This window comes from Pungitius pungitius, chromosome 15 (genome assembly GCF_949316345.1).
Source record: "Pungitius pungitius chromosome 15, fPunPun2.1, whole genome shotgun sequence".
Classification (NCBI taxonomy): Eukaryota; Metazoa; Chordata; class Actinopteri; order Perciformes; family Gasterosteidae; genus Pungitius; species Pungitius pungitius.
The window spans coordinates 6,060,350-7,102,717 of record NC_084914.1 but is presented as its reverse complement, the minus strand read 5'-3'; the positions used below and the strand labels follow the sequence as shown (position 1 = coordinate 7,102,717).

The 1,042,368-nt window shown below is 43.6% G+C and overlaps 54 protein-coding genes and 4 non-coding genes across 110 annotated transcripts in view; 36 read left to right on the top strand and 22 right to left on the bottom strand.

Moving 5' to 3' along the window:
- Positions 1-9,563, top strand: part of LOC119209504 (serine/threonine-protein kinase tousled-like 1-B) — a 10,591-nt gene extending 1,028 nt beyond the window's left edge. For 2 of the 4 annotated variants that reach the window (XM_037458907.2, XM_037458910.2), the window contains exons 2-22: positions 1,198-1,319; positions 1,626-1,694; positions 1,928-1,966; positions 2,083-2,158; positions 2,252-2,295; positions 2,389-2,478; positions 2,614-2,694; positions 2,771-2,863; positions 3,013-3,123; positions 4,091-4,227; positions 4,452-4,643; positions 4,849-4,915; positions 5,091-5,188; positions 5,361-5,442; positions 5,527-5,618; positions 5,714-5,803; positions 6,340-6,509; positions 6,643-6,778; positions 7,050-7,161; positions 7,287-7,394; positions 7,907-9,563. In XM_037458907.2, the coding sequence (XP_037314804.1) occupies positions 1,198-1,319; positions 1,626-1,694; positions 1,928-1,966; positions 2,083-2,158; positions 2,252-2,295; positions 2,389-2,478; positions 2,614-2,694; positions 2,771-2,863; positions 3,013-3,123; positions 4,091-4,227; positions 4,452-4,643; positions 4,849-4,915; positions 5,091-5,188; positions 5,361-5,442; positions 5,527-5,618; positions 5,714-5,803; positions 6,340-6,509; positions 6,643-6,778; positions 7,050-7,161; positions 7,287-7,394; positions 7,907-8,056 (2,159 nt within the window). In that variant the 3' untranslated portion in view covers positions 8,057-9,563. The remainder of the gene's footprint in view (positions 1-1,197; positions 1,320-1,625; positions 1,695-1,927; positions 1,967-2,082; positions 2,159-2,251; positions 2,296-2,388; positions 2,479-2,613; positions 2,695-2,770; positions 2,864-3,012; positions 3,124-4,090; positions 4,228-4,451; positions 4,644-4,848; positions 4,916-5,090; positions 5,189-5,360; positions 5,443-5,526; positions 5,619-5,713; positions 5,804-6,339; positions 6,510-6,642; positions 6,779-7,049; positions 7,162-7,286; positions 7,395-7,906) is intronic. The other 2 variants (XM_037458908.2, XM_037458909.2) reach the window with 2 other exon arrangements.
- Positions 9,564-12,094: 2,531 nt separating this feature from the next.
- On the top strand, positions 12,095-16,100 carry dusp22b (dual specificity phosphatase 22b). Of its 2 annotated transcripts, XM_037458915.2 has the most exons (7): positions 12,098-12,254; positions 12,705-12,738; positions 12,858-12,940; positions 13,575-13,624; positions 14,322-14,396; positions 15,408-15,579; positions 15,751-16,100. In XM_037458915.2, the coding sequence occupies exons 1-7, from the start codon at positions 12,234-12,236 to the stop codon at positions 15,889-15,891; spliced, it is 576 nt and encodes a 191-aa protein (XP_037314812.2). In that variant the 5' UTR covers positions 12,098-12,233; the 3' UTR covers positions 15,892-16,100. The 2 variants fall into 2 exon arrangements, with proteins under 2 accessions (XP_037314813.2, XP_037314812.2); XM_037458916.2 differs by lacking the exon at positions 14,322-14,396 and having other exon boundaries at positions 12,095-12,254.
- Positions 16,101-16,612: 512 nt separating this feature from the next.
- On the top strand, positions 16,613-24,058 carry irf4a (interferon regulatory factor 4a). Of its 3 annotated transcripts, none has more exons than XM_037458911.2 (9): positions 16,613-16,781; positions 17,411-17,610; positions 17,836-18,022; positions 18,741-18,823; positions 18,911-19,085; positions 19,515-19,595; positions 19,827-20,225; positions 21,305-21,417; positions 21,883-24,058. In XM_037458911.2, the coding sequence occupies exons 1-9, from the start codon at positions 16,772-16,774 to the stop codon at positions 22,030-22,032; spliced, it is 1,398 nt and encodes a 465-aa protein (XP_037314808.1). In that variant the 5' UTR covers positions 16,613-16,771; the 3' UTR covers positions 22,033-24,058. The 3 variants fall into 3 exon arrangements, with proteins under 3 accessions (XP_037314808.1, XP_037314809.1, XP_037314810.1); XM_037458912.2 differs by having other exon boundaries at positions 16,614-16,781; positions 19,548-19,595; XM_037458913.2 differs by lacking the exon at positions 19,515-19,595 and having other exon boundaries at positions 16,614-16,781.
- Positions 24,059-42,679: 18,621 nt separating this feature from the next.
- Positions 42,680-44,453, top strand: LOC119209874 (forkhead box protein Q1-like). Its single transcript, XM_062557728.1, has one exon. The coding sequence runs from the start codon at positions 42,834-42,836 to the stop codon at positions 43,641-43,643; it is 810 nt and encodes a 269-aa protein (XP_062413712.1). The 5' UTR covers positions 42,680-42,833; the 3' UTR covers positions 43,644-44,453.
- Positions 44,454-45,075: 622 nt separating this feature from the next.
- LOC119209444 (forkhead box protein F2-like) lies at positions 45,076-47,973 on the top strand. Its single transcript, XM_037458812.2, has 2 exons — positions 45,076-46,307; positions 47,474-47,973. Exons 1-2 carry the CDS (start codon positions 45,359-45,361, stop codon positions 47,653-47,655), a joined length of 1,131 nt encoding a protein of 376 aa, XP_037314709.2. The 5' UTR covers positions 45,076-45,358; the 3' UTR covers positions 47,656-47,973.
- A 3,120-nt stretch (positions 47,974-51,093) lies between these two features.
- On the top strand, positions 51,094-53,384 carry LOC119209917 (forkhead box C1-A). The gene has a single exon (XM_037459561.2). It carries the CDS (start codon positions 51,489-51,491, stop codon positions 52,908-52,910), a length of 1,422 nt encoding a protein of 473 aa, XP_037315458.2. The 5' UTR covers positions 51,094-51,488; the 3' UTR covers positions 52,911-53,384.
- A 116,750-nt stretch (positions 53,385-170,134) lies between these two features.
- On the bottom strand, positions 170,135-180,388 carry LOC119209229 (myosin light chain kinase 2, skeletal/cardiac muscle). 3 transcript variants are annotated; one of them, XM_037458380.2, is made up of 15 exons: positions 179,565-180,388; positions 177,359-177,496; positions 176,864-176,993; positions 176,264-176,642; positions 175,402-175,775; positions 174,656-174,761; positions 174,097-174,190; positions 173,619-173,728; positions 173,240-173,381; positions 173,073-173,143; positions 172,853-172,981; positions 172,626-172,778; positions 172,455-172,533; positions 172,259-172,313; positions 170,135-172,006 (listed from the first exon to the last, which is right to left on the bottom strand). In XM_037458380.2, the coding sequence occupies exons 1-14, from the start codon at positions 180,093-180,095 to the stop codon at positions 172,260-172,262; spliced, it is 2,490 nt and encodes an 829-aa protein (XP_037314277.2). In that variant the 5' UTR covers positions 180,096-180,388; the 3' UTR covers positions 170,135-172,006; position 172,259. The 3 variants fall into 3 exon arrangements, with proteins under 3 accessions (XP_037314277.2, XP_037314279.2, XP_037314280.2); XM_037458382.2 differs by having other exon boundaries at positions 176,897-176,993; XM_037458383.2 differs by lacking the exon at positions 177,359-177,496.
- Positions 180,389-189,348: 8,960 nt separating this feature from the next.
- Positions 189,349-196,577, top strand: hectd3 (HECT domain containing 3). Its single transcript, XM_037458378.2, has 20 exons — positions 189,349-189,462; positions 189,809-190,307; positions 190,684-190,937; positions 191,034-191,169; positions 191,444-191,565; positions 192,134-192,247; positions 192,467-192,549; positions 192,706-192,871; positions 192,982-193,063; positions 193,557-193,739; positions 193,903-193,955; positions 194,059-194,227; positions 194,306-194,419; positions 194,522-194,611; positions 194,932-195,138; positions 195,258-195,387; positions 195,515-195,589; positions 195,721-195,802; positions 195,905-195,976; positions 196,184-196,577. The coding sequence occupies exons 2-20, from the start codon at positions 189,954-189,956 to the stop codon at positions 196,266-196,268; spliced, it is 2,571 nt and encodes an 856-aa protein (XP_037314275.2). The 5' UTR covers positions 189,349-189,462; positions 189,809-189,953; the 3' UTR covers positions 196,269-196,577.
- Positions 196,578-197,215: 638 nt separating this feature from the next.
- LOC119209230 (small ribosomal subunit protein eS8) lies at positions 197,216-200,516 on the top strand. Its single transcript, XM_037458385.2, has 6 exons — positions 197,216-197,344; positions 198,272-198,378; positions 198,640-198,739; positions 198,952-199,127; positions 199,609-199,738; positions 200,367-200,516. The coding sequence occupies exons 1-6, from the start codon at positions 197,341-197,343 to the stop codon at positions 200,474-200,476; spliced, it is 627 nt and encodes a 208-aa protein (XP_037314282.1). The 5' UTR covers positions 197,216-197,340; the 3' UTR covers positions 200,477-200,516.
- Positions 198,438-198,544, top strand: LOC119209947 (small nucleolar RNA SNORD46). Its single transcript, XR_005119599.2, has one exon. It is a non-coding gene; the product is annotated as a small nucleolar RNA SNORD46 (small nucleolar RNA).
- On the top strand, positions 198,792-198,861 carry LOC119209948 (small nucleolar RNA SNORD38). The gene has a single exon (XR_005119600.2). It is a non-coding gene; the product is annotated as a small nucleolar RNA SNORD38 (small nucleolar RNA).
- LOC119209945 (small nucleolar RNA SNORD38) lies at positions 199,414-199,482 on the top strand. Its single transcript, XR_005119597.1, has one exon. It is a non-coding gene; the product is annotated as a small nucleolar RNA SNORD38 (small nucleolar RNA).
- On the top strand, positions 200,036-200,102 carry LOC119209946 (small nucleolar RNA SNORD38). Its single transcript, XR_005119598.1, has one exon. It is a non-coding gene; the product is annotated as a small nucleolar RNA SNORD38 (small nucleolar RNA).
- A 3,084-nt stretch (positions 200,517-203,600) lies between the features above and the next one.
- Positions 203,601-209,780, top strand: acadm (acyl-CoA dehydrogenase medium chain). Its single transcript, XM_037459122.2, has 12 exons — positions 203,601-203,709; positions 204,849-204,960; positions 205,237-205,334; positions 205,657-205,726; positions 206,025-206,125; positions 206,748-206,828; positions 206,955-207,085; positions 207,378-207,486; positions 207,787-207,927; positions 208,262-208,357; positions 208,522-208,770; positions 208,867-209,780. The coding sequence occupies exons 1-12, from the start codon at positions 203,695-203,697 to the stop codon at positions 208,936-208,938; spliced, it is 1,275 nt and encodes a 424-aa protein (XP_037315019.1). The 5' UTR covers positions 203,601-203,694; the 3' UTR covers positions 208,939-209,780.
- A 550-nt stretch (positions 209,781-210,330) lies between these two features.
- Positions 210,331-214,652, top strand: rabggtb (Rab geranylgeranyltransferase subunit beta). Its single transcript, XM_037459378.2, has 9 exons — positions 210,331-210,434; positions 210,786-210,893; positions 211,190-211,387; positions 211,705-211,810; positions 211,980-212,032; positions 212,115-212,225; positions 212,464-212,589; positions 212,860-213,009; positions 213,693-214,652. The coding sequence occupies exons 1-9, from the start codon at positions 210,432-210,434 to the stop codon at positions 213,831-213,833; spliced, it is 996 nt and encodes a 331-aa protein (XP_037315275.2). The 5' UTR covers positions 210,331-210,431; the 3' UTR covers positions 213,834-214,652.
- A 6,536-nt stretch (positions 214,653-221,188) lies between these two features.
- Positions 221,189-262,671, top strand: st6galnac3 (ST6 (alpha-N-acetyl-neuraminyl-2,3-beta-galactosyl-1,3)-N-acetylgalactosaminide alpha-2,6-sialyltransferase 3). The gene is made up of 5 exons (XM_037458560.2): positions 221,189-221,440; positions 235,930-236,103; positions 241,411-241,820; positions 260,644-260,751; positions 262,061-262,671. The coding sequence occupies exons 1-5, from the start codon at positions 221,339-221,341 to the stop codon at positions 262,248-262,250; spliced, it is 984 nt and encodes a 327-aa protein (XP_037314457.1). The 5' UTR covers positions 221,189-221,338; the 3' UTR covers positions 262,251-262,671.
- Positions 262,672-282,733: 20,062 nt separating this feature from the next.
- Positions 282,734-309,841, top strand: st6galnac5a (ST6 (alpha-N-acetyl-neuraminyl-2,3-beta-galactosyl-1,3)-N-acetylgalactosaminide alpha-2,6-sialyltransferase 5a). Of its 3 annotated transcripts, none has more exons than XM_037459257.2 (5): positions 282,734-282,884; positions 283,664-283,873; positions 300,901-301,313; positions 306,158-306,265; positions 307,874-309,841. In XM_037459257.2, the coding sequence occupies exons 1-5, from the start codon at positions 282,870-282,872 to the stop codon at positions 308,130-308,132; spliced, it is 1,005 nt and encodes a 334-aa protein (XP_037315154.1). In that variant the 5' UTR covers positions 282,734-282,869; the 3' UTR covers positions 308,133-309,841. The 3 variants fall into 3 exon arrangements, with proteins under 3 accessions (XP_037315154.1, XP_037315152.2, XP_062413876.1); XM_037459255.2 differs by having other exon boundaries at positions 283,536-283,873; XM_062557892.1 differs by lacking the exon at positions 282,734-282,884 and having other exon boundaries at positions 282,897-283,873.
- A 1,376-nt stretch (positions 309,842-311,217) lies between these two features.
- Positions 311,218-334,931, bottom strand: pigk (phosphatidylinositol glycan anchor biosynthesis, class K). The gene is made up of 11 exons (XM_037459180.2): positions 334,812-334,931; positions 334,558-334,611; positions 334,349-334,440; positions 333,709-333,844; positions 332,754-332,865; positions 332,551-332,647; positions 331,565-331,682; positions 330,158-330,268; positions 328,437-328,609; positions 323,450-323,525; positions 311,218-315,780 (listed from the first exon to the last, which is right to left on the bottom strand). The coding sequence occupies exons 1-11, from the start codon at positions 334,875-334,877 to the stop codon at positions 315,664-315,666; spliced, it is 1,152 nt and encodes a 383-aa protein (XP_037315077.2). The 5' UTR covers positions 334,878-334,931; the 3' UTR covers positions 311,218-315,663.
- Positions 334,932-336,916: 1,985 nt separating this feature from the next.
- Positions 336,917-374,106, top strand: ak5 (adenylate kinase 5). Of its 2 annotated transcripts, XM_037459034.2 has the most exons (14): positions 336,917-337,266; positions 338,325-338,511; positions 340,528-340,695; positions 342,607-342,779; positions 346,569-346,682; positions 354,128-354,319; positions 356,850-356,940; positions 360,202-360,272; positions 365,167-365,212; positions 366,351-366,392; positions 369,683-369,846; positions 372,039-372,155; positions 372,771-372,959; positions 373,491-374,106. In XM_037459034.2, the coding sequence occupies exons 1-14, from the start codon at positions 337,207-337,209 to the stop codon at positions 373,554-373,556; spliced, it is 1,680 nt and encodes a 559-aa protein (XP_037314931.2). In that variant the 5' UTR covers positions 336,917-337,206; the 3' UTR covers positions 373,557-374,106. The 2 variants fall into 2 exon arrangements, with proteins under 2 accessions (XP_037314931.2, XP_062413716.1); XM_062557732.1 differs by lacking the exon at positions 338,325-338,511.
- Positions 373,701-389,631, bottom strand: zzz3 (zinc finger, ZZ-type containing 3). Of its 2 annotated transcripts, none has more exons than XM_037459029.2 (12): positions 389,440-389,631; positions 383,220-385,266; positions 380,578-380,716; positions 379,959-380,106; positions 379,754-379,866; positions 379,024-379,095; positions 378,705-378,806; positions 378,420-378,515; positions 377,865-378,014; positions 376,755-376,889; positions 376,254-376,354; positions 373,701-376,012 (listed from the first exon to the last, which is right to left on the bottom strand). In XM_037459029.2, exons 2-12 carry the CDS (start codon positions 385,199-385,201, stop codon positions 375,868-375,870), a joined length of 3,183 nt encoding a protein of 1,060 aa, XP_037314926.2. In that variant the 5' UTR covers positions 385,202-385,266; positions 389,440-389,631; the 3' UTR covers positions 373,701-375,867. The 2 variants fall into 2 exon arrangements, with proteins under 2 accessions (XP_037314926.2, XP_062413715.1); XM_062557731.1 differs by lacking the exon at positions 389,440-389,631 and adding an exon at positions 388,897-389,143.
- Positions 389,632-389,907: 276 nt separating this feature from the next.
- Positions 389,908-407,166, bottom strand: usp33 (ubiquitin specific peptidase 33). 3 transcript variants are annotated; one of them, XM_037459032.2, is made up of 24 exons: positions 407,057-407,166; positions 404,506-404,604; positions 404,047-404,100; positions 403,872-403,934; positions 400,921-401,070; positions 400,464-400,572; positions 399,536-399,605; positions 398,265-398,378; positions 397,818-397,896; positions 396,322-396,766; positions 396,089-396,229; positions 395,863-395,978; positions 395,399-395,571; positions 395,196-395,266; positions 395,079-395,112; positions 394,940-394,985; positions 394,668-394,848; positions 394,409-394,535; positions 394,082-394,251; positions 392,785-392,866; positions 392,571-392,679; positions 391,890-391,992; positions 391,149-391,217; positions 389,908-390,914 (listed from the first exon to the last, which is right to left on the bottom strand). In XM_037459032.2, the coding sequence occupies exons 2-24, from the start codon at positions 404,587-404,589 to the stop codon at positions 390,757-390,759; spliced, it is 2,748 nt and encodes a 915-aa protein (XP_037314929.1). In that variant the 5' UTR covers positions 404,590-404,604; positions 407,057-407,166; the 3' UTR covers positions 389,908-390,756. The 3 variants fall into 3 exon arrangements, with proteins under 3 accessions (XP_037314929.1, XP_037314930.1, XP_037314928.1); XM_037459033.2 differs by lacking the exon at positions 407,057-407,166 and adding an exon at positions 406,734-407,038 and having other exon boundaries at positions 395,863-395,975; XM_037459031.2 differs by lacking the exon at positions 407,057-407,166 and adding an exon at positions 406,734-407,037.
- An 811-nt stretch (positions 407,167-407,977) lies between these two features.
- miga1 (mitoguardin 1) lies at positions 407,978-416,480 on the top strand. The gene is made up of 16 exons (XM_037458548.2): positions 407,978-408,103; positions 409,274-409,430; positions 410,771-410,933; positions 411,502-411,626; positions 411,856-411,988; positions 412,130-412,266; positions 412,467-412,590; positions 412,679-412,779; positions 413,374-413,483; positions 413,583-413,655; positions 413,845-413,931; positions 414,029-414,127; positions 414,228-414,362; positions 414,563-414,616; positions 414,776-414,892; positions 415,128-416,480. The coding sequence occupies exons 2-16, from the start codon at positions 409,332-409,334 to the stop codon at positions 415,344-415,346; spliced, it is 1,776 nt and encodes a 591-aa protein (XP_037314445.1). The 5' UTR covers positions 407,978-408,103; positions 409,274-409,331; the 3' UTR covers positions 415,347-416,480.
- Positions 416,481-417,326: 846 nt separating this feature from the next.
- On the bottom strand, positions 417,327-425,956 carry fubp1 (far upstream element (FUSE) binding protein 1). 7 transcript variants are annotated; one of them, XM_037458540.2, is made up of 20 exons: positions 425,799-425,956; positions 425,244-425,367; positions 424,484-424,519; positions 424,279-424,315; positions 424,147-424,193; positions 423,989-424,060; positions 423,817-423,874; positions 423,527-423,689; positions 423,327-423,425; positions 423,041-423,184; positions 422,853-422,955; positions 422,415-422,654; positions 422,056-422,216; positions 421,805-421,956; positions 421,611-421,687; positions 421,290-421,415; positions 420,880-420,954; positions 420,404-420,466; positions 419,777-419,940; positions 417,327-419,534 (listed from the first exon to the last, which is right to left on the bottom strand). In XM_037458540.2, exons 1-20 carry the CDS (start codon positions 425,889-425,891, stop codon positions 419,526-419,528), a joined length of 2,043 nt encoding a protein of 680 aa, XP_037314437.1. In that variant the 5' UTR covers positions 425,892-425,956; the 3' UTR covers positions 417,327-419,525. The 7 variants fall into 7 exon arrangements, with proteins under 7 accessions (XP_037314437.1, XP_037314438.1, XP_037314441.1 ...); XM_037458541.2 differs by having other exon boundaries at positions 425,277-425,367; XM_037458544.2 differs by lacking the exon at positions 420,880-420,954.
- Positions 425,957-426,076: 120 nt separating this feature from the next.
- slc25a24l (solute carrier family 25 member 24, like) lies at positions 426,077-430,684 on the bottom strand. Its single transcript, XM_062557890.1, has 10 exons — positions 430,309-430,684; positions 430,098-430,224; positions 429,676-429,763; positions 429,095-429,206; positions 428,824-428,982; positions 428,184-428,321; positions 427,969-428,079; positions 426,830-426,997; positions 426,606-426,744; positions 426,077-426,516 (listed from the first exon to the last, which is right to left on the bottom strand). Exons 1-10 carry the CDS (start codon positions 430,429-430,431, stop codon positions 426,335-426,337), a joined length of 1,347 nt encoding a protein of 448 aa, XP_062413874.1. The 5' UTR covers positions 430,432-430,684; the 3' UTR covers positions 426,077-426,334.
- Positions 430,685-431,007: 323 nt separating this feature from the next.
- dnajb4 (DnaJ heat shock protein family (Hsp40) member B4) lies at positions 431,008-446,876 on the top strand. 3 transcript variants are annotated; one of them, XM_037458549.2, is made up of 7 exons: positions 431,014-431,629; positions 432,780-433,363; positions 443,286-443,471; positions 444,329-444,509; positions 444,802-444,914; positions 445,356-445,437; positions 445,714-446,749. In XM_037458549.2, exons 1-7 carry the CDS (start codon positions 431,419-431,421, stop codon positions 445,863-445,865), a joined length of 1,509 nt encoding a protein of 502 aa, XP_037314446.2. In that variant the 5' UTR covers positions 431,014-431,418; the 3' UTR covers positions 445,866-446,749. The 3 variants fall into 3 exon arrangements, with proteins under 3 accessions (XP_037314447.2, XP_037314446.2, XP_037314448.1); XM_037458551.2 differs by lacking the exons at positions 431,014-431,629; positions 432,780-433,363 and adding an exon at positions 437,260-437,891 and having other exon boundaries at positions 445,714-446,876; XM_037458550.2 differs by lacking the exons at positions 443,286-443,471; positions 444,329-444,509; positions 444,802-444,914; positions 445,356-445,437; positions 445,714-446,749 and adding an exon at positions 434,608-436,807 and having other exon boundaries at positions 431,008-431,629.
- On the bottom strand, positions 446,865-450,328 carry txndc12 (thioredoxin domain containing 12 (endoplasmic reticulum)). Its single transcript, XM_037458553.2, has 7 exons — positions 450,160-450,328; positions 449,232-449,292; positions 448,973-449,025; positions 448,407-448,480; positions 448,226-448,295; positions 447,762-447,845; positions 446,865-447,648 (listed from the first exon to the last, which is right to left on the bottom strand). Exons 1-7 carry the CDS (start codon positions 450,257-450,259, stop codon positions 447,569-447,571), a joined length of 522 nt encoding a protein of 173 aa, XP_037314450.2. The 5' UTR covers positions 450,260-450,328; the 3' UTR covers positions 446,865-447,568.
- Positions 450,329-450,704: 376 nt separating this feature from the next.
- LOC119209820 (transcription factor BTF3 homolog 4-like) lies at positions 450,705-454,383 on the top strand. Its single transcript, XM_037459411.2, has 6 exons — positions 450,705-450,826; positions 451,353-451,412; positions 452,270-452,383; positions 452,966-453,167; positions 453,569-453,631; positions 453,918-454,383. Exons 2-6 carry the CDS (start codon positions 451,359-451,361, stop codon positions 453,962-453,964), a joined length of 480 nt encoding a protein of 159 aa, XP_037315308.1. The 5' UTR covers positions 450,705-450,826; positions 451,353-451,358; the 3' UTR covers positions 453,965-454,383.
- Positions 454,384-455,812: 1,429 nt separating this feature from the next.
- On the top strand, positions 455,813-478,176 carry zfyve9a (zinc finger, FYVE domain containing 9a). Of its 2 annotated transcripts, none has more exons than XM_037457811.2 (19): positions 455,813-456,054; positions 461,690-461,798; positions 461,849-461,956; positions 463,050-464,464; positions 465,725-465,824; positions 466,250-466,426; positions 466,580-466,746; positions 467,497-467,611; positions 467,974-468,096; positions 468,358-468,513; positions 469,328-469,552; positions 471,027-471,109; positions 471,307-471,411; positions 472,841-472,991; positions 473,082-473,162; positions 473,947-474,109; positions 474,332-474,437; positions 474,731-474,907; positions 475,086-478,176. In XM_037457811.2, the coding sequence occupies exons 3-19, from the start codon at positions 461,887-461,889 to the stop codon at positions 475,245-475,247; spliced, it is 3,576 nt and encodes a 1,191-aa protein (XP_037313708.2). In that variant the 5' UTR covers positions 455,813-456,054; positions 461,690-461,798; positions 461,849-461,886; the 3' UTR covers positions 475,248-478,176. The 2 variants fall into 2 exon arrangements, with proteins under 2 accessions (XP_037313708.2, XP_037313707.2); XM_037457810.2 differs by having other exon boundaries at positions 467,497-467,632.
- A 495-nt stretch (positions 478,177-478,671) lies between these two features.
- On the bottom strand, positions 478,672-489,707 carry cc2d1b (coiled-coil and C2 domain containing 1B). Of its 3 annotated transcripts, none has more exons than XM_062557567.1 (26): positions 489,560-489,707; positions 489,201-489,308; positions 488,952-489,096; positions 488,284-488,387; positions 487,852-487,965; positions 487,257-487,400; positions 486,549-486,852; positions 486,303-486,421; positions 485,679-485,754; positions 485,177-485,260; positions 484,733-484,878; positions 484,339-484,411; positions 483,936-484,099; positions 483,777-483,858; positions 483,008-483,180; positions 482,606-482,731; positions 482,369-482,427; positions 482,099-482,215; positions 481,708-481,781; positions 481,438-481,496; positions 481,291-481,342; positions 480,886-480,985; positions 480,643-480,733; positions 480,415-480,537; positions 480,267-480,315; positions 478,672-480,107 (listed from the first exon to the last, which is right to left on the bottom strand). In XM_062557567.1, exons 2-25 carry the CDS (start codon positions 489,261-489,263, stop codon positions 480,304-480,306), a joined length of 2,604 nt encoding a protein of 867 aa, XP_062413551.1. In that variant the 5' UTR covers positions 489,264-489,308; positions 489,560-489,707; the 3' UTR covers positions 478,672-480,107; positions 480,267-480,303. The 3 variants fall into 3 exon arrangements, with proteins under 3 accessions (XP_062413551.1, XP_037313709.2, XP_062413552.1); XM_037457812.2 differs by having other exon boundaries at positions 486,555-486,852; XM_062557568.1 differs by having other exon boundaries at positions 487,257-487,397.
- A 216-nt stretch (positions 489,708-489,923) lies between these two features.
- On the bottom strand, positions 489,924-493,990 carry si:dkey-222f8.3 (Poly(U)-specific endoribonuclease-C-like). Its single transcript, XM_037457821.2, has 7 exons — positions 493,876-493,990; positions 492,386-492,485; positions 492,140-492,251; positions 491,916-492,037; positions 491,038-491,150; positions 490,428-490,581; positions 489,924-490,328 (listed from the first exon to the last, which is right to left on the bottom strand). Exons 1-7 carry the CDS (start codon positions 493,884-493,886, stop codon positions 490,068-490,070), a joined length of 873 nt encoding a protein of 290 aa, XP_037313718.2. The 5' UTR covers positions 493,887-493,990; the 3' UTR covers positions 489,924-490,067.
- Positions 493,991-494,438: 448 nt separating this feature from the next.
- Positions 494,439-497,567, top strand: pak1ip1 (PAK1 interacting protein 1). Its single transcript, XM_037457819.2, has 10 exons — positions 494,439-494,784; positions 495,055-495,217; positions 495,471-495,591; positions 495,703-495,777; positions 495,872-495,924; positions 496,026-496,171; positions 496,298-496,395; positions 496,584-496,683; positions 496,968-497,097; positions 497,273-497,567. The coding sequence occupies exons 1-10, from the start codon at positions 494,707-494,709 to the stop codon at positions 497,380-497,382; spliced, it is 1,074 nt and encodes a 357-aa protein (XP_037313716.1). The 5' UTR covers positions 494,439-494,706; the 3' UTR covers positions 497,383-497,567.
- A 111-nt stretch (positions 497,568-497,678) lies between these two features.
- LOC119208879 (transmembrane protein 14C-like) lies at positions 497,679-498,961 on the top strand. The gene is made up of 4 exons (XM_037457823.2): positions 497,679-497,831; positions 498,261-498,362; positions 498,436-498,523; positions 498,707-498,961. Exons 1-4 carry the CDS (start codon positions 497,762-497,764, stop codon positions 498,759-498,761), a joined length of 315 nt encoding a protein of 104 aa, XP_037313720.1. The 5' UTR covers positions 497,679-497,761; the 3' UTR covers positions 498,762-498,961.
- Positions 498,842-500,627, bottom strand: LOC134105097 (serine/threonine-protein kinase MAK-like). Of its 3 annotated transcripts, XM_062557569.1 has the most exons (4): positions 499,986-500,626; positions 499,776-499,903; positions 499,573-499,694; positions 498,842-499,181 (listed from the first exon to the last, which is right to left on the bottom strand). In XM_062557569.1, exons 1-4 carry the CDS (start codon positions 500,085-500,087, stop codon positions 499,114-499,116), a joined length of 420 nt encoding a protein of 139 aa, XP_062413553.1. In that variant the 5' UTR covers positions 500,088-500,626; the 3' UTR covers positions 498,842-499,113. The 3 variants fall into 3 exon arrangements, 1 of the variants encoding a protein (XP_062413553.1); XR_009942435.1 differs by having other exon boundaries at positions 498,842-499,694; positions 499,789-499,903; positions 499,986-500,627; XR_009942434.1 differs by having other exon boundaries at positions 498,842-499,694; positions 499,772-499,903; positions 499,986-500,614.
- Positions 500,628-500,681: 54 nt separating this feature from the next.
- On the bottom strand, positions 500,682-506,172 carry LOC119208775 (serine/threonine-protein kinase MAK-like). The gene is made up of 8 exons (XM_062557853.1): positions 504,239-506,172; positions 503,957-504,080; positions 503,279-503,333; positions 502,600-502,721; positions 502,418-502,497; positions 501,624-501,756; positions 501,002-501,173; positions 500,682-500,840 (listed from the first exon to the last, which is right to left on the bottom strand). The coding sequence occupies exons 2-8, from the start codon at positions 504,055-504,057 to the stop codon at positions 500,682-500,684; spliced, it is 822 nt and encodes a 273-aa protein (XP_062413837.1). The 5' UTR covers positions 504,058-504,080; positions 504,239-506,172.
- A 231-nt stretch (positions 506,173-506,403) lies between these two features.
- On the top strand, positions 506,404-543,926 carry LOC119208791 (guanine nucleotide-binding protein G(olf) subunit alpha). 2 transcript variants are annotated; one of them, XM_037457815.2, is made up of 12 exons: positions 506,404-507,150; positions 515,597-515,669; positions 516,380-516,434; positions 516,620-516,739; positions 522,729-522,826; positions 538,122-538,176; positions 538,281-538,354; positions 539,209-539,267; positions 539,441-539,561; positions 539,938-540,068; positions 540,157-540,224; positions 541,501-543,926. In XM_037457815.2, the coding sequence occupies exons 1-12, from the start codon at positions 506,658-506,660 to the stop codon at positions 541,645-541,647; spliced, it is 1,494 nt and encodes a 497-aa protein (XP_037313712.1). In that variant the 5' UTR covers positions 506,404-506,657; the 3' UTR covers positions 541,648-543,926. The 2 variants fall into 2 exon arrangements, with proteins under 2 accessions (XP_037313712.1, XP_037313713.1); XM_037457816.2 differs by lacking the exon at positions 506,404-507,150 and adding an exon at positions 514,574-515,335.
- Positions 543,927-545,234: 1,308 nt separating this feature from the next.
- mppe1 (metallophosphoesterase 1) lies at positions 545,235-551,540 on the bottom strand. Its single transcript, XM_037457817.2, has 9 exons — positions 550,990-551,540; positions 550,742-550,850; positions 549,776-549,879; positions 548,955-549,035; positions 548,426-548,534; positions 548,021-548,101; positions 547,246-547,368; positions 546,835-546,975; positions 545,235-546,236 (listed from the first exon to the last, which is right to left on the bottom strand). Exons 1-9 carry the CDS (start codon positions 551,238-551,240, stop codon positions 546,051-546,053), a joined length of 1,185 nt encoding a protein of 394 aa, XP_037313714.2. The 5' UTR covers positions 551,241-551,540; the 3' UTR covers positions 545,235-546,050.
- A 112-nt stretch (positions 551,541-551,652) lies between these two features.
- Positions 551,653-557,424, bottom strand: LOC119208848 (cathepsin Z). Its single transcript, XM_037457820.2, has 6 exons — positions 557,260-557,424; positions 556,062-556,225; positions 555,748-555,927; positions 555,018-555,168; positions 554,334-554,499; positions 551,653-554,216 (listed from the first exon to the last, which is right to left on the bottom strand). The coding sequence occupies exons 1-6, from the start codon at positions 557,418-557,420 to the stop codon at positions 554,103-554,105; spliced, it is 936 nt and encodes a 311-aa protein (XP_037313717.2). The 5' UTR covers positions 557,421-557,424; the 3' UTR covers positions 551,653-554,102.
- Positions 557,425-563,074: 5,650 nt separating this feature from the next.
- Positions 563,075-617,869, top strand: LOC119209860 (piezo-type mechanosensitive ion channel component 2). The gene is made up of 54 exons (XM_037459473.2): positions 563,075-563,139; positions 567,858-567,953; positions 571,519-571,644; positions 576,478-576,520; positions 578,972-579,134; positions 580,214-580,487; positions 580,838-581,051; positions 584,361-584,535; positions 586,460-586,579; positions 587,151-587,186; positions 587,393-587,510; positions 587,855-588,036; positions 588,842-589,078; positions 589,369-589,489; positions 589,707-589,900; positions 590,479-590,624; positions 591,509-591,682; positions 593,765-594,054; positions 594,700-594,860; positions 595,439-595,615; positions 595,703-595,825; positions 596,335-596,535; positions 596,632-596,836; positions 597,124-597,225; positions 597,337-597,502; positions 599,523-599,766; positions 599,959-600,073; positions 600,435-600,582; positions 600,664-600,753; positions 601,564-601,694; positions 601,934-602,002; positions 603,172-603,275; positions 603,840-603,938; positions 604,561-604,681; positions 604,787-604,864; positions 605,451-605,617; positions 605,706-605,899; positions 606,490-606,663; positions 607,787-608,440; positions 609,892-610,150; positions 610,328-610,507; positions 610,720-611,023; positions 611,114-611,246; positions 611,924-612,071; positions 612,147-612,358; positions 612,599-612,757; positions 613,183-613,330; positions 613,701-613,889; positions 614,160-614,252; positions 614,553-614,722; positions 615,135-615,254; positions 615,337-615,416; positions 615,886-616,087; positions 616,200-617,869. Exons 1-54 carry the CDS (start codon positions 563,076-563,078, stop codon positions 616,450-616,452), a joined length of 8,946 nt encoding a protein of 2,981 aa, XP_037315370.2. The 5' UTR covers position 563,075; the 3' UTR covers positions 616,453-617,869.
- Positions 617,870-619,436: 1,567 nt separating this feature from the next.
- Positions 619,437-623,719, bottom strand: napgb (N-ethylmaleimide-sensitive factor attachment protein, gamma b). Its single transcript, XM_037459164.2, has 12 exons — positions 623,536-623,719; positions 623,122-623,189; positions 622,945-623,029; positions 622,840-622,857; positions 622,723-622,753; positions 622,518-622,627; positions 622,262-622,328; positions 622,111-622,181; positions 621,836-621,914; positions 621,280-621,359; positions 620,904-621,033; positions 619,437-620,504 (listed from the first exon to the last, which is right to left on the bottom strand). Exons 1-12 carry the CDS (start codon positions 623,589-623,591, stop codon positions 620,370-620,372), a joined length of 930 nt encoding a protein of 309 aa, XP_037315061.1. The 5' UTR covers positions 623,592-623,719; the 3' UTR covers positions 619,437-620,369.
- A 1,335-nt stretch (positions 623,720-625,054) lies between these two features.
- On the top strand, positions 625,055-630,948 carry rab12 (RAB12, member RAS oncogene family). Its single transcript, XM_062557741.1, has 6 exons — positions 625,055-625,510; positions 626,175-626,235; positions 627,563-627,701; positions 628,103-628,192; positions 628,511-628,615; positions 628,733-630,948. The coding sequence occupies exons 1-6, from the start codon at positions 625,285-625,287 to the stop codon at positions 628,838-628,840; spliced, it is 729 nt and encodes a 242-aa protein (XP_062413725.1). The 5' UTR covers positions 625,055-625,284; the 3' UTR covers positions 628,841-630,948.
- A 585-nt stretch (positions 630,949-631,533) lies between these two features.
- On the top strand, positions 631,534-676,350 carry LOC119209681 (microtubule cross-linking factor 1). 4 transcript variants are annotated; one of them, XR_005119573.2, is made up of 16 exons: positions 631,534-632,582; positions 634,275-634,499; positions 635,413-635,571; positions 650,722-650,781; positions 651,014-652,384; positions 659,366-659,467; positions 660,014-660,238; positions 660,945-661,115; positions 663,175-663,342; positions 665,246-665,518; positions 666,922-667,266; positions 667,605-667,681; positions 667,930-669,508; positions 669,702-669,726; positions 671,215-671,272; positions 675,108-675,185. XR_005119573.2 is itself a non-coding variant. In XM_037459162.2 (15 exons), the coding sequence occupies exons 1-14, from the start codon at positions 631,704-631,706 to the stop codon at positions 671,251-671,253; spliced, it is 5,673 nt and encodes a 1,890-aa protein (XP_037315059.2). In that variant the 5' UTR covers positions 631,534-631,703; the 3' UTR covers positions 671,254-671,272; positions 675,108-675,244. The 4 variants fall into 4 exon arrangements, 3 of the variants coding, with proteins under 3 accessions (XP_037315059.2, XP_037315060.2, XP_037315057.2); XM_037459162.2 differs by lacking the exon at positions 669,702-669,726 and having other exon boundaries at positions 675,108-675,244; XM_037459163.2 differs by lacking the exon at positions 671,215-671,272 and having other exon boundaries at positions 675,108-675,233.
- A 4,635-nt stretch (positions 676,351-680,985) lies between these two features.
- Positions 680,986-690,023, bottom strand: acss2l (acyl-CoA synthetase short chain family member 2 like). Its single transcript, XM_037459036.2, has 18 exons — positions 689,735-690,023; positions 689,389-689,584; positions 688,452-688,543; positions 687,931-688,034; positions 686,746-686,818; positions 686,541-686,616; positions 685,928-685,994; positions 685,681-685,818; positions 685,095-685,265; positions 684,861-684,994; positions 684,207-684,339; positions 683,947-684,003; positions 683,784-683,864; positions 683,446-683,554; positions 683,252-683,320; positions 682,618-682,794; positions 682,083-682,157; positions 680,986-681,986 (listed from the first exon to the last, which is right to left on the bottom strand). Exons 1-18 carry the CDS (start codon positions 689,856-689,858, stop codon positions 681,859-681,861), a joined length of 2,004 nt encoding a protein of 667 aa, XP_037314933.2. The 5' UTR covers positions 689,859-690,023; the 3' UTR covers positions 680,986-681,858.
- A 665-nt stretch (positions 690,024-690,688) lies between these two features.
- On the top strand, positions 690,689-695,838 carry ndufv2 (NADH:ubiquinone oxidoreductase core subunit V2). The gene is made up of 8 exons (XM_037457120.2): positions 690,689-690,842; positions 691,785-691,847; positions 693,359-693,421; positions 693,763-693,879; positions 694,009-694,177; positions 694,462-694,571; positions 695,474-695,550; positions 695,642-695,838. The coding sequence occupies exons 1-8, from the start codon at positions 690,801-690,803 to the stop codon at positions 695,733-695,735; spliced, it is 735 nt and encodes a 244-aa protein (XP_037313017.1). The 5' UTR covers positions 690,689-690,800; the 3' UTR covers positions 695,736-695,838.
- A 1,399-nt stretch (positions 695,839-697,237) lies between these two features.
- Positions 697,238-722,989, top strand: ankrd12 (ankyrin repeat domain 12). Of its 2 annotated transcripts, XM_037457118.2 has the most exons (13): positions 697,238-697,632; positions 710,620-710,733; positions 712,495-712,645; positions 713,791-713,862; positions 714,207-714,347; positions 714,778-714,981; positions 715,183-715,325; positions 715,711-715,858; positions 715,946-720,441; positions 720,669-720,767; positions 720,853-720,996; positions 721,086-721,181; positions 721,757-722,989. In XM_037457118.2, the coding sequence occupies exons 2-13, from the start codon at positions 710,674-710,676 to the stop codon at positions 721,940-721,942; spliced, it is 5,940 nt and encodes a 1,979-aa protein (XP_037313015.2). In that variant the 5' UTR covers positions 697,238-697,632; positions 710,620-710,673; the 3' UTR covers positions 721,943-722,989. The 2 variants fall into 2 exon arrangements, with proteins under 2 accessions (XP_037313015.2, XP_037313016.2); XM_037457119.2 differs by lacking the exon at positions 713,791-713,862.
- A 1,638-nt stretch (positions 722,990-724,627) lies between these two features.
- twsg1a (twisted gastrulation BMP signaling modulator 1a) lies at positions 724,628-736,094 on the top strand. Of its 2 annotated transcripts, none has more exons than XM_037458539.2 (5): positions 724,628-724,803; positions 725,592-725,791; positions 730,241-730,340; positions 734,199-734,459; positions 735,614-736,094. In XM_037458539.2, exons 2-5 carry the CDS (start codon positions 725,654-725,656, stop codon positions 735,793-735,795), a joined length of 681 nt encoding a protein of 226 aa, XP_037314436.2. In that variant the 5' UTR covers positions 724,628-724,803; positions 725,592-725,653; the 3' UTR covers positions 735,796-736,094. The 2 variants fall into 2 exon arrangements, with proteins under 2 accessions (XP_037314436.2, XP_037314435.2); XM_037458538.2 differs by having other exon boundaries at positions 724,633-724,803; positions 725,621-725,791.
- Positions 736,095-736,984: 890 nt separating this feature from the next.
- ralbp1 (ralA binding protein 1) lies at positions 736,985-744,371 on the top strand. Of its 2 annotated transcripts, none has more exons than XM_037458537.2 (10): positions 736,985-737,056; positions 738,361-738,663; positions 739,636-740,067; positions 740,148-740,497; positions 740,983-741,144; positions 741,529-741,660; positions 741,819-741,929; positions 742,034-742,155; positions 742,269-742,389; positions 742,596-742,779. In XM_037458537.2, the coding sequence occupies exons 2-10, from the start codon at positions 738,414-738,416 to the stop codon at positions 742,638-742,640; spliced, it is 1,725 nt and encodes a 574-aa protein (XP_037314434.1). In that variant the 5' UTR covers positions 736,985-737,056; positions 738,361-738,413; the 3' UTR covers positions 742,641-742,779. The 2 variants fall into 2 exon arrangements, with proteins under 2 accessions (XP_037314434.1, XP_037314433.2); XM_037458536.2 differs by having other exon boundaries at positions 736,986-737,056; positions 742,622-744,371.
- A 743-nt stretch (positions 744,372-745,114) lies between these two features.
- Positions 745,115-751,325, top strand: rab31 (RAB31, member RAS oncogene family). Its single transcript, XM_037459125.2, has 7 exons — positions 745,115-745,310; positions 746,108-746,187; positions 746,858-746,939; positions 748,039-748,110; positions 748,528-748,634; positions 749,193-749,302; positions 749,685-751,325. The coding sequence occupies exons 1-7, from the start codon at positions 745,275-745,277 to the stop codon at positions 749,780-749,782; spliced, it is 585 nt and encodes a 194-aa protein (XP_037315022.1). The 5' UTR covers positions 745,115-745,274; the 3' UTR covers positions 749,783-751,325.
- Positions 751,326-752,082: 757 nt separating this feature from the next.
- Positions 752,083-763,115, top strand: vapal (VAMP (vesicle-associated membrane protein)-associated protein A, like). The gene is made up of 6 exons (XM_037459092.2): positions 752,083-752,311; positions 756,985-757,137; positions 759,327-759,430; positions 760,302-760,382; positions 761,461-761,640; positions 762,170-763,115. The coding sequence occupies exons 1-6, from the start codon at positions 752,254-752,256 to the stop codon at positions 762,329-762,331; spliced, it is 738 nt and encodes a 245-aa protein (XP_037314989.1). The 5' UTR covers positions 752,083-752,253; the 3' UTR covers positions 762,332-763,115.
- A 1,676-nt stretch (positions 763,116-764,791) lies between these two features.
- On the bottom strand, positions 764,792-776,167 carry LOC119209892 (protein APCDD1-like). Of its 2 annotated transcripts, none has more exons than XM_037459511.2 (5): positions 775,166-775,232; positions 771,715-771,901; positions 770,787-771,312; positions 766,651-766,972; positions 764,792-766,361 (listed from the first exon to the last, which is right to left on the bottom strand). In XM_037459511.2, the coding sequence occupies exons 1-5, from the start codon at positions 775,215-775,217 to the stop codon at positions 765,913-765,915; spliced, it is 1,536 nt and encodes a 511-aa protein (XP_037315408.1). In that variant the 5' UTR covers positions 775,218-775,232; the 3' UTR covers positions 764,792-765,912. The 2 variants fall into 2 exon arrangements, with proteins under 2 accessions (XP_037315408.1, XP_037315409.1); XM_037459512.2 differs by lacking the exon at positions 775,166-775,232 and adding an exon at positions 775,789-776,167 and having other exon boundaries at positions 764,794-766,361.
- A 22,773-nt stretch (positions 776,168-798,940) lies between these two features.
- LOC119209671 (zinc finger and BTB domain-containing protein 14-like) lies at positions 798,941-801,448 on the bottom strand. 3 transcript variants are annotated; one of them, XM_062557817.1, is made up of 3 exons: positions 801,256-801,448; positions 800,752-801,098; positions 798,941-800,565 (listed from the first exon to the last, which is right to left on the bottom strand). In XM_062557817.1, exons 2-3 carry the CDS (start codon positions 800,822-800,824, stop codon positions 799,370-799,372), a joined length of 1,269 nt encoding a protein of 422 aa, XP_062413801.1. In that variant the 5' UTR covers positions 800,825-801,098; positions 801,256-801,448; the 3' UTR covers positions 798,941-799,369. The 3 variants fall into 3 exon arrangements, with proteins under 3 accessions (XP_062413801.1, XP_037315039.1, XP_037315037.1); XM_037459142.2 differs by having other exon boundaries at positions 801,023-801,098; positions 801,256-801,442; XM_037459140.2 differs by lacking the exon at positions 800,752-801,098 and having other exon boundaries at positions 801,256-801,422.
- A 1,623-nt stretch (positions 801,449-803,071) lies between these two features.
- Positions 803,072-842,805, bottom strand: LOC119209669 (band 4.1-like protein 3). Of its 10 annotated transcripts, XM_062557813.1 has the most exons (27): positions 842,677-842,805; positions 826,858-827,063; positions 824,419-824,562; positions 821,051-821,155; positions 820,884-820,926; positions 820,712-820,787; positions 820,293-820,511; positions 819,637-819,724; positions 818,683-818,727; positions 817,891-818,043; positions 817,501-817,598; positions 816,883-817,058; positions 816,244-816,443; positions 815,170-815,754; positions 813,841-813,894; positions 813,204-813,239; positions 812,729-812,794; positions 811,884-812,069; positions 811,289-811,351; positions 810,191-810,820; positions 809,322-809,354; positions 808,992-809,099; positions 807,467-807,550; positions 806,839-806,937; positions 806,429-806,509; positions 805,935-806,050; positions 803,072-803,974 (listed from the first exon to the last, which is right to left on the bottom strand). In XM_062557813.1, the coding sequence occupies exons 2-26, from the start codon at positions 827,050-827,052 to the stop codon at positions 805,940-805,942; spliced, it is 3,678 nt and encodes a 1,225-aa protein (XP_062413797.1). In that variant the 5' UTR covers positions 827,053-827,063; positions 842,677-842,805; the 3' UTR covers positions 803,072-803,974; positions 805,935-805,939. The 10 variants fall into 10 exon arrangements, with proteins under 10 accessions (XP_062413797.1, XP_037315029.2, XP_062413798.1 ...); XM_037459132.2 differs by lacking the exons at positions 812,729-812,794; positions 842,677-842,805 and adding an exon at positions 833,385-833,491; XM_062557814.1 differs by lacking the exons at positions 815,170-815,754; positions 842,677-842,805 and adding an exon at positions 833,385-833,491.
- A 1,186-nt stretch (positions 842,806-843,991) lies between these two features.
- LOC119209819 (transmembrane protein 200C) lies at positions 843,992-849,318 on the bottom strand. The gene is made up of 2 exons (XM_037459409.2): positions 849,178-849,318; positions 843,992-846,712 (listed from the first exon to the last, which is right to left on the bottom strand). The coding sequence occupies exon 2, from the start codon at positions 846,677-846,679 to the stop codon at positions 845,111-845,113; it is 1,569 nt and encodes a 522-aa protein (XP_037315306.2). The 5' UTR covers positions 846,680-846,712; positions 849,178-849,318; the 3' UTR covers positions 843,992-845,110.
- Positions 849,319-864,322: 15,004 nt separating this feature from the next.
- LOC119208995 (receptor-type tyrosine-protein phosphatase mu-like) lies at positions 864,323-990,792 on the bottom strand. 6 transcript variants are annotated; one of them, XM_062557570.1, is made up of 35 exons: positions 990,547-990,792; positions 962,973-963,095; positions 952,133-952,407; positions 948,210-948,288; positions 946,225-946,340; positions 944,813-944,987; positions 938,224-938,517; positions 925,745-926,053; positions 924,683-924,792; positions 920,409-920,610; positions 919,869-919,971; positions 912,532-912,805; positions 909,986-910,022; positions 908,962-909,036; positions 907,308-907,443; positions 905,962-905,991; positions 897,950-898,227; positions 895,909-895,989; positions 895,241-895,267; positions 893,406-893,417; positions 892,256-892,449; positions 888,164-888,251; positions 887,246-887,322; positions 883,333-883,369; positions 878,033-878,130; positions 875,726-875,842; positions 874,686-874,840; positions 874,401-874,536; positions 872,669-872,812; positions 871,979-872,152; positions 870,965-871,096; positions 868,932-869,057; positions 867,326-867,489; positions 867,000-867,135; positions 864,323-866,475 (listed from the first exon to the last, which is right to left on the bottom strand). In XM_062557570.1, the coding sequence occupies exons 1-35, from the start codon at positions 990,617-990,619 to the stop codon at positions 866,422-866,424; spliced, it is 4,641 nt and encodes a 1,546-aa protein (XP_062413554.1). In that variant the 5' UTR covers positions 990,620-990,792; the 3' UTR covers positions 864,323-866,421. The 6 variants fall into 6 exon arrangements, with proteins under 6 accessions (XP_062413554.1, XP_037313768.2, XP_062413555.1 ...); XM_037457871.2 differs by having other exon boundaries at positions 872,669-872,818; positions 990,547-990,791; XM_062557571.1 differs by having other exon boundaries at positions 868,932-869,045; positions 872,669-872,818; positions 990,547-990,791.
- Positions 990,793-995,403: 4,611 nt separating this feature from the next.
- On the bottom strand, positions 995,404-996,868 carry LOC119209460 (leucine-rich repeat-containing protein 30-like). The gene has a single exon (XM_037458839.2). It carries the CDS (start codon positions 996,599-996,601, stop codon positions 995,699-995,701), a length of 903 nt encoding a protein of 300 aa, XP_037314736.1. The 5' UTR covers positions 996,602-996,868; the 3' UTR covers positions 995,404-995,698.
- An 8,578-nt stretch (positions 996,869-1,005,446) lies between these two features.
- Positions 1,005,447-1,010,952, top strand: rheb (Ras homolog, mTORC1 binding). The gene is made up of 8 exons (XM_037459046.2): positions 1,005,447-1,005,748; positions 1,006,627-1,006,698; positions 1,008,151-1,008,218; positions 1,008,486-1,008,568; positions 1,008,649-1,008,705; positions 1,008,800-1,008,847; positions 1,009,042-1,009,123; positions 1,010,155-1,010,952. Exons 1-8 carry the CDS (start codon positions 1,005,697-1,005,699, stop codon positions 1,010,245-1,010,247), a joined length of 555 nt encoding a protein of 184 aa, XP_037314943.1. The 5' UTR covers positions 1,005,447-1,005,696; the 3' UTR covers positions 1,010,248-1,010,952.
- A 719-nt stretch (positions 1,010,953-1,011,671) lies between these two features.
- ly97.3 (lymphocyte antigen 97, tandem duplicate 3) lies at positions 1,011,672-1,013,489 on the bottom strand. Of its 2 annotated transcripts, XM_062557751.1 has the most exons (5): positions 1,013,375-1,013,489; positions 1,012,789-1,012,938; positions 1,012,490-1,012,558; positions 1,012,164-1,012,286; positions 1,011,672-1,011,864 (listed from the first exon to the last, which is right to left on the bottom strand). In XM_062557751.1, the coding sequence occupies exons 1-5, from the start codon at positions 1,013,478-1,013,480 to the stop codon at positions 1,011,728-1,011,730; spliced, it is 585 nt and encodes a 194-aa protein (XP_062413735.1). In that variant the 5' UTR covers positions 1,013,481-1,013,489; the 3' UTR covers positions 1,011,672-1,011,727. The 2 variants fall into 2 exon arrangements, with proteins under 2 accessions (XP_062413735.1, XP_037314942.1); XM_037459045.2 differs by lacking the exon at positions 1,013,375-1,013,489 and having other exon boundaries at positions 1,012,789-1,012,943.
- A 1,532-nt stretch (positions 1,013,490-1,015,021) lies between these two features.
- LOC119209613 (gamma-crystallin N-A-like) lies at positions 1,015,022-1,016,743 on the top strand. Its single transcript, XM_037459044.2, has 4 exons — positions 1,015,022-1,015,203; positions 1,015,365-1,015,613; positions 1,016,089-1,016,234; positions 1,016,434-1,016,743. The coding sequence occupies exons 1-4, from the start codon at positions 1,015,051-1,015,053 to the stop codon at positions 1,016,567-1,016,569; spliced, it is 684 nt and encodes a 227-aa protein (XP_037314941.1). The 5' UTR covers positions 1,015,022-1,015,050; the 3' UTR covers positions 1,016,570-1,016,743.
- Positions 1,016,744-1,018,989: 2,246 nt separating this feature from the next.
- Positions 1,018,990-1,031,507, top strand: LOC119209512 (activin receptor type-2B-like). Its single transcript, XM_037458922.2, has 11 exons — positions 1,018,990-1,019,634; positions 1,021,551-1,021,758; positions 1,023,885-1,024,000; positions 1,024,461-1,024,612; positions 1,024,781-1,024,924; positions 1,025,668-1,025,811; positions 1,026,611-1,026,759; positions 1,026,927-1,027,041; positions 1,027,789-1,027,927; positions 1,028,180-1,028,310; positions 1,028,578-1,031,507. The coding sequence occupies exons 1-11, from the start codon at positions 1,019,583-1,019,585 to the stop codon at positions 1,028,770-1,028,772; spliced, it is 1,545 nt and encodes a 514-aa protein (XP_037314819.1). The 5' UTR covers positions 1,018,990-1,019,582; the 3' UTR covers positions 1,028,773-1,031,507.
- The last annotated feature ends 10,861 nt before the right edge of the window (positions 1,031,508-1,042,368 follow it).

Sequence of the window (1,042,368 nt, the reverse complement as noted above, 5' to 3'; positions counted from 1 at the left end):
TACGTGTGTTGATTTACCCACCGGACGTGATATGTAGTGGGACATATCGAGACAGCGATGGTGTAAATAATTCGCTCAGAAGGAACATCTGCGTGATATGGACTGAAACGTCACGGAGGCAATCGCGTACTAAATGCTAGTCCACCTGAGAGATGTTCATGCTAATGTGCTCCACCGAGTAAATACTGTAATATGAAGCTGTAGCTAAGATAATTAAGCTAAATCCCCACCCTGTCCTTAGATAACCCCACACAGGCGTTATGGGCTCTGCGTATCACTGCTCAGGGTCCTCACAATGTCCATCTTGCCTTTTTTAGGGCTTGCCCCTGTGCAGAAGCTATGTAAAGATGTCAGCCAGGAAATGTCCAGCAAGGAAACAAACACTTGCAGCAGGAGTCAGCAGGGAGCAGAGGACCTGTGTGTGTGTGTGTGTGTCTCTCTCCCTGGAAACTGGTTGTCATAGAACCAGGCCCAGTCAGGCAGCATGCACGTCTCACCCTAATACTCACGTTAAAGTCATTGTGTAGATGTTGTAGTGCAGATCTCTGTGTTATGGTCCACCACCCAGACATCTGCAGATCTGCCTTTTACAGGGAGGACATTTAAGCGCTGCAAAACTTAACTTTTGATTCAGCAGCATCAGGGACATTGACGCATATTCCTCATTGACTCTGAAGCTTTTAGACAAATTGTAACCTCATCCCGGTTGATTTGGGTGCCTTTTGAAATGCATGTTGCTCTGCATTGCCATTGTGACTGTCTAACGTATGGGATTCTCGAAGGACTGGTTGAAAATTCTTGTGTTGACAAACTTTGCACTAGTTTGGCTCAGCCTCGACTCGTCTCCCTCCCGACTTCCCAGTAATGGAATGATCTTCCTGCTTATGTTAGAAATGCACTGTCACTGATCTGCAATATGTTCCATCATAGCAATGACATTGCATCTTTTGAAGAGCTACCTCTACTGCCCTTGGGGTCAAATCCATTTTTTAATATAATTACTCAATTTTCTCTAAGCTTGCAGAATGATCTCCTGTTTCTTCTTAGTTCTCATTTTCTTTCTTTCTCGCAATTTGATCACAAACAAATGTTTGGGGCTCAGAAGCTCTTACTCCTTTTTTCACTTGTCATCACCGTTTGCTTCCAATGGCAATAATGTAACCGTCTAACCTCCCGCTGTTGATCCCCTAATGTCAGGCCCCATGGAGGAGCTGCACAGCCTGGATCCCAGGAGACAGGAGCTGCTGGAGGCCAGGTTCACAGGAGCTGTCAGTGGTAACACAGGAGGCAGCACTGGGAGCACCAGTGGAGGTGCTAAGGTAACCACAACACGGGGAATAAACTGACGCCTTGTTTTTGAGATGTGCCACACACAAACGCTGTCGACCGGGATCTAAAGAGCTTCATAAGCTAAAAGTAGGACGTGTCGTTTAAAAATCAATACAATTTCTGACCTTAAACACTAGCGACGACCAGTGATCGCTTGCAGTAAAACGAATGCTGTAGACGAGCTGTAGTTTTGTTTACATTTAAATGTCATGAACTTTGATAGCACCTCATACTTGTGGACTGAATATTCATATTCCTTGCGTTCACCTATTGGTGTGACTTCTCATTCTGTACAGGGTCTGGCCAACGAGTCCTCCAACCACAGCTACGGCAGTCTGGGCTCATCCAGCGACAAGGAATCCGAGGTAAACACACACACACACACACACACACCACTTCTGCAATGGGCGTGGGTGACTGTATTTTGATAAGACAGAACCAAAGAAATTGAAAATGAATAAGTCTTAATTTAATTATACAAATGCCAACAATGAAGCCCGGTTAGACAATGTTGCAAGTTGTCAGTACATCCTTGCGCGGCCCACTCGTCTTTCTGTCTCTCCCACGGCCTCCACATCTCCTTCTCTTCTCTTCCCAGAACTCTGATTTGAAAAGAGGGAGCTCCCCTGCCTACTCAGTATGTACTCTTTCTTCCTGCTACTCTTTCCTGCTGAACACCGGCGCTCAAACCGTCTTTGTTAGGTAAAGCACAAGGGATCTATGCCTCTATTCTTATTTTATATCGATTCACAGACCCCGGAGAAAAAACACTCTGAATCGTCCAGAGGGAGGAAAAGGAAAGCGGACACCTATTCAGAAAGCAGTCAAGGTATGACAAACACCTGCAAGGAATCTGTAACACGTAGATCTCTACGCCTTCCACGTGGGCTCACGTTAAATCTTTGTTAATATTTCAATGCAGGGAAGACCTCCACACGAGGGCCCAAGATCAGCGACTACTTTGATGTGAGTATTAAAGCAACTCTCCTCATTCCAAAAAGTTCCTCCTTTTAGTATTGGTGAAATGAGTTTTTAAGGATGGGCAAATTCTGTGCAAAGTTCCAGGGTGGGAATGGTTCCAGTCCAGTCAGGGGTCTCCCCTCAGCCCGCCGGTCTCCACAGAACTCTCACTCTGCCCCAGGCTCAATCGTGAGTTCCCCCCCCCCCACCATAAACAATAGAATACCTTACATGAGGATCATTGAGTCTGTTGCACATGGGGTGGATGTGAGTGTCAGTGTTTAATTGGTCATTCGTGTTTTAAAAGTCTTTCTTTGTCTGTAGATCCGGCAGAACAGCTCCTCGCCTACGAGTCTGTGTTTTGGCGAGCACAATCCTAAAGCTTCCTCCAGCAAGTGTGTCCAGGTAATGTAATGCATACATTAAACACTGACGCACTGTATTGCATATTTGTTCACACCCCTTTGTCTGAATTCTCCAGACGGATCTAACAGGGCTGAAACTTGCTGCTCTGGAGAGCAACAAGAGTCTGGACCTGGAAAAAAAAGAGGGGCGAATAGATGACCTGCTGAGAGTGAGTTAAACATTTATAAACTGAGTTGTGATGCCGAGTGCATGAAACAAAAACAGTCTGATGTATAGCAAGTTATCACGTCAGATGTGTACTTTGTTTATATCTACACAACCAAACCTAATGCCGTCCCTGCGGTCTCCTCTTAACAGGCTAACTGTGACCTGCGCAGGCAGATTGATGAACAGCAGAAACTCCTGGAGAAATACAAGGAGAGGCTCAATAAGTGCATCACCATGAGCAAGAAGCTGCTAATAGAGAAGGTATCTGTCTCTGCCTGCATGGACCCTTCTGTGTGTTCATCATACGAAAAACATCTCCATTAAGACATTTTTGTTCTATTGTGGGCAGAAAGGAAAAACAACCCGACTTCCCTCTGCATCTGAGGCCGTATAGAGACACTATCCTCTTATCAGGTTCTTACGGTTAATGTGTTGGCAACCTATGCACAATTTGCAATGTTTTACTTGCAAAAGAAACTGCCTATTTTGCACCTGCTGCTAACTTGGAGCAGCAGCTTTTTTTCATAACACGTTCAATCTTCTCTGGTGTTTTAGCTCTGCTTTGGTCCAACCCCCGAGGGGTCCGTGGGTTGGTAGATCTCTGAATCTTTTCACCAATTATCTGTTTTCCTCATGGGCTCCATACTTCTGGGCTGCAGTTGCGGTTAGCAGCACAGTAGTGGTGGGATTTATTGTGCAAGAAACCTTTTCACAAAACGCATTTGATAGATTATAACATGTAATATTGCGGCCATAATGTATCATATTCTTTAGATTCTGAGATTTGTTGATATTTTTAACTTTTTAAAAAACGCAAGCCGCAGCCACTGCAGCAAGCGCTGTGTTAAGCTTAATGCAGCATATTACGTTTGTAATCATCCGTCGTAATCCTCTAAAATGAACATTGACTCAAGTTGGGTTGTTTAGTTCGGGTCATTACAGCTTCAGTTGTGTGGGTATGAGAACTGCAAGAAGAGAAGATGGAGTCAGACGGCACATGAGAGCAAATCATGATTGTTTCTCTATGATCGCAGTGCAGTGAGGACACTTGAGTCCGCTGTGAATTTCTTCTATAAAGCAGTGTTCTTTTGCACCATTTAGCATAAGGATGCACTGAGGTTATTTTAAAAAAGGGTGGGTGTTGACACATTCTTTCTGGGTGGAGGGAAGTTGTAGGTGATTGCTTTTGGTCACATTTTGTTTCTCCCATGCCCGTTCTCGTGAACAGAGCACCCAGGAGAAGCAGTCGTGCCGCGAGAAGAGCATGCAGGACCGCCTCCGTCTCGGTCACTTCACCACGGTCCGACACGGAGCGTCTTTCACAGAGCAGTGGACGGACGGATACGCATTCCAGAACCTGATCAAGTGAGTGACGGCCATCGCCTGCTTGGTTTGAACATATTTCCTTTGGATTCTACACGAGAGCTGCAGCTATAAACCCTTTTTTTAAAGGGTCAGAAGTGTAGCGTCTTTTAAGTGCAATTCCTATGCACGCTTCACTTCACAGCCAGGGCAAAGCATATGAAAGGCTCCTTTTTGTCTGCTCCAGTGTTTTCTACATGACTAACTTCCTATACCGCGCTGTATAGGCAACAAGAGGGCATCAACCAGCAGAGGGAGGACATAGAGCGACAGAGGAAGCTGCTGGCCAAGAGGAAGCCTCCCAACCCTGCGTCTCCCTCCCTCTCGGTTGCCTCCACTTCTGAGGCCAAGCAGCGGAAAACTAAGGTGGTCAACGGCAACGACTCCGACCCGTTTCTCAAGCCCTCGCTGCCTCAACTGTGAGTACACACTCAAATAGCTACACACTCAAATAGCTACACACTCAAATAGCTACACACTCAAATAGCTCCGCGCTGACCGTGGAAAGATATTTTAAAGAATGCGTGGTGATTTACCTTGTTTGTTGGCCTCTTTTATATCTTCACAATTCCAATTCTGTTTTCTTGTCTGTCCTGAGATTTTGACATGTACATATTTTGTCAGACTGACGCTTGCGGAGTACCACGAGCAGGAAGAAATCTTTAAGCTTCGCCTCGGACATCTGAAGAAGGTTGGTAGATGAAGAAAATGAAATCAATTGACTCGACATATTATGACCATCCTTACCATCAAAATGTTCTTTGAAACTTTTTAAATGTAGTCAAAACAATGTATTGGGGCATTAATTCACTTAAATGGCTGCTGGAGTATTGCATTGTTTAAGTTCACCTGATGTAACTCTACAGGAGGAAGCGGAGATCCAGGCTGAGCTGGAGCGGTTGGAGCGGGTGAGGAACCTCCACATCCGAGAGCTGAAGAGGATAAACAACGAGGACAGCTCTGCGTAAGTCCGCTCTGCAAGCAGCCTGATGGTCAAGACTAGAACTAAATATCTGCTCCAACGCATGAGAATGAGAAGGCCTTTTTGCGATTTTAAGACATGACTCAAAGAATACAGAGCTGTATTAAAATCCCTTTTTGAAGCAGTGAACATGAAATGTTGTGCCTCCTCACAGTTTTAAAGACCATCCCACCTTGAATGAGAGGTACCTCCTGCTGCACTTGCTGGGCAGGGGTGGCTTCAGTGAAGTCTATAAGGTAACGTCTGCGTGGTCAGATTAGATTTTCTGTCCCCTCTCCCGTGAAGCATCTTTAAGAGACAACTGTTTTCTTGTCACGCAGGCTTTTGACCTGTTTGAGCAGCGCTACGCAGCTGTCAAAATCCACCAGCTCAACAAGAACTGGAGAGAGGAGAAAAAAGAGAACTACCACAAGTAGGTCTCTCTCTCACACACACAACTTAGGATGCACAAAGATGAAATGTTTCTCTGGCAGCTGGCACCCTACTTTGACATTTTTTTCCTTCCAGGCATGCATGCAGGGAGTACCGGATACACAAACAGCTGGACCATCCCAGAATAGTCAAACTCTATGACTATTTCTCCCTGGACACTGACACGTGAGTCACCTTTGACCTCTGTCTGCTGCAGCGCTGCTTCTGTGACAGGCCCTGCGGTTCTTTTATTAACCTTCGAAAAGGCCCGGCCCAGAGTTGTTTGTATTGTGCGCGTGACGTTCTGCTTCAGTGGCTGTTACACGTGAGCACAAACATCACAGGCGGCTTACCAGATCGGGAAAGTAAAGATGGTAAAAGCAGAAGAACGTACGATTCAACGTCAACAGGCCGGACAATGGTCGATTAATTGTTAACCAAGCGCGTGAACTTTAGTCATCGTAGACAATGCTAGATGCTGTACATCTGCTCAGATAAAGCGATGAAAACGCCTTCATGTTGGGTACAAAGGTTGAGTACCATGCTAGCCAAGCTCTCCAGCTCACATTCCCGACTGGAAACTTTAGTCATTCTCATTTAGTAGGAGTAAGTGGTGACTCTGACCCTTGACCTCCATGTGGAGGTGGGGAAAGTGAAATTTCCCCCCTCAGCGTTCAGTCTTTTCCAGCTCTTACAACACACTCTGTGCTCTGCTCTCCCAGGTTCTGTACAGTTCTGGAGTTCTGTGAAGGCAACGACCTGGACTTCTACCTGAAGCAAAACAAGCTGATGTCAGAGAAGGAGGCACGTTCCATTGTCATGCAGATTGTCAGCGCCCTGCGCTACCTCAACGAAATCAAGCCCCCCATCATCCACTACGACCTCAAGCCCGGTGGGTCACGGGTCCGAAAAATATTCTGGATGAATTACTTTTGATGAACAATATCCGGACCTTATGTGAACCTGATCTTGTGTCAATCATTGTGTCCCGCACGCTTTACTGAGTCTCCTGGTGTGATGTGCAGGTAACATCTTATTGGTGGACGGCACCGCATGTGGAGAGATCAAAATCACAGACTTTGGCCTGTCCAAGATTATGGATGACGATAACTATGGTGTGGACGGGATGGACCTCACCTCACAGGGGGCGGGAACCTACTGGTAAAGACGCGCACACGAGCACGAACCAACATGGGCTGACTGTTACTTGCAATAAAGCCTCTTTTATGGTCAATCTGAAAGGTTCAACAAACTTTATTCTCAACTATTTTCTTGTTGCATATTGCAGAAGCTATTTCATTATCTTATTGACATTGGATTTCTGACCATTATTCCTACCACTTTAATGTAGCAAAATAATCATGAGAAGGCCACGGAGTCCGATTTCTCTTTGACATTGCACTAAATGTTTTGCATTCGATGTGCGTTTCAGGTACCTTCCTCCAGAGTGTTTCGTGGTGGGGAAGGAGCCGCCTAAAATCTCCAACAAGGTGGACGTCTGGTCTGTGGGAGTGATCTTCTTCCAGTGCCTCTACGGCCGCAAGGTACCACACTAAACGTCACGTCCTCCTCACTTGGGGGGAAAAACTGGGAGATGGCCGCTTGGACCATTTGTCAGAAGGGGCAAGAATTGATGCCTTGGTGGTGTTTTTATGTTTTGTTTTCCCAGCCTTTTGGTCACAACCAGTCACAGCAGGATATTCTCCAGGAAAACACCATCCTCAAAGCCACGGAGGTCCAGTTCCCTGCTAAACCACAGGCTAGCACAGAGGCAAAGGTGGAACACGCAGACACACACGGCTTTGTATATGCAAGCTCAATAGGATGTTTCAGAAACATCCATGATCAGAGATAAGGACGTTACTGCTACAGTCCTGTGCTGTCAATGTCAATTTCAAAGTCGGCGGCAGACGTTTGACTATTATGTCTCTGGACTCTGGCCTTCCTATTTAGCGGATGTTAACGTTCAGGGAGCTCTCTTCCGGATTAACTTTCTGAAACACCACTGTTTATTAACAGATCTAGAAACTGCCATGAAGCAGCCCTACCGAGTGCTATGATTATGTCTAAGGGGGGGGTGGTATTAAAAGGATGACAACCTCAGTCTGAACAACAAAGCAAATTAACAGTTGGCAAATGACTCATCGCTCATGATGTTCAGCTATATAAAATAACCCTTCAAAGTACATACTTTGCGTCCATGTAGCCTAAAGGTGCAGTTTCTCTGAGTAAAGACATGCACACAGCACCTGCAGCTCTTTTTTTCTGACATCATCTTCCGATCTGCAGGCATTTATCCGGCGCTGTCTGGCTTACCGCAAGGAGGACCGGTTTGATGTTCACCAACTGTGCTCGGACTCCTACCTCCTCCCTCACATGAGGCGCTCAAACTCCTCCGGCTCCCTGCAGTCCTCCGCCTCATCTCTTTCTACCTACTGACTGGCTCTCTCGCATCATTAAAAGTAGCCTCTGGCCGATCTCAAGGCAGGGTTGTTGGAACTTAAAGATGATGGATGGGGCTCTTTTTTTTTTTTTTTCACCTGAGCTTTTCCCAAATGGATGAATAAGCAATAGAGCAGAGTTTAATGGAAAACATGAGATGGAAAAGAATAAAGAAGTGGATGACGGATACTCCCTTTGCACCGGTCTCTAGAACTCTACTGCGCAAGAGAGGGGAAGGAACATGACTGGAAAATAGGAGAGAGAGGGAGCAGGGCAAGAATTGAAAGAAAATGATGATTCATCTAGTCGATTTCTTTATGGACTTAATTAAATGCTGTAGGAGCCAGCTGTAGGAGCCGTAGATGCCGTGTGCAAGCCCACCTCTCTTAGCTCTACCCCAAAATAAATGCTACAAGATGGCTTCCCATTTCTTCAGCATAACGAAGCTGTTGTAGACGTTATCTCGTTGCCAACTTGAGGGTGGCGTTGACCAGCAGGAAACTTGAGTGAAAAGCGGAAACAGGTGTGCGTTGCAGAGCGAGTACGAGTGACCAAATGTTGGCGACCTGCTCGCATAAACTCTACAAGCCATTGTTATAAGGCACAAAATGTGGGCTACATCTGATGGAGTTTACCCTGACGATTCCACTTGTACATGATGGGGTTCACTTGAAAGAGATGTTGTAGCCTCCAGATCAAATTTCTGGGGTTGATTTGCACTTCCGGTCCGGGTTTGAGTGATCGGGTCTTGCACATTTGGCATGAAGTTCTGCAGCGTGGGCTTGTTCTCAACTTCTCAGTCACCAAGTCCTCTGTTCATAGTTTCCTTTTGTTGCAAGGCAATTCAGATCAACCGCTGGGTTTACAGGAAGTAGCTCTGTGAATCAGTCTTAATCGCCTTCGTTGTTCAGGTGAGAGTCTTAAGTATTACAGTACCATGGTTTCATTGACGTCCTCATCGTCCCGCCTGAAGAGCGTTGGACTGACCCGAGCGACTGGATCGGCTGTTACTGTACTGCAAAGACCTGGGACTCTGAATTGAGTACATTTCACATGCAGGAGACATTACTCACTAGCAAATCCATAATAATGAGGCTTACTCTTTCTTTCCCAGCGTCTCACTTTGCGCCGTTATTTTGTGTCTCCTCCTGAAAGCTGTTCTCAGTTTGCTGCTATAAATTTTGCTTTTAGTTTGTGACGTGTGAATGGTTTTTGCCTTGAATATGTGCATACTTGAACTGCGTTAAGAGGGAGCACTCTTCATAACCCCTCTTCTGAATCTGTCAAACCCTGCCCCACCCCCACTGTGCTATTCGGGGTGTGCAACACACTTTAGTGCCACAAACACCAATGTCCACATTTAATTTTAGGTACAAGTCCAAGCGTCGACATGTGGGGGCACAGTCCCTGTATGCTGTGTTGGGAGGAATGGTTTACTGCAACTCATGAATCAAGTGGATGTATCCCAAATGTTTTCATCCTATAAATAAAACACTTACCTGTATGTGGTTGTGACCTTACAAAGCCTCTGAACTCTGTGCTAAGCACATCGGTCCGATAAGACGCGTGGGAGTAGAGGACAGCCAATTTGTGGGAGTTTCAGCTCCCAACTGCTTTAAAGCTTGTGATTGATTTTTTTTTGTTTTTTTTTTTTGTTTTATGTGCTAACAATTACTTGAACAAACCCACCAGGCATGTGGTTATAGAAACATTAAACTGCAGGAAGTGATGAAGCGCAATGAAAGCGGTTATTTTCTTCCACTTGGGTGCAGTACAAAAAACAAAAAAAATTGTTGTCCAATTGTTATTCTCCCTTCTATTTGACAAAATAACTTTAGAAATTAAGTGTTGGCATTAAATGCACGCGATTAATGACAACCTTGTGTCTACTGAGTACAATAGTAGTAAGCTACTTGTCAAATCACATTAGCAGCGGTGTGCGACGCGAGGCCTGGTATTCACATGCAATAAAGTGTCCCTGACAAGTCTTAATCCATGCCGTGTGAACCATGAATCGTGTTGCAGAGTGTGCAGTGTGACTAGAATGCTTTATCAAAGACGGAGCACAGCAAGACGATGTCTGTGTAACACACACACAAACAAGACCTTATCGGACCCCCCCCCCCTCATTTGTAGAGTTAATTTAAACTCCTGTTTTGTCATTCAAACAACCAGCCAGCAGCTCTACAGAAATCCTAATATAATGTCCAAAACCCCTATAAATAGTTCTCCATAAAGAATATGATAGTTATTGTCGGGTCTTGCCAAAGGAGCCACTTTGAATAGAACTGACAGCATGTCATGTGCAGAGGTGAGTGAAGCGTGGCTGAGGTTAGCGATGTTATGTATCAAAGGACTCTTTCTTGATGATTATCTTCTAATTATCGAATGCTGAACGAACTCCTGATATTTTCATCCATGATCAACACCCGTCGTTCACGGCCCCCATTTATCTTACAAACCGAGTGCCGTCAGCTCCGGGATTTCCTCTTTCGTTGCGTTCAAAGACCAAATATGGGCCCCATTTGAAGAAATCAACCCTGAGCCTCGCCGGGAGCACCCTGCGGGGGAGAAACTCCCATCCCATCAGCTGATTGTGCAATCAACAATGACGGTATAAAATCGCAATGGAAAAATGCATTATCAATGGAGCTCCGATAAGTTAATGTGAATTGCCATGGCACTTTTATATGTCAAAAGCAATTATATAGATTGCACATTGTAAATAATTAAGTTTGGATTTAATCAACTTGGAAAATGTACAGGGGCATATAGGGTCATATTTTGAAATGATATAATTACATGAAAGGATTATTGTAGACTAATCCCGAAGCATAAATAATGGGTTTTTAACAGGTTGACATATTGTATGTTTTCCTTGTATGTATGTAAATCTTTTATGAAAAAAAAATCTGATTGCAAATCGTAGGACGTTGTCGTCACCTACTGGTGGAATTAGTTATTTCAGACCTGCCTTATCGGGAACTGAACTGTTCTATTGGTCCTTCAGTCACAGAATGAGTGTTGTGTTGCAGTGTTTTGAAGCTCCAGTACAAGAGGCCTGTTTTTTTTATCCACGTAAAAGCCCTCTGTGTAGTAGACAGACACCTCATCTCATTAAAGCTCTAGTAGTCACGCACTTCCTCACATAGAAAAACAACAGGTTAAGAAACTTGGTAGCGGAACTTCCTGTTCATGTTTTTAACGAGCTATTAGCCCGTACAAAGCTGCCAGAAGTTCTACTTTCTTTGTTTAACCACCACTGAACCTCCCCAAGCTTTCAATTGGCATGTCAATCAATGTCTGTGACGAGTTATTTGGGATCGAGGTGGATGAATAGTGCCTTATTTCAATGGGGATGGTGCTGCAAAAAGCTGGCCCGGATGTCCCTTTATACGTTGTTTGCATCTGTAACACTGTGCACAGCAACCGGGGATTTCTATTGGATCCTCAGGTCGTAGGTTACGTGACACTCTTCAGGAGAGAATGATGATCCCATGTTCATCAACAGGATTGTTAGTTTTCCCTGCGTACCGACTGCATGCCTGTAACAAAAGCCTGTCGTTTATTTCTGTCTGGCAGATGGCAGCAAAGCACAAATTTACCAAACGTTTGAAACAAGGTGATTTGTTGAGCAATGAGGCGATGGTCCTCTCTTGTTACAATGCTACATTTAAGCATGCAGTGTGGCATAACTGTCACATATAGAGGAATGTTTAGTGTGGATAAACACAATACATGGGCAGGAAGTTGCCAAACAGTTCATATAAGAAACACAGAGATGGGTTATTTCTTCAAAATATCAAAAGAAAACCCCCCGTTCTTTATTAAAGTGTTCATACTGTGGTCTAATGTATTCCTGTAATTGTGGCTAATTTTGCTCTGGTATGTGGACTGTTGTATAACGTTTAGGTTTAAGGTTAAGACATGTGCCATCCCCTGGAGACCATATCTATCTTAAAATCCAAGGACCGGGTTTGGAACCTCACCTGTGTGTGTGTGCGTGCGCGAGAGGCGTCACTCCTTATTTCGGCCGAACTACAACTCCCAGCATTCACCGCGGGAGCAGCCTGGGAAGCAGTTCCTCGGCTCCCTTCGGACGCGGAGCCGCCTTTTCGCTCCTCTACAGCCGGGATAATAAGCATTTTGGAATAACGAGCCAAACGGCGTCAGCATGGGGAACGGCGTCAACAAGGTGGGAGAAGCTCACGAGGGCTTCGACCAACGAGGTGTCCTTCTTTCAGGGCTTTATTAATAGGAGCTGAGCTGATTTTATTTGGACGGGACTCGTTTAGAGTAAAGAATCCAGCCTAAACCGTGTCAACTTAAGTGGTCCAACTATAAATGTTTTGTATAGTGTTTATTCTCTTTTTTTGTGTGTTTTTATTTTTTATAATCCTCCGAGCTCAAGTTTAAACTCGAACTTGCATTATTCCTAATAGTCACTTCCTAAATGCGATGTTATTCACTGTTTCATGTGACCACATGTGTAAACGTAAGTTAGCTTATAGCTAACTCTGCTGTGAAGCTGTCAACTGTCCCTAAATAAATATATTACAAAAAGAAGATGAAGATTAGTATGATGATGATGATGAAGGTGCTTTTACCATTTCTTCTTCATAGAAATGTATCCTTGCTCTTCCAGGTGCTGCCTGACCTGTATTTGGGTAATTTCAGAGGTTTGTGCTTTTTCTTTTAATTTGAAAAATAATAATAATTCAACTTTTGTTCTTGCATATGGAAGCACAACCCCATTATCTTGGTTTGTGGTGTCAACTGTTTTTTTTTTTTTGGTCAGATGCAAGAGACCGGGAACAATTAGCCAAACACAACATCACACACATCCTGTCCATTCATGACAGTGCAGCTCCGATACTCCAGGTGAGAAGCCCCCCCGTTATTAACATATTCCTTTCATATTTAATATAGATTTCATGAAAAATGTCCAAGCAAATGCGGCTGAATGGATCCGACTGGGCCCTCCCTGCGTAGTCCCGGCACACTGCACATGACTTGAGCTCGCAGACCATGAACTGGTCTGGCAGGTCGGTCGGGATCCGCTTCAATGCTGCAAAGCAGTCTTTCCCGAGTGAGTGAGTGAGTGAGTGAGTGAACAATAAGCCGGGGAGTTTTATGCGATATTATCAACAACAACAACAGTTGGTTCGGTCAGTGTGCTGCTGTTTGCCTGCGTGGGTTTGAGAGTAGGAGGCGGTTCTTGCTTCAGCCAGAGTGGACTGTGCCGCCTCGCTTCATTATTTATCTTTCAAAGTCATTTCATTTGATGTGAAGTTGCTCTTATAGCTGCAGGTGCAAGATGAGCCTATTTTCTCTGTTTAGTCATTGTTTTTTAAAGGAGGGGTGCACAGGTGTGACTACGAATCTGCATAACAATATTGTTAATTCCTCCACAAACAAAAGCCCACTTTGTAATCGCCATCAGCGGCACACACTTCAGCTGCTGAGTATTGATCAGTGACCGCTGACCGGTAACTAGTGTTACTTTGTCCCACAGGAGATGACCTATCTCTGCATTTCTGCTGCTGACCTGCCCACACAAAATCTGTAAGTACCACAGCAACATCACACAGAACAATATATATGAGAGAGAGAGAGAGAGAGAGAGCGAGAGAGAGAGAGACCATCCGTGTGTGGGCGTCTTAACGTTTACAGCTAATGTGTAAATGATATGCTTTCACACAAGCTCAACATTTAGCTGTGAACCTGATCACAGTTACACGGGGGGGGGGGATTCATCTCTTGGTGCTTTAGAGGCACATTTGAATCCACCAGCAAATCTTCTCTGGCCAAATTCACATATCAGGCGGCCTTTTAGCAGGAAGGAAGTCTCGCAACTCAGTTCTGCAGTTTGAGCGCTGTGGTTGGTGCTGTGGCTCTATTTATATGCACCACCCTTCACATATTTGCACATGGACATGCACATGTCACACACACACACACACACGCACACACACACACACGCTAAAGCCATTGTCGCCGTTATGGCCCCCCGGTGGCCTCACGCATGTCTGGTTCAGGCTGCGAGGTGTTACGCGATATATGACACCAACACTCTCCAACTTGACATGAACACACACCCCTAGTTGTCCCTCTGGGATCAAAAAGAAAAGAGTTTGACAAGTCAGGTACAAAATGTTTTTTTTTTTTTTTAATAACAGCTCAGCTTGTGCAGCAGATCCATCTGTGATCCTTTTAATGTTTTAATGTGGCCTATTATGACCAATAATTTTATGCTCCACAGAACTCAGCACTTTAAACAAAGCATAACGTTCATACACGAGTCCCGCCTGAAAGGAGAAGGCTGCCTCGTTCACTGGTGAGAGCAAGACGTCTTGTTGTACCTTTTACCGCAAAGCGACGAATCAAGGTTCACTCACACAAACAGGAGACGCCTCAACAGGTTTGCTACTTTGCTAGCTGTCAAATCGAAGTGTTAAAGTTATCCGGAGACAAAAAAAAAACGACAAAAAAGAAAAAAACACCTGTAAATCAACCGAGTAAACATGTGCACTCATGTGTAACGGCTGCACAGAGGGGATGAAATGATAAGCAAAAGCCTATTCTTGAACTTCCTAAAACAGAGTACAGTAACCAGTGTGAGCCGCATTGTGTTTGTGTCGTTTGTAGCTGACCGTGTGTGTTCAGAAGGGGAAAGTTATATTAGGTTAGACAGAGGGTCTTCTTAGAAATATAGGGGAAGAAGAGGCTATTTATACGCAGTGCACAGCGCTACACCGCTCTTCACTGTGTGCAAAGTGTGTGTTGAATTAGTTTTCACTCTTCAGTTCCCATGTTTAACGATCATTTGTTGGATTTGATTATCTGTGTATCTTTCACTGTGTACTTTAGATGTTAAATCCTACTGTAGATATCTACGTACTGGGAGTCTTGGGGCTGTTTTCAATTAGGATGACATCCGGTTTCAACCTCTTGTATGATATTTTACAAGCACGTTTTGTAATTTAGAAATCTGTATTTGAATCTGGTTTTACGCATATTCAAATGATCTAACTATTTGAATGTCTTGTTGAAAGTAAAGTAATCTTCTGACAAATACTGAAAATAAATTTCCAAAAAAGCTGAAAAATACTAAACATGTAAACAACGTTAAGCAAGCAGCGTAAGCCCCAAAATAGTACGATTTTAGTAAACTATTTTGCGGATTACTGTTGAATTTTGTTTTAATGAGTTCTACTTGAATTAAGAATTCAAACAGAGCTACAGCATGACTATTGTCATACAAGATTTTTTTTTTCTCACTCTAAAGAATGGACTCACCCCCATGACTGACTATCATCACTATTGGGCCGTCCCTCTCTTCCTCCAGTTTGGCGGGCGTGTCCCGCAGCGTCACCCTGGTGGTGGCCTACATCATGACGGTCACAGGTCTGGGCTGGCAGGAGGCGCTGGCTGCAGTGAGGGTGGTCCGGCCCTGCGCCGGCCCCAACCTGGGCTTCCAGCGCCAACTCCAGGAGTTTGAGGCTACGCAAGCCGATCAGGTCAGACGCAGCAGGAGAGAGCGTGCAACGTAGCGATGCATTATCAAAATGATCGAATTATCGTGATTGTGGTGTGGAGTGATTGCAGCGTCAGTGTTTTGAAAAAGGAAGAAATCAATCACCCCTGTCATCAGAAAAAACGTTTTTTTTTTTTTTTTCCTTTTACTGTAGTTCAGAGAATGGCTACAGAAGGAATACGAGGACAACTCCTTCAATGATGAGGCTGATCTACGTGACTTGCTCGCTAGGACGGCTAAGGTCAAGGGTGAGGGGGCGGAAAAGCAGGACTCTACCCCACCCGGAGACCTCTGAACAGATGTTTTTGAGTGTGTTCCTGTCAGGATGTTTCATGGACATTAACACTGAAAGAGACAATTGACACATGAAGCAAAGATGCCGCTTTAGCTTTGGTTGGTGTTTATGGTGCAGCTCTATCTTTTTTTTTTCAAATTTATGGATGTTTTGTTTTTTTGTACTGTGTCATGTTGATTTCAAACTGTGTGATTAAATGAGTAAAGTGCTTTGTGAAGTCTTTGTCGTATTGGCGATGATACAAAAACACGTGCTGTGCCCTGTTTACATGGTCTTCCTGTTTGTCTTGGGGGCATGCATGTGATATCCAAAACAACAATATCACGTTATTTTATCACACTTTCTTTAACATTGCCTTAATAGTCCATTAGAGGATTTAAAAAAAAAAGGCCATTCATTTCCTTACTGCATTCAGTAGCAGATAGCTGGGCTGCACATTCAATGCCACTGGAGGGCAGTAATACTATAGCAGCATGAAACATTTAAATTAAACCAGACGTTGGTTCCTTGTGCATCTATTCAATATTCACCGAATCGCAACATCATAAAATCATATTTAGTAGTGGGGGAAAAAAATAGGTTGCAGGTGTATTTGGATTTTTTAATTTTTTTTTTTAAAGAAAACATATTTGGGGATTATTTTTGTTTTTACATTGTTCTAGTGTAACTTCTGCATTCCGCCGTGGTGTGTGCTCAGGGTGTCACTGGAGGGATTCCCCACCAAAGTGCCGCGATGAGTTTCACAGAATTGAGTTAGACAGAATTGAGCGCATCTCCTCTTGAAGTTCTCAGAGCACGAGAAGCTCCTCCCTGCAACAAATCAAGATGTGATAAAGGAAACTGAAGAGCTTCAAAAGGGATTGCAGCGGGGAGAGCTCGCATGATCAACGGTAAGCGGCAGCAGCTTTACATGAAAGACTATCGTCAACATTGAATTTAATAAAGATTTGTAATGTGCCGATTAGCCCCAAATCGTTTCAGCCAAATGCAAATGAGTAAATCATTCATCTTTGAATTTCTAACATTCACATACGTGTTGAATTTTATTGAAGTTGAAGGTTTAAGAAAAAGGTTATCAGCACATATTCATTCATGCTTTATCATATTATTTCTGTTTTGGTGGGGTTTCTTAACGCGTGTGTCTGGAGTCGAGTTTTAACAGATGAAAACAGTGTTCAGCATGATGAAGAGCGTGTCATTTCAACCTCTACCCTCATACACTTCCCGTATAAGTCAGCAAGAATAAAAGTGTCAAAACCATAGTTAGATTAAATGTATTAAAAGGAATTTCTAATATTACAACTATGGGCCTGCTGTGGAGAAGTTACTTGAAGCCCAAACTAACACTACGCTGTATCTTTTCTAAAAGAGATGCAATTCACACTACACATGCACCTTAAGCCTTTCAATCTTTCTTGGATACATTTCCCTGAGTGAATCTTGAATTTTAAAAACTGTGTCGCCTAACTCCGCTTACAGTTGCGTCGTGCATTTGTGTTTTCTTTCTTTTACTTTGCAGAGATGAACCTTGATGAGGACACTGGCCTGTCAGTCAGCTCCGGCAATGGGAAATTGAGACAGTGGCTGATTGATCAGATCGACAGCGGGTTGTATCCCGGCCTGGTCTGGGAGAATCACGAAAAGAGCATCTTTAGGATTCCGTGGAAACATGCAGGGAAACAGGACTATAACAGAGACGAGGATGCAGCGCTCTTCAAGGTCTGACCATCCCGTCCCACGTCTTCTCACACTGCACCTGGAGCCTCTTAACAATTGCATTTGTTAACACACTGTGGGGTGCAAATTCCCCCCCCAAAAAACGGTTGTAATGTTGTTACTTCAAAAAAACAGAGGAGAGGTGTATATGCAATAACCCATTCTTCGTAGGCATGAAGACATGACTAGACAGGACGTGTGTATTGATCTAATCAGTGATTGTTTCAGGCGTGGGCAATGTTTAAGGGAAAACATAAGGAGGGAATCGATAAACCAGATCCCCCCACATGGAAAACCAGACTACGCTGTGCTCTTAATAAGAGCAACGACTTTGATGAGTTAGTGGATAGGAGCCAGCTAGACATCTCGGACCCCTATAAAGTCTACAGAATCATCCCAGAAGAAGCCAAAAGAGGTAAGTGTAATGTAATGTAAATGCAATCCATTAAAACGGCTGTGTGTTTTGTGAGAACTGCTCTCAGCTGTGTAACACATACAATGGGAAGTCAAATATTTTTTATGGTTGAAAGTTGACAGTTTCTAAATCTAAATCTAAAGCCCGTTGAAACGGTTCATTTACACACAGAGCACTGCTTTCACATAGATTCTGACATTGTAGGCAGACTATTGGTAATTTTTGAACATACACATGCAGTTGATTCGGATGCGGCAGGAAGCACAAAGGAAGCCAGAGCATGTACCAAAAAAAGGCCTGTGCTTTTTTTAGAGGGCTTCGGTTACCAAGTGCAGGGTGCAAAGCACAATCAGTCGACCTCCAGCCTTGCATAACCAAGTCTGTGCCATCACACAACAGTTTGTGTCACACAAGAGCAGTTTCATGAATATGAAATCAACAGGATTCAGCCTGTTGCGCCCACTTTGCAAAACAGTCACATAAAAATAAAAAAAACACAGGACATCACAAAATAAACCACAGTTTGAAAATTCAAAAAATAATTAGGTTAGTTCGATAAAATGAATATTTCGCCTTAAATACTAATATTTTACAATCGTTGATTATTGTGAAATATTTTTTTTAGTTTTTTTTTTGGGAAGAATTGGAGACTCAATGTCTTCAAATCTAAGCACGTATTTGACCAATGCATTTCTGTTTTTCTTTGCACATTTTCCAGGAATGAAGATAAACCTGGAAGAGACACCATCCCATATAAATCCACTTGGCTACATTCCACCGTACCCGTCTTCCCATGACCAGGTCAGCGGGCTGCTGCTTGAGCCCATACATTAATGGGCAGTATTACTGATTGCAAATATCTAACCCGTCCACGCGGTTCTTTCTAAGGCCTCCGGCTATATGGCGTCTCAGGAGAGACGGGACTGGAGGGATTACTCCCCCTCAGAACAGCAACCTCTTGCTCCTCCACATCAGCACGGGTCACATGCGGAGCTGCAGTACGGTCAGTTCCACTACCCATCATCGTTCAGCCGGCCTTGGCCCGGGTCACAGTCCGAAAACGGTAAGATTCGTTCCGGAATATAAAACTAGAGATAATAATATGGATTGAATCATTCAATCTGAGTGTGGCTGTAATGCTCAGTGCATATGCAGTATGATGCATCTCTTATCTTCAATCTCCACTGGTCTATTCTAGAATTTTGAATGCTATGAATTTGATTTGTGTTATTATCGTTAGAGCCTTCATAATGGCAGTAGAACATGTTTCTATTGAACCATTATTGAATGAAATGACTAAGCTGCAGTTGTACATAACAATGCCTTATTTAGCAATTTGATCTTCTCAACAAGAACAAAGCCACTTAACTTGCTGTGAGCTTTTTTTATGTATACGGTCAACTGGCTAAGAGATCAGTGAGATGTTTTCCAAGACAACATCTTATACAATGATCAAATTGTGACCATTATTTATTTGATGTATTCTGCACAGGTTTTCATCTTTCCTTCCACACCTACTTTTCAGAGTCCCAACCACCTGTGTATTCAATTAACCAAAACAATGGCATAACAGGTAAAGAATTATCTTCGGCTCATTTGAAGATGCAAAGACAGATGCGCACAGACCTTCACTGACGTGCTGGTTTACCTTTTTGAAAATGTAAAGATAAGGAACTTACTTCCCTATTTGGAAGACCAGCAGAACATTTGTAGTCCACAACAGATGATGGATTATAGAAAAATGGTTCAAATGATGCTTGAAATGATGATTAAGTGAGTAATTCAGCTTGTTTCTTTCTTCCAGATTCCAGCCTCCACGTGTCCCTGTACTACAGAGAGTCTTTGGTGAAGGAGGTCACCACCACCAGCCCAGAAGGTTGTCGGATCGCCTCTCATTCCTCCTCTCCTCCGTCCTCTTCTTCCTCCTCTTCCCCGTGCCCAGAGGACAAGTTTCACAGCGGGGCAGAAATGATCCTTTTTCCCTTCCCCTACCCGGAGTCTCAGCGGCAGGGTGCTGACATGCTTCCCAGCGTGCTGGAGAGGGGGGTGCTTCTGTGGATGGCTCCCGACGGGTTATACGCTAAGCGCCTCTGCCAGGGACGGGTTTACTGGGAAGGACCCCTGGCTCCTTTTATGGACAAACCCAACAAGCTGGAGAAAGAGCAACCGTGCAAACTGTTCGACACCCAGCAATTCCTGATTGGTGAGCAGAACGCGTGTCTGTTGTGCTCCGTTCACACCTGCTGCTTTTCATTTAGTTCATATAGTCAGACATTTGTGGTATTTAGAGAGACAAATATAACATTTAAAGGGACCAATTAAGTTTCTCCATATTTAGTCGTTTATTATCTGTCAAAGGAGGACTTGACAAACAACCCTTGTATGGGATGTGAACAATGTATTAGTTTAAGCATTGCACATATGAACTTAAACTCTAAGCATGGGTGGTTATGTTTTGTATAGAAAAGAAACATGTAACCCTAACCCATGTGTTCATCATTCAAAACCAAAGTATTTGCCCTACAATGCAGTATGAACTATTTTAGAGATGACTCCATCACAGTAGTGTTTTCAAATGATGCTCAAGTGAATATACTTACAGCACAGGTGTTTATTTGGTGTGTTTAGCCCATAGTTGACAGTGTCATTGTATTTCAGTATCTATTTTATTAACTGATGTTCGTATACGGATGTTTACAGAAGGTTTCACACCTTCTTCTCATCTTTTAAAGCAAACAACTTTTAAGTCAAGCTCTAATTGAAACCACTAGACCTTGTCATGTGGAGATTTCAGTCCATCTACGTGAATAGATTTCGTTTAGTTTGTACAGAGAGCTAACTGAAGTCATGGATTTGGGTTTCGCTGCTCATTAAACTCCTCAAGCAATCAAAAGATTTATCTACAGAATGTATTATTGTGGTCACGTCGATGACAGAGAGAAAGATGGTAATCATAATGACCGAGGACATTCTGCAGTAGCTCTAGCCGAGTAAATCCTGCATGGGGCTACAGTGTAGCACTAGACGGCTCGTCACCTCTTCAGCGGGGGGGAACACGTGTGCGTGAAGTCCCCACCCACCTCCTGTGGTCCAACACCCTTCATGACAAGATGGTGTTTTCTCACGTATTCCCCTCTGAAATGTTCCATCGTTCAGATCAGTGGTTTCTAGAAGAGACGGAATGATAAGATAAAGTGTTTCTTCACTGTGAAGTTGAATTGTGAAAAGTCATATGCTGGAGTGTGTGACTCCCCCGTCTGTGCTTACTCATCTTTCTTTTAGAGCTTCAGGAGTTTGCCCACAATGGCCGACATTTACCGAGACACCAGGTGGTGCTGTGTTTTGGAGACGAGTACCCCGACCCTCAGCGCCCAAGGAAGATGATCACAGCACAGGTAAACACCCTCCAGCTACTTTCCCCGCTGGCAAAACTACGTGATAACCATGTCTGTCCGTCTAACGACAACATTGGCAAATTTATATATCATTGTTAGAAATGTCGGAAAAACGGTAACTCGTGCACCTATTTGTGTAAAATCAAGACCGTATTCTGAATTTTAGTTTACTATGTAAATGTTTAATCTCTGTGAAAATGTATTTTTCTGCAAACTAGAATTTAATTTAAATGATGTCAGACTACAGCCAAAGCAAGAGAGCAATATGTTGTAACAAAAAAATAACATAAACCTTTAAAGACCATAAACTAAGGCATCATTGGTATGTAGTATGCTGACAAACACTTCTCTGCTTCTCTCGATAGCTTTAAATCCTGCTCTCTTCTTTTCACATGTTTCAATAGGAGAGCACAATCAGTCACAGTAACTAAAATGATTCATACGTGGACCTAATTTTTTTTTTAGGTAGAGCCAGTGTTTGCCAGAAAACTGGTGTACTATTACCAGCAGAACAATGGCCACTACCTGCGGGCTTTTGATCACCTCCTGGAACAGAATCCACCCACAACAACCGACTATCAGTCTCAGAGACCGTTACAGCATATTCAGGAGTGACAAGCGCGAGCGCACACACACACACGCACGCACACACACGCACACACACATAATATGCTTGAATGTGAATATCATCCAGTGAGCGTTTCTTGTGACTGAAGGAGAGAAGCCGACATGGAAGTCAGGGTGTAAAGATGGGGAAGACCCTGTTGTTTTCACATGCACACACCTATGCATCGTAGTCGCTGTGTCTGTGACTGTAGAGTTTTTCTACAAGTACTACTGTGACGGTGTGAAGGATGCGGTTTGAGGGTGAGGGTACGAGGGGAGCAGAGGGCGAGTGAAACAGGAAGTACTCGCACAGGTGCACAGGAAGAATGGTCCCTAAGACAAACACTGATGTGTTAAAGGGACACAACTGAGTATGATTATTTATTGCATTTTCACGGTGGACAGTGTGCTGGGTGCACAAATATTTAAAGCTCAGTTGGCACAGCTGCTTCTGTGATTCACCATTTTTTTTATTTAATACAGATCTTGCTGAGCGAAATAGAAAGTAATTACTGCGTGAGCAGGTGTCAACCATGTTGCAGTCCATTGTGAGACCTAGAGAGTAGAGGACGTTTGGCTGTATGTTGCAGGAGGACCTTATGAAAATCTACTGATCAATCTGGTCGTCTTAAAAAAAAAAAAAGTGATTCCTTTAGATCAAACTGACAAAAACAACTACAAGGGGTCACAAGATAATGTAGGTTTATTATAACTGATACATATATTCCTTTCCTCTATTCCCTGTTCATTTCTTGCTTTGTCTTTGCTTAGTTTTGCTTCTTCAGCTGATATGAAAAACATCAATTGAGCCCATTGCAACTTCAGTAGAAGAAGTAGAAGAAACGTTTTTAAGTAGACTATGTATTACATGGTGACAAGCAGAGGCATTGGCCTTACAGCTCATGAGAGACAAACTTTGGATTGAAGACGTAGACCGATAGGTTGGCTGGAAAAATCACACGCATCCCGTAACTTGCAAAGAAACTGTACTGAAAAACTGAAAAACTTTGGGTCTCACAAATGGGAAGAAAAACTACCTTTGTGGTCGGCGTGCGGGTTGAGCCGCGGCGGAGCGCCCTGGTTCCCGTGCTGATGCTGTAACGGTTCACACAGTAGATGTAACGTCCAGAGAAAACCAAAACCATGACAACCTACCTGAGGACTGTCTATATATATTTATATATATATGCAAGTTCAATAGTGAGGATAATGCAACTCCCCCAGCGGCTGATTGCTGCAGCAGAAAGGATAAACATTTAGTGATGTTTTTCCTCTGTGGTCCAGTTTCGATCTTTGCTTTTACTTCCTTCTCACTTAAACCACATCACTTTCACAATAGCTTCAAAAGTCCGACCAAAATCACAGGCAGGAATGGGTTTTTGTGTGTGTGTGTGTGTGTGTGTATGTGTTTGAACCATAAATAAGATTCTTCTAACATCTTAGTCTGATTTGGTGCTTGGGCAAATATTTGTTTCTCCATGATTTACAGTCAGACCCATTCAAAATAAAAGCTTAATAGTTCAAATATAACTAACTCCATTTGCGGCATGCTGTTGTGGTAAACGCTGTCTGTGCATGTGTTTAGCAAAGGGCCATCTGCATGTGTGCGTGTCCATGTGTGTTGGTGGGTACATATACGCGCCACCAGTTGCACCACTACTGTTATTAGGAATTGACATTTATGGACTCAGGATAAAACATGTGACTTCCCCTTTTACAACATCAGTGACTCAAACCCAGACACACACACACACACACACACACACTTTCTGATTTGTGAATGTATTTGCATTATAAACATACGTGTGATGTGTTATAATCTGCCAAATATCTATAATACTTTATAAAAATAAGTGCAACATTTCAAAAATCATTTTAAAAAGACTTACAAACTCAAGTATTACCGTTCTTCATATTACCTGGTCACTGGTTCAGTTATGAGTATGTATGTATGATTATTATGTATTATATGCATGAATGACAGTCTTGCTGAAAGGATGAACTGATGATTTATTTTTAAATAAAATCTTTTATTTCTCACGCTTGAGGTGCTGTTTGGTCTTTGAGCCCTTTTTGATTTTCAAACAAAGGGAGGGACAAGGAGTCTGCTACGTCTCGGTAAAAAAGAAGAAGAAAAAGTAAAGCATATTCACACATTCTTGGTGTTTCCCCTTCTGCAGGAAGCCACATCACTTGCAGTCGGGCTCCAGTTTTTTTCCGCCTGTGTGAGCCGTTATTCCAAGTGACATCGTCTTATTCCTTCGGTCCAAACTTTGAAATGGACAGTTTGGTTTTCTACTCCCCCCAATTATTGCCAAAAGACGATAGAATTGAAAATAACATTAAACACATCAAAATGCAACACTTCCTCTTCGAGTGGCTGTGATTAATCTGTCTGTGCAAACACTGAGACATTATTAATGTGCACTGGGTTGAAAAGAAAAAGCCTCTCTAGAATATCATGCAGCCTTCACTCGTGGGGTTTCACTGCAGCTACAGTGGAAATATCACTACTCAACTTTACCGGAAAAGTTGTTTGCACTTTTGGCCAGAAAATCTCTGATCTTCATTTTCTAAAATGATCGATGAACCCATCAAGTGTCTGAGGCAAAAATAAATCAAGCTCCATCACATTAGAACTGGAGCAAGGATTTGCTGACATCTGCTGGTTAGTGTAGTCGTTGAACTAAACAAGACGTTGTGAACTTCACAATCAACAAGTTAAATATGAAAAACAAAGGTTTCTGCTGCAAAAAATACTGTCAATTTCTAACAATATTTATCCATCTCTTTAAAAACCCTCGATCTTTTCAACTAATCGGGCCTCGTGATTCGTGAGTCGTGATTTATTCCGTCGTGAACCACTAGGCCAACACGCAAAATCCTCTACACAGTTAGAGTTGTCGATTCCACCCCAGAGCTCCAGTTAACCAAAGAAATACAATCGAATCTGTCTGGTTAGACTTCCTGCTCACTGAGAACATGCGTGGGGTAATTCTACCCTAGACTCACAGTCTGTGACCCCAGCTTCTGAAGGTGCGACCTCTGCCCTGGAGTTGATGACAGCCTCGTTTCACCTTAGTCGACTCTGACACAATGACGCCGTGGAAAGGAAGGTGTTGACCTCATTCTCCTTTTTTTTTTTTTTTTGAACGAAATTTGACTCCCCCGAAAAGATGTTGCACATCCACCAATCGCCACTCGCATGCCCCACTGCCGATGTCCTGTGTGTCATGAAGCATGACGTGCTTTGATGGCTACAAATACCGAGATGAACTGTTGACAAATGACCATATTAAGACTTAATGAAAATAAGGACCATTAGACGGACTTGTTTAGGTACAGCTGAGCGCACACTGCTCTCTGTCATCTTCTTTTTGTAACGTCAGTCACTATCATTATATTATCTTTATTATTATTATGAATTCTCAGGGATATGACCTACAAGGCATGATAATTGCTCTCCCGCACCAGTAAATAGAACCGTTATCGCCACAATGAATCAGCTTTGAATTGTTTTCAGACGTCTGTGTTTACCCGAGTCTCTTCAGATAACAGCGTACTTGACCGAATACATTATGATGGCAGGAAGGCAATAACAGTTGTCGGATAAGGAGCAGCAAAGTAATGGAAAACAATCGGATGACTCGGGGACGCCAGCGTAAACAGAAAAGGCCGATAAGCAAAACAATATTGTGGTCTACCTGGCTCTGGTGCAAGGGCCGGGCTGCTTGTTTGGTTTGGCTGGGAACCAGCGGCGGGCTTTGGAGATAAAAGATGCTACGCTACAACGTCGTTAGACAGAGAAGGAAACGCTGCGTTTTAATGCATATAAATCGGGATTTCCTCCAGAGAAACGCACATTAGAGAAACGGACCACAACGAAGCGACGCGGCGTGGAAACATGTGCAGTGAAATGACCAGCAGGGAGTGATGTATCACCGGCTGGAGAGAGTGGGGAATAGGAATTCCACTCACGCACAAGTAACAACGTGATGCTCACACACTGCCGGGATCACAACACTGCACAAAACCCTTTCATCTCTGATAATGGGAAAAAATACACCCACACCTGCATACATGCACACACACACACATACTGATATGTATTATGCATTCCTTGAAATGATTAGGGCTCATTAACATTATCTAACCATGCCGTCTCTGGACGCTCCTTCTGAAATGTTCCTGTGAAAATAAAGAGTTTGTGGATCCCCTTCTCTTTGGTTTTTCCATCTCCCCCCACACAGTTGCTTTGTTCCGTGTGTGTCAGGTGACGGGCGGGACGGGTGCTGACGGAGAGAGGGAGGGGGTCAGAGTGACAGCTCGTGGGCTCCGTTGCGTGAGAGGGACTCGGGCTGTTCTCAGACTCTGTGTGGTCTGGGTGTGTGGTCTACAGCTGACGGGCAGGGAGGAGGACCCTCAGAGAGAGAGTGTGTGTGTGTGGGTGTGTGTGTATGTGTGTGCGCGTTGATTTGCTTACTTTATCCAGAGTCGGGTCTGGGCTCTCTACAGCCATGGCTTGACTAAAAAGCTCTGCCTTCCGCCACTCGGTCTGAAGGGTAAACACATACTGCCACCGCTGTGACGTGGCTCCTCTTAGGATCATTTCATCCAAGTATGAGACCTGATGGAGGGGTCTTTGGCTAGTGTGTATTTTCTGAAACTATAACCATGTATAGAGTAATTGTTCCTGACATTATTAGATTAGAAATTGACACAATTCCTTAATTGTACACACAAGGTGCTTTCATAGACTTTTAGTCTATTTTGTTAGAATTTTCTAAAGTGCCTTATTCCTTTTCGATTTGGTCTGCAGACGGATCCAATTAAATAAAACATAAGCAACACAGGCTTTTCAAAGGATCGTCCTAAAATTCATGGAGCGCAGATTCGCAGCGAGACCTCATACAACCTCAATACACATTCAAACATTGGACTACTCCGCACCCTTCTCCCTCTCCCACAGCGATCTCAAGGGAAGGCTATGTAATGCAGCACTGCTGAGAACGCGCCATGAAAATATAAATACAACCTCGCCGCATTTCAACCATGTAAATAAACAGGGCCACCCAAATTTCCAATTAGATCTGGTGTGGAAGGCCGGAAACGGGGTAGACACGAATAGACCAAACCCCCTTTCTCTGGGCCTGGACCCTGCAGAGTCCAGGCCCAGGTACGGGTTCAGGTCCAAGTCCAGCTCCAGCTCCGGGTTGGGACAAAGGCAGTGGAGACCCCCTCCCCCAACTCCACTGTGCTCCTCCTCATGTGGACATGGAAAGAATGTTGGGATTTAATGCTTATACCTATGAAATCACTATAATCTTGGTTATCTCACCCCATGAGCATGTTCGCTCGCCCCAACACCAGCTTGCCTTATCAGTTCCATCAAGGTCCTCGGGCGATTCCTCTCCGCCTGAAATGAGGCATTCTCGGTGTATTCCACGTTTTCTTGCAACAGCTAGGCCCCGTTATTACGCCGCTAAGCCCCCGAGACCACCCAGTAGCTGGGGTCTGCCTGTGAAACGGCGAAAGCCAGGGTTGTTGTTGAGATAAGAAAGACAAGCTTTTCTCTAAGGAGGCACGGTGACCTCAGAGGGTAGCGAAAGGTTCTCCTGATGGATCAAAGTGTGACGGAGTCCCCTCGCGTTCAGGTGGAACTCAGATGCCCGTTGATCGTTGCTTCAGCTGATGCCAGTTGGCAAACATCACGGGGCCTGTTAGATGAAATAAGGATAAATTACTCCATATAGTCAAAGAGCTGTGTAATAAAAAGTCACTTTCACTCCAGATATGACTGTGGGATATCGCCACATTTCTTGATGACTTTAATTCACCCGGAAAGGGTAGAGCTCATTTAGATTAAGTGGAGGAATCTGAGGGAAGGATTCGTCATCACCGTGTGTGTGTGTGTGTGTGTGTGTGTGTGTGTGTGTGTGTGCAGCAAAGCTCCGACGGTTGAGTTGACGGTTAAAAGAAAAAAAAACTGTCGCTTTAGATTAAAATTCTCCCCCCGTCCATCGTCCATTGTTGGATGTTTATGTTCGAGTGGTCTCTGACTGCAGTGTTTCTTCCCTCATCGGCTCCCGAGCAGCTATACAGGAAACACACAGTATAAACACAGGGCTGAGGAGATCCTCTCTTGCCCTGCCTGTGAGCTGCAGAACCTCAATGTCAACTCATAGAGACACACCGGCTAATGGGCACCAGTTTCATTGTCGTAGTTCAGCTAACTTTGCTAATTAGCGCTAGAAGCAAAGTGATGGGAATGTCTTTAGTGGCAGCTTCACAGCGCAGGTACCGGAAAGGTGCTTAGGATGCAAACATGTATGACTCCATCTTTCAGTTGTTCAGATTTGGAAACGTTTTGGGGCCCAAACAAGCCAGAACCAGGTCCGAACCAGTACCATAATATTGAGATATTTTTTTAAGTAGTACCATATAAACTGATTGTTACACATGATGGCACTTACAGGGGTTCCCTTTTACAAACATAAGCTGTACAAAAAGACAAAGTAGCTCCAGAGTTATTACACTTTTTGTCATTTTCTGAGCAGTGGCCAATAAAAGAAGAAGCTAGTGTCCAAAGGGAAGATTCACGTTCTGGTGTCGCTATACGAAGAGTCATTAGGATGCACCATGAATGTCATGTATAGATATTTTACTTCAAGTGATGGAGTGACATTGCTGCTAACATGGCTAAAATGTAAGAAGATGATCACGTTTCAAGTTAGACATGATTAGAACCAAACAAAGCTCTCGTGAAACAACCGTTTCTGTCTTTCTTTTACTTGACGTTCCACAGTTCACGAGTCCGCCGATTGAAAAAAAAAGGTGGGAAACATATCGCGGCATTATTTCTCAAGCGCACCACTGCAACTACATTCTTCAAGATGTACAACTGAAAAGGACACACTGCACAAGCTACCCTAATATTGACCTTCCATTAAACGAGGCTTAAAGCTTTCTGTCCTGCTTCAATGTTAAGACCTCTGCGGGCCCCCCCCCCCGGGGGGAATGTATTTTTAACAGCGGTGTGATGGTTTTAACAACCCCGGTTAGAACAACATGCTACTGAATGGTGCAGCGGGGAAACACCCCGATGCTGGATTAAACGGGCTGCCGAACATCAGTGGGAACAACTCAAGAGATGTATTTGTCTAGAGAATGTTCATTGGTTGTGTGATGAGAAAGATCAGCAGCAGGCTTGTCTGTCCGTAGGATATGAATGGAGCTCCTGTGCGCTAAACTATAGTTTTTATGTTATAGTTAATCTTGTCTTAGGTGGTACTTTGTCTCGTAACAGGAGGCTAACTACTGCTAACGATGCACTGGTGTCTGAAAAAATGGTTCTCAAAGCAGAACTTTGGGGGTATTGAAATTGTGAAATGCATTTGTGTATTTATTGAGTGGAAAATGTCGTGTTCTTATTCTTTAACAAATTACATTAACTTTCATTAATTTTTTCACAACTTTTTGGAAAGTTTAATTAAAAAAGAAAGAAATTTGAGACTTTTAAAGTGTGGGTTGAATGCTACTTTTTACTGTAGCTTTAACCAATCATAAAATTCACATAAATAGATTGTGTAATATACATATATATAGGGAGAGTCTGCAAATTAATTCTCTGAAAACAAATCCTAGGGAAAAGATTACTAAGCAAATAATGTTATTTTTCATTTTATTTATTGAAACCATAGATGTAGTGTTTTATTGACGTGACCCCAAAAAATGCACCAAATAAATCAAAACACCCTACATTTTTTTTATACAGATTTGACTGTTACTTTTCCATGTATACAAACTTGTAATGCTTAGAGGCAATCGTAGTGTAAGGGGTTGAAGGGCAGAATAGTGGACAGAGTGGACGTTGCAGCCAAAAAGCCTTCCAGCATCAGGTGTGCCAGGAGACCCAGGTGGACCTCACCTCCTCACTACAAATAGGCAAAGAGGAACACCGTCAGGGAAGAGACAGGTTGGGAGAGGAGCAGTGTGGGTGCTCCCTTAAAACAGCAGAGTGGAGAAAGAAATCGGATCTCCGCCCGGTCTGATTTCTTAAGTTCAATTTAGTTTGGCAAACGCTGGAGATAAACTTGGTTATGTGTTTTTTTTTTTTTTTTTACATTGTTTTATTAAAATCTGTCTCTTGACTGCTGCATTGCCATTTTTCTGGAATCCTCAGTGCCATCCTGTTACATAAGAACATTTCTGCAAATCATCTATTATAAACGCTTTATTTTCTTGAAACATGTAAGTATAAAATAATATCAATACCGTAAATATTACGATATATTAATGTACTTATACAGTGCATGATGTTCACTGCGCAGCTTGCAATATTAGTTATATGTTACATGAAATGTTTTTATTTGCATTTGGATAAAACTGTCCCTTTTCTGTCATTTGTTGTGGTATATAGTTGCTTTAGAACCGTTGAGTTACCTAATGCAGTACGTCATCTCACAACATTTGAGCAGCTGAACAATTTCCTTTGCAACAAAAGGATAGACACAGTGGAGTCGATGCTTTGCATTAGAGGTTCACTATTGCAAGTAAAAAAGAAAAATAAGTATTTCTATAGACTACAATAATTCCACTTTTCCAAATGCAAGTTACGGAGCTGTCAGTTTTGGAACATTGGACAAAAAAAACAACATCCGTTGAGAGATCTCTCGAACTCATCAGCGGCTCTCTGCAGCTGAGCTGCAGCACCAGCCGTCCCTTCTGCCCAACAGGGGGCGTGGTTGATCCCACCTCTGTGACCATTTCAAACAAACTTAGATCAATTGTTCACTGAGCACCCAACACTTAAATATAGGGATTCACGGGATTATTTGAATATCGAGGCTACAAATCATGATGTTGTAAGTTTAAGCCTTTGATTTTAACTTCTGTGCCAAAGTGCGTGTGTGTGTGTGTGTGTTTGATCTCCCACAGAGTGAGCGCCTTGCTCTCTGACACAAACAGAGTGTATGTGCTCTCTACCGGTGCCACATCAACCCTCCTTCCTTTGGATCGTAGCTTATTTACATACAGACTCAGACATGACCTTGTGAACTCATTTTCAACTTTCCTGTATCCATGAGATCCCTCAAATTCTTTACACAGGATTATTTTCAGTGGGTAATCAACATTGTCAAGTTAATGACCAACCACCAAAAGGGACAATGGCAGGTGGCCACTGCGGAATCAACTACCTAAAACCCAAATCAACCAAATGTGTGCAGAAACATGACCAAAACTTTACAAACTCTACACTCATTGATTGTATAATGATCTGGGAATAAACCAGAGAAACACTTACGTTGTTGTCACCAGGAGGGAGTGAGAAGAGTCCTTTAATTTCAATGCCTCCAGAAGACTAAATCACATAAACTTGAAAAATACCTTTAATAAAAAGGCCAAACAATTTAGTTCAGGAGTGCACTTTGCAACCAACCTGTTTACAAGAAATCTTAACTCTCCAAACAATGTGTCACGAGGAAGCCTTGAGTATATTTTTTAAAGCTATTGAGCTCTATCGCTCCACAGGAGGATTAATAGCTGATTGTTGACCATTTATCAAACAACTAATACAGCCATGTGACTACAATGCAACGCAGGTTTTAACCAGGAAACATGAATCGTATTTGTCACATTATCAAACCCATTGTGTAGGACCTAGGAGTGACATTCTTGCACTAAATGATGACTGTGGTTTCTGAAGTTAAGATGCCATTGTTAGGTGGTCCGTGTTCAGCCCGCGTTCAGGGTATTTATCCCCAAATCGGAGGAAAAGAGGCAGACTCTTAAACTCTAGCGCTAGAGGGCCATGCAGGCGGAGGCGGAGACCACTGCTGTTCCTCCATAGCGTGACTGGGCAGAACACAGCTGTTAGGAGGTGTGGAAAGGCCTCCCAGCTGTGAAAACAGATAAAAAAAAGAAGCCCCCGCGCACGAATAAACAGAAAGATGAATTGCGTTATGAAGCTCTGTGACTTTTTATCCGTCGACGACAAAGCCGTGATCATGAAATAGATTGCATGTATTCTCTAAAGTACTTTGGCATTGTAAAAGGGGACATTGCTGCTGTAAAAGAACATTTTGACCTGTAGTCTGATCTAATCTAATCTAATACATGCATGATAACAGTGGGTCTAATTAGCCTCAACACTGAGTCAGAGAGCTAAATGAAGACAGTGTGATACACCAGATCACAAGTTAGTTACACAAAATTGGTGGCTGCAGTATATAAACGTATTATAAGTCTTTTAATCTCACAACATTGTCTTTGCTGATACAGGGTGATCTCGGGTCTGCCGGGTGACACATCACACGTTATGACAAGAGTCTAAACAGGATATATCTGCAGTTAAAGTTGTGGGCTATAATGCGGATACGGTTTCACAATTCATTGTTCATTGTTAGTAATACGACTCAGTGGTTGTTCCACAGTATCAAATAAAAACATTCCAAATTCTCCCCGAGACGTGGCTCATAAAACCAGTCATTAAAGCAGATTAGTGCTTAGTCTTCCTCTTCAATATCATAAAGATGGAGGTGAAGGAAGACAGGGAGGAAAAACATCATAAATCACATATCTGGTGTTCATAAATATACTCATTCATCCAGTGTGATGCACTGTTAAAGCCTTTGTCTCTAATTGCTCCAGTGCATTTCCACCTTCTCTGTGTGTGCTCTTAGCATGTTCTTTAAATATATCCAGTATAAACATTTCCGACCGTTAAGTAAGACTTCTCAAAATCCCTTTGAGATGGCGTTCAAGGTCTCACACGTTGGGCCGGTCCCTCTCGAGTCCCGGCGGGGTCCCTCCCGTATCAGCAGCAGCGTGAGCGACGAGGTTTGTTTGTGTCCGTGAGCTGGCATCGCGTGCCAGACGAGAGTCGCCCTCGTCACCACCGATCCCCGAAGCATAGAATTGGCTTCCATGCAGACGTTAGTCATCACTGTTTACTGGGTCTTACTCACCGGTTAGCTTCTAAGCTTCAAGATCCTCAGAAGAATAACACAGAGGAACTTCCAGGGCCGTTTGTAAACGTGAGCCTCGCGGCTTCTCCTCGGATTGTTTGGATTTGGGCCTCACCCCAACTGACAGCTTGCATTCACCTTGCGCTGCTTTTGTTGTGGAACTGTTTTGCTGTCACCATTTTACTTAGATGCTAGGTGGGTTTTATGTGTATTAAACTCTCGTGCCGTCTTGTTTTAATACGTAACATTTATTACATTTATTTATTTGTACAGATGCAACTCGTAACGATAACACAGCATGAGCTTTGCATGCTACAAGGGTGTGTTTAACTGTCAGCCTCTGGCAAAGTCATAATGAGAAGGTGCTCAAAACTACACAGTTCACGTAACATGTTTTGGGTTTAACAAAGAGCGGGTTGCCGAGCAGCACGTGTTTAACTTTTTGTTTTCCACTCAGGTTAAGAAACGGTTACAGAAAACAATTCAGTGCGTGTACACGGCAGTGATTGGAGTTTCTGCAGAGCAGTTATTATATGGACAGCACTGCTTTGCTATTACACGCATCACATTTATAGGAGCGAAAGACAACAACCGAGCATCAATTAAACGTCACATATCGAACGACTTACTGAACAAAAATGTTTCGACCAGCTCTGGCAACATTACATTACTAAAGGAAATTTAACAGGGCAGTGAACTAAATTAGTCAGACTTATTGTGTGGAACGTAGATACTGACACAGACACAGACATCTGAGGTCTTCCAGGTGGCCTTCATTTCTTTCATTTTCTTTTGGCGAACCCTGCTGTTTGATCCTCTTATCGTGTGACTGCTTCCGTATCGGGACCTTTTGGACGTTGTGGAGCCATAAACTCTCCGCCATCCTAATGTCATCAGGTGTCAGACTTCGTAAAGTCTCGGGATGATTACGGGATGATTTCCCGTCACTGTCATTGGGAGCATGGCCTTGATTCGGTGGAACAATTAACAACGTGCGTAATACTCGCCTGTTGTCACGTGGTAGCAAAAAACAACTTCCATTGACTACCATTCATTTTGAGCGCTCTCATTGTCCTCTTCTTCCTTATTCACAGCCACTGAAGATTTACTCAAATGTTTTTCTGAAGTTGACCTATATCTGTTCCGATGAGTCACGCTGTGTTTTTGGCTCTCTGAATAAACATCAGAACCTCTTACAGAGGGAGTGCTTTTCCCCAGGAAAAAAAAATCGTATCTTCTTTTTTTCTGTCCACTGAATTTAATATTTTGCTAAAGCATTCATAGTTGTTGCATGAAGAGGACTAAAAATCAACAAACGATAAATACTTAACATTAAGGTTTTTCCAAGAAAGACGTCCTTTAAAGGTTTTGTTCACTCACCATGACTTTAATGACACAGTTTGCAGCTGTGCTCTGAGGAATTTCAGCTATTCTAAAAGTCTCAGTGTTTAGCTGTGGTGAAACTCGATAGACTGTGTAAATCGTTGCCTCTCTCTGGTGTTTTCAGAGATCAACACCTTTGCCCTGTCGAGCACATTAGAATTATTGCTCATCATTTATTGCTTTTACTTGTGTCGCCTTGCTGCTTTACAGTTAGTTGCCATTTCGATGTGATGCGTATCAAACCTCTGATCTGAACAATGAAGGAATTACAAGATAATAAAATGAAAACAAGGTGCCGTTACGGAGAACAGCCACAGTAAGCCAGCCTCCCGTGCGTCTTTCTGCACTCACAATGGCATCGTGTCGCGACCCTTACCCAGACTATTTTTGTGCCCTTTCACCTTGTATAGTTTGCTGTTTTGTTGGTATTGGTTGTTTGATGCTGAATGTGGATCAGATTACAAAGGCTTTGTTTTGATCTCGCTCCACAGCACGGTGGGCCTGGAATGACAAGAGGTCAATGGACGGGAAGTGCTTTCAACACGCCTGACTCTTTGACTCCGGTCCACCATTGTGTTTATGGGCCAAGTTCACGCCTCTTGATGGCGTTTCCAGATCTCCGCTGAGCATCGCTTCAGTTTGAGAGAAATCTTTTATTTGTTTTTGCACATTAAAATGAGTTACGGTTAAACTGACTGACAGAACTTTAACATCAAGGTGATAATGTTGTAAAAAAATAATTTGCAAGATCCAAAATATATTGCAATAAAATGAATCATAAAGCAGCTAAAGCAGCATTTCTTCTCTTCTTCCGCTATACTGTATGTTATATATATATAGTCTGGGTCAAAGGGAGGACAGTCTGCAGGCCCCCCAAAGGACGGATGACTCTGTCCTTCAAAGGAGACTGAAATAGAAAGGATCTATTCACCTCCTTCGACCTCATCATAACCCACCTTCCCTCCTCGGAGCTGACAAACACTGGGCGTACTAAAGACAAACATCCTTTTGTCCCACTGCCAGTATCCTGAGAAAGGTGTACCCAGTCTCACGCAGAATTTCGCGGAAACCTGAACTTCCCTGTTTAGCAACAGAGAGCTGGTGAGTCATGGCAGAGGACTGGGAGTTGTCACTCATTCAACGTTTGGTCTAAAAAACGAAGAATGTGTTTGAACCTTGTTCTGTAGTTTTAAGCGATAACAACCACTTGAAAATGCTCTCAACGGTCAAACTGCTGCTTCCTTCTAGCTAGCTTGGTGTAGAGGTGTTTTCTAAAAACTGGACAATGTCCCGGGAATCAGGTCCGGACATTGTTTGGAGTTGTGAGAAAAACGGCTACCGAGAGTTTTGCCCCTTTTGAAGCATGTAACACACAACAGGAGATTGTCCACGTCAGAGGCCTTCCGTATTTTGGGGTAAATGGGTGCTACCTGGGTGGAGCCAGGCAGGACCCGATGCATCATAATACGGTCTTTAAGAGGTCTAGTGCACTTCCTTTACTTTGTCTGAGGATTTTTGCATTGACCCCACCACTCCTCCCTTGGGTCGGTTTGAGGCTGAGGTATTAGGCTGTAAAGAAATCACGAACACAGCAACTCGCCCCTAGTTTAGTAGATTCTGTGGACAGTTCAGGCGAGGTGCTCGATCAGACATTACGCAGACTTTGTACTTTGGAGTCGGCAAGGTCAAGTCTGTTTAATATCCTGTCTGGATGATTGAGCCATCGGTGTTGGTGGGTAACGTCATGTCAAGTTAAGGGTTACATTCAATCTCTAAAAAGAGCCGCGCAAAAGAGATCATTTAAACATCAACTCTTGTCTTCTAATGGTTTGCAAATCAGCACGTTTTACTCCCGAGGAGGAGGGTTCGAATGAAAAAAAAAAAAAAAACGTGTCCGAAACAGCTGATTAGTTTGATAGTAAAATGTTGACTCTTTTTCTGCTTTCCTTTCCCTCTGAGTTCAGCACTGTCAAGAACGTCTGCTACTCATGTGGTTTGAACCCACGAGAATAATGAACAGACCTGGCTGACTTTTCAATCGCTCGTTCATATTCTGGAATGTCTATGAATCGACAACTTGATTTGTGTGGCCCTATCTGCTGCAAATGATCAGATGGGCGAGAAATGATTAGTGAAATGGGGCGCAGCAGAGTCTGCCACGCACGCACTTACTGGCATGTGCTCATTGTCTCCTTGAATTCCTTGAAAGCCAAACCCAGACACACTACCGCCTTGACCTTCCAATTAAACCTGTTAAATACCGGGAAAGAAAGCCATTGCGTTTTTCTTAGCGGTAACTCATATAAAATAGTAAAAAAAAATCAATAAATGTAGAAGTCAGCCAACACTGTTGACGGTGTCGCAATCGTGCACATGTCTCTCTCACGTAGCCGAACCTGGGAAGATTACAACAGCAGAGGTCATATTTCGAGCTCGGCCTCCTTTCTCCGCTTCAAGAACGTACCACACACACCGAGTCACTCAGTCGCCGTGCTGCAGATTTAAATCATGGCTGTATCTTAGTGGCATGTGGTTCTTTCAGATGAATTATCTTCAGTTATACCTCAGTTCATCAGAATGGTCATTTTGATGCTTGATTAACAGTTCACAAACCATCAACTTTATGTGTTGTATTAAAACTTTTGATCACTAGACTAGAGGATTTAAGCACTTACTTATTTATTTGTATCAAGAAGCTATTGGTTGTGAAAGTACAACAGGTTAATTTTCTAGATGTAACTTAACACAGTTAACGTGACTTGTCTGTCAGATCTAGACTAGTGACATTCCTTTAAGGGACATTTGCATCTTACAGTCAAACGTGTATTTATGAGGTATGAGGACGATAAAGAAGGTGTGGGACAGTTCTTTCACCGACTAACATCTGAAACTTGTCTTGTGGATGCTGATAAATAACGCAGATGATAGATGTTGAGATCTCTGTCTGCCTGGGGAAACTACGTCTACTACGTCAAATTAGTTTCTCGAATGGGGAACAAAATACCAGTCTTATAGATCTAGTCTTATAGATAACTCACCCACAAAAGGTCTATTTGGCAATTTCCAATGTCTTTTTTTCAGTATCAGAGAAAGGTCCGCCTCACAACAGAAGACGTTTAGAGACGTCAAAGTAGGAAATGCACGGGTAAAAAAATAAAAAACGTTTGTGACATAACCCGACCAATGAGGCCGGCTTAGTGTCACACTGTCATGGCCGTGTTTGTGTTGTTATTGATACCTGTGCTTCTTTTACCGTGACAAGTCAAAGTTTGGGCTGTGGAAAAGAGCCTCATGCAAAAAGAAAATGTGTTTGAAATGTCAATGTTGCCTTGTCATGCATACTAGCAATGACCGTGTTTCAAAATGAGGACAGTTTTATTTAACTAAGTAAACTCATTTAAGCCAAGATGATGAGGCTGCTGTCAATAATTGTCCACTTATTCCATTGTGAGAAACATAATTACACCTTACATTAAAAACTTGATTCGTTGTTAAAGAACACACCACATTGCATCATGTGTGTGTCTGATTTTATAACTATTGTAGATCGCTCTAAGAAATATTAAGGTTGAGCATAACTGAATAAATTAAAGTTCCTCAAAAAAACGAAAGTGAACTTTACATCCCAACAGAGTTTAAAAACACGGGAATGGATGCCCTGCACATCACATCAGCCAAAGAAACAAAGACCTGAAGCGGTTCTGCAGTGGAGCCCGAGGAGCAGAGATGAAGTTGAGAGATGGGGTTGAGCCTTTGTGTGTATCCGTACTGCCACAAAAGATCCATGGCTCTGTTCAGCATGTGTGCAATCACAGTCTCGCACAGACGGTGAACAGTGTGGTGGCGGTGCACGCACACACACACACACACACACACACACACACACTGCTTCATACATACACTCATCAAACACGCTGTAAACATTCCCCACTCACAGACATCACAAGCAAACTCGCACCAGGCTTGAAGCGCGGTGCCGAGCCGAGGTCCAGCTGAAAGAACAGATCCAGAACCGGTCTGGAAGCGCGTGGCCTGGAAATAAATATCATCAAATGTATCTGTCGGGTCCGTCCGTACGGGCTCGAGCCGGCCTCCGCGCAAGTGCTGGTATTGTGTCTTTCTTGACTCTTAAACGCAACACATTCTACAACCACCACTGGCAAAGGAGAAATGACTCAGACACACTCACGCATACACACTCACACACACTCGCCCATACCACCGGGGAGATGTGTTTATGGAAAGCGGCGAAGACTACACGAGAAACAGGCCGCGCTTTATGCACAAAAGCCAAATACATATACATTCAAAATGCACTTTGTTCTTTTGCAATGGAACATGTATTATGAAATCCGTCTGTGATCGCAGAAACTGGCCCGCTGATTTTAAACAAGAACATTCAGATGGTGGTAGGCTTACTGGTCTGTAGCTTAACTCATTACAGGAAATATGTTTAACAACTTTCTTTTGCCTCGTGGCATTTAAGGCCCTCGCATTAGGAAAGACAGCCCTGGTAACAAAAGAAACAGATAGATCATGTGGAAAAACAAACAATAAATCATGATCACTGTAACGCGGCGCTTTAAATCTTCTTGACAAGGTTCGCCTTAGCCCTTTGGTTGACTTCTTTCCGAGGAAAGGTCTAAATAAGGTGTGTGCTGTTAAACCTGTGTTGGTTTCGTGCAAAGCAAATGTTTTACAAGCAATCACTTGAAGGGAGTTCCTGCTGTCATTTGCACGCAGGGCCCTTTTGTTGTCTTCGCTGAAAGCATTTTCCGAGTACCCAAACCGGTCCTGTAGCTGCAGTAACAGTAATATTATCTAAGCGTGCTTTACCCGAAGGGGATCCTGTCACAGACAAGCAAGTTGGAAAAAGTTTAGATAGAGTTTTAATAGTAATCCGTCATTTTCACGATCACGTTCTTTAACGTGATTTTAAAAATATCACATTCTGGGCTTTGTGTAACCATGAGTTTGAGATGAAATTCAACTGAACCCGCTGAATGGTCTACGTGTGAAAGATGCAAAACAGAGACTGCAGATACAGTGTGATTAAAGTGTTGATGGTGCAAGAAGATCGAGATCCCACATCCCAATTGTTATACCTCATTAAATGTTGATGCACAGGGCACCAGAGCATGGAGATTTCTGGAAAGAAGCTTGTTTACAGCATTGGTGAGTTTCTATTTTGGTTATGTGCGCTTTCTCCGTCGCAAGGGGCTTGCTTTCCTTTTTTCTTTTTTATACTGCTGATTCCTTTATCAAGATACCTTTGACCTTTTTTTTAACTTTCTTTTTCATATGTGTGTTTCACATTTCGCCTAAACTCAAGCACGATGAACGAATTTATTGAAGTTGCAGACGTACGACAGAGAGTTTCCTCCAACAAGTATTAAGGTGAAAGTGTTCATTTAGTGGGTGGTACCAAATATACGTGAAGAAACATGTGGAGCCATGCACACGCCAAGAAACAAACCGATAATGACTAAGAACACGCACATGTTTGTGCAAAACCACAAAGCCCCAGTCAATCGGAGCTGGCTTAGAACATGGTTCCAAAACAGAGCTGTCAAAATACTATAATTAGTGGCTGATGAAGTATTCTGAGGTGGGATGTATCATACAACAATACCAAACACACAGCTCCCATAAATAGCATTTAGGAATGCCAGGAATCACCATGAAATTCTGTTACTATTTTGAATCTTTGAATACAACTCCGACCCGGAAGGCATTGAGTAATCGTTATGCTTTTAGCGACATAATCCTTTGCAAAACATTTGAACATCATAAATGATCTGCTTCCTCGCACGCACAAGCTTTGTGGTTGCATAGGGAGGGAGACACAGGCCTCGAGTGGGAGTTGGGTCAACTAATTCCTTGTCACGTTGACGTCTTCGCAGGGTTATTTTTGAACATTTTCTTTTAACGTTTTACATCAATAAAAAGGTTTTGGATATTTTTTTCTCACATGTTATTAAAAAGGAGCATAACCTGTTTGCTTTGTAACACAATTAAGTGTTACTTCTAAATATATTTAGAAAGAAATACTGAAATAAACATTGATTTACTGACCAGGATCCCCAGCTATATTTTTATTACAAAAATGTTCATGTTCAATAGGATAATAAATGTATCCTTTCCTACTGATTTGACTTGTTGTTAATATACACCCTTTGCTTAGTGTTAAGAAAACATAATCCAGCTAATAAGAAACCACAACCATGTCTCTATCTACTAAACTTAGCTCATTTTTTATTAAATCAACGTATTAATGGGGACTTGGGGATCCTGTGGGGATACCTGAAAGGCAGAATATATTGGGACGGTTTTGAGGGCTGTATGCCAACGGCCTGTCATCAGTGCGTCATAGTCTCACCGCACACTCTTAAACTGGTCAACCAGACAGAGGATTTGTATTAGAAATCACAGGCTCAGTCTTTCATGAGCAATGGGGCCCCAGTCTGACTGTGGCCAGTGTTCCTCAATCCAACGCATCAACAAGTGATCCCCAAAGGCCAAGGCCAGAGCTGCAGTGACTGTACAGCACTCATAACTACATTGGCATTTGAAATGTGTTGATGTGTTCTAATGTGACGAGCAAATTGAAGCTTTCAAGGACAAAGTGCTGCTCAGAGATGATGTCATAATTCAATTGCAACATTGTTATGGTGCACATTGGAAGTTTTTAATTGTCATGGCCATGGTGTGTGCTTTAAAACTGAAAGGTCTTATCTGACTGTTATCTAACACACTCATAAATCTCACCACACTGGTCTGTGAGGTGAGACAAAAAGAACATCCAGAGTGACTGATTGATGGCAGGAACTCACTGTATGAGGAAAATATTACATAAAGAAAGAAAATCTAAAAAGAAATATATACATATATTGTCTAAGATTAATATGCCTGCCAGGTATCTGCACTGAATTATAAGCGTCTTGTTCTAATGAAAGTTTAACTAATGTTTAGAGTTTACAGGATCTATTTTTGGTTGCCAAAACTGCATTATGTTCTTTTGTTTTTTGAACAATAACGCATTTCTAAATGTTCAATCCATTGATGCCTGGGGTTTTTCATTTTCTGATGAGTCCTAAAGTCAGCAGATAACATGCTAATGAATGAAAAACAAGTAATCAAAAAGTACCACGTCTGCAGCTTGTCAATAAAATGTCAATAAAAATGATTGTGGTTCTTTCTAAAAATGATTGATAGTAGTACACTTTTAAAACGTTTAAAGAAGCCAATAGTTACAACACCTTTTGTGATCTTATTAGAAAGGGGGCCTTTGGCAGCATATGAGGCACACTTATTGCCCTGTGGTTCCACCTGTAAAGCTTTTATACTGGAAGAACACACTGACACACTCGGGCTTCACAAGCTGCTACACGCAGGGACCAGAACGAATACCAGGTATTTAAACTCCTGTCATTGTGTGGTAAGCCTGTGGCATTCCGTCTTTCACATGCCACCTTTCAAAACAGTGACTTCACCCTGGATTCGGAGTCACAGAAAAATCAAAACATCACACACCAACACAAACATTCACGGCCTGCGTGAAAAGTTATTCCAACAGTCACAGTAACAACGTATCAGTAGTTGTAATGTCAACATTGGTTTCCAGTTGATGCATGACGTTGTTCTTTTTTTGCATATTGGTGACAGCACAAGCATTGAACCGCTGTGATTTGCAGGGAGTAAGACTACCAATTATAAAGTTTGTTGAGTTCAACATGACTGCAGGACGAACCTGAGGGGGGGGGCGACACTGACTGATAATGAAAGACTGACCTTATGGGCATGACATAAAGTACATTGAATGGGTATGTTCACCTGCGTTGTTGTCATAATTGCGCCGACTTCTTGAAAAGAAAGTATTGTTCTTGTTGTTGTAGACCTACTGGCACGCGGAGACTTTTGGATTCTACCAGTGGTTTTAGTTTATTTAGAATGCAGAGAATTCCAAGTATGAAAGGGCAGCTTATATGTTGCCTGAAATTGTACCTGCAGGCGGCACACCTTTAAATTCAAAGGCAGCGCCCCCTGGTTGTCTCAGGTGAAAGAGTCAGACAGATCCCACTTCACAGGTGAGAAAGTAATAATACAGCTGCTCTGAGTGAAGATCATCGTCGCTAAGTATTGAATTGTTGGCCTTTCATTAAACTTTTATCATGATATTATAACATGAAAATGTTTTGTGATGCTTCAGATGTTTGGAAATGCTTTAGCTCCGCCCTCTTGGGTTGGCCCAGAGGTGAGCCGCGTATAAACAGCTGCTCACCCAGATTAATAGGTGAGACGGGCTGCCGCACTCTTCCAGGTATGAGAGCTGCGAAGGACTACATCGAATTCACTCCGAAGCCGTGCGCCTCTTGACGCACACGAGATCGATCCGGACACTACGCGGCAGCGCGCATCGCAGAGGTTTAATACGGCGACGACAGGTTCTTCACGAAGAGCATGAAGCTAGAGGTGTTGTGCGGAAGCCACTATGACGTGAAGCGTTTCCAGATGTCTCGTGACGCGCAGGGGGGTGCGCGCTCTCCTCTTTCCGCCGAGGAGGAGCTGGGGTCGGATGGGGACTGCGTGACATCCAGCCCTCCACCTGTTACACCGTGCGCCGTTACCAAGCCCAAGCCGTACGCACGGAGACCCAAACCCCCGTATTCCTACATCGCTCTCATTGCCATGGCCATCCGGAACTCTTCCTCTGGACGTTTGACTTTGGCGGGAATAAACGACTACCTGATGCAGAGGTTTCCGTTCTTCCGCGGCAGCTACACCGGCTGGAGGAACTCGGTTCGGCACAACTTGTCGCTGAATGACTGCTTCGTCAAAGTGCTGCGGGACGCGTCCAGGCCTTGGGGAAAGGACAATTACTGGATGCTCAATCCTCACAGCGAATACACGTTTGCCGACGGGGTGTTCGGGCGCAGGAGAAAACGCATCGATAAAAAGTCCACCGGGGAGCCAAAGGTGTCCGACGTCACCGAGGAGCCGCAGAGCGTTCGCCAGTCTGCATCCGCCCCCAAGACGGATTTGTGCGTCAAGTTCACTAGTTCCTTTGCGATAGACAGCATCCTCAGCAAGCCATTCCAGAGGGACTCGAGCCATCCGCATTTACCTGTCCACCCTGCCATCACCTGGCCGCCCTACAGTGAACTAATGATGCCTATTTTAAATACACCTGCATCCTTTCCGTATTTTAAGGCGGCCTGTTATGTGGACTCATTTTCTGCGCATGTGTCAAACGCCCATTTGATTGGATGATTGGAGTAATCAGTGTGCACGGGGAGATGGACCCTCGGGGGAATCGGACACAAATTGGACTGTATTGTGCCATCAATGGTTTTTTTTTACCTTTTGTATGTAATTATCAGATTTGGTTTTTGATACATATTACTTTTGGAAAATGTTACTGGGCTGACCATTAATGTTGTTAGGAAAACGTGTTAAAAGAATTTGCACTTTGACGGTCATTAAATAACAAATGAAATTAAAAAAAAGACACTGATGATGTTCTGCGTTATTTGTCAACAGAAAGGCGAGTCATTATTTCTGGTGACAGTCAAATGGACAGATTTAATATATTTAGTTTGTGTTCCAAGGGCCATGCTAAACCTCGCATTGTCTAAAAGCCTGTATATCCTAGTATGTTGTAAATGCTTGTTACGGTTAAAATGTCAGACTCTCCTTAATTATTTAAGAAGAACCCCGGGCTTATTATAACAATTACAACAATACCAAACCATTGAGAATACAATAAATAAATACATATATAATATACGCTACTTGTGAGTAGTACTCGTTTGAATGATCCACAAATAAATGAGCTAAGAAGTGATTATTTTTTAGTGAAGTTTATCCAATATCCAATATTTATGTTTTGTGTCTGGCGCTGCAAATAGCTGTCGCCTCAGTCTCCCCACATGCGCAGGAAAGAGTTTGTAAACGGTGCATCCTGCGCGAACACAACTGGAATCCACAATAGGAAGAAATGTCTTCCTAGGCCTATTCTTCTGAGGCTAGAAAGTAAATTTCCTTTTAGACTGTAGCTGTGTATCCTGGACGCGGCGGGGCAGCAGGTTTGATGTTGGTTGCTTTTGTGTGAATTGGTGACTTGCTCTGTAAGAACATTTATAGTAAACGTTCCAGAATACATGTATGGGAACATATTTACATTTATGTATATAATTATTATAAATTATCTGAATTGTCTTTTTTCCAACTCCTTTCTCCAGGGATGTAAAGGCTCAAGGAGGTAAGATGACACTGGTGCGCTGTGTGTGGTACATGGGACCCCTCTGATGGAAAAAAGCGCGCTTCCTCTCATGTCAGCTTATAACCTTGAACCCCCCCCATACCTGCTGATATAGGCTACTTTTGTGTACATAAACAAATTAAAACCACTGTAGAAGCCATTGTATGTGTTTAACAAAAAGGTACAAGAGGACAAAATGAATCATTCGAAGAGTGTCTTTTTATTCATTAGCGTTTTGAGGGATCCTCGTTGCCGAATATGAGCCTGATAAATGAATTCGGAGGTGTTTTGGAAAGTGAGTCGTGGGAGGAGATTTGTTTCACTCCACTGCGCTGTGTCCGGCTTCTAGTCTGGATCCTGGCCAAATGGGGAGGTAGTTCCTGGCGATTTCTTGGAGGGATTTTTTTTTGGGGGGGGGGGGGGGGGGTGGTGAAGGGGCAGAGAGAGAGATTTAGAAATTGATAGGTGGTCGAGTTGTGTTGGTTGGATATGCGCAAGTGGAGGAGCTGTATTTCCCCTCTCTTGTGGGACTATTGCCAGCCATGGACAGTGAGAGAGACGCGGAGAGAACAGCGGATGGCGCTTCTTGATTTCCCCGCTTATGAACGCAGAGGGACATTAGCCTTTTAATGGTTTATATATCCACGAAACGTTAGTTGATCGAGTGTTATAAAGACCGGCAACAGGCAACGGATTAACATAAAACGAGAGAAGAGGCGCAACCATGACCACCGAGACCTCAAAGCACCGTTTGGATCCATCTAATTCTGCTCTGAACGCAGCTCCGCCGAGCGCACAGCCAGTGATGGAGAGCGCGCACAGCGCGTCACCCAAATGGAAAAAGGGAAATTCCGGCTTGAGGCGTCCCGAAAAGCCTCCCTACTCGTACATCGCCCTCATTGTCATGGCGATTCAAAGTTCGCCCACCAAAAGGCTGACTTTGAGTGAAATCTATCAGTTCCTGCAGGTCCGCTTTCCTTTCTTCCGGGGATCGTACCAGGGATGGAAAAACTCCGTGAGACACAACCTGTCTCTGAACGAGTGTTTCATCAAGCTGCCCAAGGGCCTCGGTAGACCCGGCAAAGGACACTATTGGACCATCGACCCGAGTAGTGAGTTCATGTTCGAGGAGGGCTCCTTTCGTCGCAGGCCGCGGGGGTTCCGTAGGAAATGCCAGGCCATGAAGCCGATGTACAGGATGATGAACGGCATCGGCTTCGGCGCGTCCATGCTGCCGCAGAGCTTTGATTTCCAAACACCTTCGGGCTCCCCGGCGAGCCACAACGGCTACAGCGTGGACCTGATGGGCACCGCGGTGCCAGCTGGCCACGAGGGCCACGGGGGAGGGCTTCACGTCTCACACATGTCGTCGGGCTCCGGGTCATCGCACATGATGGCCGCGTGTCAGGTGGCCTCCAACGCGGACTACTGCCCGGACAGCAGCTGCAGCCCGCTGCAGTCCTCCCCGCCGATGGCAGGCCCTCTGGACTGTCAGTCTCCGTATGCAAACGCGTCCTCGCACTGGAGCTCACCCGGTGTGTCTTCGTATGTCAAACAGCAGTCGCTGGCAACAGGCTGTGGCGCTTCTTCCGCTCTGCACGCGGGGATGCCCTCGTACTCCCTGGATCAAGGCTTTCTGCACCATAACGCGCGGGACTCCTCGGAGATCTCAGGTACAGCGCTGACATGGCATCCTGACACGTGTGTGCCACGATGAGGGCTGAGGAAGGGAATTCAAGTCTATATACAAACTCTAGTGAGGTATTAAGTAGAAGGAAGCACAATTGTCAGCCATAATATACATTGGACACTGTAATTGCCAATAGAGCTTTGATGTTCACAATGCATTTCGTATTAAATTAAGTTGCATCAGACAATTTGATCGATGCAGTGTAGCAAAACAAATAAAATCACAAGTTTGTGACCAGGGCAAACAGTTGTAATTAAAACATACACTCAGGTTGTACCGTTGCACATTTAGACCGTTGAATTTTTCAGTGTTAATGTGCATAATTTTCTGTTGCCACCTGTTACATGTTATTTCATTTTCACTTAGGCTTTTTTTTAAGGCCTCATTGATGTTTAAGGTAAAAAAAAGGATAAATAACGAAATAAAAACAAAGAGTCTATGACAAAGCAACAAACAAACAAACATGACATTAAACACGCCGTCACGAACAATGTTCATCAAAAAATACGACAATAATAGTTTATTGATTTCACTGTAGCTCCAGGCCTTAAACATGAATGATAATCAGCATAATCCAAGTAAAGGATATCCCTAATTGTTTTTTTCATTGTCATTGGAGGCGAACAAACAGGGGAACCCTTTGTTGTTGTTAGTGCGTAAGACTTTATTGATCTCCAGATGGGGAGGTCAGGTGAAGGTTTTTTTTATTTGTTAAGCAATTTACTCTTTAATGTAATACATCTAAGCTGTTAAGAACAAACAGTGTTGCGAATTCCATTCGGCAAGAGTGAAATATCCTCCACTTTATTTTGGTTAATAAGGAAGATCTTCTCTCTCAATAGAGGCTTCATTCTATCTGTGCAAAAAACTATTTTCAATCACTATTTTTAGCAGTTGAAACGGAAAACTGAATTGATTACTGTTCAGCAATTTCAATCAGTATTATTTTACCAGCCTGTATGCATTCACACTACATTATTAATTAGACATTCAAAACAGTCTTTAAATGGCCATGACCGGAAACTTGCATTTATAATTATTTAAAAAACTATTTTTTAATTAAAAAATGTTTTTGCCATCCAGCTGTCTGAGTGAAAATAGTCCAGTTGGATTAAAGGAAATGATTTGACGTGATGTGTGTGTTTGCAGGGGGACTGTCTCGATACTGCGGCCACTCCGCTCCTGTGAGTGAAAGGAAGGACTTGGTTTTGAACCTAAATGGCATCTCTTCCCTCCACCCCGGCACCGGAGCATCGTACTATCACCAGCTGCACCACCACCACCACCACCACCAAAGTGTCTATCAGGACGTAAAGCCATGCGTAATGTGACGCAACAGCAGGGACAGAACCGACTTCTTCTGCTAAACGTGGCCCTCGGGTGGAGTCATTTTAACAGAATATTTGGCGACTTGTGAAAATGGCAATTGTGTTTTCCCGTAGAGTCAATTGCAGTGAACGTTTTTTGAACTGTTTATTGTGAGGAGATGATACTAACTTATATGAATGAGCAACATCAACAGTTACGCAAAAAAATACGTATATTTTGAATTCATTTTTATACTCATTTCGTATTCCTGAAGTCTCTGAGATTGTTGCTGATTTCTTGCATTTGGCCATTAAAGAGGTGTATTTTTTAAGGATGATTTGCAGGTGTTTTAGCAATAAAAATATGTTTTATATTGTTTTTCATTAACTACTGTGTATATAATATGTATCCAAAATCACATTTCCTTTGCGACAAAAAAAAATCAATTTTCTTATTGGTTTTACAAAATATGCCTTGAAGAAAAATCAAAAGGTTTATCATCAGTTTATTACATCAATAAGGATGAGGTGTTTTTTTTTATCAACACTATATTTTTTGTTGTAAAAAGACGATAGTGAAGTTATTAATAATAATCATTTACACACAAACAATATTTAAAGTTGAATGAACGTTTTAAAAAACCTATCTATGTTGTTATAAAGTGATGCGTGTTATTATATTTATAACTAAACCGAAATGAAGAAGGCAAAACATTTTATAACCAACTCTGACCTGGAAGTTAAGATAAAACCAATCGGTGTGGTGTCGTTCTGTTGGTTTTCACGTGACTGTAGCGCCACCTCGTGGTGACATACGTCGGAATGGGGAAAAAACGTTTTCATGTCTTCATCCTGCTGAAAAAATCAACGTGTTATGCAGACTTGTCCGTTTATAGGACTGCTCACAGGAATGGCAACTCTTTTGACCCTTACTTACATTGTACTGATTGGATTGCCAAATCTTTTACAAGAATGACAGCTTAATCAGCGCCCCATAGTGTTAGTAATTGCATGGAACTTGTAATAAATATTAATAAATATACCCAAAATATACCCTAATCCTAATCCGAAAAAATGACATAGAACATAGAACTTTCAGAACTTACTTCCTTGCTTTGTATTTCTGCGCACTGTGGAACTACGTTTAAGGAGGTCACATGATTTACACATGAGAAAAGCATCAAAGGAAGTGTCGCTCATTCAAGTAACATTTGTGTGAACAATAGAACATGTGGAGACAAAACATCATTCAGTTGCTTAAATATCTTCATGCATTGCATCACGTTGTATATCTGCATTCTTTGATACATTTAATGTCACAAAAAAAACAATTGTAACACCTCGTCAGTTCATGAAAATTGTTTTTCAAAAAGTCTATAAATGTCTTTGAGGACATTCTAATTAAATATATGAATTATAAATATTTTATATTGGTAGTGGTGGTTGGCATTACCACCTCACAGCAAGAAGGTCGTGGGTTCGACTCCCCCAGTGGTCCTTCTGTGGGGAGTTTGCATGTTCTCCCCGTGTCTGTGGATTCTCTCCGGGTGCTCCGACTTCCTCCCACAGTCCAATACTGTAGATATTATGTTGCTCTAAGATGCATTAATAAATCTCACTATCAAAGGAATATTTCTCTTGAACTCCGTGATTCTTAATTGACGATCGATAATGTCCATCAGACAGTCTAAAAAAGACTGCCCTAAACTGCCATTTTGATACATACCACGAGGTGGCAGTAGAGTCTTATAAATATTCTAATAGTACTGCGAGATATGGTAACGCCACACACACACACACACACACACAGACACACACACACACACACGTGCGCGCGCACATATAGATGTACGCTTAAAAGCTTACAAGCAAGATTCATTTTTTATTTTTTTTTATTCGGTCCAACATCAGTTTAATAAAATAAAACAAATGGGGGTGGTTTAGTGATATTTTAGTGACATCTTTAACTCTATTCTAGGGGTTTCATGTGCTTTTTTAAATGAATGAATCACAAGTCAATCAATCAAAAAAAATCAATCGTCTTATAAATGGACGTTGTGACGCTTTTCAAATAAAGAATATCAATTCCTCAAATCACAGTGTAGGCTGTGGGTAGCAATTAAGAACTTTTCCTTTGTGAACACTAGAGAGAGCCAACATCCTATTTTTCTTTGATTGATTGATTTTTTTTTTATTTAGTTCGAAGCAACTAATTTACCATCTATAATGAACTAAATAGTTATAATAATTCTGTCTCTTTTTTAGTATCTAGTCTATTGTTTGTGGAAAATAAAAACTTTACAATGGGGGAATATTACTGTAAGAGTAACAAAAGAATTAAGACTATAATTGATTTGTTGAACCATGGTGGTGTCTTCATTATATTGGACAAAAAAAATCCATCGTGTTCTTCGCTGCTCCAGTCGTTGATACCTCAAATAAAAAAAAAATCTTTCAGGAGGTGGGTGGGCAGGCCCACGTATTAAGTAAAAAGCCCGTCGTGAATCGTGTAAACAGCCCGGGGCGGAGGGAAAAGTTCATGCCCGGGTCCATGTAAGGAGAAACCGGCGGAGCAGCAGGCCACTGCACGGATATTTAATTAATACGACCTGCAGAGGATTATGTCGATATTGGGACTGTAACTTTGCCTCACAGTGGCCATTAACAATTTCATGCACAGTCGCCTTTACAGCAGGCCACGCAGAGGCCTTCTGGGTCGGCTCGTGCCTATCTTTGATCACAATCTCATTTTATTTCAAACCACAGCTTCATGATAAAAAAATTATACGGCATTCCTTTAAACACACAATAAATCCCTGGGGAGGTTTTTTTTCTGTTTTTTAATGAATGGAGCTCCTTCTGTGGGAATAATGAGGAGCCCTGAGACGGTGAGATGACACATTCTCGATAAGGCCCAACAGATATTCAAAACATTTTTGACGAAACCCCTCTCACGTGAGGTGTCATCCTCTTCCCATTTGGCTCGCTGGTGTTGAATAAACTCTCACACCTCAGGCCTCTCACGGCCCAAACCGTCCTTTAATTCCCGTTGTAATGAGATCTCTCTTCGCCGCCCACTTGCCCACGATGCTTGCCTCTGACCGGCTTTGATCTCCTGGTGATCTGCTGCATGGTGTTGAGTCCGAGTCATTTATTGTGACCTTAAAACTGGAAGCAAACGTCACCAATTGGTGTAACAGTGCCTGTATATTTTTTATGTATATATATATATTTTTAAAAGGTAATACGTAATTTCCTACGGGACTTTCGTAGATTTTTTTTGTGCTCTGGGAGATTTGAAATAAATTCCAACGTTGGAATATAATGATCGCATACAGTGAGTTGGTCTCTCACTTTGTGAGGGTCTCGGCAGCAGAAGGCTGGCAGTTACCCACAGCCCTCCTTAAACGCCCCTCGGTGCGAAGCGAGAAGCTCCCTTTTCTCTCTCCCCCTGCGAACGGCCTCGCCTCCCATTGGACGTCCCGCGCACTCTCTGTGGGAGGAGCTCCGCTGGCACCAAAAAGGAGGAAAGAAACTGCCCCAAAAAGTCCTGTGTGGTGACGGATGTCCAAAGTTCAGAGCTTTTTCAATTTGACTTTCACAGAGACGCGGGGATGGGACGGCTTGAACGCGGCTGAGATCCAGCACGTTGCACTGAAGTCCTTGCTTTCTTTTACCACCACCTCCCCCCCCACTCCTCCTCTCCTTTTTCGTTGTTCTTCTTCTTTTTAACTGAGCAGTGCGGAACTGTGATTTAAGCGCCTCCGCATTCAGAGTAGGAAGAAGCGGAGCTCCCTGTCTGCTGTTTTATTTTATTTTATTTTTTTATTTTTAGGAATTTTTGGAGCCGGAAGACAATGCAGGCTCGCTACTCCGTCTCCAGTCCCAACTCCCTGGGCGTCGTGCCGTACATCGGCGGCGACCCGAGCTACTACCGGGCCGCAGCCGGCGGGGGATACACCGGGATGCCCGCGCCCATGAACATGTACTCCCATGCGGCCCACGACCAGTACCCTGCCAGCATGGCTCGGGCGTACGGACCGTACACCCCCCAACCCCAGCCCAAGGATATGGTCAAACCCCCCTATAGCTACATCGCGCTCATCACCATGGCTATCCAAAACTCGCCTGACAAGAAGGTGACCCTCAACGGGATTTACCAGTTCATCATGGAGAGGTTTCCCTTTTACAGAGACAACAAGCAGGGCTGGCAGAACAGCATCAGGCACAATCTGTCGCTGAACGAGTGCTTTGTCAAGGTGCCCCGTGACGATAAAAAGCCCGGCAAGGGCAGCTACTGGACCCTGGACCCGGACTCTTACAACATGTTCGAAAACGGGAGCTTCCTGAGAAGGAGACGGCGGTTCAAAAAGAAGGACGTCGTGAAGGAGAAAGAAGAGCGGCTGCAGAAGGATATGCCGCCGAGGGGGCAAGGCCGCGAGCAGGAGCAGCCGGTGCAGGGCTCCAAGCCCGTGAGGATCCAGGATATTAAGACCGAGAACGGGACGGTCACGCCGCCGCAGTCCGACTCGCCCTCTTTGAGCACGGTGCCCAAAATCGAGAGCCCGGACAGCAGCAGCAGCATGTCCAGCGGGAGCCCCCACAGCATCCCCTCCAACAGGTCCATCGGCATGGACAGCTCGGAGCACCACCAGCACCACGGCCAGGCCCCGACGCAGGGCTTCAGCGTGGACAACATCATGACCTCCCTGCGGGGGTCTCCGCAAGGTGCCAGCGAGCTGGCCCCCAGCCTCGGCGGCTCCACCAGGACGGGTATAACACCGTCTTTGTCCTTAAACTATTCTCCGAATCAGACGTCTGTCTATAGCTCGCCGTGCAGCCAAAACGCCATGTCCACTACCTCCAACGCCACCTACCACTGCAACATGCAGGCCATGAGCTTGTACGCCGGGGACAGATCGAGCCACTTGGCCCCGAGCACCTCCGTGGACGAAACGTTGCCAGACTACTCGGTCACCACCACCTCATCTCCCATGACCCACGGTAATCTGAACTCGGTGCAGGAGGGGCACCACCCCCACCAAGGGAGGCTGACCTCGTGGTACCTCAATCAGGCCGGAGACCTGGGCCACTTGGGCGCAGCGTACCCGGCGCAGCAGCAGAACTTTCATTCGGTCAGAGAGATGTTCGAATCCCAAAGAATTGGCTTGAATAATTCACCGGTGAATGGGAATAACAGCTGTCAGATGTCGTTTCCGCCGAGCCAACCCATCTATCGCACTTCGGGGGCGTTTGTGTATGACTGCAGCAAGTTCTGACCAAAAGAAGAAGAAAAAAAATACGAATAGAAGAACGAATAGGCTTGTAATTTTCCTCGCGGTGTTTGAACTCTTCCAGTAAAATCGAACGCGTCCTCAAGCCCGCTGTCCTGCCGACACCTTACGGACTAATATGAGACAGAACAACCCCCCCCCCCCAAAAAAAACAGAAAAGACTCTCTCTCTCGAAACAACAGTGTTACTGCAAATAACACGTAAGTCTCTCTTTGCTTTTGTGACTTTCTGTGATATGTTAAAGATATGACATGGACGTGTAAATTGCATATAGTAATTTATTTCTAAAAATGTAGCCAGATATTGTGGACCAAACACCCCAAAAAGTGTTTCTAAATTGAATTGCCTTACTTGTCCAAACAATTGTTCCAATATAAAAATTAAGAAAAAGGAACGTGTATATCGCCGTATCATTTTAAAGATTCTTCATTTGTTGGGAAGTATGCTGAAGGATTTGTTTGTTTGTTTAATAAATTTTCATTTTATGTGAGTTAAAGTTACGCCTCGTTTCTTGCAGACTCTCAAGTTAGTGGGATTTTAGATTCGGTCTGGCTCATGCTAGTTTTTTTGCAAAAGAAATATGCCTCCTCAATGATCTGAATGGAATTTAGTTTAGTTTTTTTATTGATTTGATTCTGTGCGTTCCTCATAGTCCATTTGGCCTGTTTAACAGCTGCTGGACAGCTTTTAAATGTTATTTTTTTACAATCGACCAAAACGACTTGTAATTCTTCCCTATCATTTACTTTACAGAAATATGACAAAATATATACATACACACGTTAAAAGAGAAAAACACTCTGTATTTTGTTCATTTTTACATTGAAAAGGCACTGTTTGACTTAAAGGATGACAGAGATGATGCTGACCCGAGGCCTTCTCCAGCCTTCACACTGGATTGCGCTGTGTGTTTACTGGCGTATACCAGTGGTTACTTAATATCATGCCACACATGCCAAACATAGTCCCGTTGTCACTTCAGTTTTGGTGTTGAATTCTCTTCGGCCTGACAGTCAGCGTCATGACACATTGTGTTTTTTTGTTGTTGTTGTTGTTGTTGGACATTTAATGCAAGAAGGAGTATGTATTAAATCGGCCCATTATTCGAAATGTCAGATGGATGTTTATTTAATTTGGCAGTTTCCTCTCTCAAATATTGTTTATTTCACTGACAGTAATGAATGGGAATCTATTTATCTTCATAACGTTAAATGGAAACCCATTCATTATTTTGAAATAGGCATTCATTTCGAGCCGTGTGTATATTAACGACAATTGTTAAACACTTATATTGTCCCGACGATCAAAGTAGGTTTTTAATTAATATTTTCTATTTATGTTTCAATTCTCTCAAATATGTATCAAGCAAACATTACAACACAATACAATGATTAAATATATTGAAATAGTTTTGCTTGTTGCGTGAGATATGCCCAAGATTACGGGTGGCTGCAGACCGTAAAATGACCATGTGAATCATATTTATTTATATTATTTTAGCTATAATAAAATTATGACAATAAAATTACCGCTACTCGTAATAATGATAATAATATTATGAGTGTTGATACTAAAGTGTAAAAATATGATGATGAAAATCATCATAATACTAATTATACACATCCTAATAACAATTATACACGTCAATAGTTTGCACTTTTACATTCCCAAGGGATGAGCATAAATTTCTATCGATTTTTTTGACAACAATATAAATACCTCGTGCATCTTTTTTCTACCTTTCAACAGAAACAGAGTGCCATGCAACGTCCTGCACGCACTGACAGGCCGCGTCATCGTTCAGTCCAAAACAAATCGAATGTCGATTCCCAGTGACTTGTCTGTAAAGTAGAAGGCTGGTTGGCTCATTCCTCATATTCCTCTCGAGAGCTCAGGCCAACCAGTCACAGCAAAACAGAGCATTTTCAACTCAATTTAACCGGAGGCCACCTGCCAATCTCAGACGATACGGACCTCATTGGCATGACAGAGAACAACAACAAACACACACACAAATATATATTTATAAATAACGAAATGCTGCTCTTTCACAGCTCCCCGATTGCACCAACTGTAATCAGGCTCATAAAAGTCATTATACGTTCCTGGGTTGAGGCCTAATAAACAAACGTCGTGTTAGCCAAAAGATTGATTGCGCTCTCACAGAATAGACCAGGTCAGGAAGGAATAAAATTCAATCAGAGGGCTGGAATCGTTTTTCATGAGACGGAAAAGGCAGAGAGGGAGACGGGGGTCAATGATGAGGATGTCGGCCGCCAGAGCACCATCAACAATATAACAGGACGTGACGCGCGCGCGCGCGCACACACACACACACAGGCGGGGAGAGAGAGACACGCACACACAGAGCGGAAGAGACATACACGCACGGATAGAGAGACAGAAGGGGAGGGGGGGGGAGACTTAACATTGTAATATCTGATTTTAAAAGTTTTCTTAAATTAAAGGTCCAATACACGAATGCAGAAAATGGTCGAATAGATTTTAACCGGTGAACTGATAATGAACCGATTCTGTAATTAACAATGAGCCTGCGGTTTTCCACATGGGTCCCGGGGGCCTTCATCCTACCCCAAGGGGTCCCACAGCAGGATAGGCACAAACTTAATTTCACTTTCATTTCCCCTCTCAGAAGGAGTGGAAAGGTTGTCTATATTTCCTGCTACAGTTATGTGCACCTACAGACTGTTGAGCGTAGTATTTCTCATCAAAAAGAACAACTCAAATCAGATGTCTGTCTTGGGCCCACAGAAGAAACTCTGGGACCCCTGGTTGACTGTCCATTTTCCTCCAAAACTTCCCGCTACATTTCTAAAAAAAATGCAAAACTGCTCTGCGCCAAATAACGAAGAAGAAAAAGCGTTGATCAATTTATCAAATCGTGGGTTTAAAAGCTATTATGAAATTAATTCATAATAGTTTCGTCTTTTTTGTTTGTTGTTTTTTTTTCGACAACATTTATTTAGACAGAAATACAATGATTTAGAGCAAAATAAAAAATAAAAAACCTAAACAATCTAACCATTTAATCTGAATTAAAAGTGACATACTTGAGGGCGTAAGTCTGAGTTTGTGGAAGTCAAGTCAAAGTTCGGGAACCGGCCATAAAAATAACCAACACGTTGTTTTTAAAGGTAGCGTGGATGGACGTGTGAACTAAATGTAGACTCAGCTCACCAATGATCACAAAGAGAAGAGCGCGAGGTCTATTTTCACTCATTTGTTTCTGTCAGCCGGTGATGCACTAATCAAATGTGATTCAACTGCCATTTCACAATCCTTCGATTTGGACACAATTGGTACCCGGCAAAAATATTATTCTTATTTCTGTTTTTTCTTTATTGCCGTTCGTATAATTACTATTAACATCATTGATTGACGGGTTGAAGCCCGGTGTGATGCGTTTATTTATTTATTCGATGGTGTGGCTGCGTATGGCTGCACAGCAGGAGGAGGCGGGATGAACCTGCACATGACCTGGAGCCCCGCACGCAGCGCGCACCTGTGCCGCTGAGTTACCGGCTCAGCTCACAGTGGAAAATGCTCTCTTTTTAAACTCTCGGTTCGAGTACAAGACCCGAACTTCACACGCCATCTGTTTCCAATTTTGGAGTCCGCACAGACGCAGATTCTGTCCAAACGGAGCTCCAACACTTGTCTCTCATGGGGGGAAAATAACGGCCGCTTTGGCTTTGTCTCCTTGTATCTTTTCTTTTTACACAGACACACACACACACACACACACACACACACACACACACACACACACTCAGCATAGAGGCAGAGCGATGAGGTGAACAAACAAGGGGAGAAAAAGAGTGAACTCGGTATCGTTGCAAGCCGCATGACTAAAAAGTCCCGCAGACCCGGTGGGTTGCTGGACGCGGGGGTGGGACGGAGGGGGGTGGGACGGAGAAGGGAGGGAGGGGGGGGGGGATAATGGGGTACTGTGAGAGTCAGGTCGACCTGTGAGTAACCCGGCAGCCTCGGCGAGCCAGCTTACGAACGAACAGAGCCGCCTTCAGGTGACACAAAAGCTGCTTCTCTGCCGCGCGGGGCCTGCGGTCACTGATTATAGCGTCGTTTCGGGCGGCGAGCACTTGAATGCACCAATTCTACGGCATACAGTATCTATTGTCAAGAGTAGTTGGACGTTATTAATACGTTTTTTTTTTAAAGGTCTCACACTCAAGGACTTTGCCGACTTTGTTTTTAATCCGAATGGTCCGGTTGGAAATCAAACTCGATCGTCATTTATAGAGTGTGTGTTCAGTGGATTTTTACGCCCATCGTTTGTTTTTAGCTTTTGTACAGCACATGGCTTCTGGATCATAGTAAAATAAACTAAATGAAGTGGATTAAAGTTCAATGAAACCATTAACTTAAGAGCGGCATGTGTCATGCAATGGACATTTAAATTTAACACAAAAAAATACAAAGGTCTAATTTAGATGCACGCCAATAAAATACATTGTATTAATTGATTGTGATGGCAGCTTGAACTCTTTAACTTAAGAGGGCCACTTGAAAGCTGTCAGCCTGCTGCTGTTTGAGCCTCGGTAGCAGTTGTCTGTGCGATCCGCGGGTCTCATCTCATCTGATGGTGCCACTGGGCTATGAAAACATCAACAGCAGCTTTCTGTTGCCATAAGATTTAGGCAAGAAGCAGCACGGTTGTTGTTGTTGTTGTTGTTGTTTTTTAAGGGACGATAGGACGCAACAAATATACAAGAAATAGGTGTAAACAGTGTTTTTAAATATACAAATACTTGAGTGAATACAGTAGGCTATGTGTTATGTTTTAGTAGCTAACGAACTAACTCATGTTATTTAACAACAAAATACTACAAAATAGTTTTTGCCTCGAAAAGAGATTAAAATAAAAGCAATGAAAATAGACTAAATTAAGGTTGCTCAAAAATTCTAATACTCATTATAAGAAAAAAAATGCTGAAGATAATTCATTGACATTGATACTGCATATGGAAATGATTTTTCCTTAAATACAAATATTAAATATGAATATTTCATGAATATTATTTCCTTCCTACGTCATATGAAATTTTTAACAAACTCTCCCTGATGCCAGTTGTGTCCTGCATCAAAAGAGGAGGAGACAGTAGCGACCTCTAAATTCAACCAGGGGATAAAAACATTGTCACAGCAACCATTCAATGTAATTAATGGGATCTTTGTGCGTGGAGGTAAACTTGTTCCCGTGGTCACCGTAGTTGTGTGCACCCGAATGCATGCTGACAAAAAAAATATATGTATTTTTTAAATATGTGATTAAAAACAGCCTTCTTCCTGAAACATAATTTTGTAACATATTCCCTGCGCTGCATTTAATTTTTTTCTATGATTTCAGATGGCAGCAGGGATTGTGAATTCAAAAACAGGACTTTGTTGACAAAAGGGACATCGAAAAAGGATTAATCCAATTTATTGCAAGTTATTCATTAATTAGGGCACGTGCCGTTTTCTGTTGAAAGCCCTCAGTGACGATGATTAGGTCTGTCAATCATAAAGACACAAAGGGGTCAGTGGGTCATGAAATGATGTCAATAAAAAGTGCTGAACAGTCAAATCAAAATGTTGACATCCAGATGAAGGAAATGTCCCTTCAGGCTTCACTTTCCCAACTCTGCAGTCTTTCCATCCTTTACGATGTTGGTAGATCCTGATGAGATAGATGAGGGTCAGAGGCGTGAACACAACATTCAATCAACCCCAACTTATTGATGGTTTGCTTTAAATTGTAGAATGAATGGAAAACTCACTTTTTAAGGATTCTCCGATTTCTCTGATTGCACTTGTTGTCATGATCCATTTTCCCAACTGCAAACATGATCGGTCTTTAATCATGTCAGCCACAGCTCCTCGCAGATCGATTGTGGTTTGACTGATTCCCTTTTCAACGGTTGCGGCTTCATCCGACAGAGCTTCTGAAATACTAAACGAGACTATGAAGGAACAGGGACCAGGCGGGTGTGTGGGGACCTGAAGGCATGGGTTGTTTTCTGAGGGACAGTCTCATTCTTGCACTCGTTCATTCTCCATGCTTCATGCAGTTTGTGAGCATGCAGCCCCTGCAACAAGAATGGCAGGAAGCAGGGATTTGATCTGCAATCCCTCAACGTCAACACCATCACCACCACAACAACAACATCAACAACAACGCACACTTTAACAAACACAAATAACACAATGCGATGGAGTATTTCAATGCAGCATGAGGTGTGAAGTGAAGCACAGGCACGGGAAGCAGGGATCTAAGCTGACTACTGTTTCCGAGGAGATGCAAGTTGCAGTTAATAATAAACACAGAACCCATAATCGTCACATGGATCCCATCCGCAGCCTTTGCGTTGAATTAACTGATTTCCTGCGAATATGAACGTTATCGGCATACTATAAAATACACTGAAATCGTATGTGTTTTTAAAAAAAACGACCAACATATGAAAAGCACAACATCGCTTTTTTCAGGATGAAATCTATCTGAAATGTCAGCTGTCTGAGCTTGTGTCAATGGACAATCTAACCTTTGACCCCCATGAGGAAAACTATTCCTCCCTACGGTCTTTGACAGGGACCCATTGTTTACTCTTCAGCCAGTTAACTGAAGTTACTTAAGTCGTCCTTTCAGTGTTTTCACGCTTGGCTGCATTGTAAACAGCATTCGAACACAGCGGAGGAGAAAGTCAAGAAGGGAACAGAAATACAGAAAGAATGAAGGATTAAGATCAACACCAGTTAGTGGAAGACCACCTCAACGCCAGATTACACCAGTGCAGGCTTTAAGAGAAGGTCCTCATTGCAGTTTAGAGATTTCTGTGTATCTGGTTGGAAAATATTCCCTTTAAAGCTAAATAATTAGTATAAATGTGTGGAAGCCAAAAGCTTTCGGTGAACTTCTGAGACAAGCAATTAAAAAACGAGCTTTTAGTAGAAGCACATATCTGACACTTTTCTTCCTTTGTCAAACCAACCCAAACACACGATAGGACTTAACATCTACAACAACTTCCCATAAAATCCGTTTCCTGGTGTATTTCTGTGAGGTGTGCAGGTGTGAGGTCTTCTCCGTCTGGTGAGAGGCGGCCAGATGGTGTTTGTGTGTGATGGCGAGCCGCGGCGATACAGCGGTGGTTCCTTTCACAGATCAGCACCCATATCTCTGTTCCATCTCCAGGCTCTCGGCTCATATAAACATCCCCAGTTCATGGGCCTCTGATGTTTTCGCCATTGTGTTTACAGTGAGAAGTCAGGCAAGTACGCGAACTTTAAGACAAAGAGAACCAGGATGAACAATTGGCTGGGAGGCTTGGATTTGTTAAAGTGAAAACCTGGTGAATAAAAAAAAAGAAAAGAAGAAATTCTTCATGAATTCTTTTAGAAATAGAAATAAAGTGTGCTTGTTTTTCATTGACAGTCCCTCTGCTTCAGGGCCTCATTAGCCTGATGTTCCCTCTCTATGTCCCCGGTAAACATATCTCCTGATGGGTTTAAACAAGGCGCATTAAAGCCTTGTGAAGGGTTTGCTGAGCGCTCTACACACCCTCGATCTCCACACTCCACATGCAGTAGGAAACAAGTTCAATTACACAGATTCAGCATGAACATGGGCGGACCGCACACAGGAAGAAAAAAAAAAAAGTGAGTCATGTTTCAGCGTTTGGAGCCCATGACAACCCAACTCAAGGGTTCAGGAAAAGTGGAACACACACACACACACACACACACACTAATGCACACTAATTCTGACCAAAAAGTTCAATTGTCTTCGTCATGGAGCAAATGAGATGAAACAATCTCTTCTGGTAACGGAGCTTTGTCTGAAATTAATCTCGCATGCACATTTCCAATCAACCCCATGCGACGCTAAAAGCTATGACTCCGACATCAAAGCAAGCTCAAAGCATTTCTGTCCTGCCTTCTCCTTCTGAACTGCCTGTTTTTAACAGCAAAAAAAAAAGGAAGAAAAATCCCCCTTAACATCAAAGAGGGACTCGGAGAAAGTAATTTAGCCTTATCTTAATTGAGCTGCAATTTTAATAATGATCTTACACATTGGGGCCGAGGAGGAGCTGCAGGCGGCAGGGACGAGGGGCTGGCGTCCCTGCTCTGTGCTCCGCTGCTGCACTCTTTAATCTCAGCTGCAGACATGTCACTGGCCAGTGAATTATGATGACCTAATGTTTTGTTTACTTCATGCTCATAACACGCGGGCGGATTGCACGGGCCGCGGCGTGCGGGGAAACATGAAAGCGTCGGAGCTCTCAAGGCAGCAGTCGCCAGTAGTTCTGCAGAAATAAACAGCTCTGAACTTCAGCCACCTGGCACAGCACCACTTTCAAATTGCGGGCCGGGGCCGCCCGACCACTCAGAAGTTCACATAAATCCCAGGCTGTGTGTTTCATTGGCTGTCATGAGGCAACCATCAGTCTGTAATGGCGAGGTAACACACTTGATTTAACCTCTAGATAAACGCTTTGACCTCTCTGTTCATGCACTTTCTCAATAATTGTCTTGCCTTCGCCATACGAGAGGGCAAACACATGGAGTCTGACAACCCCCTGACAGTAAGGTCAAGAGTCCAGTACGACAGTCCACTTTTAAGCATCCTTCACTTGGCTACTGTTGGCGGTTTGGAGGTCCAAGCGAGAACAGTTGGGAGCGACTGAAAATACTCAGGTTTACAGGTAAATAAGCACAACGGTAGGTTTGTGTGAGCTTTTTAAAATGACATGATTGTTCAGCCCAATTGGTCTTTCTTGGTAAGGCGTATGTGGCATGTACACATACGGTATCTGATCCGATGTTTGCTTTTTTTTAGTAAAGTCAAGACATATTTGTGGAGGGGTGGTACATGTAAGTATACATGTAATCCAAGCAAAATTACTTGGAAAAAGGTTTGTGACTTTGGATACTTCTTGGACAGACCAAAGTGCCCACATGCGCTTATTCATTGTTTCTAGTGCTGAGCGATAATATTGCCATGCTGGTACCTGACCTACAATAGGCCTGAGGTCAAATCCAATGACAAACACTCCATTTAGGTAAAAAGATATTAGAAATTCAAAATAGTTCAGATTACACTTAGACATTTATAGGCTAGGGTCATGAGAAAAATAAGTTATAATAATACAATTCAGAACAAAATATTTAAAAGCAGGAGAGAAGAGATCCATTGAACAATTGCCTCCAGCCAAATCGTACCCTGTCTTTTGAACAGTTAGTTAGGGTTAAATCACTGCCCCGAGGTCATGCCCACATCTACAAAAGACGGAGATGTCAATTTTGTAAATATTTTGCTCCTTCCCTGTCTGGCCATTCAAAATCCAATTTGAAAATCCCATCAGATAGGCATTTCCTCCTTGTGCTGCAGCCGGAGCAGGCGACTGCTACATTCTTATCTTATCAGCAGCAACGATCTTGCATCTCGTCGTGCCCAAACAGGGAGAAACAGAATCATATCAAAAGTGGTAATTTAGCTCCCACCTACGCCACCAATAATGCACATTCGGAAACTACAACGCAGCCCCCCTCAGTCATCGACTCGGATTAGATATTGGCTTCTTGTCAAGCAAAAGAGTAAAAAGGAAAAACCCTCTTCTTGCACTTAATACTCCCCCGGCTTTCCCTTCTTTTCCTTCTCTCCTGGCAGCGTGACATGCATGATAAGAGCGCCGAAGCAAACTGCGAGCTCTGTCTGGACCGTACAGGAAGTGCAAAGGGATTCAGTGGTGCTGTCAATCAACAGCAGCTCTGCTGCCTTCAGGGCCCGAGAACAATGGCCAGAGGCTTGACGGGCATCGGGGAAACTAAGTCAGCCTGCAATCTCACTAGCACGGAAAAGATAAAGTTAGGAGGAAAAGGAAAGTAAGTTGTCCAAAAATGACATTCACTTGCATGTACGTGGCTCAGCCACACATAGATATACCTCTGTTTTAAAAAAATAATAATTATTATCTCAATCAAGATTACAAGCCCCGTGGGTCTGAGTCAAGAGATTCACACCACAAGCTGAGCTGCCATTAGCTCCATGGGTTCGTTAACAACACCCCCTTTTGAATTTCTACCGGCAGAAAAGTTTATAAAATGAAAATCTGTATTCATGCAAAATCCTCACCAGTTGATGATCTAAGCAGATGCAAATAAAGTTTGTTTTCTGGTGTAGAGCTGGTCCTAACATGCTGAGAATGAAAAACTATGAAGTTAAACTGGTGTGGCTGCTTGGCTTTTATGTTTTGTTCTCTGCAGGTGCTAAAATGAACCTACATTTATCTCAAACTACTTTGAGGACCACCCTACCAAGAGCAGTAGTCCCCAAACGTTATCTGTAGCTACGATCTGTATCGTAGCTTTGTTGTTTTGAATTAATTGTATTGTAATATATAAACTCCATAATATTTCCTTCTAAAATAGGTGTATATTAACTTACTTTTCCATTTTAGTTTATTTTTATTAATTTATTTTTTTACTAAAATAAAATAGCAATCAAACAAACTTAACTTTTAGGGGATGTGCTCGTTGTTGTGAACAATGTTTTTTTGTGTTTAGCTAATGATGGGTCTCTTGGACTTAGAAGTAGTACATTGGCAGCCGTTTCACGTTAAAGCAGAAAAATACATCTTTGTTCCATTCCAAACTCTTTAGAGCCACAATAACTAATAAAATCTTATTGGAGATGCATGAACACTGTTTCTGCGAGAGGAGGAGGTTTACATGTGGCCTGTATGGTTGTGATCAATCACTGGAAGATCATTTTTCTTGAGAAGGTTCAAGTACCACATTGAGACCTCACACAAATATCCAACTTGAGACATTTTTATGGTTCTTATTTTGGTTGAAAAACAGACCTTCCTACCATGGCGGTCTAAACAGCAAGAACATTTAACCCCAATCACCCATTGCCAAATAAAGATACACGAAAACAAACAAAGCCTAGAGTCGTGATACTGTAAAGCATATACATTACTGTCACTGCCAATGCAAATACATACTAACCTCCCATTGCACATACTGGGGATTAAGGTACAATCGATAATGTAGTAACTAGATAAACCCCCTCTGAGCAGCTGTAATGAGGATGTATATCCAATTGCTTCTGTACAGACATGCTTTCAGGCTTCTGAAACATTACTGATGGCTTAAATCACCTTTTTTACCTTCAAGGAAAGTGGGGAACACCCATCTACCAGCACACACACACACACACACACACACACACACACACACACACACACACACACACACACACACACACACACACTCTCGAGCCATCTGTCCAAGACAGGACACAGCGCATCCTTTAGCTGACACCTACTGGAGGGGAAGTCGGGCCTTGAGGCTGTTGTATGACATCAGCACAGCAAAAGTGACACCATTCATCATCGCCCACCGAACATGAAGACATTCATAACATCCTGACAGGAAAATCTTGTGGAAAGTAATCACTTGGGCTTTGATAACGACCTGGTTCCTTCTGTTGCTGCTCATTTGGACGGCCTCCTGCTCTCCTCTGCCATCCTTTTCCCCTCTCCGTCATCAATCTTTCATGCTTTGAACATGACATTGTGTGTTTGTCTGTTTCATTGTTTTTCATTCTCATGAATGGCTTGCATCTTGAATGATCATTTCTGATGCTTTAAAGACAAGCTAATTGGTCAGGACCAAAAGTTATTGAGCTCTTAAGTTGATCATATTTCCATACTAACGGTTTGATATCCATATTACGTAGAACGTAGAGAAATGAGATGACCAAATCTTTCCAGAGCGCACTCGTTGGAGTCCAAAGGTTAGTTGTCCTTTCCCGTGAGGAAAAGCACAGAGTTTTTCGCAGCTCTTTGTAACCAACCTGCTCTGACTTTTGGTCTCCCCTTTTGTGCTCGCGGCGAGAGCTTTTGTCATATGTCAGAGGAGCATGGACGGCAGCCAAGCCAAGCTGTCTGTGGGTCTTCCTATTTTGACACCCTAAAGCACCTGCCCTCACTGGAGCATGGCAGGGAACGTCGTGGGGAGAACAATGGAGAAAGGGCCTCTTTCCAACCACTCCTCGCCGGCTGATCCAGCACCGACTGCTTGTCACTCAGGTCCATTAAAGGTCAGTGTAGCCTGCTGGCCTCCAACCCTCAGGAGGACACGCCCTAATGGACACGCCAGTTTTCACACTCACTTTTTCCTCTCCTGCATCTCTCCTTTTCCCCTGAAAGGTCATAAGGGGGGGGGGGGGGGGTATCTCAAAAGGAAATGCCTGGGCTCTAAAGGAGGTGCCTGTGCCCCCTCCCCTGTAAGCGTAGCCGTGGGTGTTATCGTCCTTATGTAATAAAGTGCTACGTGCTGATAACATGATCCTTTTCTCTTGGCAAAAACCTGATGACTTAAATTCAGTTGGTGACAGACAGGGAGGCATTTGGGGAAACTTTCCACGTGGTACAAATGGAGCGCTCGGAAAAACACATGACATGATGAAACTATATGATATAATTATGATATTATTATTTGTTATTATTGAGCTTTAGTCAACACAAGAAAAATATAAGATAGATCATTATGCAGGTAATTTCACTATACTCAAAAGGAATAGCTGTCTGGATTAGATTCAATTTGAATGATTTTGCATAGTTCATGTAGTGAGACAACCATAAACAGTTTAGCCTCTTGCCAAAAATCCCCCCAAAAAATAGAATATAATAGAATAAATAAGATGTGAATGGGTATGAAAGCACTGCAGGTATGTAAAAACAGACTGTTATAACTATAGAACATAGTATATGTACATATAGTATGATATCAATTCAACAAATTGCTAATATGTCATTTTATTCTTCTTTTTCTTTCTCAAGAATAACATTTTGAAACAAGGTAATTATTTTCTCCTTCCACTTCTTTGTGTAGTATTTGTTTACATGACCCGGTGTTACCATGTGTGTTTCAGGAAAGTACCTCACTTCAAAAGTAAAACTGTAGTTTAAGTCGGAAAATAATTCATTATGCGGAGCATTTGAAGTGATGGTGGGATAAAACAAGGGGGAATATGGCAACTGGCAGCTGTAATTCTCCTTCGTCTGGAGTTACTAATTAGTGTGGAAAAGATTTTTTGAATTTGCTTTGGACGTTTTTTACGTTAAATTTAACCGCCATCAATAAACAAAGATGCCTGAAATAATCCCACTTTATCAAATATGGCCAAAAATCTCAGCGTATACTTACTTAAAAGAACTTTTCACGTGGCTCTAAAATCATGAAACAAACTGCAAATAAATGTTTTTCTCACCTTGTACCAGTAATAATCTCCACCATCCATTAGGCCACTATAGAGAGCAGCCACAAGCGCATAAGCAGAGGCATGCACACAAGAAAGTATGCAAACCCCTGACATTCCAACCCCTAGCTTGGGTGCAAGACATGATTTAAGTGTCTTCTTCTTGATAAATGCATACCTTCGCTGTTGGAAAATGAAGGGCCGCAAGAAAGGAAATATGAGGCACCTGAAGCAGTGGAACTAAGGAGACAAGTCGTGGTGGCGATTCTTCAAGAAGCACCTCGTTCGTCTCTGGCGTCGCGAAGACAGATGAATCTCTTTTTTTATGGCATCTCCATCATCGTGCGCAGGAGTAAGGGCGTTCGCTGCCATGGCGATGACGACTCGCCCCCATCCCTGCACCAAACAGGTCTGAAATATTGGCAGTCATGTTTGACTGCGTGCCCTACGCATCCATCAAGGTCCCATATGAAAGGACCGTATGATTCATGTGTAACATGTAAAACACACTCAAAAATATTTATCCATATGTATCACTCACGGATTCAACTGTGGAGAAAATCAACACAAAGCACATCAAGAACACAAGTCCACCAAAACACTGGATTGAACCACTCCTCATAGCATCATAGACCATTTGTAGACTCACAAAAGATTAACAGATGAAAACTTAAGCGGCGATGTAAATGTTCTTGTCATGTCTGGGATTACACTTACGGAATGAATGGCTAACCTCTTCTGTTATCTTATTCTCCCCTTTTGGCAGATGAATCACATCAATAGCCTTTTTTTTCCCCCAGCCTCAAAGAAAGAAAGAGCACGTGGAGGGAAAGGTAACTCCTCCAATGATCTACTTACAGCCCGAGGCAAGCCTCAACCACGAGGCTCTCTATCATCGAGCCACAGCTCCTCTGGGTGAACAGTGGACATAGATCCTGTCAATCACCTTATGTTCTGCAGTGACATCTTGTTTGCTCTCAATGATGATTTGGGATTTTTTTTTAGAAAGGTAACAGTAAAAAAAAAAAGGAATAAAAATGGGGGTAACAAAATATTTTTGTTGGTTTGTAGTTCACTAATTTCTCATTCCCTTGTTGTTATGTCTATGTATTGTTTCTTAAAATACAATAAAAAAGATATATATGGGGTAACAAAATATTTTTGTAAAGTAATTATTCACTACATAAACTCCAGTCAGCACAGATGTTTGTAATATTTAGTTTTTTCCTTCTTTTTCCTTCTTCAAGATCAGACTGCTTTTGAACTTGCTTGTGTACAACAAGTTGAAGGAAAGACACTTAGATTATTTTCAGGTTGAAAGTATTATGAAGCAGTATTAAAACACAATTGTTCCAGATGCCAAGATAAGGTCAAGATAAGCTATTTCATCAGGAGAAATTACAAATAGGCTCATAATTATGCATCATATCAAAAAGTTATTTCAGCTCTATACTATACTGAAGTCAGCTTTGGTGTTGATACACGCACAATTTCATTTGAAAAATGCTAAACAGATGAGCTCCTCTTTCTGATTGAGGTCAACACAATTTCAAAACATCTCATAATAAACTGTGAGGGGGGAAAGAATTGTTAACATTTGATAGCTGAGTGGAACAGAGATCATCTGCACACTACGTGAGCTGAGGGGATGATAGCAGGTCGCCTGCTTTGTCCACGGCAGCTGTCAGCCTTGGCTCGTGGTTCCCTTCTCTGGGTCAGAGGTCATCCAGCTGTGGCCCCTCCCCCTCCCCCCCTCCTCGTTCTCCCCCTGACACAGCAGATGTGGTTGGACCACCATGGCGAGGGCCCTGACCACATCTGGCTCTGATTACAGCCAGACAATCCAGCTTTATCAGCTCCATCCACTTTGCTGAGCGCTACACTTATTCTCTCAGAGGTGATGTGTGACACATTCTCAACTCACCAATACCAGCTTTACAGGGTGATTTATACGGGGGAAAAACTCAGGCTGTTGAAGTTCTGTTTTGCTTGAATACAGCGCACAAGATCTGACTTGTTATATTTACAATGGCCATAATTAAGTTATCTTATCTACCTGCACGACAAACCCCTTTGTTCTCATTATTTCCTCTGACGGAGATGTAAATAAATTACATACGACTGAACTTCCAACGGTTTGTCACCTATATATTAAAATATTAGCCTCTACAGGGAAAGTGGTAAGACTCCCTACATATCACCTTCACTTGATGGGCGGTCATGTGATCTGGATGAGAAATATGTCACACTTGTAGAAAGAAAACCCAGCATCCGCAGACGGGGGGAGCTTGAGTGGGGATAGTGTTGCGCACAAGGATCCCTGCCAGCAGTTTATTTACCCAGGGTGCCTTTGCTTTTACCTCCACCCGTTTGAAAATAAAACCTCCAAAGCTCCCAGTTCCTGTGGTTACATCTTCATATCTGAAATCTGACGGATGAGATGGAAATCCAAATCTATAAAAAAAAAAATACAAAGCAGAAATTAAGTCAACCATGAAAAATCTATTAACACTAAGAGAGGGAGGGCAGCTCAATGCTTTAACCTTCATGTCGCCCTTTCCCACGAGAATGATTGTGACCTCTCATGCCGCGTCACATTCATGTTTTCTGTGGCCCGCTGTCCTCGTCACGGCTCTGGTTAACGAGAGACGTTTGTCGGGGTGGTCATTGCAAAGCATTAAACCCTCTTCGACCATTTAATCCGTCCGACCGTCGCCACCCACTTTAACCTCACTCGACCCCCCCGGCGCTGGGCCGCTCTCTGCAGGCGCCCCGCGTGTCGGGGGTCCCCGTGCCGTCCACTCGCAGGGACACGCGCACTAAAGCTGTCACCGCCTCCTACTGCCGCCAGGGCTGCAGGTAATGCTCCCTCACAGAGGTCTTTGAGTTGAGAATAGCAATGTGCAAAACCTCGGGCGCGGTATCTAGATTCATTACCACACGTTTTGTGCACATTGCCAGAAGGCAGAGGAGCCCACGGACAGTTTTTGGCAAGAGCTTGGCCGCAGTGTGACGGTAGTTCTTAACTCGCTGCTGATGAGACTCTGGGTTTGTGGATCCTAACAGTAACAGGAGGAAATGGGTGAGGTTTGCTGCTTGTGAACTGTGCAAAAAAAGAAAAAGAAACAAAATATAAATTAGAGTGGTTCAGTTGTTATTGCTGATGGTGACGAGGCTTTTTATTAACGGTAAGGTGATAAATACCCAAAACTTGAAAAGACTTTCCGTCTTAGCGCCGCAACTGTGAACTTAATTATTTTTTGAAGTCCATGAAGTCCATCAATTTGAATGTAATGTAAGGGTTGAGCAGGAATAAAGGATCAACACAACATAAAAGAATAGTTCCGCATGCTGGGAAACAATTTACCCTTCAAAGATTTAGAGAGGCATCAATCTTCTCATCTCACTCTGCGCCAAAAAGAGAATGAGCAAATTTCCCAAACCGAGGTGCTATTCTTTAAAAGATAAGATAAGATAATGAAAGCTGTTGTTGCAGTTTTCACACATTACAAAGGGTTGTTTGCCTAAAGTCTATTTTTCTAACTCTTAACACCACTCCGTGATCATTTGCATTTGAGAGCAACACATGCAGGTGATGGCGCAGGTCTGTGATTCATTCACTCTCACACAACAGCTGCAGCGTGAAAGCCAACTTGCACCAAATTGACAATCAGGGATTACCGACACTGAACTCTCTCTCTGTTAAAGTGAGAAATCATTCAAATCGGACGTGATGCCAACTGCCTGAGCAGTTTGCTGTTTTTTTGAAAGTGTCATCAAAGTGACCCAGTTGTTTAAGCCTCCAACATGTGTGATAGTGTTTTTCTTTTGGGGGAGGAGATAATGTCCAAAGGACTGCAGGGAGCTAATTAGAAGCCATTCTCTAACTCAGGGCCAAATGGTGCAATTATCTGGCCGAGTGAGTAGATAATTCCCTCACATTCATCTCTTACTGTCAAGCTCTCGCTGCCCACCAGCCCGCGCCGAAGATTGGATGCCGGGGCCTGTTGACACCTAACCTCTTTGTCCTGGTCCCTGCGTCCATAACTTGTTGGTAACTCCCTGCTGTCTCTTGGCCAGCATGGTGGATCACCTAGCTGATCATTTCTCCCATGGCTGTCACATACCATGGCCTAACCCCAGACAGGATTTATGAGTCCTGCATCTCAGGTTCACCTAATGAGACTGTTAGACACTGGTGGGAGAGCTGGATTTAAGGGATGATTAATGCAAAAGCCTGATAGGTCCCATGCTCGAAACAGGAAAAAAAAAGGAATGCGATGTATGGACTTGCTGATTGAATTAAACATGGGGTTGGCAAAGGGACAAAAAAAGAAAACCCTGATTATTTAGAAATAAAGAAACGCTTTGCTACAGTGCTATATTCTACCTTAAGGGTATCCTCATTCCCTATGCATGGCTCTCACCAGGTAACCAGGTTATGTTCATTCAAGTTCAGCGCATTGGAACGCCTTGTGAGAATTGCAGGCTAATGTTTTCCGCACACTGCGAGTCAAGGACCTCGGTCCAAAGTTGAACGTTTCATTGCACGTCCAAGTTTAGCATGAAAGTTCGTGCTGCTGACAGAAGTTGCCATCTCTTATGGCAACGACCTCACTCAAAACCAATACAAAGACGCCATCCTTTCAACGCGGTTCCTGTACTGACAAGTGTTGAGGACTAAAAGTCGTCACTCATGCAGAACTTCAGTGGGTGAGTCATAGGTACAAAGTACTCATACAGTTGTTAGAGTGGGTGTGAAAACGAATGACATTGAGTACAAATTCATTAATACAATATGTATGAGGCTTTTTCTTGGTAGTAGCCTCTTAATCCAGGCAAAGAAATTCTGGTTAAACCTCCATGTCTCCAGTGGAATCACACTTAAGGCCACATCTCTAACCTCTGCCACCACGGAGGGGGTCACTGAGGCGGAGGCTAGCTTTAGGAATGTCTGGGCGCCGCTAATGAAACATCCAATCGCTGAGGATGGAGGGAGGGCGCTCCCGCCTCCAGAAATACATGCCTCGTCACACCTGAGTAATCCGTGCCCTCAGATGTGTTGCCTGATAGAACTTCTCATTTCACAGACAAATGTATGACAGACAAATGTCTGCGGGAGCTTCTTTCCCTCTCTGCCCCCACCCCCTCCCTCTCCCGCCTCCCTCTACCGCTTTCTCTCCCCCTCATCCTTCCCTTGCAGACGAGGTAACGGGGTGAGGGAAAAAGCGGGTGACGCATCCATGACCTTGGAATTAGTGGAGCTCTGGGGACGCGGCTCGCTGGGTGGGACTGCACTGGCAGCTGCTAGATTTTTCCCTCCCGGGTGTATACGATTAATGCGTGCATTGGGGTTTTGGAGGTGCAGAGGCATGGGGGGGAGGGGGGGGGGGGGGGGAGGGGATTAGAAGTGATTCAGCAGGACAGGTCTGCATATTGTGAGGGACTCATATGCAGAATGTTTTGCAATGGGACTACGACACGTCGGGTGAGATAAGGGAACGTACTTGATAGATTTACTTCTCGGTCTTTTTCAAAGCGTCTGCAGTGGTTTGAGTGACCCTTGTGTGCCGCCGCTACACAGGACTGGTGTACCGCTTCCTGTAAGACCACACACACCAAGCACTCTGGAGACATGCACATTTCCTCTATTCTTCTCTTGTTTATTGTTTTCCTTGAGATAGAACAATCCGATTGTATTTTGCATGCTTTAGCCATACTTTTTTGCAAAGGATCCCTTGTTGTGTTGCATCATTCCAACTTTTGGGTAGGTTTTCGCCTCCAGTTTGAGACCCTGCAGTATCATACAAGGAGAATTTCTAATGGCATCTAACAGGATGGGATGGATCAACTGTGGGAGTAAAATGATGTGCAGTAACACAAATTATTCACAATTAAAAGACTGGTTGGGTCGTTTAATTAAGAGTGAAAAAGAACAGTGTAAGTTTTGATCAAACAACTGTTAATTATTTCATGAATTTATCTTTAAAAAGGTGCACATAGAAGAAAAAAACATGGATAACTTCTTGATGTCCAGCAACAAATCATCTGAAGGAACTTTTATCTTCAGGTCCACTACAGTAGCCCTGTATCTCAGTTTAGCTCAGCTGCTCAGGCAATCAGGGCTGTGCGCACATGTGTATTTGCAAGTCTATCGTGAGGTGCGTGAACGTGATGCATGTCACCTATTAGTGTGACATAAATCCCATGGCCTCGGGTCCAATGTGTCACCAACATGGGAAAATAAATATTAGAAATAAAGGCCCAGGCTGACTGACTGACTTCTGTATGTGTACTCAGGCCATACAGTTGGATAAATAGATATAACATACCTATTTATCCAACTCCATGTTGATTCGGTGAGCAAAAGTAGACAGATAGATGCTGGATCTGTCACATTAAATGTATATTTATCCTGGCTCTGTGTCGCACTTTATAATTGTGTGGATTTATCATTCGTGAACAGTATTTGTGATTATGTAAAACATTTTAGGATTATGTAAAAGAAGTAATTAGTCAGCAGTGCTGCTGGCTCCCCAGCATGAAGGGAAGCTCAGTGTGCCGGTACTCAACAAGGTTTTTCATCTGGTATTAATTGAGACATTTTATTTGAGTTTCTCTTCTCTTACATGTAAGTTTGTCTTTCTCTCTGACAGGTGTTGACAAGGAAAGCTACCACACATTCTAACAAAGCCATCATTTGCTGTGCCGTTCAGCAATTCTCCCGATCCATTTCTTTATTTGGATTCCGACTGACGTCACGATGTAGTGTGGAATCGGGGTATTGGGATTTAAGGCCAGCCTTTTCTCGGCCTCGTGCCTACAAAGGTGCCCAAGCAGACCAAATCCTGGCTTCATTTCTCCATATGAACTCATTTCCTTGTGGTGGTTCTCGAGTTCATGGTAATGTAACCTGAGGAGAGCAAGGACTGAGGGCCTCCAGGGGATGAAAGCATCCAAAAGCCTGAGAATTAACCCCTCGGGTCAACTGCATTATCCACCTCTATTTATAGTTAAACTTTAATTTCTACCGGGTGAAAAAAGGCAAAAAAACAGGATTACAGGGGTCAAAGCAAGAGATTTGCAGTTAATTAAATCAATCGTAGAGATTGACAAAATCTGTGGCTTTTTCTTTCAATATTCTATCCACTTAGTGTCATCTTAATTAGATTACATGACTAAATTTCACAATCAAGTTCTGTTAAGGTGCCCAGAATACTTTTCTGTCTATAAGATCTTCTTTTTTTTATGTTAAATCAACAGGCCTACACATTATCAATGTTCCATTGTTTAATTAGAGAAAAAGAAAATATGTTTTTCATATTAATAACACATACACAAAAAATTATTTGACTGACTTTGGTCCTTGGTATTTTATTTTAATATTGGTTCATGATGAATTGATCATTTGGCTCCAATCCATAATCCCTCCTTGCTCAGTTGCCTCCTCACTCTCACGCTCACGTATGCTGATTAGAAAACAAAAAGAGCTTCTTTGATTTTCCCTTAACAGAAGAGTCCTTTTACACTGTGGAAGGGCTTTTTCTTACCTATTTCTTCCTGGCTGCACATTTTAAGAGCCCATTGCATACGGTAAAAAACAATACAGAAACAACTTGCTACTGGAAAGGACCCTGACAAAAGTGTAATCTATAAAAAGCCACATTGTAGGAAATTCACTGAAATATCTTCAGAGCTATTCGGGAATAACAAACATCTTAAAATATTAAGTTTTTTACTGTACCCTGCATCTTTTTTCGAGCTCCCACTAAGCTCTCATTGGGGGGTGTAGAGCAGTCTGGCCAGCTATATGTACTTATATCTTAGAATAATCAGTTATAACAGCTCTGCATGGGATACAAAGCACATGTATCTAAGGAGGGACACAATCAATGCTCGCTACGGTTTCATTGTGCAATCACTGAAATATCTCAATCAAATATTCAACTCATTATTTTTTACAAAGTATTGCATACTTCAATCTATTTGCACAGATACTTATACAATAGTGAGCTAGTCAAGTTGATCCTACTAAAAAAACTAAAGCAATTTGGAAATGATTGGGGAAAAGCAACAAAAAAAAAATATAGAGATAATTCCATAAGTAATAATGATTACAGTAGTGGTGCATTAGGATTGGTGAGTATGCCACAACTACATGAAATGGAGCCCATTTACTGTTATTAGTTCCACCTGTGTTTAAAATGTCAGCCAGCGAAAAGCTGCGCCGCTTGTAGGAGTAAGAGAGAGACAGTCCCGGGCTCTTATTCAAGCACGCAACATAATGAACGTTCAAGTACAAATTGCAGACCAGGTGACCCTTTCGTGGAAAAAATAGATACTCATCTGTTTGAGCGTGATAATGACAAAGTGGCAAATGCTCCAATAGTATGGTCTTCTTTTCTCTCACACAACCCGCCCATTTCTTGCCCCCCCCCCCCCCCCAATTCCCCCCTAGCCCCATAGTAATGCAAACCCCTGCCCTGAGCACAAAGGGAGCCTGTGTGAGGTGTGCACATACCCCCCACCCCCCCAACTCCAAGGCTCGCCAGGCTCTCCCCATCAGTGTAGCTGATGTGCTCCATTTGCTGGATGATGGACTGAGCGGGACAAGGCAAAAGTTCACACACACCTTTCCTGTTCACATGGCAGGGGGGCCGGCTTGACCCCGCCGGGCTGCGCAGGGGCCACCCCCCATGTGCCGCTGCTGGCCCTCCTCTTCCTTACACTACAATTTGTTCCTCTCGTTTAAAAAGCCCAGCCACACCTCTGTTGTCTTAGTGCCAAAACAGCTCTATATGCGCCGGGGCTGCCATTTCCTTTCTATGGATGGAGGGAGGAGGGGATGCAGGGAGACCTAAAGAGAGAGGACTTTAATTGTATACCAGTATTACTATAGGAGTAAAAAAAATGTCCACAAAACAGAGGAAAGTATTTCCCAGAATAATGTGCAGGTTCTTTTCCATTAAAACCTACATCCACATCGCCCTTGCCCTTAAAAAGTCATGGATTGCAAATTGCGGAGGCCAAAATGCTCAGAAGAAAGTCTGTCCACAGTGTAAACAGTGATGCACCTCTGATCAGTGTGTACTCAGCACGTTTGGGGGCGAGAGGCAGCGGCCAGCAAAACAAATGGCAGAGCCAGCCAAGCCTCCTCTTTTCCCCACAATTCAGCCCCCAGTGACCCAGCACAATGTAGCCACCCCCCTCCTCCCCCCCTCCACCCTTTCACCACCACCTTCCCTCAGCACATAGACACCCACCCTCTGACCCTCACACATGCGCGCTGTCCTCACTTACCCTCCTCGTGAACACGCTTCACTTCAGCCCAGAGGAATTCATTTTCTAATTTTCCCTGACTGAGAAAACAATACACACGCCTTAACAATGTTGACATCTCTAATGCCTCAAAACGCAGCAGTAATGGAGCTTTGATTGGTAGTAAGTGGACTCAGGATTACAAACACACTCTCTCGCCGCGCCGTAGTCTCTCAGCCCTTAAGAGCAAATATAAATGAATAAATGAAATAAGGAAAAGCCGTTTGTTTATGAATTTACTGTGAATATGATAAACCTTGTTTTTTTAAATAGATTGGGAAAAATTCACTGTGATCAAAACTATAAATGGAGTTTACAAATGTCTTGGTGAAGCAGTTGTGTGTGATTCCAAAATTTCCTCAAATGAAAATCGTCATGCGCGTGAAGGACAAGAAGCGGTGACAATAATGTTGTGAGGGTTGGATTTCTAATTTCACAGTCTTGTGCGTTCTCTGTTTGCGGTTATACACTAACTATTGGCTAACACATTTGGACTTTATATGTGATTTATTTATATGGCAATGAAGGTCACCTGGGGCGGGCACAAATAACCACTCGCACACAAGCTTGTCCTTGTACGTTGCAAGGAGATTATTTGTCAACACAGCATTTTTTTTATTAAGAATCACACGTTTTGTGTACAGATTTTTAGAATTTAAAATCTTGTTATATTTTATTATCATATTTTATATTCCCATTCACCGTTTGTCCCTCGCTCATTGTGGTGTTGCCACAGAACGACATGTGAGAAAAGTAGAAAGCCTTCATTTGAAGGTCAAAGTTATGAGGATTTGTTATAACTGATCAGTGTGGTGACATGTCATGTTTCAGTTGGATGAAACCTGGATAGCTTGCGGTTGTGTTAATCTGTATCTCCATGTCATCAACAAGGAAGATTTACATTACTGTCAACAGTAGTAAAAATCGCACCGAGGAGCAAGCCGCTGAGGATCAAAACAAATAAAGCAGGACAGCAGTTTGCAGACTGGTGCAAAAAAAATAAACGTCATAAAATATTTTTTCGTACTTTTATACTTTAAAAAAAAAATGCAAACGCTGGTTACGGTCATGCATAATGTAAAAATAATACATTTGTTTAAAAGTTAAAACATTGCCACTGAAGCAAAGATAGCATGGACATGTTGCAGGACTGTAGACACACGTCTTAGGTTGCATTGTTCAGGCTTCCCGTCGCAGGTCCTCGACTGGCGGCACTCATTAACCAGTTTGTCTCCCATGAACACCTCCGTCTGTTAGGAAGGCTAATTGTTAGCCAGGTTAACGGCAGCAGACACTCCCCTCCCCTCGGCCGGCTGATTTACAGTGTTACAATGTTTTTTGCTCAAGACAATTCACCCCAGCGAACCTGTCACGTACCACATGATAAAGAGGTAGTGGTACTTTATGAGTACTTTGACACTTTCATTGCAATGCCACGCCATGCAATAAATGAGCTAAATACACAATTGAGTAGTATGGATACAGAACTGTCCATTTGAAAACTCAAATTGACATGTTTCCCAATATCACGTAAAAGAAAAAAAGACATACGGCCTATTTAGAATAAAATGAGAAAGCGCAGGGTTTGCACATTTAGAAATTCACCTTCTAGCGCTGCAACAGAAAACAAAATATCATGCTGTGGTTTGGTAATCTGCTGGAGTTTTTCACAGGGTCACTACGAGGTTGCAGAGCCAAGTCAGCTAACCGGCAGGCAGCCTTATATTCACCACACTGACATAAGATTAGTACTTTTGTTTCACTCTCAGGAGGAAAATGAAAGACACCATTGCTATTTTTATAATAGTGTTCAAATTGACCCAAAGTTTAAAGAACGTGCTTTGAAAATCGGGCGAAAGTCATCCCGTCATTCAACAGTGTATCATGTCCGATTCATTTGCACATGCATGGACATAGACCACTGAAATACCTTCTTAGTGATGTGAAACTTCTGTATAACCCTTGAGAGATGACATCTCTACCACGTCTATGATTCCTTGACCTCATCACGTCCCTCACCGTTTATATGTTACCATAAAATCGTCTTTTACTGGCAAACCGGTCGATGAATGACTTATGCCTGCCTCGGTGCTGGGAGGCGGCAAGGCAGGCAGTGCGATGCTGGAGCCAGGCTAGTCTGAGTTCAGAGGCCCACACACACAAAGGAAGAAGAAAAAAAAAAAAAAAAGGACCCCTCAATCATTCCCATGGTTCTTATTCTGGGCAGCAAGCGTGGTGTCTACAGTTTCCCAGGCCCCTCCTAAAAAATGACACATTCTCAGACCAGATGCTTCAGACAGCCAGTACAGAGCTGTGATTATTAGCGTGGGCCTTCTTTTCCTACCCAACAGGGGGGGGGGGGGGGGGGGCGGCTAATTTTAACCCACCCTTAAAAGTTTGAATACCCTTGCACCCCTTGAGCACCCAGACGGTCGCTGCCAGATATTGCAGGTATTTCAGCCTAGAGAACCGGGGTCCGGTGGGCGTGGCTCCCATTCGGTGCAGGGACTGCCAACCCCACGTTGGCTTCCTCTCACTGCACACAACCCAAAGCGGCTGGAGAGGGCACGCAATGAGAGATGGAGAGCGCTGCGCGGTTGGTCCGGAGCTCCATGACATGCCTTTTCTGTTCCTTTGTTCCCCGGCAGTGATTGCCAGGGACATTCCAAGAAGCTATATTTCTCATACATTCCTGTGTGTTTGGAGGGGGCTCCTGCAGGGTGGGCTGTCAGGAGCATGTGGATGACAGGCTAGGATCGAGAGCAGAATGAGGGCTGTCAAAGCGCCGCTGTATTAGATCTGATGAAGAAAGACAACCGCTTACAGACGCAACAATTTGACGTCTGATGCTGAGAACAGGCCAGGAATAGCCGTTTTTGGTGCTTAGAAGCTAAAACAATGTTTCTTTTGCAATTCTGTGCGGCTTAGATCTGTTTTATTTTTTAAAACATGTCATTAATTGTTTGCAATCAAGCTCAATTGCATATTTATTCATGTATGTTGACTTTACAAAACCGTTTGGACCACATGCAATTAGGGTGCATCAATTGAGCCAATGTCAGATCATCATGTTGGGGTGTGTCGAGAAGTCCTGGCTGAAGTGCAAGGGATGTGTACTGCACAGTTCACACAGCCTGCCAGGCCCTCAGAAGTTTAGCACCGTGTGTACGGTCATTGCAAATCCCTGCTTATGAAGTTAGGGCTCCATCCATCTATACATACGCTTAGAGAAACAAAAAAGATGTATAGCATGTATTACATACAAAGACGGCTATGTTATCGTATAATACAATGTTAACAGACGTTGAGTTTACCGCTGTTCTGCACCCAAAGTTTTGAAATCAGCAGAGATGAAGATAAAGATAAGATAACTATTTATTAATGATGGCACTTGCACTCTACTGGAGATGAATCCCCCTGTGGAGACCTGGTGGAGGCAGATTGCAGGCGGTACGCTGGAGATCCAGAGGTGGAGGGGGGCGTAACAGCAACATCGCCGCGCTGAAAGTAGAGAGACATATTTAAAAAGAGACAGCACCGAGAAATAATGAGTGAGCGGCGCAAGGAATGAATGGCAGATTTATGAGAAATAAACTACGGGCTTAGGCATGCAATAGTCCACCCTGATGTGAACTTTCGCTAAAGCTTCATTCGTCAGAATCTAAACTGTGGTATTAGATCAGCTCCGTGCACACACATTTGTTCTTTAAACTCTGCCTCATAGACAAGTACAGGCATAGATTATGAAAATAGATTTTGCATGCACATGTCAGCGATAAACCTGACTCGCTATATGGTTGTATCGATGGCTCTCTGCCAAACAGCTAGTAAGAACTGCTCCTGCTCCGCAGACTGCTGCAGGCGCCAGCGACCACGGCACTGGAAATGACTTAGCCGAAGGGGAGGGGGGCGCAAAAGACTATTTTAAGAGTTTTCCTTAAAATATTTCATGAATAATGACAGGAATGAGTGTAGATAGGTCAACGTGAGTTCATGAGTCACTAATAGTGCCTGAGATCGCAGAAGGGACGGGAAATGTATGTGATACAAGAAGAGTTTGTGTGTGTGTTTTTGTGCTTTTGCTTTTCTGTAAAGGGTGTAAATGGAAAGAACATGCAAAGTTCTTCTGCTCTCTTAGGCTCCATCGCTCTTCCCCCCGTCGCTCGATCTCTCTTGGGGAGGAAGGTCTCAGAGTTTCTCTGGAATGTTGACTTCTCTGTGCCTTGGTCCCCTGGGGGACGTTGGTAGGGGTCTTGACCCTTCTCCTCCTGTATCCCTGGAGCCGATCAGCTAACTAAGTTAGCATGAGATAACTCTCTGCAGCCTTTTTTCCCCTTTGCTTTATCTCACCCTGGGCTAATATAGGACAGGAGCTTCATTGGGAGCAGGAGAACATCCATCACACTACTGTCAAATCTTGTGCTTATGGCAGAATTTGTCTTTCAGGCCGTATCCTCCTCAATGTTAATTTCTGGGCTGTAGTGCCAGCTGGACACGTGTCGGAATGAGACTAAAACATGTCTCAAGTATCGCCTCCAATTTCCATACCGAGCAATCAGCTTAATTTATGAATGTGTGAGGTGAAATGAATATTTTTCAAATTGCATGTGGCAGCAAAGTCAGACATTCAAAACACATACTTGTAGGAATCATGCTGTGGTGGAATTCCATAGAAACTACATTACACTGATGTCCTCTCCAGCTGACCTCTCATCTGCTTCCATCACCTGGAGGAAGCTGCAGTTCAGCCTTGCAGCATGAACTGATGCCGTGGGGAGCGATGCACATGTCATCACAGTGGTACAGGTCATTCAAAGCCGCGTGGTGCGTGTGTGCCGGTGTGTATGGTCACATGCTTATGGAAACTATAGGTCAGAAGCAAGTCAGCCTCTGATAGAAGGTTTAGCGGCGCTAAACACGAATACAAGCAGATTGGACATTATTTAAGAAAAGATCTGTTTTTTATGCCACATATTTTTAATACTAGGTAATTATTTGCCTGTTACGCCATTTTTTTGTGTTGCGTTGCTTATTTTTACTTCCTTTAAAACCTAATCAGTCAGGGGATGTAAATCCCATTTTGAGTTATATTGCAGGAGGCGAACCACTTCAGGCCGGATGCAGAGTGGGAGGGGCTTTACTTTTGACATTTGACCTGTCATCCTGACCCCTGAGTTTTTTCACATTTTATCATATTGCATAAGTTTTATGATAAATTGTCTACATAATAATGTTCTCACTCTTCCCACTAAATTTGACATACTAAAAAAAGTTTTTTTGATTGTTGGCCAATAAAAATAACTGTACTGTCAATACACTGTGATATTCTAATGATTGTGAATCTCTAGCCCTCTCCCCAACTTCAAACATTTCATCGTCACCTTTAAAACAGAAACCTCAAACAGAAAACAGACCAATAATATAGCCACTGGCTACAGAGTTGAGCGGCTGACCCATGCTGTGACCTCTTCATCTCACACAGACAATATTTATCAGGACCATGAGTTGAAGATGACTGATCTTCCTCTTGTTTGTTGTCTATTTTCTCAAGCCTTTCTTATTTCCCTATAAGGTCAGTAACCCCGCAATTTTCTCCCACACACTGGTTAGTATTGCCTGGCTCCAGCACTGGTCCACCTCCTGTTCTCCTCACCCCTCACATTGCCCGGGGTGCTGCTTGAACTTAGGGACACACTTCGTCCCTCAGCGGGAGAACTTGGAACCAGGAGGAAATGGGCTTTTTTTTCCCCCAAGGTTGGGACAAGCAATGCTAGAGAAAACATGAGGATTGGCTTAAAGGAGGAAGTATGGAGATTAAAAAAAAAAATGAAGGGATAAATGCTGTTTCAAAAGTGTGTCACTGTAGGGAAGATGTTAAAGGCTGTTCCTAGCAATGCGTGCCTGAACGTGGGACTTTGAAATAGCTGAAGGGCAGAGTGGCTCGATTAGAAGGTCAAAGAGCTTCAAATAAAAGGGCCGTCTGTGAACTTCTAACCTGGAATCTGGGTTTGGTTATTCTGTTAAAAGTCCACTTGCGCCATGATTTCGGAGCGCACCGTTGTTGTGCCATGCATGCTGAAAAACGAAACTCCAAAATGGAGGCTATTATTTCTTATTTACGATTTCCATATTGGAACAGAAAAACAAAGAAATCTATAGCTTGTTTAAAATGGACCGCACAATTTTTCCTTCCCTCACTCGAGTCATTTATTGCTCGTCTCTTAAATGCACTAGCTGCCTGAGGACCGATATTACTCATAACTCCAGCCACTGCCAAGTCCTGGTCTGTAGGCCATTAAGGTGTTTAAAGTCAGCCATTCATATTTGTGCTGGATCGTCTTTGCTCTATTTGAAATATTCCCCTGATTTTTCGTCATGAAATACAGCCATGGTGATTGACTGGGATTGCACCGCCTCATGCCTAACCCTACTGCAATTCTAAGCATCATACACCTTACATATCATATAGTCAACATACACCCTCCCTCATCAGTATATGGTCAGTGTCATATGTTTTACTTTTGAAAAAGTTGAATTGCAGATATGCACAAAGAAGTGTGTCAATAAATATTGTTTGTTTGCTTCACATCAATTGGAAATGTAAAGAGAAAAGATGCCAGATAAGCGGTGATATTTCACTAACCCAATCCTAACCCCTAACTCATTTTTCTTGTCATTCTAGAAGGTTTAAAAAAGGAGAAATTCTCCATGCATTCAACATTTGCGTCCAGTCCAAATCCCAATTACAGTTGAGTTCTAAATTTGAAGGAATAATCTTCCACTTTATTTATTAGAAATGATAATTGTTCCAGCTGTTTTCATTCAGTTCAGAAATATATCTTCAAGAAGTAATGTAATTTGCATCATATTGCTCTTCATCATTAATACAGATATGTACAAACAGAATCATCTGTTATACTAATTTTGATGCCTCAATAGAAGACCTAGAATGTAATTGGACATGAGTTGTGTATAGAGTGCATATCATCATACCAAAGTAGTTCTGGTAAGAAAAAAACAAATTTATAAATAGAATAGAATATTGCTCGTTATACTCATTCACAAACCTTCCGATTTCATGCCTAAAACAGTAGAATATATTTTCAATTGTTTAACAACTGTCTAAACATCTGTCTGAACCAGAAGATTTCCGTCAACCGTCCCTTCTCTTTGATTGAGAGCTATCAGTGATATCAGCTGGTGTCTGTGGCATAAAAGCACTCACTCAGTCACTCGCTTGCATTTCGACCTGAAAAGTCCTCGTCACAGGCGCGCCCTCCCAAAAAAAAAGCCCCACTAGGAATGATGGGTTTGCCAAGTCATAGCGTCTCTCAGCATTTAAACTCATTTGTGCTGCTTTGCATCACCGAACTACGAGGCATTGCAGTGGAAGTTCAATAAAGGAGCGACTGAAACTAGCTTCTCTGTGTGCATGTGCAGAAAGGCCCCTTGGGGGTGCTTTACCCTGGAAGACTCTTTATATGAGAGGCTGGGGAGTCGTCCAAGCGGCTTGAGTTACACCAGGCCTCTGTGACCTCAGAGTCACAGGGCTAAATGCAAAAGTGACAATGTGGATAATTGCCTTCTAAGGATAATGGGCTGCTGATTGAGATCAATGACTTTCCCAAACACACAAGTGGTGTAAAACGGGTACTGAATGAACTCAAGGCTGAACTGCGTAGAAGCCCTGAACAAAAGGTGGCCTGAAGTAATGGAGATGCTCAGTTGACCTGAAAGGAGCAGAGCGACAGCTTTCTAAACACCAGTGTCATTAAAGGCAAACACACATTCACACTCTCATTGATAGCTCACACACAAGGAGACAGGCAAGCGCTATTTACAAATAGTTCAAGTGGTGCATGCAGAAAACCTGCACTGTATTATCCATGTCTTGATATTATCAATATATTATTATTCCAAATAAATTATACCTGCAGGTTGATCCAACTTGTAATGAATGATAATCCATTCATCAGGGGAAATATATATTTTGGTGAATTCAAATTGTCACGATAGACTAATTGAATACCCTCTGAGTCAGTGACAAACCAGGATAAATGTCATTTCATTTGCGGTTGTTGGTTCATCGGTGACATGCAAAACCCATGCAGCATGCAATGGCAACAAGGTGATTGTTTCTTGCACAAAACGACGATGGGCCCAAGCCACCACGAAGCCAGTTGAGCCGCCCGTAAGCCAAACACCGCTTGTTCAGTGCCGCTGGGCGTCTGACACACTTGAAGTAGAATTAAGAGTGCAAAACTTTGCTCAGGGAAGGTGGGAGGATTTTTTAGATGTGTGAAACTAACAGAGGAATTCCCTCCAGGTGACTACCGTTCATGAAACCAAGTCAATTTATGGTCAACAGAAACATAGTTTATTAAACAAAATCAAAATGTACCCTCAAAGAGTTGGAAGCGTAGGACGGGAGAGTTGGGTTTGACAATGTGTTGGAAAAAAAGATCCAAATCATTGCATCTGCTCGTGTCAGAGGTTGCTTTGCGAGCTACTAAACCGATGGAAAACTAGCCAAGCAGGATCCATCCATCCTCATCACAAACTGTAAAGAGAGACAACGGCTAAAAGAATTGACCTTGATTAGGACTAATGTCTGGGAAGGAGGCAGTGACACACCGAGGCAGAGTGTAGCTCGGGTGGGGCTGATGAATGGGTCTTAAGTGAGCGAGGTTGAGCGGGTCGGGTATGGAGATGCTTTGGGTCTTTGATGTAAAGAAGATGGATATCTGGCATGTTTATGTTTTAATTTGGTCACCAATTGTGAAATAATATGTTACAAATTGAAAAATGAGTATCAGCTGCAGAGTCTGGGAGTAATACTCCCCGTTCTAGGGTAAAATAAAAACTGCACACTCAGATGCCTATAGTGCACACGGATGTCAGATATCACTTCCTGCCTCTGCCAGGCGAGGAGTTTGCTCTCCTTTTACTCCATAAACATTCGCCCACAAACTCTGTGTTAATGTATTTCCGTCACATATTTAAGAAAGTCACGAGAGCATTTCCAGAGGGTCCGTAGTGAGGAGGGAAGAGGAAGCCCTAACTTCAGCTGCACCGCTTCGGCCCTCTGTCCTGCCAGATTAAAAACATCTTGCTTTCACTACTGGAGGGGTCACAGGGTCGGGGGGGGGGGGGGGGGGGGGGGGGAGAGCTGAGGAATAGCGAGGAGGAGTAGTGGCGGTAGGAGTTTAACGTGTGCGTTTGTCTGAATGTTTCTTTTGTACACATACAAACAGCAAGTTTGTGACGGCCTGTAATTGTCCACAGAGCCATTGACCTCGGTTCTGTGGGGACAGAGACAGAAAGAAGAGACAATGGCATAAAGACAGCAAAGACCTGGATGACATTAAATATCTATATCTGGGAATTTTATTTTCGTCCACACGGCCCAACATCTAATGTGTCCAAGTACAGGGCTGTAAAAAACCCCAATTCTAAACTAAACAGACCATATACATGGAATTCACTCCACACCTTTTGTTTATCATTACAATTAGAAAAACATAATGGGAACACGAAATTAAAAGGTGCAAAGACTACAATGAAACAATTTTAGGACAACTTTTGATAGAAGGAGGTAACACTAAAGACTAAATCTGGGTTTAATGAAGATTCTGGGACAGACTTTAATGAGGATATTACTGAGAGCTTTAGGAGTAAAATCATAAGCCCAGTTGAAGAGCAGCAAATGTGTTTATCAGTTCAAAAGGACGTGTAAAGTGTCGGAGATCCTGTAAAAACACCAGACACACGCACACTCACACAGAGAGAGAAACAATCACATCCTACCTGAAACACCCTGCTGTTACCAACAACATGGGAGATAACACCGTTTCCTCTCCTTCCTACGGGCTTCATCACTCCAAATGTGTGTTTAAAATCATGGTATCTATTCAACCAGCTGGAGCTTTGATACAGACAATGTTTTGCCTCCATCCTAATCCCACACGGCTCATCCCCTGTCACAACCATAATATTGACTGTCTACCCGTGTCATCATAATACTGTATGCAACGTTCAAAACCCTGTTTTTCAAGAGACGGTCTGAGTGACACCGTGTGCTGTCGTCAGATAAATGATTGTATTTTGAAACCAAGCTGCATGTATTCCCTTTCGAGGAAAGATTCTCAATCTGCTGTTAAACCGACAAAAAAATGAAGCAGAAGTTTGTGTCAACACCTAAAAATCACTGCTGCAGAAACAGAAACTGACAAGTGTCTTGATTAAAGAGCTCATATTCAGAGTAGTCCCAAAGTCAACACGACGGGTGTCTCCATCTTCCAAAGGCTCTTTGAACACAGCAGCAAACACGTGTAGTGGAAGTGTCGGAAACAGGTGCTTTGTGGCTCAGGCAGCTCTCCCTGTTTGATATCCTTTATAAGAACCAGACGGTAAGGGTCGGGCGTGTCCATAAACACAGCGAGCCAAAGCCTGCAGAGACCGCTGCATGTCAGTCCCCCTGCGCTAACAGACGGAGAAGAATGTTTTAACGCGTTCATGATGGCGTTTTAAGCAATAAGAACGGATTTTTAAAAATGATTTTACGGACATGCAAATATAACAAATCAGTTGAATTAGGTCAAATTAAAAAGTCTTATTAATGATCCAATTATTGAGAACACATTGTCTTGCTTAGCTACTTTTTAAAATGTGTCAATAAATGAAATATTTCACATGTAATCACATGCTCAAATTGAAAACGGCATTCACTACACACAAGTGGGAGCTGGGTTTCTTAAAATACATTGTTTGTTTTATCGATTGGCCTCAGTAAATTGTAGCATCTGAGGAGCAATGTGAGGGAGCTTTTTAATTTAACAACAATTGCATAAAGACGAGCTTGGTTGCTGATTCAATAAAACATCATAGTAGGTCGATTTTATAAAAAAGTAACATCCTCAACATGTAAAACAACACGGAAAAAAAGGAAGTGTTTTGTGCCTGTGGCATCGTCACAACTGAAATTATACTAATGATCAATATGTTTCAACATAGTTTAGGTGTTTTAATCTGTCATCTGTCTGATTTTGATTTTGATTGTATTAGAGTTACAGTGATAACTGGCTGCCTGGTTTGGCTGAAAGTAAACCTAAAAATCCCAAATTCTCCCACAACGCCTGTTTCAACTGATTGTCAAGTCATTTCTTTTAAAACACATCTCAAACATCTCATCTCATCAATTCCCAGAAGTGACCGTGTGTCAAAGATCAGTAAAAAGGCATCAAGCCTCCGACGTGTCCCTCCGATTCATCCCACGGGAGAAGCATGAGGCCCAGAGCCCCTGTCATGCTCCACCTCCACCCAAATGATGGTGGCACAATAAAAATAAATCGTTTCTGACGATGTGTTAATCCGCCCCGACAAAGCGCCTTGCCTCTGAATTAAGATGTCATTTTTTATCGCTAAAGTGACACCTGTTTATAATAGCAGGCCTGGAATGATTTATGTGGCTGTTATTCTTGCCCTTTGAGCAGAGAGAGCGAGGGAAACTGGCCTTGAATTTTGCCATCAGCTGAGCTTGGTTGAAATCAGCTCACAAGGGGATGTCAAGAAATCTCGCTACAGAAATGAATTCATTTGAACAGCTCGATTGGGGTCACATAAAATATGCAGATGCCTCAGTTCCCTAAATTCCTGTCACACTAAAAGCTTACAAGTTAAAATCTATAATATGTGATGGATCGGTCCAACGCTTGTACACCCCATCCTTCATTTCGACAGAAGTAGTTTCACCGGGGCACCGCCAGCGTCACCGAATGAGCTTCCTGTTTCGGGCCGAATGAACTCGGCTCCGCTGCTGTCAGGCTGAACTGTGGCGAGTCGGAGCAAGCACTCCAGATGTGAGCCAAGGTGTCCGCCCCCTCGGGCTAATCAGATTGATTAGGAGCAGTAATCTGGCGGGGCTCGCACTGGACCCCGCAGATCCAGACGCTGAGCAGTGAGAACTCACAAGATGGCTGGACGTTACACAGACCAGAGCAGCGCAGGCCGGCCTGCCCCGCCGCTGCACTGACATGTGAACGCTTCGGTGGAGCAGGGCCCCGACTATCGCATTGTGCGTCTGTTTTAAATCAAAACCTGCAGACTAAAAAATACCCCGCAGCATTGGGCATTCTCAGACCGGTCCTAAGCATATTTTTATCCCGTTTTTTTGATGTAGTATTGAAATAATTTGTGCCTTTTCAACTCGACTTCCTTCCATCGGATGAAACTGCCCAAAAAAATACCAAATCAAAGCAGTCAGCACATAAGAGTGGAGCGGAGCTTATAAACAGCCACAGCAGCAGGAGGTCTTATTCAGCTCCGGTCTGAATTCCCCTTTGAATCCAACCCATTGAAATGATTGGAGGGAGATGTGGGAACTGAGATAGCGGTTCTGACAAGCTCGCCCTCATAATCATGAAGGAAATGCTGCTCTCAATGACCTTACTGTTACCCTCAACAACGCCACATAAGTCTCCTCTTTCTCATACTGGTCTAGGTCCGAAACATCCAATTCAGTCCCATCCCAGGAACTAACCTTCCTCCTCATTTCCTGTCTCCACAACAGCCGTCGCCTGTTTAAATTAGGCCCCGGTGCCTCTCAAGTTCCCCCCGCACATTGCCTCTCTCTCTCTCTCTCTCTCTCTCTCTCTCTCTCTGTCCTCCTAAGCCGTGTTTCTTTGGGAAGACCACCACAAGCTAACAGGCTACATCGCTGCACTTATTCCCAGTGAACGACTGGTGAAGAACAAATACTGGAACGTGACGGGAGGTTTTGAGAAGTAGTCTGTGTGCACTAGCAGAGTTGGATTAGAAAACAGCGTACTGTAGATATGAAGCTGCTGCTTGTTTGGTTAGCATAGCTTAGCGGTTGAATGAACAATTAACATCCTATGCCTTGTTTGTTAAATCTGCACTAAAAATGCATTTATGGGGGTGAATTGCCAGGATATTTGTTGCCGCTGAGCAGTTGCCAGGGAAACAGCAGAGGCCCCAGACGCTGCTGAGCAACAAAATAGTTTGCCATCGGTAAAATGTTTTCAACACTATTTTACGGTTTTAAACAAATATGAAATCTTCAGTAATAGGGCCAGTGTCTAGGTTTCCCTCTGTTCTCAGTCTTACTGCTAAGCTAAGCTAAGCTAACCAGCAGCTGACTCCCGCCACATTTTTGCTCCGCATATGTACATACGAGTGGCATCAGCCTTCTCATTCTGTCTGACCTTTTCCCGTTAACCTCACCTGAGATCTATTTGAAAATGTCATCACCAAAAGCCTCTTGTGCATTGTCAATTGTTCATCCGTCAATGAGTGGACGCTCAGAAACAACACTACATAAACACGGTGAACTTTATGAAAACCAATCAACAACATGGCTATAAAAAGGTCAATTTTGAAAAGTGTGAGGAGATACTGGTGAAAACCCAACGCTCTCATTACCTCCACGTTTGCACCGCAAACGTCTCTTAGCACAGATGTTAGCACACAATTTCACTACACACATAATCCAGCCTCGATGAGATGGACATTGTTACTTTAACAAGGAATGATGTGGCTTTTAATGAAAGTACGAGAGTTCCTTAAGTCCAGACTATGTGGCGGATTCCCAGGAAGGCAGTTAAAAAGTGAATTTATTGTGCTCGTTCACATTTCAATGCATGTTCCAGAGAAATAAGGGAATTATAAACCAGGGGTCTATTTTTCTCCTCAGCGTATGCATACGTGTGGAGAAAAATGCAGCCAGTGTTTTACGTCTCCCTCATTGCTCTGACTGCATTCTGTGGACACTTAAGGGAGGGAGGTGTTCTACGTTGCTGCTTTTCTCTATGCATTTAGCCAGTAAGCAGTAATTTCAGCTCACACACATATACGTTCCAGACATATTTTGCTGCACGACAATCCTTTCAGACTGAACACTACGGTGCCTCTTCCGCTGCTTTGCAAAACCATATCAAATTGTAATTTGCAGAACAAATACTGTAAAGTTTATGTCTGAAAGTCATGATATTTTCTGTAACCATTATATTTAATGTGGATTTATGTGCATATGTGTGTATAAGTATGCCTCCACAAATTGTTCCACATGCATACAGACACAAGCAAAACATGGGTGGAGGTGGACTTTTAGATAAATGGTGGTGTGTGGGATATTCAAGTTTAGTCTCCACAAAGAACCAGAACAATAATCAGGCTGTTTTCCCCACATAACATCTGTCACAGACCCACTCTGTGGGACCACTTGGTCAAGTTAAATTTGTGTTGGCCCCTTTGGAAAAACCACCCACTGACTGGTCAGGCATGGTCAAGATAACCGGTCGCCAACAATGTGAGCTTTGCACATTTGAAGCTTCAAGTTGAACCGTAGATCACAGATTTTAAGTGACAACTTGATGTTACATTAATCAAGAATTTCATTGTGGAGCCTGTAAAGACAATTATAGGGAGTGAATAGTGATATAATTAACTTGATTCTTTTTAACACATTCACCTCAACATATGTTGTCAACAATTGCCCGAGATATTCTGGGAGAAATGTAATAGATTATGTTCACCGGCAATATCTTTTGGCCATAGAGATGTTTCATGGAAGGATTCTTGTTGAAGGGTGATTACTTTGGTTATCGGTTACACAAACACTACATTGCAATATTTATATCATATTGTAAAATACTGTTTAGTGACGTTGCAAGCACGAATATCTTCCTCAGTCTGACTACTCATTTTTCATCATCATCAGAACTTAGAACTACCCAGTATAATAACATTCTCTATCACTGTGGTTAGATCACACTCATACGGGAATCGCTCTGCACATTGTTGTCTCTACAAACAGGACAAGAATTCAATCACCAAACCCTAACTTATAATTATGCTGCTGTTCCGTAATGGCTCTACAAAGACGTGCACTGTCGTAATGCAGGTCTTTTTACCACCAGACGCCCGGCACGGTGGCCAATAAAACCAAAAGTACAACAACCCCCGTTGGGCTTCATGGTCACATTTGACATCAATCACTGATATCCAGGGTCAGCAGTGCGATCGTGTCCGCGGGACTCCTCTGGTTGCTCCCTCACACTTACTGGACATGAGGCTGTTGCTGCCAGCCGTAGGAATATATATCTTCAAGCAGTAATGCCGCTGGAGGTCTCTTTAACAGCTCTCTTCAGGCTTTGAGCGGCAAAAGGGCAAAACCTGCGAGTGGTCTTTTTTCTTTCTGAAGAATGAAAGAACATGATGTTGACTTTGGAGTCTTCTTGTTTCTCCTCATCACAGGAGTGAAGGGTCCAGTGATTTTTATTGAGCACACGGCTGACGTTTTGATCCCAGCAGTGCAGTTTTGACTTTGATGTCAACCCCCTCAATTTGTCTTTCAAAAAAAGGTTGTGACACAGGCGGTATGTGCAATATTTACTGTATATCATGTATAACAGTACCGTACTCTGTCCCGAGAGACAACTTAAGTATGAGATATTACAATGGAAATGATCCATCACTCCAGCTCCATAATCCACAGTTGCACAAACACTTTTTTATGTTCACACACCATCACTTCAGCTCTGGAATCAAACAACATGCATTGCAATTTCCCAGCATGCCGTGTGTGTGTACCGTATCCATGTATTTATCCCCATCGCCATGAAACAGGGGTAACTCCGGCTGCTTTAACTTACAATGCAACAGGTACACCGTTAAACGGATGAAAATGAATAAATAGTTCTTGAATGGTTTGAAATGGTACCATAAGCCACGGTGACTGCTTTGTGCTCCGTCCTCTACTGCCTCATTTCTGAAGCCATGCCCATGTGTTTTTGTTCTTACAAAACGCATGCAAAAGACCATTTGGAAGCAATTTTTCTTTGTTAATATGAGTATTATTTTAATTGTAGTAATTATAGGTCAAACTGTTCGACCAACCGTAAGGTGCTCACCAGCTTTAGACAAGATGACTTCACTCTTTCTCAGTTCATTCTGCTTTACTTTACTTCTCCAACTTTCCACTCTAAAAAGTTTGTTTTTGCACTATTGCATTTGAAAAGCGTCATTGATTTTGAACTGTCCTGTAAGGACTAATGTCATGCTTACTTTTAATGGGCGACCGTGATCATTATCCATTCATCGACCCACAGTAGGAATTGTTTTGTTCAAACACAGCTTTGACATTTCTCGCATTCGACAAACCAGCATGAGATACTTTGTGGACAAAGTTCGGAGGAGCACAACTGTTCTCTCTGTGACCCTTATACTCCTGTAACAGAGATATAGTAGTTCACCGTGAAATTTAACCTTTAACAAGGGCGGTGGTAAAACATGTTAACGGTTTGCCTGGTTTAAATGAAAAATCATCATTTTGCATGAAAATGTGTCTCCATTTTAGTTTGTCCTTGCTACCAGGGACTTGTATGACATGGAAAGCACATTTTTTTATCTGCTCGAAACAGCCCTGGAGGCTCATAAAGCTCTTTAAAGCAGAATTTTCAGGAGAAAAGTTTATGTAAACTGTATTAGGGTTTTTGTGAGAAAGTGAAAGTGGTAATTGTCCACATTCCAACAATTTTCAAAACATAAACTATGGGACCGTCAGCTATGAACAACCCAGCTGCTAGCAATTTGTGTAGCAGATAATAATCAGGCTACATGCAAAGCAGCGTTCCTCTGTCAGGCATTGAGGCTGTAGCCCATGCTGCAAGGGATTTGAGACTTTTAAAGGAATGGTTGGTTTAGTTTAAATAACCTTGGTTAGTCTACACAAAGAACACATGTGGCACGTCACATATTCTACAGTTTCACAGGCGGCCAGCGGTTGACATCAATCACAGAATTTAGTTTTAGAAATTATATGAAACCAGTGAACACGCTTATTATGGGCTTTTAATAAAACATCTACATTGAGGTGGTTGTTGCCTTTAAAATGTATTTTTTAAAGTTTCTATAAACAGAACACAATTCACCGCTGATGGACACGTTTAAAAAACCATGTGTAAATATATCAATAACAAAAACCTTTAAAAAATTTTTTTTAAAGAAGCTATGAAAAAAATCTAAGCGTTTTTACCACATGGAGATAAAAGCAGCAACTGCAGCGTCGCCCTCCTCTGTGATTTATGTCCCTGCTCACCGGGTCCCCCTCAGCACATGGTCACCTCATGAACAGCTGGCCGGGACATCTGATTGGTTGTCAGGCAGGACGAGTACATTCTATGTCTGGTCATTGGTGCTCTATTCTTACATGAATGATCTAGTTTCATTTTGGTCGGATTGATCCCTCGGCATGACCCTCACAACCTGCTCCACTGTTTCCATGAAATTATAGTATTTCTGCAGCAAGAAAATGTGGAAAGGGAACTGATGGAGTGACTGAGGAGTGATTAACATACTTTCTACTTTTATTTATGTGTACTGGATATACAGTGCAAAATGGAACATGCAACAATAAAATGGCTGAAAGAGAGTAGATACAGTATATAATGAATGATATGTATATATTTATTCTTATATATGTTTTCAGTGGATTCATTTTATGGAGGATGACATTAAATAGGAGCGAATAACTCTACACAAAGTTGTCCATCATTCATCTTATTGTTGCAAATTGAAAAATGGCTGTGGAGTTGGAGCCAGAATCATCTGATGGAGAGCGAGGTCTATCGGGTCAAGCTGCCGTCGATGTGGCTTTTTTCCCCTCCCCTCCACAGCTTTGCCCCAACAGGTGCTGCTTCAGTCAGAGAGATTAGGTGATCAGCGTCCTCAGATTCCTTCCTACTTGGAATGCCGTACACGCAGAGGAGGACAGGCCTTTCCTGGCTTCCCGGGGCGGGGGGTGGGGGGGGGTTAAGGTAAGGTGGGCAGCTGGATGAAAGACTGAGGGTGACTTCAAGAGACTGCGATTGTTCCACATCATTATCACAACAACATAGGTCTCCTTACTCCAAGTGGTCATTCTAACACAATCTGCTCCCGTACTCTCATACTGGGCATCGCCGGAGTCTTCCACAAGCTTTGACAGCTGTGAGTACTAACAATAGCCATAAAAGTTATGAACGCTCATTAGAATAATTTGGGGGGGGGGGGGGGGGGGGTGGACTGGCTTTGGAGGGAGACTTGAATGGACATGCTGTCGGTGTTGCTGACTCTGCAACTGGTAGGTTTAGTAAGATCATGGTTTTGAGTGTGAATAAGCATTTTCTCAGGGCTGAAAAACAATTATGATCGTGGTAAATCAACAGAATGGATGCAGGTTTATCAAGTTGAATTAAATCATAAGTATAGGTATACATATAGTATACCGTTCGTAAGCGCCTTTATCATTTCAAGAGCTGATTGTGACAATAAATGCTACTGATGTTTTACCACAAGCGGCAGGATTTGTACCTTTAGTGCACGGACCGGGGACATTTGATGTTCTGCATCGATGTAATAGTTGAATCGTGTTAGGATGATCTGAAGTAAAGGGCTATTCTGGTGCTTTGGTAAGTGTTGGTCTGGCTGTCAAGGGGGTTTAGCATGGAGACAGTGATGATACAGTGAGGGCACTGGAGGCTCCTTTGGAGATGGGGTTGCGCGCTGGGTAAAGGGGGGGGGGGGGTCACACATGCTTTGTGTCCCCCAGGGAGTCGTGGGAGGGGGGGGGGGGGGGGGGGGAGGGACGAGACAAAAGTGGTGCCTGCTTTTGAGGTGCAGCTCCTGGGCGCCACACAGATGAGCTCATGAAACGTTACGCTGTTCGCCGAAACCGGGGGTGGGGCGCGGAGGGTGAGAGGAGAGGGCATCCCTGCCATCAATCACCCAGGGTGGAGCTGGGACCCATTGCTCCCGGATCACCCTGACAGGCAGGAGGAACATGGGGCCAAGGCCACATTAAAGGCATTGAGTGTCTTCCCCCAACCCCCCTCCCCCCCTCCTCAGCATGAGAGGGTGGGGATGGAGTCAAAAGAGAGAGGCAGAGAGGATAACAACCAGGAGGTGTGGTGCCAAGTAACTGGAGAGGTGTAGCTGAGCGTGGAGACAAAGTGAGGAGCCGAGACGGGGCCAGGGAGGGAGAGCGCCCCGTGAAACTTGAAGACGGAGGCAGGGACGGAAAGAGACAGACGTTGTCAGAAGCCCGGCTTGCAACTCAAAGCTTAGTCCGTGAACTCGTCGTCTCTGGTCACACGTTGTGTAACTTGGACAAGAATGCTCTCTATGTCTTCAATGCGTCCGTGCTCGCTCAGAGGCGGGAGTCACTCGGGAACAATTTCAGGACCCCGCTCTGTGCACTGGGCAGTATTGCGATACACCCTTACTCGTTGGCAACAGTTGCCGACTCTGGGCGTAACGGTCTGCCAGCACGCAGGCTCGCGCTCAGGGTATCTAGTGTTGACAGACAGGTAGCAGACACACCAGGTACCTGTCAAAGTCCATCAGGAGGCAGGTCTGGAAATTCATGGGAATACAGATAATCCTTACAACATGGAGAGTGAATGCTCAAATTACGGAGAGCATGGGCTTTCACCATTCTAGCAACTTGAAAAAATGTATAATTATATAATTTTTATGTTAAAAAAAAATGTAATTGGGGATTTACAATTGTGTGACTAAACAAATATGTGCTCTTAATATTTGCATAATTTCACAATGTCGGGCATACTTGACTCAACATTGCTACTAGAAAGCTACTTTCTCACAAGCTAACATTATGAATTTATTTTTTTAGTTGATGTTAACTTCTAGATACTAACAATTTGTAATTCAATTATTTCATGACGATTAAAAACTAAACCTTTTATATAAATAACACTTGTGTATCAAATAGACTAAATAATAAATATTGGTATAAAACACTATTTTTTTACACAATTAATTACAAAGCAATTGGAATTCAACCATTTACTTTTAATTACAGCATTGCTCAGCATTTAGAAATGTTGCCATGGCGAACCAGTATGGTAACCTTTACACGCTTTTTAAAGGCAGCACCTGTGACGCATAAATCTGTAACAAACTCCCAGACTAGTATGTTACATTTCTAATAAGCGTCACAAAACAGGGAGGGGGGTAAGTGAAAAAGAATGGCTACTGTATGGCTTCGTAATAAGAGCCAGCTGTGGCTGGCCATGTGGGCTCTGTGCCGGGAGCATGTTGCTGGAAGATTTGCACCAGGGAGAAGCTGGGAGGCACATCGTAAATTCAGCTTTTTGGGGGGGATATGGTCGCATTTTTTGAGGAGATTTGAAACCAAGCAAATTGTCTTTTAATTAGTGAGAGATCCTTACCGAGCATGAAGCATATGATTGGACAAATTTTGGATTTTGCTGACTTCACTTACCTCATAACCACAGGTATTATGCAGCTTTGTTCACCTCCTATTTTCTGTTGACACTACCAACGACCTCTGACAGTCAACCTCACACCTACTTGTATCGTATTTTGTCGTATTAACAAAAATACATATGCATGGGAAGTGTAAAAAATACCACAGAATCAAACTGGATGAACTGTGACCAGGCACCTTGGTATTATTGGAGTTTTCTGAATTCTCTCCATAAAGCCACAGAACAGAGCTTGTAATAATTAGGAACTAAACCTCCCCCAAAAGAATTTGTCTGTCCCCTGCTTAAATAATGCATGCAGCGAGGGTCTGAAATGAACGATGCATTCCAGCATGTTCTTCCTCTCTCAACGCCTCATGCAAACATGTGAAACTGTGTGTAGGTATGAAAAGAGAAGTAAAAAAGAAACGTTCCTGTCGGAGCAATCACTGTAAGCACTACATCATGTTTATTAACCGTGCTAAATCAGGGCAGAGGGGAGCTGCAATACTCCTGAGGAGCCTCCAAAATGACTGCCGCCGGGTGAGCACGACATTGCACATTTGGAGTTTGCAATAGGAGGGCTGGGAGTTTTTTGGAGACAGAAATCTTTTCAGTATTCCCTCAACTTTTGTTCATCCTCTGTGTCTGTGAAAAAAGAGAAAAAAGTGTTAATTTTACCAATTTGTTCCTTGAGGGAGGAAGGTGAGAAGAGGAAAATAAAGCCACAGTCCTCGTCTTATTTGCTCTGTTTAGCTCCGGTTTTCTTTCTAAATTTTGTATTGATTTCATTTAAAAGAACAAAGCCAGCCAGGAAAACAGTGAGCATCTCTCCTCATCTTTCTCTACTTATGCATCTACAGCTGTAGACCTTCAGGGCCCCCCGCTCTCTGTGTGGGCCAGAACCCAGGCAGCCAGAGACAAAATGGTAAATTCACATACATGCTCTTCTAGCCCTGCACTTCCTGCTCTCCTGCAACTCCATCGGCCCCTGTGTTTAGTAATTACCACTGCGAGCAAATGCACTCGATAAGCTGCTTTTCTAAAACAGTACAAACGGTGATTAGCACCACGATTCCTCGAGTCATTGAGACGAGTTAGCAAGCATTAAACATTCTTACTCTTACCAAGATCATAAATGTGTGGTTGCTGCATGTTTGGTCGATATATTATCAATATTCCACGGGATCAGGATGCGGACCGTTTCAGGGCAACCGGTGTTTTAATTAAATGAGTGACCTTTCAGTCAAATACTGGTCAGGAGGAATGATGTTCTTATGTAAAACGGGCCGAGTGTAGACACCAAAATGATTGGAAAGAGGACATGAGTCTTAGAACTTGGGTACTAGCTGAAGACGTTCTGTACCCGCAAAAGCACTTCCTGGAACCTCTGAAGTTCGTCAATAAACGTAATCCACGGGAATCGTGCTTCTCCCGAATGGATTGATGTTGTTTCTTAAACGCCAACCTTCCAGTTATCTTCACGATACTCAGGTGCACCTGCTCTTTTCTGTCTTGTTATATATATATATATATATATATATATATATATGAAGAGTCTCATCTGAAGCGTGCCTCTGGTTTCATAAGAAATGAGTGGGCGGGAGGTGAGAGGTGCAAGGGAGATGGCAAAGGCCTGCTCGTAAGGCCTCCAGGCCGAGGGATGCTGAGTCCTCTTCACCCGGGCAAAGGTTCACTCCGATCATCTGGGCCAATCTGTTCCAGACGTGGTAAATGACACATTATTGGATCCAGACCTGACAAGGGCTTTGTGTATATTACATTACCAGACACCAGGCTCACTTAAGCTTCATTACCTACATCCCTCCTCCCCACCAAGAAAGAGAAAAAGAAGGAGAGCGAGGGCAACAAGCGTCTCGCACACAGGGCGCTTTTACCTTCAGGTCAGGCTCTCAGCTTGCCTTTCTTTGCTCCGTCCCTTTTCCTTCCTTCCTTCTTTTCTCCTCCACGTATACGCGCTGGGAACCCGTTAAATATAACAACACCACAATCCACCCTGGAACACCCAAGACGACTCTGCCCACAGGGATTTTCGGGGGAGATATTAGAAACACACCAGAAAGGTCACGTCACCCTCCTCGCTTCCCACACTGCGTGGGACCAACGGCGATTGGTCAATTTGAGAAAGGACGAGGTCGTGTTCATCAGAAAATCTTTTTTAGCCGGGCTCGTTGTGAGCGTTGTGAGTGATTACTTATTTCAGTGAGGCGTGTGTGCAACCAAATGAGGAACAAAACGTTTACCCTCAAAATAAAGATTCACTCCCTAAACCGAGTAGCAGAAACGCTCAGAATAACATCTCAACGACTGGCATGTTACGGTGGGAGGTTTGCGGCTTGGGCGCCTGGTGGCGGTACGCTGGATGTGCCTAGCTGGTGGATTTGGCTAAAACCTTCTTTTATCTGGAAGGACATGCGCACAAACACTCACACCACACATTTCTGGCAGGGAAATCGCTTGCCGGAATTTCCGCTTGTTGCTTTTAAAAGCTGCAGGCGTCTTGCAGGAGAAGATGCCCACGCGGTTGTTTGTATGGCACGGCTCGGGTACACGGGGCAGTCCAGGAGCGGAGAATCCGTCATCAACATGAGGGAATCAGGCTTCTATCTGGACATGGTCATAATAACATCATTTTTTTTTTGCAACAAGGACACACCCATCACCTTCACCACCGAAACCCATGATGATTGACAGCGTACAGAACAGCTCTCTATACGGCGCACACCATCGCGCCCTCGTGACCCTTAACTTTAGAGGCCGTAAACACGCGGCAAGAGATCTGCTTTCCAAAGAGAAAGAATTCAAATGACAATCGCCGTCCGCTGTTCCTGTCTCATCACCTGCCGGAGGGGGGGGGGGGGGGGGGGGGTGGGGGGGGGAGGAGACAGAAGAAAGACTAGAGATATATGTGCTTCCAGGAATGATAACTGAAATGTGCACTCACAGGCGTCAGTTAAGATATATGTGGCACAAGGATTACTGTTACAGTACGAGGCTCACAGCTGTAGCTTCCTCAGTAGCAGGGCAGAGCTCAAGAAACCACATTAGGTACGCTTTGCCATATGCATCAAGAAATAATAACAGCTGCACCACGCAGGACCTTAAAAGGGTTGATGTTTTTCTTATTTTCTGTTCATACGCCACCTCGGCCTAGTTTAGTACATGGACACATTCATTACCTGCCCGCACATACAGCGGAGTCACGCTCGCATTTTAGCAGCGCTGAAAAGTACTATACAGAGGATGTTGATGTATCAACATCGTCTTCGTCATTCGTCACTTTTCTATGTGACATCACGATATGTCTGCTTTCCGCCATCTCTCATTCATTGCTCTGCTTTCTTGTTTGTTTAAACTCTTTTCCCTGTAATTCACCGCTCTCGAGGTCCACTTTGAGGCCAGGAACTATGAATACACCACGGTAAATATGAAACTCTGTTAACATTATTGAAAGAAATTTGGCTCGGTAGTTTTTTTTTGTTTTCTCTTAGTATAAAAATGTTTAACCGTGTGGTGGTTTCTTTTTACAAGAAATATATTTAAAGGATTTAAGAATTATTAATGCCATTTTATTTCCTCATGACAAATAAATGATTAAAAAGTAATCTTTTGATCACGGTAATTCTACCGTAAAAGATCTATGCGTCTTCATCAATGACCTTGTTAAATATAATAGTAGACAATACCAATAAAAAGCGTTTGTTTTTCTGCCCTTCACACCCTGTCTGACATTTTACGCCTGTGCGCGAGTGTGTGTGTGTGTGTGTGTGTGTGTGTGTGTGTGTGTGTGTGTGAGAGGTTAGATGGTCATGGAAGGCGGCTCAAGCTACACTGTTCCAGCTCATTAGCTGTGATTAATCGGCATGTGAGCTTTCCCATGGTCCCCTTCGCCCGGTGGAGACGGAGCTCACCTTGGAGGGCACGGGGAGTCCAGGCAGCTACACAACACACTCCGAGACCAGTACACTTTAATGTATACAAGGACCTCGTGAATGTGGCAAACATTGTTTTTTTTACCTTTTTTTGCACTGCTTCGTGGTGACATGTAGGAATGTTTAAGCGGGATTTTAAATTTTGTCACAGATTTATCCATATTTATTTGCTGGTGGAACCAAAGTATGTGAGAGCGTCATGATTTGAGCTCATAATATAATTTTATACATATATATATAATATGTTTTTAATAAAAAATTTCTTCATAACTGGTCCAATTCTGGCATATAAGATACAATGGTTTACGACTAAGACAAAAAAATTACATTACAAGGGTTTGAAGTCAAAATAAAAGTTATTTAAATGAAATGTACAGCATTCAATATAAAACTTATGAAACTATATAAAATATAAAACTTTACATGACAACATAACATCTGCACGGTTTACATATTTTTTAGCTTTTCTCACTTTTATTCTGTCATGCCAAACATCTGGCCAATCCCATGAGGAATAAAAAGGCCTTACTTTACAAAACATGTACACAGACTTTACGTCCTTTTAAATACCTGCTTTCGAATAATCATTCTTATATATTGTATTTTATATAATGCTTTTCTTTTTAAAGCCACTTTAATGTAATTTCCACTGAAACCGCGATGAAACGAATTAAACACAATAATATAAAATAATGTGATCATGGATTTTTAGGGACTAACCTGAGGAATTCTGTTTATAAATATCTGTACCCACATAGAAGCTCCACTGATAAAACAAAACAGAATAAATCCGGGTTTGTTCACACAAAAATATACATTGATGTAGGTCCCAATCAAGACATAATAAATTCATTCAAGCCTTTGTTTTTTTCACTTATTGGGGATGTATGCTCTCTAATCCACTTGTATAAGAACCATCTGTGTAAATTCATGCCCACAGAGGATTGACACTCGTCGGCTACAGTGTGCTGTATCTGCAGTGAGAGAACTGGGATGAACTTGCAGTGATTGCAGACTTTCAAAAGGGGTTCTGTCTCATCATCATTATGCTTCATATACCTTTCCTCGGACTTCATTACATCTGCATTATGTTATTTTTTACTGATGTTAATGGGTTCCTTCTCACGTGTTGTTGGAGTTGCACGTTTTATTCTTTGTTCTTTGCACACACTAATCAAAGTCGAGGAAACCAAACTACAGCGAGAGTCATGTGTGCGACCCTATTATTTTCATTTTTGGAATCATGATCTAAATCGGGAAGCAAGGTTTTCTTAAGGCGTTCCTATGAAGTTACAGTTATTAAACAATCCTTCATGTAATCCTCATTCATCATATTGAAAGCCAAAAGAGGCTACTGTCATTCAAATGAACGCATAACAACGTAACACAAAGTATAAAAGTTACAGGAAGACAACTTTAATTATTCTAAAATGACTGTATATAATAAATATAATAATAATAAAAAAAATAATAAAGTGTGAGCCTCGGTCAGCTCATTATTTAACAGAAAATTGTTACTGACCACACATACCCAGAAAAAGCACATACTGAACCTTGTTTCACTTTTGTTTAAATCCGCTGTTCCAAGATAATTCCGACACAAATATGCTTGAAGCTGCAGAGGTCTCTTAATTTCCTGTGTGGGCCACACACAACTACACAGATCTTTTGGCTGCAAACTGCACACTGAAACTAAGACGCAGAATCCGCTGTAACAGCAAAGGCTCTCCCACTTATAAAAAGTTATCAAAATAATTAATGCATTCATTGAATGCTTTCTAGATACATGAAAACAATTGACGTTAAATGAGCATAAAACCAAATCATTTCAGCATCAAATAGGTTTATTCTCTAATGCGGCAATGTCGATTAATGTTGATGACGTAGAGCAGAAAGACAGGGGGCAGAATGACCATCACTTATTCCCTTATGTTTCCTATTCTATGGACGGTTGGGCGAGTCAGTGACCAGCACCGTTTACTCTAACCTGACTCTGTGACCATTTCAACATCTTCTGATTGGAGCCAATTAGTCAGCAATCCATCAATGTCCAGCTCAGCCCAGCGTGCAACAGCCCGTCTCACAGGACCGACCCCGGTCGCCCCGATAAATGCAGAGAACCTGCTGGGAAGAGAAAAGCACAGCAGCAGGAGAGAGAGGCCGAAAAAACCTGGAATTAAGCAGGGCCACCTGATCCACACCAGCCGAATCACAGCCGGCCAAACAGAGCGCTCATTGTCTGTGGCGGACACCAAGGCTGTGCTCTTTGTCGCCCCCCCTCCCACCTCCCCACACACTGTCCTTACCGCTAGCTGCTAGGACAGACCCTGCAGCCTGTTGTTGTTATAGCTTATTATGAATGCTGCAGGGAAACTTCTATCTTCAACAATATCTGAGTTTTAAAGTAAAGGAAATCATTTCTCAGCTGTTAAAGCTGCAAAAGCTTTGAAAGTAACAAAAATGGTCAAAGCGTAGTTGATTGAATCAGGTTCTAAAACTATACCTATTCCTCAATACCATAATGAAAATGATGAAAAGGGGTCATTTGCTTGATAGAAACAGTGAAAGCTAAAGCATTCTTCATAGAGTCCGTTATAGCTGTTTTCTCCTTCAATCATTTTGTAAAATAATTTTGTAAGTTTCTATTTAATGAAGTTAGAAATAAAAGTGCAATGGGTTACACTGTGACAGCATGCTGTCTTGCATTGTTTAAATTTCAAACCAATCATTATTTTATTCCCACAAAACACCAAAAACACACAAATATCCATCCATATAAAAGATCTACTCAGAAATGTCAACACGCACTGGCCCAATCCAAAAGCGCGCACACACACACACACACACACACAGAGGGCAACAAGAGTCAGCAGGCAGCACCGACGGCTGAATAATTCAGATTTGGAAATGGTATGATTGATGTGGGGCGTTTCATTTCCACACCTTTAAAAGGTCCCTTTTAGCACTGGCAGCAAACAGGCCAAGTGGTCTTTGCAGTTCAAAGCCTGGCATGGATCTGGCCTTCCTAGTCATGCTCTCTGGGACAAGAGTGGCTTTATTCTGGGGCTGGGGCACCAGTGGTGGTGGTTGGGATTCCACACCTGTGTTTGCTCCTTACCCAATAATTGAGAGCTGCGTGCTATTTCGAGCCCCGAGCACAAAGTGCCTCACTCATGAGGAACTCGGGGTGAAGAATTTTGGCTCCCAGTTTGATGTGGCTGGAAAACCTGAAAACCCCGTGGATAAGCCCGGCGGAGTGCAGCTACAGGACACAGGAGTTTGAAAGGCAAACATATATGAAATGTTACATCTACTTATAGCTCCCTTGTGACTGATGCTTTATAATTAGAAGCTTACGCATGATCAGTTTTGACTTATAGAATATGTTTGTACAGAACTATGGCAAAGATTAAAATACTGTCACGATTAAAGAAAGGACAGTTTGTACAAATTCCTACAATTGGCACCATGGAATGAAAATTATTTATTCACTGTTAAATAGTTCATTTTTTAAAAATAGGTATAGATTAATTAGAAACATTTTTTTGCATTGGTGAGTATAGTATTGAAGATCAGATACAAGTTAAAGTAAATCTCAAACTAAAGAGTTGTTCAACACATGTAAATGTCCTGGAATAATTACAAATAAAAGAGATATTACCCAACAAATATAATTAAAAGATTTCAAAATACTGATCATGTTGAACTGCTACTTGCAAAGTGTGATGAACTGTTATTATTTATGCATCCACCAGAATGTTAAAGGGTAACTCAAGTGTTTGATCATCTTCAGAAAGTTGGTCGATTTGCATGATGTAAATACATAAAAGAATCATCAAATTGGAATCTGCAGACTGACTTTAAGCCCCAAAATGGACGGATCTGCATCCCGTATTTCCTTTCATTCACTAAACAACGGATTTACAGTACGAAAGGCCAACATCATCAGGGATTTTTGTCAGGCTTGACAAAGGTCCTTCGGAATAACAGAAAACATCATTCAACTTATTTTGTACGCTAAATCTCAGTCAGTAGTAATTTGATTATTCTGTAAATCATTGGAGATTCTTAAATGGTATTGATGTGGGGATGGAGCCATGTTTCCCTACTTTGTATTGGGTGGTTTATTCATTCATATTAATCACATTTTATATGATATTTCCCGGCTATTATTATTATTATTAAGTCTATTATTATTTTTGTATGTAAAAGCTTTTGGTACCTACAACAAACAGTGCATCAAAAATCACATTTCTTTCTGAAATGCAGCACTTTGAGCAGAGGTGTCAGCAAATGAAAATACGAACTTGACGAAAACTACGTCAAGTGCTCTAAACAAGGAATGTGAAAATGCAAAGAGAGGCCTAAAAATCTGACTTATTAAGGATATAACAAATGGAGATGAGCAGAAAGAACAGCAAGAGTGAGCCAACACACTATTATGAGCTAAATGTGGAGGGGGGTCATTCTAAGTGCAAAGTGAACTCTAAGTCAAAACAAACACTCACTTTGGCTTCTGATGGGACGGCGCGCTCACTTTTTCCCACAATCATCCGGGACAGCTTCCTTCATCCCCGCACAGACCAGGTGGTCATCAAACTCATCACAACAAACCGTTCCACGTGAAATTTAACTTGCACAAAAATGTCCACTTTTCTGGCAATGTATGCAATGCATATTTTCAGAAAGTGACAAAGACAGATTTAGAGTTGTGTTTGGTGACAGCTCCGCACTGCCAGTTTATTATGATATTAATGGGCAGGGTCAAAAATGTCAAAACATTCCTTAGTTGTCATGCAACCTTGCCCTAGTTAAACCTTTAAAAGGAGAAAAATGATGTTACCAACCAACAGGCTGGAAATGGGACCAGTTTTTTTTTTCTTTTTTCTTTAAATGTTAACCGGCTGCACAAGTAGGCTGGTAGTTTATTACCAAGAGAGAGGAATTTTGACAAATCATTCAGCTCAACAAACTCGACCGTGGCAAAGTTCAGCAATTAGGCCCCAATGTAAAGACAGTTGACTCCTCTGCATCGGGTGTGCGTTGGATTTATGCGCTCTCTCGAGCAAGCGGGCAGGTTCAAAGCCCCCCGCCACCGGAGGTTGACACACATTCTGCAGTAAATCTGACGGGAGAACAGCGGCGTTTCGGGGAGGGGGGGGAAGGAGGTGGTGGTCAGTGAGGGGAGAGAGGCGGAGTGCTGAGTGAAGGCATAGCTAAATAATCCACCCCGAGATGGGGATCAACTGCTTTAAAACCATCTGTGATATTAAAGAGGCAGCAAGGAGACGGAAGCAGGATGACATGATTTGTCAAAGACTGATTGCGAGGTAATTTCATAGTAAATAGATTTCAAAGTAACTTTAAAATGACGCAGTTAATACATGTTACATTTTGACTTTCAGTCAAGCCAAGCCTCTGTCAATATTTAGCTTTCTTTTAATGGGGTGACTTTATGCTACTGTCTGACACTGAGAAGGCAGCGACTCATTGGCCGTCATGGTCAAAGTGAATGTACCTGAGAGTAGTAGGTAAACCATTACACTCCGGGAATCGGGACTTTTGGAAATAAGATTGTAAAATTGTAACTGTTTAAAGAGACATTGCACAAAGGCATTAATATGATTTCAAATCCTTTTAAAATGTGTTGTAAATAATGTTTTTAAAAATACTGCCATGCTTCTCAATATCTTTATTATTTTATGTCCTAGCATGGCTAATTACTTTTACTTTTGAATAGTATACATTTCAGTCATGTCTTTGCAGAGATATCATAATTATTCACATAGATCTAAGATCCAAAATAAAGTCTAGGCTCAGCTGTTAATAAAATGTGATTCATAGGATATGTGAGGCCTTAACAGTGCATCTGCACCGAATGACCACGACACATTGATGTTTTAGAGCTGTAGGATCAATACAGCGGGTCATCAAGCACTTTGCAAGGTGTTGATATTTTTGGCTCTCAAAGCTCTCTTTTCGGTCTCGTATGAAAACGGACACTGCCCCCACCTGCTCAAACCTCCACTTAGAAGTCCTGACGGAGAGCAGATTTATTTCTATACCTGCAACGTTTCCTTAATCCACAGACAAATCCAAAAGGTGCAAACACAAAAAAAACTGATCAGTTTCAATTTGTAGTCTGATTTACTGACTTAAAAAAACAAAAGTCCAGGTACGTAAAATAGTTTCATCAGTGCAGACATTGTTTCATTGCCCTGGATTCAGTGTCCACAATTCAATCAAGGTCATATTTTGATAGAGTGAAATGACAGCTGGCATTGAGGGAGCACAATGCAATTCGTTTAAAGGATCAGCATTTAATCACACCCAATGTAGCAAATGCTGATCATTTGAAATATGCTTTGATCAGCTCGGGTTGTTGTTCTCCAAACTCAGCTCAGGACAAACTTTTAGTTTTGACAGCTTTAGAATGGAGAGCAATGATGGGCAATGCAAAACATTTCATTCTGAGGCCATGAAGCAAATAAAGAAGCAGTATTTAGAGACCGATGTGTGTTTTTAAGGACCAGGGAACTTCCAGTGTTGCAACTCCAAGGTGAATAAGTCATTTTCTTCACACCACAATGAATCGACCTCTCGTGGGTTTAGGAAGTAGTTCATTCTCAAATGAACTAATTCAGTGGTTACTAGCAGTGGTACAATGACACTGATGCAAACTGAACTTCTGTCACTCTTCCCATGGTCACCTGTGCATCGGTGTCATGGTGTGAACGCGATTGATCAGCAGGTGTCTCGTGTTCCAGTGAAACCTTTTGGCGTTGCAACTGGGCTTCAGTCTGGTGTTTTTTCCTAAAAGCTGTAACAACGAGGGAAGTCAGGGCACAGGTGGAACGCCCTCTCTGGCTCCTGGGCTGCACACTCTGTTGTGGATTGGAGTAGTTTCCACACAGTGACCTCTTGTTGTCCTGCCTCCGCTCATGAAGACCAGAACATATCAGCACGTGAACGTGAAGGCACACAAAACCGACACTGTCAAACTCACACTATACACACACGGGTTCAAATGTCTGGCACTTTATATTCACATTTCATTTTCTATTAAATGCAAACAAATTAGGTTTATTTCAAGGTGTAATAGAGTAGTGCATTATAAATATAATGTGTAGCATTGTTTATTTATTATTATTGATTTACATGTTATGATTGGATTTTAAGACTGTGTGCACAATGGAACTTCTAGAAGTTAAAAATCCCTGTTCCTTTAAGAAAACTCCCCTAAAGCACAAGAGGAGATGTGTTTGGAATCAACTGAAGAAATACAACCAGAAAGGACAACTTGGCTATGAAGAAAAACTATTACACCCTGTCTAGTACACAGTGGGAAAATACTACATATGCTTGCTAACAGAGATGGCTTTTAAAATGAAATACTCAAAGAGTCACTCACTCTCACTAACTAAAATGTGTTTATCACTGCCTTACAACTTCATCGTCAGTTGAGAGCCAGGGCTGCGAGGTAATGGGCCCCTTGATTTTGCCTGTAATCGCACAATGGCTCTGGACACAGTGTGGGATTTTGGCCCACAATGCACTGCGCCACATGCTGCAAACGCACCGAGTCGAAAGATTATCTAATTTCAGATAGGATGGCATCCAGATAACATTTGGAGAAAACGTTCGTGGGAACTTTGATGAAAATAAACAAGATACGCCTCTAAAAATCTCCTAATCATTGACATGTTTGGAAATAAATGTGGACTCAGTCACACACAAATCACAGCCTGGACATGGCTGTAATATGTGGCTTCGCAATGATGACATATGTGTTTGTCCTGCTCCTTTATCCTCTGCAGGACACGAGAAAAAAAGGTTCTGTTCAGCAGGACACGGACACGCACACACACACTCATGTCTGCTACAACTTTGCAGCAAATCATGGGAGTCGACGTCAGCCGTGATTTAGTTGTCATTGGTAGAAACAAAATAGATGAGAAATGAAGTGCTGGGACTGGCCTGACCTTATGGATGATTGCCACCTAAATAGCTGGGACTGAAATTGAGCGTTTTACACACGGGCAGCTTCCCAAGACACAATTTGTCCTCGGTTTCAGAGCACAATATGGCGTAAATAGTATGCCACTCCTAATACCAGTTTCCTGGGAACTCTTATATCCCTCTTTGTATAGAAGCATAAGTAGAATAAAGCAGAAGTACCTTCGCCAAGCAGGAAGAGTTTGATTTTGTTTTAGGCGAGAAGCGTCTTATTTGACCACTATAAGCCGGTGGAAGTGATACATCACTGCTGCTTTTGAGTTTGAAAGTAATGTGTTTGTATAAACACTGATTTAAATATACAATGTAGCTGATGTGAAAAAATATTGCCTATATTTCTAGTCCATTTTTTGACTGAATATTCTCACAGACTTAAAAGGCCCTCACAGTATATGCTTCTGGTACCAATGGATTGAAACTGTGAGAAGATCAGTTGTGTGCAGATTTCCTCTGTGGGGCCAACTTAGGTAACTTGTCTATGTTATATATACATGAATGTATGAACGTGAATAGATTTGGAGAAGGGACGTATTAGAGTTCCCATTAATCTTGCAACATTTGCATCAAAACGCACTGCTCTGTAATACAAAGACTACTACTAGAGTATGGAGACAACATGCTCAGCCCAAATCTCTCCAAAGTTACCCAAAGTCTCCTAGCAAGCTCACTAATTAAACATATTACCCAAACTGTTGAACTATTCTTGAAAACCAAAGCTTGGAGGAAAACAAAAGCCTATCAAATGTATTTCTTTGCGCTAATTTGACTTCAGAAGTGCTTCCAACATCTGCACCGTCCAGAAATAGCATCAGCCACGTGTGTTTTGGGCTGCGCCTGTATAGCAAACTGTACGTGGCCCTCACCTCAGTTATTTTGTTAGTTTAGGAGCTTAATCCGGAGATACACCTCAGCAGCATCTGCCTGGGACTGGTGGGCTTAAGAATGAGCAGGGATCACTTATAATGGAATCCAATCCCTGGCTGTCTGTTTGAGAGGGCTGGAACCAATCGATCAGAGGGGAGCATCTGTGAAAGAGATGTTCACAGAGGCAGCTCGGACTGCGCTGGAGCCAGGAGGGCTACTGTCTGATGCCCCGGATCTGGCACGACACCACAGCATCGCCACTCGATATGCCGGTCAGGCGGGCTTTTGACGAAAAACACAGTGAGATGCGAAATGCCCCGACTTCTAATTTTGCCATCTCTACACCCCCTCCCCAATGGGGCCTGTCTAAGTTACCGCGTCTTCCCCTTCTATCTTTAATCCTCTGTCCATGTCCCTCTCCTTTGCGTTGTCTTGCATATTTTATATCAGTTTCTGCGTTAAGTCCTTCTCCTCTGAACTCAATCCCTAGTCTGGCCCTCTGCTTGAGCCCCTCAGCTGCTGGTCTGCTCTCACACTAACCCCCTTGTTTATATCGGGGACGCAATTAAGTCGAAGCCAAGTAGAGGGGTCCCAGAGAGAGAGGCAAGAGTGCAAGCTTGTGAGTCAAATTTCAACTCCCTTGCTCACACACTGCTCCCTCCTCTTTTCAACTCATTTTCTTTTTCCCCTTAATCCGTTTGGCTCGGTCTACACTCTTGCGCCTCTTTGTCGGCTTAAAAGATATCTGTTCCTCTTGAAAACAAAATATATGAAATATTGTTTAATTCATTCCGAATAAATGGCCCGGCCCTTGTTGGATTCATTTAATGTCACTGCGGGTTCACTTGGGAAGAAATATTACTTCATATTTTGATTTACCTGCTGAACATGGCCACAGGAAGGCATTACCTCCTCTGTGATGTAACACGAAATGCATTTATTCGTGTACCCAAACATCACGGTTATATTGTGATCAACAATTTAACCTCATTTGTGCGTCAAAACAAAACCTTTTTGTCATTGTCTACAATTTCTTGTAATTCCTTATATTTCTGTCTCGGAGGAACTGGTTTGAGGGCCGAGTTCACGTTTTCCACATGTGTGGTCCGTCGGCCCGGGGGACCTATCCCAGAATCCCAGACACACGTGTGCAGGCAGAAGCAGTAGTGCAATGCAGAGTAGATAAACAGTGCTCTTACCGGCCACCGGGCACACTCAATATCTAAACAACGGCATAGTTAACTACTTTGCAGGAGAGCAGCAAAAGCAAACACACGTACAAGCGCGTTCATCTAGTCATTTTGGTCAAAAGGAAATACCTCACGGAGACACTGCGTCAACACAGGTATTTTTTTCATGGCTATGCTTGACCCATCGTACCTTACGTTTCAGGTGGGGGACATTGATCACTCCTCTCCCGTTGAATTTGGCGCCGAGCACCCCCCGCTGCCCTTATTCAACATTCCAGCCCCGGCATTGCAAGTGTGCCTCACTTTCTCGGGGGAGATGCGGGAGAAACTCCAGGGATGTGTGCAGCGTTGACGGACAGGGGGATAAACAGAGGGATTGTCCCTGACCTCCCAACACCAGTCTGGAGGAAGACGAATAGCCCCCCAATGGGCCCTGAGCAGATAAAATACACCCTACCGTCTTCAACACCAGGTGTGACAGCCATCAGGGGTGGCCTATCAGCAGGGGGTACAGAGAAGGGGAGGCAAGGGTGAGGGGGCACATTAGGAACATATCAGCAATTACTCTCTGGGTTTATTTTTCTTCCTGCTTTAACGCCTGGATACCAAGTTACATTCATCCCGGGTGTTGATTGCATCTTACGGTCTAAGTGAGAACACTTTGCAGTCATTTGTCGATGATCTGATAATACACTCGCATGTTAATGTTCTGCCACGGCGATCATTTAAAAGCCCCGCAGTTTGTTTGTTTGTGGCAGTTTTTCTTTCAGTGACTTTGCAGGCTTCAGGGCTTATCTGGTGAGCCGGGTTCCGTCTTCGCTGATACCCACAGTTGCAAATCAACCTCTTTATGTAATGGAATCCACAGGGCCGAGGACATGTTTACCTCTTTTTCCGGGGCCATTAGGCACTAAGCGGCTATATCATATCTGACACAAGAGAACAGCTTCAATCTGTTTAAGCCATGATCTCTGACTGCATAGGCCCCTCATCTTCAGAGAGGGGCCCATGCAGCAGAGATATGAAGAGGGATGACGGTCATTTATACGTCCTGAACTTTAAACAATAATGCGTTACGGGTGCAGACATCCCACAGACAGCTAAGTGGGCTCCGCCATGCGTAGTTCGTGCTGCAGAGCAGGACAGAGGGTTTCTGCCGAGGCTCTCGGTCCATGGACTGACATGTTTTCTCATCAAACAGCATATGCTAATTCTGTCTAAAACAATGTCAAAAGTGTCAAATGAATCAGCGAAAATAAGAGCAAGAGGCCGTGTGCAAGAGGAGCTCGTGTGAAAAAGGGAAGCCCAGACCTCTAATTTCCTGTGTGAGCATTTTCTGTAGAGCGGGAAGGCCAAACCGCTCTGCGGCTATCAGAAATCAGCCCAACAGTCCCCTGAGCCACCCCTGCCCTCGCGATACCCTCTCTCCCCCCCCACCCCCCCCCCCCTCTCCTCCGAGCCCAGGCCTCAGGGCCACTGTGAGTTAACCTCGCTCAGCCGTGACCAGAAAACAGAGTGATATCTTACTCATCTAATCCCCCTCTCAGTCATCATGCAATAAAGTATGCCTCGCAACCCTTGACCTCACAAGTCAGAATCTGCCCCTCCGCCAACGACACCAGGCTGCCAGTCCCCACCGAGGGACTTATGAAGACCAGGAAAGTCAGAAGGGTTTGAACCACAATTAAGCTTTGCCAAGGAAGAATGAGTATGAAACAGCGCATCCAGGACACAAGTATCTGTAAAGAAAAATACAAATAACACAACACTTTGCAAGGTAAAAGGTTTGCTACAGGCTTGACACAATAAGGTTATTAAGAGTTCTTTACCATTTATTTTTTTCACAAAGAAATGGATGTTTTAGAATTTTCTTTACCAAAATACATTTACAACATTGGATTGTTTAGCGATGCTACAACCACATATATATTTTACCACTAAAACTTCCTCAGAAATCTTGTTTTTCTTGGCAGTTTAGTTTGAAGGATGGTTCTAAATACTGCAATACAATACTACAACACTCTCGCTATGTTGAAGAAACCAGTCAGAAAAGCAAATTGGAGCTTTGGGGAATTTGAAATACTTCTGTTTCATTTTGAGAAAAAACACGACTGCATACTTGATGAGTAAATGCAAAGTTCACCCGAAATCCACTGATTCCAACAAAAGGATTGTTGGTTTCAAGAGAACAGAACGTTTGACTATCGGCCAGACACACCACAAGCGTGTTTGTTTTCCATCTTCAGATTATATAATGAAGCTATACCTTTTCCCTTTTCCTTTTTTATCTTCCTGCAGATGCACAATCCCCAAAATCATTGACTGCACGGAAAATAGACGTGGCTTTACTTTCCATAAATACTTCCCATACTTTCCTTTACGGCTCCTACTGCCCCCTTTTGAAATATGTTTACTTCACCGAGGTTCTCTTCTTCATCCTCCGAGCACCAAGATGCTTTGGACAGATGCCGGCTGCAGCAAATACATCCCACCGCTATCCCCGCCTCTACCCATTTTTATGTAGGAATATCGCAGCGGGGGGGGACTTTCTGGCAGTGAGGACGTCAGGAGTACGGAGGGTATGATGAGCGCTAAATAAGAATGTGACAACGACAAGAAAGACCTGAGCACATGTGGAGAGCCCTGCTGCCCCGTGTGTTGTTGTGCAATGGCAGCGTGCCTGCGTGCTCCCCTTGGTTACCTTGCGTGTGCACATGTTGATTCACAGCGCATGTATATGAATGTGTGTGCGCAGGAGGGGGGGGGGGGGGGGGGGTGAAAGAGGGTCCAGGTCTCCCTTGCTCCTGCACATCTGGGCTTTATATCAGGCCTTTAATTAATCCTGAGTGAAGGCCAGGCAGTGACAGGCTGACTAGGCAGGCTCCAGTCCAGGACAGGGCCTGATTTATTACAAGTGAGCTCCAACCAGCATTGATTTATTTCAGACTCAGGAAAGGGGAGAGTGGAAGGGGTTGTGTTTAAGGGGATCGGAGGGGGGGGGGGGGTGTGGACACAGAAACAGCACTGTTACACTGAGAAGGGGGACACTGAGGTTGAGAGTGACTAAGAAAGGTGAGTAATCGACTTAAAGGCCAGCAGTGACGACGAAGGATTGGCTGTTTGGGGATGTCGGGGGAAGACTTTTTTTTTTTTTTTTTTGTACTGTTGGTAGGCAGTGAACCCTCCGAGAAAGGAGAGCAAAGGATGACGGATTTGATGAAAGGAGAGATTATGAAAGTTGAAAAACATCTCTTCATCAGGTGGGTTATGTTCCCTCCCAGGCACGAGCTGTCAGTCACAGTGACTCCTCTCGCCTTATCTTCCCACACAGGGGGACTGTAAATCCTCCCTTGCTCATTTGACTTAATCACGACAGTCATCTTAACTCAGCAAAACACAGGAAAGCATGTCCCTTCCCCCTTTCTCACCTCCCCCAGGACGGCAGGAGCAGTAAAAAAAAAAAAAAAAAAGGATGTTCCTTTTATTGTCTGACACATGCATCAAGTAGCCACAAATGGTCCGCGACGTTGCTGGGAGAGATTGCCGTGTGCATTCCTGCGTTTGTGCACATTTGAGGTCGTATCGCTGACTCACTAATTATTTTTTTATCTTCATGAGGAGAAAATGACGAGTGCGGCTTAGTTTTTATGAGCCTCGTCTGGCTTCAACATGTTTCCCTCTGATAAGGACTTTTACGACAGGCAACTTTTACACCAATACACAACTTCTCGCTTGAAGGGTTGACGAGCAAGATTCAGCAGATGAAACATATTTTTCTGCTTCATTGTGCAACATCCAAATCGGCTATATATTTTATTTCTGCTGTTTTCGAAACAGCAGTGATCTGAGTCCAGACTTTTGTTGGGGTTTTTATTTTGTTCTCTTTGTAATGTTAACTTTTAAGCAATTCAAATTAAAAATCACATAAAAACGTCTGAAAATCTTAAAGAGGCAAGACCCAACTTTAAAGCCTAAGGCCACCAACCAAAAGTCATTGTATGATAAGTTGCAATATCCATTCGTCACATCTCTGGTTTTGAAAGGCTCTGAATCCATGCTGTGATTAATGGGCCTTTTTAGGGCTATCGTCTAGACTTCAAATCCCCAAATACCTTTGGCCGTTTGGACACATCAGTGTTGTTATGGAGTTGCCTCCCTCTGCCCGACACTGGCTCATTTCAGAATTTGGTCACAAAACTGTGTAGAACTGAATGGACTGAATTGAACATCCATCAACTTAATTCAATAGGTTGTCTTTTTATGTCTTTATCTGGAGCTGGATTGAATGTTTGATTCTTACCTGCTAAACCGGTGATGTAATCCCAGTTAGGATTATTCAATATGTCAATAGAGGGATGTTTTTTATTTTAGTTATTGCAATTCTCATCAAAATAATTATTCAGGTAGGCAATAGTTTATTGTTTTATATATCCAGGGCCTGCCTATAAATGATCTAAAAAATAATATATATTGAATTATTCTAATACTAAAAGCACACTTTATAACACTGTTACTGTGGCTAAAACATATAAATATAAATCTTTTACACTAAAACTAAACTTAACTCCTAAATCAACATGAATTGAAACCATTAAAGTCTAAAGTTTGAACTAAGCTTAAAAACACCCTACAGTCTGTAAATTGACTTTTAAATTCAGTCTTTAAGATGTTGTTGTAAACCTTAATACTATACTTTTAATATAGATTCTATAAGAACCATACTAGAATTTGGGGGCAAGTCCCAAGATCTCTAATCTCAGACCTGACAACAGATCATTTTCATTTTCAAATATTTGTTGCAAACAGGAAATGCCCTAACATTTTGCTTCACTTTCAACATCTTTCATTTCCTGTGGCGGCGCTACAATAAAGTGATTAAGTCTGGCTGAGTAAGGATACTCATCCGTGTGTCAGGATCTGAGGAGCTGACAAAGCAAGTGAAAAAACCACAACCCAGCGGCCACAACTTGAACTGCTGCATGATACGTTTGGCCCATGAGGGCAGCAGGCTTCACGTCGCGCCGAACCCTCCCGCCATCACTTCACTTCGACCCAAAAGGGAAACACAAGCGACACAGTTGAACTTCTTGCCAAGAGTGCTCGGGTTGTTTGTGAGGTGGAGGTGGGGGGAGGGGGGGGGCTTTTGAGTGGCGTAGACTCATATGTCCCTCCCTAACCCCCTTCCCTCAGAGACGGCCACTTTCACAGCACCCACGGGAAATGGAGAATTCAGCCTGCCACCCCTTAAGAACATATTTATAAGCAAGCTCTTCTCATACAGACATACACAAAACTAATATTGCAAAGAATGTGCTTTTATAAATAGAACATGTCAAAAAAGATAGTATTTTGTTTAATCTTTTGCTCAAATATCCTTGTTTGGATTGTGGGGGTTTGTTGCATTAACTATGAGGGCCAGCAGCACATTGAGACTTAAAAGACCCTTAGGGGGAATATTGGGGATTTGTTTTAAAGACATTCAATAAATTATGACATATAATGACACCCTAAAAGTGCTGGAACAAATATTGTAAGACTGCTTAGACTCACAAACCATATGTGCATTAGTCCATTAATCAGAAAACTGTCGCTCTCTGACTTTCTAATCGTAGTCTAACTTTCATGCAGACATGTCAAGCTTTGGATTTACCAGATAATGTGAGCGATGTGTATTGAGCTGTGTGACCAAAACTGGTCCCAGTTTGTTTCTACTCCCTCCAAAATCAGAAATGTAAGACCATTAGCGTGAGGACCTGTGTAAGGATGCTTTTAACAGCGTCTGCTTTCAGGAGAATGGCATTAGCTTCAGGCTAACTTCTATAGCTTACTCTATAGAACATCAGCTCATCTACTAACCAGAATAATTCTATAATAATAATAACTAAAGTCTAAAGTTGTTCCATCCACTGAAAGAATACACAGACGTTGCTACAAAGGAGACGCCTGCTAGTGTTTAACGCTGAGTGAATTATAACCGCCCATATTATGTGATTTTAATTTGCAATCTTTAATTATTATTGTAAACAGGAATATAAATAAAGTGAATAGGAGATAATCGCTGGAAGGCATCAAAATATAACGTCTTAGTTACACAGATTTGCCTTAATTGTTATCGTCATCACCCCAATCTTCATCACGGTCTGCACTAACAATACTGTCATCATCGTCATCATCATCATCACTACCAGCATTGTGAATGTTTGCTGTCATCACCATTGTCATTAGCCAACTCTTGATATCTGGTGTTTGTTTTGGAACAGGCAGCAAAAGAACGGTCAGCCGGTTCCCCTTAAAATCACCAGGATCCTATTTCTGTTTAGGTCATTTGTACATGCTTGAGGATTCGTGTAAATCACATTTAAGAAGCATATACAACTCATTATACCACTGAACCTCTAATTCGGCCGAGTGCACTGGAGAATATTCAGACCTCATTTGTGGCGTAAACACGTCTTTACTTATCCAGATTAACGCTGCATATCAGATTACTGTTTCTTACCAAACGTCCCTCAACAGAGCCGTTTTGAGGAAACCAACGACTGGATCCCAAAGCAACTGGTGGCCGCACGATATTTTCTCTTAATCAGATGTGCTTTAAGTCATTTTGTTCCACGCTCGTGTTACAGCAGTTGAGCGTTTTTTTTTCCTGCGCATGTTACGCCGCGCCGTCGCTCGCCGGACGCCTCGCGAAGCCCAAGGCCACGAGCAGCGAGACCCGTCCATCAGGGGCAGTTATTAGGGGAGACCACCGGTGAACCGGGGGGCCATTTGGTGGGCCTAATAGCAACGTGAGTGGCAGAGCTGAGGGACAGGAAGTGTAGCCAGACAGGTCGGTGCTGAGAAAAGCACTTTTCAGTGAGGGAGGCCTCCTTGGAAGGGGAGAAAAAAAAAACAATGACAGGACCTATTTCAGACTCAAACACTTCCATGGCTTACTTCCAGATGATAACGCGATGTGATATCTCTGTGCTTTGGCTCAGGGAGGCGGTGGGAAAAAAACCCCCAAAATAATCACAAACCCCATCCAATTTTCAATGATGAACAGAAGCAATCATGAAAACAATTTGAACTATTGAAACAAATGGATTTAATTTTTTCTCCTTTTTTGTTTGTCTGGGTGCTGGGTTGCAGCCAAACGCCAGTTTGACAATAAGATTTGGGACCCCATGTGTTTCAAATGCTCATGGAGATGGGAGGCTTTCACTTTACAGCTCAGGGTTTATTGCGCGACAGCTTAAACGTAGCTCGGGTTTCACACGGGACTATTTCAATGTTCGAGTGCTCCTCTCCACCCGACTGACTGGAAGATGAATGGGAAAGGAGGCATCTTGGCACAGGCAACCAAATATGAATTAAGTGAAGAGCCAAAAAAAAAAAAAAGTCGACAATAAACTGTGATAAGGGTCTGTGAAGACAATAGAAGAAGAAGATGTATCCTAAATGTATCCTAGATGTATCCTAAATGTATCCTAAATGTATTCTCCACCGTCTAACAAATCATTTCATGGATATGGGATTTAAATTGTTTTGTGTCCAAGCTATTCAAATAAAAACTCTCCAGCCTTTACTATGCTCATTCAACAGTGGATTTTGTGCGACGCAAAAAACAACCGAAAGCCAATAAAAGTCATTTAGTGGCCCCGACATCATCAGACTTGTGTGAGGACGGGAATCGCTCCTTATCTGGTTAAATGGACGAATGTGCCGAGACAGATTTACTGTTCGCCATGACGGCAGCCCTGAAACAGGAGACATTACGCCAGTGTTTTTCAATCACTTTAAACTCTGTAATTGCACAAAAGGGAACAGGCGGCAAAAAACGATACTCTAAACTACTGAGAGAGTCACGGTTTAGGAATTCCCAAGCTGTCATTCTGAACAAGGGTGCATTCATCTCCTGTGGATGTGGCAGGCAGCATACTGTGCATTTACTGAATCCAAACATCAGATAGCGGTGTGGAATTTCTATTACAGAAATAAAAATCTGCATTGTTTTTAATACTTGGTCACTTAGAAACAGGTCTGGATTGTAGGTATTGCTTTTGGTATTTTTTTATATCTGTGGAGATCATTAGGCCGCCTGCTATGAGTGACTGAGGAAAGATGAAATTAAATGACGCTCGACGAGAAAAAGATCCAAACCGGCAGCCGTGACTCTGAGTATCCATCCACCATAAAAACAGACACAGGTTTTTATTTACCATGAAACCTATGAGACAGACAGCGAAAACTAACAAAAACCAAAAGGGAGATTAGCTGAGATTTTCAGTTGATTTTCAGCATATTTTTGACTCGTTTCCAGTATTAGTTCCTTCCAGACTTCCTCCGTGAGCCTCGAGCCCTTTTTTTCTGATTGAGGACATCAACTTTTGAAATAGTCAACTTTTAAAAAAAGGCTGAATCATTTCCTAAAGCAGCTGGGCACTGTAGTTTTTTGCAAACAGCTTTCAAACATCAATAAATAGTACATTTATTGGATGACATGTTGCTTTATTGTAATAAACACAGAGTGGCACAGTGATGATTCTGGAAAACAATGGAAGTCCACGGCACAGAGACGTAAGCTGGATCAGACTTTGGCAACAAGATACTTGCAAGTATTCATTTTTTGTTTTGTTTATTGCGAATTTTTAGGAGATATAATGAATAAACGAAAGAGAAAGTAAAAAACAAGAAAAGTCAAATTTGACCCTAAAGTCAAAGTCAAATTTGACCCTAAAGTCAAAGTCAAATTTGAGTGCAGCACTCGATGTCACGTTCTGTGACGTAAACGGGTCTCCTTGACCCGTTTTGTTTTCCTTCGCAGCACTGCTACCTGGAACAAAAGCGGGTGTTTTTGGCCCAGCTGAATTCTGGGAATTTTAGAGTTGTTGTGTGAGGGTCTCAGAAGTTCTGCACTCCCTCCTGGCAGAACTTCATAAGAGGACTCATGCAGCTCAACTATTCCAGCTTCAAATGATCTAGAAAAACACAATCCCACTGGGTGGTTAAAAGGGGGCGTGCACTGCATGTGTATTTGTGAAGTGTGTGTGCGTGTGTGTGTGTGTGTGTTTGTGAGCTGTTCTGAGTCAAATTTATTTGTCTTTAGCTTGTGACTGTAGTGACTGAGAGCAGTTCAGGCCCTGCCAATATCAAATACACTTCCAAATGAGTTTTCTGTTACACTGTGATTATTTTCTTGATTCATTTTCTTGATACACCAGAACCCAAACACGCTCTTTTGCCGCAGATGAAAATTCAAACATTTCGGGAGGAATTAAATCGCAGATAGGATTAAAAGGCCCCCGCCGGCCACACATCAACTGCGCTATCGTGAGAGAGTCCAGAGGCCTCATGATGAAAGTGAAAACTATGCATGATTCTCGTCCAACCACGCGAGCCATTTGTATAAGGTCAGTATCAGCCGGTGGGCTCGCGGCCAAAGAATATCTAATGGAATTCAAATTTAGCAAACGGAAAATGTCCGACGTAACGCAAATGGCTTTGTGAGGCGGTTACTGGGTGGCGAGTAAATCAGAGGCTATATTGCCTCGGGCCTGTCGACCACCCTGGCTCTCCGGCTCCTAAAGCCCATCCACAGGCCAGAAAACAACTATGACGCCCAGCCGCTCAACCCTTGTGTTTGTGGGACTAAATTCTAAAAGTCCGTCGGCAGCCCGGAACAAGAAAAACAAGCAGTCCGATGGAATCACTCTGATTCCTACAGACGTCTGCCAACAAATACTAGAGAGGACAAACTGTCCTGTGAATAGGTGGCTCTGCGTGTCTTTAACAAATGAATAATATCATAAAAAAGGAATTACTGTTTTCATCCATTACTTGGTTCTAAAGAAGGATGGGTATTATTTGGCGTGTCTGTTGTAATTCATTGTACATGCAAGTTTGTGCATTTCTTTATCATTAAATCTATACAGAAATAACGTGTGTATATGAGTGCTGCTGAAATGAATAGAAAATACTGACTATGTTATGGTTGGTGATTTGGACTGAAGACATTACAAGACGCAATGAAGAAGACTTTCTATTCTAAAACAATTTAAACATATTTGTATTTTACTTTTCTATCACACCTTTCCTCTTTTTTATCACACCTTTCCTCTTTTTTATCACACCTTTCCTCTCTCCTGTGCGTGTTGGTGCTGCAGCTCTGGCCCCCTTGGATCCTCTGCTGGTGTCTATATTCACAAACCAAATTACAACGATGAGCTCAATTATAATCACAATTTGATTATGTCACAGTTTCTTTTTTTTAAGGGCCAGAGTAGTAGTGATGTAAAGTTAATGCAACAAATGTTTATTTAAACCGCAGTGTATACGAAGCAGTTCCCTAACGAACAGTACATTAACAGTTCCTAGAGCAACCAGGTGTGGTAACAAAAATACAGGTGTAGAGACCTGGGAGAGCTTACAAAATCCCTCCGAGGTCTCTTTACTCATGTGAAATGTCTTGAATGTGCTCGCCCCACACTGACCACCTCCCATGGGTAAAACCGGCACACGGGCTCTGTGCAAAAACGGAGAGGATGAAGTAATTTCCTACTCATGTGGTCTATTAAATCTGGCAACTGTGTGGCACCGTACCTCCCCGGCATTTCTGGAGACAGTGATGTCATAGCTGTTACCTCAGTCGCACAGGCTAAGTGCTGTAAAGTACCACTGAGGCCACAGGCAGGTGACTCTTAGCATCACTACTGGCCCCGGTTGGGCTGAGTTTTCATGAAAAACTCTCCCTCCAGACTTGTAGTTCTCGGATAGAGACAATTATTTGCTCAGAGTTAAAGTCGTGCTGTATTGAGTCTCTTAATCATCAAAAATAAACATCATTCATCAGAATCAGAGCTTTATTGGTCAGGTTTGAATACACATATTCAATGTTTTTTTCCTCAAATGTAATTCAAAGCACATTGTGGTAAGGCAAGGTACACCCTTTAAAGGTAGCCAGACTCAAAGGACTGAAATACAGGGACGTACAACGTTTCAACCTCACTTTCACACCAATCGCTCGGTTAATCATCAATTAACCAAAGCTGCAGCATCAATTTGGACCGTCGGAAGAAGCTGGAGAACCTAAGCTACCACAAGCAGAACCTGCAAACCCCACACAATGTATAGCATGCATGTATCATGTCATCCTGCATGATTTACAATGCAAAGTGCTTCTAATAAACGGTTTTGGGTTTCTTCATCTGCTCGCTTTACAAAGGCCTTTAGAGCACTGGCAGTCAATAGAGGAGCTGGACTCTTTGCAAATAACTAGCTGTGCGTTGGGAGGCGGCGGGCTGGCAAGTGGGTAACAAATGCACGTAAGGAGAGGAAGAGACAGTCGGGGTATAAATAACAGGTAAGTCATGGCGTCACCAGGGAAACAGAGGACTGTTAGGCCCTGTTGAGAGAGCGCTTGTGCGGAGACAAGCCAGCAATAATATTTCACAGGTAGAGGGATGTCCGCATGACGATAACACCATAACACCCACTAGCCTAGAGGATGAGTAGGGGATGAGTGAGAGGTCCCAGGCCCTCAGTGAACTCACTCCACCCCCCCCCCCCCCCTCCACTCCACACCCCCCCCCCACCCCCGGCCCACGGCTGAGAGGAGATACCACAGGAGCAGGGAGGCTGTTATTCTCATGAGTGTCCCGGTTCATCAGCAGATTCTTATCATGCCTACAGACTCAATCTTTACTCCAGTTCAACGATGCAACTCTGCAACTTTTAATTCCTAAAAATGCTTTAACTTTGACCCGAAATGTCACTCCGGGTCAGCTCTTATTAGTGAGCGTTTCACGGATGAGAGTGAAGTCAGGGGAGGTGGCATATTATATTTACTGGTGGGAATTCTATCTCCCGTAGGCTCCGTGCTTTACTGTAGCCTGACGAGTCTCATATCGCTGTCGTCATGCTGCTGCTAGTGGTGCATTTAGCCAACAAAGAATATGAAATCTAATCTGCTCTTTGGCTTAATCTCCTAAAAGCATCAGTTGTCTATGGTATTAGAGGTCTAATAGGTGATAGCGCTGGCGTCATCGCCATTCATGAGAACTCTGAACACTGATTCTTATTTATTTTCCAGAATTTCCCCAATTGGTCCTTCCATCTGCAACTTCTCCATTTTTGGAGGAAAAAATGATTATTACCAATGTGTGACTTACATGTAAGAGCTAACATTAGCAGCCAGGTAGCTTAGCTTATCATAAAGACTGTAAGCAAGGGGAAACAGCATGGGTCTGTCCATAGGCATCAAAATACATGGAATCTCCTCTGGTTATCAGGCAAAATGATTGAGACAGAGTTCAAAAAGTTGCTGTTTCATCGATATATTTATACATGATATATTCCGGGCACTTTTGAAAACACACAATGGCAAAGTGTTTCATTCTTGAGTGGGCTGCACTGTACAGGTTGCTAATTTAGTGCCGTATTCACAACGCAGGAGGACTTTCCGACGGGGGAGGAAACGTGTGGGCCGCGGGTTCAGTTTAATTGTGTCGGGACAGGATTAGATGTCCAGCAGTCCTCCCCCTCCGTCCTGAGGGAGATGGAGAGGGACAGAGCCGCCTCTCTGGCTGTGAATTAATCAGCCGCATCTCGCTGGTCAGTGAACTGAAGTTCATTAGACCGCTGGGAGATGAAATGAGTGGGCAGACAAAAAAAGAGGGAGAGGAGAGGAGAGGATGCAATAATGATGATAAGATGGAAATTCATTTAATTGAAAATGTGAGTCAGAATCCTAATTGGTGTTTAGAGGGTTTTATCAGAAGGGTTTATTAATTCTAGTGTTTGTTTCTTGTCCTTAACTTAATTTAATATAATTTGCTCACTATAATGTCTATTACGGTTAAAATGCTTGTGTCATTCTGATCCAACCAAAATTTTGCAAAACTCTGTCCCCTGTAAAAAATAAAGTGTAATTAAAGTCAACCTTTGTTCTGATATTGTGATTTTTTCAGTAGTTTGACAAAGAAACAAATCGGCAGGTTAATGTGAATATTAAAAATATCAAATGTTGACACAAAGGCTGACATCAGATATGAATAAAAAATGATTAAGACATTATTTAATAAACACAAGAATCAGAAACAGTAATATTTGATGCAGGTAGAAAATGTCTTCATGTGACTTTTCAATCTCAATGTTTTTCCATTTGAAAGGAAGAAGTGAACAGAAACACAAAATAAAATGGTGCAAAAATATTTAAGTTTTAAGAGAAATTGTGATTTACAGTAATACACATGTTGCTTTTTTGATTCACTAATCACAAGCGAAGGATGATTTTAGTATGTTTTTGTTGTATTGTTGTTTATGCAATGTTGCTATTCTTTCTAGGTGTGAGCGTGTATGTTTAGAGTAATATAGAAAGTATTTACCTTATTATTTAATTAAATATGAATTATTTTCAACTCCAATTGAAGAGTCTGATGTACAACATTTAAAAAAAAAAAAAAAATTGAAACGACTCAAAAACGAAGAAGACGTTCTCTATTCAACTCTTTCACCCAGTTCATCGCTGCGTCCTAGCAGGAATGTGCAGATATAACTGATAAAGGAGGCGGTGAGCCGAGTGAGGAGAGGAGGGAGAGCTTAAGCTGCTCCTTGTAATAAGCAGCGCACTAAAACTGTGTCACAAAAATGTTGCCCACTCGTTCTTCTTCTCTCCCCTCCCTTTATTCTTTATGGGTCTGTAGCCGCATTTGTTACTCGTTTGATGGGCTGGGGGAGCCGTCCGGGCCCTGGAGTACAAGATATTATTCTTCTCTCGCCCCCTTGCCCCTCAGCCCTCCGAAAATAACAGCCTCCAGCCTACTGTTTAAAGTCTCTCAGCAGAGGGAGCGAGGGGGAGGAGAGCAGCAGGAGGAGGGGAGGGGAGGGGAGGGGAGGGGCGAGGAGAGGAGCAGCGAGAGGCTGAAAGATGTCTCCATAGCTCTCCTCTGAGGAGATCAAAGTGGACCATTCCTTCAACCCTGTGGCACCATAATGGTTTGGTGGAGTCGGAGTGAGAGCCCTCGCTGCTCGAGATGTTGTAACATGGATGATTAGTGACAGTGTAATACTTTGAACATGCTCGGTACAAAGGGAGAACCCAGCTGAGCGGGAGGCTTTAAACTTTTTTTTTTTTAAGGGGGTTAGGGAAGGTGGGGGGGGGGGGGGAGTGTGGGTGTTCCTCAGCCACCGGAGAGCATTCAGGACTGAGATGCACAAAGATATCACATTCATTTTCCTCTTTACATACGCGCCTCGGGAATAAAGTACAACAAATAGAGTGTGGGAGGCAGCGTGCGTGCCTGTCATACTTTCCCTTATTAGAAAAGGGAAGTCTGGGACATGTTTTCCAATGTCTCAATGACGTATTTATCCACAATCGGATATCTAATGAGATTGTATTGAAGAAGACATTTATTGTATGTTCTTTTGGATTTTGAAATGAAATTAAAAAGTTGATGAGTCTGCACTGAAAATGCAACGTTTGATTGTTTATTGAATACCATTGTGTATAAACTTGTTTTATAAGACGAGTTACTTTGTCAGTAGTGACAGGCCAAAGCCATGTGACACAAGAACAGTTTCTTCCTGCAGGCCACCGCGATATATATATATATGTATATACATATATATATATACATATATTGGCAAACAGTATATTAAAAAAGGTTATGGTCATTTTAAAAAGTAATAAAACTACAACGTATGCAAAAAGTCCTATTTCACCGACGTGTCGGTCCAACTTGCTCCTGCATCTGTGACTTTGTGCAGAGTGTTGATAAAGTCTCCAAATTCCCAGGTTGTGACTAAAGGAACATGCTTTCTCAATGATTACTCACTGAGGGCCTTATATAGCAACAACAACACGCACCGCTCTCCTGCTCGTGCTGCCACTACAGGGCTTTATGTCGCGTAGTCGCTGCAGGATAACATTCATTGTTCATTGTACTTCAGTTTAGCTTTGCATTGTTTTCTTTAGTGGAATCAGTGGAATTCATGTAGAAATCCACTGAATATAATAGTTAAAGGAAGCCGACTGTTGTAAAGTACTTTACTTTACTTGTTTCACTCAACAAAATGTCTTCTTTTCATCACTTGTGGTGAGGCATCAGGGGGATCACAGCTTACTGACAAATAACGTGGAGAAGCCAAAGCATTCCTCACAATTATGTTGCTTTTCTAATGGCAGTGAAAAATTATTATTCTGGACAGATGTGACTCTTACGCACTCCGAAAATTACATCTGCCTCATCCTGTCCGGCTCTGAAAACTCACTCCAGTTGTGATCTCTGCAGTTTTTCTCTTTATTTATAGAAACTATTCATGTCACAGGTGCCTTTATTGTTATTCACACGCCGTCAGTGACGCGTCCAGCGGGGAACATGCGGTGCCGTGGTGTGTCGTTCCATCATGTGAGCAGAAACACGTCCTCCGGTGAATGCTAATTTTGCTCAGCATCTGCTGCATCTGTAAATAAAGTTGTTGCTAACTTTTGAGCCACAACAACTTTGTTGAGCTGCCCCAAATTAGCAAAAAGTAAATAGTTCAAGTTGACACCACTGTAGAAACTATAAAAGAAACGGCATAACCAGCTTCAAAAATCTTGTTCTTTTGACCTCTGATCTCTGACCTCTGACCTTCTCCGGTATAAACATTAGCATCGAAGATGATGACCAAGTCCACATAAAAATAGGAAGACAATACTAACAACCAGCTTGAATTAAGTTGCACTTTGCTCATCCTGTTGGACGTCATGCAATCATCTCTCCACTATCAGAAGTCATGTCTGTGCGGCGGACTAACAGGTTCACTGCCAGGTTTGAGACGTGATCCACTTATCTTAAGCGGGCTTTACTTGCCTCACCTGCCCGCCTTTCAAGAGGAACAGGAAAGAGAGAGAGGGAAGGAAACGCTTCCCCCGGCCTCAGGCAGCCATGAATCAACCACTCACAGCACATGAAGGGCACATGTTATCACATGTTGGATCGCTGCACAGGTGGAGGTGTTTTGGTGGTGGCTTCATGCCGGATGTTGTGAAATCGCCCAGCACGTGATGCGCAGACAGTTGTAATGCGTGGTGAGTAGTGTGTGTGTGTGTGTGTGTGTGTGTGTGTGTGCGTGATGTGCCGTGTTTGTGTGTTTAAAACATCTGCACCTACTCGAGCGACTCCCCCCCCCCCCCCCCCCCTCTTTTCCAAGACCCAAAGACGTTTTATTTGGTTTAAAGAATATTCTAAATATTCCTTTCATAAATAAACAAGTTTAAAATAAGACTAAGAAATGAGCCTTTTATGGCTCAGAATAGCCTTGTCTCTTTCTGCGTGGCTTTCATGTTAAAGGAAGTGCAAAACAATCATATTGTTGCATTGTTACATTTCCTTTTCTTGCTGTGAAAGCCTCACATTGATCTTTATGAGGTCACAGACAGTCTTTTGAACTCCCTGTAGATTCTGTTAACATTTATAAATATGTGTAACTTGTGAAGTCTTGCTCCAGTGAGATGTAGGCTGCCAGTACGTAGTAGTACAGAAACAACACCACTTTTATACTTTTCAAAACAAAGTTTCAAGGCGTATTGGGAGAATTTGTTCTACATTATTGCACGATTTTGTTTGACAGCACTTTAATCAGAGAGTTTTGAGGCCAAAACTGATATTTGAGAAAATGTTTAAAAAATAACTCTCTCTTAACAGTTCTTAAATAATAATATAAGTTAAAATCAGTTTTAAATATTGGCCTGCCAGCAAGGCGATAGCAGGGAGGGGGGGGAGGGTTTCTAGGCCTCCAACCCAAAAGGTTTTCTCCAATTCCAAGAATCTTTTAGGTTTTTTGAAATACCTTCAACACTGTAATTTGCACCAAGTCGCTCTCACTGGACCGCAAAATGAATAGAGCTGAAGTCCTATAGATGGGAGAATTCTGGCCCTGACCTCCTTTGATGGGTTCCACACTACTACCCCTATTACTACTTCTGCTTTTCCCTGAAGAAATCTAATATAATTGTGTAAATATTCTTTTGTTGGCCTAATATCCACTTCAGGGTATTGGAGGATCCCAATAGGTAGCTTGATTTGCAATTGTAGCCAATATTATTTTGGCATTGTGATTCAGAAGCAGCAGATTTATCAGCTGCACTCGACTCCAGTATAGAACAAATGTGTTATTGAAAACAGCCCCTGGACCTCCCCCCCCCCCCCCCCCCCCCCCCCCCCCACACCCTCCACCCCCATGTCTTGCCTAAGCCTTTATATTCACAACATCTGTCTCTGCCACTGCCAGTGTGAGAAAGGATAAGAGAACAACTTTGTCCAAGCAAATTTCAAAAAGATGTATGATAATGAATGGGGGGGGGGGAATGTTGCTTGCATTGAGTTCGCCATGTTTTTGTCTTACAACTGCATCCTTTGATTGTGTTTGCATTACATGAAAGCACATCTTTTTACATTTTGTTTCTTAAAAATGTCTTTTTCAAACGCTAATGCCAAATTGAAAAACTCAAGGCTTCAAAACCGTAGTCCACTATAGCGTTGATGTCACAGTGACGTCAGCTTCGTATACACAGCCTATGATTGATGTGCCTCTGTAGCTAGGTCACTAAAGACGCACTTGAGAAGCCAAACAGAACCAGTCTTGCTCTTTTATTGTCTTGTTAAAATCACTGGCCTTTAAATGGCTGTGCTGCAGGACTTTGTAAAACCGGAGCAAGAGAGACATGAGACGAGAGTGAGACACGGGGAGAGAGACACATAATTCATCAGACGTGTCACAATGTTGAGTCATCCACTCAAACTTGGCAGGGACTACTGAGTGATGTGCTGAGCTCATATGAAGAAGAAGAAGAAGAAAAAAAAATCCATGATTGTCTCTTTACCGTTGCTGGCTCGCTCCCACTGTCAGGACCAATCACCCAGGAGGAGAAAAACAGCATTCTTCTTCTACAGCTGGAATAAATGACCTGACAGACTCCGTTAGAGGCACATGATGGGGCACCTGTGAGGGGCAACCGCAGATAATGGCAGAAGAGGAGGTTAAATGCTCAGCTATTCCTATCGGTACAATTAAGCATCCAACCGTTTTTCTGTCTGGAACACCTAATATGTCATAGAGATACTGGAGAAAGACATCAAATGAAGTATGAGGCTCTATCGGAAATATTGCGGAAAGTCCCAGCGTGTAATTGCTCTTTTTTTTTTCTTTTTTGCTCCTTGAACCTCTTACCTCCTCTTACCTCCTCTCACCTCCACACGGATGTGGAGCCCAGCTGTCGCCGCTGCTGGCCCATTTGGTGGTAATCAGGTTTTAGGCCAGAAGGCCCCACATCCTCTCCTTGATTAACACTTCTCAGATTCTAACATTGCTCTCGACTTCTCTTGAATATTCGACCCGATTTGCTCACCTTCTGAGAGATGAATAGCCCTGTTGTTGACGTGTAAAACAGCTCCAGCTTTGCTACCCTGTGGTAGAGCTCTCTCTACTCCTTTGAAGAGAAAAAAAAATAATGTGCCCTCCAACTACGGCCCGCAACTCTAATACTACTGATGGGTTTCAATGCCATATTTGTTTATTTGAACAAGCCAGCAGTGGAAGTGTTCTACTTTTTTGCAATCAGCTGAGTTTCTGAAAGGTTCCTGGCCTCGGGTTCTATACCTGTAGTGGAATCTGGGCCATTCATACGCCCCATTACCATGGCTGTCAGGCCCAACGAAGTCAAGGCACAACACACAGATTAATCCCTGACTGCCAGTTACAGGACATCTGGTTTAGGAAATGTTAAAAGAGCAACTTTTTCCAATTAAGGATTCAGCTCTGATCTCAGTAGAAATGAAGCACAATACACTACGTTCCATTGTGAAAGAGCTGTATGTAAAGCACCCAAATGGGGCGTGCCAACATTATAGATGTTATATGGTTCAGATGAGTTAGTTTGTGTCTTCAGATAAACAAATGTGTACCATAAGAATCTTCTGCTCACGGTTTTCCTGCTGTTCCACTAATGGACAGTAGGTGGCGGTAACAAGTCCTCAAAAGTACGCAATGCGCTAGCCGATGATAACAATGTTGGCTTGAAAACATTTTTTAATCTGCCTTAGCAAATGTTAGCAAAAGTGAAAGAAATATTGAAAGAATATTTTCATAGCTTAATGATACAAACAAATGTGTAAGAAAAATACAGTTATCACGATTGGCCTAGATGGAGTAATTCCTTCATGGATGTGGAAGCCACTTACAGAGCTGGGACCATTTATGTCTCTCTTGCAAAGTTGATTCAATATGGAAAATTAAAAATAACAAAGAGTCCACACCTCTGCTTTGTTTTGAAGAGCCTTTTCAAAAAAGTTGTTTAGAATGTTGTATTTGTTGGAGAAACTTTTAACTTGATATGCAATTTGAAATGCTTTGTCTTTTACGTAATGTTGTTCAAAACATTCACACAATCCCAATCAAAGGCTGCGTGATCTTGATAAACCTGATGATCATAATCACTTTTTAACGCTTACATTGTTTGAGCCAGAAGGGATTCAGCGCCCGGCTTCTCTCTGTGGATGCAGACATGTGAGTGTGTGTGTGTGTGTGTGTGCGATGTGTCATTAGGATGCAGCCTACTACACAAACTGGAGTGGGCTTTGTGGTTAAATAATCACACACTGCAGGGGTCTCTTCCCTCCTCGGCTCAGGCTGTGAAGTTTACAACCTTTCCGTCCTCCTTTTATTTATCCGTTCTTTTCTATTGATACGTTGAACATGCCGGACCCCGCTTCCCTCCGGTGAACATGCACCTTTTCATTCATCCCCAAACACGGCCCTTTGTGCCAAGGCACCCCGCTGCCAAAACCACTTAGAAGTGTCTTTGAAGTTTTTGTTACCCTCTGTCTTTGCTTTATTAACCTTAGACTCACGGTGACAAGACTTGAGCTTCACCCGTAAACTCACAATGCCACCGGCTCATTACATCGTTATGCTGACGGCGAGGCACACTTTGACGTGACCGGCAGAAAGTGAGTAACCTTTTCTGAAATCCCATCAGCAGGATTTGATTACAAAGGGATTATTTGGCCGTAGATCTATTTCCAGATCGGTATGGCATGAAGAGGAAGTGACCTAAATTCATCTTGGGCTGATTGGCAGATGCATCTGCTCCGACTCCATTCATCACGGACGGAACGAAGGCCAGCGGCCCTCTATCCCCGTCACCCGATCCGTGAAAGTGTTAATTGTGTTTTGAAAAGGATTGAATTTTAGATCAAAAATAAACATACCTTTGAGAGGAAAAGGTTTATATGGAGGCAAATTTGGGGGGAAAGGGGGAGTCCTTTTGGTTTGTTGCCCTTGTTTCCGTGTTACCTGGGAAACTAGTGTGTCTTTTTATTAAAGACAGCACCACCTATTGGACGGCCGAGGCCCTGCTCTCATGAAACCGTGTCGTAACTTCACATCCAGGTGAGAGCATGAGGTTGGTCACCAACTCCAAAAGTGTGACCACCCGGCACAAAAGAGCTCCCACTGAGATAACTTATAAAAACTCCTCACCTGAAACCTCAAACCAAACCCTCAACTGTTCTTTCTCTCCCTCCCCCCCCCCCCCCCCCCCCTCTCTCTCTCTCTCTGCAACACAACACTGACACACATGATAGTCTGGAAACAGAAATATGGGAGTGTAAAAGTGACAAAGTTGGTGTGCAAGATGAGTCTTGCCATCATGCGCCTAATGGGTGGTAGAAGAGGAAATCTGCCAAGATCTTGAAAAGCTGCTTAAGTTTCCATTTCCTCTTCATCACATTTGTCCTCAACATTCTTGCCAAAGCCTGGGATTAAAAAGAAAATGGACATCATTTTCAACAAGTTAGCGGAGGGTCAGAGATTTTTGCGAGAATTTGCATTGAATTACATCTGAAACTCTGATCATGCATTAACACCAGTGCACATGGTACGGTATCTTGTTGAAGCCAAAGGGGACAGACACTGAGTAGTGAGTCATGTTGCAATTTTACACTGAATCTCAATCCAGAATAATTCTGTATTAAAGATTACCCGACCTCTGAACCATTTAATGTACGCGTTTTGTGTGTGAATTATGATATGTGTTGTTTTTCTCGTTTTATTTTTCCTGCCTTAACTTCCATCTTCAGTAATTAGAAGTGAACTGAAAACAAGGAGTCATTCTTTGTGTGAAGTGAGCCACAGAGAGGCAGAGAAAGAGAGAAGGAGAGACTGATTTTTTTTTTTTTTTACTCTTTCTGCACAATTTCCTTTCTATTTCCTCCCTGAAGACTCTTGTCTGCAGAATGTGCAGAGTATGCTTTCCGCGGACAGGAGGCTATGGAACCTGCCAGAACAAAAAAAAAAAAAAATGAAAAAAAGGGAGGGAGAGTGAGAGAGACGCCCCTCCTCCCTCTTGCATCGCAATGCAAAAAGATGGAGTTATTACCCAGAAATCCTCACCGCCGTGTTATTTTTTTTCTTCAGTTTTTATCCCGCAGTTCCCGGAACACTGAGCTACTATTACAACCAGAATACTTGGACCGCACACCAGTCACCCGCTCTGACGTCGAGAGGAGAAGGAAAAACAAATGGTCCTCGTTGCAAAGTGCACCGGTCTTTGTTTCTGACCCACATCACGTCTGTTCATGGGAGACGGCCGCTGTGGGTAGAACTATTAGAACACTTGGATAAAGTTCTCGGCCCTCCCACCTGTTAACCGTCCCAAACATTCGCTTGGCTTTCAGCTAATGACAGCGAGGAGGCTGTTGTGACATTTGCAGTTTGACTGTAATTCAAATGCTAGTATCAGGGTTCATGCATTAAGCCCAATCTATATACATTTTCTGCTGATGGTTGATAAAAAAATACATTCATTTTGTACTAATGTATTATTGATCTGAACAAACATTCACAACCATTATAAGCAAGGGCTTGCATCTCCACAATGCCTTTTAAAAAGATAAGTGATGATACTTTCAGCCACTTTGAGACACTAACACTGATTATCTTGAAAATGCATTTTAAATGTATAACTAACTTTTTCAAGTTTTGAAGTCAAATAAGATTACGACTTAATATAAGACGTGAATCATGCAACTTATTCACATCTAATATAATCTTTTACGAGTTGTAGAACCCAACCTTTTCAAATAAGAACCCAAAAATTACTACACTTTCTACTTCATCAAACAAAGGGAAACAACTTTTTTTTTTTTATTTTCTTGCTCCTCAACATTTAGTGGCTGAAAGTGAATGTGAGAGTTACATTTTAACACGTTTGCCCTTGTGATAATCAGTGAAATAATATTTGCGGTCACCTAAACAGCCTTGGTCTTCTATCAGCAAGTCATTATCCATTTTGGTCAGTTTGGAGGGAAAATAAAAACATCAACAAAACCTTCCGTCAAGGCCGACGTGACCACTGTGTGTCCTTTAAAGCCGCGCTCAGCCTGATGTGCCCCAGGACAGGTGGTGAGAACGACCAGTTACCGGCCATTTGTCCTGAACAAATTAAAGCCAAAGTCTAAGGGCCACTTGAAGCACCCTCTAATATGCAGACGGGGGGGGGGGGGGGGGGGGGAACCTGCGAAGCAGTGCATTCCACAATGGGTGTTATAGAGCAGAGGAAGTTGAAGTCAAAGAAGGAAGGATGCCCTCTTAAAAACCAGGAAATGAGACTCCAGGATATGCCAACTGCTCACCGCCGAGGATCGGGTCTCAGAGCGAGCTGCTTACTCACCCCGCCGTGTCTGTTCAACCTTTAGTGGTGGCAACACACCTCGTTTCGAACACAAGTCAGACAGTGCAGCAAACAACCGGGGGATGTTTTGTCATTAGGGGGGAAACGGAAAATTCATGTTTTTAAAAGTCAGGCGTCGATGCGCGTCGATGCTCGTCAATCACAATCACACGCTCAGAAAATGGCTCACCCAAATGTAGGGGACAAAAGCACACACGCGCAATGACAGAAATCGGGTCTGGACATTCTAACAGTGGGGGGAGGGGGGGAGGGGGGGGTGCAGCAGAAGCAAGGCCAAGGGCAGTGGGGGGGGGGGGGGGAGGAAGGAGAGGGGAGATGGGTAGATAGACAGAGTCATTAAGATAGCTTGGGTGTCAATGTAATTCATCAGGCCTGATAAAGGCCGTGGCCCCCGGCCAAAGAGCGAGGCGTGGCCCCTTTACACACCAATCACTGTCAATAGTAGCGTACCCTCCGTGTTTAAACCATCGCTATTGCGTGCAGTATTGATGAAATTGAAATGAGGATTGAACAGCTGGCACATTGGATCATTCAGCATCTGATATTATGTTGTGTGAAATGCATGTATCTCATTAATGAGATACTTATAGAATAAGTCTCCATGACACAGTACCATTTAAATTCCTCACAACCTTAGCAATATGTCCAACTTATAAACAGTATTTTGTAACTATTTATTAATGCAAATTAAGAAACTGTAATGCATAATAAAAACCAATTTCAACACAACTCTAGTTTTCCCATGTCTTTATTGATGGCCTGTGTGTATTTGGAAATATTAATATCCCAAAAAATGTAAGGTGACATCATCTCAGAATGTCTCTATATGTCACCAATAAATAGAAATGCTTACGGTGTACATCCGCTCTCCAATTAAACTCAAACCTACAACAATAAAAGTATTAAGTGGTAAAATAAAAGCACATTGATATTGCGATGGACATTTTGCATTTCCAGTCCTCCCATCCCCTATGTGATGGTACAGAGCCAATGTAAACTATGAACTGTGCCTTTGCATGCTAACTTTCCACGCATGAATGGGATTTATGAAAAACAACATAGCGTCATTGCCTGAGGCCAAATATTAAGTTGCACAATCTGTCAAGTGCACACCCATCTAAGCCAAAGAGAATCAGTCCAACTTTAACACATTGCAACTTAAAAGGACAAACAGTGAGGAGAGCTCTCGTCTTTGACTCAAACAACGCTCCGTGTCTCCGGGCGATGACGGACGGATCCATCAGCGGTGTCGTCTCCTGGTGAAGCGGCTGTATCTAAACACAACTTCCAATCCACCAACCAGTCTCAGTAGCAAACTGCAGATGATTGATGGCTCGGAAAACGATTTCCTCCCTCTCTCCTCCCGCTCTGTGTCTCTCCAGTCAGCCAGCCCGGCCTCGCTCTCTGCCAAACATCATGTGACCGAGGTGCACTGCTCCCCGAGTGGCCTGGCCTCGCAGCGAGTTCTTCACAGTGGAAAGCCGCACAAATGGCCATTCATATCAATCATTACGCACCACCAACCAGGCTTTCTGTTTCCAATGGCTCCGATGCAAACACTGCACGTCCTGTTCTGAACATGAGAAGTCGCTTGTGCCCAACATTCGAGGTGCTAAAACTGGGTTGAAACTTTAAAGAGCGTTTTTTTTTTTTTTTCTCTCTCTCTCTCTCTCTTTCTGCAGTGTTCTATCAACGTGGCGGAAGTGGAACTCTGAAAGGTTTTCAACACTGTCTTGATCGAGTTAGCAAAATATCTCATAGGGTTTAGAGATGCTTTGATGAAAGAGAGCAGTGTGGCGACCTCAAGGGGCGCGAGAGGAGGAAAAAGCTATGGCCTCCTGCCGCATTTTAGGAGGTGTGAAGGGCTGTCCAGGTTCCAGTGTTGAGCATCTGTCCCACGTGCAACAAGCGAGGCTGTGTGGCGACCGGCTTACCTCTCCGCACAAAGGATGTCCTGTATTTCCCCTGCACACAGACACACTTAAACCCACAGCGAAACACATGACCCACCCTGAGCTTTTTCTCTTTGTCACAAGGCGCACGTATTTGAGCCCCAGCTTACAAATACTTGTTTGCTGACAGCCGGCCGGTTTTCGGGGCAGAAGAGTGAAGAGCTTTAACCCACATCTCTTTCCCCTCAGGCTGATAAAGTGCTCTGATAAGCTGCGAGGTGCTGGTGAAAAGTGGCTGGCCCTCAGCCCCCAGGGCTGCAATATGAAAGAGTGGCTTGTCTGGAGTTAAGCAGAATAGAAGAGATGATGAAGCCAGAAAAAAATATATATATATATATTTTTTTTAAAAGCCATGGAGGAATAACAAAGTCCAGAAGAAAGGGATTGGATTGATGAAGTGGTCTGGGTGCAGTGTGCATGTCTGTGTATGTGTCCGCTCAGGTATGCATGTGCATACATTTGTTAGAACTTACTTTCGCCACCAGCTGTGGGCGGCGAGAGGGGGGCAGGGTGTAGAACGGGGGGGAGTCCTGCCATGTGTTTATGTTGACTAATGAGCTAATTACCCAGCCCCTAATCTAGCTCAACTTGTGTCATTTCACAGGAATGCTGCAGCAGTCAAACGCTTGCAGATTATGGGTCATTTCCTGACAGTTAAAGGCAAACTACTACAGCAGTAATTCCTCCCCACACCAGGCGCTAAACCACAAGGGCTACAGCCCCTCCATTTGCTTCTTCATGAATTTATTGTCCTAAAATGTGACTACAGGATTTCCACGTTAAAAGTAAGCACAACACATTCACTTTAGCATCTTGCAGTTTATTAGTTCGATGATACGACTTGATGTACACAAATAGGTCTTGGTCCGCCCGACAGTATCGTGTGTCAGCACAGACATTTGTGCAGATTAAATGAATCATAGGGTTTGGAATTGTTCAAAACACTTTTCCAAATCCATGCAAGGCAGATCTGGATCAATAAACCATGTGCACAGCATACAGTACGTTAATATACTGTTATTATACTGCTTATGTGTTAGACTCACATTCTAGTAGTTTAACCGGTTTAAGGGAGTCCGTCACTTGGATGATTTTTAAAGATTTTTTTTTTAGATTATAAATGTTATGATTTATCATATATTGTGAAAAGTTTCTATTTAAATTCTTTATCAACGTTATTCTCCTTCTTTAAAGACCCACCGCCTAAATGAGGGAATTCCAATATGCCTATGAACGTCAATCAATATTTATTTCCACAGGAGGAGCGATCTCCTTGAGTCAGCGTCGGCTGAGAGTATAGTACCAGATTGAAATGCCCCCCAAAAAACAAAGTGGGGGAGTGGAGCGGAGCCTGTTCCTCATCTCTGCTGAGGCGACCCATCAGAGTGGTCGACAGTAGCCAAAAGCTATTATGTAAACACGGAAAGCTCTTCAGGACTTGGCTGATTAATTGCAACTGTCGGGATATTTCAAGTATTTTTTTTGAGAAATATGAAGAGGCCTTGCTTACAGCGAAAACATCACAATGTAGCTGGAAAGGCTCCATGTTGAGAAATACGTTTGGGAAGTGTTTCAAGTGTTTCAGGGTCATTGTTAACAAATCCAGTCAGCGCTCCATGTATGTAAGTATCGCTCGCTTGGATCTAAGAAGTATTTAGTAGGAAAAAAAACATAATCTGCCTACCTAGAACTATCAGAGGTGAAGGGATTTAAACTACCACTTACAGGTGATTATTAATCAGCTGAAACAAATGAGATGAAAGTAAAAGATTTGAGGAAAGCAAACAACAGTTGAATGTACTTTGGAGGCTCGAATCAATCAAATCTCTAAGTCGGACAGCATGGGAGGTCTCCATCCCCCTCCACCCGCTGTGAGAGGTGTGAGTGGGGATTTAGTGAGCTCACCCCTCCCTCCGTCCTTCCTTGTTCATCATCCGCCTCCCTGGGGTGTATGCTGCTCCGCTCCCCCTCAACAAGCTCCCATCCATCACTCCTAAGATTTCACTTGAATAGGTGGTCCTCTTCCTCTTTCACACTCCCTCACGGGAACATTTGGTTCGAAAAAAATCAAGAGAGCGAAGGGTGAAAGTAGGTTTTGTTAAAAACAATGTTTGGTAATTGGAGGTTTTATTTTTAACACGCTGCTTATACTATTTCTGAGTTTCTCTTTTTGTTACATATTTCCCCCTTAGACATTGTATAATTTTTAATAAAAAAACATGCGCGACCATCCATCGTATTTACTCACCTCTGCGCTTTACTCAATGTACTTTGTCTCTCTACCTCAGCATCGAGGTTACTGTATTGTGAGCAATAGGATGAAGTTTGTCTTTTGGCCTTTTGTCCCATCCGATTATAGAAGACAAACGTGCTGAATGTGTTGGTGCTCTGGCTCTCGTTATAAGAGACAACTACATACTGTATATTCCATTTCGCCGTACCGGCCTACCTGCAGTTTAGCTGATGTTCCCCAGTTTGATCCCGTCGGGGCTCAGCAGGCCGAGCGGTAGCTCCTCCATTCAAACAGGAGGCCCGTTGGTTGATATTTAAATGGCCTGTGTTTGTTTTTCTTCTGGTCCCGTGTGTGCATGCGAGCTCAGTATAAAGGGCTGTGTTCTTTTGAAGGGGATAGCACCAGGAAAGCCAAAGGGGGAAGGAAACCTTGCTTTGGTGTTTTATATATCAACGGAATGACTTCCCTCAAATAAAGACGTGCTCCATTCCGCCGGTCGGGCTGGAACAAGCTGCTTGTTTCCTGTCCTGAAAACCCGCAGCGTGTTCAGAACAATGCAGCCGGCTAGAATGAAGGAGATGTCTCGTCTGGAAGATATGGCAGGGTGCTTTTGTTTGACCCGCAAGTTCAGGCTGAATCATTTGTTTACAGGATTTGTGACATTTGAATGAAGCCACACAATTGGGAAATTTGAATTGATAGAAATGCTGAAACAATAGATCCGGAACAGGAGGAAGATGAAAGTATTTCCTTTGAGGGCCGTGAAGTCTTTAAACTCATTTTTTTCGGCCATAAACAGTAGCCACAAAAGAAATCTGAACTCCGAGACAAAGACACATCTGCTACCAGTGGAATTATTCCTCTAAACATTCATAATTCGGCCAAGCCGGCGTGCTCACGCACAGACAAAGGCTTTCTCTCTGCCTCCCTCGCTTCTCACTTGCGCTGCCTCCTCATCAAATTACAGCCCTGCTCCCTCCTGTCATGTTGGCAAACAAAGGTCTTAAGGCGCACTCCCAGTGTAATTGCCTCTAATCTCAGACATAATGCTGCCTTTCAAGTCAACTAGTCGGAGAGAAAAGGGAGCTGTTGTTCACTCTGCTTTTTTTTTCTTTCCACCCCTTGTTCTCCCCCACTTTCACTTTGAGTCGCCCATCCTGAAGTGGTAAAAAAAAAAAGATGCCTTTTGTTACGACGTAAAAGTTAGCTCTCGAACTTAAAGACGTCACTGGACCTCCGCCGAGGAGCAAATGTATCCGGTAGTGTGGATAAACGAGGCATCCTGAACAGTCAGAAAGCCCGTCTAGCGGCATGGCAGCGGCCCCTCCACCTTTGGCCTGGATTCCCTCCGCGGCGAGCATCAGGCGGTCCGCAGCTGGATGGTGTTTCTGCGGCCTGGCCAGGTGTCTCCCTGCCCTGCTCGGGACGAGGCCTCAGCGTGGGCCTGGGCCTGGAGTCTGAGAGCGGGCTCCACGAGGCGCTGAGAGGGCTGGCCCGCCCCTCCGTGATCCGAAACAAACGTCCCGCAGACCCACCTGACCCACGGTGTGAAACCGATAGGACAGCGGAGGGGGAAAATTAGGGTGTGTGTGTGTGTGTGTGTGTGTGTGTGCGTGTGTGTGTGTGTGTGTGTGTGCGTGTGTGTGTGAGCGTGCGTGCGGGGGGAAGAGAAACACACAGAGCTGTGGAGAAGAGGAGAGAGAAGGTGAGAGCGGCAAAATGGAAACAAATTCTCTAACCGAAGAGGTCTTTTGGTTAAATAATGGAACGCAGACTTTAATAAGGTTTCCAGGGGCTTTGGCAAGCAGAGATGAACATATCGAGTAGAAATCACGGTATCTGATATCTGTGCTGCGCTGGGCGTTTTGAGCGAGCGGGGAGAGAGTGCGGGGTAAGAGGAGATGCAGTGTTTCTTAAACCATTCAGCTGGGGCTTTTTTTTTTTTTTTAAGGAACCCAGCTGTGCGCCCTGGAGGTCCTGAGCTCTAACTGGGGCAAAATCAGCACAGTGGGGCCAGGCTGCAGCTTCAGAGCGGGGTTTTTGCCATGACCTGATGTTCCAGGAGCCTCTGTGAATTGATGGGCCCCGGGAGAGCCGTCGCTAGGGCCCTCGAACAATCACCCATTCATCCCTGCAGCCACAGCAACGGGCCAAACACAAACCAAGGATTAAAAAAGGCTGTTTCTTAAATGTGAAATCAGCAAAAAAATATATATTTTTTGAAATAAATGAAGATAGCAATAAGTTGGAAAAACTGGCTTTCCGCTACCACCCACATTGGGATTCTCAGGCAAGTAAACTCACAACCAAAACATATTAAGGACATCAAATAACTGTGTATTCCCCTTTGAATAACCCCTGTATATTTTTGGATAATGTGGCTGAACTGGCTCGAGCCCATCACGCCTCATGCGCCAGGGCTACACACTGCTGTTACATAAGACAGCTGAGCCAGTCCAGACACCGAGACTAGTCCTTATGTGGACGCAAATGGGTGGGTTTCACTGTGTCCCCTCGCCCCAAACCCATTTACCATGACTGTATCAACCAACTTCTCTCCAGAGTCCCGCTCACTCTCAAAGATTAGAGGCCCGGGGGTCAGCTGCACATCAGTTACATTTTTCTGTGCTTCACCGGCCAGTTATTTATAGAGCAAGAACAAATACACAATGGTAGGAGGCTAGTGGTTAGGGTAGGAGGTGTAGGTTGAGCCCGGGAACATCTGTCCTTTCAAAGGCATCTCTTCCTTGGTATGCTCAGAATCCACTCCAGGGGTGTTGGCGCTTCACTGGTAGTCAGAGAGATGGCATGCGAGTAAAAACACAGCCGAAGAGGGAACCAAGTCTCCGACGAAGAACAGCAACATGTTCCCCCTCGACCCCTGACAATATTTGCGAGGATTGTTTTTTTTTACGGAGAAATGACCTTTCAAAACTTGATTTGGCCACAGCCCATTGGTTATTAGATAATGTGCTGTTCATAGGACATGCATGGTTATTAGTTTAACCTGTTACCTGTGTGTACAGTATTGAGCACATCACACTGTCCATACTGCTGTTCACCTTTGGGGATATAGTATGCACAACAATATTATACCTCAGTTATTTTCATGGGTTTGCTTTTGCCTATGGACATTGACATATTCTCAAGGCTGGAAGAGTGTGTGTGTGTGTGTGTGTGTGCGAAAAAAACAGAGTCTCTGTTTAGTCTGTCAACATCAGGGATGCTTCATTACACACTCGTAAATCCTACACCGACACTCCCAGGCCGACCTCTCACTCTCTCTTTGGCTGGTTCTTTCTGACGTGCATGGGAAACAATCACGCACACAGACACACACACAATAGGCGAACGTTCACATTATTTATTTGTTTAAAATGAGTGAATATTTTAAAAATCTGCGTGGTAAAATGACACAAATGAGTAATTAATATGAATAATTATCATTTCTCACAGTTCTACCATTTTATAATTATTTCAGGTAGCGTTATTCCAAAACATAATTCAAACCAATTACTCAAATTCACTCAAGTACAATAATACTGTTATAATGATATTAAATTATCATAACATGAATGAAAGGGTTATTTTATTGTCTGTTTTTTGTTGTAAATCAATTATTGCAACTTGTTTTTGGCTCAGGCGACAATAAGCAAAACTGTGCTAAAGAACTAATTGAAACATTTCTCTTTTCCTGTGGACCTGGTGTCCTCAGTCATGCATTACAGAGCAAGTATGCAAACTTTGAGGATGAACAGCAGACTAAATAAACTCGTTGAAATTAGAAACATCCCATTTATATTGGCCAAGAGGTTGTTTTACTAATCCGTGAGCTGTTTTGAAACAATTCCCGGTATCTACAAATGGTTTATTTGGCTCAGCAAATTTCTATTGATGTCAAATGTATATTTGTATTATTTCTTTAGTGTTTAATCAGGCTAATTGTAAATTAGATATTCCACTTTTCTTCCCCCTCTTTTTTCCTTTTTTTGTTTTGACCTTTTTAACCCATTCTATTCACTCACAACAACAACAGCCTCCTTTAAATTCAAAAGTAATAATTCCCACATCCTCAAAAACATCATAACTTTATCAAATCTCCTTGAATGTGTGCTCACGTCATAATAATACTATAATTGGACAGCATAAGGAAAAGGCATTTTACTTCTGCCTTGGGACTAAAGTCACGTGAGATAACGTAGGTGACATCACACAGGAGAAGTACAATGCTTTTTCCTTATGCTGTCCCAAATTACCCGATGTCCCAATATGCACTGAATTCACCCTAAGCTATTTTAATTCATTCTAAGGAAATTGAATAATATTTAAAGGTTGTCCGCTAACTTCGTTTTATTGTATAACAAATTGTTTGTTAGACGCAATGTTGATAAATTTGAAAATGAACAAATCTTTTTTTCTTTCATTTTTTATCCATAACTGTTTCACTTGCTTTCATTGTGCAGCTATTTTTCCGTTGGATCATAATGTAAATGAGTCGAATCCCGACCACGCGGCTCTGTTTCACGCACGCCTGCAACGTGTTGTGATAAAAACGCGCACGCGGGGACTTACTGACCGTAATTAGGCCGCTTTTGTCTGGGGCCTCGAACACAACGCGCTCACCTCCAGACCGGCGTTTGCAGAAGCAACGAGGTGAGAGATGAAAGCATGAAATCCACAATCAACGTTGCGCTCTGACCCCTATGCCGAGGCATTCTTGTGATATGAGGTCACTGCAGAATCCAGAAACTCAGATGGAAAAAAAAAAAAAAATCGCCGTAACAAAGTTACGTTAGAAATCGTAGTTACTCAAATGTTCATACTGGGAGGTGTTTTCGATTAAATAAACAATTAGAAGAAGTATATATGTAGAGGGATTTATTATTCTTGAACCAACCTCCAGTTACGTCAGAATAATAATTATTTTCTTTATATAAACGGTTATAATTATAACGTTCATCCTGTAACTCTTTTGGCAAAACGTAAAGTTCCATTGGATCACGAATGCGGTGCATAAGTCTACAAAGGTTCTGCTTTAGTTGGTTTTCAGTTTTTTGACTTAGAACCTCAATTTATTTTATTTTGACAAAAAATCATAAACTCTATTTCACTTGAGATTTGAGAAAGTACTTATTCATATTATTCAAAAACTACATTATGTAGCTGCTTATGTTGTAGGAAAATAAATAAAAAAATCCTTAAAATAATAGTAAATAACAGGTAGATATTTCTAATGCATCATGAATCAGCATATCATGAAAAGTTCAACAGAGCTGTCAAACAGCTGCAGGAAAGGACTCCCCCTATAATTACATCTTAAGAGCAGAGGAAGCTGAAGTCCTGAACACCTTCATTCAGTCGGCATTAAATAAACACGAGACCCATCAGTGTCAGATAAGCCCCTCACACAGTCGCACTATGAATTATGACTTTCACGGCCTTTCACAGATTTAAAAAAATGAAAAAAAATAAAAACAGGGGTCATGATCAGGCTGTTTGAAGAAAAGTTCCTAAATGCTGATCATTTGATGAATGAAAGTAGAGTTTAGTGTCTCTTCAATTCATATTCACCTCTTCTAAGATATATATTTTTTGAAGTATGACACATTATTCAGTGTGGAGAGAGATCAGGAAGCAGCGTGTTGTTACTTGCCCGGTGGAGAAACACAACACAATATCAGCAGACGATGAATGATGGAAACCGCTCTGCTCCAACAAACACCGCAGGACCATGGTGCATCGGGGTTGTTACTGAAAAAAAAAGGGGGGGTTAATTAGAAGAGAGAAACGTGTTGTTCACAGGATGAACTGAAACGTGAAATCCAACACGCCATAGAATTTCTATTCTTCATCCGCCCCGGCTCGCCTTTGATGCAGAGCGTAATAAAGCTCTAAGACATTAGCCAGAGACTACACACATCCATTGACAAACAATTATTGGGAGTGACGTTAAGATCAAAAGCTAACGGTGATTCGACTGGGGTTCCTGCCTCGATGTCAGTGCAAACAATTCAATCATTTTCAAGTCACATTTGGTTTTTGAAAAGCGGATGACCTGTTTTGTGATGTCATATTGTTTGACTAATATAAGAACCATCGTTGTTTCTCATCGGTTCAAATAAGATTGAAATCATGTCATCAACTATGTCTACAGTTTTCTGTCTGTACATATTTCTGTCTGTTCAAGCCAATTATTTCGAATGTATATATTTTCCCAGACTTGACTTGTGATTTACAGCTCAATCACAGACATTAGAAGTCCTAGTCAAACTCTGTCCGTCTCCGGTTGTGGCTAAAGTGATTTAGAATGACCTTCATAACCTTGAGGTCAACATCAACATTGTTTTAAGGTGTCCCTGTGTGGGCGAGCAGTGCTAATGCTCAGTGACACAATAAAGCATTTTTAAATTGGTAATGAGAAAAGTAACAACTATGTTTTCCCCCTGCCTGATAATTCATTGTTTTGTTGTCTCCTTGACCTCGAAATAACCCAAATTACAAGGATTCTTACCAAATATTTGTTGTATGGTTTCTTGAATATTTTGAGACAACAAACACACAAGTACATTCTCCACCCACTAATGAGCCTCCAGAGGGCCCGCGCTTATGGTTCCAACTGTGCAACGCACCAAATATTTAGAGTAATAGGTGGTTACTGTGCTATCTCTGCCACTACAAGCTGTCAATCTCCACCCTGCAGCTAATTAAAAGGCGCTTTATTTGTTTGCACACACACACTGAGGGCAGACTGAAACAGTCAGACGTTGGGGAGGGGTGTGGGGGGAGTGGGGGGGGGGGGGGGGCATGACAAGCACGCCATGCCCCCTTAAATCACTCCCCTGTGCCAAAACGCTGACACCTCACAATGACCCTGACAGAACATCTCGCCGAGTCCCCAGTGTGGGGGAGACGGGAGAGAAAGGAGGGGGGGGGGGTAAATTATCTGTCTTTCTGTATCATTCTTCTCTTTTACATTCAGCTTCAACACGACCGGGCTCTCATCGTGTGTGTGTGTGTGTGTGTGTGTGTGTGTGTGTGTGTGTGTTACACACGAGTCACACCTTCCTAGCATTGCGTGTACCAACCACCAAATGCCCTTTTGCATATTTCAATCCACAAAACACCCTCTGACTTACCGCGTTGTCACAGGGCTGCATCCAACCGGCTGGTCCTTGTCTGGCGTGCATCGTCTATTCCTTGATCACCTCGATCACTTGTTTTTGCTTTGTCACTGCTGCTGTCCCCCGGAGGAGCAACGCTGCCCGAGGAACAACATGTGCTCGTCCTAAGAAGTGAATAAAAGACACATGAGTTTTAATTATGTTGAAGTGGAGTTCATCAGCTGCTGGGGCCTCATGGCTCTCTGCTGCCACCTGTCTGTCTGTCTGTCGGGAAGCACATCGGGACCGGCTCCGAAGATGCACTTAGAAATTTGTGCTGAGTAATGCTGAGAGAGCATTAAACACCTTGTTATTATTAAAGTTGTTTGGTGTGACTCAATGTTAGACTGACAAAGCAAAGAGTAAGTCCTAACATGTTAAACACTCAACTTTCCGTAAAAATTCCAGCTGCAAAGGTAAGGTTAGATGTTGAGTGACTAGACGTTCTTCAGATAAATCATTTGATTGACTCTCCTGAGGGCTGCAGTAAAATTGTGTTGATCCTAATTAAATCTCAAACCCGTGTTTGGAAATCGAACCCCTGTTACACAGGACTTTACGGCCTCGCGGGAAGCCGTTGAAACTGTAACATAAATAGCAATCAAGCAATGAGTAAACCAATCAGCAGCTTTGTTTTAAAATATGCAACAATCAATTAGCAAATGTATTTACATCAAAATTAAAAGACCGGATCAAAGCATCTCGTCAAATGCCTTTTGGACAATCTACCGTTTGTTTTTCTTAATTAATCTGCAACCTTTCTAGATGAATACTCGCATGAAGAGAGATTCCCGAGATCTAGTCTTATCTGGCGGTATCTTCTTGTTCACTGTAAAGATGGGAATCAACAAGCAGATCATTTCCACTCTTTAGGTTCAAAGAACGTGCCTCCAGAGGCTCCTGAAGACGGCCAGTCGGCCTCATACGTACCCCCGGTCCCACTCGCACAGCTGTCTCCCAGACGGCAGGCAGAGAGCTCCATCACCTGCATCCAGCTGCAAACCACTAACAGATTCAAGGGGGCTCTGTGCACGGCATCATCGGGAAACGGCAGACAAAGGAGGCCAAACATCAAGTGGAGCTGGCATCGTGGACCATCAACAGAGGACAGTTTGCACAGCACTGATCTGTTGTGCCAGGGAGGGCCGATACAGTAGAAGCGACGAGGAATGTAGCCCGAGCACGCGACAACACTTCCCGTCTCCACGAAACATTGAAAACAGACCAACGAGGCAACATGCTGCATTGATTTAGTCATTTGACAAATAGCTTTGGAATGACTGTGCACGTGCAGTCGTTTGAATGCGGTTGCCATACAAGTATTAGGAAGAAGGAAACACGCTTTCTTATTTTAAGAACAGGAAATGAGACAGTGACAGGAGACAAACTTATCACATATTGAGACGATTGTGGGAGCCGCGGTTAGAAATGCTCTCTGGATGGTGTCTTTATTGTCTCTCCATGCTAAACTCCCGATGTGGTCATCCTGTTCATAAGGCCGTCTTCGCATCTGCCAAACCTCTCCAGCTCAAGTGCACATGTTTATAGTACAGGATCATGTTATCTAGTGTATTCCAAGGACTTTGGTTATAAACTACCTGTTCGTAATTATTTTCAGAGCAGTTGAGAAAACAGGACCACTCACCATGGCAACACCTGGAAGCAGCAGGCGACAGCGGGAGAGAGAAAAAGGATCAGGGTTTGACTGCAGCAGATAACAACGCTGCTATGTTTGCACTTGTGTTCGGGCCAATGGACAACTCGACGTTTCAATTCCAACCTGTACGTTTTTTGTTGTTGTTGGTCTAAACAGTGCCAGTGTGACTTTTAGCGTTGAAGTGTGACAGAAGACTTTTGAAATACTGACAGGGCGAAATGGGGTCAAGTGACTTAGAGTCCACAGAGTTTCTAATTAGTGGAAGTAGGAGTTGCAGCGTGTCAATGAGTCGTGGACAAAGTAGGACCTGAAGGGCAGACAAAAGAGGGTGTTTCACGATGTAAATGATTATTCCGTGTTACACTGGGGTAACCCATTAAACACACGTTCAATGATTGCACTTTAGCACCTGCAGAACATTGTTTCTGCCACAGATCCCTGGTTAATTTGACCGTCATTAACTTTGCTTTGTTAGATGAACTGGCATTTACTTAAGAGGATCCAAATGTGGAAAGCTTTACATTAATAGTAAGGGTGTGGTTTAAAGAGTGCGCATTGAAACCTAAAGGGACATTGTGAACACTTGAGGTTTGGGGAATGGATCTTTAACCATAGCTACTTACTAAAAGAGCATCATCATAATTGTTGTATTTTCTATATAATTAACCCTGATCAAGGTCAAAGAAGGCTGTCGTGGGGTTCCAGTCTGACTCTGTGTACGGATACCTCCAGACTTTCCGCGCTCTGGAACCAGCTGTTTTTTCGGGTTTTTTAGGTTTTCTGTGCTGCCTCTCCATTGCACATCTACACGCCGTCTCTGAACCCGCTTTGTTCTGAACCCATCAACTCTCTGCCTGTTCTCCTGTCTGATCACCAGAAACACCTCTCCACCCGCACTTCATCCTCCCGTCAGATTAGCTTTTTGTATTAAAGTCTTCACTTTTTTTCTGTTATGTTGAGTTCTGCCAAACCTAGAATAACTAGAGTTATTCCTTAACCAGGCTAGATTCACCGAGGCATCTCACATGGATTTCTTCCATAGACGAATAAATCAGGAGGCTCGCCCCCTCCCGATTTATGCCTGTCTCTACCCTCCCTGGGCCCCAACTCACATTCAGGTGGAGCTTCTGTTTGACGCCACAGGGCCATGATCCCAACCTGAAAGACCTCACGTCAGTGAGTAGGAGGCTTTTCCGGTGCACGTCACCGTGCGCATCGCGCCCCCAAAAAAAGTAGAAAAGGTGGCAACAATGAAAAGAGACGCAGATGTACTGGAGGAAAGAGAGGGGGGGGGGCAAAGAGATGTACAAACAAAGGGAGTGAACGAGAGATAAGGTGTCAGACAGAGAGATAGTGAAAGCAGAGGAGTGAAAAACGTGTTATCGACACAGACTCGGTTGGCAGAGCTGAGACTGCGCGGGGGGGGGGGGGTGTCGTCGCTGGAATATGTGTGGGGCCATAGGAAGTGCTGCATGGAGGAGATAACAGTTTGTGTGCGCGTGCTTGTGTGTGTGTGTGTGTGTGTGTGTGTGTGTGATGGAGAGGAGGCGTGGGTCGGGGTGGGGAGGGGGGGGGGGTTAAGGCAGTAACAGCGTCCTCAGCCCTGCCCTGCTTTCCTCTATTCACTGCCCGCATCCTGTCTGTGTGCTGCTCCCTGATGGCTTTTAATGAGACACCAGTGAATCCCTGTCCTTCCTGCCTTCACACAACAGGAGAGAGAGAGAGAGAGACCGAATAGCAACATATTGGACCCAAGTGGTGCGTTACAAGAAGGTCCAAGTCAAGTCATTTCTCCCTGTTAGCATAAACCAGGTTTTACATGGTTTACTTATTTTTAGGCGCACCATGATGCTATTTATACTCAGTGGTTTTGTTTACTTGACCCAATTTAGTGGTTATGCTTGAATTCCCGTCACTGCGTGTGTGGCCGTGGTTTAGTGTCAGGGTTTGACACAATGGGATACCCAGTAGGTTAGAAAGTGACACCAGGGATTTAGAAATTTATTTCATTCCGAAGATGACTTTGTAAAGATTCATTTCTAAAGTGACGCCTCATTATCTGCTATATTTCCTTAGCTATTCAAAAATTACTTCTCAGTATCAACAGAGAATTTATCAACCAAACACTAAATAGGTTGAACATTTGTAATTGCTGAACTCATGCACAGTATACACTGTTACACGCTGCTGTCGAGTAAAGAATGCAGGAGAAGAGGCTTCTTTCGGAAAGGGCCGAGGTCGGCTCTCTACTCTGCTGGATGCGAGAGACAACAAAACAATGTATGTTCCTATTGACATGGCCTTTACCTTTTGATGTTTTTTTTAATGTAATCTATTTAGTAAGTCATGCAAAAAGTAAGTTTAACACAGTTCAATTAATTCCTTATATGTTTATAAAAATGAAAAATAGGTACAACCTTACAAACTCTTTAGATAATGTTTATCTCTCTTGCACAACAAAATCTAAACCATGAAATGCCTACTGTAGTAGTTCTGGTTGCTTAACTTCTATTTCCAACCTGATCAGGACAACACTTGGTAAATCTGTTCTTCATGCAGCTCTAGTCCACTGAGAAATAAATAACAATAAAAGGAGAAGAGAAACAGTCATTGTGATGAATCCTTTCTGTTTTTTTTGGCTTTGTGTTTCTGTTGAACCCTCAATGGTTCGAGTATGAAATACGCGCCGTTAGGGAGGCTATAGAGCTGCAAAATGTGCAGCAGTAACTCATCCTTTACTGCAACAGAAAGTCCTCATTTGTTAAGGGTTAACAATCGGGTGACAGCACAAAAAGTCCTACCAAAAGTCCGAACCTTCCTCCTCACCATGGGAGGCAGAAGCGGGCCGAGTACAGTAGGCCCCTGGGACAGAAGAACAGGGTGATGTATGGCGGGATGTTTACTGCCGCCGCGGTTGTGTCCACTCACAAGCCTGGTTAAACTGGGTGGGCCAAGACCCCCATCCTCCCTCTCCCCCCACCCTGCTTAGGTGGTGATGATGATTACAGGAACGTCTACAATGTGGACAAAAAGATTTGCACTTAACATAACCTGAGAAAGAGCTTCATTCACGTCAGTGAATATATATAGAAATATATAGCACACTGTTGTGAGACAGTATACTAAAATCCATTCACACAGCTTCTGCTTCCAGGTTTTTTCAACCACAGTTGAGTAATAGAGGGAACAGTTGTCTTCTCATACCTTAAAAATCACCCGTCATTTCTTTGGGGAGCGCTTGGAAAAAAAAAAACGGAGCTGACCATCAGCCAAGCCATTTCTGCAGTGGTGAAAGCACCCAACAGATGGTGGTTAGGTTAACATTAGTCATAATACTCACGATGGAGAGGATTATGACAATAATAGCTCCAGCAAGATGACAATTACAGTTACAGGTGGGGGATACAAGGAGGAGGAAATGTGTATGTGTGCGTCCATGCAAACACCTGAGTGTCTTGGCAACCGTGAGAGGAAGGCTCCCGGTCATCGGACATCCCTGTTGCAAGGCCCACTCCCTGCAGCAGACCCCCTAATCAGTCGGAACAAAGGGGGGAGGGCGTTGAACCGCTCCAAAATAGCACGAGGAGTAGGAGTGGAAGGATGTAGGCATTCTGATGCAGTGCCTCTGAGTGCACTTATAGGTTATGGTAAACTAAAGAAACAGTATATAGGCAATGAATCTGGTAGATTAAAGTTTGCGTGTGTGTGTGTTTGTGTGTGTGTTGCATGCGTGTGTAAAAGGGTCTGCATGTGACTTCCTCGGCTGTTCATTATGAAGTGACAGCCTGACAAACTGTGGCTCTAGTGGTCGCGTCGACTTCCTGACCCCACAAGCCGCAACGCTCTTCCTGATTGACTTTTTCCTCTTAGATGACCCACAAGATGGGAAAAGGAGACACGGTTTCTGGGGGGGTACTACAACACCAATCTGCCCTCTTTGCTACGGTAGCATGTACAATTATCTGTACTTCAGCATGCGTGTGCACATAGTTGCACACATGCACACTGTCATTTTAAAATATTTCTGCACATTTGAAATGAGATCTGTTTTGATGACACAAAGGAAGCTTCTCTCTCTAAGCAGCTCTTTCTGTCTGCTGTGGCTCTTAATAACAAGTCTCTGTCCATATGGAGAATGACCCATCAAAAGCAGGAGATGATAAAACGGACAATAAGCGGGGGGCCACCAGGTCCCCCTCCTCTGGGGGCCACAGATTAGGCCTCGTGCACTTCCTTTGGAAAACAGGCACCGGACCCAGAGGAAGCTCCTGTCAGCTGCGCTCCCTCACCTCCGTGGCCTCTCTCGCTCTAACTCCCTTTTCCACTGCTCTCCATCTAACTCTCTCTCTCTCTCTCTCTCTCTCTCTCTCTCTGTCTCTGAGATGAAACACAGGCCTTTCCATCCACAGCGTGCCACCGTACTCCACCCGGATACCATAGGCCAAGCCCCATCATGCTACTGCAGCATGTCACACTGACACTCTCTTTTGTGTTGCCACATGCTTTGGCGCCTGCATTTGAAAAGTAACCTTCTTTTATCTTTTTTAAGGAGCGTAGTTATAGAGGTACACAAATGCGCTAAGGAAGGTGAGGCCTTTGCTGAGAACATCCTGTTCTTGTGCCAGGGCAAGAGAGTCAGACAGTGGAAGGTGAAGAGGGGTTCACGTGGTCAAGAGAGGTTGAGCACGGATACTCCCTTTACTGCACGGCCAAATCACTGTTAAAGGCATCACAGATCCTCCTCGGTCGCCTCCACCCTTCTACTGTCTTGGAGATGACCCAAAATATGAGTTTTTTGATCTCTTGCAACACAGGAGAGTATGTTGGGCTGCATTGTTGCATGCATATTTTTTTAGGTAAGAATTTGTGTGTTTTATTTGCTCTTCTCACCACCCTTCCTCAGTTCAGCTTACACAGGGCTTATGTTGTTGCTCTATGCTTTTCTTTTCTTAGCAAAAACTATTTTCTTCATCAGCTCTCTTTCAGTCAAGTCAAAACAAAGTGTTAGTTGTGTCAGCAAAATCAACCTAAACTAAAAAAGTAACCTTTGAAAACATAAAAATATGCAAAATATATATATATATATATATATATATATATATATATATATATATATATATATATATATATATATATATTTTGTAAGGAAAAGAAATGGACAAATGGTAAAAGCACCTGTGGAGTCATTGCGTGCTCTAGATTAGTAAAACCTTCATCTGCCTCCCAAAAGGTGATCAATTAATTTTCTCCCCGGCCTGTTGCACTAATTAGCAACACTTCAGGGTGAGTTGTTGTTAGCAGATACTTTTCTAACACATGAACGTTTGCATCATTGATCTGAAACTCCAAAGTTGAATGAGGTGTAAAAAAATACATTTCCATCTGAAATGTAATTGAGTACAAAATGTAAATCTCAAAACGCTACATGAGTACAGTGCTTGAGTAAATGCGCTTTGATTGGAGTTATTGTCCACCACTGCCTTTAGTGAGCATGTTATCATAACAGATTGAACAAATATAAAACCGTAATGGTGATTAACTGCAGTGGACTGACTGGTTGAGACTTTCTGGCGCACACACAACGCAGAGAATCACGCTCAGGTCGCAGACGGTAATGATTGACATGTTTAGTGTCACGTGTGCGGTTATTATTCCATCCAGGGATTGAGTCCTGGTCTTTGTAGACATGACAGGCCTTTCAGGAGACTGCACCACCGTGGCTTTGCTTTCCAGCAGAACCGCCACAGGCAATTTGGATCTCCCGCTGGCCAGGTAGTGTGCCTGGTGAGGGCGCACATGGAAACCCCTAAGTAGGTAATTCTGTCAGGCCCAGCAGCCACTGATGGCTGGCACACAGTGCCCTCTTCACCACGAGCACTGCCACAGGTAATGTTTTCCTGAAGTCATGCCAGTGTTTTTTAACGAAATTTCCACGCATTGAGGAGAACGACGTACCTCGTTTGAACACAAGCCCGGCTTTTCTGCCCGAGGAGCGGTTGGGCGCTGAGCAGACTGAAGCCCCCCCCCCTGTCCTGGAATCAAAGAGGTGAGAGGATTAGTGCTCGCCGCAACATTTAACGACACTGAACCTTGTTTGATTCAATCAAGCGCGCTAGAAAACAGCCGCAGGCGACTCTGACCCGTTGCCTCCCGTTTTCAACCCCGCCACGCTTGCGGCGCTTGCGTCGTGTAAAATGTGCGTGCGCTCCCTGACCACACCATCGCCGCGTTGAGGACAGATTGAGCTTGTGGGCGGATGTCGTTATTTTTTTCCCCTGACAGATTTGACAAATTCACAGGAAAGTCCCATCATTTGTAATCAAGGTGCTCCTCTGTGATTAAAGGCGAGACACTGCTCCTTTCAGCGGAGGACTTACTTAACGTCTGAATGCCGGACAGCCCCGTGCCAACATCCGTCATTTTAGGATTCCTTCTCCGTGATGTGTCAACGGCCGAATGCTGGATCGACATTTAGCTAAAATGATGTTACTGAAGTGTTTCTCACTCTTCCCTCCAGTTCCTGAGACTACCAACCTTACCGCTCTTTCAGCATTCGTTTTCATCTAACGTGCCAACCAAGCTCCTGACTGAGACGTGTCTCGCTATCACTCCGTCAATTTCATACGAGCCAGAAGCCAGACTTCAGCCAGACTTCAGCCAGACACCAATACACGACACCCCTCTGGGGACGGGTTCGGCCATTTGACAGGGTCCGGGCCTCAAGCTGCAGAGGAACAACGTGATAAATGGGTTCTTATCTGGAGGTCGTGGCGTTGCAAAGCTGACTGTTTCCTTTCGATTACATTAGCAGGCAGGAAAATGGAACGCGGTGGTAATGGCTGGAATTCCACAGAACGAGGGGCAGACAGCTGTTTTCGTGGTTGTGCCGACTGATAGAGACCAGGAGGAGGCACGGAGGAGGTGTGCAGGGCACGGCCGGGGGAAATGTGAGGTCTGTGACTATTATTTGGAGGTTTCTGTAGTGTTTTTAAATGACACTGCATTCAAGTTTAAACCCCCTTTGTTTTTTGTTCGTATAAATGAATGAAGGACACTCTATATGCAGCTCTCTGCTGATCTTAGACACTGTAAAAACAAACTGTTCACAGCCAATATCCTGGCGACTGCATGGGTCCATTCCAGGAGATGGATGACTAGCTACCAATGTGACACCTGCACAGTTCAGGTCTAACAAAGGTGTCATCAGATTATGTATTGGCCTCATATTGCTCGCAGACAGAATGACCTAATGAAACATAATGAGCAATTCTAGTTATTTATAGTACAAGTACAGTGAAAGATAAGGAAAATATAATATACTAAATATACTAATAATATATGGTCAGGGTTTGATGATTAATGAATATTATTCATTATTATTTTGAACATCAAAGACACATACAAAAATGAATTCCATTTTTGTTAATGATTTTTACACATTGCAAGTAAATCTTTGTCGATGATAAACCCCTAGAATTTGAATCCCTCCCTTTTCTCTGGTTTCTGGTTATCATGAAAGCCAAAGTTTTGAGGCTTTTGAGGCTATAGATCATAACCTGCTAGAAACACCATGATATCTAACAGGATGTGAAACTGTGATCAAGAAGCCTGAATTTAATAAAGGTTGATTAAATTATTTTAATTTGCTTGTACCAGTGACATAACAATATGTCTTTCAACATGAGAGAATGCATTTGGATAAATGCAACAATTGGCTCATTGTGACGACTGTAATTACATCACGTTTCTTTGAACGACTTTACACTAAATGAAAATAAACCACCACGTAACCAAGCGATGTAGTATGATATTGAGGGAGAGGAGGGGGAAAGGGAAGACAGGGGGATTGTGATAAGCAGTAGCAGCCCAGACAAACATGGCGTGGCCCTTCCTCACTGACATCATGAGGAGGAAACTGCGGCGCTGCGGCCGCTCCGCTCCAGTCCCTCATCGAAGTGAGCCGGGATCACGCACATCATCACTTTCTCTTCCTTTTGCTCCTCTCTGCTTGACTCACTGCTGTGGTGTATGGTGTCCACACTGCCCATCTGTCTGTCCAGATATCGCTCTGCGCATATCATACCAGCTGACCTGCTTTTTATATTCCACCACTCGCACTTTTCTGTAACCTATCTCTCTGTTTTTCCATTATTTTAATCAACTTCCCGTCATTCACTTCCTTTACATTGAGCACATCACTTATTTTCCACACCTGCTTGTCATTGTTCTGAATGTAAATCATCTACCAAATAACTAGAGATATGCACCAGACACGTAGGAGCGCTAGCAGAGGGAAAATGCCACTCGCATGGCTCCATAAATCACTATTCAGACAATCATGCTAATTGCTGCTCAAATGGCTTCTAACGAAGCTCTGATTGAATAAGGTGGCTGGTCCATCTAAGCAGGGCTGTACGTGGACCTCTGGAAAAGGTATCTAAGAGAGTTTGTTTTTAAGCAAGGCAGGTCTGCTGGCACCAGAGACACGGTGGTAAAGCGGCTCAGTTTAGCATTACAGTGGCGGCTCCCTGTGGGCCTGTCCTCCACTGTAGCAGCAACCGGAGGAATTGCAGGCACTCTGAGAAAGGGCTGGAAAATAAAGAGTGAGAGCAGAAGAGAACCAGGTTGTGCCAGTAAAATATGTGTGCCGCAAACACCACGAGTTAGCCCATTTACAAAAGAACTTTTGCAAACAAGTGCATTTTTGTTCAAAACACAAATGTGCCTGTAGAGTGTAAGTCATAAATATTTATGGGTTTCATTTATTTAGATTTCTGTTGAGAGAGAAAGTTGATGCACATGTTTGGAGAAAGGCTTCAGCGTAAAAAAGAAGAAAAAAACGCCACGTTCGGCAGCTTTGACCGTGTTGTTGTTCACTTTTCATGTTGTTCTCACATCTATTCATCCTCTGGCCTGGTTATCTGCCCTCTGCATGCCTGTCCAGCACAGCGGGGTTCCCCCCGGGAGAACAAACCCACGGAGGCGGGTTTGGAGCAGTCCCACAATCCCCTCTCCCTCCCCTCCCACGGTCTGCCTCCTCCTCTCCCACCGTGCCCCCCCTGCCTTTATGCCCTGCCAGTCGGCCTAATGACCCGGCGCTGATAAGACCAGTGGCTCCGCGGTGCCCAGCGCCTGGTGCCAGCACTTCCCCCCCCCTCCCTCACACAAAGTAAGGGGTGCCGTGTCGCAGACGGGGCAGGTGATCAAAAGCAGGAGCCCGGCTAGGAAGAAAAGAGAAAAAGCTTTCAGACAATAGGGCTCCATGACATGGAAATCTGACCCTTTCTAAACCCTGCTTGGACCTCCGTTCTCACAATGAGGGATTTCCTCGCCACGAAGCTCCGTCAGGCGCAAGGGATCACGTTGCTAATCTTAAAGTGTTCATTTTAGCTGCCTTAAATGTTCGCAGTGTCGTTGTGAACAGGTAAGCCCATTTTGACCGAAGCACCTATGAGTGCAACCTCACTGGGTCGCTAACACAGCCGTTAGCTGGGACCCGATTGCACAGAAACGAGCCATCAAAAAAACGCTGGACAGTGGAAAACTCCAACTCAACGCCAATCAAGCCATTGACTTTTGCTCAAATCACATTTGATCGCCCGTTGTCTGGCGACACGCTCGGCTACACAGTTTCTAAAGCAGCTGCACCTGTAGCAATCCATCCATTGGTGGGATCGGGGGCCTAGGCTTGTTTTTTCTTTCCGGATTAGGGTTTTCACTGAAGCCGTTTGACCTGAGAGGAGGACTCTTTGTTCCAGTTAAACATGAAACTTATTTTGGCCCAACACCAACACCTATACGGGGAGGTACACATCCTCACACACACACACACACACACACAGATGTTTACACACAACCCTTCACTCGGTCCCCCGCTCAATCACTCAATAATTCACTCAAAAGCACACCTATAAAGAGAGAGAGTGTGCGTGTGTGTGTGTGTGTGTGTGTGTGTACATGCTGTCTGGCATGGCTGAGTGTAGTTACTATTTGTCTGGACACATATAACAAGGCTCATCCATCTTCTTCAGGGACTGTTCGGAGTTTGGATTAAAAACACCTGGGCCTCCGCGCGCTGACTCATGAGGTGGAAACACGTTCCGAACCCTGTCAGAAAGGCGACGAGCGGTCAGTCTAACAGAACCTCGGGCATGAAGAGATGGAGACATATGGGCAGAGCACGGGACCAGGCTGGCGCTGCGGTGCCCCGGGCATCCGTCTGTAATATTATACCTTCTACCACTACCACTTGAGAGAAAAAGCCTCTTCATTCAAAGCCTCTTCATTCAAAACCTATAATGAATCTGTTGAAAAAGATTTAGAGGTAGAAGGAAGTAATTATTGTGCACCAGCAGTCGAAAAGATTCCCCTCATTAGCGATAAGGCTGTGACTCAATATACGATGCGCCTCGCACTGGTCGAGGATGGAAGGCAAACATTCGACATCCAGTGAGGAGCGCGTTAGCTTCCTTTGTGGTCTGTGCGCCTTCCTGCGCTTTTCTTGGCTTTCTCAAAGGATTAGGTCAACTGCAGGAACAAGAAAGGTGAGAGCCGAGGCAGACTTAAAAGTGTGCCCATGTTGAAAGGTTGGTGTAATCCACGGAGGAAGGAAGGACGGGCAATCGGGGGGTGTTTCATAAACACATTCCCGAGCGAAGGTGGCAGAGACAATAAAAAAAAAAAAAAAAAATTTCCAGAGGAGAAATTCGAAGGCAGGGGAAGACGATAAAGACGTAGCGCGTGTGTGTGCGTGTGTGTGTGTGTGTGTGTGTGTGTGTGTGTGTGCGGCTCAGAGAGGTGCATTGACCTCGGTCAAGTCACTTGACTTCTCGGCACCTCTGCCTGCCCCAGCTGTATCAACACGTCCCCACTCTGGCCGGGCAGGCGGTGGGCCGGCGGCGTGTCGGGGGCCTGGCTTCAGCCCATCGCGCGGAGACTGACTGGGTGTTTGTGTGAGCGTGGGTGGAGGCGATAGAAGGTGGTGGAAAAGGGACCTGCAACCCTCAACCACAACTCAACTCAATGGAATTCAAATCATTCCTTTCCACCACCACCACCACCACCCCCCCCCCTCCCCTCCCCTCACTGGCAACCATGCCCTGAGTAAACAAGCAGCTGGGGTCAGGGGCAAAGCAATCAGCACCACTAGGTAGCTCTTAATGGATTGCTGTGTTTGCTGACAGGTGGCTTGGTGGTGCCTCCAAATCAATAGGGGGTCAGTAGATGGCCCTTTTTTGACATCTAGTAACGCTTTCATGGTTGTCTTTTCCACATAATCCTGGCTCTCTGAACCCTCAAAATTAAAAGGTGAAAAGTAATCCCGGGCAGATTTAGCATCCAACACATCCAACAACAGCACAACAAGATCAGCTCACAGCGGCGGCGTAGGAATTAAACTGCACACACGAGAGCACTCGGACGAGGTGACTTGGGACACGTTCCTCCTCGTACCCGGCAGTTCACGGCAGTCCTCGTGTCCCGCTTCACTCACTCCTGGCGGTAGCCAGGACGTGGACATGGTTGAGAGAGAGAGAGAGAGGAGAGCTGGTTATTTGTCTAGACAGATAATATGAACACATGCAGAAATACTAGGAATGACGGTGCGTCTCGCCTTTATCACACTATCTCTTAAAAAATATATATATATATAACTACATTTTTTTTTAAAGACCCATGTCATTTAAGAGAAGAGAAGAGATTACTATAGTTTTCACAAAAAAGTTACACCACAGGAAAACTAACTTTCTATATTGCAGCACTGCTTGAGCAGCTGTTAAAGAAATGATGTATGTTGGATTTGTATCTACCATGTCCCCTTTCAAAAGGATTTAAGGATGTTGGATGCCCTTAGCAGTGACATTAAAAGAAGAAGAAAAAAAAAGTCTGCTACTTTGCTAATCCTCCCCGAACCTCTAATATCACTACGGCGGTAAATTTATCTTGGGGGAGGAGGAATGAATGGGCCCTTTTGTTTTATTATTATTATTTCTGGCACGGAGAACCACGCACACGTCTGCGCAGCGCTGACCGAAGGTCTTTACCCAGATGGCAATGGTGCTACAACTTATTGTACAACAAACACATCTTTCAGGGTTTCCAGCTCGCACCGGCCTCATACGGGCTGGGACAGCAGCCAAACAATGCATTACCTCTCACCGCCTAACCTCCATTGCTTCCATCCCACATAGTTAGCCCTCCTCTGAACGGGAGCATCCCAAATCCTCGGGCTGATTTACCGTCCGAGGGGACGCTACGGGTTTCCTGCCCCAGAGCAGACAGAAGCAGCATTATAGGACACAGCGGGCGGAAACACCCGAACTTTGGAGAAAAGGAGGAACATTGGCGTTTATAGTGCTTATCAAATATTGCATGGACTGCGTTTGCGTGACAAATGACTGATTTTGGAGTTGAAGGCCTCGGTGGGGCCCTTGTGCGGTTCTGTAGGGTCTGTGTTCTGACAGCTGGCAGAGGGAGAAAAAAAGAAAAAATAGAAAAAGCTGGCAGAAACCCGCTCTCAACCAAAAAAAAAAAAAAAAAAAAAGCAGTCAATAACAGGAACTCAATCAAACTGCCCTGGTTTCCGGTAAGCTATGCACTCTGGACTGCCGCAAGGTCTGACAGAGGCTGGCTCGCTGAAAGACGAGTTGGCTGCAGGTTCGGCCCCCACCGCAGCACGGAGGACCCTCAGTCGGCTCCGCGCTCATTTTGTACCTCATCCGAGCGAGGTTTCGGCTTTTATTCAGCGCCGTTGAAACAAAAGCAGGCGTGAACGTGGTTTGCCAAAGAAAGTGCTGATGCGAATGAAACCCAACGATTTGGGTTCTCCTGTGCTGGCTTTTCATGAAGTGATTAAAAGTAGAACATCTGTAAGACACAAAATGCTGTATTTTGAAGGAGACAGCATTCTTGACAGATCAAGACATCCCCCCCCCCCACCTCCCCCCCTGAACTTCCTGTGTCGGTGCTACGCTGAGCTAAACCAGCTGTTTCGCTTGTAGTACAATCAAATTGGTACTGATTTTCTTTTCATGTAGGTGAATAAAACAGCAAACAAGAATATTACTCAAAGACTTTTTTCCCCATTTTTTGAAAGCTACCTGGGGTCAACAAAATCTGACTGCATGGGTAATGGCTGATGGAAGTCCCTTTTAAAGTCCAAAAATCGTGCAATTAAAAGTGGTGCTGGTTAAAAATGTGCAAAGATTAAAGCGTTAAAGGCACGATGGTGACGGCTTGAGATGGATGAGGCGGTATACGTGGCGCACAATGTCACAGCCAGTAAACCTCAAGAGTGACACGCAGAGTTGGCAGAGGCGAGCTCTCCACGCTTGGATTCCACAGGTCCTGTCATCACCTCCGCCTTGTTTAGTCTAAATGTCACTGTCTATCAGCTCAGCGTAACACATAAATATTCCTCTTTCATCCCACGGAGACAAAGGAGGAGACGGTGCAAGGAAAATCAAATCTAGACGCAAGCTAAAAGAGATATTTGGTTCAAGTTTAATGTAATTTTCTTTCTTTTCTGATTTTACCCTGAATGAGAAGCCTTTTTATTTGGACCGGTGGATCAACAAATAAACCAAATGTTTCATATCTAACTTTCAAATTGCATTTCTGGTCTGCAGAGGGAATTGGAAGATAAATGCTAAAACGCTTATTTTATTTTACACTATATTAACTGTGTCTGTGATACGAAAACAGTTTTGAAAACCAGCATCTTATTATACATTCGTTGTGATCTTCACCATTTTTTTCCTGTTCCAAAGAAGTTGTTTATATTATTGCTTCGCACCATGTATGGCCTTTCATGTGGCGATCAGTGCAGTGACAATAAGTTTTTACCTTTTTGAATGATGGCCAAAATGACAAAACGATGACCCAAATTGGACATGAGAAGATGTTCCTTCTTGGTCATCATGGCAGCCAGCAGCTCAGTAAGGCCCTGAAGCTGCAGCGCGGTGTTTTCCTCCAGCGCTCTCCTCATTTGGTGACACTGTTACTGTTAGAAGAAGTTAAAAGTTATAGTAACTGCTTCCAACATTTACATTTCATTTTAGTTGTTTCTATATCTGTCGGCTTGATTATACAACATATCCTTTTTTCAAACATAAAATCATTTGAACTTCTTATTTTGTCTGGTTTTATGTTATTTGAACCATATCTTATTAAAATGATTGAGATTCATTAGAAAGTCTTTAGTGAGGGATTCATTTGACCACAGACATGTAATATATGACTGTATACTTTGCTGTTGCCTTTACCCAGGTGTCCTAATGAATGCTATATGGGTTGCTTTCCTTTTGCACACGTGTTTTACTAAAGAAGAAGAACTTGATGACTCTGGAATTGAAGTCCAAAGTTGACGACTGGAGCTCCAGGGAACAGTCAGTGATATCCTGTCCCTTTTATTAAACTTCACAGGTTTAATAATGGCCCACTTGTGACATGTCATAGAGGCACCACCCTCTGGCGGGAGACTTCAACTACACGCAGGACCTCGTTTCACGGAGTCTTTCATGAACTTGTCTCAGATGATTCCTGCTTCTTCAGCCCTGCACAACAAAAGAAAGCTATATATTCAAGGCGGGCCACACACCATCACCTTCAGCCTACTCACACGGACCACCATCATCTATCTCCCCACTTTCTCACACTCCTTCTTGCCCTGCCATGTTTAGAGCCAAAGCTTGGGACTAATTGAATAAGCAGCGACCCTGCGGACCGCCTCTCTGAGGGATTAGGATATGATCTCGAAAGAGCGCTCCTCCGAGGGCAAACACAGCCAATTTAGAGCCATTTCATGCTCTGCACTCCAGCGCACGAGAGGCCGGCATGAAGGCCACACACACGCACACGCGCACACACACACACACACACACACGAGAGAGAGAGAGAAAAGTAATTCATGGCCTCTCAAATCAAGCATGCTTCAAATTCTGTTCTTTCTCTTATGAAACACAGCTGTTTTCTTTTTGTTCCGCCGAATAGGACATTAATTATATTCCACATGTTCATATGATAGCAGTTAAACGTAGAGTAATTATTACAAAAAAACATCTCATATCAGAGTTTGAGGAAAAATAGACCCCTCCATTGATTTTGCCCCACTGGTTCGACCCCCCGGCTCTGTTTTAGCAAATGAATTGTGTTAATCCTGTGTTTAATGACGCATGCTTCCACTATGTTTATTTAAGTTGTGGACTTTTTCTTATAATTATTTAGTTCACAGACAAGAATTCCTGGTGATCTATAGCAGTGTATGAACATTATCGTTCAAATGATTGTCCAGTTGTGTGTATAGCATTTCTGTTGTTAAGTTCCTATTATAATTCATGATAACGTCACAGAATATAGTTCTTTCATCTGAGTTGTGACTAAATGTCCCCCTCATTACTTATCAATACATTTATTAAATGCTGTTTTTATAAATATTTATTCTTAAATATATCATAGATGCAGTTATACATTGAGAAAAGTTCTGTAATACCTCCAGACCTTATTCTTTTTACCGTGCCTGCTTTGAGGTTTTCCCTGTCTTTCTTAAAAATGAAATTCATAAACTTTCACATCACTTAAAACACCAATTCGAGGGGCTCTAGGGTTCAGAGGAAGCAACTCAAACAGTGTGTGTTTTATTACATGCCTCAGTTATCCCGGAAAGGGGAAGCACATGTCTTGGTGAAACACGATCGAATACAGATTATCTGTGGATATTTTGCTCTACTTTGACCCTCACATAAAATGAATCATAAAAAAGTCGGTCCTAATTCAGTATACGTAATTTGTAGTTGTCTTCTTCTGAGAGCGACCATGGCAGTAGTTCATGTCTGCCTCTCTTTTTCCAGCTGCCTAATAGGACTGTGGCTTTCCCCCTGGCAGAAAGAGAAGTATGCCATTAGTTCCCCAGACCTGCCATTGCTGTCAAAATACAAGTGAGGAGGAGATCTATTAGATACCTATATTTCCTATTAGAACAGCCTCCATCTCTGCCTTTCCCCTTGGCACATTGAATAAGGAGACAAAACCCAGATGACTGGTTTTGAATCTATGAAAACATGCACTAAGTACACTGCTTTGGATGTGGATTCTAAAAGAAAATAATGAAAAGCCACTGGTGGAAAAAAAGGAAAAACCTTTCTTGGAGGACATTTAAATTGAGAAGACACAGTTCGCTGTCGTGGAGAGCTCCAATGCCGACTGCACGTCTTAGTTTTCTCTTTTTTCTTTCCCTGTTGAGTTTATCACTTTGGGTACCGTTTTGCAGAACCCTCATCAAAAGGGCACGGTTTAGCAAGAATTAAACGTTAAACTTCCTTTCTTTCCCACAAACAAAGTTAATAATTTTTCGGTGCCAGTTGCAAATCCCCCCGTGCGATCTCACCTCATCTATCTTCATGGTGAGATTCAGAAACAGTTGGGAGCCATCTATGGTATTTAGGGATTGAGTTCCACAACGAAGCGAGCCTGATTCCTTAAATAGCAGAGGGAATGGTGCAAGAAAGATTTGTAATAAAACCCTGCTCAGGTAAATTACTTTTCAACCTGTCATCACCCGCAAGGGTAATATTATTGGAAACAGGCGGTGTGTATAACATGTGGATATTGGCAACTGTTCTCATGGTCCCTTTAGATTTGGGCACCGGTGAATTCCACTCTTCTTTTTGACTTATCCTTAAACCTGGATTTGGCGGAGAATCCCTTTGCTTGATGGTTTCGGTTGATGTCTGTTTCTTTCCACTGCAAAGTATTTTTTAGCTTAGCCGTTTTGGTATTAACTTTACATTGCAATTTTTGTCATCTGTAAGTTCTCTGTTGTCTGTGTTGGAGGAAATACTAATTATAATCATTAATTCATGTTTTACTACTTTACTGGTATTGGTTGGTCATGGTAGAGATGATATTTAACAATATTATATACAGGTACATCATTCTACTTGACCCAGAATGGCAATGATTTTTTTATATTGATGTTATTTTTAACTTTAACTGACAATGGTTTTTCAAATTGAATGAACAAGCTTACGTTCACAAATGAAGTTAGATTAACAGTTAATCCCAAATGGTTAGATTTAAATAGATCAATTTTTGCGTATACAACAATGTTTTGCAGACTTTTGTACATCAACACCTTAATTTGCAGAATAACTAGTAACCATTGCAGTCCAAATAAATGTAGTGGAGAACAATAGTTTGTTTTGAAAAGTGACAAGCAAAATGCAAGGTTGCAAGGAAAATCCTTAAGAAGAGTGCATGAGTTAATGTATTTAGTAACATTGAACTGTGGTCCGGGATGAATAATTGGTGAAACCAACAAAAATGAACTTGAAATATGATGATGAACTAAAACCATGAATATTTTTTTCTTTGAATAAATCATCAAAATTTGTTAACTTTTAGTGTTAAAAAAATCCTTTTTTTTTTCTTTGTCTGACCAAAGCCTTATCCGAAAAGCTGAGTCTCAGGGCGGTCCACTGTTTGTGTGAGCTCTGAGTCGGCAGGCTTTACAGGCTTTCCTCTTCCCCGGGCCGGGCGCGGAGGCCGCTGACTCGACATTCTCATCCCTCCATCCCTCTTCCTCCACCCCTCCATTCCCCCGGTGTCCTGTTTACTCTGCAGCCCTGCGGCGGTGCCACCTCGGAGACACTCCAGACCACCAAGGTCCTGGCGACCGCCTGGTATTGGCAGCGCACGGCCCTCACCATGGCAACGACTGCGAGAGGTGCCAGAGTGGGTGGAGGAGTGGTGCTGACGGTGTCTTGGTGGTGGGGATTTTATTTTGTGCTGTGGACGAGTGCGAGTGGGGTGACGGTGTGATTACACGTGACCAGGCGTTGGTTATCAAAATGCAAGGGGATGCTGTTGCACTGCGTGATCAGGTGACCTCTTATTCGGCTCCTCTATGGAAGAACAACATTAAACCCTCGTCAAAGAAGGATCTTACTGTGCGCGTGGTGAAAACTTGAGATATTGAACCTCTCGGTAACACAGACATTAAATAACAACACTTTTGCTGTTACATTCTGGTTGGCAGGAATGCTTCATTCCATCTTACTTAAATTTCCTCAATAGCTATGAAGATTATGGGAGATTTCTAACATTGAGAAAAGTTGGCCTAATAATGTTCTGGGATTCTTTCCAGAGCCCCATCGCCCTCTGCTGGAAGCAGCCTGTACTGTTCTACTTTCCTCAAGTCAGCAACACTGTGGTGCTTTTTGCGCAGAACTGCTGCCTACCGCAAAAGCAACAGCAGCTCCAACACAACATCTATTTTTCGCCCGGGTGGTCTCCTTCACATTGTTGAACTCAGTGACAGCCGCCTCTTGTAAATGTAAGAAAGCACTGGTCCAATTTTGAGTAGTAAAAAGAGTTCTGCTTAGGTCAGTCTGTCAGCAACCCATCAGAGCAAGCAGCATCGGCCAAGCAGCGCATGCAGCCATTGAAGTTTTTTTTTTTTCTTTCCTCAAAATGCTCACTGGCAGGACGTTGTATTCTCCATGAGAAGGCTGTCACTGTGGAATGATGGAGGGAGTTAAGGGGATATTGGTTTCTGTTTTGGAAGTGTTGCATATGAAGTGTTCAAAGGTCATTTTGGGGGGGGCGGGGGGGGGGGGGGGGCAGACATCCAGACGAGCATTGAGAGAGGCTGCTGGAGAACAAGGGCATCCAGGTGTTTGAACATTAGCCTCAACGTGGAACCATTTGGCGCTCATTTTCGGCAGTTTTTGGAAAGTGTGTTCCCGCTCCCATTCAATCAGCAGTGTTTTCCCCATGCTGATGTGTGCCGATGTGTGCCGATGTGTGCCGATGTGTGCCGATGTGTGCCGATGTGTGCCGATGTGTGCTGATGTGTGCCGATGTGAGCTGTGCGGCCTGCAGGTTGTGATGGCCTCTCTCCAACTTCAGGGAGAAGGGAAGGGAGACTGCCGAGACAGCACGTAAAGGGGAAGGGTGAGGCTCAGAAAGGGCCATGATGTAGCAAATCGTGTTTGTGTACTTTTTATAAGGACATAGTACCCAACTTAAACCTTTCTGAAGGGGGTCTCCATTCAAATTGATTGCTTAATTGTTATCAGTTAAAAGCCTTGTATTCCCCAATGAGCCATCCCCCAAGAAATAGAGGTTTATGGTTCAGAATTCTATGCCTGGAGAGGGGGCCGCAACAAAAATAGGTTTTCTAACTTTTAGCAGAAAAACAAAACAAAATGAAAGACAGCTTTCAAGTCTCCACAAAAACTCTCAAACTGAAACAAAACCTGGAACACCGAAGGAAAAGATTGACTCCAAAGTGTTTGCATAGGGTCTTCAAGATTTTGACAGCCACAGGATATGTGTGGGCCATTGTTAGTCACCCTGAGTGCTACCTCAGTGGTACAACTTCCTCCTCCCAGCGACCTCCCTGTGCCAGCAGACACACACAAAACGAAACACACACATCTATCGCGACCACGCACATTTCTGTTGTGTGTGATTTATCTTAAAACTTGACTTAAATTTCCATATTTTTGTCTTACTAAAATGTTAGACATTACTTTTATTTAGTGACTGTATTCTCTGAAATTTAAGATGAAGATTTTTTTTGGGGGGGGGGGGTGGGGTTCATTTACATTTTTTTATTACAATCCCAATACTATCCAAATTCCTTATAATTCAGCTTCTTTTTGTCTGGTTCACCCAAAATAAATAAGTAAATAAATCATTGAAAATATGAAAGAAGTAAAAGTGAACTGAGATGGATACCGCCCTGGAAATGTATGAGCAGTATTTTATTTCAATTTAGTCATTGGATTATATCCATTGTAAAAAGTAGTACTGCTGTGCTTTCTATTAATTTGTAGAATATGTCGCTTTAGATCTGTAAAATACTATAATAAAGATTTGCAAAAGCACTGGACACCAACTCTCTTTTTTTAAGGGATTTTAGCTCCAACCTCCTCATTTGACAGAATATCAAGGATTTGGACAGGTCTTCAGCATTGTAACAATAATTACATATAAATACTTTATTTCTGGATTTAACTGTTAAAATATAACGATGTCACCAAATCCTCTACCAGTAAGAGCATGAACATCATCCAAAACGCCTCTGAATAGACACAGACGCAGTAAATCTTCTCGCCTGCCACACAGCACATAAAATGCCTGCCTCAAAATGGGCTCTTTGTGTGGTCAAGTGAATACGGCCTGAAGAGTGGACCGCAGCACTGTGACTCTTTTCCTGTTTCCTCTGTCTAAAAGCGGACTGGACTGAAATGGAGACAGCCCCCCCCCCCCCCTCCCGCCCCAAAAACTACTAAAAACCAAGAACAAACCAGCGATGCATTCTAAGCCATAATGTGGTCAGATGATTGATTCCCTTCAATGTTTTAATTTACATGATCAAAATAGCAAAGGACGTTTATATTGTTCCACCGGCTGATGCAGACTACTTTGCTGTTACCTGGCGTTTCTCACTATGAGTGCTGTTGCACCTCTTTTCCTCGCCGTGCTGATGCAAGCGATAACGAGATACAGGTCCCCGTGACAGAGATCCTCACATCTTCCGCATCACCTCGCTCTGACCCTGGTTTCTCATTTTCAGGGTTGTGTCATGCATGGAATCCTCCCCTCCGAGTCTCAAGCTCCATCGTGGGAAACATTTCACACTACAATAGCAGCAGCCGTACGGGTTGCCATTTGGATGCCTCGTGCCGTGTTTTTTTTGGCCGTTGGAGCTGTTTTTTGGGAGTCCGACCGAGAACGAGCTGAAGGGTCCTTTCCCCCCTCAGTCAGTACGGTCCCTGCCGCAGAGAGAGAGAGAGAGAGAGAGAGAGAGAGAGACCAGGGCTCAGCTCATCGATCACTGTGCATCAGGAGGGAGGACAGGCGCTTTGGGTGGGATGGGAGAACATAACAGAGACATGTACATGTGTGTGGATGGGTGTGAAGCTCATGTATGTCTAGTATTTGCACCGTAACTTATGTGTGTGTGTGTGTGTGTGTGTGTGTGTGTGCGTGTGTGTGTGTGCGTGTGTGTGTGTGTGTGTGTCGACGAGTATATAATGGAGGTTCCAGTAAAACACGAGCGGGGTGTGTTGCAGGCGGGATAAGATGTTTTCATGGGTAACCCCGGGTCAGGGGGGGGGGGGGGTTCGTTTGTCCGTATGGAAAGTGATAAAACGCGCACACAAGCAGCACGCGCTCGCACACCCACGCTCGCATGTACACACGACAACGGAGAGCGTGCTCCATCGACAACAAGGCGCTTGGCTCCGTTTAGTTCCCTCTGCAAAGACTCCTCAGCTGGAGCCGAAGGGCAAGAGAGAGAAACACGTACACACTCAGGGGGGTGGGGGGGGGGGCGGGTGTTGATGGATTAAGGCTCTCTCGGCCACGGAGCCCCTCTCAGCGGGGCTGGCAGACTGAACAGAGACCCCGTGCGGAACGAGGGGGGAGCCAGAGGGACGAATAAATACAGAGCTGATGGAGAGGGCCGCATGTGGGACCCGCCTGACCGGCAGCAGGGCCCAACCCTGGAGGTGATGTGGAGCCGAGCACATGACCCAACAGCAGGAAAGCTCCAGGATCATTAAAGGCGTCAGCGTGGCCATTTGATCGGTGTTGAAACCAACGACTGAAAACACCTGACACAGCAAGCTGCTGTGCCCCCCCCCCCCAACCCCACCCCCCGTCTGGAAATCTATCTGCGCGATTGGTGGGAGACGGCTGTTTTCATTTCAAAAGTCATGTTGTAGTGTTGCTGACAAAAAAAGAAAGTTCACAGAGTAAGAGTATCAAGCCCGTCCACTTCGAGCTCCTGAAGGTTGCATTTTGCAAAATGAAAACCTCACAAGATCGTGATGGAGATTGTGAGCAAAACATTTCCTATTCACATATCCAGGGGATACGGAGCAATATTGACAGGTTGTGTTTGCATCCATTTGACACAAATATGTCCAATATTAAATCAGCTTTGCTTTAGGTCTCTGCGAGGGAAATATTTGGCTGAGGAATTATCCACTATATTCAGCCGCCATCCGTGGAATGACCATTTCACCAGGGAAACAATGTGATGTTGTGCATGGACACAAAAGTACTTTGACTTCCTTCTCTGCTCAGGCAGACGTTACTCCACCGTATGTTTGCATTCATGGCAAAAGGTTTTATATCAATGCTCTGAATAGCATACTACTTCAAGACTAGTTTTGTTTAACTGCTGCCTCAACATCAGGATAGGTTTAGGATGACAACTTACCGATCCCATAATCAGTGGGATAGTTGGATAATTTACTATTCTTACTGGTAAAAGAAACAAAACATATTGGTGTTAAGAACAAATCAGTCGTCCTGCAGGTCTCCAGCAGTGGACGTGACGACGCGTGTCCTGCCATTTACTGGTCTTGGATGTGGACTGTTTGCCCCCTTCACAAATCAGAACCACCTGCACTGGACCCTGAGAACTGGCTGATCTTCTGTCCGGACCTCCTTGGAGAGAGAGAGAGAGGGAGAGAGAGAGAGAGAGACTTTTGTTTGGACAAACGTCAGGGCCAGCTCCGGGGCTCTTACATGAAACAAAGAGGGGAGCGAGGAATCTTAGGCCTTCACGTAGCCTCCTGCAACCCCCGGGCCCCGTCACCTCCCTTCTGGGCAGGGCCCCAATATCTTTTAATTACTTACAGGAAACTCCTGTTACAAAGGACACTCTCTTAGACGATCTGCAGGGAGGCTGCGAGGAGTTCTGGGGTCACCCTCCTCTCTTCTCTCTCCGTGTCCTCTAAGTGTGTGTGTGTGTGTGTGTGTGTGTGGGCGGTAGGTGTATCCACTAACAAACTGGAGAGCATGCCACCCAGACACTCAGGTCACTGCTGACAGCCCACGGTCCCAAGGCCAAGATGTCACCTGGTCTGTGAACGCGACCCCCGTTTAACACACACACACACACACACACACACACACGTCGAAAAAACAAAACAATCAGCGACAACATTTTCAAAGAATTACAATACTGGTCAATATCGGTAATATTTCCCATTGGAGTACAAAGCTTTTTTTCATGCGCAGCTTCTTAGCTCCGGTGGTCTCTAACTGACAAGGACCCAGGCACTATTTGTTATCTTTAGGCCCAATAAGTCCATCTGGTTTTGGTTTGGCTCCTCTAGATCGCCCCTGGAGATATGGATGGAGGGGACTTAAGGGTGAGGAGGGGCAGTCCGAGGAGGCTTTTTTCTTCTCTTAAATTTTATTTCTCACCATTCCAACATGGGCCTTGGACCATGGATAGAGCGATAGCTCCAACCCTCAGGCTCCTGAAAGCTATATGCAAAAAGAAATAAAAAAAATAAGAAAGAGAATAAGAAATACTTGGAAGAAATCAGAATCAGCTGTTTTTCCAAATGACCTGAATGTTCGGTGTAATGGCTATTAACTTTCTCTCTCTCTCTCTCTCTAGCGGAATGTATGAACTCTCTGTGAACCCCTCCGGATCTGGAACAGTTAGTTTGTCCAATGGCATGATGTGCAACAACAAATAAATAACGAGCTAAACAAAGCTGTGGGCCGTTAATAGTAAAAAAAGGGTGGAAAGTATTCAGAATACACGTTTAGGGTGTAACGAAAAAATGTTTGATGGATATTTGCTTCTCCAGGAGTAATGTTATCTCAGTCTATTTAGTGTTGATGGTCGTACATGTACAGTACAACCATCAAAAGATGGGTCTATGCAGCTATTTAGCTGAGTGGATGTACATGTCTGTTAATCTCCATAAGTGAACTTTTGTCCCTTTTTTTACACTATAAATATCTCAGGAATTCTGTTTTTTTCCTATTTTTAAGTTAACCAAAAATGCAATGCAAAAAAACAAAAGAAAATGTATATTTTGGTTACTTAGGTTTTTTTTGTTGTTGTTGTTGGCTTAATACCTGATTCTCTGAAAACATTCCTGTGGTGGTTTTTCAAATTTAGCTGGAAATCTCTCCTCTTGTTCACTTTGTAGCAATACGACCCACAAAGGGAGCTCAAGTAGATTTCAGGTTTTCATAAAGCTGTCTCTCTCATACATCTTGTCACTGTCCAGTGCATGTTCTATAAATGAGAATCGAATGAAAATGAAAATAACCCCAAAACTGTGAATTATTTTGTTGGACCGTACAATTGTATGGGCCTCACGCTCTCCAAACTACTGGATGTAAAATGGCTCAACTACTGGGTTTCTATGCTTCTTGGTGGTACAGTTTGCTTTTCTGGTATTTCTGTACAATTAAATACCTGTTTCCCGTCTGCGATTATCCTTGACTAACCCTGCGGGTTCTGTAAAATAAGACCCAACTGTCTTTAAAAAGATAGAGGGAGCTGAAATTTGAGGTTTACTTTGTGGAAATGCTCCTCACAAATTCCCTCGCTGTCAATCTTTTTCATTGTCAGCGTCTCGGTCCGTCCCGTAACTGGTATAAAAAGCTGATAACCTTTTTCCCATATGTCTGAGTCAAAAGCCCCATTCCCCTACATCATCATCATCATCATCATCCTCCTCCTCCTCCTCATCCCATGCGGCGTATTTACTCAGGGAAAAAAAACATATTACACTCAGAGGCTCCCTCAGATGCTGTTTATTAGGCTCCTTGAATAAGCTGTACTTTCATCCTCAGAGGGCGTTTGTGTATTTAAGGGTTAAAACGTTCCAGAAAACAAAGAGAAAAAATGCTTCAGGAACAGTGTGTTCTCCTCTTAGTCAAAGTTTAACAACGCTTCTTTGAACTAAAGATATGAGATGACGCGGAATCGTGAAGTTTCTTAAAGAAATCCTGTAAAACCACCTCAGTTGTGTATCTGTGACAATTTGAAATCGCTACCTATTCACAAGCAGTATCCCGTTTAACTATGATAAAATACATGTCAAACTCCTCTTTACTTTTGTGCATTAAAAATGAAAACCATAATCTTTCTCCTAGGAAGGGTCAAAATCTGTGAAGTATATTGGATACTGCAAAAAAAAAGCGTTTCATGCATACATTTTACTTCTCCATACAAAAGCACATGGTTTTTACCAAGGGCTTTAGTTTCTCAGCACAGTGTGAATTCACAATTATCTTCATCGACACATGAAGTGTATGACATCAAGCTTCAAACAACGGTAACAAAAGGAAAGCCACTACCCTTTGCTGCATTATTACAGTTTAATGGATGTGTACACACGTCACTAATGCATGCTGCAGTTTAAATGGTTAACTCTGCGAGGACAACCTCTTTCACTAGCACAACTAGTTCAACATCAAATAAAGTAACATTCACAATGTAAAATTCAATGAATGTAGTTCAAACAACAGTTCATCAACTTAAGCCACATTAAGCAGGTAGTGTATTACTTTCCGTTAATGAACCTTCACAGAAGGCATGAACATTTCGATTTGTGAAAAGGCGTCTTCAGAATATGCAACTAGAGTGAAAAAGAAGTTTAAAAAAGTTATACGTCCAAGTTTCTAGCTCGAGCTTCAATAATAGCTGCTAAAAACCCACTGACACATGCAATTAAGATCTACAATTGTGCACTAGGCTGATAAGACCTTCACTGTTTTGGTTGGTTTTGAAGTCAAAATATTTTTCCTTCGTAAACAGCTGGACAAAGCAAAGAAGAAAATGTGGGTGGATCTGACCACACAAGCCTTTTCTAAGGAACTAAGGTAGCTTCATGTATGACCTATGTCTAAATAAATAACATTATAAAGTGCACATGCTACAGCTCATGACACCAACTGCACAAATCCCATTCTGTCCAAACATACAATACACATCCAGCAATTTAATGGAGTCCATTCCCTTAAATATGTGAAATTGAATAGTATTTTAAAACCACAGATAAGCATTTACTTACAGCCCGATAATAATCATTATTAGATAATAACAGGATGGATGAATGCAACACATATTAATTCAGTCAAGTGATACACATCATGCTGTGACCTTTAAACAAAAGCAATGAACAATGACAGCACAGTGTATTTGGTTATAAGTGGATATTTCAAAAAGAAGCAGATAGTACAATGTAGACCTCAACTTTCAAGGCAAAGTTGCGACACCCGATCAAACTGTTATGTGGTAATACTAAATGAGTCGCTTGGACTGGGACATTAGACCCATTTCAAAATACTACACACGAGGTAACAAATAACGAACACAAACAACCGGAGAAGGAGACCATTATCAATAATAGTAATGTTATTTTTACTTACTTTTGAATTGTTCATTACTGAAGTCTAATTTAATCCCAACTAAACTAAAGTGCTTTTAACTGCCTGTTGTTTTTGTATATATCGCTGACATAAACACAACAACAGTGGATCAGGACAGGGTTTGTGGGGTATCTTGAATTTTAGCCCATTTCACAGGTGCATGGACTGAAGATTAAGGTCATTTGCGTGGACGTGAAGGTTGGTCCAAGTGGCCACGGCTGAAGCCGTCTCATCTTTGTAGCCCTGAAAAAAGACAGTTTAAATGGGATGATTAAGTCGCAATGTGTGTGTGTGTGTTTTATATATATATATACAGTATACTGTATATGGCAAGTACTAAGTTTCTTGAGACATGTCTCCATCTTGTGGATGTTTTGGGTGCATTCATATTTAGGCTCATTTAAAGTATTGATCTCTTTTTGCAAGAAATATGAAATTGAGCAGCTCAAACAGAATGACTACACATTATCTCAAGCTAAAATAAGAGGCACCAACCTCAACTATCAGAAGTAGGCACACACGATGAACGCCGTGATCTGCACATCGTTTTCTGTGAAATAAAGCAAAGAAAATGACCTGACAACTGAAGCTTCACCACATTCAAACACACTTTTAAAGAAACAATCAATTGATTGAATTTGAACCTGTGTAGTTTTTTTTCTTAGTTTCGCACCGTGAATGTGAACCCTACCTTTGTATGAAGCCGATGATGAAGGACCGGGCTGCACAGCCAAGGATGTCTCAAGGCCTCGGATGCCCCTATCCTCCAACTGATGACACACACACACACACACACAATGTACTCTGCTGAAGACCACCACACAGCAACACACAGAGTGAAGTGTGTGAAAGCGACGTGCACCTTTTATTCACAATGAGCAGTCTGGAGATGAAGTCCTTGGCTTCTTCAGACGTGTCCGTAAACTCTTGCTCCTCAAAGTTCCACTTGCAGGCCAAGATGTTGTTCAGAGTCTCGTTGTCATCGTCGCCGAGGAAGGGGCATAGGCCGCTCAGACTGAGAGGGAGAGGTAGAGGGTCGGTCTTCGGGCATCCGTTTGTGTGTTCGCACGCGTTTGTGCGATTACTTACAGCATGTAGGTGATGACGCCGAGGCTCCACATGTCTGTGTTGAACGACACAAAGTCGTAGTTGATGACTTCGGGAGCGAGAAACTCTGGAGTGCCAAAGTTCACCCGCAGCTTCTCTCGCGGTTTGTATCTATGTCGGGGAACAGGGCACAAATGCATTTTGTTTTATTGAAGCGATTGTAAAAACTGTCAACAAAATAGAAGCAAATGCTGGTACTTACATCCTAGCGAGACCAAAGTCGATGATTTTGATCTTATTTGTGACTCTGCTCACACACAGAATGTTTTCTGGCTGAAATGTTAACAATTGATGGAGTATTGGAATTAGTTTACATCGTCTTTTTTCTTCTTCAAATAATACCGCAATGAATCTGAATGACTTTGTTACCTTCAAATCCAAGTGCAGGATGTACATTTTGTGCATGTGTTGCAGGCCTTCACAGATCTGCCTGATGAAAAGAACAGCGTCCAGCTCCATCAACGTGTCGTTTTCATCAATGATCCTGTCAAACAGCTCCCCTCCACCAACGCTAAGGTGCAAGACAAAGGCACAAAACACATCAATCTAACACCCACCAGTAGGAGCACATCAAATGAGGTCATTTTAGCTTAGTTATCCACACTATCAAGGATAAAATCGTCAACAAACTTTACCACAAGTCTAAAGGGCATGAGTGAAGCAGATTAAAGTCTATAAAGGACAACAATTAGGTATACGGAGCTGAAAGAATATGTGCTGGAAATATAAAAAAAAAGAAGGAGCATACTATTCAAGTACAAGGATGATGTCATTCCTTGACTCATAAGCTGCATAGAGCTGGATCAGGCTGGCATGGTCCAGGTTATTCATGACCTGGATCTCATTCTTCACCACCTCCTACCAAAAACACAGGCGCAAACGGAAAGACAGACAGATGCAGAGGTAGACAAACAGACACAGTTGCAGACAAACACACAGACAAGCGAGCACACACACACACACACACACAGACACGGACACAATGAGAAGTGTCAGCTGTTCTCTATGATCGATGAGCTGTTCGCTATGAGACAATGCATCTTCTCTTCTAGGTCAAATATTTCTCACCTAGGTGAGAAATATCCCCTCTGCTTCTGTTCCAAGTGGCCTTGTAGTGCCTTAATGGGCACCGAAAACTGGGCCCCTTGGCTTCCATATTATGTTGTGTTTCTCTCACTATTGCATCAAAACAGGGCTAAAATAGGCATGATGACACCGAACGTTACCTTTTCTTTCATACTCCTGGCTTTGATGACCTTTGCTGCCAAAGTGAGACCAGAGGAGTTTTCAACACATTTGTGCACCTGGCCAAAACGACCCCTTGAGGACGGGGGAGAGAAGGAAAACATCATCATCTTTGTTAGTCGCTGAGTCACAGTCGGCAACGGCATCCCCTTCCGATCGCGCGTCACAGAGAGACGGTGTTTCCACGACTCATCAATAACCGTAATAAAGCGGTTTTAAGGACACCGTTTGAGCTCAATCTGTTATTTCATCAAATCTCAGCGGGGGGGTGGGGGTGGGGGGCTGTGTCTCCTCTTTGAAGACGTGGATTAACACTCAGTGATTAGCTACCAGCTGGCACCGGGATTCTGTTTCACATACCACCCGGTCCCGAGGCAAAAATAGCTGGAGTGACTCTGGAGTTATGGGGCAGAGGAGAAGGGAAGGGTTACGCAATTAGGTTGAACGGGAGCCTCGCTCCTACCGAGCCTTCGGCCCTGCGATGCATCAACCCGCCATCAGTCGCCGTCAGCTGTCAAGAGAGAAAGGAACGGTGCTCACCCGCCGAGGACCTCCTGCCAGTTGATGGTGTAGAAGTTGACGATCTGGTTGGGTTTGGCAGAAACTATCCGGTGGTTAAAAGGAGCCGCTGGAGGAGAAGAGGTGTCTGAAGAAAAAAAAAACGTATATATATATATATATATATATATATAATCTGTTTTAATAGATTGTGAGCAATGTGAGAACAGCTTAATCAACCCTAGGGAGGCATTCGGAAGGGAGCGCCCCCGACTGGAATCAAGTTAACACATTTGAAATTAACGTGCTGAGAGGAACGTCAGCTTCACGCAGAGATGTTTTCAAAATGCTTTAGCACAGCCCGTCATGTAGAGGCCACCTGCTTCACCTGCTTTACTCTACTTCATACTACTGTGCTGTACTTACCTAACCCTAACCCTTAGAGAACCAGCCAGAAAAATATTAACGTATCAGGATTTCATTTATTTATTAAAGGTGTTCATGAAAATGTTGATTTATTAATGCTGACTTTTTTAAGGATTGTGAGGAACATCCATACAGTTCCAACAATTCCAGTTCAAACGGATCATCTTGTCAGTGCTCTCTGGTGGACAAACCATGGTAACGTTGTTTTTAAATTAAAACACACCCACTTAAGCTGGTATATTTGTTGTTCTGGCGAAAAGTCATTTATAAAACAAATGTAATCTTCCATACGGATCAATATGGCTCTTAGCCATCAATTCAAATCTTCTTCCATGATATATTGTGAAGGACTCTCAACTCACCAATAAAGTACCGCTCTACCTCCCCACCATCCTCCCCTTCTGCATCCTTCTCCGCTTCCTTCTCTTTTCTCTCTCTCTCCACCCTTTGTTTCAGGTTCAACTGGAATTGAATCCCATCCGCCCTGAAGACGGCCCAGCCCTCAGACTCCAGCTTCTGCTCGTCCGCCTCGCTGTCCACCTTCATCATCTTCTTCCCCTCCTCCTCCTCCTCCTCCACCTCTTCGTCCTCCTTCACCATCACAAGGCTCTTTGTGTGTTCCTCCACGACGAAGAGTTCCTCGGTCACACTGAAGCTGCTGCTCACTGTGCAGATCTCTAATAATTGGACCTGCCCAACGTCTGGAGATGAAGGTGCATCTTTGCAGTCGTCCCTGCTGTGAGAACGAAACGTTGGTTTTGTTTGTTAGTTTTTGTCATCACTTTTTTTGCAGTTTCCAAGTACATTGTAGACGTGGCTAAGAGCCCACATTCAAAGAACACAATATAATAAAAACATCTGTAGGATCTCTGAATTAGATATCCATAAGTTATCCATAACTTTTGATAGAAGAGGCTCTATTCTCCTGAGACGCTGAGCAAGAGAACATTAATCAGGGAATAAGCTCACTGTTACTCTATTTTAAAGTTGAATCTATTCTTTTTTTCTTGATTAAACATACCTGTAAAGCATCCAAACTTTTTAAAAACTGCCAACACAATTCTCAAGAACACAACGTGAGATCGTCAAATGAAAATATATTAAATTTACTACAGCTTAGGTAAACAATTGGGATGGTTTTTTTGCAGCAAAGCACAGCGATAGTAACATTTTGAAGAAATGTATGACGGAGAATCATTCTTAGTAGGCGTGAACACAAACTACCTGGCAGCAGGCAACTGTGGGGCTTCAGCTACTTTTTCAGAAAGAGCATCTTCCTTCTTGTCCTCTTCCGCCGCCTCCTCCACGTGGAGCTTTGGTTCCTTCTCGGTTCCCTCTGCCTCGTTCACCTCGTCCCCAACCCCCTCCTCACTGACCGCCTCAACGACTTCAGGTTTGTCATCCACGGCCGCCTGCGAACCTTTTTGCAGGTCGTCCAACAAACTGCGATCGGGGGCGTCGGGTTGTTGGTCCTTTGCGGACGACGCAGCCTCCGGATCCAGATTTGCTCCGGTGAGTTGGTGACCTGATTTCTCCGTGTTCTCCCTGTTGAGTTTCTGCACCTCTTCGAAAAGCAGTATCTGCTTCTTCAGGGAGATGTTTTCTACAAGAAGTGCAAAAACAGAATTCAGATTTTGTTTCTCACATCGGGTCAAACACTGAGAAAGGTCATATGATGAATGGCTCTTTGACGTTTTGAGCTTGGTTTCTGTGTCGCAGAACAAATAAATGCTAATTTCGGCCCAGGGCTGAACATGGCAAATAATTCTTGAAGGTTTGCTATTTCTGTGACTGTTTCAAATGCATTGCAGCTCAAGCACTTACTCATTTCTCGTGAATAGAAGTTGGTCTCCGCACCTGCTGCGTCCGGAGGCTTCATCTTCTTTTCAGCTTTCAGACCCTCTGGACTCATTGGGGGCTTATCTATCCCATCTCTACCTTTGTGGTCCTTTAACTGTTTAATACAAACAGAAAACAGTCAAAAGATGATCTGAACAATTCAGTTAACCTGACATTCAATTTTTCTCATTTAAAATGTTATATATCTTATATAATTTTTTATTTTTTTTAGTTCTGCTGCCTAAAATAAAGAATCCAGCAATGTCAAACTGCACGATATACTTTAATTTAGTGTAAATAAAGTGTATGTTTTTTTCTCATAAAACAAAATCAACACACCACAGTTTGGAGGTGGCCCTGTAAACTAAAACATGTAAAACAAAGAGCCACAAAAACAAAAGCTTCCTTACATGAAGATGAATTTTAAAATAAAAGCCAAGTTCCTGTACACCTACTGACCGCAAGCACCATAAAACCTACACATTTTCCACATTTGCGAGAGGTGAGGTACAGCTTTGGTCCATGGAGCTTTATCTTGTGGGAGGTTTGTGGAGAACTGCGCTCACATGCTGGAGTTATGTCTTGATTCCCTTTACTCGCTTTACTAGAGGTAGGTTTCTAGCAAAAAAGACAAGATGGCAACGCTTAGTAGGGTTACATGATATGAGGAAGTTAGGGTAACGCACACAACATTAATCAAAAACCAAACACAATACGATTCAACAAAATGACCGCAACAGTTTGCTTTGATGAAGTGTGGGGGGGGGGGGGAGTCACACGACACAACAAATGAATCTTACATGTTACGTGAGTAAGTTAAAGAGGAATAGAAGAGATGAGCAACACCTACCCTTTTTTTCATCTTAGTTATTAGCACATTAACTGCACGTCTCCAAGGTGCTCAGCCTCTGATTGTTCGCAGCAGATGGACATTTATAGCTCATCACTTGTCGCACTCAGCGGCGGAATGCGACGCTGACCCGGAGCGGAAAATATCACAGGCGACCACGGGCTTGTTGTTCACATTTCCCCGCTGAGGAAACGCACTAAACACTCTGCGATCAGGTCAGCACGGAAAAAAAAAAAAACCTGATTCAATACTCGGGGCGTCTCACGTTTGTTTTTCCGAATGCTGTCGCGAGGTAAACAGCGTCGGGTACATTTCCAGTGTTTCCCCAGTGACAGCTGTTTGTTTTTCTTATTATGGAGAAGGCGTGAGAAGGCTGTAGTAACAGCAGTTGTCAGGTATCTCACACCTATGGAGGTGGAGGATGATGGAGCTGTGACCCGACAGGTGCTCTGATGACCACAGAAATCCCCAGAAATGTGAGTCACATAGAGGGCTGTCACAGTGGCACGCGGTCGTTAATCATCAGAATATAATCTAGCTACAGAATGAATGATCCACATATTGTATTGGCTTGAGCTTTTCATAACTTCTTTTAAAACAAAGTTTTTTAAAAAACTGACTGCACTGTTGCACCCTATGCAACACCAACAATATAACTTCAAGTGTGGGATAACCGGACATTACAACTACTCGGGTAGTTTTCTATGGTGTGTCAAGGCGTTTGACTCCAACCTTGTTGTATTCAGTAAAGCTGAATATAAAATCAAATGATTGTATGATAAAAGACACGTTTGATTCAGCCAACTCACAGCTGAAACTGAAACACTGCTGGAAGCTCTAAATCAAATGTGCTTTGACAGCACTATCAGCTGGACCAGCAATAAACTATTTTTTGGGAGCTATTTTGCACTGCAGGACGTGAGCCCAAGTCAACAGAATCGGTCGGTAGAATCGCGTGGCACACACTTTGGCAGGGCGGAAGCGTCCCTCGTTTAAGTGAGTCATGGCCGAAGAGCGGCGGGGGGGGGGGGGGGGGGGGGAGAGACTGACTCATCACAATTTGTTGACACCCGACATCTGCTCAAAGGGGTTAAATAACTTTCAGGCCACGAACACTGCCGCTCCGATCCAAAAACAGCAATTCTAAACCGGGACCCCTCAAATCCCCCCCCCCCTCCCCCGCCCCTCTCTCCCCCCGGCCTCCCCTCTCGTGCCCCGCTGGGGGGTTCCAGGGTAAGCCTCACGCCAAGGAGGCCATGTGGCACTCAGCATGGGGAGAGAGCAGTAGAAATGTCAGTTAAACTGTGCTTTCACAGCAAACTACAGGTGACGTATTTATTCTGTAGTGGCTTACGTAACGCTATACAATTAGCATAAAGTTAAAATCCACATTTGGCCAGTGTAAACAGACAGTGGCTGTTCAACCGGGCCGCATTACTCAACACACACAAGCCAAGCCCCATTCATGAGCAAAAGTTGAACAGTTGGAGTGGTCAGCTCTGCTGCTATGATCAATTTCACATATTCTGCCAAGACCAGCAATAAGAACAAGATCTTTGTGTGATCTGAGAAATCAAAGTCAGCAAGGAACACATATAGCATCTTTTGTAACACTATTACAAGACAAGATGTCCGTGGTGATGGATGGGCTGCGATAAGATGGCAGTACAAACTCAACAGTGTTGATATACACTGGTAAAAACATTAAATACCTTCATGAAGTGGGTTTTGGTTTTATCCAAAACCCACTTCATGACAGACGCGTTTTCACATTTCCAACTTGAAGGAAAAGACGTTTTTGAGTTTTGGCAAAACATTTCGGACCCTCAGTCTCACCTTGTCGAGCTTCTTGTTTATTGTGTCCGTAGACGATTTCCCCTTTATGGCCTGCTTGCCTTTGCTTTCTTTGGATTTGCAGCCCTTCCGAGCAGCAGCACCTTTAAAAATCAGCTCCATAACCCTAGAACTCTTCACCGTCTCTCCGATGAAGCTGATCACCTGCTGCATGCTGAGGACCAGCTTTTCCATCCCTTCGAGCTTCTGGGCCTGCTGCTCGGACCGCTGGTTCACCACCAACATTATGGTGCTCATCTCTTGGCATATCTCCCTCACCTCTTGCCCCATAACCTGGGTCTGGCTCACCATCTTGGGTGGAATATGGATCTCCTCCTTGTCAACCTTCAGGTTCTCCATATCCATTTCAATACCGTCAATGTCCTGAGACATCCCATCTAATCGGTTGAGGACCTTTTCTTGAATGTTGATGAGCTTGTCCATCTTGCTGCTGAGGGACTCAATCCTGTTTTGGATGAGGTCAATACTTGCACCATTGCCATCTCCTACTGTGTTCATTACCAAGGAACTCATGGCCTCCGGTGATGTAAAAGTCACGTTGAGACACCAACTCGAGACAAAAATAGGACGACTAGCGTCTGTGAAACAGACAAAAATGCTTTTTCAAAAATCGTAGCCAGCTCTATTCTTCAGTCCTCACTTTGGAGTGCAAACAAATTTAGATACAAAAATTTTTTTTAGAGATCACCATCCGACAACAATCCATATGAAGATTTCAAAAGCTTGTGTAAAGTGAGCTTAGACTGTAAGAAGCCAAAAAGACTTATCTGTTCCCGTCAAACTGTATCCCTAGCGTCTGCTTCCCTCCGCACTAGAGACGGTATTAAAAATGGAGTGAGCCGGTGTCCATAAATGTAAATGGACAGTCTACGTCAGCAGGGGTCAAGTGTTTGGGGTGGGGGTTTTGGCACAACTCGGGCTGTGGGACATTTGAGAGCCTTCAAGTGTTAAGCCAACCACCGTCACTCCACTGCTGTCAAAAGGGTTACTGTACACAGAACTTCTTCACGGGGACAATGCTCATTCAGTTTCCCTTTTATCTGATTCAAATGGCATTATCTCCCTGTGACATATGGAAACGTCTGGTCTACGTGAGTGGACAAACATATTACAGGTGCGGTTCAAAGTAAAACAAGTGATTGTATTGTCACTTATAAATAGAAGCTGTGTTGACATTCAAAGGTCTGAATTGCTGGGTTTTTTCTGCGTGGTAAAAGCTGTTCAAATCTCCTTATCATTTGAATGCGTGAAACTTGGACTGTCGGAGGAAACATAAAGGAACATGCAGCTGTTGGCTAAAGGGACCCAGAGTACAGTACGACGTTCAGCCCGTCTGCTGAAAGAAGAGATGGGTGACATGGGTGATTTATACGATGCCTCCTCACTGACAAAAACATCCACCGTAAACCTCCCTTAAGACAGTATGTGATCTATTTTAACTCGACTCTTGTAACATGACCTTAATCCATGTTCCCTTTAACTCAAAATATGATGTCTGACTTATTCTCATAACAGCATGTGTTTAAGTCAACAGGCAGGGTTGCACAGATATTAAATTCCTAGGCAAACACTGAACGCCTGCTATTGTCAAAATTATTTAAATATCTAAAATTTAAAATGCACTTGCGGGTTGTTCGGTGAAACTGTTTCTGGAAACTGTTTCCAGACGACACAAACTGATTTTATTACCACAAATTAAGAGAAATCCATTTTTGTCATATACTTGTCACGCGCAGGCGGCAGACTGAGGGGCAGGGCCCACGGGGTCCCCGACGGGGATGTGAGCTTAGCAGCGCAGTGGAGGGGGACAAGGTGATGGGGAAGGAATATTAGAAGGAGTTTACCTGTCAGCTCGTGTTTACTGACAAGTCATCGCATGTTACATCTCAAGAGGATGGGAGTGAAATCAACCATCGATCACTCGGGGGGGGACAGAGAGTCACACCTGCCCTCGGATGCTGACAGATGGCGGTCAACGTAAGTCATTTATTTGCGCGGCGAGGAGTCCGCTTTCTCATCACGCGGCGCGTATCCACGCAAGCAGCAAGAAGAATGTACAAAAACAAAAACGCATGGATTCGGCCGCACATTGAAAAATGTTGAAAATGTTTCCATGCGTGACTACGGTGACCTTCATTGCGTCCCGGGCAAGGCGGTACCTTAAGGTTATTAAACCCTTTAGGGGATGTAAACAGACCCCCGTAGCCTCTGAGGCGTATTGCATGGAGCAAATGTCGTGTTTATATCACTTACACTTTACAGTGAAACGAATGCCAAGGAAAGTAACAACTTCCATACTGGTGGCCAAAGTCCTCGCTGACCCTCTCTGCTAAGCTCAAGTAAGTGTGCACCAGCCGGCAGGTGACAATTCACTGTAGTGGTGCATGAAAGACATGTTGTTCACTTAATGTGACGGCAAAGCTAAAAGACTGTTCGGAGGCGTCGTCAGCTGCCGCGGAAGATCAGAAAGCCGTAAACAATTGCAGGTTTTTTTTGTGTGTGTGCGTGTGTGTGTGTGTGTGTCCCGGCTGAGCTTTTCTGTGGATTGTCACCTTGCCGTGGTGGAGAAGCTCGTGTGTCCCCGAGACCCCGAGAGCGACGACGACGTCTGGGGCCGCGCTCCCGGGAGGGTCGCCCGTGGAGGTACGGGTCGAGGGGGAAATCATTCAGGAGAAGAGCGAGATCAACCGATACCTCGAGGGTAGAGCAGCCAGAGGATGAGGACTCAAGGCAGCATCCCACCTGCAACAGAAGAGGGGCCTGCGGACGCTTACGGACGCCAGAAGATCCTGACGGACGTCTGACAACGGGCCGTGAAGCGGTCTCCCCCGTGTTGACAAAGTCACGCACGCCTTCGAGTGAGGGACAATGGCGACGGTTGACCTTGCAGCGCGAAGACGTTCTGGCTCACAGACGTCTACGTAGAAAACGCGTAAGGGTAAAATGATACACAGCGGAGGGATTAGCTCCTTTAATGTGTCTCACGTTTTCTGTAGAGTGGCTTATTTCACAGGAGAAACTGATTATTCCAGCAGAGTACAGTTACAAGAGGGATTTAAATCAAGTCCTTTGCATTTGATGGGAACTTTAAAAACGATATGTCTCAACCGTTAGTTTCAAAGTATTCTCAACCATCTAAAGTAAAACAGACGCACTCTATTGACAGCATGTCGCCGCTGCAATAGCCAAGAGTTGACCTATTTTTTGTTGTGCTTAGACACAGTTCAGCAAAGTTATTTGTAATATTTCAGTCGCCTAAAAATGCCATTAGCCTACAGCCGTACTTACAACACCAGCCAAAAAAACAGATAATGGCACATAAATGTGCACACGGAGAAGTTTACCTTCGGGTATTTGTGACAGATAACCCTGACAAAATTATTTCCAATTTCAAAAACTTCAGTGATGTGTGAACACTTTGGATCAGGACATGATTATTGACAAAATGAATGAGGACCAAACAAAGTAATTGAGGCCGGATGAAACTAAACTTAGCTTTTTTTTTTACAACTTATTATATCACTAATATGGTTTAAATGTGACCTGCATGGCCTTCTTTAGTAGGCTTTTTACTTGGCACAGGGACAAAGTGAACTTTTAAAATGGAGCACCACCTCCCCACCGGAGAACACAATGTCCTAGGAGGCAGCCGGGCTGTGTGCTGTGGCGACTGTCCAGTCACCTCGCCACTCTCCGCTCAAACATCGCGCAGCGTGCCAGCTCTGGCTATACTTTCTCTTGGAAACTTGCTGGCTTAAATGTGCGTGGCGGCAGTGAAACTTAACTCCTGTTGCTAATGTCCCCGACGTCTCTACTATTCTCTCCCATGTTTTCTTTTGGCGTGTGGACGTTTTCTGCGGCTGTGCGTTGGACCTTTTTTGACTTGTTTATGTAAAAAACGTCTGATGCCGATTCAATACATTGACTCCCAACATGCACCCTGTACATGTGTATTGCACATGTCTGTTTGAGATGCCATAAAAGTATCAACTCTTTGCTAAAGTATTCTGAAGTTGAGCGATTTTATTGGACATGCACTTATGCCTTTTGAGATTGGACACGCTTTGAGAAACTACAAAATGTAAAGCCTTATGAAACATTATTAATGTTTAAACATCCTTTGATCTCAACCCGACTTGACTCATGTGAGGCCTTTCATGTAGGTCTTAGACAGGCCTCCCTTCACGCTTGGAGTTGGTCCAGAATCCTTCCACCACAAGATTAAATGACCACAGGCCCCTTGCTCTGACGTCTGTGGTCAATCCTTTGAGAGACTGGTGTTGACCCACCTGAAGGACATCACGGGACCTCTGACGGGCCCCTTGCAGCCACCGGGAAAACACGACAGCGAATGATTCCCGTCAACGTTGGACTGCTCCACGTCCTGCAACACCTTCACCATGTCGGTGAACTTTAGCTCGCCGTTCGACACCATCACCCCAGAGACATTCCAAAGTCACCCAAACCTCTTGACAGACAGAAGGAGCAGGTGAGGCTTTCCTCACGGCGACCCACCCAAGGAAGTCCGCTCTCCTCACTGGTCTTCGCCCTTTACACCAGAAACTGCACCTCAGGGGGACCCGTTTGTTATTGAAATTAGTAGACGACACAGCCACCATTTCTAAGGACATCAATTGGACGTCTTACATATAAATACGTAGCTTCAGCAGAAGATGTGCTTCCTGCGCCGCTCCATTACTATAACAATCCAGTCTTCACGTCCATCGCTGTGTGGTTTGGATCATCCACCCAACAGGACAGCGACAGACCGCATGGGACCAGCAGAACTACGGAGAAAAGCATTGGTGCCAGCCTTCCCTCTGTCCAGGAAAGATCACAGCGGACCCTTAACACCCTGGACGCCAACAGTTTGAACTTCCCCCCTCTAAGAGGCGCTAAAAAACAATCCACGCCAAAACAACCAGTCACAATAGCGGCTGCTTCTACCAAGCGTTCCCTTAAAATCAAAAACTGTTAATAACCCTCTAACATCTACTGCCATTATAGATTCTTATTCAATTTGTTTTTTTAAATGTACACATTTTTTATGTACATGATCCGTCACTGTCAATTGAAATACTGTGCATGATCTAGTCCGTGTATTTCCAAGGGCAGCCAAAGGCCTTTTGGCAAATGATTGTGATTCTGAATGCTTTTGCTCGTCTTTTAACAGGCAAACGAAGGTAAGTGAGTGATGTCCCCCCGTACTGGCCTCACTTTACCGGCTCCCAGTATGTTTTAGGAGTGATTTTAGGGTTTTATTTTGTACCTATAAATCATTGAATGGACAAACATACGTCCCATCAAGGTTCCATTAACTCACAGACTAAATGTGACCTATGTTTTGAACAGAAGGCGGCATTGTCCATCCATGTAAAAAAATGGAGAGTGAGACTTCCCATTCAAATGTCAGATTTCATATGATTTATAGTGGGAAATAGTGGCAAGTCAGAAAAGAGTTTAAAAGTCAAGTTAACATGTTTAAATGTATTCTTTTTGTTGCATTTGATAAGAAACTCAGTGTACCACCATGGACTTGTTCTCGAGCACAGTGTGGTGCATACCTGAGGAAGATATTCCTAGATGCACTATTATTATCCGTGTGGAAACGTAAGGAGTGTTTTTGTATGGAGGATGTCAAAAGGGTATTAAAGGTTAGTATCAGTATGCAAAGAAAGCTTAGTCGCATACTTGTTCATCTACCTCAGTAAATGTCATCGTGGATCTCCTGGATGCCGAGAGAGGAATGGAGACGAGAGAGAGCTCGGCGGCTTGTCTCTGCGGCCTGATGTCGGACGGCTTTGCGACACGGTAATGGTTCGAATTCATTTATTCTGAAGCAGATTTTTCCATGCATAAATTATCATTCTACATTGCGGAACAGGTGAAGTGAGACTGAGCAATACCTATTTGTTTTGAGGGACGCAGATAAGTGAATCAGAACTTCTCAAGTGAATATCAGCAGGGAATCTTAAATGTTTTATTTGGTGTGTCCCACCAGATGCAATGGCAATGGCATAAATACACCAATGATATTTCACTGTGGCAATGCAGAAATCACTAAAGGGCTACAATAACTGTCAAGCTCTACCGTTAGAGCTCATTGTACCTTCACAGCAGATTCTCCAAACTCTGCGCTCATAAACACCATCCACTTGTTACCTCATGTTCTCTCCTTCCTGCTGCTGGACATAACATAGTAAAACACACAGGCACCATGACTATCAGTCTCATATTTCCCTCAGATACTGAGCACCATATTGCTGCTGGAAGCATTACACACCACATGTTGAGCTATCTAATTAAATTAAATGTGACATTTAGCTGGGCGTTAACGTGGGAAAGAATTAATACAAAGTTAAGCAGCTAATGGCCAAAGGAACTATATATTTTAAAGACACAAAAATAGATCCAAATAAACATATTCAAAAAGTGAAATTAAATATATAAAGTAGAAAATAAGCAGATATCAATTCATTTAAAATATCTAACCATAAAATAAAATATATTTATAGAACAAATAAATATAGAGTAGCTGTTAAATACATCCCAAGTAGGCACGAACCTGTAATTATAGTAGGTGTCAAAGTGGTTGTTAGAGTCTATATCAGTGACATGGGAAAGCATGCGTCTGTGATGCTTGTTTGTTGTCTGAGGTCAAAGTAATTAGAACAATATGATTAGTGAGCAAACTTGTGTCCATCTGTCGTCGGCATTGTCTTTAACGTTCGAAAACCAACAACATTAAATCAACACTAAATAGCAGCAGCAATGACATAAAAGGGGAAATAAAGTTAAGGTAAGGATTTTGCTGTCAATTTTAATAACTTTGTTTAATCAACCTCAAGATTTTATTCACCTGCGAAGCGTCACCTTAAATCTGCACATATCTCTACTGTTAAACACTTTTTGAATCGACAGGATCTGTTAGTAACACGTCTGCTTTAAGTTCATCGGGAATCAATCACACAAATATTCATAGCTGAAAACAAGGAATGTGATTTTCTGCACAATGCACTGGATCCCTGTTGCCCTAAAACTTACTCCATACTTTTGTTTCATAATCTCTCAGTAGGACAATTATTTAAATACAATATAACTTCACTATCTAATTTTAGTTTGTCATTCAACAAATCAAACAGGCCTGTACATACCTGAATGGCAGGTGAAGTGGATGCCCTGTGCCTCCTCCGGTAGCAGAGTAAATCACACAGCCGGCTCCAGAGGTAGGAGGCCATCAGACACATGCTGTCGACCAGCCAAGTGTCCCAGCCAGTGACAAAATTCTCAACGTCTTTAACTACGCTCTTCATTCTGCTGCTGGAGCCGGTTCTTTTCCTATCTTTAACTACAAGGGAGCTTTTGGAGCTTAGGGAAAAGAGATTCAGGAGGAGAGTAAAGGAAGAGGTGACGAAAACAGAGCCACCCTCCACAGCCTCTCGAAATTCAGTCAACACTCCTGTGAGCACTTAGAGCCAGAGGACGGGCGGTTTGTCCTCACGATGAGAGGGACAGGTGCGAGTACAAAGGTGTCGAGCTCACTCAGAGGACGTCACCCTCTCACAGCATCTAATCCTTCCGTCCCACTCCCAAAGCAGGACATTTATTTTCCTCTCAGAAAAGATCTGAACGAACGAGACACTCCAGCAAACTGCATCTTCAACAAATGGAGATGATGATAAAGGGAGATAATAATGATGGGGGGTCTACTGTCAACGCGGACACTTGGGTGTAAACAAATACCCTGTGCTATTGGATTACTGTTCCAAATGTCACACAGACATGGGAGCTTCAACTCAAAGGTTCAATTTTATATCATCTCGTATTGTTTAAACCCTGAAGAAGTGCGTGACATATTAACATAATGTATTAAATGCCAATCAGCCATCGTGTCAAAGATACGTACAGTAATCTCTGTAAGGACCCTTTGGCTGTGAAAGCTAAACAGCCACAAGTCTGAGAATGCATCATCGGGTTGACGGTGGCCAATCCCTGCCATGAACCGCATGTCTGGATATCTCCCCGGCCTCCTCCTGCTTCGCTCTGCCAAATACAATAATGAACTCACTTCTGGAGGGTGCTCTCGCTGCTCAAATGAATCTCTTGGCTGCTGTATGGAGGGGGGATGGAAGCAAAACTGGTCTTTGATTACTCACAAAGTCTCTGTTTGCTTAATCGTAGACTACTTACATTACAACAGCAGCAAATGGGGTATAATGAATCTCAGACTAAATGTTTAACAGGTTCTTGGGCACTTTTTGGTTGTCCAAGGATTTGGCACTTTGATGGAACTTACATTTTGGAAAAGGTTGTGTCTCATGGGACTCACATGAGAAGGTTGTTCTTAAACCACAAGGTTGGCAGTTCAATCCCATTCTCTTCCTGTAATTCCTAATCCACTGAACCCCAAGTTATTCCCAAGGCAAAATAGTAAATTGGTGACCAATAAATTGTTACTACAGGTCCTGTTGTATTAAAAATGTGGCGCTTCCCACCCACTGCTGGTGGGTGCACTGCATACTTCTGGTTTTAAACTCTTCCAGGAGCAGTGCATGGTTTTCACTTCCTCTAATTAGGGGAAGGAGGCCTGGTCATGTTTCAGCTGTTGGCACAAAGATGTACTAACTTCAGCGTGGCCATTCTCTTGGAGGGGGACACTTGGATGCCAGCTATCTCATTCGGAGCTCCTCCTCAGTATCAGTATTCCCGTCCCGGAGGACCTCTCTGGTGTGTTTCTGTTGGCTAGCTGTTTTACCAGAGAAGGGAGAAAGAGGACAAAGTTGCAGTGAAGCACCTAAAGTCAGAAAAAAGAAAAGAAAATAGCAGCACAAACTCCGTTTTGTTTTTTTTCCTTCAAATTGTGTTTTTTATTTGCAACAATAAGCCAAATTAGTTACAACACCATATTTTTGGAAGTCTATAGCCTGTGCAGAATGGAGAACTTAAAGTCTTGCATTCGTTAAACAAAGCCAACTCAATTTTAAACAAAAACTGTTAAATGTTAAATCCTAAGTGATCATTCAATGCACGGTTGGTGGGGGCTGCTGAACACCCTCAGACGGAAATTAATCAAACCTTTTATGCTCAAACTAATGATGATAGAGTTTGTAAATTAAGTTTATGGTAGATTAAATTAAAATGCAAATAAAACTTTGGAGTTAGTCAGGGTTTTTCTTTTCAAATTATGGTGTTGATTCATAATATAATTGTGTTTTAATCCATCTATTGGATGTTTAGTATGAATATTCATAAATCCTTTTAATGGCTTGATAACATTAGATTTTTTTTTGTAAAGCTCATGAAAACTGTTTAATTGTCCAATCACCAAAGACACTGTGTAGATTATTTTCTATGGACCCATTTTGCTGTGCAGTAGCCTAATTTAATTAATCTTATAATATCAGGAATATGCAACATATATGCACAAAACTGATGCTTATGTCTTGAAACCTTTCATACAGTAGGGGATAAAAGGGCGTCCTTAATACGCGCATTACAATAAATAGTTCAATAAATCTTTCAAATAAACAAACGTTAGCATTATACAGCTGACATTGGGTAAGAAAGCATCTTTGTGCCCACTTTACCTAATAGTAAAATAATCTAGTTGTGCCAGAGTTTTTTCCATACGAAGTATATTTTTTGGTATTTGGTATTTTATAACGGGTTTGGTTAATGTCTACTCTTAATTCTCAATAAATATAAACATAATATGCAAAATGAAAATGAAGGGATTCGTCAATACAGTAGGGGGACTTTTATTTTGAAACATCAACGACGGAACTCGCAGAGGTTCAACGGTCTCTTGTCCGCTTCCGCGTTGTCGGAATTGCAACGAAGTTGGGTAGACGAGTTTCACGTTTTTAAAATACTTCTCGCAGTAAGTCTACAATAATGCTGTTTGTAAACATCTCTTTAGATCATTAAATAATTATCTCTCCGTAGCCTGTGACGTGGTTTTGTTGAGAACATATGACGTTATCCCGAACATTCCTGCATGCAGTGACAGTAAGCTAGCGTGCTAATGTTAGCGCTTTAGAGAACCGATATTTGTATTACTGTGTTATCGGACTTTGGTCACTGATAAGCAGATTTTTTAAATACTGTCAGGCTCCAATAAATGAAAGCTGGACTTCATAAAATGAAGTCATAGCTGGTCGCTGCCGTGTGTTGAATGCACTGTCCCTCAAGAATGTTCGCTTGTGTGTTGCTATTGGTTTTGACAGGAGCACCTACCCTCAGCCAGGCGGGGGGGGGGGGAGAAGTTGCAATGTCAGCTGACGGCCTCCTGCTGCTGAGCTACTGACCGGCACTTTCATCATCATCATCATCATCATCATCATCATCATCCCCACCTCCACCACCAACATCATGTCTCTGGGTGACAACCCTCACCTGCTGCTCGGCAGGGTCCGCTTTCTCAACCGGTGCATCGAGTGTTTCAAGAGGGGCGAGGCGGTGCCGGAGTGTCTCTGTTACGTCCCCAAGGAGGTGTGCTACAAGATCTGCAAGGATTCGTCTTCCACCTCCTCGGCCTCCACCGGAGCGTCCGCGGGAGGCTCCACCGCCGGGAAGACGCTCATCGCCGTCTTCGAGAGTCCACACCAGACTCCGCACGCCAAGAAGGGCGCCAAGTACAACATAGAACCGAAGAAAGGGACCTGTGTGCGGACCACGGGGGAGGAGTATTGCAACAGCCAGGGCCTGTGGGTCAAAATCAATAAGGTAAGATTGATATGACATTATTCTCCTCTTCACAATGTTATTATCTCAATTTGAAAGCCTGTAATACATATAGTAAAAGTTAGTGGAATATTTGTTTTCATGCTACAAAGATGCTTTGGCAAAATGTATTTTTAAATTGAGTGACTCTTTCTGTCCTGTAAAATTATACATTGTTGTACCTCCAAAATAAATGTTGTTTTATATAGTAAAATAGAAAATATAAATGCCAGCTGAAAATGAAACCTGTCATATTCTGCACAACCCGTTTTGTCCCGCTTCAGCTTGGATGCTTTTATTATGTATTTCTTCCCTTTGGATGATTTGAAAATGCAATAGGCAAACACATGTTTACATAACCATCCGTGTCCACATCCAGGAGCAACTGGAGGAGCACCGTCCGGCCCAGGAGCTGGAGGAAGGCTGGATCCTGGTGTGTAAACACAAAGAGGGAGGCGACAGGCTGGTGCCGGTGGAGTCACCGGAGACCATCAGTAGACAACAGCAGCTCTTCGGCTATGACCACAAGCCCTGCAACAGGTGGGAGCAGGTGGTGAGTGTGGAGAACGCGCTTTACATGGGCTCCAAACCCAAAATCGCTGAGTGCGACGAAGCCGCCGTCCAAAAGCTGAGGTGAGCATGTTTGTAATGAATCGGATTAGAACGTTTTTGGTTTTTGTTTAGACGGGTTATGGAAATTGAGCTGTTGTTCCCCTTCAAATACCCAAGGTATGTTCCTCCCACCTGGGCATATGAATGTGACGAGGACTTGGTGCATTACTTCTATGACCACATAGGGAAAGAGGATGAGAACCTGGGGAGCGTGAAGGAGTGCGTCACCAGCATCGATGTTTCCTCATGTTCGGTGAGTTCCGTCGTCAGGTATTTAAATTCCTTTTCTTTTCCTCTTTGAAACTGTCCAGACATCCAGACTTTGAAGTTTTGCATCTGTGTGCATTCTCTCACCATAAGAATAACACTTGCGTACTCTGCTTTTTAGCCCCCGACCACATAGCCGATGGCATTTAATTGATTCAATTGAATTGGTTGTTGAAATGTTCCACTTAGAAGCAGTGTATTAAAACAAGTCAGTCAGTGGCGGGTCTAACACGTGGAATCACCTTGGAATGTGCTGACAGGAGGATCCCAGCGGAGGGGCGAGCTGTCTGACGGACGGCGACACTGAAACCTACTGGGAAAGCGACGGCATGCAGGGACAACACTGGATCCGCCTGCACATGAAGAGAGGCACTGTGGTCAAGTAAGCAAGCGGCTGAGCCACAAAATGACAAGTCACAAGGAATCCGTGCCGACTTTTGTGTTTGTGGGTGGGTTGTTTTAGGCTATTTATTACAACCGGACAATGTACACAATGTATTTATATCATTTCATCCCGGTTTGTCTGTTCTTCTGCAGGATAATGGAACATTTACTGGTTTAAGATAATTGTCAATCATTAAATTGAGATTTGTCAATAAAGTTTTAAACACAGCATGAAAGGTTGGAACATTACGAGTTACAGCCACATGACTTGCACTCGACCATCTTGGAAGCTTGAGCAAGATTCTAAAGGCATCGTTAAAAGCCACCTGAATCTATTACATTTGTGCCTCGCTGTCACCGCACCATTATCATGTAGTGGATTTTTTAAATTTGCATGATGAGTAATAAAAATGGTGTAATATAAACAATTTTCGAACAACTTTGACTGTGTTTGCGCATCATTGATGTAAACAGAGCCTGCCTCCTCTTGTCCCATTTACGTCCTGCTCTCTGTAAGTTGTAGACATGTCTTTATCATACGCAATGTGCTTCTCTTTGCTCTCCAGTAAGCTGATATTGACAGTGGACTCCACAGACGATAACTACATGCCCAAGAGAGTCACAGTGTACGGAGGAGAGGGAGACAACCTGAAGAAGCTGAGTGACGTCACCTTAGACGAGTGAGCTCCCTCTTTTGTTACGAAGTACAGTAAAAAAAATCTGATCCATTTAATATAAGGGCCAATATCCTCCCGATATCTTGGTCAGGCCCCATTTATTAGAAATTTTGAAAACTCGTTTGTATGTAGGAAGCACCTGCGTCTGCCACACTGACCGTGTTTAAGAGTGTGTTTGGCTACAGTCGGTTTGAACCACTTCTGGTCTTTTATTGCCTGTAGCAACCTGATTGGAGAAGTATGTGTCCTGGAGGATATGACGTCCCACTTGCCCATGATTGAGGTCCGGATCGAGGAATGTAGAGGTAGCGTTTGTTTTTATGGCCATTTGACAAGATATTTTATCTGACTTTAAACACTTCAATAAACTGTGTCTCTTTGGCTGCCAAGGCCTGCTTCCCTAGCCTACTTAGCTTGAGTAGTGTCGTAACTCACCTGAAACAATGCTTTTGGCTCCACAGATGAGGGCATAGATGTCCGGATCCGAGGATTGAAGATCAAGTTGTCGTGTGAAAGAGACCTGGGCCTAAATGCTGATGTTTTCCAGTCCTCTAACTTGGTGCGTTACCCCCGTCTGCAGGGCAACACGCCCGAAGTCCTCTACCGCAGAGCACTGGTCATCCAGAGGTAACATTCATCTTAAGTGTATGTCCAAAAAGTTTTAGAAATGTCATGATAGTGTGTCATCATTCATTTGAATATATGTCCGTTATGTTCTTCTGTCCTTCTATCCGCAGGTTCATTTGTCTCCTGGACACTGTGCTCCAACACTTGGTACCAGCCTGGGACTACAGTCTGGGGACCTTCAACCACATCAAAGTATGTCATTTCTTGACTTTTTATAATATGCAAGACAAACAGTTAATGAGCAACAATAGACTCCAACCTGATGTGCTTACCAGGTATATAATACATGAAATATATTATAGTTCTATATGAAAAGACCAACACCATTTGTGGCTATAAAGCTATCATTAAGTACTGTGAAGAAATACTGAAGGTATTAAGTGGAATGAAATGATATTCTTTCAGAGCTGTAGTGTACACAATACAAATTCAAAAATGCTGAAAATGTGAACAAAAGACAACACTATAAATAGTGGACACATTCTGTAACTATATTAATTATAGAATGTATGAGAAAATGAGAGGCAAATTCATTTCTCACTAATATTTGATACAATTCCACGCTCTCAAGAGCCTTCAAAAGCTGGTAGTAGGTCATGGTGATAAAAGGCTGATTCACTGATGCATCTGTATTTTAAAACTTGAGAGACAAAATAAGCAACGGACCTTCTTTGGCGCCCTCTAGAGCATAAAGCAGTTCCTGCTGCTGTCCAAACGCCGCTCGGCACTCATCACGCAGTGCCTGAAGGACTCTGAGACCAGTAAGCCAAACTTCATGCCCCGGCTGTACATCAACAGACGCCTTGCCATGGAGCACAGAGACAACCCCTCTCTGGACAACAGCTGCAAGAACACTGTTTTCAATCAGGTATTAAAAATACCTCCTTGTTCAGTTTGATGAGATATATTCATACAAACAGAGTGTGTTGGGGCCTTCTGGCTCGGAGAAAAAAAGAGTCTCAGACTGCCTGATGCATTATGGATGATGTTACCGCTGCCTGATAACTTTTGTTTTATTTTCCTCCTTGTAGGTGTATGAAGGCCTCAAGCCGTCTGACAAATTTGAGAAGACTTTGGATTATAGGTGTGCAGTTTTTTCAGGCTCATGGGGCATTTCTTGCCAAAAAATAACTGAAACCTGAGGTCATTTGAATCTAAATCCACCATCTTTCCTCTTGGTGCATTAGATGGCCTGCTCGGTATGACCAGTGGTGGGAATGCAAGTTCATTGCAGAGGGAATCATTGACCAGGGAGGAGGATTTCGGGACAGCCTGGCTGACATGTCTGAGGAGCTGTGCCCCAGCTCAGCTGAGTGTCCCATGCCTCTGCCATTCTTCAGCCGTACGTCCAACCAGGTAAGCGCTCCCAGTGCCTGAATGTGAGAACTCTAAATTTGACTGGACAGTGTTCTCATTGGCTGGCTGGTCTCTCAGGGCTCCTTGGAGGCCAGAGATTACTACGTGCCCAACCCGTCCTGTAAAGAGTTCCACAAGTACGAGTGGATCGGCCAGCTCATGGGAGCTGCACTCAGAGGGAAAGACTTTTTGGTGAGTGATGCTCATTCTCCGCCCATTGAAGGTCGTGAACGACGCATGTGACGAAGGAAATGGGCGATGTTGAGGACTGGTTCTCTTTGTCCATCCCTGTAGGTGTTGGCTCTGCCCGGGCTGGTGTGGAAGCAGCTAACTGGGGAGGCCGTTAGCTGGAACAAAGATTTCCCAGCTGTGGATTCGGTTCTGGTAAGAACGTTCGTATCGTTACACCTGCTTAATATTGGATCTAGCATCACATTTAGTTTTAAGTTTGTGCAGCTCATTGGGTCTGAAACATTAGCATATTGTCAAGATCCATATTTTATGTTTTTGGTTGTTTTTTGGATCAGATTTACCTTAAATCATTTAATTGATTTCAATTTGCCAAATGGCCTTTAAGGCAAGCCCCACCTTCTTGTTTCTTTTCCCTTTCTACATTGCACTGGAAAAAAAAAACCCATCTCTAACTTGTCTTGGGGTCATTATAGTCCTTCACCGTCTCATGTTAAATTTGGATTGGTGTTCAGGTGAACCTGCTGGAGGCCATGGAGAACTTGGACCAGGAGACGTTTGAGTTTAGGTTTGGGGAGGAGCTGGTGTACACCACCCTGCTGAGCGACGGCCAGATGGTGGAGCTCATCCCCGGTGGAAGCAATGTGGCTGTTCGCTACGAGGACCGCAGCGAGTTCATCCGCCTGGTGCAGAAGGCCCGGCTAGAGGAGAGCAAGCAGCAGGTGGGACTTTCCGTAGTACTTTACCGAGGTATAAACTCATCCAGCAACTACGGTGTGTGTGTGGGGGTGTTTTATGTGTGTAGAGCGTATAAATCAACCTGGCTGTTTGTGTGTTACAGATTGCGGCCATGCAGGCAGGGCTGCTGAAGGTGGTTCCTCAGGCGGTGCTTGACCTGCTTACCTGGCAAGAAGTAGAAAAGAAAGTGTGTGGAGACCCTGAGATCACTGTGGAAGCCCTAAAACGACTCAGTGAGTGTCCAGAAAACAAGCAAAAAATGTATTCAGATTATCAAAACCATATAATCAAACGTAGATTGTTTTCAATGAATTATTGTTGTAAGGATTCACCATCTTTTTTCTTTTTTCTCACAACCAGCGCGATATGAGGACAGGGAACAAAGTGACGTCAGAGTGCAATACTTATGGGAAGCCCTGACAAGCTTCACCAATGGTCAGTTCACTGTTTCCTTGGTGACATTTTAGAGGATGTTTATGCTGAAAATATACTCCTCTGTAATGAAGAAGAAATTACTGACATTTACAGTGAAAGTGATCGACAATGATTTCAAATTTTGCTTTCAGAGGATCGAAGCAGGTTTCTGCGCTTTGTAACCGGTCGAAGTCGTCTCCCTGCACCTATCTACGTCTTTCCAGACAAACAAGGGTGAGTGCAAGTACATCCACTAAATGTAAGTATAGCTGAAAATGCTGTTTTCTAGACAAATACTTACAATAGAACTATTCATTTTTGGTTTTCCGGATTTAGGTCTGAAACCACTGATGCACTTCCACGGTCGTCCACATGTTCCAGCACTCTTTATTTACCCAACTATCCAAGGTAAAGCAATGTTCTATGTTTTGTTCATGCAGGATGTATTACAATTCTGTTTTAAGATGGACTGTATTGGGTTTTATGATGCTAAACCTTTCTTTCATAGTCCATCCTACACTTAATTAAATGTATATAATACTCTGACCTATTTATAAAACTGCTTTTTATTGAAAGTAATATTACATGAATCTTCTTGTTCATTCTGTCCTGCAGTGCTAAAGTTTGTGAGGAGAAGCTACGCTACGCTGCTTACAATTGTGTGGCCATTGACACTGACATGAGCCCCTGGGAGGAGTGATCTGTCTGTCGATTTTCACTGAGTCATCACCATCACAGTTGAAGAAATCATTTTGTGTGTTTCACCATATCTACACAACTGTCAATTAATCCTTGCTGTATATGATAAATAACTGGAAACATTACAATTACTTTGGTGGTTTTTGTGGGGGGGGAGTTAGTGTTCTGAATTAAACATTAAATGAAGGGATGTTTTTTAATTTGTTTTACAATTTGTGGCATTTTTCAATGTCAATGGGACATTGAAAGTAGTGGTTTGAGTTTTCTTCATAAGTAATGTACAAATAAAACTAAAAACAGCATCCATCCACTCATTGTCTCTGACTGTTTATCCTGTTCAGGATTGCATGGGGATCGACCCTCACACCCTCAAATTCACTGGTAATCAAGAGCTATCGATCAAACTATGAAGCATGTCTTTTGATTGTGGGAGGAGGCCAAAAAAATCAATCTAAAAAAACACATGTTTAGAGTTGGCTGAAAATAAAATACAATGAACACTTAAGGTACAAACTGGAAATAGTGTTTTAGAAAAAGCATGAACAGAAAATCACTTCATTTGTAGAGTGGGACTTTTTAAATAAATCTTGTCATTTTTTTGGTATAACTGACAAAACAGGTATTTATATATTTAATACTGATTTGATTGTAGGACTCAAAGTACAATCATTTTGCGTGCAAATATTAACATATAAATGGGTTACAAGTAGTCATAAAAAAGGCAATATGAATTAACCCCCAAATTTTAGTCATGGCCTTTGAAATAGTAGGTTGAACAAATATCTCCTCTTAATAAGTTAATCATAATGCATTTTCGTTTCATTATATTCCACTGCTATTTTTATACGTAATAATTTTTCATACTTTCATAATTTTTCTATAATGTAATATTATTTGGTACTTCTGCATTTAGTATTTCACAGGGCCTTTAATCTGTCCAATAAAGTCCATGAATTTATCATTGAAAAAACGTACGAGATTACCGTTGGCTGCGAGTGAGTTCTCGCGATAACACGTTTCTTCAAACCTTCCCATGAACCTTTGCGATTCCTCTTTCTAGCCGGCGCCTGAGAATGGGTACGTGTTTTCATGCTCGGGTCGGAGGGAGAATCTTTGTCCATCTGATGTTTTAGCGAAAGAATATTTCTTTAATAGTGTACTATGTAGTTGCTGAACATTATTTGAAGAGATACTTCTGTAACTTAGTTGACTACATCCAGTTTATTACGTTTTAATGAAAGATTTGTGAAGGCTTTGGGAAGTACTCCAAGATGGCTGCACTCGTTGGCTATGGAGTTAGCGTAAGTGTGATAGAAAAGGGCAAAATTGACTGTTGATGAGGTATTATAATATTGTATTGCGATTTAATTTTTTGCTTTAAATTCTGCCCTTCGGGATTGTTTACGTCCTTCAAAGCTCCAGGCTAGTGAACAGTTAACGTCGATGTTAGCATTAGCTCACCGCTGAACATGTCACGTTGCTATGCTAAAATGAATCTTAAAGATGCAAATAATACTAATTTTAAAATGAATTTTGCGGGGTTTAACATTTCCAATGCCGAACTTGTGTCTGTAACTAACGTTTAGTTAGAAAAGTCTTGACGTGGATACACGAGTTGCATGTTAGCCCATAGTAGGCCATCGTTTCATTTGAGGGCCCAACCTTTCTGTTATGACTAGTGAATGGGGAGCGTTTTAACTAACACGTGCTTCCCATTCAGGTTAGTAGAATCGAATGAATATATGAATGCTGACTTTGATTTTGAATAACCACGAATGTAGCTAACTGTTGTACTCAATTCGGGAAAATGCAGGCACAATTCAGATGATGGAGGGATCTTGAAAATGGCTTGAGCTACATGATGAAACCAATGGAATCCATAATTAATATTGCGGACAACCTATACCTTGGAGAACTGATGCTCAAGCTCAGAAAACAACTCGACGGTGTCTTGTGTTGTATCATGATCTAACCCCCAGTCTTGGCTATTACCATTTATTTCAGGTATCTCCAGGGACAACTGGCATAAACGCCGCAAGACCGGTGGTAAACGCAAGCCCTACCACAAGAAAAGGAAGTATGAGCTTGGACGCCCCCCTGCAAACACAAAGGTATGAGCCAGGGTTCACGAGCCAGGCTTCACCTACTCCCAATCTACTAGATTTTGTAAAGCGTGGGTGATGAAAACATGACCTTAGGTTTGTCTTTTTGGGCCGTCTTGGTTCAAAGTTCTAGACCTACCAATGTTAGGACTTGTCATAGTTACACTGACACGCTTTGATATATATATACATGCATGCGCATGGTGCAGTTTTCAATAATCTGGTCACAACTCTTATCGACACCAATTAAAGTAAATGTGTGTTCTCTAGATCGGACCTCGTCGTATCCACACCGTGAGGGTCCGTGGTGGGAACAAGAAGTATCGTGCTCTGAGGCTGGATGTTGGCAACTTCTCTTGGGGATCCGAGTGTAAGTTAATATCTGACTGCTATTATCTTTTGATCACATTTTGATACACGCCTTTCTATGATGATAACTTTGTCCAGTTCTGCTACTGAATGAAAATGGTGATAATAAGACACCTGAGTAAGGCCTGTTTCCAGTGTGTTGCTATTTTTAAGGATGTTTGACTAAAATGGTGGGAGAGTTGGCAGCTAATGTCCTTTATTTTATGCATGCAGGCTGCACACGCAAGACCAGAATTATCGATGTGGTCTACAATGCCTCAAACAACGAGCTGGTCCGAACCAAGACCCTGGTAAAGAACTGCATCGTTTTGGTCGACAGCCTTCCCTACAGGCAGTGGTATGAGGCCCACTTCGCCACTCCGCTGGGACGCAAGAAGGGAGCAAAGCTGGTACGTGTGTCAGAATGTTTGTTTTTATGCTGTTGAGTTAAATACAAATTTATCATGACACCACTGGTACTAGTAGGTAGCTGAATTCTCAAGATATATATACATTTGAAAATTGTGGTCGCAAAACATCTCAACCTTATTTTACTCCATACATTTGCTGGCCTGACGGTCCAGCTTAGTTTAAAGTATAAAATGCACTTTTCGGGGGGTACTAGATATTGGGCAATTCATTTCCATATACAGACGTTTTGGGAATGATATTGAAGTTACAGCTTCAAAAAATGTCTTTCCATGAAGATAACGTTGTCCAGTTCTGCTACTGAATGAAAGTGACGATAATGATGACTCTGAGAAAGACAAATTACCTACACCCCCCCCTTCTGCAGTGTTCAATTTATTGTAATGCAAGTGTTTGAGATTTTGTGAGCTTTTAATTTGTTTGAATGGACACCCACTGAAGTGTATTCCCCCTCTACTGTAGACTCCTGAGGAGGAAGAGGTCCTTAACAAGAAGAGATCAAAGAGGACCCAGAAGAAGTACGATGAGCGTAAAAAGACAGCCAAGATCAGCACCCTCTTGGAAGAGCAGTTCCAGCAGGGAAAGCTCCTTGGTAAGTCAACATGTTAACTATTGGAGTAGCTATCCTAAAATGCTTTAGGGTTATTTGGTGCATCTCTTTATGGAGACTGTTTGCTGTTGGTTAAAAAGCAAGACTCCAGAATCTTGATGTGTATCTGCAACGGTTTCTTGGGGTTCTTAATTGAAATATTCTCCTCATCTCATATTTTTATAGGGATCTCATTTTGATAAACTGATCCTGTGAAAACTGTTTGACGATTGGACAATCATTTCCACTTGATCTAGATCTAAAATATCAACATTACACAAGGGTTAAGAGTTTCATGTCTTTCAATGAAGATAACTGTCCAGTTCTGCTACTGAATGAAAGTGATGATATTAACGACTCTGAGAAAGACCTGTTTCCCACATGAACCTCTTCTGCAGTATTGATTCACTTCATCTGGGGAAGTTAATTGTTTGAACTTGCCCCGTAGACCTGTGTCGCCACCAAATAAAAACAGTCATATATTCTATTGTGCTTCTAAGCCTACCATCTGTTTAAGTATTACGGTAGTTGCATAACTGCAACCTCAATAATGACTTTGAGTCACATAGAATTTGTTTGCTTGGGATAGGGTTTATCCAGCTCACCATTGATTATTTTCTCCCTCCTGCAGCTTGCATTGCATCCAGACCGGGCCAATGCGGCAGGGCAGACGGCTACATCCTTGAAGGAAAAGAGCTTGAGTTCTACCTGAGGAAGATCAAGGCCAAGAAAGGCAAATAGATGTACAGCTGTTTGATACTTCAATAAAATACAAACGCCACCAACTGTCTGCTGTCCTTTCTTTATGACCAGATTTGTTTACTATTTTATGACGAGCTAGAAAACATGAATTCTAATTACCAATATTTTGGTAAAATATACCAAACATTAATAGTGTAACTATATATTGAAATAACTGTTTGCAATGTAATTTAAACTGTGTATTCAACCAATAAACTGCCAGCGTTCTCCACAATAAACTAAGATGTTATCAAACCAGAAATTCAGTGAGACCTTGATAACTCATTTAAACATTTTCAGAAGTAAACGACTTAATGGTTGTGTATATATGCACAAAGTTAAAATACGCGACCAATGTCTTAAGGCAGCAGTGGCGATGCAGGGGGCAGAGAGGTCTTTTTTTATAAGCGACTTCCACACAGATGTCATTCTCGAGGTCGTCCACACATTGCTGCACAAATATTGTTCTGGCGGTGAATTCCTTTGCAACACACGCACGCCTTTTAGAACCACTAATTATATTTGACACAATCGCGCGTAAAGACTCCGAACAACGCACCAGCCTTTGAACCAGGTCGTCTGATGGGTCTCTGTTCTGCTCTTGAGTCAAAACCAAACGTGCAGAAGCAGTGTTCAGTTCTTCTGTTTCACACATCTGGAACAAACTCCCAGGAAGCTGCCGGTCTGCTGAGATGGAAGACATTTGTTAGCTTAAAATTAAACCAGATTCAAGGATGAAGTGGATGTTTTTGATTTAATTGCACTCCGTGATGCGCTTTGAGGTCAGAGCACGTACAAAACTGACCTCAAAATTTCAGTGAAAAACAATTTACCACATACAAATGTAAATTCTAACTAAAAAAGGACAGTAAACTACACAATATACCGTTATGATTTAGGATTTCAAATTTAAATCCCTCTAAAACAGTGGTCCCCAAACTAAGGCGCGCGGGCCGGGTGTGGCCCGCCACCACATTTGGCCCGGCCCCCTGAACAATACCAGAGGGGCATTATGATTTTTTTTTTTCCAGTCTTGCCACGCAGCCCCTGTGAAGTAGAACGGAATAATGGAGAAAAGGTTGATTCAGAATGCAGGGTATTTAACCTGCAGTGGTCAAACATTTGTTTGTTCAATGCTCTCATCGGTCAAGAGGCGGTGGCGGTTATTATTTATTTCATTTTTTTCTGTAAAGATCCCAGAGAAGATTATTTGGTTATTACTTATTTCATTAAGTGATATTATTTATTTTCCTGACTTTTTTTTCTGTAAAGATCCCGGATTGTTATTATTTGGTTATATGTGGCTTTCTGGAAAACAATAAATGTTTACATTTAGGCACCCACTGCAATCGTCACACTTTTTCTGACCCCGGCCCCCTCCAGAGAAGGGAAAAGTTATCTGGCCCTCACAGGAACAAGTTTGGGGACCCCTGCTCTAAAATGTCCTTTAAGTTTGCTTCAAATCCCATTCATAAAATGACATGCAATGTAATAAGCCAATTTCTCTATTTTTCAATTAGATTCACAGGGAAATTGTCTGTTTTTAAAGCATTATGACACCATGGTTGAATACAGTGATTCTCTAACTTTTTCTGTCACGACCCATTTTGGAGGAATAAAAATGTTTATGGCCCACTGCCCCAATTCAATTGTAACAAACCGGTTCATGTTGAATTTTTATTTTCTCAATTAGACAAAAAAAAGTACAACCACCTTATTAGTACAATGCAAATAAAGAATAAAGGTCCATCTGTGCAAAATATAACTTGTTTTGCACTGAACATCTTTTCAAGATAGTAACAATAAAGCGCAACCTGTGGAAAAACAAAACAAAGTAAAACATTTGGCATTAAATTGTTTAACTGTATTTCTTTTCAAAACACAATGAGTGCAGATATGTATGGACCAACTCAATGAGCCTGCTTTCCTCTACAAATCTTTTCAACTAGGAGACTTGATACAACCCCTCTCAATTCATTCTCAATGTTGAGCTTGGATCTGTATTTTGTTGTGAAAGAGGCAACAGCAGCAAAGTCGATCACACAGCGTTACGATGTGGCGACGGGAAGCAGATTGCCCACAGCCTCGTGTCCGATGACTGGACGCTCTTTGAGCTGCACACCTCAGCCTCGATAAACCGGTTCTTTTCACTAGGTACTGCTGCATTAAAGGGATCTATCACCCAGTGATGCTGAGCACTGCTGTGTGGGAAGTATTTTTGAAAGTGGAGTGGAGAGTAGAAAGAGATTTGCACTTCAAGACAAGGAATCACAAGTATGAGTCGCCAAAGATCTTGGTTGTCGCACATGTGCAAGTGTATCCTGTTAACAGTGTAACGTAAACCTTTACATAAAAGTACCAGCATTTCGCCATTTATATGTATTAGTTACTTATCAGTTATCAGTAAGTCAGTTTACTTAATACTATCAAAATATGTCAAGTTCTCAATAACTTAAAATAAATTAATTCTGGGCACACCTGTATTACTACTGCGACCCATTAGAGGGTCGCGCACCACGGTTTAAGAAACCTAGGTTAATAGACCGTCTCATTGTGTCACAAACAGGGCCTTACTGTCTGTATTCTTTTCTTGTCGCTCCGTTAATGTCGTCAGAAACAACAAGCATGGAATCTGGTTTGTGCTCCATGTTGATCGTCACATCTGGTCATGTGGGAAAAATGTAACACTTATGGCGGGTGAACGTGTCAGGGAAAGGTCATCGACGGTCAAATATGACCCTGAATTCTCTACATGGCTGTTGCCTTCACTCTTTATACGTCCATGATGGAATCCATCAAAAATATATCACAATTTATTATCTTATTTGGATTTTCCGTTTATGCAATGAATGCTGGAATAGAAAAATTACTGCAAAAGTGGTTAAACTGGTGCGACCCCCCTCCCATGATAAAATAGTGTAAGTGTAAAGTCACGAATTGTATCAGTTATACCACTTTGCAGTAAAATATATGAAAACTAAAATCCATTGAGAGCAACAATATTTCGCAGGGGTTATGTGCATTGACTGTAAATAATGTTTTGTAATGAACACGTAAGGTGAATCTAAGTGGGGGAAAAGTCATCTTCCGGATGACGGTAGACGCCACGTGATCAATCCCGCTGCAGTGATTGGCTGAGAGGCGCATAGTCGCTTTATAGCACAAAGGTTTTCAGCTCAAGTCTGTTTATCGGGCCCGTGCAGTAACGACGTTTAGCAATGCTCTTCAATAAGGTACGTGTCGTTCAAACAGCTTAAACTCACCAACACATGGCCTACATTTGTTCTTTGCATCTAGCCTCGTCCGAGTCAATCGAGTGAAGGTTTCGCTTGCAACGTCACGGGACATTTGGTTTCCATAACCCCAAGACGTGCTCCCACTATCGTTCATAACACCGCGAAAGTAACGTGTGGGCCTCAGACATTACACGTAGCCGCATGTTGGTCACAACGCGTCGCACTTGTAACCGTAGAGGTGAAAAACAAATTAAAATGCGTCGGAATGTTAAAGTCAAACACGGACCATCGCTGGAATTGGGGAAATGTGCGACTGGCTGCCTTAAAAAAAGATAAAAGCCGTTTAATGCACTGGTGAAGAAACTTATAACGTTATTTGAATTGTATGACTGGCAGACTTGGATTATCCGAAGAAGCTAAAAGCTGAATTACAATGCACGATACCCAAGCTGAAGGGGTTTTCCTGTTAAAGTAATAGTAGTACACGTAGTAGTAGTGTTAATAGTAGTGTTAGAACTAATTAGTAGTAGTAGTAGTTATTGTATTGGTAGTTTCAGTTCGTGGTGCAACGGATCATAATTAAAGTTAAGTGGTATAGATGTATACACTAACTTAACTTACAACAACAAATAGTAGCTGTGTTAGTGCTACAATTATGATAATAACAATATGACGGCATCCGTCATGGCAGCTCGGCTGGCGGCAGGAAGTGCCCTTGATAGCTGCCGCTGCCACAATTGGAGCCAACTGCTCCTGAAAACTTGAAGGTCATTGAACACAACTCATCGGAGGCCAGTTTTGAAAGACATTTTCATACAAAAAACTTGCATTCATTCTGTTGTTGTTGTTGTTGTTGTGTGTGTACATTTGTGTCAGTTTTGGGATAGCTTGAAAGAGGCATAGTTGCAGCTCATAAAACACTTTTGAGCTGATATTAATTATATCTTCTTTTAAATTGAGCAGTTAACTTTATTGATTTGGAAACTGCCTTCACTTAAACACTTAATGTTTAAGTGACCCCTGTGCTCGTCACGCCCACCTCTGTGAATGCAATGCATCAAAGACACTAACTGGGACAAGCTGATGTTTATGTAACTTGTTACTTAAAAGGTGTGTTTTGAATTCTCCTTGCACAGGTTTTAAAAGCCGGTGTGCGGTCCGGGTTCCGGCTGCAGAGATCCAGTTTTGCGGCATCCGGTGCTGAAGCATCTCACTCGGGCCAACCAGCATCTCTCGGCTTCTCTTTTGGTGAGTGAGATGTAGGAAAATTTACATAATATTAAAGGATACCGTCAGATTCTGTCATACCTGCTCTGAAACAATGGTTACTTGGCCATGTGTACAATGAAATAGTTATTGGTTGTTGTAAAGCTCTGTGGCCTTCTTTCTGTTGAAGACAAGAGATTTGAAGCTTTGGGGCTGACACAATATTGTGCAATACGTTGGCCATTTCAAAATGATATAGAAGAAAATGTGTTCCTTTTTCTTTAAAGAGGGTTACGTTGCTCACCATTGTCCCAACAGAGCTGACGGATGAGCAGAAGGAGTTCCAGCAGCTAGCGAGGAAGTTTGCCCGTGAAGAGATCGTTCCTGCCGCGGCTGCTTATGACAGGAGTGGTGAAGTGAGTATAGCCCAAATATTAAGTGGCACCTGGTGTGTACTGTGTGATTTAAACACTGCTTGTCTTGAAGAGTTTGCTGACATAAAGGCCATTAAATGTCATTGTACTTTGTACTTTCTGTCCTTTATCACTTAGCAAAGTCATGTGCACATGTTCAATCTTCAGCGTTGCATAGCTTTTTATTGTCTTTTATTTTAATTTCTTCTTTCTTTGTTTTTATTTATATAATGTTCGTACCTCTCAGTCTGATGCTATGAGAATTTATCCTGAAGTTTATATAACTTCTACTTCAACTATTAACTATTTATACGTCATTTTGCAGTATCCTATGCCCATCATCAGGAAAGCATGGGAGCTTGGTCTGATGAATGGTCACATTCCACAGGAATATGGTATGTTATTTTCTTGCCCATTTTCATTTTTAAATTTTTTTTTTTTACTTTTGCAAAACGCCATCGAGGGTGCCCCCTTTGTGGCAGTCTCTGTCACATATTGTCTCGCATCAATGTTGTTCTAAAGATAATGACCTAATCAAACCCTTTACTTAATATATAAATATTGCATTTTCTGTGTGAAACCTCCACCTTAGTTTGCTAATGCGTATTTTTGGTATCCATGAGGATGGTTTGCTTTATGAAAGTTGGCTGAGGTTTGTTTGAAACCCTGCTATGTTTGTGACTTTGTGTCCAGGTGGAATGGGCTTGTCAATCTTTGATAACTGCATCGTCACAGAAGAGTTGGCTTACGGCTGCACCGGAGTTCAGACTGCTATCGAGGCTAACTCTCTGGGAGTAAGTTAACGTGTATTAAGGTTGCAGGCAATCTATTTGCATTACGCTGGTGTCTGACTACTATTTAATTTCTTCACGAGAAAATTTTTAAGGTATCCACCACTAGTGATGCCCTTAAAAATCTGGTTATTTTGTGGATTTTAAAGGTCGGTGCTATTATCGACAGTAAGGTAACATTGAAATGTATTTGCCATCTCTGTTCGTTAATGCAAGTGCAAAATAACATTTGCCAACCAAAATCAATGGCAGAAATTTTGATAAATGGTATTGCAAAGGGCAGCGGTATGAATACAAATTCGGAAGGACACCCATCCAATACCAATTTTTAGTTTTGTGGGGAAATGTATTTTGACACTCCTGTTGATTCTTATGAAAAGAGAGGCAAACAAACGCACCTTTGTCAAATCATATGTCCTCTCATCTCTACGTCCCGTATAATGTGATTTGTATTTCTACAATGTATTTTCATAAGAGGGAGTGAATTATTGGAGCCCTGTTCATACTAAGGATTTTCATCATTTTCTACCATAAATATTCTTAAAATTATGCATTAATAACAATGATTTAATAAAGGTGACCATAGTTCAGTTGAAATAAAGTTATATCTGTTTTTCCCTTTTAGCAAATGCCTGTTATCCTCGCTGGCAGTGACGCACAGAAGCGAAAATACCTTGGAAGGATGACCGAGGAGCCTCTTATGTGTGTAAGTATTTAATAAAGTAGCAGGATTGTTTTTGTTTTCCTTCTTGATTCTACTATTCCTGTATATGTGGCTCAATCTCACATCGGATCTGATGGAATTAACTGAGCTGTGGTGCGTTTTCGGCAGGCCTACTGCGTGACAGAGCCTGGGGCGGGCTCTGATGTGGCCAGCATCAAGACTCGAGCTGTACGGGATGGCGACGATTATGTTGTTAACGGGCAGAAGATGTGGATCACCAACGGAGGGAAAGCGAACTGGTGCGTGTGTGTGCGTGCGCGTGTGTGCTCACTGCCATTTATCTTCGTGTACACCAACTATTCAGTTTAGACATTATGTTTGGCAACTACACAAACTTCCTGGTATAACCTCCATCAAGAAATAATCCAGGACCTTTAGTTTTAGACTGTAATAGTTTTAGCCAGCTGTAACTTAACAGCCGGGCCACTGAGTTTGTGTATATACATATCCTTGGAGACATAATGAGTACGCAAACGCCTATCCCTTGCTATGACTGTTATCTGAACGTTTATACCTCTTTTATATTCCTAGGTACTTCCTCCTGGCCCGCACTAATCCAGATCCTAAATGTTCCGCTGGCAAGGCTTTTACTGGCTTCATTGTGGAGGCTGACACTCCGGGAATAATGATAGGAAGAAAGGTAAGATTAGGCTAAATGGTTTTGTCCTCCAACACAAATCTAGTTTTGTTGGCGATGTCACTTAGTTACTTAGTTGAAAAAGTTAGCATTTTATATTGTTATATTTGTACGGCTGACCGTGCTTCCATTGCTATCTCGAAGTATCAATGAGATTCCAACAGTAGAGCCGCCCGGTTTATTTGAGACTTTTATAATTCTACTTTTAGATAATATTTGAAAGGATACAAGTCTGTGGAGAACCACTTTAAAATGAACTCTGATGTGTGCACACAAGATAACATGTTTGTTTTGTGCTTGTAGGAGATGAACATGGGCCAGAGGTGCTCTGACACCAGAGGCATAACCTTTGAGGATGTGAGGATACCAAAGGAAAATGTCCTGATTGCAGAGGGAGCTGGCTTTAAGATTGCAATGGGTGCTTTTGACAACACCCGCCCCCCAGTAAGTATTGGCCTTGGTAACAGTGCACTTTACTAAATGGTGTCCTATGACAGCAGAAAATTATACCTTTAGGATTCGTGTGGACATACAGACAAATGAGTTGCAACTGATGTGCTTAAATTTTATTTCCATTAAAAATAAGGAAAATATCAAAGTTCAATGTTCTTCAGTGTGTATTTTCCATAGCATCTCACATCACCAAATTGAAGGACACTCTACCTACATCTCCTAATATTGCACTTTTATACATGGCAAAGGAAACACCAATGAGTAATTGTATTTATCATTGAATATTTCTGTCTGTGATATTACTAATGTAATGAATGCAATGCAGGTGGCAGCAGGAGCCACAGGGCTGGCACAGAGGGCCCTTGAAGAAGCTACAAATTATGCACTTGAGAGGAAGACTTTTGGCAAAGTTATTGCTGAGGTTTGTTTTCCTATTTCTTTTATCAGCATAAAAAAAACTCATGTTCTGTCCAGGCCAGAGTTGACTGCATAATGCTGTTGCGGCAACACTGCCATTAGTGGAACCATCACAGTAACGACTTGTCATGTGACCACCTGTTTTAAGTGCATCCTCCTGTTTCACAGCACCAGGCCGTGTCCTTCCTCCTGGCTGAGATGGCGATGAAGGTGGAGCTGGCCCGCATGGCGTACCAGCGCTCCGCCTGGGAGGTGGACCAGGGCCGCAAAAACACCTACTATGCCTCCATCGCCAAGGCATTCGCCGGGGACATCGCCAATCAGGTGGCCTCTGATGCCGTTCAGGTATTTGGAGGAAACGGGTTCAACAGCGAATACCCCGTGGAGAAGCTGATGAGAGACGCCAAGATCTACCAGGTGGGTGGTCCGGGCCGAGCACCTGGTCTCTGCCAACAGACATTTTGTATATATACCTTGAGTTTGCTGATTATTATTTTTGATTTCCTTTGCCAGATCTACGAGGGCACAGCTCAAATCCAAAGACTCATCATTGCCCGAGAGCACCTGGGAAGATACAAGAAATGAACTCTGCACACCTGACTCATCCTCGTTCAAATGTTTCACCTTTTCCACACAAATCCTGTGTGTTCTGCTAACATGGTTATAAGTTATTGTTTAACTAGAAATAGTAAAGAATATGCCATTGCTATGATTGTTTGCCTTAACAGAATTCAGATGTAGTGTTTTGGTTCTGATGAGGACCTGTAATTAGTAGACAACTTTCTAATTGGGTAACAACAACCAAACCTATCCCATTGTTAAAGAAACATGTTTCCCTAAAGGAGCTCAGAACAGTGGCCTTATTTGATGACTTGTTGAGTTGAGGATGCCCACATTCAGGCAAAATATCACGTGACTGTGTCCTGTAAGGCCACACCATCTATAGGTTGTAAATAGTTGCTGCCAGGCACAAACCCTGCTGTTTTTGGTAGCCATCTGGACATTACTCTGTTAGGTGGGTTTTATGTCAGTGTAAAACCAAGCAGAACAAATTAAATCTATCTGTACAAATCTATTTATCACCAGAATGTCTTGGTGACTGAGAGATGCGTGTTTGGTATTTGGATTTGTTCAACATCTTTGGGGGAAAAAAGCAAGCTGTCTGAACATTACTGTCTTATTAAAAACATTTTGGGCCATAACAACAGTTATTTGTTTTAGATAGTGAGTTACATCTACTGTCTTTGTGGGATACGTAAAATGTATTCTGTGGCAATCAAACATAATCTCCTGTTTCCTAAATTCAACCATCAATCTGGCTTTACAGCCTTGTGTGTACATATATTCAACGATTTAAGTCCTTAAATCATTTACTGTAATTTTGCAATTCATCTGCATGAGTATCAAAATAAAAACAGTTGTACATTCTTGTAGTGCATTTTTAGATTTGCATCAAAAGAAATTTAAACCGCAAACCCCTCCCACATAAAATCTCCCACACACCGGCTACTTAGAAAATATTTTGGAGCTTCTGAGCAAGTCACTCGGTCTTCATCAGACCAACGCCACCATTTACATAACATTTAAGAAAAAAATCTAATTTCAACTGATAATTATATATGATTCATAAAATGGACAAAAGAGGAAATATGATCCAAAAGTAAGATAAGGTTTCTAAAAAGTTCAGTTAGGTTTAAAACAAACAAAATCAATTCATAAAACTGGAGGGGATAAAAATGAAATCCTCATCTGCATTCCTTAAACTGATTCCATATTTTGTTAAAGTAAACAAACTTGTTTAAATGTGATTTAAAAAAATTATATTTGCAAAACAGACAAACCAGTCATATAATAATACGAACAAAAATGACAAAAATGACAAAAATGACAAAAATGACAAAAATAATAAAATCCGTTCGAGCCAAAACACTAATGGATTATCAGTGGATAATTTACCAAACTGTAGAGGGCGCCAAAACTCACAGCTGCGCCAAAAGAAGAAGAAGAAGAAGAAGAAGAAGAAGAAGAAGAAGAAGAAGAAGAAGAGGAGGAAGCCTGATCATGCAAACACAGTTAGAATGGTAACCGGTGTTGTGTTGTTCGTGTTATAGTTAACGTTAGTCACTGTAGTTTGAGATAACATTGCCTGAATATAACGAAGTGTTCACATATCTTCATTTTATCCAACTTTAACGCCACAGTTGACCGTTATTGTGTGAAAGCAGCTAAAATGTTGCTAGCATCAGTGCTAGCATGTAACTAGCATCTTAGCTCGTTGATGCCACAATCTGAAAACAACTCGTTTTTTAGCTTCATATTACGGGTTTTCGCAGTCGGCTTTGCCAGCGACATTTCGCTTGTGATTACATTAAACGAGGCCTGTTTGAATCTGCTTTACGGTTAGAAATTTGTTGATGTGTTTTTAATGTCAGGGTACCCAAGTGAAAGATGTCATCATTAAGCCCGAGGCTCCCAGCACGCTGCTGCTGGACAAACACGCAGACTACATTGCAGCCTACGGCTCCAAAAAGGACGATTATGTGAGTAAAGGGGCTTGTTCGTTTGGTTTTTCTCAACTTTCCAGTTACATTAAAAGGCAGGTTCCTATTTACATGCCCTACAGCCTTGACCTCAGCCCATCAGCTTTGTGATCAACATAAACTGTGAGCCAGGCTTTATCCCCAGAGTTGGACCTCACTAGTGTGGCCAAATGGATCTATACAATGTTGTTTATTATTTTTCTAAATAAAACAAAGGGATATCCTGTTTCCACGATGCTGCACAGTATTACGGTCCTGCTCTCCTGTTCATTCATGTCCCGTTTGGGTTGACGCAGGAGTACACGCTGTCAGAGTACCTGAGGATGAGCGGCATCTACTGGGGACTGACTGTGATGGACCTGATGGGGCAGCTGCCTCGCATGAACCAGCAGGAGATTGTTGACTTCATCAAATCCTGTCAACACGAGTGTGGAGGCATCAGTGCCAGCATCGGACACGACCCCCACCTCCTCTACACCCTCAGCGCCGTCCAGGTCACTACATGAAATCTGACTAACACACCCTTTCTTTTCTTGCTACAGAAAGTTTCCAAGTAGAAGGACCAGAATACGTTGTTTGTGATGAGGTTCACAGATAAACTACTAAAATGTTATTCTGCACAACACACAGAATGTGGGGCGCTCATTCATTTTTATTTATTAAAATTTCATTGGAATCTATTTTATATCATTGTTTGTGTTTAAGTGTATTCTTAAGCAGCCTTATCTGTCTTTTTTTAGTTGACTTTTTCTCCTTTTTTTAAGTCATTTTGAACTTTTCATTTTTCCATTTTGTTTAATGTCTTACTCAGATCCTTTGCTTGTATGACAATGTGGATGCGCTTGATGTGGACAAAGTGGTGGAGTACATTAAGGGGCTGCAGCAGGAAGATGGCTCATTTGCAGGGGACAAATGGGGTGAGCGTTCGTCACAAGGAGTGAATGAAAAGACAAGATATTTAGTAAAGGAGATACAATAAAAGCTGTTTAGCATTTGTCATATGTTTAAATTATAGTCTGCTTTAAATACAGTCTTTAAATACTAGTCTACGTTTGATATTACAATTGCAATGCTTTGTCTTTACAGGAGAAATAGACACAAGATTTTCCTTCTGTGCGGTTGCTACACTTGCATTACTGGTACGCATGTATTTTCATGTACATATCTCTTTCCTCACACTGCTCTGAAGGTGACTCTTGCTTGTGTCCTTCCCCCCCCCAGGGAAAGATTGACTCAATAAATGTGGACAAAGCTGTGGAGTTTGTCTTGTCCTGTATGAACTTTGACGGCGGTTTTGGCTGCAGACCCGGTTCAGAGTCTCACGCTGGTCAGGTGAGTCCACCGGTGTCGTCGCGTGATGCGTCACCGTTGCTGTGGGAGTTTCACTTTTCATTCATCTCAGCAAAAGCAGCAACATTTGACCATCTAAGTTGAAGAAATTGCATCCAACTTCTGGTTAGACGGATGAAATCACAAATGTGAGGCTGTCCGCTGGTCTTGTGGGACGGCGTTTAATTTATAAACTGTCAATCCCGGCGTATTCGTTATGGTCTTCTCCCTCGTGTCTCAGATATACTGCTGCTCTGGCTTCCTGTCGCTCACCGGTCAGCTGCACCAGGTGAACGCAGACCTGCTGGGCTGGTGGCTCTGCGAGAGGCAGCTGCCGTCCGGAGGCCTCAATGGACGCCCGGAGAAGGTTTGTGGTGTCCAGATGTGTTCCTTGGAAATTGTACCTTCTTATCATTGTTAAACATTTAACAAATCAGCATAGAGCGATTCCTGAAGCATCTCTGCTAGTTCTTATTTCTTCTGGTCTGGTTCACCAAACTACAAAAGTTTAAACAGCATCACCTGTAGTGTATCGTTATTTAAAGTTTCCCAAACTAGTCAACTGTATTTAACTTTAAACTTGAGTGAGAGTAGGTTGCCGTACTGACCCACCTCTGGCTTCCTCTGCCTCAATCAGCTTCCAGATGTGTGCTACTCGTGGTGGGTTTTAGCATCGCTCAAAATCATTGGGAGGATCCACTGGATCGACAAGGCCAAGCTGCGTTCATTTATACTCGCCTGCCAAGATGAGGAGACCGGAGGTTTTGCCGACAGGCCGGGCGACATGGTGAAAACAAATACACACGCACACACACACACACACACACACACACACAAAAATGGGAAACCTATATCTATTTGTCTCTTGACTGATTCCTGTCGTCTTTCTTCTCATGTAAGCATTTCTATATATATATATATATATATATTCATATCTTGCAGATGATTCGCAGGTTGCTTATGAAGCATCTGGAGATTTTAAGGTTGATTAGACATGATTAGATTCAACCTTATTTTCATTTGGCAGAGTGCAGTACTGACTCATCGAAAGGCCGTTTAGCATCTAGCCACAAGTGCAAAGCACAGTAACGTACAGAATAAATAAAGGGGTTATGAATTCACTAGGTACAGAACGAGCCGTATGAACAGTTTACATATTCACTGAAGCAGCAAAAAAGACCACTTTACCTGAACGTCATGAATCATGCAAATCCATTGTTACATTTATATGAACTACGTAAACCCGGTTAGGTCAAGTGTTTGCTGACTTCAGCGCTTGTCGAGGAAAAAGTGCCCCTCACATTGCTCACCGCTTGACTTTGATGCCCACTCTGCATGTCATTATATTTTTGCGTCTTTTAAAAGTGTTCTTGAATTCAATTTCACAGCGTTTTATTTCGGCCCCAGATCCTGGAGGAGGACATGCATTTGTGGCTATGATTCTCATTGCGGCTCCCACTGTTCCTGCAGGTGGATCCTTTCCACACTCTGTTCGGAGTTGCGGGTCTCTCCCTCCTCGGAGACGAACAGGTGAAGCCGGTTAATCCGGTCCTCTGCATGCCCGAGGATGTCCTTCAGAGGATTGACCTGCAGCCTGACATCCTCAGCTAGCCCTCTGGCGTCGTCGTCGTCGTCATCATCACCACCACGTGCACACACACACATTTTAGATGCAGGACTTTGTCTCTGCTCACTGAGGCCGTTAAGAGTTGTGTGCCGTAGCTGGATTCTCTGTCTTCAAACCCTCAGCCGCTCATTATGTTCCGTGGGACATATTTACAGCACTCAAACATGAATGGCCAGAAGACAGAGACCATTGTCTCTGTTTTTAATGTGCGTGAATGACAAAGAAGTATTCAATGCAATTCAATGGAACAGACGAGCAGATCCAGTTTGCTCTGGATTCCTCTTTTTGGGGCGTGAGACACTTGGATGGTTTGAAGATGGCACATTGTTTATTCTTTTTCATTTTGAGCTCATCCTGTTTTGAAATAGTTCAAACCTACTACAGCTGTGGTAATTGGTTAGAACTGCAGATGCACCAATAGTCTTTTTTAAAAACAAAGTATTGTTGATGTTCCTTCGGCTGTCAGTCTATGCAGATAATGTTTAAATGTTTTTTGCTGGAACTGGTTATAAAAGGCAGTATTTTTGTTTGAGTGCAGTCTTGCAAGGTATCTTTAACGTCTTATCCACACTCAGCTACACTATTTATTTAAATCCAAGGTACTCGGCTGTATTTGGTGATGCAGCTGGGGGTAAAGGATTTAGATTCCCTCCCAAACTGAAATATTTCCGTAGGTTTTTAACTCTCGAGTGTTTTAACTATACTAATTTGGTTAAAATGTTTTTTCTTTCTGTGTAATGCCACACACTTGTCTTACTGTTTATGACATCATAATATAAGTTAAATAAATCAAGTTGAATATATTAATTATCAGGGTTGGTTTTTATGCAAAAAGCTGCTTTCTGTTGTATATTTGTATATGAATGTGGCTTATTGGTTCTCTTTTTAGGAAGATGCCAACACCTCCGATAATGAAACTATTAAGAATTGTGTTAAAGTTACCAGCCTAATTGTCTAAATAGAAAGTCAAACACCTCTGTGAATCCACAGATAAAATCCAAACGTTCAGTAAAGAAAATCAGACTTAATTATCAGAGAAACGGCAATATTTGCTCTCTCAGATATGAGCGCAGAGAACGGAGCACTTTGACAAACTGAGGAGTAGCTTTTTTTTTTTCTTCGTCCACACTACTGTGTTTGTGTTTGTGAGAGGGAGACGGGTGGGATTGAAGGTCTGAATCTTAATCCTAATGTAAAGCGTACCAATGCTTTTGTATCGTCCCATGAAGGGATTCTTTCTGCAGAATCCCTTTAAACCCGCCTCAGTGTCCCGTTGGGTAGATGCCACTAGATGGCTGCCTAAACTTGCAAAATCCATTAATTGTGATGCCAGCCATGTGTTGTTTGTTTGATCATCATTGCTCCTGGCCAGAAGATGCCCAGATAATCGGTTGTTTGTTGCAAGCACAAATGTAATTCCAGGTTTAAATCGCTGAAACAAATGCTTTTTTTAAATTTAAAACACATCTATGGTGTAACTGAGTCCCTTAAACCTTCCTGCATCACATCCGATCTGAAGCTGTAGCAATAATGCCGGCAACCCTTGAAAGGCCACAGCTGACACCGAATGAGAAATTGGGTCTCGTGGCCGTGGCAGATTGTAATAATGGAGCGTGAAGATTGATGCGCGCCCGAGGAATTAGAGGCTGAGAATTCTGGCTTACATGATTTCTTCCTTGTAGTATAGATACGTGTGGAATGGATTCTGCTGCAATGCACGGCAGCCGCATGAGAAAATGACACTTCACATGGAACACTTCTAAAAATGACATGTCAATACGCAATGTGTGTCCAATGATGAAGTGATTACAGTACCCTCTCAGTTCACTGAGGGTTGTTTCTGGGGTGGGGCTACTCATCCCTTTATAGGGTTTTATGCTTATGGGGAATAGGGTTGAATGCAATCGCGATGATGACATTTTGGCTCACTTTGTGTTGGTTTTTTTTTTGGAGGGGGCTGCATTTAACTTTGATTTGCGGTCATTTTATTTACATGTTAACGTCAACACAAAGCGTCTGAGGCCTCTGGTTCGGCTGAACTGTTGTTTCATCGAGTTCATTGAGTGTCTCAGTGCAGCTCACAACTCCAAACAAATATTTTATGGACTTGACAGCCTTTGTGAGTTTTGTATTTATTTTTCTTATTTGTAGAGGCCATGAGGGAGCAGTAATCTTTGCCCCCCCCCCCGGTGTCTGGGCAGAGACAAGCACGCTTGTTGTTAGGCTACAGAGAAACCCCACCAGCTCTCATTAGCGAAGAAAAGGGAGACGACGAGGAAGGCAGAAGGTGGTAGAGAAGGGGGGGGGGGTAGAACAGTGTGATTGAGCGATGGAGGCAGGGAGCGAGTAGCTGGAGCGAGACGGATTGATCGCAGCCTTCAGCCCCCGGTCTCGTTTGTTTGTTCGTAAGGAAAAGCACAACCCATTTTTTTCCTTCTCCTCCCTCTCCTCTTCTCAGTCTTGTCATCCCTCTTGTTATCTGAGCACAAAATGTGGAGGATTAGTCCAGGCCACGGGGCCACTGAGCCGAACGTGGCTGAACCACATCGCCTGATGAATGTTTAATTAAACCGAATGGAGTCGACTCGCACGTTTGCTGGGAAATGGAAATGCTTTTAAAACGCCTCGGCGAGAGATTCACGTTCGACCTTTCACCCCCACCGTCTGCGGTCATAATCAGGGAAACAACGTTATTTGTGCCCGCCTCCTCTGGCCAGGGTCTGATTTTAAAGCTCGGTACTCTTGGCATGGGCAGAAGAGTTGTTTTGTTAGGATGGAGATCATCTATAACTTATAACTCGTGCTGCCCTGCTGGCGAGGCGGCTTCGGTCAAAGTTCTGCTGTCCTCCACCTGTCACACATTCGTGACGGAGCTTTGATGAGAGTTAAAGAATGTAAGACGACGTCTGAATTCCAACCGAGTGTACAGAAGCTCTGAGGTTGGGCAGCAGGAAGGGGAAGGAAACCAAACCCTGCCCCGCTGAGGCCTGCGCAGACTTTCTGTCTGTCGGAGAATCCATTTCAGATGGAACCACTAGCCACTAAGCACTGTGGTATGTGTGCATATACATATGTTTATTTGGTACTTGGTACATTTAGCTACTGTGGCACTCGTTTTTTTATTTTTATTCTGGTCATTTTTATCATTATCATGATTATACCTCTGCTCTTGTTTTTTTACCATGTATCTTATCAACATTTTGGGAGTATATGCTTACTCCGTGGTTGAAGAAATAGTGGAAATAAAAAGAACACCGCTCTCGTAATAAGAGTGATTCTCACCAGGCCTAACTAATGCCTTTATTTCTTTTCGATGCACTGTCATAACCACTAGGGGGCAGTGAAGCGTAGACCAACTGCATGCTGACGATGATGACAATCATCATGAGTTTTTTTTAGTAGATGATAGAGATCCTGTCAAAAAAACGACGTTAAAGGTACTTGAGGGCCAAATAGTTATAACAGTTTAAGACAAACCGTTACTCATATTAACAGAATGTAACATCACATAAAAGAACACGTGGCATTTCATGCTTCCTTTTTAACGGCAGGAGAGTTAAATCCTTCATATTGAATCCAGATGATTCATCCCGTCAAGCCGTCCGGGGAGCAGAGAAGAAACATGGGACATCAGCTTATCCGCTGTTTCTGCAGCTGGAGGCATTCTGATGCTGCGACTTCATCCTCTGTGCACAGCTGTAGTCTGAAATGTTCCACTTGTGCTGAGTGCTGCTTGAGGTACACGCTTCATGTGAGTCACATGCTTCACAGTACCACTACATTACAAATGGTTAATTCATTAAAAGCTAATGAAAAGCTTGGAATTGATAAAAAGTCAAAAAATTATTCTTTTTCTTTTTTTTCATTTCATATCTTTTTTTCCACAAAGCAGCATGAAAAAAGATGACTGGATTTAGGATTTCAGACAGCAGAGAGCTTTAAAAACGCTCTCTTAAAGAGAGCTGTGCCGCAGTAATCTTTTAAAATGTTCTAATAGCAAGTGATGTAGTGGATGCTGATCTGTCTGACATTATGGACAGTTAAAATATTGCGAGTAGAGGTAAAAAAAAAAAAGAAATTACACAGGATACATTTGATAAATCTACCCATCTGTTATACAAAAAGCTGACGCTTAAAGGGCCGCGTGGGGCAAGAGGCGGGGCACAGGATTGAGAAGATTAAAGCTTTTCATGTTTATTATGTAATCATTGAGCATCATCCATAAGGTGCTGTTGGGGACAGTGAAACCTGCAGGGATGACAAAACACCATTATTCTAATTTGTGCAGTTCTTATCCTCTCCCCTCAAATGCTGAGTTATTTGGCATAAATGTTTACGTGCACTAATCAAGTTATTGAGTTTGGCTAAAAGTAAAACTCCAATCTACTATCTATCTAATCCAAATTTTGTCTTCAACTCCAGACCCTCCTCATCCACACTGACAGGCCGTGAAGAACGACTTGTCTCCATCAGCGGTGTCTTTGTGCGTGCGTCTGTCAGCGCAGGAGGAGGGTTTCATCACTCAGGCGTCCTCTCACTGGGCTCACTGGACTAAAGCCTGGGAACCAGACCAATGGGGACCATTCACATCGGGCAAATGGATCCCGTAACTCCGAAAACTGAAATCAGAGTCCTTGGGTCTCAGCTTGGCGTGTGGTATTTTAGTTTTTTGTCTCTTTTTCTGGCAAATGTACATATAAGAGGATTGAAGCGGTGCTGGGTAATTTGAATATCATCACGTGTATCCATTACACGATGATTCTCAGTTGGCATATTTTTAAATCTTTAATTGTAAAGAGTACATCGAGTTAAACTTGAAGACAGCATTATATCCATTTGGAATTTGCAAGTAAACCCCATAATGTGCACAAGCGCTGCTAGTTGGAGAGTTGAGGAAAAAAAAGAAAAGAAAAATGTTGTTATCTTGAAGCCACCGTGTTACGTTTCCCATCCCTCCTGAGGTTGACAGCTCCTTTTCCCATCCAAAATGATGACGGTGCATTACCCACTGTCTCCCAATCACCCAGAGGAGATTTCAGGTCTGCAGACGACCTTGACTCGCTCTCCCTCTCATCAGGGTGTGCACGCTGAGAATTTAATCCGTGATGGGGCACTCACTGAGTTCGAGGATTACTTTTTTTTTCATGCTCGGTTTGAAAAAGGTTTAACAGAGAACAGCGAGAGGGAGATTAGGTGATAACCCCAATAGAGCTATTGATTTATTTAGACCTGATATCACCTCTGGCAAGATTTGAGAGAAAACACCTGAGAAACGCAGTGAGTGCTGACAGCTAATCAAAAGAAGCGATGAGCACCAGCAGCCCGCGTTGAGCTGCTCACAGGCTTTGGCTGTTGCATTGGATCCACGCTCCCCTTTCCGACAGCAGATGTTTGTGCCTCGCTGGATTCCTGCTTTGTTTGTTTTGCGGTAATTCCAGATGGTGTAAATTCAATATATAGTCTTAGAAGGTAAGGAAAAAAAAATCAAAAACCTGTGATTGGTTCTTCCGTGGTTCACACTTCGTACTCTCTTTCAAACAAGACTGACATCTTGAAAAAAGAAAAAAGGTATTTACTGGAGGTGTCATGTCATCTGGCGGAAAGGCAGATTGCAGCTGAACTCAATTACAGGCTCCCCGTGCAGGGCAGGCAAAACACACAGGCAGCATAGGAGCAACTCAACTACCTCCTCTTTTCTGATGATTTCATCAGTTTCTGAGCAAAAAATAGCGCAAAGAAAACTGCCTACTATCGAAGAAAGGCCAATTGAAATATGTTCAGTGGCCACGTCTACTTTTTCCTTGGTGTTTTTTGATGGACATCATCTACTCAAATGTTTTGCTTCGCTGGGTCTACCATTGTAAGAGTATTATTTTTTTTCATATAGTTACAAATAAAGAATCCCTGACTTCCAAAGAGAGTTCAGGAAGCCCTGTAATTACTTACTATAGTCAGAATTGTAGAGGTTGTGTCATAAGCTTTAATAAGACTGACCATAACAGTGGGGCCCCTTGTCTCACATGAAAGCTCCACGTACCTGCTTCCTTCGGCATGGAAACACACGTTCTCTTGGTGGTCCTGTTTTCTCCCCAAAGACACGTAGAAAGAGTGGAGCTGGACACTAGAAGAAGCAGCGTCTCATGTCTTGGTTGGGAATTAGCTAAATGGCCCTAAATGCAACTCTTTGGGACAAACAATATCTGCGAGTATGTCGAGTTTCTATCAGGAGCCCTCAGCGGTGTCCAACACGTCGCTTTTGTTCAATGCAACACTTTTAGCAATTGGTTTTTGCATTCAATGGAGCACCTCGGGAATTCGTCCATTATGTCTGCAAGACGAGTTTATCTTGCACTAAACTGTCTCCCCGCTAGATAACATGAATCCTCTCTGATAAGAAACACAATTGACATTTTACAAGCACAGCAGCCAGAATGCAGTTTCATTTGTCATTTTATCAGCATGACCGAAAGAAAAGATTAATATACCCAGTTTGTGCCTCACATGCATCAGGATACATTCAGTAACCGTCTCTTCCTCCGAAAGATGATTTACCGTCGCCATCTTTACAAAAGCCTGCTTCCTCCTCCTACTTCCGCAGCGCATGGATTGAGAAATAAAACACTGCTAACCACTGGCAAAATGGGGGGGTTGGGTTGATAATATATATGTATCTTTTTTTTAATTACCCTCTGAGCTATAAAGGCAATTTGATTTGGATTTCCAGCTGATCATGAGAAGGATCCATGCAGGGCCTCTTTGGATGGATGGGGAAAACAACACTGAATGGAATGGGAATGTATTTGCAAGACTAATCAAGAATGTATGTTTTTTTACCAAAGTGATATTTTTCCACTAATGCTATACTTGTTTTCCATTTGAAGACTACATTAATTGATTTGTAAGAACTAAGGAATAAAATGACAGTAATGACAAATAGAATCACAGATTGATAGTGCATTTAATTGCAGCTGAAGAACCGCGTGAGGGGAATGGCAAGTCTTGTTGTCTTGCATTATGTTGTTTATCCATTGGAAAGCTTGGGTTTGGTAGAGAGTGCACTCAAGGGAAAGCACCCAGGTTTTGTCTCCACCACTAAATGAGAAGTGTAAAGAAGTGAGAATGAAGACCCTTTGGTACAGACTATTGTTTGACTGTATACTACTTCAATAAAAAAATAAGAAAAAAATCCTCCTTGGATTCCTTTTTCTTACATTCTCTACCCTAACACCTAACCCCCTAACCCCTGTAAAAAGCAGAAGTCAGGAAATCAGCGGTGGTGACGTAACGCCGGAGGGGGCGGGGCTCTGCGTCTGCGCCGGCCAGTAGCAGCGCAGCGTCGGTCCAGGTCCCAGCGAGCTGAGAAAAAAAAAAAAAAAAAAAAACCCGACCGATCAGGCGAATAACGGTACACACCGAATATTTATGGAGCCAATCCCCGCGTAATCCCGCACCGCACCCGCGTGTCCACTCGAGATGCGCGCGTGAACAAATGCGTTCGGAAACGGACGCGCGGATCGGCTTCTCGGGGCAGACGAAAAACAAGCGGCCCACCATTGTCTGCGTAGAAATAAGAATGGCCTGGATGTGCAAGGTAAGAGGAGGAGGAGGGAGGGGGGGGGTCCTCACGTAGACATTGCAACTAGCGAGGGGAGGGGGGGGGGAGGAACAGAGAATCTCGTGGCGTGGGTCGCCGTTAGTGTGCGTGTCAGCAGATGTGAAACGTGAGCCGGGCCGTGGTGATGCTGCGCCGAGGCTCTGCTGCTTGCTGTCCGCTCGCCTGGCTCTTTTTGTGTGTGTGTGTGTGTGTGTGTGTGTGTGTGTGTGTGTGGGTGGGGTGGGGACTCTGAATTTGGGATTTAAGCTGGTGCACATGAAGGAGAAGCCGGGCCGTGGTGTTTTTATTGTTGTTTGTTTGCATTTGGTTCATGTCTGAGTGTCGTTGCTCCTCAGCAGCAGGAAGTGTGGCCTCATGACACGTTCAGGGGTTCACACTATGTGAGGACTTTGCAACATCAGCAACAGCTGCCTTACTGACGAGGAGAGAGTTTACTAAAGTGCCCCAGTGTCTCTTACAGTTGTTTACAGGTCCAAGAGGACGTCTAGTTCTATCAAACAAACTGTTCAAGAGAAAGCATCACATTTTATGAATATAAATGAGCAAATGTGATAATATTTTATTACCGCATTAATAGTTAGACTAGTAGTTTACTACAGACATATTTCTGTTATACATCACCCCCCCCCCCCCCCTTTTAATTTCTCGATGAAGCATTTGGTCTGTTAAATGTCACAAAAGAGCAGAAAATCTCCTTTGAGAGTCCATGGTTACCTCTCAACTGACCAACAGTTCAAAACATCAAAAATATTCAGTTTTCTAATAATAGATCACAGCAAAAATCAAGCAAAATCTTACATTTAAGAAACTATAACCAACAAGTTGTTTTGTCCAAAAGATATTCCATCTGTAGTGATATAAAGAATACATATCTTAATATTGGAGTATCTGGAACTGATGAGAAATGTCAGTATAGTATCTAATAGTCCTGGTGAAAGTGTAACCACACTTATTTGTGTGTCACATGGGCGGGATAGATTGTAAATTGATAAACAAACTGAAGGCATCAAAGCATACAGTGAAGTTCTACATGTACCCAAATCTGACAGGTCACACCATTGAGTCCAATCCGTTATGATCTCATTAGCATATTAATCTGGTCGTGATTGGAGTTTGATCAGCGAGTGGACCTTCCTGTGTTTGGCTTTGTATCACAAGCAGCTGTCTTCATTTGAGCTCCATGTGGCTGCTGGATGGAGCCACCGTCTATTTGGAAAGCAATAACATGGGAACCAAACATGCACCTTCAGCCAAAAAATAGCAGTCAATATCATTCAAAGTGTGTTTTTTTTCTTAATTGTAGGAGAGCATGTTCCAGTCAAAGGTGAAACAAGTGAACCAAAGTCCGGCACCAAAGCAACATTTGAATGCTGATTATGACGTAGTCACCCTTTCTTTATTAATGCAGCAGCTGACATGAAGTCCACTTGGAGCCCAGCAGGAAAACAACAAAAAGGTCTAATTAAGAGTATTATGAAGAATACTTTGTTCACAAAAAGGGATTTGCCAAAAAAAAGCTGCTGTATGTTTCCAACGTGATTGCAAGTCCTGCAACAAAGTATCTTCACAATTTATGATGTCATTTGTTGGATCTTTAGAATGTAAAATAAATTGTGAAAAATGGCCACTACGGGAGAGTCAACAACATTTTCTGACCACCCCCCAACCTGGAGATATTACCTACCTACTTTCTTTAAAGAAAGAACAGTGAAACTCAGGAATTAAGTCAAAATGTCACGATGTGTCAAATAAAAAATCACACCATGAAGTAACGATTTGAGGAACTGCGATTCGTTCGCGCTGAGCATTAACAAACCATTTTCTGTGTAAAACAACGTTACTAATAACCAACACTTAGTAATAATCACAGTGTGGTTATGATGAAACTCAATCAATGCTCATTTTGAATGATCTCTTATCAGGATCACCTGTAATACAGTAAAGGATGAATCCATCATCATCATCATCATCATCATTCCGCTCCATTCAGAGGAGTCCACGTATTTATTTGTATTCCTCTTTTAGACAGCGCATCCAGTCTCTGGTCAGACTTAAAATTGATCTACATTTTTTTTACAGTTTCACAGAGTTTTCATTCATTTAAAAGGCACTTTGTTTTCTGTCAATCATGCCGCCGCCCACAGGAGGAAACGAGTCTGTCAGCGACTCGTCACTTTACAAACGCTCGGGCTGTTTTTGTTACCCACGACGGGAGATCACTTCACGCTAGATTTGACACTAATATTATATTCTTTTTCAGAAATTGGACAAGAAAATGGAAGATATAATTATATGGTATAAACTGCTGAGGGATGGACAAAGTAAATGAGCTGTAACATTTAATTAAATGACACTAGTTTTCTTGTCACATTAGTCAGATGTGCCCAGTGGCTTTTAGGTACTTAAAATAAAATCCTGTTGAACTCACGGTCAGACTGAAATAGCCGCCAATAAACTATGGATAACCTCATATTGTTATGTCATTGAGTTGGTATCTGCAAATATAGTCCATATGCAAAACTGGTTGAAGGGTCGGAGTAGATCCACCAAATATTTCATACACTGATCAAATGTTTGTTGTGTTATTTCTAACCATTAACCAAATCAACCAAAAAAAGTACAGGATTTTCTCCTGATATGTAGCGGCGTAAAAGTATTACAAAAACATCAAGTTACATAAAGTACTTGATCAAAAGTACTTAGTTACCCCCCCCCCCCGGGGGGGTTCAGGTGCATGAGAGGAAGCATTCCTTAATGACACAGAGCTTCTCCTTCGCTCAGCCATCGGCGGTTCCCCTCTTTGTTCGCTCTGGTTTTTTAATTGGAGTGAGTTCACCCGTGAAGAGCTGTGCTCGAGCTGGGAAAGTACACGCTGCCGCCGTTGTCCCCCCATCAGGACAGGTCGGGGATGGGGGGGGGGGCGGGGGGGGGCCTCGTGGAAAGGATGCTGATCCTGCTGTGTGTGCTCCTATAGCTGCGAGGGACAGAACAAGGCTGGTTCATGCGGGTGGATGCGAGTAGAAAGAACACAAAGGAGACGGATTAATGGATGTAAGCACACACACATGCACACACACAGTCATTTGTGTGTGTGTGTGTAGAGGTGTTGAAACGGCTACGGGGAATGCAGAGAGTGTCCCAGTTCTTGAGCGTTTCAGAGATGAATGGCGTTTCAGCCGGTCCCCCGTGTCCCCGGTGATTGTGTTACAGCAGAAGGCAGGCTGATAAAAAGTGCCACAGCTTTGGAGGAAGCTTTAGGCAGCGGAAGGATGTTGAATGAGGCTGCGTTTGGTTTTCAAAGTTTTATCAAATCTTCTGTTTTTTTCTTCTTGAATATAAAGTCTACACATGTCCTGTGTTTCTTTTAGAGTTCGACAGTTTATACGGATCATTTACTGATAGTTTTAGTGGATTCCTTCTTGCAATAATGACGCAACTCACTTTTTTCAAGTTGTTTTATAGCAAAAGTTTAGTTTTACTCTGCAATAAGTGAGATACAAATGAATAAACAGTGAAGATCCCTCCAGAAAGAATCCTTGTTGCAAGTTTAATGTGTTAGTCCAACTACGGCACTCTGCTGGGTAATTGGTCAAAATGGTGATTCAGTTTTATTCATGTTTCATTTGTGTTAAACTGCTCATATGTCACATCTGTGTTGAGACAGATCAATTCCAGCCCCTCAGGGTTGACATTTGAAATAAGAATATTAGTTTATTGTAGAAAATGTGTATCGTTGTGTATTTCGTTTGTTAAGTTATGTTTGGATTCACGATCCCCCCGAGTTGGTTGATGGGAAGAATCCGACACGTCAATCAATAAAAAGTTAATAAAGTTTACATTTATTTAGAGGAGACAAAGATACATGAGCAATTTGCGCAACTCCGCCTGGAGACCTTCGGAAAGTCCGTCAGCTGTCAGACTGAACCCTTTTATACCGGCCCACCTTAACAACTGGTCCAAACTGGCTCCAAGGTGGTGATCACCTGAGCTGTGTTTGTGTACTTGTCCATTCTGCTTTATTATCGTGTTTTACTCTATAAGGTCCTACGACACACCACAGCAAGTGTTTACTGTTTATGCATATCAGCACAGCGTCATGTTAGGCTAGAAAACAGAAAAAGTAAAAATAACACATTCATACACAGGCCCTACATCTCACAGTTACAAGAAAACATACATTTTGGTAATTTATACACATTGTCTCCATGAACTAGTTTTTCCACCAGAAAGCCGCTCGGCCTTGAAACAACTTTTAAGTCATTCTCTGAGATCAAAAGATCAAAAAATAGAATAGAAATCCACATTGATTCTCAAAAAACAGTGGAAAAAGCATCACTTTAAACACAGTTAGAAAAGGTTTCCACCAATATGTCCGTTAAACCTTTCATCCCGGTTGGAAAAAATTCAGAAATAGGCCTCAAAGCTGTGGAACAATTCATATTTCCTTAAATTTAAATTTCAAGTTTGACCTCCCGACTGAATGACCTAAAAAGAAAAAAAAAGGTCTTTGTCTTTGCTGGTGCCGTCCTTTCTCAAAAACCCCTTTAGAGCCCACACGGAGAACCCTTTAAGCGTGTGGCTTCTTTATCATGGTAATGTACCCTACCTCTGCACACACACACACACACACACACACACACACACACACAGAAGCCATCAAGGTTTAACTCCTTCCCCCTGGTAGCCGAGGGATGGGGGGGTGACCTCGCTCCCCCTGCAGGCGTTAATCCAGCGGCCCGTGGTCGTAGGAGGCGTCGCTCACACCAGCAGCCTCACCAGCATCTGGGAGGACTTAAAGACTTTGCTTGATCTCCCCCCCCCCCCCCCCCGGGTCCGTCGTGGCGGTCAGGTACAGTCTGTAATCCTCGCTGGTTTAATCACGCGTCCCTTTGAGCGCCGCCGCTGATCACTTTCTTTCTGGCCCTCAAAATAAAAAGAGAAGAGTTTAATGAAAGAGGTTTAAAAGGGAACCTACAAATCATGTTTTTACTCTGTGGTGGCCGTCCCCGGTCCGCAAGCATACAATTACATGCCGCTCACAAGGAACCTCTATTATTACTCTACATGCATTCACAAATGAGCCATCACGAGCTGTCAGGCTGGTTTTCACCTTCAGACAAGGACCCACCAATATTCACGTTAGAAAAGCACGTGAAGTGAAATGAGTTCATGTGTTGTTGTTCTCCCGGACATCAGGAGAAAACACATTTTAGATCATGTTGCATTGTCATTTAAAAAGATTTCTTAGCTCCTCGAGCAGTTCCAGCCTTGACTTACTTATTCTTAGAGATTTGGCTTCATCGATGGAATTTCAAATGTGATTTTGGCTCCCGACGTTTGCAGGAGGGAGGATTATGATTATCGCTGGTCGTAAGTGCTGCATTCCGCCTGCAGCGGCTCCTTTTGTCTTGTGTTTGTAAATCCACGCCCCCCCCCCCCCCCCCCCCCACACACACATTAAAGTTTCAACAGCTCTGAATTTCATTTGAATTTTTCATATCAGTATTGCATTGCTTTCATATGACGCAAGATCTTCTCCAGCTCCTCCGTTACCTACAGATCCCCAAACAGCCCGAGACGCTCTTTGATCTTCTTCTGACAGACATACGTTGGGGGGGGTCTCGTGGAGGGTCATTTTCAGACTGTCCGCTGGCCACCGTGTTTGTTTTCAACCACACCTGTCTGATCTGTCAGCGTGGCACACACACGCACACACACACACGCACACACACACACACACGCACACACACACACACGCACAGGGACTTAAGGGTCAACCACCGTTTTAGGATTTGGACTTTTAACGCTTGGATGTTTCTTGAGGTGATTTGCCCACTGCTGCGTGGAAATGATGAATACCGGATGGGCTTCACGGAGTGAGCTGTGTGGGGTGTGGCATACTGGGAACAAGCTGTTCGCACTTAGATAAATGTATGATGAAGCCGTGAAATGATCGGTAGGTGTCAACAGAAAAGAAAACAGTTAATGTCACGATATACAACAATTGTAACAAAAACGTTCATGCCTGAGGAATCCTTATTTAACTGATGTGGTGTATTAAACAACAATGTCCCATAGCTGTTACCCAAATATATTTATCTACAAAACAGAAAAGTTCAGCAGCTGGAACCAACAATTGCTGAGAGTTGCTGTGAAAAAGTCTTAGTTAAATACCAAAGCTCTGATATAACCTTTGTATTTATCATCACTGAGAAGTTTTCTGTTTGCTTTTCACGCCGCTGGTTCAGATCCCGCCCAAAAAAAGAGTCATGCAGTTTCACAGGAAACTCCTTCAGGTCACACTCCGGCCTCCTGACTCAGTTCCGGCTTCGCTGCGACCTTTGACCCACAGTATCAACCCCAGCAGAAGTTACACATCTATTTTTTGATGTAAAAAATGCGTCTATTATTTATTTGTCTGTAAAAATTGTAATCTGGTGTTGTGTTGGGATAATTCATTCACTTTTAGGTATCTTTTTGAATAAACTAGCTTTGCCGTGCCTTATTTAAAAAACAAACCAAATCTTTTGACTTTTGAACTGAAGCAAAATAGTGTCGTTTTTCTAATCGCTGTTTCAATTCCAGTGCAGTTGGTCAAACTTTTCGGGGCTATTTTGTCAACTTTTTAGGAGCCTTTATATTTCCTCAATTTGTGTTTACTTCCAAACATCAAGTAGTTACAGACTCAGTCCCAGCCAGTTGGACTCGTTTGAGCGTGTTGCACCATTGCTGAATTACATTTGGCACGTCTCTTCCCCCCCCCTCCCCCCCCCCGCGCTGCACATCGGGCTGCTGGCAAGGCCTCGCTGCCTCCGGAGCCAAAGCCCCGGAGGAGAGCGATCAGCAGAGGCCGTGTTTGATGAGGAGTAATGCTCTCACCGGACTGGGATGTGGCTTAGACGTGTCGTTCCAGTTGACCGAGTAAGTCCTGCTGGATCCAAAGTGGCAGCGGGCACGTAGGAAGATTGTGGTTGAAGTACTTGCTCTGCTGAAGGGTCCCTGAGCAAAACAAAGACTCCTCTTTATTATCCAGTGGTGCCCGTTGAACACGGGCCTGCGGGTGGTGGTGGTAGTGGGGGGGGGGGGGGGGGGGTGTAATATTCTTCTTTAGGGTATGAATGAAATATCAAAGTTTAATGAAGTCAATTTCATGTGTGGCCCACTGAATTGAAGAATCCAAACCGCTCCAGCCCGTAATCCCGCGGGCATCTTCTCCTGGGCCTTCTTCCAGACGCCGCCGGCCCGGTTTCCCCTCGGCTCGCCTCGGGCTTTCTGCCCCCCCCCCCCCCACGCGGCGTGGTACCCTCGTGGAGGTGTCAGGTGTCAGCCGACTCTGCTCATGGTGTGGGCTCGGCTTCCCGAGGGCTCTCTGGAACCCCCGAGCCAGCTAATTAATGTGCCGCTGTTATCATCCCCCAACGAGGGGGGGGGGGACGGGAACCGGTGGCGATCTGGGCGGGGGGCTGATTGCCCGTGTCAGCTCAAGAGGGTCGAGGGACGCAGACACGGCCTGCCAGTTCAGCGAGGGCAAGTCGGTTTGTTTTCATGGAACGTAATCTTCTTCGCTGCAGCCCCGTGACCCGTGCACCTCCTGCTGGGAGAAGAGGCAGGAAAAATGTCACAATGTAATTTGGGGTAATGTTGCTTTGGTTTGTCCTGAGAATGACCCTAACCCTAACCCGCAAATATCGGATAAACAGAGAATAATTCAGCTAAATGGATAGAGCGCTTTTCCCACGGATGGTCCGGAGGTACAAGAACAATCAAGGTTTGAACACAGTATATATAAATATATATATATTGACAGTATTTGGTCCACCCCCCCCCCATATACTAAGGGAGTCATATCTAATAAGTTCAATACAATAAATGTACCCCCACAAGCTGCCGTCTTAGTTTTTGATGAAGACCCATGGTGATTAACTTAGTTGGTTAAGCAGTCACTACTCGAAAAATAAGATGCCAGCGGCCTGTTAATAAACAAGCACTTGTACATTTAATCAGACAAGATGACTAAACGTATAAATAACATCAGCTCATCTTTGTTTGAAATTCCGGGCTAAGCCTCCTCTGTCCAGGGGTGCAGAGGGATCCTCTCCTTCAATAAACAAGATCCTGGTCTATTTCTTTCTGAATTTTTCTTCTTCTTCTTCTTCTTTTACATCCAAAGCAGCATCGTTCCTCCCCAATGTTCTGCCAACACATTGCAGCAGCACCATAGAGGCTTTGAACAGAACAGACTCTGTAAACTATTGTTGTTGTTTTCCATAATGAGCCCCTGCAGAAATAGCAGATCTCTCTGGTTCACCTGGCTGGTTGGTTCATTGTGTGCAACAGCTGCTGCACTCAAATGCCTCAATGCTGTGGTTCAAGCGCCTCAGAGAACCATCACGAACCAAAGAGGATTATTGGAGAAAAAAAAAAGCTGCACTTCATTGTTTTGCTGTTGAGAAATCTCTTAAACAAGGAGGATTCTGTTGGGATATTAATCCCACAATACTATATATAATTTGATTTCAGAGTTGGATTGGATTTATGTATCTTAAAAACAACACTTTCCCTATAAAATTCTGCATATCCTCTGTGTTCAGCGCATCTGGAAGATAAGAGCAGGTACCTGCTGATATTTGCACTGGCCGCTATGGAACCATATCTCCAGACATTTTAAAAAAGATGATGCACTGGAAATCACTGGAATCAGTCTTAACCCAGAAAGTTATGGATTATTACATTACATTACATGTCATTTAGATGATGCTTTTATCCAAAGCGCCTTACATTGCATTTTAACATACATAGGTTAGGCGTACAAAATGTTTTCTTCATTACCAATTCACCTTTACATTTCTGTGATTGCTGCTTTCCGTCTCCAGCATCCTCAGGCAGAAGTTTCCTTGTCATTTCTTTTTTAACAAACAAACGCCTTTAGGGGTTTAAACCTCTGCGGAGGCCGGAGTCGGCTCCAGGTGATGCGCTGCATCTGCCTGTCCGTCTGATCCTTTCAGATTCCCCAATGTTGGCACCGCCGGTTTACACACTCAAATGGTCTGTGCGAGGAGTCGTGCTGTGTGTGCAATCACTGCCGATGAAATGGGGTAATGGAGGGATATCATCCAGTTTCAGAGGAAATATCAGTTTCTAAATGTCACTAATCCTGCGCTGGCATTTGGCAAATTGAAATGGATTTTTCTCTGGTCGATGTTGTTCCTGATACGGCCACATCTCCTCCACTCTCCTACGCCCCTACAGCCTCAAACAGAGAGGGGTGGGGTGGGGGGGGGGGGATTATTGCTATTCCGTTGTAAAGTGGCACAAATGTGGCATCTTCTCTGCAGTCGGGTCGCGACGGGCGCCGAGCAGCAGATCCGTTACGCTTCCTCCTCGGTCTCCCCTCCGCCCGTCGGCCATCTGTGACTTTAAGAGCCAGCTACTTAAAAGAGCCAATATTACAGCAGGATATGGCTCAGAGGGCTCTGGTCATAAGTGGGCAGCAGATGTCATTTTTCTGTGATTGCCTGAATTCAGCTCGACATCCGGCCTTGAAGTTCTCTCCTATAATATAAACCCGGACAATAGAAGTTATAGATATTGCAGAAGAGGAAACGTTTTTTTTTTGTCTTGTCCATTAAAGAGTGAGTGGGTGGAGCAGGTGGTGTGATACATGGAGCTGCTGTATGTTTGTAGTCAGGCTGCCCTCTGACCACGTATACGCCTGCTGGGGGCGACCCCGACCACCTCTGCAACCACATTGATTCACCAGTATTCACTTTACCAGCTGGTATCTACAAAAGGCCTCTTTTGCTCTCCACACAAACCTGCGTTTTGAATAAGACACAAAAGTGAGGTCTTCATGGCAGCATGAAAACTCAGTCAAACATCAATTCTTAATGTGCCGATATGTAGCTCATTATAGAACAGATGTTTTCTTTTTGTCTTTTTCATTCGATTGTTTTTTCCTCGTCCCAAAAGTTGTCTGGATCCAGAGCGGGCAATGAATATTGTAGAGTGTTTAATCCTTTATGCTTGTGGGGATTAGGTTCTATTTGATATACAGATATGCATTAGTCAAACCGCTTTTGACTGCAATCCAGTCACGCACGCACACACGCGCACACTTTTACAATTTACATCCTTGTTCACTGATTAGAACAGGATTTTGTAGTATTGATGTTTCAGTCTCAGCCACATAAAAGCGAACCAATTCTTTTTTTGGTGACAGATTAAGATTCCCTGTGATGTTCTGCGCTATAATGAAGCTCTATGATGCCAACAGAGCAGATTAGTGCTCATTTGACCTGAATTCAAGGATTCTCTTTTCATATTTCACCGCTGGTAAGGGTGATATTATCAGAAGTGACGAAGCACTGACGGCAGCAGCATCCTGATGGTTTGTTACTGTACTGGAAGAACATTACATTTAGACAATGTAAAAATACAGTGGTGGCGTGTAACCATGTAGGCAACATTCTGGAGAGTTACCTCCAGCTAAAAACTTTACATGAAAGAGCATTGGAAAAGCTAGTTGATCACATGGTTAAAGATTAAAGTGCTAAAGTTGTTCCTAAAAGGAAGAGCAGGACCTTTATAGTCTGCTATTGACAGAACCAGAAATCCCGCTCCCACTCAAATGGGGGGGGGGGGGGTTGCAAAGCTGCAAAGATTACATTACATGTCATTTAGCTGACGCTTTTATCCAAAGCGACTTAAAATAAGTGCATTTCCACATAGAGATACAAACTATGTAACAAGAAAGTACAATTTCTCCTGGGGTCCCATCCAGATGCCACAGGAGAGGTGTGTGAGGTGACTGCCCCCTCTGCTGGGCTCTGCAGGGACCGGCAGGCTGCAGAAGCTCTCTCCGATGAGCGGAGAACTTTGCTGCAGCTCGTTCATCGGGACGTCTGGGGCCTTTCCCTCGACGTGGATGCGGCACCTTTTGTTCCTGTTTAGCTCACTTCTACTTGTCGTTAACGCAGAATGTACTAACATGGACGTTCTTGAAGTTAAAGTATAGTTTTGATCGTTGAGCGTTTACATTTTATGGCACTTTGACTCTGAGGGAAAGTTAAGCAGCAAAAACCAGCTTCAGCTCAACCAAGCACACGAGAATCCAACAATGTGCAGTAAATGACAATCTAAACCACCTGCTTATAACATTTCTGTGTTTGCTTAATACATTTTCAAAGCAGAATTTTTAAGTGAAACAGGCAGTAAAATAAAATATGCCGTGTCCCAAAAGACTTTGGTAAACAGCATTCATGAAGTGAGTTTCTTGTATAGTGATGAACCTCATATCAATGCAATAACATCTACAAATTGTATTAATGATCTCGCAGCAGTCGCAGCTCCGGTCTGTTGAATTCGGAGGGCAACTTGTGCGTGAGCGTGTTACCAGCAGCCAAGCGTCGACCTCCTCCTCCTTCGGGAAAATAACACTTTGTTATCTCGTACATGGAGGACTTTTGAAGCGAGACCTTTGCTGGGAGAATGACGGGGAGTCGGGCGACGTGTCTGGACCCCCGCTCTCTTTCTCAGCTTCCTTCTTTATGCCCCTGTCTCGTTCCCCAGGAGAACAGCACTAAGGCTTTAATAAGAGGAGGAGGAAGAGTGCGAGAAAAGACTGTAAATATTTTCTCAAACGCCTTAATTGAAATTGAATCTGAAACTGCTCGCCGGGCCGCCGTGGCAGGACTCAGGTTGCCAGGGACGTAGCGTTTTTGCATTGCAAATGTAATTTTCTGTTTTTTTTTTTCTCAATGGCCCAGGAGGAATTCGGGAAATTGCTCCCAGATATGTTTTTTCATGAGCCATTTTATTCAGGTTGAGCATCTCATTATTTCAATACCCATTGCGATTAGTTCTTTTGGACCGAGCTGCAGTGGGGTCCTGTTGTTTACTGGGCTGGAGCGCCAGCCTTTATGTGAAACCGTGTTCTCTTTACGACCAAATAGAGCCTCGTGGAGGCTACGTTTTGATTGCACAATATGTATGGGGAAATAAAAAGCTTTTCATTCATCACGCTCTTGGAGGGGACACTCCTTGTTTATCATTTCACTACTTTCAAATGGACTGCCTATTAATGATGCAGTAATTTATATCAAAATGCAATTGTGGACATTCACTAATCTAGGCCAAACACCGAGCAGTCACGTCCTTATACTAAAGATGATGCTGTCAGAGGGGGGAGAAGTCATTCAGATACTTGAATGTATTAAAAGGGCTTTGATCAACCTTACTGTAAAGGACCTACATCACCAAACAGCAGGCAGAAACATTTAGCAACTAGCCGAGGAACATTCAGCCTCTTAAGAAATATACATCTCTCAGGACTAGGTGGAGACCAAAAACAGAGGTATAAGAAAGCGATTATTGGACTAATGAATGCTAATGTTGCTCCGTAACGGCTTGATGAATACAAGCAACTGCTCCACAAAAAGTTCCCTCATTAACATTAAAGGTGGATGAAATGTCATAATGTCAATGATAAGTGCATCCCCACTTACAGTGAACCCGTTTCTTTAGGATCCAGTGTAGTACAAGAGTAGGTGGACTCATTGTTAGTTATATTCCACTGCTTGCTATCTCACTTTCTGCACTATGGATGCTTGGATTGGGAGGTTTGCCCCCCCTTCTGATATATAACCTGGTCACACGGGCTCTCTGGTGGAGGATTATAGCTCTTTGGCTCTCAGTGATCCCACGCATTCTGTCTGAGGACTGAGATCAATAACTCCTCAGAGTGGTTTTTTTTAGCACCTTTAAAAAATAACCCCCTCAAAGCTTTGATGTTAAATGAAACATCCCCGGGCTAAACTACCAGAAAAGGTTCTACACTTAATGACCGCCATTGTCTGACTTGATTGTCGCAGCCGCTTCCGGAAGTCGTATTCCATCAAATCAAATGTTTTTCACGTGGATGTTGAAGACGGAGACGCAGAACCCCGCTACGCCCACGCCGAGCCTCCCCATCGCCCCCCCCCCCCCCCCCCGGGCTTTTGACACTTCATTTCCCCTGTGATTTGTGGGCAGATTGAGGCTGAAGGAGACGGGGAAATGTTCCGTCCTCACGAGAACAGATGGATGCTGCAGACTGAGCTGAGATTTTATTTTTTCTTCTTCCCCCCCTAAAGAACTCTCCTTGATAAGGGGTTGGTTTCATGCTCTGTAATGGATTCCTGATGACTAGCGTTCAGAGAACATTTGCCGAAATGACCTGACATTTCTTTTTTTTTTTTACCCACCCAATTGAAATGACACAGAACAGACTGTCTGTCCTCTCAGTAAAGTGATCTATTTTGTAAAGCACTTCTTTTCGGCCCATTTTCTGCTGTTTCAAACAAGATCAAAGTTGAAACCCCGCTGTTCTGCGATCAAAGATGGGCGGTGATGCCGTGGAATGATTGCGTGATGTAACATACATGCAATCGCTAGGAGCAGCAAGTGGTCAATGTTTTTTATCCCCCACACCTACAGTGTTTGATCTTGTCTCTGAAAAGCGAAGCCTCCGGCGCCTCCCTGGGGACGTTTCATGTTGTAGATCACAGTGTGTGGCTGTGCCGGCACTTTGGCTGTGGGGGCTTCACCAATAACAGTAAAGCAGTCCAAAGTCCAATCTTCTCACCACCAGATAGCTTCAAAAAAAATCTGGGAGACATCACTCCCTCAGAATCTGGAGTTTCCCACTGGTGTTGTCGGGTAGATTAGAAGCGGGTTATTGAAGTTTCCTGGGAAAAAATGAATTAAAAAAAAAGAAAACACACATCTCTGACTCTGCCGAAATCTATTATCACCTCAGGCTCTGCTATCGTAGCCAAACCCAGATTGTTTTCATCTCCATCTGATTCCTCTCTCTTCTGCCCATTGATCTCTTCAGCTCAACCCCGCCAACAGCTTCTCTTCTGTGAGACCTTTTCCCGTCCTCCATCTCTCATCCATTATTCATCCCTCTCTGGTCTTTTTGCCAGGCCATAAAAACCTCTTACAGTGAGACCACGACGCCCCAGCTGTTGCCTTCTCGGTAGAGATGCTGAAACATTAAAATGAGATTAGGCTATTTATGCACAGCGGACGAGGTCCTTCAGACTATCTACAGCTGTGCCAGTGGCCCTGTGAGGCCGTGCAAACATGCACATTGTGTTGATACTAACATGCTGGAGATGTTTTTGCAGTTGGTACAACTTTATGCTTCTAAACCAAATTATAAATTCAATTAAAAGAATAAACAATCTGGGAGCCGCGGATGTCTTTGTTTAATGAGCCAATTCATCAAATGTTGAGTTATTTCGCTGAATAAGGGGAAATCAAGTATTTGGTAAAGCGTATAATGACAACTATGCTACAATTTTACAGCTCTGTCTTTCTGTCAGTGAGCATATATTATTAGTTGTATTCAATGATTACTACATTTCTCCTGCTTGTTTTTAAGTTTGCTCTCTCTCTCTCTCTCGCTCTCTCTCTCTCCACAGAGGAAGTCCTTGATCGCCACCAGTCTGATCGTGGCGGTGTCGCTCTTCGTGGTCGTGGTGAACTACTCGGAGAAGCCCTACTTCCTGCTTCGGCCCGTGTTCGGTCAGACGCTCAGCAGCCACTGGAAGGCCTTCAAACCTCACCTGGGCTATGTGAGCATCCCCAAACAGGAGGTAAGGGACACGAAAGAAACTGAATTCATTTGTACAAATTGTTTGACTAGACTTAAGCTTTTCAGTCTCTTCACTTTGTTCTTTACATCATTTACAGCATCAACCACTCATACTTTACTAGAACCTTTTTACATTTTTCCTATTACAGTGTTAGTGTCATAAGGTCACACAAGGTCTTTCGTTTATGATGCATATGGTATTCTATAACCCCTGTTACCATTAACCGGCCATCACAGAGCTTCACCTCAATCATGAAGGTGTATTTAAATGCACTAATGGAGACAGCGCATCTTAATTCATTATATCCGATTGTCTGATAGATCTGTAAGTGTCCCTTCAAAGCCCCTTGTGTGTTATTTCTTTGTTATTCCGAATCCCCATGTCCGCGATCCTATTCTTCCACCTCCAAGCCGCCCTGTGTTGTATATTCCCCGCGCAATTTATGGAAATAGAATTATCAAAGCCTTTGAATTCCCACCGCCTAAAAATGTGAGAACCAAGCGGCGTGTTTGTTGTTTGGGAAGGCGGTCTGTGCAAAACAAAAAACTGTGCTCTTGGATATTGAGGAGTCCCGAAGGAGAATTGTATATTTTTCTTCAGGAGATTCATGCACATTTCCTCCCGACAAAGAACGACGTTCAGGCCGCGCTACGTCAAGATTTTGGATTGCGACGGATCAGTCGACCGTTAATGAGAAGAGGAAGGCCTGATATTATTTGCAGATGAATGCGCAGCGTCAGCCCTCTGCCTCCGGAGACTTCCATCCACCGAGCACGGGCCCCCGAGGCAATCACGCCTCGCACCACATCTCCACGTCTGCACGTCTGCAAACCCCCCCTCGCCCCCCCCATTTCTGCCTCCAGACAACTCTGCTTAAATCACGGCCCTCTCCCCGTGGAGGCTAATGCAAATCCCAGGAAAAGACCGGCAGCTCCTGCGAAATGAGGCCCCCCCCCCCCCCCCCCCCCTTTCAGCTCAAACACCTCACCAGTGAGTTCTCTGCAGCGAATCAGAACAGGCCGATGGGTCTGAGCGGCTGAATGCCGTGAAAGTGTTCCCCCCCCGCGCGCTCCTCGAGCGTCTTACAGCGGATGGACACAAATGTGGAGCCCCCCCCCCCCCCCCCCCCCGTTCAAGGTGATATTCTCGTGCCGGGCGTCCCGAGTGGAAGCCTGTCGGCCCGCTGTGGGAGCTGTCGGCCTGCGTTAACACCTGAAGGAGATGCAATATTTCTCCCTGACAGTGAGGCAATGGTACACGATCCACGTTGAGGTGTCATTTCAGGTGTTATAACCCTCTTGCGAGCATGTATAATGCACAGCCTGGCAGCACGGGAGCGGTCTGACTTATTTCCCGCATGCGATTCAGTCTGCCTCCAGGCGTGATGAATCGTTCCCACTCTGCTTTCAGCAGAAATAAAAACCATTTGTCTTGTGGCACTTTACATCTGAGCCTCTGGCCTCTCAAAGACCGAGAGAGAAACTTTACTTCATTTGGTCCTGGGCTGTTTTTTTTGTTGTTTTTTTTAAGTACACGATTGCCAACAGAAGCACGCAAACAAAGTGCTTCTATTTTTGGATTTTTTAGTTAATTATTTGAATGACAAATCTTCTGGTTCTGGACCAGCTGAGACTACATTATATATGCTACTGTCCGCATGCAAGTACGCTGATTTTAAGCAGGGAATGTTTATACATTGCACTTTGGACTTTGTGAGGAAGCCAGAGGACGAGGAGGAAACCCACAAAGGGGAGAATATGCAAAACAGAAGAACCCGCCCACAAATTCCAATTTTGAACCAATGATTCCAGGTAAAGAAATAAGCTAAATCTGTACCTTATTTAATTTAATTCAACCTGGTGGACTTGAAGAGACCCTAAATTCAAAATGTTTGTTTCAGTTGCAGAAAAGGTCACTCCAGATTCACTATACAACGAGCTTCGTCCACTTGCCGCTTCCCTCGCTATGTGTGCGTTTTGTCGGGCTGCGTCTTGTCGTTTTTAGAGCGTCCTCCAAGATGGGTGCAGGGTCTGAAAATATAATAGAATGCCCCCCCCCCCCCCCCCCCCCACTGTGGAAGGTCACTGAACATCTCTACCAGCCGGCGGGGAGCAGCTGATAATTGAATTCCCTGGAGGAGTGTTTATTATCCGGCACCTAGTCGCAACGCTTTCATATTGGCCGATGCCCAGAAATGTGCCGGACACCGTACAAAAGGAAAGGAAAGAATAGAGTTCAGTCAGGGCCTCTGCAGATACAGACCCCAACACACCTCCAGAGGGTCACAAATGATTAACTGGTCTATACATTGCTTTGAGGAAAGTCCAGCCCAAGTAAAAGTACAAAACGATTATCGTCAAATATTGTGAAAATACCAATTTGAGCTGTATTTAAAGGTAATACGCACACGGAATTACGCATAATGGCCCATGTCTGAATGACGGATACGTGTTGTTGTTGTTGTTGTGTATTAATGTGTAAATTGCTTTAGACGGGAAAAGCTGCGGCTTATTTCTAATGATATCATTTAATATTCTGCTAGTCAGCTTGAATTGATCAATTGATCAAGTATTATGTCATATTATGTTAACATATGATATACTTCAGACCTTGTTTGATAATGTTTTGGTTTATTAATATGAATCTGCAGTGACTAAAGTTATCAGATTCATTTGGTAAAGTTAAAAGTATTCCTCTGAGAGGTTGTGCAGTGAAGTGTAAAATTGTACATAGTAATTATAAAAAGTTTCATTCCACCTCTGCTCGTGAGTACACTGTGTGTCTCGCAGGAGGAGCATTTGGAATCAATTACTTTTTACCTCGCTGACAGCTAATCAATGAATTTCTAAGTGCCATGGAGGCGTCTTACACTGAGACTTGGCACGTTAATGTAATAATTATTGCTTATTAATTAATCCTGTTTAGAGCATTTTAATGAACGTCAAGGTTAAGTTCACACCCCACTGCTGTAATTTAATGATGACGAGTTCCTGGCATTTGGCCCATTTTTTAACAACCCACTTTATTTTTGATGCAATGCCGCATAATTATCTCACCCTTTCCGTAGATTTCGTACTTATCACTGAGTGCCGAAATGAATTGGATTTTTAAAAGCGGATACGGGATGCAACACTGAAACAGCACCGCCATAAACATGAAACTGGAACACGAATCATGGGAGTGAAGCAACCATAACGTTTCACTCATTTAAAGGACTTAACGGCGGCAGATCAGACGGCAGCTATAGATCCCCATCGTATGTACAAAATGAATGTTCCAATAGGGGTCTTAGTTAGATGCACTTTGTTTATGCGTGAAAATGTGATTAATGTCGTGGGGAGCTGGGGGCTTTTTTATTTGATGGTATTTAAATGAAGCTGAATTAATGCGGGCCTCTTAATGAGCCGAGCTGCTCTACCGCGGCGGTTGTGCGTTAAATGCCTTTGCTCAGGGGCTCCTCGGCGGCGCCTCCCCCCCTCCCCCCAATCTGTGCGCGTGCTGAGAGGCGGGATGGACTTAGGAGGCCCAGGCGGGCGATGACGGACGAGCCGCTGACAGCTGGAGGCCGCGGCGGTGTGCAGCAAAAACGTGACGCCTGCCAGAGATCTCAAGCCGCTAGTGGTGAGTCTCGGGAGGAGAAGCTCTGTTCGGGGGGTACTTTTGCCCTCCGATGAGTCACGTGACTGCCGCTGAGCTAAGCGGCCCTAACAGAACCCACCGGGTCTTGTTTGTCGGGACGTGTTTGCAGAGCGAAACGCGGGACATGCAAGAGAGGGTTTGATGTTCGCCGGTCGGAACGCGGCACAAATGCGGTTTATATTCAAACGAGTGACATTACAGTTATTCTCCATTAAGCAAATGATCAAACGGGGTTTTAGTCATGACACAATGCTTTTTCTTTTTGAACTTTCTCTTGCGTTCATTCACTTAAGTAGGTTTAATCTCATCAAAACAAACCAAGCATATTAGCTTCGATTAGGCAAATCTCCAATTTCAGATTCAGAGAGAGCTTCCCCCCCCCCCACACTGCTGGCAAAGCGTAGCTAAGAGCTATTATTGAAGATTCATTACAAATCCCCTCGCTCCAGTAAAGTATAATAATATATAATAAATATACAGCAAGATGAATGGCGCAACTCCCTTGCTCGTATACGTCCTGCATAAAACTCAATATAAACTCAGAGGTCCCACATTTAATTCACTTAATCAATGTTAGTTCTTGGCACAGTGGCATTAATCTTAAGACATAAAAGGAAATTATATAGAGCCATAAAGCCCCGATGATTTTCTTTTCATAAATAATTACCAAAGTATTTCATTTCATGCTCCAATCACACACGCCCCCTGCCAAAGCATAACTTTAATATTTCTACTGAATACATGTAATAGTATATCACAAACTATAACCTCATGGGATGGGAATGACACAAAGTGCAGTATACTGTAGAAGAAAACTATACACTCGGATCAGTAATAAGAAAATAACGTATTAAATCAACTTACATAGAGCCAGGAATAATTTGAAACAGCCTCCAGTTCATTTCATCACTTGATGTCTTAATGGGATCGCTCGCCTTTAAGAGGTTGCACAATTTGAGGGTAATTGTCACTTTTTTCCAAATACTGAAAATAATAAATAAGGGTTATTTCTATTCCTGTAAACAAAAAGACAAAACTGTTTGAAAAAGTTGATGATCAGTAACATTGATCAACTAGTTATCCGGTTTTAAATCCCGCTTTTTGCCTCTATTCGGTTTTCCGAACGGTTCCTTTTCCCAATGGTTCCTTTTCCTATTCCAACCTTCCTTTCATTGGGAACATTTCATTTCAGGCTGAAAGCGTAGCTCTCCGGCTATAATAAAGATGCTAGTACTTTGAACTGTGACATATTTCCTTTCCTTTAGGTCTCTGCTTTTATTTTGTAGTTTCCTCGTGTGAGCAGAACCCTGCTTGTTGCTTCCTTTTTTGTAGATAGGAGCTATCTTCTATAGTTTGCTCGTCTCTTCAGCTGTAACTGTATCCTCTAAGTCGGGCGTATTCCATTATGCTCATGAATTGGAAGGACAGATCTTGACATGAACATTTGCGGACCTGAACTTGTCCCTGTAGAGTAGAACATTGATTTGAGAGTTGCCCTGACCCTGAACTAGGCCTCGTCTTAATAACACTTGACTTGGGGCCTGTTTTAATTGACTTAAAGTCCGACATACTTGAGAGCCGCATCGTCCCTATGGACCCGTCGTTGGGATTGGTCTCAATCCCGAGGACGCAGACTGGCTTTTAACCGACTCGCTTCCTCTCCTCCAGCCCCTGAAGCTGCACTGCGAGCTCTGCAGCATCGTGTCCAGCTCCGGCCAGATGTTGGGTCAGGCCGCCGGCGCGCAGATCGACCGCTCCCCCTGCATCTGGCGCATGAACAACGGGCCCACGCGGGGCTTCGAGCGCGACGTGGGCCAGCGGACCACGCTGAGGGTCGTCTCGCACACCAGCGTCCCCCTGCTGCTGCAGAAGCCCCAGCACTTCTTCGGCCGGGGCAACGACACCATCTACGTGGTGTGGGGCCCGCTGCGGAACATGAGGAAGGACGGCAAGGGCATCGTGTACAACATGCTGCGGCAGGCGGCGGAGAACTACCCCCACGCGCGCATTTACGTCACCACGGACGAACGGATGGACTACTGCGACATGGTCTTCAAGAAGGAGACGGGTAAAGACAGGTGAGTGACACCGCCCGCCGCTGGTCCTGTTTTTTCCGGGCATCCCGACATTCCACAGCGCTAAATGAGCTTCACTCGTCTCAAACCCTCCCTTTTTTCACGAGGCCTCGTCAAAGTGAGTTACTTAACTCCGAGGCTCACGCCGCTGGAGGCCTGGAGTAACTGCTTTCCTCATCAAGTCCCCAAAGAGAGCGGCACGCTAATGGCTACGAGAGGCTCGCTGTTGTTTGGCATGAGCGGCATTCTTCAGAGCGGCTTCTGCTCATTTCCACAGAGCGTCTACCCGGTTGTCCATCAAGACCCTATCTTAACCTCTCGAGAGGATTAGCACGTTTGCCAACAGGAGCGGCCGCGTTCAGCCCGGACTCAGCTGTCCCGCAGACCCGATAGAGGTGTGGGATCAAGGGAGATGGCTCGGGGGGGCGGGGGGGGGGGGGGGGGGGGGTGGGGGCTTAATGCTAGCGTGTGCGATGCAGTGCTTCAATCATTACTGATCGGTAGCAATGGCAGAAAGTCAAGGTGTGAACACGATCTCGGTGAAGGGGTGAAGGAGATGTTTGTCTGAAACGCAGCGGCCCGAATAGCAGTATTTTCTTTGCTAATTGGCGTCCATGGTTACGGCTCTCAAGCGAAGTGGCTCGAACCACTTGCAGCCCTTTTTTTCCCCCCACAGCAATACAACGCCAAATCGAAATCGGTTCATTCTGCTTCTCCTTTCACAACAACAACAACAACAACAGCAACGCTCTCACCGGAGCAGCTCATCCACCTTTACTCTGTCATTTGTGTGTGAGTGTTCACTGATTTACTGCCACCGCTTGATCCTCGGCCCGGCGCTGACGGAACCGCGATCGAGCGCAACTCTAATTATCCAGATAGCGGCGCGATGCAGAGGTAATGCGCTTCGACTTGCTCCTCGAGTCTTGATGCGATGCGACGGCGATTGACTGACGCGCCGGCAAACCCAGTGACCTTTTTTTCTCTCTCTCTCTCTCTCTCTCTCTCTCTCTCTCTCTCTCTCTCTCTCTCTCTCTCTCTCTGAGTGGAAGGAGTGCGGAGTGAGCGGAGCGTGAGGTGAATTGTTTGATTGTGACCGTTTGAGCTGGAATTTCGTTTATTTACGAGTCTTTATGGTGTGATTGTGTGTGTGTGATTTTTGTTTTCTGTCGGTCTTAGTTTGTGCGTGCTTGTGGCCGATCGGCGTGCAGCACGCACAGATGAACCTCGCGGGGCTAACGCGGAAGCACGGCGTGAAGCTCGCGCCGTGCTTCGCGTGTTCCGTGGAGGACTGTGGCTTGGCCGTGGGGGGGTTGGTGGGTCACGGGAGCGTGAAGTCCGCTGCACGGATGAACCACGCGGTGGTCATTTTCGTGGACAGCATAGAGAAGGCGCGCAAGGTGGTGGCGAGCGGCGTGGTGGTGCGCGGCACCCTCGTTCCCGTGCTGCCTCTCGCCGAGCCGGCGGTCAGAGTCACGGTGTCGAACGTTCCGCCGTTCGTACCGGACGATGCGCTGCTCGGCGAGTTGGTGAAGCACGGGACGGTGGTGTCCCAAATGAGGAAGGTGTCCTCAGGGTGTAGGTCTCCTCTGCTGAGACATGTGGTGTCTCACAGGAGACAGCTCCACATGGTCCTCACCAAGACCCAGGCTCTCAACCTGGTGATCAAGGTGAGGATCGAGGGGTTCGACTATGTCATGTTCGCCACATCGGACGATGGGAGGTGTTTCCGGTGTGGTGGAGAGGGACACCTGGCGAGGTCTTGCCCAGTGAAGACTCCCTCCTCTCAGAACCAGAACCGGGAGGGTGCCGGGGGTGCTAGGGAGGAAGGGGGGGCTGGTGAGGCCCAGCAGGCCGGTGAGGAGTCGGGCGAAGGGGCGAGTGGGACTCAGAAGGTCGGTGGGGAGTCAGGTGAAGGGGTGAGTGGGACTCAGAAGGTCGGTGGGGAGTCAGGTGAAGGGGTGAGTGGGACTCAGAAGGTCGGTGCGGAGTCAGGTGAAGAGGTGAGTGGGGGTCAGAAGGCCGGTGGGGAGTCAGGTGAAGGGGTGAGTGGGGCTCAGAAGGCCGGCGGGGAGTCAGGTGAAGGGGTGAGTGGGGCCCAACCGGTCAGTCAGGTGGGGGAGGGGATGGGCGAAGCCCAGCTGATCGATCACGGGAGGGAGGGGGTGAATGTAGGTGTGAATGGGGAGGTGAATGCAGCCCAGTGGGCGAGTCTCGTGTGTGACCGTATGAAAGAGGGAACGAGTGGGGTGAGTCGGGAGAACCATGGTGAAGGAGTTCGGGGCTCGCCCGTTCGTGAGAGGGGGGTCTCCGACAGCGAGGAGGAGATGGAAGAGGGGGGGGTGGGCTTTAAGGTCCCCCACCTGAAAAGGAAAACCAGAGGCTGTAGAGGTGGCTCTCAGGCAAAGAGGGGAGGGGCGTCGAGCAGGGGGGAGGCGGGGGGTGGGGAGTCCGACTCCTCTTCGGGGTGGGGCTCTGCCATCAGTGTCTCCTCAGGTGGGACGGTCTCCAGGAGGTACGGGGTGGGGCAGGTGAAGGAGTTCCTGCATCTCACCAAGAACGAGAGGGGAGTGAAGCTGGAGGAGTACTTCTCCGATCTGGAAAAGTTTGCTCGCTCCGCCCGACACGGCAGTACGAAGAAGGGCGCAGGAGACTTCACCCAACAGGAGGTCTTCAGGCTGAGGAAGCTCCTCCTCAAGCTCAACCGAGAAGGGGGGAGCACAACCGGGACAGAGTGAGGCGTCAGCCCGGCTGAGGAGGATCGTGTGCGGGGCGACCCGCGGACAAATAGATGCTGGAGGAGTGCGGCGGAGTCCAGATCGTCCAAACTGATTACTAGATAAATTTTATATTATATACCTGTCTAATTTGTATACATATTGCTATTAGTTAATGTAAAAATAAAGGTTTTTTCAAAATCAATCTCTCTCTCTCTCTCTCTCTCTCTCTCTCTCTCTCTCTCTCTCTCTCTCTCTCTCTCTCTCTCTCGCAAAACCCTCCAAAAAAAGCCATTTCTGGACAGAGGTGAGAAAGTGAGAAAGTCGTAGTTGAGGCGCCTCGTAGGAGGAGGAGGAGGAGGAGGAGGAGGAGGAGGAGGAGGGATTCCTATAATCTAAACGAGGCTGAAGAGGTTCACCCTCGTTCGAGCTCAAATCTGGAGCAGGTAGAAAAGGATGAATGACACCATGACGTGCTAAAAGGGAACTAATAAGCAGCCATCTGAGTTCCAACGACAAACTGCAAGTTAATACTGAGCAGAAAAGTTATTGAAATTGAACACACCCCGAAGTGGTTGCTGTGGAAAATGGGATTCTGTACTATTAGTAGGCCTTTGATACAGCAGACATTTTGACATTTTGTCATAGCAGGAAAAGAACAGGTGTTACTAATAGTAAAAGGGATTTTTTTTTTCTCCAATGATTGCATTTTTTTCTTTCAAAAAAGGAAATAGAAGCTGGACTGTGTTTGTCTAGTAGCATTTAGTATGGAATTGGCTGACAGTGGACATTGACATGACAAAAACGAGCTATACGTAATCAAATTGAGTGGATGTTCTAAATAACAATATTTACAAATAATCTGCAGGTACAACGCTGTATACTCTTTAAAACCCAATTACTGACTACAGGAGACATAATCACAGGATTCTGTGGGTGAAGATAATTTTCCTTTGATGTTTTTTCCCACAAAGAGACAGCTGAGTCATCATTATAAATCATTATAAATCTCTCTCTCTCTCTCTCTCTCTACGGCACACTGTCACATTGTCACCTTTTCTCACTCCTCGTCTTGATCCCCCTCGAATCAACATCCCTCAGGAGACGAGACAATAAAGCATCTGACCCACGCCCCCCCCCCCTCCCCCGGATGTAAACGTGTGTGACGGCGCACCGCGAGGCTGAGAGCGTCCCGCTCTTAAAGCCGTCTCCGTTATCAGGGGCCGCCTCCCGGGCTGTGGTTGCCGGCTGTCGGGCCCTATCGCCGCGGCCCCCGTTAGCGGCGGTGCAGATAACGCAGCTCACGGTGGCACAGGTGGGGGGGCGTAAATCACGGCGTCGCTTCGAAGCGTCGCATACCCGGGGCCTGCGTGACCTGGGTCTCTGCCCGATGCTCTTTCAGAGCATGTGTGTGCACTGAACTTTGTGTGTGTGTGTGTGTGTCTTCATGGTTGTGACACTGTGATAGATAGCGCGGGGCAGATTCATTTATCTGAGTGAGTAACTTTTCACTCCTGTGGTCTCACGAGCCGTTATGAACGCCTTCACAACACGGCCTTTGTACTTGTCAAACGTGGTTTGTGCTCGTTTCTTGTCCGGTCAGTTACGCTCAACGATTTTTCCCTTTAAAGCACCTTGTAATGTTTTCATGTATTTGCCGCTGTCGTCTTTTTTCATACAGTAGTTTCATTGTGGTTTGAACAGAGGGCCGTTATGACGCTGGTACACAGAGAAAATCATCAGCAGACGATTTCACAATTATATTCATTACATACAGTCACGAATGAAATAGTGAGAAATGAGCTCCACAGCTACAAACGTAAAATCCTGCATCTGCCTTAAAGCGTGAGTGAAAAGGATAACGAAATCCAATGTATTGTAATAAGACATTCTTTCAGTTCCTGATAATACGGATGCACAGCTTTACTTGTAGAGGAGGGTATTTCTGCAGTGTTAGTTCTTGCAATTAGTGCTTGTAATCAAGTGAAGGACGCTTCCTCAACCATCGTCCCAGATTACAAATCAGCATCTGCTGTCAGAACATCATCCTTGCACACGTAATGGACCTGATTATCCCAGTTCATCCAAAGATCTCCTCATTAAACCCAATGGTCCTTCAAAAGAATAAAATGTACTCACATGTTGTTCACATGTTCTCATCTTTCTATTCCAGGTGATATTTCTACCTGTGTACATGTGCAGCATGAATAATTAAATAGTGTATGTTGTTTTATCTAGTGGCATTTACCCCACACTTGTCCACCTCTTCTTGGTTACAGAAGGAGTAGTCGTCATGTAGGCGTTCCATCCCTTTTAATCTTATAGACAAACCTCCCATCAACATGGATGCACCCCTTTGTGTCGCGCCGCCCTTTCTTCAGACGGCCGTGTGAATCATCTCCATAAGGATACAAACTTAATGAGTTCCTATTCAACCAAACCTCACTGGAGGGTGGGAGTCATGTTCAAAACCTCCACAGGTGACCTTTGATAAAGGAGAACACGGGCGCCATTTAGTTATAGCTCGTTTGCTTTTATATACTCCCGTTTATATTACCCCCCCCCCCCCCCAGTTATTCTGATGCGCATCCAGCGGCAGATTAAATGACTTGCTGTAACGTTCAACACTTTTTACGGCGTCTCACATCTGGCACAAGCCAGCGAATGTGTAAAATACGTACGAGGACGCGTCTCCTTTTCTCATGCGCACATGTTCCTTGCTGCGGTTGTCGGGACGACAGCCGGCGTAAAGGAGCCGTCACATGAAAGCTCCCGACTCTGCCCCAGTGAAGGGAATCAGTGCGACAGAGGAAAAACATCAACAGAGTCAGTGGCAGCAAACAGGAAATCACAATAGCCGCACAAACTAAACGGAAAAAGAAATGAACTTTAAAGGGCTCGCCGATGCCTTAAAATATTAGTTTGAAGTGAAATCAAAAATGGATGTAATTTGTCATCACGGCTGAGTCGCTGTGATCGTAGTTGAACTCAATAGCAGATGCTCCACTCTCGTGGGCCTCGAGTAACGCGGCGAATTTCATTTTAGTCTATTTTTATTAGCCTGAATGTCACGGCTGTGTAATCACGCTTCATAATCTCTAGCCGTCCACTTGGTATCAGTGTAAGTACCCCTGGCAGGCCGCCTGCACATTCATCCTACAGTAGTTCAAACCACCATTCACTTCAACAGCCTCTCTGTGTTATCATGGCCTGGGAGATCTGTGCATGTGAACAGCTCTTCACCGAAGGGACATGTCGCAGATCAGGCGGGGTCCGTAGACAATGCAGTGGGAAAGCCGTACGAGGGGGAAAGCGCCCTCAGGGATTTTCCAGGGATCGTAGGACTCTGTCCTTGCTAGAAACTGACCACATCTCTGTGGAGTTAATAATTGAAAAAAGTTACTTGTATTCCACAAGTCTCTTGCTCATTGACTGTGAAACTGCTGTAGGTTATACACCTGATGATGCCACAAGTTTTGGCTCTACACTTATGGAACAGTATACTAGCAGTGGAAACTGGACCTTGGAAACTGGACCTTTTCCCGTGCTTTTGTGCTGAGGGGAAATCGGTCCTGTATTGACACAGAATGCTGCGTCTGCATGGAACTTCTGTGAGGGATTTGTGCAGCAAGAGTCAGACTGTCAGCTCAGCTAAACGCACAAAGAAATGCCAATGAAGGCCTTTTTAATGGCCGTTACTGATGCCACAGTTTTTTTTTCATGCTCTCAGCTGGCATTGTAGGTAAAAACGTAAAATACACAACCTGTTGTTGATGTTGAAATTCATCCCAGAGTTTCTCTCTCATCTGTTCCACATTTCTCTGTTTTGTGCGATGCAGAGAAGCACAATGGCCCCATTTTCTGAGGCCACTGCTCTTGTACAGCTCGATCGCGGAGAAATTACAGAGAAAATCACTTTATAGGTAAACCCGGTTTCACTTAACAGAAATTGAACAGTCCTCTTCGTGGCTCACCATTGTGCTCTCACGTTTTGAAAAGAAACGTCTCCATTGCACCTTTGACGTTTGTGATATTTTATTCACACAAAGCAGCTGAAAGTTGCCGCCGCCCGAGCCTGACATATTCCTGCACAACGTGCAGTGCATCTCCAAACGCCTCGCACACTGGCCGTCGAGAGAAGGAGAAACCGGCAGAAGATTGAAATACAGCGTTTGCAGAAGTGTAATTTCATGCTCATGGCGACGCGCCGCTGAAAGAGAACAGAGGGCGAGAGGATCCATTGTGTTCCTGTGCACACGGAGTGTGTGTGTATATATATATATATACGCGCCGAGCGCGCCGCTCTCCACCCAAAACAGGAATTTGTCACCGGGCAAGCGTGTAATGACATTACATTTCTGTTGAAAGCCTGCAATTACTGTGAAATTATCTTATTAAATGAAGTCAGTGGAAACCCTTAAAGCGCAAACAGCCCGGCGCTCGGGGAGGCTGTTCATCGGGTCAAAACTGGTCAGTTCAGAGGAACGAGGGCCCCGGCGTCCCGAAAGAAGAGGGGGGGGGGGTTTAGCGACTCGTTGGATTTTGGGTTCGGAGCGGGAGGAGCAAGCTGTCGGCTGAGGGCACAGTACAGTCGTCCTTAAAACCCATTTGCATCTTGATGATGTAACGGCACTCAGAGGATGTCGGAGGGACTTTTAGCTGTGGAGGAGCATTGTGCTGGTCGCTAGATTTCCATACGGCAAATATCCTTTTACGGGTGTTCATTCACAGCGTGTGTGTTCTGTTTGCACAATTGAAACGCATCACTCGCTTGTGTTAAAAGACAGAGAGTGGGGAGAGTGACTTTATTCTCTGCTCACGTGACCATTACTTTATATTTCATGTGCACATACTTTATTTATTTGCCATATGAATGCCCTGAATGTTATATAGAGAAACCTTCAAGTAGGTATTTCTTTTTTACATTTTGTGCTACTTTATACCTCTACTCAGCCACAATTCAGAGGCAGAGATGTGTCTTTTCATTCAAGTCGATAATAAACATATTCTTCATAATAAGTACTTTTCTCATTTACTCATGCTCAGTCAAAATGTGAATGCATGACTTTGACTTGAACTAGTACTTTTACACTGTGGTATTACCACTTTTACTAGATTACTATTACTAGATCACTTTTCCTACCTCAGATTAAAGGCCCTTGAATAGTTTGTCCATGTTGACGTGCTTGTGTCGAGTCGAAGAGGTTGACAAATGCTGGAGGGGGTTTATAGTGAAAAAGCAACTTCGATGGAGCTGAAATTCTCTTTTCCATAAAACACAACAGTGATGAGCGACTCATCCACATCCACCGCTGTGGTCCTGACAGCGATTTGGTGAATTAAAAAGCTGCAGTTTCAGTTTCTTCATCCCAACTGCGGTTCTTTCTTTCTTTCTTCTTCTTCGGTTCAAGCCTCCTGTTGGCCCCTTCTGAAGCCTTTCTTTGAAGTGTCACTGCTGCTCTCTGAAACTGATACATTATTATTTCAAATAAAGGATCTTTGGTGGAAAAGCAACCCTTTTTGCCCGTCCTGAGCACGAGATAGCGTATTTGAACAGAAGACCCTAACAACATCAAATCCATCTCACTCAATCTGGATTAGAGTTTGTCTTCTCCAGCAGCTGGGCCCGGCGCAGGTAGGCGTGATGGTCAGCCCGCGGCATCGAAAGCAGTAACTGCATTCTGTGTTCTGCTTTGCTGCACCTGAATTCAATAACCTTCACTATCCGAAATCTCCCAGACACACTCTTGTATCACCAGCCCAGCCCCCCCCCTTAACAAGCCGTATTAGATTTATTCTCAGACAAATACCACTCTGAAGATATAGAATAGCCTCATAACACAGGTCAATCCTCTATCAATATGTAACATTAATGTGTATGGTCTGCAAATATATTTGTTCTTTGCATCAATTAGTTGCACCAATGGCTTTGCCCTCCTCTTCCCTCTCTTCATCTTCCTGTTATTGCTCATCTGCCGGGCTCCTGGTTTTGACACTTTAACTGCTGCAGGTACTGAATTTTAAAAGTCTACCGAGAGAGAGCATGCATCTCTCTCCCTCATGGATCCTCAACACTTGTTTTTGTGATGTGATGTCTTGCCCCGGCTAAAGAAAGTGTTTCTTCATGCTCGCTGTGCTGTGTAATCAAAATCAAATAAACAGCAGGACAGGCCAAAAACACACAACGCAAGAAGTGCGGCATAATTTGAGCCAACACTCATTCTAGGATGTCAAGTAACGCACTCACTGGTGCGAGCGGGACAAAGATGGATCTCCTGTCCGCTTCCTAAGAAAAGGTAGAATGTGTACAGCCACATCGCTGAGTGCACCATCAGCCGTAATGCATTCTGTCAGGGACGTTCGGTTATATGTTCAGCTCTGAATTGGATGCGAACTAGTCACTTCAGATTATAGTTACACAACTGTGAAAAGGGAAGCAATAACCCTCGTGGCGGCAGTATTAAAATCTGCTTGTAGAATTGTCACAACCTTCATCTTCCCAAACAGAGCGTTGCCTTTTCTTGAGAGTTTCTCAGCCAGCAACAAACAAATGCGCCGTTTGCTTTTCATCGGCTGTTCAATCAGCTAATGCAGTGCTTTACTGCTCCAGATTTTTTTCTGTTTATTTTTAAGTGCATTCACACTCAAATCATAGAATTCCCCGTGTGAGAATACAGTTTTTTCTTCTTGTGTGGCTGCAGAGCTGTGTGGAAGTTTGCTTTCTAGTCAGCATTCAATGCAGTCTCATGTTGACGCATGCCTTACTATAATAATATATATATATTATGCATTTAATTGTGCAATTGCTCTCCGAAATGTTACTCAAGATGTGTAATTCTATTATTATATATACACACACACACACACACATGTTTTTATTCTAATCCAGGATTTATTTCACAGAATAAGCATGTTTTTCTAAAGGATTCCATTATAAATATTCTTATCCCTAATAAGATGAACATAGATGGACGGATGGATAGTGTATGTGCATGAATATCTATGCTGTATCCATGCTGTACATTCAATCTAACTAAATCCATAAAAGATGTGGCATTTTATAAATGTGTCAAACTAGTAAAAGCCTCTGACATCAGAGGAAGAATAATCACTTCATTATTCCGTCTCTCACACCTCTCATATTTCTGCACAGCATTCTCAAAACGGGGTGTGATGAACATGAGAATGTAAAATTACAGCGGCGCCACGCTATAAGCAGTGCCGCATTGTCAGAGCAGGAGGCTTTTGAATATTGAAGTCGTAACACATCTCTTTGCGAGCAGCCATAAATCTTCTTTACTGTTAGAAAGGGGATCCCAGCAGCTGGAACAGTGAGGGGGAGCTTACTAGTGCCGTGGTTATTGGACTTTTGCTCGGGATTACTCCCTATCGTGAGGCTCTCTAAGGTGTGAGGGAGAATCTGCTCTCAATAATTCAACAGGACAAGTGAGATGAATTGATTATTGAGTTTTAGATCAATAGTAATCAGTAGTTCTGTGTGTAATTCTCGGGGTCTTTGTCTTAATCTCTGTCCCTGGAGAAATCTCTTAAATTGGTCCTCATCTGTTTTGCTAATCCGTGGTTTTAGTCCCACGGTCTTGGACGGGCATCCCATTAACCTGTTGGATAAGCTGCAGAGCTTTTCACACTCTGCCATCTACCTCGGAGCCTTTTACTGCCTCGGAGGTTTTTATAAAAAAAAAAGATGTACGCAAAGGCTTTTTTTTAACCAAACCAATTGTAACTTCTGCTCACCTCTTCCGACCTTCCGTCACATCTATTTCTGCCAAATAAATCTTCCTCCGTGGTTTATGACTCCATTGTTTCTACCAAGGTTGACCCTTTATGATTATGATGAAGCCTGTTCCTTACGTTGCTGACTGAAACCGGTGAAGGAAAAACCTCTCAACCTGCATGAAGCTTTCATTTTCCAGACAATTTAATCTCACTTTAAGTATAATGTAAATCAGACTCCTCTCTTTGTTTACTCCGGTGAAGTGTGTTAAGTTCTAGGGCCGGCTCTTTGATGGGGATGGGATTCTTTAACCGGAGGCTTTTGGTCAGGGATTTAATATGTGACGCTAATAGGTTTATAAAACTAGGTCTTTGTTTTCCTTTTTATCAAGATATTGTTCTGGGAATTGGAGAAAACTGTGAATAACTTGATTTTGCCGTACTGAAGTGAAAACCAGCTGGCGCACACACTACAATATTTTGCCTTCAGGCTGAATTGGAGCTGCAACTAACAATTGTTTTAATTTTTGATTGATCTCTCAATTTGTTTTTTAGTCACTTACTAGTGAAAAATGAGCAAAACCTCTTCCTAAGGCCCAGTGGATTAAGAATAACTTTCCCCTTAGTCAAATTGTAATGGAATTTTTGCCTTTTTAAGGCACTAGCATCACAGCTCCAGAGATGAACCCTGACTGCAGTGACCAGGCCTCCCGGTTTTAAACTGAATCATTTATTTATAGTTATTAAACACCCAAATGTCCCAGCTTTCACCAGACTTAAAATAATACTCATTCTGTTTAATGCTAATCATGATGATAACATTAAAAAAAAAGGTGGGGAACATGATAAATATTATAATGTAGCATTATATTTGTTAGCAACTCGTTAACATTTAGCTCATGGTAATAGTACAAATTACTTAAAAGATTTATCGGTTTGTCAACATTGTTTAAGATGAATTCTTGTCAATCAATTTATCAACAATTGTCTGAATTCAAAGATACCGCATACGCTTCAGTTTCCAGTTCACTGGCAAAAAGGGTTTTCATTTTCATTGTTAGAGGAAAAACTGCTTTTTCCTGAAATTAGATTTTCGTTGACAGGTGGATTGTGGGAAGGTGGTTGGTTAAAAGGAAGCCTGTTTCCATGGCACCCAGCACATGCTCATTACCAGCCCACCTGTCTTACATGTGGGAGATTTCATACATGACTTTGTGGTTGTTGGTGCATGCAGATGCTGTTTGCTGGCTTCTCAACTCAAGATTTGTTTTAATCATGTTAATTCAGGATATTTTTCTTTAGTCTTGGTGACCAAAATCAGAAAATAGGTTAAATTAACTTTCTTTAGATATCAGAGAGTATAATCAAGGCTCCCTCTATTCCACGGCTGCTTTTTCCGTCGGTCTGCCAAGGGCGCAGAAGCCTAATTGAATTTTTCTGAAAAGATTGTTGTATTAACAGCAATAAGCGAGTAAGCGAATTTCTGATGGACTTTGGAAAGAAATGTGAGTGTTAAGCTCGCTCTGCAAGTTTCTTTGGAAGTTAGTCAAATATCCAACAGGATAAATTGTAATGTGATCCGTTCACTTTCAATCTAGCTCAGATTTATTGTCTTGTTTATGTCTGTACCAAACTATTAACAATCCCATCATCCTCATGCACATTGCGGTGAGAGCTAATATAAGAAATGTCACTAAGCTCACAAGTGAACATGATGAACATGACAGCTGATTAACATCTGCATGTTAGCATGCTAATGTTAGCATTCAACCCCATCTAACCCAACCAGTATGTGTGTGGTGCTCCTGCCTGAAACCACAGTAGCCCAACGATGCTGTTAAGGGAATTTAGGACGCGCACTTAATACTGAAATTGCACACAGTACTGGAACAAAACACAAGCCATTGCTGACTAGAAATACTGAAACGACTTGTTGGAATGTGCCGTTTCATTCATTGCACAACGCGGAGGATGAACACGTCAGCTGAATACTTTCAGTGTCTGTGAAACATTTGGATTTACTGCTGAGCTCTATTCGACTAATCTGGCTTTGTCTTTTGAAACAAGAAGCGAGGTTTGCGTAATCGGGTTGAAACATCTGCCCAGTTGCTTCAGCCGAAACGGGAGGGGGGGGAGGGGGGGGGGAGGGGGGGGGGGGGGAAGATTTCCTTCGAAGCGGTGTGACTGACACAGAGGATGGACGGCTGTAATCGTGCAGAATCCCCTCTCGGCACGGGCAGGCCGGCCTTTTTGTCGGCTTGGAGTTAAATCAGTCGACCTGACAATGCAGACTAAGGCAGGTAAGACATCGTCATGCATTCGGTTTTCACCTGGAGGGGTGGGGGTGGGGGGGGAGGAAGAAATGTTGGCTGCAAAGCAGACAGCCGATGAGTTCTCCTTAGCCTAAAAAAAAACAAAAACATTTGCCCCAGACTCACTCGGGTGCTGTGAAATTAATGAGAGAAAACTGCTGGGGCGGTGGTGGGCATAAAAGCTTCACATACCTTCTCCTGCACTGAGAGAATTATTAAAGTGGCGGTTGCCATGCGGAGATGTAGGAGATCAGTGGAAAACCGCTCGCCGTGGGCTCCGTGCAAGTCGGGGAGGGGGCAGGGATCGCTGCGAGGATGTGAGGGCGGGCGGATGGGAGGGGGGTCACGTCATGTTTTGCCTATTTGACATTTGACGGCCCCGGCTCGTGCTAACAAGCCTCAGCGCGTTTGATCTGCAGCAGAAGCGAAATGTTATGATGCGCTGACTACTTTTTTTCTGGGATATTTCAGAAACGGTTAAGAACACATCACACGCTGCACTAATTTGTGCGGCGGTTTTGGCGGCACGGGAGTCCTCGGTCTCTTCTGGTCTCCGCTCCGCCCCAAAAGGGAGCACAACTTGACGGACTACTTCGCCGTACAAAAATGTCCCAGCAGCGTCACGACCGCTGGCTCCCCGCCGGGACATCAGCGCGCCGCAAGGGGGCGTTTCCGTCTTTCTGCCCCCTTTTTTTTACCAGCCCTCCGTCCTTCCGTTTTCCCCACTCTGCTCAGATTGACGGCTCCTCGGGAGGCCATTAACTCGGAGGAGGGAGGGAGGAAGGGAGGCAGGGAACAGACGGTGGAATAGAAAGAAGGAGGCCAAAGTTGGAAGGAGCGGAGTAGAAATTGTGAACAGGAAACGATTAAAAAAAGCTTCCGGTTTTGATCTTTTCACAGCATTTATTTAGTAAAGGATAAATACACTTACAACTGTTTTACTCTGAGACAGATTATAAGATCCCAAAGTAAAAGAAAACATCAGGAGAACTTTGTATATAATTATCACGCAATCAATTGTCAAACAGTACAATTTCTATAACAAAACTCTTAACACCGGGGGGTGAGTTTTCTTCTTGATTGGCTTCTTTCTCGGTTTTATCTGATTCCATTAGTTTAGAGAGTCACACTTCATTAGTTCATTGATTGCACCTGTTATTTTGTTTGATGTGTTCACAGGGGGAGTACTGTAATTTAAATTCTACTAAAAGCCCCTATTTTTAATAGAAGTGTATTTTATATAATATATATATAATATATATATATATAATCTTGTACTGCAGCAGAGTAAGAAAGTATGATATGATCTGCTGTTTAATGCCTCAGTAAATAAATGACGTCCCTTAAAACCAGCATCCGTTTATTTGATGCTTTGTTCACAGAAAGTAAGAAAGGGTTCTTCCTTCACAAAAATGTTTACTGACGCGACCTGTGAATGAAAACAAAAAAGGAAGTCAAATGAATCTTCTATTAAATGTTTACTTCTAATGAGTAGAGAAACAATATGCAGTAGACTCTTGGAAACAGATGGTGGGTAGAGGTTATTTCACCGGAGGCTAAACTGGGCGCCAGATTCACCACACTAACAGCAAAACCAAAATCTTATATATAACAAAGCATAAGTGCTCGACTAAATGAGAGGAGAAAACAAACGGCACAACTCTAAAAATAAATAAAATGTATCAAAATGTAAACACGAAATTGAATTCGAAGACAGGCGAGAAGGAGAGACCTTGTAATAAATACCCTGTTCTGTGCTGAATCCACAACCAGCACAGCCAAATGTTATTGACGTTTTTTAAAAATGTATCCAGGGATTCATGACCCCGCCAGAAAATGTTAATCTTCTTTGCCTCACTGTGCAGTCCGAGGCCAATATTTATAGTTTATTTTTCTATATTTGTCTTTATATTCACTTTTCCAACTTTGACTTGATTTAATCTTGATCTTGGTGCAAGGTCAAGTCTATGTGTTTATTGCCATGTGCATATAATAAGAGATCATTTTTGTGTGCAGAATGTTATGCAGATGGTGGGTGAATGTCTTTGAGGCGAGTCAAAGGCCTGAGGATAAAAGCTCTCCCTCGGCCTAGAAGACCCAAATTTCCCAATTCTGTATCTCCTGCCAGAGCACATCTTTACATTATACTGTGCTAGGAAATGTCATGCAGGGATGGTGCAGGCAGCCTGATCAAGTCAAGGTTGCCCCTTCATACGGAGTCACATTGTGCAAATGCTACATTCTGATGCTAAGCAGCTATGCTGTTTAGTTTGTTCACCGTAGACGAGTTCACAGTTTCAAGTGGAGGCTAGACCATCTTATAGCGAGCTTCTTTCTGACCCACTTCATCTGCATCAGCCAGTGTCCCTTCTCTCAGGATTAAGGTCCCCTTACTGGTTGTTATTATTAGCATGGCGTACTGGTACAAATGCAAACAAGCGTCGACTTGAGGAGAGCAAATAGACTGTTTTTCGTCATGCAGGTCGTGGAGGTCGGCCCCCGGGCTTCACATTGCCTTCCGGCAGAATCAGGAATCGCCTCAACAAGCCTCCGCAGCTGCAGTGCTCTTTCTCGTCATTAAAATAAATTGCTGTGCTCCCTGGTCTGTGTGAAAAGAAACATTTTTACAAAAAAAAAGCCCCCGTTTTCACCCCGTGGCTCTGTTGTGGATGTTTTCCCTGTGTCATCCCAGAGGCTCCTCGGCTGCTTCAGAGACACACCGGAAAAAGACAGTGTGTTGTTTGTCTACACACAGTTCGCCCCATGGGAAACACAGCGACTTGTCTCGCCACCTGTCGTTGTATGAAGTAATCACTTAATAACGCAGTCATTTGCATCAGGCATTTCCTGCCGGGAGAAGAAAATAACATGTTTTCATGCAGAAAGGGAGGCAAGTCCGCTCTTCTTGTAGCCGGAGAGTGGATCAATTTTATAACTCAAAATCTAGTCAAATTGGCCCTTCTTTGGAATACCACTGTGTTTACCTGCTAGGGCTAGATGGTACATTTGGGAAACCTAGTCGAAACATGACTCTAGGCACGAGTGGCTATTTGTTTGAAGAAGAATATGAGAGAGAAAAGAAGATTATTAGAGAGAGAGAGAGATGTATGGTTCGTAAAAAGGCCCACCTTCCTCCTCGAGGAGAGGAAGAAGAGCAGGTCTTGGCTGACGACATGCTCTCTGCAGCTCGAGTCTGAAGCCACTTGATGACGGACAGATGTGTGGGACGGTCCGGGTCTCAAAGCACAAACTCAACTGGTGAGACGCCGCGCTGATCTGAGGTACTTCAAAAACATCAAACTAATTGATTGCAGTGTGTGATCACGTGATCCCCTATCGCACACTGACATTCTGGCCAGGTTCCCACTGAATCTCAGGTGAATTCTTAGGATCTCCACCTACGGCTTGAAATCTACGGTTGCAAAGGTGTCAAATATATTTAGGATTGTATCTAGACAAAAATCAGCTTTGGAGATGCTTAGCTAACTAGCTTCATGACAATTAATGACATGAGAGTCATCTAAATGGGTGTATTTCACAATCTTTCATTATAGAATCAGAAATATTAGAATTAGAAGGCTCCATTGATTTCCAATTGGGAAACTCACTCACACTAATTCTCAATGACTCGTTTGATATCGCCTGTGTCTTGTTGAATTAGAAAGCGAGCGGTCTGTGCGAGGTGTCGCATTGACTTCTGTCGTCACGTGTGGTCACGTCACGGCGCGAGAATCCACTAGTCTAATCAATTGTTGCGTTACGTTAAATACTTTTGACAGGTGTCGTTTCATGTTTGTGCAGCAGCCCAGGCACACATAAAGCACAGTTTGACTCAACCCGTCCTCACTTGGGACTCCCCCCCCCCCCCCCCCCCCCGTCGCACGCGGACAGCTTTTCCCGCTGCGAATGTCAAGTGGGAGTGATTGAAGGTTTGAGTCGGAGGCCGAGCAGTAAAGCACAAAAAAAAGGTCCAGCTCAAGTCAGGCTTCGGGGGTGTTTATGGACTCAGACCCCCCGCTCGGAGTGTCCGACCTGATTCCTCAAACCGGGGCCTTTCGTCTCCCCGGGGCCGGGTGGTCACTCCCGATCACTCGCGCCTCGCTTGACTCCGGCCCGCGTCGGAGAGCGGGAGGGAGAGAAAGAGAGAGAGATTGATCTGGAAGAGCCGATCACGTAGCTCCCTCGCGCCCAAATCCAATCCCCAATGGCGCGTTCTTCCAGTGGGGACTGGAGGGGATTTGGCAAATGGCCACGCAGTGTCCAGCTTGACCTTGTGATGCTTTTTGTTTGCTTATCTCTCTTTTTAAAAATTGGCCGCACAATAACAGCGGTCTCTCTGTAAAGTTGCCAGGTGCCATTATGTGCCATTATGACGGTCGTGGGTACACACACACACAATGTCTGCTGAAGACCTTGAGGTCTGTCAGTCTGCCTCGCTGCGTCCCCACTTCCACACCTTGGCTTTGAGATCGTAATTATCAGGTCAGCGGATCCCTCGTCTTTACTTATTCCACCGAGCTTTTGTTGCCCTGAGACCTCGGGATGAGGTGTGTGTGTGTGTGTGTGTGTGTGTGTGTGTGTGTGTGTGTGTGTGTGAGAGCCCGTATGTGGCTGCAGTGGCAAATGGCTGCTGAATAATGCAGGCTAATAGTGTTGTGTTGACACCTCTCTGAGAACTGCCGAGCTGTGTATCGCTGATAATGTGCCATTTCTGTGCTCCTTCATTCCCTTATTACAACGAATTACTTTTTACATTTTTTTTAAAAACTAATTCTGACCTTCTTTTAGCCCCGTTATGTGGGTGTGTGATTAAGTTAGTTGTGCCGCCTGAACTAAAAGCCACTTAAATACACATATGAAAGTAGTGAAGGTTTGTTGGCTGTTGTGTTGGCCGAGTAGGGCTTTAGCTGCCACTGTGTCCTCACTGCAAGTAGTGCAGTTTACAATCTCTTATACAATCTTAGTTGATGATTGTGAGGTTTTTAGGGTCATTCAAGGTCAAGAGATAATAATAATAATAATAATACTGAACAACGCGAGTCCACACCCTCGCAGCTGTGTGAAGCTGTACTTGATTACAGGCATTTGGTGATGATGAGTTACATGAGTTTTAATAATGTTCGTTATTCCCTGATCTTTTAATGTAGTGCCACCACCAGCATGATTTTCCATTGAATAGTTTTACAACAGAATGTGTAAATCTATTGCTGTATAGTATAGTGATATATAGTTTAACTCGACACAGATGCAATGAGAGGGAACAAATTCATTTTTTTTAAGCCATTGAATATGTTGGCACACAGCTAAAAGCTGTCCAGGTACTCCAAGGTACTTGAAGAATAAAGTGCAGGTAACTGATGGTCACTTGGCAGCGTACATTTAAAATAATTCATGAATAAGTATTGTATAGTATATTATTATATTATTACTAATACTTATTCTCCAGTAAGATATTAATGAACGGTTGGGATTGCAGGGAAACAAGTGAGCCGTTATGACCCACTTCCTAGTCTGGTTTGGACTAAATCTCGAGTGGAGCATCTCCGCAGCGTGTTGTGTTTGAAAATGAGCAAAAGCTTGAGAGGTCATAACAACACCAGTTTGAAGCTGATGAAAAGATTATGCATGTTTTTATTGATTGGCCTCCGGGGTTCCTGCATCATTCACAGGGGGACAACGTGTGATGAGCTGTTTTCTTCTTTCACCCCTTGAATCTGTTTACTCGAGTATAGTGTGTGAATCGTATAAGCTCTTTAACTGTAGATATTAGACATTACTTGTAGAACGTGCAGTGTTACAGGCATGCTGTTACACACCTGAGGGCTGTGCTGGGGATGCATTTATATGTAAAGGATCATTTTTGATCCATAGCTCAGGCTGTTATACAGGAAAAATTACAACACAAACAGCTGTTTGAGTCATTTGAATTCTACGATAAGCTGAATTACGAGCACACAAGAGCAATGAGTACAAAGATCACATGAACGGAGTCCGGTAAACAAATTATTTAAAAGTTGTTTGTGTATTTGAGTAAAAATGAGCCGACCTTGTGTTTTTTTGCAGGATCCAGTCCGGCTCCTACCTCAGCACCGGCTGGTTTACGCTCATCCTCGCTATGGACATGTGCAAAGAGATCCATATCTACGGCATGATAAATGACACCTTCTGCAAGTAAGACACCAACCACCCCCCTGCTTGCACATGCTCCTATACAAAAACTTTAAAAACTACATTCAAATTCACTGCAGCGCCGGCCAATCGCAGCCTCCCACAATCACAAACTGCCCTGTTGGAATACATTTCCAATTCCTCAGTTTGGGTTTAATGGCTGGATTTCTATACTGAAATCCATATATGGGTTCTCTGTGCCGTGAATACCATTATGTTTTCCTGCCTGGACTAACCAGCAGGCTGCAGAATCTCTGCCGCCGCTCCGCGGGTGACTGAACTTCATTTGTATCATTTGTATCCGTCGGCCCGTCATTGTTCTCGGACCCCCTGGTGAGCGATTGCCACGGGGGGGGTGGGGGGGGGGTGGCAAACAAGACGCCGTCGCTCCCGGGCAACGGCTGCGCGCTCTCCACTAGTCTCGGCCCTTGTTTGACACGACGTCCCTCTCGCTACGTATTCCCCCCCCCCTCCCCTCTCTCGACTCACCTGAGCTCTCTGAGTCAAGAGGATGTTTTTTTTAAAGCTCTGGTTCAGAAGTGACCGCGGGCCGATGGGTGGTGCAGAAAGGGTGACGTAGAATTTATTTGTCTAGCAGACAGCAGCCATAGCTGCCTTCTCACTGTGGACCCACTGACTCCCGATGAAACGGTTACACAAGTCATTTTCTCATAAAGACGTCACTTACTATTAAATACCAACTGCAGAGTGCTCAATGAATCTATTCTACTGCTGCTGCTGCTGCTTTTATTGATTCCTCATGCGTTTTAATGGATTGAAGATGCAGTGTAAATAAAGCAGCTCCAAACGAAATTCCAGTACAAATGACTTCACTCCCCTACTGTACAACATCAGGTCTAATTTGCCAGAGGAAAGGGAAGACTATTGTCAGGATATCTAAAAAATATATATATATATATATTTGCTGGCATAATAAGAAAATTTCCTCGAGGAACCAATTTAGTTCTCATCCTCTGTGAAATAATTGATTCAGACAGCAGGAATTTGCAACAACAACGTTTGAATTGTCAATGACACGGTGGAATAACTGCAGCCCAACCCGCTCCATTAAACTGGATCCTTCACTCGCCAGGCCCAATCGGAGAGATCCTGTCCCATCTAATTATCAGTTTAGATACTGAATTACAGTTGAAACCTGGGCCTTTCATGTGTGATGCAGCACCTGATGTACGCAGAAGCATGGTCGGATTCAGAGTCCGATCAGCCTCCAATTAAAGAGAGTCTCGGATTTAAGAGACGGGTGGGATGGGATGTGATTTTTTTTTTTTTCTTCTTTTCTTTCTTTCTGCAGAACGGAGGGCTACCGAAAGGTCCCCTATCACTACTACGAGGCGGGCAGCCGCGACGAGTGTGCGGAGTATCTGCTCCACGAGAGCGCCCCCTACGGCGGGCACCGCTTCATCACGGAGAAGTCCGTGTTCGCCAAGTGGGCCAAAACGCACGCCATCAAGTTCTTCAACCCACCGTGGCAGCTGTCGTGACCCTGGCCGAACTGACGCGGAAACAACGCTCCCATCGACATCATACTATCAGCGTCGTCGGCGTCATCTGGGGGACCAGCTGGACAGCGCGTTCCCTGATGTGCGCAAATATCCATTTGGGGCGCAAATGCCTCTCTCGATGTCCTTTTAAAAAGGTTAGACAACAAAACAAAAAAAAACGCATCCACGGTTTCTAAGTGTTCCTCTCGCCAATGTGAGCGACTAATCGATCCGCTCGCTGCTCTGTGAGTTCAGCGAATGGACGGCTCGAAGACCAACATCAAAAGGAAGAAAAAAAAAAGAGAAACCCAACAGGAGGAAGTCACAACCATCTGTCAACTTTCACCCGACCGCGCGTGTCTGCAGGCGCTGCACACTGCGAAAGGCCGATTTAAGCGGGGGGGGGGGGGGGGGGGGGGGGGGGGGGGGGGGCGGGGGGTTCCGGGCGGGCAGCTGAAGAGGAGCTCGGCTGCTGCAGACACGTCGCCATGGACGCACGCGCCTGCCCCGTTTCATCCGCGTGTCCATCTTCGTCCGTCATGCTGTATTTAACGTATAGCAAGTATGTCATCCAGGCCTTCAACTCTGACTGATGGATTATTCCATTCCATGCACTCTGCGCCGTCTGAAAAAACATTTCACAGAGCGGAAAAAACAAAAGCTTTCAGTCAAATTCAAAGGTCAATTCGATTTGTGGATGTAAAACAGCTTTTTTTTATGCTCAAAGATGTCAGCTTTTTTTTAGCCTAAAATAATGCTGTGAATTTGAATTTAGGAGAGGATGTTTCGGCTTTATTTCCATCATTTTGCAGAGAAAAGTTTGCCATTGACAATGTGGGCATCACGGCACATTGAGCAATATGCCAATCACAGACTCCGTACTTACGCAAGGAGTTAAATCATTTTCGACCCCCGCAGAGGGAAAGATTTATGTGTGCAGTGAAACCATGTGAAGTTAATTATATTCTATTATCATTTTGTGCCTGCAATCCCACTCTGCAGTTCACTGTAGAGCGGAAGATGCTCTCGCTGTCTCTGTTTTTTTTCCGCTCATATTCTCATGCAGCTTTGTGCCTCTTTGTGTACGCTATCACCGCGTGAACACATCTTGCCATTTGTCTTTCAGCGCAGTGTGCGTGTCTCCTGGTTCAGGTCGTTACATTTGAACGCATCTGTTCCGGGGCAGTGAAGAATAATCAATGAGAGGGGCCGAGGTGTGTAGGTTTTTGCTGAGGGCTGAGACACTCCTGACCGTGACTCCCCCCCTCCCTCCAGGGGCCAGGGATTAGTTTCCCCCGGTCAGAGCTGCTGCTGCTGCTGCTGCTGCTGCTGCCCAGAGGGGCGGACAGGAAGGATTCAAAGGCTTCTAATTTAGGCGACTTGATGCACAAGTCTGTAATGTACTGTGATATACTGCAGCTGAGCTTCTCAATCTCGCTCCCACTGCGGAGGCCTGTTTACGATTACACGGCGGGACTCTATTTCGGGCTTTGGATTTGGTGATTTACAGGTCAAAAGACATGTAGGTTGAAACTGACAGGGTACTGGATGTCTTGGCAGAGATGTAGCTGCCATAGATGCAGTGTAGTGAGGATTTTATGAACCAATACAGCGGTATTTTTAGACAAAGTATGTTTGTCTACTTATAGGCTTAATTTTCTGAATTGTATCCCCCCAAAATACAGCTGAGAGAAATATTTGCAATAGGATTTAAATGTTTTTACTCGAAAGGAAAATGTACTGGAAGTATTTAAATGATTATAATTCAATGCAAATTAGGTGCCACTAAATATATACAAAGACAGGCACATGAAATAAATATGAATATATGTAATGACATATGTATTCATATTTCACTAGAACCCTGTTAGGAACTCTTCCCAAAGGGAACACCCTCCCAATTTAGTCCCTCTCTCTCTAAAAAAATAAATAAAAATGACCTACTTTGTAAAACATTTTCAGCTCAAACATGCTGTGAGTGTACCTGTTTGGTCAAAAGCATCAGGAGATGCGTTGTGTGATTCAGTTGCAGGCTCCAGAAAAGATGTAACAACATGTAGTTATTGTTTTAACCAAGCTGTCTGGACCAATTTTGACCTGCAAAGTACCACCACCCTGCTCTCCGGGGTCTCGTGTGTTGTCTGCATGCTTGGCTTCAGGGAACGGAAAAGAAGGCCCCTGATTCGTCTCCCTTTCTCCCCCCGGAGTGAGCAAGGTACCCGAGAACCTACGGGAAAAAAAATGACCTACAGCTCCAGACGCACCGTGAGTCCACCTGACAGGAGCGTCAGCAAAATGCAAAGCCGCCCTGTTTTAAATTCCGCTCCGCCGGAGCTCAGACTGTGACCGTAACACGGTCGGGGTCAATGTTCAGATTTCCTCTGGGATGCCGCGTGCAGCGTCCCCCACGCCGCCAGCAGCCAGGGATCAAAGTATCCACCTCGCAATATATGTAAAGCAAAAATGTCTCACTGTATTATTTATCCTGTGGAGGGAAGCCTACAGATAAAATCTAGGCCTGGGGAGACGTTAGAAAATGACACTTTTTTTCTGCTCCTGCAGAAAAAGCAGCCCTCAATATTGTATACAGTATGCCCTGCATGTTACGTGATTAATGTACATCTTTTATACATTACCACTCGGCCTGCGATTGTGCAGTCACGTGGCAGCTGATGTACAGTCCATCCATCTTAAACTGTAAAGCAGCGGTTCTCACTGGGGTGAGATTTGATGTCCTGTTTAATTGTCCCATGTTACATGTTTTATGGTGTATTTTTTTGTATTTCAAATGTATACTCACATGTCCCTGGTTTTCTTTTCTTGTTGTTGAATGTTGCTTACATTTTTCTGTTGATGCAGTGGTTTGTTTGCTTCAGGTCGTCTGTTTTCTTCTTCTTCTTCTTCTACTTCTTCTTCTTCCTTTTCTTCTTCAGGCTTCACTCTCAGTTATTTTCTCATCCACAAAACACTCCACGTTCTCAGGCAGAACACAATGGAAGAATACCCACGGATGATATTATGCAGTATATAATGGAGAATACGCCCTTATACAGGCTCCCATGAATCATCTGTGGTTCAGTGGAAGGGGATTCGAGGCACATTTTCAATGAATAAGTAACACTAAAGTGTGAGCAGAATGGGAGGCCATCTTTTAAGGGATTCCTTAAAAGGTCAAGAAGGTTTGTTATAACTTTAAACGGGAAAAGTTTCACATTTTGGAGCAGAAAATATATTTGGTTTTAATAATCTTAAGGGGGAGTTGGCAGAGAAGTTTAATGATACCAAATCTTATAAGTAAATATGAAGCTACATCTGCTGGCTAGGTTAGCTTAGCACAAAGACTGGATACGTGGGGCAACAGGTAGCAGAACATGCCTGGTTCTGTCAAAACAGTAGTGAAATCCCCTGGCACCTCTAAGGCTCTCTATTCAACTTGATATATCATACCCCCCCCCCCCCCCCCCCCCCCACAAACGTCCCTTATTTTTCAGTATTGAAGGTGGTAACCCTGATGCAGCCCCTCATTTTGCACCTCTTGAATCTGTGTTTTTAGGGCTCTGTTCCCTGCTGGATTCCCAGCTCCTCCAATTGTTACAAATGATTGTTTCCTCCTTCTGGAAGAAGAACTGAAACCTCTGATTTTTTTCCCAGTGTTTCTTACCATGAAATTGAGCTGGAATTGCACTTTTACTTTTAGATTGTGTTCTGGTAAATGAGACTAACAAATTAGTGAGGCAGATTAGCTCTTACCCCATTTCCAGTAGCTGTCTTATCTAAATCTCCCATCAAACCCAAATTTATTTCTATTTCTATTCCTCCGTCCTAAATTTGTGTTGATTTCTACTTTCCCCTTTGTTTCATATCCCCAACTTGAACTGATCCCTTTTAGCCTTTGTGTTATGACTAGTGAAGCTTGTCCTCTCAACCCTGAAGCAGACTTTTTTGTACCTTGCTGTATATATGCAAATTATATTAAAAAAAACCTTCAGCCACTGTGCAGCATACAGTCAGAGGCAGTGGAATGAGCTCCAGTTCGCTTGTATAATGCAAAGGTGAAAATCAAATTGAAGTTCCTTTGCCTTAAATGGGAGGTTTTCTAAACCTAATTAAAACTTCTCAGTCTGAAGGTCAGCGGAACAAAGATATGAATTTCATTATTCCAAGCCGTTTAAAATGCTCTCATTATTTTTGTCGTTTTTCCTGCTTTAATCAGTTGAGATAATTGCTATCTGTTTGTAATTAAGAGTTCACTTTTTCCCCTCCTGACTGTTGTACTTTTCCTAAAATGCCTCAAGTGCTTTCTTACAATGGAAAACAATGTATTTTCTTTTTCCCCGTGTGCATGTATTACAATTATTTTTCATCCTTTTTTAATTTTCAGGTCAAGTGTCCTTGTGAAATATGTAACTTTGTGTGTGTGCTGAGTTACATTGAATGTAATATAACAGTGAGGTTGTTATTTTGAAGTTTGGTTTTGCTAACACACTCCTTTCTATTGGTGGTAAACTTACATCCAAATGCTGCATGGAGTATTGCAGGTTATTGAAATGTACATTTTGCTAATGAAAAAAGAAATTGTCATTATTACTATATGTAATATTCTGTCATTTGCCTTTTAACATACAAGATATATTGTGATTGTTCTTATTTTTACCAACATGTCCTTTCTGTCTTTTATTATTAAAGAATGAATTAAAGAAAACCTATAAACCCTCTTACGTGATTAAAGTTCTTACTGAACAAAACAAGCTGCATCAGAACGTAAGAAACCTGCTGACATTTGTTCATGTTGTACGAATAGATGTCGAGCTACACCTTCATCTCCAGTCTGGCGTCTCAGGAGATTTTTTTAAAACATCAGTGAAGGATCACAGATGTGTTCAGACGCGGAGTTTCAGAGAGCATGAGAGGTTTTATGTAACCGCTGAATACAAAATAAGTTTTGAATAATAATGCTCACGTTCAGGTTTTTTATGCCACAGTAATGAATAAAGTATCGCGATAACAGATTAAAGAGACAGATTATAACAAGAACAGTGCAGTGGCAGATGTCCTGACTTTATTTCTTTTTAATAAGCTCAAAAAGACGCTGTACATGTTGTACCACACCGCATTATATTGAATTTTTTGCAACGTTTTGACGATAAGGAAATAAACCAAGGCATCAATCGAACTAATCACGTTCGATCTGCCGGCTCCTCAGAGCCAGAATCAAAGTTTTCACATACCGCAAATGTGTCTTTGAAAAAATAGACAGTAACAAAAGTTAAACAGGTAAATGGAGAGGAACAAATAGCAGTGAGCGTGGCTGGGAGAATCACAGTGTGGCCACTGGGAATAAGGGACATGATGTATATGCACAGTCCTACAGAGGAACTAATAACCTGTTGGTGAACGGAAAAGAGCCAAAGTACTTTCTGAGTACCTTAACTTGAGGAGAGAGAAACAATCCTTTATTTCTACCTCAGTTACCTTGACTGTATTGGACCCCAATTAAATTCCAGCCCAACATAATAATTATGATTTTGTTGTTGTTTTGGTGGCAGCTGGCCTTGGTGTTATTGGCTCTTGTTATGTGCACAGCTTAACCGATCAAGGTCAACAAGACGTCGAGAATATTTTCAATTCATTGTTTTCCAATCTGTTCTTGCAGAGCGTTTGACCTCTGGAACATGCAGGAGGACGCGCTCTCCGGGGCCAGATGGTGCCTTCCTGTAGCTTTGGGACACACATACGGGGGTGATTATAAAACGTAAGGAAGAAAACAAATATATAGGGGATCTTTGTTCTCCATAACGCTACACTGTCATGTTTGACGCACACTTCTGTCACTCTTTAGATCAACAAAAAGTAAAGAAATAATAATAACACATGGGGTTATACTGATATAATTAATACTAACCCAAACTACATTTAATCCTATATCAGTGTATTCTCAAATGCTCAGTTAAAATCTCTCCGTCAAAACATAGAAGGCGATAGAAGTGTGCAATGAGTTTGTTTCATTGTTAGTTAATAATTAATATGACAGAACATTTGTACATTTTACTATCTTTAGGTTTTCACTGGTGTTGAAAGAACTCTGAACACCCTCACATGTATGAAAATATCTTCCAAAATGTGTTTAGTGCCAAATGCCTAATTAACAACTTTCATAAGCTGTCAGTTGATTTAACGGTTTCCCTCTAATCTTTCAGGCTTGGCTTCAGTATCCTGCTGTCATCTGTGGAGTGTTATCATTCACGACGTTTTCTACCCTACGAGTGTCCCAATTATATCATGAATGTATAATAAGTTATTGGAATATATCCATGAATTATATCTATACAAATCACCAATGGCCTCGCATGACGGTTTTGTCCACTCAGTGTGTTTTTCCCAATGAAACAAGTTCTTTTTGTTTGTGACATTTCATTTGGTCCAATAATGCTGCTCTCTGAGAGGGCAGCACATCTTACGTCTCCCATCTGTTTTACTCTCTGGTTGCTGACTGAAGACCACTTTATAGTTTGTTGACAGATGTGGCCAATTATCGTGTGTGTGTGTGTGTGTGCGTGTCCGTGTGTGTGCGATACATCAAGTCCAAACACGTCGTATCACCTTCCCCGGAGCCATGGCACGCAGAGCCGGAACAGTTTGAACTGTGGCTTTGTTACTTTGCTTCTTTCAACGTTTGCATCATTGTTTCCCACAAATGTGCAGGTTTGAAGAGGACAAAAAGCCGGCGTCCTGCACGTCGAACTCAGTCCTGTCCACTGTGTACTCCACTGAGTAACTCGTAACTGGTTTTAATGTGGCACAACAGTCCAGAAATGTGCATCCTCTCTCAGTTTGTAGCAGAAATGAATGACAGGAATCACGTGGGAGTGAGCCGCAGCCGATATTTATCTTCCCTGTCCGCTAACTCCCTTTTAAATGAGCTGAAACATTGTGAAGGTGTATTGTGTTTTAATTAACTTCATGCAGGCTTCTTAAAAGCTCTTTAACAATGCACCCCTGCAGTCACTCCGGTGCCTCATTAACGACTTGTATGGAGCAGACATCACTTTGACTGCCCCCCCGATTTTACACCCACCTCCCTAAAGAAATATGAGTGCTACACTAATTGCCTGGTGTTGATATAGATTACATCCACCTCCTCCAGTAGTCACTCATCCTCCCATCTTCAGTTTCCCCGAGCATATCGAGCCTGTCAGGAATCAGTACTTCCAAAGGATAAAGTGTACAGGCTGGCGCTAAATGTCAACAATTTTTAGATTATCTGCGGCAACAGAAAAACATTCAACTGTGACTAATGAGCCGCGTATAGCTCTGACAAAACAAATCTCTGTACAGTCGTTGACAGCTGCAGTTTGTTTTTTTTGCACGTTTTCTGCAACAATTTAAGCACATTAATAGCAAGAAATAATTGTTTTGCATCTACTTAAATTGGACTGTATTGTTTAGGTGACCACAAGCTGTCAGGTAGAACTCAGATGCAGAATCTGAGGCGAAGAGTAACGTAATAATTCAAAATTCCAAGATATAAAAAAAAAAACACCATGGGAAAAAAACCGAGGACACGATGACTCTGAGAAATTCAGACACCAACAACATGGGACAATAGCTGAAATGCACAGGGGGGAGTGCAGGCGATTGGACACAGGTGGAAACATTCATTGACACTGCAGACAGGACAAGGCAGGAAGTGAAGTTAACCCAGGAACACGAGAGACATGAACCTACAAAATAAATAATGTTTCAGTTAATGTCCCTGTTTACAACAAACTCTTCTCATCCTTTCATCAACCTTGAAATAATGACATTTTACAACATCCTACATTTCCTTTGGGCCTGAAGCTAATTGAATTGCACTAAAAGGTTTTTATCTCTGAAAAAGCCTCCCCTTCGCTCATCAAAGTCAATCACCCCCATCTGATGCCTATTTATATTCCTCGAAAAAACATCTCCCAAAGATTTTATTTATTTATTTTCAGTGCATTTTCAGATTTATGCCTTGGTTTGTGTGACAGCCGACACAAGTGATTTAGTCCTGTGTCGAATCCACCGCCGCAGGTTGTCAGTTGCTTTAAAGGGGCCTGAGGACGGAGGTGCAGGATACAGTTGCAGAATAGAAGGTCCTAAACACGTTGAAATCAGCCCTTTACAAATGCAGCTCTGAAAGAACATCAGTCACATTTTCATCTCAGCTTTAATACTTTCCTTCAATTTCGCTGTACTTTCGTCTTACTGCAAAGATAACAAGTCATTGAAATCCTGTCAAACAGCACTTGCGGATAAAAGATGACAAAGATCAGCCCAAATCCGTTCTCTCCATCCCTGACCTTTGTTTCTTTACTACATTATTTTTTTACTTGAAAAATAATGATTCCACCGTCGGCCGCATTTTTTAATATGTGTGTGTCATTCTTTTTTGCAGTCTGAAAGCTACCTTCTCCAACTGAATGATTTACTTTGCTTCAGGGATCCATTCTTTCTGACTTTGTGCATTGAAAGCGATCCAGTTTGTTATGAAAACCGATCTTTTGACCGCAGATAATGACCCCGACTTGTAAATCTCCCAGTTCTGATTATTGTGGTGTGAGTGGAATGGCGAAACCAGTGTGGATAACAGCTTTTTGTGTGATATACCAAACCAAAGATATTGGTGAATAGTTCCTTCAGCAGCACCACATTTTGTTCATTTACCGGTGCTTTCATCCGTAAGACCCATTTTATTTCGCTGTGACGGGGTGTGGTGTAATCTCTCATCTTTCTGCAACGGAAGCAGTGCTTTGAGTTTTGTGTTCCTCTAATTTATGGAGGTGTCTGATCCAATTTATCACACAACACGTATTGACTATTTTTTTTCATCACGTTAAAAGGTCTGCTTTTATTTTTTTGGTCTATGGCAATAATCTTTCTAAGTATTTTCTTATCATGGTAAGTGATTCATTTGCTTTTTAAAAAGTTATTAGAAAATTACTTTTAAAACTTGGGGATAGCGTTTATTACTTTATGGTTACATTTCTACCATGGTGATTGATTTATCACACAGGCTGTTCTGCCACTCAGAGAGTACTTGTCCCCAAACTGACATTACACAACACAACAAGTGGAACAAAAATTGTAAACGGCTTGTTTCAGTTCTAACGTAGTAACAGAGGATGTGTGTGCTTTATTCATTTGCTCCACTTGCATCTCGCACAACACACATGATGAACAGAACAAGCAAAAGAACCACAAATAAGGGTGCAGGGCATTAGCGTTGATTGCTTTTAAAGGCTGTGTCCCTGATCTTTATACTGTTGGATTAAAGAAATTCGACCCGAAAGTCCTCAACGGATTATGAAAATGAACATTATTAAATCCATAGTCCACGAGGTCAGGACAACATGTGAATAGGAGAAAAAGGATTTGACAACAAACCCATTAAGAGACTGTCAGTTACATTAATTGCAAATGGTCTTTGCATGATTTCCTTTGAAAGTGTTTTTAAAAATTCTGCGTCAATGCTTAAGCTTTGTAACATTCGATGCGATGGATAATAGTGAAAGACGTTTGGTAGCTGTTGTCCAACATCACATTCATAAGAATGAACATCTGGCCCCTTTCTCCTGTCATATGTAGCTCGACATTATTTTAGAAAGCTACACAGCAGGGTTTATGTATTGTTTAGCTATCGAGAGTAACTGACAACATGAAGGTGAATATGAAGTATGAAATATGAAGGCCAACCTGTCAACCGAACACCATCGGGAGAAGAAGCTTGAGGGAGAAGCGTGTTGGGAAGCTTTATCACTCCTAATTCACAACAGTGATAAAAGCTAAGTGGGTTTTGCGAGCTGGAGGGCACTCCATCAGCTTCGAGATCGAGTGCAGAAGACTTTTATGAAGGAAAAAGTGGATCAATGTTAAAAGTTCCACTGATTGATAAGTGTTTACACATGTCGGCACTAATCACAATTAGGGTTTTGTGTACTTGTAATCGTTGAATCAATACTTCCTCCTAATGATTGGTGCTGAAACATCCTCAAAGAAGCCTGACAGGTAGGAAGCAAGCTTCTAGACTGGGATCACTGAAGAGGCAAAACACTTCTAAAGTTTATAAGTGCTTATTTAAACAGATTGCACAAGTGCCTCCCTGCTGATGCTTCTTCTCCATCCCTCGCTAACTCCAACCTCATTAACTCTGCTCACAGACTTGAGGTAACAAACAAAGGGTAGAGATTTACCCTGACCCAACATCCCTGGAAATCCAATATGTTTAATGCTTTGTAATATAATTCGGTGCGGAGATATTTAAAGGTACGCATCATTGAACATGAAACTGTGATGGGGTATGCTTTCATTCTGTACTCCTATGAAAAAGTCTCATTACTATCTCATTTATATGTTTAGTGCATTTATGCAGTCATGCAGCGACATTGATGACCACCCCGAAGGGGGGAGAGAGGGTCAGCAGCCATTCCCCCCTTTGCTGTAGCACAGGGCTGACATTTACACCGTCGTAGGGGACAAACGGCTCATCTCCTGCCTGAGGACCAGATCGCCGGCTGCATTCGATGAGCAGTTTAAATCCCACTTCATGTTCCACTTGTCTCATGATCCAGATACACATCCTTGTGCAGACATGCTTTTACAACATCAACGGTGGAACAACAACTTAAATCCCTGGAGTTTGTGAACTGCAAGCAGAACAGAAAGTAAGGGATGAATTCCACGATATTGCTTTTATTTCTCAGGCCTTGGATTTGAGCAGCTAGTAACTGGTACATCAATTTGAATAGATGTTTAGTTTCTATCACAGCTTAAGGCTAAAGCTTATCTAAGGTTTCATTAAACCTTAACCTCAAAACAGGGCATGTTACATGCAGTATGTTCAAGTGTGGCACATGCAGGCCTCCTTGTTAACTCAGTCCACTGTGTTTTTTTTCCACTGGTTACCTGCTGGGTGCAAAACCGGGACTTGTTCCTCATCATCCCTTGGCTTTTCATGGCAGTCAACTTTGTTAAGAGGAATTTCCCCTTATATAGATTGAAATGTCTCACTCTAAGCTAACGAAAACACCAATTGAAACACAAGTAGTTTAAGTGCTTGCATTAAACAAGAATCGATTCACCCACAAAACTGCAAAATATACAGATTATGTGACTTGATATCCTCCTCCAATAGGATTTGAACCTGGAACACCTGCATGTTAATGAACAGATTGGCTAAAGGTCGAAAAAATGTAATCCTGAAGGTGATGATTGCCAAACACAGAATCAGGAAAGTATTTGCTTAATTTCTAAATGTGAGTCATTCCCAAAACTAATGACCAGTTGCTTTGGACTTGGGGCACATCAGCAGTCGTTTTTGAGGCAGTGAAGACAGTGTCTTGCACGGTAGAAACACATTTAGTGGCAGCGGTCCACCTTCATAGAAGTGTTCCGCTAACCATTACACCTCAACCAGTCACAGCCAACCTCTCACTGAGTCTCATTTCACAGGCAGCAGGAGCAGATGTTCACAGTCTGTGCGTTTTCACATGAAAGATTGCTCTGTGCTCACCAACTTTCTGGAACCCATTGACAGTTTGATGAATACTTACTGCGCCGGAAACGGGGCGTACAGATTATTTTAGTTCTTACGCGAATTGAAATTGCTGTGCAGCCTCAGACAGCCATTGTTCTCCTCCTAACCGAAAATTAGGAACACGGTTCGAATTTCTGCCTCCAAGGACCCAGCCGCAGTGTTGATGCTGCCTGTCTCTACGGCAACACCTTCTCTCCTGGGACTCTCGCACTGCAGACAGAGAAGCTTTCAAAAGCCTCCCGTAAATTTGATGCGTCCAAACCAATCACCTACCGCCAAAGATCACTTCCACAAAAAGCCTTGTGCAGAAGCATTGAAAGAATTGGTGGTTTCGTCTATTTGTCTGTCTGTCGCTCCTCACAGACGTCTGGAAATTCATGAACTGTGATCCTGCGCGACACGACGCAGGAAACAAGACTCCGGATTGACAGTGGCTTGTTTTGGTGCTATTTTTAGGACCAATTCACCCAAAATACAGAACATATTTTCTCATTTATCTCAAATGCCACGAAGCCACGCAAATAGTTTTTGGTTTTAGAGTAAGTGTTGTTTGTGGATGCAGTTTTGAGTTTTCATACGAATTACTTTCTACTTAAAAGATAATCACAGTCCGTCTGTCTGTCACATCCGTATAATAAATGCTGATGTTGAATTGAACAGGTTAGATATATTATTATGCCCAAGGTAGACTTTAAAACTGTATTTATGTTTTATACAGACAGTTATATTGTATTTTGGTGTATGATTAAAATTAATAACCAACATCCCCTCTCTAAATCCTTGATTGCAGGGAACCCAAATATTATCACATATTCTGCAGGTTAAACCAAAAAATCCGTTGCTTGTAACTTCACTCCGCCACAGAGGAAGATTTTACTTTTCAGAAATTTCTTTGATAATAGCAAAACTGTTCAACTCAACTTTTAAAGAAATTCATCCTTCACTTTTTATTGAACCTATTTTTCCAATAGAAGAATACATTAGTGAAGAGCTGCACTGTTTACTAAGGTCAGATAGCAGGATTTCTGTTCTATGAAGACCATAATATTTAAAAACAAACTACTCAGTAATCTATTTTTAAAGAGAATTTACATTTACAAAGATCAGAAACTTTTCAAGACAAATGTCAGTGTGATATATTCCTGAAAGAATAACATGAAAAAAGCATGAATGGTGTCAAACCTTCCCTCCTGACCTCCAATAACTCCAATAACTCCCTCGCCAGCTAGGAAGTCACATCATCTGGCCCACTTGCTGCCGCCCACCTCCCCACCACACAACACAACACCCCACCCCACCCCACCCCACCCATGAGAGCAGGCATGTCGGGCCAGGCAGAGTGCGCCTCCCTCCGGGCCCCGATGATGAGACGGTGCATTTGAATGAGCCTGGCGAAGCGGCGGCGGTGGCACGCTGCCAGCTGTGGAGCACGCCGCCCGGGGCATCTGGCGGGTTTGTGCTGACGTCGGCCCCGGTCGGCCTTCAGACAGAATCACAGACGACGCCGCACTGGCAGGCAGGCGGACTGGCACGCAGTCAGATCATGAAGTCAGATAAACAGTTATATTCAGGAAGTCAATTAGCCATTACTCAGCCAATACGTTTGTGAGCCAAAGAGGGGGGGCAGAGTTAGAGAGGAGGGCGCAGCTTCCTTTGTGGGAGTCTGGCCTCTAATGCATCTGCTTGCATGGTGAAGAGACCAGGTCATTTTTTTTACAGGGAAATTAAGGTGGAGAAAAAGTTACACCGTGTGGAAATTACTTTGGATTTAAATTCAAATGGGCCTCCCAAACACCGGCCACTAAGAGAAGAGTTTTCCTTGGATTCCAGCATGACTTTCAATAATGGTTAGAAAGGAAAGGACTGGTAGGGACATTAGAGCAGCACTTTGCGGGAAGCACTTAGGATCCAGCTAATGTGAATTTTCATTAGTTGGAATGGAGGATGGACAGCTAGCACTGCAACATTTTTGGAAGGCCTGCATTAGATTTGCACTAACAGAGAGGGGAATAATACAGGTCTTTACCTTAATTGGGTTAAAAGATGTCTAAAATAAGGAAAACATTAAAGCATTAGAATTTATTAGAGTGCAAAACACGGAAAAGCAGAACAGAAAGGATTTTAGATAATGTATATCAGCGACTTGCAACCCTCATCACAGGCTGTTCTTTGTTCTTTATTGATTGGATAACATGTAATAATATGTAGGTATTTGAGATGGATATTGCATCAAACTATTGTTTTAATCAGCAAAATAAAGCATTAGTCTAGATTTGTCCAGAAGGAGAAAATAGATGGCAACAAACACAATTATTATAGAATAGGAATGTCGTACCATGCAAAACCCTTTGCATGGAGGATGGCGATAAACAAAGTTATTTTTAAACCAGTTAAGTAAACAGAAGAATTCAGCATGGTGACAGGGAAAATGTTACATTGGTTAATTGTTATCTAAATCCGCTGCTTATTCAGTCTCTCTTCAACCTCTGGGTCAACATAACTGGAATCAAGTGCAAGCTCTGGTTGGACGAAGCCGCTCCAGAAAAGAATCAAGAATTAACGTTTGCACCTAGGTGTCATTGTTCCATCACTGCGGATCAACGAGCTGAATATCTGTGACTGACTCCGCAGCGTCATCTGTCTGGAGAGTGAATGGTGAATGTAACATTTCCCACCAAGGACGGAAGCCAGGCGGGTGTTGGCTGTTCTTTGTACAGTGGGAAAGGGGCTATTTTAGGGGGGCTTTTCCATTTCGACGAAATGTTTCTCTTTGTGTGCTCGTGGCCCAGTGACACCTGAAACTAGATCCCCTCCTCCATCATGTCTCAGGGAACAATTGAATTAAAAGCCAGCTCAGAGCAAAGGACACCCGTCACCTTGACGTCAACGTCAATGTCCATAGTCAACAAACATGGAGAGCAAATGAATCCCCTTGTGCACAATGTCCCGGCCCTGCTGCACGGTAAATACACACCAAGTGAGCAGACTGCGGAGTAATGACTGTGGTTCACTTGGTAAAGTGGAAGGATTAAGCATTGTTCATTGAATCCCTTCCTGGAAATCTGTTTTCTAATTTGGTCCAACCTCAATGGGCTTCATTTTTTGTGCCATCTGGTAAATGAACCCTCAGATTGCCTCTATAATGACCTGTCAGCTGTTAGTATCATGTTAACAATGCCTCACACTCAAAGCTAATCACACATTCCTGCAGAGATTTAATGCGGTCAAACTTTAGCTGTGCGTTTCAGTTTCAATTAGTACAACAAACTGCTAATAGTTAAACACCATCAAATATGTTGGTCACACATGCTTCATTGAGACAGAAAGAGAGAGCTTCTTTATTCAGTTTTATTCATGTGGAGTTTGAACAGAGGAGTTCTGAGTCGGCAACAAAATATTTGTCAATTTTCTGCTGTCTTGATGTCAATGAAGAGGTTCTGCTCCATCTTTACGACGCGGTAGCGAGGCGCCCTACGTAGTGAGGATGTAGCAGTCTGGGGTTTGACCCTTGACCTGCACGTAGGTTTGGCTAGTATCTAAAGATTTTAATTCAAGTTAAAGGGGAGCTTTGACAATTTTCTGTTGACAGGTTTGGATAGCACTTCAGCAGATGGGAAGAAGTAGCAGATGAGACATTACTTCAGGCAATGTTATGAAAATCGAGGCGGAAGAACCGAGTGTCAGACTCTGTAGTTCGCTCACACCGTGTCTGCTTGAAGCCGGAGGCTACATCGCTAACCGCTGCTAGCGCACCAGTAGCTACGACCACACTGTTGGCGCCTCAAGCGGTATTGAAATGTTTACAGAGATAATATCACGGTTTTTGTCAAAGTTGTACTATTGGATATTTGTCAAAATGTTCCAGATTTAAAGGCTTTAGTCCGAAAAAATTTCCTAATCATATCAATGTTTGGACACAAACGCTACTAACCGCTGCTATATGTAAATTTTAAATGTGTATGTTAAAGTAAAAGTACAGCTTTTAAGGTATTGTATATTTCTCCCTCATCATTTCCATTTTCATTGGTGTAGCCATAAAATGCTGTGTACATTAGTGGTGACCTGTTTTTAGGCATTATGATTCCTACCCGGGTTGTTTCCATTCATTTTTTTCACAGTATGATAATCAATTAGCTGCCAAAAACCTTTTAAACCAGCTTGTGTTAAGATGTGTAGTTGGTGGACCCAAAAGCATGCGCACAGCAGTTTTAGCCAATGTTTTTATTTCCCATACAACAATGGAAGTGAGCAAGAAAAACCTCAACTGGAGTCGTGAGGGAAACTCCACCGACGTTGTGCAGTCTGGGGGGAGGGGGCAGGGTTCAGGTGCTGAACCCTGAGGTCCGACCCCAAACCCAGAGTCCGATTAAAACGAGTCACCGTGTAACCCGTGGTACTCCGCAGGTCTGACACTGCAGGACAAAAGAAGAAAAACACAAAATGCAAACTGGTAAGCTTGAGTCGTGATCCTTCTCTGTGATATTTGATAGTGTGGAAATGCAGGTGAAGGGCAACAAGCTGTCAAAGGTAAACGAAGGTAAATTATCTCCTAATGAAGTTTCTAAACCAACTCCTGAATGTATAACAGCACTTTAGCAACTAGATACCTTCATTCTTCTTAACAACTAGTTGCTAATTTTTGTAAAGGGGAAAAAATGGCACGTTTGCAAATGATTGCAAATCAGAACAGTAAAGTCGCAGATTTTATGAAAACAAAAAGTGTTGAAAGACTCTAAAATACTCCATAAGCTACATACTCATCCTTTTAAGATTGAACTAGCTAATTCAGGTGAAAATATTTACTACATAACTTTTAATTTTATATATAAATAAATATTTTATATATAAATAAAGGCAAGTTTCAAACATCTGCTAACCGCCACAAGTGGAAACTGAACAGATGGAAATGAAAGGAATAATTGGAAAGCAGTGTCTGGTTAAAAAAACATCAGCAAATTGCTAATCCGATATGTAAAGCGACTCTTTAGTGGTCTTTCATATCTTACTTCAGTTCTCTGGTTAAATATGCAGATATGTATGTGAATAAAAAAAGGAATTCCTGCTTATACTTAGTAGCAATATAATAATTAAACTACCTAGCGATTACGACTGCTATCTCACATTTTCTTGCATGAATCGTTGCTCATTCAGCTCGAGCGGGATGGCCAGCGAGCCCGCATTGAAATGGGCCTGCACAATCGTAACTGGGCCCTGGGGGTGATGAACGGGGGTGATTTGGATGTACTCTCTAATTATGGAAAGGACAAAAAGCCAGTCACATTCCCTCGTCAAGGTCCTCCTCCCGCAGCACCATTTGGATCAGCTTTCACTCATAAATCATATCTGCAGAGGTTTAGAGAGCGCATAAAAGGGAGAAGCACAGCACCATGCGGACCCTTGACAGTCAACCGCGCAACGGGCCGGGCAGGCGAGCAGCAGGTGACTGAGGCCCTCGCGCGTGTTTTAGGCATCGTTATAGGGACCGTAAACACCTGCGCCCACGAGCCCAGCGGCGGCAGCCGTCTTTCACGGTAACCTCGTCGCCGAGAGCCCCGTTTCCTCGGTGTTGGGAGGCCCGTATGACATCGATCGACGCCCTGCTGGTGCTGCGCTGGGATTGCATTTAGTCGCTCGTGACATAACATGGTGATGGTGAGAGTACGGAGCGCTGAGCTGCCCACGCTGCCATCACACTTCAGTACTTTGTGCGAGGAGAGATTACTCCAGCAAAGTTAGAAAACACAGACTTTTAACAGCCAATAGGAGAAGAAGAAAATACGGGATTACTACTTTAAGACTTACTTCTGTCTCTGGCACAAACCCACACTGGAGGTTTGATCCTTTTATCTTGAAGCAGAGTCGTGTATAATGTATAAACACCAGCATGCTGTTACAGCGGCAGCAATCAAAGAATTTCCTTTCATTTAAATCCCTTTTGAAGTATCAAATACCACAATATACCACACTTATCATTCAAATGTAGGAGCGTTCATTAAAGCTGTTCACAGCCAGCTCATAATTATATTATTTCAAACATTTTGATCCAATTCCAGTCTCCTAATTCTATCCTTTACTCCCGACGAGGGACTGTAGAGGATGTGAAAAAGCTGTCTAAAAACCAGGAGAATTAAAGTGCAGGGGTTGCCATGTATTAGTCCTGTTTTCTACTAAGTGCTTGATTTACTTTTGGTAAACTTCCAACCTATTTCACATAAACAGAAAATAATATTTAGATGTTGATTATTTGCAGGTAAATTATGAATTTAGTTATAGTACATTTGTAATTTATTAGCATAATATAGTTTTTTCTGTCCTGGACAACTGGTGGAAAATTCAGAGAATCAGTGTCCACCGGTCCGACTGTTGATAATAGGCAACTATTTATATCGTAATGATTGCATACTTGTGTTATTCAAAATGGCGATAGAACCATTAATCATTTTAGAGTGACAAGGTGTAATTGGCTTCGGTAGTCATCCTGAGCAGCCATGTGGCGATCAAGCCAAGAGCCGAGGGAAAACACAGTGACAGTGTTTGATGTTGTTTTGTCGTCATTGTTGCAAAACTGATACTAAGATACTGAGATCATGTTGACCAATATTGTAAAATAAAATTACAGCAACTGAACCATCAAATAACAGTAAAATGGTGTAACTGCTGCAAGTATTTTATAGTTTTTTACATTTTTTAGATCCTGTTATTACCTATTTGGATGAAATCCTAAAATATACCAGTTAAAGCTCAGAGACCTAGATGCCCTTTCACTGCCCTTCAGTGAGAGCACACTCCAAAGACGGCCTTTCTTTGAAAGGTTTCTTCTTGTGTGCTGTTGTTGTTGTTGTTGTTGTTGTTGAGCCTTCCTCCGTGTCATCACACATTCTCCTCCTCTCAGACTCTGATGGCGACACTGATGTGGATTATTGCTTCTGGGATGTCTCCCTTGCATCTCTCGTGAGAACCTGCAGATTATACACAGTCACTGCCAAATGAGGTTGAAACGTGCAGCGGCTCCACTCCAGTTTTAATGCATTTGTATGTCATGTTTTAACAGTCCATTGTGCGGTGGAATGATGTGCGGACGCAAGAGAGATACCTAGTGATGCTATTGTTGTGTGAACTATTTAAAGGAATAATCTGTAAATAGCATGTGTTAGATATGGTTTAGTCACACTAGACTCAATATTGCACTAGGCTAAATGTATCTTTGAGATGAGCCCGTAATTGAAGCTAGTTTGAATTCAAACTGGTTCAGTTAACCAACTCAAACTTATGGCTCATTTCTTTGCCTATGAACAAGAAAACTTTTTCTTTCATTCATTTCTGACCTGGTTAAAGTGATGCGTGCTTTTATATCATGTCTTACAAAAGAAAATAGTGACAGAGTCAGAGTGTCCTCTCCTCTCTACCTTTAGTAAAGACTAAAGTAACAAGGATAGAACAAAATCCAGAGGACGTTGTGTGTATTCTTTTTCAGCTACGCTGTGCAGATCGATCTTAAACACATCATTTTTAACATTTCATTGATCGCCTTTAAAGTCTTGTGCTGGGCACGGAAAACATCTCAGGTTAAATCCCATCACTCTTAAAAACATGGTGTTACCTCAGTCCTGTTCGTCTCTCTCTTTTCTCCCTGGTTATTCTATGTGGTTTCTACCCACTTAGATACGTTTGCCTGTATGCGGTATATGCAGACTTAAAATCTCTCTGCAGCTCTTGTTTTAAAGAATATATTGAAGCTCATAAACAAATTAATATTGATGCAAAACTGTCGCAACTTCTTGAAACATTAAATGCCACACTTGCAGAACTCCACTCAGAGAGAGAAAAAGCAACGTATTTAAGAAGTGAATAATTTGGTATCAGTGTAAACAAATTGCGATTGTGCTACACGGGCACTTATAACAAAAACACACGGCACAGATACGTATACACTACCGAGACAACAGCAATGAAGAAGCAACAGCGCAGATTCCGCACCAGAGCTCCAACACTGAAAACCTATGCTTTGTGTTTACGTTGAAGCTAAAATCTGCAATGGAGGTAATGTACTGCATCTCATTTGAATTCACATCCCATAAAAAAGGAAGGATAAAAAAGTATGCTATGAGCACAATAAACCTCAGAGTGTTTAAACTAATCGTATTTATTCAACCTTATTTATTCAGCCCTTTCTGGTTACAAGATAATGAAATGTGCATGTAATGAAAGAGACATTTGGACAGAATCAACAAGAACTGCCTTGAAAGCTGTTGATTCAAGTTTTAGTGCATCAACAGAGGAGATAATTGGAAGTTAGAAACTAATGTAGAAAATATTACTAAGTGTAATGGGGAAAATGTCTGTTATTGAGATAACTATCACTGTTGAAGTGTAGGCAGCATTTCATCTTGTAGTCTGAGTGGAGCCGATGTTGACTACAACTCACATATTAGTAGACATCAACATGCATATTGCTATTTAAATAGTCAGGTTTAATCTATAAAAACAAGTATACACTTATTGTGTGTTTTATTTGCAAGCCGTCAAATAAATGCAGTGGGGTTACGAGCATAGTATTTCTGAAATGTGAACTTTGGTAGTGATTGTGTGGCGTGAAATGGAAGTACTCAAACAGTCAAGTTGACCCTAAAATGTGAACACAAGTGCATTACTTCAGTGAAAATCCCTGGCTGTATTCCACCAGATAATCTGTGTTTGTTCTCCGGGATGCAGCTGCTGTTCATAACTTAGCACCAAACGACCGTTAAATAAGAACCGAGGCTTGTCGCCCTCCTGCAGGTAACAGAAGTCTGTTTAATTAACTTCGCCGCGCGCCCCTCCGCTCGGCAGCACCTTCCAAGTCGGGGGGCTTTAAGACCCAGCAGAGGTGCACTAGCGAACATCTGTCTCCCCCCCCCACCGTCGGTCCACACTGTGTGAGTTGCGCCTGGGCTCCGGTCTGAAGACGCGCTGGTCGGCAGCAGGCGGACCGGGCTCAGCGCGCACGGAGCGCAGTGGATCCGGGGAGAGGAAGTGGAAGTCGGACCCTGCTGAGGCGCGGCCGTGAGACAACGTTCCGCAAGATGAAGACACCTATGGTAAAGGCTCCTTCTGCCGCCCCCGGCCCGAGATGCAGTTGTTTTTCAGTGGTGGCGTTTACCTCCAGCATTGTTCAGTGAAGTGCGCTCCAAACGCCGTAACCGCTGCTGTGTGCACTGTGTCGGATCAAAAGATTAGGATCTGAACAATGGACATCCAGCTGGGCGCTCTGTTTGGCTCTAAGCTGCGGCTTTTATTTCTTATAATAAACATCACAGCACGTAGAACAGCGCGCTCTAATTTTTTTTCTTTGCTTAATTCCGTTCCATAAATCTAAAAAAGTGCACATGTGTTTATTTTTTTTGCTTTAGTATGTATTGATGCATGTGAAGTAGAGACAACAACGAAGCAAACAATGAAAACTAAAGAAATCAAACGTGTCATTAGCTGTTTATCGTGTGCAGATTTTAATTTATATAGTGATGAATAACCCGGAAGCTCAAACCCATGCGACTTTTCACTTGCCTGGCCAAGACCCAATACTTTACTTTAGCGTGTGTATTGCAACAGTCCCTATATTTGCACCTGCATGGACGTGAGCGTTAACATGTAACAAAGTAACTAGAGATTACTACGCATGGGGGGGGTGTCTGTCCACGTCACAATTCAGCCCTCGCACGAAGTCGGTGACGGCAGTCTTGTTTTAACAGTTGGTGACATGACTTCCAGGCAGTGTGCGCGCGGTGTTGATGACCACGTGACGATGGTCCGCGCAGTCCAAACGCGCTCCGCTGCACCGGGACGAATTAGAAAGCCTCTGTTTGTGTCTTTGCGCCAGCGCCATGGGGTGGCCGTGCTCCTCGTGCTCCTCCTGTGCGCGAGCTTGTTCCTCGTGTACAACGGCGGCTTCAACGGCGCTTCCAGGGACGCCAACGACACGCGCGTCCGGCAGCACGAACAGCTGCGGCGGCCCACGGAAGCCTCCGTCCGGCTGGCCAAGCCTCATCCGCCGCTCCTCCAGGGATACAGCGGCATCATCGACCATAAGGTAAGCGCACGTGTCCGCGTGCGTCTCCCGAGCAGCTGGGTGGGTGGCATCAAGTGGGTTGACTTAATTTGCTGCCAGTTTTACTTTTCCCCTTCAGGTACTCATTTGTGTTAGTGCATCTTCACTTTCCGTTCCTGAAACACACACACACACACACACACACACACTAATGACCAGCAGTCATATATCTGCACAGCTCTTTAGTGAGAGACTCTTTCCCCCACCTCTCTCATTTATCACAATCCCCCCCCCCCCCAGTACAGTGATGTCGTTACTAATAACAGCTTATAGGCTACAAATGAAATGCCTTGCACTCTAATTGGTGAGCCCAGGGGACCTGCAGAGAGGTGAACCCTTGACGTCACAGCTGGGGTCTATTGACATCCATCTATTTACCAAGCCGGGAGAGAACAATCAATGTGAGTGCTTGGGAGGGCTTTTTCTTTTATTTCAAGGCTATACATACAATGCAGGGAATTTGGTTGACGGGCTGCGGGGCGGTTTGTGTCGTGGACGGCACTACTGAGCCACAAGATGGATGCAACAGTTCTCCGGCCAATGGATATAAGGTGTTTCGCACACAGATTACGAGACAATGAGCCCGAGAGTAAAAGAGACACAAGGACAATCAGAAGTGTCTTTGTCTCTTCACTTATTGTCTTGTGTGGATCTCTGTGGGCCACTCATGTCAGTCTGTATATTCCTTCCATCTCTTTAGTATCATTTAGCATTTCTTTATAGTTGCTTTGCTCCTCTGCATCTCCGTGGTCGTTATGTGTTACTTCATTATCCTTTTGCATCTCTCTGCAGTAATGGTGTGTCTCTGGATTTTTTTTTTTTTTACCTTTCATTTTCTTATTTTAGTGTCATTAGTTGTTTGTGTATTTTTTAGTTGGAGTTGTTTCGTATTGTTCCGCGTTCTCTTGTGTCTCTTGTTGTTGTGTTTTTGTCATTTGGTGACTGGTAATATATATTTTTAAATTATCTTTAGTTGTTTTACATCTTCGTAGAGATTTTTCTGAATCTTTAGTTCTTCTGGATCGCTGTAGTCAATTTGTTTCTCTTTGTTGCTAATTTGCTGATAATTACACTCGCTTTGATTCTCGCGTCTCTTTCTTTTTTTCCGAGATACGATGAAAGTCACTTCAACCCGTGTCCTGAAGGTCACTTCTGTAATCCATCCATGGCCGGACTGATAACATTTTGAATGGCGTTTGTGCTGTTATCTATTTTTCTTATAAGAAAATTATAATTTGGCTCCTGAAAGCATGCTTTATATCATCAAATTATGTCACAGGTTGCATATGATTTGATTTTTGCCACTCAAGATGCTGTTGCTGTGTGACAGAGACAAATAAGCAGCATGAACATGTATTTGCTGGACAGATTTGATTATATTCATAGTGCATATGTATATCAATGTATTTTTTCGTCCTTGTTGTTTTCATGTTGCTGGTGCTGGATGCAACCGAATGTCTCTCATATACATTCATGTACACTTGCACACACATGTTAGGCATTAGTTTGGTATTTAAAGAACATTCTAAAGCTGCACTCAGGGGATTTGTGATGTCGCTGAAGGGCATCAACACAATCCGTCAGAAATTGTGACTGGTTGAAGCCAAATCCACCATTTACATTAATTACATTTTTGATTTAATGTTGACTGCACTCACTGCCGCTGTAGTGTCATTTCCATCTATCAGACAGTTGAGCTATAGACACTTGAGAGCGACGTTGCATTTGGAATGTAGTTCTTGATTCATTTTTAAGGCTGTTTAAATCTCACAGAGACAGCAGATTGACGAGCTGAGGGGGAAGAGAGACAAACAGCAGAGGTCCTCAGCTGGATGCCAACCTGGATGCTGTGGTTCATGTTCAACCACCTTATCGCCATAGCAACAAAAACATCCTGAAGTATTTATTTTTTGGAGCTTAAAACCCACCAGGTTTGTTTTGGGTGAGGAACGTGGCCGTGAAGGTTCGAATAGTTCGAATGATGAGGCTTGTGTCTTTGTTCATGTGGAGCATGGACTCGATGGTAGACACATATTTGCAGTGGTCAATATGCCAGAGACTGTTCCAGCCTTTGGTTTTGGAAACAGAGTTACTGCATAACTAAGGCTTGTAGTTCTTTCAGAATGTGCACAAATCAGTCATTTGTATTTTAGGACAGCTGACAGCAGCATCTGTTTTCTCACTGTCTGAAATGCCAATATTCAGTGACAGTGTATGTTTTGATTTGATGAGGATTTGCCTGTAATGCGTCAGTAAACCCAGCTTTGGATGAGAATTGATTTCCCCCTCCAACAGGAGCAGCCGAGCACCACGAGTAAACCACCAATTTACTTTTTTTCTCTTGGCAATAAACCTATTGACATTTCAGAGACAAGGGACATCAATTAGGGCCCCGGCTCCACTGAACATCGTTTATGCTTCTTCAAACCTGCTCTTTTATCACCCTCGTCATTCAGCCTGTTCAAGCTGCAAACAATACTTTATGATTCGCCAGCACTTTGGCACGCGGAGGTGCTTAATGCAGTCCAACCTTTAAATCCTTAGCTTTCAGTTTTCTGAGGCATTGTGTTTGACAACATGGATAAACTCTCTCAGTGCCATCGAGAAGTGAGAAAGTGATCTGCCTTGCCTCACATTTCTTTTTGTGCAGCGCTGAATGATCAGTGCTTGGAAAAACCTGCGAATAATCCTCTGACAGCAACATTTGTCTTCTTCATCTTTGCCTGCTGCCCTCTCTGCCATATTGGTCTTTCCCAGATATCAGCTGTCGGACGTGCAGGGTTCAGTGGCAGTTTCACCGTATCTCCCTCCAGAGCATTGAACTCACCACAGCGACACAACATTTCAACGCCTTTGAGTTTCTCGCGGAATTTTGCCCCAGACAAGAATTATTTTTGTATATTATTTATGCCTCTGAAATCCATTTAAATCCTGTTTACCCAGTATTTTCATGCATGTTTGATTTGGGTCAGAGTGAAGGGTAATTTATTTCTAGTGGTGCAGAAGCGTTTCTTGGCCCGGACGTGCGCTGTGCAAACTGTAGCAGGAGATAGTTGATAAGCACGCAACTAAAGACACTTGTGAAGGAGATGAAAAGGCAAAGAAACTATTGAAGAATAGGGCAAAGAGAATGAGAGAAGAGGACAAAACCAGGAAAGGGTAAAGGATGGAGTGAATGATAAAAGAGAATTCAGGACCCGAGGAAGGTTCACCAGAGAATGAGGCAAGAGCTTGAAGGAGGCGGAATACGAGAGTGGAAGACGGAGTTAAATCCCATGGGGTTTCCTTTCTTACAGCAGGATCCTCAGTTTTATTTTCTCAGTGAGGAGGAGCGGGGGGCGGCAGGAAATCACTCCCCCCCCCCCCCCCCCTCCCCCTCCCTGATTGCCTTTCTGACACAGCGATCATGCAGATTCAACTGATATCATGTGAGACAGGTGAAGGCAGCCTCATGGAGGAGGGCTGGGTGCAGACGAGGGGAGTCCTATCGAAGGTGTCACCACGGAATGCCACAAAGTTGGCTGACGTGACGCATCAAACAAGACGCGAGATGTTTTTATGTGATTTGAGTTTGAACACATGCGACATAAATTAAGCAAGACCCACTGGCCACAATGAGACGCAGTTGAATGCTCCCAATGTTATTTTATGCACAGATTTGCTAAATAACATTTTTGGATTTGCAATGGGTGGTTAAAAGAAATTTAATAAAATGAAGCAGAATGAGAGATTTTGACTTATTATTTGCATTCCTCTTTCTCAAAGACGTTGCTTACATGTCAATCATCACGCAATTCACGCTGCACCTTTCATCTTTACCAAGGAGATAAAGGAGTTTACCTTTCATTTAGTATTTTGCTTTGGAATCAGCCAAATGGAAAATTGAAAGACAAATGAGAAGATGCAAAAGTAAACTTTGTTTGTGACATTTTTAGAAATATCCTTTTACTTAAGCAAATGTACAAATGCAACACTGGGACATACTGTACTACAAAAAGTACATACATTGAAGTTGTTCAATGTATTATCAGCATAATTTACTTCATATATAAGAAGTGAAAGTACTAACTGCGCAATAAAATGTTTCCTGTCTGTATTTGACTACTATTTTTAGGTTATGTTTTACTGATTAGATTAGTTGAATCTGCAACAGTGCATTGTAAAAGATTATCCTAGCTTTGCTGTCCTGTGACAACGCAACATTCATTTTCCCAGTAGATCTGAGATGGTAGGATTTAATAAATGCAAAAACTGCCAGATGAATTTAAAGTAAGATATTATATAGATAAAGTACTTTGTACTTGTGTTTACGGAGATTACTTGACTTACAATGCAAACTTCATGCAACATTAGCTGTAAATTACAAGGCCCTGTTAAAATAAGAGAAGAGAATAGTGGTTTCGTTATGCCACAGTGGTCTCAATTGGGGCATAGTCTTGGATTTCAACTTATCTCCAGTGCATTCTGCTCCTGCCAAACATAACGGCTTCAGGCACTTTCCAACGCAGGCCTGGAAAGCAATTATGGATGAAGAGTGGGATGGGGAGGAGGGCGCTGCCTCTCGATAAGCATTCCCTCAGCAGAGCAATCTCACACTTGGGGCCTTTTGGCATTCTTTGGTTAGGGAATCACTGGTAAAGTCCTACATTTTCAACATAACGGAAGGGAAGGGATGTCTCTTGAGACGTGAGTCATGAGTTGAATGGTGATTTCATGCGTCTGCATGTTTTAACCTTTGGTGCTCGCTAAGATGTAGCCCGTGGGGTGCTCTTGTTATATGGCCCCATGAGGGACCTGTGAAGGATCCGAAAAGGTTAAACTATAATAAATGGATGATACCTTTTCGGCACAGCATCAGGAGATAAATGATGAGGCACAGCCGGCATCCGATCAGATTACAAACAGGATATCAAGGATCCCGATGTGTTTCTAACCTAACCGTTGAATACCATGGTTATTAATAAGAGGGGTTCGCCAAAACAAAGAGCTGAGGTTTCTTGTAAACAAAAAAACACCAACCCAGATTCGTAGAAGAAACGCCTACTGTAAGCGACTGAAGTGAAATGCACCAAGATGTCGGCCTTCGGTCGAAACAATCCCAGTTGCAGAGCACATTTTGGAGATGACGTCATTGTTGTTCATTGAATATTCTCTACGTTACAAGGAGCTGCTTCCTCCTCCTCCTCCTCATCCTCATCCTTACTTTGTGCCTGAGGAACGACATTCATTCCAGTTATCTCAACAGCATGACGTTTCATGGGAGCCCAAGTCACGGGTACCGTCCATACTCTCACACAGCAACTTCGTATGATGCGTCATCTCATGCACTGGAAACGTCAAAATATGCATCCCAGTGGGGAACAAATGAGTAAAGAAAATTAGAATAAATGAGTGTGAAAATAAATGCAGATGCTCGGGGGGGCTCGCCGAATGCTTTAATGAATGTGAACACTATGTGAATCGTATCCCAGATCTTAACACAGTTGGACACTGTGGGAGATAATTGTGTGGCATGGTCGACAGCGCAGTGACTTAAACAGAACGCAAGGGAATCGGTGTCCGAGGGACAGTGTCTATACCTCCTGTAGACCCTCGAGTCTTTGCCGAGGAGATGTGAAGCTGCAGGCATTGCAGTTGCTCGATGCCCCATTTACCCGTCGGCCTTTGGCACTTCTCAGGTAGACTAGCTAGCTAGCAGATCTCAACCAAGCAGTGTGTGTAGAAGATACACACGTTATCTTTAGTCGTGCTCAAGTGGCAGGGACTCTACCATGTGATAGCACAAATATAAAAATAAACGGCTGTGTTTCAAACTGCACTTGGATGTAATCGGGATGTGGGGTTGCTTTAAATGGGCGCGGAGATGGGGGCGACGGAGATGAGTGTGATTACCATTTTAATGTCATCAAGACAGTTTGACAATTACAGTCTGGGTTGAGTCAAAACGCAGAATCAACAAAGACAAAAAAGGAGACGTTTTGAAAGGATGAAATTGACTGGAGACCGCCCCGTTGATTGCGTGCCGCTGCAGCGAACGTCGTTTTTTGGGAGTGTGGAGGAGCGAATCTGTGCAAACAGCTTCCCACACTTGTTCACACCGTGTCAGTCGCTGTGGAAAGCGCGCGTGTGACTGCCGGTTCGTTCGTTTACAGAAAAGGCTTTTTTTTTTCCCGCCCCGCAGACACTGCAGCGCCTCCCTCTCCCCCATCTGCCCTGGAGAATCCAGGAGGTTTGTACACATTCTCACTTTATTTAGATCTCGGACAATCCTTTTGTAGAAAGCGGGTCAACGCAAAACATTTTCGGTTTCTATTATCGTCAGTAGGGCTAAATTGATTTTTAGGCGGGGAGGAGGCACAGGGTGTAGTCGATGTGTTGTGACCCTCGCCGGCTCAGCTCAATCTCATCAAAAGAGTTCCTCATTTCCTGCAGTCGAAATTAAGGATGGATCAAGATGTGAAGTAGGAGGAAACATGTTTCTTCCTTGTAAATCCTGGATAATCTAGCAACGTTATTTTTACGGCCACACATTTTTAAATCCGTCATTTTGGCATGAAAGATGGTTCTAAATAGGATCTTAAGCCTCGGCTGCCAATGACATGTAGAAGAAGCAAGTTAGACTTGTGAATTAGAGCACATGCAAATTCAAACGGCGCCGTAGCTGTTGAAATAGTTTAAAATTGACTCAAAAGTTGACTTAATCTGCAGATTTCTTTTGTCCATTTTCTCAACATCCTGATCTTGAGATTTCACTCGCTGTTATCAAAGACATTTTTTAATGCTGTTTATCTTTTGGACAGATGATCTGACGAGTCAGGGACACCTTAAATAAAATGATAATTTACAGGTATTCTGTTTAAAGTGTCAGTTGAGTCATAAAATATCTCCAACTGTGGCATTCTCTGATTTTTTTTCAAAGTAAAACTAATCATTAAAACTCATCATTTAAGTTATATTTTCTGTGCACCGTGCAGCACAGTTTGGTAAAAGAAGGCTACAAACAGCGGCCCTTCTTTGGACTGTTTGCTTATGCTGTGAAAGGTCTTATTTTGCACTGCCCTCTGAATGCATAGTGATAGACGAAGAGTAGAAGGTAAAAAACGCCTATTGTCTTTATTGGCTGGGTTTAACTCAATGTTAAATCAGTGTTGCAACACACTGACGAGACCACTACACCAACAATAAAGGTTGGATTGGCCAAAGACAGTAAAATAAGAACAAATGCATTACTTTTTCAATGCTGCTTCTATAAAAAAAATTGTTACCAAGGAAAAATGCCTATATATTTTTTTTAAATTGTTGTTATCGTAGGCTGCTTATAAGTCTGTATTTCAAACCTGCACAAAATTGTATTGTATTGCCTAAAAATATATTGTTGGTGAGTCCTTGTTCTGGCTTCTGATTGGCTTCTGCAGAGTATAATCAACCTGCACCAAAAAATAACATGCATCAACAACAAAGCTAATTAAAGCCCCACAGCTTCTTTTCAAAATCAGTTTTTTGAGATACCAAGTTCAATATCAAGCCTTCACTTGTGTTCATTATAAACCAGCAGGCAGGTTGATTTGAAAACTGGTCGCTCAAGCTTCTTTGTAATGAAACCAATAGAATTCATCGTTTGCCGTAACAGTCTGATAGAAACTTTGGGAAACAGCACTTGATTGTCCTTCTCGTCTTGCCAGCAGGGATCAAACTTTTATTCTTTGGGGAAATACTAATAGAGTTTCTGCCTCTTCCCAGAGCGCAGTTATTTGTAGTTTAGATAAACAAAAGTGTAGATGCTTCAACGCTTGTCATCACTCAGTGAATCGATGCGCTCTGCTTTGGTAATTCAAGTGGTCCCTAAATACCTGCAGATCACAGAAAAGTTTTGAACAAAAAAGAAAAAAAAAACTGTGCACATTTTTAAAGTGAACCACAATGATATGAAGACATCTGGCTAATGATATGAACAGAAATTAACAGTTTTAATGGGGCTCATTCCAGAAATCGAAAAGAGTTTCTTTCTGTTTATATGCCGAAGATGAGTCCATTTCCTCGGCTCGTGGTCCGTGTTAATTCCATCCTCCATCATCATCTTGTTAATATTGCAACAAAAGCCTTGATGATGATGATGATGATAGCCTCACATGCTCAGCTAATAGCTGAGAGGAAAGTTATTAGCAGCAACGGCTTTAATATCACTTTTAGTGCAACATTTCTTTTCATTTCATTTTATGCCACTAAAATGGACAAATGTAGCAAAATGCTTCTGAGATTAAAATTGTGTATAAAATACGATGCAGTGTTTATAGATGATTATTTCCCAACCTTTTTAGGGTGAGTCTCTATCTGGACGCTTTGTCAAATCCCCCAACAACACCATACAGTTATTTCACATTGAGATTTGTTTGAATGCCATCAAATAAAATAGTCAATATTTCACTTAGGAGAAATTAACTGAGAGACGCCCGTAATAAGCAGAGATTTGTGGACCGTAACTTTGTTATTTTCTTCTTTTCTACTTCATTAACCCTGTCTCTCACCCCTTTAAATCTATCTTGGGCCAAAACCCCTGTTTGGAATCAATTGATTAAAACTACTTAATTACATATGAGGTAATAGTTCCACCTCAGTAGATGCAATGATGTAAAAGACTACTGAAGCATTGACTGGTATCAAAATCAGTATGTTAAATCACTACTACTTCTACTACAGGATGTTCTTTTGCGGGAATATGCACTTTTACTTTTGTACTTTAGTGCATTTTACTGAGATACCTCTTTTGCTTGACTTTGAACCAAAGACTTGTACATTGTTGTGTGGATCCTTTCACTGAAGTGCGTTGTGCTTCGCTCACCTTTTTCCCTCACTGTGCAGTAACGTGAAAATGGCCGATCAGCGCTCATTAGGAGATAAAACGTTGTGAGAGCAGCTCCACTAAAGACTGCTAGCGTGCATGCGCACGTTGTTTGTGTTTCTCCTGAATTCCTACTAGGCAGAGTACACCCAGGATTAGACTAATGAGCCCGGTGTTTGTGAGGGAGGCTCATCGCCTTGGTGAGAAAAAAACAACAACTGAAAACAACCTCTAAACAGCCAATTACTGATGTGAGGAATTATTTCTCTCACCGTGAAGATAAATGTGTGCGACTGTAACGCTCATTTGAATGTTCCCAACCACCAGTTTGATTATTGTCACATCTCACAAAGAAAATGAAAAGGCGTTACCTTGACAATAAATTATTCATTTGTTTCAAAGTAAGAATGTAACGGAAAAAAACATCAACAATCAAAATTCTACTTACTGTCAGTGAAAGTACATTGGAATTATCAACAAAATGTACTTATGTGACATTAACGTGCAAGCATTAATGTAAATGTACTGTACAGTAAGTCCAGTATGTATAAGTGCCATTTTATTTTGAGGATTATGATCATAATATTGCAGTTATTTCAGATACATAGTGCTTTGACATATTTATACATCACCTCATGACTAACCCCAACTTCCCACGTCTTTCTATGGTACGAGGTGACAAGTCAAGCGATCTATAGACCACTCTATAACGTATTTCAGAAGCTTATCATGGTCTTCTTCTTCTTCTTCAATAGACAACGTAACAGTTAGGATAATTCCCTCTGAAGTGCCACAGAGGGAGGTATGGAGTACTTCAAAACTCTACTTGTAGTATAGTACTTCACTACCTGTAATGAGTTACTTTCCACCGCTGACGTTCCAAAGACGCCGGGACACAAAGAGATTAGAGGACCGTCGCGTGTCCTGCTTGCAAATAGCAGTTCTGTGGCCTCCTGGGAGCCTCTTGAAGATGGCTGTCGCTGGCAGCTGGTGTTTTAAACACTCACTCTTGGACAGGCACGCTGCCTTTTTAGTTACTGTCTCTCATCATCCTCTGCGCCAGCACATAATGGACAAACTCCAACTCCAATATTCAGCACTGACAATGTTTTCAGAGGGAAGCGGAGCTTTACTCAGCATCTGTACTGTAGTCTTGGGGATGTATTATTGATGTCTTCTTTTTGTTTTTCTTTGGCTTGTTACTGCATATATTATTGAACACAACAGTAATTGCTCATATGGGATTTATCTCTACGAGGTTTATTACAGTTGTACGCCAAGATTTAACAGCGAGCCTCCGGTCTGCAAGAAGTTTCTCGTTGCTGCTGTGAAAAATTGCCTGTTTGCCCTTGTTCACAAATAACAAACTTGTCATCTTGAGTTTGACAGCCAGCAGTTCGCCACATTCCTGCCCCGCTGTCCCTCGCCGTGCTCATACTCACCATCACGCTACATCTACACCGCACCTTGATTATCTTTCAGTTTCGTTTTCAACTTGGTGCACAGTCCTCTCCACCAAAAAGGGTGCTTTAGCGGTTCCTGACGGATGAATGAACGACGTGGCGGTGAACGCGACCACGAGTTCCCTTGTGAATTACGGGGGATCTTCCTCAAATGCAGACGTCAGGTGGGCGGGACAGGAGGAGGAATCCCCGCAGATGTTTTTAATTGTGTTTTTGAGGCCACCGCGTCGCGCAATGACCTCATCAGTCACCGTTTACCACTCTTCAGAAAGATGCCCCTGAAACCCTGCTTCTGCCTCTCCGAAGGCTCTGCCCTAGTTTCTAGTTGGTCTCCAAAGTGCTCCTTTCTCTGACAGCCACTCCTTTCTCTTGCTCCTCTTTTCCATCCGTCGGATTGCCCATCATCTCTCTCTCTCTCCCTTCCTTTTTGTCTCCCCCGTCCTCCCCCTCTTTTGTCTTTTTCCCCTCCCTCTCTCCTCCTAATGTCCTCCTGTCATTTCCCTCCTGGCCTTCGTCCCTCCTCCATCTTCCCCACTCGCCACCTCCTGCTACATTTCAGAGCCCCGGAAAGTGAGATATTCTTTGGCCCTGGTAAATTGCGCCTCATGTTTTGTATTCATGCCAAGGCAATCTACAGGAATGTGTCTGTGTGTGGCCCTCGCAGCCGTGGCTCTCTCTCTCTCTCTCTCTCTCTCTCCTCCTCTGTGTGGGTGGAGGTTATGGGGACAAACGGTGGCTGCACCATTGTACAGTCTGCACCAGTGGCTAGCGGGTATATGGGGAGGCAATTAAGGCAAAGGAGTGTGGTGTGTATCAGGCGCAACCCCTTTGTCCTCCTACTCCCACTGGCTTGACACGTCTGGCTGGCAGGGTGCGATCTCTCCAGCCGCTCATACTAATAGAAACTCGCTGCAAGTGGTTCTCTTTTTTGGGAGGAGGGAGAAGAGGAGGAGGTTCACGTTTTCTCTGGGAGCAAAGAGAGTGAAATAAACAAGGTGCAGCATTCTTGCTTTCACCGCCGCAGGTGGTGAGAGGAGCTGAGGTTTAATGATGGAGGGTCCTGCGCTCGGGGCAGAGTCGGGCCGCCCGTCTATCTCATGATCTGCAGGGGTGTTTGCTTTTTTTTGGGGGGGGGAGATACAAGGGCGTTTTAGATGAGCAGGTGAGCAGAGTAGAGTGTGAGACAGAAAATAATCAGTGAACTCTGTGTGGGTGGTGACACACAGCAACACCTGTATAATAAATATAAAATGCAGCCTAGTATTCATGATTTCACTGTGGGGATTTTTCTTGTCACATAGGTGTAAGTACAACTTTAAGCAGAACAATGTTTTTTTGGGGGGGGGGATTTTTTAAAGCAAGCCCAATTTTGTTTCTTCCTACTTCGCTAATGATCTCTTTAAGCATTGAAGGGGTCATGACCTTCTTATTCTAAAAAAGACAATATTCCTGCTGTTTAAGTGGCTAATGATTATGTAATTAATATTTTATGCAGGCAGCATAAATTCCCAGCCTCCATCTTGTATAACTTCAACCGCCTTCTTGAAGAGATATTAATGCACAGTGTTCTTACTTACTTCTTTTTTTTTTTACAATGAACAGTCAACTTTAGTTTGTGTGTTTTTGTCTTGTGTGTGGAAGAGAAAAGAGACTTGGATGTCCTGCGCAGTATTGCATCCCTCATCCAGCAGCGTACACTTTTTACTTTGATCACAAAGTGTACACATAGGGCACATTTCATATCTCCGCTCTGCAGCGCTGATACGTTTCTATTTTTTTTTCCCTGTCACACTCACTCACACACACTCACACAGTGAAGAGCCCTCTTTACAGTCCCGCTTGCTTTGAGGATCAGAGCTCGGCCCACAATCTGTCCTCTTCTTCAAATGCTCTGGATGTTATCGGCTCTTCTTTCAGCCGGAACCCGGCCGCCACAGATCCTCAACCATGTCGCCTATTCAAAAAAAAGAAAGAAAAAAAAAAAGCCAAACCCTCTACCTTCATCAACCAACTTTCAGCAGTTTCTTTTTAGGCCAGATGCAGATGTTTTTTTTTTTCTTTTTTCTATGCCGAAGTAGATAATTGCCCCCCATCAAAGATGTCTTCGTTTCAAGGCGCTCACAGAAAACTCTGCCCTAATTAAGACCATAGCGTCGGAGCAGCAGGAGCCGTCAACCTGGAGTACCACCGCTGATCGCTGGCACGCCTAATTGCCCCCGTTTCGATACATATCCACCCTCCCTCTCCGTTGCTTCCTCCTCTTCCTCCCCGTCTTCATTAGTCCTCGGCCGCTCCCCACCGCGCCGCTCTGCTAACGATCGGTCCGACGAGTCCGACCAGGCCGCCGTGCTCATCGGCACAGGAGAAGCACGTCTCCTCTAAATAGAGTGCCTTTGGCCAAATTCACTTTTTCTTCCTCCTCCAGCTGGTGAGCGGCTCTCAAGGCCATTTTGTTTCTCTGTTTCAGCGAATCTCCATTCGTTCTCTTTCTCTATTCATGTGCCTCACGCCCCTCTCTCTTCTTTTTATAATCGGCCATCATAAATTGCACATTTTTTAAAAATCTAGTCCTAATTTTTTTTTTTTGGTCAATGTATAATTTAGCCATTTTTTATACACAAAGTAACAGTTAGTATTTAATGAAGTCCTTTTTTTGTCATCATCTGATCTCAGGCATTGACAAAAGGTTGTTGACTCATATTCATGGTTTTTGTTAGTTTGTGTTTTTATCAATTGACGCTGCTTTAGTCTTCTATTTTCTATTTTGATGGTTGGGTGCTAACATTTTGTCTTTAATTATGTTCTGCAAACAATATCCAGTAAACAACACACAAATGACATACAATAAATAAATATATATTATATATATGGATGGATGGAATTTACTCTTTGTTTTCTTTTTAAACATTTTTCTCCAAGCCATTGTTAACTTCTGACCATTTGTTGAGGATTTCTGTTGGAGGAGTGCAAAGGTCGTGGCTGAAGCTCGCAGGAGGCTGAAAATGTTGGGTTGGGTTGTTGATTCTCGATGCGGGACAGCCAGACGGTGTCCTGCTGGGATGCGTGATTGCCGCCTCTCGGCCCTCACGTTTACCGGCCATAAGCTCAGTTTCACGTCCCCGAAGACCCGGCATCCTCACTGAGCCCTCACCCCCCCCCCCCCCCCCCTCCCTACTGCATTCACCCACACCAAATCAATAACAACTTTGGGAATGGCATCTCTCCGCTCTGAGGGGGTACGGCACACGTCGAGCGTAATCGTTCACTGCAGTTTCAGTGTGGCTTTTCCTCGAGGGGCCGAGCTTAGCTGGTGAATGGAGATGAAGGGGGGGGGGGAGGGAGTCTGGTGAAGAATTAAAGGGGATTTCATGCCCCCTTAAGACCCATGCAAGTTTAAACCGCCCATTAGATGCCAGCATGCACCCTTGGTGACCCACGGCCAGTGAAAGGCTCTGAGCACTGAGTAAGAAGCTAATCCGGTCTTGTCCGGAGCGCTCGACCTTTCACAAATGCGCTCACAGTAATAATGTGTCCATGAACTACAAATACCACTCAACAGTACCGGGCTCGTCCAGAACAGCCGTACAAACCCTGTAAACACATTTTCAATCAGCGCTTCAACGTCAGAACGCTCCCGTCTGTCCCCGCTCACCCCGTCGCCCTCAAGGATCCCGCCTCCCCAGGCTCACCTCCGCCTCTCTCAGCGGGCAGCACTGACAGTTCATGAGGGCGACCTAGGTGGAGCAGAGACGTGGCTGTCGTCGGTCATGGTGGTGTTTTTGTACGTTTTACTAGGCCATAGGATGGATTGGTGGGCTTAATGGAAGCAGGCCAGGCTCCCGTTGTTTTGCCACAAGTGGGACAAGGTCACCCCTTAGGCTGGAAATCCCATTATTAGTTGAAAAACTATGTTTTCATGTTGTGAGCCTGTAATAACTTATTCACTGGGTCCAGCTTCTCAAATGTGCTGATTTAGCCCTTTTCTCTCTTTGACATAATAGTAAATTGAGTAAACTGAGAACCTGACATATGGATATATAAACACATATTGTGCATATATGCACTAAATCATATATATATATGTAGATTATCTGAAAAATACAGATGGCTACTTGTAAATGTCAGCACAGACGTACCATTTCCTTATTGTGTCACAGCAAATAAATTAGTGTTTTGTTTTCTGCATTTTTCTTCCTTCTTACATCTATTTTTATGCCTCCACTAGGACAAACATAAACTCGTGTTAATCAGGATAAATGATTGACTTTGGATATCCACTTGGGGAACATTACTGATTGCATAGCGGGACATTGATGGAGTAGACTTAAAAAAAACAAAAACGCAGCAGCCGTAGTTTAAATGCAGCAAACTTTTAAGTTATGATCAAAGGTATTTTGTTGCGTTTGAAATCGCTGTGTTTGTTCTTTCTTAAGCGTTGAAGGATGGATGTTTTGAATCACAAACTATTAACCACGCGAATCCTTGAGTGGAGCATTGTTGAGGACACAGTCAATTCTGAATGAAATTGTAGGAAGGAATGTAGGTACATTTATTTTGGATTCATGACTTTGACCCAGCCGGTTCTTAGGCAAACTGCAGTTTCCATCAGCTCAATCGCCTCAACTCAATCCAGCGCATCGCATGGGTGACCTACCTCCGGCTGAAATGGAGAGCCTTGTCCAGACCATCCGGCCGATTTCTTGGTAATAGGCTGACCGAGCTCCCTGAAGTGGCCAATTCTAGGCAGCGATGCCCACTTAAATTCTCTGAGACAGAGGAAGAGAGGATAGCGTCTGTGGGACCACTTAAAAGCCCCTGGGTGAAAATGGGATTTCTGACCTGCTCCGCTGGTGCTGCGGCGCTACGGCCAGACTGGCTGTCAAGGTGCTGCCAGGTGGCTGAGGGGAAAGGGTGGGGTGCGCAGCAGATGGAAGGATGGAGGCTGCTGCTGGTGTTCTTGTAGACCGCCAGGACCTCATTAGCTCTGTTTCAAACACTTTGGCACTGGGGGGGGGGGCTCTCACTGCTTCTATACATCTCCTTCTCTTTTGCAATCTTTTGTTTTTCCTTTTTGAACAAAGGAACAATTGTTTTCTTATCTCTGTATTGTTCTCCGCCTGCTTTTCTAGGTGTCATTAACCAGCTGGTAATCTGCCACTAAGTCACAGTCAGAGGATGACGACAACACACACACACACACACACATCCAGCTGTAATCCTTTTGTTCTGGTTAATGCCATGAAAATGTAAACGTATTGTGACAATACGAATGTGTATAAGCATCAGATTTCTGCTGGGGACATATTTCATTGGGCATTAGAGGGCTCTGCATAGCCGAGTTTGCATTACATTGCTTATCAGTGCAGGGGAAATAACACAGACAACACCACATGCACGCGCATGAAGAACATGTCTAGCAGCCCCATGCGCACACACACACACACGCAGAGCGGCTTAACATGCATAAATAGGGTTTATGTTAACGGTTGATGTGGTTGCACGATGCAGAGCTGAAGGAAAAAAGGATATGTTTTAAATTCACTGTATATGTAGTTTTAGTAGCTGGGTCTTCAACGTGATCATTGTTTGTATTAATGTAGAAAAGAAGTAGCAGAGTATTCAGGAAGATGCATAATTCCGGCTATTACGGCAAGAAAATACTAATGTGGGATTTGGTGGAGTAGAAGACCGTTACATTTATTTTTACACAGATGACCTGCTGAGTTGTTGCAACCATTATGTTCTAGTTTAATCAATCATTAAATATAATAAAACAGCATATAAATTGATTGTATTGTCAACATAGTGTGTAAAAAGGCCAGACATCGCTTTATTCTTGAATTTGTTCGACAATATGCAACGCTGACATTATTAATTTTTGGGGGGCTCTGGCAGTGTTTAATTATAAAGATTTTGGCAATACATGATATGAATAACAATTACAAAAAGGATACGTGAAAAGACAGCTCTCCCCAATCGAGCATAAAGAAAGACGAAGAACACGAGGCTCAGAAAGTTCACGCATATCTGTTCATAAGAACCCAAATGTACACATTTATACCTACACAAAACAAATCAAATCACATGAAGTGGTTGATGATATCATAGATAAAGCATTAAAGATGTTTGTTTTGGACTTGTATTGGTACTTAATCCACATATTCATTATGCAGATTAGGTTAATAGGACCTTCCATAAATATCCTAAAGAGTTCCTGAATTTCAAATATTCAATTTGAATACTTTATAGGTTTATGCTTGATAGGAATCCAACATGAATTTGACGAAGCAGGACTGTTGTTCGGGAGGTAAAAACACGTTCCTCTGTTCCTCTGTTGTGTGCGCGTGGGAGAAAGATGTAAGGTGAATCCTTTGTAAGACCCCGGGGTTTCTACCAATCGCAAAGCAAAATGACAAGCTGCATTTCCCCAGGAGGCCCCGTCGCAACCCATTTGTCAACAAAGCAATTCCAGCCTCAAACACATAGCAAAGCTTTTTAACAGAGTCCCCTTAGGTGTGCATTTCTGTCTGCTTTGCATATTTCTCTATAAACTCGGGCTAAACACAACTTTCAAAGCAGTTGTGACATTTGGAGTTGAGTTCATACACATGCATGGTGCAAAATAAATAATTCTGATGGCGGCGCTGCGAAGTGTATATTTGTATGAAAAAAGTGATATTCTGTTTATGTTTTTTGCCCTCAATCAGCCTCCCAGGATGCACTGCCAGACCTGCGCCCTCGTGACCAGCTCGGGTCACCTGGTAGGCAGCGGTCGCGGCGACGAGATCGACCGGGCCGAGTGCGTCATCCGCATGAACGACGCCCCCACCGCCAGGGGCTACGCCAGGGACGTCGGGCGGCGCACCTCCCTGCGCGTCATCGCCCACTCCAGCATGCAGAGGGTCCTGCGGAATCGCCACGAGCTGCTCAACGCCAGCCAGGACACCATGTTCATCTTCTGGGGGCCCAGCAGCTATATGAGGCGCGACGGGAAGGGCCTGGTGTACAACAACCTGAGGCTGATGAACCAGGTGCTGCCCAAGCTCAAGGTCTACATCATCTCCTGGCAGAAGATGCTGCAGTTTGACGAGCTCTTCAAGAAGGAGACTGGCAAGGACAGGTGAGGGAAATGATGACCACAAGGAGCGTATCTGATATAGTTAATGTGAAATTTAGCAGCTTCATTGTTTGCTTGTGTTGTAATGTGTCTAACAGAAAAAAAATCAACCGTTATCACGCGAGTTCAGTTTTTGTCCATCGCTAATCCCTCATTGAATGAGTCCAAGCTGAGCTCTCAGTCCCGTGGCCATTAATGCTCCATGACAATGTCACCACTTGCTCTTTGTGTGTCTCTCTCACGTCATCGGGAGAATCCCCATGTAGTGGGTTTGGTGAGCGGCTCAAACAGCCGTCCTTCGGGCATCAATGCTTGCTTTCTATTGTAAATGTTTAGAGTGAGCAAGAGGGATCCCTTTTTATAGCATTAGGCGTTAATATCTGTGAGGCTTATTTGAGGTCAACTCGGCTCTCTGGAGCGTGGGAAGAGAGAGCGGATCTTGAAGTATTGCATTTATCAAGTGTTACGGTGTTGGAGAAAGTTTTAAAGGGCACTGTCGGTATGAAAGAATTTCACCACCTGTCGAAGGAATCCTACTGTTTTACTGTGTGAGACGCGTTAATAGGAGAGTTTCTGGGTTATTATTTGCTCGAATGGCAACCCTGCGAGCCTATAATTGTGATTATGGGTTATACAGTTGCAGTAAAGGCAATTAAAAAGGGATGGGTTGCTGTCACATCCACCCTTTTTAATATCACTGGCAGAAGATCAATGAAAAACATGTGTCCCTCTTCAATCTCTGTGTTTAATTGCAACGCCAGAATGAGTCTCAACCGGTGATTAAAGGCAAATTAGCTTTTAAAATTAAAAAAAAGGATTGTATGCAGTATTTCATGCTCCCATAATGGCTTTTTAAATCATCTCCCTGTGTTGCATCTGTCAGGTGTCCACTTGATACATTTGTTGTAGATTACTTTATTGTGTAAAGGGAAGCTTCTTCAGGCACCAACAAAAAGGTTTGGTCCCCTTTCCCTGAAAAACACGAGCTTGAACAAATCCCCTTTGACTTAAAGGGTACAAAAAGATGACAAGAGTACACCCAAAATGCAACAGAGGACATTGCAACAGTGGAGTTTAAGGAGCCACCAGGAACCATCTGTATCCCTCTTTTCTTGAAATTGAGTTTAGGAAAACTCTCAATTTAGGAATTTCCACTAAAAGTGACAAACTGCAGTGTTCTGCTCAAAGAGCAACATTATAAAATACATGCTTTTATAATAACCCGGTACAACGTACATGTCCTCATACGAGTACAAATATAATGATGTTCAAGATTCATAATTGCACTAATCACACCTCAATGCGACCTCAACCTATCAGCAGTTACAAAACAACCACTATGCTAAACTCACCTCTTCAGAACTGAATACAATGCAACAACACAAAGCCAAAGAACGGCACAATTCTCTTCAATCAGGTCCTATTTCCATTTTCTTCAGACTAAATAGAGAATCCCGCTTGCAGGGTGTGATTATTATCTTTTTTCCCTGAGGCGAACCAACTTATTCTTATATCAGTGCCATTATATTAAATCTTTTTTTTTTTCTTCAATTTTTAATCTCGTGTTTTTATTGGAAATAAGATTTTAAGACACAAGGATCATCACATAATTAAACTGCTCATTAAATGGGTACTTAAGCCGGATTTCCAGCACCAAACTGGGGAGGCGCGCGGCTCTTCTGCCCGGCTTCACACTCGCAGCTCGCTCCCAGTCCTTTGAAAGGCAGCCATTGAAGCTGAAGAGCTTGACATTTCACACCACATTATTCATCAGCATGTTCATCAACAAGGAAACGAGGAAGACTTCTTAAGTGAGATTAGCTGCCTCCTCACTTTGACCTGCACGCATTTGCCACACACACACACACACACACACACACACACACACACACACACTGATTGGTGACGAAATGTTGCTCCTTGAACTTTTCTAAAGTTTTCTAATTTGCAAAAGGTGTGTGTGTGTGTGTGTGGGTGTGTGTGTGTGTGTGTAGGTCTGCTGTTGTCATAGCAAAGCCCAGCGGTCTGGGTTTGCATATCACAACAAATCAACATGTTCCAGACAACCCAGGTCCTTTCGTAATTAAATGAAAATGAGAAGCCTGTGCTTCAGCCGCGATAGCATCACTTTGGATGCGCCGCTGTTTGTGGCCTGAGCGGATTCTATTAAAGATGAAAGTGTTGTTACTATTCATCCCGCTGTCCTGCAGATTGATTGAATGGGGGAGGCGTGAGGGTCGTTCGGCAGCACAGTAAAACAGCGGGAAACGGCGCATGAAAAGCTCTTGAGATTTGTTTAAAGCTTTAGCCGGTAGATGTATTTGGGGACATTTTGTTATGCCTACCTGCGCACTCGGCCCCTGCACTCCCGATGTTCATGCTCATTGTGGTCATTTAGTGGGAGTTCTTTTAGGGAGGTCATGAGGGAACGGCACTCTTTTTTTTTTGGAATTGGCTTAACGGTCTTTATGCTTAAGCAACGAGCTATCCGCGAAGGTTGACCAGGCGGCGCAGGGGACAGGAGATCCTGTCAAGCGGAGTTTGACCCTTGGCCTCCTGACTCCTCCTCGCATCAATCACACGAGAGGAGCGCGTCTCCTCATTTGCAGTCGCCCAGATGGCAGCCCGCCAGCAACCCCCGCATCCACGTCCATTTCTCCGAAACGAGCTTCGTCCGCTTGGCGTCTTCGCCTCCCTGTACCGGCACCGGGTCGCACCGTCCTCTCGGATGCAGGGTGGCTGGTGCGAGACGGATCAAGTCACCGAATGTCCAAACACTGACGCTCCAACATTTCATCCAGCGCCACACATTTGCACATGTTCTTTAAAAATCCCAGTCGAAATGATGGATTTTCATGTTTTTTTATTATTGAGAATAAAAATGCCCAATCATGTATTTCTAGTGTTTAGTTTTTGTCTTGATTGGAAGTTGACATATTGGACAACATTTAATTTGTCCACAATTGGAACACAATTATATCAATGTGATTCTTTTATGGATCAAATCTCTGCAAAACAGATTCACCTCAGCTTTACTTGTATTAATTTAGATTATTAAGGTAAACTTTATGGGATATATTAGTTTTCAAAACCACAGTTTTTGTTTTTACAATATGTTATTAATATGAAGCCAATAGCATTACCTGGCAGCCCATAATCTCATCCCCGCCCCCTCTAAAGTGATTTTATTCTCCCTTCAACCTTCACTTCTTAAATCATCTGACAAAGCACAGAAGTCTGAAGGGTTTTGCTCTGAAGCGTGAAGCAATCGCTCTTTATTCTGCGTTGGCTCTCTCTGTGTCCCAGCACACGTTCTGCAATATTTAACTGGGATTCATGCAAAATGAAATCTTTAACGTGGCAATGACAGGTTGCACTTTGTTTCTCCTCTTAAGTGGTGGTTTATTTTTTTATAATCAAGGACTTTGTTTTTGATGAAGGTTGCAGGGATTATTCGTCTCGTGAAATCACCATATTTCATATTTTCAAAGGGACCAAAATGTTCTGATACCTGCGCATGAACCGAGCTGCTGGTCTGCAGTATTAATCCCAGTGAGGATTCTGTGCGGCGAGGGGCAAGCATGACCAGATTCAGCTGTGATTGAAGTTACTGAGCTGTGTTTCATACTTTAATATGTTCTCACAGCAAGGGAACAAGAACAATTTAGCTTTTTTTTCCCACTCAAAATAAATCATGAATTGATTCGATTTAATACGGATTGTTCCAAAAGGCCTCTAGAACGCGTTGGGCTGATCCGGACAGTTTGGCAATGATTGCAAACGCGGCTACGGGCCAACTAGCCAAAGATCACAATCACAGAGTTTTCTGTCTGGAAACCACAGCCAGCACGTAAGGACCAGCCGTGCTTTGCAGTAGTGACGACGCTAACATGATGGTCTTAGGCAGGTTTTTTTTTTTCACCACCTTTGCATATGTGCATGTTGGCATGCTAACAATTGCAAAAAGGAACGAGGCTGAGGGACAATGCGTTTTGCAGGTGTTTTATTTGATCGAAAGCCGCTTAGATTTCCAAGATGAATCATCTGAGGAAAACTAGTGTTTGTATCACAATTGACGACAATCTGTTGCTTATATTTGTATGTTATATATTGTATATAACATCTCCTGCACCATGATTGTGCTAAAACAGTTATCTTTCATTAGGATTTATTGCTGTGACAAACCCATAATCAAAGTATCACCATTTTAAGGTTTTGGCACTTTTAGAATTGTTGGTTAAAGTTGTATGATTTTTGAGGTGATTAAATCTTTTAAAAAGCGATGAGGCGATCATAAAAAAAATATTAGTCAGACTGTAATGTTTTTTTTAGCAACCAAATGAGAGACTCCACTTTGATGGGCATTTCAATTTAGTGGGATTCCATTATGCAATGAAAATATAATTTAATATTTCTTTCATAACAGCATAACTCAGAAAACTGATAATTGCTCATTTCTTTTCAGGTACTACGAAAATAAATGAAATGTGAAAGCAGGCTGATCGCTCTGCAGCTGAAGCTTTGTCATTTCAACTAACTGCACTTCATTAACAAAACCTCTCTCTGATTAAGGGTTGGATTATTTGACGGTTCATTTGTATCAGTTGATGTGTTGGATGGATGTGTATTTTAATGAGGCTGTGAAGAAACTTTATCTTCCAATCAAAAAATCAACCTCTAGATATAAATACATCTTTTATTCTGCCGATGGGAAAATAGCAGATTTTCTATCGCTGTTATCTAATAACAATGAATCTAATATGGTAAATATTTTTCATCTGTGTGATCACCCACAATGAAATCCATCCAACTTCTTCTCCTCCTCCTCCTCCTCTTCTTCTCTGCAGAAGAATATCAAACTCATGGCTCAGCACCGGCTGGTTCACTATGACCATCGCCCTGGAGCTGTGCGATAGGATCAATGTCTACGGCATGGTTGCACCTGACTTCTGCAGGTGAGACGGTAGAGGTGCATGAAAAACATCTTCATCCTTTAACCCACAGAGCGCCATCACGGGAGAGTGTTCAAAGCAGAGTGTTGTGTTGAGTTGCATTGGAGTTATTGAAATTCATAGCGGCATATCCACCCAATAAGTAAGATTTAAATTGTAGATATATTCATGCAACTGATAAGTAAAATGTCAGTGTGGGTAAAGCTGTTTTTGAGATGCCTAGAATGTTAAAAAAAGTTTTTTAGACCAGCATTAGACGTATTGAAACTGTTTTGTTTTTTTTGTGCATTTGAGGCATGAGAGGGAGTAAAAGCTTAGGTCTCGATCTGCTCCATATTTCTGGGCGCCGCAAATATCATTGCTTAGTATGTCAGCGTGAAAAGGGGATTTGTCGCCCACATTTAAGGTTTTCTCTAAGGCCCCTCTATCTGTAGACAGGATTCCTTCTTTAGCCTTCTTTTAAAGAGCGCTTGGGCTTACTTGGTGGAAATCCGTGCTACGCTGCTTCAAACAGTCTGCCTTTGTATCCCCGGGCTTCACGGCGGCTGCATTTGCTTTGTTTGTCGCACGTTGTAGCATCTCCGCACCACTTTTCCTTCTGGTCTTTTACCCTCGAAAAACAACAACGTACAATTGATCAAAACACAAAGTGGATTGATTATCAACCACTGAGGTCTGCAGTAGTTTCTGAAATGAGTTTGTTTCTTGGATACATTTGAGACAAGACAGGCCTTGTTTATCCTTTGTTACATATTTTGTGTTATTCCGTTTGGTTATGTGGACTTCTGAACATCTGGCCTGCAAACTGGAAGGCAGTTTATGTGGAAGAGGTTCACTAATATTGTTTTTACATTAGATACATTAGTGATGTTAATCAGCTAATGAACCATAGTATCAATGTTGTCTTGTCAAGACAGTGTATCTCAGTCTTAACTCTACATGACTATTTCAACTAGAAAAAGCCTTTTGTCACTTTTAATCAACCAAACCACCAAAAAACTGACAGAGCAAATGATTGAGTTTTTAAGTGTTAATCTTTTTCGTAATAGCTAAATGATATTTTAAAGTCAATGGCTGATTATGTTGTTACTAAAATAATAAGTTATAATAAGAAATCATTTTAAGTCCAATGAGATGATGATGGATGTAGATTTTCTCCTTCGAGGAGCATTAATATATAAATATATATACTAGACTAGCTAGTTGGCTGTCTTGGTAGACTTTTGGGTAAAAGTATTTGAACGGTTATATTTCATGATATTTGGATGTGCCAAACAAATGCCACGCAATGCTACAGTATGCCATCATGATTACTAAGACATAAACAATTGAGTTAGATGATGTACTGCATTGAACATGTGGTGTCCACCCATAACTCATACTCTTTTACATGCAGTGTTGAGCTATAGGTGGCTTTTAATTTCTTAAAATGGGCTGAATTGGACGACTTAACCGATGTCAAGACAAAGAAATGATTCCAAACAGCCGCTGTCTCTCTGTCCCTCCGACGCGAAAACACCGTGGGGCGTCACACGACGCTCGAGTGACTCACTAAAAGCATTTTTAAATGTCACCCGTCTCTCTCTCTCTCTTCTCTCCCTCCCACCGCAGGGAGCCCCAGCACCACTCCGTCCCTTACCACTACTACGAGCCCCGCGGGCCGGACGAATGCGCCATGTACATCTCCCACGAGCGCGGGCGGCGGGGCAGCCACCACCGCTTCATCACGGAGAAGCGGGTCTTCGCCAACTGGGCGCGGACGTTTGACATCCACTTCTACCAGCCGGACTGGAGTCCCCCGCCTCTCCCGGCTAACGGGACGCTGGAGGGGAGCGCCGCGCCGACGCTCCCGGCGCCCCCGAAGACGTGACCTGTGTCACCCGCGGGTGAAGAAGATGCTTTGCAGGTTCATCTGAGGAAGACCGAGGATTGGGAGTGTTTGTATTAAAAAGGGCTACTGGGACCTTAACAGAGAGGATAAAAAAACAACAAATAAAACATGAAGTGGGCCAGAAGAAAAGTTAGGACAGATGAAGAGTCTTGTTGTTCCCTCTGGACATTTGCTATGAACGTTTCTCCAGCTCCGCCACTGCATCTCCAGCAGTGTGCTTTGTTAACTGAGCTGAACCAGCTCAACGTTGTACGACATTGTTATGTAGGTTTATACAAGGAAGCAACGTCATCACACTCCACTCTCAATGCATGCATGCAGTGTCTTACTGTGGATACGCTTTGTGTGTATGTGTGTGTGTGTGTGTGTGTGTGTGTGTGTGTGTGTGTGCGCCGCAGAGAGTACAAGCGGCTCATGTTCTGGCTCTCCCCGAGTTGGATGAAGGATCCATCCAGGACTCCACGCTTACATTTCACTCAATGAAAAGCATCATTACAATGCCTGTAATCTAACAATGTAGTGCTGGAGACAGTGTGAACTGAATACTTATAACAACGTGGTTCACTTTGGCAAAAGATCGAGGAGGTCAAGTTGAATGAGATTAATTATTGAGATTCCTGTGTCCGGTTAACAAAGGCTCAAACTCCTAAAAGGCTGAAAAGAAAATCCTCCTCGGCCCCCGTACGGAAGTGTCAGGAGGCTTTGTCAGCTCCTGTCACCGCTTAATTGCTTGATTTAGTGAGCCGCAAGCCGCATTTCCATGTAAATGCGCAGCCATGTCACACAAGACAAGTGTGAGATTAGAATCGAGAGCAGGGATGCAGCCGCCTCATCCATCCTGCTATACAGCATTCATCTGCCGCCGAGCAGGAGAATTACACCGGTTTCCCGCGTGTGATCCGTCAGTCGACTCTCGCTCTCCTCGCTGTGTGTTTTTTTTTATTTTTATGTGCACTCTTCTCTCATTTGATGGAGTACACGCAGCTTCCCGACCGCTCCTTCCTCCACCCCCCCCACCACCCCTCTTCTCTTCATGAATAAAAATCAGGCGTCAGTGTGGAGAAAGACGTGTGTTTAACTTAATGATTTATCCTGGTGCTAAGTTCCCATTGATTTTCCCCTCATCGCTGCAATGTGAGTAATGAGAGGAGGGATGCTGTGCGCCACAGACATACGTGCTCACACCACCACAGCGTGTTTGGTGTCACATTTCCTTGGCGGAGACAGGGAAGCGATTCCAGATCGTATACATCCCGAACCGCTGCAGGGGTCCAGCTGCCGCCTTTGGGCTGTGGTTGCGCTTTTTTTCTAGAGACCCATCTGCGAAACGGTCTGTTTTAGCAGAGAGATGAGCACTCAAACATGTCTGTGTTTTTTGCCTAATGACTGAGTCATAGTATGTTGTTTTGCAGCCATGTGCTATTTTCATTTTAGATTGTTTCTTTAAAATGTAGGGAAACGGTCCCCAAAAAAAATGCCAATCACAAATCCCCTGAGCCCGAGGTGATATTCGCACTTTTCATCTTTGTCTTGTACAAACACAACGAATATGTTCAATTTGCAGTGATATGAAACCGACTAATGACATGGCAGATGATTCACGCATTGCTGTTGTTAATCTGTTATCTTTTCATGTCACGCATTATCAAAATGTATCATCCTACTCAATAAAACACTTTTTATCAGTGCTACTGCATTCAGCATAGAAATGTAACGGTTCGTGTGTGTGTGTGTGTGTGTGTGTGTGTGTGTGTGTGTGTGTGTGCGCGCGTGCGCGTGCGCGCGTGCGTGTGGAAGCCTCCCCGACATAAAAATGAAACACTGGTGCTGTGGAGGATGGGAGGCCGGTGACTCACCTTCACCCTCCACTGACAGCAGCTGCCGTCTCCACTCTTCAATCTGGTCCTTCCTGTCTGGTTGTGACATCGTCCCGTGTCGCACTGAAATAATAATGAAAGACAGGCGGCATTGCGGGGCCCTTTCCCTCCCACAGCTCCAATAGATCCCGTACCGCCTCCATGAGGGAGTGTCCGACAAAACGAAAATGTGTATTTGAAGAGAATACTGCCACAAAGGCGGAAGGTAAAGTATCGAAATTAGATCCCGTCTCTTTTGTTTTTCTTCCTTTTTAAATGTTGTATGACAGGGCTTCACTTAAAATGAACACTGAACAGGCATTGCAGAGCATAATGTATTCCACAGCTATAATTCCAGATGAGAAAGGAAAATCTGTCACTGAAATTGCATTAAATATTCCTGGGAACGAATGACATGACAAAGGCTCCCTGACACGGAAGAAGGAAATTCAGAGTTTCCATGGAAATTGGACTTGTCAAACATGTGTGTGTGTGTGCGCGTGTGTGTCTGCACAAATCATTAAATCCAGCCAGCTGTCACATGGGACTGAAGACGACATTGTTCAACTTCTAAAGACAACACGCGTGTGTCTGTTCATTGCTGAGTACCGACACCGCTCCATCACTGCAACAACCTGTGTGACATATTCGGAGCATCCTGCCTGACTGAGGAAATCACTGCCTCTTTGGAGGTGGCTGCTCTACTATGTTCCTGCCCCCCTTCCTCCCCATTGAGTCCGGTGTGAAGGAAAACAGATGCACATCTTGATTATCATAAACCATATTGACACAGAAGGGAGATCATATTCAATTCTATCCGAGCACAAACGAGAAGCCCAGAGGAAAAGGAGTCAATTTTGAAGTGGGTTTAGAAAAAATAAAAAATAAAGTCCACCCGAGATGGGTTGGCTTTAATTGTATTGCATCTGCTGCCAGCCTGCTATTTACAGACTGTATATTGGGGCTTGGATCCAAAGGCTGCTCGTTCTGTTGAAATAAAAGACTGGAAGTGAAGGAAAAATACATTTTGAACAACCCCTGTGGATTGTTTGAAATGTATTCAGTAAGAAAACAAAAGAGCAGGTGTGTAAGTCATCTCGAGCGGTGCCGCTTTCAAGGATGCGTTTGTGGTACAGAGTGAGCTTAGACTGAGCTCTGCCATGCAAAGAAAGAAAGCAAACAACAAACACCACAGGACAATCCATTCCTTTGATTTAGTGTTTTATCTTTAATCAGGGTATCAAAATCCTTCAAATGAAGAAATAAAATGATCTCACCCTCCCTGAAAGGTAACCAGAAGGAAAAAGGAAGATGAAATAAGTAGGGCCGGGACTCGATTAAAAATATTAATCTAATTAGAGGCTTTGTAATTAATTAATCGAAATTAATCGCATTTTAATTGCATAAATATTTGACCTGAGAACAGTGAGAAGTAATTTTTTTCACATGGATTTTTATTTTTGTTCAACCAATTCCAGCAGACAAGTGTGTTGTGTTGTGGATTCCAGCCTGAGAATCTATGAGAATTGAGGTTGGATTCAAAAGCATCAACAGGTGTGTGGTGGAACAGTGCAGGGAGATAGCAGGAAGGCTGAAGTGTGGAGGATCCTCGGCTCAAACCTGCTCTCTCAGAAGGAGGGTTTGGTTGAAGTCAGGGCTTCAAACTGTAAACTTAGAAAAAGTTTTGAGGTTTAGTAAACAATCCCAAGGTCTGATATGAGAAACGGACACAATGAGGCATGTGCTTGCATAGCACAAGGGAACAACTGAAGGGCTGCAGACTCCAACCTGCTGTCTGAAGTTGTGGGTTCATGCCCCTTCATGCAGACATCACTTCTGCTTTGAAAGAGTTTTGAGGTTTGAGTAGCAGTCTCAAGGTTAAATACGAGAAACAAAAATTTAATTTGTGCATGGTGAGGTAGTGCAGCACAAGAGCAGAGGAGCTACTGTCCTCACCCTGTAGGTTGTGGGTTCAAGCCCAGTCTTGGGTTTGAGCCTTTGGCTTTACTTCAGGTTTGAGTAGCAATCTCAAGGTTAAATACAACAAACAAAGGGTTGGTTAGTGCGTGGTAAAGTAGCACAGCGGAAGAGCTGCTGCCACAAGCCTGCACTGCATTTGAAGGTTGTGGGTTCAAGCCTTTGGCTTTACTTCAGGTTTGAGTAGCAATCTCAAGGTTAAATACAACAAACAAAGGGTTGGTTAGTGCGTGGTAAAGTAGCACAGCGGAAGAGCTGCTGCCACAAGCCTGCACTGCATTTGAAGGTTGTGGGTTCAAGCCTTTGGCTTTACTTCAGGTTTGAGTAGCAATCTCAAGGTTAAATACAACAAACAAAGGGTTGGTTAGTGCGTGGTGAAGTAGCTCAGCGGAAGAGCTGCTGCCACAAGCCTGCACTGCATTTGAAGGTTGTGGGTTCAAGCCTTTGGCTTTACTTCAGGTTTGAGTAGCAATCTCAAGGTTAAATACAACAAACAAAGGGTTGGTTAGTGCGTGGTGAAGTAGCTCAGTGGAAGAGCTGCTGCCACAAGCCTGCACTGCATTTGAAGGTTGTGGGTTCAAGCCCAGTCTTGGGTTTGAGCCTTTGGCTTTACTTCAGGTTTGAGTAGCAGTCTCAAGGTTAAATACAACAAACAAAGGGCTGGTTAGTGTGTGGTGAAGTAGCACATCGGAAGAGCTGTTGACATAAGCCCCTGTACTGCATTTGAAGGTTGTGGGTTCAGGCCCAGATGTGGAAATGGCATTTAAAAGAGTTTTAAAGTTTAACTCACATGCTCAAGGTTAAATAGGAGAATCAAAGCTGCCAAAATGTGACCAGGACTGGTAGTGTAGGGGTGCAAGAAGGAGCCGAAAGCCTCTGTAAGCGCCGCCAGTGGGTTCAAATCCCGCTCCTGCCAAGTCTTGAGCGCACTACCGCGGAGGTAGTAGTGGGGGCATTGTCCCCACTGGTTGTTTCAGAGAAGTGTACCCTGGGGGTTATGCAGAAACACAAGGCGCGTTCACTTGGGTTATGATGGCATTGTTAAGAATGATGAAGAATCTTTTGAATGATGAATTGACTAAATTTGATGTTAATTGCTAATTAAGCTTTTATCACATATTAGCCATGCTACATAGCCTATAGGGTTCCACCTTTTTGACGGGAGAGAAGGCCGGATGAGTCAGTAAAGATGAGCAGATGTGTCTCATTCAGTGGTCACACTGACATGAAACTTATTACGCCTCTGAGGGCCTTTTTCAAGACAATCACATGTTTGTCTACTTCAGGGCATCCTGTGGACCTTAAACTGACAGTCTGGCACAGGGTGTAGATTTGTTTACCCTTTTTAGTATATCCACCCTCCAATTCTCTGTTACATTCACATTCAACTCACTTGTGCCTTTACCAATGCAGGAAGGATGAATAGCATGGTTGATCCTCCAAGATGCACCAATCTGTCTCTGGGGCAATATCCCATTATGATTTTTTATAAATGTTAGTTACCCAAAACTAAAAAAGGATTTGTCCCTTGAGGGTTGAACCCAGATAAGGTTTAAAGTACAGAAATTTGGGGCATTTGGCATTAGTGACAGGGACGTGTAGGTTGCTCCATCTAAAATCATTCCAGTCATGTCATGGGAAAAAAATATTGTGAAAAAAGTCAATATGTAGGGTCAAAAAAGAAAAGATTTTTTTAAATAATAGGTAAAAAATTATTATAAAAAAATATATGTAAGGTCAATATATATATATAATATATATATTATTAGGGCCGGGACTCGATTAAAAATATTAATCTAATTAGAGGCTTTGTAATTAATTAATCAAAATTAATCACATTTTAATTGCATAAATATTTGACCTGAGAACAGTGAGTAATTTTAATAATTTTTTTCACATGGATTTTTATTTTTGTTCAACCAATTCCAGCAGACAAGTGTAGCAATAGCATATTTAGAAATATAGTACTTTCAGAAATTCAGGTAGCCTATAGGTAAGTAGACCTATAAACTATGTTTTTTTTAAGTAGACCAATACTTTCAAGTACATTCAGAACATTGGTTATTTTTTCAGACGTGGACTTAGTTACCCTGGTCCTTAAACCAGTCCTCTGGTGCAGTGTGGGTCCTTGTACTCGGAGTCGAGCTAACGTCCACGCTAGCTGCTAATTGTTTAGCGTTGAGGTGATACTTGAGGCTCGATGTGAATTCCTTGTTGCACAGCTTAAACACAACCACGCTCTTATCGACGCTTCCATCCGTGTGTTTATTATAATAAGATTTCCCATTCACGGGCCACCCGACACGGTCTCGTCAGCTTCTTCGTTCATGTTCACTGTGGTTTGTTGTTGTCTGAAGTCATGAATGCTAGTTGGTGCTCCAGTATAATCGGTCCCCCCGAAACTCATCCAGTGAGAAACGTTCCGCGGTGCAGAAAATAAGTGTAAAAATGCGAGCGAGTGAATTAATTCACATTGTAATTAATTAATCGTAATTAACGCGCTAAAGTCCCGGCCCTAGAAATAAGCATTACATACATAATGAAAATAAAAAAAGGAACTTGGGGTGGCCTTCAGCAGCAGCAGCAGCAGCTGCCTTCTGATGCATATGCTTTGATTTCCAACACTATCAATCTTCCACTTTGGCCGTGAGGGTGAGTGGCAGCGGGCACCGGGTGGGCGGGCTCTCGCGCCAAGGACCAAAGACGGACTGCCTCGGGTTCAATCCGTATGCTCGGAGCATCAGTCACTCCCCCAAACGACGAGTCGGGACGCAGAGCGGTCGGTAACAACTGCGGGGAAGGGGAGGAGGGGGTGGGGGGGGGAGGCGAAAACACGTCCCAGCACAGAGGGCGATTCATTTGGGACGGCTGGCGGCTTACTAGGTTATCACTCACTTATCGCTGCTGTAGCGCCGGGAACGCGGAATGGCCGCGGAAATAGCTGTCCATCAAACCAGAACACAATCAGCCGAGTGCACGGCCGGGGAGCTAATGGATGTTTCCACGGGGAGGGCAATTTGGGGAGCGGGAAAAGTGGATGGGTCCATCATACGAGATGGGATTATGTGCGATTGTTATCCTTCACAAGCGCAATATGACAGTCAAGGGGTGTAATGTATATGGACATGGGAGACATTAAATAGTAATCTCTTCACAGCCCACTCACGGCCAATAAGCCTGCCCACGTCCCACACTTCTCCTTTTTCTGAGCGAGCAGACGTTGTGTGTAGCACTTAAACAAAAGGGGCTCCCGCTGCGCATTTATGCAGAGTAGCACTCTCTCAAAAATAAATTAAATTCTTATCTGCAGACTCAATTCAGTGCATTTTTTTTTTTTTACTAAATCAAAAGCAATTATAGAATGCCTTGACCAAACAGAGCTTTTGACACAAAGATAAATAATTAGCAGTAGAAGTAGAATTCCTTGTCAAAACCCCCCCCCAAAAAAACTGCTAGTGGTTACACAAATGTTGAAATTCATCAGCATAGAGCAGTCATCCAAACCCCAACAAAAAAAAGGCACCAATTGCATTACACAGTTTTTGGCCAGGCATTTGTGGTGCCATACGTCTACTTTCCATTTTCAGGAAAATAAGCCTGTCAGACGCCCGAGGGGGGGGGGGCAGCTCCGTATCTCCAGCCGTCCTCGGGTATCCAGTGGCGTATGCGCTGCGGCCTCAGAAGATGTGTTTGAGGTGCTTCATGCCGTACGTCTTGAAAAACACCAGGAGGATTAGAGTCCACAGGCCCAGGATGAAGCCGTCGGGAGGATGCCAGTCCTTCTGCTTCGGTTTCTGAGGTGGGGGAGGGGGCGAGGGGGAGGGGGGCGATGGAGAGATTGCAGGTTAGCAGTGGTATATTTCTTCAGTTGAGGCCACTGCTGATTGTTCTGTCATTCACACAGGCAGGCAGGCGCAGAATCAAATATACACTCGCTTTATGTACACTATGTGCTGTCTCACAAAGGTTCACACAAGGAGCGCGGGGGGGGGGGGGGGGGTAAAGCTCATCAGTACACCTCCCCTGTCTTGTGTTTGTCCCATTCACTGCCACATCATCACTTTGGGTGTCATTATACTTTCAAATCTCCTCCATATTAAACATGCATCTCACAAAGAGACGATTTATATGCTAATGCGGCGACAATATTCTGCGAAGAGATGAGCTTTAACCTCTAAAAAAAAAAAAGAAAATCGTACCAACTCTTCTGGCGGCGACAAAGCTAGGGATGGGTCGTGAGGGGCGCACTTAAGAGACTTCTGGGATCCTTTGCTATACATGCGGCCTTTATCGAGTACACAAAAAGGCATCCCCGAAGCCCCCGAGAGACAAAGGAATAACACACAGCAATGTACTCGCGACATAATAAAACACAAACCCTCGTCCCGTGCTGCGATGGTGTTGCTAAGCCCTACAATGGCACCTAGTGTACATTTACTCTTTCTAAAGCACATGGGCCCAGAGGTCTCACGATGGAGCTGGAGCAAAGCCAACAGCAGACTGATTGTCCAGAGAAGATTAGATGCTGGTGTGAAAGTCCACGGCTGTTATTACCATCCGTGAACCCTGTGGAGGGAAGTTAATGGTCTCAAAGGCTAGTTTCGTGTATTCTTCAATACAGCATGATGTTAATTTGGTATATTATGGTCCCATTTGGGCTGGCTGCCTTGTGAATGATGAATGCTGCCGTGGCTCTCTCGGCTCTGGGAGTAGTACGTGGTTTTGTTCATGAAAGCTGACGGCACTTGGGTCGTCAAAAACAACCAAGATTATGAAAAAAAAAAACAATCTCGCGGCCTCAAAACATGAATGTATCACAACTGCATGAAAGTTGCTCATTGGTGCATGAAGCAAAAAGTGTCAAATGAGCCTGCTCCTCCTGTGACCTTCCTCGTCCATGAGGCCCGTGTAGCGTGCGCTCCAACATTTCCCTTGACGCCGCCTCCCGGCCCTTTGGAAGCTCATTTCACAGCAGCAGAACACAAACCAACTGGTGATGATACGTCCATGTATCCATCTAAACACTGGACCTTTTAATCACCGTTATTGTATTTAGAAAATACAAATATTGTCCGTTTATGGTGTAGCGTCTGCACATTAATATTTTTCAGAATTTTGCTTTTTATGCGAGGTTGAGAAGTAGCAAATTAGCATATGCACAGTGGACTGTGCATGTGCAAATAACAGATTGGCACGTATTGCAGAGTTTAGTTTATACGCGGCGTCTGAAAATAAATAAATAAATAAATTGCAGAGTACAAAATGTAGCATTTATGGCTTCTGAAGAGCAGCTGTCCTATGGACAAAAATGGCCGAGGACATTTAAACACTTCGGTTAAATTCAGTTTTCTGCAAGCTGATCATCAGCCAAACAACTCAAAGCAAAACACAGCTTTGCCTCAAACATATTGACTCGTGCAATCCAGAACAGGTATCAATATCCATTTCTGAGAATAATTACAACGTGTAATACTACTGTTGCTTGTGGTTACTACTGGCTGGTGACTTATTGTAATGTCCTATAAAGCTGACAACAGGAACTGTGTCTTGCTGGACATTGCAACTCAAGGCTGCCTTTTCAACACAAACTCCTGGTTTACGCAACAACGCTGCAGGTTCTGCAACTCACCGAGACTGAAAAGAGCATTCAAATTGGGTTACGTCTGACCTCCGAATGTGTTTAACAGCTCAATCCAGACAAATCAATAGAGCCTCAGTGCCAACCTGAATGCTAAAGCCAAGACAACTATGCATTTGAGCCCGGGGCGTCCTGCTCGTCAGTGCTGGGTCGGGCCAGAGGTCCAAGGCAAAGAGCTTCAGATATAAAGTTATGTTCGCAATGCAGATATTAGACAATAATCTTTGCGTGTGTACAATGTGCATTGGCCAACTGTGCAATAAGCACATGTACAATTATACCAGGGGAAAGAGAAGCCTGAAGAAGTTAGATCCAGACTTTGAGAGGAGCTGCAGCACATCGATCACATCGTGAAAAGGGCCAATCCTCCAGACTGCCACAGGCACTTATCCCACATACACTACGTCTACAGTGTCTAACAGAAACCAGGCCGCAGGTGATGTGCTGGGAAAAAAAAAAAACTCTGCTTACAGACTGTTGAGGCACCGAGACAATGGAACTCAAAATATCAAGGGAGGCAGTCAGAATCACACACTACAGAGTGGTTTTGTCCCAAAACAGCCCTCAGTCCAAAAGGCCCTGAAGAGCACAATGAGGTCCTTACTATGAAGGATGGGAACCCACCTGACCACAATAGTTCCTGCAGATGAGAGTAAAACAAAGAATATAAAACGACGGCACCAGAATCACCTTCAGGCCGATGAATCGCCTCTTTAAAGCCTTTCATTCGCTGTTTTATCTGCAGACTTTCTTCTTATAAACCTAAACAATGGCTTTGTGAATCAACATTATTGCCAATGCTTTTTCATCAATACACCACACCTGCAATTCTGAGATCATCTTTATAATATCACTATTACTAACACATTATTTATGGCTTCTGAAGAGCAGCTGTCCTATGGACCTATACTTGTTGGTCACAGGAGGCATCAGTTCTCAGAGAGCTCTAAAACCCCACAGTACACACGATTCATATTGCATATGTATGTTATATATAAGTCTTGGCTCTTGTTTGAATCATTAGGATACTAGTACCTACTAGTAACCCTTTAGAGATAACGAAAAAAACAAAACACTTCATACATTTGTTTATTCCCTCATTCAATATACTTTTTTTTTTAAGGTTTGCCTATAAATTGAAACTTTGATACTACGTGCTTCTGTCTTACTTTTATCGATACCTTAATAAAAGGTATTTAATACCCGTACTCAGCCCTACTCACACCTTCAAACAGGTCGATTTTTATCGGTTCTAATTTAGCTGAAACTCTCCAAATCCAATTCTGCCTTCGCACAGCTAAGGATTTCAAACGGCACAAATGCAAACAGCAAATGATATATTCCATGTGGGGGTTCCTTTTTGCTCTCACTACACTTAATGAATCAGATCTGCGTTACATAACACAGTTAGTGTTGCGATACATTCAGCTACAGCCTCAGTGACAAAGCCGCCGGCAGAAAGACCGAGAGGAGGAGCTGAGGGTTAAACATCTGGAGGACGAGGCAGAGCCCGGCCGGGGATATTCATAAGAGACGACTGCGTGGCCTTTGGGGGCAGTTGGCCTCCATTACAATGGGAGGCAGAGGGGTGTGTGTGTGTGTGTGTGTGTGTGTGTGTGTGTGTGTGTGTGTGTGTGTGTGTGTGTAAGCCTCTTTCTTAGGAGAAGCAAAGAGATGGATCGACTGTGACAGGAAGTCACGTCAGGACCGCCGGCAGAGAGGGGAGCATATGTCAAGAGGGAAGGGGGGGGGGGGGGGGGGGGTTGACATTAGAAGAGAAGCAACATCAAGTCAGAGGATAGAAGGTAATAACTACACTTCTTTTTTTTTAGGTCAACTCATCAACCCATTTTCACCAGCAAATATTGTGATTTTGTATATAAAATGTAGCCCGACTATTTTTGTATTGTATTTATTTAGTTAAAAGTTTTTGATAAGATTAAAAAAGGTGATCAATACAATGACATAACCATCAATTTGAGATTTAAATTATGTAGCTATTTTTGACATGACTTTGACCGCCCTCTAGTCCCGACTTAAATCATACTCTCATTTCGATAGTGTCATTTTTAGTAAATGATTGGCCTACATAATCCACGCTTCCCATATTTGTGTAAAATGGTTTCTCTGCCCAGTTATTGGTCCTTCTGGAAGGATTCTGCATGGCAATGTTCCAACATACAAGGACACATGCTTGAATTGCTTCTTTTGTCTGACCAGCAGCCCGATGCCCACACATTCATTTTATAATTCTATGAAAGATAGAAAAGCTGCTTAAAATGGTCATATTTTTGATCATGTCTGAAACAGGCTAAATCTGGGGAGCCTTTGCTTGATAAATGACTCCGGCACATAATATTTAATCACAAATGGTAATTTTCTGCTAGACAACTAATTGCTTTAATGGCTAGCTGATAAAGCCCTAAATTAAATAACTACTTGATAGAAATCAAGACAACAAAAAAATCATCAGCAACCAGTCTACTCTGTGAATGAGTTTCCCACCGAAACAGAGAGCGACTGCAGCTTCTGAGGCAGAGAAAAAAAAATAGATCAGCTGCAGAAAGAGCGAGGAGCAGAAAGGAAGGGAATGTTTTTTGACCTTCACGGACAGAACCATCCACCGCACCAGGACCACTTTGAACTCTTGTGTCTCACGTGTTCAACTCACAGGTAAGATCAACTAGCAGCAATGATCGGGGCTAATTAACACGGCCGTGCAGGATGCTAATGGTCGTAGAGGGAGGTCTGAAACTCTCCTCCCGACACTCGCCCTCCAAGGTCAAAATTTGCCGCAAATGTATGTTGATGACAGAACAGCTGCCACGGTGTGGTGGCACTGCCGCGGCATTTGGGTGCTGGGACAGGGTGTGTTATTTTTTCTCGTAAAGCACATTTCAGCCTATTTGCTTATTATTTTTTCTTCATTATCGAGCAACAGCAACATCGCAAAGCTCACTCAGCGGAGAAGCTCATCGGGAGTGGTGTTGGCCTGCGAGCCACACGATCCCGAACAGCCACTTCGGAAAAGTGTCAATGTCCCCAGGCTCAGTGGGGAAAAGAGGGATTTGGCAGCGGCTGTGAGAAAGGCAAAGCATTCATGTTCAGCCAGGGTTTCGATTTTCAAGGCGCCGGAGCCATATGGTGCGGCGTCGAGCCCGGCGAAGGTACAAACGACGATTTGACGCAAAAGACCAGGATTTACAGCGAGCAACAAAGCCGGACAAAAAGTGGAATTCACAAGGCAGTTGAAGAAAAAGGCGCTGCCGTCGGGTCATTTTCAGAGGCGAGCATATTGTGATTAGGTGCTGGCAGCGTGATCAGATGTGCGAGGTTGGGGAAAAGAAGGCGGCAGGAAGACGAGACGCAACCTGTCACATCTAGCGGGGGGAACTGCCAACAGTGACAGGACATTAATCAACCGCTCACATATAAGCTTCCACATACCCAATTACAGGAGGTCTGTACACAGGGCCCCACACAGCAGAGGCTTGCACATGCACTGCCAGTCAAAAGCTTCAAGCCTCCATTCACAAGCCGGCGCCTTTTTCTTCCTCTAAAAGACGATAAACACAGCCAGAAGATTTGATTTCGTCGGCAGCACGACAGCACATGAAATCGGACCGTTAGGGAATATTCTAAAACATCAAATCAGGCGAGATTCAATCACATCCAGCTCTTTTCGGAGGAGTGCGTCTGATCGGCGGCGTCGCCGGGACAAAGACATCTCACCGAGTGTTGCGCACAATAGCACAACTAATCAACAAGAGAGCTGTCAATAGGCTTTATGGTCATTCTGCTGCAGTGCAGATGGATTATGGTGATAAGGAGAGAGAGAGAGAGAGAGTGTGGGGTGGGGGGGTCATTCTTCATCACTCCCATCGTCAACCCAGCAGGAGCGCCACCCGATAATCGAAATCTCTGACAGGGGTCGTCGGGTCGATGAATGTGTTTTGTGGGTTGCATAGAAAAAAAAGAGGCGCGCCGTTGACAGGAAAACACGTACAAAAAGGTGGAGACCAAAAAAGTGCACCGTGATATGAAGCAAAGTAGCAGGCGGCGGCGGCTTAACAGGGTCTGAGCGCATGTGGGAGTGCGTGTGGGCGCGTGTGTGGCAGCGTGTAGGGGGCGTGTGTGAGCGCGTGTGAGCGGGTGTGTGAGAGTGTGTGTGTGTGTGTGTGTGTGGGCGCGTGTGAGCATGCAGGCTTTCAGCAGTGTGATTGCCTCTGTGCATTGGAAATAACAGACGCAGTTCACACTCGCGATGTGAAGACCTGACCTGCGTTTGATCAACCATCAATTCTCCAGAGTGCCGGTGGGTGAAGGAGGCCGTTCGCCGTTTCCCCATCACTGGACTCAATAAGCGTCCGCCAGGGTTCGGGGCCTGTGGACAGCTTCTTTTTTCTGCGGGCCAACTGACTACGACTCCTTCTCTATGCACCAAAGTCCATGTTGAACCCAGCAGCAAGATGAGGACTTTCATATTTATTTTGTATTTCTTGTTTTTCTTTTCTACGCTTACTTCGTTCAGATGGATTTGACCTTTGCCATCAATAGTGTGTGCTATTGTTCAGGAAACCCCACAACACACGCTTCAATCCACCAGTATGGTTATGAAACTGCAAGGCCAGGTTATATAATTGGCCTTAGTTCAGCAACTGTAATGACTTGGCAGGATTTTAAACATTAAAAGGAAGACACCTTCAACCTTTCCTATGCAAGGACGTAGTATGGGAATGATGACGTCCGAAGGAACACAGCTCAGCAGCCACAACGATAATTTTGATTGGTTTTAAACAGTAACAAGTGAACTACTTGTGTAGTTATTAACAGTAGAACATTAACTATTCATCTGGTTATCAAGTAAGTTGAGCAATAAGCTATTGACATATTGTTATGAAGACATGTTGGCTATCGGCAGATCAAGCACACTTATTATTATTATCATTATAAGCACATTTATTGTGATAAATTTGGACTCAGTTGGCAAATCCAATTCCCACATTCCCTTGTGATGTCTGTTCTGCCCTCCGACTACTCCTGAGGGATCCGTCTCTTTAGCTGCTAGATTCTCGATTATATTCACCAGCTGCTCCCGAACTTTGGATGTCGGCTGTTTGGTGCGATTACGTTGTGTTCTGTGGCTTTAACAGCTGACTGCTGCTGAAAACAACATTAAGAGTAAATAGAAAAACATACACTCCACGATGTAAAACTGTGTCTACACAATTGAAAGCAGTTTTGAGGTTTGCGTTATGTAAGCCCCACTCATGTCCGCTCTTGGCCGAGATTAATGTGACTCCTTTACTTCACTTGCACAAGTTGAAAGGGAAGAACAAGAGAGAGAGCATGTTTAAAAGGCACCTAATGGAAAAGCCTTACAAATGTGGCGCAGACGTCTATTCCGAATGCAGAGCACACGTTGTAAAAGGTGGAAAGGGGAGAAATAGGTGTTCATTTGTGAAGGTCGCCCCAACTGCTAGTCGCTATTTATTTGGGGACGAGGTGAATGCACAATTCCTCGCCACGATCCGGCCTATCCATTCTGCTGGATACACACCGAGACCAGCAGGTACTCAAGTCACGGTGGAAACGACACAAAACACATCTGTTGGCGGAGGGTGGACACCATTTCTATTCTATGTCCCAATTATGGAAGGAACCTGTGGACACACTTTGAATAGCAAAGACACAGCAGCTAAAATAAATGGTTCCCCACAAAACATTAATATGACAAAGTTCCGTCCTGAATAATGATTTTACATCAACGTGGAACTCGTGGGGTTTAGATTCTGTGACCTTGATGCTTTAGGGGGGGCTCTTACCTGGTGGATTATCTCAGACACGGGCAGCTGGTCCACATATGAATAAGTCTCTCTTTTCAGATCTTCATTCACAAAACTGAAAGAGAAAATACAAGAACAGCACTGTCAGCATTTACCTGGAGAATGCTGCAATCCATCCTTTTTACTGTTATGTTACTGTAACGTTGGCAGTGTAAGTAGAGCCCCAAGCCGCCGGACCGCCGCCGCAACTACCCACAATGCACTTTGGTTCCACTGCCACAGCAACAAAGCAATAGTGCATCATCGCGGTGGCTCTTTGTCAGTGTAAAGAAATACAAACACCACTTTGTGCTTCTGTTACTCTGGCATTAGCAGCATCATCCGACTCGGAAACCTGTTTGCAACGGTTCAAATGAGCAGCAGATCAGTCTGCACCACCAGCATCGCTCAGTTGGTCGTGATACGGAGCCTCGGATCTAATTCAGGCGTCACTTGAGGAAGTTTATCCGACTTCGGCTCCATATATAAAAAGGCGCTACGCTACTTTTTCTTGCAGATATTTAGCGTTACTCCCGGTGGCCTGTACACAAACTCCGAAGTGTCCAATGGAGGGTCCATGAGGAGCATCAAGGTGAAATATTACTGAGGAATGCGCTTCACAAACAATGGTCTAAAATAATCTCACATAAATACAACTTATGAATACAAAAAATGAACGGTTACATTTTTTTTTTCAGCTGCCACTTTTTCTACTTTCTACCGAAAAGACTTTGATGAGAGGTGCGATGGCGTTTGTTCATTCTGAGGAAAAGGAATGGCTTCCTTGTTCATGGACACGTGAAAGGTACCCACGTGGCAGTTAATGGACAGATATTGTTAATGCAAGACTAGATGTATTAAACCTGTGACCTTTTGAGACACAGGACTGGTTATCTGGTCACGGAGCCTCACTGCTGCCATTGTTGTCCAAAAGCTATTATAAAAACGCATTAATGAGCCACACTTGGTTCCCTGGTCCATCATTATAATTACCACGAGGACAGGGACTGTAATTAATTTTGAGTGAACCCCAGACACCATGCTGCTGCTGTAAATACTCACTAGAGCACCAAATCTGCATTAGAAATAGTATGGCTGACAAATACACAATTTACTTGGTGGCCGGCTGTGTTAGGGCTGATTCCTGAGCTTTCTTTTACAGATGGACCTTTACGTTTGTTTCTTGAAGAATTTCATACGTCCATACTATTGGATAATGTTCTGTTTCAACAGGAAAGAGTTAAAATAATGAACCTATTGCATCAATTTAGAACCACCACATTTGTGACGAAGCATTTTTAAATGTTTGTACCCTTCTGTGCATCTTTTTGTGAGACCTAGTCTGTTTTCCACATCGCACACACACACGCACGCACACACACACACCAAAAGAAAACGCTGGGCTAAAGGTCACTGTGGAGTGGAGGTTTGACGGAGAGACTGTCTTTGGTTAATCAAAAGAAAGTTCAGGTCAGACAGCTGCTGACAAAGTGGTCCACATCTCACAGTGAGCCACCGCTCGCTGTGTGAAGCCACCACTCACCCTTTTCTCTCCTTTCTTTCCTCCTAGTTACTTTTGTTCAAAATCTGAAAGAAACTGTCCAAGCTGGCAGGCAGGGAGAGAAGCTCTGCAGCCGAGCTCGGACGACTCGCCGCCATTTCCCCCATTTTCCCTTAGCTTGAGAGATGAACTCCAATTGGATTTAAACCACTTTCCACTTTTTTTTTTTCAACATAAAGAGACATTTTTGCAGAGGATTTTTCAATCCACTTAAGCTTATTCTAATGGATGTGACTCAACCTCCACTAACTTCAGCTCTGGTGTCACTGCTGCCTCCGGCTGCCGTCTTTAGGTCAAACTAATTTCTTTTTAACATCTGCTCTACTCTTGACACGAGTCGATTCTGTCCAGCGCTGCAGGTTACACATTGCATAGAGTATACTTTATTACTGAAACATGCAAATCAACTTCAGCCTTTACTTGATATTATTCTTGGAGCCACAAGATGACATGTTTTGGTCAACAAGTACAAATGGCTGCAAGTGAGTAACTCCACAATATCATTACACTGTTAAGCCCATGTATAATGAAGAGGATTGAGGGGGTCCATTAAAACGTCTCCTCAATCAAGAGCAATTCACTTACTAGAAGAGCTTGTTCTGAGGGAAAAAGCAGCCGTTTAGAAAAGGTTGAGAGGAGAAGAGAGAATAAAACGGGGATGAGAATGACTAAGAGACTCAATTTTACACGTGTAACCATCTTCTCTAAATACTCGCCTGAGTGGCTGGATGAGATGATGAATTTTATATATATATATAAATATAAACCCTGCTTGTTTTAGAGGCCATTTTCAGGTCTTATGAAATGCTGTCATTTAGTTTGACCTCTGCCGTTGAGTCAGAAGCTTCATAACGATCAGTCTCACTTATTGCTTTTCTGAGATGATCCAGCTGAGTTGACTTATAAACGAAAGCCCAATTCACCAGATATTTACTTCTTTTAAAGGCGGTGGCATGAACAACTATTTTCATTACTTATAATACTGATTATTTCCTCATTAACGGATTGTGAAACTGATTAAGTAATAAATGCGCATTAGGATTAAAGCCTGGGCGACTCAAGTTTTATCTCTGGTCTTACCTGTCATTTAAATCCTTAGATTTGCTATTGAATTCCATCAGCTTGGCACTAGAAATAAAGCTTTTTTCTAAATTGATAGATCTGGTAAACAACAACATGCCATTAACTCATATCACAAGGCCTTGAAAACTCCAATTCTGAAATGATTCACATAATACCTTTAAATTACATTATTTGATAAGCAGAAAGGAGTTTTTTTTCCAGCAGAGCAACATCTTTGTATACTAAAACTCAATTCACACTATTCCATTACCCACCTGCGCTTATTGATCTCATCCCAACAGCTGATGGTAATGTCACACTTAAATGTGACAAACAAAATGACGGAAAGTGTTGTTAGCCTCAATAATATCTTGGAGCTTTCACAATAGTGTTTTCCATCATTCCTAAAAGTAGAAAGGTGCTACTGGTGCTTTGCTGCATCACTGCGCTTGGTTCCATTAAACATCAAATGGATCTGGGGATTGCTGCTTTCTTACATCAGAATTGGAGATAAAACGTCACTCTCTAAGACTGAATCAGGGCAACAGCTCGATAGCGCTGGTGGTGTGTTTCTCGGTTGCATCGGTGATCAGCTCAACATAATGTGTTGGAGCTGATCAATAATAAAGTAATAGGAAGAGTCGTGTGAAATGACGAACTAGCCTAAGGCCAAAACAGTTGATGACTAAAATCGGTGTGCCAATTGCCTCTAATTACTAATTAGCAGCCAAACACATTAGATTCTTTCACTAAAACACCTCCCAGTGGTTCAATTAAATCCCATCGTAAATTAAATTAATAGAAGTAGGGGTAGCATAATCAGGAACAGGATTAAATTTCTTTCATATCTATTTGTATTGCTCTGTAATCTTTTCCTAATGAGTGAATGGAGGACTTTTTGCATTTTGCGTGAGTTGTGAGTTCTCCTAAAACATCAGGTCATCGTCTTTATTTATAGGATTAGCGTGTCTCGGAATTAATACGAGCTGACAATCAATATGTCACCAGGCACAGAGGATGTTTGCAGGTACTGGTACAGTTGGTGAATCATCCATAACATCTTCAAAATAGTGAGTGCTTTTCCCAAAACAATTGGAAAAAACTGCACCCCACCAATAACTGCATAAGCTTGTCACTTGCTAAAGAATTGTTAGTACATCCCTCAAACTCCCTCATCCCTCATATTTCACTAAACATGTCAGTGCAATCTGAAAACAAGCCCGAACGCTTAGCCGAGTTGTATTTTACGATGTACTCTGACTACGCTTTTGATGACAGTGATGAAATACATACGGCATAAATCCATTAAAGCAGTACAGAATTAAACGTAACTGCAAGTGGGAAAATGGATTCCATGAGATTGTGGACAGGATTTTCCCTTTGTAATATATCATCTGTTGATGACAATCAGGATCAATTGTTGTGCGTGCAATGAACGTTAGTGCAGTGTAATACATTTTGATCAACGTGAGGTAAGCTAGTAAAGAGACAATTGTAGATAATCAAAGCATTTGCAATTTCTTCAAAAGAAATGAAGAATAGCGGGAGGATGGGCACACGATGTCGAGGTTGAATCCCAATCTTTGAGCATTTCAGTTCTGATGAAAGAAATGATGAACTCTAAGAAAACTTAAGAATTTGACAGCTCTCTGCAGACATCTAGTGTACAAATGTGTTCATCACAGGATGCATCAAACTGATGAATGTATTCAATTGAATGTGGATGCATTCTGCTTGGTAAACGCAGGGTGGCGCCACAGATGATCTATCAGCGACCCGGCTGCTCACTCAATGGCTCTCATGAAGAGGTTCTAAACTATAGCCTTAGGCCAAAGAAAGGAAAATGTCCCATTATGATCTACACTTCGCTGTGAAATAGAGGAATAATGGTTATGAATAATATCTAAGGTGTGTTTTCATTTTAATCATGTTATTGGTATGCCTTAAAAAAAGAAGCCACCTGTAGGGTAGTCATAGCAACGCCCACCCAGTCTGCTGGAGACAAACCACTCAACGCGTCATTAGCAGAGAAATCAATTGCACTAATGAGACATTTAAAAAATAAATCGAAGTCTAACTAATTCTGCTCGCAGCCCTTCAATTAAAACCAAGAGGCTGACCTCAATTAAGGGTTTTTTTTCGCCCTCCACTTTTTTTTTTTTTTTTTTTACAGAACACTTAACTTTCCCCATGATTACTAGAATGATATTTGCAGTGCATTGCGATAACTGCATTTAAACATTACAACTTATTTTTGTACTTGGCATTCCATCCACATAATCTAAATAACTGCAACATACAGATGCAACTTTTTTCAATAACAAATACACCAATGACAAAAACAAACAAATAAACTCTGCTTACTTCTGCTCCACCTGCTCAATGGGGTCGGTCAAGTTGATGGTTTCCATGGTGATTTCCACTTTGCGCACACTACCAAAGAAATCTGTTATGAGGGCACTTCCGGGGTCCCTCAGGAAAAGATCAATACGGTGGCCCGGGGTGGACACACACTGACTCTTGGGACATACTTTGAACTGTGGAAGCAGGTAAAATACGAGCAGTTTGTTAGCAGAATGTAACTTTGTGAAATACACACAAAGCCTCGCACTCTGTTGCCATCCAAGATAAAATAAACAAACCAAATTAACAAGCTGCCATCAGGATATTCAGCATTAATTACATGGTGTAGGCAACACTGTATATTGACGGTATTTTCAGTCTGTTAATTTTCAAACCCCAGATAATAAACCGGTGTCTCTTGTGGCCGAAACGGCATCGAGAGATGCTTGAATTAAAAAAAAGCAGAAGATTAGAGGCAAGGCGCATCATTAGTGCAAGTCATTGTTGATACAAATCTTCCTGCTCCTGCTTTACCACTTGTGGTGGGGTTAATCCTCTTAAGTATGTGATTCATCAGTGTGTTGTCCATTTGCAAAAAAAGGCGAGAAAGAAGAAAAATCGTTAAACCAAGGTAAACGTTATCCATCAGCCAGAAGGAACTGGAAAACCACACAACTGGTGAAGGCTTTTGGTGGGAAGGTGGAGGCCATTTCTGTATCAAAGGCTAAGCATTTGCAGACTGGAATACATTAAGAAAATGTATATGGACAATCCATAGAATGGATCTTTAATCCCACTAGGTAACTCAAGAACAAAGAGAGCATCTCCAGAGACAGCATTGGAAAGAAAAATGATTATCAGGTGAAGCACTTCGATCGAGCTCAGACGGAGAGCAGGGGTAAGGATTCAAGGTGTTTGGATTGCATCTCGTGATGAGGTGGGGTTACGTGATCTCTGCAGGAGTGTGAGAGATGAAAAGGGTGGTGCTGCCGAGACACGGCCCAGAGCAGCGTGTACTCTCCTTCACCACCACCACCACCACCACGTTTTAAAGGCCAGCAACCACAACACCGTATCAGACATTCTGCTTTAAGTGCAGACTTTCATCTGGCTCCTTTCGGACCAGAAACATTACAACACCAGACAAAAACTGAGTCCACCCCATCCAGTCAGTCCTTTGACTACTTTAGAAATAATTATATGCAAGATAATTACAAAATTCAACTATCTTTGAAATTTACCAGTTAATGCTAATCATTAATTATTTGTGCTGTCGGACCAAAATCCAATTATAATCAGGTAAGTGCTTACAGATGTCTAAGATCAAAAATCATCACATTGGAGAAGTTGAATCAGTGAATGTTAAGTACTTACCATCACAGTTCATTTTTTCTATTAATTTAGTTCACCCCTTTCCCCAGTTTTTTAATCAAACAATTGGTTCAGCAGCTTTTTTATTCCATATCCTCACTCTTTGGTGGGAAGTAAACGTAACAAAGAAAAACACTGACTTGCACAAAATACGTAAAACAGGACTCTACGTCGTCAGTGTGTACACAGAGCAGTGTTCCCCAGAACTCTCTGTAGATAAAACTCATTAGTGTGCATGGCTCACTGGGGCTGAATCAATAAGTTGAACCAATTATTACTCCTTAGTAAGCAATAACATTAAAAAAGGTTAATCATCGATATGCCGTAAATACTTTTGGACTAGAGTACAAAAGAAGCACACGCGTCCTCACCAGGTCATTCATGTTGGATTTGCTCGAAGGGTGGATGTCTTCCAGGAACTCCAGCAGGTAGAAGGTGTAACGGTCCATCAAATGGACTCCTATGGCCAAATCTGGCTGGTGCTAGAAACGAAAAATAAGGAAGAAGAGAATAAAAGACTTAACAAAAACGAAATATCCAAAACATCTTTATCAGTACAGTTGCTGGTTGCGTTTTCCTTACCGCTTGAAAATAATTTGCTTTGAGTCATTGACAACACAGTGATGTGTCATCGCCCACAAAGAAAATCCGTAACTTCGGGATGCATCGCTACTCGAATATGACACTATTATAGTATTCTGGGCTGCTGCCGGCATCCTCCTGTGTGTAATGGATTCAGTGCCTTTTGATCTTTTGAAGTGGGGGGTGTGGTGACACTAGTTGCCAGATGACAATCCCACTTCCTGGTTTGTTTGCAAAAGGGTCCTGATTGGACTGCAATCAATTCGGATGAAATAAATAGCACCAGCACTAATTGCTGGGTAATACAATTTCTTTTCCACTTTGGCCTAACCCCAAATTAATGAGGCAGAGTGTGTAATGCCAAGTGACATGGGTGTCATTCTGTAATATGGAGAGGAAACAGAAAGTATTCCAGGGTCACAATTTAAATGCTAACAAGTCACTATGCAGTGTTCATGAGGAGTTATAACAGGGAATCAAAATCAAAAGTATTTAAATGATTAAACATCTTCACAATATTGTCACATTTTTACAGTAAATAAGAATTACATTTTTTATTAGAACTATAAAACTATAAAAAATATATTTTCAGTATTAAAAATACATTAATAAAATAATGTTCCATTACAGTTTTGCTCCATTTCACTAACAAATATTCTATCAATTCACACATTTTAACACACATGAGGCGTATGTATCAACATAAAGACTCCAGACTGCTAAACTCCAATAGAAACTCCGCTGCTGTGTAGCTTGTATTTTTCTTTATTATGTTACTTGTATATTAGTGGGTGAATATACTAACCCAGGTGACCTTTGAATGTTTAAGAATAGTTTGTTTTAAAAAAAGCAGCCTGTCCTCATTGAGCACTCAATACATACAAACCTGGTATAGTGCTTAAAGACTGAGGCTAGAACTATGAGGTATAGAGAGGATGAAGGACTTGCATTGTTAACCGACAACCCACTATCTTGCGTAACATTGACATAAGTGTAAAAATTCTCCTAATCAAATAAATAGCATGTCAAAAAATACTTGTATTTACATTTACAGACATGTGATCCCTGATTGGAGAAGTAGTGAAATCAGTCTCCAGATGCAATGTGCTGTATCAAACCACACTGCTTATTAAAAAAAACCTGACAAGCTGATGAATCCTTTTTAATTATCATCAATGTCCTTGATGATAACTCACCGACAGGGAATCCTCTCCAACTTGACTGCTGGCCAAAGCCATGAGGTTTGGGGAGTAGAACCTTTCATACATGGAGGCGCCTTGGCAGGTGTCAATGATGAAGAGCAACTCGTTGTACCTGGCGAGACAGACGCAATCATGTACATTCTCAAACAATGCTGATGAGAGGATACACAGCTGGCAAACCGCTCGTCTATTTGCTCCAATAAAAAAGGGTTATATTACAAACCATCTTTCATACTGCAGTTGCCATGGTGACCAAGAAAAACGAAAACCCTTCATCCGGTGCCGCTAACACACCAACGCACACAGATTCTCCCTCCCTTTGCTCCTCTCCTCCTTCCTCCATTACAATAGAAAATGTCCTTTAACTTCTCTCCCGTGTTTACGCAAACACAATAAGACCTTTATTCCCAGTTGACTAAACTGAGGTGGTTTTCGAGGATGAAGGAAGAAAGGTGGCCAAAGGTGATTGTAATTTGCCAGTTCTAGTCGGTTATTATCTCTCAACAAAGCCGTCACTAAGCTTGAGGCCTGATTGTAAACTAGACGCTCTTTATCGCGGTGCCTCGCGATGCAAGAATTAAAAACCAGCAGCATTAAAGAGCAATGTATTCCATTTACGAAGAGAGAGCGCCACTCTTTGATAGGAGGAGTCTTCTTGCTGTAACAGACGCTATAAGACGTGTTTCGTTGACAACAGGCTCGCCTGACACTGGCTCGCTTTTCCAACCTCCAGACTCTGCCATTGACCCTGGGTACACTTACATCACGGCAGCAGGAAGAGAATTTCCATCGCCGGAGGTGATCAAAAACAACATTTAGAGGTGGAGTTATGTCATACTTTAAAAACTCCTTTCCTCTTTCTGGAAAGTTAAGGGCGTCACGGGGAACGAAGGACTTGCATTAGGGAAAACTCCTTAGCTCAAGTCACATCACATGGACCTTTTTCCAACTTATTTTTAGGTCTTCCCCAGTTTATTTACCTTCTTTTCTGCCACATCTGCTCAAAAGCATCAGCCAGTTCCACATTACTTATCTCCTCAGAGTCCTGGAACTTCAGAAAGCCATTCCCGCCATGGCCTGTTAAACAGACACATCGTTAGTGGCCTGGCCCAAGTATTCACATTGCCCGAGTCCATAGAGAATAAATAATGGAAGTGAGAGTATTTGAGGGTGGATTTTTCACCTGTCAGGTATATAAGGATGTTGCTGCGGTCATCGGAGAGCAGGCGCTTTGAGCGTGGAGTGCTGGGTGGTAGCCGGCCGGTCAAAACGCGCAGGAAGTTCTCCACGGTCACCTGAAACAGTAAAAGGTGAACACTTTCCATTACCTGGAATTGGATTGGAATTGACACATTAAGTAATGTGCATCTTCCATTCTAATGACAACAGAAAATGGTTTAAAAAGGCATCGTGGAGATTGAGACTGTAAAAAGAGGGACATAATTTAACCAATCAAATTCTTTATCAATGAGATCAAAGGTAACTTTTCATCTGCATCTGTTGGGACAGTGAACATTACCTGCTTTACTTATCATTTAATTACATCGAGAGAATCAACTACTCATTGTATTATTTTTTCCTCCTGCTGAGCTTAATCAGCTTTTCTTTCACATCGTTACCGTTTGACTGCAAACATTCATTGGTAGACCAGTGTTTATTCATATTTAAAAAGAACAGCACAAAGCAGAGTAAATAATACATCACTAACTGTAATAAAGAGAGGAGTTCTGCCTTGTGGTATCAAACAAAACACTTGGGTTCATATCTTTTTAAAAATGCAGATGATAGAGTCTTTTGCTGACGTAAACGCAGAACAAACACTCAAAAAATAATGTTGACCCTCTGCACCTGTGACTGCGCAGGAGGGATGTTATCTTATATAGCTTTTCATAAAGCAGGTGAAATACGAGATGGGATACATCCCAGATTTTAGGTTGAGCATCCAAATTTTACCAATTCATTTTCCATAAAGAGGGCACATATTTATTAATGATTCATTCTAGTTTAAAAAAAGATATGCTGACTCAAACTCCAACCATTGCAATAAAATGTGTTGGAATGATCATATAATCCTTTTAAACAGACTGAAGTGAGAAGCTGCATTACAGTGTGTACAACAGAGTGAAATGTGAACCGACCTCATAGCCGCGGTAGTCCACCTCCACGTCATCGCCGTACACATTGAGCTCCATGTTTTTGTGGCTGAACACTGTGGCAGGTTTGGGGTTTCGGTGGTTACAAGCCATGTCATCAGCCAGCATGAGAACTATGTGGCTGGGGGGGGGAAAAAAAGACTAAGAGTGATCATTCACTCGTGGAAAGTTGGAAACTAAGACAAAGGCCTAATGTCCTCATGTTCAGTGTATTATTATGTCACTAAATACCATCGGCGGGATGATTAGATAAATTTCAGTATTTTCATTCGGCAGACACTTTTCTCCTTAGAGACGTGTCTTTCCACATACAACCACAGAAGGAGCAATCAGGGGACATGTGGAAAGAAGGAGCCCTTGATTAAGCCACCAATCCTACAATCAAGAGCTGATTACATTTTCACACAATGTGTCATCTTATTGTGTGCAGAATAATAGGACTTCCCCCACGGACAATAATAAAGAACGATAACAACAAAAGTCGCGTGGAGCACGTGAACAGTATTAAAGCACTAGTTTGTAACATTTGTAACAAGTACGGTTTGTCTCTCAATATCATGATATTCTGTCATGATTCGTGACACATAAAAAAGACAGATGTTGAATTACAGTAAAGGTGGGTTACCTGTCAGGAATGCCCAGCCTCTTAACACTTCTGTAGACTGACAGAGTATTGGCGACATGGCGGTAGTTGAACCAGAATCTGGATGTGCACACCTGTATGTGAAACACAGCAGGTGTGTTAGGTCGTAAACATGTTTCTGCTGCCCCCCCCATTATTAATGCAGCAGACCAATTAGCATGTGACGCTCATGATAATCCCAGAATACACACCAGAACGGCCCAGTTGTTTGTATGACCACTGCTGAAGAACTCTCCTGCGTTCTCCTGAGGAACAAGTGGAGAACAATAATACATGCAACGTTAGTCCGGGCTCGTGGAAACCAACACACTATTCAACAAAACCGGTAGCGTCAGCATATATGCTAAAATGGCTAGTATGGGAACGTCTATACAGGTGAAATCGGACATAAATTAAACTAACTGGCGGGTTTCCTGTTGCAGCACGTGGTAGAATATACACTCACCTCGATATTGACACTGTTGGCTGATAAATACGTGGCTAATAAGCTCAGTAAACCTAGTATTTTCATTGTGCAGCACTGTTAGCTGAGTGTGCATCAAGGAAGTGAAACCCGGCGACTCCGCCCTGTAGCTAGTTCCGGTAAGCGGCATTTCAAAATAAAGGCAACAATTAGGCGTAGCCTATTCGCGTAGAAAAAACATCACAAAAACAAAAGGCAAAACAGGTGTCAGTAAGCTGCTTGACCACAGGGTTATGTTCAAATACATTTAGTAGTCATCTGGGAAATCTCTAATTTGATAATAACCTACTATCCTTTTTGTGATGAAGGCTATTTCGTGTTCAAACTCAAAATAAGTACATGCAAAACACAAATTGCATACATGTTAGTTGTATACGAAAATAAGCAAAGGACTTTAGAGAATCACTATTCTGCAAAAGTAGATTATTTTACCATCTGCTATGCATATTTACTTGAACAAATCATTAAATTGTGAGAAATAAAACAATAATGTGGAAAAAGTCTAAAATGATTTAAATCGGTTGGTCATTGATGATAAGATTGCTTAGATTGAGTCTTATTATTATATACAATTATTTCATTACATTAACAGAGTTGTTATGGGAGAGGTTGCTTTTAAAGATAAAATCAAGCCAAGAACCGGATAACTTGCTTTAGAAAACGGTGTCCTTACCAATTGGATTTTAATGTGTCATTTTAATTTCTACCCTAGCCAAAAATGTTGTTTTGTGATGTCTCCATTCAGTTCATTCTAATGCTTGTGATAAGTTTTTTTTCTGAACCGTTCATTATTGAGTTCCCAAATGTATTATTTGTTTAACTTGTGACATTAATGGGCACATAGTGCCGTTTTCTGATCATTTCCTTGTGGCATTGTGATGATTAATGTTTGGTGTTGGCGTTTCTTTTGCAATATGTGGGAATTATTTTTGTGAAGGGGTTACAAACAGCATGTCCTATTCTGTCTATTATTATTTGGATTAAAAAGATTAGCCATCAAGTGATGCTGACAGCTTCATATACAAATGCCTGCAGTTAATCGGTTATGGGCTCTTATCCGAAGTGACATGTGCATCATAGGCAGCAGATGTCAAATGTCATGTTACAGCTGAAGGAGTTTCTGAGAGCCCTGAGGTAGAAGCCATCAAAAAATATCCTTCATACATTTCTAATGTATAACATTGGAATGCAAGTAAATGGTCTGTTTGAAAAGAAACATCACATCACAGATACACCTCTTTAGACTCTACCTTGACTAAAACACTAGCAAACCGTAGCACTAACAAATGGTAGCACTTAAATTGTACTTAGAATGGCACTTTTCAATAACATGTTTTGAAACTGCTTATTTGATGAAAATTGTACTTTCTTGTTACTTGTTCTTCTGAGTTTGTATCTCTATGTGGAAATGCACTTATTGTAAGTCGCTTTGGATAAAAGCATCAGCTAAATGACATGTAATGTAATGTAATGTAACATTTGGATTTGGATCACCGCAGTGCTTTCACAGGTTGTCCAACACTTCGGTCTTACTTCTGCTGTTTCTTGATCTGCAAGCGACACATAATCAATGCCTTCTCCATATGTATTACATTACAAACTAGAAAAAAACAACAGGTTTCATTGGCCTAACAAAAAAAGGAGTCTTGCAGTAAAGTCAACTGTCCACTTGTCAAGAGGATTGAGAACACAAACCGACCAGTCAACATGCAATTCAACCTATAGCACATGTTCATGTGACGTATTTTTATAGGCGTGGCCATATCTGGACCGAAGGGTTTAATGGTTCCATTGTAAATTTAAGTTGTAATAAGGTGATTGAAGTCCCATTAGCTGTATTACTTTACAAATCATCTTGTAGTCCTTTCAAAATATTGAGCATGAACACTAATTGTTGATTCTGTAAGGAGCAGCTTGAGAAAAGTAAGAGCTGAAATATTTTTTTTTTAAAACAAACGAGAGAAAAATACCCAGAAGCACTTCACCATTTACCCAATGACATTTCTGTGCGTTAATGTATCAACATCGCCCACGGGTTTCACGGTGTGAAGCACGTCTCGTGGAGGCGGTGCGCGCGTTCTTTGGCAAAAGCGCGGAACCTCTGTGCCAACGACAAGGCGCACATGGTGCGCGCTGGAAGCAGAGCGCTGTGGGAGGGAGGACGGATGAGCCACGCATCCGCATCACCGAAAAGGAGGGTGGCGCGGTGGCATCGCCTGCAGGAATCCAGTTGTAAAGTCCTCACACGAGGCAAATATGCACTGAGGGTTAAGTGTCCGGAGACCCAGTTGAGCACCACGCGGCACCGGAGACACCCGAGGAAGCAAGGAACGAAAGCTCCGAACAAGTTGTGATTTCAGAGGAAATCCGACTGGAGATGAATACCAACGATGCCAAGGAGTATCTCGCACGGCGGGAGATACCCCAACTATTTGAGGTGAGCGATGGCGTGCGCTTTGCGGGGATGAGACGGTATTTGCAGATTTGACTCGTGTTACTTATCGATGACCTGTCAAAGATCTCCTTATGATTTGTGAAACGACTTGTTCTGGCGAGACAGAGGTTTAAACGAGGAGAGAAACGCTGCTTCAGTTTGTTTTTATGGTAATAATCACACCCAATCTGCAATCATACCAACAATATATTTAAAAAGAACTGTCGTAATAATTATTATGATTATAAATAATTCTCTACACGGAAATTAGTATTTTTTTTTCCATCAAAAGAACACTAAGTCCACCTTTGGATTTTTTAAGGAATTTATTTAACATTTATAATGAACAATGGTTAGGGGTAATAAAAATGAGAAGGTGCCTAAAATGAACTATGACTGAAATCTCTATGGGATTAAAAGACAGACAGCAAATACTCTTTATTAAGCAGCCCAGACAGAAATATAAGTATTAATTATTTCCCTGAGGGGATGGCAAATTGGCTCATCCACTCAATTAGACTCAATCCTAGTGCCGTTAATGTATGCAAGCAATCACTGCTTGTTTATTCACAGCTGCAGTTCATAGCAGTGAAGTGACACATCACCATCATCATTAACTGCGCTGTGATTGGCCTCCTTCTCATTTGAACACGTACTCATTATCCAGCAGATCCAATTGTTTTTGGTTGGGAGACGCTTTACTTGTGTTTTCATGCTCCTGCGGGAGGATGGAGATGGAAGTCTCTGATGAAGCTATCGCTTGAAAACATTCAGCGTGGAGGGGGCGAATGTCACACAAACACACACTTGAGTTGTGGAATTCGTTCTCACATTCCTCACGGTGGTTTTTCTTTCCACAACATCAGCCTAGCAAATGACCTGGAGCCAATTTCATGGGCTTCTGACAAAATGAGATGTTTTGTTCAAGGCAACTAAATTTGCACTTCAAAAATGCCCCTCATTTATCCCCGCTGCCACGGGACATCGCGTTTTTGAAACGGATGTAGAGATGCCAGAAAAAACATTCTCTCCTTTTCTCCCGCCTCCAATGTTTCCTCCAGAGCCTGCTGACAGGCTTGATGTATTACCGGCCTGATGACCCCATCGACTACTTGGAAGGCTGTCTGAACAGGGCCAGGGAGCTCGGGGGGCCAGATAAGGTTCGGTGGGATACCTTTGTGGGCCAGGATAAGAAGTCCCTCCCGCCTCTCAACGGCGGCCAATCACGCAGGTCCCTCTTCAGAAATGGTGAGCAGTCCTCTAAAGCACGTCAGAGCTCGGACCGTTAGGTGAATGGCTCCATTGGTCAACCGAAAATTCCTCCGGAACCAGTTTGGATAATCTTAAATGTGGAGATTTCATAGAAAGTGTGATGTATTTATGCATATGTAGTCTAATATCTGATATAGTGACAGCTCTATGAAATAATACATCCATTGATTATTGGAGAGAGTGAAATAACTCCGGATTAATAAAAACATTTGACCCTAATGTTGGCACCAGAACCTTTTCCTCTCCAACACAAATACAAATGGCTCCCAGTTTGAACAGAAAAGGGTGGAGAGATTCCATTAGTCCCTTTGTAGAAACTACTCTTGAATATAGGGACAACTTGGGACAAGAATGTTATGGGATAGGAAACTTATTTCCTGCAGTGCAGCTGTGTGCATTGATACTCTTGGATAAATTTAGTTTCCCGAAAAGCGCAGGAAGTCCTGGTTGAGACACCAGAGGACCCACGAACACACCGTACCTTAAACATGCCTGTGCTGCCTTCACTGTGGCAGCTCGTTACAAACAGTTGAACATGTGTATCATAGTAAATCATCAACAACAAACAACTCGCCATTCATCACTCTTTGGGGCAGTGTTTTTTACCAATGTAGGAAGATGCAAAACTTATTTTGCATCTTCAGAGCAATGTTGACAATGGGTCTCATCTTCTATTTGTACTACTTTATTATCTTTGTCCGGACATGATGACGACATCAGTCGTGTGCTTGTGTGGGTGCTTTTGCATTTCTGCTCTGATCTCGTAAACTGCTGCACAAAACCACAGACAATATTTGGGTACTCAAACACTCAAAGACCTGTTCGGCACACACACACTCACACACACACACACACACACACACACACACACACACACACACTCAATGCTGACTGCATTGTTGGCATTCAGATGCTGCTGGGCAGAGACAGAGTAATTCTTTGCCTTTTTATTGCGCATCGACCTGACACACCTAAAGGCCCAGTTAGGATTGTGAGACAAAGCTGAGACGCACACCAGCAGAGATGTGCCGCAGACTTAGACTAAAAAGTGTGTTTGTTGTGTCATACGTGCAAGGGACAAACACGTCTGAAACACTTGAAGTCTAGAAGGGAGTTCAACCAATAATGGGCAGTGCCTTCAGTCAAACATTACTCCTTTTTACCATAGTGAGGTCTATTTTTGATTTAAACTTCTTTGTTTAATGGGGGAGAGCGGAGCCGCAATGACAACAATAACTAGCATGATAGAATAATGGACCCATCTGTGTGGTTTAATGTAAAGGTCACAGGCATGTACCTCACACACAGTAATAATTGCAGACGTGAACTGCTATTTTTTAAATCAACTTCACAGAGGGGGAGGAATGCTTTGGGGATTTCTGATGTCGCCCAATTAGATGCCTGAAAGATGCCTGAAAGATGCCATCTGCAGCTTTTAGCCGCCGGGAACTGCAGACGGATCCGGGAAAGCATTCCCTTTCATTTGCAACATTCTATGCGTCTTTATAAAATGTTTGTGTGAATTAGCGTCTCTGTTGCCTTAAATTAAAAGGAAAAATCCATTTCCATCTCTGGGACGTGTGTTGTCATTAGTGAAAATGCGTGGCCCATTGTCTCCCTTATGGTACAAAGTAAAGAGATCAATTTGATTCTGTATTTAAATTAAAGCAGCTCTGCAAGCGCTGACCATTTCTATCTTAAAATGTGTTATGTGTTATGTTATTCTGCAATAATCAATGCCTTCATCAGCGGAGACGGCTCTAAAGACAAACCTGAATAAATCTTTAGAAAATGTACTGTTTGATTGTCAACATATGCATGAATTTATTTATTTTTTGTGCTGAAATGTGATTTGTAAAATAATGTGACCTTTACAGTGAATGAACTCTAACTTGTGACAATTAGAATACTTAACGTCATTAGATTACTCTGTTTCTTGTTTCTCATCTATACCTCTGTATATGTGTGTGTGTGTGTGTGTGTGTGTTACAGTGATGCCCGACAGTCCCAATTTCCCCTACAGACGGTACGACCGCCTCCCTCCCATCAGCCAGTTTTCCATCGAGAGCGACTCAGACCTGTCAGAGACGGCGGAGCTCATCGAGGAGTACGAGGTGTTTGATCCATCCAGACCGCGACCCAAAGTCATCCTCGTCATCGGTGAAGGACCAGTGCACCCGATCGACACACACACACACATGTTAAAGCTAGAAACATCTGTGACCTGACACAGCCCGTGAGGAAATTTAATATCTGGAATATTTCCTCATCTGATGTATCAGATTTGAAGCTGTTCGCGTGGACTCCTGCTGACTCGTGTTGAAAGCCGACCATTTACATAAAATATAAAAAGTTTATATTTGCCTCATCCATGATCTAAAAATAACTGGCCTGGATGGGAACCCAGCCGGGGAGTGCGCATGTGTTTGTGTCTGTGTGTGTGTGTATGTGTGTGTGTGTGTGTGTGTGTGTGTGTGTGTGTGTGTGTGTGTGTGCACTAGCTTTGTGTTCTTCCTGGTATTTCAAAAAGTAGCCCCGCCTCCCCCTGCTGGTATCAGCGGGATCTCGTTGCATGTCACTGACTGCAGACACTCACGCTCTTCTAATCTGGTTTCCTTGATGGGCCTGCATTGACCTGTCAAATAGATGCATTAATCCCACGAATTGCGCACAGCAGGAGCACAATAAGAGTAATGGCACAGGTTGAGCTTGACCAAAAAGAGCTGCTAGTGATAAAGCCTCTGCAAATCATTTATTCAAGGTTTAAGTGATCGATAAAGAGTCTTAACAGTCAGCCCGACAGCCCTTCTGACGCTGTAGTTTTGATTGTTCTGTACCTCAGACGTCCGGCTCCTCGCTGTGGTGCGGTTGGTAGCTATTTGTCCTCACAGCACAAACGCCATCTCCGATCTCGTCTTATGTGAGAACACTGTGCCCCGTTTTAAGGGCAAAACAGGATGGCGGCAGCTGTCATCTCTGCGAAGGATCATGGCGAATGTTTTGTCAGTAAAGTTGGCAGAGAGTGAGGCGGACTGACACGTGCGGTCAGGAGGAAGCGGGGTCGAACGTTACGAAATACTCAGATGTGAGATAAACACATGCACGTTTGCTGAATACATATTAGACACTCACTCTGATCCTTCTCGAAGGTTCACCGGATCTTTTTTAAATATGACGTGAAGAGAATAAATAGTTAAATCTGTGGGACTTTTCCATAGCAAATACCAACCGTAGAAGAAAGACAAAGTTACATTAGTTATTAAACCCCAACTGTAAGACAAACCAGGGGCTTTTTTTCACAAGTTTAGGCTTTACTTTGGATTCAGTGAAAGACACGTTACAATAGCTTCACCGTGTCTAAAATATACAATGTACTTGAGCTCACTGTTTTCTATCAACTACTATTCTGTAGTACTATTCCTCATCCCAACTAAAGTGGGGAGTGAGACCACGATGGAACAGTTGACATTTAGTCATAACAGCAGCATTTCACAGTAAACACAGTGAAAGCAGCTTATACGGCTACTTATGGAAGCCTTTTACAAACCTCTAGGTAAATACTGCAGAAAGACTAGGTGGGCAACTTAATTCCAAATGTTCTTTCATTCAACCTTTGGAGGTATTATTACCATTAAATGTGTGGAATCGACTTATACTCATAAGGATATTTGACCAAACATCAAGCGAAGACATCCTCTTCTGTTGCTACTCCTCTGCACATCCTTCTTCCCGCTTGACATAAAGAGATAATAAAAAATAAAAAAGACTTGGTAGAAAACGTAGGAGGTTCACACACCTGTTTCTCTCTCATCCACCCCCACATGCCCTTCTCCCCCACGCAAGACACACACCAGCAGAAACACACAGTCACGCAGAGACAAACGCGTAGTCTCAAATGTGCAAACACAAGCAGAGACATGTACGCAAAAACACACACACACAGTCTCACGTAGTTCTGGTTTCTCTCAGAAAACCCACGCTAACACCCCTCCCCCCCAAACACACACACACACGCATTTCACGGCAAAATCTCTCCCAAAACATCAACAGCTCTCCTTCTCTCCGCCCTAGGTGGCCCCGGCAGCGGCAAGGGAACGCAGAGCCTGAAGATTGCCGAGCGCTATGGCTTCCAGTACATGTCCGTGGGCGAGCTGCTGAGGAAGAAGATGATCCACAACGCCACCAGCAACAGAAAGTGGAGCCTGATTGCTAAAATCATCACCAACGGAGAGTTGGCACCGCAGGTAGCAGAGGAACGGCGACGGAGAGTATGCGTTGTATGTGTGTGCAAAAATAGGGAAAAGTATGGGAGGGAGTGAGTCCGGTTGCCAGTCGGCCTTTACCACCTCACCATGTGAGTATGAAAGGACTAATTAGCAGAATCCATATCACAGGCGGACTGCAGACAGAGAAAGGAAAATAAGCAAACAGCAGACCCCTTGGAAAAAAAAACTGTAAACAAGGTTTTATACTAATACTAACCTAACCCTAAACCTAACCCTAACCCAGATCAATGAATTCTTTTTGGGGGGCTAAGGCCTTCTATTTCACTATTATAAAAAATAAGTATACCTTTTTCCAGGATTTACTTTCGTAGAACAAGTCATTAGTACAACAGTGGAATTCTGCAATGAATTGTGATGGAGTTGGATTTAAGACTCGTAATCCGAGCTTTAATATGAAAATGGTCAGTTTTGGATGGATGGATGATTGGTTGTATGAATGGTCTTTGGCACTGGATGAGGACAAAGAACTATGTTAGCGCGTGACTATATTTACATACTTTGGTTGCATGAAGAAATCTTGTTAGAGTGATTTTCCTGAAGAAGACTGTGGGATACAGACAGAAGATTATGGAAAAAGCTAGTAAACGAAACAGATTATTTTGCATGCATTCCCAAAATCAAGGATCAATTTATATGCCCGAGATGGGAGATGATGAAAACGAAAACTTTTTGTCAATGCTTGTTTGCCCTTCAGGTTTAATTTCATGACGGTAGATCAGGAAGGAAATCGTAGTGATAAAAAACTAGTGACAATTTGAAGAGGAAGAGGTCCAATCAGATTGTGATTTGTCACATGTTTACACGAGCACAGACGCTCACAGATGTAGGCTGCAGCCAGAACGTGGAAGATAAGCTCACTGGTTTATTATAGTTTACATGGTTGTAAAGACGCATTGCCATTTCCTTAGTTCCACAAATAGTCACGTTTAAGGTAAACTGTAAGCCTCTTATTGTTTACTATTATATAATATACTGATAATATAGATTAAATGAGCTTAAACGTTTCTGAATGTATCGTATGAACAGATTTAGGAGAAGTGACTCTGGCTGTCTGGGTACATTTTAATGAAAACACCTGAGGGGGGGGTCTCATCAATGATGCGTTGGTAATGCACAGGCTGTAACACAAACACCAAGCCCCCACTTGCTTCGTGACTGCCAGTCCTTTGCTCCCATCTCCTTGTGAATAATCGTTAATCACTGCCCACCTCATCGTTTACCGTCCCCTCCTCGCCGGCCGGTACCATCTGGCCGTTCACCAGTCCATCAACCAGTGTGATAAACAACAGATTAGGCCAAGCTGAAGACGTATGAGGTACGACGAAGTGACTCGCGTGGCGGTTTGGCCTTTCATTTCCTGCCGGTTAGTTTAGCAAAGCAGAGGAGGATTTGGTTTCATAAGGATTCTGTTCGTCATGATGACAGGAAAAGGCCCAAATGCTCCTGTGTATTGGAGTCTTGGAGGAGCTTTAATCAGAGGCCCTGATGATACTGTTGCAACAGTGTGAAATGATTTTATGATGTGTGTTGAGTGACGTATTACTGATTTTCGGCTTGTTTGGTGTAGGTTACTTGGATTTTATTCACTCCGTTTATACATCGCATGTTAAAGTCTAAGTGAATGACTGTCAGCACGATAGCACAAAACCAGTGCTGTAAATATCAGTCAATAGTAGGTTCAAGAAACCTCAATATTCACTCTGAGAAATGTGTTTTGATATTTGATATTTTAGAATATGGTTGAGGTTTCCTTATTAATTAATTAGATTGGGAAAAAAATCCATGCATTTCTTCTGGCCTCGAGGATCTTCTGTAACTCCCCAGCTCTCTGCATCGTTGCAAATAATTCAAGATCCAGCAAACACACTAACTCTCTGACTCTCTGCCACATCAACCTGACGTTCCTGCTGCTTGTCTGTAACCTTCTGCGAGGTCATATGACTCAGTATTCATCTGCACTTGTTCCCTCAGAAATCCCACAGGTCTCAACATAAGAGGACCTTGAATGATTGACTGTCTGGTTTAAAATTAAGACTAGTAGAGCATTTATAGACTCAGACGGTTGGAAAAAAATATAATGTTATGATGGTTCAGCAAGAACTTCTGTGTGGAACAGACACACTTACCCTACCATACCTTTCATAAGGACGGTTGTTTTTAACGCTTTTAACAATCTTTATATTGTAGCTGTTTGACTGCTTGACTTTTGGCCCTGACGGCAGTGTGCAGCGCCGTGGTGATAATATTATTATATATTTATAATAGATAATATAATCAGACGTGTCATTATTTTCAAGCACCTCTTCAAATAGTCTAAATTTGAGTGCACTGTGCGGTAACATTTAGCACAGGAGCAGGACAGGAATGCTAAATGACACATTACGTTGGAAAGTTGCGGTGCTCTTTAATACATTGCAATCCGGGGAGACTTGAACACTGCTTTATAATAACATGCATAAATATTGATATTGCAATGTGTTTTGGGGTTTGGACTCCATCCTGCCGTAGGATAGAACAAGGGCCGGGATGCCGAGCCCAGATTAAGCATACCCCCCCCCCCCCCTTTTGGAGTCCAGACACTGGTGGTGGTGGTGGTAGAGAATAAGTTGCTCCAATTTCCTGATGCGCTTGGTTCTGCTGTAGATTGGAGGTGTCAGAGGTGGTGGCGGGTCGGCTTTTTGGTGCGCGCTGAAAAGACAGCTGACAGCAGAGCGAGAGAACAGTCTTTTGACGCACTGATGCAATGGGTTTACGGTAACGTCACCCACGTCTGGTTGGCTGGTACTACCCGCCCCCGCCCCTAATCAGCTGGCCGTGCCGCCCCCAGGAGAGAGGAAGCCTACCGGGAACGGCACAGCCCGTCCAGGCTTCCTGACTGAATTTTAGCCTAAGCGTCATACAGTATATATATATATATATATATATATATATATATATATCCCTCTAGTGAGTGAATAACTCACAAGGGGAGAATTGAATGATACATTTCAGATGATGATTCAGCTGGTGTATGTTTGATACTATAGTGCTGTAAATATATTGTCTCCTCAGTGGTCAGACAGGATTCTTTAACATCGAGCCATGCAGGGGATTAGAGGGGTTTTTCTCAGATTAGCTTTTCTCATTCTACCTACACTGCATTAATCTGTTTGCTGGAAACTGGAAGAGCTTTAATCTCTTTGTGGTGCATCGAGCTGCTGAGTTCCATCTGTGTGTGGAGGGACATTAAACGGCTGTTTTAGTGAGCGGTGGTTAGGATGTTATTTTTAGATCACAGCGTTGCTCTTGTATCTCTGTCATATCGCACGATAAATTCAGCCGGGGGATAAACATGCTGAACTCCAGCCATTAGGAAGTAATTGATGCTAAGCGATGCTGGCACTATCTGGCATTAGGTTCAATCAAGGCAGCTTTTTCTGCCACATTTTGGTATATGCATGTACAATCAGATGAATTAATTATTTGTTATTATGGTGTTCTAAATCATCTAACATTGTGATGAATCTGAAAATTGCTTCAATGAACTAATCTCTTTCTTCATGCTCCTGCTGAAAAAAAATTTATGGTAGAATACAACTACAAACACATTTTTCTTTAGAATTTGTAGCTGAAAAGACTTGTGTTTTTATAGACTCAGTTATTTGTATTGTTCAAAAAGCCAACAATTTCTACTATTATTATGGTCCTTTTCTTGTTCATTGCTCTATAATTAACTACGTAACCTGTTGCTTTTACTGTCTTTCTCAGGAGACAACAATAACTGAGATAAAGCAGAAGATCATGAAGATCCCAGACGCCAATGGTATCGTCATTGACGGGTTTCCTCGAGATGTGGGCCAGGCTTTGTCCTTTGAAGACCAGGTGAGTTCAGGTTGAATTAACTACAGAGGATTACCTCTGAAGCTGTAAATATTGAAGTTTGTTTTATATAACTGATGACTGTAAATTGAGTTTGTACGGAGCACTATTTCTATATTATTCTCCAATTGAGAGTAATCAGTCAGTCAGTGTCCTCGCAGCGTCAGGCGCACTGTTTTGATTTTGTCTTCAGCGTCATACGTCCTGCTGGCATTGACTTACATCTCAAAGGGTTCTGCTTACTAGTCCTGCAGCCAACGTGTTTCAGCTGCTGCTGCTGCTAAAGTATTCAACAGTGAAACATTGGTTTTCCATTCGGCTGTCCAGTCGATGCTTCGTGGTCCTGGAGGTAGAGACTCGATGAGCGAGCCCACTCGGCCTTCAGACCGGAGGAATGATTCACTGTCTGAGCATTGAAGCCATTACTGAAGTGTCCCTTTCCGAGTCCCGAAATATATGGTGGGAAAGACGGCCATATTTGTTTCTACCAGCTTAGACGCTAAAGGCTACTAGTTTGGGGTTTATCAATTGAGCGCGAATTAAGATTGACTTTAAGATGTGGTCATTTGACGGTGGTTTGGTCTGTTGTGCAGTTAAGCGAGGACGTTGAACTTTCATTGTTCCCCTTAACTTCAGTTTGTAAGGGAACCGTAGTGCTTCATAGCACTATCCTGCAATCCTGCAAACAAATTGCTTTGTGCATATTTACTTACTTTTGCAGCAAGGTTTCTGTGAGTGAGGTTTACTTCAAGCAAATTATATTTATATTTCTTCATTACCTGTTAAATGTGCATTAGTCTGAGAGAGAGAGGTGAGAGCCTTAGTGTCCCATGGTTTCCAAAATGCTGTGAAAGATAATTAGTTTTTACCTAAATTGAAATTGAAGCCAAAGTACAATAACATCCACACCGGCTTTTAAACGTATCTATTAATGATTAAGATGATGTCCGTTATTTACCCATTGTATTTACCGTGTATTTACCCACTTGTATCATAGATAGTCTTCTCCCTTGAATCCTCCTGGCATACCTGCTTCATTGCACAGCAAGCTGTATGCATTGTGTCTTTGACTTATAAGCCAAACCACTGTGGACGGCTAACTCTCCATCTCGTCTTCGTTACAGTCTCTCGTCCCTCCGGTAATTTTTGAATTCCCTTTCGCTCTCTTTTTTTGTAAAGAGGCCAGGTCCGGGCTTAATGAGATCTTGTAATGTGGTTTTCTGCCTGTCTCAAGATCCACCTCGTCTGACAGCGGATTAGTGCGTGTTTTCTCTGTCAAAGCGGCACGAGGAACAGGAAGAAAAAGGGTGATATTTTTGGCTGGCTGGTGTACAGAGAGAGGATTTCTAAAAACGACAAGACTCAGACACTCACAAATAAGCCATGACTATGTTATTATCAGAAACTCCAACTATTACAAACATGGAGATTAAATCTGAAAATTGTCCCTCTGTGTGTAAATAGAAAATAAAGACACAGTTAGTGACAAACTCACTTACAGGCATTTCCACGTTCAATGAGCCTGTAAGTCTCCTAATTAAAATGCAGCATGATCTCTCATTTTTTACACTGGTTAATTACTTCTCGTAATAGATAGAGAAATTTAGTTCAGCTTAAATATTTCTCGTTTTTGTTCTTGTTGTTGTCACAATGTCATTTTAATCGTTGCATTAAAGGGATCACCGAAAGGCTGCATGACAGTTTGTAAATGGGCCCCGGGGGCTAGATAAGGAACAGAGGAAGTTCACTGGAGATTAAATCACTTAGATAACACAAGTATACAGTTGTTTTTATAACCAAAGGCTTATACTGTTGCTGGTGATTGGACGGGAGATGATGACCGCTCATGCACTAATGCACAGATACAGAAGCCATAGGGATTTACAATATAATTAGGTGACAACTTATTATTATAAAGGAGCAGCTCTGGAGCAAAGAAAGGGGAATAATAGCGTCATGCTCCCTCCCTTTTTAAAATCCTCTCTCTTTCATTGTTTCAGGCTGATAGTGGAGGCTGCACCATGAGATATCACTGCTCTCTCTCCTGCTGTCCAGCCTCTACCGTTCAGATGAATCGTATTGATAACAATGTTAATTAATTCATCTAAGTTGCCATTACTCGTTATCATCAACTCGTGAGTTTTACAAGCAGCAGAAAGCACACCTTATTGGTAAGGGTTTGGTTCATGCAGGCTTATGCATCCTGCAGACACTCTTACAGAAGTACTCAACATGGTTTCCCATTAATATTCGCCTCAAAGGGACAATAAGTGGTAAAGGTGAAATATTGTATATTGGCAACAAAACATTAAGGACATTTGAATGGGGGCAAAGGGCATTTAGTGCAACAATTTAACATGGAAAGCACGGCATCCAAATTTAATGTGTTTTGTTGTTTACTTCATTGTGCCGCCCTGCGCTTATGAAACCAACCTACCTCCTTGTTTGCCTTAAATTAAGCTCGAGCCAGGATGCTACTATCTTATCTTAGCATAAAGACTAGAGGCGGCAACACAGTTTGCTAATTAACATGTGCACTGAACTGTACCAACAACAGTTTGGTATTTTATCCGGTGTTTTGTGCTGGACTATTGATTCGGCGCCAGGTACTTCCGTTTCCCCTGTGCACTCTCTTGGTGATAATTTAATCTAATTGTTGCCCAGATTAGCTCAAAGTAAAGACAGAAAACAGAAGGAGATGCAAATGCAAAATGTGCATCAGGTGTTGCCGTTATTGCAGCTGGGTGAAGATGCAATTTATTTAGTTATAACTTTAGTAAGTCATTTCCTTGTCATTTTTGGTGGAGGTGGTTTTTGTATCCATGTAATCTACATATAGTAATTTCAAATATGGCCCAACTGTTGTTTTAGGTTTGAGGAAATCTTACAGATACAATTATTCTACTGTGATTACATATACACTGATGTACACTGTATAAAGTATAAACACTTACAAATGTGCATAGTTCTATGAATAGAAACCAGTTAAAGTTCAAATATTGACTAATATCTTTTGTACTTCTTATATGCTCTCACTGGGTGTTTTTAGATCTGTTTCATTCTAACCACTATGTGCACATTTTATGACTTTCACATGTGGATTTGATGTTGATATTTTACTGGTGATCGAGACTACTCATAAAGGACGCCCCTATTAAAAGATTTCCTTGATGCTAAATATTGCTGTCATTTGAACGTGCCCATATAGAGTAGAGGAAGTAAATTTCATTTTACACCACTTTATTTAGCTTGTAATGCATCACTTTCATTTGGAACATCTTTAGTGCACAGTTGCATGCAGTAGAGCACTGAAACTGAAAGCTCTCATAGCGAAGGCAGAACAAAGATATTTCTGATGTGTCCTCACGCAGCACTTTGTGGTCATTTTTTATGTAATTGCATTATAGTTTTTATTATCTACTGTAGGGACATTGCATTTGATTACTTTATTTTACACACTCTGTTGCTTCTATGTTGTGTTTTATTCACATAAACTGACTGATGCACATCAAGTAGACGTTTTATCTTTCACAGAAGAGGTTTTGGGGACCCCATGACAGCCTCATACAGCTTCAAAGCTTTTTTTGTCAAAAGGCGGCCTTGGCTTTAAAATATTGCTGCACATTTTTCTATGAAGTTGGTTGAGCTTTAATACACAAGCGCAAACCAGTCCCTCTTCAGAGCTTCACTCCATAGAATATTTGCAGAGCCCTTTAAAGGGTTAAATCTGACTAATTCATTGCATTTCCAAATGAATCTCAAAGCCACCCGCTGCTCCTTGAAGCATCGTGCATTCATATTCTAGAAGGTTCATTGCTTTATTTTGCATCCCGAGCAGTGTGGGGGCGAGTGATCCTCCGAGGACCTGCAGCACCCGTTGTGATCAGTCTCCCGTCATCCCATGCTGCTACTTTGCCCTTTGCAACATCACAGGAGCCATCTATGAGGTTCTCCCGTGAGGCGCCGCTCCTGTTTATAGCAGCCCGCTGAGACCGTCTGACCCTCCATTCTCCCATCCAGGCTTTCGGAATCCACTCCTATCGACTTCGAAGATGTCATTCTGTCTATTCATGCAGACCTTTCAACTGATCAATCGTAGTCTTTGTCACTTATCGCTAAAAATTGCCAAACTGCCACTCAAATATGAGGATTTGTTAAATATGGTTGTGGTTTGAAAATTGTTGGGTTTTTGACAAAACAAGCAAATTGCATGATTCTGTGACGTTTGACAGGTCAGTCTAACATAATATCGAGACTGTAATTTATAATGAAAATAGTTGTAATACAAAGCCAGTGAATCCGTTAACTCTTCTGCACATTCCTTCCAGAGGAAAGAGAACATTTAGCTTTGGGGAGAAATGCTTACTGTATATTGCTAGTGCATTTTGGTTTATTCTACAAAGAAGTTTACGAAGGTAAATTGCAAAGACAGCAGTGTTACATAATTCAAATTTTAGAAAGCTTACAACGCTTTCATGCTTTGTAAGAAAAAAAACGTTTTCTTTCCTTTAATCTTGAGGAACTTTGCACCTAGATAGAATAAGAACTAAGAATAAGCATTAAAAGCGTGAAGGTGATTTACTAAAACCTGCGCTGGTTACAGTTGGTGATCGGGGGCCATTCTTTGTAAACATCACAGACGGCTGCCTTTCTTTTCACTTTCTTTTGGGAATCGAGTCACTAAAAAACCCTCAACCGAAGTATGGGTTAAAGGTAGGATTATTTTATCATAAATACCACTGTTACTGCACCAGTGCCGGTTTAGAAAATTATGAAGATGTTGAGGTCATCTGAAACTAATCTAATTAGTTGAGAAAACAAACCTGTAACTACATAGTCCCTTTGGAAGAGCAAATATGGCAAACATTGCCCAGTTTCAATTCTTCACTCTTTTTTATTTCCTTATGCTGTAAAAAAGAGATTTTTGTCTGTTGGTTGGACGATTAAATCAATTTGTCCCCTTGAGCTTTGTGAAATTGTAATGGACAGCTTAGTCAAACCATTTATTGTGGATTAATTAATAATGAAAAAGACTGTTCCCTAGAACCAGCTGCCTGCTTAAAATGAATACATGCCCATGAACCCTGAAGGGTAATGGAGTTATGTACTCTATATTTGTTTGGATATTGGGATTAATGCCATTCAAACCTCCCTGGGACAAATCAAAAGTCCGTCCGGGCTTTTGGGGAAGTTTTTCCATATCTAAATCCAGGCTCGATAAACAAAGAGTGTCTATTATTCCGGACAGATTGCAAAGCCCTCGAGGCTCATGTAAATAAATTTGACTTGTTGTTCTCCATGAGAGGAAACGACCCCCAGACACTCCAGTTCACGTGGACAGATGGAGACGACTGATACTCAGCAGCTCTGCATGGTCAGAAAGGCAGAGCAGCAACAACAGCAGTCCGCCCTGACACAGAGGATCGGATATCTCTTCATCAACCGCAGATTTAACCGGATCAACATCCGGAAAGAGTCCATCGTGATTCTTTTAACTTAGAACAGTTTGGGATAAGTGACTTAGCTTTGATTTTACACAGAAGTTGTTTACCGAACCAAATTCAAAAGTCGGCACAAACATCTGTATCAAGTGGTTCCGACCAAACCATAATCAACTATTTAAGTGTGTAAATACATCTGTATTTTGTAAGTGACATCAGTATCAAACTCACATTTAGCTGTGTCATTTCAGCATTTTAGAATCTAATGTTGTGTTTTGCAAAGGAGTTGGGTAGGAGCTTCTTTAAGACGTGTGTACGTGCATGCACGTGTGTGTGTGTGTGTGTGTGCGTGTGTGCGTGTGTGCGTGTGTGTGTGAGAGCTAGTACCAATTGCTTCCTGGCCTTTTAGCAAGCGAGATAAAACACGGACAAAACTGCCAGCATTAAAAATGATGATGTGATGATTTCACATTTTTAGGAGAAATTGTAATATTCTTTAATGTCTTCTTGTTACTAAACAGCAGCCGCCATCTGACAGGCTGCACAGCATTACAGCACCACTGAAGAAAATTCCCAAGGGGAATGAATGTTAATTTAAAGACTCAAAACCAAGTGCTTTCTCCATTCGGTATCTACCTCTAAAAATAACCATTCTTGTCTCTGGGTGTGTGCCAGATAAAATAAAGTCTCTGGAGTGTTCATTTCATCGAACGAAGTAAGAAAACAAAGTACGAATCGTATCAAAAAGGTTCCCAGTGGCGGTGAGCCGGGTGACTGGTTTGTGACTTAATACATTTAGGAGGTCAGAGCCAGTGAAAGTTGCGAGTTATTTCCCTTTGACGCAGCTTTGCATTGGATAGATTCAACAACAACAACAACAACAACATTTTCCCCTGATCTTTGACTAGTTAGCACACACCTCAGCATGTCTACTGCTCGTACTTGTTGGTTACCGGGTAATGCTTTTGTGTTTGGGTCTTTGTAAACACAGAAGCAGCCGAGCTCCTCATTGTGTCACAAATTAAATCTCTATCACTCCGTCTGTGCTGCTGCTGTTGTTGCCTTTTAACCTTTTACTTGAAATGGAATCGCTTGTTTGTATTTTCTTGGCACCATAACTTGGCAACAGGCCTGTGGCAGTAATCACAGAACCTCCCGACTGCAGTGATGTGAGCTAAATGCTCGGAGCTTTGGTGTTAATGTTCACGCCGTTGAGGTTTTGGAGCCTCGGCCGGTTGAATTAAAAAAAGCTTTCTCACGTCAGATTAAGTCAACGTGTTTTTGAGATGTACTTAACCGGGTGTCTGCGGCTCAGAGAAAGAGATGATTCTTTCATATCCAGAGGATCCGTGGTGTTGCATGTGAATGCTGCAGCACTGATGGGCAGGTGGAACGTTGGTCAGGTGGTCACCTCGCATGGCAGCACCTGCAGTCAGTGTATGAATCGATGAACGGGGGGGGGGGTAAAGCGCGCTGATAGTTCAGCAGTTTCCTGCGATATTAGTTCTTTAAAGTTATTTGGATCCGCTTCCAACTTGGTCTCGCTGCCAACTCGTCGAATGCCGGCGGTCGCTCGGTGTCCCGCAGCATCAGATGCCGACGCACCCCGGCTTTCAACTAACTCTGACTTGATTCAGCAGAGACTTCATTGGAATTTATCAATAATTTAGTATACACGCATAAAAAATGAATGAATATGAACTCCATCCTGAAATAGGATTGTTGTAGGGAAGGGATGCTGAGGCCAGAAAAAGCCTGATCCCGCCGGGAGTCCATCACTGGTGCTGTGGTTGCAATGAGGGGGACTGGTTACAACCCCCTGATTAACGAGCAGCAGCGTGTCGCATCTGATTTGATCTGAAATAATAAGCGACAGCAGCGGTGAGGAGAACATTTAAATGGTTTGCATCAACAACGGGATTGGCTCAAGGAAACGCTGCACAATCTGGTACTTGAATGTCTTACACACCTCTCTCTCTCTCTCTCTCTCTCTCTCTCTCCCGGTAGATTTGCACTCCCGATCTTGTGGTGTTTCTGGCCTGCACCAACCACCGCTTGAAGGAGAGGCTTCATAAGCGAGCCGAGCAGCAGGGACGACCGGACGACAACCCCAAAGCCATCGACCGCCGCCTGACCAACTTCAAACAGAACACCATTCCTCTGGTCAAATACTTCCAGGAGCGAGGCCTCATCGTCACAGTAAGACAAGGGGGGGAAGCGTCCGCGCGCCATTGTCAATACTTTCAGCAAATATATGTAAATTGAAATTGAAGGTTATCTCAAGACCCTTTTCATATGGACCGTATTAATCCATTTGTTACCCGGCGTTCCCTCATGATCGACGGTGGCAAGAAAAAACTCCCTTATAATAACCAAGTGAGATAGACGTTACGGTGACGCCCTTCACAGTGAAGATTTGTTATTTCAGGATATTTATTTTGAACACGGTGGAAAAATGGAGTTACGTTGTTGGAGTCGAAAAATATTCTACTTTTGAGTATGGAGTTAGTTGAAATAGTCTTCCGACCCCCCCCCCCCCTCGACCCCCAAAGCGCCTCAACACTTTATATTATCATTCACACCCATTTATACACTGATGACAGGGGTTAAAGTGCAGGGTGCCCACCTGTCCACCAAGAAGCTATCTGCTCATTCACACCTGTTCCACCACCGCGGGGGCAGCCTGCAGGAACGATTTAAGGGAAAGCGTCTTGCACAAGGACACATGGACGTGCACTAACCCATCCTCTTAACCAGTGGACTCCAGAGACTGGGGGTCGCAAGCGAGTTTATAGGCTCACCAAATAAATTGACAGAACGTGTACATCTGCAAAGGTCTAGCTTAATTATTACATCAACTCTGATGTGAAAGTTCATCTCATATTCAAATCTTTTCGTTGATGAGAGTAAGTAAAAGTGTCTGTTTTCAATAATATCAAAGTTGTAATCAGACGTATGTATCTTCAAAAGTGCTGGTTAAAGTATTACGGATAATATCAGGTGATAATTGGTAATGGAAGTAATTCCTTTCATTTAGTTCATTCACGCACTAATCCACACACGCGTCGCCATGGTTTTTGTTTTGGATTTCACCACAAAACCGACTGCACTCTAATGAACTAAAACAAAATGCAATTGTTGTGAACAGTATCTAGTGTATCTGGGCACAAACTGATTTTAAAGATAACACACACACGGACTGTGCCCTCCACAATGGAGCCAAACGGGAAATTGCAGCGAAGGAGAGATAATAGTTTGTTGAACCGAAGCCATCCTGTCAGCTGGCAGATATCACGCAGATATAAACAAACAAAAAGGCACCTAGCGACATCCTGCGTGGAGCGGGGGGGTCACTAGGTGTTTGATTATTATTCCCGCAATATAAGATACTGGCATTGAGGCTAATCAGTCTTAATTAAAGAGAAAACTTATTTTGCTGAGTTCTAGTTGGCAGCTGCAGAGCAGGACAGCTCTCTACCTTCTGCACCTCTCACAGACTCCACCCCCCAATGTGCTGCATGGACCAAAAATGTTAAGAGTCAACTAAATAAAACAGTGAAACACGTTAAAACTTAAAACATGCTACGTTATTAGGTATTAGGCAGGGGAGTGAAGTGTACTGAAATGCATGTATAATAATCAACACTGTTGGGGGAAAAAAAGGTGTTCGTATAAGAACCCGTGGGCATACATTTTAGTAAGAAACGATGGAGGAAGTGACCGAAGCGGATAACAGCAGCGGACAGAGACACGATGAGCTCAGAGTTGAGCCGCTGCGCCTCCGCGTCGGGGGGGGGGGGGCAGCTGGTGCAGGTGATCCATGCACGTCCAAACCGGTAAGAGGTCTGGGGGTGCACCTGGAACGACTGACTTGGATTTAATGAATTCCTCCTCCTCTGCCTGAGCAGCTACCGTAATTACACAAATCTAAAGCTCCTAATCTGTCCCGGAGAAGTGAAACCTTCTCTGGAGAGCCTCAGGTAGCCTCTGTATGGATTAAGCCTCTCTGTTGAAGTGGGGCCACTTTCCTCTTCTCATCCTGCCGGATGAATTGAGAGCTCTCGTGGGTTTTGGGGGGGGGATTGCTGCGCTCTGCTCCTTTTTCTACAGGTGGGGTTGCTGGGCAGCAAGCTCAGCATGGTTCTTTTTTTTTTTTTTTAGGTAGTCACCATGGAAACCCTAACAGGGCCGTTGATTGTTGGTTTTCTTCTATCCCTCCCTCACATTTTGCCATTTGACCCCCAAGTTGGCGGTAAACCCTGCTGAGATTCACACACCTTTGATCCGGTGTGCATATGGGTGTTTTTTTTTCTCCATGCACAAGGTCGCATTGTCATCGTCGCTGATGGAAACAAAAAGGAACAGCCAAGGGGCGCATTGGGGGCGGGCGGTCTGCTTCGATCGGCCTGTTGCTCGCTCACAAACCACATTCTTCACGGTCAATCTTAAAGTGCTTTTTTGTGCTGAGAAAGACAGGCGGAGGAATCTGAACGGGTCCAATTGACACAGAAGAGAGGCCAATTAATCCAGTGTCATTAAAGCGTCTGGGGGGGGGGGGGTATAATATGAAATAACCCTTGTGTTTCATCATATAATGATCTCGTGTCACGGCGGCTTAACGGAGCCAGCGCGTCCGCTTTGTGTTTCGTGGCGTTGTAGGTTTCTGCGTACGGATGAAAGGCCACTGAACACCGGAGGTGTTTTTGTTACATTTTCTTTCTCCTTTCAGTTGGACGCTGACCGCGATGAAGAGGAGGTCTTTTGTGACATCAGCATGACTTTGGACAACAAGCTGTTTCCCTCCAAAGAGCCAGCAGCCGGTGAGATGAGCATTTGTTGACACCCCTTTAAAAAGTACCACACTGCTAGAGAGTAGACTGTATAATTCTCGATGTTACAAATATTGTTGCTTGTCTCGAAGTCAATGGGGGTTTTGAATGGGGGTTTTCAGAGATGCAACACAGCCTTAGCCTATTCTAACATTTTGGTCAGTAAATATCCCATTTATTGAATTTTTTAAGCTTTAAAGTGTCTTAAAAGACACTTATCTTTCAGTCTGATTCTGTGAAATGTGTTGGTGACACTACAGTAACATTGTCTCCCTGCTAAAAGGTATCTGTATTTTTTTGTAGAATGAATCTACAGAAAAATAAGGATACATTCCACAAGGAGGAACTCATACTAACAATTTAAGTAAAGGCGTTTACTCTGCAAAATGTGTACATCAAGAATATTTTTGCATTTTTAAGTTCAATTTTGATTGCAAGAATTTCATTTACAGTATATAACAGTATTTCCACACAAAATGAAGAGTCCTGAGTACTTTTTCCACCACTGTGCAGTTGGTAGTAAATGTTACACACCTGGAGAAGCAGCCAGTACTAGATAGCGTTCAAGACTATCAGAGAAAAAGATGTTTTAGTTATTGCAAAGAAAAAATATGTTGGACTGTGCTCCATGTGTACTTGGTAGTGTGAGTAAAGGGCTTTCTACAGCAGCATTGAGCCAAATTATGGTGAAATGCAATAGAATAGATAAGCATCAAAAAATGTTTTAAGAGCTTAATGTGTTTATTGTAAAATTGATCCTGCAGAATAATCCACGTACACAATAACAGGGAAAGAACATCACCCACCAGCTCCCTGATTACCACAGGAGTTGGCATAGCAACCAGAGAAGCAGGGTTTGCCAGGCTTTGTGAGGGATACAGATTCAACAGGGTTAGAGTCAGTCTTTCATCAGTCAGATGGAGACGGTATACGTGTGGTGTAAAACCCGATAATTTATCTTTGTATTTTTTTGTAAACGTGCCATATTGCATTTGCATTCCCGACTGAGACAACCTCATGTTTAAAAGATATGATCAGTGGCTTCTCGGGAGGTGTTTCTGCAGTGATTTCATGAATTGATAGAGATAATTAAGGTTTTAGCTAAAAGGAAAACGAGTCGACACAGAACTAAGCTGTCTAATCAGCCATCATTTTGGTTGCAAAGCTGTCATTGTTTTTCATCCTGACAAACGGTGCACCGGTTCCAACGGATATCCCTCATCATCCCGTCCGCCTCGTGGTGAAGAGTTACTGTAGATCAAAAGATCGCACTTTAGTGTCTGTCTGTTAAATCAAAGTCTACAGTCAACAGCCAGTTAGTTTATCTCAGAGCTTCGCCCAAAGGTAACAAAATCAACCTGTACCATTAAAGCTCATTAATTGAAATTAAAAAACAGCAATATGCCGTTTTATAAGAGGTTAGGTTAAGACTGTGTGTTGGTCAGGATCATCCATCCTTATCTAGACAAACAAAGCCAAAGCATGATATTTTCCTTAAACAAGTCAGTTTGTGCATAAACCGATTCTGGCAGAAGCAAACTTGTTCCGTTTTCCCCCCAAAAAATGATTACTTTGAAAAAGCTCTGTATGAGCTTCAACACGCCTTTGTTTCTTGATTCTTCTTCTATCTTTGCCTGATAGACGTGTTGTTCTTTCTTTTTTCTTTTTTTTTCTTCTAGTCTGCGTTGAAGCTGTAATGAGAGAAGTTGTTGCAAACCCCGCGGGTTATAGAGCACTCTAAGAACAACTTGTGGTTTATAAATAAGCTTGACTTGGCTCTTTTTCGCGCTTGTGTTGTGTTGCCACACAGCTCGGGAACACTTGCAGCACAGCAGGAAGCTGCGTAGGAACAAGAGCAATACATTACCAATTAATTATTATGCAACACACAGTAAAATAACATTAAAGGCATTCCATGCAGCAATAGCACTGTTTTCACTCAGTAGGAAACTAGTTTTGGAAGGAGAAAATCTCTTTGGATTCATTGTTTTTCTGATCAGAGAGCAGCGATCAGCCAAAGAGAGCTGCCAGCAGACAAGTAGGACAGTTTGGATGTGGCATCATTACGACACAGCTGGTCTGCATAATTTGTACATTAAGTGATAAGGGACCCATAAGGGAGCTGAAGTGATATTCTGGTACAATGCATCAAATGCTGACATTTATGTTTGAACTGTACAATGGTCCCTTTTAAACACAATAAATAAATAAATAAGCATAATGGGGCCGAGGCTCACATTCACAGCACATCTTTGACATCTAAATTGCCAGCTGTCAAGTAGTGAAGGCGACGTGCTTCACGGCACGGACACTGGAATGCACCACGACTGTGAAGACGCACTTTTACCACTTGAATTGCACAAAGCAAACGCCTCCTGGGGAAAATGAAAAACAAGAGAGTTCAAGCTGTTATTAAAGACCAATAATCAAAAGGCCGGTGCTTTTGATGGACTTGCTAGTGTTTGCGGATTTGTACTAAATTGATTGTAATATATTAAACCCTGTAAAAACTTTAGATCATTTTGTGCATGCGTGAACCAGGGATGGAGAGAGCTGCGCATCACAACGACACGTCCATAGAACACTTTCAGTATGTAGCTGCACTTTGAGATGCATTTAAGAGCAGCGTGACATCAGTACATTTGTCATGGTGTTCTCCTGCATATGTTTCCTGTAATGGAGCCTCACAGTAACAGGTCCATCCAGGCATAAAAAGATGCAGGTGGCAATTTGACCCTACGAAACGTCTCAAATTCATATTACAAACAATCTGAAATGTCACGTGTGAATCTCTAGCTTCAGGCTTCAATTATGTGAAAGATTTGGTGAAAAAGCTTCAATCGGCTGTTATGAGGAAGTAGACAAATTTGAAGACAAATTTCATCCCATCTGCTGCTTTTAGCGCCATGTTGTTGCCCTGCCGAGAGGAAACAATTACCACTCCTGCTCAGTCTGGAGTTTTGTGTTTCTTTTTTTCATTAAAAATGCCTTCCATATGTGCAGCATCGCACGTATGAAATAAAGATCCATGTTGCTTCAGTGACACTTTAAAATGATCAAACACAATTGCAAGATCGCAGGGGTACAAGGGACTGTTTATATTACACAAGCTCTAAGAACTAAGTATTTTCCAATGAAAGTAGCGAAAATAATTATCATGATGAATGCAATCCTAAACATGGCTAATGCTTTTGAAAAAGATTTAAGAGCAAACTCGTAGTTTGTTGATGGTTGTGTTTGTTCTGTCTCCAGGTCCCAGTGAGCTGGATCTCAGTCTACTGGGGGAAACCAGCTTGGCAGATGTTGCTTGCAAGTACGATGAGGTAAGATCTGTGTCTAAGGTGATTTAGAATTTATAATACTGAAAAAACGTCCGTCTTGACAGCAAGTAGGTTTCTTGGTTTACCACACAGCCGTGTTTAATGTGTTGAAAGGCCCGGAAGACAACAACTTTTCTTTAATAAAACTCATCCAAAGAACAGATATTTCCCCCCATTTCCGCATCTGGTTCTGAGAGGTCCGTGGATGGAGGATGTTGTGGCTGCGTGATGCTTGTTCGAGGGCGCAGACGAGGGTCATCCCTCCACGCTGCAGTGATGCGTAAACCCGGACCTCCGTCTCATTTCCCCTCCTCCGAGTGTCTGGAAACAAATGGCTCAGCTCTCTCGTTCTCTTCATCTTCTACTCAACTGTCTAACTGGAGGACTTCCGTGCCGCTGCCTGAGTAGCTTTGACGGGCCTCGGGGTTTCCGAGCAGGCATTTTTCTCTCCCAGAGAATGTTCTCTTCTTGTTTTCAGCCGCACCGCATTCATGAAGTGCGTTGAATTCACCATTGGGAGCTGATCGTGACTTACGGGCCGCTCAGTGCTTTGCTGTCGGTTGAGTAAAAAACAGACCTCGTTTTCCCCATCTCCCTTTCTCGCTGCTTAACATTTTAATGTATATATTTCTTTTTCTGTTTCTAGCAATTTGGTTCTCCTGAGTATCGGTCTAGTTTTGGGGCATCTGTTACTCAATTTGATAAACAATGATGTCATTGTTTTTTATTACCTTGGAATGAGGCGCTTCATGCACATAAGGTCACAAACTTACAAATAAGCGTATTCATGTATAGATGGATGTTTTTTTCCGTTTGGTCGTATTGATCAGACGTGTCCACGGAGCTTTAATGTTTACGCCCTGCGCGTAAGCAGATTTGCTGTCACAGCGGGCCGCTTTGTTACAACAAACATCAAGCTGTGTGATTACCTAAATAAAAGCCTCTTAGTCACATGAACAGTGAACTTCAAGTGGGGATGATTAAATAGGGAGTTTGTGGCAACGGTCAATGAATAACTGACAACTTCAGAGGCAGCGTAAGTCGTGATGCATCGATGCTTGGACCCGGTGGAGGACGAGACGAGAGATACCTCCTGTCTCTGTGAAGGGGAACGAAGGATGGGATGGGAGGCAGAAGGGAGTTTTCGATGCACAGAAAGGACGAGCGGACGCCTTGGGATGTTTTCCTTCAATTATTTCTAGCTTTTCTCCACCTATGATTTATTCCATGAGAAAGAAAATCGTTGATGTTTCTTATATTTCAAGTGCAGTTCAGTGATGAAATGTAACAAGTACATTTTAGTACATAATGTATACAGAATGTGTTATTTCACAGCGTTGTATTTTTACATGATAATTCGTTTTTTAACACTAACAAATATGTAGTTGTTGTTAATGCTAATTTTGGATACTTAGTAGAGTAGACTATTACTGATTATTATTCAAATATATATATATATATGAATGTACATATATACAAATAAAAAAATAACCACTCAGTAAGTACAAGCACCTCAAGTACGTCAAAATTGTACACAATACGCATGTACTTAAATTCCACCAGTGAATACTACTGAAGGCTCCATAGATGATCATTTAAAAAGAACTTCCATCATCACATCATACATTTTAAGAGCATCTTGCAGCTGCTTTCTGTGAAAAGATGATGATGATGATGAGGAGGAGGAGGAGGAGGAGCACTCTGCCGCCCACCAGAGCATCTTCACAGTCCTTTTGACGGACAGTTTGATGTTGTGGTCCTGAGGTTTGAAAATGCTGAGTCGAGGCTGACGGCTCACCAGTCTGAAGCAAAGGAGTCATTTGCAGAAATGAAGATCAAGAGGCCGATAAAAGGGAATTAGTGCTACTTTATTTGTATTACACAACTCAAAATGGTTTGAAAAATTGTATATTTTAAATACAAAACATAAGCTTACCAAATATGATGTTTTTTTCTGACTAAAAGAACTCAATGTTTGAATCATATATTTTTTTATTTGCTAACTTTTAGGTTTGGGATATTGAGGAGCTCGTGTTAATGATCGGACACGTGTCCATCGCTCACCATCAACATCGGAGAGTGTGTGTTTATGTGTGTGCGCATGTATTTACATACATATTTTGTCTCCTTTACGTGTTTGCACAGCGCGCTGTGCATGTCTCTCTCTCTCTCTCTCTCTCTCTCTCTCTCTCTCTCTCTCTGAGTCACCACACCAGTTGGTGTACCCACAAGCCGAGCTGGCTCGTCGTTGGCGCGCAGCACTCCCTCCCCCACACTGACGCCATTTTCTTTTCCTTTTTTTTTTATCTCTCACATAGCTCTGCTTCACTTGATCCAGTGTCTCTGCTGTTATATTATTAAATCACAACAATTAGAAGTCAGTTTCTGAGACAATCATAGATCGGAAGCTGTTCTACCTAAATGGAAATGTCAGGGAAGGTTGTTTGTTTCTTTCAGTCTCCGTCTGCAGAAGCTGTGATGTGAGACCCGACCGACTTTGATCTGTAACTTCACACCCAACACGGGATGACACAAATGTGACGTGTCGCTTTTAACTTCATGTTACCAACTTTCATTGAGAATCACGTCATGCAACGCTGCATTACTTAGATAGTTTCATTGGATTCATCATAATGCTACATTCAGAAGATCTTGTTATTCCAGTATATATTAGATGGTCAAATATGGTTAATTGTCCTCATCCTGTAGCACAACAAGTAGATGTGTTGACTGAATATGTTAATGAAAATGAAAGAATAATTGATCATTTTTATGATAATTCAACATCATGGTTAAAGATGTGTCATATTTAAGCACAAAAACAACTTGGTTTGGGAAACATAATGAATTGGTTACATCAACTACTTCGTTAAAGGTGAGGGGAGTGCAGTCGTCATGGTTACAACATAGACTGTCAGCAGGAGACTAGAAACTAGAAGTTTTCCATCATTGTTTTTCCAACCATGCGACCCCAACCTCATCTTCACATGGACCCTGTGTAACCAATATATCATCCGATAAAGGTGTAACATCGCAGTTGTATAGATCTGATAGAGTTTTTGTTTTTTTCCTTTTTGCCCCTGGTACATTATTTAGGTTCGTCCTGCATCAACCAACTGACGACATCAGTATCTTGGACTGATCCGACCTCCGTTTGCCTTTTAGAAGCCCATTAACATTTTAAAGCCACAGCAGAGGCTCAACTTTTCAATAGAAATGAGACAGCACTTAACCACAGAGTCAATTGGGGAAATATTTGATCAATGGTTCCCTGAATGATTTTCCCAAATTAAATTAGAAATAATGTATTCATGTTATTTAATTATGCATTCAAATATAATGAATTTGTTCTCTTTGGTCATGTATGTCCACAAATGAATAGTTCATGTATCACTAACACTCCATTTATCTTGGCTCTGTTGAACTTGATACAGTAGTATTTTATTTGTATAAATTCTTGGATACTTTACATTTCGTGAGATGTCTGTTAAATATGATGATGTGTTTCACATTCCATAAACATTAATATAAATAGAGATGTTATTGTAAAATTGTAATTTTACAGCTAAAAGAACATTTTTTGGAGCAATGAATAATCAACAATTCATCAATTAACGCAAACATAAGGGAATGAAAAAATTTAGAAAACAATTGAGACGGACATTAACACTGACTGATTCGTTCCATTGTTGATACAAATAATATATATGTATCTGCTCAAGGTGATTATACACAGATTAACATATCAACAGTATATTCCTGCTTCATCTGTGTCATGGCTGTGAATGTAATCCTCTTCTACTTAACAAAGATCAGCTGGCAGTGTAATCCTGCACCATCACAATCACTATATAAGTATTCAATACCATACCACAATACCATCAAGGTATTCAATACCATACCACAATACCATCAAGGTATTTGCTGGTCATTTGGGCCAGAGATACGCAGATGGCCAAAGCCGAGGAGAATAACCATGGAAACCTGCAGCAATGATGGCAATGATGGGGGAAATATCTGAAAGAGTCAAATGAATCATTTCATTCTCCAGAAACAGATTAAAGAAAGTGGCAAATATCTTTCAGGCAATTATCTCAGCCGCGCTTGGACTGATTTGTTTGTACGTGTGAGGCTGCTGGCGGGTTGACTCCCCCGGGGACACTGAGCGTTGTCTCTGCACTTGCTCTCTCTCTCGAATTTCATCTTTTCGCTCTTTCCCGTGTTCTTTTTCTGTCAAATGCTTGCGCAGTGTTTGTACAATTTTTTTTTGTGTGTGCTTTTATTTACTCCCGTCTTTACAAATATGTGTCGAGACATACTGGATGCTACAATAACAGCGTCAATGCACAAAGCGGATCTGTGCTGTTGTTCTAATTTAAGTGATTTTCTTAGATTATTCTCCTGCCAATTAGACAGAATATTACAAAACCTAAAACGACAGCCAGAGCCACGTTTCCTTGGTAACGTGCAATAAAAGCTGCTGATCGGTGGCGCCAGTTGACAACCAAGAAGAGGAGAAAATGGCTCAGGAATTGTTGTTTGTTAATAATGTTTTGCAGTAAAAAGAAAACAAAATGTTTAAGTTATCTGATGGAAATATGTTTGGCTGTGAGACAACAACATGCTGCTTACTTGCCAGTGTCTGTATTATTAGATTTTTATACATAATATCAGACAAGAGTAGAGAATTCCCATCATATTATAGGTCACATCTTGAAATGATTTTTCTGTCAGAGCAACAAAAGCAAAAAGCAAAAATGTACTTAATCGTTTCAGCCTTCTTTTATCTCAAGTTTTTCAGTCCAACGCACATTGACGACGCAACTAATTGAAAAATAAGAAGATTTTGACAAGTGAAATGCAAATTATACAACAAATCTTTCCTCGGTCTACACAGGTGGAAGAGGAGGAGGATACTGGGTACGCTGAAGGAACCGCAGACTGTGAGTTGATGTTAAATGATTTAAACTAATGAGATTGAAAACGCGCTCCCTGTCTTTCCTCTTTGAGCTGAACGTCACATCGCAACTATTCACAGAAGCTTTATTCACCTCCTCTGCCTTTTTACATAAACCCGGAGCTGACTCTATTCAATATTTGATAGTACAAACACACACACAACGTTTGATCCCAGTGGCGGGGCCATGTAAACGTTGTGCCCCGGCGGCTGAATTAACTTCCCCTCCCTGCAGTCGCTTTGCATCAACAGTATTGATCGTATAATGGAGGGAGGGGAGGGGGGGGGTGGGGCTTGTCTGTTGATTCTGCTGTCAGTGCCAGACCTGATGTTTATCTCGTCAGCTAGCTGTCGCTACGTTAACATCGCCCAGTACAGAGAGGAGGAACAGTTCCTTTACATATCAAGAATACGAATGAATAATTTATTCTAAAGTTGAATTAATGAGATTGTTCACAAAGGCAAATTCAATTGCTGGAATTGTACAATTTAACAACTGTAAGTTATTCCAAGGGAATGTACTTCCCGTTTAAAGCATCTGGGCACGTTCCTGCTATTCAGTACATACTGTGTTTATTTTGTATAAATATAAGTTCTTCAATGCAAACTGCTGCTGCTCAGAAAAAAGAATTAAATTAGATTTAAATGAAAGTTTGTCCACTTGAAACAATATGTAGGAATTAGTGGCATCTAGTGCTGAGTTGCAGTTTGCAAACAACTAAACATCCCCTCTGTAGGGATGCGTATATTTAGGATTTTACATTTTACAAATAGGAGCAACTCTTTTGAAATACTCGATTGAGTACTTGATAGAGCAGCAAGTTATGATTACAACGACAAAGTCACTACATAAAGTCCTCAACATATCCCTTAAGATAAATGTGAAGAAGTAAAAACATTTCTGAGAATAAAGAAAAAGGAAGATTATGGACATCCAGTCAGATTCAAGGTCTTCCTGGAAAAAGAGATTTTTAATCTCAAAGGTACTGAAAGGAATGTATCAATTGTTTCTGCGTGCATCAGTGTGTGTGTGTGTGTGTGTGTGTGTGTGTGTGTGTGTGTGTGTGTGTGTGTGTGCGCACAATATGCTTTATGTGTGTCAATCAATTTCTTTCTTCCACCAGGTTATACAGAACAGAAGAAACCAAAGGTCATCTTCATGATGGGTACGTACATGAAGACAATCACACCCACACACACACACACACACACACACCATGGCACTGGTGGAGCTTTCCTTACGAGACGGACCTGAGAGGCACACGCACAGACACACACACACAGGCGGTCACTCTGCTAATCAAGGAAAGGGCTAAAAGCGAAGGTTAATATGAGATCTGGGACTCACACAATGACCAAATCATCACTTTGCCACTACAGAAAGTACTGAAATACTGTTATTTATGCCAACTGCATAAATAAAACCCTCACCTTGTGTCACCTGAGCAGGTTTTATACCACACAATGAAAGGTGAGCTACGTTGGCAAATACACTGTATATTCCTTTTCATTCCGTCCTTCCGCTTTAATGGCTGTTGTTGCTGTTCCCCCTGAATGCACAATAGTGCCAAACAATTAATGGAAATGTAATCGAGATTTAGCCAATTGCGATTTTCAAAATGCAGATGGTGCACCATTTATCAAAGTGAGAAACTAGCACAACATGTTCTGGTAATGTCTCATTTTTTATTTTGGACCATTTAGTTAGTTTAGTCTTTTTACAAACTTCAGAAATACAGAAATTTGTTTTTCCCTTTCGATATTCACCTTTTTCTAACTCAGTAGAACCTTTTTTAGATTTCTAGTTTCATTGCAAGCTATATTCCTGATGGTTTTTGCTGGCGGGTATGTTCATCAATCATTCATAGCCTGATTTTCATTCCTAGAAAACCTACATATTTATTTATATATTCTTTTAATGGCTGTCGACAGTGTTTTGGGATTTCTGGAGTGACATCCTGACAAAATGGGTTTAATATTAAACAAGAATTTTAACCTGGCTTTACCCAATGTTCTTATTTTAGTTTGTAACGATAACGAAAACTTGAAATACAAAAAAAGTACTTCAATAAATCAAAATTGTTAATCTAAAAAAAAAAAAAGATTAGTGCAGCTTTAAAGACTTTGTCCGCTTAACTTCAAACAAGCATTGGAGTCCAGCAAGGGAATACATCTTTATACTGCTTTATTCACACCATATAAAGAGAGCACAACACCCACTAAAAGCTAACTTAGCTTTTCACCTGACGACTCATCGTCTGACGGACCACATGACCTGAATCCTATTCGTCAGGTGTGTGGTTGCCCTTCCAGTCGGGTCACACGCGGCGCTGACGTTGAAAACAAGGTCGACTCACTCACGAGGACTCGTCTCTTGTAAACTCAAAGCGTCCCCCCCCCCCCCCCCCCCGCATACCCCTCACCTCGTCGCTCCTCTGAAAACCTGCTCCACTGCTGCTGATGCTGCAGCTTCTCGGGGTTGTCTGTCACACTCTTTTATCTGGTAAAGTGCTCAGAGGTGATGGGAGCGACCACCGCGCCTGCTCGGAGATTTGAAGTGGCAGTGAGTTGGGGAAAACAGAAAATAGCAGCATTATGAAAGAGTAATTTCTTTCAATTAACGCCCCCACCTCTGATTTGGTAATATTTCTATTATGTACAGTGTTTCAATTAAAAAAGCTTGATATTTCTTTCTTTCTTCTTCTCTCCTTCCGGTCCTTCTGCTTTCTCTCACTTCCGTCTTCATCATTTCTACTTCCTTTTTTTATGCTTCAAGTGATCAAACTTGCATTTTAATAGTGAAAATCCTGCCGAAAGGTACTAATAGTTTAGATGTATAGTTTTAATAATCTTTTGTGTTGATACAATGGAAACTTTCACGAATGAAAGAATCCTTACAAGACTAATTTATAAGCAGCAACCGCCACACACTAGTGTTAAAGAATAAAAAGGTGTTTTAAAAAAATCTCTTCTTATTGGATTGTGACATTGTGTAGAAAATACTGAAATGATATTATAGAGACTGAATCCTCTTCTGGTATGACCGCCAAGAATAATTAACTTTAGTCTGTCAAGGCCAGTTCATCTAAATTCCACATGGTGTGAGGCAAGAGTCTCTGGCAGCAGGTTTGAGTTTGATCCGACTGTCCAAGCGAGTCCCTAACAAGCCTGGTGGGTCATTATTTTACTCTCTGACTCAAGTGTGAAGCAGCAGAGGAATACCTCTAGTGAGCAGGCTGGGGGGGGGGGTATATATACAGCCAGTGAACATGTGCAGCATGTACAATGAACACCCTCCACTTCTATTTCCTGACCCCCCCCCCCCCCCCCCTGGTCGACTGCGGGCTCGTAGCACGCCGTGCTCTCGCAGGAGACGGTGGTGCAGACTTTTGGCTTTTTGGGGGGGGGGGGGCAGCGACTCGCCGAGAATACCGATGAATGTGAAGCACGTCTGGAGTGTCATTGCTGTGCCAAAGGCCGGTTATGATAAATGGCCACTGTCTGCTGAACGCAGCTTCATGGCCGTGTAACACAGTTAGCGCCGCGATAACAACATCCGCAGACCTCACAGCACAGCAGTCACGGGGCCGACCAAGTTGAGATTGCTGCTGTTTATCTGTGTGTTTTTCGGTGTGTGTGCGGGGCCCTTGTTTATCTATCTTTGTGAGGACCAGTAGTCCTGGAAAGCGAGGTACTTCTGGGCCTGCTTTGTTGACTTCAGAATTTGAGGTTATGGTTACGTCAGATGTCAGAGAGGCAGCACACGCTGTGTTCTTTAGATTCATTTATAAATTCTCCTCCTGATGCAGTAGAGTGATGTTGACGCCTCTCCTGGAGCTCCTAAAGCATTCCTAATTTAAAATCTCTAAGAACAACCCGACCTGTCACAGCTTTTTCAGCAAAAAGAAAAGAAGAAAATCGATGTGAGCTTGAGCCACAAGCCAAAAAGGGAGAAAAGAAAACATTGTGTCAAGAAAGACATTTAAACCCTGACTCCTTTCTCTCCTCCACACAGCCGGCCAATCAAAGTGTCCTCCAAGTATGAAGTGGCATGAAGCGGTTTAAAAGTAAAGAAGTAGTTCTTCACATTTCTACAGGAACCACTTCACTGGTTACGCTTTGGTGGCAGGAAAAGTATTGCGTCAATGTGTAACCTCACAGTTTGTGTGTGTGTGTGTGTGTGTTACTGTGGAGGAAATGATGATCCATGACACTTGATAATCAGCAACTGTAACATGCGCGCAGACGCACACACTCACAAACGCACACCGGCAACTTCAAGATGCAGATCTGTGAACAGAGAACTGAATTGAAAAGATCTTCGCAATTGCCGCAGATATCGGATCCGGATTTTTAAGTCTCGCTTCACTTTGTGTGTGTATCTCAGCAACCACTTATCTGTGAGGATGGACAGACGCCTGCTTGAATCTGTGTGTGTGTGTGTGTGTTCTCTCAGGTGGTCCGGGCTCGGGGAAGTCCCTCCAGTGCGAGCGGATGGAGGAGAGGTTCGGCCTGCGTCACGTCGCCCTGGGTGACTTGCTTTGTAACGAGCTGCAGTCCCACGGCGACAGAGGACGTCTCCTGCGGGACGTCCTGGAGAGAGGGGAGCAGCTGCCAGAGGTCAGTGTGGTGGCAGCGAGTGCATTATCGAGGTAAATCAGTGAAGTAAATGTTAATGTTACTCAGGCCCACGAGGCCGGGTGGCCTGGAGAAAAAGTAGGAATTGGCCATTATTGTGATCTGATCACAATGGTTTAGTGAACTGTGTGTTAGATTTTTAATACTTTGTACATGGGGTCAGTGCAGAAAAGTCCTTTCTTTTTTTGTACACAATAGAATTGCAGTCTTCAATACACACATGAGTTTAAAAAAGAACACGCTCTGAAAAAGTGGATTGTTTTGAAATGAATGCAAGAGGAGGACTTTAAGGCGCAGTGATGTCAAACTGGCAGCATGTCTGAACATAAAAATAAAAGAATAAAGATGTCACAGAGACACCCACACTGTTTGACTGACAACTGAGCACAGAGAAGTGGGTTGAGATAATACATTTAAAAAGAAAAATCCCCCCACAGCTCTGAGGCTGAGAAAACATGTGAACACGTTTTGACATAAATGGATTGGCTTGAGTGCGACAAAGTGTACAAACCACGTTTTTTCATGGATGAAATACCACATTTTGGCTGGGTTCAGCTTGATTCTTTTTTTGCTGTATTTCTAATGCAGTAATGCAAAACACATTTTCTCATTGCTCTTCCTTTAGTTTGTTCAAAATGAAGATGCCACATGAGCTTTACAAACTAGGCGTTTATAAGACCCAATTGTCGGCAAATCAGACCATAACCAGAAATGATTAAAGACGTTTCACAAATATTTTCACAAATAATGTGCAGGTTTCTGTCTGGTTTTGAATATTTAATTGCAGTGAATAATTTGCCTGGATGAAGAATACAAACACAGACACACACAGGTGTTCACTCACTGACTGATTACTGAACTTTTTACAAAGGTGTCATTTACACCTTTATAAAAATCGAATTATATAACCATAGCTGCAAGTAGTTCTCACCTCCTGAACCCAGTAATTCCTACAAGGTAACTAACGAACATTATTGTTCTCTTCTACTTAAAGTTTCACATCTTGGATGTTCGGCTTTGGAATGAAAACAAACAACATGAACATTCAGTTCTAAAAAAATCGGACCCATTTGGGGCTTTTTAGATTTTGAAATATTGGAAATAAAAGGAACTCACCAGTGAGTGAAAAAACTAAGTTTTTTCAACGTTATGAAATGTTACTGAACTGTTGCCTAGCAACACAGAACGTAAAATGTACTGTTCTGTGTAACTATATTCCCTCTGCACACCGGCAGCTTCCTGTCTAGCCACATGTGTGCGTTCTATAAGGCTGCCTTAAGAATTCAATATATGGGATCAGTTCCCCTGATGTGCACAGACGGAAAGTGGAAACACACAAAGTGCCTTTCAGCTGCATATTTTTGAGCTGAAGCCGAAGGTCCTCATATTTAACGTGTCGAACTGCTAGAAGTGGAGCGTTTCTTGATTTCCTGTAGCGGCTTCACGTGATTTAATGCATGTTCTGGCAGCTCAGGGTCTCAGCCGGGGGACGTAAAGTCGGTCATGAATACTCGGCTACGGTCGCGTCCGGCTTTTGACAAGGTTCTGTCATCGCAAAACATAAATTCCTCCTCCTTTGGCTGAGATCCCAGTACCAGCAAATGATTTTAAAAAGTCAGCAAATGAGTTAGTAAGAGTGTTGTTTACCTTTGCACGGAGCTTAGTTTGGTGTCAGACACAGTTTTTAGATCCTCGCTTGCATGAAAGTAGCAAACAATGTCTTGTTTGTGATAAAAGCATTTTGGGGAGGTGTTGTTTGAACTTAACGGTCACTTGGGGAGGCGGCGGTTTAGTGTTTCTCATAACGTGTGCACTGCTGATATAAATTAGATATTAGATAATAACTGCTATATTAGACCGTGTGTGTTTTGGCCGAGTGGAGCCAATAAACTGGAAACGTATTTTGTAAGCCTTGTGAAATGATGAGGACGACTATAAACCCACACTAAGTACTGTACTATAATGAATCCAACTTCAAGTCCCCCGTTTTTTATCCCAGAGAACAAACAAGGAACACAACACAAAAAGCCTCCAGGAGCTTTTTACGCGTACAAATGCATAAACGCTTGCATCTCTCTGCAATGTGTGGCCTGCGTTTATTCACGCGTGGAAGCATGCATCGGTGTTCACACGACGATCAATCGTTGTGCGGTTTGTGTGTCCCCGATGACCAGGACACTCTGCTGGAGCTGCTGTGTGACGCGGTGGCGGCGGCGACACGGCAGGGGAAAGGAGTCGTGGTCAGCGGGTTCCCCGGAGACCTGAGACGCGTGGAGGCGTACGAGGCCAAGGTCAGAGAGCCCCCGCTCCCCCGCCCCCCAAACTCACAGTCTCAGTCTGAGGCGCGCTCTACAAGGAACTCCACAAGGGTCAAGGGCAGTTGTCAAATGGAGTGTTTGAGGGCTCTCTGGCAGACATTTTGAGCCCTAAATGAGCCCTTTCCTTACATCAGCATCAGATGCTTACTTGGCCCAGCTGAATTACCCACAAGCAATGTGTGCAATGTTTAAAACGGGATAACCAGTGAAAGCACGGCGGTGTAAAGAGGACGGCGCATCGCATAAAATATAAAGTTGTCAACAAAGCAATTGATAATATTATTTAATATTTCCTCTCATCTTATGAGCAAAGAGCATGAAAGAAGAGTCAGAGTAATAAATACCCTAAAATGAAAATCCTACTTTTTGACGTTGTCATCGTAACGTGACATTTAAAGCCCTCTCAACCTCGACCCTTTATCACCTGACATCAGCTATGTCCCCGAGGGGTCAGGGTTCAGGGATTAGGGGGGAGATCGGGCCGCAGACTGACCGGATGTGGTCAGGAACATCGATAAAAGAAGAAAAAGTTCAAATGATGTCTCTGCAAAAAACATTAATGAAGGAAAACTGTGCCTGGTGTGTCAGATGGGGGAGCCCGGTGCGGTGCTCCTGCTGAGCTGCTCCGCTGACACCATGTCAAGCCGCCTGCAGGGTCGCGGCAGATCCACCTCGGGCCTCCACAGAGACGGCGTCCTGCACAGGAGAGCAGAGAGCTTCTGCGGCGCCAGCCAGGCGGTGGCGGCTCATTACGAACGCAGGAAGCTGCTGCACACGGTAACGTGGATGGTTTTGGTTTGCCGTGGTTTGCTGTGGTAACTTGATGGTTCTAATACTGGCTGGACTTTCAGAATGAGTAAAGAATAGCACGTGGGGATGGATTTATAGGGCAAACATTTCAGGGGAGCTATTTGAGCAATTACATTTTTGGATCATGTATCTTTTCATTTCGCATTTTCTTATCAATTCACTTCAGGTTTTTTCTTTGATGCGTTACCACGAAAACATAACATGTAAAAAAGTCCATTTGCCTTCTTTTCCAAGCTTTTTTTATTCCAGGTGAACTCACATGTTTGATCATTATTATTATCATAAGACAACGGGTTAACTTGTTAGATTGATCCACTCACTAGTGTCTCCGCTGACGCCATAATCACAGAACTCCTGTCCAGCGTTGACCTGTGCCTTTTTTAGAAGGGGAACGTTTAAATGCCAGGTGTGCGGCCGCGGTGCGCGCAGCGCCCTTAAATGCCACGCCGACGGCGTCCCGAAAGGGCCTCGTCTCAGCCAGTGTGTCTCCGTCCGCAGGTCGACGCGGAGACGTCGCCGGATGAAGTGTTCGTTCAGATCTGCCAGGCGATGGAGACCTTCTGATTTCTACAATTTCCTCTCAACTTCTCTCCCTCCCCACCTCTGGATTCTCACCCACAGAAACCTCACACCTGCCACCAGACATGAGCTCGTTGAACTGTGGTACGCATGCCTGCCCCCCCCCCCCTCCTCCCTCCTCCTCAAACACTCCCAGCAACCGGTGAACCCTCCCGCTTCGTCTCGCTCTTACATTGAACTGAATATATGCTGCCGGCCCCCTTGCCGAGGGCTACATAACTGCTGTGAGAAAAACACCCAGCATTCCCTGCTGTGACCGAGAGCGTGTTCCAAGTAAAGATGTGAAATCTCTCAAATGTCAAGTGCGCTCATGCTCTCATGCACAACACAACGTGCTTCATAATGTAACAAGCATGCAAAAATTACAATCAAGCTTCACTGCTTTCTGCGCATTCAATTCAATAAAAAAAAAATTTAAAAAAGATTTAAGTAATGGAGAATATTGCATTTGTTTGTTTCCGGGCTAACGGTGCAGGTGCTTGTTGCAGTCTGGTGTTTGACATTCAATAAAGACAAAGTGCATTTGCTAAATGGAGTGTGTTATAGGCGTTTCACGTGTGTTTGTGTGTATGTATAATCACAGCTGATCTGAGGGCGCCATCTTGTGGTGAGATGTTTTGCAACAAAAATATCCTTTCATCCATCTTCAAAACCGCTTTCCCCCTTATAATCCCCCCCAGAGCATGTCGCTGGACATGGAAGTGAAAGCATTTTTTTTTTACTAATCAAGTCAATAATTAACAAAAAATAAACAAAACAACTTGTGTAGAAACATTAGTTTCACATACTTTTATTTCCACGGTTCTCCTCTAGCATTTTTTTTTTTTACATTATTATTATTTTTTTTACATAAGAACAGACTGTTATACACAGATATTGAAGCAGGGCAAAGGGGGTGAAGGAAAGAGACGAAAACCATACAAAATGGTGTCTACTCAAGCACAACAAAAGCTATGTGTATAAAATTGTGTGGGTTGTTCCACTGGAGGCACCACTACCTCAATTCTTTTTTTTATTTTAAATAGATTAATAAAAATACAATCTTTTCAATGGACCTTTTAAAGTGGACTGCAAAATTAAAGAGGATCTAGAGGCATGACGACTGGATCGATTCTGAAGGAGAATGTGGGTCGGTGGCGCCGAGGGAGAGAGAAGTTGTTCAGGAGGCCGAGTTACCTCCCCAAAGAAATCATTTTATAAAAATGGCACAGAGCAGCTAGCGCGGGCTACTTTTCACCATATACACTTGTACACTCAACATGTTCAACAACGGCACACATTGGGAGAGATGGGGAGGCGGGGGGGGGGGGGGGGGGGAGAGAAAAAAAAAAAAAACTTTGCAGGATCCCATTCACCTGCCTTCAAAAACCTTTGCTCTCCGTGCTGTAGTGCTTCCCGGTCTGACGTGTTTTAGTGGAGAGAGCAAAGGGAAAGGAAATGGAAATGAAAGTGTGTGTCTGTGTGTTTGAAAGGGGAGAGAGCAGCGTTGTGCGACAGTGCTAGGGGGTCGGCTCCATGCTGGCGCGCACACACACACACACACACGCACACTCCGTTCTACACATGCACACAGACACACGTCCGTCATGTGGCTCAGCAGAGCGCCCCACGCCACGCCGCCCACTTCCTCTGGCGGCAGCTCACGCTCAGGGAGCCGGGACTCATAAATACTCATCTACGATTACCTAGCTAGAACATTTTTCACTCTTGCATAACACGGAGACCACGTGTATATACACACACACACACACACACACACACACACACACACACAGACAAACCACCCAGGTGTATCTCAGCTGATGACTTCGCAGTCCACTGTGACCGCGCGTCTCCTTCGAGGTGACTCTTCACCGGACTGAGCGGCAACTCTCCAGTTTCAAAAAGCAGCGCGGGGGGAAGGGGTAAACCGGAGGGCGAGGATGAGGGGAAGAAACACCGCCCCCCCGGAGTCACAGAGCTCGGGAATGTCGGTGTGTCTTCTGGGGTATTTTTACGTGTTTTTTTCTTCTTTTTTTCTTCATCATTTCAAATTCCAGCTCCGCTGATTGACCTGGCCGAGGTGGGGCGGGACCCTCTTGCTCTGAGGAACCAACATGGCCAAACCTTTGCCTAAGTCAGAGATGCCAGTTTACCAACACCCCCCCCCCTGCCCCGCCCCCCGCACTTGCCTGTTGGCCCTCCTGCCTGGCGGGGGGGTTTAGCAGTTATCGTGGACTTGGTGGATAGAGCCATGCACAGAGTGGCCTGTGGGATATGTGGTGAGAGCCTGGAGCTACAGACGCCTGGGACCCTGTCATCTGTTGGCTGGAAAGTAGTTTGGGTCCAGGTAGTTGTAGCCGGCGCTCTGCGGCAGGCAGTAGTCCCTGTCCAGAAAAGTGTCCTGCTGGTGCACCGGTTCCAGGTGGTGGTCAGGTTTGTGAGTCTCTGTCTTCAACAAGCTGGGAGAGGAGCGGGAACATTACATGTTGATCAGGGCATTGCTTTTATCGTTTGAATAGATATCACAGAGTTATTGGATTGCTACAATAACTCAAAATAAGTAAACAAAACAACTTGCATACAAATTTTTGTTATCGACAATATTCACTTATTAGCATTCGGCAGTAAGCATCTCTTATGGAAGACAATTTAATATGACCAGATCTGCGTGGTAACACAACAAGAGCCGGAGGGTCTCACCAGTCGGAGCAGTTGGAGCAGAAATCCACAGAGTTGTCCTGCGGACAATCCTGACAGTGCCACCTCACTCCCTGAATGGGCTCCATGCCGCAGATATCGCACTGCACAAAACAGACACACACATGTTGGCAAAAGGTGATTAATAACTTTTATGAGCGGACAGAAGTGGTTGTACCTTGAGGAAATAATGCAGTAGCTTTTTAAGTGTGATATTATTGATGAATCTGGAAATGCTCGATGTTGTTGCAATGTTTAAAGCTCAAAAGATGAGACGAATAAAAATGTATTATGTCATGGGCAACATTGATTTCTACTATTTTAAAGCCTTCTCTGGTTGTGTGTTGCATTGTGCAAATAAACACAATATTTGTCCATAATGAACAATGGTATAGCCCCTCTGATTCAGGATGTCATCTTACTGAATGTCCCTCCTACATCTGGGACACAATTATTTGTGGAAGCCTTGCTTTATTGATGCAGAGCAGTGTGCAGAGTCTTCACCTTGTAGCCTACATGCCGCATCCCGGGCTTGTCCTCGTGGATCTCCTGGAGAGTCTGTTTCTTCAGTCGCTTTAGCTCTAAAAGTTCTTTATACTCGGGCAAATTCCTCAACCCCATAGGTATGGCCTCTTCATCCTGAGTGTGCAGGAAGGGAAGAGAAACATACGTAAACACATACAGAGAGAGAGAGATGCTTTGTGTGTGCAGCCCATCAGTCATCATTCCTCTATGACTCCAGGGATTTCATCTGATAAAGATATCTACAGATGCTTTAGTCCACTGCCCTCTATCGATCAAACAGATTTTAGCTGAACAAGCCAAGTGGTTTTCTTTCAGTGTTGGTGGAGTAAGCACAGATCAATTAATCCTATCGTAGATGAGTGCAAACCGCTGCCTCCGTCATATCAACCCCTCTGCCAGTATCCATTGTGAACTGTGCTGGCAGCATCCTTGTGACTTCAGTGTCAGAGGTTCTGTTACTGCAGCAGTGAGGAGGAGGAGTACAGCCTTGTGTTCTCAGCAGGAGACGGCAACCAGGTCTTACTTAAAAGGTTACGGTCATCAAAAGGGGGGGAGGGAAAATGTCATTGCTTAGGTAACGGCGAGGGTCTGGAGCCTTGCAGTACAAGTAGAAGCAAGCCTGTCTACTGCTCCGATTTAGCAGTTGTAAAACAGTACAAGGCCTACCCATTGCGCTATGGGTGGGGGGGGAAGAGGACAGACGTACATGGCCACAGGCCTGATGCTTATGTCTCCCGAAACACAAAAGTACGGTAAAGTGAGGGATAAGTCTGTCATATGATGGCGGACAAGTGACATGGCAGGAAGCATGTTGGCAATTGCTCACTTTGCCCCATCTAAAAATGGTGAGGTACAAAACATCCAACGCACATTACACACAGCTTTCCTTTGTCTTTAAACCCACAGGTCACTGCTTACATGAGGAGGAGACTGGGGATGGGGAGCGAACGCTTCTGATCAGCTTAATTAGGCACCAGACACAACAACAAATCGAGTCAAAAAAAGGTAATATCCCCGGACCAATGAAACGGGCGTAGATCTTAAAGAAAAGGCAAGTCAGATTTCAGGTGGTAGCGTTCCATGACTGACCGAGTCGTCAGCAGAAGGGTCCTGCATGCTGCTGTAATACGCTGAGCGCTCGTCGTCCTCGTCCATGTAGACGGGCGGCTCGTAGGAGGTCAGGAAAGTAGACGCCCGGTACAGGTGCTTGTTGAGGTGGTGCTGCCGCTTACTGGATGCCTGAGGAACAAATAGTCAGTACATTAGCAGGCAAGTTGACAAGTGTAGCACTTGGTCAATGCTTAAAAGAAGGGGCTGGGAAGTACTGTACAATATGTATATACTGTGGGTGGCAAAGGTATGCTGAACTGGACTACAAACTCTTCACACATGTTGACCAAACACGTTGATTTGAATGCTATTGCAGTGTAAGTCACAATTATAGTGTTTTAGTCCATTTTTACAGTGCCAGAATTAGTCAAAAATATTTTTATCATCCTTTTACTTGATCATCCCAAGGTCATTAAAATTATCTTACATTTGTCATAATACAACAATGAGTGTCTTTACTAAAAGGCACAACCTAAGTTGAGTGTTTGTTGTTGGTAAGCCCAGTGAGAGTCTGGTAAATGAGTAAAACGTTACCTTCTTAGTGTACATGCACAGGTTGGGTGTTCTTCCAGGCACAGGGATACCAGCTTTTGTCAGTTTGATGAAGTACTTCTGAACCCTACTGGCAACCTGCAACATTTTAACACAAAAATGTCACTGTTAATGATATCCAACTGAAGAACAGCTCAAAGTAATTTAGCTCACATGAATGTATGATCCATGAACTCTTTTGTTGCTGATTCTGCTCAAATAATCTGAAATAGCCATGTGAGGAGTGTCATGCCATTTTGTTCAGGTAATCTTCGCTCTCTTTGTCACCTGCTTTGCTGTTCGGTTGCCGAGCTCATCGGCAATCTTCTGCCATCTTCTGGACTCCACTTCCTCGGGGGGGAACTTTACAAGAAGTTGCTCCAGTTTTTTCTTAAAATAAAACAAAGCAGAACAGACAACCACATATTTTATTATTATTATTAGACACTGATTTGGTAAATACATGCTTCATGTATTTAGTATGATTTGATTACAAACCAAATATTGGTTTTATAATAGTATATCATTCAGCCCTTGTTTGAAAAATATATACTAGCTATATATATATATATATATATATATATATATATAAATAAACGTGACCAACCTGTTCCTCCACGGTCCACAGCTGGTTAAAAGTGTCAGACTTGTTTGGATGACAAATCCTTCCCCTGATCATCTATCGAGCAAACACGAGTGACAGCCATGTTAAAAAGATGCAAAAATAATGGGCACGCCACCATTTGAAGAGATCTGTGCATGTGAACCGCCTGACACGCTGAATTAGTCAGGGACAGACAAAGCCCAGCTGTCAGATGAAACCCAGGAGGTTTCATTGGTGAGAAACAGAAAGAACAGCAACACTTGTGAGTGACAAACAAAAACCTGTTAGAATTCACAGAGTAACTCTGTAGAGAAATGCAAATGTGGCTGCAGAGTGTAAACAGGAAGAGCATCAGAAATGTTTGCTCAGAGCTGAACACTTAGCATCAAAAGTAAGACCTCACTGCGTATACAATGTGGGAAAATACACAAACACAAACAACGTGGGCCAAGAATAAGACATAATCAGAGGTGGGGGAGACGCGTCTCCCTGTGCTACCATAAATAACATCTTTTGTGCTGCCTGCTCAACTCCGCCGAGGACTACGAAAGGGGGAGATGAGGTTGTTGGAGGCCTACGGGGGGAAAATGGTAATAACCTGATGATTTGTAGGCCACTGTGCGGGAGACTGGTGACTCACCACGTACAGTCGGGAACGGATGAAGCTACATCTGCACTGATGATACTGGAAGACAATCACAGCAGTGTGTGTGTGTGGTATAGGTAATCTCACCTGTTGTTGCCTGCTGTTCTCTAGAGCGTCACTAGTAGGCAGAGAGGAGTACATGGTGGACGACTCGCCTTCCTTCTTGGGCTCCACGGGACTTTTTGGTCGAGCAGGCAAACCTGAAAAGAGGAAATGAGCAGGATGGTTGGCAGAACAATCTCTACAGTGATTATTCTGATCGAAACCATAAAAAAGACAATCATGTATATGCCTTGGTCAAAGATCAGCTTTAGCCGCCTGGTTTTCCGTTTCTTGTCACAGAACTCTCTCTCAAAGTCCCCGAGGCCTGAGGTGTACTGGTCCCATCCAACGTCAGGGAGCTGGACGACTCGCTGAGGACACGGCAAGTCCAAATGAACCTGGTGGTCACACATCTTAATTACCACAAAGCAAACAGCAGCAAGGTTACATCATGAAAAGAAAAAAAGCTTAAAAGCTCTAAGGTAGGTCAGCTAATCTACATTATATTTCCCTCTGAAGGCCGACCTCACTGAATGAAGTGATGGGTGTTAAGCCCTGAGGTTGGTCCTTCAGCACGAGCTCTGTTATGGTGGGCCGACCTTTATATTACATGTCATTTAGACACTTTTATCCAAAGTGACACAAGAAATTGCCATTTTAACCTTTAATGTAGACCAGCTATTTTGACGACAAGAAGATTTTCAGTCCAGGCATTGCTTAACATAATTAAAATATTTTTAAACAAATAAGTTTCCTCGACTTGATTTGATTACAGTAGAATGTAACTAATAAACTGGACACCCAGTGTAGTCATCGTCTTGCGGGTTCATGTTTTTTTAATGTTACTCAGGAACCTGTGTGTCTGTTACCTGTTTCTGCAGCTGCTCCACAAAGCTGATGGGATCGCCGAGTGCCTCCCTCTGCTGACGGGCCAGCGTCTCCAGGTCCAGGATGGCCTGCGTGCGCTGGGCCTCGAGGACGCCGATGGTCTGCAGCAGTCTCTGATAACTGACACGGAGGGAAGTGAGGTTAGACAACAGTGGGGCGGGAGGGACCACCAGCATTATTCAACCTGACACTTGCAATGGTGCAGTGCATCAAACTTTCAGACCCAAGACGATGCATAATTCACTACGGCGCTGAGGACATAAATACTTGCACAAGACATGAGCCAGTCTCCAGTCTTTTCCACTTAGTTTGAAAAATAACAAGTTCCCCTTTGCAGGGTAGAAATGATGCAGCTGCTGACCAGCTGCTTCTGCAAATAAATACTTTTCGAGTTACTCTACTAAATCAGAAAATCCAAAACTGCAGCAGATAAGTGACAGTTCAAACAGTAACAGAAAATGCACTTTGGTTATTATAATTGTGCAAATCGCATAGATTTCATAGCAATATCAAACCCGTTGCATGACCAACGCTGGGTTATGCGGTGCTCAACGAGCCTTCCGTGCTGTACAAGTCCGACCTTTCCACTCACACCCTCCGGGGCAAAGGAAGCGATGCAAACTGAGCCGTCAATGACTAAGTGTAGTACTGACTCAGGGGCGAACAGAGCAGGAGGAATCACCAGGAATGTGACAGTCCAGCATGCTGCTATAATTTAAGACAAGTGCTCAGTGAGGCAGAGTGAGTGAGTAGATAAATCTTCCCTAACAGGATATTTAATGAAAATCAATGCGGAGGACACAATTTATTCAACAGCTGTGAGTGGTCACAAAACCCAACGAGCAAACCACTCAAACAAGTCACCTGTGTTTAACCTCATATCCCTTCTTTAGTTACGGACACTGTGTGGAGCGGTGTTGACCTTGCAAAGCCCCGGTGAGAGCTCTACTGCAATGCCAACTGGGAAAAAAATAATCGTTCTCTGAAGCGGTGACACCAAAATGTATTACTGCACACTTCTCGTGCTGCAGAGGGATTCAGAGTCAAATGCAAGATCTCTGCAAAAGAAAGCAGCCAGGATGCTGCCTTGCTCAGATGAACAGATGATCTGTGCATAAATGGGTCCGAGGGGAATTGGGGAGGACTTGGCTCTGCTTCATGGCTCTCTGAAGTCCCACCATATGTCCAGGGACAAACCTGGTGCATCAATGCCACCTACTGGGCCTGAGGTTTACTCAATGACAGTGGGGCCAATAAATAGCAGGCCAGGACAATAGTGCTACGCTGATGCCTGCTAATCAAGGAGTGTTTTTTTAAAATGATCATTTACTTGAAATAGGTTAAAATAGACAATTCCATTAAAATAAAGATACAGGATATTCTGTGTTTATATAAGATGTTTGGGTAAATTCTCAAATTCAGCGATCCTAAAACGCCCCGTCAGTAAAAATGACTCATCATTGTATTGATTTGAGTGTTCAAAAATAAAATAAATAAATAAATAAAGAAGAAGAAAACTCCTCACTCAGCACAACCTAAAGCTTGGCATGTCACAGAAATAGCACTTGATTGAATTACCTTGCAATACGAGAGCAATGAAATCTTACTCTAAAGCTATTCTCAGAATTTAAAAACATTCACAGACAAAAGGACCTCAAAGCCCCTACGGCCCACTGCTCCTATGAAGCTGCTCCTATGAAGACGCATCATGAATCAGCTGACCTGCCACAATGCGGTTAGCAGTGCCCGGCTGAGCGCAGCACGGGAAATGCCCGCCAACATAAACATCCCTTCTGGTTTGACAACAGACAACACGGCCTGGACTAAAAGCCAGCAAAGACCAACCCTGTGAACGGATCAGCAGAGTGATTTCACCATCCAATCATTGTGGGCTTAGGGAAGCTGAAAATTGGCTGCTAATTTACGGGAACAGGGTGAAAGTGGAAACTAAATGCTGAATCACGCAAAAACCCTGAACCATAATACAGGAGCTAAAGTTAGATGCGCACCAATATTTCCCATTACTCAAGACAAAAATAATGTTGATAACTTTCTATGCGATCGTGCTGCAAAAACCCAGAGCCATCTTTTTGTGACATTTCCTTAGATTTGTTTTTACAAAATAAGATGTGCTCACCAAAAAGGGAAAGATTGTTTCTTACTCAAACTAAATATACGAGTTAACTTATGGGTGGAGATTCCTTCATAAGCAAAACACATGAGACAATTAGAGCAGGAAAGATATAAATATTATCCCGCCCCTCACATTTTGAAAATATTCAATTAAAACAATGAAAAAATTCCAAAGAGAAAAAAAACTCAAAAATATTGAAGGATCCCAACAATACCGAGCTAAAAAAAAAGGCTGGGAACAACTTTTTAAACAACTTCAATGTTTTGGGAACAATGAGACTACATATTGTATATTTTCACACTGAAGGATAACTCCTTTCTAGAGTAATTTTTGCAAATCCTCGTTAAGTAAAAAATGCCTGGTTCATTTGAAACCAAACCCCAGAAGTAATGCAATGATCACAGAATGAAATGATCAACATGTGTGAGTGCTACATCACAACAAAAGAAAAAGAGGCAAGAGCCCAATCCCCGGGGAGCTCCCACATACTCTTTGTTGTGTTTAAGAGCCAGGTGGTCCGACTCAAAATAATACACGTCTGGCTCCTCCTCCTCCTCCTCTTCTTCCTCGTCCTCCTCCTCCGCTGCTGCTGCCCGGCTCTGGGTCAGCTTCCTGCTTGGCTCGGCCTCACTGCACCCCACAGGTACCATGTGCTCGCCACCTGCCCCGTCTCCGAGAGCCACGGACACCGGCTCCTTGATGCAGGGGCCGACCGAGCACGAGGGAGCTGGCTCCCCCACCATAGGGCAGCACTCCTCCGGCCCAACTAGCACCTCCCCCTCTTCCTTCAAGGGACCATTGTCTCTTGGAGGAGAGCTGAGCTTGGAGGAGGCGGCCATGCCGCCGGTAGCAGCCCTCCTCGGTGAAGTCCGCAGTGTGTATCTGTGTTCGTAGAGATCCGTGAAGGAGGGGGGCGTGCTGGATACAGAGGGATTGCACTCTGGCTCTGTGGGGGAGGGGGTGGTTGCTAGTGGGGGTGTAGTTTCTCCTGAGTTGCTGTTGTTGATTGGAATACTGTTTGTGTTGGTGGTAGTGGAGGAGGCGGCGGCAGCAGCAGCTTCCTGCACTGGTGTTGGCGGCCGGCCATTGGTGTCGCTCTCACTCGCCGTCACCTGCTCCTCGTGGGCCACAAATAACGGGTCGCCCACCACGTCGACCTCCACCTCCTCCACCACCACCTCTTCCTCCTCCACCATCTGAGCCACGATCAACTCGGGCACAGGGTCCTCTGGAAGGGCCTCCAATGTTACCATGGATGAGGCTGGCGATTCCCCTGAGCCAGAGGCCTCCATCTGCAGAGGGACAGAGTTTCTACAAGGCACAGAGGGGTCGGGGGACGAGGGGGCCCCTGTCTGACTGCCGTTGAGCAGCGTCGGGCAGTCTGTGACAGGGGTGGGGTTTGCACTAGGTTCTTCAGTGAGGGTGCTAGGTTCCTCTGCTTTATTCTCTCCGAGTCCATTGAAGGCCATGTGGGCGTGCGGGGGCCGAGCCGCCCCGTCACACTCCACATGACTGTCCTCCGCACCGGTCGGCTCCCCTTCCTCTTTACTGTGGACAGGTGACGCAGAGTTTGCAGAGTTCAGGCCGGGAAATTCTTCACAGCTGTTGTCCTTGCTCGTCTTTGGGGCGGAGCCCGGGCTTTCAGACTTTAGAGGCACCGGGTCCTCGTCGTGTCCCTGAGACTCTCCAGAGCGGGAGCAACGCTTGGCCCTTTTGATTTGAGGAGAGACATCCCGAGCACCTTTCCCTCTCTCACAGTTCTCAGAATTATCTTGACTGATGTCTAAACAAGAGACTCCCCGCTTCCTGGAGCTGGTCCATGGCTCCGCCTCGGCAGAAGAGGCGTTCAAGTCAGTTACCTTGCCCTGCAACGAGGCCTGCTGCTGGTCATCCTGCTGAGTGTCCTGCTTGGCATGGTGCTCGTCCTGCTTAGACTCATGTTTAACGTCTGGTTTGTCGTCTTGCCTAGACTCCTGCTTAACGTCTTGCCTAGATTCCTGCTTAACGTCTGGTTTGCCGTCTTGCCTAGACTCCTGCTTAACGTCTTGCCTAGACTCCTGCTTAACGTCTGGTTTGCCGTCTTGCCTAGACTCCTGCTTAACGTCTTGCCTAGATTCCTGCTTAACGTCTGGTTTGCCGTCTTGCCTAGACTCCTGCTTAACGTCTGGTTTGCCGTCCTGCTTAACGTCTGGTTTGCCGTCCTGCTTAACGTCTGGTTTGCCGTCCTGCTTGACGTCTGGTTTGCCGTCCTGCTTGACGTCTGGTTTGCCGTCCTGCTTAACGTCTTGTTTTCCGTCCTGTTTCGACTCCTGCTTCTTCTTGGGAGAGCGGGCCCTCGGTAGCGGAGGTAGCGAGGTCTCCTCAGGCTGGGCGATGCTGCGGTTCCTGAGGGTTCGACCACAAAAGTTCTCGTCCAATCCATTGAGCCCCACTGACGACCTTGTGACGCGCGAGGAACGGGACGCGGCCATGCTACGGCGGATGCCTACAGCCTCCTCATCCTTGTGCTCTCTCCTCTGCAGCAGAATGCGGGCACCTGCAAAGGGCACACAGACAGATACATGAACTTCATTAAGTCAAAAATAACCACTAAAAACAGACCTTTATAGCTCAGTTGTTACTTCTTAGCAATGACTTTGCTGTGAGTGCAATTGGTTTGAATGACTAGGCGTGCCAAGATAATATTTGCTTGAAAAGTATCCTGGAGTTTCTCAAGAAAGAACATTCACCAAAAGGCCCTTCTTAAAAACAGCTTGGGTAATATCTAAGCTCACCACAGAGGGCTATGGATTTCTCCTGTCATTGTATCCCAGCAACACGTTTTCTCACAGGTCCATCAAAGGAAATAAAAAAGGTGGAAGAGCTAAGATGGGCAAATGACAAAACAGGAAACAATAATAACTGATTACAAAAATGCATAATGTGCTTCGGGTTGCAAGAAAGGCAGATTTCGGATTCCTCCGGAAAACAAGACAGAGCTAAAAAATTACAACAAAACAACCAATTACAATTAAAGATTTGTTTATTTTTAAGAAAATTCAATACAATATTGATATATCCAATATAAATTCAGGGTAAATAATTGCCTATAATAATTTTGAATAAAAAAATTAAAAATCATGACAATTTATTAAGTTAGTTGATAAAAACAATAATTGCAGATCTACTTCAAAATTGTCACCGCTTAGAGACTCAGCTCCATGTCCTCAGTGTCTCCAAAGAAAAAAAAAATTACAACGGCGCACAAAAACATTCTCACCAATGGAAAGCCTAATAGGGGGCCAGGAGAAAAAGTAAACTACTTGCATTAAAACCAAATCCACGTATGTTTCACTGAGGGCATATCCATTTTCTCCCTGCAGAGATTACTGCTTATTCTGTTACACAAAGAATACATATGATTAACTGATTTCTTTCACAGCAGCTACACTGTAATTCCTACACCCAATTCAGCAGGGATAACACTGCCGGTTGTTTATCTCCTCACAGCAGGTGTAGGAACAACCGGCTGCAATCCTTCCACAATTTATCACGTATACAATATGAAATACTCGTACAATATAACATAATAAAAAAATGCTAGAAGGCACCAACAGTCAATCTGAGATAGCTTGTACTGAATAATCATAATAATTTCACACATTAGAGCAATTCATGCAATTCCAAATGTAATGCAACAATCCACCAAAATGTCCCATTCACTACAATTCCCTAATGTAAACACCTTTAATTATCTCCACAAATTTCCAACTTATATTAAGGTTGTTATTGAGGCGAAAAGCAGCGCTATCTAACCTAGCTATTTAAACCTCATCAATGGTCGTGAAGTTGTGTTCTGGGCTGTGTTTGACCTTACCATCATAGTGTTTCCCCTAGGTTTACAACTTCAGGGGGGGGGGGGGGTATCAGACAAATGGTCCGGGTGAGGGGGGCGCATTAGTTGGCTGAACGGGGTAGTCACTCTGGCGCTCTCTGCCCAGTGACACACGGACTTATTCACAACATATTAAGGTCTGTGTGGAACTGCCGTGCGGGGAAACATAAAATTATAATTTCCTTTCATTTTTTTTTACTTTTATTGCATTTTTTCAGGGGGGGGAGGGGTTACAATGGTAGGGGAAACACTGCCATATAAAGAGAAGAGACAGAGAGCGGACATCATAAAAAGTGTTGGTTGTAGCGTTCCGTTATGTAGAGTTTATAAATGAGTGCAGTAAATGGCATTGAGAACATGGCACTCATTGGTTTTATTTTAAAGTAGATAAATCTTAGGCCAACCCTTTTTTTAAAAAATCAAAACGGATTAAAAAAAGCTCCCTTTCCTGGGACAATGCCTCATCTTTGCTGTAATGTGCAAACACAGCTACATCAAAGCCAGAGGCTACCTTGGCAACAAATACATTTTGATAATACTCCTCCAGGGGGCTAACAAAATAGTCACCTGGAACGAGCACATATTACTCACACTCCAAGGAAGACTCCAGCTGAGAAAGCTAATGTGATTTGTCCATGCATAAAATAAGAGAGAGAAAGAAAAACAGAGGGGGGGGGGGGGCGCTTATTCAAACTGAGCACTCACCCTTACACTCAAATTTGACAAAACTAATTACGCCTGCTCATCTGACCTGCTTTAAAAAAAAACGAGAGAACTAATCACTAAGTCAAAATGATCGAGCTCACAGTTTAGCCAAATGTCTTGAAACACTTCTTTGTCCCAAAAGTTAGCACTTTATTGGCAGAGTCTGCAATGCCTCATTTAATTAATAAAAAACTATTGCTGCCTCCAGGCTATTGGAAATATTTGAACAACAAGTTGTGATTACTGAATAGCCTACTTAAGCTCGGGTAAAAATAATCAAAAACATGTGGTGTAATCTAAGAAAATGATTAGTATCTAATCTAAGGGCGTGAATAAATTCGATGCAGACGCAATAGTATGTAGTCCAAGTGCATATAACCATGTAAGCAGTAAGGCCATAATGTTTGATGAGGGGTCACAAGGAAACATTGCTTTGTTTAATGGGGGTCAAAAGCCAAAAAGGTTGGGAACCAGAGCTTTAGACCACTCTCAACGGTTACTTTCACTCACCGACAGTTAATATGAAGATACATTTAGTAGGTTTCTGACCATCCCTTGTTTCTTAAAAATGTAACTATGACAAATATATATATATATATATATCGTTACATGAATTAATGTATCTGCTCACGGGAAGCCGTTTAACCATAAATGTTGAACGCGTCGAGGCCAGGTGTTAATAGTTAAGAGACGCTCCTTAGACAGGAGCCATGTGTGATTGTAATTCTCAATCAAACCACTTCCTGTTCTTCACAGAAGCGCGTGTTCGGTTGTGAAGTCGTGTTAACACCTGCCGATTACATTCCTATCGTTATGCCACACTGGGATTTAAACGCGGGTCATTTGCCCCCCACAAGCGAAACATTGGTTTCATTGAGATTTGTCAGTATGTAAACCACAGCTAATAACATGTAAACACCAACAACGTGTTTTGCTTAATCGTTGGCAAAGCTATCGCCCCGAGTTCAAAGTGATGCATTTAGTTTAACGATCAACAAAACATCGGTGACGTTTTACCGTCGAGTTGGGACTCTTCGTCTGTATTACTGAAATAATAGCTCAACACTTCCAGGGGGGTCTAGAAACAAAAAACCCATTTAAAAAGTGTTGTCGGTAAAAACATGACGACGAGAATCGCTCAAGCCCCAAAAACCATGAGCTTAAATCAGCTGCTGCGAGCCCAATGGCGAGAAAGTTGGCCGCTGTTCGGACCAGAGACCGGACAACGTGCCGCCGGTTGGGTCGCTAGCCCGCGGCACGCCAGGTAAACCCAAAAAAGTTCCGTAAAATAAAAGTCCAACTACACGTTTAGGCGAAACAACTCACGTCGGGTTCTCGGGTCTGGGCGGCGGGCTAGTCGTTAGCATGGAGCAACTTCACAGGGAGCGTTCTGTGACCTAACGTGCAGCGGGCTAACGGTAGCCAATGAACTTACCGTTAGCCCGTGCGGCTAAATATAAAACATTAACGCTTCGGACACCAAACCGCAGACTGTTGCACCCACGAAATCCATACGTTGTCTTCCACGCTTCCCGCGAAGGAACAAGTACACCGCAATCTAAAAGCCCGTTCCCCTTTCATTCTTACCTACGTGGACGACTAGTTAGCGAAGTTGGCTAATGTTCCATTCGCTAGTTCTTCTCGGCTAGTTTTCCCATTAACTGCATCGTGCAGACAAGTATCGTGGCGGTTCCAGGTGTAAAGCTAACCCCTCCAGTAGCGTCCGTAACCTCGGCTACATGCTAACTGAACTAGCACGACAACCCGATAGTCACCAAGTACACCAATAGACAAAATATTATGAGGGAATTACTACGAGCATATTGTTTTGCTTTGGTTTACATGTGAACTGTTACGCAAAGAGAGGAGCGGCATGATCAAACCAAGCGGTATAACGGCAGTTAGTAACCAATTAGCAGCTACGGCTAGCCACTGCACCCTAGTACCAGCTAGCCAAGCTAGCTGATTGTTACGTGCCTAACTTTGCCGATGTATGCGCGTGCCGCTAACAATGCAGGGCAGACATTTTCGGTGGACCAATAAAGTAAGTTTTGGACGTTCTCGGAACTAAAAGCGCCCAAGTTGAGGCACACTTCTAAATAGCGTTTGTAGCTCAAGAATTACACATACCTCACTTCCGTAAATTTGCTGCACGTTCGGCCGCAGCCATGTTTTCAATCCAGTCAACTAGCGCTAGCCGGGGTGTGTGAGCCGACTACACCGCGCTCGTCAAAATGCAACACTATAATGTCATTATTTGGCCCCTGCCAAGAGTGCATTCGGTCACACACTCTTCGGGTCACCTCGATTAAGTGATGCCTCGATGGCGACCCCCCCACCCCCATATGTTGGGTGATAAACAGAGTAGGCTACTTTTGTAATGTATGTCATGATTCCCAATGCAAAAAACCGTTAGACAATCAGATATGGTGACAAATTCAAGGTGACCAGTTTTAAACGTGTTTTCATCCAGATTTAATAGTGTAAGGGCAGCAAAAATCAGGATGGATCTCACTCAAGTGACAGCTATATGCAAAACCTTACAGCAAAGCATTTCCTTCACCCATTCAGCCAACTCATGAAGCAACACTTTGACCATACCATCAAAAATAATGCTTTTAATTAACTATATTGCTGCCGATGATGACATACCGTAATATGCTTTTGGTAGTAGTACAATTCAGTACAATTTTATGGAAAGCTTTGCATTTACATGCAGTTACATGTGTTAAATTGTGTTTGAGCTTAAGATCATGCATTCTTAACAGACTTTGCCTGCCACATGTTTTCTACAAAAAAATCAACCTATTAACATCTTATTATTAAGCTCCCTTCTGTGCCAAGTTACCAAGTGCTGAATCCTGACCAACATACTATCAGTACTGGTACATTCAAATACAAACCAGACATTTGCATAAGCATGCCAATTTGTACTTCTACAGAACAGTGCAAAACAAAATTCATTCCTGAGACTACTCAGTAATTAGTCCCTTCATAACTTAGTGATCTTCATCACTTTAAATATCACATTTTACGTCTTCTGGGCATTCATCTGGAAAAAAATTGTCTTTTAAACAGAAGAAAGTGTTATTTATCTACACCAAGATTGTGATCCAACAATACAATACAAATGGACATACAATATGTGCTCATTTGGTCAAGAAGAAATATATATGGCATTCATTCTGTGTAATTTTTAGCTGCACATACTTTAAATGGTTGGTTCTTAAAATAACCCGACACATGAGTGCTAATAGAAATTTAAGAGCTCTTCAAACAGATTTGTACAACATGAAAAACCTCTTCAGACACGTTGATTCTACCGGTCAGCGGTCATGTCCAATAGCGCTAAAGATGAGGTCCTTTGTTTGAATGCATTTGAAATAAAAGTCAAGTGCAAAATGAAAAGGCTTTTAGTTTCTTGAAGGTTTTATGCAGAGTGCTTGATTAAACAGAGCGTGTTTCCATCTCAATCTTCTCCTCGGACTGTGGCGATTCTGCTTCCTGGTGGCTGATGTTTGGCCGAACCGTCACAAGTGGACCGCCACCGTAGATGGAGTGAAGGAAGTTCCACGTCTCCTCAGAGATCTGCCCCGAGTCAGCTCCTGCAGGGTCAAAGACACAAACTTAAATATTACAAACATCTTCTTTAGGGATAATACAATAATCCTCAGGAGGTAAGCGACAGCATTTCTAACAAAAAATAATGTTTTATTTACCTGCCCCGTTTTTAAACTAACATCTTAATAAATTGTTGACAAATATAAAAATGTAGAGACCTAATAATACAATACTACAACAATGAGAACCTTAGTATTAATAACGATAATAATGAGTACCTTGTTTAAGTGTTAAATGGCCGTTCTTGTTTACTGTAATCTTGGAATTATCAATGGGCCCCGGTGGATCTGAAAGAGGAAGAAAGACAATTACCTGTCATAATTATTAACAGCAGTAAAATGCATGACGGTTTTTTTCACTGAGATATTTTTCAAACCTAATTGTGTCAAAGAGCAATGATGTTCGAATGTGTTTGTCACACTGTGAGGAGCAATCTCTGCTCCCCACTTACTACAGTTAGAAAACAAATATTAGCAGAGAGCAGTCAGAGGCAAAATAAAAACAATTGTGTTAGATGTAAACTGTTAAAAAGAGATGCGACAATACAAAGCACAAAAAAAAAGAAAAAAATCTGAGCGCAAGGAAATAAAAAAGAATTTTGACTGAAGGGAAACGTGACTCGGGGGACACAAGCAAAGTCTTTAAAGATAAACCAAGGGAAGAACTGGGACTTCTGTGCTTCTTTTGAACATGAAAGGCTTTAGGAAACAAGAGCCCTTTTAAGTCCCATATAAAAACAGCTCATTTCCCAGGTTCTCCTATCCATGTAAATGTTCAGACCTGACAGGACCTTTGTTTTCAAATGGAAATTTACATCAAACAAAAAAAAAAAATAACAATCACAGCAGCTTTGCCATCACCAGATATGAGTCACAACAGTATAGTGGGAACATTTAGCCTTTAAAATCAACCATTTAAACAGGATTGGGGGAGGAAAGGCAAGACTTCTCTCCAATTACCATTGTCTTTTCCTTTGACAAAGCCCTCCCACTCACGAAACCACTGCATGCTGATGCAGTATATGACCACTGGAGACTCCTCCTCCTGGAACGCCTTGTTCAGCTGAAAAGGAGAGGGGGGGAGAGAGGAAATGGGGGAGGAGTGAGCAGTAGAGAAAGGAGGGAGGAGGAGAGATGCAGAGAGATGGGTCGGAGAAACAGGAGGGGTGAGGGGAAGAGAAAAAAAAATCAAGTGTGAATGAAAGGAGATGGAAAAACGAATCAATTCTCTCTGGTAGTTATTTCAATTAGAACAGAGTCTTAGCATTCGACTGCACCAATTCCATCTTTCTTGGAAATGACAGAATCCCTGTTCCTCTTGTTATCTTACTGAAGCTCCCTTTCATACCCATCTATCTCTCCTGCTGCAGAGCCATTGTGTGAGTGAGCAGACTGAGCAGGCAATAACAGCTGCATCTGTCCCAATGATGTATGCATTAATGATGAGGCTTTCATCGGGCTCACACCTCTCATCTCCTGCTGGGATGAAGAGCACCAACACACGCAACCCATCAACTGGTTCAATGGACTGAAGAATAGGTCGATACACCATCGTGAGAAGCGGGCCACAAAGAGTCTCACTGACCCACGACTAAAGCTGCATGTCATGCTGTACATGTTGTTATACATATTTTGTCTTACCCTGACAAACATGTCCAGCTCTGACTTGCGCCGTTTTTCCAGTTTTTCTATTTCAATCTGGCACGTGTGGCAGACATACAGGTGGTTGACAGCCGGTCCTCCGCCGTACCTGCAGGGAACGATCCACATTGACTCACACGGACGAAAAAGAAAATAATACTGCAACCAACCGTCCAATTCCTCAATAAGAGGTGGCAAAATCTATTGCATGTACCTGCTGTAAAGGTGATCCCACACGTTCTGCGGCAGCATTACTACCAAGTCATCGATAAATGTTGCTTTGTTGGGAGGCACACCTGATTACAGAATACAGAGAAGCAGCCATGATTAGACGGTAACATTTAAAGATCACTTGCATTGTCTATTATTTATTTAGTTGATTAAACAAAGAAGCTGGCAAAATAAAACAAAACCCCAAAGTGCTCTGAGCCTTACAATGTCATATCTTCCAGTGTAATACCCCTGTCCTACAACGGTTTGGTCATCTCATATTTAGCTTATTCTTGGGAAAAGTTTGGGACATTTTCATCTCTTTTAGCATCCAAAATCAAATGATCACTCTCACATCAAGTCACAACCATAAACGTTGACTGGGAATCACAGGCACACACTGTGCCTCATTTGAATAAAACACAGATTTGGACCGACTATGTTAGAGGACAACATTTCTTTTTGAAAAATGAACAAGCAACCACAATTGTATGGCTTGACTGAACAGGAAAGTGAAAATAAACATGGAAAATTTGGGATCCGCTCAAAATAAGAAAAATAAGAAAAAAAACTGTCAGCATACTATCACTAATATTACGGCTGAACTATTTTTCTAAATAATTAAATTGGGATTATTTGGAAATGCATTGATTTGTGATATTAGAAGGAATGATCATTTGTATCACATTTTAAATGAAAATCTTTTTTAATTTTTGCAGGGATTGGTGTCAAACAAAGAGGTTTTGTTAAATCTGTAGAATTTGACGTGTAGGCCTGGCAGCACGTCAATATTTAATCAAAAATAGCATACAACTGTGATTAATTGCGCAGCTCTAACGGATTGCTCCTGTAAACTTTATTACAGAATGAAACCCATTCTCTGCTGCCATTGTGTTCCAACAGCTTCATGATAAATCTCTGCTAGTTCGTTTTCCTTAATATCCAGCGCTCTGTCTGAATAGAGGGCAGAGAAGAAAGCCGCTTGATTGGCACAAAAACCCTTTATAATTCTTCCCTCTTCTCTCTAAAACGAGAGAGGAGGATCATCTGCTCAAAGAGAAACAACCTTTTTGAAGTCTGCTGTGATGTGAAGGGAATACTCTGCAGCCTTTGTCAAAGACAAAAATCTGCAGCAAAGGATAAAAGCAACGGCTCTGTTATTCGAAGGGGAGAGCACAATTTCTTCCCCTGAACGTTTATGCATAAAGCAGAAATACAAATATAAGAAAGGATCCCGGTTGGCGGACTTTTTTCCCCTCTGAGCAGTTTCAGTACGACAACGACTACGCAACCACACGCACCTCCATGCAAACACAGGAAGTCGTCATTGGAAATCGGCCCCGGCTCAGCAAAGGTCTTGAACTTGTTAAGCCACTGGCGGGAGATGTAGAACTGCAGAAGGCTGGGTTCCATCATGTTGAATAAACCGGACACCCTCCTCCGTTCTTTCAGTGCATCCTCGTTGCTCTTTCTGGGACACGAACAGAGCCACAGATTAATCTGCTGCAATTGAGTGATCAAAAGTGAGATGAAAGTTATGAATTTACAAAAGCAGCCCAGTGAGTCTTAAAATGTTTCACGAACACGAGGGTCCATCTGAGCTAAGCGGTGGAGGCACGTTGGCTTACTTATAGAAGAGCACATAAGCCTCAGCATTCTGGACACAGGATTCGGACACCTCGGTCACGCTTTGGTCGTCAAACTCATACCACAGATTGTTCAAATCGTTCCTGCAGTACGCTATGTAGTGGCCACCTGGGATCAGACGGGAGAAACGTGTTACCGTGGCCTTCGGACACCTAACAAGTACATAAAACATTTGTCTACAGGCTAATGAATGCGGGACAGTGGTTCCTGCCAGAAAGGGGAGTGATGGTGCCCACTCACTGCTGGCAGTGCCATGGTGACAGATGACTGACAGCAGGTCATAGTTGGTGGTCTGGGCGGAGCTGTCTTTGGCCAGGAAAGGCTGCAGGTCCAGGCCCTCGAGCGGGAAGGACACGTGGGTGCATATCTTGGTGGAGAACATCAGCTCGTGCCTGAAGCGCTTCAAATGTACACACAAGATCTGGAGCAGGGTAAAGGCACAACTTCTATTAGAAAATGTTGCGATAAGACCTTCAGGGAGAAAGACCAGATGTAAAGAGTTGTCCTCTTACCTCTGGCAAACTTTGCATTTTACAAAATTTCACTCCATTTCGTAATCTAAGAAGGGAGGGGGGGAGAAAAAGGCGATGGAAAATCAGTAAAGTCCCAGATGTTTTCTATTGTGAAATAAAATCGGTATCAGGCACTCACTTCTTGCATTTTTCACAGCTGTACATGTTGTCTCCTGGAAAACAACAAGCCCACAGTTATCGAGTCATCAATCGAAACGTTTGTGCCGGTAGAACACATTTACGCCCACTTGCTCACCCTTTAGTTCATCTCTGGCAAAGAAAGCTGCAAGACAATCTTGTAGCGTAACCACTGGACCCCAGAACCAACTAGAAATAGAACAGAGGGATGGATTTTACACACAAAGGGTAAAGTAGATATTTGAGCTCCACTGTGTATAATGCATTACATTGTACATTTGGGAGCACCTTGATGGCAAAAAAAAAAAAAAATGAACACACCTCTTTATGTATTCCATGACAAAGGAGATCCAGCCCTGCGGTGCATACGCTTCTCCACAAGAGCCGGCTTTAACCAGGGAGGTTTGGTGGGTGGAGGAGTGGAGCTTGGCCAGGTCTTCCTTTCCTGGGATGGGCAGCGAGATGTCCTGGAAGTTCTCCAGAGTAACAGACACCTGTCAGGCACAGAACACACACACACACACACACACACACACGGTAAATCTTCCACTACGGTTATGTTTCAATTATATTTTTGATATTTGTTTTTAAATGTGACATGTTGGGCTGATGTACAACTGAATCAACAGCATGTGGGGACATCAGAGCTAATCGCCAAAGCAAATTATATTCATAATATCACATCTGTAGGACCTTGACTGAAAAGACACAGTGACCCGTTCTTTAGCGGTCAGCTAAAGTCCCTCTCACTCTCTAAGCCAATCCCATTTAATGGCCACACTAACCCGGTCACAGGTGAGGCACTGAACGGAGCTGACAATGGTCCCATCAAACACGTCGGAGATGACGCTGCGGTATTTCTTCTGACGCTTGCTCTTCGGGGGGGAGAATGTGGTCACTGCTGGGTGAAGGCAGAGAGGGAGAAATGAGGGAACAGTGTTTTACGTGTGGTCTAACCTTGATGAAACGCTCCTGATCTCGATACGGTTGCTTGCGATTGTGCAGAAGTACCTTTCTTGTGTGAAGGGATAAGGCTGGACCAGCCTGAACCAGCTTTGGGCGGGCTGCTGGACATTTTGGGAATGTGTCCCTCTGTCGGGACTGGACTCTGCGGTCTTGTGGAGTTGGATATTTGGATGTCTGGGAAGGAATCTGGCAGAGAGCAGGCCAAATATTAGATCATTTAAATACCAGAATGTTGGTGGTGATTATCAAAGTGTCAAGTAGATGGCAGGTGAAATAACCTGATGTTCTTCCTTGAACCTTGATGGCTCCCTGGCTGCTGATAATGGGCGTCGTTTCGGTGGTGGTGTCCACGTCTTTGTCCATGTCCACTCCAGTGCTTCCGCCCATAACCCCGTTAACTCCAGAGCGGTAAAGGTCATTAATCATGTTCTTCTCCTTCTGCCACTCCCTGTTGGACTGGATTTCATTTTCCTCAGTAATCAGCATCTCGGCCTCGTTGTTGTCTCCCTTGGTGGCGTTACCGCCCTGCACCTCGTTATCGGCCCGCTCGCTGCTGCCACAGGACTCGCAGGACTGGAAGTCGTTGTCCGACTGACTGCGGTTGTCCTCCTCGGGACCGTCGTCCACGGTGACGCCGTTGGACTGGTCGTAGGGCTCTGGCTGCGCCTCCTTTAGCTCCTCGTGAAGCTGATCCATCAAGCAGCGCAGAAACTCCTGAGAGTCCTGCAGGCAGAGTGGGGAATAGTAATAAGAGATGTCAGCTGAGCTTTTAGTCACAGCGATCTGTAAGGCTAAATAACTAATCAATTCCCTTTCCCTGAAAAGAAAGTTAAAACTATAATGCAGCAATAATTCTTCCAGCAACAATTTTTTTTCTTCCAAATTACAACCACTGACGGCCTCGTTTATCCCGTTTCCACATCGCAAAACCAAATACTCACGAATGTGCCGTCAGACTTAATGAACCTCAGACATCTAATCTCCCTCTCAAGCCAAATGAGCTCTCCTCCCCCAGAAACTGGAATGTTTAACTTCCATCACGGCAATGCTGATTCCAAGGCGGTTGAGGCCAGCATGGCGTGACAAATGAATATCCCTCAGCTAACTCCTCTGAACAAACACGGGCAAGCCAAGAGGAAACAGGCCCTTGTATCACTCCACCGCTTTGGCCTACAAATCCTGTATTTACACACACACACACACACACACACACACACCGGACCAAAGTAAAAGGCCTTTTGGAATCTATTGGAATCTATTCCAACGTTAATCGTTTCCTTTAAGCTTGGCCTGGAATCAAATCAAGCCGTTTACCTTTAGTTTGTTAGTTAGGTTTAATGGGAGCATTTGCATGTGAATAACATTAATTGCGAGGCAAAGGATTCTGCTTCTGTGTGATTTGAGCTGCTAATGTGATTTCTGTAACGGACACAGGGATATGGAGCGGAAAAGAAAAGGGAGAGACTGTATGCGATCTGGGGCAACTTCATAGTCTGGGCGTCAGACACATAATAATCCCAGCTCAGCACAAATTCATTTTCAAGGATTTAATTCAGTTCAAACCATAATCCACGTTTTATATTCATATTTACTGCATAATATTCTCATTATTTGCAAAGCACGGAAGGCGAACGCAAAAGAAATCCACTTTTTAGATCACGACAACTGGCTGCAAACATGTTGGCAAATTTATCTCTGTGAAGAAGTGCCTTCATGTTTTATTTATGATGAATCTGTGCACATGCACTCAAATTCATCATCGGCAATGACCCACCTGCTGGGAATATCCTCTAAACATGGGGTTTATGGCTTTGATCCCCTGGAACAAGTTGGTTGGAACCACATAGGAGGGTCTGCAATGTGACAAAACACAGCGTGCTTTACAGGCAATATCACAACATAAAGCTGCAGGGATGATGTACTTTTGGAGGACAACCTGTAAGTCTCCTAAAAAATAAAAATAAAAAGTCAATCGGATTTTTCCACTGGATATTCGGTCATTGCAGAAAATATGCTCTGTTGCAACACAAGTTTATGATACTTACACTTTGTTGTCACCACAACTAAGCCGATTAGTCTCATTTTGGAGTTTCACGTGGGGAGTATTATTTTAAAACATAGGTTTTTTTTAAATTCTGGAGTGAACCGCGCCTTTTTAAAAAAACATCACGTGACCGGGAGACGGGCGCAAACAACTATTAAAAAAGGGAAACGCTCCAACCTGTTCTTGTGCCAAAGGTCCGACACAAGCTTCTGGTAACTTCTGCAGAGTGCAGGTTTCTTGTCCGTCCTCACCATGCCACCACATTCGAGAAAGAATTGTGTCAAGGGCGGGCTGCAAGGAAAGAGGGATAAGTGTATCAAAACATATATCACCAAACAAGCTGCCAGGGTATTCTGTCCATTAGCAGATTGATTACCAAAACATTTGCACATTATCCTCAATAAGGAGATACAGTTTGGATTATAATGTCATTATGACTTAGGTTTGCAAATACTTTTAAGATCTGCAAATCATCTTGGGTTCAGTGTGCTTTTCCTATCATAACTCAGTGGAAAATCTCAAATATGAAAGGAAATCCAGAACAGCTTTATTTTGCCTTTGCAACATAACAGTGTCTTCTGCCTCTACTTCTGATTAGTCAAGTTTCATTAATCCACATTTCCCTCCCATAGTAAGATCACAAATATACACGCAGCGGAAAGTTCGAGGACATGGGAAAGAGCTGAAAGCAAAACATCGGAGGGGATTTCATGTGATGGATACAGAACAGAATGGGACAAGGAAGAGACAAACTACAGAATGATTGGGGCACGGCGCGTTCCCGTCACTCGGCAGGAGGAAGGTCCTTCAAACTGAGCGATGACCCGACGGTACCAGAAAGAAGCAGCGCTCACACAAACAGACATCAAAAGGAAAGTTACAGAAAAGGTCCCTCCCCTCTGCAGCTGCGTGACTCGGGTGGAACTTGATTTAGATTGCAAATTTTGACCCACATCTTTTTCCATTTGGGCTTGCATCCAGTCTATCCAGGTGTCATTTAAAAATGTACTGGGAGGGGAGGGTCTAGATAGTATTAGAGAGAAAGAAAAGGTTAGCTGTTCCATTAAAAAAAATGTAAGGTTTTTTTTAATGCAGCAGACTGCAAATGAAACAGAAAGTAAGTGCAGTTTCACATGGCTTAAAAAAAAAAAAAAAGACAAAGTGGGAAAGTCGGAGGAGAAGGGACAGAAGCTATCAGCAAACATTTGTAACACAAGAGGCTCCAGGGACCCACAAAAGGCCGTTTCTGGCATCTCGAATGCTGCACTGCAGCAATCCCCACCCAGCCGCCACTCTACAAAACTTAGTGTGGCCAAACGAGCGGTGAATAAAAACAGCAAATGGCTGCTTAAAAAGAAGCAGCTAGTGCGTGGAAGTGGATGTGAAGCAACACCAGAGAGCACGCGGCGTTGGCGGTGTGACAGGAAGCCGATTAGCAGAGCACTCACCAGTTGGACAGGGCTTGGAGGGCAGCGTTCATGTAGCAGGTGTTGCCTATGTTCTTCAGCCCCGTCAGGCCTGAGGGAGACGGAACACGATGGAGAAGTTAAAAACAAGCCCCTCATTAAATGCTCGTACATGTTGTGTGGCAGCCAGAGAGACTCCACGGCCGCAATAAGCATAAACACACATATTTATGATGTCACAAGGGACAACTGAGATTACTGTGTGCATTAGGTCTGTGTGTTTAAAAGCCTCTTAGATGCCAAACTGTTTGTAAACCTCGAATTTTTCTGTGACCAGCCATGGTCTTTAGCCTTTCCAAAGCTTATTTTCTTATTCTCTTGATCAGATCATCTGTATTATAAATAACCGTGGCTAACCAGGAGGGGCGGGGGGGGGGGGGGGGGGGGCAAACGTAACATATGCCGTTTGGTGGAGCTTGAGTGAGCACCGGTGCCGAGGCACTCGGCGACCTGGCCTGCTCACTTCGATGTGGGCGGTGCGTTTCGGGGGCATTCTGGGACCTCAGGGGATACAGTTGTAAAGTTGAAACGACAGATTCTGCGCTTTGAATTAAAACAAGCTGCTGAGCTCCTGTGTATTGAGGTTTAATTTAAAATCATCCATGCAATAAAAAAGGGCTGATAAAGGTAAATTCAATTTTAGTCCCCTCACTGACTTCAAAAAGGAAATTCTTGAATAAATCAAAATGATGATGTGTTTTTTTGTGTTTCATTGGAGACAATGTTTGTGTTCCCGATGTACTCATTGAACTCATAGCTGAAATTGAACCGTAATAAACAGCGTCTTTAGTGACTGACTAACAGTACAGATGCAAAATGAGCGGATTGTGGTTTTTAAATATTTGTACCAGTAGTCAATTTCTCCCTTTCAGTTTGTGTCAACATGCACACTTCTTATGTATAAGCTGACCTCTGGCCCGCAGTTCATCCTCCTCCTCAGTCTCCATATCCAGGTCTTCACAGCCTCCATTAGGTGGCACTCTCAGAGAGGTTGGGCTCCCAGGGGCCCTGCTGTTATCCTGGAGAAACAACACACACACAAAATCATAAAGCTCTATCTAAAGCTATCTAAAGCTAATCTAGTAAAGGAAAAACTGCATACAGCTTGACTGACAGTTCAACTGTCCCTCGGGATAGGATTGCGGAAGTTGTTATTGTACAAATCTGATAAGTACAATGGGAGAGGGTGCGGCCACAGTGTGTAACGAAAGCGATAGTGCAGTAAAACATGCAATGTAAAAAAACATTTCTTCAGACGACATCGGATAAGGAGAGAAAATGTTGATGTTGACTTCAATCTTTACGCTGTAATTTGAATTCTCACTTGCTTCATGACAATAAAAGGGGATGATGAAGCCGGCTCTCACCTGTCCAGCCTTCTGTGGAGACGGGAGCGGTCTGCTGGTGCCGTGGGGAGAGTGAGGACCAAGCTTTCGCTCCAGGAAAACCTCCTTGCCGCAGGCGTAGCACCACACTCGGAGCGTGGTCAGGTTCACTGTGAGGTTGTGCCTCGTCTCCTGCACGTGAAGTTGATGGAAAAATAGGTTCGTGAATAGACAAATCAGACTGTGTAAACAGAGAGAAACATAAAAAGACCGTGTTTATGTCTTGAAGAACAGCTGACTAACAGTGTGTACTTTCTTATCTTATCAATGAGGGACTTCTTAATCTGTGAAACAATTAACATTTTTCTGGACTATCAACTGGTTGCTCCGGCTCTTACATAACATACTGGTGTGCTTGCATATTTCTGAGGTGTATACGGGCAGGGCACGGATGGGAGATTTTCTTCAAGCACAAACATTTCTGCCTAAAAAAAGTATTGTTGGAGCTTTCTTCCTTCTGTCTCAACATACGAGTGTAACGCTGAATAAATGAAAATGTGCGTTATGAAATGTCAGCTTTACTGATAATATCAATACTATGCAGAGTTTCTCCAGAACCAAGAGGACAGGAATCCACCCTGTCCACTGACCGGATCAATCACATTGAAATGATTAAGTTCTCATTTTAGGAAGAACTGCCACCTACAACAGTGTAGGCAATGTATTGAGGTTGCAGTTAATATGCAGTATATTGTCAATTCATTATTTGGGCAGTAAATGTCAGAATATTGGACCCATTTTACTTCCTTCCTTCCTTTTTTTGTTTGAAAAAAACAAATGATATTCCGTTTAAGAACATACCAAATAAAGAAAAGAGATTTCCTCACAACTACGCAGCGGGGAAAACATTGGTTTTGTGATTCAGAAAATGACTCAACAAAACTTTAAGTACATTCAAAACCAGGGCTCCCTTCATTTCCTTTCTTATAAGTTAAATAAGAAAAGATTATGATCATCCTCCCAAATGTGAAAACAGAATTTGAAATACACTATAACGTTACATTTTAAAGCTCATGGGACACCCGTTGTTAGCTGAATGTCTCAGGTTACAGGTTTAGCCAGACGCAGGGTGGAGGGAGGACGAGGGGGAAGGAGGATGGGGGTGGGGGGGGGGGGGGGCAGACTTCTGCTGCTGTGGAAACATGGCCGAGTTCTGCTGACCCACTGCTGCTCCGACGAACACCAGCAGCCCGGCAGGTCGACAGGAGACGGAGCGAGAGCAGCAGGCAGACGCCCTGCATTATTCATCGGGGGGGCAGCATTAGTCTTCACACAGCGGGGGCAGGGCACGGCTGGCAGGGAGGGGGGGGGGGGGGCATGAAACTGCCCGGCTTGAATTATTTATGAAGAAAAGTATATCATCTAGGGCATCAACAACACGCTGGATTCATGAGGCCTAGAAGATGGGTTTTAGCCCGCGTCATGTTTTGTGTTACAACAAATTGCTTGAAGCTTTCATAATGGTCATTTGTCATGTTAATGAACGCCTTGTCTACTATAACGTTCACATGTTTAACGACTTTTACATTCAAGTGAGACGAATGCTTAGTGCTCCTTGTCCACAAGGAGAAAGGAAAATGACGCATGTCTAATTGTGTCAGTGGCTCATTTAAATACTTTCTAAAATAGACACTGATGTTTAGATTCAACATCTGCCTCGGTGAGTGATCTTGATTGAGAATTAAGCAGGTCGGGTCTGGCTTTGTCTGCATAATGATGTCATGTCTCGTCTCCGAGACATGAAATATACAAGGCATGAGAATCACCAACACAGAATATTCATTCTCACAGGCTTTTATCTCATTGAAGTATTTGCACAAATGCATGTAAAACCGCTCTAGGACAAATCAACACATCTGGTGTTTTCAGCGGATTGCTGGTAGCCCAAAAGCAACTGTGAGGCTGAGGTAACCTTCAAATCCTTAATCTGCAATATGAAGAAAGGTTCCCAAAGTTTCCCATACGCTGAGTTTATTCATAATTACGTTATTTGAAATATGTTCTCATACTCTCAAGAGTTTCAACGTTCGAAAATCGCTGATCAAGCTGTAACTTGTTTTGAAACAGTCACTCATATTTACTTGCAGTATAGTTTGACTGGCAGAGGCATCTGATCTGATCCGACAGCAGTCTCTCATTGCATAGTCAAGAGATTTCATTGTTGCCATCCCCATCAGGGCCTCCAAAGCACTAATAAAGCATTGCTTTCATTTGTACAACAAATAAAGATGGTTTCTGTGAAGAAAAAAAAAAGGAATACAACAACAGTCGCTGCACAGAGAGACGTCCTGGATAAGCTGGCACATGAAATTAACTACTGATGTCATTTTAAATCGCCCTCGTCTTCCATCTGTGTTTGAGTACACTTATATTTTAAAGGATTGTGCTTCAACAAGCCCTTTCTGTACAACGCAGCTATGCAGTTACCAATTACGCGTTTGCTCGGTGTCTGCTAACCCCACTCGGCCCTGGCGGTCTGGAGGGAAAATCCTTAGTCAACACTGGGAGCGGCCGAGGCCGAGCAGCAGGGAGGGGCAGACACAGTAACCATGGAACTCACAGTGAATCTCCTGCACTTCCCAGAGGAATTGTTATTAATAATGGATGATCCACTGCTGAAACTGCATTGAAAGTGAAGGTGTGGACAGACACAACTGGCTTTTAATAATGTGTGCCATTCAAAAACTAAAAAAAAAAAAAAAAAAAGGTGCACACGCTTGCGCTCAAATCAAGTAAAGTAAGACTTGAGTTAGTCGTTTTTTTTAAGTCGTGGCTGCTGTGACCTTGAAGTGTTTTTCCTGTTCTGCCATCTGTGCCTAGTCTACGGATTTTTTAATTCAGCATCACAGTAAAGGCTTTCAAGATGCCCTCACTTTAAGTCGCATCCCTCCCGTCCCCCGATAAACACCAAAAGGCGAGCGGAGGTCTCTCACCTGCGAGTGCACGGTGCTGTGGTCGGTGTGAGATTCTCCACAGCCAACGTATGCGCAGCCATTCTGGAGAGAAAAACAAAACAGAGGTTGAGAAAATCCAAAAAACAGAACCCACATCATACACATCTTACATTAAATCAACAAGTTTGGTTGTGGGAGGAGGGACCGGTCTTACCTCCAAACACGCCCACAGATTTGGTCCACCGACTTTGCAATCTTGGCATTGGCCCTAGAAAAAAAAATAATCCCGACAGTTGGGTTTGAGTCACATGTTAGAAAACATCATCCTGTCATCTGCAGGTAAAGTATAATAAGAGTATAGAGTCCTTCTTTATACCAAGTAGTAATAATGTTATTGAATGTGTAATTCATGGTTATACTGACCAAAGAAGAAAAGCATGATGGAAAACGTAGTCAAATTAATGTATGTGTATCCCTACAGCCAGCAATCAGATACAAAATATAACTAACATTACAGCGTACAAAACACAAGTATAAGAAATTTGAAGTTCCTTTCAAGACTTAATTTTCCTAAAGAAACTGAATGAAATCCTTTTAAAGACTTTCAAGGTCATAGATTATAGCAGGGTTGGAATATTATGTGTGGGTTGTGGACAGAACCATGATGACTCACGTGGGATTTCTGAATGAGTTCCTCCTTGGTGATTTCCCCCACGCAGTCCAGGTGGGGGCAGTCACAGCCGGAAGCCGGCAGCATCACTTAACAACAGGTCTGAAAGAGTCGTACGAAACACAACCTTCAGAACGCTACTTACATTTTAAGTAGGCGATATATACAAGCAAGTGGGATTTGTCTTGTTAAAAGAATATTTATTAACGCCACATCAGCCCATTAATGGGGCCACGAGGAAAAGAAAAGAAAGTCACATACACAACTTGAGGTTTTTTTTTGTCATGCCAGCATGACCTGAACAATTCCTCTTATTATTATACAAGTTATTGTATTGGTATTATCTCTTAAAGCAAGTACATATTATATGCCAGCCATTTATACCGTAAAAATGCCATTCTGTTGGCAAACTTTAAAGTTCTCTGTACAGCTGGAGACGAGCTGAATCCCTCTCCTCGACAGGGATGATCCACATGTTGTTCGACCTGGTTGCTCAGAAGGTGACAATTCTAATTAAGAGTTAGAACTATGCAGACCCGCTTCATCTGCGTAACCCCAACAACCTTTTTTAATACTGGAGAAACCCTTCACATTACCTAGGGTGCTGGAAAATGTCTATTGTCTTTTTCAATTTATTTAGAAATTGCGCAATAGCTCAACAATGGACCCGTGTTGTTCCTTCATTTTTTTTCAATATGGGTAGCTCTGCAGCTACTCGACAAGACAAATCAACTCTTGTACAGAAGGATGAGCGTGAAATACTGAACGGTTTTGATTATCGGTTATTTTAAGATTGATGAATTATCTCCACTTCAAATCGAAAGAAGTCCCACGCATTGGTCCATGAAGCCTAAGGAGGCTTTAGGGGAACGAGGGAATTACACGAAGGACAAAGGACACACGTTATTATGAGTCTGTCAATCAAAAGTTGTGTATTTGAAAGATTTGTTCAGTTCGAGCAGAGATGATCAATCTTAAATGGCAATTATACAAATATTATACAAATGATTGATGTTTCTTTATAAGACAACCCCAGCAGTGCAAGAAAAAAAATGGAAGGAAGGGAAACAGGAAATAAGTGAAGTAATAATATGTAATATAACATTAATCAACATCCTCTGTCTGAAAAGGCCTCTTAGGACATACAAGTTACAGGCCATTGTGTCTCACACCCACAATACATCGGATCATTGAACATGGTACCACTTTGCTTATGGCTTAAGCTTATCAATGTGTGGACCTATGCACAAATGGTTCAAATAATGGAGCTTTTTTTCATTCGAATGCATACAACTAATTGGAAAACAACTTGCTGTTGGGGGCACATTTGACAAATAACTATGAACGAATACACACCAAGATGAATTGAATTAGCCGATGGGTTTCACACACACACACACACACACGCTTTCGGAGAACAACATTATCCCTGCACCATTACGAACAACGCTGCCCCTTTCATTAGCGTTATATAGGACATAGTCATTCATGGAACTTCTGCTGTGCCTACAGGGTCGTGTACAGTAATGGTGGGGCGTGAGCCTAAACTCAAACAGCTGGGCACACCATTCCGAGGATGCCGGATTCCGCGTAGTGCCAGTTCACCAAGACGTGTAACAACTGAGCATAACGCTGCCAGGCACGGAATTCACGAAGCTACCCAACGTCCCTTCGTTAGCGCAACTCAGCGAGTTAACGCCAGAGGGTCAACAAAAGGGGTTTTATTAGCTACCACGTTAAAGCAAACAGCCGCGAACTGTGAATCTGGCCGCGGAAATCGTTTTCAATTAGGCTAGCAAACGACTTATTTTGGCCAGGTTTCAAAAGAAACTAACCGCCGGTGTAGTGCGCGTTCAATCAAGATATGTGGCTTTGGCCTGGTCCACTTCTCAAAGCGAGCTGTCAAACCAGGCGAGTCGCTGACAGCGTCACGGGCTGACTCGCCAGGTTTCCTGGTGGGTGCTGGACTGCTCGTCGATAATTCGGGGCAGAGAGTATTTACATTGCAGGCGTACCATAAAACGTGTTAAAAGCACGAGCTGGGTTCATTTAGACGGCAGGTGGTTCGCTGTTTGACAACCGTCTCGGCAGGGACATGCTATAGCTAACGTTAGCCGGCTAACGCTCCAGTATTCAACGTTACATGAGCACTGGCGAGCCCACGGTGACTGCACCGGAGCGAGTAGACAGCTAACTAGCATCCAGAAATAACAGACCGCCTCCAACCTTACCTGCTCGATCGAAAGAAGACGCGACGCTTCTGTCGAGGATCCGGCTGTACGTTGATATGTAACACGCAGATTCAGTGTGACTTTAACGCCATTCTTTAGAGGGCAATCCTTCACATTAACGATAACCGTTCCCGTCCCTCGGCGTGGTTGCTAACGTTACATCTGTCTCCGCCTCTTTTCCGGTTAAAAAAAACAGATAAACCCTCCCTATCCTACTGTCAACATGATTATCGATTTTTACATTAAGGCCTTTTATATTTTAACTGTATTATATTTGCATAGTATCACCATAAGCCCAATTAAGCAAATATTAAATAGCTTACCGATCTTGTCACCGGAAGCAATGACGTGCTAGATAGTGATTGACGGTTCAAGTCATGCGCAGTAGATGTGTGTCCGCACTAGAATTTTAAAATGATTACATTTTCTACATTAAGGATTTGTGGGCTGGGGGGCAAAATAAATGGTGAAAGGCACCCATCCCAAGCGCCACCTAGCGAGCTTTTTGTGATATAGAAGAATTGCCCTCCTCCAAATATCTTGTTTTATAAATTCGTTAAGTTGATAAATACATTTTGCTGAATACAGTGCAGTTGCAATGTGTTAGTTACATACTAACCTACATTCGTACATGAAAAAAAGGGAAAACGGAAAGTAAATATATCTATAATGGTTGTAAACATAAAAATGCTGCATCATGTTGAATATATATAATAAGTTGGCTTTTTGTTTAAGAAGTTTCTGTAGTCAAATGTAGGTTTGAGGTAATTAGTCAAGTATTTTATTCAAAGAGGAGTTGAATTGTTGATTTTTTCAACTTTTGAAGTCAAAACCTTGCCTCATCACAATCTGTACTTAAAATCAGTACTCACGTATATTTGTATTTCGTAATTTGACTTCAAAAGTAAGCATTTTGTCTAATAAGTAAAAAGTATCTATTTTCCTGAAATCTAAAAACGTTTATTCCTTGTGAATATTGGACATTATATTTCTGACATGAAGTCAGAAATGTACCCTTTGAGATTTTGTTTTTAAGCTGGTCCGAATAAAAAGTAGTAGAACTAATGAAAGAAACAAAATGTAAGTAGAGTCTTACGTACACCTACGTGAGTTTAATTTATAGACCGTTTTTAATTTACATTTCGATTACACAATTAGCCGCTCACGCGTATAACAATAAAAACCTAACATGAATATACAGTGTCGTGCGCTAAGAAAGTCTAACGAGGGCGCTAAAACTCCATAAAGGTTGCAACGCTTTTATTTTGAAGGTCCCGCTAGCGCGGCTCGAGTCCTTCACGGAGCAACAGCTGAGGTCAGCCGCAGGAACCGCGAGCTTCAGTCTGCGCACGAACCCTCCACAGACACCGGTGACTTAATCTCAGATTTTCCCATTCGGTTAAAAAAAAATGCTCACCGCCGTTGACGAGTTTATTACTCAGACTGTTTAATTCATGTCGGTTTAACAAACGTAGCCTAGCTCTTACTGCTAGCCTTTATTAGCCTTCTCAGATAAGTTAGCATTAGCTTCTCAGCCAGGCCAATAACCGTTGAGTGCTACAACTTCCCAAACATGTGCTAATAGGATTAAGTCTGTCTGTCTACAGAGCTACGGTGCTTCTTTCATTTATACCCGCCCTTTTCTCCCTTAAAACAGTATTGCAGATAAGCTGCTGATTTATTGGAAAATAGGTGGTGTTGTGCTAATAAATGAAAGCAAACACTATGGATAGGTCAGTCTGACCAGTATAAGGACATGACGGGCAATTTATAAGGTTTTACATAGAGCAATATAAAGTGATTATTTTTCCAAAATTGTACATACATCTGAGAAACGGTCTAGCATTGATTTGATCACTTGTTCATTTCTCTGACTCTTACTTTGCTAGATGGCTGGTGGTTTAATGGCAGCAGGATAGATCCCTTCATGCCTCTCCACTCTTCTCATTGTTTTCTTGTAACGTATTTATATTATTTCAAAATACGCTGCCTGTCTTTCTTAAAAGTTTTTTGGAAAGATCAAAAAAGTAGCTTGACATAGTGAGCAATATGTTGAGACGATGAATGAACATTCATTCAGGGTAAGACTGAATGGGGAAAGCATTCATGTGAGGAGACTCACGCTTTGTAAAAGCCTTCAGTGGAAGTTCATGTGTTGTCTCTCGGCTGCAGACACACAGCGGCTGAAATGTTTACAAAGCAATACTATATTTTTACCAAGGAACTTAAAGCCTCTGATTTTTCTTACGCAATCACAGGCGGTTCGAAATACCTTTGTGGGGTGTGCTGCTATTCCTCCTACCAGATGTTGACTCATACTTATAACAGTCACTTATTGATCGTTTTCACGCAGGCCGTTATAAATAATGTTTTGCCACTAATAGGAGGGTTAAACGCCCTTCTCTACTTTGTTTAGGCAAGCGTAACTACTTGCACGCACTATACGTGAGAGGCTTCGCGTAATAACCTCATTATCTCCCATCCTGAGCCTCCGAAGTTAAATCCTTGCGTGCCACCCCCCCCCCCCCCCCCCCCCGCAGCTCCAGCAGAATGGTGATGAGGACAAGAGAGTTGCCAAGTCATGGATAGATCGCCACAATGACACATGAGACCCTCACAAGCTCCCAGCTGTCCTTCAGGGCGGCTGCCCTGCGAATGGTCGACCTTCCTCTCTGCGTGTACGGCTCGCTGGGCCAGGTGAGGAAAAAGCTTGTCAACTGTTTACATAGTTGTTAGTGTCACGAGCGGCATACTGTGCTGTTAATCAGTGTTGTACGGCTTCTTCAGAAGAAATACAGACTCAAAGACAGGCGCTTACTTTTCTAGTATCAAACTTAAAACTAAACAGGCCATTTCCCCAAAAATTATTTTTCTGTCATTACCCAGAAGACGAGAGTGAACTGCATCAAACGATTCACAGATGTCTCCAACATCTGTTTAACCTTTTTCATTGTTTTTACCTTCCTTTCTTCCATTCAACCAGAACAGTTGTTGTACCTTTCGGAGTGGGAGGCAGGTCACTGTGACGTAAAACCCAACTCAAAGCCAAACCATAGCATTATGTTCTATAATCTCAGACGGAATCTAGACTTGGACCCTGACTATTGTTAATCTCTTAGTGTGAATCAGAGGATCTAAAGACGAGTTGGCGAGCTGACATATTTCTCATTTCTTTGGAATATATTTGGTACCTGGTGGTGTCCGATGGTTTTAGAGGATGAACAGGGTTCACCCCTCTCGCTGTGTGTTAATTTGCATGCTTATCTGCGTTCCGGTAAGACACAACACACACCAGTTCAAAAGAAACTACTAAATGTTGGAAAGATACTGGCCCACAGCTGAGCTCGATGCCATTGTGGATGAGAGGGTTTTAAAATGTATAGAAGATTTAATGCAATATGAGTTTAGACGGTTAAAGTCCGGTGTCTGACTTTCCACGAGCAAGAATACCGGCTGTGCTGTTGAATACTTAACGTTTGGTCAATGATTTAATACTCCCCTGTTTCCTCACAGATATTTTCCTAAACTCCAGCCAAGTCCTAGTTCAAATGGGTGCTTCTAGTTGTTTGTTTTGAGTGCACGGTGAAATTGAGGATGAGATTGTCAGCACCGACTGTTATGTCATCAGTGGAGTTAAGCATCCCTGTCATTTATCTCCACTAGTTGCACTTGACGTTGTGTGTGAGAACCTGGAACGTTATTGTCGTCGGCCTTCGATGTTCGTCGACTGCAATAATCTCATCAATGTAAAGCTGTTGTCGACATTTTGTGTACTTCAGTACTAATGCCAGCCCTTAAACCGTTACACAAAATAATAAATTAATAAGTGTTTGATTTTGTTTGAGTACAAAGCTTTGCAGCAGTGCTTGCTACTGTAGACACGTGTGGGTTGGTGTTACGTTGTTCATTATTTTCCTAACATACGGTTGGAGACCGCTACAGAGAAACGGGAGCTTTAAGTCCAAATAGAAAAAAACAAATGTGCTGCCTAGGGTTCTGTTTCAGATGTACCAACTGCCTTGTTGCCTGCCCTCCAGGTGAGTGTCAGCGCGGGCACCAAGAAGCTGTTGGCGGCCACGGCCTTCGGCGCCGTCTCGCTCCTCTTCCTCGCTCGCCGCTTCCAGAGGAGGAAGGGAAGAAAGAAGGCTCAGTGGGAGCAGGCTGCCTTTGAGATTATCTCCCCGGCACCGGCAGAAAAAGGTAGAATTTCCTCTAAACCAGCAGGTCGCTGATCTCCATTAAGTTTGTTAGCGACGTGGCTGGTCTGTGATGTAATCAGATTGGCATGTCTGGCTGTGTTAACTTGATCTGTAAACAGAAAGCTGCAGGTTAAAGCTTTTCCTCCTCTAATCTCTTTTAGGGGATTACAATTTCCAAGATAAATTAACACACATGTCTGAATTGAGTGAAATGTCAACTGGATCAGGGCAATTGGATATTTATATATATTTTTACTTTATTCATATGGACAACGTTCATTCAGGTTCAAACTGTTCCAGGATGGTATAGTTGCAAAGCTTCATTTATTTTAACAATTAACTTGTAATGGAATTGGTCTGAGTTGGATACAGTTTTAAAAACACACAAAGCAGGTGAGTGTCACTTATGAGTGTCACTTAATCCAAAAGGATTAACGTGATTCTGACAGATTAGTAGCAATGACACAATTCCCAGAAAACGACTCCCTCTTAATCAAATTGTAAAACCTGGTTTATCTGTGATGTTATCCACCAACATGCCCATTTTGTGTGATCACATCATAACACAGATCCAGATAACACGGCTCGAAACATCACACTCTCCCTCAACTCCAAGAGTGGCTACCCCGCTGGTCTGCTTCTCAACGCAGGACACCACCGGAAGCTGTCCGGGTCCCTGCTGAGCCTGGCCTCGGTGAGACAAAGACATGGATCGTTGCATAGAAGCATGAAGCCATAATGATGAGCATTTTTTGGGAAACACACAGAAGAGAACTGTACATTTAGAGATGGATGCAAGCACGCCTACAGATGGCTTTCCCCTCAGAAGCCGACTTGTATATCACGCTTTATAGTTCATAAATACATACATTAATGCTGTATTAACCAGGTGGTAACTGTGTTGCTCTGCTCCGTTTCTGCAGGTGAAGAGCATGAACTCATCCAGCAGCAGCACCTGTGCAAATGTATCCACCTGTTGGGACCGAGGGGGGGAAGCAGATATCTGCAGCGTTGTCAACCTACCTGTCACCACGCCTGAAAACCTGTACCTCATGGGTAAAGAAAACGCCACCCAAACACCTCACCGTGTCTGTGATGAGGAGATAAATAGTTTGAAAAGGATTGGATCAAAAGGGAATTCTGAAATATGAAATGGAACATGTGAGATTTTTTTATGTGTTTTTTTTGTTGTTGCAGGGATGGATTTATTTGAAGAGGCTCTGCGGCGGTGGGAGGAAGCGTTGACCTTCCGCACCGGGCAGAGCGAGGACGAAGCCACTTGTGCGTCCGTCAAAGTGGGCGCGGGAGACGCCATCGCCGAGCAGAGCGTGGAGGTGAAAGCGCTGACGCACGCTCATCATCCAAAGATGTAGATTTGTTTTTGGGTGTGCTAGATTTACCACGTCACCATGGTGCAACACAATCCAACCCATTAGGGCAACGGCTCAATTAATCAGACTCAAAGGTAAAGGAGTTAGCCGTATTTCTACCATTGAACCTTCTTTTATTTCTTCTTCTGTTTTTCGGCGCTCAGGACGTCCTCAGTGCGGAGTTCCTGCTCAGGCTGAAGTCACTGCTGCAGAGGGCCTACAGCCTCCAGGAGGAGTTCGAGGGGGTGCTGTGCGAGTCTGAGCCCTCGTCGCACAGCAACAGCCAGGGTTGAGTCACCCGTTCGTATTATCGTGTCCCCTCCACCATCGATTGCGGCATCGCGCGGCGCATTAACGTGAGCGTTCCCCATCACAGATAAACTGGCCGACGTTTTGTCCAGAGAGGAGCTGGATGACGCCTGTCTGAGAGACTGCAACAGCATCGCCTCCACCGACTCGTTTGTGTCTGCTGCCGAGGTGAGAGGAACTCTCATCATATTTCAAGAAGTCCATACGCTGAATATAGCGTAAATAGCGCATTCTGCATCTTACTTGTATCTAAAGAACTGTCCTTGTGCTTTAATCCCTTTTTTTTTTTTTTTTTAAATCCGTCGTTACAATGAATAAAGGTGAAGTTGTACCCTCAGACCGGTTTCACTACTCACAGCCCACGTACCAGTGATGGCAGAGCGCTCAAACTGGGTCGCTCATACTTATAAATAGACATTTTCCATTAAACGACATGCAGCTCGCTGTTACTCTGCAGCTGCCCCCTCCCACCACCTCCCACCTCTCTAAGAGAACGCACAAAGAACCGTTGCAGGACAACCTGTACTTAATTCAGGACGAGCAGCTTCAGACTCAAAAACATTTAAATAATTACATTTCCCGTCTAACCTGAAACATATTGGGCTGTTTCCCCATTGTCACACACACACTAAGTGCTTTTACCAAACCGATTTGCGTAACTCCGAGGATGTGTGTATGTAGGCTGTGTAGTTCAACTTCGGCTTGTGTCCGGCTTAACGTCTCGCCTTTAGCGCCTCTTCTTCCTCTTTTTTTTTACATCAGCTGACGGAGCACCGAGAGCTGCGGAGCGTCGTCGCTCTGGGCCATCACCTTTTCTACGAGGAGGCCCTGCAGATGGCCGAGGAGGGAAAGATCTCCTGCAGAGTGCTGCGGTAATTCAACCACTTTTTCACCCACACACACACACACACGTAGAGAATGTGTGGACCTGGAAGCCGTGCAGCCGTTTTTATTTTTATTTCCCTCGTCAGGACTGAGCTGCTCGAGTGTCTTGGAGACGTGGATTTCCTGGCCAAGTTGCACTGTGTGCGGCAGGCGTGTCAGGTACGTTATCAGCTGATGAAATACATCACCACGGCTTTAACGCAGGCAAAGTCCTAAAGAATTGACTCAAATACACACAAAAAAACCCACAATTAATATTGATCCGGACAAACAAGGAAGGAATACGTTATTGAGAATTTTTAGTTTTCCTGTTTTAATCATTAAAAACCTTCAATTTTTTTCCTCCAGCTTATTTTGTGCGAGAGAACGACCCGGATGTTTCTCGCCGACACAGGGAAGAAAATACTGTCTTCCATTATTGTGAAAGCACAGAAGGTGAGACTGAAGCCACAACTGGGGGGAGGGGGGTGAATTCACATCTTCAAAGATATTTTCCCATTCCCTGAATGTTTTTTTTGTTGTTTTTTTTAAGAGCCCAAAGAGATTCGAGGAGGTGTTTGAGGAGATGATTTCCTTCCTGGAGCACACGGAGCACTGGGAGAACACCGAGGTGGAGCTCGCCACGCGAGGGGTACGAGACATGGCGGCCGACTCTCCCTCCCTCCCTCCCTCCCTGTCTGATCGCAACGTGGAGAAAAAGAAGCCCACCTCACTCTCACCACTCTCACCAGGTGAAGCACCTGAACTTCTACGACATCGTGCTGGACTTCATCCTGATGGACTCCTTCGAGGACCTGGAGAATCCACCGACCTCCATTCAGAACGTCATCAACAACCGCTGGCTCAACACTTCCTTCAAGGAGACGGTGGGTGAACGCGGGAAATGCTTCAATGCACCACACCTGAGACGGATGTCCATTGGACTGCGATTCTGTAGACAGATTGTTGATGGTGAATCGGCGTTTACCGTATGTGCAGCATCGTGTAGAGGTCAATGTGCATTTCCACATTTATCTTGAACATTGGGGAGTTTCTTTGTTTCACGCAACCTGCATGTTTTTCACAGGCGGTGGCGTCGAGCTGCTGGTCAGTGATGAAGCAGAGGAGACAGCACATGAAGGTAACCTCCCCCCTCCCCCTCGACAGAACGTCTTAAAGGGTTTTGACGCCGCTTTGACCCGCTGACTTGCGCTGGGTCGCGATTTCAGGTCCAGCCGATGGGCTGGAAACTAAAGTGGCCCCTAATAGTGGTTTGAGCGAGCTCTCCTCTTGGTCTCAGGTGTCGGACGGCTTCATCGCTCACTTCTACGCCGTGTGCGAACAGATCAGCCCCGTCCTGGCCTGGGGCTTCTTGGGGCCCAAGAGCTCCCTGCATGACTTCTGCTGCTTCTTTAAGGTCTGTATACGGTTTCATGCCGCTTGAGTTTTACCCAAAATAGAGAAACGCTGATTTCAGTTTTCTTTGAAAAAGTGCAGTCAAATTTTTTTTATAAAGCTGGCTTTGGCCTCATTTTTAAATATCCAAAATAACAAAAGATAAACCTGTATTGATGTCCAGTTAAGAAAAGATGGTAAAATGAAGCTGGGCAGTACAAACCGAACAAGGAAAACCCATCTTCCTCTTCCTGCAGGACCAGGTCTTGTACTTCCTGAAGGACGTCTTTGACCTGGACAAAGTGCGCTACTCTTCGGTGGAGAGTCTCGCGGAGGACATGCTGCACCTGCTGCACCGGCGCTCCGAGCTGCTGGTGGCCTACCTGGGCCCCGACTCGCTGCGCCAAGTCGGCGGGTGCAGCTCGCAGCAGGTGCAGCTGGTGCCCAGCGGCCTGCAGGAGGCTCGAGTGCAATGAGAGAACGGGTGCACACGCACACAGGGCGGGATAGAACATTGATCATTGGACACACAAACTTGCCATAAACTTTCTATTCCACAAAACTGCTGATCCGAGCACTGAAACGTAAAACACTTAATTCACCGCGGTCACGCTTTGCGCTCTCATGCCGCCGTGTCTGGGGAAGAATTGTACCACCGGCCTTGCCTTCACACGAGATCGTTGTCTCCAGTGCGTCCTCCTCCTGTTCCTCCTCAGCACCCGGTTCCAAAATGCCGTAGAAGTGCACATTTAAAACTAAATCATAGCAATAATATTTAAAACTTTCTGTGAGACATTTCACCGTCGAGCATTGGTAGATATTACGATGTGAGACTTGTTTCTGTTGTGGAGAGAATATTTTAGTATTTATTTTATTATACAATTTCTGGATTTATTTCCTAGAGGTTGTAGTTGGGCCTGTATGGTTTGTGCTAAGCTTAAAACATACAGTAGTAGGAATGCCAGTGTCGTGGAGATCTATTAGATGCATTCACACATCCTGCTGAACATACCAAACCATTCAAGTGCTTTGTTTGTGACGAGCACACGCTGGTAAATGATTGATCAGAGGGATAAATGTCAAATAAGCGTTCTTTGGGCAACAGGATTCGAACCGTAATGCAATATTTAAAGTCTACGGGATATGAACAATTATATTTCACAATCCTACAGCTGTTAAACACGTTCAGAGGATTGGCTGACATGCAAGCCTTACTATTAATGCACATAATCAAGCCTTGTCGGTCACTGAATGCAAGTCTTAAATAAAGTATCTAAATGCCTGATTTGTCACTGCCATGCGCACCAAGGTTAACGCTTGGAGCATTTTTCAACACATGTGGTAAAGAGGCAAATCATCTTGAGCTTAATGTTTGCCACTATTTTTTCATGTTAAAAACTCACTGGCTCAAACTCTTGCATGTGACTATTTTCATATGGACTTTAACTCATCACCTTGTGCGCCATGAGAAAATAACGGCATGTAAACTAGTCATCTTGATTGCTGTCATTTTCCATGTTGTTATTAAATATTTTAGGCTGCTGATGTCTTTGTTGTATTGCAATAAGTAACTTTGCCTCCAGTATCAAATAAAAGTCAGGTGAATGATACTTGTTCATTTGTTACAACTTTATTAATGAACATGGCAACATTTCAAAAGTGATACAATGAATTCAATAACCAAAAAACGAAACATCTGGTAATGTACAAACAACCTCATTTACCTCTAAGGCATGCTCCTTGTTTTGTCTTCTACACCCCCCACAAACTGTTAAAACACTGAGCATCTCACAAAAACAGTAACCCTTTAACTACAGAAAATAGTGATTTAAAACTGACAACCCCCAAATTTTACTGCCAAAGACGGTGCATGTCATTTAAAGTATATCACTTCCTGTCCTCATCCAACTTTCTAAAGCACATTCCTACGGACTAAAAGTTAAAGGAATTCAAAGACGAGACAAGAAACCATCACATAACTAAATACACTATGGCATCATGGATTGTTTTTTTCATAAACAGTTAATCCGAGTTAAAAAACATTTATCTAACCAACACTTTGCAATCAGAACTTTGATTTCATTGCGTTGCTGTTTTACCTTATGACTGGAGCTCTTGAACGGTCTACATTCAGCAGTGAGGATTGACTCCTTTTGGGGACAAACTACGACGGCGCCTGATTCTAAGACCTAAGCTCACAGCTCCCTCCAACACTGTGAGCGCGAAGCGAAGGCGGCAGCGATTCAATAGTTGCTTTGCACTGCACATGAGGGCAGATTCACACCACGACAGATTGTGAAGATAGAAAAATCAGAAGATGTCACATATCACACCGTTGGATCTGACAGCAGAGCACATTGCAAACATCTGGCAACATGTTTGCATGGCATGCAGTTCTCAAGTACCAGCGGCACAGTTATCTGAAGCATCAACACACTATCACTGTCGAGACTTACCGGGATAGGTTTTTTTTTTTTTTTTAAAAGGCCGTCAAATATTTAAGCACATACGACAACATTTCCTCATGGAGCCTATGCAACAACCTTTTCTGGGTAGTCACTTTAAAAAGTCAAACGTCATGTAACAAAAGGTCATGTCATGCAGTTCATTCATGAAAGCAGATCTTAAGACTTCATACTATGGAAATTGTGGACATTATCTTTTACAGCTAAGCATAAATGCATTGAGGCATGTTAAAGACAAGAGGGTATGCATTTCTTTGCATGTAAATTGGTCATGTCACTACAGACAAAAACACCAGTTTCCTTAGGTTTCGCTTACCTGGGTTATTGCAGCAGAACCTAAGGTGCAAGGTCATGGACGACACTGCAAAGATCAGATATATATTGCACTGTTTGCCATCAGTGAACAATGCTTTAAAGTTAACAGCCTTTCACAACAGTGCTCATTCAGAAAAAATGTCATGAATCAATACTGGGCTAGTCAGAAGAACTTCCACTACTACCATTCCACATGCTCATGGAGGACATTGAAAGAATAGCAGAAGAAGCCTATGCATGCTACACTGGAGTTATGCAGTTGGGCAGTTTCTAAGCATTACGTTGCAAATAAATGGCATTTTCGAATCGTTTTCTAAACATAAGTCAACCTGGACAATGGCACTTCGCAGATACGGCATTTCAGAAAACGCAAATAACCAAATGGGCAGCCTTAAAAAAACAGTTCCTACCAACAGTGAAACAGAATGCTGACATTCAAACCCTCAGATCAGAAATCCCAACCGACACTGAAATGCTACCAACACAAATAGTCTAACAATCTACAAGTATCGATGTACTGACGTCTCAGAAACATGGTGGTACAAGAATCCAAAGTACTAGCCCTCTTCTCTGAACATTTTATACTTACCCAGAGACATGGGGGAAATGGTAATGTGACAAAAATACTACATCTTTTGCAGTTATAAAACATAAAAAAGGCAATTATCTCTGAAAGTCAGTCAGTTTTGTACTTACAGTATAGGAGGCCTCAACTGATGGAAGAGGACTGCTTAGCCACCCCCGACCCTACAACATCTATGTTCTTATATTGGATAAACACTAACAGAATGGGGACAGCAAAAACGATTTTTGCAATGTTTTTATATTAAAAAAACATTCTTTTAAAAAAACAAATTTATACATGAGTTAGTTTGCACTTTGAAAAGAGCAAGACAAACGTTTCAATGCAGTTTGGATTACAATGGCAATTTACCTGACTGTCCTGGAAAAAGAACAGCACAAAAAATATATATATATATATGTATAACACTAAAAAAATAGGCAACATTTCTTGCAACCACGTTTTCTGCAGAACAGGTTAGAAAAAATACGTGCTTACCGCTTTTCTAAACTTGCCTGTGGAGGAGGAAGTGTCTATATGAAGGCAATATACAGTGCATACTACCTCAACAATGTCAGCAAACCAGACAATAAAAAGGAGTACTCCAGCAACGCAGTTAATGCAGGAATTACGGCCCATGTATATGCACACACACCCGTCAACATTCTAATGACAAAACATCTGCCTACTACTGAAGTCAGAGAGCAAAGTCAGGAAACATGTGTAAATAAATGTCTATCAACAAGGACGGTTGTCTGAATCGCACCGAGTCATTGCACGCACAAAACATATCTAACAGTCTTATAGACAGTTGGAGAGAGACAGGACAGCACAACTTTGAGTTAACCATTTTTTAGAGAACTAAACCCACACATGGCCTGCAGGTTTGTTTTTTATACCCCCCCCTAAAACAAAAAGACAGAAATTCCTCTAAACCGGTTTTATACCACCCCAACTTACCAACACAGGAGGTTTCAGTTTGTTTTATTGCAAAAACACAACAGGCAATAGCATTTTAAAACTGAGATGATTTACATGGTAATGTCTACAGTTTAATAAACATGAGTTCTAGCCACATTTAATGTATACAGGGCTGGAATGACCATATGTATAATTACCTCACTAAAAACAAAGCATTTACAAGAAAAAGGGAAAACAAAAAAAGGAGGACGTGTTCGCCGGGAAATCTGCCATCTATGTGAAACACTTTCAAACCAAGGAAATTTAAGATCTTCATCAAGGCGTCTGCATCCAAACATTTAACAAAGGATTTTGTTTCGACAATGTAGCATTTACTTTATGTCCACTTCACATTACTGGCCCTGTGCAGAAGAAATACATAGAAGATACATTGCATGTTAACAGCGGAAACAGTAGACTCAGCTTCCCAAAATAAAAAGCTAAAAACCTGTTTAGGGAAGAAATCGCTTTGGTTAAGTGTGTGTGCGTGCAAAGTTGCTGCAGTCACTGGAGCCCTGTAAAGCCTGACGAAGGAACGCGGTTACGGCAGCAAACAATTGAGTATGCAGTGGATGTGGCGGGCGGATTCTCATCGGGGGTGTACCTGAGGGGCTTGTGGTGCTGCACCCATCGCCTGAGGATTGGCCGTGCCGTAGTACGCCGCCTGCTGGCGATAGTACTCCGCCCAGGCGGCACTGTAGTCTGGCTGGCCGCCAGGCTGGGTGGAAGCCGCCGCCGCTGCCGCTGTGGCCTGAGGCGCCGCTTGACCTAAAAATAGCGAGATGGGGACAAAAATTGTTGGAACCGCAAATTTCTCAAAAGTATTTCTTATGAGCAACAACTGACGGATGCGGCTGGATAGAAGCCCTACTAAGAACTAAGTTAACATCCCATGGACAGCGATGAGTCTTTTGAGACAGATTTATGAGAAGGGGAACGAACCCACCACCACTTTCTTTGGGTGGCGGGACAGAAACCTTCTGCCTTTCTCTGGGGCGGCTGAGGGAGCAGCCACTCTACTGCAGAGGGCTGCTGAAGGAGCACAGCCGCCCAGCAACATCGAGTTCAGTCATCGCAGCCAAGTCTGACTTTACTATCGACCAACTTGTTCATCTACTTGGGAACATTCCCATTGGTTTGGTCATGAAAGTTAAAGAAGACTAGGTTTACACTTGATCCCTGTTATAAAGTAATTTCAATATTCAATTCAATAGCCAACAGGACCTCCTACCTTGTTTCTTATAATACTCCTCCCAGGCTTTTGTGTAGTCCTGAGGTTGTTGGCTCTGTTGACCTGCAAGGACAAGGGAAACATGTGTCAATACATCCAAATGAAAGACATTTGAAATCTTATCCTACATTGTTTCTATCCATGATCAACAAATCAAGCAATTTAAATCTACACTCAGAAGTAACACATTCGTGGCACATGGAAAAGCTCTGCCATCAGGGCTTTATCAGCCCTGATGTATTCTAGGAAATAGGCTACTCTAAGCTCAGAAAAGGGTGGTTCTGTGTCGACAGCTCAGCCCTGAAGATAGGCAGAAGTGTTGCAGTCTAAACAGCACAGGCATTAATGTCAAAGTGGCGGCACACAGGCAAGCAATAATTTAAGTGCCCAGACCTGGAAAAAAAAGGACTAAACCCCCTGTCGCTGTTTAGACTGACTTGTGTTAATAGGTGTACACTGAAACTACGTTCGTATACCAGTTTTCTTGTAATATTCCTCCCAGGCCTTGGAGTAATCTGCCTGTCCACTCTGACCTGCAGCCTGTTGGTCACCTGTTAAAAAAAACGGTAACTTGTAATTAGTTTATTATTTCCAGAAGTTTGTCCTCCACCTGCCTGGGTCGGGTCTTTCAGATTAAAGATGGCGGAGGACAACTATCCTGCCCCTAGGGTAATAAAAAAAGGAAAAAAGTTGTTTTGTTTAAATGATGCTCTGCGAAAGGTGGAACCGAACCAACAAGTTTCCAGCGAGTTACACCAGGAAGACGAGCGCACAGAGCACTACCAAAGTAAAGCTAGAAGGCTACACTGCGCTACACTGCTCTCAACCACTCTTGCTTCTCCATCTGCTTGCACAGACACCGCTAAGCGAGTAACACTTCAGTCACCTTGGCCGTTGGTCTGAGTCGTGCCAGGAGCTCCACTTGTCGGGGTCATGGGAGCCTGCGGCTGCTGGCTGTACTGAGCGTAGTAGGCTGCCCACGCTGCTGCGTTGGCATCGGCTGCTGCTTTATCTTCACAAGGCAACGGTTTTGTTACAAAACAAAGGCTAAGATAGACGCTAGTAACAAACAGTTCTGGCTTGTTGATATATAAACTGATTTTGATCTCCGTTATCAACTTCTTCAAGTACTTGTCAAGTGGACAATGGTGAACACTTTTTTTTAGTTCCGTCAAACTTATCAAGAGTATCTACTGATGGTACTCACTTGGGTCAGGTTGCCCCTGTTGCCAGTGTGGGTAGCCATTGCCCCATCCCTGAGGCTGGTATGGCGCTGGTGGACCACTGTTAAGAAAAAAAAAAAAAAAAAGACGAAACCATCAAACTTCCACACCGAACCCAAGGTAGGAAATATTCTTGATCCTCACGAATGAGGTAACGATGGATGGCCAAAGTACTCACTGAGGTCCTGGAGGTCCCTGGTTGTATGGTCCAGGGTTGTATGGACCCATGGGAGCGCCAGGGGGTCCGGGTGGTCCAGGAGGACCATGTGGACCTGGACCTCCGTGTGGACCTGGACCACCGTGTGGACCTCCCATTGGTGTGACAGGTCCCTGAAGACCCACCAACACAGAGTTAGTAAGCAGGCTTGTAAAAAGACAAACGTCTTAAAAAAGGGACAATATCAAACTGAGAGAAACAACGGTTCTCACCCCAATTTTCTCCTCCACCAGCTGCCTGGCATAGTCGATCTGTTGAGGGGAGCCCCGGACTGTGAACATTTTGATGTTGGGATCAGCGTTGGGTGGGGGATTCCTCTGCAGCTCGATCCTGGCTCCAGATTGCTGACTGATGCCTTTGATTGTCTCTCCACCTAAAGAGTCCAGAAACCAAGGTTAACCACAACAACTTGTATAATAGGTACGGTCACATGTTAGGCATTTAAATCTTTAAACCAGCATATTTTCTGTCTCATGACTATTAAATATGGGTCCTCCACCTTTTGCAAGCACGTTTCAATATGCAATTTTTAGGCTTCTCCAGCTCTGGAGTTCATGCACTCTGCACTTGCCTTTTCCGATAATGAGGCCGGTCTTCATGGTTGGAACAGTGAAGGTAAACTCCTGCAGACCACCAGGGGGCCCCATGTTCCAGTTCCCCTGCCCACGACCACGACCTCTGCCACCACCATGTCCTGGAGGGCCGCCGGCCTGGACACTCCGCAGCAGATCTGAAATTATTTCTGCGGCGTGCTGAGCTTGGTCAGGGGGACCCATGATCTGGGCTATCCTCTCTGGTGTACTGCCGTCATCTTGAAGGAGAGAACATGGCGGTTAGAGACTTGAGCCATTTGTTAGGATTCAACTTTATTTTCTGCAATACTACCATGGGTTGTGCAAAGGTCTCAGATAATTTAGGGTTGGTGTTATCCATCAGCTTCTCAGCGTGGTGCATGAGTTTTCATCACCGACCAGACACATTTCAACGTTGTCTAAATTACTTCACTCACCTGGTTTAAACTGAATCCGGACGCCTGTGTCGTTCTGTATTTTCTTGATCATTTCTCCGTTTCTGCCAATGACAATTCCCACTGCAAACCGGGGTACAGGAACCTAAATGACAGCCGAATAAAGCCAAATGTTACATTATTGAATCAACCCTCAGCTCCAAATCCGACAATTGATGACAAACACTCACATCTAAGCTGTCTCCTCCTCCCCCTCCTCCTCCTTGTCCCCCATTGCCGCCGCCTCCGCCACCTCCAACTCGAGAACCATACTCGCCCCTCTGCTCCCTGAAGCCTTGATCTCTGATCAGCTCCATCACCATTTCTTTGGCTTGCTGAGGAAGAAAAGGAAGCATGTGTAAACACAGCCCCCCTCCAAGGAGAGTCCACCGAATCGTGTAGATTATTCTTTAAAAAGATATTTAAAAAAAGGTGTGTGCAGTTTGAAGAACTTCATTCACACAAGCGGAGACCCACCTGAACTTTAAAGGGCTCTCCTGAAATGCGGAGTGGCTTGTCAGCGCCTGTGTTTTGGGGTCCATCTTGGATCATGACCATCTTCACGCCAGCTCTTTCCTGCCATAATAGAATCACAGTGGTCAAATGTGTTGCCTGTTTGAACAACACCATTGTCACAATCACTCAAATACTGAATAGCTCACTGACTGGAAACTCACTTGAAGGCTTTTGATTGTTTCTCCACCCTTTCCAATGACGAGTCCGGCTTTAGACGCAGGGACCATAATCTCCTGGACAGTCATTCCCGGACCGTCGTTGTGGTTGAATGCTGGCGCTGGACGTCCTTTATCAACGATCTCCGTTAGAAGCCTTTTTGCCGCCCTAAAGAGGGAAAAATTACTATCATGCAAAGACCAATATTCCTGACAAGGCTCCAATAAACTTTCAAAACAAAAAAATAAAGAGATTGGGCCAGAATGGGACAGTTAGAAGGAAATTGTCAACTTACTGAATTGATTCCGGTCCTCCCGTTAATGTCACTGACCTATCTGGCATTCCCCCACTGTCTACAACACGGAGGAGAAAGGAGGAGAAATTAATGCAAATACATCAATAAATCAAACCCATTGATTTCCTCAAAGTACAGTGAGCCACAACATTAACACTTTATCTGAACTTACCAGGAGCAATCTGTATTTTACACCCCGACTCTTGCTGCAGACGTGATATTTGTTCACCTCCTCTTCCAATAACTAAAAAGACAAATGTGGCGTTTCATTCGAATATCAACTACACTAGGAGACGTTTGAGATTTCATTTTTACTTTTTTACTACTTACTGAATCCGACCATTCCATCTGGTACCTTGAATTCCTCGGATATTGACCTGAAAATAACAAAACAGATCAACGTTAGCTTTGCAATTAATGCCCATGTGTGACGTGGTTTTAATATCCAACTCCAGTATCTACCTTGGTGGTCCACCCATTCCTCCCATTGCTGAGAACGCTGCAAAATGAGAATTTACAGCACATTAGGGGAACAAATACACAACACATTTAAGTTCAGCACATGCAACAGACAATTCATGCTAATTTTTGGGCCAATTACTTGTTTGGGAATCATCACAACAGCCACATACATAACTAACTACAGCTACGCCATCAGGTCACTTACCGTCATTTGTAGCCACTTTCTTCGTCTCTGGTTGGTCTGTGACAACATGACATAATAACCAGTATAAGTATCTATCGTTATACCGATGATTACATTACTTCTTATTTTTCAGTTGGAAAATTACTTTGTCTGAAATGTAAATGGTTATAGCAAACAACAGAGGCCTGCATTGCCACCATACATACAGAGCTGGAATATAACCTAAATTGCCTTTTAAAGCCAAGGCCAGCAATAGTCCCCGGACTATGTTTAGTCTGTGTTGAAACTATTAATCCGCCTCATGATCTATATAAGCTTTAGTTTGTGGTGCTGTGTAATATTAAGTTTCACTTTACAGTTATGCCCTGTGAATTTAGAATTTCTTGCAGGATTTTTATATTAAATATGACTGAAACTGAATGTTTTTTGTCAAGGAAAAATATTTTGCAAAACGAAACAATCCAATAATGGCTCAACCGTCTATCAGTCTTTAACTGTACAAATATTGCATAGCCAGGCACTGATTTGAAACCACTGTATGGACAGTGAAAAATACATGATTGTGAACGTTATTGTCTTACAGTTTAAACATTACAAACAAGAAGTGTACACGTGGTTAGTGAGTAATTGACTAGATGTTAGACTACATTAATACATCAATATACAAAAACAGTAAAAATTAATAAACACCGCTAAGCAAATACCATTTAGTAGGTGCTACAAAACACACAGGCAAGCATCAACGATCAAGACTTGCATTGAATCGATTCGAGCCACTGACCGATATTCAGGTTAGGCATGGGAAAATACCCACCAGCGTCCTCCAGGGGCCTTTTCTGACCCCCGTAGCCGAATTCGTTAGTTGGAGGTGCCGCAACGCCATCGCCACCAATCTTCGCTGCAATCTTAAACGAAAAGAAAAAGGCAGCAAGTTAGGCACGACGCGTACTTTTTGCCGTTGGTGTCTGGGTCGAGCGCAGCGGAGCGCCGCCTGCGGCCTGCACTCCTCCATTTCTGTCCGGAAGCCTGAGCCAACAAAGGAAAGCCAATACGTCCACTTAAACCGACCCCTAAGTGTCGATGTTATTAGACAAAATGTACCACACGTGTTTCGAAATAGCCGATGGCATTGCATTATTACATGAGCGCAATTGTGTACGGCCGATTTTCTAGCATGGGTGTTCTGCCTTGTGGCGTAACGTCAGCTAATCGCCGTTAGCTTAGCATAGGGCGCCGCGTTGTCGAATCGAACGACAGAAAAAGCGCCATAACTCGATCTTGTGTGCGCGACCTCGACATCATTTTTGCACCAGAGTTAATTTTTTGATGTTCTCACCTGTCGAGCTCTCTGAAGAGCGTCTTTAAAAGCGTCGTTCATTCCGGCACCGTTGTTAGAGGACGGGGGAGCCACGCTGCTGTAGTCAGCCATATCTGGTGCTCTTCTCCTCCTTCCTTCGCCGCCACAAGATGGCCGTTTACATCCACAGGAAGTGAGCAGGAAATCTCGCAGTTAAACGTCATCTCGCGATAACGACCATTGTTGTGTACTGGATTATTTTGATCTCCATTGTGTCCAAGTTTTTTTGTTGTCAAAGAAAGATTTCTCACCTCGGTTATGAAATAAGATTTTAATGTAATGCTCACATTTCACCACATTTACACAACCTCACACTTTGTCACATTCAAATATGATATTGGTCCATGGCTATACATTCAGCTAACTCAAGTTTTAAAAAGTGCAAACTCTTAAATCACATGAAAATTGCATATCTTCAGTACATTTTCCAGGATTTCAGTAATGTTATGTCCTGTAGTTACCATTCATACAAGTTCACAGTTTTTGATGAGACTTCTTTGCTAAATTCCTCAAGATTAAATTGAGGAAACCAGATTTTCAAATTTTCTAGTAAGAGTGTAGTTTATCAGAGCACATGGAATAGCCCTGACAAAGCTGGCTCCCATTCCATTATAAAATCCTCTAATGCCACGTCTTTCATATATCCCTACCAGTCCATCTAGCACACCCGAAGCTGGACGTGAATCTAAGCTGAAAGCTGCAAAACAAGATGAATGTCCATGAGTAAAACAGGTCAAATTGCTTAAAATTATCGAAAAATGTGGGACAGAAAACGCAGGCGTTTACCTTGTGCTTGCTGCTGAGTCCTGATAACTGCCAGTGGATAACTAGTGATTTGCCCGGAGGCAAAGGCGACAAAACTAAAGAAAAACAGTTTGGAGTCACTGTTGTAGGCTGGATCACGCTTTGCCCAGTTTAAGATCGACTGCAACCAGAAGAAAAAAGTTAAATACATCTTTTAGACAAACTTCAGTTTTATCTTTTGGGGGTGGGGTGTTCTTCCATCTCACCTGATGAACAGCGCACTCCACACCTGCGTAAGGGATCATACAGAGGACGCTTGGCTTGAATCCTCTGTAAAAGCTAGACAGTGACTCATTTCTGCAAATAGATCGAGCGCAGGCCCAAACGCCATGGTAGGTGACAGCTTGCTGCAGGTTCAACCTCACCTTCAGCACCTGTAGAGCATATAAAAGGACCGATATTACGAGAATAAACCTCCATTGATACACTTGGGCTGGTTCAAAATAAACGCTAATGGGAACAACATTACATTAAATATAATTCGCTGCAGCTTTTCCACACATTTCAGGCAGTAAAATAGTCCAACGTTCCACCATCACAGTTACAGTAAAATAAAAAAGCAAAGATTAACTCAATTTACTCAGGTTTCCTGACAATGAAATCAAGACCCAAAGCTTTTTGACTTAATGGGGTCAAATGTTGCCACCTAGATTGTGATTAATTCACCAAGTAATGCTAATCAATGAATAACACAGACGTCTATCTAGTGACCATTTCATATGTAACTACGGACAATGGGACACACCCGAACTCGGATTCTTACATGACAATTGGTTTGCCAAGAAGCATGATGACCCATTTCGCTTGTAAGAACCAGAACTTTTGATGTGTTGATTGAGGTTAAACAGCAGGCGGCCTTCGCTCAGACGGAAGCGTCTCTCGGCCTCAGTATTGCATTTGATAAAATGTGCCAACGGGTAAGATTTGGTATAAAAATCTGGGGCTTTATGTTTTTTTAACTTTAATTCGAGTGTAAAATGCACTGTAACAAGTAAATCCTGCTTTCTTACTTTTTAAAAGTATAAACCAGATTTGAAGTACCAAAAGTAAGATTCAACGTTATGTTGAATCTTACTTTTGGTACTTTTGGAATCTTACGAAGTAAATACTGGTGTCAATAAAATGTAGTGGTGTGAAAAGTAAAATAATTATAGTGAAGATGAACAATAAGGTAGAATTGTAAAATGGAAATACTAAAGAACAAGTAGTGAAAAAAATGTTCTTGAGTAAAAATAATTTACTATTTCCATTATGCTAAGATATTTTATAAATATACCTGGATCCAGGGAACACTGACATTTAGTATTTGAATTAATCTTGATAAAAAAAAGAACTGCCACTCTACCTCTAAAGGATAGAACGCAGCGTGAGCGGCAGCACCGGAAACGCAACCCAGGCCGAAACGCTGCTGCACAGTCAGAGTCTCCTGAGCGCTGTTCTGGGTGCACACCTTCATCTGGACAAGGAGGAGAAGCTCTGAGTGAGCTCGTCAATTAGAAACAAGATACCGGTGCATTCATCGTTTAGACTGGAGAGTTTTTCTCCCTCTGTATGTCTCACCTGGGCGTAAATGAGACACTGCAGCGTCGACTGTGGCGTTCCCTTCAGCACGTTGACGGCGTTGCCCTGCCACATGGACCGCAGGCCACCCGCCCGTATCTCCTGAAAGCCTTGGGAGAAGGCTTTGGATCCATGAACCTAGAGCACACAGGGAACAGTTTCATGCTGGAATAGATGCTCCAAAAGTAAGAAGGTATCACCGTTTTACCTCCAAGTTTAAAACCCAACTTAACTTTCTACTTTAAAGCGATAATTTCTCGCCACATGCATTCAAATTAATGCTTCTCCACTATCAGGAAAAGGTTATATGTAAAACAAAGTAGGCCTTTATTCACAGACACATACTTATTTCTGGTCTCAAAACTGTAGCATTGTACCTATGTTCCTGTGATGGGATGTCACAACATAAATACATAGTAATAAACATATTGCTGGTGGGACTGTCCCACGAACTGATGATTCAAGAAGAAACTTAAAGTTCACCGCTCTTACAGCATGTACACAGGGAGGTGTTATCTTCTACCGTATGTTCCTGGGTGTACTTGAAATGAATATCAAGTTGTCCTAATTTACTGTGTTTTGACTAGCATATACATTTTGGGGGCTCAAACCTTAACTGAAACCTGACAGTGGTGCTGACCTGAAGCTGGGTCTTGAGGCGGTCGATGGGTGCCGTCACCGTTCGGGATACAGCATCAGCCAGACCCGCAGCGAGGACAAACGTCCTCCATGCACCGAAACCAGAGGCCTCTTCTGGGAACTCGATGGGCATCGCACGACTTTCACCCACATCGAAAACCTACAATTGCATTCATCACCCTTTAATCATTCTGTCGCCGCTCATGCTTAAGTGGATGTGTCACACCATCACCAGAAGTAACTTATTGGCTGAGGCCGCCAGTAGAGCCTACCAGACTGTGTTTCCATGACGACACCAGCTCCCCGATGATGTCCACGGGGTTCAGGATGACATAGTGCAGGAACTCAGCCCAGTCCACCGTCATCGAACTGTCCTTATCCATCCTGGTGGATAAACACTTGGTTTGTTTTCATCACATACTGTAATGAAAGAAGCCGCGTGACAACGTGCTCGCATCGCTTTAGAAAAAAAATAGGCATAACAATGAATGTACAAAAGCCTTCTGGAAGTGTCTTATTTGAACAAAGATGAGTAATTTTAGGACAGTTCTAAGAGGAGTAATCAGCTAGGACAACATTCGTCTTTTCTTTTGGAACTGCAGGCTTGATAGCGTGTACAAACGTATATTCTATGAGGTGTACATCTGTCCAGGGAACATAATAAGATAAATAACCAGTCATAAAGTAAACTGGGATAGCATATCAACCAAGTAAATATCTGTTTAGAAAGGAATCAATGTGCTCTGAACACATTTAAGCACAATACTGTTTGACGTTTTTGTATTTGACATACAGTAAATGAATTGATCTTTAAATACAACGATGAATCCATGAGTGGGCAAAAAAATCTTACATTTGAATAATTGTTTTTGCATTCGCCTTTGAAATGGCCACTCCTAACTCCTTAAACAAACATATGATGTCTTCCTGGTCAATCACTCCTGATCAGAGAAGAAATGCACAGAATTACAAACAGGTACTTCTCGTTCAGTTATCATATTTCTGGCCAGTGACACAACAATTACCAGTGAAGAGTTCACAGCCTGCAAGTGTTTTTTGTCTAATATGTGCAATTAAACAAGGTGTATGCATGGCTGCACCTCTGTCTGGCCTTGAATTGAGAATTCACATTTATAGTTTTATAAATAATATGCCATAAGATCCTCAGTAGTAGAACGGAGTGATGGCGTTTGTGGTAAAAGGCTACTGAACTTTGTTGCAATTTCTTGTCTTTCTTAGAGGAATAAAACATTGTTCAAGTATGTCACCACTCACCACACTTATTCTTGTCAAGGTCATGAAAGTGAATTTTCCACTTCCTCTCCCTGTCCATCATGTAGTTGAGGAACTCTTTATAATCCAACAGTCCATCTTTGTTTTTGTCATAAGAATCGATAATATTCTAGGAGAAAATCAGCATGTTTGTGTTATTAGTGCTTGATTAAATAAATTAGTTTAGAACACATACAAAACACAAGATTGTTACCTGGACCTTTCTATCCACCAAGAGGATGCCGTGTTTTTTCATTTCATTTTCGAGCTCCGACACTGATATTAATCCATCCTTGTTTTTATCGAGTTTAGCAAACAAACCACGGAACTGATCCATTGTGCGTTTCGGATCAAATTAGCTCCAGAAAAAAAACAGAATTAAAATGCAGCGTGCTTCATCAAGTCGGGTATAATGGCATTTATGATGTCCAGATACTACGGCTCTGCTGGGACGCTGACTCATCGGAAAGGGTCCAGTGCCAATGCTGCATGGGCGCTTTCATCAGCAGCTCAAAGAGGAAACATCACGTTCTCTGGTGCAGCAGGTGGCGCTGTGACGCAAGAGAGCCGAGCTCATCGTCCTGATCTGCGCCCATATATATATATAAAGCCTTTATGTATGATCTGCAAGATCATAGGCAGACATGGAATAATCAAGGAATAATTGCATTCATACATACATATATGTAGTCGTTTTTAAATTGAGCAAAAATAAATAGTAAAAAAATATGTTAAATAAAACAACAAATACATAAAATAATATGGAAATTAATTTATACTAAATCAAGTGTTTGTAAATATATTTTTAAACTATTCCTGTAATTGTCTATGTTGGTGTATGTTAATTTAGCATACTAACCTGAAAATGTAAAATTTAAGGATTTTTTGTTGTTGTTGCTGCTACTACGCCCATGGCACCATGCAAACGGCCCGGAAAGGCCCGTTTATCCCACTGACAGCTCGTCGTGACAAACAAGCCGACACCGGAACCAGAATCCCTTCCTGCGTTGGGCTTGACGCTGGTGCTGTGAATGCAGGGGGAGGTGGGCGCTGTGTCTATTTAAAGAGGACCATCCAGTCCCGGATAAATAGCAGAGGGTCCACGGCGTTGACTAACAGCCTCCGAATGGTTTTCCTCCTGCACTGTTTGATAAGCGGCTTCTCGTCGTATCTGAGCCCAGACTGAGGAGGCTTCTCTCCGGGGACAACGTGCCGTCGACCATCGGCCCGGCACCTCTCATCGATCGAGTCTCCATCCTTTAATTAAAGAAGAAGAAAAAAAAAATCTCTCTCTATATTTATATATCGTCATACGTGGGAAATAATGGGCAAAGATTATTATAAGACGTTGGGTATCTCTAAAGGAGCCACGGACGAGGACATTAAGAAAGCTTATAGAAAACAAGCGTTGAAATGGCACCCCGATAAAAACAAGTCTGCAGCCGCCGAGGACAGATTTAAGGAGATCGCTGAAGCGTACGAAGTCCTTAGTGATCCGAAGAAAAGAGAAGTTTATGATCAGTACGGAGAAGAAGGTAATGTTTTATTTTCCTTCTTGAATTGCATTGAATTACATCGCGTGGTTATGTGTGACGTTTTTGTAATTCACCGTAAATATACCGTTTATAAAGGCGTTATAAAGCCCGGATGGTTGGATGTAAAACACAGCCGGGCTTTAATTCAAGTCGAACACTGTGACCAAGTTTCAGGAAACAGCTGTTCGGCAGATCACAGGCCTGCAGTCCTGTGTATTTTAATATGAGGATTATCTATGACACTATATCTGCAGTTATAAGCCTCTGTTATAAGAATGGCCTGTCATCAGTTCCACCTCAGGCTATTCTTCAAAATGGGTCTCCCAGTTAAGAAAAACTCATTTGTTATGACATCGAAGTCTTTATGTGGAGGATGTCTTGCCCACGATGCAGTATCTGAACAGATGGTCATATACGCATGTTTGAGAGGGAAAATAAATAAATATAAACTGAAAGGGAGCATACCAAGATAACCCTATTTTAACCATTTAATGTAACAAATGGTCTAAATATGATCAGTTAAGGGCCAGTAAAGGTAAAGAAGCCACATGTTTGCCAGTGACGTCTCCTTTAAACGCTTCTTCAAGTCATCTAACAAACATATGTGTGCTTTTTTTGGTCATAATATGAAAGTGCCGTTGATGGTTGTTGGAAAAATTGGAATATCTTGATCAGGTATTGGTACAAATGGATTCAGATGGTCATCATGATATAGATTTTGATATCTCAACACAGGCCTGAGGCTATACCTCTGTAAACCGACCATCATTTTCTTGGAGGAGCAAATAATCTGCCGTTTGTTTTGGTTAAATTGGCTCTAACACATCTACATCACAATTACTGCAAAGAATTCTCATCGCATTGTCCCAGAGGCTCATGGGGACATCTACAAAAGTGTTCCTTTTGTCTGGCCAATTCAAATTCAAATACCCAAACATGCTCTATTCTCAGTAACGCACTTTTATTTGAAAAATGGATCAGTTGATTATTGTTCTCTTGATACACAAACTGTATTGAAAGTAGATTTGGTCATTTCATGGTTGGTATTAAAGGAGGTCAGTATTGGGCCTGATATCCGGGGGATGGGACGGTCAAAGTGAAGTCTGTCCGAGTGTCAATGTCAGTGATCTTCATCTCCGTCACCCATCAGGTCTCAAGGGAGGAAACGGCCCCTCTGGCGACGGGCCGGGCAGCGCCTTCACCTACACCTTCCATGGGGACCCTCACGCCACCTTCGCCACTTTCTTCGGCGGTTCCAACCCCTTCGAGATGTTCTTCGGGCGGAAAGCCAACGGCCGAGACGACGACGACATGGAGGTGGACGGAAACGACCCCTTCGGCTCCTTCACCAACTTCAACATGAACGGGTTCCCCCGGGACGGGCACGCCGGCCCCGGAGGGCAGCAGCAGCGCCGGAAGCAGGACCCGGCCATCATCCACGAACTGAGGGTCACCCTGGAGGAGGTCTTCCACGGCTGCACCAAGAAGCTGAAAATCTCTCGCAAAAGGCTGAATCCGGACGGCAGGACCACGCGCAATGAGGACAAGATACTCACCATCGAGATCAAGCGGGGGTGGAAGGAGGGAACCAAAATCACGTTCCCGCGGGAGGGAGACGAGTCCCCCAATACCATTCCGGCGGACATTGTGTTCGTCATCAAGGACAAGCCGCACCCTCACTTTAGGCGGGAGGGCTCGAACATTGTGTATCCTGTGCGCGTGAGCTTACGACAGGTGAGGCATTTTCTTTTTTTTAAGCACACTTATGACTGGGTGTTCTAGTATTAATAGAGTCTGATAGAGGGATTAGTCACACACACACACACACACACAGGGGGGGTTTGGAAAAAGCTGATATTTACTTTCGAGTGCTGCCGAAAGCTCTGATACTCGAAAAGAAAAAAGCCTGGTCTCAATCACAAAAGCCGTGGGAATTGGTCGGTTTTCCCACGAAGGTAGCGGCTACCTGAATGAGCATAGTAATGAACACACGCACACTGTGGGCACTTATGCAATCTTGATGAACATCGAGAAATAGGTGCACAGAGAGGTGGCGGCCGCCCACGTGCCCACATTACAAGATGTGCTTGCATGGTTCCTCCTACTCTCTTTAACACTCTGAGATCTCACTGCTTCATCTCGGAGTATGTGTCCAATCAATAAAAAAACGCAGCATTCGCCTTAAATGTCTCCTCAAACATGGGAAAAGAGAACGATTGTGTATCAGCCTGAAGTGGCATTCCTGTATCCTGTCTCAAGGAACACCTAGTGGTTTATTATAGAACTGTGGAAGAAGCATCTGACAGTATCTGAAAGGTTGTTTAAGTCCACTTCAACTCTGTGAATAGAAAAATTACAACCATGTGTTATCATGTGATGGTAACTGAACAAACTTCATTGACTAATGAAGACTGTTGGTGAGGTTTTGGTGACAATAGTCGTATAATTTGTTTAAAATCTCTTATAATGGTCCAGTGTGGCCCTTTCACTCTGAACTAAGAACTGCAGATACACAGGAGTCTCTTTGAAGAAACTATTTTGCCAATAATGTTAAAATATTTTAGCATTAGTGTTTCCTTCTCTGTTAACCTTTAGCAGGATTGTATTGTGGTGACATGAACATTGTTCCTACAGCAAGCGCTGCCAAGTGACGAGCCATTATTAGTGGGCCCGGAATAAAACTGACAAAACTACCGCCGCTTTTATTTGACACGTTGGTGTCTTTGCCGTCAGCTGCTTTGATTATCAGGACGATGACAGAATATATATATATATATATATATGGAATAAATTGCGACCAGAATCTGTCCAAATCCTTTTACGTTAATTATACCATATATTAATCATGTGTGATTTACACTGTAGATCACATATGGTCACATCCGGCCGGGGTTTGACACCCCTGCTGCAGATCATCTGTTCGGACGCCACTCTCCTGATTTTCACTCTTGACTTTTATCTTCCAATGTCTTTCTCAGTCGTTGTGCGGATGCTCGGTTACCGTGTCGACGATAGACGGGCAGACGTGCAACATGAAGATCACAGATGTCGTCAAGCCGGCCATGAGAAAGACTGTCGCAGGACAGGGCCTCCCCTTACCCAAAAACCCAGAGCAGAGAGGAGACCTGGTGGTGGAGTTTGACGTTAACTTTCCTGAGGCGTTGCCCGGCAACGCCAAGGACGTCCTGAAACGACATTTACCTGCTTAGGACGAACGGCACAGACTGAGCGACGGCAGATAACAGCATGACAGCGCCTGCCCTTGTAACACACACACACACACACACACACACTCACATACAAGGACGGCTCTTACACTTGACAGATGGACCCCTAGGACGAATGTGCAATTATTTCTAAGCTATATGGTGTTTTTATAAACGCCATGCATGCTGCCAAGTTGATATGTACGTGCAAGACTGTTTGGGTTGTCGATATCTGAAAGAAACACATTTCATTTCATCTTTCTGTCTGCTGGAAATTTTTGGTAGTTAGTAAGTATACATTTGCCTAAAAAGAAAAATCCCAGTGATGCTGGGAAATATTGCAGTGCCAAAAAGTACATGTTTTTGCTCTCATTTAGATCTGACAGGCTTTTCAGTATTTATTTTGTCATGTAGAGAGAAGAGCCTTGATTTTAGGAGGCCGTCTTGAAATCCTCGTACAGTTTGTTCCAGAGGGAAGTGGTTGAATGAACTGGCTCGTTATGAGTGCATTTTTAGAAAAACGTGTAAGAAGATTGAATTTAAAAATAAATATTTCCACGTTTCCAAGTGATCTCAAGCCGTTTCAGTTATCGGGAGGCATCTTGAACCCTCCTCCATTAATTATACAGACAATAGTCCCTTTTAAAACAGTAAATGCAGCGTAGGTCTATTTATAGTCAGTGAACATTCTGCTTTTAGCAAAACCGCACAAAGAGAGCCTCTGGAAATGGTTCCTCAAAGTAATATTTCATAGTCAAATATGTATATTTTGTTGTTGTAAAACTTCAGTCATTTTTCTGATGTGAAATTAAAAATACGTTGACTGAGATTAATACTTACTAATGACAAAACTATGAGTGTGTAAAAATAGCTGCCTGGTCTCAGCTGCTGGCTATCAGTTGCCCACACAGAGGCCTTCACTGCACATTTTCCCACAAGGGGACGCCACATCACTCGTCATGGCGGCTCCAGGCTTTTGGGCCCACAGAGACGGGATCCCTGCCGGACATAGAGGGACACTTAGCTGCTGACATCTGTGCTCATGAGTTTGAAGCTCAAAGCCAGACACAAGCTGCTATTAAATGGATGTAACATTGTATCTTTACATTTGAGCTCATAGGCAAGTATCATGTTATTTTTAATCTACCTGTAGCTTGTAAGAAAAAAAGATGGAGTCCTCTTAGTGCACAACATGTTCTTTTTGCAAGCACAGACTTGCACGAAACGGCACCCCGGGCTCTATAATGACTTGCATGCACATAGAGATGTGTGAGAGACGCGTGCAAAGGCTGAGTAACTGTTATCCAGGCAGAGTGGAGAAACACCTTCCTCTCAATGTTAGCCTAAGACCAAGCGTTGTGGCATTAAATTGTGTTATCTAAAATAAAAGAATGGGAGAAGGGAGAAAAAAAACATTTATGTCACAGAATATCTGAATTGACAGAATATCAGTTTGCACACTTTTCTGTGTACAATAACTCAGTCATATTTTATTTATAGCAAGTTTGGGAAAACTGAACATTTATGAACTGAAGTAGCTCCCTTATTATAAAATTGTATATTTTTGAAAATACCATTACATCAAATTCTGTTCAATTGTTTATGTGGACAATGTTTTATGATATTTCTGCATATCCAAAGCAGTAATACTAATAAAACAGATATACTTAAACCCTCAGATGGATTTTTTAAGTACATTAAGCTGCTAATGCATAATGTTTGATCATTTTACTGAAAATGTATCATAAATGGAAGATTACTACTTTTATAGGAGTATTTTCAGAGAGTGGTAGTACTTTTAGTATCTAAATACATCTTTCAATCAGTTTCAATTTGTAGCTACTGCATTTAAAAAGTGATTCCTGTGTGTAGTTCTTGTGAAAGAAATACTAAAGGTTTTACGTTAGTAAAAATTGTAACACCACAGTGTAAAAATAATCTGTTACAAGTCCTCCATTAAAAACATAATCAAATAAAAGCACCAACGTTTCACTGTTTCAATTTACATATACACTTAAAGTAACATAATTATAAGTAATATTTTCATAATGTCCGATTTTGAATATATATCATTATATTAAATATATTACAATTTTATTTTATGATGTTTTAATGTGTAACTCACTTGTGCCTTGGTGATAATGATGGACTTTATATACTGCTTATAAGCCTAACCAACACTAACTCATAATAACAAGTGTATTACATCCATCTGAATGTAATACACTCATCTGAATCTGCTTAGTAATTAAAACGAAATCAAAACTTTGATTTCAGACCTACTGTAACTTACAAATTCGAAGGACTTGTTTGCTCAACACACCTGAGTAATTGTTTTCAAGTGAGCGCAGGTGCACCGGGTCAGAGCCCGGGTTCGTCCCACTGCGCCTGCGCGGCGCTGATAGACAGACTCGCTATTGTTAGCCGCGCGGACAGGAGCAGCCAGCAGGTTGTGTCAGAGTTTATCCCGCACTCACCACAACCTACCTGTTGAATATTCACACCGTTCATTTCGCAGGCGAGGTCCGAGCCTGTGTCGATGAACACATCCAAGCTGTGAGGCAGGTTGATGAAAAGGAAAAGTCTGTCGCGGAAGGAAGGAAAACGTTGAGGAAAAGCTGGGACGAAAGAAGGAAGTAAATAAGGAGAACGCGACCGCTGGGTTTAGAACTCAACAGGTTGGCCACTTCAATGTTCTAACTGCGGCTCGGAATTTTTAAAACTCCCAACGAAACGTCGAAAAAACACAGCGCAAACAACACCAACAACAACAACGAAAAATGCCGTTGGGACCATGGAGGAAGAAAAACAAATCGAAGGAACATTTGGTGGAGAACGAGGAGGTCGGCGGCGGACACGCAGGTTCCGCGGGCAGCTTAGCTAAGTCCGGCGTGAACGGAGCGGGACTGCCGCCCCCGCCCGCCAACCTGCGGCCCAAATTGGTCTTTCACACGCAGCTGGCACACGGAAGCCCCACCGGCCGGATCGAGGGATTCGGCAACGTGAAGGAGTTATACGGGAAGATAGCAGAAGCCTTTAATATAAGTCCACCTGAGGTAAGAGCTCACCTGTTGCTACGTGAGGATTAACACGGCAACGAAGCTAACGCGTGATTTAGTGCTGCGTTCAAGTGCCCAACACAAAGTAATGAAGTATTCCCTCTTGTATTAAAGTTGTACGCTCAACTAGATTTATGTACAATTTTTTGTACATAAATCTAAAAGTAGTTGTATTTACATGTACAACTTTATTCCCAGCTATATTACAAAGCCAATTGTTGTTGCCTTCCTATACATTTATTTATGACCATGATCAGTTTCGAACATCCTTATGATAATGTGATGGATTAATTTAGTCCATAGTTAAATATTTACCTCTTACAAACAAACCAACAAACCCCAATCGGACAAGGAGCTCCGTGTGATATAACATGTTTGAGGCTCTAAGAGGGCAATTGTTTAAAAAACTAAAGAATGAGAATGAATGAATGCAGATTTGTGCAATTGAAGACAACTGCAATAGATTTATTTTTATTTGGGAGAGCCTGTATACTACATTTTGTGGAGTGTTTTGGCAGTTTGGTTATTAGTGCTATTTTTGCTTCAGTGAAGAATACGCCATTTCAAGCTGAATACTTTCAGTAAAGGTTTTGTAAGTGGCGTTTCATCGAGTTTGGTCCTAGTGGTGGCCATTAGAAATCAGCTTTGTGTTGTGTCAGAGCTAGGTGGTGTTTGTAAAGGCACGCCCCACCAGCCTGTACACCTTCAACCCTGCAATATTGAGATTTCGATTTGTGTCTTATCTTGATTATGACGTCACTAGAAACCTGACAAATGACCTTCAAAACATGAGAAAGCTGAGTGTCTACAAACGGCTATTGAAAACAAACGCAGGTTCTGTGTCCTCTTTCTAAGCCCAGTCTGCTCAAGCTCTTGTTTTCTAAGGGAAAGCGTGAGTGGCATGTTTGGCTTTTGTCAGCCTGAAATGAGACTCGGGATAGGCCTGCGGAGCAGCTTGTTATCAGCCACGTGTGCTGTAAGAGCCGCAGACACAAACTTCCTCCCCCCTCGTGAAGCTCAGAGACGCAGTCGCTTTATTCAACAAGTGAAATAATTGGAAAGGAATTTGTTTCTGTGGCATTGGTGCACAGTGAACCAGAAACTGCCCAACTTCACAAATAGATGGACACGTGATGAGTGGTGGGATGCTATCCTGAAACTCGGCACAGTCTTTCAGTCTTTCAAAGGAGACTCACAGCGATGCAGCCCTTCTCTTTTTATTGGACACCAGCCTATTTGTCTTTGAGTATTAGTTCCATCTTGTCAATCAGTGACACGCATTCATCTGTCTCGACTTGTTTTAGTGCTTAAGGATTTTCCCAACAACAAGCACAGGTACTAAAACAGAGCCAAAGCGATTTGGTGTTTTAACTGATTTCCAGCAGCTAGTGTGGGAACCTGATCCCAAAGTTCCTCCTCTGTTAATGGATCGACTGTACCGGGGTCAGTGAAGAATCTCAAGTGTTTGTTTCTCTAGTTGCCACATCTATATAAAAAAATAAGGTCGTAGATAGAATAAAACTTGCCAAGCAGGTAAAAATAACAACCCAAATTGCAACCTATCGGTCCCTCCCGTGAACCAGTTTTGTCACATTGGGATTCTTCGAGTGTGGAAGGTATGTGTGACTCTGGTCTATTCAGAAATTTGGCATAGATAGTTACCCATGGACACAGGAAGTCCCTGGCGTCCGGCTCGGCGGGCGTCGCTTGGAATCGAACCAGATAACTCGCCCCGGTAACGGCCACGGGCGTCCCACAGGATCCGTGCATGCTCCACCCATGGCCTCCTCCCTCCATAAACACCACCAAACCCCTCTCTGCCCCACAGGACGGATGTAATCAGCAGTGTCCGATGACTTTGAAACCTCCATAAGTTTAAGTGGTTTGGTTTATTTCAATAGCTTCAACCTTTTGGATTTAAGATTCCTTGAAAATGCCTGGAAGCCGTTCTTACATAACAGTAATCAAAGCATTTTCTCTCTGACTTTACAAGAACCATGCTAATTTATTATTCAATACTATAATTAGTTGCTTTCAATGGAATCATATTGTGTTTTTACATCCTCAAATTAGTTTAAAAAAAAAGATCGATCTCCCTTAAATCGAACTATTCTCAATGTAATTACTATGCATTTGTGTTCATGCATGTGAACAGTTGGTGTATAGCTCATAATATTTCTCCCTCGTACATTGTTTTTTTACTTAAGTTCTTGATTACATGAGAAAATGCTTTTTATTGAACAGGAAACACATGTGATATCGTCACAGCGTTTTGATTGAACTTTAAGTTAAGGGTAATGGGCCGATTTGTTGCCTTAATGTAACAATGGAAAATATCTTTTCTTAATATCTTAAGGATGTCCGCTGTGCAAACACAAATCATTAACACCCCACAATGGGCTGCTTTACTGTTTTGCACAACACTGAAATTAACTGCGGTATAAAATAGTTGCTCTCCAGAGACCATAGACCGTTGCTCTGATGTTACTTCAGTGCTTGGCTGAGAACGAATATGAATTATGTAATGAACAACAGTTTTGTCTTTTTGCTCATTACTTTTAGTGGTCCATATTTCTTGTATCACATTATGTTAAACACATATTACATTCCAAATATAACTGCATACAAACAAAAAGTAAATTCTTTACAGAGTAGATGTTCTGTTTAATCTCAGCCAGCAAGGCACCTATGTAGTTCAATAAAGACAGATCCTTTATGTGCTCTGGTCAAAGTCTGGTTATTGGACCTCCAGCTGTAGAGTTTGAGGTGTGTCTCTGCCACTGACCTCACCTCATGTCCACCTGCACACCAGAAACTCGGCCATTTGCCTACAATTTGAATATCTGGGTTTCCGTCCTGTGACAAACTCGCGCCTCTTTTCTCTTATTTCTTTTGCTGGTCTGCAGGTGGTTGTAATTAAAACTGCAACAATAAACGTGTAGTTGAATAAATGACTCCAGACGAACTGGGCATTAGGTAAAGGTAGAATTGAGGACTGCTTCTCAGGTGTTCAGAAATTATCATTAAATCAGGGTGGTAGGATTTTTTTAAACAACAAAGAAAATACCAGTATGTCCACTTAGGTAAATGATTACAGCGTCTTAAGCGCTGATGAATGTGATATCGTGCTGAAAACACGGCCACACAGCCAACATCAGCATTCTGTTAACGACTAAAATCACCTGACGCCGAAAGTCATTATTCCTCTGTAAGCATGATATGCTTAATCTTTCTAATCCTCTTTTCTGCCTTTTTTAAAAGATATGTTGAAAAGGCTGTAAATGGACAGCGCTTTAGTATCCAAGGACACTGGTTTCCGTGGTTTCCTGGTTTTTAGTGCATGGAGATCCATTTAACGGCTGTATTCAGCTTCTCTTTAATCAAATCAAGACAACATAAGTGATCTCTTTTGAGAATCTACACGGAGATTTGAAGAAATTCAGTAAATGCTGTACTAGGACAATATCTACTGGACAAATGTCTTATTTTTAGGACTGGGGGACTTGCTGCCCATGTGCTCTCTTCAAAGTTACAAACTCATCGACAAAGTGAAAGGAGTGTTCCCTTTCCTTGACAGACCTGCAATAAATACAGAAAATACCAACATATTAAAATCACAACATAGACAATCCAGTCCTCGTAGGCCGTTGGAGAAGGAGAAGCACACAAGGAGTTTAAGGAGCGAGGGTTACACAGTTTATATTACTCTGGTCTGCAGGGGTTCTGTGCTTAAATGATACACCCGAGACTCTCCTTCCAGCTGAATAATGAGGGAATGAGCAACTAAGTGAACATTTGGCCTTTGCAGTGTGACGTGGCGCCGCTGCTCAAAGTCCCGCTCCACTGAGAGCGGACACCACAGCGCGGGACGTGTTCACCTGTACAAATAAGGAAACTAAAACATGAATTGAGCCGCACCCCAAAAAGCACAACACAAAGGGCCTGCGGTTGAGACTAATATTTGATGGCATCAACGGACTAATCTTGTGTGAGCTGAGCGCCGTCGAGGGAACAGAACGTCATGTGTTCCGGCCCCTCCGGAGAAACGCCGCTGAGAGGCTCGCAAGGCCTCCTCCCACCCCCCCCGCCTCCCCCGTGGTTACCGAGGTTCGGGCCCGTGTGTGGCCCGGGGCCAGTGGGAGGTGTAACGGTCGGGTCTGGAGGAGAGGCAGCACTGCGGCTGTGAACGCAGCAGCAGTAGGAGGAGAGAGAGAGAGAGAGAGAGAGAGGAGTGCTAAGTGCTTAATGCGGTCCGCAGCCTTGGTAACCAACCGGGGGGGTGGGCGTCAGCTGCTGTCACTACCACTCACTCTTTTGTAATAGGGAGGGGGGGGGACGCGTTTGTGGAGAAGACCCATCAATTCAGATACAGTACACCCTCCCTTTCCCTCTCCGTACTCTCTTTTTTTTTTTTTGTAACCTTCCTCTAGCGGCCTCCCTCATTATAATCCCATTCTTTTATAGTCCGGTAACCCTAGGCAACACAAGGCCACATTAGCAAATGTGTGAGCAGCGCCGGTTGGTACTCCAAAAGAGGGGTGGGGGGCGGCGGCAAACAGGCTGAAATGAGTCAGGCCTCGCTGCCAGAGCCCGTCTGGTGCATGAGGTTCAACCTCGAGAACGAGTAGTACTCAAATAATCATCAAATCTGATTCTGACGTCTGGAGGGGGATGGGTATCTCTCTCAGCCCAACTTGCACGCTGATAATCTACACATAATAATATGCATATGGTCGTAACCTGAGGAGAGTGAGTTGAGGATGCATAAATGAAACAAAATCATATTAAAAGCCTTTCCTTCGATGGAGTTGGCGCGTGTTAAATGATTCACATCCACCCGTCTCCTCCTCCTGGGTTTCACTGTCCGGCCTCTGGTAAATCAGGCCTCTTAGGGATCGGGTTGCAGGTGTTCACGTTTCCTTCACCCTGTCCTGCCAATACGCGGCGCCCGCAAGGTGTGAAGCCCTATCTTAACATGTCTGGCAAAGGAAGGAAAGGTCATTTTCCCCCATTTTGCTTCATTAAAGTCTCAGCACTCCAAACAGTGACACAACACACACTGTTGACAATGCGGGGGGGGTTAACTGCTTAACTGCATAACATGACTGTTGCAATAAAGACGGAGCCCCCTGAGGATTTCTTTATTAAGCAGTACTCTGTCGTCTTCTCTTAAATTTTATTTTTAATCTTGCTTTTTAGACTGACTATAAATGTGTTTTCTTGATTCTATATAAAATATGTGGACATTTTGTGGGAGTTTTCTTCATAGTCAGGTCTCTTTTGTTTTTGACAAATGATCAATAATAATTGAAGTACTTAAAAAAAAATATTATCTAATATTCAAGTAATAATTGAGTATTTTCTAATCCAGTATATCTGTATTTTGTACAGATTTTGTTCTGCACCCTTAACACCCACAAGATCGACATGGAGAAGCTTCTGGGGGGCCAGATCGGCCTTGAGGATTTTATCTTCGCCCACATTAGAGGGCTCAAGAAGGAGGTGGAGGTTTATAAGTCTGAAGATGCTCTGGGCCTCACCATCACAGACAATGGGGCAGGATATGCTTTCATCAAGGTAAGAAGGAACTGAACTCATCAACATTTTGTTCACCTCTTGGTTTACAGCGGTGTCGATTTACATAGCATACAGAATTAGTATGCCTTTTTTGGGCTTAATTTAATGTCTTGTACTGTCAGTGGTTGCCTTGCAACTTCCTGTATCAAGACATCAAAGTTTGGGAATAAGCATAAGCTGTGTTTATTAGTTGTAAACTCATTTCAAAATAGTTTGTCTGCCAAGGTTCTATAGGTATTGACCCATATGCGGATGCAACACTCCACATACAACAATACCTAATAACATAATGTCAAGTCCCCATGGTGAATTGGTCACATTTGATTGAAGATGCTCTTCATTACCTTCATGGTGCGTCTCTCATCTCTTGAGCATATTTTTTTAAAGCAACTTTAAAGCTGGCTTTCATTGTTGAAATCATAATTCTGCTTGGTATTTATGCCACTGAGGATGCAGGCTGTTAATGAGCTTATTTGGCCTCGGTCAACTTGCGCCACCATAACATGGTGCTCATGTGTGCCATCATGTGATTCCCAAACGGCACTACACCCGACAGTATTTATGACGCACTAAAGCCTCTGGTGTTGTGATGCTGGTGTAGTATTTCAACTTGTATTAGTTCAATGGAGGCATTATTGGAGCCATGAACAAGAGAAAATGGATAATCTTGTATAATGTATAACACAAGAGGCTCCTTCGGTATCATCCAGGATATTTGATCCACACCCACCCTTGGTTTGCGCTCTTGTATTGATCTGTATTTCTGACTCAAGCAAACCTCTCGTGTGGTGTTTCATAAATGCGTGACCTACGTTTCCTTGTCTTTTTAATTGTCTCTAACCTCCTCTGCATGGCAGCGCATCAAAGAGGGCAGCGTCGTGGACGGCGTGAAGGTGATCTCCGTGGGCGACCACGTAGAGTGCATTAACGGACAGAACATCGTGGGCACGAGGCATTACGAGGTGGCCCGCATGCTGAAAGATCTTCCCAGAGACAAGTCCTTCACCCTCAAGCTGGTCGAGCCGATGAAGGCCTTTGGTGAGCGAGACCCAAAATATGCACATCGTTACACAAGTGACAGCGTGCAAGCCGCCACGCACGAGATCATATGTTTAGTGTGTGAATGTGTGTTTAGAAATGCTAAATTACACCTTTGCGGATTGTCTTTCCGGGCTACAAATAGCCTGTAGAAACTATAAGTGGTCTATTTTGATAATGTTCACTTGTGGTTTTCCGTAGCTGAAAACCAAAAGCGTTTGTGCACCAATTGGGGACAAATTGCAAAAACACAAACTTGTGTGTGTGATGCGGTTTCTCTTCTGACTGCCAGAAATGCTCGAGCCGAGGTCAAAGGGCGCTAAACCAGCCAGCGAGAACAAGATCGGCACAGGGAGGGGGACTCTGAGGCTTCGCTCCAAGGGCCCAGCTACTGTAGAGGAGGTGGTAAGTACCTTTTTCGGGCATCCTGCTGAAACCTGGGACTCGACAATTGTTGTGGATGTTCTGTTCTACGGAAGAGCGCTCCCCTTTTGAGACTTTTATGAGGGCCGCTTGGATGAGTCCTTTTTTTTTGTTTTGCTCTTGACATGGTCTCGAATGCTGCTTCTGTTGAAGATTCTCTGATATGACTAAGAGAACAAAACAAACCACCCACTAAAGATGGTACCCGCCTATCCCCACGTTCTCAGTTAATCCATATGTACGATTTGTCAGCGTTGTAGTGAAGTACACCTGACAGGAGGCCAAGTCACGACCATGACCGGTGTGTATATCGAGAATGAGGAAAGACTGATTTGCAAACCTCATGGGAGGTGCTTGGCAAGAGCGAGACGGCTCAAAATACAGGAAAACGGAGGAATTACCTTTTTTTTCTTTTTGTTCTAGCCAACAGAGTTTGAGGAGAAGGCGGTAAAGAAAGTGGACGATCTCCTAGAGAGCTACATGGGCATCAGAGACACTGAACTAGGTGAGTGATTAAAAAGCACAAAAAGGCCATTTTTGTGTCAAGGCTTAAAGAAAGTGGCAAATATCTTGCATTCTAATGAGTCTAAAGTGGCTTCATTAGTTGGCTCTCTGTGACCTCAGTCTCTCTACGGTAGGTTTCAATGCTGGCAAATATTTAATCATTGAAGGATAACAGGACAGGATAAAAAAGAAAATCAGTAACATGACTGTTGGCTTCACGGATGGGGATTAAATCCAAGTTGAAAAAGTGAAATGTCCTGCTCTCCTCCCTCAACAGCCTCCACGATGGTTGAGGTCGGCCGTGACAAGAAGAACCCGGATGAGTTTGCCATGGCGTTGGACGAGACCCTCGGAGACTTCGCCTTCCCCGATGAGTTTGTCTTTGACGTCTGGGGCGCCATTGGAGACGCCAAGCAGGGGAGATTTTAAGTTTGCTCCTGTTCACCTCCACACACACACACACACACACACTCCCACACTACCTCCCTCGACTCATCTTTTTAACATCCTCTGAAACAAACTGGACAAACTTCAATCAGCACAAAGAGGGGTGGATGAAGTTTTCTCATCATCACTTTTAAACTGCTTTTAAACCTCGAGTCAAGTCGGCGTGTAGAGCGATCCATGAAATGCAACGTTTCCAATACGGGACCTCCTCCTGCCTGATGAAGAGCTGGTCATTAATTCATAGTACCTGGTGGTCTAATACACTGGTTATGAAATATTATGTGCGCACCTTAAATTTGAAAATGTATCCGTTTCAATCACACTTCCTTAGCCGTGTCAATTTGAGCGAACGATGTATCGCGCAGCGTTTTATAGATTCTTTTATATGTGAATGTGTTGCTGATTTTTATAGCAGCATCATTGTGTAATTAGTGTACTTGTAATTCTTTTTAATTACCTTGCATTGAAGAAATGTCAGGACTTGGGCCATGTTTACTTGTTTACCATGTTTACTCTACTTTTCTTAACTCATCAGCTGAAGTCCTTTGTCCATCTGTCAAGAGACGCAGCAATACAGAACAGTGGTTTGGATTTTTAAATGCCTTAGCCAAGTTCGGAGAGGCAACATTCCTCTTCTCTCCATCTTTCTTAGTTTGTTGGCATATCCTGAAATTAGGCTTGTTTCCTGTAATTCTTTCTTAAAATCAGATGCTGCAACACATTTATACACCAGTACATTGTACTTTCCTAAATAAGCCATTTTGAAGGCTGTGGTTGGAATGGGGTTAATCGCAAGCATGTCTTAAGTAAATGCTCTCATTAATGTAACTGCACTATTTAAATCACTGTCAAACTGACTTTAAATAGTTAAATGATAGTGTCAACTGTTTGACAAACCATAAGGGATCACTATTGTTGGCTAGACAATAAAACTCAATAATACGGTTACATCTGTGTCATGAATTCATCTGGCTCACAAAATACTTGGTACAACAAACTTTTATTTGCACACTTGTCTGTACATGTATAAAATACATCTAGACACAGAACCAATGTTTCCATCCTTCATTCAGCTTAATGAAGCTGGCAAAAGAAAAGCTTCACTTTGCACCGCAATAAAAACGCAGAAAATGAGGAAAACAATGTAGATAAAGCTAAATTACAATACATTGGCAGCTTAACGATTGGATGGTATGAAGTAGAAAGCCCACAACGTGCATGGAAAATAGATAATCAACATACCGTAGTGGATCTTTGGAAGCACATCACAGCTTCTGGGTTAAAGCGAATTAAGCATTTGACCCCACGGTGGGTTTTGAAAAGATGTGACGCACTTGGGTATTTACTTAAAGTTGGCATTTTCCAGATGTCAAGTTCTCATCCAACAACGGCAGCATATGAAAATGAGTTACCACTGTTGGTCATATCCTCCTCGGTAAGTACAGTACATGTCATTGGATGACAGTAGATTACAAAAATACAGGTGATAAGGGAGTTAGTAGGAGAAAAACAAAACATACAAGACAAAAGGAAAACTCGAGCACCAACCTTAATGGTTTGCTTCAATGAGAGTCTCTCTCACCCCCCCAACCGTCTAGAATCAGTACAGCTTGTGGACGTTTGGGAGAGTAAGCTGACGCTCAGGTGGAGGAAGTGTAGCCCTTGCAGCCTGATGCGCGTCCCGCTCACAGCTCGTCCCCGGTGTGGCCCTGCTTGAAGGCGTCGCCCGTCAGCTTCTCCTGCGCCTCCTTCATGGCGGACACGACTGAGCAGAACGACACGCACCGCGGTTACCGACGGCACGCCCGCCCGCCGTTTGGGGAGACGCTGCATCATGCTGCGACTCTCGGTTAAATAATCTTGAAGGTGGATTTTTACCTTGTTCTGCGCTGCTGTAGAAGTACTTGTAGTTTGGATTCCCATTTTTGTTGGTGATTTCAGGATGGACTTTACCGCTTGGATCTTTTGAGTCAAAAAAAAGATTCTCAGTTTAAATGAATGTTACAATTTAACCATGATTTCATCTTACCAATTTTTATTTGATAATTATTCCCTCAATAAAATGTCCGGGGTTTGGGTAAAAATACTTCCTAAAAGAAAATATCTGAAATATTTCATTCGTTTTTTTCAATGAATCAACATTGTGGCATTAAACTTGAGCTTCAGATAGTTGTGGTATTAAACACCACACATTTACCAATCCTTGACTAGTAGTTAAAAATTCTGATTAAGTTACAACATTTTATGCTACTGAAACGTTGGGAACGGTGTGTTCTTGAGTGAGACAAACGATGTCTTTCCAAAGGAAAGTGTTTACACTTTATGGCTCAATCCCTCCGTACCAAGGAAAAGAATCCGAGGAATGTATCCACCGTCGGGGCTGTAGGCGTCATCCTTTGGCTCCTCCTCATCCTGTTCAAACGACACGTTACTAATCATCAACCAACTAATAACATACCCATTAATGTGGACTGCAAGTTAATTAAACCCTGGGCCAAGTAGTGCCACTCAAACAGTCCTTACCTCGAGGTTGATCATGACAAAGTTGTGTGCAAGTTCAGAGATATCCTTGGACTCTGCAAATTTGGGCTTCAGTGCTGATGTGAAAAGCAACAAAGATACAATTAATTGTCGTGGAATCCCCAAAACAGCCATAGAAACGGCTTTCTGTTTGAAGTCTTTTCCAACTTTACAGAAGGTGATTATGTCCCTGTGATCAATTAATGTACAACATTTAGACATTTTCAGAAAAAGCACAGGTGCGGATGATAAAAGCAACAATGTCCTTCTGGGACACTTGAATACATCAGAGGCGTTATTAGTTACACCTGTTTTTACTACTGTAAGAAGTCCAATGTTCTGCTGTGAATGATGACTTTGGTCATATTCAGCTGTTTGAAGGAGTAACTGTAGCCTGCTGCAGGGCACAAGTCACTTTTACATTTAGGTCATGACCAAGTGGGACCAATAACACCCTTTCAGACAGGGAATGCGTAACATTTCGCTTAACGTGGCACGTTAATAGGTCAGCGACGGGACCGTTCTTAACGCAGGGCCGTCATGGTGAAAGGGAGAGAACGCGGTTTTACCTTTGCAGGCGCCGCACCAGGTCTTGTGGATGATGAGCATGATGGGAAGCCCGCTGTCGATGCAAACACACAAAGACGTCTATTAAGACCATCACTGAACACGGTGCTCTTAAATAACTCGTTGAGTGAACAGCCTCCTCCAGTTATTAGTGCTTGTGTGGGATTTAACATCAAATGCGTCGGGGGGCCAACGGCTGTTCCACAAAAGGCAGCCCATCAAGAGGCGTTTGTAATATTTCCGCTGTCATTGTGAACTCACCTGGCCTCGGCTTCTTTCTTGCCATCATCCAGCGTCCTCCAGTGGATGTTATCTCCAAATCCTGTGGGAAGGGAAATTAACCGATGAGCGAGCCAACGTTGGTATTATAGTTCTACAACAGGGTGGGTCTGCCCTACATACTGTATCAATAGAAGGAAGGTAGACGGGGGGGAAAAATAAAATGGTGGTAATGTAATATCAAGCTCTGCTGCTCTCACCTATAACCTCATATGGAATTAACTCCTAGGTCTATATGCTGGCAGTGAGATAAGAAATGTCATGGGTCTTCAAAATGGCATTAATTCAAGAGCAATGGAGGCAGAGGGAACATTCACGCACAATGTATTGGTAAAGGGATGAAAGCCCTCTGTTTAATATACAGAATGTGTGTCGATAAGTTCACTGATCTCGTACCCATAAAAATCCATTTTTTTTATTTTCAGGCACTGAAGCAACTCTATGCAACTTGTTTTAATAACGTATAAGTGACCCTATTTCCAATTATGACCCTATTTAAGTTACTTCAGGAAATATTAATCAATTTCAAATGGTGTTGAAGCTAGTTCATTCATTTTGAGAACAGCGTGCGTCTATTTTGCAAATCAACTGTTGATTTACAATATGTTACATATTTCATTTATTACGAATGATTGTTGGCATAAAAAAATATTTCAGAACAAATGTAACTTGTGTCTCAGCTCCATTGTAATAATCATTAACCGTCAACGTTTAACGAAAGTACACGTATGCTGCCATTTAGTGATAAAACGTGTAACATTGGAAATAAAAGAGTTAGTTACACTGACGTCCACCTGTCCCGGACACACGCTTTGCGATCCGGGATACTCATACAAAGACAGCCGCGGCGGTGGGGACTTTCTCACTGACGCCTCGGTTTCTGCAAGAACTGAAACAAATATAAACTCACCTTTCCCACTAGCTGCTTCGACGACATTTTGAAAGCACGTCAAAGACAACAAAACGTGCAGGGATGAAAACAAAACGATGTTCACGAGAGACGTTCGCATTTTGACTGTCCTTCTTTCCCTTACAGCTAGAAGCTAATAGCACTTCCTGTTGGTGCTAGAGAGAACCGGACGTTCAACCCGCACATTTCAAAGTAAAAGTCTCGTCGGCTGAAGTTGTGAAGTGTGTGCGTGTATGCGCATGTCCGTGAGTTGCCTGAGCTGTGACTCATTTTCCATGTTCACATGACGTCACATCCTCCCAACCGCGTGCTCCTGGATGTAGCGTCAAACTAGTCAAGTTAAACATTGAAATGTCAGAAATAAAAACGGAAATCAGTGCAAAACAAAGGTTTAATAGTCACGACAAATGTAAAGAAATATATATATTTCATGCAATAACGTAATAAATCCTACTCAAATGTATTAAGACGTATATGATTAGCATTTGACATAAATATATACTATATATAAAGCAAACATGTACTAGTGTGATTTTGTGCGTATTTTATTCTGAAAGTATTGCTAGAAAGTATCTGATATTGCTGCTGTCTTGATACGAGAAAAAGCCGCATCGCTTCAGCGCTAGCACCGTGCCGTTAACAGTTCAACGGGCTGTCCTTTTAAAAGGTAAAACAACATATAAAAAGTAGTTTAATGATTAACATCTCAACCTGTTTGATTAATCACTTAATTTAAGTTGAAGTTAGGCAATTGCCTTCACAGTACCAAACGGCTAGGTAATGCTAGGGGGCTTATCTTGTCCAGCCACCATGCTAATATTAGCTGAAATAGCAGTCTAGCTAGCGTTGGTTAGCAAACCAACTAGCAACAGCTACATTATACGTTAATGTCATTCTAAAATTGAGTTCCAGATACCTTCATTGATTCTATTTAATTCATGCCAGTCCATTATGATAGTCCTTAGGTCTTCAGTATAACTTTCAGATAATCTGATGTCTGCGAGCTCGATGCTAAAATGTGTGGAGTTGAGGATTATTATAACATTAGCTGTGGTTGCCTGACTCGTGTTGTGCTCATTAGACTTCAACAAGTAACATTGACCACACGTGCAGTGTACACTGACATGTATGCTGTATATCTAACCTATTATTTTAACTTCCACATTCAATTGTTTGTTTTCATTCACTAACAGACCACTATGAATCAAGAAAAGCTCGCCAAACTTCAGGCTCAAGTGCGGATAGGTGGAAAGGTAAAGTATACTAACCGTCCTATTTTTAGAACCTGCACTACTGTTAAATCTCTTGTACTCTGTTGACAAATAACCAGTATAGAAGTCTGTGCTTTGAGATTTGTAATCGCCTCAGTTGTTGATCATTTTAAGGAGTGTGATGGCATTCAGCACCTGCCACAGTTTTCCTCCTGACCTCAGCATTCCCTTTATGGGGGAGAGATCTGCTCCGTCCATCTGTGGCCTCTGTGGCTTTGTACAAATGCATTTTGAGGTCTTCAGCCGCCCACTAGGTGGCGTGGTTCTTTTTTTTTGTCACAGCCCTTGTGTCCTTTTCCAGATTACAATATATTGACATTCTCAAATACAAAGTACATTTACTTAATTTGCATTTTACCTGAAGTACCCAGAAGATTTCATACATTTTTTTACAATTATACTTAAAATTGTATGAAATTGAAATCTAGGATTAAGATATTACGTGTGTAGTGTAATCCCATTTGTTGGCTCAAAAGAATTGTATTAAAGGAAAAATTCAGGTTTTTTTTAAAATGATTGATTGGACCTTTTAGACTACAAAAAGGGGGAAACGTCAGTGAATGAGGCACTTTGTACATTGACAAGATGTTGCTTGGACCTTTAGTTGATCAGTTCTTTGTTGGCACTATTTAGCTTACTAATGCTAAAGAAATACTTGAATTGAAGAAGTGTTTCTTTAAAGGCTTCCCCAGAGAGGTTATCTAGACACAAGCAAATTAGGTGTCAAAGATGGGAAGGAAAAGTGTTTTCAAACATGAATTTAAGAATCAAATCATCATTGGTCTTGACAGGTAGCTATTTGATCCTTTTTTAGGCATTCACACCTGTTCTTTTCTCAGGGGACGGCCCGTAGGAAGAAAAAGGTTGTTCACAAGACGGCAACAGCTGATGATAAAAAACTCCAGGGCTCGCTGAAGAAACTGGCAGTGAACAACATCGCAGGGATAGAAGAGGTGAGCTATCAGTAAAGCTAATGTCAGCATTTCATCAGAGCAGCTCTCTTCTGATATGTAAAAATAAGACGGTGAGAGCCTTTTATATTAAAAAAAAGCGCACTCCCATCATGTCGTCTCATTTATATTTAGAGTGCTTTTATCCAACCGGCTTCCACAAAGTGATTCAGATAAATCAAAGCTCGAAAAACGGGTACAACCTGAAGCTACAATGCCAGCCTGATGCACACAAGTCATTAAGTCTCCTTCAGTCATATTTAAGCTCAATTTACCTTTTTGTATTTTACTATTATTGATTAAACGGACACCTGCTGTAAACCAATTTAGTACACTTTCTACCTATTTTAGTTTTTTACTACCCATTGAGGGTCATCCCAGGCTACAAAATTAAAGTAATGGCTACATACGTAGTAGACTGAGTTTTGTGTAATTTACCCCTTTTTTCAGTTGAATATTATGTCACTCAGTGAATCACTTTGACACAAGTGTCTTTGTTACTTCTGACCCAATACGTTGGCCATGCAGAATCTTGTGACGGATTAATTTAGCTCCCGCTCTGACCGCGTGGCCTCTTCTCCTCAGGTGAACATGATCAAAGACGACGGCACGGTCATCCACTTCAACAACCCCAAAGTGCAGGCGTCTCTGTCCGCCAACACCTTCGCCATCACGGGCAACGTTGAGACCAAGCAGCTGACGGAGATGCTGCCGGGCATCCTAAGCCAACTGGGAGCCGACAGCCTCAGCAGCCTGCGCAAGCTGGCGGAGCAGTTCCCACGGCAATGTGAGCGCATCCACGTCGGGTTCTCCCCGTGCTCGTTTGAGATCGGGAACGTGCTTATGCGTTTTTAGGGTCCCCCTTTTATGCGTTATCGGAGGAGGCCGAAGGCTGCTGCGGGGAGAAAGAGTACCGCCTTCTATCCACAGCACAGGCGTCCATGAGTCGGACATTAAAGGCAGCTGTTCATGGTTCGAATGAAATGGAAATGTGATTTGTAGATTATTACATTAGGAGAATTTTTAAATGCCAATTTTTCTCTTTCTGTATAATTAGTTACTATTACAGTTGCCAGGTTCCCTGTTTTAGCAAAACACATTTTTATAATAGTAATTTGGCATAGACACTAAATCTGCAGTAATTATAACGGGTTTTGGGCAATAATTACTTGTTTTTGTATTTTGCAGCAATGGACATGAAGGCAGTCAAGGAGGTAATTGAAGAAGAGGAGGAGGATGATGATGTTCCAGGTATTGATGCAAACTTTTTTATTTACCGACAGCTTTTTGAACTGTTCACTTATTGTACAACAGTGTTTTCTTTTTACAACACCTCTGATTATTGTTTGTTTCCAAAATGACACTACATCTGTTACCGTTTTACCGTTTTGGTCTTCAAAAAAAGGACTTCAATTCAGTTTGTTGCCATGTTTTTACGTGGTTTATATCAACGATTCAGTTTGTGGAATGTTAACCCTGAGACTCCCAAATGGAGTGTGAAACAACTCTGATGCACCTGCTCCCTTCTGTCTTGCAGATCTTGTGGAGAACTTTGATGAAGCCTCAAAGAACGAAGCAAACTGAGGAAACTTTTTTTCTTTTCTTTTTTGCCCGCCTCAACAGTTTTATTTTTTTTACCTCATGGACTCACGGAGGGCATTTCCCTTTTGTGGAGACACGGTTGTTAAAGGTGTGATGGCATCATCATAATTTCCTGGAGACGCAAACCGCTGCAGTTTAGCCTGCCGCAGCAGCACAACAACAACATGCAGATGCAGTAGATTTTCCTTTCATAAGGCTGTGATATTGTGCACTCCTCGAGGAAGCGAGGATCCGCACGACTCTCTGCACCCAGATGACTCCAACTGCTTTAGATATAGACTTTCCTCGTATTCAGACGTGGCTAGTATTTAAGAGATTGTTTATGAAATTACAACTAAAGTGAATTCTTCTTTAGTTATAGCAGTGATTATGAATTTAATAAAACCTTTTTGGGCTATTAATGCATCGCGTTATTACTCGACTTTTGAGAGTGTTTTTTTTGTCCAGAGTTGTCTGCTCGATACCAGACAATGATGCATTAGAGTATTACATTACCCTAGGTGTCTGCTTGGAGAAGTGGTGTTAGACGTCTGAGTGTTGGTGTGCGTGCGTGTAAATATATTTATATAAGAACAGATGATTATTAAGTCGCAAACAGATTTATTTTTACACCTTTTAATTCATAGATAATGCAAAACAAAAATGAGAACTTCTTAGTATTGGTTTGATACATTTGCTCTTTGGTGGTGTTTCTAGATCCAACTATGAGAATGGTCAATCAATTCAAGTATTCAGTTAAGGTAAAATAATGTAGAAGTCCTTCATTCAAAACTGGACTTAAAAACAATATTTTTAGCAGATTGTATTTATCTAAAGTTTACAAATGGAAAGTGATTTGTGTTCAGTGCATTGCCTCCCATTATTAATGTATTCTTCCCTTCCATATTACTGACAAATAATAAGTAAGCAGTAAGTATTGATCCATCGCCTTGCACATTAAATCCTACGCAACTACAGCTGTCAATAAACATAGTTCGGTAAAAACTTAGGATTGTAAGTAAGGATTGATTAAAAAAACAAAACACATCCCGTTTCATCGATCCCGTCTGACGCGCCTCTGCTGCATCGTACTGATCGATGGGCCGCTGCTCTCCGGCTCTGCACAGCCGGAGAGGTCCTACAAGGTTACCGGGGATGAATGGGCCATCTTGTCGTGGGGTGTGGGTGAGTGGAGGGGAGGGGTGGTGTTAGCTGCGGACCCGCCCCGGGGCTCAGGACACCAGCTTCAGCCTAGTTTGAGCTAAAATGTCCTTTCCGCTGCGGCTGGACCACACAGTGGAGCAGCTGGATGGAGCTCAACCGCTTTGGAGGTGCGTCAACTTCCACAGTGAAAGCGCAGTCAGGACCGGAAACTATTACCACTTTTATGGGGATGATTTGATAATGTGTATGTATAAGTCAAAGCCCTTAAAAACAGGTGATTGAATTATTACTATGACTACTTTTTTGAAGTACTTTGATTTCATGTTACTTCACTTTCAAGCGTGTTAGAAGCAGATGTTTTTTGAGCTTCCACCATGCTTTCACATTGATGCATTAGGAAAAACAATCCAATAATTGAATATACAACAAATCACAAATTGTTGCATCATATGCATTTTTCCACCAAGTTAGAAGAGCACACAACATATTCACACGCAATGTGCGTATATGTATATATTATTTTCAAATGTATTTAAAATATAACTCAATGTGTATTATAGTATAGCTTTTACTTCAATAAACCACCCAAATACATTTTCTAAAGCTGTTCAATGCTTCGTGTAGTCGTACATTTAAAATTGGGGCCTTTATTTTGGTATATACAACCGGAAGCTGTTTGTGTCCATTCTGGTGTACTTGTTGGTTCTCCCTATTTTTTCCCTATATTGAACCCTGGGGGAGGGATCCTTGAGTGCTGTCGCACAACTACGGTCGACTACAGGCTGTACTTTACGATTCGTGCCGTTCGAGTTAGTGCAGTGGATGTTCTACACGAAGAGACTCAAAAATAGCCCTAAAAGGCGATTAAGTATGACGGATACCGACGGAGGGGCTCTGCGGGACTGTACGTAAAGATGAGGACGCATCCGGTGAGTAACTGAATCTGTTTTCACATGTCTGTTGCTGCTCTAACGTTACAACCCGCCATTTCAACGGCAGCTGTCACATCACCTGAACCCAAAGTCGGTGGGGAACGTGTGACCCCCCCCCCCCATTTCTTTATTTATTTTTTCTTAATCACGGTCCTTTTCAAGCTAGCGTAACGAAACGGTGGCGTCACGGTAACACTATCTGACGCTCAATTACACAACACGTCAACACGGTCTATGCTTAACGTTCACCAGAAGGAGAAATAAAACGCCAGCGGTGCGGCGGAAGGTTACCGTTAACGCGCTCTGAAGTGACCGCGAGAGGCTTTTAGCCTACCCCGGGGTGGGGGGGGACTCCGTGACGAACAACCTACAAAAAGTGGCACGTTAGCCGCACAGCCCACCGACTCGGTGACGGTGTGAGCGTCCGCCGGAGCAGCGAGTCGCCGCCGCCGCCGCTCGGCGCACGACTTCCCGCTGCAGCCGTTCCTGGCGGCTCCCTCTCCCGGTACACCCCGTTGGCGTGCGGCGGTGTCGTTTGGGCTCCACGTTTATTTTCCAATTATGACCCTATTTAAGTGTTTTTGGAAACTTCCTTGTGGCCTTTTCGGCGTGAGGGGGCGTTGCGTTCAGGCTAGCAGCCCCCGGCTAATACAACTAACGCCAACTATTGAGTTATCGACACGAGCTGTTGTGTCGTGATTTAGCAGCTGTAGCAGAAATAACCCGCCACGTTTTAATAACACCGGGTAGGGTCTCTCTTTCTCTCTCTCTCTCCCCCCCAGTCTACCCGTGACTAATACCCACTATCCGAGGCTGTGTTTGGCCTGTAGGCAAGCAGCCACACTGCCACTTTATGGTTGCATAATTTAAACTAACGGTCATCCGTCTGGCTCTCCAGAGTTGGTTTGTTGGGCCCGTCTCTCCTGTTTGTTTTCATGACCCATGGTGGTGAAGCTCTGGAGATGGATTTACCAAAGACCGAGTGGGCCCTCCCCGGTGCCACCTTCAACCGTAATCACCAGTGAGGAATAAATAAAAATAGAAGAGCAACACATTGGAAGAATTAATGTATCAGGGGAAACTTAATAATGACGCCAGTAATAGTCTGGGTGTCACTGGCTAGGACTTTTGTATTTTTTTTTTTCATTTGAAAGACTGATCCAACATGCAGAGACCATTTAGATGTGGGTGACAGTCCGCTCTAAGAAAGTCTCTTCCCAAGGAGGCCAGCCTACTCTTGTAGTTCTTCTTCCTGTCCTGTGACTGTTAAACGTAGATCAAACCATATGGGAGAAGAGAAGAAGAAGAAGATAATAGCTTTTGACACCTGTCGTGAAGCGGAGGAGCTCTTTGTAATGGGAGAACAGCTCCTCTCTTTATTTATCGCTTCTTTCAAATCTCAACAGAGTTAACATTTCAACCTCTCCCGTCAAAGAAATCCTCTTTTTATTCCTTTTTTATATTATTGAGTAGAGAGAAACCCTTTTGCAGAGTGCAGGTAATGTGTTTTCCTGTAATTTCATAGATCCATAATAACACTGAGTGAATGGAATAACAAATGTCCTTCCAGGGGAAGGTAGGCCAACTCCCAGACATGACTAAAAGTGTCACATAATGATGTGTCCCTCAGTCATGCAATCATGTTGTTAGAAAGTGATGTCAGTCCATTCTTAAAAAGAGGAAACGATCGTTTGAGGTTTCCTGCACTCGCCCCGAGTAGACGGCGTCCGTGACATGTCTGTGTGTGAGGTATGGATGGATGTAATAACGCTTGTTTATCAGGATGTGAGCTTGCGGCCCTGGGAAAAAGAAGAATGGTACAAGATGTAGTCTGTTTTCTTGGAGAATTATTTCGAGAGAACGTCACTTTATCAAGGAGAACTTTCCAAATAGGAGGATTTGTACTTCCAGTGACTCGTACAGCAATCGTTTGGAGCATGGCTGTCTCTGTATTGATTTATTTTTCCTCATGCAGTCTACATGACGTCAAACATTAATACTCTTGCTTATTAAAAAGCAAAGCAATTCTTACTTTTGAAGCTGGAATTGAAAAATATTTTGTCTTTTACCCCCAAAAATTCCTGTAATAAAGAGTCAATGCTCTATTTAACTATCTTGCTGTTCGCAGATGTGTGCAACACAAACCCCTTCTTTTTAAAACCATACCGAGCCTGGTCTTCTATATGGAACAACTCTTAGCAAACAAATAACTGCGACCGATGAAGTCAGCCTCACTCTTAAGTGCTGTCTGGAGGACACTCCAGAAAATAAGGGGCACGTTGATGTCGCAAATGTTTCCTAAAACATGGAAATGAGTTGGCACTTTTGCACCTTCAGTTCCATCGCCTCAAAGTCAATGCGTTTTTAATCTTGCTGAAAACCCCCCCCCCAAGTGTCATAAAAGTTTGTTTTCCAGCAAGTTTTTACTTTCAAAGAGGTTTGTTTAGGGAACAAGTTGATTTGTGAGGATTTCAAGGTACGTCTGTACCCCGATGCATCAAATCCACCAAATGTTGGCGGTTTGCTGAGATTTTCTATTTGTAAAATGTATGCACTACATTTTGAGTGTGAAAGTTTATTCCAAATCTTGGCACCAGTATGTGGAACATGAGAGTAAATGAGATGATCGTTTGCATCAAGGATTTCATGACACCAATTTCTCCTACCGTTAAAATGTGCGCGTTAAAAAGGTTCCGCCGCCTTAAAGGACCACAGCACATTTATAAACCCTGAATGTGCACCCCCATGCAGGAGAATGCACATTTCACAAAATGAGGTTTGTCAATCAAAGGAACGACAAATCCGAACCAAATGAACATGCCCATATAAATACTACGTAAGCACACTGTCAGTGGAGGAGGTGACTGCAGGAAACTGAGCCTGGATCCGACAGCGACGACTTAATGAACTGCTGCACGGGTCCAGTTTGTCCGAGCTTTCTCGCTGTTTATGCCCGCGTCTTATTTCATTTGGGATCCATGCCAGGATGTCCAGTCGGGTGTGGTTTATTGCGTTAAGTCGTCTGTTAGGCCATTTCATTATTAGCATGTCTGGCTTACACCGGAGGCCCGAGCCCGGCTGCACTGATACAGGAGCGGCTTCCGTTTGCTTGTTTCTGAAAGTAGAGACCCCTTCACGTGTTAAACACTTTTTACCCTTACACACTGTTTTTAGTTGTTTAGATCGTCCCCTTTTTCCTGCATGCTTTTTATTATCATTGTTTTGACACATTAAGATGTATACAATGAGATGGGCCCACATTTCCGAACTATAATACCATAGGTTTTAGGTGTGGAGCCCAATATTTTATAAGAAAGTATTTTTGTAGCGTTGTAGAAGCGCAAGGGGTTTGCGCACATAGTATGAGGCTATATTATGGTCACCAAGTGTGTACAGCTGCACTGGACACACTTACATTTTGAGTTGATAATAGCGCAGGAGCAAAAGTCCCAAAGTAGTAATAACACCATCCTCGGGGGGTAATGGGTCATAATGGGTCGGTCTGGTCCAAAGTGGTGGATCTGGGGTTCGCTTCTAACATTGACTAAAAATAGGCAACCTTTTTTGATCTCTCTAGTTCCAATGTTTCACATTATGAATATGGTTGGCTTAGCTATTTGTCAGATTCCCAAGAACTTTTAAGACCGTATCATGGGCTCCTTTAAATAATATAAGAGGTCTTTAAAATCATTTACAGGTCAGTTAGTGTAATCATCAGAATCTGGATAGTCTGGCTTTGCTTCAGGCTACACTGCATGTGATGGCTTTGGTTTAGAGGAGTTGGAGCACGTATGAACACGGCGTGATATTAATCGCATGTGGCTGCAGGACCGATTTTCTTTTACTCCTACAGAATCTCTGACTGGCATACTTTTGCATGCATGCATGTATGTCTCCTTTTTAAAAAAAAAAAAAAAAAAAGAAATTACATTTCTAAAAATACAAGTCTTTCACGCACTTTGACTAAAGATGCATTATTCAATGGCGCCTCTGCAGAGTAATTAAATCTTAATCAGGGATGGCCTGCTGTCCTTGTGGAGACGTGTCTGTTTTCATGTGCACTGTAGCATTTCAGGTTCTTACAGGACGGGACAATTTCCGAAGTCAAGTATTCCGTATGGACTTCCCTGCTGAACTAATAGGTGCTGAGCAGCAGTTACAACCTGTTTTTAAGATCAGGTTAATCCTGATTAAAAAAAATAAAATGTTGATGTCTATTTTGCGGGGCAGCCTGATGGTAAAACCGCATATGGTGCTGGCCCTGGATTGAGACATTACACGTCTCCTCATTTCTGCCCCTTCGCTTTCTGTTTTTCCTCTTGCCATTAGCTTGTTAATGGCGGCATAAAATGCCCTGGAAAAACTATTTATTCAGGCTAAAATCTTGTTTTGTTGGTTCCTGTGTGAGAACCACCAGATACCAAAACGTTGGGATTTTATTTAATAACTGTTTCACAGAAATATAATCAAAGATGTCTATCTTATATAAACGTGTCATTACGGACTTGTATTCAACGTTTTCACTGGTTTAGAATGGTTTATTCATAGATTGTACCTGAAGACAGTTGTGCTGTTGAGGTAGATAAAAACAAAAGTTAACGTCATGAAGTATTTACTAAAATGTCAGTTGGTCTTCGAAGCGGTGACGTCATTGAGTGGTGACGAGTTCTTGTGCCTCTTCTGAGTCATCGTACTCCATCTGGACTGTGCAGGCCTAAAGGTTTGTAAAGTTAATTAACGTGCCGTTGCTTTGTCAATATTCTTAATTTGAAACCTGACCCGTGGTACACATGATATTTGTAGCCTCCCGTCTTGCGCCTGTGTGGTTCGGCGCCGACATGAAGTTCGTCATCTCACCTTAAACAAAGCAAAAAAAATGTGCCAACTCTTCTGCTTTCTCCAAAGGAAAATATCTGCTTTCTGGCCGCCCTGAATGACCCTGAAGTTCAGCCTGGCGGTTACTTGGCGTTTGCAGCCCAATATACACAACACGCGCATTCCTCACACACAAACACACCCCACACATGCATCCTCTTTCCAAGGTCTTCGCATCACTAAGCACAGATTGGGCCGGTTATCTCAAAGAGGATTTGAGGCTTTAGTCGTTTTCCATGGATGTCTCTGATGGCCTCGTCAAGCGTGGATGGATGATGGTTCAGTCTGCATCATAATGTGTGCAGTACACACCGTAAGCCCCATGTGCTGCATTTTCAAGTGAGGCATGGTGTTGTTCATAAGACACCTGCATTTTCTAAGAATTTGCTCTAATTCATTATTACTATGATGGGTGAAGACATTGACACATGTGTACTGATTGTAAAGCCCTCTGAGGCTATTTTGGGCTATACAAAATTTACATTAAGCTGTGTGATGCAGTATTTTTTATTTCCACATAAACATGTATCGAACAGTCCAAAACAAAAGAAAGGGCATACAGCTCTCTTGTGAAGCTGGAAATCATTAAACGTTTGTCATTTGAGCTTAAAGATTCTTTCTGCCCATGGCAGGATTTACTGTTTTTTAGTATCTAAACTTTCATACACCGTGGGAGTCTTTTTGACCTGCTGTCACCAGAGGCCCCACAGGCGGAGAAGCAGCTCGTTTACTGATCGGGGTTCCCCTTGTGTGTCAGGTGTGGGCGCTGGGCGCTTGCCAGACTGGGTGAAGTGAGAACGGAGAAGGGAAACCTGCTGAGAAAGAGAACCCACCACCCGGGACTGCTGGGGAGGACCTCTGTGCAGGTGAGGACTGGGTCGTCTGCATATTAAGGACCCGTTCTCTGTGTGACCAGGTTCACACGACCGTCTGCAGGGGGGAGCTTCCTGACCCATGGAGAATTACTTCCAGGCCGAGGCCTTTAACCTGGATAAGGTGCTGGATGAGTTTGAGCAGAACGAAGGTGAGGCAATACATTTAAAAAAAAAAGAGAAAAAAAAAGGGATCAGCCGGAGACGGTGAGAAACAATGAGTCATTGTGCTAGAAAAAGGACAGAAGCGGTGAATCAGTGAGTAAACGAGCGAGGTTTGTTACGATCAGCCACCGCCCAATGACTTTGGGGAACATGTGCAGTTAGCTATTGAGGGCGTGCAGAGAGGGAATAGGACTAATTGGATTATCAATTTCCCTTGGGCTTGTTTGAAACTAAGTGGTACAAGAAAATTGTGTGTGTATTCGTATTCATATTCTCTGGACACTTACTGCTGATAAAATGGGCGTTGACAGAGATATTTATGGCTCTCGTAAAGTAAACGCACATTACAGAGCGGTGTATGTGCAGACTCTCACCGTTCCAGTACAAATAGGCTGCCTTCTTCCTGATTCATGCCTGGTGACCCCACAGAATAACCGGTCTTCCACACAGCATATTTGATCGCACTATGAGTGCAGGGTGTATTTTGGCTGTGAGTAATTTTCTGTGTGTCCTCTGCCAGAGATTCCAGCGTGTGTGTGTGTGTGTGTGTTAGAGAGAGCTTGGCATGGATTCCAGTGAAGGGAGGAGACACTACTGTGTGAGAGTCCTTTTGAATATATATATATATATAAATTTCTGCTTGTATTACTCTGCATTCATGTGTCAGCATGACTGATGGCGCCCAGCGGGGGGCCGAGTCACTTGGCCCACTTTCAGAATTTCACATTCCATCCACACACTAATTTCCTATTCCATGCCAACCTCATTTCTTAATTTGTCTCCTGGTTTCTCCCTTCCATTTTTAGGCTCCTTTGATAACCTGAGCGTGTATGATTTTGTATTAGTTTCCTTAAAACAGTTCATTTGTGGCTTTCCTCGCTTTTGTAAATAAATAAACGGCAGGGCATCCAAAAATTAGGGTGAATTTTGTATGGATCAAATTCTACACAAAGTGCAGCAAAGCTACAAACATATTTAGGACAGACCCCACTTCAACTCTCCACATAAAGGCAAAGGTCATGTCATGCACGGCCACTTGAGCTGTAATAACGGTCTGCTCCCCTCACTTCTCTCTGCCAGATGAGACTGAAGATCTTTCCGATGCCAAGTGGACCCAGATCCTTGCCCCGCCGGCCCACCTGCTCTCTCTGAATCCCGCCCTGGCCCACGCAGACCTCAGCCCGCAGGAGAGTCCTCTGCCCTTCAAAACTCTCCCGGACCCGTTGTCCAGCGCCTCCCCTAAGCGGCATCCCGGTGCCGAACTGCCATCCTGGGTGGAGGAGAGGCCGGCAGACGTCCACAGCCCGCCCTTACTCCAGCCCAACATCGGCAAGCTGGTGGGCACGGACGACCACTCGCCGCCCCCGGTGACGGCCCGCGCTGCTGTGCAGAATGGCTGCCCCGCCAGCCCTCAGCTCGGCGGGCCCGGCGAGGAGGCCCGTTCTCCTTCGGTCGACCAGGAGGCGAAGCCTCATCGGGTGGAGAGAGCTCCCTCAGCGGGGGGACGAAGCTCCGCTGTCAATTGCACTCACTTTACCTTCGAGGTTGTGTTGGGGCACGAAGAGGAGACCCCGTCTCTGAAAATTCATCCCGACGTGCAACTGACGACACCAACCGGGGGGGATGTTACAGAGGGGGCCAGCGCTGATGTTTTCCACCGAAATTGTATAGAGAAAAAAACTGAACACTTAGAAGAGGAGCAGGTAGAATGCCTCTTGAATAGGGGGAGGGATATCCAGGTTTGTTGTGAGGTGAATGGATTATCTCCTCCTTACAGGGTCGGAGGGGCAGAGATTGAGAGGACATGTACTCCAGAGGGACAGCTTGACCAACTGTTCAAAATATCAAGCCTTCCCAATGGCTTGGAGCAGGAGAGCAGTAACCATTCCAAACTTAAGGAGACAGAGGAGGAAGAGGAGGGTTTTTCTCCCTCTCCCGTCCCCTCGAAGGAGGATTCTGTCACCGAAGAGAAAGAAATGGAGGAAAGCAAGCAAGAGAGTGGCGACGCAGCAAGAGGAGGAGCAGCGTCGGGTAGCGCCCATCCCAAACCCCACAACAACCGGCTGCAGCCCGTCAGCGTCCCGTACGGAGGGGCGAGACCAAAGCAGCCGGTCAGCCTCAAGCTCCAGATCCCACAGCCGCTGTCGGGGCAGGTCCAGAATCAGCTCGGGCCACCGGCCACCAGCAGGAACAAAAACCAGGAGAACCAGTGTCGGAGAAGCACGGCCTCCGAAACTACGGCCAACGGCGCTGAGCAGAGTGCCGGCGGGGTGAACGGGGACGGCGCCGTCCACTCCCCTCCCCCAATGCCCCCGGAGAGCCCGGACAACGACGCCCAGGCGGGCCAACACGGCGCTCTCTGCAGGAAGCCCGTCAGCTCCCTGGGGGAGGTGGCCCCTCTGTGGGTGCCGGACTCCCAGGCTCCCGTCTGCATGAAATGTGATGTCAGGTTTACCTTCACCAAGCGGAGGCACCACTGCAGGGCCTGCGGCAAGGTCAGTGGAGTCCTTTTATTTAAGGAATAAAACACTATTTGGTACATTCTGAAGTCATCCATAAAAGCAATGTATGTGTCAAACATGTCCTCACCATAGCAGTTTGAGTTGTCTACATAGGTGGATGCAGTGCATCCATTGGATGTTTATTGCATTTCAGATTAAGGGCCATGACTTTGAAAACACTTGCCCAAAAACGTGCTTGCTGTTACTGGGCTGTCATCATTATTGCTTTATCCACCTGCTTGTTTTCCAAAATGTGAAAAGACATTCTGGGAATTACCAAACAATATTGTCCTTTTTTCAAAGTGGATTTAGAGGAAAGCAAGACTGTACTTAAGATTCCCTGATAGCATTGTATTGTGTGACAGAATGTAGGTTTCTTTCTTTTACATACACATTTTTCTTTGTCCGACAAACACATTCAGTTGAATATGACCAATAACAAAGCTTGCTTAAAGAAATAACTATGCAAATTAAATGAAGACAAATGTTTCCTAGTGATTTCTCTCTTTATTCACTTTTTTTTTCACAGTTTGCCTTAACAAAGGGCAAAATCTATGCGGGCAATGAGAAAAGCACAAGAAATGTAATACATTTTCTTTTTAAAAGCATCACAGGTATATTCCACTCAGGGAATATTATTAAAAGAGCTTGGGGAAGGAGGTAAATCAAATGACATACTTCAATGAATAAGTTCCTTTTTTTTGTGTGTGCGCTGGCAGCTCTCTGGGATTTTGGCGGCTCTTAAAGTAAAGATGTGGTTGCTGACACTGCACTGGAATGTCTCAGGACTGCCACTTAATTTCCCATGGTGGTAAACAGACCCTCTCTCTGACACTTGAGCGGGGAGTAGCTGGCACTGCAGTAATACCGACACCACCAGCGGGGCCACAAACAACAGACGCAGTGGGATCCTCCGTGCACCCATCACCAGACTGGTAGACCCACAAACCAGTTTGTGATGGTGCTTGTAGGATTTGAATGGTACTGGGTAATGAGGTGCAATAAATGGAAAGTGGGCCGTGCACAGCTGGTGCTCATTGACGCCCGGGCAGAGTACAGGAAATCCATAACCATAAAATGGTCCATTTGCAGCACAATTGCAGTAAATCCCAACTGATTTTCAACTCTTTCCATTTTATAAAAAGGGAAATCCAGTTTAGTAAAATAATTTGCAGGACTGTTTCTCGGTTTTCTCAACCTTTTCTAAGTTCTATGTGTTACTAATCTTTTTCTTTGTGCACATGCTTTTTTAAGGTGTTCTGTACGTCGTGCTGCAGCCTGAAGTGCAGGCTTGAGTACATGGACAGGAAGGAGGCTCGCGTCTGTGTCACATGTCATTCGGCTCTGACAAGTGGTGAGCATCAAGTACACCGTTACGTCTGTCCAACTTGCATGTTGCATATCATCATATATATATATATATATATATATAATCAGTCATAATGTGAGTAATTTTGAGATGTTAGAATTACAGTAAAGCTGAACTTGAGTGTGACTGGTTGTTAAGCACTTTTTTATTTCATATATATATAATATATGAGTGCTTTGATTATGGCATAAATATGAAGCGTAATACTGTATTAGGACAATAATGCATACAGTATTGGTTATGAGTTTATATATTGGGCTTTTATTTTTTACAATCACCCATTCCAAGCAAATAACTGTTTGTGTTGGATTTAATATATTGCCAAATTTTTTGGCAATATATTATATTTTTACACACACACACACACACACACAGGCATTTTCTCCAATGGTGTTGTCTGTCTCTCTCAGCTCAATCATGGCAAACGCCGGCCGCTGGAAGCAACCAGAGCCCCAACCCAAACAACCCAGCGGAGTACTGCTCCACCATCCCCCCCCTGCAGCAGGCCCAGGCCTCCGGGGTGCTCAGCTCCCCTCCTCCTACGGTCATGGTGCCGGTGGGAGTTCTGAAACCGTCCGGCAACGAGGGTACAACCTTTAGAGAGAATAAAAAGCGTCTCACCTTGTTGTTGCCTTTCTTTCCTCACTGATTTTTTATAAAAGTGCTTGTTCTGATAAAAGGTCGCTTGCATAACATTTTGACATATAATGGTGCTTCTCTGGTTCTCTCACCTTTTTTAGCCACCTTGACCCGGGAGCAGAGGAGGGTGTGGTTTGCTGATGGGCTGCTACCCAACGGAGACACAGCAAACGAGTCCCCTAAACCCCCGACCTCCGGCTCAGCGCCCTCACAGTCGCTGGCTATCTCCATGTATTCAAACAAATCCTCCACTTCTGAATCCTCAGAGGTAGGCTCGGCATGAAGAAAATAAAAAAAAAAAACATTCACCCACCGTTAATGCTATTACGAGAGCTTATTATGGGTGTATTAGCTACTCTGAAGCCACAAAGAATTCTTTCTGTGGGATTCTTGGTGATTTGCTGGCCGGATCACAGACTGCAGTGAGTTTAAAAAAATACATTCCTTGTTTGCTTAATCAGAATTAGAAATCCAAGTAGACTGAAACAAGTTTTTCTCCCAACACATGAAAGAGTAATTGGAATCTGGATTGTTTTCAGTGGTTATGCTCATTGGACTTGAATGCCACCTCTGAGGATCATTCATGATCTGTTAAACAAAGTAATTGTTGAAGTTTTGAAATGTGTCCATCTCCAATCACCAGGTGATGCTCTGCAAACAGAACTTGGTTACAAAATATGACTTATGACGTTATACTGGCATAAAGTTATTACTTTAATCATAATCTAACTACTGCAGGAATTGATCTAAAAGCATACTGCTGACTTTTCTGATACACATTTGTGTCAGAAAGTTTGCATTATGTAGCCAAGTGGTTCCTTAAAGTATAAAATAAGCTCATCAGACACACAAAACATGCTGTCAATTTGTAAGTTTCACTTATAGGACTCATTTTGCCTCGGCTTATTTAATCGTCACCTCGAAATTGTCCTAACTAATTGAATTCAATGAGAAGGTGTGTCCAAACCTTTGACTGGTACTGTACCTCTCGACGCGCACCCCCACCCCTCCTCTCCAGCTCCAGGCAGCCCATGCCACAACTGCGCCAGTGGGCAGTCCCGTGGGCAGCTCCCTCAGTCTGATCCCGGAGGACGGGCTCCCTCCCATCCTCATCTCCACCGGAGTCAAAGGAGGTACGGGAGGCCACATCACAGGTGCTTGCCCTCATCCTCACCATTCTGCTGCCTCCTCATTGCTTCTGACAGCTGCTGTTTTTGTGCTCGTTATGTGTGTATTTTTTTTTTTTTACATGTGTTCTGTATTCACGGCTCATGATTCGACCACTCATTGCAAACGGGGGGGGGGGGATTTGTTCATGGGAATGCAGATTTTCCCTCATCGAGGGCTGATCATCATTTCTTTCTATGACCTCACATGTGACTCGTTTTATCATCCTCGCTCTGCTGTGTGCGCTCTCGTCCTGTTCGTGCCATCAGTTTATCTAACTTTTACCTCTGTTCCTCCCTTATCTCCTTGTGCTCAACCCCACATGCAGACTACGCAGTGGAGGAGAAGCCGTCAGAGATCGTCCTCATGCAACAGCTGGAGGAGGAAAATCCAGACCCGCTGGTCTTTGTGCTTAACGCCAACCTGCTCGCCATGGTCAAGCTTGTCAACTGTGAGTATTTTAATAATGCAGGAAACTCTTTTTCATTTGAGAATTCATAATGGTTTAAGGAAAACTTAAACACATGTTTTACTATATTTATTTAAAATGTTTTTATTTAGTTTGTCTGAAATACTGAGTTAAGAAATAGAGAGATTTTTGCATGTCCTCACAGTGACTTTAGTTTGCCATTCTGGACTGTATGAAATGTGTCTTGCTATTTATCTCCTGTAAATGTGACTGACTAGTCCTCTTGTTTTCTCCACCCCACAGATGTAAACAGGAAGTGCTGGTACATGACGACTAAGGGCATGCACGCCGTCGGCCAGGCAGAGGTGGTCATTCTTCTCCAGTGTCTACCTGACGAGAAGACCATCCCGAAAGACATCTTCACCCACTTTGTTCAACTCTACCAGGAGGCCCTCAGCGGTAAGAACACAAGCAGAGGCTCCACCCCAATGAACCTATTCAACCTCCACCGTACGTGCTCACTAGTAGTGAATGTTCATACTAGCAGTGCTGTCAACAGGTGAGGCTTCCTGTCAAGTGTTGCCCAGTTAAAGGAACGGCTAACCTTAAAGTAATGTTCAGGGAAATGTTCATGCTCTACTTTTTTTTCCCATGGAAAGTGGCGCAGCCATTAGCATCCTGCTGTCAGGTCGGCTCCCTGCAGGCTCGACACCTCTCCAGCGCTTATTGTGCGTTTTTTTAACTCCGTATGCTGCGGTGCAAAATCGGCTAATAGTGGGTGACTTTGATGGCTCGCTCCCCTCAGGCTATTTCCTTTTTTATAGTCACACTGGGGCAGTTTCAGGCTGGAGCAACAGAGCCATATTGTGTGAGTCCTTTCTGATTAACTTGCTGCCTGTCAGGTCTCAGGAAGAAGTGCTGTCTCTAGCAAGTTGCAGCCACTGAGCTTTGTCGTGCCATTATTGGGTTATGTGGCATCTAAAGCAAGAGATTCCTCCTCCAGATAATTGGTAACATGAAGCCGTTCTGGTAACATCAGGCTGCAGGGGGAGCAGGCAAGATACCTTTTGTATTCACTGTTGAAGAACTTAAATCGGACTAAGTAATGGCCTTTAGCACCCTTATAATCCCAGGTAAATGCATATTTAGTTTCACCGGTTGGCACTAGTTTGTCATTCTTTCCCCCCATTTGTGTTCCTTTTCTATTCTGCTCTGCCTCCCCCTCCTTTATCACTAAGTAACCTCCCTTGACTTTTTGCCTCGTCTCTTAAAGGCAACGTGCTGGGCCACCTGAGTCACTCGTTCTTCGCGCAGAGCTTCCTAGGCAGTAAGGAGCACGGCGGGTTCCTCTACATCAGCCCCTCCTTCCAGTCGCTGCAGGACCTTCTGCTGCCCAACCCACCGTACCTCTTCGGCATCCTGGTACAGAAGTGGGAGACGCCCTGGGCCAAGGTCTTCCCCATCCGCCTCATGCTGCGGCTGGGCGCAGAGTACCGATGTGAGTACAGATGCCCTGTGGGGCTCATCGTGTATAGTGATGGGGGATTAAGTATTATTCAATTATTTCATATTATTTGAAAGGGTTGACACAGATTAAGTTCACATTTAAATGTCACCATCCATTTAAAACAAACCAAATTGTGTCGCAACTTTAAAATATAATCTTTATCTATATTGAGACACGCATTAACACGATTGTTCAATAAAAAATAAAAAAACTCCTGAATTTGGAAACGTTCAGATTACGAGACATCACAATCTCACCTTAACGTCCATCACTATAATAGGTATAGTTTTCAATCAAGCTTTAAAAAAAGGTGACTCATGGTTTCAGTTTGTATGAGGAAACATTCTAAACTAACCAACCTGTGCATCCAGAGTCTTTGTCGTCAGACTCAACCACAAAACTCGCTTGCCTTGCAGGCCACAACGGGATATGTGCACATCAACAGTGTGCTTCATTTGAAGTGAATCAGACGGGGGAGACATAGGGCTGGTATAATGTGACCGGCAAACTGATGGGGGGGGGGGGGGAAGAAGACACTTTTCTGTCACATGTTGGAACCGAACATCACAGTTCGATTTGAAGAAAGGGAAAGCAAAGGGTGCAAGTGCCCTCTAACGTAAAATATTAAGATCCAGCTTGATCCAGCGAGCTTAGTACGTCAATTGTCAGATGAAACTCGTAGACCTCAAACCGGCTGTTCTCATACATTTCTCACAGCTTTTCACATGGACCAGTAAGTCTTGTGATTTATTTATTTTTTATCTCCACCAAATCCCCTTTTCTCACAACCAGGCCTCCTAGCACGAAGCCTGGCTCTGCTAAGCCTCTTTCCTGCCGCCAGCCAGCTTGGATAGATAACTTTGATAAAAAGCCACATACAGTCATTGCTCTTAAACACAAGATGCTGCCATCACCATGAATTCAGTCCCCCTCACAGTCAGTGTAGCTCTTTTTACCCTGAGCAATGACCAGCAGGAGCTCGGGTTGCTCGTCAGCGCTTGGATCCCCGCTGAACTGCAGATTGAGGTTGAGATGGATTTCTTTTTTTTCTTTTTTTCTTTTTTTATTGCTAATGAGATCTAATTTCCAGCTGTTTGCTGAGATAAGGTTAAAAATAGTCATATAAGGCGCTTTGGTTGCTTGAGGAAAAAGATAAACGGCATTCTTTTTTTTTTTTTTTTGTGAATTAGTGTTTCTCCAAAGTTCAATGTATTTTGTAGCTCATTTGTATTTTTGAGTGAACAGGACAAAAAATGTAGGAATCACAAGCTATGCAATTTATGCCTACATGAACACTGAATCTAACTAATCTAATAAGTAAATCTAAACATCCCTTTCTGTGACCACACCATCGTGTTGCTGGGGAACTGACTGACACCCGATGGCCTTGACTTTAGAAAGATAACACGTGTTTGTATCAGTTCTCCTGTGGATTAGTCCTCAACTGAATTGCTTTGTTTTGTAGTTTACCCGTGTCCGCTGTTCAGTGTTCGCTTCAGGAAACCCCTCTTTGGAGAGACCGGCCACACCATCATGAACCTGCTCGCAGTAAGTTGCCTTCTATTTGGCAATGTTTATTTTCAAGGTTGAAGCGCCTTCATTTATGCATTTAATAAATATTAGCTTCAAATACGTTTTTCACTTCCTTGTACTCAAACGTGAGTGTAATCCATGTTAGAGTCCTTCCCAGAATATTTATGTAAATTGAGGTTTTTTGGCCTGCATCTTTTTTTCCTCCGTCTCAGGACTTCCGTAACTACCAGTACACGCTCCCGGTGGTGAAAGGTCTCGTGGTGGACATGGAGGTGAAGAAGACCAGCATTAAGATCCCCAGTAATCGGTACAATGAGGTGAGTGTCCCACGTCTGGTCCCCATGACAACTAAACACACCCCCATCCGATGCTTCTTTCTGTAATAAGTACTAATTGTTTCCATGGTATGAATGCACTTTTACTCGTATTGCCCACTGCTCTCTACAGCCAACAAGAATTTAGCTCCACAACCCTATGTTATTATGAGTAATGTCGAACATAGAGGCTTCTCTTGTCCTAATCTTAACATCGCATTGTTTCTGAGATGAGAATCCACGAGGACAACGACAGAACCACATTGTGTGGCTGTCTTTATCTGATTATACGTTTTTTTTGTCTCACACTTTAATACAATCAAATGTGTGGTTACCAAAACTATCATGCATATACTGTATATTCTGCTTATTCAGATTGCTTCAGTTCACAATCAGAAAATGGATTTAATTGTTACTTAGCTTTTCAATTTAAGATGAAATCGCATATTTATACCTAATAAAAGTTTACCATATATATACATAAATAACCGAAGCCAGATGGATACAATGCAAAAATTAAAGGGATGCAGGGTAAGGGCGAAGGTCAAAATTATACCAGGAAACATTAACGGAGCCTCAACGGATTTCAAATTGAACTTGAGAGCTTCCTTTTACATTGGCATTGGAGTTTTATTGACAGCTTTTACATCAGTAAATCTTTTGGTTGTCAAAACTCTCTCCAAACCTTTCACTTCAAGACATGAGCAAACAGCCTTCCCCTCTCTCCTTGTGTCTGTTTTTTTTTCTTCTCAAAAGTAATAATTTTTCAAACAAAAAAAATGAAGCCCTCCAGCAGACTGATGACATCATTGGAGGAGGCTCCTATGAAGCTCCCTGATCAACACACACACACACATTCTCTCTGCGTAGGTGAGGTGTGACAATCCCTCCCGGGTCCCTGCAGCCGAACTTTCGGCGTGGGCTGCCGACGTGTTATAGGGCCGCTGCCTCCGAGGTGTGAATGAATGTTTGAGCAGAAGAAATGATACGCACAAAGGCCTATTTTTGGCAGGGAAGGAAAGTGGCGGTGGAGAGCGCGCGTGCTGCCGGTTGTAGCGTTTGGCGGCGGCTGCTGCTGCAGCAGATGGGAACCAGATAATGTAAAGTGGAGAGCGTTTCTCAACAGCTTGCAGGCGAGCCTTCAGCCCAGCAAGTGGTTAAAGCCCTCCAGACTTAGGATTTGGCAAAGGATGGCTTCAGAGGGAACGCAGGGGCAAGGGGTTTAGCTGAATTAAGCGGGATCTTTCAACTATTGATACCCACCCGCGTCGATGTCTTTCTTTGCAATCTGTCATCTCTACGCCGTTTAAATGCGGTCACCCACAAGCCCACCTCAAAAGGCTTAACCAGGCCGCCTTTGTTAAGCCCATTTTCCTCGGCTGGCGCTCCCAAACTGCATCTTATTAGACCTGGTTATTGTTTGTCTTTGCAGCTGATGAAGGCGATGAACAAGTCCAACGAACACGTGCTGGCCATGGGAGCGTGTTTCAACGACCGGGCCGACTCCCACCTGGTGTGCGTCCAGAACGATGATGGGAACTACCAGACGCAGGCCATCAGCATCCATCACCAGCCCCGCAAAGGTGCCTCCTTTAATTAAACAATTGAAAAGAAAAAAAACCTTGTGTAGTTGATCTTAGTTTATGATTATTCTTCCGTTCCTTTTTCTACAGTTACTGGCGCCTGCTTCTTTGTATTCAGTGGTGCTTTGAAAGTGTCGTCGGGCTTCTTGGCCAAAACCAGCATTGTGGAAGGTGAGAAATGTGACAAAAAGACATCTTGGCTAAAATATTGGTTTTGAATAATATTTGTGTGTGTAAAATATATATATATATATATATATATAAATTTGTATGGTCTCTATTGACACACACACATACAAAGCCCACATTGCAACAAATTCATGTATACTGCAGAAAGAGTTGGGCATACGAAATTAACTAACCAACTGTTAAAGATTTCATTCCTACTACGCACAATTCTGGGTGTGAGAGACTGATTCATGCTACTTACTTATTTAATTAATTTTCCAGATAATTAATACACTGGAGTTTCACTCAAAAATAGATTAACATCATTCAAAACGACTGCAAAAAAGGAGCGTTTTATTATTTCTGACAGCTGGCTACAAATAGGTTCTTTTGATTTCATCTATTATTGATGATTGATAAGGATTCAAGGGTCACTGAAGCTCAAGAAAACAGTACAAAGAGATATTCGACATACAACAACATGACCTGAAGGGGTTCTGAAGCAGAAGCGCTGACCTTTAGTTCCTGCTGGGTTTTTTCTTCATTTGCCTCCAACTGTCGAACTGGCGATCTCCAACTTTTAAAAAGCCTTCTGTGATGCTGTCTTTAACCCCGCTAGCGTGACTCCTCATGAAGTAAACTGATCTTCAACTGTAAAATCGTTGGTGTCCCTTAATTTTACGCGTAATTGTAGAGACCTGTTCTGTCAATCGGCTTACAGATGAATACACTATTTTGTTTCAGCTCTAATCAAGATGATGGGTCTTTAACTTTTCTCCACCCTTAGACGGTGTGATGATCCAGATCACAGCGGAGACCATGGACTCTCTACGTCAAGCCCTGAGGGACATGAAGGACTTCTCCATCACGTGTGGTAAAGCCGACCAGCAGGAGAACCAGGAGCTCGTCCACATCCAGTGGACCGAGGACGACCACGACTTCAACAAGGGGTGAGAAAGGATGATGGCGAGCCCTGTGTCTTTGTTGAATAAGTTTATTTATTCTTCAATGAATTAGGTTTTACCTTTTTTTTTCGCGTCGCAAATAAACCTGATTCTAAGACAGGAAATTAGATTTAGACCTGTTGAAACTTTCATGCCATACTATTGCTTTAGTTACTCATGTCATGTGCCTAAACCCGGTTGTTTTGTGTGTGTGTTCTGGTTATTTAGCGTCATTAGTCCCATCGATGGGAAGTCTATGGAGTCCATCATCAGTGTCAAGATCTTCCACGGCGCCGAGTTCAAAGCCAACGGCAAAGTCATCCGCTGGACCGAGGTACACAGTTGACCCTCGTAAAAAGACAACACCATGAGGGTGCAGGTTTGGTCTCTTAACTGGGACTAACAGCATTACTGAAACAAACCATTTAGTTTTCAAATTAGGAGGGGTCGGGTAAAAAAAAACAAAAAACAACTCTTGACATCATATGGAAATTATTTTTTTCTTCCTCAAACTTTCTGAATCATCCAATAAAACTTTGTAATTTGTTAATGCTTTTTTCAACTTGCATGTTGGAGGGGTTTGTGTTTTGTAAAAAGTAGTGATTTTCTATATACATTTTTGTTTAGGTGTTTTTCCTCCAGAGTGAAGATCAACCTAACGTCCTGAGCGACCCGGCCGACCACAGCCGGCTCACTGAGAACGTGGCGAGAGCTTTCTGCGTGGCGCTGTGTCCCCACCTGAAGCTGCTGAAGGAGGACGGCATGGCCAAACTGGGACTGAGGGTCACTCTGGACTCTGACCAGGTGGGACGCCTCAGATGTTAGAGATTGTCAAGTTCTTGCCAAAGGACGCACGAGACAACTCTTTCCGACTCCAACAAAGTGCTTAAACACTTTGCATAATGCAACGAGTGCAGTTTGTGATAATTAAGTGAGCAAGAAAGCCCTCTGAAATCCGCTGTTCTTTGCATCCTCGTCACAGGTGGGTTACCTGGCAGGGAGTAACGGGCAGCCTCTTCTGCCTCAGTACCTGAGCGACCTGGACAGCGCTCTGATCCCCGTCATCCACAGCGGAGTGTGTCAGCTCAGCGAGGGCCCGGTGGTCATGGAGCTGGTCTTCTACATCCTGGAGATCATCTCCTAGGAGTCTTCGGGGCGTCACATCCAAACATCATTTACTTTCTGATATTTCACTACAACTGTTTGCACTTCAAGCCTTGGGGGGGATGAAAGAAGAAGAGTTGGCATGCCAGGCGGGGTAGCCTTCTTTAAGTCCAACCTATGCATCCAGGGGCCGCCTGGGGCCGTGAGGAGGCTCTGAGCGGGGCCATCTGTGTGTTCTGTGTACCTGAACCCGGTTCGTCTAGTGTTCATTCAAGGTGCTCCGAGCAGGAATCGAACACCAGCGATCAAACTGTTCAGTGTGGCGTTACAGTGCCTATAAAAAGAAGTATCACCCCCCCCCCCCCCCCCCCCTCGGAAAGTATTTCATGTTTTACTGTCTGTGCAACATTGAAGTGGATTTAACGTCTGCAGCGCATGCAAAAACGTGTTTGCACAATAGGACACACCTAAACCATTTTCACACGGACTACTGGAGGGTTTTGTCTTGTCACCAAATGGTCCATCTGACCGAACACAGTGGTTTCCCCATGCTTTCCCCAATCAGCGGTTTTCTTTCATCTTTTTTTAAAAGGCGGATCATAAGGGTCCTTCAAACGGTAAGAACTAGACGGCTTCATACAACAAATGAAACCGTCGGCGAATAGTTAAGCAATCAAGTCTTTTATATTTTAAACGAACGATGTCCGTTGATTCAATGTTGTAAAACCATAAAACTTCCAGGGAGAATGAACCCTTTTCCCAGGTGTTGTGTACAGCCCACCCGTCACCCGCGTGTAACCATGGCAGCTGGGGCCCTCTGACCTCCGTGTAGCACAGATGCTCAAACAAGAGACTCGTATTCACCGCTGAGAAGTCTGGACCTTTTCTTCCTCGTTCAGATGGGGAGATGGAAGGTGCGTCTCGGTCATGTGGTCATTTCTTTCTCCTTTCTTCCTCTTTTGCACCACGGTGCTCAGTGCCTGCAGCAGCGAGCGGAAAAAAATGGAAGCTTTACGCGTCTCTCACCAGATGCTTCAGTTGATTCATTTCTTTTCTTTAGGCATAGTAACTTCTCTGTTTTAACTGCATCTGTAGCCTCCATAAGTCCCAGATGAAGACAGTATTACTGAAGGGACCGTCGTGACCTCCTCGGACTGACGCTCTGTGAAAACACGTTACAAAAAGCCTTTTCGTCCTGTGATGGACGCCGACTTAAAACAAAAAGGTTCCAATGCTTTATCAATAAACTTGATCTGTACATAAAGCTGAAGAGGGAAATCTTTTTAAATCTCATCCATCAACTCTTGTTGGAAAAGCCACTCCAGTTATATCAGAGAATAACTGTTGAAGATGTAAAGCTATATATATATATATAAACTGTATTGCAGAAGCAGTGCACTGGATTCCAAGCCATTAACGGGAGTGCAGGTGAGCGTCGGGTTGCCGCTTTGTTTCGAATGAACCTGGTTCTGAAAAAGGCAGAAAAGTTGACTGTAAAGATCCGGGGTTCCTGCAGAAAGGACAGTTTGACCGACCTGAAGCTGAATGTATTTCATCTCACATTTCCCTGCAACTATATTGTCCCTCCAAAGCCCTGAAATCATGAAGGTCCCGCCTGCTTTGGAACCCTGTTGATCAAAAAAAAAAAAGGCCTCATCCTCTTCAGTGCATCTGTAGACCGATCGCTGCAGCCCGTCTCTCCCTCTGCTCCAGACTGCTCTCCTTCAGCAATGTGGACCTGGGGATAAAAATAATTTAAAAAAAAAAAACATCCGAATGTATTCCTCCTGTTTCTGCTCAGATCTGTAAAATGTGTTTTTTTTTTTTTTTTTTTTTTTCATTTTCTGGCTAGACTAATCACCAAAAACCACCGTGTCAACACACTCTGTACAGTGATCCTCCTGCATTACGGCAACTTCTCCATCTGTAATCATGCAAATGTAAAAACCAGAAGTTGTTGACGCAGTGTGGCGACGCATTTTTATCGGTAAAAATCAATCTCGTCGTCGCAATTCTAAATCAGACAATCACATGAAACCCTGCGGACGATGCGTTCAGATTAGATCAATAGCTGTTTTGTATTTGTTACTCGATAGTATTTTAGGAGCCACTGTAGCAAAGTATTGGTAGATTCAAAATGTTCAGTAAAGACTGAATGAGAGGTCAAAGGTCAGCGGTTCTGGGTTTATTACTGTGATGAGACCAGAGTGGGTGTTTCTCAATCACTGTGTCTCCACTTTGTGACGTCCATCAACCGCCGCCGGCAGTTTGGTTTTTATAAATTAGCATTAATGAGGAGAGGCGAGGTTTCCTGTTATGTTTTTTTGGGGGGGGGCATTTTCTGAAGTGTGCAATATGTCCTGAATCCAAATGAAAAAGGTGCAATTTGTTTGAAAAAGTAGCAATTTAATTTTAATTTTTTTTGTATTGAGTTGTAAGATGTGATCTAAACTTAACACTGCATGCAAATAAGCTTTTTAACAATTATCTTTTAATTTTTGGATGAAACAAAGATTCTACTCGCTCAGTTCCATCATTGCTGTTCCGTTATATTATTTCCTTTTTTTTTTTTTAGTACATTCAAAACAGTTGGAAAAGCCCAAAACCCTGTCCTTTTTTCCCTTTCATGCCCCAAATGTCAAGAAAGGTGATCTTTATCAAAAATTGTAGAATATGTAAAATAAAATATATAGAAAATGAATGAGTAGTTTTTGCTTTTTATCTTGTTTTTAAAAAGTTGTATTCCTAAATTGTTTTATTTTTTTACTAAATGAAAAATGCTTGACAGCGGTGAAATACAATTTGAACTGGTAGATTTACAAGTGTAGCAGGCAAATTAAATCCAGAATTTAAAATAAGCCTTGATTCTGTTTTAGGGATTATTATTATTATAGATTATTCTGTAAATATGAAGTGTGACGGCATTAGTCTTTTGTGTGTTTTAACCAAATAAAATGATGGGTAACTCATTCAGGGCAATGTTTAAGCTAAACGGACGGTTGCATTGATCCATGATGTTGTATTGTCCATTCAGACATTCATTGATGTACTTTATTATTGCAACACTATTTTTAGTTATATTTCAAATGAGCTAAAACTGCATAGGTTATAATTGCAGAAAGTCATTTGTCACTTCAGGGCCGATCCCTCGCACAGCGGAGCAGACCTCCTCAGGAAGCCCTAAACCCAACAGGAAGTCGCTAAGCTTGCGTTTTATGACTGTTTTGACTGTTCAAAAGCGCCATACTTTAAAGAACTAGAGATTGAATGAGCATGCAACCTACTGACAGCTATGTCCACGAGCAGGATCCTTTAAAAATATGTGCAAAAAACACATTTGAATGCAGCAGTTTTCAAACGGCACAGGATCCTTTTTGCTTGTTCCAGAGCCGTGTGGAGGAATCAACCGTCCATCAAAATATTAAAGATTAGGCAACATGATCACACCTTATAGATTCGACTAATGGCTTTGAAAGTTTATTTTTGTTTTTCCACATGTTTACAGTACGCCGTTTCTCCTGGCGACCAACGGCCCCAATGGTGCCTGCAGCTTTAATTGTTAAAGTGCTTCATCCCAAGATCTAGAGTCTGTTGCATAGTAATAAAAAGTAGTTGTACACATTTTGGGAAACGCTCAATTTGATGAGAAGATCGATACCACTCGTCTTCAAGGGCTGAATGTGGAACAGGTGAGGAGGGGGATTAGCTTAGTCATAAAGGGGGGAAACGGCGAGCATGGCTCCATCTAATACACCGGCCAGCACGTAAAGTTCACTCATTGTCAAATAGTGAGCTTTACACGTGTATTTTTGTAACACTTGTATCTATCCTTATATTTAACACATGAACATAAGTGGTATCGATTTTTTTTTCATTGAACTGTAAGTGCATTTCCAAAAGGTTTAAACTATTCCTTTAGGCAAAATATGTACAGGGTTTGTCAAAAGTTTAGTCATTCAAACAAGTTTACCTAAAAAAATGTCTTTTTTCTGTAATTATGGATTTTTTTCCTTAAGCTAAATTAACATTCAGCTAAATTTAACAATTAAACATTAACATGAAACTCCAAGCAGTTTTGATTCCACACATGTGTCTTATGTATAAACCAGATATCAATCTAACTACACCTTAAGCCACAGAGGAGTGAGAGTGCAGTTAAGTGACCACAGTCAGAAGACTTACTAATCAAAGTTAAAGGTGCCAAAAAAAAATAAAGGGCGTGGAGAATAATATAAATCGTACCTTGTATGGCATCATCATTTCTTAGCTTAACTATTTTAAACCATCTAAGAGTTTCTGCATCTGCTTTTACACTGAAAATCAAAAGTAATGTAATGTGGGAAAAGCGTTTCCGTCACACATTAAACTTCTGTCTCATTGCAAGAAATTTGGCCACTAAAAAGGACATTTAAATGAATGCGGGATTAGACAGCAACAGTGATTACTTTGGTATTAGTGCATAGGTGCCGTTCTAGATACCAGAGCTGTGGTAATATGAGGAATATCTACACATTCTTTGATATATTAACTTAAGTCGTCTCGCCCAGCATGATGGGGTTAGCTCCGCCTCTCAGCCGAGGACACGCTGCCCGCGGACGGATGCCTACGGAGACTCCTCGGGGGGGTGAAGTGATCGTGGCCCGAGTGGTTTTCTCTGATGTGAGGAGGCTTCCTCTAGTCCCCCCCCCCCCCCCCCACGGGTCGGTCCTGATGCATCCCAAGCTTCCCTCTGCATTCAGTCCGTGTGATGAGACCCTCCATTTAGACCACATCGTTGTGTCCTCAGACTGAAGACGCAAATGTGCAAAGGGTTCAAGTCAAAGACCCGCGTGGGTAAAGTCGCCCCAACGTCCTCGTCACGTCCCAAACTCGGTCCTCGTCCTGTGATTTTGTCTTTCATCTGCGGGACAGAGAAATCGTTCTCGTTCAATCCGACGCCAACATTCAAAAGAACAGCAACACGCTGCTCGTCAGGAGTCAAGACGACGGACACGTCGCTCCCCCGATACGAATCAGCCAATCGCATTCCATTAAGAGGAAATAACTGGAGCACAATTACCTCCATCTTGTGGATCCTCTTTAATCTAGCGCAGCATCTAAACAACAACCTTTGGAGATAAAAATAAGAAAATGTTTTTAGTTTTTTTACACAATCTCACGCTTCCATCAAATTGCTGCAGACCAAATGCCATGAAGACGCATGTCACCTGGGACTGGTCGATCACCAGCCAGCGCTCGGTGCTCTTCTGCACGTCCTGTCCGCTCAGAGGCTCCCGCAGACGCACCTTGACCTCAACGCGGCCCCCCGTGGCCTTACGACCGTCCATCACCTGCCGGCACATTCCAGGACCGTTAGAATGGGAACGTCTCAGGTAGCGGAGCGCCGTCCGGCTTTGTGTGTCGCAGCGTTTTGGGGATTTTTGGATCCGACTCACCTCCACGATCTCCCTGATTTCGCTCTGCGACTCCAGCTTCTCCAGCTTGACGAGGGCCGTCCCGACGGGCTTGTCGCTCCGCAGGAAACCGCTGTGTAGTAACCAAACAAAGCTCAGGGCCTGGAACTGGAAGTAAGACCAACTCCCACTTCCCGCCATTTGAAGCGGCATATTTAACAAAAGCAAGCTGGAGCCGCGTGAGGTGGATTCCCTGCAGCGCGAGCAGCTGTGTGTGCACCTCACCCTTTGTGCAGAAGCTCCAGCTTGAGGCCTTTGGACGTCACAACCCTCCTGAAGCCGCGATGGTTTCGGTTGATTGACAGGCTGAAGCTCTGGTTGTATTCTGGTTTCAAAGAGATCTGATTAAATGAAAGCTCTCATGGAGACATGAATACAGTGAAAACCGACTTGGCAACAAAGCTGAATGTGACTCTCACACACACACACACACACACATTGTTGGTTTGATTTGGAAATAAAATCACTGATTTCAAGATTCTGAATAAGAATATCTACAATTGTTATAGGGTTTACTGCACACTTCCTCATCTGCACCACAGCATCCCATCATGACAATTTTGTATTCAAATCTCTTGGGAAAAGTAGCGTTTTAACAGGGGGGTTTTTATGGCGTTGTTCATGCCTCACCTGGGGAGTTGGTGTTCTTGATGACTGCTGTTTTGTGTTTCTGTGGCTGCTCCTGGTGGCGACAACACAAAAACCAAAAGGGGTTTAAGAAGGAGAGAGGTCTCGGCATCCTGCGGCGGATAGAATGCAGAGGGGTCGATGTCTTACCGCGCTGGGGTAGGGGAAGTCAAACTTCACGTATGCATCCAGATCGTTTGTTTGAATACCTGAAAGAGAACGTTGATCACAAACATCATCCAGGGAATGACAAGAGGACGTCTCACATGTTTTTATTTACCTTAGTGACACTTCAAAAACAGGGGAGTAAATACAAGATGAAAATAATATATTTACTACATTTATTTCAGTGCTAGCGGACGTCATGTGGACTTGTGGTGTTGTATATGAAGCCCACTTGTTACGGATTATTGTTTTTACCGCTGGGAGCAGGAAGATTCATTGCTTTGACGATGATCACAACCATCTCTGTGCTGCTCAGGTCTGGAAATATCCTGAAAAGGAAGAGAACGTGGGAAGCAATGAAAGAAAGCGTGAGACAAAACGGTAAATAGACAGAGTGAACCCCAAAAAGCAGCTCTAATGTTGGACGGTTTATTTCCTCAGGTTTGACTTTAATATCAGGACACATTGCAAGTGATGCACAGCCGTCAATACATCAAACTTTGTTGAATTGCATTCAATTCAATTTTATAAAGTGGCCAAAGAGTGTTTTGAATATCTAAAAAGAACAATTTCTGAAGTTACCCTCATCCTTTCAAACCCTTACAATGAACAAAACACGTGATAATACTTGCAGTGTAAAACCTACCTGACAGTGTGAAAGGATCTCTCCTCAAAGTGATGTTTAGGGGGAGACAGACCTCGGCACTGAGCCAGCTTCAGGACCTCCAGACTCTTCTTACAACTCTCCGCCATCTTCTCAAACCTAGAGCACACACACACACACACACGCACGCACACAAACAAAGAAATTGAAAATCCATTGAATCACAAAAGATAAAGATTCCTTTTTTTGTTAATGAAAATAATTGCAGACCCAGTAAAGCTTTATAATGGAGTTGTTGCACAGGAGGCTTACTTTGTGGTTTCGGTGACGTTGCCCAGGTGTGTGAACTGCTTAGAGTGAGTCATACACTTCTACAAAATAGCAGGAGAAGAACAGCTGTCAGATACCTCAATGAAAGATGAATCACAACAGTCAGAAGCAATGAGACAGAAAAGCAAAAAAACGAATATGAAGAAGTCTACTTGGGTTTAATGAAAAAAGGTAAATACATTGGCATGGCGTGTTATTCTGTCGCATCGATGGTTTCACCTCGTACTGCTCTTTAAGGATCTTGGCTAGTTGTGCGTAAAGCTCCTCGGCCTTCTCTGACACCTGCACGTCTCTGTGATGAACCAGGATGAAGTCCTCGTCTTCGTCACCAGGCGGCGACGGCACCTACGGGCGACACGCCAGACGGTGACTTTCGATATGACATTTTGTCATGCTAAGCTACTGCAGGACTTTTAGGGCTACTTTTGTTACACACCACAGACACACAGGACCATTCAACATTCAACCTGAGCGACCGGAGATCTAATTCCTCTTACCTTCAAACTGAAACTAATATCACAGTAATCAGAATAATCAAAAAAACATCCCCGATTCAGAATGCAACCAGTTTCCTTGGTTCAGGGTAAATCATCATTTTTCTTCCATTGCCCGTCTGCTCACCGCGCTGATGTCCACGGTCTTGCCGCTGCGAGCGGCCTCAATAATGGGATCGAAGCGCCTGGCGGTGCGGAGGAAGACCTTGGCCTGCTCCATGTCGTTTTTCTGCTTGGCCTGCAGAGCGGCCTTCATGTACTGCTTCTTCCTGCCCTCCAGGAAGTCGAGCTGCTGACCCGCTGGAGGACGAGCGAAGGCAGAAAAACAATCAGAACGCGAGCAGATGTTTGCGGCCTGTGAGGATCAGGTTCATCTCTGCAGAAGTTAGGTCTTTCTTTGTTACACAATAATGGATGGTGATTTGCAGCATGGTTGCAGGTGAAAGGATCCAATGGTCTCACATACAGAGATGCTTTCATTCTCGCCTTGACCGGGTTTGTTACGACATTAGTTTGAGGGCTACAACAAGTAGATAAATGCTTTATTAGTTGAGCTAACAATTAAATTATTAAATTTACATTACATCCGACAGCCAATCATCACTTTGAGAAGCTGGAATAAGCGAATATTTGGTTTTTGGCTTTAAAAAATGGAACAAATCCATCAATGAGCTACTCTTCGCCTCTCTAATCAGCAGTGTGACGTGTGTGCATTTCTCACTGTTCAGTTCAATTATGTTAATTGTCATTTGTTTTCTTTCATAAAACAACTAATTAAGCGTTTTGTTGATTTCGGTCTCTTGTGCTCTTATTGTCACAGAACTAAACTACAGTCATTTACGGCTACAGAGCAAGAACCCGTCGGATGTCTTCGAATGATGAAATGGTTTCCCGACCTGATGGGGAGATTCCGTCCGGTCCTGCAGCGGGGAGGTCCAACATGGGCTTCTTCGGCCCTTCTGGAGCTGCAGGCTTAGACTACAACAAACACAGAGAATCACTGCATAAATAGTCAGTGGTATTTGAATATATAAAACGTGCTGACGACATCCCACCTCTTCCCCCCCCTCCTCATCATCATCATCCTCCTCCTCCTCCTCCTCTGCTTCCTTCGCTATTTGGGCATCATCGGTGGAGGAAAGCTTATCCGCGGCCTCCAGAGCAGCAATGAATCCATGCTGCGCTCCTGTGACCTTCTGCCCCGGGATCGGAGGAAAACCTGCAAAATGGAAACAAGTAACATGTGATCTGGCTGGCGTCACAAGTGTCAAACGCTACGTTCTAGATTGACTCATTTGTTTCGGGTAGAAAAATCCGCCATGTTTCACTGAAACAGTGAATCAACAACTTTTATAGTGGTATTTTAAACACAAATTCGATTTTGGTTTGATGGAACAAAACTATTTTATGTGAATTACATTCAACTGAAAAACATGCTTACGGACAAAAGAATCTCACCAGGGGGAACCGGCAGCTCATCAAAGTCGACCGCTTTCCCCGCTTTGTGAGCTCGGACTGCACTCTGGTATTGCTGCAGGGCGAGAAACGTTGAAATGTTTAAAAACGCGTGAAAGGAAGAACGATCTGATGCCGTAGTGCTTTGAGTGGAGCGTTATGAACAGTGGTGCCATTACTGTTTGCTCCTGGAAATACCTGTAGTGGGTTTCTGTATCCATGCACATGTTATTATTTTGGATTATTATTATTATTCACTGCACATTTTTATTTCCCAATGACTGAACCTAAACTACATTTCTCTTATGAAAACCAGTTTCATCTCATTGATTGGACTTGGAACTGATCAATAATCAAGCACGACAGAGCTTCAGCATTAGGAGTCCCCCCTGGTTACCTTGGCGATCCGGTCGTGCATGCGGGCCTTGCGGTCGTCTCCGCTGGCTTTGGCCTGATTGGACGCCTCCACATACTTGGCACGTCTCTGCTCCAGAGCCTCCAGCACGTCTTTGGGAGCAGAGGGGGCCGACGGAGGGGCAGCGGCTGAGGACAGCAGCATTTACAAAGACATTGTTAACATCGACTTTTAAGAAAGAAAGAAAATTAGATGCAACAATTGGGTTGGAACTTTGTAGGTTTGTTGAATATCTTGTGGTTTTAATTTAAAGCATTGGGTTCTCTTCTACTTAAAAGTCTCGCCTCAGATTAGCAACTTGATATGAAATACTGTGAGGAAAGGTTAGGAGGAATTGCACACAGAACAGTGACTGTTAAAATAGAGGAACTTGATCTATTGCAACAACACGAGCAGACAGGACACATGCGGTGATAATATTACTACCTGGTGCTGATGTAACCAGTTGGATGACATCTATGTTTGATCTCGAGGGCGTTTCCCTCACTGCAACAGAGACTCCTCCTGCAGCTGTAATGCAATAAACAAAAGATCAAAACATACAGAAGCAGAGACAACAGGATTCGGTCAAGAAAAACAAATTGCTTGTTTTTATACATTTGGTGAAAATACTTGCAGCATCTGTCAGGATTCCAGGGATCACATTTCAAATGCTTATTGTTCTGCAGTATCCCGACATGCTGCTCCTATTGTAATTTAGAATTTATGATAATTCCCATGGACACCTACAAACTCCATCAACATTTAAAATGACCGATAAATGCGATCCATTTTTATCCAGTAGTTTTATTTGTGTGTTATGAATATTTCTCATTTCTTCTCCTCCCCTTTTATTCGTTCTGTATGTCAGCTGGAAACTTCTGAATGAATAGCGTTTTTCTATGGTTGTGCTTTCTACACTTATTTGCCAACACGTTGTGTTCCTCACCCTGTGGAGATGGAGGAAGGCCGCCCAGGTCGACAGCTTGCCCCTTTTCCAACGCCTCAATCACCAGATCGAACTTCTGCAATACAAAATACAACAAGCTCAAGAACATAATGATGCGCTTTGTCTACTTCCAACTTGTTGGCATGTTTCACATACTTGAGAGGGAGATCCTGCAGTCAGAATACGAAGCAACAGGCCCAGACAAGAGAGCGCCACATTTTTTGTATTTCGCAAGCATCAAGCTAAGAACCCAGCACGTCGTGTCACAAATGCAGCAGTTTCAATGTTTGGATCAGACACAACGCTCTAAATTTATTTAGCTTTTATTGAAAAATAGAGACAGGATTCATCAATTAGTTTCTAATGTCCTACTTGTTGCCTGCATTGGTTTGGAAGTATTAATGAAACCATTTAATAATTTCTAGTTAATAATATCTAGTAAGATATTTACAAAACATCCTACAAGGAAGTTGTCAGAAAAAGGTTTTACGAGCAGCATTTTGAATACATTTGAATGTCGTAAAAAAAAAAAAAAGAGAGATTTAAATATATACAAAACAAGTTTGTGCAAACGGAGACTTGGTCCCCAAACAAACCCTGCAGTGCTGTGGTCCGTGGGCTCACCTTGCTGGTCTTGAAGTAAAGCCTGGCTTGCTCCACGTCTCCCTGCTTCTTGGCTGTCAGAGCGGCCGTCTTGTATTCGTTCTGCCTCTCCAAAAGCAGCGCTTTGGTCGACTCGTTTGCTGGACACAATCACAAACGAAGTGTGGATGGTTGGTCAATTACCTGTTCTGTAATTGTATGTTTTAATGTGTACTTTCTCCAATATCCTACATGTAGGCTAATTTAACTTTGGATATTCCGGCTCACACAAACCATCGGTCGGTGGGTGGCCAGGCTCCTCGGGAGACAGGACGCCGCTCAGAGGGGGCGAGGACGGATGCTCCACTTTGCTGCCGGGGGTGACGATGTCGGGCACAACGGGCGTGGCCTCTGACTCCGCCTCCTGAGCCGAAGCGGTGCGTTCGGGAGGCGAGGGCACGGGGGGAGCCGCTCGACGGGGAACAGCAGGCTGAGAGGCGGCACTCGGGGCTCCGGCGGCGACAGGAGGCGGGATGTCCGCCGCGTTCACGGGTCTCCCTTTTTTAATACTCGCCAACATCGACTCCAGAGTCTGCAGGGAGCAACAATAACAGTCAGTACTATATGGACTGTGTGTGTAATGAGGGAAGCATCAAGCACTCACAATGAAAGATAATGTGGACGCAGGGAAAATAGGTTTGAATGTGATATTGATGATCATATCAGAAGGTTAACATGTGTAAATATAAAGAATTGTATACCCATTAATGGTTGTCCACTGATAAAGCATAGCTCATTTATTTTTTTACCATAATAAAGTTATGGCTTAAAATAAAAAAGTGATTACAAACTAAAAACAAAAAGAAAACGATTTTGGACATTTCGAAATTCTGCAACAATTCATCCCAGATTAAAACAACAATTCATAATACAATATAGTATGAAAATTGCGCCCTTTGGCCATACAACCTTCACTGTGGCAGTAGTTTCACTGACCTTCAGGCCGCGGTCGTATCTCCTGACCTTGGAGGTCTCCCCTGCAGCTTTGGCGTTTTGCAGGGCGGTCTTGTACATGAGCACTCTCTCCTCCAGAGTGTATTGGAGGCTGCCAGGAGCTGCTGAGGGGACCTTCACGTTCTGCTGATTAACAAAAACAACAACGACAGGCAGGTACTGTCAACATGATCGGACAACAGCTAGAAAATCTACGCTCAAGGTTAATAAATTACTCAGGCCTGTGTGTTGTGAAAGGATTTGCCACAGATTACAATTCTTTTTGCAATTTCCACGGATTTATATCTCATCTTTAATCCCTGGTTTACAATACAGCACGCAAAGTATTGAAATTAATAAAGGAAATGTGTTTAAAAGACATGCTCATTTCTAGTGGAAGTGGAAAATATCAATTCTTTCTACCATTTACATGATTACGGATGAAACTAATGTCACCGTTTAAACAAAAGAATCAGGTGGTGGTTTCAAGATCCAAATTAGCGGGTCATTTTGTTAACCAGCAGAGGGCAAGTAGGACAGCTATCATTCCTTTTGTGTTACTGATGACAGACATATTTTGGTTTCTGGAAAGTTGTACCTGCGTCAGAGGCGTCTCTGGTGTATCGGCTTGAGAAGCAAGGGCAGAGGATGTGAAGGGTACAGCTACGACATCCTCGGCTTCCTCTTCACCCACCACTTCCTGCAGCTCTGCCTGCCCGGTGGAAGAAAGCAACTGATCAACCTCCAACTCTGATGGTTTGTATGCGAGGCAGGGTTATAGAACTGTGAGACTAGTTTTCTGTTTGGTAAGACGTGCATGAAATCTGGGAACCAAAATGTGCATGTGCAATGAAGGTCCTTCAAATCAATATTGAAACCACAATTAACAGCCTATTTAAACTGCAATGTTAGACCTCTAAACATTTTTTGTATTTTTACACAACCAGGTGAGGTTGGGTTTTTACTTGTACTGCTGCCCCTGTCGAGCTCAACTTGGCAATGAAAATGTTCTGGTAGGCACAAAACCAACCAATAGATCTTCGTCATCTTCCAGGTTACCGTCATCCTCATCCTCATCCTCATCTTTCATACACTCGTCAGCCATTCTTGCGATATCTTCCATGGGCAGCGGGCCTGCGACACAAACATAATGCCCTTATGGTGAGATCAACAACATAAATTACATGATCATATCGGAATATCGTAAGGGGAAAAAGGGTTGCTCTATAGGAAGCAAAACAACTTTTGCAATTTAATAAATATGGAAAAACATTTCTTGGTCACATTGTTGCAGGAGTCTTTCCAACAAAATAAATGATTCATATGTTACACTATTGTTAGAAGTGGATACAAGGAATAAGTCCCGTGACACACTTCTAGCTTGTGCAGGAGCCGAATACAAAGAAACCGTATCCTTTAAAGGACTTGAAAGCCTGAATTTTGGCTGTGTTCATTTCTCTGGAGCTGACAAAGTGTAATGCAAGATTCAACGTCCAGCTTTCATGTTTTAATGAAGGAAAATAATAATTAAGAGGAACAGGAACAGTGTGAAGCAATTCTTTTGGGAGAAAATAAGGAGACTCTCCTATTTTCACACCTGCAAGGCAACGCGTCCATAAGGAAACACTTCGGTCCCTAAAGTGCTTCACCCCTCTGACGAGGGATTGTTTGCACTACTTTCATTACCACTGAACTCACTTTTCCCCTTCTGCTTTGCTCTCCCTCCGGCTGCGGTTTTATTTCCAGTAATAGCGGCGAGTTCCGCCTCCAAGTCCGGGTCGTCCACATTCCCCTCCATCCCCATCGCCATCTGCTCGGGGTCCAGGTCCACGAACAGACCCATCTGCAACCAGGAAGTGAGGGATGAACTTGTCCCTTATGGCAGGCATATCTTACAGAACACAGTACAACAAACATCCTCTGTGGTGTTGTTGTTGTTGTTGTTACCTGCTTGGCTGCAGCAGCACCCTGGCCTCTGGGCTGCGGTGCTCTCTTCTTTTTACCAAACATGATGTTGTTGTTTAACCGGACCCGACGCGACACTCCGGCGAACAACTGCAAACAAAAGCACAGTGAAATGGTCTCCTCGCTGTCGTAATGTCTTCGGTGTGGTCACAGCAGTTGTCGGGAGTCATGTGAGCGGTTGTCATGCGGCTCCCGGACGGACACAGCGGTTACGCGCCTCCCAACTGACGGGTGCGTTAGCCGAGCAGCTAGCTGTTAGCTAAACATGCCCGTCGCCTTTAAGGGGAAAAGTTTTGTCCGCGAGAAATGAAGACTTTCCTGTCAGTGTACATCTAGAGTACCTTTATCCGGCGCCAGAACGCGGGGTGTCTTCACCTGCTGGTTCGGCACATCATCGGATGGTTCTCAGAGGAACAGTTTCGTTTCTCTGGTTTGACATGAGTTGTTTGAGTACGCATGCGCAAAGGCGAGAGTTCGCCCGAGGCTCGTCTTAAAGGGACCGTTCTCAGATAAATACGCACGAGGCGGAGGAGGCCTGACCTCCACTCCATTGACTGAATACAAGGCACAGATCAAACGTTAGTGCAAATTGAATCCATTACTATGTCATAAGATATTGGTTAGGGATTGTTCTGGTTTGATCTTTTGCAATCATCAAGTATTTTTCAAAGAAAAACGCAATACATTTGTACAAAGACATTGAAATCACAGGAAATAAAAAACTTTAATAGGTTTGTGCTCGTTATAGACAGTTTAAGCCTGACATTTAATGCAAAGAGCACCAGATTTGTTTCATAATGTTGGAATAACATTCAACGTGTTTACAAGACATATGGGGGCTTGGTTATGTTACAGATCCTTGTGGTTGCCGCTGAGCAATTTGGGGAAAGACGTGCCGATGGATTTTCCGTGCCGATAGACAACCAGCTCCAGCACGTACTCGTCCACTTTCACCACCACGGACGTCATCTTCTCAGTCGACATGAGGAAGATGATGGTGAAGAGAGCCACCTCAAACTCTGGACTCACACCAACGAAGCAGCCACCAACCGGCTTCAGCGAGCCTTTCCAGCTGAACTGCAGGTTCAGGACGTGGTCATCCTCGTCCGGCTGGAGATCAATGAAGAAGAGAAAGAGTTCATTGTGTGCTCAGCGTGTTCAGTTTCTTCACGATCCACACAGTTTCTTGACGACACAGTGCTTTCTCACTGTGTCTTTGCCGTCTCTTGCTTTGTAGCCCTTGTAGTCAACATGGCCGTGCTTTTCCAGCCGGTAGAACTGGACCCAGTTGTGGAGACCCACGATCTCCTGTCCAAACTTGGTTTCTCCCACAAACACATGTTCAAACCCACAGGAATCCTCTCTGCAGTAAAAAACAACAACAACAACAACATAGTGCAAAGAATGGGTGATAATGCCTCAGTGTACGCTTGTACGTTGATCCCGAGATTAGAACTGTATGTTCTTATCTTTTACCTTTAAAAGATAAGAACATACATATTGCTGACTAGACTGACTATAAAGAAGCAGTTGAATATCAGATAAATTCAAATTTTTACAAGCGAAGAAAACTGCATCAACTCTGATTATTTTTTTTTTTTAATCACTGTTTTTTTAAACACAGTTTCATTGGCGTTAACTGCTTAAAAACTACATATTTACTGCTGTTTGGCCTGTGACTATATTTTTTCTGTACATGCCCACAATCAAAAATGGTTCGGGCCCCTCCGCTGTGGATGATGAAGCTTGGTGTGATAACCTCCAGCATTGTATCTTTCTTCCTCGTCATAGCTCCCTCCGCTGTTACTGGGGAACTCACCCTCCACTCTTGTCCCTGTGGTAGAGGCGGAACCAGATGTCATACAGCTGCCTCTTGAACTGCTCAGGGTCCGATGGAGACTGCCGCTTCCCGACCAGGTATTTGTGAGCGCGCTATAAGGAAAACACAAGCAGTACGAGGATGTGTTGAAAAGGTGTCGTGCAGAAAATACACTGATGATAAAGGTGGCTCGTCAGGCTAAAATTGATTAAATTATAAATCTTGGAAATAATTATAGTATTGAAATTTTAAGGAAACCTTTGAGTGCTCAGAAGAACTGATATTTGAACATCCACATATCCATAAGGCTGAGCTAGCTATTCTCCAACAGACTGACCTTGTGTTTGGTTATTTGTTAAACAGCAAGACTTTTAACTTTAATCTTTTATGAGTAAATTGCATAAAAACTCATCCTGAACGTATTTAGCTTATTAGGTCAGATCGCCTACACCGGAGTGTGGATCAGTGGAGCTGCATATCCGCTCCCATAGTGCTTCTGTTTATAGTTTTCTCCTCTTAATAATTTGTAAGTCAAATGCCACTCATGCATATAAATGGATTTTATAGCCTTATCTCACGTGTTCCTTTCCCTTTTGTATGTTTCCACAAAGACATCAAATGAAGGATTCAACATGAACATTGGTAAAAAAAAAAGTACAGTTACAGTAAAGTATTTTTTGAAATTCTAAGGTAAACTCTTTTGCAGAGTGTAAGCTTTAACTTTCCTACACGTCTTGTCATAGCAAATCATCTGGCTTCTAACTAAATAATTATAAAAATGTGTGTCGGCGTGGAAGACATCAAACTGGTCAGTCGTTTATGCTGAGTGTTAAACATAATAATGTTATAAAAGCGGGTAATCCATCTCTCTGCTGCACCTTCATGACATTGGTCTCCATCACGGAATCGATAAATAGCCTGTTCTCCTGAAGCTCCTCTGACGTCACCCTCTCTGACACACCTGTGGACGATTCGTAGTTGTCCAGAAGGTTGCCGAAATCTGCATTTGAAGATAAATAGATTGCATGTTTGAATGCACGTGCTACTTGTGAAAGAAGTGCAATGGGTGTGGTGGGCCGGGGGCTTATGAACTACTTCTTACGTAAATAGGTCTTGATGCCCCTGAGTTTGTCTTCGTTGACATATTTGAAGAGCGGCGCTTTGGCCATGTCTTTGGCATAGTTGCTCCCCTGCGCCACAAAACCTGCCCTCCCCTGAGCGAAACACACACAAACACACACACGTCAGTGCGGGAGGGGCCACAGCCAAGAGAACAGACTGCATGCGGTTGGCATGTATTGCATTTATAGCCAAGTGTGTTACCCTGCACAGACAGACTTGTACTGACCTGGAGGGAAATGATGTAATCTGTCCCCGGATTGAGACGGTTGGTATCCAGGCGCCAGAGTTGGTTTAGCACCTCAGTGAGCTCCGGAGTGGCTTGTTGACTGTGAAACAGCAAAGTAGTTACAGCTGGGAATTAAGTTTCCAACCCATGCCAGGTCTTAATGTTTACAGTCAGGATGCTTTTTATTACTCCGCTGTAAAAGTTTACTAGAACTCGGTAGTGATTTTTTAGGTATCATGTCCGCTCCATTGATGAACACAGGCTGCATCCTTTGTTGTTGTTTTTTTTAAAATCAACAATGAGCTCTTTTGGTTTTCTGATGTTAATCGGGGGATTAGCTCGCTATAGTTGTTGATTTTTGTTGATGATTCACACCCAGAATGAGTTTAAAAGAAGACCCTTGTTCTACCGCGACTGATGAAATCCTCAGTTTAACCGCTCAAAAAGAGGCGTTTAGGAACCGGCTTACTCGTGTTGTAGACAACAGGAAGTGGCAGTATCAAAACCATCCATGTCAGACAAACTTCTGGTTTCTGAGTTGTGAACGGATTTTGATTTTCAACTTGGTTGTTTTATTGTAACGCCAGTAATGGTCTCCACGTGGTTTGATATTATAATAATAACTTTTCTTCCTATCCTTTTCTAAAAGGTTTTTCTATAAAACACAATACCAAAAGGGAACAACACCTAAGAGCAAAACCTCCACAAAATGATCCCACCTAACCATAACCAACATTATAAAAGTGCTACTTGCTCTAATTAGCGCCTTACCTTAGATCAAAAAATGTTCAAATAATGTTTTATGGTACCACTGACACTTTTGTTATGACTTGGCTCCATCATAACTTGCATCTACTGGTTTCTGCTCCATCGGATCTTGACTCTTGTCGTGTGATAAACTAGGATTTCATAACTGCCAAACCCTTTCTCCCACAAAAATATAACAGATGACTCATTACCAAAAGAAGTTGAGTAAGGACTAAACCACAGGAAAGAGCTCACACAAATAACAGAAGCTTCTCTGTTTTTTATTTTAGCATGGCATCAGTTATATGAGGTATGATCACGACACATTTGACTTGCAGCAGAGTGTGTTTCTCGTCTTGTCCTGTCTGTCTGTCTGTATTTAAACTCACTCATCGCAACCGGATCCTGCAGCTCTCACAGACAAAGAAACACAAACAGACATCTTCCAGATCTGTACAAACCTGCAATCTGCATTGAGAACAGGTGTTACTCAGGTGAACCATAAAGCCGCATTAGAGATAAAAACCTAACAGACGTTAGTTATTAACATCAGGAAGGAAGCTTAAAAATGATTGTTTTACTGTTTGTCTGACATGAAACCGTTTTGTTTTGAGTAGAAACAAAGCGTCAAGAGTTATCGAAAAGTATCACCAATCACCGAATAAGAAACATAACTAATGAATGAAACTACTTATTATAGATAAGTGATTGTGATGTATCTGCTACTCATACGAGAAACTTACCTCCGCGACATGACTGCGTTCAGTGGAAAAGAATGAGGGCGACAGGTAATTCAACGAAGCAGAAGAGCTACCCAGAAGACCTGTCCCTCACGCGGACAGTTGGCTGAAACGTCATCGCACTGCCAAAGGAAACCAGCCAATAACAAGAGCGAAGAGGCCGGAACCCCTTCCCCCGTCATGGCGAGGGCGGAGCCATCCTGAATGTAAACAGTGGGCTACACAGAGTCAACTGTGCCAAAATTGTATCAAAATGCTGCCTATTGCGAAAAGAGTTTTTAATACACGTTTGTGTTAATATATAATTTATAAATAGACAGTTTGATCTCCAAACTCCCAAACATTAACCTCCAAACATGTAGTATTTAAAAACAAATGTATTATTTGTATAACAAACAAATGTAGATAACAAATTATTGTGACGCATAATCCAGGCCCATTTATTGTCTTAGACATTTGAATAATTTTTCTATGCATATTCTTCCTTCAATTCTAGAGAACTGCAATCACTGCACAATTGCAAAATATAACTCGGCTTTTAATATGAAAACCACTACTTGGCGGACAGGCGGAAGTCGTCTTCTACGCATGTGAACGGCCTCCACGTTGTTTTGGACTTGTAGTGGGTTAGAATAGCAGCAGATATTCATATTTAAATAGCTTCCCCACGTGGCTTACGTTGTTTATTGTGTCGATGAGTCTCGCATAAGTCCCTGCTTCTACTCCGAGAAGCCTTTATTCGCTGTTGTCCAAATCGGGTGACCGAAAAAAACAGAAGTTTAAAGGGAGCTAGCTAGCCTGCTAGCTTAGCACCGTGTAGCTACAAGTTGCAGCATGGCATCTGAGCTGGAGCTGATAGCGGGCAGCTACGAGCAGATAGCGTTTGGTTACCACATAAACACTGAGGAGGACGTAAGTTGTACAGTCTTGTTTTGTTACTGCGTCCAAAAGTTTATGTCCACGATTGGTCTGCTCTGGCTGGTTTAAATGTAACTCCCCTGGCATGATGGGTAGTCTGTGTGGTGACACTGTGGTCACACTTTGACCACATGATCTCTGCGTTTGACTGCTTTTATAGTTTGCACATCTGGCAAATACTGGGTTTATGTTAATAGCGGAGTTCAACATTAAAGTTATTGCAAATGGGTCCACTTTTTTTTTTTTTTTTCCTTCGTCGTGCAGGAGTGGACATCCAAGGCGGACTTCACGCATCACGCCCACACGGCATCCATATCAGCTGTGGCGACCAGCGAGAGGTTTGTGGCCACAGGAAGCAAAGATGAGACCATCCAGCTGTACGACATGAAGAAGAGGATTGAACACGGAGCTCTGCTGCAGCATGACGGTCTGTGTTTAGATTCACACACATGAGGCTTCTTAGAAATGTCAATACAAAACAAACTTGTGAACTTAACATAGACATTTTTTTACCAATGGCTTTTGTTATTCTCTTCCACAAGACCAAATTAATTTGTTAAATTGCTGGAACAAGTTTAAAATCTCATTAATAATTTGGATTTTTACAGTTTTTCAAGAGAAAGTAAACCCATTCGCTTGTGGTATGCTCACCTGGCCCTTAACCACCTCGTATTTCACAGGTACCATCTCTTGCCTGGAGTTTTATGGGACGTCTCATTTACTGAGCGGAGGCGAGGACGGACTCATCTGCGTGTGGCGCACTAAGAAGTGGGAGTGTGTGAAATCATTCAAAGCTCACCAGTAAGCAGACGTTGCGGAATCCCTAAAACGGTCATGTTTGTGGAAATGACTGTCTTGTACTTAGTTGCATGGGATGAGTTAAAATAACTTTCATTATCTTGCTCTCCTCAGAGGTCATGTTACGTCGCTGTCCGTCCATCCGTCCGGGAAGATTGCACTTTCAGTTGGGACGGATAAGACTCTTAGGTAAAATTCACAGTTCTGCTGGAAAGCTAAACAATGACTGTATCAGTCAATCAACGTGACTGTTGCATCCTTTTTTCTTTTTTTTCTTTTTTAGAACATGGAATCTAATTAACGGAAGATCGGCCTTCATCAAAAACATAAAGCAGAGTAAGTATCTCCTGAAATTAAAGATTTTTTACAGTTCTTTTAATAATAAAAGTACGTGGGAAATAACATAAAACATTCTGTTCCTAACCGTCTTCTCACAGATGCACACATTGTCAGATGGTCTCCAGACGGGGATAAATATGTGGCTGTGGTGAGCGACAAAGTGAACATCTACGACCTGGAGACGGCCTCTGTGATAGGAACCGTCACAAACCCCAAGAGGATCTCGTCCATCAAGTTCTTAAACGTGTGTTTTTAGACTAGAAACTTGCACTCACATTTCAATGTGATGTAGAAGTGGTACTGTTTCAGACTGTTGGTATCCGCAACACTAGATTGAATTTAAGTAAATATAATCCTGTTTGTATTTCAGAACTCCATCCTGGCAGTCGCAGGAGACGATGAAAATGTGAGGTTATGTGATCTGGGAAAAGAGGAATGGGTGTGTGAGTTTAAGGCTCATGAAACCAGGTAAACGCGCAATATATTTTTGTAATGTTCTTAACAGATTGTGTTTATCATTTTTTTTTTAACTGATTTTCTAAAAAAAACACCTTGAATTTTATTTTTTTGTATCCCAAACACAGATGTGTTTATTTAAATGTGATATTTGGTGAGAAATGAGTGAGAAAACAAACATTATTCTTTTGTGATTGTAGAGTGAAAGCTGTTGACAGTTTCGTGATGGAGGATTACTGCGCGCTGGTAACGGCTTCGAACGACGGCTTCATCAAAATGTGGAAACTCCATTTAAAAGAGGCACGTCTATGTTACTTGTAACTTCAACCAAATTCAAATTTACTTTTGCAGCCATATTTTGTTTTAGATTAAAATATCTATTCACGTCATTACCCATGGACACATTCAACTGAGAAAAGCAGAATCAAAAGCAATTACTACTAAATTAAGAATTTCATATAATATCACTTAAGTAGGAAGAAATTAGGCATCGAAAACCGATTTGAAGAATTAAAGCAAAGATGAGCAAAACCACACTGTGACCTGGCTAGCTGCGGTTAATCTAGCGATGCACTTTTCAACAGGAGCTGGAGTCTCCCACCCTCCTCGGGGAGGTGAACACCACGGCCAGACTGACCTGCCTGGCTGTGTGGAAACCTTCCTCAGTGCAGCAGACTGCTGAGGAACCTGTGGCAGAAGCAACAACATCTAAAGGTAGTTGTCCTGCAAACAATAACTTTTGTTGCATTTCTGCATCATATTATGATAGAGATGTATTTGACGATATGCTGAGAAGTTTGATTTAGGTCTTTTTTGAGTTATCATGCTGTGGGTGGTTCAGCTTCCTCTTACTAAAACCCAGACAAATTGTGTTTACTTCTTTCCACAGAACTCATTCAGGAGCTTTTGAAGACAAAAAGAGTCCGAATTGCAGCCGAAGAAGTAATTCTGGAAGATGAAAGCAAGCCCAAAAAGAAGAAAAAGAGAAGCGGGAAATAAAACTGAAGAACAATTGCTATGTTTTATCATTCATGGACTGTTTTATATCCAGACTTACTTGGTAAATGCATGTCCTTTTTGTGGTTCCCACAGAGAGGTCATACAGCACATATTTTGTGAATATATTATGTTGCCAACATTTAAAAATACGAGATGTGCAACAATAAAAGGTTTCTATAATCCAATGAGAGCTTCTACTTTTTAGCTATATTTTCTGAACCAACATTCTCGTAAAGGATTTATTAATGCGAGTTGTTCATCATCAACGCAGCTTTATTATTTTGAAATTACGCCGGAAGTGAGCTAATCAAGGCGAACGTTCGGATGTTGCAAACGGGAGCTGAGTTGTGCTAGCTTCATTTTGCTCACAGAATCCGCCATGGACTGGCTCGGGTTCAGCTATGCTGCTCTGGTGTCAGCGGGAGGAATCCTCGGATACGTGAAAGCAGGTTGGAGACGGATCGTCACTGGTTACCAGTCTTTAAAGCTACTCTTGTTCAGGTCCACATTCAGAAAGTTTTATTTGACACGTCACGTGCGTTGAAATCACGTATGTTGATCACATTCTACCAACCAGTGCAATTTGAGTTTGGCGGTTTACGTTCAAAGTGGCCATTATCATCTTAGTTTCATTCTACAACTGGTGTTGAAGTTCAAATCACCTTTTCAGCTGGCCACAGACTGGTCTAAAACGTTCAAACTATTTCCGCCAGAAGTCAATCCCGGTTGGTGCTCACTGGGCCACGTGACCGGATTGTTGCTATATTTTAATCAATCGGTATCTGATGAAACTGTTTTTTGGATTCAACCTGGTTAATCATTATCGTGGTGTTGACAAAAGATAAACCCCAGTTTAACCCCCTCCCCTCCCTCCCCAGGCAGCGTCCCCTCCCTGGCTGCAGGGCTCCTGTTCGGCCTGCTGGCTGCAGTCGGTGCTTCTCTGGCATCTCGAAATCCCAGCAATGTCTGGCTTTCACTTGGTGAGAACACTTTAGTTTTTCTTTACACTGCCGCAGTTCAGATGCAGCTTTCACTCTCACGGTTTCCCTGCAGGCACCTCGGGGACGCTGGCTGTGGTGATGGGACTGAGATTTCTCAACTCCTGGAAGTTCATGCCAGCTGGTTTGATGACGTTGGCGAGGTAATACACGTCTTCAGATGTTGCTTTTTGGATGACACTTTTTATTGGGATAACCATTTTTGATATGCTGCACCATGTAGACTGCATGTTTTGATAAACCAGAGACGATCATACATTTGTACGTTTTGTACGTACATTTGTACGTTTTTCAACCAATTTCTGATTTCAAATGTCTCTTTTCAGTGGTCTGATGCTGATGAAGATAATCTCTGGAATGCGAAACAAACGTAAATCTTGACGTTAGCCCACTGTAACTTTTCTGTGTTTGCATGTGTTTTTTTTACAGTAAAATATATAAATTGTGACAACAACGTACTGTGCATTCACAAACATTTATTCTTTCTGGTTCTCTATTTAAAAATAACCTTTTTCTTCACTTTGGGGACGTTTTCAAGTTTGTACATTTGCAAAACAATATATTCACGCACAATATGTTTTCTAATCTATTATATAAAAAAAAAATCCATATAACTTCTGGGGCACTTGTATGTGTGTATATTTAATAGCAGGACAGATATAAGATGAAACTAGCAGGAAACACTGCTCCTCTGGAGTCTGTATTTCCTGGCGGGAGTCACTGGCTTTTGATGTTAGGGCACTTTGGAAAAGTGTTCTTCCCGGCATTCAGATATCTCTCCCCCCTTCGTATTCTGGGAAACTATCATGAGAAAGAAGGCTAGTTTGTCAAGCTGCATGTCCTCAGTACTGATTATTTTTTTTAATATACCCTCATTTGAGAGCTAGAGAGATCTACTAAAACATTCACAAAAGAGAAGTGGTTAAAGGTTCAGGTTGAGACCGATTAATCTGGTGCTGCCAGTTCCTTTAAGGACAATTTATTAACTCTAAGGTATTGCTGTTGGTATGGTGTTGACCCCTTTTCAAACTCCAGGGGGCGTATTTCATTTTACTAAAGTATGTTGGAAGACAAAATGAAAGCTGTGTGCTCACAAAGAATGGACTCGGCACACAAAGAATTAGCTAAAGGCTAAAAACGGGTTCTAATGCAATTTCTATGATCTATGATCATAGGTATTTTCTTGTCTCACCGGGCAGATATCTTGACTGGTGAAGGTAGTGCTGCTTTGCAGACTGGGTGGTGGAGTCAGAGCGGTTCAGCCCGCTCTTGCTCTGCAGCGTTGCTCCTATGCTGTTCGTTGACTCTGGAAATCTAAACATAAAAAAGATACTGTTATATTTCTTTCACAACTGCAATGAAAACGCATATTTTAAATGAAGAGGTCTAACCAACAGCTGGGCCTGACCCGCGCCCTTGTCTTCAGACACAGCGTCCTCGCCGTTCTCCCAACTGTCGCCGGAGCTAAATGACGCCTGTCCCCATCGACGGCGTCCTGTCCTCACTCCACTAACCCTTGGTTGCTTCAAATTGAACATACAAAGAAGGACAACCATGAAGTCCCGATAAAGTCTGGTTGGAACACGTGTTAGCTGCATCTACAACCTGCCAGCTCATCGGTTGAGGCTCCTGCTTCCCCTCCGTCAGCGTGGTGGGACACGTTGCTGGTCTGGTTCTTGGCCCCATGTGACCCTGAGGCAGGAACATCTGCTTGGAGCGCTGGGGGAGCGGCCGGCTGCCGGTCCGTGTCTGGCTTGGCTCGTTGGACTCTGGGTCCGTGTTGCAGAGGGACAGAGGCTTTGTTACTTCATCCTTCTCAGACGTCCTTTCGTGAGCTTTGTTCTGCTCTGAGCGCTCCGGAGGAGAGCAGAGCACCTGGCCGACGAAGTATGGATACCGTAGAGCCTGCAACACAAACAAACCTTTATTAGCTTTTTGATTGAAAATCTTGCAGAGTTAAAAAAAAAAAAAAAATGAATAAACACATTTCTGCCACAAATAAACGCAAAAATATGAGCAGGATCCAAATGAGTGGAGACAAAATCCTACAAATGTTTATAGGAAACCACAGTTGACATTTCTCACCAAGGCTGAAATGTAAAATAAAAACAAACATGCGGAGCACTGGAAACAATCGGTAAGCTTCAGCAGTTGTGGAAAAGTTTTCAAAATGACACGTGTCTGTCAGTGGCGACGCTTTGCCTCAGCAGTGCACAGAGATGTTAGGTTCGATACCACAGTAACTGCAAAAGTAAGCTGATTGATTCCCATTCGGGCCGTAGAGGTTCTAAATAGATGCTCTCAAGATGCTTTTTTCGGATCCCACTGCAGCATGTCTTCCATCAGTGCGATTGCCTCGTGGCTGGCGTTGGGGATCAGAGATCTGAGGCTGGCGGCGACAAACTTTGGGAAACGGAAGCTCATCGAGGCGGCGAGGTTGTGTCCCTCGGGCCAGACTGACTGAAGAGAGTGAGCAACGAGTCACAGAAACATCACATCAACAGAAAAGGTTAAATAGTTTGATATTAGCTCCGTAGAATGGAACGGGCCACATCAGAAAGGATGTCCCTCTCTGAGCAGAGCAGAGCTATGAGATGTTACACCGCGTCGGGGCGGTTTACCTTCTTCGGCGTTCCCAGCACCTGGCAGATCTTGAAGATCTCGTCCACCTCACTGTCGCCAGGAAACAGGGGCACGAGGGTGTGGAGTTCCGCCATGATGCATCCCACGGCCCAGATGTCAACGGGGGAGCTGTAGGATGTTGACTTTAGTAGAAGCTCTGGGGCTCGGTACCTGTCAAAACAGCACGAGAGGATATTTATGGAAACATTTGCGTTCAGTCATTTAACACTACTCTTGAAAATACCAGCAACTATTGAGTGCGAGGTCGGTCCATCAAATTATAAAAGAGCAAGTGCTTTCATTCCAATTTAATATATGTATACTGTAGTTATGGTGCTTTGTCATAGTAAAGGTGGCATGTACCAAATTAGACATTGTATAGTGTTAGTTGATAGGAAAATGATTAGTATGCTAATGTTGTTACGTAATACTGGCCAACTGAGCCTTAATAATCTTCCCAAACAGATTTTTTCTAGTGAGTACCAATTTAATCTACTTTATATCACAGCAGGCCTCAATATGAGTCAAAAGTATAATTCAAGTCAGACTGCAGACCAACCATGTCTCGTTATCGGGAGTCACTCGTCATTGCTCTGATCTTGTAGAAGAAATTTCTCTCACCATCTTGTGGACACATAATCAGTGAAAGGAGGCTGCGAGCGGATTTCTCTTGCTAGTCCAAAATCCGCAATCTTAACCAGCACTGGGCCCATGCAGAGCAAGTTCTCCGGTTTCATGTCGCGGTGAAAATACCCTGCAGGACGAGAGGCAGTCGGTTAAACCCGTGCTGATGCTCATTAATTGTCTTGATTTGACTTATTATCTCATACAAAAACATTATCACGTCTAATTTTCTACCATTTTCACAACCACTAGCACTTGATACGACTCTCTATTGATGCGTACCAGAATTTGATCAGATATTTTAAGACTTAAAACACTTAAAACACCCCTGGCCAAAAGCAAAAAGATGTTTTAACAAGTCAAGCCTTGGACAGAAAAAGTGAAATACAGCAGGAGTCTCTTACCGTGCTTATGCACAAATGCTAAGCCAGACAAAATCTTTTTTTCTCTGGAAGCAGCAAAAGTGGTAAATGAAGGGAAGAAAAAAAAACGCTATAAAGAAACAATCACGCCTTATTGAATTGGGAATGAATCCAGCATTGACAAGCCCTAAAACTAGTGCTGAAGAGAGATAAACGTGTTGAGTTAAGCTTTGGTACCACTCACACCTCCTCTTCTCACAGGAGAAGTGAGTCATTTTTTGCTAAAGCAAACCCTATGATGCGTGATGTCTTATTTTCACCCTTCATGTGCTTTTTGTGTTTTCTATTTGCTGAATTATGAACTATTTATACCCCCACAACCAGTTTTTCTTCTGTTTGTGTTGAAAGGCTTTGCTGGATGTCACCTACCACGTTTATGAATAAAGGACAGTCCCTGTAATATCTGAAATGTGACGTTTCTGATGACTGGCTCAGGGAACAACTTGTCTCTGCAAACAACCGACACATGATTCAATGTGACTCAATGTGACCCGGATAATTGCAGAATTATACAAGAGAAATAACACATTTTGCTGTCATATTTCTTTTACCTTTCTTTCATGAGCTGATAGAGGTCTTCTTTCATGTGCTCAAAGACTAAGTAGAGATCGGTGTTTTCTCTGATGACTTCCCTTAGTTTCACCACATTGGTATGGTTCAGCTTCTTCAGGGACTGACATCAAAAAGTATTTAGGAGACATATAATAATAGTCATTTAGAATCATCTCATTGTGAAAGTTTACAACCTTAAATACTTTAGTACAGTGTTTGACGTTTTGTGTAAAGCTTTTTCACTCATTCATGAAGGCCTGATGTACAAAAAACATGGATTGCCGAAAATGTTTTGATTGTCAGTGATTTTTTAGACAGAATTCACAATAACATTTAGCAGCAGACATCTTCCGTGATCAAGTAAATATTAGACTTACAGGATTAACGTTCAGTTATCAGTAAAATGCTTCAATAATGTGTATATACATATATACATATTTACATTGTTAAAACAGTGTTGATTGGAATTTTAAATATAAACTATAAATGTTTGCGGTATACATTAGATATTATTTTCTTCGCTAGTTTAGGAAAGATACATGACTCTTGCAATTACGTCCAGGAGGAATGGTAGTTTAAAAGATATTGCCAAATATGGCAGTTATTGCCAGCATAATGTATCTAAAAGCTGCTGTATGAACCAATTGAGATTTCTTGTTAGACCATAATTACCCTCACCTTCACTTCACTTAGATTCAAACACTCATTCCATGAATAAAACTTTCTCTTCATCCTGTTGTTAAAAAAACAGACATGCATAACTATTTTCAGGGATAAGAAATGGCATTTTAGTTTCATCATCAGGCTAGTATTGCCTCAAACATACCATGAGCTAATAAAGATCTTCCTAAAGAAGCAAAGCGTGTTTTTACATTTTTCTTATTTGAAGGATCAATTGCACAGAATATGTACAACACAACCTTCTCGGACTGTGGGTAATTCCTGTTTTCTTTTTCTTCAAAAGCCACTGTACAATATGTCTTGCTCTCTTTATGGTGACTATGGGATACCAAAAATGTGGTGTCATTGTTGTACCCATAATAACATTTGTACATCTCTATGTAATATATAAATATTTAGAGGTACATCGTTATAATGTTTTGCACGTGTAACCTTTTGTCTTTCTTTCGTCTTATACTCCAGGAGCAACACTGTGCGATGTGTCATTGCTAGTACCGACTTGCACTATAACCTTACATTTACAAACAGTGCCTGAAGAACTCTCGTGAAAGATTCATTATTAATTCATATAAAAGTAAAAAATTATTCATCATTAAAATCTGCATCTGCTTCATGCTTTGAGACAAAACAAAGCACTTTATCCCTGGGGCATGTTTTTATTGGAACCACACTCACCTCTTTATAGCCACCAGCTCCCCAGTGTCGTTGCTCTTTCCCAGGAGCACGCTGCCGTACGTGCCGTCCCCCAGCTGCTTCAGCGTGGTGTAGCGGTTCATCGTCCACAGACAGGCCGAGGGGCCTTGTCGGCCCCAAACAGTCCAACAGTTGGTCATTGTAAGCACAGTTACATCTCTTCACAGGTCAATGCCCCCCCCCCCCCTCCTCCCCAAGTGGCTCTACCCTCTTGTTACTGTAAGGCTACTCAAAGGAAATGTAACATGAGAGCGCATCTCTTACCTTTCTCTCTGAGAGGTGATGAAGGGAGGTGGAAGTTTACCTGGCGAGGGAGTATGGATAAGTTAGCTAAGCCTCGTCGGCGGGCAAAAGGTCGATCCCCTGCGAGGGGAAGTGGATTAAAGTTGACATGTGATTAAGAAAGAGTCCTCGCAGGAGAACCCGGAGAAACGTTTATCAGGTTCACTTAGGACACATGATGAGTCTTTTTTTTTTAAGGTGTGATGAAGTTGTGAACCTAAACTACATTCAAGAATTTGATTCTGAATCAGAGGGCTTCACTGGCATTGTCTAGCACTGATCACAGTGCCAGTGGTTTTGAGGTGTTTGGATGTCATTCAAAACAACTCAACTGCCATTTGGAAGATGCTTTTGGCCACATAACCATGTTGTGGCTAAAGATAATAATCCCAAATGCCTTTCTTTTCCAATCAACTCACATTGGGGTTGCTGTTTTTAATACTTTACCTGAAATCTACAGCTCAACACCCTGCATACAGATCTTGAAATCAAACGTTTATCTCTCTGTTTTTACAAAAATGTGTTTGGTTGTTGAGAAACATTGAACAAAACTTTACAAACTTTTATACAGTCCAATAATTTCATCACAGTGTCTCAAAACGTTATCATACATCTTTTACCAATTTAGCGGATTGGTAAACAACTAATGTTAGCAAGTCTGCTAACTGTACTACAATGGTATAAGCTAACTTTAACATTAGTTAGTTAGCTAGTTAACATTCTTCTAAACCCTTTTTAAATAATGGTTTGTTAACCAAATAATGATTCGTATGATTCCTATTAGTATTTACATTTAATTGGATAAGGTATACCAACCAAAGAGGGCATTTATTGATGATAGAGATATCACGGTGATGGAGAGATGGTGCGGGCGATGTCCGTTCACAAGAGCGACTTCCGGTCTCCTAGGCAACGAACGATGCTTGAGCCAATAACAATAAAAATACTATGCAACACGAAACACCTAGAATAGCACACAAAATATTAAGAAAAGAAATCTTGCATAATTCAATTATTAATTTAATGTATCGAAATGTTGATGTGTATAAATGTAATTCAGATCAGAACACTTCTTAACGTGCAATGTCTTTGTTTTTGTTTTTTTTCTGAGTTTGTATCCTTAGGGCATAAATGCACTTATTGTAATTGTTATTGCTAAATGACATGTGATGTAATCTAAAGATTTGAAATCATAATGGTATGACATGGTATGCTGAAATATGTTACAAATACTCCACCTAGTGGTTCGTTTCTAACCCACAGCTGGTTGACTGGGCTGTATGTCTCAGGTAAATCCACTTTTTTATGAACCTTGAGGAATTAAAAGGACTCAAATCAGATATTACTCAATGTCAGTAGACATCACCTAAAGAAATTGTGTTGTTACACAAACAGTCACTAAGGATATTTCCGTCGGGTTACTAAACAAACTACAAATTATTATGGCTCACAATATAGTGTACCGTAAATGTTACTGAATTTGGATTACGAAATCAAAATAGCCTTGTTTTTCTGCGGATACAAGGACCCTTGAAATGTCCCTGCTTCTCAATTTGAAAACCGGATATTTTGTTCACATAATATTCAAAAGGGTACTTGCTTTGGGGCTTAAAATAGCTCCTGTATATTTAGATATCCGGGAAATGACAGTGACGAAAAACAATAATCAAAAGGCTAAATTACGGATTTCTGTAAATTAGTCTTCAAAATACATCTCAATTTCAAGAAACACAATATGCATCAGTTATTGTAAATATTTTTGTGTGAATCAACTCAAAAAACTGTGTTCGAAGTCTAAATACAATTTTGATTATATCTTCCATTTCCAAAAGGGTTGCCATTTTATTGCGTGTTCTTTCTATTCCTCATAGAAAAAACACGCATTTGAGAGTCATCGGTCTGATGATACAAAGCAGGTCCACTATCTACAGTCGTCTTTAGGCATGCATGCAGTGAAATGTGAGGAATGAAAATCATGACCAGCATTCTCGAAATGGCCATACTGTAGTAACATGACGTACCGTGCATTGCACATTGCACCTAACAACTGTGCAGTCAGATTGTTCACTGTCTGCGCAGCGGATTGTGGCGTTTTTTTTCGAAGGTTGTGCTTTTGGTTACTTACGGTAAGATGGACCCGCAGTGTCCACTAAAGGATCAGGTGATCCACTGACTACGAAGCGAAGGCTGACTGGGGAAAATGCAAAATGGCATATAGCAAATGTCGGGACGTAATTCATTCACATTTTCTTCTCAATTTCGGACTTAAATCGCACCGCTGGAGCTCCAATGTGACGATGGCTCGCTAGGGCTGCCGGCGCGACTGCTATTTTTTTAAACATTTTTTTTTGCTATTTTAATTTATGAGAAATCACATTCACGGACAAATATTGGTTTCAACATGGGGCTGTGCTACAGTTTGCGTCCCCGGCTCTTCGGGGACCTGAGCGGGTCGATCTCCAACGCTACCTCGGACTCGGATCAGCCTCCGGACGCCGCCGTGCCGACCCGCGCCGCGGGAGCTCGCCCGGAGGAGACCGCGGGATGCGGGGAGACCTCGTCGCTGCGCGGCGGCGGTGCTCCGGTTCGCCCCGGGGACCCTGCCCGCCCGCCGGCCGGGGAGCTCCGCCGCGGGGACACCGGCACCGACGGTGTGCTCATACAAAACGGAGGTGGCGGCGGAGGCGGCAGCGGCAAGGGGACGGGCAAAGACCGCGGCCGACGCTTACAGCTGCCGCAAAAGACCAGCACCCAAAAGCAGAAAAACTGGGACAAATTGCTGGTGGAGGAGAAGGAGGCCGAGAAGGAGGCGAAGAAAGTCAGTAAGAGCATTGACCGGGCGCTGAAGGAGCTCAAACGGGAGTACAAACAGACGCATCGGCTGCTGCTGCTCGGTAGGTCGAGTCCCTTCTCCGGCGTTCTTGTTGCACGAGGAAGCCGTCGGTTTTTTTTGTTGTTGTGCGTGTTAGAAACCCAAACGTAACGGCCCTTCCCCCCCCCCCCCCCCCCCCCAGAGATTGTGTCACTACTGTGCTGAGGCCTTGTTGCCACATCTGTCGGCTTAGCTCTGGAAAAACTACCTCCCGCGGCTCTCGGTGTTAAATGATGAAGATGGACGCGTGGACACAGTGGGGCCTGCTTGTCCTCGCGCGCTTCCTAATCGGGGCTGCAAGAAGGAGAATAGAAGCCAACTCAACACAATATATGAGGCCTTTAAAATGAACTTCTTCACACAGGTTCACTTAACGTGGGACTATGGAGTCACATTTAATCTGAAATCTAGTACAGTGTAGTAAAGTTTGGAGAACAGGTATACAAGTGAAAATACGTTGGCATTTTTTTTACAGTATTTCCTCTCAAATAGCTGAGTATAATGTCGTATAAAACATGGGTTGATAACTGAGTTGACTTTTGTGTACAACCGTGCAGGGGCGTTTGTTCATTGGGTCATGTTTACACTATAGCATAGAACACTACAGAATAGTATTGTACAAAGATTTAAGTATTCAAAGATGTTAGTAGACCACTTCACTTTTGTCAATCAGGCCATGTTTTCTTAAAATAAAGCATTATATAGTGCAGCATAAGAGTTTATCTATCAGGGACTTCAAGTGGGTGTTGAGTAGTTACATTTGGAATGTGGTATAAATGATGTTGGTATACAAAGATAGCAGTGGAGAGAGAGAAAGAGAAAGCAGAGCGAACGCTATGTAGTACAGCATAGAGAAGTAGAGAGAGTAGAGTGTTGTAGATTATGTAATAGTGGCCTTTTGTGTAGAGAAACATCTATCCGGGGAAAACAGATGAGATTGAACGTGTAATACAGTGTAATAGATGAGTATAGTGTAGTTTAGATGGCTTTGGTGTAGAATGATGTACTTATTAAGATAATTTAGCTTCTTGCTACATGGCTGTTTTGAATGTGATATATAGTATAGTGAGCTGTGGTGGGATGTGCAAGCTGTTTGTGGACAAGCTTTTGAATATCTGAGGCACATTTACACAAAAGTGATAGTAGTTCAGTTAACTATAGTGGCTGATAGTATAGTTTTATGGAGCTTAGTTTAATAGACTTGTGTTTACATTACAAATGTGTTTAGTTGATTTGAGAAAGACAGGACAATGCAAAATACACATGGTTCAAAAAAGATACCTCAATTGACCAGAAAGGCTATTTTCCATCAAAGTGTCACAAAAGGCTTCCTAAAATACATCAAAAGATGACCTAAAACCGGGCATTCAACACATCACACATGTATCAGGGCTTTGAGCGTGTTAATCATCAGTTGTTTTACTTGGTTTCCAGAAGATGTATACATTTTTAGTTTTCTGAATTATATTCCGCTCTCTCGAACCTCTAACTCACAGGGAAAGGTCAATCTCGTCTTGAGTATTTTTTGGTATATAGTCTAGAATCAACAAATCCAATATAACAAAATATTTGATTTAATACCTCGATATTAACAAATACGATCACTTCACTGGTATGCAGCCTTTAAAAGAGGAAAAGACCACACTACAATATAAAGATATGTTTTCTCATATCACACCAATGATTTAATACCAAATATTGTTACTCAGCCCTAGGTATAGTATGGTATGTGTAGTATAGTATGGCATAGTAGTATAGTATGTATTGTATAGTATAACAGTATGGTAATTTAACAAATACATGTAGTATAGGGAACTGTAGTACAATATTGTTGAGTGTTGTACAGTTTAATATCGATTATAGTTTAGTAGACTCTAGAGCGATGTGTCGACCACTTCTCATCGTTGTTGGTAAATGCGATTCAGTGTTGAACAGATGGAAATATAACAAATTAATTCAAATTCTGATGATTCATTTGATGAAGAGATCCCTCTTTCTGATTAAAGATTTAGACATGCAAATCATGCAAGTATTTTGATACATTTTTGTTCCCTGCTGCTGTATGTCCATACTTCCATAAATAATCAATGTTCAAGCCTCAGTTACAGGCTCTAAAAACTTCCAACGTCAGAATGATGTTATTTTTGGCATTTTATTGAGAAAGTGATTATAATCAGATAATACCTGAACTCATTGATGGAGTCATAAAGAATTCCGCCCTAGTTGAAGCCCTTATCTGTTTCGCTCAATTTAAAACAGAACAGATGAATAAATAGCGGCCCTTTTACCAGTCGTTTATGGATATTTTTCAAGAGCCTTTCCAAATACCAGTCCGCAGCATCCTAAACAATTCAGTTAGCTTTGATGGTTGCTCTGTTGTTGTCTTGGATTTAGCTTGGAGGTTGTATTATTTTACCACACATACGGTAACCTTCTATATCTATATCTCTCTCTCTATATATATATTGTACATATAGGCTCAGCACTTTAGTTTTCATAACAAACATTGCTCCACTTTGAAAAGAGAGAGCCTCGATCAGAAACAGAAGCTTTGAATGTCACCTCAGCCACCCTGATGAGAAAACAATGTTTTTTTACAATAAAAACAGAACTCATCCGGTGTGTGCGTGTGCAGCACGCATGCATGCGCACACACCCACACACCCGCAAGAACACGTAACAACACTTAAAGCCATATTGCATGTATTTGCTTTACTTTACCAGTGAGATGCCTCATTACTCAGTAAGCAGTTCCCACTAATTACAACACAGGAAGAACTGGTTCATCCTAATGAAGTCACATAGGGAAGGGTCATACATTCCTACCATGAGCCACTGCTGAAAGCTATACATTGACTTTGCTCCTGTGTCAGTTCAGCTTGTCCTTACCGTTTGGGGCGGCTTTGTTCGCCACTTTAAAATCACGATTGTTTTGCATGTGCCCTGGTGTCCCCACAAGCCTCATTCTCCAGCCACAGGCCGCTTCTGGTTTTTCCTCAAGAAGCATTTCCAGGACTTTATAACCTCCAGGTCTCCAATAGGAGTCTTCTTGCATGCCAGAAGACTAAAGTGCTTTGTGTTCCTCTTGCAGTGGACACCTTTCAAATAGTGTTGTTCAAGGCAACGTATGCTAGCTAATCTGGGTCACTTTATCTGTTTGTATTTGCAGCAGGCATTTGGTGGAATAATGATAGCCATAAGGAGCTAATGTTTATCCTCTGCGGGCTGCCCTGTTAAACTTGTGCTGGAGCCCGAATCCATCCGCTTGAGTCACATACATTTTGTAAACGAATAACGACATAGTTCAACTCTCAAATAGTGGTTATTTAAAAAAAAAAAAACAACAACATATTGTTATGGATCATAATTATCTCACTGCACTAGGTCTGTTTTCATACACAGAAAGTTTCAGGTTCAGTGTAGTGGTTCATTGGCTATAAAATTTCAGACTAACTGACTGAATACTAATTAGGTGCAGGGAACCACCCAAAATGTAAGGCGTTACAAATCAAAGTTCAAAGTAAAGTGATTTATTCTGTAAGTTAGGGTGTGACAGTATTTTAAACATTACATGGCTCTAACAGATCATTTTCAGATAATCAGTTAGAAGTTTAAGTCATATTAAAGCAAATGTATCAAACTACCTTGTTACAGCTCCTCAAATAAACAGCTAAATAAACAATCATTCAATTGAATCAGTTCAACAATTGTAAAATGATGAAACAGAAAGAAATCTAACGTTTTTATTGTAATACATAAATCAGTACAACTATACAACTAGAAAATTAACAATATCCCTCGTATACAACTCTTATGAGACCGTGTGCCACTTGAAGGCAGCAGTGTTTTCTAAAAACCCAACTTTTCTTTACATAAGAATCTTTATACTTTATTATGGGAATACAGTGATGGAAACTGAAGAACGAGCTCCGATTATTTCCTGGAAAAAAAGTCACTGTTGTTAAGTCTCCTGGATCACATTCTGTACAGCCCTGAGATAATATCTCTAACGGCTCTCTTAGATGTCCTTAACTGCCTGTTTCATATCTCGGCCTTATCAGCCTTCATGAGCCTGAACAGCAGCAATGTATCACTGAGGAGGAGCGATGACTGAACTGAGGGAGCCTATCCTGCAAGTCACTGATTTGTCTGTGTCCTTTTATTGTGTGTGTTCAATAAGACATATTTTGGGAAATCTCAGGCACTTAAACGGACTGGCCCTGTGGCCCCTCCCCAACAGGGTAAGGTGAACTTTGCTTGGGTCTAAACGGGTTTTATCATTGACCATTGGTGAACTTTGCAACAAACTGTGTTCCCAGTTAATGTAATGACCAACAGGTCATACTGGAGTATAAATTATTGTCATGTTTATGATGCTGATAGCAGCTGAATCATAGTGGACCACACCACAGCAGGAGGACATTGGACTGGGATTGTTCCCCATGTTTCGCCTACTGTATAGTTTGGACTTTATCAAGAGTGTCTGAACCTTAAGAGAGTGCCATAAAGTTCTCTCAAGCATTGTAAAAGAATTCAGGGTGGCTGTTTTAGTAGGATTTCATTTGGAGCTATGCTTTGTTTTTACAGTAAATGCTTCAATTGAATTCTGGGCTAGTGATAAGTGTGGAAGATATAGCCAGAAAGATATGTAATCATACTATTTAAGTGCAATATTTTTGCAAAACCTCCAAAAATAAACTGTGCATTGTCAGGTTGATCATTGATCAGGAGTATACAAGTGTAATTTAAGTCTGAAAATATTTAAAACATCTTTGTCGGACTTTGAAAATACAATTTATTTGGAATATAGTATTTTTAGATTGAAGTGCCGCAATGTTTACTTTAGCAAAGGGTCTGAAAACTTTTCCCGTTTTTCTTCAGATGATTTTGAAATCATTCAAACCTTAACAATCCTTAAACAACACACAGACCCTTTTTGGTCTCGTTAGGAGGAAGCCGCAGCGAGCTAAACATAAATATCTGACGGTACTTCCTAAAAAGGAAGGTAATTTATGCAACAAAGCTTGTGAATCATTCAAAGGGGGCTGAATGCGATCCTCCCTGTAACCACTAGAGAGTGATGTGGGCCACTCACTTGTGTTGACCTTGCTTTCTGAGGTGGGAAGACAGGACTTTTTGAATTATTTTTGATGAGAGTATGGAGAGGGGGGAGGGGGGGGCGTGGTGATTGTACTATTTTCCCACCACTACAGGTGGAGTAAGTGTTCCAGTTGTGATTTGCATGCCACACATTTCATTACATGACACTAGTATTTGCATTGTGCTCGCATAATGGAGACAATAACGGCACAGTCCTTGTTACATAGTACGTAGTACGTAGTATGCCTCGCGCCTTTGAGTGATCTATGAGGATTCATGATAGAAATGTACGGCAAACTCATCCTCAAAAATGACCTCAATTGAAGGCTGTAGCTTTAATGTAAATACTTTAAAGTCAATCTATTCTTTGTCTGACACACCTATACATTATTTTTGGCAATGTATCGTCTATTGTTTCCTACAAAAAACATAATGCCAGCGTACATGTAAAGTGCAGATGTTGGTTACGGTTAAGTCACACTCAGAGGAAAGCACAACAAGCTAAACATAAACTTCAGGCAATGCTGACAACATTGATACCGCAAGCGTGTTGTTGTTGCTTCATACATATTTACACATTGTTGAAAATAAGTGAAGACATTTGGTAAGACAAATAACAGGCACACTTTCAGAAAAGCCGGCATGACATGTGTCGGCCCTAAACAGTTATATCTTACACAACGTGAAAAGTTGTCAAAAGAGAAGAATATCAAATGTCTACTCAAGAAATCAACAAGATAGATATTTCTTTTTTTGTGGTCTTAGGCATTACTATGATACTTTTTTACTCCCGGTTGGGTAGTTTGTTGATGATTGTGTTCTGAAATATTCACACTGATAATTTTTTATGTCCAAGGGGATGACAACAATTTTACAAAACGTAAAATTGTAAAAAGTTGTTTTTGTTGCTTTATTTTACATATAAGGATTGGAGAGGATCTTTATACCTTGGCCAGTGCGTCAAAATTGTCTGCTAGTTTAGTGAGGCTCATACATCTTGTTTAAGGCTACATAAACAGCTGAAAGATTGAATTTATTTTTTGTTATGACTGGCACATACCCAATGGGACTCTTCTTGATGAACAATTACTTTCTCACCTGCAGTGAAAGAAAAACATCTTAATCACATAAGCATTGTAATGCAAAAAGTGTCAAGTGTACTTAAACTAACAAAAGAGAAAGTATTCATGCACATATTATTGGATGGCTCTGACGCATTAACGTGTAATAGGCAATTCACTGATGTAGCAGATCAAAGTGACACTTATTGAAACTTGTTTATATGTTGTTAAGTAGTTTACAGTGCATCATATTTCATGAATTCATCATATTTTGTTTGTTAAGTCTGAAAGAAAACTGTAGACTCAAAATCCAAAAGTGGACTTCTACTTCTACTCCACCATAGTTCAGAAGCCTGTATTGCACTTTCCTTCAGCCCTGGGTACCACCCATACCAGCACAAATACAGATATAATATAATTGCTCTTTTGCATAGTGACTATTGTGATTTTTGGTATTTTAACTTTATTTTGATGCCAATACCTTTGTACTTTAACATAAGTCATATTTTAGTGCATAACTATAGTATTTCTACACTGTGGTATTGGTGCTTTTTCTAAAATATCAGATCTGAGTTCTTCATCCACCACTGGGTATTTCTCTCTGCACTAGTAGTCATCATACTCTCAAAGATTACTATGAAGGCCTGTAATCAGTATTTAATTAAGTAAAAGTAATAATAAAGTAACTAATGTGTTAACAAGTAGAGGACTACAACGATGGGCACCAGGCCTGCAATGAATAAAGTAAAAGTGCCACAAAATTGTAGGAAAGGAACTTCATTACTTTTCACCTCAGTATTGTCTAATATATAATAATCTGTACACGTACATGTATAATGTATAAAAATGCACCATATACATCTGAAAGGGGCCATTTTGTATAGTTGTACTTTAAGTTCATTTTGTGTAACCTACACTTTGAAGGACGTGTGAAGTGAAGGCTGCGTGCACTTCCTCCACCACCTACGAGTAGTCCTTAATTCGCTCGAGGACTACAATCATGGCCCCCAGGTAAAAAAAACAAAAAACAAACAAACAACAAAAAAAGCCCGGCGCTCACACGGACACTAAACGGGTCGCCGGTTCGTGTCCGGGCCGCCTCACTGACTGGGAGCCAACCAGAAGGAGCGCAAGGAGAAGAAGACGAGACCCAGCCCCTCTGGAACCAGCACACACAGAGAGAGAGAGAGAGAGAGAGAGAGAGAGAGAGAGAGAGAGGCGTCCGGGTTTCCACCCCTTTTTGGCCGAGTAGTTTGATAGCAAGATAGCGGACGGACTAAAAACCCCGGGTGAACGGCTCGTCTCCCCCCCCTCTTTTTTTTCTTTCTTCCACACGAGTTATAAAATGCTCTATCGGCGCGGGTTGTTAACGTTACAGTTTAACGCAGGTTTGTTTTCCACCACCTCCACGGTTCCACGGTTACTTCCTGGTGCCACAGAGAGAGGCAGTGCTGAGTTAAAGAGACAGAAGAACTGATAGAAATTCAGATAGAAAAAAAAAAATACTGAGAGAAGAGAGGGGTTGGAGACGCGATAGGAACAGTTGACTGGATTCCCAGAAATTGAAAACCCTCTCTCTCTCTCCTTATTTATATGTATTTTTGATATATCTTTGTGGAACCGAGTCGTTATTCCTCGTTGGTTCGTAAGCTAACGAACGGTTTGGATGACGGTTGGCTGCGGCTAAAGCGGAATTGCATCGGGGAAACATATTCCTCCCTCCGACGGAGAAGCCTCGCAGAGATTTTCTCCTTTTTTTCTCTTCCTTTTTTAAAATTTTATTTTACAGCAGACTCATTGCTGTGTTGTTTTTTATTTTTTTCAAACCACAAAAATCCTCACCCGGGTGTTATTTTTTATATATATTTTTCAACGATTCCACAAGGAAGGGGTTTGGGCGACGGAAGATGGGTTGTTTGGGCAACAGCAAGACTGAAGATCAACGCATCGACGAAAAGGCACAACGAGAGGCTAATAAAAAGATAGAAAAACAGTTGCAAAAGGAAAGGCAAGCGTATAAAGCCACACACAGGCTATTATTACTGGGTAAGGTTGATTTAAATGTGACGGCTATCTGAAATGTAAGCTAACCGTAATCCCTTTCGTTTACCGAACACGTAGCCCCATTTGACAGCGCTTGCAATAATATGTCATGGGGGTGGATATTGATGGAAGCGAAGGCTCCGGAGCAGCGAAGAATTAACCGTCTCCATTTCTAAAACCTCCGCGGTCCTCACTTCATTTTGGTGGTATTTTAATATAATATTTATTTGGTTGGGGGGGTCTGTTTTTTTTTTTTCTTCGAAGGTGCGGGAGAGTCCGGAAAAAGCACCATTGTGAAGCAGATGAGGATTCTACACGTCAACGGCTTCAACGCGGAGTGAGTGCTGCTCGATACAGTTATTAAATAGCTACGTTAACGTCTCGACAATGATACCGTTGCTTATTCTCGCGGCTTCCCCTCCCAATGAATAACACTACCGAGGGCCAGAGTATAGCCTGTGAATGGATTTTCCCCAGGCACTGCAGCGCCTGTTGGGCCCAGTATCCCATGCAAAGCAGCAGCTAATATCTCCTCCCCCCCTCGCCCCCCACACTTTCGTGTACATGTACAATTATCATACTTATGTGAGGATTTCAGTGTCATAAAGAAGCCAGATGATTCCCCGTTTCCTGTTTCATGTGAGAGGGTGAAAGGTTGTGATCGACACAGGCCTATTGATGATTTGTTTTGCTGCAAGGCCTCGCATAGCATCGATTTCACCAGTGGTCTATTTTAAACGGGCCTAGTACATGTCAAGAGTCCTGCAACTGTATGAAAATCTTACGTATGCAGAGGGTACATTATCTTTTTTTGTGAATAGGGAGCTTAATCTTGTATTTTTTAATATAAAAAATGAGGAAATCCATGACCACAACCGATGTTGTCACTTTACTTTTGCATTACCCTGCTGCCTGGTACATACTCTCAGCCTTGTACACTTGTAACCCCTCCTAACCATAACCAACTTGATGTTAAATCATTTGTGGACTTCTGTGGTGAATGTTTTTGTAACGGCTGCCCAAAACATCCATTCTGTCTCCATACAGAGAAAAGAAACAGAAAATCCAAGATATTCGGAAAAACGTGAAGGATGCCATAGTGGTGAGTTTCATTACCTCCTATATGTGCTCAATGTCCCTGTTGTTACACCCACTGCAATTCCCATCTAACTGATTATTGTTATTATCCAGGCATACGATTAGATTCTTTTCCTGTATTCATCATACTTAATGCTTGCTTTTTTGTTGTCCCCCTCCCACCCCCTCCCCACAACTTCTGCTTTGTAGACTATAGTGTCTGCAATGAGCACTTTAATACCTCCTGTCCCGCTAGCCAACCCAGAGGACCAATTCAGAATCGAATACATCAAAAGCATAGCACCTCTCTCTGACTTTGACTACTCACAGGTAAGACATTCATAAGGTCTGTGTGCAGATATGAATAAGTGTGAGAGAGACTGAGATACTACATGCTTTTTTGTCTTGCAACTGTGTTTGTGTGGGTGTTGGATGTTATGTGATGGGAGCATTTGCTGTTTTTATGGCCAACCATGTAGATCTTGCTGTTATTGCGGTGGGACATTAGATGTTATTCCACAACCGACTTAATGTAGCCTCTCTTTTAATTTACTCTTTTCAAGACGTAGTGGGGGTCTTTTAAAAACAAAACAACTATCAATAGTTTATTTTTTATTCAGGTAAAATGTTTCAAATTCCCTTCCTGGTTGGAGCAGATGTTCTGTGGATTTAAATGCAAGTTGGAGCACAGGGTTAGCACTTGATCTGGTTTTGGAAATGTAGATAATGTTTTACATAATGTTGAAAGTGTTCCTTGTTTCACACCAGGCTGTCTAGCGCCACCGAACAGCTATAGATCAACTCTTAGGTTTCCAATCCAATTTTTTTGGGGTTCCGATAAGCTTACGGGTTTAATAAGATAAGTATAAACATGCTATTGTGTATTTGTCCTGCACAGGGGTTAGTATCCATTTTGTATATTGATCTTTTAATCAATGTATTGTCTATTGATACCAAAGATTCCCCAGTTGCTAGTTATGCGATTTGCCACATATCTTTATTGTTGAGGCATCCAAAGTCTTAAGACATTTTAATTTGTACATGAATTGACAATCAAAATAAATATTTTCTTGCAGCTCACCCTTTCTTATCTTTGGTACAATATTTGATCACGTATGCAGATATTCACCTGATGATAATGTAGAATAAAGGAATCAATTTTGCATATGTTTTATGTATTAAGTTCCCCAACAAGACCTCGAAATCTGGTTAATGTGCAGGCCTTGTGATCACTATTTAGTTTTCTCTCACAGCTTCCCCCCTCGGCAACTTTATTTAACTCTACATCTTAAGATTATCCATTAAAGGGATTTGGGTGGTAATTTTCTGATGGAGCCCACAGTGAGCGTTACCCGGGCAGCAGTAGTCTCTGCTGTATGATGGTTGTGTATTCTGCTGTTTGAGGGCCGGGGGCCATGGGGAGTGCCGGCGTTGAGTTCCCAGGCCCGGCCAGACCGAAGGGAACAACATGGCTCTGTTTGGAGTGTCTGTGCTTGTCATCAGTCTCAGGCTTCACTAGTGCCGTCAGTGTCACCACTACATTGTCACTTAGTGCCACCGGGCATGATATCCAATACAGCAGTGCAGGAACACGGCCAATTGGTAACCTGTGGCTTTCACTTGTTGGCGCCTTTGTGAAATGTAGAAATATGTTATACCTGGAAACCTTTGGAGAGATGAAGTCCTGGTGAACAGTGTTCAGGAATTTAAAAAGGGAAGTTGTATTTGATAAACATGATGTTCAGTGCACTTGTTTTGTGATAAGTTTTTGCTGCGGACGAGAAGATGTCGGCAATAGTCTTCGACATCCGACATTTCCCTGATTTCCCTGACATAAGAGATACGTCTTGTTGATACCAGAACTTTCTTAACTTCTAGATGATCAAACCAATCGTATTGCTGCTAATTTTCTCAGTACAGTCATCACTTTCAAGATGACCTTGTCATATGACGTACCTGACTAAGACTAAGACTGTATGAAAGTCTTAACACATCACTGAAATGCTTAACTGCATTGTGCTGCCCATGGAGATGAGTCATTGATCTTGCTTTCATGAGCTGCCTCTCTCAAAATCAGGAAACATTTATTGCCATAATGTCAGACATACAAGGAATTTGACTTGGCGGTTGGTGCATAACAGACATTTAGACATTGGACAACACTACATAGTGCAACGAATAAAGTAAATTATAATAAAATACAATGCTATTGGTTAGTAATCTTAAACCATGGGTTAGTTAAAAATGAAAGAATAAGAGTTAAAACAGCTAAAAAATTAAATAAGTAAAAAAGTCCCGCCTGTCCAGCTTTTTTTGCTAGGAACATTTACCGAAACCAATTTAATCAAGTCTGCTCTGTAGAAATACAAAGCATTCAGGCATTGTGAAAAAGAGCAAGCCTTTTTTTACTCTGGAATACCATATTTCAAATCTTAAAAAAACTTTTTCTTTCAAAAAATAAATCTCTGCTGTCTTTCATGGAGGGTTTGTTTACTCACTGGTATGTTATTTTTACAGTTTGCCTATCAAATTATATAGATTTATTGGGCGCTTTTAATGATCGCATAGCGGGTTTTTTTTCCGGTTGCGAAAAGTGAGCCACAGAACAATGTTTAGTTGTGCTGCGTCTGGTTAGTCAAACAAAAAGGCGACAAATAGAACTAAGGCTGCATTGCATCATGGTCTTATGAAGGAACGGTTGCTGGAGATGTTGTTGTCTCTTCTACGTGACTAAGTGATGGATTTCTCTTCCCTTTGGTTCTTGTATGTCAGCCTAACAGTATGACGTTTACTGTTGAGGTTTATTCTCTGTCCAACTAGTGTGACATGTTTCTTTGTCAGTGGTACAGAATATTGGGCCTTGAAGGGTTGGCTAAAATTTTCCATGGTTACTATCTTGTACTTAATTTTTTTGGCCTGTACTTTATCGCAAAAGCATCCTTTTTTGGGGTGAAGCCGTAGTAGTTTGGGACAACAGTAGGCCCATAGAAAAGAAAGCACAGACCCAAACGGTCGTCTATGCAAATGGAAACAAATGCCACTGTGGAAGCTATGCTAGCCACCCGTCCTTCGCTTGAAGTGGAACAAATTCAAATGAGTGGGTTTTTTACACCATGTAGCCTTCTCTCCATCAGGCATGGTCATGCCCACATGTCTTTTCGATGCTAAAAGAAGCTGGTCACTTTAACAATTGAGCACCACTCAAGACTTAGTAATGTTACCTCTATGCACTTTTGGGGGGAAAAAAGTGTATTCTTGTTGTGAGTGACAGTTAGTTGTGGAATGTGAGCTTGATATTATGTTCATCCCCAACTTTGTGTTTGACTGATTTATTTCTGTGATTGTGTCCACAAAACTGTACCAACAAAGTTACAACATGTCTATTAAAATTTGTGCACAAGTTATAGACATGCTGTAACTTCCGATGAAGAGCTTCAGTCCTGGAAGTTTGTTTTTCCCTAAATTGATTGGGGGCTGCTCCGCTTTTGGAACTGTGTTATGAAAGATGAATAGTTTCTCTATCTCATTTTGCTTTTTGCTCTCTTTTAAAACCTTTTTTAGCTAGGTTTATGTTTACTCTTTTATTATTATTTTTTTGTTGTAACACAGGTATCAAATGAATGCTGTTGATGCTTGCAATTGAGGCAACTGGAGGGAATTGAGATTTGTGGCTGTACATTTTGACCAAAGGTCTCATGAAAACTCTACCCATAGGAATTCTAGTGTCCCCTTGCGCCGAGTGACGCAAACCATTCGCTCCGCAACTTTGTTCTGCTAAGTAAAATCCGATTTAGGCCATTTTGTTTCCTGTGTCAGACCGAGCTACATGATTGAAGAGAAATATTACATCACAAATAACTTGATTACTTTTGAAACTAGGGCTGAACTGAGAATTGGTCCTATCAGAGCCACCAGAGAATGAGTATTTGTTGATGGAGAAGGGAAGGAGGTTTGGGGGGACGGGGGGGGGGGTTAAAAAGCCTGTGTTAAAGCAAAAGTCCCTCCTGGACTCTTTCTGTGTTATCAGTTCCTCTGTAGGGCACTGCAGCACACACTGCATTTATTCAAAGGCCCAGTGTCACACGCCTCTGTGGAAAAGAGCCCCGAGGACCATACTCTCCCCCCCCGCCCCGTTCTCTGCCCCCCTTCCACCCTCTACCCCTTTTCCTTCTTCCATCCAGTACCAGCGCTTGCTAGCTAGCTTTGTCGAGCTTTTCTTTGGGTTTTTAAGCCCGTCGATGTTGAGACCCACAGAACCAATTGTTCTTGCTGCTGATGGATCGTATTGGGGTTAGTGGAGGTGGTTGTGTAAGTTTGACTGTAAAAAGTGGAAGCATGTATGAGCTACAAAGCAGATGTGGCTTCATTTTCTTTTTTTAAATTTAGACTTTGGTTAAGCAGGGTCATTCAAAACCGATACATGGTTGTAAAATAGAGAATAATCGATTGACGTGGAATTCTATGCTGAAATGTACCTAAACACACCTAACATGACAACAGCCGTGCCTGAAGTGTGAGTCTATATTTATCTGTAACAAAAAACAATATCAAAGTCTCTCTCTCTCTGTGAGACTTCAGTGGATCGTCCATGTTGAACTTAATCACGGGATCCGCCGAGAGGAGATCTCCCGGAGCATGTGATCATTTATCAGGCTCCTTCTCCCTCGCTCCCTCTGGTTCGGGGCTACTTTCACCCTCTCCCTGGTCAGAGCGCGGAGCCAGTGCTGAGTGCACAGAGTCATGTGGTGGTTCCTGGCTGGAGGAGGAGCCGCCCAGCTGAAAGACATGAGCACAGGAGACGATGAGGGATATTAGCCCAATCATCTTTTGTTTAGGGCGTTCAAAGGGTCCTGGGAAATATCTGGAAGTCATTGATGAGATGAGCTCCCTTCGTACAGCTCTGTCTGAGACACGCATCGTCATTCACAAGAGAAAATCCAAATGTTGGGGGTATCATCTAACTAGTGTTTATCTGTTCACTTTTAACTTATGGCCTCCAATTAGAACCGTTGTTCCTTTTTGAGTTACAGTTCAGACAACATCTTGCGAGAAAGTTGTGAGCTTAAATCCAGTTGTGTATCAAGGAAGTGAATGAGAACTCGAGTCAGCAGGCTGCGTGACTGCAAATAGCTTTTTTGTAAATATTTGGAAAGATAAAATCTGTACTTCTGTTTCCAAATTCAAATACGTTTTACACTGTTGCCATGCTGTTTTTGGAAAATGAGAAGGATATCACATTAAGTTAGATGTGACTATTTTCCTCTGTAAGGCAATACGTTAGAAGCATGCCCAAGACTGAAGGGCATTCATATGACCATTTATGATTTTATTTATTTTTTAATTATTTTTAGGTGGAATTTCATGCTGGAACCATTTCTTGACAAACAGAAGTTTGTGTATCCACCAGCATGCTCGTTCAGCCTCTCTGGCCGTAGATCAGATTGCTGTATTGGGTCTGTGAGGGCAGGTTATTGTGTTGTTACACCAATGTAACGATATGCTGGTTCATTTTGACATCAAGACTCTGGGAAGTGGCCCACAGTGACCGTCCCAGGCTGTGTTGGTTGCCGTCCTTTTTCTTTTTTTTCTTTTCTTTTTTAGTTTCAGTCAGCCAGGCCGGCTGCTTTCTCCTGCTTTCACTCTGAATGTTAAGCTAGGCTTATCTCATCCCTACTCCAGCTGCATTATGCAGACATGAAGATTCTATTGGAAAAAAGTAAGCGTGTTTCCCACCCCACCACGTCCATAAAATAACATATTCAACTCCTCTCTTGGCCCATAATAATGGATGACTGTTTTTGTCACCCAGAGCTTGGTTACACAGCGCAGTGAGCAACAGTAGAGGACATTGGTTGTGATGGGCAGATGTGTGTACATGTAGATGAAATCTGTGTAACTGTGTGGCACTGACTAGATGGATAACTGTATATGACCACGTAGTTCTCTTTGAATATATAGAATGTGGGTAATTTCCTATAGTATCTGGTGTCGTATTTTCTAAACACACGTCTGCAGTTACTCAACGCAGACTTTACTTACGTATTAATACTTAGTGAAAAATATATGCTACGTCGGCATAGTTTTAGCCTTTTGTGTGTAGGTCAAAATGAAGTAGACTTTATTTAATGTAAAGAATGAATCTTTCTTCATCATTCTAATTCTAAAGCTCACAGTTGAGTAACGTTAGGGTGCTTTACCCTGAGCAGTGTGCCTCAACACCATCAATGTGATTTAATTCCAAGCACTCATGATATTCTACTTTGTCAATATACCTTTTATTGTCTGTTGTCTGTTTCTTAAAGTTGTTCTTCTTCTTCAGGAGTTCTTTGACCATGCAAAGAAGCTGTGGGACGACGAAGGAGTGAAGGCATGCTTTGAGAGGTCCAACGAGTACCAACTCATCGACTGTGCACAATAGTGAGTCCAAACATTTAAAGACATATTGTGGTATGGTTTTTAAGCTTTGGACCCTTACACGGTCACACAAGATTGTTAATGAGTGAATCCCCCCCCCCACCCTGCTCTGTGTGTGTTCTTTATGTCATGTTTGAGGTGTGTGTGATAGTGCCAAGTCATATATGAATATGGCTGACATGTGTTTACTCTTGGCGTGGCAAGCACCGGTTGTATTCTTCCTTTCTGAAAATGATACAAATATCTCCTTGTGACCATGCCGTAATCACTGGAATTGTATTGATGTAACATCCGCCCTATTTATAAAGCTTTAATAATGCTGTAATCAAAATAGTGTTGCTGACGGTGAAAACCTACCTGTGGAGTTGAGACTCCACACTAGCGCAGTGTCGCTAAGGCTGCTCCAAAGCTATGTGGGTCAGGATTTGATTTTGGTTACTATCTATATAGAGTTTTTCCTAATACAATTGTACTCCAGATACTGTGGGTTAGGAAATACTGATAACTGCAGTGTGGCAAGGCGCTGAAACTGATGCCTCATTGCACGGTGCCCCAGATTGTATGAGGCTCCATCTTCACCCTGGGCCACCCTGGTGCTGGTCACACACAACAGAGGGTCCCTGACTTGCCAGTAAAAGGAAGTTTGGATATGCAAAGTGACTCACTGATTACGGTGCTCTCCTTTTGACTTCCTCTCTGACTCACCTCTGGATTCACATTTAAATATGAGGACATTTAGAAAGGTAGAGGCTCAGGCGTGCAGCCCACTGGAAGTCGTCCCCTCTTTCTTCCACGGTTTGGCTCCCCTTTATCTCTCAGGGTTCTGTCAAAGGAACGCTTTATCAGCGACTGGAGATACTGTCTTGTTGTCAGCAATCTGTGAGCCTGTGTTACGCAGACGTGGTGTTGAGATCTTTTAAAAGTGCCGTAGCACGTAGACAAACAGTCTCTGTACTCTGCTCGGGGATATCTTCCATTTCTTGAACATAAATTTGACTTCGGGTCAAGTCTTCCCCTGATTGCCCTGCCTAAAAGCAGCTTCCATAGAAAAGAGAGAGATAGTCAGGTGGTGGTTGGAAGAGTCACATGAATCTGTAAGGTGGAGCTGTTACAGTCCAAGGCCTGTGTTTGTCTTTGCTGCTCCGAGTCAGTCTGTGTGCAGGACGACTGCATAATATGCAAAAAAAGCATCTTATGTTTATTTTAGTCCATATTCCAGTAACATGACACCACGTAATATGCTGGTATCAACAACATTTAACATCTTCTTTCCTAATGTCCCTACAGCTCTGTCAATGCAGTGCGCTTCTGACTGTTGAAATAAGAGAGAATATTGTATTAACTGAAACCACTGAGGCTTGCAACTAGCTGAAGCACAGAAAATACAGCCGTCCTGTGACATGAGTAAACATTAACAGAGTGGAATGCAGACAGTGGGACGCATACACTATTTAAATGGCGCTTTATATGTGACCTTTTTGGTCTCGGAGTCCATGTATTGGTTTTCAACTTGGCGGATATGCTTTCTGGCTCTGTTATAGCCAGCCCATTTCCTTTTTTGCCTGAGAAGTTAAAACAGATTTACTCTGTTCTGTGCTTAATTGTTTGTTTGGTCTCACAATTGTCATCTCTGATCCCAACCCGGTTCTCTTGAATATCATTCATTCTTTGATTACTTCTCTCCACTGCCCTCCTGCCTGTCCTCCTGTCGCCGTCTCTCTTGCTGTTACGTTGCTGCTCCTTATTGGTTAAGGGCGGGTGAGCAGTTGCATGTTTGGCCAATAAATCATCATCAAGCTAACAAATCTGTTTTACTGGTGTGATAAAGGAGATAAAACATTATAATAAGTTACAGCTTCATTTTGTCTAGTGTACAAGGGCAAGAAGTTGAGTTTTCAGTCCCCAGTGATGGCGTCAATAATTATGAGGGTGATGGCTCTCACTTTTTATGTTTGTCATTTTGCATTTGTCCTTCTTTAACGGGAGTTCAGCTGAGTGACAGTTGTTGTGTTTTGGTTCCAAGTGCTTTTCCTTTTCTAAACAAGAGAGTGTATGTGTGATGTAGTGCAATGAGTCTGCTTAGAATTCTCCTTGGAATATAATAAATCTGTCCCAATTCCTTCCATTTTTTCCAAGGAAAAAATCTGTGTTCACATTTCAAATTGATTTTGATATCTCACATTGCAATACGCCTCTATTATCAGTGTGTTGGATTGAGGTCTGGAATTTTTCAGTGCGTGGCCGCTCACTTACTTTCTCTCTTAGTTTTAACATCTGTATGAGCTATGTGGCCTCCATAGATACTCTATGCTTCATAGAAGCTGGCTGTGTGTAAACGCCCTCACACACACATACACACACACCTACTGGTGTTTTTGACCACTGAAATACATGAACTGTTGTCAGCTACTACCCTAGAAGCAGTGAAACACTAGCAGAAGGCATTAGGAGCCGACTGGATTGAAAGGAAGGGAGCAGAGGTCATAACTGTGGACTCAGGCTGTATTGAAACAAACTTTGTATTGTTTGGAGAATGGCTGTTGTGTTTTTGTTTGGTTATTCAGGTTCTATCTGCTAGCTCGTCCCTTCTCTTCATAGTAAGCTACTTTTGAGTAGCGCCGCCCCGACCCGCTCTGAAAACCTTACCGCCAGACTAGGAAGCTTTCATTTTGTCTTCCACTTTTCTTCTCTACACCTCCTCTCCTTTTCAAATTCTTGTTAACTACAACACAAGACTGTGGAAGTTATGTCTTAGATCATTCAGAGTATATGTAAGAGAAGGTTGGCCAACACAAGACTATTTGTAGGAGAAACAGACTGGCAGGCCGCTAATCTTACATGTTAACAGTAGAGGTTTTGTCGTAAAAATCACCAAACACGATTGCTTGGTGACGTGGCATTTAGATTTTGTGATGGCAGATTATATACCTCTGCCTTTCCATCTGTGTTGTCCTTCACAGACCTTGTTACATTGGCAGATATTTTTCCAGCAGGCCTAACTATGGACTTATGGACGGCCGATTGGACAGAGGCACAGGAAAAAAGTATGGGCCGATGGCAAGCGCTTGTTATGCCAAAGAGCATGTCCATATCGATGCTTGTGGAATCCTGTCATCCATCGATCCGCCCTCTGCATTGCACATTTATACGTTTTAAGAGCACAGATATGGGTCTGTCAGTTGATTGATTATGAGCTATTTTCAGCCGCGGCTGGCTCGTTCCATTGCAATGCCTTGGATGTGACAGCAAAATCAAACACTTTTTCACACGCAAATCTGAACTGCCAGGCATCCTGCTTTTTAAAAATGTTTCTTCCTGTGGTAAGCGTTGCAATCCCCGAGCAAATCTGACACAATTTGTGACATAATTGATACACAAAAGTAGTTATTACTGCAGTGGATGTTTGTTATTCAGTGTAAGAAGCCGTCTGGGCTGTTGTAGAGCTCCCCCGGTGTTTGTCGTGGGAAGCCTGGATCCAGCAGCAGGTACTGGGCCAGAGGAGAGCTACACGGGATGGAGCTGGAGTGTGAGATTGTAGCTGAAATGAAATGAGGCTATGAAACGGCTGAGCGGTACAGCGGGGGATTTAATCCTGCAGTGCGAATGAGTCCTGGGACAGAGATGGCGCTGATGCCGGGTTAGGTACAACAGCCTTTTTTTTTTTAATGATTTAAAATGCTGTACTTCCAAAATGCATTGAGCTACCAACCATAGCCTCCCCTCGATGATGTTGAGTCAATGCGCCTCTGGGTATAAGAGAGACACCGTGCTTTTTTGTCTACAATGCATTGTGTTCATTGTAGTTTACGAGTATGCTTTCAGTGTTTTGCTGTTGAAAAAAAGTGATGCAGATAAGAAATGTTGAATTGATCTACATGGATACTATATAGCCTAACACCATTAGAGGTAAACATGTACTTTTTCATCTGCAACTACGGATACTTCTTCTTTTTTTGGAGGATTTAATCATTTTCAATGTCATTTGTGATGGTACATGGAAAAGCTTTGGACCACTGTCTTACTATTTGTTGGTACATAACACGATTCATCAATTAAATAAGTGACAAATCAAATGATTAAAGAATTTGTTACTGGTAAGAATTTTAAATGGGAATCATAAACTTTTTAACCTAGAACGGAACTGATTAATGCATCAAATGCGTCACATGTGTTACACGGCACAGAGCCCAGGATAAGTCCTAATGTTACGTGGTGTAGTTGGTCCTGGATAGAGAAGTATGGCCGTGACCGTACAAATTTCCAGGAGATGGGACCGCAATAGACTCATCTGAGGCCGGCGCTGGTTCACGGCTGGTGCTGGAGTCGGTGTTGGGGCTGGGGTGTAGTGCTGGTCACGGGACTCTGTCACCAGCCGGGGGGCCACTGACACAGTCATCTGGGGCAGTAAAGTGCTAAGAATGACCGCCATTGTCAGCCAGCTCCGGCCCCTGAAGGCCCTACAGAAACAGGGGATATGCTTTGCAAACAGTGGATCTCCTCAATAAGGAGCCTCTTCTGTTCACAGAAAAGCCCGGGAGAGAGATATTAATACACAGGCTGCATGTCACTGCTGCCTTTTCCTGTCACCAATAGGTTGCTTCATTCCTTAATGTTTAACTGCTTTGATGATACGCAGTATGATACCAACAAATATACAAAGTCAACGTAATATGGCGCTTGCGATCCGAACGGTACAGCCCTGGGTTCGCCGGGTGCGTGGCGGTCACCCGGCAGGCCGTACGCACTCCAGCGGCGGGCCGCACTGGACGGGCTGCCGGACACCGTGGGGGGTCCGGTAAAGGCTGTAAAGGGAGACACACAGTGATCCATTAAACCAGCGCGGCTAACTAAGAAGCCTCTAATGCATTTATTTACATATGCCATTTTAAATTCATCTCATAGCACTTGGTTATTTTTTAGCTATATTTCGATGTGGTGTATACATTTACTCAACTTGCACTACAATAATGCTAATAATTCAATGAATAAGCTTCAAGTGAACATGGGTATGTGTTTCAAAGTGTGTCTGAGTGTGAGAGCATGAGTGTGTGCATCTGAGTGTAGTATGGAGAACAAGTTCTGCCGTTAAACAAATACTGTTAAATTTTCTGATTTGTATTTTTATTTATTTTTTATAAATTAGTATTATGCTCAAGGAGCAACCTCTATTTTCGGAGGGTTTTTTGCAATGTGAAGCTTTTTAATGCTGTTTTTTTATCCAGTTAATTGAAAAAAAATAATCATTAGTTGGAGCCCTAGTTGCCAAGTTCTTTTTTTTTAACACATTTGATATTGTGTTAAACTTCATCCAGTGTGTTGTTGAAGTCTCACATGACTCCAGAATGAAATCGGAAATCACTGTTTTTTCACTTTTGCACCTAAAAAAAGGGTGAGGGAGTCTGTTAGATAATCAGTGTGTTGGAGCAATCTAATGACTCTATAAAACTGAACTGAAATACGAGGATGGTCGCGTATGGAGGAATGAGATATGAGCTAATCAGAAGCAATTTAATTAAGTTAACCACTTTGGTACTTTATTGTTTGGAGCACACGCCCACCGATATAACGTTGCCATCGGCTGTGATATTGCCCCATCCTTGGCCTGGACCACCTCGGCCACGGACATGTTGATGTATACGCCATTGGATGCCACTGGAGCCATTACGTGGTCATGTCCCGCTCGAAACTTACCCACGGATTTCGGGAAGTTGCCCCTCTTCCATCGCCCATGTGCGGCCGGACGTTTCGACCCGCCTGGTTGTAAGCCCCTCAGGGCCAAGCAGTACACCAAAATGTACATACAAAGAATGATGAAATGGCTTAATCCACAATAGCAAGATTCTTGTGTCGCCTGCTAAAATCAGATGACACTGATGTCAGCTGACTGAGGAATAATCAAAGAGGGCACTATGGAAGTGTGTGTTTGGTTATATCCATGAGTGTGTGTGTGTTTGTGTGCATGATTTCTGAGGAAGAGGAAGGAGTGGTTTCGAGCTGCACCGTAGAATCCAATCTACTGGAAGCTCAGTGGGACTCCATCTACACAAACCACTGTCCTTAAGGTTGTTAGAGCCCCCTGTGGGACCAACTCTCTCTCTCTCTCTCTCCCCCTCTCACCCACTTTCCCTCTCTCGGTCTATCTATTCAGTCCTCTCTCGAGGCCAGAAAGTAATGGCGGGGAGGATGTTGCAGAACACATGTTGTTCCCTAATATGAAGCGCTCACCAAAATGTGTGTGTAAATCCAACACTTGGCGTCTTTGAGTTCATCAGTAAGGCCCGAGATTTAGCGTAACTTGAATTGTTAATGGCTCCTTCTGTCCGTAAGCTAAGTGTTTAAAGTACTGCGGATGTCGTTTGAAGTTGTAGATGCTGTTTTTTTTAGAAAGCTTTCAGTCCTGCCTGGGCATTTTGAAATAGTTGAGAGAGAGCCTAAAGCTGGTCGGCATAGCATGCTACATGTCACAAGATTAGATACACTGCCAGTGTGTTTTCATTTAGTTTCTAGGCTCTGAAAGCCTCTGTTTAGTTTAGAAATGAGTTGGATCCCATTTGAAAGCAGGCCCTGCTCCATTGAAAATACAATTAATAATTTGATGAATAGATCTCAAATCTAAAAATACAGTCACCACGATTGTGTTTTTTCGGGTTGAGTATCTCCCTTTACATATCAAATTAGCAAAATTGAATCATGTTTAGATTGTTTGTTGGTCCTTGTTAATTGTTACTGTCGTCTCTCTGAATGTTTAATATGAACAGCGCTGTGGAGGGAAATGGAAATTTATGTTCCACTTAAAGAAGGGGAATTGTAGCTATGAATAGAATTTTATTTTTGGGTTAAAATGTGCGTCCATTTTAAAGGACAGACAGAGACACAGCGCGAGGCTGGTGAATGGCGGATATCTGCGAGTCTGTTGCTGTGTGCCGACTACACGCACACGTACAGTACGCACACACACAACCACATACCTTTCTCTCTCTTGTACACACACACACGACTGTTGACCAGGAGTGTAAAGGCACAGACTGCTGGAGGACAGCAGTGGCGCTGCAGGTTCTCTGCTCAGAGATTGTGGAATGGTCGTCCATAGCCCCCCCCTCGCCCCCTTCTCTTCCTCCTCTCTCTCTCTCTCTATCCCTCTACACTGAGGCTCCCCCTCCTCTCTCTCTCTCTCTCTCTCCCCCCTCTGTCGCTCACTCCCCTTCCACCCCCCACCCCCCTTTAGAGCTTATGTAAACTAGCTGTGGAGCCAGGGCAAGCTGAGGCTATTTTTAGCAGCAGCACTGCAGAGCAGAAACTGGCGGAGGGTCACGTGTGTGCAGCCGAATCAAAGGGAGTATCCCGGCAATGCGCTGTAAACAAAGGGAAGGTCAGTAGCAGAAGGTGAGACACAAAACGCCTCTGTGTTGGTTTTGCGTGCGCGAGCGTCTACGCACTGCCTGGCCATACCTGCTCTTCTCCTAAAGCCCTGACATTAAACAAATCATTGCCAGTGTACGAATGCACTCATATCATTTCCTGCTTGCTCTGCCCCCCCCCCCCCCCCCCCCTCCGCCCTCCTCCCCCACTCACACACACGGCACAACCATTTCTGCTACTGCTAGAGACCGAGTGGCGGGGAGGAGGAGGAGGAGGAGGAGGGGGGTGAATTGATCAAAGCGGGGTTTGACACGCAAGGAGACATTTTGCTGTCTAATCATGACAGGGGCTCCCAGCTCCACTCTCTCTCCCCCCGTCGCTGCCGAGTCCTGCTCACGGTGAGCAGCAGCAGAAACCACAGGACAATGTCTGTTTCGCATTGACATTAACGTGTTTTGCATCACATGGGCGGCTTTCGAATCCTCAGCGGCGGTTTGGCCTGCATGTGTGCTGTAGTGACTGTTGCTTAGCCTGCAGGCCTGGCTAGCAGCGAGGCTAGCAGTTAGCCGGGCCCAGCCACACCCAGGCAAAAGGTCTCCCTCTAACTTGGCCGCTAGTCAAACAAGCTTCAACTTTCACCTCTTGTGGAATGTGGGCGATGGGGGGCACAAAGTTATTTATAGAAAGCTTTTATATTTTTCTGTCACAGCGGTGTGTTTGCCAAGACAGTTCTAGCTGCTGGCTGTGTCATCAGGATAGTCTGAAGGAGGTAGCTTGGAGGCTAACTTAAGTAAACATTTGGCTCTAGCATGAGGGCAGATTGGTTGGATGATTTATTGCTGTTGTCATTTTTAACCTGAGATTCTGCAGCTTTTTTTAAAACTTACCAGATAGATAAGGGGTTCATCTTAAAAACAAAACAATACGTTATGTCAGGGGAACATCCGGTTCCTCTCGCGGTTGAGGTTCTCGACCGTGATGCTGAAGTCTGAAACAATATTTATTTAAAAATGTAATTCCAGTCCACTTCTATTGTGTTTTTTCAGCTGCTACAGGTTAAACAAAGGTGTAATGTACTTACATGTTCTTTTGTGTTACTTCCTAGTTTGCCTTGCAATTTCTGCTGTGACAGTAACACCCAGAAACATGTATCAATCCATTTTGATTATCAACTATCATCATCATCATTTTAATTAGTATAGTTATTTCTTAATATCCCAAAATTCTAAGCCCTCTCAGAGTTGACCGTTTCTCTTTGTCGCATGTGACCAAAGGCCAGCAGCTCCTACAGTGATGTTGTTAAAGGAGGAATTAAAATATATACAACGTTAAAACGTTTGTGGCTTGAACGATGCTAATTATGCATTCAGTGAAAAGCACAATTAGAAACCCACACCACCTGTATCTCTAGATGACCTCTAGCTTATAATAAACAGAATGTAAAGACAGCTTGATTTTGAGTTGAAGGGATCATCACTTGCAACTAAATAGGAAGTGAGGAAGTGTTGGAAATGATCTCTACCATATTTTAGTGTTGTTAGGGGGGGTTGAGAGTGGAATCTAAGTGGATTTTATTTTTTCATTCAGGGTTACAATTGGCTAAATAGCAAGTTGACCTATGTGGGCTGTACTACTTTTCTCACCTGTTTGTTGGCAAAGTGATGACACTTGTCACTCAATTATTCCATTAATCACCAACGTGGGGTGGATGTGTTACTTTCTCCATAGAGGTTGTTACAAAGCTGTCCGCAACATCACCACCACAGTTTGATGATGCCACTTGACCATAAAGAATGCAGTGGTTTACCGAAAGCTATTGACGGCTCCGTAACACTGGTAACATTATTACTAACTTATTAATCCCCACGGTTAAGCCCTCTACTCCATTAACCATGTGCATCTAATTCATCACTGCATACTACAGAAGACAAGACATTGCATTCCTCCTCCTTGCTGAAAATGTGACTTATTTTTGGTTGTGTGCTTGAGATGGTGGCACTCTTGAATAATCTGTCTTCATAAGCCTAAATTTGCTGTCCCCTCCAACCAAAGACACACACACACATACAGTGACACACATACCATGTAGAAAGCCAACACAGTGCATGGTTCTGCTTTGTGTTGATGTATGGGAGAGTCTGGGAATGGAAGGATACAAGTGTGGCCTGGCTTGGGAAGAGACAGGGGGATAGAGAGAGAAAGCTAAAGAGAGAGAGGAGCGGTATGGACCGACTGGGGTTGCCATGGGAACCCAGCTGCTAAAAGCAGGCAGGGTCAGTGTGGAAGAGAGGCTGTGTGCAGCAGGAGCAAAAAGGATGCCACCCGGAGGCCACTTTGTGAACTACACAAACAGCACACAGGCCTTGACAACTTGAGTTCTGCCACAGAATATGCATGTTTAAAGGTGGTGAATACAATTAAAAAAAGGCATTAGCTTTTTCTTTAAATGGAAAAATGAATTATTTTGCGTGGATTTAATTTATTTCCAAGCGCCACCCGGTTTAGACGGCACGGCTCAGTTCAGGCTTATGCAATCTGCACTGCTCGGCTAGATTCCCCTGTCTGATATTTATGGTTATTGACTTTTGATTAGGGCAAAAGAGGAAAAGCTCATTTTCACTGGGTCACCAGTTGACTTCCAAGCGGAACAACTAATTTGACATGGAGGCTTTGCTACTCAATATTGCTGATTAGTCTATTTTTGTTTTGTTTTCTATTTTTGGCACTGACTAATTCAGTAGCCGACAGATAGCATTATTGATGTTGGGCCTCAACATTATTTAGAGTAACCTATCGGATAATTTCACTGTGAGAGGCGTAGCTGGTAGCTCCACTTGGGACCCGGTTCAGACCTGACAGAATCCTTGTGTTCCCACTGTAACTACACAATTTTGTGGGCTGAGTCTATTGTCATCAGGCTTAATGTAACGGTCCACATAGACATTGAGCAGATACAAAAGGGCACTGCAATGTATTTTACATTTTTATACAACACTTTTCAAAACCATGCCTTGATGCAGGCCTGGAAGGCGAATCGGTGGCCCTGAGATAAAGCAGGCACTTTTGTTTACACAAGATTTGGTTTGACTTTCACGAGTGTCTCCGTTCCTGCTCCTATATTTAGGAAGTACCCACTGAGCCGTTGATGGATTTGTCTAGTTTCAGATCCATCTCCCAAACTGCACAGTGTTCCTGTTTGGATGGATGGGGTGAACCCCGGGGCTCAGATCTTTCCACCAGGTGACCAGGATCCTGCACAGCTCCACCTCCACCTTGTCTTTCTGTGTGTGCGTGGGTGTCTGTGCGTGGGTGTGTGTGCGCGCGCAGCGGCGGTTCTAAAAGTCGGGCAGCCTTTGATGTGCGGTCCGGCTGGGTTTGTTGGGCTACTGGGTGTGTTTTGTTAGACCAGACGGCTGAGGCAAGAAGGAAAAGTGTTTTCATATTTGATCACAATTCCAAATCTTTCCAAAAAGGAATCATCAAAGGAGTGCTTATTTTTCATTCATTGATCCATTTTCTACTCATCTGTTATATATTGTTTAAACCGGAATGTCTGGTTGTCAGGAAATCACAAAACAAAAGTATCTGTTTTGTGTTAAAAATCAATTGCTTCCTAATCAATAACGAAAGTAACTGTTAGTTAAAGCCGTTGCAAATTGAAATTATGATCCTGTTCCCTTTCAATGTGTTTATTTAGTGTGCTGTTTAATAATGAGGAGTCATTGTTGTTACTGTCATGGTTCTGCTTTTGTACTTCCCTGAGGTAATTTGTTTGACAACAGTGTGGTTGGTACAGGGATGCTCTGGAACTCTTACTCTTACTTTAGGTGGTGCTCTTTCGTATTTACATCAGCAATGCTACAGCTATGTTTTAATCGCTGCTCTTGCTTCGATCGCTTACCTATTTATTCCAAATGAATGTCATGATAAAAATAAAAAAAATTAGCTGCAGTAAATATAAGAGAAAAAAAGATGTATGATTGGACATTTGAATACAGCTTTTCCAGCTAGGAAGAGCATGACTGGCCTGCTGCCGTGTCCAGCAGTGAGTTTTAAAGGACTGTCACCAGTCAAATGGAGACTAAAGTGAAAGTCCATTATGCTGGCCTGAGCGCTGGCCTGAGCCGTTCAAAATATGGAAACTATTGATCGGATCCTCTGCTCTGCTAATTAAAGATGGTCCACTATTTGTAAAAAGTCAACCCAATTATCAAATGAGCACATGAGGCTGCGAGCTGTTGTTGGTGTGAAGGTTGCCTATCTGTTGGAGCGGACTTTTTCCCGTCTCATTTTTTTTAAAATGTCATTTATCCAAAACCTCTTGGACCGCACAGCGTGATGCATTCCGATTGTTTGCAATATTGAAAAGAAATTGTAACTCTTTAGGTCACTTCTTTTCCAGTTGGCTACTTTTGCAGCTTCTATTTGTATTTCAACTGGTTTGTTTATTTGTTTGTGGTGGCTCTCTGAAAAGCAACCTAATTCGAACAAGAGCTTGTAGCATTGTGGTTCAGCCAGAAGCTCCAGTGGAGCGGGGTGACCCATGTCCCCGAGACTCTGTGTGAAGGGGTTTTAATGCCCCTCCCACTCCAGTACCACTACCGTCTTCCCTCTACTCCCTCTTCTGCTCAATGGGCAGTGACATGTGACCTGGACCTTGTGGGTCCTGAGGTGTCTACATTCATGTCTATGTTTTATGGAAAGATGAGTCCCAACAACAACAGGAAGATCAAGCCAAGTCAAGTAACACTGTCCTCAACAAAGACTATACATAGCATCACAGACTGGCCTGGCGGTGCAGTGCAGTCTATTTTAGCTAAATACAGGGACAACCCAGCTGCACAGACAGAAAGAGAGGGACTCTAATAGTCAAGACAGTAAGTGCAGTTGGCTTTTTTTTTCATCCTACTTGCAAATTCTGTGCATCTGGCATGGACCAGTAAAAGATAAATGTGAAGTTACAGCTGGATTAATGCGGTTTTGAACAGAAAACATAGTGGAAAAAGCAATGTTAAGCAAATTGATAAAAAATAAACAACCATATATTAATGTAGGCATACTGAGAACAAAGTCTGAATCCTAGTAGGTGTCAAATCCACAAATATGACAAAAAACGGACCACATCACATAGCGATCCCTGATGCCAGTGGTCAGTTCTGGGAAGACATTGGAGAGCCCAAACCAAACTGCAAGTTTCTTTGGGCCTGAAAACCAGCTCCTCTATTTGTAGAGCTGGAGCGGTACACCTATGGCCTCTCCAAACTGCACCCAAACCTTTTGATAAGATATACTTGCTAATTATTTTTCCTGGATCCAGGACCCTAGTTCTTTTTTTATTTCCTGGCTACAAGGTCTATTTTTGGCTCTCCAGTGCTCTACCAATAGTACTTTTGTCACATGGTGGTCACAAAGTGCTCAGTAATTATAACCTAGCTGTGTTTCTGCAAGGAAGGCTGACTAAACACATTGTCGCAGTGGTGAGGCGAAAGCAGGAGATTTCTGTAGGTTTTGTTGATGTCTTTGTGTGTGAATCAGTGTCTGCTCAGGGGAGACGAGTGTTGATGATACTCGACTGCGTGTCGTTTTAATAGGTTTGCTGTATGTGTTCGCCTCGGTTCCCAGGAAGCCTAAGCTGAAATGTGGATATAATTGTGTAATTTGCTAATTGTGGTGCCTGAATGATGCCAACGTAAATCTCTGCATGTTGCCGAGTGTGACTACAGATTTGTGTTACTATTTAAAGATAAGAAGAGAATTTGCTTCTCTGTTTTATGTGATGATAAAATGAACCATAACAGGCATATTGATAATGCAAGGTTGGACTTAAGGAAAGTGGTGGTGCACATGATGTGGTCCTCATGTGTGTCACTATCTTTTGACATTTTTTGACAATGAATTAACCCGACCCCGGATAAGCTGTTGAAGATGGATGGATGGATGGATGTCTGCAGCCTTATCGGTTAAGGTGGAGCATACAATTTTGTCATGAATGTCTGACCAAATCAGAATTCTTTTGGAAACCTGCATTATTTACAACATCTACTAGGCTTCTTTATGTTTTCACTGTCCGATCCCCCCTGTTCAGGGGGGTCGCCAGCTGTATTTAGTTATTACTGACCTCTAAAGACAGTGGTTATCATGTCAACTTTGGTATTGAATTAAATAATTACCCGGGTAAGCAATAGGGTGAAACTCCATGTTGTTTCTTTCCCCTTCAATCCTCTTAATTTGATGAATGAATCTGAAACTTCTCACAACTCGTCAATGAGCGAGAGGATTGTAAGGAGTTATCGCTTGCTTTGCATTATTAAGCAGGTCTTAAACATTGAAGGTAACGCGCGTCCAAAGGTCCATTTGTAATATAAAGACAGGTGTGGAGAATGGTGGGTGTTTTTCTTACGCCTGTTAGTCCTCTGGTCAGCTCGGGAGTGACTTGGCACACATACAAGATCTGGTCAATAAGTACATAATGTTGTGCGCACTAAAATGAGAAATAAGGAATTTATAGATGCAGCGTGCATTTGTCATTTCTATGAGTTTGTGAAAACTAAATTAACAAGCCAACAAAAGACAGAAGTGGATCTTTTTGCATAACATTTGATCATAAATTCTCCTTTTTCTTAAGTCTCCTGCACCCCTACATGCATCTACTGTGTGTGAGAAAGTCTAGTGCTCCTTCAGAAATAGCCTTACTTCTGCTTTTGTGTGCACCGCGAGAGGCAGAAATAAAGTCGGTGTGATGAAAACAGTGTTGTCAGAGCATATGCGGGTTGTCTGTGTTATCTAATGGTTCATAACACAGCGTCCATTCTGCACTGTGTGTTAAGGGTGCGACTTTTAGGGGTTGAATTGAGAAAAGAACTGACTGCCAACCCCGGCTGAAACCATATTAACAAACCTGACTTGGTAATATTCTGTGCATGAGGTTACAGTAAAATATCAGGTGTGACGGGATGGTCGGTTTGGGACACATCTGTCTCCTACATACTGGATTCACTCACCAACATCAGCTTTAATCAGGGAACTCTTCTCCTCCAGAAATAATTGTTCAAGTCTGCGGTACCTTCATGTGAGTTTTTCTATGGTTATCTAAACTTTTGATTCTTGCTGTTTTGTTCTTTTATCTGGGTTCTACTCCTGTGGAAAAAGGATTCAAAATCTCAATGGGATCATCCTGGCTCAGTAAAGGTGGAACAGAAAATAAATACATATGTATCTATCTATATATAAATAAATAAATAAAGGTGTGTATTTGTTGTGTGTACATCGTGGCCCTTCGACCAGCGCTGTTGGCATTCCTTTAATTGTGTGATCCAGATCATCCAGGGGCCTCTGTGACCGCGTGTCCCCGGCCTCGGTGTCCTGAGCCTGCTGTGCTGTGCAGAGGCCCTGCTGCTGCTGCACATTCTCTCTCAGTAGTGAAGAGACGGCAACAGCAAACTGTCTAACCTCCACAATAACCGCCTTATGTAATCACTCTGGCTAGAGACAGACCAAAATAGCCCAGACTGAGCAGGCCTGCCCTCTTGTGGCTACTGGCTGCCTGAGCACAGGCCTGCCGAGCCTCTACCGGCAGTCAGACATGGCCGCCGCCTTTGGCAGCATCCGGTGTGGCTCACATGAACCTTCAAAATAATAGTTTGAGCGTAACCAGCACAAGGGACAGGTTTAATGAATGAACGGTTGGCATGTGGTCAGATTTGGAAATTGCAGTTAAAGAGAGGGGTTATAATAAATGGATGAGGTTGTGTTTGGTGAAAGTGGTCCCTTGGTTTCTTTTGTGAGATGATTTGGGTCAGAAATGAGTACTCATGAATTTCATTTCTTAAAGAGAATAAAATTGAATGGTTGTATGTCGTTGAACCTCAATACCGTTCATGTTCCCCCAGCATATATGAGAACAATGATATCTTAATGTGTATTGTTTCTCTCTTTGCAGTTTCCTGGACAGAATTGACTCTGTAAGACAGAACGACTACACGCCAACGGACCAGGTAGGCCCACTATTCTGAACCAATTAGTCAGTAAATTGCTTCCTACGGCCTGCTTCTGTTATGTTTTACTGAATTGGATACGTCTTCATGTCCATGTCCTACAGGACCTGCTACGCTGCCGAGTGTTAACTTCAGGGATTTTCGAGACGAGGTTCCAAGTAGACAAAGTGAACTTTCAGTAAGTGACAAACATGTTTTTTTTTTTTTTTTTTGCTTTCGAATTTGTTGTAGTTAATTAAGCAAAGACAGGCTGCGGCCATATTGTGTATGAATTGCTAGTAAAGCGAGTTCTTTGCCAAGTAGTTTGTCAGTAACTTCTGAAGCTGACATGTCATGAGTTCTCACTCTGAAACAATAATGAACAAAACGCTGAACCAGCTCTGCTGCCAGAAGCTGGGCTCGATTTTATTCCCCAAAATGTGAAATGAAATCTCTGTGGTTGACCGGTGTGATTTCTGAGCTAGTGGAAAGTTAGGAACATTCTTTTCATTTGAGCAACCAGTAAAAGTTCAATCAAATGTTTTGACGATGGCCCATTTCCAGACTTTCAGACACAACCGACATATTCTACCATATGAACGAGGCCTTTGTATAAAATGATATCATCGTGAATGATTGATATAAAGTCCCCGAGACATGACTTCCCGTTTTTCATTATTCAGCTATGATTACTTTCAAATACCCAGCCAGGTTCACACAGCAGAACTGAGCATGTGGAAATAATGCTGTCCTTCATATGATTTATTCATTAATTGATTATTCATGTATCCAGGCTTGTCCCATTCGGATCTAATCTCATTTAGCAGGCCGATGATCAGGAGTCAACTTAGCTGAAGACAGAAAAACGGATGTTTTGTGATCATCTAACAAACGTTTCTTTATATGAATAACAATTCCAAACAACACTGGGCCAGACGACTGCAGTACAACGTGGACCTTCCGTCCCACTAGGAATATGAACTCTTTGATTAAAGAGGGCAACAGTGAGTGTGTTTGTTGTGAGTCTGATCCAGTATTATGTTTCCTCCATAGCATGTTTGATGTTGGAGGCCAGAGAGATGAAAGGAGAAAATGGATCCAGTGCTTTAACGGTGAGACTTTCAGCCTTTTTGTTCTTTTTGGTCTTTCGGATAGCCTCGCCGTACGACCCTGTTCGCCTCATCGCATCTTGTGCCTCACGTCGCCTCCTTTTGTTGGGATTAATCCTCCACACATGCGACGTCAGAGAGCTGTCCTGATAGTAGTTCCTCTCCTCTCCTTCTAGACGTCACCGCAATCATCTTCGTGGTGGCCAGCAGCAGCTACAACATGGTAATAAGGGAAGACAATAACACCAACCGGCTACGGGAAGCCCTGGACCTCTTCCGCAGTATTTGGAACAACAGGTGAGCCGCAAAAAAATGAATGAGCTTTGAGCCGGTTAGTGTTTGTATTTTTGGGGTTAATTAACAAAGCGAATATTATATTGAAATCTAAATGTTGTCAAGAATTTACAAAAGAAATACCATAGTAATTCAAACATCAGGTATACCTCCTCCCTGAATTCACATAATTTGCACCGCCCCATGTCATAGAAACTGAACCCAACGGATTTCTTGAATTCAGTGATCTAATTTTAAGTTTTACCAATCCAAAACATCTAAATATTCCTTGAAATAACATTGTGGTGGCATAAATTCAAATAACAGCCGACACTAAAATGTCATAATTTTCCCCCCCTCGATCTTTTCAACTCTGTTTTTTCTTCTTCTTGGTTTTTAGATGGTTACGCACTATATCAGTCATATTATTCCTGAACAAGCAGGACATGCTGGCTGAGAAAGTATTAGCTGGAAAATCCAAAATTGAAGACTACTTCCCCGAATATGCTCGCTACACCATACCAAATGAAGGTTTGTGCTCTGGTGAAATTCAGAAAGGAATAATGGAGTTTCTTTTCACGTCAGTTAATGTTGAACTGTGAATCTCTGGTTCCATCAGCAACCCCTGAACCCGGTGAAGACCCAAGAGTGACGAGAGCTAAGTTCTTCATCCGAGACGAGTTTCTTGTAAGTAGACGTCTTCATTCTGGGAATGTTTTCTAGTGAGCTGAAGTCAACAAATGTTCTGCCATGAAATACCTGAGCCATAATTTTAAGGATCACTGGGGGGGATTGAAACAGATGTAGGATGTATGTATGAATATTGAGTCGATAGTGAATTTCCTGTTTTAGGGATTCTTCTCATACGTTCTTTTTCATACAATTACTTGATGCATTAGCTTCAGAAAAAAATAAAGTAAGGCTTCTTTTTAAAATCAAAAATTGAATTTTCTAAGTATAAATATTGGCAAATACAAATTTGTCTCTGGATTTATTTTATATTCTCTGATCTGCCATTTTTAGGCTAGCCCAGTCTTTGAGTCTGAGGACTTTGTACCTTTTCCCCCGGGCTCTGTTTCATTTAAAGAGGAATCAAAGGTTTGGAGTCAGGAGGTTTTTTTATCATCTGCACTGGAAAGGTGCATTTTATGCAGATGTTTATGTAACCTGTAATGACAGAAACCATATCATTAAGATCCTCACCAAAAATACCCCAGTCAGTGCATGCCGGGGAACTCTGGAGTGGAATAATGGCGTCCTCCGACCACTCTCGGGGCGATGCGGCAGTGCGACTTATGATGTTCCACTTCCTGTTTGCGCACAAGGAACCAAAACCAACCACTGCTGACAGCCCTCTGCACACAGCCCCCGAGCTGGGTATATTTTACTTACAGGCTCTATTAAGAGTATAAACCGCTCCTAAATTTACTTGAAGTATGATTTATTACTGTATATGTTAAAAATCAAAGTCAAGGGGCATCAACAACTGCTTCGCTTATCTATTGTCCTTGCTGTAAGTGTCCACAGCCTCACACACTTGTAACAAATCTTCAGCCAACTGTTGATTCTAATTTTTAAAAACATGTTATAAAAAGGTGAATGAATCTCATTATAATATCTTCTTATTAGGCATCAATTGGACATCTATCTCAGGCCTACATCACCAGATTATTCAAGCCCAAGTTGCCACAATCGCTGGAAAACTACAATATTGAAAGTGAAGCTGCACTGATGATATGCAGATGGTTGGTTTCTGTTTGACAGACACACTTGAAAGTCATGAATGACAAGTTAGAGAAGTTACAGGGACAGGAAGTGCTGTTATTTCCCCTTTTAAAACTAAGTGGGAAGTTTTCAGATTCCTGAAGGTCAAAGGTCAGGAATGTTCAGAGTAGCTCACCTGCAGATAGAAGGACTCCATAGACTTGTCTAAACGCTCGGGCCCCCCGTCTCTTCTCCGCAGCGGATCAGCACTGCGAGTGGCGACGGCAGACATTACTGCTACCCCCACTTCACCTGCGCCGTGGACACAGAGAACATTCGGCGGGTGTTTAACGACTGCCGGGACATCATCCAGAGAATGCACCTGAGGCAGTACGAACTCTTGTGATGGGAGACCGCCTCCGTTAGCCTTCTGTGTTTTTCTCCATCATTCTGCATCCTCGACGAAACCCTTCCTTTTCTTCCTCTTCCACCGTCCCCCGCCCAAACCAGAGAAAACCCTCAACAACCCCCTGACCACCCCTCCCGTCGAGGACTATGAAGTACTACTGAAGTGTGTCAAATCCTCTTCTTCTTCTTCTTCTTAACTTCTTAGCATTTTGTACTTTTTTTTCCTCCCTCTCTCTTTTTCTCTCTGAGACCGATTCATCCCCATTTCACTGACCTGAGAGGAAGGCCGGGGAGCAAAGTTGTTGCGTGCCGATTCTTGTTTTCTTCTTTTTCTTTTAATCCTTCCCTTTTGAATGCCTTGATTTTTTTTTTGTCATTCCACTAAGCCTTGGGCTACCTCCTTTTTTTTGCCCCTTTTTTGTCCTCCTGTTTATTTGGCTTTGTCATTGGACCTGGACTGGTGGGTGTGGAAAAAAAAAACACACCTACAGGACCTCAGTGTAGAGGCAACCCGTGTGTGTGCGTGTGCGTGTGCGTGTGCGTGTGTGTGTGTGTGTGTGTGTGTGTGTGTGAATGCCATGTGAGCGAGTGTGTGTGTTTATTTTTGTGTGTCTCCTGCCGGTTAAAGCTGGTATCGCCACCATGACCTTTGACCCCACCCACTCCCTGACCCTTTTTTAACCCCCCCCCCCACGTCATCCCTTCTGGGCGGCTTCTTCTCTCCGCGTAGTAGACGACTGGACGACACCGGAGAGCAACGGGAGCCCACTGAGGGGAACCGAGTGGATGGAGAGATAAATGCACTTTGCATCAGGTTCCTTAATAACTTTTTTTTTTTTTTTTTGGGTTGTTTTTTTTTTCTCCAGAGGAAGCATACACACAATGTAGCATCACAATATTTATTACCCTGTCACGATGTTAGCTTGCCGAGCTGCAGGGTGCATCGAGCAGCCGAGAGACATGCGGAGCGAAAGATTAAAGTGGGAGTAGGGCAGGAAAAACGACTACACGAAGAAGGATTTAAATGAAGGAAAGGGGACTGAGCTCTCTGCACCTTAGCCCTGCTGCCTCCACGGACTCGGACCAGCCTCCTTTTTACCACACAAACCATCCTTTTAGCTTAGAAATACTGATGGGAGGGGAGGGTGGTAGGGGGACGGGAGAGAAAAATGTATTGTTCTCTTATTTTTATTTTTTTTTGTTAACTTGTACACTGTGCAAGGTTGAATTATCCTGTACAGACTGTAAAATGTAATATTATTTTGTACAACTTAATTGAAAGAAAAACAAATCTACTTGTAGATCTTTGTGCCTTGATTATGGCTGTACCTGTAAATGAGCTCAGATGTAAGTATGTTTTCGACTGCGCTGTACAGCTTGATGTCAATCTCTATCAGCAGCGGAAGACTGCGGGTAGGGGACTTTCTCTGTAGAGTTTAGTTTTTTCTGGTTTATAAAAAAAGGAAATGCTGTTTAGTAAAAAATAAAAAATAGGGAAAAAAATCCTAAAAACCTGTATACATTATGCAAATTAACCACTTACCTGCAGTGAAGACCAGATGTTGCAGCGCCATGCCTTTTTGTTTTTCTTTTTTTTTCTTTTTTTTTTTTCCTCCTTTTTATTTCTTTTGAATTTCACAGCTTTAAACAAACATTGGAAATCCATTGAAAGTGTCCAAATTGCAACCTGGTGTTGTTTTAATAGGAACCAACGTTTTTTCGATATGAAGTGTGTCTGAGATCTGTACTGATGTGCGTGCCTGTGCGCATGTGTACATAAAACAAACATAGAGTCACAGACGCATTGTGTGTGCGTGTGTGAGTGTGAGGGCGAGTGTGCGTTGTGTGTAAAGTTTTATAAATGTATGTACATGTAAATTTATAGGTCTATATAAATATATATGTACAATTATACATGTTTAATTATGTGTGTGCCTAGGTGTACATACCTATGTATGTATACGGTAAATATGTATACATACACACATAGGAAAGCATGTTTAGAATGGAGATGAATAAATGAGAGCGTGCAATATTAGTAATTCTTTGGTCCTTTGGAGCCATACCCAATGGCACAGGCACTATGAATGTGTGAGCAGCACCCAACAAGACAAGCTCTTCTCCTTGTACAAACAGCATCAGCCTTTTCTTCTGCTACAGTACACGTCTATCCCCAAAAGAGAGTGAACTGACTGGAGGTGCAAAAACCTTGTTTGGCCTGGGAGGATGATTAAATGACATTTTTATTTTCTTTAAATAAAGAGGCACATTAGAGGACTTTGCTTTATTTCCATCTTGGTGTCCCGATTTGTTTACACTGCGTTCTTTTGTTTCTGTGGATGCGTCAGTGGAGTTGATGTGAGGGGGTTGCACATAACGTAGGATGCAGTGTGTATATGTACTATGTGGGTGGGTGGGACTGGGTACAGTCAGCATCCTTATCCCGGTTCAGCTTTATTGTTTTGGTATAAACACAGGCTTTTTTTTCCTCACTTTTTGACATTTAGACGTGTCAGAGGAGGCAAAGCACAGGTTTCTACTAATAACATTAAAGCTGGACCCATTTCATTCCCTTAAAGCAGTGACAGCGAGCAGCATGAACGATACCTGCACCCTGAAACAGAATCAAACAAGTTTTTCCTTTTATTACTTTTTGCCTGAGCCTTTCCTGCTCAAGTGTCAAGAAAAAGGCCTTTTGACAAATCCTGATAAATCACGATTGGTACGATTTGGATGTTTGGATCTACAGACCACTCAGGCGTTTTGAGTTTCTCTCTGATTAGGCGCCATCACGGGTTAAAAGGGGTCGAAGCCGATCTACGCTGGGCACCAGTCCCAGTACTTCATGTCCATTACATGGTAAAAGTGTAAAGCGAAGGGGAGAGTCAGAGAAGTCAATTAGGCAAAGAGGAGACGTCCAATCAAGCTCAATTATTGAGATCACCTGGGCTGCAGGGTCTTTGGTACAGAATGTGGTCAGATTCTCAAATAACTTGGGATTAAACTTCCCTCTGGATACTTTGGTGGAATTTAGTGTAAAAAACGTTCCCTTGCCCTGCTGATGTAAAGATTAAATCTGTCTCAAGTCGAAACGGAGCTTAGAATTGGACAATATGGACGTAGGTCTTCCATCCAAAAAATGTAGAACTACATGCGTCATTTATTTTTTCTAGATGAATTATTATTTTTTGTTTTCTTAAATAGATCTGAGACAATTAATCAGTTAGTTGATTGACAGACTAACTGAGAGACTATTAGATGACAATTTTTAAAATCAAGCTTAGTTTCTAAAATGTCAGGATATTGTTTAGATGTCACTTTAAATTGACTAAATGTAAATACCAGAAATTGTGACTATACTGGGATCTAAATTGGTGGATGTAAAAAAAAAAATACTAATCCTGCTTATCAAGGTACCAAAAACATTATGAATCAAACACTGCTGCTCATCGACTCGCCGCATTGCAAAATGTGACCTCAAATGCAGATATTATAGTGAGAAATGAAATCCTGCAGCATGCGGCTTCACACTGTCCTAAATAAAAGGGAAACAAATAGAGGCACAATAAACGTGAACCGTTTCAGGAAGATGTACCCAATATTTTTTTACTTCTTTTACAACTTTTTATTTGACATGATTTTGTGTTTCAATCATAAATAATCTTACAATCGTGACGTCGTGTCCACTTCTGATGCCGATTCCTGGATTAGAATTGAGGACAGGGGGGATATTTTGTAATCATCCATTGCGTGACATGGCTGCTGATGATTGATCATACTTCTAACATTACCACCCTCTTGCTGGAGCCAAAACTCTCTAAAAAAAAAACAAGAGCTTTTAGCTTCTTATGTATTATTTACTGTTCCTTAGAAACGTTTCAACAACTTGGCAAAGCCCCTCACAATCATTTGGCATGGAGAGTCATCAATGAATATATCCACATATGCATCATAAAAACATCAGACATCGACAGCAGAAACAAAGGGAGGTGAGAGGAGCAGTGTAAAGTTCAAATATGTACTGAATAGTCTTTGTGTGTGTGTGTGAGTGTGTGTGTGTGTGTGTTTTCTAATAGTTCAGCCAGGAAAAAGCTTTGTTTTGGTGAGCTGCATCCGTCTGGCACTCCAAAGGAAGATGAAACACGGTTGATGATCTGTAACCACAAGTAGGCCCAACTTGTGTCTTGTCACCACAGGCTATGACCACATCATCGTATCCGAGGTGACGGTCCCGTTCAGACGCTCCTTCGCGGTGCCGTAAAAAAAACGCTCGGAAGAAGGAACCGAGGTTGTGCAAAACAACATTTCTTTTTTTGAATCCTCCCGTCTTGCATTTCACCGAGGGTCCATTGCGCTCCTCTGCACCCTTGTCCCGGTGCACCCTGGGTAACCGGGGGGGGCTCACATGGACTTGTGCTTGCCCAGCAGGCACAGGCTGAGACACTGCAGCAGGCCTTTCATCCACAGGCAGTGGGCCAGGACGAGCATCAGCATGCAGGCCCCGGCCGAGCAGTACACGCCGATCACCGTGCTCTCCTCCGGCAGGAAGCATTTGGACAGAGCGAAGCTGCCGGGGGACACCGACGCCTGGGAGGAAGGGAGGAGGGTCGATGTGTTTGACGTCATGGTGGCTTCTCAGGGCTCCAGAGGGCCACCAATGATCTCTACTGCACACTGTGTTAATTTCACTCGGTTCAAATACAATCCCTAATTATTTTTTGTTTTCACCCGTAACACAATTTAATACGGCTTTTCAAAATGTTGGGATAATACTAGATTTTGTATTTTGTGTTCACAAGAAATATATGTATATATATTCCAATGTGAGCAAGAAGATCTATGGGTGCTCAGGGAACTGTCTGGCTATCTGGCTTTTGGGTTTTTTTCAAAGCGCGTTTTGCATATAAAGAAGACTGACATGAGGGATGCAATAACAATTGCGATATCGAAACTCAATTTAAAAAAAATGAAATAAATAATAAATAAATAATGACATTCAATTTGATTGCAGAGTCACTTCAATGTGGTCACTACTCCTTTTAAGGCCTGAAAGTACTGAAATGAAGTAGCTAAATATTATTAAAGTAGTGCAAGCCAAAAACTATCTGAAAATATGAATTAGAAAGTGTATATAGAAATGTAGTAGTTTCTCCACACGCAGTGTGCAGATGTGCATTCTACTCACCAGGATGAAGCTCGGGTTGTTTCTGTTCCTCCAGCTGAAGGACGGCACGCTGATTTCAGGGTACTTGTTGTCATGGAGAACCTCACATCCGCTGTGGGTGTGTCCACTCAGGATGAGGCGGGGCTTAAACCACTGCAGCAGCTGAGGAAACAAACCCCACATTTACCCTCAGAGGCCGGTTGCGGCTCTCTTACATCACCCGTTTCAACATCATCATCATCATCATCATCATCATCATCATCATCGTCATCATCATCCTCATCGTCGTCGTCGTCTTCATCATCCAGGGTTTCTATACAGAAACGTTCCTGACTACGTGCCGCTGGGCTGTGTTTGCATTCGATTAAATCGCTCCAGGAGAAACAGAAGCCCGCGATGGAGTCCGTGGCGATGAGACTGCGGAGTGCTCACCCTCTGCGAGGCCTCCTTAGACAGCACGTCGTACTTCTCTCTGAACAGCAGGTGGCGCTCTTCCGGCGGCGCGGCGTCCAGGCCCGTGCAGGTGGCATCGCTCACTCTGAACAGAGGGTAGTGCTGGAGGACGAGGAGGACATTATTACCTTCCAAAGCAGTATTAATCTGAAATAATGTTGGGACAATTGTTTGTTTTTATTTTTTATAAATTATTAAAAAAAATAGTTGAATGAAAATGAAAATGATACGTGGCAAATAATTTGATAGTTTTTGTTCTCAGCAAATATTAAAATTGCTGAATTGTTTGTTGGTTTTTCAGTTTATTGTTTATTTAATTTAGTTTCTTTGTATTTTGAACAAAAATCCATTTGCTTGCTGATTGATGTGTTAATGCTTGTAGCTGTGAATCAAGTTATGTTTTACACATCAATGACAGTATTAATTCATCTAAACATCTTCTAATTGGCATAAAATAATGACAAATGTCTTCAAATACAGAGCAGTTTGGAGTAGCTTAAAAGATTTGATTAATATGAAACTGATGCATGAGCTAAAACAGCAGATGAAGTACTTCCGTATGTTCTAAAAGGAATAGAAATGTTTAAGTTTGTCTTCACACTACATCCACATGCTCACGTGCGCGTGACAACTGGACGCTCTATAATCAATCGTCAATCTTTTAAGACACGCGCCATCAGCCCAGCTCTCATTTTGGAGCTTCTGATTTATTTATTTGTTCCAGGCACGAAGAGAGAAAACGTCGGCGGTTTACCTGTAACATGATGGGGGGGGAGGGAGGGTAGAGGCGCGTGGCCTCGCAGCTGTCCGTCACTCCGTCGCCCGACTGGGAGCTCTGCAGGGGGGGGGGGGGGGGGGGGAGACGAGACTGTCTTACTCCATCACGCCCTCCAACATCTCTTTCACTACATAATCTCCACTCCACTTATCCTGTTTTCAGGATTTGTGCCGTTTCCAGGAGGGGGGGGGGGAGAGAAAAGCAACCAGCCCCCCCAAACCTTCCAATGCCTTCCATCAATGATTAAAAAAACAACAACACTCCAGGCGTGCCTGAGCTTTGAATAGGAGTGTTTTCTTTTTAACACTACGTGAGCAGCAGAATGTGTCCCAGGTGCCGACGGCTCGAAAAAAGTGCGCGAGCCGGAAATATCTCTCCCACCTGAAGGGAACAGTTGAGGTCCCTGGAGAGTTTGATCAGCTCCTTCTCCACCGACTGGCAGATGGGACACCCGTCGCCGTGCAGGGCCACGCTGTTCACCAGCAGGAAGCTGAGCACACAAAGGACATAGGCTCAGTGACTCCGTCATCATCATCATCATCATCATCAGAAAAATCTAATCACAGAGTCGTCAAACAATTAGGTGAAGAAATGGTAGAATGACATGTTTCGGCCGTCATTGTGGCCCGTTTAAGATACTTCTCACATGAGGAGGGACGTGAAAGGACGTCTTTAACAAACTACTTGATGATTGCTGCTCATCGGCTCACTGTGTGAAAACAGGAATGAAAAGTGCCATTTGTTCCTGTTAGCAGACACCCATGATCTCTGCAACAGTTAACTCTCTGTTGTCTCATTGGAAAGCAGACTGACGAGGGGAAGGGGGGGGGGGGATTTGACCTTCCAGTCTGTGCTCAGTCACATGGCTAAAATTGCCACCGCGTGCGTTTCACACCCCGCTGCCACTCACTTGACTCCCTTCTTGGTGACGATCCTGGTGGAGGAAGCGTTGAAGACCTTCTCGAAGCGCTGCAGCTTGAACCAGTCCATCCTGCGGGGAGACGGAGGACGCGCTCACCACCACCCAAAATAGAAACAAGCGGCTCTGTCGCGCCGGCGTTGCGTAAGAGGCCTGCGTGGTCTCGCTTCCTGCTGCCAGCGTTCAATCAAAGCTGCTGATCCCACGTCAGTGACTCACAGGGGCGACAGACAATAAACTGCGGGATGATTTCGTGCACCTTGTTGGATTCGCTTTCAGTGTATCGCCCCCCCCCTGAGATCTTTTAAGCAAAAAGTGTGTGACGTGGGGATTGTGCTGGAATTTCTGCAACGCGGACACGCAGGCTCGGGTATATGAACACCAAGTAAGACCTTATGTTGTAAAGATGATTCCTTTCATGTCTAAAGTCCCGTTGTTCACTCTAATGAAGCCGTTTGTGTTACGATCACCATCTAATACATCATCAGCGTCCTTTTCACAGTACAATCTCAGTACAATTCCTCCCAAATGGCCATTTGCTTAAAGGTGGCTCAACATGAACAAAGTTCTTCAGCTCTAATCATTCTCAACAGTATGAGGATTGGCAGCCAATAATCTTCTAGAGGTATGATAACCACCGGCGTGTTATCTGATATGTCTGTAACTGAATAATAGAAACTCCAAATCAAATTCTTGTATCGCGACTCCTTCCCTGAACTCAGGTGCAGTCTGGTCAGAGGAAACCGGAGCCTTAATGAGGGAGACAAAAGGTTGACAACACAAACAAGCGACGCCGTCGAGCCTGTTCTTACTCGTAATGGAAGCCGATGTCGTGGTTGCCGACCAGCACGACCAGTTCCGTGTCCGGGGAGTGTCTGAACATCCTGTGGAAGCGCCGCACGTCGTCCTCCCAGTGCTGCAGCGGAGTAGAGAACAACACGAGCACACGGTTCACAGCACGGGCCTTTAATAACACCGCCCCCCCCTGGGAAGCCCGTGAGAGTTAATGGGATCTCCGCGGGTCACCCAGCAGCCCCCCCCCCCCCCCCCGTGGGCGACTGTCGGTGCCAGGTGGCTTCGGCTCAGACTCCGGATTCAATTCTGCACCTGCAGGGGCCCGAGTGGCACACCGGAGACCTTTAATTACATCCGGGCTGTGGGTTTACGTGATGTTTCTCCTACTGATGTGTCCCCAAGTGACTCCCCCATGCTTGTATCAATTAAGGCGGTTCGACAGACGCACAAATTGCAGAGCATCTCTGGTTTTTAGGTCATGTAGAGAAGATTGACTTCTTCTTTGTATGGTTCATATTATTTTGCATTAGCAAAAAAAAAGAAAATAGCGAAGCCCTCTTTGTGATGTTATTTCTGCTTTGAACTCTCCAGAAAGGGAATTGATTCATGTAAAAGTTCCTATAAGGATCTGTGAATGATCTCATGAATACATTTAACCGTACATGGACTTGACGGATCACATACGATCCAGTAATAGATGTGTGAGAGATGTTGTTTTCCCTAAAGCAGGACGGTTGTGCCAGGCGGGCTGCGAAGGATGCAGGTGGCTGCTGTTGGTGTTTTTACTTAAAATAACATGCATCCTCTGCTGCCTGGATGGTTCAACATGCTGATAATGATGATGTTAACCGTAGAGCACCGGCCTCTGCTCTGCATCCATCATCATCATCACCATGATCATCATCATCATCATCCTCATCATCAAAAGCACTGTGGGATTGGCAGACAAAGCAAGAAGGGGGGAAAAGGGAGCTCCACGTTACCTTCGGCGAGCTCCACTTGCCTTCGTCGAAGATATCCCCGAGAATAAACACTATTTCGGGCTTGAGCAGCCACAGAGCGGTCTGGAAAGCCCTCTCCATCTGCCATTCCCTGCGCGTTTGGAGACAACAAGCAAGCGTCATTTCGTTGTTTTTGTTTACAGTCCCACAGAGCCCGCGGCGCGTACGCACGCACGGCTCAAAATTGAAAGAAAAAAGAAAGAAAGAATAAAAGAATAAAAAGACATTACCTCCTCAGCTTGTCGAACCAGTGTCCGCCGACGGCTCCGAGGAGGTGGGTGTCCGACAGCACCATGGCGCGCACCGCCGAGTCCGCCAGCCGGCCGTCGATGCCCTCTCCCCCGCGGGCATGGCTGGTCTTCGGCCAGGCGCACTTGAGGATGGTCGGGAAGTAGATCAGATACTCGCAGAAAAAGAAAGCGCCGACGACCAGGACGATCAGCACCGCCGCCACCGTCCCCCTGACGCTAAACCTCGGCATCTCGTCGTTATCCGGCGCACGGGGTGCCCTGAAGTGGCGCACTGGCGGTGATGGAGCGCTCCATCAGGCATCTTCCCCTCTTCCAGACCCCGAGGCTGGCTGGCGATGCAACGGAAAGCTCCTCGTCGAGTCCCGAGGAATTTAGCATACGAAATAAAAAGTCAATTGTATATATATAAAAGAAACCCCTCTGCTTTGAGAGAGAGGGAGAGAGAGAGAGAGAGAGAGAGAGAGGGAGTCGACAGGAGCGGCAGAATGCCGCTGAAGAGCAGCCAAATCGCTCCTTTCAGGTCTGAACAGTCAAGCTGGAAACACCTACTCCGGGGGGGCATTTTTTCAAAATAAAACCGAAGATGCAACGCTTGACGATCACGTTTATTTCTTGGCCTTTTCGGATAGAAGATGTGATTGATGACTTTTAAGTAAGAGTTCTATTTCTTCCACCATTTGTGAAAACTACAGACAACTGTAACATATAGAGCATGCAAACAATATGCACAGTACTTTAAAAGAATAAAAGCTGTAAAATAACATTAGTTGTGAGATTTTGAGTAGAAGTTCTGCACTTAAAATTTTCCCTAAAACACAAAAAATGTAAGTATACTTATCTACAAATTATAAAGAACAAGGCACATTTCATAAATATATTTGACAGTCATTGATATATTAATGTGCAGTCACTAATATTATGTCCTAACATAAAATGTTATGTTACACACTCTCTAACATTCTATTACCACGACTTATTGTTAATCTCATTCTTTTTTTCAAAATGAAAAATTACCTAAATCTTTGAATCTACTTCCGGTATCTATCTTGCTAACACCTGCTAACTTGACTTATTATTTCACGCGAGGTTGAGGAATGCAAAACATGATACATATTTTAAAAACCACTTAATTAAAAGTTATAGGAAGCCAATTCATAATTCGGTAAACAATAGGACTACCGATACATCTGATCAGGGGTACATGTGGCATCCATCCCCACAAATACTAAAATACGGACAGGAGCCAATACCACTGGGCCAAATGAGATTAAGTGATTAAGACCAGGAATCCCATCAGCAGAAGACTGCTTGTGTGTGTGTGTGTGCAGCCATGAAACTACAACCACAGAGGAGTTGGAGCCTCACAGGAAACTCCCACAACCAAACTGTTGTAATAACAGCCTTCAGCTCGCTGCTGAAACCGGTCGGTCTGCATTCACCGGTTATGCATGTTCCTTCTATGCTCTGCTTAGCTGGGCCCCTTAACTCACATCCTGTCGTCACCCTGAAAGATTTGACTTGTGCAGAATGAGGAAGCTGCAGGAGTTAAAAGCAGAGTCCTGCAACAGCAGCTCAGAGCGGAAACTGACGCATGACACCGTGATTACAGGCATCTCGCTTTTCACACTTGTGATCATGAACGATCCATTTTTTTGTTGCCTAAACCCCCACCCAAAAAAAAGAAGGGTGGAGACCCAAAGCTCTGCACCCCTCCAGATGTTCAGCCGGCCTTTGCTCCTCTCACTACAGCCTCAGAGGACATGAAGAGTTTCAAATGTGCAGCTGTGTTTTAACCCCTGTAACTGATTAACAGAGCAGCATTAAGGAGAAAGAACTAAAACCAAGAAACCACAGTCACATTCCTGATTTGGACTCATTCACACTTAAATCCCGCTTTAAGTTCGGGTCAGATTTAACTACCAATGAGTCCACGCCTTGAGTCGCTATTCTGACAATAGTCAGAACAAGTCTGTTCTTAGGTTGCTATTCAGTAAACATTGGTAACTCAGAGGATTGCTGTGGGAGGCCAGAGGCGGTCTTCTGTGTGTTTGTACGTCTGGTGCAGCTTTGAGTAAGGCTCACTTCAACTGAAGAGTCGGACCGTGTTTTCAGTGATTAATACACATTGATCTCAGGAAGAAGATTAACCCATGCAGCCACATGAAGGATACTTGGATCAGCTATCTATTAACAGAAAATATCCCCCTATCATTAACGAAGCAACTAAGCGGGTGGGACATTTCCACAAATGATGTCTGGAAAAATAACCCTCCGTTTGTGTTTTGGGGAAAGTGGTTTAAGCATCTGCTGGTTCTCTGTGATACTGGGTCCAAACCATTGTGGATTCACGTTACCTCTGGATGTCTCAGCCACCAGAACCTCATTATGAGATGTTTGCACAGATGTTATGTAAGCTCCCCTTTCCTAAGACCTCTCAACGCTGTTTCATAGAACTGAATTTAAATCAGCTCGTCCTCCATTTAAAGGAGTTATAAAATGGATCTTAAAGAACCAGCGCACTGTGTTTATTTGCCTATGATACTGAGATATTTTGAGTTTAAAATTGAATTCAGGAGAAGCCGGTAATCTATCCAGTTTATACCTTCTGGCTTTGCAGGGCATTACAAATGATATGTGGTTGTTATTATTCTGTGTTGGAATATGTATTTAAATTCAGTGTCTGAATGTTGTTAAGCTTGCAAAAGAAAGTTGAAGAAAGATAGAGGGGTTAAAAAAGACCGAAAACAGTCTGTAGGGTAAATATGGTGCTGCAACCAGCCCCTGGTTAACTTAGCTTAGCATAAAGCCTGTAACAGCTCGCGTGTCTACATCCAAAAGTTACTCAGTCATTTTAAGTTCACCATTTTACATGTTGCTTCTAATTTGTTTAAAATTTGACTAGTTGCCTGGCAACCAGCAGTGACTCCAGAAAGTAACAGCTCATGTCCAAGAAATAGTTTGGCGCAATACAAATAGAAGAAAAAAAAATGCATTTGCCAACACAATGTCTTCTTTATCAAAATCAGTTTCAATGTGCAAAACAAATAGCGAGCGGTGACAAAGCTGTTGTGTTTCAACTATATTAGTGACAACTATGTGACAACCGGGTCTCCGAAGGCACAGTTTTTCTCAATACCCAGGTTGAACCAATTTCCTTTTCCTCTTTTATAGGCGCTGGTCACTATTCTTGCCCAGCCGTGTTCTCCCTGACAACAAAATAAAATACAAGTTTTATTTAGGGCTGTACGTGCAGGGAGGGCTGCAGAGAGAAAGAGAGAGAGAGAAAGAGAGAGAGAGAGAGAGAGAGAGGAAGGGAGACGGACCCAAAACTCTCCCCAGGAGTTCCTGACGATCCAGTACTCGGTCTGGTCCTCGGCTACTCCCCACCCAGCCACAGAGACAATGTGATTGGGCAGAGACAGCGGGTGAAACTCTGAGAAGATCCCTCCTCTGTACTCCTCCAGGCCCTCGGTGGCCATCAGGGCACAACTGAAAGAGAGAAACCCTTCAATCGCCTCTTTGTGTTCTTTTTTTTGCGTTATTATTATCACTGACATGAGTAATAGAAAGAGCTTTTTCTTCATCTCAGAATATCATTAGCGAATACATTTCCAATGATGGAAATGTTTTAAAACTCCTTGTTCATAGTGCAATGATTTCAACTAAAGTACAAGTAAAAGCTGTCAAAGCCAGAACTTTGATAAAGTAATAGCATGTAGTCATAGTAAAGCTAATGAAGAATATTAAGCTATAAATGGAGAGGATAAGGAATATAAGTAAATGTTTGGATGATATAAATCTGAGTTATGTGTGGATACGTGGTGAAAAAGGTCCCATCGTGGTACTTTGAGACATAAGCAGGTAAATTAAATAAAAGGAAACTCATATATATATATATATATATATATATATATGTATCTACTTCTACTATCTACTAAAAACGTCCCTTCAATGAAGAAGCGGAAAGGATCATGAAGAAGATGACCGGTGAGGATGACTTCCTCTACCTGATGGGCCTGTTGGTGTGAATCTCCGCTTTCATCTCGTCCCTCCCAGAAACGCCGCCGTAGTCGCCCACTTTCCACACGGTGTAGTTCTTCACCACGGCACACGATTCAAAGAAGGAACAGGTGCCACACTGGTTGAACTGCTCACACTCTGCAACACACAACGTCGACTACAATCCCATACAATTCCCACGAAGGTGAATTTCTTTAATCTCTGACTCCTTCAGTCCATGTGGATGTGTAATCTGCATGACACTACACACCAGTGGGTGTGTGAGTGTATGTGTGTGTGTGTGTGTGTGAATGTCAGTCCTGATGTGTAGGTCCATTTACCATTTAGCCAGTACACTATAAATTAATGTCAGGATATTAATATGCTGCTATATACAACAGCCCTTTCACTTCTTCGGGAAGAGTTTCCACCAAACTGTGGAACCTGGATGAAGGGAACTGATCCCATCGAGGGTTGGTAATGTCTGGAGATGAGGCCCCGGCTCACAGCGGGTGTTCCACTACATCAAAGGTGTCAGATGGGGTCGAGTTCGGGGCTCTATGAGAACTATTCATTTCCGGAGCTCGCCCTGAGCACAGGGGTATGCTTTCATGTTGGAAAAGGTGTCCAATCACAAACCATTTAGAAAAAAGGGACCAGGGCGTCGATACGTCCGGCCATGTAGCGTAAAATCACCGACAGACAGACCGCTCAAAGTGAAGTTTGATGTTTTTGTACTTTGATTTTTGGCCTGGTAGTTGTTGCAGGTTTCATCAGGGATTCCTCTCTGGTGTGCGTAGGCGTAGACTCTCAGGTGATCTCCTCCGTAACAAGAGCCCGCCCCCCCGCAGTCAATCACGTTCTGCACAGACAGGTAGGCCGACGGCCACGTCCCCCCGCGCTTGATGTTGATACGGTCTTGGTGAAAAGAAGAAGTCAGAAAAACATTAAAATGGGGAACCCCCCCCCCACACCATATCTCAGCCAGAGCTTCCGTCTATCCGGCTATTCCCGTCTCGCTTCCTCCCTCCTCCACCCCCCACGTGGTTTACCAGCTAGTGCACTGGTGGCTCCCATGGCCCAGCAGGACCCGCAGTACTGGGGGATGTGCTGGTTCCGCGTGACGCTGACATAATTCTTCCCGTCGATGTTCCTCCAGTCCCACGACGGGGGGAGGTCCGACGCGTTGGCGTTCTCATGTGGGCGGGGCCGACTCCTGCAACACGTAGAGGGATGAGATTAGAAGATCTCGTACCTGGGATTTTTTTTATAAAGAAGCCGTAGAAAAGTCAAGTCTGCTGCCCCCCCCCTCGCTGTTTAATTTCTGTTTGAGGGAGCGGCATCTGTCCCCACTTTCTCAGCTTTGCAAACCAATATGTTCTAACTAGTGCTTGTTTTTTTGCATCCGGACCTGTAGGCTGACGTGGTCCATTCTAGTGTCTTTTTTTCTGGTTCTTTCGGTCCTGGTGGAATCAAAAACATCGGCCCAGGGACAAGGGTTCAAGGACAGCTGGCCGAGGGACGTGCTCGATGGGGCCGGTGAACCCGGGCTCTGCGGGCTTTGGGTTTATCATCGTATTTGTTCCAGCACTTGTTTATGAAACGTTCCGTTGGTGAAAGTGAATGGGAACCTGTTTGTCTGGTCTTGAACTAACAACTCTGAGTCATGCAAACGTCAACATGCTCGGGAACCAGAATGTTGGCATTGAGGGAGTCATCTTAAGCTCTGATGGGGAAGCTACTCACCATACTTGTATGATTTTTTTGTGCTAGGCTAAGATCCATCTAAATCTGATTTGTGTCTTAAACGACTCTGTTTGCTGGTAGGCGTTTTTTTGAGAGCATCGAGTTCTTTGTCGAGTGTGTTAAAACAAACACACACACACACTTTTTATTTCAGTCTCCTCTTTGCTAGTAGTTTCTCATCCTTAAATTGATCTCCTGTATCCAAGGCAGCTGTTGATAAGCGGAAACACCTCCGAATGACGTCATCAAAATAAAGAAAAAATACATAATTTTATTATATATGTTGTTATGTATTATATATTATATGTATTAACAATTTAATATTAATAATAAAGAATTAAAAGTAGCATAAGATAAATAAAAATCTAAATAAATATAGTAGAGGTTCCTCCAAAAACATTACCGTTAACGTTACATCACAGCCGAAAATGTTAAATGACACATTATCGGTAGTTTAACATTATGTAAGCTTGTGAAAAAAAAAGTACACTTTTTTGCTCTTACCTGACGGAGTCCGGTCTGTCGTCTTTGATGAGTTTGTAACAAGGTTCGGACAGAAGTCGACTTGAGCTGATCGGCAACGAAAATGAAACGAAGCATAACAGCAGCGGTGCGTTTGTTATGAAAGGCGCCATGTTGAATCTGCTCCCGGTCCTCTGGTTCATAGTGACGCGCGCACAGCGCCCCCTGTCGGCGCCCTGTGGTTAACACCACGTCGCACGTCAATAACATGTGGTTCAACGTTGCTGCAGGTAAGTGAAGGGCTTTTTTTTCAAATGTGGTCTTATGATAATACATAATTTATTTGATGGGTACTTTGTTATTCATTTGTTTGGCCCCTTTAAAGTAGATGTTGATTAAAGCTGTGTACAGAAAAAGGATTTAGTGTGCAGCCTGGGAAGAGAAAATACAATTATTGAAAAAAGAGGAAAGGGGGTTTCTCTCTATATGATTGTGAAATACGCATATGAATTAGTTGAAAATAGCAGCCCTTAATGTAGGGTCCATCAAAATCGTTCTCCAGTACAGTGGCCTAACAATATATCCAATTAGTTACTTTCCAAATCTGAAAAATAAGGTGATTTCAGTAGGGCAAATAAGTCTTTACCGTCCATTAATACCTTCTAGTCAAAGGCCTATTACTGAAGTGCAAATTAAACAAAACTTGAGTGGTTAAACAATAAAAAGTATAGTGGTTAAACAAAAAAAAGGATGAATAAGTTAGCTTGTGTCTGCTGACTCCTTTGTGTTTTCTACCATGCTGATCAATACATAAATGTCTGAAAAAAAACAGGTGTTGGAGCAATGCAGGATCAGCAGAAAACTTTTTAACAAAGTACTTAGTTCCCAGATACAATAACATTAAACCTAATGCGGCGCCTGCTAATTGGTTGGGTTTTAAAGGACATTTTAAGCTCTTAACGAGGTTAGCGTATTGCAGGTTGAAGCTCAACTCCAATCTGGGCCTGCTTCTTTTGAGAGGGGGAAGCAGCAGTGTTTGTGCTCTTAATGATCAAACTTGAATCGGATTAGATGTACATTAGGCACCTAATGAACGCTCAGCTGAAGCACGAGATAGATCCCCAGTTATTTGTTGTGTGATCCATCACCAGATTGGGATGATGCTGAGCAGCTCATGTAAAAGCTGTTCAGCTGTAAAAGGAAATGAGGTTCATGTGTTTATGTTATGGCGCACTGGCTTTGACAATGAATTAGCTGCTTCCTGTTTGCTCCATAAAAGCTTCAACTACTATATGACTATATGTCTTTTCATTCATTACAATCTTTAATTTTCTGTGAGCGTATGTCCTACGATGAAAACTAAAAAGATATTATTCAAGGGTTAAATGATCATCAAAAATAAATCATTGCTTGCGGTACAAGACGTGGAGCGAGAGAGGAAAACATGGTAAACATAAATAGCACTTAATCACAGTGCAAATCAAGACGTATGTCACAGAGAGTACGGGGAGGTTGCGCATTGCAGGAGTCGCTAACCTCAGATAATTTGATAGTCCGCATTTAAAGCTTCTGAAAGCGTAACCAAACAAGCCTAACCCCGGCCCCTATGAAAAGTTAGGAAAATAAAGTAAAAAGCCATAATTCTGGGCTGATAATTACTGCCATTTGAACTGAATCTTCTATACTATTCTGATCAAACGCTGTACGTTCCTCCACCTTAAGTCACCCGCTGCTCGTTTTCTCCCCCCTGAGGTGTCCGTTGTGTCGTGAGACCCGGACCAGAGTGATGAAGCTCCGATGACCTTTGGCCTCTTACGTCATCGCACAAACCGTCCTCGGCAAACCACGCGGCGTCAGGCTGCCCCCGAGAATCAGTGTGCCGTTCAGGATGTTGAAGTAATGTTCCAAACAACCCAGCAGTAACATAAAAGCTTCCAGCGTTCCTCCGCGATGAGCCTGACATCCTGGACGTGTGCATTAACACAGGCATTTTCCAGTGTGCTAATGCTGAGGAGATAGAAGCCTCGACGACGTTCAATCATCAGCTAATGAGAGCCCTCATCTGTGATCAATTCTTGATTCCAACTGTCTTTGTAATGCTGGTTTCTTACGTCCAGACAGACTGGCAGTCAGGTATCACTTGTGTATTCATGGGTGGAAATGGCTCTCGGGCTCAACAAATGCTGGATGAATGGGAGTAAATGCTGTAAAACATTCATGTTTCCCAAAAGGCTGAATCGCACGGACTTCAGAGACTTCTCCCTTTACTTTTCATTTAGCGCTACCATCAGATCTAAATTTCACCACACAATGTTTATAGTTTCCCCGTTGGTTATGCGTGCAAAGATCACAGACGATGATTCACATGTGTGCAGTTTAAACAGAAACTGAAGTTAGAAGGTTTTCATACAGCAACAAACGGGATATTTGTGTCTAAATTCCAACGAGGCAATCTGCCCACAACCACCAGAAAAAAAAACACTAGAAGGCCCACTTAAGCAGACGCACCTTTTGAGTGCATGCAAAGTGCATCCATGTAAATATTGAATACACACACAGTTTGGATTTCACTCGCGGATCAATACTGAAGCAATCTGGAAGTTAATCTCATTTGCAGTTCGGTTTTCTTCTTTGCAAAAGCTGCTGCAGACTGGCAGTGTGGCATCAATGTGGGAAATTACAAGAAATTCAGCATTCATGAAAATCTTGGGCTTTGCCAGGTTTCTGTGAAAGATTAGGCCGCATGGATCCATTTTGGAAAAAAAAATAGAAGATAACAGTGAAAGTCTGCTGTTTAGAACAGAGCAAAAAGACCTTCAGTTGAGAGGGTTTTGTCAACTGTTAAGCTAAAAATAATTATAAAGAAAATTGTGTTTGTAATACTGATTTAGTCATTTCATCAACATTGATACCAACTGTCTTAAAGGACTTAAAATAAAAAAAGAATCAAATTGTGTGCTTTTAATATGTTTACCTTTTCTCAAACATCTCCTCTTATAATTGATTTGTAGGAGAGAGTGTGATTCTCTAAATGGATTAAGATGATCTTTTTGATCCCCTCAGTTTCCCCAAAACTGCCCCCCCCCCAAAAAAAAAACGACTGTGAAGGGTACAAAACAAAAATGATCCAGTTTTTTACATGATACAAATAATTCCTCTTGCTGATATAATAATTCTGACATTAGCGTGAGGAACCACTGACCCGAATGTTCCCTAAACCTTCCCTGTGTAAAGCCGATTGATCAATACCCCTCTCTTAGAAAGAATCAGATGAGCATCGGATCAAAGACAAACGTTACTTAAGATTCACATCCATCCAGAGGGATTAGATCAGCGGGTCCGGACTTCAAACAGCAGGAACAATTCAAGGGCTGCTGTGTTCTGGGGGGGGGGGAGAGGGGGGGTTATTGATCATGGCTGCAGCAGCCCGGGGGCCTCGCGGCTGACTCCCTGGCTGCTCCCACGCGAGGTCTGGATTTCCAGGCAAAAGAGAGTCTTCGGGGCGGAGAGGTTGGCAGCCAGCATGTTGATGCTCTCTTCAAAGTCAGCCTTTCCCTCGGCAGCATTTAGCTGTTTATTTTTCTTGTTTTGGTGAAGTGAATCCACGTTGGGTGAGTTGGCCAAATGGTGATTCATCACATCCAAAGCGCCCCTTTTTTTTAGAGGTGGAGGAGTCTCATTTGGCTGGGCCCTGACGACTCCTATCATACCTTAATCTCCTCTTGCCTAATGCACTTCAGGGAAACCAGCATGGCTCAATCGATCGGTATTGCCATTAAACATAACAGTTCATGCACAATGGGTTAGTTTAAATCACATGTTGTAGTTCCGATAATTCCTTTTTAGAAAAGTTTTACGTGTTTTGAAATTTACAAAATAAAGGGAAACAGTAATATAAGCACTTCTATTCCCTTTTCTTACCTATTTTCAATTACAATTTAGTGCTACTTGTATGCATAAATGAGATTGTTATTTAAGAAAAAACGTTGTTTGCTCCAATAGACAACAAAAAGCATTAGAGCACAAGAGCTTTAATGCATGAGGAAGAAACAAAAATGTGTTTCTTATTGTAAAAACTGAGATCAAATAAAATAAAACCAATGACTCATTTATGAGTCAAGAAACCACAAGGGGTCCACCTCTGTGCAAAGGTTTGCACCACTACCTCAAGCTCGTGAATGTGGAGAAATTTCACTGGATAAGTAAAAAACTTGACCTTCTGGTACAAGAACAAGTATTAGTAGTATTAGTTCTCATCCTGTCTGTGATGTGTAACCAGTAAGTTTAGACAACTCAGCTTGGGATGGGTTTCTCAGCCTTTTTTGAAGGCAAACTAACTTATTTCCCCTGCTTTAAGTCCTTCAGTCTAAACTAATCCCCCCTGGACCATATACACAAACCAAAAACTTTGGATAAGACAGCAAATAGACATATTTAAGTAAAAAAACTGCTTTTTAACTGCAATACCACTAATTTTTGTAATGGTCAGTGCATTAGAGTTATGCTTTACTATTGTACTTAAAAGTCAGGAGGTCAGACTCCATGGCAGAGCAGGAGCCACGTGGCAGAAAGGGGACGCAGTGTCTTTCTTGCTCACGGACACTCCATCAGATGTCACAGGGATTAAACCTCTGCACGTCATCCCACTGACAACACCACAGTGATGCAAATCTACTTACATGTCTGCAGTATTTTGATGGGGGAACTTGGAAAAGTCACAAACAGATCTGAGCCCTTGTGGGCTTTAGAGGTTTGAGTCATGATAAATGTTTACTCAGCCTACAACTGGATTACATGTAATCAGAGGAGATGTTTTTGCCACAATGCTCTTAATTATTTCAAGAACTGAAATCATCTTTGTTAAAACAAAAAAATATTTTCCTGCCTGCAAGGAGAAATCTGACAGGCCTGTTTTGTGGTAACAAGGATTAGACCGAAGTGGAAGTGCTTCTTTCAACCAGAGAGCGGCGCTGTTCTCACTAAACGGCCGCTGGACAGAGGACCTCCAAAGAGGCTGGAAGTCTCATGATATTTAAAAAACCTTTTCGTTGGAAAATCGTAATTATTTAAGGTCCTTAGACTTGAATATTGGATACGAAAATACATGTTGTGATTGTATTGATCACCAAACCAAAGCTGTGTGTTTGGGGATATGTTATTTTCTAATATTTGAGTAATTTGCATCCCACCTCGAAGGTCCCACCTCTTACTTCCAATTATCCCGAGGGGCTGGACCGGTTACCAGATGAAGACTTGTGATTGGCCGAGTCGGTCGTCAATCACAGGCTGTGCCACTGTAGCCTCCCGTTGGAGAAACACAATCCACACACCAGAAGTCAAATTTCACCAAGCGGGGGAGAGTGGAAGGGTGAACTACCCGAGTGTTAGTAGACTTCCACGCAGTGCAGAACGCGTCTCGTTAATGTTAATTTTATGGTGAATAAAAGAAAAGAAAAGGGAGGTTAATTGGACTTCAGGACTTGTTGGCTCCTTTCTTTCCGGCGTCTTTATTTTTTTTTCTTCTTCTTCTTCTTCCACGCGCGGTGTTCAGCGCGCGCCTTGAGAGCATCAACATGACTTTGACGCGTCTGAGAAACTGAACCACCATGGTGACATCACTCCCCTGTGACATGTCCACGGTGGTGAAACCGGCCAAATACGCAACTCTTCACTGTGGAATAACCACCGGAGCCCAGGTGTCCTCGGGGAGAGCCGATGTGGCCGTTTGGGGGAGCGCAAATCTCAGCTGAGATTTGACCAGGCGCAGGAGTCCGGGGGATGCGAGAGAAGCCTTAGAGACACAATTCCCGGCTACTTCCCCCCCCCCTCTCTCTATTGAACCCGGGCCGACCGGAGCCATGGCCTCTGAGGTGGTGTGCGGGCTGGTCTTCAGGCTGCTGCTGCCGATGTGTCTCGCAGCCGGTGAGTGTTTTTGTTTGTTCGCATTCTTGCTTATTACGCTTCTTAAAAGGTTTTTTTTTTTTTTTTTACGGCGGTGTGAAATAGGAGGTACAGCAGTACAAACTCCAAGTGATGTACACGAATAGCGATTGACCCAGTGATGCCAAAGGTCACATTTCATTAATCTATTGCATTAATCTTAAAACTGAGCACAAAGTATCACACGTGGCTGTTATTTATGAATAAAAGACCAGAGCCGTGGTGTACCTGCTGTCTAGCCTATTTTAGAAATGTAATGTTTATAACAGCAGTCATATCAAGTGCATATTTCTTCTAATTTTTTAAATAAAAAAAAGAACCTAAATAAACTGATACTAGTTTCTTTTACTCAGAGTACAAACAGAGATTTCTAGGCTGCGTATGTGGATCAAACTGTTGAAATTGCAGTTAAACTGTTGTTTTGATGGATTATAAACGAACGTATGTCGTTTCAAGTGTGGTTCCTGTTTTTCTTTTTTTTATTAATCATCAGTCTTGTTATTGATTGTTTTTCTGCTGAAAGGACATTCACTAGATGCCTATATAGTGTTGATGGTGTTAATTAACATTTTGATTGCCTTGACGGTGTAAGAGCTACATGTTTCATGTAGATTTATCAGATGACCCACTGCCAAATGTGTCCGCTTTATTTTAGGGGGGATTTTTACAGCTCTAAACAGGCTGGGAAAAAAGTGTCTGATATTACCAGTGCTGTTAAGCGCTGATTTAGAGTTTGTTGGCATGGAGCTCGAGGCCTGATCACACCTCGCTGACTATTAAATTCGCTTTACTTTGTGTTTTAATCTGTAATTCTGTGGTTGGCCACAAGTGAAAAAAAGATGAGTGTCTGACCACCACTGAGTTTCCACTGTGGTGTCTTTGTAAGACGTATTGGGGCTGAGGTACTTTTACAGCTAACAGCATGCTTTCTATAGAGAAGACCCACTCAGTAGCACCATAATGCCTCACCTGACAGGCCGACGGCTCCTTTTATTTCCAAAAGCAATTGTGAGGCCACGCATCGTCTCCATTAATACGTGGAAAGTCGTTTTAACAGTATGAATTAATAATACGGTTGGGAGGTAGGAAAGAATTGCCTTTCCCTTTTATCGTAAACATACCTTTTAATATTTTATGCTTTTCTCAAAGTGCAAATGAGCACTTGTCATTTGCTGCAGCTTTGCACTGTAACTGACAGGATGAAGGAAATGTGGAAAGAAGGTAAAATGTACAGGAACAGACTAGACTGCGTTTTTTTTCTTCCATCAGCACCGCCTGATCGGCCGCTTACTCTCCTTCATTGATTTGTTTGACAGCTAAAGATCTCCTCTTAATTTAAACTCAATGGATTCCGATGTTCGTCAATAACCGTCATCCCATCAGTTTTTTTTTTTTTCTGTATTTGTAACACTTGTTGCGGGAAGATTATTTGATGTTTCATTTCTTTTCTGCCGCTCGCTTAGATCCATGTGTGCAGATCTCTGGCTTTGGTGCAAAGTATTTCTTGGCCTCTGGGAACACGGAGCAGCAGCAGCAGCAGAACAGATGTCATCTGACTCCACACAGTTCCTTCTTACCGTTACTGTACATACATTCGGTGGAATATGCAACGCACGTACACATGCACACCGTCTCTTACCTGGTCCTGTAGTGAAAGACTTCTCTGCTCACATAACAAAGTCTGTGCTTCCTGTTGGCCATCTGACAGCACCTCTATTGAAAAGCAGAGGACTGCTAGGCCCATGTGTACACAGTCTCCTCTACCACCTCCCACCCCCACCCCCCCACCCGCCTCCCCTAACACACACACACACACACACACACATTTGCACACAGCTACATTTTAGCTGATCAAACAGGACGCTGTTTACGTGTGTACCGGCGGAGTTTGGAGCGTGAACACGATTATGTGAGGGCGCTCTAACAAGTGTCTGACCTCTGATATGGAACTTCTTCTTCTGTGGATGTGCTGCTCAGTCGGGGCAGGTCGCAGGATGCTTTAAGTTCAAGTTATTGTTAGAAAGTGTTACAGCTGCTCTTGTGCTCTGTCTGTCTTTATATTTACCAATATAAGCACAAAGGTAAATACTACATGTTTTGTTGATTAGTCAAAGACCCCGAAAATATATTTTTAAGCCAAAAAAGAGGCCCAAAACACTACAGTCATCAAATGTGAATCCATTTTTTCCTTAGACCAAACCATAATTGATTGCGATAATCCATACTGTAAACAAATGTCGGTTGCAGCACTGAATTAAATTAGCTTCTCTAAGAAGACGTATCAAGTCACGTCAAAGGCTTATATTTTCACGCAATAATTAGTCTTTGCTCCTGGATGTGGTTGCCTTATTTTACATCATCCGATGAAGATAATAAAGCTCTGCAGAGTGGTGCGAATGCAAGTCGAGGTGGTGTGTTCTTCATTTCTTCAGAGGGGTATAAATTCCTCTGTTATCGGCCAGTACTTTGTCCGGCCAGGCACCGCACCAACTTATCTTCTATCATGACTTTTATGTTTTTTGGGCTCAAACTCTCAAGTCAGCTGCTTTTGATTTTGCATTTAAGACTCTCTTCTGTTCAGCCTTTTGTGTATCAGGTATAATAACTTTTCCTGGGAGAGACCAAAGCCTGATTCAGACGTAAATTGGGGGGGGGGGGGGGGTTTGAAGTAATCTGATGTCTGAAAACAATGGTGGTTTATTTTCACTCCCTGCGTAAAAAAGAAATCCTCAAATGTTGAGTCATCAGCAGGGAGTAGAGCCGTGTAGATAAAGATCGATGACCTGAGACAAAATTACTTACTATAGATTTAAACTGATAAATAATGTGAGCTACAGGCTCCGGACTACCAGCGCTGGCAGGTTTAGGGCTTATTTCATGCTACATTAAATGAAGATAAATGTGGGTGTTGGAAGAAATTGTGCTGTTAGGCCAAAAAATGTAAGATCATGACTCAACTTGTTGAATTGTTGGGAAAGGAAACAATAATGTTGTTATGTTGGTGGTTGGACTGTCTGGCAAATTGTGCATGCTTAAAAATCCCATTATCTAAACATATGCGTGGTTTTCACAAAGTGTCAGAATAACATTTCCCTCTCTGCGTATCCGAGCACAGAGAAAACCGGGAGGTTCACTTACTGTCGAGCTCCAGCGAGGGAAAAGTCAGAGCCAAGTCAAATGTCAATGAATAGTTCCATTGAGTGTACAAAGATAAATAAAAGCACCATTTTCAGCAGTGAAATGTCATTTTTCAGCGGTTCAAGACCCGTAGCAACCCAGACGAGCAGATCTCTGTGACTTCGGCGGTAACTCATGCAGCCGACCTGCTTGTAAACCCTGGGCTTGTTGATATAACTGCTGAGAAAAATTTAGGAGTGTGTCCACATTTTGCACCACGTTACTGTGTACTTCCAATTTGTTCCCTTTCCTCCTGACCCCAAAATGTTCGCCTGGAAGGCGATCATCACAAATTTAGTGCATGCTTCAGGGAAACCTGGAAAAACGGCGAGTTGCAACCGTTACGTGAAATACGTGGGCTGATTTTTCAGCCGAGGCTGTAAAAAAAAGAACTCTGTTTCTTGCAGACTTCCGAGGGGAAATGGGTAAAGGAGTTGGCTACACTCGTGCATCACTTTGGACCCGTGATGTGATGGGTTTAACTGGGAAAAGGCACCGAGCAGATGCTCAATCTGACTAAGAAATGAGGCGCGTTACTGATCGATCCATCAATTATTGTTTTTTAGAAGTCATGTTTGTACTTAAGCATTTTAACTTTCATCATGAGACGAGAAGACTTTGCGTGTGCGTGTGCATGTGTGCATGTGTGCGTGTGCGTGCTGGTGTGTTCATTCTGTGAAAGGTGAGTGTGTGGAGTTACATAATTTAGTGTGTTATGTATAGTGACGCTTCCTAGATGCTGAAAGTGGGCATTGCATTCAAGCAAAGGGTGCAATTAATAATTGCCTTTTGAAATAAATCACAGGGAAAAATGTACCATTTTATTGGGTATCAAATCTCATTTGAGGCTTCAATCAAAAAGACAAAAACTAATCTTATTTTCAGACCCGGGTGGTGACATCTGGCACTCTTCGTGCTCCACGCGGCGTTGTTCAATTTAATGCTTCGGCAAACAAAACTTGTTTCCCTGTTTTCAAAACCATCTCAACTTTTAAGGAAATCCTGTGTGTGTGTGTGTGTGTTTGCTATCGTAGAGTTTACTCCTAAAATAACGATCCAGTTTTAACAGTGATCACGGCGCATGAAATACTATGAGGCTCAAACCGTAAAACACGTGATCCGGAGATTCGCTTTGTGGGCCACTAAAACCGCAGGGAGACGCCGAGCTCACCGCAGGCCGCTCCGTGTCTCTCTCAACGCCCGAGGACTCTCTGCCGGCGATTCTACTTCCAAACCAACACTAAAGCCCGGCCTCTTTTTGTGATGGAGGCCAGGTGAAAAGATAATGAGGTTTGCAATTGTTAAGATTGGTTAAAAGGAATGTTCAGGCTTTTTATGACCAATTAGCAGCTCTTCTACATCAGGAACACCTTAATGAGTTTCACCACCGTGTTTCCCCTCAAATCAGCTGATGCCAACGACGACTCCTGATCCGGCTTCTGCGCCATGAGGGTGAATGTGGTGGTCAATGTGGTGGTGAATTTGCTGTTCAATCTGCACTTGTGTCCCTTGTGTTTCCGCAGCTTGCCTGTTCAGGTACAACGCCCTCTCCTTCGTCTACCTCATCTATCTCCTGCTCATCCCGCTGTTCGCGGAGCCCACAAGCACGACAATGCAAGGTAAGACACTAAGCCCCTGTAACGCTCATTCATCCCTCACACGTTCAGACGGCCTCGGCTGTGTCTATCGCCTGGGCAATCTGGACCGGGTTCCCAAAAAAGGCAGCCTGTGTGAGCGGCGATGTTGTTCCCCCCCCGTAATGTAAACCAGCCCCTTCCTCCCCGGGGGACTTGAATTTCCTTGAGATGAGGATGGATTTGGCACATAGTTCAGCCCTGTGAAAGGTAATATCGGTTTGTGCGGGCACGAGTCCATCTGTTATAATAAAAATGATCCACGGGCCAAGCACATCGGACACAGAAAGACGCGATTCATCTGGAACCAGATGTAACCTCCACCTGATAAAAATGAGCATGTGAGGCTTACGTTTGCTTTATTTGCTCAGAGAATGTCCATAAAGATAATAAAAACTGTCAAAAGAAGACACCAAAACGAGCCCGTTAAAATGTCCTCGGGAGGAAAATGAAGAGCATTGAGATGAGGGCGTTTTGATAACAGCCAAAAGTTCCTCCCAAGGCTCCATGAATTCCTTTCGACTGCTTCCATTTTGTAACGACATGAACGGCGTGCAAGTGCTATTATTTAATTCAGCTGAGGCAAAGTTTATTAATTTGGCTCTTTGGTATTTTGGTTTAGAAAATAGTTCCCTCCGCGGTCGAGGGAGGTGACGAGGTCTCCTTTCGGGGGGGGGGGGGGGGGGGGGAGGGGATGAAACGTGTGTTTGCGGTCGCCGACTTCAGGAGCGCCTTTTTATGCACTCACCTCGCCGCAAAACACTTCGCTTAATATGGGTTATCTGCATGAGACCACATGCAGTGTTTAATAATACATAAACCCGTGTTGGTGGAGGAAACGGCCCGAGAGTCGTCTCCAGCTGAAATAACAATCAGGAAGTGAAGGAGTGAGGAAGCAGCGGAGAAGGTGGACCACTTACACACTTACACTTTCATCAATAGTTAAAGAGAGAAGTCTTCCAGTGATGCTGCTGCTCACGAAAAGACACTTTGACGCCAATCAGGCGTGACAAATCAAACCGGAATCTTTTTTTAAAAAGATTAGCTTCCCTAATCATTTGGTTATAAGAACCATTATATTGCAGATCAAGTTAATTGAGCCCATAATTGGATGTCAAAGTAATTTAGAGAAGATATCCCACTCATTCTGCCATTGGAAGGCAGTGTTTGATTTCACTGTTTTAACACTACAGCTGCCATATTGTGACAAATAGTTTTTCATATTTACTAGCTCAGCACAAAAGAGTCTGCGGCAGGCGGACGTGGTTTTACACATTGATCCACTGCAACAGCTGCCTGAACATCTTTGAGCCTCAGTCATCGGGGGGGAAAGGGCAGTAAGGAGATGAACATGATGTAGTAGCAACCGGTTTAGACCGCTTATAAAATGATTGAAAACTTTACGCATTTTAGGAACATTCTTGTCTAGTTATTGAAATAAATTTATTTCGTTTTGAAGCCATTTTTATAAATAAAAATATAAGCTTGTTGTGGTTAAAGATAATTGTGACACTATTTCCAACATTTAATTATCAAATATCCATTCATCCATTTGAGTAGTTCTAATGTAACTCTAATGATGACTTTAATCTTAATGAGATTGTCAGAAAACTGTTGCGTTCCTCCCCCCCACCCATTAAAATGACCTGAATACCATCCAGGATGCACACTGACAATGCAAAGTGATACACAAGTAAACACATTTCACCCTGCAGAATTCTTCTTTATTCAATGTTTTAAGAGGCAGTTAGACGGGGAATAGTAAATCGGTGCTTTATTTGGATGCTCTGTTTCTGTTTCATTTCGTCCGGTGAATCTTAAATCTGGAAAGTTAATTCAAACCAAATGTTTGACATGAATAATTCATCAGGTGTAATTTCCACAGCCGTGTGGTCTGCCCCGAAGATGTTCGAGTGCACGAGAGGAGACGAACAATCGCTGGTGTTGCTCTGTGATTTACTCTCTGATGTTGTGATCGCACTATTTGGCTCTGCACACCCTTAAAGGGATTCAATTATCAGTGGAGGTGAACAAAATCTAAACCGTGGCTCTCGTATGGGCCGCAAGCCTTTGAAGAGCCGTACGCCTCGTTGAACGTGACTTAGAATCTTTGTAAATAATTGATGTTATGGCTGATTGATCAGGTTTATGTTGTAGCTGGTAGACCTTTGAAGGAGGATGTCTGGTGTTAACAGATTTTTTTAGTTTGTCCTTTTTTTTAAATCCATCATTTATCATACTTTTGTGTCGGCAGTGGCGGAGGAAGTACTCTGATATAGTAAAAGCAACATTACACTGTTGACATACTGCATGACAAGTAAATGTTCCGCATTAAAAAAAACGTGATGGAACCAAAATATACTTGAAGTAATATTAATTACGCAGAACGGCCCATTAGAACTATTTATCATCACTGATTTAACATTTGATGTATTTATATATACACATTTTGCGGCAGGTAAAGTTGAAGACGCCACGATTCGGTTAAACTAGGTTCTTAATGTTGTCAAATGCCTCCTGTTCTCTGATTGATGAGGGAAAGAACATTAATTCTTAAAACCGAACAATGCCCACTGTTTTAGAAAACTTTAAACATACTCCTGGGATGATAATTTGTTTTCACTTCTTCATTTAATTTGCCTGCCATGGCCTGTTGTCACACACGTTTTGATAAGGTTCGCCCCCCCCCCCCCCACCCCCCCCCCCCCGATGGCCTGAGGCTCGGCAGCAATGCTCCACCTCAGCCAGGATATTGTACTCTAGTAAACAACATGTTCCCTGCAAGGATGCAGTAAATTTAATGAGACAGATGTTGCTCTGGGAAGAAGCAGCGAACAACACACTACAGGTATGTGGGACAATTTAAGGACTGATGATGGACTCCATAAGGGCCATTACTATCTACTAATCAAAGAATAGGCATTACATCAACGTTGTTCTTCCCTCCGGTAAACAGTTTTATACTCACTCACTCACTAACAGAAATCCCTACTGTACAGAAGGATCACCATAACAAGTCCTGAAATGATCCCAAATACCTGTAGGTGCGCTATGTGTTGGACAGCTGTGGCAGTCGGCTCTCATCCTTCCCTCCCGGCATCAGTAATGGCCACTGACAGCTGTGTGAAAGAGACACAACCAAAGAACACCAAATCCACGAAACCAAAGGATCAAATTATAGAAAGTTAGAGGTCTTGCGGTGCACCGGAAGGTTTATTTTAACTTTTCAACAGCCTGGTCCGTACTCTAGTGTTGCCAGCTCTTAAGCCCGGTATGTATTACGGTCCACAGAATCCCCTCTTGGTTGCTCTCAGACACCTGCAACCTTTTTTGACTCATTTATTAAGAACTGCTCCTGACTTCCCAGCTGATCACGTGAACATTTCCCCGCACGTCAAGTTTCTCGCTATTCGAAAGAAAAGCCCCCCAAAACCCCACAAAGAGACATTTTTCTGGGTTTCAATGCGTGGACGTCAGTAAGTCACATGTGGAACACGTTACACTAAGTGGCGTTGGTGGTGAACTCACTGTAGCTGCTTTCCTTCCCCAGGCCACACAGGACGCCTGCTGCAGTCCCTCTGCTTCACCAGCATGTCTTTCCTGCTGCTCCACATCATCTATCAGATTACCGTCAACAGCCTCCTGTCCGGGAACTCCATCGCATCTGACTTCAACTGTGAGTAAAAGTACGCCGCAGCCTTCATGGTCGAGGCCCTGGAGGCGCTGACGTGTGTTGTGTGGGCAGAAATTCAAAGCGACGTGCAGGTCAAGAATCCGCAGAATGGAGGCAGAATGGATTTGATTTATTTCAGCTGTTGCTTTGTGCAAACCTTCTGAAAGACGTACAAGAAGACGCTTTGTTTTTTGTTTCTTAGGGAAGTCAGCAGACCAATAAATCCTTCAGAATTGCTGTGAAACTCTCGCAAATAACACACTTTAACTGCAGTTCACATAGTTGTTGCCTTCCGTTTACTTTGTGGCATTAATAATTGTTGTGCCAGTCCGCCTTTTGATTATTATGTGCGGTTGGGTTGTTTTAAATAAAAACACAGTTCTATCTTCTCATGGTATCCACGTGGTCCAAAGCATGGCTTGGATAGTTGAGTATACACACATTTTCAGGTGGTCCGAACAACAATCGGACCATCTTTCCTCGACGGGTCACTCACACCGAAATCAAGTAAGACCAACACTGTGACATCTCTGCTTGTTGGGCCAAAAGTTCACGAGCGACTGTGTGCACATGTGTGTCCCATCCATCACGCTGACTGACTGGTGCTTGACCTCTGACCTGAGCTGATTGATGCAGTGTCACAGAGTTGTACCTCACCAGAGAGAGTTTCCACACAGAAGAAAGGGGAGAGATGCTCTATTTAGTGGACTAAATGTTCACTAAATCTCTTAAATCCACAACATGTTCTTATCCCATGAAATATTCTTCTTCAATCCATAACTTTGTTTAGCCTTTTCATAACAACGTTTTGAGTCATACACGGTTTGCGCTTCTGTTTGTCAGAATGACATCAGCTGCATTTTTATCAAAAATAATAGGAAGATAAGAAGGATTCTTGTATCTTCTGAGTTCTGCTCAGTGAAACGTGACACTGAATCTAGAATCTAGACTTCAATAATCTAAAAAAATCTGTTTTGACCGGTAAGGAACATTTCAGTCATCAATAAGATAATAATTTATAATTTATGAAAAGTACGTCTGTTACATGTTCTTCGCCAAGATTACTAAGCCATCAACATGCCAAGTATGCCTACATATTTGTTTTTAGAGATAAAAATCATACTCTCAAAGCAAATAATAATCTCTAAATAGCGTATTATTTGCCCATTGTTCCAAGTACCCGGGATTTTGTTTCAAAATAAAAATGATTTTTTCCAGCAATCTTTGTTCAGCACGTTGCTGACATCAGCCTTTGGGTGATTTGTCTACTTGAAGTTGGTGCCATCCTGTTCCTATTTTTGGGCCTCGATATGCAACAGGAAGCCACTTGATGCGCCTCCTATATTCTGAGATTTCTATATCTGGCACCTCCCCTCGACACCCTTTCCCCTTTTGGCAGCCAAGTATAAACAAGGAGTCCTCGTTGTGCGGTGAGGCGGTTATCCCTCCGTTCAGATAGCGTCACGTCATTTCCCTCATTCCCCCGCAGCCAAATACGCCATTAGAGCAGTAACCGAGTTTGGTTTGAATCTAAAAAGGCTAACACCCAAAGGTGTTGCATCATTCCAGTGACCAATCCCCAGATGAGCTTCCTTTAGAGTCATCTGTCTTTCCTCTGTTTGTAAATGCAGTTCCCACCACTTTGGATCAAAAGCATTTTTATTAAATGTCAAAGAGCACCAGATAGAGAATACCTTCCTGTGATTGTCTTAACTCACTGGCAGTCGTGTACCAAGATGCCAAGCCCGTCCATCTGGAGATTAAGAAGGTTAAAACGAAGCATGAAAAAGGTTTTGCAAGTTTGATTCGTATCGTATCTGATCGCGATGGATATTTCCTCATTGAGAATGAACTCGCCTGTTGATTGGCTGTTTAGTGACCAGTTCCTCTCGTCTATCCTTCATTATTAAGTCCCGCAGGCGGCATTGTTGACCTTTTTACCGCCCTCTGCAAACACGCATGTACCCACTATTCTCCAAATATGAGACATTTATGGGACAAGAAATGCTGTGCTCAGAGGTTAACGGCCCAGCGAGTACAAAGGCTGTTTAATGAGATACACATTAGGTCTGAGGGCAGGTTCTTTTGATACGCATGGGGGGGGAGCGGCCTCGCCTTCGATGGGCAAAAAGTCTCTTTCCTCTTTTCCAGAAGGCTGCACGCCGAGTTCACGCTGCATCACATGGTGTTCCTCTCCTCAGCCCACGGAATCCGTAGTATGGATCAGACTGGCCCTGACTTTACCTCGGGCCTTCCTCGTGCATGACACTGGTTCCCTCTTTTCCCCCGTGAGCTCAGCTTGTGCTTGCTGAAGCTGGGTGTTGCAGATATTTGGGCTTTGGACTCACTGGGTCGACAGTGTAAGCCAAAGAGCTTTTATTTGAAACTTTAAATGGGGCGTTAAGTCATGTGTCCATGGCCTTTTATAAAACTTTTGTGGGTGAGTATTGGGGATTAGAACAACATCAGTGAACCATATTTCCTGGACATAAGGCTCATTTGAAATGACACAAACAGTAAAGTAGCTACTTTTATAGACCAGAGACCCAACAACTGTAGTAGCTGGTAATAATAAAGTGGCATTTGAAGCGGGACCAATAGCCCTTTCCCCACTTGCCCCTATGCCCACTTACTCCTGGCTCCACACCCATCCTCGATCTCCTCCTTCATTATGGAGTCCTATACATCTGGTATGTTTTGGGACTGCATGTCCCATGGGAGCGACGCTATGGTTAATAGAAAACTGTTTACTACAGACTACCCAGACCAACACCCTACCGTGACCTCTTCATTTCAGTCCTGTTTGAGTCAAACCATCTGGTTCCTCCTCCACCCATCCTGAGAAAAACCCCACAGTCCTTGGTGTCTTTAACTCGCCAGTTAAATCTTTGACTTCCTTTACCAGCCACCAACCGTTTGTATTTATTTGGCTGATCTGGCATTGTTTACTGCCCGGGGTTTAATTTGGGTGAGAAGGATTAGTGCGACCCAAACGGCTAAATAATATTTAAAGATGCCAAGTCTGCTGTTATATAGGGGATGACTAACAAATTGATTACATGACATAATCATTTGATACAATGTTATTATTGATGATATCGGTCAATAAGTCTTTCAGCTGTGGCAACAGGATTGAGTAGGATTTTCTTCAAAAACATTATAATAGAATAATAACATATTTAAATGTATGCAATGTGTATGTATGTATGTGTCTTAACCATTAGGCCCAAAAATGACAATCTTCATAAAGTGAAGCATACAGATTTAATCTCATTTGTTTAATATGTAGCAATATAAGATGATTTCACATTTAGAGTAATTTAAAATATATGATTATAGCTAATTATGAAATGCAACCAATTATTAGTATGAAATATTGACTTCATTACTTAATATTAATAATTATTAATTAAAGAAAAGTGTTTTTGTTGCTGTATTAATGTGAAGTAACTTCCCAGGCCTGGGTAATATATCAAAATACATGTAAAATAAAAGCTTGTGTTCCATCACAGCGGCCTGTTTCATAACAGTTCAGCCGCAGGACGACTCTTAGCGTCGGATGTCAGAGGTTGTGTCAGAGGTTGGTTATGTGGACTCCTCCCAAAAACATACGGTTTCCCCAATATATTTATTTAGTTCCAAGAACCAACTGACCTCCGCCGTCTCCTGCTCTTCCCCCTGAGAACACAACACATGAGCGTGAGCTCGGGGAGTTATTTATTCACTGATGAGTAATAAAGAAACATTGAGGTTTGCACAGACAGTCCATTAACGTTTTATTCACCTGGAGTGGAATTCAGAGTTTCCTGTTTCTGACAAAGTGCCGAACCGCGTGAGTCATTTCTTTACAGCATACTTGCGGGTTACGTGTAGGTCCGTGCGTCATTTAGCAGAACACCCTTTCATTTTTTTTTTTCTGTTTATAGTCGTACGTATTGTCATCCGTGAATCACAAGTGACATTCATGCAACTGTTAAAGATGCATTCACCACTTCAGTTGAAAAATATTTGCTGTAGTCGTTATCCTGACGTAATGGTTGAGTTCTTTTTTTCTTTCTTATCACTTTAGAATTGAGCCATTTCACATTTTAGCTGAAGAACAGTTGCAGGAAAAACCTGTTTTAAGCGTAAGAGCTTCATGAAACTAGTTTACAGAGGTGACGTAGCCGATGAAGTCATTCTGATGCAGTGTTTTCTCTGGGTTAGAGTTACTGTCACTGAAGTGGGTTTTAACATCCTCACTCCGCCCCATAAACCAGAAACTACAGCAGTTCGGCTCCTGGTTAGTCGCCGAATACACTGTGAAAACGGCCGGATGTGTCGTTGAGTCGGGATCCTCGAGTCACACATGTGATGTTGTGTTTCCTCTGGCAGTAGAACAAAGGCCTGTCAAACTTCAGCAGTTCTTCTCATTGTGTCGCTTTTAATACCTGAAAATCTCCCGCTTGAGGGCTCGAGTGACGTGAAGCGCTTCAGCCACTCCGAGCTGTGGAAACAAAGCTCGCAAGAAATGTTTTTATTTTCTGCGTGAAAATGAAATATCAAGTGAAATGAAGAAAAAAATTCTGTCTCTTATAGATGATTTCAAGCAGGTGTTTTGTCACAGGGTAAAAACATGTTTTCTTTCATGAATATTATGGCAATTATATTTTTTTATAGTAATAGTGAATTGCAAACATCAGACTCCATTATCTATACTCACAGAATTTGAAATAAATCTTTTTCCTTGTTTTGAAGGGTTTTGTTTAAATGCTTGACTATTTTTTCAATGATTATAACAGAAAAGTCTATTTTAAAATTCATATTGTATGATATATATATATTGTTTTTGTCCAGGTTCCAACTGGGAGAAATCCATCAGACAAGTTGGCTTTGAGAGGTAAGATAACAATGAATTCAACACTTTTACATCTCCATTATCTCAAGTGAAATGTAGAAAACTTGATCTTATTCCCTTAAACAAAGATAGACAATCGGCCATCATAAGATATTCATGTATGAGCGTGAATGTTTCACACAATTGGGAAATATGCGGATGAAAGAGAGACAGCGATATAAACAGAACTTTATGTGGGATTCATAATCAACAACAGCCGATTTAAAAAAAATCCGACATGTGACTTTCCTCCGCTGTAAAAGGTCAATAATATTAAACACTACATTTTGCCTTTTTTTAACCGCACTGGTCCGCTAAACCCAGTTATCTGACCGTCCGTTGACAGACCTGCTTTTCAAAGCTTTTGCCGCTGTGTCCGTCTCCTCACGCCGCCGTGATCGCGTTAGATGCGGTTTCCTAAGTACGGGAATGCCCAAACTCGGCAACATCCTTTTTCCAGTACTCAACAGCCCTCGGTGGACAGAGCGCTGTAAGTGGCGGAAGTGGAGCATAAACATTTGATCCCGCCTGCATTTACCTGTTTGTGTTGGTCATCATGTACAGTATATACAACATTTACAGCTGCAGAGGCGGATGCTTTCTCGCTTTTACGGCCCATCTGGAGGAAAATGCAGAGTTGATGTCGGATTTATGGAATCAAGAGCAAATTCACAGCTGTTGTTGTGTCTTCTTACTCAGACGGATCCTTCAGTTTCCTCGAGCTTTTCGAATCCCTTGTCACTATCAAATATTCATATGGTTTAGAACGTGTTTTGTGGTCTCCGTATTTGTCAATCTCCCCCCCCCCCCCCCGCTGCATGATGAACCTCTGTCGCTTCAGGCGGTGAGGACCGGTCTTAGCACCGCTAATGTTATTGTAATATTCTAATGTGGAAAGTAGTAATCATTAAAGTTTCTGGCTCACTAAACCCTTTTTCTGGCTCTGACCGTTTCCATCGCTTATGATCACGTAAGGATGCCCGAAGATTCACGACAATAAAGCGCTTGGAAACAGACATCCTTGATTGGATTAAACTCCAACTATTTATCTGACTCTGTTTTCCATCGTTTGATTACCTCTTCATTTTTGAACACATTTTATAAGCTTGAAAATCCACTCAAGGCCAGAATGAGACTTGTTTTGTTTGACTTGGTTGCTTTAAACATTTGCTGTATTTGCAGCTTTCTCTGACTGCAGAATCAACAGTATGTTTTCTTTTCATTGTAAACAGTTTTGATAGAACTTGGAGCTCAGCATGAAATGCTAAGGAAACCCTTTGGTGGCCAAACACAGGATGTAGGTGTCATCGTCGTAAAACTGAAATAGAAATTGGTTTGGATGGTGAGCTTTAAGGATTTTGAAAGCTGCTAGCCATTTCAAGGACAATTTTCATTTGCTTAATTGGAAATGCAATCATGACACCTCATAAAATCTGTCCTGAGGCAGCATGAAAACATTTGAGTGGGTTCTGGTGTTTGTGTAGCTCTCTTGGCAACAGTTGTCAGCCTCTGTTAAGCTTCCTGTTTGAACAAAGTTCCTCGTATTTAGTTAAAGGTGAGCAGACTAATCAAATAACGAATATTAACAAAAGCTTTGTTTACTCGCGTCAATATAACGACGGGGCAAACTATGTCAGTCAATGCAGTCAATTAATGAAAAACCCACACTGTGTCTACCAGACCCGGGGTAAATATTATCATTATTTGCTGTGTTTGGAGTGAGAATAATTCCAAAAATTCAAAAAGGTAGAATGTCTATGATCAACGTAACTCATCAACGTAACTTAATTTAATTAAATCTAGAAAATTAAAGGTAGTTTCATAGCCTCTCACTCTATTTTTAATTAGGGGGGATAAAACCAGTGTATTGTTCACAACACGTTCTTTTGAACTCTCTCTTCTAAAAAGGAAAACCCACACTCTCCCACGGCTTTTTTGTTTGAACGGAATTTCACTCCCCTTTTAAAGCGGCAAGCCTGATTTAATTAAAGTGGGTGGTACTCCATATAAAAGCTGAAGAATTCAACACGTATTAAAACAGCAGCTGATTAATGGAAAAAGAATCCCGATTCCCATGTGAACAGATGCGTGTTCTGCGAAAGATGTAATTTCTGCAATGATGTCCACTCTCGTGAGTTTGTTCGTCACTTCCAGTTCACATGAACACAGATCGGGGGAATTAACGCTCAGGGACAACCGCTGCAAGCTTTTTAAAGATTGAACCATTGAATTGTTTTTTTGTTTTGTTGTAACAATTGGACAGACTTGAAAGTTCGGCAGAGACGGAGCCAAAGCCAAAATAAAAGTCGAGCCAGCACAGCTATTCGTCGGCCTCATCTAAGACTCGTTTCTTGTCCTCTGCCCCTTTTTTCCCCAATTATTTGGTCGCTCTCCCGTCGTTCCAATATTGTTCCAAATCGCTGTTTTCGTGGTTTCCTCTCGTTTTGTCTCCAGTGTGATCGGCGCAGACCCGGGCAACGGCATCCGAGTGTTCATCCCCGACATCGGCATGTTCGTGGCCGGGTTGGCCACCTGGCTGCTGTGCCGCAGTCTGGTCCAGAAGAGGCCGCCCGAGGACATGGCCCAGGACAACGCCGACTTTGAAGCCGAGGAACAAGTGGGTTGCATTTATGGGGACAGAAAAACAACAAAAAGAAACAAACAAAAGGATGTCGGACCTTTCCATCCACACACTTGATTTGATTTATTTGTTTATTTAATAGTCTTATGAAAAAGTCTTTAATAAAGGGAGGCCTCTGTTTAGTTTATATTTTCAATTCATCTTTGCATTATTTTTCAACTCATTTGCAGTCAGCAGTCCAAAACAGAAGATATTAACTTTATAATTTTATAAATCAGACAAAAAGCAGAACATCCTCACATTTAGTATTAAATGGTATTTTTCCCCTCACAAAATAAAAGCTTTTGGATATAGTAATGTGCTCTTAGAATAGGCGGGTAACATTTGAAAGTAAAATGTTCTCACTTTTGCTGTGTGCAGTAACATTAAACCAAATAACTTAAATTAATAACATTGAATCACAAATAAGGCAAACTAAAGACACACCTCTTCAAACTGTACCTTGACTAAAAACACTAACAAATTGTAGCACTTTTGGCAAATTGTACTTTTAATGGTCCTTATCTATAGCAAGTTGAACAATGAAATTGAACTTTGTTGTTTCTTGTTCTTTTGAGTTTGTATCCTTATGGTTGAAGTGCACTTATTGTAAGTCGCTTCGGATAAAAGCGTCAGCTAAATGACATTTAATGTAAAAATATCACCCGAGCAGACCTTCATGTCCATAAAACGGATCAAAAGAAGAACAAAAGAAATGAAATTTGTCAGGACAAGTCATTTATTTCCATCAGTGAGCCATTTCAGCTATAAACGTTATCACATTAAAGAAAAGGCTCCGTACCACCTGCTGCTATCTTTGTCTAAAGCCTTGTGTGTTCTCCATAAAATGTTTAGCTTTTTTCACACGTTGCCAATCATGTCTCAAGCAGCCAAACAGACCACACGTGTGTAGAAACGCTCAACTGCAGTTTAGTTGTGGGCTGTAAACGGCAGGCGCTACCTGCGGAGAAAGCGTTTTCAACAACACGGAGAGCTCCGACCGACAAGCTGCACCATTAATCATTTTAAACTGGGATGTGATGTGTCACTAATCCCCGCCCCCCCCCCTCCCAAAGGAAGAAGAGGAGAAGCTGAGCCTCGACGACGACGTCCACCTGGGGGAGGACTTTGAAGCGGGATACGAGGCCGAGGAGGATGAAGAATACGAGGAGGAGGAAGACGAGGAAGAAGAGGAGGAGGAGGAGGAAGAGGAAGAAGAGGCAAAGGAGAGCACCAAGATGAAGGTCCTACGGATTGTGGCAGAGTTTGCGTCCAAAGTGAAGGAGATAATCGGGAACTTGATCACGACGGCAGGGAAGGTGGTGGTCACCATCTTGTTGGGGATGACGGGTGAGTCGCTTTGAATCCTGCGTGATGTGTCTTCATCTTAAAAAACAAAATAACAAAGGAATACATTTAGACAAATTACAAAATACATCTGTCTGCTTACAATAAACCTTTTTGGAGTTTTGTTTTTTGTAATTATTGGAGTTTTGTTTTTTGTAATTAATGGAATAAAGGATGCAAAACCAGCCCGTTAAAAATGTGGAAAATCTGTGTTTAAGGGTTTAGGAAAGAAAGCGGTAACCATTTGTCACATTATATAATTCACCTCCAATAACTGTGTTGTGGTTTATTCACAACTCATCCTATTTGGATAAGTAAGTGAGAACTTTGTATTCCTTCCCTCGTGTTTTCAGGTGTCATGCTGCCGTCGTTGACTTCGGCTGTCTACTTCTTCCTCTTCCTGTTCCTGTGCACCTGGTGGTCCCTTTGCCGGACCTTCGACACACTCCTCTTCAGCTGCATGTGTGTCCTGATGGCCATCTTCAGTGCGGGACACCTGATTGTCCTCTACCTCTACCAGTTCCAGTTCTTCCAGGAGTCCATACCACCAGACGATTATTACATCAGGTGATACACATGCACGTTATCTCACATAAAATCGTGAATACATTTTCTGCCATTGTCAAGGTTTGGATTCAAACACGTATTAATTACATTTTTTTTTACCAATTCAAACCTGATATCCTTTCTTGCTGCTGAAAGGAATGCAATACAAACTTTACATGTCATTTAGCTGATGCTTTTATCCAAAGCGACTTACAATAAGTGCATTTCAACCATAAGGATACAAACCCAGAAGAACAAGAAAGTGCAATTTCAACAAATAAGCCATTTTACAACTTGCTAAAGATAACAAATACTTTTGATACAGCAGTGAATGATGGTTCAAGCTTTAGAAAATGCACTTTTATTAGATCTCATGTCTCATGTGATGAATTGTTGAAATAGTATTTCAACCCTACAATGCCGCACACATGCCGCTCGGCTCCTTAAAGTAACACAACGCAATGACAGCGCTCGGCAGCAACGGCTCCTTTGGCTCCACATTATTTATTGCAGCCGAGGCAAGTTTGTTTAAATGATGATAAATATTTATTATCGGTACAAACAAGAAGGAAAAGGCAAACCCAGCTGGAGGGAATGTCAATCAAACTCCATCGCACAACACACCAATCGCAGAAGCGGCATTTTCCGGGCTCTTCAGTTCAAGCGGTGTTGTTTTAATATGCACGAGAGGGGAAACAATCGGCTCTCTGTGGCCTCGGCGGTGCAACGATGTGGTTTGAGTAAAACCACATCGTTGCACTTCTTGCCAACATAAGTTAGACACATTTGCGGTGAATACAAAGTGTGCAGCAGAAAAGTACTGTAAGTCACTAAACGTGTTTGACTGAGAACCTGGAATGCAAAGAATGCCGGTTACTAAAATAACACACTACAAGACGACCACCTTAGATGTATGAGATAATTGTTTGAAACAATACATTCCTTTTTTGTCCTGATTTATCCTTTTTTTAAATTTTTACCATAAAAGTCAAAAGAGACAAAATTATGCCATCATTTCACATAAAACTAAGATTTAAATCTAATTAAATCTATTATAAAAGTGGACATTGCTTGTATCCAGTCCTCATTTGGGTCTAAATATCCGTTGAAATTGACAATTATAATCAACTATCATATATTTTTAAGTTGTAATCATGTAAAACATGCTCCATCTCACATTATTATAACATGTATTACCGAAAGCCATTTTCACTTCTTTTTGAAAGAAAGTTAAAGGCAATATGGAGCCAAAGTCTCGTCTTTTCTGGTCTCTCACCTGCCCCATTGAAACTTACTTTGGAAAAACCATATAGTGTATAGGTTTTTTCATTTTTTCCAGGACTTACTTGAAGAGAATATAAAAACCAGTATGTGTGATAATCATCATCTCCAACCGCCTGTCTCACTCATGTTATCTCAGTGCACTCGGTGTATCAGGCTTTTCATTGATCTCATGGTTCCTCATTTGTGCTGCCGTGTGTCAGGGCCGAGGCTATTTACAGCGATGTATCGAGGAAGCGGCCTCGTGTTCTCACCATCCGTCTTTGGCTTCAGAAGCCAGAAAAAGTGTAGTTACAGTGCTGTATTGATGAACATCTTGTTGGAAAAGTCATCAATAGTCTTTTTAAACCATTAATGCTCTATTAACTAAGGAGTAAATCAGTCGCTTTCCAGTCTTGAGGCCAAAACTGCTTGAAGGGCTCTACAAATTATTAAAATGACAGTTGTAAAAATAACACATGCATGTTTCTCCAAAAGCACATTTTTTTTCGGATGAATCAGAAGTTCCAAAAAGGACCAATAACTTAATTTAATTCATCAGTAAATATCTGAGACCTGTCATCATTTTTTTTTTTAAATCATTTTTTTAAGCTCTTTATTCAATATTTGAATCCGCGGTCAGATTTTTCTTGGATCGCTCTTCCTATGAACAGGCCAAAGACTTCATCATGTGTCGTTGTGCATTCGTGTTGACTTTCCACAACGATGAGGTATTTCTGTCCGCCGCTAAGTAGACACTGAGGCCCCCCCCCCCCCCCGAAGTGATGATAACGCGCGCCTCTTCGATCCGGCTTGTTACCTTGCACAACCTCACGCCGTCTGAGGGAAACTTACAGACGTGAATCCGTTGCTGCTCCCATTGGACAAAAGGCCACCTCGGGCGCTCGCCCTAATTGTGCCTGTTGACAGTTGACTCGGCCTTGCCGTCGGCCCCCGTGTCGAGTGAGGCTGTTGAGAGGCCTGGCTTCCACTCCACTTCCTGCCTTCCCTCCTTTACAATGGAAGTCCCCAGTCATGTGACTGGCGGGATTTCCCCCGCAGCTGCCACAAGAAACCTTTCAGGAAGTGGGATGAGGTCAGAGGGGGGGGTGTCTTTGCCCTTCCACATGGCAGACACTCGGGAGACATCTAAATCCACGCGGTTGTCACCGGAATGCGTCAGTGCACTTCCTGAGGAGCTTTTCTTTTGTTCTGCTCAGTGGACGAGGAGTTCCTTTCAAGTTGCAAAAAGATTTTTTAGTATCGCTGCATTTTTCAGATTCCAAGTTGAGTACGTGAAAGGAAATGGTCTTTGCAGGAATGTCGTCGAACAGTTTCAGCAGTGTTTTCTCTTCTTTACCCCTTTAAATCGTCCTGACGCTCCTCAGATAAGGTCCCCGGCCTCCAGGTTGAAGAGCCTCTGATGTTTTATCCCGGCCATCCAGCACGGACGGCATGACTCTGCACTTCTTCCAGTCTTTTCTTACGTTTGCATCACTTCAACCATCCTGGCTTTGTTTCTTACATCGATAATTAGTTTTATTAGTCAATTAAACAACACACTTATCTCAATAGGAACCGTCCAATCTGCTGATTGAGTTTTCATGCATTGGCTTCTTTTTGGTTATTAACGAAAGTCAACAAACACAACAAAAACAATCTATTCTCAATAGTTCTCGAATTTAATTATAAACTTGCCTAGGACAAATTAATGGAAGAAAGATTTGTATCTTTTGGTCAGGAACAAAGTCTAAAGCATCTTCATAAGCTATGTTGGGGAGTTAGTGCTGTGGGAGCTGCAACTTTTTTAAACAGTTTTTTCTGCTCATTGTCAATTCATTGCCAACTGTTAAAACATAATGTAATGTTTTGTTTTATCAAAACCAACAGTCCCCTCAAATACACAAATTGTTATAATATAAGAACGTTAAACAAACCAACAATTGGGATTTATACAAGAACAATTAATACAAAAACAAAATGTGTCAACCAGCTTATCTTCCTGGATTTCTTCAAGTCAGTTGTTGTCCATGTCCTCATCCATTTGTCTGTCTCTGTCTGTCTCCGCAGTATATTTGGCATCTCCCCCATTGTTCAGAGCAACTGCTCCTACACATGGAAGCTCATTGTGCACCCGGGGCGTAAGTGGAACCACTTTGTCAATCCCATCGTCCTGCTGCTGCTCTACTACACTCTGGCCACGCTCATCCGCCTGTGGCTGCAGGAACCCATCGACCAGCTCACGGTGAGGACACAATGCGCAGGAGCAATGCCAGCCCAGGACAGTAGATCTTTTTGCTTCACAGCTTTTAATAGGTTTTGTGTCCCGTAAAGGCTCAATATAAATTCACCGTAAAACAAAACAAAAAAATATTTAACATATTTAACATTGTCTTAGTATGCGTTCAGTTTTCACAATCACTGCTGTATGTTAAAGTCAGCTGATTGCACCCAGTTCACACCTCCCTCTGGCTATTGTTCATTGATCGGAGAGATGAAACATAACAATGAAGTGACCAGAGAATCAAATACAAGACACCCGTTTAACAAAGTTAAAGAGTAAATAACATAAAATAATCTATCACAGCTGAAGTAAATAAAGAGTTACAGTATCTGAGGGTGGATTCGATGAGATTCTGATAAAGCTGAAATGGACCCTGAAACCGTTTTACTGAACTATTGTTTGTGATGTTAAACATGAAAGTGTACAAATGCAGGCAGTAGGCGTGTGTCAAAGATGTCTCCCAGTCGAATTCAACAAACGCAACACCTCCATGCGGCTTCTCAGTAAATTCCAGACAGTGAACTGAAATAGAAGCAGATTGAATTAAACGAGGTAGCCGGGTGACCTCGTGATCACAGAAGATGTATTGATGGAAGATTCCAGGTCCATCGATCTTTGGTTGGATCTGTCCGCTGGAGCTCAGGTGTCATCTGAGACGCGGGTGGTCTAATTCTGACAAAGCGTGAGGGGAGGATGCGTCTTGGTACCATGTTCCAGTGCCCTGGAGGGGTAAATGTAACTGTTAAAAATAACAACTCGGGTGCCAATGGTCCGAATGTGAGGACTTATGAAGCCAAAAATGCTTTGTGTTTGGCAGTTGTGCAAATATTTACAAAATATGAAACATGCTGGTATATTAATCATTTTTTAGTCACTCCTGAATTCTACACGGTCCTGTAATGGAGTTATAGATTAGTGTTTTTATAGAGGGGTCAATACCACCCTGTGAACCTGCAGGCCCGTATGAATTATTGATCTCTCCACCGAAGGGTGATGCGTGTGTAAGTGTATGTGTGTGTGTGTGTGTGTGTGTGTTTTCACCCACTCTTACACAACGGATGGACAACGCTAATAATAAGACATGATCACGACATAAATCCCCAGCTTTGTTCGATAGTGGAGGTGGCGGATTATGAAAAATCTGGAACCTCTGTTACCGTTTCTCAATACCGTTAATGCTCAAGTTGAAGTTCAATGTGTTTGATCAGCAGCAGTTTGACGATGCAGTAAAAACTGTGAAGACTTCTTCACATCTTAGTTGAAGTATCTAAGGGCATGAGATGCAAGGAAGCAATACGTGACTCCAGACGTTTTGATTGTGATGTCTGGATTTCATGTTTTTTATAACTTGTATTATCTAAAGAACACGATGTGCCCATTAGAACTAAACACACAACTAGAACCAAGTTAAGAGCCCGAAAATAAAAACTGGAATTCTTCTTCAGTCGCAACTTGCAGTTGCATTAAGGATTTTTACAACGGAAATCTGGATTTCACTGAACACTTAAAGGGCACTCGGGGGGACACAGCCCTTTGCCCAGGCTAAGCCCCTGGTCACAATGACCAGGGGCTTATTTTTGTCACAATGTTAACAAAAGTAAACCACACCATGTGTATCCGGGATTGTAATGGATGAAATTGGTTCTTCTTGCCTAGATGATAGTGTTTATTGTGAATAAATCATGTTGAATAATACATACATTTCCTCTCTAAAAAGTCACCCACCTACTCCTTAGATCTGCCACTCCTACACTGTAAATAACGTCTCAAACATGAGGTGAATAGAACAGATTCTTTACTGAGTCGTGTCTGTTGCAGGACAGCAACCTGACCCCAAAGCGGTGAAGATGCATCTCGTGCAAACTGTCTATCTTTGTTATTTCAGGACGACCAGGACGGCGATATCTGCGAGGAGGAAGATCTGGATGGAAACACAGCGAATAACTCTGCCAACAGGAAGAGGCAGCTGTGGTGGGAATCCCGCCAAGGCACTGATGAGAAAAACGTACGTCATGGTTGACACACACACGCACGCACGACCAACCAAGTATTGATTATTGGACGGGTCACCAAATACTCATCCTTTGGCTAGGATACCATTGTACAAGAAATGCACGCAATCCCGATATTGCCTATAAACTAATTACTGATTCATTCAGCTTAGCTGTAATAAGATGGAGTTCAACGTAAAAAAAATCTTTAATGTTTCAGTTCAATGAAACATGAAATCTACTTTATTAAACTGTAGACTCCAACTGTAATATATTACGTCTTGTTTCACCCGAGCTTTCTCCGTCTTAATGGACTCGTCGCTGGAAAGATTTCAGCAGAAAACGCACACACACATTCTGACCTTGTTCCCACATCAAGGTCCGTAGTCTGTCTCCACCGGGCACCTCCTGAGGTTTGAAAGCTTTTAGGGTGTGCAGACACCGATGAGCGATGGGCTCGATTTACAGAGTAGTGCTGCTCGACTTTGTTCCTGTTTATCAGCGACTATAAAGAACAAGGAGGCCTTTGACTTCAGCAGCTCATCGATAACGCTCCTTTCCTCGTATGCTCTTTTCTCCTCCTAGCTCCTCTCCATCCAGGATGGCTTCAGCACTACTGAGGTGAGGGGCTGCTCTGGATGTGTCTTAAATCTGTGCATCTTACACCTCCCCCCCCCCCCCCCCTCCCTGCTTTGACCCTGAGTCCTGCTCCGGGGAAATAAATCACTGCAAAGTGCTCTTCACACTGCGGCCCTGGTAGAGCTGAGATTTCCTCACGGTTAATGTTAAGCTCTTTTTTTTGTGTCATTTGTGATTACAATCCACAGGCTGCACCCACCTCAAACGGGACGTCCTTTGACTTTGTCACCACTGATAATGGACCAGTGTGTCTGGACTTGTATTCAACCCCTCAGTATAAAATGGGTCAGCCCAGGGACGTACCAGGTAAGCTGTCCACTGCCTTCGCTTTCTGTCTCAATGTCCTTAGAACGATCACACTGAATGACACAAATACGAACAACAACATATGTTTACACTTAAACCAGTCCACAACGTGCCAAGAATGTGTCACGCTTTTTTGTCACGGGCCACTTTTTTGAAAGCGTACACCTGTGGATTTTCGGGATTGAGACGTCTTTCAGACTGCGATACTTATGTTTAGAAATATCTTCTAAAACAAGGTTGATAAAACCAACCTTTTTGTCTACAGGTTTCTCCAAAGCGCACAAGGTTTAATTATGCCAAAGAGTACTCTTAACTCTGTGATTTGTGTTTCTGTGTCCGACCAGAGAAGAAGCCAGAGTGTGTGTATGAGGTGTGTTTTCCCCCGGAGGATTCGGCGTTCGAGAAAGGAGAGGAGAAGCCCGAGGAAGGAAAGCGCGGGATGAAGAAGAGAGGAGTCGGTGCAATAGTCAAAACCTTCCACTTCGTCATGAAACAGAGCTACATCTGTGCTCTCATAGCCATGATGGTGAGTAATGCATCCCGCTGATGGTGCACCCTGGAAGCCAAAGAAACTGGCTTATGCGGCATTTTTGTTGTGCATATGGATGTCTGAAGGGGAATCATCCAAAACCACAAATCTGTAACGTACCATATACAAACAGTTGCAAAAACAACTCTCTTTAAGTGGTGTTTTAATTTCCAAAAAATGAAATCCCTTAAGTACTGATTTTTCAGCATGTGTTTTTTATTTAAAGTTTAATTTGACAAAGAAATAAGACTTTCTTGGTGTGAGGAAGGATGTAACTAAAAAACATTTGTCTTTTTACTTGAGACACTTTTAAATTCATAGAAGCTTGTAGAGGACGTACACGTTCAGAAACATTACATTTAGCTTTTAATCAATTAATCATTTCTTTATGAAGCTCCATGTAAATAACATGTAAATATAGTAGTTATTAAAGGAACCAAAGGAGGAGTACAGACAAGTTTCTGAGACTCATTTTAGTTATTTATTTATTTGGTGAGATGTGTCCACCTAGAAGTTGCAGTTTAACAGCTGCCTTCACTCAAAGCATGATGGGAGTTGTAGTGCTATATTACATGCAAATGTAGAGAGTTTGCAACAAACCCAATAATATTTTAAATCAAGTGCAGGAATTCCACTTGTATTTGCACAATTTGGTAGTACTACTTGGCTCTTTCGGTTAGGAAATGCTAGAATAAATGTCCCATCCAGCGATGTCATGCAGTGCCTCTGTAAATAATCTTCATCAAAAGCAGAGTTTCAGCATTAGTCAGCATTAATATGCTCTGTGATTTGTTCTCTTCAGGCTTGGAGCATCACGTACGTCAGCTGGCTGACGTTTGTCTTCCTCATCTGGTCGTGCACGCTGTGGATGGTGAGGGACCGGAGGCGTTACGCCATGCTTTCCTCCCCCTTCATGGTGGCGTACGGCAACCTGCTGATAGTTCTGCAGTACATCTGGAGTTTTGAGATCATGGATTATTCCAAAGTCCTTGGGTTCTTTGTCGAGAAGAAGAACCTTTTCCATTCACTTTCATCTAAGGTTTGAGCGTTGAACACAGAGCGTTAACATCGCAATGTATTTTTGTCCTCTATAAATCAATGCAATCATTAAAACTGATCATCAAATTGAACCTGTAATCTATACTTTGTGAAAGGATTTCTGATGTATTCTATATGCAGCCAAATGAATATATATATATATAAATACTGTCAAACTTTTTCTCTGTCATAGTCAATTATCTTATTATTTTTGAATGTCTCCAAGACTTTACTATGTCTAGAATAATATATTATACGGCAGTTGATAAACCTTTTATCCATTGTGTGCAGGTCCTTTGTCTGCTGAGCTTCTGGCTGCTGCTGAGACAAACGCTTACAGAGAGGCAGGAAAAACAAAAGGATGACAGCTCTGGTCTCTCAGATGTTTATGTGGAGGATCAGAAGAAGAAAGGTATCCCTGGGCTCTTATTTTATTTAGATTATGGTAGAAATAACGTCTCCATCATATCGTTCCTAAATGAACAGTTTAGTCACTTGTTGGCATCGTGGGTCAAATAATCCTATTTTAAAAATATTACCCTTCATTTTTACTCTGTTAGCTTTTTCATTGCATAAGTATGTGAAGGTAATGAGTGCAGAGTTTTCTGAATCCCTGCTGTGTTCTATAGAGGAAGAGGACTCTGAGGAGGGAGGGGAGCAGGACATAATGCAGGTTCTGGGTAACATGGTCATGGCTCTATTGGTGAAATACTGGATCTACATCTGTGGCGGCATGTTCTTCTTTGTCAGCTTCGAGGGAACAATCGTCATGTACAAGATCATCTACATGATGATGTTCCTCTCCTGTGTGGCGCTCTACCAGGTAACAAAACACCTGTGATGATGAGTGCCTTGTGCACATACTTTACATAGCCGCATAATAACAATTTGAAGTTCCACTTATTCTTATCTCCAATTTTTTTTAAATGTTTCTTATTCAAGCAAGTGATTGAAGACACACACACAATGATCAATATATTGCTGCTATAAAGTGTCAAATCTATGCAGATCTAACAATGGACAGTTCCTATTTATTAACAACTCAGAGATACATATTTCAGAGAGACATATTTTTTTATCTAGATTTAGACATTTACATTAACACTGATTTGAATTGCCCATCCAACGTACTATGCAGATTTCCAATTGATAATTCCGGTAAATATGGGGCTGTATCATCTGCATACATAACTGCTTTTGACTGATGGCAAACAAGAGAAAGGTCTTGGAAAAGAAATAAAGTAAATGCTAATGGTCACATTGAAATCCATTATAAAATGCATATTCCTTTTTAGAAAAATAACTGTTACCATAGCAAACACCGTTCTTTGATGAATTTTATGTTTATGTTGGAGACTTTGCAACCCCTCAAATGCAATCATCACGATTATTCTTATCTAGGTGCACTATGAGTGGTGGCGAAGGATCCTGAAGTACTTCTGGATGTCGGTGGTGATGTACACCATGCTGGTCCTCATCCTGGTTTACACCTACCAGTTTGATAGCAATACCTTTTGGACTAAAACGTTAAACATGGAAAAAGAAAGGTGAGTTTCTCTGAATCACCTGCAGTTTGAATTACCGGTTGGCTACAGACACACTGAAAGGCAAGAGAACAGTGCTGGTGATCCATTTTCGGATCTAAACTGTTTGTTTACTGGGGTCTACGACATCCGAGAATTCATAGTACTACACGTAGAGACTTGTTGTTGCCATACTCATTTTGGCCACAAGGGGCTGAGGTAACCAATGTGCTGAATAAGACTGAGCACTCACACTTTCTTCCATTTGATTGTTGATTTCCCAATCCTGTATGAAAACAAGGACTATAATATTGTTCGTACGGTAGTTATTTAACATGAGCTATAATGTACTTTATTCAGTATTAATAAGCCATAGGAGAAAACGTTAATGCTTTTTGTCTCATTAACAAAATGGCGTAGCAGTGAACTTCAACCTCTTGTGGATGAATCAAGTATTACAACAACAAACTCTTAGCCTCTCATTTTTTTAACCTGTTTTCAATTATGGGGTAAAAAGTACCTTTGAGAAATTATCCTGCAAATAAAATTCCTACTGTCAAAAACACAGGATGAGAAAATGAGTTAGATCAGTCTTATAAAATGGATCACCAGAATTCCTTTTATTTCTGACCTGCCTTCGAGGACTGAAGAGAGTTTCTCCGACACAAAAAAGTTGTCAAGACTCTCCCCTGTAGATTAATGTAAATGTTTAATGTTCGACTTGAAGAACATCTAGCAAGTTTAACAATTTGTGTTACATCATGTCCAACTTGATGAACAATGATTGTGCAACAATGACAGAATAGCATTTAATTATTTAAAAATATATTTTATTGACAATTTTCTGTTTACAAGTTGCTCTAAAAAAAAGATTTGGGCTAAAGTCTCATGTTTCTCCCTCTATGCAGCTTGGAGGATCTCGGCCTGAAGAGGTTTACCGTTCCCATGCTGTTCACCAGGATTTTCATTCCCACGTCTTTCCTGCTGGTGTGTATTCTCCACCTGCATTACTTCCACGACCGCTTCCTCCAGCTCACCGATCTCCAGGCTGTGGTGGCCAAAGAAGAGAGCACTATCTACAGGTGAGACAAGTTCTGTTTATTTTCTTTACTTCTAACCATAATTGATGGGTTAACGTTTTATTTTCTATCTTAATTTTGTAGGCTGATGAAGCTGATTTATAAACTGTGAATTTTGAGATAGCACTATCAAATATAAATGCACTGCGTCAGCGAGCAAGTAATTAACTGCAAAATTAAATAAACAAGAACAGAATTATCTGGCAACATAAGAGGGCAAATTTAACTCACCAAGAATTTTTATTTTTAAAGCAAATAAAAATATAACTTATTTTGTCTTTAAGTAACCACAGATATCTTAAAACGAGTGTCAAGGGTAAAAACAAGTACATTTATCTGAATACAAAGAAAACCTTGAAAGAAAACGAGATGTACTTGATCTACTCCGCTAAAATAAGATGCGTTATATTCAATAATACCTCAGAATCCTCCTTTAGAAATCATGCTGACAATATATTCATGGTAACGGACCGCTTTTCATCTCATTCTGTTCTGGACAATCAACCTTAGCCCATCCATTGTAACCACTGTTCTCGTCACACATCTGTCGTTGTGTTCTCCGTGTTACAACATTCGGATTCCCACAGTCTGCGTGGTGGTGGTGTGTGTTTGACTTGGCGCCGTTGTTTTCTGTGGATTTTCCACTGTCTTTGCCGCTGCTCGCTTAGCTCGTCTCTGCTTCTCTCTGTGACCTGCTGCCATCTCTCCTCTGCCACCCTTTCCACACAGCCACGCTAAAGTCAATGGTCGTGTCTATGTGATCATGAATAGGTGGGTATCTGCTCGCTTTCTGTGGCATCCATCGCCATCCCACTTCACCTCTGAGCCTCCACCTCCTCTTCCTGTCTCAATACGTCAGTTTTCTCCCACGCCAACTTGTCCGTGATGCCTTTTTTTTTGCCGATGATGATATATTGTTGATCTTCTGAAACGTCTTACTCCTGGAATTAGACTGACATGAATGGTATTTGTTTTATTATTTTGCTTGTGGCCTTCTATTTTTGGGGTTCACTCTTGTATTTCTGGATCTTTAACACCCTCCAAACCCAGTCCCCCCCCACATAAAGTCCTTGGACCTCTCTTCCACATCTCTTCCAATGGAGTTTCACAGACTCAAACAAGCATGTTTAAAGGACTGTTCTTCCCTCTCAATATCTTGCCACACCCATTTCTCTGCACTGAATCTAAGAAAAGTACGACCCCCCCCTACCCCCCCGAACCCTCAAAAGCTCGCTTCCCCCCAAACCACAGAAGCTGTTTAAAAGCGTTTTGATAAAACTAGGTGGACATTTTCATGTGATTCCCAGTGTCAGCCTCCCTTTGTGACTTTCTCTCTGTTCATCTTGACTTCTGTGTAACTTTATTGTTCTGAGCAGCATCAAGCAAAAAATTCCCACTCAACAGAGCAAGTAAGTGTGACCGCTGGATAACGAAATGCTTGCCTTGATATGCGGCCGGTTCATGCAAGCCAAACCTGACCTTTGACCTTTTCCCCATTGCCTGAGAAGAATTTTAAGGGTTAATGCCTCCTTTAAGATGCTAGCGTTGCTCTGCTGCAAGACAAAAATATTCCTGAAACACTATATTAAAAAAACAAAACAGCAAATGGTTTTGCAGAATGTATGAGGAATGTGCACTGCTTACTGGTCGGTTTCATGCCTGATGAAATGCTGCTCTGTTGTTCGTTTAATGGATATGTTTGGTGGTTCCCATCTCACCATTTGCATCAGAGCCCTATGAAAATCACCTGGAGTCATGTGTATGAATGTGTTGTATTTATATCCTTATGCCGACAGAATGCATCAAACGTAAATTACACACATAATATACATAAAGTGCAAACACAGGGTGGATTATTTCCCCCTAGATAGATTTCTTTAAAATGCTATGAACATTGAGACCAGATTCTGACAACTTGCATACATTAAAGTTAAGGAAAGAGTAACATTTTTGCATATTTTAACGAAACATGAGTATGTCACATCATTTATATGTAAAATCTTCTCTCTCAAAACGAAAGTTTCGAAAAGCGTGCGTGTGAGTCCGCAGGCACGAGTCTGTAATAACTCGTGTGCACGTCTTCAGGCTCGTGCACCAGGACGGCAGCCTGGCAGACCTCACCATGCTCAGTGGCAACTCCGCGGAGGCCACGCCGTCCGGAGAGGAACGGCAGCCGCCGGGGGAGCAGGGGGAGTGGGGGAAGGAGGAGAAGGCGGAGAAGGCGAAGGGGCGGGCCCTGGTGGTAACGATCAATGACACCGGCGGGACGGCCGAGAAGCCCAGAAGTGTCTCCGACCCGCGGCAGTCCAGCACGGAGGAGAGCCAGGCCTGCAGCGCGGGGACGGAGCCGGAGCCGAGCACCGAGCAGAGCTCAGGTCCACAAAAGGCCCACGAGACACCGATCGGCCCACGTTTGGTCCCTTTCACCCATTACATGGTCCTGCTGAAGCCAACCAAAGCAGCGCTATTCGCATATTTACGCATCCAGCCGCACTGGTCTTAAATTAAAAATGTTGCTTTTATACGCAGAAAATCAAATTGGTGATAAAACACAACACCGCAGGGCCTCTCAGTTTATAATGAGCTTTCTTATCCAAACAATGGTGCCTCTATAAAGATTTTGTGAAAACATGCACCCACCAAACTGTGACTCAAGGTTTTATATCCTATGTGAGAATATAAAACCAAATATGAAGTTGCCATTCTCAGGTAATTAAAGCAACACAATTTCTGAATGGGCCTGTTAATGCAGATGTTAGGCGTGTTTTCATAAATGTTGACATACTGCATGTCTGGAAAAGATTACATTAAGTCATTTTACAGTTTCAGACTACCTTTAAAAGTTTACCCCCTACAACTAGACAGGATAATCGCAGAGGCAAACAAAACAAGTGATATCTATAAATTGGCGTTCAAACAGGACATGGTGCTGTCATTTAGATATGAAACATTTTCCATTTGCACCTCTTTGGTGCTGCTGTTTTTCAATTTTTTCAATTGCTTTATCTCTGCTTCTTCAGATCTGAAGAATAAATGGCACCTGGTGGTGGACCGTCTAACGGTGCTCTTCCTCAAGTTCCTGGAGTACTTCCACAAACTGCAGCTGTTCATCTGGTGGTTACTGGAGATCCACATCATCAAGATCGTGTCCTGCTACATTGTCCTGGTCTCTGTTAAAGAGGTATGAAAGTTTGGGGCGGCAACTCGGATCAATATCTGCAGCAACAACAACAACAGGGAACCCGATCCATCATGCTCATGGGTTTGATTGACTGATTTGACTGCTCAGCTTCTCTGTTAAATACTGTCAAAACTTCCTGGCCATTGATTTGTTTGTAAGTTTAATCAGGTTACGATCTTCTAAAACTAAGTACACTCAATATACGTAGTTCTGAGCATCATTCAATTTAAAATCACAAGTTACTTCCGTTAAATGGGTTACATTTTTATTGCTCTACACTCCTACACAGGAACAGGGTAGCTTGATTATAGTTAGGGGTTATTAGGGAAACTGTAATAGCTGTTTCCTGCCATCGAGGCTCTTTGAGTTGGAGAGATTTAATCGGAATAAGCTGCAGAGGCTGTTAGATTCTTATTAAAAGTTTTAGAAATATGTCAGTGTTTTGTAACAAACAATAATAGGAGTAATATGTGTTGTTATAGACTCAATAAAAATAAAAAGAGAACATCAGTGGAAAAAAAGATGAATGTGGGCTGTTATTCCTTTTGTCTTCATCGGCTATCTTGTCTCCTGTGCAGGTGTCTCTGTTCAACTACGTGTTCCTGGCATCCTGGGCCTTTGCACTGCCTTACAGCCAATATCGTCCCCTTGCCTCCAGTGTTTGCACCGTCTGGACGTGTGTTATCATCGTGTGTAAAATGTTGTACCAGCTGAAGTCTATAGACCCCCCTTCCTACTCGAAGAACTGCTCGATGGTGAATATAGCTAAACGTTATCTACCCTTTGTCTCGCTAACAAGACATGTTTAATACATCCATACTGTTCTGTTCTCTTTTCAACAGCCAGCCAACTACTCACAGACGCAGGTCACTGAGATGGAGGAGTCTCTGCTGTATAAAGGACCAGTGGATCCAGCCAACTGGGTCGGCCTGCAGAAGTCTGCAGACCTGCTGGGATACCTCAGGGTGAGCAGGGGGAACTTTTGCAGCATATACACATCATGTCGTCACAGCAAGGGAAGAACAATTCATGCAACCATTATCATTTCAATCATTTCAGTAATGGAATTTGTTGGAAAATTCTGGGCAAAAGGCAAAAACTTGATCTTGATTCCGTCGCGCCTGGATAGCTTAGCAGAGAGTACTTTTACCACAAATACTGGAAATGGGGCGAAACAGCTGGTTGGGCTACAAAAACTAGTATTGATCAACGGATCCAAAAATGTTTAGCACCTTACTGATCATTTGTGAATTCAACGCAGCGTTTCATCAAAACATATCGATAGTAAGATAATGAGCTCCACTATTAACTTTAGTTAAAGTAGATTTAAACTCACGTTTCAGTTGCAAAGTGTAGAAAATCTAAAAAATGACAATCACCCCAAATAAAAAAATGTATCCTCTTTTTTTCTAAAGAATGACCAATCTGTTATAAAATAGAATAAATACTAGAAAAATATCCTCCCCCTCTGCAGAACAACCTGATGATGCTGGCTCTGTTAGCATTCGAGGTGACCATTTATCGGCATCAGGAATACTTCAGACTGAGGAACAAGCTCTCGCCTCCAGCTGCCAGCATCATCTTCCACGACATCACGCGGCAGCACCTGGACACCGGCATCGTCAGCTTCATTAAATACTTCGTCAACTACTTCTTCTACAAGTTTGGACTTGAGGTCGAGACGAGGGGGGAAAAAAGACTTTCCCGACACGTATGATTTTTACCTCCTCGCGTCACTTCACCGGCCTGTGTTCCTCCTTCCTCCTCGCAGACGTGCCTGCTGCTGGTGGTCAACGTCATCGGGCAGCGCATGGACTTCTTCGCCATGCTTCACGCCTTCGCCCTGATCGCAGTCATGTACCGACGCAGGAGGAAAGCCATCGCTGAGATCTGGCCAAAGTACTGCTGCTTCCTGGCCTGCATGCTGACCGTCCAGTACTTGATCTGCATCGGGATCCCGCCGGCGGCCTGCAGAGGTTCGCGAGAACCAACTTGTCGATTCTGGACTCGCTGCTGTGATTTCAAACAACGAGCGATAAACTGTTGTCATTACTGATTCATCTGCAAATTATTTCTATAGTCAATTGTGTTCTCATCTGGTGTATGTATTTGCAGCTCGTTCATAGTCCCGCTACTATGACTGATATCTTCGTCATTATGTCTACTCGCTCAAAATCATCCACCCTGTGTATTACTTAAAATTTTGCCGTCTGAGCAAAATATGTTTATTCATAAATAAGAAAGGTGCACGTTTCCATTTCAGATTACCCCTGGAGGTTTCCAGACTCGACCACGGACTCCAATGTGGTCAAGTGGCTCTATGTTCCAGATTTCCTGACTCAACCCAATCCGATGTTCCTCATCTGTATGTTTCACACATATTTAGTGGTTATACTGACAATTGTCCATTATAGTGTCTTGTATCGGCAAGACTTTTGCTCAGCCCAAGTCGGACTGCCCCTCTCTTCTTTTCCAGATGACTTCATGTTGCTGCTGTGTGCCTCTCTCCAGAGGCAGGTGTTCGACGAGGAAAACAAGGCGGCGGTTCGCCTCATGGCCGGAGACAACGTGGAGATCTGCAGGGACCTGGACGCAGCCTCTTTCAGCGTCCACAACCCCGTCCCCGACTTCATCCACTGCAGGTACAGCAATGTACACTAAAGTCCTATTGTGGCTTTATGGATACAGCGTAAGGCTCAGTATCCCAGACTTGTATTTTGTCTAGATTTGAGTAGATTTATAACAGATGTTATCATTTATGTCGACTAGAACTACATTAACATAGAGGACAGCAAGACATGCAAATAGCAAAGGAAGTCCCGTAGCCGGCTTAATTGATTTTTAAGAATAAAACGTTGTTATAAGATTGTGTTGATATTACTGTTTTGGTCTATGGTCTACTTGATGTAGTTGTAAAGCATCAAAGGCAATTAATTTTCTTAACATGCCCCTTGGTAGATGTTATTCCATATTTTACATCTATTTCTGGGAATGAGAACTGACTGGTTTGCTGTATCAGCTCAAATATATTGACCGGTTTGGCCGCCGATCGAAGTGGCCAACACATCAATCAATGCATGTTCATAACAGAAACGTTGCTGCCATCGGCGACACGATGATTCCAGGTTTATGATTTAGAAACGCAAATCAAAGATCTGGTTCTCCTCAGTCATTCTCCTGAGACGCTTGCCTTATCCAAGAGATGTTTTAAACATCATTTTGGCCTTTGTCCAATATTTGAATCTAGACCTAGGTACTTATTTTTGCTCATAAAAAAAAAAAATAGTGAGGAGAGGTTTTTGAGGGGCCGGGCAAAGTGAGTAAGAAGGACAACGAGAGCATCCTGACTTGTCCACAGTCATTGATTATGTGCCCCTCACATTCCGCTGTGTTGATGCACAAAGTGGACACGTCTTTTATTAACGCACTCTGCGTCCATCAACGAGCCCTCGTAGAAAGAAAGCGAGCCAAACTGCCCGTCTGCCCACGGCACAGCAGCTCTGCACTTATTCCATCGTTTCCCTCCAGGATCGAATTACGGACACGGTGTGGGGGGGGGGGGGGGGGGGGGGGGGGAAATCCATAATCCACAAAAACACTCTGTCCGTCACTCCGCGGCTCAGATGCTTTTGGCCTGTACTCTAACTCAATAAATAGCTTTTAAGTATGGGGGGAAAAAGGTATTCTCTGCCGCGATGAAGAAGGACAACTCACTCAGCCATTCCGGCCCATCTACGCCTCGTCCGATCCGAAGCCACTTCATCAGAGCTGCTTCCTAAGCGGACCAGCTGCTGCTGCTGTGGTCCCGTGTTTTTTCACAGGTCCATCCGATTGATGCACGTCGCTTCCCACGTTTTCACTGCGCGCGTCATATTAATGGTCCCTCACACGAGGACGCGTGGTCTGCCCGCATGCTTTCAGCACGTCGGACACACGCTCGGGGGACATGTATCTGTGCTGAGTGACAGGTGTCGGGTTTCGTCTCTGGTCGATTGATCAAAGTCTTGCCCGGCGGACCGACACTCAGGGATACACTAAGTGTGATTGATGGGCGGATTGTGCACACAGCACCCAAATGAACTGAAATGTTGTTTAGACTTTTATGGTGTTGTAAGCATTCTTCTTTACTTCCATCTCCGTGTGACTAAAATCAGCTCATGACTGTTGTCACCAGGTAAAACAGGTGGCTAACATGGCTATGGAAAAATCTAGCATCTAACAGTCATTACAGAGGTAACAGAATAGAAAATAATAAGTACATAATAAAACATGTATAAAACTAAAGAATAAAGCCATCATCATCAAGGTCATTCAGTGTAAGAAATGATGTGACAAGAAGCAAACCGAGAAGCCTTCGAGCTTGATTTAAGAGAAGTGAGAGCTGCAGCTGACGAGCAGTTTTTTGTTATTTGTTCGAGATAATGCAGGAAAATGCACCTATTTCAGAAGGCATGGACACTGGTTGGTACTTCACGGCATGTGGGAACACCGCTCGTGTTGCTGCATTGGGATGCTGTGAATTGTTTTCCCCCAAAAGTAACCTTCACCTGACATGCAGAGCTGCCAAATCATGCAGAAAAAAAAAAAGATTTATCTGTTGAATTTCTACTTTCTCTTTGGGAGGGAAATAGCTGACGTATCATTTTCAATCCTGTCTTCTAGGTCCTACCTGGACATGCTGAAGGTCATCACATTTAGCTACTTGTTCTGGTTCGTACTGACCATCATCTTCATCACTGGCACCACGCGGATCAGCGTCTTCTGCATGGGCTACCTGGTGGCTTGCTTCTACTTCCTACTCTTTGGCGGAGAGCTGTTGCTCAAACCAATCAAAAAGATCCTCCACTACTGGGACTTCCTCATCGCCTACAACATCTTCGTAATCACCATGAAGAACATTTTGTCTGTGAGTGACCTATCTCAAATGGAAATGAAGATGAATGAGAAAATGCCTGCATGGGTGAAAAGTACACTTGTTATAAAGATATTTTAGTTCACACCCATACTGCCTGTGTGTTATGAGAAATGAAAGTTCCTAACCAAGATATATTAAAAAGGGATTGTGTTCAAGTAAGTAATAAAGTCTGCTTGTTTTCAGATACTGGCTTGTGGCTACATCAAATCTCTCATTAAACACTGCTGGTTGATCCAGTTGTGCAGTCTGGCGTGCACCATCAAGGAATACAAAGTCACAATCAACGAAAACGACAAGAGTGAGTGGACTCGACATTCAGCTATCTCAGGGTCACCAATAAATGTCACCAGAAGGTGAGAACTGCCCTTTTACTGTGAGGAGCAGCACCAATCCTCCTTTTGGCTACAACTGTGAGTCATGGTTGGTCTGAGTTGCTGCTTCAGATTTTGTGTCAATGAGTGTGTTTCCCCAAGAAACCGAAATGAAACCCACACCCTTGTTGTGGCTTAAAGGCGTTTTGGCAAAATTATTTTTCTAAATGATTTTTTTTGTCATCATTATGGACTTAATTGGACTGTTTACCAAAATGTTGTTGTGTTTGCCTCTCTGTGCTTTTTTTTATAATTAGCCCTCATAAATGTCCTCACTTTCACCATCAGAGCTCTGTGAGTTGCCCGGCAACGAGGCCGGGATCATCTGGGACAGCATCTGCTTTGCCTTCCTGATGCTGCAGAGAAGAGTCTTCATGAGCTACTACTTCCTCCACGTGGTGGCCGATATCAGAGCTTCGCAGGTCCTCGCGTGCAGGTACGCACATGAAGCCGAGCTGCGTAAAGACGCTGTGAAAACATGATTCTGAATGTTTTGATCGTTTCTTTGTGTTTTTAGAGGGGCGGAGCTTTTCCAGGCCACGATCGTGAAGGCGGTGAGAGCCCGACTGGAGGAGGAGCGCAAATCTGTGGAGCAGCTGAAGAGACAGTGAGACTGTTTGACTTGCTCCATGCGGTGTCGTGCTCCGCCGCGGCGTATTTTGACATGGGAATAATGGGAAAATAACAGTGATCACGATAAACTTGTTTTGATAAAACAAATAGTATATGGTAAAAAAGACGCATAATGATATTGTGTAAATAATCAAAGCTCATCCTAAATCTCCACCTCCCTACACGCTTATGTATTTTTTTTACAAAGATCTATTTTTTATAGATATGGCCAGAATATTGTTTTGAATAGTCATATAGTGACTGACAGGACAGTGATTGGTTGCTTTTCTCATGAGAAGGATGAAGCTGGCATTATTCTGTAGTGTCAAAAGACCAAAATCAATGTCTCTCAGTGCTGTTCCATTCCATGGCAATAAAGAGGGAATTTCTTGAGTATGGAATATAACTAATAAAACAACACGGCTACGTCGATATGATCAACTCTCTATTTGTCGACTCCCAACCTTGTCCATAATTAAACATGCCGTATTAAAAAAGCCATTTAAAATCCGTCTTGTGGTAAAAGCAACTCCTGTCTTGGTCTCTACTGTTTCCAGGAAGCCATTGCTCGATATGCCATACCACACAGTCAATGTATTGCCACCACTTACAGTTATCTCAGGAGTTACTCATCAGCTCTGAAAATATCCACCCACCCGCTCTAATGAGCACTCCACCGTTTCATAACGTACACTAATTTGTATACGAAGCCTGGAGATGTTTATGGTCAGTCTGTTGGGCCGTCGGTGATGTTCCTCCGTGTCGATACTCTGTGTCTCTTTCGCCGCCTCTCTGATCTAATCAGGATGGAGCGCATTAAGGTGAGGCAGCAAAAGTTTAAGAGGGGCAAGGAGAGGATGCTGAGCATTGCACAGGAGTCTGGAGATGGACCAACCCTCATCCATCCCGAGGAAGAGGAGGAGGAGGATGATGACGGTATGACGACGGCTGACCATTGAGTCAGTGTTAGAAGAGTTGTTGTGGAGGTTAAATGTTTGCTAGTGGCATTAGTACCGCAATGCCAACCTATTTGTCTAACTTATGTTGTTTGATGATGTATTTGATCTAAAAAAAACATTTAAAAAGCAGTTCAAATTAATAGACTAAAAAAAAACGTATGCCTTGAAGTCAATTTTCTTATGAAATGTTGCATTGATGTATTTGTGAAATTTTAGGAGCACAGCGAGCGAAAGCCAAGACCAAAAAAAAGCAGTGGTGGAGGCCGTGGGTTGACCATGCTTCCAGTAGGTTGACCCCCCAACCCTCTTTTTTTCTCTTCCTCCACTCTGATTGGCCCTTGTGTCCTTGACCAGAACGCTGAGGATTCCCATACTGCCGCTGGGCTCTGAAGGCACCAACACACAGTAGTCTGGCTCCATTCAGACTTTAGTCCTTTCTGGTTCTATTTAAGGGCCCTTGTTTCGACCTGCAGCTCTCACGTACACTATGTGTAGAGAGGCTCTTCAGTTTCAAGATGATCTATTAAGCCGCGCCTGTATCGGTGCCGAGGAGGGTCGCCTTAAATAGACACGATGACACTTTTGCGAGAGAAAATGACTAATGTCTGAACGTTTGCACATGTTTAAAACATAATTCTCGATCTCACCTAAAGAGCCCACAGTAGAGAATCACTCTGTTATAAAAACATTTAAAAATCATGCAAAGATATGAAGTCGACTCACCTTTATTCTCAGTACTGGAATAAAGGGTGAAGGAGTTTGTTCATTCTTTGCCTGTGGACATGGTCACCAAACAGGAGAAAATCAAAAGGGAACATTTGGATAAGTGATTGAACGTATAAAACGACGACCTTTTCTACCTCTCTTTATGGTTAAATAGAAAAAAACACACTCATCTCGGTGAGTCAATACAACGGTCGCCTGTTTGGGTTGAACTCATGTCTCCTGTCGCTCTACACCCCCACATGACATTTTCAAATAATTTCTCCATTTCACCTCTTTGTCATTTGATGTTTCATCTCCACATCCCAGCATCCTCCCTCACCTCCCGCCCACCGCGGTTCTGTTCAAGGACATAAGTCAGCCTCGTCCATCCCACTTAACTGCTGTAGGCAGGAGTCACTTGCTCTGTGGAGCAGCTTAAAGGCGACTGCGCTGTCTGGAATCATTTCTTATTTAATTGAATACCCTAATTGTGCTTTGTGCTCATGGTTCTATCATACTAATGTGCGTTTTCTGTCTCAGATGTTTTTTGAATGTGTGTTTATGTCCCAACTGTCTCATTTAAATGTTTAAAAGTAGAACATTTCTATTTCTTTAATTTCACGGTAGGTTGTTTGATTTTCATGCTTCTTCCCTTAAGCAAGGGAACCCTTTAGGAACCTCATTTTAATGTTGTTGAAAAAAGATCGTTTGACTGAAAATAACTACACTTTACCTTCTGCCCCCTTCAGTGGTTAGAAGTGGAGACTATTACTTGTTTGAAACTGATAGTGAGGATGAGGAGGAAGAAGAGGAGAAAAAAGATGATGAACCGCCAAAGAAGTCCGCATTTCAGGTGACTTTGACTCGTGGCTTTTCAGTTTCAAAAGATCTTAATTCTTCTTAATTTGTCGCAGTTATTTAATGCAATTACATGTTTTATTGATAAGGAGTTTGCATTCAACTTGGATAAATAATAAATAAAGTTTACTCAAATACTTAACAGTTCAAAAGTAAGGAGATAATGTATTTTTTATTTACATTTTCTGTATTCATTTCTTTATACTCGGATCCTTTACCTCAGTAAAAGTACAAATGCAACAGTATAAGAATACTCTAATTCCAATAAAAGTTGCATACTGAAGTATGCTTACATCAAGTACTGCTTGCGTAGTTATTGTAAAGTGTGCCTATGTCAACACTTTACAGTCGTACATTGTACAGTCGTAAAATGTATTCATTTTGTGATTTAACTTTTTAAGGATGAATGAAGTGTTTTGAGTACTCACATTGAGGAGATCGAAGTAACAATGTACAATTATCTGCGTAGCGTTCAAATGTTCACTGTCTCTTAACACATCATTCCCTAATAATATGAAATCATTTTCTACTAATCCTCCCCCACTCTGCCTCTTTGTAGCGAGCTATTGGGAAGTTTGTCTCTGCTCTTCTGGCCTTGCCCAAGTCTGTCATTAAGCTGCCTAAAACTATCCTGCAGTACATAGTGAAGGCAGGCAAGGTACTCACCCCCAGAACCGGTTAACGCAGCCTTGTTTATGCTTTGGCTCTTTGCATGTTGCTTTGACTTGAAGTGGGCCGCATGAACCGGAGCTTTATTCTGGCGTTATGTTCATCATGTGATTCCTGTCTGCTGCTGTGAGCTTTGCATGATGTGAGTCATTATGGTCTGTGACTCCGTATCAGCAGCAAGTGTTCGGGCCTTGCCTGTGTGTTTGTGAACGATTCTGTTTATTCACAGAAAGTATCTCGCCATGAATTCAGCAATGCAGAGTGTAAAAACGTAATTGTGATACACAGTAGAACACCAGGAATATTATATATGTGTTTTACAAGTTCTACAAGACTTTTTGTTTGGAAGGTTGGATACTGAGTATTGCGACCTATTTTTTTTATGTTGATATAATTAAGAAAAATAAAATCTTTTCAGAAATGTTCTGTTGTAATTTAAAATGTACATGATTTGTAAGTAAGATACTAAAACCTGCAAAAACATTTTCAATTGGGGTTTGATTTCTAATTTAGCTTATTATTGCTTCTACCAATTTGGTCATAATTTACTTCAGTGACTCCTATTTTTCATATTCTTGATCGATACTAAACTCCTTCTTCCTGCTCCGTAGTTTCTCTATCACGCCTGGATCACAGACCCCAAAGCGGCCCTCAAGGCCCGAGGGAAGGAGAAACGTAAATTTTGGAAAAAATATACTAAAGGAGTCAGACACAGAAAAAGCAAAAAACATGGTAAGCAAATGTACTCTCATGAAACACACTTTTACTCATGAGCGGGCAAGGATTTACCTTTTTAAAATCCTTCTATTGAAAAGTGTCTTTTCTGTACTTGAGCAGGTAATGTGACCGTAGAGGTTGGTGAGCTCTCAGATGGGCAGGAAAAAGATGAAGAGAAGAAGAAATCTGGTGGTCCAGGTTGGTATCTCAAGAACATTTTTCGGATTCCTCAAACAACGGATGGACTTGACTTTGTGTTCTTAATTTCCTCCTCCTGTGTCTAAACCTGCTCTAAGCATGGATTAGAGAAACTAATTATTTAATTATGTATCCTCATACAGCGTTAATCTCTATAGTCTGTTAGTTTTTATCCTTTTTCATTGGGAAAGTTGATGGAGAATAATTGAATGGTTTAAGCATCATATTATAAAATGGAAAAAATCCCTCACCAAGTTGTTTTCTAAATGGCTTTTTATTTTCCCTAATTTAAATTACACTGATTCACTCTCCTAAGTCGTCCAAATTGTGTTCTAGTTTTGGAAGTGTTTTGATGCAATATCACAAACTTCTTTTTACACTTATTTTATCTTCTGCTAATCTCTGATGGTCATTCCTTCTACAGACAGATCAGGAGGATGAATAATAATATGCTCTGTAAAGTTTTGCAGAATTTTATTGTTCATATTGGCATAAAATCAGCTATTTCTTACTGTCACTGAGGGCCATCATTCTTTACTGCTCCCTGAAAAGTTAACTCAATGTGAGTATTTTTGTGTCGTGTCAGACAACATCATCAAGCGAGTCTTCAACATCATAAAGTTCACCTGGGTGCTCTTCCAGACAACGTTGGACAGCTTCACCAAGTGGATGAACGACATGTGCAGGGAGTACATCGACATCTCCACCGTGCTGCGCATAGAGCGCTGCATGCTGACCAGAGAAGTCAAAAAAGTATGTTTTGTAAATTGCAATTGGTCGCAATTTCCCCGCCAATGGAAGCAGGTTTGTGTAGTTGTAAGAATGCCTCTTCTCCCACCAGGGCAATGTGCCGTCGCGAGAGAGCATCCACGTCTACTACCAGAAGGCCATGAGGCTCAACATGTCCAGGCAGGCCAGTTTGGATCAGCTGAGCGAGGACGAGTCGACCTTCCCCTCCACCGGGGTCCGCAGGAGGAGAAGAGCCCACCCCATGGGGAGCCAGGACTCCTCAGCCTCCAGAGACTCCATCTCCAGGTACACAGGGCCTCAGCCATGCAACACTTGAAACATGTTTGTTCTTTTTTGTGTTTTGGGTTGTAATTTATTCATTTTCATGCTTCCATCACAATTCCTCAAATTCTTGTATTTTTCATGGAAAATTGTTCATTTTTAATGAGAAATTGAATATAATCTGTTCTTTTTGTTCTCAAAGATTATTACTAAAACAGGCCCTAAAATGATCAATAGTGCATGTGTGGACACATTTTTTGGGACAGGTGTCTCCTATTAATGTTTTTCTTGCTTTACTCATGTCTGGAAACGTAGACAGTTTGAGGCTTTATTTGTCCAGGTTTTGAGATATGATATTTAAAGAACTAGTGTTATGCTATTTGGGTGAGCTACTAGTTTAAGGGTTGAACCATTGACAGTTGTCAGGTTGATCCATAACGTGACATTGAGCCGTTTCATCCTCATCCTTTGTCACAACATGTGTGGTCATGTGACAAATCCTATTCATTTTTACGTTTGGATGCTTTTATCACACATTATATATGGGACGTACAACCTAACATCGATCCCATCTCATTGCCATCGCTCCATGTGACACTCTCATCATCTCTCAGTGCCTTCACCGATGCAACCACACTGTTTTCTCGCCAATCCACCCTGGAAGACCTGGATGCAATGCCGGAGTGCATTCCCAAAACCAGCGAGCGAGCCAGGCCCAAACTGCGTAAGATGTACGGCCTGGACGTCTCCAATTCGTCAGCGGAAAGCTGCAGCAGCTTCATGTCCAGGTGCCTGGTCTCTGCATCATCCATTTACACACATGTGCTGCTTCTCATGGTCGGGGACGGGAAAGAGGTCATCACGTCACCTGGCTGGTGTTTTGTCAAAAGGCTTCTCCAGATATTGTTTGTGGAATATTTGATTTAAGCTGAATCGTTGCATGTCAGTTTTTATAACACGCATTCTGTGAAATTATTTTTTTTTTCATTACAAAATCACCCTATAACGGTGATATAAGAATCTATTTGAATGCTCTTGGATTGTTTCAGCAATACCACGTCTGTAATCTAGGATTTGAATACCCCTTTTCTTGTGTCAGTGATCATTACTTCATAGAACAAAACAAAAACACTACTGTAATTATTTAGTTATAAGCAGATAAAGCTGTTTATAACTGTAATAGTGCAGATCTCTTCCTGGTGCGTCTGCAACAACAACAACAACAACTGCTGCTGTAATGTTAGATTGAATCAATACAAACGACACTTGCCTTGTCTCGACCGCATGTGTATCCGTCAGACGTGTTTGCTCCAGGCAGCTAAACTGCAGTTCACTGTGTAGCAGTTCATGCTGACTGAATATAGCTTCCACTGAACAGTAACTGTCAGTCCTGCTATGTGTTCACGGTTGTGTGAGCCAATCACAATGCAGCCCTTAAATTGTCTAAAGTTCATCGTCCGAACATTTCAAATCCACAGCAAAAGTGAGGAGTTGGAAAATAAAATATGTGATCGTTGAGATTGTCATGTCAGTCATGAATGAGCACCTAAAATAAGCTGATGGGTCTAGTAGTGTACAAGTTTAGCTGGAGGGACAAAGAGAACACACACACAAGCATATTATAGTATCCCATAAGAGATGCTAATGAATGACAAGATGTTATTAAAGAATGCACAAGTTAATAGGTGATGTCATACTTGGTACAAATACTGTTCACTAAAAACACTTAAAAATATAATGTGTTTAACTAAATCATACTTTATTAAAAAAACAAATATTTGCTACGGTACGTTGTAATACATTTGAGCACAACGGGCTGATGCTTCTGTATCAACATCCATTCTTTTAATTTCAGCGTGAAAGGACAGATTTGAGGACGTTTAATGACACAGTCGCTTGTCTCCCCTGCAGTGAAGCGACCCAGTGCGTCACGCTCTACTCCAGGCAGGGCACCGCAGACACCATAGACGAAGTGGAGGATGAGCAGGACCAAGGGGAAGGCAAACAACAACAACAACAACAGCGGCAGCAGGGTCCCTGGGAGAACCAACAGCTCGATGAGAGGGAGGGGCCAGAGGGCGGCGGCTGGAGTGATGCCGAACCCAAAGGGACAGCCGAGGAGGGTGAGGGCCGAGAGGGGCCCATGGGTGAGCAGTCGCCAAAAGACCAAGCTGGAGAAAAGGCTCACTGGGACTCCTCGTGCCCGGATGAGAGCCCCTCTCTCGGGCTGGTGGAGGCGGAGCCTGCCGCCTCCGCCCAGGAGAAAGACTTCGCCGCCGAAAGTGAGGATGGAGCAGAGCAGCAGGACTTGGTGCGGGCGGAGGGGCGAGCGGGGCCGCCCTGCACCCCGGATACGGACGCCTCCAAGACGTCCGACGCCGACGTGCCGCCCAGTTACAGCAAGGCCGTGAGCTTCGACCGGCTGGAGATCAGCGACGACGAGAGTGACAGGGATCGGAAGAGGCGCATGGTGATGACCTCTGACAGTCGCTCGGACAGCAGGTCGGACATCATGTTGCCCTCTATGACCACTGAGCTGACCGCCAGCGAACTGCTGCTCAACAAGTAAGTCCAGCAACCACTAAGTCCTGTTTAGCATCAAGCCTCGCAGGAATCACAATCCAGACCTTTGCTGCGGATTCATCTCGTTCATTTTAGAAAAAGCTTCTGGTTTTGGTATCGACATTTGCACTGGCGGAGTACACAACCAAAGTGTAACATGAGCCAGACTAAAGTTGTCTCGGCTGAGGCAGTCTGTGATTAAAGACTACTTCAGAACTAATTATGAGACGGCGGACACGTTATAGACCCATCACCCCTCCTCTATGGGAAGATGATGCACTGATGCACAAGTGTCCTTCGGAGTCATTTCTGCAGATGTGGTTGTTTTGTAACGTGTGAATGTGCCAAAGACACATTGAAGAGAGTTTGTGATCTGATAAAAACAAGGGGTGTCAAATGATTAAAAATTTTAATCAAATTAATCAGAATTTTCAGTGGATTAATCATAATTAATCACACCTGAATCCTAACCATTTTTTCTTTCTGAAATGCATACTAAAGATAAATAACAGGACACAGATACATAATTATCATTATTATTATCATAATTATTATTTTTTACATAAATATATGTTATTGATATTTGATTTTTTAATTCATTCCAGAAAATAATCAAATCAATGTTATTTGATAAGTTACAGACTGATTTCCCTGCATGGCTCTAGAAGGGTCTCGAGCCTCTGCAGTTTATCCCACTCTGCTGCGAGTTTGTGCTCCTGCGATGACCAGACATGACCAGACATGTCAACCCTCCCGATGTTTCAAAGCCCCCCCCGAAAATCTCCCGGACCGACCTTTCTCCCGATTTCCACCCGAACAACAATATTGCTGCACCACCCGTCACTGGGCGCGCCGTTTCAGACCGAACAATAATAAAGGTTACACCTTGAAGTCGAGCGCGGCGATTAGAACGACTGGCGCTGCAAAGAAATCCGCTACCACCCCCATTTCAGTGTGAAATATTCCCATACCTGGGAGGATTTAGATCGCATTGGTTTCTCTTCCTCCGCATGTTTCAGAACAGCGCTGCTCTTGCTCTGCTGGGCGGAGCTTTTCTTCTTCTCTGTTCTGCTGCGCGAGAACGGGGGGGGGGGGGGGGGGGGGGGAGGGGAGCGGGTCTCTGGCGCAAACAACTTGCTGAACCTGACGGCCTGACATATGCCTGCAGGTGGCAGTAATGTGTTGTATAGGATGAAGTGCATTCCCTAGAAGAAGAGGTTCTTTCCGGACCTGAATAATTTGTCACACTGCGCATGCGTGAAATGCGTCAAAAAAATTGACGTAATTAACAACAAACAGCTAATTAACGCCGTTAACGCGCTATTTTTGACAGCCCTAATAAAAACGATTGCAGGCATTTTTGTGAATCAATAATAACCACACAGATAAACCCTTATACTCTCTGAACATCAGATAAAATCACCAAATCATTCCATCCCTTTACGTCTGTTTAGGATGTTTTACGACAAGGAGCTGGAACAGTCTGATAAATTCTACCAAAAACAGCCTCTGGTCCTCCAGCTCTGCTACGCCCTCTACAACATGCTGGTGGCCAACTCTGAGATGCTGTGCTACCTTGTGATCATCATCAACCACATGGTGTCGGCCTCCTGCATCACCCTGGTCCTTCCCACCACCATATTCCTCTGGGCCATGCTGTCCGTCCCCCGGCCCAGCAAGCGCTACTGGATGACCGCCATCATCTACACCGAGGTAGAGTCAGACACCGACACAAATGTTGCATTAACATGTAAACGCGACATTTGTATTCATTCATTGCAAATATTAATGCACAGTTAATAATAAGAAAACTCTGGTCTATGAGTAAGAATTCACTAGTGAATTTCTATAATCTGAAAACATCCTCACACACTTTGTTTTTCCTCCCAGGTCACCATAGTCATCAAGTACTTCTTCCAGTTTGGCTTCATCCCCTTCAACCAGAACGTCATCGATAGGAATAAACCGACTCATCCCCCCAACATCATTGGAGTGGAGAAGAAGGACGGCTACGTCCACTACGACCTGGTCCAGTTACTGGCTCTCTTCTTCCACAGATCCATTCTGAAGGTTTCTGCAATCGCATAATAATATTAATAAGAATAATAATACTTGTTCTTAAATAAAATGCCGCCTTTGATCAAATCTAGATGACTGCTGCGGATATTGCTAGAACGTTTCTCACCACCTGTTGCTTCTCAAACAAATGAAAGAGAGCGGTTAAATGTGACGCGGCCTTCACAAATCCCTGCCCTTTTTCCTCCTCCTCCTTTCCTTTCCAGTGCCACGGCCTTTGGGACGAGGACGACACCAAGGACAAGAGAGAGCCCTCTCGTCAGAGTGAGTCGGAGGAGGAGGGGAAGGAGCAGGAGAGTGAGACGGGGTCCGAGCGAGCCGCCTCGCTGGCGAGCGAGCGGAGAGGCTCCACTCACACCTTGAGATCCATCAACTTCGGCACCTCCATCGATTCAGGACAGGTCCAGGTGCACCAGGCGCAACAGCAGACCTACCAGCGGCGCAGGAGCTCCAGCGGAGGCTCGCACATTTCTCACCGATCGCTCCACTCTTCTGCGCGGTCCAAGAGAGGTGAGGATCTTTTGTCTCTTTCATGTCCCACGTGCAGCAGTGGCTTTGGCTTCATCGGTGACTCGAGGTCTCACTGACCGTTTTACACAGGAAGCACGACTTCCCACAACAGCAGCCACAAGGACGGCAGCGAGGCCAGCGTGCATCAGAAGACCCGCAAGCAGATGATCGGCGAGAAGCTGAGGGAGCAGCTCCTCAAAGGGAAAGCTTTCGTCACAAAGCGGTACGCTCAGGCACAGCTGGTTTACAGAAGATGTGTTTTTTTGACTCAACTAAAGGCCGCTTAATGGCCGCAACACTCCTCGCTGTAATTATACAAGAGCGTTTGTAATTTTATGAGGGGAGTAATGAGAACTTTGCTTAGAAAGTATTCTGGATGAATAATGGAAAATTATATCAATGAGACAGCAGCTAAAACCTTTTAACGGTCTAAATTTAGACCTTTAATTACGGCATTCCCGTCAGTGTAATTTTGATAAGTGCTGCAACAGACGATCAAAACAAACATTACATACAACTAAATGTAATCAAAAGCGGTTTCTGCGATATTACGTCAGCAGCAGTAGTTGAAACCCAAAGAAAAAAGTTACTATGGGAAAACACACCAAATATTTACTTATATATCACTTTTGTCTGACAACTCGCACGTATTTCTTTAACCTTTTTAACTTGTTCTGACCAACTTCTGAAGTCTGAATTAATGATGAGTTTACATCAGACCAAGTGTGCAATGAAATCCTTCACCACCGGAAATATGTTTTTATACCAAAGATAAAATTCAAAATACTTAAAAATTGTTAAATGAAGCAAGTTCTCCTAAATTATTCTAACAAGCTACTTAATAAAGAATCTGTTGTACGAGAGTTTTTTGCTTGATGAGAATGTTTCTTTTCATGACAGGTTCATGGAGATCTACCTTCCCATCAGGCAGTTCTTCTATAACTTGATCCACCCGGACTACAGCGCCGTCACAGACGTCTACGTGCTGATGTTCCTCGCAGACACAGTCGACTTCATCATCATCGTGTTTGGATTCTGGGCGTTTGGTGTAAGTTTGAGAATCGGTTTCAAATCAAGAAGCCAAAATAACTTCTAAGTAAACATTTGTTTTGATCCCTTCCAGAAACACTCGGCGGCAGACATCACCTCGTCCCTGTCGGAGGATCAGGTCCCGGGACCTTTCTTGGTCATGGTCCTGATCCAGTTTGGGACCATGGTGGTGGACCGGGCCCTCTACCTCAGGAAGACCGTCATGGGCAAGGTTGTCTTCCAGGTCATCCTGGTCTTTGGAATCCACTTCTGGATGTTTTTTATCCTGCCGGGAATCACAGAAAAGTAAGAACTCAATCTTCAGTTATGTTAAATGTAATGGAAGTTTTTTATTAATTTCAATATTTTTTCAATGTTTTGGGGTAATTATCATTGGTTTAAAATAAGGTTTAGTGCATGTTTTTCATCTGTAACGTGAATGTTTAACAGATGAAAGGAATTTTTTTTTACGTCTTACGTTTCTTTGAAATTGTGTTTTTTGTTTGCAAAGAAATTACTTCAATTTCGATTCTGTTTCCCTCGTAGGCGCTTCAGCGAGAACACAGTCGCTCAGATGTGGTATTTTGTCAAGTGCGTCTACTTCGGGCTGTCGGCCTATCAGATCCGTTGTGGCTATCCCACTCGCGTTTTGGGAAACTTCCTAACCAAAAGCCACAATTATGTCAACCTCTTCCTGTTTCAAGGGTGAGTTATTGGTGCAGGTGCAAGACTTTGTCGTATCAGAGGTTGAGAGTCAGCTGATGTCACAAGAATGGGAGGAGACGGAGAGATTTATACCTATTCTTTCGTTCCAAAATTTGCAATATATTTACTTGGGAATCTGGGGTATTCTCTTTGGAATAGATCAGTAAAACCAGAGCTTTGTACACTTCTGATGAATGTTGACACATTTTTAACATTCCAGTGAGTAATAGATAATAAAATATCACTTATCTGAATTAGATTGAACACTTTAGATGTTTTTTTTTTTACAGCTATTGACATTAGAGGGCAAAAACCATATTTGGTGGTGCCTGAATAAACTGTTTTTTGCACATTGTCACAAGCCAACGATTAACAATGCGTTGTATTTGAAAAGTGCATAACGACTAGGATTTGTCTGTTGTCAGTTTCCGTCTGGTGCCGTTCCTAACAGAGCTCCGAGCCGTGATGGACTGGGTTTGGACTGACACCTCGCTGTCTCTGTCCAGCTGGATATGCGTGGAGGACATCTATGCTCACATCTTCATTCTGAAATGCTGGAGAGAGTCTGAGAAGGTGCTTTGGCGCTTTAGTGTAGTCGGAGAAAGGGAATCGCTTTCGCTTCATGCCGAAATTTACTTCTGTGATTTTTGGATTCTTTTTTTTTTTTTTACTTTGAACATCACTGAATCTGTGACTTTCTATACTATTGTATGCTGGTGAACAAGGATATTTTTTTTCTATGGTGCCTATTATTCCTCAAAGATACTAAATGTATTTTACTCCTCACTTAAGTAAATAATGCACTCTTGCATTCCTTCCTAATCCGGTTTTCAAATGCCTAATTCTAATGCGTTGTTCCAATAGCCAATTGAAAGCATTCAGGCATTAACATCGCACCCATCCTCGTATCATCTCACATGTCCTTTATGGCATCCTTCTGCAGAGGTATCCCCAACCCCGAGGCCAGAAGAAGAAGAAGGTGGTGAAGTACGGCATGGGAGGGATGATCGTGGTGCTGCTCATCTGCATCGTCTGGTTCCCGCTGCTCTTCATGTCCCTCGTTAAGTCGGTAGCCGGAGTCGTCAACCCGCCGCTGGATGTGTCGTTTGAAATCACCCTGGCTGGCTTTCAGGTGTGAACACCGTTTCGCCCATCAAACCAAGCCGGCTTAGTGCTTTACTGAGAAAATCTGCCAAAAGATGCAATCTTTCTCAAATGAAATGAAATCCGGCCTTCTTCGAGAAGTAGAAGTGAAAAAGTATTTGATTCATTCTAAAGTCTTTATCTGAACCGGCACCTTTTGATCAGAGTGACCTTATTTTCTAGGTTGTGCAGGTATTCTGGCAGCGGGGTTTAATGTGTATGATTAAAAAACACCAAACGATGTTCTTTCTTCTCACAGCCCATCTTCACCATGAGCGCTCAGCAGAAGCAACTGCAGAATGTGACAAATAAAGAATATTTTCCTTTTGTGAACAGTTATAAGGCCTTTGATGTGAGTATAAGAACTATAACGCAAATACAAATGTCTGTTTTTGTGTTTGTTGTTGTTTACCTCAATGAATTGAAGAAGACATGCACTTCTAAATCGGTTATCAAAGCTTGTCCCCTTGAGGACCAAATTGAAATGTAAATCCACCCAATAGTTGTTGATGTATTTCATTTAGAACCAAAGTGGGAGACCGAGGCAACGTCGCCATGCGCCGAGTCACTCTGTGGTTGGCGAAGAATTCCACCCGACGCACCTTTTTAAAATGATGTTGTGACCACTACGTGATCTTTCTCCTGCGTTTAGGACGCCTTGCAGTGGCTGGAGGGCTACATGCCAGAAGACCTGATCATTGCGGAGCTTAAAGGCAGCTCCAACTCTCTGTGGACAATCAGTCCCCCCAGCAGAGCCAACCTGATCGACATGTTGGGCACTGACGAGGAATTCCCCATCACCGTGTCCTGGTCCGTGCAAAGGTGCAACTCCCTGCTAATGTTGTCCTTTCAGCGTGTCCCGACGACGTGACAAGAAAGTGGATGAATTATGATCTATAGTCTGAGATAATCCCTGACTACGAGTATTTAGCTTACAAAACATTTAGCTTACAAAAATGTCAAATCCAGTAACACACAATCAGATGGCCGTGCGGGAATATGATGAATACAATTCTCTCTGCCATTTAAAGTTCTCAGGTAAAAATTTTGGACTTTAACTTTTAATGAGAATTCAGAGGGCATTTTTACATACAATTGTTTTTAAAGAGGGAGCTGCCATGTACTGCAAAGAGCAGCATTTTTGCAACAGTGTGCTGTGTTATGTGTATTGTGTGTAGCGTGTAGCCTTTAAATCAATAACTTGAGCGTTGACCTTCTCTTGTTATGATCACAGAAACTTCACTTTTGGTGCCAAGGCTGAAATAGCGTCCGGAAAACGAGTGACAGCTCTGGACCCACCTACAAAGAAGGCGCTCATCGCCGTCCTAAATGGGACAGAAAATATTTCACAAGTGTGAGTGTGTCAGCGGCTCCTCTTTGTGTTGTAACGTAATAAAATGTGTTTTAATGCAATAACAGCTTCTCTTCCTCCTCAGGACCCTTAAAGAGATCTTCCCTCGTTTTATTCGAGCCCCCAGTGACTCGGATGCAAAGTCTGTCGATCATCTTTATAAAGGTGAACATCCCTGTCTTTACCAATTTATAGATTGGACTTGTTTTGCCTTTTTTGTCACTCGATTTGACAACAGCGAAGGTCATGTATTAAGTGCCTCAATGAAAAGTGAACATTTCCCTTTTTAAATAATTGTCACCCATTCTGAAAGTGACCTCGCAATAGAAAGTGCTAAATTAATCTTGAGTGAAAGCCACTATGTTTGGAATAAAAGTCTCAAAACAGCCCTGCTATTAAACGGGACTGAATGTTGTCTGTGAGAACAATCTGAAAAATGTCAATCAAATGAAAAAATGTGATACAAATTGACCTTGAAAAAATGAGTTAAATGTTGAATATCTCATTGTTAATCCCCCAAATAGGATACATCACGTTTTTTAGTTAAAAAAGGGGGTTATTCATACATTTTTTTGAAGTGACATTTTTAGCAGTGTATTCTGATTATATAACGCTGCATTCCTTGTCTTTGTAGATAAAAAGATGTTGGACATAACCTTGACATTGAAGAGGGCTTCGAAAGTCGGAGATCAGATCCAGGAATGGTGGATTGTCAACCAGACGAAGCCGGGCCCGATACAAAAGAGGCTTGCCAACAAGTTTGAAACGGGCCTGGAGCTCTACGTGTTTAGCGACAAAGTCAGCCCGCCCAGTTTGGGCTTTCTGGCGGGATACGGGTACGTGGGGCTTTGAAAACAGAGCACTAGGCATTAAAATGCCTTTAATACAAAAACCTTACATTATGTGTGATACAAAAGATTGAATCCCATCCTCTTATTTCCCGTTTAGGATCATGGGCCTGTATGCGTCCGTGGTTCTGGTCATCGGCAAGTTTGTACGCGAGTTTTTCAGCGGCATCTCCCACACCATCATGTTCGAGGAGCTGCCCAACGTGGACCGCATCCTCAAGCTGTGCACGGACATCTTCCTGGTTCGAGAGACGGGGGAGCTGGACCTGGAGGAGGACATGTACGCCAAACTCATCTTCCTCTACCGCTCCCCAGAGACTATGATCAAGTGGACCAGAGAGAAGACTGAGTGAGACGCGGCGGGGAGACGGAAGGCCGACGGAGGTCGGAGCTCATTCGGGAAGCGATGGACGGCGCGACCAGCTGTTTCAGCCTATTTCATCAGCTGAGAGAGCAGAAGGTCAGCTGAGGACCAGCCCTGTGCGGTTGTCTCGAGCTCTGATGGCAGCGATACAAGCACTTGAGTTATAAACTGGTATTTTATACTATTAATTGATGAAAAGCAACAATTGCCGTCATATTATAAAGAATTGAGGACAGATTTGCCGTTGTATTTATCTCTCGCGAAACCTGGCATCCAGTGGATACAACGAGCAGCTGGTGTCAAGTTGGAGACGGAGAAATCTTTATTGACAACGTTGTTAAATTATTTAAAGTTTTATCCCTAACGTATGTTTTTAAACACAAATGCCCAGAACAGTCGTAGCGCTTCATGTCCGTCTTTAACATTTTTACAGTCGCATGGTAGGCGAAGAGAAACTGGCTGCAACATTTATCTTTAAGGGCTTCCCATCAACAAATACGTGCACAATAGTGGCCACATGAGCACAATCTCGTATCTTCTCCCAACTGGAAAGCTTGGACTGTGGCACTGTGCAATATTGAGCTCTCGTTCCTCAAGGTTTTTGAAGGAATTGGACTGCGGGGAAAAAGCTGGTTTTGACCAAGAAACATGAAAATAAAGACCACCTTTTTTTTGTAGGTCAGAGGTCACATGGCGTCCTCCCGAAAGACATCTTTACTTGCCTTATTTTGTTTTGTATGAGGAGAACCGTTATCTACCACATGCATATCTTTCTCAGGAAGAGCTCTTTTCACAGATATCCATTGTATAAGTTCAATGCTACAATATGTACGCTGTGATGGATCTAAAAGAACATGAGATGGTAGAAAAGGACGGGACCTATTTAAATGGCATGAATTTTAATGTGGATATTGTTCCGGAGGACTGGCACTGAGTATGTATACTGCATAGAGAAACCGTTTAAGGCTGAATTAAGGCTGTGGACTGTTTTTCTCTTTGAGACTATTTGCCAATAATCCATGTTCGAGGTCATCCACAGGTTGGCAAGAATCGAGACCGGCAGAGGGCTGTTTTAGAATCAGGGTAACATGCATTAGTTGGTAGATTCTTGCCCATCTCATGTGAACCTCTTGCTGTTTATAACACTAATACTCGCAAACACTGTGGCGCGTCGTGTGCATTCAGTCATCAAAGAAGAAAGGAGCAGACTCAAAAAAGATTCCTCACATGAAGGGCTGAAACAAAAAGTCCAAACTATGCATTAGAGGGACATTGTAGCATGATAGAAAAAAAGAAAAAAAAAGTATTGCCATGACTAATTTTCATTACATGTAGATACAAGTTTAAGGGGAAACCGGCGGAATGAAATGTGAAATGATACCAGTATGTTTAATGTGCGAGATCTGAAAATAAAACATCTGGAAAGGTCGAGTTTTTGCATTCGGATGCTGTTGTGATTTGAGAATAGCCGGAGAATTTGTGTCTTCAACCGGATTTCAACTGACTGAAGCGTCTCATGTAGCTGTGTGCGACAACGGTGACTGATGTCATCCCCAAAGTCACAGCCTTCTAGCTGTTCCCACTGAATCCCATTTATTTTCCCTGCAGTTTCTATCTCCAGCCAGTCGGTTGCCAAGGGCAACGGGAGCGTAACATCCTGCTCAATGCACGACGACGAAGCTCTGTGACGAATGACTTTGCATGACGTCGCATCCATTGAGTTCTTTATTAAGTGTGTAATCGTGTTTGGAATGCCACAGTGGTCCTTTAGGCGCCATTGTGTTGTCCTGTCTCAAATGTCAATTGGTTTCTGAAATTCAATGGCCGTATTCCACTCAGTAGACAGTTCGATCGGGATATGTAGCGTTGCTGTTTGGGCATGAGCAACACTCCCTGAATCCAGCCGGCTCGGCTGTACATCTAATAAACCGATACCTCCATACGTGTCCTTGCCGTAGCAGGAAAGGTACATTTGGGATTGAAACCAGTAAAAAAAAAAAAAAAGCAGCCATGGAGGCAAATGAGCAGATCAGGAGTCTAGAAGAAGTTTGAGATGAGGCTTTATTTATTTTTACGTTGTATTATCACACTGAAGAAACAATATTAGCTCCTTGTATACACTTTTGCTCTCTAATCAGCCCTGACATGCCATCTACAGGTAAGTGGATATCGATCAACAATATATGTACAATTCGTGTTTACATGATTTTAGCAACACAAAGATATCAATAGTCATTTACACACATTTAAAATCCCTGTAAATGGAGGGAATGATCCAATTGCTGCTCAACCAATGGGGCAACACCCGGGGAAGAAGAAGTAAGGCAGGGGTGAGTTGTTGCAATATTTATAATAAGTCCGATCCATAGTTAGCTTGGCAATATATAAATAAACCATTGGTTTGGCACATGCAATAATAATACAATCAGGCCGGTGCAATCCGTCACTCACTGTTCTGTATCTCGTCCCAGGGAGAAAGGAAGGAACAACTCTGTATGCCAACTGCGCACATGGCTCCCTGCGTCCACAGTCCAGCAATAAATACATGTTTTTCTGGTTTAATTGTGTGGAATGGATTGCATTGACTTTTGTAAGTTTGGACTTCTTGAAAATATTTTTGTCATTAACTTTTCATGATTTTTTTTTCTGTCCAATCGAGTGAATTCTTTTGTTAACGCTGTACAAGACACTTGCATCTATTTTTCTATTTTCACCAAAGGCCGCATTATTGTAAACACAAGTGGAGTTTGGATCTTGCTAATGCACAGACGCTTCTCGGATAATGAGGGCATCGCAAAAGCAGCATGAATAAGTGTGTGTGTGTGTGTGTGTGTGTGCGCGCATTAACAGGGCGAGGGCACTTGTCTCATCAAAGACAAATCGGTCTTGGGAAGCTACAAATTCATTACATGTCTGCGGTTCTTCCGGGAATCTGTCTGCTGAATTGTTTTAAGAAATGCACAGACGAGGAAATGCCACACTATAGAAATGTTTATTGACGCATGTGCAAAGTTTGGAGATATGCTTTTGAAGAATATACAAGTAGTGGGCAACAACGGCACAAATAAAAAATGTAAACAGTCCCTTTATTAACTTTAGTAATATCGAATGAATCATTTTAATTGGCATGTAAAGGATTTTTGTCCTTAATAGCAAGCTGCTTATATTAACTGTATAGTTCCATTTTCATGTTTAAGTCGATTTAAGTACACATATAGCTATGGACTATTTTTGTTTAAGGGGAAAGAGCACACACACCTCGAAAACTGTCAAATTGGCTACGAGCTGCGCCATCAGCAGGAGAATTGTTATGTCTTCAATGAGCCCCGATGCGAAAGTATCGATCTTTTTTTTTATCCGTAATATTCACAAATTACTATTAGATTACTGCATACATGCATTAACAAACTGGTGGGCATATTGTTTCAGTAACGTTGCCAACAGGTTGCAGCCAGGAATACTGAATAATTTAACTGTACAAATAAACACCTATACACTGATCAACTTATAATATATACTTAGATCATTTCTGATTTTAATATACCTATAGTAATCTGAAGACTCACAAACTATGAGAGCAAAATGTACAGCTTAACAAAGACAAGAAATAATTGAACATTTACTTACAACAGGCTTTCAGACATAATAAAACATAGAAGATTTTTCATTACACCGAGGACCATCCACCTCAAAGAAACCCAAATTAAAAACAGCTGCTTGAATTAGGGTCGACTCCTCTGCGGCATCGACTGTGATAACTTTTTTTTCCTGTGCACAATAACGATTAAACAGCCAAACATCTGGGTTTCGGGGCAGAAAGGATTTGTCAAGGTTTTGTAGCTCGTACATAGAGGGTTTGGTGGAGGAGCAGCAGATGGGTAGAGTCGGCCCGTTGGAGGCTGAAGGCTAACACAGGCCTCCCTCGTAATCATCCTCTTCATCCGCTGGTGCACCATCAGCGCCGCCTTGTGGAGCAGCAGCAGCCTTCTTCTTCTTTCCTCCTCCTCCAGGTACTCTCAAGGAAATGGCCAGCTTGGCATACTGTGAGACACCAGGGAGTCAGGTGAGTCATCAGGTTTGAAAGACAATGAAAACAGATTTATTTTTAATAAGCGCCGTACTAAATTTTCTGCAGAGGCATTTCTGCTCTTGTTTGTGCTTATGAAAGGGGTTTGAAAAAGGGTAATATGGGTCGTAATGTGAACGAGTCGAGTTAAGCAACAATTTAGTCTAAATGTGATGAGTTTTTGGGTTGTTTGTTTGACACCAGGCCACACCCACAACCTCCTCATGTATAACATACATGTGTATGTATGTTATGCATAAAACATGCATAATAAAATCTTTTTTGAGTGGCTGTAAGAGTTACCTATCCATAGTCAGTGTATTATCTACAGCAGAACGCTGTCACATTAATATATAGTTATGTACAGTACTCACGTCATTGTCCATGTACTTCAGTAAAGGTGAGCTGCACACACGGTGGACCTGGTCCTCGTCCTGCTCGTCGTAGCCCTGCAGAAGTGTCTCCATGGCAATGCAATCTTCGCTTCCACTGTACCCGGGCAGGCTGATGAGACCAAGCAGCACTTCATGTCATGATCCGCGGTTTACAGAGGCATTGCAACACAAACCTGAGGTTACATCAGGCGTAAACAAACCCTCAAGAGAGCCCTTTTTATACCATCAACTTCTGTCCGCAAAGCAGTCCGCTGGAGGAGTTTTAATGCGTTGCACAAGGAAACATTGTCTCCTTGCTGTTCTAGCCGGCCACAGATTAAGGAAACGACACAATATGAATAAAAGAAAATCATACCTGTAACTTTCTCGGACACATTTATCAGCTGCTACGTAGTCCCCTCTATGAAGATGAATCAGTACTTGAGCTGTTGTTTTCTAAAGAATGAAAAGCATTGACCTACGTGAATACATTTTTACATACAGTTTTTTACTTTCATTTCTAAGGGATGAGAGGTCAGGTTAAATGTAGGATCTCCAGTCTGCTGCTCAATATTTCTCATTTCACTATCATGAATAATTCCCTTCAAACCAACAATAAATGTGTCCTACTAATAACTCCGGCCACTTAAGCATCTAAGAGCTCATAAAAGTTTGATACTGTCGCATTTTGTAACATTTTCCATCAAATGTGTTAAATATCTTGAGTTTATACTGAACAACAGTGTTATGTTTAAAACTGCTGTGGTTTATTAATGGTCTGTGGGGAATACTGGTTACAAACGGGACCTGTGAGGGACACCACATCATTGCATTAGTAACAATGTAATTCAGGCCGGCTGTGGTACTTTTCTATGTTTGATTAAGGTGCATTAATAATTAATAATTTGAAGAAATTAAAACAACACCCGGACCTTGAAGCACATGGGAAAGTTCTCAATTTCTTTGTACATGTTCTTCTCTTTCTGCAGAGCAACTGATGCTTCATCCAACCTGGTGAAAAGAGACAGCGCAGTGAGCAATGATGAGATGGAGGTGAGAGATCCAATTGAGGTTCTCTTTCAACCTGCTTAAAAGCTTTTTACATCAGTATTTGCTGAAACAAGACGGATCCTGTGTTTTATAATAAACAAAACACCATCAGAAGAAGGTTTGTCCTCATCACCATACATTATTTTCATTGCCTTACCTTCTTAGCCTGACCAGAAGTCTGGAGGCTTTCCCAAGCAGTTCAACTGCCTGACGCAGCCGGTCCTCATTCTACAGAAAGAAAACATTGATTTTTATAAGCGGAATCTATTAAATTATTAATCCTGATTTTGTTGGAGGCTCAATTTCACCTCAAAAACGCCAGCCGCCTTCTGATAAAGGTCCACAGCTTTCTCTAGGTTTAGAGGCTCTATCAGTCTGGTGAATAAAAAAAAAGATTTTAGACAAAATAATATTTTTGCCCCCAGAGCTAATATGTCAATTCATCAATAAGCAGTTTTCCAAGTGGATGGAATTTTTCAGGAGTGAAAAGGTACAATGAGAGACAATAATATCACTTAAGAACAATGACTCCACTTCCTGAAAGAAATAAGGTGATGTTTATACTTTCCAGCCCGGTCCAGAGCCATGGCAGCAGTGTCAGGAGTACCGTTCTCCATGTACATCATGCAGGCTTTCTCTATGTACTGGATCGCCTCAGGCATCTTCTTTTGTTCCTGTTGCAACGCAAACACAGCCCCATTGTGATTCTGCTGCAGCCGCTCTACCTCCATCTACCTGTTATTGAATCCAAGGTTCAAACAGCACTCACCTTCATCATCATACCGGCCTGTTCAATAGCCCTGCGTGGAGAAAGACAGTTGGAATACATGGAGCGTGTTTATGTTTACTGCTGACTTATAACAATGTGATGGCACAGGCTACTTACTTTGCAGCGTGAAAAAGCCTGCGGGACAAGTTAAGGAAACAACAAGTACGGAAACAAACAGCAGTATCGTGTCACGCGACTGTGAACGCGGTGCAGAATGGATACGTCTTGTTTTCCGTCTGGTATTCAGCCTCCTTGAGGTAGGCATCCTTTGCTTGTTCGTACTGCTTCGCGTTCTTGAAGCACACGGCTGAAATCAGAAGGACACAGCTCGTTTGCGATCAACATCCGGGATATTTGTTGGATGATAACTTCATGTTAAGGAATGGCGTGCATTTTCACCTGCTTTGGCGTATTCTGACGCAGCGCTGTCAAAATCCGGCTTCCACTTCGTCAGACCTGTCTTTAAGCTACAAAAACGGGATGAGGAGCAACTTATAAACGACCGAAAGCGAAGCAGAATCAGGGGGGCGATCCGTGTATTATCAATGACAGAAGAGGACACACTTAAACCCAGCTATAATGAGCCGACGATGCAGAAACTGTGCATGTATGTCGCATAAGTACCACTGTGGCCTTTAACGTTACAGCTAGCTAACATCAACGTTAGCTAACATCAACAGTAAAACAAGCCGTCCATTTATGTCGCATAAGTCACCACGGTGGCCTTTAACGTTACAGCTAGCTAACATCAACAATAAAACAGACTGCCATTTCCTGGCGAGAAAACAAACGAAATGATGGATCGTAACTCACCATTTTTCAGCTTTCGCTATATGCTCGTGAGCTTCGTTAATCTTCTGAGCAGCCATACTGTTGGTTAACTCGACGAGCTATGATTTGTTATCAATAATAGCAATGGACGTTGTTTCTTCGACGTCTGGATTACCAGGATGCTTTTTCTCGGACGCTACGTCATCCAATGTCGCAGGCTACGGGTGCCGCCGAGCACCAAAAAGAAGAAACGCGACGCAATGAGTGGTGTGATTCGCGTCTTTAGGGTCTATGCTTATTATGTAAAACAAAAAACATTATGGAATTCATTCTTTATTATTGTGCATTGTTTTGCCACAGTCCAAAGACCAAATGGGCAATTTAAAACGTATTTAATTTAGTATACGTACATACGTAATCATTTAGGTGATATATCCTTGGCTTGGGACAGCTATAAACACTATACAACTGTCCTAAACTCAGGAGGTCTCTGAAATTGAATTCAAGTGAGATGTTGCGCCATACACAATGAATGAAGGACTGCTTTTGTTAATCCACAAAATGTGTGTTCAGATTTTTTCAACAGAATTGCCTCAGGTGATTTGCACACAGAAAATGAACATGGACACATTTGAAATGTTGCGCTGGCAACAGTGACATGGTCTACACCATCAGACCAAAGAAATAACTTGTTCTGATAAATGTTGTGGTACAGTGTACATACACAATTGCAAATAAATTCCTATCTGTGGTATAGATGCATGCATACATACATATTCACTGCATAAGTGTATATCAGCGTAGGAATATACCTATGAGTAAATATATTAGTTGTTTGTTGAAACTACCTCTGGAAGGTTCATCAAATGTCTGCACAACAATCACTGGCCCCGGCTCTGGGGGCGCAGTCGCGCCGCAGGAAGATGCCGCCTAGACCCGCTGATTTTAAACTTCAAATTATCATTATTGGCTCCCGTGGGGTCGGTAAAACCAGCATAATGGAGAGATTTACGGATGACACTTTCTGCGAAGCTTGCAAGTCGACCGTAGGTGAGGACAGCGGACAGGCTAAAAAGTGGACTATGCATTATGTTATACACCCTGAAACACACAAAGGGGATATAAGTAAAGGGTTTTTGACATTTCTAAGTCACAGTTTCATTTCAAGATGGTATCAGTTGAGTCAATGTATTTCTTGTTTGGCTAGAATAGTTGTGTATTGTACAGTTGCGTATGCAGAGTAACACAGCAATTCCATGCCTATAAACAGATGTTAAACATCATATTTTTTAGATTGTGAATCGGGGGACTATAGCATGGCCTTAACATGTATGGCTTTATATTTGTACATGTTTCTTTTTTGAAGATTTGAAGATAACAATTGCAGAATTTTTCCATCTGACCACTGTGAACATAATGGGATGTGCAATCTTTCTGGATTAGACACAGTTTTTTGTTTTGTGGTTCGTGGGTCTTTGGTGCTCATTGGTTCGAAAAAATCACTGGAAACCACAAATCTTTGTTCTAGGACAACATTTTAATAAAAGCAAGAAGAAGAAAGAAAACCACGAGAGGCGACGGAAACGGAAGTCTGTTTTGATTTGGTCGATGACGTCACGGTGGCCAGGGTCGCTAATGGCTGGGAAACAACAACTGTCGGCGCGAGACAAACTTTCCCAAACTTGTACTGGGACGACAGAAAGTTATAAATAGCCAAGCGTTTCGTTTTTACAGCAGTTTATCCGCGTTCTTCTGATTTTTTTGTTTGTGTTTACAAATGCAGAATTACTGATGGATCCGAGGTATGACATACCGCGGAGGGCCGCCGGTAGCGGCGGGGACTCCTCGAATTCGTCCCCGGCTCTGGGGGCGCAGTCGCGCCGCAGGAAGATGCCGCCTAGACCCGCTGATTTTAAACTTCAAATTATCATTATTGGCTCCCGTGGGGTCGGTAAAACCAGCATAATGGAGAGATTTACGGATGACACTTTCTGCGAAGCTTGCAAGTCGACCGTAGGTGAGGACAGCGGGCGTTTACGCGACTCGTTTTGATCAACTTTTTGATAACAGCAGGGCTCTGTCTATTTACTGGAGGGATTATTATGAAGCCGTCATGGACTAGACGTCGAAATTCGTATTATCAACTGTTTTAACTTAAACGGGACGGAGCGGAACTCACTCTAGTGGCTGAAGCTAGCTCACTTAAGCTAACGGACACAACAACACCGCCACAGCTGTCAGATGTGTATTAGCTTTGAGATAAACTCAGGTGTCTGACTTGGAACAGTTTAATGGCTGGTTGGCATATCTTTTAGTCTCATAGAGGGTATGTGGAGCAGGGATTAAGCTGTCCAGTAATTCAATAGTTGACTATTTTCGTCTTTTGTTTGGGAGCCATCACTCCTGTGCCATAGTTTTCGGCTGCCAGCCTCAAATATAGTGTAGTTGGGCAAACAGTCCCGTGACCGAAACAACAGTCAATCCGATCCCAGAATAGTCACTCACAAACAGCTGCTACGGTTCAGGCTCCATTTTGCGCCTGGTCATTCCTGTGGCACAGTGTGTCTTCTAAACACAACATGGAATATCATTTGCATGGACGCCGTCGAACGGCACAGGAAATGCTGGTTCTTGTATTCGTCCAGATGTGTGTTTCTGATTCCCACCCCTCCCCACCGCAGGAGTTGACTTCAAAATCAAGACAGTGGAGCTGAGAGGGAAGAAGATCCGACTACAGATATGGTGAGTAATTGGACAGATGTCTCCTGCTCCTTTGCTCCTCTTCCTGTGTCTGTCCTGTGACGACGCACGCTGGCTTTACTGGTGCCGTTCAGCTTTGTGCTGCAGGCGATCCCTGTGCAAATAAGGTGTCCTAAAAATGATTACTGCATGTTTGTCAACCATTAACATGTTGCATTTTCTATCCAAAGTCCAAAATTAAAAACCTTTGGGTCCAGTGGAGATAGAACTTGTAAAGTCATGTCCAGCAGCACATGATTTCACACCCCACGTTCTTGTCTGATGTTGGCAGTCACTTATTCTTGGTTACATGGTGTACTATTGTTGATACATTAAGTATTTTCTCCTAATTTGCGTCATACTTTCGTAGATATGAGGCTGATCTTTAAGTAAAAACAAGGTAGAGGGGGGAAAAACATTGAAACCATGTTGTTAAAGGTGCGAGTGGGAAACCAGTGAGTCGTTCTATCAGATTGTACTTGTTGGTCAGTGCGTGTGAAAGCATGTGACATTGCCCTCCCGATGAAGCTCCACGCAGGTCAACATTGCTTTATGAAGCGAACAATTTTGAATATTCATTTTGTAAATTACATTATGTACGCATCATTCGTGTTCACCCACACCCGTCCACCCTCTCCACCTCCACACCACTGTCCTTTACAACGCCCCGTCTTATGCCCGCCGAGCGACACGTCCTGTCCGAGATGCCCTCCTGTTCCGTGTGTTTTGTGTCTCACGTTGAACTGCTCGCATCAAGCTCCATCTCTGCCACACCCGGCCTGACTTAACTTCTGCTCATGAGCCTGACTGTGACTCACAAAGGGAACAGGGAGAGACTAGCGGGCTGAAGATACAGTAGCACTGCGCTGTAAGTGCAGCTCAATCTGCTCGTCGCGCTGCTAAAATGACCCAGATGATCGGCTGAATCAGAGCATTAACTTACAGAGTGCATTCACAAATGGAATTGAAAATATTTTGTTGCTGTAGATTGTTAAAATGGCAGGTTGATTTTCCAAATCCCATGTTTGATTTGGTTTAATTATTATGTTTACTGTTAAGAAATGAATGATGGACATTACTTATTTACAGCAATTTTTAATTCTTTCAGCGTTATTGACTAATGGCTCGTCACATAACTGATTCTTTGTTTGCTTTTTGATCTTGGCTCAAGTTTTTTAAAGAAAAACTATTCATCATATTGATTCTTCATCTAAAATGATTGAAAAATACCTTTTGTTTGAATCAGTCAATCACCTGGTCGGTAGTCGGAGAAGTCATGCTGACACTGCGCTGACTTGAGGTAATATTGCCCTTCATTCATGTCACCCAGGGACACCGCTGGTCAGGAGAGGTTCAACAGCATCACATCAGCCTACTACAGAGGCGCCAAGGGAATAGTGCTGGTGTATGATATCACAAAGCAGGAGACCTTTGAAGACCTGCCCAAATGGATGAAAATGATTGACAAGGTAAACAAACTGCGGGAATTATATAAACTCTTTCTGTACGGTGTGCTTCTTTGGAGTGACCCTTCAGTTCTACCGTTGTCTTTCAGGTGGTCACTTTAGAGAAACTCTTTAGATCACACTGACTGAAACTGCAGAGCAATACAGATGTTTATGTTTGAGAGTAACATATTCGGTACAATATCAAAAAATAGATCTTTTTGGTGTTTTCTACCAATTGTGACAATGAAATGTATTGGGACATTTTTTTAACCGTTAATAAATTAAATTGGGTGTAATTATTGTGAAGTTTCACTCACTGTAATGTAGAAAGTGCAGCACAAGCTCTTATGTTGACAGTATGGTGAACATCTACCACTGCAGTAATCTCAAGTGTCTTCTCTGGGCTTTCTGTTTCCTATCAGTACGCCTCAGAGGAAGCAGAGCTTCTCCTGGTCGGCAACAAGCTGGACTGTGAGACTGATCGAATCATCTCCAGACAGCAGGGAGAGCGGGTGGGTTCAACACACAAGGCTCTGGCTCACTATCAAATTACATAATAATGGCTTCTGGTTTTCGTTAAATGCTTTGAAAATGCCGGTGAATGGTCCTTTAACATGGACTTTTTATGCTTCCAGGAAACACAAATGAAACTAAGGCCCCTCTCCAGAAACTGATATTATGTGTAACAGCGTAGCATATCCCAAAGTCCCTTTATATCTGTAGTGAAGGCTTTTAAAAACTTTTTAGTTATATTGTTCAATTTCATGACAGTTTTTTCAGTTGTTCTCTTGCTGAAGTTAAGCAAAGTTGATTCTGTGTTTGTGTTGTAGTTTTGCTCTCGAATAAGTGGAATGCGCTTCTGCGAAGCGAGCGCCAAGGATAATTTCAATGTGGACGAGATCTTCCTGAAGCTTGTGGATGACATCCTTTGCAAGGTTGGTGTGTTGGGAGCAGATAATAATAATAATAATAATAATCTCTAACTGTTGTAACGTTTGAGCATATCAATATGTTTATATTTTACATTTCCAACTCTCTTCCCGATGCAACAGATGCCTCTAGAGGTTCCCAACAGCGAGCTTTCCAACAGCGTCCTGTCTCTGCAGCCCGAACCGGAAGTGCCTCCGGAGTTGTCACCTCCCCGCATGCGCTGTTGCTGAGAGTCAGAGTGGTCCCCCATCTCTGTCTCTGTGATGCACACACACACACACACACACACACACAACACACAACACACAACACACAGACATGCAGTGTACCAGTGGGGCCACCAGGGGGAAGCAAAAAGCAGCCGTTTGATGTTCCTAACTGTTGATGTAGGATGCATGGACTCTCAACAACCAGTATTATCCTCCCTGGTTTTTCTCCTGTTTCCTCACTGTTCACCACGACATGAACTAGACTAACACTCATTTTACCAGATCCTTTTGTCCACTGCCCTTGAGCCAGACTACCTCACTCCTCGGCCCTCGAGGTGGAGAGCCCTCTGGTAGCCGTTGCAAATTGTACAAGATGCAGATTGATGAGGTTCTTACAGCTTCCTGGTGAATACTCATCACATATACTGTACACTTTGTTTGACATTGTCCAAGTTGCCCCCACGGTCTGGTATGTCTGAATCATTCAGCTTTCAGAAAAAACTATAACGATATCTTATGTCTCCTCGGCTTAGTTTAGATTCTGGTACAGATGTTTTATTCTTACTGATGGGCGTGATCACCAAGTGACGAGTTGACTTGCAGTAAACAAAAGCACATGATGTACATACGGTGTGTTGCTGTGATGACTGGACAAGGTGCAGATGTTTGGAGCCAGCGATAGGTGGTTGTGTTGTGGCGGATCATTTTGGTTTCCATCCCTTTTGCCTTAAAGTGTTATAGTGGCTAAACGGCTCACTTCACAATTTGTGTACATTTTTATGTTTTGCACTACAATCCATCTCCCCTAGTGAATCTGACTTGCGGAAAACAGAACGTACACAACATGTAGTGGAGATCAATGATTGTAAAGGGAGTGGCTGTTCTGATCTCCCTGTTAAAGTGGGGTGGAGATGCAAGGAAAGATGGGTAATGTAGTCTTTGAACAATTGGTGTTTTGAAAGGGGCACTTTTTCCATGTGTGTTTCTGGCTTCTTAGAGGAAATAATGAGTAACTTGTGGACACACACACATGGTTTTACCTTTTTTTGTTACTAATACCGCAAAATACTTTTTTTCTTCTCTTGGCTACCTTTTTTTGGGGGTGCGGGGGGGGGGGGGGGGTGGACTGTTTTGAAGGACTCAGGAAATTTTGATGGACTCATATCTGCTCATTTTGACAGGCTTCTATTGTAGACTTGATTTGAGTTTCATATCACATTATTGAAAAAACATCTTTATATGAAATCTGGCTTGGAGGGTATGTTTGTGATGGAAAAGAAAAGGACAGCAGATTTAAATATCTGATTTTGTAGTTTGTTACAGACCAGTATGGGTGTTTCCCAGTGCTTGTACATTTTTGAAGAAAAAAAAAACCTAGGTTTTGCATATTAAGCCCTCCTGTGTTCATAGATATTAATCCATTTAATTCTTGTCTTTTTTTGTTAAATGAATGCAATATTGTAGCACTGTGGGTTGTTTTGTTGTTACATGTTAAGTAGTGAGGACTTGTTTTAACATGACATAAACAGACTTTGGTGATTTTGTTTTTGTTAAAGTCCATGTTTTGAGGACTTAAGATGGCACATTATGAATAATTGGATTGTCCTATGCCAAAACAAATTGTGATGCCTTTTGCTAACAAACCAGTCAATGACAACAAGCATATCTTGCAATGAGATTACCTTCCAACCAACAACCATACAACTTATGTGCCAAAATGTTTTCTTGTGTCTTGTAATGACAAACGTCTTTTGACCTTGTTTTGTGTAGTGAAACCCTCAATTGCCGCACTAACCCTTTGGTCTTCGTTTTAATAGCCAAGCCTTATTCTACTCAGTGTTATAAATATACATTTTAAGAAATGTTTTTATTTGAAATGCGTTGTCCTTTCAGAAGGATCACTGCTTTGCATTAAACCTTTTTTAAGTCTTTTGAGAGGTTTTGGCATGTTTAAAGCAGATTTGTGGTATTTATAACTTGTGGCATTGTTGAACTAATGAGATGCAATTAAAGATATCTATATTTATTACCATATTATGGTCCTGATTGTATTATATCCTCGTCATACCCCAGCAAGGGTCTTTGAGTGGATTCCAGGAACAAATAAATGATCATTTGCTCACTTTCAATGTTCTTTGACCTGAGAAGTTTCTGCTATTTTAGGTGTCTTGTGGGATAAAAGCATTCATCGAAGATGGAAGTAGGTGAGCGCTGGCCCCTCCCCAATCGATCCTTACGCTTCCCGTGAAGGTGTTCAATAGCCAATAGAGTGCGTGTGATTGGGGCATGCGCACCAAAGCGTGTCTGACCAGGTCCCGCCTGGTCCCAGAGAGAAAACCAGGCGTGTGCGTGTGGAGCAACAGCGCATGCGCCCTCGCAGAAAATCACGGGCGTCGAGCTTTTCACACCGCAGTGATTGCAGCCCTTACGTGACAAACTGGAAGGAGTGAGAAGGGACGCGAGGGCTCATCCGTCACAAGCCGGGTGCCACCACGATGGAGACCCGGAGAAGAAGAAGAGCACCCGTGTGACTCCGAACGGCTCCTTTTCCTCCTTCTTCTTTCTAACTTGAGCCTTGTCTTTGCAGAAGCAACCTGCCCGTCATCCCTTCCTGTTCCCAGTAATCCCGTTTGTCTGTTGCGGATTTTCCTCCACGGGGGGGCTTCGTGCAGAAGGAGGGAAGGGTGGGGGGGGGCACAGTGGCAACCTGGTGAATGAATACGAGATGGAGTGAACACGTCCAGCGCAGCGCAGGATGCGCATCCCCGGCCGGGGACAAGGTAGAGCAACCCGGCTGTCTTTCTGCTGTCGCGTGTCAGAGATTTTCCGCGGTGCTGTGGATTGATCGTTCCTCTCGCCGCCCTCCTGCCGCCGGTGCCGGTGTATGATGGAGAGCCCCGAAGGCTCTGGCAGCGACACCAAACCGCAGAACCACCAGTTGGAGAAGAGGAGGCTGAACCGGGCGCCTTCCCCGGCCAGACCTTTCCTCAAGGATGTGCACTGTCGCTCCACCAAACCGCCTGCCATCGTCCCGAAATCCCCCAAATTCAACAAGCAGCAGCAGCAGTCCGCCCCGGTGCCCTTGGGCCATCCGAACCGCAGCTCCAGACGCCACACGCCCGGTGCCAAGGAGAAGCCCGCCACGACGAAAAGTAACACCAAGTCGCCCGTCGTGAAAAAGCCCTCGAAGGTGCCTCAGCATGCGGCCGTGGATCCCAGAGCCGCCGGCACCAAACCGGACAGCACCAGCAGCCCCATCTTCGCCAAAGGCAAGAAGGGGAAACTGGCCCTGGGCCCTCTCGGCCACGGATCCCCGATCCGGGTGCCGACCGGAGCGCTCCTCTGCCGGGTCAGCCAGACGGACAGCAGCTCCGACCTGTCGGACTGCCAGTCCGAGCCGCTGTCCGACGAGCAGAAGCTGGCACCGGCTGCTGGAAGCGACGCGGAGTCCGGCACCGGCTCCAGTGACCGGGATCAGGTGGGAGGGGATAATCCTCTGCGGGCAGAAGCCTCCGGAGCGGCTGATGCTGCTGCTGCTGCTGCTGATGCTGCTGATGCTGCTGCTGCGTCTCCGTTGCGCACAACCGAGGCGTCCGCCGCCAAGGGAAGCATGTCTCAGGCTGCGGGGGCGCACGGAGGGAAACACAAGCAGGAGAAACCCTCGCCAGGTGCACCATTCCGACTGCCAGGCACCAAGGATGCGACCGAGGAGGACCTGCTGCGGGAGGTGGAAGATTTGAGATCCGAAAACGACTACCTCAAGGTACGGTGTCGTTTAATCCAAGAGATGGACGCGGCTATTCGTTACGTGTGTTTTATATAAACACATTAAAATACAATGTGAGAACAATGTTCCTGCACGCTCATTTAATCTCTATTCCAGGGGCAGCTGTTTGAAAAATGTAGGCTGTCCCTTTACAGGACAGTCCCGGGTTCCATCCTCAACATCACCTGTTCATTCCACCTGCTCACTAACAGGCAGCACCATCCACATACGTATCAATTATTCAAATGTCATCGCATTCCCGTTAAAGCCCAGCTGCCAGCCCCACGATGTCCCATTGACTCTCCATCCATCATGTCGTCTTTCTTCTTTTTTGTTTACCCTATCCGGGCTTCCCTGTGGGTTTGACCTTTTATTGATGTAAGTTTTATTCATAGTGGATCCCCCCAATCCTCCCTTCCCCATGTGTTGTGCAGATTTTCATTTTTTTTAATATTGCTGTCAAGTCACACAATACTTATTGTGACAGAGACCCACCCCCCCACACACACACTCCCAACAGGATCTGTAATAACATGACACTGAGATGCACAGTAGTTTGTAAATAAGGGGTTTTGTTTGCAATAGTTTAATTTGTGTATCTCGCATGAAAGTGCTGCTGGAGACTCCATGCCGGATCCCCCTCCCTCCTTCTTTAAGTAGGCTATCCCCCATAAACTGGGGAGTGGAGGCGAACCGATGATGCGGCAAACGATTTTGCGGGGTTCTATTGTCTTTTAGATGGGAAGCAGGTTTAGCCAGAGTATTATTTACAACTTGATCACGCACGTCTGTCTCCCCCCCCCCCCCCCCCCACCCTCTCTCTCTCTCTTTGGCCCAGTGCAAACACAAGAGAGTTAATCAGCTTTACTGGCTCTGGCTGTAATGGCTTCATCCCGCAGGACTTGATAACAGTCAGATGTCCCATGTGTGTTGGGTTCAAACGCCCTCTTCCCTGGTGTCAGTCTGCCAGCTGGGACTCTGAGGTGAACTGTTCTACCCCCCCCCCCTCCCCTCTCCCTCCTCCTGTGCATCCCCCAAATGTCTGGGAGTCCTGCCACTGCTGTGCTGCTCATGGGGGGGAGGACCGTTTTGTACATTTATTTAACTATTTGGTCAGGAGAGATTATAATGATTTTGATCAGTTTGTTTGAAATGTCCCAGTTGATCAATAAAGGGATGCTCAGCTAAGAGACCACATGACACCCTGAAAGAGCTGATTGACTCGGTGCACACACTCCCCATAAACACCGGTGTTATTCTCTAAATATATCCGCTCCCAGGATGCTGCTCTGACTCAGTTTTTAAGCAGGCCATTGATTGGGCCGAGCGTGCACAAGGTCACTGGTGACTTCCTCCAGGGTCCTCCTCAGAAAACTATCCGCACCCCGCTTTTCCAAATGAGGACAGATTTTGTTTTCATTCATTTACACCCTCTTCCAAACTCCCCATTCAGCAAACATTTGTCTTTACATCAGGTGCCAGTCAAACCCTTTGAATATTCATCCCAGGGGAAATCTCCTGAGCCGATTAAGCAATATCACATATCTGGTCCACTGACTCTAATAGCTGGATCTAATGAAATAAGTCACATTCAGTGTATATATTTCATACTCCCTTTTTCTGTCCTGTCCAGGTTTTCTTCCAATTAGTTGCTGCATTAAAAAGGTTTACACCCTGTGTGTGTTTCAGGATGAAGTGGATGAGCTGCGAGCGGAGATGGAGGAGGTGCGAGACAGCTACCTGGAGGAGGAGGTCTACCAACTGCAGGAGCTGCGGCGAGACCTGGACCGCTCCAACAAGAACTGCCGCATCCTGCAGTACCGCCTGCGAAAGGCCGAGCAGAAGAGCCTCCGGGTCGCACAGACGGGCCACGTGGACGGAGAGCTGCTCCGTAGTCTGGAGCAGGACCTCAAGGCATGTTTTTGTGTCTTTGTGTTGATCAGACGCCACTGTGCTGTTATTCTTATGCTTCTGTTTTACACTTTTATTGGCTGTTCCGTTTCATTTTGCCAACAAGTTAAACACAGTTAGATATAAACGACACAGTTTAGTGTACTAAACACATTCAAACAGTCTTGACAATCATTATATAAAGCGCTCGAAGCTACTGCTTCTCAAATGGGCCTGTAACACTACACTGCGTGCGGGTAAGTAGAAAGTCGGATGCAGTTGTCCAATCTGAAAAGTCAAACTGAAATGTTTATTAGGGGCTCATATTCAGTAACATATGCAATTCGGGAGATGGACAAAAAAAAATGCTTCCCTGTCGCCGTTCCAGTCTGAGCAGCTTATTATGCATAATTAAAACTTGTTTTTATTCTAAGCAAAATACAAATATAATAATTTCATTTTAAATGTGTGTCTTATGCAGATGACTACAATTAATGTAAAACAACAAATACTTTTTTCCCAATTTTCGATTTTTGTAAGTTTGGGAATTACGAGAAAGATGCTGAGATTGGTTTATCAACAAGATAGACATTGTTTTAGCCCGTTAAGATAAATATCTAAATCTGTGGGAGCTCAGAAGTTTGTATTCCATGTCTAAAACAAGGAGTCAGAAGTACATCATTTATATTATATTTGCAATTATTGACAAACCATTAACACCTGCCCTGATTTAATCATTTTCAGCTGTCCAGATTGTGTTTGTTTGATTTACTGATTAGTTTTGCTCTGCTTCAATCATTGGTCCGACCATACGTTCATGTATGTATGTATGTATGTATGTATGTGCGATGTGCTTGGATCACGAAATATTTACAAATCTCATCTGTTTAAACTGTCCGTGTTTGTCCTGCAACAATGTCTCACTGCGTGGTCTCAGGTGGCCAAAGACGTGTCGGTGCGTTTGCACAACGAGCTGGAGAGCGTGGAGGACAAACGCAGCAGAGCGGAGGATGAGAACGAGCTGCTTAGGCAGAAGATCATCGAGGTGGAGATCTCCAAGCAGGCGCTGCACAACGAGCTGGAGAGGACCAAAGAGGTGAGGGAGGGAGGGAGGGGGGGGGGTGGATGGCCCGACACGTGGTCGCTTTCATGCTGATGAGTTTTGTATTTTGTGGAGAATCTGTTGGGGCCTGGTGTTGAATGAACGATGGGGAGATGACGGCTGTGTGGTGGTGGGTGACGATGCTGTTTAACCCCGGGATGAATCTCCATTTAACCAAGAGACGAAGCCGTGGGATCAATTTTGATCGCACGCTCATTTCAGTGAGTTCATTTAATCATTTCATCAATCACCTCGAGGCCCGTCGACAGCCCCATCGACACGACTGTGCAACGGTGCGTGTTATTTTTTTAAAACCTCGCTGCGATGCGAATTGTCAGAACACGAGAGCCAGTTAGATGTATTCATTTTCTACATTAAAACAATGTGACTTTTCTAACATCTGTTTCCAATATTATCGGTGCGCTGTGGGACTTCTGCTGCCATCCTGCTTTGAATTATCTTTAGAGGTATAATATTATATAAAGACTCCTAAAGTCTGAAACACCTGAGCCTCACCTTTTTATCATCCTCATGATTCTGCCACTATCAGTTGTACTGTAACTATTTATGTCCAATTCGTGGTGGTGTTGACAGTTTGAGTTTCATCAACGGGAGCTGTGGGCCCCTATTTCACATAATGTAATACTCAGCCTTTAGTACCACCATTGCTCTTATGTTGCTCAGCGGAGGGAATGCTTGAAGCAAGGTCTTCTCTCAGGTAATGACGTGAGCGGAGGCTTTTCTCAGTGCTGCCGGGCTTCAGCTGCTTAGACGAATCTATTTTGACAGGTTGAGCAGGTAGAATGACGCGTGGCAGCAAAGGGGAAGTAGGCCAATGCCAGACCGGTCGGCATGGAGACGTGGCTTCCGTCCGGTACTTGGAGACGCCGCGTCGTCTCTCGCTCGCCGCCGGTTTGATTGCCAGCTTGTGCCACAGCGACTCCATCCGGTTCATGCCGCCCTATATAGCTCTTCTGCTAATCGATGTGTTCTGATGTGTGGTTTATGACCGTAACTATGTGTGTTTGCAACATTGATGCTTTTTAGAGGCAACTTAACAGCCTCCCACGGAGCTGCATGCGCTCGGGCGGAGACAGAAAATCCATGTCTAGTCCAGATGTGCTGGTGCAGCAAGTGCAATGTCCGGGCTTTCTTTTTTCGCTTGACACCGGTGACCTTGTATAAGCGAATGATCAGCGAACAGTAAGGCTGAAATGAGAGAAGCCCCCCCCCCCTCTCCCCAGGTAATGTAAATCAGAACTTGCAGAGCAGTTGCATTTCTGTCGCTGTCTCTATCCTCCAGATCCGTTGTTTTGAGCAGCGTTACGATACAAAGGACACTTTCTTGTACACAGAGAAGCCGGCGAGGCAGCGGCTGCTCCGAATGATTGCAGATTGTCTTTGTGTTTCCCGAGGTCCGTCCCACAAAGTCACACAAGCCGCCGTTTGAGTCCGCTCTTTGGCGTCACACAAAGCCCTGTCTTCTTCTCCCTTTCCTCACCACGACGCTGCCTTTTTGGATGCAGCACCCCAAATATTGTCATTCGTTCGACATCTATTGAAATTCACGAGGCACGAGCGGGTGACCGGTTTGTTCATTTTATTGTTGGTAGCAGTGTAGTTAAGGATGTATGTCACTGAATTCATCTTTGAATTCATCACAGAGATAAAAAAAGGAGCACATTTTACTGCGTTTAACTGGACTGAAACTCCCTTTCTGCTTTAATATGCATTTAGATTTTCAAATAATATTTTGCAGTTCTTGCACCATTTAATGAAATGTGTCGTTAATATCTAACTGTGTTTACAAAGACTTCTCCGGGTTACGTTACCGGTCGAACTCTCCCACCGCGGCGGTAAACGGGCAGCTGGCCCCAGACACTTCAGCCCCTTTTTCTGCTAATAGAGGGCCGCACAGTGTGACTCCGGCCCAGAGATTGGCACCCCAGCGTGGATCAAATCCAACAAGAAGACCTGTTATAAAAGGGCCTGGCGTGTTTCGCCACACTCTGATAGGAGCGGAGACAAAGAGGCAGAGTGGCAGCGACTGGCTGCAATCGGATTGGCTGCAGGGCCCCGTCTGCCTCCGATATGGCCGACGCTTACGGACCTGATATTAACACGCCTCGGAGGGCCCGGTTCACAAGACTCTCTGTTGTTCCAACATCGGCCTGCGGAGCGAATTGTTGCCGCTGCACCTGTTTGGTCGGCGGCAAGGCAAACGGCGGCCCGGCGGGGAGGCGTTTCATTCCCCTGACACTTGAAGAAAGGCCCACTCATTGGTGTAATGAAGTGGAACTAATGAAATGTCAGCGTGCACAACGCGGGCATCAGGTGATCTATTAGGAAGCTCTCTGTCCGCTCCGATAAGGTCGTCTTTCATCGCAGCACAGTGACAATGCGGTGTGTTGTGCTTGTTGACTTGACATCAAAAAGCCCTAATCAACATCTAACACATGTCGGAGGCACGGCCATTTAAAGAAATATGTCATCTAAGAGGTATCGGGTGTCTCCTAGAGTGGCCTCAGCCTCCAGTCTCTTTATTTCGCCGCTACAAAGGCGCAGGAGGGGAATGCCTCCGTTCTCCATAAGTGGCGTCAACAATGTCTGAGCGAGAGGGGCTGCAGACGTGATCCGTTTCATGTCGGATCTCTCGGCAGAAAAAGTGTCGGCTTCTAAGGAGGACTGTGCTCTTCTCGTGTGTGTGTGTGTGTGTGTGTGTGTGTGTGTGTGTGTGTGTGTGTGTGTGTGTGTGTGTGTGTGTGTGTGTGTGTGTGTGTGTGTGTGTGTGTGTGTGTGTGTGTGTGTGTGTGTGTGTGTGTGTGTGTGTGTGTGTGTGTGTGTGCTTCCCGCTTCTCCTTCTTCCCTCGCACCTCTCTTCTGAGGAATCTCATTGACCCAGTTAGTATCTTGGGTCTGACTCCACCGAGGGGAAGAGCAGCAGGCGAGAGGAGAGGAGCAGCATAGCGACTCTGCTGTAAATTCAAATCTGCTGCAGTGACACAAATCCATACGAGGCTGATTGTCACACTGCAGCGGTGCTGTGAAATCTCTCACTGCTATTCAGAGACCTCACAACTCTAATTTCCGGGAGGTGATTTGAAGTATGAGTTTAAAAAGTCCAACATGTAAAAAATATAGAATTGATAATTGATTCCGGAAATCATTTTTTTTGTATGTATATAAATGACATTGCTTTAGAGACAGTGACACTGTTAATTCAAGCCATCAATCACCGGCAAATCCAAAGATCATCAATTCTACATGAAACTCTGGAGTGATGTGTTATAATTCCAAAGCGCCATCATCTGATATTTAAAACCCATGAAAAATGCAATCGTTTCTCTCTGATCATGTTTTGCCAGTATTTCAATTTACGGAAGTATCAAAGCTGCCACTTTATAATCATAAAACATCCTGAAGCCTTCGCTACTGCAGCAATCAAAGTGTGTCTTTAAATGTCTTCTGACACCTCAAGGGACATCTCAGAAACACATTCAAAGTCACCTTAAACACAATCTTCCTCCTGTGTTTTTTTTACATGCAACTTTTAGCAAGTTAAAGCATCAAAACTGGTGAGATACAATGCACATTTGACATTTTGATCAGTCAAGATACCTTTATTCTCACTCTGTTTCATTAGCCACACATTGATCTTGAAACGTTGCAACATTTAAAGCCAAAAATCTTGAGGAAAAGTCTGGGTATCCCCAAAATGGGTAAGCTTATCATCTGGGGACCACGAGTCGGTACCAATTTCCCTGGCTGTCTTTGTAATGGTCGGTCTGATATTTGTGGGTCTAACATGGGTGAGATGCAGCATCCCATCACCCTGCTGCTGAGCGGGAAGCTGGAAATAGATTTGAAAACAGCAGACCAGCGTCGGTTTATTGCATTCTCCTCCTGTATCAAATGGTAGTCGCAGTTATATTTATGGAGGTCGACTGCAGCTCGGCAGAATGTATGTCAGACTGAGTCGTGTTGTTTTCTCACCTCTTCTCCAAGCACAACGGATAGACAGACCCACGGAAATATTGGGATTTATGGACTCTGGTGAAATATACTCCCTGCAAAACTGATTGAAAATGTAGGGTTTGATCTGAGATATGAAGCTGAGTTTTTGGCCTACGGGGATTTATACAACAATAAAAGATGAAGCGCATCCTCATATTGGCATTTTGACAATTAATCTAATGTTCAATGTTAAAGGCATCACTTAAAGAGACAAATAAAGAGATAATTATCACCAAACTCTCTGAAATGGAAAACCTACAAAGTCAGCAAATTGCTGATGAATTAATTTAGCAGCTATTATTATCAGTGGTTGGTTGAGTGAATATTAGACTTATCATCATCAATGCATGTTCATTAAGAAGATAAAAGCCTGACTCTGCAAGCTTTTTCCGAGGTTCTTTGATTCTCTGTGACTGAAAAAATACAGAAGTGAGTTAATATTTTGTCGACCCCCGGTTCTCTGCGGAAAAAAGTGTGTGTGTGTGTGTGTGTGTGTGTGTATGAGAGAGAGGTCCACTGCAGGCTGATTGTCCCAAAGAGTTCATTTGATGTGGCAGAGGTCAGAAGCTGTCTGAGTCACGGAGGCTTGTCACGGCGTTCTGGCCAAAAGCAGCAGAGTGATCCAGCGTCAACAGGCTGTCTGGCTCAGAGGAAAATCACATTCTCTGTCATGGAAAAGATGAAACCAATTCAAACTCCTTTTGCTCGTGAGCCAAATGTATCCGAGGGCTCACACACACACACACACACCAATACGTTCTCTGAATGATATGTTGAGACTGGTATTTAATGCGTTCTTTTATTATTCATGTTTTTGGCCATCACGAAGCAGCGAAGGCACTCATTTGGAGTCCTTGCAGGAGCTCAATATCCACCTTCCTTTATCTCTGTTCAGTCCTGAACCAACATCAGAGGGAAATATCTGACTCTAAATGCTCTTCTATGATCCACAGGTAGAGTTAGTGTACAGCAGGTTTTTTGTCTTGCTGCTGTGGAACCCAAACACTGGCAAAACTCCCTCATAAGATGTTTTTTTTTTCCTTCTTTTTCTGGAAAATCTCACAATGCTTTTAACGTCTTTCTTACAGTCCCAGCGCATATAAGCTCCCCGTAGAGGCACAGAGCCCTTGTCTGGTCAACATGGCCGCCTCTAGCATATGCAAAGTGCTCTATTTTGGGGCGGTCTGCTGCTCTTGGAAGCAGCAAGGGGAGAATCCCCCGAGCCTCTTCTCCATCATGTAGGAGCGTGTATTTGAGCGCATAGACTCGCACCCCCCGTTTGAAGTGAAGCCTGCTCGTTATATTAGAAAAAGAAGAAGGGAGAAGCGGGAGACGGGATACGCAGACAGATGGTGGTTCTCCCAGCAGTATGGGGGTTGTATGTTGGCATTATTAAATGATGTCTTCAGCACTGCAGAAAGAGGCCTGCCTACACGGCTTGTTACACTCAAAGGCGATGACATCTCAGTCGGTCTTAAATCTCCTCCTCTGCCTCGACTCTGCTGAACGGAACATAATCCCACCTCCCTATATCTCTCGTCTGTTAATCTAAAAAAAAAAAAAAAAATCTTAAAAAAAAATCTTTTTTAAAAACCCTAAAATGTGGGTGATGCTGTATACACACATTTTGCATGAAACAGACACATATAAATCAACATATTTTAAACATATTGTTTTGCTGACATGAGCCGTGTCCTGAATCTTGCTTCTTATCACCACCAGTTTTTCAATATTATAGAATATCTGCTGCTTCCAACAGGATTTCAGTAAAGTGAATCCTTAAAGCAACAGTTAGATAAATGGCATTTGGAGGATGATTTTATCCTCATTAATCTATAGTATTGTAACTATGACTTAAAAAGCCTTGCGTTGGTAATTTACCAACTCTATTGAAACGTTGTATTTTAAAATGCTACGCTTAAATTGTTAATGAGGACATGGAAGGATGCAACGTAACATTTCATTTCGAGCAAAAAATAAGGTGTTTTTGTTTGTTTTTGTGCGGTATCAAATGTAACACCAAGCACATCAGATAGCAACTTTTGACCAGTTTGATTTAAGATGTGAACGCGGTCAGAAGATTCTCTTCTTCCACTGAATCAGTGAACCCCCTTTTTGATGTTGGATAGATCTCTATTTTTTCTGCAAAAGGGTCATCTGAGGCTGCAGTTCTCCTCACGACTGACTCATCTAATGAATCACAAGAAAAGGCTTTATGTCAGAGGAAAACCTCCGAAGCTTCATAGACTCCACTCCAGCTGGAAGCTGTTACAACTACAGACACTAACGCGATGATACGATGCACCCTGTGCTCCAGGTGCGACCCCTCGACCTTTATGCAGGTCTCCGCTGCCCCCCCGAGCTCAGAGTTTGTTAACATTCACGGCGCTCTGTGGTCCTCTGGGCTTTGGTGATGACATTTTATTTCAAACTCCTTATTGGCTCCCCTCTTACCATTTTTGAGGCCCCAGCGTGAGGGCCCCTCCCTCTTATTAGCAACCTATTGTGAACCCTTTTGACACACACACACACACACACACACAGCGAACGAGAGGGAGGCAGAAAGTGGCGGCGGGGGTGAGAGCGACCTCATTATCAGCTGTACAGCCCCGCAGTTCACTTGGACCCCCCCCCCCCCCCCGCCCCCTTTAACCCTCATCCAACCCACCTCCCATCCAAGCTCCGGTCCCAGATGAGAATAGTGCTCTGTTGTCTGGTTCCCATGAGTGAGCAGGAGAAACATGGCAGCAGCCCAAAGGGAGGAGCCTCCGCACAGTCCCTGATAAAATAGTTCTCATCATGAACTTCTACTTCTACTAAAATCATTCTGTTTTTTACATTTTTTTTTAAACGTGTGCCTTATTTACATAAGCACATATCTCATAAGAAAAAATCGACTTGGCTCATGCTAATTATGAGACGATCTTAGAGATGGCTGCAGCCCCTTGGTAGATGCTAATGATGGGCTGAAGGATAATAAGCTGTAGATAAAGGCTTAATTAAAGCCGGCAGCCATCTTGAGAATACTTTTTACAGTCCGATACAGCTGACTAAATAGGCTTATTGTCTCTTCCACTGTTACAGTGGAATGAGATTTAAGCCAGTGAATTCAATAGTCTATTTCTGACTATTTTCTATTTGTATGTTATTTATTTGAATTGACTTGAATTTCTGAAGGTCTAACAAGTAAAATATGATTCATCAATACTTGTTGGTTTTGGTCCTTTAATGGGATCACTGTAAAAAAAAATCATCAGCCTTATTATTTATTTCAACGAGTGACTTAGTTTTGTTGTCATGGTGATAATAGCACAGAGACACCCAACTACACAAGCTTACTGCTTCAAAATGTGTGCCGGGTCTAACGGCGTCTTCAAAACTGTCCCTAATGTTTGCTCACTGTGAAAAACTCACTTTCAAACTGTACCACCGGCCACATTCATTCATTCAAGCCTTTAAAAACCCTTGAGATCATTGTCTTGAGTTGAGTATCGAGGCGAAAGCCAACAATCTGACATCTACAAAATTCACTCAGATTCTATCATACTGTTCCATTATTCAACTTATGGGTGACACGTCTGACAAATACTATTAGCAGTGGAATAAATCACCGGCTTTGTTTATGGTCTTTTTATGGACTTTGTTTTGCAGAAGTTAAAAGCATTTATGACTAAATATATATTTAATTTTAAAGGAGGAAAAAACACCAGTTGTGTCTAATCTTCTTTCAAAGGAAGATGCTTAACCTTCAAGTGCACAAACTGGTGGACGACAGGTTGCATACATTTCTAAAAATACTATATTTTTTAACATGTCTCAGTCTGTGATATTTGCAGTGACAGGAACAGCGCGAGAGATGAAGTGTCTTCTTCCACTTGAATGAATCGTCAGCATTATTTTGCCTCGGGGGGGGGGGGGGGGGGGGGGGGGACCACCCGTTAAGTGGCACTTTCCCATCTCCTGCGTCTACGCCGTAACATCATGAGACCGGAGCGGCATCGCCCCCCCCCCATCGCCACGTGGCTCTGTCTCTGCAAGTCACACGCCGCTGGCACGCTGCCAGTTGTCCTTACCCCAGAATACTCAGCGGAGCCGCTGCACGCTTTGCAGGCAGATGACACAGCAGCTCCTCCCGGCCTCCCCGAGCCACGGTGTCATTTATAGCTCTTAGTGTTGCTCCACCAACGCGACGACTCTTGTGACACGTTGAATTTCTTTTTGTTTTTGTTTTGTTACAGCCTCCTCTTGGATTCAGGGCGGAGGGCTGTTGTTTGCAGGGCAGCCTCTCAGAGCAGTAAATACCTTTCACATTTTTGTTATTGGTCTTCTTTTTTTTTTTCCTCTCCCTTGGGAGGCACTCTGCTGAATCCCTGTGCTTCTCTCAAGCACTGTGCGGCTGCTCATCCACAGTAACTCATCCCCACCGTGTGTTTGCTTTCTTGGTTAGGGGTGCATAGAAGGATCAATAGCACTTTCATTGATATGCGCCTAATACAGGATGCGATTGGCTTAGCTTGGCATAAAGACGGGAAATGGGGATAAGCAGCAAGCCAGGCTTTCTCCCAAGTCTGCCTACCAACAACACTCTGTGGAACTGTTTCCTGATGAAAATCTCTGGTGGTGGTCTTGCAACCTCACTACTCAGACAAAAACTCCAGTTCAGGAAATTGCTCTATTAAATTGTTGTTACAGTTTTTTTTTTCCTGCAGAGATTAAATGAATGAGATGCAACATGTAGTTTGAGACTTTTGGTCCGTAGGAGAAGCTTCTCGCCTCGCGGCTCAGTCTCTATATAGTAATGCAAAGTCATTCTTAACTCAGGGCTGGAAATCTGGAAATTGTACTTGTTCACAGACGTCTGTTCATCCTGTCCAACCGTCTCCTCCCGTCCCTTTTCATAACAGAAATATCAATCACCACTTCCACCTTCTGGGTTCTAGCAGTGGGGGACATTGGATCTGCCTCACAGAGCCACTGTGTGTGTGCGTGTGTGTGTGCCAGTTCTGCACTTATGAACCCTCCATCAGCAAAAGGGCAAAACAAGCTCACTGTTGGATGCATCTAGCATGTCAGATTCTTATTTCTCTCAATTCCAATAATTTTGTATTGCCTACAGGTAGAAATTGATCAATAACAGTGGCTATTTAGTAGTGGAGGCATTATTATTTAGTTGTTAATTAATTGATCAACAACCCGTCTCGCTTGATGCCTCGCCCCTTAAGCCAGATCAAGGCCGAAAAGTGTGAAGTAACAAAATCTGAAAGCGATAAAAATGTCCAAAATCTGAAAATATAGAGTCTGGAAAAGGAAAAATGCAAGTCAAATATAAAAAATACCTATAAGTAGAAGAAAATAAAATAAAATAGACTGAATCAAAATGATATTCTGCCCAAAAATAATTTTTTATTTACTTATTTCTATTTTTAATACATTGTTGTATTTTTAATGTCAAACATTCTGGCCTAGATTTGGCTCCATATAAATGTTATTGATATTGACACTGAATCCATTTCCTCATTCTCTGTGTTAAATAAGCCCCCACTCCTCCTTTTCAATCTCGGGTCAGATTTTTCGATTAGTCTCAAACCATCTATTACCGTGGCAGCCCGGCCACACGATGGGACATTAATTACTTTGAGAAGATTTCCTGCGTTACTACCTTTACGTGTTCACAAAGACGCCGATCAGTGTAGCGTCTGACTGTGAGCCAGCAGAGGCATTTTAAGCGTTAATTATGAGGAGTTTAAAATGACTTTTGTCTGATTCATTTATTTGTTTTATTATAAACCTAGATCGACTTACACAAGCAAATAATAGTAAGAAAAGAATATGTTTCCCAACCTGTGGCTCGAGAGCCCCCCCACAATGCCAGAGGCCTCTCAATAGGAATTACAGTGTAGGAAAGAACTACTGACTTTTATCTAGTACTTTTATTTGTTTCTTTCTTTACAACTACCACTAGAAATATTCAAATAAAATGTCCTATGAAGAAAAATATCAGTTTATTGCTAAATATGACAAAGATGTGTGAAAGTAGACGATGCTTCATTCTCAGGAGTCATAACTATAGACGATAATCAGCCGTGGCAGATATCGTGTTGGCAGCAGAAACAGCTGCTTGTCACACATTTCTGAATGTGTTGTGTACAGGTCACACACTCTTGAGGCTGATATTAGAGGGCTCTATATGCTCTACCTCTTATCTGTCTCCCCCGTGGGCCAATATGCTACTATCTTGACTCTTCACTGCCTCTCTCTCTGCTTAATTTAATCCCCTTTTTCTGCTGCTTATCGAGATATAGTCCAAAATATATCACCAAAGCACTGTAATACATCAGGCTCAGCTGACATGAATCTGTGTGTCATGAAGGGAACATGCGATGGAACTGTTTGTAATTCTACATTTTGGAGAAGCTAAACCTCCTCATGGGAGCACTCAGTGAAGTGTAGCATCGCCTCACTGCGGCCTCCTCCTCATCCTGGGATCTGCTGATTCAGCACTATGCACTTGACGCATTTGGAAACCAGTTAGCCTGCAAGATAGAGTATCATGCATGCAGCACACATACACAGATAAATAAATAAATACACCCATAATGACTAATCCCAAACTTGATTCGCTGTGGCGCACACACTGCTTAGTCCTTATCGCCTAATCAACATCATTGCTAATTATTATTAGCGGCTAATTGCCGTATCCTGTTGTTTTCATTTCGAATCGAGCGTTAAACAACAACACTGGTCTGTTCTGTGATGGGGAATAGTCTGATGCTGTCAAACAAATGCACACAAACGCACACATGTGCACACGCGACGTGCAACATGCATCCGCACGTCGATCAGGACTGATGACTGCAGCTTTACACACGTGTGTAAAAGAAAAAAAACACGTGTGCACACCGGCTGAGCAGCGCACTCTACTGGATTACTGAAATTCCGTTAGCTCTCGATTGGTTTAGGGCTTTTTGAAGCAGTAGCTATTCACAGTAGCCTCACTGCTACAGGTGAGGGAGATTGTGCAACCATTTTCAACCTTAGATCTAATTCCAAAGGGTTCATGTTTGGCTGATGAAGCACATGCAGAGGTGGTATATTTAGACCGTGCAGGCTTAGTGCAAGTACTGCAAGCCAAAGATCGATCGTCCCTATAAAAATATCACAGCCTCATAAATCCTGGTGTAGCAGGAATTTAACGAAAAACTCTGGTGTGTGTCAGAACGTGTCCTGGGGGTCGAGAAAAAATTAAATTAAACGAGAACATCCGGCAGTTATACCCATTCATCCAAGTGTGTGTGTGTGCAGTATTAATTAATTTATTCAAACGGATTACAGCCCAGATTGAGCGCTCATTCATCCAGATCTCACTAATATAATCTGCCTCTAAACATTTCCTAGCGATTTATCTCTCTGAGCTCTGCCGCCGGCTGAGCGACATTCATTCTGTTGTGCTGTGAGTCTTAGGCTCTTCTGTCGGGGGCTGAGAAGGAGTTTATCTGCATCCAGCTGCCCGTCGCAGCTCCTTTTGTTCTCCCTCCCACCAACCCTCCCGGTCCCGCCTCCATTTCGCTGGGCTCCCCCCGCACTTATTGTTAAATCCTATTACGGGAGCCAGACGCCACTTTCTGCACTCCGTTACGGTCTCTGAGCAAAGTCGTAAATAGGCCAAGCTGTTGAGTACAGATGCTGCCGAAAATACACTTGCTGTGTTCCCATTCTTACTCATCCCTCCGCCCACACATTGGGATTCTCTGGGTGACGCCACTGTAGGATGTCATCGGGAACCTGTGCCTAAAATGATTCACGCAAACAGGCGTATCAGATTACTATTTATCCTTTTTGCCTGTAAATGCACAAATGCACAGTTTTTCCAAGATGATGTAGTGTGATTGCGTGAACGCAAATCTTTTTAAATTCTATAACATTTTGAAAGAGGAGACCCAGGGAGAATTTTTACAGTTAATCCAAATCCAGTCTTACCTGGCTTCCAACTTAAATCCAAATCTTCAAATCGACCTCAACCTCAGCTTTTAATTTCATAAAATCTTCTCATCTGAGCCTTAAACCATAATCCTCAACATAAATGAGGCTTTTTAGGATGTCTTTTGGTGGCTGCAATGACCTCACTACCTCATACTGTCTCTCAGATGGATGGAATCACACAAACCTGTAGCCGCCCCCTACATCTCAGATGTCACGATGATAATGGTGAGAGGATGAAAGAAAGGAGAACGCGGGGGGGGGGGGACTAGGGGCTGAATAAGACCAAGTAGAAAGTATGAGAGGAATCCAGGAAGGAGCTACAGGAGGAGGCCAGTTATTCAGTCAGTGAGGCGCCTGGTCTGTTCAGTCCAGGCTAACGGCGTTGCAACCACAATGTACCGACCCCGCAGGCTGGCCCAGACCCGGGGGAATAAAACCAGCTGTACCAGCACTACATCCAGCTCCCACACCAGCTGGAGCTGGCTGCCTGCATGACTGCCTGCCACTCACCAGTTGAGAACAGTGCACAGTGAAGAAAGATGTCTGTGCATGAGTGCAATTGTGTGTTATGCGACACCACTTTGTGAAGCGCTAATGTGGGTCGTATGAGTGGATTTCTCTTTCTCTCTAGTGGTCATTTACAGTATTTCCCCCAAGCATTTACCAACAGTGGTAGCAGCTCGCTGCTCCAAGTAACTTCCAATCAAAGTCTTTAGCTGTTATCTATAACACAGCCTTTAAACTAACACTAATCGTGAAATAACAAGACATGACAGCTGATGACCAAACCATAAGAAGGTGACTTTCATGTGCTCTGTAATGTGTATCTATTGCATCACTGCTCATGAAATTGTAGTTTTAGTTTATAGCATCCAAGCTGATTTAAGTTTTGACTGACAAGTAGCTGATTGACCTGGACAAAGTGTTTGATTAGTGTGTTTTTTATACCGTTGTTTCTCTGACTTCTGCACACAGTACACAGGATTCCCTGGTCGCGGCAGTCCGGGGTTGCGCGGCGCTCTGCTCAAGATGTCGTCTAATCCGCTGTCTCCCCCCCGAGAGATTAGCTCTGTCACCAGGGCTGGGAATTAGACCGCCAGCGGTGTTGGAGACACTGACACAGACACAAAGCCCAGACTAGACCAGAGGGGGAATATGGGAAGGAAGCGGGACCAGTTTGACGATTCGCACGTCTGATGTAGCCATCAAATAAATAACTGGAATAAACTGTGAATTGCGTGTGTGTGTCATCATGGAAAAACAACTAAAACATTCTCGGATAGAAATCCTGAGGATGAGGTGGCTGATATGAACTGATCTATGCATTGGTGCATAGATTTAATCACCTGATTACTTTTGACATGTAACACATTATTTAGAGATTGCACTTGACTTGAAGTGAAATATAGGAAGTTTAGTTAGGATCAGACACGAGAAAGAGATGTCAACAAGACCCTCCTCCATGTCTCCTACAGTAACATGTTGATGAAAGACAATGACTAAATATTGAGCAAACACCCTCTGTAGCAGAGAACTTCATTTAAAAAGAAAGCTGCTTCAGGAAGGTAAAATACTGCATGTCGCCGAACTCTTTCTGTAGCTGTGACCTTCCACAATATGGTTGCGTTCATCTTTTGGCGCAGTTCCTAAGTGGCCGCTCACTTCCTGTGGCAGAGCCAGCGACTGAGTCAAGGTCTGTCCCTGCTCGGGGCAAAAGGCGTTCACCCTCCCACTTTCCAGCCGTCAGCCCATGAATGATTCACACTGTCCTACTGGTCTACTTTGGCTGGCAACGGGGCGAATAGTTTGTTTTGTACAAGGCCTTAAAATGAGAGGGAAGTAGAAGACAGCTATTGTCCCCTAAGACATCCGCAGCTGAAACCCTGATGAATAAAAGTCTGTTTCGCTGAGCTCCTAATTGGGTAAAATGCTTCATTGTGTGGTAAAAAACACACAATTAATTCTCATCAATTGCCTTATGGAATTAGTTTTACAAAAGGTTGTTTTTCTGTGTCATCAATCCAGATGTCTGGTAATCATTTCCATCTTAATATTATTCTGTTTTAAAATGACTAATGTGAATTTATGTCATGGCGTAACTGATCGGCAGGACCTTTAAATAACTCCTGACAGGGCAGCAATCTGTTCCTGGAATAGGTTCACACTTGAAAGCTCTGCACTCTGCATTTATCGAGTGGAATTTCTTCCTCTCTGCCCCTCTCCTGCTCTCTTCGTTTCCTCTCTCCTTTGCTTTTTCTCGCCTTGTCTCACAGACATGATCAAATTGAATGATTTTATTAGTTGCTCAGACTAAGCCGGCGTGCAGAGGACCCTGTTTTATCCGGTCTTTGCGTGCTGTGCCTGGTACAGTATTAGCTTCAGGACAGTTTTCCCCACTGGACAGATAGATGCACCCCCCCCCCCCCCCCCTACCCCTCCTACCCCCCCCGCAGCGTTGTGGAAGCACCACGTGCCACTGAATCTGAGCCGGGGATAAGACTGTCTGTCACACTGAGCTCTGAACGGGATCCAAAACACGCTGCGGTGCTTTATACTTGCATTTCAAAAAACAAACCCAACCGAACATCCTCACCATCTGTAACTAGAGGTTTTGAGTTCTTAATGCTGAGCAGAATTAGCTGGCTGATCATTTCCAACATGTAAATCAGACGGTTTCCGTCCACTCTGTCCGTCAGCCTGGCGCGGTTAGCAGATGTTGGCCTTTGGTAGCAGCTATTACCATTACGACGACAGTGATTATGTCATCTGATCTTCAGTCTGTATTAGAGTAACTACTTCCTTATTAGACGTGGATTTGACCTGATGATGGAAATGTAATGTAAGAGATCCACGTAGATTAATGTTCTTCTGGCCTTTTGCAGAGTCTGCTTCATATTAGGGGAGACGGTGCAAATGGTAACAAACGTATTTGTTCCAATTGCTTGGTGTTATGTCTGTCTCAACACTGGCATTGTGATCTATGGACATGGATAGACATAGATAGGATCCTAAAACTACAGAGATGCTTACTATTGAATTCACAAAGCCTCATTTTTTGCTTCAAGCCTTTTTGTTTAAATGATGTTTTCCTTGAGCAGCATGTTGAACATGATTACATGTTTTACCTCCTCCATCTTTGTTCTTTTCCAGACTGCGGCGAGGAGACGAGGAAGCAGGGAAACATTTAAAGATAAGAAGTCCACGAGTCAGGTAAAAACATTTTTAAAGATATTTTTCACTCCAGTTCCTCAGAACTCACCATCATGAAACATAGTTGGCTGTAGGTTTATAGAATGATCAGCTTCTTGATACAATATCAACAAATTCCCTGAGAACAACATTATGTACCGGCTGTGTGGCCAAACCTCTATAGTGTATAAATTAATTATATATATACATATATATCTAAATGAAACTTCTGTCATTGCTATCACCCTGCAAGGAGGACAGTGCAGACCTCAGATGCCAGCTCCAGTTTTCCAAAGAGGAGTCCGGCCTGATGAGAAAAAAGATGGCGAAGCTCGGCCGGGAGAAGGACGAACTGGAGCAGGAGCTGCAGAAATACAAGTCGGTCTACGGGGACGTGGACAGTCCCCTTCCGCTGGCCGAGTGCCCCGGCGGGGGGCCTCACACCACCCGAGAGGCTGAGCTGCGGTTACGGCTCAAGCTGGTGGAGGAAGAGGCCAACATCCTGGGCAGGAAGATCGTGGAGCTGGAGGTGGAGAACCGCAGCCTGCGGGCGGAAAACGAGGACATCCGGGTCCAGTACGAAAGGGACTGCTTCGGGCGGGAGCCGTTCTCCAGCATGCCCTCGTCGCCCTACGGCTGCGACGCGCTCGATTCGGCCAGCGAGCTGCGTCGCCATCTGCAATTTGTGGAGGAGGAGGCTGAGCTGCTGCGCCGCTCCATCTCAGAGATCGAGGACCACAACCGGCAGCTGACGTCTGAACTCAACCGCTTCAAGTTCGGGCCCGGCAGCGGCAGCGGCTCTGTCGGCGAGGAGGGCGGCGAGGGAGGCCTGTTCAAACCGGGCAACGGAGGAAACGGGATGATGATGGAGGAGCTCAAAGCGGCTCGCATGCAGATCAACGAGCTGAGCGGAAAGGTGATGAAGCTGCAATACGAGAACCGGGTCCTCGTGTCCAACGTCCAGCGCTGCGACCTGGCCGCACACCTGGGCCTGCGCACCGGCAGCCCCCGGGACAGCGACGCGGAGAGCGACGCCGAACGCCGCGAGGCAGCCGAGGAAGAGGAGGCCGGGCGTCTTCTTCTCCTGCAGCCCAAGAGGGAGGGGCCGATCGGGGGCGAAAGCGACTCCGAAGACCTGTTTGAGAAAACCGCCACCACCTCGGGGTTCGGAAGCGTCAAGCCGTCGGACGGCAGCGAGCTCAGCGCGGCGGAGATGGCCAGCCGCAGGAGAGAAGAGCGCGAGTCGTTCACCAACGTGAAGCGCGAGGCGGATCGGCTCGGGAAGACGGTGGATCGGCTGATCACGGACACGGACAGTCTGATCTTCGAGGGCAGGCTGCTGGTGACCACGGGAGAGAGCCTGGAGGAGGTGGAGGCGTCTGGATCCAAACCAGACACCCAAGTCCTGGACACCATCAACACTCGCATGAAGGCTTTCCGCACTGAGCTACACATCTTCATGGAGAAGCTGGACCACGTGGGGGAGGGGCTGAGAGAGAGGACGGACGATCTGTCCCCCATGCCGAACCTCACAGAGTCCAGCAGCTTCCTGTCCACGGTCACCTCCATGTCCCGGGACTCTCCCATCGGCACTTTTGGACGAGACCTGGCCACAGACTTCCAGGTAAGTCCCAGGGAGGGACTTCTTCTGGCCTTTTCTGCTGCTGTTGGTGACATATTGAGAGGTTTTCTTTCTGTGGCTGCTTGGTACTTTTGCATGAAGAGAAATCTCGATATAATAATTAAGGTGACGGCACGTCAGCAAGTATGGCAGTTCGCGATGATGAGGAAAAAGTCAGTACTTTATATGATGCAAACAAGTTCTTCTTTAAATCCTTCCATCGGGACATTGATTGGCATCCAACCTCGAAAGCAGCACTTCTGATCTGTCTGTAGCATGGACAAAACATTATTGCATCTAGTAGCTTCTCAGCAATAGACAAAAGTCTCTGGTCTGCAAAATCCAAATCTAATAGTAGACAACCACGAGAAAACCCCCTTGTGTATTTGTAAATGTTCATTAATTTAGGTTTAATTTGAATGGCCCTAAGTGTGCAGTTTTAGTTCAGCATTCAGGGCCCAAAAAACTAATTAAAGACACTGGCAGCGCTGTGCGTCTTTAGCAGGACTCACACCGTCCACAGCCATGCCTGTCAATGTGAATCTCATTAAGTTGTAGGGCAACATAGCTTTAGGATCGGTTCTGATTCTTTCAAGTCTATCTAAGTTCAATCTTTATATGCCAGTATGCATGAGGAGTATAAGATATACCTTTGTGTCTCCAGCTGGTGAGCTCTGTGAAATAAAACTGTGGTGTGCTGTGAAAAGACTCTAAGTTTGAAAAGGTGTGGAGTTATGAAGTGAGATTACCAGACATGTGCATCCTCTAATCTCTGCTTCAGGCAAGCGGATCGAGGCGTCATTAGCCGCTACTGGCTTCAGGTTGAGGTTAAGTTGTTGCAGGCGCCAGGTTTTTGAAAAGAATTCATGAACTAAAAGGAGAACAGGACTGATTTTAATCAAACCTTTTTCCATCGCAACAATACTGTTATCGGACATAGCTAATATAAGGCTTTACCAATTTAATTGTTCCAAATTTGTGTCCTCTCTAAGAAGTCTGACTTATTCCAACCTGGTCTTAATGAAAGTTCAGAGTTGACAGGACCCTCCGCGCAAAAGAAGAGCAAATTAATTAATACAGAGCGGGAAGTCAGGGCATCATGATTCTCAATTTCCGATGTTAAAGCAGGAGTAGTTAGTATAACCCCCACAGGTATATCTAGTTAGTACGATGCCACTCTCTGATTCTCTCTGTGTTTGCGTGTTCGTTTATTGTGAAGCAGAATTCGCTAGAAGTCACCCACTTCTTGCAAGAAACTCAGCTGGTACAAGAGCATCGATAGAGCGATGAGGTTTGACAGACTTGAAAAATCCGAACCTGTCCTTTAAAGCCCCAATGGAAAAAAAAAAGAAAAACAGAGAGATGTCCTAATCGGCGGCCGCGCTCCGACCTGAGCCACCCAGCTCCACCATGCCGGCATTAACCGCCACCCCCCTCTCTCCAAACCACCATCGCTATCAGCTGCCACATCTACATCTGCATCTCCATGCACATCCTCACAGCCAGCAGCCCTGCCTGCATCTTTTTCCCTGCACCCAGCTAGGAGCAAATGGGGTGGGGTGGGGGGGGGGGGGCTGTCTCAGGAGGCTGCTTGACAGGGTGCTTGGTATGAATGGAGTACTAAAGGGGCTGAGGCAGCTTGGTCCATTCGGCTTGATTCAAAGCTTTTCCTGCCGTCTGCATGATGAAGTATCTTCTCCTCCTGACAGCTTGGTTGCACCACGCCGTCGTCTGTGTGACTCATTCGGAGGCACAAAGGGTGTGTTGGCTATTATGTTGGCACCACAGATCAACACAGACGAGACACGTGGGATTTTCTTTTTTTACTCCACGGTGTTGCCAAGGAAACAAACCATAAAAAAAAATGTGTGCACTGTCTAAAATAACCTGTTGTTGAATAAAGACAAAAAAAAAACGAGTTGCATGGCGCTGCAGTGCGAGTCGCCTGTGGACGAACCCCGCTGGCTGTCATCCTGACTTCTGTTCTTGTTTTATCGCCTCTTAGTGTGAGTCAGCATGTCAACACGCCGTCTACTCTCCCAAAGCAGGTTCATTATCTCTGTGCTGCACGACCAGGCAGCCGCCTTGGGTGCGCAAAACATTTTGCCACTTCGAGAATCCAATCCGCTTTGTAGCAGTAAGGGAGTGAAGCCTCCTGCATGCCGATTCTATCTAATGATTTGTTTTGCTCTTCCACGGCTCTCTGGTTAGTCTGGATGAAGCTGGGTGGTTTTGGAGAAGCTAACCTCTGTACTAACAACTCACGCCTGTTCAAAGAGGCCTTTGTCCACTTTGAGTGTTTTAAAAATAAATGAAAAAACTGTAGAGTAGTGGCATTTAAGATGAGTGGAATAAGAGCATAGGTAAATTAGGTAAATATAATTAGTAAATAAAAGAAAATTAAATATCTACAGAAGATTGACATGTTATCAGAGTCTTGTAATTCGATCATATTTCTAGCATAATAACAAGCACCATATGTCATAATGACAAGATTTTCATCTCAGAATTATCTTTTCATGAAGTGAATATGACACAAAATAACCGTAGTATCCTGCAGTTTCAATCTTTATAATGATTTTTCATTAGCCAAATCATCAAGTACAATTTGCATCTGAGTTTTACCGAACAATCGTGTGATAAAAGTATAGATATGAGATGATAGTTTCTCATTTGTACCAGAAGTTTATCTTGTATGCAAGACATTGACTTAGTGTTGGGAAACTCATTGCTTAGTTACAAGAAGCTGATTGTGAAGGAAACACAGAAGCTTGCACACCTATTAGTATATCTGTATATCAGAAAGATCTTCTAATGGTTAGAAAGGATTTCTCTTATACAATACAAAATCATGAAAAAACTCAAGTCAACCATTTTTAGAATACTTTGACTCACTTTGATGTCTATGATCTTATTATTAAGTTTAAAATGTTCACATACTTATCCCATCTGGTAGAATTCAAACATGCCGCTCTTGTAATAATAGTAATAATAATAATGACGAGTTATTGTAAATACAAGATATTCAAGTCAAAATAATGAGATTATGTCCGAGTGCTGCACACTAATGTAAAAAGAAAGCATCCTCACTGAGAAATAAACCCTGGCCCCTGCTAACCCTTTACTGACGCCTCTAATGCCTCCTGTGTATTTTAAATGCTGTACCTTCTGAAAGCGATGTGCATCATGCAGGCTCAAGATGAAACCTCCCTTAGCTGACCTCTTCTCCACAACACGCAGCTTTGCACAGGCATGCGTTGGAAGGCTTTGGCGCGCTAGCTCTCTCGCTCTGCAGTTTGCCGCCGTATCTCTCAGCTGATGGTTTGGACTCATGTGTCCCTCATTGCATGCGCTTCATAACAAGTGTTTTGCATTCTCCCCCCCCCCCCCCCCCCCCCCCCCACCCCGAAACCCCCCCCCCCCCACCCCCCGATTCCTTCTCTTTGTTCCTCTTTGTGTTCCCGCCAGATGTTTCAGCCCATGATTTTGTTCATCCTCATTCTCGTTCTCTTCTCATCTCTCTCATACGCCGTCATCTTTAAGTTGGTCTTTCTCTTTGCGCTTTTTTTCTTACTGTAGTCAATTTGTGCTTCTTCACACCGTGCCGTCTGTTAATTTCCCCCCTCCACCTTATATTCTTTACCCATTTTTCTGTTTTCTTTTTGCTTTAATTTTTCCCCGTCCGCTGTTCCGCTCACCCCCCCCCCCCCCCCCCCCGTCACGCTGTTTGTCGTCTTACGGTCTGTTTCGTCCACAATCCACCTCACACGTCGTTCCTAATGCCACGACCATCACCCTGCGTCCCACGTCCTGCACCTGTCCCCCCCCCCCATCTCCCTGTGCCCTCACACCCCCCACCGTCCTCACCCTCCCTTTACCCCTCCCCCTCCCCCACCCTGACCCCCACGTCACTCACAGTCCGTTCAGAGGGATGAGCTGGAGTGGCGTCTAGGACAGGAGCGAGGCGTGGAGCCCCAGAGCCAGAGCCAGAGCCAGAGCCAGAGCCAGGGTTGGGGCCAGGCCCCGAGCAGGGGAGCCAAAGGACTCACTAGGTACCACAGGCCCCTGGCTTTAAGAGCAGAGGTCAGTGCCTCCCTCCCTCCCTCCCTCTATCTCCCTTTGCACCTGTGGGACTGAGTTGACACAGGCTCCACACTATGAGCCCCGCACAGGGGCCTTCTGTCCACCCTGGACAAACTATTTAAATGGATTTGAAGACGTATCTGCTTTGGTTTGGTCTGGTTCTCTGTGTGAGCGACAAGTCCTGTCTTTCCAAAGGCAAAGTGTAGCAAAATGCAACTCTGCAGAGATTGTAGACGCTCCCAAAACCATGTCATTTTTAATTAAATGAGTTGTGATACAGACAAAAATAATCTGATCATGATTTTAGAGAATGCAGCTTGAAATCATTGAGACACCTCAAATGAAACAGAGTAAAAGGTACGGAATCAGTGTCATTAAAACTGAAAATGTTAACTTGCCCTTCAGCGAAGCAGTTTCTAGCTTTTAAAGGTGGCGGTTAGTTCTGAGGATCTGCTTTAACAGATTAAAACCTTAAAATTAGGGCTGTCAAAAATAGCGCGTTAACGGCGTTAATTAGCTGTTTGTTGTAAATTACGTCAATTTTTTTGACGCATTTCACGCATGCGTAGTGTGACAAATGATTCAGGTCAGGAAATTGACTCTTCTTCTAGAGAATGCACTTCATCCTTTACAACACATTACTGCCACCTGCAGGCATACGTCAGGCCGTCAGGTTCAGCAAGTCAGAGACCCGCCCCTCCCCCCCCCCCCCCCTCTTTGCAGCGCCAGTCGTTCTAATCGCCGCGCTCGACTTCAAGGTGTAACCTTTATTATTGTTCGGTCTGAAACAGCGCGCCCAGTGACGGGTGGTGCAGCAATATTGTTGTTCGGGTGGAAATCGGGAGAAAGGTCGGTCCGGGAGATTTTCGGGAGGGGCTTTGAAATTCGGGAGGGTTGACATGTCTGGTCATGTCTGGTCATCGCAGCCCTGAACCATCAGGAGCACAAACTCACAGCAGAGTGGGATAAACTGCAGAGGCTCGAGACCCTTCTAGAGCCATGCAGGGAAATCAGTCTGTAACTTATCAAATAACATTGCTTTGATTATTTGATAATAATCTGTGCATTATTTTTTTGATTATTTAAAAAAAAATCAAATATCAATAACATGTATTTATGTAAAAAATAATAATGATGATAATAATAATTATGTATCTGTGTCCTGTTATTTATCTTTAGTATGCATTTCAGAAAGAAAAAATGGTTAGGATTCAGGTGTGATTAATCATGATTAATCCACTGAAAATTTTGATTAATTGGATTAAAATTTTTAATCATTTGACAGCCCTACTTAAAATATATATTTTTATAAATCTCTGGTTGCATCCTCAACGTTTTTCTCTCTCTATGCGTATGTGCATTTAAAGTCCATTTTAACGATGATGTTTGTGCCGTGAGTAGCCTTCACAATCTCTACCAAAATATACAAAGTGAAGCTGAGCACTATACATTTGGCTCATTTTGAGATTTGTTGGTTACGATCAGCCCCTCTATACACTCCAGCTACGGTCATTTTGATTTCACTTCATTCATTCTACTTTCACACTAAATATACACCCCCACAGCCACTGATTTGTATTTTTTTATTATTTTAAAATATTTTATTCAACATTTTTGCGACCGCCTTTTAAATTCACGCTCATGTTTCCATAACATTTTCGTAAAACTCCAGATTTGTGAGGAGTTCCAAAATGATAATTGCTTCCATCCTGCTGGTGGACAGCTTGTTGCCCTCTGAACCAGCGTGACACAGCTACGGCGTATATCGACTGCAGGCCGCACGCATGCGCTCGGCGCATCGCGGCCCGAGTGTGCGCTCTGTCGTCACTTCATCACCACCAGCTGCACCGCCACGAGTCTAAGTACACGTGAAAGTGCCGTTTAAACAGAAATGTCACCGTGCACACGATCAGGGAGTCGCGTAGCAACGGTACTACAGCACCGTGCAGCTCCAAACCTGTTAACCCCCCCACTCCTTCCCAGTGACTCGTTGATGAAAGCGGCTGCACACCGGATTTTGCTGCCTCACGCTTATGTTCGTGGACAAATTTCCCACTGTTGCGTAATGCAGAGATCTGCCAGCAGTGATGTGAGGCGTTACTGTAACAGTTACACACACACACACACACACACACACACACATACACAAACACGCGACGTGGATTCCTTTGTGTCGCCGTGTAATCTGTCAGGTGAAATGAAACGAATGTGAAAGCGGCTCAAATACGGCCGGATTAGCTCTTCGCTGTGGGCCTGCGTGATTTGACTTTGGGCCGACAGAGAGGGGATCCGGGGTCAGCGCGCGCCGAGCAGCTCGCCCTCCCGTCGGAGGGTGCAGTGAACGCCCGCTCGGATGAAAGGAGGAAAGCTCATTTTAAAATACATTTTTTTTAAAACGCAGCAATTTTCCAAATTGCCAAAGTCTGCGCTGTTATTCTTAGGAGGACGGACAGGACAAGTCTTGTAAGAGAGTTGATGAATCATTGCATTCAAAGCCATTAACATAAGCACCTCATTTTATTCACCTGTGGGAAGGACCTACAGTGCATTGCTGGGAAATAATTATTTATTATATTAATAAATACTTAGAGGAAGCTTACTGAGCCTTTCAGACGTTTCCTTGGTGTCGTTGGATAATTAAGTTGGACATGGTTTTGAGAAATACACCCTATTATTTATACATTTATGGATATATATATATATACACATAGGCTTTTCAGTGCTGCTCAGGGGGGTTTTAGATGTAGAGAACAAATCTAGTAATCATCTCACACACAAGACCTTGTGATTTTGTTTGTCTATCAAATGCAGCTTGACAGAATGATAGTGAGGTGCCAATGTGTGATGTCATTTCATCCAAAGTGTTTTAAAGTAAACGTGCGTGTGCTGTTGCGGGCGCAGCTCCGCGACACGCCTGCTTCTGACCTCCAGTTTCGTCTGGATCACGAGCGACGGCTGAGAGCAGCGACGGAGGAGCAGGAGGCCGTCGTTTCTTTTCCTCAGGTACAGACCAGGCGTTTGAGCGTGTAGGAGCACCGGGACGTTTAACGTGTCTTCATTAAGTGTCTTCACGGGAGAGGAAAGAAAGTTTTGCTTTAATATGCACTCCTGCATTAGATTGAGAAGGATTATCTTCGTTATGTCACGTGCAATTTACACTCATTCCCTGTCTGTACTTAAATAATCTTTTTAATCAAAGTTGAAGTATGTTTTTTTTTTATACCATTGCTTAGACAAAAAAAAAGCAATTTGAATATATACATATAAATCCTTTTTTAAATGGATGACCAAATGGATCGCCACACAATAGACATACTAAAACATGACATTTTTTTATCCTACTTATGGATAAAAATGATACGTTACCGCCACGTGCCTCACTCACTATTGATATTGGAAAATGACAGTTTTTAATTCAATTCAAACTTTTATTTCAGACTCCAGATAGTACAAAACAGTAAAATATATATATATATAAAGATTAAAAAAAATACACACACCTTTTTGCAGTCAAAGTGAAACGGGTCTTTCCGCCGGTCCGTTTCTCAGCAGGAAGACGAGCGACTGCGTCTGGAGGCCCAGCGCGGAGGTCTGAACCTGCAGGGACTTCAGACCCATGAAGTGCCCTGGCCCCAGGAGAGAGCCACGCTGCAACAAGAGGTCCGCCTCTTCAGACGCAACAACATCATCTTCTACATGAAGCTCCGGTGGATCCTCACGCACTGGAGGCTCGGCAGCAAGGACGACTGCGGGGAGGAGGCGGGGAACCCGGAGGTGAGTCGGAGGTTTGATGAGTGTGAGGTTCGAGACTTTGTCAGCACATTTTCACTCGTTTTCGCTGATGCAAACACGGCAGCTTTCACAGGTCTTTCTGTTTGCATTGAATGGGCGGTTTGATATTGTTATTATAATTTGGTCCTGTCCTTATGTTGCTTGATAGCGGTATGAATGTTTTTTTTTTTTAATAGACTTTCTCACTTTGTGAGATTCCCTGTTTTTGTGTTGACATTACACCAATTCATATTTTTTCACTGCACCTCCGCAGAGACCACAGAGCAGTTTGGCTCTGTATTTTTACCTGCATTTTCTGTTGTCATCAATTTATTCATGAGGCATTTTGTGAAACCGGTGTGGGTCTACAGATGGTGCAGCAGTGTGCAGCCCATGTGTCCTCGCAGGACGTTAACATCCCGCCCTTGAATTTTAATCCCAACAGAACCTTTGCTCAAGTCAAGTTTGTTTTTAAAGCCCTCAAAAGGCTGCAACACAAAAGTATTTTAAATGAAATGGTTGTTGCGAAGATGTGATGGAAAAGTACTGAGCACATGAACTCAACTGAGGAAAATCAGGAGTTCCTCTCCCATTGCATGCTGGGATAAGCTCAGCGACCGTGAGCCTGAAACAGAACGTGTTGGTGCGGAAATAAAACGAGCGCACGAATAACAACACAGGCTTCTCGTGGCCGTATCATCTGTTCCAGTTGGAGAAGTTGGAGGGCTTCCCAGAGCTGGGAGTGATAATGGAGCAGGCGCAGGGGGAGTCGGATCAAGATGACAGACTGTGTTTACCGCAGACTCCCGAGAACGTCCCGGACCCCGGGCCCATCGTCCCTCTGGCGTCACCCGATCGACACCCGCAGCATCCCAGACAGGTACAACGGTTACAACTCCTCCCACCTTTGTTTTGGGAATACTTTGATTTAAACAAAATATCCACTACAAGCCTAATGCAACCTGTTTTTAAAGTATAACCGAGTGAATCCTTTACTGTATTTACCAAAAGATAGTATACAGTTACATATGTATACAGTCACACATTTAACAATATAAGTTATAATACAAAATAGTATTCTGCTTTGCATTTTGTTATTGCCTTCCCCATTTCAAGTGCTTATTATTATTATTATTATAATAAATGTTTATTTCTATCGTAGTATCTGATTTCTCAATCGGTGCGCTGAGCTTTTACATTACATTTTCCCGTTGCTCATTGTGTCAAATGAATGTTTGTTTTTTATTATTATTAGAGCAGTTTGGCATGGAATGCAGATGAGATATTTGGCCTACATAGAGGCAGTAATTATTTTTGAGGACACAAAAACATGGATTCTCATCAGTTGCATGCAAAAGGACAAAAGGAGCTTCTGTTCTGCAGGCTGACGAAGGTTTGGCCTGTACGTGAGATCAGTGCGTCCGGCGACCAATTTGCCCCACTGTAAAGATAAAGAAAGTACACAAGTATTTGTTAAGAAGGCCCAAGTACTGTACTGCACTGTGTTTTTATTTTTTCATAACAGAAATGGTTTGACATTTGATGTTTTACTTTACTTACAGAGGACTATATTAAGCTTCATGCATGAGAAGTGCAGACTTGCTTTAGTAAGCACTTGCACACATGAGTACTCCAGCAGAGCCGATGATCAGTCCTGCAGCCCGGCGTGAGATAATAGTCTTTTAAGCCGTAGAGAGGTCATTGAAAGTTTTAACGAAAGACTTGGACAAGCAGTTTGGCAGCTTGGTGGGAGAAATAAATATATACGTGCATGTGCAAGTCATTAACTGCACTTTGGCAGATGAGGTATGGTGCATATGCATATCGGTGACAACCTCACTGTCTCATAATAGTTGTCAAATCAGCTTGAAATACCTGCAAAAACGCTTTCAATGGCCAAATTAGGTTTAGCGGGGATGTTTGTTCCAGCAGGCAGCACACTCTGAGACACCAAGGATGATGTCACCAACAGTTGAGGAGGGTGGAAATCACCAGGAGGGGATGCAGAAATGTGATCATTGCCTCCTCTGATGGGATTAGTTTTTTACTCTGGGAAACTTTGTACATTGTGGTGTACAAATAGCTTGGCGTCTTTATATTCAAGGTTTCCAGTGGATCTTTTGAACGCTTAGTTTTGATAGTCATCAAAACTATTTGGGATGATTTTGAATCCTCAATGAAGACGACTGCTTTCCGTTTGGGGCGTTTTGGTAGAGTTTGTGGTTAAGATGTACAGTACATTGTAATTTAAACAAGTTCACTTCTTTCCCTCCTCATTTTCAGAGGGTTTGGGTTTAAAAGATATCAATTAAAACCTTCTGCAGCTCAAACAGACAAATAGACAGATAATACCAAGCTGCACTACTGGTACTAAACTGCTAGCTGGCAAACCTGTTTGATAAAAATCCTTTTTGAAGCTTTGTAGATAAAAAAAAAAAAAAGTTCAATCAGGGATTCCATGCAATTAAAAAGATTTTCTGATGCTCATATGATGCATATCTAGATACTCAAAAGAAGAAAAGGGAAGGTTGTTGTATCTGCTCCAATAGAAAGTTGTTTATTCGAGGTCCCTTTTTTCTTCCTGGTTATTTTCTTAGGATTATTTTTTTATTTGGCAGCTGAGCTCATATCGTGTTCACAGGCTGGCAGAGTCGCTGTAGTGAAACCTGGAGGTGATGTTTTACTCACAGACTCCTTTGTGCTTCACAGCCCCTTCCACGACCCGAGGCCGACCCGCTCCTCACCGCCACAAACTCTCTGCATCAAAATTTTACCTTAATACATACTTAAATTCCTGCACCAATCAGACGCATTTGACTTCGCTTCAAGTTAGGATTTGAGCGCAAGATGTTATGCGCAAGCATCAGTGGGTTCAGATGTCCACGGGTGTCCGAGTGTGTGCTTGAAGGATGGTTTTAATCCGAATTGTCTCGGTGCAGTTCGGGGAGAACCGGCATGTGCTGCAGGCCCTGCGGACGCTGCTGGAGGAGTTTCAAGTGGAGCTGCGGGAGGAGGCGGCGCGGCGGAGCCAACTGCAGCAGTCCTACGCCAATGACAAAGCCGCCTGGGAGGTCAAGTGGGCGGAGATGAAGGGCCAGTTCGCACAGGTACAGATGGCGTCTCAGCGCCCACCTCAAAGGCAACGGAACACACTCGCCGTGCCTTAAATAAGCAGCGAGGTGACAGGAAACATGTTGCCTTCTCCGTGGGCAGAATCCCACTCGGGGCAAAGCGGTAACAAGGGGGGGGGAAAAAACAGAACAATTATTTTTCTTTTTTCTTCACTCCCCCAGTTACATAGAAATGGACGGGACTACAATTTATAATCATCCTTCAACGGTTCAATTAAAACAGGAAGGACGGCTTCCAATGAGATGACAATATGATGAATTGCCTGATGGGCACTAATGTCTGTGCAAACTAATTCATTCAGCGCTTCAAAGTGAACTCAAACGCGGCTTAAAGCACTTTCTTATTTTCCTTATGGGAGTTTAAATACTTTGTAGATCAGGTTCGGAGTGCAAGATAAGAGAGAATGACGAGCTGATGCCACTTACGGAGTTCACAGACACGAAGTTCACCGATTTTTAGGTCAATATCAAAAATGTTTCAATTTAGAGTCATAGTTAAGGCCTATTTTTCGACAATTGCATTTACAACATTGTAAAAAGAAGAATGTGTTCAGAACTATGTCTTTGGTAAAGAATGCTCAGTTAAGTCAGTTATGTCACACTGTTCACATTACAAAGCAATCGACCTGTTTGCAGAGAAATGAGCCAAACTAACTGAGATATTCAGTTCAACATGTGATGGCTTTATATTTAAAAGGTATAGACTATTCTTACTGTAGGTGGTTAATGAAATACTACAATTTAATTGGAAAGGTACAACAGTGTGGCCCAGAGGGATTTAGCTGTGATTTGTTTTGGTCTAGTTCGATTCTCGTCGTCTTGATTCAATCTTGAGATTCAGGACAGGTGGCCAACAATGAAAAAAAAAAACGTAACCGATAGTAATCCATTTGAGAGCATTGGATATGTTGTTTCTTTCCCAAATGATATGAAAGATGAAATTTGAAAACCGACAAGTAATATCTTTTCACAGCTACGTTAAAATAGTAAACTGCAGCTTTGTGAACAAACTAAGCAGTAGATTTATAGGAGGAGGATGATCTTTTTAACTCTCCTCCACTCTCCTCCATATTGAGCTCTACTCTTGCTGCACCGAGCTTTGTCCTGATTAACACTTGAAATATGCCCTTAAACTACTGTTTTTTATTCATTATTACTCAGCCCAGCAGAGCAGAGCAGAGATGGAAATTACACTTAGCAGTGTCTTTATATATGGATTGATTTTTTCCGATATTAATATCATGCTGGCTCATGTTTCATTCTGTGGTTTGGAGGCTGGTGCTGTGTCAACTTCAAAGCGACTTTCTATATTTGCAATGTGGGACATCTTGGTTCTCAGCATTACGTCGGCAGCTACTGCTGCACACGTTGTCCTCGCCGGTACGCCACCAGACCGTTTTCAATCCCGGCGTAAAAGCCTACAAGACAAATATTTGAATGGGAGTCGCGTAAGCTGAGGTTTTGGTGCGGCTTTGACTTGCTCTTCACACAGCTCCAGTGCTGCAGACTCTTTGTCTGTAACATTGTGTTGGGGGATCAAAGCTCTGTTGTAGCTTCCCTTCCGTCCCTCTGCAGCATTAAAGATTTACGTCCTCCCACCGGCGACTTCATTCATTCTCTGTCAGCTACCAAACAGACTACTGGTCATTCTGCATCTCTACATTCTACACCGATCTCATTGTGTTCCTTTGTCAATACAAGGGATTTGGGGTCAGGTTTCAAGCTGCCCCATGTGCGAATGAATCAGCGGTTTGCATCTCCGGGGTGCTCTAGTCTTGAAATGAATGGGTATGAAATCCGTCAGTAGATGTTCCTCTCGTTAATATTAAAGCCGGTTACAATCTATCCATCATCACCTGTGTCTTTGCTCTTCAATCAGCTGGAGGAGGAGGCACAAGGCAGGGTGCGAGGCGAGGCTCAGGGAGGGGAAGGGGATCCGGCCCAAGAACCCCAGTGGGCCCTGGAGCTGGAGCGCGAGGAGCACCGGCGCCTGCTGGCCGACAGCCACAGCGCGTCCCTGGACCTCCGCTGGAAGCTGCAGCACGGAGAGAAGAGGTGGAGCCGCGAGAGGGGAGAGCTGCTCGGGTGCTTCGACCGGGAGCGGCAGGAGTGGGAAGCCGGCACGAGGGAGCTCCAACGCAAGATGGAGAAGGTGCGAGACGGGAAGAGTTACAGGAGAAAGTGGATTCGTTTAAGAGGAGGAAATGAATCAAACGTTTTTGACGAAACAATCCCACCACAGGGTCCATTTAACAGCTGGATCCGGAGGCTTCCTCAGCAGATGCAGTCCAAATTTCCGTTTTATTTCTGGGCAGTTTTTTGAAATTCTAGTCCACATATGATGAAAAGGTGACGTTGGATGCTAACTTTCAAACATGGAAAAAGGAGTTGACAAAACAATCACAAACTAAGGTGCATGTGTAATGAAATTAAAAGCTAATTAAAAGCCTGGGGAATGTTAATGATTAAACAAAAGACATCTCCTTAATAATATTTTTTTACATTTAATTGATGCACAATGGAATTTTTAAATAATGTTGCAGCCCTGAAACTACTTTTAGCTTCACTTCTCTACAAACTTTACAGATCAAACCGTTAAAAAGAGCACAACAAACCATCTGAAGCATTGGCTTGTGAATGTGTATGTTTGTGTTTGTTTGTGTTCAATTAGATACCAGGGCCCCCGAGGAGAAATAGTGCATCTCCCCTTTTTCTTTCTTTTGAACATTTCTGAGTTCATCTGAAGAACGTGTTTCCGTGCTGGTGAATACGATACGGAGTATTTATGTATAAAGTGGGCACCGGAATACTAACACCTTCTGAAAACTAAAGAAAAACTGCTGATGCACCGTTGAATGCAGACACAGAGCAGGAGGTGGCGATGCATTATTCAGCTATGCATATTCTTCAAACTATAAAGCACAGGTCACCAACAGAACACCACCGACGGGGTGAATGTTGATGAGGGAGGTGGATTAACCTGCAGCCTGAGGCAAGGCCCCAAACCCCAAATGTTGGAGGAGGATTACATAGTAGTGTCTCCTATTAAAGGAAGGCAAGGGGTTCATAAGGGAAGAGTGCCTCCCACTGTGTGTATTAAGCATAGTGTAATTGGGACGGACCGTACGAGGGGACAGATAAACCCTGCGGACCAGGAATATTTGGGGCGACAGTTTTCTATATCTGTACCGGCGCACCAATAAATAACATGAAAGTACAGAAATGAAAATATAAAACATTTAGAGATGCAGGAATCCATACCAAAGTGTTTGCTTATGGATGTTTGTGAGTAAAAAAAAATGTATTGAGTAATACATATACTATAATGTTTTGGAGAAAGGAAAGGATGGATAGATCCTAGATAGAAAGGTAGTTTTAAATTGGGGTTAATTTAGTGGTACTTAGATGAACTGTAGTCCTTGGTAGGGGGCAGCTGCAGCAGCTTGTGATTTAAACAACTAATAGAGAGGAATATAGAGAGCATGGGTAAACTAATTGGATATAAGTAAACCCTGAGAAGGATCCCCTCATGTCTGTATGTGATATTCTCTTTAGATGCAGAGAGAGCTGAACAGCCGGCGGGGCGAGGGCGCCGACGTCAAAGACGGTGGTTCGGACCACAGAGGGGGGTTCTTTCCTCAGGACAGTCCCTGCAACGCCCCCCGCTCCCCCCGCTCCCCGCGCTCCCCCTGTTCCTCTGCAGCCCTCCCTGCTCACCCTCCCACGCGCTCCCACTCTGACTCTGAGGCCATGCTGGAGGAGCAGGGGGCCGCGATGAGGCGGAAGGGCCCGAGGGAAAGCCTGTTCCTGGATGCGCTGTCTCTGGACCCCCTCGGCGCCCTGGAGGTCCCTTCCCCCTCCAGGCTGGAGAGGGAGAAGAGGTTCCCCTGCATGAAGGAGGTAGCGTTCGAGTCACCTTTACGAAAACCAGTTTGAAGCCGAAGTGGCAAAGAACTGCAGCACGGAAGATGTATATTGTTTTTAAGCCTTTATGTAAATCATTGTTCATTCTGCTCTTATTCATTTATTGATGCAGAACAAGCAATACTGTCAGTTAGTAACGGCCAGAAGTCAAACCGCTCAATGAACTCATAGTATTGCTTGAATAACGCTATACAACTTTAAGTGATCTTTATTTTATTTCTGGAGGATTTTTTTCCCTGATTTTAGAGCCCGTAAATCATCCTTCACTGAGCTATTTTCGACATGATTGAAGTGTTGTGTCTGTTGTGCTGCAGGCCCTGAATGAGATTTTGGAGAGGGAAGTAGATCTTGCGAGCCCAGATGAGGAGATGGGCGGCGGCAGTCTGCTCAGGTAAACTCCGGAAAACTTCTAAGTAACTAAGTTCAAGTGTTTAAATGTTTTACATTATTCATTAAAATGTATTCTGCTGCATCCAAATAGTTTCCAACAGTAAATACTTCAGCGTTCTCCTACAGCATTTTTGGATCTCAGCAGCGGGAATATAAAGTACATGAGATCTTTGTGATTAAATCTTTTTTAGTGTTGATAAACCATGTGTGTGTCTGTGTGTGTGTTTGTGTGTGTGTGTGTTTGTCCAGAGCCAAGTCTGTGTGCTCCATGAGCGACTTCCAGCGGTTGATGGACAGCTCGCCGTTCCTCCCTGACAAGACCCGCCACGGCGACCTGGGCCAAGACGACGTCACCCCGCCTCTGTCCCCGGACGACCTCAAGTACATTGAGGAGTTCAACAATAAGGGCTGGGACTTTCCGGCGTCCGCCTCCAGCCGGGATCCTGGCCTGGAAGCGTGGGCGGACAGACCCCCCGAGGCCCGGGGAGGGGAGCTCGTTCTCGAACCATTCCAGCCGGCCTCCTGGTTCCTCACCACCAGCGCCACCTTGACCACCAGCACCTTGAGCAGCCCCGAGCACTGCCACAAGTCCCCGCTGAGGGGCAACGGAGCGGGGGCGGCAGGGGCGGGAACGGAGCACTACGGGGTCCACATGCTCCACAGCCCCACCCGACCTGGGGCGGCCGACCGCCCCACCGCCCAAGACCCGGACTTCCTGTACGCCAAAGGGACCAAAGCCAGGGGCGGGGGAGAGGCCGGGGTGGCGGCCGGCGGGTCAGACGAGGTGTTCAGCGGCGGGAGGTGGGCTTGTGGGCTCCTGGAGGGCGGGGGCCTGAGGACTTCTCCTAGCCCGTCTCCTCTCTGCCCCACCGTGGGCTTCACCTCCTCTCTGGAGCTTCAGCTCTCCAGAAACATGAGCGACGACATGAAGGAGGTGGCCATCTCCGTGCGGAACGCCATCCGCTCGCCGCCGGGGCCCGTCGTCAGGGACACCGCCTGCCAGACCAACGGGTTCACCACGCGAGGCACGCAGACCACTCAGACCATCAGCGTGGGCCTGCAGACGGACCTGCTGAGGAACCTGACCAGCAGCCCGCACCGCTGCCTCACCCCCAAAGGTGGCGGGACGCCCATTTCCTCGCCGTCTCGCAGCCTGAGGAAGGTCCAGTACTCCCCCGTCGTGCAGAGCAAGTTTGAGCGGCCGTGCTGCTCGCCGAAGTACGGCTCGCCCAAGCTTCAGCGCAGACTGTCCGCGTCCGCCAAGGCCGAGCTGCCCAACGCCAACGCCAGCCGCGCCCCCACCCCCACCACGCCGCAGAAGGGCAACAGCGAGTCGGCGTGGGCCCGCTCCACCACCACCCGCGACAGCCCCGTCCACACCACCATCAACGACGGCCCCTCCAGCCTCTTCAACATCATCGACCACAACCCCGTGCCCTACGACTCCCTGCCCAAGTTCAACAAGTCGCCGAGCCGCTCTCGCCCCGCCGCCGCCGCCGGCGGCGAGCCGGGCCCCGCCCAGGGGGGCCTCGCGACGGACCCCAGGGGCGAGTGCCCGCGGACGGCCCGCGGGCGCTCGCCCAGCCCCGTGCAGCCGATCGCGGAGACGCAGGCGGACCGGAGCGCGGAGGTGGCGAGCGCGAGGCAGGACCTGTCGGCGCCGCCGGGCTACTCGCTGGCGGAGAACACCGCCCGCATCCTGAACAAGAAGCTGCAGGAGCAGGGCCTCAGGGAGGAGCGGCGGCTGCAGGCCGGGGGACAGAGCAGCTACGGCAGGGACGGCAGCAGGCAGGCCGACGCAGACAGAGGACAGTCCGGATGCTTGGAGGTAATTATGGAGACGCACTGGATTCTGCGCTTGGTCATTCATTCGATCCGGGGCCCATGTTTCATGACGCAAAAAATATTCATGACTTTGCCTTGGATTTTCCTTGTAATGGTTGAAGACAAACTTTCAGGCAAAGAAAAAAAAAGCTTAACAACTACATTACGAGATCACTAAAATGTTGCTTTTTTCTCAGATGGAAAGCACTGACTGATGCAATGGTAATGTCAAAATATTTGACCCTATTCAAAAATACTGAACTTTTCTTCATGGCTGTATGTAGACTCACTTTAAGGTGGTTTCTTTTTCTGTACTTTTGTCTTTTATTTCTGTGCCTTCACTTTCACTGGGGCCCGACCAAAACCTCATTTGTGTGTCGGATAACTGGAGAAGTCAAATTAATGATCGGATCTGATCAACATTTATCATTGGTCGCAATTCTCTGTGTTCAACCAGCATTTTAAAGGCCTCCAGTTTTTGAAGCAATTTGATTTCCCTTCTGGCAAAACATACCAGAAATGGGTTTGTTAACACGTCGGTCGGGCCTTTTCCACCACCCATTCAGCTTAAAAAAAATAAATGACAGACAGAAAAACATAACAATAAAAGGCTTTCAGTTTACCATTTTTAGCGGCACTTCCAAAAAAGACAGATTAAAACTTCATAAAAGTAGATCATGCTGTAATAAAGAGATTATAACAATAGAGACGCGCTTTATTATTGATATATCAGCAACATAGTCCCACATATGCTGTCGATAAGTCCACTAACGTGAATGATTCACCAGCTGCTGCTCCCTGATCTGCAGAACGGACAAGAGTGAGATTAGAATCAGATATCTGATTTTATGTGTGTTTTCTGCAGTCATTCCCTAAGTAATGCCTTCTGGGCATTTCGGATTGGAAATAATGGATTGCAATTTGAGTTGAGCACGCAATAAGTTAATATCATAATACAGACGTGGATACGGTTGATATCTTGCTTTGTATTGTGTGTACCTCAAACGGACAGATAAACACACAGGAGTGGGGGAAAAGGAAAATGTCATCAAAAATCCATTTAAAATGTCCGGCAATAAACCAAATGAACTGCAACCAAAGCTATATGTTTCACGGAGCATGGATATTTGCTGGAAAATAAAGTTTGCAGTCCAGTGGATAAACAGATAATAGTAATAGTAATAGACATAATAGTGATCATTTTAGTGTATTGGGGGGAAAAGGTTTTTTCAAAATCTCAAAGAGCTTTATATGTTGTCTTCAAATTCCTAAAATAAAACCGTGAGCAACAAGAAACATTTCTGTAACCAGCAGTCACTTTCATCATTACAATTGATTAGTTATGGATAATTGTTATCCACCAATTTTCTGTCAATCATTTAGTTGTTTTAACTCTCAAGGAAATATGATCAAAGGAGCACATTCAAATCACTTCAAATTGATATGATATACATTTTCTAGGTCTAAAATGAATGGGTGTGTGTTTAGTTTTTTATTTGTTTGTCTGCAGACTGAAATCAGCCACCATAGTTCTTCTGGTACACCTCTCAGCCTCTGATATGCCAGACTTATCACACTTCCTCTTTACCCAATTTTACCAATTAACATTTTCCCGCTCTATCTCCCCTCCCCCAATCCCCCCCTCTCTCCTCCCCTCTGGGTTTTATCCCTCCCTCCCCCCTACTTCCTGTCCGCTGTGCTCTGATCCAGAACCACACTGTCATACTAACCACTCCTTGGGGACTCTAACTCTGCTTGTCTCCATGATGTAAGTTCCTCCTCCTCCTCCTCCTCTGCGAACCTTTTGTGGTGCGGTTCACCTGCCACACGGACCTCTCACCTCACGCTCTGCAGACCCCCCCCCCCTCCCCCTCCTCCCCCCCTTCTCCTCACCCTCTTCATTAATGCATGCTTCACAGGGCGCCAGAGTGACAGTGTGTGAAGCCATCGGAGTGGTGTCAAAAGTTGTGCGACGGCCATACATTTGTACCTTTGTGTTAATGCACGCATGGTCAGTTTCTTTGTTATAGATCATCTGTTTTTTTTAAAGGACCATAATGGTGTGTTTTTGCATGTTTTAGGCCATTAATCACATAAATCACATCTGCTGTTTTCTAGTGTCATGGCATACATGTGATTGTGATTCGATTTAGATACCTTTTCCGCCAGAACGGTATGAAAATCCACTTTTAGAGACTCGCGTGAGTGTTAATCTACAAGCTACATATGTATTGGTGAGGTCTATTGTAGCTGTGGGTTGCAAATCATTTGATCAAACTTCTACTGGTTGGACGCAGAGCTTCACGTTCAGGGGTGCGTGAAAGCTCTCTGAAGATATTTAGTCATTCACTTTTTAACTGCTCACAATTCAGGAACTTCTATTTGTTTGATTATCAGACCTAAATCAGGTGTAAGGTAAACCCTTTGATGGATCAAGAGGATACTGTGCAGAGGAGCATAGCTGCGCTCTTGTGACAGTTACATTTGCATCTGAAGTAGCTTTTCTCGGTCCAACAAGTTCATTGTCATACGCGTCGGAGAAAGAACGACGCAAAGATAAATGAACATGTGATTTGACGTGGAAGGATCCTCCAAAACTGCCGTTATGGTCCTTTAATGCAAACTCTGCCCGCGTGATTCAAAGAGTCGTCACAATGGGTCTCAACTGCTGATCCAGAAAACATCTGCACCATTAAAGGTGTCACAAGAAAGTCCAGTCTTTTGGACATTCCCCACATTCCTCAGTGCAGCTTGTTTTAAGGGGCCTGCATGTAATGATGATAATAATCATAATAATAATAATGACATCTGGATGATTCTAACATGTGTTTCTACCAGGTGCTCCTCTTTTTTTGTCACCCCGTGTGCGACTTGACGGACCAAAGGTGTTGTCTTGTGCTGTGTTACTATTTACACCCTTTTGTCCATACAGTGCTTTCTTTGCTCCCCTCCCTCACAACCCGACCCGCCATTTCCTCTCGCACTAACAAGCCGTCGTAAGATTAACCCCGAAGACGGCCGCTGCTCGCACTCATCACTTCCTGTACACTATCTCCTGTGTGATGCCTGGTGGATATTAACTGCTTCCTCTGGTCCGTTTGAAGGGAAGATCCACCGTCAGATGCTCGTACGCTGTTATACAACGATGTCATCAGCCTGTCAGTGCATTCTCATGATGCTGAGGTCCTCGGCTTCCCTCTGCCTGCTTTTATTTCAGTTGGTGTCTAAATTATGCTAAATGCTTTGAAAAACAAAAGCCACTTTTGAAAGCTTTCGGGAATTTAAATTAGGAAATGAATTAAAGTTTCAGACACAGCTGATAAAACCTTTTAATTTACTGGTTGATTGGCTAAATGTCTTAATTATCTATGAAATTGAAGCTCCTTCACCCTCATCTTTTATTGTCCGAATTAAAATATCCCACTATAAAAACTGACTGTTATCACACAAAGGATTAAATATGTTAACTAATAATGATAGTGTAAAAATTATTGCAACAGTTTGCAGGTGTTTAACGGTGGATTTTCCCCTCGCGGTGGAGGCGTCGACGGAGAGGTCCGAGTGGATGTGAGGATTGTTCCACGGTCTTCTCTCCTGTCGCTGACCTCCTGTTCCCATTCACCGCTGCATGAGCCGTGGTGTCGCGTGATCTGATGTATTCAGCCTCTCACAGGACATCTCCTCTGTGACCCACAAGACGACTTGTGTGTTTCCGGTGTGCGCGCACAAGCCATCGATTCTATACATGGAGTCATTATTTATTGACGGAGGCACCGCCCATCCGTCTCCGTGACTTGTTTTCCCGCCGGTTCATCAGAGCTCCATTTTTTTATGTGCCGCGTCACTCACCGGCAGGGATTTTCATTTCCTCTGACCGATTTTTCTTCAGTTCACCCTCTCACAGCTGTCACCCCCGCATACATTCAGCAGAACTAGACAGATGCTTTGTGTGCTTGAAGTCTTTGCATCCTCCAGCCTGCAGATGAGCTATTTATAAATCAGGCCAATGGTGTGACGTCCCGGTTGTCATCATTCACCCCATCACACTGTGACATCCTTCTGACGAGGTCACCTTTCTCTCTTCTTATCGCCCTCTTTCTTTTACTCATTTTCACTGCTAGTGGACTGATCCATAGAATTGTGTGTAATTTACTCGCCATTAATAGGTTTTTATGCCTCAGTAGAAAAATGCAAACAGTCGTGAACCGGATTTGATTGCATTAATCTGTCATGAGCCTCAGTCATCGTGACGTGATGAATGCGAAACCGACTACATCCCACTTGGACAGTTTTGGACTTTTTGAGGCTACACTTGGTTGTCCTTTATTCAACCAGATGTTATTTTGAAAGGGGCTGCTTCCTCCTCATTTCACTAATGACAGATGTCATTGTCAGTTGACAGTTTAACATTATATACAATAAATGTTCGCGAGTGACTTTAGTTGATTTGCGGCTTTATTTTTTCAACCTTGTTAAATGCCAAGTCACAATACTTGCTTTCTGAAAAGTTGTACTAAAATAACAACGTGATTCAATTAAATATGAAATGGTAGGAGCATTGTTTTTTTTTAGCACATCAGGTTTTGCCAGTTAAGCAGTAAATGTATCGGTCAAAGCTTGTGTAAGCTGTCTGGTTTTGGTCACGGGTCCCGCTTCTTGGTGTGATTTTTTTTTTTTTTTTTTTTTTTTTTTTAATGATTCATGTGGTCTCACTTGTGACTTTGAAGCCGATTATCTCAACTAGTGCAACTACATGTGCATTGTAAAAATTCTCTAAATCGACTGAACACTGTCAAAGTGGGGCAGGACACCATCAGGCTAACTAGACATTGTTAAATGTCAGTTGTATATTGCACATCCCACCTGCTCATCTGACCCCATGATTACCCGAGCAGATGGAGAGTTAAACTGTTTGTCGCAGAGCTACTGTGGATTTAATGGTTTCACTTTAATTTAGCTTGAAGACGACAGTTTGGTTTTTTCAGTTTCATCTACAGTTGTTACGTTGCTCATCATCCCTTCATATTGGCTATCAGAATTATATAAATAAAATATAAAGGGAACAGGATAAAAAGTTTCTTTTAGTTAGTTTGTTTGTGAAGGGACGTTAACAATCATAGTCAGTGTAAAGTTGGAACATTTTTAGTTACAATATTTTCACAAAACTGTTAGTGTTTGCTCGGAAGCTCTCACTACGGTATCGACTTTTATGGACTATATCAGTAGAGAATATCTGAGATATATTGCCCAGCCCAAGATTGGAGGTCATAAATTGAATTGTAAAATTAAGCTAAATTATTTATATATTGATTTTTGTTAGTTTATCAGGGAATTTTTTTTAAACAATTATTTTAACATCCACAATATCGCAAATCAAATTCCAATTACTCATTTGCTGCTTGTGGCAATATGACACAATCGTAAAGATTTACTACAGGATTAATCCCATTAATTACATCTTCATCCTGCTTACTTTTACGCTTTCTTTAACTCGTGTTCACATCTTTTAAATTCCAGTTTATTTCTCCCGGTTTACCCCCCCCCCCCCCCCCCCGCCCCCCCCCCCGGGCCCCTCTCACTGACAGCACCCTTGTCGTTGACAGGACCTGCCTCGCTCTCCGGTGGCTCCGCCCCTGGACTCCTGTTTCCTGAGACCAGCCCGCCCGGCCAACCGCCGCCCCCCCTCCCGCTGGGCGTCCCACTCCCCCTCCTCCTCCCCCAAGTGGAGAGAGGGCACAAAAAGGAGGTTCACCTTCCCGCCGCCGGGACACCGGGAGGCCATCGCGGAGGGCGAGGAGCTGGCGTGAGGCCGCCCTCTACCTCCTCTCTCCCGTTTCCACCTCAAAGACCCTGCACCTCAGAACCCCCCCCCCCCAGATCTAGATGGGGGCCTGGAGGTGGGGAGGGGGGGCGGGGGGGGATACACCCAGTAGCACCAGCTGACCATCGAGGAACCAGAACTATTTTTTTTTTAGAAGAACCCCTGGAATGTACTGTAATATCATCCAAAAATATTTCAAAATCACATTTCCGTAAGAGGTGCCTGCACACGCTTGAGTTCCTCATGACGCCCCACGTGTGTGTGTGTGTGTGTGTGTGTGTGTGTGTGAACTGTAGGTCAGTTGTATTTGTATGAAGTTTACATGATTCGTTCTTCTCATCTGTTTACATTTTTTGCTTTTACGTTGTCCCACGTCGATCCGTGTAGAAACTATTTTTGAGTAAAAAAAAAAAAAAAAACGTCTATATTTGTGTTGCCAGCCTTTGGTGCATGACTTTTTCTGTTTGGAGAGCAAACAAACAAACAAACATGCTTCTGCTTCATCGGGTCTGGAGCAGAGACATGTGATGTCGTTTCTGATGCTAATGTATTAATGATCAGGTGGGGTTGAACCTTTGGCTCTGTAGACATGTAGAAGGTGGTTGACGACAAACTGAATAACCTTATGCATATTTGGAAGGCAGTTGTACAAATATCGGTCAAATATTTGCATGCCTTTTGAACACTAGCACTTTAGTGCATGTACATATGAGCTTCCGTCATTTGTGATCACTCGGCTCCGCTGTGGGGAGGAGGGGGGGTGAGAAATGTGACGGGAACTCTGAAGCTGTTTTTTTTTGTTGTCCAAAGAATTGCATTGACTAAAATAATGAGAATTTTTATTGTACCTACCAGGCTGTCTTTGTTACCATTGGATATGAAATACTTTTTCTTTTGTCTAGAAAAAGGGATTGTGGAAAAAAAAAAATGAATGTTTTAAATGAAAAGTCTATGTAAAGAAAAAAACTAACGATCTATAGTCTTATGTAAATACTGGTAATAAACATGAATGTGTATTTACAAGAGATTTACAAGAGTGTCTGTTTGAATCAAGCACCTTGAGGTCTGAAAATATAGCCAACGTGGAAGTACAAAAGGTTCCTCAAATAGCCACTTGAGGCTGGCGCCAAGGTAGTCTCTCCCTTAGACCCTTATTTTGAAATACCTAACTGTACAATTAAACCTGTTCACAGCTTAGTAAAAGACACACCTAATGAGTCAAGGCTCAGTCTGGCTCAGTCCTCTCCAGCTACTCTCGCTCCTCCAGACTTTGGACACCTTTGGTCCCAATAACCAAGATGGCGCCGGCCAAAATTCCAAGCTTAATGTACCAAAACCGTTGTCCAAAGACCAGCGATGTTTGTCTAGATGATTACTCACACCTTCATGTACCACTGCATCTGTTGGTCTTGTTTTTACAAAAGTTTGATTTAGCTCATGACAGATTATACGCTCTTTCATTAGACCTGAGATTCTTCTCTTCTTGGCACAGACTGATCCCGGATCATGTGTGTGTGTGTGTTTGTGTGTGTATGTGTCTGTGGATTACAGTGCAGACCATAGGATTACACTGGGTCATGAGGGACGGGCAGACACACACACACAGTAATGTGAATAAGAAGATTGTCTCCTCCCAGAAGTCAAATCCTGTTGCATCACGGTCATAATTGTGTCACCTTTCTGATGTTAATCAGCTTGTCACGCAAGATAAAGACCAGCAAAATAAACCTAGACTAGTTTATTTAAAAATGTACCTGATTCTGTACATTACAATTTTATATAGTATTTTTTGGATCCATCCATCTTCAACGCTGCTTATATACCAAAACATTAAGGTATTTATCATGGAATGCAGACGTCTATAATATTTTTAAAAGTACTGTTCTTTTCGGCTATTATAACTGCTCAAATATTAAAATGTCGAGCTCGCTCAGGAGAAGGGTGCTATGACTTTTCAGCTTATGCTTGAATTTATATAATCAATAAACATCAATATTTGAACATGTTTTTTCAATGGAGTTCATTTTCAAATCCTCTTAAACTTCTAGTGACATATTTCTAAAAAAACAACAGAAGGTACACATTTTATAAACTGCCGCTAGAGCTGAGACATGGGTCTCTCAAAATCACCTTATTACTAGTAGAAGTGACCCTGCAACTGATATTACTACTGTTACTTCTATAGCAAAAAGTACTACTAGTATTTATACTTCTATTAATACTACAACCACTACTAATGTTACTACAAATACTACTATGACTAATGGTATTAGTACTACAGCTGATAATACTAGTACTACTACTAACAGTACTTCAAATGTTTCTAATGCCATTAATACTAAAACTACTATTCCTTATACCGCTAGTACTATTAGTACCGCAATTACAACTAATACTATTAATAATATTACTACAAAAAATACATTATTAAAAATTCATCTCAGCTTTTGTCATTTATGTATTTTCAGCAATGTTTTGAAAGTAATTTCAGTATTTTTATTTCTGTATTTATTTAAAATTCATTTCAGCTTTACCCATTTCTGTACTTTCAGCAATTCACTTTTAGCTTTCAGCTTCAATCTTTTAGCTTTCCAACGCATTCCGCAGGAAATGCATTTCCTAGTTTATTATTTTGTTCTTTCCCTGCTTGTAATTAAAACTAATTCTCAAAAATGTTTGCAGTGTTTTTAGCTTTTCATGTCTAGAAAATTGACTAAATGAAACCTGTAAATCTTGTAGACCACTGATTATTGGTTTTATTGGCTCTGAAAGCTAATTGCTGGAGAGCAGGAAAGAGGAAGTGATAAAGACAGACAGATGAAGGCCCCTGTGTACCTTTCGTTGAGTTACTATGATGAATAATTAATGCGGCCCAGCTGCACCATGGGAGCTGCTGATGGCATCTAGCGGGTCAGTAGGGGAAAAAAGAAGAAGAAGAAGATGCTCTGCTTTTTACTTCCATCCACCCTGAGAGGAAACTCACCACCGCTGAATAATTTAGAGCTCGAGTCCCTCCACGCACATACAGCACACTCTCTAAACGCCGGACTCTGTTGTAATAACGTCCCATGTCGGCTTCACCAGGAAGGATGCGACCTCTGGGAAATAGAAGTCCTGCCAAATATACTGCAGCAGTATTTTGCAGCAAGACAAATCTTTATATGTCATGTGTGACATCATGCGCTACAGTTCCTGTAGCTGGCATTTCAACCTCTGCTGATGGTTTTGAACTAAAACCCTCGATGAGGAAGCTTTTAGATTTCAACCCTTGAGAGATTGAAAATCACCTGATTGTTTGCACAATGAAAACATGCATCTTTAAGAAATGGGTGGCCTGTGGAAGAAGACAAAGGATATTATCTACTAAGGACCATAAAGAGTGAGACACAAACCAACCCATGGCTGGATTGGACTTTTTTTATGACATCTGGTGAGTTTGATTCCTTTTTGGTGTTTTTTTCCAATATTTTTTCAATTGCTTTTTCCTTGTATTTACAGTATTTCTGCAATTTGAAGGGAGGACATGCAGTTTTTACTTTTGTTTGGATTACTTGATTGCACTGAGGAATTAGTGTGATTTGATTAGATTTTGTAAACTCCCATACATTGCTACCAACAATTGATCTGAAGAGCAATAATAACGGCAATAATAACGGCATTTTATTCATGATCTGTCGGATTGTCACCGTTAACTGTTTTAAAAGCCTGTATACGGTATATAAAATGAATCATCTCTGAATAGTGAATGAAACCTTTCACTGTTTAAATTAATTGAATACGGACCTTGTTGTCCAGACACTGAAAAAAAAGTACCATCTGACATGAATAAAGTGAGGAATTAGGAGATTTGACTAAACTGCGCTGGTTCTCTGCGTGTCCCGCTGACAGAATTATCGTTCTCGAGGCTCCACGCCGTCTCGTTCAGCGCGCAATCTGTCCAAAGTTGGACCCCGGCATTGCACATGCCCGCAGCTGTGTGCGTAGGCCTCAAACAGACAATGGGCGACACAATGGGCCCGGCTGAGCCATTAGCTGAAGGGTTGTCATGCCAACGATACAAAGAGCCCCAAGCCAGACCGGGAGCCCAGAGGTGGCTTCACATCGCTCGGAGGCCTCTCGCTACTCCTGGCTCTCTGTTCCATCGTTACCCAGGAGATGGAAAGAGGATAGAAACCAATCCTGTATTTATTTCATTAGTAATGCCGATGCATTCGATCAGTAACTTCTGTGTACTGGAGAGAGTCAAATCTTCTTTAATGTTTCATCCACGCACTAATGTCACAGCCTTAGAAAGCGCATTGTTATTGCGAGCAAAACTTGGTTTGGCTAATTTTGTAACCAGCGTAAAATCCACTGGTAACATTGGAAATGATTCACTGGGCCACAGACAGAAAATAACCCCAATTCATTGTATTTTATTGATTTAAACTTTTTATGTAAAATCTGAATATGTTGCAACTTGTATCGCTGATGAATACAATATGTGGAATAAAAAATAAACTGAAATGTGGTGGATAAAGTAGAATATTTATATGTACAGTAGAGTTTTGACACATAGTACCATTTCAAATTCCAGTGCGCTTTAAGTTCGGTCGGACCATCTGTGTGTATTTAGAAAAGCAGAAACAAAAAGATGCCGTTCATTTGGTGCCTCCTTGATTCCTCTTTTGTTTGTGTAATTTGCTTTGGACGGGCCTAGTCTCTCTTTCACACACACACACACACACACACACACACACACACACACACACACACTGAGAGCTCAATCCCAGCAGGGCTTTGCCGGCCGGCAGAGCGGGATGTAAAGCCGTGAAACCTCTGGGTCCCACAACATCTGAGTAAGTGTCTCTCTCTCTCTCTCTCTCTCTCTCTCTCTCTCTCTCTCTCTCTCTCTCTCTGAGCCAGTGTGATACCACATCAGAAACAATGACGGAGGATTCGGGGCCGTAATCCTTTGACAGTTTGCGAAGGTTGGAGAAGAGTTATATTGCTTCACACACAATGTTCTGTTTGCTGCTCTAAAAATAATTTAAACTTGATTCATTGAACTATGAATCAATTCCAGGACACAGACCTGTAAAATCCACATAATGTCACATGAAATATGAACAGCACAGATGACTGACATCTTCTGTTCAATTTATCACAATCAAATGTCGGCTTCTGGTTTTACATGAACACTCGCAGCAGTTGTGTGTTTGTAACTGACTTGAGTTTCTAGTGACTTTAAAGCGTCGATGGCTGATCACTGCTGACAAAGGGACAGTCGGCTGGATATCGACAAGCAGCAGCACATCAGACCAAGAAGACATCACACGGTGATTTATTGATTAACAACCCTGGTATCAAAAAGGTCGATCCATCCATCTGTCATGATATTGATTGGTTTGGTAAAATATTGAGAAAGAAAACTATATACAGTATATCCCATAACAGGGAAATAATTGTATATATTATGTATATACTGTATGTATCAATACCAATATGCATCTTGATGATATCAGAGAATATGAACTTTAAATAAGAAGGAAAACTCTCACCTCCCAATAATATAAATACATCCTTCTAAAATAACCACATTTATTTTGTTGTTACTTTTAAAGACACAAAAGAAATCAACAAGGAAGGGACTTAACCTCCTCAGGTTACAAAACATCCGCAGACTGTTGTGGTCAAAGGCAGAAGGAGGGTTTTGGTGGCCATGGTAACCCCTCTCTGACTGTTTGGAGTGATGATGTAATATCATCCATCACCACGTTTCTGCACTCGTCTTTCCTCGTCCTCCCCATCTTACACCTTAACGGTGTAAAGGAGACAGATAACATGAAACGTAAGGGAAGTTCACGGACTGTGAATGACCCAACATTCACGCAGGAAGATAAGAGCACAGACCACACAGCTACTTTCATAGAGATCTGGTGCAATCTGACCTTTTTAAGACCACATGGCTGATGCTTGTCATTTCAAAAGAATCCAGTGCACTTTAGATAAAACAACCTTTTATTCGGTTCTTCTCCTCAACCTTCTACCGTTGCTATAATCACAGCTGCCTGCTGCACATAGTGTGTGTGTGTGTGTGTGTGTGTGTGTGTGTGCTCTGTGCATCATTAAAAGACAGGAGGCAGGAGAGTACAATTTACAGTTAACCATCAGATAGCAAATGTAGAGGAGGATTCCTGCCACATGAGGGGGCCAATCAACTGCTGAGCTTGAAAGGAAAGGGACAAAGGCAATGATAAGAGACAAAACCTCTTCATTCTCACCCCATAGAAACGTATCACAGATTGAACATATACATGGGAGGTCTGTCGAAAACAATTTGTGTGAATAGTAAAAGCAATGACAGATATTTCATTTAAATCAACTGTTTTCTACTTTCTTTTCTAGGCATTAAAAAACATTTTGTAACATCTCAAATGCCAGCGGTATCAGACCCCAGCCCCTGGATTCACCACCAGAACAAGCAGTTTGTGATTTGTCTTGAAAGCGCGCTGTAGAGCACGAAGAGCGACGTGGAGGACGGGCGGGTTTGTTCAGGCTGCAGCTTCACACCTCTGGCTGAACAGCTCCTCCACCACCTTCGGGTCGGCAAGGGTCGAAAGGTCGCCGAGGTCCTTCTCGTTGCGGGCGATCTGCCGGAGGATTCGCCTCATGATCTTCCCTAAAGGAAGGGCCTTGAGTTTTAGTAAACGGATGCTACCGAGGAGGAGAGCAGAGGAAGAGGAGGATGTTGGTTTTAAAGAAGTGAGCCGTTTACCTGAGCGAGTCTTCGGGAGTGCTGGAGCATTTTGAATGAAGTCTGGTGTGGCGATTGGTCCGATTCTCTCTCTCACTGGCAAAGGAATGCAGAGATGGACACACATAGCTTTATTGTTACTCCTATGGAAATCTATAGATATCCTCTAATATAGTATAATATAGTTTACCTAGCTAGATCAATAAAGTTGCATGTTACGTAAATTCATCTGTGAAAACATCAACAAATGCAACTGATGATTTATTTATCAGTTGCATTGGAAAAGTGGATAATCCACAAATTTCAGAATCAAATATAAATCACTTGATTACACAATTACCAAAACAGTATTTTGCTAAAAATAACAAATGTTCACATTAATTCACCCTTTGTTAACAGCTATGGCTTTTAAACTGTTAACTTTTCTTTCATTCGATTCAATGTATTCATGGGTCTACACACCACATGCGATTGAAGGGATTGTTCAAAAATGAACCGAGACTGACGAAAAACGGAAAACCCTATTTACGTCCCTGTGGATGTGTCAAAGCCTCACCCAGTCGCTTGAGCTCCTCCACCAGTTTGTGGTTAAACTCCCCGGTGGCCTTCAGGGTCACGAAGCAGTACAGACACTCGCCCTTCACCTTGTGAGGCCGACTCACCACCGCGGCCTCCGACACGGCCGGGTGCTCCGTCAGAGCGGCCTCCACCTCCGCTGTGCTCATCAGGTGGCCTGAGAGAGGTAGAAATAATGCAAAACAGAGCGACGCATTAGTTGTGATTGTCTTGGCTTTGCATCTTCAAGTTTATCCCTGAAAAAGTGCTTCCCTGTGTGATTTGTCACCTGAAAGTCTGACTACGATATACCAAAGGATGCCTTGCCTTCAGACTGAATCAACAGCAGCCAGTCACACAGGCGGAGCTGAGACGTGTGAGCTATTTATTCTGGTGTTAGCTGTCCCGGAATAATTATTATTAAGAAAAACATTTAATCTAATCTACATTAAACAAAAGATATGTATTATACTTATTTTAAATGTAAGATATTTCTCTGATAATCATGTTATTTCACAGGAGTAGAATTGTTTTAAATAATGTTTCATTCTTTATATTTATTTACAGGTGAATAACAGCCCCCTCGTTCTGCCTCAGTGCCTCCGTTTAGTGTCGTAATAACCTGTTACGAATACCTGACACATTCAGCATGTCGTCGATCCTCCCTGTGATCCAGTAATAGCCGTCTTTGTCCCGCCTACAGCCTGAGAGAAGAGAAAGTGACATCATCGGGTACACTTTTGGTATCAAGACACCTCCAGCGTACAGTCGGCATTGCGGCCTTGTGAACCTCAGAGGGCAGACAGAAAATGTGGCGTTTTGGGCGTACCGTCACCAGTTACATAGAAACCCGGGAACTTCTTGAAGTAGGTGTTCTCGAAGCGCTCGTGGTTTTCGTACACAGTGCGCATTATTCCTGGCCAGGGCCTCCTAAATACCTGCGATGAAACACAGAAAATACTTAACAGAGATGACAAAACATTTACAATTAGTATTCATTTTAACAGAATACTAAAACATTTTTTTTATGTTTTTTAAATGAAAAGTCGCAAGAAAGAGTTAATCAACAATATGAATGGTTATGGTTAATTTATAATTTATGAATTATCAGTTTTAAGTTCCCTCTCACGGGTGAATAAAGTCCCACAGAATTGAACTGATACTTACGAGATATCCCTCGCCCTCGCCTTCCAGTTCCTCTCCATGATCGTTGAGGATTGTGGGGTCTACTCCGAAGAAAGGGAAGGTCTGAAACATGAGATGCGTTAAGGAGGATGTTTGTTTAACATGTAAATGAAAGTATTATGAGATAACCGATGTTGTCACTTACAGCCGAGCCTGGTTTCAGTGGCGTGGCAGCAGGAAGAGGAGTCAAAACATGACCTCCCTGTAGACAGATGAATTGATATTTATATATCAAGGGAACTCTAAATTGTGTATTTGTAGCTTTATATTGGTATTTTTCTTATTTATTTTGTCATTACCTAATTGTTGTTATTGTTACTGTCATTATCTGTATTTTCAAGTTCAAATGCAGGATTGAAAGCTGTTTGGTATCAGATAAAAACTGAAGGCCAGCTGAGCACATACGGTCTCTGTCTGCCAGAAAGTGTCGACGACGGGACATCGGCCCTGACCGACGACCTCGTGGTACCACTGCCACGCCTCCGGGTTGATCGGCTCGCCAACGGTACCCAGAATCCTCAGGCTGGAGAGGTCATATCTAAAGGAGGAAGGTAATGAAGCTTCCCTCAGATAGCAGACATACTTCATCATTATGTTCTGACTTGTGAAAGAAGACAAGACGTGTCGTGACTTCCGGACGTCTGGTTTCTTTTTGTGCTAAGCTAACAGTGATGGTTACAGGTTCATATTTAGCATGCAGGCAAGAGACAGTAGTATCAATAGTGAGCATATTTTCTGAAATATAACACTATTTGTCCATCGGGTCGTCAGCCAGAATAAACTAAACCGGAAGATACTCCATACTCTTCATTTTAGTGTAGATGCGGGGGGTTTTCGGAAGAGGAATAGAACTTGTACGGGAGTGTATGAACAGATTTATTTCAGTTGTTAAACGTGGCTCACATTCATTTCAGTCCATCTAAACGTGAAATCCGTGAATTTAATGTTGAAAATGCCTGAAAAGGGGGTGTTGCTTGATGTTTGAATTATGAGCGCGGTCATCAGCCAATGAAATCTACATTTTTCTGAGCTGCCGTGGCATTCGAAGGATGCTCTTACTTCTGCAGTGGTTCCCGTCCGTACTTCATCAGCAGGCGGATGGCTGTTGGAGCTGTGTAGAACTTGGTCACTTTGTACTTCTCAATGATCTCCCAGAACCGGCCGACATGAGGGTGAACCGGGATACCTTCAAACTGGAGAGAACGCACGTGTATCTCAAAGAAGGTCTATAAGAGGGCCTGTGTGTGTTCTCACGTCACTATGGAGATTTTTAAGATGACCTTTCACACTTACAAGGACACTTGTGGCGCCGTTTGCAAGTGGGCCGTACGTGATGTAGGAGTGGCCGGTGATCCAGCCGATGTCGGCGGTGCACCAGTAGACGTCGTCATGGTGATGGTCGAAAACGTACTTGAAGGTCAGCGACGTATAGAGTAGATACCCGGCAACAGTGTGGAGGACACCCTGTACAGTACACAAGCTGAAACATGAGAAAGGGGCTAATGGGTCCGCACAAAGCAAGATGAAAGCAAACATAATGGGGCTGCAGAGGTTAATGTGCGTGTGTGTGTGTGTGTGTGTGTGTGTGTGTGTGTGTGTGACAGAGAGAGACTTAAACACAGGTAATTTCATACTGTCTGATGCTGTGGGTCCTCTGTCGTGTGTTATAATAACATCTACACACAAAATGCAAAAGCAGTCACTACACATTATGTCAAAGAAAGCACACTTAGATCCTTATGAGAGTAGAAAATAAAGATGCTGACATTTTTAAAAGGTGTTATTACAATGAAAATGTAAAAGAAGAAAAATGTTTTTTTTGCTTCCTCGTGTGCTTTTACCAATTAAAACTGGTTTAATTGAGAACCGCTGACGTCACCTTGGGTTTCCCGGTGGAGCCGCTGGTGTAGAGGATGAACAGCGGATCCTCAGCTTCCAGCCACTCCGGCTCACACTGTTCAGGAGAGTCTCTCATCACGTCGTCCCACCACACATCACAGCCTGAGTTCCAGGAGGTCTGGAATGCAAGACAAAAAAAATATAAACTGCCATGTAAGTTATTAGAAGATATACTTCTCCCAGCATGCGTTTTAAAACATTAGGTGGTGGTTAAAAAACAAAACTACCTGTAGTTTGTTGCATTCAGCCGCATGGTGCTTGACGACAAGGCATTTAGTGACACTAGATGAGGATCTGTGTGAAGGAAATAAAAAAGTTTTTGTGAAAAGCACTAAAAGGCATCAAGTGCTTATGCCCTGCTTTGCATTCAATACAAAACGATAGATTTAAAATCCCATGTGAGTTTTCAAATGCAAAAATTCCCATTGATGATCGTTATTCTTTATTCTCCACATTCTTCTCAGAAAGCTTTATAGTAAGAGCAAAATATATTTGACCTTTGACATTTGATTCTTAAAAGGAAAGACCTAGCAGAGGGAAAAACATTAGAAAACTTAGGAAGAGCAACGTAGTGGGGCTCCCTCTTAAAAACATTTTATTTTTATACCTGCAGTACCCCTATGAAAAATCCCCACCTGGCCAATGTTGCTATGGGTGACAAGCTGCTTCGGCTTTCCTGAATATTCTGAGCTTCCCATGTTGCCCGGCAACCCCAAAATGTGGAAACACCCTTTATATCAACTGTGTGTGTTCGTGTCTAGTGAGTAATATGCCAGCAGTTGAGACCGTCACCAGCAGCTGGTGTCTTTACAGCCTATTTGGCATTTCAGCAGGACCTACCTTTCCCTGCACTTCTCCAGAGCCTCGTCCGCAATCTGTTTCAGGTTGATCAGCTTCTCTCCTCTGTAAACACCATCTGTATATTACAAAGGGGCCAAGAGGCAGGTGTTTGAGCCGTCGGGGAGAGTGTATTTAAGAGTCTTTACATCTTTTCATCCCCTGAGCTCTGCAACGCGACCATTGGCTGACATGTGTCATTTCACACCTGCTGTCACCAGGACGCTGCTCTGGGCATCCACGATCCTCTCATACAGGGACTCGGAGGAGAACCCTGCAAACTGAGCATGCAGAGAGAGGGAGAAAGAGAAATAACTTATGACCTTTTATGGATAATTCTGGTTCATAACAGCTTGGTTCATACGGCCCCTTCCTGGTTGTTAAGAATCTTTTTGAGTAACACTTTGTAGGTGAAGTCAAAAAGACCCTTGACGCTTTTTATCCCAGGGCCAGTGCTTGGAATGCCCGTTCAGTAATACATCCATGATCTATTGTCTCACAGACTAAAAGTTGCATTAATGTATTAACCAAACCCTTACCTTTACATCTCTTCTCTGCCTTCTTCCACTATACTTTGGATTTTACCATTATTTATGGATTAAAACTTATGGCTACGGTTGCTGAAGTCTCGGTCTAATACATGCTGTTCTCTCTCCTTACCATGTATAGATTGGAAAGTCACCTTGTTCAATCTCATCTGCTTCATCTACCCGCCAGAAGCCGTCTTTTGGCCAAGTTGACAGAGTGTAAAGTTTCCTTGTTGATGACAACATTGGGAATGCGGAGACTGAGGACTCTAGACTCAGCAAAATGTCACTGCATGACTGCCTTTGACTGTCCTGCATGGCTCCCTTTAGGATTTAATTTCATACAAAGCTAATATATGATTGACATTAACAGTCACATTAGAATCCAGGAGGCCAGAGATCTTTATTTTATTAAGTGATGTTGATATCAAGTATAACGAAAAATAAATTTCAGAGTTGGAAAATGTTCAACAGTGACCAAGCACAGACGGAGTGACTTGCACCTAAGCCTGCCAGTCAAAAAGTCATAAAGGGATCTTGGAGCAGCTAGCCTGCAGATATTTTTAACTGGGCTACAAACCTTTGTAAGGATGAGGAATGTTGAAACGCTAAAATAGGGTTGGCTTGTTTGCAAAACTGCAAAGACTCTGTCGCCTACCCAAGCCAGATACAGCCTATAAATGTCTGACCCACATATTGAGTGCACGTCTGTCAAGTGCCGTGTTCACGCAGACGACAGCTGATGGGAGCAGGGCAGACGCTGCTAACCTACTGTACATGTTTCACAATACGGACTTATCCTGTCAGTATTACACACACACACACACACACACAGAAACAATTAGAATGAAAATCATACTTCTTACCACAATGGAGTGAACAGCGCCGATCCTTGCACAGGCCAACATAGTGTACACCAGTTCTGGGATCATGGGAAGGTAGATAGACACCCGGTCTCCCTTTTTAACACCTTGAAAAAAGAAACAAGCAAATTTGATGTTTTGGATGAAGCTTCTTCTTCTCAAACCAACAATGTAGCCCTACGGTCAGTTTCAGCATGTTGACTATGCCAGATCCTATACTGTATACTGTATACTGTCTGACATGCAAAAAGTGCATTGGACATACGGCATTGAGCCAAATAGTAGTATTGAGTGTATTGCGACATGCTGGTTACTGTCATTGTTCCCTCCCCTTCTCATAGTTCTACAAGCCTAAAAATGTTGGAATCAGACAATAATTGTGGCATGTGTTTGTGTATTTCTGGGTTTTACTGACCCAGTGAGGTGCTGAAGCGGTTTTCAAAGAATAAAACTCAAATAAATCTTAATTTTAGCTACAAACAAATTTGCATGCATGTAAGTTTGTTTAGCTAGAGATTTCTCACCCATCTGCTTGAGTACATTAGCACAACGGCAGACCTGGCTTAGCAGCTGGTGGTAGGTGATGGCCATGTGGTGGTCAGGGGAGTTCCCTTCCCTGAGAGGACAAACGACAAGGGGAGAAATACAGAAGCCAAAACGAAAGCCTCTTATCGGAAAACTAGGCAACTCCTAAAAGCCACCACTTGTTCACAGACAGACATTTCAGCCAAGAAAACTGACCTTGATCCTGTGCAAATGATAGATGCGGTGACATGGTCACAGAAAACGAAACACATGTGAAATACTTTTCACTGTCTTATTTTCTTATTATTATATATTCACACTATTTTACCATGTGATATTTTTTGTAAATGTTGCATGACCAAAGTGTGATCTCAGGTCGCAGAAGTAAACAATCCATCTGACAACTTATAACTTGAATGTAACTTCAGTGGATAGCCTGTATTTTTACCCTGTGCTGAAACTGTCATAACAAATTCTTGAGCATGTTACATAGGTGCTGTGATGTAGTGCAAGCAGCCTTAAGACACTTGTGTAGGCGATGGCACATGCTCCGCTGTGCCCAGATTCAATGAACCCACATTACTGCTGAGCTTGCAGCACCACTATTTGTTGTTTGCTAAGCCCTGTTCTATTGACAGAGTAAATAGGCACCTTAATATAAGGTCAGAACAAAATAAAGCCTCTTTTAGGTTTAGTGGAAATCACAAGCTTGAAAGTTCAGTGAGGAAATATATGAGCCCAAATCATATGAACTTTGGGGGAAAAGGATCTGGTTTATGGTTCTTTGTTTTTTTTTCGAGCTCCGAAACATTGAAGCAACTGTGTTGCACAAGCTGACGTTTGCTTTGGTGCACTGGTTCAGCACTGGAATCCCTGACATAACGCCAGGAACTATTTCCCATTATGCCATCATCCAACGTGGACAGAGACGCTTACCAGTAATAGGCAACCTTTTCACCAAGATTCCTGTCCCTCACAATTCTGTCCAGGACATTGTAGCAAATGTTGGTTTTGGCCCCTTCCATGCATTTAATATAAATGTTTCCTTTTGTCACATCAAAATTGTACTTCAGCATTGGTCCTGTTGCTGGCTTCTTCCAAAAGAACTCATCAGCAATCTCTTTCCAGAAAGCTGAAACAAAGAAATAATTCTTGTAAGTGTTTCTTGCTGCAGACGGGGCAGATGAACACAGAGATTCAAGGCATAGTCAGGCTCAGGGGGAGGTGGAATCCAAGAACCTCTCCAAGCACTGCCTTCAAAATACAGACGTGTTTGACCTACCTTCTGGATTTTCAAGCGACTTCCTGTACAGTGCCAGATAAGAGTTAAAATCAGGCACATGAGCATCAGTCTTCAGGTCATCGGGAGGGTAGTACAATTTTCCCTGGGACTCAGGAACAACCATTGTGGAAGGACAGATGCCTCTAGCATCTAAGGGTAAATCAGAATATGGGTTAATCTGGAGTCACAGCAGATCTGTCTGGATCCTCTTGAGTATGGTAAGAACGCTACAAGGCCTCTTGTACTGAAGCAACCCAATTCGACATAAAGACCAACCTCTAATCCATGAGCTGCAGGCTCACTCAGCCTGTCCAAGACTAGGTCAGCCAATCGGCCTGCAGGGTGCAACACTCCCACTTTTTCATTGGATCAGCACCCTCTGGCCTGTTGATGGCACTATTTTTTTCAAGCAGCAGGACGAATGCTGGGCATTCATGTAGGCATAAGATAGTTTGATTTGACAGGATGGATGATGGGGAGAGAGGGACGGAGAGGGACAGAGAGAGAACAGCTCTTTACACACAAGTTATGCAATCTGATGGGCGGTTCACGTTACATGCTAAGCAGCTTTTAACAGAGACAAATCCAAAGCAGGGCAAGAGTAAATATCTTTTATCACACATTATTATTACATTTTAATATAGTGAAATCTGTTTTTTTTTACAGTTGAATACTTGTAAAATAAAGTTAAAAACATAAAGTTAAAGTGCTTCTTTGTAATGTATATTATAAGTTACAAAGCAAGATGCAATTAGAAATAGTATTTGATCCTTGTTCATAAGGTTATGTGATGTTCTGTGATTGAAGTGACAAAGCATTGACGATCAGGGATTTTGTTTGTTTACTTGCTGTCAGTCAACACCATTTTTGTTTCTCTCTTTAAAACGACTGGGTATCTGTCTCAAATTTCAATCTGGGCTCGATTCTCTTGCACTGCGACTTACGTGTGACGTGATGGCTCACGTCAGACCTTTGTAATCGAGCGTGAAAGCGCTTGTGTTGATGTCGGCTGCTGCTGTCCCGTGCATTTGGTAACACACTTTGGGACCAACCTTCAAGCACCGAGATGTTCTTGTCCGCTGTAGTTCGCTCTGCCGTATCGCAGACGGTATGTTTATGGTATTATTTATGGTTGTGGATAAAAATGTAAAGCCCCCTTTGCAGCATTTGGAGAAAAACGCCATGACTTCTCACAAGGGCAAGTAGCGGAGGCCGCTAAGCTAGCGTTACGTTACGTTGGCGTAACGTTAGCTTGCTAGCTAATTTAGCCTACTGCTGTTAAACGTTTACCAGGTGATCGTTAGACAAAGTGAGCCATTTAACGAAAACGTCACTATGTTTGCACATGAGCAATTGCGCAGTAGAAGCAGTTTGAGTCAAATCCCACTACTGTAACTCGCTCGATGTTGTAGTTAACGTTAGCTATTCCCCATTCTGTTGGGACTCCTCCCTGTAGGGGACGACACACAAGTCCCCTTAACTTAATTCATTGCATGTTATAGGGAAAGCGGTGAGTTTTTGAGGTTTAGGTTAAAAATAGGGTTACTGCTTTAATTTTCATCCACTGTTTGGTACTGTTTTGGTCCCACTAGACTTAGAAATTTGACGTAAAAAAGCGGTAAAAGCCTATTATTTTACAATTTATGATAATATATATATATTTCTCTTTATTCACCTATTAACATTCCAATTTGCATATCAATGATTTATGTGACTATTTTACACTAGACCTGGATTTCTATAACATACACATGTAAATGTTAAGAAAGGATACCTCTACAAGTTATACCTCACCTTTATCTGTGGAAGTATCCTATGTTGTTATGGGGTAGGCTTCCTACAATTAAGTAGTTGTATTGAATAACGAGAGCAGTCAGCTTTTCAATGGAACTCATAAATGTTATATTTTTTATATTTTATTTACAGAATATCTTACTCTTAAGCTATAAAATGTCTGCCTAATAATTTGAGAGTACGAAACTCTTTGAATGTTAAGTATGTATTGGCACCCTAAAGGGTATTATTGACTTCCTTGCGTCTGTATTTGCAGGCCAGACAGGTCAGGGGTCTGCATCGGTCTGCTGCACGTGCTGGAGCTGGTGGCATCTTTGTGGTGAGTTACAGTGTCTTCGCCAAAGTCAAGACGTTTGCAGAAGAATTGGGCACCGAGTAGCTAGTGCAGAGTAGACACTTCTTTCAGTGCTTGTTGAGCACCTCACAATTAACCTTCAGTGTTAAACTGGACACAGTAGTTCACATTGACTCAGCAGATAAATAGAGAAATATCGGAATAGTGGATGGTCGTATTGTCAATATGCTTCCACCCAATTCTGTAAGGTAAAGGGTCCTCAAAGCTTAGTAAATGGGGACTATTAAGGATTTTCAGTTATGTCAATCAAATTTGAGCTCTTAAATAATGGACCATTTTTACATGGGAAAGCAGTGAATGCACCATTAACACAGGAGTATTTTTAGACCACTTTTTTCTGGTGTTTAGAATATTAAAAATTGTGTACAGTAATATATATATATAATAACAGCCTTTTACTGTGGAACTTTGTGGCATTTTATCAGTGTGATATCCCAGTTGTAATAGAGCACATGCACATATTATACACCATTACGTGTTAATATTATCACCCCATAATGTCTTTATTTTTTGAGTGGGGAGAATATTTGGCATATTTATATACTGCGTTGAAACCTCTCATGTGTAACATATTTCTTTTACAAGTCTATGTGTTTTTAAATGGGTAAAGAAAAAATGTAACTGAGATAATATATCATAATTTTATGAAATCTACACACGATACTGATAAAACAAATAGTTTACAACCAGTAGTAATCCAGTGGAGTTGTACAGTGCATTTACCTGTTATTTAAAGCTCATGATATTATTTTTAAAAGCTTTAGTCATTAAAAAACAAATGTAAATATAATTAATCCCTGATTTAGCAATATGTTTGCTTTCATTTTTGCTCAAATAATCCCTATGGTGTCGGTGTTCAAAAGCTCTTAATTTATCCCAGTAGCTTCCATGAGAGCCCATTAGAGCCATGCTGTGCAACAAAAACATCACCAGTGATAGTGTCATGTAATGGAAACACACCATGGTTTCATTGTCCCTCGATGGTAGAGATGTTTTTCTGTGATTGGAGTAAAGTACGTTTGACTGATCTGTCTTTGAACTCTTCGGGAACTGGGCATGCTGTCTTTTATAACTTGAACTTCAAACTACATTTTATGTCATGTTGTTTTTTTTTATTTCACAAAGGATAGTTGCTGCTCACAAGGGGGCAGTGTGTGTGCAGAAGCCCAAATAGTTGTTATCTTGTTGGAGTCCTTTCAACGGTCTGGTAGCAGCACCTGTTTTCCCCTGTGGCATGATGGCTTATTCCAATTTTATCAGATCTTGTGGACTGCATACAAGCCTGTTACTCACATGGAAGTAATAGCTGTTGGTTAAAAACATCCATAATATTGAGGCATCATATCCATGTACAATATAAACATTTTTAATGTATGCTGTCTGATGAATGTTATTTGAGGATTTAAAGGATAGTTATATCCCTGAAGGAAACAATGTTAACTGTCCTCTATCGAACTGTGGTTTTTGTGTTTTAGCACAGAGATACTCCTGACAACAACCCAGATACTCCTTTTGAATTCACAGAGGAAAACAAAAAGGTACGGCTGATATCTGTGTTGAGTAGTACATTCAGAACTAAGCACTGACCAGTTTCTTCTATTTTTCTTCCAGTAATGAACATTTATGATTTGTCTGTATTCAAGTCTTTAATATAAACAACTACCTCGTGTTTCAGCTGGACATATATTTTAATCTTTTTCAAACCTTAGATGCTTAAATATGATTCATGGGTTTCACATCCATATATATTTTTAAATATTTGGTTTAATTCTGCTTCACATTACATTTTAACACCAATATCATTCCATATACCAGAATTAATTCATCCCCATGTTCAGGAAATATTAAATGCCTTTTTTTCCCCTCTTTGATCTCTTAGAGGATTGAGGCAATCATTTCAATGTACCCTGTTGGACACAAGCAAGCCGCCACCATCCCAGTGTTGGATGTAGCCCAGAGGCAACATGGATGGCTCCCTATCGCCGCCATGAACAAGGCAGTGTTTCTTCAGCAATTTGTTTTACAGCTGTGTGATGCCAAGTTTAAAGACATTTTTTAAATGACTTTTTATGAAAGGCCATACCATGTCTTATGTGTCACGCGTTGATGTTTGTAATTGTTTCAGGTGGCTGAGGTTCTGGAAGTTGCTCCAATGAGAGTGTATGAAGTAGCGACCTTCTATACGATGTTCCTGCGTCAACCCGTGGGAAAATACTTCATCCAGATCTGCACGACAACGCCCTGCATGCTCTGCAACTCAGACAGCATCCTGGAAGCCATCCAAAACAAACTCGGTAACACAGACATTTTCCATTTATTATTGGGGCACCAATGGAGGGATCAAAAGGCAGAAGATTTAATATTTTTTTAATTAAGATTTTCTTGAGATAAACAGAGGTTGAGAACAAATTTTCAAATGCACTGTTGTTTCTAGAATTAAGCAGTGAACTGTAACCGCAAATAAGACAACATATCACCCTGACAATGAGCCAGACAACTTCTGCTAACCTACTTGAGCGTGGGTAGCATTTAATAAAGCATCCTCATACGAGCTTGTTATTTCAAATCCTCCCCACAGGTATCAAGGTTGGAGAAACCACCCCTGACAAGATGTTCACCTTAATAGAGGTGGAATGCCTGGGCGCCTGTGTGAATGCGCCAATGGTCCAGATAAATGACAACTATTACGTGAGTGTTTGACTTCTCTGTGCGTATGGCTTCCTGTATGAATAATAGTCAATTATTTACTGAATTAGGTTAAAACCGGAAATTCGTTTTGCAAATAATGCCTGCAATACACCTACGGCCCTTTTCAGGGATCCCACCTTTTTCTCTTTTCTTTGGAAGCCAATGCAGATTCTGATTCTGATTCAGGCTACAAGCATGTAAGGCTCATAACAAATAAATGGAAACCAAGGCAGAAAAAGAATGAGAAATGTGGCTGAATAACAAACTTGGCTGCCAGGCACAATATTAAAAGCTTGCTTTTAGGGAGTTATGGTTATAGTATCTGAAATTATCCGGCACTCAATATCCATGAGAAGTTTTTTCCGTTACTGAGCAAAAGTGAATGACCCTATTAAAATAAATGTGCCTGACAAAGAAGAAATTATCTTAAATGCCCAGGATTGCTGAGGTGTGATCAATGCAGGCAGAACAGGATGTGTTGTGACATCTAAAGTGAGGTTTGATGGGAATAATTCACCCTCAGTAATGCATGCGTTCAGTATAAAAATTATTCCATCACCAATTGCATGAATTTTAAAATTAAAGCTTTTGTAAACAATCATGCGTGTCCAGTGAAGTTGTCTTCTCCTGCTTCTAAACCGGAAAAGGCGTCCGCACAGAGGAATCATTTGGGCCTTGATATGCCCGTCAAACAGCATGTCCGATCGCTTTGTGATGTCCAATTCAATCTTAATGTACCCTAACGAAGTAACGCCGTAACTGAGCCATTTGTAATTTTGTTATATTGTAAAACACAGCATCTTTGTTAACACTACGAACTCAATTCTCCAGCACAAGGCCAGTGAAAAGCGGTGCACTTTGTGGCTCACTTCTCAATGATGCTGTTCTTTTCTCGTTTCCAGGAGGACCTCTTGCCGAAGGACATTGAGGACATTATTGATGAGCTAAAAGCGGGGAGAGTCCCACCACCTGGGCCCAGGTACATACAAAATTAGTTGATCATTAATTTGCTTGTTGATTTAGTTTTGTACAATTACTTTAAGACCTATTCCATTTTCTCTGTCCCACAGGAACGGGCGTTTCTCCTGTGAACCAGCAGGTGGATTGACCTCTCTGATTGAGCCTCCTAAAGGACCAGGCTTCGGTGTGAGACCGGACCTGTAGACATTTTTGGCCAGCGTCTGCTTTTATTAAAAGCAACTGTCCCTGAAGCTAATATTATGCTTAATTCAAACATGTTGTGTAAATAAATTGTTCATATACCTGTGCTCACGGTTTCATTTACAAGTAAAATGTATTAACAACTTGGCCTGTGACAATAACTACAGTTCTATTAGTCAAACTTGACAGTGGTGCTTTATACTTATTATAATTTTCTGGAATGTTTAACAATCAGGTACTTAATGGAATTATTATTCTGGCAGGTCTATTCTTAGTAATTACTGTACTATTTTTTTTAATTTTAGGCTGCGTTAAAAAGATCTGGCCTGGGACAGCAGGTGGAAATTAGCCTCTCTGGCTCCCTTACAGTACAACTCAAATCAAATATTCCAGTTAGAAAAAAATACTTTAATTAGTTGAATAATACAGGGCTTACTTCACAATGCTGTTCTCTAAAAGAAGAGCAGCTTATGTCAGTTTGAATCATTGTAAAAATGGGAGTGCTTTCTCAAACAAGCTCGTAAGGGTTTCACTTGACAACTGAGCATACAGTATTCAAATTCCTTTAAGAGTCCTACACATGTCAAGTGCAATTGTAGCATTAAATTCTTGCAAACAAGTCCATTCACCTAAACTGAAAAAAGCAAAACATCCAGATGTGTTTGTCAGAATTCTCAAGGCAGTGTCAAAGATAACATTAAGTTATTCATATTCATTTTACTGAATACAAATCAGATGGGCTTTTTGAAATCCATTTAAAGCTAACGAATGCCATTTCTGAATCTCCCAAGTTTGAAAAAGATGACTTGTATTTAATATCACTAATCCCAACTAAATTAGATAAATCTTTAAATGATTATGTCTACAAGTAAAATGTGCATATGATTAATTGGAAAAAAACTACTTCATTACAAAAAATGACTTTACTCCTTAATCTAATCGCTGCTGGTATCCTACATGAGCACCAAATGTAATTATAGCAATGTCAAATTATTCATGAATTCCACATATATTTAAAGTTAATCCGGTAAAGCTTTTATAATTCCCTACACAGCCCTTTTCCTACAACTGCTCCTGACATTTCCATCTTGCCCCGGTGGCGTTTTTCGTGTCTAGCCGGTGGCCCTCCCCCACTCCGGTTTCCTCTTGCGCCTTTCAAACCTGCTCCGCAACATATAATACTGTGCGGCATGACGCATGCGCATAACGTGCACCATGATGCAAATATCACTGCGCAACCAAGTCTATGCAATGCGTTGGCGATCTATAAAACGGGGCGATTTCACGAAGTCGGCTTATGAATTACATCGACACCAACATTACGACGCCATGCTCACGAGATTAAGATGTGCGGCCATTCCTCAGTTAACCTCCGGCGTGATCTTCGAGAAAGTTCCCACTAACCGCAACACGGCAGCGGAAAAGATGACGTCAAGCGCCCATTGCTGTTCTCCCTCTCATATTAGCTTAAATGGCAAATCTAAGCATCCACAGACGCCATACACGCCACTAGCTGAAAAAAGTGACAACGACGGAGAATGTTCTCAACAGTATAAGGTGCGGACTTACTCACAGCATCGACAAAACGAGTTTAATCGCTTCCAAACATACCCATCTATAGTCTATCCAGCAGACGGGGGACTTCTTAAGCTCTGCGAGGCTCACGCAGTCACGTGACTCTCGTTGGCCAATGAAGACGACGCTCGCGTGTTTTGCAGGGCTCTTCTCGGAGAGGACGGCGACGAACGGCTGGGATGTTTTCAAAACCAGCGATGAACGTCACACTGTCGTAGGCTACGGTTAAGGACAGATATTTAGGAAATAACAGTTTATATTGCTTAACGTTCACTAACACCAGGACCCGAATGAGTCAGTGGGATACGTGCGAACCGGTTTGAAGGTAAGCGCAACACAAGGTTTGGTTGCCTTGGACTAAAAGGAGGGGGGGCTAAAAATCCAAACGTTAGTCAACGTTAGCCATCTGGCTACAGCGAGCGTGCTAACGGTAAGCTAACGTGAAGTTAACTGCGTGCTAAAAATGAACGTTATGTGTCTGCGTGGGGCTTGGTACAGCGTATGTGCCACGTGCGTTACACACATTGAATACTTCGTCAACTGGAAATCCACCCTTTTCTGCGTCTAGAAACTCGCTTCCCCCTTGAAGCGGGAAGACATAAAGCCGATAGGAAAATGTCGGGGCGAAGCACAGTGAGCAGGGTTAGCCCCCAGCCAGCGAGACTGTGTCGGGCTGGAAACCAGCTAGCTAGCTAGATCGAGCGCCGGGGAGGGGGGGCGTTGTGAGGGCAGCGGAGGGGCTGCGGTGGGCTTTTGTCTCGGGCTGTCGTATGCCCTCTTGTCTAATATTACCAGTAAAACATGGAACGTGGATATCACTTAAACTGGCCGCATAGTGACGGTACACATGTGGAAAGGCATTTCACGACGTAACGTCATTGGAACCGTGGCCGGTTGTGTTTACTCACCGCAGTTCAGTTGAACATTTAAGCGCACAACATATTGCAGGCTGTGCGTTGGGCGCAAGAACAAGAAACACATTACCGTGCGGTGGGTGTTGTTGTCTGCAACGATACGAACAAACGCCCCAGTTTGTTCACCCCCCAGCGCAGTTAGTGGGATAATTACTATTATAAATCTATCGTTACGTAGGTTATGTTTTTGCCGTTACATAAAAGGAACTAGCATAGCTTGATAACCAGGAGCTACCGCCTTCTAGAATATGACTGTGACATCTTGGGGGTGTGTTGCCTGATACAAAAGCTGCCTGTTTTTCGATGGCTGTCCATGCGGCGACCACATTTAAAACCCCCAAATGCGTCGAGCTTTTTACATTTAAAACGCACAAGAAAAAGACTTGAATTGTATTGTATCATGTGTGTATACATATTAAAGTACTGAACATTTTCAGATGTAAAACCAATATTTGAATTGTAAGGCAAAGCAAGAGGCAGCCCTTAAAAACGTTCAAGGATGCCAAGTGTTACCAGGAATACAAAAGGGGTTGCAGATGTTAAGGCTTTAAAAGCACATTTTACCACAACATTAGTTTTTAATTTCGTGATCACAAGGGGAACATTATGCTTTCTTTTGCTGAACACTACTTGGAATATAGCTGAATGTGTGCTTCATTTTTACTAAAGCATTATTAGCAAGAAATGGTGATTGAGGGCAACATAACTAGATAATGTACATGCCCATTTATTATTATATTCATTCAATATATTTTGAGGATTGCAGGGCTGCCTATCACACCGTAAAGCAGAAAGGAGGAACTATTAGGTTCAATTTAACCATAATTTAAATAATGGAGGATAGAAAAGCTTCACATTTTTCTTTTGGTGTACATTATACGTTTTGTAACCGAACCTCCAACAACAGACCCATGTCCTATTCACTGATTTAGCACGTGACGTGGTATTCTTGTACTTGTCCATGAAAACGGGTCCCGTTGAATACTTACACCTTCCTCTGTATTTCCAACCCACTAAACAAGTTCAAAACTTAACAAACTTTACAATGGTGAAAATAACAAAGTTATTTTTTTCAAATCTACTCTGTTTGCTAGCTCCCTCTCACAAAACTTCAAATCAAAGTTTTATTAGATGACTCGTTCTTTTCCCCCTCGGTTTCGTTGTTTTCTCCCACTCGTAGATCGGTGCGTTCACAGTCATATTGGAGAGCAGTATTTATGCTTTTATTGGTTTACTCTTTACGGTTTCTTTGTGGACATTTTTGCAGACCAAAATTAGCATAGATAGGAAAGGGAAAGTATTTCTTCTTGATGTCAATTATCCTCCTCAAAGCCACAAACATCCCATTTTGAATGTCCGCTCTGTAGGGCTTATTATTAGTCTGCTGCACATGCAGCTCGCAAAGCGCTTAAAAAGTAGCATGCTCTGGCTGTACTCGCATTACAAAATGCAGAATTTAAATGCATATTCAAGACAACAAGGTCAGCAAGTAAATTGTTGTCAACGTGGTATTAACCACTAGTATTTGCTCTGTTATCATGGCTGGTTTGTTTCGGCAGGGTGATGAATCAAAGATACGTCTTGACTGCTAAGATCCAGTCATTCATGGAATTAAGTGTCTGCAACATCGTTACTGGCATCTGTACCGAAGTACCTTTTACTCTTTCTTGCCTCATTCATGCGTGTATAATGGATCATTATGCTTTAAAGATCAGCTGCCAGCTTATGCTGTTTGTCAGTGGCACCCTTCAGAATACAGTGAAAAGAAAGTATGGGATGACTTTTGGCTTAAACGTTTTAAGGACATTTTACCTTTTAAATCAGACTAGTATTCCCAAACATCTTGCGTCCATGTATGTATCACACTTTCTCTGTTGGGGAAATATTTTACGCAGATTAAGGGTATTTTATTGTCTGCTATTGGACGGTCATATTAACTTTGCTAAGCCTCAAATTGGAATCGCAGTGTCATGTTTATTTTTCCTTTCTTAATCGCGTATACAGGGCTGTGCTTGCCAAGCTGTTTCTGATATCTGTTGGCTCTTCAAAAAGGTTTCCATTGACAACTAGGTATACGGATATCCATTCATGTTCTTTGACTAATTAGCATATTTCAGCAGGATCGGTACATACTTCCTGGTCAGCTGATTTTTTTTCATTGTTAATGGCCGTGGTAACTTGTTTATTGTATCTTAGTATGATATTACTTCAAACTGCATCTTAAGATGCTTCAACTACTGCAACATTGCTATTTAAGGATGTGTTTAATGCTCACTAACCAACTGGCTAATAATAGGAAAAATGGACAGAATGAAATGATTTGTATATTAATGGAAAATTGTGGTAGTCTGAAGAGTTTTGACATTCAGCCAGGAAGTCAATTTAGTTAGTTTGGCAATTTTATTGTCTTGGCTTATCTTTGCAACATTCAGTTCCAACATTCATCATCTGATATCTCTCTTACATGTTGAATGCGAGGTTTGGCTGCTTAAAAGATGTGAGTTTAGTCCGGTTATGGCCAAATCACATGAAGGGAGAGTCTGCAGTCACGTTCAGTTTTACACTTGCAGTCCAGGTAAATGTTCATATGAACAGAGAGGTACTTTGTGTAAAAAGGCAACACAGATGCCTATTGAGAATACATTAGATCTATTAAGAGATTCAGCCCATGCAAATACACTTCAAGCCTCTTGGTTAGGAATAGGCTATTGCACAGGGTTCTCTTAAGCACAAACAATTATGTAAGGAGATATAGAATCTCCATGTGTTCTGCTTCAGGAGTTGTCTTTTCAGGCTGGAAATATAAGACACAATGCTCTTTGGCAGCTTATTTTTATTGCACAACACTACTTTGTTGCATACCTCAGCAGATTGATGGATATGTCTGTCAAACTTGTTTTTCATGACCCATTTTAGGATGGTATATTGAGTAAAAGGAATAGTTGGCCTGGTAGCTAAGTGACCTTCACAATGAGGGGGAGGTGAATGGGTATTTATGCACATCAGTGCAATGGAAAGTGTTTTCCTATACACTAATCATTATACTACCTGGAACAAAGATATAATTGTGTCTTTAGTAGTGAATTGCAGATTTCCTCCTATGAGGAATTGGTGTGACTTGAGTTTTTACGACACCAAGCTATTCAAAAAAGCCATTGCTCTCTACGCATTTGTTCATGTTTTACAAGTGGTTTAAACTGAGACAGGCCATAAAATGATTATTGCAATCCTATCAATTCCATACAGGTTTAGTTGACCACAGCTGTTTTTCTAAAGGCACTGGTATAAAAATCAGATCTCAGAACTTTAGGTATTAGATTCCGTACAGTAAGAAGAGAAAAATGTATATTTAGAAAATGGTTAGTTCTCCTTAAGTTGATTTGTAAAGTTGACCTTTTGCATGAGAGAGGCGTAACCGGGATGCACGTGAGATGTTTGGACCAATATTTTGTCTTCCAGGTCTGTTCCCACTGCCACTTTACAGCACTTCATCAACACCACACGCCTGTTATGGAGCCGGACTCCATCATTATTGGCCTTTAACGTACAATAAATGCCATTCCTCTCTTTTTTTCTTTTTTTTTTTTGACTGATCCCAACAATACAGTCTCTTAAGGAACCCCCCCCCCCCCAAAAAAACGGGTTTTTTTTCCTGCTCATTCTTCCTCGTTGATATATAATATGTTTCAATGAATAAGAAATAAATAAGAGCTGTATGCAGACATAATTCGATTCCTTCATTTTAGACAGCTTAAAATCCTGCGCTGCATTGCTTTCGTTTCAATTTTTGAATTATATTTTTGCTGTTCAAATGAGACCGTGAAAGAAGAGATGAAGTGCCTCAAGCGCAGCATGTGCAGTTGGTTCTATTCGGCACATATCTGCGTTTTGAGAAGGCTAGCGAGTGTGTGTCTGTGTGTGTATTTATGTAAAGTGGGTAGCGCCTCCTGATTACCCATGTGCCAGTCCTTACCATCAGCTGAATGTGTCTAGCGTATGAGTGCTGTATCAGATAATCCACCTTGTGTGGTTTTACTTTTTCTTTTTTCTTTTTTGAGACCGACAATTTGAGAAACGGTGACCTTCCTGCAGGGTACACCGTGACACTGCAAAGGGAAGGAATGGAAAACATGGTTTTTAATATTGCAGTGTTCTATATTTTTTTTATTGTCACAGTGTAATATTTCTTTTTTGTGAATAAGCTTAAGAAAATAAAGGTGTGCCTTGCTCTTGACAGTCAGGGAGTCTGGAAGGCACTTTGACAATGGGCATGTGGTAGCATTCCTCTTTTCTGGATGCTTTCACTTGACCGATGCCAAAGAAAGTGATCATATCCTGTTTACTCTGGCTCTCAGGCACCATGTTTTGTGAGGGACAAGGACCCGCTTGTTGCAAAATAATTGAATTAGTTTTTGCATTTTTTTTTTTCACGGGATTTGTTGCACCCTTCACTCAAAGGTTTACTACTCATGTTGATGCTAAGCGTGTCTGTGCTCGTTTCTTTTTACGTAAACTCAAACTCAAACCTAAACTTAAACACACCACTGCTAACCATAAATAATTAATTTTCTGATCACTAACTTCTGTTTGCTTTCGTTAGGGTTTGCCTCAGCTAGCATGGGTAGCATTGGCAACAGGCCGTGGCTTCTTTGTAACCCCTGGTTTATTCTACTGCTGCCGCCACTAGCTGCTTTCCTTCTGTCCAACTCAAGAAACATGTGAGACCCTTAATGTTGAAACAAAACTTGAGCTCGGTGCTTTGATAAAGAGTCAAGCAGTTTGCAATTGTACGCTTTAGAAAAACAAAGTGCAGCTACAGTTGTGTCCCATTAAAAGCCCTCCCCTTAAGTGCATTGGTTAGTATGTTGTTTATTTATTTGTTGAAGGATATTTAGACCGGAGTTGGTTTGTTGGCATTAATAATCAATAGCAGTTGAACTAATTTTAAACTATACTAAATTATACTTATCTAATATACAAAGTGCTATCATTAATTGTGCAACAAATATTCACAGCATTCAAAGGCTGAGTTTCTGTGAACTGGAGGAATGACCGTATCTTTTTATGTCTTTATGTTTTTACTAGAGAATCTAAATCAATACAAAGAGACCCCATATGATTATGCTCGTTCTGATCCAGCCCTGATTATAGAAATACTGTATGTTACTTTCTCAACTTCCAAAAGTTGAATTATTACCTACTATTTTACTATTTTATTTATTATTACGACTATTATCCCCGCCCCCCACCTCTTGAAGTAAGTGAAACACTGCTGTCAAGAAAACTTGGTTAGTGATATTCCGCAATGTTGCAGTAGTTGAAGCATCGTAAGATTAAGTTTGAAGTAATATCACAATACACAGATACAATAAACAAAATCTACCACGGCCATTGACACTGTCAGAAAAACAGCTGCCCAGGGCGTATCCCGCTCAAATATGCAAAGAACATATGTGAATATTTATATACCTAGTTGTCAACCTTTTTCGTTTTTAAGTTGGTTGCCTTTGACACTTGGACTGTTGGCTTTTCTTACTGATGAACGGCGATTAATGAATTGGTATTGTATATTTATGTTTAAAATGTTTTTCTTCGCCTAGTATTGATTATATGCTGGTCATTGGCAAATCATCTTTTTGGTCAGTATAGCATTGTGCAGCAAGAACCTAGTGTATTCATTTAAAAAATATTAACGTGCCCAATAAAGTAGTAGATCAGAGACGAGTCCTTTGTAAAGAGTATGACCGGTTTGTCTGAATCATCTTGAGCCCCAACGGTGAAATGAACACGACTATTAATCTTTATGTCGCATTACTGTTGATAACTACTTTGCAGTCTATTTACTCCTTCTAGTTTAAACAAAGGGATGCTGTGTCAACCGTAGCAAGTTGGCCTTCTCTGGCACTCGAGAGCTGTGGTTTCAGCACAGCTCGGCAGCCATGTGTCATCCCTGTGATCTGATCAACATCTCTTCAAGCTTAATAGGAGGTGGCAGGTGTAGATTGAGTCATCTCTTAAATGCTATAGCGAGAACTAACAGCATCTCCCGCCACGGTTAATTTTTTTGACTGGTGCCTGCTAGTTCATAGCTCATATTCAACCCAGTAGTTTTGGGGCACCTTGAGGTTATGATACCCTGTCAGATGTTTTATTTTCAGTCATATGCGTTTTATTATTTTGCTAGCTGTGAAAGATATGGAACCAGCATTTTGTTTTAGAAAGAATGTCATCTATGGTTATTAGTTTTTTTTTTTTAATTCCTGTTTTTAAATTCCTGCTGTGAGATTGACCTTCCTTTTTAAAGTTTGACAGAAACGGTTCCTCTGTGTTTCGTCCAGTCATGTGAGCTTGCTGCTGTGGTAGGAACAAGCCAACGCCTTGGTCTCAACCTTTGCTCTAATCCGTCCCGTCCCCCCCTCCTTTTTAACCCATAATCGGCAGTAAAGGCTGCATTGTTCTTGTCCACTGCTTGGATATCTGATCATTAACCCACATTCAGCGCTGTGGAGGCAGCCTTCTTAAGGCCCTCTGACTCTCGGACCGATTTTAATTAGCGTGTTTCAGTTGGTCGAGCCTCCTGCCAGTAAACTTAACCCCATTTACGCCTTTCAAGTACAAACATTAGGCTATTTCATGAGTCTTTCTGATTTGTGTCCTGTGCCTTTCCCTGTAAGGCTATTCCTGTTTTTTTCATTGAAGCTTTTAAGTGGTTGCTAAGGTTGTAAACAGTTCAGCACTCAATCTTACATAAGAATACAAATTTAGGACACAAAGTGCATTATTTCTGAGTCCTACAAGAGCTTAACGCCTGGATTATTATGATTTAAGCCAGATAATGTGGTGTCCCAAAAGTACTTTGGCCAAACAAATATGGCGTATCGTTGGTTCAATGGAAGTAGATTGAACAGAAAACTAACCATTTTGTGTGTCAACAGGTCTTCATCAAGTGACCATTTTGACAGTTTTAGCTGGTGGTTTAATTTTGTCTGCCAAATTTCATCCATCTGGTACTGGTGCCATGATAAAACCAAGAGCTTCTGGGTAATTTTGGTAGCGGTTGTCTTGTATCTGTCCATTCATCCACTCCACTGTAACGCATGCTTTTGGTTGAACCAGAGCTCTCAATCTCTTCCCAGGAACATGGCTGGCTCAATGATGCCGCCAAACAACCGCCTAAGGCCAGACCAAGGCGTGGGTCTCGTCTGTCTGGGGTCAGGGTAGTGCGAGGTGAACAGACGTCTTGAAGCATCCAGTGTCACTTGTGATTTTGTTTTTGTGCATGTGAATAGGGTACTGCAATTTATGTTATGCACTTCACAATCAACAAAGATAATTGGACCGGTTTACATGTTATTGATAGGGTTTTGCTGGAATTTAACTTATTTTTCTCATTAATGAAACCGGTATTTTATGAAATGAGTGTGTTTTTTAAATATAAATTAAAAATAATATAAAATGCTTAAAAGCCCCCAAGAGGCCATGCCTTTTATCTAATGTTTTAGAATTGCTTACTTATTCAGTAACAGGCACAAAACTAATGCTCATTTTAAAAAGATGTTGAGAATGAACTCGGATCAAATATATTTTGTTTTCATATGAAAATATTTATTTAATGGGCGATTTGTAATTTTCAATAATTGAAATAGTCATTTGGAAAACTGCCATATTGAACAGGATTTCTATCTTATTTTTGGGTCGTCAATGGGGACATGATTGGACTAGACATTTCTAGGGTACACAACAGATCTGGCGTCGGCCGCGTGCAGTGTTTATACATTGCAGGCACATTAATTGGTCTGTAAAGGAGGCGTGTATGCTGTTGGTCTGTGCGCGATCACGTTGAAGATGGCTGGCTCTCTGCTGGGTATTGTTGCCTCCCTGCCCTTCTCCTGGGGTCTCAGTAGTCGGCCCTTTTGCGTCTCGCTTTGTCCTGCTATTCATTAGGTAGTCTGTGGAGGAGACTGGCTGGGAGTGGATGCGCAGCTCAGAGAGTCCTCCCCCCATCATTTACCCTGGCGGCTCACAGGACCACAACCACGTGACCGTCTCTTTTGCCGTCGCAGCAACCGTAGTGTTTCTCCTTGAGTGGGTTGCAGGATTTGCCTTCCTTCCTTCCTGTTGTTGGAAAATCTTGAATTCAGATTTTTTTTATTAAATGCTCACTTTGGTTTTTGTCAACTAGTGTAGAACATTTTGTATACGGCGATGCATTTAAAGCTTGTTTTTTTCTGTGTGTGTGTGTGTGTGTGTGTGTGTGTGTGTGTGTGTGTGTGTGTGTGTGTGTGTGTGTGTGTGTGTGTGTGTGTGTGTGTGTGTGTGTGTGTGTGTGTAGCCACATGGGAGACTGCGCGTGTGTGAGTGCTCACAGCAGGCAGTTCTCGTGAATGGTCATGGAGTAATGTTGCTGCTGGTCGCGGCGGCATTCTGTGCGCTCCTTGTGTCAGGCCTCATGCTATTCTTAGCTCTCTTCCCTCTGTGTCCCATCATGCAGTCTGTGGATCGTGTGTGTGTGTCACACACTGCTCCTCGTCTACCCTATAGCCGTACCGCCACACAGTTCACCACCAGCCTCCTCACCCCCACCAACTCCTCAAACATAACCACACCCTCACGTAAGGGCATGCACTGAAGCAGCCTCTCAGCTGTCAGGGCCAACATGCTGCAGCACTACAGGGAAATGTTATTGTTGTTAGTCAGGAACCAGTGGAGTTAAAGAGCAGGAACACTGTTATGAATACATTCAGAGACCTCGGAGGAATCGGCTGTGCAGCCAGCACGCTTTACTTGGGATCTTGCAGATATAGGTCTTTAAATATCTACCTGCCCTGACTGAACTGACACGTTTTTTACAACTAGTAGTTGTCATCTCCCGGCTTGAAGAGGATGTTTTTATAAACTATATTTTTAAATCTTGTAATCCGAAAAGTAAATTGACCTCCGGCGCCGGAAGCCACCGTGTGCAGGTCATCCACTAAACTGTCAAAGTAATTTTGCTAGATGGCAAACAGATTAGTATCTGGTTTCTGTGACCTGGATCAAGGAAAGTATAATATGGAGCTACCAAGCTTAGTCTGATAAAAAGGTATGCAATGCATTTGATATGCACTTGCTGAACTATGCTGTTTATTGTTTGTCTGATCTTTACATTATAATTTCCTCGAGCTCAATGTGACATATTAAATATAGTATTTCTTAGTTGAGAAAATGAATGACAGACGTGGCAGCCACAATATGGCATACCTAGTCATGGTCACATGCCGCCCTTTTCTCCAAGTCTCCAGTTTATCTGCAAGCTTGTCTGCAGTGTTTCTGCCTGGAATACGTTATTTCTGCCCGTGTATAGCAAGATCGGTGGCGGGCCGTGAATGTGACTGGCAGCGTGAAGTTAGCAGCGACTTAATAGCTGTGAACGCTTCATTGCAATTGGTGTATAGTTCAGTTTATTTATGGTGAGTGATTGCTACAACTCCTCAGGACACAATCCAAATATCTGTGTCTCACTGGCTGTTAAGTTGTGATTTCATGAAAGGGGCTTAAAAATTCGATCAATTTTTATGGCCGGTTAAACGGTTAATTATTAACATCCTTAAAACCAATCTCTGCAGTATTCTCTTTGAGCCGTAGTAATTATCATTGCCGAGATGGATCTAAACTTGAAACGGCCCAAGGTTAATGGCATACTGGCTTACTCGGCCCTAAGCTGTTCATGAAGTGGCAGTAAATGAGAACGCCACACAGGCAATGGCCCAAATACCTCTGTCGTTATAGTCACGCCCTCGCTTTGGGTGAGGTTGAAGCTGTCAGCGTTTTATTTTCATTGTTGGTTCCGGCGCTGTCTATACCGCTTTAATGCCCCCCCCCCCTCACACCAGCGTGGTCACCGTGGGCTCCTCAATTCTACCATCGGGCTGCCTGAATGACGATGCTGCTGCACACTGCTGACTAATGATGGACCTCTAGCTGGCCTCAGCTGAGGAGCACGCCTCTCTGTCAGAATACGATACCTGTCAATAATGCACTTAGGATCATTCAGTGTTCATACATTTAGAATGTTAAAATTGAATATCACAAACATTTTCTCTTCTGGAATATGAACTTTCTCAACTATAAAACATAGACTATCCAATAGCATACATTTTCTCTCTAAAACTGGAGAAAATGACCAGACGTACACTCACCCGTACAAAGAAGTTTTGAAGTAAACATGCTCCACTACAACACATCAATACAACATACCTAATGTAGTTTACATAAAATGACGTTCGGACGTGCATGTTGTGTGTATGCGTTTGTGGCTGCAATGTCAAACACCTGTCTAGAGGAAGATCGCAAGGGAGCTCTTATTATCTTATTAAAGCAAATAACAAATTATAAAATATATTTTTGTTTTAAAAAAAGACAATAGTATATTTTAGTATGCAGATGGATAGTATTATCACTGGGGGATATACTAATACCAGTTAGCATAGCAAAACCATTGCTACTCCTGAGGAGGTGCACATAAAGATATGTGGCGGGTACATTTTTAGTCTGCAAACTGTCTGAATTGTTGGGAAAATGTGTTCTTTACCTATGGGGGACACCCCATGTAGAAGCCCTGCTGTGTGATTGATTCTAAAAGGAAAAAAAGAGAACCAAAACATGCTAGTGCCTTTTGTAGCTTGTGACGTTTTAACGGGGGGCACATTGAGTCACGGGGCTGTCCCATTCATTTTGAGGTTGCTGTTTCACTCGTGATAGTGGCTCTTGTGTGTCTAGATGCAATCGATACTATACTACAAAACGGTCAAATTGATCACCCCAGGGAAGAAAAAAAAAAAGTTTTTTTATTTAATTGCAGAGGTTTTGGGTCCACTACGCCATCTGCATGTGATGCCGGCATTGTGGCGGTGCAGAGCTGGTTTGGATTGGCAGATTCAGTTCACTTCGGGGGCGTGACCAGGCGTTACCAATTAATTTGCCGGGGGTGGCTTCCACCACAGGTACTTTCCCCGTGTGAATGTGATTTTCATTGAGAAAGAATTGCTTTCTTTTTCTCATCACTGATGGCTTCTGCCAGCTGGAAGCCCGGCAGGTTTTAGAGAGAGAGAGAGAGAGAGAGAGAGAATCTAAAGTACATGGCTTTTGTGACTCAAAACCGGAGTCTTCATGTGACAAGATAACTGACATAGAATGAGCATGAGCCATTATCTGCCTCATGCTCAACTGTGTCCTATTTACTGCAGGCTCCCCATTGACTGCTCCGCGTGGCGCTACGCTAACGCAGACCACATCACACAGAAGCTTGGTTAAACTGATAGACCATTGTTGGGCATGATGTAGGGGCATTGTTTTGGTTAAAAGCTAGTGTGAAATTAAATCATTGACATCAATAATCAGTATTGATCAAAACCAAGATAATTCACAAAATAAATAAATAACGGGGTGCCGCTCTAAAAAGAGAATAATAACTAACTATAAATCAAGCCGCATAATTGATATTCACTCATTAGGAGCAAGGAATTGAAAGTTTCAGTTCATACACTGGCTATGTTGCCAGCTAGCATCACAGTACACATGCCCATAGAAATCCATATAACAGTGTTTATTAACTTCCAACAATACTAATCAGATCAATACATTTGAAAGCCACAAAAGCTATTTTAAGATATCCTGATATTTAAAAAAATGAATCATTCATTCTTGTGTGTGTGTGCTAACGACCACATTGAAGGCCACGTGTGGCTACGAGCTGGCAGAGGTGTTTGCTGTTTGTACACCACGTGTTTGTTGAAGGAATCGATTGGAGGTCTTGTGAACTGTTGGGTTTCTTAGAGCACAAAATGCTTCGCGACCCGAACACACAAGCTGTTACCAAGGGAGTACAGGAGGCTCAGGTACAGGCCCTCTTATAATGGTAGGGCAAACGCTGGGGAGAAATCTCACCTAGGTGTGATGACGAATCCCATGTAGGGGTTTTATGTCCTGCAGTAGCAATGGGTCCCAAAGCTTAGCCTTTGTGTCGTGCCATGGTGCGGGCCTAACAGCGTAATGACAACATGCTGGTGGGGGGCGTTTACCTGTCTGAAGCTTATGAGCACATAAAGCTGGAATTCATGATGCCTTGTGTAGTTGCCTGCCTTTTTTTTCTGTGGATTGCAACATTGTTTCACTTAACGCACATCCTTACACTTTGTGGCTGTTGTTTCACGTGACTGTAATCCATTTCGCAAATCCATTTTTCTTTCCGTGGCTCATGTTTCCTCTGAAGTAGACTATGTCTCGAAGCTTAGCCTTTGAACAGTCTTTGAGAAAAATCTAATTGTAACCGTATTCAAACAGCCTTTTTTTCTTGCCGTTTGCAATGTAGAAAGAAAATATCAAACGTGCTTCTCAATGCTGCTCTTTTCTGTCTCCAGGTGCATGATGATCTTGCTGTGCTGTAGCTGTCACAGCTAGTCAGGTGCCGCACCATGGCCAAACCTGGGAGCGACAGAGATGCAGCCATGGTGGATAAGCAGGCGGGGAAGAAGGTGTGTTTGGGTTTGAGAACACACCAGAAAATCACTATAAAATACTTTTTACTTTGCCTTCATCCATTTTAAGAGAAATATATGACCACTTAATTTGTTAATTTCTTATCATTTGTTGCATCTTTAGCACAACATTAGATACGAAGACAACATTTCATTTTTGGATCGCTTTAAGAACTTGTTGGCACAAAAATGGAAGTTCAATTTTGGCCTTGAACACAGTATTTAACAAAACCTTGTTCATTTAGATCTGTTTGGAATGTCAAGTCACCCTAACCCCTGATTTGTATTTTAATACTTTGAATTGTCTTTAATCAATCTTTGCAATGGAGAACTTGGCGGCAACCATAGCAGATTGCTTTAAACAATATTAGCATTGAGGGCTACAAGATGCAAAAAAGCTAAAGCAGATTTGCTTTTTCTCACGGAGAGCCCTATATTTAATTTAATATTTGCATGTGGATCTTGAGGTTATCCAACCCAGACTTGTAAAAACACCCATTCGCTGTAACGCTGAGCTACGCCATACTCCTGTTTTTTGGGTTAGGGTTTTATTTATTTATTTTTATTTTATTTATTTATTTATTTGAGCAGTACACATGGTGCTCAAAAGGAGTGGACTGAAGCAAAAGCTTATGAGAGCCCACCCCCAAGTACAATAAAATAAATAAAATTTAACCAGACACCGGCAGCCCAACAGCCGATTGCTGATATAATGGCGCAGGTGTGCAGTGCAGCGTTGGAATTGATCTAGCAGTCATTTAAATAAATATTTAGCAACATGTACAAAAAAAACGTTCTATTTTTTCATAAATGGCAGACATTTTATGTCTGATTTTTATTTTGAAGGAAGAACTGTTTCTCATCTCAACCCTCTACTTTCATCACTGCCAAACACTTCAGCTTTGCACAGCTGGCCCCTTGCTTCGCTGAGATCAAAGAAGCAGCACACTGCAGACATTTTTCCTCCTGCCGGAAATGTATTTTACTGCACCAAAGTGCAGCTCACTAATGTGCTGAAACTGAAAAGTTTAGGTCTGCTGTGGGGACCATCACTCTTGTAAGGGCAGAAACTGGAGTATTTGTTTAATCTGTGAGACAAGCGTGTGCTTCTGGCAGTGTATGGATGTAATTTTATATATATAAATTAATATTAAGCATTACTTAATTATTGGTCTTGTTAGACAGGCAAAGTCATCAAGATGTCACTGGCTTTTTATTTTCCTTTCTGTGTTGTAACTAATGTAATAGCATATAGTTATTATTCAACTCCACTGCTGTGAAAATGTGGTAAAAATACTTATTTCTCTTTTTGTATTTCAATTCAGTGTGTAAACAAAAGAAACCTAGTCAATCCCGATCGGTTAGTCTTCCCCTGGCAGAGACCCTGCCTTTTGGAATAGGATTTTACTGAGTCATGCAGGCAAACCTGCTGCCTGCAGGACCAAGATGATATCTTGCAGAAACGCCACATCGAGCCAGTAATATAATCATCTACACTTTCTTATGCTAGGGTTGTGTTTTAGGAATCTTTCGTCTCATATGAAATACTACATTTACAATAAACACAACCCTGTTATTGTGCACTTACGCTAGCTTACAAAGCGTTTTAAATGGGACCGCCTTAGTTTATCTTCTGTCACAACTGTTTTGTTTACACACGCTCACTCTCTCACTCACTAATGTGCCGACGCCTTTGCTGTGCTTTGAAATGCCTGATTTTTCTTTGTTTTTTTTTTATCCCCATCTCACCTGTGACAGAGCAAAGAAAAGTTGTCCCCTTTCACCAAAACTCCGAAGCTGGACCGGAGTGAATTGCTGGGGAAGGAAGGGAAAGCCAAGTCTTCCATGAAGCGCAAGCTCTCCTTCACTGCCAGTCCGCTCCGGACCGAGGAGAGAGACTCAGACACAGGTAAGAGCTGCTCCTGCTGCTGCTGCTCCTCTTTCAACAGCCATGCTGCTGGCTGGCTGCCATGTCGTCACACTGCCCCCCGATGGCCTGTTGTTGCAATGTTTTCTTTAGGCATCATCTTTACTTCAGAGGCTTTCCACTTGTTTGCATCAGGATACATATCTAGGATTAGTGGATGAAGTTGATGGATGACAATGGTTATAAATCTAGTTATGTTTGCGTGGTACTTGACTTATGACTCTTAAGCCTTCATCAACATGAAACTAAATTATCTGCCAGTTCTTAATAAGCGGTACTGTTTCCTTTTTTAAGGTAAAGAATTGGGCAGGTGATATATTCAGTAAATCCTGCTGCTGTGGTCAAACTTGCTATTTAGCTTTATTTCTCTATCCAATAAACTATTAATGAGCTTTACTGTTGCTCCGGCTGGTTTATGTCAACCTAATCCGAAATACACCTTCTGGGTGCTTTAAATTCCAAGGGAACCAAATGTAAGTTAACCCACCACTGAAGGAAAGAGTCCCAGAAAAATCCACTGTTCACTTGATTTTTTTTTTTTTTACACCTCTTAAAAAATAATTGTACGGTGTTGTTCTGTTAACTGTACGTTTAGATTGGAGAACTAAATGTAGGTTAGTGTATCGTGCAGCCATTACAAGTGGAGTACAGTAATGTGTTTACAGACCATTTTACGGTCCTGAGTTTGCCTTCATCTGCTCTGTAGAGCATTTCAATGTGTGGTCCTGCGTCATTCTACCACACGAGAACCCTCAATTTTGTTTTCCCCCAAGGTTTAATTTATGTTCTGCGGGTTATAAAGCTGAACTAGGCCGGAGGGAGGCATGGCCTTCCGGCTTTTTCTTTTCCTCTCAGGTCCTGTGTTGGGCAGCTGTAGGAAAAAGGAAGTAATGAATCCACTGACCACGTCGGATCTTCTCTCCTGTGTTGCCATGACTCATACATAATCTGTGCGTGGAGTGCGAGTCTTTGTGCTTTGTCTGTATTTGAGGACATGTGAACGGGGCGGGGGAGCGAGAGAGTGAGCGTTAATGCAGTGCTTTCCCACCCTTCCACCCCCTCCCCTCTCCCCTTGCTCTCCCCTCCCTCCTCTCTCCCCTCACCATCCTCTCTGCTTTGCACTGTAGATGACTCAGACCCAGGCCAATCGAGTGAGACCTGGGGAGAGAGATTAGTGCCTCCCTGCAGGATGTACGCAGGTAAACGCTGCAGCCCGATCCTCAGCCCGCGTGTCCTCCAAGTCACGTCACCCACTTTGCGCCACAAAGCCGCTTTAAACACACATGCACGTGTGTGTTTTATCGCTCTACATTTGCCGCTGTTACAGATCACGCATGTCTGTTTAGTAACGAGCGGCATAACGGGTGTGGGGGGCACCAGGCTGGCTTAAGAGAACACTGTCTTCATTTTTAAACCTCCTGCTTGTCATCCGTTTCTCTGCATTCTCAACAGATACACGGCAAAGAGGAAAGCAATGTCACTACGACAATGAAAATGCTGCTGGAGTTACGGTTTCCTTAAATCTTTCTTTGTTGTTTTGCAGAAAAAGATGTACCAGACAAGAAGAAGGTAAAAAAGGAGTCTGGGGGCAAGAAGTCCCAGGCTCCCAACCTTTTGTTTGGGTATCCTCTGTCAGAGCGCAAACAGATGGCGCTCCTAATGCAGATGACTGCCAATAGTCCAGGTTAGTGTGCCTGCCCTCTCATCTTGACCACCATCTACAAGATGGTTCTGTAGATTCATTGTTGGATGAGCATTTTCACCAATGTGCTTTCTAATAATTCAAAGTTGCTTCACATTCGGGCAATATGTCATGTTCAGTGTAGCTGCTAAACTGGAAAGAAAATAATTGAATTTAAATAAAGCTAGTTTAGCTATGACATTTTCTTATTACGGTTTCTGGGCGGTATCCTAAAATAAGCTAGCCTTGGCTTTAGGCTGAACTAAGCAATCTAGCTGGTCTCATATATATATATATATATATATTGTCCCTTTTGTATTATTGCCTTCCAAATCTCAGACATGGATTTGTCTTGCATTTTGACTTTTAGTGTTATTGCTCAGGTAGTTATTTTAACCTCAAACCGGCCTTTTCTCCCTCTGCCTGTTTCCAGACTCTACTCCCAGTCACCCCTCACAAACAACCCCTGTGCAGAAGAAAGTCCCCAGCAGCGCCTCATCTCGTCAGAAGGACAAAGTCAACAAGAGGAACGAGCGAGGGGAGACTCCCCTTCACATGGCGGCCATCAGGGGCGACGCCAAGCAAGTTAAAGAGCTCATTAGCCTTGGAGCTGACGTCAACGTCAAAGACTTTGCAGGTACAATGCCCTGCATGGCATTCGCCGAACAACTTTATTTGCGTCTGTATGGTAGCTATTAATGGCATCAAGCTGACTTCTGCTGAATAACAGCTGCGTATTCAAACTCGTGATGGGACAATGAAAACTGATTAGTGCACATTTCTTTGTGTAGTTTCTTTTTGACTTTTATTTTGATCAATTATTATGTGTCCTCACCAGGTTGGACTCCTCTTCACGAAGCCTGTAATCTTGGTTATTACGACGTGGCCAAGGTCTTAATAGCAGCAGGTGCCGAAGTAAACACGCAGGGTCTGGATGACGACACGCCCCTCCACGATGCTTCTAGCAGCGGCCATAAAGATGTAAGCACTTCACAGGAACTTCTGATAACTGTCTGACATATTGGTAAATTTGTCCACAATGAAGATCTAGTTGGCCCGTCATATTGAGCTTTGTCCGAATCCAAAATTAAACATCCGGTGTGTTTTTCCTGTAAAAAACACACTGGATGTCCCCTAACTTACTTGAAAAGTGCATACCATTAAAAAAAAACTCAATAAGCTAAGCTAAAATAATGTTTTAAAAAAGGACTGTATTAAAAATTGTTTTGTGTTTCTATAAAGGACCCGATTCTTCAAAGCTTAAGTCTTTCAGCCTGTGTGGTTTGACCCTGTTTTTCCTTCCAACCATCCTGTTTCTATGTTCTGTCTTCAACTGTCTCAATCACCGTTGTTTTGTTTTCTACAGATTGTGAAACTGCTGCTACGCCACGGTGGGAACGCCTTCCAGGCGAACAAACGCGGGGAGCGGCCTGTGGATGTCGCTGACTCTCAGGAGCTGGAGAAGCTATTGAAGGGAGAGGTGCCACTGTTGGACCAAGACGACACCTCTTCAGGTCGGCAGAATGCTTTAGAGATGACCTCACTGTACCTTTTTTAAAGTCACGTTTTGTATTATAATGTGGCTCTTGTCATCACTACAGAATCGGAAGACCTGCTCTCCGTCAATCCATCCAGTGTAGACGACAACTTGGAGGACTCCGATACCGAAAAAGACTCTGACGGTAAACCTGTCACGAAAGCATCATCGTCCGTTCCGGGGCTGGACGAGTATGAGTTCAAGGACGAGGAAGAAGAGGAGGATCTAAGTAAAGCCCTGAACGACAGACACATTCTCCGCAGGGAACTCCGGCAGCGTGAGAAGGAGGAAAAAGACAGGAACCATGTGGCAGGAAAGCCGGGTGGAAAAGGGGATTCCACCCCAAAGCCCAAAAAGCAGAAGGGTTCCCGTGTGCACTGCAGCTCTGATACCTCCAGCGACGAAATGGAGAGCCTTCCAGAGAAAAGGAGTTCCCCCACCTGCTCGGCAGAGCCACGGTCTAAAAAGGAAAATGCTGAGCAGAAAGACAAGGGCAAAGTCAAGAGGAAGAGCAAAAGCCAGAATAAGAACAAGGAAAACCAAGAGGACGGAAAGGAGAACAGCAAAACGTTGGTCCTCTCTCTCGCAACAGTGTCCGAGAGCACAGAGAAGGGAAGGGAGGAAGACTCGTTCAAGATGTCTTTCAGTCCTAAAGATGACTCATCCGTCCACCTCTTCCATTTGTCGTCCATCAAGTCTCCAAAACTGAACCACAGCCTGACGGATAAACAAACGCCACTCAAACAGGAAAATACTAAGATGTGCATTTCCATCAGTGACAGCCCATGTCCGGTGGACGGCGTGAAATACAACCACTATGCACCGGCAGACTACTGCACGGAAGGCTCCAGCACCAAGGGCTGTAAGCACAAGGAGAAGAGCAAGCATCAGCAGAAGGACTCCAGTGGAGACGGGGACGATGGCCACTTAAGTCCCGACAAAGACGGTAGCGTAGGAAACAGCGTAGACTGCTCTGAAGGTGCCTTACGGAAGACCGACTTGGACGGCAAGGTGGTAAAGAAGCATAAGCTCAAACACAAGGAGAAAGACAAACACCGGAGGGAATACGAGGCAGAGCGCAGCCACCACCGCCAGAAGGAGCCCAGGAAAGACGGCCACAGGAATTTGGAGTTTGACCGAGAGTTCTGGAAAGAGAATTTCTTTAAAAGTGATGAAACCGATGACCATTTGCCAGCGAGAAAGGACGGTGACGACAACAGTTTACTCCATAAGACCGCCGACGCCTCCCCCGCCAAGGACGAGAGAAACGCAAAGGAGAAACACCCGGCCGGCAAGGAGAAGAGGCCGAGAGAGGAGCGGGATAAAGACAAGGCGGTGAAAAAGGAGCGGAAGGAGTCTGCTGTTAAAGAGGAGAAGGTAAAGGACTCGAAGCCCAGCGAGCGTGACGAGAGAGTGGACTGCCTCGGCTCAGGGCGGATTCCTGACGATTTGCTGCAGAGCAACAGCATGAAAGAAGAGACGGAAGACAAACCCATAAGTGGGATCACAGCTGATCAAGAACAGCTGGAGCTCTCTGAAAAAGGCTCACGTGATAAAACGGACAAGAGGTTCCCGGGAAAAGAGAAGGATTCAGAGAAAATGGAGAAGAGGCATCCCGACAAGGAAAAGAAGGTTAAAGCGGAGCACGCTGACAAAGCTGAAGTTCAGAACTCGGTGGATCGCTGGAAGGAGAAAGAGAGAACAGGAACCATTTCTTCCCACTCGCCTGCAGATAAAAACTACAAAGAGAATGAGAAGCTGAAATCTTTATCTACAACCAAAAAGCACGAGGACAGCAGGAAAAATAAAGATAAGTTCGACAAGCGGTCTGATAGGCAGGACCGAGAATACAGCGCTGGGGATCACAGGGAAAAGGAACGCACCAACTCTGATAAGAAAGGCAGACCACTCGATAAGCCCACGGATCATAGTAGATCGGATCGTTCAAAAGAAAAGGACTGCGACAGGAAAAAGAGAGACAAAATAAAAGATGGGACTCTTTCCTCGAGCTCCAATCTCAAATCACTTTTAGAAGAGAAAAAGAGCTATTTGTCAGAGAGTGTCAAGTCTTTATCCTCAAAATCCAAGGAGGACCTCGGGAGAACACCGGAGAAGGACCGCCGAGACCGCGAGCGAGACTCCGATAAACACAAGGACAAGGAGCGGCACAAAGACCGCTCCCAGCAGGCCAAAAACAGCAAGCCCAAAACCAACGACGCGGATGCGGACAAAGTCAAGTCCAAAGCCTCGCTGGTAACACGAGACGCCAAGCCCAAAGAGAAGAGGCTCGTGAACGATGACTTGATGCAGACCAGCTTCGAGCGCATGCTCAGCCTGAAGGACCAGGAGATTGAACAGTGGCATCGCAAGCACCTGGAGAAAATCAAACAAAAAGAGCGGGAGAGGCTTAAACAGCGGCCTCTGGCGGATCCGGGGAAGTCCAAGCCCAAGGACCGGACAAAGTCCGATCTGTGCCTGAATAAGGAGCTCAATCGCTCAAAGAGCTCCGACGCCTCCGACGTCCACGGCCGAGATAAGAACCCGAAGGACGGCGCCAGCCCGAGGACGATGTCGCTCGACGGGAAGAGTCTGCCTTCTCTCAGCGCAAAGGTCATGTCGGCGGTGGAGAACTGTCTGACCAGGTCACCCAGGCCGGAGAGCGAACGCGGCGGCTTCATATCCAGGTCGGTGTCCCTGGTTTCTGTCGCCAGCTCGGAGGACTCGTGTCAGGCGACCACGTTGACCTCCCGACACGTCGAGTACGACTCCGACATGAACCTGGAGACATCTGACTCGCAGCCCGCCTTTCTCCAGTCGTCCCTCGTCATTCAAGCCACCAGGTCGCCGTTGGGTCCCGATAAAGATTGCAACAGTCTTCCAGATGTTCCGCAAAGTAATCGGACGCTGCTGCCCAGCAGGCACGAGTCCCCTTACCTCCGGGCCATCCTGGACGAGGACGCCAACTCGTCGACTGAAGTTAAAGCCGTTGAGAGTCAGCCCAAATGCAGCCAGCCCGCCGAAGAGCCGGGAACACGAGAGAGCTCGGCGGAGACGGAAGAGGTCCTCAACACTCAACCACAATGTGTGAATTCAGTTTGCGATTCGGCCGCAGGGCGAGCAGGGAACCCTTCAGCAGTTTTAACGCCGCTAACGGTAAACAAAGATCCTCCGAGTAAAAGCCTGAACCTTCCAGAGGACTGTAGCTCTCAAATGGAGTCGCCGGAGCAGAAAGCTCCACCTTTCTGCGATCCTCCTGTTGAAAAGGACATCCCGTGTCCAACAGAGACTTCCCGGGCAGAGCGCACTAACAAGGATTCAAATAAACCATGGACACCTACGGCCTGTCTCTCAGCGGAGCTGCTGGAGATCGCCAACACTAAAACCATCCAGCAGAGGGAACCTCTCCCTGATTCTGCAGCGGAGAGCACGCAGCAAACCGAGCTGGGTGCCACACATGTTCCCGACCTTCAAGATGAGCCTCTGGAGAGTGCGGATGGAGCCGATGAAGAGCGAATGGAGACGGAGGGCTTCAGAGCAGAGGGCGCAGGAAGTCCCGTCCCCTCTACCAGTGCGTACATTCCCGCCGCAGCATCAGGGGAGCCGCTGCCGGGCTTCGGCCAAACAATCCCGGAGTCCAAATGTTCCCAAGACGATACAGACGCGAGTGACCGAGACGGCGAGAGTTGGAGGCCTCCCAGCGACCCCGAGGCTCCGTGTCCCGGCGGCGAGGCGGAGCAAAGGGACGGCGCGCCTCCGGCGTCGTCGGGCGACGCGAGCCCCGAACAAAAGGCAGAAGAGACGACCGCCCCCCCGCAGAGCGCGGAGATGAAGAACGACGGCGAGGCGGCCGTCTCCGTCATAACGGAGTGTCCCCCCGCCGAGGACAGAGCGGCTGCCGAGTGCTCCTCCGAGTCGGCGGCAGATGCCGGCTGCGAGCCGATGGAGGCGCTGCCTGCTGACGAGCAACCAGAGTCCTGTTCAGCCGGAGAAGAGCAAAGTCAAAGCGCCGTCCAATCCGCAATTCAGACAGATGGCAGCAGCAGTAGCAGCAGCAGCGGCAGCAGTAGCAGTAGCGGTAGCAGCAGTAGCAGCAGCAGCAGCAGCTGCAACAGTAGCAGCAGCAGCACATGCAGCGCCTCGGGGAGCTGCTCTCCGCAATCTGGAGATCGGGATTCCGATTCGTCCGGGGCAAGGTCGAAGGTTCGCTCCGCGGACGAGGACGGAGACGTCCACGTCGCCCACCCGCGCAAGAGGAAGATGCCGATGCCCAAAGCGGCGAGCTCGCAGCCCTTCTCCGCCAGCCAGCAGGAGAAGGAGAGAGGCCAGCAGTCCCTGGCGGCCATCGTTGACTCTGTGAAGCTGGAGGAGATCCAGCCCTATCAGACGGAGCGGGCCAACCCGTACTACGAGTTCCTGCACATCCGGAGGAAGATCGAGGAGAAGCGCAAAGTGTTGTGCAGCGTCACCCCACAGCCGCCGCAGTATTATGATGAATATGTGACCTTCAACGGATCCTACCTCTTAGACGGAAACCCACTCAGCAAGCTCTGCATACCAACTGTGAGTTCTTCACCTCTTCTCACATTTTGGTCAGGCAAATAAAGAGCTAAACACACTGCCACGAATCATAACTAACCAGAAGAGCTAAATAATCACACAAGGCTATTCGGGTGTGTCAAAAGTTGTTCAAATAAGAAGCCCAACTAACATAATAAACCTATTATTCTGACTGATATGTGCCCAGTGCTTTGATACAAGCATGTAAACATTGGTGTGTGTTTGAACAGATAACTCCACCTCCATCATTACCGGAGCAGCTGAAAGAGATGTTCAAACAACAAGAGGTGGTCCGCATGAAGCTACGGCTTCAACACAGCATTGAGAGGGTGCGTATGTCGGCTCTTGTCGTTGCTCAAGTGAAGCGCTAGTTGCATCATGTCGGGGTAAACTGTATTTATTTTGTCCCTTCAGGAAAAGCTGATTGTTTCAAATGAACAGGAAGTCCTGCGTGTCCATTACCGGGCAGCGAGAACGTTGGCCAATCAGACCCTGCCATTCAGTGCCTGCACGGTTTTACTGGACGCCGAAGTGTACAACATGCCTCAAGACGTCCAGGTAGGCGTCATCTGGACGTCGGTGCAGAGATTTATTTCAGTCCGTTCTTGATGAGGATGGGAATAAATATCATTTGTTTGGTTTCACAGAGTGACGACGGCAAGACGTCAGTCAGAGACCGGTTCAACGCCAGGCAGTTTATGTCCTGGTTACAGGACGTCGATGACAAGTTTGACAAACTCAAGGTGAGATCGCTGTGATTGTTTTTTTTGCCCGCCTGCTTTCAACCAGTACGCACAGAGTAAAAGGTGACCTTTTGAACATGTTTCATCCTCTTTGACGGGGATATTACGTTTCTTTCCACCTGTGGTGTTGAACTTCCAGATGAGTTGTGACTGAGCCAAAAAAGCTTTCAATAAAGAAGTAGATAATCCTGGCAACGTCTACAACCGAAAACACTGCCTAAGCAAATAATGGTGGGGCCCATGTGTATATACATGTATATGTATGTACATATGGTGTTCATAAACTGAGCTCAACGAGTTTCAATCCCCCCCCCCCCGTTTTATCGGGTTATCCTCTTATGTTTCTTATTTATTTGGCACATTACTGTTTTAACGAGTTTAATGGTTTGGAGTTAGAGTTTAATTTTTTATCAACCCCTACTTTTTATTGACCGTAATTAAGCATATTTTACCAAACAAGGCTCGGAGACCAAGTGGGTCCAGCTTCACGTCTCTCCTTAAGCCCGCTAGTTGCTTTTGCTGGTCACAAACGTCTGGTTGCGTGAAACGATGACCCTTCTCTCGCTTCCACACAGACGTGTCTCCTGATGCGGCAGCAGCACGAGGCGGCGGCCCTGAACGCCGTGCAGCGTCTGGAGTGGCAGCTCAAGCTGCAGGAGCTGGACCCCGCCACCTACAAGTCCACCAGCATCTTCGAGATCCCAGAGTTCTACATCCCACTCGTGGAGGTCAACGACGACTTTGACCTCACTCCGATATGAGCCTTTGAGGCGAACCGGCACGTTCGAAGAAAAGTAAAGAAAAATGTGAAGCACTTAAAATAAGGCGAGAGTAAAAAGAAAAGGAAAAAGAGCAACAGAGAAAAAGGACATTTTGACTACTGCGAATTTGCGATCCGAAACCGGCACGCCGACCACGACAAGGAGAGCCCCGGTGGGGGGGGGGGGGGGTCCAGCCCGCAGACGGGGCCCAGGGAGCAGAGACCAAAAGCCAGGGCGGAGCAGAGGGTGGAGGACCACCACCACCTGCTGGTGGTGCTCCTCGTCGAGCAGAGTCCCACGACGAGTTCAATTGTTTTAAAAGTGAGTGTTCATACATTGTGTATAGACTGTGCTCTTAATTTTTTTAACTTATTTTATACATAAAAAATGTGCATTTGTAAATAGCCATGTAATTATTGTTTTAAAATTGTAAAAACAAAAAATAATAGATATTTTGATTGTAAACTTGTTCCGTCTCATGTTTTAATGGACCAAAGTTGGTTTTTATATCAAGTGTCCTCTTCGTCCGTGATGGTCTCGTTGTCGTTGGCTTAAAATCTTAAGCGCGTGTTTGCTTACGTTGTTTTTTTTTTTGTTCTTACCGTTTCTTCCTTCCTCATCTGGAGTTCCACGTCACAGCTGGTGTTTTTTGACTTTGGCGATTTAAATGCTGTGCATGCGTTGCGTTGTTTGTACCTTTTCCCCAACAGCTCTAATGTGGACTTAATTGTGCGGTTTACTGACGTGTTGCAGCTCTTCTTTTTATTTTGCGCCCTTGTGTTAAGTCCCTTCTTGCGGCCTCACTCCTCGTGTGTCGTCCATTTGTGTCTCGAGCACATTAAAGTCTGTTGTGGCTTCCAATGGAAAAAAAAAAAAAAAAAAAACTTTTGCAGTTTCAATGTGAGATCACAACAAAACCTATTTTTTCAACATAATGCCTTTTTTGAACAATAGTTCTAAAAAATGTCTATTTTAATATTTACTTGTTACATGACATGTACATATTTGTAATATATAATTGAATAAATTTTATTTGTTGTGAAATTATGTTTTGGTTATGGTGTGATTCCTTTTTAAGGCAACATAATACCGCTGAAACAAGTAGATTAATGTCACTTATTAACAATTATTGATAGTTTTAGTTTTTTGTGCTACGATTTCAAAATGGTTTATATATCAGTTTTAAAAATACAAGCATTTGAAAAACATAAATGTAATGGTAATTTCTCAATTAAAAGATGACTTCTTTACTTTTGCATTGTATGTTGCAGGCTGTATATGATTTTATCCTTTCAAATTCATCTCATCTTGCACCATCGTTCTTCTCTGCCACTAGATGTCAATATACACTGATCATGTAGTCAGTTGAGCTTGCACTTAATATACCGATGAGATTATTGTAGAGCTCTTTGAATTCCAACCAGTACATTGTTCAGTCTGGAACACGCTGCTTAAATAATAATGGATTGGCTTCATTCCAATAATACAAATGATCGTCACAAATCCACCTTTGCATTGTTTACTTTGCATTTGATTACATTTTGCTGCTAGTACTCTTCAGAGAATGTTTTACTTGCATTGAGTATTGCACAAGTGTATTGTTAAATTTTATTAAATTAAAATAACTTTTTTTAATTACTCCCAAAATAAAACTAAATTGCTTGGTGCACAACTGCTCTGCATGTGGTTGGGTATCCGTTGCATCGGGATACTCCTGCAGGGGCTAATACAATGTTTCCAGTTGAAACAGTTCTTGGGGGGCCTCAACACAATGGAGGGAGAAGCTTTATTTGTCACCTCACTCGGAACTACACGGCTGACATTTTAACATAACGAGTTTTGTGTTTTACACTCATTTGCATCAACAAGGCTCCACTTGATGTGATCGATGGCTCTATTATAACCCTCCTGTTGCATTAGCCTGCATCTCCTCTAGAAATAAGCAGCCACCTTTATTAACTAGACTCCACTCAGAAAAACGCCCAAAATCCTTTTGGTTGAACTGTTTTTCCCTTGGTTAAAGTATAGAATTGAATCCCTCTTCAATCTGATTCAAGTCAAAGTGGCCCTTGATTCCTCGCTGACCTCCCTGCAGGAAGCGGGGCCTGTTGGGCTGTTTTGAAGAAGGAAGAACACGTGTAAACCCCCCCCCCCCTCATGTGGAGTGAAATGACCCATCAGAGAGAAGGTTCCTGCCGTGGCCTGGTAACTATAGAATGAGTTCACTGGGGGGAGGAGGAGGAAGAGGAGGAGGAGGAGGAGGACGCGTCTCAGCGGGGAGTCTGCGCCACTTCACAGCTTCCGAATCGCTCTTTTCTCACCTAATGAGCGCACTCGCAAGGCTGCTGATAAAGACAGTAGACAAAGGGCCCTTTTAATGAGGAGGGGGGGGGGGGGGGGGAGAGACCCGCTAAAACGGAGACAACCCTTAAACGGGCGGGCAATGACCAGAAGGAGAGAGACGGAGACGTTTTTACGCACAACACCTTGACGCACATGTAGATGCTGTTTCTTTGTGGCGCTCATCATCCAAGTCCGTCACCCTGAAGACACCCCGTGTGTGTGTTAGAGTGTGTGTGTGTGTGTGTGTGTGTGTGTGTGTGTGTGTGACCTGCGGTCCGGCGCTCTCCTCCCCAGACGTCGGGTTGGAAAATGGAGCGTGTGCCTTTAAGGCGCCCGACTGCCTGTCGCGTTCCGCTGCGGAGAGACTGACGCCCTCTGGACACACAGCGGACACTTGAGCGGCGGCAGAAGCAACACCATCCCGGGGAAGTTCAAAGAGAGAACAGACCCCCTTCTCTCTGTCTACCTTAAACGGGAGAAGAAAAGAAAAGGTCTCGGGCTCGTGAGCAGGCGTCGTGGTGAGTTTGAAACCCCATTCTCTCTCTCTCTCTCTCTCTCTCTCTCTCTCTCTCCCGCTTTTACAACGCGCGCTGTTTTCTGGAGGTGGAAACTTTTACGTTTCGGTGTCGGCGATGAGCCGTAAAAAAAAAAACAGCCCTAAAAGGTGAAGAATCGCGTTGGTGGCTGAGGGGAGCTGATGTTTTGCCGCATGTTGTTCCTCCGTCACGTTAAAGTGGAGCGATGTGTAGCGAGGGGCTTTGAAGGCGGCGTGTTCACGCGTAACCGTTTGGAAAAATAGGTGAAAGGAAGCTGATGTTGCCAGATGTGTGTGTGTGTGTGTGTGTGTGTGTGTGTGTGTGTGTTGTTATCCCGCAGCATCGCGAGTGGGTTCTGCCCCTGAATGAAACGTGACGCGGGCCCCCGCAGAAATGGGATGTCTACATGTCAATTGTGTCCTTCTTCTGTATCACAAAGCAGTGATTCTGATATATATGTGTTATGCATCTATATGTGCGTGTGTGTGTATGAATGTCATTGGAATCAAAATGTCACATATAGTGTATGTATGAAAGTATAACAAAATAAATCCCGATAAAAATAAAAGAAAGATTTACATTACATTAAAAAAAGTCCTCAGTATGCTCAGTATGAAGAATCTAAAGAGTATTTTTCCCATCATGCACCACTTCCCCCCCCCTTTTTTTTCGGTGGTCTTATCTTTTTTTTGCACCAACTGCAGCTTTGCACTTTTTCCTGGTGTGGAATGCCGGTGATGAAGTTTTGTTTATTTGTCCTGGTCCCTGAGGTCCTGTCCCGTGTCTCGTGTTGACGTAGGTGTTTCCAGTGCCGTGCTGGTGAGCTGTCAGGATGAGGCCTGGTCAGCTGATCCTCCCCACCGCCGCCGCCACCACCGCCGGCCTCCTCTTCCTCCTCTCGGGACTGTCTCTGACCTCCGGCTGCAACAAGGCCCTCTGTGCGAGCGACGTCAGCAAGTGTCTCATCCAGGTACGGGACGTCGTGCATCCCTTTCTAAAAACATGGCTGCAACCACATTTCTGAATTACAATCAAAGAAATCCGCCCAAGCTCAACCCACATTACTAAATGTCCCTTTTTAAATTCTTTAAATTCCTACTATAATGACTGCAGTTCCGTTTGCATCTTCAAAGATCCAATGTGATTTCCTCTTAAGGTTTTTTTATTCTGTTCATCCCTGCTCGGACAAACCGGCTTTGTGGTCGTGGACCCATAATCTGATCTGAGTGCTGATCTTTTCCGTAGATAAAATGTGGAACGTTCTCCACGAATGCCTTCGAATGAAGGCTTTGGGTCCAACAGCTGGTTTTATGTTAGTGGAGATTGCTGCTTTGAGTAAAAAGTTAAAAAATCAATACGATATAAATGGTGCGTCTCCACTGTTGTAACATGCGTTTTGGGCTAACGCTTGACGTGGAAACACCAGACGGAGCCGTAGCCAAAGTGAAGTTACAATCCGTCCTGACGGAGATGCTTTTCTGGATCGGAGAACTAAGATGGAATCTGTGGTGAAGAATTCAAATACATTCCTCCGATGAGCCGAGAGGCGTCTGGAGGGGAGCTTTGTTTTCGGCTCGGCTTCGTGCACACCTGCACCTCAGTTTCAGGGAATACTTCTATGATTCATCTTTTTTATTTTTTATTTTCAACTCTCTCACTCTTTGTTGACTTTCTAGCATCACTTCCTTTGTGTCACTTTTTCCATCACGTCTGAAGCTCAGTGTGCGACGGGAACGCCGCCGCTTTACACAGACTCTACTTGTTAATTTTTTTTGGGGGGGGGGAAACGCACCTGTCTAGTCACATTTTAAGCGGCTGCTTGTCCTCTGTCCTTTCTGTGTGTGTGTGTGTGTGTGTTTCTGCTGTCTGTTCAGTGGACCTGCCCCTCCCATTAACATCTTTAAAGTACCGTATTTAACCCTGGTGACCATTTCACCTGTTTGACCTCAGGTTCTGAGTGAGTGAACGACAGGTTGTTTTGCTGGAGGTTGAGGTAGAACAGATTCATGGCATCTTTTTAATTGGAGATGAAACAGGACGTTAATTCATTTAGAATGTTTTATCTTTGGGCCTTTTAAGGATTTGTGTATGTTCCACTTATAACAATTCAATAGTGCATTTAAAAGTGCAATATGTGCATTTAAACATAACTCTTGAAAAAAGACGATGAATCAAGTCAAGGTACAACCGTAGAAGCACAATAGCCACATTTAATGCTGCATTTTTTTAGAACTCTGTCACAATTTTTTTTCTTCTGCTTCCCACAAAATCTGTTTTCCGCCCTCTAAAGAAGTCTCTTTTGAAATTGACCACAGTTCATGGATTTAAAGAAGACAATTTGTGAAATGAATGAGAGGTTTTTCCCATCACCTAATCAATAAATTGATTCAGCAGCACTCACACGTCTACGTGGCCCATTTCTAACATTTGGCAACTTAACTGTTCTGCAAATGAAAAATAAAATAACAAATCTAAAAAAAGAGAGAATTTGGAGTTCTCTTAAAAATAAATCTTCCCTGGAAATAAAGTATCTCGTGGTCCGTTTTAAAGATTGCGGTCTGCCAACGTAGTGCTCCCCAAACCACCAGCTCCTCCTCCTCCTCCTCCTCCTCCTCCTCCTCCTGCAGTTTTGACCTCCCGTGATCAGCAGACGTCTGGTTGCTTCCCCTCCGTCTTTACTTCCAGGTTACGTCGCTTTCCCTCCTTATGAATCACGTAGCTCGCGCGACCCCGCCGACTCGCCGGCTGTCAGGAGGCCAGAGCGATGGTGCGTGTGCCCTGGAGGATGAAGCCCCCCCCACTCCCCCCCTCCCTCCCCCCAGCCCACGCCCCTCCAGAAGCTGCGCTCGGTGGGATCTGCTGTACCGACGCTCGCTTTCACGCTCTGCTGCCATCTCAAGTCATTTGTCTGAATTCCCCACCAAAACCCTTGAGGGTGGGAGAAGCCTGAGAGGAGGGAGGGGAGGGGAGGCCCGGGGTCAGGAGGAGGCGTGTGTGTGTGTATTTATGTGTGTGTGTGTGTGTGTGTGTTGGGGGAGGTTGGCTGAGGGAAACATACAGTTTGGTGCAGAGAATCAGGCCCAACTTGGACCGGGCCGCTCCGCAGGGCGGGGCAGCACATTTCCAAAGTACACACACACACACACACAGACACACACACAGCCATGACGAGGCAGCACATGTTCACTTTCTCTCCAGAGTCCCTTTGTCTCGCGGAGCCCTTGACTGATTACAGAAGCTCCGGCTCCAGTGAAGCCCAATAGCGGCTCTTGAAGTGGAGGCCAGATAACCTCGTCCACTTCGGCGAGGAAGTTGTTAGTCTTAGTTAGCGACGGGTCGGATCTGTTGAATGTCACCAGTTGCTACAGTCCACTTCCAACTGGTTTTCATTGGACAAAATGAACGTTGCTGCCATCCTGGTGTCCTTACAATATTTTGTTTGTGGCAGCATCCACATTGGAGAAAACATATTGTGCTCCATATCTAGTTAGCTTGTGTACTGCATGTTAAGAAGGTGATGCGCACAATATCAGTACATTGTAATTAAGGATTTCCAGTATTCCCGGAGTCTGTCTTGTGAAACTTAAAATGCATGTATTTTTTTGTTGTTGTTGTTGTTTTTCCTCCATATATTTCCCCCCCCTTTTGGAGAGTCATAATTACTGATGGGATCAGAGGTTTGGGGATCGGGAGGCTGGTGATTAACTGTGTGTGGTTTTGCAATCCCTCACTCGGTGAGTCACTGGAGAGCCTTTTATCATCGTCGGCCCTCCAGTAGGAGAGGGAAAGAAAGGAGGGGAAGAATACTAGGGAAGAAAGAGAGAGCGAGAGGTAGGAGAGGGGGGGGGGGGCGCATGAGGGGGAGGGAAGTCTGAAAGGAGAAAAAAAAAACAAGCGAGAAAGGAAGGGAGGGAAGGAATGGGGGGGGGGGGGGGGGGGGGGGGGGGGGGGAGTGTGTTGTTCGGAGGGGGTGAGGAGAGCCGCCATGTTCTGTTCTCCAGGTGTTTTCTTCTCCCTCCTTCTGCCGAACCCCCCCCCCCCCCCCCCCCCCCCCCCACCTCCCCCATCGCGGTGACCTTGACTAGGAGGAATGTGCTCCCTGTTCTGTGTCAAGAGAGAACGGAGGGGGGAGAAAGACCCACTTTTCAACCCCACCTACACGTTGGGTTTCGTTTGCCTGCGCGTGTTTGTGTTGAACAGTTTTGGGCATCAGCAGCAGTCGCGTGTTTTTGGATGTTTGCAGAACGCTCTTGTAATAATATTACCGACGTCTATAAAAAGCCACAAGAGACGTTCCCCCTCCCCCCTCGGTCCCCCCCCCCCCCCTCGTGCATTGGGCATTTTAAAGAGAATTTAAAAAACTGTACATGGGGAAATTGCACGACATTTCTAAAGCCAGATAAAAATAGTTGTTACATGCATTCATTTCATTAAAAAAAGGGTTTTGTCCTTGTTTTAGTTTCTGTGTCGCCTTGTCTTTCTTTCACAAGCAGCTTGTTTTTCTGACAGGTTGTTGTACTAAACATGTCTGAGCTGCCGGTTTAAGACCCTGCACTTGGACTTGAGCAGGACTTCATGCATTATTTGCGTTATTTGAGGTTTAATCTAAATTATTTCTTTGTATGTAATTAATTGATTTGACTTCTTCTTCGTTCTTTCTATACAATACTTTGGTTACACGAAAAATGAATGTTTGTTTTCAATATATTTTAAATCTCATTTGGTTAAGTTTATTTAACTTGAATGCACTTCATACTTTTTTATGGTTTTACTTTTCTTTTCTTTTTTTAGTTGCCTTGAAATAAATGAAATTGCTTCAAACTGAGGATGTCGATCAACATCAAGAACTGATCAACCCTCTTTTCCGCACAGTCAGATAAAATATCTCAATTTGTTCTTGAGTACTTGTGTACAAAAATAACCAAGAAATGTTTCTCAGTGTTGTGAGGTTGGACGTGTCAGAACCTGCTGTGGTCCTGAATCGCAATACAGCGGAGGTTTGATTTTCTTGGCTCAGTTATTACGATGTTACATGCTTGTATAGATGCCACATGTTGTGCAGTGATAGTTACTGTACAACAGGAAGCCAACCTGCAGCTGTTGGTAATGGTGCGTCTCCTGTCTGTAAAGTGCGTCCACCTCTCAGGCGGGTAACAATTACACGGTCAATAACAAAGCTCAATCTTTAAAGAAATAAATACAATTCAACTCCTCAAAATCTTTGAATTTACCAAACTGTGGAGGCGTGCGCCTCGTTGTCGCTTGTTTCATGTGTTTGCATTCACCCTGTTGCACTTGTGATGTTTAAAAACACATTAAACACTGTTATCTGCTGATAAATGTCAATGTGGTCAAACTTATGTTACTACTGTGTGTGTGTGTGTGTGTGTGTGTGTGTGTGTGTGTGCGTGTCCTGCAGGAGCTGTGCCAGTGTCGTCCGTCCGATGGGAACTGCTCCTGCTGCAAAGAGTGCATGCTGTGTCTGGGGAACCTTTGGGAGGAGTGCTGCGACTGCGTGGGTGAGTGCTGCATTTCACAGCGTGTCACGTTTATCTGTCACGTTTGTTTTGGGAAGGGCGATTGAATGTAAAACCGCAGGAGGGGAAATGAATCAGATCAAAACGGGACGTCGTTTAGAAGAAGTTGAATTTGATTTGAAAGTGGTGCGTTTGACTTTAAAGTCGGAGTCAAGCGCTGCTTTAAAATCGGATTTCTTCTAAATAACTTCTGTTTATACACTATGTGTGAATCTGCGGATGTGAGCAGTGAAGTGATGCAGAAGTCGAGGAGAAAATAACTGTCACTCATCACCTCGATGGCTAGTGTTAATTCTTCCCCCCGATACAGCAAAATCTGGTCCCATATGGAGTAAAATAGACATAGAATAAGACTACCTTGTGATTGACGGGTCGCTACCACGGCCTTCCGGTTTGGGAGCCGTCCTTTTTTCTTTCATCTTTAACCCCCCTAACAATGTGTTTGCAGTCCATTGAAGTTAATGTCACATTTTTGGTTGCCTTGAAGTCTTATTTACAGTCCGGTCACTTCTGGTTTCTCAAAAAGCCAAGATGGCTGCAGCCAAAAGGCCAAACTCAAGGCTCCGAAAGTGTAACCCACAAACCAATGGGACCTTGTGCTTCATATATATATATTTAGTCCATGTTTATACAGCAGCCGCAGGAAGAGTTATACTTATCCTCTTATATTGGCTTAAGATTATGTTACCGTGTTCTAAACACTAAATTGAGGCCTAAAGTAAAGTTACCATATCATTTAAATATACAACCAATATTTCAGCGTGCGTAATTAAAACTAATATACATCATTTAACAGTGATGTAGATAGAATTTACAGAAGCAGAATATACATTGGAGTGTGTGAAATAACCAGGTGACGGAAAGCTTTCATACAGCAGGCCACGAGCCCCAATATTGATCGTACCTTGATTGCGAAGTGATTCTGGACACGGATCTCTTTCCACACACTTGCCTCTCAGTCACCCCTCTTCACGCCGAGCACTTTCTCCCGCCGAAAGGCCTGTGACAAATGAGCTGGTGGCTGAAGTGCACTCAACAGTTGAGAAGCGCTCCGGTTTGGAGAAAAGGAGCCGGTCCCACGAGAGGAGTGCGAGGAGAGCGAAGCCAGACACCCCGAGGTGCCTCCCGAGAGGTGACAGCGTGGAGGTTAACGAGAAGCAGAGCCCAGGTGGGACCGCCGCTGTCCAGAGAGCGAGGGGAAATTAAACGGAGCGACGTCGCTACCGAGCAGCACCTCCCCAACACGGACAGGAAGCCTCAAGGTCCTGCAGGAGATCAAAGGGTGGAGAAGCCGTACGAAAGTGGGAGGGGGGAGGGGGGGGGGAGGAAGGGGGCGACCCGCTCAAGTGAACTTTGACTCGCCGCAGTGGGAGACGGCGAGTTGCGGGTTGGGGGTGTGAACCCCAGCGAGATCCGAAACCAACCCGGGGTTTGTGAAACGAGGAAACCTTCAGCTCGTTAACTCCTCTCTTCGTCTGTAACCTGCTTCGAAAGCAGCAGGGAGCTCGAAGTGGGGAGGGGGCTCAGACTCAAAGAGTGGGGGCACTTCTTTTTTTTCTTCTTCTTTTTTTTTTTTTTTAAAAAGGTGAAAGACTTGGTTCTTAAAGACAGATGTGGGAAAATAACTCCCAGCACAAGGCTTATTGGAACAAGACATGCAGGCCTTGCTTTTGGCATCTTCTGGTCATTTTATTACATTTCTTTTGCATCTCTTAGATGTTTTTATTTACTTTAAAGCAGGACATACAGAGGTCCCGTTGCTGCCGTGCACTGCTGGACGCAAAGCCGGGCTTGATTAGCGCCTCGGATCCAGGCCCATGTAAAGGTTTCCCTCACCGTCCGACTCACTTCGCTACGACAGTTTGATTGACAGATGGTCGATCCAATGATCCTCGGCTTATTTTTCATTTGGAAAGGGCCTTTTTTTAATCTTTCCGTGTGACGTACCGTCTGGCGGGTCAGGTTATGTCCAAGGCCGGCTACCTCTCACCGCCTGACTCCGGCAGTGTGGTCACCAAATGGCCCCTAAGGCTCCGCCCCTCGGCCAGTCCCCGTATTCCAGCAGCTTTGACGGACAGATATTGCTGTGCGTGCTGACAAGGCGGCTTTATTAAAACTCTTTCAAGTGGAACCCAAATACAAGGATCCGACTGAGCGCCGAACTTGCTGCTGCACAGATGTTAGGGTGGTGCAGCCCTCCTCCCCAAAAACGGGCCTTTTACGAATACGCTGACGACAGACAGCCTGTAGCTTTAGGCTGGGATATATTTCTCGTTTATATGCTTTTATTTTTTTCTCACAGCGCTCGCCTCATGACCACTTTTAGTAAGTTTCCACTCTAAACACGATAACCGTGCCAAACTCTGGCTACTTTGAAGTGTGTATCTGCGAGTGGTTAGAGCAGACCAGTATAGCGGGGAGAGGACAGTTTGTATTATAGAGGAAGGGAGGAGGAGGGAGTGAGGACATGAAGGGAGGACCCATGTGTAAGCTTTATCCGAAACAGCTGTTCCGGCTCTGCTTTGAGCATTGGTTTGTAATCCAATTCTAATGTCAAACTTGGTTCCCCATTAAATGATTTACCCATTAGCTGTAATTCACTTTGACTCATTTGAAGGCTTCAGGAAGATCATATCAGTGGATGTGGGGACTTTGTTGAATGATTGCTACTGTATTTGGACATTAAATGAAGTGTTAAAAGGATCTTAATTGAGACAAGATACCCATGACAGCTGTGTGGTTTCACAAAACTTTCCCGTGTGACTTGAAATCATGTGTGAAACCATTTAGCCATGAAACGATGCCTGTATGCCTGGCAAATCACGAAAACCCCTGTGGTATCTAGACCTGGAGATAGTTTTAGTCTCAAGATTTCCTCCTCCTCAAGTTTCGGCCTCCGACACCGTGAGGGCTGCAGCATGAGGTCATGTCCTCAGTGCTAATAATGTGTGAATTTAAGGAGTATGATGAAATAATGACACACAAAATAAACGTTGAGTTTTTTTTAAAGGCCTGTTTCAAAAACCCTAACCCCGCATTAGTTTTGTTGTACCCTTTTTGGTAGGATTTAATTATTCTGCACTAGACTGTCATTCCTGGCAGTGGAGAGAAAGTATTATATTTTAATGTAGATTATACGAAGTCTGTTTTGTGATTTTTATCTATTTTGCTTTCAATAGGAAAAAATACACTTTTACACACACAATTTTACTACTTTTTTATTTATCATTAGCATATTTAGAAATAGAATTTTAGAAAACAAAATAATTGTCTTAATGCCTTTTACTCTGTTCACTTGTTGAGTCTTGTATGGGAGGTCTGTACAGCACATATGTACAACAGACTTTCTAGTTTCCTTCCAATCTATATTCTAAAGTAAAGTGATCAACTGAGGAAGTTTACTGGTGATATCTTTTATTATTGTTATTAATAATTTGTTTACCCTAATAAATTGCAGGGTCTCCCTCTAAACAAATGGCTTTTGCCCTGGTCCTAAAGAACGGGGGATAAATATACTTATTGGTCAGTAGCACTGACTTCATTGGCATTTACGTTTAAAAAGTCATACTACTAATTTAATAAAATGTTAGAGACTATTTATTTGGTAGAAACTGTCAATGCAGTGAAACCTGAATAAGATGGTCATTTTAGAAATATAACATTTTTCAATACTGTGTCAATGTAATTCCATCTAACGTCAAAAGAGTGACAAATGCTCTCTCAATCCCAATAGTCCTGCAGAAACTAAACTATTTGCATGGCTGAATATAGATACGACAATTTTTGTAATCATTCACGAAACTGACCTTTTTAATGTCTTCCTCCATCTTTCCCTGTCAGGGATGTGTAACCCCAAGAACTACAGCGACACTCCGGCCACGTCGAAGAGCACCGTGGAGGAGCTGCACCGCCCGATCCCCTCGCTGTTCCGCGCCCTCACGGAGGGCGACGCGCCCATCAACATGATGGTGGTGACCTTCCCCATCGCGGAGGAGCTCTCCCATCACGAGAACCTGGTGTCCTTCCTGGAGTCGCTCGACACCCACCCTCAGAACGTCTCGTTGCCTAGCAACAGTATCCACGCCAGCTACAACACTCAAGGTAAACGCTTGAGCTTTGAGGGATTATTTCGGCATGCATTAATCCATATTTGATCCATAAGCAGCGAAAGCTATAGTTAATAGTTACTTTTCAGATTGTGTGGATTTAGATGTATAAAACATATGATGAGCTTATTAAATATGGAGCATTGTCAAAGATTGAACTATCCAACAGTGCATAAAAGACATTAGCTGGACGTTTTCCACCTACAAACTACAGCTCCTTATACTATTATATACATATATTTGTATTCATGGAACATCATGTGTGCACAGTGGGTTCTTCTACTTCCTACCTCCCCTGCCAGTGACAACATTTAGACAGAGCCTTTGATCCAGTGGACCACTCCTCCCTGGAAGATATTTAAATCATAATTCTTTTACTATAACATTTTGACATTATTGTAAATTAAGTATCTTTGAGATTAAGGCGGTTGGTCACTTGGGCTTTGGAAAAATGTGAAAGTAATTTTAAAACAATTATTATTTCTCTCCAGATTATTTCTCAATAAATCAAATAAATTCTGTAGAGAAACCTGAAGAACAGTGGTTGGTCACTTGCTGTTTGATAGTGTGCAGCCTCACATTGATTTGAGTTTTCACCTATCATCACTCATATTAGAAAATTATTAGATGCATGCATATTAATACCACGTACTATTCTGGTCCCGTCGGGTCCAGCTACAATTTTTCTTTGTATTTATGCAGACTGACTCAAGGTAATAAAAGTCGGCCCTGCACAGAGCTCAAGCTGTTTGTAAAGGTTGGTTTGAGTCGGCTTGTGTTTTCATAATTTCATTGGAGCAGAATTGCCAAAAGTCATGCAGGTGATTGAAACTGTGTTTAAAGGGTTTTTCCTCTGCCGTATTTCTCTGACTTTTCATTTGTGGGTGTTTTGGCTGTCTGCCATTGAGCCGGTGCTATTTTCTGTAAAGACACACTTATAATGGGAGTGTTCCCACAGAGCTAAGCAGTTAACTCATTAAGTCCACCAACACATATGGTCATACTTATTTGCAGCAAATGAATTTCCCCCTGAAGTTAAAGTAGGAACATTGAGGGTTGTTGCTGCTTGTTTTGATAAACACGGTTTTATTGGATATGTGACTCACGTTTTCTTTCTTTCCCTTTTTCATTCAAACATTTTAATTTCAGAAAACATGTGCACGGTGGTCTACTTTGACGACTGCGTGTCTATCCGTCAGTGTAAACTATACTGTGAGTCAATGGGAGGATCCAAGTACCGCTGGTTTCACAACGCCTGCTGCCAGTGCATCGGACCCGAGTGTGTGGACTACGGCAGCAAGGCGGTGAAGTGCATGAACTGTCTCTTCTGAAATGCGGGCACATGGTGGTACCAAATGTCTGGGCCATACCAGAGGACTGAGGGCAGAGGAAACTATGGCTGTTGTGTGTTAGCATTCCTCAGTTACCAGTTACCAGTTGTAAAATATCCCCTACACCCCTCCTCCTAATCCAGCAAATTGTTTTTTATTTGTTTTTATTAGTTTTCACTGTATATTTTTAGATGTTTTCAATAGTGTTTTTTTACTGGAGGTGTATATGAATAACGTATTTTTTACAATTATGGTCTGCTAAATCCCTGTCGCATGCCAAATAAAGATGAGTTTGGTGACATGGACTGTTTTGTCTCACAGAAAAGTGTCTGATCTTAAAATATGTTTTCTTTCTCTAAATATTTTTGTAAAATGACGTGTGAAAAATGTGAACTAGTGAAATAGCAAATGTTTGTTCTCCCAATTGTGCGTCTCCTGCTCTAATCATAGCCTAGTGTTGCCCGAGTCAGGAAACGCATAATTTCCTCGGGAAACAAAGTTGTTGTTATACCATTCGGGTCCACAGGTGTTCCAGTGCTCAATGACCGTCTCATGCGAGCGGAGGGGAAAGGGAACATTTACCGATGCCAATCTCTCACCGCCGCACACAAGTGCTCTTTGTAATGCCAGTGCATTTTCAAAAGGGCAGCAGGGTGCCCTATCGCTGATTCTGTTCCCAATTGGCATGCAAAAGCAGTTTGCACTGACTAATGTACCGTATGCACAATGAGACTGTTTGTCTTTTCTTTTTCTTTTTTTTTATGATATTGAATCATGGCCTCATTTCGCAATTGCAGCTGTGGATTTGGAGCAGCTGGTGCCAACAATGATCAAAGGATTAATGTGTTTCTTATGTCAGGACGACCACTAGTCTTCTGAGTGCAACCACAGCATTTGGGAAGCCCCCCCCCCCCCATTATTTAAAATAACAAGTGATTTTACCAAATTTAGATAATAGTTGGTTTTCAACACATTGTTTGACAGTTTATTTCGCACGCAGACTTGAATTACAGGAAATGTGTGGTTATAATAAAAATGGGACCACAGCCTAAACATTCTTCATTAAATCCAGATCATTCGGGGCCAAGAAACCTACATAGACCATACATCTGCGTTAAAACAGCCAAGTTAGTTACAGATTATCCTTCAAACTACACTTCCCACCATGCAACTGGGAACTCGCGCAAGCGCAGATAGGTTTATTTAGTATACAGACAACCGGAAGCTCGACTCCGAAATTGACCGAACGGGATAGTTCTCGGTAAAGTTTTTTTGTGTTTTGTGTTTTGCGTGTTCAATGACATTACAGCGCCCACAAAATAGAGTTCATTACATGTTGCTATCTGTGTACATGATGTTGTTTTTTTCTGGACAAAACAACGGCTTTAATCCTAACGGGTAGGCTAGCGAATGGGCTAGTTTAGCAGGTCGGCAGCTAGCGGAACTACCGTTAGCATACGGGCCCCTACGTTCCAACGAGAGCTTCTGCTGCCTAAATATTTTATTTATTCAGAGGTGTTTCAATTCATGGCTGAAGATTCTAGGAGTATCATTTTGATATCACGTTTGCTATGGGACGTGTGTGTTTAATTAACCTTACAGGGTAAGAAAGATGATTGAGATGATAATCTGCCTACAGCGAAGGAAGATCGAGATGCGAGACACACGGGCTGTATTTATAGTTCTTGTGTCCCGAGTCAGTGCACGTATTGTTGTGTTGAATAATTAAGTTAACACATTATCTTGTTTTGTCATTTGTCTTGTCACATGCAGCGTATTTTCTAAGCACTTGATATAAATCCAAGTTGTTTCTAGTATTAATGTGTAACAGGAGTTATTCTACCAGGCGACGTTAGTGTGACTTGAAGGACATACGGGGCTCTATGCCGCTATGACGTAATCACTCTACTTCCTAAAACATGACAGCTGATGAGTTCCCTTTTGTCCTTAGACTAAACAAATAAACAGTGCAGAACAATCCCACTTCTGTTTCAAATAGAACTCTGTAAATGTTCAGCTGAACAAATATAATCTAACCTATTGTACTCAGGGCTTTGTTTCTGATAAAGCTCCTTTTCTAAAGGACGGGGGTGTTGGTTTAACTCCACTATGGATGTCAGAATGGGCTCAATTAGAAGTGGGACATGTAGAATGTGATGTAGCAGAGCCCCATCTGGTGGGGAGACATTACTGTCAAAGCTGCTTTGTTTGTACAGACGTTAAGATATTCAGTGAAGAAAATAATAAGAAAAAGAAGGTCTGGTTTCTAAACTATACCTTCAAATGTTCTTTATTGCAGAGTTGTTCCACTGCTGAGACAATGAAAGGATTTTGTTTTGTTTTGCTGTTTTTGGTCATGTAAATAGTTCGAGTGCAGTACATATGTATTTCCTTGTTTTAAATAACAAAAGGTCCTCACTAAAGTGAATACACAAAAATGACAAATTCATACTCCTGTCCGCCCTCTGTCACATAGCTAAGGAGCAGATGATGTGGATAACAAGCAGCAGGAATTATTAAATGCTGTGTTGTATTTTTCTTATCTTGTATTTCTTCCCTCTGCAGGTGTGATGGAGAGCTGACGTACAGGTCGGAGGAGTGGTAAGGCCTGAGCAGACATGACAGAGTGCTTCCTGCCCCCCAGCAGCAGCCCCGTAGAGCAGCGTAGGGCTGAACACGCAGGGGGCGTGGCCCGCACCCCCAGCTCTGAGGAGATCAGTCCCACCAAGTTCCCCGGATTGTACCGCACGGGCGAACCATCGCCGCCTCATGATGGCCATCACCACGAGACACCTGATGCCTATGTCTCAGACGACGACAAAGAGCACAGCAAGAAGAAGAACAAGTTCAAGAAGAAGGAGAAAAGGAGTAAGACACTATTCTGTGATCTCTGTTTAAAGATTGTTTTGAATGTCAGAAATATTTTGAAAAAGCTCAAGGTCTGGACATTTTGCAACCAGAATGCTTGCTCAGTACATGGTTGGCATGCCAATGAGGACTAATTGAGCAATGTATAGCATCTTAGTGTTTTTTCTAGGAAGCTTTAACAAAACAAAACGCATGTCTCAAATCTTTAACATGTTCATTAATCTTTTTTTGAGTTGCGTCTTTATGCTTTAATAACTGTGTTCCGGATATTTCGACAATACAAAACATGTCAAGTATCACCATTCTTTCTCCTAAACACCTTGGAGCTACCAAGTACATACATGTCATCTACTTGATGTCACTTACCTTTAGCTGTAAAGTACTTGGGAACTGAATACCTTCGGAATGTTGCTGAGGGTCATCTCGATATTGGCTGCTGAGAGAGAGAGCTTCATACTTTCCCATCCGGTTGGCTGGTGCTGCCTGTAGCCGTGAGAAAGCGGTTGTCTGGCTCATTGTCCTCTTTCTATGTGGATTGTTCCATGTCTGTATTTAGCCCTCACACCAGTGTAGGGTGGAGAAGAGGAAGAGATAGCCCAACGAAGGTGTGAAAACCCAGAGTAGAGATAATTGGTAACAAAGAGGCTCCGAGCTGTCTCTGGGACTGTGGTGTAGCTGTTGGCTCCGAGGAGAAACATTTGAACTGAGCCTGTCCTACACTGGAGAGACGTAAGGTGCTGTGGGAGCTACGCTAAATCTGTGGCTGACCTCTTTTCCAAGTCCCCATTCCCCCCCGTCCTTTGCTATCTTTTCTCTCTCTCACACATCTCTCTTCCTGTTTCTATTTCAAAGCTGTAATGGTTCCGTCGTGGGGGGGCGGGGGGGGGGGGGGCGGATAAGAAGACGGGGGTGTTTCTCCCCTCGGTTCTAACCCTATTTTCTCCTCTCCACACTCATTTGTTACGTTTGCAGCGGAAGGCTACGCAGCCTTCCAGGAGGACAGTTCAGCAGATGAAGCCGAGAGTCCGTCGAAGATGAAGCGCTCCAAGGGAATCCATGTGTTCAAGAAGCCCAGCTTCTCCAAGAAGAAGGAGAAGGACTTCAAGGTGAAGGAGAAGGGCCCCAAGGAGGACAAGGCCAAGGATAAAAAATCAAAGGACCTGACTGCGGCAGACGTGGTAAAACAATGGAAGGAGAAGAAGAAGAAGAAGAAACCCGCGACGGAGGCCGAGCCGGTGCCGGTGGAGATCCCCACCTTCAGGCCCATCTTTGGAGCCCCTCTGACTGAAGCTGTCAAGAGGACAGCGCTGTACGATGGTATCCAACTGCCAGCTGTGTTCAGAGAATGTGTCGACTACATCGAAAGTTACGGCATGAAGTGCGAAGGCATCTACCGCGTCTCCGGTATAGAAACATCCTGCAAAAATGATACCCTTTGATCTTCTTTTACATCTGATTGATACGTAAACTTCTTTCCCCCTCAGGTATGAAGTCCAAAGTGGATGAATTGAAAGCCGCTTATGACCGCGAGGAGTGCCCCTGCCTGGAGGAGTACGACCCCCACACGGTGGCCAGCCTGCTGAAGCAGTACCTACGCGAGCTGCCCGAGAACCTGTTGGGCCGAGACCTGGCCCTGCGCTTCGAGGACGCCTGCGGCCGGCAGGTGGAGGCGGAGAAGATGGCCGAGTTCCAGAGGCTGCTGGCCGAGGTGACGCCAGAGAGCCGGCTTCTTCTCACCTGGCTCGTCACGCACATGGACCACGTCATCACCAGGGAGGCGGACACCAAGATGAATATTCAGAATATCTCCATCGTCCTCAACCCAACCATACAGGTCAGGGAGCAATAACAAAGGAAGACCTCTTTAAGTGTTTACAGGTAATTCAGCTGCAACAGGCAAAGTAAACATGAATTGAAGAAATGTCTTGAGCTCAGGCTCAAGTGTATCTCAAAGATAAGAAGACGCCCCTCAGCAACAGACCAAGTGAGTTTTTATTGGATCAAACAGTCCGTTTTCTTTGAAACCCTGGCCTAGTTTTTTGGACCTAATTTATTCCCGTAGGGGACGTCTCTTCAGCTGCTCCACTTATTCTCAAGCAACAGCAGGAGGGGCCACAACAGCTTTAAAATAACACTTTTCTCCATTAGTGAATGGAGTCAAAAGTTTAATTAGGCTCTAAGTATATTTGCCAGAATTTCTATTGCAGAGAAGGAGGCCGTTGTGTTTTATAGTTGAGTCTAAAACGCGCTGGAAGACGACATGCAGCACGCCGAAGCTGCTTTGCTTTGTGTTCATTGGTTTGTTTACCTCAAATTCAGATTGGGAACCGAGTCCTTTACATGTTCTTCACACACGTGAGGGAGCTGTTTGGAGACGTGGCCCTGAAGCCGGTGGTGCGGCCCCTCCGCTGGTCCAACATGGCCACCATGCCGGCGCTGCCCGAGACCCAAGACAACGTCAAAGAGGAGATCCGGCGACAGGTGCTTTTTATTTTGGTCCACAGACAGAATCGATCGATGGAAAATGAAGGAAACAGTGTTATTTGTAAACATAAATATCTTGCAGATATAACACTCTGTGTCTAGTTGATACGTAACTGGAATCCAAGAAAGGAAGTAGTCCTGCACATAACTGTCTATAAAACTGCAACGTTTTTACTGTGGATTTTGAAATGAATCAATAGTTCTTAATCCTTTTCTTACTTAAAGAGTGAAAGTAAAACTAAAAGAAGTATTGGCTATATCATTTATATGCCAGTGCATGCAGCTGTTGAAATGTACACTAAAAAAAATGTAATTTAGTAAGTAAAAATGTAATTTTTTTTCCTACTGTATAATACTGTTGTTTGTGTTCTTGTGTTTTAGGAGTTCCTGCTGAACTGCCTGCACAGAGACCTGCAGGCGGGGGTGAAGGACTTATCTAAAGAGGAGCGTCTATGGGAGGTTCAGAGAATCTTGACCGCTCTAAAACGCAAACTGAGGGAGGCTAAACGTCAGGTAACTTGTGTTTGAATAATATTTTTAAGAATGTTTTTTGTGTTTTCTTTGAATAAGGGAACAGACATTGGAACCGACTCGTTGGAAGCTGTTCAATGAACGTGGTAATTGGTTCTATGCCTCCGAAACCATTGTGCTTCCCTCCTTTGGCCTTTTAGGAGTGTGAGACTAAAATAGCCCAGGAGATTGCAAGCCTCTCAAAGGAAGATGTTTCAAAAGAAGAAATGACAGAGAATGAAGAGGAAGTCATCAACCTCCTCTTGGCACAGGTGAGTCATGTGAATAAGGAACGTGTTTGGACTACAAGAAACGTGTCTAGAGTCCTCCGTGCACGACGAACTGAGATGGAACCGGCTTGTGTCTCAACAACCAGGAGAACGAGATCCTGACCGAGCAGGAGGAGCTGATCTCTCTGGAGCAGGTGCTTCGTAGACAGATTGCCACAGAGAAGGAGGAAATCGAGAGACTGCGAGCAGAAATCGCCGACATCCAGAGGTCAGATAAAGACTAAAAAACCACTTTGGCTGCTAAATGTGTTGTAGTACGACGCACAATTGCCATTACATGCTCTGAAGGTCTGAACCGTAACCCAACGATGTGCTCCTCAGTCGTCAGCAGGGCCGCAGTGAGACTGAGGAATATTCATCAGACAGTGAAAGTGAGAGTGAAGATGAGGAAGAGCTGCAGATGATTCTGGAAGACCTGCAGAAGCAAAACGAGGAACTGGAGGTGAGCAAAACATTTGATGTACTGGTTGCTTACAGTCAGTTGTAATAAACTGTTATTTCTAAGGAAGTGAAAGTAAAGTACAAGTTGATTTAAAGTATGTTGACTTCTGACAAAGTAAAGTCGGACCACTTGTTGTTCAGACTTTATGTTGTTTGTGTTTATGAAATGGCAATTCTTTTTTCTTCTTTTTTTGTCTTAACAAACAGTGTCTTATGTTTTTATTGCCGGGTAGAACAAAAACACCCATCTAAACCAGGCCATTCACGAGGAGCAGGAAGCCATCTTGGAGCTCCGTGTCCAGCTCCGCCTCCTGCAGAGCCACAAACTGCAGCAGGAAGCGGCCGTCCAGCCCCCGGCCGAGCAGGCCTCGCCCCTGCAGCCGAGCCCGGAGCCCCACGCCGATGAGCAAACCAAACGCTCGGGGACCGCGGCGGCGACCCCCGCAGATCCCGCTGCTTCGTCCAATGGCAAAGCAGCTAAGGATCCTACAAAGCCCTCCCCGAACAAAGACCGGAGGGACACCCACATGTGAGACGTTTGGTGCCGCTGAGCGTCCCCACCGGCGGTCAGTTGTCTTCCAGTGTCTCCCGCTAGCCACTGGGATTTTAACTTTTACTGGATCCATGGGTTCATTAGTTACTGTGTCCACCCAGTGATGGCTGGCAGTCATTTCTCCATGCGACACAAACCCCCAAAAAATAGAAATAGAGGAGCTGCTGTAGCGGAAGACTGGCTACTACTGTGAGGGACGAGGTGGTTCATCTCACCAAATCCACAGAGCTGAGGCTGAACGTAGATGGGTGGTGCGGGTGAAGGCATTCGTTGAGCAGTTAGGGTTAAGAAATAGCATTCACATGAAAAAACACCTTCCCAGTGTATGACAAAGTTTTATTTTTTGCTCGTAAGGTTTTCTAAAAGATGATCATGAACCATAATGAAACCAGGATGTCACTATGAACCTCACCCAGGTGCATATTGGACCAGTTAGAATACTACTGTGCCATTTCCCAACATGCCGCACTGGCCATGTTTCCCCCCAGAGAACCACTGATACAAACACTTGTTATATATTATATATTAAAGTAGTATTCCTTGAATACTGGTGAGTATTCAAGGGAACCAATGATTTTAAGTTACAGCTTTTTAGTAATATATAAATATATTGTAGGTGCTTGAACAGCATTTAAGAACTAGCGGCGTCGAACCGTGCACCCGACCAGTGGGTGACAACATGAAGAGCAAACAAATCTGTGTCGATAAGTATCTTTGTCACTGTAAAATGTGCCCAGACATCTGGAGGCTGCGTTGTGTCTGTCCTGCTCCGCTCTGTGGTCCAATCATCTTCTCTGTTCTTTCCGCCTCCGTTGCACAAAAGGTTGGAAAACAACGTCTCTGCAGTTTCATGACGGATTTACATCCTCAGATATGGTCACTGTTGCCAAAATATGTGCACGGTGACACGCGGGAGGCTTATATAGTTTTGAGGTGTATTTGATAGTGTTTTTTAAGGGGTAGGTTCTTGATCTGTGGAGTTATTGTTCATGGCATCAGTTGGAAGTGAGTAAAAGAAATCGTTTTAAAAAGTCAATCATTCTATTTCACCACTGATCCGTGACTATTGCAAAGTACTGTCATTGTTCAGTGATATTTAAAGCAGGCATAGCCTGCACATACTTACCGATTGTGTATATCATTGTAAAATTGCAAATATACTGTATTCTCAGCTTTTATGTTTTGTCATATGTTCCTTTTTTTATTATTAATGAACTGTATGCAGTACACTAGTGTGGCTGCCCCTGCTCTAGTCGCAGGATAATCAAAGCAATCTCACCTGAACGCCCATACAGCATGTTAATTATCCTGTGACTGAAACAGATCAATGCTAAATTGGGCTCGGAAGCTTCTTATGAGGTTATTTTCATATTGTTCCTCACATTGTAGTTTATTGTAGCAGTCAGAATAAACGTGTTGATAAAAACGTTTTCACTGCATCTTTGTCTCTTTCTCTGACACTCAACTTTTACCTTATTGCTGAACTATGTCAGCTGGAAATGTGGTTTTGATTTACAGTGTCCTGTTTTCCATTAGTTTCTCTGAATACTTTCCCCTCTCCCCACCCAATGAGTTTTTTAGTTGGATCACTTGCATCCATTTTGAGGAAGTGGAGTACTTAAGTGTTGAGTTTTTTTTTCTTCGAATCCAGGCCTTGTTAGCAAAGATATAGTTTAACCATCCGACTCTTTCGTCATTGTTTTAACTAGTTTCCGAAAGTAGAAACGTCAAGTTACACAAAACATCCAGAAGAATAACAGACACTAGCAACGTGGGTTTCAAAATTAAAGTGTAACCTTAGTGCAAGTGTAATAACTCGAATTTAGTTTGGAGTTTTGGTTGTGCATTTCTCCATTAATACGGTACTGGAAAATAACTGGATGGGTACGTCAATGTGTCCGTTCATTTGGATGTGTGACTTTTGCGTTCCATCTACAGGAGTTCTGTATGTGCAGAGTAGTATTGTATGATTTGAAGTCTCCACTTACACTATGAAACATCTTGGATCCCCAATAAGGAAGAACGATCAGGTGTTGTTTGGTTTTTAAAATCACACACAAAGAAAAATATGGTTTGAATATAATTATTGCAACTTATCTGGAGCCACGTTGTGGATTGTATCAGTCTATCCCGCTCTTATTTTGAAAGTTACCTCCGGAAGTTCTACGAGTAGTTCCCTAAGCTTGACAGTGGTCAGACGGTCGGTCAGTCTGTCTCTGTGGGCTGGGTTTCTCTTTTACCCAAGAAGAGAAAACAATTATATCACGATGAGACAAAGACACTGAGTGAACCCTTTAAAATAATGATTTAAAAAAAAACTTTCGAAATTCACCATGGCCATAAGGGAGCTCAAAGTCTGCCTCTTAGGGGTAAGTGACAGATGTTTTTGTTGATCAACTTTCAGGGGAAAAATCCCTGTCCGCTGCGAGTGTAACGTACCGTTAACCAACGTAACTTTAAACCGAAAAGCCTTCCGCGTTTAGAGCACACAAACGGCCTCGGCCCATGATGGCTCGTGCTGTAACGGTCGGACCCTTTTTTTCAAACCCCGGGGACTTGTGCTGTTGAGAATTTCAACATGTCAGATAACGCACTTCAACTAAAAACCAATAGCTGATCGACGGGTGGGCGCAGCAATCATTCCGCGTTGACGTTCTCGTCATGTGACGTTATGTTCGGCTCTTAAAGGGGTTTATTCTGCGTTGTTTGTTACTTTATAACGGTACAGTTTATCGCGCATTACGTCATTCCAAGCGCAACAAGAAAGCCGTTAGTTGGATTTCCTGCTGCGTTAGCAACATCAACAAAAAAAAGGAAAGAAGAGCACTCCCTCTTTAGAGATGGTGGAAGGGACGTTCAGAGGCTTCCGGACTCATAAGTGGAGTTTTTATCAATGAATTAAGGAATTACGGTGAAGAACGCGGGGTAACTCACTTCAAAATAAGAGCCGGGTTACAGTAAAAATGGTACATTCATATTAATTCAGTAAAAAGTATACATTTTATACATACTAAAGTAATTTCCTACGCGCTCTTACCATAATGTCTCTTATATATAATTTGTGGACAAACTGGAAGCTGTCTGATGGGGTGATGTGACCAGACAGTTGCCAAATCAATGTGATTGAATAGTGAGCAGTGACTAATGTGTGACCTTCTGATTCCAGGACACTGGAGTTGGGAAATCCAGCATCGTTTGTCGATTCGTTCAGGATCATTTTGACCACAATATAAGTCCCACAATAGGGTAAGACCAGAGCAGTACAAATCACAAAAGTGGAGCAGCAAAAGAGAAATAAACATGATTCCAAATTAAGTCTTCTTTCAGTTTCACAATTTGAGGTGTCACAATAAATGTGATTTATTTTAAGTCACGCTTTCATAATAATGGTTAGGTAGATGACATGTTGATACTAGAATAACTGACAATAATAGAAAATAGAATATGCCTCAGCCCCATAACAATTGATGGTTTATTCATATTCTTTAATGGTTCAGCTCACTTTAAGGAGACTTGATACCAACAAAACAAATAAGCAAAATAATAAAAGTCCTCACGAGACAAAAGCCAAACTTTAACACTTTATAAAATGTGAGACTGGTGGGATCTGAAATCAGGTCATCCTGAATGCAACACGTGGAGGAGATTAGCCAAAACAGATTCTTTGGATATCATATATCCTGTAAAAAGATGACAAAACATAACTCCACATCAAAACAAACGTATAATCCCAGAGTTGTAATAGATTATTGTGTTGGCTTTTGGTGTTTGATGGTTGTTCGTTCGCCTGTGACCTGTCACTGCATTAGTGCTTTTAGTCATTTGTTTCCCTTCTGACTTGCACTGATATACTTCCTATGCCTTTCAAAGAACATGCTTACAAGCGATGTTGTGAAATGCTCTTCATCACCCTCAGAGCATCATTCCTGACCAAAACTGTGCCATCTGGAAACGAACTTCACAAATTTCTGATCTGGGATACAGCCGGGCAGGAAAGGGTGAGTGCACCCACAGCATGAATTCCTTATGTTCTCATTATTAGACACATGAGTTTCCATTACACTTACATCAGGACGCTAGCAGTGACACAATCATGTCAAACGTCCTCAGACTCAGAGTTATTATTAGCAGTATGAATTGGGATGATTCACATGAGGTCCAAAGGTCCCGAGACTGGTATCATCACGCTGATTCATTTCATGGAAGGAGGCTTGGTTAAAGCCGACCGGTCATGCTGACAGCACGGAAAGAAGCAAGTGCAAGTTTTTTTCTTTTTTTCTGTTTGTGCAAAAATGTTTTTCATGAAACCTCTTTCCGAGAGCTTAATGGTGTCTTTATTTGTGGGGATAATGTTAAACTAATCACACTTGTTTATCTGTTTTTATTTGGTAAACAACACCAAAACATATAGGTAAAAAATATGTAACTAATGAGAACGTATTTTTTGGTTTGTTAAGAAAATCATGTCACAGCATTTGACTTTTGTCATCATCCCAATACAAAGACAATTTGACCACTGGTGGAGCTTAGGAACTAGTTGTTTTCATGAGTGGGCCCACTTATGGTTTGCGTTGCACATACCTTCATGAGCAGAGGGGGGGATGTGGTACACAGTTGTGCTGACTAGTGGTAATGGAGTTGGTGGTGGTCATGTGCTGTAAAATGTAGGTTTTGAAACATCAAATTCAAGAATTTAGAGAAGCAAATGCATTCAACATGTTTGTTTAGGCCTTAACAATACACATATTGGATCATTTGGTGTTTTTGTGCAAAAAGCAAGATACGTTCACACTGAGCTTAAATGAAATGAGGGCCCATAAATGATTGCATTTTGCCGTTGTCTATAGCGTGTGGTGTCTCACGTGGAGCTCAGCCGAGTGAAGGCGAGATGAGTGTTGCTGTGCGTGAAATCACTAACACTAGTGTGACAGCTGACGTAAAACAAAGGATCGGATAGGTCGATACCAATCCGTTAAGAAATGCCTTGGCTGGCCACAGTCGAGACTTTCTGAGTTTAAATCTTTATAAAACCTTATACACAAATTACCTTTCCCTATGATTAGTGAGTGAACACAAGTAATATGTTGTCTTTTTCAGTTCCATTCGTTAGCTCCTATGTACTACAGAGGATCGGCTGCTGCTGTCATCGTCTATGACATTACTAAACTGGTAAGAATAACCGGGCACTTTCTATCTTTTCTAACAAAGAAGGGACATTTAATTCAACTTTTCTGGAGTGGTCACATTGCAAGACCAGTGGACACGATCGGTGTAACAATGGAAGAACTATTAATCCCTTTTGCCCTCCTCATAACTTTGAAAATTACCAGTGGAGGTGCTGATGTATGGTGGTTACTCCCTGGTGTATTAAATGTGTGTAGCAGAAGAAGTGGTTTTGCATCAAGAGCCTGATGTAAAGTTGGATCACTTTTGCATCACTCTATGATGCTCCGCTTCCATGACCTGAATATGTCATTCTTTCCTGCTCTGTTCATGGAAACTCGCATAAAAAAACGGCATCTAATACAGTAAATATGTGACACGTGTTGTAGAAGAACCAATCCCAAAGCTGCTCTTCTTGTTCAGGACTCTTTCCAGACACTGAAGAAGTGGGTGAAGGAGCTGAAAGAACACGGACCGGAGGACATCGTTGTAGCCATAGCAGGGAACAAGAACGATTTAGGAGACATCAGGTGGGCAAAGACGGGAAAGGAGCTGATTTTCATTGACACTGTGGTGAAGTTCCTGAGACACTACCTCCTGGAAACAAGAATACACATTTTTAGTAATTATAGTAAGTCTTTAGTGAACCAAAACAATCACATCTATTTTTTATAAAACCTATTGCTTTTTTATATACCCCCATAGATTCACAGGCTCATTAATGAATGCATTGCCTCCTTCAGGGATGTTGTGCACAGCAAACTCTTGACAGGTTTAGTGAACACGCACAACTAATGATGTGTACGTCTTCTGTGGTTCCGCTCACGATTTTGTACACAGGTTTCACTTTAGACCTTTTTTCCCCCAGTGTTTGCTCTCTGTGGGGAAACCACGCTGGTGTAAGAGAAGGGAAAGTATTTGATGAAAACCTCTAAAAACTATTCCATGTGACATCTCCTCCTGCACTTTGCAGTGCAAACTAAATATGTAAAGGGTGTAAGTCATTGATGAAAGTCTTGATTGGCCCACAGATACTCCTTACGTGTGAACCTACTCCATGCTTACTTTGGTTTACTTCTCAATTACAGGGAAGTTCCCATGAAGGAAGCTAAGGAATTTGCCGAATCAATTGCAGCTATTTTCATCGAGACTAGTGCAAGAAACGCTGTCAATGTTGAGGAGCTCTTTCAGAAAATCAGTAGGTATCATGTCTTAACTATGTCATGTCCATGTCATGTGAGTCCACGTACAGTCCCTACACATACAGTATTGATTAGCATTTCAATATGTTGTTTAGAGTTATTCTTGAATATACCTTCCCATAATATGGAGCCGAACTTTAATTTATTATGAAAATGAAAATTGAAGATTTTTTGAATATATCTGTTTTGTATGAACAATCTTCTTAAATTGGCATGTTTTGATTTTACAGTGTTTGAATTATTTCATGTTTTTCTGAGGCTTCTAGTAGGAGTTAAATTAACCATGATGCACCATTAAATGCGTCATAGGAGTACCATTACGACACTTTGTACAATTCAAATAGTTAAATCTAAAACGGGATTGTGCTGTGTGTTTAGGTAAACAGATCCCACCCCTGGAGAACCCTGAGCTGGACAGCAACGATTCCTTTAAACTCACCCGGCAGCCCGCTGTGTCCTCCAGGAGATGCTGCTAGTACCAACAGAGGCTGATGAGATTCCTCACCTAGTACCTAGTCCACATTGCACACAGTGTCTTACTGCTGGGAAAGACGAGACAAGACAGTGGACAGCTGGAGGTCAGCTTGTGGTCAGCCACAAGATGAAACAACAGTACTTTATCGGTCATTGCACATTTATTTCATTTGATTTCAACTCTGATGAGGTCTGGAATCAGAGGGCCTTAAGTTTGTCCCCCCCAGGTGGTGTTTTGCCTGCATTACATAAAGGTTTCTATCTGTGTGGATCATTATTAAACCCATAGAAAGAACAAGCGATTGAGCTGATGTGCTTTTTAGAGTTTTGGCTGTTTATACAACAAAATGTTCATTTCAATAGTCATCTGCTCTGTAGATTTGCAAGCACTGTGGCTCTTAAATGGCACTCGTTAAATGAAGGTCTTTATAAAGTTCAACTTTTTTTTTTATCAAGGCTATACTTTTCTTGTCATGGCGCTTTTGTTTAAATGTATGTATTGAATTAGAATATATTAACTTCTGTTTGTCGAGATCAAATGCTTGACAAAAAAACACTTTGTTGTGTGTTTCCACACATATTGACTGTTAAGGGTTTAACTATAATGCTGCAAAATTAACACCATAGAGACTCAATTTGTAATTTAGGTAAGACACCCCCTGTTGAAACACTGTGACCAATACTAGAATTGTTTACATGGTGATGTGTTAAAGTTGTAACCTACATACTAAAATGTGTTGTCTTAGATTGCACTACAGGGAATAACCTTGTGCAACATGTATTTCTTTTTCTGAAATGGGTTTACATTTAACAGCCTTTTTTAAATGGTCATGAAAATTGACCTAGATACAACATTTCCTATGTGACAGTATTTAAGGTTACATTACCATAGCTTAAAAAACAACATATTCCCATCATGTACGAAGGAATAGCAGAGTTCAACTTGCCGTTTTTAACCCTCATTGTATAACTGTGCTGATGTGTACCGTTCTCTTTAATGGGAAACCACACCAAACCCCTTTCGGAAAGCCAATAAATAATGTGGCCTTGCTTCCACTTAAAAGTAATACAGTAATTGTCTTGGAAAGTTGAAACAGACTTCAGACGTCAATTCAGGAGCGCCTTTGTGGTCCAGACGTACAGTCTTATCAAATTTACCAACTGACTGATAAACGTTTAGTTCAATCACACTGCCTTTCCCAGCAGTTATTCATGACATTACCTCCAAACTACAGATAATTCCATTTTTTATATGCATTTTCATACATTTTAACATTGTGGTGAGTTTTTAAGCTGTGTAATTGTCGTCCAGGACGTGCCTTTTTGTGTTTTTCTAAACAAATGTATGTTAAAAGGCCATACTCTTTGAGTAACCCATGAATTACTTAACTAAATCAGCACAGACTAATTGTATAAAAAGCGGTCAACGTTATCTGCAGCCAACCCTTTACTGTATGTCTACATCATGCTCCCCTGTATTCTCTGTAGACCAGATGATCTTTTGCATATTAATCAGTGTAATAAAGTTCAACGTTTGCTAATGGAGAGCAGAATGATGAATGAGAGAAGAAGGGACTCTAACAAAATGTCATGATATGGATGAGCCTCTTGACATCATGGGAACGTGGTATTTATCTCAGCCAGATTGTCACTTCAGGAAGCTGAATGGACAACATTTTGGCAATTTCATTTTTGGTAAATAAATCTACTGTATTTTCTACCATAAAGTTTTGAAGAAAGAAACACTAATGTTTAAAAAATGCTTGATCTCAATTACCAAGTAAAGCCTGACTGGTTAATTAACAGGCTGATATTAGTTTATCACAGATATATTATTATCAATAGATAGTAGGTCATGGGTAGAAATGTCAAATATATTACTCAAAATCCTTTAAAAACATTGTTAATGTAGTTTATGTAACTGTAGATTATGCTGCTCATTAGAAAGTATCTTAACGCATTAAATAGATACCATATTAAGGAATGATGAAATACAATTATAAAATTTAAGTTAAAAAATAAACTTTATTTATACATAGAATAACATATTTCTTTACAATGTATGTACAATGTGTAGGATTAAGTATTTTCAGGGCTGCAATAAGAAATAAAATCACAGATTCATTTGACTAATGTTATGTATTGATGTACATAAAAACTAAAAAATATTATACACTATATTCTCTCTAATATATGGAGACATTTTAGAATTTATTTGTATTTATTTTGAAGTATCTGCGTGTACCCGCAGTATGACTAGATAAATATGCCAAAAATGTGCCATAATCACAGTTCAGTTGCTGAGCCACGAGGGCGCGCAACAGGGTTGTGCTCTCGCGCGTTCAAGTTTTTGTAGCCACATGCTCGTTCACAGAGCTCAGTCAGCGTTTGACTCAGTAGTGGCAGGGGAGCTAGGATTTCCACTTGTCAGTTATTCCCAGAGACCGAAATCAAGTGCATCCCTACAGCTAAAATGTCAAAGTTGGATCAGATCCTTGTCCTTGACCCTCCCTGCGACCTCAAATTTAAAGGTAGGTAACTCAACATCTCTTGACGTGCCAAATGTCCAGTGAGTAGTGGTGGAGAAATACCTGACTGAAACGATTTCACACTCCTTCAAGCGAATTTCGTTGCTAGCGAACTAGCTAGCATTCACCGCCATTTTAAGTTAGCCAGGAACGAGACGGGCCCCTGCATCCTCGCGCTGTAGTGACGTGGATAGCCCGGCGTGGCGTGTCTCTTTGACCGATAGCATACGTATGACCAGCAGACGTTAACTGACAACACCTGGCAAAGAGGAGAAATAACGCAGGGCAACGTCCCGTGGTTGTTAAACGGAATGGAAGTGAGCACACAACGCACCATGTCAATCTTTAGTAGTCTTTGGTACACGAGCTAGTTACTAACGTTACGGTGTCGCTAGTGGTGCTAGCAACAGCAAACTGTTGTTTAATATGGGCTCAGCCTATTCACCGGGAAGCTTACAACTCCAAACCCGGACGTAATGGAAGGACAATAACTTTTTTATCATCCTCCAAGTGACACGTGAAATATACCGTCCTGACACACCTCGGGAGTCACTTTGTTATATAAAGCTGTTCACTAAACTGACCGTTTGAATGACAAACTTGGCTAACGTTAACTGAGGTTAACAACCACACAGACAGACAGCCTTTAGCAGCCTTTTGCGTTAGCTCGCGTTAGTTCCATTAAATTACATTTACATTGTTGTTAAATGTACCAACGGGCATTGGTGTTATCCCCGCTCACTCGTAGGAAACCAAAGTAATCCGCACGTTAGATTACCACTGATTTCTTGCCTCCCATTGATAACGTGCAATGATGTGTCAGTTAACCGTTGGCTAATGGAGTCCAAGGCAGCTTGCTAATAAAAAAAAAAAAAGTTGATGGCTTGCTAGCGAGCTACATACATTCTTGGCTATTCCCCAACAACAGACTGTTTTGTCCGGTTTTTACACATACCGACATTCTCTCGTAGCTCCAGGTGTTCGAAATTTGTATGATTTCTATGCAGGAACCATTAGAAGGGATCGAGATAACAGCTAGCAGTACATATCATATATATATATATATACTGTGCTAATTCAACTTAACATTGTGTCGTTGGAGGTTTTAGTGTTTACAGGTGAGGACAAGGAGGCCTTCTCACTTGTGGTGTTTGTCCCAGTAGACAAAACCCTTCTCAGGCGTGAGGGTCAGTGTGTTTCTGTTGTTACTGAATGGATTTGTTGGACAGGTCACCACTTCAAATATCAGACCCACAGGATATCTGGGTAGAGGAAAGTCCCAGATGGTTCTTCGTGATGACTTGTCCTGTGATCTTTTTACATCATAGTTACATTCTAAAGCTTACACCTGATGATTCCAATGGCTGAGAGGATGCAAGAAAGCCTCATGTTGACCCCATTGCTCGTAATGATTCGCTGTACTTTATTCAATCAGGAAGTGTCCTTCTTTTGTTGGCCACTGGTAGATCTGTTGCTGTTTTATCAGGTGCAGGACCTGTGATCGTGAATATAGCCTCAGTCAATGCAGTTACAAAGGGATACTGCTTAAGATAAACACCTTGTGTTAGGTCTAAAACAAGCTACTTGAAAAGAAAGGGCAGCATTAACTTTAAGCCAACTGATCACCGAATCAAACTTGTATTAATTTTGTGCAACTGTTGGATGGCACTTTAACAGGCAACTTCTTCGGAGTAATGAAATGGTTAAGGGTAGACGTCCGGCTGCACTGATCAACTCAGTTTGAAAAGATACCAGTTTGAAAAAACTGGCTCAAGATCTAAACTTGAATAGAAATTGAATAAATGTTTTTTTCTCAAGTGAGCTCTATATGTATTCTTCAATTAGTCTAATGTTGGAGACGTGGCCAGTGGAAATCTGATTAGTTTATCTCCAGCTTTTATTGGTTTCGTTATACAGTTAACCGCGTACAGTCACACTGTTTCCATAGATTGTAGTTAGAAAAACAGGTTAAAACTTCTGACCTGTTTTCTGGAATAAATGTGAACCTCATTTACAAAGTAATGGCAAAGATGACAGTCATGATTGATGATATGTATTTCTATATTTACGCTTAATGAGGATGATCACTTAAATTTTGAATCTGGTCGTAGTACAATTTGAATAGTCCGATTCACCTCGTATATGCAAACTTCCATCTGAATACAGTATGTGTGTATTGTTTATGCACTTTGACCCAGACTATTAGTTTTAAATGAAATTATGGTCAAATCGATCCCAAACCACCAAATGATGGAGAAATATAACAGGAAAATTTAAAAAGTTCCTATTTGGCCCTTTTTAAAAAAAACAATACGAGAAGGAAGTTGACGGTGTCTTTACTGTCACAGAGGCTGTGCTAATTTTGTCTGCATGTATCTGTGAGCTAGTCTGCTTCAGAGGCTCAGCTGGGATTCCTCCGGCAAGCTAGATGGCCCCTCCGTTCCCTCCTTTCCTTAGCTGGTATTTTTAGAAGATGACTGGCCTGGGGGACCCTACCTCAGCATACATGCAACGAAATGAGAGAAATGGTGCCAACGCTGCTCGCACAAAGGTGGCATGTCAGAGTTAGGCAATGGAGGCAGGCTATGTGGGTGTATATTGGAGGGGCAGAACTGCTTTCCTGTGTTCCATCCTTTCCAGTACTGATAGTAATGCCTACACGTACTCCTTTGCTGTGTAAGTCTGTATCACAGTATTTTTTGTAATGCTCATGGTCTCGCACAGACAGGTGTATAGCTTTATCACTGCTTGTTCTACATTCAGGACTCAATGGAATGTAGAAATATTTGTAATATCCTCATTTATATAGTAAACATACCTCTAACCGAGAGTTTTAAATAATTTATTTAAAAATTAGTCTTTTTGTTTCAGTTGTTCATATTAACTTGCATTGGTGGTTTGTCATGGGTTTAATGTTGTCGCCCGGTCTCCTGTCACATGTCCTATGGCATCAAGGCCTCTACAAGAGATGTGGGACCCTTTTGGCTTTTGCTGTTTCACTGGGGCTACTGACGGCCTTGCATCAGACAACTATAATCGCACTCTTGGTAATCCATCATGGTTTGTGCAGAGGTGACAGATTGTGTTTTAGCACCGGTAGCAAGAAAATTGACTGACTGTAACAGACACAGGCAGCTCCTCTCGATGAATCGCTAGTCGCTTTCTCTCCATCGTACGGCTCTCATTTCTTCTCATCGGCCTTAAATTCTTTCCTCCAAAAAAATTCAGTTTTAGATTGGCATGTTTTTATTTCTTGTGACAAAATGATTTTAATAAATAAGTGTATTTCTCTTTGCAACCACCCCACTCAAGTGAATGACAATGTGTGTCAAAACTTTGGACTGGTAGTGTACCTTTTTTGAAGTTCACCAAGTAGCGTTTACTTTGGTTTTGTTGCCTCAGTGTATTTTAGCACCAAGCAGCTGTGTTACAATAACCTGGCATGGTCACAGCAGCATGTCATGTGATATGCGTTTTGCTTGAAAAAAGATGTTAGGCGCAGGGATTGGTTTTTCTGGTTTCTAGGAATGCCTATGTACGCACCTGTGTTGAAAACAACGCCTCAGTTATTACTATGACTGCACCCGCTGGGTTGAGCAACTCCATCCTGGTCATGCATTGCCTCTTATCTGCAAACAATGGTGCCGGGCAAAGGCTGAATGAAGGCTTTGTGAACTCCTGAGCAACCCTACTGTAAATGTACATATAATAGACAAAAGAATATTGAAATGTTCTTTCTCCCTTATGGACATTTTTTACAAACTAAAACAATGCAAAGTCTAAAGTCATTAATACCTTTTAATGAAGTTACAGTTACTAGGCTACAGTAGTTTATTTTTAAGTAATGTTAGTTATTTGTTCCATATATTTGCAGCATATTCAATTACATGGTTGAATTATGTTTTAGATTGAGAATATGACCACAAATACTTCTAAACTATGCAGGGAAAACTCTGAGGCGAATTTTAGCTTATCAACGGTGGATGCTGCTGACTACGGTTAAGGACCTAATTAGAAGCAAGCGCTGTCACAAGATGGAACGAACTATTGATCCTCCTGATGACCTGTTTACGATTTCTTGGCGCTCCTGGTCTTCATGCAGCTCTCACGATAAGCTTTCATTTTCTAGGTAGTAACACCCCTGCATCAGGACTGCATGGTTCATCAATTACTTTAAATAGTTTTTTTTTTTTAAATATTAACATGAGTTTGGTTCTGGTGTGCTTTGTTAATACCCATTAATTTAAAGGTGTAACTATTATGTTACTACGGTAAAAACACATCAATAGTTAGATTAGTGTGACAATTAGTCCTGCTAATCGTGTAGGCCAAATTGAGTTACAACCCGGCAATACTTTTCGATTGATCTTTCTAAAATGCTTTGGCCCCAAAACGGTGTTGCATTATCTGCCTTTGATCTAGGACATATGACTTGAAATATTGAATTAATCAATTTCTGCAGTTTCACTGTAAACATGCAACGTATTTACACTGATAATTTCTGTCTCCATTGCAACTTACTGCAGCAGCGGTAGTTTCTTGATGTTTCTTTATAAGAATATTTTCCGTTTTAGAGGTCAGGCAGTCGTGGAATGGCAACAGGAGAAGAGTGTGCTCCAGGAAACACTGAGAAATAATAAAAATGCGCTTGTTGTTTTTCTTTCTTCGTCCATCAGGTCCATTCACAGATGTAGTCACCACCAGCCTCAAACTGAGGAACCCTTCTGACAAAAAAGTGTGTTTCAAAGTGAAGACTACCGCGCCACGCAGGTACTGTGTACGGCCAAACAGCGGGGTCATCGATCCTGGAGCAACTGTAGTCATCTCTGGTAAGTATTTTATTTTTAGTCTTTATTCAGTCATGAGACCTTCCATTATCTTCAAAATGTTGTTTTTAATTAAGTGCGCCTGGGATAATGTTTTTGCAATCAATGTTATGACAGAGTGGTTTTCTCACAAATTGAGCTATTCTGCATACAACCATACATACTTTGCAAGGGTGAAGAAAAAAAAAATGCACTTTGGAATACAATGCAAGCCACGGAGCTATTGTGCAATTTGGTCACAGGTCAACATGGCCACAAATGAAGCGTAAAGTCCTTTTTTAAAGTCTGTATGTCAGTATGTAGTCAAGCGTCGCGGTATGGCCTTCACATTATTTTGTAAGATTCTGACAGTGTCTCGGTATATCATTGTATTTTGTTTCAGTTGTTAAGGCTATAAACTTGTATGACGGTACGTGAAATACTTCCACCTTAAGGAAATCTTTTACGCTCCCCGACCGCAGTATGAACTGAAATGAGATGGAAACTGACTTGTTTTGCCAGTTGGAAAGTATGTATGTCACTGTCATTCAAAATGTCAATGGCCATGAGTAATAACTTACAAATAACTTTCCTTCTTCCTCTTCACTTGGTCCACAGTAACAGTAAAGTATGCAGATTTGTGTTCATTAAAAGCCATTTGAGTTATTGGAATATCCAAATGTTGCCATGTTGATTTAGCTGACCAGCTGTACCAGACATACCGCCGCCGTCTATACAGGTTTAGCATTTCAGTTTTAGATGTTGGGACAATGACCTTAGAGAGTTACTCTTAACAGAGTTAAAGTATACATCATGTTCAAATTAGTTAAGAGATGATATAATTAACTACTTAAGAAACAGGAACTGGAGGGTGATTTAGATCTTTTTATCAAATCAGTTTTTTGACCTTTTTGATCTTTTGAGAGGATGCTAATTACCAGTGTTTGTTTGTGGCGCTAAAGACCAAGTTCAATGTTGAAGATCCAAAGGTTAAAAAGTCACACACAGATCGTCAGGATCTAGATGTAACCCAACATTTCGACCTGGTGGCCTTAGAGCATGAAGGAAAGAGGAAGTTGTGTTATTTATATATAGGAGTGGACAGGTTTAAAGGGTCACATGATAATTCATCTCTTGAGGTTGCATATACTTTATTATTTTTACAATTCAGTTTGTTTACTGAGGTTGCAGGATCTGTTATACATTATGTTTTTAAACATTAGTCTAGAGGAAGCACTGATGCTAAAATCGTCGGTTGTTCAGGTGTTAATGTGTTGAAATCGACCACGACGAGCGACATACTGCTGAAGGCTACAAGTCATTTTCCACCTCTATTTTATGTGCAGACGTGTTTTATGTGCCTAACTTTTTTTGTTTCACCCTTTTCTAATCTTTTAAGAAAAGTCTTTAGCTGTTCAAAACAGCGACTTGTCAACCATGTATCCGTAACATGGCACAAGAACAAATTGCACAGAACTGAATGAATTCAAATAAAAAAGCAGTTGAGATAAAATCAAGATTCTGTGGAAGAAATGACCTTCTGTATGGTCAAAGCTTACAGACTCCGTACCAACTGTACACATCTCCCCACCAAACCAGTTTGCCTTTCTCACCTCCGTAATAATCACTCTGTGAGGTGACCTACAGTCCCCATTTTCTATTATGTCGAGCACCAACAATCAGACAACTGTACACATCTCCCCACCAAACCACCTTCTACTTGACTTCCCTTAAAAAGGTATCTTAGGATGCGTGAAATGCAGTCGTTGCGATTATACCACAAATGGATGAAAAACCTCTGTTTCACCAACAAGTGGTTAAATGTCCTTGCGTCAAACACTGATGGGATTTGTGGTGAAGTAACTTGAATGTGTTGTGCTTTTGTTACAGCTTTATGTTATGTTTTTACCTCTGGCGATTTGCATTTAACCTAAAACAAACAAGGTGGTGCTCAAGACAATAATCCAAATTCCAATGAAATAAAATCCCATTGACATGCTGTTGATGAAACCAGTAAGATGCTAAATGCCAGGTCAGCCCTACAAAAAGACATAGATATATATATATAGATATATATATTATATATATATATATATATACATACATACACTCATTCTTCTGGTAGATCACATTTAGTCATTCTCCTCATATTATATTCTTTAAAGAGATGTGTTTTATGAAATGTTTTAACAATGTTCCTCTTTCATTTACAGTCATGCTACAACCCTTTGATTATGACCCAAACGAGAAAAGTAAACACAAATTCATGGTGCAGACAATTTTTGCCCCTTCGCATGTTTCTGATATGGATGCATTGGTGAGTGATTTTAATTTGCTTTTTCATTAACAATGTTCGAACCGTGTAAAGGAAAACTTGTTTGACACAAACTCCCTGCTCTTTATTCTATGTAATAAACTCTTACTATACAAAATTAACAACCAAAGCAGTCGCAACCTAACAACAAATCTAATTTTTAATAGATTAAGTCAAATTATACTTCCTCTGATCTAAACCATAATCTACAGAACTGACCGTGAAATTGTCAAAAACTGCAAAATTTATTCATGTGTAATTGTTTTCTCCTGCGGCATTTTGCCGAGTTGAAATGTAAACCTCTAGTTATGGATAAGGCCAAAACATCAGAGGAGCTATTGAGATGCGCTCTCTGTTGTCCACCAGAGGACAGCAAAAGCACATGCAGTCAGCACAACGATTACATACCATGAAGTCATGTTCGTGAACTGACTTGTCATGAATGAGAAGCCGAATCCAGGAAGTACACAGGAACAAAAGTCTCTCTGGTCCTGATAAGTAAACTGCAGTGTGTTAAGGTTTTTTTTTCTTTTATCACGTAAAAATATTCCAAAACATTTCTCAACTGTTTTATACCTTTCACTTATGAAGGGGATTATTTCTTGAATTTAAGATTAAAGTAATTCTCTGCATTTTTATTCCAAACTCTTTTTTTCTTCAGTGTGTAAAATTACAAAACCAATATTTGAGTCCAGGAGACTGAATTTAAATTTGTCAATCTAAAAATATTGGAAAACTGTACGTTTGTGGTTAAAGTGTATGGGGGTCCGGGGTGGTGTTTGTTTTTGTTTTTGTCCAAGTGTGCGTGGGGATAGATTCCAGCTGTTAGCAGTTTGAGTTGATGGATAACATGCCCATTTTTCATCTCCACCAGTGGAAAGATGCAAAACCCGATGACCTCATGGATTCCAAGCTGAGATGTGTCTTTGAGCTGCCTTCAGAAAATGATAAAGCGGTAAGAGATGCAGCCTCACATTGCAAAACAACTAATTTAAAAATCACTTATTTATACATTTAAATCATAAATTGATTTGTCTCCAACCTTTGATAATGTTCCGAATACCATTGCTTTCCATCCAGTCAAATAATGTACAGCAATTTATTTATATATTTCAATAATTACTGTGATTCCTTTCGTCAGACGTTGTTCTGCTTAAGCAAAATGGGTGCTTTGAGCCGGCGATCTTCGGTCGTACAAATGCCAGCCCTTTGAAAAGTGTCAATAGTTTCAGGCAGAAACCGACAGAGGACATACCGAAAAGTTATGGAAATGAATAAGGCGGTACACTGATGGGAAGACGACTCCTCAGAAAAGTATAGACTAATATTTTTCAGGTGACTGTGAACACTGGGCGCCTTTATTGCTGAGCTCTCGGTGTAATCAGGATTTGCTCATGCTGGACAGCTCAGCGGGTCGTCACAGCTCAGGTGGCTGGCCAGATTTAGCTTACATTAAGAGGCTCAGCGGAGTGGGTACGTGGACCGCTGAGTCAACACGGTATCTGCTCTCCACTTTCTCACATGTTGCATGCAAGTGTGTAAAATGTTGATTATGTAAATTTGAGAATCTTTCCAGTGTTATAAAGGGACGGACTCTGGACAAGTGCTTGTGTTTTAGACCATGGCTTCTACGTCTCAAGTCTATTGTCCATAAAAGCAGATAAAGAAACAGATTATGATTTTATCTAAACTCAGACATTAGCACTAGTTTTGTTTCTAAAAGTTTCTACACATCTCCCTAAGTGTAAGTAGCGTTGGTATCGGCCATTTAGACAAAGTGAGTTGAGTAGTTAAGCCAGAAAGCAAGACCGCCTCGCGGATGCAGAAATCAACTTTGAGGTTTGGTGAAAGATGAGATATTGAGATAAGAGTTCTAGTAGTTTTCACATGTCCATTACAAAGCCCTTAAGTTCCTCGTGCTGCTGTGTTGTTGCATTTCCTCTCTGGTCCCTTTGATCCGGCGCTGTGAGCATGCTGGACATGCTGGATTTCACTTCAGCGGTTCTCTCTCCCTCCCTCTTCTCGTTGGTCAGAATGACATCGAGGCAACCAAAGCAGCGCCTGTGATGACCTTTGCAAAGGGCGACTCCGCAGCAGCCGCGGTGTGTGTGCCCGCCTCAGTGGACGATACAGAGATGAAGAAAGTGCTGGAGAAGTGCAAGAGGCTGCAAGCCGAGATGAACAAGCTGGCTGAGGAGAACCGGCAAATAAAGGTCAGGGGTTGAAGATGATGAAACTTGGGCTTTACTCGCACTAGACATTTTGACCTGAAGTGTTCAAATACCAGGAACCTGAAAGTAGGTCAGTAGGAATTCAGTCCTCTTTAATTTCATTGTGAAACCTGTACTTTTCCTATGGTGTCATGGAAAAAGCTCTTTTGTGCAAAAGGCCCTTTGTGGCTTTCAATTGAATGTATTTTTACAAAAGACAAAACTAAGACCAATAGGGAATTCCCCCCCCCCCCTCACATTCAGTGAAGAGACCCAAAGGATTGTAATATCAATGCGTGATTGGCCGGTCATTACTTGAGATACTAAAGATACTTTTCAGGGTAATTTTAAAGTTTATTTTCTTCCTTTTTTTTCCCCCTTTACCCTAGATATGTCCGTTTACTTATACGTCACCACTAGTTGGTAGATGGATACTTCTTAATGGCTGCATGTAAGCACAAGCTGTATTGTACAGATGTGTTGACTGTTTTCTGCTCTGCCCCCCCCTCCCCTCTCTCTCTCCCCGTCACAGGAGGATGGCATTAGAATGAGAAAGATGCCTCGTTCAGACCACATGACATCGAACTCCACTACCCTGCTTGGCCGAGAAGCCAGCACCGCCTCCCTGCCCTCTCTCCTCGTCGTCATAGCAGCCATCTTCATCGGGTTCTTCCTAGGAAAGTTCATCCTGTAGACTGGGAGATGCATGCCAGACGTACCCCCCCCCCCCCCCCCCCCCCCCCCCCCGCCCCGGCTCTGGAATAAAACAGGCCTGGAAAAAAAAAAAAGTCTTTGTGTTGACTTTGCCATATCATTGGTAGTGTGGCCTACAGTGAACACATCTGTACAGCATCATTCAAAGGCGTTGCCTTTTTACAATCTTACGCGGTTATTAGTACAGAGTTGAGAAAAGAAAGGCGACAAAAAAAGTGAATGTTTCCTTTTTTTGTTTTCTGTTTTTTTAATTGCTGGATTATAAGGTAATGTGGTGAGACAGTGAGAGTTGTATGCTATCAGTCAACGTGGAAGATGCAGCTAGAGTGAACCATGGGCGAGAGGTAGTCAAAAGATCCATTTTTTTTGCTCTGTTGTTTTTAATAGGAATTGAATGGAATGTTAGGTGTCTTGTAAATGTTTTTAATCCTTTTTTTAAACAAAAAAGGAAAGAACTTCCATCAAAAAATACCTTGCTACCTGTTGCTGGATCGCCTCTCAAGTAAATTTCTTCAGTTTGTAATTTCTACTTCTTGTCTTGGAATGTTCAGGTCCAGCTGGGGATATTATAGGTGCCTCCTTCTTGTTTGTTTCTGTCTTTTCCTTTTTCCTCAAAACACCAATGCAGACTTTATATTATTAATATTATTATTATACAAATCATATATTCCTTCTGAGGCAAATGTTGACTAAAATGAGGTCTCATTCTTAAAATCCTGTCCTATGGTATTAAGCATTGAAGAAATAAAAATGTAAAAAAAATGGTTTTCATAGCTTTCCTTCAACAATGCAGCCTTAGATATAAGATATATTTATTAATGCTTTTTTCTTTTTGAACAACTTCCAATATGTCGGCTAACTATGGTTTCCAGTTACGCTCAACATTTCTACTTATATTTTGCTTTCAGAACTAGTTTAAGATTTGTAGAATGGAAAAAGAAATGCTTCACCTCAGACATCTGCTGTTACGAGCCTGAACTCTAGCGTGAAGTTGTGCTTAGTTTATTGACGAGATTAATCAAAGTGGATTTCTTTTTGATTTTTATAAATTGTATTGTTGCTTTGTGCAAGTATTAAGTATTCAACTTGTAATTTGGCCCATTATAAAATGCTGGATGGTAAAATATGATTTGGCCGAACTTAATTCAGCACAATGGCTAAAATGCAGAACCTACTTTGAGATTATTTTCCCCAAAAGTGAAACCTGCAATCATTTAATCAAAGCGTAATGTATGATTCATACTCACTCCCAGGAGGACGGGGCCAGTGTGGGGAAAAAACCTACATTTGGGTTTATTATATGATGAGAGGACCAGCTGTTGTATCTGAAACTGAGTATTGGTTGAAAATCAGTCAGCTTATCACCGGTATGGTTATATTTTCCAAAGAGGGTTTAAGCTGACGTTTAGATAATGTTGCCGCTCTGCGTCTGAACTCAATGTATAACGTTGATGAGGAAACTTATGAAGTGGCTGCTAGAGACTGCAGGCAGAAATGTGCAAATGCATCATTTCTGTTCATTTGATAAAAACGAGATTGTTCGCACAAGCATCTGTTTCTGTGTAGAAATACCTATAAGCAGCAGTTTGCTTACTGGTAATTCTGCTCTCTGGACCACCACTTGATTTGACATATTACAAATACAATTCTATGAAATGTTTCTACTAGGACTGGGGCTTTAGCGTGTTAATTAAGATTAATTAATTATAATGTGAATTAAGATTAATTAATTACACAAAAAATAACACATTACACAAAAAATAACACATTAAACAAATTTTTACACTTATTTTTTGCACCGCGGAACGTTTCTCACTGGATGAGTTTCGGAGGACCGATTATACTGGAGCACCAACTAGCGTTCATGACTTCAGACAACAACAAACCACAGTGAACATGAACGAAGAAGCTGAGAGACCGTGTCGGGTGGCCCGTGAATGGGAAATCTTATTATAATAAACACACGGATGGAAGCGTCGATAAGAGCGTGGTTGTGTGCAAGCTGTGCAACAAGGAATTCACATCGAGCCTCAAGTATCACCTCAACGCAAAACAATTAGCAGCTAGCGTGGACGTTAGCCCCACTCCGAGTACAAGGACCCACACCCAACCCACACTGCACCAGATGACTGGTTTAAGGACCAGGGTAACTAAGTCCACGTCTGAAAAAATAACCAATGTTCTGAATGTACTTGAAAGTATTGGTCTACTTAAAAAAACCTAGTTTACAGAAGGTCTACTTACCTATAGGCTACCTGAATTTCTGAAAGTACTATATTTCTAAATATGCTATTTCTACACTTGTCTGCTGGAATTGGTTGAACAAAAATAAAAATCCATGTGAAAAAAAATATTTCACTGTTCTCAGGTCAAATATTTATGCAATTAAAATGTGATTAATTAATTACAAAGCCTCTAATTAATTAGACATTAGACATTTCAGTCCAATGCAGGGTCTTCAGTTTAAAAAACATTCCACATTAGGGTACGGTCTGTAAAATCGTTCTTTTTTTTCATGGCAAAATTAGCATACGCCTCAATGGTGTGTTGTACAAAAGCCATTTGGAATTTATTCAACTCCCAAATCTGAAAAATGTCCAAAATGTTTTTATTGATTTCCCAATGGAACACTTTGAAGTAACTTCACCATCTGGACAATGTGTAGTTATTTTTACCATTACATGAAAAACAATCCCCAAAATACTTTCCTGGTTAACCTCAGCCTACAAGCTTAGTTTATGTATGATCTATAACACCCAAAAAAAGAATATAGATGTGCATTTGAGTCCCTTTGCATGTATTCAACTAACCGATAATGTCACAACGCCAAATTCAATATCCTCCTTTTATAGACCGGTATGCAATAATTTAAAATGAACACATTTTTACACGTGATGAACATTTAGTGCATGTAAGGCACAACAATGGAACAATCATTTATTTGATTGAAATTCCATACATTTAGAATGTTGATTTAAAAAAAATAATTTGGTCATATTGCCCAGTCATGATTATTTCAAAATAGCCCCATTAGAAACGAGGTCAAGCGTTGACCAGTGAATAATGACCAAGCTCTCTTTTGAAAGCATGGAAGTTTATTACCTTAATATTATCCAAATTACCAACCTGACCTTATTTTGGAATATATGACAAACTACGTTCAAGTTCTCCATACTGCAATGTTTTGAAGAAATTGCTGTTCTAAATGTAGTGTGGAGGTTTCTCACTGTAAACAGCGACTATGAAACAAGAACATATCCTCCAGACAGGGAGCTTATTTCTACACATCATAGTTGCAGGTAAATACACTGAATACAGCACTCTCAGGTCCGTGTGGATATATAGGCATCTTTGTGTCGTCGTGGAAACCGACAGTCTTTGGCATCCACTCTAAAGTGCAAAGGTTTCTGTGGTGCAGCAGTGATTCAAAGGATCAGGAGCCCCCCCCCGTTTTCATCCTCTTTCACATCAGAGAAGTAAAAATGTTAAAAGTCCGCTCTCGGGATCCACCCGTTGTGTCCTGTTGCCTCCTACGCCGACGCCGCCTCTCCTCGCCGCCTTCTACCTCCGCCCGCTGAGGAGCAGCGACGTTCCCAACGCAACCAGAGGCATCGCGGCGCGCGGCCCCCGCCCCGCGCAGCCGTTGCGACGCGGCTGCGGCCCGCCGTCGGCGCCGTCCGCCCCGCCGGCGCCGGGCTGGCCCGCCGAGCACTGCTTCAGGGGCATCTGGTAGGAGGTGGCCCGCTTCTCCGGCCGGTCGGGGCTGGAGCCGTCGCTGGGCCGCTGGCCGTTGTAGAGCAGGTAGCGGCCGCGGGCGTCCTGCTCCATGCGGAACAGCTCGTACTCCGTGTGCGGGAGCCGGATGCCCAGCGCCACGCAGCCGTTGGTCAGGGTGACGTCCTGCTCCACCCCGACCTGCCAGGAGCCCTGCACGCCGCACTCGTTGCCGTTGAAGACGTTGAGGAGGGAGGTGGTGGTGAAGTCCATGGGAGTCACTGTCATGTGGTTCACTGGGGGAAGGGGGGGGGGAGAGACACAAGAAGAGCGGTTAAAAGGGGCCTTCAGGCCTTCAGGGGTCAGCTCCTCGAAGGAAGAGCTCGAGGTGAGAAATGTGTATGTTCAAAAGTGGTCGTACCGCGATATTTGAATCAACGCTCAAAAACAGCAGTAAATATTTTGTTGTAATGACAAAGCTGTAAACTAGATGTAGAAGATTATGTTGCCCTTAGAGAAACCACACCCTTGTCCTTTCCCCTCCATCTTTCTACTTTTTACTTCTATTCTCATTTTACCGCTCACCTTTGAAAACAAACTCCGTCCCGCCCATGACCCGGGTGGAGTGAAGCCCTCGGCTGTAGCGTCCGCGGGCGTAGATGGTGAAGGTGGGGTGCTTGCAGACGGGGTCAGAGAAGTGGTAATAGTGTCCCTCCCACGTGTGGTTGTTGTCGTGGAAGACGAAGTGACGGGTGAGGAACAGCACTTCGGGGCGAACCTCGCAGCGCTGGCTCACCCACTGACCGTACAGGCCGACGCTCAGGTCGGCGCGCGGCGGCAGGATGGGCGGGTGGAACTCGTCCGAGCGGTAGATGATGCGACATGCGATGCAGCCGTGCTCGTGGTTCTGGGGGAAAACAAGGGAGAGAAATGGTTAGTAAGGAAAAGCAAAAAAAAAAAAAAAAAAGATAACACAGGCCGAAGTCTGTGTTCTAATGAAGAAGTAAAGCGGTCGCTTCTCGGGCAACTTTGTTGTTGGGAGAGAAGAGAATTGCGGCAATTCAATGAGCTTTACATGGAAATAAAATACAGCAAAAAATAGAAGTTGTACAACTCAAATAGTGGAGGCAAGTGACACGAGATTTAAAGTGACTGGAAGCATGAGATTTAGAAACGTTTGTGCCTCCAAGTGATTTTATCTGAGTTACTAGCATCACAGGCATTCACTGCTATTGAGGGAATCTTCCTGAAGTTGTCAGCAGTCCACTGAGCCAGACTGGTTCTTTGTGGAAATACAGATTAGAATTAGAATATAGATATTCAAATCTCAAATGGGATCAACCACATTTATAGATTTAGTTCCTACATCAACACATGAATAACACCAAATCTGCACTAAATAAAGAATGAGGAAAACAACATGAAAACATAATTGCTCTCTGGTAAGGCCATTTGTTTCTAAATCACATTAAATCAGAGGTCTGTTATTTCTGTGCTGCAAATCCTTAGTACCTCTGCCAACATAAACACTTATTGATAAAAGTGATCAGCTGACGTTCCCTTTGTACACTCAGTCATAGTAAGCTTTAAAAAAAAAAAATCAGAATCTGGTATCATAAAATAAACATTAAAAAAACTGGCGTTAGTCAAGAGGGGACGGAAGATACATTTTGTCCTTCAGTCCGATTGTCCTGAGGAAGCCCGACCTGGTTCCAGCCTTTTCTCAGGCTGATCACATTATTTTACTGTAAAAAGACAGATGTCTGGTTCAACCGTGGCAGGAAGCCCCACAGCGAACATAGCTCCAAAAAAAAAAGAGTTAAAAAACAAGAAAATCCCATTAACTTCATATGATGTCTTGTTTAGTGGAGCCCCGGTGCAGCATGGGATACAATATGTCATAGTATTCAGGGCTGCGGGAAAAGAGCTGGAAGCTTTCATCGTACTGTTTTCCACCAGATCTCATCCCACGACTAAACTCCAGGGACGTGGTGGAGTTTTTGTTATTTGAGGGTGGTCAAAATCAACGACCCGCCCCAGTCACTTGTTTCAACAGTATTTCAGCATGGGATTCATGGGAAGTAGTAACAGAATTCTGGATAGATAGAGAAAATCCCAGAGCAGCTCCATAAAGGCCTCGGCGTGACGGGTTAATGGGACCGCTGGAGGAAAGGCCCCCCCTTAATCCAGCCTGCATGAGAACAGTATTTGTAGGTAAGAGGAAGACATATATACTGTATGCGTGTAGCAAGAGAAAATAAACACACTATTCAGAGAGTTTACTTTAACACATGTATGTGTACACAAGAAAAAGAGCAGGCGGCTGCAGGTGTGGAAAACATGTTCCAGATCTCGAGCCCTAAAAACACACACAGCCTGTCTGAGCAGAACGAAACGGCCCCACTATCAATCTAGCTTTCTCTCTAACTCATCTCACGCATGCCCTTATAGTCAAAGAATGGTATCGGAGGCATAGGATTAGATTCTACAATTTGTGAGAGAGATCTATCCGTGCATCCATCCATCCATGAAAAGGGAAATAAAAATGGAAGGAATGAGTAAGGTCATTACTTCTCTTGCTTCATCTAAATGACATTTATTCATTTGATTTTACTGCTGCACTGGCAGCCACTTCGGTCTGAATTGACGTACAATCCAAGCCGCAGTAGATCAAGGAGAATTAGACTTTGTTCTGGCAGAAAGCTTTCATTTGGGCATTTTGGGAAATACCGTCATAGTTCAGGGGAAGATGATGTCCAGAAGCAAACATTTTACAAGGAACCGAAACCACGCCAGGCTTTAAAACACTTCATGGTTATATCATGGCAACTACACCCAGTGGTGTAAATACATACTTTCTACCTATATATATATATATATATATATATATATATATATATATATATATATATATATATATATATATATATATATATATATATATATATATATATATATATTTCTACTGCACTAAATCTCAGAGACAAATATAGTATTTTCTACCTCCTTATGTTTATCTGACAGTCACAGAGATCTTTTCAGACATCTCCATGATTTTGAATGTTTGTTATAAACTGAAGGATGACATTCCTTATCCTGACTTCACCCAAGTCTTATCTGGCTTTAGTGGTCTCTAAAAGTAGCAGTAAAAGGAAACAAGGTAAACAAATGACTCTCTGCATGAGTGATACACGATAACCATCAAAACATCAATATGAAAACACAGATCCCTTCCTAACGTACATCAAGTGATCAAGTGGTTGTTACTCCGCCTCAGTGACGTAACCGAACCAGGCGACAGGAAATGAAGGGAACAGAGCAGAAAGCAATTTAAAAAACATAGTCTGCTGCCTCGCTCTTGCATCACCTCTGAGATCCACCCAATAACCACAAATGAACATGCTGGCACCATCAGATGCTCTGGACGGGGACCAGCGCCGGGTACACCGCTTAGGATTAATGGATTCTAAGTCACCATAGCAATGAAAATCCCGAAAGAGGAGAAACCATAACAACCTCAAAAGATGAGAGGTTTGAGGTATTTTCTACCACTGTTTCAGCCCAAACTGTAGAATTTAAAACATCATTTACTTTATGTACATAACTGGTGACCAATAGGGCCCATATTTAACCAAAAGCAGTTATTCCGATGTTATTTGGGAAGGAAAGGAATCGTAAAAAAAGCCTTCTCACTAATCATTCAAATTAATTAATTTTTTTTAAAAAAAATCTAAAAAGGGCTCCGCAGCAGTACATCGCTTTGATTGCTGTGAGGCATGCATGAAGTCAGACCTGCTATGTGCGCACATGGCCGCATGATCCTGAATTCTAGGAATACCACATGTCGATCCCTCCCACTGATAGGCCGCGTTTCACATTGCACCTGCCCCCCCCCTCCCCTGACCGGAGAGGCCTAAGCAGCCTGGCTCTGGTCACTGCAGAGCCACAGGGGAGCCTTTCTGATCACAGATCCACCACACCGCACTGTTTACGCTGCAATCAGCCACACCGAGCCCCATTATCCCCGCTCCAATGGATATTTATTTAGACAGCGGACCCAGACATGATTTTACTGTAATTTCTGTGGAGGGTGACAGTGAAAACACGACTCTAGGGTTTCAGCTGTTCAGCAGTGTAAATAGTAAAGCACATCCTGTGAGCACGGCGGAGGGAAGAAAGGACTCTTTCTTGGTGCCAGATTTTGGAGACGACGCCAGTGTGGACACAGTTTCTGGTTTTTACTAGTGCAAATATTTAGTGTAGAGGGGCAGGGGTTGTTGCATATAGAGTGACCCTAAATCAGACTTGGATCAAAATGTTTTTTTGAATAAGTCTTAAGTGTGGTTTGCTGCGTGCAGGGTGGACGCAGTGGGAGTGGGAGTTCGGCACAGGCTCTCCACCCAGCTGCGGGTTTCAGGACGGTAAACAAAACTCTACCTCTGGCTTTGTTTTGCTTTCCTGGTTTGAAACACTAGCGGCTGGTGAGTCTACATGCAGTTAAGCCCTCCAGGTTAACAGTGAAAAGGACCGCTGCGTCATGGACTCTGGAGTCCCAGAGTTTCCAAAGTATTACATATTACTATAAATAAATAAATAAATAAATAATAAACACTTGGCATTTCTTGTTACCTTTCCGTCGAAAAAGGGAATCAACGGAAATATAGCGGATTTATTTGGGCTCCGCAATAAGCGCCACGTGTCGCCATCATCGGGGGCCCTACCTTGGCGTTCTGCAGGGCGGTCTGGTAGCTGGACGGCTTGTAGTACAGCCTCTGTGACGGCTCGGTGTGGATGTCTCCCAGGAACAGCTCCTCCACCAGGTGGTCCAGGTTGTGATGCAGGTACTGCTTCTCCACCCTCAGCAGCTGCATCTCGTGCATGGCGAAGTTAAGCTCCCGCGAGCAGTCGTAGCCGGCGTCCTCGCTCCACAGCTCGTAGGCGACGCTGGGATCCCAGGGGCCCCTCACGGCCCCCCTGCAGCTGTGGTTGAGCCTTTGGCTGAGCTCTTTGGCCACGGCGGCTGTGTGACAAACCATCTGGACGCGGTGGAGGTGGTACTCTGCCTCCGTGCCGCCGCGGATGATCCAGGAGGCCTGGCGTAAGCGCAGGCGGCCACGGATCACCAGGGTGTAGGTGGGTTTGGTGCAGTGGTTGTCTTCGTAGTAGAACTGGTGAGCGTGGAAGGTGTTGTTGGAGTTAAAACTGTAGGAGCGCGTCAGGAACTCCGGACCTGGTCTCACCTCACAGCTGCAACGGGCAACAGAGGTTTCAGATAAATAGTCATGTTGAGTTCTCATTCAATTCAAAAAGAAATACCAAAAAGGGTCCAAGGTTGGTCCAGGGCAGCAAGCCCTTTTGTTATTTTGGTGTCTTTTTGTCTTAGCATGCTTTCCACCAAATATTTCAGTCAAGCTGCTGTTTAAACTGCCTTCTTCACACGGGCACGTACAACATCTACCATTATGGTGATAATGAATTGAATTGAGAACATTGGTGGACCAAAGTATACCATTATCGCATTTACCATATATTTTTTCGTACCTTCTAAGCATGTTTGAGTTCATTCCAGAATAGTAGCTATTTTAACTTGTGATCACCCTGAACCATTCCATTCAAATAAAATGACTGGCATGAGTGCAAGTTTCCTACCTGGTGGACACCCAATGACCCTCTACGCTGGGAGGCATCTGCACAGAGATTCGGGCTCCATTGTGAAGGTGTTTTAACATGTGAGGGCACTGGCCGTCTTTGAGCGATCGGTCGGAGGTTTTCTCCAGAGAGAGGCGGCTGGACCGACCGTCCAAGTAGTGAAGAGAGGAACCACCTTCAGCCCAGCCTGCGGAAACAAAAAGGACAGAAAAAAGGTTTCAAAAGGATTTAAACTGAATCAATTGTGCTTCGTGACGTAAAAACCAATATGAAAAATACAGGTTTTTGCAGTAGAATATAGCTCAGTCGTTTTTTTTGGTCTCCTACATTAAAAAAGAAAAACATGATTTAAAATTCCTATCATGCCACCACTCCTTATTCGTATGTCACATTAGAATTGATCAACTCCCCATCTGAGTAGTTTTTTTGATGTTTCAGAGTGTTATGAATTAAAATTAAATAGACACAGATGCTGTTAAAGAAGCCTTCAAGCCATGTTTTAACCTCGGGCATTTGCTTCAAAGAGGATAAAATGTCGAATAAATCACCAAAGAATGAGTTTATTTTGGCAGGTTATCTTTTAAAAACTTTTATCAGAGTAAATTTGGAACAAATTACTACAAAAAGTCAAAGTGGTTACACTCATGTTTTCACTGTACTTATTCAATCAGTAAAGCATTCAGAAGGTTTTGTTTTTAACTCACGTCCCCGTCCAGGTGTTACAGGCCTTCATCAGTGACCTGCAACACCTGGTACGAGTGGAACTTTACAGGTTAATATTAGCTGCACATGTGATGAAAAGACAAAGCTTTGATGTGCCGGTTGATGAACTGGTGCATGTCTGTGAAAACAACATGAAAAAAAATGCTACCAAAAGCTTCCAAGCATGCATTGAAGTTCCCACCCGGTCTGCGTACCCTCAGTGCACCACATGGAATAACAATATGCTCAACAATAGGCTGAGCTCGGGGGGATACAATATCGGAAATGAAAGCATTTTCAAAGCCTTCGGTCAAAGAAAAGCCTTGAAGCCCACATTCCAATAAGGTGTGATTCAACGCTCCAATATCACCTTGAAATGTGACGTCGTTGCTTTAAATTCTTTCTAGCGGGACCCAATGCGCTGCGCCATTTCATTTAACACCCTGAAATGCAGCGGTTGCATCAGTGCTTTTCATTTGTGACCAATTACAACAAGGGAGGAGCAAAAAAACATCCAATGAAAGAAGCCAGAAGCTGCAAGAAGAACAAAGCTCCATCCACTTTGTTTATTTTCTTACACCCAGCAAGGTCTTCCTATGTGTTTAAATCACCACATCACAGCGCTTCTCAGTGGAAACATGGTGTGGGGGGGGGTTACTTGATCCCCGACTCAGCTGGTGGCATTAGTAACGCTGGAGCAGTGATAAAAAAGTCAAAGAAAAGGCTTCACAGTTTGCTGTTTTCATGTGTGTGTGTGTGTGTTTGTGGCATTTTTTTGCACCTGCAGTCCAGTGGCTGCCAACACTACTTTTACAATGATGAGAGCAGAAACTACCGGGATGTGCACTTTCGACACCACACATTCCCGCACCTCGGATTTAATAGCAGTTGAATTCCGCGCCATTAAAAACACAAATAATGCATAAAATATTTATGCAAAATACACAATTGTTATAAACGTAGTAAAGTACAACAAGGGCTGGTCAACACATTATCAATTGAATTATCGACATGAAGCAAAAATATCAGCTTAATAAAGTCTCGGCTTCTAAAATATGGGTAGTTGCCAACAACACAAATTAATTTAAAGAAGATGCTGCAGATCAAATGGTAAGTTATCACCGGCCCTTGCAGCTTGCCAGGGATTCTGGGTAATCCATGTGCTCGACAACACAGAATCTGAATGAATGTCTTTTTACAGTAACTTCCAACATCCCTCCTCCTCAGTTCCCAGACAAATCTACTCATTTAAAAAAAAGACACAGAATGTTGGAAAGTTAGAGCACTTTTGGATATCCTAGTTATACTAAAACACAGCCTTCATTAGAAGAAATGTTGAAATGTTCTACATCAAAGCCGAACAAGAACTTAAAATGGAAAACGGGCACAAAGGGGAAAGAAATGAGGACATTATTAAAAATAAGTTATGTGCAGCCTTTTGGTGAAATTACTTTTTAAGAGGAAGCGTCTCTCCACATTTAATGAGTATTGAATGTGTGAGTTTCTTCCAAAAGCCTTCTTTAAGAAAAAAAAAATCCTCCCCACATTAAGGCAATAATCAAGCTCGATCCCCTCCAGTCCCTCGCTGCTGCTGCTGCTGCTGGTTCCCAGACTGCCGCTCTCCATCCAAATCAAAGCTGCAACAGAACCTCCACGGCCTCAAACCACAGAGAACATTTCCAGTTGGCCCGATCCCTCCAGTGAGCTAACAGCACTGGGACAACTTGACAAGCAGAGAGTCTCCACGTGGTCTACGGGAATAATCGAGAGACCGGACAAAGGGCCGTTCTTCGTGTTGTCTCAGCATTGTGCGTTTGTGTGTTGGGGGTGGGGTGGGGGGGGTTAATGTAAACACTAACAGGGTCAATTCAGTCTCACCCTTAGTTCAATTTAATAAATATTTTTGGGAACTACCAAGCCTCTTCCTCGGTTTCCAAAGTAAAGTTAAAGCACAACATCACAGCAAATGTGGATAAAAGCCAACGGACAAAAGGTCTGGTGCAAGTGAACCATCTACAATTCCAGTACAAACTCTACTTGCTGATTACATTAATTTCATGTGATTTTGAGTTCTAAAGAGGCTTCTTAATTGACTAAATTGGGTCAATTATTCACCATCAGACTTTTTCACGAAGGAATGACACATTTTCTCCTGTTGTGGCGCCATTTAAACAAAATATGTTGCCTTCGCCCTTAAGCTATTCACCACCAATCAGGAAGCTGGACGTGCCGCGCTGCACAGCATCCTTTGTTCCACAATCTATTTCATTTATTTGAACCCGTGATGGCCCGTTCTCTTCGTTTGCTGCAGTTTGTCAAACGTATGGTGGCATCATTTCTAAGAAGGTTTCCCTTGAAATGAAAATATTCTGCTCATTTTCTGACTGACACTTCATTAAAACCACCAGGGCGCAGGATTATTGTATATTAATCTTGATCACAACTTGATCAGGATGTATAATCAAGCTCATCCTAAACTAGCAGCCAGCCAATAGGGGGCGATCAAGTTATTTTGGCTTCACTGTACGGACAGCAGAAGAGTTTGGGTAAAACTTGTTGAACAATATTATATATATTTTGCTACCAGATTGACTGTTCTTAAAGATGAGCCTTTTGGAGTCTGGAATATTTACAGATGAAATAAAACCAAAAGACCCTACAGTTAATTCATTAGACCTGTCATTCATATAGTTAAAAACGTGGAGTACAAGCAGCTGCTGCTCCATGTCTTTCATGACCTTTTACTCACGGAGATTCAAATGCAGAGCACACACTGACCCAGCCTCACAGAGCATCTGCATCACCAACGGGCTGCATTAACGAGACACTTAAGAACAGGTGGACTTCAATATTGGTTTTTATCTCAACCCAGTCATTTGAAGTTGAAGCCCAACGTGGCCTTCCTCTGTCCCTGGGTCATCTGCAGTCCCATAATCCTCAGCTGCCCAGACAGGGCTCTCATCAGGAACGGGTGTTTTAAGTGGCTCTAACCCCCCCCCCCCCCCCCCCGAGTGCTTTCATCTGCCCCGGGTTAGCTTTTTATTGCCTTTCAGCCTTCAAACGTATTCATCAGCGTTGGCACAGGGGATCATTTATCCAGAGAATGGTATCGCTATTTGAGCTGTTGGACACAAACACACAGCTCTGATGGTAAACAGGTGTGCTTAGGTGACGAGAGGAATGCCTGGTTCTCCACAGGGAGAAAATACACTGCAATTTAGGGGGAAAAAAGCATGGATCATTTAGATGAGCTGCACCATTTCTGTGGTTTAAGCTACAACGCTTATCGGCTGTGGACACGTGGAGTCCGACAGACGTCTCATTATAGGACCTCAACACTTGCAGCACCTTCATGGATCAGAAACGTCTTACCTAGAAAAGCAACGAGGAGCAGTGCGGATGAGAAACCCATGCTGCACTTTGGAGGGTTGAACCGAACTTCAATGGTCCCACTGGGAGTTCAGCGGTCCTTTTACGCAGCGTCCTCGCGTATTCCGACTCGCATTATGAATCCAAAGCGTGGGCCGATCACTCCTTGGGTATCGGAGCATCATAAGGAATCACGCCTCTCCGGTTCAATAAAAACCCCGGCTGTAACCTTGGGTTCTAAGAAAAAAAACAAAGGAAAGAGCAAACTTGAGTGTGGCTGAGTTCCACGCTCCGGTTCATCGGTGAAATGAAGCAGTTCGCTCGCTTTTGCGCGCGCGCCCCCCGTCCGTCCTGAAGGAGTGTTTTTACGCGTGTTTGGAGACTGGACTATTCCCTCCCTCCCCTCCCTTCTGGAGAGATTTTAGGGGCGGAGTGTGGGTTGAACTTTTCCTGCGTTACAGGCACAATGAAGACAATAATTGTGTCCAAGGTGATGGTCAACTGTTGAATCTTGAAATGTTTAAGGACATTTTTTTTAAATGATTTTTATTTCACTCGTACTTAATGTTGAACTGCAGAGCAGCATCAACCTCATGTAACGGGGCCAAATCAATATTTGTGTACCATTGTTTATTTTAGACTTATTATTCCTGACATTTGTTCCACCGAAGACCTTTTACCTTTTTCATAATATCTTCTTTACATGTTCCAAAATCCTGATCCAACACCAAAATGGAAAATAAGTTTTAGAATTGACCAGGCAGACAAACAGCAAACAGGTAATCAAACTAGACTTGGAGGTAAGAGCCATTCTTTTCATTTGTGTCCAACATCCGGCTCGTTATCATTCATCATGAATCCTGCACATTTGTCTTGACTGTGGCCCTCAAATTATACACATTTTCCTCATTATCCTGTCTGCCTGAAGGGCGGGAGGGAGCAACGAACAACCACAAACCTTCACACAGCCTTTTCCTCCCCAACACCTGTGTGTGTGTGTGTGTGTGTGTGTGTGTGTGTGTGTGTGTGTGTGTGTGTTTGTGTGAGACACAGAGGGAGAGACCTTGGCCTTGAGTTACTGTCTCCCTGTCTCTTTTCGGTTATCTTGTGTCTCTGATCTTTTGATCCTGAGTTGAGACCTCGCAGCTCCTCTTCATTCTTCAGTCAATCCTTCTAACACTGAGCCAATTTGGCCATTATTTCCTTTTCGACACTTTAAACATCTGTACAAAAGCACCTTATTTAGCCTTGAGCTGCTTGCCTCAAGAAAATCTGAGGAGCTCATTTATTTCTGACTACACACCACCAGACTTTTATTTTTGCTTTTATACTTCCACACAAGAGACCCTGACTGATACCTTGAGGTAATTTATAAGACTTCACAGCTTCCTTTAGAGACACAAAAGGCTTCATACACCATTTTTAACAGTGAAGAAAACAGTTTCACTCTCAAATCTGACCAGTGTCAGTCAACACTAACTTACTTTAAATTGTAGTAAAGAAACCCAATGTGCCCAATGATACACAATGTATACAAAATGACAAAAACGATTGGATTTTCAGGCATCTTCAAAGCGAAAATATTTTTAGTAGGATGAAGTTTACATCCATGCCTTCGCATTTGGATGAGTCGACACGAGACAAATGATAGCGATGGAGGACGCATCATGCACAAAAAAACGAATTTCCCCTTTTTATCCAATAATCCTCCAATCCTTAATCAGTAGAGCAATGCTCCTCTGAGAGAGCTCTAATTAATTTCTTTTGTTTGGCATGTTAACCCTCACTGCTGCTTCCCTCATCCCCTCCATGGTGCTTGCCCCCTTTTTCCTCTAATCCTGGATCTATGCTCTGGGAGAGTGACTCCAGCCCCTCTCCCTCTCTCGCTCAATTCCTTCTTATTCTCAAGATCCGGAAAAGGCCTCCAAGCGAGATCCGGACAAACAGACTGATGGGATTTGCAAGAAGCCGGAAGGGGTAGTAATAAGAAGAGCTGTATAGGAGCAGAAGCTGGAGGCAGGGAGGTGAAACTGGGAGGCTTGTTCGGGTGTGCTGACCCCTGCATTGTCCTGTGTCGCTAATCAAAGCATCACTGCACTCCCTTTGTGCTGTTGCAGGAATGGGATCTAGGAGAGGTGGATATAAGACTGCTTTGATTGTCAAAAAGGCTCAATGGGACAGTAAATCCACTGAAAACCGTATATCCTCACATTTTCTGTATGGATTGTTAACATTGTGAATTTTCCGGTAAAAGCGGAAACTTGTTATTCACTTGATCTCCCCAACATGTTTTTTTAATTAATCCTTTCACATTAAGGTCCCTAAACATGTCAGAGCAGATGAAAGTGAGTGAGGACAATTTAAAAGTTTAAAGTTGCAGTCTCTCTGTTTCTGATTAAACCGCATGACTGTTTCCTGCTTGCCTCTTTCTTCATATCTCTCTGTAGACGCTTGTGTCATTTCTGGAGGGTGCAGTAAAAAGAGCAATGAGAATGGAGTGGCGCACATAAAACAGAGTTATGAGATGTTAGTTGTTGAATTGTTGATTGTTCTCTACTGTAGATCAGGCCATCAGTTACTGACATTAAAACCAATGCGTTTTCAGTGACATGTTAACTCCATCATCTCCAGTTTAACCTCTGTAGCTGCTCACTGGTGGGTCAGCCAAAGGATGCCTAAGCCCACAGGTTGTTATCCCGAATAATACATAGAGCCAAAATGTTTTAGACATACCAAATCCATCACACTGATTCCTTTATACATCTATATAAGAGGACACACAGGTGCACGTGGGTTCAATTAAGAGCCAAAACAGGCTGGCTAGATGTTATACAGTATGAGGGAATGTGGAGATGATTTTAGAGCTACTTTAATGCTGCATTTGCACATAGTTTGGCCACCTGGAAGCAGCTGTAAACACAGCACCTCAGTCAAGATGGAAAACAAAGGACACAGCTTGGTGTCTTTCGTTTTTTGCTCTGTATTTGGTCTCCACCACATTGTGTCTGGTTCTTCTAGCTGCAAAATGGCTTATTGTTTTGAAATCGAAACACGTTTTGAAGTTAAAACAAACTAAAGTATTGCACTTTACCCACGTTTTCTCTAACCGCATAGGGACATGCTTGGAAAAACTGCCATGCTTGGAAAAACTCTGACGACAAACTATTGCGACGGCCCTGTGCCCAGTCGAGAAGGCCTGGCTCCGACTTCAGTTCAAATATGGCCGACATCTGGTGCTGCAGAGACAATTGAAACAGTACAGTTAAATCAATCCAGACTGGGAGTGGGAAGAGTGACAGAGAGAAAGAGAGAGATCCTTTCATCTGTGTTGCTTGCTAAATCGTCCCATGTGCCGTGAGAGATCCCATTGTGTTGATCTGCACGGTCAAGTAGAAATTGTCCCCCGGAAAAAAGAAAAAAGACCACAAAAACAAAGGAGAGGTCGATGAAACTCAGTTCCTGCTGCCTTCCACTGATTTTCAATAAAGAAAATCTCTTAGGAACCCAGGCTTTCATGTCCAACTCATTACAGCCATCCCGCGAGAACCCCCAGATGTTACGTTTCTAAGGAAATGAGCTTCGGAGCGGTTACTTCCTCCTAGTCTTCGCGGGGTGTGAGGTGATTGACAGTAAGCGGCGCGTAACGCAGCGCTGATATGAAAACACCGGGCTCGGCCAGGAGGAATAATGATAATGAGACCCCGACAGATCCCAGATGAGCTGGCCTCTCTCTGATGGACTGATTGCCGCGGACGATTTTCGAGAGTGCTTAAGAACAAGCGGACAAGAACGAGGTGCCCCACAAGGCTCCTTCTGAAGGAAGAAAAACAACGACAATTTGTGTTCTTTTTTGTTTTTTTTATCGGGAGGGAAGAATCTTGATTACTGACACAATTCAAAATGAGATAAAATTGAAATTGAAATTCACAGAAATCCATGATGCAGCGCAACCCTTCCTCCTTTGTGGGGCGACCTGAACGAGGCCCTGGCTGTTGCTGAGTCCGGATTCTTGCGGAATTTGTGGCCTCTGCAAACGGGCCCCGTGTTTGTCCTTTGCGGTGCCAGCTGCTCTGGTGAACACACGGGCTGACTCGACATCCTACTGCTCTGCATGGAGGAGAGGAAGCAGAGCTGCACGGATTTATTCTACAGCGGCACAACCGCAACCCGTAAATCTACACGATGGATTCTTCTTCACACCTCAACCTGCCTGCGTGCTTCTTCACAACTGTCGGACAACCCAGTCTCAACGATAATGAGTTATGAGTAAAACACTCATTTGGGGGGCTTTTGTGGACCGAGAGAACAATTATATGTAAACCCGTGAGTCATCTTTGTTGTATTGGTTTCAATCAGGCCCACAAACAGACAGAAGACGTGCTCGCTTTGAGCCACCTGTAGCGCCTCTTGCAGGAATGTGTCAATCATGCAGAAATCCTCTCTCATACTCATTGTTCATACTTGTGAATACATGTTTTCCTGTTTAAAGAAGCGAAATTGCAACACATTAGTAATATTATATTATTTTAGCGACCCCCCCCAAAGTAGTTAATGACAGTTCTGTTGAAGGGCTGTCAGATAGAGCGATTTCATTTTCAATCTCTCCGGGTGGTTTCCCCTTGGGTGTGACACACAGCTACTCCTTCAAAAGCTTCTGGCAGGAGTCTGAGGAGGAGGAAGCTGTGGAACACTTTCTGACCATCAAGAACGTTCTGCTGTCAGAAAGATGAGTGGAAAGCAGCCTCCTAAATACGACGTCTAAACTGTGGATTCTGATGAGACAGAGTGACACGAATGCATCCATCACAGTATTAACCTCGTTGCTTTTGAATGATCCAAAATACTTTTAGGGTGTGATTTCAGTGAGACAAGTTGGTTCTTATTTATGGCGCAGCTTTAGGAAGATGGAAAGAATGAAATAGAACTTTTCATATTATAAATTCCAGTTTTGACAGTTAGTGCCAGTGAATAAGGTTTTAATTTGCATTGCTGTAGACAAACAGTATATTTATGTGTGCATAGATGAGGGAACCTATTGTGCTGCCTGTATAATATGATTTTGTTTCATAATATTCTTGTTACAGTCTTCACAGGAAGTGCAACAAAACAACTTAGCTAGGTTTAGGAAAATAATGAAGTTGATATGTATCTGACTGCGTCATGTGACTAATGACACTAATGACCAAAGGAATTACACCGTAGCACATTTAGCGGATGTCATCTACAGCGGTCAATACTCATCCAAACCATATCCTTCATTGTCGCCATTGGCTGCTTGGACACAATAACAATGGTTTTTGTGGGTTTGAACCTTTCCACTACCCGTCTTGTTAACTGAGACTCCACCCTCCTGCGCCTATGGTGCAAATTTAGATGCTTTAGAGCACGGACAAAATGGCGTTTTAAGGGTAATTCATCGTTCGCATCACTTGTCGAAAACATGTCTGTGCAGAGCAAGACCTTTCTCTGTGAGTTTTTCATCTTTTGAACACCAAGAGGAGCAGGAAGCGGCCTGCACACTCATTTGTGCTTTGGTGTCTTTGAGTGATGGGGAAATTGCTACAGGGTCACATTTCAAAACGTACCATCCTGCCCCTCAACATTTGATCTTCTCTCTGTGCACGTGCACGTGCGTGAGTCCGTGTGTGTGAACGTGTCCAGGCTTGAACACAGGAAAGGCATTAAGAGGATTTTCTTTTTTTTTTATCACCACAGATTTTTTTAACAGAGCAAATTTGTTTGTTCAGGGATTTTCAAGTGCACACATAAAGCAGATGTTGAGGGTAAGTTTCATTGACATATTAGTATAAAATTGATGTAACACTAGCACAATAGAGACCCAACTAAAGAGCTTTAAAACATCTCACCAAAGCCTTTAAAGCAGTGAAAAGACGAGTGTGGGAGACAAAGTCAGGCTATCAGTGCGAGTGAAGTGGTCAGAGCGTGGAGATTGATGGCTTCACAGCGCGACAGATGTGCCCTGAAAGTTGGTTTCCATGAGCAAAAGGCAGATCTGTGTGTGTGTGTGTGTGTGTGTGGAGCAGAATGTGTCCCAGATTTCCTCTCGTCTTCTTCCTGCCTCTCTTCTCTGCGGACTGGATGGAGGGAGCTTTGATGTGGCACTCACTCAGCGACCGCAAGTCCAAGAGGAACCAGATGCTCTTTGCAAGGACTTGTGGCGGAGAAGCTGATGTATAAATAAAAAAAGAGGAGACACAGAGAGAGAGAGAGAGAGAGAGAGAGAGAGAGAGAGAGAGAGAGAGAGAGAGAGATAGAGAGTGAGAGAGAGAAAGCCCCCATGCCAGTTGAGTAAGTTTAATGCACCAAAGCAGACGATGCAGGTCGTCATGTTCAGGTAGCAGTTCACACAGAACAGAACATCTTCTTGTTCAACACTACACCAATGATCCTTTATAGAGGGTTAACTATATATGTATTTACGTGTTGAATGTATGTCAAACAATTAGCTATTTATAGTTATAGTGAAGTGATGTCATCCTAACCAGAGAATGACGTCATACTCCTTGTGTCTGTTGTCACTAAACTATTAGACGGAATAAAAAAACGTTGTTTTAAGCTCTCTCACACAGTCTTTTCAATATTTTATTTTCAACTGAAAAAAGCCTATAAATAACATTTTGACACAATTAAACACAGAATGTGTTCCATGTTCGTATCCTGGATTGTGATTTAATGACAAACTAAAACAAATCCACAGCCAGATGTCATCTCCGAACCCAAAGATTCTACCGACTCCGACTGTAAGAAAACTCTTGGTCTTTTGGTCAAAGTTAATATGTGATAATATGTGATGTCAAAGTGTTCTATTTAACTTACTTTTCTTCTTCTGACCTACTGTATATTTCTCCACTTCTGTTTGCAGTTTCCAACATTTCCTAGAATGACTTTAGACTACACCCAAAGTGCATGCCTGAACTGGATACATTCAGCTGTGGTTTTTCTATGTAGGTGGAGGAAGTGATGGAGGCAGCAAAAGACAGCAAGAGTTAATCTGGTCCCACTGCTGGTAAATACTGTTAGCCCTCTCAGGACTGTTGTTTTGGGCGCTCTCAGCGCTTTTAGCACTGTTAGCCCTGTTAGCACTGTTAGCACTGTTAGCACTGTTAGCACTGTTAGCACTGTTAGCCCTGTTAGCCCTGTTAGCCCTGTTAGCACTGTTAGCAGGCTCAGCCATCGCCATGATGAGAGCTACGTGATGGCGATAGAGACGCTCTGAATTTAAAATGTAGAACCCTTAAATAAATACAGCTGTTTATTATTGTCGCTTTAGTGTTATGCTAAAGTATATTGAGAACACAGTGTGTGGAAACATTCTTTTTGTCTCTGGTAAAAGTAATTAAGATTATCAATGATAATTCAAATTTTAAAGTTTGACGTGAGATCTACTGCATTTTGACGGTTAAGAAACGACGCTTCCTAAGGAAGACTTGCTCTCCCAGCCAGGAGTCTCTATATCTTGCTGACGCAGCAGGTTTCTATGCCCCACTCCCGTGCTTGGAGAGCTCTCTGTCTGACCACCAGGCCACCAACAACCACACTGCCGTAGTCTGCATGACAGCACACGAGCTGGTCCAAATCCCGTCTCCTCCACGGCTCCCTTTCGTACCGTAGAATTACACAAACCTCATAATAGTGGATGATTTATGACCCTGATGTGACACTGTGGAGTCTGGCAGGAGGCCTACGCTGCTCCGTCTCCGGGCCACTAATAACACAATGGCGTAGATTAAGAGCTGCCCTTTGGGTCGCCGGTCCAATATTGTCGCTGAGTGGACTTGAATAGCAATGAAAGTTAAATCAATGTGACCTCCATAACAATGCTTTGCCTTCTCTGTCTGGAAGGAAAGGATGTCGGCAGAAAGAAAGTCAGTATTTCCATCAAACGTCTCCTCTCTCTGTTTCTTTCTTACTTCTCTCTGTGAGGCAGACGTGACATGAAATGTTTATCTTATACGTCAAATACATAAACAGTTCATGCAGTAAACCAAAGCGGGGCAATACAATGACAGGGTAATGGCTCTGGATGGTAAGTACAATGGAGCCAACCAACTGTTTTGTTTGGAGGGCAATCAAAACCCATCTGAGAATAAACAGGAACAACTAAGGGCTGATTTTGTTTATAAAAGAAAAACACGGAGAGCTTTTTTTGTGAAGACAGTCGGGGAAATTTCAAGCGAGCAGTAAGATAAGAATCAATTTAATTGGAGGATTGTTTGTGGCAGCGTTTGTCCTGCTGCCGTCGGCGCGTCGCATCGACAACTTAGGCGTTGAAAACACTACATATACACTCACCGGCCACTTTATTAGGTACCCCATGCTAGTAACGGGTTGGACCCCCTTTTGCCTTCAGAACTGCCTCAATTCTTCGTGGCATAGATTCAACAAGGTGCTGGAAGCATTCCTCAGGGAGTTTGGTCCATATTGACATGATGGCATCACACAGTTGCCGCAGATTTGTCGGCTGCACATCCATGATGCGAATCTCCCGTTCCACCACATCCCAAAGATGCTCTATTGGATTGAGATCTGGTGATTGTGGAGGCCATTTGAGTACAGCAAACTCATTGTCATGTTCAAGAAACCAGTCTGAGATGATTCCAGCTTTATGACATGGCGCATTATCCTGCTGAAAGTAGCCATCAGAAGTTGGGTACATTGTGGTCATAAAGGGATGGACATGGTCAGCAACAAAACTCAGGTAGGCTGTGGCGTTGCAACGATGCTCAATTGGTACCAAGGGGCCCAAAGAGTGCCAAGAAAATATTCCCCACACCATGACACCACCACCACCAGCCTGAACCGTTGATACAAGGCAGGATGGATCCATGCTTTCATGTTGTAGACGCCAAATTCTGACCCTACCATCCGAATGTCGCAGCAGAAATCGAGACTCATCAGACCAGGCAACGTTTTTACAATCTTCTATTGTCCAATTTCGATGAGCTTGTGCAAATTGTAGCCTCAGTTTCCTGTTCTTAGCTGAAAGGAGTGGCACCCGGTGTGGTCTTCTGCTGCTGTAGCCCATCTGCCTCAAAGTTCGACGTACTGTGCGTTCAGAGATGCTCTTATGCCCACCTTGGTTGTAACGGGTGGTTATTTGAGTCACTGTTGCCCTTCTATCAGCTCGAACCAGTCTGGCCATTCTCCTCTGACCTCTGGCATCAACAAGGCATTTCCGCCCACAGAACTGCCGCTCACTGGATGTTTTTTCTTTTTTGGACCATTCTCTGTAAACCCTAGAGATGGTTGTGCGTGAAAATCCCAGTAGATTAGCAGTTTCTGAAATACTCAGACCAGCCCTTCTGGCACCAACAATCATGCCACGTTCAAAGTCACTCAAATCACCTTTCTTCCCCATACTGATGCTCGGTTTGAACTGCAGGAGATTGTCTTGACAATGTCTACATGCCGAAATGCACTGAGTTGCCGCCATGTGATTGGCTGCTTAGAAATTAAGTGTTAACGAGCAGTTGGACAGGTGTACCTAATAAAGTGGCCGGTGAGTGTATACATTCATGTCGTTCTCAAGTTAGATTAGCTGTCAACGTTGTAGTACATTCCCATTAACATTTGCAGTTCGACCACTCTTCCTGTTGGCTTCAGCCTTGTCGGGAGGCTGACGTGTCTCGCCAAAGACTCCTTGTTTGGGCCGTGTCACTAATGTTTACCTCGTTCAATATGCTGTTTCCTGCCCTAAACAGATCCTTGTGTTACCAAGCCGACCAGATGACGAGTTTAAGACACTAAAAATGCAAGTTTTTTTTCCATTCGACTTCGAGTCGGACAAAAGTCGTTTAGGAAAACGTCAAAACTGAGCCTGCGGTTTGTTTTATATGGCAAAGCGGTGCCCATTTAAGTATCCGCTGTGGTTTCCCTTTTAAAGATCAAAGGATCCGAGCTAATCCATTTGACCGGGCTGTGCTGTCTCCACGACAACAAGATCACAGGCCGGAAGCCTGTCCTTCCTTCACGGGACCTTGTGATCAACAATGCAACCTCTGAAGCAGTGTCGAACTCCCCTGTAAGTCACTGTGTATGTGCACGCATGTCTGTTTGCATGTTTGGTGTCATTTAACTGTTTAAAGAGATCTCTCAGTTTTGGAGGGTCCACCTGTCTTTTTGTCTTCAGGTGTGTGTGTGTGTGTACGTGTGGTGTAAAGGTGTTGGGTTCTGCTTCAGTGACCCAGAGAACATATTTAAATACTGCGTTCTAAGCTCGCTGTGCGTTTGCTCAACACATGATTGGAAACAAAGACTAAGCTTCTTTTTTTTCCTTCTTCTTCATTCAATCAGAGAAGTGACAAGGTCCTTGTGGCCTCTATTGACTTGGAGAATGTGGAGTCTGTGTCCCATTAAGGATCCGTTACAATCGTATGATTGAACGACGGAATGAGGCCGTGGAAGCTGGGGGGGGGGGGGGGGGGGGGAGGATCAGCTGCAGCACATTAGGACTTAAATCTTGACAGATCTTGCTCTTCAGGGTTCAAGAAATTCCATGCTGTCTCACTAACCAGATATTTTTCCTTTCCTCTCCATCTTGTTTGCATAACACCAGAGCCTGGGCAAATTGAAAAGATAATCGCCATTGTCTACTGTGGGTTATTAGGGGCTTTCTGCATTGAGCATTGAAGGCAGTGGGCGTGTGAAGAGGTCTTTCACAGCAGGGCCCACTCGACAGAGATGAATCACCAAATAGTTTAATAAGGTCGTTTATATTTAAGAACATGAGAAAAGTTACTACATAAAAGGTTTATAGGTTGATAGTAAGATCTTTATGGCTAATGGTTAATTATGCTTATTATCAAAAGAAATTTATAAAATCGTTTAGGTTGCCAGGATGTAACAAAACCTCTTAAGCATCTTAAGCATAATACTTTGTTTATTCTTAGCCAGCATCTTGGTTGATTATTGATAACAACCTTTATGTCTCTACCAAGCAACTATTATACTTTTGCAAATACAAATGAATAAGTAATGAGCATTTAGGGAATAAGTGCACATTGTCAGCAGGACAAAACCTCTTTTGAAATTGGCCGTAATTGACAATGAAGAAAAACCATTATCTCTATTATTAAAGAATTTATGGGGATCTATTGACATAATGGTTGATATATGGCATCCCATGCAACACCTGTGGGGTAACACTACATTAGTGAACGACCTGGCAAGAGACTCAATGACGACGAAAAGACAACATCGACTGTCTGCATTAATCAGTCCTGTCACAGCGTCGACTGGGAAAGGGTTAAAGGTCGGCCAGAAGTCAGCAGACACCCAGAGAAAGATCAATGAGGGCGTTCACATCGGGGGGCCGTGGTCAGATATTCGGTCCACCTTTCATCCTTTGACCAATGTTGCACACCGCGGTCACATGGTATCACAGTATCCGAGCCAGAGCGTCAGCTGCTGCAGTGAGAGGGTGGTTCTTTTTATAGTTTTCTCTTGAGGTGTGTGAACTTGTCATAGAATTCTTACGATAAATATAAACTAATATGATATCAGACCTTAACACTACCTTTTGTGTTATTTGGAAACTATTTGGGAATGATTTACTTTCCACTACAAAACCGCTGGAGGTTTACGGTATAGCGTCTGCCTATCAGAGTCCAGATGTGATTCCGTCACCGTCACCTTTGCAAATGAAATAGTGAGTCAAATTTGGATGTCACTTTAGAAGACAGCGATGAAGCAAAGTGCCTCCGAGCCCGAGACTTCAGTTTAATAATAACCAAGCCAAAGTGTTGCATGACTCTGACAGCCATTAGGAACCTGCAAAGGATTTGTCAAAGAGCCTCAAGGCCATCGCATTCCTCCCCTTCCTCCTCTCCGAGCCCGCTCTCTTTCAAACACTTCATTACTGATGAGTTGTGAGGTAATGGATTTTCAAACATTTCACTGACTCCATCTCTTGGCCCGGGCCGTCTTGTCTGGTCCCTTCAGAGGGCTGGAAGCAGATGGGAGGAGTGACGGAGGAAAACGTCGGACAATATCTAAACTGTCTTGAACACTTGCCTCATAATCGGTCGGAGCGCCTGGAACCCGCAGCACAGCTGCACATTTTAGTAAACAGTTACACTTGAAAGCGTATTCAGATTAATGCCTTTCCAGCTCGATCAATTACCACCGCAAAGCAAAAAGAATTAAATTTTTCTGTTTACCACAATTAATGAAGGGCTAGTAGTAGTAGTAGTAGTAGTAGTAGTAATGCTTCAGATGTCCACAGTCGTCCTTTTCATTCGATTTACATTCTTCTGTTTGTTGATTGCGTGCAGCTCGGAGCAGGATAAGCGACTGATTTCCCCTTTTCTGTCACACACGAGCTGGCGGGTTGAGCCAAGTAATGAATCCTCTGCAAACATTTGGTTTCTATTTGATGAATATCAAGCATTTATGCAAGCATGCTTGGTCAATGAGGAGCACATTGACTGAGTCCACTATGCTGTCCAGTATGGGATGGTTATGTACATTTGATGTACTGGTGTTATATGTGTCAATTGATGCTAATGTCAAATAATCCCGTAGCAGTGGATGGGCGTCACTTTCACTTGATTTATTCAATTGTTTTGCTGCATCCTGTGATTGAGCTTAGAGGGAAACACGATTTATAAAGAATAGAGATGACAACTCTCCATCAATTAGGATCTTCACCTGGTTATCAGTTAGATGCATGTGCACACATATTAATCCTCTGACTAATGGGTCACTGAGCCGCCTGCTCTGCTTCTCCTGCTATCTGTGTAGATACGGGTTCAAGCAAAAACACATGTAACGCAAAACATTAATCATTTAGATTATAAAATGTCCTGAAATCTTTTATTATTGTCAAGGTAAACTCCTTAGAGATTTTCAAGCCTGATTCTTGTGACACACTGAGAAATATATATTTAGCTGTTGTCATTTCACAGTATCAATAGTTAATGGACAACACATTGGGTTTGCATAGGTTTACATTAGGCCAGTCTCGATTCTGTTTTAATGAAAGATCAATGCTTAAAGATTGTTAAGTAGATTAAAATCTCATCACATTCTACCTCCCCTCAAAAGATTTTTTTTTATCATAGAAATGTTAGTGATGGTTAATATTTAACAGTAGCCATCCGAATCACTGTGCACTAAAAGCTTCACTGTTCCACACGAAGCCAACACACAGTGTAGTCAAATAGTAACCAGCGTTCAAGCTGTCGTCAGGTGGTTTTTCCACACATGATCCACTATGATATGCTTTCTAAAACTACACAACAGCTGATTAAATAATGAATAAGGTTCATCAATAGTTCATAAAAAATTCTTTTAAAAGTCTTTTGACTTGTTGCTTTTTTGGAATCAATACTGACAATACATTTGGAAGATTCTAAAGCAAAGAGAAGCTCCGACTGTATTTGCTCAGTGTGAATCATGTCAAATTGACTGGTTGAAAATACATTTTTTACGAATCACGCGCGTTTGGAGGTGGTGAGGTGGCGAGAAAGCCATCCACACGAGCTCGAGGCAAACTCAGCATTCATCATTCTGGGGCGGACCACCCAAAAAGAGCTCCACGCCAAACTCCCCCCCCCCCCCCCCCTCCCAGTCCCTGACCCCACTCCCTCCCAGCTCACTCAGCCCTCCCCTCTCTCTCGAGTTACAAAGCATCGCTGGTTTCCAAAAGAAAATGTCGCAAAAAAAAAAAGAAGGGACTTCAAAACTTCAAAAGGTGACTAATCTGAAGTAGCCTGAGTTAATCGTGTGCATCTGTTCCGCCCTCACGAGTCCTGCTCGGCCGGCTGTCCCTCCGCACAGTGAGCCCCCCCCCCCCCCCCCCCCCCCACCGGACCCAAAAGACTGTTAAAACTCTCTGGTAAATGTTGTTGGTGAAGCCGCGTGAGTCATCTGGAAGTTGTGGAGGCCGATGTCATGTTATGCCATGACCTCAGTAGAAAAGTGTATTTAACTTTGATGACCAATCCATCATAGTAGTAAAAGTAAAGCTATTCGTCAAGGACTAAAATCAAATGTGAAGTTTGTCTCTTGATGTGATTTACGGCTTCTTTTGTTCTTTTTTCTAAAAATTAACCCAATCCAATGATGACATAAATATGTTCACTTTAGTGAACTCATAGGTCATTTTCGTCCAACAGCTGCAACATTTTAGCATTTGAACACATTGCAGGTTCACCGTTTGGTTCATAATGTTCCTGTAATCAGCCAACAGACAACTTTAGAGACTATGTGGGCAACGATGTGGAGCATTTAGTAGAGAAACAGACAAATAGCGACATCAAAACTAGATAAGATAGTAAATATTGATCTCTCTCGGTAACACAAACAAACCCTACTGGTGGCAGCCCAAAAAGTAAAAAAAAAAACTCCTCCTTGTTTTAATGCAATTGCAGAGTTAATAATAAAAAGTAAAACTTGAGAAACACCCGCACACACAGGCTCAGGCCTGAAATGCTTTCCTAATGTCATAATACCTTCCACTAAACAAAGCAGAACCACAGTCAAAGGTCTGAATGAAGCAACGCCTCGGGTCATCTTTTAGCTGACGAATCTACCTTCACATGTCTGGGATCGGTCCTTCTCCTCCGGCAGATGCTGAACAAACAAGCCCAGATGTTTCTTTATGCAGGTAGACGCTGTTGTGACAAGATACAAACCGTAGTGACTGTTGCCTCCAGGGAATCTTCTACATGGATGTTTAGGTGAGATTATTGTTGAGTAGTCTTGAGAGCAGGTTTTTTCTGTCAGTCCTTTAGGTCCAAACACAACCAGCTTCTTTAGACTCTTGTTGTGAAGAAACTGATGTATAAAACATCGTTGACCGACATGCAGTGCAGCCACGAAGAAATGGGTGGTGTTTGAGATCTTCCAGCGTGACTCGATTGAAAACAAAACACCTGTGTCCCACAGCTGCATGGTGAGAATGTGAGCAACGGGAATTCTGGGAAATGTAGGATATTTTCATAGTGACAATAAAAGGAAACACAGCCGGTTTGGGGAAAGTGATATTTTGAGAGAGTGGAAAATGAGAAGGTGGATTACTTTATGTAATATATATCTCTCTCTCTATATATATATATCTCTATATATATATCTCCCACCTTGGAAATGGCATTATTGGCACCTCAAAATTTCCAAAGACAACCAAAATGTCAAGTATAAGTAGGATATGCGTAGGGACATGTGCATGAAGTGAGGTTTCTCTCCCTCTCTCTCTCGATGTGGTGCGGCGGAGCAGCAACCAAACCGCCTGCATTCCTCTGTGTGGGAAACAGGCAAAGAAGAAAAAAGAAAAACTCGGCCTATCACATTTCATCCTCTGCACCAGCGATTTCTAGCAGATAGCATCCAGCACCACATGGCCTGCCCCTGAAGACACACACAGAGACACACACACACACACACACAGATGCACACACAGTGGAGTAGGGTGATTAGGGGGGAAGCCAAAATCAAAGGTACAAAGCTCACAAATTGAAGGACTAGCAGACCGGCCGTCCTCTCTCACGCAGGAATGCTTCTCATTAGTCGGCTGCTTAAATGGGAACCAGCAACCCGCAGATGGGAGTGGGCCTTACTTTTTCCAAGCCCCTTGACCAAAACTCAGCTTCTTGATTGTGTCTGGCCAGAGTTATTTTATCAAATCCACTAAAAATCACAATATCGATAAAAGCAAATATTACTTAACAATAGTGGTTTGCTGCCATAAAATGGTTTCTCAAGTGGCATTTTTGACTAATGAAAAGCATGTTAGGGCTGCGGCTGCTTTTTCATAGGGACTATTTCTTTAGTATGTAGCTTCTTACCACATAAAAAAACTGCTCATTACCTGAAAAACCCTTAAAGGACAAAAACTATTTGACACCTGTAGAGATATGGACATAATAAGTGAATTATTCTTTTAATTATTACTTCCACTGTTTACCTGCTACGGGGTTTTTCCAGCATTGTTGCTAATGGCAACAGAAGGTTCAACGAAAACCAACTGCCAGTGCCAGACTACAGCAAACAGACAGCGATGGATGAGAGCCGGTTGATAAGAGAGCTAATAGAATAATAATTAAAGACCCAGTCAATCATTAACGTCTTCGATCTAGTGTTAACGAGCAGCCTCTCCTTGTGACACAAACTCATCTGTCAGTGTCTGAGTCAAAAAGAGATAACGCTGATTCATCTCGGCACGGCCCGCTTCCTTCAGCTTACCGTGGGGGGGGGGGGAGAAGGGGCCATTGTGTCTCACATCCCGCCTGTGCGAGTCGTGAGAGGGTTGACCGTGAACAGAAAGTCCTCGACGCGGTGGACACGGGGACGACGCCGCCCTCAACTCGCAATAAGTTTTTATCGAGCTGGTAAATGATTCACCGCCGGACCCATTTAATCATCCGAGTGTATTTAACCTTTCAGAAAGCCCCCCCCCTAGCAGCCAACAGGGCCGTGTCATAGGTGTATGCACACTACAGGGAGAGGCATGCGCACACACATGTGTGTGTGTCTGGAATTGGAGTAAGCGACGTATTCCTGTTTACATTCACCCCCCCCCCCCCCCCCAATGTCCCTTTGTTTTATTGCTTTGGAGACGCATTAGCTTCACTTTTAGGGTCTTGCCGGATGTGCAAACCTGAGCCAATCAGAATCCGAAACAAAGAACATTTAACAAATTATAAATATATCTCCCAACAGTTTATATTTACGATAATAAACTGCACAACAAAGACAAGGCCCCCCCCATGTCGGCCTAGTGGTACCGTCATTGTCACGCCACCTGTCCCCTTTTCAACCAGCAAAGACCTTCTCCCTGCGAGGTGTTTATGGCACCACGTTGGATTTTGGCACTTGAGCTGTGTGACCCTCCGAAGGCACATGCAACGCCGGCCCCTTAAGCCCCGGTTTGTAATCTTATAGTGTGGGAATAAGGCCGAGAAATGTCCACCTTTCATCCTCGTTTCACTCTCTAAGTGTAAAAGGCTCAAAGGGAACTTGTGGTTGGATGGTGATACGTGTGGCTTTGGATCATTATTATTAAGTGTGTGCACGTAACAACTGCTCATGTCTTTCCGCTGCCTTTTGTTGTATTTCAATCATTCAGCGGAGCGGCAAATGAAGACGTTTCCTTTTGGCCGCTCCGTGTGGGACGAGAGGGGACACCCTGAGGGGGATCTTTATATGATCTCCGGACTTGTGTTGCCGGTATTTTTGTTAAGCGTGTTAAGCCATCATCACTGTGTTTCTTTTTTTTCTTTAATTCTCAACATTTGCCAGCAATCATGTGTCAAACAGAGGTTATATTCTGTGATTCAAAGACTCGATGTGGAGGATGTTTATATGCTACATCTCCAGAGCAAGCTCTACAAAGCGTTTAATTAAAACGCAGCGCTGATGCTAATGAAAATATATGCACATATTGTTCTCTTCTTTGAAATTAAGGCAAATGAAAACCACATGGAGTTTTATATTTTCTTATTGACTTTAAATGCTTTAGCAAGATGAAGCAGCACTTTGCAGCAATGCCGTCCATAGACTGTCTATAAGCCACAAGGTAGGGGGGGGGGGTGAAAAGGGGGGGGGGGGGGGGGGGGCATCTCTTCTTCAAGCAGGGGTACGGTTTACCAAAGTGGAGCTCGGACAGATCATGTGAATCCTTAAGAAATAAGCCATTATCCCACTGAAACATGAAAGTTGAACTAATGTGACATTCACAGGTCATAGCTCTGTTTAGGACCCTTTGTCGCTGATAGATCAGGTTTAAGCATGTTCCCATGCCACAAAAGCTCCCTTTGAGAAAGAAAAATGTTGTGGTTGAATAAAAGTTAAATAGGTCTGAGGCTTTTTTTATTTGATTGCAATCATCATTTCTATGATTTCTTTTTTTATTAAATAAAAAAAGCACGTCTTTTCTTATCCAAAGACACATTCCTCGAATTACAGCCCGTTGAGGGTCCTGCGGTCTGAGTGTCCGCCAGACGAAAACAGAGGCCCCTCTCATGAGGCCCCCGGCCCCCGAAAGACCAGAGCGGACAGAAATAGATGCGGCACCTTTTAATCAAATAACACACTAACAATAACAAATAATAACACTCATTGATCCGAACAGCTGCTGAAGGCACACAAATAAATCACATGGATCGTACACAGCTGTGTGAGGTCACTCGAGTTGCATCATTGGTTGATTCATCACGGATTCAGTCGGACAGCTTTAGCTCTTTTTTAGAAGGAAATAAAGAAAAATGAAATGAGCTTTGCATGTTTAGTTTGGCTTCCATTCATATAATCGATATGTTCACAACGGTATACTTTTTCCTTCCGCTGGCCTGTTCATTCTTTAGGTTTTAACGGTAAACTCGACTGGTATCAGCGGTCTTTCAAAAACATTTTTTTATTGTTATCCGCCACGTGTTTGATTGAGTAACAAATTCCAGGTTGGGGCAGAATACAGACAACATGTTTTTATAATCAGATTACAGTCGCTGTTCCTTTTCATGCCCTCAGCCAGATGTGCTCTCCAAAGAAATGTTGCCTTTAGATCCGTCTGTGTGATCACTGAGGGAATTTCATTAGAGTGAGACCTCCATGCCTGAGACCGATAACAGCAGAGGAGGAGGAGGAGGAGGAGGAGGAGGAGGAGGAGGAGGAGGAGGAGGAGGAAGGGGAGCGAGGAGAACACTGTGGACTGTGTCCGACCAAAGACAGCGCTCAGTTGTTATCTGCCTGGTGGTGAGGAGCAGAGAAGCAGGGGAGAGATGGAGGGAGGCTGGGGGAGGAGGTGATGGGACAAGATGAGGGGAGGAGAGCTAGTGGGGAACACAGTGTGGAGAGAAGGGAGGAAAAGGGGGGGGGGGAAAGAGCGGGAGGGGGAGGTTAGAGAATAAGGAAGCATGTGAAAGGTTAGGGGAGGACAGGAAAGAACAGAGGCAAGTTGACAGAGGATGACAGGAGGAGGAATGAAAGGAAGGAGAAATAAAGGAAGAGGTCAGAGTCGAGATAAGAATCAAGAAAAATAGATGGACAAGAAAAGGACAGAGCAGAGGAGACAATAAGGAAGGATAGGAAAGAAACAAGGACGTAAATGAGGGAAGAGCAGAGTGGGGAAAAAAGAAAGGATAGGAACGTTGAGGAGAGATGACAAGGAAAGTTAGGAAACATGGGCTGAGGGATGGTGAGAGAAAACAAGGGAGGACAGCAGGGGAGAAGGAAGGAGAGATGAGGAAGAAGGAAAGGATGTAGAGGAAAAAAGGGCTAAAGACGGAGATAAGAGGAGTACCAGATAGATAAAATGGGGGGGGGGGGAGCGCAGTAGGGAGAAGGGAAGGAGACCCGGACTCCCCACTGAGGAGTGATGTGATGGTAATCTCTCAGCTGCAGCATCTGCTCCTTCCCCGTGAACAAAGACTCCTGCAGGCCGATCGCAGCCTTTCCTGGGCATCTGCAGAGATGCCTCCGATAAGCCCCCCCCACCTCACCCCACACACACACACACACACACACACACACACACACACGATCTGACCCGGCAGGTCAAAAAAGACGCGCCTTGTCCCACACGGGGTCACGTTTAATATACCTGCCTCCATGTGGTGTCATGGGAAAGGAAGACGCTGGTCAGATAGGAGCTCCTGTGTCCACCGGTGATGAGTGAACCGCCCCCCCCCCCTCTCGTGACATTCCTCACAGATCCTCCTTAACGGGACGTTGGCTCTGATCGAGTGTCACTTCATCGTCGTGTCGTTGTGGAAGCGCTGCCCTGTAGATCAGTTTAATAACCCCAGTGTTTGTACAGTAACTGGAGACGCACCGCTGGAAGGGGATTAATGCATTTTGGGTTTTTCAGATCAAAGGTATAAAATGTCCCATGAAAAGACGTCGGGGGGAAAGAAAAAGTCCTTAAGACGGCAGATGATCCAGATGTTGCTCGAGTGGGAGACGACATCACAGGAGGCCGTGATGCTCATGAATGTCAGCAGCTCTGATTAAAAGCCATTCTGCTTTGGGCAGAAAAAACTGCTGGCTTTTCCTTTCAAGTCCATTTATCACATGGAATTGTTTGTATACAGTTGTTTTACTCTCCCAGTGTGTGTGTGTGTGTGTGTGTGTGTGTGTGTGTGTGTGTGTGAGAGAGAGAGAGAGAGAGAGAGATGAGATGAATGTAATTAAACTTTTTTTCTTTTTTTTAATTAGACGCTGTTCTTTTCTGGGAAGCCTGTGGCAGCGCTGGGTGGAGCCAGAGTGGAGACAGGAGGTTTGTGGTCCGCCCGAGGGAACCACGCCGGGCCGGGGTAATGGAAACCGGGTGTTCACTGTACACAAATACACACACAGGCAAACACACACTCACGCACGCACACACCCGTGCACTTGCGCCCACACACATAAACCAAAGCTGAAGAGAGAACAAAACACACACAGAAAGCCACATAAAGTTATGCAGACATGAATCTGAATGCACAGCACCCACAATGCTAATGTATACCACACACACACACACACACACACACACACACACACACACACACACACACACACACACACACAGATATTCATTCATGTGAGTACCTGCATTATATAATTCAGCCTGCTGACACGTAAATTCCCTTAATAGTGATGATGTGTGCATTTGCATGCACACACACACACACACACACGCACGCAAGCTCATGCATACATAAAAACAAATACAGGCCCCGACACACACACACACACACACACACACACACACACAAAACCTCCTCCTACTGATGCACAATCCTCACGCACAAGCACGGATGAGCACACGCAGAGGGGCACACGCATGAATGCACATTCGCTCACTGCCTGTCACTCACACACGGACGTGCGTGCGTGTGCACACACAGAACTCATTATAGATGGACGCAGCGCACAGCAACACATAAAAACTATGCGATGCGAGCACATAGACGTGCGTGAACGCACTCTCACACGCTCTCCACCAACCCCCCTCCCAAGTCATTACACATGCATACACACTCGCACATGCGTGCACACACATATAAATGCACTTAGGCCCAGGCTTTGGCTCATACATACAAACACAATAAGCCTAGATCACCTAAATCCCTTGGCACGCACACACACACACACCGACAAAGAGTAAATCATACACACATTGCAGGTCAGACCTCCACAAATACACACAAGAGGCAGAAAGGACAAAATGGGACACACACTCGGGGCCAATCAGCGCAACAAAGAAATGCAAAACCACATCATTCATTGGCTTTGATGCACTTATTCTCTCACACACACACACACACACACACACACACACACACACACACACACACACACACACACACACCCTGGGCATCAGAGAGGTAAGGCCCGCCTTTTCCTTTAGACGCTAACGTCAGTTTTCCACCTAATGTCAGAAGATCAAAGACTTCCTCCGTTGACAGTTGAGAATAAATCCCTCTGGAGATCCGTGAGGCCCCTCCCACCGGCCACCGTGTGGTCAAACGCTCATAAATAGGCATGGCCCTGTGCAAACTGAGCAGGGACTGTGAATGCCCCCCCCCCCCCCCACCCCCCAATCTGATGCTGCTCCGGGCCGCTGGAGTCAGATGTAAATATATGGAAAACACCGAGGTGAGAGAGAGCATACGCATTTCACAAAGCCAGCAGATGTGCGTTTCTGCAGCAGCTTCCAATGATGAGCCCGCCCCTCTCCTGTCCTACGGTTTATTGTAGGGAGGGGGGGGGGGGGGGGGCGGTCAGCACGAGCAGGTCAGATTGGGCTGAGACGGGTCAATCGCTATGAGCAGGGCACCATCTAGTGTCGCAGGCAGAGTATGAGAGAGATGGTTTTGTCTTTTTTTGTGTGTGTGTGTGTGTGTGTGTGTGTGCTGAGGTCTTTTACCCACAAAACACTGGGAGGTACGTTTTTTTTTTTTTTTTGGTCGGAGACAAAGAGCAGAAAGATATTCAGTGTACTTTCACATGACTAAAAGAAAAACATGTGGTCAGCTTAGATTTAATAGCAACTGCTTTAATAATTGTACAAGAGCTTTGGAGGCGAACAAATTGTGTCGGTTTCTCCGCTGCTCGTCTGAGTCACATCACTGTAACCTAAATATATTATTTACACAAGGTCGGACGCAACCGAACCTTTGAAGATCTCACCTCTGGGTCTGGTGAGCCCAGGTGGACATTTCATGGACCAAACGATTAATCGAGGAAGCGATCTGCAGGATAATCGGTAAGGAAAATAATCAAAAACAGCAGCCATGGTCATCATGTTGGAGTCCCAGGTACAGATTTGCTGTTCTCTTAGCAAAACACACGTCTTCCAAATCAGGAGTGAATAAGTCTGCTGCTCACCTGCAGCTCCCCTCACCTAGTTTGTCTGAACCTTAAACATGTCTTATGTAACAGAAAAGTGGAACTTTCAGTTTTGTTAAACACTTTCCAAGTCCTCAAAGAAGGGAACCTACGGTCCACAAAGCTTTTTGCTACAACCACAACAAACCCAACACTTTGACGTTTTGACCAATTTCACCGACGTGGCAACTGCAGAAGAGCGCTATCTCTGACCTGCGACCTCCACGAGACACCATTGTGCGCTCAGCGGACTCTGACCGTTGCGTCGTGACAGAATAATCTTTCAAATCCGAGAGCCAGTTTTCAGGTGTTTGCGTTGTTCTGGGAGTGGCACGTAACCTCCCTCTGACAAAACAAGAGACTTGAGAGCCAAAATAATCTCAACAAAAACCAAACTTTGCAAAAGACAATAAAACACAGCAAATGGTGTTTATTGTCAAAGTGTAGGAGTAGGACAATGTTATATGTGCATATTTCATTACTGTGTACTCTAATTGTGCAACGAACTAAGCTACAGTATATACAGACATCTATCATTAACTGTTGATAGCTGGATGACAGTTATACTGTATAACAGTAAATCTAGTTAGCCGGTTGCTTGGGCGGGAGAGTCTGCGAAGACAATCCGTCACATGCCCAAGACTTTGGTATCATCTGCATCAAATGCAAAATGGTGACTCTTACTCTTACAGTGTAATATCAATCAATACAACTAAACACATCCATTAAAAACATCCACATGAATATACTCTATGCAACAAATGTTATGCAGAAAGAATCTCCCTGCCCCCCCCCCCCCCCCCCCCCCCCCCCCCCCCCCCCCAAACCCTCCCATTCGGTTTCTCTCTTTCATCTCCGTAAAAATCCAGTAAAGGTTAAACAAACATTTAAATGTTACATATCCCGTAAAAAGTAAAAGAGAATTAATGTTATGAGAACCCCCAATCTACATAGCAACAACGCTTTGTGAAAAATATACGTATAGTAGAGTGGACTAAACATTTACATGATTTTACAGGTGGAAAGAAAACATGGTTTTGACATAACTCTTCTGAATAATAACAATAATATTAATACAGCCCCCACAGTCTCATGAACATGCTATGGTCTCTCGTTACTCACTCCGATCATCGTCCGCGTGACGTCAGGCCGTCGGCCTGTCACAGGGTTTTGTGGTTGCGTCAGTATGTGTGTATACGTTTATTCTTTTTCTTTTCTAATGAATGCTGTTGGACGCATGCGGACCAGCAGCGGCTCAGCAGTCCCCCGAGTTATGCGAGTGTGGCCCGGTCTCCAGTTTCCAGTCTCTCTGGTCGGCGGCCTCTGCCTGGCCGTGCTGGGAGGCGGCGGGGGACAGGGACATCTGTCTGCGGGGGTTGCCGCTGTGCATGGTGTTCCAGTGGCGCTTCAGGTCCGACGCCTTGATGAAGGCCTTTTCGCAGGAGCCGCAGTTGAACGGCCGCTCGCCCCGGTGCTGCCGCTCGTGGTCCTTCAGGTGGGACTTGTGCTTGAAGGCCTTTTCGCATATCTGGCACCCGAAGGGCCGCTCGTTGCTGTGGACCCGCTCGTGCCGCTTCAGGTCGGGCCCCCGGATGAAGGCCTTGCCGCACACGATGCAGCGGTGGGGCTTGAAGCCGGAGTGGATCTTTAGGTGCTCCTTGAGGTGGGCGGCGGTGGTGAAGGCTTTGGGGCAGTGCTCGCAGGCGTAGGGGCGGTTGGCGGTGAGCAGGCGCTCCTTTTTGGCGTTGTGATCCAGGGTTTTGGCGCCGGTGCTCTGACAGGAGCCGTGGTCGCGGTGGCCGTACAGCAGGTACTCCAGCTTCATGTCGCTGGAGGACGAGGAGCCCCAGCCGTGGCTGTGGGGGTCTTTGCCCATGTTGGTGTTGTAGTTGTGCGGCTGAGACACGTGAGAGCCGCCGGGCCCCATACCCTCCATCCCCTGGTCATAGAAGCTGTTTTTCCGCACCTCCTCCATGGCCAGCTCCTTCAGGATGGCGTCCTGAGCTCGCAGCCCGTGGTCACCCGGAGCCTGGTTCTCCCGGGTCTTCATGTTGGTCAGCTCACGCTTCTGGGTGCACAGGTTGTCCAAGAAGTTGATGCCCAGGATCTGGCCGGAGGACATCATCATGTTGATGTCCTTCTTCCTCACGGCGAGCCTGGCTGTGTACATGTAGTTGAGCACCTCCTCGAAGATGTCCGAGCGAATGAAGTCCAGCTCCACGATGGAGTTGTCCTCCTCGCTCTGTTTCTTAAAGAGCTTTTTGAAGTAGTTGCTGCAGGCCGCCAAGACACAGCGGTGGGCCCTGAACTCGATGTTCTCCACCACCACCACCACGTCACAGTGCTCGCCTTCCATCCTCTGCTGGTTGAGCATCTTCAAAAAGGTGGCTTTGTGATCATAGTCGATATATCTCAGTAAATCAGACATGTTGCAGGTCAAATCGGAGCTACCTGCAGAGGAAACAAACGTAAACAGTCAAATGTTGTTGCGTTGCACGAGAAGTAGGGCATGCACGTAACCTGCACGAGCAGAGGGGTGGAGCTCCAATACTTGCATGCTTCTTACGATAATGCATAAAGGGTGCATTCAGGGGCAAAACATTCACACGGGATTATCGCAGTAACTTGCAAACTAACGTTTGTATCGCTTTCTTTTGACGGACGACCGATAGAACTGCAGAGAGTAAACAGAAGTAGGTGAATCAATCATGCAGAAATGCTTGTTTAAAAAAAAAAAAAAAAAAACCCACACACGATGGGCCTGGCAGCAGTAAAAGCCGCAGTAGCGCCTGTAAAATGATCTAAACGCAAACAGAAACAAACAGACGGACTCCGCTTAACTTAAGCCACGCGTTTCGGCCGCAGAGTTCGCGTGACAGTCGCGAAAGGCGTGCAGAAAAAGGAGAACCTGAGCAGGAATATTTCACATTTCACTGCGCCCAGCCATCTTGGTCCGCGAGCCTCCATTGGCATGTTCCTGGTGCCTTTAAAAAAAAAGAAAAAAAAAAGAAAAAAAAAAAAGCAGTTCACGAGCCGGCAGGAAAACACGCGGCTACGCGCGGGCCAACTAACGGCTGAGATTAAAAACCCGCCGCGTGCTTTCCCGCTTCGTTCGGGGACAAAAGTACGAAATGTTGATACCTGAAAGCCCGGAACGCGATCCTTGTGTTGTCACGCAAGGCGGTCGACGACGGTCCAGAGCTGTCGTTTTTTCCTCTTCCTCCTCTTGTTGTGACTATCGGGCTTCACAGGAAACGACGCGCTGCTCTGCCGCCCCCTACAGCACCGGAGAGGGTACTGCAGCGGAGATCGTCTCCGCACGAGAGGAGGGCTCGCGCTTCTGGCGGCGTTCGGCAAACATAAAATGAGCATATTTCTTAATCGAGAAATTGCAATTTTTACGAGGTGGGTCAAATCTGTACAAAACAAATGCTGTTTATTTAAAAAGAAAGCAAGGAAAGAAACACGTACACGGCCAAAGTACTTGGATCCCACTATGGTAGATCAAACAAGACTAAGTGCTCTTTGAGGTGCCATTACAAAACGGTAACGTAATAAAGTGCCCTCTATAGTGCCCTACAGTGGAGAAAACGTGTGACCTAATGAGTGTCCTTAAATGGCACTCATTTAAAGGCAAGTAAATGAAATATTTCTGGTTGCTACTATCTAATGTTTGTTGTTCTGCGCCAATGTAACATCAAAATCTCTGGGTGTGCATACTACATAAAACAGAAAATTGGTTCTATCTGATAGAGTGGTGCATTACGTGCAATACAATGGACATAATCATTTGGAGTTAATGGTACACACTGGCATGAAAGATTTGATATTATGAATACAGAACTATTTGCCATTTCCTATTACCCTTTGACCCGTTCATTTGGTTTGAACATTCATATTTTTATATTGTATGGCATTCTTTTACTTCATACTTAAACTGTTACTACAACCATTTCTCTTGGATTATGTATTTTTCCCTTTACTTCTTTGTATTTGAATTGTAGACAGACATTGTGTGTTGTTCCTTTCGAAATAAATCTCTTTTTTCAGCTACATACATTTAAGTGTGCGTGTACCTTTATTATACAGCTTCACTTTGTTTTAGCTGTTTGTCTATTTCTATCTTTTTTTGTACACACACGCACACATTATATATATTACACACTCATACTTGACCATTGCCCTGACTGAGAAGTATCCCAGTAATTGATTTTCGTTTTATTGCACTTCATTGCTTTTTGTTTGCAGTACGTTTTATTGCTTTCCATTAGTTAGATATTGTTCAGTCAATAAAACAAAGGCCGATTATTCGTGGAAAAAACATTTGACAAATAAAAAAAATAAAAAGACGTACTTGTCCTCCATCGATTCGTTGACCCCCATCGCATGTAGCAGCAGAATCAGAGTGAGAGCTCTCTTCTTTTGTTTCTCTTTGGCTCACGCGCACGTTCACAGCGGGCGGAGCTTCAGAAGCTTGCGTGCGTGCAACGTAATTACACTTGGCTCTAAAAATCCCGTCTTAATTACCCCGCGGGCGGTTCTTTCAGTGTTTCAAACATTTGGTTTGATTAATCACAGATCGACTACAATTTATGGATCCAACCACCTGCCATCTGTGTGTTTGTTTGTAATTGTTTAAGCTTGAAGATTTGAGTAACAGGATATTTTACTGCCCGGGAATATGAAATCTGCTATGGCTCCTTGAAATAGGCCTGTTCCTGAGCCCTTATTTGTACTTTCTTTTTCAATTCGACGAAAAAAAAAAAAAAAAAAAATAGAATTAGAAATTAATATATTTAAGAGTCAAATTATTTCTGGAAACCAACAAACAAGAGCCTAAAAACTCCTAACTTTGACAAAGTATTTATCAGCGTTAAAATACATGAACTCTCAATCAATGCGTCCAACGGTGAGCAAACATATTTGAGAAAAAAAAAAAAAAAAAGATTGAAACAAATGCATTTGCCACTTTTATTTCACCTTTTTGAGGAAAACATGGCTGGTACACGAACAATACTCGGTTATTCAGATAGAGTGGAACAGATGACGGAGGCATATAGTTGACATGTTCAGGGTGGGGGGGTGTAGGGGGGGTTGACAGAGCTCTCTTGGCTTTGCATCTAATCTGAGCAGAGCTCGGCGTCCTGAGCCCTGGACGAACCCTGCACTTGACCCTCCGCTCGGGAGAGAACATTCAGAGCCAGCGGAGGGGCATTCAAACGGGAAGAAAAGAAGAAAAGAAACGCTATTCCTTAAAAACACACCTTCTTGGTGGAATCAAATTGACGATCATTAAACACACGATAAAAACCCCTAAAATAGTCTTAAAAAAAAGAGAAATGCAATTCAAGTAGACATGACACAAAAAAAAAGAAGAAAATCAGGTGTGAGAGATGATTAGCGTTGATGTGCGGCAGCTGATCGGCGGGTCGGAGTGAGGTTAAACCAGCGGATGCTCCCCTAAACGTGTGCAGCGGGCTACGTGTTCTGGAGTGATGGCTTCATTTCATCAATAAAAACGTTGCTATGTATTCTCGGTAATCATAGAAATGCATTGAGAGTCGTAAGGCAGTGTGTCAGCAAACGGGGGGGGGGGGGGTTTGCTTGCTGCGCACGCAGAGATTCGGCGTGCGGGTCGATAACCACTTAAAAGTATAAAGTATAATTTTGCCATTTGTATGATAATGCAACATTGCGTCCTTCCCATGCAAGGTGTTTTTTTTTTTTTAATTTGCAGGTGAGGGTTGACTGGAGAGCAGGAGCCTTTCTAGTCGTCTGAGAGTCCCGGAGTAATATGTGGAGTTCTGGATGTTGGGTTGTGGGCGGTTGAAGAGAAAAACAGCCCTCGTGTTTTTCAATCCTGAAAGGACAGGGGAGGGAAGAAAAACAAAAAAAAACACAGCAGTTAGTACATAAATTACAACATGGGGCTTATTCAATCCCATTATTGAACCTTCAGCGCCGCAGAGCACCCAGTTAGACACAATATGAGCCCACTCAATGGATTGATTTAGTTTTAAACACCATAAATTAGATGCACTAGGCGACTGCAGTTGCACAGAAAAGCACACAACCACACAGATACACACAGGCTCCTTGGGTACATCCTGGCTGTAGCTCGCTTTCTAACCACATCAAACCGATTCCCCCGAACCCTTCTCGGGCTGGTGGCCTCCCTGAAACCCATCACTCTCTTATCTGTACCAATTGGATTTCATTGACATTCCTACAGTATGTTGTGCTTAAAAATCACATCCGGCTCTCTGCAAAGGGAGGAGGACATGTGAAGAAACGGCTTCTGAAGAGAGGCCCTCTTTCAGTAAAACCGTATCTTCCTTTTCTTTTAGAACAATTACACATGTAGTTAATGTGTTAAATTCAAAAGCAGACAGATATTATGATGAGTTTGGGTCATTCATTAAATATGAGTTATTAATAGGGGTTAGAATATACAGGACAACGAGGCAGAAACAATACTGAACATTATTATCTAATGGGCTAAATCTAACATGGCTGAAGACGTGTGGTGGATAAAGCGAGGTGTGTGTGTGTGTGTGTTTTTTAGACTGATGCTTTGAATTTCTGACCCATTTTCCTGTTTGGCCCAAACACGCTGTGTGTATTTAGAGTGGAAAGAGGCAAGCATCCAAAGAAACAACAGAAGAAACCTTTAGTAATTGGGCTACTCAGCAGCTTGGACACACCAATGTTAAAACACACACAAAAAGGACTGGTGGCAAGGCCGTAGAAACAAAGCCAAGCATTCCCATCTGGTGAGTCACGCGTGCTCACACATGCACGCTCCTCGTCCCGAACCCTGCGCCTTGGGATCGGTTCAGCCAAAAGCTTGTGAATAAGAATGAAAACGGACCGTTGCAGGTTTTCCAGATTAAAAACGGTGGAGAGCAGAAAAAACGACTGTTGTGACGACGGCGTGCTGCGGTGCAGAGAGAGGTTCCCCCTCAACATGCTGCCAGCGGACAACTCGCAACACAAATGGCTGCATTTGTGGAGGTCGCAATCGAGGAGAAGGTCAGGATTCAGATTATAAAAAGGTACATTAAAATGCGCTACGGTTTGTGTGTTTGAGCATTGTGTTTGCTAATGCAAAGATACACACACACACACAAGTGGTTGTTCACAAAGCGATTAGAAGTTATAGTAAATGCTTTGTCTGGTAAAGACTGAGTAGAAAGTAGACTAAAGCAGATCTGTTGACTCAGGATCAGATTTCAGTGCGGGTTCCCTCTCTGAAACTCACTGAGGACAAGCCGGTTTGGCCGGTATTTACTCGCTCATCGCTGCTGCGCTTTGTGAGGCTGCACATGTCGAAATCACGATGTATACGTGTTTGTACAACACAATGCTGCAACAACACCAATTGTCATCACAAAAATGGGGGGGGGGGGGGGGGGAGAGGTCTGTGTTGCATGTTCAGTACACACCGCGGCCCTCTCTCGTTAACGATAGGACTGTTTCTTTCCAGCAGAGGGGGGTGTTGCAGTCAAATTATTACAAGAGCTTGCATGAGCATCGAAGTGGTTTAAAGCCACTCGGCCATTACGAGTAGAGACCGTACTATCCGATGTGCGTGCATGTGTGCGTACAAACACCAGAGCATGATGCATTAGCTGCGAGCGCGACAGAAGCAGGGCCGTCTGTACCCGTGAGAAGAAGTGCCGACGGGGGGAAAGCAGCATGCCCGACAATGGAGATCAGCTTGAAAAAAAAACAAAAAAAATAACAGTCCGACCACATCAAAACCAGACTGACTAAAACGGGACAGGGACGGGACCAGGACTGGGACCTTGTTGTCTTACCTGGGTCAGTCCTCCCCCTCCTCTGGCGTGATCTCTGTCTCTTTATGTACCACTACTTTGGTCACTGACATGTCAGGATGCTGTTCTTTAGCCTCCTTTATGGCCTGAGCCAGAGCCTACATACGGAAGTGCAGTGCCAGAAGGGGTCACCAGGGGGAGACAGAAAACGGGGAAAGGCAGGGAGGGAGGGAGGGAGCAGGGATGTTTCATTGTGAGTCAAGATGAGCCAACAGGGAAGCCACTTTTAGTTACATTGGTCATACTTTCAGTACTTGTTAAAAGTTAATGTTCCGTGCAGAATATCACATGCTGAGCCCGTCTGCATCACGTGGCTGTACTATGCTCGCAGAGTACAAGACGACGTCCAGAGGGGTCACCAGCATTTTACTTGTTCGTGGCCATTGCTCAGATCCATTTATTGACTTAACAAGCAAGGTAAAATAACCAGGTAAGAGGAGAATTAATTAGAACCAGTATGAAAACTCGTGAGAGACCTGATCGTGGTCGATGTCTGTGTCCCCTGTAATGACAATCCTTTTCTCAATTCTTGTCTCTGATATTCCTCCTTTCACCGTCTGACCAACAGAGAGCAGAAAGACGACTTAAACTTCCAGGAACAAATAGCAACACACGGCATACACACATACATGCTGTCCTCTTGTTTCAGAGTAAACTTTTTGTAACAGTTAAAAACAAAATTCAGGCTAACTTTTTAAAAAATGATTCATTACTATTGGATGTTTGAAAGGTTTGAAAGAGACAAAACAGGACAGTTTAAGAGCGTTTATGAACTCGACGTGCTCTTAATACGCGTGTTGCGACTCCGCAGCAGAGAGCGGCTCGAGCAGACGCGCTCGAAGCTCCGCGTGTCATCAACCCAAACGGACAATAGATGAACCCTGACCTTTGTGATGTGTGTGGTTGTCGTGGTGCTGCTGGTTTCCGAGGTGATTGTCTGAGCACTCAGCAACACCCCAGGGTCCACGTCACCATTAGTCTCCACCTGCGACGGGCAAAACACGACATTTCATATTTGTACTCGGGATAAAACACCAGCTTTAATGGGTTCCTATCAAATATTAACAAAACAGAAATCTGTGTTGAAGCTGAAGTCTAATATCCTTCTTTTGGACTGTTAAAAGCTGCATTGTGTTCACTGGCCTGCGCTCCAACTATATAAATTTGTGCTTTTGAATTATTATCAATCTCTCTTTCCCACTGCTCTCACTACAGTTGCCATCACCAGAAAGCTCTAGAATACCACCCTGCATCTGAACCCAGAGGAGCATTTAGCCTGATGGAGGTAGCAGAGAGCCAAACAGAGCGTTAATATTTCCTTCCACTCATTAGGCAGGCGGACACACACACACACACACACACGCACAAGCACACGCAGCGAATTCTATTATAACTCTGAATCTGATCTGTGTACAAAAATTACAGCTTTGTTTTTTATGACTGAGTTCTTTCTTGCGTCATGTTTTTCAAAATGGTGCAGGAGGTAAAATGGAGGTAATTGTGCTCCTCCATACCTCTGCAGACTCGTAGGTGATCGTCTTCGTCTCTGTGTGGACCACGGGCACCTCTTTGGTTCCCACCTCGACGACATCGCGAGCCTGATGGACACAAATGAAAAACCACACAAGTAAATGCATGCAGGGGGAGAAGAGCAGGACCAAGACCATCTGTGCTCCAATTGAATTAACTGGCATCACTAAAAAGGCTCAGGACTCTGTTTTTAGAAAAGTTCCACCCGGTCGTACAGAAAATCAAATTAACACAAATAAATGCTAATAAACTAAGCCAAAGGAAGAGCACAAATCTCTAAACGAGCATGCCGTCATGCATTAGAGTCCCTGATCCGGTGAAGAGGTGAATGCTGGGTAATGCAAATCCCAAGGTTTCTATCAGGTGTGTGCGCCACATTGTACTTAAAAAAAACAAAAACAATCTGCTCCGCAACAAACTGTGAAATTAGACGCATGTTCATGCCTTGGGTCGAGTTTTGCCCTGATTATTAGTGGCAGATTGTGTTGGCAGGAGGGGGGCAGGGAGGCGGTGAGGTGGCAGGGCCGAGGTTGGGGGGGCCCCCACCCGTTCGAGCTGATGCAGGGTTACCTCCGACTGAGTCACAGCTGGAGGTGGAGGCTCCGCCAGAGTCACTTTGTGTGGGATGGCCTTCGATTCCTCGTCCTCTTTTTCTCCCTTTTCTTCAGGGTGCACTATTTCTTCCTCTTCCTCTTCCTCTGATACCACATCTCCTGGAACCTTTTCGGCGAGACAGTCTTGTGCAAGTTTGAAATTCAGCTCTTCCTCATCGTGCTCCTCCTCCGGTTCTTCCTCTTCTCCCTCTGCTGTCTCCACTTCATCTTCTGACCTGCCCATCTGTGCATGGTAGTATTTCTCTTTTTCAAAGGGCAAACGTCTCAAGATGTCTGGAGAGCTGTTTTGGCTCTCATCCTCTGCTCGTGAGCATTTGTCTGTCTCTTTGTCCGCCTCCTCAAAACCATTTTCTATCTCGGGGGGAAACGCGTGTTCCTCAAAATACTGCACATGATTGGAGAACTGGACTCTCCTACCATCTACCTCTGTGCGCTCTCTCTCCCCGGTGTCATTCGAACCTAATAATTCCTCCTCCAAAGCCCCCAAACAACTCTCGGGTGCCGCTTCCTCTTCATTGTGTTCCGCGTTTGTCAAAGGCAGCTTCTCCTCCTTTTCACCACATCTGATGGGTGCAGCAGCAACAGTGAATCCGCAACTATAATGTTCATGTTTTGACATAATCGCCTCTCCCTCCCCACCTCTCACTTCCTCATCTATTTTATCTTCAGCCGAGGTCAGCACTGCAGACAGACTCTCATCCAACTCTAAATGAGTCGCTGCCGGCTGCAGCTCCGCTGCGAGCTCCACAGATGCACACCGTTGAAGCGGCTCTGAAAACGGTGCAGTGCCTGGAAGACCAGATCTAGCAGAAACATCTTCTCGAAACGCGTGTACATTGTCTGGCCCTCCCTCTGCTGGTATACATGAGACTGTGGGCTCCGCTCTAGCGTGCACCTTTACGGCCTCTGTGGACGGGATATTCACCGTTGGCCCTGTCGACTCTGCCGGTGCAGCCTCCGTCTCCGTGGCAACCACCACCTTCTCCTCTGGTTCAGCGGATCCCTGTGAAGGACAACGGTGCCATTAGATGGAGTTTCTGCTTTTCTATTACTCCGTAACTAAGATCCGGGCGAGGCTGTTTCACACCACACCTGAGAGAGGAGAATTGTTGTGTTGGTTATACGTTCATTAAAGAATTGGCACGGATATTCAATGACATTTTAGGTTTCAGTCACACAAAAACCATTGCAGTGTTTTATTGTGAAATCTGGGAGAACTGGTCACCTTTTCGGAGGAGGGAACCCACCCCAGCGTGGACTGAGATGTGGACAGGATGGACAAACACAAGAACAGAGAGAAAGGAAAAGAGAGGAAAGTCAAAAGTCACAGTGAACAGCGGACAAAAAGAGTGAAGGCAGAGCGAGGGAGGAGGCGAGGGGAAAATGAAAGGACTGAAAAGGAAACGTTGTATGGAATACCATAACGCAGTAAATCCGTAAACCTTTAAATGAGTGTCAGTTCGCTGGATCCACCAGCAGCAAACTCCACCTAATCTGCTTTTGCAAAACAGTTACTTAAGAAAAGTGTGATCTCTTCTCAGGTAGGCCCATACAATTCTTCCCCCCCCCCCCCCCCCCCCCCTGAATGGTTCCAGAGGCAGACGGGGATTTTTTGGGAGGATGAAGTGGGGAAAGCCGCAGCTGTGGCACTAAGCCGGGGGTTAAGTCCTTGCTTTTAGGGAACTGATAACAGACCTGAAAGAAAGGAACGGAGCGGCAGAGCAAAACGGTAGAAAACAAACAGGAGCCTTTTCTTTCCTCATCAGCCGTGGGAGCCAGCTGCTGAGGCAAGTCGAGCGGGTTTTAGGGTCAACAAAGGAAAAAAAAAAAAAAAAAAGGGTTGCATTGGGAGCGAAGCAGTGGGCTTGATCGCAACAGAAACCGGCAGTTAGGAGAATGTGAGCTTTGAGCGCTGCGTGTTAAGGGACCATTAGCCATGCAGAGCGCTTGGTTACACTGCTGTTAGACCGGTTTGGCTGCTGCTGAGGAGGAGGCAATGGGGAAGGCTGAGGGTGGAGGTGGTGGTGCTGAGGGTGGAGATATGGAGGGAGGCAGCCAAAAACTGAGCGGCTCATTTTGGTGTTCATACAGTACCACTGCTAAGGATGTAGTTGAGGATTCAGAAAGTGTAATCTGAGAGGGGCCGGACTTGGGCTTCTCCGCTTGGATCTCCTCCGAGGCGACGACCTCTTCACTCCGCTGCGTGGCGTCGGAGGTTTTCGTCGACGCGCCGATGACCTCGGTCTTCGCCACCTCAGATATCCAGGATGCCATGGCCTTTTTAGGAGAGTCCGTCCCTTTAATCTGAGTCACGCCATTAGTTTCTATCTCCATCTTTGGACTCCATATCTCAACTACGGGGGCTTTGGCCTCCACGCCCGCTTGGTTTTCCTCGCCTTCGGCCTCTCCGGGGAGAGCCGGCTCCTCTTCCTCACCCGCGGCGCTCGTCTCTTTGCCCCCTGCGTCTGCTTTATCGTCGGCCTCCTTCAAGATTATGAGAGTCCCTTTCTTGTCAGTGATGGCCTGGTACACCTCCTGTCGGACAGCTCCCGGGCTGACTTTAATCTCTTCCCTCTCGGCCACCTCGTCCACCTCCCTGAGGGTCCCGTCCATGAAGACGTCGTCGTCCATAGTGGTTGACGGACTAATCCCGTGTAGCCCAGAGGAGGAGGCCAAATCGGTTGCCATGCTATCCCCCACATACTTCACCAGATATTCTGCCGCCTGGAGGAGACACTTGGCTTATTGAAAATGGATCGTTCAGGTTAAAAGAGACAAAAGGGCATCACAAAAGCCAAGAAGATGATAATAAGCTGAAGAAACTATCGATAAGGAGACGACAGAAGACTGAGCTCCATACGAAATTGGACAAGGGTGCCCTGTTGGGATCAGCGCCTTATATTCTTTACATCCCTATGTGCAAATACATTTTCTATATTTTTTAATAATAAACTTAGATTTGTCCTTTCTGGTTATCTGGTTGGTAGTTTTCAAGCTTCACTTATAATTGCATAGTGACACAAACAGGGCAGATAAAGGTAATAAAATGGAGAAACTGTACAGGAGACGTAGTACATGTTAAAACACTTAAACAAGTGTCCCGATTCGTCTGGAGCTACATGGATGCAAAAGGACAAAATCACAACACCACACTCACAAAACCCAGGGGAAAACAAAGCGAAGGCAGTTTACCTCGGTGGCTTTAGGTTCTACCTCCTCATTTGTTTCTTCCCTTGCGGGCGGTTCGTCTTTCGTCTAAAGAAAGAAAATAAAAAGGTCACAGAATGAGACAAACAAGATGGGACATGCTCCAACAGGCACGATCCAGATCCCAGAGCTGTCCCAGTGAGTCTGCTTCTCTTCATTTCAGTCAGCCACTGATGTCAGTGGTTAGTCCCCAGATTATGTAACACAGAAAAAGAAAAGAGGATAAAACTGCTCCCAACAAGTAATGTCCCAGAGCACAACCATCGTCTCACATTAATGACGCACCATCAACTACAGAGACAAATTCCTGTTTATTATCAGCTGCTGATGAGATCTATTGGAGACCCGAGGGGATAATGGCAAAGAATACGATAAAAATAATATGCTCTAGAGCCGTTTGCATAAAACGTACTGCAGACTTTTGGATGATTATTGTATTTACTGCACTTTGACTCATCACGCAAACACTCTTCAGATGGCTCTTGCAAAAAACCTCCTCCTCCTGATGTCATGGTTCACACACACACACGCACACACACACACACGGCGTCACTCAGTCGGCCCGAGGACTGCGGCTTACATCCTGCAGCTCCAGGGGCTCTATCATCGGCGCTTCGTCCCCTCTGGGCGAGCGCGCGGGGGACGAGGAGAGCCTCTTCTCCCATTCCGTCAGGCCCGGCGAGCTCTCGCCCGTCTCCAAGAAGGAGCGCTTCAGTTCGCTGATGTTGGTCTGGTGTTTGACCATCTCCTCCGGAGGCGAGGTGTCCTACGGGAGCCGTTCAACCACGACACAGGTGAGGTGAGGCGAGGCCGGGAGCGGCGCGGAGGGAACGACGGCCATGCTTTATGAACGCAATGGTAGCTTGCATATCCAACGAATTACCACCACACACACACACACACACAAAAAAAGCTTTGGGAAGCCTCAAATGCAGTTCAATCAGAGGTAAAACTCCCCTGCATTAAACGCTTCACTGTTTGTTGATCACTACCTGTGCTACAGCTCACACAAACAGCAACACAATGGAAAAAACATCCACTCACAAGGAAGCTGTCACTGAGAAGCAGCTTGTTCTTAAATGCCAAATAGGAGCATTTAGGACTAGTTCAATACAGGTAAATGATATTCATGCAGATTCACAGATTGAGTTGTAAAGGTTTAGTTCAGCACCAAAACTCCCAAATCTCATTTTAAGTTAAGACCTCCACAAAAAACGGACTTAATTCAGTTTCATACGTTACTTTATGTTCCCACACGAATGCGCTTGGATGCCCACAGCAAATCTTTTAGATTAATATGTAATAGTTTTAATTCACACTCCAGAAATGTCACACCCGCAGAGTTACTTGTACGTTAAGATGTATTTCCATCAAACAAAAAGCACCCGCATGCATACTTTAATCATGCGTTGTTTTCTTACCAACCTCTAGCATCAGATTACTATGCCTGACAAAAACATTTTCCCCTTTTACTCGTCTTATGAAACTATACTGTAGAGACAAAAGAGGGGACATGAGTTGTGGTTAAAGGTGCTATGATCAATTCTAACTCCTGAGACACTGGGAGCTTTGTCTCTGTAGATGTGAATGCCCAGACGGCATACAGTGAGTCTACTTACTGTACAAGCCAAAAACAACAACAACTTAAAATAATAAACATGACGGCAGTGTTACAAAACAACAGCACTTGGAAATGAGCTGGATGGATGCGTTTAGCAGCAGAACCAGAAGCAGCGGCGGTCTGCGAGGTGAGGTTTAGGCAGGAGGGAACGGTCAGTCTGCTGGGGCCTCTGGACATGTACACGGAAGCGACGGCACACAGTGACAAAGCGGCTCATTGCATCTGGCGGCGGCGGTGGTGTGATGCACTGAGCAGGGACATGTATCGGGCCCAGTGTACCTGAGTCCGCATCTCAGAGTCGTCGTCTGCGTCCGACTGAGAGCGAAGTTGGGAGAGCGTGAGACAAGGAGGAGGAGAGGGGGGGTCATTAAAAACAGGACGAAGCGCCCTGCGGCGAAATCGTGGTGAAGGGAGAGGGAAGAGTGAGCAGAAAGGGGCGGCAACATACGGCAAGATGGTGGTTGAATTACATGTTATTTTAAGCGGCTTAACGGATTAACTTATGGATGAACAATATTACGGTTGGATTTGAAAAGGTTTACTTTTAATACTAATAATCAAATCATTAAAAGTACGCTGATTTGAGTACGCGGTTTTCCTGGGACCTGCAGCTTTAACGCTTAGTCTACAAAGACAATTGAAGCCTAAATGGCTGCGAGGTTTAGCTCTAGAGAGCCAAAGAGAAATGGCCGTCATGCGCTTTGCTCTCTATTGTAAGCTAGTCAGTGCAAAATACCTAATGACATACATGGAAAGTGTGTTAGAAAAGCAATAGAAGAACTAAGTGGACTTAACAAGACAAAAAGCATGCATTGCATGCACAACTTCTTGTAGACAAATTCTATTCAGTGTTTCAATACTTTGTTTCCCGTTGTCATGCTTCCTTTAATGTGAAGTCTTTCCCTGATGTACAAACCTCTGTGGCGGTCATCTCTCCATCAAAGGCAAAATCAGTTTGTTCACTGTCGGTCTGCACTCGCAAGCAGACCGAAACCGATCCGAGTGGCAAGCAAGAAAACAACAAGAACCCAACTTGTAAAACCCCTTGAAAATGCATTTGACATCAGAGATTCTTCATAACCACAAATGGAACAAATGGCAATACACCGGACGTTTCTGTAAGTCACACGTTATCAAACAACACTGCTGATAAGGTTGGGGAATAAACAGAAGTAAAAAAAAATGTAAAAAGCAAATGAAAAGTAAGCAAGCAAAACAGACTCAGAGGAAGCTGAAACCTTCTGTCAGTCACTTTGACATTTAAGTGTAATTTGATCTGGATTTTGAAACACCTTAATTTTGGTGCGTATAATAAATATATAAATAAATAAATATTACGAACAGTAAGCTGACTTTCAGGCCCTCCTCCCTCCTCTTCATGCATGTTGACAATAGCGGTGATGTGGGTGAATTTAACTGTCACTATCTCTCTGCAACACGCCGTGGCTTACAGAACACCATGTGATTCAAAAGGATGTTACTTGAGAAGATGAAAGCATCTTCACACTGTACAGTCAGCTAATTTTAGCCCTTTTCGGCTGATCAAATTTAAATCATTCATTCTAATTTTTAGTGCTTTGTCTGCCTCCGATAGCACTGCAGAGAGACTGAGTGGATACGTTTCATCCATCAGTGGTTGATTTTATATATGAATCTGCATAACTATGAGATGGTTAAGGCACAATACTATGCTTTAAAATATATTTAGTGTTTTTTTAAAATTAGAGAGCAATTAGACACTAAACTTTAATTTGAGACCTAATGATGAATTTCTTTAAATTATCATTATCTGTACTTCACAATCAAATATTTAAATATTGCCCCAACTAACCACACAGTGCACAAGAGTTATTGTAAGCGGACTTGTTAGTGATGGCTATGGATTTGTTGTCAATGTAGAAAGTCTCTTGGGTCTAACCCGCTCGTCAAGGTGAAATCAAATGCAAGCCAATCAATAATGAAAATGGTGGGACTCGCGGGTGCATCCCTGTGTGATGCGGATGAGCATGTGGTCTACAGGATGAGCGCGTGACCGGGCAGAGATGAGGTTCTGAAAGTAGGAGAACTGACAGACACTGGGACAGACAGTCTCCAGGTCGGCTCTGAGCTGGAGACACAGCAGAGCGGAGATACCGGGATGGATAGTAAGGGTTATCCGTTATAATGATCTGTCAATCTAAGCCAGAGGTGGGTACTGGAACATACAGACGTGCGCGCGCGCACACACACACACACACACACACACCTCCTCTTCCTCTGAACTGTCATGGTCATGGTAGCCCTGGGCTATGGATGCGGTCAGGGAGGCTGCCTTGGGCTCCAGGTAGCAGAGGCACAGCGCCAGGGGGAAAGAGAGGGTGAGGGCGTACGGCACGGAGAAGGAGGTGGAGAGCAAGAAGAAGAAGATGAAGAGGAAGCAGGGGATGAGAGACGGGGACTTGATCGCCATGAAGTTCTGCGCGCACATCGGGAGGAAGCGCATCTCCGACAGGTCGGGAAAGGAGATGTAGCCGTCCTCGTCCAGCAAGGAGGACAGATCGGGAAGGTGCAGGGAGAAGGAGAAGAGCGTGCCGCCGCGGCTCTTGCCCTGCTCCAGCCTCTGCTTGCGGGCCGACAGCAGCAGCACCTGCTCGTCCAGCAGGGCGGCCTTGCGGTCGGCGTGGGCTTGCCGGCGGCGGCACCCGGCGGTGCTCTTGGCCGGACTGACAGACGAGGCCCGCTTACGCGCGTTCTCCCTGCGCCGCCGCCGTACTTTAGGTGATGAAACGGGAGATGAGGGGAGTGAGAGCTCTGAGCGGAGGGGGTCGGTTGTGTACACATGGGAGGAGCACTGATGGGAGGGAAATGTCAACGAAGAGAGTGTGTGTGTGTGTGTAAATGGAGATGTGCGGAGGGGAGGGGTGGCGAATACGCATGAGCAGAGAGACACACACACACACAAGTATAGTGTGGGGTCAAAGGAAGGACAAGAAAAGAAAAGAAAAGCTAATTAGTAAAGCGCACACAGGATGAGGAGAAGCACTTAGGCCTTGTCTGCTGCAGTGGGTTAAGCTAAAAGCAACTGGGAATTAATAATCAGCCTTTAAAAAGTCCAATGACAAAAAAAAAAAAAAAACCTCAAGAAAGGGACATAAAGATTCAAATCAAATCAGCTTCTAAGAAACATTGTCTTTTTCTTTGACAACCTGATGACACATTTGTACACGTTCAATCATCGTCACACTCTTCAAACCAAGTAAAAAGACACTTAAAACCTCTAGAAATGTCCCGTGTCCCAATGAGGAGCAGCTCTGACTGAACTGGTAACGGAGCAGTTCACCTTTGTGTCATGTCTGAGCGGCGTTGTCGGTTCCTGCGTCTCGGCGGCATCCATCGGAGCGTCCTCCTGCTCCGCCTTCTCCTCCTCTGCCTTCTTCTCTGTCGTTACCGTGGTGATAAGGTCTCCCTTAGTGAGGATTTTGGCCGCCCCAGCAGCGGCACTGTCCTTCATCGGAGTCTCATGGTTCTCCGTGACTGGTGCTGAAAGGACATGAAGACAAAGACGTCTTATACGCACAGCGATGCCCTGTTCTTAATGCGCGGGGGAAGCGAGGGGAATGGAATAAAGGGTTTGATTAGCTTCAGCACGTTGTTGTCAAATACCCATTGTGGCTTTGTCTTTGCATTGCAAAAGTGTCCCAAACATTTAACTTGAAAGCACATTGTTCTTCACTAAAAACAAATTTTCATATAAAACTTTCATATCATCTTTTTTTTTATATATACAGAAAGCAGAAGCAGCATCTTTAGAGACAAAGGATGTTCTCACAATCTCAGAAAAGATAAACGCACATCTTCAATAGGGAACATCCAAAATGAAAAATGTGCTTAAAGTGAATACCCTAGAGCAAAATTAACTAGATAAATGAACGCCTTGGTCACAGACGCGCTTTATAAAAACCCCTCAGCTGCTCCTCACCTCCATCCAAGCTGAGCGACATGTTGTAGCGTTTGCTGGAGGAGCGCTCGACAAGCGGGGCGGGTCTGATGATCATAGAGCTGGCCCTGCGGCTCTGAGCCTGCGTTCTGCCGCTGTAGCGAAACTTGGAGCCCAGGCTCAGGAACTTCTTGGGTTGAGACTCGGGGGATACGAGCCTGTCACAAGTCACAATCAAGAGCATTAATCAAAGCAGGAATAACACAAATTAAGCCATCTACTGAAAAAACATGAGAACTCTTAGTCATTTGAATGAGTCTCAAGAGAGGCCTTCGGTCTTGGCTCGTTACTCAAAAGAACCCAGAGGTTTGCTGCAGCGCAAAGCAACTTCACGTGTTGTCCAAAAGGGAACAATTACAGAGACTCTGAGCACTGCTTCTATTTCTCTACAAAGAAATCATCCCAGGTGATTGTCTGTAAACTTATTTTTACAGGAGTGACGGTGACCCATTAACAACAGAGGATGCTAACGACCTGGGAAAGCAGAGTAGCTTGTGCAGGCATCTAATACCTATTCTTGCTTTTAAGGGAAATGTTTTTAATCGTTAATTGAGATATCTGCAGCAGATTTAAAAGCTCAAGAGGTCCTCGGTTTCTCACCTGAAGAAGGTGTGATGCTCCACACACACCTTCCACAGCCTTTTGGCGGCGCGGTGATTTGGAAGCTTGAAGCCGATTGTGCTTTCAAACTGCTCAAACTGCAACAGGAACAAAACACTGGTTAACATTTTACACTAATGCATGACCTTCATAAAATATAATTCAAGTAAATTCAGTGTTTATGTTGGGTAGGACAAACATGTAAAAACAGCAGCACAAAGGTTGGCTGCACCTGTAAAATGCTCTTAAAACCCTGGTGGTTAGCCTGGCGTCGCTCAAATAAAAGAATTGAAACTGAATCCGGCAGTTCAGCAGATACCTAGTGAATAAACGCCTTAATGGTCCCCCGGCACTGCTCAGCTGTTTTGAAATGGTTGTTTTTGCTCTCACCTCGCCGGGACGGATTTTGATGTAAAAGTTGTTCCTCTTGTAGGAGATCTTCAGGATTTTGGGCCAAGCGAACCGGTTGATTCGCAACCTGTCTCTGTAGATGAGCAGGCCGCTTGAGCAAACTCCCAGCATGATCTCCACTCCCTCAGAGTCCTAAAACCACACACACACACACACACACACACACCAGGAAATGGCCAAAAAATAAATATTACCACAAGGAAATTCCTTCACAATGTGTCCCTCTGGCAACAAAAGATCCCTGGAAATCTCAAAGAAGAAGCCTCTGGCCACACTTGTAATCAATCTTTGATTGTGCTCTGCACAACTTAGGCTTTCATTAACTTTACAAGATATAGTGGAGGTTCAGGAGCCAGTGCACAGCAGGGTAAAGTAGAATCTAACAGAGCCAAGTTTGTGATGAAAACAGGGTAAAGCAGGCAGGTGGAGAGTGGAGTCAGGCATGTGGTACTCTTATCTTCTTTGTGCAGGCTGTGGTTACATTATATAATGACTAATAAAAGGAGCACTGAGTGGCTTAAGCACCAGTGAACATTTGAGAAATGGTGAATGAAATGACAAAATGATGCTCTCCGCTGCACAAAGCACGAGATGAGCAGGTGAAACCAATGAGGACGTTTTGAGGGGGAAGCTTTGGTCCAAAGCAGGAACAATCGGTATTAGTGGAGTGTTGAAATGAGAACTTAAATACTTGTATATAACCATGCACGAGTAGAAACCAAACACACACACACACAAACGCAAGTAAGCACATGAGATGCAGCCGCTTACCTCTCCCTCAGATGGAGCCAAGCATTCATAGAGACTCCCTACCAACTTTGCATTTAATGAGAGAGGAGAGAAGACAAAATAGGGATGCTGGTCTGATATGTGCAAACTTTTCTCCTGTATCAGAACCGACTCCGATATTAAACAGTTGATGTCTACTCAGTGTGATCTAAGGCCGTTTCATCATCTCTGTCATCTCCTCTATTCTGATCTAAATCTGTGAAGGCAATCTCCTCTCCATCGCTCAAATCTACACCCATTCGGACTATCAAAAGAACTTTTGATAACAAGACTGATGACTGTAATTTTCTTTTATGTTGACAGCGGTCCTGCACTTTCTATCCAGCTCTCTGCCTGCGTTCTAATCACTCGTTTGATCCCATCTGACCGGTGGATTAGCAAAAAGAAAAAGAAAATCAGGCTGACCCCTAGACCGCCCCCCACCCGCACCAACCCACGGACGCGGCATTGACAGAATGCCAATCAATTAGTGAAACGGGGGCGTTACTGCAGCAGCCGGCATGTTTTTGAAGCAGCGGTGTTGTGGAGGCAAGCGTCACTTTGGACTGCATGAGTGGAATGTGTTAGTTTCGTCTGGCGTAATAACATCTTTTTCATCATGTGACTTCTTAAAAACACATGGTTTGAAGTGGAGTTGTATGAGGAACTTTTTTTTAATCAAAAAGGACAGTTGGCTGTAAGCGCGCCGCAGGTTTGGAGAAACAGACAGGAGTAGAGCTACGTCGATCGGGGAAGCTGCAAAATGAATTTCAGCCCAAAGGAACGACTGTAGCCGAGATATTACATTCCCTAAATATTCTATTTCTGTTGTACAAACAACTAAAATTGGTTACCAGGCTCAAGGAGTTTTCTAATACAGTAGTATTGATGAGCTTTCTCAAACACCGTGTTCATTTTCATTTGATACTTAGTGGCACTTTCGCAGGGATTTGTTACCTTTGCGTGGTGCAGGTCCACGCCGTACATGGACAGTTTCTTGGCATTTTCCAGGAAGTGTATCTCTGCTTCGGCTGGTGACATGCCCCTTACAAAACAGAAAAGATCAGACGAGGACAAACGCAAAGATTTGATGCTCTCTGACCAGTGTGACGGTGCAGGCAGAGAGGGATGAATCACTTTTATTGCATAAAAGCTTTTGCAAAATGATCGTTTTAATGGAAGCTATAAACTGAAGCTCAACAATGTTGCGTGAGCACATCCATAGTTAGCACGGAGGACGGCATTAAATTATTCAGAGAGGGACAATGAAGGTCTAAGACAAAAGGACAGCCCGCTATATCCATCTAAACAAAAACAGAGCATTACTGCAATCATTCACTCAGGTGCTGAGAGTTCTGGTGTTCCCAGATTTAGGGCTTAAAAGCACAAAAACAATTTGTTAATTTGATAGTATAAAACTAGACATTGCCGCAGGGCGTTGTCCACTGGTTGCCGCAGATTTTACATCTTCTGCAACCAACAAACTGTAGTTGTTGTTGTTTTCATGACTGACGGGGAGGGCGACATTTTCACTGAAGAGGAAATGAACTATTCCTCTCACTTTTTAAAAGATTCCTAGTTCTCTTCTTCTTAAAAATGACACTGAGACTAACTTGTAGGTCTTGTGAAGTTCCATGACCTTCTCCTCCAGCTCTTTGGTTTGGTTGGGTGCAAAACGCAGTTCGCTGATGTAGTCGCTGCCCAATTCCTCGGGGTCGTAGTCTCCCAGTTCAGACTGCACCGCGTAGGAGCCCAGCACCGTGTGGGTGGCAAAGGAGCAGGGCAGACGGCCCGAAACCACGTCATCTCTCAGCTGCAGGCAGAGGTAGTACCTGAGAGGAGGAGGCAATAAAGCGGTCAACTTATTTTACTTTGGTTATAATAAAATGTAAGCTTTTCTTCTAATATGCATTTAAAAAATAAATACATTTTAAAAAGTCCATGACAACGAATAGAGCCGAAAAAGGATAAACAGCGATGCATCTTTAGATGAGGAAACACATCCTCAATTGTATATTAGCCGTTTACTCGCCTTGTGATATCCTCAGTCAGCTGGGCGGGGTCTGGAGGATAAAACTTAACGTTGAAAGCAAAGTTCCAGGGGCCGGCTGAGGAGTAGAAGGAACATTGGATTTTCAAAGCAGCATTTTTTTTTTATTGCATCAACCCTGTTTGGGTGTTGAAGACTTTATCAGATGACTTACTCCTGATCTGCTTCTTCAGCTCCTTGCCAGGGTCTATCCAATTCTGCAACACAACCAGATATGTTGGCTTTTAACATATTAGATAAATAAATAACTTCACTTGTAATATACATTTCTTACTGTGATGATTATGATTTCATAAATGCAGATTGGGAGGTTTGCATTACCTTCTGATTCTCTACATCTCTGCATGTGATGCCAAAGTAGTCCTTCTCCAGTAGATTGAGGTGGTCGCATACTTTATCAAAGAGCACATGGCCTCGGGCTCGTTTCTGTGACAAAGGTATAAAACTAATTATATATATATGGTTGTTCACATTTGTGATCATAGACCATATTTCATAGTTATCCAGACAAGACACATGATACTTTTGTGACATTAAAACTACATGCATACTTCTGTTATTTGATTCATAATCCTGGGAGAACTGTATACATATTTACAGAAACAAAAAGCATTATGAAATCAAAACTAACCCATTGCCTTTCCTGCTCAGTGGCTGGAGCGCTGCAACCCCCCCCCCCCCCCTCCACCCTCCTGCTGGAGGCGGTTAGACTTCACAGACTCATCTGGTCACATGAGATATTTTAAGGCCTGAGCTTCCACAAACAGACGCCTCCTCCCTGCACAAAGCTAAAGACGGCTCCTCGCGCCTGGATTTACTGAATACCGCGGCCGTGGCTCATTGTAGCAGCAGGAGTCATAACACGCCGTCTGTCAAATTCACATGTAGCCCATGACATTGGGGTCCAGAACACACACATCCACAAGAAATCCATAACACACATGGTACATGTATACCACAGTCCACCCACACTCTCATCACATGAGGCGTACACTGGTCGTTTTCTTTTGAGGAAAACTCTGTAGCGTCCTTGCAGGATTTTTTCTTTTTCGCAGAACCATAAAGCCACTGACAGCAGAGTTAATCCCACCAGAACATCTCTGAGGGAATTAGCAGAGTCGTGGCAGACGATTGCCGCCCCGCTGTGACAGTGGATTCTCAACGGCACGCACACACACACACACACATGCACGAGGTTGGAGATTTGCTAAGGATTATATGAACCAAACAAATTAAAAGTATGGCTGAAACCAATCATTTTTTATCATCACTATCAATTTAAATGCATATTGCATATTCTATTAATCCACAAATTGTTGCAGTCCTAATTGAAAGGATTCATGTAGCATGCCTTGTCATGTATGTAAGCGGTGGATGGAGACTAAGAGGGTGAGACGTGGGATTTTTATTCCCACGTCTCACCCTAGTTTCAGCTGTTCCGCGTCACAGAAAAGGGTGGGAAACGATGAGTGAAGACCCCTAGCCGACAGGGATTTGAAATTGAGTTGACCTGCGGAAACTACAGGGTCAGAGGGATACAAGTGTCACATTCTACACCCGTTTCACAAAGGATCGGGAGGGAGGGAGGGAGAAGAGGACTGCCTGGCAATTATCCGAGACTCCTGACCTTGACTGCATCATCGCTCTTTCTTGACAAGGTGCCTCTATTCGTCACGACCGTATAGGAAAAACAAGCAGACATAAAAACTAGACAATTCTGCAGCGCTGACACCAAGGCTTGTTTTAGTGGCCCGAGAATACCTGCGTTCATTCACTCCCTCTGTCACGGATTTATTTTAGTATTTTACTGCAATCCAAAAGAGTGGCCGCACATCGGAATTACGCCTCCCTTTCAATTTGTTTTGCTAAATTTAGCAAAATATGCAGTGTCATCTCCTTATTCTGTTAGTCATAGTTCCATTAAAAAATAAAATAAAACACTGCACAAAGAAGTTGGGGGGCACAATATGATATAGCTGTACCTGTTTTTAAAGTACCTGTCAGTTAAATTGGGCGTGAAGGCAGGTTTCATTAGTGATGTCAATGTATCTTATTTTACCTTTAGATAAAGGATAATGGCTTCAAATGTATTGTAGGCAAGTGCACAAATATACATTTGTTGAACCTCCACCTGAACAAATGCCCCTAAACTATTGCGCTGAGGAAACCCCACCGTCTCAAGGGCAAGAAGTCCAGACTGACCCCAGTCTACCGAGGAACCCTTCCTTGGTCACAGTGGGACGTCCAGTAATCATGCCAACCCACAGACTCAATGACACTGATTCCCTCCAACAAATGCTCTCATTTCACAGTCCGAACCCTCAACCAGCGACACAAGAACAGCCAGCTAATCCCTCCATCCAAACCCCCCCCCCCCCCCCCCCCCGGTGGGGAGGAATCTGCTCCAAAGCAGATTTGAGGAGGAGCATCTGGTACACATTTTGAGAATGAACAAAGTTTAAAGAAGTTAAGAGAAAAGACTCAACTTTCCATTTGGACGGACAGAAATGTGTAAAAGTGAAATGTCAAATAAGTTCCCTATTCAGATTTATTCCTGAATTGATAATGCTCCAAGAGAGCGAAGGCTTGTTTGAAGGAAGAAAGAAGCTACTATGCTGTGCACCTCTTGACATTTACAACAAAAATACATTTCTTTGAAGGCCTCTTCTGAACACTGTGAACTTGAGTCTATAGACAATCTGAGTAATTGTTCCCCACAAAGCTACATGGTGCTGCTTTGGAAAAAGAACTAGCCTCACAAAGCAATTGATACCGAACAAAACTATACGTATAGTAAAATCCAGCAAAGAAACGGCGTTATCCTGATCCTGCCTCGCTGAGGTGATACAACCATTCCAAACGTTTAACCTTTGCTGCCTCTTTTAAGTGCAATGGACAGCACATCAAAATGAATATTCAACACTGCATCCTCCGCTCACGTTCGGGCCCCTAAGGATTAATAAACAAACCGCTGTATGTCCTCTCTGCACAAAACATCCCATTTCCACATTCATTTCTTCCACATTATGATAGAAGCCATCCTGCAGGTGGAGGGGGGGGGGGGGGGGGCAGCACATGTGTTGCAAGCTTCCCATCTACAACAAACAGACACGTGTTTTCCCACAGATTGTTGGCTCTCCTTTCCTCAGGGGGTTTATTTTTAGATTGCTCAATAAGCTTTGAAGTAAGAACCAAAACCAAACTATTTCTTCCTCCCTCATCGTTAGATAGAGAAGAACTCCAAAAAGAAAATGTAAATTCAAAACCTTTACTTCTGTCAAATCAGCAGCCAGCTCCCCCTGACAATGTCTTTGTGGATCACATTTTGTTGGAACATATTGATGCAGTATTCAAAGTTGCGGCCGTCCGTCTACCATAACTCTTTATGTTTGGAAATCCAGGCATAAACAGTTCCACTATTTTTTTTGTTTTGTTTATTTAAATTGATTGCAACTTCTCCCTGAACCTCGTACCACTACGTTTGCATAGAGAAAGTTCTGATTGTTTCGCTTTGCATACACAGAGCCCAGCAAATAACTGACTCCAGATTAAGCAAGAAAAATTGACTGTGGTACGAGACTTTGTCAGTTTTATCCGTTAATTAAAGATGTCGATTTCGGCTTCAGCTAGATCCTTTTTTCTCAGGCTAGTGTTTATCATAATCATCCCGGTTAAGCGCTTACTCTCACCTCCAAATTAAGGGTGAAGTCGGAGCCATCCAGCAGGGCAACCTTACACTCCATGATCTTCGTCTTCTTCACTCCTTTCAATGGAGACCGGGAGAGGCGACTGATGGAGGACCTGTGGGAGACCTGGTCCACCTCCTGCTGCTCCTGAGAGACAGAAAGAGTTTTCAGACTAGGAGTTAACTCATTAATTGTAGTTTCCCACTGGACTTTTGGGTTGTCTTTGCTGAGGTCAGTGAAGCAGTGAGACGTTTCTGCATGTATTTCGTTGTATAAATGGCGCCGATTTTAGGTTATAAGTGTTCACAGATTGGAAATGACAAACACTGTCTGCCGTTATGTTACCCAATGTCAATTTCTTAAAAAGAAAAAGAATAACGTTCTTCCACAGGTCCATAACCTGAATTTGGAAATCAAGACTGTGTGTGAAACTAATTGGGTCCCACCGAGATGAGCCAGAGGTGTACTGCCATTTTGTCTTAAATAGAGAGAATCCTATTTTCCACTTGGCTGAAGACAAAGCCCTTGCTGACTCAGCTTTACCCGGGAAAAGATGCTTTTGGCTTTGAGACAGTTCTCATTCATACAAAGCCCCAGTTTCATTTATATATATTGAAAATGTCTAATCTTGTCATACAGGCTGTACTCGTCACATTGTATCTACTGTAGTCCCCTTTAGAGAAAAGAGGATTAGACTAACAGCCTAATTTTAGATTTGATTTAGTTAGAATGTGTAACATTCACCCAATTGTGTATTCAAAAAGCAGATTAATCCTAACCAATAAGAGTGTAAATGAAGTGGCTTCAGATTATTGACTTCAATCTGAACCCAGCAGCAGGGTTCAGAGACGTATCTCAGCGCGGGCATGAGTCTCACAGGAAACACACATTTCTGTGTCTGTGTGCTGGGACTTCTCTCCATCTTGTTCCTGCCAATTCACACAGCTCTGATGGTGGCAGAGCATCATCCATCATCCGCTTTGTGAGGCGACGAGGGCCGCAGAAAGCAGATACTGCTTTGGATCCATCCAATGGGCAGCATTTTAAGTGTTGCCCATTGGGGGGCAAGTGAATTATAACGGCACTGGCTCTAGGGAGGTCCCTTCGTTTAAAACAGACTAAAACAACTGCAAAAGAATTTACTACGATTACACTGTGTGTGTGTGTGTGTGTGTGTGTGTGTGTGTGTGTGTGTGTGTGTGTGTGTGTGTGTGTGTGTGTGTGTGTGTGTGTGTGTGTGTGTGTGTGTGTGTGTGTGTGCGCGACAATCACGGCCCCGACGTGGACCATCGTGCAACGTGGGTGTAATTTTGATCAGCACAGAAGTCGCGATATCCGAGCCCAATCTGCGGCACATGGTCGATCGGGCTGGAAATTGTTGGCATTTGGAGCATGTGGAATGATAAATATTCATAATTTAATCCCAAGGCAACGGTGGCCTAATACAAACAGAAACATTTATCCGATAGTTACCTTCGTATACATAGCAGGGTAAAACTTAATCTCGAGGGTAGGCATCATTGTGTCTTTTTTTGCTACGTTGCCTCACCTCGCCCTGCGTCTGCTGCTCTCTCACTAAGATTTGTGTGTCAACTCATGCTCCATTTCTTCCCCTCATCAAACATTTCCATACTTCCATTTCTCCACATCACGGGAAAAGCCACGCTGCGAGGTCAGTTGTGCTGTGAGACCCCGCGTGCTCAAATTGCATTAACATGCCTAAACAAGCAGCAGATCACAGGAAAAGGCCAAACATCTCAAAAGCAGCACTGATTTTTTTACTGCGTGTCCACATCTGGCTGTGGTGACTTTTGACTCCTTTACGTGGATTGATTATATACACCAAGGAGGTCTAAAAGTTTAAACTCTATACAGCTAGAAGCCAAAGGAATAAACAGGAATCTGAGTCAAGTCTTAGGATCTCGCTGCAGTTTGTTTCGTTGAACTATGCTGGGAGATCTCGAACCACTATGAGCCTTGAGGCTCTCTTCAGTAGTCTTGTTTACTCATTCTTCCCATGGTTCTGTGGTAAATCAGTCAAATCAGCTGTCTGGGAGAATACTATTTTGCAATATGCTGTGACCTTGATTTTTCTAAATGAAAGCCTTAGAGCAGTGACTGAAACACAAGCTCACTTGAACAGACATCTGTTGCGTCGCCACTTTGAACACTGAGGTCATGTTGTCAGTTTTTATTTTCTTCATTTACATATCTCACACAAAGGCACAATTCATTCCGGAAGGGGGCGAATGGCATTGATGTTTTCACAAATTCAAGAAAATCTAAAAAGGGAAATTGGCATTGTTTACATCGTTAACAGACAAACAGCTTCAAATAAATGACTTTAGTATTCGTAGAATATTGAAAAAGTACATTTTGAAAAGGGTCCTGCTCTCATGCGCCACTCAAGTCGTCACCGACTGCAGTTCTGAGGAGGCTGACCTGTGCTTTCCTGGCCGGGGTGCTGTGTCCGGCGGCGGCGGGAAACTGCTCCGGCTGGTTCTGAGGCGAGGCGGGCTCGGCGGCGGCGGCTGCTGCTGCTTTAGCTTTTCCTTTCCCTTTCCCCTTCTCCGTCTCCTTCTCCTTGTTCTCCCGCGGCTGCTTGGCCTCAGAGTCTGCGCCCGATTCAGTCGTCATGGTAAATCACGCTGTTGCGAGGGGGAGAAAGGAGGGTAAAAATGAAGTGGATGCAAGCCGGTTTGTTGCAAGTCGCGTTTTCAACAAACTCAGCAGCGGCGGATGGAAAGTGTTTTGACTGCTGGTGTCGTTTCTACTGAAGAGAGTGTTCATTTTTCTATTTGGTATAAGGGGAGAAATGTTTGTCTCTTTTATACAAAACCCTCCCAGACGGACTGAAACTAAGGATAATTGTCATCGTTTCTCTCTATTAAATCTTGGGTCTGTATAATTTAGGAAAATAGGAAAATCATATTCATATATTTGGTCCAATCCAAGCTAACGGTCATGTTTTGTCAAAAAGATATTCAGTATCCAACAGTATAAAACAGAAGAGCAGCGAGAGAATGTCAATCATTTAAAATCAATGGACATATTTTATAAGTAATGTTTTTACTGCAACAATCAACACAAAAAAAGACTGCCTAATCAAAATAACATGTCTGTCTGGGATTTGTGGCACACTGGCAGAAACCCAGCAGACAACCATCCTAAATAGATAAACAGCAGCAGTGGTGCACGTCTTTCATACCGTGACCTTCCCTCGGTGAATGGCAGCGTACAAACCACGGATGCCGTCCCGAGGGCCTAAAACTCTAACGAGAGGAAACGTCCAATGGCCGGTTTGGCCAAACCAAGAGGACAGGTGGGATGGGATCGCACCCAGGGGGGGGTGTCCCGTGGGGTTTGGAGGGACGGCACGTTGGGCCTCCGCTGCAGGGAGTCTGGGGGTTTGTATTGCGGATGCTTGTCATTCTGCTGCTGGGCTGCTTCTCCCTCAGCTCTATTTATAGAGCCGTGTTTACTCCGGGAGGATCTCTGACATCCATCCAGGGACAGCAGCCTCTGGATCAACAAAGGCCACGGTGTGGGCCGGGGTGATCCCCCAAAGCGACGGACGCGTTCAACAAATTGCTAGGACTACTGCAAAGTGGAAACTCTGGCGACAAAAACAAAATAAAAAAAATAAATGAATAAAAATAGGAATGTCATGTATTGACTATTTTGAAAGATTTTGCTTTAAAAAAAGGGAACAAACACTTTAGAATTTGTAATAAGAAACCTGTCGTCTCGGTCTTCAAAGATTCGTGAAAGCTTTTTCAAGGACTAAATTCGGCTCACATGCCGAAGTCCACGTGTCCTGCAGTGAACAGGACTGTCAAGCATTTAACTGGATTTATTATCAGCTGGAGTCCAAGCCCTCATCATACCTCCGTGTTGATTTCTTCATCGTGCACTTATTTAAGGCTCTTGAAGCTGAACTGAGAGGAATGTTTTGTTGCATCCTTCAAAGCACCACAAGTGTGACTATTAGTGGGGAGACTGCAACAAGCGAACCGCTTCATTTGGTATAACTGCTTATTCTAATGCAGAACAACACAAGTATGTGAGAAAATGGTAGTAATGGAATTACTACAAATGGGAATACAACATGAATCCCAGGTAACAAAAGACTTAAGCAGAGGGAGCTGTCGGTGTTTTAACAGATCGGGATGGTGTGCACTCAAAACAGCATTAAATCCAGACTTGGACACGTTACTTCTCCACTCGCTATCGTAGACGTCACAAACATCAAAGGTCACTGAACGCAACATGTTTATCAGACCCTCACTGATGTTTGAACTTCAGGTGCCATAAAAGGCTGTAAAGATGGTTGAGAAGTTGATTACAGGCCTGAGTGGCGGAAATGTGACGGTGGTGATGAAGTCACAAGATCCAAATTCTAACCCAAAAAAGAAAAAAAAGGAGAAGGTTAACTAATGCTAAAACCCCACCAAGGCAAATTCAACTGGAGTCCTTTCAAAACAGCTGCAGTAGCTGCTGCTACTTTGCTACTGAATACTAGCATTACTGTGCAGCCATCACCGATTACTGGGCTACACATGACACAGCAATCTGTGACGGCTGCACAGCTAACCTTTGCTTCTCTTAAACCACAAAAGAAACAGGAACTGTATTTGGGGAGGAAAGGGACATCTTAGCACCATAGAAAAGGAGGAAGAATACGTTCAGTCACTGGTGACAGGCGCTCTTAACAGGGCCACACAGTGGGCGTGTGTGTGTGTGTGTGTGTGTGTCCCTCTCCATGCACTGGCACATACAATACACATTCAGAAAGATGTATTCACAACTCATTTAGTGTCCTGGATAACTGATTGTATACAAGAGCGGCTGATTATTGTACCCATGTAGCCTCATCTTAGTGGCCGAGAGATTCAGCTTGGGTATCTTGTTATCTCTCACTTTATGGTTAATAAACACGTGGCAGCTACGGGAAAGCACAATTAATCCAAATTGTATCAAATTTCAACATGGAATTACAGAAGAGGCAATGTGTGTCAACCTTTCAAAAAGTCACACCATATTAATCATTCAAATGTTTTAAATGGAAATGAGAATGATGTAAAAATGATCAAACTATCTTATAGGAAATATAACAACTAATATTAGTCAAAATAATAATAATTGTTAAGTCTTATTTCCTAAATATATTGCTATGCGCACACACACACACAAGGATGAGGGATCGCCATCTGTGCCATTAGCCAGAGTAAACCACAGCTGGGTCCCTCCCCCCCTCCCACACTCGCGACCCATCGTGGAGCTTATGGAGGTTACATGCAGGGGAATGCTTGCCGTTTTTTTTTTTTTTTTTTTTTTACACGTCCAGGCCCATTCCGAGTGGGCCTGCAGTTCATGATGAGACCCCCTCCACATAGCTGCAGGGCTGACAGCTGTCTCACACACACACCACACCCCCCCCCCCCCCCCCCCCGTAACAGGATCCCATGTAGCTGGTTTTTAAGTGAGAGACACCTCTGCTGAAGAGCCACAGATCCCTGCACCTTTTCAACAGTCCTTACTTTAAAAACAACAGACTAAGTCATTGATCTCATCATGGACGTGATGTTCTATTCCGGGCAAATCCTGTTTGTGTCCAACTTTTTTTTTTACCATTCATCATCAACGTTAGATGTGAGGTTTTCAGTGAATACTTGTAACTGCAGCGACTTATAACACTCGTCACGATCTCTGCAGGCACAGTGTGAGAAGGGCTGTCCCTTCTTAGTTGATTAACACTAATCTGTTGTTGATCGACTAAGAGCTTTTTAGTCAATTAGGATGATTTAATTATGTGAGAAATTAGTGAGCACAGCCCATCCCTGGTTAACACAAGATTTAAAGTGGTGCTTTTGCAAGAGTCTGGTTTTACGGATCTGTCTCAAACCAACTAACCGATTAGCCGCCATGACTGTATGAGAATATGAGTATTAGAATTAGAAACAATTTAGTTGGTGCCACTGTGTATGGAAACCACTGTTGAGTGGTTTAACTGTCACACTAACAAAAATGACTTAAAATAAATTAACTTAAAATACTATTCAATATAGCATTATTTTCATGTTGCCAGCTTCTCCAAAGTGAGAATATATTGTTTCCGTGTCTTACACACCAGTACATTTGTTGTGTTTTAGATTGTGTCCAGTTGTTGGATGATCAAAACAAGGCACACTCTCAGACTTGCTGCAAGTGATCGTTACATAGATCTCTCTAGAATGAAGAACAGAGAGCTAAACTTGGAACTGGATTGATGAGCAAGAAAGGTGGAAACGATGACACAGTTTGGTGAAACAGGCAACAGCAGGAAGCAAGTTATCCTGACTCTATATAGAGGACATTACTGTTTTTCACTGAAACTAACAAGCAACATAATGATGAGGCATTTAGACGAGGTTTATTTACGCGTAAGACAGTCATGCAAAATGTTGCTCAATAACATCTCACAGCTTTGCAAAGATTAGTCCCGCCTTCAAGAACTCGAGAAATATAAACAGACCTGATCTGTTCGCTAGTGGGTTCAGCCAGAACATTCATCGGCTCTGGTGCAGCACAAAATAAGCGTAGAGGCAGTCCTGGCAATAGATGTTTCACTTATAGAGCCAACCAACCAGCCAATAACCCAACCCTCTATAATAAAAAACATACATCCTACCAAAAATGGTAGAAAAGAAGCTATGAATGAAGCTTGTGGCTTTTTTTTATTTATTTACTTGTACTCATCATTAAAGAAGTGTAGATAAATACATAAATCCTACAGTCATGATCATGCAGACATTTTCAAGACTAAATTTTCTGCTGAAACAACAAGGCATTTCTGTTTAGTCCGCCTTCATTGGAATAATTGGGGGGGGGGGGGTGACCTGTGTCACCGGGACACGACGCACCACAAACTACAGCCTCCAAAACGTTCATGAAGCGTAAAATATATCTCTAAAAGAGATTCAACCATAACGAAACACTATAATCTTCATGAAAGCAGCACTTACTGCAGACCTGCTCTTTCAGGTTGCATTAGTTTCAGATAGCTGTACACAAGAACTGGCAACGGAAAATACACGCCTCGGCCTAAGCAACGGTTATTTTTCTACAGGTCTCATAACAGCTGCGACAAATCTATGCTTGCTTGCTTATTTCAGCGCCTTCTCAAAAATATGATTTTTGTTGAACCCTTGTGAACGGAACAAGACCAGACATTTCACAGCGCAACAGAAGCAATCGGAGAAGGGATTCTGGTCACATGAAGGTGACTTCAGGCTGAGGGCATTTTTGCTGAGGAGGCCATAAATTGTCGGATTGCTGCGTTTACATTCTTAGCCTGACGGTCCCTCGCAGCAAGGCACTCTGGGACACAGGAGACAGACCAGCTAACAGCTTCTTAAGACGGGCCGACAGGGATTAAGCATTTCATGCGATTAGTTATAGGTCATCAGTAAATTACCTGCGTCTTAATAATCAATTATGTTAAAAAGTATTGTTCTCATCAGTTGCAACACGCTTTCACCAGACTCAATTTTATTGTATATTTTGGACACTATGCTCTTTGGGAAATACCCAAGCCTCGCCCGAGGGATACGTACTAATGAAATAGGGCAGCAACTAATGAGGATCACAATTACACAGAGCGGACATTTTTAAAATAGCTTGTTATATCAAAACCAGCCCTCCAGATAGCTAATTTAATGTAGTAGAAGACAAAAATACCAGGAAAGACTCAGTATTTTTCTTTTAACCATTCAGGCTTAATCTGAGCCCACTGTGTCACTGGGTAATCTGTTAATCTGCTAATCATTTTCACAATTCATCAGTTAAAGTCTAAAAAAAGAGACATGGCAATCTTTAAAAATAAATAAAAACATTGAAAAAAGGTTGTTGACCTTTAAGGGACCCCATTGCATGTCCTCAGTACTGGGACCCCCTCATAATATTTGTACTTATAGGGGGGGGTCCTAAGGAAAATAGGTGTCACACGTTTATAGCAAGTCCTAAGAATAAAGATGATTTGGCTTGACTGTAAAGCTCGACTACGCCCACAGGAGTTGGCGTTTGCACAAAGATCATCCTGAATATCAAAGCAAGTCAGTCGTTAAAGACTACTTTAAGCTGGGATCAAAATGCATCCACTACAAAAGCCTGCAAACGAGGCCCCACGGTGCAGCCGTCTCCGATGCTACTGCAACAAGCGCTTACTGTGCATCTTCATAAAATCGTCAAGTCAGACTCCGGCCATTGCGTTTCGTGCATTGCAAGGATGTGAGGATGCTAAAAAAGAAAGAGGATCCAGCGCGTGTCCTCCTGGGCCCCATAACCACGCCTACCGCACTGCAGATCAAAAAACACCCATGTATGCCGTCCCATTGACCCATTTTGAGCCATTAACTGCGCTCAAATGTAACCGTGTAAACCGGTGACTCAGCAGCGTTCTTCACTGATGTATAACAGGGAAGGAGGGGGGGGGTCTGTTTTAAAGGTCGCTAAAAAAACACATCTATGATCCCGTTTTTTTTTTTATTCCGTTTCCCACTTTCCGCCTCGTAAACCGGAGCACGTTGAGCCTCCCGTAACCTCCAGCGGCTTGTTGCTCTGAAAATGCCCGACTTTTAGCTCCAGAATATCGGCCGCCGCACGCAGCCCATTCAGCAACAACAAAAAACTAAACTAACGTGCAACGAGAAAACGCCACGGCGGCGAAAAGGCGACGACTTCTCCCGCCTGAGTGAATCCAGCAAAAAAAAAAAGAGTATTTTCATTTATTCTAAATGTTAAATTATCTGTCATCGGCCGCGGGTGCTGTGGTCGGACGAGCCGAACAGTGCAAACGTGGGAAGATTACACGGGGACATTTAAACGAACGTGCGTGTCTGCAAAAGACCGTCCGACGTGTTAAGATAAGACGACACACAAAAAAAACAGCAAAAAAAATGGAAGAAAACAAAAAAAAAGAGGTTTATTACCAGGCACGCAGTCCTCGCTCCGCTGGTTCACGCCAGTAGCGTTCAGTGGGCTCGTGTTTCCTGACAGCGGTGCTACTCTGCTGCAGTTCCCCCTCTCCGCCATACCACTGGGTACAATGGTGGGTTACCAGGACAGCCGGGGCATTATTTTAGCAGCACACCCGCGTGCACCCGCGTGCACGCGCCAACACACGGCCAGCAGGCCAATTAATGCCGTGAGGGTTTTTTAGTGTAAGTGGAAAGCGAATCCGTGGTGGGAGAGTAGATGGGTTTTTTAGATGTTTGCAATTAACGTTACTTCAACGTTATTTCACTTTGTGACACTTCAAAAAGAGTGAAAATGTTTTCGTTCATACGGCTGTGTCAAGCGTTCAAAGCGCCACTAGAGCGGAAACAAGAAACAGCCATTGCAGAGTTAAATCATACAGCAAAAAGCTTTGATGAGCTCATTAAATGTGGGATGAAGGTACTCAACAGTATACAGTATATAGCAGTCAAACTAAGCTCACCCTGTTGCAGCCACAGAAAAATACTTCTCAAAAGACTTACTGATTGTATCACAGTCTGGAGGACGTTAAAATAGTCTGCAAATAAAAAAAACGTAATCCAAGACATATTAGAAGGAAACCAATAAAGTGAGCACATGAACAAACATACACACACACATACGCACACAGCTGCCCTCCTCAGGGAACATACCTGTGGTTGTGCGTGCACATATACAGACATAAAAGCAAGTTTTTAATTACATTCTGGGTTGTTCCCTTTGGGGATTTTTAGGGTTTTGCGTCCCGCCTCCCAGTGGGAACTTGACCCGACTCGGTCAACCGTTGGACTTTTATTTCATCTAATTGCTTTCATGCTCAAGTAAGATACCGCATGCCAACAATTTACAGTGCATGCAAATATAAAACACGGTCCTGTGCATTACAGCTTCAGAGAATATTGTGGCGCGGTCATTCATGAACTCTCTAAATAGAGACGGACACATAGCAGGCAGATAGTCTCTTCAGATAGCAGAGGTTAAATGAAAAGGCACACACAGTTCAACTCTCGCTGGCGGCACGACAACAGGCTCCTCTTTCAGCTTCCACCTCATTATAACACGGCCGATGAACAACATTGACGACGTAAATTCACGTCGCAATCCGACGTGGTCTGAGCTACTTCACGTGTTCACAAGTTGGAAATTCCTAAAAACACCAGCTTTGACAAGAAAGCGTCGGTCAGGAGAGTGAGGTATAGAGCAGTCGTAGCTAAACAAAGGGTGTATCAAAATATTCCTGCCACCCTCGATGCAGTGAGGAGAAATAACAGGCGAGGAGGACTGTCAGGAGGAGGGCTTCTTCTCACAGAGACGTTGTAACAACTCATGACAGTGTGTCTGCAGAGTTGAAGGTCTAAAAAAAAAAAAAAAAAAAAAGTGTTTTTTACTCAGGAGATAATACAAAGAGAGGAAGCGCTCGCCGAAATTCAACAATCATTTCAAAGTTATTGGACCATTTCTCAAAAGTACGTTCTTTCACTTCCTTTTCTGGTAACACACACAGTGCACATTAGGCAAGAACAACTAAATTAGCGGTCCACTGCACAGCCAAACGATGGTCACCTACATATAGAGCGAGTGGAGTCTGTTGTCGTGACCAGACCTCTCGTGTGAGACATGGCTCACCGTGCGGCTGCCACGCAGAGAACATCTAAAATGGTAAATGAGGGATTCGCTCGTCTTCCGAAAGGAAATGTCCATTCTCTCCTTACGAAATGAAACAGAAGCACAAACGCATACCAACAGCCAACTAGGCACAGCCAAATGTAATAGGAGAGTCAAAGCTGAAATATATTGATGCATTCTTCATTTCCATTTTCAATTCTTGTAATCAGGGTGTGATAAAAATCAGGTAGCACACACAGGCCTTCCTCCGGGAGAATATATAACTGCTGACCAGTTTTATTGTACAAGAATTTATAGGCGTTGATCTTGATAGACAATGGAAAAAAAACATCTTGAATGAATGAAACATCTTCCAGATACTCAACGCCTTTAAGAAATGTTTGGAGTGAAAATTAAAAAGTCAGTGCCCAAAAATATCTAATGCTTCAATTGTTTTCTATTGTCTATGTGTTCTCACTCTATGCATATAGTAGTGACCCGCAGATAGGTGTAAAGTGCAAATCTCCTTAGAGCCTTTGTCAGCATTATGATTAATACCACGCAAGACAGCCAACATGTGATCTCTGGACTCTACTTAGCTTATGCGGCTGCTTGACTCTTCACTTTTTTTTCTGCTGCGTACAGACACTTAGTTCCTGTGAGGCTCCTCTACTCCAAAGCCTGACCTTGAACTCGGGTAGCCTTGCATTCCAATGTCTGTTCTAGTTTAACTAATGACAGACATAACGTTACATTGTCCTTTTCCATACAAAATTGACAAGCAATGCTGACACAATCACTTTTATTCCATGTGATTTGTGACATACAACGAGACGGTGGCATTTTTAAAGATCTCTTGCTTACACAGTAATTTGGTACTTAGGGATTAAGATAAGATTTTAAATGTGTGGTTTATATAAAAACGGTACGGCTGCAGGGCTAAGATCGGGGAGAAAAAAAACAAACATTAAATCCTGGTGTCAATTCAAATCTGGGTATACGCAAAAATCAGTAACAGTATGAACTTCACAGCTTTCCATTTTACAGAGCTCAGAACAAGCAAGCGGGCACTTCATCAACACATAAGGTCCAAAGGTCGAGAGGAAAGAAATGGCCTATTTTGCCAAGGCATTTGTTACACTAGACAAATGCCCACTGCATCTCTACCAACCCGTGCTGTTCTGATATAAAGTCACTTCTTAAAACTTCGTCAAGCGTCAACTTGTCTTCCACTTTGAACTCAATGAACTCGATATGAATTCCTGGGTTTGTCCCCCCCCCCTCCCCCCCTCCCTGCTGACCAGCTTCACTCCTGAAGGGCCGCAGGTCAGCAGGCACACATGCCAAATTAGAGTCCGATTTTGACACCTGCAATCAGGGCGAAGCTCCCAAATCGACTCCCTATCTTGCGCACACTCTCGTCACACTTCCCCTTCCTACTAGAGTAGTCATTATTTTCACCTTTGGCTCCCTCATATGTGAAGCCACGTGTACATAGTGCAGATTGACGTGTAAAGAGATTATTAATACGATCATGAAGAGGCCTCCCATTCTTTTTCTTTCCATCTAGATTGCACATCTTATCCGGAGGAATCATAAAAGTGTTCTGTATCGTAACCTTTGGAAAGCAGTAAGCTAATGATTGTGCCCGTCGAATGATTGCAGACCAGGCATTTCGAGAGAAAAGGAGGGGCGGCGCGTATGTGGTTGGAGACAAAAAACTGCAGCTGCATCAAAAAACTGCTTCCCTTTTAGAAGTCTGTGTGGATTGTGTTCTCTATGTTCAATCAGGTTTTTTTTATGACTCCTTTTGTTGTGTGTTTTTCCTCAAGAAGGAGTGGATCCGGGGGGGCTTTCTCCTTTTATTGATTCTATGCCTCTCTGATTCCTCCCTACTCGCTCCTCTAGCTTGTGAACCGTATATCCATCTCGGCGTAGGCTCGCTCGTGGAGTTGGATAGTTTGGCCAGCTCAACCTTTTCAGCACAATCTGTGATCTGTTGAGGACTTTTAGCGCGGTGCGAAAAGCTCAGAAAAATCCACCGTTTTGTAAAAACGAGTATGCCGATTTTTCATAGTAAACTTTCCACTGGTACTGTATCTGATTGCCCTTACGCTAACCAACGTAAATATGCAACAGCAGATGTGTAGAATCACCGCATAGAATTGCGGACGCCACTATCCTTCTTTGTCAAAGATACTATGGGAGATTAGAAAGGGAGCATTCAAGCCAGTTTCCTTTGCACTTATAGAATGAGATATGCTTATCTTTTCTTATCGCTTATATTCAGCTGCCTGATGAATACTTTCGGCTCATTTCACTCATTTAGGAATATTTGCAAAAACAAATTGCTCCTTTGCACCGGAAGCTATGCGTCTACGGTCATGTTAGCAGCATTGGATTTGGGCTATACTTAATGTGCTAAGCTACATGCTAACAAATAAAGATGTGCTGATTTTGACCCAACCATACCTTTACTATTATTGTTGTTGTTGTTGTTTGGCTGAAGTGCATCGTTTTCCATCTTTAGTTATATGATCATAGAGACGATGCGTTAGTTTGGGTGAGTTGAGGCCAGGACAAAAGGGAAGCGCGGTGTCTGGCAGGGAACAAAAGTTCCTCAACAATGGCACGTTTCTGGATGACTTCGAGGCCTATAAATACTCTGTGACCGTCGAGGTGCCATCCCACGAGCTGTAGCTTTATAAGGCCAAGGCAGCCTCATGCTGCCTTCAAGTGATCAGGCAACGCTGGAAGATAACAAAACTCCCAAACAGACTCATCCGTCCACTCAACGAGATGAGTCATAGGCCTCGTCTCCGACGGCCCCCGCAGGCTGCACTGCACTCACGCGTCGAGTTCAGCTGAAAAGAAATCCGCGTTGATTGATTCATTTGCACTTTTGCTGCCGTCGAGTTTACAGTAAACGTAACGAGCGAGCAGGAGAGAGTTCAGTGTCTCGCCTTTTGTCGATGGACAGTTCTGCTGCAGATGTTGTCGGAGCCGTCAACATTCATGCACGTGATGGAGTTGTGATGAGTTTCAATGTGGAAGTTGCAATAAAACGGTTGTTTGGCATAATAATTTGGTCCATTTGGAAATGTCACGTGTATCGAAATCGTTTGATAAAATGTAGCAAATGTATGGAAGTAAATCTGTGCCATCGGGGGTTGAAATAAAAAGTTGATTGAATTTCTAGCACTGAATATTTATGCATTGAAATTATGTACCTGAATGTTTTTCAACATTAAAACACCGCAAAAAAATTCAACCTAAAAAAAAAAAATGTTGAAATATTCGAAATGGAGGCTACAATATTCAACCGCAAAAAATTCAACCTTGGCACACCAATATGCGGAGGCTACAATATTCAACCCAAATAAATTCAACCTTGGCACACCAACATCCGGGACACTAAGGAACAGCAATCGATTCTAGATTCAAGATCAGGAGCGTGCGTCAAGCTAAAGGAGCGAGCACCCAAAACACCTTCGGCTTTGGATTGTAAACATGTCCAATAATAACGGGGCTTTAACTCTTCTTCATGTCATCAGTGTGGTTTGTGTCTGTAAGATTCCGTAATAGACAGCTGACATTTGTACATTAACAGACTGTGTTGGACATGAACTAAGCGGAAGTTAAACGAGAGCGTACAGCCGCTCACAATACGCCTCTTCTTCTAGTTTTGAATTCATTTAATAATGCTGAGATCCTTGGACAAGCTGTTAGGAGTGATTGGCGGAGTTTTGAAAACCAGGAACGCGCTTGAAGAGGCAGATGAGCCGCTGTATCGTAGTGGGGGGGGGGGCAGCGGCAGCGGCTTTAGCGGAGCGTGCAGACGCATAAACCCGACAGGACATGCAGGAATAACCGCAGTAGCGTCGGTGGAAGGATCCTTTTTCACAGCGGCACAAGCCGATCTCAGTTGGGTATTAAGCGACATTCAAAGTCCACGTAACGTTAAATGAGTCTTCATGACCATGGGTAAACTTTATTGAGGATCTGGCACAACACAGCGACCTGCAAGTAGCGCAGAGTCTTACATAAAGGGATGTACGTCTTAATGCGAGGCTTTAGAATTTATCTCAAAGGGATCCTGTATTTGCTCGTAAAGTCTGAAACGAGAACCCATTTTTCAGTGACGGTGTTACGTGCCTACTGGTTTTTGAACTACTGGTTTGGCTACGGGTGCGTGTTTGTTTTCCCCCGGTGTTACGTGCCTACTGGTTTTTGAACCTACTGGTTTGGCTACGGGTGCGTGTTTGTTTCCCCCCGGCAGGCAGGTGTTGTCTGCCTCCGTCACTTGAGTCGTCACACATTTGCAAACATATTGTTCTGAAAATGTTCAAAAATGCATCCCATATCCACTGCAGCGATTACGATTGTATAAGTGAGCACTACGTCACTGCCACGTATGAAGAAATACATAAAAGAACATTTATTAAAAGTCCGCCACAACCGGGATTCGAACCGTGTCGCGCAAAATAACGTAGTGCCACAGAGCGGCTGTGCTACCCACTCGGCCAACCGAGCTTAAGGGTTTACAGTTGATTTGTATATTTTAATAGAGTTGTATATCGTCAGTGGCAAGCAAACGTTTTGGTTTAGGGTGAACATTATATGTTCTTTTATGTATTTCTTCATACGTTGCCACACTGATGACATGAAGAAGAGTTAAAGCCCCGTTATTATTGGACATGTTTACAATCCAAAGCCGAAGGTGTTTTGGGTGCTCGCTCCTTTAGCTTGACGCACGCTCCTGATCTTGAATCTAGAATCGATTGCTCTACCTTAGTGTCCCGGATGTTGGTGTGCCAAGGTTGAATTTATTTGGGTTGAATATTGTAGCTTCCGCATATTGGTGTGCCAAGGTTGAATTTTTTGCGGTTGAATATTGTAGCCTCCATTTCGAATATTTCAACATTTTTTTTTTTAGGTTGAATTTTTTTGCGGTGTTTTAATGTTGAAAAACATTCAGGTACATAATTTCAATGCATAAATATTCAGTGCTAGAAATTCAATCAACTTTTTATTTCAACCCCCGATGGCACAGATTTACTTCCATACAAATGGCTGCAGATCAATTTTCTGTAAAGCTCTAATTCTCTCTATCCTCAATTTATCTAAATATGAGAAAAAATAAACATAAATAGTATATAAATAAATATCAACTGGTAGGGAAAGACGGTCTTATTCCAGTTCTAGTTTTTGATTGTAGTTTAGTAATGGCCCACAATCTTGATCACGCAGAGGGCGCTCTGTTGGAAAGTCCAGGGCATAGTGTAATGACTCAATATCTGGCTCAGCCCTTTTAGTCATAAGAATGTCTTAAGAAATTATTCTACCCTGACCCTTCACGTGTCTTATCACTAAATCTTGATAATGCCTGAGATTTTCAGACTATTACTTTTTACCTTTAACTTCTGGATGTAACTCACACACGTTAACACTTCCACCAGCTTCTTTTGGTTACACACGGAACAATAATTTATACCAGCTAAGAGCTTTAAGTAAGATAAAGTCTTCTGAACTACAACGCCCGCAGAGCTTTTCATCACGAAATGGTCGGACTGTAGCACTGCTTCTTTCTTCCGAGGATAAAAAAAGGTAGAGAAAGTCTTTATCACGGGCAACACTAGATCAAACCAACAGGAGGAAAAGTCTCCGGTAGATAGATGTCTGCAGCAGAATGGGTTTTAATTATGAACATGAACAAATGATCCTGAGCCACAGGATGACGATTAAATCTTGTTATGTCAGCCTGACAAGCAACAGCGAGAAATTGAATAACATTCAAGAAGATATCACAGGAGGGAAATACATTTCCCCAATTCAGAGGAAAGGTCATTTGGGCTCAAAATGTGTTATCTGATGAAACGGACACTTGTGTAAATTCTCGTCTGCATGGCCGTAATGGCAACCTTCCCGAGTTCAAGTAGCTCAGGTTTGAAAAGCCAGTCAAGTAACCTAATCACCTACAACGTTGAAATGCACTTCCCCAGCGCTACAGCCGGTATGGCAGGTCTCGCTAAGATGTTATAAGCGAGTGAAACTTTCCAACTTTGAAGTTACAGCCATATCTCTTTCTGTCCGTCTCCTCCTCACGGGCTCAGTCAGAACACGTGATGTCACATGAACCCATCCGGATTTAGCAAAGAATCAAGAGTCTGATGGCAGTCGATGGGTTTGTCTGGTCACCGTCAATCCAAATCGATCAAACCGTGGCGGCATGAATAGAGTAGTAGTAGTGAGATCTAAAACCCAGATAATGAGCCGGCATTTCAGCGCTTTCAGTTCCCTTCGCTGAAAGTCAATGTTTTTTTTGGAATGGGTTTTGGTTTGATGCGTGGAAGGCGTCAGTTAACACAGGCTTGTGAGGTTTATAAAGTTTAGTGTCTTAAAATATTAGGTTACTAACATTGAAATCATGAAATCCTATTGCTAGCTTTTACTTCACATTTTCAAAATCCTTGATTTCGGCAAAATGTATCATAAAGTTATTTTTTGTGTAGCGATTCTAAATCCCATTGTCTTTTTCAACAGAGGGCACAAGTGTTATGCTAACTTCCGCCTCAGTCTACAAAAATCCACGGCCCCACAACTCGTGCTTCAGAGTGAGTGTCAGCGCGCTGTTGTGTTGGCCCACAACTTGAATGTGTTAGTCCACTTACACTGCTCTCCAATAATAGTTAATCTGTATGATGAGAAATGACACTAACACGTCTGTTTGTACGGCTCGACATACTGCAGGGTGCATTTTGCATACCAAGATCTTTGAATGACAAGTACGTTCAGACATGGTGACAGCAGAGCACCAGCTCATCAAATGCCTATAATCTCCTTCTCAAGAGGGCTGGTACCGCCAGAACACAACGAGTCCAACAGACAGCCTTATCTCCCTTATTTTGTGTGTGTGCAGTAAAAACGTCTATGAAAGACAGTATTAGATCAAAGAGCCCTTTGCCCATTGATTTATGCCCATTTCTTTCTTTTTTTTTGGGGGGGGGGGGGGGGTACAGGCGGAAAACACACGCTGTGATGACTTCCCATTTCCGAACTGTCTGCCTGTGCCCAGCGAAGTTTAAATCAGGGAAGTGTGTTTGTCCCCAACTTCAGGGACTTCAGAACAGGTTATTGATGATGGCTTCTCCAAAAAAAAAAAAACTGAGTCCCCATTTTCAAAAAAAATAAAGATTTGGGGGTAACACTGGTTGAGGGTTTAGCTTTTAAACACCAGACAATGTTCTTTTAGTGGGCTCCTTCCTCCACCCCGGTAGTTTACTAAAGTTTTCGAGAAAACCAAGTCTCCAAGCGGCCAAACACGTGTCCTTTGCCACTATGCGTGGACTTCCCCCGTGTTTACGTAACATGCTTCCCACTTTGGGTGAGGAGACGCGAGTACTCACCAGTTCACGGCGCGAGGCGCAGGGGGGGGGGAGCAGCGGCAGCGGCGGCGGCGCGTGCGTGAAACAAGAGACACAAACGGATACAAAATGAAACAAAACATTTAGCGAGTGATTTAAGTCTGCTCGTCAATCTTGAAGCGATGTCAAGAACAGGAAAAAAAACAGGCGAGTCAATGTGGCCCGAATCACACAAAGCTCAGTCAACAAAGTTGTAGTGAAGGAATACACGTTTTACCCGAGTGTTGTGAGAAGAACCGAGCTCCCGGTGCGCGTGACCGTGTGTGTGCGTGTGTGTCCGTGAGACCGGAGAACAGGAATCCCGACGCGGTGCTCGTCCGTGTGAAAAGGACTAAACACCTGTAAGTGCCCTGGTCTCGTCTAAAACCTCCCCGGAGACAGGACGGAGCTAACCCCGCCTCCCCGGCCCCCGTAGTACTTGTAAACAGGTACGCCCACGATGACGACGCAGGCGGCAAAGTCCCAGCGACACCTGGTGGAGATTTTGGAGGAAGAAAGGACGTCATCTCGGTGTCACATGACCACTAGATGGCTTCGTCAGTTTGAGCTTCCTGCATTTAGATGCTTCATGACAGAAGTCAATAAACCAAAGTCAACGTTCCTGAAGGATGACTGGGCTTAATGTTGACTAGATACGCTGTATATTCTACATTTAGGCACTACTAACATGCACAAATAATGATGTAATGCAGCGGTGGAAGAAAAAATCAGCGGCTTAACATCGGTAAAAATAACACCAGAATGTAAATGTAACCACTAATACAACAGAATGACCAGTGAAAGCCTTGTATTCATGTTACTCAATGAAAATAATTATAATTAAATAAGCTTTAAATAAAATAAATACTGGAGTTTAAAATAATAAAATACTTTTATTGATGAATTAAGCTTCATTGTAATCATATCGCTAGTCAAAGTGGAGCGAAACAGTTCAATACTTGATGTTTGACCTGGCATATGTGTTTTAAATCTGTAACATCACACCCTAGAAATATTGTCTTTTTAGCTAGGCCTACAGCAATAAAACTGAACTAAAAGACAAAAGGAGGAAATAAAGATAAAACAATTTGCCCTGAACATTACCAAGCTGCTCTAATCTATCGATCCCTCCTGGTGCACCTGTTCTTACGGCACAGGCAAGGATACGCTCCATGTAAATCCTTGCTTGTTTCCCCCCTTCTTTCCTTTGGTTAATATTATCTTTCCTTTCATGCAACATCTTTAAATTAAAAAATACCTTATTGGAATCTAAGTTAAATTTAGATGTAAAACCTTAGTGATATTCAATAACTTGACTGCAGTGCACTTTTCAATTATATGTGATAAAAAGTACAATGATTACTCTTACATGTATCGGGTAAAGGTATTAATCAAAGTAGTATAAACTAGAGGTAATCCAGAAAGGTACCATCACATTTCACCCAACTAGTGCATGAATTCATCTTCCTAGTTAATTTCCATCAGTGAGAGTTAGAAGCAATGTATTTGTATAACAACACAACAAAAACCTTTGAATAAAAAGAGCAGAGTGATAATGGTTGCACATGTTTTTATACAGGGCACAAACAGTATGAAAAGTAAGCGAATTATATGATTTTCCCTTCCCTGTCAGCAGATCTCAACCCAATTGAACACTTGAGTGAGACATGTTAGGGTTGTTCCTTGTTAAGACGTGTACAGTACACTCATTTCGCTTCAACGTGTCACCCATCAGAATCAGCAAAAAAAAGCCTCCGTTAATTTCCACTTTTTAACTGTGAAGCCAATTATTAAAAAGGCTGCTATAAATGTCACGTATAGGTTACTGGTCTCAGTTCACTTAGCACCGACAGTGTAACATCAATACCACTGCAGTCTTGCAGTAATGAGAAGAAGTGCAGGAAGTATAAATCTATACCATCTGCATGATTATCACACACGTAGCCACACAGTCTCTTTTCACTTGGTTCCATTTATTTTCATTAAAACCTATATGGAGCAAACAAACTATTTGCTGTTCGTAATCTATTATCAAGCACATACAACTAAGAGACCCGGCAAGAGGAGTGTTACAGTCAAGTTTATTCAACCATGAATGCTTCTTCTAAACAAGTGTGCACAGGGAAGACCTGGTCCTTCAGGTCCTGATCCTAAACCAAACATCTACCTGAGATTCAATTCAGTTCACCTATTCACGTGGTATTCACATAACGATGTAGAGAAACGGTTCTAGTCTATTTATTTTTCTGTGGCATGATTCAATGCTACAGTACAACATGTCAGACAGTAGTTCTCAGTGACAGTTTTGGCAATTCTACAGGCTACATTGTTTGCCCTACGTTTATACAAAAGAAAAATGAATATTCATCAGATCAGATTTTCTTTTTTTGTTGAAAATCGTTACTAAATCTTCCTACAAGTATTTAGTATTGCTCTTGCTACATTGAAAAAATAGAAAAATTACATCTGATTATTGAGCTGTGGATGTGATATTTATAAAGAGCCTCGCTCTTAAGTGTTCATGGCTATGTTTCGATAGTCCTTAGCTGCTTCCCCCTCCGGATCTCCCGATTGGCCGGCTTCACGTTGGGCGATCAAAGAGGAAGGTACGAAGCAAAGAAACGAGACATCAAACAGTTTTCGGACGCTCATCAGAGAAAAAAAAAAAAGGTCTACGACTCTGCACAGGTGACGGATGTCAGCAGGTTGTCCTCTCCCTGAGCGTCTTCCTCCGCCGTTTCCTCGCCCGCGTCCGTTGCTACTCCCTCTCCGGTCGCCACCACAGAAGTGTCCGTGTCTGACGCTTCGAAGGACTCGCCCCCCAGATCAGCCAGTTTGATGTAGCCCTTACTGTTGGAGCGCTCCAGCCGAGGGCAGCTGAAGCGCCTGGCTCTGTCGCCTTGGCGACCGGCGGACATGGACAGGCTGCAGCGGCGTGCGGGCCTGGGCTGATCTGTGAGGGAGTTGAGCGACATTCGTGACCCCGTCGGCCTGGCGACGGGTGACGGAGGGAACAGCTGGGTCCACGGTTGCTGAGGCCCGGCCGGTGGCGCCCCCTGTTGGTCGACCGTCTCCGCGGTTACGTCCTCGTGGCTCCGACGCCGCTGCGGGGAATCCGTCGCCGAGGCGTCCTTCTCCCTGGCGTCCGTCTCGTCGCTCGCGCTGCCGCCGGTCCGTCCCTCCTCGCCGGCGCTTCCGGCGGCGGCGGCCGCCTCGTCGGCGACCCTTTCCTCCGGGCGTCCCTCTGCCCCCGCTCGCTCTGACCCCTCCACCTCACAGTTGTTCAGTTTGATCACGGGGAGGGTGCAAGCGTTCACGGAGGAGGTGACGATGGAGGTGGTCTCCCACTGCCGGGGCTGCGGGGCCTGCTCGCTGCTATTGCTGTAGTCTTTGTAGATGCTGTAGACGGTGTCCGTGAAGGTCTGGACATCCCTGGACCAGCTGCGGGGCCTGCTGGCCGCCGACGGGCGCCTCAACACGTCGACGGCGCCCAACTCGCCCTGGAGGCCGAGGCCAGTGGAGGGCCAGGAGCTGCGGGTCAGCGCCCCGCTGGCGGGGAAGGAGCCCGGCGGGCCCTCGGCGCTCCTCGACTGCGTGTAGTTCACCAAGCCGTTCAGAGGCGAGTACTCCTTGGACCGTATGCTGTGCAGATCGATGACAGTGGAGTAGATGTCCCGCAAGTTGATGATTTTTGTCTTCTTGTCTCGGTTTTCGTGGAGGACGGCGTTGGCGCAGATGAAGAGAAAAATGCCGATTCCCATCACCAGCGGTCCGAAGACTTTCAGATTGTCCGAGTACAGGTAATTATTCAGGAAGTCACACAGGAAGCCACAGTGAGGCGAGGGCTCCTGGGCGCTGCTGTTAGAATGGCTCTGGTTGAACAAACCGGTCTGTCCGGAGGGAGGCTTGTTGCGGGTCAAGTTAGAGGAAACGGGCGGGCTTTTGGAGTAGCTCATCCTGTTGTGGTATCCTCCGGTCCTGCGGCGATCCTGGTACGGCTGCTGGTTCTTGCTGGGCCAGTAACCCAGCACCGCCATGGAAATCCCAACCATGAGAACTACGAGTCCCAAAGCAGCCACAAAACCGGCCGGGGAGAACAGGTTGAGCTTCCCCTTCACCACCACCACGTCGTTCTTCTTCTTCTTCTTGCATTTCCGCTTCCTCTTGTTTTCCGCTCGGTTTTTAGAGCGGAGGGAGTCCTGGCGCCTGTTCATGCGCAGCAGGCCACCCGTGGCTATCATGGCGGCGATCGGACTGCAGGCTCGTCACTCAACCTGGAAGGGTACACGAGAAAGAAACAAAAGAACGGGGGTTTAAATATTTAGATGTTAAGAAAAGCGTTCATACGTTTAGAGCCGTGGAGGGAATTTGTTCATTTCACTGTGAGATTACTCATGTAATCCAGATTTATCATACATACAAGGATAATCAATCAAACAAAGCTGGCAACTAACCCTTGGAGAACTACGAAGGTCCCAGCTTCACAGCAGCAATGTCAAGGGTTTTATGCAGATCTGGTTCTGGTTCTATTTTCTCGGTTAGCTTCTCGCTACGAGCGCCGGGGAACATTAACACTCATATTTCTGCCAAAATAAGAACAGTTTGGAGAGACTATTTGATTATTTTCCTCGACTAGCTTACTGCTTTGGCATGGTAGCATGAGACGCAGTTGGAAAAAAAGACAATGTCAGGTAGTTTCAAGCACCAATCAGGGTACAGCAACATTTTAATCAAAATACGATGCGAGTTAGTGTGTTGTCTTATCTGTTGAAAAAATGACAACAGACAGAAGTGAAGCAGGTTTTTTTTCTCCAAAATTGTTGGTTTGTACCTTTTGGTCATGAACACTTAAAGGTTAAGAAGATATAACAGATAACGTGCATCTGCGGAAACTGGATCTCTAAATACAATGATGTCACTGATACAAAGACAAAAATCCAACTTGACAGTTTAGAACAAGGAGTGCTATTTATCTATATTCAGCTGTGCCGGTGCAATATCAGCCTATGAAAATGTAATGTGTCCAGACAGGAGGCCAGCGGGCATGTTCTCTCCACCTCACTCTCGCTTCCATACTCTCCATCCCCTTCCCGCCTCTCCTCTCCTCTCCTCTCCTCTCCTCTCTCCCTCTCTTGCCAACCTCTCCTCCTCCTGCTTTCCACCCAAATCCAATCCACTGTCAACCAAACGCAGCCGCGCTCCAAGATGAGGCCAATGTGAGCTACCGGCCATTTGTTTACACACCAACACCGGTGCGTGCCACGTAAGATGTTTGCGTTTCTTTTACGATTATGCAGCACAATGTGGGAGCTTTGGTCCAAAGGGCAATGATGGCACACACGCTGACCAGATATCAGATGATGAGTCCAAACCACATGCGGTGGCTGATTAATTAAGACTCTAGCACTCCCTCGCCGATAGGTATTTAATTTGACTAATGCTGCCTAATTGTGTATGACTTAGAGCTTGGGTACATGAATAACTTATTCCACAAATTCCTTGCAGAGAAGCAATTAAAAAGAGGTTTTTAGAGGTTACTTTGGTTGTTGCTCTCTCAACCCTAACAGTCCGTGACATCCCTTTACGATCCAAGTTATTACAGGCACTTCCCACGGAGAGTGGAACACGGGGGGGGGGGGCTCTGCACCTGAGCATCCACTAAAAACAACCCACCGGTACTCAGCTGCTGCTTGTGACGACTTCACTCGACTCACCGACGAGCGCTCCAGTGCCTCCTCGGGGGCGAGAGCGCACCTCCACCCGCACTAAGGACGGATGAGGCGAGGGCGGACGCGCGGTTGAAGGGAGAAGGGCAGCGGGGACGTGGACCGGAAGCGTCTGTGTCCGCGGGTGCTGAGCGGGACGCGCCGCATGCCCAACTCCCCCCGCCGGAGGAGCTGCTCGCCCGGCGCGACGGAGAGGAGGCCGGCGACCGACGCCCGGTGCGTCCGAGCTGCGGGGGCGCCTAGTTTCGCGCAACGTTGCATGAGTAATCGACTGTTGACATTACAGCGCATCTGTTTCCCTTCTGTTGAGGAGGGGAGGAGGGGGGGTGAAGCAAATCCGACGTGCTGTGGAGGTTGGAGGTGCCACTGAAAAATGTCCAGAGCCACAGCGACGCATCTCGCGCCAGCAAAAAGCTAACCATTGTATTTTAGTGTGGGGGGGGGGCTCACAAGGTGATGGGTGCTGACAAACACACGGCTCTTCCACGGCCTGACGAAGCCCCAAAGCATGCACGCTTCTAGCGGGTGAGCTGTGTTTGTAATTATTCCTTTACCATGTCAAACATTTCACTCCTCGCTAATCGGTATTTAATTGCAACTTCAGAGATTTAAAACAAAAAGTTTGACTGGATAAATTTGCTGAGATCCGTCTTCGGAATATTGCTCATTCCACACACATTCGTTTTTCACTTTATGTCTCTTGCATATTTGACTGATGTAGCCAGATCAACTATCTGAAGCAGAACAACATGTCTCCATAAAATGCAACCAAATCACCATTTCAATCTCCCTAAGGCGCATTATTGTTGACAACAAATGAAAAATAACGCTCCCCAACTAAACCTGTGCTGTTACACAATTACTAGACTTCCCAAACCCTGCTGCACCGAGCCTGCCACGAGTGGAATCAGACTGAACCGAAAACGAGCACGGACATTTCGCCGTGCGTTACGACGAGGAAGGTAAAGCGATACAACAAACAAAACGAAATGATAAATAATCGAGTCTCTTACCAGAATGTGTGGTTTGAGAAGCTGGCATCTTCAAAGAGGTGCTCTCCTCGTTCAGCGCTGCATGTCGTGGTGCGCCACTTGGGTACCGCGTCTGGAAGAGTGCGCTCCAGATGAACGCAGACTCACAATGGACCGGCAGGGGCGGGCCTACCGCATCCCCATTGGTGGCGATTATTGGGCAACGTGGGAAAAAAAACAGAAGGAGGGCTGCTAAGGACATTTATCCTGCTGTGCGTTGGACTCTTAACCCTTCCGCACCTTTTAAAAGAAAAAAAAATATTTATTATATTACATGTTGAATGAGACTTCAGTCGTTTATGAATGCCAGTGGCCATTTTGACGGTGGAATTTATGCAATAATTGTTGCACCATCACTTCAGAATTTGTATAGCAGCAATGATAAAGTGATTGCACCGGCTACTGCATATGCATGTCTCTGAGAATATATAAGTGGGACATACGATGCGGTCAATAAATTACACAGAGGTCAGATGAGGTCAGAGAAAAAAAATGAAAAAATACCAAAATCCTCATCTCTTACAACATGTCCCTTCCTCTCCCTATACCTTGCTGCTTTGGGTTGCTTTGCTATAATTGCTTTGTATATCAATGTTTAACAAAATGAAATACGACAGAGTCCAGATGCGTCTCAGCGTTGTGAGACAGGAGACAGAGGCAGCAGCTACACACATGGCAGGAAGGGGAGCAGGAATTACAGAGATGCTCCAGAGAGCTGACTGCAAATTTATGACCCAGAAATCTTTCTTGTTTATGGCATAAATTAGAGGTAAGGAACAGAGAAAACTCAAGTGTGCATGCCGCAGTTGGGAGTCAAAGTATGCACGGACATGGGGAGTAATCCGGGGGTTTTAAAGAGCCGCCTTTAATCCGTTGTGTTAACCAGTGTTGGTCGGGAGGCCTGGAGCAGCTCTATTGCTCTAAGCTTGTGCAATAGTACTGACGCACAGCAGACATGTCTGTGCTTCTGATAGAGATTTAACATTTTCCATTCAAACAAATACTCAGAAATATGTTTTTTTTTAAAGATCCATAAGAGAAAGACAGCAGGGATTAGTACAAAATGTCAGGCTGATGGGTGCAGGTAGAGGCAGGACTCAAACGCAGAGCTTTTAGGCAAGAATTGCCTTTTAATATATCAAAAACCCAAGAACTCAAAACTCAAAAAACCACCAAGGGCGGGACCAAGGACACGATGACGCCAACCATACGTGGACAAGCCAACATGCAGTGACGCGACTCGAGACAAGAGACTGACAGGGCTGAAATACACAGGGGAGGTGCAGGTGATTGGACACAGGTGGAAACATTCATCGACACTGCAGACATTCACAGGGGAAGGCGGGACAAGGCAGGAAGTGAAGTTACCCCAGGGACACAAGAGACATGAAACTACAAAATAAAACAAGACATGAACCCAAATCGTGACACAAAAGCATGGACTGAAATTGGTTAGCAGTCTCTATAAATAATACGATTAAGATTAAACTGAACACTGCACAGGTGTAAGCCTATGGAGCCAAATCCAGAGCAAACGTTTTGATCATTTGAAAAAAGAATTTGAAAGTTAGAGTTTTGGTATTATATCATAACAATGTATTCAAAATAGACAAACTTAAATTTTTGGGGGTCAAAAATAAACTTGGATTCAATTGTATAATTGTTTGAATGCAATATTTATTTTCATATCTTCCAGCAATCAATCATCACTCTTGGTCACATCATCCACCCATCACTCTATCTCATATGAAAATATATTTAAAATCTCTTGAATCCTATCACTTTGTTTGTAGTGATAGGATTCAAGGGTTTGAGAGCACACTCACATGACATATTTTCTACTTCCTCTGATTCCACTTTGTCCACTCCACAAAACGAGGTATTGGATTCACTGTGAGTTCCCTCCAATGGATCTTTCCTGACAGTCGCTAATGTGTTCTGTGCCAAAGACCCGTCCAAGAGGCGCAAAAAAACTGCAATTCATGATACTTTCAATAATAGGTCAAGGGAGAAATGACTATTTTATTAGCAAAAATGTTTTTAATATTCACATTTTTGCCATCTCATTGCTATGTGAAGTATAGTTTTCTGTGTCTTACAGGTAAAAGAGTGCAAACAGCAGAATCTTACATAACCAAATGGAGATTAGTATTCATTTCTGCAGACTTGCCCTAATGACTTTGCTGTCACACACTTAATCATTTCCTATCGGGACATCCCCAGGGGGATGAAACGGGAATTGTTAGTGATAGAAAGAGGGAGAAAGGCAATTTCTTTAGCTTGTTGTTGTGTAACGTACTCCTGATACTTTGTATGTGGTATTGTATGTGGGCATTGCAAACCTGTACTTCAATAATTCTATTTAATATTCAGTAATAAATTAGTACAGTTATTTAAGACAACTGTCTCCTGACCTGTCCGCCTTGAATGACGTGTCTCATATATTCAGTCAGGCTCCTATACCATTTTCAGGTGCTACAAAAAAGAAAAAAAAATCCCTGAGACATCCAGGCTCCCATGGGAGGTCGCACTATGGCAGGGCTCACAAAGACTATAGTTTCAAAAATAGTTCCAGCGAATCTACTCCTGAAATCAAACCGACTTTGTTCTGGTTTTGTATCTGCACAGCCAGAGCACAGAAGGCGACCTTCACATTGTCCTCTGGCTTCCTTCACTTGTCAGACACTCTATCAATCTGCAATGTGGTTAACAGTATATATACTGTATATATGTATATATATACATATCTATATGCTTAGGAGCTGCAGGCGGTTCATTTCATTTCTTCAGCTTGGGCTCGACTGGCTAATTGGGGATGTGGAAACTTGAGACATGGGCTTAGTGAGAGATCGTCTCCCTCCGTGAAACTTTTTCATCATTACGTCTCATTTGCTGCAGGAGTCAGAGGGTTTTGCAGTTGGAGAGATAAAAGCGGTGCCCCCTTTTGAGGCCTGAGAAATGAAGACCCAGTAGCTGATGGCTTGTACATATTTCAGGGAGATGATGGGCCATCAGTTAAACAACCATCCTTGCACATTAGATATGCAATTAGTACCCTCAGATAAGCCGTCCTTAATTGCTCTTAAAGCCGATAAATCGCACGAATAGACCAAAAACCAGCCATGCATCATCCTGTCAGTAAGTCACAGATTGACTTGGGGCCCCGAAGCACAAACAAAAAGTCAGAAATACACTGATTAATTTATAAAGTCACTTATCCTTTAAGTATTTAACCCATTTGTTAGACATAATCTATTTTACATGGATTATCATTTTGCTCCAGCATCCTAATGCATCAATCACAACAGATGTTGTGAGTGCACAAAGAACAGTAAATACAGCTTTCTCCTAAACTAAATGCTTTTAACAAAGAATTAACGCATCAACCCATTGACCTTCATTTTTGGAGCGAAATGCATCATGTTCATTATCTTGCAACTCAAACAGCGAGGACCTCCTCGTAAATCACGCCAGAGTTTCCCACTGCAACCACCATCTGCACCATTGTCTGCTCAGGTTCTGCAGGGTGAAGACCTACTCATGATTTATGGTCACTATACGGTCAATCTGCAGCTTCAAGTTGTTGCTAATGAGATGCGCGACTGCATACTGACAGTACGGGCCATGGAGACATATGGGCATTTCTGGTCCATCCGTTTCTATGTTCGGCCGCCAATGCGTCTCCGACACCCCGCGGAGCAATGGAAATGGAACTAGACACCCAGTTGGTTGGCTTGCAGAGGAAGGGAAAAGGATCACGAGTGGGTGTGCAGAGCAGCAGGTGAAGACTCGCTCCCGGCAGGTAGCCGGTTCGCACTGCTGACCTTGATCCATTTCCCCGGTACGAGTGGCTGATGAATAGACAAAACCGGGGTTAGCTCACATATTATCTGCTGGTAACACTAATGGGAATACACGGGTAAAATATGGAGAATGTTATGGAAGCTTGCCCTACATAGAGAACCTGGAAATCCTTTTTTTTACGACCTGAAGTTGTGGCTGAAGAAAGCAAAAACTTTATGTTTCCATCACTTTCTCTGAGGATGCTTATGAAGAGGATAATAAACAGCAATCAGCAGAGTTTGCATTTTCTCAAGAAAAAAACTGTAATTACACTACTCAACATCAAAAGCTCCATTCCCCCTAAACTGCAGGCTCATGACTCCTGTAGGCTGAGCAGCTACAAAGAAGCTCCATGGCCACATTTTGCAGTGCAGGGAGGCAGCGCAATCAGAGCTAATTCTCGTGGTTTGTAAGATTCAAGCTTCATGGGATCGCAAGAAAGCTTTCTTTGATCTCCCAGCCATGATAATATAGGTCATCTCTTCAGGGAGAAACAACAAAGACCAAATGAGGCGGTAAATACCATTGAACCCACCTCGCTTGAGCAAGAAGCAAATAGTCCCTCCAATGCATCTTTACAGACCCAAACACGAAGCCTAACGGACCTGTTTCCAGGGTCTTGATCTTTCGCAATTGAACACAACTGCCCATCAGACTGTGTGCTGACAGGAGGAAAAAAAAAAGCTGTTTTGTTTTAAATGGGAAGCATTGCATCTGTCACTTCCTATTCTGCTGCCTGTATGGCTCCACGCCTGTTCAGACTGGGTCTCCATGGCAACCGTTTTATAATGCCTAGCGAAACACCTCAGAAGAGGTTCCTTTTTATCTGGGCTGGAGAGCTGGCAAAGAGGCAGCGAAAAAATCAAATAAGAGGGCAGAAGTGGCGGCTGACGGGTTTGTGCGAGGAATATATTTTTGTCAGCTGACGTCTTTTGTAAGCTGCAGAGGATATGGAAAATAAAGAAAAGAGCTCAGCCCGAGAGAGACCAGATACATGATGACATAAGACATTGTCCATTTTTAAAACAGGACCACATGTCAAGGAGAAACTCTTTTGGTTGCAGATTTAGAGACTCTACTTCGAAAGACACCATCATTGCATGTGATTTCACTGAGATATTCTGGCGCTGACATTCCCTGAGCATGGTCTGCGGCTCCTGGAGGACGAGTCCTGTCATGTGGAATTCAGCAGGCGTGAGCATGATGGGAAGGGGGTATACTGCCAGCTGGGTCTTCTGCAGGGGTGAGCTAGAGCCCACGCCAAGGAGCTGACAGGACCAGAGCTCAGGCGTCCACCATGCATGCTAATCAGCCCGTCAGAGGTGCCGGGGTCGAGGGCATCTGCAGGGGTTCATTGCCATGGATACAGCAGCAGTCACATGATATTACCTGAGCAGGTAAACCAAGTGGAAGGAGTGCGGCGTCTTGGCATTCGCTGTATGAGCTTCAGTTACGTCACCGCTTCTCAGAACAGTCAAAGGCTGCAGGGTGAGAATTGCAAAAATATTCACATTTTTGGGTATTTACTTGGATGCTTTGTAGCATTTGATGCTTGGATGCATCGAATGCTTAGTATGCACGCCTTCCTTGATTAATTAAAGCAATACAAAACAGATTCTCTTTGTCATTCTTCTCTCAAAACAAAGCTATTGGATCTGAAAAAAAGAGTAAAAACAGAATCACAGATTCTGATGTTCACAGCTCCACTCTCTATTTCCAGTTGTGTGGAACACATGGTGTTTTTAGTTTTTGAATATTATTGATGGTTTGATGGGAGATGAGTGGTTTTCCTATTTTGGATAAGTCCTTTAATCATATTAAAAGATCCACAGTTGTGTGACACAAAGACATCAGTAAACGATAGTTGGAAGTCACTGCTGGGAGTATTTTTATAAAAAATGCTGTAAATTTGATGACATGATTTCTCTCCCAAACAGATTTGCTTATTCATCTGACAATGCCGTCTCGCATATGTTTAGCACATGGATCACTTATCTCCGTCACAGCATTTCCCAGTTGTGTAGCAACTGGCTCAAAACGTATTTCCAATCCAAAGAGTTCCACCTCGGTGGTCGACCTAACACAACCACTTTTGACTGCTTTTATCTGGGCATCTTTGAGGTCATTCATCCTTTTATATGCTAATATTTTAATCAGCATTTCCCAATGAATCAAGGCTTGGCAGGGCTCGGACTCATTTGTGTTATCGGGCAAATTAACCTTCACTGCTGGAAGGACATTTGAAAATGGTAGCTGACCGAGTGCATTCAGCAGGTAGCCCATATAGTGGTTCCTCTGCAAACCGAATGATACAGGCAGTTAGCGGTCTGCTTCATCTTCAACCAGTAGCTGATATCTTTCCACGATAATTGACCTACATTCAGACTTTCATTAACCACAAAGAAGCAATCAAATTAAAACAAATGAACTGTGAACGTTGTGATTTTGTGAGCTCACCTCTTCCCACGGATTGCATTATCGAGAATGAATGAATATTGTTATTGTCATTTGTCTTCGTATTCAGGGGGAGGGCGGATGGGACATTGAAACACGACCTAATCCGTCATGGATCTTATAGGTCGAAGGGAGACGTCAAGAACAAGATGGTGGTCACAGCAGAGGAAAGTTTGTTAGAACACACATAGAGGGTCTTGTTCTTGGCAAGGAGGCAAAGAACATCAAAGGGAAAGAATATTTTCACATCTCTTATGAGAATGTTGAAACCACATTGAAATATTTTTAGCCAAGGTGTGGCAATGCAAAGGGCTGTAAACACAACTCTGACATTTTATCACCTTATAAAGCGGACACACTGTAGCAAAGTCGCCTTTTTTATTACCCTGCAGATACAGAGTATTATATTTGCATCGGCCTGGAGGTAGTTAGTTAGTGATGGTCTGCAGGGAAATTATGATAATTATTATTATGTTAATCAGCTTGTTGCTAGCTGCGTCCGTCTGCTGTTTTATTTCAGAGCGTTTGATGAAATGTGGAAAGTTTCAGACTGTAAAACCAACACTATTGGCCCAGAGAGGGGAAATGTGTATTTTTCATATCAGGGATCACATGTACATTAGCACTGAATGAGTTTTATTCTGTTTATTTGGGGTTCAGTGTCTATCCCCTTTTCAAACGGTTTGTAACTAAAACTGTGGCCACGAGGAACGAATTTCTATGCGGTTAGTTATGTGCCGACTTATCTGATACACATGCAATACAGAAATATTGCTAACTAGTAAAACATTCCGGCAGGTAGTATAAACTATACTATAAACCAAAAGCATCCTCTGAGGAGGGCATCGCAACATTTCAACCGGCGAGTGGAAAATGTGAGTCGTTCAGTTGAGATATATTTTTAGCCATGTTTGCCGCATGGCTCTGGGGACTGCAATGTCAGTCTGTCGGCCGGTCCGCCAGTCTGGTTCCAACTGGAAAATAACTACAAACATTGGATCGTTTCGCTTAATTTGGTCGTACGCGTGTGGCCTGCTGGGTCCGACTCAACGACAGCCAGTTGTCTGACCTTTGTGGTAAACGCAAAAGCAGAAGAAAAAAACATTTTGTCACAGTGCTGGTTATTATAGTAAACAATCCCCGACTGCCAAAAATCCTCCTTACATAATGTGTGCGGTCAGCAGAATGAACATGCTGCACACTGCTGTTATCTCCTTCTGCATCGCGGGAGAGCGTGATTCAGAGACAGAAAGGTGCAGCGCGGAGGCTGTGGAAGTGAGGTAAATACGACAACAAAGCAGGCCGTACACTGGAATAAGAACCAAACGGTCCCGAGGGGGTGCCGACTCATCCCCTTCCTGTGACACACGCAGGAGTGCAGTGCGGCAGGACGGTGACCGATTGGCTCTTTTGTTTTAAATACGCTATTGACGGTTACTTATGTGCTCTCGCCTCGCGTTAATGAGTTCTTTTTCTGCATCGTCAACTGCAAAGTTTCACTCCATCTGCTCTTAGAGCATTGTCCTGCAGCAGCACACCCAGAGGGACCTGAGCACAAAATGACTGTCTGCATCTTGCTGGCTAAGAAGCGAGATATTTCCCTTACAGAATTGGGGAAGTAAAAGAGTGAATCATGCTTTGATTAAAATGAATAATGTTGCACATTGTAGATAGGAATCAGTTTGATGACAAGTTCACCGTGTTGTTTTTTTTTCTGTTCCAAAACAAGGGTCCTGGAAAGGAGGGTGTTGTATGTTGTACAAATTGTAAAGCCTTCAAGGGAAAATGATTCTTTGATGATTTGGGGCTTTGCCAAATAAAATGAATCAAATTGAACAAAAAAAAACATCAATTAGTCTTTGCTGAAGACTGTACTGCTTATCACTCAAGTTTCAGTGCTGTTTCTTGTCCTAACTTTCTCAACTAATCATCTTTATTTCTATGCAGTTTCTTACCACTTCAAAACTTTCAAATGGGTTTAAGTTCCTCACTGAAAAACATCATCATTTCTGCAGCGTTGTCACAAAAGCACTGAAGGGTGAATGTCTGACGAGCAGTAACCCAAAACAGCTTGAGTCGTTTAAGGCAGGGGGAGCGACGGCCATGTTTCACAGGGAGCAACCAGCAGTTTCATTCTCCTTTACAGCTCATCTCACCAATGCGCTAAATGATATTAGCTGAGACGAGAATGGAATCACTCTGTTGTTCATAGGTCCATTAATACGTGTCAATCAGTTCATACTGTTGGGAGCTTAGTGTTTTCCTGACATCAGCATCCTGTGTCTTTTTTTTTGCCATTTTCCAGTCATTGGTCAGTGCCGCTAGTACGGCTACTTAATCTCAGCAGAAGGTGAGTGACAGATCTGTCTCTTAGGGACTTAAACAGCTCCTTTGAGAGGGAGGAGTTGCTGAAGGCAATTCCCACTGAGCAGCAGACACTCTAACACCAGATGTTGCCTCCTCACATCTGAAAAGAAACGCTTCAAGACAGAGGGGCAAAGGACCTCCCTGCACAGGCCGACATAATGAGACAGATTGCTCACACATACGTTTGATGGTAGGATGTGAAGAACGAAGCCCTGCGGGTCCTAATGACGGACGCACATGAGAATTGAGATCAAATGGAAGGCGGGGAAATAATTTTCTGAAAAGAAGAAGAAAGATTCACTCATGCACGGGCCTAAAGTCCTTTTTCTTCTCTTAAGGAACAGGAAGGTGCAGAGGTTTTGCTTTCTATTCCAGATGTTGACTGTGTAACCACACGAAAAGTGGACACATTCCTAAATTTAAATTGTCCATCTGGAAAATAAAATTGGTTAAATTGAAAAAGAAAGTAGTAAATAATCCAGCATCATGTGACAATTGACATCTCCACCTTGAATATAAATTGTGTAAAGTTAAATATTGGACTGGTAATTAATTCCCTTTCTTTCACTCTTCAAAAGTAAAGTTGTATGAAGTACTTTTAATGTGCTGAATGAATGGATTTGCTCTATAAACACTGGAAATAACAGCATTCACAGTTCTGCCCCTTAAAGAACCAACAGAAGACTCACAAACAGTTACTCACAATCAGAGACACTTGTGAAAAACTGACTGTACTCACAGGAAGTACACATGGCGTATTAGTTGCTTGCTTTGACACAGCGGGTTCCATCAGAAAATAAATGATGGATTTCGTGAGGAGAGTTTCTTTACATTTATTACAAGAAATATCAAGTCACCAGGCAAATATAGTTTAAAAATGCCACAGTTGGGGCTTATTCAGGATGACATTGATGGAAATCACTCCGGTTTGATTTGGCTTTTTGCTCTCGTCATAACGTTATGTGTCAACGAAGCAACAATAGGAAGTGGACTGCATTTGAGCCATGCTCAATGAAGCGGTCGGACCGACAGGCAGAATAGGATCATTTGTTGCTCTTTAGATAGATAACAAACGTTCTTCTGCAATTGTTCTAGTTCTTCCGGGTACTTTGGCAGATTTACTGCAAATTCAAGTATAATTTGATAACGTTTGGAAGGAAATCAGACATGGCAGTTGTAAGTTACCACACGTCATTTTCCATCTCCTTAACCTGTATGAGGAACAGGTCTCAACTGCTGAGCATTGGTGGTCCACCACATGTGAAGCCAGAGGCCGTATAACATAAAACTTCCGGCCAATAATACGGCAATACTGGATCTTATAACATACAAGTGACTCCGATCTGAAGACGTGTGGGAAGAATCAGCAACGAAGGGCCGTGGGACATCCTTTAAAAATATAAAGATCACGCTACAGCGGTGTGTGGGGGAACTCCATGCTGCCCACTTCCACAGACCTACACGTGGTCTTCTTCCTCCTCCTGAGAGGAGCAGCAGCGTCGGTCTGGGAAACCAATCAAGCAGCCAAACAGGAGCCACGCCCGACCTCCTCTTTCTCCTCACAGTGAGGTTACCGAATGGCGGTAATCCCAGCGCTGCCATCATCATCATCCCACTGCAGGCGAAGCCGGGCACACGCGGCTCTGGCCCCAGACATCAGTCTCCAAGCGGTTGCAAATGAGTTCATCTTGATTGGCTTCATGCTCTCAGAGCAACGGGGGGTGAGCCCAAATCAACCTCACTTCACGATAAAAGGTTTATGTGGTACGCTGTGGGGAAATAATCTTCCATTTTATTTTTATGTGGAAATTATGAATGTGTGAAATCAACCAAATTGTAAAAAAAAAACACTTGTTTTAGAGGTTAGATTTTATCTCTTGAAGCTTTTCAGATGTTTTTTTTTGCCTGCAACCAATAAATTAAACTCAAACCTTCTTTCAAAAAAGATCACTTTGCACACTGTTGACAGTTTTTTAATGGGGGAACAAATCCATTAAATGCTTCTTTTCCGTAAATATTACATTTTCAAGTGGAACTCTCGGATTTCCGTGTTGCTTTCACACTTCAAATGTGGTATGACTGCACACGCCTACTCATTGTAATACAAAGTGAGACAGCCGGAGCGTCCACCCCAGGTTACCTGGCCATGCACGTCCCCCCCCCAACATCTCCGTGCACCACCTAAGCAGCGCCCGATGAGCACGCTGCCCATGCAGCTGAGCTTAGCTCCACTCGAGATCTCAATAAAGATACAGTATCTTGACATCTAGCTTCTACCCCGTTCGGCTCCCTTTTGTCTGCACACCGTGTTTCGAGTGACGAGCAGCACAGGCGAGCGCGGTTCAATATAATGCGTTGGAAGATAAAGGGACTGACTCCCTGCCATGCCAAATCTATCCAGAACGCTATTACGGTGCCATGGCAACAGATGAAGACATGCAGGCTTCTTTGGATGGGGGCACCGCTGGTTCACTCATCTTCTCTGCTAGACTGACTGGCAAGAAAGCTCCACGGGGCTGCTATGGCAACAGACGGATCCTGTGTAGAGAGGGGCCGTTGGCTGCCACGGTAACATGGGGGGCCAAGTCGTCGGTTTTCCCACCCTGAGTTGCAGGAAATCTGATTGACTTTGATGAGGACTTGACCTCGGGCAAACTCCCAATATTATTTTGTCTCGTGAATTTTTCACATGATGGGGATGGCTACACCAGCTGACACCAGCATTTGTGTGTGTGTGTGTGTGTGTGTGTGCAAGTGTGTACATACATCTTTGCTTGTTGAGCCCACTTAAAGAATGGTAAAAGGGAAGCAATATTCCAGCCACACGGCAAACTAGGCTATCCACTTGTGGCTTGACACTAAGCTTGCAACTTCTAAAATATGTAGTCTCAAACTACTGAAATATGTATGGCACATCTGGGCCCGGGAAGACTCTTTCTCCAGCCTTTTCGCATGCAGCATCTAACTAAGAGCACTACAGCACCAGCAAACTCAGAGCTGACAATACAATCACATCAAAGTGTCAGGGGGATACGAACAATGTCAGGGGAGCAGAGGCATCTTACTCCCCCCCCCCCCCTTCCAACGGCATGGAAATGGAGGAAATATGAGATATGGATTTGCCTCAGATCTAAGAGCCAGACAGGGCCGCTTTTTTCTATGTTAAGCTGGTCCATTGATTGAGCGCTCGCTCCCGCTTGGCAAACGCTCGATGGCAGCGCTGCAACTCAAAGCAAATACCCTGAATTATCGGAAGCTCAAAACCGCTGGTGCATCATTCTTTAAAAAGAGAATAACAAGGATCTAGGATTGATCCACAGCCTTCAAACGTTCAAACACTACTGTCGAAACGGTGGAGACGTTTTAAGATTATGAACCGTGAAATGATGTCAGCGGTGATCGAGAGGTGACAAGTCGGATCACAGGGCCACGTGACGCCCAGTTCTTTGTAGTCACTTAAAACATGAAGAATTCAAAGCCACGTGCGGGAAAGTAAAGAGGTTGTCCTCTTCTGTTTGCCATCCAGTCAGTGAGTTTCTTTTTGTGGTGGAATAGCAAGATGGGGGGTGGTGGTGGTGGTGGTGAAGAGATAAAGGCAGGCGGAGAGAGAGAGAGAGAGAGAGAGAGAGAGAGAGACAGAGACAGAGAGACAATAATCCAGCCCCCGGAGATAGAAGCAGGCTGTTGTCCTCCAGTTGCTTCAGCCGCCCTTTGACCCATGTGTGGCTCTGTAGCTGTTGCACATGTGCGTGTTCGTCGTGTGTGATGATCTGCATTGATTGTACCTGTGAGTGCCGCGTGGTTGTGTTAAAGGAGGCCGCATCACGCGATTCAGCGAGCATCTCGATTAAGGGGAGGCACAACACTTAATCTTTCGTCGGAAAATTGGGGAGTCATTTATTATTTATTGGTTTATTTCTTACACAGTTACAGTGTGGAATGGTAATATGAGGCTCGTGGCTTCAATATTCAGCATGAAGATGCAGACCAAAATAAAATGTAATGAAACATCTGTGACAAAAACATGAAGATGGGCATTGAAATAAACACCTTACTCAAATGAAATGAAACTCATCGGGCCACATTTGCTGACTCCTTTCCAGGATTCTTAAAAAGTTGTCTTCGGGGGGGGATAATGTGTTAATTACTCGAAATGGATATGAGCTTTAAGCCAAATTGAGTGTGTAACAGAGTGCTCAATAGAGCTCTCCACGTCTTTGTCTGCACGACGCTGCCATCTACCGGACACGCGGGGCCCAGACGCGGCGCCATCTGCAACCGCGACCTTGGGCCTCTCAATGGCAGCTCATAAAACATTCATCCACCAATGAATGCCTACCATTTTGGAAAATGTGAAACTAGATTCCTGCAATTTGATATCTGGGATGAAAGTTAAGCCTCTGTGTCAAATAACAACCAAGGGTGTCGAATAAAGGAGTAATGATTTGCTTTTCCTTCATATTTTTCAGATGATTTATGTCCACTTATGGTCCTTTTAAGACTCTTTCTGAATTCTTTACACGCTACTTTTGTCACTCGTTATCTTATTGATAATATTTAAACTTTTTTTCCCAGGTTGTTTTGCTGACAATCCTCTGCATTATATTAAATACTACACTACATGAGCTGTCTGCTAATACATACATACAGCGAGTTATTTACAGTTATTGAGAATGCAAGTTGAAATCAGATTAATGTATTATTTATCATATCGGATGAATATGAATAAGAACTTTGTCTGAGGAATGACATCAATGAGCGTGCAGCTCAGTCAGCGCGTGCTTGTGCGTTACAGATGTTGTTCTTGAGCAGCTTTAGCGCAGGTAACATCTGGTGTGGACTCTCCCCCAGTTCAGCTCAACTCACATCAAGCCTCCACCCCTCCCCCCCGTCCGCCCCCCCTGCTCGCTCCCTTCTCATCAGCTCCCCTGTTCTCCTGGTGCGAACAGAGAAATAATTCACCAGCAGAGCTGCAATGAAACATGAAACCGTCTCCTGGTGGCACGCCGCCGCCGGCTCTGACCCACTGGAACGGTGTGCGAGGGAGGGATGGGTTTGAGGGGGGTCGGCTTCCATGAAGATGCGCCAAAAGATTCCTCCTTTCAGAAAAAGGCTGGCTGCCACACGTTCTCATCCTCGGTGCATTTAAATCTGCTCCCGGCTACCGCATTGAATTCACAATCAATGCAAGTGAATGTTCTGGTTACAGGGGGAAACTTCTGCATGTAAGTGTTAACAATCCTTCACACAGGGACATCAGAGGGTTCTTTAATGTGTATAAACATATGGTATAATCTTCTGTTCCTTCCTTCCTCATCACCACCACTGATCTCTGAATTGAACCCCTGGTCTCAGCTCGGAGGCTGACAGATAACATGGAGAAGCATCAACACGCAGGAAAAACCCACCAGTAGTGAGACGAGTCATACACGGGGGGCCGACCTGTGGTCATCAGTTAGCATATAAATAAAACAGTTAAGGTTCATTTGCTGACTCTTTGAAAATACATTGAAAGGCAAATATTTGATTAGAAATGTTTTTCCCTTATGGTTTTATGTCAGTAAAACTGAATGATTTAATGGCCGGTGGTCCCATATGAGGAAGTTTGACCTTGATGAAGAGCTTTCCATCAGGGGAAACCATGTACTATTATGACATGTGTACTCAGTTTAACAGACACATGCCGACGATCATCACGCGGTCATTTGTTTGATTGAAACAGAGTGAATCATTTTAAATGTACAGAGTTTATTGTGGGAGAAAGTGAAGGAAAGGTACTCAGGGTCCCCACCAGGGGGAAGGACCAACCCAAATCCATCAGGGCCTGGAAACACCACAGTTGAGCTTTCTCAAACACATCAATCCAATAGATTTTTTTTTTCTCTAATAGCGTTTTAACAGTTTCATAGTTTTACCGTGTATAAAATCTGGATTTACTGAGCAATTTTTTACATAAAAGATTCTAAATTTGATCCAGTGGCCTTTTAGCATCGTTGACTTTTCAGTGCTGCATGTCCTTGACGGCAGGTCAGTTTTAAAACAATTTTTCTCCAAAAACGAACTACGCTATATTTTGGCACACAGTATATAGACTAAAAACTTTGTGTCAATCGGTCAATTTTTTAAATGAATCATTTGTAAGAATCTAAAGGCCTTTGACTCCAATCTCTCATAGTCACTGCACATACACAACTTTTTGAAATCAAGTGCCGATGCGCCAGATAAAAAGCACCTAATATATTTCTTCAAGGTTAATACGTCTTGTTGTAAAAGAGATTCAGGGATCAGCTTTTCAATGTGACCGATCCCACTACACCACCACTTACCTCAGCCTGTGTTAGCGTTACATTAGCACCTCTCCAGCATTTAAGAAATGTAGCATCATCCCCCCCCCTCCGCCCCCCCCCGGGATCAATGCAGAGTTGCTCTATTGGAGAGTGTTCATTATAATACGTACACTTAGGTGAGTAATATAAGGCCTTTATTTGAGGATGGTCATTTGACCAAAAACAATCACAACACAATCTGGACCTGACATCAGTTCAGTTTGACGTAACCTTTTAAAAGTAAGTTTAGAATAACATCTGTGTATCACTTACTGTATTTGTTGTCCGCTACATGTGGTAGCATACAGCGTATGTGGGGGCCCTGTCCTGTGTGCAGTAGAGAGTTGAGCAACTATGACAGATTACGTGAATGTAATCTCTGGGCTATAAACCGACGACTCCCTCCTCGCACATGAGCGACTATTTGGCGGGACGTTGCTCTACGCGTTAGCAACAGCATTTTTTAAGACACTTAAAAGCTTCCCAATGCACCAGAGGACTTTTTAGTTACTTATTTTGTATCTCTGAACAGCTCTCTAGTGCTAAACACAGAACAACCCAAAAACCCATTGATTTTGAGACAATACAACCAGAACTGACAGGTGTTCTCGGTGTAGCTGTCACATTGTGCACATTTGTTTGGGAGTGAAATAACTCTTTGTGACACCTTTAGAGGTTGCGGATTGCAAACAACTGAAGATCTCTCTGCCCACCCGTCCTTTTTAAAGCGCGTTTAGAGCGCTGCCCGTGGCCTTCGGATAATGTAGAAAATGAGAAGCGTTGTTTGGTTTGTTCTGGGTTGCTCCAGAAACACGGCGGAGTCCATGACAAGGACCCGCTTCATATGTGACCGTGATGGGCTAGTTATAATCTTACAAAAACACAACAATTCTTTTGTTTCGGTTGCTTATACGGCCCACGAAAAATAGTTATAAGCATTAGATTCACTATGTGCTGATACATCATCGTCCTCAACACTAATCCTCTTCATTATAGGTTTATACATTTTCTGATCTTAGATAAAAATACGTACTTTGACCATGTACCAAATGGCATCAAAATGGGGTCTCTTGTTTTGTGATTGTACGTCCTATGAGAACTTTCAATCAACAAATATACCTCAAAACTATCTATTTTCCCGATGAGAGGAAAGCCCCCGTCCATGTAGTAGCATATCGTATTAACTTATTATCAGGAAAACAGCTCAATACCGTGGCGCTGTTAAAGGTTGTGAGAGGGGAAGTGATTGTGTTATTCCCCATCTCCCCATTAGATGTCCCCCTAAAGTCATCTTTTCCAGCTCCCCTCACAAGGCAAAAAATACTTAATTCAATGTTTACATTGCAGATACATTTATATAATACCTTGTTTTCTTTACAGTGGAATTGATCACAGAAGTAACCGAAAAAAAAGCACACAATACAGTCAATAAACCAAACCTATAGAACATATGATTGTCACTTACTGCGAGTCACAAAAAAAGTACATACTGTGAATAAATAATCTACAGAAATATGTACAATATGCACAACAAGAATTCAAATGAAATAGCAAATAAAGCTTTGGATCCCTGTACAGAAAATAAGAAAAGCAGATGTAGATTGAGCCAGCTGTCCCAAACACGCATTATTAAGCAATAATCATCTAGTAGTCAGAGATTTACAAGACATTAAGTAACATTTAGGCTTTGCTTTCCTGCATTTAATGACTTATAATAATAATAAGCAAAAAAAGAAGAAAAAAAAACGTAAAACCACGCTATGTACAGTGCATCGCATTCCACGGAAAACTGGAGAATATTTAATGCTCATAGTCCAATGGGGATCAAGGCAACAACCACGGGACCACAGGCGGCTGAGAGAGAGAGAGAGAGAGAGAGAGAGAGAGAGAGAGAGAGAGAGAGAGAGAGAGACGGAGGGATCCAGAGAGGAGGGGAAAAAAAGACCCTCTTTGTGTTCCCGGCACCGACAGAAACAGGCCGCGATAATTAACACCACACAACTCTGTTACCTTTCCCCCCCGTCGAGAAGAAGAGAGCTGGTCAGAAAACAGGGGGGGGGGCGGCGTGTATGGTTATGTGCGCACCTCGCTCCTGTCGAAGTTAGTAAAACACACACACACACGCACACGCACACAGACACACACGCACTTAGCACAATGCACACATGTGAGCTGCGGCCCTTCTGTGATGTCGCGAAACGTCAGAGTCTCTGGTGGCTTCAGCAGCGGCTCCGAGTTACCCAGAGTTCAAGTACTCCAGTGCGACTTCGTAGCAAAACTTGTACTGGTCCTACGAGACAAAAGGGAAACGAAGCAAAACATCAGAGAGGCCGGATCAACCTGCTAGAGGACCCACAGGAAAGACAAAATTGGACTTTCTGACATGAATGTCCGACGCTTTAACCTCAACTTGTGTTGGACCAGTGAAAATAATATATTTCTTTGTATTTACATCAATTAAATCATGTACTGCGATCAGCAAATGGATTGGATGGACAATAACTTGATGCAGGTACATGGAAAGTTGGGTGACAAAAGGAAGTAGAATTCTTTCATTTCTAAAGGGGGATCCATCCATTTTAAAAGTGAAGATCCATCATATTACTGCAAAACGCAACGGGCTTAGAAATGACAGAAAGCTTTAAAAAATAAATGCAATTCAATTGGTAACCTTGGAAAAAGCTTCAAAGTTCCCAAACTTTGTTGAAGTAATAGAAGCTGCTGTACTATTCCCATGAAATACCACCTAGTGCATTGTAAGGTTATAATGAACTCAAAAAAGTCAGATCGAAGTGCTGCTGCAATGCTCCTCACCAGCAGGTCCACCATGTTGGGTTTATTGTTCCTCAGCGTTTTGACAGCGTGGAAAACATCCACAGAGCGCTGATGCTGAAGCATCTCACACACAATGCTGATGGCACAGAATGTCCCGCTTCGGCCGCCTCCGTTCCTAGAGTTATCACAAACGAGCCAAGCATCGAACCCATCAAATATAATGTAAGCTGTATTCCATACAGAAAGCGGTTTGACAGTAAGGCTGTGGAGGAGTTGTCATGCTTTTGATGCAGTGAGGCTCTGCACTCAGTAGGTGGAGCTGTTTCATTCTTAATGGCGGTGCCCGGGTGAAGCGATGAACTTACAGACAATGGACCACGGTGCGTCCCTCGCCTCCGTCGTACTCTTCCTGCCACTTGTCCACCTGTCGAATCAGCTTGAGGAAGGAGCGCTTGGACATGGGCGTGTCTCTGTACATGGGCCAGCCCAGGAACTGGAACTGCTGCACCATCCGGTACCCGTCCTGAGGCTGGTAAGGGGGGGGGGGGATGCACGCGAGCCGGTTATCCCAGGGTTAAGACATGCGTTTGGGAGGGGTTAATCGCCGCCGTGCGACCACGTGCAATCAGCCCGTAAAGACGTGACTAAGCCAAGCCATCGGCGGGGACACGTAGGGACGAGGGGAGCCAACGAAGAGAAGAACAGAGGGGTTGATGGATGAGCACGGTCTCAGCTGGAGACGGATACTTAAGAACTACAGACACTCTGAATCACACTCAGACACCAGGATCAATAACACTTGTCGCAGATCGTGTGCGATTAGATTGTATTCCAGTTAACACGGTGTGGGGGGGGAGGGGGGGGGGGGGGGGGGGGGGGGGGGGGGGGGGGGGGGGGGGGGAGGGATCGCAGACATCTGTGGGCAAACTGTACGGGTAAGGAGCTTACGCAGGTGACTGCAGGTCAGGTCCCTTACTGGGCAGCGATGAAGGCGACTTGACGCCCACATCAGAAGAAATACGTAGAACACGGCCTTACGCGCGAAGGCCTCTAAACAAGCGAGCTTTTTTTTTTATTTTAGCAAAGCTGTGAGATTTGTGTCTCTGAAATTCCTTCTTCCTCCACTACAATAAAAAGTATGTGACGCTCATGAGTGGAATACCAAAATGAAAATAAAAAAACGTGTTTAACAACTTGTCTTTCCATAATCAGCGTGCTTATTGCTCTTGATGGCCAACGCACTGCCAACTGCTTTCATGGGGACTACTTCCTGATTAGAAAGTACTTACAATAAAACCCTTTTCAGCAATGTCTCTGAAATATCACAGAAAAGTGGTCATAAGACGATTCTTTTTTTCTTGTGAAATACAATAAGGAAAAAAAACCTGCTTGGCTGAGCTGCTTAGCAATCAAACGTGTAACCAAAGGTCATGAGTAGACGCTGCTTCATTGTAGGGGGGCACAAGAGCACTGGTTCCCAGCCGCATTGGCCTATGTCCTTTCAAATCAAAGCAATTGTTTGGAGCCCTGAAAGCATTAAATGACAGAAGTGAATATATAGAGAAAATCAATGTATTTTCAATTCTCTCCACTGGCATCATTCTCTTGTGAACCCTTTGGTGAGCAGTCAAGGAGTTCAAATACTGCCTTTTTTTTTAATTCTAACTATGTGTGTTTATGCCTGGTGCTGCTTCAGAGACACGTGACTGGAGGCGATGACACCTCGGCCCGATCACTGGTGCAGCGGCGTACTCCTGAAGAACAGAATGGCTCTCCGCATGAGTGGGACGTGTGAGGTGTGCAGGCACAGAATAAATTAGCTGTCGCGGTGATCACCGCAGAAATAAAAAGAAGAAGAAAAAAAAAAGAACTAGTTGTAAAAGTTACAGAAAAGAGAACAAATGGCCAGCAGAGCGGAGAAAATGAAGGGATTGTTATTTTTCGGCTAAACTAGTCGACGTGTCACCGTACCCGAGCTGCGTTGTAAATCCGAAATATTCTGCTGATGATGTCCTCCTCCAGGTCGGCAGACACAAACTCCACCTGGATGGGTCCATGGCGGTGGACTCCGTTTTCTGGCCAGTACTGTGGGCACAACTAAACGAAACAGGCACGTACACGTACATTCACACACACACAGAAGTGCAGGTGTACCAGCACACACACACACACACACACACACACACACACAGAGCGACGAAACAAAGAAAAAAACATATAAAATGGGAAAGGATTCATTAGTTTCGGAGTCAAAATAGTACCAACTGAAGGCAGTGACATTGATTTCAACTCCTCATACAAAAACGCTCAAGAGGTTTCTGTGAGATTACACGGACGACATGACTGTCGACCATTTCTTTTTTTTTTTAAAGAAATGAGACACAAATTCCTGTAAAAAAAACCTTGATCTTTTTATCTCCAGAGAAACAGACAAACACATAGACACACGCACTTTCTGCTGCTTAAAAACCATTAAAAAAAAGGGTTTTTCAGGCTTAGAGCAAATCTCATAATCGGCTGTGTGCGGATGAAAGGTAATTAAAAGAAGACGTATTAAAAGATGGTGGATATAAAAGTAATTGGACGTTTAAGATCATTTTTAACCGTTAAATGCAGCTTCAACTTACTTCATCTATTGATTCAGTTTTAGCTAAATCAATCATGTATCTATCAGCTGTATGATAAAAAAAATACTTTTATAGTTTATTAACTTTGCATTTAACATTTGCTATCTATTCAAACCATTACTACAGTACATTATGTTGAGCTTTTCAGGCTACCCAATTTTTAAACAACTTTCCACACAATTAGGCGTAAACAATGGCGATCGGATGTTGCGGCTCACAGATTACATTACAATTTTTAATTAAATCACCATTTGTGGGTATTTTTAAATGTGCCCCTGGGATTTGGGATGTTTTTGTCACTGTCCTTTAACAGTTTCAAGTATACGATTGGCAAATCAATTGAAAAGCCAATACAAAATAATGAGTTTTGAGTGCTTTGGCAGCAGCAAAATAAATAAACCCCACGGGACAGCATCACGAGAGCTTCAAAACCTCCTCCATCAATGCTCCTGGGGAGAGAACATGCACCTGCAGAGCCCACCGCTGGCCTCACAGCACTCAATCAGACAAGTGGAAGTTTGCACGCACAGATGGACAGATTCCTCACAGACAGACGGGCTGCATGCAGAGTGATAACAGCCCGTGCATAGAAATGGAGGCGCAAATGTTGTCTTTCTTTGTCTAACACACAGGTTAAAAAAAAGCACACATGCAGTCTGTGTGGCAGAGGGAGCACTACTTTCCACCTTTCCTTCGGAGCATTTCAAAATCGGACAAATTCAAACAGACGCAAATGACAAAGATGCTGATGGAGAAGATGGTAAACCTCCACCTCCCTCGTCTCCATCTGCGCCATACCCCCCCCCCCCCCCCGCCACGTTTCCTGCCTTCATACCTGTGCCTGTTCCCTTGGCTGGCTGCCTGGCTACAGTGAGAATATTGAATGAAAGGCCTTTTTTTTTTTATTCAGCCAGTCAGTCAGTCAACCAGTCAGTCAGTCACCCAGGGAAAGGGATTTGGATGTGGGGGGGGGGGGGGGGGGGGGGCGAGCCTGGCTTCAGGCTTTGATCCGAGGGTGTTATGACAGAGCCCCGGGCTGAGAAAAGCTGCATAGGCTCTTCCAGGGGCCTGCCTCTCCATCTACCCCAAAGTCCTCTCCCTCTCCGCAGCATCCACCGCATTTCCAACATATATTGGGTGTATATTGCATTGTTTTCCAGTAGAGTCACATTTATGATTCCACCTCCCACCCTTCCCGGAGAAGAAAAAAAAAAAAAAAAAGCAATCCCTCTCTGAATCCCGTTCCCACGCTGCTGTCCTTTTGTGTTACTTTATTAGATACAGAATGGCACCACCTCATCCGTTTGTCAGCGTGCTTCTCGCGACACACCTGGGGGATTATTTCTGTGTATTGCACACGTATCAGGTCGGGTTTACCTGGGCTGGATCGACGTCGTTGAGCATCACTATGGATGTGCAGTGGTAATCCAGAACCAATCTCCAGAAGTCCTTCACCGTGTTTGGTAACGGGTGCTGGGTCACAATGAATGCAGAGGGCTGCTTGTAACTCTGGATGAAGGGAAGGCAGAGCGATGTGAAACACTGTCGCCACATACGCCCGCACATCACGTGGCACGTAACCTCGACCAATTTACCAAGAATAAAAAACAAATGACCGTTTTAAAATGACCTCCGTGGTTTGACCTGCCTCACGGGCTGCTGTTTTAATCCAGATTCTGAGGAGATTATGTCAGACTGCTGCACTTTTAACGTGGTTTAGTGACCGAGAGGATTCTGTTCCTGAAAGGTCTTACCTGAATTTAACATTTACAAAATTGCTATACTTTATATTTCGGGGGCCTTTTGTGTTGTCCTCTAAAGGCCTCAATTGGAAAATCGTTTTTAGGTTAAAAAAAACAAAAACATGTTGAACTTTAAATGTAAATCAAACCAGTACAATAAGTTTACAATTCCATGACAACTGCTAACTTTTATCTGGTAAAGATCACATGATACGATTACAACCTTGAGGACAGAAATTAAATTCAAGTGTTAATAGTGTAAAAAAGGATTTTCTTAGATAGAGAGACCTGAGACGCGAATAACAACCTGAATATCGTTCCTCGTTTTGTGACAAAGGTCATACTTATTATACTCCTTATACTTATTTTCAAGACCTCTTCCTCTATAAAGCAAAGTCAATTTCAATGAAAAAGGCCCTTTGATTTGTTAATGCCTTCCCTTTTGTGGGCGGCTTGCAAAGGGGGCTTTTGATCTTCACATCACGCATTTTTCTCTCCCGATGCTTCTCTACAGCGTGAACGCCGCCGCAGTGACAAATCACTTTAAACATCAACTACCGGGAATCCCAATAACGCTGGAACGCTCGCTCAAGTGATCACGCGAGGAAAACATCCACCCGAAAACACGAGAAGAATTGGGGACTCTTACGTCCATGAGCGCCGCGTTGATGTAATTGGAGCTCTCCCCGTCGATGGTGATGAGGAAGGGCAGGCAGCGGTCCGGGGGGAGGACGTCCATGCAGCGGTTCTTCTCGTGGTTCCTGGGCAGCAGGGCGATGCTGCAGTCCTCCACCCGCAGCGTGGGAGTCACCATATTCAGAGTCTGGCCGGGAAAGGGGGGTTTGAGGGCGGGAATTTACATTACATTACATGTCATTTAGCCGACGCTTTTATCCAAAGCGACATACAATAATTGCATTTCCACATAGAGATACAGACTCAGAACAAGTAACAAGAAAGTACATTTTTCATCAAATAAGCAGTTAAACATGCTGGTAAGGTAGGCCCTCACGTCTTGAGCGCGCTAATTATCCCCCAATATGGTAATTAACAATGCAATTCTTTAATCAGTTACATTAGCGATAGCTCTTACTCCCCTGATGGGACTGTGATGAAACTTTGGGGCGCCATGCATCTCATACAACACTGATTGGTCCAAGGAGGGAGGGGGGGAGGGGGGGGTGGTCAGGGGCTACCAACACAGATTAAAGCAAGGTGATGTATTTGCCTCTGATTGGCCCAGAGGGGGAGCGCGGCAATCATCAGGGGAAAACATGTTTACTGTTGTTTTCAACTCATCCTTCACTCGAGACAAGGCTTGACGACACGATTTCCTCACCCTGAACTCCTCTTTTATGGGGCTGGAGTTGGTCTGCGGGTCCAGGCGGTTCATGTCGTAGTACACGGAGCGCAGCTGACCGGCAGGAATGGTGGTGTCGCCACAGAGACATGCCTCCAGGATGGCGTCGTGGATGAAGACATACTGCTCCTGCAAAAGACAGCATCCTCATTGCGGATCCATAAGGCTTCGACGGCAACGGCAAACAAAATATGATTTTTTTTTTTTTTTTTTTAGCAAAAGCAGAGATGCTTGAGCCGGGGCATTTTTGCTGGAAGAATTCAATGACCTTAACACAACCCTATGATGAATGATTATTCTTTAGCCCCGAGACAGTTTCTGTGACTAATATTTGTTATTGTCTGTGTTCAAAGGTCACATTACATAATTGTGCATTCGTTTTGGTACAAAACTCCTAAAATTCGGTGAATTTTTCAGGTGTTCTAATGAACCCCGTCAAACCCTTGGTGACCTAGGTTGGAAATGTCATCGTCATCATTCTCACAATCAAGTAAGAGAACGAGGCAAGAACAAGGCTGACGTCTTGAAAAACCAAAACAACCCCCCCCCGCTGTCCTTAACTTCGTGCGGGGCAAGACTGGATACCGCGACGCATCTCCTCCTCCCTCACATCAGTCAGTCAAGCAGTCGACATGGCGACGCTGCTCGAGGCTTGACGCAAATCCATTCTGAAGTGACATTTTCAGCTGACACTCCCCTGTCACTTCGGACCAAAATCCGCACACTTGCACACGGGGTCACCATTTACAGAGAAACATGTGCTGCCATTTGTTAAGCTTAGCGCGGCCAGCGGACCGCTGACGGGAGAGAGTTTAACCCCCCCCCGCCTCCCACCCGAGCTCAAAACCAGAATCCACAGATTGATAGATTTGTATCGGAGCTCATGAACTATAAACAACGACGTGGCTTTTCATTTCCGGGGAAACAGATTAAACCACGTCGGCGAGTTAGTGTCGGGCCGCAGGCTGAGGAGCCGTGCCAACGAGGCCCGAACACCTGCGAGGGGAAAAACACACACACACACACACACACTTTGAAGGTCACTGAATTTGAGGAGAGTGACTCAGGGTGAACAACATTTGGGTCTCCAGTTACTCAAATCCCAATTCGGACGTCAACGATGAAACATTTGCCCATTAAGCCCAATGACGCCTGTGATTTAAAGGGAATTACGGTGAAATGATGCATCCGACGAGACTGTGGACACCTCCAGATGGCCGGTGTTCGGAAAAGCGCAAAGTCCTTTGGTAGGCCGCACTTGGCATCGAGATGGAGGAGGAGCCAGCGGTGCTTTTCGGTTATAGTGTTATGTTAGTGTTAAGATATTACTGCTCTAAGTATAAAATAAACCATTCAGCAGATATTTCACTGAAGAGCATTTGTGCAACAGCTGTCACGCAGAGGTCAATTATCATTTGGATAGTTTAGTCACAGAACGAAATGTATTGCTATTGTCTGATGAATGCGACACTTCAAGTGGCACTTGAAAAATGAAAACTAATTATGCTTCATTTTAAAAGATAATGGGCATCATCAGTCAATCTCTAAGGTCTGTTATGCTGTAGAAACAGTAACTAACAAAAGCCAGGTAATGATTCATTTTCTATGAATCCCGAGCGTCTGTTCTCACGAGCCCGTGTGGGCGGGCCCTGCTCCTCTGAGGCCCCTGTGGGACCCCTGTGGGACCCCTGTGGGACCCCATCCACCGTACCTCAGTCTGCACCATGTTGACCCTCCGCGAGCGCAGCTCCCTCACGCAGTTGTAAATGTCCACCACCCCCTCTCTCTCCGCCATGTCCAGCATGATGTCGATGACGATGAAGCAGCCCGTCCGTCCCGCCCCGGCGCTGTGGGGGAGCGCACGGCTTATTAACCACAGCAACCACAATATTTAAACATTTTAAATGTGTTTTTTCTTGGTTTTTTTGTGCCACATTTTAAGGTTAGCTCAACAAACACACGGCTATCGAAACAGGGTGGTCCGGCGAACACCAACCTGCAGTGAACCACCATGGGTCCAGCATTGGTCAGCGTCTTGGACTTGACTCTCCTGATGAAGCCGAGCAGGCCCGTGGCGTGATAGGGCACGCCGTGGTCCGGCCACCCCGTGAAGTGAAACTGTCGGATCTCCCGGATCTCATGAGCCCCTCTCTGAGGAGCGGATTCATCAAGTTAGACACACAGAGCGTGATGTGCTGAGGCGACAGAGGAGGCAGTGTGCAGGCGGCGGGAGAGATCCGCCCGAAGCAAATATCCAGTTGGACCGAATGCAAATATACACTTTATGGGCAAAGTGGAGGACGACGTTGGCAAAGATTTCATTATCCAAAAGCAAACAGGATGTCGAGTTTTGTTTCTTTAAAGCCTGTAGAACAGGATCGTATTATGTGTTACATGCATAATGTGGTCATTTTTAAAAAAGCATTTTTTTGCAATTTTAAGTCATTTGTAATTTACCCTTTTAACTTCATAGGCGTACTCATTTCCTTTTGTATTGGATATCAAGGAGACACATTTTATTAACGATTGTAACATAAATTATGGTTGGTTCAACATGAGTTGATCAAAATGCAAAGTTAAACAGCAGGATCGTAACCCTAACCTAACCCTGAGGTTACACATTTCTCCAGTGAGACCCATTATCTCAGTGATCTGGGGAGTGAAGGTTGGGGGCTGCATTCACTGCTGCAGACCAAACATCCAAATAACAATAATATTCCTTCTCAGAAAAAGCTTTAAAAGCTATGTGAACAAAGTAGGAAAGACGTCCTAATATGCAGGATTATGCATGGTTTTATGGTCGTTAAGTGGAATAAAAGAAACTTCAAAGCCGGATTTGACAACACATTTGGCAGCACTAGTCGTATGCTGTGACCTTGTTTTTATAAACGGCACCTTTTTGAAATGAACAAAAAAAAACTTTAATAATCAAGCCCCAGACGTAAAGTCGTTCACAGCCAAAGGTTAATGTCGAGTACGAGTATGAATCTTTTTTCAAACCTCTTGGTGGACAATAGAGGGTAAAAAAAAAAGTACCTTCTCTACAGCAAAGGTCCTGATGACGTACTCTGACAGCAGCTCAGTCTCTATCAGCGTCACCTTGATGTCTCTGTAGATCTCAGTGTCATCAGGCCAGTACTTACAGCACTTCACCTGAGAGGGACAAAAGCATGTTTTATAACCACAACGCACAAAATACCGCGCGCTAAAAGCATTTCACTCACATTAACGTACGACACAAGGCCATAGAGTGACTGCACAGTCGAGAGTGCAGGGCATCATTTTTTTTTTCTTGTAAAGATAGTCACCCCACATTTGCCACCTGATATTTAATTAGTTTGAAGTCAAAATGAGATTTGCTCCGTTAGTTTCAAACCCTGATCAAAGATCTGCTGCAAATGGGATTCTAATGTATTAAAGGAGAGCTGTTTCTCACATTATTGCTTTTTTATTCTCACATCGATAAAGTGAGAATGCCTTTAAAGGTAGACTGCACCGGATCGGGATCAGAGCAGAATTGACACGGAGGGGGTGTAAGATTTGTCCACCTTAATTTTTTGACTACTGGTGCGGCGAAATAAGAAAAAAAAACATAAAAATAAAGATTGTACTACAATTGGATGAGGGCGAAATAATAACAATCCAATAATGATGTGATATAATACACCCTCAGTATCTTAAAAGAGATTTCCCAACAGATACCTAAAACACCCCATTGGAAATATTACCCCCCCCCCCCTGTTCAATTACAATGAAGATACTCAGGGAGTAGGGCTGGTGATAAAGATCGAGATCATGGGGGTATATCAGAGAATTATTATTTTTGATGAGAGATAAATGTGACATCAGCCACAACGAGATTCAAATCTCCGTTTGTGGAGTCTTTGCGCTGATTAGGGATGAAAATGAGATTTTGGTTTTGTTGGAGTGATGCGGGCGGAGCGGGGCGTTCGGGTCCCTCTTCTCCCCGACGCCCCCCGATGACTAACCCACCGTCCGCCCCCAGCCAGATTGAATTAGGCAAAAGCCATTACCCTATTAGATCACCCGGAGTCCTGATGCCTGCAGCAGGTGGAATTGGCCTTTTGGCAAAAAATCACGCCAGCATACACGCTGCACTGTATGAGCGTCACCTCATCACACACTGCCTCCCAGACTCCATCTCTCATACATCAAAGCGGGGAGCCATCGAGCCATCCCCCCCTCCTCGCCCCCCAGTGCTTGAAACCGGCGGGACGCAGACGCTGTGTGTGCGCCAGGATTTTTTCATTTTTTTTCTCCCAGAGTTCATCAGCGACCGCGCCGAGCAGATGGCCCACTGCGATATGGCGGAGTGATTTTTATGGGGCCCCTTCTGAGGAGCCGCCGCCGCCACCGTGACCAACTGTGCCCGCCCGCCCGCCATTGGACAAGGATCATGTAACAGACGGTTTGGGGGCCGGGGGGCCAGGGCCCCCACCCCCCGCCTCCCGACGAGCACGGCGCGGCAGCTAAGCAGGTGTGGAGAAGGTGTGGGGCGGGGCTCGGCTGCTGTAGAGGAACTGCCTAATGAGGTACCCAGAGATGGGCCCATGAATCATCACGGGGCTCGGCCACATTGGAACCCCGAGGAAAAAAAAAACCCTGCACGTCAGCGAATTGAAGATGCGCCGGTGTTTAACGGGCTCTTCGGTGCGAGCGTGTTTCAAAATTTGCGGAGAAAATCCCCAGGCAGTCAAAGCATTAGGCTGTACTTTAAGACTTTCATTTTCTCTTGACTGTCACCGAATCCGGAGGAGCTTCGGTGCAAGTGGAGCAAATTAGCGCTGAAGTAGTTTTATTTTTGGAGGTAGAGCACATGCTACATTGAGTAAAAAAAAAGGTAAGTATCTGCCATTAGTTTGAGCATTATGAGCTATCCTCACCACTCAATACCAGTAGCTTTTCATCCAATGAGGACAACATTAAGGGATGTTTCTAGAAGGAGCTGGCGGCGACTGCGGAGTTTAATCTCCTGTTTTAGACCCAATCAGATGAAAGAGTACTCGGTTGCCTGAATGCCTCCCTGGTAATGAAGGCCATCAATCAGTTTCTTCTCACTTCTCATTGATCAGATAGAGGGAAAAAGAGCTGGCAGCACACAAGACCAATGCCTCACTAAGCCGGTACTTGCACACACACACACACACACACACACACACCGCACGCAAAGCAACATCTGCGCACTGATGTCGAAACACACAAAGGCACTTAAAAAAAGATAGCTCCGCTTGCCTTGAGATACAATCAGGCTGTCAGTCGACTGGGGGCCAGGTAATCTTATTTGAGATCTGCGGTTAGAGCGAACATCTAATTAATACCCACCCTGCCCACTTCCACCAGGTTGGTCACCATGACGATAGCTGCCGTGTTCTCCTGCCAGACCATCCTCCAGAAGTCAAAGACCGTCTCCTGCATGGGGCCTTGGAGAGTGAGAGAGAGAGAGAGAGAGAGAGAGAGAGAGAGAGGGAATTCATCTTTTTTGAGGTTGTCAATTACATGCACCGTCACTTTTTCACATTCTCTATTGATCCTGTTCCCAGTTTCCAGATGCATACTCTGTGGTGCATTACATCTGGATTATTCTTAAAAACACATCAGCACGTGCAGTATATGGACAGAGGTATGCAGACGCCCAATGAATGAATGAATGAATGAAATCTTTGTGAAATGGTCTCCTTTACCCATGGCAGCAGACGAGCACTGTACAAAGAACCGTCCCAAAGTCACAGAGTTAGAATTAAACTGTTTCTTAAAATGTAACTGTATGCTGGAACATTAAGATATCTACAGAGGAACTTGTGGTTAATGTCAAATCATAGAAAACAGTACAAATTACAAAGATATGTGGACATACTTCGTAGTTGTACTTGGTGCCAGGCAGAACGGTGAGTGGTGAAATGGTGATTTAAGCCTAATACACTGACATTTTCATCAAGTTTTTATCTGTTAATCTCTCCCTCTATTTTTGTCATGATTTGCATCAGTACCATCTAGCTTAATTCAATGAAGTGTTTTTATCCACTTCCCTCAGTTTAAGCACACACGATGTGGCACCGTGTCTTTTGATCATAACCTCATGCAATAGCACCTTCGTCTCCGTCTTCGCAGGCAGCAGATCAACTCGCACACAATTTACTGTACACAGGGGATTTGGAGGTATTACAGCGCTACAGCAACAATGCAGTTTATAGAGCATTTTCCCTCCATTTCACTCCCCGGATCAAGCATTGAACAACTTGTCAAACCAAATGTATTTATAGTGCTTCCTAGAACAGATTTATAGCAAAGGGCTTAAATAAAGATGAAAACAAGAGAGTAGAAATAAATCAAACATTTGCAGACACGTGTGTGTGTGTGTATGTGTGGCAAACCTCAAAGTAATTACAGGCACACCTCGTCTATTCAACACCAACCTTTCCACTGAACCAGAGTCCAACGTGTCTGCTGAACATCAAAATAAATGAGGAGCGAACCATTGACTGCCTCCAATAGTTAAAACTTCACTGAGCAATAATTGTGGATTGATAGGTTTTTAATTATTATTCTGGTTAATTAAAATTATTAATATTAGTTTTAATCAAGCACCCGGTGGGGGAAAAAAAAAAGAAGAGACTTCTGACAAATTAATTAGCGAATGCAAATCTCTGCAGTTGTGCATTCTCCTGCGTTGGCCTAATGTACCTGGAGACATGACAAATTATGCAGACGCACACACACAGAGACACAGTCTCAGACACGGCACGGAGACAAACTATTACAGTTTTTCTTCCTTGTCATCTTTGCGTTGAGTAAATTCAATAAAAGGTGTCGGCGTGCCCCAAAAAGTCAAGAAAACGCGCTGTGGGTAATCTCCCGCCGGAGGACATTTGCTGCTTGTTATCCTCTCCCTCTTTGTACCGTCATTCCCAATCTGTAGGAAATGAAGGAAATATGCCCCGATGAACCAATGTTATTATTACGGTATAAACCACATGCAGTTGTTTGATCAAGCGATGCTTCCAGACACCAGTTGCAGCGACTCCAGCATCCTTTTTTCCCCCTTTATTAGAGTGTTGGTCCTCTTTGGCTTACATCTTTCCCTAAGGGCCCCAGCGAAGTGGCATCAACATTTTAATGACGCGATTGATCAAGCCATGTTTGATTTGCTCTCCGCGGTGCCTAAACGGTTCTTCGCTGTCTCTCCTCCTCCGACCGTCCTCGGGCGCAGCCGGAGCACGTGACAGAGTTCGGATCGCCGCGATGGCCGAGCAATGAAATTCATGAGACTTTCTGCTGAAAAGAAGATAAATGATTTATAAGGAACCATCATATCCAGCTCATGTCCCTGCTGCCAGCCTGCTCATGGGTCACCCTTCTGGAAAACAAGAACATTTTGCAGGGTGTAATAGCTGAGTTTTGAACTCCTGCTTCCTTATTTCCATCCCAATTTGCTATTTAGACATTTGGAACAAAGCTCCTTTATATTTTCCATTCGCATTCCAACATTTCCTCTGCCGCGCCCGAGGTGCTTCGTCTCGATCGTAACCGCAGGACCTCAATCTCCAATTCCAGTCACTCCCAGTCTCTCCAATAAACCACCCAAACGCGATTGAGCCACCCACTCTTCTGCCTCCTACACTTGTCGCCGAGGGAGCGTACAGACTGCTGAGAAGTTTGGGAGAGGGAGTCTGAGAAGCAGGACAGCTGGTGTGTAGGACTTTTAGTAACACAATAACACTTGGCATTATACGGTAAATCATCCAAAGGGAGGCTCATTCCAAGCTTCAGCCGGCCAATTTGTGTTTGGTATGGACGAGGAGACAGGCGATAGGTGAGCAGAGGACGCTGGGCAAGCGCTCAAGGAAGCGAGCGTGGTTGTGGTCGGGCAGAGCACTCGCTGGATTTCATATCCGCCCGGGAATCCAAACGTTGTTGTGTCTTGGGCCGCAAATGATTTGTTAAAACAAACACAGCAAATGGAAAAGTTGAAGAGCCAAAATGGTAAGAAGCATGGAAGCTTGCTTGCTAGCAAGCGGCATCGGACCATGAACAAATTGTGTGACTCTCACCCGGGAGATGTACAGATAATTTAAAGAAACGCCTCGAAAAAGAAACTGTTTCCGAGAGCCCCCCCCCTTTTGAGGAGCTAGTTGGAGAAGTTGGGAGGCGGCACTTCACAGCTGTCAGAGAGCTAACGCTGCTACAGCTGCAGCCGACACCGTGTTTGGGGACTAGGCCTGCTCCTCCTTTAGAAACCAGGAGCGTGACAGCTGCAGAACCCCCCGGCCCCCCCAGCCAGGTAGGCGCCGCAAAACTCCCTATCCTGCCCATTAATATTACATGCAGCAGACTTGGGCGTAACGTACACACGCTTATCATTGATTTGCTATCTCTCTCTCTTCCACCTCAAACACCCCCCACCCCTCCCCTAACCCCCACCCCCCCGTTGGGCTCGGAGATGTTAAGGTGTAAATAATAAAACTTGGTGACATTTGGTGGGAAGGGAGGGAGCAGAGAGGACCGGAGGGGAGGGGGGGGGGGGGGGAAGCCTGATGTAATTTCCAGCGTTATGAATATTTTTCAGCAGGAAGCTGGGTGACTTATCAGGAGCTCACGTCTGCTCGGTATTTAAACAATCCGCGGGTCATGAAAGACGGACGGACGGACGGAGGGAGGGCGGCGCACTCGGAGGGTTGAGCCGCATGCTCAATCCGCCACGACAAGTCAGCCGCAAAGGGCGCCTGGGAATTTGCGTCAGTTGCTGTATTGCTGCAGCAAAATATATATATATATTTAAAATCCCCCGGATAAGTGAATGACCTACATAGTGACGAGCGGAGCTCGGGTGATGAGGCTTTTATGGAACGACAGCTGTTCTACCTGCAGTTGTCACCTTGACGGAGCAAAGGGAGTCATCAATAAACCCACCAACTAATGAGCGCCGTTGTGCTTTATAGCGTAAGAGAACGGGGACAACGTTGTGCCGCCATATTAAGCACATACTCAACCACCCCCGCAACCAATTTATGACAACCAAGTCTATCCGGCACAAGTGCGGGTATCATCACTTTTTTTTCTCGGAGCTATACTGCTGGTCCCAGCGGACTCGAGTGGAAGTGTCACTCACCGAGAAACTTTTACGGGGGGGGGAGACTACTAACTGATTTCCAGCAACGGTGCCAATGCCCAGGTGCTCTCTGCAGGTGCTCCGGCAGGCAGTTTGTCTGAGTGAGAGAGACGCGCCTGTGTCTGGCTTCCCTATCATCTCGGGCCGCTCTCCGCTTCAGTGTCAGCAGACTCTGAGCCTTTGCTTCCCGTCAGTCTGCCGGAGCTGATGATGAATTATAAAAAGGGGCCTGCTCTCCCAGAGAATACAGATGTTTCCACACACACACACACGTGCACCTCCCCTCTTTTGTATCCGATGGCTCTACACAGTGCATGCAATTGTCGGGGAAAATTAGGAGCTTATTATGCAAGCTCAATGAGCAAAGAGGGGCTAATTAGTTTGAATGGCAACACGTCGGGCTTCTCAAGCTCTCCCATTTTTAGCAGGGCCTTCTTTGACTGTCGATGTCCATATGAATATTTGGAAGTGAGATGTGGAATGCTTTTCACTCGCTGCAGCACGATTATGAAAGTCACAATAACGAGGAGCGAATGCGCCCATTGAAGGGGCTTGATTTTGGTGGACGGAAGCCCCACAAGCAGAGAGTCGGGGTGCCCGAGACTCGGTGGGAGCAGGTGCTGCGCATATACACAGGACCGACGCACCAGCCCGAGCGGCCGCTGCCTGATTGGTATGCCGTCCCTTTCCCCAAGTAAGAGCAAACAGAGGGTTGTTTTAATTGAGACACTGAGGAAGAGAGGCGATGCACTAATAAACAGGTAATTATGCAACTCCCAGCTCCGCCGAAGCAGATTGCGAATCCATTAAGGCCTCGACGCAAAACCGCCTCTTCTTCTTTTTTTCTTTTTTTTTTCCTTTGCTCCACTGTGCTCTTTTTTTTTTTTTTTTCCCTCTCCAAAGTGGTGCACAAAATCCCCACGCACGCATCACCGTTGTGTGGGAGCAAGGCTCTCGACGCAAAATTCATAACAATTAGCCATCAATCAGACTTAACCTCTGGGGGTCACGGTAAGTGCTCCTCGCCCTGCGAATCTGCCGGCCAGATTAACACAGTGACAAAAATGTGCCTGTACATGTCGGCTAATCCGTTTATTTATTCAGCGCGCTCCCAGACCGCCTGATTAATGGCTCCCAAACCACCGATGGAAGGAAAGAGGAAAGAGACAGAGAGACAGAGAGAGAGAGAGAGAGAGAGAGAAAGCAGAGGTCCGTAAGTGTGTGTCGGCACGTCTGTCTGTGTGTGTGTGTGTGTGTGTGTGTGTGCGTGCGTGTGCGTGCGTACTGAGCTGTACCAGATTCCCCGAACACACACTTGACTGAGCATCAAAGAGGAGTTTGCAAGAGCGTATGTAAACAACCATGGGGATGGTCCAGGAAACGATATTCCAGAACACCTGCATTCACCGCCCCCCCCCTCCCCCCACAAACAAACAAACAAACAAACAAACAAAACAGGGTGAAATTCTCCCCGCCCACTCATTCCAACCCAGAGCTCGGAGAGTAGTGTTCTTACCTTGCGTGGCGATGTAGTGATTCGGCCTGTGGTAGCCCTGAGAAAAAGAAGAGGGAGAAGAGTCACTTTACTGTGTTTGTACTCGTGGAAGACAAGCCGATGTGAAGCCATCTCCCTCCAATGGAGGCCGTAAACACTCTCTCCGTCACAAATTACAATATGCGCCGCACCTCTGGAGGTGAGCAGCCAAAGGGTCGATAATCCCCCAAGATACAACTAACAGCACTGATCTTTCACAATGGGCCCCCCCCGGTCTCACGGATTACTCTAATCCCTTCAAGTTTTATTTGTCCAATTCCTTGTCTCCTCTCCAGAGATATGAGGTGGGAAACAAAACATTAGGACTTAAAGGCTCTTCCCCGGCCCTGCCTCTTCTTGATTGTCTTCAACCCCCCCCCCCCCCCCCTCTCTCCCCTCCCACCCCCCTGCTGCTGCTGCAGCTCTGCTTATCTCACTCATATTCAATTTAACTTGGACTGTGATTAACGCTCCTCCAATGAAGGGAGGGAGACACAAAGGATATTTCCCTCACTCTCCCTCTCATCCACGCCGCTCTTTCAGCTCATTCGACTGTCCTCCATTTTTAATGACTTCTTTATCTCTGGACCGAGGAGGAGATTTGTTTGTGCTTTCATGTAAGTTCTGTCGAGTAAAGTGGGGGCCCGGTACGCCGTCGGATTAGAGGGGGGAGAGACAGAGAGAAAGAAGGGCCCTGACAGTGACTGTCAGGTGAGTAGAGCTTACTATGATTGGACTGGCGGCTTTTTTTTCCTTTTTTTTTTACATTGGGCGCATGAGAGTGTTTCTTCGTGATCAACACAAAAGAGATAAACACAGAAAATGTCCATGTGGAAATTATTAATTGAACAAGCTTTGTATCCAGGGGTGTGTAAATTACTGAAGGGGAATTAAATGTGTGTTGTGCTCTGTGTATGTCTGCTGCATCGCTCCTAACAATGAGCACTCTCCTATTCATTCTTTCCAGTAAAAGTGGGCTGTAGCATGTCATAAATATGCAGCATGAAATTACATTTTTTCTTGGAGGCATGACTTTTTCTTTTAGCCTGAATATCATTTGATAGCCTAATTTTGTAAGTGCAATGTCACCTACAATACAAAACATATCCTCATTTATGAATACACTTAAATTATTACAGAATAAATGCTGCCTCTGCAATGGGTTTAGGTATATGGGTAATAGTTACGCAATGCATTATTCATATCTAAAAGGGCAATGTGAGAAAATTGCCCTGATCCCCTAGACCCTAAAGGGCAACCTATGCCCCTGGTTTAATGTGCGTCAGTTGCTTTGATGGAATGTTTCATCGTTTTGTTGTTATAACACAACGCTGGCATATAAACTAGAACTACAGGTGCTCGAGGTGGGTTCTGCATTATTAGCTGTCTTGTGGAGCGATGGTGTCCCACCTGCAAGACAGGAGGAGCCCTCAAAGGTCTCGCAAGATTCTTTTTTCTTTTTTTTTGCTTCATTTTTAGCGTCTTCCAGGATTTATTCATGTCTTTAGGAGAGCAAAACGCCCTCCTGGCTACTGATGCTGACATGAAACTTAGACTTAGATAATGTATACTCTTAGTTCTATAGTCTTACTCTGGTAGAAGATTCAGTGGTTTGCTGTGTAAACGATTGTCTTTTCAGACCTCAAAATGCAGACTTAACACCTTCTCCAGATGTTTAGGAACTGCGGTTGTAGACGGCCCTGTGTAAAAACGTACACTATCCATATTCATATCTCCCCCGACCAAGCTCCAGATGTCGGGAACAGCTACTGAGGTAAAGACCAAATCATATTTGTTGATGCAGATACGCTCAAGTTATAAAACACTGCTGCTATGCTTCAATTTAAATGAAACCGTAAAGATGTTTTGTCACTGCATTATTTTGGTAAACTCCACCCGGGCCCCAGCTGACCTGCGTTTTTTCCCCTATGTGCACACGCACACGACTCTGCAAACAAAAGGCTATAACAATATGTTTGCTGCCTCCTAAACGCTTATGAAAACACTCAATCAGCTGCCGAAAAGACTGTCTCTGCTTACTCGTACATGACTTGAAATAATCGTGGCTATAATAGAGCACAATAACAAACGCTGCGGGAAATGTTCTACACATAAGACTTTATTGGGGAGGACAAGCTTCTAGATGGGTTAAAAAGCTTTCCGAAGAGCAAAAACATCATTACCCATCTGCCTTCATTTCTACTAAGTACTTTTTCAATGAAGCCGGCAGTGCAGTGCAAATCCTTTTCAATAAGAGCCCTCTTTAATATGCGTGTATTCTTATCTTATAATGGGGCCCTCTCCATTGTGAGAGTCCTCTCCGCAGCGCCCCTTTCGAGGCATAATGGTCCGTAAACTGAATAGTGGGAAAGGTAAATAATTTAAGCCGTCTGCATTTGCCGCGGCACACCTTGCATTATGAATTTATGTTTGAAGGCGTAACAAGAGATTACAAATTACCACATTAGAGGGGTGGGGGAAGAGAAGATGGGAGACGAAGGGAGAGTTCTCTCCCGAGCAGAAAGCCACTTAGAGAGTCAGGTACATCGCCGGGGCATTACACACGAAGCGGATGCGTCTGCTCAAAGTGAGCCGCTGTGATTGGTCACATCCTGCTATTAACACTGCTATCAGCAGCAAATCAGGTCAGATCAGGAGGTTCTATGTTGTGCGAGTTAAGTGGGTTGGATCTGTTTTTGACATGTCTCACGCCACTTTTTAATGACTTTTACTTACTGTGGGAGGTATGCTTAGTCACTGGAGTGCATGTAAGTACTCTCCTGTGGTAAGACTTGTGAAATAACCTCTGCAGACGGCTACGGCTTTGACTCATTCGTCTGTGCGTCGCGGGTTTCTCGCTCTAACCGCCGAGAAGGAGGCAGCCTCCCAACGTGGACGTGACGCAGATTAAGTTTACATTATTCTTAAGACCAGCACTGGTCACTATTTAAAAATGTTTAAAATGACCAGCGGCAACAACTGAGATGTCACATGGCGAACGCTTGCATCGGCAAACCCTGCAGGAAGGTGACATTGTTGTGCGTGAGCAGATGTGGCTTAAGACTTTGACACTGGAAAGGTCCAAAACATTTAAGCGTTTAAGTGCTATAGTGAACATCGAAAATGCTCAATCTACATAGAAAATGCACACAAGCCCAAGTAAATGTGTAGAGCATGTAACCATGACGATCGACTAAACGAGACCAACAGTTGTCTAAACTTTTGCAAATCCAAAAATGCACACATTTATCATTTTTTGTGACAGCAATATTGTCTTTTGGGGAAAGCAAAGACGAATTACCAAACATTAGAGTATTTCACTAAATGGAAAGAAGTTGACTGTATCCAGCAGAGTAGTTATACATGTCATAGTTATACATAGATAGTTTGGATTCATTCTAGGCCCATTTCTGAATATGCAATTCAATTTGTGACGTTAAAGGCAGTATGTTAAGCTCTCTTTGTGTATCTCCTATCCATTTTTCACTTTTATCCATCATTAAAACTTTGCTTCTTACTCATGAATGGATTCTCCTCCTCCTCTTCTCAGTTTTATTTTTTTTATGATGTGTTGATGCAGTTGTTCAAAGCAAAGTCCGTAACTATAACCCCAGTATCCCGTGTGTGCTGGTTTGCCTTTATTCTCTCCCAGCGCTGTCAGCCTCTGATCTTCATTCCTCTTAATATATCCAACAAAAAGTGATACAGCAGCCCTCTAAAGTTGAATTTAAAGGCCGTGTGTGTGTGTGTGTGTGTGTGCGTTTGTGATGGACAGGCAGCAGGGGCTGCTTTGTCCCTCAGGCCCCCCACAACGACGACACCAGCGCCCTCTCTCTCCCCGAGAGGAGGCGCAGTGACCTTTGCGTTGGTGGCACTGGCTGGTGTGTGTACTTACATCAACGTAATTTGCATTAATGTAATCAGAGCTCTGTTCCCCCTCCAGGGTCTGCAGCCTGACACGGGAGTGATCATCTGGAAGAGAGGCGGAGAGGAACCAGCGATGAATTAATCACATTAACGAGGGCATCAGGAGAAGAAAAGCGCGAGAGGGACAAAGAGTAAAAGGGAGGAACAGGAAGTGATGATTGAGGAGCGACTCGACGGGGCGTCATGCTGTGGCACAAATGAAAACAGAGTGGTAGAAATGCAACGTGGCTAGTGTCATGTGACTGAGCTTGTACTGCCAACACAATTAAGTTGCTCTCATTGCTGCTGTTTGCACATGGCATTAGGAGCCAAAAGTATGATTTAAGCTGAATGTAGCTGTTTGAAATGTGTTCGATGGAAAACCTCCAATTAATGGTTAATAAGATCAGCAGTGAGAACATCATTCAGACACTATAATAACACAATACTATAAATTCAAATAAGAACATGCATTTATAGTCAGACACTTTGACTCTATATTGTGTTCATCGATAAAGAAATGTAATTTGTTGTGGATGTATGTTTTTTTGGTTGAACAAGGTGAAAAGGAACTGTCCAATCAGTAGTAATTGGCAAAATGTCTTATGTCTGGATAGGCAATAAATGTATTGTGAAATCAAATTCAACATATCTCTAAACATTGCAGAGACATGTCCTGTGCCATGAGGCTGAGCGGCCTATTTCTCATAACTGAAACGACGCTGCAGAAAGATGAATATAAAAGTAGATTGGAAAGGTCAAAGCTGCTCTCGTTGGCTGATAATAAAACTCTGTTTGAGCAGCTTATAGTTATCCAGAGTCACAAGCCTGGCCAATAAATCAGCCAGAAGAATGGGAGCGGCACACAGAAAAATTCATGAGTGCTCAGGAGGTGCTTTGTACACACATGCGATGATATTCCCATATCGGTTCTTCATGCGGTTCTCATCCTTCTTGGCAGAGTCCCATGGCGCAGACTGTCCTTCAAAAAAGCTCTGAAAAGACAGAAAACAGAGAACAGAGAAGGCGGAGATGAAATATGGTGTCATGTGTGAGCACTCTAAATGATAACCAGGCTAAAGAACACACTCTTCCTCTTTCAGCTCCACACAAAAAAAAAAAGAAAAGAAAAAAAGAAACGGGAAAGGGAACATTGGCAATAGAAAGGACGACACGGGGAGAGATGTATCCACATCATTATTAGACATGAAACACGGAGAGTGTGGTGGATCCCGGACGGCTGTGTCAAACGGCCGGCGCCATTAGGGCAGAAGCGGCGGGTGTCGCGCTGAAACCTTTTCCCCTCTGCGGCATCTGCCCGCCCGCCTGCCTGCCTCTTCTGAGGGACTCTATCAGTTTGTCACCGGGAAAAAATAAAGCCAGCTCATCGTCTGCAGATCAGAACCGCGCCGCTCAGATTACGCCTCATGAAATATTTATCATCTCTCGCAGGGGAGATTTCCATTCTGATGGCACACCAGGCACAATTAAGCCAAATTATGAAAATACGTCTCCGCTGCCAGTCCACCGCTGTTTCGGCAGCGGCGGGTGGGGCTGGCGACAAAAAAAAACAAAAAAACTTCGTTGTTGGTGTGGCTTTAAGATCGTCGGCTGATACTTTGGAACGCAGACTGCCTGAGAGTAGAGATTCAGAAGCATTTATTGGTATTTGCATTTGGCGTGAGAGAAGAAGGAGGCATTGTCTTCAATCGTCAGTGTTCCACGGCTTGATAGTCTTATTCATCTCCCGGGCTGAACGGCAGGCAGGGAGGCCGTTTGTCTCGCAAATAAAGGCCTTCGGGATGATGGCACACAAGGACACATTCCTATATTAAGTGCAGAGGATCAGTGGTTTCACCGAGGAACAGCTTTAATATGCTAAAAAACGTGTGCCATCCTTCCAGTGAAGATGGAAGCTCGCCTCAGAGATGGATTATTTAGGCCTCTCCTTCTGTGGTAGTATGTCTCGAGTAAGCTCCGTCACTCTGAGGGATAAAGGTCTAACGTCGAGCATCTGAAGACAAATCATCTTGAAACCTGCCGGCTGTGTAATAGTTCTTGCTTAAACTGAGTGAGGCTGCCTGTCTCAGCTGCTATTGTCTCGTTCCTCAGGCTGTTTGGAGGCTGAATTCATGAAGAAATAAATTACGTGGATAAAGTATTGTCCCACAAGGTAGAGATTATATGAAAGCTTTCAATTAAGTGGCTCTATACCCCGACTGGGAGTCCTCCGAAACTGGTGCTCCACCTGTAAAAACTATTTTGCAGTTAAGGTTGGTGTGGTTCTTCATTTCAGTGCATTTTGCAGGTAGTTTTTCCACCAACCTTTAAATTATTCCCATTGGCCCAGATCCAAATTGGTGTGTTTTCAATTACAGGCTACCGGCTGTAGCACAGTAGCAGCCTTGCTTGGACAATAACCACTTAAAGTGAGTGAAGAACTTTTTCTGCAAATAATCAATACTGGGAAACTCCTTGAGAAAGTACAGCAACAACACGAGCACTTGACAAAAAAAGAAACACAATGGGAAAGCAAAAGTTCAAACATAATGAAAATGGTGAAAATAAAAAGAAGCAGAATTGTTTTGTGAGTTGCTTCTGAATTCATAATTTAATGTGTGAGAAAAGGAGAAAATGGACTAGTGATCATTTGTGGTTGGCGCGTTCCCATAAACACAAGCGGAGAAACATTTATACAGCAGACACAACTTCTTTTCCCCCGGCGTTTCACACACTCCAACATTTACGTCGACGTGCAGAAGAATTTGGACATGCAAATACTTTGATGCAGTTTATGTCAAAGATTGCTTCATAAACCTTTCACAAAGTATTCATAACATTAAGTGTGAAACGTGCAGTATCCACTTTTCATCGGCTTTTCCAATTACAAGCCATATCATCTGTTTTCTCTAAATTGTATATTAACTTTGGGATTTGGTGGGTTTGGCTACGTAATAATGTATCAAACTAATGAATTTGTAATTAACTTCTACAATGTCTGCAATTGCTACCAGGGTTTATTTTATCTTCCAAAATAGAACATTCTTTTTTCTCTTTTTATTATCGGAGTGGTATGCTTTGAACAAGCTTTATAAATAAGTATTAGAACAAGGTTATGGAGCATTTATGAGTTAAGATTCCGATCATAAAAAAACAATTGACAAGTGACATTGTAAATATTTTACATTCAAAAAAAAGAAAAGTTAGCATTTCACACAACGTATCACCTACGAACTATCAAATGCTTGGATCGTTTTGCATAACTTCTGTTGTTGGTAAATGCCCTTTTCAGACTAGATCCAAATCGTGAGACTTAAAAATAGCCAAGAAGCACCATCCACCCTTCAAATTTGTGATATCAACTACAAGTTTAAAAAAACAACAACTCACAAATAACCAAAAGTATTGGCTTACCTCGTTTATCTGATCCAAAGTTAAGGTACAGAATAACAAGAAGCATGGGTCAGAGAGAGATATAGTACAGTGTAAGTCAACAGGTTTAGAGGTGCACTGGGCTCCAATCTCATCACCAACGATAAACGGTTAAAAAGGGCATTGACCTTGAGACGGATTGAAATGAAGAGGGCAGACAGCAGCGGAACACAACATACAAATGAATCTCTGCAGCCAAGTGAGAATGAGCGCCATTGCACGCGTTAAGTATCCCGGGGGGGGGCCGAGGACAGACAGGTGACCGCGGGGGAAAGGGGGGGGGGTACAATTGGCCGCGGCGGCGTTGCCTCCTTTGCGATCGACTGTTATGCGTCCACGCCATGCCGTCTGCGTGAACCCGAAACACCTTTATCCATAATGGATGAGGCCCGGAAGGCAGCCCAAAAGCACTCCGGCCCTTCAATGATCTGATGCTGCAGGTAGCATTGGGAGGCTGCATTATTTAGTTGTGAAGCCATAAGGGGGGAAGTGGGGAGTTAATTACAGATAAATCTGGCCCTTCACATCATAAGAGTTTAGCAGGGAGTGAGACGATGTGAGGAAGTGGAAAGCAGGGAAAGAATAAAGAAGTTAATAAGAAAATGACTGAAAAAGAGATGAAGCACGTAAAGGGAATACAAGTAAAGGGAATACATTCAGTGGTTGAAGAAAGGGATATGATGCAAGTTACAAAGGAGAAGGTGGGATCGGAGAAGGCAGTAAAGAAAACAGAAGATGAAGGTGTAAGAAAAAGGGTTTCAATACTATCTGTAAAAAGGGTCAGTGTTGGAAAAAGACCCGAGTGATACAGATGAGATGTTTCAAAAGGCGTCCGTTTGAAAGTGTAGCTTGAAGCCAGTCTGTTTGCAGCACGCCATCAGGGTGAGACGGGGCCGGCTGCTGCGGTGCTGAGGGATGGAGAGGAGGCTGGAGGGCCGCCAAGCCCTGCCAAGCCTCCTGCACTAATGAGAGGAAATGGGAGTGATGCTCGTCTGGGGCAAAATCTTTTGTTTTTTCGGTGTCAGATTAGGATATGCTGCAGTGTGACAAAGATCCTTAAGAGAGCAGCAAGCGGACAGCTAGGCTGCACTTTTGTGTGTGTGTGTGTGTGCGTGAACACAAAGGGGCGGGGCGGTTTGTATTTCACGTCGGCCTACAGCCGAGTCCCGGAGGGGCGGGGGGGCGGGGGAGGGTTGGGGGGGGGAACGCGGCGCTCGCTGCAAACAACAAGGAACAGACGAACGGCAAAAAACGAATCGCACTGTAAACACGACGGAGCACATTAACAATTCATGGGGGGAAAAGGGCATCCGGGGGAGAAACAAAACAGTTGCGCAAAGCAGGGAGAAAGAGACAGAGAGAGAAAGAGGGAGACGGAGACACGAAGAGACGCTGGACCCCACGACCACAGCACACAGATAAAGCCTCGCATTGGCCCCATGAACATCTCCACTCCGAGACGTTCTGTGGAGAAGCCACGAGCCAATCACCAGGCTTCATTTGTGTTTTCAACCTTTACAGCATGGGGGGGGTGGAGGGGGGGGTTGACGGCTGCGCCGCGTCCCACCTCGTACTCCTCCTTGAAGCCGTAGCCCTCGGCGCACTTCATCTGGGTGATGTGCTGGAGGAGGTCGGCCACGCGGATGGCCGGGTGCAGCTGACCCGTCTGGTACGGAGCGTCCGCTGGCTCCCGCTTCCTCAGCGAGTGAGTGTGCGACTGCACCAGGCTGCTGGTGTCGCTGCCCATGTTCTGGCTCTCGTCTGTTGGACACAAAAACACCAGCGGGAGGTTTGAGCCAGCCTTGCACGATGAATCGGTGCGATCAGAATCGGATGCGTGCGGGTGACATAATGCCTGAAGCAGGAAATGGCAGTTGCATTTTACGAGTTAAAAGCATATAAGTAGAGTTTGGTTGCTTAGGTGTTGTCCCTCTTCGAACATTTCATATCCCAGTTACAATAGTTCAACATCAGCAGATGGCCCGTTAGCTCATTTACTGTTAAGCATTATGTCACCACCCTCCAGATTGACAAACGACTCTCAACTAGTAATCTGTTTGTTATGGATGGTCACAACAACACAACATCATTGAGTAATAGGATGAGTCATGTGGTGGGAAGGTTCAGGTCCATCTGTCTCAGTGTGTGGCTGGACACTATGTAATATTAAAGGCCGGCTGTCAGACAGTGTATAGCCGTTAATATACGAGGCCCTTTCAGTGTAGCACGTACAGCGGACGATGGAGGGTGCCCAGAAACATGGTGGAGGAGGAGGAGGAGGAGGAGGATGTGAGTGGGTGCGGCGGGCCACAGTGAGCGTGTTGCAGCAGGCACCGTCAGAAGCATCACACAGACACAGCGAGAGTCCAAACCCCTGCTCCCGCCCCCGTTTGTCCCCCGAAAAATGTAAAAAAAAAAAAAAAAAAAAAAAAATCAAAGCTGAAGAAAAAATAATAATAAACAGGAGGGAGACGGAGATGGGAGGAAAATGCACGGGGTGATGCTGCCATGGGCCACTGTACGTACTTTGACCATGCTAGGCTAATGGCGGCTTTGGTTGCATGGCGTGGAGCGTGGTGAGATGCTAACATGTCCACTTGTCATGCAATACATGTCGTAATGTCCATGTCAGAAGCAGCCTCTCACTTTTGGCTGGCTGTCTGAGTACAATCACCACCTCCTTCCCCAAAACCCAGGGCCCGCTTGGGAAAACTTACCATTAATGGGCACTTTTTTAGATAGCAGATAAATAAGAGGTTACGTATGTAGAGAGAAAGAGAGGAGGAGAGAGAGAGAGGAGAGAGGGGATAAGCAACAATACAGCATGAGAACCTGTTACAGTAGAGTGTTTTAGAGCTACGCTACAGGGCGAGATCACATGCCTTCTCAGTCCAAACTGCCTGGGTAGAAAGCCTAGTCGGGGGGGGGGGGTGGGGGGGGGGAGATGTTGAGTGGATGGATGGGGCAATTTCAACAGTGCAAGACAAAAGTAAAAGAACAAAACAAGGAAGTCATGGATTTCAAGGGAGAAAATAATGGTGAAATACTGGTCGTAAGCTATAATTGACTTGCATTTTTTTTTTTTTTTGAGGATTCTGACATTTGGGATTTCTTTCTCTAATTACTATAATTATATTTGCATGTGCTCATGGTGGCACCTGCATTAATTCCAAATCAGTTTTTTAATTTCTTTTTTTTTCTTTTTTTTTTTTAAAGGAGTGTGCAAAAAAAAAAATCCATTACGAATCCTCAAAGATCCAATCAGTTTTGATCATTAACCTCAACCGATGAGACAATGCTTTGACTGAATATGTCACAACTGAAAGCATGTAACCTTTTCTGGCTGCGACAATATCATGTTAATTGTTTCACGCTTCATTAAATGTGAAACTAACATAAGCAGCTGTCATACCAGCAATGATGTAAGACACTGCTATAAGTTGCTGTCACGGGAAGAAAAAAAAAGAAAGAAAGAACGGGCCCTCACTTAGCGTGTTTGTGGGGGAGCTGAGAGTAGTTGCTTATTGCATCTTTTTTTGAGGTCTTGAGTATTACATTATTGCAGTTCTGGTGCCCCACTTAGTCGCTACATTATGTGCTGCTTTGGTATAAGAAAGCAGCTGCTTGTTTGAGATGCTGCACTTTGGGCTGATGTGCATGTTCGACAAAAAGGCGGTAATAATTAACAGGAGAACCAAATACTTTTCTTTTTTTTTTTTTTTTTTATAAACACTGGCAAAAACAAAAACAAAACCAAGTAGGTCAGTAGCAGTTATAGCCAAAAGGCATGGGGAGCGACATTAAAAAGAATAATAGAAAAGGTTGTTGTTTCGGAGGCAGGGAGGGGAGTTAAATGCGTAGTGAGGAGAGAGGGGAGGGAGGGGAGGCGCTGCGACTAATCTAAAGACTTTAGATGCTCAGACCGAACGCGTCCCGCTCTTTGAGACTTTTTGGTGAGTGGGGCCTGAGTGGGGTCTCCTTCTCACACTGCTTATAATATCCGTTCGTTTCTCAGTGCAGCTGCTATGCCCTTTCAGCAAACTGTAACCCCCCCTCCCTCCCCACAACCCCCCCTGCCGACCCCCTCCCCCCCCCCCCCCCACCCCCACACACTCTTGGACACTCCTCCACATCCAGTCCACATGTCTGTCCATGCATATGAGAGGTCAAACATGTATGTGACATCACACGCACGACACGCAATGCGGATGGGATGGAGTGAAGCCAGCCTCAGCACAGGAGAGCCCCTCGTTTGACAAAGGAGGGAGAGGAAGAGGAGGGGGAGGATGAGTAAGAGGGAAGGGGGGGGGGCGGTAGTGGTCAGGGGGGGGGAGGTATGCAGCAGGCAGGTATGAGGGTGAGGAAGCCGTCTTTAGTAAAAGAGCCAACCAAAACAAAAATGAGGGGAAAAAAGCAAAATCTGCGCTTTTTGTGTCCTCGCAGGTAAGTCTCTCAAACAACCGTTTTATGAATGTAAAGCACTGTAATATTCTTTAACGTAGAAGAACGTAGCGATAATCAACAGGAGTGGTGAAAAGAAAATGTGTCTCACCTAAGATGGCAGTTGGCACAAAGGGATCTGCACGTACACCCAACAAGGGCAGAAGTCGGAGGGGGAAGGAGAGATGCAGTAAATGAAAGATAAAATAAACCCACAAAAATGAACAATGAAAAAAAACCTGATTGTTTGGGTTCATAAGGAGCATAACATTAAAAAAGTTAATCATATTTCCAGGAAAAGCTAGTTACACACTACGTTTAGTTGACTATAAATCTAGCTGCCCTTTACTGCACCTAATCAATGAGCTGTGATCTGATTACATAAGACATATAATTATGCACATTATTGGGAGAAATTGAAGTCATGATAGAACATCTGAATTACATCTCGGCAAATTGATGTAAAACACCACAGATGTAGCGGCGTGTAATAAAAGTCAATTTATCTACCTTCTCATTTGTGAAATTGTCCTCTAATTTTTAAAGCATTTCAATATATTCATACCACCCATTACTGTATTAGAATGCCAATTACATAAAAATAAGTCTTACCATGAACATAAAACTAAGTATTACTAGTTTGCAAATGTTGCCACTAATTGACTCACCCAAACACTTCTGAAGGTTATCGTGTCGCACACTTCTGGTTTCACTGCCTCTACAGTAACCAGCGGTGCGTTGACCTACGGGATCAGTGTAGAGGAAATGCAGTGTGTTTACCTTGGTAGTAGGAGCTGGTGGGGATGGAAGTGCTGAGGGTGTTGGCCTTGGGCAGTGTGAAGGAAGAGGGGGACGATCCAGCTAGCCCAGAAAAAAAAAAGAGAGAAGAACAGAACACAAAGAAATAAATCGTCTCACATCGCTTTGTTTATGGATTTAGAAATTCAAAACTTTCGGCCTCACATGAAATAGCAATACCGCAATTTTAAAAAAGGGTTAGTGCTGTGTGTTAATGTTAAAAACAGATTCCATTTTTTAAAACTTTTTACTTGAAATGGTACGTAATCGCCAATACACAGCACTCAAATTCTGCTAGTTTACACTAACTGTGCATGGCTAAATACATATTTGTACCATTTACAGACCATATTTAACAGTATGATTTTTATGTAAAGATGCATAGCAACTTTAGCCGAAAATAGGTGCAGTATTTTCCTTCTAAAATGTGCAAAGAATTGAAAGGAAATGGTAAAGTACACTGGAAGTATATACATACTTCAGTAAATGTACTTAGTTTCCAACCATGTGTATTATTTATGCACCGAAGTAGGGCAATGCAGTAAATGTTTGTCATCTCCTCTCCTAACAGGCTAAGGACTCCTCATGCAGTACAGACAGCCCCCATGCTAACAGGGTGTGGGTTATCAGGGCGGTGTGTTCAGCACTAAGGTCTTTCAGCCCAAATGACACGATTGACAGCCATGTAAGGTCATGAGGAGCGTTAGGTACAGTGTTGAAGGCATTACACTGATAGGCAGCGTCAAAAGTAATGCATTTAAATCATTTGCCCGGGCAGACAGAGGGCCAGATTTTGAAAATCCATGCTAACAGACAGTTAATCAAGGTCAGAGCATCTTTGGGGCTCATCCCCTGCAGGGGTTTGGGGACAGAAGCTGCTGTGGAGTTTTAATCTGACGGTTTTGACTGGGATTATGCCAGGTCAAGCCCTGGGTGCAGACGGCTGAGCTGTCCATCAGCACAGTATTAACTTTAACCTGGGACAGACACAATTAATAGTTTATCGTCAAACAAAGGCACATCAACTGCGTGTCGGGTTTTTCCGCCTTGAGTTTAACAGACGTCTCAAAGCTTTGAGGTCAAGTTGATTATTGATCGCAATGCAAAACTTCCTACAGGCTTCTAACACAGGGATATAACTAGTGCTGGTATCAGCGATTTCCTAAAAGTAAATTATTAATTTTGCTGACTTTAGTTTACTTTTAGTTCATTTAACAAAAATAATTAAAGAAACTAAAGATATTTAAAGGGAATATGTAAAAAGGGTACAACCGAACCCTGAGGCCTGTGAAGAAAAAAACAGAACAAGATCAAGATCTTTCTCAAACTCATAACATAGTCTTTTTTGTCAAATGGAAGTGAATTATATTCAACTCTTATGAATAAGTTGGTTCCCTATTGGCTAACAGTAACACTGGTAACAAGGGTAGATTTCCAAAAACTACACAATTACTGTCAAATCATTTGCACTGGCTGAATAGAGTCTCTGTTTGAACAAGGCAAAAACAGAAGAAACAAAGAAGCATGGGGGGACTGTTCATCATTAAAAATCCATTTAACACTAATTTATGCAATTGGTTTTGGAAAAACTACAAAGCGGGGCACCTTAATCATATAAAAAAAAGAAAATGATATGGTCTCACAAAGACTTTTGAGACCTATTGTTCCACAATTCTGAGATTTCTTTGTAGCGAGAGTCAAAACAGATAAGATTCCGATCCTGATTTATAAGCAAATCTTTACATTTTCACACTGCAAATAAGAATCGAATGCCCCTCCCCCCTCCCCCTGAACATGTGCTTAAATCCCCAGTTCACTTTGGAAGAGGACCAAGACTCACATATCTAGCTTGTCCCCCCCGTGTAATTATTTCCTGTGCAGTCAAGCCGGATTTCCTTCTCACCTGACCAAACCAAACAAATTGCTTCCACCATGCTCGGTGCGCGTGTGCGTGTGCGCGCGCGCGTGTGTGCGCGTGGGACTGTAAAAGACAGGCAGGTGGGCTGATGCGGGTTCGTCTTACCTCGCCCGCTGAGAGGGAGCGCGCACTCGCTGCGCCCGTTGAGCGTGAGCGCGCACTCGCTGCGCCCGTTGAGGGTGAGCGCGCACTCGCTGCGCCCGTTGAGCGTGAGCGCGCACTCGCTGCGGGTGTTCAGCGTGTGGCTGTGCGTGTCCATGAAGGACAGCGCCTCGTCGCAGTTGGTGCCCTGCTCTGTGTAGCTCTTGTCCATGGAGTTGACCATCACGGTCATCTCCTGGCGGGTGCTGTTCAGTGTCTCCTTGCGCTTCTTGGCCAATTTCCTTGAGAGGGGGAGGTGTGTGGGGGGGGGGGGGGGGGGGAGAAATGAAAACTACAAATCAGACAAACGCAGCCATGACTAGACTCGAATTGATCCGATATGACGGTGGAAGCAATGACTCATGGGTGTAATGAGATGGCTGAGCTAATGTGGCCCCGGGTTGTGGTCCTATTAGGCTTTATTAGGCTCCAGATGCTTTTTCAGGGAGTGCAATATAACAATGTGACACCCTAACCCAAATACATCAGGGGCCCTGATGATTTAAAATTAGCTATAGTATTTGGGGGCGGAAGTTAAGAGTTGTGAATGGTGAACTGAAACAGTCAACCTGCTTTTATTGACCTACTTTGGGTTGATATGCAGGAGCCTTTGAGCAATCTGCTCCTGATCAAACAGCATTTAAAACATTTTGTACGGAGTGAAAACACACAGAAAAAGAAGCTCTCTCTTACACACACACACACACACACGTGTGCACAAACGTGGCACAGATGGACTCTACTTATTTAAAAGCAGCTGCCGTGCTCACATCTACTCGGTCCTGGTTCCCGATTCCAGACTTTACCTTATCACCGAGATCACATTATTATCTTTATTCATGAACTGTTTGCTGCTTCTGCCTCATATGACAGTTTCGAGTCTTGGGACCAGGCCTGTTGTTTCTATCGGATCAAAACACACATCCAAGGGTCACGCACACAGAATATTTTCATTGTTCTGGTGTGAGTACGTGTGTGCGTGTGTTGTTTTCGAGTACAAAACATAGAATCTACTCTTATGGTTTCGTTTGAGGTTGAGCGCCACTTGATTTAAGAATTGTAATGTTGTCTCTGTGACACAAGCTTCTCTCTCTCAAAGCCGGAGACCAGAGAAATACGTCTCAAACTTTTAAAAACGCCAAGAAAGACAACGACTGAGACCCTCAAAATATTTGCTTTTTTTAAAATATAAATGAGGTATATTTATGGTGTTCTCTGTTCTGAAAGAGAAATTATACCTATTTACTCCGCCAGGTGCTGTCAGTGCTTTTTTGCTTTTTTTGAGAGACTTGTTTATTAAATTTGTTTGACCGTATCAGACAACAGGAATAACATGCCTGGATTTTAGGAAAATAACCATAGTTGCCCTTAAGAAAAAGTTGGACTAAAAACATTAGCTCCCACAGTTCAACGTCTGCAAATCACTGAATAAAGATGCAAACAAACAGAAAAGTCAAATGTTTGTTAAACCTCGAGATTTAGTCAGAACACTTTCCATCTATTTTTCCAAACTTTTGCAAAAGGGTCCTGAGTAAAACCCCGACTGCGAAGCGTACCCTGCCCTCCCACAGATAGAGTCCCCATGCTGATAAATAATGCATGACATTATCCCTCGGAGGAGTTAAACCCACAAAATTCCACAGTAGTTTAACAACAGAAAAACGGCAAACAGCTTGAGCGGGGACGTACTGTAAGCCGCATCCGTATCTGACGTCTGAGGCTGCTCGGTGGGGGGAGGGGGGCGTGGGGGGTGTAAGAATTAACTATGGCAGCCCTCACACTGATCCTCGCACTTTGTTTCCCCCGGTGTGACCCCTCTCCCTATCTGAATCGCAGTCGCTCTCACGGACAACTGCGGTCTAACGATGCGCTCCCGCTGCGTTGTTTTCGCAAAAGCTCCTCTGTTTATTCAATTTTGACGCTGTCTGGTGCCATATGGCAACGGGCCCCCGCTGCCTCGGAAGAGTCATTTGCTCTGAAGGCCGCGACGTGAGACTAATAGTGGATGCAAGTAGTGACAAAGTAGTGACGTTTTCATCTGCAGGACTCACTTTTTTTTTTTGTCTTTAATCTGCAATTAGAGCGGAGAACAATATGGAAATGGTGTCTCTTTGCTTCATATTGTAACAGGGAGGAGTGAGGAGGGGAGGGCCCGGGGCGATGTTAGGAAGCACTCGGCACGGCGTGAACTCATGGGGAAGACTATTAAAGCCCAGCTTTTAATATTGTATCACTATTCTTATTTCTGCCTCTGCTAGGACTCAGATTTGCCGCTTTCCTCGACCGTGTAACAGCTGAAGAAAAAAAGCGCCGGGGAAAAAACGAGGCTGCACAGACGCGCCGCTGCCAAAACGACAGCAAGCACCAGCAATGCTGGGATGTTTGCAAGGAGCCGTGGGTGTTAGATGAAGATTAATTGGCATGCCATTCTTTCCTCATTTGTAAGAGGTAGGAATTTAATGATAGACGACTATAATACAGGGTCTGATGTGCTGACAGAGATAATAGGAGGAAGTGTACAGTGGAGTGTTTGTGCATCTTGATGAATGTGACCATTTGTCATATCCCCTGGTAGTTAGCGTGAAGCCGCACGAGAGAGATCCGAAAAAAAACAAACTAAAAACTAAAAAAAAAACGCATTGGACTGATTGCTCACAACAATAAAATGGCACATTTCTATTTTATTTTTTTACAGGAGCGAATGTGCATTTGAAGGGGGTTGGGGATGGGGGGGGTGGGGGGGACAGACAGACAGACAGACAGACGGATGGCGGAGGTGTTTGGGGAAGCAAGGACCGAGGCAAACACCGCAGGTGACTGTGTTAGGCAACTCTCATTAGAGGGACCTTCTGAAGCTCTGCACACGACAGACACGGCACGTCTAGGATCTAAGTGAGCAGAGCTCCTAACTCCATGACTTCAGCTGCAACAAAAAGGAAGCAGCGTGAATTGTGTGTCCGCGCGGGGTTTTTTTTTTTTTGTTGCACAGAATCTCTGTTCTGTGGGAGGTGATGCTGCAGCAACTTCTGAAACAAGAGCTTCAAAACCTCGAGCTCAGCATGGTGGGCCTCATTTCGGCGCTGGAGCCGCCCAAACCTTGTGACATTGGGACAAAGAAGGCTTCATTAGACGATCCGCACACATCCGCAGTGCATGTGTGCGTGTGTGTGTGTGTGCGTGTTAGATGACTGACACGCAGCTGGGAGGGGCAACAGAAGCGTCTTTGATTCGCCCAGTGGGGGCATTTCAGCGGTTGTTTGCACTGTGCCTCGTTTCAAACTTGTCTCCATCTTTGACACATTTTTCCGCGAGGTCAATCTTCACTTTTTTTACTTTTTATACAAATTTACAAAGAATATGAACGCAAACTCCATTCATGGAGGCAGAATGATCAATTGATCCAAAGTCTATTTTTTGTCTTAAATAAAAGCCCCCTATTTAATCACAAAAATAGCATTGGAGGAGTACAACTACAATAATCATTCCTTTTCCTTTTTTAATAAACATGAAGAGCTTTGAAGTGTGACATTAAAAAGATGTGTGGGGGGGCTAAATTATTTGACATTTGAAAGGTTATCTTTACCATATTTAGCACAATTGGGTTGGTAAAGTTGTAGTTGTGGAGTAATTAGTTCTACATTCTACAGAGACCCTTTAAACGACACATCAGGCCCCCTAAGATGTCTCTGAAATGAAAGACCATTTGTCAGTTGCAATTCTCACTCAAATGTCTGATGTTGATTTAATTATTCAAACTGCATGTATTCAAATATACATTTTATTTTCTCTAACAATAGTCATTTATTGCAATCCGGATCTCTCCCTCAATGGCAATGGCCCCGCCTGTGTTATTCCAATACGCGTTACATGTAGCTGGGTGAGAAGATGACGACAGCCACTGTGCGCCGCAGCGTAGTGTCAATCTATGACCGACAGATGCTCTGTGAACGAAGCCTCATCATTCTATGCATGACATCCCCCCGTCCTGCCGCTCTTCCTCCCTCCCCTTCCTCATCAACATTCAGCGCTCGTCGGTGCAAAACTCTGCAACGCTTGTACCAATTAATGTGATTCTTTGCTGCATGTTGGGCTTGTAAGGTTTAATGAAGGTGTTTGCCCTGAGACCATTCTGTTAAACATGGTGCGCCTGGTAGGCCTCTCGTGAATGATGATTTCTGTGACCGCGTGTGTTTGCAGTGAAATGGAAACTATTTAGGGCAATGTCTTCTCCTCTTGATACATCATCGGAATACTTAGTTGAATTAGGGTACGAAAAGTGACGTAGGGGTTTGTTTACCAACAGTGCCGCTGCATTATAACTCATCATAACTTTAGAGATTTAGTGACCACCTGCCAGACAAAAGTGCGCTCTCCTGAATTCAATATTCTCTTATAGGCTGATACAGTAAAACAGAAGGAACCATCGAGCATTTCACCAATATTGAAGGCTAGCATCACGAGTAAATATTTTGTACAGACGTGTACATTTAATGTATGTAATCACACTTTGCGGCTCGCGTTACAGCACGGTTGTAGATAACCGCCGTCCTTCTGGAACCGCGGACCGACAATTTCTGACTGGGAGTCGATCGTGATTAAAAACCACTGTGACTATTGGATTTGCATCGGCCAGGTGGCCACAAACACATCTGCTGGATGTTTGCAGTATTCACTTAAAAGGCCAGGTTGTATCATCAACTTGCTTCCACTGCCCCCAATTGGCCCAAAAAGGGCCTAAAGCTTTTTGCAGAAAACAGCTGCCAGCTGTGACTGAACACGATGCTGGAAGAGCAGGGCGAGTGAAGCAAAGCAGTGAAGTGGCCGATGGAATGAAGATACGTTGCCTTGTGAACAGCACCGTCAAACCTCCATCTGTATCTTTCAGTGTAATACAAATATGTCCAATGTTTTTCCTTTCGGTTTTCCACCACGGAATTAGTCCACGTGATGGGAATAATATATCGGATAACACACGGAAGATGTCTTCACAGTCGTGTCGCACGCCGGTGGTTCGGGGAGCACGGGACGGGGCTTCTATTTAAACGCCGCCGCTGCTTGATGGATGGATCCAACACTCGTGGGAATAAAGACCCAATCGGACACCTTGCCCTCTGCCATTGATCTCTCTCTCCTGTCCCCAGCAGCAGCAGCAGCAGCAGGCCCAGCCGCCTCTGCGGCCACCTGATTAAAGGGCGGCCGTTTATTTGATCACACATGTAACTGCATCCCGAATGAGCGCTGGGACTGATGCTCATGCGTTTGGGAGCTGGCCCCCCCGCGGCCACATTTGGCAATGTACCGAAAGTGCATATTTTGGCAACCGCCAGGATGTTCTCATGCCTTTAAAGGACTTTGATGAATGCATGAGAGCATTAATGGGGTTCATCAATCATAGAGGTGTTGTAATCTGGTGGCTGGCAAGAAGGCTGGCATCAGAACCGCAGATGAACGCTGCACAGGGGAGCGTATTTAGAAAGCAGTCTATAATTGATTTGTCGAAATAAACTTTGGGCTCATGCAACACTTTGGTTACATTTGTTTACGAGCTGACCTTGGATACCCTAGGAGCGGTAACCTTAGGGGGAAAGGGACTAAACACCAGCTCCTGCCTCAACACCTCGAGGCGTGAATCATCTTTCAGATTTGCTAACATGGTTCTACGCTCTCCTAAACTTCAAATGCTTCCACCTGCCTGCGAATGACTGACAGAACAGAGACAGATATAAAGAGAAGATGGAAAGATGGGAGGAGGATGGCGGCGGTGCAGTGTTACTAATTGGTATATTCTTGCTCACTGCAGCATTTCCAGCGTCAGTTGCTCATAATGCAAAATGTTATCACCTGTTAAAGTAAAGACTGGGTGGCTCGGGCCTATTGTTGAACACAATCTGTACGCTGAACAGTTAGTGCTAACGCGGTATTATTCATTCACTTTCCTGGCGGTGTGCCATTTGACAATTGCATTGGAAATAGGAATATTCAGTGAAAAATATGGTTTATTGACGTAATTTATATATTTTTAATTATTACAGTGTAATTATTTCCAGGCATGTGAAAAGTTTATATTTTTCCATTACAGAAGTGGCCCAAAGGACAATATCACATGTCACAGAAATTCTGGAATCCGAGGTTCTATTTCATTTAAGCAAGTTTAACTACCTACTCCCTCTTGCTGCTGTCATGGCACATGGGGATCATTACAGTGGGGGGGATCATTACTCTTTATTTAACTGTATATCATGTTGTTATCTTATCTTTAGAGAGCACTCTCAAAATTAGCAGCCTTCTAACATCTCAACGGTAAAACCCCCAATTCATTTTGCCCCATGAGACTGTAGAAAAAACGTCGACCCGATGCTGCTGTAGTCACACGTAGTCATTTTTGAAAGGTACGCGATACTCAAACACATCCTGTTAGGTGTGTTGAGCCGGAATATCCAATTTGCTAACGTAAAACCTGTCAATCAAAGCCCATACGCCTCAAAAGCAACTCTTCTTTAAGGCACTGTGTTCTTCAACCAGAATAATCATTTTCTGAATCATTACCAAAACCCGCCTGAAAATAATGAATTAACTTGTAGACTTTCATCTTAATGCAAATGACCAATTACCTCAGAAAACTATTTGCGTGCGACACTTAAAATAACAAAACTGATACTTTGATTGTGTCACTGACAACCTGCTTAGCTCAGTCAATGTTTGTGCTCAGCTCTGATGGCGCCGCTCCTCCAAGTCACTGAGGCCTACCATTCAAGTCAGCTGTGATCTAACACGAGTGACACCCAGGGTATTCAGAGTCGTATTATCTCCAGGTGCATTCTGAGATGTCCTTTGATGTGAGGCAGCCCCCCGTTCTCTCCTCTGATCGCAGCCATCTCGAGACAGATTAGTCGGCATCCATCACAAAGAGCGCACAGAGGAAGTCTGTGAGCTACAGCGGTGACGACAGAGCGGCGGAAATAAGCTTCTTTACCATTCGGGGGTGGGACTTGGGAGTTATCGGGCTCTAATAGGAGCGAATGCAGCGGCGCTACGCCACTTGTTTCGTGATGTCGGAGACAACTCAATAGAAAGGAGGTTATTCTGTGATCACAGCAGCTCGTTTCGAACAGTGAAGCAAACGCCCTCAACGTCAGCTAAAGACACAACTCCACCATCACCGTGGAATCAATGGGATGCATGGACAATAACCCCCAAAAAAACATGCTGGAGAAAAGAAAAGGAAAGAAAAGCACGAGATGGTTTGATGACAGAATGAGGGTATGGGGAAGAGAAAAAAAAAAACAGAAAGTATCACATGCACATGGAGCCAAATTGGTAAAATCAACATGTTAGCTCATGCTTTCATTTCGTTTCATGAATGTGGTCAATCCAACACGGCTATTGAGTGCATGGATAGAACTATTTGAACTAGCTCATTGAGGTTCCAAAGCATAGATTGGCTATGAAAGGCACTTAAAAAAAACTCAAACTTTGACAAGTCAACAGAGCTGAAATCATTGGAGGCGAATGAAAAATTCACACTCAGAAAAAATGCAGCAGCTCCTGCATCGATTTTCTTTCTTTTTTCCTCCCGTTGACGAGACGATTTTGGCAGCCGTACAATCATTAAGGCAGTTTAACATTTGATAAACAAACTCCTTAAAGGTCTAGCAGAACTAATGTTCACGCTAACATTTCAGTGGCGGATTTATGTCGTGGGGGGGGTGGGGGTGGGGGTGGGGGGGGGGGGGGGGTTGGTGTAGCATTCGCGATTTTCGTCGGAAGTCGTGCCAATGTGACATACACTATGATGCGCTCGTCATGCGGAGATGCATACGGGGTGGCGTCCTCCGCTTCCTCCGGCAGAGATTACAGTCGGGCCTCTGTAATAGCTCTGAACAGGAGGATGATGACATGGCCCTTTGCATGCACGGGAAACAGCGTGCGTGTGGGTGAGAAGCATGGCACTAACATTACACAAAGTGGTTACTTACAGGTAGTAAGTGTAGGAGTGATAGGTTCTTCTGCCGAGTGGGGTGGTGGTAGGATTTAAGCAGTGGAGGAGGGGAGGGGGATGGAATGGAAAGGAAAGAAAAAAGTAAAAATATATTAATGTTTGAAAAAAGAGTAGAAATGAACAAAATCAGATATGGTGGCATATGTGGAGGTAAACTAGTGATCATGAGGGCAAAGGTGATCGCTTGGAGTCATGTCATGCTTTGCAAGGGGACGGGGGGCACGGGGGCGGGACGGGACGGGGGGGGGGGCCTACCTACAATAAAGTTGAAACTTCTCTAATCGTGTTGACATTGAGCTGGTCTACGGCGTATGCTGGTAAATCAGAGACAACCAAAAACACCCCTTTTTTACGCACACGTCTTCTTATGGCCCTGTAGAAATTACCATATCTGACCTCCGGGGTCGTAAACTAAATGAGTGCTTTGAATGTCTAAACACAACTCAATTCCCCATTGGTAACAGTGGATTACACAAAATCCAACCAATGAAGTCACCTCCATCTTTGGTTTGATTAAGGCTAATTGAAAACAATTCCATTACTCGGTGCTGATTTTCACATCTACCCACTGATCACTGTGCTACACAGACAATTTCAGAGGTAGAATCTTCTCCTACTGTCAAAAACAAACATGGATCCTAGTGATTATATTATCACACAACCATGCGTCCTCCCTCTACTATACTGAGCTGTAATTTACCACGCGCTGTCTAACATTAAAAGGGGAAGGAACAGTAAAGTAAAGGTAATACACAATATGTTTTCACACTCTACACATTTAAGGCATTAAAGACATCTTATTTCAAGGCCTGCTGTGGACTAAAGGGGGTCATTCTTTGCTGAGCTTTAGCTTCCTTGATTTGCTGGGGGTATGTACAGAGGACCTTCCCTCCAGCATGGGGTCCAGGGCGAATTTAAACAGCCTTCAGCTACGTGGTCATCTTTCTTTCCCTTCTGAGCCTTTTTCATCATCTTTTCTTTCTCATCTCCCTCCCGCTTCTCAATACCACGGGCCGCAGAAAAAAACAGCTCTTCTACTCCCATTCCAGCGCCATTGAAGCGCTGCGCATTTGTTTGAGGGTGCCGTGGAAACGGATTAATTTTTCATGGCACACTATATCTCATGGTTGTAAACAGCCCCTAATGGGGCGTATCAACATAATCAAATGAATTATTTAGTATGACGCTGACAATACTACCGTTTGGGGGGAGAAATATCCAAAAATGATGAAACAGAAACTTCCTACATGTGAGTGCTCTGCCGCTAAGTTCCACCTCATCCACAAAGTAGAAGTTCATCGGGTAAACAAAAAAAAAGCTTACCTTTTCTTCATGAGGAGTACCAGTCCTAAAAAGATAATGACGAAGAGGAGGATGCCAGCGATGACCCCGGCAATCTTAACCGTGTGGTCCGTCTGTTTCTCTGGCTCCACGGCGTCAGGCTTGTGAGTGGCCGCTCCTGAGAGGAAAAAAAAAAACATCGCAATGCATTGAGATCCAACAAAGAAGGCGCGAAGGTCCAAGACTGTGAAACGAACGACCCCTTCGCCATTCAACAAACAGCCCAGAGTGCACGTCCATGCTTACATATTTTAGTTTGGCCTCTCATTGATGCGACTGTGCGCAGGACGGAGTTTGATTAATCAATACCCCGGCACTCTGTGGAGCGTTAATGCCGACAAACAATTTTCTCAGAGTACTCTTTATTCGGAAAGTAAGTGACTCCCTAAAGCTCCACCTTTAGCTCCGTCCTTAGTGGACATGGGCTCTCTGTGCATCAAGCTGCAGCGGGAGAGATAAGAGTGAACCATCTTTACCCTTGGTTAATCATGTTTGGGGCGAATGGCTGCTGGGCTGTAAAAAAAAAAAAAGTAGGATGCACGGCGGAAAAGATAATACCCAAGAAGATTACAAAAAAAAAGCCTGAAATAACCAAAACATTAAATATCTGCTCGCGCAGGAGATAGCCAGCAACAAGAGACACAAGGAGGGGGAGGGGGGTCGGGGGGGGGGGGTCTTTTTGTTTTAACAGCATATGCTCCCTGGGAAAGTGATAAGAAGCACTCGAAGTAAGCGGAAGGACAACTGTCCACCTGAACAACGCCACTATTCCCTGTCACACACAGGGGGGAAATTTAGAATGACAAATTGTTATGTCAGTCCAATCTGCCGCACCGGGCTTCCTGCGCTCCTCCGCGGTGCCATTTTCTCTGGCTTATCAAAAAAGGTAAATATCTATCCTGGGCTGGTGGTGACATATTGTTCTGCTCCGGTGTGTTGTTATCAACAGCCCCGGCCTGCATTTAGACATCGGCTTTTTAAGGCGGCGCTGTGAAGAGGACTGGTGACATATTAACAATTATGTCTAGACGACTGGAGTAGACCATGTCCCAATATATTGTTACAGGCTAATCTTACACATGGGCTGTCAGTGTCAAGTCCCCATTTGAGCTGTGAGTGCCGCACGTCCGCTGCTACAAGTCAATATTTGTCCGTTCTAGCCGGAGAGAATTTGAGACTCTTGCGCAGGAAACTGAGCAGAATTTCAATAGTCAGACGCTGCACTCTTTAGGATCTTCAGGACGAGCATTTCAGCATCCCTTTTGTGTGTTTACAGCGACCAACACTGAAATCTCCCCAAAAATAATGAGAAATATTCATGGAAGGGGATTAACTCCTTTCAAAAACCTCCAACAATGACACATCAAATGACAATCACACCTCAAACCAGTCTTTCATGTCCAGCAATGCGGAGAGGATGAAAGACACTATTGGATTTAATCACACTGATTCAATGCAAATCAAAGAAAAACCACACGGATGCCATGCGCCACTTGTTTGTTTATCCGGGGGGGGGGGGGGGGGGGGGGGGGAATCGTTATTATTGACGCCGCATTACAGTCGTGGTGGGCGGCACCCCGAGGAGGACAGAATATCTGAGATGGTCAGAGATGGGGCAGAAAGCTGCAGATCTGACCTGTTAGTTGGTTGTCACCGGCCGCTGGGGCGATGCGGATGTAGGGGGTCGTGAGCTGAGTCACGAGTATGGCGGCTGAGTAGAGTCAGTGGATCCAGGGTTGCATGCAGTAAGGAGAGAGAGAGAGAGAGAGAGAGAGAGAGAGAGAGGCCACACTGAAGCTGAAAACAGCCACACCAACAATTACAATCATCATGCAACACTGAGGCACACAAAGAAACCCATTACAATATCAGAAATCATTTGTTTAGTCAGGTTATTTGTGAGCAAAAAGAATAAAATGCATCTCCTCCAGGTGACAGATTCTACACCTTCTAACACGTGCTCTTTTACCTCGGCCTATCCGAGATCGGGAAATCCACACAAAGTCCACTGCAAAATGCCGAGGGCATGCGGCCAGAACGGTGTGTGTGACCAGGACTCCCTCTGGCCTTATCAATTCCGCTCCCGGATCAATGGTGCCCCGACTTCATCAGCTTTAACGCGTGAAGCAGGACTTGCAGGCAGCATTGCTAAGTACCCACAGACCTAAGTGGGCACACAGGCTGCCTCGCGGCCATGAAAGAACCACACCACGCGTTTCTGTTTGTCACAAACTACTACAAAAGGTTCTGCTGTGGCGTAGTACCATGGTAAAGAGCCATTACAGGTAAAAGAAATGTGAATAATAACAAGAGACTTAAGAAATCCTTTTCATTCGCTGACATTGGTTTACTTTAATAACCTCCATATATTTAATAAATATGTAACTTTAACATAAAATATGTTTATTATGTTATTTCCTTGTAATCTCAGGGTTTATTTATATATTGGAATAATACAAACTCCCCAGGCCTCGTCATTTTTTTTTCTTTTCTACCAACGACGCCTCAAAAAAGCTGAATAATGTTGCAGGGGTGGGATTATTCAGCCTGTATTATCTTCATGTAAATTGTGTTCGTACCGGGACATCGCATGCAGGGCGACGTTAAGAGCCACCTGGTGCAAACATCAGCATTCACACACTATCTGATCTTTTGCCTACCTTTGGTGGCCACCCGAACACAGTCGATTTTGGTCTCCTGTACAAACAGACAGGGCAGAGGAGAGCGGAAAGAAAAGAACAGAATCGCAGTTTAATATGACACACACACGGGCAGCGGCGGGCCGGTTCCACGCCGTCCCCTATCATCTGCCGGGCTCAGTGGCTGTGACACAAAACGCAGTTAGGCGAGGGGGGGGGGGGGGGGGCTACAGCACAGATTAGTGGTGCTGAGCCGCTGATTTGTCAGCCAACAGCGATCTGTCGGCAGCCCGCAGCTCGGGGTGGTCAGCCAGTGTGGAGAAAAAAAACCAGAGCCCTGTGACAAGCGACACCGAACCAGCATGCGGGGGGCTTCCGAGATGACACGTCGGGAGAGGAGCCCTTCTGAATATGCGATGGAGTTTGAGCTCTGACAACGGCCTTCAACGGCCTTAGCAAAACAAAAACAACAACAAGAAACATCTCAGCTCTCACTGCCGGCAGAGAGGTTTGCTGTCAACAATGGTGTGTGGAACAGGGGGGGGGGGGGGGGGGGAGGACAAAGGACACGGGGCAGGAACAGGGGGGGGGGGGCAATGAGCAATGCAACACAGACGACATGAGGACCGTGTCCCTGCATTTGACCCGGCCGAGCTGTCCAATGAGAGATGAGCACAACATGGGAGAGACAGCGCTCGGAGGCCGCGAGCGGCATAATGAAGCGGGGAAAGAAAACACCAACGCGCGTGTGTGGTCCCGAGTGCACGTGTTTTCAGATTACTGCAGCTTTTAAGCTGTCAGACAGTCCTTTCATTTCAGGGAACATGCAAAAAGGTTATTATTTCATTTTTATTTGAAAAGGAAAAAATCTGTGCGTGGATGTCACTCACCTTCTCTAAGTGCATATTTAGTTTTAAATGCCCAAACAAATCATTCCAACACAAGTAGACATTAATTACTTAAAAGTAAAATGAATGAAAGAGTAGATTTGGTCCATGTAAATCAAAACATTGAATATAAAAACGACATTAGAAATGTCAAACGCAAACACGGGGCCCCCGTGCTGTGTCAACAAGGGACTCTCATTTAGTGTGTGCTAAAAAGGATCCCCATCAGCCGATTCGGAGCCCTCACCCATTCATCCTGCAAACATCCAGACCACCAATTCTTTTCCCTTTCAATAGCAAACAGGCTAATTGGATTCAGCCCCTTTTATTTCAATCGCCTCCTTACAGACGTGCCGGTGCTTCTCAAGGAGGCTGTTTTGTGCCGATTCTAATTCAAGACCACAACCGCTGGGGCTCTTGAAGTCGCCATTGAGCTGTCTGCCACGGCTCCCCCTCGGGCGACGGAGGCTGCGACCTGTGCGATCGGTGAGACACACACACACCCATCCCCCCCCCCCCCCCCACACACACACACCCACACACACACACACACACACCACTGTTGTTTTCCCGCCTCTCTTAAACGCTGTTGATCAGAGGCTCGGCCTGGCTCGTGACGTGACGCTTCAAATCGGAAAAGGCAGGAGGACGGGCCCACGGGAAGAGAGGGGGGGGGGGAAGGGGAGGAAGGGGGGGGCGGCGCGTGTCACCGCATAGAGCTCTGCATTCCACGCTTGACCCCGCTGCTGCAGCCCGTCACCAATGTAGACAGCGTCGTGGGTGCATCCCAGCAGGGCACTGACACATCTATCAGGGGCCAAACGCAATTGTGCTGCTGCGTGCACGTTGTCTGCCAGTGTGAGCGCTTGCTGTGTAGAGTCAGGGACTTCTGTCCTCGGCCGCTTTCGGCCCCTTTCAGCGGGCCAGTCAATCAATGTGTCACTCTGCTTTTCGTTCTCATTAAAGCCACCGTACTGTTTGACATTGTTTCATGAACACTCGGATATTGATATGATTTAAATGGAGAGGCAGGATTTGACAAGGCAGTATGTCACAGTAAGTCCTCTATAAAGAGAGTTCCAGCATAAAGAACCTTCAAAACTACACTCATTTTTTCAAGTTGCACAAACATTTTTCTGCTGTCAGTGCTTGAGTTTGATTGTCGACCTGCAACTCAGAAAACAACATGCAATCTAGAGAAAGTGTGCTTTTTTTAAACTCTTTTTCTTCTTTGTTATTGTTCTTTGGTTATAACCAGTAGAAGAGTCATTTTGAAACTCACGTACTCATTGTCAAGATACTTAAAGCTTATCATGGAAAGTATATTATTATGAATTTGTTTCAGAAAAACAGACACGTTTGCAGCTTTCCTATTTGAACTAGTCTTATGTTTCTCCATAAATATTAGCAGAAATTTACCAAATAAATGTCAAAAGTTAAACAATTTGCTTCTCGAATGTATAAGTATCAAATTAATAATAAAATATAACATTTTCGAAACTGGAAAAGACAGAAACACTACATCGCTCTTGGGTTCCTCAGTTTTCTGGGGGTTTACGCCCAGGACACAGCTAAAATAAATCAAATAAATCCCTTCTTCCTATAAGAGAAGTAATGAAGTAAAACAAGTACCTAAAAATAGCATGAAACAAAAATGAAAAATCTTCCAAAACCACCCACCCCGTTGGCCGTGCTAACAGCCTGGTAATAGATGCTGTAGCTCTTCTGAGGCAGCAGAGGGGCGTTCCAGTAGCCGTTGTAGGTCTTGTTGTCCCCCACCGTGAAAGGCTGCGGCGAGTGGATTCCGCCGGAGGGGAACTGGGCAGTGAAGTAGTACTGGGAGTTGAGGAGCGTGGCGTTTTGGAAGTGGATGGGAACCGGGTAGCAGCGCAGGATCTCCGCTGTTCCTCGCGCTCTGCGAGGACGTTCCTCCTCCACCACCACCTGGTACGCACTGCAAACACACAAAGACACGAGCAGAATCGTCAGGGTCTCCAACGGGGCCGAACGGGCACTTGCACAACACCGTTGGCAATGCAGGTTTCTTCTTTTTTTCTTTTGGCCTGTGAGCAAAGAAATGCTCGTTGCAAAGCTCCGAATCTCAGAGTACTTCTCAGAGTACACCAAGTCTTCTGAAAACAGTCGAGATTGCACATCGCCACCATCAGATTTGCTCATTACAAGGTTTCATGCAAGCCCTACAATGCAGTACAGGGTTATGCAAATGGTCTCATCGCAGGGTACGACAGGTGAACACTGGACCTTTCTCTGATTTCTCTCGTAGTGTAGTCAAGTCACTGCTAGCTTTAAGCTACAATTGCTGACCGAAAGTTTGTTGACAGAAAAGTTCAGCTTAAAATGTAAAGTAAAGGCGCATTGGAAAAGAAGTGTACCGGCATTAATTTACATCAACACATTTATTTTTCTTGAATAAAAAAATAAAAACATCATAAAAAATTCTCTGTGTCTGACTGAATAGATAAAAAAAAAATACAGTGCAAGATAAACCAGCAGTGCTGCAGGATTGGCTCTGACCTTATTCGCGTTTTCATTATTCAACAACTTAGAAGGTTAACGGCTCTCTTTCCATTTCCTCTACATCCGAGCGTTGTGTTTATCTTGGATCCAAACTGCAGCCCCCTGTGCCTCTGACAGAGATCACATTGTCCCTGAGCCGGCCACTTAGCTCGAGGGGGAGACTGACTGTCTCATAGGCGTTCATCTTAGTATGCATTTCGCATCCACTTGTTAAATCTATTGAGTTGCTGAGTGACAAAGAGTCTGTTTACAGCCGCCACGGAGAATAACCAGCTATGATTAGGGACTCGGTTCCTTTTCCTAAAGAGTCAGGCAAACGAGTTATTATTACAGAAGATGGGGCAATAGTGGTGTGTGAATGAATGCATGAAAACCTCTATAAATGTCTGCATACATGACATGCCCGGGTTCCCTTGTTTTGGAGAGATGATTTCATAATTGGATTATATGTTTATAAATGAAAAAAAAATGAAATGAACAAATAATTTGCAGTTTGTTGGACTGATTTTTGGGGTGTTTCCCTTAAAAGTAGCGCCAGTAAGCAAAAAGAGGGGGGTCCTTGTTTTGTTGTACTGAGCACATACATGAGGATGCACATGCAAGCGTGACATTTTATTCCACTACACTGGGGCAGTAAGCCATTAAGACGTTGCCACTTTCTGCAAATGTGGAAGGAAATGCATTCAATACATTTTTTACAAGCTTGAGAAAACTAAAAGCCCAATGGTCCATTTGCACTTGGTATTAACATTAACATTACAGATACAGCTTGTGTGCTAATGTCAGGTATGCATGAGGTGAAAACCTTAACAATAAAATTCTACAGTGAACCTTTAAGGAATACCTGATGGCCTTCCCTCAATTTAAAAAAAATAATGTTAAAGTCTTCCAAAATTGCTTAGATAGATGCATCCGAATTTAATATGAATACAAATTAATATTGTAAAAAAAAGAAAATCATGCAGTTCTACATTTCTTAATTCATGATTTTACCAATATAAAAAATCTATTTCCCCAACAGCCATTTCAAACACTGTGAAATATTGACATTTGTCTAATAATTTGTTGCATTGTACGGAACGCTTTGATGACCCTGAATATTTTCCCTGAACCCAGATATTATCATAAAATTGGCAAGTAGTTCCAAAAAAAAACTGTAGTGGTTGTACTCTTGAGCAGTGTAGTCTCAGTACAAACAGCCCTTGAGGTGATCAATTGTTCCCCGCGGTTGGTACTGGATGATTAAGTGTCCCTGTGTGCATACAGCATGTGCTCTTTAACCCTATAGTTTATCATAAGGTGCTTCCAGTGTCATTAGAAAATCCCCCCCCCCTCTGCTCTTGGTGGGTGTGTCCCAATTCCTTAGAGCTCTCGATTTAATGCTGGCTCGGGAGGCGATGAAATATTTAATCCTTCTGAGGGGCTGCAGGAGAAATCAGCCTTTAATTACTGTCCTCTATTGAGAGCAGAGGTCAAAGGGCAAGTGCAGATGGGTACACGGGAGCCCCTTAAGTGTCTGCAGGCTGGCAGAGAAATGAGCGATGAGGCTGCGTGGGGGGGGGCTCATCAAAACAATGTAGATCTGATACGCGCTATGATGGGACAACAGAGTATTTAAAACCAAATCTGATGTCGGGCATAGTGAAGTAACCAAGTGCATCGGATGAACAATAACTAATAATCTGCAAAGGATGTCTTTATTTTCAGTCTAGATTTGAATGATGCCGGCTGTAAAAGGCTACAAATGCTTTCTTACTCACGAGCTTTCCCAAATTGGTATTTTATATTCTAAATCAATCTACAGATAGTTCAAATAAGAACCAAAGCCAGCTCCCCCCCCCCGGGTGGCTCCTTACTATATGATGATGTGGCTGTGGCATGACTTAATGATAGACACAGTGTGAGTGGTACTGACTTGCCGCCTCGGGCAAAAAACCAATTGCCATAGGCTATGAAGCTCCAAGGGTAAGAACTCTTGCAATGTGAGAATCCGAAGCACTGCTTTACTTGCACAGAATAATCCCTGCAGTGGAAAAAAAAACTCACAATGAATTGGAAGTTAATACAAAGGTTTTGTTCGTCTTTGCAACAATGATACTCACTTTACCCGCTTCATCTAAAGCATCTATAAGCGGTAACTTGCTGTATGCATGACGACTTGTGAGAAATACACTGTTTTCACCTCATCAGTTTTTTGCAAATTTTTCAAATGCAATGATTTCTCTTTTCGTAATTACTGATGTCATGTTAATGAGGCTTTGAGCAGCTGACACCTTGTCACCTCATGCAGAGTTCATAATTTACATGATGACTCATTTTGACAGACCAGAGTTTTTTTTAAATCTTATCGCTATTGTTAGATAAATGTAGCAAAATAAGTATTTGTATTTGTGAAAATTTCCTGTGTTTTTCTGGGTTCCTGTGATTAGGAACGACACTTCTCCTAACACACTGCTCTTTTGTCCCACTGTTGCCAGGCAAATAATGTTTTAGACGCTTGTCCTGGTAACAGACAACTTTAACCTACACAAACATACGAATCACAGATTCAAACCGCATGCCCGTGTGAGGCGTGGAATTGTACTTCATTTTAAACTCTCTCTCCCTGAGCAGAAATGGGAAGATAAAAGGAGGAATGAGGGCTGAAGCTGTAAGAGCAGAATGGTATAAGCTGTTAAAAGTGGTCTGCCAGTGGGGCTGGGGGGGCCGCAGACCTGTATTCCTGCAGAAGCGCTGCAACCTGAGCTGACACCAATTAGGCCTCCTCCAGCCTCGCTGCCCGATAGATTTCAGCCCTGCCCGCCATGCGACGCCAACCAATTATGGCGGATTGACTCGGAATCGACTGGATTGTGACCTGAAACTCAAGATTTATTTTTCATGTGGGCTGATAGGGGGAGAACTCAGGGCTGTTTGAGCAGACGAGGTAAGGGGTGTGGGGAGCATTTCAATCACTGGCTCTCTCTCTCTCTGATGCTAATCGGTTGGCCCTTGATGCCTACGTGTCTGATTTAAGAGCGGTTGTAAGTAACACACTTCCCCTGACCAAGCATTCTCCCTCCATGTGTCTGTCTTCTAACTCTTTATATTTCCCTGGTGTCCATGAAGCTATAAAGCAAGCAAATTAGAAAGCGCCATAGATTATGTTTGCCATTAAATCGTAAAAAGCATTGAGTCGTGTCACGGTTAGGTACAGCTATTAGCGTTTGCTATGCCGCCATCAAAGAAAGTTAGTGCTTATTTTGGGACTGTAGAGAATCACTTAACTGATTTCAGGCCATGGTTGAGCACAGATAATCAGATGCTACAGGGTACAAACATCCCCAATATGCTACCTGCTACAGCAGAAACCGATGTATTTCATAGCTTTTTATGTTTATGTGTACAGTATGTGTGTGTGTGTGTGTGTGTGTGAGAGCTCGCTTAAGGCCAACGTTATATCGAGGAAGAGAGAGAGAGGAGCTGATTTGGTGGCGTGAATGATAAGGAAAGCATCTCAAATCAGTTATTCTCGCGGAAGCATGTAGACATTTATTTTGATGCTACGTTAGTGAGGAGGCGTATTCCAGCCCTTACGAGAGGCCATTGCAAACATTTAGTTCAACACGACATGACAGATCGACAGTTCACTAATCCTCTTAAAGGAACAGTGTCCCCTCTGGTAAAAATTGTTCCCGGGCTACGCGTCGTGCCCAGAGATTAGAAACCAAATCCAAGTTGGAAATGTTATACTGATTAGCAATTACTCAAATATGATGAAAAAAAATGACTGCCTCCCCCATCAGTGACGTCTGCCAAAATCTATCTGAAATGTTATCTGACTGCGAGCATGGCTGCAAGATGCTGAAGCGAAATGGACGTTTGTCTTGTTTTTTTTTTGATTTTTTTATGAGCCAGCGCTATCTTGTCATCTCTCCACATGTTTCCCTTCCTGCATTACAGCAAAACATCTGCTGTTTGAAACGTCTGGAGCTCTATTACCCCCCGAAACCCAATCAGCGTGCAAGATTGCGTTATCAAACCCGCCTTCGCGGCGCTGTGCTCTGTTTTGTTGGCGGATCAGGGTTCTCCCGTGTTAAATGACTTTTTCATATGGGCTTTAAAAACGGATTTCATAAAGTGTTCAATTTCCAAATGAGCTTCCCACCACTCTAGAAAAGTGAAGGCTACTCTCACAACATGAGCAGTGGCGCGATATTAAACTAGGATGTGAAATTGAAGTCCTTGGTCGACAAATTTCGAGCTCTTGGGTGGACTGACTGGATTCGCTGTTTTCAGCACCCAAGGTCATGGAACAACTGGAATGCACCTCACCTGAAAATGTCAGTTTTTCAACACTTTTAAACTCAAAAACAGATTTTAGAGGTTGTTAGCTTGGTAAATTCAGATGACTAAAACTTATCATTACTGGCCAGACGGCAAATCCCAACGGGCCGACTAAGTTAACGCCTCTGAATGTGTGCATCTTCAATTTTCAAAAGGCACAGTGTCACTTGAGGTGGAGGTGGAAAACACCTTCAAAAGCCTGCCAGTATCCCGTTTTAGGCCTTCATCTTAATCTCTCCTGTTTGCTGCCCACCGCCATTTTTTTTTTTTTTGTGTGTGTGTTGCAAATCATATTTCTTCAGACAAATCGTCGGCACATTGTATAGCGGCCTTCATGTCTTTTAAGATTTAAGGGAAAGGAGCAGAGAAAAGTGCACCTTAACAGACATGGGAAGAACTCAACTGATGAATGGGGGGGGGGAGGGATTTTTTTTTTAATGGATTATCTTGAGAGATTACTTAAACATATATGGTCCTTAAACTAATTCCCTGTACGTTAGCCACTTTTTTTCTCTTCATCTAGCGATAAAACGATGAACTGTCACAAAGTTTATCCCCATCTAAATCCCCATCTAAAAGTGGTTGGATCCTCCCTCACATGCATGATTATGCTGCAAAGCATTGGTGTGCACTTCCCAGTGCCATTTAGTGTCTCAGCTCAGTCAAACAGGAGGAAAGGGTCTCAAAGGTAACGTTTTATCCCCAAAGACGAATCCCTTTCATCTGGGTGCGAGGTGAGCGCGCCTTCAAACGGTAAACAAACGAGGAGCCCAGCATGCTAATTAATGGCCGCTCCAGATTCACGGCACTCTGTTAATTATAATTAGGGGTTTGTAATAAGCCCCCTGAAAGAATGGCAGTCTGCATGAGACCTTCACAGTTGTACCTGTGAGAAGATTAAAAAAAAAACAATTGCTCTGTCTTTCTTGCTCAGGCGTTCATCTGGGCAGCTGCTCAGCGGTAAACATGCGCTGACAAGCCCGACTAAAGACCTTCAGGCCGTCGTCTTTGAAGGACTCGGACGAGTAGATGGTGTAAAATTCAGTTTTAAGCGTTTAAACCGCTCTTTCGGAGTTCCTCTGACTGTACCTATTCACTTCACACTGCTGATGCTCAATTTTGCCCATGGAGGAAAATAGAAAGGTGTATGTTCCTATAATAAAGATCAAGGTGACAGGTGCTATTTGTCTCCCCCTGAGTAGCTACTCTGTGAGGGTGTAAAACTGACATTTTTTATTCTAGAATTCCATCAGGCTCTGCTGTTATGCATAATCCCTCACTTTCAACTGGCTTTTGATGGACCAGGCAAGAAGCACCTTCGCTGGCCATTGCTCATCGAACGTTGACTTACTCTGCGAAATCCAAGCAATGACAACATTTTAAAGGTTTGCTATTTTTGGGGAAATGTCTTTCTTCGCTTTATTGCAGTGCGACACACTGTATTCGTCACAATGAGGCTACATCTTGCCAACCAGCAGCTCACTGGCCAGGATGTTTTGTTTGTGCTTTGGGGGTGGGGGGGGGGGGAGCGATAGGCTTAGCTAATTCCTTCCTGGCAGTGGCTTCCTATTTAAAGCACACATACTGGGGAAAAATAATAATAGTTTACATAGGTGTATATAAGGAAAAGCAGCGACTTTGGTCGCAAAGAGACTGACGAAAAGAGGATACGAGTATTCCTGTGACCGTACGTAAACCCAAAGGGAGACTTTTGTTAAACAGCTTGGCATCTTCGGCACAGGGTGCAGCTGCACCGCTCCTCCAGTAATCATTAACAAATCCGCTTCCGGTGGGAGGGCGCGGTGGCTCTCTGTGGGCAGCCAGGTACACGAAAAACATGTAAGGGAGAGAGAGATCCCCAAGCCAGCCTTGCGCTTCCCTCTCGTCTTCAAAGGCGGCCCTCCTTTTTCACGAAATCCACGAGCAAACGGAGATGAGAAAATGAGATGCATACGAGCTACTGAATTCCCCGGCAACCTTCCTCACGATGGGGTATCGCCAAACACAGGCCCTTTGATAATTTGCTGTTGCTGGTGGTGGCTCCTGATGTTTTAATACGGTGCTTTCTTGCCTTTACTGTGTGTGTGTGTGTGTGTATGTGTGAGAGAGAGAGAGAGAGGCAGAGCGAGTGAGTCCCTACTATTAAACCCTACCTCACAGGTGCACCTCTGCTTTGGGCAGGTTTAAGCAGCACGGTGACTGTGCTGTCCGTTTGGTTCAAGGAGGTCTCCTGGTCATACGCCGGCATGGAAGGAGCTAAACAGAAAGAAAGGAAAATAGCTTTAGCAGGTCCAAGCTCTGAAACAGAGCAGTTTTTGTCAGCATCATCTTGATAATGAGTCAATTTGTCCTCACACCTCTCAGGCAATCCTGCTAAAACTTAATTCCTCGACCAAATAGCCTTTATCACTGAATGAGGTAGGTGTTTCTTTCAGTCAATTTCAATTTCAATTTGGTCCGGCTCGTCTACATTAGTGAAATTTGTGTTGGTTAATTGAATATGTTGCGATAGGATTTACCCTTTGAGGCGAAAGAACAAAACACCTGGGCCATTTAAATATGTTTAAGTGAAATTACAGTTCCAAATACCATTGACCCATTTGAACACGAAAAACTCCAGCGGCAGGAAGTGCCAGTCCGCCTAATCGACTTCACCCACACACTGTCCAGGCCATGAGTTTGACCCCGCTGACCTGAAATCTTGGTGGTGAACTGGGTGATGACAGGGGGGCCGTAGCCTTTGGCCGTGCTGGCGCGCAGGGTGAAGGAGTAGGTGGAGCCCGGGTACAGGCCCGTGAACATGTGGGTGGTCTCGTTGCCCAACTTCACTATCTTCCCACTCTGGTTGGAGAGGTCCAGCTCCGGGTCAAAAGAGCTCACCGCCTTGTAGGAGATCTGGGGAAGGAAGGGAATGAATATTCTGATAGTGGCCTCTGGTACTACGAGCTCGGCTCCCCTCAGCCGAGTGGCCCAGCAAGCGGAAGCATTTTTATGTATTTATTGTTGAGGTTTTCTATCCCTTTCACGCCGGTGAGAGTAAACCTTTTTTTTGAATATTTATTTTTGCCATCAGCCCTACTCGCCTAACACAAAAGATATATTCTTTTACATCTAATGTTTTACAGTACATTGTAAAAAAAGATCTGTTGAAAATACGGTGGAATCCTGGCAGCTGTGGTTGCCAGAACTTCACCGTAATGTTTTTTGGCTGTTGTATGATGGGCCGTATATTTAACACTAACAAAAAACATTTTTTTAAAGTAATTCATGTAAAAATCACAATATTGAGTGATTTCCATATTACGGTGCATTTCTGTTGTCAGTACAATTTGTAGTACAATGAACAGTGATTAAACGTATTCATTACAATATATGAATGCCAAGATAACTTTCTGTGCTGACATGTATATTTAGTGTTTCACTGTCAAATAAACTGAATTCAACCAATTTCAATTTAACAGTTGATTTACCGTTAATTTTACAGACTTTTTTTTACAGTGTACCTCTCCATGTTCAGCAGATTTACTGTACAGCTCAATTCAATACAAACATAATAAATAAGAACTAAAGACATTATGATCATCCCCAGCTGATCTTCATGTTCGAAAACTAATAAGCAAACTAAAGCTGGAACGCGGTAAACACTTTATATGCTTAAAAATAGCATGCAGTCGTGTGTAAGCACGACCACATCAGCATTGAACTCACATAGCAACTGTGGAATCTAACTGTGTGCGACAATATCATCATATGATCACATTACAAAGCATTGTTTGGATATTTTGCTTAATGCAGTCTCAAACCAGAACGTCTCCTCTGTACTTCTTAGTACAGCCAAATGACATAGCTATAGAAAAGAAGCTTTCCCTTTCACATGTGAGCTTCTGACTTCATGTCAACAAGGCTTTCAGCTGGCATTTCAGAAATGAGTGAGGCACAAAAGGTCTACGGACAGGAACAGTTTCGGCCGGTAGATTGTACGGTAAAAGCAGAGCTACATGTTTTTCCAACAAAGCTGATTCAAGCCTGTGGTTTCAAGGGGAGCGGAAATAACCTTAATGTTTTCCGTCTCCATTAATACACACAGGGAACTCTGAAGGGAAGCATTAAGGTGAGTGTTTTTGCTAATATCCATTTTGAATAACTGTAAAGCCCCACTTTAAGAAAATGCTTCTGTTCGTGAAGGAAAAACCTCCATTATAATTCCAATTAAGGAACACAAAGAGAGCTAGGAGTGCTGCATAATTTGTGTCCATCAAGTTTTGAAATGCTTCGAGGCCTTCTCATTTAGTCTTTGTCTGTGAAATGAGTCTGTGATGCCAAATCCTATATCATAACATTTCAGGGAGAGGAATTTGAAATGACTCGTCAACACTGGGCCCATGGACAGGTTTTCACAATTATAATGGAACTGACTGGAAAAATAATAGGAATATTCGAAGAAATTCATTTGGGCTTGCTTGGAGCTATTACTCGATCTGATATATTAAGCTTTTTAAATTGCATTGGTTTCCATTTTTGAGGGAGGAAAATGTTGAATTTATGAGCATTCATAAAAGATAAATGCATGCATAATCTCCAGCACCTTTCCTCGTAAAAAAATGAATGCAGCTGAATAAGTGTTGATGATCGATGCTTTGTACCCTTTCCTCTTACTCATACTCAACTTACCATTTTCTATGAAGATATTTAACCCTCTCAAAAGGACCTACCGAAATGACGGACAACCTAAATTCAAGTAATTAAAAAAACAACAACTGCTGCACAAAATTAAAAGGGCGTTTAATAGAAATAGCATTACCTAATTGCATTGTTTGGGTGGCTGAAAGTACAATTTGTCTGTATCTATCTTTATTCATACCACTGCATCACTATGATAAACAAACTGCTACTTTTAATACTTTTAATTCGTGTTGCTAAATATTGTAAGAAGAAATATTTGGAAGATCTGCAGTGTACCTTCAAAGCGAAGCTGGCTCACGTCGGCCTGAAAGGCTGCCAACAAAATTGCATCCGCAGATCTTGGTCAGAAAGGAATGGAGCTGAAATGTCTTTGATATCAGTTCTTGTCAGACGCATTTCACTTTGAGCCCTTTGATAATGTCAAATCAAAGCAAGGTCCTGACTCATAAGAAGCAACTTCTGGGGAATACCGGCAGAAGAGACTGGTTTATTTTTTGAAAGCAGAAAGTCAGACTTCCTCATCTGCCGCCCTATTTCAGCCAGGGTGATACGAGGATGAATCCTCCTTCTTACCCTAATATATATGCTGTGATTATAGCTAATGTTGGGAAATCTGTGATGAGGATGCAATGTGGTATATTCATTCCAGGAACGTGTCAGTGACTTATTGTTTACTTCAAATAGACAAATAACTGTACTGTTACTGGCTTTCTAGGCAGGGACAGTAAGTGCTGAAGATTATGAATATAATAGCCTGAAGTGGGAATTTTCTAAAGTGAAACACATTTGCCTTGATGTAAATACAAGTGAACCTGACAAAGCGGCAATGCACACGGCGTTTTGCTCTGAAGGCTTTTCCTTGTACCATGAAATTTTAAAAAGATAAACAACTGAAACATGTTGCTCTCAAAGTGATTAAGTGAGCAGTAAACCTACGGGTTTTATAGACATTGTTTTCCTGCACTCAGCCAGCACCTTTAAGTGCCTTTTCTGCCAGGCGCAGACACAACATGGGGATACACACTCTTCAATGAACAGGCTCTTGTTATGATTCCGGGGGATTTAAGCACTTAAAATGTGACGGATAGAAATGTCTCTGTGCCGGTATGAGCCAATGTGTGTGTGACATATTTCACACACCTGATGCCATGGCAGTGGGTGAGGCAACCTCTGCAGCAACCCTTGTTGCGTTGCCTTCGCTATTCAATGCTGCTCTCCTCGTGTGAGAAACAGACCCGTCAATGATTGCTAACCTGGTCAAAATACCAAGCGACCACAGAGAGATTCCACACGAAAATCAATCTTTGAGAAAGGCTGGCTTACTTCCACCTCAAGCTGGTTAAGATCAATGCGTACATGTATTGTTCTGTGTGTATGTGTGTACACAGTTTCTATTATTCAAGACTCAATGCAGCTCCTGGCCAAGGCTGACAGGGTCTGTGGAGCCTTATGTCAACATTTGCTTAGTGCCGAATCGAGGCATGTTTCAGGATTGTATTTTCTTCAGAGGTCGCCCACGTGTAGAAGGACGGAGGATGATGGCAGATTGCAGTTTGTCCTGTCAAAGTAAGACATGTAAGTGCCGCTTCATAAAAGGTGGCTGAAAAACCCTTACTGGGAAAACCATGTTTTTGGCGAAGCTAACAAATCGATTCTGGTTCAAGCAGTTCCACAAATGCTGCTGAAGTGATCAATCCGGTTAAAGCTTGGTTCAAAGAATCGAGATGACTGCAATTTAAGGACTTTGACATGCATGCCTTTGACATCACGTCCAAATTCCATACACATTAAGAAAGCATTGAAACAGGCGATTGTAGTGTAATTCATTAAAATACAGTAACTAGACATAAGGGTCTGTGAGGCTACATGGCCAAATGCTAGTCAGCATGCTAACATGCTCACAATGATTCTGCTAATGTGTTTTTTGTCCACCATCTTTTTTTAGCCGTTGCACAGGTGAGTCTGAAGGTTTTGTCATTAGTTCTTGATCAAGTACCGGTGAGCATTGACCCTATGATGGGGGCGGAGGAAAAGCACGTGGAGAACAAAGTTAATGTAACTTAGAGAGGAGAACAGCCTGATCCAAGCTGGCAGTATGTTAAGCAAAAACACTAATATTATAATACTGGCATAATGACGGATGAACTCCCATCGTGTGAATTTCTGCTTTTTGCCCCTTAATTGATTCACATGATCCAACACTCAAAGAGATAAAGACATGCACACGATCCACAAAGTCTGGTTCCTACTCTGCGGCAGGTTTGGCACCCCGGTGCAAGTGTACCTCGAACTGCGTGATGATCCCGTAGGTCTGCGCTGGCTCTCTCCACTTCAGGATGATCTTCTCCTCGTAGGCACTACCTTGCACGGACTCCAGAGGAACGGCCCCCGGCACTGTGGGAAATGATCACAGACACATGCTGGCCGGGTGGTATTTTTCCAGCTAGAAATAAGTGTATCAAAAGTGCATGGATATTTCCCCCCATCTTCTGTGCATTTAAATCACGATAATCTGTTGTCAATCGCAGTTGGGTGAATGCAGTTCGATGCGGCATCGGCTGTTTCTATGACGATTTAGCGAGCCCCCTGTCCTGATGGCCATGAAACGAAAACAGTGCACAAACGGCCGTGAGTCAAAGTCAAAACACCTTAGTGGGAATTTGTGAGATCGTCACTCACGACATGCTCCCCGACACGTCTTACAGCGAACCTGAACACTTTTCACTTAGAAAGAAATGTGCTGCAAACAAAGATGAACTAGTAGCCCCACGGGAACAGTGAGGATCTTAATCTTTGTCTCTCCGCAATGTTTACTTGTAGTCAAAAACCGCCGGTGAGATCCGCTCCTTTAGCCCCTCGTGTGAATAGCTTTAATAGTGTACGGGGAACCGAATGATGTGGAGATGTTATTTTCTTTCCCCAAGAGTTATCTACAAGAAGGCAACTACGGCTGCACCCTGTCTGTAAACTGGCTCCCATGGGAGTCCAAACACACACACACACACACACACACACACACATCCTCAGACACACAGAAGTCAGAGAGTGAGAAACTGTTGCCACTTTCAAGTTGCCAACCACGGATTTCTGAGCCAGACATGACAGGACTTTTTATTTTAGTCAGCTGAGCCCGTCTATTATCTGGCGACCGGGGTTTCTTGAGGCTTCTAGCGAGTTCCTTTCCTGTAGCCTGCTGAGGCAACACGGAAGATCTTTCATCTTTGAAGGAGGTGAAACCACCGTATGGCACCGAATGAGCTCTCCCGAAATAATAAATATATAATCCCAAAAGTGTTCCTTAATGCTAAAGTTATTTATGACCCAGAGACCTTAAAATATCACCTACCATCCTCATCAGTCTGAACCTCCAGCTCCGTGCTCTCCTTGACCCCCTCTGGGTTGCGTAGCACCAGCTTGACACTGAGGTTAGTGAAGGGCGTCAAGTTGTGGATGGTGTGCTGAGGGTCCCGGCTCTGAGTGTCGTAACACACCTCCTCGCGGGTCTCCTCCTTGCCGGCCACTCTGGACCGGTACTGGACGGTGAGGTTGTAGCTGTAGCAGCGGGTCACGTTGTAGCCCAGGGGCATCCAGCGCACCGTCACCTGCTTGGATTGGATGTCCACCACTTCGAGCCTCTGCGGGCCGTGCATCGGCTCTGTCGGGGGGGGGGGGAGGACAGAGAGCGGAGCGTGAGCGCACATCGAGACGATCAATTAGGCTTATTGAAAAGGCCGGTAAGGGCCAGATAGTTTCCAAAGGAAGTCGAGGACAGTACGGAGGTCTTTGCACAGAAAAGACGGTGTTCCCTTTAAATAATAGAAAACTCATGCACTACTACATAATTCATCACAATTAAGACCGAGGTCAATAGGCTTTTTTTCTTTCATATGTTTGGTCTACTCGGAGTTCATGTAGAGAATATTCTGAACTTCCAAAGCCACAGGCTGGTACTGAGCATTGCCACATCCCATCACCGTTGCTAACTCGGTTCTGAATGCAGCTGCACACACCAAGACACCACAGGTCTGTTGCTGAAAACCCCTCAGCAGGCGGTGTATCATCCCTTCAGAGCGCGCCGCTCCTCGCCGCCGTCTACCTTGTCCTCTGCCTTCCCTCGCTCTCTTTTCCATCTCGCCCGGTGCCGGTCGGCTATTAGCACCACACTGATACGGAGTCAGCCAGCCTGCCAATCCAGGCAGGACACAACCCCCACTAGCATCCTATCACCTATTATCACATATACGCTGCTTCTGCTCCCCTTCTCTATTCTACTTTCTCCGTTTTCTCCCCTCTTTCCTTCTCTTTCTGCCCTTCCATCTCCCCTCCTCTCCCTGCACCTCCTTTCTTTCCATTCCCTTCTCTATTTCCTCGCTTTTTCTGTGGCTACCATATTTCTACTTCTCCTCGTCTCTCCTCTCTGCTTTCCCTGTCAATTTTCCTTTCCCCTCTCTCTCGCTCTCTCTCTCTCTCTCTCTCTCTCTCTCACTCAATCTCCTACCTATGGGAGGAAAGCAGCCCAAGCACAAGGTAATGGGATCAATTTCCATTCCAGGTTAAATTCGCAGTCCATTTCTCTGGAACTTAACACTTTACCACCTATTAGGAAGAGCCAGGGCTCAATTTCCCTGTTCCCCAGGAGACGCCGTCCAGCAATTCAGAGGCTGCCACGGCAGCCATGTTTAACATTCTGGAGGTGCATGGGGGAGGGGATGGGGGGGGGGGGGGTCACTGGACTGGAAGTCCAACATGCTGTTCATTTATACAGGTTGTACGAAGGGCGTAACAAAACAATCCATACAGACAACGCGGCAGGCAACACGTGCACATAAACGTCCATAGAATAAACAATAAGAATGAGTGTTTGTGGCGGTACAGAAAATAAATTGTTTTATTCAGGAACTTAGGTCATACCGTGTGACATGAAATAAGAAGAATGTACGAGGGGGAAAGATAAATGGAGAGACAGTGAGAGAAAATGAAAGGCGTCTTTGAGATTTCACAGGGGCAAACAAACGGATGCGGTCTCTCCTCCGCATTCAGGGCGTTGATGAAACAGCATCAGAAGGTCAAGGAGGAGGTTGAGGGGAAATTGTTGAGGACAGATGGACAGCAAACAGCAAATCAGGCAGACACGAAAGGCCAAAAAAATGACAAAAGAATGTCAAGAAAACCAAAAATAAAATGTATATTTAGGAAAGTTGTCTCGCTGTTGATCTACACAGAGGGAAACAAATAGCTGAAGAAAACAAATGCATGTGTTAGAGGGGAAGAGCGCATGGTAGCTTGATTTTAATAGGTTTATATTTTATATTATTTAGGTTTCTGCAATGCTTCGGAGGACTAAACCTCCGGATATGTGTCGTCTGACTGTACTGACCTCCACATTTTGAAGACTTTTATGCAAGAAATCGACCTTCAAAGGGCACAGCAACTATTCAGCACAAGTGCTAACTGAGTGAGCTGGTAGCATAGAGCAGGAGGGGGATGCATTTAAACAATCCACAAAGAGATCTGCCATTTTAAACTAATGTGATCAAACTGACACGGCACCGGGAGGAATCGACGATCAAAAACAGGCCTCTTCGAATAGGTTGCAATGTTGGGAAAGTCATCCGAAAAATAGAAGTTTAAACCTCTTTATTTGTGGAACTATCTGTTGGCCGCAGTCAGCAGGCGACGGTTACACGAAAAAAAGCACAGAGAATCGAAGGGCGCCCAGGCACAGGAATCAAATTAATCCAGACGCTCTCAAAGTGACAAATGCACCAAAGTGTGAATCCCAAGCAGACGCGCTTCGAGCGGCCGGGTGGAAGTCTCATTTCTGAGGCGTTCATGGAGAATGTCACACTTGCATCTTTGTAGAACATCACGGATATGGATGCATTATACGGTAAATCTGGCCAATGGAGGGATGCCAACGTGAATTGGAATCCCTTGAGAAAAATACAATATTTATCAATACATACATTTAAATGTTTTTAAGCCCAAATACATACGCAGAAGATGCGTAAATAAATAATGGCCATTTAGTAATCAGCTCTCATGACTGTTCCATAGCTTTTCCCTGCAGTTCTGTTGAGAAAAGGGTAATTGTTTGTCCACACTTTTGCTCCCTGTGGAGCAAATGCCAGCTGCCCCGAGGGAGGCAGTAGAATGTGACGCCAAGTCACGACTTTTGACTCAAAATGGCATCACCGGTTTTACCAACAAGGTGCCTCATCCGTTTCAGAGCACAGGCCATTGTTTGACTTTAAGGGAAGAGGAAACAGAAAGAGAAAAACACACTTTGTTACACTCCTGCCCAATAAATACTGTAAATACTGTAGCTGAATGACAGCTGATGAGATGAGCCTATTACCCCAGAGGCTCAGCATCAGAGGCGCAAGCAGGAATCTCAACAAGGAATAACAAGGCCGTCTCTTGAAATCCATACATTTCTCTCTATTTTTTTTCTATAATCCTCACAATCATCATCACACACTGAGGGCATTATTGGGTTGAATGTATATGACTCTAATGTCCTTCGATTAGGGCATATTTTTCTAGTGTAATAGAGTTATCATTATGGCTGTGAAAGCATCCCTCGGAGCCAGAAAATGGCCGAGGTCTCTCTAGTGCCGGGGCACACAGAATGAATCCCAGTCAGAGCCAGATTGGTATTCCAAGCGGTGGACAAATTATCACCTGCCCTGCACTCGCCGATGTAATTGAATAATTTGAATTTGACATTTACATGGAACAATTAGTGATGTCATTACAGCGTGACATTTGAATAATGTTTTTAGAAATTACCGGCCCGTTATTGCCTCTTGTTACGTTAAGGGCCTGCACACACGCTACTGGAGCTCAAAGTTACAACATGATTGCCCCCCCCCCCCCCCCCCACCCAAAAAAGATGACAAATAAAGTAGCCGCATGTTGCAGCCTTCCGTCCTAAAGGGGCCCTCAAATGGTGCACTTAGCCCCTGGCTAGAGCGAGACATTAGTCCTGGATGAAAGGAAACAAATTGGGCATGTCCGGAGCACAGAAACTTTACTGTGTGTGTGTGTGTGTGTGTGTGTGTGTGTGTGAGAGGATACTTTGTGTTTCCTGCGGTTAAAGCGAGTGTCCATACGCGTGCACGGCAGCGCGGATCCGGTTCCTCAGCATCTTACCGGCCAAATGTACAGAAGAACCATTTACTTATCAGATCTTCCCCGGGCTTTGCAGCATGCGAGCCGTTCAGAAAGCCCCGATCTTTATCCCATTCGCATCGATTAAGGGCAGTAAAGCCTGGCGCTGGCAGACACTTCCGTCTCCCCGCTCAGAAAACCCAACTGTGGGATGGTGGGGGTATGGTGGGGCTATGGGGGGGGGGGGGGAGAAGGGACTACTTCTCCAATGATTAGAAACCACCGTCAAGTCAATACGGCTTCTGAGCCGCGGTGCTCATCTCATCAGGATGAAACGCCGCTCAGGTGGAGGAGGAGGGGGGGGAGGAGGGGGGATTTGCCGTTTGGAGGTGGAAGAAGAGACATGCATTGACTCTCTCGCAGGATGGCACGCAGACTGTGGGATGCCCTGTTTGCAGACGGCACCCCCCCCAAAAAAAAAAAAACCCAACAAGACGATGGCGATGATCCGATTCTCAGCGGAGGGCTGATTTCACGCGCAGCGCTCCAATTCTAGGCAGCGAAGGCCGTCACTTATCTCTCCGTTTGCTGTGTGTTACTCACCGTGTTGTGTTTGAGCTCGCGAGGGCGAGCACATTTGTTTGCCTCCTTTCTATTACGTCTCGGGGACGGCGCCGAGGCCATTGAGGTAATGACATGGGTTTTACACTTAGGAAATCATTTTCATATCCCGCAGAAGCGAGCCGTAATGATAGCTTTTGATAACCGACAATCAAAGCTCCATCACCCTGCTAGAGTGCTTCTCTGTGCAATCCTCTGGAGGAAGAGAAAGAGAGGATAGAGGGGGTTAAGAGGGAGGAATGGAGGAGGGCGGGGGGGGGGGGGGGGAATTGGAGAGAGAAAGCTGAGGCAGAGGCGAAGGGTTAAAGTGCCAAGGCTTTTTGTTTATCGAATGCTAAAAGTCAAGCCGGGCCTTGGGTCTGACGTGTGTACACACACGTGTTATAATTGATAGCACTTTAAAGACACTGTGCATGGACCTCTTGTGTTCTAATGTCACCCTCTGCAGCCATTACGAAGTCAGAGACGAATGTCCGCCTGCTCAGGACACACACACACACACACACACCGTACACCTCGGAGGCATGGATAATCACGAGGATTTATTGAATGGCGGTGGTCGCTCCTCACTCTATCAAGTCCTTCTTTATAGGCCTCGTGATAAATGGCACTGCCACGATCGGGTGAGGATGACGGGCGGCAGGGCACACGAGGTGCTGCATCGAATCGAAAACCGCGGAATGAGCCCCGGCGCTTTGCTGCCACCCCGTCTGATGGAACCCCCCCCCCCTCTCCTCTCCTGAAGCTGTGGGGGTGGAGATGAATGGGTGAACTCACCGCACTGAATAGGAAGGGAGAGATACAAAAAAAAAAACATACAAAAATGAGAGAAAGTAAGATGGAGCACAGGGGGATGATGAATGACAAGACTCAAGACTGTCAGGTGGTTCCCGTCTTTGTTCATGAACGACCTTCCTGTGGGCTGCACTAAAAGAGCCAACGAGCTCAGTGGTGTGACACCCAACAGGTCGCTTCTGCTCCACTCCCTTTCCGACCAACATTGTTTGTCCATAGTTTACATCAGCTAACGCCAGCTTCTACTTTCATATCAAAGGAAATGTTTTAATTGGATGAGTTGGAGATGAGATCTTAAAATAGGAAGTTTTTTTTTTTTTTTTTTTTGCTTGATCTCAAACCCCCAAAATCTAAATAAAACCAAACAGTGTTGTTATGGGAGAGAGCAGGCAGCTCAGATTCCAGTAGTTTATGTACAATCTATTTGTTTCTGTTATTTATTAATCCAGTAGTTACTGCCAACACTATTGCTTCCACTTGTAATCATATACTTTATACCATATGTTTAAATGGAACTAGTCATTTCATGAATGAATATTCATTCCCTTATGTTTTTGAAAAGGTGTTCTGCGTTACTTGCCATTGGTTAAAAAACTCTACAAGCAAAACAGTCACAAAAAGCTGCACTTGTCGATATCAGCTTTGACACATTTGATTAAATAGAATTATTTTAGAGGGAATATTTAACTTGTTTTAATTGTGGGAAGTCATTTCCATCACATGCCATTTAGAAGGATTAAAAGAACAGAGTCTGTCTCCGGGGGAAAAGGGTGACTCCAGCATCCGGATGGGAACAAATGGACAGCCAAGTTGATGGGAAAAGCAGAGGCAGCGAAAGGTGGAGGAACTGGTTAAATCAATCTTTCATTCCGTTTCCGCCAATATGCTGTGCGGTGATTGGGGTCAGAGTGACAGGCAGGAGTGACCCCCCCCCCCCCCCTCCTCATCCCGTCCAGCCCATCCAGCCCTGTCTAACGCCTGTGGTTAGAGCTTGCACACAGTAAGCACATGAGCCCTCACTTACCAACGGTGGGATGCTACCAAGGTGATTCAACGCGCCCCAAGATGGCCCCCCCCCACCCCCGTGTGGCGTTGTCATTTGTCGCCAAGAAAACCCTGCACTCGGGGAGTGTTACCCCCGGGGGCGTAAATCAAAAGCCGCCGCGCTTGACTTTGTGAGACGCTCGCCGCGGTTTGTGGGAGCCACGCGCTGGCGAGATATATGGGAGCCCGGACGCGGCTATCCGGGTGAGGGAAGGCGGGGATATAAATCGCGGCCTCGCTGACATTCCCGTCCTTTGGGTTGAGGGGGGGGGGGGGGGGGGGGGACGCATTAAATGTTCTTGAGTTGGGAGTTATACAACCAGACTGAATGAGCAGCGCCTCCTGGACGCCCCGGAGAGGGGAATGGGACATCTATAATTCAGCAAAAGGGATGGAGGAAATCTGTGACAAAAATTACAGCGGATAGACCATGAATAATTAAACACGAGGAATAGAAACATTTAAAGACCTTGAGAGGCGTTTCAGCTCAGATAGAAAGAAAAAAAATTTAAAAAAGGATCTCGCCAAGCCGGACTAAACTACAGCTCCTCATCGTTCTCGTGAGGCTTAAAGAGCTGAGCTTACAAACAAGCTCAATGATAATTGTTTGTGAGTAGCTGAAGAGGCAGCTCTGGAGTAAGAGGAGACTATGTTTACGCGGATGTCACCGGGAGAATTGTTTGTGCGCGTCTGTTATCGGGGTCTGAATTATTTTGTGTTTGGGAAATAGATAAGATGGAGATGAGGGAAATAATAATAATAATAATGAAACCGCAATAACCTGAATTCTCTGGCTGTCTGTGTCTCTCCTTTACAGCCGCAGTTGTTTGAAGACTTGCCCTTGAGAAGAATACAATTTGCCTTCAGCTCAGCCAATATCATAGAACACAATTCTTCATTCTACCTCCGACTGCCTGTGATAGAAAAAAAAGAGGAAAAATCCCTCCCAGGCCCTCAAACAGCCTTCCTGCACATCAAAAACTCAATCTACCCCTGCTTTTTTTCCCTCTGTGACTGACAAAAGAACACAAATTCAATGGGCTTCAAACCAAGGCTTTTCCTTCGCCTTGCGACAATATATAAACCCTATAGGTCACATGACAGCCTGCTATTGTGGGGGACAAACCCGGACCAATGTTATCTGAGATGGCCTTCTATTCATGCCTTAAGGCAACAATGGTGTTAATTAGACTCATCGAACCTTGCAAACATTTTCCTTTAACAGCCGCAAAGACAGATCTGCTCATCTGAGGCATAAAAAAAAGAAACCCGTCATAAAGGGTTGGACCTCACCGAGTCCTATTGTTCTTTAGAAATGCACAAAGCTGTTGAGAGGGGAAAATAGCCGATTTATCGGGCAGATAATTCTGTCTTTTTATGATAAGATGTTAGGCCTTGGTTAGACAAGGCCACATAAACTGAAATTGGAAATAATGTAAGCTGATGGAACCAACCTGGTTAACAGGTTAACAATAGAGTCGCACTGCTTCAAAACCGCACAGCTTCCTCACAAACGGAAACATATTGTCAACTCACATATTTGTCCTGAACGTAGAATGGCAGCTGTGCATCCTTCCTCTGCCCTTTTGTTGTTATAAATGTGGGATATATACAAGCAAGGATACAAACAATCGATTGATTCTGAAGGAAAGGACCTTAACGGCCTTGGTTTTAAATAGTGCCTTGCAAAAACAGGTGAAATATGACCAGTGAAAGCTTGGTTACTGGACACCTTGAGAAACTTAAGGCTTTTCTACAGTCAATTGAAAAGCCTTTAAAGAACCTTTTTGACAAACAATGCTTGAAAACATGAATGACTATAATTAGTCATTTGTGAGGTTAAGAAAAGAAAAAAAACGGTACATTTTTCAGCAAGAGTGTTAATTGTACAGCTTTTATGATTCTATTGTGTCCTTTATTGTATTACAGGCTGTAATTCAGAAACCTCTATACTAATGGTAATATTTAGACGGGATTTCAATGGATAATTCCACTTGGTCAGCACAGGGCCGCTTTCATAATTTGTATTTTATTCTATGTGGAATAACTTCCTTACGGTACGCTGCACCAATATTGTACTGCTCACAACCCATAAGAATGCACCATAACATTAAACCCAATGTTCAATGTTCGGTTTAAAAGGATCATTCTAGCCGTGGTGAATATTACACTTTTGATTTCGAACATTTGGATGAATCTATCTGGTTTGCATGTCTACACGAAAAGAAAAAAAAACATTTCCTTCTCCGGCCCTTTACCTTACAGCTGCTGAATTCTGAATGCAGAGCATATGCCTCCCTGTGGCTTTTTGCATATGCAACCAGAGCTTTTTTTAGAACGCAAAGGTGTATTTATTCAAGATATACCTGACTGAAAACGCTTTCATTGGTCAGGCTTAACCCAACTTCAGACACACATACTAGTGGAAAACATTTTAGAAAACATGAGTTGTTGAAATGGACATGATTTACTGAATATGTAAAAGGTTTGTCCTGGCTCCTGCTCTGCCCGTTGTTCATGTGACTCTGGCGTCATTCTCGTTTGCTACACAGCAGACCCCCGGGTCCTTCACACGTTTACCCAGAGGCTAAATGCAAATAACCAACCTTCACGTGGGATGAAGGCAATTGTGGCGCTCCTCCCCACCATCCACTGTTGCAAACGAGTGTTTAAAGCGAGAGCTGATCCCCGATTAACGCTCATCCCCCGGTGTTTAATAGCCCATCGGTGCAACAGAACGGCAAAGTGAAAACAAACAGATGAGACTACTCCCACGTGGTGCCGGAGCGCAGATGGAGAGAACGTATAGACGGAGATGTGGACTTGGCAGAGGCTGGAGTCTGAGCAGGTGTTTGGATCCGGCATGGACCTCGTGTACTGCCATTTTTTGAAAAGCGCCAGAGCCAGCGAGACAGCCAAAGGCCAAAAAGGTGGAGATGAGGCAAATAGGACAAAAAGGTTTCCGTGGAGAAATGTTACGAAATGATCTTTGCCGCATTGTGAAGAACCTCAAGCTTAATAAGCTTCAAATGGCTTTGAATAATTAAGTGGATTTGGAACCCGTCAGGTTGAACACACAAATCTGGAGAAAGAAATTGCCCCAAATATTAGCTTCTGTACCCACCGATGCAAAACTTCTCCACACAGATCCAGAAGGACAACTCAGAGCATCCTTTTTTTTTTTTTTTTTAAGGCTTGCTCAAATGCCTCCCCAATGAGGCCTTGAAATGGTCCCTCAGTGGTTTCAGATGGCCTCTGAATAGTGTTTCCGAGATGCACGGCCCCCTGCTGTGATCCGAGGGCACCACCTGATAAAACAGTGCCTCCCTTCGAGCAGCACTTACCAAGCAGAGAGATATCTCCGGTGGTAAACAACTTCACACATGTACAGGTTTCCTGCGGAGGAGCGCAGCTTCCAAAATGCTTTTCTCTTTCAGCCCGACCACGTTTGCCAAGTCATTTTGAGGCAGAGCGAAGCACATGGGTGTTGACAAGCAGGGACATTCGGCGTCAACGGACAGGAGGCACACCCTGCAAAAACCGCAAATAACCCCGTCGAGCAATCACACCTCCTTGGAAAGGACATTCTTTTCATGTTCACTGGGAGAGCAATGGAAGTGCTTTCAAAGCGTCCCCTTTCTTTTCCTCCTGCTCCTCAATCGAAACGCCGGCGACGCCGTGCGTCAGACGTTCCCTGTCGTACGGCAGATTGAATCAAAACACCCTTCGCCATCAGGAAGGTCGCTCGGGTTCGGCGGAGTGGCCACGGCGAGGCGGTGAATGATTACGCCAAGGGAGCGCGCTCTGTTAAGTGTTTGCGGATTTTCGTCAGCGCCTCCAGGGAGCAGGCAGCAGGCAGCAGGCATCAGGCAGAGGGTAGCGAGTCCCCGGGCCCCGCCTGGGCCCGCGGCGACGTATCACACGACCCCCGCGAGTCTCCAACCATTCAATTAGGAGGCTCCGCTGAAGCTCGGCCTGTCGGTGGGAAAGACCAGCAGAGTGCCTGGACAAGATCAAGAGCCGCTTCCTCAAACGCACTTCAGGCACCAAGGCCATCCATCTCCCCCCCCCCGACTGTGACCGGCGGGGTGGCCGCCGAGGAGGGGAGGGCCTCGGCCCGGGCTCGGCCCCTATCAGCCTGAAGAAAGATGAATAAGTTTGTGACCTTCACAGTGGGGGGGGGGGGGTTACACCCTGGCCGGGCGGGGGAGAAAAATCCCATTTTCATCAGCATTTCTCTGGACACCAAACAGCATTAGCCTGAGAAAATGCTGAGTTGGCATCCTGGTAGAGCATGGGAATTTAGCCGGTTAATGTTGTGAGAAGGGCAATTTGCAGTTCTCCCCAGCCTTCATGTGCAGCCTTTGAGTTGGAAGGCCCACAGTGTGACAGCAACGCGATGGTGCACGTTGAAGGTGCCGCGCGACGCGTGACATCCATCTGTGTTGCTGATGCATTAAGAGGCGTGCGACGGAGTTGAGAATGAGAATAAACACTGAATAAACAAGCAGTTATGAAGTTAACCATGTGGCAGGGCAGCCTTCAGCTCTATGTCTGGAGCCAGCCATAAATCATGTCATCTATGGTCACACACAGCTGTTCACAATAGCAAGGGAAGTTACAATAGTCTATCGGAACTTGTTATTATTTACTGGTTCGTTGGCGTTATCAGTTTTTCCGTAATGCTTAAAAATTGTACACGTCTCGAATGGTTTCAGGAGCTCAGGCGGACCACATTACTTAGAAAAGAGCCAATTTATGTCCATATGCTAAAAACTTTAATGAAGATCTATATGTAGAAACGGAAAAAAACACAGAGGGCTTTGCCTATGATTGAAAATAATTACCAAAGTAATTATTGTGATATGCAGTTATTTGCTTCAGAGGAAACACCAACAACAGAGCCGTGATGATTATTCAATGGAAGCTGGAGGTGATTTGTAACAACAGGAACCTTTTTTTTTAATGTTTGTTGTATTAAAGTGGGGAAAGTTTTAGATGTCATATCAGAAGCCGCAAAAACTGCTCTTCCTCGGGCATTTCATGTGACGTGTAATGTTCAAGCTAATGAGCTAATGAGAGACGGCTACGACACCCGTTCTGCTACAGGAGTAATCTGACTGGATCGTCTAGAATGACACGTCAGAGAAACCATAGGTTTAAATGCACTGCCCATTTCGTCTAGTAATACAAAACAGCTCCTAGTTTGGTCGCGAGAGACAGTTCCTGCTGATAAATTGTGAATTGGCAGTGGTACTACATTTGTTAACATCCAGCTTAGACTGTAGGATGTCAATGGAAACATTTGCAACACTATTACTCTGAATATATGTGACACGGTTGAGAATTTGATGAAGTTCATGAAAGCAGCGAGATTCGCAATTGTCTTTTTTAAGAGTTTGCCAAACTGGGGCAGGTTGAGATGCCAGAAAGAAAAATCTCACATCTCTTTTCGGAAGAAAAAAGGAATGCACTTATTGAACATTTGGATTCCTACAGGTTTTTGCTCATGTTTGGAACATTAATCATCTAAAAGGAAATTGTATAAAATGGATTTCCATTAGTAATTTTAACTGCTTAGTATTACATGCATGCCATGGCGCTGTTGACATAGCAACCTTAGCCACATGGATTCATATCTTTCAATTGTTGAGATGTCCTTCTTTATTTCTTTTATTTTTTCCCTAATAAAACCTTGCTCTATCCTTGCATGTACCCTACATTGAAAAAGAAGAGGCGGACAAAACCTTGGGACATCAGATAACAACGCTTTGACCCCTTTGAGAATTAAAGGTTAAACTTAAAAAAGAAACGAATGCCCTTTGCAGCATACTTCCTATTAAAAAAAGAAATGAATGAATTACAGTTGATTTAAGGAAAGGCATCTGTGTGTTTGATACAGAAACTGTTGTGAATTTATGTTACACAACATACACATCTCCAACATCATGTGTGAACTGACCCCTTGCTTCTCCGCACCGCCCTGCTACTCCGTCAAGCTGTCACAGCCACCGTTATGTTGGCAGAGACGTGTCAACACCGGATAATGATGTAATGAACGTATTTCCACAGTTTATTTTTAGGGAGAAACAAGTATTTTTCCCTGAAATGCTCAAACCCAACATTTAAAATAACAACAACGAAGCAGCTGGGTTCGTGTGGTCGAAAACGCTGTTTTGCGCCTTTTTTATGTGACCCAAATCTGATGCATAATTTCATTTAAAAAACAGAAATGAGAATGTTTGGCCTCACCGGCACATCTGGTCCTGGCCCTCAGTGGAGGTCCGGGGGCTCCGGTGCCTCCCTCAAGAGGCCTGGTCAGCAGAACACTGATCTCGTACTCGGTGTCCGGATCCAGGTGGCCGATCTTGTGCGTGGTCTTGTCCACGGGCTGCAGGTCGTACATGGTGCCGGACACCGTGCGGTACTCCACCTCCCTGTCGACGATCGGCCCGTCTCCGTTGATGGAGTTGGCGTTGAGCTGAATCCAGAGGTAAGTGGCGCCAACGGCAGTCAGCTGGGGGGGAGCGATGGGCACCGGGGGCTCTGTGGAAACAAACAAAGATAAAGAGGGTGGGTGCTGGAAAGCCGCGAAAATACCAAAATTAATTGTGTTTTTAAATTGGATAAAAAGCACGGAAGAAATTTCTTAAAGCAAGAGAACAAGGCGCTCAAAATCAATTCATTCTTCTCAACAATGAACCTCATCAAAGTCCTTGTGAAGCACAAGAACTTTGTGATGTTTCCCAATTATCAAGGTAGTCAACAGGAGACACAACAATCAATAGTTCCAGCTTGGTGGAGAATCTTGTCATCAGTAGAATATTGACTAAGGCAACCAAACCGTAGAAAATGTTCTTTATTGAACACTGTATTGATTTAAATCAGAGCACTCATATAGAAAACTGTAGTTTTCCTTCCTCTTGTCTGATTAAGAAATACTCAATACTTAATCTCTTAAGTGATAAAAATCCTTGGTGAAAAAGCCTTAATGACACCTTGGGGTGTGTCAACTCCGTTTTCTTACATTGAGTTTACAGTTTACCCCCCTACAAATGACTTTATTTTTTTTATTATCCTGTGCAGATATTGTAACAGCCATCTTAATATGTTTGGCAGTGAATGTCCTTCAAAAATGCATTAACAGGAAGCCATTCTGTGCATAAAACTAATCTAACTGATCTCAAGTGGAGTTAAAGGTTGCTTCAAGATTGAAACCTCGATCGCTTCTTTGAACAGCCTCCTGTTCTGTTGATCTTGTGCACGAGGACTCGCATGCGAGGGATGGGTTGAAGATTCCTGACGCAGTCCCACTGAAAGGTTGGCTCCTAAAATATGCTGCAATGCACCAGCAAGACAGGGAAGAAGGGGTCTGCTTGCTGGTTAATGTAAAATACGCTGGATAAAAGATTGTGTTTGCAAAATGATTTTTTTTTTACTGTAACTCTGCTTGTAATCGTTTGCTAACGTTAATCAAGTTTATCATCGACTCCTGCACTTGAATGGCCCTTATTTAAGTCATTAGGTCCTAAAGGTTTTGAAATAGACCAACAGCTAAATCCAGAGCTGTTGTTGCTCCGTTTATTCACATGGACCCGAGAAGGGATTGAGGTCCGATAAAAGCCTCTGAAGCCCAGAGATGGAATGGAAAAGCATGTTTTCTTTAGATTATTGCCCAAGTGACACTGTTTATTTCTAGTCAAAAGCTATAAACACGTCCTAATTGTCGGGTGTTCCTCTTTCCAGCAGCGCTTCAAGTCTCCTTTAACACTCCTCGTAACAAACGTCTCCCACAGAAGAAAAAAAAAACCTGGTTAAGCTTAAAATCGTTATCTTTTATTAACATTTTATTTTACAAGTCTTATTTAAAATCTGGTGCCGTTTGAGGTAACCAGATCCTATAAAAAGGAATTAAATTCTGTGCTCCTTCGTGGAACTGGGAAGATTAGATTAGCGACTCAGTCAGACCAACAGTCACATGACCACAAGTCCGTGGAACTCAGCGCATTTATATTTAAGGCACAGGGAAACATCTATTTGGTAAGGCTTGATGGACAGTTACTCAAAATGTTGATGTTATCATTTCTGATTTATGGCTTTGTAACCGTATTAGTGGACAAAATAGATTTTAAAGTTCTCTCTACTTGTAGCTATGGTTCGGCTTGGAGATTTAGGCATTGTTGCCCCAAAGCGATTTATAATTGCACTACATTTCAAGTTGTTATTTGTCTGTTGCTGCTTTTGTGTCCACTTATTGTACAAATCTCCTTTTGAAGATAGAGACCTTCACAAAACTATTAAAGTTGCACAATTACTTATAATCTTTGATATATTCAAAAAGAGAAACAAGCCCCCCAGACTCTAAAGTACAGTTATTTCATAAAAACGTTTTCACAAGAATACATATTTGGAAATGGACTTGTTTCTGGTCCATTTGGACCTTCAATGAATAAGAAATTAAATAGAAACTTCTTCAATATGAGTTTGCTGCTGTGTGACAAAATCACTATCTGAGATTACCTTTTCTCTGTTCCGTCACCAACAATTGTCTAATCCTGCTAAACCTTGTGCCATTTTCTTTTTATAATGAGACTTTTTGGAAATGTCATGCAAGGTTTTTCTATTTTTCCAAATGTGGGATGTTTGCAGGAAAATGGCGTTACAACAGAGTAGAGGTGTCATTCAAAATGTTCTACCTCTAAGTTTTCTACCTTCAGATTCACTTTTTAAAGGCCCATGTCACAAAATGCTTGTTCCATGTTGCATTTCAAAAAGGGGACACCTTCACCCACGATGCCTCCTGGTGCGACCCGAAAACCAGCCGGCCGACAAAGAGCTGTGACTCACAGCCGGGCGTCGCTTTGGAATCTACCCTCGTCAACTACTAGAGTAACGACTTGTCCCAGAGGCCACGGTGAGTAGCTCTAATGAGCACACACACACACACACACACACACATGCACAAGAACAGCGCCATTCGTTGTCTGGCGGCATCTCGTGGAGTCGTCATGGGGGAGGTACACGTCTCCAGGCACACCAGAGCCGAGGTGTCCTTCCGCGGAAATCGGAGGCGGTCCCTCGGCAGATGGTTACCCTACGGTGACCCGGCCCGCAGCTCCCTAAACTCCCACTAATCCAAGCTCGGGAGCAATGCCGCTGTCAAACATCACCTAAAGCGAACCGGCTTATCCGGCAGGTCTTCTCGTGGACTTAGGCGCGCGGCGCCGCTCTGTTTGCTGGTGCCAGACAAACACAATGAAGTGATCCAAAATCTGGCCTCAGCCATTGGCTTGTTTTGATGGTCCTTTATGGTCTGCTGTGTCTTAAAAGGGGTTTAACTTTGTTAAGTGGCAATGTGCTCGGATTAATTTAAACAACAGAAAACAGGCTCAGTGAGTCCTTCAGTCTCTTGAAGTACAATGGCATAGTGAAACAATAGTGATGTTGTAACGTTGGGAAATTGTCATAGACCTCAGGATTTCATGTAGAAGGAATAAGACCAGATGGAAATTATTCTCAATCATCATCGTTAGAAAACCAACTCAAGAGTAAGACCTTTTAGAGAAATCATTCTCTTTTTTAGGAAAAAACATGAATACATCAAAAAAGGCAAGTGCCACAAAGGTTGCTTCCAGATATTATGGACACATTTGCCAACACACCCATTTTTACGTGACACGTTTTGGGCTTGGTGACTCATGGCATCACTGGTTCCCGGTCCACCGACGTCGTTTTACTGCATCTTCTGATTCTACGGTTCTATCTGTATTGTCTTTTAGGAGAACCTGTGACTAGTGAGATCAAAATGGGAACATGCCTTTCATGCACAGCAATGCAGAGATGCCACCGCGTGCTGCTGGCTGCTGCTTTGCTTCACTTTTCTATGGTCAATAGCACTTAGCATCATGACGTATCAGAGCAACGCACATTCGATTCAACTTTGGAAAGCTACCGCTTCACAAAAATAACAGCAGATTACGCTGATGAAATACTTTTGGTAGTTGCAGTAATCCTCCTGTTCAACAGCCATCGGAGACGCGTTCCAAATACACTCAAGGGCCGAAACACTTTGTGGTATTAACGACTCAATGCCCACCGCTTAAGCCTCTGGAGGCGGCCTCGCGGCAGGGTTTCCGAACCGAGCCGCGTGCTGGCTGGAGGTGGGCAGCGGCGTGCGTGCGACAGTGGCGGGCCATACGCGAGGGTCACGCGAGCAGCTGGGGTCGTGATGTTGACCAGACAGGCCGACGGCCTGGCGACAGCTGCGTCCCGCAGCGCCTGCCCGCCGGCACGGGCGCATGCTCATGCACGTGTAATGAAGAAAACCGTCGCTATGGCAATGCACATGGACCCAATGCCGATACCCGTTCTAACCATCATAACAGGCCTGCGACTGTTCATTCCTTCAAACTGAATTGATAATGCAAAAATGCTCATCATAATTTCACAGAATTGAAAGACTGCGATTTTTGTTAAAGCAACAGCGTTTGTACCAAATGTTTTAATTTAAATAAATATGACACAAAGGAAAACAGCAAATGCATCACAAGTTGACCTTTTTGATCAATAAATTATTTACATTGGTAGAGCTAAAGTGCTCTTAAAGGCAATAGTAAGATTGCACCTGAGGGAAAACAACCAATTAGAGCCAATGAGTCGCCAGCGTAGCGGCCAATCACTGCTGGTGAAGCTCATGAACTCCGATCAAAGCGTCAGACCAGACAGCACTCATCAAATATGAATCGAGTATCGGCAAACCGCGTGGCCTATTTCTCCTCTCAAATGTTTTCAGAAACTTATTTTTGGTGGGTGTAGCTGTAAAATGAGAACGTTTGTCACCCAGCTGAAAACAGAGGAGCCATTGAGGATTCAAACGGAGCGGATTGGTCCAAGATTATCACAAAAGACCCAGTGACAGTTTGAGCAAATACCACAAAAAAGTTAACTGTAACTTTATTCAGTTCCCAAAAACGCGGTTTCCCTTTCTGTCCATTGACTGATACAATACATTCATGAATCCTACAGACACAAACGAGAGCAACAATACGAGCTGCTCCGTTGTTAGTCTCAATAAATCCTCCTTTCATTTGCCCGTTACATCCACTGAGCCTCTCTTCGGAGGATGCGAGAGGTCCTCATTACGTTGTGTGCTCTCCTAATTGCGCTGCTGAGGGTAAAGAATTGATCCGCTCCCGATGGCTGCAGAGGTGGCCGCGGGAGGGAAAATGACGAGCTTGCCTTGGTCTGCCTTCGATTTTTTTGTGGCTTTTCTCATTAGCGCTGACAGGGCCGCGCTCCGGCAGCATCGAGTGGGCAGCGTGGCCCAGAATACTATGTCGGGAGCGCTTTCCTCGGGCTCCAGGTGATTCCAACCAGGCCGAGTAAGGAGCCAGCACGAGGACGTAATTATTCCCCTTTCAGAGGCCGCACTGCAGGAGACCCACACGGGTGTCGGCCGGTGGACGGACCGGGGCTGGACCTGACGGGGGGGGGGGGGGCTCCGGGAAAATGCATGCAGTGCGCTTGCCACGTAGGCGCATAAATCTGAGTGAGCGCCGGCATGAAAGGCAGAGGTGATTATCGGGGATAATCAAGCATTCACTCTCCTCATGTCGGGGGGGGGGGAAGAAGGAGGCGGTGTATGGTAATGAGTGGAGCAGGCGGAGCAAGGGAGAGAGCGAGCCCGGCGTGGTCCCGCGCGGTCACCCCTCCAAAAACCGGGCCCGGGAGAGCGAGCGACTACACATTTGAGGAGGATTTACGACGCGGCGTGGCGGCGCTCGGAGGGTTAGGCGCTTGGTTTTTTACGGGCCAGCGCGATAAGAGGAGATATCGGCCCCTTTTTTTTAATGTCGGACACTTCTCACCGTAGAAACGCCTCTTTTCTTCTTCTGGCGGTGCCGGCCGCCGCCGCCGCCGAGGTGTGAAAATCTCCTGCAGAAATCCATTAAAAGGTTCGACAACCGCTTAAATTTGGGGAAATTGTTTTAAATATTCACGACGACGGTACTTTGCGTTTAAACCGGTTATGTCTTCTGCGGTTTATACGTCGCGTGGGGCATCGGAGGCGGCGATCAGTGAAAAATATGACCGCATGCATGTGTAAGCGCGAGGTTGTGCGAGTGATTGTGTTGCTGAATTTATGCACGAGTCTGCTTTTGAGTGCCTCCAGTGTGTCAGTAAATTTCCTTTTGAGTACACCACTGAAACCCACTGATCCACTCGGGCAGAGAGACTTTATCTCCCTCTTCACTCTGCTGCTGCGTCTGGGCCCCGGCCATTCTCGCATGATTGACAGACCTCGATCTGGACAGCCAGGATTAAACCTATCAATCACATAAAGCTTGGAGACAAAAAAAAAAAAAAAAATGGAAGAAGAAAAAAAAAAAAAAAAAAAACGGGGCAATAAATTCAATTGAGAGCACAGGAAGAAAATTGAGGCGAAGAAATATAGAAGGCCATTACCAGGCTATGGGGCTGCAGGAAAATGAGGCCTTGCAGGATTCAGTTTCAGACGACTCCATAAATTCATATCAGATGACGGCAGGAGTGAAATATCAGCGGGGTGACCGTAAACCCTTTGTGATCTTTTACGTGGAATTGTGCTCTCTCAAGGACAGCCTTTTACAGGAGAAGTATCAAAGTCCTCTGAACAACAAATCAACATAACACGCTAGTATTTTTAGCATCGCCGTGGAGGACGCTTTCCTCTTCAAACATCAACAACGACGGCGGGCCTTTCCTAGTTGACTTTGCCCCCCCGGTACGCCACAGGGGTCGTGCGCGCGTGTCCCGGTGCACATGGGCGGCGTTTCTCTCTGCTCTCGGACCAAATACTTACGTTTTATGGTCAGTTCCCCGTAATTGGACACCCCGACCCCTTTGTCGGAGTGGACGATGCAGCGGTAACGGCCCGAGTCGCCCTTGGTCGTGTTCTCTACGTCGAAAGTGCCTATGAAGCGCCGGTTGTTCCAAGGCTTAGTGGCTTTCATCGGGGCCTCCCGTCCACCGATGCCCTGTTTGGAACAACGACACACACACACACACACGAGTAAGCCTACAAAAAAAAAAAAGCTAGTGGAGTGTCCTCGTCACCGTGTGCTTCTGTCTGTGTCCTACCATTCCCATCGGTAGGAATACATTTATCACACAGGAATGCACACACAGACACACACACACACACAGTGGGTCCTCCCCAGCTGTCACCCCTCACAGCAGGCAGATGGGGGACATTTGTTCATTAGAAATATTTCTTCATTACTGTCATCGGGGGACTTCGCTTAATGTTTGTTTTCCAGCTCCTGTGCTAATGAGGACGTGTTTGTTAAAATGATGGAGTACCTGGCAGAGGGCCTTTACTCCGGCGTCACGCTCCCACTGATCACACGTGTGACAGTGTGCTTAGCGCCAGAGCCGGCGGGGTGACGCCCGCCAGATGCACTGCCCTCGCCGCTCAGAAACAAGGTCGATTTCAAGACCGCTGTGCGGCTCAGCCGTGCCGGATATAGCAGCCGGTATCCACGGGGCCGGCGCGTATATAGGTTAAGACTGCATATGCTGAAAGGATGCGACGCACCTGTAATCCCCTGCATCACAGCCACAGAGGACTTCGGAGCGCTGGTAAGCAGGTGAAACACTAATTTACAAAATACGACTTGTGTTTCTTGTGTAACTTGCTTCAATTTTAAAGTTTGCGTGGAACACAACAAGGTGACATAGCATATATGTGCATATCATGCCTTCTTTACTTGGTTCTTTCATTATATAATTTCTCATTTAAAGCTGTGGTTGAACTCCGAAGTTGTTTGAGGTTAACTGTCAATTAAAGTGGACATCTGCTCGCTAATCAGGGAAATGGCTGTGGTGGCACAGTTCACATTTGGCCCTGTGTAATTTGGGGTTAAACATGTTTAAAATGACAAAGTACTCTGGCTCCCCCTCTTTTTTTCACCACACTCTCCCTTAAGGGAGCCCTTTTCAATCCAAATTATAGAAGCACAGATGTATCAGTGTCTACGGTATCATGGGTTGCACTGTAATGTTGTTTATTTTCTTTGTTGTGTATTGAATGAGTCTGTTGCCCTCATAGCAAACACAAGTACTGCTGATCACAATATAAATATATATAAAGTCAATAAGATCGGTTCAGTAAGTAACACTCATTTCCACAGGGCCCACCTCCAACACCGATTGCACCTACTGATCTAGTCCTTGATCAAGAGAGAACGTGAAAGGATAAAAACAGCAACTTGCCTGAAGCCAGAGGTGGAAATTGTCTCTTTTGCGCCCGTTGACGGTGCAGTGAAAGGATGCGGTCTGTCCGGCGTTGACCTCCACTCCCTTGATAGTCAGGAAGTGAGGCGTGTTCACTGTGAAGGAAAAAGCAAGCGTCTATCAGGCAGCTGCCGAAAATGATATAAGAGTACATGCCGAGATGCAGTCTGCAACTTCACTAAAATGGATCTGTTCTTAATGGGAATTAATCACCAGAACCAGGGGGGGGGGGGGAGAAGAAGCAGCTTAGCTGCATTAAGATCGAGGATATTGTGTCCACAGATTTCCCAGTTACCCACTTTGATACTCTCATACCAAGATGTTGCATGCAAAATTGAAGAACAGAGGAATTGGCTTCAATGGATATTGCTCTCTATTACTCCATCGGATACCCCTCAGCGCCAGAGGCTGGCGTCGCTTTGTGAGGAACGTTCCACCTATATCCTTGAACTGAGACACCAGAGGCCGATCTTGCACCCAGTGTCTGCTGTTTCTTAACTGCATCTTGCAAGGATTGAGGGGATTTTTTTTCCAAAAAGCATTATTCTCTGCTACATCTTTGCTCATTACCAGGATGCACAAAGAGTGACAAAGAGTCCAGAAAGTAACTTATGTAGAACATTTTTGATTGGTATCGCTATTCTGCATCGAAAAAATAGGGCAATTCCGTGGAGCGACCTTGATTCGAAACATAACCAAATCTCTAAAGACTTCCAGCTAATTCTATCACTTTCATCATCAAGACTACTTTCACTTCTACATAATATTTTACAACCTTCGTCTTTGAACTGCACTCCTCCACCTCCTTTGAAGCTTTGTCCTGTCAATCCCTCCAGTGCCAAAAAAAATACAAATCTATTTTCTCATCGCCAATGTCTTAATGAGAGGCAGACCACCCTGTGGCATGATCACACCTCTGCGCAAGACATACCACGTGGTCTTATGAATAGAAAGTGGATTGGCTGTGCTCCACGGAAGAGTTGCTCCGATCACTTTGCTTATCACTCAAAGAAACCCAATTGCCACTGAGCATCGCATTGATCCGCTCGCACTTTTGCTCATTTAAACATTGATCACGTCGCAAGGCCTCATTGATCCACTCAAATGCATTTATATGCAACACCTATCGTGACATAAATCCATCTTATTGACATAACATTTGGAGGAATTCAGCCGCATTCAAATGGTTACCAAGTCATTAGGGCCTAACAATCAGAGCGTGATGCTCCGGCTACGAGGCGTAAGGCATAAATCAATTGATGAAAACCCTCGCGGCATCGATTTAGACGTGGACCGTAGCGAGTGTGATCCTTGTACAAACATAAGGAGTGCCTCATGGACTAACGTGACTCTCGGCACTCGGCAGCATTGAAATGACGAGTTCTGAAGAGCCCCTGATCCTCGTTGTCCCACGGCGGCGGCGGCGGCGTTCTCTCCCGAAAGCCGAAGCAGATCGATCTAAATATGCCAGTGATTACGTGTGCATTAGCCGCGCGGCGCACTCTGAAGGGCTCGCATTCAGCAAAAAGGAAGCAGATCTCCGCGCGTCTGAGGGACGAGATGCTGCACTGAACACCCTCGAGGGAGGAGGGAAAATTTGTGGAATGCAAACAGAAGCAGCAGCAAACTCCAATGTGCCATTTGTTTTTTCTGAGTCCCTTTTTTGGTGCCTTTTCCTCCCCATCTTTCAAAGAATAGATTTAACACAGTCACAGCAACATTAAATCCCGAGCACACTTTAGCGCGTCAACCGTACGCTCGTAAATCTTCAGGGAGGGAGGGGGAGGGAGGCACCTGCTTTGGATTGTCTGTAGCATTCTCTTTGAAGGCCTTTTGTTTGACTGGGGGGGGGGTGGGGGGGGCCTTGCATACAACAGCGATACAGGTATTTGGGAGGGTGTCATGGAAAGGACAGTGAATGTTTGATGATTTTCTTTTATGGGCGAAGGGGAGAAAGGACTTACTGCACTGGTGGCCCTGGACCACGACGTCTTTGATGGCCAGCAAGCCCCGCTGCCCTGAGGTTACGGCTTCAAACACAATCTGAGGAGGAGAGAGGAGACTCATAACAACAGTGATAAATGGCCACGTGTCTCCAAATGGCACTTGAGTGAGGCAGCCCGCGTGCACAGGGAAGTCCAGCTCCGGCTAATGTGATCTGCTCTTGGCTGGGCTGCAGCTGGTCCCACAGCTGCAGGCCACTGACATTATTTCCACAATATGTCACAGTTGATAGGTGTTATGACATGCAAGTGTTAAATTAAGTTTGAGCCCTGAGACGATTAGTACACAGCCGGTGACCAAGGCAGGGTCACGTGGATGAGACAGCGCTTACATGCTGCTTTCTAATTACGTTCCCAATACCAAAAGTTTGCATGTAGAGTCACCTGGATGCTCTTAAAACCTAAGAAATGAGGCTAAATGCTGAACTGAGTATTCAGTATATTGTATATTCCAAAAAACATTTGCACCTTATTGCAACTGATTTTTGATTTTTGTTTTTAACTGATTGTTTGTTATGTACTGGTGCTTTTTATCTTGACTGCATATCAAGTTTCTGGTCTAGGATGATAAAGAGACTGAACTTATCAAACTTCCTTTGCTACTCTAAGTGTGACTTTTTGTTATTCGGGCAAACATTGAAGAAAAAATATAAGTATTTCCACATTTGCTTTAGGTAACCTACGCAGTATTTTTTGGCGACTTCATCCGAAGAATTTAGCCTAAGGTTTTGTAATTTAAAGTATTTTTGTCATATGTAATTTGAAATAATTCAAGTTTACATAATTATTAAACAGCAGTTTGATCAAAAGTCAAAAATTGGTCAGTTGGTCCACTCAGCAGTGAGTGTTAATATTTAGTAATCTATTGTAATCTCTTAGCAAGACTGTGTTTGTTTCGCTACCTCTTTTCATTTTCTCATGCATGAATCTTTAGGAATAGTTTAAAGTTACAAACAACTGGATCCACAGACCAAACTGTTGACTATTTTTATTTATCTGTAACTGCTGAACAGGGCAAGTATGTCAAAGGCGATACACCCAAAACCTGAATTAAAAAAAAAAAATCATCTGCATGGATATATATTGCCAGAGATAGTGTGAACACATGCGTTTCTCAACAGTTGCTCCGTGTCTCGCGTTTCTTGTTTGACAAGCGTGTCGCTCTGACCCCCAACATTCCCAAATCAAGTACAACTGCATCGTGTGGGAGTAACATCCCTCTATTTTAAGGGCCAGGTTCGCCCGCCAAACAAATGTGTCCTGAGCCCCGACGGAGGGCGTGTCCCGGCAGAATGTTAGGAGTCATGTGCTCGCTGGTCTGCACTGGGATAAAAAGGGAAACGGAATGCTGGTCCCTTCCCTAAAACAGGGTGTGGTGCCGAGAGCCATTAGACACACGCACACACTCAGGCTACACGTGTTCTGCATTCCATTACTCCCTGAATACAAGTCCATATCTTGCAGTAAATGATATATATATAACATTAAATTTGACCTGATATCTGTAGGGCTATTTATCAATGTAGATTATTTTGGAGGGTGTGGCTTAGCTTTGTGAGGTATCGGATGTATAATTGAACTATATGCATACATCGCCAAAATTATATTAAAAAAACAACAAAAATAAACTTTAGGAACATACTTCCTGAGACAAGGTCTCTGGATTATCCTGATAAGGCAGATCATAATATTCAAAAAAAGGAGACAAGTGCTGGTATCTTTGTTTGACGAGGCAAACATCCCAACGGTTCACACCTCACCAAAACAATCTGCATTGGATGCGCTATTCATTCATTTTTGATTTTGCGGTAAACTGCCTCTTTAGCGTCCAGTGTGTGGCTTCATACGTACAATTGTGTCCTGCTAACTGTAGCTAGGCTGCACACACATCATCTCTGAGATTCCTTTTGTAGCCTGGGAATGTGGAGGCGGAGATAGTTACCATTGTCATCTGGGAGGCAGGATGCCTTCAGATAAGGCTGTCTAATTATAAATTTCTTTTTTTGTCTCATGAAATATGAAAGTGAACGTCTTGGGTGACAATTATGGCCTCATTACAGGCTAATTTAAAGGAAATTAAAAGGCCAACCACTCCATATATCGCCACCAGACAAATGAACTAGCCCCCATTCACTAATTGAAATCCTTTGTTTGTGCAACAGACATCAGTCAGCCTGCCTAATAGCTGTGATATAATTGATTCCAACATCAATGATGGTGCAGTGCATAATTGGGCCTGACCTACAGACTGAAAATATTCACATGGGACGGAAGCTGTTGATGTCGCTAGAAAGTTCACCGTTCTCATTTGCCAGAGAGACACACAGTGAACCCAACATTCAATGTCTACATCACGGCACTGGCTATCCCTGAGGGACTTTGCTAAGTACTCCATTACAACAGGATTGATTAGCTCTGTCACAGGCTCTACTGTATAGAAATCAAGATAGATGGGCACATTTGGGTTTTTCTCTTTCATGGGCGCCCTGCTTTACTTCAGGATAAATAATGGGTGTTCATCTTTTGCACAATGTACATATTTTAAAGTAATACGTGCGGAATATATTCAACACCTTACGTTTATTGAAAGTTATATAGCTTTTGCGCAGTGCTCAGTGATTTTATGAAATGCCTGACAATCTCAATTAAAAGTTTTAGGGATGACCTGGGAGAAGAGTAATTATCAAAGGCCGGAAGGCTCATGATGACTAAAAGCCTTACCGGTGATTAAAAAAGAATTTCCAAGTATCAGCTGGCTTCCCTTTGATGATTGAGTAGGTTACTATGCAATTATAAATAACTATAATTACTAATATGTTGTTAATTAGTGACAATATCAAGCATTTTCTAGACTGTTCATTAGCATCCTCACATTTATAATCATTATTATTATTTGGTTGTGGTAAAAAAAACAAAGATTTTAAAGATAACAGATGCTGGGAATTTCCCTAAGCACACACTTTATTTTGCGCTCGCCCACATGAAGACTTCAAGCGTCCCAGAGCAACATACATTTGAATGTATTTCATTGCAAATAAAATCACAGCGTCTGAACTGAACAAATACAAGTCGGGCCACAAATGTCACGTCTTCATTTAAAAATGGATCGATGAGGGCTGTCGCTTGGACTGCAAATTGGATGAACGGACACAAACAAAAAAAACATTTGACCAGACTGGCTTTGCATCATCATCAATATGTCGCACAAGGGGTCACCGTCCTCTTTCCTCTCCCCCCCACCCCCTCCCCTCTACTCGCTTTCTTTTGTCCATGTGCCTCTCATTAAGGCTCCCATCATGCATTCCGCAGAGAGAGCCTCAGCGGTGTCCCTTGTTAACTGAGTTATCCGGCTGGCTCTGAGGAGCCAACGCGGGGAGGACTCCCCTCAGCTCCACTGTGGACTCGGCTCTGCCAGGTCATAATTATATCATTTACCAAGGGAACGTCTCCCATTGGGAGGGTTACGGGGTCTCTCCGCATCAATTAACATTCGCCGGACTCGTGGTACAAGCCCGGAGAAAACTAATAGCCAGGCAAGTGTGAAATCACCTTGGCCCTGCCAGCAGTCATGTGCATTGGTAAGTGAAAATGAGTTTTCAGAATTGGAAAAAGAGAACTGTCTCAGATGGATGGGAGAGAGAACAGATTACCATGGATACCGAGGTGGCCCCCAAAATCAATAACCTTAGGAGTTTTGAATGGCCTATTGTTGCGATTGTTTGGATCTCCTCAAATAATGCTTTTTTTTTTTTTTTTTTAGCTCCACCCAGTGAAGAGGATTTAATGACTTTGGTCCGGCTATAAAGGGCTGCTTACAAAAGCAACCTAGTTCTGTGATGAGACGTTATGCAAAAGGGGGCTGGATTCAGAAACGACATCCTCACCTGATAGAAGTTGGGCCAGTAGGTGCTGATGGCCAGTTCGACCTGCCCCCAGGAGCGAGTGGCTGCAGCGGACACGTTCCAAACAGGCGTCCCCATGGGACTGTTGTTTTCTTTGATATAGACATTAAGGTGACCCGGGTGGCTGTTGTCTCTGCCTCCTATGTAGTAGTAGAAGGTAACGCAGTGGGTGTCGTTCTCCCTCAACTGTGGCGTCAGCAGTAGGGCCTTCTGCCCCGCGAAGCGTCCAGACGTGTTCATCATCACGAAGGCCGAACCTGCAACACGGACGAGAGCCTTCAGGAGTTGAGCAGACGAGTTCAAACTGTTTCAAGGTCACGGCTTGTGCCGATTGGACATTGACAAGTCAGAGGGATGACCTCTGAATCTCTTTGTCAGGACATTGCTCACTATACGCTTTGGGTGTCAAATACAACATCGGTATTGTAAGTGTTTGATGCCGATATTGTATTTAACAACCACTGACCTTCCAGAAAAGGTGCTAACTTTCTCTAAAACCCTGATTATGTTTTAAAACCCCAAATGTGCTTAATCTGAGAACTAAATACAGAAACAGAAATAATGGCGGCCAAAGCACCGACACACAGGGAGAGGAGTGTTGTACGTCGATACATGCAAGGTTATGCGTGTGTTAATTAATGCATGTATTTTATCTTACAAAATGTGGTGCTCTCCTACTGTTCCCTGGCAACATCACGTGCATAACTTGGACGTCACAATGCTTAATTAAAAGCAGGTGGGTATTTACCTGACAGAAAGCCCTCATCTCATGAGAGTATGCAGATAGCAGGTACATCACTATATTTTTCTGTTAGCGGCGGGAATTCTTCGTGTCCCTTAATGAGACAACGCTCTTATCGTCAGATTGATATAAACTCTCTTTTCATTATAATTCATCAAAATATAAAGACAAAAAAAACGCTTGGTGTTGTAGATAAGTGTTTTTCACTTCAATGACAGAGAGAAGGGAAATGATGAGAAATCAATAAGTTAAAATCTATTTGCCAACCAAGCCCCATTTAGATTTTATTGCTTTGGTTCAATATTAAAGGTTAATCTAATTCTCTCCCCTCTCGCCAATAAAACACAAGTGAGAATTATTGTGTTGGCAAAGTTTCAGGGATATGCACAACACATTCTATCTGCCATCATCCCATTTACCTCGGTTCAGTAATGAAAATGTAACAGCATTTGAGACAAAGCCAAAAAAAAACTCTGTTTATGTTAGAATATACACTCACCGGCCACTTTATTAGGTACCCCATGCTAGTAACGGGTTGGACCCCCTTTTGCCTTCAGAACTGCCTCAATTCTTCGTGGCATAGATTCAACAAGGTGCTGGAAGCATTCCTCAGGGAGTTTGGTCCATATTGACATGATGGCATCACACAGTTGCCGCAGATTTGTCGGCTGCACATCCATGATGCGAATCTCCCGTTCCACCACATCCCAAAGATGCTCTATTGGATTGAGATCTGGTGATTGTGGAGGCCATTTGAGTACAGCGAACTCATTGTCATGTTCAAGAAACCAGTCTGAGATGATTCCAGCTTTATGACATGGCGCTTTATCCTGCTGAAAGTAGCCATCAGAAGTTGGGTACATTGTGGTCATAAAGGGATGGACATGGTCAGCAACAATACTCAGGTAGGCTGGGGCGTTGCAACGATGCTCAATTGGTACCAAGGGGCCCAAAGAGTGCCAAGAAAATATTCCCCACACCATGACACCACCACCACCAGCCTGAACCGTTGATACAAGGCAGGATGGATCCATGCTTTCATGTTGTAGACGCCAAATTCTGACCCTACCATCCGAATGTCGCAGCAGAAATCGAGACTCATCAGACCAGGCAACGTTTTTCCAATCTTCTATTGTCCAATTTCGATGAGCTTGTGCAAATTGTAGCCTCAGTTTCCTGTTCTTAGCTGAAAGGAGTGGCACCCGGTGTGGTCTTCTGCTGCTGTAGCCCATCTGCCTCAAAGTTCGACGTACTGTGCTTTCAGAGATGCTCTTATGCCCACCTTGGTTGTAACGGGTGGTTATTTGAGTCACTGTTGCCCTTCTATCAGCTCGAACCAGTCTGGCCATTCTCCTCTGACCTCTGGCATCAACAAGGCATTTCCGCCCACAGAACTGCCGCTCACTGGATGTTTTTTCTTTTTCGGACCATTCTCTGTAAACCCTAGAGATGGTTGTGCGTGAAAATTCCCAGTAGATTAGCAGTTTCTGAAATACTCAGACCAGCCCTTCTGGCACCAACAATCATGCCACGTTCAAAGTCACTCAAATCACCTTTCTTCCCCATACTGATGCTCGGTTTGAACTGCAGGAGATTGTCTTGACAATGTCTACATGCCTAAATGCACTGAGTTGCCGCCATGTGATTGGCTGCTTAGAAATTAAGTGTTAACGAGCAGTTGGACAGGTGTACCTAATAAAGTGGCCGGTGAGTATGTGTGGTAATGATTGGAAGGCCAGTTTTGCTTGGGGGGGGGGGGTGAGACAACAACCTGTTAGCCAAAGCTCTGCTCTCCTACATGTGAAGAAAGGCTAGAGCCGCAGTGGGTGGGAATTCTCGCCATTAAATTTAACATCTGGCGACTCGCTCAGATACGGTGTTAAAAAGGGGGAACAACGTTGGCTAAATCAGCGGGATGGGTCCCTGAGTGTTTCATCAATGACTCGGGCCTGCCCACTTGTCTTGTTGTGCTGCACTTGTGACGCTCGGCAATTCCATCTGTCTCCAGCTCCAGATAACGAGTGGGGGCTCTGTCATGTTTACACAATGAAACAGGAGGAGAGGGAGCCGAGGAGGAGGAGGAGGAGGAGGAGGAGGAGGAGCGGTGAGTTGCGATGACACGGAGTCAGCCTCCTTGGCTTTGTTTGTCAGGTGGTAGCAAGTGGTTGTTAAAAAGGATCTTAACGTAAGAATGACATCACAGTGAAACCAGTGAAACTATGTAGTGTCACTCATGGAACGAGTGCACTGTAGATCCTCCGCAACAGACACACAGGTAGCGTGGGCCGGGCTTGAATTAGCGTCAGACTATAAACTCTTACTGGTCAAAAATTAAAATAACTCGACTTTAGTCCGAGGAATTTCTTGTGCTGCAGAAGAAGTTGTGGATCACCTCAACCATAAGGGCTCCTTACGCATCCACTCACGAATGAGCGCCAAAAACCACAGAGGCCGACGAGGCCAGTAGAACGCGGTAAGAGTCATGGACAGATGGACAGACACCCCTCCCACACACACACACACACTGCTGAGGGCATTGTCTCTCAAAAAGGCATGGCGGAGATAGCAAATTGTGAAATTCAAACCAAGGCGAGCATTAAAGGAAATCCTTGGTTTTATTAAAACTTTCCAGCTTTATCCAGGGCTTTCAACTCCATCCACCGGGGTTTATCAGTGGATGCAGCTTGCAGAGTGGTTGTGTGGAGATGTTACAGATGTCATCATTGTGGAACATCAAAACTGAGGGACCGCTTCCATGGAAACTGAACAGTTCCAACGTTCCGTACTTAGATCCCATGATGGAAAACCGAGATATCGCCATGACAACTGAGCAAACTATCTGCCCGAGGAAGACCGTGAGATGTGGCGAAGAGCCCAGGAAAAAACTAGTCATGTTTATTTATTTTTTTGGCACATGAAAACATCTTTTTTTGTAGATGTGTTTCAGTGGTTTATGCGACAATATATATTTTTTTCAACCATGTCGGGCTGGGTAAAGGTTAGTGGCCCCTTTTGTGTGGATTCAAGGTAAATTGTGATTTAGCCATTTTGGAGGATGATTGTGGCTTTGCGGTGTTATAGATGTTATGGATTGCCCAGCACAGCATGATCCTTCTACTATAATTCACTGGTTGAGCAGCACACGGTTCGCTCCCAGGGCTTTTTTAGAGTATTATTCGCTTCCAGTTTGTCTGTGATTCAAGTGTTGAGGATAATCATTTTTGAGGCTACGCAGGAAATTGCGTAAGGTACATGTGGAAGGGGCAGGGGATGAGTCGACTTTGAGACACTTGTTTGTCCACCGTTAATCAGGTGCCTCTGTGTGAGGGCCGGGAGGTCACTTTAATAACATTCAGCCATCTGCTTAGGCGCCCAGAACATTTTGTTTTTTTTCTCCCTCCAGCAAATGTCAGCGAGTCTTTGTGTGAATTCAACCAGCGCTGATAATCAGCTGATGAATTGTTCATTTGTAGCTCATGTTACAACGACAGAGACGCCGGGCCCCACTGCTTCTCCTCTCTGATGAAACGAGGCTGTTTACTTCTTCTCATTTTCAAATGTTGCGAGGAGATCCGCTGTACGCACAGCACTGCTCTTTGTTGGTAATTAGAGAATATCAGATACTCATTTCTGCGTTAATGAAATATTAATAAAACAATTGTTTTTCTTGTTGTGTGTGTCTTCAATTTGAGTCTATTAAAAGCTAAATGCATTGGCTGTTAGTATAAAGGGCTGCTGCCTGACAGAAATGCATGTAAGAACATTTTGTCTTTGCTACCAGACGTGTGGCAGAACTTTAGCTATGACACCGCGACCAATTTTGAGGTCTACAAATTGTCTTGATTTGGGTCAGTGGACCGAAACACAACAAGGGGGGGAAAAGACCTTTCTTTCCTCATTTTTGGCGACCATGAAGCACAACGAGCGAGTATTTGTGAGGGACAGCGCGCTGTCACTGTCCAAAACAAGTATTCAGAAGACGACAGGATGAGACTCATTTTAATTCCCTTCCTATGCTCTCGGATCCTAATGGCCGCATCCTCTGCAGGACCTGCTGCACCACGACAAGCTAATTAGCCAGTAAGACTAAGAGCAAATTATAATGACACTGTGTGTTAGTGCTGTGCTAATGTGCTAGTGATGCACACGGTGTGTTTTTCTACCCCTCTCCCCTTCTCTCGCCATCTCTTGTTCCTTAACAATGGAGTGTTCAAGACCAATTAAAAATAGAGAGCTCTCGGCACACTCAAGGCCCGTGTCTGCAACTCTGTAAAGGCCAGGGCTCGGCTATTGTCTGGGGTATTCAGAAGAACAGATTTATTATTATTCCAATGTAGGCCACCTTCACCTTCCATTACAATGATGGCTGTACATGGAGAACAAGGAGAGACGGGTATGAAAAATGAATTAGTAAGAGATGAAATGCTCCTGTTGCAAATGCTAAATACAGGAAATGTATGTTGCTGTTTAACAGAAAATGAAGGGCACACCGGTGAAATGGAAATGTATGACTTTACATTCTAATATTATTTTCATTCCTACCAAAGACAGTGTCCCTGAGTTGCAGCTCAATTAAATGGATTTAATCTTTATGCTTCAACCTTCTAGTGTTTGGTGCTGTACGAGTACATGAGCACAGAATCCAACCACTGGTATCAGTGCACGTCTAGTGATCGGTGTAATTTCAAAGTTTGCTGGTAAAAAGACCATATCATACAGAACAAAATGTAGACCTTCGGGGCGTCATTTATGTAATTGTTTTAATGAGGGTAAACCGTTTTTTTGGCGAGGTTTTGTATTGTTGAGTACTATGCATGTTTCTACTAGGCAAAACTAAGGTAATTAGTAGGCTACTTGAGAATAAGGGTTAATTGTGTTCAGCTATTAATGAAATGAAGAAAAAAATGTGCAGACATGCTTGCACCTAATGTAAAGCGTCTAGTCTGACACCTCAGGGTTGTGCCCCTAACAATATATTTCCAATCTCCCAATTTCACTAAATTAGTGTTGTTGTTGATTCTTTTATTACATGTAAATGAACAAGCTGAAAGAATCCTAGAGAGAGCTGCATGAATTTGGATCAATCGCCCCTAAATGATGCCAAATTGGTCAGTGTTCGTGTGGGTTTGATTTGAACACTACAATTTTCAAAATGAAAAGAAATTGGGCACAATAAACGTCTGACCTAACTGTTGGCTGTCCAAGTGCATTGTGGATAATCTTGGTGTAAGGGTTTGGCAGATAGAAAGATACGTGGAATAAAAAAAAATATTTTTTTAGCCGTCTATAGTGAGGCTGAAGATGTTATATTACCTAAACCTCACCAGGAGGCTGGTTAAAAAACGTGTTAATGTGTTTTTTAAGGATTGGTATGATATAATGAACCATTCATTCTTCAGGAGAAGGCTTCCATTGCCATGGCAGCGCAGGTGGGAGCTGGTCACAGCGCTTGTGTCAGTCCTGGTGACGATCTGGTAATCACGAAAGAACCAAAGACTGGTATTTCCACCCGAGCAACGAGCATTAGAGTCAATTTTTATATAGTATGACTCCTCTGACGTTATCCTGAAGAAACAGGCAGAAAACGATGACCATAATCCACTCCAAGACTAACAAGAGTGGTTTATAGCATGACCTCCTTCTTTTATTAAGCAATCAAACTAAATTTGGAAATGACAGCTTTTCAGGATTATAACGGTCTTGTGTCTTATTTGGCTTTTGACTTTTTTTTGATAATCATTGTGGAAAGCAGGAGGAGGATCGGGGTTGGAAGAGAAGTAGGAAGAGAACAGGGACCAGGAACAAATGTCACATGAATCCCATTAACAATTTTCTATGACATTTACTTTGTGTGTCGTTGTTTGACTGCGGGAATGAAACGCCTTGAAGACCCACACTACCTGGAATGTGTATAAATAAAATATATATGTAATAAAATGTTCCTTAAAGACACGTGATTGCACAAATAACACAAAGGATACCAAGGTATACACGAAAAGAGTGGTTACATAAGCAGAATAATGCATGATATATATGGCAAAAACGTCTCAGCTGCTTAAGTGGCTGCATTTGTAAAAAAAAAAAAAAGAAGAAAAAAATGTATTCATAATGAAAATATAGTGTGATATAATTTAGTTCACCTAAGTAGGGTACGGTCTAATCCTAGTTATCAGAGTATATAGGCTGAAGGTATTTAGATTAATTATCAGTTGATTGATGGTCTGAGCGGAGGATATAATTTGCAATAATGACTAGCGCTCATTATTTCTCCTCCACTTAGGTCCTGAACTCTGTGAAAATCATTATGTGGGGGAAATCAGAATGAAGGGGCACTCTTTAAACCCAAACCCTCCAGGTCTCATTTGCTAATAAAATTCACAGAGGTCACCGCCGCGGAAAAAGCACGGGCCGCCGCTTTGGAAATGTCAATGAAGACAGGGCTATTCTCCCTGTCTGTCACCAATCAAAAACCCCTCTCGCTGTGAAGAGTTCGGCTGTTAATGTGGCCCGCACTCAATTTCCCCAGAACTTTCCCTTTGTCCTTTGAAACATGAAAGGCTCCTGATAAAGTAACACTGAATAAGTTTGTGTCCTCCGTATAAAAAGACCTGCCAGTTTCCCCCCCCGTGACGATGTCAAACAGATTCACCCAAAGTAATTCATCACGCGGCACGTTTCAGCCCCCGTCGCTTCAGTCAGGTGGAGCAACTGACCTCTTATTATGTTGCATGACAGCATCCTTTGTCGCCGCCTGTCAATCAACAGCAATCCCTAATGGCCTATTATGGCATGTTAATATGCAGTATGCTTTATCGTTGCTCCGCGGCAATAAATGGGTCAGCTTATGTGCATCGTAAGCCTTATTTGTGCGCATCCGATGGCAAAGATGCAGCCTCCAAATGGTGTCGTCGTCCTTCGTGGTCGCACAGCGTGCCGTCATGGTCATTTTTTTTTTTTTTTTTTAGAGTTTTACTCAGACCACGCGACCCTTCTTAACCCCACGAAACATTCTAAAAAAAGGAATTACAGTCCGTCATCCCAAGGAATTAATTCGGGAATTGATCAAGCGTTTGAAAATTTGCCGTCTGCTTTTGTGCCCTAATCACATAATGGGGCCTCTCCTTAACCTCACAACCTTGCCAACAGCGCGCGCAAGGTGCGATTTTCACACAAAGTTGCGAATGGCTGAAAAGCAATTAGCTTATTTTCGGGAGACGGGGGCCCTTCCCGCCTCAACATCAAATCCCATCTTTTGCTGATGTGATTTTAAATTTCTTATTAAATTTCTGACGTCCTTCAGTCAACGGCTATTCTCTCCTCTCGTATTTTAAGTGGGCGCTCCTTGTCCAGGGACGGCGAAGGGGCTTTGGCAATTCATTACGTCCTGATTGAAATGGTCTAAACGGTCTAGAGTGTGACTTTTAAAGTGATCCTGTCTTGTCCATGAGCAGCGACCTCACTCTAAGGAAAGCCCCCTTCCGGGGGGGGGGGGGGTCGAGAGCCATATGCATGAACGCATTACAAATATGACAAGAAATAAGTAGAAAGGGGAGAAAATGGCCGTGACCCTACGTAGAATCTCATTTTTTCCAATCCTTCACTATTGTCTATAGGTGTCATTATCGACCAAGGATGTGCTGTCAAAACAATGACCCCCGCGCACTGTTCTCTCCCACAACATATTTAGAGCACACATTAAAAATACAACAATTTGTCATTAAGCTGGAGCTGCTTTGGCTTTTGTGCAGAGTATAATACAAAAACCCCTAATTAATCTCAGTTAGAAGACCTTCTTTTCTCCTCCTCCTGTTGCCATTATTCCCCAGAACGAGTCCCAGAGGAGAGTCGGGGGGAGCGGCGGCCCGCTGCTGGCAACACTGTGGAGAAGTGGAGGCCTCTGGATCAGCTGGGGCTCGCTAAATAACAGCTTCCGCCTTTAATGGCATCTGGACACCCTGCTCAGCACCACACAGCAGACCTCACAGCACCGAGGCTCGAGTCATTGTTCTCCGAGGCGACTGCACCGCGGGTGAAAACTCGGAAATTTGCGTTTTTTTAGGTAAACGCGCCTTTGATTCCAGCGTGGTGGTTAACATCAAATCGTGTGTAATCCAAACCAACATCTGACTCTGGACAGAAGTGCGACCAGCTCCGTTCTCCGAGGCCGGGGGGGCTAGAAAGGTTTCCATTATCCTTGTCCAGGACTCATTGGGCCCGTCGGTAACAACAGGGCCGACAGTTACAGTGCTGCTGCTGAGGGTTCTGGACCCCCACCCCTAAAGGAGCCGCAGAACGCAGTCGGGGGGGGCTGTGCTGAGGGGCAAACAAAAGACTTCTCTCGGCCCAGACGTAATTATGGAAGGGAGCGGATTGTCGTAAACAGCCGAGAGTCTCCCTGCAGGACCATAGGGCTTGCTTTCCTCGTTGCGTGTGATTTTGATCTCCCTTCCTGGTATTCCTTTGCTGAGATATTGCGATGGAATTGGGCACGTTTGGTCTTTGGTTGCAGTGGTTGCTTTGCATGATTAAAAAGTCCTGACATCAAATTCTGCAAAAAGGCTTCTCATGGATGGGTTCGCTACCCTGCACCTTTGGTTCAGGGTGTTTTTCTACGGATTCCTGAAGTCTTCATGTGTAGATATTAAAATATGTGTTGCTTTTAACCTTTAATAAAACCACAAGTTGATATTAACGCATGATTAACTGGAGCCTTCTTCTTAAATGTTAGGGAAAGATTATGGTTAAGGCTGATGAAAGTCAAAGGTTCCAGGTCTCTGACAGAACACCTACTAACCCTTAAGGTTTTCATCCTTAAATCACACATTTATATTGACATTAAGAACGACCTCAATCGGACGGATACCGTCCACAGCCAATTTCAACCAATGTTTGAGGAAGCAACGCCTTCGCTTTGGAACAATCTGTTCTGTGAGAATGATAAGGGTCGTTTTGTCAAGATTCGTAAGTACAGGTGGAGAGCGAGACAGCAATCAGAGGTGAGATAGCTTTCCCACAAGTGTGCCTTTCCCCTAAATGCATTTCCACCCATCAACCCTCCTCTCCAGTAGCCCTAAAACAATTTCAGCCGTCAAGTACACTACATTTCACTTCCGCTTTCATCGCGGTCAAAAAGGAAAGATTACAATTTTGCGCGGCGGGTTGAGTGCTCACACTGAGAAACGGAGAAAGAGCTGCAACCTGTTAATTACGCACGATTCCAGCTGCAGAGGTAGAAAACCACCCGATCTGAAGAGCACTCAGACTGGGAAGCGCAATCAGGGACACCATCTTCGCCAGACATGGGATTTTAATCAGATATGTTAAATTTAGACCGTGCACTGTGTTAATTTGTAGGTCGGGGCTTTTCCAGATTCCTCTGTAACCTTTGCCCAGCCTCCATGTGTCCCTACATTAATCAATTGTGAAAGGAGAAGCAGACACTTCCCCCCCCTGCATGGAAAGTAGTTTCTCTGGGGCGGTTCAACACACATCATTCTGATGTACACACAAACAGGTCTGGGCACTGGCTGCTTAAAATTAGTAAGGGCCTGCTAATTAATTCCCCCCTGTGTCACTGGGGGGGGGCTGTGCAATCTATCTGTGATGCAGCCTTTGTGAGATTAGGCGTCAGATACGGGAGGAAAACAATATCCATTAGTTTGCAAAGCCACCTTTGTTACAACACACAAAAAAAACCTTCATTCCATTAGTCTAATTCCTTCTGCGGCGTCTGCTCTGCGGCGGCGATATCTCCGCATTTCAGATGAAAAGCAATCAACGGAACATTAAAGAGACAAATTGTGTGCAACAGAGACAAAATGCAGCGAAAGCATAATTTTAATAAATTTCAATGCGGCTGAGGAACTTTTTTTGATTAAAATACATCCGGATATATTTTGATTTCAAATGGCGCGTTTGTCTCCGGTCATGTGACCGTCGCAAAGATGTGTGTGGTAGGCTCCTCGGGTGGAAGGAAGTCACACGGACATCTTTTATTGATAAAAAAAAAAGTCAAATCACTTGTATGTTTGGACATTTGTAATCGTCATGGCAACGAGCAACCAGGGACCCCGTCCTTACCTGAGGGCATCCACGGTTCCGATGAAGGCTTCTCTCGGGTGTTGACCTGCTCCCAGTCGAGGTCGTCGTCTCTCCCTTGGCTGTACCCGCACGCTGCCAGCGGCTTCTCGAAGTTACACTCGCCTGTGACAGAAGGAAGAGATCCATATGCTTATACAGGGGTTTTTTTCTTCCCCATTAACTTGGTTCTACAGTTTTTTTCCATTAACTTGCTGTTCAAATGAATGAATATATAAATTAACTTCCCATCACTTTTTTTTTTTTTGTGTTTTACCCGGCGGTATTCATAATGCAATCCGCCAGACAATGAGATGCATTTAAGTGAGACAGAGTGAAGGATTACTGTAGTAGGGGAGGCACAACATACATTACCATCATTAGTGACACGGCAGTCCAATTTCACAATGACAAGTATGAAGTGTCCAAACTCCATCATCGTTAAGCATTATGTTCCAAAACTGCATCACCATCAGGGATAAATTGATTTATTTTCCTTGCCGGCTTGCAGAACTTTGCTGTTCATGCGCCCTTACTCCGCAGAACCACTCTAATCCTTTTTACAGGCCGCTTGCAAAATGACAGCAAGCAACCATTAGAGCCAGGCATCAACCGGGGATGGCGTGTGATCGATTAGTACAAATACTCCCTTTATTCCTCGCAACTTAAAGGCCACACAGAGAATGAGAGTTGAGATCCCCTCCCAGTGGGCTTTCCAATACACTCATAAATCTAAAATAAAAAAAATAAAAAAGGGCATGTCAGAACAATATGTGGCTGGAAGGGAGTTATGTTTCATACATTTTTCTGTGTAACATCAAGGTGGCTTCTCACATTGGGAGGTGGATTTCGGAGCAGAACTGGACAAAACGGTACTGTGCCTCCTCGAATACATTGTGTTGGTTCTGTGTTGATAACACAACGTCTTGCCTTTCGACCACGATCCAAAATGTAGAACCTGGAAAGGGTTGCTTGCACCTTGCTATTAAGGTTTTAAACACAGAAGACATACAAATTGCAATACCACTGGGAATGTCCTTTGAGGCAGAATCCACGCGCTGCCAGCTCAAAACCAATATCTCATCTGTTACAAGGTCCCTCTGACATTCGGCTGCATAAAGGCTACTGGCTGGGGTTTTTGTTTTCCCATTTATCTCTCTGCTGACATTTACAGTACATGCGCAAATGAGTGGCCAAACGAGGAGAACACAGGATAATTAATATCTAGCTCCATAGGGCAGCTACTAATGATATATTTGCTGCTTTGTCTGTTTTTTGAGGGGGTGGAACTTGGAAAAAGCAAAGTAATTGCCAAAGTACCACAGCTAAAAGGTTGAGGGATTGTTGAGGGTTTGTCCAAAAATCTATTGCCTCCTTTGGCCAGATAACACATTTCCAAATCAACTTGTTAGGATGAGAAGCTTATGTAACTGCAGCTTTACCTGTGTGCAAGCCAAGTTGGAAAAAAATGATATAAATTCAAAGAGCGACAGATATTGTTCTGAATAGTCGCGACATCAAACTAGAGTAGTCAACAAACTAGCCCATTGGAAGTATATCCACTTTTTCTAAAGGTCAGAAGTGGTCTAATTTAGCTTAAATTATTTATTTTATTTGAGCTTTATACAAGTAGGGGATTGTTCTATCCATCTCCCTTAGAGATGTGACATTGGATATGCAGAACACGTTTAGTATCCTAAAACTTTGAATACAGGAGCATTACTTGTATTTGAGTATGTATTCACTGTACTATTGATCCTAACCCTCTATTTCCATATCTTTACCTCTATATACCATCATTTTCCCCTCCAAGCTATTATTCTAAGCTCATTAAGTCACAGGCGGCCACTAAATGCCATTCTATAATTGGGTCCCAGTTAATTCCTTATTCTGTGGAGGCAGTCAAGATCCGCATATAGCACCACAGCACATAGCCTGTCCAACCTGTAATGTTAATCAACAACAGTAAAAGGTGGTTGAAAACCTATTTTCCAAGACGACCCGAGTAGGCTCTTGACCCTCCAGCGGTTCAATTGGAGCAGGTTCTGTGGCTAACTATAGGACACTTGTGGTTGTCCTCCTCCGCTCTGGAGCGACTGTGCGATGAACGAGGGTGGTGCTGAAAAGAGAACGCACTTCCTGCTTTCTCTCTGTGTAAATAAAAAGAGTTGTGTAGGCAAGTTGTGACTCGGAGAGCATCAAGTCTCCGGCTGAAGCGTCATGGGAACCGGCTCTGTTCCATCAATATTTTGACTCAATAGTTCCAAGATGCTTCGGCCCCGTGGCGCCCACCTTCCCTCTCGCAGCATGGCGGAGCTCAAAGGAACCCAAAGTGGGGGCTCTTATTGGTGTTTGGTATTCCAATCGATGGCATTGGCGAGGAGGGAAACGTATTCAAAGTCAGTGGGTAATGGGAGCGGAGGGGACACTTTGAACATTAAGCGCAAGAAAGAAATCCTCTAAAAAGTATTTGATTCATTTTACGTCTACTCTGTGTTCAATGATTGATCAGGGAAATAAGAGGCTTGAAGCTTTTGGTTGGGAACTTTATCCCCTTCAAAGACATCAAAGATCCGTTCTATTAATGATGCTCTTGTTGCTCGGTGATGCATAAGACATTAACAACATAAACTGCTTGTAGCATCGACACGGTTTCCACTGCTCACCTGCAGTTCAACCTACAACTGCAATCAAACTATCATGGCAACTACGTGATGCCACAAGCTAATGCAACATCAAAAAAAAAGACATACTTTATATACAGCTAACCAATCCAATCCTACAAGCGATTATAACCCAAATCATGCTATTATCTATTAATAAACTCATCCTGAGGGCTATCAGCATTCATCGCTTTAGGGCGTAAGCAAGCAGCGGACCGATTGGCGCTGCTTTGATCGTTACATCGGGGCACTTAGTTTCAGCCTCCAATAACGCCTGCAACTTGTTATCGATCTGCTCAGTAGAACCTCTCTGTCTCGAGGTAAACATTAATGCATCTTGTTCAACAGAAAAACGACACGGCCACAAGCTCGCTCGAGCGTGTGACTTCAACCCGTGTGAGCGCCACGAATCCAGATCCAAAACGTTTCAGCCGTCACGTGTTGCAGGCCATCAATACCGATGCTGCTGCCTCAGAGTCTGGAGATTGTACAGACGCATGCAGATGAACGCATCAATCAATAGCGTCATTATAGGCCTTCTCTCGGTTAGGGGGGTTATATCGCTGCCCCGGTTGGGCACAGCCCCCCCCACATAATCAGCCCTGACAGCTGCTGAAATAGATATCCCAACTAGAGGCTGCCAACTCTCTGAAGGAGATTTAACTTTCAATAAAAGCTTCTATGAGGTGTGGGCAGTCTGGGACCACAGATGAATGTGCTCCACCCTGTCAACATTCCCCCTTTCAACAGAAGCAGGCAGCTTGAAGCTAAAAAGGTGGCCCCAGATATGTCACGAAACAATTTATTCCTGAGCGAGAACACACAATGGTCTTTATATTCTCACGCAGAGTGCATTTCAAAGAAATCTATCCATCTTTTCCTGGACTGAGCCAGAGGCCAGAATCAATACTGCAACCCCTCAATGCTGGAGCCAATTTCTCCTAAAGATTTTCAAGTCAGACTTAAAAGGCCTTTTGTTATTGCACCTGTAACAGAAGTAAACTTTAAGCATTAAAAGCTGCGTTTGTGTGTGTGTGTGCGTGTGTTTTTCTGTGTGCGTGCATGTGTTGTCAAAGTTTGGTACCACCGGAGAGATCTTCACGCCGTCCTCCCTCTTAATGCCAGCGAACGAGTGTAGGAGGGATAGTGAGGGTAGTAATGGAATATTGAAATAGCTAATCTGTGATACGGTGCTAAATGGAAAATAAGGTGTTTTTGAACATGTTCAGTTCAGTTGTAATTGGCAATGTTCTGGTTTGCAGCATTTTTGTTTCTTTGCAAAAATTAAGCTTCTTTGACTAAATTAAATTGTTGGTTTATTTGATTTTGATGTTCATTGTGTAAAGAAACATATCAAATTGAGTGAAGCTGATTGGAAGGGCAAAGAGGTCATTGACTATAAACTGATATTGTTTGACATTCTCTCTTATATCAAAATAACTTAGCTTAGCATTCAATTCCTAAAAACACTTCATGACATGCCTGTCCAATTGTAACAAAATCCACCTCCCAAAGCCTCTACTCTTGAGTCTACTAATTTATATTTTGTACAGTGTGAATTTAGTTTAAAAATATATAAATGTGAAAATGAAATGCAGTAGCTGTTTTACATGATGTTATGTAGCACATATCTTTCTTGGCCAGATGCAGTGACTTGATTGATTGATTTTTTTCATTTGGTGGATTTTACCTTTGTGTTAAAGGACATAATACAGGGAAAAAGGACCAGAAAGTTTCTGGCCACAGCATGAACTCTGAACTTTGCAGGTACCGAATACGTACAATAATTACTAACTACAACATAATTAGTGGTTATTTTCTACCCAGTAATTTTCTGAGGGTTGCAAATACAGCGTTGGAAAACGGGCCACTGAATAACAGTTCTACCATTACCATGGTGTGCCTTGTAGCTTGTATGCATGGCATCAAATATCCTCCCAGTGAGGGAAATGGAGCCCGTTTCCCGTCCCAGCGGCAGGTATCACTGCATCGACATCTCCTTAGCCCTCTTTGCCAATTCTGCAATTACCAGCTTTTCGGTCTGTTCTGTTAGGCCGGGAAATGGCAGGTCTGCTCTTTGGCCCAATCTGCCTCGACGTCTGCACTTGTTTTAACAAACATCTTGTCTGCTGGCGTTCCTGCAGACTGAAACCACAAGGCAATCTTGGGTAATTTAAAACCAATGTCGACTATCTCCCTCCCACCACCGCCAGTCTAGAGCTTCAGAACCCTGCAGCTAAGCCCCTTAGGAACTGATAGGTCTTTTCACTCTGACCCTATTTCACTTATCTATTGACAGCTCCTGCCAAGTCCTATCTCTGCACTGGATTGCATGTATATAAACTATCTGTTTGGAGACGTCGAACTGAGGGAGGGGATTTAGACAATCAATCTCAATATCATGATCAATCTCTTCTTCCCGTTCAACACTTTTGGGGGGAAATAAAGAAGCTGGAGTGGCGATTTCCTCTGATAATCTGCCCGACTGAGCCATACACTTGTCAGCAATGTTTTGCAGAGACAAGACAGACAAATCTCATCTGACAAATTGGGGCAAAAAAAGAGAGCATTGCAATTGTTGCTTAAAATGAAGGATGATGCATGAAGCTATGAGGATTTTTGTCTACATTTGTGCATTTGTGCACAAATGTATTGTTAAAAAAAATGTGTAGCTCAAAACCAATCACGTTATAAAAGCCTCTGTGTTTTCTTTGTGTTGTCAGCCATCAACTGAATGAGTGTGCTTTAAATCACGAGTACAACCCGGCTCCTGATCAAATCCTCTCGTGTGCACGGTTCCGACGTACATCTAAGATGACAGGCAGCTTTCTCCGTAGATATGCTAAATCTTGACAGATGATTTTGAAGCTATGTGTGCCAGCGCCAGGCTCGACGTTCTCTTCCACTGCTCCTGTCAAGAACTTCCAGTAAATGACTTTAAATCCATCCATTCAAACCTTCCCGGATAACCTGCCAGTCACCAATTAAGATAAATACGCAATCTAACTCAGAAACATGCAAGATCTCTATTGTCATTTTCTACGAGCGATACAAAAAAGGGCTTCAGTCTGTCTGCGTAGAAGTAGCAGGATATCAGATGTTATGCCAGAAATATTGAGGTTAAATAATAGAGTTCAGAGGTTCATTTAAACTCAGGTGGACGAGCTCCTGAATGTCGAATATATATTCCATTTCTGAACGTTCTTCAATATCTGAAAACTGAAGGGAAACCCCCCCTGCTGTGCCCCCCGTGCTAAGTCCGAGGAGAGCTGAGGTTAAGAGAGAGGTGGCTTAGGCGCCATCCGCCTCTGACTTGACAGCAATAACTCTGGTTTAACAATGGCTTCTCCACCTTTTGTTCTCAGCATCCACATCTCTATCCACAGAGAGGGAGAGCTGCAGTCTGCCCCCTGGACAAAGAGAGAGAGAAAATAGGGCTGTTTTGTGTTCAGCTTAATGCCCGTTGATAGATAGAAATTTTAGAATAGGCTTGTTTGTCCTCCCATTGAAATGATAACGGTGACAGAGCAAGGTAAAAAAAATAAAAAATCAGCAAAGTTTGCTCATCGAATACGCAGAATGTCTGAGCGCGCCCGGCAATTGTTGATGCAAACCCCGTGCTAAAGAATCAACTCCAGCCGATGGAATTAACCCCCCGGCATCGATCCGCGACACAACAGAGGCCAACTTCCTCCAGCATGGATTCACGTTTGATCCAGGTGGGACGGGCCACTGGCCCTGGCTTGAATCAATGAAAAAGTAGGAGAGGAAGAAACTCCCTAGTTTCCGGTGGGAGAAAAAGATCCACACCTGGACACGGAGGCTTGTCGGGGAGAGAAAGGAAAATCTGGGCTCAATGCTTAAACCCCCTCCCCCCTCGGCTCACCTCTGACCATTCGCACTGAACCCCTTCAATCCGGCCAAAACCTCCTAAGTCTGCAAACCTTTGAGTTGTGCCCGAGTGCAGCAGAGGAGGAATGAAATGCTAATACCCGTATCAGCAGGTATCAGCAGCCCCAACAAAACGCACTTATTCTCCCAAAGATTCCCAGAGTCTCATTTGTCAAACATGCAAGTAACAATGCCAGAAATTAGCCCAAAGGGAGGTTTCCTCCAGAGGAGAGAACGGTTATGTTTGATCATGGAATAAACAAGACAAATTATCATGCTTTGTTGGTTTTCTTGATGTGGGGGGGTAAAAAAAGTCCACTTGTTTTCATGTGTGGAGGAGGGAATAATTCAGGGTTGAATGTCAAAGAATTAGGAAATCACCGGGGCTAATTAGAAATAAAAAAAAAAGAAGAACAGAAGAGTGAATCAATCCCTCTCGAGGAGAGGAGATCTAGGCCACGAGGCAGAGCCTGAACGTTCGGGGCAGAATTATCAGCTTGATGAAATATCATTACTCGGCTTTTGTGTCGCGACGTGTTGTCGATGTGCGGCGTACTTAACCCCCCCTTCTCCCCCCCCGTCCGAAAGCCCCCGTGTCGAGCTCGGCTGGGCGCAGGACGACGGTGCAGGGTGGAAAGCGGATCCCAGGGCGCCGGGGTGAAAGGTCACCGCGGCGGTCTGAGCGCTGCCTCCGGCAGGTGCGGCCCGAGGAGATTTCAGTCACAGCGGGAGCTTCTTCAAAGTGGCATCTCGGGGGTCTTCACCTGCACTCTTCAAACATACATTCAGACCCTTTGTTTTGCCCGCTGAGGCCCAGTACATCAGCTGGCTGAAAGGGAAAACTCCATGACCAGCCAACATGGCGGGGATCAGGCACTGAGCCCCCCCCCCCCCCCTTGTCAAATTTACTGACGACTGGTCAATATGAACCTCAAAACGGGCCTTTACACACCGGGGGGGGGCTTTTTCTCTGAGAGATCAATTCACACACACCAATACGTTTGGAGAGCTTTCACACACAAATTCATAGATACAAGTTCATTTCCCTTAGCTTGTAGGTTTGAACCAAACACATTCAAAAACCTTCACAATATTGTACCAAAAACACAGGTGCGTATTTTCAAACCAGGATGGCAACAGAAAGTTTCTTCCACCCCTTCTGTTGTCACCTTTCACAATAAAAGTTGTCTGTTTTCAATCAGCTTTGTTGATGACATGTAGTGGAAATTAGTTTCAGTTGTTTTTTTTTAAATTTAATATAATAATGGTACGCGTCACCTCTGTTCAATAAGTGACAGGATAACTTCAGACAAATTAGACTTTTCAGCTGGTTTGTTATCAATTGCGACAGTTAAGTGGTACGAATAAGTCAAGGAAACAAAGGAATTCCCTCACTCATTAATATTATACATTTTTAAATCCAATTATGGTATGCCTCCTCGTGACCTATTTTCTGATTTAAGTACACTATCAAATCCCGACACATCGCAGGAAAGTAGGTGGTAGATGCTTCTCAGGCTCCAACAGGGGGGCTCCGATCTTAGCGTACCCTGCAGGAGGATATTACTATCTAGCAACGGTACTATCCGGATGAATGATCGCAGGTATTAGTACAGAGCACACCAACTTCTGAGGCGCAGCACCCCCTCTGATCCCCCGTTGCACTGCGGGTTCTCTCATTACCGGTGTGACAAACGTCCGCACAAAGCCAGTGCCAGCGCATTCTAGCAGGGCGGAAGTTAGGGATTTACTGTTGGGGAGAGCCACATGCGAGCACAAGTCGGGTCCCGCGAGTTGAGCAAATGTGCCGATTGAAGCAATATAATCGGATTGGTTCGAGGTAATGTTCAAGAACCTGAAAAGTAATGGACATTTAAAGACGTCAACGTGGGTTTAGGAAACATTAGTGGACTTTTCTTCAGGTCAAATGACTCTATGATTAAATAATAGTCAATTGCAACATTAATGGCTGATTATTTGATAATCAATATAATGTTTAGTTAGAGCCGTATATAGCACCAAACATCTACGTGCATAGATCTTACACTCAAGATAAAAGTGAGTGTAACGCCATGTTTTCTACATTTCTACATTTACATTGTCCCAATTTAAAGTGGCGTGGTGAACTGAGTTCCTGGTCAACCCGTCCCAAACACTTTCTGGCTCCATGAATAAATACACTGTAGGAGTACAACCTCCATAATTACATACTACAGCATATGCTGCATATAGTTTAGCTTAATTGTGTCTTTGTAATCAAAGCAACAGCAGCAAAGAAAGAAGAGTACCTTAGTTAGTCATCACTCACATTATATGTCTCAAAATGTCACCTGTGTAATTTAGCGTCATTTTCTCAAACAGTCGCCAAGTCTCTCATCAAGATCGAAAGTTGAGCATCGCGAAATCCGCCAAAGTACTTTTGACTAAAAAGCTATTCTTGTTTCGCGCCACCGGCAGGCCAATCACTCATAAAAAAAAACAGTGACATCCCTCAAGTCTGCGTGTCATCGGAGCGAGTGACCACAGAGAGGTTCGTGATACTCCTCCGTTACAGGAGAACGTCTCATCCGGTCAAACGTCACAGCGCGCCGTCCGCTCTGCTCGACCCCTCCGGGAGGCCTCGCCGCCTATATCGGTTTGGCCAGGAGAGCTAAATCAATCATGGAGCGAGGGGGGGGGGTTGGAGCTGCCAAAAGCCCTCCCTCACACACACACACACACCCCGGTACCATCGTGTTCAGGCTCTGGCGACATGGTCTCAGAAATGTCACGGGGGCGTCATCCACTGGGACGGCGTGCGAAATGCCGCGGGGCGCCTTTCTCGAGCGTCACGGATGCGACGGCGAGGAGACGGAATGACAGATGGCAAATATTTAATGACACGTGGACCCGAAGAGATTTAAATGAAGAGGAGGAAGTTCCTCTTCCCCCTTGGTGCGGCGTCCGCTCCTTCGTCTGAGGGCTTCGCAGCCGGGTTCAGGGTCAGGTTTGCATCAAAAGCTGAGAAAAGGAAATTATCCCCTTGATGGAATTCCACCGCGGCACGGATCAACAAATTGAACCAAACCACAAAACACACATAAGTACCCCCCCCCGGGCAATGTGAGATTAGCGAGGGAAAGGGAGAAAGAGAGAGAGAGAGATACTGGGAGAAAACCCAGGTTTCTCAAAAGATAGTGTTGCTTTTCCCCTCATTTTTAAGAATAATAACATCTTGTCAGGGATTCGGATTCCCAATTAGGTGACTGGAATCTAAAGACAGTATATGAGAGGCACAAACAGTTCTTAGTGTCTTTGGGTTTCTTTTGGGCTGCAAGGCGTCACACAGGTTTTACCTTCCTCATCGGTGCAGTAGGAATGCACACAACGTGCAGCTGCTGGTGCTTTCTAGCTCCCGTAGGTGTATACTAGCAGTGGAATCAGATGGTCTGAGTAAATAGAGGGCTCATACTGACATATTTCTGTGAGGAGCGTTTCATTTCATCTGTTATTTTGACTCTTCAGAAGAAGACTTTTTTTTTTTTTTCACTCGACAACGGAAGCCCAGCTTGTTGGATAACCTCGAGTCTCCTCCATATGGCAAGATGAATCTGAGAGATTAGGGCATCCGCGGTCTGACACAAAATATGGTCAGCTAGACAAGTCAGAGTGGATATAACTCCAAACATCCAAATGTTTAAAGGAATTTTAGGCTATGGCCATCTGCAGTGCTGACCTGACACACTACAGTGGAACACTGAAAGTTTGCATCTTCAGGAATGAAATCTGCGCCCTTTCCAAATACAAACGTGGATAAAAAATAAAAAAAAAACACTCAAAACTTTTAACTAACACTCTGTGGGATAAACCCTGTGCATACAACAAACAAACAATGCCAGAAATACACAAACACATCCAACAGATTGAGCGTTGGCAAACTTCCCACAGGCTTCAACGTGACAAATCTGAACACGATGATAACTGGCGCCTGGGATGGGTTTGCTCCTCTAAAATGAAAATGGGAACATTCAGCCCTATTTAAAAAGAAAGAGAAACGCACGAAAGGTATTATCCATCTTCCGCATTAAAATTAACAAGCCGTGGCTCATTTTGACATTCACAAGCGTTGGTTTTCTAATGATTAAGGTGACGAGTTGCAAAGTAAGCGTTAAATTCAGCACGGGATCATCTCTGGGGCTCGCGCCTAATGAATCAGAATGAAACTTCTTCGAGAGGCATCTTTCCGTTTCACACACACATTTCATTAACCTGTAGTTCATTCATTATTGCTGTGGGTGTGGAGGAAAGCAGCAGCCCCAGATATAATTGTGTTATTGGGGTTGTAGGGTTGGGCCTAATTAGTGGCTAAGAACACAACACAGGCACTTAGACATCCGCCTGATGGAACAAACCACAATGGCTTGTGACAAGAGCTGTCTTCCCCGCGGTTTCGGGAGAAGAAGAAGACACGATAGCGCAGTAATTTATGACTCATAACAGAATCAAATCATCTCCGTAGCATGGAAGATGACACGGGGGGGGGGGGGGGGGGGGGCGGGGAGCTGAAGTAAGGCGACAAGTTTACTACGGCTCGACTGTGAGAGCCGATCTGACGGCAAGCAGCTCAAACGGGGGCGGGGGGGGGGGGGGGGGGGAAATTAGATTTTGTTTTATTTTCTCCACCTTCGGGGAAAAGCGGCATCACTCTGTGTCGCGGTTGATGCGGCGGCTGGCACGCCGCGGCTATGCTAACACGCTAGTGGGTGACCTGGCTGTGAGCTTATTCCAGTTTAAGCTGTTTACACAAGCCTTTGATACTCTGAAAAATGGGTCCTCCTCGCTGCCTGAATATTCTGGTTAAACTGTAGCGTCCTGCCCACTGATACACCAGCCTAACCCTTAAAGCCATGCCTCTAGCTTTGTGTAATGACAACAAACAGCTAAATACGGTTAAACCAGCCGTATTACTCAGGTGACTTGCAGGTAAACAAGGCTTCTGACACATTACATTGTATTGTGGAGCATACTGACACACCTGTTCAAAATACAGCAGCACAGCGGGATAATAAAGGCATTCAAAGGGCAGTAGCATCAATATTTCTAGCAACATCTATAACCCATGTTCAACAACTTCAAGTTCAGCGGGGTACCAGGGCAAAAAAAAAAACTAGCGGTAGGTCATGCTTTTCATGCTAAGAAATCCAATTTCTTCCCACTGCATTCTGTCTAAACTGTGCTTAGGACCCGAAAAAATTGGTCTCAGTTCTTTTCAGCCTATTCGTTTAAAAAAAGAAAAAAAGTAAATGGCCTGACATGAATGGCGCTTATCCCACAAGTCAGAGGAAGCTGAGGCATTGTCTGTCACCTGGCCGCTCTTATCTACCGGCCAACACAATGTCTCACTCACTGCAGCTCAGAAAACGTCACGTCGGAAGCTGGAGAGAAGCGCTTTGGACGAGACGTACACAGGAGCGTATTTCCTCACAATCAAAGCCAAAGGAGAGCGCAGCCGCTTGTGAGTTATCCTCATGAATATCTGGCAGGGGTTTTGGGTTTTTTTTTTTTTTTTTTTTTCATCCTCTTGTCGACAGCTTGTCTGATTCTTGTAAAAATCCCTCCTTCACTCATGCGGATGTCTTTTATTGAATTGACTGGAGGTATCTTTTCCACTCATTGACCTTGAGAAACAAACTTTCAACTGTTGGAAAATGTAAATAGTGAAGCACTCGACTACAGGAAAATTTATACTCAAAGGACAAATAAATTAAAAATCGGCGAAAAAAAAAAGAAAAAAAAAACGCTAAATCTTTTCCCCTAAAAACACCCTCTGCAGACGCTGGTGTCGAGAAGCCAAGCTACACTAGTTTATTTTCTCCCTGCCATTTTTATCTCTCTGTTCACATGCTGTTCAGTGTCCATTTATCCGTGGTGAGGGCTTCTCCTTGGCAGGAGCGATCACTTCCAACAACAGGCCCCGCGAATCAGAGCGACGTGTCACATCATTCCGGTGACAACTAACGACTACCAATGTATCTGGGCAGGATGCCAGAGTGCAGGGCTAGGAAACAGCCGAAAGGGGAGGAGGGGGGTGGGGGGGGGGGGGTGCAGCAGATGATGGTGGTGGTGGTGGAGGTTGGGTCTGCACGCTCCAAGGAGACAGAGGTTTAGCTCACATCACATTCCCCCCCCCCCTCAGTCAACAAAGTTCCTTACATATGTTCAGCAGAAACAAGAAGACCAAGGAAAGGAGTCACAATAACCCAGCTGAAGGAAGGAGGGGGAGGGGGGGATGTCATCTGATTCATCCAAGAGTCAAACCCTCTCTTTCTTCTCCTCCCTTTCTGCTCGTTGCAATTCCCAAAGTCAGAGGGGTCAAGGAAAACTTTACTTTTTTTTTTTTGCATATAGATTTGTTGGCACCAGGATTGAGAGAAAAAAAAAACACACTTCCCCCATAAATAAACACTAATTGGTGGCTAATTTTCTTAGTTCTTGCCTGGTTGATTCATCGCCGCCGGGCTGGCATGAATTATTCATCCAAGTGGCAAAACAGCTTCATGTAGGAACCTACAAGGCACACATTCATTATGCCATCGTGCCGAGGAATTCAAGTCACTGACTGCTCGTATTAGAATAATATGCATATTGGGTATTCTTTTTTTTTTCTTTCCCGGGGCATTGGCAGGCGGTGATGGCGCATCCGTTGGCAGGGACCGAGAGGGTTAGCGGCACCCCTCACGGCCGACAAAACCGCCTTGTTTGGACAGAGGATCGAGCGAGGAGGGGGAACAAGTGTTTGTTTTTTTTCCGCGAAGAGGGGCAGTCGGCAGATGATGTTATCATCTCATCGCGCCCCACCGGGGGTTGAGGGGAGGGGGTTGAGGAGAGGGCCGCGTCTCCCTTTTCCTCCGCACACAGGCCAGGGAGCGACGGGTCGGACGGGAGGTGGCGGGATGCAAACGTCAGTTCGGAGCAGGGCGAGACGGTTAAATGGCAGCAGGCGCCTGGCTGAGGGACCCGTCCAGCCCAAGTGTTCCCTGTCTCCGCCGATCTGTCTCCGCGGCCGGAGATACCTTTGCCTTCCGGGAAGCCCGCCGCCACATCCTCAGGCAACAGGGGAACAGGGGTGGGCCACAGCTGGTTGCCTCCTGCCATGTGGATATCACAGGCAGGACTAGGAGCTCCACAGTTACAATGATTCTGGGTAAGAGAAGCTCATAAAAAGGAGCAAATCGTGGCTGAACTTCACACCGTACAGACATTTGAATGGGTTTGAAACAATGGAGCCTTGGCTTCTACATAGCTTTTATTTTTTCACTCAGGAAGGTAATTCGCCTAAAGCTGTACAAGCACAACTCTTACAACATTTTTTTTTAAATGCTGTAAAAATGTGAAGTTTTAATGTACTGAATTGAATTTCTGTGCCCTGGATGGAGTGAGCGAGTCTTACGATCACAAAGAAATGCCATTGGTCTTCATACGTTACGACTGTACAGTTGTCTTCCCCTCGCGAGAGCACAATGCAGTTGGTTAAAAAATAAAAGGTTTACTGCAAGCCTGTTTGCCACGCCTGGTATCATTTAAGAGATCTCAGTCAATTTGCCATCGTTTTGTTGGCACCAAAATTCCCGTGTTTGTTCCAGACCTCATTACGACAAAATGCGATCTGTCGGATGGAGCATGCTTGTTTGTATTTCAAGTGCTTTCCTCATTACGCCGAGAACATGAGTGTGTGCTGGCAGATATTAGGGGCCATCAACGTCATGCATGCCCACCGAGGTGTAACTCAGCCCGTCTATGGACTTTAAGTGGGAGCCGTTTTACAATGACGTTCATTTGTAAAAATGAGACAACCCGGGGGCTTGGTCAGGGGATCGGCTCTGCCTTGCAACAAATGTGCTGTCTGGCTCTTAATACATCTGTTATACAGTCGTACCGATCACTATGTACAGTGGCGAAGAACTTTTTCCTGAAAAAATCCCGTAAAACAGCTGCCGTTACACCTCTCTCTCTCTCTCTCTCTCTCTCTTTCTCCTATGAGGGCGATAGTGTAGATATATCAAATACGTTAAGCAAATCTCCACACATTCCCAAGTCAATTGAAAAGATGTTTAAAAACGTATTAACGGGGAAAAGGATAACATCCCTCCTGGAATTAGGGATTGACAGAATTGGAGCAAGTTGGGGCGAAACGTTAATTAAGAGCAGGGAGGTTGGAACGTTCCGACGGCGTCACCACAGAGGCCCCCGATGCAGGCCCAACGCGCACGGCCAAAATGTCAATGCTTCATCGTCTTCTTTTTGGATTTGCGTATTGCGCACATTTTAAGACACATCTGCGGTGCGAGACCAAACTATTCAGACAACTCAATCTTAACTCTCGGAGTGAGGCGGGGGTCGGGGGGGGGGGGGGTTGTGAATCTTACAAGCCATGACGGGAAGTCACACACTGGTAGAGTGAAACAGTAATGAAACATTGCGAAGGAATCTAGATAAGAGGAATATCATAAATCCAGGGGCAGAAACCAAAGGTGAGTTTTCAGAGTAAATGTCAGCTCCTCCCACACGAGGATAAGCCTCTATTCCTCGTCACTGTCCCTGCTCCCTAGTTTGTGTGTGTGCGTGTGTGTATTCGTGTGAAACATGGTGCGCACAGCCAAAGGGCGTCTGCATTTCTGGAAATAGTATCCTTTTACAAGTGTGAAAGATGAACTTCCACCTCGCCAAGCTACTTACAACGATTAGAAAGAAATTTTTCCAAAAATGGTCTCCATCCACAATTCTAGATAATAGTCCAATGAGCACGCAAAACAACCCCCCCCCCCCCACCCCCCTCGGCTGACCCTCTTTGTCGGGGAGAAATTGCTTCTGATGACATGCTGTAGCACAGACACATTAAAGCGATTTCTCTTGCAGCTTGGCCAATTTACATCTTCTGACAAATTCTCCACATGCCATGAATATGGTACCCACTGTACCAGTGTGAGAGGAGCGAAAAATACATTTTTGCCCACAGCAATAATCTTCCATCACTCACTGTAAATCTTCGTCTGGTACATTGGTGTAATATGACCAATACACATGATTTAGAATCGAATTTGGCAGGAGGAAATAGCCTGATTTGAGAAGAGTGTGTTCTCAATTAAATGCACTGCCGGAGTTGCGGCTGTACACTTGGGCACTTGAAATTAGGAGCCGTCAAAGTAAATTGCCTAATTGTCTTGGAGAAAATGAATGTGCGTGAATGCATTTGCAAAAATTAATAAGACTTATCCTAATCTATCCTTATTTTTTTAGTCGGGTGCTCCTGGAAAAGCTGGACAATCTCTGGGGGATTTCTTCAATTAAAAATGTGACACTAAAGCTCAGACCTGGTTATTATAAATCTCACTCCACCTTCGCTTCATTTTAGAGCCAAAATTTCACATTTTTCTGTTGTCACTTGTCGCAGAAGGCGCTAATTACAACCCGTGCATAATCTTTTATGCAGATGTTTTGCGCCTCCTTTGATCTCCCCGTGTATTCGAGGACAGCCAGATCACAGACTCGGGCTAGATCTGTCACAGAGGGAAGTGATGTGGAGGCAAAATGTGATTTGTTTTGGTGTTTGTTCAGGCCCACGAGCACAAGAGGATGTTTGATCAGGTCATTACATGCGCGGGTCTAAAACAACCACGGTCAAAGCACCCCCGGCCCTTTCATCGGGATCTTATGGGACACGCTAGCTTAGTCCTGGATGTGAAACCCCGGAAAGATGGAGGACAGACAGGGATTCCAACACCTTTTAGTCTTTTAGGATTAATCTTTCTTAAGCTGCAAACCAACCGCTCCTTTACGCAAGTTCTTTAACTTAATGAAATGCTGGCTGTATGTTAGAGGAAGTCATGTTTCATGATTAGCTTTTAAATGGCTTGTATAATTCTAAATTTCAATGACAGATAATGATCGTGCGAGAAGTAAATGGGGCAAGTAGGAGCCATCAGTATCGAGCCGAGCAACACAACTCATACTGTACCTCATTCGCTATTACTCAAAAATAACATCCGAGTAGCCCCCCCCCCCCCCCCGTGGTCCTTTATAGAGCATAAACACAGCTGGGGGCATGACAGATAGAGGCCGTCTGTATGTTACACCCCCCCCCCCCCCACTCCCCCCTCGACCAACAGCGAAAGGTCAGGTCTGACCCCCCCAGAAGGAGCCCTGGTGGACATCAGGAAGCCAGACCGGCTTTATGTGACGCCGGGAGGGGAGGGGGTGGGGGGGGGGGTTTAGGTGGCCGACAACCATCCAGTCCAAGCTCTGAGGGTTGGTTAACTCAGATTACCAGACACTCGTACTAATTAGTGCTGGGGTTGTTTCTTTTTCATCTCTTGATACCTGCGTGAAAATATCTTTGTGGAAATCCAGCAGCGTTGATGTGATTCTTGCTCGATTGGCAGAACACCATTTTCACCTCGCCGAAAGAAAGAGCAAAAAGAGAAAGACTTGCCAGTCTATAATGAAAAATGGAAGATTGGAAAAGGAAAAACTCCACTGAGTGGAAAATTAGGTTACTGGGGACCATCATCGGTCGAACAGCGGGGAGTTTCATATTTTTTTGCATTTGCAGGATTTTGATAAGAAGAGTATAGGTGTTCCCTCCTTCTGTGTGTACCACAAATGAACACGGCAGGCTTAATTTAGCGGTACGAGGGCCCGGACCCGCTGTCCCCTCCCTCCGTCCTGCCACCCTGGTCACTGCCTCTCTCATTCCCTCACGCCGCGGTGTCACCAATTAGCCGGGGGGGGCCCAGATTTCATTAAAGGCATCGCCGCCACCGCTGCCTGCCGCCTTCTGTCACATCCCAGATAATAAGCCCCTAGACCGGGGCCGCTATCTGACACACGGGGAAGGAAGCAGGAGAACCACAGAACAAAAGAGCTCCACGCCGGCTATGTGCGACACACACACACACACACACACACACACACACACAGTGCACGCGCGGGGACCAGCCGAAGGGACGCGGGCGACGTGTTTACGCCCACGCGCTCGCGCGGACGCAGCTGATCCGTCAGCGCTCGGGCGTCTTTTGTTCAGATAATTATAGAAAAGGAGGCCGAATGATGCAATGTAGAATGATACGAAGACAGAGGGCGGGAGGGGGGGGGGGCAGGAAGAATATTCAGAGTTGATCGCAAAAAAAAAAACAAAGTCATCGTTATGCACAATTCAAAAGACGGACGAGGCTCCAAGTGCGCCGAGCCGACGCGTAGAAGGTAGCAGGCGGCGTTTAAGCGCCGCAGACCACCAGCGGGACGTTCTGCATCAACGGCGCCAGCCGCCTTTCAATGGGGGCCGCATTGTTTATTTGATGGACCCCCGCAGAGAGATTCGTTCCCTGCAGACGCCTGGTCCATCGAGGCGGCTTTGCTACGGTCATCGGCTGAGAATCTCACCTCAACGGAAGGGGTGCTGTCTGCACCAGGGGACGAAATAGAGGAAAAGACCAAAGTCAAGGGTCAACTGAAGCCAAATCCTTCAGTGGAAAATCCGGCGTATGTTTGGTTTCGGGGATATTGTTTGAAAATGTGGCAAACTGGCAAACAGTTGAACAAGACTTTTGCCAAAATGCTCTAACTCATCGCTCTCTAAACCTTGTAAAGCAGCATTTCACAAGGTGCATTATCAGCTCCTCTCAGGCTCCTGCACACCACGCTCCGCTGGATGGATGTTGCGGTGAGATTGTTGCCTCATCCCGACTCAGCTCAGAACCCGATTGTTTTTTGGAATCTTTTTTTCGCCGCGTCTCCGCTCCGTGCCAAAGAGGGTTCGATGCCCAGCCCTAATTTTGTGCGCGATTATCTCATTATTTTGGAGTCCAGTCACACTGCAGCCCAGCGTACACTGGGCCGTTTCTCCTCTGAACATCTCTGTCAGAATCTGGGGGGGAGGGGGGGGGGGGGAGAAGAGGGGGGGGTGCCGGGGGGGTGAGGTTTTCCCCCCCTGGGAGAGTAACCTGGTGGGTTGAAGGGGAGAGTTTTTTCAGACACACAGGTGCTGCTGAATATTAGAGTCGCGGCGATAAGTCTGGGCTCGTGTCAGTGAATTATTCATCCTCTGCCCCACCGGGCCGCTGCCATCCTCGTCAGCACCGTTTGATGCCGCGGCGACTTCACGAGGCTTTGGAACAACACTGTCCAAAGGGGGGGGGGGGAGGGGGGGAATCCACCAATGTTATAAAAAAAAGATCAGTACTGTGACATTCTTGACTGAAGGCATGCAATTATTTCAATTCATAAATCATGTGATTTGAGTCACCAGGCTGGCATTTCAAGGAGTAGGATGAATATATTGAAATCATTCTTTTGGGCTTCAACGAACCTGTTGCGGAGGGTGATTTATACTCAGTGTGAAATACAACCGCACCTGCTGCCAAAAGAAACACGAGCAATTTATGGAATTACTGGTAATATACACCCATCTATTTGGAACATTCAAGCGGTTACGAGGTCAGCTGGTTTTACTGTGCAGAGAATGTGAAAGCATGACACAGAACTTTAGGACTTCACACTTCTAGTGTCTAGCCACTAAGTCCAATGAGTCCATTTTACCCTCCACGTAGCCAATCAAAGCGTGGCCTCGTCCAGCAGTGATCGGGGGCCCGACAACTCGCCGCAGATGCAATGGTTATTTTTCAGGTTGGTGACGTTTAACGTCGTGTAATATGGATACTCGTTGAGCTGTTAGTTTCTAATACGTTGCACGACCCTTTCTGAAATCGAAGGAGGGAGACATTTGGGTTGAGCCAAACCTGCGTATGTGGTGACAAAAAAAAAAGGGAAACCTGGGAGAAATACATGATTCTGGTGTGGATAAAAAGAAATTCTGGTCCCTGGCTTTGGATTTGAAGCGTCTCTGCTGGAATTCTATTATGAATAACGCCCACTTTTAGAGATCTGGGAACGGCAGATCGGGAAAGTCTGCGTCAGCCCTGGGACTTGCTCAAAGACTCAGTGGGCCGGGGGGGGGAGATATGTTTGCATTAGAGTCAAACCATCGCTACAGCACTGGGTGCAGATAATCACACACGAAGCCCCCGCGCTGTGCTCAGAGCGTCTTCGTCGCAGTTCTTGAGGCTGAAGAGTGCGGAAAAATAACAACAACAACAACAACCGGACAGGCCGCTTCAAAAGTAGGAACCAAACAAACAAAGAAGGATTTCACTCTAATAGTTTTGACTAAATCTAAAAAAAAATGTTCTGACTTGTTTTAATGGAAGGCTATTTGTCGTGATACTGTAAGCGACAGTATGATAACATTGCTGAAAAAAGGCTTTCCATGTTAATTACTTCTTTGCCCCGATGCCGATGAGTCTCTGAGACACCACATCCAAGCGAATTCATCCTTCCACCATTGTAATCAACCTGTCAAGACTTTTTTTTGTTTATTCGGATGCGCATTATTCCCGAAAAACATGCGTTTTCAACTCTTGTTTCCGTTTTGCGCCGCGGCGATGCACGCGCGCTCCTAATGACTCCCGTGCCCTGTAATTTCTTTAGCGTGACAAACTCTGATTACGGGGTGGGAGTCGAGCTTCGAGCCAAGCATCATCTTTTCTCGTTATTGTTATTATTTGGGGTTTTTTTATGCGTTTGCTCTGTCTTTGATGCAAGCCCAGCAGCTGTGCGTGTGTGCGTGTGTGTGTGTGTGCCCCTCAATAGTTGTTTCGGCGAAGCAGTGTTTAACACCAAAGTGATTTAGTACAAACGGATCACCGCGCTACAGCCCCCTGGCTGCTGATTCTCAATGCACTGTTAGCTCAGACACGCTGGCAAATGAAACAAGGGGCGTGTTCAAAAAAAATAAAATAAACTGCGCTGACGCCCTGCGGAACTTGAAAGGTTCCCGCCGTTCGCCATTTGTCCCCAGAAGACGGACGCACTCGCCCCCGCGTCAGGCCTCGGTGAGTCAACAGAGGGGTCCAAGCGCGGGGGAGAACGTAGTTCGTGTTGTGATGAGAAGTGATGAGAAGCGTGGTGAAAAAACTAAAATGGGGGATTGATATCTACCTTCAGATAATTAGATTCCCACTAGCTACCTCGAGCTAGGGGGGGGCATGGAAACGGTCCTTCACGTCATCAACCGTGCACAACCCCCCCCCCCACCCCCCCCCCCCCCCCCTCCTTCCTTCCTCCGGCTGTGGGAGCTCCGGAGTGACCACCCTGCGCGGTGCGGCGCGTACAGTAATGCCATTAAGCCTCCCCCCCCCCTGGGGTATCAGCGGCGGTTTGGAGCTTAGGGCCAATACAAAAGAGGCCCATTTGAAACGGAGCCCAGCCCGAGGAGGTCAGAGGGCTGTTTACCGAACAACAGTCTCTTATCGGCTGCGAGACTCCCCGAGGAGTCTCCACCGCCAACAGATAACAGCCTCCAAATAGGCGGCGGAGTGTGACCGATGGGAGCATAATCAGGTACATTCTGGTTGGGGTGGGGTGGGGGGGGGTGCAGGACAGGGGTGGATAATTGTGTGCTCTGCTGTTAGTGGTGAGATCATATGCGAGGCGGCTTCGGGAACAAACATACAGTAGAAAGAAGAAATGGGGCTATGCTCGGCCTGCCTCTCAAAAGACTGGTGAATGCTGTTTTTCTTTTGGTCCTTATGGTCGTTATTTAAAGGGACCACGGAGGCATGTTCATCCGCATGCATCGCTTCATTATTGAACAGTTAAATGGTCAATAGGTTCAGCCAAGGCAGCTTTTAGCACAAGGGCAAGTAGACGGCGTAAAAGCCAATGCAAATAACTGGCACTCAAACAAGGCCTAATGCATTAATGACTGCATGACGTGCGCTAATGTGACGGCTGCAGATTCAGAGTGACAGTAATGGGGAATTTTGCCTCTGGTTATACTCATAGGGCCCCGGATGGGGAGAGGAGGGGAAAAGGATGTACACCTGCCTGCTGCCTGGGCCTTGACAGAAGCCTAATAAATAACAGGAGACAAGGTGAAACAGCAGTTGCAGCCCCCACCTCTCCTCCTCCTCCTCCTCCTCTTCCTTATCCTCCTCCTCCTCCTCCACCTCTTCCCACGGCAACCCCCTACAGCACCCCGCCAGTTGTGTGAGATGCAGCCGCCTGTGCGGACAGATTTTTGGCACGAAACAGAGTCTCCTCCAAGTTAGCAAAGTGCACTTGTCCCGAGAAAGGGGCAACTTGAGTTATTCATGAAATCACTAAAGGAACTTTTGCTTTTGCACGTGACTTAGCCGTCCAAGCGTTTTATTTGACGAGAGTCGAAATTATAGCTTCACGCTGCAGGTCAAGGCTACGCACTCACCTGAACCAAATATCAAAGTGTGCTCCATCAGAATCAATTTCGGTGCACTTACCAACCCTTTGGCTACAGCCGGCAATGCTGAATAGAAACCAGCTGATTGGACAGCAGCTTTCGAAGATAAGTGAGGGAGGCGCCGGGGTCAATGCAATCCGAGTGTAAAACCATCGCCGCAACTGCCTGTCATTGGCCTCTTGATATAGATTTAATCCTAAGGACAGCGGGGACTTTTCACATACAAAAATAATACATTCATAATGTTTGAATGAGTGTGAGATGCCTTCCGCCATGGCATGCGGATATGAGGCCTAACAATCAATAGAGCAGATAGAGCTGTAATGGTTTAAACCCATTTAAACTGCTTCTCTTGCTCCTCCCGCTCCTCCCGCTCCTCCCGCGTTCCCTCCGCCTCCTCGGCGCCATTAATAACAATTGAGACCCTTGGAGCATTAATTAGTGCGATTTTCCCGGGCCGCCTCGATTTCCGTGAAGCCACCTACAACGACGGCAGGCCTCGGTAAACACGTTCTGCAGCATAGTAAGTTGTTGTTTTTCTACCGAGGGTTGTTTTTTTGGGGCTTTTTTTTCTTTAGACATGGTGATGAGATCACAGAATTGCTCGAGCATGCCTTACACACACACAAACACTTCCTCTCTCTCTCTCACTCTCTCTCTCTCACACACACAAACACTCCCCTCTCTGTCTCTCACTCTCTCTTCATTAGGCAGCCCCTGCGCTGGCCGCGTGTGATTCATTAGCTTTTATCCTCTTCATTTGAAGAAGGAGCTGTGTGTAATTGGAGCATCTCTGTTTGTCCAGCATCCTTCACACAGTCGCATCTCTGGGCCAATTATCATTCCATCGCAGCGCTCCCGGGTAACACAGCCACGTCAGCCGCCTCGAGGACCAAACTTCAAGCTATTACCGCCTCTCAAGAATGTAAATAAAATCACTTGCAAATCAACAGCTAATGATTGAATGTGGAGTGGCACTCGGGGGATATGAAGATGATGAACCATATTGGTGAGACTTGGACCAATAACTTAACTTCCCCAGTTTACAGAGCGGGCTTTGGGTGCTTCAGACAGTCACATCGAAGGCTTTGCATTGAGCTACGGTTTCACATTTGTTTCGGTGAACAGTGGCCATTTTATGCAAAAAACCTCCGCATCTGAGGCCAGTCCTGCAGCACAATGATCTCAAAACGAAGGGAAAGCTCCCAAAGACTCTTTTCACGGTCAACAGTGTGAAGCTGTTTACAGGTCAGTCCTGTGGTTGTTGACCTGACTGCTGGAGACCAGAGTGTCAGCCGAAGCTCGAGGGTCAGGATTCAACACCCGATATCAAAAACATGCACCGCGCGTCGCAGTTGTTTAATGTGCCGACGCCGAGCGTCCGATCGGCTGATCACTAGTCATTGGGGGGGAAAAAAGGAAAAAAAAGAGCTACACGACGACGATGTGCGGCGTTCATCGGATGAAGGTTTTAACAACTCCACATTAAGGCTGACAGCCGTCGCTGTACAGGTCAATTATACTTTCCATAGCCTTCTTAAACCAACCCATAACACTTTCATTTACTTTTGTTTTGTTTGCCAGAAGTTAAACACTATTTATGAAGTGGAGGCAAACGAGAAAATACATTAACCCCCTGTGGAATTGTGTGAAAAACCTGATTTAATTTCTGCAATTAGGAAAAAGTCTATGCCGGAATTTGTGACGTTTGGTCGGTCTCTGCTGTTTACTTTTTTGGAGTTTTTGTTCAACCTGCCTTATCTCCTACTTCAGCAACTCATTTCTAACATTTCCGAAGAAAAAAAAAAATGCCTGATGGCAACTTCCTGAGAACAGATGCTGACTTCTCCCATTGAGACAAAGCTGAATAATGCGTCGTGCTGTGTGCCCTTTGCTAAGAATGCAACACGTTTCCTTATTCTGTTATAGTAAATCTAACGAGGATAGACTTCCTCTTGTTTGATGGATTCTTGGACGGCAAATAAACAAACAGTTCTTCATTATTCTAATAGAGAATATTTAATTGATGGTCTGGAAGTATTTGGTAAAAAAAACACAAGAAAATGGGCCAATACAACCAACATTACCTTCATCTGTTTTGCTTTATGGGACCTTTGCAAAACCAAGAGGCGCACCTATTGAGAGGCCATGGAATGTAAAATGCGGTATCGAAGTCCTCTACTAAGACCCATTGAAGACTGGACTGGATTGCATTTGTCACGTGACCTCGCCACTCGTCAGTCCGGTCACATCAAACGGATGGTTTTTTGTTACCAAGTTCCGAAAGGTACGTTTTTTTTTCCAAAGTCGCGACCTGTGTGTTTACCCGCTGTGATTGGTCCTAGGACAGCCCTGCTGGCACACTCCAGCAGGCCCTTTCTGAGGACCTCACTCGTGTACCCGCAGTGCTGTAAGAGCTTCGGCAAATCCATGTCTCCACCGCATTCATTATCATCGTAATGAAAAGGGTCTGAAAAGCAAAGTTGCAGAAGAACGTAGACACCTCCCTCTCTGCTTTGTTCTATCATCAATCACCATGGAGGGGTTTTTTTTTTTCCATCGGTTGGAGCCATCAAGAAAAAAAGAAAATCACATGCATATTTAATTTCATTCTCCACTGGCTAACACAAAGGAAACTGCCACCCTTCAGGACACCTTTTTTGGGGGGGGGGGGGGGGGGGGGGGGAAAGTCTCTATTAAATCGTCTGGGAGAAGAGAAGGGAGAAAGAAGAAACGTTTCGTGAGTGGAAAAAAACAAAAAACGAAATTATGGCCCGACTTCAAATTAAGTGCCGTTAATCTTCCCCCGAGCAGCCGATGTGTTGTTTCACTCCTTAGTCACAGCTCGGATGGCAATCGGGATCGGTCAACCAGGACGCTATCAGCGGCAGTCACTCTGCAATGACAAAGTGCTCCCAGCGTGGGCATTACTCTCGACACGCGGCTCGCCCCTATCAGAGAAACAAAGGCCGGCTTTTATGGCTGCCGGAAGAAAAAAAAAAAAAAAAGGTGGTAAACATAACAAAGCGCACAGCTCCTTGGAATTTAATGAGTATAGATATCAAATGCCAGACCTTCTAGAAGAGAGAGAAAACATCCTCGTCCTTCGCGATGTACAAAAACGGAAGCACCGTGGCTTGCAGACAACAAGTGATTTATAGTGTTGCTAGTTTTTTAGTGTGCTTTCCACTTTGAACCTGGAGCATCCATTGTGAACTCAGCAAGGGAGGGATGGAGGGATGGAGGGAGGGGGGGGGGCAGAAAAAGAGCAGTTGATCACTACCACGCCACTGGGAGCAGACGTGCAGGTGCTTAAACAAGCTCACGGAAGATGCACAGTGCTCCTGATTATGGAGTCTTCTAAAAGGACCTCCAGGAGGACTGCTGCTCCGTCGCAGGGCGCTGACGGCGTGCAACCCCCGAATACCGTCCATTTGCAAACGACTCCAGCCGCATGCACGCGGCTCACGTTTAGCCTCTCCATCCGCGTGTGGCTAATCCGTCACCTCGCCAGAGGGAGCAACACACGTCCAATTGATTTTTTTCCTGGTTTACATATTTACACACACACACACACGCACACACAGAGTTGTGCAATTAGGAGCCCATTTATCGATGGCTTGGGCCCCACTGGGAGCCCTACAGTGAAGCCCACTCCGATAAATCTCCCACTACTGAGGTTGCCAGCTAGAAAAGACCGATGAACCACACACTAAAATGGACCAGGAATACTTTGGGCTGCAGGTTGAGAGAGGTCTGAGTCACTAAAAGTGACCCCTGATCATACTACTACTTGATAGCAACCGTTAATTTATGATAAACCCGTTGAATGCATTTTCCAACGGTCTCTTTGCTTATGCCACATGTGAAAATATCAGAGACATTATTAGGAAGAAGCTTGAAAAAAGTGGGGGGGACACAGGAATAAAACCAAATTGTAATTTTTCTATCAGTTTAGTTGTTTCGTTTTAAATCAGACTGAACACAAACAGTTTCCAAAGTGCATCTCAATTCTGATCTATGTTTCTGCCTTGTGTCCCTCCGCTCGCCGCTGCTGCTTGACTTCATCATATGGGTTTCATATTATGTGTGTGCCATGCTGCCCCCAGCAGGCTCTGCAAAAAATGCATCAGTTATCTGTTGAATCCCACAACACCCACTGATGCCACACATCACAGAACAACTTCACTTCACACACACACACACACACATCGCTTCCTCAGAGTCTAAGCAGGATAGAGAAGGAAAATAAATAAACATGGGGTCCCATTATAACACGTGAACTGTTTTGGCAGTACGGACCTCCATTAGTCCGGACATTCATTGATTGGCATGAATATGGGCTAATGCACCATTTTCCTCATTGATAATGCCATTGTGGAGATAAAAGAATGATCCCTTCAGGGGCTAAATTAGAATCTGAATATAGACTCCCCCAGGGCAATGTACAACCATTACAATGAAAAGCTCTATTGTTTCAGGAATTGAAATAAGTCATATCACTGTACCACGGCAATGAACTTTTTCTTTCTTACAAAGCAGTGAATATATATATTTTTTTATATATATACACGCAGCAAATGAAGTCGCTCTTGTATGAATGGCCTTAATTCAAGTAGGAGTGTAACTGCAGTGTGAAGGGGGGGGGGGGGGGGCACATCAACAATCGGACGATAAAACAACAATATCATCAAATTTAGAGGCAAAATAGAAAAGAAATGAGACAAAGCAAAAAACTTTGCAGAGAAAAGCAAAAGCATGCGGGATGCATGCAAGGGAAACCGGTTAATTTAATTGAGATAACTACAAAAAGCATTTTGCACTACATTAACCATCCATTCTTGCAAGATATTTGTTTTAAGTAAAATAGAAATGAAACATGTGTGATGTGCATAAACTACAGTTTAAGTGCACATTAACTTGAGATGAAAACACTGAGAGGCGTGTGGGGGTAGGGTGGGGGGGGGGGGGGGGGGGTGCCCACCAAATATAATTCATATTTTAGACTCTCATCTCCACGACAAAGTGTCGTCAAGATGCTCGCCAGGACGCCGTGGATTTAAGTCCCGGTCTTTTGGCAACGACGGTTCGAGGCTCGTCCGGCTAATCGCCCTCTCCGCGCACACCAGCCACGGCGCGCACGCGGCGACACCTCGGTGCGCGAATCTCCTTCAGGTTTAATCACATCAGACAGCAACTTATCAGGACAAAGTTAGACGCAGACACGAAACTCCTTCAACTCCCGCTCGTGAGTACGGAACCGGGGAGCTGACCCGCGGTGCCCGTGGCGCAACCTGCTCGCTGCGCAAAGCGGCACCAAAGGTGAGAACAAACTGCCGCTGCGGGTTGAAAGGCAGCGCCGCTGCGCCAAAGTGGCACAAACGGGAGAACAATTAAGGTTTTATGCTCGTGTCTTTCTGCAGAATGACACCCTTCGAGTAACTCGCGTCACTTTCCCGCTGGAAACACATGTTCGCATTTACAAAAAAGTGCCACACGCACTGCACAAAAAAAAAAACATTTGATAAAACAAATGTCCCCCTGCACATTTACAGGTGGAATTATCCGTAAACCCTCAGAACAAATAAAGGGCAAACTGACTACAAGTGCCTTTTCCCCCTCCACTTCGTCTCGCAGATGGAGCGAGACACAAAAAAAGCAGCACTGCGCGTATGGTCCGCGCGCGTAGACGTTTCCAAGTGATCCTCCTTACCTTTAAAAACTTCCCCTCGTGCCGACAGCAGCAAGGTAATCGCAGCAAACAAGCAATTGATAACTTTATCCATGTCGACGGCGCCGTCGTAGCGTCAACCCGCCCCGCAGCCGCGGGGTTCTCTGGCAACTCTTCTTTCTTTATGGCAACTTGAACCCGACGTACACTTTTAGGAGCGTCTGATCTAAAGTGTCTTCTCTCCGGCCCCTTTGTCCCTGGCGTGCCGTCCGGGTGTGAGGGGGACACTGTCAGTCACCGACGCGGCTGCTCCTTGCCGGGCTTGCTCCACACTTGGAGGGAGGAATGTGAGTGAGTCTTGATTCCGGAATTACGCGTGGAGTGAGAGGTCCGGCAGCTCCGCGGGAGCAGCGGCTGTGCGCGCGCGGTGTGCCCGATAGAGGGCGCGCGTCAGACACCACCACCCCTTCCCCCTCTCCCTCCACTCAACCCCCCCAGCCCCCCACCCCCCCAGCCCCCCCCCCCCCCCCCCCCCCCCTCCCAGCGCATCCTCTGACTGGTGGCGTTTATGTGGACCAGGTGGAGAAGTTTGGTCGGGGCCATTTAAGAAGCTCTGGGTTCTATTTTATCAAGTCAGCCATCATTCATTTAGAGTTGCCATACAAAATGAATGTCAGTGATAGATCTTACAACAAATTTAGATTATAATGAAGTCATATCTTATCACACAAACATTTTTGTTACAAGGTTATTTTCTAATGAAGCACAAATATTCTGCACAGTAGAACATTGGGTTATCGCCATGTAGGGCATTAGTAGTCTATCTCCCCAAATAAATAAATACTTTCCATGTTTTGTATAATGTATGAGATATGCATGAGCTAATCTACGTTTATTTCTTTTTTTGTTGCCAAAAAGTAGTTGAAAGACAAAGAAATGTTGCTGCATGAAATTATTTTACATAGTCATCTGAGTTGGAGGTCACTCAGCCCAGCGTGATCTAAATCTAAAAAGGACGTATTTTGGATTATCGTAAATAATGATATCATATCATATTAATATTGTTTGAATTTACTAATAATGTAAAGCTGGAGTTTCAAATAAAAGTTATTCACATATTTAGCATAATTTGAGTGTTTGTCAGTTCAGGATCAAGCTTGTAATCGATTCGTAATTTACGGGAATCTTTGTCTTCGATGAAGATCACATGATGCTCGACTTGACCCCTACATTTATTAAGTTGATGTTTCCTGAAAAATCTTTTCCCAGCTGGATTCTTAATCATGGTTCACCTTGTGCGTCCTTTCTGATTCAAATTCTTGCAATGATCCTATTAGAGGCAAACACAGGCCAACCTTCAAGAGGAGCTTATTGGTGGACGTGTTATAACAGAGCCACATGGTGCCACACGCATGTATTTCAGCTTCGATGAACCAAATAACAATACCTTACTTTGATATATGCAGAAATGTGTTAGAATTTGGTCTAATCTGAGACGGCAGAGGCAAACAGCTGGAGGGTTTTCTTCGCGCATTGTCAAAGGGACGGAAAACCAACTAATGACAAAGTCAACCAATGTCATTCCCCCATTGTTTCAACATGCATAAACACATGGTGATTTCACTTGCACCAGCACTTTCCATTGCTAATTAAAATGCAGCCAAATTGAAATGGGTCTACATTTAGCCCTGGAAATGACCTTGTATATCTGGCCGGAGTTGTTGTTTTTCTTCACAAGTTGACGAAACAATGGCTGAAAGCGCTTCATAGAAGCGCCACATGTTTTTTCCGTGGGTTTTAGGTATTGTCTCGGCCACGATAGTTACGTTGCCAGGAATGCATGAATACCAGTCTGAGCCGAGCTGTCATGGGAATTCATGAGAATGTAAACTCCTCCGATTGGATGGGGGAAATGAATGGATAGCATCATTGTTTGCACTCCCCAATGCAGAGAGAGAGAGAGAGAGAGAGAGAGGGATAACGTGTTAGTGCGTATGTGATTGAGGGCTGTGTTTTAGGTTCTTCATAGACACAGTCCCTAAATCCTGTTCACCAAATTGGCCGATATCTTATCTCATCAGCACCAGCCTTTGTGTTCCAAATCCAATTGTATTGATTTCAAACTGTATTTAACTTAGAAGTGGACAACGTCATTTCGTCAAATAATCAATGTGGCTGTCTTTGGCAGGTTCGCAGGTTTGTACAACTGCCACTTGGATGAGCCGAAGCTGAACACTTGCCATGACTTTTATCAGGGTCAAACAATGGAAACATATATATATCCGTTATTTTTAGCTAACTATTTGAGCCATTTCTCCATTAACTTTGCTTACATTTCCAACTTTTTTTCTCTTAGATAACCATTTAGACTACTGCTTCTTAGCTTCCATTCACACCATATCATCACAACATGGAGTTCAGCTCAGATGCTACAGCTCAATATGTTGTTATTTGATTTTTCAAACCAATCACAATTTCCACTTTGTCAAAGCAATCCAGCCGCCATTGTTTTGGAATCAATAAACAACTTCATCTGTGAGGAGGCAAACAAGCCGTGCGCAATGTACCTGCAGCTTTTCTTTATTTTTGACCCAATAATCTTTCACAAGCTTAGGCGGCTTTCATCGCGCTCTCAAAGCAAGGTACAGCAAGGCTTTGACAGTGCACCGATTGGACAGGAGGGAAGTTGCTTCAAAATGCATAAAAGACGAGGACCAGGAGTTTCCATTGCTGGGCCTCAAAGGTTAAAAAGGTCAGCGACGCACTGTCGGTGTTTCCTCAACAACACACTGTGCCGTCCAATAGGTGGTGTTGACATTTCATTGTCAGCATCAACAATCCTGTCAGCCTGCCGGCAAAATCTATTCTCGCAGATATTTCTCTCCGCGGGAACACTTTGAATCAATTAAACATGAGAACGGCGAGCTAAATAGCAAGTTGTAGTAATTGACATAAGTGGCGGTATAGTGCTGCTTGTCAATAATGAAAATCACCTCATCCTGTGTGAGGAGTCTCGGTGGGACTGAATAAATCACGGGACTAGCTCCCGAAAAAAAGTCTTATTGAGCTTCTCCTCATGTGGCCGCCAACACAACAGTGATTTTAGCGATTGGATCCATTCTGATTATCCCCTGCCTTGATTGTCAAAAGTTCAAAATGAGGTTGATTGGCCGCCCTTCATTAGGGGGAAGTCACCGCTGGTGATGCTAAACTGTTTTTTAAGCTTTGGCTTGTTAATGCGAGAAAAAAAAAAAAAAAGACGTTGAATGAAGAACAAGGGTGTCAATCGCTGCTCCCCCAGTTGCTTTGTTTCGCACACTGTCTCATTATAAAGTAAAGTTATCGGAGCACGGAGCAATTAAATAGAATCAGCAAATCCTACAAAGCCTGCTAAGTGCAGTCATGGGTGATCCCGGGTGCACAGCTGACCGCTAGTGAGGGACAATCCTTCAGTGGAATGAGGAGGGTCGGCAGACTGCGGAGCTTCATTTGAATTCTTTGTCAGGAGATTTTACTTTAATGTACACAGGTCAATGTTTACGTTTCAAAAGTGGCTCTCCGACCCTTTGATAATAAAATAATAATAAGAGTAAGAGCTTTGAACTGTTAGTTACTGGTGGAATATATATATATATATATATATATATATTACATATACGTTCACTCAACGTTGTATATTGTTTTCTAACTAAAATAGTAACACCCCCCCCAGAATACCTGAATTCAGGTCATCGGACTCACATAGATGCATTATCTTTAGAGGAGCTTTATTTGACAACATGTCCCATGATCACTATCTAGGACAAAGACTTATTCAGGAGGCCTTCATCCATCATGAATGCATGGGTTGTTGATATGTGTGTGTGTGTGTGAATGTGTGTCTGTGTGTGCGTGTCTGAGTGAGACAGAGAGAGATAGCGTTGCACTGAGAGAGAGAGAGAGAGAGAGAGAGAGAGAGAGAGAGAGAGAGAGAGAGAGAGAGAGAGAGAGAGAGAGAAAAGACCGGTGCATTCTACTTTGACTGAAGTAGTAACAGGTACACACCAACAGAGGTCCCCTTTCTGCAGCGCCTCAACTCCTCATTCAGAACTGTTTATGGCAATGCTAAATATTTTTTTATTTAAACCCCATTGCATTTCGGGCAGCCGGCCAAGTTGACACCAGCAGCAAACTTGGTGGTGTACTAACATTTATGCGTTTAACCAGTACTCATCACATGGTGAAGCTGCTCTTCTGCAGGAGTAAAATCACTGCAAGCACCTCTGATCTACGAGGCAAATAATATTGAATTGTTGTGCATACCTAGGTATATATATGTATGCCTAAGAAAAAAATATTTTATATATATATATTTGATCATTGTTTTTCAAAATGAGTAACACCTACATATGTAACCAACCAATGATCAAAAACTTCAAAGCTACCTGAGCTTTAAAAACCTTGATTGTTTCAAGTTATTTCATTTTAATTGAATAATTTGCTCCACAGTAGTCCCCACTTTTAGAGAAACAATCTTCAATCAAGTTTTTTTTTTTCCTTTAATCGCTTCAGATGCTTTGTGCGACACCCGACGGCCTGCAGCCCGGCTCTGATCCCATGGAGTGGAACAACAATTAATCAGATTTCAAGTCCCAGTTGTGTTATGTTTTATTATTTTGCAGATCTTAAGCCCCCCTCCTTCATTCCTTCCACTGACTTCACACACCGGATCCCCATGACCTGAATTCAACAAAGCGGCTGGTGATGTGTAACCGAATTTACCCCCCATGCCCCCTCTCTGCCGGAGGTCAAACCAGATCAACTGACCGGTAATCAGCCCCCAAATGTAGACCTGTGAATATTTGCCTGAGCCAAGCGACTTGCCCTTTCCTTCGGATTAACAAAAGTTTACACATGACACAGCGGTTACTCTTTTTTAATTTTAACCCAGCTTTCACATTACACGTTATAAAACACCAACAGGAAACAACAACATCAATGCCGAGTGCCGGTCATCACTTTTGTTGAATGGTGGTATCTGAATACAATCAGGTCGTTCAGGGCGAAATACATGGCTCACAGCATGACTGCCACGTGCCGACTGGTGCCAACATCCCATTAGGACTCTTTTAGATGCACACCCACACATGTACACACACACACACGCACACACACACACACACAAATGCACACATGCACACACAGCAGGAGTCCCTCACGTGGGCTTGAGGTAGTTATAGAGGGCACTGAGTCCCCCTTGCAGCACCTCCTGGATAGGCTTGAGGAGGGGGTTGTGGATAATATGAAGTCCTTTATCCATTGGGTGGCAGGCCAACCTGCCGAGCCTGCTCAGTAGGTACATTTCCATCGGCACGTTTTGCAGGTCGTTGAAGTCAACATTGAGGAGTTCCAAAGACTCCATGAAGCACAGCGTCTTGGGCAGAGAGTGGATACTGTTTCCCTCCACGATGAGGATCTTCAGGTTAACCAAATCCTGGATCTGGTCCGCGATGGTCTCCAGACGGTTGCAAGCCAGATGGAGGAAAACCAGGCCCTTCATGCTGTAGACGCAGGTGGGGATGTGTGTGATGCGGTTGTGGCTGAGATTGAGCTTGGTCAGGTTGTGCATGGCCGCCAGGCTGCCGGGGAGGCCCGTGATCTGGTTATTGGCCAGACTGAGCACCTCCAGGCAGGTACAGGAGCCGAGCTCCTCCGGGACCTCGCTCAGGCGGTTACGGCAGGCGAAAAGCACGCGCAGCTTCTTCAGGAGGCTGATCTCGGCCGGCAGGCTGGACAGGTTGTTGCCCCACAGGTTCAAGATCACCAGATTGTCCAAAGCGCCCAGAGCAGGGGGCAGAGAGCACAAGCAATTCATGGATAAGTTCAGCTTTTGTAGTTCCCGGAGCTCCCAAAGCTCAGAGGGGGTTTGATCGAGGGCCCGCATGGCCAGGCTGAGGGTGCTGTAGCCAAAGTGCACCGTGGTGTTTCGCCGGATTCTCTCGGCGGCCGAGGAAAGGCCGGCCTGGTCGTCCCTCCCAGAGCTCTTCCTGCTTTGGCCGAGGCTCCCCGCGTCATTCAGCTCCTTGCTGGAGGAGCTGCGAGATTGCTTCCCGCCCATCGTGATTCTGTCAGCCCGCGGCGAGATGTTAGCCCACAGTTAGCTGATCAGCCAACAGTGCGAGCACCACGAAGGCTGATGGCTGCCGATTGATCTCCGAGGTTCTTGAAACGGCCCCTGCTGAGCATGATCGGTTCCACGCGTCGCTCGCCGATGTGCTGACGGTTTGGCGGCAGTTTCACCGAATCCCGACTGCGTGTGGTCCGGTCTCCCCCGAGTGGACTCGCGGGTCGCTGTATCTGAGCGCAGTGGGGGCTCGTGGTCTGCCTCTCGCGGACCAACTGCCCTGTCTTACTGGATTTCATACCCCAGCTGGTCCTGTCACTTTGCATGTCCACAGATAGCCCCCCCCCCCCCCACCACCCTCCGCTCCCCGCTCCCCACTACTGCGGGGCGGAGCCGTGGACAGGACGCTGGGCTGAGCTCAATCAGATGGCGTCATCGCCGCCGCCATCACACAGCGTAACACACGGAAATACACCGGCGCTCACTCGGTGCACGTTATACTGTTAACTACACCTGTTATGTTCTCCGTGTGTATTGCGTTTTGCAACTGAAATAATTGAGATATTTGAAATACCAGGGCCGGGCCAACCCTAATCTTTCCATTCTCTTCTCTCCTGGTGTGAGTCACTGAGCCTTCGTGCATGATCTCTTGAATATGCCACCAAGCCAGCAGCCGTTAAAACACACATCTCTCAAACACACATCTCTCAAAAAAGCAACAGTTCTTAAAGGTATTAGTGGAACTATATGCAGGGACATGTGCTAGTAAAATCTCAAGTGCAAAAGGACATGGAACATTCCGTTGTGTTCCTAGAAAACTCTTGTGCTATTCCTAATCTCATTCATGTGGCGCCGAGAGGAGAGTCTCTCTTCATGTGCACGCGTTCACTGCAGAGCATTAGTATTTTTGAACTTGTCTTTGCCCGAAGCAACTCGCACACTGAGGCTAAAAGTTCTTTCTAAAGAGTTTTGTAAGTACCTGAATGCTATTTGTTCCGCTTGCTTGTCATTTAAAATTTAAAATGTCATTTTAGAACATAAGATTAGAAAGTTTTAATTCATTTTTTCGGTGTGCTTGATTACCTTCTACTGCGCGTGTCTGCCTGATCAGGCCACAGCCACGCGGCGTGGGAGGTATCCCATCATGCATCTGTTCAGAGGAAGAGTCATACAGACAAATACCGTCACTCTCACAGTGCCACAGGGAGTATTTCCATTTTATGCTACTTTATAAACCTATTACACTACAATTCAGAGCATGATATTGTCTTGTATCTATTCAAGCAGACTTTTCCCAAATGGTTGACTCCATAACAACGTTAAACTCACAACGTTCAGTTATTTGCATGTTGAACCAATGATATGCCTTTTTTTTTAAATACTGTACATTTCGTGAGATATGTCAATAATAACACCGACATTGATGTTGTTTCATAAAAAAACTGACATATCATCGTTATTATAATGCTTCCCCCACCAACGTCCATTTGAGATGTAGGAGAATAACCGTATCTGGAGAAAAGGTTAGCAGACTGCACATTGTAAAGCCCAAGTCAGCCTGTTTTGAAGTCATGTCCTTCCTGCTGTGAGTCAACAGCTCTAAACACGCGCTGAAGTCAAGTTGTTTTTAGCTCCACTTTAAAACGGGTTTCCAGAGGTTTTAAAATCATGTGACGCATTCTACCCTTACAGGTTGAATTCAGATAAAGCAAAAAGAAAACTGATAGACTTCGGAAAAGAGCAACAGAGGACGGACCCCTGTCGCAGCACAGATGGACATTTAATAGACGTGTACAGAGTGCACACCGTGTACTGTACAGAGTGTTCACCGTGACACTTCTTCAACCCTGTTAACATGATAATCCTTTCTTTTCATTGTTACCGTCATATCTTAAGGCTCTATTTTCAGTTTTGTGTTCTCCTCTGTGATATTTTATATTTAGTCTGTTTAAGTGATTGTATGCATCTCATATGTACAACCGTCATTTTCATTGGGATTGTTAACTCTAGTTTCTCAAAATCAACAATGTAATGCAAATCAATTTTTCTGGCACCAAATTGTTTTCTAAAGGGGTGTCACTCAAGTAATGAACAAGATTTTTATGTGATCAGTGTAAATGGGAACTTGGACTTGATCCATTTTCTTTGACACAGTCATAAAGTCTGACCCGGACTTGGAGTGGCCTTGGTCATCGTTCTTCTGCCAGCCCAGTAATCAAAGCACATGGGTGACAGTTGATATCCAACTCTGGGGACTCGGTGGCTGAGCTCTGAGCACGGCTACATCAGCACTTATGAATGACAAGTTGAATTGGCCACCGGAGGGGTCGGGTTGTTGGGGTTGCATTGCCAATTCAGGCAGCTGCTTGTGCAGCATGTCTCTTTGGAAAGATTGTATTTAATGATAACACATTCATATCTTGGTAACTTGGTGTAGAAACTGTCTTGGAGCTGACACTTTATCACAAAGTCACAACCCTGAGAATGTGCAGTTCTCGTGTACATGTGTGCTGCGGCTAATTTCACAAACAGCAGGATTGCTATATCCTGCCATCCTCTATTTATGTGAAAAATGACACCTCAGCTGTAACCATTAGAGCCCCCCCCCCCCCCCCTCCCCCACCCCTCCAGTGCAAGCACCTCCCCAGAGTGGCAACATGAGGCTCAGAACACATGCTGTCAAACATGCAGTAAACCCCTGGCTTCATCTGCATATCAATCTTTACGGGTTGACTGTAGCACTGCAAAGAAAAGATGGACTGGCGGATGGAGGTGGGATAGAAGCTGGATGGGGAGTAAATAATGCTCATTTCTGTGATGGAGAGATGTCATCATGACATACTTCCCCTCAACACACCGTCACCTAGCACTCCGTCGTAATCCTGTGAGGCACGAATCTTCATTTGCTGCTGCTTTTTTATCCCGGGCGTGTTTTTTTTTTTTTTTCTCCAAATCAATCTTACTGAACAGATGTGTGGAAACAGCTTGAGCTTTGATTTACAAGAAAATAGGATTCACCAATCCTATCGGTTTCACAACACCTTAATACAGAGTCCCATTAGCACCAAATGAGGATGAGTTATTCACTCTGAGAACAGTTACGCCCTCCAGTCCTCAGGGTGAAAAAAATTGTCTCATTTGAGAAAGCTCATCTGGTTATGTGGCACTATAATGACTCTGGATGAGCTACCTTTAGAGACCCAAGTTCAAGATATATACCATTATTACTTGCTCATTACTGTGGAGGCCCCCTTGGGCTGACAGATGATATATGGCCCTGCTGCCACCAAATCTGCCCGTAGGTGTCTCTCCACTGTTGAAATGTAAGGAGTACCTGCCAAGACCTCAGGCTCTTTAGACTCTTTATTGCGGACCTGCTCCCTGAAGCCAGCGCTCATATTGAAGAATATGTTCCCTCTTCAGACAAAAAAGCAAGACAGGATTAGATCTAAGAGACAAGAAAGATGCATTTTGCAAGCTTATTGAGTATTCCAGACCAAATTAGTGCCATAAAATGGGACAGCGCATGTGAATGGGGTGGATGACGAGCCACCTGAGAAGATAATTGTCTATTATTCAGCAGGTGCAGATGTGAATATTCACACCACTGGACACTTTCCACTTTCCTTTTGTGCATCCCCCTAGCTAATGGAGCCTGTGGAAGCAGCTCTGCATTTTAGGCAAAAATTGAGGACATGTCAAAAATTTGATTTGCCATCTGGAAGTTGGCTGCAACAGTGCTCTTGCCAGATCTGCAGGTGACACAAAGGACCCACTTAGCAATGCAAATTAGTGGGGAGGAAATTTGAGGGAGTGTCCAACAAGTCAGTTTGGAGACTGAACATGAGGGCCAAGAACATTTCACGGAGGTTGCCCCTGGCTGTTTGTGCAAACTGTCACTGTGGTAATGACTATTTATCAAGGCAGTCTTATTATATTCGGGCCTACTGTGAGGACAAATTGGTGCTAAAAGAGCAACACAAATACACTTCTGCATCTTCTTGGAATAGTTCTCACTCTCCATTTTTAACTAACCCGAGCACCTCCGCTGAGTATCTAGTAATCTCCTAATCTCTCTCCCCAGGCCACTGGCCAGGAATCTGTAGTTAGATCTGCAGTGAAGCAGCCAGATGCATCTTCGGACAAACTGGGACAACATGACGAATAGACAATAAAGGCACCCAGGGGAGAGCGCTATCCGGGTTAACTCCGCCGCGTATAAAGACACTATTTGTGATGATGGCCGGAATCAAGCGGGGAAGTGCTCCGAAAGTGACCAAATCAAGTCCCGACTTTGCTGACGCAGCGGATGGGGCGTGCGGACCAATTGTGGCTGTGACAACAGCCAGCATGGGTGATGAAGTACCGCCGAGCAGCCTATCTGGGTCTCACCTGCTCACTGCTTCTCCTACAGGCCGCTGAGTGTGGAGCAGAAGCAGTCCAGTGCAAGCGGGGGGGGGGGGGGGGGGGGGGGGGGGGACAGCTGCAGAAGAATCACGATGAGAAAACCTGCCAGTGCTTCGAGGACGTCAATGAGGTCCATCGCTCCCTGAAAGCTCAGCAGAGAACAAGAAAAGAAGGATAATTCAACAGTTGGTTCTTTCTAGCTTTCGCACCTGAATTGTTTTTAATGGTTACGTGTATATATATATGCAAGGGTATTTGAGTGGTTTTCTTAATGTACAGGTGCACTGGTGTGGAGTGCACAGGGTGCTGTGGTAACAGTGGGATGGTTCACCTCCCAGGTTACTTATATACACGCTCACATTCATACCGGCAGTGATGATATTTACATGTTGAAAAACTGTGTACTTTACTGTGTAAAACTCAAAGATACAGATAGACGGAATGACGAGTGTCCCAGATTTCTCCTGACCTGGATAATGTTCTGTGTTGATCACTGTGTCAGCTCCGCGGGAGGAAACTGAACTTGCTTCTAGTTGTTTTTGTCAGTGCTCTTTAGCGCCTGCCACAGGGAAGCAGAAGGAAAACAGGGTGAGTCCAACATGTTGGACTCGGTTATCGTTCAAATTCTTTTTTCCTTTGGTGGTATTTTTTTTGTATTTCCTGATTTGATATGGCTGAGGTCCCAAATGTGACCTCACTTCAAAATGTTTGGAACATGGTCCCAAATGCCCGGACAGCCCACGCTCGGCAGGCCGCACACTCGGTTTGTGGCTCACGTAATCGCACCACAAGCAAACAGGGACTGGGACTGAGTTGGCAGCAACGCCATCATTACTTCAAAAAGCCATCCTGAGGTATTCTGGTTCCAGACCACTGCATTGCTGCCCATATGTTGACGTGAGTGACAACGATGGAAGTGTACTGACGGCTTTCAACGGGCTCTCAAGCGGTGTGTCAGGTGTGTTGGAGGCGCTCATATTTTTTAAAGGATTGTATTTGGACCACAAGCGGAGTTTCATCGCCGAGGACCTTTTCAGCTCATGTCCCCGAAAACCGGAAACAATGAGATCTGACTTGCTCTGTTCCAGAAATTAGGATGCGTGCCAGGCCATCACCGCCAGCAAGACATTAATGTTTCATGTGGTGCTGATATGGTAATCATTGGATCCCTACAATGACACCTTGTGAGAGTTGGATAACGATGGCTGTCTTTCAAGGCCTGTGTGTCACTGGACTCGGTCCAACAGCTGAGGCACAGCCTGAACTGTGAATCCGCCAGTTATAAAAGGGACTGCTTTGCACCCAGCAGGTAGAGAAAACTCTCCGAAATTAGTGAAACAAAGGCGCAAACGGGTGTCACACACACACAGCTTCACTTGTTTCAAGGTGGCACCCAAACGCATTCCTCTGGGTTAAATATGCATTGGGTTTCACGAGGTTTTTGCGAAGTGGGTCCAGGTGCCCGTTGGTGGCACGGACCCAGCTGGAGGATGCGGTTGACTCGCTCCCCACTGGCGCTCGGGCTGGCATACTAACAGAGCCAGGGGTGCTTTCACGGCGAGTTGAAAGAGGCTGGCGCGCCCGGAGCCACACGCCCAGGGTTCAGATGCACGAGGTCCAGCTGCGTGTTTCCGCTGTAGCTCGCCCCAGCCGAAGGAATCGGGAGGGCCGCAGATCTCGGGTGAATTTTTTTGTGGAAGTGAAACGCGGCCCGTGGCAAAAACAAATCGAACCCGCAACGTTGGTAATCGGGGCGTCTCGCGAGGTTCTGTGAAATGAATTGCTGCGGTGAACCAAAAGAGGATTTTTCCAGTGACAACAAAAGGCCGACATGTTGAGAAGAGCTTAATGTATTACTTGTGTAAGCCTTTTATTAAAATCAAACAATCTCGTCAGACACCTGTTGTTGTTGCGGTGGGGGGAATTTATTGTTGGCCCTGGTCAGCACACTGTAATCCCTGTCTCGCACACGGCTGTATCCCTCCAGTCTGACCTATTCATGTGCATGAGTTTGTGTGTGTGTGTGTGTGTGTGTGTGTGTCTGTATGAGAGAGAAAGAGAGGGAGAGAGAGAGGGAGAGAGAGGGAGAGAGAGGGAGAGAGAGGGAGAGAGGGTGTCCAGTGATTGCAGACACCCTTCAGCCATTTCAGTTCAGCTATTTTCTTTTTTTTTCTTTTTTGACACCCAATGTCATGCAGAACAAATCGCCTATTGCTGACACCAGTGATTTCTTGTCTCCAGCGCTGAGAAGTGTGTGTGGAGGCAAAACAGTTGGGTCTTAGAGACGGGGAGTGGGACATTTCTGTGATTAGGTGCTAATAGCCCAGGACGTGACCAGGAAACAGGGGACTTCATTGGTCACATGCCATGGAAAGCTGCGCACCCTTGGATCTATGGGCTATTTTTGAGACATTATATAACTAACTTAAGAATTTCGCTCCAAAAATTGCAATTTAAGCTGGATGGAAAAACTATGGAAATTTAAGCAACATATAATTTTACCAAGTGCATTATTTTTGTTAGAGCATGAATTGATCAGTTAAGTAACATTTGATTATAACACCACCTTCACCACGCCTACTTTGACTTCCTATGGCTTGGCCCACTAATTAAGGCCTGTGGTATTGTTGCATGACTGCGGTTGTGCTCAGACCACAGTTACATCGAGTCCCGGATATTTTAACATCTACAACGCAAAACACTATCAGCTCATAATCAGAAATGTGTGTAGTCTGGTGTGAGGTTGACGAGGTCCCGCGTTCCACTGTTTGAATAATGCGTATAGTCAGTTTGAACCAAACACAAGAAATGGATGGAAATAAACAATAATTATAATGTGCTGAAATACACAACAGTTTGAGCATTGACACGCTGCCTGTGAGAGTCATCAATGGTGTTATGGGGACATCTACTGGCTAACATAAGATGGATAGATGGATTTATACTTCATTCATACCTAGAGGAAAAACTCAATGTATATAATTTTAAAAAATGACACAGAAGAACATATTACATTTAAGAAAGCTAAATAATAAAGAAAATGCACAAAATGGTAAGATCATTCAGTGGATGTAAAGCATTTACCATGAACTAGAAGGTAAAGAAGAGCTTTTCTACTGTAAATCAGCCTATTTATTTTAATTCTCTGAAAATATTGGTTTCATGTTCTGTTTCTGTGCTATGAGATCACATTATCCTTATTGTACCTCCTTTTTTCCAATGATGACACTTTTTTTATAATACTTGCAACACATTTTGAGTGTGCTAGTGTGTGTTGGTGTTCCAATACGAAAATAACACTGCTCCTCATATTGAAAGGAAATATGTGCCTATCACACAAACTGTCTCTATGGTATTGTGCTTTACACAAAATGCTGCTTTTTTGTATTCTGACATGTCAATGAAGCAACAGTATGAATACCAAACTTGATTATTATGCACCCAACCATGTGATAATTAACAAAAATTTAGGATTTTTAATTATCTTAGCAGATTGGAGTGAAAGTAGACATGGGTTTACAGGCCGAGAGAAGCAGATGCTGTGTATGGCTTTGGTACAGCGCAAGGGGGCGACCATGTGTGTGGATCATTACTGGTCAGTGAGGACTTGGTGGTCACTGCTGCTGCACTGTGCCAACGTGTGAGATCCCTTTCTATCTCCCAGCAAAATGTAATTATTGTCATTGGTAAGGTTTTAAATGGCTTTTGTCATACGACAGCCTTTAGAAATATGTCCCAATTTTAGTAAATGTACTAATAACCTGTCTACAATCTTCAAGGAACCTACTGGTGTTGTTCTATGCACCAGCAATCTCAAGAAGGCTGATAATGGAGAAGAAACTTTTTTCTAAATTTTATTTTGAGCCTCATATTGCAGTGATTATTTGTTAAATGGAAGTGTGATGACTGAAAATAAGTATGTTAAGAAATCAGACATTAGCACGTTTTAATTTCTTATTATGTGTGTCTTCTATTGTCTGCAAACTACAAACAAGTCAAGTTCCAAGATCTAAAAGGAATGAGAATGAAAAGAAAGTAGCTGTGGTAAAGTCGATATTAAACCTCTAAATCTGTTAAGAGAAAGTAAGCAACACAAATAAACTTTACTGACCGTACGCTACTGACACAAGAACAAAATAAACTTGTTAAGTGACGTCTTTTATCTTTGCAAAGGTACAACGGGTGTAACGTAAAAGAGATACAAATAGTGACGGCTTCCTTGGAGCAGTAGTGCCAGTAGTCCTACAGAAATGAATGACATTGCACCCAACCATCCAGCACGCGTCAGTGCGCGCAGCAGCCAATCACACTCCAGGAAGCGGGCAGGACTGCTTGACAGACAGCTGTCTCATCCAATCATATTTTTACAACAGGCATCGCTTCCCGCCTTCATTCTGCTTGTAGCCAATCGGGACGCAAAGCATTAATTGCTCATTCATTACATAGCAAAGGGGAGTGACGCAGTCACAGAGGACCTATAGTTGCTCCATGCTTATTTTTTGTGACATGGCCTGAAATAACGTTTTTTTTTTCCTCAAGCCGAGAACGTTAAGATAATTAAAGAAGGACTCCTGCTGTCATCTGGCTGTATGTCGAATCGCTCGACCCCTTGAATTTGGATGCCATTCCGGTTGGAGGTTGCGGTGCACACCGAGGACTAGATGCGATAACCTGCACGAGACATGCCGCAGCCAAAATCACGGAAAATCGCCATCCTCGGGTACAGATCCGTAGGTGAGTCTCGACCAGATCACGCGAAAGGAAAACGGTGGGACGGCATCTTTTTTAGGGCCTCGGGTGAGACGCGGAGGCTGGATTTCAGCGGCCTTTTTGTGTGAATGTAAACGTAACGTCCATCACGCCTCCCAAAGCTTATTAGACCCAAATTAGAGGAATGAACATCTCACAGCAGATGATGGAGCGCCACCTCTCGCGGGGTTTTATCACACGAGGCCTCTCGTTTCGGGCTGAATATATTTGTTTAAATATAAATGTATATATTTTATCGATTCCTTCCCCCCCCCCCTTTGACTGTCCTTACTGATACGTTTCCATATGTTTCGTTAGTGTGTGCCTGGCCTTTTGAAGGCCGGAATGACCACAAGGATTTGACGCATTGCTGTGCGCTTAATTTTGATATAATCTGAAACTCAAAGGAGCGCACTTTGTATGCGGTGAAAGGCTGTGCACGAAGGCAAGATGGCACACGCAGATAGAGCGAGTTTTAGGCCCAGCTGACATTTTTTAATTTAGAATTAAAATGACTTATTCCCACAGAGATTTGGATAATATTTATGATTGCATACCTACCATATACAACCCATGTTATCAATCCCGCGGTATTCTACTATCTTTTATCTATATATTTTTTATTATTTTTGGTCATTTTGAGTTTGAACCTGATGATGATATTTGTTCACATGCTGTGTTTTTCACGCATTAATCCCTTTCACTTCTTCAAGCTGAATACATCTCATGCCAAAGTCATTGACTAATGAACATTAGTTGTGAGGGACACTTTTGTGTAGCTTTTAACTGTAGCTTTCAACATTTCTCATGATATTCCAACATGTGAAAGTTCCCTGTTTACAATATTCCTTTGTGTTTTACAGGAAAGTCCTCCTTGACAATTCAGTTTGTGGAGGGCCAGTTTGTGGACTCATATGACCCAACAATAGAAAACAGTAAGTGGCAATTGAGCTTGACACAAAAAAGGAAATCTTAGATTAGTTAGTAGGTTCAATAGTAGGAACATAGGAACAATAATAAAACCAGCTTAAACTGCATTTGATAGTCCCTCTGCTCTTTTTGACCCTCTTTAAGTATGTAGCCTCCATTATGACACACAAGAAACGGTTTTAAAAAGTCAACAAACTAGTCAGTTTTATTCATAAAGTCCAAAATTACAAATTTGTCTCAGAAGGTTTTACCATCTGAGAAATGAAACACTGTATACTTAGAAGCACAAAAAGGAAAACAAAAAACAATATCATGTGATGAACTTGCTCAGTTGCCATGGAGATGGTTTAGATAACTTTGTATATCGCAATTGGAGTTTTTCATGCAACATGAACTGCTAGGCTGCAACTAACAAATATTTGTATTATCAATAATTATTTGCTTAATAAAATGTCAGAAAATAGAACTCAACAAAAATCCAAAACTCAAGGTCTTTAATTTACAAATATATAAAAGAGCAAATCCTCACATCTTAAGAAGCTGGAACTGGAATTTTTTTGGCAATTTAGCTGATAGAATGAAGATTGTCGTTATTGAATGTGATTTTTTGTTAATCAATCATTGTTACAGCTCCGATACAGCATCATAATTTCGTTTTTGTGTTATCACATAATCTTAATTTTACTTTTCATCATGTTTAAATGATTGGTGGATGGGAGAGAAACTGTTGTTATTATATATCTACGACATGATGTCCCAGAAAGAAGAAGAATGATGACCCAGAATTGCTTCCCAGCAGGTTGCTCCACACACATTTCCAGCAGAAAGGTGGCACTTCTTGGAGAACTCAGCCGCTGTCGTGTTTGTTTAAAGTTCAACCTGCTGGACTTTAGTGCAAAAAGCTTGAAAATCAGTGGCTTGAAAAGTGAGCTTTGCTTTAATGTGCGGTACATTTTAAGAAACGAGATGATTCTTCAAACGCCTAAATACACACACACACACACATGTTTCCGGGCTCTCCAGAGGTTTGAGTCTAACATTTACCTGTAGGCTGTTTTTCCTTTTCCCGACATGTTTGCTCACATTTAGCCCCGTGCTTTTGCGAAAAGCGTGTGGTCCGTATATATAAATAATGCCTGGGTGGTTAACATAAAGTGGAGCGTCAGCGCCATGCTGCAGGCAGTGCAATCCCTCAAGTCCTGTAGATAATGCGACCCATCTCCAGGCAGATATCGACATTCCTGTGCGGGATGAACTCAGTGGTACCGAAATGGATCCGTAAGGAGATGTGCGCTCTGAAGATGCACCGCATGCATCGTGCTGCATAGAGAAAATGCTGCTGTATGATCTCTGTTGGACAAACTTATCTTTTAAGAAAATCATTTCTCTGCGTCCTTTAAATGTTCAATTCCTTTTTTTTTCGATTATGTCTAATGTGTCTTTTCTTTTGACTGTAGCTTTTACTAAAATGATCACAATAAATGGACAAGAGTACCATCTTCAGCTGGTAGACACAGCAGGACAGGTATGCCGGTTGATTTCTTTTTAAATATGTGTTATATGCAACTCGCTCCCAAATCCCAAAGTTATAATTTTTTTTAATCCAGTCACTATCTTTGAGAAAGTAGCTCATGTTCCTGAATACTCCTCGAGCTTTCCTAGTCCTCAGAAATAGACCCCTGGAATTCATATTTGAGGTGGTATTTCCCTTCAGTTTAGCCAGTTATTTTTTTCTTCTTTTTCAAACCTGTAACTTAACATACACATTTCTCCTCCATATCTCGCTCTGTAGGACGAGTACTCTATCTTCCCACAGACCTACTCCATAGATATCAACGGTTACATTCTGGTGTATTCCGTTACATCCAATAAAAGGTACACTTTTACTTTTCCGTACGATCAGTTGAAACTTTGTCGAAATGCCAAACAAGAGACTTTCCCTTCTTGTGTTTCAGCTTTGAAGTTGTACAAGTCATCCATGAAAAACTATTGGACATGGTGGGAAAAGTTCAGTGAGTACGGCTGTTTCTTCTTGTTCTGCTGGCCCACTGTAAATGTTATTATGCATTAATGACAATGCGCCGTGTCCTTTCCCCTTGGATGCAGGGTTCCGATTATGCTGGTCGGAAACAAGAACGACCTACATATGGAGCGGTATGTCCTGACATTTACTTTAATTGTACCGTAGGTCCACCGTAGACAGTAGGTACACCCAGTCATCATTTAGTCTGTGTGCGTTTGTGTAGCCCTGCAAACATGCCATGTTCAGTGGAGGCAGAATTGAACTCAGCGGCTTTACTCAGAAATATTGATGTGCTTCATCCTGTGTTTTCCCCTTTTTTCTTCAGAGTAATCAGCTGTGAGGAAGGAAAAGCATTAGCCGAGTCCTGGAACGCTGCCTTCATGGAGTCCTCAGCTAAAGAGAACCAGGTAAGAGATCACATCCAGCAGCATTTTATATGTTTACTCTTGTGTTTATAATGAACAGCGTTTGGCATGAATTTATTGATCCTTTCCTAAATGCCACCGGGTGCATCTTTGAAGAACACATTTGTAACAGAACGCCTTTGCGGCTAAATGGTTGGAAAGATGTGTGTGTTCCCCTTGGCAGGAAGGATCTAACAAAGAGATTGTATCAAGTTGCATTGTGGGGAATAAGCAGCTGTTCCAGAGCTTGATCTATACTAGGGACTAAAGGTCAGGATATCTCAGCTTCATGTTGTGCCGTTTCTGCTTAAAACCGTCGGTTTCCACCGAGTTTATGGCAGGGATGTAATAAATCAGGGGCCCCTTTGAGAATCGTAGAATATAAATCCCCTTCGACACAATTTATGGCCAGCGTTTGTCAGCATTACCAATTCAATCACTTTGCGATCTATAATCGCAAAAATGTAACCGGTGCTGACGGTGTCCGCCTTCCCCCACCTACGTCGAGCTGTGAGCTCTGCTTCTCCTGCTTCGCATTGTTGCCATTCGAGACCACTCGGCTTCCCTGCAGTCATTTCAGGAGTAACTACAGACTCGCAAGTATTCACAGGGTGTTGCAAATGGATCTAAAGACTTTGTGTCACGTAGATGGTGAGAAATTAGCCCGACCGGTTCGCCTCAGCTCTGCAGAGTGTTGTTTTGGATGAAGGGCCAATCAGTGTCGTTTTCCAGCCACAGCAGGACAGCGATTTTCTGCACAAGAAAAGCAACAATCTAAACACCCCGGTTACCAACGTGTAAATAACCCTGTTCACTGCCTCCATGGGGTGCAGCATGTTGCATTTCGTTCATTTCCATCCAGGGAGAGGAAAAGAAATAAACTCTTTTCATTTTTGCAACATAGCGTCGGGACGTTTTGTTAATCTGCAAACCACAGTGCTTGGCTGTGTTTAAATGCACAAAAGTTTATAAGACGCTCAAATGTTTCGACTGAGACATGTGACAGTGTCCTGTGTGTGTGTGTTCCCTTCCAGACAGCTGTGGAAGTTTTCCGGAGGATGATCCTGGAGGCAGAGAAGATGGACGGTGGCGTGCAGCCAGGAAAGACGTCCTGCTCCATGATGTAGAGCCGCCCAATCAACACACAGGACACTGCACTGGGATATCCCGTTACTTGAAGGCTAGCTGCCAGTTCTCCTCCACCTCCGCTGAGTCCTAAATATTCAATACTGTCTATTTATGGCTCTGATTCCACTGTTATTTATCAGTATTTCTATTCCCCCTTGTCATCCTCATTTTTCTTTGTGTGTTTGATAAAGAAAAGAAGAAAAAAAAGATGAGTGGCGGTTCCCCTGTCCTCCTATAATCCACCCCTCTCTGTGTTCGGCTCCGATGCAAAACACAGAACTTTGGGTGTATCAGAAAGAAATGCCCCCCTGTGCTCGATTATAACGACGAGCGTAACTACGGCCACAGATTGGCTTGATGCAACTTAGCTTCTCATTATGCAGCTTCCATATAGGCAACACGTCCTTCGATGTTTTAAATAAGAGATAAGGGAAACGTACGAGCTCTGAAAATAGATAAGTAATCATGGGGGTTTCTTCTGATACATCACCAGCTGTTTGGTTCCTCCCATGTACCCTTATTCAGCTCTTTTTCTACTTAATCTTCACGCAGTACCCACTCCTCTGTCCCTCAGTTGGTTTCCAGCGGTTACTGTCAGCCGCCCCCCCCCCAAAAAAAATCGGTTTCCATTTTCTAATGTTGAAAATGTTGTACAAATGTTTTTGATTGTAATCATTAAAGCAAAAAGTGGTTATGTAAAGAAAGGTCGAGTGTGGATTTTTTACCGGCTGATAAGTACACTTTTTGTGCCCTGGTAGGCAGAGCAAGTTTATTTTGTTACCTTAAAATATAATTAATATTAAACAGAAGGGATTTAAAAAAAGACTAACAAATACTGTAACTGCACAGCTTTATGAGGATAGAAAACACTGCATATTGCCCAAGATGGATAACAAGCTGAGATCCAGTAAAAAAAAGCCTTGTATTTACTAAATGGCATTTTTCCATGTTGTCTTTTAGAACACACACACCTCTAATTTGCATATTGATGGTACATTGAAGACAAACAAGATTACTTATAAAGAATTTTTTCTTTCAATGGTTTTCACTGCTGTTTGTATTGGTATTTGTCCATATTAGAGATTTTTCGCTCCTCTCCGTGGCTTGAAGTATGCGCGGCTTAGTCGAATATGGTGTTGATCTTTTGCACCAGTCAAACTTTGAGGTAGGTTTTGGTGGTCAATATTAAAAGTAATCAAGGAATGAGGTCAAAGGTCAGTGCAATGTCCTGTGGGACAATGAGCTATGAAAGAGCTGAAGTTGTCTGAATAACTATTCAGATATATATAATAAGTATTGAATATGAATCTAATATTAAATATGAAGATGAATCCCCTAACTGGTGCTATTTGGTCGTAGTATGAAGACTTTGTTATGGACTCAATGTGGATGTCGAAAGGAAAACTTAATAAGAAATGAGAACTCTGTGTCAAACTGCTTTTATTAGTCAACGGATTGACAGCAAGTTTAGTTTTGAATTCACACCTCTGAGATTCTCCAACTCTTCATTTCATAGGTGTTGCACATGTCTTCTGTGCAGCACTTGATACTGATGTAGGAGTTCATCTGCAGCATTTCGCAGTCTGACAGCGCCATGCATTTCTGAAACTCTCCGTCTAAGAAAGTTTTTTTTAAAGAAAAATGATTCATTGAAAAGTCAATGTGCAGTATTTGATATTGAACATTTTCACATGTAACACCCGGATTTAGTTTACTTCTACTTGAATGTTACCATGTGCCCGGTACTGTTTGGCCACAAGAGGTCTCAAGCACATCTCTTTTTCTAGACTTTTTACACAACTTAACATCCCCATTGGTGCCAGTTTTGGTACGAGGCACCCACACATGTTTAGTTATAGAGAACTTCTCCTTTTACGTGACTATAATCTTTAGCAAAGATGATATTCTAACTCACGTGGTGGTTTGAGGAAACTGGCCGCGGCGCAGGCATCCTTCCCCGGTTTACAGGTCTCCACAGAGAGCTCACAGGTTCCTCCAGCCCTCCTGGAGACACACCGGTGGCAGTCCAGAGCCTCACCTGAAGAAAAAAAAACATAAAACAAAACAAGAAGTCATATCGTGTCGGCTTCTTTGGCCGGATAAGAATATCTCCAGGAACTATTGCGAGTTATGAGTTTAGATTGAATCCACTTTGATGTCAGAGGTGTGATTTAAGCCACATGAGATCACACTCTCCTCACACGGGGGGTGGGGGGGGGGAGAATCAGTGACATGACTCACCAGCTGTAAACAGCAGGCCGACGGCCAGAGCCAAAACCAGAAACTTCATCATTGGGTCCAACACAAAGCCTGTGAGACACAAAGCCCGGGTTTTATCATAGCATGCAATACTTTCGGTACTTAACTCCACGGTTTTGGTGTCAAATATAAAGTAGAAATTATGAAAAAGTATTTAAATCCACGTGCAGTGAAATCGACGTCTGACAGCAAATGCATAATTAAGAAACGTCAAACTGATATTGATTTGAAAAATGTCAGGCAAGAGACACAAATGAAGTATTGTTTCACGTTTTCCATACCTCGCTGGCTTGTCTGTCTCTGTGTCTGCCGCTGACTGAGACGCGTTGGTCCACCTTCCCTCCTTTTATGCCCGCGCGTACTTACTGGGCCGCCATGGTAACGTGGTGTTTCTCCCGTGCACGCCCAGCTCCTCACACACCACGGGTACACTGTGTTCAGGGGTTATAGTTTCCCAATGCTCGGATGAATTATGCAACAGCTGTTCACCCTGTGTCCACAGTTTATGTAATTTATGAGTTTTTTGCAGATCTTAATGTATGCATCTGTCCCCGACTTAGATAACGGTTCATATATTAGCTAGATTTAAACCTTAAGTGGAAAAGAGAATATTTGCAAAAGGTACAGTATGTTTGCTTTAGGTGGATAATGTCTATGAGCCATGTGAGGAGTGATAGCTTCAGCCCAGTGCTCTCTAACTATAACCTTGGCAAACAAAGCCTGAATGGACTTGAACCCGCACAGACTACAGAAAGAGGCTGAAAGAGTGGAACCATCTCTCTCAGCTGTCAACACATCAAGTACATCTTGCACAAATAGAGGAATATACTTCCTTTAGTCAATTTTGAAAAAAAAAACATTTTTTACCTTGATCAGATTTTACTGGCGTCAAATTCCATATGGTATTTAAACCTAGACACCCGGAGACAAATATCCGACACTTGTTGGGGTCTAAATAAAGGCACAAAATCATTGATCATCATCATCAATAGAATTAGCAAAAATCCCTAAAATCATTCCGAAAATGAATACATAAAGGGGCACCACCTCAAAAAGGGACTAATAACCAAACTATAAATCATTAAGCGTACGGAACTGAAGTCATAAGTTCAAACCCCGGCTGTGGACTTGGTGTCGCGAGGAGGCCATGTTTGTTCACCACAGGTGTTCCTTGTGTGTCTACCTTGTGTGGTAGATCTATTGTGTGTGGAGGGACATGTGTAGTGGCTTAGTAAATGATCAAACAAAAGAAAGAAGGAAAGACAAAGCAGATGTTGGTCGCCACAGTGAGACACGGCGGCTTTAAACGTGACGACAGGTTCACGGGGTTTGCTGTGATTCCTCGAGGCTCCACGTCCGCTACTGCAGACACCTGAATTTGAATGCACCTGTGCGCTGACACCCACGGTGCGATTTAGTGAATTATTTTTGCATTTAGTATGAAACACCTTAACTGAATTTAGTAAGTTAAAAAGAAAATGCAACTTAAAAAACACAACTAATGTACAAATTAGTGATTTTCCAAAGCAAAAGCTCCATTTCTACAGAGAAAAATATATTTTCTGAGTATTTAAAGTTTGGTAAATGCTATTTCATCAATAATTCCAGATAAGGGCTCACATATGTGTGTTTGTGACATCTCTGACTCCAATTATGCTGAAATTCTGAGTGAGTTTTAGAAAATAAAAATCCTAAAAGTCTCATTTCTGAATATTTGCATTGCGATAAACAATGACTGAGTGTGTTGAAAGCGTTCCGGACTCTGACCACTCTTGAACCAAAACATTTCACTGTACAAATAAATACTTTTTTCAAAATAAATACATTAATTTCAATATTTAAGGTTTTATAAAATTACTTGATTTTGTAGATGTGTGTGTGTTCGCTGACTCAGTACATTTTTTCTCTACCAGTTGAGGGATCTTCCAAAGTATATAGTATATATAAGTTCATTTCTGAATGATTAACGTGTAATAAATATACTTTTCTCAATAATCCCACACCGCGACATCTGTATATGTGTTAAAATCTTCTATAAAACTGGTGATTTTTGATGTTCAGAACAGAACAGGTCAAAGTCCAAGTAGATCCAGGGATGTCATCTGGATCAGCCTCTGAGAAACAACAGCAGAGAGTGAAAATCTGCTTTGGAGCAGAACATCTGTGCTGCTCTGCTCATTCCGCTTCCATCAAAATGCAGACACAGAGATGGGAGCACCCATCGTTATTTTATATCAACATTCTCACAGCTGCTTGCCCAACTTGTGAGGTGGCGGATTTCTGGTTGGGTCACACACGTCCTTTCACATCTGCCTAAATGTTCCTTCCCTGTTCATTTGGCTGCCTTTGCTCGCATCGTCGGAACACCACCCAAATATTATTCCGCAAACCAGACTCGGCGTAACATCACAAAGGCCAGTCATAGCAAAATCTCTCCCCCCCACCCTCTGCATTGTTTAACCCCCCCCCCCCCCCCCCCCTCCTGAGAGCCAAACTCCAATATCAGCACTGGCACATGTAAGGGAAAGTGTCCATGTGGCAAAATGTCTAAACCCCCCATTGTTGTGCCTTTGTTACCTTCGCCTCGCGATACCACCGCCCTGCCTGTCGGCCATATATATCTGGGCGTCCACATTTTTCCACTCTTAGCCTGTGGAACAGCTAACAGTGGAAAAATGTCTCAGTACTCAGGAAAGGTGAGTACCAAAAAAACGTGACGCAACCATGTGAATTACCGGCAGGATGCAAATGTCCGTCTCGAGCGTCGAGTGGAATATTTCTGACTGTTCACAGCACTTTCTATGCGAGTATTTGTTTAGCAGAAAAGTATTTGAATCTTCAAAAAAAAAAAAAACAGATCGTGTTCTATGAGGGGAAATGTTTCACCGGGAGGAAACTGGAGATCAGCAGCGACTGCGACAACTTCCAGGACCGAGGCTTCATGAACAGGGTGAACTCGGTCCGGGTGGAGAGCGGGGCCTTCATCTGCTTTGACCACCCGGACTTCAAGGGCCAACAGTACGTTCTGGAGCACGGAGAGTACCCCGAGTTCCAGCGCTGGAATGCCCACAATGATCACATGGGCTCCTGCAAACCAATCAGGATGGTGAGTGTTTGGGTGCGCGTGGGTGGGTTTGTGTTTGCGTGAGAGAGAGAGAGTGAGAGAGAGAGAGAGAGAGAGAGGTATCGAATATTTAGTTGTTTGAATAAACAAAAGAAAATAAGAAGCCTGGCTCATTTGTTCACATCTGTTTTTCAGAAATTGTAAAGAAACATTCCAATAACATTCCTCTTCCAGTCCAAAGGCATATTAACAGCTCGAGCCTTTTCCCTTCACACCTACTGATACCATCACTTGAAAGAAAAATCACCAAGAAGTCTTGAGATATACTTTGTAGACTGTGGGCCATACATATTGCCCTCCATGAATATTTAACCTCTAGATGTCAATAGGCACAACAGTTAGTGCACTCGATAGAGTGCCTGTAAGAGAAGACCTTGATCCTCGGAAGTGAGTTGAAGGCAAAGAAACGTCAGCTGTAACTCACTGAGAGGATTTTTCATTATCCCCCCCCCCTCAGCATGGAGAGCACTACAGGATGGAGCTGTTCGAGGGAGACAACTTCTCAGGCCAGTGTGTGGAGCTGTGCGACGACTGTCCGTTCCTGCAAGCACGAGGCCTGACAAAGAGCTGCGTCAACTCCATCAAGGTTTATGGAGATGGAGCGTAAGTATCTCTCCAGCACGGGGACATTTGAAGCACTTACAAGTGTGCTGGAATAGTCTGGTGTTTATTGTAGTTTATTAGTGAATGTGAACTACACGGCTACTTTTTTAAAGGGTCATAAAGCATTCCATCAGGCAGACAAACTTTAAACACATTGAACATTTTTGTCATTATGTCATTCATTTATTCTCCCAAACAGATGGGTTCTTTACGAGGAGCCTAACTACCGCGGCCGCATGTACATCGTGGAGAGAGGAAACTACTGCACCCACATGGAGTGGCAGGCAGAGAACCCCAACATCCAGTCTATTCGCAGGGTGGCAAACTATTTCTAAAGCATGGCACCGTCACAGGCAACGTGCAAGCAGAGACAGAGTCAACCACCGGGGGAAAACACACCACACTGTCAACAAACCTCCTGTTGACTCTGTGGGGCTATAAAATAATAAAAGATAAAGCACATGTTTGACATGGCTTGTTGTTTTATTTTTGTACGGAATACTTCGAAGGCTGAAATAAAGTAGTGAACCTACAAAACCTTCAATCGCATTTCCATTTTATTGATTTTGTAACATCGGCCGCTCACTCGGTGTGGAACTCTTAACTTAAACCGCCATGGTGCGTTGCAGACGTGTCTGTGGGCTGTGATTCAAGTTATTGCTGTCTCTTGAAGGCCATATATTCAGAACCTTTACCTCATACTAATGGATCTATTAACAATGCACATGAACAACTGAATACCTCTGAACACAAATTAATAAAAGGGTTGAGTATTTTATTTTAATGGGAGATTCTGGAAGAGAAAAGCAGTCACTCCGCCATCATACAAGGGAATGTTTGTGCGTCAGCAGTAAATGGAAGAAACAGTGTGCGCCGCGGACCTACAGTTAGAAACCAAGAGTGAAAGGGAGATATTTAACACAGGTTGACGCATCATCCGCGAAGGCCCCGGTAGCTCTGCTACCCTCTAGTGTCATTTCAAGTCGTGACTTTTGCTGCAGGGTTTTCTAGTGATTGCAGTGTGAACTTTCAGAAGCATGACACAAGCCCATATGGATATGGACACGGAGGGTGGATTCTTTCCTTGAATAAAAAATAGGAAACCCCAATTCTGATTAATATCATATGATAATAATAAAAATAATCAGTGAACGTCTTTGTACATCCACTTGAATTCTCCATCCAGCTTCTATGACATCATGCACACAACAGGTATATAAACGCCAAGTTTAACAGCCTTTCACAACATTATTAGCTCATACGTCGATGTTTTTTGATGAACCACTGCATCATTTCCCTCCCAGCGCCCTTATTCTTTTCGGAATGTCACACCGTGGTTGTGACCAGTGGACCTTTAATGAGCACTCGTGTGCTTTCTCTTCCAACTGTCATGACAACGGAACACCTTTCTCTGCACGGTTTCACTGTTGGCCTCTATCAAGTTACAGGGGTCAACATGGGATGGCTTAATGAGGAAATGCTTGGTCTTGAGTTACACTCGGTGGCACTAGTTTGGGGGCGATTACCTATGGCTAACCTCATTCCTGGGCCATTTGCCGCATAAATTGTGTGGGTGTCAAAGGCAGGCTATTAGTCAAAGACAAGGAAGAGAGAGGGAATCTGAGTGAGGCTTAATGGCATTTTAACAAAGTAATTGCTGGTTCAGTACAAAAATGGGAATTCATCTTTTACACAAAGGACTTCTGTTTTGAAAGAGCTTTTTCTTAAATACAAAACAATGGAAACTATGTGCAGTGATGATGTATTAGTATTATTAAAACATCTATGTTATATAATAAATAAGCCTTGATTATTTGCTGTAGTGTGTTTCTTCTTAAGTGAGGAGATTACAAAAGAGGAGCATACCCAATAATTAGTTCGAGGATAATGACTTGAAACGCCTCCCTTTGGAGGGAAATATTTATGAAAGCGATTGTGTGTTGGCTGGGAGACGTGGTGAGTGGGCAGGCTGACCACTCCTCCGTGACAAACACAAGTAATGTCACAATTTATGAAGAAAAAAGGAAAAAACGTTTCGAAATTTGGGAATATTGTTGTCACTTCCTGTTTTGTGACGATTATAGAAAATGCTTAGTGATTCATTTTGAGCCATAGTTTGGTTCTATTTTGGTGTTGCTGTGTGAGATATATTTTATATTTAACACTGTCTAGCAGAGGAATACATTTTAAATAGCATTTATTGTATCCTGTTACTGCAAATTGGGTCAGCTATTTTTAGCAACAGGCGCTTATGCATACGAGATCCTTCAGATGGAAATCCTAAGAATGTATTGCACAATTTGCGGGGCCGATAGACGTGTATTCACATGTGCACGGAGATATAAGTATATTTCGTGCATATGTGTTGTTAAACTGTAAATACAATTAAAATAAAGACCGTTTTCAAAGCCTCACTTGGTTTATAACGGCAGCTAAAATATTAAAAACCTTCAATAACAACCTTTTCTTTTCAAAGCTATCACATGTTCGACGGTCGTTCGTGAGACAACAGCGAACCTTAGTCGGGATACCAGACAATTGAATTTAAATACCGTTTTAAATCATTCGAATGGAAAAGTAGACAATAGGAAATACCACCTCTGACCACAGAAAGTGCAAGTGTTACTATCAGCTGGAACCGGGACAAAAACCAACGTGGGAAGCAAATATCTTTCACAAACGCCTCGTGTTTCCTTCCGATGGGCTATTTTACTTTTTTTTCCTTTATAATTTTTTTTTTAAAGCGTGAAACGCATCTGCGGCGTTGTGAAATAGAGTCGTTGCAGGCGTGAATCTGCGGAGTCGCGTTAAGGTCACACGCTGTGGCTGCCTGAATTCCCCTCTTTGTGTTTACACATCCGGGTTCCCCCTGTTTGCAGCCCATTCCCCATTTAGAAGCCATTTTGGACACAGATCAGTAACATGCATGTAAACCCCGACCGACCTCCCGATGCAGCGGTGCTACTATCCGAGTGAATAACCTCAACAACAACAGAAAAAAGAAGCGCCGAGCTTTCGCCTCGGACGGGGTTTTTGTCGACTTCATTTCTTTCGGTTTTATTTTGGTTTTGTTTTGTGTTTTGGGGACCCGCTTTCGATGCGAAAGGCTGCACGCGCTAGCGGACTCAAACCGTCGGGTTAATCGCTGCCATCTCTTTCTTGCAACATTGTTGCGGCGCCGCGGCTATTGACACGAGTTGTGGCGGCGGCGGCGGTGGTTCAGGCCGCTGGAGGGACCGGAGGCCCGTGGTCCTTTTGATCCTGGACGGATGTTTTTGGACAACCCGAGTTTTAATGCTCGCGACGGAACGCAGGGGGAACATATCGGTGCTGTGATCCAAACGGAACATGTCTTTTTCATGGATGACTTGTTCACTTCTTCTGGGAACTTTATGCGCAGGTGAGCTGCCATTGTTGGTTCCGAATTTCGCAACAATTTGTTTTGCGCGTGTGTTTGTGTTTAATTATCTCCGTGGATATCGGCCCGGGTTCGTTGTTAAAAGTTTGTTGGCAGTGAATCCTGTCGGTCAACGGTGGCGATTTTACTCTCTTACCCATAATCTAATTATCTCCCTTTGCTTCCACAATCCATCTATTATTAGTTATTATGCAGGTCAATTTCCCCCAACATTTATATTTGTGTGTGTGTGTGTATAATATATATATATATATAATTTAAAAAACTGTTGCGTCCCCCTCTCCTTTCTTAACTAACAGTGGCAGGAATAGAAGGCAGCAGCTGCACCAGCATTCTGAAACATTATAGGCTGTATTTCGGGTCCGCTGTTGTTGTGTCCTCAGCCTCGATTTGAAACCACACTTCTGGTCTGAAAACCAGATTTTCCCACATCGACGCGCGTCGGGTTCGATGGGACAGCAGTCTGAGGGCAACTCGCTCCTGCGAAGCCAGCGATCTCGCTACCACGTGAAATTGGGCATGAACGTTGTTTTTCTTTTGTTTGGCCTTTTTGTTGTGTGTGTGTGTGTTGTTGTTTTTTTTGCGTGCGTTCGCAACTCCTAGGGGAGTTTTTTTCTGTACGTCCCTAACATGTTCACCCCCCCACCCCCCAATCCAGCTATAGATATTCCTTAGTTATTTTAACAACTACAATATCAGTCTTTCCTCAATATCCTCTAGGTTTTCTACGCATTGTAATATATATTATATGTTTAAAGTGAGGCAGAGTCTCGTGGCCAAATCGCGCTCCTACTAACGCCGTTTGATGGTTTAGAGATTCGGAGTGCATCGTAAGCTGCTTCGCACAGAATTCATGTTGTTGTGGCGTAAGCCGCGGTAAATGGCAGAGGGAAGGGGGGTTGGGGAATGATCTCGTAGTAAAAGTCCTCCCGGATCATGTGACCACAGATATCAGAAATGCCATCTTTGCTCAATGGACCATTGAACATCCCTGCTGTTTGTTTGTATGTTTGTTTGTCCACGCCACCTTTCAGGCCCCTCCCTTTCAGTCTTAATAATGAGCATGATGTTTCCTATATGCTATAGTGAAATCCATTGTCTGCTTCTGCACAACTAAATGCTAGAATGTGTAAGTAAATCTGTGTGTGTGTGTGCGCGCTTGCAATGGGTTGGTGGGGGTAACACTGGGGGGATGGGCGGCCTCCTATAGGCAGGGATTTAAAGAGACATGCACTATTTTTTCGGGCGAACAAAGATTTAGGATGAACGTCCCAGCAACACCATAAACCAGGTGTTCAGTGCGCTATCTCCTCCAAAACACGACCCGCACGCTTTGCTCTAGTGTGTCCAACATGGAATTCTCAAAGACAAATGATTCCCCCCCCCCCCCCCCCCCCCCCACTCTCATTGTGTGACAGCAGGAGACTGACGGCTATTGTTATATCTCAAGGCTTGGTGAGGGGGAAACTATTTCCTGCTACATGACAGTAAAAAGCCCGTAAAGGAGAAGGTCTTATCTGGCTTTCCAGATGTGTCACACTCCAGCAGGATACAAGGGTCTTTATCTGTGGAAGTAGCATCCCGGTGTGCGGCGAGCTTCTGTATCACACGAGGGCGTACCACTGTCTTTCTATAGCTAATTAAATTCTGTCCATTTCCCCCTCCTTTTTAGTCATTACTCGCTCAAGACATGTTTTGCTGAATGGGATTATGCTGAACTACTATTTAGCGCCGCTTTCGTAGCCCAGTGGAGCGCCCTCCTTACTACCGAGAGCTCCCAAACTTGGCCGCGTGCCACGGTGATGATGGAGGCTCCGCCATATGGCCGCGCTTCCGCCGCTTTAAACTTTTTAATTCATTACGACGCAGAGCTGACCGAGGCCTTCTGTCCATCTCAGGGTACAGTCTGGGCGAAGCCGAGACCCGGGAGTGTGTGTACTACAATGACAACTGGCGCACGGAGAGGACCAACCAGAGCGGCTTCGAGCGCTGCGAGGGCGAGAAGGACAAGCGGCTGCACTGTTACGCCTCCTGGCTCAACTCCTCAGGGACCATCAAGCTGGTGAAGAAAGGCTGCTGGCTGGACGATTTCAACTGCTACGACAGGTCGGGATAACTGTGCGGGGTCATCGCCACCGTGCATTTCTATTGATGTTTCAGGCGTCTCGGCACCGGCCTCTGGTTCGATGCGTCTATATTGCTTTGGCTCGGGATAACCTTCTGCCAGAGGCATCTGGCAACTTTGTCAAATGGACAATCTACTCTCAAATGTAATGATTAGCTGTCCCTGCTAATGTGTTTGGGCTTTACAAGGAATTTTAAGATGTCAGCTCAGCCAAACAAGTGATGTGTCACATCTTGGTAACTTTTTTTTATGGGTATTTCTTTTTTCTAATCTTTTACATGGTTAATTACCAGTCATTCCATTTTTCAGGGAGGTAAATGTGTTTGTTGTCACACAAAAACATGCACCACTGACATGTTATAGATATTCAGGATATATTACCGAAGATTTCTTTGTTTTGAAACTGCTATCACACGTACACCTTTCAACACTTATAACACACACTCAGTTGCCAGCTAATTCTACAGAACGTCATTGAGGTAGCCGGGGTGGACAAAATAACAGGACCGCCTGTCCGTATAATGCATTAAACACTTTAACGGTGTCCGTCAAAATGATCAGTCTAATCAATACCTCCTTTCGAAGTCATTTCAACCCAAACTGAACACCGAGCCTTTGTGATGGTTACAGGATGCTTTGAGCTGTTGTGGTTTCAGACTGCTTCATCTTTGTGTGGGTGTACCTAATAAACTGGCAACTGAATGAAAGGCTCGGCAGACATCACACAAGTTGCCAAAACAAAACGTGTCTGCGGATACCGCACACGTTTTGTTTTGGCTCAGCCGTCCAAAACTCCACAAATATTCAATCATGTTGATTGAGGAAAGCAAAGAATATACATACAGTATTTAAGTTGCAGATGTCACTTAATTACCAAGTCATCAGCAGACTACCCGATAAAACTGGTGGGCACGTAGCCTCCTGCATCCACACACACACACACACACACACACAGAATAAACAATATCTCCACTAATTGGGATATTTTCCAAACCAAATCACGAGGCAATCCAAACATGTTGTGGTACCAAACTCTAAATTTCCCATCTTGATATTGAGCCCCACTCTGTTAGACGGGGATTTCCACGAGGAGGACTTGCCGTTTGGTAAATGCTCAGCAACCGTCCTTCTTTGTGGGAGGCAGCAGATAGACGGCTCAGCGTCCACAGCCCGCTGATGGCGAGTAGATACGGTGACACCGGGCCACTCGGGATTTATCAGTCGGGAGGAGAATTTCAAACTGGCTTTATCAGCAGCCAGCGGAGAGCCGAGTGGCACGATCACACTTTTTAGGCTCCAAAATGCTGCGGCTTGAATATAAAGAAGCTGGAAACCTGTGGTGGCTCACCAAGGCGAGCTTGAGACAAAGTAACTCTAATCATCGGCACTGGATTACACATCTGTGCGTAATAATAATGAAGCATTAGCCGTTGGTAATGTAGTTTGGATCCTTTTTAAAATAAAAATGTTTATCTGTGCCACGGTATCGCTACAATGAACCTGCACTTTTGTATGTTTTCATGATAAATATGTGCACCGAGTGCCATGTTGTCGATCAGCGTAGCTCCAAAAGCCCATTTTGAAACGGTATGTGAAAGAGATTGTTTGTTTAGACGCAGTTAAAAGTCTGTTGAAAGCTTCAGGGGAAATACCTTCGGCCTGAAATGCTGCTGTATAGGCGTAAAGGGAATAAAATGACAGCTGAAAAAAAAAGCACGTTACATTCTGATGAGGCTTGGTTTATTGTCCCAGAGGGAGATTTGCTTTTCTCCGTCAGTTCAACACTGAAACACAAAGATTCAGACAGTAGTATAGAAAATAAAATGCGTTCATCTCTCCAAGCTCCCGACTGAGTCAAACAAGGCCGTCTGCAGGGCTGCTATTACAGAGCATAATCTGAAAGAAACGTGTGTTTTACGGTTTCCTTAAGTGTATGTTCATGATTAACATTAATAAGACAATATATGACCATTGATGTTTCTTGTATAAATATTTAACAACTATACAGTATAAAATGTAAAAAACATCTTTTGTTGTTTGGATTTCAAGGCAATAGTGTCGGTGTGTCATCTGCTTAATTATGCTTGATTCTATTAATTTGTTTTAGGCAAGAGTGTGTCTCTATGGAGGAAAACCCTCAGGTCTTCTTCTGCTGCTGCGAGGGCAACTACTGCAATGAACGATTCACCCACCTTCCTGACATGATTGGCAGTGGCAACCGAGGTGAGCCGCAAATGCATCCCACGTACAGTACAAGCAAAAAACAGGTCTTTGCTTTTCCCCTCCGATTAGTGGAAGTGAAGCTTAGCAGTGAGAGAGTGAGAGAGAGAAAAAAAGCACCATGTATATCACACTGATGCACGTTACACTGTCTTTGGTCCATTTACCTTCTCGGCGTTTTGGTTTGCTTCAACGTGTAGTTTCAACAGAATCTTTTTTTTCCTGCATAGTCTGCATTATACTGATAGTCAGCTGACACAAAGTAGACTTTAAACCCAGCAGAACTAGGCTATTTGTTTGTATTTTTAGAGCCTTTACAGTGCCTCAGTCACTTATGATCAGGGCTGGACAATCAAGATGAAACGTGTCTCCTTTTTTAAAATCCGCTTTCGCGGTAACGCTGCAAACAACCGGCAATGTCACAAAGCTGACATCCTGTAATTATTCTGTTCCACCCTCGCAGTGAAAATCCGACCTCCACCCCGAGTGCCGTCGCTGCTCAACGTGCTGGTGTACTCCCTGCTGCCTCTCTGTGTGCTGTCCCTGGCCCTCGTTCTGGCCTTGTGGATGTACCGCCACCGCAAACCTCCCTACGGCCACGTGGACCTGAGCGAGGTGAGAGAGGCCGCGTTCCCGAGGGCCGCCTCTCGTTAAAAAGGGCGGGTGGTGTAGTAATCTGTGGCGCCGAGAGAACAGTCGGTACCCGCATGCTTGTTTCTGCTCTCGCTCACTTCTGATTACCCAAGAACGAGGCTCAACCGGCTCTCCCTGTCTGTCGTTCAGGATCCCGGAGCCACCCCTCCCTCCCCCTTGGTGGGTCTGAAACCACTGCAGCTGCTGGAAATCAAAGCAAGGGGGCGCTTTGGTTGTGTTTGGAAGGCCCAGTTAATGAGCGAATATGTTGCTGTAAAGATCTTCCCTGTTCAGGTATGTTAATTCACCTGACCTTTGCACAATGAAACATTTTTCTTTGCCTATTATTCAAGTTGGGATTTGTATTGTTTAACCCAGGTATTTTTAATGTTAAATGTATCCGCAAAATGTGTATTAAAATATTGAAGATCAAGAGCATTAGAGAAAATAAACCATTGAATATATAAATAAACCATGTTGAGAAAAAAACAGCAGGCTGAGACGCAGCTCATAGGGAAGCAGAAATCGATAAATTGCAGCTCGAGTTTGAATCATCAACCTGCGAAGTGAGGCTTAAGCAGAACGTATATGATCTTCATCGATTTGTTAAAAGCTGAGGAGCTGCGTTTGTTCCAATGCAATGATTATAGTCCCTACCCTTTCTTCTCTGTTGTAATTGAACCTCCTTCAACCCGTTTGTCAGGCAGCCACCGACACACACTCGACGTTTCACCTTTTGTTTATATATTGCTTTGTGCTCACACAGACTTTAGGTTTAGCTTTTAAGAATATTCAACACATAGGTTACAAAACAGACACATAAGACTCTTTTTCTATAAAGACCTGCGTGGTCAATGCGATGAAGCGGTTGTAATAGCTGCAGGTGAAAATCAGATGCTCAGCACTCAATTTCCAATATTAATGCACAGGAGGCACCAACGAGGGCTTGTTTTAGTGTCTAAGAAAAGGGTCCCAGCGGTTCTACTCATGGTGATGAATATGTGAGCACCTTCTGGTCTCCCTGTGTGTTCGTATAGGACAAGCAGTCATGGATAAACGAGCGGGATATATTCTTGACTCCGGGGATGCGTCATGAAAACCTCTTGCGTTACATCGCTGCAGAGAAGCACGGCACCAACCTGGAGACGGAGCTGTGGCTTATCACAGAGTTTCATGAGAGGGTGAGTGCACATCACATATATGTCTATAGATATATATATCTCAAATTCATGGTGAGGTCTATAGGGCCTCAATGTTTACTAGAACTGCTGGGCAGTTTTCTTTTTTTCACAACAGAAGAGCATCACAGCTTTTATTAAAGGGGATTTTATTACTTATGGCAGGTCTGCAATACCCAGTATACCTTAAAGAAATATGATTGTGGTGCTTATTGATATAGTATATTTCTTAGGAATGTGGTGCGAAAACTGTACAGGTAATTAAGTTGAATAGTACAAGGTGTGTGTGTGTGTGTGTGTGTGTGTGCGTGTGTGTGTGTGTGTGTGTGTGTGTGATAATATGTTGTGAATAAACACCTTCAGGCTGCCAGAATAAATTCTTTATTGGTCTTCTCAACTAATGTATTAATACATTAAAACAGGATTATACAATAATTAGCATAAGCACAAATGTAGCGTTACGTTTGTGTAATGACATTCATGGCTTGTGTTCAAAGTACCTTCTATTCGCAGTAGTGGGACAAACATATTTAGTTCCAGTAATTGTCTCTGTGCCATCTGTGCATGTGTCGCCTTTTTGGTTTGATGTCTCCCATTTCTGTCCATATCTTCTATGATTATTTAAGCTCTATGGTTTGAATATGGTAATTCTTTGCTATTTTACTAGCAAAATGAAACACAGGGTTATGGTTGGCTAACTCTTTACAGCGGCGCTTTTTGAGAAATGGATTCAATTGGCTTGTTGTGCGGTTTTTAATCGGTGTTCCTAAATCATGTTTGTTGTGTGCCTGTGTGTGCGCAGGGCTCATTGACGGACTACCTGAAGGGCAACACTGTGAGCTGGAGTGATCTGTGTCACATAGCAGAGACCATGTCCCGCGGTTTGGCTTACCTCCATGAGGACATTCCCAGCTACAAGGGCGAGGGACCCAAACCCACCATTGCACACAGGTAGAGACTATTCCTGGCTTTCTTAAACCTCTCAACACGAAAGCAGACACATTTTATATGTTTTAGTTCCGCTGGGTTCTGGTTGTAGATGATTTAGTAATTCTTCCTTGTGCATCTTCATGGATTAATATGTAAAGACTAAATTTGTCCTGTAATGACTTTTCCAGGGACTTCAAGAGTAAGAATGTGATGGTACGAGACGATCTGAGTGCAATCATCGGCGACTTTGGGCTCGCTGTACGATTTGAACCGGGAAAACCTCCGGGAGACACTCATGGACAGGTATCACTACTATCTCTACTCTACTTTATTTCCACATTGGCACTCTGAGGCAAGCATGAACATATTGTCACCAGATGTCTCTGAAATGTTTATAATGTACATGTAAAGCATTGTTTTGTGTTGCTATAACTGGCATGGTTGGCAACATAGAGACCTGATCACTATTGTTGCTGTTGCTAGGCAACCACTAAAGGAAATGTCAGTTTATCACCCTGAACCATGATCTTTAGACCATGAGCTCTCTAATACTTAATAGTTGTATCCACAGTTTCAATGAACAGAATTAATGTATCCAATACCATGTCCGTTGTATCTGTATTCACTATGGTCAAGTCATATAGCCATATTGTGGCTATATAAAAATTTAATGAGTTCAAAAATAATAAAGTTGAGGAATTCAGGGTGCACCTGCAAAACAGCAAGAGGTGCAAAGAGTGCAAAAACACGAGGCGTCGGCAGTGCGCCATGCAGAAGCTCTCAGTAGAACAAAAAGCCAACATGGGCTTCTAAAGCATGCTGTGTTTACATGCTCTGTCTGATTGTGCTTGAAGCGCAGTCCTCTAGGGATGCTACCATTGAGTTCGTAACAGCATGTGATCCGGTGTGCTCTAGGTTTGATTTGTTGTGAAACACGCAATTAGAAAACACTCTCATGCACATATGAGCCAAGTAGCCCCCGTACGTACCCTTAAGAAACATCCGCCGTGCACATTCACTCACGTGTACTTGAATCCGTTGTCCTGCCAGGTGGGTACGAGGCGTTACATGGCTCCAGAGGTGCTGGAGGGAGCCATAAACTTCCAGCGAGACTCCTTCCTGAGGATAGACATGTACGCTATGGGCTTGGTGCTGTGGGAGCTGGTGGCTCGCTGCACAGAGACGGACGGTGAGTCAAACCGTGCGAGAATGCTGCCTCACCCGCAGGTGAAAGGTCACCGCTTCGGGCTGACCTAATAAACAAAGGATTTTTTTTCCCTTTGGACAGCCATCTGATCTAGGTTAAAAGGTTGAATGTGGGTGGTTTAAATGGAGGGCAATGTTTAGCGTTTAAAAAAAAAGAAGAAAGAGATCCAGATGCCGCAGTATTTTCTTCACTGTGTAATGCTTTCCATGCTGTGCCCTCGCCTCACCTCTTCAGGTACGGTTGGCGAGTACATGCTGCCGTTTGAGGATGAAATAGGCCAGCACCCCTCCCTGGAGGATCTGCAGGATGTGGTCGTGCACAAGAAGATGCGTCCAGCCATCAAGGACTGCTGGCTCAAACATCCTGTAAGTAACGGTGCAAGGATATCTCCTGCAGTATCAGCAGCAATACCAGAGGCTATATCGTACATCCTTTTTTACAGTGAACGCAGCTCAGTTCCCTGAACTAGTTGTGTGTTTTTTGCCGTTTCTGTATCCTAATATCTACACCACAAGGTCATAGAAAAAAAATGAGAGATCTGTATCCTATGATAAAAACAAGTGCCCTTTTAACAAAGCAAGGAAATAGAACCACAGACATACCGTCTTGAAACTTCCGGTTTGTGGCCACAGGGTCTGAGCCAGATGTGCGAGACCATCGAAGAATGCTGGGACCACGACGCGGAGGCGCGACTGTCTGCTGGTTGCGTGGAGGAGCGCATCGGCCAGATCGCCAGGACGATCAGCAGCTCTACCTCGGACAGCCCCGTCTGCATTGTGATGTCTCTCACCAACGAGGACCTACCTCCCAAAGAGTCCAGCACCTGAATGGGGGACCCCATCCTTCACCTGAGCAAGACCTGACTTTTTATTCTTTCAAATCCAAACTCAGCGGATCTCCGTGAATATTTAAAAACATAGAAAACTAAACAACTAGCAACTTGAATGCAGCTGCTATTTTATCCCACACTGGTCATTCTTCTTCATTTTCTTTTTTGGTTGGTGTTTAAAGTCAGATCTTACTAACGCATCCATCTGCTGTAGCTTTTGAAGTAGTACCAACATATGCGATTGGGCGCATCTGATAACACCCATGTGTTGAATCTTAAATGTCGTCATTACCTCATGTATTTCTTTTCTTTTTCGTGTTGGTATATATTTTTTTTATTACCTCATACGTTGTTATCTTGGTCGTTCGTCCTGTCTCGGTCATGATCGTCTGCGGCCAAATGAAACAAACCTTTTGCTCCAAACCTGGGACGACGCGCTGCACACCTCGGAGGAACCGCTTTGAGACTGTTAGACAATATATATTCATCTTCCTCAGGGGTCGACACTTCTTGATTTTCCAACTCGAGTGTGCTCCCTCATTTTAAACCTGTGAATGCCTCAGAATGGGAAGAAAAGATATGAAAATAATCGGGAGTACAGTTGTGTTCACCAGGAGGGAGGAGCTAAAGGGGGAGCTGAGCTGAGCTGAGCTGAGCAGTTCTATTGGACATCTACGACTTTTTGAAGATTTGGGGCAAGCCTCTTGTCCCCGGGGATCTACCTCTCAGGTATCCAGTAGGCTTCTTTGGAACATTTTCTCTAAGTTCAGAGCCAAGCTATCCAGCTAGCTATCATGGACATATTCCTGGATTTTATTTTGTTTTTTTAATTGTAGAAATTCAGAGTTACTCTTTTGCCAGTGCCAGGGGGCATTGACGGACGCTGTCTGGAGTTCCAATGTCACTTGTCTGTGTGTGTGTGTGTGAGAGAGAATTTGAAGACTAAATGATGGATAGTGTTTTTAAAGTAAGAAGCATGGACAGATAGTTGGGGTTTATCCTTGCGAGGGGCATACTTGAGTAAGCAACATGTCTGTTTTTTTCTTCTTTTCATTTTCATGGGTCAGACACCAGTCCCCAGATACCTCAAGTCACTATACATCATGCAAGGAGAGCTCAAATGGTTGCCTTTGTCTCAAATGCAATGCCATAGTTGTACCATAACATGAATACCATACATTGAATGTCCGTTATGCTGCTGTGACTATTCCAGGATACTCAAGGATTTGTAGATGTATATGTTGTTGATATAACTCTAATGATATTATGTGAGGCTAATATTCTGTTTTTTTTTTGTTTTTTGACGGTAAGCCCTCAGCTGCTTACTCCTCCAGACTGACCTCAGATATTCTGACAAGTACCTCAGGCTTTTTCTACATGTATATCAAGTTGTGTTATGTATTTTATTGTGTTTTAGTAGTTGAGATATTTTATTGCCAGTTGGGCCTCTGTCTGTGGAGATTTCCTTTTCTTTTTTTTTAAGAGCCTGACCAGTTGTCACAGTGTGAATGCTGTACAAACCTAAAAGAAGAGGCAGATTCTTGTAAATAGACCTGTTCACACAGTTGCCGAACACTAATCTGTTTTTAAAAAATATATAAAAGCAGGATATTGTTTTCATTTCACAAAAACAGAAAAGAGTTTCCCAGTTCCACCTATACATATTTAAAAGTAATTTTGACATCAAGCCCTGTGATATTTTATATATATATATATATATGAATATATATTCCTTTTTTTTTTCTTCAAGAATGGTGACTTTTATTAATAATGGTATCAGTTCCTCTGAATCAGAAGCTGTGTAGGTAGCACTTGCATTAGAAAGCTTAGTGTGTATATCATCATCATCATCAACAACAAAAAAAATCCCTAATGGTTTGGTGCTGGTGGCTTCTGTGATTGGCTACTTGCTGGAAATGCCAGTTTTTACAGTATTACCTCAATAATTAACCCGCTGATGTGATGTTCAGACCTGTTGGTGATAGTTAAACCACGTTGGACGACACGCAGGCTCATCTGTTGTGCTTTGATTGGTGTTGTGAAAGGTGGTGATTTAACAGTGCTCCGTGACGCTTGATCCTGTGCATTTTTGGTAAAGAACGTGTGAGGAAAAAAAACAGAAAACCCCCCCCCATCAATCCATACCGAATAATTTAAAGTATTTAGGAATCATCAACTACGTGATTGATAATGCACCCCCATCATGTAAAAAGTGGCATGTGCGTGGTCCAAGAGTCCAGCAATATTTATTATACAGCAATAGTCACTTGAATATTGTAGTTTAAGTACTTAAACTCCGATGTGACTTAGCAGTTTTCTTTTGTTGATTTAAAGTACATCTCATCACACCTGGATCATGTTCTGATGAAGACACATGTGACAACCCTCTTAATAGAACACGTGCTGTGGGTTGACTCTTTGTGTGTGTGAGAGCTGAACGCGACCCAGGTGCTTTCACATATTGTGCCAGAAAAATAACGATCACAAAAGGAAAATCTGCCGTGACCGTTTGTTACCTCCAAATGCTGTTTTACACCCAGCTCTTCTAAACAGAGAACACCTGTTACCTCGTGCAGTACCTCGTTAGTAACACTAACATGGAGTCAGTCTCATCTTCAAAACAAAAACAGGAAATATATTAATGTGTACATATTAACATGACAAATGTAAAGGGTCTCTTCCTTTCTATGTGTGAATCAAAAACAAAATCTTTTTTTTTTTTTTTTTAATTTACAGTCAACATATTTGTTTATCATTGTGTGAATGCGTGTAGGCCTGAAGAGCGTGACCTTCCCTGTTTATGTGAACTGTGTGTGTGTCTGTGTGGATGGGTGTGTGGTGTATGTTGGTTGGTTTCACTAAAGCAGTGCAAATGGGAACTTTATTTGTGTGTTGAAATGCTTAGAAATATAAACTAGATGAGAATACATCCATCTTTTTGTATATTGAAATAAAGACAAACACTGATTAACCATGCAAAGGGAGTCGTTTTTGTTCCGTTTGCATCAGTTTAACCATGTTTACCACTTTCAAGTCGCCTCAACAGAACGCAAAATAATTGGAATAAAACATATTTGAAAAGCTATTAGTAGGACACGATTTAAAGGATTTTATTTCAGTTAGTTACAATTCTGAAATATGTTTTGTTTTTCTTAATATTGCACAAGGCATAACCTTGTGCAATAGTGTTTTAGTTACACATGGACACTAGATGGCAGTAGTGGTGCCATTAGTTTGGTTACGTTACTTCTATTAATCAAAACTGATTAATGGGTCTCAGAAGAAAACATTGATCAAAACTCATCAGAAGTTATGTTAGTCTTTTGTTGGTCTAACAACTGTTGGCAAGACTTGGTGAAAATAAGTCACTGCACTACAGAATTGCTGGCCTATGTTGAACAAAATGACAATGATGAGGATGTAGTTCTGCTGAAAAATAGTGAATGCTTAGCATACCTGTGGTCTTTTTTTTGTATCAAATAACTGACATTGACACAAAAGGTGAAGGGAAAGTGATGATTAGCGCTACTTTACATTACAAGATTGTGCGGCAGAATTGTCAGACAAATGTTACAAAATGCAGATTTATTTAGCAACAAGCAGAACTACGATCTTGCAAAAGTTCGACTACATATTAAAATTAAAATCCAACGTAAAACTAGTGATAACTTAATCCAGTTGAGTAAAATGCCCAAACGTCCGCCTGCACCGGAAGGCATCACAGTTCTGTTCCTCTAAGAACATCTGGCCAATCCCCACGCGTCTGCGCCGTCACGTGACAGACCCGACTGGTAAATTACGATTGACTTGAGAGTTGCTGATTGTAGACTACTTTCCGATGTACAGTCACTCAAAGCGGCTAACCCTTCTTGGAGTTGTTTCTTCCTAGCGCAAATGCTCCTGCGTTTTCACTGTCTCTATTGAACAAAGTTTTGTTCGGACATCGTCGCCATTATGTCAGAAAACTGCAGAGCAGGTGAGTTGAAGTAGCGTTTTTAGCTTTACCAGCGAAGCAGTTTATGACCCCGGTCGACAGCATCACTTTTTCACTGTAACGTTAGCGGGACGGTCCGGAGATCGAGCTGTTAAAACATAAAAGTTATCGTTATATTTATTTATTTGAAAACTGTAATATAACTTCTTGTACACTAAATATGTTCCTTTTCATTAGTATTGACTTCTTATAGCAACGTCTGGCAATGCTTTTAATACGTTTTTGACAGATAACGGTTAACGTTATTTCACAAACAAGCTAGCCGGCTTTAACAGAAATAACGTTGCAAAGCGTGAATGTTATAACCCTTATGAGACGTTTGCTAACCTTATAAAGGAAATCCTATGCGTGCCCTGAAGTACCATGTATTAAAGACACTCTAAGGTTACTAAAGAATGCTTGTTGTAAACTCTAAACTTCACCAAGTTTCTAAAATAGCTAACGTTAAGTATTTGTATGAATGTTAAAGTGATTTAGCCCGATCTGAGGTTAAGAGGACACATTATTGTTTTGATCAGATTCTTTTTTTTAAAGTTTTTTTATTTTTTTATGTCGAGTAGCCATATTCTTTGGTCCTTCTTGTTAGGGTTTTGTGTGCAAGTTAAGAGGAATTTTAACAATCGAATAATACAGTAGAATCTCTAGGAAAGGAGACCCACGATGGCACACATCGTTCTCACCCATCACTCTCTTGTCTCTCAGCCATCCAAGGACCAGGGCAGCGAGTTAAGTTCAGGGGCTAGCTGGACCGTCCCCCCCCCCACGCCCCCCCCCCTCCCCCACATCTGTGGCAGCTGGACAGGTGGCTTATTGGGATGCTACGGAAGGGCAGTGCTGGTGGCGGTGGGACTAAGAAAACCCAGGGTCTGCCACGACCTCTCCCCAAGCCTCACGCGGGATCTCTGTCCGCTGGATCCACCAAGACCTGGGACATGGGCCGTGGCGTCAAGAGCCCCAATCCTCTGAGCAGCATGGGGCTGACGCCGCACCTGGTGGGGGCGACGGGAGTGGATCCGGAGTACGTGATGCACCTGGTGAACGACGTGCGGGGGTTCGCCGATGTGCTGCTCAGCCTCAAGGAGGCTTTCCAGCCTAAAGGTGAGTGTGGCTCTGTGTGTGTTTGGGGGGGGGGGGTCAGGGAAGAGGTATAACAATAAAAATACGTATCAGATGAAAGGAAACCCACCTTGTTGCACGTTCAGAGGGATTTAAGGGTTAAAAAACGGACTACAGTCAAATCCCTTTCCAATGACCTACTATAATTTAATTCTGGAATTCTTACACATCATTCATATACTTCCAATGACTCCCAGGAAAAGTTGGGGAACATGTTGGATTAGGGTAAAGAGAGAGAGCAATATCCTCATTGTGATAAGAGCAAGGCATTTTCTACTTGAATAAGTTCTTTACTTATTCTGTGGAGAAATGTCTCTTCCGTAACGGGTTTCTGCTTCTCTAATTGCTGACCATTTCTCTACAAAAAGGAGCCAAGGAGACTATAGATAGCTACATTCTCTGCCAGCACATTCCATAGTAGATACACTGGGAATGTATTGACAAGAATTCTTGTCGTTTGGACTATTCTTCACAGTTCGGAACCTCACCGACGGCTTTTAAAACCCTTTAAGAGTGGTCATTTTTTTCTCTCTCACTTACAGGTAGTGTCGCTCCATCCGTGTTCTGCCTTCATGCCCTTCAGCTAACGCTCACTAAACAGAGTTGTAATCCGGGGCAGCGTGTGTTAGATCAAACGTCCAGGGAGGCTCGGTGTGGTTTTGCGATGTGACAGATAGTCCGTCATCGCGAACATGCCGGAGCACTTGCAATGTTGTTGGCCTCTTAACAGCTACACGAACCCACACGCTGCGACGCGCTAACACAGCAGACACCGGGGCCGGCGTAGGCCCCTTACTTTCTGTCTGTTTTCCTCACTCGGCTCTGCTCTTGTTTGCAGACGCACTCCACAACTGCGCCCACACAACATATGCTGACATATTGTTTAGGCTCCATAGAAGATACTTACTGATATCACTATAACATTTTACAAGAAATGATGTGATGTTATGTCAAAAAATGAGGGATCCCAGAACAGAACCCACATTGATTGTGAGCAGTTTTTTATGCACTTGGAAACCTTTTTAAGATTTTTAATGAACTTGTTGTGAGTAGAACTCTGTTGTCTGAATTACTTCTAGTTGTATCACCGGCGGAGGTATTTCCTTCAGTGGCTCCATTAAGGTGAAACATCCACTATTACCACAACTGCTACTACTCCTGCTACCCAGCTAAAAGACCCATACCTACACACAGATTCACACATGCTGGGTTCCCACTGCAGGTCTGGTAGTGGGAGAGAGTTGTTTAGCCATTCCTCGAGCTGGAGGAGTGAGGCCCCTGTGAGTGGAGCGGGGCTTGCGTCGTGCTGAGTGTTAGTCTGAGCCATCACAAAAACATTTGGGATATTTGCCTCCCCTTTAACAACAGCTCCTAATGAGCAGGTGGGGATAAAATCATACCATGTGACCCCCACAGAGTCCTTCCGCTATTTGGATTAGTGGTTTTATTTTTCTTATGCTTTTCTTGGAGACACTGACACAAGCACCTTGGTGGAGGAGCCTATGTAAGCTATTGCTATTATGGTTAGCTGTCAGGTCAATAGTAAACGTTGAGTTGTTACTCATTTGTAACATACTGATGGTCACAGTTTGAATCAATATCACGTTAACTGCTAGCTGTACAAATATAGAGTGATCTGCAACAGGTAACCAAACCTAAAAAAACTGCTTTCCTGACGCTAGTTGCTATCACTTAAGGTTTTAACACAAACAATTGATTCCAAGTGTTTGCTTACATTGAGAGTCTCGTGTCGCATTCTACCTACATCTGGCCTGATTTTTTTGTTTTTTTTATTCATACATCCATTTTACATCGGATTATTGATTTGACTGTTTTCACAGGAGACGTCACAATGGTCAAAGTCTGTTCTTTATTGATTTTTAACGGGCAAAGTCTCTTGTGTTGGTAAAAGTACATTAGATGTAATCCGATCCATGTTGTATTGTGCACGTTGCTAACTTAAAAGGGTGCCATAAAAGAGCAGAGTAAAAAAAACTCAACATTCCCACATTTATTTAATGAAATGAAATGTGTGGCAAATACTACATAGTAAAATACTAGAGATGTAAAATGTATTTCCTAAAAGAAGTGTGTGAGGAGAGCTGCAGCAATACGGTAATGAGGGAGGGGTGGAAGAGGGTTAGATCTCGTGTTATTCTTTTTTTTTTTCATATTTGAAAGGTCTGTCAGTGGAGCACGGTGTCAAAACAAAGCTTTTTATTTTTCCCTGAAAGGCATGCGCCTGTAAGGATCTGGCTGGTTTGTTTCCTCGCGGTGTGCGTCTCGTCGCTCCTCGTGCAAAGAAAACACGGAGAGCGCTCAGCTTGGAAGATGCTTCTGTTCCCTCTTCGGACTCCTGCCAGTTTATTCAGCGGGAGTCCCATGCACGCGGCATGTTTGGATGACAGAAAACCACAGGGGAACTCCATAAGGGACCATAAGCTGGACTAGACCCACCACGTTCACACCTCTGGATGGCCCAGGGTCACATCGCGGTGTCCATTTACACTTTTTTTCTCATCAAGTCACTTGCTTGCCAAAATTGTTGCCCGACAATAGTCAAGCAGTCAAAGAATGTGAGGCTGTAGGAGTTTTTTTTTAATGTCCCTGTCCTCATGCTGTCTCTCGCTAAGCTCCCCCGGGATGAGCGATATTTTCATATCTGTCACACGACTCCATGGCACCCAATATACTTTTTCCCCATCAGGCAAATCAACTTTAGAGAACAACCAGTTTAGTCCATATGTAAATTGTCAGTTTCTTAGTTGCCAATTGCACGAGGGCTGTGAGGCAGAAGTAAAGGAAACGCCACTGTGCAGGCTACATGGGCTCAATAATGTGGTATTTTGCCACAGGACCTGTGTGACTTCATCAATATTATAGTTGTAATGTTGGAAGTCAAACTCTTTTTGTCTTCTTTCGCAACTGTCCAGTCTTTCATAGGATCCAATTAGGCCTCCTGCGCTGTTTTCAGCTCCATTTTTACACATCACACCCCGTTGATCACACTTAACATTTTCATTCGTATGAAATTACTGAATTACAAGCACGTATTGGCGATGAAAAGGATAATAGCGGACTAGTATTTTCAACATCATCGGGGGCTCGACGCGATTTAAAAAGAGAAAAGCAATGAAAATGATCCGAATGTTGTCTTCACACAAAGAAGTTCATTTTAGTGTGTGTTGCCTTGCAGGAGACGGCTTGGTTAATGGTTTTAATCAAGTTGAGAGGAGTCCTCTGCACAGAGGCGGGCTGCTGTCCCCCTCCCATCCCCCCACTCTCCTGCATACTCGGCATTCCTTTAGAACAAATGTTCACTTGTAGCTTTAGTGGCTTCAATGGACGACTGGTAGGTGTGAGGCAGATTGACTCTACTAAAAATAATTCAGCTTACATTTGTCCTCATAAATACGACTCCGCAGAGGCAACACATTGGAAGGTTGCTTTTTTTTTTTTAGAAACTGCCATGTTTTTGGAAAAGTAGAAATTTGATACGACTTTTTGTGGAATCCGGGTAAAATATCTCAAAGGAGCATCGTCGGTCCTTGTAACGATCGAATATGGCTGAGTATTGGGGTCAATGGGGCTATTGCAACCCGTTTGTGGCAGTCACAGAAGGTTGTTTTACAAAGTTCTTATGTTACGCAAGCTCATGGACGAAGCTCAAGCCGTTTCACATCCTTGTTTTGCTTTTATCTATGTGACCACACAAGAACAGAAGTGCACATTTCAATCACTAATTGTAAAAGGAAAAAAAACAAGTGTTTTTCTTCCTTTTTTATTATCGAGACCAAAAAGGTTTCGAATGTCATTTGGACGTTTTTAGTGAACAGGCTGGAAGTGGCTTTTTAAATATGTATTATGTATTTATTTACTCGGCCTACTTGCTCGCACCTTTCAGCCTCAGGAGGTATAAGAAAGAAGTGCTTCACACCAGGTTTACAGTTCCACTTCAGGGTTGGACAAACAGCTCACTGCATAGCTGCGGAGCACGAGGTCCTCAGCTTATTTCCCGCGGATAAACGGAACATACAGTGTAATAACAGTTACATGTCTAACGTGCCGCTGGTGCAGAAGTCCTCGTTTCAAGCATGAAAACTGGCTTTTTTTCCCCTTTTTCTTTTCCTAACTGCTGGTGTCATCTTGACACTGTGATAAGATCTGTCTGTTTTCCAGTTAAACAGCATTGTTCTGTGTCCCACAGAGGCAGCCTGTGTCCGTGCACGGGTTGCAACTCTCTTTTTCCTTTTTTAGAGGGGATTATTCGTGGACTTTGTTCCTGCCTTCCGCTGACAGAAAATAAGATTCCGTCTATCCTTGAAGAACGAGGCCAATTTCCAAAATATAACCAGTTTAAAAAAAATAATAAAATAAAAAAAACCCTACCTAATAGCCACTCCCTTTTAAAACAAAGGCAGCAACCGCTACCACAAATATCTCCCCGGCTCACACAAGTGACTCTTTGCCAACTGAAGTGGACACTTGCGGGTGGTGCCTTCAATTGAAAGGGAAGACAAATTCAAGCACATAATAGTTTAATGGCCCGCTGCTCTTTGGAGAAAGAAAGGGGAGATTTGTTGGGCTGTAACTTTCTGCTGTGATGCTGAAGGAGGTTTTTTTTTTTTTTTTTTTCTTTTTTTCCAAGCTTGCGCTTGGGTTGTGCTTCCCGGGGTGGGATTTATGGTTATGGGCTGTGGATGTTTGTGTTGGAGATTGGTCACGGCGTGAGGCTGGATTGGCCAGCGGAGCTGGCGGGTGGGGGGTGTTTGTCACTGCTGGCGATTCCGGGCCGACCTGCTGATATTTACAGCGGTGGATGAGGCCCGAGCGGCCAATGTTATGCTTGCCATGCTTTTGAATTGAGAGACACAGAAACCCAATTAGGCCCTACCCGACAAATTCCTAGATCCTTTTGTTTCACACGTTTTTGAAAGAATGAGTCACTTCCAGCATCGGAATCTCTGTGAAGTAAGTGACAACATTCCTTCAGGTAGGTGGAGAAACATTGTTATACCAACTGCTTCCTGCGTTGCAAATGGGACCTGGGGGCACTCGTGGAATATATACCCACAATAACAGCCTACCTTTGTTAGCGGTGCCTTTTACAATGGCAACAATCAGTCAGACTAATTGATAAAATGCTACATTGATTAAATGATAGTGATTGTTATTTTTAGCCTCAATAACTGTTGTTGTTGTTGCGCATGAATAAAATAAAATCCCCATCAAAGTAGATTAGTTACTTTCTTATTAGTCTCATACTGCAATCTCTGAACAGTAGTTTATGTAAAGAAGCTTTTATTTCCTGTTGTCCTTTTCTGCTTTGTCTCACCTCCCTTTTGAACCCGATACCCAGTGACTGACAGTGTGTTGATTCAAGGACTCGAGTCTTATCGTGCACCTGCTGTATAGTCCCCCTCCGAACCGAGTGAGCCTGCCTGTGAAGCCCGGACCTCACAGAGTGCGGCGCGGTCGCAGGTAGCGCTTTATGGAGTGCCCGCTGTTTACTGTCTGCGGGATGTCTGGGGGCCCACTTGGACTCCAAACAAAGGCTTGGGGTAAGACACGGAGGAGCACGGCAATGCTGCGTTTGTTTGGACACGGGGGAGGAATTAGTGTTTGGACATTGTGCTTCCTGACCAAACAATTCCACCTGTTGCAGCGCAAGCAGAGTCCGTAACAGTAAGCGCTTCATATTTTTCTGGCCTCGGTGCTCGGGGACTGAGGACATAAATCGACGTGTCCTTTTTGTGGGCGTAGCGCTCGGTGTCCGAGTCACTATCCTGGAAAGAGGTAGACGGATCCACATCAAAAATATCTTACTGGTGCGGCTGTAAAGCTGTCGCCCTTCCTCCTTCAAGAGGAGAGGATGAGGAGCAGGAAGAGGAAGAAGAAGAAGAGGAGGAGGAGGAGGAGGGATGCTGATGGGGAATCGTGGCCTGCTTGGCCTTTCAGTAAAGCCCTGCGGCTGTTTCCCATGCTTCCCCGTGCTGCCCGGGCTTGTTTCGAGTCAAGCGGATCGCGTGTGACAGGCCAGTTGATTACCTGTTATCAGTGGGGGCTGGGGGGGGGGCTGGGCTGTCACCTGTGTCAGGCCACCTGAAGATTTGGATTAGGTCGGCCATTTACCGCCCCCGACACACAATGAGCTTTCACGAGACCCCCAAACACCAGACAACAATAAAAGCAAGGACATTCATTTCAAAGGGCAATTGTTTGAGCTTGTGACACCCCAAGCACCATGACTCGTGAATTAAAAAATCACCTGTGACGTACCTCTTTGGGAAATCTGAGCTAAAATTTACACCTCATTATTTCAGTGAGAGTAGTGAGTAGTTACGGGTCAACCAACCATATTGCCACTCACTTAGTCAATTAAGTGTCAAACATTTTGCTGCTCTACTGTATTAAATGTGTTGCTAGGCAGCAATCGGAAGCGTACTTTGAATCGCTAAAAGCGGACGAGGGTTGGGATGTTGCAGAGAGCTGCGACACCGGCTCATCCTTCCACTGTAAGAAAGACAAGGCAGCCTTGAGCCTCGTTGACGAGGGGGGGGGGGGGGGGGGGAAGTCTCCTTTAAACAATATGCCCTGACTCAACAATGGCATGCCCCCCCCCCCATCCACACACACACACAATTGGCCGCAAATTTCTAGTGGTCTTTTTGATGCCATTGTTGTAACAAACCACCCACCGCTGATTTTCTTTTTCTCTCTCTGCTCTGAGCATGGATCCCCCATACAATTCAAAGGGCAACAATGGGGATCAGTATGAGCTGTCACACAGAACGCTGACCTTGTTTTGACAACTTTATTCTTATATTTCTGATTGTTTAGGGAAGTCCTTTTTTGTTTAGTTTTTTTTTATACAAGGAATTAACATTGGAGCCTAATTTCCGTGGGGACATTCACATGCAAAATGTGCCATGCACAATTTTCGGGTACCGCAATGTTTCTATTTTTTCGTTTGTCGCCATTGACTTCATCACAAATCCTTTTATTTTGTGTTTAAGTGTAACTTGTCGTAGGAAACCCAAATGCAAACAGCCTCTCTTCTCTGGTTCTTTTGAGCTGTTGCCACATTCGATGAGATAGATAATGATTTCAAACGGCTCAATTAGCTCTGCTCTCGTCAGTGTGATGGACGCGGCCTCTGTTTGTTTTAACTGAGCACAGTGGATCTTTCTGACAGCTGCGCTTGGATGACAGTAAACAAAGAATACAGCCGTTACCAATCCATGAAACATTCCCTCACCGGCTTCAGTTACCCCGTCTTTGTTGCCACAACATCACAGCTATTTATATTTCTCACAACTGCAAGACCATCTCTTCTCTGAAGAACAAATGAGTCTAATGGAAGCTTCCCTCTTTTTAAAGGAGAGGGAGATGAGGGAACCTAACCAACATAACGACTGTGATTGCACAGAATTACAGCGTTACTGCCGGAGCTGCTCTGATACTAAGGGGACATTCTCAAGTGTGGACCTTGTTAGGACCGGCTCTCATATGCTGATTGACGAACCACACTATCTTTGATTGTAAAATCTTCAAACACTGAGCTAACCAGAAATACCTCAATGACCACAACTATGGGATAAAGGTTAAAAGGAAGGGGGAGGGTACTTAATAAAGCCCATTGTCATTGTCAGTAGGGAGGGGTACCCTGAAGTGTGTGTGTGTGTGTGTGTGTGTGTGTGTGTGTGTGTGTGGCAGGTTCAGGGACCTCTCGCCCCGGGGGGCTTGAAGCAAGTTAGCCCCCCCCCCCCCCCTCCCTCCTCCACACACTCTACAGGACACTTTGGCGCTAATCTTGGGGGTTGGGGGCTGGGGAGGGAGATTAGTTAGCTTCTAATCAGCATGGTTGGCTCTGGTCTTTTCTCTTGTGTCCTCATATTTTCGTCCTTTTTTTGAAGAAATCTTCTTCAGGCTGTGTTCCCTAAGGACATGTGATTGTCAAACTCTTTTCTTGCAGAGTATGTATATTTTCTTTCTATCCTTCCTGCTGTTCCCTTGAAATAGTGCCACAGATGGCCAGAGCTCGTCAGTTGGGGATTGTAGAGAGAGAGAGATTTTGAAAAAAGAGAGGAGTCAAATAGGCACTATATATATACACACACACACAGGCTCTCATTTTAACACCCTCTGTAATTTCTTGAAACGTTGCAATAAATTCAGTCTCTCATCTCATGGTACCGCCTGGGGGGGGGGGGCAGTGGTCTTGATGAAAAACAGACCACTTCCAGACGTTGTTCCTGCTACTTTCCAAAACAGAGAGTTAGACATGAAACTCATCTCAAGTGTCTGGTGCCAACTTGCAGAGGCTCTGCTGATTGGCCGGCACCAGATTGGGACAAAGACCATCTTCCTCCCCTGATTTCTTTTGGGCCTTTATTTTCCTGCACGCATTTAATAGCCAGTGAGTAAAACGCGCATTGTAACACAGTTTTTTGAAAAGAACTATGAGAGTCCTGCAGAAAAATC

Excerpts from the sequence above, each read along its gene's own strand:
- dusp22b (XM_037458915.2), top strand. The coding sequence starts at position 12,234 with ATGGGGAACGGCGTCAACAAG. Across the intron at positions 13,625-14,321 it reads GACCTGCCCACACAAAATCT|AACTCAGCACTTTAAACAAA; the intron begins GTAAGTACCACA and ends TATGCTCCACAG. Across the intron at positions 14,397-15,407 it reads GAAGGCTGCCTCGTTCACTG|TTTGGCGGGCGTGTCCCGCA; the intron begins GTGAGAGCAAGA and ends CTCTTCCTCCAG.
- irf4a (XM_037458911.2), top strand. Across the intron at positions 20,226-21,304 it reads CACCCAGCAATTCCTGATTG|AGCTTCAGGAGTTTGCCCAC; the intron begins GTGAGCAGAACG and ends TCTTTCTTTTAG. Across the intron at positions 21,418-21,882 it reads GGAAGATGATCACAGCACAG|GTAGAGCCAGTGTTTGCCAG; the intron begins GTAAACACCCTC and ends TTTTTTTTTTAG.
- LOC119209874 (XM_062557728.1), top strand. The coding sequence starts at position 42,834 with ATGAAGCTAGAGGTGTTGTGCGGAAGCCACTATGACGTGAAGCGTTTC.
- LOC119209444 (XM_037458812.2), top strand. The coding sequence starts at position 45,359 with ATGACCACCGAGACCTCAAAGCACCGTTTGGATCCATCTAATTCTGCT. Across the intron at positions 46,308-47,473 it reads GGACTCCTCGGAGATCTCAG|GGGGACTGTCTCGATACTGC; the intron begins GTACAGCGCTGA and ends GTGTGTTTGCAG.
- LOC119209917 (XM_037459561.2), top strand. The coding sequence starts at position 51,489 with ATGCAGGCTCGCTACTCCGTCTCCAGTCCCAACTCCCTGGGCGTCGTG.
- LOC119209229 (XM_037458380.2), bottom strand. The coding sequence starts at position 180,095 with ATGAGTTCCTTGGTAATGAACACAGTAGGAGATGGCAATGGTGCAAGT. Across the intron at positions 176,994-177,358 it reads CTCGCAAATGTGGAAAATGT|TTAAAGGACCACAAAGGTAG; the intron begins GTAGGTTTTATG and ends TGTATTAAACAG. Across the intron at positions 174,762-175,401 it reads GGTAGAGCGGTACTTTATTG|ACACCTCTTCTCCTCCAGCG; the intron begins GTGAGTTGAGAG and ends TTTTTTCTTCAG.
- hectd3 (XM_037458378.2), top strand. The coding sequence starts at position 189,954 with ATGTCTCTGGGTGACAACCCTCACCTGCTGCTCGGCAGGGTCCGCTTT. Across the intron at positions 193,956-194,058 it reads GAGAAGACTTTGGATTATAG|ATGGCCTGCTCGGTATGACC; the intron begins GTGTGCAGTTTT and ends TTGGTGCATTAG. Across the intron at positions 195,977-196,183 it reads TATTTACCCAACTATCCAAG|TGCTAAAGTTTGTGAGGAGA; the intron begins GTAAAGCAATGT and ends TCTGTCCTGCAG.
- LOC119209230 (XM_037458385.2), top strand. Across the intron at positions 198,740-198,951 it reads CTTCTCTTGGGGATCCGAGT|GCTGCACACGCAAGACCAGA; the intron begins GTAAGTTAATAT and ends TTATGCATGCAG. Across the intron at positions 199,128-199,608 it reads GCAAGAAGGGAGCAAAGCTG|ACTCCTGAGGAGGAAGAGGT; the intron begins GTACGTGTGTCA and ends CCTCTACTGTAG.
- acadm (XM_037459122.2), top strand. Across the intron at positions 208,358-208,521 it reads TTGGCAAAGTTATTGCTGAG|CACCAGGCCGTGTCCTTCCT; the intron begins GTTTGTTTTCCT and ends CCTGTTTCACAG. Across the intron at positions 208,771-208,866 it reads GAGACGCCAAGATCTACCAG|ATCTACGAGGGCACAGCTCA; the intron begins GTGGGTGGTCCG and ends TTCCTTTGCCAG.
- rabggtb (XM_037459378.2), top strand. Across the intron at positions 212,033-212,114 it reads TTGCTACACTTGCATTACTG|GGAAAGATTGACTCAATAAA; the intron begins GTACGCATGTAT and ends TCCCCCCCCCAG. Across the intron at positions 212,226-212,463 it reads CAGAGTCTCACGCTGGTCAG|ATATACTGCTGCTCTGGCTT; the intron begins GTGAGTCCACCG and ends CTCGTGTCTCAG.
- st6galnac3 (XM_037458560.2), top strand. The coding sequence starts at position 221,339 with ATGCGTTCGGAAACGGACGCGCGGATCGGCTTCTCGGGGCAGACGAAA. Across the intron at positions 241,821-260,643 it reads AAGGAGACGGGTAAAGACAG|GATCCAGTCCGGCTCCTACC; the intron begins GTGAGTGACACC and ends GTTTTTTTGCAG. Across the intron at positions 260,752-262,060 it reads ATAAATGACACCTTCTGCAA|AACGGAGGGCTACCGAAAGG; the intron begins GTAAGACACCAA and ends TTCTTTCTGCAG.
- st6galnac5a (XM_062557892.1), top strand. The coding sequence starts at position 283,463 with ATGGGGGGGGTGTCTGTCCACGTCACAATTCAGCCCTCGCACGAAGTC. Across the intron at positions 283,874-300,900 it reads GCGGCATCATCGACCATAAG|CCTCCCAGGATGCACTGCCA; the intron begins GTAAGCGCACGT and ends GCCCTCAATCAG. Across the intron at positions 306,266-307,873 it reads GTTGCACCTGACTTCTGCAG|GGAGCCCCAGCACCACTCCG; the intron begins GTGAGACGGTAG and ends CTCCCACCGCAG.
- pigk (XM_037459180.2), bottom strand. The coding sequence starts at position 334,877 with ATGAAAATACTAGGTTTACTGAGCTTATTAGCCACGTATTTATCAGCC. Across the intron at positions 332,866-333,708 it reads TGGACTACCGCGGCTATGAG|GTGACCGTGGAGAACTTCCT; the intron begins GTCGGTTCACAT and ends TTACTGTTTCAG. Across the intron at positions 323,526-328,436 it reads ATTGAGCAGGTGGAGCAGAA|TTTTGTGAATGAAGATCTGA; the intron begins GTAAGCAGAGTT and ends TTTCTCTTTCAG.
- ak5 (XM_037459034.2), top strand. The coding sequence starts at position 337,207 with ATGAATACCAACGATGCCAAGGAGTATCTCGCACGGCGGGAGATACCC. Across the intron at positions 360,273-365,166 it reads TTGCTTGCAAGTACGATGAG|GTGGAAGAGGAGGAGGATAC; the intron begins GTAAGATCTGTG and ends CGGTCTACACAG. Across the intron at positions 369,847-372,038 it reads GAGGGGAGCAGCTGCCAGAG|GACACTCTGCTGGAGCTGCT; the intron begins GTCAGTGTGGTG and ends CCCGATGACCAG.
- zzz3 (XM_037459029.2), bottom strand. The coding sequence starts at position 385,201 with ATGGCCGCGTCCCGTTCCTCGCGCGTCACAAGGTCGTCAGTGGGGCTC. Across the intron at positions 380,107-380,577 it reads TGGAGCAGCTGCAGAAACAG|GTTCATTTGGACTTGCCGTG; the intron begins GTAACAGACACA and ends TGTGACCACCAG. Across the intron at positions 379,096-379,753 it reads AGAACAGCAGGCAACAACAG|ATGATCAGGGGAAGGATTTG; the intron begins GTGAGATTACCT and ends TTTGCTCGATAG.
- usp33 (XM_037459032.2), bottom strand. The coding sequence starts at position 404,589 with ATGCTGCCGGCTTCCGGCTGTGACTGCCCCCACCTGGACTGCGTGGGG. Across the intron at positions 401,071-403,871 it reads ACAGCACCGTGCACTCGCAG|GAGACGAGGCACAACCTCAC; the intron begins GTGAGAGACCTC and ends CTTCACGTGCAG. Across the intron at positions 394,252-394,408 it reads GCTTATGTGCTCTTCTATAA|AAAGAGCAACGAGGATGCAC; the intron begins GTAAGCCAACGT and ends TTCGTGTCCCAG.
- miga1 (XM_037458548.2), top strand. The coding sequence starts at position 409,332 with ATGACACATGAGACCCTCACAAGCTCCCAGCTGTCCTTCAGGGCGGCT. Across the intron at positions 410,934-411,501 it reads CCCGGCACCGGCAGAAAAAG|ATCCAGATAACACGGCTCGA; the intron begins GTAGAATTTCCT and ends ATCATAACACAG. Across the intron at positions 412,780-413,373 it reads CGTTTGTGTCTGCTGCCGAG|CTGACGGAGCACCGAGAGCT; the intron begins GTGAGAGGAACT and ends TTTTTACATCAG.
- fubp1 (XM_037458540.2), bottom strand. The coding sequence starts at position 425,891 with ATGGCTGACTACAGCAGCGTGGCTCCCCCGTCCTCTAACAACGGTGCC. Across the intron at positions 423,875-423,988 it reads TAAAATACAGATTGCTCCTG|ACAGTGGGGGAATGCCAGAT; the intron begins GTAAGTTCAGAT and ends TCCGTGTTGTAG. Across the intron at positions 422,655-422,852 it reads CCGGATTCAGTTTAAACCAG|ATGACGGCAGTACACCAGAG; the intron begins GTGAGTGAAGTA and ends CTCTCCTTCAAG.
- slc25a24l (XM_062557890.1), bottom strand. The coding sequence starts at position 430,431 with ATGGATCAGTTCCGTGGTTTGTTTGCTAAACTCGATAAAAACAAGGAT. Across the intron at positions 428,983-429,094 it reads CGTCATGGAAACACAGTCTG|GTTTTCGATGTGGGTGAAAG; the intron begins GTAGGCTCTACT and ends ATGCAATTGTAG. Across the intron at positions 426,998-427,968 it reads CTGCGTTCTATCCTTTAGAG|GTGCTGAAGGTGAGGTTGAA; the intron begins GTAGAGTGGCAG and ends TATGCTCTACAG.
- dnajb4 (XM_037458549.2), top strand. The coding sequence starts at position 431,419 with ATGGGCAAAGATTATTATAAGACGTTGGGTATCTCTAAAGGAGCCACG. Across the intron at positions 444,510-444,801 it reads CGAGCCGATGAAGGCCTTTG|AAATGCTCGAGCCGAGGTCA; the intron begins GTGAGCGAGACC and ends TCTGACTGCCAG. Across the intron at positions 445,438-445,713 it reads CATCAGAGACACTGAACTAG|CCTCCACGATGGTTGAGGTC; the intron begins GTGAGTGATTAA and ends CTCCCTCAACAG.
- txndc12 (XM_037458553.2), bottom strand. The coding sequence starts at position 450,259 with ATGCGAACGTCTCTCGTGAACATCGTTTTGTTTTCATCCCTGCACGTT. Across the intron at positions 448,481-448,972 it reads CTGGTGCGGCGCCTGCAAAG|CACTGAAGCCCAAATTTGCA; the intron begins GTAAAACCGCGT and ends TTTTCACATCAG. Across the intron at positions 448,296-448,406 it reads TTGTCATGATCAACCTCGAG|GATGAGGAGGAGCCAAAGGA; the intron begins GTAAGGACTGTT and ends TCGTTTGAACAG.
- LOC119209820 (XM_037459411.2), top strand. The coding sequence starts at position 451,359 with ATGAATCAAGAAAAGCTCGCCAAACTTCAGGCTCAAGTGCGGATAGGT. Across the intron at positions 452,384-452,965 it reads ACATCGCAGGGATAGAAGAG|GTGAACATGATCAAAGACGA; the intron begins GTGAGCTATCAG and ends TCTTCTCCTCAG. Across the intron at positions 453,632-453,917 it reads GGAGGATGATGATGTTCCAG|ATCTTGTGGAGAACTTTGAT; the intron begins GTATTGATGCAA and ends TCTGTCTTGCAG.
- zfyve9a (XM_037457810.2), top strand. The coding sequence starts at position 461,887 with ATGGAGAATTACTTCCAGGCCGAGGCCTTTAACCTGGATAAGGTGCTG. Across the intron at positions 461,957-463,049 it reads TGAGTTTGAGCAGAACGAAG|ATGAGACTGAAGATCTTTCC; the intron begins GTGAGGCAATAC and ends TCTCTCTGCCAG. Across the intron at positions 468,097-468,357 it reads CATGGTCAAGCTTGTCAACT|ATGTAAACAGGAAGTGCTGG; the intron begins GTGAGTATTTTA and ends TCCACCCCACAG.
- cc2d1b (XM_062557567.1), bottom strand. The coding sequence starts at position 489,263 with ATGTTTGGTAAAAAGAAGAGAGCACCGCAGCCCAGAGGCCAGGGTGCT. Across the intron at positions 482,428-482,605 it reads TCCTTAAAGAGCAGTACGAG|AAGTGTATGACTCACTCTAA; the intron begins GTGAAACCATCG and ends GCTATTTTGTAG. Across the intron at positions 480,538-480,642 it reads AAATCAGGGAGATCGTGGAG|GTGATGGACGGTCGTAAGGC; the intron begins GTGAGTCGGATC and ends ATGTGCCGGCAG.
- si:dkey-222f8.3 (XM_037457821.2), bottom strand. Across the intron at positions 491,151-491,915 it reads TGGAGACCAATGTCATGAAG|CGCGCTCACAAATACCTGGT; the intron begins GTGCAGCAGAGA and ends TTTTCCTTATAG. Across the intron at positions 490,329-490,427 it reads CAAGAGACGGCAAAGACACA|CCGGACGAGGATGACCACGT; the intron begins GTGAGAAAGCAC and ends ATTGATCTCCAG.
- pak1ip1 (XM_037457819.2), top strand. The coding sequence starts at position 494,707 with ATGGCATCTGAGCTGGAGCTGATAGCGGGCAGCTACGAGCAGATAGCG. Across the intron at positions 494,785-495,054 it reads ACATAAACACTGAGGAGGAC|GAGTGGACATCCAAGGCGGA; the intron begins GTAAGTTGTACA and ends TTCGTCGTGCAG. Across the intron at positions 495,592-495,702 it reads AAATCATTCAAAGCTCACCA|AGGTCATGTTACGTCGCTGT; the intron begins GTAAGCAGACGT and ends TGCTCTCCTCAG.
- LOC119208879 (XM_037457823.2), top strand. The coding sequence starts at position 497,762 with ATGGACTGGCTCGGGTTCAGCTATGCTGCTCTGGTGTCAGCGGGAGGA. Across the intron at positions 497,832-498,260 it reads CCTCGGATACGTGAAAGCAG|GCAGCGTCCCCTCCCTGGCT; the intron begins GTTGGAGACGGA and ends CTCCCTCCCCAG. Across the intron at positions 498,363-498,435 it reads CAATGTCTGGCTTTCACTTG|GCACCTCGGGGACGCTGGCT; the intron begins GTGAGAACACTT and ends GTTTCCCTGCAG.
- LOC134105097 (XM_062557569.1), bottom strand. The coding sequence starts at position 500,087 with ATGTTCCTGCCTCAGGGTCACATGGGGCCAAGAACCAGACCAGCAACG. Across the intron at positions 499,695-499,775 it reads GGCGCGGGTCAGGCCCAGCT|ATTTCCAGAGTCAACGAACA; the intron begins GTTGGTTAGACC and ends TTTTATGTTTAG. Across the intron at positions 499,182-499,572 it reads CCAGTCAAGATATCTGCCCG|TTTCCCAGAATACGAAGGGG; the intron begins GTGAGACAAGAA and ends TTCTCATGATAG.
- LOC119208775 (XM_062557853.1), bottom strand. The coding sequence starts at position 504,057 with ATGAACCGCTACACCACGCTGAAGCAGCTGGGGGACGGCACGTACGGC. Across the intron at positions 502,722-503,278 it reads TGAATCTAAGTGAAGTGAAG|TCCCTGAAGAAGCTGAACCA; the intron begins GTGAGGGTAATT and ends TTTTGATGTCAG. Across the intron at positions 501,757-502,417 it reads GTCCTTTATTCATAAACGTG|GGTATTTTCACCGCGACATG; the intron begins GTAGGTGACATC and ends CTCGTCCTGCAG.
- LOC119208791 (XM_037457815.2), top strand. The coding sequence starts at position 506,658 with ATGGGGCTGTGCTACAGTTTGCGTCCCCGGCTCTTCGGGGACCTGAGC. Across the intron at positions 516,435-516,619 it reads ACGTGAAGGATGCCATAGTG|ACTATAGTGTCTGCAATGAG; the intron begins GTGAGTTTCATT and ends TCTGCTTTGTAG. Across the intron at positions 540,225-541,500 it reads TCATCCGAGACGAGTTTCTT|CGGATCAGCACTGCGAGTGG; the intron begins GTAAGTAGACGT and ends TCTTCTCCGCAG.
- mppe1 (XM_037457817.2), bottom strand. The coding sequence starts at position 551,240 with ATGCCGAGGTTTAGCGTCAGGGGGACGGTGGCGGCGGTGCTGATCGTC. Across the intron at positions 548,102-548,425 it reads ACCTCAACTGTTCCCTTCAG|AGCTCCCAGTCGGGCGACGG; the intron begins GTGGGAGAGATA and ends CCCCCCCTGCAG. Across the intron at positions 546,976-547,245 it reads CTAAGGAGGCCTCGCAGAGG|CTGCTGCAGTGGTTTAAGCC; the intron begins GTGAGCACTCCG and ends TTGTTTCCTCAG.
- LOC119208848 (XM_037457820.2), bottom strand. The coding sequence starts at position 557,420 with ATGAACCAGAGGACCGGGAGCAGATTCAACATGGCGCCTTTCATAACA. Across the intron at positions 555,169-555,747 it reads CTACCAGGCCAAAAATCAAA|AGTGTGAGCAGTTCAACCAG; the intron begins GTACAAAAACAT and ends TGTGTGTTGCAG. Across the intron at positions 554,217-554,333 it reads ACTCCTGGGGAGAGTTTTGG|GGAGAACACGGCTGGGCAAG; the intron begins GTCCGTCTCCCT and ends TTTTGTTGTCAG.
- LOC119209860 (XM_037459473.2), top strand. The coding sequence starts at position 563,076 with ATGGCCTCTGAGGTGGTGTGCGGGCTGGTCTTCAGGCTGCTGCTGCCG. Across the intron at positions 600,583-600,663 it reads TCGCAGGTCCTCGCGTGCAG|AGGGGCGGAGCTTTTCCAGG; the intron begins GTACGCACATGA and ends TTGTGTTTTTAG. Across the intron at positions 608,441-609,891 it reads AGCGAACTGCTGCTCAACAA|GATGTTTTACGACAAGGAGC; the intron begins GTAAGTCCAGCA and ends ACGTCTGTTTAG.
- napgb (XM_037459164.2), bottom strand. The coding sequence starts at position 623,591 with ATGGCTGCTCAGAAGATTAACGAAGCTCACGAGCATATAGCGAAAGCT. Across the intron at positions 621,915-622,110 it reads CTTCTGGTCAGGCTAAGAAG|GTTGGATGAAGCATCAGTTG; the intron begins GTAAGGCAATGA and ends TCTTTTCACCAG. Across the intron at positions 621,034-621,279 it reads TGTGTCCGAGAAAGTTACAG|CCTGCCCGGGTACAGTGGAA; the intron begins GTATGATTTTCT and ends TGGTCTCATCAG.
- rab12 (XM_062557741.1), top strand. The coding sequence starts at position 625,285 with ATGGATCCGAGGTATGACATACCGCGGAGGGCCGCCGGTAGCGGCGGG. Across the intron at positions 625,511-626,174 it reads AGCTTGCAAGTCGACCGTAG|GAGTTGACTTCAAAATCAAG; the intron begins GTGAGGACAGCG and ends TCCCCACCGCAG. Across the intron at positions 626,236-627,562 it reads AAGATCCGACTACAGATATG|GGACACCGCTGGTCAGGAGA; the intron begins GTGAGTAATTGG and ends CATGTCACCCAG.
- LOC119209681 (XM_037459160.2), top strand. The coding sequence starts at position 631,704 with ATGATGGAGAGCCCCGAAGGCTCTGGCAGCGACACCAAACCGCAGAAC. Across the intron at positions 650,782-651,013 it reads ATAAGAAGTCCACGAGTCAG|GAGGACAGTGCAGACCTCAG; the intron begins GTAAAAACATTT and ends TCACCCTGCAAG. Across the intron at positions 660,239-660,944 it reads AGGAGGCGGGGAACCCGGAG|TTGGAGAAGTTGGAGGGCTT; the intron begins GTGAGTCGGAGG and ends CATCTGTTCCAG.
- acss2l (XM_037459036.2), bottom strand. The coding sequence starts at position 689,858 with ATGGTTGTTCCTGAGTCCCAGGGAAAATTGTACTACCCTCCCGATGAC. Across the intron at positions 684,340-684,860 it reads GGACGGGAACCACTGCAGAA|ATATGACCTCTCCAGCCTGA; the intron begins GTAAGAGCATCC and ends TTCCTCCTTTAG. Across the intron at positions 683,321-683,445 it reads TTTCTATGTAACTGGTGACG|GCTGTAGGCGGGACAAAGAC; the intron begins GTACGCCCAAAA and ends CTCTTCTCTCAG.
- ndufv2 (XM_037457120.2), top strand. The coding sequence starts at position 690,801 with ATGTTCTTGTCCGCTGTAGTTCGCTCTGCCGTATCGCAGACG. Across the intron at positions 690,843-691,784 it reads GCTCTGCCGTATCGCAGACG|GCCAGACAGGTCAGGGGTCT; the intron begins GTATGTTTATGG and ends CTGTATTTGCAG. Across the intron at positions 695,551-695,641 it reads GTCCCACCACCTGGGCCCAG|GAACGGGCGTTTCTCCTGTG; the intron begins GTACATACAAAA and ends TCTGTCCCACAG.
- ankrd12 (XM_037457118.2), top strand. The coding sequence starts at position 710,674 with ATGGCCAAACCTGGGAGCGACAGAGATGCAGCCATGGTGGATAAGCAG. Across the intron at positions 712,646-713,790 it reads GGAGAGAGACTCAGACACAG|ATGACTCAGACCCAGGCCAA; the intron begins GTAAGAGCTGCT and ends TTTGCACTGTAG. Across the intron at positions 720,442-720,668 it reads GCAAGCTCTGCATACCAACT|ATAACTCCACCTCCATCATT; the intron begins GTGAGTTCTTCA and ends GTGTTTGAACAG.
- twsg1a (XM_037458539.2), top strand. The coding sequence starts at position 725,654 with ATGAGGCCTGGTCAGCTGATCCTCCCCACCGCCGCCGCCACCACCGCC. Across the intron at positions 730,341-734,198 it reads GGAGTGCTGCGACTGCGTGG|GGATGTGTAACCCCAAGAAC; the intron begins GTGAGTGCTGCA and ends TTTCCCTGTCAG. Across the intron at positions 734,460-735,613 it reads CGCCAGCTACAACACTCAAG|AAAACATGTGCACGGTGGTC; the intron begins GTAAACGCTTGA and ends TTTTAATTTCAG.
- ralbp1 (XM_037458536.2), top strand. The coding sequence starts at position 738,414 with ATGACAGAGTGCTTCCTGCCCCCCAGCAGCAGCCCCGTAGAGCAGCGT. Across the intron at positions 741,661-741,818 it reads TGAGGGAGGCTAAACGTCAG|GAGTGTGAGACTAAAATAGC; the intron begins GTAACTTGTGTT and ends TTGGCCTTTTAG. Across the intron at positions 742,390-742,621 it reads AGCAAAACGAGGAACTGGAG|AACAAAAACACCCATCTAAA; the intron begins GTGAGCAAAACA and ends ATTGCCGGGTAG.
- rab31 (XM_037459125.2), top strand. The coding sequence starts at position 745,275 with ATGGCCATAAGGGAGCTCAAAGTCTGCCTCTTAGGG. Across the intron at positions 745,311-746,107 it reads TCAAAGTCTGCCTCTTAGGG|GACACTGGAGTTGGGAAATC; the intron begins GTAAGTGACAGA and ends TTCTGATTCCAG. Across the intron at positions 749,303-749,684 it reads GGAGCTCTTTCAGAAAATCA|GTAAACAGATCCCACCCCTG; the intron begins GTAGGTATCATG and ends CTGTGTGTTTAG.
- vapal (XM_037459092.2), top strand. The coding sequence starts at position 752,254 with ATGTCAAAGTTGGATCAGATCCTTGTCCTTGACCCTCCCTGCGACCTC. Across the intron at positions 752,312-756,984 it reads CTGCGACCTCAAATTTAAAG|GTCCATTCACAGATGTAGTC; the intron begins GTAGGTAACTCA and ends TTCGTCCATCAG. Across the intron at positions 760,383-761,460 it reads CTTCAGAAAATGATAAAGCG|AATGACATCGAGGCAACCAA; the intron begins GTAAGAGATGCA and ends CTCGTTGGTCAG.
- LOC119209892 (XM_037459511.2), bottom strand. The coding sequence starts at position 775,217 with ATGCAGATGCTCTGTGAGGCTGGGTCAGTGTGTGCTCTGCATTTGAAT. Across the intron at positions 771,313-771,714 it reads GGTCATTGGGTGTCCACCAG|CTGTGAGGTGAGACCAGGTC; the intron begins GTAGGAAACTTG and ends TGCCCGTTGCAG. Across the intron at positions 766,973-770,786 it reads CCGCCCTGCAGAACGCCAAG|AACCACGAGCACGGCTGCAT; the intron begins GTAGGGCCCCCG and ends GTTTTCCCCCAG.
- LOC119209671 (XM_062557817.1), bottom strand. The coding sequence starts at position 800,824 with ATGATTGATTCACCTACTTCTGTTTACTCTCTGCAGTTCTATCGGTCG. Across the intron at positions 800,566-800,751 it reads CAAAAGAAAGCGATACAAAC|GTAGCTCCGATTTGACCTGC; the intron begins GTTAGTTTGCAA and ends TTTCCTCTGCAG.
- LOC119209669 (XM_062557813.1), bottom strand. The coding sequence starts at position 827,052 with ATGACGACTGAATCGGGCGCAGACTCTGAGGCCAAGCAGCCGCGGGAG. Across the intron at positions 820,927-821,050 it reads GAGATGTAGAGAATCAGAAG|AATTGGATAGACCCTGGCAA; the intron begins GTAATGCAAACC and ends GTTGTGTTGCAG. Across the intron at positions 809,100-809,321 it reads GGGTTCCCTCCTCCGAAAAG|GGATCCGCTGAACCAGAGGA; the intron begins GTGACCAGTTCT and ends TGTCCTTCACAG.
- LOC119209819 (XM_037459409.2), bottom strand. The coding sequence starts at position 846,679 with ATGATAGCCACGGGTGGCCTGCTGCGCATGAACAGGCGCCAGGACTCC.
- LOC119208995 (XM_037457871.2), bottom strand. The coding sequence starts at position 990,619 with ATGGATAAAGTTATCAATTGCTTGTTTGCTGCGATTACCTTGCTGCTG. Across the intron at positions 875,843-878,032 it reads ACCTGGTGGAAGTGGGCAGG|GTGAAGTGCTGTAAGTACTG; the intron begins GTGGGTATTAAT and ends TGTCCCTCTCAG. Across the intron at positions 872,819-874,400 it reads TCAACATGGTGCAGACTGAG|GAGCAGTATGTCTTCATCCA; the intron begins GTACGGTGGATG and ends TGTCTTTTGCAG.
- LOC119209460 (XM_037458839.2), bottom strand. The coding sequence starts at position 996,601 with ATGGGCGGGAAGCAATCTCGCAGCTCCTCCAGCAAGGAGCTGAATGAC.
- rheb (XM_037459046.2), top strand. The coding sequence starts at position 1,005,697 with ATGCCGCAGCCAAAATCACGGAAAATCGCCATCCTCGGGTACAGATCC. Across the intron at positions 1,008,219-1,008,485 it reads TGGTAGACACAGCAGGACAG|GACGAGTACTCTATCTTCCC; the intron begins GTATGCCGGTTG and ends CTCGCTCTGTAG. Across the intron at positions 1,008,706-1,008,799 it reads GACATGGTGGGAAAAGTTCA|GGTTCCGATTATGCTGGTCG; the intron begins GTGAGTACGGCT and ends CCTTGGATGCAG.
- ly97.3 (XM_062557751.1), bottom strand. The coding sequence starts at position 1,013,480 with ATGATTTTGTGCCTTTATTTAGACCCCAACAAGTGTCGGATATTTGTC. Across the intron at positions 1,012,559-1,012,788 it reads GAGACAGACAAGCCAGCGAG|GCTTTGTGTTGGACCCAATG; the intron begins GTATGGAAAACG and ends TGTGTCTCACAG. Across the intron at positions 1,011,865-1,012,163 it reads CAGTTTCCTCAAACCACCAC|ACGGAGAGTTTCAGAAATGC; the intron begins GTGAGTTAGAAT and ends AAACTTTCTTAG.
- LOC119209613 (XM_037459044.2), top strand. The coding sequence starts at position 1,015,051 with ATGTCTAAACCCCCCATTGTTGTGCCTTTGTTACCTTCGCCTCGCGAT. Across the intron at positions 1,015,204-1,015,364 it reads TGTCTCAGTACTCAGGAAAG|ATCGTGTTCTATGAGGGGAA; the intron begins GTGAGTACCAAA and ends AAAAAAAAACAG. Across the intron at positions 1,016,235-1,016,433 it reads AAGGTTTATGGAGATGGAGC|ATGGGTTCTTTACGAGGAGC; the intron begins GTAAGTATCTCT and ends TCTCCCAAACAG.
- LOC119209512 (XM_037458922.2), top strand. The coding sequence starts at position 1,019,583 with ATGTCTTTTTCATGGATGACTTGTTCACTTCTTCTGGGAACTTTATGC. Across the intron at positions 1,027,928-1,028,179 it reads TCGCTGCACAGAGACGGACG|GTACGGTTGGCGAGTACATG; the intron begins GTGAGTCAAACC and ends TCACCTCTTCAG. Across the intron at positions 1,028,311-1,028,577 it reads ACTGCTGGCTCAAACATCCT|GGTCTGAGCCAGATGTGCGA; the intron begins GTAAGTAACGGT and ends TTGTGGCCACAG.